At 38.5% G+C, this 902,888-nt stretch overlaps 3 protein-coding genes, 3 non-coding genes and 1 pseudogene across 16 annotated transcripts; 5 read left to right on the top strand and 2 right to left on the bottom strand.

Moving 5' to 3' along the window:
• Positions 1-15,180: 15,180 nt before the first annotated feature.
• LOC126024883 (uncharacterized) lies at positions 15,181-15,305 on the top strand (annotated as a pseudogene).
• A 58,809-nt stretch (positions 15,306-74,114) lies between these two features.
• Positions 74,115-550,305, top strand: MYT1L (myelin transcription factor 1 like). Of its 11 annotated transcripts, none has more exons than XM_049784887.1 (27): positions 74,115-74,173; positions 172,277-172,367; positions 285,806-285,952; positions 294,536-294,683; positions 346,102-346,259; positions 365,755-365,809; positions 365,976-366,009; positions 366,421-366,483; positions 407,155-407,522; positions 428,421-429,392; positions 433,761-433,895; positions 439,034-439,124; positions 440,786-440,893; positions 444,582-444,793; positions 453,638-453,888; positions 457,740-457,976; positions 460,109-460,230; positions 461,124-461,192; positions 500,741-500,803; positions 508,419-508,502; positions 510,254-510,475; positions 531,389-531,480; positions 540,470-540,573; positions 545,063-545,143; positions 547,002-547,145; positions 547,449-547,583; positions 548,184-550,305. In XM_049784887.1, the coding sequence occupies exons 6-27, from the start codon at positions 365,755-365,757 to the stop codon at positions 548,208-548,210; spliced, it is 3,669 nt and encodes a 1,222-aa protein (XP_049640844.1). In that variant the 5' UTR covers positions 74,115-74,173; positions 172,277-172,367; positions 285,806-285,952; positions 294,536-294,683; positions 346,102-346,259; the 3' UTR covers positions 548,211-550,305. The 11 variants fall into 11 exon arrangements, with proteins under 11 accessions (XP_049640844.1, XP_049640843.1, XP_049640850.1 ...); XM_049784886.1 differs by having other exon boundaries at positions 428,421-429,398; XM_049784893.1 differs by lacking the exon at positions 433,761-433,895 and having other exon boundaries at positions 428,421-429,398.
• Positions 550,306-574,035: 23,730 nt separating this feature from the next.
• On the top strand, positions 574,036-664,391 carry PXDN (peroxidasin). Its single transcript, XM_049784898.1, has 23 exons — positions 574,036-574,244; positions 616,587-616,658; positions 618,166-618,237; positions 621,643-621,714; positions 625,112-625,183; positions 625,660-625,731; positions 627,781-627,950; positions 630,121-630,238; positions 632,202-632,371; positions 634,682-634,954; positions 636,795-636,911; positions 638,690-638,848; positions 639,812-639,924; positions 640,433-640,589; positions 644,522-644,630; positions 645,248-645,405; positions 647,547-649,050; positions 653,025-653,159; positions 654,041-654,249; positions 660,240-660,375; positions 660,541-660,673; positions 662,355-662,468; positions 663,138-664,391. The coding sequence occupies exons 1-23, from the start codon at positions 574,066-574,068 to the stop codon at positions 663,255-663,257; spliced, it is 4,434 nt and encodes a 1,477-aa protein (XP_049640855.1). The 5' UTR covers positions 574,036-574,065; the 3' UTR covers positions 663,258-664,391.
• Positions 664,392-732,206: 67,815 nt separating this feature from the next.
• Positions 732,207-859,303, bottom strand: TPO (thyroid peroxidase). The gene is made up of 19 exons (XM_049784653.1): positions 859,086-859,303; positions 852,698-852,915; positions 845,133-845,217; positions 824,199-824,368; positions 821,212-821,344; positions 808,751-808,880; positions 805,275-805,481; positions 789,616-790,134; positions 778,375-778,633; positions 776,926-777,096; positions 772,191-772,428; positions 769,943-770,151; positions 767,832-768,002; positions 760,952-761,083; positions 755,293-755,392; positions 752,515-752,594; positions 751,386-751,491; positions 733,936-734,065; positions 732,207-732,674 (listed from the first exon to the last, which is right to left on the bottom strand). The coding sequence occupies exons 1-19, from the start codon at positions 859,301-859,303 to the stop codon at positions 732,207-732,209; spliced, it is 3,744 nt and encodes a 1,247-aa protein (XP_049640610.1).
• LOC126024979 (small nucleolar RNA U3) lies at positions 798,663-798,875 on the bottom strand. The gene has a single exon (XR_007501039.1). It is a non-coding gene; the product is annotated as a small nucleolar RNA U3 (small nucleolar RNA).
• On the top strand, positions 820,473-820,605 carry LOC126024822 (small nucleolar RNA SNORA51). The gene has a single exon (XR_007500922.1). It is a non-coding gene; the product is annotated as a small nucleolar RNA SNORA51 (small nucleolar RNA).
• LOC126025019 (U6 spliceosomal RNA) lies at positions 837,931-838,037 on the top strand. Its single transcript, XR_007501072.1, has one exon. It is a non-coding gene; the product is annotated as a U6 spliceosomal RNA (small nuclear RNA).
• Positions 859,304-902,888: the final 43,585 nt, after the last annotated feature.

Raw genomic sequence — 902,888 nt, 5'->3', positions numbered from 1 at the left:
GATTAGACCTAGTTAGTATGCCTAGAGCCTCTGTAGTTGGTCTTATGGCAAGATGATTCATGGGTAGGGACACAAGATTTTTTTTCTTTTTTTAATATAATTTTTATTTTAAACATAGTGGCTTACATATTGCTGACAATAATATTTTAGGTACATATTTACATAAAATCAGGGGGATTCCCATCACCGATTTGTCCTCCGTTTTTGTCCTACCTCCCAAATCCTCCTCCCTCACCACCGAGGCTGCTAGAAAATGTGGTCCCCTTTGTACCTAGTTTACTACTTAGTAGTCTTGAACCTGTTTGGTCTTGGTGCCTCCCTTATTTCCCCCTCTAACTGGGAGGCAGGACTAGATAGTTCAAGTTATGTGGTTTTGTTTGAAGAAGAGAAAAGTAATAAACTGGGGTAAAAGTCTAATCTGCCGAAAATGGGCGGGATCCTTCTAGAGGCTCTCATCATCGGTTTGAGAGACGAAGGAGAGAAATAAGGTGTAACACCCCAACAGTACAAAAAGAAGGGGACACAAGGTTTTTTTAATTTCTATTTTCCCAACTTTTGATGTGCCTAGGTAAAAGCTGCCACCCCTTTTTTATTTTTTAGATAGGGGCTCCTGCGTCTTTCATAAAACCTTGGAGCATAAATTACTTTGTTTTATCTCATATTTCTGCATTTATTATTTTTGTAAAATTAGGGATAAAAAGGAAAAGATGGGAATCAGGGCCAAGTTGTCTCAGGTGCATTGCTAGAGATAAAACTAGACAGAATCAAATATACAAGCCACATTCAATAACAAAAGAATCAAGAGACCCAAATTATAACAATCAAAACTTAAAATGGGCCTGTTATAATGGCCCCATAGGCATAAGGTGGTGGTATATGTGGGAACACTGGTGAAGGAGGTCAACACTGGTGCTGGGATTGACCATGATTAATTATATGTCTGAAATCCAACTATGAAGGACTTTGTAAATAACAGTGGCTTTAATAAAATAAAATTAAAAACACAATCCAGTTGAGATGGAAAAGGTATGGCAGCTGTCCATAGGTGTACCAGCTTTTAGTCAAGATAGAGAATAATAAAAAAGTCAAAGAAAATCTGAAGAATTTGTGGAATAGTTTTCTCTCGGAGAAGTATGGAAAGAGAATGATATTATGAATTCAAAGATAGAGGAGAGATGGAAATATACTCACCCTGTTAGTGCACTGGAAATTTTTATTTGAAAGTGAAGAATCTAGGATCCTTAAATATAAACAAAAAATATATTTGCAGACAACATCTTCAAGAACTTAGAAAATGTGTTCTCTCAAATCTTTTGGAGGTGTCTTTGAAAAAAATGAGCATACACATACAAAAACACCAGATACATTTGAACAAAGAAAAATGACCTCAATAATTGTGAGTAGACCATCCATAAATCAATCAACATAATCAACAAAAAGAAAAATAGAAAACCATATAATCATATATGCAGAGAAAGCATTTGATAAGATCCAACACTCATTCTTGATGTTCAAGATGGGAAAGGAAGAAACTTTTCTCAAAATAGTCAAGGCCATCTACCACAAGCCAATGGAAAATATTATTATCAATGGAGAAAAACTAAAAGCCTTCCTCTAAAAACTGGTACAAGACAAGGCTGCCCTCTCTCACCACTCCTATTTAACATAGTGCTGGAGGTTCTTGCCACAGCAATTAGGGAAGAAAAAGATATCAAGGGCCTCCAGATAGAAAAGAAAGAAGTTAAGCTCTCACTGTTTGCAGATGGCATGATACTATATTTAGAAAGCTCTAAAGGCTCTACCAAAAATCTTCTAGAAACAATATATTCCTATAGCGAAGTAACAGGCTACAAAATTAACATGCAAAAATCAATGGCCTTCTTATACACCAATTATGATAGAGAAGAAATGGACATTAAGAAAACAATCTTATTCACATTAGTGCCCCACAAACGCAAATAACTTGGAGTCAACTTAACTAAAGATGTGAAGGACTTATACAAAGAAAACTATAAAACCCTACTTCAAGAAAAAAGAGAAGACACAAGAAAATGGAGACACATTCTTTGCTCATGAATTAGCAGGATTAACATAATTAAAATGGCAATGCTCCCCAAGGCATTATACAGATTTAATGCAATCCCTCTAAATATATCCATGACATTCTTCAAAGAAGCAGATAAAAAATTTCATTTGGAATAAACACCTGCGAATAGTTAGAACAATCCTTAGAAAAAGGAATATGGGAATCATTACTTTCCCCAACTTTAAACTGTATTACAAAGCTATAATCATTAAAACTGAAATTAAAATTGAAATAAAGACAGACCCTCAGATCAGTGGAATAGAGTAGAGTATTCAGAGAATGCTCTCCAGATATACAACCAACTAATCTTTGATAAAGGGGCAAAGAATGCAAAATGAAGCAAAGAAAGCCTCTTCAATAGGTGGTATTGGGACAACTGGTCAGTCACTTGCAATAAAACAAACTCAGACCTTCATGTAACACCCTGCACAAAGGTTAAATCCAAATGGATTGAAGACCTTGATATCATACCTGAAACCTTAAGGTATATAGAATAACACATAGGTAAAACACTCCAGGACATTGAAACTAAAGGCATCTTCAAAATAGAAACAACACTCTCCAAACAAGTTTAAGCAGAGATACAAAAATGGGACTACATTAAGTGGAGAAGCTACTGCACCTCAAAGGAAATATTACCTGGGATACAAAAGCTACCCAAAGAATGGGAGAAGCTATTCACTCAATACCCATCAGATAATGGGCTAATACCTAAGATATACAAGGTATTGACAGAATTGAACATGAAAAAATATCTAACCACATCAAAAAATGGGAATAAAAACTGAACAGACAATTTCTCATCTCAAAGAAGAAATACAAATGCCCCAAAAGCACATGACAAAATGATCCACATCACTAATCATCAGAGACATGCAAATCAAAACAACAATAAAGTACCATCTCACACCATAGAGATTGGCGCACATAACAAAGAACATGAACACTCAATGCTGGTGGGGTTGTGGGGATAAGGGAACTCTCATTTACTGCTGGTGGGAATGCCATATAGTCTAGCCCTTATGGAAGACTATATACAGATTCTTCAAAAACTGGAAATTGAGCTCTCTTTTGATCCAGCTATACCGCTTTTAGGGATATACCCTAGGAACTCAAAAATTCAACACAAAAATCCCTTCCTCATACTAATATTCATTGCAGTACTATTTACTATAGCCAAATGCTGGAAACAACCAAGATACCCTTTAACAGATGAATTGCTACAGAAACTGTAGTACATATACACAATTGAATATTATGCAGCCATCAGGAGAGATGAAGTCATGAAATTTTCCTATACATGGATGTACATGGAATCTATTATGCTGAGTGAAATTTGTCAGAGGGAGAGAGACACAGAAGAGTCTCACTCATCTATGGGTTTTATAAAAAATTAAAGACATTGAAATAACCTCCAGAAATTAGATCCAGAAGAATCTTCTCAATATATCCAGCTCACCACAAAGAGTGGTGTGTACAGTTAGAGAAATAACTAAACTGAGAACTATCAAAACAATGTCATTGAGTGAAGGATGTAGAAAGCCTGTCTCGAAAACAGGTGAGGGGATAAGGGAAGAAGAAAAAGGGGGTATTGGTGGTGGGAATGTTGCACTGATAAAGGGAGGTGTTCTTTTTATGACTGAAACCCAACTATTATTATGTTTGTGATCACGGTGTTTAAACAAAGATATTATTAAATTGTGAGTAGAAAGCTTTTTTTTTTTAGCAGTCAAGATTATGATAATTCACAGTCAAGGTCACAGGTCTTGCATGTACAGAGCTCCAAATATGAACCCAGGCACTATTTGGTATCTCTGCACCCCAAATATGATCCTTGATGTTCCAGTCTAACTATTAAGCAGTACCATACTGCCTGGTCAAGAACCATTGTAAGTGATCCTGATTTTATTGGGTAAAAAAAAAAGAAACACTGAATAACTGATGGGAAATAATAGACACGGGGTTTTGTTTGTTTGTTTGTTTGTTTGTTTTTTGTTTTTATTTTTGGGCCACACCCGGTAAAGCTCAGGGGTTACTCCTTGCTATGCGCTCAGAAGTCACTCTTGGCTTTGGGGACCATATGAGACGCCGGGGGATTGAACCGCGGTCCGTCCTAGGATAGTGCTGGCAAGGCAGACACTTTACCTCTAGCGTCACCACACCAGCCCCAAGACATAGTATTTAATTGTTATATGCTTAAGTAAGATAATTATAATTGATAAATAAAACTGAAGAATTACACATTCACCAAATATGTGTAAAGTTTTGTTAATTATATAAATTACTCTAGATTACATTAATATTGTTATTTTATATGACTACTTTATAATTAAAATTTTAGGTATAAAATAAATTTTAATTATGTATTTAGGATTGATATAGTTTTGATATATAATAAGGAAGTTAAAATGGAATATATAAAATAGAATTAGATCCAAGTACTCTCCAATTTGATTGTAAGTATCAGTGTAATCTCAAAAATTGTTTTATTTCCTTTCTATATGTCTTATATAAATATCATCCCTAGCATCCTGACAATGTACTAGTCATTCTCTTTTCTAGTAAAAGAAAAAGGAACTTCTCAGAAAAGTGAAACAGAAAAGAAACAGAATGAATCTGGAGCATCTTGACATATCAGACAGAAAGAAAGCTATCAAAGCCTGTGAAAGTTATTCAAAAAGCTTAGAAATTTAACTTTAAGAGGCCAAGGATGAACTACTTAATTTCAGGTAGAATAGAAATTATAATATACAGGATTCCATTGTATGTTTATATCAATTTGTTTTTAAAAAAGTTAAATAATTATTCTGCTTTTGAGGTTGATCAGGAACAAGTTGATTATCTTGACATTAATAAAAATAATAAAGTCAAATATGTGTCTGTCTTTCCCATATGAATTCCTTGAAGAAACCAAATAGTAGATAAAGAACTTCTTTATAAAAGCATTCTATGTAATATGGAAAAAATAAGACAATTAGAATAGCATCATTTATAAACTTCACTGAATCCTTATATCTAGTCATTGATCATAATCCACTGACAATACAACCAAATGGTACAGTAGGCATTGTTTACTTAAAGGAAGAAATAATTACTTTACCAAAATATGTCATAGTAATGAAACTTCAGCTACAACCCCCAAATCTAGAAAGCAATTTGTGGAACATACAAACAACATAGAAAGGCACTAACGTGAACCATAAATACAACACAGGGGTTAAGACACATGCTTTTTTGTGTGGACAGCTGTGAATTGATCTCTGAGCACTTCATGATTCCCTCTCAGAATCACTGGGTGAAGAGCTAGAGACCCTTCAGCACCCTCAGGGTGGACTGGACAATTACAAGGATCACAGGACCAGAGCAATACCATATCCTTACACCCTCACACTGAACACTGAGACACTGAGCCAGTAGGCAGACTATTTCCAGGAGAGGCTCCCAGGGCCCCCTGACCACTACGTGGGAGATCCCCATTAGTAACCAAATGAAAGAAAAGCACCCAGGTGAATAGTGTATATTAAGTCAGGAGAAACCATTGTAGTCTTATATTTGAGGAGAGATGGGGATTGAGATCAGAACAGAATTTATGAAGATAAATCAGTGGAGATCAAGGGAAACTAGCTAATTCTTACTTTTTTAACCAGAATTAACTGTACTAATTAAATTGCATAGTAATAAATCAGTAAGCTCTGCATCTATTTTATGTGATATATGTATTTAATTTTATATTTCAATATATTAAAAGACAAATAAAAACAAGGATCTCTGTGTTTATACTTTTATGTTTGGAGAAAAAGAAATTTGAAAGAGTCCTGAGTCTGCTTGCAAAAGTTATTTAATATGGAAAAATTTATACATAGAAGAAATAAATGAATAGTGTATGACATAAAGTAAGTACACATTGACAGATATTACCAAATTTGACAGGTCAATTTGATTTTTATTTTTTTAATTTATTTTTTGGCCACATCCAGTGTTTCTCATGGCTTACTCTTGGCACCATGTTTAGGGATCATTTCTGAAAGAGCTTGCAAACCTTATGGGGTTATGTAGATCAAACTCACATTGACTTCTTGCAAGACAAGTTCCTATCTGGTGTCCTAATGTATTTTTATGAAGCCTTTCTTTTATCCATTTTAAATAAATTTTACATTGAATAAAGATCAGTTTTTCTGTGCTTTCTTCTAATACTCATTCACTTTTTCCCAAGCATTCCCTCCCAAAGGAGAGCATCATCGTTTATAGTAAAAATAGCAATAACAACAACAATATAAATGATACCCTCCAGCATTGGTGAAGCATGCACTAAATATCAGAAAAGCTGTGCCAATTTGTTTTCCACAGTTATTATGAATAAATTATTGAATCCTCAGAACAACCTTGTGGAGTCGTTGCTTCTATTTTTCCTCCCTTTGCAGATGAAACAATAGAGACACAGAGAAATCTAATAACTTGCTGACAGTCTTGGAGCTGACAATTACAGAAGCCAAATCTTAGACTCAAGCAGAATGTTGGGAAAGCTGTGCATATCAGACTCCAACAAAACTTAAAGAATGGCACAGACTCGACAGCGGCCAATGTGGTTAAGGAAAGTTTGGACACTAGGGGTAATCTTATCTTCATAAATTAGGCTCAGTTTTCTTAGAGTTCTATTAATTTTTATATACATTTTATTGTAGTTCTATATATTGTGGATAAGATCTTTATATAGACTACAATAGTAACGGACATATAATTTTATTTCTTTTTTTAAATGATTTTTATTGTTACCAACGTGAATTACAAATCTTTTTCAGTAATATTCGAGGTACATAGTGACATTGAATCAGGGGTATTCCTGCCACTAGTGTTGTCCTCCCTCCACCCCTGTTAAGACCTCTAGACAAAGAGAATATGGAATTTTAAGTCTGGTTGAAAGAGACAATTTTAAAGACAATTTTACTCCTTGGTGGTTTTAGATTGTCCAACATTCTAGCTTCACCATCTCAAATACTGAAAAGCAGTAGTATAATAGAAGTTCTCATTTAGAAGTAGTAGCTTTAGCAAAAGCCACATTCAACATTGATGAGACACTCTGTTTTTTCAACTATAGTAACAATATGCCTGGCTTATTTCTAGTGCTCTCCTTCAAAATTCTTTGAATCTTTAGCTTTTGATAATTTGCAATATTGTTAATAAAAAATAAATATTAATGGTTAGCAGGGAGCTTCTTAAATTATAAGATGTATGTCTAACATATTTTTTTAAATAAGTGAAAACTTATATACATAAATGAGAATAGGTATTGTATTATATGATATTAAATGATTTGAATTTATTTATTTACATAGGTAAAATACAGCAATCAATCACCACAAATTGACTTTTATTAATTTATTTTCTGATAATTCCATTTGCCAATCCTTTAAGTTTTGTTGGAGCAAGCAATATGAAATAAATTTGTTATATGCTTACCAAGGGAATAGACTGAGGGAGGGTGAGAGGGAACCTGGTGTTTGCTGGAGAAAAGGACACACTGGTGTTGGGATTAATGTTGGAATGCCTGAAGTAACTCTATTATGAGCAACTTTGTAAATCATTGTGCTTTAATAAAAATAAGTTAATTAATTGGAAAAGGGTTTCTGAGTAAAACCCAAATGAATATATTTAATTACTTTCTGATACATATGAAAAGGCATTGATTAAAATATTTTATCATATACGATGTAAATTTCAATAAAGCAGCTCCTGGCACTTAAAAATCTTATTGTTTATCTGCATCTTCTAATCAGTGACAGTAAACACAATTTGACACAATTTAAAAACAAACTTAAGATATCTTAAGTGTACCTATCTAATCTACCATATTTTTCAGAAGTGTATCATCTAATCTCTCAAGTTGCCTTAACTGTAAAATTGGGAGGCAATTCTTTAGCTTTCACTAGAGCCTTTGTCCAGGACAGGAAAACTCTCTTGCATCATTCCTATTTTCACCTCCAGGTATTCACCATACCATACACCCTTTTTATCCCTTCATCTCAATGTAGAGTTGCCTATTGTGCATGACAAAAGTGGTGGAAGAGTTAGTCCCTAACTACTTCCTCCCACCAGACAAAGTGGAACTGAGACTGGCCCATGGTCAGTCACAATGACCTTCCCATGCTCCCTCTTGACTGAATGAAGGCAAAGCCATCTACACTGGATGCTGGATCCATTTCTCTTTTCAAACAATGCATATTTGGATTCATTACCTGGGCCTTAAATTGCCCATATCTTTGACTCTTACCCTTTCATCATATATACATACCATCCACATTACCAAATATTCTCAAGATTCTTTTGCTATTCACCTATAACCAAGGTGTCAAACAAAGATGAGATATCTCAGAAATCTCATTCCAGTTAATCTCTGTAGTTTCAGAATAATCCTAAATTTGACATGTGTTTTTCTTTAAATTTGTCATGGGATTGTTTTATATATGTGCTGCTTTGGCTTTGGTCAACTTGAATAAACTTTCTTTGACACCCATCTTACAGAATAAATTTAAAGGCATACATTTGAATATTAAACTTGATTCTCAATCATCACAATTTTTATTTACCCCAAAAGACTAAACATCATAGCATTTATTTTATTTCTTTGTTCTGATTTTCAATTTCTTACTTTTTATTTTCCCATTTACATAATTTATTTACATTATATTAAATGTTTGGGATTCAGTTTGATACACCTGCGTGTTTGTAACTGTCACCAATCCCAGCTACAAAATGCCACCTTTTCTCAGACCTCTCTCTTTTTTTTCTTATGGTTACTATCATTTTCTCAAGTATAAGTTGCTTTTGATGATATTTTTCAGTGTGTTTTCTTTAGTAATTAATGTTTTAGATGTGTGTAAAATCATCTGGTGTTCTTTTTTTCACTTATGTAATTATCTTAGCATAATCACCTCAAGCTCTATCCATATTGCTACTTGAGTGATTGAAGTTTTCTTAATATTTTCCAAAAATAAATATTTTCTTCATTGAATAAATTGTGTGTGTCAGTGAAACTGTAGCTTTTCTAAACACATCTTCAACCACTAGAGCTTACCTTAAGTAGTTTAAAACTCTAGGATAATTGTGTCTCTAACTAAAGAAAGCAGGACCTTTTGAAAATGATAGATCTGAATATTTGTTAAATCATTTTTATTAATTTTCAAACATATATCCTGATCTTCAACTTAGATGAAATAATGTGTGGGCCTGTTTCATCAATTTCTTAGCAAAGGAGTTTCCTTCCCTGTCTCACATGATATGTTGGTTTGAGTTATAGGAACACAGCTAATTCAGTGAAAAGTTTCAAACTCTCCTTAAAATTTTTGTAGTTTATGTTTGTGTTTAGGTCCTATTGATACTTATAAGACTACAAAAACATAAACTTATTTGATGACTTCAAGATATAGTTTAACTTTAGTGTAAAGACTACTTGGTTTCATTCAGGAAGCCCACTGCGCTAGTCCAGAGAGGAACTGTGCTATTGCTGCTTTAGCCTTGGGTAACACTTAGATGCGCTTCAGAAGTTTCTCCAGGTTTCGTGATCATGAGGCCATTCCCAGTGATTCTCAGGGTAACAGAAGGTGTAAAGAATCAAATCCAGCACATTATGAGTGCTAGGCAAATACTTTAGCCCTGAATCACATCACTGATCTTGATTAAGTTGGCTTAAGAGCTCAGATATTTTTCTTTGTGAAAGTATTTTTTTTTCTCCCATGACCCTTCTCTTTAATCTCCTATCATTTCTGCCTCTGTCTCTGTTTCCATACCACTTCTCTCCTCTTTATCCTTTGTTATTGGCTATGATCCAAACATGAACTTAGATGCCTGTACTTTAAATTGATAACTATATTTATTTTCTTGTTTTTAATTTCTTATAGCATTTCATATAATTCTAATATTTCCTTATGTTTTTGCTTCTATATGGAAAGTGATTTCGTTTGAAAAATAACATTCTAATAATATAAATTAAACTTAATTATTTAACATAGACAACTACCTAAAATTAAAGAGGAGACATTCAATCCTCATGTCCCTGACTTCTATAAAGTAGAATGGTATTCAACCCTAATCTTTAAAATTTTATACTGGTGAAGCTGAAGACAGGTTCAAGGAAGAACAGCTCTGCTCATGAATGCTTACATTCAGAAATAGTGTTGAAGTAGCACATCTAAGCCCCCCGCCCCAGTGGAAGACTTGCCATCAATCACAAGACTGTTATAAGGAGCGGCCTCTGAAACGTATATTGGTAAAAGATATAGAAAAAAATCATAATGCATGTTGCTTTCCACACTGGACTTGTGGAAGGTTAGTGAAGTGATAGCAGATCAAGTCCAACAGGAATTCAAGACCTGAAGCATGAGGAATGAACAGTTATGAACAGCCAATGAACAGCTATGTGGTAGCAATAGGACAGATATGGCATTGCAGAGAAGCAAAGGAGAAGTGCAAGGAGGGTCACATCAGTTGTAGAATAAATGTAATGGGCTGAATTTCCAAAACTAAAATTGCTGAATAGTCCATTCCTTTCTTTCAGATATACCACTGAAGATATTCAAATCAAAACAAAGGACACAGGGTAGTATAGAACCAGCTGGAGTGGGTATGAGGGGCTATCAGAGTAATTAATTTAAATTTTTCAACAACATTTAAACTTTAATAAGATAATCTATACAGGGGCCAGAGAGATAGCATGGAGGTAGGCGTTTGCCTTGCATGCAGAAGGATGGTGGTTCAAATCTCGGCATCCCATATGTTCCCCTAAGCGTGCCAGGAGCGATTTCTGAGTGTAGAGCCAGGAGGAACCCTGAAAGCTGCCATTGTGACCCAAAACAACAGCAACAACAACAAAAATAGCAAAAAGATAATATATATATACATATATATATATGCTACTGAAAGTTAGAATATATATTAAAATAAAAATTTGGAGTCCAGTAAAACATTCTGCCATATCAGTTCTCCTAATGCAGATATGAGAGACAAATGGACCAAAGAGATTCAGGAAGGCTGGACTGTGTCCCAGTGAAGGAGAATTTTTCTCAATGTAGTTACTCAATTATATCTATTATTATTTTATTTAGTATGTCTATGTGTGAAAACAGATTTACTCTTTATTTTTATTTACTAATTTACTTTTAAATTCCTTAATAATTTAAGACCTGGGCATTCCTATGTTATTTTTGGACCTGAAGGTTTTTGAAACACCTGTCTTAATTAAGTATAAGAATACTATATTACAGTCATTTATTAACATTATTGATTGATAACTTGAAAAGTGACTGAAACTAAGTGTGATAAAATACAATTGCATGGCATATACAAAACTGAAAAATATGTCACATATATTACTTTATTTAATGTTGGTTATTTAAAATAATTATGTTCTATATATATTTGATTAAATAAAATATATTTGTAAAACTAATTTCTCAAATTATACTTGCTCTATTTACAACTATTAGACATTATAAATTAAATATGAGACTCATGTTTTACTTTTTTTGAAAATCATTGATCCTTCAGTTCTCAAATTATACTATATATGAAAAACATGTGGGAATTTTGTTAAATCACAGATTCTTATTCAGGCTATCAACATAGGATTATCAAGATATTTAGTGTGAGTAGTCCCAGTGATGTTTCAGATGGTTTCTACACATACATCAATAATATAAAGGCATAATATCAAATGTTGTTTTTAATACAAAATTTGGAAGCAATTTCTTTTGGAACATTGCATTTAAAAATAATTCAGGGTCTTGCTCTTTAATCCCATGTACTTCTTTGCACATATATCTCAGTTGCTTGACTCTATGTTTCTTCTCTTGCCTATTTCCAACTTGAAGCAGCCTGTGTTTTCTCTTGAACATACACTTTTCACTTTCCCTTCCCTCATATCTTTCTAAATCATTTTTAATAAACACTTCATGCTAAATTAAAAATTTAATAACTCTATTACTACAAATTAAGCAGACCACACTCAGAAAGTATAGAATACATAATATTAAGATGTTTCTCTTTGAAAATATCTTCCACTTTGATATTGTAAATGGAAAGGAATTTTGACAAAGCTTAGATGTTTACTTTATTAACCCACTTATTTGCTTCATCCATGACCTAAGTTCTGGATCAGTTCACTTTCCCCTGTGAGTCTAAGGTATGTGGCATATGTAATTTTGAAAATAAGATTTATATTGATTCTTCTCAAAGGTTAAATTGATATCTTCCCAAATAAAAGAATGTACTGCCCATACAATGAATATAGCAGGGTTGGGAACAATGTCAATAGAATAAGGGAACAGCATGGTTAGATAAGCAATGAGAAAAGTGCACCTGAGTTGACACCCATCTTTGAACATGCATAGTTACATGTTTTCGTGTATATTTGTATTTATGTGTTTTCTCAGAGGTCTTTATTTCAAGTAAATGAAATTGGTCCAATATAATAAATAGTTTGGCATGGTATTAGTTGTTCACAGAATGCCAAGATCTGTAAAACAGAAAGAGAAAGTCACAAAATATTTTTTGTTTCGTTTTGCTTTGTTTTTTTTTTCAGCCACACCAGTGGTTATGAGCTCAGATATTACTCCTGGCTTGGAGGACCATAGGAGACGCCGGGGATTGAACCACAGTCTGTCCTAGGATAGTGGGCACAAGGCAGACGCCTTACCGCTTGTGCCACCTCTCCTGCCCTCAAATCTTTAGCAATACAGGCAACACATGCAGATCACAACTGAGAAATTTCTCAGTATCAACAATAAGTCCTAGATTAGCCACTGCCACTCTCCTGCTACCTGTCTCTAATAAAAAAAAAAAAAAAAGATTCCCTTGTTTCCTTCTTTTAGCTAAGGATCAAAACAGGTGTTGTTTTTAGACCCCTTTTGGTCTAACAAGGTACACTTGGCTAAAAAATTTATTTCACATCATAATATATTAACTTTAGCTTAGTTTTCTATTTGTTTTAAGACCATTTCCCAGATATACTCAGGGCTAACTACTGGCCCTACACCCAAAAATCACTTCTGAAGATCTTGAGGGGCTATATATGGTGTCAGGAACAAAATCCAGATTGGCCACGTGCAAGACAAATGCCTTTTCTATTATGCTATCTCTCTGACCATCTAATGCACTTATTTTTAGATCAAACATGTATTTCTCTACTAATATATTTATAACCTAAACTTTTTATGGAAGCTAATGGTCCATTAACTCAAGATCCTATCTATACTTCGTGTTCTGCCATAATTTTGTGTTAAATTCTGCTTTTTGTTAATAAAATCTAGCTTATAATATCATGTAACAAAGATATATTAAATTATATAAAATATACAATAGGTGGTCCCAGGAGATAATATTGTCATTAGGGCATATGCTTATAGTATTTACCTGATTCAAGTTCTATGCCCTGAACTAAAACAAACCTAGAGGCCACACTGAAAGCAGAAATGGCTTGGAGTTCCTTGACACTGCAGAATCTGAGGCAAAGATGGAAGGAAGAAAATATTTTAATTGAGTGTGTAGTGTCTACACATTGAGTAAAACTATCATTAATGGTGGGTGCCTAAAACAAAACTAAAATAAAAGAACTAGTAACATAATGATAATTTATATTTAAATAACTAGTACATTATGAACAATGTCTTAAAGTGTGCATTAGAATTTATCCAATCAGGGACATAGCTATTAACATAAACATGATAGATTGACATTATTTCTTCAGGAAATTATCTATACTACAATTGCTGTATTACCATTTAAGAATCACTGAATGTCATGCATCGTATAACCAACTTTCAAATAAAACCCTAGTATGTGCAAATCTTATTGGTGTATCATGGATCAAGTAATCATGTGTAACTTGAAGACTGTGTAATAATTTGTTAGTGTCTATAAAGAAAGAATATTCCTAATATTACAGAGAATAATTTTGGGGTGGTTTTACATATAAAAAGGAGACAAAGATTTTGGGAAATCAATGTTTGCTACATTGTAATTAAAAATAGCTGTTGTACATTTCATGTATCTCTAGTATTTTGTATGTGGTATTGTTTATTCTAGTATCTTTTCATAATAATTTTCAGCACAATAACTATTGTAAAACTATTTTATTATTGCCTTCAGTACAATGATAAGTAAGTAAGCAAAATCTATACATATATATATATATATATATATATATATCCTATCGTAGTTGTATCTAAGCTTAATGATAAAACCAAAGGTAAACTGGAAATTAATCACATGTTCTCACACTAATCACTATGTCTTCACAAGCTAGAAAGCATGTATCTCTTTCTTTAAATAACCTGAACAATGGAGGTAGTGTTGAGCTAAAAGTGACATAAAGACAGTGATGAGGTTCTGTGACATTTTGGTGATATTAGAAGTGTAATAAATTACACCAAACTTATTTACACTATTGTAATTGTTACCCTCAAAATATTTTAATGAATGTTTTAATTAAATTATTGTAATATATATTACAAAGTTGTTTGCATGATTGAATTTCAGTTTTACGATATTCCAATGCCCATCTCTGTACCAGTACACATTTTCTGTTACCAAGTTTTTCTTCCCAGTTTTCCAACTTCCTCACCTCACCTACCTCTATGGCAAAAATGGTTTTTTTAATTTTATTTTATTGAAACAATTGTGATCAACAGAACCCCTCATAGTTGAACTTGAGATATGCAATGAGTCAGGGCCCTTTCCACTCCCAATGTCAACCTCCTTACACCAATGGCCCCAGAGTGCATTTTTTTGTCACACCTGGCAGTGCTCAGGGGACCTGACTCTGCTCAAAAATTGCTCCTGGCAGGCTCAGGGGACCATTGGGATGCCGAGATTTGAACCACCTTTCTTCTGCATGCAAGGCGAACACCCTACCTCCATGCTATGTCTCCAATTCCCCAGAGTGCATCTTAGACCACCATCCTTTTCCCCTAGCCCTTCAGTATAACAGGCCCCTTTAAGTTTAGATTGTTAAAGTTATATATATGTATTATAGTTATATATATATTATATATATTAAAGTTATATATATTAAAAATCAAAAGAAAAAAGAAAAGAAAAGATATGGCCTCCCAATTCTTCCCAATTCTATACACAGATTGTATAGAAAGAGGAGGTACAGTAAATGCACCCTATCTACACCTCAATCCAGGCCCTTTGCCTGGTCTGTATTGTGAACTGAGGGACAAAAAATAAATCAAGTTTAAGTCCCTTGATTCTATTATCATTGACTTTGGCTTGAATATTTAGTTATAGTCTTATTTATTTTCCTGCTAATGCATCCGAGACTACTTGGTTTTAAAAAACCATGGGAATATGTGGTAAAATAAAATAATCCATGCCCCAGGATTCTATGAAAAAGGTGGACACACCAATTTAAAATATAAGAGATTTAAAAAATTCAATTGAAAAAGGTGTGTGTGTGTGTGTGTGTGTGTGTGTGTGACAGGTTTTCTGTTTGTTTGTTTGCATAGACACAACAAAATATTGGGAAAATAGAAAAGAAAAACCTTTGGCCTAAAAACATGGAGACTTTACCCATGAAGCATCCTGCATAAGGCCAACTATAGGCTTTGGGCATACTAAGTTGTCTAACCCCAAAATCTTTCTCTGTGGTCCCAGTAAAAGTTCCTCACAATCATGGTTGCCATGGTCAGGTTTCTGTAGTTAGAGCCTAGTTCTAATTTCTATCTATGTAGCAACCCAGTGGTGTTTGTTTATTTTTTCTGTTGGTTAATATAGAAATTATACTTTGAGGAAGAGTTTTGTGATGCTGTTGTTCTGAGTTTAGTGGAGAATGTTGTATGATTTTAAATCTGTCATTGGTCCAGATTCCCTTCCACCAGCCTGACTCTTATTAGTGATCGTTTTGAACATCCTCACAATGAGTAAGGCTCCTCTGTTACTATTTTGCTGTTTTACTTTGTTTTGGGTCATACCAGGTGATGTTCAGGAGTTAGTGCAAAAATGTTTTTTAAAGATTAGAAAATATGGTGTTAAGACTACATATGCAAAATAATTCTAAGATTTGAGATCAGGAATATAGAGGTAGCTTGGAAAGAGTTACTGAAAGACTAAAGAGTTAAAGAATTTAATGGGCCAAATAAACATTGACTAAACAAAAAGTATTTGGTTTTGGAAAGTAGTGGGTCATGTTCTTAAAAATTGTGAAATTCTATTTTCTAGCACATCGTAGCCTAATGGTATTAATTACCTAAATTCTCAATAGCCTTTTAGAACTTAAATTTATATTTGGTATTTATGTATACATATTTTTGTCCCAAATGGTCATTTGATGATATATATTTTTTGTGCCAAGTGCTCATTTGATGAGGTTTAAAATATTTGTTCCAAATGCTCCATATAAAGATTAACCCAATTCAAATCCCAGACGAGCACCCCTCCAAAAAAAAAAAAAAGATCAAGCCAAATGTTTATGCTGAGGAGTCTGAATGTGGATGCTTTCGAATTCTATTCTCCAATGTTCCCAAATATGTGTCAGCACAAATAAAGTAGTTTGTTTAAGATGAATGTAAAAGCACAATTATGAACATGAGTAAGTCTTCTTTCTTTTTGACCAAACCAGTTCACAGAAAATGCAAAACCAATTGCTTTATTCTATCACTATGATTGATAGATCAACTCTTCTTCATAACACTTGTACCAACTTTCTTTCCCATCATTTCATTTTTCATGTTGGTCATCAACATGTTATTTATACCCTTTAATTGTGTTTTTAAAGCATATACCAATATTTTGATGAAATGTATGTATAATAAAGTTAAGTTTTTGGTAGAGTGGTAAAAGATATGTTAATGTTCAGTTTTGCATAGCATGCACTTTGGGTTTCAGATTTTAAACATTTTCTACTTAACTGAATAGTGGTCATTCTAGTTTCTGTTATTCTAACTAAGTCTAAGGTTCCCTTTATTTTTATTTACATTCTTTTTTTTCTATTTGCAATATTATAGCTCTAGCTCTAAGAGCAGATATCACACTACCATAGAATTGATGCAGAAAATTCTTAAGAACAATAACAATGTTGTTTTTGACATGTCAAGGACTCTGGAAATAAAATTCTTATAAGTTATATGTATTCAAGAGTTCTCATCCTATTGCTTTGCCATGTTGTGGCATATACATATCACGTTAACACCACTTTTTGCTCAAAGTCCAAAGGACTTCTGAGAAAAGAGCCTCTTATTGAAAGATGAGAGCCAAGGTTTTCTGGTGAGTAGAATGAGCAAACCATGTGTCCAATTATCAAAAAAAGGGGGGCTATACTGTAATCTGTGCATATTATAGTCAAAGCCACAGAAGTACCTGGGGATTAATTTCTTTTATTAAATTAGAGAATATATGTATTTGAAGGATATACAATTTATTTTCTCTTACCAACTAAAATTAATTAATTAATGGATATATGGATATACATATGGATATATATTTACCAAAATATAGAGCTCTGATATCACAATAACTATCCTAGGCTCAACAAACAGTTTATGATAAATGATTTTGGCAAGAGTTTGATAGATATTTAGGGGCCAGAGTGATAGCAAAGCAAGTAGGTAGTAAAGCATTTATCTTGCACATGGTTGACCAAAGTTAGATCCCTGGCATCCTATATGATCTTCCAGCATCACCAGGAGTAATCTCTGATCAAGAACTAACCCCTCAGCATTGCTGGGTGTGGCAAAAATTGATTTGATAGATATTTAAAGGCGAACTATTTTATTGTCTGCTCTAATTGTAAATTAAATAGAATTTTTTAATCTAAGTATTTAATTGGGAACTCCTAGTTTTATGTGTCCCAAAGAACTTTATTTACTGTATTAGACAACAGAGCACTGGATTTATTTTTTTAAGACATCATAATTTATTAAGTGCACCTCCAATGTAACTGCAAAATGCAGACTGAAATGCTGTCCTGCCGTTGAGCTCTGTGGCTTCATGATTCATTCATTTTCCCCTTCTCTTAAGCCATTTGAGTTCTGGCATCTGAAGCTCTAAAGTCAGGCTGAGACTGGGTGGAAAGAATACAAATGCTGCACTGGAGCCAGACTCGAGCTGGAGCAGTCATTGTCAATAAGATGAGATTGGGAAAAATGCATTGACACTGTGGTGAGGAAGAGACATTCTTTATTACTGCAACATTCAGGAATGTCTACCTTAATGGTGAAACACTAGATTTATGCTCATCAACCCAGGGACCTGTCATTTCTGTGAGATACACCTACAGTTCCAGGTAGCCATGAACTGTTGAACAAACACTGTGGCTGTGTGTGCATGTGAATGTATGTACAATGCTGTGCTTGCCTGTTTGAGTCTGTATGCATCTATGTTCGTGTGTATTCTGTGTACCTATGCATGCATGTCTATATGTGCATACGTGTATACATGTCCTATAACTGATAGACGTTATATTTTCATTTTCAGGCACATGTGTCTAAGGAGCACATTTCAATACATAAATCTGGGATTTTACAAATTGCATTTAGTATGATATATAGTTTTCTTCCTTGCTTAGTCTAAGATAGTTATATGGAAATAAATTTTGAATATAAAGCTGAACTTACTGATAACACAGCTGTAAGACAGAAACACAAGAAACAAGGATGTTTATGTCTGCCTTTGTGTCTATACATATGCATACATATAAATATATAGATAATTTTCCTTTATATTTAAGTACAATTTAAAATACTTGAAAATAATAATATATTGTACATCAAACCTTTACATAGTGCACTGGAGCTCACTATTTGACCTCAGCATGCAAATTTTCCTGTATATTTTGTTCTCCTTACTTTTTCAGAGGGAGGCTTTGTCCTTTAGAAAATGGAAAAAACATTCCCATTGTGCTACAGTTACAGTCTATGATCGCTTTGGAGCCCTCCTTCACTCTACAGTGACCATGCTCCCTGAAGAGCTGTCCTTTATCGGCGTGGCTGGTTGTCTGGGGAGCTCAGGATCAGTGTCTCAGACACAGGAGAATACATGCTCCCATTTTTTTCCCGACTGACTGTAAATGATTCCTATTCTTTGCTCCACAGAACATCCGATGCGGTGCCCAATCAGCTGAACAAGATGCACAGACGTCATTAGTTCTGTGTGTGTGTGTGTGTGTGTGTGTGTGTGTGAGAGAGAGAGAGAGAGAGAGAGAGAGAGAGAGAGAGAGAGAGAGAGAGAGAGAGAAGGAGAGAGGTGGAGAGAGAAGGAGAGAGAGAAGGAGAGATAAGGAGGGAGAGAGAAAAAAGGAGAGAGAAAAGGAAGAGGGGGAGGGAGAAGAGAAGAAGACAGAGAGAAAGAGGGAAAGGAGGAGGCTGCAGCTGCTTGGCTGCATCGCTGAGAGAGCTGACTGGAGTCCCCATTGGAGCAGCTCTATTGATTTCTGATTCACACTGCAGCAATATAGGGCTGAGTGCAGAAGATTTAAAAAAAATCACATCCCCAAACAGAAATCACCAAGGGCAAAATGAGCATGTTTATCTGTGTCTGTGAGAAAGAAATTGAATGTGTATATACACACACACATATATATCTATAGTTTCATATAAATTTTATGACTCTATAACCAAAGAAAATAAAAAGAAAATTAAACATCAAAGTAAAATATTAATTACAGGACCAAATATATAAGAAATCTGGTGAATAATTAATTTAGAACAAATCTTGACTTAGACTTTTAACCATTCCAATGAGAGGTGGTATTATTCTAACCTCCAGAATCCTTAAAAATCTGAAATTCAACAGTCTGAAATAGTTTAAGGGTTAAATAAAGTTATACACATCAGTTTTGAAAAATAAAAAAATATTTAGTTATATTATGCATCAGTTAGTAAGCTATCATTTTTCTATTTTGGATATTTTGTGTTGCATAATATCTGGGATACAGTAACAGGCTGGTTGCAAATGCTGGAAACAGAAATAGGTTTCCTCATAGGCTACACTTCAAAGTATCCAACTGTGAGCCTGTGAAGCAAAGTTAGACTTCTCTCAAGGTCTGTTGCCTGGGATTTGGTCATAAATATTGTATCTAGGTGTAAACATGTTGTCTGCATCCTGAGATTATAACTAGTCCTGAGACTTCTCAACTGCATAGCCCAGCTCCTTAAGAAAAATCAAAGCTTTTAAAGACAGAGGTAGGTTCAGTTGGATAATAATGGTAGTGTCAGGCAGGCAAGCAGTCTGCATCTGAGCAGCAGAAAATTAAGGGAATGAACAATCCATTCTCATGTCCCTCAACCATGCACACACCACACGTGTGCACACACAAACACACACACATCACACACATATTCCAACATCAGTTGGTCACGGCGAAAAAGGGCGATACCTTTTTAAAAGAGGAGAGGCAGTAAGCCATTATTAGCAAGAGCTATATTGAGCATGCTTGCCAGACAGGCAGCAAAGCTGAGCTCTAGTTCCGCCCAGACATGTGCCTTGCCATTTTCATTTTAATCAGCCTGCTCAGGATGGCTGCTGATTCATTTTGCAGGATGTCCCCCTGGGACCCAAGGTGGGAGCCTGAGGCGAGCTGCTATTGCATCAATGCAGCACACCACATCAGACAAGGAGAGCAGGGAGACAGAGAGGAGAGAGAGAGCAGACTTCCACACACCACATTCCAAATTTCAACATGGCCATTGTAAAGCTCCTTCATGATACCTAGTCTATTACAGAAAATGCAATGAAACAAAAAGGAAGGGGAAAAACCTGTCACCATGTCATTTTATTTTTCAAAGACGCCCCCTTCCAAATGCAAGCACTCCCAGGCCAGCACACGCACAGGCGTATACACTCCACATCCGTATTATGTCCTGAAATCCTAGGTTTCTTCATGCTCTTTGTAAAGTGCAGCGAATGCATCTATATTTTTATTTACCTGGTAACTAGCTGGGGTGGTATACCTGATTTAGCTGGAGACTTTGATTTGTGGGATTGACAACCTTATTATGCAGTGAGCTTATTATTGATATTATTCTGCTCTCGGTTGCCATGGCCACCTTGTGAGAGACATTCAATTTTCTCTCTTCCATCATCATTATCTATGAGGCCATCTGTTGTGGAAAATGAATTCAGCCTCATTTGCATGACTGATAAGCAATTTTTTTTTATCTATTTAACAGAAGGTCATATGCCGGGGATTTGGAGCTCGTGAAAAAAATGTGGAAAAAAAAAAGCATATCGAGAGGATGAGTGGGAGTGCGTGCATTAGGGGATGTATGGGGAAGTAAAACAGATCCCTCAGGCCTGGGAGCCTATCGCGCTGCGTTAGTCATTCCTGCCCGGCGACATTTTTTTCCCCTAAGCTACTGCACTCTAAACAGTGAGAGAGCTTTTCCTGCAGTCTTCTTGAAACCCCTATTTTTTCTCATTGTTTGTGGGTGTATTTTAATTCTTTTTTTTTATTCCCTGGACTATGGGTTAAGATTTCAATATTCACTGAAGACAAAACAACCTTTTCTGCATCTCGGTGGTAGGCACGTTCCTCATGATCCTTTCAAACTTATGGGGAATTGAATTAGGGTTTTGCTTTTCTTTCTGTGTATTTTGAGCCAGCACACTTACCAACATTGTGGTTGTCTTTAACTTGGGAGCTGTTGTGGTCATGTTGTGAGGTATGTGATCCTTGTTAGGTTAATTCTGTGGACTTAGTGGACAGGGTATGTTTTACTGTAGTTAAAGGGCTTATTGCTGCAATGCCTATTGTTTGCTTCTTTTTTCAAAGTTATTTCATAGCATGGCTGGTAGCTGAAATGTGCCTGGGCTAGACAGTTCAGAATCTGCAGAACTCTCTCTTTAAAGAAAAATTAGTGTGATTTGCATGTCTTAGCAGTGATGTTTAGTGGGGAGAAAAAGAAAGAAAATAAAACTTGCTGCATGGACAGTACTTGAATGATATGCAGATACTGAAACAAAAACTTCCCTGAGACTTCACTGGATTACTTCACATCGCAAATAAAGTATGATATGTTTGCCAAAACTGTCAAAATATTAGAGAGCCATGATTTCAAATTATTCTTGGCTAATGTAAGAAAGTTGACTTAGATTTTTTAAATAAATTAAAATATCTTAAGTAGCATCAAACTGTTTGAAGTTTCATGATAATGAGATCATATTTCACATATAACAGTGATATATATTTTCATAAAACTTAGTAAACTAAAACTCAAGCTGAAAACTGTAGCTTTAAGATAAATAAAATAAGGTAATATATATGCCAATATTCTTATGTTTTATATTTTGAATATAATTTTTATATTGCTTGTTCATAACAACTTTTCACTAAAACTATATAATATATAGAATTTAAAGTTAATCAGTTACTTGGGATGAAATATTTCTCATACTAGAAGCCTTACTTTTAATTTTCTTAACAAATTTGACTTTGTAAACATCCCACTATCATTAGGAATATAAGCCATTCTAATTATTTAAATTCTTAAAAATTATTTAGTTTATAAAAGTGTGGTCATATCTTTTCGAGGTATAAAATGTGGTGATTTTTTAAAAGTAGAGTGTTTTATAATCTGATATTTATTTTTGAAAAGCAAAATCATTGCAATACTTTAAGTTTTTCACCTCTGAAGAACTTTGAGTCCAATGTGTTGATTGCACACTATATATGCTACCTAGTGACACATTATAGCACAAGGAAGTTTATTGTTTTAAAAATGACATAAAAGGCATAAACCTTAAGTGCAATAAGTAAACTGGTTAAAGTTCTTCTTAATGGGGTACTAAAATAATAATTATTCTTTATTAAATAGAATAGATCAGTTCTTTTATGTTTGTATAATAGTCTTTTACTTAATGCTACTTCTTAAAACTTTTACCACACTATCATAGATGTTTTATAGCACCAGAAGCAGTTATGTAACAGCTTCATTTTATAACTAGCCAGGTTTCCAAATTTCAGTTTGAATATTAGAGAAATAAGTTATTTCAAATAGTAATCTCATACTTAGAAAGTTCAAAACAATAAAAGTATAAAATTATGAAGTATTAAATTACATTTTTTCTCAGAGAACTCATTTTTGTCTTTGTAAGGTGATTCTGGAATATATTTTATGATATAAAAGATTATGCTATTGTACTTTAATCAGTACACAAAGTATTTAGATCTGTGAAGCAAAATTGTCAACTTCTGAGAAAACTAGGGAATAGCATAGTTGTTCCCCTCATTTCTAGACCCCCCCCTCAAAAGTTAATTACCAGTCTTGGTTGGATTCTTCCTTGCCTCCCTGACATTTGACTGCTGCTAATTCACTGATTAATCTCATTAATGTGATTATAGTAGGATTTGGAGTTGGCTGCCATTGTTCTGTAGACAGTGCTATTCAGCCTGAGCACTTGCCACCTCATTCAGTTTTGCTGTGATTTTTCAAAGGCTGGTTGAGTGAGCTATTGTGAGCAAGGCCACTCTCTCTTTCCCTTTCAGCACCAGGAGCTGTCCGCTGCTGATAGCAATTACATTCAGCAGTGACTGACTTCCTACTAGTTTACTGGCAATGTGAAAATGGCTCACTTTCATCACCTTGATGATTGTGCTCCTTGAGGTAGAAGTAGGAAAAGTCTTTATGGTCACAAATGACTATTTTGAAGGTGGTGGCAGAAAAGATATGTAACTTTCAATATAATTATATCACAATCTAAATTACCAAACCATTTCATTAAGACTTCTTTTATTTGTATAATGTGAAAGTTGAAACATTATGAATACTTTGTAGACATGATTTCAAATAGAAAAACTATTGAAATTTGGCACAAATTAACTTAATTATTTATAAAATTTTATTTTTGAAAATATGAACTGTTTGTGATAGACCATCACTATACAAAGCAATAACACAGAAAATATCCATAATATGTAAATAACAACCTCTGTCAAACTTGTATCCTCCACTAAACTTAGACCAATTTTATAAATTTGTGCTGTGCTATAAACTGAGATCCAGTTTTTTGTCTCCAATAATCTGTGAACATATAAGTTGTAGTATACAGAAAACCTTAAAAGAATAAGAGCATATTGGTTCTTTTTGAATTATAAAAAGAAACAGTATTATTTTAGGAACATTTTATATTTATAAAATAATTACTCTCCTATTAAATTTTAACCTAAGAATCTGTTACTCTCAAAAGTGTTTCTATATTACTTCCAAATATACCCAATTATAGCATTGTATGATATTCATTATCTTGTTGACAACTTTAATAGATTAAGAAAAAATGTTATTTTATAAGTTTGAGATTTTGGGGATACTTATTAATATGCTAAATCACTTAAAATTCAAATTTTAGGATTAATAATATAAACAAAATTGATTTATTTTCAGATATTCATAATAATAAATTTCTGTTACAAAAATAAGATTATCTCTATATGAAAATTTTGCTCTATTGATATATATTTTCAAAGTCACATGTATATATCATATTTCCAACACATCTGTGAAGTAGTCTAGTTTTAGGGTAACATATAATTTTTAAATATAATTTATTATCTAAACCAATTCTTACTTTTTGGCTACATGTTATCTTTAAAGTAATTAAATTAATTTTTCTTATATATTTAATATAAAATACATTCAGTAAATAAAAGAAATTAGTATGTTGATAATAGTAATAACTAACCTACTATGACATGATAATAATTGCATTAAATAAACAGTTTGTTCAAATTTAAGTAAGTACTTTGCCTAAAAGACAACCTTGACACTTACCTTCACCAAAACTTTCCTAAAAGTAAAAGAAATGCAAATTAAGAAAGTATTAGACTTTTATAAATTTATATTGATTGCCTGCAGAGTTTACTGCAGTAGCATTATGAAAAATTTATTTTCAACATTTTTAAAATAGTTATTTTAATATATGATTTTATATATATTTGTATGGAAAATGGGTAGCATTCATAAAACAACAAAACACAAACAAAAACTTCAGGATTATTAACATATTTTTCATCAAGCAAAGTTTTATAAAAATTGAATTCTTTATACAACACTATACCTGGCATTGATCTATACATTCAAACTGAACTAATAAGAAAATATGAAAACTAGTAGAATAGTATATATAGAGAGTGGGCAATAGTATATACACTGCATGTATGTGAAAAATATATAATTTTCTTGATTAGTATACTCCACAACCTAGAAATATTGGATAGAATAACCATTAATTTTACAACAGATAACGTTAAACACTTTTGTGGTAAATTACAGGACAAGTTTTCGCATAAAATTACTTTAAGGTAGAAACTATACATGTTTACATCAATAAAATATGCTTCAATGTAACATGGTTTCAATTTGAAATATGCCTTGTTTTATCTCCCTCCTCCCTTCTCTTCCCCCCTGTTCTCGTCTGTCCTCTCTCCTCCTTTCCTCCCCTCCCTCTCTTTTCCTCCCTCTCCTTCTCTTTCCCTCTCCTCTCAATCTCTCCTCTCTTCTCTCACTCCCACACACTCCCCCTCCCTCTCTCCAACTCTCCTTTTCTGTCTCTTCCCTCTATCTCTTTCACACCTGCATTGTTCAAGCATACACAATGATTTTTCTATGCTTGTTTTCACAATGAAACAGTTTTAAGCTTTGACATCATAATGAGTCCTCAGGGTATCTGTAGAAGTAATCAGAGATGGCAGAAAAAAAATGTAACCAGGTGTTAAAAACTAGAAATAATGCATAAATGCTTATTTATTATGTAAAGAAATATTGATCAGCCTTGCTGTATTGGATATTCCATTAAGTATTTTCCCCTAAAATTTTCCTTAAAAAAAAATCCCCTGCTCCCCACGTGGTGATTATTGGAAAAGTTGGGAGGGAGAGAAAAATATATTAGTGTAAGTGTAAGATGTATTGTGCTGTCTGAGGAATCAGAATGGCATAGGAAATTCTGTGTCTAAAACCTTTCTGGTTCTCACATTGCAGTGTTTTCTAACAGGGCTGGATGGGAAGGGTATTTACTGTAATTCCTGAGTATCCAGGATGTCTGGTCTCAACACATAAGGCAAAAAAGACTTGGAGTTGAGAGTAATAAACTTCGGAAGTCAAAATAGGAGGGTCTTGGTAACTTGATGTTAGGTGTCATCTTCCCCCCGGATGCCACAGACAGGGTTGTGCTCAGTGGAAACCCTGCAGTGGTTCATCACCAGGGATGCCTCTGCCCTGCGCTCCTGCTCCTAGTGCACACTGTGCTGACACAGTGACAGTGCTGGAGAGCAGGGCAAGCAGACTGGGAATGGATAGGGAAACTTCGTCAACCTGTGCCTGGTTTCTTCAGGGCTGAAATAGCCCTACGTGGGTGGAGAAATAGACAGAAGAGCAAGGTTTTCCTTTATGGCCATCAACTCTTCTCCAAAAAACAAGGTACATCTTTCCTTTTCTTTTAAGACTGCATGGCATTTGCCTACTTTTGGCAACTTCCAACTCTTTGGAATTCTTTCACTTGATCTCTTAAGTCCTTTAATTAATAGTGACTTCCCTTGCCTACCTGACTTTGCAGCTGCTCTTGTCTGATGACAAATAACACTTCTTAAAATCGCTTGGTCTAGAATATAAATGAGCCAACAATGGACTTCTCAATAGGGCTTCTCCAGTAAAATGCTATTGTGGGTAACATTAGGTCTGCATGCTGCCTAGAGTTGTTATTAAACAGGAGTCTGTGTGTTTGAGGATAATGTCCGGAGGGAGGGGTAGGAGGTGCTAGAGGGGCTTTTATGATTTAGCATGGTCTTTCACAACGGTGCAGATTATAAGAGGTTGGTGGAGAGTCCAATAGACTAGGTACTGCTAGAGCAAAACAATTATTTGCTTGACTCAGACACCATTTATAAAATCAGAACATTATTTTAAACCAGAAAACTGCTAGTAAAAGTCACATTTCAGTGTTCCCTTTCCTAATTTTGAAATCTTATTTGATCTGGTCTTCTCAGATAAAACTTTTTTCTGATTTTTTTCCCCTTTCCACAATAACAAAGGTGGATAGTGCTTTAACTTTCTTGAAATAGTTTTACCTTTTGTTTGAAAAGCAAATGCTTTAAAGCTCTTACTCAAAGAGATCATAGTGTGGTTGGCAACTGAAAGAGATTTTAAGAGTCAGTTAACTCTTGTGTGACTGTGCTCCCATTTTGCCAAGTGGGTAGGACAGATTTTGAAAGCTCTTTTTTGTTTTTGTTTGGATGCTTATTAGCAGTACTACCCTGTAAAAGATTGTAGGCTCAGATAACTTCCTGAGGCTTCTTCGGTCACACAGTGAATTTACCATAGCATTCAAAGAGAAAGGCTGTGTGTGTGTGTGTGTGTGTGTGTGTGTGTGTGTGTGTGTGTGTGTGTGTGTGTGTGTGTGTGTGTGATTTCTAGATCTATTGCCTAAGCCGGTGGCTGTTCACAAGTCTGCCTGTGGTATTTACAGTTCTCATCTATTACATTCAATACGGCACTGCACATGATACACATTCTGCTCTAGAGATTTAGGGGCCTGTGGGTACAATGTAAGAAGCATACAGCATGCATCCCCAATCTTGTCTGACTGTGTTGCAAGCTTAATAAACAGGAAGGTTAGAAATTGCCGGGTTTTTATCCCAGCTCTTACTTGCAAAAAGCTCTTAGCTCAGCGATGAAGTTCCCTCCCATCTTAGGATTTGGGGGCAATGGATATGTTTTGTAGTGCTTAAAGGATGCAGCCTGAGACAGGGTAAGTCAGCAGTATGCTACTGATGTTTTTCTGCAGCAGCGGTCTGGTCTCTAAGGGAGCCTGTGCTTAATGCACACAGCCAGGGCAGCTCGCAGCCCACCGGCTGCGTCTGCCTTTTCAATGGAGGCTTCTCGGCACCCACCAGGCAGAGAGAGCTCTGCACGCATGCCCGTCTTGCCTGTCGTTTAGTGGTGTCAACTTATTAATTTCCATCTTCGACTTCAGGCCTGTTAGTTTCCTGTCTGAAAGCATTATTACTTTTGTCCATGTGGCAAAATAATTAGCATACAGATGAGAAGTGGCCCCGTGCCTGAGCGCCGATAGAAAGAAGATGAGCGGTGGAGAGTTGATTGGATGAATGGAGAACAAATGGTGGGCGTTCAAAAGCATTAGAAGAGTTTTTGTAGTCGTGGAGCAGGTTGGAGAATTTTCTGGGTGAGTCCCTAAGATGGAAGCAGGGGTGGCTGCTGTGGGAAGGACTTGCCTGGCAAACACGGGCCTAGCTGGAGGTGCCCAAGGGGGCTGCAGAGACTGATCATTCATTTGGACTACTTGGTTGTGGGATTCTTCAGGTTTCTCTTTGACATTTCCTCCAGGTAAATATGTCCTGTTTCTTGTTGATGGAGCGGTGGCTCTGCTTCTCAAAGTGGAGCAAAGTTCAACTCCATATGGTCAGTAACAAAGAATAGTCTTTTGCTGCAGGTTTGGGGGGGACTTGCTTGATCTGTCTTCCTGTGCATATGAGTGAAGTGAAAATTAACTGTTTAGAGATTATTGTTTTCTGAATTTACAGCAGCCATTATTCAATGTGTTTAATTAATATTTTCTGGAACAGAGTATGCAGACCAGTAAAATTAGCAAATGTTGTTTCAATTAAAAAGCTCAGACATAATTAGTTTTGACTGGTATATATTTTTCCTAGCTGGAAGAAGATTTTAGCTAATTTAACCAACAACTTACTGGAGCTTTTGAAAATTGAGCTCAAGTTTCTGTGGATCTGTAAAATTTACTGACAGGCAATGTGAAAATTAGCACAGCCACTTATATTTTCAGATCCTTTTAGAAAAATGGAGGCTGTTTTTACAAATTATACTTCTGAGTTGAGAAATAAGTCTAAAGTCTGCTGGAATTCTAATTTCCTATTGTCACCGGTGACACACATTTCTTATATAATTCTATGACTGTAGTACTGCAATATGTATGTTTTTATATTTAGTTAGATATACTTCTATCTCTGGGAATTCACTGATAAATAGTTACCTCCTGTTTTCATTATTCCTACTCTTCTTAAAGGGTAAGGTTTTCATTTTAACTGACCTAATTATCTCATCTGCCTTTAAGGTAGAACTTAAGTGGAAATTATTCTCCTTTAACTGTTTTTAAGATTTCTTGAATAATTTTGGTCACATAATAAATTTATTTTGCTTTTACTTTTAGGCTCTTAAAGAAAGAGCTGCATTGCATTAGTTGTTTGCTTCAGACAATGATTGAATATTTGACAAAAAAAATGTAACTTTTTAGAAGGCCATTTCTTTTGCTTAAAAAAACTTGCCTTTTCTAGCAGGAAAAGAAAAAGTACTACCTTCAATGGACTTAGACCTCAAACATAAGCTATTGAAAAACATATTAACCCTTTATCTGAAGCTTTTGATACTTGGTTTTGATTATTTCCTCCTCATACTCAAGTTTTTCAATACTTACATTAAGCTTTTTATTAAAAATATAAGCATTTCCTATTTTATAGAAGTTCATATATTTATGTGCATGGGTATACTTAGAAATGTGTCTGATTTTTTTAATTTAATTTAAAAAAACCCTAACAAACTAAAATGAGAAAACACTTGAGGTTTTTATTTTTATCTAACCCAAAGAATACTAAGTAGCAAAGAGCTCTTAAAAATATTTGTGAACTCTTACATTGATGAAAGTAATATTTAATTTAATATAATTATTCCTCTATATTTTCCCTGGCTATGTTTTGTTTTGGAGTTGAACCTAGAGTCCTGTCATTAAAATAACTCCGTTTAGTTTCATGATGCTCTATAACTTTCTTAAGGCAAAATATCAGCATTGAGTTTATCACCTCAATATACCCATGTGTAAACAGAAAATACCAGATGAATATTACCTACCAGAATGCTGTCTTTGTGCCTAGCTCCCTTTCAGAGGTATAGCCTAGCTTTTTTCTTTTAAGGGCCAACATTATGTCATATTAGTTTCCACTTGAAAGAGTTACTTTATGCCACTATCTGTCACATTAGTTCTCAGGCACTGTTGAGTTGAGGAGGTCTTGCTTCAAAGACAATGAGAGGTTCCATAGCTAGGTATATATACTAGATGAGAAATGGGATTTCTCAGAGAATTTTTCTTTTTGTATTGCAACTTTAAGATTGAAGATGAACTTTGGATAGTAAAACAATCTTTCAAAGTCAGTCTTCTAAGCAATGCATGAAATGCCCAGATATTAGTCAGATATCAGGTACTCTTAACTTCACTGGGGAAAATAGCCAGTAGCCTTCAAGTCTTCTATCATAGTTGTTCTAATCTATGTCAAGGAAGCTCCAGAAGTCATTCTTTCTGGGGTTCCATGGACTAATGAAGGATGAGGGGTAAAAATATTTTCCTTCAGATGGAAATGTGACCTTACTTCATTCAATTTTTTTCTATCATGATTAATTTTGATTTTCCTAGGTATAATGCAATTAACTCTTCAGAGCTATTATGAGTGAATGTATATGTGTTTTTAAAGTGCCAGTATATTAGGTATAAGGTGACAATAGTTGAACCATTGGGTTGATATGTATACTACAAGCTTGCTTTAGATGTATTTGTGCACTTATTTGTATACTTGAAAGGAACTTTATGGATCAGTCTTAGAAACTGATTGTTCTTTGCAACAGTCTGACTGCTGATAGTCCACTGAAACTGCCTTAGAGAAAATTACCTTAAGATTATTAAACATTTGCTTGGAATAGTTTTGGATATAGAATGACATGCTTATTTCTCTAAATAAAGCAACTTATGTAGCAATAATGTATGGGGTAGAGGATTTTTTAATACACTGACAAAGATTTTTCAAGATGGATTTCTAGCTATAATACGGCTTTGAGTAGCATCTTCATGTCACCCTAACCTAGACTCATACTGTATTTTAGTAGAACTCAGAAGAATTTTTTAACGTCAGCATCACCTTTCAATTTCAGGGGCTATTGCATTTATCAAAGAGTGATCCCTAAGAGTGATGGACAATTCTTAGATATTGACTTTAAATTTGACCCAATCTCCCTTCCCTGGCACATGTACTCCACTCTGCTGTGCCATCTGAACAGAAGCTGATAGCACAGAGCATTTTTGCCATGAAACAATGCTAGCCAGACTGGTTGTGGAAATAATCGAGTCTGCAGGGCACCCCATAGAGAGCCATCAAATCAAGTCTGCTCTGGAGCTGTCTGCTAGATTGTGAACATTCAGAAATCAATGCTGCATCTGCTAGTGGACCCTCTGGTTCCCTGAAACTCCCACCTGCCGAATGCATCTGGGCAAGAGCTTTTCAAAATCCAGTTTCCTTCTGGATGAATTTAATACGTCTTGAGGGCCAGGCACAAGCAAATTGATTCTATCTCTGTACCAGGAAAACTCATAAACATCTGTAAGAACACAGATTTTCAACAACCCCAGGATTAGGGGATGCTATTTTGTGAAATATCCCAAGCCTACTCTCTTCATACCTCATGCCAGCATGGCATTTTTTAATTAGGAAGTTGATTAAAAAGGGCACCGTAGACCACGGATGTATGGTCCTTTGGCACCCATCCAGCTGTTTGTTGTCTGGGTTGTGGAAAGTATTGCTCATCACAAGTTGAAGGAAAGAAGGGGAAATCATTATAAGGCCAAGGGATAGAAAGAATAAAACGTCCTATTGTGTGTGCTAATGGATGGTATCAGTGGCTTCTTCCCTATAAGCCCTTTCTGCTCACAGATTTGCTCTCTTTAGTCAACAGTGACTACTTTATAGATAACTCAGGTGCACAGACCAACTAAATGTGGATGTGTGGATGTGTTTCACTTTGCAAAATTCTGTCATAATGACTTCTCAGTTGTCAACATGATGGGTCATAATTATTTGTGTTTTCTTCATCCAAATCAGTATTTAGATTCTTATTATTTATTTGTATAGAGGAAAAATAGTGATACTTGCCAGGATAATGTTGTTCTGTTTATATTTCAAGAGTAATTTTTTTTAAATTTTATTTCTTAAGGAAAATTTCTTTCTTCATTGAATATTTTTAGGGTTTTAAGTTATGTCATAGAAGTAAAATCTTATGTCTAATTGTAGTGTTTATATGGCCAATGTGTTATGAGTAAATATCATTTATTAATTTAATTTTGTCCCACTCTAATCATGACATGAATGCTTTCAAAATCCAAATAAAGCAAAGAAAGTATTAAAAGACACACAAATGAGTTTTAAAAAACTGCTGACATGTAGAAAACTCATATCTAATTCAGGCTTTCAACACAGGGTTCAAGATCTGGAGAATATTTCTTTACTACTCAGTGGAACTTTTCAGCTTGTAGGGTAGCTCTTTTATCCTTTGTTCTTTTCCCTTCAGCTCTACTTGAAAATATATTACCTACTTAGTTTCAGCATTTTAGAAAAGTTTAGAAACATCCTAGTAGAGTTATGAGCAATGATGTAAATCAGAGGAACCCCCTACATCTTCTCCTAAAATATTAAAATTCAGAATAAAAATTAAAGTATAGCTGCCCAAACTCATCTTCCCTTCTTCTAACACATTAACTGAAAAATTCATGGAAAACTCATGTACTTATAGACTACTTTGTGCAAAATCAAAAGAGAAAGAAATAAGATAAATTTATGAATCACACAAGTTAAAAAAGGTGTGTATAAACATATATTGTAGCTGATAAATTATGTATTAGATTATGAAGATATACAATTTTCTGTTAAAAGACAATGAAAAATTTCTATACCTAATATTAAAAAGCAACTTAACTAAACAAGATTTCTGACTTAAGATAGAGTAGACAACACTGATGTTCCTTTTTTTTTTTGGATGATTAATACTTTGGGGATCCAGGTGATCATTTTGAAAATTAGATCTCAGTTGCAGAGCACTGTATAATCATATTTCTATATTTGATTAAATATATGATTTGAATTGATTGTCTTAAAGTCTAGAGCTAAAAATTTCCAACTTTATAAGAATTGCTGATAGTTGTCCCTCATTCAACATGGTTTTTATATATCCATTAGCCATTCTCTAATGATATGTAGGGCGACAATATCAATAAGTCTTTGCTTACCTCGGGATGCATGAAACAGTAAATATAATGCTATTTTGAAGAAGGAGTGTCAGTAAATGTCAGGTATCTGTTTTGCAATTTCTGAGTATTTCAAAGCTGTTGATCCTAGGGATCAACAATAGCACATTTGAGTATAGCATGGCTAAGCCTGAGATTACAAACTGAGGCCAATATTCTAGGCAAACAGAAGTCCTGTTTGCTCCTGAATCTTGCTCACTCACCTCTGACTTCATCTGTGACATCAGCAGTCTGCCTTGAAGCAGGCAACTAAATGAGGCAGTGACTTGGTCATCCATGAGCTAAGCTCATCATTGGTTGAAAAGGCATCAAGTGGAAAAGAGGGGAATTCAAATTAGAAATTGGCAATGCATGTCAGGCAATTCAGATGTCTTTATGACACACTTCCAATGAGTTAGACTTGAATGGACTTTCCTACCTATTCAGAATTTAGAACTTCTTTATTATCACCTATAGAAGAAAAGTTAGATTGAAATTAGTATTAAATATACTCAAAATTAAAGATACTTAAGATACAATTCTAAGAACACACTAAATAGGAAATGCTTATTGATGCTAAATACTTTAATATAACAGTAGAGAAAACAGTTTCTTTAGATATATTTCAGAATAACTCATTACATGTTATTTGATTAATATATTACATTTGATACTGGATTATCATTTGAAAATTTTCACTTATTTGGGGTCATAAATCAACTGCTGTCTTTTGGGGTTACTTTCATGATCCAGAAAATAGGAATAAAAGTAGTTTTACTATCCAAATGTTTTTTAGCTGATATACTGTTACTGAGATTTTGTTAAGTCAAAAACAATCCTTTTCCCTAAGAGACCCACATCCATAGTGCAAGCCAAGAAATGGTGTGTCTATTCTCCAGGGACAAGTTAACACACCTGTTTACAAATGGACTAAGCCACCTGTTCATCTAGTTTTAATGTTAATGATCAAAACAGAATCTGATCAAAGGGGTCAGTATAATGTTTAAGACAATAAAATTTGTGCAATTATAGGTAATTCTCATTTAATATATATTTTGTGTATATCAAGTTGTATATAAGTTAGATGATATAATAGGCCTGTGATGAGTATTGTATACAACATAGTTTCTACAACAGGAGGTTAAATTCAGAAAGTATGTAAAGAGTAGTATAGCCAATGATACTTTATAGCTAGTAAATGTGACATAGCTTCAAATTTCAGACTATACAGAAAAAAATGTTTTAGCTTCAAAAGTTTCACTGAAATGTGAGTGATACTGATGGAGAAATCAACAGTCAAATTCATTATTTTAATGCTTCTCATATCCCTCAATATTTTTATGTTCCTCATTCTTCTCCCCTTCTATTTAGTCAAGTTCCCTATGACTGGACACCATGCCACATGACTCTATTGATTGGTCTGTCATCTTGCTTCTGCATCCTGACTTGCTTCTCTTAGTTTGCAGCTAAGAACAGGGTGCAAAGATCATGAATGTAACTTTTCTGTTGATTTATATATAGTATATCTCTCAGAGTTAATGCATTATTTGATCTATCAGTTAGATTTCATGTAGTCATGTAAGCAATTCTCCAATGTATTTAAAATGACCAATAATCATAGACAATTTCTCTTTTATATTAACTTCTTTGGGATAGTTTTTTTTAATTTGAACACTTTAGTCATATTTTCTATTTTGTGCCTTTTATTTTCAAAGTGAAATATTTTTCCAAAACTGATCTAGACATTGGGAAAAGGCATGACAGAGTCATAGGTTGAGGATCAGCGAGATATTTCAGTAAGTAGGGCTTGTGCTGTGTATGCTGCAAACCCTTGTTCAATCCCTGATACCACATATTGCCTCCCAAACTTTAATAGGTGTGATTCCTCCCAGAGTAAATCTGGAGCATTTTGTGTTTAGGTGTGGCTCAAACACAAAAGAAAAGAGAGAAATTGTCATAGGTTTGGAAGACTCGTTTCAGCCTAGCTCTCATAATTAGAGACAAGTTTGACAAAATCAGTTCAAGTTTGCATGTTCCTTAACTATAATGAGTGAAATGAACCCATAATTTCTCATAGCTTCTCTACTTATATCATGATAACTCTGACTTCCCATCCTCAAGCAGGATCTTCTCTAGAAAGCAGTTTCCTGTGCAATGCGAAAGATGTCTGTGTGGTTGTTAGTACCCCTGCCAGAGGGCAGCATAGGCTGCTCCTTGTCTCTTTTTATAAAATATTTAATGGCCTACCTTGCAGAACCATCTTAAGAATTCCGAGGAGGTGCTATTTTGAATGTGGGAGTCTAACTCGGGGTCACTAAATTCTGCTCTATTAACCTGAAGCCCATCTGGTTGAAGGTCAGGAAAAAAATCTTTAACCTGTGTATAAAATTTAAACATGTAACTAAGAATTAAATTTCAGCCTACATTTTTGTCTCTTAATTCTATCTGCTTAATATCTACAAGTATTGTTCAGTTTATGCAAGCTTTCTGTTATGGCAACCAGAGTGTGTGAGTTGTCTTGAGAGAATTCACAAAAGTCTCTGTGTTATGATGACTAGCCTTCTTGTTTTGTTTCTCTTATCTCCATCTGACTGCTGTAGCACCTCTTCCCTATCATGATGAGGGAAAATGCAGTATATGCAACTAGTATCACATGTTTAAAGAAATAGCCCTATTGGCTTTATGCCACACTTTTATTTTTTAGAAAATAGTAAAAACCAGGGCATGCCAAATTTAATAGTAACATGGTTTTAGCAGATACCATGTATAATGCAATCTGTGACTTACTTCTGGGAGCCTTAAGTGCTCCAAATAAAAAAAAAAAGTATGGGTACAAATAAACGTGAAGATATTACCATGATAGCAAATGATACATTTTTTTTGTTTACCAAACTAAGAGTGTCCAAGTTCTGTGATCCAAGCAGCCCAGTTAAGTAGGCAAAACTGGTAAGCCCAATAAGGGGAAGAAACATGGCACAAAAAATAAGTCTTTGGTGAAAGTAACCTGCTCACTCTGTACATCTGAAACCTAGACTCCTCATTGAGTCACTGTGACATCCAACCCAATGTTACCAAGGAGGCTCCTTTGGGGAAATTTAGATGAAGTTATGTTTAATTTCATAGGATATACTACTTTTTCAAGAGCCATAAATGCCACAAATGAACTTTCTAAGTATATATAAGTATTATTATGTATACATGTATATTATATATGTATATATATGTACATATAACTGCTTCTCACACTCAGGGTAGATGCAACAAAAAGGTGACCATGTGAGTATACAAGTTAATTAAGAGGATGGAAAAATACACTGAAGAAGGAAAAGTTTAGGAAAAAAGGAGTCAGTGAAAGGATAAAGTCATATTATTCACAAACAATACAGATAAGGCTAGGAGTTCTGTTATTTATACTTCTAATTTAAACTGGAAAAAGTTAAATATTAAGTGACAAGGAGGAGTACATTTTACCTTTGAACAAATCCACACTATTTATATGATATAGTAGACTAATAAAATAGATATAAGGGATACACCATAATAATAAACATAAGCTAACAACTGTGTTACATTTTCCTCTCATGGATTATATCCTGTAAAACCCACAAGGTTGTAATTTTGATTGTCTTTATAATCATAAAATGGCATTCATAGTAAAAATATAGCTTATTAATATATACTATTTAATAATCAAGCCCATAAAACTTTTATTAAGTGGGATCATAATTGATATTTCCTCATATCTATAATTTAACTTTTTATTGCCTGATGGCAATATTTCTGTTTTTGCTTGTATTTTTGGGGGGCCACATGTGGAATTTGCTGGAGCTTATTCTTGGATGTAAACATAATGATCACTTTTATTTATTTATTTATTTATTTATTTGTTTATTTATTTATTTTGGTTTTGGGGCCACACCTGGTGATGCTCATGGGTTACTCCTGACTATGTACTCAGAAATCACTCCTGGCTTGGGGGACTATATGGAATGCTGGGGATCAAACAGCAGTCTGTCCTAGTGCATGCAAGGCAGAAGCCCTGCCACTTGCACCACTGCTTCGACCCTGATAGGGATCACTTTTGATGGTGCTTGGAAACCAGAAGCAGTGCTGGCGTTAAACCTGGTTTTGCCACATGCAAGGCAGGTGCACTATCTATTGCACTGTTGATATGACCCCATAACAGTAGTTTGAAGTAAACTCAGAACTTATTTAGTGGATATTTATAAGGTAAACACTAAACTAAAATGAAGCAAACCCTTTCCTTAAGTACTGAAAATTTCATTGAGGATAAAAGATACAAGATTGGGGTGCCAAAAAAGTTCTCAAGTGCCAACAAAGCACCAGAAAGAGCATTATGTGTTCTGTGGTGGTGACCCTGGTAAGACTATGCAAGGTGTCTAGAACAGAAGACTAAGATCTGTCCTTTTCTTGAGGAAACTAACCAGGACAATACTCAATGCTGTATTCTTGAAATTGGTTCTATTCTTAAAATTCATGTAATTTGAGTAAGCAAGGAAAAAGAGAAGCTATTTTATATTAATAAAATATTTTAAGTAGAGGCTGAAGCAATATCACAGTGGTAAGGATTTGCATTGCAAGTGCATGACCCAGGACAGACCAGGGTTCAATCCTTGGCATCCCATATGGTCCCCAAGTGTACCAGGAGGGACTTCTGAGCACAGAGCTGGGAGTAACCCCTGACTGCTGCCAGGTGTGACCACCCAAAATATTTGAAGTATAGTAAATAAAAGTGATAGCCTGACTGCTGTGATTAGTGTATAACACTGTCAAGTTCTATATCCTGTTGCATTTTTCATGGCTTTTATATGACATCTCAGGCTCATTCACTGTGGGATTGAGTAGGATTCTCCCAGCTCTTTATTCAGGGTCATTCATGAAAATGTTGAGAACTGAACGGGATCTGTCCACATGAAGAGAAAGCATTTTATACTATATTCATTTTTAATTTTTAATTAAATCACCTTGAGATCCAGAGTGAAAAAGATGTTGAGAGTTGAATTTCAGTCATACAATATTCTAACAGCCATCCTTTACCAATTCATTTCCTGCCACCATTTTTTTTCATTTACCCTCCTGTCATCTTATATACATCCCTAGCCTGCCTCTATGGAAGTCACTTTTCCTCTCTCTATCTCTCTCTCTGTCTCTCTCTGTCTCTCTGTCTCTCTGTGTCTCTCTCTCTCTCTCTCTCTCTCTCTCTCATATTTTAGGCACTATGGTTTGCAATACTGTTGCTAAAATTACTGCATATCACTTTAAATACATTCAATTCCCAGTTTTTGTCCAGAATGATCGTTTCCAAGTACTCTTGTAATAGTGTTACCTTTTTTGGCTTAACTGCATTTCTCAACCGTAGATTCTATTGTATATGGGTGTTATTCTCATGCTATGGGTGTTTTGGTTTTGTTTTGTTTTAAATTCCTGCAGATCAGTGTGATAATTCTGTCTGTCCCTCTCCCTCTGACTTATTTCAATCAGCATTATTCTCTCCATGCCTGTCTATGTATAAGCAGATTTTATGACTTCATTTTTGATAACAGCTGTATACTATTCCATTGTGTAGATGTACCACAGCTTCTTTAGCCATTTATCTGTTCTAAGACACTTGGGTTGTTTTTTATTTGGGCTATTGTTAGTAGTGCTAAAATAGGTAAGCAGATGCAGTTTTTTGCATTGTGCTTTTGCATATATTCCCCAGGAGATATATTTATGCGTGGAATGAAAGCTCTATTTCTATTTTTTTTGTGTGTGTGGAAAGTTCATATGTTTTCCAAAAAGACTGGGCCAGTCGACATTCTCCTCAGCAATGAATGAGAGTCTCTTTCTCCCTCCATTCACACCAGTACTGGTTGCTCTTATTTTTCTTTATGGGTGCCAGACTCTGGAGCATGAGGTGATATCACATTGCTATTTTATGTATATTTCTGTTGATTAGTTATGTGAAGCATTTTAATGTGCAGTTAGGTCATCTTTATTTTTTCTTTGAGAAAGTTTCTATTCATCTCTTCTCCCCATTTATTAATAGGTTGAATGTTTGTTTGTTTGGTTTTGTTTGGTTTGGTTTTGGGGCCACACTCAGTGATGCTCAGGGGTTACTCTTGGCTATGCACTCAGAAATTGTTCCTGGCTTGGGGGACCATATGGGACACTGAGGATCAAACCCAGATATGTCCTAGGTCAGCTGCATGCAAGGCAAACACCCTATCGCTGCACTATTGCTCAAGCCCCATTAGGTTGATTTTTTTTTATTAAGCTCTGCCTCTGCCTTATGTATTTTTGATATTAAAACCTTTTCAGATAGTTCTTGGGTAAACAATTTCTCCCATTCCTTGGAAAGTCTTTGCGTCCTGGTCATTGTTTCCCTTGAGGTACAGAAACTTCTTGATTTAATATAGTGCTTTAGATTTTCTTCCATTTGCTTGGTCACTGGTGTTTCACTTTATCGCCTGTGTTCTAGTACCAAGATTTTGCCTTTTAAATTTTTGCAAAAAAAAATACATGTTATTATATCATGTGATCTAAATATATAAAGTACATTTTGTTTTACTGACTTATTAACAAAACATTAAAATACTTCATCGATGTTTATCATAAATTTTATAATCTAGCACAAAATAGTTAAAACCTTCCTTTAAAATGGAAAGCATGATTTTGTAATATTGTTCTGGAAATCTTCGAGTAAGTAGGCATTTCTCTTCTGTTTTCACAGAGAGAAGTATGCATCAGAAATACATGTATATTATCTGTTACTAACAGGCTTGATTGTTTACCAAAGTGTTTGTAAAATTATGTAAGGAGTTTGGGGTGCTAGTGCCCTGGGTTTCATCCCTGGCGTCTCAAAATCTCCTAAACACCCCAGGCCATCACCTCTAAGGTGCTCCTGGTGACATTGGCTCTGTACATCCTCAGGTCCATGAACTGAACTATTAGCAGGAGTGGATCCCATGCCCCTGAGTGTGACTTGAGATGCTTCCCCAAATACAAACAAAAATGAATCAATAAATATAAATATAAGAGTCGCTAAAAAGATAGCCCAACATTCTGGAATACTTGCTTTGCCAGTAGGAGTCCTGATACCTGATGCTGAATGATGCCCTGCTACTACTGCCCTTTATTTTTTAAACTATGCATGTAGAGAAAAAAAATCCATTTAATTCAGGTTTGAAGTTGGTTACCGATTCGCTATTTTTTGTTTAGATAAATTAGATTATTTCAGAAAATACATAGTCTGCAAGGAAAACTGGAAATAATATTTATCTCTTTTTATAGGCTAGGACCACATGCCTGCTTCACGTTAGCATTGCCTTTAACTTTGAGTATCATATCTAGTAGTAAAAAAGTAATAAATAAATAATGATCATTTAAAAGTGATGTAAGCCTAAGTTATAGCTAAATTATTCAGACTCTCAGACTTATTGTGTGCTTCAGATCTTGCTTTAATTGACTAATTGACCAAGTATTATTTCTATGACCATCATACTCAAGGGAGAGAGAGGATGCAAGAGATGAGGAGAGAGAGAGAGAGAGAGAGAGAGAGAGAGAGAGAGAGAGAGAGAGAGAGAGAGAGAGAGAGAGAGAGAGAGTTAATCTGAAAGTTAAGGCTATATATCACCTCCCAGTAGCTGAGAGAACTGGTTTTGGAGAGAGCATACTGAGAGTGCCTGTAAGCCATTAACTGTACTCAGTTTCCCAAGTTTAAATTTACACCAACTGAGATTTTCCCCCCAAAATATATTAAATTTTATTTTTCTTAAAATTGTCATTACTGTTCCAATGACACCAGGGTAAAAAGACTACTTTTATCCTGTATTTATTAGTGTATTAAAATTATAAACATACAAGTCTTTAAAGTTTTTGAATTCTGAAGAACTCTCAAAGTTATTTGTTGTTCAAGTTCTAAGTGCTATTACATATTTTCCCTATGGCCACGCCATGTATTACTTTTGTTTCTGTTTATTAATGTTTTTCAAACAGTAGTCCTGTAGTCATTAACTATTTCTCCAAGTAGCCAAAGAATTTTTTCCCTCCACCCTTATTCATCTTCATCCTAAAGAGGAATGCAATACTAAATAGAACTGACCCTTATTCCAATTTCTCAGGTGAGCTCCTGTCTTAATAGCTTCAGCTTTTGGGTTAGATCTATATAATGAAATGGACATAACTTTCTGTCCTTGGTGTATCAAGCACTGAGTTAGTCTCTATCTCTACAGGATTTGAATATAAGAATGGATAATGATATGAATATCAAGAAAATTACCTTCAGACAAAACTCTTAACAACTTTAGAAGTACTTATCTTCCAGTGGTCATGGAAAGAGCATAGACTCAATTGTGGCTGGATTTCTTTATTTTATTTTATTTTTTTATTTTGGGGAGTTGGGCCACACCTGGTGACACTCAGGGGTTACTCCTGGCTATGTGCTCAGAAATCGCTCCTGGCTTGGGGGACCACATGGGATGCCAGGGGATAGAACTGTGGTCCAACCTAGGCTAGTGATCACAAGGTAGACGCCTTATGCCCTGCACCACCGCTTAGGCCTCTGGTCAAAGAGGTTCTTAGAATGGATGAGAACTAAAGACTAAAGCATTGGGACAATGAGCAGACTGTTACCAAGAGAGGAAAGAATAGTCCATAGTTGGCCAGGGAGACATCTAATATGACTGGATATGTGGGGGGAATGAAATCTTAGCTCTTGCCTTATGCTCTTATTTTCTCTTTGATTCCTACTTTTTCATATCACAGATGCTTAAGGTAACACATTCACCAGCAATCTGGAATAGCAGAATTTCTCTTCATGCTGCCCATAAATCTGGGGCTGTTTTCACCCAAGAAACTTTGTGGCACACACAATTTGATTCTGCAGTACTTGTAATTGAGCATTACAATTCATACAATTGCACATTAAGACAAGAGGTCTACTGTTACATGGAAATGTAGTTGGAATCCCAAATTCTTTGTATATACCCCAATTTATGAACTGAAGGTGCTACAGATGGATTTTGACATTCCTAAAGTATTTTCTTGGTGGACTTGATTAATCTCAAACTTAAGATACAAGCTTTAGAGGCTAGAATATGGCCTCATTTGAGTGGTTTACAATATGGACCCATAAATAAAACCTTGGGAGTTGAAACAAAACAGGTATTTTATAAGCATTTAATTAAAATGAATTGTCTGTGAGTAGAGACAAGGATGAGTCTGCTTCTCTGTCTGGATTATTTCTGCCTACCCTGTCCAGGAACAAAAGTTTGCAGGAAGAGTCAGTGCTGAAGGCCTTTAATCATCTAAGTGAATCACCCAGGTTTTGGTCATAATGACCTCATCTTTATTTTCTAGATAATATGACATGGTATCAGTTAACCAAAAGAAGATAGTGTCAGGGATCTAAGCTTATTTCCATTGAAGTTTGCCTTGATTGTGAATCCTGCATCTTGTCTTCCACCTTTATATTACATAAAAATTAGACAATGTATGCAGACCAGCATATATGTTCCTTTTTTAAATACAAAATTGTTCTTTTATAAATAAATCCTTTTTAATAATGATTTTTAAATGTGTAGTTTGAACCCAGTTTTCTATTAAATAATTTTAAAGTCTTATACCTCCCTGAATTGATTTTGATTGTTCAGTACTTTATGTTTTCTATTAAAGTATTTTATAAATAAAATGAAAGATTCTCTAATAAAAGATAATTAAAAAATATGTATTGAAAAAAGCACTTGGGACATTGGTGATGGGAATGTTGCACTGGTGATGGGTGGTGTTCTTTACATGACTGAAATCCAAACACAATCATATATGTAATCAAGGTGTTTAAATAAAAAAAAAAGCAGTAAGTTGAATACAGATACTTGTTCACAAACTTGTCTATAGTCATTAGCATTGAATTCACACGTTGGATGAAAATGTATCTGAGATGGGATCCAAAGGAATCTACAATGTAGTGAATATCTTCAGGTTTCTACTCATTTGGACAGAATTTATAGCTGTCTTTTTCTGATTTCTGAGTTATCTTTGTTTTTACAAAATCAATATCCTCACTTGTCATCTGTATCTTGCTTGCTATAAGTCCCAACTACTTGTGATCAGAAGTTTGAAAGAAACTTTCAAAACTAACAGTATGGTGGAGTAGAAGAGGGCTGTAAATGTTATGCTATTAGCATTTTAGGCTTTAAATTAAGCGATGTGGTGTAGAGATAATAGAGTAATATACTACCTTCTTGCCTTCATTCTATTTTACTTTTGCTTGTGGCTACAGATAGAAAAATGTTATTGTGAGTGCCTTTTCTTGTGAAGGCTCTGCGTATTCTTTCCTTCATTCTTTTTCAACAGTTCTGTCATATTCTGGGTACTATGGGTGATGGACATTTCTAAATGTTCTGGCTAATATTAAAATAAGTAAAATATATTCTGTTCACAGATGTTTTATAGACAAATAAATAAATTGGAAATTAAAATGACCATATTATATTTTGTAATTTGATAAAAAGTGGTGAGAAACCATAAGTGTTACAATTTTCTTAGAGGAGATGGATGTCCTGTCTAGAAAAAAAAAAACTAGTGTGGGATCACAAGAAGAAAGGATAACATTTATGATAATCCCTGAAGGAAAAGTAAAATTTTAAGAGATATTTACAGAATAGAAAAAAATTCAGGCAGAAAAAATAAGGTGAGAAAATCTTCCAGGAAGGAGTATGCATGGCTTTTTAGAGAACAGTTTAGAAGCCCTTTCTAAGAGTGTGCATGGAGGTGTATTTATTAATTGATGGAGAACTGACTCACATTCAAGGTCTTGTTGAGTCCTAAAAGGTCAGGAGAGCCACACTTACAGGAGTCTATGGATGAAGAGATCATGACCTTGTTTTCCAGATAATAGGAGATTACTGAAGGTTTTTGTGCAGTTGAGTGACAAGGCCAGAGCTATTCTTCGGGATAATTAATCTGGCAGCCAATCAGTGGCTACTTCCTGCCAATTCTGTCTTTAAAATAGCTCTTCCAACTGTTCCATCCCCTCTATTCCTTCCACAGAGCCTCTAGAGTAGGCTGTCATTATCTTTCTCCTGGACTGTTAGAGTAGCCTTGAATGCTGCAATTCCACCCCCCCACATACACACACCCTGTGCACGCACACACACACACACACAGACACCACACACTACACACATATACTTATAAATGCATTCTAAGTCTGTCTTTAGATAATTTTCTTTTTTTTAAAGCCAGTCAAATTGAGCAGTGTGTGTTTGTGTGGGGGTTATATACCAACTTTTGTGATATTAACGTTAATAAGTTCTGATAAACCATTGCCATCGGAATAGCCTAGATAATTTTCTAAGTACAGCTTTAGCATTTTCATACTAAAACAACACCAGGATCTTCTTATTTCAGATCAGATTAAATGGAATAACATACTGTATTCTTTGACGTGATTTACCTTCTATTTCCAATTTTCTTTTATACCTGTACATCTTAAGTTAATTTCTGATCATTTGTTTAGTGATGAATTTGATCATTCCCTGCCCATCACGCTTAAATGTTTTTTGCACAATTCCTTTAATAAAAGACCTTCCCTGGTGTCTTTGATATATCAGTATATCTTCTAGGACTGGTTTACTTACCACTTCTTAAGAAGTTCTTCCTGTTCTTTTCAGAGTATACTTCTTTTTTTGCATCTTATAAAGATGTGTTTTTATGGTCTTTTTTCTGGTCTATTTTGAGTTCATGATTATTTATATAATAATACAGTTGCCTCCAAAAGGCCATGGAACACTGCTTTGCACTTGTGTATGCGCCGACATAAACATTTCCCATGGAGTGTGTCTGTATCTCTTTGTAAATGTAAGAGGAGAGAGATGTGTACATAGGAAGAGACTTGATAGGACAACCCCTGGAGTTTTACAGTCAGAGGTACACCAATATCTTAAATTTTCTATCCCAATGCTATATACATTTTGGCCATCACCTTTTTTATGTCAGCCTTTATTATATCACATACCTGGAAATTTGGACATGAGCATGTCATCAGATTGTTGTTGCATGAAAAGCAGTTCATGGCTCAGGACATGTGAGTTATTTGAGGCTTCAGAACTTGTTCCTAATCAGTGGAGAATTTTCATTAAGTTGATGCTGCTATAAACAATTTACATAAAAATGGCTTTAAGCCAGCTGTCCAGACTCCTATCTGAAAACCTTTGCTTTCAACACAATTTATTTTACTTCATATATTTATGCCATGAGTGTGTTCTACCTTATTTGGACCATTTGATACTACTTAGAAATAAATAGTCTTATACCCAACACTTCAGTTCAAGCAATGAAGAAGAACCCTTGAAAACCTAAACTCCTGGCACTTACTTACAGAAATCAATGTCAGTACTGGGAAGGGAAAGTGATTCAACTATAGGATTGGGAAAGTATTTCCTTTTCCTTAATCTTTCTCCTGCCAGTGTGAGATAAGAACTAGGATATATCAGAAAAGACATGGGGCTCACATGATATTGGCACACACACACACAACACCCTACATCACACCACACAGATAGCTAAAGAGAGATAGACAGACAGAAACACATGGTATAGGGCCACTGGGATGCCTTTCCCAGACTCATCAGCATCACTGTTCTTATTCTTCAAAAGCAGAATTGTTAAAGTTAGATACACAGATAACCAGGGGTTCCCAAATAAGTCATCTTGGAGAAATAAGTAGCCATTTGACATCTTGCTAAACTATATCTTTTCAACAGTCGTTTTAAGATAAAACAGTTTCAGAAAAGATCTGTACCAAAGCAATGAAAAAATAAAACAAGAGAATTTATTATAGTGATTTAAAAATTATGTCCATGGTACATTTAACTTACTGAGTGAAAGTAGATATTTATTTACTATACTTTGTTTATCTTTATTTTAAACCAAGAATGGTTTATGGCACATTTTAAGCTTTCTATAGATGCATAAAATCATGTGGTCAGTAAAATGAAGTATGACCTCTGACGTACTCTTACACATTTTGTACTATTTAACTGAATTTATAGAAGTTTTTCTATGTACTGTTTCTGTTATGCTTAAGTAATGATGATTTTATAGATTATGCAGTGGTTTAATAGTAGATATACAACCTTTATAATCAATTTTTGCTCCATCTCCAAGCAAGTCTAAATTCCAAATGTCAAAAAATAAAATCTGCCAAGCCTCTTAGCCTACCAGTGATACAGGTACAAAGAAATAACTTGCTTCTTTCTCAGGAGTGGGCTGAAAGGATTAAAAGATTAAAAAATAAAAAAGAAACTTCTTATTACTAAATAAGAGCAAAGAGATATGGAAGATCATTAGTAGGGAAAAGCATAGATAAGGCACAGAGTGTGGAATATGCAAGACTGAGGGTTTTTTTCCCTTTATGCAAAACTTCGCTGTTAAACTATACCCATCCCTCCCCTCAGACTCAGTTTCCTCTTTACTCACATTGTAATCCTGTCTGTCCCAGGCACCCAGAATACAATAGTTACTTAAGTTTCTAGATTGAGTATTCATAAATGCATGTATTTCTCCTTCAAACTATATATATATATAATTTCAAATATATATTTGAAGATGCATAGTATGCCTTAAATTTATTAATTTTCACCATATGGAGTTTTTCAGTGTCTTATACATAAAACATGTTTAGGAGTTGTGTTTGGTTATTACACTAATTTATGATATAAATATTATTGCTATTTTATTAATTTCCTCATTTTTAGTTTAGTTTCAGGTGGGTATTTTGGTTTGTTTAGTGCTGCTACACAATATCAATTTAAATTTGTTTATTCTGAAAAACAGAACCTTCCAGAAATACTGTAGATGATAATGTCAAAAATATGAAACAAAAAGCCTGGGTCTGTTTATTTTAAGTGACCCTAAAATAGTCTAAATGAGGTAGAACACACCTATGGCATACTTAGATGAAGTAAAATAAATTGTGTAGAAGGCAAAAGTGGTCTGTTAGGCTGACTTAGGACAAACTGACTTAGGGCACTTTGGAATGGTTCATTATAAGATATTTTCTTCTGTGGGAGTCTTTACTCAGGGAGGATTCTTGTAGAGAATATCTGTTTTCAAACAATGTTATTTGGAGAAGTAATGTAATATATATTGTTTTCATTAGTGATATTGTTTTTTTTTTCTTTTTTTTTTTGGTTTTTCGGGCCACACCCGTTAGATGCTCAGGGGTTACTCCTGGCTACGTGCTCAGAAATTGCTCCTGGCTTGGGGGGACCATATGGGACACCGGGGGATCGAACCGTGGTCCTTTCCTTGGCTAGCGCTTGTAAGGCAGACACCTTACCTCTAGCGCCACCTCGCCGGCCCCTTCATTAGTGATATTGTTTATTATTTACACAGTTTTAAATCTTGGTCATTTTCCTACAAACTCTTTTTTATAGTTTGTAGATTTTGTAGTTTGATTTTACCTTAAAATCTCCTGTTGGCATCCAAGCTGGCTAAATGGCTCTCCACATGGAATTCTGAGGGTTACATGTACCTTTCCAATGCAATATGATAAAAGTATCTAAGCACAGTTCATGTATCATTTACCTGAGTTCTGTCATCTGACATAAGTCCATAGCCTAGCCACTTAGAGCTCAGTGGATGTAATCCCTATCCAGTGCTCCACTAAAGGGCAGAGATGTTCCTGAAAAAAGTCACATTTGATTTTCAAGTCTTGACTTCAGGACTCCTTGACCCATTTTGGTAAAAAAAAAAATTAGTTGTTAGGAGTTTGCAAGACTGAGTGAAGATGGTGCCAGGTGATTTGAGGATCTGAAAAAAGAATCAGGTATGGAAACAGCTATGGAAAAAAAAGACATCCCCATGCAAGAACAGTCACATTGTTCCTCAAAAAGTACAAGTCAAGTGTTCCTGTTTTGTTTTGTAGTTGTAGTAAGTCCTCTTGCTTGACAAATTATTTATATCTGACATAATATGTATAACTACAAAAGCTGATATACTATAAAGATATGTTTATCTTGTTTATTATAAGTAAAAATATTATTTTTCAATGTTAATAAGGTCTCACAAACTCACTATGGTGATGTCCATTTTTTTCTTTTTATAAAAATATTATTTAACCAAGAACTAATTATGAAGCTCATTTTCTTACTGTCTGGCAAATAATATGTTCAGTAAATTTAAGTAGAATGATTTTGTTTGATGAGTTAACACAAAGTTATTTAATTATCCCAACAGGATCCCATATGCTGGATCTCAACTTTTTCTGTGATTGAGGGACATTCCTAGAGTCTCACAAGTCAAGAAATTGGTGACCACATGAACCCAAACATGTTTGAAGAGAAGGCAGCTTGCCCCTCTTTCAAAGACTTTATCCATGTATTCAATAACCCTTGCTTTTTTTTCATGTCTACATTCCAATGAATAATTTTGATTTTAACCAAGTTTTATATGAGACAAAAGAGCCCATTTAAATTCTTTGAATCACAAGCACTTGATCAGGTTTCTACTTTTTGTTCAATCCCAGCCATTTGAGCACACAAAGCTGTCTATCTTTCGAGGGATGGAAAGAACTCATTGTTCATTGTAAGCAGACAGCAGCTACAGGAATGTGCATATATCAGCATATTTAGTGGCAGGCATAGTCATTGCAGTTTGACATCTCAGTCAAGTTTGTCTTGAAGTCTGGCAAAAATAGAAGTAGAGCAACCCCTCCTCCTCACCATTTCCAAGGAAAAGTGGTCGCATGTTTTGAGAGCTCACCTTATATAGATGCACAAACTCACTTGGAAGAATGAAACAAAACCATTTCAGTGCATGTTTCACCAGTATCTTAGAATCAGTGTAAATATTTAGAAAATATGTATAGACTAATAAGTTTATTAATCACATATCTATTCAGTTTGCCAAAATTTCTACCTGTTTGCAGAATTACAATCTGTTTCAGTATATTGTTTTATATTTGTGAAAATAATGGTGTATCACTTTATTTTTTCCTATGAGTATCTTCTATTTGTTCTTGCAATACTTGTGAAGTGTGGGATAGAATTGTTTTCACACAAAGCTGGGGGAGGCAAGGGACCATCTTGGTAGTACTCATGGACAGTTCAACACAGATGCTGGGGGCATAGGGACCCTCATGGTGGTGCTTAGGTCATGTGGTGCCAAAATCAAATCTGAGGCATTGTGTACACAATAAATGAAACCTTACCTCTAAACTACATCTGACCTTAAATGTGCCATGTATTTTTGAAGGACACATTCTAAGCAGTACTTAGAAGGTCCATGGATACTTCTGGGAGGTTCTAAGCCAAAGAGATTAACTGCTAATATGAGGATTCAAAAATTTGGTATTGATTAATTCCTGCAATGCTGAGGATGACCCAGACTACTCTGTTATACTTGGAAACTTCTAGGAATCACATGAAAGTGCTTGAAGCCCAAACCCAAGTAAGATCATATGCCAAGGATCAAATAGGGTCTACTGCATTGAAGGCTTGCATCTTAACTTCAGTGCTATTTCTTCAGTTCAAATGTGCATGTTTTAGTATACTTTAAAGGTGACTAATGTATAAAATATTAACTTTTTATATTATAGATATGATTTTGGAGTAGTTAGAGAGCCAATCATGAGCCTAGAAACATATTGGTGCTCAAAATGAATTTTCAACTGATCTATTTCAAAGTTTCACATTTGCATATAAAGTCTCCTTATATGGAGGTAAAATGGTACAAAGAGGAAAGAAAAAAATTAAAGCTGGGTGGGCAGATACTAAGAGACAGAAAAAATGAAAAGAGTCAGGTGAGAATAAAAAATGCTGAACTGTGAAGAGTAGAACACTCATGAAACGGGTGCTCTGGAAACTCTACAGATGTGGATAGTTTCACACCAGAAGATTTTTATGCTGCTATAATACAACTAGGAGCCAGAAAAATAGGCTTCGCCATGTTGACCTGCTCTTCTAGGAAGATGAGAATAGAAGAGGTCTGCTGGTGCAATAAGAACATGACACATCAACTCTCAGGCAAGGAAGGGCTTGTTGGGATCTGTTGGTCCAGATTTGATTGCTATTAAGATTTTGTAGATATGGGGCCAGAGCAATAGCACAGCAGTAGGGCATTTGCTTTGCACACAGATGACCCAGGACAGACCTTAGTTCGATCCCTGATGTTCCAGATGGTCCCCCAAGCCAGCAACGATTTCTGAGCACAAAGCCAGGAGTTACCCCTGAGCGTCATTGGGTGTGGCCCAAAAACCAAAACCAAAACCAGAAAACATTCTGTAGGATTTGTGCTCTAGGCTGTGTGTGAGTAAAGTCATATAGAACAGTCAACTATGTGAATCTTCTCAACATATTATACATAGTTGCAAACGCTCAGCTTCCTTCCCTCTCCTGTCAAAGATATTAGACAACTCATGATTGATCAGTTTAAAAAATTCTTTAAATTTATCACCTTATCAATAAAAGAGTGCTTCATATGTCATTGGAAAGGTGTGGTTATTTATGGCATATTGTTTCAAGAGGACAATATAATTCTGGATATTGCTAATTAAGAGAAAGATTCCTATGCCAAGGGGCTCTTTCTGACAATCCTGTAGAAATTAGAATTGCTTATAACAGGCCTGAATGTGTATTGTGCTCATGAAACTCCTTATGCAACACAGATATTAGAGATATTTAGAATATATGATTACTTAATTCTTTTTTGTTTTTTAAGCCACACCCAGTGACATTAAAGGGTTCCTCCTGGATATGCGCTCAGAAAATTGCTTCTGGCTTGGTGGATCATATGGAACTCTGAAGATAGAACCCAGGTCTGTCCTGGGTCAGCCGTGTGTACAAGGCAAATGCCCAACCGCTGTACTATTGCTCTGGCTCCATGTTCTATAGTAAATTAAAGGCATTATGGAGGAAAGCAAACGTTAATTGATGTTAAGCAATTGTGTGTATTTTGCGAATTTATTTTCATATTTGAAACATCAAGTTTCATTCTAACCACATGAAAATACTTATTATATGCACATACAAAATATTCCTATAATAGAATTTGAATTTCTGAGTTGACTTGATCTCTTTGATATTTTTCCCAGATATGAAACCAGCTTGACCCTTCTAGGGTTTCATAATAATAAACTGACTTCAGGCCAGGTTAAACGGTTTGGGAATCACTCCAAAGTCATTGACATATCAAACAGTATTGATTTTTTCCCCTTTGCTTCAAAGTTAATTAAAAAGATACAATAAATCAGCAAGCTAGCAGAAAATCATCTAGAGCCAAAATATGATTTAGGACTTTGACAAACCAATGGTTGTGATGTGTGAGATGGGTTATGATGGAACTGGTTGTATAAAACACACCTTGAATGCATCTATTCCCTAGTTTGTGCCTGAGATTATCTATCTCTTCTCTCTCTCTCTCTCTCTCTCTCTCTCTCTCTCTCTCTCTCTCTCTCTCTCTCTCTCACACACACACACACACACACACTCTCATTTTCTTAAAGAGGTATATGATTCAACAATAAACAGAGTGAAGGAAAGACAGATTAGAAATTCAGATGTTTGAAGTTCCACTTTCATTAGAAATTATGTTTTCCTGTGAAAGAAAAAGATTCAGTAGCACTTTATTTAATTACCATGGAAAGGCAGAGTCCTAGTTAGAAAATTGCCTGAATCCCTGTCTTGAATGAAATGACAAACTTCCTATGCTTGGTGCAGATCTGGCCAGCCCCTTCCTAGAACACCTGAAACACTGCACTGATTGGTGGATGGACACTCACTCTTCTAAATCATGGATAGAACTTTTTGCCCAATCTCAGTCTGGAATCCTGACTTGATAAGTCAAAAGCCTATAGAATTGGTTTCCTTTCATAAAAAGGAGTGATGCTTAGTGATAACTGAGCAGAGAGTCCCTGGGAGATTACTGCCTCAACTGTTTCTAGTTTATCAGTATTTCTTTGGGTTCAGGTCTGCTCAGGCTTCCTGAGATCTGCTAGACCACATCCATACATTAGATACTACCCCCCCCAAAGGTACTCTCAGTTATGTAAAACAAACTTAGCCACTTTTAATAATGTGGTGTAAGTGTCCCTGGACTTCTCTCCAGAAGTGCCCTTAAAAATGGTGCAGATGTACATAAAAAAGGCTGCCTTGGGGCCGGGCGGTGGCGCTAAAGGTGAGGTGCCTGCCTTGCCTGCACTAGCCTTGGACGGACCGCGGTTCGATCCCCCGGTGTCCCATATGGTCCCCCAAGCCAGGAGCTACTTCTGAGCACATAGCCAGGAGTAACCCCTGTGCGTCACTGGGTGTGGCCCAAAAACCAAAATAAATAAATAAATAAATAAATAAAAAAGGCTGCCTTGCTGCATTTGGGATTAAGATTTTAGAAATCATAAATGCCCCTTTCCCTTAATATAGATTGTTTTCTTTCATTTTGCATTTTGATCACACCCTATTGGCACATAGGTCCTACTCCTGACTCTTTTCTGAGTATGGGGGTTGTACTGGCAGTGTTTGAGGGACCAGGCAGTGCTGACAATTCAATGGCAGTGTTCGGGGACCAGGCAGTGCTGACAATCCAACCCAGGTCCTCCTGCATGCAAAGTCCTAAAAACTCTCTGGCTCTCACTTTCTCATTATCTCTCTCTCTCTCTCTCTCTAGTTCTCTCTCTTTTTTCTTTCTCTCCAGTTAATGGTGAATTTCCATTTAACTGTGAATCAGGACACTGCGTGTTTTACTACTGGTTTATGTTGCAATTTTCACCTTTTAGTTACTTTTGCCTATTTATTTCTGCTGAAGTTATTTTAAAAATATATTTATTGACTTTTCCATTCTCTTTTTTGTATTAAAAGTTTTAAATAATTTTGAGTCACCATGAGATACACATTGCAAAGTTATTCATGATTGAGTTTTAGTCATACAATGTCCAATAGCTTTCACTAATGCACATTTCCTGCCTCCAAAATTCCCAGTTCGCCTCCTGCCTTCACCCTAACACCCTCAACTCTGCCTACCTAAGTGGAAAATATTCTCTCTCTCTCATACCAGTTACCTTCTTAAACCCTCAAAATAGAGATATTTTATTATCTACAACTGAATCTAAGGTATTTAGTTTCAAAAGAGATTATTACTGGCTTTCTTTTTTCTTCTTTCTTTCTTCTTCCTTCCTTCCTTCCTTTCTTTTTCTTTCTTTCTTTCTTTCTTTCTTTCTTTCTTTCTTTCTTTCTTTCTTTCTTTCTTTCTTTCTTTCTTTCTTTCTTTCTTTCTTTCTATCTTTCTATCTTTCTTTCTTTCTTTCTTTCTTTCTTTCTTTCTTTCTTTCTTTCTTTCTTTCTTTCTTTCTTTCTTTCTTTCTTTCTTTCTCTTTCCTTTCCTTTGTTTCTTTCTTTCTTTTTTTGCTATAAGAATTTTACTGGAGTTTATAAAATGTTATGCTATATATCTGTTTCTTAATTGCAACTAACAAATTATTACTGAAATGTCATTTAAAAAAAACTCTCCTACCAGTGGACTTTGCTGGTAAAACTTACCTGAAAAGAATGTTCACTTTCCTAGACCTGCTTTGAATGATTTCACATCCAATTGTTTAACACATAGCTTTTACTTTTCTGTGTTTGTTTTTGTACAAATGAGAAAAGATCATTGAGCACAAGATATAAATCTTCAAAAATCTCTTATTGCATTTAATCATCAATAGGCACATGATGAAAACATAACTTGTGATAATGCAGTTTGGTTTGTAAGTCTACTGTGAGAATTGATACTCCAGTCCAGACTTAAAAAGAGCCTTTATGTAAGATTCATCTGGACTTCACAGACTATAGGCTTTATAATGATGAGACATCCAGGGCCTACATTGCTAGAACATTCTGGGCATGTTTGCTTCCCTCAGTTTTTCTAGTTAGCTCATCTCCCCATCTTATTTCTCCCTACACACTTATAGCAAAATTTAGTGTAATGTGATAAATAAAGCTGAAGTGGAAATGAGAAACAATGAAGTATATTGGAATGCATAAAGCCTTTTTTGGAGAGGTAAACAGAATAGGTTTTTCTGTTTGTTTTTATTATGGTAAGAACACTTAACAGGAGATTATCCTCTTAACAGATTTTTAAGTGCTCAATAGGCTATTGTAAATGATACTGCAAAGAGATCTCTCTAGAATTTATTAATCTTGTACAGCTGAAACTTGTATTCAGTATCTCTTCGTTTTCCCACCCATAACAACCAACATTTTACTCTCTATTTCTATGGGTTTGACATTAGGGGTGTCCCATATATGTAAAAATTATGCAGTATTTGCCATTTTGTATCTGAAGTACTTAAAATTGTATAAAAGTTTCCAGGTTAATCTATATTTTTAAATGGTAGAATTTCCTTTAAGATTGGTTTATATGCATTTATATGCCTTCTTTATCCAGTCAATATCCATTTACCTAACAAATTCTTTTCTTATCTTTTATCCATCCTTATACATTTACTTTGTTTCTGTACCATGACTATTATGAAAAAGTTGCAGTAAACACATAAAAAGAACTTAACGCTTTGAAATAATGCTTCAGTGATTCTGAAGAAATACTTTTCTGCAGATTGGACATTTTGAAAATATTAAATAATGAAAGCAAGAATAGTCAAGTGAGGCTGCACTGAAATCTTTTGTTTTAGTGAAAAAAAATCAAAGAAAATCAAACTGAAAAAGAACCTGTGGAATAGGGAGAATTGTTTGCACATCATATATCTGATAAGAAGATAATATACAAAAAAATTTTTTAACAATTTTTATTTTGACCAAAGTGAATTACAAATCATTCACAGTAGTATTTTAGGTACATAGTGACATTGAATCAGGGGCATTCCCACCACCAGCGTTGTCCTCCCTCCACCCTTGTTCCCAGCATGCATACCATACCACCCCTCCTTTGCCCTCTGGGCTGCTAGGATGCATGGTACCCTCTTTGTCTAGCTTGTTGTAGATTGGGTATCAATTCTGTTGTAGTTGGCTTTGGATTTGGTGTGTAAGTCTGATTGTTTTTTATTTCTACTCAATGTTCATACGACTGTTTAGTCTTGGTGACCTCTATTATTTCCCCTCAATTTGTGAGGCAGAACAAGATGGTTCAAGTTATGTGGTTCTGTTTGAAGGTAAGAAAAAGAAAAAAGAAAAAGGGGGGGGGAATTCAAACAAGCAAAACACGGGAGGAGTCCTTCTAGAGACTATAAAAATCAGTTTAAGAAAAGAAAGGGAAAAAGGAAGGAAAACATAAAAATAATACAAAAAATCAAACCCCAAAACAAAACAAAAACAAACAAACAAAACCCCTAAAAATCAGCCTTTTTCAACAATGGCCAAAATATTTTTAATATTAATATCAAAAATAATTAAATTAAAAAAGGCAAAGTGTTACAATTACATGTAAATGGCCAACAACTACATGGAAATAGGTACTACATTACTATCAGGAAGTGCAAATGAAAACCACAATATAATATCACTTCACTCCTATTAGGATGGCATTAATCAAAATGACAACCTCAATAATGTCAACAAAGATGTGGATAAAAGTGAATTCTCACACCGGAATGGTAGCACAAACCTCAAGGCGTCTTCCTTGAGCATTCTAGCCTAAGATGGACCCTCCTGGCGTTTCGACCCCCGGCGTCCCATATGGTCCCCCAAGCTAGGAGCGATTTCTGAGCGCATAACCAGGAGTAACCCCTGAGCGTCACCGGGTGTGGCCGAAAAAAAAACAAAAAAGAAAAGTGAATTATCCTACACTGTTGGTACAATATAAATTGATCTAGACACAATAGAAAACAGTTACAATGGTTTCTCATAAAAAAAAAAAAAACATTAGTACCACCACATATATCCAGTAACCCTTTTGCAGAAAGTGCTCCAGAAATTAATATAATCTATGCAAAACCTCAATGGTATTTATGTTTTTTAGAAACATAATAAATGTTCTAAAATTTTATGGGGAACAAATACTTAAATGACTAAAGTAATTTTGAGAGAAAAAAAGAGCTGGAGACATTCATCATATTTAAAACACTATTACAAAAGTTAGAGTTTTTATCATGATATCATGCTGGCAAAATGTTAGTTATGGAGATAAGTAGAACAGAAACAGCATGAAATACCTACACATATACTATAAAATGCTGATTTAATCTTTTAATTTAGGTATTTTTAATAGTGCTAACATTTGTGGTATTGATACATAAAGCTACTGCACCATTGACGTGCTCATGACCCTTCTTCCCCTCTATCCTTGATCTTATGGGGAATAAGTCATACCCTGGTACGCTTGCTCCTTATTCTTAAATCTATATTCAGGGATTATCACTGATGGTGCTCAGGGAGCCAGCAGAAGTGCTAGAGATCTAACTGGGGTGGGAAACAGTGCTGGGAAAATCATGCAAGAGAATAAACTAAATCTTTTTTCTCACATACACAAAAATAAACTACAAATGAATTAAAGACTTAATCTATAAGGTAGAAAACTGGAAGAAAATGGGAGAGGGTGCTTCATCATATTATTGGTTTCATAATGTTTTCTCTGAGTAACTTTGCTGTGCTAAAATTTAGGGCCCATTCTCCTACCTTTGATGTTCTTAAAATGCCTTGCTTTATTTTTCTGGTCTTTCTTTCTGGAAACATGCTTTTATGGAAATAGGGAGGAGAGGGGCAAAATTTCATTCTGCATTAAAGAATACATTTTTCCCTCCTCCAGATATCCCTGCAGCCTGCCCTGAAGTTAATGCCTCTAGCACAGTGAGTGGTACATATGCCTGGCATGGTGGAAAATTGAGAGAGTAAAAGTACCTAAATGCTATAAATTGAAAATAAGTCTCAGGATAGATTTAATAGGCATGCTCTGGTCCAGCTGCAGAAAAGCATGCATTGATGAGAACATTGTTTACCAATAAAGGACAGCTGAATTCTTTGGCCAAAGTAGTTGCTGGATGACCATAAGATATGTACCACCTATCTCAGATATTCAATATAGGATTGTACCTATTGTCAGGTGCCCAATCACTTTAACTTGTACCAAACAAGGTGCCCCAGTTGTGTCGCCTTATCTTTAGGGTGGCTCAAAAACAAATTTCTAGGTGTTTCATTTTGAGCACACTGAGAAAATGATTCAGAAGGCATTTCTAGGACACTAGGGTTTTTGCTTCTTTTCTAAGATGCCTATGGGAAACACAAGCAGAGAAAAACTGTGGAACTAAAATGTCTTGAACAAGAGTTGTCCATATTGTGTAAGAAATCTTATCTTGGTACAATTTGTCCTAAACTTATTTATGCTGAAGTAGCTCTAGTAGGTCATAAAGGAGTTTTGGGACTTGTGCAAACAAAAATTGAGGAGAAGCCTTAGAAAAGCTACCTGAACCCACAGCAATATAGGATGCTTGTTTATCTTGACTCAGTTGATGGTGATGGTCTGAGAGCAATTTGTGTTCCTTTGCAAATCCTGCACTATTGGGCTAGGCATAGTGATTTAAATCTTGAAAAAACTGTCTATAAAGAAAGAGGTAAGTTTGTGTTCCTAATCTATTAAATCTTGTGTTTCTTTAGACAAAGATATGCATTGGTCTCCTTCCATCTGGAGAAACTCTGAACATTGCCTTTGGGCACTGGATAAAGAGCATAAGCAATGTAACAGCATGAAACATCTGTCTGATTTTGTCCTTACTGATCTCCTTGTTATAATATTGACAGATCCTACAAATCTCACTCTTTTTTTTTCTCTTTCTTTGGTAGCTTCCCCTTTCTTTTCTTTCATAGGGAATTACTATAGTGGGACAAGATTTCTAAATGAGAAAAATGCTCTCTATACAATTGCTAAGATATAAACTTAAATAATTATGTATATCTCCACTAAAAAAAAACTCCCCAGTATTAATCAGCAACATTCTTCACTTTTTTACATTGTTTTTAAGAAGAGAGAAAGCATGGGGCCAGCGAGGTGGTGCTAGAGGTAAGGTGTCTGCCTTGCAAGTGCTAGCCAAGGAAGGACCACAGTTCGATCCCCCGGCGTCCCATATGCCCCCCCACAAGCCAGGGACAATTTCTGAGCACTTAGCCAGGAGTAACCACTGAGCATCAAATGTATGTGGCCCGAAAAAAAAAAGAGAGAGAGAGAAAGCAAAAAATGAAAATATTGGTCCTTTCTCTTAAAATAAAACCTTGTTCTAAATACTAACGGTTTACTAAACAAAATAAACCTTACTAAAGACTTAGTCTCTTGTGAATTATTCTTTCATCTGAAGAAAGGAACTATTCATCCTTATACCCTAAGTAGTTTTGCTTTCAGGACCAGTGACAGGAAGTTTACCTTCATTTTGAGTAACTTTTCTAACAAAGATTCTTAATCATCCAATATTCATTTCATTTTGACTGATAGTGGCTTCATTAAGGGCATCTCCTACAGAAATAGAATATATTTCATAATTTTTATGTTTGCCTAATTGATATTTTAAATATAAATGCCTCTTAAATTCCACTATTCTACATATTTATGGTGGCATAATTTTGAATTTAACTGATTTTGAGGAAAGACGTTTATTTCTGGTTCCCTTTCCCCTCTCTTCACTGACCCCATCACTTTCTGTCCTCTTCCTCTCTGGCAACATACCGATTGATTAGGTTAGTTTCTTTTTCTCTATAATGGAGCCAACGATGCTCTAAGTAAGCCTCTTGCAATGGCCAGATAAGCAGAGTAAATTATCTGATGTTTGTAGTCTTGCTACACACAATTTGTCAAATGGATAATGTACAGTAGCTAATACCATTTTTAGGATACTTCCTTTTCAATGCGAATTGCCATGTCCCCTGGTCACCAATGAAGTATATTCTTGCTCTGTCTTCTCATTTGAACTGTACTAAAGCTTCAGAGACATGCTCCATATTCATCCTCAGTCTAAGAATTTTCTTTTCTGAGTTCACATATGAGTACTACAAAGATCTCTGGTCTTATAATGTCTAGAATCTCTAATAAAAATTGTGTCAAAGATTTCTGATACCCTAGCCTAGCTCCTAGTTCAAAACTCCCTCTTATGTGTTTCTGGTTAAATAGCTAGCATTTTTGAGAAATTAGTATTTAAAAACTATCAATTTTTAACTTCATGAAGTAGGACTAAATACATATCCTGATTCCTTCTCTATGTGGAAAACTGACTGGGTAGCAGTCTGTTTGTATAGTAATAGAATAGTATAGGAATATAGATATGATAAATATAAATAAACTTAGGAATAGAGATAGATATATAAGAATAGCTATGAATCTATAGGTAAAAATGGATAAGTATAAATAGCAAAGTATATAAATATAGATATGAAAATATATACTATAATTCTTAGCTAAGTATTATTTACATTTTTGTTTTCAATATATATTAGAATTTCAATATTATTAGAATATATTAATCTCTTATTTTTCTATAAATTAATAAAAATAATCTTGAATTATACTTGGTATTATGGATTATGTGTTTATTAATATTTATATGTTGTTCCAATACTTACTTTCCTTAATAAAAAGATAAAAATAGAGTTTATTGAAAAGAATTTGAAAGGCCAGAGCAATAGCACAGCAGTAGTGCATTTGCCTTGCCGATCTAGGACATACCTTGGTTCAATCCCCTAGCATCCCATATAGCCAGGAGTAACCCCTGAGTGTCACCGGGTGTGGCCAAAAAAAAAAACAAAAAAAAAAAAAAGGAAAAGAAAACAATTTGACCTCATTTGTAATAAGGATAAATCCTATTCTCAAGACTGTGTTCCTTTTCTTTTTTGTTTCCTATTACATACCTAAAGGAAATAAATCTTTATAATATGTTTAATAATTTACTGAAAACTCTGCTAAAGTTGCTTTGATCTACTTGCATTATATGAGGTATGGATAAAAATTTAACTTTTCAGTGATAATTTGTGAGATCAAGAAATATGACGTTAGTTCTTATCAACTCTCTTTTCACATTAAAAAATCAAAACATTCTCAAATATACAAGAAAACTCGTTATTTTAATTTATTTTTATTTTTGTTGCTTTCTATAGCTGAGGAATGCACAGGAGTCTCACTTCTTAAGGTTTTCACTGCAATGACAGATTTCTAAGCTTCGTTATTTTTAAAGAACTAGTTGGTATGCATCATATGAAGCTAAGAACACAGCCTCTCAGACTTCTTGTAGTCTTCAGGTTTTATATTAGTTCAATTTTTAAAAAATATTTTTAAAATATTTCGGGGCTGAGAGATAGCACAGTGGCAGGGGATTTGCCTTGTATGCAACTGGGAAGAACCTGGCTTGATTTCTGGCATCCCATATGGTCCCCAGCCGCTAGGGGTGATTTTTGAGTGCAGAGCCAGAAGTGACTCAAGCTCTGCTGGGTGTAGCCAGAAACCAATCAATCATCAATGTATCAATAAACAAAGTTTTAAAAATATAAAAAATAAAAACAAAAATATATTTAAAAAACTAGAAGTACGTGACTGAATGGTTTGCTTTTTCCATCTTCATCTTCTACCTATAGTCTTCAAATTAGCAAGGGGCTTACCACTGGAAATGATAGGGAGCTCTCCAGTATCCCCATGCTGACTGTGTGATTCTTTTCTGCAGTCCACAGAAAGCTACACTTAGCATACTAGCCATGAAAAAAATGGAGGTTAAAGGCTTGGAGCATGAGGAAGCCTAAGTTCCATCCATAAATCTCATTCAACTTCTTTTCTTTTGGCAAAATACAGTCTTTTAAAAAATCTATATATGTCATATACAATAAGAAGATCTATGTCTATTATCTATCCTTTGCCCCCCAAAAGACACCAAGGATTACATCTTTTTCTTACTATAACTTCTGCATTGCTGTTCTCTATTTCCTTTGGTAATCGCATTACCCAGAATCCTATGTCTTCCTAAGATCCTTGTTAGTAAATCTAAAGGAAAACAAAGATTCTATTTCCCAGGGTCAAAATGTTGCCAATGAGCACATTTATGCCAACTTTTTCTCTCATTATACCCACTTTTTGGCTGGTTGCAGTAGCACTTCACAACTTCGCATGGAAGTAGTCAGTATGGCTGACTGAAATCTCATTACTGGGGTTTTCTGCATTCAGGAAAGTGCTCTAAAATCTCTCAAGTGTCTTTGTTTTTCTTAAAGAAGTTGGCAGGCATCCCTAAAAACTATTGTGTGTGTTTTTCTTTTATCTACTGTTTAGTATCATCCCTGTCCTTATTGTCCTTTAAATTACAAGAGGACAAGCCTTGACATATGAATTCAATGCAGTTCAATACCGTTCCAATCTAACCCACTGTCTCCAAACTGGAATTCTGTCTACCCCACTACCGTGGCTTAACCCAGAACCATCTCTCCTCTTTCTGGAACTGCTTCTTGTGATCTCAGATGTTTCTATGGGCAATGTCAGTAGATGCAAGGATGCAAGAGAAAAGAAATATCTTTGAAGAATGTGTTTAAGTGAGAAGAATATGCTTTGATTCTGTCTTGAGCCTAAAATTCATTCTTTATTATTTCTTTTATCTTGCTCTTCTGCTTCAAAATTTCTTGTTGGTTATTTTTTCACAGAGTTTAATATGAGAAGCATTAGTGAGTATATATATTTTCAGATATTATTGAAGACAACTGAATACAATGAAGTAGAAAATCTTGAGTGGCTGAGCACTTTGAAATATTTTAATTGTAAATGCAAACTTTTCTTCTTTTTTCTTTTTCTTTTTTTTCTTTCTTTTTTTCTTTTCTTTTTTTTTTTTTTTTTTTTTTTTTTTTGGCTGCAACTAGTGATGCTCAGCGGTTACTCCTGGCTGTGCACTCAGAAATTACTCCTGGCTTGGGGACCATATGGGATGCTGGGGACCGAACCCAGATCTGTCCTGGGTCAGCCACATGCAAGGCAAATGTTCTAATGCTCCGGCCCCACACAGCATTGAGTATAGAGCCTGAGCTAGAAGCACAAGGGAACCTGGTGATCTGAGTCTAGCTGTGCATGTGCAACATTCTGCTCTGACACTCTTGCTAAAAATCTACAGCCCTGACTGCACAGACTGTAACATGAATACTGGGTTATTTGTCTGGAATATTTCACTGTCCTCTCCCAAATTCTGAGTCAAGCTATACTCATAGGGTGATACACTTCCTTTGTATTTCATAGTTTCAGTGACACATTTAGACTCAAACTTTTGAAAGTATCAAGAGATAGCACAGTGAATTCTAGAAGACTTATTTGTAATCTTAAAAATTAAAAATTCTTGAGGCCGGATAGATAACATGGAGGTAAGGTGTTTTCCTTGAATGCAGAAGGACAGGCATCCCATATGGTCCCCTGAGCCTGCTAGGAGCCATTTCTGAGCATAGAGCCCAGGAGTAACCCTTGAGTTCTGCCAGGTGTGATCCAAAAACCAAAATTAAAAAATTAAAAATTCTTAATTTTTAATTAAGGTCAGACCATTAGGTCTTCTCATATCTGAGTGTGGAGAATATTTCATTTAAGTGTGTGATTCCTGGCTAAGATAAGTGTGAGCTGCCACACCTGTCTTTTTTTCAGTGGAGTCTTCAAATCCTGTTCTTCTTCCCAAGATTGTGGTTACACACACACACACACACACACACACACACACACACACACACACACACGCATTGACTATTGAGTCTCTGAGATGTCGCCCCTGCCACCTGAGTTGCACAGCTTCCTGACCCTGCTCCATTCATTTATCTATCATCATCACTGTTGTTTTACCTTCATGAGGTGAGATGGCTTACAACAAGAGCCTGCATCTTCTTGGCTCAGCATCCTGTCTTTCTGGTCCAAGAGCCACCTGTTTCAACTCTTTGTAGGGACTGAATGCTGGCTGGATTAAATGTTCTAAACTACCAGCTTAGGGGACACCCTGATTCAGCACCAATATGTAAAATCATGGCTTATATAGCTCATTGTCCTGAGTCCATGACACTTCCATCTCCTATCACAAAAGGGCTTAAGCTCAAATCACAAATCACTGCTTTCATAGTAAAGCAGTAGAAAATACATGTTATGGCCTTGTAGTTAAAGCCCAAGAATAAGTCTTTTCTTCTTTTTTTCAGTACTTTTTCCTCTTGCTGCATATGTGGTTAGACTTTCATGTGGAGTTTCACTTCTAATCTCTCTTAAGTAAAAACAAAATTCACAAAAGATTAATACTTTTAAAATCAGGCTTGACCTTACATTTCAAAATTGATTTCATAATACCTTTAAGTTGAGAAGAGTAGGGTTTTTTTGTTTTTGTTTTTTTAAGTCTTTTTTTTTTTTTTTTTGTAGTTCACTAATGGATGAATTAATTGAATGTGAAGCTCACACTGCTAGGAAGTAGCAGAGGACTCAATCCTGGGATTCCTTCTGTAGATTTTAAGTCTTTCTTTGAGTCAGTGTCTCTTAGAGCTGACTACACATTAGAGCCACCTGGGGAGCTTTTCTAAAAATGCCGATGCCTGGGCTCCAACTCAGACCAATTAAATCACAGTCTCTGCAGGTGGGTGTCAGCGAGTTTTAAAATCTCCCCAGGTGATTCTAATATGCATTCTGGGGTGAGAATGATGCTGTGATTCTTCCTCTGTCAGAGTGAGGCTGGCAGAAATGGAGCCCTTTCCTATTTCCTGTTGATGGGCACAACAATGGCTAGGCACATTTTGAAATTTTAGTTTATGGTTCTTGAACTAAACTGGTTCTTCCCAGTTGGTACGTACATATCATAAGCAGCTAAGACTATCATCTTACATCTTTGTAAGTGTTTTGTTTCCTTAAAATGTAAGGTCCTGAATTACATAGGCTGTTCAATCAGTATTACCAATTCCGGACATGCCACCAAGTACAAAGAACTCTCCTCTTTGAGCAGCAAGACTTAAAAATTTAGAATATCCCAAAGTGTGTGACACCAGCCCCAGAGACAATAGTAGTATCTGGTACAAATGGGAGTGTGTGGGGGGAAGGTAATTTCTGTATATTTTTTTTTAAAGAAGCAGATTTTTTAGGTGGACACTGAATGCCTTATTTTTTTTTTTACTGAAAAGACAATAATGTCAAATAAATTTCAGAAATGGTGAGACTTTAAAACTTCCATGAATGATAAACTTCTTAAAATGAATGTAGATGAAGAAGTTGGGGTTTAGGTCCACTTTGTTTGACTTTGTCCCTGACCACTTCTGCTACTGCTCATCTCTGTGCCCTGCCTCTGTTCTTCTCACTAGTATGGACAAGTTGAGCCTTGTCCCTATTCTGCCTCACTCTGACTCTGCATGATCTCCCTTCTTCTGCTGTCCCAACACTTGTCTGACCCTGTCTCTCTCTGCTCCACTTTGCTCAATAGTTGAATATCACTAGGAGTACTCGCTGTGAAGAACATTATTTGAATACAAGTTGTCAACTGACCTGACTTTATAGATGAGCAAAATGAATCAAAGAAAGATTCAGAATGAGAAAGAAGTTAGACACCTAGAAATTTTTATCTCTACCCAGCCTTTACGGTGTGTACTGTAATTTAGAATTGTGTGGCTGATTTCACAGTGCACATACATGGTGTTGTGATGGTAGGTTACCAAGCCAGTGTCAGAACATAAATACCCTGATTCCCAGCAGGGCTCCTAAACTTGGGGAGGTCTTCCCCAGGGAGCAAATTTCCTCCACTGCATTCTCCCTTCTCCTTTCTTGCTCCTCCTGGGATCTACCTCTTGAGACCCTTTTGGTACTGGAGCTAGAATGAGGCTGTGTTTATGCTGTGACGCAGGTGAGCTTGGGGTTTGGGGATTGCTGGTTCTATAAACAATTAATTGGATCTACATAGAAATCTCATATTTTTCATCTTCTCAGTCAATTCTAAGAAAACTCTAATAGCAAATGCTTTAAACTACGTCAAGAGTTCATCACGTTCAAAGAGGATTTGGAGTTCTATTTCAATTATTTTGCCTTTATTCTATTAGAACTAGCAGTGAATATTTAATTTCCATGGCAGATAATCAAGAAATGGCAAAGGAGAGCTTCTGTTGCAGTGTTAAGGATAGCTGTTCCAAGTTAGACAGGGCTTATCTAGTTGTTATCATGTTCTATTATTGCTGCTCCAGGCTCTGCAATATTTTCATATATATTTGAAGGTATTTTTGTATTTAATTCTCATAGTACCACATTTCCAGAAGGCATATATGGAAATAACTTACAAAATGAAATTAGTCTGCCTGAACAAAATAAGTAGCAAATAAGCATATTTTTAATTAAAAAATATGTATCACCATACTATTGTACTTGAAGTTATAACAAGGTAGCATAAGACTGGAAAATAGATAAATCCATACATAGAAATACATAAATAAGCAACATTTTAGTCTAATAGTGGAATAACCTCAATTGTCTGCTGCCATGAGCTGGGACAGGCCCTTATCAGCTGGGCAACAGAATTCATATGAGCCTTCCCTGGGGGAGAGGCAAGCACCCTGTGAGTTGTTCACTCTCATTCCACCCTCTGCGTGAGTCTGTCCTCTAAGACATGCATGTTACTCAACATGAGTGATAACAGATTTGATTGATCTCCCATAAATGGCCACAGAAGCAAGAGCATGAGTCCAAAAGCCCATATCAGGAGGAAAAATCGAAAAGGATAATTATTTTAGAGAAAATGATTGTGATTTATTAACTAACTTTGAGGTAATAGATTATACCCTTATGTCTGTTTGGGGAAGTATATTCAAAATATCTTATAAATATTCTAATATAATATATATCTCCCAGAAATATACATCTCCCAGAAAGTTTTTAAACCCGCGTCTTTTATTTTGATATCATTTGACTTATATCTTCAATATGTTAGGTTCCCACACTGATACTATGAAAAACAGAATTCGCCTTACCTATTAAAGTTTTAGTTGCATTTTTTTCATTTCATGGAAAGCTTGTAAGTTCTATATTTACGAGTAGTGATATACAAGCAGAACTTTATTTAATCTGATTGAAGTTAATTGTCATGGCCAGAAGGAATCTATTACCTTATTTCACAAATAAAGAAGCTAAATGGGGAATGGGTGATACAGAGTGATAGTACAGGAATTTAGGCACTTGCATTGAAAGTAACTGATCCAAAAGAGGGAGGGGGAGGGAGGAAGGGAAGGAAGGAAGGAAGCAAGGAAGGAAGGAAGGAAGGAAGGAGGAAGGAAGGAAGGAAAGAAGGAAGGAAGGGAGAAAGAAAGGAAGTGAGGGAAGGAGGGAGGGAAGTGAGAAAATGGAGGGAGGAGGGAAGTGATACAGGGGAGGGAGGAGAAGGCGAGGTGGGGGAGGAAATGAAGGGGAGGGAGAGAGGGAGGAGGAGGGAGATCTAGGGCAGAAGAAAGGAAGGGAGTGAGAGGGATAGTAGGGAGGAAGGAAAGGACAAAAGATGAAAGATTAGGGAGGAAGGGAAATAGGGAGGGAGGGAGGGAAGAAGCTCTCCTGTATTTCTAAAATTTTTATCTTGTTTCCATATTCAACAATTGGATGTTTATATTTTAGTAGATCTTGAAAAATTTGGTCAAGTCCTTGCTAGTTTAAAGTTCCTTATGCCGGGGCAGGGAAGGTGGCGCTAGAGGTAAGGTGTCTGCATTGCAAGCTCCTAGCCGAGGACGGACCACAGTTCGATCCCCCGGCATCCCATATTGTCCCCCCAAGCCAGGGGTGATTTCTGAGCGCTTAGCCAGGAGTAACCCCTGAGCATCAAATGGGTGTGGCCCCCCCCAAAAAAAAGTTCCTTATGCCTTGCTTTTAAGAAGCTACATGACTCATTATCCACTATTCTGAAAAAGTCAAGACACTGGTTACATATAAATTAACAAAAGGTGTAAAATTGTAAGAAGTCAGTAAGTTAGGATTGAGACATTTCCCTCAACATTTTAAAATCCAATACTGTTTTGCAAAGCCAAAGTCATGTTAATTTCTTTAGATGTATCTCTAATTTAGAAAGAAGAAAGAAAGTAAATAACTAAGAAAAAAATTAAAGTCAGGTCATTTATAGAAGTACCACTTCAATATTCACATACACAGATCTTCATGGCTCTGTCTTGCTAATTTAATCACATGTATGTGCACTAATGTGAATTTTCCATATACTTTGCTTTCTAACTAGAGTGGGCTGTTTAATTCAATCAAGTTGTTTCTAACCTAGCTTCTTAAATTATGAATCACATGAGATCATGTAACTCAGGGGTCTCAAACTCAATTTACCTAGCGGCCAGAGGAGGCAAAGTTGTGGTGAGGCAGGGCCGCATAAGGTATTTCACACAAAAAAAAGTCCTCAAACGTCATTATTAACAGTTTTAATTATTTCTTCTGAACATGAATAGAACATTGAGTGAAGATCATGAACAGTTCTTCTGAACATGGCATAGTTTGCCTATTCCTTGCTGCCAGAGACTTAACAGCACTTCTCACAAATCTGAACCACATTTGGCTTTAGAGAGGAAGCAGTTGAGACCCTCAGTATGGCTTGAAGATGATCATCATTAAGTATAGACCTGTACTTTGACTGATTGAAGTTCAATGCTGAGAATAACTTTTCACACAAATATGTGCTCCCTAAAAGGCACATGGTGCGCTTGAACATTCGGGAAAGCTCAGCGAAGCTAGGGGGCAATCCTCTCAAAAATTGCCCATACATGCCTGCTTTTCCACTAATCTCCCTGAACTTGTCTTTGAGATCAGAGTTGCATTGCAGGTCAATGAGCTCCATTTGAAGCACAGGAGGAGCATCTTGCACATCAAAGGAAAATGGGTCCACAAAAATTTGGAAAGTGGCTCTGTGCTTTTTGAAGTCTACAAATCTGTGATCAAATTCCTTCTCTAGCTTAAAAAAAGCATCAACATATTTCTCACCACTGAATGGTATGCCTGCATCTACAAGTTCCTTGCATGCTGGGAAATGGCAAAGGTTTGTCTGAGAGAGCTGGAATTTCCATAACACAAGTTTTGTGGAGAATGCTCTCACGTTGTCATAGGCAGCACTGATAAGCTGCCCCGGACCTTGTAACATCTTGTTTAGTACATTCAGCTAATGTGTGATGTCAACAAGAAAAGCTAAGTCCATGAGCCATTTGTGATCACTCAACTCAGAAACAGCCTTCTCCATGAAGGCTTTCAATTCTCTCAAATCAAAAAATCTTTTCAGGACATTTTCCCTGCTGAGCCAACATACCTCAGTGAAATAGAGCACATCTCCATATTCTGACTTCATTTCCCCTTTAAAAAAAGCATGGAACATCTTGGGCTTTAAGCTCCTGCATCTGATTTGGTTGATGCATTTCACAACAACAGACATCACATTGCCACATGACAGGCATTTACTGCAAAGGACCTGATGACGGATAATGCAGTGAAGAGCAATGGCCTTCTCTACACCCTCCTCTTCAAGTTTTATTTTTAATTTTTTTATTTAAACAACTTTATTACATACATGATTGTGTTTGGGTTTCAGTCATGTAAAGAACACCACCTATCACCAGTGCAACATTCCCATCACCAATGTCCCAAATCTCCCTCCTTCCCACCCAAACCCCACCTGTACTCTAGACAGGCTTTCTATTTCCCTTGTACATTCTCATTATTAGGATAGTTCAAAACGTAGTTATTTCTCTAACTAAACTCATCCCTGTTTGTGGTGAGCTTCATGAGGTGAGCTGTAACTTCCAGCTCTTTTCTCTTCTGTGTCTGAAATTATTATTGCAAGAATGTCTTTCATTTTTCTTAAAATCCATAGATGAGTGAGACTATTCTGTGTCTTTCTTTCTCTGACTTATTTCACTCAGCATAATAGATTCCATGTACATCCATGTATAGGAAAATTTCATGACTTCATTTCTCCTGACAGCTGCATAATATTCCATTGTGTATATGTACCAAAGTTTCTTTAGCCATTCATCCGTTGAAGGGTATCTTGGCTGTTTCCAGAGTCTTGCTATGGTAAATAGTGCTGCAATGAATATAGGTGTAATGAAGGGGTTTTTGTATTGTATTTTTGTGTTCCTAGGGTATATTCCTAGGAGTGATATAGCTGGGTCGTATGGGAGCTTGATTTCCAGTTTTTGGAGGAATCTCCATATCGCTTTCCATAAAGGTTGAACTAGACGGCATTTCCACCAGCAGTGGATAAGAGTTCCTTTCTCTCTACATACCCGCCAACATTGCTTGTTCTCATTCTTTGTGATGTGTGTCAATCTCTGGAGTGTGAGGTGGTACCTCATAGTTATTTTGATTTGCATCTCCCTGATGATTAGTGATGTGGAGCATTTTTTCATGTGTCTTTTGTCCATTTGTATTTCTTCTTTGTCAAAGTGTCTGTCCATTTCTTCTCCCCATTTGTTGATGGGATTAGATGTTTTTTTCCTTGTAAATTTCTGTCAGTGCCTTGTATATTTTGGAGATTAGCCCCTTGTCTGATGGGTATTGGGTGAATAGTTTCTCCCACTCAATGGGGGGCTCTTGTATCCTGGGCGCTATTTCTTTTGAGGTGCAGAAGCTTCTCAGCTTAATATATTCCCATTTATTAATCTCTGCTTTCACTTGCTTGGAGAGTGCAGATTCCTCTTTGAAAATGCCTTTAGTCTCAATGTCCTGGAGTGTTTTACCTATGTGTTGTTCTATATATCTTATGGTTTCGGGTCTGATATCGAGGTTTTTCATCCATAACCTTCGTACATAATGTTAGCTGGGGGTCTAAGTTCAATTTTTTGCAAGTGGCTAGCCAGTTGTGCCAACACCACTTGTTGAAGAGGCTTTCTTTGCTCCATTTTAGGATTTCTTGCTCCTTTATCAAAAATTAGGTGATTGTATGCAAGTGCCACCAGTCCATTTTTCCTCCCTGTCATCGATGGTGCTTCATCAGTTATTATTCCAAAAAACCTCTTCCATGGCAAACCTGCATTCTCAATAGCATCACACAGATGCCAAAATATCTCATTAGTGGTGGTCTGGCCATGCATTGGAATTATTGTGAGCAGCTCCTCTGTCAATTCAAAATTGCAATCAACCAGACATAAATTGGGAGCTTCGCAGTTTCTGTTATATCTGTGCCCTTGTCAAGAGTAACTGAGTATGCATCAACACATTTGGCTTTCTCACATAGTTGATGATAAATGTCACTTGACATATCAGAAATGCGCTCTGCCAGTGTTGGCAGAAAGGCTGATTTTGCTATACTGACCTTTCTTTTCTGGACAGATAATACTTGCAGCCTGTAACATGCATTTTTTAAGAAACTCTCCTTCTGTGAATGGTTTCCCTGCCTTAGCAATCATCTCACTAACCATGTAACTAGCTTCGACTGATGCAACATTCTCTTTGGTTGCTTTCTTGAAGAAATCTTGTTGCCTCATTAGACATTAAGACATTAGACATTAAGACTGGCAACCTGCTTGGCTCTCTCATTTCCTTGATATTTTGCACATTCCTCAGCATGTTTAGTTGAATAATGGCGTTTCAAGTTGTATTCCTTGTGCACTGGAACTTGAGCAAATAAGACATGTGGGGATGCCCCTGTGCTCAACAAAGAAATACTGTGTCCCCACTTTTCCTGAAATTGTCTGTGCTCATCATCAATCTTTCTCTTCACTGCAGACTTTGATAAAATCATGATGAAGGTATGACAAAATCTAATTCTGTAATAAACTTCTCTCCCTTAGGCCTCCGATAATGCAAGGGACAGTGGGCAGGAGCATCGGAAATGACGTCTGCACTAGGTGCAACGTATTCGCGATTATTCGCTTACCAAATATTCACAATAAAAAATTGCATGAGTGAGAAAAAATCGCAAAAATTGCATTAAACATTTCCATACTCCGAACAGAACTGCTCGGGGTATGCTAATGTTTAATGTGATTTTTTTCTTCCTAATGTGATTTTTATTGTGATTATTCGGTAAGTGAATAATTCCAAATACTGCAATATTTGAAGGCTGGCTGCGGGCCACAAAATGTTGTATGGAGGGCCACAAATGGCCCGCAGGCTGCGAGTTTGTGGCCCCTGATATAACTGAAGGGGGGTTGGAGGGTAGCACATCAAAAAGTGCCACTAAAAAGTATTTGAATGTGAAGCAATAAAAATTAATTTAAAAATCTACTGGGGGGCTAGAGAGAGAACTCAATGGAGTGTATGCTTGATATGGGGCCAATTTGATTTCCCAGAAACTCCAGGTCCCTCAAGCACTACAGGAATGATCCCCAAGTGAGTTAGGAATAGCCTCTGAGCACTCTGATTATAGAGAACAATAAAAAAGTAATAGTAACATATGGATTCTGAGATATTTCTGGTGCCTGTGCTTCATTACTTGGGGGGGGGGATTTAAGAAACCCAAACTTATAACAGCAAGGCGATTACACTATTCAGCTCCTCCCTATGTCCTGCCCTCAAGTTTTAATTATACACCTCACCAGTGCTGCTGATAACCATTGAATAAAGAAGTAACACAAACTCACACCTGCTCAGTCATTGCTACTTGTATCCAGTACACATGTGCAGTATGCTGCCTTGATTTCATAGTTCACAACAGATGTCCTCACCCTGCTCTGCCCAAGTACAGGGAACCATTTGGAGACACTTAAAACCATTAGAATGTTGGTTTCTAAGTTGCAATAGAAAAGTATACTCAAATCCAAGTAAAACTAGATTTATTGTCATTTTCAGTTATAAACTAAGGTTCCACAGTCTGATAGTCTCCTAATAATCTTAATTATCCTCTAATGGGTTCTGTTTCCTTTTTTTTTTCATAAATTAGAAATCACCAGAAATTTGATATCCATTTTACTTTTTTTTTAAGTCTACATATATTTCACTTTATTTGAAATTATCTAAAGTGGTCTCCACATTCTAATAAGAATGAGATGGTCTTAGAAGCCCTATCAGCGCTATTTCAAATGGGAAATATTTTTGTTTGTAAATTAAAGCATGTTCATAATGCTAAATGTTTTATTTTAAAAGAATGAAGGACTCAGTTCAAAAGTGGTGTTTGGTCTGAGGAAATGGAGAGTACTCTAAAAATTCTCTATAGACAGAAGATTTGGTCTTGAGTCTAGAAGGAAATATTTAATATTGTGTCTCAGTGTGCTATGTGACATCTTTAAGCAATATAACATGAGAATAGTAATTCCCATCTTTGAGGGCTAACTGGGATCACAAAGTCCACATAAAAGTCTGGCTTCTATTAGAGAGTCATTAGTGGAAAAAGTCTTTGTCTGAGCTGGTCTAAGTATCGAGATCCTTGCCCTTCTTATTTTCCTCACACCATCAGAAAGATGACTGGGCAGGATCTATGAAGACCCAGAAGAGAAGGGCAATTCAGGTAGAGGTGAAGAAAATGTGCAAAATTGAAAAGCATAGAATTTCATGTTTCAGTTTTCCTCCCACAGAATTGCTAAAATTGGAATGAATATGGTTGGTGGTTAGAAAAAATTGAATAAGAATTCCAAAGGAATTCTGTTCTTTTTCTTCAATCACCCCGATTTTTCATGTAAATATAGAAAACAGGAGCTATTAGAAATTTCCTTCTTTCTAATTTTCCCATATATATTTTTTAATTCTCTATTATATAGTCTATACATGACCTTATTAACCAATATGACTTTGAGATTCTAATATGACCTTTGGTATACACCCTGCACTTCAGATTTTAAGGAACTATGATTACTGCCTATAGTACAGAGTTCAAAGAATCTAAGATCATCTATTATTCATCCTCTTTAGCTAGTGGTCAGTCCTGTTAGAGATGTATGAGATTTAAAGTCTGTTTCAAAACACCCAGTCTTATGTTTTAACTTTAATTTCTTAGCATGACTTTAATTACTTAATTTGGAAAGGGCACTTTGGGCCACATCCAGCTGTGCTGAGACCTGATTTCTATCTCTGTACAGAGGTTACATTTGGCAGAATTGGGGGACCACATGTGGTAGCCAAGTCAAACCCAGGTTGTTGGTACATGCAATGCAAGACCCTTATCCACTGTACTATCTCTCTGGTCTCTAATGTATTTCTTTATATTGAAGTGACATTATATCATAGTAGTATGGAAATTTTATGTGTAAATCATTGAAAATCTACATATGTATTTATCATCTAACATTTCCTACCAAAGGACCAATCTTTCACTACTTAATTACCCCTTCATCTTTGTTTACCTATTTCCCTTTTTCTTCTGACAACCACTAATAGGTCTTATATTCCATTTTAGCCTAGATTTTTATACCTCATTTTTTATTTAGTTTATATGATAATTTTTTCCTCTATGAACCACAGAGTGGAATTACATGGTATTAGCCTTTCATCTGGCATTTCTATAAGCATGATAAATACCAGGCCAGTGATTTATAACTTTTCACATTGCTGCTTGGTCCATACATGTTGCTGAAATAACAGGATTTTACCATTTTTTATAGCTGAGTACTATTTTTTATAGCATTTCATAATATAAAATATATTTCATTATATATACATATATCAGAACTCAACTTTGTTATTCACTTAACTTGTTTTTTTTTAGTTATTGAAAATAATGATTCAATAATTTGGAAGTTCACATATCTCTTCCAATTAGTGTTCCTTTAATTTGATGATAAATACCAAGAAATATCATAAATGGATTGGTGAACCTACATACTTCTAAATCTCTTCCCTAACTTATATTACCACCAATTCTGCCTCATGTCTCTCTTCCCTCCACATCAATAGCAATTATTAATATGTCATGGTTTTAGGATATCAAGTACTCTGACAAATAAAAACTACCTTTATTTAAAAAGTACTGTATCTCTAAGTGGATTATAGAGGGTTCCTCAAGTGGATTCTAGAGTGTGACTGAATATAAAACTTCCATAGAAGTAAGGAGAGTAGCCCACACAGAGGGAAACATTGTCAAGGGGAGAGAGAAGACTCCACTAACACTTCTTTCCTCTCTTTCTGGCAGAGAAGTTCACAAAGAAGCCAAGGCCACTAAGCTGCCATCTAAATACGTGTCCATCCACGCTGATATTTGAAGAGTCACAGAGTGTGGTATGTCAATAAAAATGGCCCTGGGAACTTGTGTTGGGACTGCAAGGAATATTGCCTAAAATATTAGTAGGACTTGTAATGCAGTGACCTCTAACATCAAATTTTACCAATTATAAAAGGCACTTTCTCTTTTTCTTTTTGAAAATTTTCTGTGGCTATTTTATTGTCTCTGGGTATTATTACCGTATTTTCTTTTATTTTTACTAAATCCCACAGATGATTCTGTGTCTACCACTTATTTTTTAATATTTTATAGTTAAATGCTTCAACTTCATTTTTAGTTGACTAAATATACACACATTAGACTGATAAAGTAACAATAGCTTTATACTATATCTTTTCATCGTTAATAATATTTTACAATCTGGAGATGGAGATATAGTATAAATTTACCCTTACCTTATATGTGATCTAAAATGGCTTAATCCTGATGTTGAATATGGTTCCCCAAATATGCCAGGATCTAACCCTAATTAGAAGCCAGGCATAAGACATGAGAACTCTGGGTATGAAAAGGAAAAAAAAATAAGGCATTTTATGTAAACTAAAAATTTTGGAAACAAAGCAAATTAAATTAAGGGCACTAAAATGTTTTTTCTACTTCTAAGGATTGTTCTTAGTTTATTTATTTGATTCCCATTATTTATATGGTGCCTTTTAGATTTCTGAATGATGATTTTCAGGATCTTTCAATGGAACCTTATACAGACCTTTAAAGGCCACTCATTGTTGGCAATACCTAAATAAAGGTCTAAGTATAAGTTGTATAATCAGGTGTTCCTAATGTCTTGTGATAAGTGTGTGAAAGACCAGAGGGAGAGACTTTTTTAAATTTATTCTTTTTTTCTGATATTACTCTTAATTAATTGATTTACATATGAAGAGAAAAATGGTTGCTCCCAAGTTTTAATGTGTATATATATATATATATATGTGTGTGTGTGTGTGTGTGTGTGTGTGTGTGTGTGTGTGTGTGTGTGTGTGTGTGTGTGTGTTGAGCTTGTAATAATTTCTGACTCTTAGCTTTTGAGTCCTCACTATACTAATTTTGAAGAGTCATTTCTACTTGCTTTAGACAGGAGACATCAGAAAAAGTGGAACAGCCAATCAAGATCGCACACATTTCATAGAATTCACTTCAAATTCCATATAATTGATGCTTACTTTTGTCATTTCTAGACTAATCGTGAGCAGGTGTAATAGAAAATCACTACTAATTAATAAGAGTATAACAATAATATTACTGATTAATAAGAATATAAAATAATACTATTATGTACAATACTCACATAACTCTTCTTATTTTTTGAGGGGTGATATCTTGGGTAGTGATCAAGTGGGCCAAAGCCAACCTTGCAAATTTGTGGTCAACTACAATGATAGTTCAATGCTAAGGAAAAAGGATGTACTGGAGCCAGGAACCTGTGTTTCCAGGCCAACAACTACCTGGGCTAGCTTGATTGTGCCCTGGGCTAGCTTGATTGTGCTAGGAGACATCAGAGCTCACACCCAGTGATGCTTGACATTCTCCAGGTTTGCTCCCAGTGGGCCATTTAATAGAAAGGATCAAGCCATGCTTATCATACCTCTCTAGTTCCCTGGCATACACTCAATTCACAATATTCCATTGTCCTCAATTCCATAAAACTTGTGGAAAATAAACCAATTAGAACCAATAGTCTTAATTTACTACACATATGTTATTAAAAATTATCACATTCAAAACGTTAAGTATTTATCTTTTCCTGGCCAAATTTTCTTCACTTTACCATCTGAATGCCGTCATTTTCATGAATATAAAATTTTTAAATATTTAAATTAATTTCTTGACATAATAGCATATTCCTATTATATAACAACAAGATATTCCAAGAGGACATAGTACAATATGCCTGCATTTCATGCATGAGCCCTGATTGAATGACTTCATTGCATACGGTCCCTTGTCCCTGACAGGAGTGACTATTGAGCACAGAGTCAGGAGTAAGCACATAATACCAAAAGGTTTGGGTTCAAATCCTCACTAATAATAAATAAATAAATTATGATATTATAACAAATATACAGATCTAGATTTTAATAAAACAAAAAATATAAAAATTTATGTTTAAAATTTTACCATTGTTTATTTGCACATATAAGTTTGAAAATATGTGGATACTAACTACATATTTTATTATTTATTGCTGTTTATTTATCTTTTAATATTATATATATCATTATATCAATAAATAATTATTCATAGTATCAAATTTATGGTAGATAACAATATTAGCTTATATATTATTAATGCTCTATCTTAATTTTATTATTTGACGTTTAAATTTTTATTTTATAAAATGAATCTTTTTGTTTGTTTGGTTTGGACCCACACCTGGCAGCACTCTAGGGTTACTCCTGGCTCTCTGCTCAGAAATCGCTCCTGGTGGGCACGGGACTATATGGGATTCTGGGATTCGAACCCACCACTTGCAAGGCAAATGCCCTAACACTATGCTATCTCTCTGGCCCCTATAAAAAGGATCTTAATCCCAATCTTTTACCTATTTTTTTTACTTGTTCTCCTTTTTTGTGTTTTAGGGCCACACTCACCAGTGCTCAGGGGACCAAGGAATGCTGGAGCTTAAAACCATGTCAGTTGCATGTAAATCGAGTGTCTTGCTCTCTGTTTGGTTGCTCTGGTTACATACCTAAAATGTTTTACATTTTCATTTGTTCCCTTAAAATACATTTGTTGTACAATGTTTCGGTTAAAGGAGTATTTTTTCAAATTTTTGAGAATATTTTTTCAGAATTTCCTACAATCCTTCATTTATTATATGGCATATCGTGCAGACAATATGCATTTGGATGGTCCTCAGGGTATACATAATATATATTTATATATAAATTTATAAAAATTGTTACATATAACAATTTTTTTTATAAATTTAGCTTTAAGAAATGTTAATTTAGTGGAATGAGGTCAAAAGGCTTGATGATTATTTCAATATATACTTTAAATTCCTAAGAACAAGAACTGGGGCCAGAAAGATAGCACAATGGTAGGGCATTTGCATTGTACACATTGAATCCAGGACAGATGGTGTTTAGAATTCCAGCATCCCAGATGGGCCCCTAAACCTGCCAGGAGAGATTTCTGAGCGTAGAGCCAAGAGTAACCCCTGAGCACGGTGAGTCTGAACCCAAAACCAAAAAAAATGAACTCCTAAGAATTCATTTCAAAAATCCTACTGCTTTTATTTTCTTGCTAATATAATAATGTGTGGAAGTTACATATTATCTCTATGTAACAGAGAGGACACAGCTTGGGCTTTTGAAACTCTCCCTTTAGTACGAGAATCTATACTTAAAGCAGGCATCATATACTATAGGAGACATTATAATAAATTTACTTTAAAATGTAATCTTATATTTGCCATTGAGTACAGACCTGTAATATTTTGGGGGAGATGGTGTTAGTTACAAGGGTTCAGAACCACATGCTGGCTGTAAGTTTTTGAGCACTTAAGATTAAATAATACTACCTGAGTGAGACCAAAGAATGAAAAACACTCTCTTCTCATCCTGCGAATTCCAGTCCTATAGTTGAAATGTGGCTCAATGGTATAATTTAGACTTGCATACTGGGGACTCTAGGTTTCTGGTACTAAAACAAAAAAATCCTGTCTGGGTTCTCATACTATATATAGTGTATAAAGTGGTTAATAATGTGGGTGGGATGAATGTTAATATCGAACTCATAATTGTTATTAATAACCAAAAATGAATACTTTAAGATGCATGGCCAATAGAGAAAAATGTATTACATTTATTATACTGTCTGTAAAGTAATATAATGTTTGTAAAGTATGTATACAGATAATTACATATATTATATATCTTTGCCCCACCAAAACCCAAAAGTGATCTTTTCATAATTTTCTTATATATTTCCAGGATTAGATAAAATACAAGTCATAATGATAGTTATTATATTGCTGTGTTATGTTAGTGAGTCCAATGCTTATACCTGGGGATCATAGTACCATTTCATAATATTTTTTATATTAGTCCTTTAGAGATAAAGTCAGTTTAACTCAATATAATTTAAGGATATATTTTCAAAAAGGATCTACTCTGTTCAGAAATTGGTCCAAATATTTTGTATTTATATTGATTTCATCTGAGAATATATTAGACCTATAATTTCCTAAGTATAGAAGATAATTCATTCAAGGAAGTTGAGATATAATACAGCCATGTTAAAAACATACAAATTCATACATTTTTTTTTCTCAATGCTTAACCCTAATCAAGGGTAGGTTGGAGATATTCCCCTAATTGGCTGTGAAGATATAAGTACCTCTTCTTCATTTTTGCACTGACCATAACACATTTTGTAGATAGAAAAGAGTCTTTTGCCCCAATATCTCAATTCATCATGGTGTGTGAATTTGAAATCACAGAAAATCATAAAATATAAATAGGAGCTTCTATAGTGTTTATACTACATCTACTTATTTAAACCTTGGTTGCTTATCTATAATACAAGAGTACTATCCAAATAGCAGAGGTGCTGGCTCTTGCAGGGGCGTTTTATTGTTAGGTGATGTAACTTTATATTACAAACTCTTAGGCTTTTCGGGTTAGGGTTTGTTTTCTGAAAGCTTCTTCTCACAAGTACTGCATGCATGTGGTTATCATCCTGGGAACTGCTTTGGAAAGAATATTGCACATGTACTGCCTTGTTGACATATGTTCACTGACTTTATCACTCAATTCAAGGCCAGAAATATTGTCACCCCCATTTAAAATAAGTAAAATAATAAAATAAAATAAATAATAGAAAACAAAAGAAAGTAAAATAAAAGAAAGTAGAGGCAAAGTATACTCAAGGGCAAGTCAGAATTAAAACCTCATTAGATGTCTGAGTCCAAATTCCCAACCTTTTCTTTGAGAGGTGGAGAGCTACATGGGGTTTACTCCTAGCTTTGAGCTTAGAAATCACTTCTAATTGTGCTAATGTTGTCAGCCACGTTCTCTTCTTACCTTTGTATGCTTCATGGAATTGGTGGGGGAGGAGGGGAGAGCATGAGGAAGCAGGGTTAAAGGGTTGAAGACTTAACAATTTATACTCTAAAATATTTCTCTATATTTATCTTTGCTAGCAAGGTAACTTTGAGGTTTAAAATATAGAAAGGGCACCCCAAAAATGCCATTCCACCATTCCGTAATTATTGTGCACTCTATCTTACGTAAAGATAGTATATGCTTGAATTCCTCCTTATGTAGAGAGAAACTTCATAGGAAATGCAATATGTTCTGTTTAGTTAATCAATGGGCTTAGTTGACTAATGTTATCCTACTTTTATTTTTGTATATTCTGACTCATTATATTATTAAACATGTCTCAATTTTATAGTCTTTTCACTGCTTTTTAAAATATTTTCATTTTAATATTGTTTCAGAAGTTATAGCAATGTTAAAATGTATGGCATTAATCTAAACAAACTTACTACACCCTACTGACACCTGAATGCCACAAGCCGCCATTGTCTTTAGGTCTCTTCTAGTCTGGTTTATTCCCCCATCTCTACCCCCTCCTTTGTTTATTTGTCCCCCACCCACCTTTGTGTTTCCCTACCCCTGTACCTGTTTGGTTCCACATTATAATGCCAAGGGTTTGTGATAATTTAGTACTGTCTAATTTCTTATTTTTGTTCCATATTCCACAAATGAGTGATATAACCCTGTATTTAACATTCTACATTTCACACACCTCTGATGATACATGCCAATTTCATATATGTTGTAGTAACCTATATCCAGTTTATAATTTCTTATAGCTGCATAGTATTCCGTTGCATATATGAACCACAGTTCTTGGTCATCAAAAGTGAGGCATGTGGATAGTATCTATATTCCAATATTTTTCTAGCTCTTGTATCTTACCTCATTCAAAATTCACATAATTATACCACTCTTAAGTTTTATTTTACTTCCATTTTTATTTTTGAATTTATGCTACCTGCTTGTCTCTGATTCTTTAATATGAGTAGAACCTATTAATATTGTTTTGTTCTAACACTTTGTGGTTAATAATTTCCAAATAGAAGAGGTAAGTTAAAGGAAATGCCAGTGGCCTATGCCCATAATATGGCAGCTTGAATATATAAATTGAAATCCTGTGTTAAACACATGTATTTATTTTAATTTGGGGCCACACATGGCAGTCTCAGAGATTTCTGCTGAATCTACACTTCAAAATTATTCCTAGTGGTGCTAAGGGTACCACATGGGCTTCCAGGGATTGAACCTGGGTCAGCTACATGAATAACAAATGCCTTTTTGCTTTACTATTGATCTGGTATTGCACATTTTAAATGAAGGAGGTCTTGTTTAAGGATCTTCCAAACATCTCCCAGAGTAACCTTATGTACAGAGCCTCAAATAATCCCAGAACACCATTACTTTTGTCACATAAACAAACAGACAAACAAACAGACAAACAACAGGACAGAATCCCACCCAGGAGATATTTTTCTTTTATGTTATGAATTGTATTGAAATAGCTAAGGTAGGAGACAACAGCTGATAAGGGATTAATTGGGGAAAGCAGAGAGAGGAAGTCTAAAACCTTGAGTCCTGGTGAAAAATTGTAAACGATGTTCCCAAAGGTACACGAAATTCCTGGTAGGCTATGGCAAATCAAGGATGCCCTTCCATACCGGAAAAATCCTAAATTGTCATAGTTTTCTTTTGATTTGATCTGTCAGATTTAGGATGATGTGACACTTTATTAAAGTTCTTCCTCCTTCTCAGTTTTATCTCTTTATATGAAATAGAAAGTAATAATATGGACCCAAAAATATATTCCACTGACTAAAGACTGGAACTGTATACTAGAATTTTAAGCACCAACTATTTAAAATATTGACTATGTAACAATAGGAATTATTGATAAACTTTAGGTATGTAAATAATAATATGACTGCTAAAATAAAGATATTTCACTTTATAGATGCATAATGAAACACTTCCAGGTAAACAGATTTCTAGAATTTCAGAAATCTGGTTATAGTTTGACATTATTATTATATTAGTGAAATCACGCTGTGCTGACTGAGGTATAAATGGGTTTCTTATAGGCATCTGTCATCTTTTGAATATGTTTCTTTTCCATATCAAAATGTTTCAGTGGGAGAGAAGTTGAATAAAATTGTAATTATAGGGGCCATAGAGGTGGCGCTAGAGGTAAGGTGTCTGCCTGCCAGCGCTAGCCTAAGACGGACCGCGGTTAGATCCCCCTGTGTCCCATATGGTCCCTCCAAGCCAGGAGTGACTTCTGAGCGCATAGCCAGGAGTAACCCCTGAGCGTCAAACGGGTATGGCCCAAAAACCATAAAAAAAAATTATAGAGGCATTCTCTAGTATTAGACTTGAGGGATAAATCCAAGTTAGTACTTTGATAAAGCTGGGATAAATTTCTCTGTATAACTCAGTTTTTTTGTAAGTAGCTTGTAACATCCTAGAACTTATTGACTATTATGGACTGTTTCATATAGTATGTAGTATGAATTATGGATGATAAACACATATTAGTGCCTCATGCATAGCAATGTCCTATGTGGCCACTGGTCTTTATGCTAATAGGGGTGAAATTTCTTTGCTTATTTACAACTGAATTTTCTCAGATATTACTAAAAGTAAATATAAACTTAATTTATATAGAAAAGTATTTGAGTTAATAACTATTTTATATTTAAAAGCTGAAAGCAGAATTAACTTATAATAATTAGTGACTTTTCTATGACTTGAGACACTAAATGCATTTTACATGTATTTAAAAATTATGTTAAAATGGGCTTTTAAAACTTGTTAGGGATATATACATATATTTTTGGGTTATTTTGGGGGGGCACACCAGGTGACGCTCAGGGGTTACTCCTGGCTATGCGCTCAGAAGTTGCTCTTGGCTTGGGGGACCATATGGGACACCGGGGGGATCGAAACGCAGTCCGTCCTAGGCTAGCGCTGGCAAGGCAGACACCTTACCTCTAGCACTACCATGCCGGCCAGAGGGATATATTTTTTATTTTAAAGTAGGATAGAACACAGATTGGATAATTTAACCACAATACTATGCCTGAAGTATTTAATTGATTTTCTATATTACAAAGTGTAAATAACTTTTACTTTTTTTATAAAAAAAATTGTCAAACAGCCCCCTGTATCATTATAACATTACATTCAACTGGCTATAACTGTATAATTAATCTTATGATGGATCTATTTTATATTATATAAATCTTAGAGCTAATTAAAAAGAATCAGTCTTGGTAGTTTGGAAGGATACACATTGAAGGGAGCACCTCTCAAGCAATTCTCAGGGTCCTAGGGACAATTCCTTGCAATTATCTTTTCAGAAACAATGTAGTACTAGGGATTAAGCTGGGGGGTCTTGAGCATACACAATATATGTTACCATCCTTTGAGCTATTTCCTTGACTTGCATTGAGAATTTTGATAATTATATCTTCCAAAGAATTCATGTATTATAATAAAATTAAGTCTTTAGGAATGCTGAAGCACATAAAATAGTGGCTAGCCATTATTTACCCATTCTGCCTCTCCCACCAGACTCTTTTGTGAGAGATCTGTTTTCTCTTCTACTTCAAATTTGGTGTTCTCTGTTCAACCTTCAAGAACACAGTCATCAGTGCAATTGATGGTGACAAAAGAGATTCACAAAGATTACCTTGGAGCAAGTAGCTTGTGTGATTCAGGTATGAAAGAATAAATGGAAGAGCAAAAGAATGGATCCCACATTCTGTTGACTAATCTAACAGATGAGATAAACATTACTAGTGAATATTTGTCACTATAAATGTGCATCAGAGATGTTTATGAATGGGGTGTTAATTTTGATTGATAGAGATAGAACTTGGAAGGAAAGCACTTGAAATTTGGTATTTATTGGAAAGAAGAGATTAACAGAAAAAATATGAAGTGGTAATAACTACCTTATAGGAATGCATCACATGTCAGTTTAAATTAATTGAAAATTGGTTTTAAATTTTGCCTCCCTAAACTTCTTTTCTGTGGCTCAATAACTTACACTGACACTAAAATTCTCAAACAGAAAGATGTCAAGACAAGTGTGAGGAAATGGAAGTTAATAACACAGGGACAACGTGAAATTTGCTTAATTTGTTCTTCAATATTCCATTTATCAAATTTTTAACTTTATTTTTACTTTATTATTTATTTATTTATTGTTTTTTTGGTCACATCCGGCAGCGTTCAGGGGTTACCCCTGGCTTTATTCTCAGAAATCGCTTGTGGCAGGTTTGAGGGACCATATGGGATGCCAGCATTTGAACCACCATCCTTCTGCATGCAAGGCAAATGCCCTACCTCCATACTATCTCTCCAGCCCCCATTTCCCAGGTTTTTTTAAATTTTTCCTGTATAATTGCAAAAGGACTTTTTAAATTAGTAAATGTGTTCATAAAAATTTTGAAGCTGCCTGATATGTCTGCCAATAACAAATTCTGAGAGGAAAAATAGAGAAACCAATAACAGATAATACAATGGAAACACAGTGGCACTTGACCAGTTAGTTATCAGGCAAGTGGAATACAGCTTCCTTTGCCCAGGTGCAACACCCCTAAAGTTTCTGTCTGATTGTGAAGATGAGAATATACTCATGTGGCTTAATAACAAAGTGACCACACTTTTCTAACTTCAATAGCATTTTTTAATAAACACACATGTATATTCTTTATAAAGGAAGCCTGAATCATTTTGTCTCACTTTAACATAGGGACACTGCTGTGTGTGATTATTAGCATAGGTTTTTGGGTACTTGTATTTCATAAACAGACATGGAAGATAAATAGCCCAGCTCAGGATTACAGAAACTACATGTCCATAGTGAACTAAAAATGAGAGAAAGTGAGTGAGAATGGGGGTAATATAAAATGATGCTTCTTTTATAAAGAGCAGTCTAGGTTTACTCAGAAATAGCAATAAGACAGTATCACCTTCAAAAAGGACCAAGAGGCATAGTATGAAGAATGCCCTAGTGCATGAAGATGATTAATGCAGCTCATTGACTGAGATGAGGGTATAAAGAACATTTTTTCATGCTAAATTGTTTGGAGGTTATCTCACAGGCAACAGGGAAGCACATTAAGTGTGTAGGTATAGAACACTCATGAAATAAAGAAGGTCAAGTGGATCATATTGATAAAGAGGAGAAGACCTCTCATAAAGTCCATTTTACAAACATAGTATGGCAGGAATCATGCTGGCTCAGGGGTCTGAGTCCAGCCTGCCAGCATTGTGACCACAAGGTAGCCATTTATCGTCTGTGGACTTTATTTCCCTCGTGTAAATAACTGCATGGTATCCTTTGATGAGACTAAATCCCAGAGCACATGAGAATTGGCATGAAAACTATTTGACAGGACTTAGTCCTATGGTGTTGAAATTATGTCCTATTCAATGCGATGGAAATAAATGAACATTATTCAGTCAACACTTGAATATGGGACTCCTATTCACTAGGTCCTCTCCATTTATTTTATTTCCAGAAAATATAGTTTACCTTTATATATCTACTCTGTGACAGTCATGTATGTATATATTTCAGAGAAATGAAATACATGAATATCACACACATTCATGCCCACTTATAACACATATATGTGCATCTACAACCTCACATATATCTGCACGTATGTACTAATTTCACACAAAAATATGCAAAATTCAAGTATATGTTATATAATTGACTTACATTAACACATATGTATGTTTGAATCTGTATACAACATATGTACACACCCACAAATGCACATGTGTCATTACATATATAACACACAATGCAAGAAAAAACACATGCATACATTTTGAAAATTTTATTTTCAAATGTGTTTACCCACTAAAACTTGAATCAATTTTCAAGGACTTGTTCAAATAATCATTTGGGTTTACACTACTCTCCACTGGACTCCATTACCCACTCTGCCGAGAGCACATATTGCCCAAATTTTTATTCATCGCACACTTTTGTACTCAGTTGTAGTATAGAGCTTATTTATTCTAGCCTTTGTTTCTTTCCATGATTCCTGTACACTGAGAGAAAAGAGTATGGAAAACACCTCTGTAATTGGAGGTCCCAGATATTTGTTAGAATCAACCCAAATTCAGATAAGTATTCAGGCTTAAGTCTAATATCCTATACACACAGACTAACTGTGTGTGGGGTTCACCAATCACTCTGTACTTCCAAGACATATTTTAGGAATCTGTGCAATGGACTGGAAGCAAACATTTGCCATAATAAAATTTAATATTATTGAATACATTGTATGTTGTAATTTTCTATGTGCTATTAATATTTAGTATGTATTTAAGAATGCTTTGGTCATACTAGTTTCTTGTTTCTTTCTCTCTTTCTCTCTTCTTTTTTTCTTCTTTCTTTCTCTCTCATTCCTTTCTTTCTTTCTTTCTTTCTTCTTTCTCTCTTCTTTTTCTTTCTCTCTTTCTCTCTTTCTTTCTTTCTCTCTTTCTTTTTTCTCTCTCTTTCTTTCTTTCTATCTTTCTTTCTTTCTTTCTCTCTCTCTTTCTTTCTTTCTTTCTTTCTTTCTTTCTTTCTTTCTTTCTTTCTTTCTTTCTTTCTTCCTTCCTTCCTTCCTTCCTTCTTTCTTTTCCTTCCTTCTTCCTTCTTTTTCTTTCTTTCTTTTCTTTCTTTCTTTCTTTCTTTCTTTCTTTCTTTCTTTCTTTCTTTCTTTCTTTCTTTCTTTCTTTCTTTCTTTCTTTCTTTCTTTCTTTTCTTTTTTGCACCACAACCCTATGATGCTCAGGGGTTACTCCTGACTATGTGCTCAGAAATTGTTCCTGGCTTGGGGGACCATATGGGACGCCAGGGGATCGAATCAAGGTCCATCCTGGATTGGCCGTATGCAAGGCTAATGCCCTACTTCTGTGCTATCGCTCTGGCCCCTAATTCCTTGTTTCTGACATTACTTCTTTTAGCCTCAGAAATTAGTTTAGAAAATAATTAAGACCTAATATCCTATACTGTAAATACAGTGTTAGATTATTGAAAATAGAGAAACTAAAAGTATTCATATATTTAGGATGATTATTACTGTTATTTCTTTCCTCATCATATTAAATTTAATATGAAAAATTAAAATATAAAAATTAAGATGTGTGTTGTAAATAGATCACACATGTACATTATGAATAAATACACCACCCTTCATCCTTTCTATCCTACCTCTCACTTTCTTTTTCCATTTTCCTTTATACAAAAATAATGTGTATATATATTTGAGGATCAGTTCTTTTCGCTTATTTCACAAATTATTTGGCCTTTATACCACATTATTTTCATTTTAATGAGAGAGCAAAAGGTTCAAGTACCAAAAAGAACATGAATACTAATGTTCACCCACAGTGATATTCTTGTAGGAGGATGAAAAAGCAACACTTTACATAACTCCCTCACTTCCCTATATTCATAGAGCAATAACAGCAATTGTCGTTGCTGATGTTTTATATTCTTATAACCCAGTTCACTTAGTAATATTTAAAACTTTTAGCAAACTATAGTTGATAGTTTGGTGCTATCCACTGAATACCCTTGCCCTTACCTAGAGCAGATACAGGATGATGACTACAGGTTGTGCTTATGGCCATAATATTATTACTCCTGAAGTTGGGTCCAGATCTCTCCTGTTAGGAAAAATATTGATCCTTTGGGAGATTATGTTCTGGGGAAGATGAAATCTTACCTAATCACATTTTACCTTTATGGAAAGATATATTTAAAAATATAAAAAAATAAAAAAGATTAGGGACTGAATAGTACAGCGGTAGGGTGTTTGCCTTGCACGTGGCTGACCCAGGACTGACCTGAGTTTGATCCCCAGACATCCATATTGTCCCCCCAAGCAAGGAGTAATTTCTGAGTACATAGCTAGTTGTAATCCCTGAGCATTACCTGTGTGGCCCCAAAATTAAAAAAAGTAAAGTAAAATAAAAAATTAAATTTAAACACTGCAGGAATATAATGATATTGGGAGGTATGGATTTAGAAAGAGGAGGATCTTGATGTGCCCTGGAGAAAGTAGGTAGAGAACTGATACCTCTGAGCTCAGATGTTTGTCATGTATAAAACACCCTTTACCAGTGCCTTCTTCCAGTGACCCATTGCCTCCTATCCTAGCCTACTATTAGATCTCATCTCCTCTTCCAGGGTAATATTCTTTCTAAAGAGAAGTTCTCAATTTCTCTTGTCTTTGGTATTTTTACTATGATTCTCTGTATCGCTCAAATAAGGGAGATTATTCTATACTTTTACATTTAATTATTTTAATTAAACATTACTATAATTAATATATTTACAATAGTGTTAATAGTTATGGGACCAATTTTAAAAATATTTGATTGTTAGGCTAAGCATTAAATCTTGCCAGATGACCAAAATTTAGAGTTACTTGTGACTACTGAAAGCAGAGGTATCACTTGATATCTCCTGACTAACTCTGTCCAATATCTATTGTCATTTTCAGACAAAACAGTTAGATATAATTCAATTGAGAAATAAGATATAAGTAAAGAAAGAAAGAACCAGTGATAACAGTGATCTAACCTGCCTTGTTATAAAGCAGTTACATCCATGATCTTACTTAATCTTCACAACTGTTAAGAATAATAATGACTTCTTTTTTTAGTAAGTGGGAGACAAAATGTTGTTACAGCGTCAAGGTGTGGTTTGTAGTCAGGACAAGGACATGAGTTCTTTGTCACACATTGAAATTCTGATACAAGGAAATAGAGAATGCTGGTTTAGAAACTTTGGTGGCCACTTGACAAAATGTAATATTCAATTCATGACTGTTTCTCCAAATGAATAATAACTATTATATTTCATAAATAGTTGCTCTAAGTAATTATGTTTTTCTTTTTTTTAAATATGAAGATGACATGATGGAGGTTTGGGATAGCTAAGAAAGCATGGAATCATGTGTCTTCATGAGCAGACCAAGTTCACTTTACCTAACAGGGCAGAGTTAATACTGTGTCCTAAGCCCCAGATCCTTTCTTAATGCTAATGAGAGACAGCAGTTTAAGAATATTCATGCAGCTTTTCTTTATCAAATCATACTCTATAGCACTATCAACCTATGACATTCTGTATGGGATAAAACAAAGAGTTCATCAAGTGTCATTTTTATTTTTTTTGAGTAACTTAGTTTTCTTCTTATCTGCATATCTATCTGCATAATCATTTTTCTTAGGTTAGTAATTAAATGAATGTGAATTCCCTAAACATACAATGTTTGATTTTGGACAAAGGTCTTTTGAAGTGTTGGAAAGGGAAGTCAGCCAGAGATCAACACCTGCCACAAGCCAACTTTAAGGCTGAGAACACACATCAATGAGTGCTTTATTACCAACTGGAAATTAATGGAAAGCATCCGCTGAAGCTTTTTCTAGTACAGCTTTCCAATTGAACTTGATTACCACTGCTTTTCATTTGTCAATCTATTATTCAATTGTAATTGCTCCCACTCTTTCCCCTAATTGTTTAGTGTTAGTGTAAAAAGCGAATTTTATATATTCTTGGCTATGTCTTAAGAAATAAAATGTTGGGAGCCAGCAACAGTTAGGGCATTTTTACCTTGTAAGTTTGTGACCCGGGTTCAATCTCTAGCATTCCACATGGTCTCCTGAGCCTGTCAGAAGTGATCTAAGCACAGAGCCAGGGTAAACCCTGAGTGCCACAGGGTGTGTTCCCTAAAAAAAAATTAAAGAAATAAAATGTATAAATAATTTTGGGAACTTTTTTAGTCCAGACCCTGTTGCGCGAAGGACTTACTTCTGCCTCTGTCCTCAGGAATAACTCCTGAAAGGGCTCAGGACTATTTAGGGTGCTGGGAAACAAATAAACTTATAAATAACTTTATGGACTCTGATTGGACTAAGTGTGATGAACTAGGCTTCAAATTAATCCACTTTATGCTGGAATCAAATTTTTCTCACCTATTTCCCCACTGCTTTTTATTTTTATCCACTCTTGTTCTCCCTCGTCATTTACATGAAAATTAAAATATATTCTATGTTACTTAAATATTTTATATTCTAAAATTTCTGAAAACTAAATATATACATATATTGAATGTAAATATTAATACAAGTTCACCAGGAGTAATTTCAGAGCAGAGAGCCAGAAGTAAACCCTCAGTGTATGCCAGCTCACCAAAAATAAGAAAAAAGAAAAAGAAAAAAGCAAACAAGAAAGCAAGCAAGAAAGCAAGCAAACAAGAAAGCAAGCAAGAAAGCAAGCAAGCAAGAAAGCAAGAAAATAGAAAGCAAGAAAGAAAGCAAGAAAATAGAAAGCAAGAAAGAAAGCAAGAAAATAGAAAGCAAGAAAGAAAGCAAGAAAATAGAAAGCAAGAAAATAGAAAGCAAGAAAATAGGAAGGAAGGAAGGAAGGAAGGAAGGAAGGAAGGAAGGAAGGAAGGAAGGAAGGAAGGAAGGAAGGAAGGAAGGAAGGAAGGAAGGAAGGAGGAAGGAAGGAAGGAAGGAAGGAAGGAAGGAAGAAGAATGAAAGAAAGAAAGAAGAAAGAAAGAAGAAAGAAAGAGAAGAAAGAAAAGAAAGAAGAGAGAGAGAGAGAGAGAGAAGAAAGAAAAGAAAGGAAGAAGAAAGAAAGAAAAGAAAGAAAGAAAGAAAGAGGAAGAAAGAAAGAAGAAAGAAGAAGAAAGAAAGAAAGAAAGAAAGAAAGAAAAAGAAAGAAAAGAAAGAAAAGAAGAAAGAAAGAAAGAAAGAAAGAAAGAAAGAAAAGAAAGAAAGAAAGAAAGAAAGAAAGAAAGAAAGAAAGAAAGAAAAAGAAAGAAAGAAAGAAAGAAAGAAAAGAAAGAAAGAAAGAAAGAAAGAAAGAAAGAAAGAAAAAGAAAGAAAGAAAGAAGAAGAAAGAAAGAAAAGAAAGAAAGAAAGAAAGAAAAAGAAGGAAAAATACTTTTAATCGAAGCCGGAGAGATAGCATGGAGTAACCCCTATGTTCAAAAAATTACAAAAATTACAAATTATAAAAATTTTTGTAATTACCATTAGCTACCCTCCAACCATTACCAATTATTAATGTTATTAAAAAGCTGAATCCTATGTAAATTTTGAGATAAATCTCTTGGAGCATGTTTGGTACTTTATCAACTCAAGGGAACTGAATAAAATGGAAGTTTAGACTCAATCTGAAGTCTCTTATTTGTTCTTTTTCCGTGTTAAAGACTATATTAGGAATGATAAACTATATAGTTTTTATGTTTTTAACTTTCATCTCTATAGCTAAATTTTAGACCCCCATTGATAGATGACATTTTTCCTGACACCCATATTTATTCCTTTTAGGATATTTCTATTTAGTTCCTGTGGAGACTTTGAATTCAACATATCTAAATTACACAGAAACTTGTTCCATCCATCTCATTGTTATATTTGGTCCCTAATTTTTTATTGTATCATTTTCTCCAGCCTAGCTATCATTATAGGGCCATAATATAGATCTATAGGTCTATAGCTATAGTTTCTCGAGCTATCATTTTAGGTCTTAGCTAAGAGAATATGAACTATGGAAAGTCATGACTCAGTGTTCTGAATCTTTACTCAACTTTTGTTTCCATGCATTTGAGACTTCTGGGAGGGATCATAGACACTTTTACCCCTACTGCTAATATCAATATAAAGGCTTCACCATGCACATCACCTGCACATCCCACTGGAAATACCCTGGAATGATTTTATTCTTGACTGAATTATTTTGTTGGAAATGATATTATATTTGAGAGAGGGAAGGTTCAAATATTGAAATTAAACTTTCCTATACTAGATTAAAGCATTAATGCAATGTGCTTTGTTGAATTGTGTGACTTCCTTTGGAATCCCTTTATTCATCTAAAATTAGTTTTAATGTTGATAATACTGTGAATATTGTCTGAGCACTGTTTGCAAGGACCTTAAAATGGTTTATGAAACATAAAGTTTGTGACGTCTAGACTTATCACAAAACAAGATAAAGTTGCATTAAACAGGAACCAAATCCAAGTCTCAGTGTGAGACTCATGTGAACCAAAGTCCTCATCCAGTTCACTGATGAATAACTCCCTGGACTTCAACACATGATCTCACTTCCTTTGATTTTTCATTTTACCCACCAATACTAGTCAAAGTCATACTAAGTGCCTTTCACTGATGTTCTTTCCTTTTATTTATAGCATTGTCTAAATCTAAATGCATTTATTTTTTCTAAGTATTATACATTGCTTTTCATAACTTAGTATTAATTTTAATGATACTTTACTATAACCCTGTTGTATAATGAAGGGACAAATCATATTTATTGTAGCTGTACAGCTCTGCAGAATCCATGAAATTTAATGGTGAGCTTTACATGTTAATTTTGGCTACCTAAAGTCATATAAAAACTCCCATTATATCTAGTGATGTTAACTCATCTGACTATATACAGATTATACTTCGTACTGACTAGAGACATTTACCTTGTTGAGAGCTATTAAATATATATTTGAGCCCACAAACTCTATCCAACTAAAATAATAAAAGCTCTTATATATACATTTTTCTTTACCTAGTTAAAGTACTAAGTGTTTCACTTATATAATTTTTCTTATCTCTAATTAACTTTAAAATAATAAATGCATTTGGGACTCTTGCTTTGCATGCCAACCAACCAACTTATGTTCCATCTTTAGCATCTCACATGGTCCCGAGCACTTCCAGGAATGATTCCTGAGTAGTGAACCAGGAGTAAGCCTTGAACTTCACTTGGTGTGCCTCCCCTTAAAAAAAAAATTAAAAGAGAGATTGAAGTCATTATCCTCATTTTTAAATTAGGAAATCAAATTCCATTGCTAAAACAAGAATATTTAACACAAATAGGACTGCTCCCAAATTTGATGCTCTTATTCATTATTCTTCTTTTCATCTTCTATGTCCCCTTTAGTAATGGGTCTGGAACCTCACATATCAGACATACCAAACCAAAAACAAATTGCCAAATTGATTTGTTTCCACTGGGATTTTTCCATAATATAATTTTCTCAGCATTCATCAAAGAGTTGTTTTTATAGAACTTATATGATTCACTACTACCTGAACTAAATTTCAGCACTGACCTTTCCATGATATTTAGGGCCTGGCTTTATCTGGTCATCCATGCATCCCCCTCATGCAGTAGGAAACATGGTCTTCAGTCTAAACAGTAGAAATAATCCATACAGAAAACAGACCATCATCATGTTTATGGTCTGATCTAGTGTGGTAAATGATCTGAAATTAGGTCCTTTAAAATCGATTAGAGCAGAAATAATATATTGTTGTTTTGGTGGTGGTAGTAGTTAATACTATTGTTTTTTTGAGTCACACCTGGCTGTTCTCAGTGGTTACTCCTGGCTCTGAACTCAGAAATCACTCCTAGCAGACTCAGGGGGCCATATGGGATGTCAGGAATCGAACCACAGTGTGTGCAAGGCAAACACCCTACCCCTGTGCTGTCTCTTCAGCCCCCAACTTTTTTCATGTATATTCCCATAAAACATAATAGGGAAAATCATTCCGGTGAGTTTGAGGACAACTGCATACATCAAAGTGTGCTGGATGAGTATGATTTTTTTCACTGATATAGAACCCTATATAGAATTGAACTTTGGGGTTTTTTGTTTGTTTTGTTTTGGGAAGTCACACCCATTGATGCTCAGGGAACTCCTGGCTCTGCACTCAGAAGTCCTTCCTGGCTCAGAGATGGAATGCCAGGGATTGAACCTAGGTCCATCCTGGTCAGCCGGATGCAAGGCAAATGCCCTACCGCTGTGCTATCCCTAAGGCCACAGAATTAAACTTTTAAAATAATGCAATATAACTTTTTAACAAGACTCGTTAAGGACCCCAAATTATAGTCAGGATTGTGGAGAGCACTGTCTCTGGGCTCAACACCAAAGTATTAGAAAGAAGAGAACAGGAGTTTCCATTCACACTGAAATGAATTCAAGTTCCAGGTATAATTATAAGGTAAATCATAGTTCTATGACTCCAGAGATCCATTCCAGATAGTATATTAATAGTAATTTAAATTTCTTTTTTTCTTGTTTGTTTGTTTGTTTTGGGGCCACACCCGATATCAATCAGGGATTACTCCTGGCTCTGCGCTCAGAAATTTTCCCTGGCGATCCATCCTAGGTCAGCTGCGTGCAAGGCAAATGCCCTACCACCACGCCACTGCTCTGGCCCCTTAATTTCTGAATAAACTCAGTCTGAGTTCAAATTTTGGCCCCAATGTCTACAAGCAAGAAGTTCTTGACCAACTAAGTTAACTTTCCTAAATTCCATTTTTATATAAGAATATATATCTCATATCATCAAATTTTTGCAATATGAAATTGCATACAATAAATAGTACATTGCCAAACACAAGCAAAGCATATATATGTAGTCTACAGAGTTTTTATGTGTAGGGAAGTCAGAAGGATTTATTAGCTTTGAAGGATCTCATCAAGAACAAAAGAGCTAATTTGGTGCCAGAGATCAAATTAGAAGATGAAAATATCTCTTCTTTACTGCCTTGATTGTGGGATTTGAGCTGCTCTTGATTCACAGTATCTGCCAGAAAAGGGTGGGGTGGCAGAAAAAGAATGTAAAATAGATTCTTTTACATATCTTGGCATCACTTTTTTCATGCTAATTCTTCAAGTTGCTTAATAGTGGTATGCAAAGTGTCTTTTTTGAAATACAGTTCATGCCTACAGATGGCAGTTTATCTATCTATATGTCCTAAATTCATATACTGTTTATGCATTTATCTATTTTACTTTGGAGAAAGCATGCTGTCTTACAGTGAGTTTGTTATAGATTTGTTCTCTTCTTGGGTTGCTAAGTGAAAAACTAGGAATTCATTAAAGTTAATACCTCAAGCAACTAAGAATTTTTATTGCTTCCATTTTCAAAAAACATATATAAGAAAACTTTTTTGTTGTTACATTTTGCGGGATCAAACCTGCAATGCTCAGAAACCACATCTTGCCATGCTCTGAGGATCTATATGGGATGACAAGGATCTATCTCTCAGCCCCAAACATGCTATTTTCTTAAAAGCAAAATGAGGAATTTCTCAATCAACAGAAGAATGTCATTAGTGAATTCTTTTTGAAACTAATATGTCCCTTATTCCCCCTATTTATAATCTTGTTAGTCATTTCTTCCCTAGTCTCCTTATTCCTATACTCCTTCCTTCCCCTTATTCTTCCTTGTTTACTTCTATGAAATTTTTTTTTATCTTATAAGTTCAACCATTCAAACATTCTGTGTGTTGTAATCAACAGAAAACAAAGACATATTGTACTTACACACTGTCCAATCATCACAACATACTTGGACATATTATACACAAATATCACATATGAATATGCTGCCTACATGTACCATTCACAGACACACATGTAAGCAAGCAAGTTATCAAAAACATTCCACATATACCTACCATTTTTAAACATTTAGATCACAGATAAACACAACTTCCCAGAGCTCTGGGCGAACAATCTCATCAGTGAATCACTATAAATCTTTAAGTTTACCTTATTTTGCAGAATAACATTGCTACTTTAAGGATAAAGATATTGGCTGAAAGAGTTCCTAAAGAATATAAGTCAGTGTACCTGAATGTGATCTTATTTGAAGGTGTTACTGTGGAATTTTTTTCACTTTATTTTTACTATTGAAGGGAAAGATGAATATTATTAGTGCATAGTCTCCTCTCTGGCTGGCTCCAGAAAAGATCATGATAATATATAGCATAAATTCTCTGAAGTATGTTTTATTTCAGTCTCATCTTACCATCATCTTACCAGATTTTCCCATTATCAAGACATTTCCTAAATAGTTAATGGCTTTAAATTTCCATAACTCTGTTATTTTCATTGTAAACATTTTGCTAGTATCTGCACCACACTGTAATTTACTTTTAGTTGGCTGCTACCATAAATATCCTATGTACCTAATAATGCTATCTGCCTAAATGGCCAAATCTGAAGATCTTCATCAGCCAATGCCCAATTCATAAAAATTTTTAGACTTAACATTGGTAGATAATTCTATTTCATATCTAACTAGAAGAGAGGACAAATGCTCTAGACTTCCCTGGGTCTTGTTAATGTCCTTCTTATTTCCATTAAAATTACTTTATTTCTATTTAACATTAGAAATTGATGCAGTTATATTTCTAATTCAGGATTTCTCTGTGTAATTTCATATGTCTAAAAGTTTATGATCAGATTTAAAATTAAAATGACACAATTTTTAAAAAATATAGAAGAAATATCATTTTGTTTTGATTTTATATTTCAAAGAGAAATAAAATATGAAGAATTATAAGACAAAAAAGGAAGGAGGGAAAGAAGGAAGTGAGGAAGAAAAATAGTTGAATATCCCATAGAAGACACACATTTCAAAGATAAGAAATATGTCCCTAGACCTCACCCCCCAAACTGAAAGGAAATACAATAATACAAATAGGAAACAGTAACTGCTTCAAATAAAGACTAATTAAGGTCCCTGAGGTAAGATTTGGTAATCCTCAGTTTTCCTGAGCTACTTAAATGCATGGAGAAAAGAAGAAAAATTCTTAAATAACATTTACATTTTAGAAAATTTTTATGGTAATGATATGACAAGAAAAGGATCCTGAAAGTGCACTTTAGAGTTTGGCAATTTTCTTTATAAAAAAAAATTAAATGGTAGAGGGACAAGAGCGATAGCACAGTAGTAGGGCATTTGCCTTGCAAGCTGCTAATCCAGGGTGGAACTTGTTTTGATCCCTGGCATCCCATATGGTCCCCTGAGCCAGGAGTGATTTCTGAGCACATAGTCAGGAGTGACCCATGAGTGTCACGGGCTGTAGCCCCAAAAGCAATAAATATATAGTAGAAACATTTCAGGCGAAATTAAAATGAAATTAAAAAAAGCAGAATAATAATTTCCACCCCTTTCACTTGATCACTGCTCTGGTGACAATGTCACTTCCTGGTCCTGCAGGTGGTTTTGCTGTAAAGAGGGGAAATCTGACTCCACTGTAAATGCATAACAACAAAGGGAAGGAAACGTATAGACATGTGTTTTTAAAATGGAATAATTCAGTTTGATATGTGTAATAAAATAATTCTAAAAAATTAAGCTTCTGCAAGGTAGAAAGAATGTGTATGGAGAAAGGGCTGGAGGAAGGAAGAGATTGGGAGGAAGAAGAGGAAGAAAGCAATTTAGCAAACCAATTTACTTCTACTTGAATAAATAAAACTTACTATGGGTTATATGACTATTATCAATCATTCACAACTGGAAGCGTGGATGATTCTGGCAGCTGTGAAATAATAAGTCAGGATCACAGTATTCAATTGTGGTTCAAAGTTATGACTGGTTAAATCTTTCATTTCATTTAGATTTTGTAGTACTTCCCTAAGTTGTTATAAAGTACACACACTGAAATCTGTACAGTCCATTAAACTGTCAATGTTTCACTCATAGGCTGCTGTCATTCAATGATAGGAAATAAAGAACAGATTACCTGGAACCCATTAATTGATATGGAGACTAAGGCAAAGATCATCCTTTTCTTCAAGGTCACATACCTCGTAGGACACAACAGGTTTAAGAACCGATGGTACACATTAGACTTCTCTTCTTTCTTGCAGTTTCTGCTAGCTTAATAAATTTTTTTTAATATTAAAAAGTGGAGTGAGCTTATTAGATGGGAGTAAGGCAGATCTCAACAGGTGCTGGAAAAATAGGCAACCTTCAACCACTAATCTGAAGCAATTTCACCTGTCTGAAGATTTTAGTATCACATAAGAACATGTGCTATTTTTAAAACTTTTCCTTCCTAAATGGTATATTTATATTATAGAAAATGATATTTTATATTTTTGTTATAAGAAATTTGAACTCAGGGGCCAGAGAGATAGTAAAAAAAGAAAGTTGCTTGCCTTGAACACATTGGACTCTGCTCCAATCCCTGCCACTCTATAAGGTCCCTGAGCTCATTAGGAATGATCCTTCACTACAGAGACAGGAATAAGCCCAACCATAGCTGGGTATTATGGCCAAAAAGTGAAAGAAATTGAACTCAGAAAGGTAACTAAATCACTTATCTCTCCCAGGTAGAAAATATGGATAAACAAGGAAGAACTAAGCCCCATGCCTTTCTCCTGGATTATTATTGCACTTCATTGAAATAAATAATATTTGTCTTGTTTACCAAAAGTAAGTGCTTGAGCATAAGATAAAATTTTATTTCCATATATTCTAAAGACTTAGAGGTTTTTAGACTCTTCATTTCTACTTGGAAGATATGTTTCTAATTCTTAATCTTTTGAATATAATTTGTAAGTAATGTCTCAAGTAATGAAAGTATATAGTTACTTGAATATTTAATCTGTGAAGAAATGATTTGCAATGTTAACTATATATCTTGATCTTATTGATTAGAGGTTTTTTTTACTGTTTTCCCCATATTACCAGAGATGAAAAAGGAATTTTTATCTTGCCCAAATTCATAGGACCACAAAGTCCAGTTGTGTAACACTTGGCAATATCTGCATTTTTTTTGAAATAGGAAAATTTGCTCTGGTCATAAAGGAGTTTTCCTCTTGATAGATTCTTTCTCTATTTCAAAAGTTTGGTAAATAAATTTGTGGGTTTTCTTTTTCATTTTTTTGTTTTTACTTAGAAATACTGATTCTGTTTTTATGGTGAAAGCTTCTTTGGAGAATTTTGCACCATTTTCACTATATTTTTGCATCTGAAGGAGAAATTATCTAATATTTTAAAACAAATTATTTTAATCGTTAAGAATATTACTGTGAATAATTTGTAATTCACTTTGGTCAAAATAAAAATTATTAATAAAAAAGAAAAGAAAAAGTAAATAAGATCAGTAAACCACTAGGAATATTCAAAAAGGAAGAGATAATTATAATAAATCAAATGAGAAATGAAAAGGGGGAGATTACTACAGATACTACAGAAACTCAAAGGGTAATCAGTGATTACTTTACATGAGAACCTGGAAGAAATGGATAAATTTTTGGAATCTTATAATCTTCCAAGGTTAAACCAAGATGATCTAGCATATTTGATCAGACTCATCACTATTGAAAAATTTAAAATAGTAATCAAAATTCTTCCCTGGAAATGTCAGAGGGAGAGATAAACACAGAATAGTCTTACTCATCTGTGGGATTTAATTTTAAAAAAAGACAGTATAGTAATAATACCCAGAGACAATAGACGTGAGAGCTGGAAAGACCAGCCTATGATATAAAGCTTTCCACAAGGAGTGGTAGTGCAGTAAGAGAAATAACTATACTAACAACTACCTTGACAATGATAGAGAGAAAAGTACAATGCCTTTGTCAGAGATAGGCAGGGGATGGGAGAGGAGCGAGATGGGCTATATTGGTGGTAGGAAGGTTGCAACATTTAACCATAGATGTTAGCTATTCCCTGTTTCAGTATGTGTTAGTCTCTCTCACTCTGACTAACTTCAGTGAGCATGATACTTTCCAGATCCTACCATGTAGCAGAAAATTGCATGACCTTATCATTTGTTATTACTGAGTAATATTCCATTTTATATATATGCATGTATATATATCATAATGTCTTATTCAGTCATCTAAGGCACTTGGATTTTTTCCAGATTTTGGATATTTTGAATAGTCCTGCAAGAAATATAATGAACATAGAGGTACATATGTATCTTGTCTTTTTTGTTTATGGATCTTTGAGGTATATTCAAAGAAGTGGGACTGCTGGATCAAATGGAAGCTCAATTTCTATATATATTTTTTTTAAATATCTGTATTGTTTTTCCAGAGAGGCTGGACAAGTCAACATTCCTACCAACAGTAAGAGTCCCTTCTCTCAGAATTCAGCAATAGTTAGTTGTTCATATTATATTTGATGTATGCAAGTCTCTGTGGTGTGATTGATATCACATTACCATTTGATTTGCATCTCCCTGATGATTAATAATGTAGAGCATTTTTTCATGTGCATTTTGGCGATTTACATATTCTCTCTGAGAAAATTTCTTTTTTTTTAAGTCTGCCTTTGTTCTTTTTTTTTTTTTTAATTTTTATTGTGACCAAAGTGCATTACAAATCTTTCACTGCATCATTTATGGTACATAGTGATGATGAATGAGGGGCATTTCCACCACCAGTGCTGTCCTCCCTTCGCCCCTGTTCCCAGTATGCATCCCATATCTCCCTCCTCTAACCCCCAGTATGCTAGTGCAACTGGTCTCCACTTTACAATTTCTATTCTCTTCTCCCCACTTTCTTATGGTATTGGGTATATTTTTAGATAAATTTCTACTAGTGTTTTATATCTTTTAATATTCATCTTTTATCCAATAAATGTTGGGCAAAAATTTTCTTCATTCTATGTACTATTTTTCTATCCAGGTTATTGTTTCCTTTGAGGTGCAGAAAAAATTTCAATTTAATGTAATTCTATTTGCTTATCTTTGCTCCCATTTTCTTGATCAAAGGTGGATCATCTTTGAATGTAGAAAAAAATCTAAGAATTTGGCTTTCATTTGACCCAATAACTCCACTTCTTGTAATATATCCAAAAGGCCTTTTAGATTCAATTCTATGAAGATTTTTGCCTAAGTTATCTCTTGTGGAGATATTTCAATTTTATTGCATTGATCTGAGAGTCTATCCAAATTCCAGTAACACGCTGTTTAATTATTAACACCTGGTAGTACACTTTAAAAGTTGGGTAAAGTGATGCCTCCCATCTTATTTTTTCCAAATATTTCTTTAGGTATTCAGAGGAAATATATTGTTACATATTAATTCCAGAAGTGTTTTATCTAATTCTTCAAAAACTGTTGTAGATATTCTTATATATTGTATATTGAATCTGATAATGGCTTGAAAAGAATTATCATTTTATGGTATTATATCTCCCAATCCATAAATAGGGATATGTTTTCTTTTGCTTTGCTTGCACCTCTTTTATTTCTTGAAGCAGTGCTTCTTAATTTCCTTTGTATAGATCTTTCACCTCTTTAGTTAATCTGATTCCAATGTACTGGATTTTCTGAGGTATAACTGGAAAGAATTGTTTTTTTTTTAATCTCTCTTCTCTGATTATTTTCATATAGAAAAGCCATGGACTTTTGTATATTAATTTTGTACACTGCCACTTTATTATATAAATCTATTGTTTCTGAGAGCTTTTCTGTAGACTGGTATTGGGTTTTCTAAGTATAGCATTATGTCAGAAAAATTAATGAGCCTGACTTCTCCTTTCTTATATAGATTCCATTAATATCTTTGTCTTGCCTTATTGCTGTAGCAAGTAATTCTAGCACTGTATTAAATAGTAGTAGCCAGAGTAGGTAGCCTTATTTTATCCCCTATCTTAGAGGAAAGAGTTTTAGTTTTACCCCATTGATTATAATGTTTGCTGTGCTTTTGTGCTAAATGAATTTTGGACTGTGTTAAAGAAAGTTAACTCAGTTTACATTTTGCTGAGTCATTTATCAAGAGTGGGTCCTGGATTTTTTAAATGCTTTCTATGCATCTATGATCTGATCATATTATGTTTATTGATATGGTTTATTTTGATGATTGCCTTACATATTTAGAACTATATTGCATTCCTGGGAAGAATTAAACTTGGTCATAGTATATGATGATTCTTTTGCATAGTTTTTGGAGACTATTTGCCAGTATTTAGTTGAGGATCTTTGCATCAGTTTTCATCAGGAACATCAGACTGCAATTTTTTTTCTTTTTTTAATTGTTTCAGCCTGCTTTGGGTATCAGAGTTAAGTTTGCTTCATAAAAATTGTTTGAGAGTATTTTTGTTTTTCCATATTCCTGAAAAATCTGAAAATAATTGATCATATATTTTTGAAATGCTTGAAATAACTGATTTGTAAATATATCTAGGCTTGGGTTTTTTTTTTTTTGTTTTTTTTTTTGGTGTGTGTGGGTGACTTAAGATGACACTTCAATGTGTTCCAATGTCAGTTGTCTATTCAAATATCTCTTATCTTCTTGTTTGAACCTTGGGAAATATAGGAGTTCAATTAATCGACATTCTTCTGTTTTGTGATATAATTATCCTCAAAGTAATCTCTGATTATTTTATTAATCTCTGTGGTATCTGTTATGATTTCCTTCTCTTTATTTCAGATTTATATTTATTATTATTATTTTCTATATTCTGTGAGTCTTGATAGTGTTTTAATTTTTCAAAAAAACATTTTGGCTTCATTGATTATTTGGATTTATTTTTTTATGGTTTCTAGTATCATTAACTTCTGCTCTAAGTTACATAATTTCCCCTCCTGCTGCCTGTTTTTGACTCCTTTTCTTAGTAAATTTTCAGTATATTCTGTTGTGCAGTCTAGTTATATATGGGGGCCCTATCTTCTTTACTGATAAATGTAAACTGTGAACTGTGAACATTCCTCTTAAACTGCTTTTATTATGTCCCACATATAATTATATATTCAAAATATAATATCCCATTCTGTCTCTATCACACCCTTATAGTCATTTGTTTCCATAGACTTTACTTTCCTTTTTTATATTTCCTCTCTGGCCCACTGTTTGTTCTGTAACAACTTATTTAATTTACAGGTATATGACTTATTTCTCCATTCCTTTTTATAATATAATTCTATACTCAGTACATTGTAGTTTGAGAAGACAGTTGGTATTATTTCTATTCTCTTAATTTTTTGAAGGTAAGCTTATTTCCCAGCATTTAGTCTATCTTGGAGAATTCCTATGTGCATTGGAAAATAATTTTTATTAAGATTTTTGAGGGTAAAACACACATACACACACTAACCAACTCTCTTCCATTTATTTCTTCAAAGCAAATATTTCCTTATTGACATTTAATCTAGTTGATTTACCAAGAAGTTTCAGAGTGCTTATGAAGTCTTCAAGTAGTATTGTATTGCTATCAATGTCTTTCTTCAAATCTATCATCAGTTCTTTGAAGTATTTTGTTGATCTTGTATTAGGTGCAGATATATTTAGAATTATGAATTCTTCATTTTATATATATGTATATCCCTTCCTTCATAAGGTTGGATTTTCACTGTCTCTTATAAGCTTTTTCAACCTAAATTCTATGTTTCCTGATAGTAGTATGGTCACCCTAACCTTTTTGAAAGAGTCATTTGCTTGAAAAATTGTCTTCCAACACTTCATATTGGATAATGTTTGATCTTACTATTCAAATGGGTTTCGTGCAGGCAACAAAAAGTTGGCTTCAATTTTCTAATCCATCCTACCACTCTATCCTTATTTGGTGCATTTAGACCATTAACATTGAGAGATCTTATTGTCATGCTGTTTGTGACATATTTATTCAGGATTTTTGTGTTTGTGGGGCTCATCTTATCTTAAAACGATCCCTTTAGTTAAATATGGATTTGCATCAATGACGTCCCTGAGTTATTTTTTTTATCTATTAAATTGTGTGTTGTTCCTTCAGATCTAAATTTGGTAATATGGATGCCTAATGTATTTTTAGTGAGGCATGTATTTTATCGAGTATTTTCACGATATATCACAATTGTCTTTGGCTTAGGGGGTTTTGTTGATAAATCTGCTATAAATTTTATAGATGCCCCTTTGTATAAAATTTCCTTCTTTAATCCTGCTGCTTTAAATAATTTGTCTCTGGTTTTCTTTAGTCTGATTAAGATGTGTCTTAAAGTATTCTTATTTAGACCTCTTTTAGTTGGTACCCATTAGACTGCTTAGATCTGGGTCTATGCACATTTGGAATTTTTCAGCAGTGATGTCTTTATTTGTTGATTTTTCATCAGGGTTGTCTTTATGGACCTCTGAGATCCCTAGTGATTTTTCTTTTGTTTCTCTTTAATTCATCCCAAAGTTCTCTCATCAGTTGTTGTTTATTTTTTTAATTCATATTTGTTTTTTATCTAGTAACTATTGTCTAGGCCTTTTCTTTACTTCTTCATTAAGCTCACTGATTCTGTCCTCAGTAGTTGTTACTCTGCTGGAAAAACCTTTCAATGAGTTTTTCATTTTGTCTCCCAAGTTTTATACTCTTTCATTTCTGTTTGTAATTTTCTCATTTCTACTCTAATTTTCTCCTGTTTTATTGGCTGTCTATTACATTATTTCTTGAGCTCCTTAAGACACCTCAATATTTCTCTCTAAAATCCATATGAGAGAAGCTGTGTTACTGGTTATCACTGGTTGAGTCTTCAGGGATACAATCTTCACTCATTTATTATGATGAGGTTCTGTGTTGCTTTTTCTGTTGTGTCTTTTCCAGTCTGATAATATTTCTTATTTCTTAGCCCTGTGTGGCTAAGTGAATAGAGTTAGAATATCTTTATATATTCATGGTGGTGTATTAGGAAGTGAAGAAATATACAGACTCTATGCAGCTTTGTGCTTCATGGAGTTCTTGACCTGAGGAAGAACTGGCAATATCAGGCAATATCACTGCACAGTTTTGGATGAAAGTTTTGGATCTCAGTTTTGGATGAAAGTGACTGAGTGAAGTCAAGCTAAGGTGACTTTTTACCTTTATTTTCTGCTCTGCTGAGTTCCTTACCTGTTATCCTCAGTAACAAACAGACTTTCAACACCTTGATGCCACGCTCTCTTATTTTGGGAGGTTCTCACCCATGAATGTTCAATTGTTACTTCTGGCTCTTTCTCTCTCAGAAAACTCTTATTGGTGCTTTGTGGGACCATGTGAAATGCAAGGGATTGAACCTAAATCAGCCTCATGGAAGGCAAGCACCTTACCCACTATAATATTGTGTCAGCCCCTGTCTCTGTGGTTTGGGATTGAAACTGAGTGGAAAATGAAAATATTTCAATATAAGACTGATAATATTTTATTATGCATATGTTTCTAGACTGTCCCAGTTGTGAAATGAGCATCAATAAAAAAACATAAAAAACTCTATCAGTGTCCTGGATATTAAGTGTGGAGAATAGATATATAAATAGTCCGTGGGTATTCCTTCTTTCAGCAAGAGCAGAGTCAACACAGACATTCATTTTTCTAATTAAATTAATAAGGAATGTTCACTTATATCATTTTTCATAAAGTTTGATCTTTGTGAAAATTACTTTGTAAAATCTTTCAATTGGAGTAATAGTCTTCTAAGAAAATAAAAATATGGAATAACAATACTAAAAGTGAATAAAGAGGTTGAAAAAACTTAGTTTATGTATCTTTTTAAAATTTTACATAAATCTTGGATTATCATAAACCTAATATTATGTGCAAAATATATTTTAGTGTTTGAATTAAAATTTTTAGATATAATGCATAACTTATTTTTGGAAAGACAAACTATTTTATGCTTTTTAAAAAATTTATTTAAAGAAAATGTATCACATAGATGACATAACTGATCATAATACATATGTTTCAAGATGACCTAAAGCAAAGTTATTAAAAATAGAAAGAAGAACTAAAAAAATAAAGTGGAAGAAAGAAAGAAGAAAAAGTCCAGTAGCAAATATATTTGTGAAAACTATTGTATTTCTAATAATGTCATTAATACAATAGCAGAAGGTTTAGTAAGCTCTTTTTTTAAGATAAGAGATAAAAATACAATAAAAAACTGTGTTTGTGGCAGTTGTTGTTTGCATAGGCACATCAAAATATGGGAGAAATATAAAGAAAAAAACTTTTGGCCTAAAAACAGGAAGACCTTACCCATAAAGTATCTGGCATAAAACCAATTCTAGGCTCCAGACATACTAGGTTGTCCAACCCCAAAGTCATTGTCTGTGGTCCCAGTAAAAGTTCTTCACAATCATGATTGTTGTTGTCAGGTTTCTGTAGTTAGATATCCTGGTTTCTGTACAAATCCTATGTCAAAATCAGGATGACATGGAGCATCTTCTAGTTTCATTTTACCATTTGGTGATAATACATAACTCTTTACATGAACAGAACCTCCATGAAGTCAAATAAAGAACTATTGGAATGATCCTAGAACAGCAAATCTGAAGGATATTAAAAAAAAAAAACTCCCAATTTTAATCCCTGAAAAGAAACTGATATCCAGAAAGGACAATATTGACATGGATTAAGTTTGCCATAATTTCTTATTTGTAGGAAAGAAGTTATAGAAATCTGAGTAAGAACCTTGACTGTGCAATTACCAACATACCATTCAAAGTCCTTACCTAACTCATAAGATGTGTTAATGTGTGACCTTCCCAGATTTGTACCTGTTAATAATCCTGGAGAGAAAAACACTTCAGTGTCCCAAGGATAGGGAAAATGTACCAGTTCCAGGGATCTCAAAAATTGACTTCAAAGGTTTTATTATCAAGGCATGTACTCAAGAATCATGTAAGATGTTTTAGACAGTACTCCTAATGTCTTATTGGCTGTCTTATTTGCTTACATAATATCTTTTATAAATAATAGCAGGCACATATCCATAGTAACCTCCTAAGAACTTTAAATCCAAGATGATATTATCATCAGTATAATATATATTTCTCAGTTATTTTATTTAATATTCCTAATTTTATATCATTGAACTGAGTGTGGATTTGAAATGATCTGACCTAAAGTACTGACATCTTGAATTTAACACTCCTTAGACAATGGAGGGGAGGGTCACCTCTGATTAAGGCCCACTGATGTTCAATCCAGACAGCCAACTTAAAGGAATTAAAATGCTGGGGATAGGGACGCCAACAGTCATTTCAAATGTGCACCCCAAATTTAATTTTATGGTTTCAGGACACAGGGGCTATTTTTTTTCACATGCACAAATACTTTCCAGCAGACATGTCTGGAGAAAAGCTATAACACTAATGATTCTCTTAAGCAGAGTTCCCAGAGTCCTGATCAGCAGCAACAGTATTACCTAAGAACTTAAAAAAACAAAAAAGCATATTCTGTTTCCTACTGTATCTCTATGTAATTAGATATTTTAAGAGCAGACTCTGGTAATGTGAGTGTTAATAATTTCCCTGAGTAAAAAAAAAATAAATAAAAATTGAAAATATATGCTCTTCAAAAAAACTGAAAAGACAGCATGTATGTGTGATTGTAGCCATATTTGTAAGAGTGTATGTATCTGTGGACTTGTGAATAGCATTTTAAATGCAGAAAAAAATAACTATAGGTGATATATCCTAATCCCTGCCACATTAACTTTTCTGTGACCCTTGGTTCATAGGCACCAAAAATAGAGAGGAAAAGAGAAAGAAGGAGAGAGAGAGAGAAAGAGAACCTATGCCTCTGCTTCTTATTACAGTTTTGGATGTTTACATCATTATTGCATGATTCAGAAGTGTTTTTATTTCTCTCTCATATCTAATGGTGTTTTCTGTGACTTAGTCTTTTTCTGCTTTCTTTAAGCTATGATCTCACATGGACTTGTGTTTCCTGAAGAATTATCAAAAATTTGCTAAAATTTATCTCTAAAATAAGATGGCAAATATTTCAACTTTGGAGTCACAGTATATATGATATATAAATGAATATATGTGGCCATGTTCTAAAAACACATTTGAGCATAAACAGTCACTGGATTAGAACTGTGGCCATGGATTATCAATTCCTTGATAATGCTCCCCAAATACTACTAGCATACTGACTATTCTATGAAATTGAAATCTGCCATACCTATCATCCATAACCATGGTGGATTGGATGGAAGGTAAAAAAATCTCCTTGCCCCAGAACTATTTAGGATTCTCTACCACATTGTTTCCAGAGTTGATAGCCATGTTGTGCTTGTCCTTGGTTAGAGATGTATGGAGAAAGTGGAAGAGGCAATTAAAAGTGATCTCTGTACATATGAAGACATCAGAAGACAAACATATTTCTACCCTGAATTGTCTCCCCACTCTTAAGAATGTCCACAACTGCAGAACAGATGGAAGAAACAAAACTGTGCTTTTGCAATGAATTAATGCATTTACAGAAAAAGAAAGGATGCTCACAACTTCCATCTCTTCATCTGTCCCTCTGTTCTATATATAGACCATTACTACCCACATCCTAGTCACAGTCCTGATGAAGGATGAAGGGCAATTTCACTGACAGGCAGAAACAACAGTACCAGAAACAACTGTCTATAGGGTGCTGTACTGGACAATGCCATTGTACTATGATAATGGGTATTATAAGAGAAAAATTTTTGTACTTGCCATTGTAACCTTTCTAAATGGATATGTCTAACAAAGAGCTAAAAACTGAAAATGTCCGAGCCTTTACTTTTATAATTCTTTTATGCTCAAAGATTTATCATTTTGGCAAATAAAATTCTTAATTAAAATCTTTTAAATATCTAGTAGCAAATGGGAACTGATTTCATTATTGTTTCCAAAGTAATTTTAATTTCCAGGGGAAATAGTAGAATTCCTTTTATTGTCTGGCTTCTTTCCTCCCTCCATTCTAGATGGTTCTGCAGCTGCTCTGCCGCCCTGTGGCAACAGCTGCCCTTTTCCGGAGCAGAAGACACGTGTGCGAGGAAACACAGGCTAGACTTAAAGATGGGGCTTGTGCTTAAAAATAATTCAGCCCCAATTTATCCTCTTGATAAATTGCATGACCTGGGTAAGTGATGACAATGGGTGAGTGAGAGAATTTAAAGACTAGAAATCACCATGTTATTCTAGAAATATCATGGGGGGTTGATGTGGGCTGGGAGGAAGCATAACATGGGTTTTTATGAGAGAGTTTCTGGTTTAGAAAAATAAAGCTTTTAAGTAACTTAGCCTGTTTTATTTTCTGTAATTTTTATCTTTCTCTAGACATTATTCCTTGACTATGTATTTTTGATGAAGAAATGTTTGTTCATATGTCATTTAAGTTACCTAAAATCTTTCCCAGAAGTAGATAGGCCAAAATAAGAAAATTAAATTGGAATCACAGAAGGGAAAAAGGACTTGATCTGTACAGATTATGAAATGGAGCTAAGAACAAGTATCCATAGTTTCCTTAGAGAGAATTTGAAGAGACATGGGTTTGTCAGGACGAAGAACTCAGGGACACTAGAAATGTTCCTTAGGCAGGAGGAGGGAGGTGTGACTTGGGGTTTGGGTGAAGCAAGTTTATTGAGAATACCTTGAACCAAGAGTGACAGTGGAGATTTTCTCTAGGAACCATAAAAGAAGGGTTTTTCATCTTGCACTATTTATGAAACCTCTAATTCTGTGTCTAAAGTGAGTGCAGGTAAGCACTCTCAGAAGTGCATGCATATTTGTTCACTTAATCCTCACAACAGCTCTGATAGATAGCGATTAAGCTGGTGGAGATACATTGGGAACTTAGGCCACAGAATCAACACAGAGCAGCACACTGGATGGTGTACTCATAGCCCATGAAAAGCAGCTCCCAAGCTACTGTTGTTTCCTTACCTTCCTCCCTCTGCTCTTTCCCATGCATTGGCAGGTTGGTTCTGAGGCTCCCTTCAGTGCGAACTCCAGTGATTGATGAGTTTGATAGGAATCTATTAATTGAATTGAATATAGAATTACTTTATAATGACAGTGCCATTGGACAGATCTGTGCAGTAACATATGTTGGAGGCTCAACCTTAGCAAACAGCACCACATACAACATGAGACACACTTAATCCACCCTGTGTGAAGCATTTCTAGGTGGACTGCCTTGTTCTCTAAAGCATGGAGGCTTCTGTTTCTGTTCTTTACACAGCTGTTGTGGGGTAGCTGTCATGTGTATGTGTGAGCATTTGCATGCACATATAGTGTTGCATGTAATGCATTGTGTGAATGAATGCATGCTAATATGTATGTGTGCAGCATGTATATATGTTGTATGCATTGTGCATGATATACATGGGTGTACATCTTGTATCTGTTTATCTATCCTAATATTTTGGAACTGTTGCCCTGCACAATGTAGCTTATCTATCTGCAAGACAAAGGTTTTAAAGGAGATTAAAATGACTCACCTTTTTGTCTGAAAGGGTTTGAATGTTGGGGGCTGATGACCAGGAAGTGACTGAGACAATGATGGCTGCTTTATGGCTGTATCTTTCAACTGAGCATACGCACCTTCTCTTCCGAGGCCCCAACCTCTCTGCTACACTTTTCCTCTGCTACCCTGTGTGTTTCTTCATATGCACTTTTGGCACTATTCTTTACAAATGAGTTCCCAATCCCTCCTCTTAATTGCATCCCCGTTCCCCCACAGAGCACTAGATATGACAGTGTTATCAGTTGGTGATGCCAAGTAATGCCATTATGGAAAGTGTCCCCGCCGAGTAGAGCTCAGTTTTGACTATTATCCAGAAATTTCATATGCTGACTCAGTCAAAAGTCAAAGAATTAAGAAAGCACGTTAACACTTTACACACCACCTTCATGGTAACAGCATTATATGAAATGGCCACATCCCTTCCCTGTCAATTAATACATAACCTTGGTGTCCCTTCTCAGAAGCAGAAAAGGCCTGGGGATAAGACCCAAAAACTCCAACTAGTCCTGGAGTTTAAAAACAATCACTATGAATTGTGCTTGTCCTCTTAGTTTATCTTTTTTTTCTCTCTTCTTCCTTTCTCTTTTTTTCTTTCTTTTTTCCTGTCTCTCCCTTTATTTCTCTCTTATTCCTTCTTTTTTCTTTTCTTTCTTTTTCTCTTTCTTCTTTCTTTTTCTCTTTCTTCTTTCTTTCTTTTCTTCTTTCTTGCTTGCTTTTTTCTTTCTTTCTTTCTTTCTTTCTTTCTTTCTTTCTTTCTTTCTTTCTTTCCTTCTTTCTTCTTTCTTTCTTTCTTTCTTTCTTTCTTTCTTTCTTTCTTTCTTCTTTCTTTCTTTCTTTCTTTCTTTCTTTCTTTCTTCTTTCTTTCTTTTTTCTTTCTTTCTTCTTTCTTTCTTTTTCTCATTTTTCTCTTTCTCACTCCCTTTTTCTTTCTTTTTTTCTTCCTTTCTTATTTTTCTTTCTTTCATATTTTTCTCATTTGTAAGTGTTATAGCACAAAAATTATTTTATATATTCTCTTTGTAATTTTGCAGAAGTCACCTTTTAAAGTAAGGCATGAACATATGTTTGTTTTCTTTTTCATATAAGAATGTCTAAGTCAATTTTCTTGATTACTTTTGTCAATAAATATGTAGGTTATGTCTTTTTTTTTTTGGTTTTTGGGCCACACCCGGCGTTGCTCAGGGATTACTCCTGGCTGTCTGCTCAGAAATAGCTCCTGGCAGGCACGGGGGACCATATGGGACACCCAGATTCGAACCAACCACCTTAGGTCCTGGATCAGCTGCTTGCTAGGCAAACACCGCTGTGCTATCTCTCTGGGCCCAGGTTATGTCTTTTAAAATGGACAAATTGAGGGCCAAAGCGGTGGCGCAAACAGTAAGGCATCTGTCTTACCTGCACTAGCCTAGGATGGACTGTGGTGCGATACCCCGGCATCCCATATGGTCCCCCAAGCCAGGAGCAATTTCTGAGCACATAGCCAGTAGTAACCCCTGAGCTATGGGTGTGGCCCAAAGACCAAAAATAAAAAAGAAAATGTTTAAATAAATTAAAAAAAATAAAATAAAGTTGAAAAATTGACCCAAAGGAGAGAATGATCTGGAATGTTTTTCAAGTGTCAGATTATTCTAAAAAGGATCAAAGAGAGTGGGGCCAGTGTGATAGCACAGCGGTAGTATATTTGTCTTGCATGCGGCCGAACTGGGACAAACCTGGGTTCAATTCCCGGGATCTCATATGGTCCCCTGAGCGTGCCAGGAGCAATTTCTGAGTGCAGAACCAGGAGTAATCCCAGAGCACCGCTGGTTGTGGCCCAACAAACAAACAAACACACACACACACACACACACACGCACAAATTTCAATGAGAATAAAATAAAAAAGAAAAGAAATTTTTAGAGAATTGGACACCCCACAGAACACATCCCAAAATTCTCTTGGTGGAAGAGAAAATATATCACAGGGATGAGAAATTTTCTTTACCAGGGAACATAGGTAATTATGTTACCCATAATGATGAGTCAGCAATGCAATATATATATATATATATATATATTTTATGTTTAAGACTTTTGTTATCAGTATTAAATTTAAAATAGGAATTTCTATGGTAGACCAAGGTCTATGTCTAGGTAGATTTTCTGTGGTCATGTATTGACAAGCAGGATTTCAGGGTGTCCTCTGAAGTAAAGACCTAAAGCTGCTTGTACAGGGCAATGTAGACTATGAGGAATTATAGATCAGATGCCTAAGAAATTACTCAGAATCAAAAAGAGTCAAGAATGAACCAGAGATAGGAAACAAGTCTTAGCCTAAAATCTGAAACACAAAGGGGAACAGTGAAGTAAGATAAAATAGTGAGAGGTTGACTGAAGCCTGACTTTATCCCTCTTGGGCATAGTATCACAAAAGATTGAAAAATGGTCAGAAAGTTAAACTAAGGTTGGGTGAGGGTTGAATCTATTATTCTTGCATTAGAAAACCAAAATTCAGGTTGTTAGTTGAAAACAGTAAAGGATTAATTATAGTTTAAATATGTTCATAGCTAAAAACAGGGTAACTTGAAGCAATTTTTTTCTATCCCATACTTAACTGTATCCCTGCTAAGTTCACCATTCTTGATCATGATTTTTTTTTCAAAAATTTAACCTGGTCTTTATTATATACTCAAAAGAAGCTCTTGGATTTGGCATGGGTTTATTTTCAATGGAAATAAGGTCTTCTTGAAAGTGTTTGCAGACTCTCATATTCCTCCGGTGGTGGTGGTAGTGGTGGGATCTATGCATGAATCTGGAATGAAAAAAAAGATTACTTTGATGATATTTTTCACATATCTTTTTCACTGATTTTCTCCAGAATTTATGACTTAAATTGCAAAATATCAATAAGAAATACGAGGGCTCATATCCAGTAGTATGTGGACTAAGGGGTTCATGGCACAAATGATGCTAGGTGTCTCTTCAGGTTGGAAATCTGGTGTGGGCTATGATAGTCAGAAATTGGGGGTCATGGGAGGAGACTCTGAGAAACTTCCAGAAGAAATTCAATTGCAACAGCAAGACTAAGTCACATGAGTGAAACCTGAGAATTGTCAAGCCTATGTCCTTCTGTAGCACACATAAAAATAACTGACACCATTATGTCTTTATGAAAAATGAGGTATCAGTTCATTATGAGCAAATTAGAGAAAATAAAGATTATAAAAATAATTGAAAGTGCTTCTAATTTCACAACTAGAGACAACAGCTTTTAGTGTATCTATGAACATCTAATAGGTTTTTATTCTTCACCTTATGTTGTTTTTCTTTCTTCTAACATTAGGGTCTTTAAAACATGATTTTAAGAGTCTACTCAATTATTTCATATAGTATATTTAGCCTAATTTATTGAGCTACTTTCTAATTTTAAACATAAGTTTTCAGGTTTATTCTGTTTCTATTTATGAGTAAATATATGGCTAATATGCCTTCAAATTGTATGTGTGGTAAAATAGAAATGAAAGGTAGCTGGAGAAGAGGCCATAAGTTAATTATTAAGGTTTTATTTTAGAAAATTTGTGCCTGACCATTTTCTTCTCCAGTAAGAAGTCCATAGAATCAGATAAGTATTTGCCCCACCTAGAAACTCAGTCCCATTGACTAATCCTCTGAGAATCACTGAGAGGCTTTCACATATTAAAGTGATTAGCAAAACATAGACCCCTTGGCTCCAAATTAGTAAATAACTGATAAAAATAAGTAGCATTCACCTATACATAATTGCAAAAGGGGATACTCATATTGCCCTTGGCCCTTGATTTTAGAAATAAAAAGAATGAGGAAGAAACAAACTGAAGTGAGTGGAGTATTAAGAGATGGCTATAAGGTAATAGATGTAATAGGGTCAGAGCTCAGGTGGTATAGAGGTATAATACAGTCATATACATGTACATCTGTATATATATGTATATATATACAAACTACTAGCCAATAATACTGAAAGGATGAGCTCTAAATTGTAATAATCAAACTCAAAAATATATATGTCAATAGAGCAGACTGGATAGTGGGAGGGAACATGAGGATATTAGTGAAGGGAAGTTGATATAGGGGATGGGATTGGTATTGAAACATTGGATTCCTGAAATTCAACTATGAAGACCTTTGTAAATCATGATGTCTTCATATTTTAAAAAATAATAATTTAAAAGCCTAAAATGAGTAAAGTTCACATGTAGAAGTAAATTACGTTTTGATTAAAAATATCCCATTGTCTCTTAACTTAGATCAAATGGCATGCCTTCTAGCTAAATTTCACTTAGGAGTTGTAAATGACTTCCCATCAGTAAATGATACCAAATAATTGATGAAATAAGCAAAGAGGTGAACAAGCTCCCTTACATCATTCATATAGAAAAGAATCTCAGTAATTAGTATCTATTTTGATGGGCACCAGAGCTGTTGATGGAAGGACAGAAGAGGTGACTCCTTTAGCCAGCAGGGCTGTGTCAGCTGCAAACCTGTTCTCTCTCCACTCAAGAAAACCCCCATCCCTGGCCTGGGCTCCTGGTTGGTGCTCAGACACCAGACCCTCCTCAGATCCGTGGTCCCACATGAGCCAGCGTCCATATGGTCAGTCCCTGGACAGGAAGAAGAAAAGTCTGTACCTCCTCTTAACATGAGGATGTGTGGGCAACTTCACTAGGAACTTCACAGACTGACCACACACATCTTCCTAACTCCCTTGGTTCCTGCAAGTCCCTTTTCCTATGTGGTTTACATAGCTCCTGCATCCAACTCACTTAATTATCATTGTGACTGTCAGGTAGATAAATGAGTGATGAGGGTAGAGTGATGGAAAGAAAAGATGAAGACATTGTCTCAGTTCTCTCTGGATGCTTTAAAAAGTTAATGCTAACTTAGATGCCAAAAGAATGCAAAAGCATTATTTTATAGTTCTCTGCTTCAGATACCTAAAGCTGGTCTCATTAAGTTAAAATCAAAGTGGAAAGAGAAGTTTTTTTTTATAAAAGCTTTATTAGAAAATCTGGTTCCCACCTTTTCAGGTCTCTAGAGGTGTCAATATCCCTTGGCTACTGACACATCCTTTTGCTTCAAACCCAGCATCATATCCCAAGTTTCTCTTCCCTTTGTATAAACTCTCTATAAAATCCCACTGTACTATAGAAACCCCTTTTTTTCTTGTAGATTCCTTTGTAAAGGCAGTAAGTGGTATAGAAAAATTTCCCATCTAAGATGCTTAATTAACTAAGAACCAAATTGTGCAGTTGCTTTGCTTCTGGTACAGTTGACTTTTGTGCAGAATAGGGACTCAAGACATTCAACCATTCTGATTCAATTTCAATAAAAGAAATAGATTTGGGGCTATACCCAGCAGTTATCAGGACTTACTCATTGCTCAGCATTTAGGGATTACTCCTGGTGGAACTCCAGGAGTAAATGGATCAAAGCCTGGATGGTCACATTCAAGGCAAGCCCCTTTTTCACTGTGTTGTGGCTTCACTCCTTGACTCAGCCTCCTAATGCTGGTCAAGTCAACACAGTACAGATATTGTGAACTTTGAAGTGGAGGAGTTCTTTGTGCTACACCCTCTGGTTCTCAATTGCTATATATATAATAATTGTATATATATACAAATACTGTGCTTCAGGTAACCATATGGTTGCCAGAAGCAAAACTAAGGTGGGCCTCATTCAAATTAAGTACCCTAACCCCTGCAAATATTATTGTTCTAATAAAGTTTAATGAAGACAGAGAAATAATACAGTTGTAAGGAGTTTGCCTTGCACTCAGCTGTCCCAAGTTGAATACTCCAGCACTGTATATGGTCCCACAGTATTTCCAGGAGCACAATGAACTGGGATGTTGGTACTCAAGCTTTCATACCAAAGAAGTAGTAAGCAATGTAGCTTATCATTATTTGATTATATAAAAATATTCTGCACTCTTCCCTGCATGTCAATCAAGGGAGATATTTTACAAATGCTTACCATTTAATCTTGTAAGCAGAATCATACAGAAACTTGAAGAACACTGACTGAACTAAGGAAAATTGACTGGTCTTAAAAAAATTGGCCCCTCTCCCAGCATTAAAGACAGCACATGTGGACTATCTTCTCATAAAACGTATTTGTCATTTTATATAGGGTTCTTTTTATAATACAGGGTACTTCCTTATCATCAAAACATATAAGATCATAAATAGAACCATTTGAAATCATGAATCTCCAAGATTTCGTGAATATTTTATTATAGGAACTGTATTTAGTTGCCTTTTGGGTGTGCCTGAAATTTAGTCAATCAAAAAATCAGTCTGTCAGTATGTACTGTCAATCTGGTATGTAGCCTTTCTGCTGAAACAGCTGCTAACAAGGTTGCCAATTAGGGTGATTTTTTTTCTCTGTGATGTGAGCATTTTCTCACTAGAAACTAACTTGAGAGTCATAGTTTTTTCATATACCAAAAATGTGTTGTATAATGTTCAGATGCCAAAAACAAAAAGCCTTAACTGTATTGCTTGCGGCTCCCACTAGAATTCAAATAAACAACCTAATGTACTTAGTCCTGTTACAAACACTAAAGATCAATTCATCTCTGATCTCTAGAAAGAAATAGGAACCTCTCAAGTTTCTAGCACCTGAACAAATTTGATTTTTTCTCACACTAAAAAAAATGCATATGTGGATACCACCTCATAAGTCAGCTATGACCTTGTGAATAGAAATAAGCATGAATAAAGTATGTGACAATCCAAGGACATTTTTTCACTGACCCTACTGGTTATTTGAAGCCTTATGTTGCAAATACAAAGTCAAAAGCTTATCTGAGTTGATATTACAGTAACTGGCTACCAAGGAAATTTGAGTTTCATAATGTTTGTATATAGCTAGCTTTTTTTTTTCACAAAGAAGTATTTTATAAAAATCTATTTACTTAGACTTTACCTCTCTTTGCCTCCCTCCTCACTTCCAGTTTTTCTGATTAAGAAATATGCCATGTGAGACTATGATCTAATATGAGTGGTTTAAAAGATAAATTATTGTCCCAAGTCTCCCTCCTCCCCACCCAACCCCCGCCTGTACTCTAAACAGGTTCTCAATTTCCCTCATACATTCTCATTATTAGGACAGTTCAAAATGTAGTTATTTATCCAACTAACCTCATCACTCTTTGTGATGAGCTTCCTGAGGTGAGCTGGAACATTGGTGATGGGAATGTTGCACTGGTGATGGGTGGTGTTAAAAAAAAAAAGATAAATTATTATAACAACTTATCTGTATTCTAAAATAATAGTTGTTACATAAGTATTTGCAAAAGAATTCAATGTCTCAGAAGAGTAAACTCTCTTAGGGCTTTTAAAGTAAGATTAGTGGGTCTAAAGCTTGGTTCTAACACAGTAGTTCAAAAAATACTAGTACTTAAGACAATTTCAATTTTTGATTTTATAATATATGTCTTATTCCTTTTATATTTTTGTTTGTTAGAATTGCTCTTTTGGAATCTCCACAATGGTTTGATCTTCTCTTTTTCTGTCTTTGTCTCTCTCTCTCTCTCTCTCTCTCTCTCTCTCTCTGTCTCTCTCTCTTCCTCCCCCCCTCCTTCCCTTCCTCCCCTCCCCTCTCCCCTAACTTTGGAGAAACCCCAGAGATAGCAAAATACAGATTCGTAAAGAACAGTTTCCTCAGATTCAGTCAAATCATACAGGAGCCTCTTTGTGCCTCTTTGTGTCTCTATTCTCTTGCTATTAACACTCAAAACTCCAGTTAACTTATTCTTCAGTTTGTGATACTAGACACTACTTGCTGGTCTCTATCATTATGGGCTACTTTATATGATTGTGGTTTTCCTTCTTCTTACTATTGAACCAAACCTCTAACTACTCTTTCAAAAAGCTTCCTCATGACTACTCTTGTTTTGGCTACCATGTACCTAGCACTTCTGAAAGCAACTATCTTGTGTGGTAGGAATGTCCTCAATGTCTCCCAGAACACTTCTACAAACTTTTATAAAGTCTTCTATAAATGTTTATATGAATGATAAATATATGCACATTTATGTTAAAATCTGTCTTTACTAAGTGCCTACCTTGTGCCTGGTACTTTTATAGACCCTATCAATTTAAACTGTAGATTGCAACCCCTTTGAGATTGTGTAATAAATGTGGAAATCATGAAAAATTTGGCAATGGTAAAGGCTTCTTAATGTATAATAACCAAAATTTATTTTAAAATAATATGCATAATAAAATGGAGGTATTTCTTGCAGCCCTCAATTGCCTTACATTTCCCAAGAAAAAAACAGGTCATAAATGGCAGAAGAGCCTGCTGTAGACTATATCTTCATGAGACAACTATCTAAGAATATAATAGAGAAAAAATTTCTTCAATTAATTTTTCATAATATAAAATTGTGTACTTTATCATGAGTAGAGCCCTGAATTTTATCATCTGATTGCAATTTGTGGTAGTATAAAAATTATTGGCTCACTAGATTATTTGTTTATTTGTTTTTATTTGTCCATTTCTAGTGCTTAGGCCTTGGGTTAAGCAGGGTTTTAGCCACAAAAAGCCTAATATGGTTTTGGTTTTCACAAAGATGTTTGTCCAGTCGTTTTGCCCACTTTAAGCTTTTCTAGTAATTGACTCTACCTTCCAGTTGCTTAGTGATGGCAGCCTGAACTACTACTAGATTGTTTTCCCTTCTTCCCTCCTTCTTTCAGCTTCCTCTCCCTTCTTTCTAGTTTTTCTCTTTACCAACAATAAACTTTACTTAACACAGTGGCTAATATAGTGTTCATATCTATCCTATATTTATGAAAAATTTTATTTAATTTAGTTCTTGACCTCCCAAAGGAGATTGTGAGCAGACAGACTTGCAGGCTGCAGAAGCACATAACAGGAACCTGCAATGCCCTCCTCCAAGTGAGAGTATGAAAAGAAGGACAAATGAGCCACTTCACAGAGCAGCCATACTTCCATCTCCACCCCTTGTTCCTCCCTGCTCTCTGATGATGTCTATGTAACTAAAACATATTTTAAAAGAATCCAATATATACCCAAAGGTTCCTTTTAAGATCAAACTTCCTATCCATCGGGGGAAAGGGAAGAATAAAAATGTATGTACTAAAAAGATAGAAAGAGCAATAGTTCAATAGAGTTTGGCTGAGTAACGCATTCTGATGGTGTGTATGAACATGCCATTGTTAATACATTTGCTGATGTGCAAGAGTAAAATATTTTAAGTTAAGAAAAATTAGTAATTTAGGAGAAAACATTACAATGAATTAAAAAAACTTGCATTCATAAAGTTTGTCTTTCTTTTTCTATTTTTGCTTATATCATCCCAAACCATATAGAATAACTATAAAATGGCTTGTAAAGCAAATACTAAAAGTAGGCTACACAATGAAGAAAACATTATCCTGGTTCTGATTCTTGAGATCAGAACTTCAGGATTGTTTAAGTTAAAATTAGAAGACTTTCTCCAACATGATAATGATTATGATAGAAATATGTTTATCAATGTTTTTTGTAAGTTGAGGTGGTCTACACTGCTCCTAAACCATAAAAGGGCATGCATACTCTCCCTTCAAAGTAGAAAACATTTCCTTATCTGACTATAATAAATCTCATTTGAGAATCCATCAAGAATATTATATATGACTCTAATATGTTAACTTTCTTTATTTGATTTTTGTCACATTGACATCTCTATATGTAAAACTGAAATCATTCTGTTTTCTACTAAGAGGTGTCAGAAGAGAAATAGAAGCAAAAAGACAAATTTATTAGGCTATAAGAAGTAGAATTCCTGTATCTGGAATACAAGCAGGGGTGGAACAGGAGGGAGATGGGGCTCATTGGTGGTGGGAATGTCACACTGGTGAAGGGGGGGTGTTCTTTTTATGACTGAAAGCCAACCATAAACAAGTTTGTAATCATGGTGCTTAAATAAATATATTATTTTTAAAAAAATCTATAAAAAATTAAAATGATGTGTCCTATTTGGGATGAAACTCAAGGATATCAAGGGAAGAGTATATGCTTTGAATCTCTCTCTCTCTCTCTCTCTCTCTCTCTCTCTCTCTCTCTCTCTCCTCCCCATCAAATGAAAAAAGGCACCAATTTATGTAGTCTAGGTTTAAGTACAAATTGAGATATACTTTTGCCTTCTCTTTCTTGCCATCTGTCTGTGTCAATGTGCAGATGTGTGATTTTGACATGTTTGCTTGGCCATTCTGTGTCTGCTTAAGCTGGCAAGTGTTACTACACTGAGAAACTGGGCTATTGGCTCTAAACTAGAAATGATCGCTTATATTCACATACCATTCTTGAGTTGACACTATTTCTTCATGTAGATTGTCAGGTAAAAATAAACCATCTAAGTGGGTGTTACTAGCATCACCCTTTTCAGAAAGCAGGAAACAGCCCCAGAACAGTGAGAATTGATCAAATGAAATAAACTTATTCACAATCCTGGGCAGTCAGTATTGCCCTCCTCAAAACCCTTACTCCCACATACACCAGCTTTGTAATTTCAAATCCCCCAAAACTAAGGTAAAGGTCAGCTCCAGATTTCAAATTATTGGAATGTTTGTATCTCTGCATCTGTTAAGGATGAGGGCTCAGTAAATGGTCAGAGAGTTTACTTTGTCAAACAGAAATGATGTGGAAACAGATGCTTGTATTTAGATTTTTGTCTTTGTATAATGTCCTTTTATTGCAAGGTGATCTCAAAGGGTTGTTTTGTGTGGTCCTTAGCATTACACTTGTAAAGTCCACCTTCAGTTATCCTAGGCACCCAATTTTTTCTAGTCTGAAAAAAGATAAGTGAAGGTGATGATCCTCTTTCCTAGGAGCTCATTGGATTGACTGCTCTGGACCCATACCACCAAGAGGTTTAGGTTAGGGAATAAAGCTCAGAGAAAAATCTACAATGTTCTTGAATCTCTGGCATGTGTATATCCATAAAAGAGCATACTCTTGTTTTTTTAATCTCTGTTATAATAAATATAGCAATTGAGATTTTCTGCTATGTTCTGGGGACCTGAAAAAATACTTTGCTTCAAAAATCCAAACCAGAATTTTCAAAACTATATCGCTTTGCATAAAATGGCATGCATGGAACCCCTTCACTAATAATAAGGCAAACCACAGTGTCAAAAAAGAGAGAGAGGAGAGTAGAAGAAAAAGAGAGAGAATGAGAGAGAGAGAGAGAGAGAGAGGCAAAATGCCTGTTCCAGAGTCAGGGATGAGTGGATTGGAAGAAAACTGGAGACATTTTTGGCAGGAAAACTATACTGGTGAAGAATTTTATACATTCTATGACTAAACCCAATTATGAACTATTTTGTAGCCAAGGTATTTAAATAAAATAATTATCAAGAAAGAAATAAAAGAAAAAAAAAGAAAGTCTGGAGCCTAGAGAAAAGTACAGTGGTTATGGTTCTATCAGTAAAACATGATCTCTAAGCATTGCTGGGTACAAGTCCTGGAGATGCCCGATCACAATTGAGTTTTACTCTGGAGTTCCTTGGAAGGACTGGGGTTACCTGAATATAATCAGGATCATAGGCCTTAGCTGCAGATTACAGTCTGCTGATCTATATTGTAGAAGCTGAGGGAGTGAGTGTATCTATGGGAATTAGGAGGAGTTGTTCTATAAGTGGGTTATTTTCTATAGCCAACCAGAACATAGTAGAATGCATAAATAAAGCAGATCCATTCCCAAAAACCATAGTAACTAAAATACATGGAGTCATGGAAATTTTGACCAAGAAGCAATATTGATAAAGATAACACTAGGACACTAGAAGTTTAGTCTGTGGAAATAGTTCAGGGACCAAAGGAACATGCCTTACACATCAATGATCCCAAGTTTTGTTTTGTTTTCATTTGGAAGGGCACAATCAAGATCAAGGCAAGCACCTACCCTCTATACTATTTCTCTAACTCCAGTGGTCCCAAATTCTATACCCAACACCACATGTCATCCACCCAACCTTTATTACTTTCTGGTTTGACAACTATCACTTATGGGCCCTCTCCAAAAGTCAGGCCCTAGCATTAAACTCTCAGGACTGGTTGGGCAAATGCCAACAAAAGTGGTTAACAGTATCCCAAATAATTGCTTGGGAGAACTTTCTCAAAAAAAGGACTAAAGTTTTGGGGATAGAAAAATAGCATGGAGGTAGGGCATTTGCCGTGTATGCAGAAGGACGGTGGTTCAAATCCTGGCATCCCATATGGTCCCCCAAGCCTGACAGGAGCGATTTCTGAGCATAGAGCCAGGAGTGACCCCTGAGCGCTGCTGGGTGTGACCTAAAAAACAAAAAAAGAACTAAAGTTTTGGAACTTGAAGCCCAAGAGTAAAAGGAGCTCAACCAGTCAAAAAGTGCACTACAGAAGGATGACTAGACATTATCAGATTGATAAAGAGGAGAATTGGATCAGAGTAATAGTACAGCAAATAGGATATATACCTTACACACATCCTATCTAAATTCAAACATCCATACCCTATAAGATCCCCAAGCCAAGAGGAGTGATCACTGAGTGAGAGCCAGGAGTAAGCTTTGAGCACTGCCAGATGCCCTCCAACCCTAAAATAAAGAAAAGAAAATGCATTAAATTTACTGCTCTGATCAGTCCTGTATGTAGACAGGCAGACCAGACTTAGCAAAAAGTAGTTAGAGGAAGGAATCGTGGAGCAGATTGGAATTTGAAAGTGAAGCAGCAAGGTGGGGTGCAAAACAAAGAAAGCCAGGGTTTGGGATGAGACAGATGACTAAAGATAAAGTCCAAGGGAATACAATGATCTTGAACATTCATTTTAGTTTTCTAAACAATCAAAAATGAAAATGGCCTTAAAGAATAGTCTAGACCAGACTATTTCCCTTGAGTCCTCCAAGCTTCCAATTTATCTAGTTTGAGTGAGTGAAAAACCTCATCTTTTATTGAGATTTCAACCAGAGAACGAATACCCTGATTCAACTCAGGGCATTCTTCAACATTTTTAAAGTCATTTCTTCTTAACAAGTACAAACCTACAGTGCTCAAGTAAACTAAACTTAAAAATTACTGGCCTGGAATTCTCAAGAAAGCTAGACTAAATGAAATGTAGTGCTATTGACTTTGCAGAGAGTGAATTACAGCAATATCAACATGAGCATAAAAGCTCCGCGCAGAACTAGCTTTGTTCTTATCTATAACCTTTCTCCCAAGCTTTAATAAATAACAAATACAACTATTATATGTCCAAATAATAATCTCCAAGGTTTTAAGATTCTCCCATTTAAAAACACATAAACTGAAGACAAAGATAGTAGCAGCAAACTTTTCTTTCATATTTGATATGTTCTTTTGTCTTTAACATCCATAAATTTTTTTTATCAATGTTAGGGTCCTTTTCTTATTTTATAATCTTCAGAGTAGAAGAACCCAGAAAAGTATGAAGTAATAAGCTAACCAATGCCATTATTTTTAATTGCACTATTTTAGAAAACACTAAGCATATACAAATTGTATTCTCATTTCTTGTAATAAGTAGAATAATGTGGGTATATTAAGAAGACAAATATGATGTTACCTTTAACAAATCCAGCTTTGTGACCTGATAACTATAGTAAGTTGATATTTAAAATGTGTATAATATTTTTCATACTAAATGTTGGCCTATTTTATTTCATAAAAGAAGCATGGAATCATAAGATTGTGTGGTTATAAGATTAGTGCATATGTGTATATATATTTATATATATCATCCTATCTCAGTCTATACAAACATAATCATATACACCTATTATATAAATGAGTGATGGCCATTAATGCTGTATAAATTGTTATTTATTACTACAAATTCTGATTTTTATATGGCAAGCAATAAGAGAAATAAGACTCTTCTGAAGTTTCCTATGATTTTACTTTTGCTCAACTATGTGGATATTAAAAGTTATTCCTGAGTATCAAAGGACATTGTTTCATCTTTGGCACTCACAATCTGTGATAGTCTATTTGATGTTATTTGTTACTGTTCTCTCAAAATTACTCTTTGCGCAGTTATAAAAGTCATCTCTCTTGATATTTCTGTTGTGTGTCTTAAAGGCCCTGGTTGTTTCTCCCTTCTAATAGACAACAGACAGTGGTCAAACCAGTAGTTTCAGTTACCAGTGATCCTCCAGCTCAATATCCTTTTCTTTCAGTTATGGGAGCAACTACAGGAGGTAGAATAAGCATCAAAAAAGGGGGGAAATGTCCATAAATCAGTGACAGATTTAATGCAATTTAGTGGGTCACAAAATACTCATAGGGTCACGGGCAATCACTGCAACTACAGAATCAAGATAGAATGTTTTTCTTACGTTGCAGATATTACTGTCCTTATATTCAGGTCAGATTCTTAGTTCACTTTTTCCTTGATAGAATGAAATACTAGGTAGGAGAATGAGAGCTAATTTTATGCTCAATATGACCTTCACCAAGTTGGTTAAACTCCACCAGCTTGGTAGTGACTGAAGAAAAGACGAAGGTTGCACATTTCTGCATTAAAGTTTGTTGGTTCTTCCATGTCTAAACATTTGTTTCAGTTCAAAGTAATAAATATAAGATAGTCCAATAAAAAATCTAGCAAAATAGAATTAGAATTAAAAGTTAGCCTTATGCTTCTCTCCAATTCACTACATGACCTTGAAAATGTAGCTTTATAAAATAGTGCATACAAGATGTTCAAGACATGAAATGTCAGTCCTTCTTTAAAAAATTCTTCACTAATTTAAAAATTACCCATGTAGTATTTCCTTCATGTAGGAAATTAATTGGTGGCATTTAATGAGGGCTATATGTTTCAGGAACTAAGCCAAATGCTTTATAGATATCATACAACTCGGTCTAATAGTTTTACATAGCAAATACTTCTATAAGTTTGTGTTTCAGAAGGGCCAAAGGTATTGGAAATGAAGCCTAGGAGAAAATATTGACCAAAAGACAATAAAAGTGGAAAAGACTTTCAGAAGTCTTGCAAGGTCATATTTAGAAGCCAGTAGTGAAGACACCAAGTCCTTTTCTTTCTGCTCCCACTCCCACTTCTGCATTATTAGACTATACCTCCTTTCTGTGTTTATTTTTTAATTTTAATTTGTTTTATTTTCCATCTTTCTGTTTCAAATACATTTTATTCTTAAACAAAGGAGCTAGCCCATCTCTAAAGTCTATGATATCCCCCAGGGTGTCATTTTTTTGTCCAGTGAATGAAATGAAGAAGTAAATGAGTTTTCCTTTCCCCCACAGACATAGCAGTCCTATTTAGCACTTTGCTGCCTATGTTGAAAGCTCTCACAGCAACCCAAGTCATTGTTATGCCCATTATATGCATCAACCTGCTTGTGCAAGAGAAATTAACAAAGAAGACAGAGGCATTGATTCCAAGGCTTGTGCCTCAGTTGCTGATGTAACCTTCCCTTCCCACATTGTCAAGTAGTTCTAGGTGACATTTCTGCTTTCTGCCTTGAGAGTAGGGCTGTTCCTTATATAAAAAGCTCCTCACCAATGTCTTTTCTTGAGTGACACTTTCCTCTTCCTCATCTAACACCCTTTTGTATAACTAGTAGCCTTCTTCACAGAATATACTATCTCCATTCTTTCAAAAGGGCCGCAGTAATCAGCGATTTCCATCTTATTTTGGATTGTTCTCTCTTCTAGGGTTACTTATTTGCAATAATTATGAAAAATATTTTCCTCATCATTAAGTGAATAGACAGTATCAATTTTCAGATAGTCCTGGTTCAGACAGAACTTGTGATTCCCTCTAGAAGGAACTGTAATAACTAGTTGCTTGTTCTCATTTCTTTTAAGATCAAAACAAACTAAAGTATAAAATACTATATATGTCTATGAAAATAGGAAAAGAGGAGTGATTGGAGGTGCTAAATAAAAATTCAGTGACACAGTTCTGCAAATTAGCTGTCATTGTTTTGGTTTTGTTCATGCTATTTTTCTTTGACATGCCTTGAACATATTGGGTAAATGTTTATTGAATTAGATTAGACAATGGAAGAAGGAATGAGAGAGAGAAAGAGAGAGACAACGGGAGAGAACATATCTCTCCTAACAGTTTTACACTTTAATCTCCTACTTCATTTTATTATTTTGGGGGTATATCCAGTGATGTTCAAAGGTTACTCTGGCTCTGCACTCAAGAGTTACCTGAGTGGTGCTTGGAGGTCCATATAATGTGCTGGGTATAAAATCCAGGTTGATTGTAGACAAGGAAAATGACTTATCTGCTGGACTATTGCTCTTACCCCACTCATGCTTAATTTGAACTGCTAATACTTGTCTCATAGCCCAACTTAGGAGTTTGGGAATATCTGGAGTAAAAAGCAGGGAATAAAAACGTTTCCAGTTGGAAAAAATAGATGGCTTTAGTTTGTATTCTGATGACCTTGAGATGCAAGTTTGCATTTGGTGAGAACTTAGTAATTTCTCCTTTAACATTGAAGTGTATGTGTGTGTGTGTGTGGTGTGTGTGTGTGTGTGTGTGTGTGTGTGTGTGTGTGTATGTACACCTCAGAAACACTTCATAGAATGCAGCTCCAACTTGGTCTAGACAGCTATTTTTTTTTTTCACCCAAAGAAGGAAGATGCAGAAAGCTCTCAAAAAGTCTTTATACAGGTGCTTATTTTCTGGCCCTGAGCTCATAACAGTATGCAAATAGCTGAGAATCAAAGGTAAGTCAGAGAAAAATGGCTTCAAGTGGAATCCTTCAGTACAGCAAGCTGCCTCCTCTGTGACAGAGCCACGGGCAACATCAGGGCTGTCAGTTTTGCTGCCTGTGGAGCCACCATCACCCCAGCTGCTGCTGCTGCTGCTGCTGGAAGGGATTTTCCACAGCTCAGCATCTGGGTTGGGAGCCACTGCTACTGTCACATGTCAGCTTGCAGGCATTTGGCTCACTAGAGGAGATGGACTAGCACAAGGAATTTTCTTGTGTTGCCGCAAGAAAGCAGTGAGAAGAGTTCTGATTTCACATTGATTGGGATCATTGTCTGATATCAACTTGTCAATAAATTCACAAGGCGAAAGAAACATTTAATAGCCTGCACTTTAATAAATTACTCTCTGTAATCAGAACTTCAAGTTAAAGCTCTTCCAGGCTAAAAGGGAATGTGTCTTAAAAGTGCTAAGACAAAGATTGCTCCATGTTGTATCCATTTGACACTCTGTACATTGTTTTCCACCCCTTTATCACAGACATCATTCAAACAGCTGTCTGGTTGGCCTTATCATTTCTATAAATAGGGTGTTCAATTATAAACCAAAGTCAATTGCTTGATGTTTCAGTTTGAGAAAATACCATTCACCTTAGAAAAAATGTCAGATGAATCCTAAGTCTCCATCTACCGACAGGTCCATACCAAAGTATTTGCAATGGCTTTTTTTTTCTCCTCCCTCCTTTTCTCCCTCCTTCCCTCCCCTCTTCCCTCCCATCTCCCTCCTTCCCTCCCTCCCCTGCCCTCCTTCCCTCCATTCTTCCCTCCCTCCCTCTTTCCCTCCCTCCCACCCTCTATCCCTCCCTCCCACCCTCCTTCTCACCCTCCCTCCCTCCTCCCTCCCCCTCCCTCCCTCCCTCCCTCCCTCCTCCTTCCTTCCTTCCTTCCTTCCTTCCTTCCTTCCTTCCTTCCTTCCTTCCTTCCTTCCTTCCTTCCTTCCTTCCTTCCTTCCTTCCTTCTTCCTATTTTAAAATTTAAGTATTCTTAGCTTAAAGTATCTCAGGTTTTTTTTTTCTTCTAGGTTTTGTGCCACACCCAGCAACGCTCAGGGGGTTACTCCTGGTTCTGCGCTCAGAAATCACCCCTGACAGGCTCAGAGAACCATATGGGATGCCAGAAATCTAACCACTGTTGGTCTTGGGTTTGCCCCGTGCAAGGCAAACGCCCAACTCTGTGCTATTCTCCAGCCTCCAAGTATCTCATTGTTTTGACAAAGACTCTAGTGGCAGATTAAATTAGGTCCAGATTATCATAGTCACTAGTTGGGTGGCATAACATCTAGACACTATATAAGAGGCAGAAAGATAATGCAGTGGGTATAATGTTTGCCCTGCATATAGCTGATAGTCTCCCAAGCCTGTCAGGAGTCTGAGTGCGGAGACAGTATTAACTCTTGAGTATTGCTTTGTGTTGTCCTAAAAACAAACAAAACATATAGAGATACTGTATATCATCGTACCTAAAGTGAGTAAACACTTATATTTTTTTCAAATTAGAACTCAGTGTTCCTTTTTATTGGAGTGTAAGCTGGCACAAGCTCTTTAGTAATAAATTTACAAGGCCAGCTAAAGTTTATATTTGAATACATTTTGCTATGGAAATTTTGTTGACAGAAACTTCTATAAAAATCCTTTACTGCAGCATTCCATATAGTCCCCTGACTACCTCCAGAAACACAGAGCCAGTAATTAACCCTGAGCACAACTGAGTGTAATTCCTCTTCACAAAAAAATATCTCTTTAAACCTAATGGCAATTTAAGAATTTTATGTATCTGTGATTTGGTCAAGAATTCTTCTTCTGTGACCTGAGAGATAGCACAGCCTCACATGAGGATATGTTACAAAATATATCCTTCCCCATCGTTGGCATATATTGATAAAAGTATTGTCTATAATCCCTACATTGTGATATGTCAGGTATGAGCATTCACAGTTGTTGAAATAACTAGTCTTCTCCCTAATTAGGATGGTTTCTTCTTTGTATGTTTTTGTCCCACCTGGGCTGGAAAAATCTCTGGATTGGTCTATCCCTACCTGTTTTCCACCCTTGGGGGTGGTTCTACTCTTACCAATAAAGATCATGGGCCAGAGAAATTTTCATGGCTCATTCCACAACTTGCCTGTTTGCCAATGTACTCTGCTTGTAGCTAGCTTGTGTTGGAAATTCCTGATTTTCTTGGTGTGGATTATTTCCTGTGTCAGCATTGCTTCCAGACCCAGTTTCCACAATTCCCCTGGGACTGTGGTGTGAAGATTTCTCTTCTCACCGTCATACATTTAATTGGGACTTTCACTGGTGACCAATTGTGTGACATTGACTTCTCATTTAATTTGATGGCTCTAGGTCTATATTTTCTCTGCAAGATGTAATTAACAGTACTTTGTGTCTTTCAGAATATGTGAAGAATTGAATGAGCACGTTTGTGAATCAGAAAGCACATTGACTAAGTTTTAAAATGGCATATATTGGTGCAATTTTATTTGGCTGCTTTTTGGACCATATCTGACAATACTCAAGGGTCACACATAGTTTTGCACTCAGGAATCACTCCTGAAAGTACTCAGGGAACCATATGGAGTTCTGATGATGGAATTCATGTCAGTAGTATGCAAAGCAAATACCCGACCCACTATAATCACTCCAAAACCCTGGTGAAAAAATTATGTTATATTTTTGTAATCAAGTGATAATACTCTTTTAGAAAATGTGCCTTAATCTTAATGTCCTAAGCATCATATATACATATTTCTGACCAGTTTTATATAAAAATAATGTATAATATATGCAAAGTATTATTTACAAAAAGAATGTATTATCTTGTTAGAGCATGCACAGACCTTCATTCCTCAGATGCAATCGATCACCTTCCCAGGGCTCTACAAGAGGACTGTAAATTATTCCCTTGTTCTATCAAAGTAGTTTGGAGTGAGATGACCATGTTATAATCTCTTAATCATGTATGAAACATGAATCAAAAACAAGTAAAGCTATATGCTAGGAGACCAACCGTTCAGGATCTTAGATGAAGCCCAGGAGACCAACTATTCAAGATATTAGATGAAGTCCAGCCAAAAAAAGAGGATATATTGTCTAGGTAATGTCAATGACATCAGCATAGAGAGACATTAGGAGGGGATAATGTGGGTGATTGTTTGCAGTGGGATACATATGGGTATCACACTCAGAACTTTCATAAATTGATCCTCAATTTTATTTCCTGCCTGTATAGATCAGAGCCCAGAAACTCACGAGAGTTCTATGATCCCTTTAACAGTTGCCAACTAGAAGTTTTACAGGGGAACCTGAGAAAGTATGGCCATTAATTAGTCTCAGGGAATGGTGACAATTTCTGGAGCTGAGACAAGAAGTTGAGTGCATATATAGTTCAAAAAATGACTAAGAAAAATATCTTTATCCTATGCCAAAAAAGTTATCTCCAAACATGGCTATCTAAGATAGGATCTCATGTATAGTTGATGGTAGTATGAAAATGCAACTAAGAAGTACACAAAATGGAAGAGCAGAACCTCTCCTTTAAAAATTTTAAGAATTTTTAAGATGACAGCAACAGATTTCTTTTAAACACAGCCTTATGTGACTTACAAGGTCAAGCACCAAGTGCTAAACCTTGGGTTAGATTCTTGGTCCTAGTTAGAAACTCAAGCATTCAAATATATGCTTATTTATTTTCCCTGAAGAGAATAAATAGGCATGGCATGAGACAGGATGAGATTAAAACAGCTCTCACCTGCAAGCCATTAAAATTAGGAAAGAGTAGTGTTGTAGTCATTTAATTCTCTTCCTCATCTAGTCAGAGATATTAATTTTACACAATTGACAGTGAGCTTGTCAACCTTCATCCTTTGCTGCCTGTTAAAAAAATCTTAGATGGGCTTATTTTCTGTGCTAGCGTATGTTAATATTATATCCTTTTAGTTGTTTTTGTTGTTGTGTGGGCCTTGCCCAGCAATGTTCAAGGCTTACTCCTTGTTCTGCACTTCGAATTACTCCTGGCAGTGCTCAGGAATGCCTGGGATTTAACCCAGGTCAGTCACATGCAGAACAAAAGCATTACCTGTTATACTATTACTCTACCATATAAATTCTTTTATTTTTATATAGGAAACAACACAATAGGCTCCCAGAGGAAGAAATTTTGAAATTCTTCCTTACAATAAAGTTAGAAGACATAGTCACATAAATATTGGGTAGAACATTCATTGAAAGTTGGTCTGTGTATAAACACAGACTAGTGTAGTATCCTTAAATGGTTTGTCACATTGGTTAATCTTTCAAAAAGCATGTACAAATGACCATCAAGGCAATTGCATTACCAAAACATTGGCTGAAGAGCCAGTAAAGTTAATATATTTACTTTAAAATCAACTGACATGAGTTCCATCCCTAGGATCCTGGATGATCCCCTGTAGATTTTCAGGAGTGATCTCTAATCACAGTTAGATGTGGTCTAAAAATAAAAACATACAAATATATCTATATTTTTGGCTATCAGTCAATGCAGCAAGAAAGACTAAAGTATCACAGAGTCTTGACTTTATCAATTAGTTTGATTTGCATTCCACTTGTCATTTTTATTGACCAACTAGGTTGGGGGTAGAGTAACTACACTGTGAATTCATTTTTCACACATTGCTATTAATATAAATATACATACATAAAGTAGAACAAGCTTATTAAGAAATAAAAGCAAGTAAAGAGATCTGCTTGTAATGACTATCCTAAATTTCTTTCTCTGGAATATCTTTAATTTTTTTTATTATTTGTGACGGGTATTTTTATTGGGGTTAGGTTTTTTTGAGGGAGGAGGAGAGTTTATCATTGTTTTACTATTTTCTGGTTTGCTTTATTTTAATTTTTAAAAATTACTTAAACATCATGGTTTTCAAGGTTGTTCTTAATACAGTTGTTTTATTTTTTCATGATTGAGTTTCAATCCTAAACTGTACAACAGCCTTTATCAGTGCACATTTCTTACCACCATTGTCCTCATTTGCCCTCCTGTCATCTTCCTTCTCACTTGCCAACCTGCCTCTGTGGCAGACAATCTATCTATCTCTCTGTCTATCCATCTCTGTCTGTCTGTTATCTGTCTGTCTGTCTGTCTGTTTTTGTCTCTTCCTTTCTTTTCATTTTAGAAACTGTAGCACTCATGAATTGGCAAAATTTTTGCTTAAAACTTATTCTTCACTTTCAAAAGAAAAATTGTAAAAAATCTTGGATGAAAAGAATATGTACTGGATAGATATCTTTAATTTATTTACATATTATATATGTGTTAAAGCAGTGCGTGAAAAGAAATCATGGAACATGTAGAGGAAATAATTAAAAGTTTCTCTTAAATTTAGCAAATCAGTTAATTTTATAAATGCCTCTTGCCACATGTCATGAAGGAACCAATCAAGAACAAGACTTTTTAGGTTTTTTATCAAAATTTTGGAAACTTTCTTTAAAAAGAAAAAATGGAGGACTTTTTAAGTCAAGCCTCCTTTGTAAATGATTTACCTTAAAAAATACAAGCATGTGAATTAAAAAAAATTTCGATTAAGAAATGCTAGTCCTCTAAATATAGTGTGAATGGACATAAAGGAGTGGCTTTACATGTCATTGATTTTCTCTCTTCTAAGACTTCATTAATGATAGTGCTTTCCTTTACTCATCTAGATCAAGTGAGATCTGCTCTGATTTTTAGGAATGATGAATATTTAGAGGCAGAATGAGTCAGTAGTTAATGATAGGGTCTGGAGACGAAGGACCAGACCACACAATTGAAGTAAAGCTAAACAAAATTTTATTCTATTAGCCATAAGCCCCATGCTAAGTGGTCAGGGCTGTCTCCCTAAAGGAGATGACCTTGCCCAAGGTCACAAATCATATTATATAGGGAGATTCTAGCTTCTGATGATCTTTAAAATGGTTGGCTGTTGTCTATGTACCTTCCTACTGCTCCCTCATATTTTTTCCAGATAGGCTACCAATATATTCGGGAAACTTGGGGTGGTATTGTTGGAAATAGGCTTGAGGAAACCTAGCATGTGACTTACACCATTTGTTCCTTTCAAAATGCCATTCTTCCTTGTTCAGAACCTAAGAGAAATCTGATATGTGGTACTTACAAAATGGCATCCCTCCTTATTCAGCTCCTAGGAACCCACAGTTAACAGCTAATGTCTATTACCTTCCAGTGAGTGAATCTTCATTTTATACCGAACCCATTGTAGGGATAGTGGGAAGAGCATAGGATTACTGCTCCTTGCATGGGGGCTAGGGAGAAACTTCACAAAGTTCTGTTTCAAAGACTGAAAGAATATTGATCCTCTTACGTTAATTTTGTACTTAGCAAAAGGTATTTCTTAAACTTTTACATCTTGTTATGGTAATTTTAAATTTTCTGTCTATAATATTTCTAATAAAATGTTAAATATGTCAATTCTAAGAATTAATTTTGTTTTTGGTCATACCTGATAATACTCACAGGAATTACTCTGGATGGTATTCAGGAGAACATATGGGATACCTGAGGTAGAACCGAAGTTGACTGTATGCAAGACAAGTTCCCTACCTATCTAATCTATACTATCTCTCCAGCCCTCTTGAAGCTCACCACAAACAAGGATGAGTTTAGTTAGAGAAATAAGTACGTTTTGAACTATCCTAATAAAGAGAATATACGAGGGAAATAGAAAGCCTGTCTAGAGTACAGGCAGGGGTTGGGTGAGGAGGAGGGAGATTTGGGACATTGGTGATGGGAATGTTGCACTGGTGATGGGTGGTGTTCTTTACATGACTGAAACCCAAACACAATCATGTATGGAATAAAGTTGTTTAAAAAGAATGGTTGGGGCTAGGGAGATAGCATGGAAGTAGGTCATTTGCCTTGCATGCAGAAGGACTGTGGTTAAAATCCCGGCATCCCATATGGTCCCCTGAGCCTGCCAGGAGTGATTTCTTAGTGTAGAACCAGGAGTAACCCCTGAATGCTGCAGGGTGTGACCCAAATACCAAAAAAAAAAAATAAATAAGCTGAATACTTTAATCCATCTGCCAACAGCCCCCAAATCTCCAGCCTTTCTCAGAATTAATTTCTATCTGATTTATCACCTCTTGCCATGACATCACATGAGAACTTTATCAAGATAAACTTAAGACTTACTTTTTAAGTGTTAGTACATATTCCAGAGTTTATTATTCTTGGAATTCAATAGAGACTATTAGAGAACATTGAACCTCTATCCCACTCTGTACTAGAATCCATATTACTTCCTTCTGAGATCGCTTTTATGGGACCAAAAAAGAACTCAGATAATTATAATCTTTCATGTATAAACATCTCTTTAGTCAATTAAATTACTCTAGATCTTCATAAGTTAACAATCTAAAAAGTATAAAGACTAAAAAAAATTCTAAAGATACATGTCTTTCACATGGAATTTTCTTAGTTTAATAATGAAATATACTGGGGCCAGAGAGATAGCATGGAAGTAGGGCATTTGCCTTGTGTGCAGAAGGATGGTGGTTCAAGTCCCAGCATCCCATATGGTCCCCCGAGCTTGCCAGAAGCGATTATATATATTACATATACATCCTAGCCCTTCTTAAAACATCTGACAGGGTTCATTTGCATATGGGGTAAAATATTGGAAGACCTCCATGAAGATCTTTCTAGAAAGGAGGAAAATTGAGAAGAATAAAGGCGATGTCAGAGATGTTTTCCAAAAAATATATATTTCAGTGTGCAGTGTTTCCACAGATAATTCTAATGTTAATTGCGAGCTGGTGGGAGGCCTGACTACCAGCAATGAAGGAGTAGAGTTCTTCTCCATTTGGCTTATGTAAAGTGGAGAAGGGACAGCTACTTCCAGAAAGTTGTCTACTGTTTCACTCTGGAGCCAGCTCAAGTCACCAGGGGAAATGCCTGGGAAAAAAATCTGATGAATTTGGGATTAGCACCTGCTAGTACACAATTCACATCTCACTAGCCCCAGTAGGAGGTTCCCCAACAACACCTGGGTTTCCCTTGTTCTGCCAGCATGGGAAATGATCCCTTCCACCAGATTCTTCAAGATGCTGTGGAACCTAAGCTGGAGTGAGAATTGCTCTTTGCAGGAAAGGAAAGTCAGTTCAAATCTTACCCAGGTAAACTGCCTTTCCTTCACAGATAGTAATTTTAGGAGATGAAGAATAGAGAAGATAATTTTATTTGGGAAATAAAAGGAGTGAAAACAAGAACAGGTACTTCTCTAGAGTAGAAAAAACAAAATATACACCCTCTATTGGGAGGAGGACCATTTCTTCAGAGTTGCTAGATCAGTTACTTAGGGGAAGAATTTGAGCTGGTAATTGTCTTTAGATATTCATAGTTTGGTCTTTGTTTAAGGGAGAGCCTCTTTTCCCTGGAGGGGAGGGGGTTCAGCCCCCTCTGCTCTCCAGAATCCATCCACATTCTAAGCCAGGAATTCTGCATCTCAATAGTTTTCCAGCCATTTGTGATGGGTCATTAACCAGAAAGACCTCCATGCTTAATGCAGGTTTAGGTTTTAAGTTTCCCCAAAATATATGATCAATTCTTGCTCTTATGGTTATTGAGTTTAATCACTTTATATTTTTTATCTGTTTGCTTTGAATTTTTGACCCCACTCAGAAGTCTTTGGGGTTTTACTCCTGCCTCTGTACTCAGAGATCACTTCTCAGGGGTCCACATTCTGTGTCAGGGATCAAACCCAAGTTGATCATGTGAGAGGTCCTGTACTAAGTGTACTAGCTCTCCAATCTCATTTCTGATGGAAATGTTGCAGTCTTTGCGTCAGATAATTGGAATTCTATAATTCATTTTGAAAGCTATTTTCTCTGGCCAAAGAATTCTAGATTAGTGGATTTTTCCACCCCCTTTAGGTTTTAGTGATGGTTCTCTAACTTGTCTTCATTTTCTCTGATAATGATGCTCCATCACTTTTCTTTGTACAGAGTGTCTTTTCTTTCTCCTTTAAAAATTTTCTGATTACCACTGGTTTTGAAAAAATATTAGTATTATTTGTTAATAGTTTATCCATTTATCTTCTGTGTTGCTTTGTGGCCCTTCTGTGTCTTTGAATTTTCTATTATATTTAGACAATTTTAAGCCATCCAATTATTATGGGAAAGGATACTATCACCTAGTACTCAGTTGCTCTGTGATATATTAGTCATAAAATTTGTTCCCCTAGTCTCTGGTATTCTGATTATATCGAAATATTTTCTGTATATTTTATTTAAATTATTTCTATTGTGACATCTTCAAAATCACAAATATTTAATTTTCAAGGTCTAATCTGTTATTTGTGAACTTCTCATATCAGATATTAAAATATATAATTTATAGAAATATAAATTTAAGTCGTTTCTAATCTTCTAGGTCCACATACATTTTGAATATATGGAATGTAATTAAAATGATCGTTTATTATTGCCTACTAAATCTGACATCTGTGTTAGCTCTATAGGTTTTTGAAGTGACTGAGGTTTTATCTTTCTATGAATTTTTTTTTCCTGCTTTCTGAGCCTGGTACAATTTAGTAAAATCCTAGGTATTGTAATTTTTGCCTTTGTAATGCTCAATAATGTCATTTCTATGCGTGTTTTTAAACTTTATTTTTTGTTTGTTTCTTTGTTTGTTTGTTTTGGAGCCACATCCACTGATGCTCAGGGATTACTCCTGGCTATGCGCTCAGAAATTGCTCCTGGCTTGGGGGACCATATGGGACGCTGAATGATGGAGCTGTGGTCCATCCAGTCCTAGGTCAGCTGCGTGCAAGGCAAACACCCTATCGCTGCACCACTGCTCCGGCCCCTGAACTTTACTTTCAGAGGAAACTACTTAGAAAAGTTTTATGGTCAAGCTTTTTAAGTCTCATTGAACAGTATCAGGGTAATATGCAATTGATATTTCTTGTTGCTGAGCCAATATCTTTCTGAAACCTGTCCTCAGTGCCTGCGAATGATGAGATTTTCTACTGACTGTTATGGACAGGAATTCATTCCTCTTCACCTCATGAGTGCTAAAAATTACTCCAACTTGTCATAGTTCTAGTCTTATAGTTCCTTAGGTTTGTGTTGTGCCCTCTCTGCTGGATCTACTTAGGATCCACTCGCTAGAACTACAGTGTTCTTTCTTGTGTTCCTCTCCTCACCAATGCTCTGCCCTGAGAATTCAGCCCTTCAAGTCTTTCTGCACTCTAAGTTCAGCCTTCTCAATAAAGGAATTTCTCTGGCCTTTGGCTCCTCTTCTTACAGCACACTATGGAAATTCTCTCCTGATAAAATTTCCAATCTCTTCACATCACTCTCCTGCTTTGTCCAATTACTAAAAACAACAGTGTTTCATATAATTTGTCTCTTTTGGCTTTGTGGGTTGTTTTGGCTGAGAGGATGACTTGTTCTTTGTTAGTCATCCTGGTTAGAAATGAATCTAGTTTCTTGCTTTGTTTCATTTCTTGTGTCTGTCGCAAAGTTGCCACTAGATGAGACCATAAAGCTTTCCCTAACTCTTACCTTTATTTCTTTGTCATGTATATTACTCTTTATTCCTATCACAAAAAAATTAGAGAGATGGTGACCCTTCTAAGACCTTTAGGGAAGATAGATATTAGGAACCTAAGAAGAGTCTCTGTCTTCAACTCATTAGCATCATAGTTACCGTGCTCAGCACTGATGGATCCCATCCCAAAGGGCAGAAAGAGGGGAGGAAAGATCTGGGATTTGATGAGAAAAAATGTCTTATCTGTTTTTTGTGAATTAATGTTAAAAGTTTGATATTTTAAAATTTTTTGATTTACAAATAACAAGGACTTTATCCTGAGAATTTTATTGGTAAAATAGAGATGCGGGAAAGTTTTAAAAGTGCGAAGAAAAACATAAATATGTGACTTGTCTTTGAAATAATGCATCAGATTCTCATGTCATCAATGCAACTTAAATACCAGTTATAATATATAACAGAGAAATTATAAGAATTCAAGGTAAAGTATGAGTTAAAGTATATAAGTATATTTATATAGTTGTGATTTCCATACTTATATAAAATAATATATGTATATACTTACATTTGTGATAGAAAATATTTTTGTTATATATACTTTATTTAATTTTGTTTACTTAGCCATCTGTTATTCTATGTATAGCTTCAAAAGCACTGGTAGCCATGAATCTCATTCCAGCTTCAAATCAGTTAGTCCTCCTATAAACTGATTTGTTTGATATAGTAACTCATCTTGAGGAATTTGGATACATGTGTAGAGGTCATAGAGAGCTTTAATGTTTTTATAAAGTTTTTAAATTTTATGAGTTTCAAGAAGTAGGGTTCACAGATAGGCATAGGTACAGAAAAGTTTGTGGCTGTCACATTTGTCACATTTCTGGTGACTTGTTGTATTTTTCTTCATATCAGAGTTATAAGGACCTCAGCAAATGTATTCTTAAATTAATTATAAATACTATACGACATTTTTATAGAATAAATCACTGCCATGAAATCCTTGAACCACAGAGATATTTGACTGCTTTAATCTCAAGACTTTCATGGTTGTAAACATCAAGACTGCATTATTCTTTCACAAAAGTAGATATGCTTCTTCAAAATTGTTAATTATATATGATGAAAGTGGCTTTAAAAGCATGGCACCAGTAGCTATTGTTTTATTAAATAAATTTATTTTATTTTGCTTAAAAGTAAAGATGAAGTTTTAACAATTATCAAGGACTTATTTAGAAAGAAACTGTTATAGGGAGATTTTTATAGGAATAGTACCCATTTAAGGTGATTTTTTAAAAAATTCTACCAATGGGCTGGAGAGATAGTAGAGCAGATAGGGTGCTTTTCTTGCATTTAGCAAATCAGGTTCAATTCCAACACCCATATGGTGTCTGAGCCCTGCCAGAAGTGATCCCCAAGCACAGAGACAGGAGTAAGTAAATCCTGAACACCGCCCAGTATCACCCACAACAAAATAAGAATATTATACAAATAATATATTTTTGAATGATTGAAATTCTTAGGTTTACCTACTTTAAATTTTTGGAAACAAAAAAAAAAAGCTTTAAAATAAAATCTTAAGTATCCATAGCGACCAGAGCAATATTGCAGCTGGTAGAAAGTTTGCCTTGCATGCAACCTACCAGGTTCAATACTTAGCATCCCATATGGTCCCCTGAGCCTGCCAGGAGTAATTTCTGAAGGCAGAGTGAGGAGTAATTCCTGGGCGCTGCTAGGTATGGCCCAAAAATAAAAAACAAAACTTAAGCATTTAAAAAAATTCATCAAAATAAACTACTTTGGTGTGTTTTGAATCTATATTTAAATATACATATCTGGAATCTTCTATTTGCTTTTCAATTTTAAGACATTTAGTATCAATAAAAATTAACTTATTTTAATAAAAATGTTGGTGTAGCCTCTAGAGATTATTAGGACTTTTCCCTTCTTCCCTTTCCTCTGTTGTGATGAATATGAGTGGTACTCACACATTTGGTTGTAGTGCTAGCATAAATTCCATCCTTTAGTTGCATTGTTCAGTGTTCACCCTGGCTGATTGTTGTGTTACAGGAAATGGCTTGCAGTGCCAGGTATCACAGATAACAGTGCTGCCAATATCAAAGTCAGTGTATGTAGAAACTACAAGGACAAAACTTAGTTGGAGCCTTGAGGCTTTCAAGGTTAGCTACAGAAACATCTGACAGCACCTCTTCTTTCACTTTAGAAGAGAGCTTCTTTATGAGTTATCTTGTGAACTATTGCTTATTAAAAGCAAGTATTATGGGATGGAACAGTAGTACAGAATATAGGGTATTTGCCTTGCACACGGTCAACTCAAGTTTGATCTGGGGTATCCCATTTCTGAGTACTACCAGGAATAATTCTTGAGTTCAATAACCCCAGAGTATCTGCAGGTGTGACCCCAAACTCTAGAAACTATTTTTTAAACATGTAAGTACCAGTGTAAATTGAATTGAACAATTAAGTTTGGAATTGCACTAGATATAGTGTCAGGCAAGATTTAAAATAATGTTATATTTTATATCGTTTGTCCATTTGGAGTGTACTACTAATGTATTTTAGAATGCAAAATATATGTGGTATTTTTAAAAATAAACATTTAATGAAGATGTGTTTATATGTACACTCATAAAATGACATGTCAACATGTCTGTGTACAGAGAATTTATCACTTTTTTACAAAAACAATAAAGGAGAAAGTTTAGAAAACATTTCCTTACTTTCTAAAGAGCCTTCCTGTATGTGGGGAGGGCCCTAACAAAGAGGAACAGGTGCTGTTTGACTGAACTATAAGGGGCACTTTTTGAGCATTTTATAATAATATCATTTAATTCTCACCGCAGGCCTGCAGAGTAAGCACCATTACCACCATATTTTCTAGAAACCCTTGATGTGAACCAAGTTTGGGCTCACATTTGTAATTAGGCCTGGCTTGAATTCAATTAAAAACAGGGTCCATTTGACTATGGGGTGCATTGCTCTATGCCACCCATCCTTTTTCCTATGAGAAAATAGTGGTATTTCACCATGAAGCATATAAAGAGCACATATTTGCATGAAAAATATCCATCCACCTGGAATTATTTTATAATACAAGGAAGAAAATGTATGGGGGATGGGACATGACTGTGAGGTCAGTCCTTACTATTAGAATGGACAATTGGAAGCATGATCAGGGAGGATATTATGATTAAAAGCAGGACTGAAGAGCTTGGGAGACAATACAAAGTACATGTCTCCAAGGGTTAGGTAATTCAACTTTATACTTAAACATAATGGCTCTTAATCTGGCCTTAAGTCATTTGGGGGATATAAACTGTACTTCAAGCAGTTATGATTCTTCCAACATTTTATAAAATTTTATGAGTCTCTTCATTTTTGTTTTTAATTTTATTTATTTATTTTATTATTGTGAGGGGCTCTTAAACAGTACTCAAGAGGACCAGAGGCCCCACAGGTGATTTTTCAGTCAATTTAGAAATGTCATGAGTCAAAAATTGCCTCACTACAGGGCTGGAATGCTAGTACAGCTGGTAGGGCATTTCATCTGCCTTGCACATAATGTGGCAGGCCCATATTTAATTATTGGTATCTATATGATCTCCTGAACCCACCAACAGTGATTCCTGAGCACAGATCCAGTGTAGTCCCATCCCCCTCATTCTTTCTGTGTAACCTTACCTACAAGAAAGACCCTCCCATTTCTGGGATGAGTCTTGGGGAGGTTACAAAAGGTTTGGCCTTAGGGGCAAAAGGGATTTTGCATGGATGGAGTTGGAGAAGGAGTAGGAGGAGAAATGGCTAAAAGACAAGTAGGATGCAGGGCTGAATAAGGATCCAGTGTAAATGGTTATGATAGGCCACACATGTTGGCCAGGGCAAATAAAGGTGTTATCTCCTGAAGAAGCTTGACTGTGAGTGAGTTTTCTACCTGCCACTCTCCTGAACTTGCAGACTGCTGGCTGAAGGGGGTTGGATACATGTGGTTCTGGGCTGGAGGAGAAAGGCCTCCATCACCCTCCATCACCATCCACCTCCATCCAAGCCCATACAAAGGGCTTTAATTCTGCAATCCAGGAGTAACCCCTGAGTTCTATAGGATGTGCCTTCCTCCCAAAATATCCTCACTGTAAAGTCCATCTAATAACCATTAAGGATTCCTTATAGTGTTTTGCTGTTTTGTGCTCGGTGCTTAGAAAAGTAGACTGTGTGTGCTTTCTTCTATCTTGAAGACTGGTTTAATAAATATAATTGCTTATTTGATGGTATTCTGGAAGTGTATGTCAAGACACTCCATTAAAAAGCATACTACACTCATGTGGCATGATGGTTTTGGGGACATAATTTAATTTCTGTTATATGTGTACATAAAATTATATATAATAAAAGTGCTAATTATTGAAATTTTGTCATGACCTCTGCTAGAGAACTATGAACTATTATTCCTGAGAAAATATGTAGTTAGATTCCTGCAAGTCTTTGGCAATAATATTTTCATCAACTTATCAAACAGGCTTTGATTTTTGTGTATTTCTAATTAATGATACCTTCTTTAATATGTATTGTTAGTTTATTCACGAGTTCTTGAATAAGACTGCTAAGAGTTACACCCAGATAGAATTTATCTAAAATGTCTATTTTCCGCATAAGGCACATCTCAGAATTATTATGCTTGGGACACTAGCCTGTATTTAATCACTATGTTTAGAAGTCATTTTTATTACTTATTTATTTTATTTAAGGGATCATCCAAGCAGTAAGAATCTCCAGGGCCAAATTCAACCATGCTCAGAGGATTTCAGTGGTATACTTTTATTTGGGTAGGGCATATGTGGTACACAATGGAACCAGTATCAGCAGAATGCAGGACATGCACCTTAAATCCTGTAATATACAAGTTCTTAAGAGTCATCTAATCAGAGAAGTCATGAATAAAAAACACAGAAGTGGGGCTGATGCGACAGTAGGGTTTTTGCCTTGCATAGGATCAACTTAGATTTGATCCTGGCATCTCATATGGTCTCCCGAACCCTACAAGAGTGATACTTGATTTCAGAGCCAGCTATGACCCCTTAGTGTTGATTTAATACAAAATATAAAGTCTAAAGTGCATGAGTTGGGGTGAGGTCATTCTTGGCATGGCATGGCCCAGCATCTTTAGTCCCTTTGGTGGACGGGTCTGACAACACAAGGTAGTAATGGCAGAGAAATAATTCACGAGCAGTCAGTTGAAGTTTCATCGGCATTATCCAGCTTTATTTCATGGCCTTTTCTGTGCCATGTGCCTTTCTGCTCTCCTTTCTTTGCCCAGCAACTTTTCTTGCTGCTTTCCTCTGGCTCTCTGCTTTTTGTGCGCCCCCCCCCACACACACACACTTTCTTTTCTTTTTTCTAAATAGTCTGACCCATCCCAGGTGTGGGTACATCTGATTCTCCAGGTGCAATTGACATCAACTGGAGGCCCAGGTAAGGGCCTTGGGGGAAGGGATACCCCACACCTGAGCACCACTGGTGTTTGTTGTTTCCAAAACAACAACAACAACAACAACAAAACACAGAGTATATAAAGTATGCATTAAATGGGCCAGGAATAGTTAATTTAGTATAACATATGCTAAAACAAGAACATTGGCTTGTTGAACCTCAGCTGAGAAAATAGACTAGTGAACACATATTTGCCTCTTTGCAAATGTTCACAAGTGACTGAAAAAAGCAAGATATGCACCAAATCTGATTCTCAGTAAGCTTTAGCATTAAGAAAATATAAATATATGAAATACACAAATAATGAGCATCAATCTCTTTTAACATTTTATTTTTTCTGTTTACAAAAATTGTTATTAAATCACCAAGAGATAGTTAAAAACTTATTGGTAACTGAGTTTAGATTATACGCTGCTCCAACACGTGTCTGCTCACTTCGTTTATTTCCCAGCACCAATTTTTCCAGTTATTCTCTCATTTTCCCACCACCACCACCCCTAGCCCACCCCTATAGCAGATACTTCTGTCTCTCTCATTTTCTCTCTTTCTTTCTCTTTCTCTCTCTCCCTTAACATTGCAGGCACTGTGGTTTCTAATACTTTTGCTGAAGGGGTATTATGCATATCACTTTACTTCCTTTCAATGTACAATTCTTGTCCAGAGTGATCATTTCCAACTAATCACCATAGAGATCATTTCTCTGTCTTAACTGCACTTCTCAGCCAACATTTATATTGTCTTGGGTGTCATTCTTATCTCATCAGTCTTGACAGAGAAGGCATCCTTGTGGCATCACAGAACTTATCTTTCATAGAGGCAACACTGCAGTTTGTATTAAACAGAATACACTTTTACTCTTTCTTATAGTGTATTACTATGTTTAGTTTGATTTTTTAAGAGCCTAACTATTTCAGACATTGAATTTGGTAATGAGGATATAAAGATCTATAAGACTGAGTCAATTGCTTATACAACTGGCAGGAAATATGATGGGTATGATTATCACAGTGTGATAATAGAGCCTGAAGTTTCAACCAAATGACATGCACATTTTCTTTCCAGAATCATGGTTATTTTACCTAACGAATTTTCAGGGCTAAATTTTTGATGTATGACTCTGACTTCATTAGATAAAGAACAAGAACAAGGTAAATAGTGAACATCACTATTCACAGTCACAAAGATATGTCAGCACTTAGGTTGTTGGATATTATGCAATCTTTGAAAATGATTTTATACAAATCATAAGTCAAAATAGAAGAGTTGATATTGTATGCATTGGCAAGAACCAAATCAAAAGGGTTTCTGGAGAGAAGAGGAAGGCGGGGGGCGGGGGGGGGTGTTAACGTTAAATGTGCCTTAGAAAGAAATCACCTGGGCCTTCTCAAAGATTGTTCTCTTAGGTGTAAACAGGGTTATTAAACTGAACTCAATAAAAGTAGAGTTCCCTGCGGCCGGAGAGATGGCACTAGAAGTAAGGCGTCTGCCTTGCAAGTGCTAGCCTAGGACGGACCGGGACTAACCGCGGTTCAATCCTCTGGCATCCCATATAGTCCCCCAAGCCAGGGGCGATTTCTGAGCGCATAGTCAGGAGTAACTCCTGAGCATCAAACAGGTATGACCCCCTCAAAAAAAAAAAAAAGTAGAGTTCCCTATTCAGTGGAAGATTGTGAGGACTCAAGCTAAGAGAACTCCATGTTGGTCGGCTGAGGGAAAGTTAAGTAAGGTCCAAAGTGTCTTTGGGTGTCTTGGATGCTGACCTCAGTAAATCATTTGCATTCTTGCATGCATTATTAGTGTTTTTTCTTTTTTATTAAGGCACATAATTAAAGTATTGTTTAAGTAGTATGGTTTCCAATAACACTAATTTGTCTCAGTTGAGTGAGGAATGGAGCATGAAGATCAAATAGGGTTAAAAGTGTTGCTTGCCTTGCATGTAGCCACTCAGCATGGTATATGGCTTCTAATGCACTATCATAAGAAGTTCCAAGCCTGGAGTAGGTCCCCTATTCCCCAACATTTCAGCACTAACAGGTGATATTTTTATTTATATATACATATTATGAATATATAATTTAGGCATACAATATTACTACACTGCAGCTTTGATGGAATTTAGGGACTATCGTATATCTTACTGGAATCAAAGAAGAATCAGGTTAAGATTTGCTATAGTTTTAGATAGTAATAAATGAGTAAAATGTGGTTTAGAACTAAAAAAAAACAATTAAAGCATGCAATTATTATTTTCTGTGCTTTGCTCATAATGTTTACTCTTTTCTATTTATTTTCAAGAAAAAATTTTATTCTGTAGTAGTAATTAAATGTTAAAAATAGGGCTTCAATAAGAGGTTTTAGAGCGTTTTATAATTTTCTGAACCTTAATGCTAATATGTCATTAGAAATAAAGAGTAAGGACTTTTACTTAAAACCCCATTAAAGGGCTTCCATTTAAAAATGCTTAAAATTTTAAAATACTAATATTATGGCATACATAGAAATATTAACTAGTAGGTGAAATAATGTCTTAGTTGGAAAATATTGCTTGAGTATCAGGAGCTCATGTTTGATCTGAATCTATTTTGGAGTAATTTTGCATACAGAAGCATCACCTGACCCCAGGAAAGAGTCTTTGGTGATTGTATCTGTATATTACATTGTCAAGTGTCAATCTGGCACAATCATTTAATCAAACCACTGTCCTTTACTGTTTGAGTCAGGTATTTTCATCATTTTAATTTTTTTTTCATATCAGCAGTCTCAAAGAGGTGATCAAATCTTTTTTGTTTGTTTGTTTGCTTGTTTGGGGTCATACCTGGCAGTGATTATTCCTGGCTTGCATAGGAATTACTTCTAGTGATGTCTGAGGAAGGATCATAGAGGATACCAGAGATCAAGCCTATGTCACACATATGTAAAACAAGTACCCTATCCACTGAAGCATCTCTCCAGCCCCATGATCAAGTATATAAAGCTTATGTAAAGGGGCCAGAGAAATAGCATGGAGGTAAGGCGTTTACCTTGCATGCAGAAGGTCAGTGGTTCGAATCTGGTATCCCATATGGTCCCCTGAGCCTGCCAAGAGCGATTTCTGAGCATAGAACCAGAAGTAAACCTTGAGTGCTGCCGGGTGTGACCCCCCCAAATAAAACAACAACAACAGCAACAAAAAAATAAAAAAACAAAACAAAAAAACCCAAAAAGCTCATGTAGAGAATGTCAGATTGGTGTACATCCTACACAACCAGTCATAGCTTATGGATTTAATATTAATATGCCCCATTTATTATCATATATTCTGAGTATATCCCAAGCTTATATGAATGAAACATGCATAACACACACAAAGATATGAAAGTATCAAGTGTAGAAATGTGTCCTTTCACCAGTAGTATTTCCTGTATATTTCCAAAGCCAGAGAGTTTAGCTTACCAAAACTGTAACTCAGAACCAGATAAATCCCAGGACCATCTCATTTTTCTTTGTGTTTATTTGCATGGGAGGATTCTTTTATTAGAAGAAACACCTTCTAAAAGGGAAAATTCCTTGATAGAAGATTTAGACTGTCCATAATTTATTCTGCATAGTACAATAGATAGCTTAGTAATCTTGAAAGATGACCTTACCCCTATACCAAAACTTTTTAATATCTCACCTTTTTGAAAGTAAACAGGAGTTTTCAGGTGGTATTAAGCTGATTGTATTTAGTTAAAGGCCTTATTCTGCATTATTATTTTTTGTTGTTGTTTGTTTTATGGGCCACATTCAGCAGTGCTCAGGGGTTACTCCTGACTCTGAGCTCAGAAATCACTTCTGTCAGGCTTAGGGGATCATTTGGGATGCTGATAATTGAACTCAGGTCTGTTCTGGGTCAGCATGCAAGGCTATTGCACTACTGCGGTGCTATTGTTGCAGCCCCTATTCTGTATTATTAGGCAATCATGTGGTTTCGGAAATGGGATACTAGAAATTCTTTCAATTAGGAGAGCTTAAGACAGAAGAAAAATCAGGATGTAAGGAAGGTCCTGGGCCAAGAGATGTTGGCAGCCTTTTAAAAACAGAGAAGACAAGAAAATAAACTATCTCAGGGATTTTACAAGGAAACAACCTCACTTCTGAAAGCTTAGTTTGTAATACATAGCCTCCAGAACTTAATAATAATAATAATAATAATAATAATAATAATAATAATAATATCAGTTTATTATTTTAGCACTATTTGTGCAAATTTGTTACAGCAGCAATAGTTAACTAAAACAGAGACAAATGCCTTTGTGAGTCCACCTCTACCTCATCAGTAAGCTAATGATATCTTCCTCAACTTTCATATTCTTCACTCATGCTAGTGAAAATCACATGACTATTTCATAGATTTGTACTTTAAATGTAGTAAACTCACCATAAATAGAAGAACAATGCTGAAGGGAAGGAAAATCAGCCCAGTCATATTTATTTGGCCAAATTGCAAATAAAAACAGAAACCACTGTGAGAAGTTAGATGTTAGAAGTTCTTTTTAATGTATCTATGCTTCTGCCTAACTCACTATAGGCACTGCATGCATAGTTCTGCATTGCATAGCAAAATGCATATGCATGCCTTGCTTATGTCTCAGACACCTGAGTAAGGATTTGCATATACTTGACTGTACATTTTTAAGGGGAAGAAGGAAACAGAAAAATAAAATAAAGGGCAGGTGGGCCAGTAAAAATAGCTTAATAACTATTACGTAGCCAGGATATGAGTGGAGATCACTACTCATAGTAGAAAACATTAGCTGTAGAAAATTCAGCTCTATAGAATTAGTGGTTTGACACTCTAAAAGTGTAATTATGATTCACACCATACAAGTTATTGAATGGGGAGGAGTGTTGTGCCCTGAATGATCATTTGGGGAAAAGAAATCTTTCTACTACCCCTCCATTGACCCAAAGATGGAGCAAGTGATCTTGTACTAACATGTCCTATTTCTGTGTGCAGTTCTTCACTTTTGTTTCACCACTGTTCCAACTTATCCATTCCCCACTTTTTCATACATGACTGTGGGTTGGTTTAACTCTGACTAGAAGGAAGAAGAGTCAAATGGATGGTATCTGCCCCATAATCAGTTTCTCTGAAACTCATTTTCCTTAAAGAATTGATGTCAAAATAACCCCAAAGTTGAAGGAGTTGCTTTTCATAGTAAAGAGTAAAAGTTATATGAATGGAATCATACTCCATCTTAATACTGTGGGCACTCACTGTCTGCAAAGCTCTTAAAAAAAGTGCCTTTTGTCACTCTTAATCCTCTCTTAAGAGAGAAAAAATAAAGAAAAAGGAGGGAAGAAAGAGAAAGAAAGAAAAAGAAAGAAGGAAAGAAAGGGAATGAGAAAGGGAGAAAGAAAGAAAGAGAAAGAAAGAGAGAAAGTAAGGGAGAAAGAAAGAAGAAAGAAAAAGAAAGAATAAAAAGAGAAAGGAAGGAAAGAAAGAAGAAAGAATGAATAAAAAGAGAGAGAGAAAGAAAAAGAAAGAAGAAAAAGAGAAAGAAAGGTAGTGTATAGTTGAATTGCTTTAATTCCAATATAATAACCTTTGTTAATAGAATTAAGGACTTTTACACCCTAATGATGCAATGATTGATTTAATAACATAATTATTCATGGGAATTGGTTGCATTGTTAATTTGCTATATTTTTCTTTCCTTTTTTATTTTTTTGTTTTTTTGTTTTTGGGGTCACACCCAGCAGTGCTCAGGGGTTTCTCCTGGATTCTGTGCTCAGAAATCACCCCTGGCGAGGCTTGGGGGATCATATGGGATGCCGTGATTTGAACCGCCTTTCGTTCTGTGGGTTGGTTGCGTTCAAGGCAAACTCCTTACCGCTGTTCTATTGCTCAGCCCCTTGCCCCTTGTTTGTCTATTTTTCTCTTTTCATAACCTCTCTTCTTATACTTATTTTAATTCAAAGTTTTAAATATTCCTTACTAATGTTTATGTTTTATTCAATGTTTCTGTCTTTATTGAGCACTGAAATTATTGTAAGCATACCTTAATTGTTAAACATTTATACCAAATGTAGTTTATAAAGACCAATGACCTTATAGGTCCTTTAACTCCATATATATTTATGTTATTGTGTGGGTTACATATTTACTTTTATTTATCATATAAGTGCGTAGTGAAGGTTTATAAGGAATAATATAAGACATTTTTAGTTTATATGATAAGAATCATTTAAATCATTTAAACAGGTTTATGGTTGTCTTTATTCTTTATTTCTTCACATTTCTCTAAGGTAAAGTTAGATTATTTTATTTCTTGTCTTGTTTTGTTTTGTTTTATGTACAAACCATGATCACAGGCTCAGGAGGATCAGTATAGATTTCTGTGGGATCAAACTCAGGTTGGCTGGTGCAAGCAAGGGGCCCCATGCTGTATATATTTCTCTGACTCCCCAAATATATTATTTGCCCTAATAAAAATACTTTTAATTTTCTTAACATGAATATAGAGATGACATATTTTTCTAGTCATAAAAATGCTACCTTTATCATCATTTTAAATTATTTTAACTAAAATAATAGACAACTAATTTCATTAAGTATTTAAAAATCTAAAAGCCAGTAACTTCTGAATTCTATTATTTCTCTTCAGAAGTAAGCTGCCAATAACAAAGGCATTTAAAAAAGTAATTCTTAGACTTTCAGTAGTTTTATTCTTATTTGTTCAGGTTTATTTTCTTTGTATTACTCCAACCTGGAGGTCTTAGTGTTTCCTGAGTTTGTGGGTTGATATCATTCTTTATATATAGAAAATTCTTATGCTGAAAGTTTCAGATACTGTTTTTGCCACCTCCTCTCTTTTTAAGATTGCTGATAAGAGTGTGGTAGATGTTTTCATGGACTTTCTGTCATTTGTTTTCTATATGCTAATCTTGATAGTTCCTCTGACCTGTTTTTATACTGTTTTCCTTCTCATTAAAATCCATTCTTGAGCCAGGCACATTACTAATTTTGATTATTACAATTTCAATCTAAAAAGTCCATTTCATTGTTTTTAGTAATTATCTTTTTTCCTCTTGAAATTAGTTTCCTACAAATGTTATTAAGCATTTTTAATCATAAAATCATTTTCAAGGTTGTGAGATATTCTAAAATATACTCTACTATCTGCTGTTTTCCCGTGAATTTTGGTCAATTCTACCTTGCTTTATGCTTTGCTTTATTTTGTCCAAATTATAGACACTGTAATTAAAAATTATAATTATTTGGTGGTCTATATTGTTATCTTCCAGAACATATTTACTTACATGCAACAGATCAGAGTTCGGTCCCCTGAACCACATATGATCTCCTAAGCTCTGACAGGCGAGAACATTGAACAAAGTTAGGAATAAGCCCTGAGCATGGCTAGGTGTGGCCTCCAATTTTTTTTCAATAAAACATAAATATAAAAGTCAATTATCAAGAACTTAATTTTACATTTTATTAATAAAAACATTTTAGCAAATAAAATATCACAAAACAAGAAAATCAGTATATTAGAGCAAAGCTAAAAATTTATTCAATTATTTTGTAACTTATATTCAATTATTTAAGCTATACCTACAAATATGTCTGAACTTACTTATATGCTGATTAATTCCTCTTGTTCAAATATAATCCAGTAGGAGAAACGTTACCACAAAATCTAAACTAGTCTTCACATTTGAGGGTTCATTATTTTCTGTTCTATACTTGATCTATTCAGATCTTTCTTTGATTTCCAGATAGAAGACAATGTTAGAATTGTGTGATATGGTATTAGACTTTCTGGATTTTGTTTTTTTCTTATATTTTAAAAATATTTCTTATATCTTGGTCTTTTCTTATATTTTCAGTCTCTACTTCTCAGTTTCTAACTATACAATGTCTTCCCCAAATGAAAGGGATACCATTATTCCAACTACAATAATTAATTCCTAACATTCTTATTAAAAGTTATATTTTTTGTTTCTTTAAACACAAGAACCTGGGTCTTAAAAATTCAAAAACATTTAATTTTAATTTTTTCTTTTCTTTCTTTTCTTTTCTTTCTTTATTTTTTCTTTATTTGGTTTTTGGGTCACACCCAGCAGTGTTCAGGGGTTACTCCTGGCTCTATGCTTAGAAATCGCTCCTGGCAGGCTTGGGAGACTTTATGAGATGCCGGGATTCGAACCACCATCCTTCTGCATGCAAAGCAAACGTCCTACCTTCATGCTATCTCTCCAGCTCCTTAAATTTAATTTTTATCTAGATGAGTCTGTATAGAATCAATTGAAGTGGGAGAGAGAAAGAGAGAAAAGGAGAGGAAAGAGAATATTTCCATTTTAGATTCAGAGTTAAACTCTATAATCTAACAATAGTTAGGTAAGGAATGCAATTTGATTTCAAAATACTTTTAAAAGAATAAAAATTGTATATTTTAAAATTTCATAAGATTAAAAAGCATATTAAATAATAAACAATGTATGGACAATACTCCATAACTACAATACAGAGAACCAAAAAAAGTCTCATTTTTTGAAAAGAAAAATCCTATTTTAATGAAGTGGTATCATATAACAGCAATAGGAGAGCTTGACAGTCTAATGCCAGGACACATTATTTCACTGTGTTTTCAAACTTAAGCATTTATATGTCCTAATTTACATTTTTGGAAAAGGTATTGCTTACCTCTTCAAAATCCATACAATATAATTTTCCAAATCAGATTCTGAATTTAGTGTCTTATGATAATTAAACAGAAACTTGATGTGAAACTGGCAGTCTAACTGAAAAACTGATTACCGGTGACTTTGTGTACAAGACATCTGTCTTGATGCCTTGATCCTATAAATTCACAAGTAAACTATACAAGTTCTTTAAAGAAGTCCTATTGTGGATCGAGCAAGGACTCTGCTGTCACTAAATTGTTGCAAATATTAGGTTTACCTTGGATCTGAGTACTCAGGCAAGAAAGGGGCACTTATCTTTCACCAAGAAGAGTAATGGAAGGGAACTCATGGACAAGGTTTTGTTCTCTGCTAGCATCCATTCAAACTTGGATGAGCCACATTAAAGATAAATAAGACACTCAGAGGGAAGCCTGACAGCAGTCAGATAGCTGAATCAAATTTTAGTACATTACAATCTCCACCTTTGCAGTACCAACAAACATGTCTCTGTTCTGTGTGTACCCAGGGCATTAAAAACTAACAACAACAACAACAACAACAAAAAACCTAGCTCAAGGGATAAAGAAAAGAGAAACAAAAACTATAATCAGGATGTTGTAATTTCCCTGGAAAACTTTCATGGGTTGTCCACTATTCTTTACAACTTCTGAATAAAGTCGGGAGGGGAGGGAGTTTGGAGGGATTGACTTCTAGAGTCTGCATTCTCCAATTAGACCAACTACCACATTCCAACTATCTGTACTGAATTTTCACTAAAATATATTTATAATAGAATAAAAAAATCAAAGCATTCCTTCTATTTTAGAAATTGGAAATCTATGAACAATTCATGACAGCGTATATAGCAAAGTGGTATCTAAAGATAAACCTTATAATCCCTAGCTAGGATACAACCCATTATATAAAACAGTCATATTTGTTCGGCATTATAAGTAGACGGACTATGAATTTTGTCTTGGTAGCAAATTCTTTGTTTTTGTCTGATATCTTATGTGTGTGAACATGTACTGTGTCTAAAAAACTTCAATAAATATTTAGGAAATGAATGAGAAGGCTATATTGGAGATACTGCATTCCTGACATCTATGATGGATATTAAATAACTGTGAAACCTAAGTTAATTTATATATTAAATATCCTGCCTCTATGACACCTTCTGCTTAAAAAACATGAAATAGAAATTGGGATTTAGAGGGAAATATAGACTAGGAAATAATATGAACTTTATGCATTTCTATTTACACTATCATAGGCCTTAATTTTTATACTGTGAATTTATAGGTGGCTGGATTTAACTTGTGTATACCTAGATCAAATACTGGCCTAATTTTCCTTGTGCTGAAATAAAAGTACTCAACACCATCACAGTAGCTTCATTATTGGCTCTTTCTTTTTGCTCAGTGGTCTCTTATTCTGGGAAATATGAAGTCTGCTACCTTCCACAAAATTTTAAAAACCCTGGTACATAACTATAAGTAGGGCAACTTTGAGTTGCACTTCATTTGTTTAGTTAAAATTTAAAAATATACCACAAAATGATTTCACGGATTCTTCACAGGGATGTGGTTCTGACATTTTCCCAGGGTCTCTGATCCCAATGACAAGCAGATGGTATTTACTTGACAAACTCAGATCTGACATGCTGGTTTTATCATATCCTATGAACTGGTTCCTTACAATCTGGCATATTAAAAGAATTCTAGTAGCACATGATTCTTGGGTGCTCTCATTCTCATTCTCCTTTCATCCTAAACCTCAGAAAGAAACATTCCACCAGCTACAAGAGCCTCTAAACATATACTAGGTATGTTATACAAATGCTCCTCGCTTAATGACCTACCTGTTTAGCAACTGCTTGCACTTATGACCATCTCTTCACCATTATTTTATTTTATTTTAAATATCCTTTTTCCATCTTGTACACTCTACAGTACAGTACTATGGTTTTGGTGCTTTAATGTTCCTACTTTACTAACTTTATGTTCTGTCATACATTGTAGTACTGTGTTTAAATACAAAACCCATGCAAATTAAAACAAGTGGAAATTTTCAGTTTGATCTTTCTCGTTATTGTACTTATTCAGAATACTGTATTGTCAAGTACTATGCATATACTGTACTACTGTATACAGTACATGCAGTTCCTCACTTAACAAACAATTCACTTAACGACCAAATCTTTGAAATGGAACTTACTCATTAAGCGAGGAGTATTTGTAACTATAGATTATTCTCTAGTCTTGAAGGAAATCTTACTTAAATAATAACCTTAAATATATTAAACAAATAAGCGTCTATATACTTGATAAGCTACAGAAAGAGTGCTGAAACACTTAAGGTACAAAATTGTCCTTTAATAACCCTTCAATTTTCCTCTTTCATGAAAGTATTGATTTTTCTCCTATACCCAAGAACCATGAAGATACTAGAAAACAAGGTGAATGAGTCTTGAAGTTCAATAAATGTTTTTCTTACAGAGATGAAAAAGGAAACCATTAAGAAAACATTAAGTGGAATGAATGATTATGAATAGGTATGTTATATAAACAATCATACGATCCTACATAAGAAAAAAATTTCAAAACTGACCCAGAATAAGTGAAAGTGTTTATCCCATCTCTGTTTAATGAAAATGAGATGAAAATGATCTTATTGGAAAACTAGAGAGTATTTCAAAAACAGTGAATGCATACATGTAAGGAATTGTAGTCCAGGTATTAGATCAGCGATTCCTAAGGATTTTGCTTCCTAGTTCCTTTATATTCTTTATATTCTGAGGACCTCAAAAAATTTTTATTCATGAGGATGATAATTTTATCAGAAATAAAAAAACAGAATCAGAAAGAGAATACAAGGGTTAAGTTGCTTGCCTTGCATGTGGCCAATCCAAGTTCCATCCCATGAACCTCATATGGTTTCCTGAGCACTACCAAGAGTGAGCCTCAAGCATACCAGATGTTGCTCCAAATAGCAAGAATAATAATTAAGGAAAGTTATCTTTAAAAATAATTTATTTGTAAAATTTAAAAGTTAGAATATATTCATACAAATGTTACAATTTAGACATTGCTTTAAATACCAATAAATAGTAAACATTTGTTTTACTATTGGGAGACAGAGCTCTAGTAGGGTAGGGTGTTTGCCTTGCAAACAGCCAACTCAGGTTGACCCTTGGCATCCCATATGGTCCCCTGAGATTGCCTGCTAGAAGGGATTCCTGAGCACAGAGCCAGGAAGTAACCCCTGAGCATCACCAGATGTGACTCAACAAACAAACAAAAAGTAAACATTTCAGGGTACATCATACCCAGTAGTACTTTGGGCCTATTTCTAGCTGTGTTCAAGAGACCATGCAATGCTAAGGATTGAACCTAGAGGTCATATATGTGCTCCAACCTTTTGAGTCATCTTCTCCCATAGGTTTCAATCAAATGTGATTAGGCTTGCACTTAAGAGTTAATATACCAGTCACTTGGATATTTTCAAGTATTTTTTATCTTAAAAGACTTAGCAAAAATATAGATGTGAATGTCATGGCATATATATATGTATGTGTCTAAATATATGCATATATATTTACTTGAGAGATAATATGAGGATTTGTTTTTGGATGCTCTTAAGTGTATTATAAAAATTGAAAGTAAAACAAAGAGTGCCTTTGGTATATTCAAATTTTGGAGAATCTGGGGAATGTGACAAAAAGAAGACTGCATTCAGGAGAAGAGACTTAGTGTCTCAGGCTGGAGCAATTCTGGCTACAGCAAGTGTGTCTATTGAATTGAGTGATGGCTGCACCCGTGGAGCAGAGATGCCTTTCAGGGACTTATTTTTAGCTGGCTCTCAGGTATGTGGCCCTCCCTTCCTCCTGAAGTTATTTTTATTCCCTAGAGCACATCCCCTCCACACTCATTTGCTGGTTGCCCGCCTGTTCCTTTTCTCCAGGGCCAAGCTGGCTTCCTCCCTCTGCAGTCCATCAATACAGAGCTGATTTGGAGCTGAGCTGTATAATAATCAGCTTTCAGCAGCCAGCCCCACACTCGCCTTGTAATTAAGGCCTGATGGTTGTGTTGACGGCAAATGAAAGAAAATGGCTTTGTTCTCCTTCCCCAGGCTTGATTGCCGGTTCTCGCTCTCACCTGAATTCGACCCATTCTGCATTGTGCCTGTGATTGCTGCAGTGCCAGTAATTGCAGTCCTGGCGGATGACATTTCCATGAAGCACACTCTGTACGGCTCCAGAGGGAACTGACAGAATTGATAGCTGGGGAAGCTCATCAAACGTGGATTTAGGAAATGCCTGTGAGAAACTGGGAGCCCACGACCAAATATCAGAGCTGTTCCTCTGACATTTGCTTTGACATAAAGGACTAGTGCCTGCAACCTGTTTTACCTTCTGTCTGAAATCCCAAAAAGGACTGGATTTCATGATTATGAATTGCTCTTCAGGTTCATGAAGGCCAGATTGGGAAAATACCTTGCGTGTGTGTATATATAGTCTCTTTCTTGAAAGGTGGAATGGGGATGATCAGAAACAAACAACAAAACAAAGGAAGTCCTCTGCAGTCAGGACAAGCCAGAGCATGCTTTAACTTTGACTAAAACATGCATTGCTGAATGTTGGCATTACTAGAAATTGTCTTAATCAAATCCTACGATGCTTAAAGGAGAACTCTATTTATGAGAACATTTTAATCACAGCCTTCTATGGTTTAGGGTTGGCTAGTGACATGGAAACCATCTAGTGAACTTGACATTTAGACTTATGGAAATAATTGCCCAAAGAGGAGAAACATTAGTTCAAGATCACAAAATGCATAAGAAACAGAGGTATAACCAGTGTCCATGTCTTCTAAAAGCCTAAGTAGGGTCCACTACCTAGTTCCTCACACAATGTAGGTAATTGCCCATGCTCTTACATAGAGTTTGATGGTACACGTACCATATCAGTTCAGTGTGCTATTTTACTTTTATGTCCATACATATGTTCAACCAACTTACTATCTCCTCTTGGTTGGCTTTTGTTATCCACATGTTTCCATGAGTTGAACACGGAAATTCCCATGCTGAGATTTTGGTTGTCCATTAAAAATTGCATGAATTTATAAGACAAGAATTTTTGTAGGCATTTTATCAATAAAAGGTAAAAGATATTAGCATATAGATAAACCATAGTTGTGATCTATACATTCATGCTCAGGAAAAGGGTTTGATGGAGAGAAATCTATGTATAGGAATGTTGTAAAATGGGTTACCAGAACCCCTCCTTAGTATACTTATTTTAGGTGGAACAACACAAGAATATTGTTACCAGGCTGTTACCTACCACTATTCAGGAGGACATACTTTCCACTGTGTACTGCCTTATCCTTAAAACCCAATGAATGGTAGATGGTCCTTACTTTACAAGCAACTGAGTGCTTTCTTAGGTTCTTGATATGCTGCTAATAACTTTCAATGGGACACTCCAGTCTCTTAGACCTATTTCTGATGGATATATCTACCTTTTCATCTAATTAAATTACTCCTATGTATATTACTTTTTTTGGTATTACTTTTTATTTAAATAAGAATTACAGAATTTCATCAATTTTGTGCAGTTATTGCTATTTTTCTGTTGCATTAATTATGAATTGATAAAGGAGGTCACTTTTCTAGCACCTGTTTTCTTTCCTTCAACAGTGGTTTCTAATTATTTAAATAGTGTGTAAACATGACATACTCATGGGCAGCAGGACTATTTCCTAACCTGTTTTGGTTAAAGTTCATCTCAAGGCATAACTTTGGCTTTACTGCATGTATTTTTTTTGGGGGGAGGCCACACCTATGGGTACTCAGGTGTTACTCTTGGCTCTGCACTCAGAAATAGCTCCTGGCTATTTCTGAACTATATGGTTTTTGTTTTCTGTTTTATTTTGGGGGGGGGGTGGGCCACACCCAGCTATGCTCAGGGGTTACTCCTGGCTATCTGCTTCAGAAATAGCTCCTGGCAGGCACGGGGGACCATGTGGGACGCCAGGATTCAAACCAACCACCTTAGGTCCTGGATTGGCTGCTTGCAGACAAACACCGCTGTGCTATCTCTCCAGCCTTCTGAACTATATGGGAACTGTATGGGATGCCAGGGATTGAACCTGCGTCAGTCCTGGGCCAGCTACATGCAAGGCAAACATCTTACCACTGCGCTACTATTCCAGCCCCAATATTTTCTAAGTCTTCTCATTAATCAATAGAGGCAGGTACAGATTAGAATCCATTGGAGACATTGATGCTAGTTTATGACATGGACTTTACAAATCCATTAAAACTGGAATTAAAAAATTTAATTGTGAGGCTGGAGTGGTGGCACGGAGTGGTATGGCATCATCTGCCTTGCCGGTGCGAGCCTGGGACTGGCTCCGGTTTGATCCCCTGGCGTCCCATATGGTCCCTCAAGCCAGGAGAGATTTCTGAGCGCAGAGCCAGGAGTAACCCCTGAGCATCATTGGGTGTGCCCCCCCAAAAGCCCCCCAAATAAAATAAAATAAAATAAAATAAAATAAATTTAATTGTTCCTTACAGAAATTCAGAGCATTGTCTTTATTACAGGTTATGAGTCTATGGTGTATCTAAAACATTATTTATAATATTAGCAAGTTCTCAATGCAGCATCTTTACTTACCAGGATGGTGGTGGGTCAAAGGACACCACCTACTGGTGCTGCATAGAGAGATTTATTACGTTCAGTGCCAGACATGAGTGTGATGAGAAATACATTGTGAAACAAATTCTAAGTTTATGTAACTTGTTTCCATTATCCCTCTATCAAGAACCATATTACATTAGCATAGTGCCTGCTATTTTGGCTTTAAAGGATGGTGAAAAACATCTAGCAATCAGGAATGTTAGACTCAGGAAGGCCTGAATTCATGCCTCCTACTCACTTGTGGACATCAATGAATACATTTGCACACAATGGAGTGTATTGTGAGTCACTCATTTATAGATATTTAAAATACAAGGCAGTAAAACCTGAAACACATAAATTACTGCTACTCATGCTTTTTTTTTTTTTTTTTTGCATTTTGGACCACACTCATTGATGCTCAGGGGTTACTCCTGGCTATGTGCTCAGAAATCTTTCCTGGTTTGGGGACCATATTGAATGTGGGAAGATCAAACAACGGTCTGTCAAGCATCCTACTGCTTGTGCCACCACTCTGGCCCCTACTACTAATACTTTTTTTTTTTTTTTTTTTTTGGTTTTTGGGCCACACCCGGCGTTGCTCAGGGGTAACTTCTGGCTGTCTGCTCAGAAATAGCTCCTGGCAGGCACGGGGGACCATATGGGACACCGGGATTCGAATCAACAAACTTTGGTCCTGGATCGGCTGCTTGCAAGGCAAACACAGCTGTGCTATCTCTCCGGGCCCACTACTAATACATTTTAATGAAATAAAACAGACATTATATAAACTCTCCCAATATATATATATATATATTTTTTTTTTTTTTGGTTTTTGGGCCACACCCGGTGGCAATCAGGGGCATTCCTGGCTCTGCGCTTAAGAGTCACCCCTGGCAGGCTCAGGGGACCATATAGGATGCCGGGGATAGAACCTAGGTCTGTCTCAGTTAGGCAACATGCAAGGCAAATGCTCTTCCGCTGTGCTATTTATCACTCTGGCCCCTGATATTATATAAATTATGTGTAATAAGAATATCAAAATACATTTCAAGCCTTTGACTGTAGTATTTTTAGCATTAAAACTCTTTATAAGAAAAGTATAGAGTATGATATATATATATATATATATATATTAAGGTTGTGCTTGACATAAATATTGCATCCTAAAATGTATCTATTGCAATCTATCTTATAAGCTGATGATATTAGGTAGTGAGACTTGAGTTCATGAGATCATGAGGGTAGAGACCATCATGAGATGAAGGAAGGCCTTGTAAGAAATATGAGAGCTTGCTTATGGGGCTAGATAGTGCAGGAGTTAAAGTGCTTATTTTACTTGTGGTCAAGCCCAGTTTAATCCCAGACTCCACATATAGTTTTTTAAGAACTACTAGAATAGATACGTTAGAGGAGCCAAGAGTAAGTCTTGAGAACCACTGGATGTAGGCACAAAATGTGTGTGTGTGTGTGTGTGTGTGTGTGTGTGTGTGTGTGTTTGCACATGTGCGAGAAAGAGAAAGAATCTCTTCTCTCCATCATGTGAGAACTCACTAGACCACCCTAGTTCATTCAGTCAAGATGGTATTTTTATTAGAGCAACCTGAACTAAGACAAAGAGATAAAAACCTGGTATTGAATGCTTTGGTATAGGTATTTGAGAAGGTTGTTGTAAAAGTTTGTCATTGGGAGGCACTTCCTAAATTCTCCAGCTGTGTTATCTCAATCCTTCCTTCTAACCAGAAAAGAATTAGAAGGGTAGCATCATTTATGTTTTTCAAATGGCATAACAGAAACCCATAGAAGGGAAAAATCTTATATAGAGTCACCAAGAAATGACAGGTTTACTCCAGTGTATTGCACTAAAGCACTGAAACTAGCCTCTTTTGCTGAAGTTTACATAAGTCTGTGAGTGTGTGGTAATATGTGTGACCTTACATTTAGAAATTAAATTCTTTTTATTATCATTTCAGCTATGAAATATGGGTGCTAAAGAACGACAAAATATTAGGGCTAGGGGGTTCAGAGCAATAGCACAGTGAGAAGCATATTTGATTTGCACACAGATAACCTGCGTTTATACCCCAGCATCCAATTTAGTGTCCTGAGCCTGCCAGGAGTTTTCTGAATGCAGAGCCAGGAGTAATCCCTGAATGCCACAGGGTGTGGTCAAAAACAAAATAAAAAACCAAAACCAAAACTGTAGAGTTTTCCCTTTATAGCTGAGAATGGCATGTATGAGCTCTAGAAGGGCATTTGACCCTCTGCTCCAGCCAGCAAGGCCCTCTAACTGTGGGGAACAACGGGTAGTGGAGTGGGGGGTAGGTCAGTGTTCCTTGTTTTACAATATTGTGCTTAGACTAGAGAAACTGGAGTAAAAGGAAATTTTGTCTAGAGATTTCAAAAAATTATATGGGGTCAGAGTGGTGGCACAAGTGGTAAGGCATCTGCTTTGCCAGCGCTAGCCTACGGTTGACCATGGTTCGATCCCCTGACGTCCAATAAGATACCCCAAGCCAGGAGCGATTTCTGAGTGCATAGCATAGCCAGAGTAACCGCTGTGCATCACCTGGTGTGGCCCAAAAAACAAAATTAAAAAAGTATGATATTATCTCGAAATTTTTAAGTAAAAATGCGGGAACCAGGAGATAATATAGGAGGTAAGTTACTTGTCTTACATGCAATTATCCCCTGTGCAATACTCAATATTGCATATGGTTCCTGAGCATAGAGACAGAAATAGCCAATGAACACTCTCAGGTCTGGCCCCAAAACAAAATAAAACAAACAAAAGTTAATGAATCTCCCCTGAAACTTACAACTTTAATGTCCAAAAATATGTTCCTTTCCATTAATATTAACATCAGTGTGGTGCTTATTCTTTCCTTGTCCTCTTTTTTACCTTTGGCAACACTGAATATTTTTTTCTATCACATCTTTGTATACACCATCTCTATTTTTTTTATTTGTTCTATTCTTGTTTCTTTGGAACCTCTCTATGCATTATTCTTGACCTTATACCTATCACATCATCATTATTAGTAGTTGTATTAGTAATAATATGCCTAGATAATAGTAAATCATTATGTTTTTGTTAGTGATCTTCTCACACCTACATAGTAGCATTGTTTTCAATATTTTATAATGCAACATCATCTTGGAAATTTTATTCATATTATAGTTCCCCTTTCTCCAATCTGCTTGACAAACTTCCTTTTTTCCCCCTCCCTCTCTTCTTGTTTCTTTGTTTCATTCTTTTTCTCTTTTCCTGTCCCCACAAGTAAAGTTACTAGCAATCATATAACATCTACAAAAACAGTAAAATCAAAATATATTGAAAAATAATTTTTCTTTTGCAGGTTTCTATAGATTTTAGTTAGATCTCAAAACATTTTCTTAGTATATATGTACAAGTATGTATTTTTGCAAGAAGTAAATATGAGGGCTGGTGTGATAGTACAATGCGAAGGGGATTTGCCTTGTACCATCAACTTGGGTTTGATCTTATATAAAATCCAACCTACAAAAAATGTGATCCATCTATACAGAATCAGAAGTAAGTTCTGAGCACAAACAGATGTTGTGAAATGAAAGGAAAAGAAAGAAAGAAAGAAAGAAAGAAAGAAAGGAAGGAAGGAAGGAAGGAAGGAAGGAAGGAAGGAAGGAAGGAAGGAAGGAAGGAAGGAAGGAAGGAAGGAAGGAAGGAAGGAAGGAAGGAAGGAAGGAAGGAAGGAAGGAAGGAAGGAAGGAAGGAAGAAGAAGAAAGAAAGAAAGAAAGAAAGAAAGAAAGAAAGAAAGAAAGAAAGAAAGAAAGAAAGAAAGAAAGAAAGAAAGAAAGAAAGAAAGAAAGAAAGAAAGAAAGAAAGAAAGAAAGAAAGAAAGAAAGAAAGAAAGAAAAAGAAAGAAAGAGAAAGAAAGAAAGAAGAAAGAAAAGAAAGAAAGAAAGAAAGAAAAGAAAGAAAGAAGGAAGGAAGAAGGAAGGAAGAAGGAAGAAAGGAAGGAAGGAAGGGAAGAAGAGGAAAGGAGGGATGGAAGAGGGAAGGAGGAAAGGCAGGAAGGAGGAAGGATGGAAGGAGAGAATGATGGAAAGACGAGGGAGGGAGAAAGGGAGAAAAGGAGAGATGAAGAGATCTGCAATGTTTAACTGCAATATGTTGCTAACCTTTACAAACAACTGCAATTGTGAAAACTATTTACATAAATATAGCAGGTAGAGCATTTGCCTTGCATGTGGCCAACCTGGATTTGATCCCAGCATTCTATATGGTTCCCTGAGCCTCCCCAGTGTGATTTCTGAGCACAGAGCCAGGAGTAACTTCTGAGAACTGCCGTGTGTGGCTTCTACCCCAAAATACTACTCTGTACCTTATCACCTTAAGATGATTCTCATTCATAAACCTATAATAAATTTGAACATAAAAACTTAGTTTTCAAACTTTATAAACTAAATTTTTTGACATTGCTAACATTGCTACCAGAGCCATGAAAGCAAACTGTATCCTATTCTTATTCAGGATGGAAGCTGACCCATGTATATTTGGAGATGAGTAGTAGATGTCTTAACTCTAGGGCCCATTTCTTCTATAATCTTAAACTACCAGTGCACAAGTGAAAGTTGTAACCCAACACTCACCATTCACTTCTGAATCACTCTCCTAGTGTGCTTCACCCATTTCTCTCTCTCTCCTACACCCTAAGACCACTGTGGCTTTTCTAGAAAAATAACTTGACTCTATTATCCCCTGTATAAACCTCTGTCCTTCAGAAATGAGTCTTACATACTCTGGGCCTCTTACATGCATATTCTTTCACATTCTCTGCTTTTGTGTCCTCCTGGGAAATACCCTTTACTCCTTAATTCATGACAGCTCAGCCATCCTTTCTTCCAACTGCCCAATTTTGAGACAGGTCACCTGCGTGGTAAATTCCAACATACTGTCCTTACCTCTGTTTTTGCATTTCTGAATTGGCACCCACTCATTTGTGTCTACACCTCTCTCCTTCTCAACACTGCATGAATCTAGTCTCTCAGCTTGGCCAGGGCCCTAGTAGTTAGTATCTTTTATCTTATATCTTTTGCCTGTTTCAGTTTCTCATACTGTGAGCTGAACTCATTTTCAGCTGCTCTTTTCCTGGAATTTTGGTTGACAGCCAAAATTTCCAAACCCTTTCTCTTTCCCATGAACAAGAGAAGATTTCCACACTGACAGTAGCAAAACAGAAAAGAGCATCATATCTAGTTCACTGAAATGTGTTGCTTTGATAAATGTAGGCAGCGATTTGCTATTAAGTCTCCAATTCTCCATCAATCCTACCTGCAAATCCTGGTAAAGTTCAGACTTTGGTGTTCTCCCTTGCAGAAAAGAGATTGAAATTGAAGGAGGAGTGTGTGTGTGTGTGTGTGTGTGTGTGTGTGTGTGTGTGTGTGTGTGCGCGTGCCCACACTCATGCACGCATGTGTGTATGTATGGACGTGTGTGTAAGAAAGAGGTAGAGACAGAGAGAAATAGACAAAGTAATAGAGACAGAGTATCAGTGAACAATTAAGAGAGCTGAGAAAGAAGGCCTGCACAATCTCAACTATCTTCCCATCCTGTGTCAAAACTAAATACCTTTGAATCAACAGGAGTGAAGGGAGGACAACATTGGTGGTGGGAATGCCCTTCATTCATTGTCACTATGTACTGTAAATAATTCTGTGTAATGCACTTCAGTCACAATAAAAATTAAAAAAAATAATAATGACAGTGTCATGAGCATTTGCTCTTTGTAAAGTCAACATTTTTAAGATGCAAAGGATCATAATAATACTCATGATATTATTACTATTATTATTATTATTATTATCATTATGTCTTTACCTCTGTTCTTGCATTTCTGAATAGACTTGGGGTAGGTTGGACATTTTAATCATCTAAAGTTCATCTCTCAGCCCATGTTCCTCAGATCCATAGGTCATAATACTTTCATCATAGTTGCAAGGGTGCTCAAAGTACACAACACATTTCAATCTAGAACTGTGATACATATAGTCCTTCAAGATAACTGGAAAGTAGAATGTATGTGTCCAGTCAAAAAAAGCAGAGTTTAACTCCCAGCCATATAATCTCATACAAGTTAATTTTCTGGAAATAAGTTTCTCATTTCTCACTGAAACTCTAGCTGCTTTATTTTTCTTGCCTAGTGCCAGGATTGTTTAGAGGATCAAGTGAAATAATCAGTATAAGTTAATCAATATAATTTAAAATAGTATTTTCTATGCTGCGAGGAGCTCTTAATTGGAGAATATAGTGATACATATTATCTCTTTTCTCAATTTGCACCCTCCTACCTTCAAATATTCCTATATAAAATTTCTAAGTCTAAAGAAGTATGAAGAATTCCTAATTCCTTACCATTTCACCTTGCAAAAAAGAAGCATGTCCATTCAGATTCTGTCGAAAAAACCCAAAGGTCACTAAATATGCCTGTGGCCTTTAGCTTAGGAATTTTCTAGTTGAAATGTGCAGCCTTGTTTTAAGTTGGACTAATATTTAAGTCACACACTACAATCTTAGCCCTTGACAGACAGTAATTTATATATTCTATGAGGGGGCTTGCTGCTGCAATTCTAGTTTCCTCCCCAAGGATACCTTGCAAATGTTATGGAGTTCAGCAAGCAATTAACAGCATGATTCAATCCAAGTCGTTGTTTCTCAGAAACAAGAATTAGAAATACTCTTGTGAGTATGCACACACCTACATCAAGTTCTCTTCCTGCCACATGCCTTTACTTTTAAGACAGTTGACTGATTTAAATAGAATAGTGCTTTATCTTTGTCTTTCAGGATACAGTATGTTGGTACACAACCTGCCCATCTTTTGAAAGATGGAGTTATGGTCTGATAATCACACATTGAATGCCAAATACAAGAGGTGACAGGTTAAGATAGTGGGGCCATTGAGTTCATGGACAGAGCTCCCATGAATTGGATTGACACCTTTATAAACTAGACTCTACAAACTTCCTTATACTTTCCCCATGTGAAGACATAGCAAAAAGGCACAGGGGACCAAAGAAATAGCACAGGGGGTAAGGCACTTGCCTTACATGCAACCCACACAATTGATTAATCAATCAATCTTGGAAATGCATATGGTCTCCCTTTCAATAAGTTCAGTTGGTCCTTTATGAATGTGAAGCCAACAATAGCCACTATACTCTCTTCCTATGTGTGGTCTAGAATACCCCTCCAAGCCAATGGTCTCTTATCAGAAAGAAATTGAACAGACCTCAAATTTCCAAGTTCCTGAGGCCAGAGTGATAATACTGTGGTTAAGGCACCTTGCCTTGCATGTGTAGCTGACCTAGATTCAATCTTCAGTGTCCCTGGTGATCATCCTGAGCTTGCCAGGAATAACTCCTGAGTATCACCAGCTGTGGCCCCAAAACAAAAAAAAATACAAACAAATTTTTAACCTCCTAAATTTAATATCCAAGTTAGTGTAAATGAAATTTTTTCCTTTATAAAATGCCCAGCTTATGGTATTTGGAACAGATTAAACCAAATGGCTTCCATATTTCCAACACATAAGTAAATATTTAAGATTGGACAGTATGTACTAAATATATTATACTGGAAAACATGTAAAATTCATAGAATAATAAATACCTACCATATTAAGAAATTCAAAGGATTTACATTATTATAATTTTTTAATTTAATAAATTGATTTATTCTGGTACTCAGTGAAATAAAGATACAATGATGAACAGATAGAATTTCTTCTTCCCAGAAACTTGTCATCCTTAGTGACATAGCAACAAAAAATTCAGAAAATAAAGGATCAGTTCTGAATGCTGTATATCACATGAGTCCCTTCAAAAATTTATGACCTGCCTTTGTAAAAGGATTAGAGGGTGTCTTCCATAATTTGAACAATATAGGTCTCCTACTTAGTACTGTGGATACAAGATAAACTCATAATGGATAATCAGTGAGATCTGGTAGGAGAGTTGAGCAATTCTTTGCTAGTCAAGGAAGAGAATGTTATGAACCCAACTGGAAAATATCTCGTCTCAAGGACACTTAAGCTAACGCCACTCATTAGTGCAACTTACATCTTCAGAGATGATTTACAGTCAAGCTTTGTAAGACTATGCATTAAATAAATACATTTTGAGCTCCATCTCTGTCCCTATTAGCTCTTACTAATTAAAGCAAGGCTCTCCATTTCTTGCTTTTAAAATATTATAATATAAGTTTGTATATGAAAACATTTTAAATTTGATTGTGACACCTGTGTAAGATGCTACCATGATCATGGTAATGATCAGCATGCTATACTGAGTAGTATCATAATGTAGTAGAAGCAATCACTTTCAATATTCTATTCATAGCGTTGCCAAGGGACATGATTGAAATCGAGGAATTCCACTATAGTGTATATAGAATTTGAACCCAAGAGCTCCAAGGAAAATTAGGAAGGCAGGTTGCTATCTTTAATTGTAATTATTTGATCATAGCCTCTTGGAAAATTTTAAATTCAGTCAGTCACTTGTTTCACCAGTAGGTAGGCTTAGTAGATCTCTACCTAACTATTTCTGAGTCAGAATTCTATATATAGCTGCTTACAATAGAGTAGGTGAGGAATTGTTTTCAATATTCTAAATTCACATATCTAAGAGCTCCCAGAAGTAATATTTGTTCTAAATATGAAATTGCAGAGTTTCAAATACTCTTCTCTGGCTGATGCCAATTCTCCACTTTTATGTTGCATAGAAAGTTTTTTTCTCCACAAGTCCTCAAGGCTAACGCTTGGCATTTTTAACAGCAGTCACTGAAATTCATTGTTAGATTTTTCCAAAATAGTTTTCCTGCCTTGGGGGTATAGTGCTGGGAATCATACCCTTGAGAACTTATCGTGGACCTGCTGCTCTTGGGGCTGCTGGAAATTATTAATTTCCAACCTTAGGCAAGTTATTTGCTTTCCTAGATTGGGTCCAAGTGAATGGCAGAATAAATGATTACTGGTATGATTCTAATGTTTAATAATATTTAAACCATTGTTGAAGCCTGGGAATGAACTGAGTATTCAGGATTTCACTGCAGATTCAAGAAACCAAGTTCAATTCTGAGTTTTACATGGCTTTCAGAGCACTAGCAGGAAGGGGTCTGGAGTGTTCCAATTTCTAGATCTCAGCAGTTAGTGCCTTGCCAGGACCTAATATTGATGACATGGCTCTCATCCAGTTTTTCAAGTTGCACTAGAAAATAGTTCTTGGGGTACCTAAGCATTGCTTAAGAAGCCTTTCACCTGAAAACAAATTCTGCCTTGGTATATTAGTTGTTGGTGATCACTTTGAGACCACATTCTCAGAGGCCAATACCATCTTCATTTGGCTGAGGGAACCCTGTGCATACATAGTATGTGGCATTTCTGCCAACTCAGCTCTGGTGGAAGAGAAGGTGATGTCAAAGGCAATTCTTTCCTTCCTGACACAATGCTTATGGTCTTTAATTGTTTTCATTTTTAATTGCTTTTCTATATCATTTTGCTTAATCTGAAGGGTTTTTTTTAATGAGCCTGAATGATCTAATTGGACCTAAATGTGATTTCTTCATAGCATTGTTTATTGGTGTGTAAACATCAAATCCTAGAGCAATTTACAAACAATAGCTGAAGTTTTAAAGAACGCAAGTTGCTTGTAATTTTGATGTAGACTGGATTTATTAAATATAGCCATTGGTAAAAAATACTTTAAGAACTGGTAATGTATGATGAAGTCATAACTATGCATTTAATTTTCAATACATATGCTACATTAATTTGTTTTGTTTATAATTAACAATTGTAACTATTTATGATAAAACTTGAAATTGAGGTCATATATATAATACAGTGTTAATACATGTATCTTGCATGCATCTGCCCCTAGTTCAATCATCTGTACTGCATATGGTCCAATTGAGCATTGCTGGAAGTGATTCCTGAGTACAGAGCCACAAGTAGGCTATGAGCATCACACAGTATGGCTGTAAAACAAAGAAAAAGATGGAAATCCTCTTTAGTCCTCTCCCCTACTTTTTTATTCTAAAGACAATCTGTTAACTATTGGGTCTGAACCTAGTCTAAAAACATTTTTCTGACATTGCATATATAAATATAACGTATCATTATGCTTCCAATTTGACTCTTCTATATTTATAGATATAGTGGAGCATGTTAAATCACACCTACATCATTTAACTAACTTCTTAGTGATGCTGCAGTGTAAATGGATACAAACCAAGTATTTATGGCCATTTAATCATTCCAACTCTTGATGGTTTTCATTTCTAGTTTAATATTTGTTAGGAGGTTCAAGCCACTTTCAGTGCTTCCAATGACATTGGTGATTAGGGATCCATATGGTGCCATGGGATCAAATTCAAGGTCTTACTGATGTTACACGTGTTCTATAACCTGAACTATCTCCTTGGCATCTCTGATTTTTGTTTCTACATTTTTGATTATGCAGAACACTGTATTGAATGATTTACATATGCATCTGTACTCAGGTGTAAGACATTTGGTGGATATGTCTGAAAGCTGAAATTATTTAACTAGACTATAACATTTAACTTGTCGTCCTTATATACAAATTATATTCAAAAAAGTTATTTGATATTAAGTTATGTACAGTAAGACTTCCATTTTTCTCCTTACAACCCACAGAGAGCTGCAGTTGTCAATGATCTTTCCCACACATGAATATTTCTGCGAGCTTTCTCCAAAAATGCACAATAGAAAACTCAACTTTTCACTTTAGCATCATTCTCCAAAGTCAGTGAGAGGAAACTTACCTTGGGGGTAGGCTTAGAAATACCCTGTAATATGAAGAAATGTATGAGTAAGTACCCTCCCCACTGTAATATCACTCTAGCCCTTTAGAAATGGAATTCAGTGGGTAAACAAATGCTCTACTATCGCAGTGACCCCAAATAAATAAACTTTAAAATATTTTTGTTCTGTGGCACACCCAGCAGTGCTCAAAGCTTGCTCCTAGTTTTGCATTCAACAATTAATTTTGGTGTTGCTCAGGGAACTATATAAAATGCTAGCAATTGAGCCCAGCTCAACTGTGCTCAAGGCACAGGTCCTACCCACCTTACTTTCACTCTAGCTCCTGAGATTTGAACTCTAAGACAAATAAGTAATGAGTTTGAGCTTCAAAATACACAAAGAGGAGATGCATAGGAATTTAATCATGAAAATAAGAGAGGATTAAACATTAGTAGATATTTTGTTTTCCCATTCTCAATTATTTAATTATTGTATTAAATATATTATCTTCTCTGTATTCTGAAAATGGCCATGCTTTCCCCTGAAAAGCTCAATGTATGCATATTCTAAATTTTATGGCCAAGTAGAAATGGGAACACCTCCTGAATTTAATCTGAAATAAAGAATGTAAAGGAGGGAGTTTACTAAACTATCCTTAATTTGGCACAAAGGGGAGCATAATGTCTCTATTCATGCAAGAAAGACTAATGGAGAATCTACTAGGTACCAGATGGCACAGACAATTTATTCATCTCACCGTCACTGGGCGGTGGGATTGCCATTCTATTAATAGGTGTAGATGACTTGATATCCAACAGAAAGGCTAAAAGCACTTGAGACACACTAGGCCAAGACTGCCCTCACTCCACCTGGTTGCTACAATACACTATTTCATTTTCACCATTATTATCCCAAAGTTGACCATTGAGGTATACAATAAACCTTCTCAAAAGCCTGTTTCTGTTCAAGCATATGGAAACACAGGCTTGGGCCAACAAAAGAACCAGTTCAAAGATCTTAGATTAATTCCTGAGAGCGCATCAGCAATTCTGTGTCTATTCAGTGGGATGAACTTACTCTCCTAACCTTGCCAAATGTCTAGCTCTTGTTCATTGTTGCAAATCTGAAAAATAGGTACTGTCAAAACATGTCCTTCTCATGTAGAAAAATTAGAAAGGGAAAAAAAAGGCGAGAAATATTTCCTCTGATAGATAACTCCAAATTCATTGCTTAGATCGCCAAGGAGGCACACATGTATCACTTAATCAAAAGATCATTTGCAAATAGGAAACATCTAAGAAGCAATGAAGAGGAACATGAGCATATATATCATACTGTAAGGAAAGCCAGAAGAGCTCTTTTCTTTCGGGTTGATGGGTACATCTAAGGGCCAGAGGGGGGGAGTCGGGCATCACCCCTGCCATAAGTGATGTCTTGTTCTAGAATCTGGATGGTCAAGAAGGCATTTGGAGAGTTATTTCTAATAACATTCAGCCAGCATTCAAAGCTATCAATATGTACTCATGAAGATATGAAAAGGAAAACTAAACTAGTTGACATAGCAGCATGGTACTTGTATTTTACAAAAATTCATCACGATTTGATATGAAAATAATTTATATCAAATTCTACTTCATGACCTCAAAGACTCATGTTAAAATAGTACAGAGTAAGAGGGCAGAAAAATAGCACAGGAATTAAGGCCTTTGTCTTGTACTGATTCACCTCCTTTGATCCCTCCAAGAACTGCCAGGAGTGATTCTTGAGTAAAAAGTCAGGTGTAAGTCCTAAGAACTAATAGGTATCACCTAAACATGGCTCCCCTCCCCACCAAATAGAAGTAAAAATAAAATACTTTAGAGTGAAAGAATTTTATTTCTATCCTTCATCATCAGAGACAGCCTGAGCTTGAGAGCAATTCAGTGACTAAAATTATTTATAGTAATGTTAACTGAGAAGAGCTGCAAAACCTTGACAACTCATATGTTGCATCGTATCTAATGCAAAGGTGTAATTATTTTATTAAGCTATCGTGTTATTATTTTAGAATTAGTAGTGTCCATTTTACATGTGACTACTTTAACATATCTGATGAAGATAGCAAGGATGGATTTCAGAAAGTTATCATGAAGCAATAAATCTTTGCTTAGCCTATAGCTATATTTACCAACCTTGGGTTTCAGATATGGAGGAGCATTATATGTGTGCTCTTGTCCTCTTTCTGGCCCTGATCAGATCTTTAATTTCTGAGTTTTAGTGATGGTTAATCCCACATGGAAGCTTGTTTGTTTGTTTGTTTATTTGTGGGAGTCACACTCAGTGATACTCATGGGTTTTTCCTGACTCCTCACTCAGGAATTTTTCCTGTGGTTCTAGGGAATTTATGGATTCCAGGTGTCAAACCCATGTCAGTTATATGCAAGGCAAACATCCTACCCGCTGTACTTACCTCAGCCCCAGATCATTATTCCTAGATGATTTATAGATAGGTATATATCTGACTTAAGAGTGTTAGAAGGCATCTATCTTCATCACCTAAAGTGAAGTTTATGACTAAATAATTTTTTAGCTAATAAAAAATAGTGTTGAATATATACTCTGGTATAAATACATGTTAAAATGTGTACTTCACATGTGGGTATATAAATGCCTACATGCAACTTTTTTGTATTGAGTATTAAGAAGAGTATTTATATAAATCAATTGAAAAAGCATGTTGCTCCTTAAATATTTCCTAGATTAGATGGTTGTATACTACTATAAATTAAACTGAAAATCAGAAATGTTTAAATATTTTTAAATAAGTACAAACTATGAGTATATTTTTGCAGATGTCCCCCCAAATGTGTCAACATGTATTTTGTTTTGAACCTTGGGTTTTCAGAATGATATTTTAAACCTTTCTACTTTCAGGTGCATATTTTTCAAAATATGTCTGTTCTTTATGAGCTTGTTTTGGGAAATTATTTTTAAGACAAATAATAAAATGTGTCATGGTCACATTTTATATGCTGCCTGTATTTCATAGGAATCTATATGTTATCTTATTTCAAATCCTCCTTGCTAAGCACTCTAAATGCTTTCTTTATTGCAAGGTAACACACAAGAAGTGGAGTAAAATATCTTTTAGAGGATTTATGGTAATGCTACTGAATGTAGCTGATCATAAACAACATGGAGAGCCCTTAGGGTCTCTTCATTTGCCTGATGCACTTCACTGGTGCCCATTAACACTTCGTCTGCTATTGCCATAGACTCAATTTAATGAGGGACTCTGAATTCTGAGGTTTGCACCAGAAACAATAGATTCAACAGCTGAGACACCTAGTTCTCTCCACTCTCTGGTATTTGAATATTTTTAAAATAAAATGAATTCTCTCTTTGACAAAAGGTTTGAAATAATCAGAGTATTTGCTTTCTAATTAGAACAGTAAAAAATAGTTCCTAACATTGAAACAATACTGCAGCATATCTTGATGGGAAAGTTGATAAATAAATTCTAAATTTAAATTAATAATGACAATGTCTTTTGTTGTTTTTGTACAAAAAATGTTAACTAGCATTTGCAGATGCCTTTGTCGTTGACAGACTATGTTTTTTCATGAATGAAAACACATTATTTTCGTGAAACAGTTAACACCCGTAAAATAGTTCTCATTTAATAAACTACTTTCAATTGCATCTGTGTTTGTTAAAGAAGGCAATAAATAGTTGAACACATAGACTAATAATTGATCAATCTAAATATTTAAATTTTGGACTCTTTTATTCCGGAGAAGGCTGAGTTCTCTCTTGAGCAAATATTTCTTTTCCTTCACACCTCTCTAAATTTCTTTCAATAAAGCTATAAAGTTTTACCTTCAAACAGACGTGCATTTAAATATTTTTAAAATCTTAGATTTTAAAGTAAATTAACTTATTGTTAGTAACTATTTTCTATTAGCCCAAATGGGTTTTCTGACCAATGTGTCTGAGCAAAGTTACATATTTCTTACCTATTTTTAAATTTTAAAAATAATAGTTCAAAGAAGGGAATTCTTGCTAATCTCCTCTCTCCAGTCATCTGTATCTTCTTTTGTTTTGTCCTTTAGAAAATGAACCTGGTGGCGAGTTGGTGAGTCACGCCTGGTGGGCATATCTGGAAGCAATATACGAGGGAGAAAAATCGGATCCACAGAGCAAGTAGGTAACAGAGCTCAGGGAACAGTACAAGAACCCTGCAGACTATATCAGGGTTCACCTATGTGCCTGCTACATGTACTCCTCAAAGTCACTACCCTCCTTTTAACTTCCCTCTGTCTTCAGGTTTCAAAGAGTCAGTTTCCAAATAGCCAAGTCATTCTAAAAGAGAACAAAAGTAGCTGATGCATATATTGTTCTTGCTAACAAACTATCTGGTAAGATAGGATCTATATCCTGTAGGGCACTTTGAGAGATTGTAGGCATATCAGTGTGAAGTACCATATGAGAATTCCTACATGGAAATACTCCATTGTCAATCATTGCAAACAAAACCCACACTGGCTGAAAAAATAGCCTGTTAAGTACAATTTACTAATTGTGATTTGGAGAATTGATGGGAGGAATTAGCAATAATCAAATGCTTACCTCCAGAGTAGTACATTTTTAAAGGGGAATCTCAAAATCCACATGTTTGTGATGTGACTCAAACTTCACCCCTGAGGACACTGGGAAAATAATGCAAAGCTCTGAGAGCATGCTTTGCATACAGGAGATCTGAGTTTGATCCCTGTTACTACAAGGTTCCCAGGACTAAATCTGAGTAATAATCTGGGAGTAGCCCCTGATCATAGCCATTTATGGCTCTAAGACAGAAAAAAATAATAGCAATAGATTAAGATTAATTAATTAAAATCTCACCCCTTGATGTTTGTTTCTGATTGTCTGTGTTGCTTTAACTTCAGAAACCCTGGGGTCTTTCAAACACTGACATCCAAGAGTCTACAAGTTACATTGCTGGGAACAACATAAAATTTTAAGGAAATGTTAATTTTGTATGGGGAAAACTCTGGCATGCCTTTTAAGGTTCACTGTGCTACAGTAATTTATTTGTCTACTGACTACCCCATTTGCCTGTCTGGTAATAGAACTACTTACTGTTACAAGGAAATTAGAGGCTGGGATTGTCTTCCATATGCCACAGCTTTGTGGGTGCTGCAAACTTGAAGAGCTTTCTGAACTAGTATAATAGGTCACAGTTTTTCTAATTATTTTCTCATCTATATCTTAATCTCTTTTCTTGAAGAAATCCACTGCATTCATTAGTTTGGTTTGGGGAAGGCATTATGTTTAATCAAATTTCACTAGAGTTAATAATATTGGAACTATTAAATTTAAATGCTTGATTTTTAAGTCAGTTAAAATTTATGATTTATACATATATGAACTATTTTGATTATTTTTAGTGTCAGTGAGTTATAGTTATAGAATGTTGAATGTAATATGACCCTAATTTTTAAATGTAGATGTGTTGACTTGCATTTCTGGCCTTGAGTTAAATACACACATTTAAAGAATGTGATGCTTATTATAAAATATAATGGGTACAGGGCCAGAGTGATAGCACAGTGGGAGGGTGTTTGCCTTGCATATGGACAACCCAGTACGGTACTGGGTTCGATCCCTGACATCCCATATGCCAGGAGTATATGGGCCTACCAGGAGCAACTTCTGAGCACAGAGTCAGGAGTAATCCCTTGGCACTGTCAGGTGTGACCTAAAAACAACAACAACAACAACAACAAAAAACATAATGGGTACAAATCTCACTATGAATGAAGACAATAAAGAGTAAGTTTGTTTTCAGAGGAAATTTTAAACAAACTTGATCTTCAAAAAAAAATGCTTAATAGCAATGCAGTGTTTGATTTTGAGAGGTCTGCATTTTCTTTTTCTTTTATTCTTTTTGGGCCACACCTGGGAATGCTCGGGGTCACTCCTGGCTATGCACTCAGAAATTGCTCCTGGCTTGGAGGACCATATGGGATGCTGGGGGATGGTCCATTCTAGGTTAGCACATGCAAGGCAAATGCCTTACTGCTGCACCATCGCTCTGGCCTCAAGGTATTCATTTTCAAAATAGAACTATAACTTTGAACTTGTTTAAAGAAGATTAAGGCATTCAGGGTTTGGGCATTCACATCTTTCTTACTGGCCACTATCCTGTCCTGTCTGACTTGTTGCTTTTTGTAGAACTTAGATCCCTGTGAGCTTCTTTTTTTGTTTTGTTTTGTTTTTGGGCCACACCAGGTGACGCTCAGGGGTTACTCCTGGCTATGCACTCAGAAGTCGCTCCTGGCTTGGGGGACCATATGGGATGCTGGGGGATCGAACCACTGTCCTTCCAAGGCTAGTGCAGGCAAGGCCCTGTGATCTTCTAATCCCATCAGAGAAAAGTTATAACAGCAAAACTATAATCAATATTTGTGCAATTCATTTTCTGAGTTTCCATGTATATAATTTATTTCAGTACTTACTAATCCTAGTTACTTCTTACAATTGGAAAGTGCCTTGATGTAGCAAGAACAATGTTCTATTCGAATTTTAATAGATATGAAGTTAAACACGAGATTACTCCACAAAAAGCAAATGATGCTTACTTGATACTTGGCCTTGCTGTATGTTTGTCACAAGTGCTTTAGTCTGTGGTGATCATTGAAATGAATTAATTAGCATGACAAAAATAGGACTGGAAATAAGTTATAAGAATAGCTTTCAACATCACAGTATAGATTTTTACATGAGAATCTATGAAATGAAATTTTATAAAACATCATATAGCATTGGGCTGGAGCGGTGGCGCAACCGGTAGGGTGTCTGCCTTACATGCACTAACCTAGAACAGACCATGGTTCGATCCCCCCACCTCAGGCGTCCCCATGCCAGGGGCGATTTCTGAGTGCATAGCCAGGAGTAAACCCTGAGCATAACCAGGTGTGGTCCAAAAAAAAAAAAAAGGCAAACAAAAAAAAAGGTGTAAACATCATATTGCATAGATCAGGATACCCAAATGTTTACAGTATGGGCCAGATAATAAATATTTTAAATATTTTGGCTTTGTGGGCCATATGTTCTTTGCAGTGGCACTCAGCATTGTCACTGTTCTGAGGAAGTATCCACAGCTATATAATCAAGTGGACACTATGGTGCACAGGTAGAACTTTATTTACAAGATCCACAGTCAAAAGAATTGATTCCCAGGCAATAGTTTCCCAAACCATGTTAAATAGCTAAGTTAAGAGTTTCTGAATAGATACAGTCAATTTTAGGAAATAGAATGTAACTCTAACCCTTATCAAATCTTATTACTTGCAGTCTCACACAATAGAGACTAGAATCATTGTCTGCAGGCATATTGCTTTACGAAAAGTATATGGTCAGTATGTAACTTGGATAGAGGAATCAAGCAGAGATAGAGCTGCATAAAGCCTGCATGATGCTTAAAATAATAGATTATTATATCTAGAAGTCAGGGCAAAATTCAAAAAATCTCTCATGGTTAAGGAGGAGAAGAATTACTGGTATTTATTCTATTTTCACTCTGACTGACCAGAAATATGTTGAATTTATTCTCAAAATGTTTATAAAATGTTAAATGACCAAGATAAAGAGATTTTGTTCTGGGCATAAAAATCCCCACAAGAATTTAATGTAAAACAAATATGTGATAAAAAAATTAGAGACAGTTAAACTAGAAAATACTAATTTTATCTCAATATCTGTGCATTTTAGTAAAAATTCTTTACTCCTCAAATCTGAACTTTATTTACCCTATCGAATGGTTATTAATGATTTTCTTTTGATAGACTTAATAGTAAATTCATGACAATAGAATAATTTAATAAGGTATAAAATATATTAACATAAAATATGGTCTTTGCAATACAGATGATACGTGGTATGTCCGGCATTGTGTTACAATTTCTGTTGATTTCATGTTCAAGCATGATGGTCCAACCCTTATAGATTGCTCCCAAGTAAAGGCATTGCCAGTTGGGTTCTCTGACCTTAGAAGTCTGGATTTCAGCTTTAGAAATACAAAAATTGCTTTAGAAATCAGCTTCCCTGATTTTTTGCAGAATTTTTTGTATATAAAATAGAGAGATTCATGGAAAGCAGATCCATGGACAGTCCAAGGATATCACTTCTTCATGGAAGTCAAACTTTCTCAGAGCCATTAGTCTTCAAAGCTTATAAGTCAACTTGTTCAGGGACCTAATGTATACTTAATGGTAGAGACATGATTTCCTGCTCTGAACAGTGCTGAGATGGATGGATGCCCTTGGCAATTCATGATAGTCGTATAAATATGTGAGTGAATGTTGTGCCATAAACAGGCTAGATACTATGTTTGTGAAACAGAGCACTTATCTACTGACCTAGAATTATTTGGAGTATATAAAATTAAATATTTAATTAAATTCCTACATAACATCTGTTACTTATGTAATGAATATATATATATATAATATTTAAGTGGCAGAAAATACTTTTCTCTATTATTTTCAATAGTTTATTGGCATTTATATACATATATAAATATTTTGTATGAAATGCAATGTATATCATATGCATTCTTCAGTCTTTTATAGTATATAGACCTTTAATGTGTAACTCTTTATCCCTGTCTTTTCTTTCTTACCCCATACTACCTTAGAATACACCACTGTTATTAAATTTATAAACACTGATCTCATTGATGTAAGGAAAACTTTTTAATTTTTTAAAATTATTTTGAATATCTTTATTTAAACACCATGATTACAAATATTATTGTAGTTGGGTTTCAGTCACAAAAAGAATACCCTCCTTCACCAGTGCAACATTTCCATCACCAATGCCCCCATCTTCCTCCCCCTCGCCTGTATTTAAGACACGCTTTCTACTTCCCTCACTCATTGACATTGTTATGATAGTTCTCAGTGAAGTTATTTCTCTAACTACACTCACCACTCTTTGTTGGTGAGCTTCATGTATCTGGTTTCATGCTTCACAGATACAAATGAAGTGAATAGTTAACCTATATCTAGAAGGAAAAAAATAACATTTTGTTAATAAAACAGATTGCTAAATTTTTGCAAATGTCATCCATATACCTAAATGTATAATTTCATGCATTTATGTAAGGTATTCTTGAGTCAGCTACTACATGCCAGACACTATAGAGACAGAAATTGAATTACAGAGTTCTGCCATAAAGCTGTTTATGCCAAACTATTTAATAGTGAGAAACATATAAGCCCTCACTGAAAAAAATTAATTAACCACACACTGTGAAAAGAGCTATAAAAGTGGTATGTACAAAGTAATAAAGTATAATATAGACCAAAATGGAAGAATCTAACTGCTCTAGGAGAAGACATTTACAGTCTTAAAAAATTGATGCCTTGTTTGGTCTCCCAATAGGACAAGCCTGCTTTTCAGATGACATGGAGATTGTAGATATGGCACTAGTATCTGGAAAGATCCAAAGATGTAATGTGGGCACACGAGATGTTGAGGCGCTCTGAGTTTAACTAAGACCTATAGACAGTCAGTGACTCAAGGTGAGACTTATTAAGCTAGAAGAAGCCATGTTGATGTCTTTTAAACAGGATGACAGAATGAACATGAAGTATCTCAGAGCTCCTGGGAATTGTCAAAAAGAAGTCCAGGAAGGGATTGAGGGTCTCAATGTGGATGGTCTATTAAAGGAGATGAAGGAGGCTTGAGGAGGCCCAAGAAGAATTGTTGCAAAACAAGGTTAGATATAGACTTTCTTTTATTTTCTGTTTTAAATTGGGACACAGTTCTTTATTTGACCAACAGTTCTTGTGTGTGAATACAAGAGATCACACAGTAGATATAAAAACAGGAGAGTTTTCACATTCTGCTTCCTAGAGCTTCAATCTTCCATCTCTTGAGTAGAGAGATTTTTTTCGTGGGATGGTAAAATTTTTATAGGTAAGGCACATCAAGCCTATGGCCCAATGATTAGTGCTTTTTTCCATAATAATTTTTATTTTGACCAAAGTGGATTACAAATCATTCACAGTAGTATTTTAGGTACATAGTGGCATTGAATCAGGGACATTCCCACCACTAATGTTGTCCTCCCTCCTCACGATTAGTATTTTTAAGTGATGGTTATTGTTTGGCGTTTATAAAGAAGCAAGACATATGGGCTTTGTCCTAAGAAAGCAGACAATCTCTACATTTTATCTAGGTTGTACTTTCTATTTTCATCAAAATAGGATGAGTTTATGAGCAGTTATGTAAAAATATGCAGCCACACTCTCAAATGAAGTAGAGGGGCCAGAGAGATGGCACAGCAATAGGGCATTTGCCTTGCAAGCTGCTGACCCAGGATGGGCCTTGGTTCAATCCCCCAGAACCCCATATGCCCCCCCAAGTCAGGGATGATTTCTGAGCGCATAGCCAGGAGTAACCCTGAGTGTCACCAGGTGTGGCCCCAAAACCAAAAATAAAATAAAATGTAGTAGAAAAAAGTTAGGATATTTTGCGCCAAAAAAAAAAAAAAAAGTGTTCTGCAAAAAAATAAAGACACACATGTATTTGCTTGAATTTGCATGGAACTCTAGGAGGATATAGAACTAATTAAAACTTTATTTGTACAGAAAGTACACGGAATAAAGCTTCAGGTTAGATAAAAAAAAAAAGGAAAGTACACAGAGACCAGATTGGGAGGAGAGTCATTGCTCTTATTGATTTACTTATTCATTTCTATTTATTTTAGAACACTGGAAATATAAATGAAGAAAGAGAAAGATGGTGAGGGGTGAAGAAAGACAGTGAGGAACTGAAGGAAACAGAAAGACATAAAGGAATGACTAAAAGAAAGTAGAGCACTCCCATCAAATTCCCCACTTAGCATATTGCGCATAATCATCAGTTACCATTTAACAACTGGAGTTATCTTCATAACTCTTACTGTATTTCACAAAACTCTCCTTTCTAAAATGCTTTCATTTAAATACTGTATTTAAAACATAGAAAATAAGGAATTCTATTACTGGCTATTCACTTATTTAAAATAGAGCTATAATTTAAAGGTCGGAGTATCAAATGTATGTGAAAAGTATTCTCTAAAATATCCATAAACAAATAGCTATGGTATGACAAAAATGGAAAAACATAGCAGTATTTCTAGAAGAAATTCTTTGGAATAATAAAGAAAATGATTAATATAGTAGTTATGTTTCTCACAATAAAAGAGCTTCAAAATGCAGTAAAGATAACTAGAGAAAGTGAATAGAAACCCTATATCATTGAAACAATATTTTTATTATTTGTTATAATTATAGGCTAGGTTACTTAAAAGAATTCCTCCTCCAGGTAAATGCTAATAGACATATGCCTGAGTGTAGGTGGTGGTGATTGTATATGTATATATGTGTATATACAAAATTTGTGGATGGGTGTGGTACATGCTAGTTACTTGTGTATTATAATGTTTGTATGAAAGTGTACGGTCAATTTGTATACTAGAGTGTGAGAGTATTTGTGTATAGAGGATATACTGTATGTGTGATATATATGAAAATACATAATTTGTGTATGTATGTGGTACATGTGTGGTATGATGCATGGACTTGGCGATGTGTACATAGTCTCTGAATATACAATTTAACCTTACTGCACCCACTGTTCTTGAACATTTATTTCTTAGCTCTTCATTTAAAACATCAAACATGAAGTAGAACTAAAATTTTCATTACTAAGTAAAATTAAAGCAGTTGAGTTGGAGAGATAGTATAATGGTTAGGGCATTTCACTGCCTGCAGCTGTTCCAGTTTTGACCTCTATGCTTATACAGTCCTCTGAGCACAGAGCTAGGAATAAATAAACCTTGAGCAACACCAGGTGTGGCCCAAAACAAAATAACAAAAAAGATTATTATCTCTGGATGAGATTTCTGGGTCCTTTGCAAAATCCCAGGAGAGCTAGTTCATCTCTCAATCAGGTTTCTCCCAGGAAAATTCAACAGTCATTAACTGCCCTCTTTTTTAGAAAAGATGAGAAACACCTTTCCTCAGAAGAAGTTTTTCAGATCAAAACAGAGCTGCCAGGGAGCAAGTGTTCTCTCCACCCCCATGTTGTGCTTATTTGTGTATTCGGGTTCTACTACAATGAACTGTCAGAAGAGCATAGTCACTGTGACCATATCTGCAACTGGATACCACTGTTGGAGCTCTTTTTTTTGAAAAGTATGTGTATGCTCCACTAAACATTTTGTTTATAATCTATAGATAGCTTTACACTTTCTTTGATTTGCTCTGAAATCACTAAGCCATATATTCAAGTTTTCTGAGAGCTGTATTTTTGTTGTTGTTCACTGTCACCTAGGAAACAAAGGGGATAGTCAGTCAATATTTCATGTGCAGCAAAATGCTTGTGAGACATTGGGGTAGGCATTCATTAGAGGAGAAGAACTAAAGCAGGAAAACAAGCAATCTAGAGGCCTACACTTACCAGAGAGAGATATGAGGAATTTGGTGAGTGAGCCAAGTCAGTGCCTCCAAAACTGTGAGACCCATTCTTTAGTCTATGTTGTGTGGCCAAACACCTTCATCTGAACAAGTGAAGATTAGAGATGGTAGATTTGAGAAAATAGGAATCCCAGGCAATGTATCCTTAGTTACCTTAGAGAAGTTTATATGCAAAAACTTTAAACACACTAAGGCAGAGCCAGAGGTGGAGAAAAATAGTTTTTTAAAAAGAAAAAAATATTTTAGTAGAGACCCAATTCCATGAATAAATAACAAAAACTGATCTGTGTAACCTCCAATACTCAAGTGGTATTTTTATATTTTTAATAAAATAAAATGGTTATCTTAGGCTATTAAAATTATCAATACAAATTGAGAAATTGTACTCATTATTCTTTGCCCCATATCCACAAGGACATTATGTACAAATTTACTTTTTAAAATTATTAAAATATGCCATTGTGTTGAAAATTACTACATTTTGTTTATTGTGTTGCATATTATCCTATGAACAAGAATACGTGAATATCTCAATAAACACAATTCATTTCCTTTTTAGATTCTCTGCAGTGTATATGTATTTTCTCCATTGTCATGCTTTTTATTTATTCACTTGTTTAGTGGCCACACACAGTAATGCTTTGGAATTAGTCCTGGCTCTGCATTCAAGAATTATTCCTAGCCATTTTGGGGGAACCATTTGAGATGCCAGGGATTGAATCTGGATTGGCCTCATGCAATGCAAACTCCCTGTCATCTCTACTGTTGATCTGATGCCTCTTTTGTTAGGTAACTTCAAATCCCTTAATTTACTAAGCCAAAAGATGGCAGCCTAGGCTATTAAAGAAAGTCCTTTTTTGTGTGTATTTATGTTGCTTTTATTTTGTATTTGTATTATGACTACATGCATATGATATAAAATCCACATGTTATAAATCCTGAAAATGCTTTGTCAGAAAATTCAATAGGTGATAAATTTTAATACAATTGGAATAAATACAACTTCAGCATGCATGGCAATAATTGAAATCATAGCAAGTATGAGAAAGGTAGCATGATCCTTTATCTGCATACTCTCCTGTCAAAAATCTGGAAAATGGAGACTCAAGTTACTCCAAGTCTATCAAAGCTATAAAATGTGAAGCATTTGAGAGAGATTGAGTGGCTTCAGCATGCACTCTTAGTCAGCATAGAACAGGCTATTAAACATGTGAACTCAGAAATGAACTCTGAAAGTGTTTATGATAGAAGTTTATTTCTGGCTCATATCACAGTCTGATATGCTTAGACAATCCTTTCATTGTGTATCTCTACCATCTGGAACTTGTTGTTTTCAAAGAACGTCATGGGCATTGTGTACTTCGGGGAATGCCTGGGATAAGATGCAAACATTCCATTAGTTAGGAATGAAAGGTTAGTTCCCAATTTTGCCCCAGGAAGCCAAAAAGTAGGTACACTCCCCTATGCCCAAGTAGTGAGGTCTCAGAGCGTTAAGTAACAGATTTAATAAATCTTCCTGCTACTATGAACCACCTGTTCACACACACATTCTTGTCTCCGAAGTTTCTTATTCAAATTTCATACTATGTGCTCACATGTCCTGAATACAATTTGGTTCCTGCCACATGAATTGCTGTCAGGAAGGAATATGATAGCTTGTTGACCAAGAACATGGGTCCAACTTTTTTGTCTTCTTGAGACATATGCCTACTAATTCCCTCCATCATCATCATTGATCTGTGCATGTGGAACTTAAATTTTGTGAATCTGTCTGGAGAATAGACTACTTGAGTGATGCCTTATAGTGATAGAATTTGCTTAAAACCTGTGTACTTCAAACAGTGCTTCTAGGATCACATATGTCAAAATCAGCAGGCGAAATTTTTCCTTAGGTGTATTTGTAATATTCATTCAAGATATATTCACAAAAAATTTCTAGCAATATGGCCTGGATAAGAAATGCAAATACTACCAAACAATTTCATATACCAGCTACATAGATGAGGAACTGGTCTAAACCACAGCTAATCAATTGAGCTACTGAATAATCTTTGTGAGCATTTTGCAGCTAGCTTCCTACTCTCCCATATAAATTTATAAAATATATAATATATTTTAAAAACACATAACCACTTGTCAACCTTCCGCATAGTTTAAATTAGCATTAAATGTCCAGATAGGGTTATGGTTTCCAGATTGTTACACAAATTTACTTTCATGGTTTGCCTGTTTGACTCAGAATTCAAGTAATATCCATGGTTATATCTTATTGACATATAATTTAAATCTGTTTATATTTCCTATTTTCTCTACCCATGTCTGAAAACTTCTGATTTCATCCCTCTGCCATGATTTTATGTATACTTCTCATCTTTGTATTTCTATAGAATGGTGAGATATTTGAGATCTAATCACAATCATATTTTTTGATGAATTCCCTTTGTCTAATCAGAAATAAGTATACACTAGCAGGTGCTTCTTTCGATAATGTTACTATTAACCAGCTTCCACTCTCTCAGATCCATTCCCCCCTAAGCACTCATCCTCCACTCTTTCACCTAATGTTAGAAAGAGCTCAGTCTATGAGTTTCAATCCAAATACAACATTCCAAAGAGTTGAAATATTGGGTTCTATTATCCCTATTCAATTTAGTGGCTCATTTGCCTCTATTTTTAATGTTCCTTCACCAACTTCTTAGATTATCTTTCTTAATAAATCAAAATAAATGCAAGTTCCCCTCTCTTCATTTCAAAAGCAATGATACACTTTCTTTTTTTATGAGAACTATTAACATCAAGAAATAAAAACACAGTTATTAGTGCAAAAGTGCTATACCTTATGAGGTCTGAGGTTTGTTGGCAGGTCTTATTATTTTTTATGCACCCTAATTATGATAATGCTGAAATAAGAACTAACAGTCAGTGTTAATGATCACTATATGCTATGTAGTTAATGCATGGATTATTTTATTTAGACTTTTTTTTAACTTTTTAACAACCTTTAATGATAATTGCTGTGATCATACCAACTGTTGAATGGTGGTTCAACTCATCACAAGTTCAATGTCTCAACAGTTCAGATTGCTTAAGTTACTAACCAGCTATACAAATTTGAGAGATTTAGAAGCAACTGGAGAAAAAGTAGCACACAAAAGATATTGTTATCCACAATTTTGTATATAATTTGGGCTATGCCGTAGGAATTTTTAAGGTTGTCTGATTGGATAGCTGTACTGAAGGTTGCTGAGGGTTGACCTTTCATCTCCAGAATTTGCTTATGGTATTTCCATCTTTAGAAGACTTTCAGGTCTCTGGTGATATACAGAGGAATATATGCACACAAGAGAGAACCTTACATGCTGGATCACTATATCATTGTTGGCACAGTGACACAGGCAGGTAGATGAATGGTCACTAACCCATCACTGCCAATACTTAGAGGTGTCCTTCTTGCTTCCAGAGAATCTGTGGTCTGATCAGGAATGCCAGGTATATATCTATAACACATTAAATGGATAATCAAAGGGAGCTTCTAAAGATTCCAGTTGAATACATTGCATACCATTTACTGTATACTTAAGAGACTAAGGAGATTGTGCAGTTAAAGGAGGATATATTTGGCATCAGTAACTGAGGAGTAGAAGGTTCTAAAAAACTTTACTTAACTCCTGCTAGTTTAGATTCAAGATTCAGCAATCACCATGCAGACTCAATAGAAACACCTGCCTACATACTTCCCTACATTTTTAGCTCAAACTAGAAAACATTTTCAGTGATGATACATTATCACTATGCTGAGTCTGCCCCTGCCCCCTGTTACCCAAGTATTTCATTGGGAAGATCCAAGTTTTGCTGGGGAAAAATTTCAGGGTGTCATCCTCTATCTTTTAAAATTTATCTTTGTTACTTTGAGATAAGGCCAGAATATCTCATTTATCCTACACAATTTTCCTTTAGATATTAATATTTGTAATTGCCATACATTTTCCTCTGATTCCAGTCCCAAGGCAAAAGTAAATGACAAACCATCCTAGAAGCAAGGGAGCAAAATGGTAGTCATGCCTTCAGGTCCTTAATAGCAAATGTCTTTGGTCCACTGACCTTTTCCAAAACAAATACCATGTTTTATATATTCTATCTGTGTCGATGAGACACAGATACTCAGGAATCTTTCATACTCTGTGCATAACCTGCCGCGGACATGCCAATGTCTTTATATCAATGTGTACCCAGGCACTTGTGTCTCCATATATGTCTATATGTGTCTTTACATGCCAACTCTAATATACTATAAAGAAGCTTTAGAATCACAGCTGGATAAAAAGCATATGTGTTTATGGGTCAAGAAGTTGTAAAATATGCATACACATAATGGGATACTGCGCTGCTCCAAGAAACAACAGAATCATGTAATTCACAACAACATAAATGGAACTGGGGATATTATGCAGAGTGAAGTCAGACGGAAATGGATAGGTACAAAATGATCTCTCTCATATGAGGAGATATTTTTTATCCTTCTAGTATAGGTTTATTATAGAATAATATGTGAATCCATGATATGCAATAATAGTACATATACATTATTTCTAGGAAATCAGCACACATGAATGCCTGACATTAACTTGCTAAAAGGTGACACTAGGTTTTGAAAGGGGAAGTTCTTAATAAGATTTTTTTTAATTTTTATTTTTATTTTGATCAGTGTGGCTTACAAATCTTTCACATTAGTATTTTAGGTACACATTAACATTGAATCAGGGGAATACCCACCACCAAGTTTGTCCTCCCCCCTTCCCTGTTCCCTTTCTGCAATCTGTATCCCCTACCATCACCCCTCGGGCTGCTAGAGTAGGTGGTCTCCTCTTTGTCTAGGTTACTATCGGTGATCATACATCTGTTTGGTCCTGGTGCCCTCTCTCATTTCTCCCTCTATTTGAGAGGCTAAGCTAGATAAATCGAGTTATGTGGTTTTGTTTGAGGCAAAGAAAAGCAATAGAATGGAGTAAAGATTAAGCAAAATAATAATAATAATAATAATAAATATGCTGAAAATGGGCGGAGTCCTTCTAGTGGCTATCAGCCTCAGTTTGAGAGAGGACTTGAAAAAGGTAATTGAAACACCATAACAATACAAAAATAAATGTCAAATTAAATATCCAGTGAACCCTACAGCAATAAAGAGAAGCACCACACATTAGTCTTGGTTCTTGCCAGAGTGCAAAAGGAAAGAGAAAGATAAGATAAAATATTATAAAATAAAAAAGGATACATCAACTTTAATATCTACATCAAAATAAGGACGTCAAAAACAATCAATCAATAAATAAATATATATGTGGAAAAATGATTATTTTGTGCTTTTTTTTTTCTTTTTTTTTCCCCCTGCATAGGCACAGTAACTGTTGGGGATATTATAAAGGGAATTCCCTTGGCCTAGGAGATACAGAGTTTCTCCATTCCTGAAGTATACTGTCATGGGATTGACTATAGATTCCTTGCATGATCATTTACTCTCCCCTCGGTGCTTTTGTGGTGTATGGAAGACTTCTGCTTCATCATGGATGGTAAAATCAGTCCTCTGTATCTAGAGATCTTGGTGACTGTGCAGCTCAAGGAATGGAGCTAATGATGAAGGCTTTCTTTGCGGTTCTAGCAGTTCTGCTTCTTCAGTGTCACTTTAATTCATCTTCTGTAGTGGGTGTTCTTGGTCATTATGTTGCTCCTAGGATGCAGCCTGGGACAGAGTCTTTCTTTATGTTTCTGGAAGACCCGTTCACTTGCGGTTGCCTCAGTCAGACCTCTGGAATTGGAGATCTTGTTTGTTGAACAGATTAGACCAAAAGCTAGGTTAGAGCTTTTTGTTGTTGTTGTTGGTCCCAGGATGCGTACTGTCTAGTCCTGGTTGTAACAACCAGTCATCTGTATATAGCAATCTTGGTTTTTGCACAGATCAAAGGGTGACATGTCTTCTGATTTTGTCTTATCGCTGGCTGGTGAGAAAGGATAACTTGCTCTTAGATCTAGTTGTTCCCATTTATGAGGAGATATTTTTAAAGATATATGGCAAGGTAGCAGCAAAAGTTCAAAGATGATATAAAGGGAGAAGGTATTCACATAAGTTGGTGGTAGAAGAGGCAGAGTTTTGGAAGGAGAAGCATTTGAGTCCTTGGTGGAAGAATGTGGGTATAGTGGTGATAGAATTATATTAGTGTTGGAATTATATGCATCAGAAAACATTTTAATGGTATTAGATACCACAGAATTGCAATAAAAATGATGAAGTAAATAAATACATTTAGATCTTGATAAATAAGATGAGATATGGATGAGTGTGAAAAAGAATGTGTGCGTATATAAACTCTAGTTTGAATTAGGACAGTGGATGAGTCCAGCTGAGGACTCCTGCTTTAGTTGGTGTGATGGGCTGAGCATGATGAACATGTGTGATAGATTCCTGTATGTTTTGTGAGGAGATACCAAGGGAGGGATGGCAACCTGGAATATGCAAATGACAGGGAAGGTGACTTTCTGCCAAGCACGTTGCTTTATAGCTCCCTGAGAAACTGCCAAACTTGCCTTTGCAGATTTCTCCCCAGGAAACAACAGAGGTAGTAAATCAGAATCTTTGTTTTGTTTTATTTTGGTTTGGTTTTCTTTTTCTTTTTTTTTATCCTGACTGACAAGAATCAAGGAATATTTAATATATTTAATATTTTTCTCACTCTTAAAATTCTAAAGCCCACTTGACAGGTACATGAACTGTCATAATAATGATCTGGGCATGTCATAGTATTGATTTACAGTAAGCATATAATTTGGGATATTAGAACTCTTGCACAGAGTTCCAAAGATACCAGCTCACATAGTTTGAGTTGTTCTCAGCATGGAGGTTATTTGCAGAGAAGAGAGTGAAAAGGGCCAATGTTCAAGATCAAGAATAAAAACCCAGCTTTGAATCCATAGAAAAATTAAATATATAACTCAAATCTGAAATCTTTATGATAAACTTCTAGAGAGTTTAAACTTTGACTTGATTGTTCTTCATAGCTGAACATTCAGAAAAATAAAAAGCAATCTATTTCTCGGAGATACTGGCTGCTGCATACAAAACCCCAGGCTAACCTATGTTATAACAATCTCAGCATGATACAAAAGTTCTACAGCAGCCGATATTTCTCTTAAAATTATAAGCGTGCAAAGGAATGCATCATCCATGCCCTATGTGAAAAATATAGTATCTAAAGAAATATAAGAAAGAAACAATGGCATTTTGCTCTTTGAGTAGTCACTATACCTGAATGCTATCTCTCGCCATCTATCAGTTGTGTTTTCTCATCTGTCCAATGTACAAGTTATCTGAATTTCCCATTAGTTTCTGACTGTAAAATAAAAAGAATGGGAAATAATGTTATTCTTTTCATTGTGAAAATCAAGGTTTTTAGTTAAGAACTTATTTTTTGTGAAAATTTGGTGAAATTGAAACAATTACATTAAGTCAGTAGTAATTGCAATATCTCCTATCCTTAACATGACCAAAAACGAGTTCTTCAGAATAAGATAAAGTAATTGAGTATTTTGGGGCCAGGGAGATAGCACAATGGTAGGGCGTTTGCTTTGCACGCAGCTGATCTAGGATGGATGGTGGTTTGAATTTCAGCATCCCATATGGTACCCCAAGCCTGCCAGGAGTGGTTTCTAAGCACAGAGCCAGGAGTAACTCCTGAGCGTTGCTGGGTGTGACCCAAAAACAAAACAAAAATAAATAAATAAGTATTTTAAAGGAAGTCTTATTGATGGTCCATTAAGCTTGCTTAATAAATTAACAAAATTATAAGATCCCTGTTATGGACTTGTTAGACTAATAGAGCAATGTTATAAAAAATACCAAGGCATGCAATCTATATATGCCACCTTTTCTTTTCAAAGTATATTTTCATATATTGTATATAATTATTGATTTTTAATTTAATTTAATTTATTTTTTGACCACACCCAGTGATGCTCAGGGTTACTCCAGGCTATGTGCTCAGAAATCACTCCTGGCTAAGGACCGTATGGGATGCCTGGGATTGAACCAAGGTCCGTCCTGGATTGCCTCATGCAAGGCAAACGCCCTACCACTGTGCTATCTCTCCAGCCCCAATATAATTATTTATTTTTAAAAGATGACCCCTAGGGGCTGGAGCAGTGGTGCAAGTGGTAAGGCATCTGCCTTGCCTGAGCTAGCTAGCCTAGGATGGACCTCAGTTTGATCCTCCAGTGTCCCATACAGTCCCCCAAGCCAGGAGCTATCTCTGAGCACATATCCAGGAGTAACCCCTGAGTGTCACTGGGTGTGGCCCAAAACCAAAAATTAAATAAATAAATAAATAAACAAATAAATAAATAAAAATAAAAGATGAACCCTAAACAAATATAATAGTTATTCTTACAGTGTAAGTGGCACATTCACTAATCAGATATTTATATATATATATAAAGTATCCTGCTTCCAAATTTCAGAGTAAATAATATGCCATTGGGCAGTCTCTTATATACATGTCAGAAAAACATGTTTTGTCAAAATAATGATAACATGGCCAGTTATATTATGTTTAGATGGGCTTGAATGGAATCTTGAAATTTCTCACCAAATTGATAGAAACAAATGACAAACACAGTTAGAAACCTTGACAGTGTTACTAAAAACATATTTGTTTTTCCTCATGTCCCTCAAGATCTATTGTTGCTTTCATCTTAGCAGAGTCTCCCACAGACTGATTCCTACAGGATTACCTGTTCTGTCCCAGAGAGAGGTTTTCTTTGTTGTGAGGCCATTCTCCAAAATAGTCCAGAATCTGCCTCTGCAGTACAGTCAGTGGTGGATATAATGCATAACCTCACCTCCTTCCTACTAATGGAAGGACAGACATAGCAAACAATAAGACCATCTTAGCCTCCTTTGGGAAGGATAGAAGCACTTTAGTGGCTCCAGTGAACAAAGCACAAAAAAGCTCTACTAAGCATTTAATTTTCAAATTAGACAGTTTTTTTTAAAATGCTGAGAATTGAATAAACTGAGTTTTAATAAATTTTATATAATCTAGGCTTGTATTAGATTATGTATGCATATTTAGATAAGTGTTTGAGAGCAGATTGGTCTTTTCATTGTGTGCTAATTTAGAAAAGTACCATGCATTTTCACCTGGATATTCTGGGAAATAAAAGTGGCCTATTCGGGACACCATATTTATGTCTCGGAAATCCATATTATGTTTGCTGTCATTAGACATTCTGGGTCTATAGCTGCTTAGACCTAAGACTTTCAGACTGTTACCCTGTTTCAATCCCCCTGCCAAGCACCAAGGCAGTGATCCTCTGCAGTCTAGTCACAGATCCCCCAAGAGGCACAGTACTCCGGGAGCTGCTTTCAGATTGAACTGAAAACGCAGCAGGCCACTGAGCTAAAGACGAGTTCCAGACATCCAAACACATCTTCCCATCCCTGAAGCCCCAAATCAGAAATAAAGATTTCTAACTCTGTTATTCCTAATAGTATCTTCTGAACACAAGAACACATTTTATTTTGCAGTTTACAAACCTACTTTGTCCTGACAAGCAGAACATTTGTGGTAAGGATAGCATTTTAAAATGTACGCTTCCCTGTACCTACTGACTTTGTCTCAGATACTTTCTGGGTGTTTTGTTACATGTTTCCTTATGACCATTGTTTATAGCATAATTCTACTTATTATTTTGATCAACATGTAGTTCAGAGAGATTAAATTACAAAGATAGTAAGAAATAAATAAAAGATTTTGTTTTTAGTTTTTGTTTTTGTATTGTATAGATGGTTTATCATGAAAAAGAGTTTCAAAAGTACGTCTGAATCCTACTCAATGCTCTGAAGGTTAAAGATCACTTTAGCAGCAATAAGTTCCATTTATATTACCAAGAGCTTTTGTTACTCAAATGGTGAATTAAGCTACTTCCAAAATAGAAGTGTCTTTGCAAAATATATAGGTTTGTGATGATTATAATGAAGATGACTTTTTAAAACAATGACAAAAATGTCATGTCCAATATTTTTTGGACTAAGTCATTCTAAAATAAGAATTATAAATTTTATTATATTATTTACTTTCTTATTTAGATAACCAATCAATGGTTATTTATTCCAAGTGCAAACAGAGGTTGTTTTTAATTTTCCTGGCTCTCAAATTAATAAATCTTAATCAATGTTTATGACTCACACAACAGTCAGTGAAATTCAAACCTCTAAACTAAGAAAAAAATTATAAAAGAAATATCTTTTCTTTCTCTAGCCTAATTAAGTATATCGCTCACAGTGCAAACATAGACACACAAGGCAGGAGAGAGCTCTCAAACAGGAATATTTATTGATTTACAATGCTTCCAGTAGGCCCTTATAAAAGAAAAACATAGTTAAATGGCTCTTCTGGAATCCAACTTCTGTGGCAACTTCCTACCATCACCCTTTATGTCAATAACCCCTCTCATCTTCCTTTTAACTCTCACCAACATAGTCTCACTGAAACCTCTTTGCCTTACTACATTGTTATTCTTCAAGATCTTTCTTTTACTACCCTCTTGATTCTTCTATATAGTCCCTCATTCTATATCCTTCTGCTACAAATTTTTCATCTACATGCATTTTCTTCCAAGGCTGATTACAGGTGCCAATTCAGAAGAAGTTCATCTTGCCCTTTCACCAAAATCTATGCCAAAAAAGTAACCTTCAGCCAACTCTCTGACAGTTGAACTCATATTAGGTTGAACTCACTATCACTAGTAATGAAGTTCTTATTTCCCAATCAATCTACTTAAAAATACCTGTATGGTCCTCAAAACTTTATATGCCATCACAGTTCACTTATAAAAGAGATTGTGCCTTCCTTCCTTTCCATTTCCTCTCTGCTTCTTGCAGGTTGAGTATCTCAGCTTCAACAAACTACAGAATCCCAATTCCAATCCCACCGAGTTTATCTAGTCAGCTCTTCTGGTCTCCATAATACAAGCCCAAGGGCTCAGATCTGTACCATATGAACTCAAACTATGTATCTTAGAACAATCTTTTTTTTCTCTTTTTCTTCAACATTTTTTATTGATTAAGATTTTGTGGCTTATAGTACTAATAATGGTTTCTCATGCACATAATTTAAATCCAACATCTATCACTCATGTACATCTATCCCTCTCTCAAGAACCCCAATATCTCTCTACCTTTCAACTTCCCCACATTCAACTTAGTTGTTTGGATCAGTTTTTTCATTATGTTGTCTTTGGTTTCTCATTGAAATTTATAAATAAGAGACACAATTCTGTACTATCCTTTTCCCTCTTATTAGTTTCATCCATGTTGCTTCAAATTTTATGTTTTTGTGGTTTCTTAGAGTTACACAGTATTTCACTGTGAATATGCAAACCACAACTTACTGATATATTTATCTATAGTTGGGATTTGGATTAGTGCTATATCTCATTTATTATACTAAGAATGACAATGAATGTAGGATTGCATACCTTTGAATTAATGTTTTTGTTCTTTGGGAATAAAGAACAAAAATAACTGGGTCATATGAGCATTGACTTTGATATTGCTAACCTTTCATATGCAAGATGTTACTTAACATGACTGTCCCCTGTCCTTAGAACCCTCCTCGGAATTAAACTTAACTCAAAGACCTCAGCTCTTGCAGGAGTGTCTCTTCACTCATTAAACCCTAATGTTAATCTCAAAACTCTTCCTCTCTAACTCCTGACCCAGGTCTTTCACATGCTGATTAAAATTACATCATCTCTCACCTGAACCATTTCAAAGCCTCTGATACAAAAGTTCTAGCATTGGGGCCTTCAACTCTGTGCTCCATATAGCCTATAAAATCATTAGTTGACACTTCTTTGAGTAAAAGCTTTCAAATCCTTTCTACCACCTATGCGATTGTAAGCATATAAGTAAGCATATAAAGTTTATGTTTACTTTTTTCCTGCCCTCCTCCAATACTGCCACTTCAGCCAATGTGCCTGACTATCCTAATTCAGCTATCTGGGGATGCCACTAAAGACAGACAGTACTTGTGTATGCTCCACATTTGCTTACCAGAGTCTGATGCCTGCACCTGTGTTTTCCCATTTATTCTTACTTTTTCTTTTAATCATTTATTACTCCCTAGATACCCTGCCATTTCCATGTTTGCCCTTACCCTCAACAAATTGATTTTAATAATTCTCTTAGCCTTCACCACATTTACTTAAATGATGTTCTGCCTTTCCTATAGTGTTTATTGCTTCCTTCCCACAATAGGTTTAAGATCTTCTTAAGGAAAAGAACACATTTTATATTTACTGTGGGCCTCTGAAATCTTTAGAACATACTACTTAGTACCAGAGACGAATAATGATGAGTATTGAATAGTATTAAAAAGTTATAGCGCATAGGCTCCATAAGTTAGTAACTACTCCATGTGTATTTCTCCGAGGAAGAGTGTAATCTTGTAGAAACACTGACTGATGTTTTAAAGATCTTTGGGATTCTCACATTTATAATAGTGATGTCATTTTTCTTACATTTAATGCATTGTAGTAAAGCCTTAATTAAACAAAGACACAAATGTTTTAAGTAGTGGGTTTATGAGAAGCATTAAAGTAGGTCAGTGTGGGGCCAGAGTGAGAGTGCATTGTAGAGCATTTGCCTTGTACATGGCTGACCCAGGACAAATTGTGGTTCGATTCCTCCAGCATCTCATATGGTCTCTGTAGCCAGGAGAAATTTCTGAGCACATAACCAGGAGTAACCCCTGAGCAACACCGGGTGTGGCCCCAAAACCAGAAACCAAAAACAAGTTGGTCAGTTTAACTTTTTCTTTGGATATCCTCAAGTTCTACTACATTGTTCTAAATAAATGGTTTTATTTTTAATTCTCTTATGTTATGAGTAAAATGAGTATCTAATATACTATTTTCTTCTTCATAAATTTTTACTATCCTTCCAACATTAGTCCTTGATCCAGCCCCTAAAATTTCTCAACTGTCTACCTTTCCACCTTACCACCCTTACTATCTTACTTTTTTTAATTCACTTTCTTCACATCAAATGATGCTTATAAATAGCACTACAATGAATGGTCCTGGAGGATCATATAGCTTTACAAACTGGCAATAGCATATTCTTTGAATACATAACTAAATAGAATTTCTGGATCTGAAAAGTAGTTCTGTGCGGTTTTTTTTTAACCGTGCCCATTTTCCAAAGTGACAGTATCAATTTTTTTAAATGGTGCAGTCAAGTTGAAAAAAATTTTAACTTGCTTATATATTTTGTATATTAAGAAACTAGACTTGATAGTACAAGGCTGGGATTTAGAAAAATGATATGGAAGTTGAGCCATTTGCCTTGCATGAAACTAACCCCAGTTTCAACTCTGGTATTGCATATGGATGTCCAAGCATGACCATAAGTGATCCTTAAACATAGATTCAGAAATAAACCCTGAGACCTACCATGCATAGCACCTCACTTACCGTCCCTGCATAGTACAAGACTTAAGGCAATTGCCTTATCCAGGTTGGTCTCTGGTACCACATGGTCCCTCAAGTATTTCTTGGAGCAAACCCAAAGTTCAGAGCCAGAATATCCCTGAATTATGACCAACTGTACCCAAAGTTCCTCCCCTACAAAATAGTAATTAAGACTTCAAATGTTAAGATGTTAAAATACTGTAGAGAATTCAAGGTGTTAAAAGAAACAGATATCTTGATGTTATTATGGTAATACTCTAAAGAAATGAATATAATCAAGACATAAGATGTGATTTCTAAGAGAAATTATATTTGAATCAAAGCTTGTGCTAAGCTGTGCTCTGTTGAAAAGAGGTCAACATAACCTGGAAGAGAGAAAAAGTCAACACTCTAATTTTGTCTTCCAAAGTATAAGTTGCAAGTTAAACAAGGGACTATTTTCTTTCCAATCACTTAAATTCCTATAGTAGATAGACAGCACATATCTGAATTGAGTTTTCTTACAAGTCTTGTTAGTGAATAACTCTACTTATTTGAAAATATACCAAAAAGTCAAGATGCAACTTGAGTTGTCAAGCCCTATGAGATATCAATTTATCTTTTATTCTAAAACTTCTCTACTTCTTTGAGTTTGAGAATATTCCAGTTTTAGAGCAAGTCACTCTCAAAGAATTCTTAGAACAAGTTTCTTTAATAGCTTAAAATTCTAATTGAGGGACTGAAGCTTACACTAGTGATAATGAATGATTGATTGCTTCATCATTTATCTTTCTTTCTTTCTTTTTTTTTTTTTTTGGTTTTTGGGTCACACCCGGTGGTGCTCAGGGGTTACTCCTGGCTGTCTGCTTAGAAATAGCTCCTGGCAGGCATGGGGGACCATATGGGACACCAGGTTTCGAACCAACCACCTTTGGTCCTGGATCGGCTGCTTGCAAGCAAACGCCGCTTTGCTATCTCTCTGGGCCCATCATTTATCTTTCTAACTCCACATTACCACCAGAGAACCCATGTCTATCATTAAACTTTGAAAGGTCATTCTCCTGTTCAATTCCCCTCTCCTAAACTTAAGTTCCACGGGCCAACTCTCTAATTCTTTTGGCTTTACTACTCTATTATTGTGTATGTTTAAATTCAACACATAAAAACATCATTTTAGATATATCCCTTTTCTCCTAACTGACTTCACTCAGCATGTTATCTGTTCAGTTTTATCCATGTCGTGGAAAATTGCATGACAACTTTTTGGCATCTATCCACTAATCAGAAAACTATTAATTTGTATGAATATATACTGTGTTTATTATAATAAGATATGGAAGCAACTTAAAAACCTAACTATGGATGATTTAATCAAAATATTATGCTAACTTCAAAGAAAAGACAAAATCTTAAGTTGCTTTTAGGGACCACAGGAAGCTTAGAGACTGCACCATTGCTCCCTTTCCTACTATTTAGAGGAACCCCTTATTGTCTTTCACACAGTATGACATGAAAAGTCACAGTGAAGTGGAAGAACAATAGGAAGTGAACTTAAAGTTCCTTGACCACATAGAGGTTGGGATATGATAGTGGACAGCAAGACCAGTGTTGAAAAATGATGGCACACATGAGACACAGAAACTCTACTAACAATGAAATTTGAAAAGAAAAGTGTAAATCATGTTGAACATGGGAAAGTAGAATTTGTAGCAAGATTTTGATCCATATCTCCCTCCTTATCACTAGTACTTGATGAACACTCAGAGCCCATTTCTTTCGGTTGGAGAATTAATACTTGCCTGTACAACTAGAAAAGAGTGATGTCATTTCCACAAGGAGCCCAGCAGAGTGCCTGACCAGAGTGTTCTTACTGAACCTGATGAAGCTTTAATCCTCTGCCCTTGAATTTGACAGGGTTCAGTTTTATGGAATAGGGAATTGGTAACACTACCATGTCGACAGCTTTGCAAACTAATGAATGCAAACCCAGAGTTCAAATAATGTCTTAGCCGCTTGGGCTGTTAAGCCTTGGGGCAAATTAATTCCCTCCTGCTTTCCTCACATGCACCTTGTTGAATTGTTGATAATCTTTATAGAGTGCTTAGAACAGTGTAACTATACCATCAGTGTGAGCTGTCTATTATTTCCTTCCCATTTGGTATTTATATCTTAGTGGTTATAATTGAAGATATTACTCTTCTCTCTCTCTCTCTCTCTCTCTCTCTCTCTCTCTCTCTCTCTCTCTCTCTCTCTCTCTTGTAAGACGGTTTCTTTTTAATTCTCTTGAACCATACTAGCATCTCCTAGGGGTAATGTTTTGTGGGTTTTTTGTGTTGTTAAAGTTTATATTGATAAATAGAAAAGAAGTAAGGGAGGAAAAAGACCTTGAGAGAGGAAGAAAGGAAGGGCAGCAGAAGAAAAGGAAGGAGGGAAGGAAAGACTAAGTCAGAATAAACAGGTCAATATGCAGAGGACATAACATGCTCCAATCCTGGTGACAGCTACCAAAATGCAGCTGAAGGAGAGTGAAGCTTATAGTAGCTGAGCGGACTAACCCCATCAAGGAAAGAGGTTCTGCCTGCAGGTCTGTGACTTAATGACAAGAACTCAGCACTCAGTATTTTGTTGCTAGAGCAACACAGCTACCCCACAGCAAGCATTTCATAATGACATATTTGGGCACACTACAGACAGCATCCACCTTTTGGAGATTCACAAAAGTGACTAACTTACTCAAAATTTAAAGAAATCATGCAGTGTAAAGACCTAATTCCCATTGTTTGCTCAGGTAAACAGCCTTATTTGATTCTGGAATTTTTGCTATAGAACTGAACACTCAGTGTTCTGTGGTGTACAGACAGAAAACATGGCCCTACTCATGAATCAAGGTCCCTTCCGTTCTTGACAACATTCTGTGGCTTCTTTTGGGAACAAAAAGAAATACTTATTGGCTACAAGTCTTCCTTTTGTGCTTGTAGTGAAGAGATCATTATTAGACATTCCCACCACTCTGCTCAGCATCCTAGATAATTTATTCAGGCGCCAGGCAGCAATGTGGAATTGGTGAGTCCCTGAGGATACAAGAAGCGTGATCCTGCATCCTCTTAAATTAGAGGTGTGTGCTCTGCTCGGTGGTCTCTCACTAATTGCTTCTAACAGAAATCTATGTCTGACTCCTAAAACCACAGATTCAGCCTTGATTAAAGTTGGTATTGTCTGTATTTCTTTCTTAAAAGTAAAAAGTGAAATCTAAAGTGTGTTAAAAATTTTAATTGGAAATCCTTCTGGTGGCCAGGAGACAGTGTACGAGGCAGACCAAGACTGCTGTCTGGTATTGGCCTACTCAGAAGATAGACTAAATGTCATCTTGCTGTATGCTTGTGGTTGTCACTTACGCTCTTCTAACTGTCATCCTCTGAAAACATACCCCAGTTTTCAGATTTAAAGAATTTAAATAAGATACCTTTAGAATACTTGATGGGTCAAGAGCTAAAATGTTCAATGACAGATTCAGGGATGCATTCTGGCAAGGGCTTTCACCTAAGCAGAGTTCCTGTAGGTTCTTGTGACTCACTCACCCTTCAGTGTCTACAAGGACAAATTCTGCTAGAGGCATGGCTGAAACAATTTTAAAGAAAAAATGCATTCTCTCATGGCCCTTCTTCTTATGCTCCAGAACATACGTGCCAAGGATTATGTCCTCAAGGCAGTTTGCAGGGGCATGGTGCACTGCTCAGGAAGGCACATGCCTGTCCAGTTTTTATGTTTGGCATCAAAACTGTGCAGACTCAAAAACACGCAGGCTGAAATGATTGTCTGATTGTGTTATTCATTATCAGAAGAAGAGTTTACATTGAAAACATGATTTGGTCATGGAATGCTCTTCAAAATGCCTCTGTCTGAGACATTTGCAAGGCATTGGATCCTTTCAAGCCTGCTAGCAGCTGGAGTTCAGCTGCAGCTTTGAATGGTTTCTGAATACTAATAACTGCAGTTCTCAGTTGTCACTGAGTCTTATTGTAAGAAATGCCATCCAGGAGCCAGTACTAGGCTAAAATGTCTTTCAAATGGGAATTAACAAACACCCTCGTCAGTAGCATTCACCTCTTTTACACCTTGTAGATTGACACTGGTCTGTGGACCAGCAGATGGAACTCCTGCCCCAGATTCTTAGTTTTCTGCACTGTGTCTCAAACTGAGACTGTGCTGTAGAGCTAGGGTTGGTGTCTGTAGAGGATGTTCAAGGTCATTCTGAACACAGTCCATGGTGCATTTGTTTAAATGGTGCAGCACCATTTAAAGTGTGTGTAGCATGGTCCATATTTAAGTAGGTGTCAGTTTACAGATTAAGAATATAGAGGAAAATTAACAGAAAATATGGCAAATAATGGGAAATGCTTTCTATTTAGATGTACTTATTAGTGCTGACATTATTTATTCCTCCTGAATTCCAGCAAATGCCTCTGACCAGACTGAGTCTGCTTTGCATCCAGCGATACCCCACACTCTTTACAGATGTGTCTTTTTGTTCATTTAGCTTTAGTGGTCATGTGTACCTCTTGGAGCATGCTGAGAGGCAAGTGCAGCACTGTTGAGAACAGACCAGGTGATTCCATTTTAATCCTTCCTGTCTAATAGCAAGTTCACACTAAGGATGGGTGGATGCAGGTGCCAGTGGCATCGTCTCTGGCTATGAGGGACATCACTGCTAGCAGCTCCCTACCTGTGTGTGTGGACAGTCTCTGTGAGAAGCCATTTATTCTGATGCCTGCAAACTCATCAGACATGTTTCCTTGACTTGTTAAGAGGGAAAATGCACTAAATCTCTAAGATAAATTGCAAAGTATTTGGAAAAAATTATTTTTAAATGTAAAAATGCTCTGGATTTGCTTACTAGAAAAATGGACTTTGGGGTTTTATTGCAAACTGAGCAAAAGTCATTAGATCAAGTTAAGTTCTGGCAACCCTCATAACGCAATGAGATGTAATAGAGGAAGCTCCTACATATTCTATTCACACTGAAAGATTGTGCATAGCATTAAGTACGCTTATTTTCCAAAGAGCAAGGAAGGACAATTTCTGAACACACTTAACTTTTTCAATTTTTAAAATTTAAATACCGGTAATTTAATTTTTATTAAATCATTGTGCTTTACACAGTTATTCATAGTTGGATTTTAGACATACAGTGTTTCAGCATCAAGCCCACTACAGTTTCAAATTCCCTCCACCAATGTTTGCAGAGTCAATCCCATACCACCATACCCAGCCCCAGACAGCCACCATAACGGGCCCATTTTTAGGTTTGTTGTTAAAGTTTGGCTGTCATTATTTTATTGTTGTTGACTATGGCTTGATATTAAGTGCTGTTCTTTCTTTTTTTATTTTTATTGTGGCCAAAGTGAATTACAAATCTTTCAAAGTAATATTTAAGGTACATAGTGACAATATATGAGGGGCATTCCCACCACCAGTGTTGTCTTCCCTCCTCCCCTGTTCTTGGCATGCATCCCATATCTCCTTCCTCCCCCCACCCCCAGAACACTAGTGTAAATGCTCTTCATTTGTACAGATTGTTATAGATTGGGTATCGATTCTGTTGTCATTGACTTTTGGTTTGGTGTTCAAGTCTGATCATTTTTTATTTCCACGAAATGTTCATATGACTGTCTGGTCCTAGTGCCATCCATTTTCCCCTTCAATTTATGAGGCTGAATAAGATGACTCAAGTTATGTCGTTCTGTTGGAGATATTAAAAAAAAAAAAAAAAAAACAGGGGCCAGAGAGATAGCATGGAGGTAAGGCGTTTGCCTTTCATGCAGGAGGTCTGTTCCATCACTGTTGTTGTAATCAGCCTTTTATAAATGGTGGCTTTGGTTTTTGCACAGATCTAAGACGTAGCCCAGGATAGAGTTTTTTTCATTATGTTTCCAGAGGTTCTGTTCTATCACAGTTGTCAAAGTCAGACCTCTGGGATTGGAGATCTTAGTTTTTGATTCTAGTTTTAGATTCTAGCTTGATCCTAGTTTTAGATTCTAGGCAAAAGCCTAAACTAGGGTCTTTTTTGTTGGTCCCAGGGTAAGTACAGCCCAGTCTTGGCTGTCAAAGTTTTCTTTAGTTGGCGATCTTGGTTTTAGCACAGAACAATGGGTGAGTCCTTTCTTAACACCACCATTGAGTCTCCAGGGCTCCTGTCTCTGTTATTTCACATTTGTTGTTCTCCTCCATTCATTTTATTCTTTTTTCACCATACTCTTGGACAAAGAGTGTTTAAACACATTTAAACAATTGTGTTTCTTCATGTAGTTATTCAAAATAACATATACAAGTGATATCATCCTGTATTTATTCTTCTTCTACAGACATGTCACCTAAGATAATTCTTCAGTTCCACCTACATTGAAGTTAATTACATAATTGAATCATTCATTAAAACTATATGGAATCCATTGTATGTATATACAATATATTTATGATCCACTCATCTGTTGTTGGATATCTAGGTTGATTACAACTCATAGCTATTATATTGAGTGCCTTGATGAATTGATGGACTGCATATACCCTTTTGGATGAAATTTTTCCTTTCCTGGGGATATATACCCAAAAGTAAGATTACTGGGTCATATGGAAGCTTGGTTCTGAGTTTATTGAGAACTCTCATAGTGTTTTCTATAAGGGATGGACTAGACAGCATTCTCACCAGTAATGGATAAGAGTTCCTTTTTCATCACATCTCTGCCCACACAAATTGTTTCCAGTATTTTGTTATATGTGCCATCCTCACTGGTATAACATGATATCTCATTATTGTCTTGATTTGGCTTTCCCTTGTGATAAGTCATGATAAGTATACATGTACCTCTTAGTCATCTGTTGGTCTTCCTCAGGGAGGTGTCTGTTCACTTCCACTACCCATTTTTGGATGGGACTTTTCGGTTTTGCAAGGTTAACTATTGTATTTTGTATATCTTAATCAATTTTTTATGTGATGTGTTGAGTACAAATATATCCCTCTTCTGTTTTTTTTTTTTTGTTTTGTTTTGTTTTTGGGCCACACCCGGCGGTGCTCAGGGGTTACTCCTGGCTGTCTGCTCAGAAATAGCTCCTGGCAGGCACGGGGGACCATATGGGACACCGGGATTCGAGCCGACCACCTTTGGTCCTGGATCGGCTGCTTGCAAGGCAAACGCCGCTGTGCTATCTCTCCGGGCCCATATATCCCTCTTCTAAGTTGCCTTTTAGTTTTAGTTTGTTTCTTTTGCCATAATTTTTAAATTCACTATTTTTTAGGATGAAACCATTTTATTAAAATTGTTCATGAATATCCTCTAACATATTTGGAATATCTTCGTTTTTAAAGTTTATTCAATGATTAATGCATATTTATCAAACCTTTTACTGAATTCCCTACATTTATAATAAAATATGCTATAATGAATCTATATATTATTATCCTAAGTATATATTAGTATATGTATAAAATATATATATTGGTCAATTATTTAAAGTTTTCCAAAAATCACCATTTTCAAGTCTGATCTTTATGCAACATATATGTATATTCATTTATATATTTTTAAATTGTAGACCAAGGCTTCTTCCTTTCTTTTCTGTTTCATCTTCTAGTCTTTTCATTTGGAAACTGTGCTTTAGCCTCCCTAACTTTTTCTATTTAGAGCTAGCCCTATGGAGACCTTTTTTATCCCCACGGGATATTGGAGTGCAGCAAGTTCAGAAACAACAGGAAGAAAGGCATGAAGACAGGACTATTTTTATAATATGTCTTTTATCTGTTATGCTATTTAGGACCTAGTTTCATATACAAAAGGTCTGGTGTCAAAAAGGGAGGCTCAGAAACAGTCAGAAGAAAGTATGTTGCTAATCTATTTCACATCTCCAATGCCATTGTGAGGGCTTACATAGTTATTTGAGTATTTAACTTTATTTTTATGCAATAATCTCTCAAAATCTATTTGAGAGTGCTCTTTGCTATTTAGTGTTCTGGTCTAATATTGGCTATGAGTGCTTTCATGTCTATATAGTTTTATAAGAAATCAATATAACATAAATATTTTCATGATCAAGCAATATATCATTTTTCTATCCATTTTTAATTTGTAGAGAATATGTTCATCATTAATTGTATAATTAAAGATATATATATATTTTTATTTTGGGACCACACCCATTGGCGCTCAGGGTTTACTCCTTGCTCTGCACTCAGAAATTGCTCCTGGCAAGCTCAAAGGACCATATGGGATGTCAGGGATCTAACATGGGTTCATCCTGGGTCAGCCCTGTGGAAGGCAGACACCCTAACTACCGCTGTGCTATTACTCTGGCCCCAAAGATATAATTATTTTAAATAATTTTTAGTGTTTTTAGAGAAAAAGGAGTACATGGCTGAAATGAGGAGTATCTTATTTTACATTAACTACAGCATCTAGGCACTTTCTATAAAAGTTGATTAAAACTTTTGTTTTGTTTTTGCTTTTGGGCCACACCTGGTGACTCTCATAGGTTACTTCTGGCTCTGAGCTCAAAATTGGTTCAGGGAGGGGGGTGGGTCCGGATCGATAGCACAGTGGTAGGTCATTTGCCTTGCACACATCCAACCCTGGACGAACCCTGGTTTGATTCCCTGCATTCCATATGTCCCAGAGCCTGCCAGGGGTGATTTCTGAGAGCAGATCCAGGAGTAACCCTGAGTGCCACCCGGTGTGACCCAAAACCAAAACAAACAAAAATGAAACATAAAACAAACAAACAGACAAATCATTCCTGTCAGGCTCAGGAACCATATGGGATACCCAGAATTGAACTCAGGTCCATTCCAGGTATGCCGCATGGAAGGCAAGACAAATGCCTTACCACACTGTGCTATCTCTCCAGCCCCTTAAAAAGTTAACTAAAATTTTAAGTTTAAAACACTTTATAAATTTTCTACTCATTTCATCCTTACAAAATTTTCTGATCGTTTATAAGACTTGAACATTTATAACTTCCAAACAGATTTCACTTCACTCCACTTCATAAGAAAGATGATATTTAATGGTAGCCATGAATTTCCTTTAGATAGAAAACAAATTGTTTTCAAATCTCTGAATTACTTTACAAGTTTTATTTTTCCTTTTTCTCCCAAGGCTGCTAAATCAAAGTGTTCATGGCCCTGCATGAGATCCGTATCTTCTAATTTTTTATTTACTAGTACTACTTACTACAAATTATTACTGACCACAGATTTTATTAAATAAGAACAATAGATTGGCAACAAACCATTGTATTTCTTGCTGCCTAGTGTGGTGAGGTATGGTCTCAGGCAAGACAATTGATCAGACAATGGCAAGTTCAACCTGTCTTGATGATGATGAAGACTGTGGGAATTTGACTCACAACTTCTCTCTTGATGGCCAGACAGACAATTTTTCAGATGGTCAGATGAATAATGCTAGAAGAGTAAATTGAGTGTCATGGTTGAGGTGTAGAGCTAGAATATCCTGAAAATCTAAGGTTAGGAGGGGTTTGGCAAAGTCTCTTGGCTCTTCTGCCTCCTTGCAACTCCTGACACACAACCACCTACATGTCTGCCCTTGAGTTGCAATTACAATCTACACAATTTCAGATTGGATCATGTTAGTTTAGGGAACCTTCCTCTGCAGTACCTGTCAGTGTGCACACTATCCCTTATTCTCCTTCTCAAATTTCACTCGCCAGAGTGACAGAACTCTAGCACCCACATGATTTGTAATGCCCAGCACATATATGGTAGAAAAGCAATCTATCAACCAAAGGCTTTTGTCAGATGAGTGAATGAGATGCTAGAGAGAATTTGAGACTCAAGGAGAGACTTTAGTGTCCAAGAAGATGAGGTGTCAGGAATAGTAACAGCATGAAGCTAGTGCAGTTTCTAAGTAATCAGCTCTGTCCATGCCTGCCTGACTGGACACATCCTACATATATATTTGTTTCAGTAACAATTTCCTCATCTCCCAGAAATTTCTGGTTTTATAATTTCAGAATATACAACATTTCTCAATGTTACCAGATATTTGTTTTGCTTGTTTTGAACATTAGCTTGCAAAGCAGTGGGAATAGATACTCCAGCGTTTGAATACTGATAGGGTATTTTTGGTATGATTTTACTGCATCTACACGTAGAATTGGACATTTAGGAATGCACACTAATTTCAACGCCTTAATATTTATGTACAGAATTCCTAACTAGCCTAAAAAATTCATGCTTCAGCTCGGCATGTTGGTCTTTCATAAACACGAAGATGTTATTATCTGTGGCATTAAATTTATAATCATTTAACAGAAAAATCTTAAATATATGGAAATTAATAATATTCATATTATATGTTAGATGTTAACATGATGAAAAAGAATAGAAAGAGATGGTTGAAGGATTGTCATGGAAAAGATGCATGACACAGTTCTCTAACCATCAAAGGCTTCAATAAATATCTGACATCTATGACTGAGTACTTTCTATCATTATGAGAACACTGAATAAATTTCTAAATCTAGGCAAAGAATCATATTCTGAAACAAAATTAGACATGTTAGTTGTATGTTCATTTGGCAAAAAAACCTCAATATATTAACTTTGTACTTGGAAGGAAAATAGACCCCAAAAAACCCATATAGTACTAGAAATTAAATTCAGGGCCTGCACACATGCAAGTCAGTTCTCTAATACCAAGTTATATCCCTGACTCCCATAATCATTTTTTATAAAAAGGCAAGATATTATTTTCTTATGTTTACCAAGAAGAAAACATTAACTTAAGCTATCAAGGGGCTGGAGAGATAATAGAACAGGTTTGCCTTGCATACAGCTGAGTTGGATTCAATTTCTGGTACATCATATGGTTCCCTGAAACCACCACAAGTTGTACCTGCATATGGAGTCAAGAGTAAGCCACACCATTGATGTGGCCCCAAACAAAACAAAGCAAAAAAAAAAATAATTCAAATTACAGAAATATGTTTAAAAACTTTACTATAACTTTTAAGTCCTAAAACATCAGTTTCTCAGTCAGTCTCCCTATATAGAAATTCTATAATGTTTTAAAGTTTCTCTATGACCTGATAAAACCAAACTAGAGGCTTCTAAATTAAGATTTCCTCAGTTTACTGTATGCGGTACTGCATTTGACTGAAAATCATGTTGATTCTAATTCTCAACCTAGTATTCACCTGTATGTCTTCAGGCTGTTTGTAAAATAATCAAATAAGACAAAAATACTCAAATACAGAAGATATATAATATTCCAAATTATAATATGTAGTAGCCATGCAGGCAAAAAGACAGTAGTTATGTACATGTAAAAAGAAATGTATAGAGGCTAGATGGATAGTACAGAAGTAAAGTCATTTGTCTTATACACTACTGATCCAAATTAAATCCCCAACACCACATGGTTCCCCCAACCACTGCTGGGTGCAGTTCTGGAGGTCTCCAAGCACTATAGGGGTGGTCTGGGTAATCTCTGGTACCACCAGACCCTAAAAATAACTGATCCTTAGAACTCATGTTGAATTATAGTCCAGAGGTTGAGAATTGCTGGCAACAGCACCCAGGCCTCCTGAGCATGGTTTGGGACTCCTCTATGTAATCAAAAGAACAAATAATTAACTAGCCTCCAGGGCAAATAATATAAAAAGGTAATTCCAAATGAATTAAAGAATTAAATATTATATCCCAACTCAAAGCTACATAGATGAAAACATAGGTAATGATATACTATAAAATTTCCACACTGAAGATGTGTTCTGGAGAAACAAAACTTCTCTATTAGCAAGACAAACAAAAAAAAAAAAAGAATAAATGCATGGACCTACATCATTAATATATTAAAAAATTATAACACAAAACATAAAAGTAATCAAGAAATTGGGAGATAACTGTTTGAGGAGGAAAATGTCCAAAATATATAAAGATATCACAACTTTTTTTTAAAAAAATATAAAAATGTATCAAGAGATACTTATACAAAGAAGATATACAGAGGGCACAAACATGCTAATTGTATAATGTATTAGAGAAGTGCAAATCAAAACAACTTTGCTAGTAATGATTTTGGTGGTGGTCTTATAAAAAACAGCTATGATATATCATTCTCACAAGTATGGAAATGATTCAGAAAAAAAGAAATCATGATTCACTCTTGGTTAAGATGTAAATTTGTGTAACCTCAATGTAAATTTAGTTGTATATTCCTTTAAAAATAACTTGAATGTCTCTTTTGGGCATTTTAGCAATAGTTATCAACATTAGGAAAAATAATATATCAGGAGAACATAAACTGATATATGACTCCTGAAGTATAGTCCACATTGGAAAAAAAACATATACATATATATACATGCATAAGATGGGAAAGGACAGTGTTTTCTGCATATTATCTTTAAAAGGTGGGGAAGGGGCTTACTTAACATTTTACAAAGCATGTTGTAGCTTCAGTGGCTACTAACCAGACATACAATCTTAATCAGTTTAAAAGTATTAACATGACTAAACATTTATGAATTTATGACATACTTTGGAGTAGAAAGGTCAATTATAGAGAGAACCATGTAATATTCCATTTATACATAAATACATACTACATGAACATACAGGACTATATACATATGGGTATTAGAAAGGATATGTATAAGAAACTTATTAAAATAACAATAGTAGGGCCTTTCATGCAGATGATCCAGGACGGACCTTGTTCAATCCGTGACATCCCATAAGGTCCCTCAAACCAGGAGAGATTTTTGAGCGCATAGCCAGGAGTAATCTCTGAGCATCACCGGGTGTGGCCCCAAAACCAAAACCAAAACCAAAACTAAACCAAACCAAACAAATAAAATAACAATAGTAGTTGTCTTTGTAAATGAAATTTTCCCTGGGTTTATAGACATTTCCTAAAGCTTTTCAGTGTTTTGATATACTATAAAAATATATATATTTATAAAGTAATTATAGTAATATAATAATAAATATATGTCTGAGTAATTTTAATAAAGTAAATTTGATAAATATATAATTTTATCAAAATATTTGATAACTATTGCAATATTTAATTTTCTAATTCTGTATACCTAGAGTAGTATTCAAATATTGACCCATTCATTATCTTGTCTTGATGTAAGCAAGAGAGCAAGCAAGTGTCCACCAAAGATTATTTTAATACACAACTTTTCAAAGATTTTTTGCAATTGGATTGTCTCTTTTATAAAATATCTTATAAGATTTCAACTTTTTTTGTTTGTTTTTCTTAGTTTGGGGGCCACATCCAGTTATGATCAAGTGTTACTTTAGTCTGTGCACTCAGGAAGCACCCTTCGCAATGCTTGAGGGACTATATGGGAAACAGGGATCAAATCTGCACTGGCCACTACCCTACCTGCTGCCCTACCTGTTGTACTATCCTTCCAACCTCTGTTTTCAGCTTTTAATCATGGTTAAATTTTGTAATACATTAGGGAACTTTGGGGGGCGGTATTATGGGCCACCAGGTAACACTTAGGGGTTATTCCTTGCTATGCACTCAGAAATCTCTCCTGACTTGGGGGACTATATGGAACGCTGGGGATCTAACCATGGTTTGTCCTAGGCTAGCACTGGCAAGGCAGATGCTTTACCACATGCACCACCATTCCGGCCCCAATGAGGGAACATTTTTAAACACTCTATTTGAGTTAGATGATTTTATACTTTATGGTAATGTACATCAGTTTATGTCAACACTTTCTTGTTTTGAAAGGCCTGATAAAATTCTCTGTGATTAGGGATATCAACCTGCTAATATGTGGTACAACTGAAAATAATTATACACTGGAGGAAATCACCAATATATTATAGCTTGGCTTGATGGTTATTTCTTCATTTCTTTTGTATGATATAATTTACTCTTTACAATTTTTTTTTTGGATTTTGGGCCACACCCAGTGATGCTCAGGGGTTACTCCTGGCTGTGAACTCAGAAGTCGCTCCTGGATTGGGGAACCATATGGGATGCCGGGAGATCGAACCGAGGTCCATCCTAGGCTAGCGCTGGCAAGGCAGACACCTTACCTTTAGCGCCACTGCACCGGCCCTTTACAATTTTTTACATGATGGAAAAAGCTGGACTGATCCAGAATTCCGGCTCTGAAATATTCCTTTTAAATATAGAAAAAAGGCAAGGCATAAATACAACTAAACATCTGATATAATTTGTACACATTTTCTTCTTTTCAGACTATAAGTGACTTTAGTCAAAAAAACATTTTTTCTTATGGCTATATTATTATTCACTAGTATGTCAAAAAGATGGCCAACATTTTCTAATCACTCTTTTCTCCTCTGTCTTTAATCATAACATTCAAATCAAAATGTCCTTTGTTTACCTGTGGCTCTTCCTCAACTTGCTTGGTATCATAGATATACTATTATTGTCATCATTTATTTCGTGATTCAAGATCCTTTGCATAATGAACTTGAATCTTCAGGAATGAAGAGAAGTTTCTGGAACGCGCAGCTTCCCTTTAAGGTAATACATCTTGAAAGGCAGGAAACTTGTTCTAAAACAGACATCCTGTTGCCTACTCTGCTACAGAATGTGTCCCCAGATTCCACGCCTTCCTGGGGTGGATGCCACACTCCTTTCCGGGCCCACATCCGGATCCTGATGAGTGCAATCAACATGTAATACTGTAATTATCTCCACTAGAATTTAAACTCCCTTATGGAAAGGAACACGATGACTTTGTATATGCTACTTAGAAGGCATATAGAGGGCAGAGAGGGCAGCTGTAAGCAGACCGAACTCAATGGGAGGGTGATCAATGCTTAATGAAAGGTGTGCCCCCCCCCTTTTTTTCCCTGAAGAGAATCTGGAGAAGACTTTCCAAAGCAGTTGGTTTCCAGCCAGCTTTCTAATGAATGTGTTCAGGTTTTCTTGGGCTACTGAATTAAGTCTAAACAGTCATATTTACATAGATTTATGAAAATTGAAGATGAAAATTTTGTGATGAAAATGAATAGACAAAGAGCAAGAATTGATTTTAAACTAGCAAAGCTATCGGTTATGCTGACAGACATGGTCTCTTCCATGACTGACTTACCACAACCTCTCTAGGGGGAGCAGGGAAGAGAGAGAAATAATCTCCCATATCTACATCTCTCAGCAACCGTTAGTTAGAGCTGAGAAATGCATTTGCCTGTCAAGAAGATTCCCAGCCTGGGTTTGAAGAATTTAACAGTTTCCTGGATATCAGACCTGATCTTGTTGGTGAGAAGCGGAAGAATTTAGATTCTTCACTCTTTGGTAACACTTTAAGTCTTTCAAGCCATGGAGGTGTGTGATCGCCAGAAAAGGCAGGTTCTGAACTGATTGTTAAGGAATATATTTGTTTTCTGAAAGAAGGAGCTTCTTTCTCACTTGAACAATAGAACAATTGAACATCTTCCCAATAGAGTTAGAGTTTAGGAAGCCACGATAGGCAAGTGCCAGCAAGGAACCAGGAGATCCAGGGCATAATAGTTAATCCCATACAGAGTGTTGGCTATGACGGTTAAATTTTCCAGCCACTTATATCTTCTGGTCCTTTGTAATTTGTTGATGATAACATGTTATTCATGTTCCACCAACAAAGTGCCTTCTCTATAGTATATGACCCAATATTCTTACTTACATATTCATTCATCCACTCAGAAATCAATCCCATTACCATTGTTTAGACACTTTTGATCCACTCATTCATTTACTCATTCCTATACCTAATTAACATGCTTCAAAACATATTCAAGAAATGTCATGTTCTGGCTGAGAATGATAAACAAGACAGAAAACTTTCTAAGCCCTGCCAAGTTGACAAAGTAGTAGATACCTTTCTAAATGATCAGGAAAAAGCAGAGTGCTGTGAGGTCACTATGAGAAAATACATCTTCCAATAAAAAGCAGAGACTAGAACTTTTAGAAGAGATGGGAGCACAATTTGTGAATAAGAGAATAGGAAAAATGATAGTTTTTTTTTTTGAAGGAAAACAACAATGTTCTTCCTGGACCATGGAGAGAACTCAGATGCTGGAACTTGTGCTCTGCAGTTAGGGATCTTACATGCAGTCCCTAGAACCACTTGGTTTGGTTCCTGAATACGAGACAGAAGTCCCTCCCCTCACAGAAAAAGGTTCAACCTGGCCAGATATGCCATATGTCTGGAAAATCATGAGAAGTAAAGTGATAGATCCCTCTTTTAATCCACATTAGGGGCTTTGTACATTTACCAAAGATGAAAGGAGACTCGGTTACTTTACAAAGGAAAGGTGTGTCACAATCAATGTCTAATAAAAATCCAAGCTTTCAACTGGCAGGTGAATTGGAAGAGCAGACTGGAAATAGTAAGATCTGAGAGTCTTATTCAAAAGTTCATTTCATTTGTTTCCTTTTAAAATTTAATCACTGTGATAGAGAATTAAAAAATTGTTGAAATTGTTGATAGTTGAGCTTAGGTTGTACAATGTTCCAACACACATCACTTCACCATTTCATTTCTTGCTACCCAGTTCCCCAGTTCCTCTCCAACCACTGTGATAGCCACTTCTCTCTCTCTCTCTCTCTCTCTCTCTCTCTCTCTCTCTCTCTCTCTCTCTCTCTCTCCTTTTTTCTTTTTAGGAACTGTGTTTGCAGTATTGTTACTGTATTACTAAAGGAGTATTATGCATATCACTTTACTGCCCTTCTACTCAAGACCTGAGAGCCTTATATCAGTGTCATGGTGCAGGTAAACAAGTAGACTAGAGTGGTAACAATAAAGGTAGAGAAACAATCAACTGACAGATAATCTAAGCCAGGGAACATGCCGATGAACAGCCAGGCAAGGGGTATGACTCCAAGGTCTGCACATGAGCAAGGAAAGGGATGCTGATGTGACTTAGTGAATAGGGATACTGAGACATCCAATTGTCAGGAAAAGAGAGAAATGTTATTTGGAAATATTTTACCATTATACAAATAAGAGGCTAAATTGCACAGTCTAAAAGTGAAGCATTGGAGGGAGTAAATGGCAGTCTTCAAATAAAGTTGCGATATTTACTCTTCTACAAATCAGTAAATATTAGGATGTGAATTACTTTTTGTTTTGGGAACATACCCTATTATGTACAGAGGTTACTCTTGGCTTTGCATTCAGGAATTACTTCTGGTAGTCTCAGGGAACATAGGGGATGCCAAGGATTAAATCCAGATTACCTGTGTGCAAAGGCAAATATCCTACCTGCTTTATTATCTCTCTGGCATCAAAAATATAAAATTTAAATTATGTGTTTTTGTAACTTCTATTACATTTGTTTTGTGTTTGTATATAAGGACATTTGAGTATGTCCAGAAATCACAGTGTATAAAGGAAACTCAGGCAAAATATCTGGAGAACAGACAATGAACCTTATAGCAAGGTACATGTCTCAGGGGCATTCTAGAGGCTCTTTTATTAGACCAGGTTAACACCCCAGCTTCATGCAGGGTTTCATGAACAATTTACAGAGTTGTTTGTGTCCTTTTAGAATCTGCCATCTCCAACATGGAGATTTAGATGACAGGGTTTTTTTTTTTTTTTTTAACAGTAGCCAATAAAAGATACTTTGTGCTATCTTATGTTTGTGTGCTTTGAAATTTTTATTTGCTTGGTTCTAACAAATTAATTCTCTGGGAATTTAGTCAAAAATGATTTAAAATTAACAATAGAAATGACAGCAGTTTTGAGAATTATGAGAGGAGTGACTGATTGCTGCAATTGAATTTTTCCTTTTTGGCCAAATTCTTTTCTTTGTTGTGTGCCTTTTCCCTTTAATTTGCAAATGTTGAGTAAATCTGGGTTTGATTAACATTAATTGTATGTAGGCTGATCATGCTACAAGTTTTAATGAGCCCACATAGGACTTCACTTTATACTGCTGCTGTGATCTTCTGAAACTTCTAGAAGGATCATTGGAGATAGGCACAATTTGAGAAAATTTAGCATTCTAGTCATCATCTTAAACATTCAGAAAGCATCATTTCCTTATATGTGAATTCTGTCTCCAAAAGGGACATAGTCACAGGAGGAATAAGAGGAAAGAAGAATGTCTCTCTTCCTTTCTATGTGACTTTGTCCATAAATTAGCAATCACCAGCGAAGATCAAGAAAGAAAACTGTGCCGAAAAGTGGAGCAGGAGGCTTTTAGGCCACAGACAGAGAATGACTTTTCAGCAGAGCTACCAGGAAACCCACTGCGTATCCTGCAAACCAAGTGAGCAATTCTGATAAGAAGATGCTTGAAAGAATTTATTTTTTTAATATCTCTAATTCTATTATCTTAGATTCTTGGTACTTTATAAATTGACATCTCACATTCCTTTGGACTCTGAGAAAAAATGGCAAACTATCTTTGACTTACATCACGGAATCAGATCCTTGGTGCTCTGAACTATAGATGTGAAATTCTAAAAGAAGACTTTTCATTCTAGGGGAAATTGAGAGGTGTTGGGAAGCTCTAGTCTTTATTGTGAGAAACATCAAATCTCCTGATTAGTTTCCCTTATTTCTACTCTTTAAAATTGTACCTATTGCTATCTTAAAAAAAAAACTGGCTTTACCACAACTTTCTGCCTCTCTCCACCACCCTCCATATCATATTCTAGGCTGCATATTCCTCAGGATGTTTTTGTCTCTCTGGTAGGTAGCTAGAAACAGGCTCTCTTACTAATTCTCACATGCAAATGGGTAAGTAGTACGTAAATAAACTCTGTGTAGATCCTTCACTAAAGAAATCACCCTTTAAGGGATCAATATCTATGATATACAAGGTATTGGGTGGACTTATCAAGAAAAAAATCTTAACCCCATTTGAAAATGGGGAAAAGAAATGAACATTTTCTCAAAGAAAAAATATAGATGGCTAAAATTCACATGAAAAAAGCCTCCACATAATTAATCATCAGGGAGATGTGAATCAAAACAACAATGAGATATTATCTCACACCACAGAAACTGACACACATCACAAAAAACAAGAACAACTAATGCTGGTGTGGATGCGGGGATAAGGAACTCATTTATTGTTGTTCGGAATGTAGACTGGTTCAGCCTTTCTGAAAAACACATGGACACATCTCAAAAACTAGAAATTGAACTTTCATATGACCCAGCAATATCATCTAGAGATTTACCCTAGAAACTCAAAACACCATGCAGAAAAGCCTTCTGCATTTCTGGTCATTGCAGCACTATTTACAGTAGCCAGAATCCTGAAACAATCCAAGTGCCCAAGAACAGAAGATAGCTAAAGAAACTCTGATACATCTAAACAATGGAATACTATGACGTGATTAGAAAAAATGAAGTCATTATATCTGCTTGGATGGAAAATGGGGCCAGAGAGATAGCATGGAGGTAAGGCGTTTGCCTTTTATGCAGAACGGTGGTTCGAATCCTGGCATCTCAGATGGTTCCCTGTGCCTGTCAGGGGCGATTTCTGTGCATAGAGCCAGGAGTACCTCCTGAACGCTACTGGATGTGACCCAAAATCCCCCCCCCAAATTAAAAGAATAAATTTGCTTGGATGGAAATATATGTGGAGGGGTATAGAAAATATTATTATGCTGAGTGAAATAAGTCAGAGGGAATGGAATAGACAGAATAATCTCACTCATTTTTTGGGGTATAAAGAAAAACAAAAGATAGTATGATAATAATGCCTAGAGAAAATAGAGATGAGGGCCAGGATGACCAGTCCATGATAGGAAGCCTGCCACAAAGTGCAGTGAGTGCAGTTCGAGTAGTTAGGGTAGAAAGGGTCCACTATGGGGCTGGGCGGTGGCGCTAAAGGTAAGGTGCCTGCCTTGCCTGCGCTAGCCTTGGACGGACCGCGGTTCGATCCCCCGGTGTCCCATATGGTCCCCCAAGCCAGGAGCAACTTCTGAGCACATAGCCAGGAGTAACCTCTGAACGTTACCGGGTGTGGCCCAAAAACCAAAAAAAAAAAAAAAAAAAAAAAGAAAGGGTCTACTATGACAATGATAGTTGGAACTAATCACTGTGTACAAAAACTGATGCTTAAAGAGAATAAAGATGTCAACATGGAAAAAAAATAGGAATATAGAGAAAGAGAGAAGAGAGAGAGAAGTAAAATATCTGCCCCAGAGGCAGATTGACGGGGGTAGGGAAACTGGGGACATTGGTGACAGGAAACGTTCACTGATAAAGGGTGGTGTACATTGTATAACTGAAAATCCTCGATTAATTTTTGTAACCATGGTGCTTACATAAAGTAATTATTAAAATAAATGAATATCACCTTTTACAAAAAATCATTTTAAAAGATGGCATCTACAATAAAATGTATAAATAGCCTGTGTTTGCTTTTTGTAAATTGGCATGTGTTACCCTTATTTGTCCGATTATGTCACAGACTGTTGAATAGTGTGGATTTGTGTGTTGAGCAAGTCAGCTAAGCAAAAAAACTCACACATTAATGAACTGAGATCTTTATAGCTCTGCAGATGATGGCCCCAAGCCTCAGGTGAGCTGTTGGCTATGGTTAGGAATTTTGTTTGTTTGCTTTTGTGTTTTTTTTTTTTAATGCTTTTCACCAAAGCTCTTCATGTTTAGTTTCACTCCAGGAGTTGATTGCAGCTATTAAGTTTTCTCATCTCAGGCTGAGGAAATAGCTCAAAAGTTGAATCTCAAGCTCTAATGGTTTTCTCAACACATCCAGATATGGCCCTGTTGGCCTCCCTTAACAATGGGTCTCCCAGTGCCAGAAGGCCTAAGCAACATTGAATTGCCAGTCCCACACACTGAACCATCAGACCTGCACCATAAAGCTGTGTATTGCTGAGAGTTGTTTCCCTAGTCTGTACACAGCTTGGAAGTCCTCCTCAGCTAAGTGTCTTCTCAGGGGCACGAAGATAGTATAAATAGCTGTCTAGTATGAGGCCCCCCCAAGTTTGATTCCTTACATCACAACATCCTCTAGCAATTGCCATGGAGACTCTGGTAATTACTGGTACTGTCAGGCCCAAATAGCACTGCATACCAAATCCTCACACTGACCTTCCAGCCAGATGGCCAGGTCAGCAGAAAGTTTTCATTGGTCTCTTCCTGAGTACCACTTGAGAGATACCTGATACTCTAAAATAGTCTTATCTAGATTCAAATAAAGCCATTGGTATGTATACACATCATACCTCTTCATGTTCTGATGTTAAAGAAGCACATTTGGAGATAATACAGTTTTCCTTTTAAATAGTGACTGCTTTTTTCCTAGCTATAAGGTAAAAAGTACTGACTTAACTCATCAGTAAGAAAATGCTTTAAATTTTGGTTTTCATAATTTGGTCTATATTGAATTTTTGGAAAAATTATTAATATAGCAAAAATATATTAAGCAAATGTTTATATGCTCTTAGTTTTGGTTTTTGGACCACTCCTGATGGCACTCAAGTTCACTCCTGGCTCTACACTCAGAAATTGCTCCTGGCAGGCTGGGGGACCATATGGGATTCGGAGGATTGAACCTGAGTCCATACCAGGTCGTCTGCGTGCAAGGCAAATGCCCTACCACTGTGCTATCACTTCGGCCCCTTTAAAAGTTTGGATTGTCTTGTGTCTTTCACAAAAGCACTTTTTTGCTATTAAAGAGGGTTTTAATTGCGAACAATGGGATCACACTATAAAGTTGTTGCCTGTAACTTCTTTTTCTCACTTAACTATGCATCACATATATCAACCCCCAAATATCACAACCTATATATCATTATTAAAATAGCAAGATAACATTATGTGGTATATTTTAGCCTTAATTTATTCTAGTACCCTTCTAACAAGAGATATTTAGGTTGATTGCAATGTTTTGCCACTTCATAAACACTGTCATAGACATTTCTGTACATACCTGGACACCTGTGCTTTTGTCTCTTTAAAATAATTTCCATATACTGAACTGTTAGGTCAATGGACATCACTCAAACTTTTAATAAGTGATGTCAGGTTTCTGTAATTTTAGAGTTATACTTTTATCCAACAGCTGTGGATGCTATAAAATTTTAACTTTTGACCAATGCCCTTGATGAAAATATGATATTATAATATGCATTTATCTAACTACTAATAAACTCAAGTACCTTTTATATATTTTTGACTGTTTGAGCCAGTACATCTGTGACTCCCTATCTCTATTCTTGACCCATTTTCTAGTAGGTGTCTTTTATGTTGTCAGATTGCAAAACCTCTTTACCTTTGGGAGCATAACACATTCTTTCTGTCATCTGTTGCAAATATTTTTTTTTCAGTTTGTTAGTTGACTGCTCACTACTTCTATGATATCCATAACTATAAAGACGTCTCTAGTTTTTATGAGGCTAATCTCTTGACTTCGTGGCATGTTCATTTTCCATGGTATTTAAGAAATGTTGCTCCACCTAAAATATAATAGTTGCTTTAAGCTTTTTCAATGTATTTTCAGCTCTTTAAAAGTATATTCTCTTGCTGAATATACACTTTATGCATGATTCTGAGCTATTCTAGTTTTATATCCATAGATGTTGTTCACTGGGCAGGTGTCCAGGCTGTATGCAGCCATTGTTTCTCACTTTAAGACAATGTCTTTTTATCACTTTTTAACATACACTTTAGAGCTTTCTTAATTTTTTTTATATTTCTAAAACTTACTTTATTTAAACATGTGGTTTACAAAGCTGTTCATAATATATTATTTTGGTCTTTCATCTGATCCAAATTTTGAAATTTTGTCTAATCCTTTTAATTTTATTTCACTATCGGTACCATATTGATTTGATATTGAATACATTATGAGTTAAATATCAGTTATAAGTTATTATCTTCATATACTTATTCCAAGTATATTTAAATTTATCAAACACTCTGCCTCCTTAAATTAGACTGTTTGGAAACTGTTTGTCTTATCCAACTGTACTCAAGAATTTAGGACTAGAGTGATAGTATAGCAGATAAGGCACTTGCTTGCCTTGCTTATGTCCAGCATGGGTCAATCCCTAACACACAATATGGTCTTCTGAGCTCATCAGAAGTAATCTCTGAGTGCAGAACTAGAAGAAATCCCTGGATACAGCCAGATGTGACCCAAAAATTGAACAAAAAATGTTAGAGATATTTCTAATCACATTTTCTTTTGCCGTTGTATAATGTCGTTTCATTCCCAAAGATTTACTCTGTGTCTATGGCTTTGTCTGTTTCTCAATTTTCATCTGATGTGGTGGCTGCTAATGAAAAAGAGGGACTGCTAATTTTGGTGGCATTCTTATTTAAGTTCTCCACTAGTTTTAATATTCCTTAGAAGAGTGTCTCCCTGTTCTTTGATATGAAGTCATTTTATCTGCAAATAAAGCATCTTCTCTTTTAATATTTATGCACATAATGTTGGGCAATTAACTCACTATGTTAACTGGAGCCTCCCAAGTAATGTTGAATAAAAGTGGTGGTAGTGCACAGCTCTTCTTCCTGATCTTAATACAATGCTATTAATATTTTACCATTTAATTTGACCTATGCCGTTGAATTTTAGTAGTCATTTAGGTATATTCTATTTGGGAAATAATTATAAAGTGTTTTCACTTTTTTATATTTCTGTTAATACCTTTTAAATTTTATTATTATGATAATCTAATATTAACAATTTTCTTTAAATAAGTAACAATATATGGAAACATATAATAGCTATATTTAGGCCATTTCTTATACAGAATAAACATCACCTCTAATAAGTACTTTTATGTAACACACATATATTGTTTCTTGCTGAAGCCCAGAAACTTAGGAAGGTGAAAAATATTACTCTCATTTTGAACTTAAAGGTATAGCAGCAAAGAATTTTAATAAAATGTCATAACCATTGAATGAAAATCTGATCCCGGGCCTGGTGATTTTTTAAAGTTTTGTTTCTGTCTACTTCATATCCAGGAGGATAGTTTTGTTTTGTTTTCAGACAGCATTTTTATGGGAGTTTTCAATTAGAACACAATTTGCATGCATTATTTAATCCAACCATCACAGAAAATGTTAGCATTATGAATATGAGAATTTTGGAGAAGCAAATCCTGTGGCAGGATTTGCAATTTATTTAATTTCATACAACTGGTAAATAGAAAGCTGAATTTATACCCTACATAAATATAAAATCTTCACACTACTGGGTAAGCAAATTTGAGTCCAGGAAAGGGTAACTATGTTTTAACCTTCTGATTAGAAAACGCACAGGTGAGTATATGGTTTTTTTTTCTTGTCTTTTTTCTTTGCTATCCATCCCGGTGATATTCATTCAAATGTTCACTACTCAGAAACATTAAAAAAATCAATCAACATGGGAACAGCATAGTTTAATCTCAAAAAGATAATGTTGAAAGAGAAAAGCCAGATAAGACAATATGCATATTGTATGTTTTCATTAGTCAGTATAGTTGTTATTTATTGGAAGAAGTTAGAAAGAATATTCTAGAAATCTTATTGTATTTTATTAAGGTAAATGTTCTCTAGATTGAACAGAAGGTAATAAGGATATACTTTCAAAATTGAGTGGAGTTATAAACTCAATGTTATATCAATTTTATACACACATGTTCTAGATCTTATGCGTAGGCAAAGAACTTGAAAATATCTTTGCTTTGTATTTCAGAAAAAGTATTCCCTCTCATTGAGAATATCTTAATGTACATGTATGGGTACCAAAATCTAATTTTAAAGTAGAAATTTTTTTTATTTAGTTAATGTTGTATGTTTTAGATATACATAAATCCAGGGAGTTATATGTATTTGTAAAACATTATAGGTGTATGCTATGAAAAATAAGGATCTAAAATATATGGATATATTCAATATACATCCTATAAAGATAATAGTATAAAGGTATTATCAGTTCTGTAAAATTTACAGAAAAAACTTAAGAACATTTCAACAATGGCAAAGAAATGCTTGTGTAGTTGGTCCATGCTTTTAGAAAAATTCAGTACACAAGTACATGAATTTATAAAAAATACTTGTCAGTTATGATATTCTTGTAGAGGCACTTGTCTCTCAGATGTACCATAGAAGGGAAGACCATTTCTAGAGAGAAGTAAGTACACCAACTATGATAGACTGCCAGAACATTCGTATTTGTGTACTTCTGGTTTAAATTATGTTACAAAACCATTTCTGAATCAACCCCTTATATTATGATCATAATAATACCTCTGCTTAAACGGTTTTCCATTTCTCAAAAACTCTGTGTCTAGAAAATAAGGTTATCTAGGAGAACACAGTCCAAACAGGTTCTCTTCTTCTAAATCTCAGGTTCTGCTGCTAGACAGCAGGAGAAGTATGGATCATAAGAGGGGGAGATTATCTATGTCTATTTATGGATTAGAGGAGGAGGGAACTATCTATACTTTCTTCTTCGATATCTAGGTCCTTTTCAATGGATAACTCTTCAAAGTGACAGAAGTATTATTTCTTTTTTTTTAAAGCCAGTCAAATTGAGCAGTGGGGGGTTTATATACCAACTTCTGTGATACTAATATTAATAAGTTCTGATAAACCACTGCCCTCGGACTAGCCAGAAGTATAATTTCAATTGGGATTGTGTTTCTATAATTCAGGATAAATCCACTATAATCAACATAATGCATTTTGTAGGGTGATACACATCCTTGTTGAGCAACTTGCTCTTTCAGATCTCAGTACAACCTACAAGAGAAAGATCTATGCCTTAATTCAGTTGGACAAGAAAGACAAAGGTAGAACTTTCCTCTCACTTGCACATGGGATATTATCAGAATTCTGAATTTGATTGACTGGAAATAAAGAAGATTTTTACTCCTACTTCCTTTTTGATTAAATGAGAATCATTATCACAAAGGGAAATATGTTTCTTATATCCTAAAATTTCAATAATAATTAAAAGGACAGATTATATAAAATGTTTTATAGAAGCATGTAAATTGCTATCAGTAGTTCTTTAGTTGGCTTTTGATTTCTTTCATTGTTGTTAGAATATATGCATTGTTACATGTCTGGAAAGTCAATAGAAACATGATCAGATGCCTCCTTAATCTTAACCTCTAATATCTAAGCCAATTTTTTAATTCTTATATGAAACACTTAAACTCCTTTGCTCTTTCCTAATCATCAAACTGCATTGGGAAAATGTACCCCACAGTAGTTACTTCTTTGGAAAATTAAGATTTTTTAAATATTTCTAGTTTTATAATTCATCATTTAGGCTAAATTTAGGTGTTCATGAATATATGGAAGAAGTATATATTTTATGCCTCAATTTTCTTGCATTCAATAACTATATTATTTTTATGCTCTAGGCATAATATCTAACACCAGGTATATAAAGGTGAGTAAATGTGTATTTTGCTGTGCTTCTGAGCTTACAGTTCAAGAAGTATGATATACATATATCATTATCACATGTATATATAATACATATTTGAAAGTGTGTTGTTTCGATAAAACTCACCTGAACTTAATTTTTTTTTGAGAAAAGATCCTGGAAAACTGTGAATGTCTACATCCTCCTTTGTACATCTCCAAGTTTGACTTAAAATTCTTCTGTATGAATATATATATATTTTTTACTTAAGACATTCATCTCGTAGTTGCTTAGGCAGGAAGATTATGGATGATTTAAGCATTTTGTACTGAGATGTGTATTTAACTTTTTAAGACTGGGCAGCAACCATAAGATGGTACTGTATGCATTGCAGGTCAAGTCTTTGGGGTTGAAAAGATCTCACTTGAGATCTAAAAGATGAGTTGAAGTTGATGTTGGAGTATAACAAGAAGACTATGTTCCAGAGGAAATAGAAGTGTCAAAAGGAAACAAAGAGTCAGTAAAAAGCTAAGGGAGACCAATGAGGTGTATATGTGGCTAGAGGAAAAGAGGGGAAGTGTGGGCAGATAACTGCAACTAGAAGGGTTTAGTAACTTATAAACATGCCTAAAATGTGCGTCTTTATCTTAAGACCTTCCATGAAACATGTCTTTCTTATATATAGGATAACAATAACAAAATGGCCAAAAATTATTCGATTTGGAGTTTGTTTATAAAATAATCTTACGTGGTAGGAAAAGGGGATGGGAAGTGTCAGTCGACCTTTGATTTAGGGAAGCAGGCACCCTGGTGTTGAACCAAGTATGCATAAAACTGTTACTAACAGTATTGTACATCATGGTGCTTCAATAAAATTGAATGAAAACCCACAAATTAGTTCACTCCTCCTTCCAAATAAAGAATAGTCAGCATTATTGAAAGTATTCAATTAGATCAACATTTTATTTCATTTTAATTTTTGGTTTTGGGGTCACACCCAGCGGCGTTCAGGGGTTACTCCTGTCTCTGCATTTAGAAATTTATTTTAAACACAGGGACAAGATAAGAGACTTACAGTATCATGGCAAAGAGTGAAGCTGGCAAGCAAAATGACAGATGAGATTATAGAATTGTTGCTGGTACATACAATGGAATGGATGCTCATCACCATCATGAGACACTGGCTATTTGATGCACACATAGAGATTTCTTTTTGAGTATCTCTAACCACTACAGTTGGTTGTCCACTTAAGAAAAGACTTCTACTAACTATAGATAATATTTTCTTCTTAAGTTTTAACGTCATGAAAATGTCATTATCAGGAAGGGTAACCAGTTCCTCTTTTGTGGAACAAAGGTAGGGCCCCACAGACAGCACAGGCAGCAACACCAGACATCTTGCTGGGATGTGGCTTCTAGAGAGTATCCTGTCACTGAGGATAGTGTGTGACTTCTTGGGATATCTTACCAATGGCCCAAAATATTCAACTTCAGTTCAGCAAACTCCACTTGTTTTCTTGAAAACCTTTTCTCTCTACATATATGTCTTCATGTATAAATAGGTTCACATCCTAAGGAGTCCAGCAATACTTGAGAGAAGAAATAGTGAGATTAAGCAGATTAAGTAATTAAAACTCTAGATGTTGTAAATATGAAGAATATAAAGAAGAATAATGATTGGTTTAGCTGCCCACTCCTACTCTGTTCATAGACTTGGATGTTTACAGTACAAAGCCATGTGGAAAAACATTATTGCACACAGGGTGTTCCCCAGGGCTGCCCTGAGACATTGAAGAGGGAGCCAGAGAGAAAACAGTCAGGCAACCTTATGAAAGTCCCTACTTTATTTTCTTTCAGATACATACTGACTTATTCCATGGTTTATCTATCCCAATGTCACTGATTTATGTGTGCTGGACTTGATATCCAACTTAGGGTTATGAGGAAAGTTATATGGGGCTGGGATCCTTTTTATCCTAATCCTAACCCTAACCTTAACCCTTGTTTTATGGTTGCTCTATCCTTGGCTTGTGGTCACATGACTCCCCATTTACTCATTCATCACTTCATGGCCCTCCTGTCTCTGTTTTAGAAGGATAACTTGGGATCACTTTGGACCCACTCAATAACCCCATTCAGTAAATATTTCCACCTCAAGATACTACATTTAATTCTACTTTGTAAATCTACCACATTTCACTAAAATAAATATATTTTTCTTATAGGATCTATTCACAGGTACTATGGATGTGGTTTGAAATCTTGAGAAAGGGTACAGTAATCACTCCATATACTACAGGCTCTAAAAGATGCCTTTTAGATGTTTCATCTAACAGATGAAACAAGTCTAGTCAAATAATCCCTATAATCAAAGAAGAGCACTAACTTAATAATAAATCTATGCATACATACGGATTATGTATTACAAAGTATACATTGTCGAACATATATTATTATTCATGACCTTATTTATATGGCAATTTGCCACAATAAAGCCAATTGGATAGGTACCTTCAATTCCATTCAGTTTGGGCCAGTCACTAAGAATAAGACAAATACAGGAGGACTTTCCAAGCTTTTAGAATCACCTGGGACTTCTCTACTGAGCTCACAGGCTGGCCATTTATTCAATACAATAGTGCTCCCCCAACTGGCTCTCAACCAGTGACCAATTTTCAAATTGACAAATTGTCTGAGTACAATAGGAACAGGAGCTAAGCCTGAGGTATTTAATATATTCAATCAACAGATCCCTTAAAATAAAGCTGAGACAATTTTCCCTTCTACTTTTGTCTATGTTGTCCTCTACATCTAAAAAGATATTAAACAGTTTTATTTCCCCATGGCTGGATATCTGTATGCCTTCCTCTATTGTATTCTGTCCTGGGATATGTTTGCCAAATAGTTTTGTCTATCCCAGCACTGAGATGTTTGTTAGAGAGACAATTTCCCATGCTATATTATTTATGGTATTATAATTTATTAATTTTTTAATTATATTCACATATATCATGTGAATATATATATATTATAGCCTTAATTTACTCTTTGCTGGAGTAACTTGGAAAAATATAACATCGGGGCATTACAAAGAACTTGGAAACTTCCAGGGTTTCCCTTACCATCTTAGTCTGATTTTCTTTTCATATTCAGCATAAAACAGACTCTGTTTTCTTTCACACTCTGCTTCTTCCCAGAGCTACTGAATGTCCTTGCCCTTGTTTTTGCTCTTTCATTTAGGGAACTTTCACACATTTGCCACCACCCTCCTTGCTAATGTCCCCCACTCCAGTTCTGCCTAAAAATTGGGGAACCCATAAGCAAAGGTAGAATTCTCCTTCTTGAGGGAGACCAGGGACAAGAAAAAGAGTAGCAAACCCAGAATTCTTTTGACATGAATGAAGATGGGGTTAATTTTGGACTCTTACACAATGATTATCAGGAATGTCCCTAGATAACACAACAGTTGTATACAAGACATATTAACTCATTGCTTAAAATATTGTCTTTTGTCTAGAGCAGTGGGCTTCTTCTCTTAGAACTTCTACACAAACCATTCTTTTCTAAATCATAGCAGGCACATAGTATTATGTCTGAATTTTAGTCATCATAGAGAGGAAGGGTGACTTACATGTCTGCTCCTTTCATTATCATCATGCCAGCAGCTACAGACATTCCCTGATGAGAATAGCTCCTGAGTCCTCGGTGTCCTGGATTCCTAGTACTATTCTGGGTGCTGCATAACCATTGAAACATTAGACCTTCAGAGTCCTCTATACAGGAAACAACATCATTAGTGCTGTTTCACAGAGGAGTAAACAAGGACATAAAAAGTCGAACAAATTTCTCAGGGAAACAAGAAATGAAAGGGTTTTACATAGGCAGTCTGAGGTTGGATCCACCTGTACCATGCCTGAGTCAATGTCCAGTAGTTTCAATACACATCTAATAACACTCTGGACTAGGTGATAATATGAGTATAGAAACAAGTCCAGACACAACTCCCCAACTCCCCCCCAAAATAAAGATACCCAAAGCTGCTGAAGGAAAGTTAAAGAGAGGAAAGAGAGCTCCCTTTCTGATCGAGTAGCAGGGTACTTGACGTTGCTACCTCCTAAGGGAAGAATTCAGAGAAAGGAGCTAGCTTTCCTTTCTACTCTCCTTTGCTGCTTCCTTGCTCCTAGGCTTTGCTACAGATACTGAACGCCTGTGAGAAAGGCAAGAGGGTCCATGAACACTAATCTAATTGGATTCAAATTCTTGGTTACCTCCAAGAAAGTCCTGCACACACATTTGCACGTTAAATCATTTGAGAGGTCAATTATAAAAAGGATAAGCGCGTGGCAGTTGAATCCGCGGGTCAGATTAGAGGTGCCTATGCAGGTCCAGGGGAGAGCATCTCCGTGGACCACAGTAGCAGGGCGGCTCAGCTGCGGCAGCGAGTGCCATCTGGTGGTTTTATATAGTTCAGAGAGACTCCAAGCCAAATCTGCAGAGGATTCAAGAAATTAAAATCCCAGTCACATAGCAGCACTCAAGAAGCTTAGTTAGCTATGCTGAAGCTCAGTATTTCCTAGGAGCCTAGCGCCTTCCTATTCTAGCATGATGAAGACACTAACATCCTCACGTATTTGTGCATTTGTGTGTGCCTGTCTGCATGCCTGTGTGCTGCGTGCCAGACACTGCCTTTTCCCAAAGCAGGGAAGGGGAGGAGAAAATCCTGTACAATTTACAGAACAATCTATGAGCAGGGAGTAGGGCAAAATTTTTTTAGCTTCCTTTGTTAATTTCCACCCAGGGCCTATTGTCTGGGAAAGGGACTTCCTTAGTTTCCTACCTGTTTATCACAGAGTAAACAGGCTGCCTTCAGGGCACAATAATTTAGGTTTAAGAGAATGAGATAGAAAGCAAGCACTGTATTGACATTACAATTATTTTATAAAATAACAAAAATAAAACAACCGTGCTCTTTATTGGAAAGTTTAATGCAGTGGAAAACAGGGGGAAAGATAGAGAGGTAAGTATTGTCTTTTGAAACAAGTGAAGCTATGCACTGGCCTTGAGTCCATCTAGTGAGCCGCATGTGAAGTCTTTAAGTAACCTGCGGTACGTGTGAACTTCAGGGTTTGCATGAAGTTTACTCACATGTTCTCAAAAAGAAGGAAATATGGCCTCTCTTCCATGGAGTTTGCACGCAGACCACTTTTTCTTAGTAGACCCCACCTCTCTTAGTTTGCATACAGTCTGCCTAGAGGAAAAGTAGTTTAAGTCTGAACTTGATCACAATTAAAACCATTTGAGTGAGAAATATACAGGCTCTATCTGGAGAAAGCTTCTGCCCATATTTGTTGTTTGTTTTGGTTTGTTTTGGTTTGAGAACACAACCAGCAATGTTCAGGGTTTACTCCTGGGTCTGCACTCAGGAGTCACTCTGGGTGTACTAAGAGAATCATAAGGGATACCAAGGATCGAACTTCTGTTGACCACATACAAGGCAAGCAATCTACCCACTATACTATCACACTGACCATTGGGTTTAAAGAGCCACTTCCTAACCCAGATCTTTAGGGAGCTGGGGCAATATTTAGGGCAATATCACCAACATACATTCAATTTCTCCAACTGCAATATTAGGTAGTCATAATCATCTAAGTGCCTCAGTTCTCTTATACAGACATACTCATGCAAGCACACTCACACATAAATGTTTTTCTATGGCACTCCAGACACGTCAGTGGTTTAATGTCTACCTAAATCCAAAAAAGTCAGACATAGTTTGAAATGTGCATAAAAATTGCCATACAATAAAAGGTAAGGCATTTTATCTTGGACAATTAAAATTATACTTTATCATAGAATAAATGCACATATACATTTACATACAAGTATTATTCCCAACAAGATAAAACTAGCATTAGGATGTCTAATGTTTGTACTAGCAAATTGTAATATTAACTATTGTTCACCAGCAAAGTACAAAAATTTGATGCACTCATTTTCAGTCAAGACTGTCCTAATTTGAGTTTATGCCCTAAATGATATGTCAAGCTGCTTCTGCTGTAGTATTTAAGACCAATAATTTTTTGAATATTTTATTATTTCATCTTTGAAATATATTTTTAAAATCAAAGATGGAATCCAGTGAAATAAAATTTTAATATGGTCATTATACAAAAACAGAATTTTTAGGTTTTCTTAATTGCTTAGTGGCTAATGACTCCCAAATAGGATGAGATTTATGACTTTTTACTGTACACTACCTTTTCCAGAAATTACTATTTGTTTATGATAAACATCAATTCCTAATGGCCTATAAAGCAGGTAGAAAGCACTTTATAATATTTAAAGCATCATTACAAATTACCATCTGTTACTACCCAATTATTACAATTATGACCTGTTTTTTCTCTTCTGATTGAATAATACCTTACCATGTCAAATATCCTATATCTACCAGTGCAAGTCAGACCTGGTATTTTTCTACTAATAGAAGCTTGAGATTCTAGGTTAGCATAAGATTCATGGCCAATACAGTGACTACTATATTGTGCTCAGCCTCTAATTCTTATCTGAAATACACAGTGTTAAATTTAACCTAATGATATAAGTGCATGGAGGTTAAGGACAACTTAACATCCCAAGATATGCTTTATTTTACACCAGTATTCTTGATAAGTCATCTTTCTCTCAGATATGTCTTCTATTCTTTTTATCTGTTTTTTTTTTAGTATAAAAATCTCAGTATTCCAAAATTTTCACAACTATAGTACACTATATATTTGACACTTGATGTTTTCTTTGGGTAGCGTATCTTTGGGTGGAAGGATATTAGGAATCTGATTAAGAATCGCTAATTTTAGTTTTCTTACTTGTTATAATAATTCTAATAAAAACTTCAAGAATTTTTTATATTGACTGGTGGCACCTTGAAAACTAATTGACAAAATATGTTTTATTTCACTGTAGTGTTTAAAATCTAAAGGATTTTGGATTTTGAAATGGTAGTTTATCCAAAATTAAAAGTCTTAATATTTTATTTAAATATTTGTGCTTATTGACATTATGGCCACTTGATATTTCTTCAGGATTTTCTCTATTTACAGACTTGTATATCTTTACCAAATCTTATTTATGCCTTCATGATATTAAAGAAACTTTTTGTTTTAATATACTTATTGTTTTTACTTACATTACTTTCAATCAGCTTTTTCAATGAAGTAATGTCTCAGCTGTTTCACTGTTTAATATATTTGAACATTTAAGCCACTGTTTATATACTTTTACATTTTATTTTATTGAAACATTGTGATTTTCAAAGTCGTTCATAGTTGGGTTTCAGACAAACAATAAATCAAGGCCAATCCCACCAAAAGTGTCAACCTTCCTTCACCAACGAATCCACTGTCTGGTGGATCCTATCTGCTTTTCCTCTCTGGATCACATTCTCAGGCATATTTGTCTCTATCTTAGAGCAACAGAAAGCATTTGTACCCTTTGCTTTCTATTGTGTCTCTCCCTAGAATTTGGAACTAAGCTAGTCAAAAATTTAGGAATTGCTTGATTACAGATAGCCAGTAAAACCTGATATGTATTAGTCACATTACAGACAGCACTTAGATCTATATGTCTCTACATGTTTTTTTTAGAATATATACTTGGTCATTTTGTGGCTTCATATTCCAAACAAAAAGAATAATTAGAAGCTATTGTAGATTTCCAAGCTTTCCATTTCCATTGTTGCTACCTCTGTGTTGGGAATTTTTATCTATTACTCTTTTCAACTGCACTTTTTATCTTGCTATTCAATCCTTAATTCCATTGTGTTTACTACATTCTTACTTCTTATCCTGCTGCTCCTACTCTAGCCACAGTTGTTTTGTTCAGTTATAATGAAGTAAAAATAATTAAGGATTAAGAAAAAGTTGCATCACAGGAAGTACCCTAAAGGATGGTTTATCTCTTTGTGGCACTGATGTCCTGCTCTGTGACTCACAGGACTTTAAGAGCTCCTATTCTACCACCCTACTGGGTTTACAATGCAGCCCACTGATATTCAAACTATGTGCACAGACACACTGTGGGTGCCACCTGAGCTGGGGGTCCCCGAGGGAGGGTGATACCTAAGTGGCATTCCAGGACTCTTTTCTTAGCAATTTTATCTGCTGTTCTTTTCATTTGTCATCGCTACACTTCACCAAATTTAATTTTTAAAATAATGAGTCCCCAACCTGTGTTTTTGCAACATGATTGACTATGTATTGACTAATGGCAAAGTATTTTAGTAAAATGCTTTAGGTCATTGCTACAAGGTTCCTTGAGAGATTCAGAGAGTATAGATGACAGTCCAGGTGAGGGAGAAGAAAGAGGAATAGAGGTCAAGGTATAGACGAATAGACAGAGGGAGGGAGAATTTCGGGGATTTGGAACTATGTGAAAATCCAGTCAAAGCTCACTGGCTTTAATCATTTCCTATTCACCATGGCTCTCTGGGGTGCCTGAACTAGTGATGAGTCTCACAGCTGACTGCAATTTCTGCAGTTGATAGAAGTGGCTGGGGTCTTCTTAAAGTGCCTAATGTGAGTAATGAAAGGTCCAAAGGGGAGCTCCTTACTTGTATCTGACTCCTAGGTGGATAGGAGCAGCAGTTAAAGGTTTTCTGCACCCCCTACCAACATAGTCTCCTGCAGGGCTACCCTGGGCTTTCTTAAAACAAGTGTATTTAAGGGCAGTCAGATGTTCTACATGTTTCTGATTCACTAGGGCAAATTTTCCATGTGGATATATGTGGATGTTGGAAGACTTCTTATAATGTCATCACAGGATCCATTTCTCACACTTAAGTGATCAAAGTCTAGTTCTATGGACAGAAATAATAAAGACCTGGGACATTCAAGAGAAATAGGTCATAAAAGCAAGGCTCCTAGGACATCCTCCTGTGAAATCTAATCATAGCTTTGTGGATGATGTGTATGTGGAAGGTGGAAAGAAATGCAATCACATAAGAGGATAAGAACTGCTAACTTGAAAGATTTAAGCTATTGTGTGATCCAACCTCCCAGGAATGTAGGGCAAAGAATGAACTACAACATGAGTTGAAGGAGCATTTATATTTGGGAAATGAGCATGTATGTCAATGATAGAATATAAAAAAAATAATGTCATAGGACTGAGTGAGTTTCAAGAAGATGAGTGGAGCAAACTGTCATCTCTACTGGATTTTACATATATTTGTGGCCCTTTGATATACTTTTTATTACTTCCAGCCCCATCTGATGAACCTTAAGGAAAAGAATGTGTTAAGAGAAAAGATCAATAGATAAATCAAGAATCATGGGAACTCATCTTTATTTTACAAACCAGTCATAACACATCAGCAGCTCTGGAGTGATTCTCTTCTGTGCACATAAGTTTTTGTTTCCTTACTTGACTATGAGTTTCTTTGAGATCACTGCAGCTGAGCTTCAAGATCCCTAACCAACAAAAGATATCAGTGTCTTCTCTAGACCTGAATTTTAGGGTTCTAATCTGTACCTGAGTTTACTTAATTTTCATCGAATTCTTAGAAATGCCTCAATTATAGCAGTCATGTTACACCAGAATTTCAAGGTCTTCACTTCCACCTGAGTTTCAGACCTCTTTCACCTACACCTGGGTTTCAGGAACTTCCTTGTACATAATTAATCCCATGGCTCCTCTACATAATATCATCTCAGAGACCCACTCTGGTTTATCTAACCCTACTCAAGACTATGATCTGGACATGCCTCTATGGCTTCATACTTGCTATTGTCTATTCATAGTGTAGCCTGCACTCTGGTTTGGCAAGCACTCAAAAATATTTAGGAAATTAAGCTGAAATGGTATTTTTAAATATGATTGAAGGTTTGTCAGAAGTTATAGGTTTTCATTGCCACCTTGGTCTTAGGACCTAAAAACCCTCAATAGAAGTGTGTGAACACCTCCTGTAGTTTCTGAGAGAATCTCAGAATTCACGAGGGCTTTCCTGGTGCAAACTTTCTCTGCAGAGTACACAACTGTGTTTATGAAAAATTGTATTTAATACATCTTATGTCCTGTCTGCTTTATGTGCTTGGGATAAATAGAGAACTAATAAAACCCTGAACAGTGAATTTACATCTGCTGGAGGCTTTCTGATAACAGTTCTCAAAACACATCCTACACAGCATCCTAGAAAGAAATTGGGTGTGGTGGAGGAAAATAAAGCAGGAAACTAATGACAGATCATACTAGCACAGTGCTTCTCAATTACTTTCTATTATGCCCCCTAGGAAGAAGAAAACATTTTTCAGTCCCCCCCACGTGACTGTAAATAGTATCTTTATTTAAAAAATACTTTAACCTGCAAAACAAAAATATATAAAATAATTTGAACTGATTTTTTAAATCAGAGGTGATGTCTGGATTAATGGCTACAATGAGCACGTTTTGCAATGCATAGCTTTTTGAAGCAGGGTTTGAAGCAGGAAACAGCACTCTCAGCTCCAGAGACATACAGAGACATAAACACGGGACTTAACTTGTTATAACAGTGTTTGCTGAGGTTAAACGCGTCCCCCTTTACAGAGCCTTGTGCCCCCTCTGTGGGGCTTGCCCAACTATTTGAGAACCACTGTGACCAGCAGGAGAGGTAGTTATAATGTTAAATAAGTGTTTTTTGTGTGTGGCAACAAGGAAGTAAACTCAGAAGAGGAAGCAAGTGGCAGGTGTCTGGTGGCCTTTGGTTACAGGTAGAGAAATAAAGTCAAGCAAAACCTTGAAGTCGCTATGAGTGAAGAATGAAGAGGGGTGGCTGTCTGTGAAACACAGGAGAGAGAACTTTTGAACTGGAGAATACCTTGTCTTAAAATAAGCAAAAGATTTTAAAGCACAAAAATAAAAAGAACTGGTATTCCTAGCTGTCCAGAGGGAACCCACACCAAGGAAAGCATTGTGGTTTCTTAGTGTGAGACCAGAAATACAGAAAATCTACACCCAGAGCAATAACTGATTGATGTTGTATCCTACACTTCTTGTTGGAAATCATGGGGTCTGGTGCATATTTCACTTGCCCCTTCACTAAATTGTTATTCATGTGCTCATGCATTCAATGGTTGTTCAGTTAGCGCTTGATGTTTATTTCCAAATGGGCTCAAAATAGTCAACTCAGTGCATCTCTCCCTCTTTAACAACATTTCTGAATTCTTTGGGTAAATACACATTAAACACCTAAAACATCAATAAATATCAAATACTTTTGTGTGACAAGGGCCATGAAGGAAAGAAAGGTATGCCACAACTGAATTGCAAGTAGCCAATTTTAAGTTGGGTGATGATCAAAGGACTTTCCAAGGAGGCTGCTTTTCATCACACACCTAAAGAATGAGGAATAGAAAGGCATTCAAAAGTCTTTTATTTGTGACATGAGACAGATTTGAAGGAAAAATGGCAACTGTATTCCCAGTGACTTTGGATATATTTTCCCTCGCTAAAGGAGGACACAATAATAAAGAACTCTTTGAATGAAATTCAAGTCTTGGGATTTCTGTCTAACCAATTCTGAGCGACAGTATTCAGATTTGGGGAGAGGAAGGCATGTTGACATTTGTCCCACTAATCTGATAGGAGAGTTCTGTACATTCCAGATTTTATACTAGATAGATTAGGGGCATCTCTATCTATTTTATGAAAAAAATTAAGTAATTAACCATTTTCATAACTGTTAATAAAGTTTAAATGAAATAATATCTGTACAAATGAAGCTTAAATGAAATAATACCCACCCAATAGTTTGCAATTAAAACAGAACTTTGAACAAATATTTAACTTAAAGTGGACAAGTTCTTTCAAGAACACACAACAGGAACTGGGAAGCAGTGTGGCAGATAAAATTGAAGAGGCTACAAAGCCCCCATTTCCTATTTCTTTAAGTGTATTTCTGCCAGAAAACTTTACTAGGTGCAAAACCAACCTCTAACTGGTGAAGTTAGGAAAATGTGTATGCATGCTGACTACTCTCTTGAAGAAACCCCTTCTTATGCATACAGGGACTCTGCTTTCTGGGACAGACACTGATCCTGCAAGGTGATGGAGTTAGGGGTAGGGTGGAGACATGTAAATTGTCACCAAATTTGAATTGTTAGATTATCAGGAAACTTGTCTGACCAGTTTTTTGATGATTCTGCTTCATCAAAAGTGGAGCAATATCTGTTCCACTTCTTTTCACTCTTGTTTGTCATTCAGTTGAAAGTGCATGGAGAGAAGACAAGACTAGCCCTCTTAATGTCCCCATCTGGAGCCAATCTTAGCAACAGTCCAAATAGCACTAGCAGCATCAAGGGTAGAATGGGCTTTCTCTGGTCCACTCATCACATTCTAGGATTGTTTGTTCTTTAGCCCCCTTACTATTATGTAAGCCCCAACATGCAGAGATGAAGTTCTGGAAATGAGGAGATAGAATAAAGTATTTGCTTGAGTTTGAGGTTGTATAGATCAGAGCCAAGAGTTGAACTTAGTGTCATCATAAGCCTTATACAGAAATTTCTGTAAACAACCAAACAACAACCAGACAAATTTTATGGAAAGGTAGAGTTGCTCCTGTGGGATGTGATGGTCTTTCTCATTAACTGAAGCAAAAAGCTTTACAGCTTCTAGACTGTGACCTGGGCCATTCTCTAAATGGCAGTAGAATTGTTGGAATCTGATGTCTGAAACTTGTGATCTTATATTTTAGAAAACAATTAAAAAATTAATTTTTTGTTTGTTTCTGGGTCAGACCCAGCTGTACTCAAGGCTTACTCCTGGCTCTTTATACAGGAATTACTCGGGTGAGGCTTGAAGTGTCAGATATCATATTCAGATTGACTGTGTATTTGACCCCTCTACTATCTCTGTATCCCCTAAAATATTCCAAATATAATGTTTTCCCTTGACCAGTGAATTTTGAGTGCCAATTCAGATGCACAGATTAATTTGTAAATTCTAAAGTATTTTCCTGCATCATGAACAAGTGAAAATACTCTTTTTAGATTTGAATCATGGAATAGGATCTTGTTCTGTGGTTTGAGAGGCCTGGACTTTATTTTAACCAGGGATATCTGAACAAGGAACTCCTCAACCAGAATAAGGAGCAAAAGAATGGTGGGCAGGATTCTGCCTCGTTAAGCCATACAAGCATAAGGACTTTTGAAAATGTCTTGACTTATGCATGCACAATGAGAACTGCAAACAGGAATTACTCCTCTGAGATTTCTTGTTCATGTGTTTGAGTGTGTGCATAGTCACAATGAAAACTATGACAATTTTTCTTGTTTGTTTTCTGATAATCTGTTTGAGTAAGACAATCCCAGAGCTTCTCTGAGAACAGAAACAAAACTGAGTAGGCCTGGAAGGTTCAGAAAGACCAGTCCTGAATCCACTGTCCATCACATATCAGCTTATTCTTCCATAGATCTTTGAATATGATGGAGAGGGGAGTTCAAATCCACTCATTTCCAAGAACAATGCAAAGTAGGATTTTGTTGTGAAGTGACATTGAGTTTATTGTGTGGTATTTCACGTGAGTTATGAATAAAGCAGGTTGATTTAAATCAAAGGGGAATATATTCACCCAGATCAAGTCAAGGAAGGATGGGGGCAAAAATCCATGAATGATCAACACTGATGAACTTACTAAAGTATATCTTCTTACCTGAATATTTGAAGTATCTATAAAACAGTGTATAATGAAGATGTTATTGATGTATGTTCTGCTAAGTCTCTACTTAGTTCTTCATTTTGTTCAGGTGACCATAAATATACCACCTGATCTATATATAAATATAAATATATATAAATATACCACCTATGTTCTTTTGTGTTTCTGACTGTGATTACAGTCAGTCTTACACACTTACAGTGACATAGAATCCTATTACAAAGATATTTGATAGGTTTTTATTTAATCATTTCTTTGCTTATCTGCATTTTCAAAATTTATATATGCAAATACTCCCAATTTCTTAAATGCTTCTAATATCCACCACAAATCCCTTTCTGTCTCATAACCAGATTTTATAAATTCTTTTCTTGTAATTTCCTTAATTATCTTCAAAGACAAGACAGGAAATGGCATCAACATTCAATTGGAGATATCAAGAAGCCATTAAAGATGCCATCCACCCAAGCCTGTACTCTGTGGGATGGCATAAATTGAGATAAACACCCAAGAGTCATTTCATTGGGTGACTCAAAGCTATTTATCTGAATAAGACCTCTTGTGAAGGGACCATAGACTGGATGCTAGGCTCTAAATACTTTCCCTGACATCAAGATATTGTTGAATAGATATATTATATTTTATTAGTAGTTATTTTTAATCCCCCTGTCTAATTTATAAATTAAACTTTATTATAGTTTATGTGTATTGGAGAAAAACATGGAATATGTAAGGTTAAGAACATTCATTTCAGGCATCCACTAGGGGTCTTGTGTTATGTCCTTGGTCAGATAGGGAACCATTGTGCTACTTTGTACGTTGGCAGTTTCTAGGATGGTTGTTTTTCCCAGATTTTGTGGTCCACATTCAAAGGCTAGTGCTTGAAGGAAGAGACCTAGCAAGCACTTACAGTTAACGAGGATTCAGTCTTTATGATTAGAACTTTGCAATCACAGGCTGCACATACTTATCTGTGATTATGATAATTATCTCTGAAAGATAGTTTTGACATCAGTGAAGTGGAATCCTTGGATTTTCAGCAATTAAGAATTGACCAATTTAAGGGGTGCCCCTTGTACTTGTCATGATCACTCAAGTGTGAAGACAGGACAACTATTAAAATGCTTCAGAATAGAGTGAAGATGAAGTAAAGCCCCAATCTGAAAGATAAGCCCATTTATCATCACAAAGTTGAACACAGTGATTACAATGCATGGTATAATATCATCAGAAGTATAGTACATGAATAAATTCTATAATTTCAAATGACAAAATAGATATTCCACATCTAAAAAGAAAAAATGTTACTCAAAATACAATACAACAAGAAAGTATATCTTTTTGATAAAGCAAAATAGAAATAATGAAAATAATATGAGTAAATGAGAAGCAGTAAATATGTAGAATTTTTATAACAATTTTTGCAGTGAATTACATCATACTATATCTAGTATTACCCAGGATTTAAAAGTATTTTATGTTATAAAAATTATTTTGAGGGGAAACATCCTAAGCATTGTTCAGGGGAACTAGAGACGACTTCTTGTGATACTGTGCTACGTAGGCAGGACATTTCAATGCTCACTCCCTCTAATGAAGTGCTGTTTGGGTCATGTACTGCTAGTGACTATTGGGACCATACTCATTAATTTTGGAGGGGGCCCTGAGGTGCTGGAGATGGAACTCAGAGACTTTTGGGAGTCAGAAATTTACTCCAGTCCTTGTAGATATCACTTCAATCCTAATGAATTTGTTTCTTATAAATAAAAGCTATCACTTTTTTTCTAATATATCCCACCTTGTCTCCTACTTTACTCCATCTACTTTTCAGATAATATTAATTTTGTTGTCAGTTTCCACTCTAGATTTTTATTTTATCTGTCGATCAATTTAATAATCTTATGTTGCACACTTTGATAAATAATCCAATATTATTTTTATTCTGACTGATTTCAGTTCATAAAGTCTCTTTAAACACTTCCATTTTGCCATGAGTGGTAGAAATTTATCTTTTATATAGCTAAATAGTACTATATTAGATGAATGAGCTACATCATCTTTATCTGACGATTATTAGTGAATACTTCTGTTGTTTTTATATTTTATTTATTATAATAACACTTCTATAAGAATTGGGGAAGATATATATCTGTGTTAGTGAGTTTTTAAATTCTTAGAGGGATACTAAAAAATTGGAGAGCTGAATCATAGTATAACTCTATTTGTAGATGCTTGAGAAAATCTCATGCACATTCCAAAATGGTTATTCCAAATTACATTCCCGCCAACAATGCAAGAGGCCTCCTCTTGCTCACCACTCTCTCTAGTACTTATTTATTTTTATGTTAATCATCTTCAGCAGTGTGAGGAAGTTTCTCCTATGGTTTTAATTTGCATTATCTAAAAATCGATGATGCAAATATATTTGTATATGCCTGCTGCCTGGCTACTACCTTTATTTCCTTTTTGAAAAAGTTTTCATTTAAATTTTCTGTAGATTTTTATTGTGCTGTTTGTTGTTGATTGTATGAGTTCTTCATATATCTTGTATATTAACCCCTAAGAGGATGTAAGATATAAAAAATATCCTCTCCCTCACAGTGAATATATTTTCATTCTGTTCATATTTTCTTTTTTTTTTTTTACCAGTGCAACATTCCCATCACCAATGTCCCAAGTCTCCCTCCTCCCCACCCGACCCCCACCTGTACTCTAAACAGGTTCTCAATTTCCCTCATACATTCTCATTATTAGGACAGTTCAAAATGTAGTTATTTATCCAACTAAACTCATCACTCTTTGTGATGAGCTTCCTGAGGTGAGTTGGAACTTCCAGCTCTTTTCTCTTTTGTGTCTGAAAGTTATTATTGCAAGAATGTCTTTCATTTTTCTTAAAACCCATAAATGTGTGAGACCATTCTGCGTTTTTCTCTCTCTCTCTCTGACTTATTTCACTCAGCATAATAGATTCTGTGCACATCCATGTATAGGAAAATTTCATGACTTCATCTCTCCTGACAGCTGCATAATATTCCATTGTGTATATGTACCACAGTTTCTTTAGCCATTCGTCTGTTGAAGGGCATCTTGGTTGTTTCCAGAGTCTTGCTATGGTAAATAGAGCTGCAATGAATATAGGTGTAATGAAGGGGTTTTTGTATTGTATTTTTGTGTTCCTAGGGTATATTCCTAGGAGTGGTATAGCTGGATCGTATGGGAGCTCGATTTCCAGTTTTTGGAGGAATCTCCATATCGCTTTCCATAAAGGTTGAACTAGACGGCATTCCCACCAGCAGTGGATAAGAGTTCCTTTCTCCCCACATCCCCGCCAACACTGTTTATTCTCATTCTTTGTGATGTGTGCCATTCTCTGGGGTGTGAGGTGGTATCTCATCGTTGTTTTGATTTGCATCTCCCTGATGATTAGTGATGTGGAGCACTTTTTCATGTGTCTTTTGGCCATCTGTATTTCTTCTTTGTCAAAGTGTCTGTTCATTTCTTCTCCCCATTTTTTGATGGGATTAGATGTTTTTTTCTTGTAAAGTTCTGTCAGTGCCTTGTATATTTTGGAGATTAGCCCCTTATCTGATGAGTATTGGGTGAATAGTTTCTCCCACTCAGTGGGTGGCTCTTGTATCTTGGGCACTATTTCCTTTGAGGTGCAGAAGCTTCTCAGCTTAATATATTCCCATCTGTTAATTTCTGCTTTCACTTGCTTGGAGAGTGCAGTTTCTTCCTTGAAGATGCCTTTAGCCTCAATGTCCTGGAGTGTTTTACCTACGTATTGTTCTATATATCTTATGGTTTTGGGGCTGATATCAAGGTCTTTAATCCATTTGGATTTTACCTTCGTACATGATGTTAGCTGGGTGTCTAAGTTCAATTTATTGCAAGTGGCTACCCAGTTGTGCCAACACCACTTGTTGAAGAGGCTTTCTTTGTTCCATTTAGGATTTTTTGCTCCTTTATCAAAAATTAGGTGATTGTATGTCTGGGGAACATTCTCTGAGTATTCAAGCTTATTCCACTGATCTGAGGGCCTGTCCTTATTCCAATACCATGCTGTTTTGATAACTATTGCTTTGTAGTAAAGTTTAAAGTTGGGGAAAGTAATTCCTCCCATATTCTTTTTCCCAATGATTGCTTTAGCTATTCGAGGGTGTTTATTGTTCCAAATAAATTTCAAAAGTGCCTGGTCCACTTCTTTGAAGAATGTCATGGGTATCTTTAGGGGAATCGCATTAAATCTGTACAGTGCTTTGGGGAGTATTGCCATTTTAATGATGTTAATCCTGCCAATCCATGAGCAGGGTATGTGCTTCCATTTCTGTGTGTCCTCTCTTATTTCTTGGAGCAGAGTTTTATAGTTTTCCTTGTATAGGTCCTTCACATTTTTAGTCAAGTTGTTCATATTTTCTTATGCAAGATAAAAGTTTTTCAATTTAAAATAGTTTCTATTGATTAGGTCAAAATTCTCTCCAATGCCAATATTGTGGATCATTTCACCCATGCTATTGACTGTGTTTTATGATTTCAGGTATTGTATCCAGGCCTTTATTCCATTTTAATTGTGTGTGTGTGTGTGTCTGTGTGTCTATGTGTGTATGCAAGGTACTGGAGTAAATCACTTGTACCATTTTGCATGTGTCTGCCTAGTTTATCCAACACTATTTGTTGGATTTTTCTTATTCCAATGAATAGCTTTGGCTCATTTGTCATAAATTTAATAGAGATAAATATGAAGGTTTATTTAAATTATAATGCATTGATTCATGTGCATTTTTATTTTTAAATTTTATTTGCCTTCTTTTTTAATTTTTTTTTTTTGCCTTTTTTGGGGGAGGCACACCCAGTGATGCTCAGGGATTACTCCTGGCTATGAGCTCAGAAATCGCTCCTGCCTTGGGGGACCATATGGAACTCCGGGATCATACTGCAGTTTGTTTTAAGTTAGCATGTGCAAAGCAAATGCCCTACTGCTTGCACCACCTCTCTGATCCCCTCTTTTTTAATTCTGAATTAAATAATTATAAAAAGTTATTTATCATTGAGTTTTAGAGATTTACTCTTTCAACACCTATCCCATCACTAGTGTCAACTTCTCTCCTCCAATGTTCTCAAGTTATCCCCACTTCTACCTAGTTCCAAGCCTGCCATCTTAACAGGCACCTTTTAAAGTTTGGTTGTCATTGTAGTTGTAATTCAAAGGGTCTTTTATATCTTTTTGCTAAATTTATGTCTGAGTATTTCATCCATTTGGACAAAAATATATTTAGATTTTTTTTTCAATTTTTTCTACCTGTTTATTTGTATATGAAGTGCAATAAAATTTTGTATATTGGTTCTGTAACCAGTCACTTTGCTATACTCATTGTTTCTTACATAGAGTTTTTGAAGGAGTCCTTAGCACTTTTCTAGACATTATTCTAAGATGTGTAAATAGTGATATTTTTATTCTTCTTTTCAAATTTTGATTCTTTTACATCTTGCAGATAGCATTGGCAAGTTGTTGTTGTTGTTGTTGTTAACAATCCTGTTTTCTGATACTTTTGCCAAGGAGTGAACTCTGCTGACTTTGAAGTCCTCTCTTATAATAAGATAGCCCAGAGTTGCTGTATTATCTCTCAAAGACCTCTTTCAAAAATTTGTAGTATTGGGACCAGAATGGTGGTGCAGTGGTAGGGTGTTTGCTTTGCACATGCTGACCTAGGACAGACCATACTTTGATCTCCCTTGGCATCCCAATATGGTTCCCCCAAGCCAGGAGAAATTTCTGAGCACATAGCCAGGAGTAACCCCTGAGTGTCCATGATTATTTTGGGTGTATCCCAAAAACAAACAAACAAAAAAGTTGTAGTCTATATAAATGACTTTCACTCACTCTTTCCATTTTTTCCTTTTCGACACTGGTTTGCAAAATATGTTACTGAAAGGGTATTATGCATGTCACTTGCCTTCCTTTTAGCACCCAGTTCTTGTCTAGAGTGATCATTTCCAATTATTTTTTATATCAGACCTGAAACCATGATATATTTATAGGAAAATATAAGCAGAACTCTCCATAACATTGATGCTAAAGGATGACATTTAAAGGTGGAAAACTCAGATGAAGTGATGTGTTCATTAAACTTGACTCACCATACAGAGAGAGGAATCCACTTGTGTTCATTCCTAAATACTGTGTGCTGCACAACATGTAGACTCAGTCCTACACTCTACACACATAATTTCTCTACTTTCATGTTCTTCAACTTTTTATATAATCATTGCTAAGGGTAGCTCTCCGGGCATTCTAGTAGTGGATTCCTTTAGAGGGCACCACATACGACTATTTATAATATGCAGATCAACTCAATATGGCAGTTTTCTTTATGCTATATCTGCTTCTGAACCATTACAAGACGATACTTGTGCACCTATCATGACAAGACAACATGTTCTTGTTTATGTTGATAATTTAAAAAATCAATTGCTACTAGTTAATAAAGTTGCCATAAAACACAGTATTAATGTAGATCCACATAGATTTCTAGACTACGTTTCTAGGCATTGTTTAAGAAAGAAGTCAGTGTCTTTTTTTTGAGTACTGTGTTTCAAACCAACAGACTATATAGTAGGTAGTTAAAACTAATGTAAGGGGCAAACAAAGGTAAGAAGGGTTATTGTCAACCCTGGTTTGATTTTTGCATATTTCTCCCTTCTTTCATTTCTACAGCAAAGCTTTTAGGTATATTCAACTAGCAATCTTTTTCTATCCAAAATGCAACATGCTTTAGAGACACCTGAAATGTATTACTCAGTTCTGCCAGAATTGGTGGAATGTGACTGTAGTTCTGGCTATTCAGATGGCTGAGACCAAGGATTTCTTGAGTCCAGGTGTTCTGAACTGTAGTGTACTATGCAGATTGTATGTTCACACTAAGTTTGGCATCAATATAGTGACCCTCAGGAGTGAACTAACCTAGGTCAAAAACAAAGAAGGTCAAAACTCCCCTGCATTTGTAATTCAAATTACAACAATTACAATAAATCACTGCAATATTGTGGTTTGCATTTAAAATGTATTATAATGGGCTAGGTAATGTACTTATAATGGTGCCAAAATTTATTGATGCACAAAGTTATTGAATTCCATCACAATTTAATTTGGTCATTGCACATTCAAAACTCTTTACTATTGTCAAGGTTTTCAAGCTAAACCCCAATCTGTTACAAATAGATTAAAGAGAGATGTAAATAATATAGGTTTGTGATGTCCAGTCAAAGAAAGTGGGTTCTAAGGTAGTTTTATTTTTCTCCTCATCCCACCATGCATACATATAGCATTTTCTCCAAACTAGCAACAAATTAAAGATAGTCTCCCACTTTTTTTGTGAAAGCTAGAACACAATTTTGTTCTGTGTGTTAAAATACTTTGCTATTGTATTTATTTTCTGATTAAAATGGGGGGGGGTAGTTGAGAAGTATTAAATAGATATGTTAGATTAAATTCCCTCTTTGAAATTCTTTCAATATACTTTTTAGATTTATCTCCTGCCTTTTATGATTTTTTCCCAGGATCTCTGCTTTGACGTGGATGTTTAGCTTTTCACTAGAGGACAATATTTTTCTGTAAGAAATCAGACTACAGTTGATATTTTTATCTGCTATATATCTCTAATACATGAACTCACCTTTGCTATTGCATCTAAAAAGTGGCCTCAATCAATTTTTAATTGAATGGCATGATTGTGTGCCAATACAACTATATATACAAAGTAATCTGAGGTCATATTTAGCCTATAGGTCATCACTTGCAAAGAATACTATTTATATTCAAGTTAACTGGTAGAAATTCAGTGACTGAATTGTTTGCAAAAGCCTACATTGTCATCTTTGTCTGTTAATTATGTTTATACTTTTTGTCTCTTTTGATTTCCTTTTGCTATTCCAGATTTCTACCAATGTTTCATAATTGTTGTTTAATTGAGTTCTCTCCACAGGTAGCCAGATGAACACCTCAGACTCTTAGGGGGTACACTGACCTAAGAAGCTCAGGCTAAGTGGTGCATATCTGCTTGGCTAGGCTTAAAGAGAGATCATGTTCTTAGTCCCAAGATCCATCTCTGGTCATGAGAACATACATTTTGCATGCAGGTATCCTGGGCTGTAAGATAAATGTATAGCTTTCAGGATACTTTGTAAGCCCAGCTGTAAATACATTTTTATTTTCCTTAATTTTGTATTTTTTTATGATTTAAGTAGCTAGATTTTTGTGGGGGTATATTTTTATTGATATCTTTATTTAAACACTTTGATTACAAATATGATTATAATTGGGTTTCAGTCATGTAAAGAAGACCCCCATTCACCAGTGCAACATTACCATTGCCAATATCCAAAATTTCCCTTCACCCCACCTCACCCCCGCCTGTACTCTAGACAGGCTTTCTACTTCCTTCGTTCTTTTCCAGCTATACATATTGAGTTAGGCTGTATTATTATTTCAAGAAACTCATAAGACGTATTCTGACTACTCAAGGGTAGCTATTTAAATTACAGAGTTATGTACATGACAGGTTTCACTTTAGTTTAATGAGTCTTAGTTATAGATGCTACACTTAACACATTTTTAAGAAAGCATATGCAATCAATTTCAATGGTTTCTTTCATCTTCTAACATATCCCCCAATTAAATAATTTGAATTTTCACAAATCACCAATGGTACCCTTCCAATCTCAGGACCTCGATCTCCATTGCTGGTGTTTAGATTCTCTTCTCTAAATGATATAGGCCACATGGTGGTCCATAATAGCTTCCTCTGGGGCTATCAAATATGATACAAATCCAAAGAATAACTAATTTGATGAAGTTTAACTTTGGTTTCAAATAAGATTTATTTTAAAGAAATGCACGGTCCTAGTTTAATTAGTGAAGCATCCTGTCCTTGGTATAAAAATGTACCACACATACTTTCCCAGTATTTTCATTAACATTTATCAAGTTGTTTTCTAAAATGGACTGTAAAAGTCAGAACCATAACTCTATCTTCATTCTAAAATGGACTGTAAAAGTCAGAAAAACTATCTTTATTCCATGTTAATTTATAAAATAATTAGTTGGAATATTCAGGTATGTTAAGAGTCTGAGCAACTCACCTCTCCCAACTTGTCTTCATTTTATAAGTACATGAAAGTACTAAACTGGATTATAAAAAATTCTTGTGAGCATACCATGCCTTCATTATAAATATTTAAACATATTTTCAAAGGAAAGTTGTTTATCTACGTATTATTATCTTAGGCCTCACTGATAGTCAACAAAATAAACTTGCATCTTACAATATAAGAAACAAAGTGGTGGCGCAGCAGTAAGCCGTTTGCCTTGCATTCGTCTGACCTAGAACGAACCACAGTTAGATTCCCCAGTGTCCCATATGGTTCCCCAAGCCAGGAGCGATTTCTGAGCATCACAGGGTGTGCCCCCCCAAAAAAGAGAAACAAATTTCCAAAGATAGAACATAATGAGAACACTATGAAATCAGTTGCTTTAAGTAATGGGCATAAATGAAAAGGAGAGAAAATACTATGAACACAATTGTATTATTCCTCCAAAACTGAGGAGAACTTTGAGAAAAGATCAAACCTCATTCATTCTGGTACAGTTGGGTTTTTATTTATTATACTCTTTTCATGTCATATAAAACACTAAAAGCAGTTTCTGAGTGAATAATGTCTCTGAGACTCTGGCTCGGAGTGACCGACTGAGCACAGGGAGGTGTTGTTTAGTGAAGCTTCTTCTATTTCTGCCTACTCTGTTTCCATCTACTTACTTTAGCTGACATCACATGGGAGCTTTTGAAAAGCCATACTAGTAAATTACATGTTCTGCAGATTATTTGAGCCATTCTTGTCATAGGTATAAAATATAAGCATCACTAAAAACACATAGTTGACATTATGGAATATGAGAAAAAAGGGTAACTGGTTTTCCAATACCAAAAGAGGTCATAGCTGTGATCTAATGCATTGTTTACAATAATAATTGCATTGTTTCCAATTGTACTTTTTATACATTTGGGTTTCATGACCTGAGGTTTTGCTCTGGAGTAAAATTTATCCTTCATGGAGAAATAATGGTACTAGGGTTTGAAAATTTTGGATGACAATTTGAAAAATATTGAAAAAAACTGAAAAAATGTGAAGAACAAGGAAAAAATGTGAAGAACAAGGACTGAAGCCTATGTACTATGAAATTATCCAGACATAGTGTTGAAAATTTCTCCACTGTCTTGCCTTCACCAGAGTCTCCCATCTGGCATTTGCCTATACTTCAAAGAATGATGCTAAACAAAAGATCAGAGTGATCATTCCTGAAGCTAATTCAGAGGTTTTATTGTTGTGACCAGAGAAAGATGCCTTAAAACAAGACAGAAGCTATGGAATGTAGTTGATATCAAGAGTGTCAAGACCTTTAATGTTTTAGAGTCTGGGATTATGATAACCCATATGACTGTGATTATATATATTTTTTGTTTGTTTTCTGGTCCTCTCTTTTCACATCTTCTTAGCACACAGCACATACTCATTTATTTAGGTTCCAATATTTGCATTTAACCTTCCAGGTTTTTTCTCTAATCACATGACTCAATTCTCATTAAAATGCTAACGTACAGATTCTAACTCTAATTAGTAGTCTGTATCTACTACCTCACGTGTCACTTGGAATAGAGTTCTTTCTAACTTCAAATCATGTTGTAATATTTAGGGAATACATACTTAGACAAATATGTGTGAAAATGGCTCAATTATTGGATTGGCCTTGTTTACTTGGTGATTGATTCCTTTAATTTTCTTGTATTTTAAGCATTTTAAAATTATTATTTATCCCAACTTAACAGTATCTACTGTGAGGACCTAATGTAATTTTAAATCCACTTGAGTAGAACAACTCATTTTAATTTTATAAGACTTATTATGTCCTACACCACATAAGATACTTTTAGGAAACTTTAGCTTCAAAAATATTTACAATCTTTTAAAACCAATCTTATATAAAACATGTAGTGGAAAGATCCTAGTTGGAAAACCTGATCAGCAATGGACATACCTTTAAATTTTGGGCATGGTCCTGATGACATTGTGAAATTGTGGGGAAACCTTTAGACCCCATAATTTCAGTGTCTGTGGCTGAACTTTGTTGTCAAACAATTTCTTGATGTTTTCTTTCCCTCCATCCAGTCCCATAGGACTCAAGGGTCTCACTCTTGGTGTAGAAGCTCAAGGAGTTAAAATCCTAGGAGCAATAGGAGAGAAACCGTCCTACTAGCTGTTCTATTTCTCCGACCTCCAGAGAAGAATGTTTATAACTAGCTTGTCTACTCATGGCAAAGGTCAGGAAAAGGTGCTGTGTTTCGCCATCTCACTGTCCCAAGACTCTACCATTTTTTGCAAGCACATTCCTGACTGGCAGAGCCCAATGAGGCTGTGGTACAGATATATTCACTTATTATAAATATAGCATCTGCATAGTATTATCCTAAATGTCTTCTGGGCCAAGGAGTTGTCCTTTAGAGACCATTCCCTTTTGGCATGACCACATCATGGGCTCCTGCAGGAGTCCAGGCTAATTTCTTATTTGGGGAAGAGACAATCATACCATAGTTGTCCCACCTCTTATTTAGAATTAACATCATCCTGTCACCTACCTTGAGGACAAGCAAGATTTGTACACAGAGAGGGCCTTGGCAAAGAGCAGGGATAAGCTCTTTTCAGCCAGGGCAGCATAATTAATTTTCCACATTTGGATCCATGTGCAAACCCTTGTAAATCTGTGTCTACTGGCTGAGTGATTGCAGTGGTGGATATGGTTTTCCCTAAAACATCCAAGTCCTTGCATGTCACTCAGCTCACACAGAGATTGCTTTGAGAATGAAGGGGAAATGCAGACTTTCTCTGGCACAAGCAAACGTGTGGAGGAATTTTCTAACCCTCCTCTTGGGGCTGGTGTCCATAGCAACAGAGTCTTTGCTGTGAAGGAATTCTCAATTAGCACTAAATACACGGATGCTGGAGAGCTTATTTCCGTGCTCAGAGTGTTCATTTTTACAGGGATTTTAAAAGTATTGTTTTTTACTCCATGACATATGATGTTAATACAACTTATTTTTAAACTGCTGGTATTTATGCATAGGACTTTCATACTAATATTCACCTGGAAGACGATCTTAGATAATATAACTGGCTGTCGACTGCAGTTAGCAGCAGTACAGGGACAAAAGCTTGTACTGAGGTGCAAAAATCTGGGCTGCTTTGTGATCCAGTTAACTGGAAGGCCCAACTAGAACTCAGTTTTAGCACTAAATTAATTATATTGCATATATCCCCACAGTATAATGTCAAGTGAGGCATAAAAATGGTAAAGCTGCAGCAGTACTAATATGGAGAGAATGGGAATGTTTTTAGTCTCTGAGTATATTTGAAAGAAACCAAGAACAGGGCTCCCATAGGTAGGAGAGCTGGGAGTTAGAGAGAGAGATTAGAGATGAGAAGACTTTTCAAAGTAGATCTCTGTGTATTGTCTGATTTTAGACACGTAAACAACTTAGCTATACATTTTTATTCAACACGAAGATAGAGATATGTTCCAAACTAATCAGTAAATTATAATTATAATTTACAGTGTTTAGGTGTTACTTAAGCAATTATTGATCCAAGTATTCCAAAAACAAGATTTATTTCAAAGGAGATCTATAAGGCTATAACAGCATTAAAAATAACAGAAAGACAGTTTGTTGCTATAAGCAGGATCTGTGGGTATACTATGAGCTAAAATGACAGCCATGGTAGGAAATAAGAAAACTTCTATACATGACCTAAGATTCCCCACCCCTGAAGGTAAATAATGTGTGCTTAATTTCCCAGGCAATCTGGAACTGCAGAAGCATTTAGAATATAGAATTCTAATCACGGGCCCTGATTTTTGAGAACGGTTAAGGCTGAGTACCCCTCTCACATAAGGTAATATAGTAAGAGCTATCATATAATTTACAGAACAAATGCTGTTCCAAACACACAGTACAAAAGGCATTAAGTGGATACACTTTCTCAATCCTTATTTATCTCTATCAGTGAATGGTTAGATTTAATACTTTGAAGAACCTATAGATTTTTTTAAACTTTTAAACTTTTATTTAAAGCATTGTGACTTACAAAGTTAATCATAGTTGAGTTTTAGACATACAGTGTTTCAGCAACAATACCACTACTTGCGTCAGTCTCCCACCATCAATATTCCCAGAGTCATTCTTGTGTCACCACCACCCACCCAGCCTGGTCGTTCAAGTTTGGGTCTCAGAATTTCATTGTTGTGACTCTTTGGTTTGGATATTTAGTTCTGTCCTTTCTTAACATCACCAAATACACCTAAGTCTCTTTAATTCTTGTCCTTGTTCTTTCACATGTTTTTTTCTCCTCCATTCAATTTCTTTCCTCCTCACTATACGCTCAGGCCAAGAGTGTTCTCAATGATTTAAATCATTTAAATCTCTCATTTAAATCATTGTATTTCTTTATTAACTTATTCTAAAATAACACATACAAGTGATATAAGCCTGTATTTATCCTTCCTCTTCTGGCTTACTTCATTTAGCATAATAACTTCCAGTTCCATCCATGTTGTAGTGAATTGCATGATTGCATTATTCCTTCTAGCTAGCTAGAATTCTTTCTAGCTATTCTATTGTATATATGTAACACATTTTCATGATCCACTCATTTGTTGGACAACTAGATTCATACCAAATTTAAGTTATGTTATTTAGTGCTGTAATTATTCAATGTGTACTAACCACATCCCCACTAGCACAAATTGTTCTCAATATTTTTTATGTGCCATTACACTGGTATAAGAAGGTACCTCATTGTCAGCTTGATTTAATTTTCCTAATTATAAGTGATGAGGAACTTTTTTTTCATGTGCCTGTTGACTATCTGTTAGTCTTCCTCAGAGAGATGGCTATATATTTTCTCTCCCCACTTTTGGATGGGTTTCTTTCTTTTCTTTCTTTCTTTCTTTTTCTTTCTTTCTTTCTTTCTTTCTTTCTTTCTTTCTTTCTTTCTTTCTTTCTTTCTTTCTTTCTTTCTTTCTTTCTTTCTCTTTCTTTCTTCTTTCTTTCTTTCTTTCTTTCTTTCTTTCTTTCTTTCTTTCTTTCTTTCTTTCTTTCTTTCTTTCTTTCTTTCTTTCTTTCTTTCTTTCTTTCTTTCTTTCTTCCTTCCTTCCTTCCTTCCTTCCTTCCTCCCTCCCTCCCTCCCTCCCTCCCTCCCTCCCTCTTTCTTTCTTTCTTTCTTTCTTTCTTTCTTTCTTTCTTTCTTTCTTTCTTTCTTTCTTTCTTTTTTTTCAGGCCACACCCATTTGATGCTCAGGGGTTACTCCTGGCTAAGTGCTCAGAAATTGCCCCTGGCTTGGGGGGGGGCCATATGGGATGCCGGGGGATCGAACCGTGGTCCTTCCTTGGCTAGCGCTTGCAAGGCAGATACCTTACCTCTAGTGCCACCTCGCCGGCCCTTTGGATGGGTTTCTTACATTTTGTAAAGTTAACTTTTGTGAGTACAATTATATATGATTTTTATTATTAGTACTTCATTTTACATGTATTAAAAAGGGACTCATACTAAGTACCCAGTATCCAGGCATATGAATAATGCACTACAGAAGGACATAAGATCCTTTATACTGAAGCTTTATGTAGAGCCATTTTAAAATAGTTTTATTTGTCTCTCCTTTAGTCAATAGGTGAGAGAGTCAATCCCACAAATTCCTTTTTGGTGGAATCTCACTTTATCTCCAGGTCTACCTAGTACATTCATATAATAGATAAAATGTCAATTAGTATTTAATCAAGAATTATATTAAGATTATAGTTATTCTATATCTAGCAGTATGAAGTGCAAGAGTCAATGCCATCAGTCAGCAGTTTAAATAATTGAAATCCTTGCCTCATCTGAGATACAATATGGAAATTCTTGAACAAGATTGTCTCTATGCTCTATGCAGGCCTAATTTCTCAATATTGCTTTACAATAATTCAGTATGCTATTATTTATTTTTTCTTTTCTATTATCAAAAGTGTGGCAAATATATCATTAAAGTAAGTCAACATTAAATTTCATCTTCAGTTGAATTAAGAGGTATGACTCAATATCTTATATGAAAATCCCTGGTAGGTGTTTCAAGCCAGGATTTAATTAAAAAAAAAATACCAAAGGTTATGGATTGGTTGAGAACAAGCAATAGTAATGTCAGGGACAGAAAACAGTGCCAGTGAGGTCATCAAGGGCAATTATGTCAGATACTGGAGACTTAAATCAACAAAAGTGGATTTGTTTTCTTTTATATGCATAATGCCAACTCAGTTTTCCTAAAACATATCCCAATTTTTATTCCAAGATCACGTCATAATAGTTATTCATGTTACCAATGTGTATGCAAAGTGTGGGAGAGGTAGAGGCCTTTTGGGGCTTTGATGTCATCAGATGAAGAATCTAGAGAACTCTAGAGAATCCATGAGCCACCTTTTGTTCCACACAATGTTCACTGCAATTGGTCAGGTGGCCTCTGGTAATCCTCATTCCTGGGTGAGTTCTCCCAGATGGACCTCTGCATTGAATCTTTTCCCGACTCCAAGACAGCTTCTATTCAAAGACTAGAAGAGACCATTGTTTCCTCTACCTGAGTTATCCCAACCCTTCCCTGAGAAAGCATGGAAAATCCCAGTTATCTCTAGATAATAATGAGACTGGTAGTACAGAGATGAGATAGAGATGGCTTTGACATGCAAAAGAACAAAAGTTCTTTTGTTTCTCATTGGTCTAATTTCTCCAATTTTCTTAGATTCTGAGATTTTCTTTTAGCAGTACAAATAGATACTGCCCACTCAGTTCCTGGAAAAAGATAAAATGGTATTCACTAAAATAAATAAAAATTCTTAAATTCATTGAAGATAGACAGAAAAACTCATGCCTTCATCCCATGAGCATAAGCATTCGTGTACAACAAAAGCAGATCTTTGAACCAAGCAACTATCTTGTGAACTTAATTTTGTTGTAGACAATGGCTACCTTACTTTAACTCTTTGTTAGAATCTTAATCGGTGCTGTAAATGAAGTACCATAAAAGTCAGTAAGTAAATATCTACACTATGCCTTTTTACCACATTAAATAGCAATTAGCTTTTAAGCCTAACTGTATGTAAGCAGTAATAATATTCCACCAGGAGAATGAAAAGATGCGCCGATATTTACATGAGAAGCCTATGTTTCTTTGCTAGAATTTTCCTACTGATATTTCTGTCGCAAAATCTGTTTGCCTGAGTCTTGCAGAGGCTTTTATGTCTTCCAGAGTTGTTTCCTAATTTCCAGCTATTCCTCCTTTTTTGTTCAAAATAATAATAATAATGAAAACCACTTGGGTTCAACATTGAAGTGTGAAACGCTCCAGTGCACTGTTGAGCTTTGTTTTAGTGTGAACAGAGCTGATTCCCTGATAAATAGGCAAAGCTCTATAACACAGGGAAGGTCATGAAAATCTGAGAAAATAAATTTAGCAGGCATGTCAGTGGTATTTGAACAGTAGCAGAACTATGGAGGTGACCCTTTCAGCAGCAGAACCCTGTTGAAAGGGTCCGGAAAAGCATCAACAAAGAAACTCAGTTCAGACCTTTGGAAGCAGCAAGGTGGGATTTCCTGCAGTGCATCTTCGTTTCCAGATTGCTAATGCTTTTAATCAGCTACCTAGTGGCGCCCCTGTTACACCCTGTGGTCTCTGAAGGGCTGTGTTTGCTTTCAGTGGATCCAGAACTTATTTCAATCTCTCCCACACACTACTCAAAGGTGCTCAGGGGTGAAGTTTTCAGCAGGTTTTCTGACTCTTAGCTCCTTCATGTTCACCATGCCACTTGTCTTTCAGCATTACTGCTGCCCTTAATCTTGCCATACTATGGGGGTAGAGGAACACAGAAAACACAAATGAATCTTATTTGCCTGCTGCTGGCACATTTGATAGGACTGAACATCTCAAATTGAGGCTTTGTTTGTTCTCTCTGCTTTATTTTCACAAGAGCCATCCTATGTTAACTGGGGAGAGGGAGGGCCAGATCTTTGTTGAGGAACTATCCTGGGCTTTGTTGCTTGTCTAGCAGAAATCCTAGCCTCACAACCTAATCTCAGCAACGCTCCTGGCTTCTCCCTGACTGTAACATTCAAAACCTCTCTAGATAGTGTCTTGTGTTCCCTGGGAGGCATCAGTGCCTCCTTGCTAGAATGCAGCCTGAATAGTGTCATGAAGTAATTTATCTGAACTCAGCTTCAATATTGTTTGTTTATTTAGAGGCCACACCTGGCTGTGCTCAGGACTTACTCTTGGCTCTGTGCTCAGAATCACTCCTGGTAGGGTCAGGGGGCCATATGGGATGCTGGGGATCGAACCTGGGTTCGTCCCAGGTTGGCTGTGTGCAAGGCAAATGCCCTACCCATGTGCTATTGCTCCAGCCCCTTGGTTTCAATTTTGAAGGAAGGAAGGGTTGGTGGCTGATACAAAATGCTTACACTGGGTGCCTTGATGTTGGTGGACATCGGCCTCTTCTACTTATTGTGGTTGTTTAAACAACACTTTAAAAAAGCATAAAATGTTTGTAGTATTCAGAAGACAAGGTCTCTATTCTAACTTGATATAACTGATCCATGAAGTCAATTAAGGAGACAGCTAAGGAATCCTTCCACTGCTGTGGGAAGTCAGAAGATGCGTGCACTGCAGGCTAAATCACTGGCATGGGAGGCAGGGATGTGATCATCCACACATACACTCTATGCTTCTCCTCTCCATAGAGACGATGTGATTTAAAGACATGAACCTCTGTGAATTCTGTGGCTCTGTGGAGATGGTGAAAAGGGAAGTCAGCGCTGCCTCCACCAACCTTGGCGGGTGTCCCGCCCCTTAAGGAAGTCGTCACTACCTCGGCCCCACCAATACCCCTACCTCACCAATGATTCGTGTTACTGTAGTGGAAGTCCAGCCCTCAAGGAAGTGGCGTCACTCCTTCCCCTCCCACTTCCCATCTTATATAAGGAGGGACCAAATGGACCATGAGGTCTTTGTCAATGTCCTATTCTGGACACACGTTGACCCTGGCCATTCCGAATGGTCAGTAATCAAGCACTTTTTAGAGCATTTGCTGGGACCTCGGCCTCTTCATTTCTCCCCGTCGGGCAGCTAGATTAGGACGCCCGGATCTTTCAATGGTATTGGTGCATTTGAACTGCTCGTAGTCTTCATATGGTAATAACGCAGGGAAGCACAAGTCCTGCCCACAAGAGGTTGTTGCCTGGTCAGTAAGATAAAATTTCACATGAAAGTGAACAAAAACAGTGAAATGCCCCTAAGACAAGGAGGGAGCAGGCATAGTTTTCTGCCAACAAAGGGAGCAGGCACAGTTTTGTTTTGTTTTGTTTTGCCTATCCTTAGTTTGCCTCTGACCCAGGACATTCCTGTGTGGATTCACACTTTTGCTTCCAAGTGTGAAATGCCAGAAACCCTGCCCCCAGACATTACTGCACAATTACCTTTTCTCCAAGGAAAAAGTACTAACAAGAGCAGGGGAGATACCCAATCCGGTAAAAGTGTGAGGGAAAACAGACAAGAGCTTGAAAAGGAAGGTAATACTTGTGAATGATCTTTGACTCAGAATAATAAAGAACAGGGCCTGGTTGATTAGCCTCCCTTTGGAAATCAAAGAGGCAGGTCAAAGGACAATAGTTGATAGTCATAGATTGGAAAAATGAACCATCTCAGAAACACCTAAACATTGGAAGCAGATTAGAGAGAGGAATAAGGAGACCCATGTGAGGTAAGATTAACAGCAGGAAACTTAAGTCTGAAAACCTTAAGACAGACAGAGATACCAGACCTAGGAGGAAGCAACTCTACAAATCTCTCTATTCCCCTTTGTGTGCAGCCCCCCTGTGTAACAAAGATGTCTGCTATCCCCACCCTCCATTGCTCTTTCAGGAACTTGTAGTCACTCTCAAAGGAAAAAGTTCCCTGAGAAATCCACACTAGACATTTGTACTCAAGGAGCAATATAAACTGAATCCCATATGATGACAAGCTCTCCAAAGAACTAGAGCACCTAGGTAAGCCAAAGCATATTTGTAATCAGAAATATGTATCACCTGGAACCTGAATGTAAATTGAAGCACAGGTATAAACTAGTTGTGTGAAGGAAACCACCAGTGTCTCTGCTCAGAGACCTCAGGTGAGTCCCAGGATAGCTTCTTTTTTTTTTTTTTTTTTTTTTTTTTTGGTTTTTGGGCCACACCCGGTAACGCTCAGGGGTTACTCCTGGCTATGTGCTCAGAAGTTGCTCCTGGCTTGGGGGACCATATGGGACACCGGGGGATCGAACCGCGGTCCATCCAAGGCTAGCGCAGGCAAGGCAGGCACCTTACCTTTAGCGCCACCGCCTGGCCCCAGGATAGCTTCTTTTGATGGAAGGGGTGGGAGCTTATGCTACTGCCAGAGTGTCCTGCTCAAAGCAGCCTGGTCATACGAAAGAAGTTCAGGTGTCTCCTTCTCAGGTGTTTTCTTCTCAGAGCCCCAATTTCTGGGCATCAGCACCTCCAGTGCCATTTCTGAAACATTTCTGATGCAGTTTTCACTCTAAGTAGGAAGTAAATTGAAACTCCAGGACCACCTCGTTGAAGAGAGAACTGGTTAACAGAGGGAGGAAAAGTACCTTGTCCTCTTTGTCCTTAGCTCACTGTCTCCTAGAAAAGTTGTGTCTTCCACAACGTGTTGGACTGCAGCATTTACAGCAAAAAATATTTTTTTAATTTATATATATTGTTCCCCCCCATAGAATCTTCACTATCTCCCATACTCCTCTCCCACATCTCCACTGAAATATTTGGTCTTATGACACACAAATGAACTTTAAACAGCAAAAATAAGCTAAATTTTGACATTTTTTTCATTGTATTACATTCAGTTCCCATAATTCAAACCTCTACTTAAGAATTGTCCCATCAGCTAAAAACTTGTTTGTAACCTTCAAAACAAGACTTGTTGCTCTTTCCTGGTCATCTTGGGCACCTGCTGGCTGTAGTAAATTAGTGTCTCCAGTCATGCATGCCCTCTGCTGTTATAGAACAGGGCAATAGTTCGTATTCCTATTTCAGCTGATATTGTAAGTAATGGTAAAAAATGGTCCTTTTAATAGTCTGATCTGTTTAATGGCATGTCTTCCACATGTTTGCTGTATGTGTATGTTTGCTAGTTATTTCTCTGTTTCTAATGAAAAAAGTCTGTGATGTGGCTGATGAGAAAATATTTCTATCTGAGTAGCCTCTTTCAGGTAGGAGTTAAAGTGCTGTTGGGCATGACTTTAGTTTAATAAATCAACTCTTAAATAACATTTTACAACAATCTGAGCAGAGATGCATAGGAATCTGTCCCTGTGCTTCTCCAGAGCAATGATTTGATGCTTTGTCCAGGATAGTTTTGTAGAACATCTCTACTGCACATAATGAAATCCATCTGTGCATGGGAAATTGTTGGAAGATAGAGTAGAAGCAGCTTGCATTAAACAATGAGTCTAACTCAAACTCTGTCACTTAATATCTTCAAATAGCTCTTTGCCTTTTCAGGTGTGTTTCATGAAGCATTTTTTCCTAAAGTTGGAAATACCACTCACTTTTGGGATCCTAGAATGATGGAGGGAGGCAGAGTGAAGTTGAAGAAAGCTTTCTGTTTGTTCACTTCAAAAAGGGTAGATGTAGGGGTTAAAGAGATACACTAAGGTTAAAATTTACCTAGAATGAAGCTGTGGCCACTGAAACCTTGATTCAAATCCCTGGCATCACAAACAGTCCCCTGAGCACTACCAGCAGAAATCCTTGATCACAAAGCCAGGTGAAGACCCTAAGCATCCCTGGGTGTGGCATAAAAAATACAGAAGATAAATTTCAAGGACATGCTGAGTGGTTTCTTTTCCTAAAGAGAGGAAGAGAGGCCAAATCAGCTTAAGTAGCTCTGTGTTACAACATTTAATTTTCACAAGTGGCTATGTGAGCAAGTTACTAAATGTTTTCACAGACAGACAGAAGTAAAGCAGATTGGTTCCAGCCAATCAACCCAGTTCAAATTGAACTTCCTCTTGGTGTATACTAGGTCTGATGGTCTTTTCCCCACCAGACTCTATTTATCTTAAAATAGATATTAAATAAAGGCAATAAATAAAGGGAAGGGAGGGTTAAGAAAGAAATGACTGAACCAGGACTGCGTGTGTATCTCTAAACTTTGTTCTTCTATACAGCTATTTAATGGAAGATGGAGCTAAATGATTGCACAAATCTTTTACTTTTCACAAAAAACTGCAGCTTTGCTGAGTTTTTTTGTAAGCAGTACATGAACACTATAAATAACATTGATTTTTTTTTTCATGTATTTTCTAGATTCCATCTCCCAACAGCCCTATGTGTTTTTCTAGGAGATTTCATTCATGTGATTATGCTAAATTGCTGGCCTTGTAAGTTTTATGAGGAAAGCCTTAATGCTAGAAAGACACTAGATAGCTCTCCTAAGGTTTAGTCCTCTTATCTCCTTGACCTGCATGCATTCAGTAGTTAGAGCAGTTTTGAATAAAATGACAAACCTACAAAAAGCAAGAGTACAGTACTTGCTCCCAAATGGGCAAGCAATTTTTATTTTCACACCCAACTATAAAGTGAATCTCTAATGAAATTGCATTACTTTAACAATAGGTTTCAATAATTACTCAGAATTAAATTTTTAAATCTAGCCCTTTTATCATAATGTCAAATAACAGCATATTTCTCATTTCCTTCATGTCAAAAATCAAAGAATTCCTTTCTTTTAGTGAAATCAATTTTAGTAGGATTGTGCTACTGAGATATCAAACTGTACTAATGCTCTGCTATTTCTTCATTATTATGTATCTGTTACATGTGACATAAATAACCAAAATATTTTTTTGTCAAATTTACTTTGAAAAATCAGAAAAATTTCAGTTCTTCAGAAAAGTCAATCAGTATTTGTAAGATAGTTGAATGGCGTGTTATGTGTAATTCAATAAAAATAGGCCCTATCTGTGTTTTTATTTTTAATATAATATAGAAAGCATGAGATTATTTGTAATTACAGTATTCAAGTTGGTGACCGCAATCTTTTTAAAAAAATATTATTGTTGGGGCCAGAGCAATAGCACAGGGGTCAGGCGTTTGCCTCATACAAGGCTGACCCAGGACAGACCTGAGTTCAATCCCTGGTATCCCATATGGTCCCCCTAGCTAGGAGCAATTTCTGAGCACAAAGCCAAGAGTAACCTTTGAGCATCATTGAGTGTGGCCCAAAAGCAAACAAAAAAAATCATTGTTATATGAAGCATAGCAACATCTGGGAACCCTGATCTTCACTGTAGCTCCAACAGAATACATGTATATAATTCCCCTAAATGGTAATTTTAGAACTCACTGTCATTTGGTTCCAGCCAGTCAACCCACTTTAAATTGTACTTGCTCTTGGTGCAAACTAGACCTGGTGGTCTTTTTTCCCACCACACTCTATTTACCTCTTCCATATTTCTCTAACAGGAATGAATATCTTTACCTCAATGTTCTTCTTTTCTTGGTTTTGTATGTTGTGGGGTATGTTTTGTTTAGTTTGTTTTGGGTCCACACACAGTGACACTAAAGGGTTACTCTTGGCTCTGCACACAGAAATCACTCCTGTCAGGCTCAGGGGACCATATGGAATGCTGGAGATTGAACTCAGGTGGGCTACCTGCAAGGCAAAAGTCCTACCCACTGTGCTGTTACTTTAGCCCCATGTTGTGACTTTTTGAAGTTGAGAAACTTCTGTGTTTTTCCCCTCTGTGCATTACATGTTTATTTTTTTCTGATGCTCTTATGTTTACCCTGTAGAGAAATCACAGTCATTTACCACTTTATCTCCCTGACCTCATTTTAGTAGTAATAATAAAATATAATAAAATAATAACCATGTCTTCACAAAGCATCTTTTCCTCTACTTTGGCAATTATGTGCTGCATGAGATCCTGTGTACCATTATAAAAAGCAATACTTATTGCTTACTTTATGGTTGAGTATACCATATGCTTTTAGGTAACATTTCCTATTTAGTTTTCAAAACAAACCTGCAAATGAGATACTTATACCTAGATATTAATGAAGTATTATACAGGTTGATCAACTAGGCCATAAACAACTTGGTATTTGGCCAAGGCACAATTATGGAGCAAGTGACTTCTTTTAATACCATAGTGGTATCCACAATAAACATGCTCTCACAAATATAATGCATGTTTAAAAGTTATTGTTATGGGTTCATGTTGTAACATTTCCACTTTGACTTATTTACTTGAAGCATCTTTTTTAAAGATGCCTAGTTCCATCCTGTAGTAAATGACTAACATTTATATAACAAGGACTACATCCAGCCAGCATTAGCAGAAAAACTGTTGAAGTTAAAAATCAAGGCTTTGAGTTTCAAGGGAATTTACATAGAGTCCATCTGGTGTGGTCAGAGGATGATAAAATTCACCAGTCAACCAAAGGACACTAAAACTTATGAAGTCAAACACAGTTTCTCAACTAAGTGCTGTTAGCCTTCTTTTACAGCATAATAAATTTATCTGTTTTAAGAATATTGTAAAGTAAGTGGACATTTAGAATGAGGCAACCTCAAGGTTGGAGAGTAGATGTATGGCAGACAGCCATGAGTAATTTTTTTTTTTTTTTATTGAGGCCAATATGAATCACAAGTCTTTCACAGTTGTATTTCAGGTGTTTAGTGACATAAATTAGGGCCATTTTCTTCAGTTTCCCACTTATATCCCAATCCTCCACCTTTAGTCCACTCATGGGTAATTGCTGAATAATTACATCAAGGGACAGAGGGAAAAAGCTATGTATTGAAGTAAAGAGAGAATCTTTATAGGACTAGCCAAAGAAGCTACTTATGTCTTTTGAGATTTGGTCAGCATAGATTAACCCAGAAGGTACAGAGTTTAGATACATTTGTTTCCTAAAACCAGGAATAAATAAAAGTTTCTCCGGCCTACTTCAGAAGATCCATGTCCTATAGAAGCTATCATCATTGTACTATGATTGTGTTGGGGCATATTTTGTGATTTATAAGTTATGTAATGCCACATGAACATATATTCAAATTATAAGAGTGAGGAAAGGGGGTGTAAATGCAAATTAGTGTGATCATATGTGAAAATGCTCTTAGGCTTCCTTAAGAAGCTAATAATATAGCTACCATATGATCCCTTAACACAAAAAAATATATCTGAGGCCAGAGATTTAGCTCAACAGTCTGAGTACCAGAAGCCTTGGTTCAAGACATTAATAAGTGTAATCACTGAGCACAGAACTGGAAATAGCTCCTGAGCTCAATCAGGTATGGTCCCAAAACAAAAAAGCAAAAAAAAAAAAAAAAAAAAAGAGTTTGATATAACTTACTGTGCACTGAAGATTTAAAGAAGCAATCCAAGTGTCTATTGATATATTATTGGATAAAGAAGACATTGTTTAGAAGTTGGAGAAATAGGCAAATAGGCAGAAAGCCTGCCTTGTAAATTTCAGCTTGGGTTTGATTCCCAGTACCCAGTAGAGTCACCCAAACCCTGCCAGTAATAATCCCTGAGCACTGCCAAGTGTGAACCAAGAGGAAAAAAAAAAAAAAAAACAAAAAAAGAAGGTATAATGTAATACTCTTCAACTATAGAAAATAATGATGGAATTTGCCATTCACCACAAAGTGAAAGGAGCTCCAGGAAATTAAGTGAGGCAAAATAAGTCAGAAAGAATAATATAAGTAGTTTCGATTATTTCAGCCATGTGTACAATATAAAGATTTGAATTGGATGAATGATATTGAAGTTAAACGGAAAACAATTGGACATTGATAACAGATCTAAGAGGGAGTGGAAAGAAAGAGATATACAGTATAAGTTATAAAAGAATTAGACATAGACTATAAATCTCACTTCTGAATATAAGGCAGATGACATAAAGTAGAAAGATATAAATCTTTGACTTTAATTTATTTAATGTATGATTTATTTATTTATTTATTGACTTTGAGGCCACACCCAGCAGTGATCAGGGGTTACTTTTGGCTTTGCACTTAGAAATTGTTCCTACACACACATTATTTTCATACACCAAGAACCTAGTAAATTTATAAGAAAAATCTAAAAATCATTTTAAATAGATATAAAAATTTTATATGGGCATACAATTTTACATAAGTACACTCTTTTATATATATACATACCTGTATATATATATATATATATATATATATATATAATAGTTCCTAGCATATTCAGGATATCAAATGAGATGTCAAGGATCGAACTCAGGTCAGCTGTGTGCAAGGCCAATGTCCTACCCACTGTGCTTTCGCTCTGACTCCCAACTTTGGCTTTCTTAATTAGACTTTATTCATATAATCTTTCCACTAGTCTCCCTTACCTGTTTGCTATTGTCTGTGAGGACTGCTAGGTAAAAGCTTGCTCTGATAAATTGAAAATAATAGTTTCACACAAGAGGACAGTAGACAGACATAGACAGGTCACACTTACAGTTTTTCACAGTTGGGCCCCACTGGGCCGGTGTACTTTCGCGGATTTTCCCCGCCTGGTACTCAGAAAATGTTCCCCAGACATACAACCACCTAATTTTTGATAAAGGAGCAGGAAATCCTAAATGGAGCAGGGAAAGCCTCTTCAACAAGTGGTGTTGGCACAATTGGATAGCCACTTGCAAAAAATTGAACTTAGACCCCCAGCTAACATCATGTACGAAGGTAAAATCCAAATGGATTAAAGACCTCGATATCAGCCCCAAAACCATAAGATATATAGAACAGCACATAGGCAAAACACTCCAGGACATTACAGGCATCTTCAAGGAGGAAACTGCACTCTCCAAGCAAGTGAAAGCAGAGATTAACAGATGGGAATATATTAAGCTGAGAAGCTTCTGCACCTCAAAGGAAATAGTGCCCAGGATACAAGAGCCACCACCCACTGAGTGGGAGAAACTATTCACCCAATACCCATCAGATAAGGGGCTAATCTCCAAAATATGCAAGGCACTGACAGAACTTTACAAGAAAAAAACATCTAACCCCATCAAAAAATGGGGAGAAGAAATGAACAGACACTTTGACAAAGAAGAAATACACATGGCCAAAAGACACATGAAAAAATGTTCCACATCACTAATCATCAGGGAGATGCAAATCAAAACAACGATGAGATACCACCTCACACCCCAGAGAATGGCACACATCACAAAGAATGAGAATAAACAGTGTTGGCGGGGATGTGGAGAGAAAGGAACTCTTATCCACTGCTGGTGGGAATGCCGTCTAGTTCAACCTTTATGGAAAGCGATATGGAGATTCCTCCAAAAACTGGAAATCGAGCTCCCATACGATCCAGCTATACCACTCCTAGGAATATACCCTAGGAACACAAAAATACAATACAAAAACCCCTTCATTACACCTATATTCATTGCAGCACTATTTACCATAGCAAGACTCTGGAAACAACCAAGATGCCCTTCAACAGACGAATGGCTAAAGAAACTGTGGTACATATACACAATGGAATATTATGCAGCTGTCAGGAGAGATGAAGTCATAAAATTTTCCTATACATGGATGTACACGGAATCTATTATGCTGAGTGAAATAAGTCAGAGAGAGAGAGAAAAACGCAGAATGGTCTCACTCATCTATGGGTTTTAAGAAAAATGAAAGACACCCTTGTAATAATAATTTTCAGACACAAAAGAGAAAAGAGCTGGAAGTTCCAGCTCACCTCAGGAAGCTCACCACAAAGAGTGATGAGTTTAGTTAGGGAAATAACTACATTTTGAACTGTCCTAATAATGAGAATGTATGAGGAAAATGGAGAGCCTGTCTAGAGTACAGGCGGGGGTCGGGTGGGGCGAAGGGAGACTTGGGACATTGGTGATGGGAATGTTGCACTGGTGATGGGTAGTGTTCTTTACATGACTGAAACCCAAACACAAACATGTATGTAATTAAGGTGTTTAAATAAATTTAAAAAAAAAGAAAAGAAAATCTAGGTATCTAGATTGGGAATGTTGCACTGGTGAAGGGGGGGTGTTCTGTTTATGACTAAAACCCAACTACAATCATGTTTGTAATCATGGTGCTTAAATAGAGAATTTATATTAAACAAAAAAATCCAGTTATCTAGATGAAGGATAAATCATGTAAAAAAACATGATTTTTGTCTATTATAAAATAAATAGTTATTGGAAATGTTAAAATAAAAAGAAAATAATAATGTTTAAAATACTATAACTATTAGGATCTTCATTGGCAATTTAAGTGGCTATACTTTAGTAGGCAGATGGCTTATCTTAGTTATTTAACTTCTTGCTCTTTTCATGAAATACTCTCTAGTGTTGTTTTAGCTATGTGTTCAATGAGTGTGTCATTACTGCAGCATTTGCTTATTGAACATTAGAGAGTAAAACATAAAATCCAGTTATTTTAATTTATTTTAACTTTAATATTTTTTATAAACTTCAATCCTAAGGATTAAGATCACAGTGACCTATTCCTTTATCTTGTTTTAGGTTTTTTTAGTTTTTGTTTTGAAGGGCTAATTCAATATGTTTTCAGGGATTATTCCTGTCTCTGTACTCAGTTCACTCCTGCTGGTGTTCAGATTAACAGGTATTGGATTTGGTTGCATGCAAAGTACGTGTCTTACTATACTATCTTCCTAGGCCTCTCTTCCTTTAATGTTTTTGTAGAAACCTGAAATGATGGTCTAATAAACAATAGCAACTAGTTATAGGATATATTATTGCATGAGAAGAGATAGACCCTTGAATTCCATTTATTCCCCCCCTTTTTTTTAATAAACTCACTTATGTAGAACCAGAGTAGAAAAAGGAAGAATTCAAACACATTCTTTCATGTTTTTTCTTTATTTAGCTTTGGTAGAATGGTTGCAATAATGTTAAATTATATGGCATTGATGTGAAAAAGAGTTAACGCCCCCCCAACTACTAAAGTGCTCATCAAACTATACCACTGTCCTCATGCCATCTTTAGTGTGGCCCATATTCTTCATATTTTTAATTTGTTTAAAGACAATGTATTACATAGTTGACATAGTTGATCTAGTACAATTGCTTTCAGTTAAGATAAAACAGTTATTGAAAAAATATAAAAATAAAGAAGAAAAGGTGAAAAAAAAGTTTTTTAAAACCATGCAAATTGAACTAGCTACTCCTGCCTCCAGTTAGAGGGGGAACTAAGGGAGGCATCAAGACCAAACAGGTGCAAGACTACTAAGTTGTGGGTTAGATACAGAGGGGACCACATATTCTAGCCACCCTGGGGTGAGGGAAGAGGAAATGGGAGGTAGGACAGAAATGGAGGTGTAGGGAGGACAATTTGGTGATGGGAATCCCCCCTGATTTTATGTAAATATGTACCTAAAATATTATTGTCAACACTATGTAAACCACTATGATCAAAATAAAGATTAAAAAAAATAAAAAATTAAAAATTAAAAAAAAAGAAAAAATACAGAAGCTAGAGTATTGTGAAAATTATTGCATGTCCAATGAAGTCATTAATACCGTGGAAGGAGGTTTAGTAAGCTCTTGTTGTTAGTTGTCTATTCTATTAAATTGTTGTGTTCCTATAGGAATAATAGCTTTAAACAAATGAAGTTGTCCAGAGATGCAAAACACTGTTATTGATACTACAACTTTTAGGAACATGTACTCAGCTAGCAGTTAGCCTAGAAGAAGGAAGATTTAGGAGGAGGGTATCCACTCTAACTCCAAAAGACCCTGGTGATATCAGGCCCCAAAACTAGAGTACCTGAAGTTTGTTCATATTGGTGCCCCTGAAAGGAATCAAAGAAGGTCATTGAGGAGGCAGGGCCATCAGGAAAACTGTGATTCTGGGTGATGGAGGCAGCAAGCATGACTTTGGTTGCGTTAGGGCTTGGTCCACCCTCTCCTCCTGAGATGATTAGCTTTCTACTGTGTGGACCTATGTACCCTGATCTTTCATGACTCAGTTTACATCTCATTTGAGAAAAGAATCTATGGAGCTAACCCAGTTCGAACATGGCAACTGTGTTTGTAAAAGTTGTTATAGCTGTCAGGCTTTCCTGAAGAAGGAAGATATGGAGGGAGGGTGCCTGCAGTTACTTTAAAAAGCCTTCATATCAGCCCCCCCCCCAACAGCATACCTAAAGTTTGGTCAGATTGGTGTCCCCAAAGGGAATCCTAGAGGCTCAGTGATGAGGTAGGAATGTGACCCACATTTTTAATGAAAGACAAAAATGCCATGAATTAGGAGTCTTGATGTGGGAGGAGAGAGATAAAGAGAATAGGGTGGAGGCTTCACATAACTACAGAATCAGAGTGTGGTGTGAATGGGAATGATTCAACCCCCTACTTAGATGTAGAGTTACTTAAATGACTTGCAGTGTGGACTCCAGCTGGGACATTATGCAGTCGGACTTTATGTGTAAAATTCAATTCCTCTCACATGTACTGAGTACTCATTATGTTCCAGTACTGGATGAGGCACTGGAGATACTATTATGAATAAGATTTATTTGGCATGGGACTTTGAGAAATACATAGGGCTAAAAATACGACCATAAACAATCTAACAAAAGACAGAACATAATAGTCTATGAGAAGTATAGAAAGCAGTGTTACACAGGTGCAAATCCAGGCAAAAGCATCCTGAGTAAGAGAAGAGTTAGTATAGGTGCTTTGTGCAGGTGGGAAAATGTAGAAGAGGGTCTTAAAGATGAACAAGAGTGTAAGAGGTTGGGAAGCATAAGGGGGCATTTAAGATTACTGGAATCAAAACAAAAGCAAGCAAAAATGAGACCAAAACTTCACCACAATACTGAAAGAGTTCAATGTACTTCCTTAGAGTGAAATTTCGGAGCAGGACAGTGAGACAAAATTAAAGCTGAGTACTAAGTGTAGAATCTGATAATAATGTGCTGTATGGAATAGACAGGAAGGATGAGATGAGTTCTATCACAACCATTTAAAAATGTGAGCAGAGAAGGATATGTAAAATAAGCAGTAAAGATGAAGGAAAGAAGCTCCAAAACCACTTCCTTGATAAATTACTTTATAATATTATTATGGTTTGGGTCACATACTTATAATAGTGTTAAGAAAAGATATAAAGATAAGAAATAAATAAAATTGGGCCATGGTAAGAAAAAAGTAAGGTTGATAAGAAAAAAATACTTGATCAAAGGTAACCACATAGTATCCTAGTGACCATGACTTTTGTGAGTCTATTTAATGAAGTGAGCAAGCAGAAAAGAGCTGGGTGGTAAGGGTTATAGTAGCCAGGGAGGATTTTATAAAAATACCCACCCAATCACTCCTGGACTGACAACAGGTATTTGCTGCCCTGCCATTTGCACTATGTTAGAATGCAGATTATTGTTTTACTATTATTTTCTTAAACAATGCCTTATTTTCTTTGTCTATTTATTGCTTTACAATAGATTGCACAAATATTTAGTGGCTTTATAAATATTTACTGGCTTGGAGTCAGAAGTAGAGCTCAAAGAAGTGGGAGAGCGTGTTATGCATGCAGGAGTCACAGTTTTGATCAGTAGTACTGTGGTCCCCTAAGCACTTCCAGCGATGATCCCCCAAAACCAAACAGAACAGTCCCTGAGCACCACTGGGCAAGGCTTCTAAAACTGAAAAAAAAAAAAGAAAAAAATATGCTCATTTTTAATTTATTATTTAAAATTTGCAGATTTGGAATCCAGGTTGGACTAAATAGATCTTGTGGCATTACAGGCTGTAGTCAAGGGTCAGTGGGGACCAAGTCATGGAAAATTTCAAGCTCATTCAGTAAACATGCAGAGGACAGGACTTGGTATTGCACCTGCATTTCATCGAAACCCACTCTTTACCTGGTTGAGTGACCTCTGTAGTTCTCTTTTAAATGGCTCTTATAATGACACTGAACAACCAACCCCTTGTTGAGTATCTTACTTAAAACATGTAAGTAATGCAAGAAAGAAATAATGAGGGAGGTCACCAGCAGGTAGACTCAAAGAATTGTAACAATCTGGTGCAAGACTTCTTACTTCTTTTGTTTGTTTTTGTTGTTGTTTTGTTTTGGAACCACACCCGGTGATGCTCAGGATTTACTCCTCGCTATGCACTCAGAAACTGCTCCTGGCTTGGGGGACCATTGGGGAATCTTGGGGATCAAACGTCCTAGATCAGCTGCATGCAAGGCAAACACCCTACTGCTGCACCACCGCTTCAATCCCTTCTTTTTGATAAAATTTGTTCTTCCTAAACAAACATTTAGGCCCAGTTGTACCAAGACAAGGAAGGTCTACCCAGAGTCATGTGAGTTCTAGCTGGATGCTGATCGTCTTTCTTTCTTTCTTTTCTTTTTTTGGCCACACCCGTTTGATGCTCAGGGGTTACTCCTGACTAATCGCTCAGAAATTGTCCCTGGCTTGGGGGATCATATGGGACGCCGGGAATCGAAACGTGGTCCTTCCTTGGCTAGCGCTTACAAGGCAGACACCTTACCTCTAGCGCTACCTCACCGGCCCTATGATCATCTTTCTCAAGGCAGGCATTGAACCATGTTTTCCATATCAGTCTAAAGAATCTCTAACAAAGGTTGAATGTGTTAGGAAGTCACTATTTGTTAGTCAATTTGTTGATTAACTCACTTCTCTTGTTTCACCAGTTCCCTATAATTCCTACAAGGCTGGTTGCTTTTTGTTTTCTTTTGTTTTCTTTCCTGATTATTCCTTTCCTTAGAATGTCTGCTTTTCAGGATTTTGCAGATACTGTTAAAGCAGTTTCCTAGGAAAAATGAAAGCTCCCCTGGAAAGGTGGTTGGCAGTCACAGGTGATGCTAGGATTGTAGCCAGCTTGATGGAGAGACCAACAACTTCAGGATGTGGTTCCACCCAGGGAGCCCAGGCTGCCTGTTTCCTAGCAGAACATGGTGATGACAGAGACATCAGATCTCTTCGATCTTGCAGCTTGATCACACGTACAGAGCTTCCTGCTGCCAACCATATTGCATATCAGGAAATCTAACTGGTTGGCAACACGTGTCAACTGACTGACTGCTGCTAAGGGCAAGAGGGAGGGCTGGCATCCGTGTGTCTGCACAGCCTTAAAGGTTTGAGAAAGTAGCAGCAGTTGGATACGGCAGCTATTTCTGCCGTATTGAGAGTGCAGTGTGTGAAAATTCCAGGAGACACCTTCTCCATTACCCCTTATAGCAATAATGGGGTCACTCTAAGGGGCAAGCTCACAGCTCCTGGGTACCATCCAGGCCTCTCAATTCTCATAAGGACTCACTTTTCGAGGGATATGGTGAGGAATTTTATTATCTCCCAGATGGCTCAGTATTAGACCACCTGCACAGCATCTTGATCAGCAAAAGGGCAGGATTGGCTTACAAAGGTGCCATTGGTAGCTTCTTCCTAAAACTTGCTCTCTGCCCCAGGCAGGTTTGGGATGAGCAGAAAATTGCTTAAGGGACTGATTTTGGAGTTGGTGCTATACACCATGTCTGAAAATCACTTGGTTTTTATTCCGAATCCTGAAATAATCTTCCTTTTCCATCTAGAGAAAATTTGGAGAAATTAACTGGTTTTCTGAAAGGTTAAAAAACATCTGACCTCATTGTAAATCTGTAATATGTGAACAGACTTATGATAAAAATTACATTACATTATGATAAAATTACAGTACATTATTTCTGGATTATGCCCTCCTACAAGCATGGTTATTGATTTTGAAGTTCCAATAAAGCATTTTCACACAATGATTCTATTAATATGAATGTTGAGGGGTAAATTATTATTTAACTGTGATTAATTTTCTAATAATATCTAATATGCATTTAAAAATGTGTTCTTTGTGGGGTGTTTTGTCTATTTGTTTGTTTTATGGTTTTAGGGTCACATCCAGCAGTATTCAGGGGTTACTCCTGGCTAGGTGTCACTCCTAGTGGTGCTTGGGTTACTAAATAGGATTCTGAGGATTAAACCCAAGTCACTGGTGTGAAAGACAAATGTCCTAACCTCTGTGTTATCACTCCTGACCTTTAAATATGTGTTCTTGTCTAAGTTAGAAGGGCATTAGCTGAAATTTCTGAGGCATGGCCTTGCTTTAACAATAAATGTAATAAGTGATGGATTTAGCCTTGGTAGCATTATTTGCTGGTATCAAATATTAAAAAAAAATGAGGATGCTATTTTTAAATGACTCTTTACAAGTCTAGGAAATGCATTTGACAGGACACCTATATTATTGCAGATCTCTATAGAGTCAGATGGTTATTGGTTCTATCCAGTATTGACTTTTTGTTTTGAGTAACTTAGTTAAGTCTGCGGGGCTCAGTTTCTTCATCTCTAAAATGACTTACGTGGTGACTTAGCATCTTGTGTGATGCTCTTTAAATATGCATAAGAATGTATAAGTTTCCAGCATGAAAATCTTAGAACAAGCCAATTACCACGTGCAATTTATTCTATTTGATCATCACTCCATTTTTATATTTGCAAAAATTATGGTCTGAAAACTAGAGGAGTATTCACAAATCTCTAGGACTATAGTCCTGGTTTCTTTAATTTTTTTTCTAGAAGTTGCTCCAAATGTCACAATTCAATGCTCAATAAACAAAAATGAACAATTGAATGCCTGAATGCAAAAATGGTTATTATATACATATACCTACAAGGAAGTGGTGGAATTCTATTACTAAATTACTAAAGCACTATTTGGCCCTAAGTTTCTACCTTATTGACTGATGTATTAGCTTCATCAAAGAACCAGTATATCTAAGTCATCCTGGATCCTGAAAAGATTCATCTTAAGGGATAGTCAATAAAATAGCAAGTAGGAGTCAAGACTGTTTTTTACTTCAAGAGCATTGGTGAAATTTAGAAACTGAAACCAAAGACCATTTTTTGAAAAATCTACTTCATCCATTGCTATGTTTATAATCAAAATCTATATTTTATACCTTTTGTTGAGAATTATCCCTCAAATTATAAAAAAAAAACCTTTAACTGTATAATTCAATGTTTCCAGGATCCATACTTTATCTACATAAGGATATCATTCCTTCCTATAGATGAATAACATTATACATGTACTTTATCACAATTCATTTGTACTTACACAGGTTAAGACATGTCTTTTTTTTATCATTTGCACTATTATAAATAAAACTTCTATTACTTCTGAACACCTTTTGCATAGGTATATTTTTATTTCTTGAGTAGAAGTAAAATTGTAGTGTATGTGTATCACTTAGGCACTTCTGCTAATTTAATCAAGGTAAATTATCTACAAATAACTACAATATTTTACATTTCTACTTCCAATGTATAGTGTTTTCTATTTAGCCACATACTTGCCATGATTTACTTTTAATTTTTGGATAACTATGTTTTTTTAAGTAATGTTTGTTTGTAGTAGTAGTAGTAGTAGTAGTAGTAGTAGTAGTAGTAGTAGCAGCAGCAGCAGCAGCAGTAGCAGCAGCAGTAGTAGTGGTAGTAGAAGTAGTAATTGTAGTTGTAGTTGTTGTTGTTGTTGATGTTGTTTTGACTTGTGCTTTCTGAAATGCATTGCCTAAGTGAAGATAAAAATAATTTAGTTTGGTTCCCTATTAGGGATTTTTTTTAACCTTTATAGTTTCAATGTTTGGCTCTATGATCCATTCAGAGTTCCTATTCTTGCATGATATGATGTTAGGGTTAAATCTAATAATTTTACATATGACTATCTAGTTCTTCCATGACCCTTTCCTAAAACATTGATTATTTTTTCTTTAATAGTTCTGATACCCTTATCAAAAATAAAATGATCATAATTATATGACATATCTATACTTAAACTAAATTGACAGCTCTTTTAGTTAGGTTTTTTGAGTCTTTTTTTGAGGGGGATTGGTCTTTGGGTCACACCCAGAAATACTTAAGATTTATTTTTTTTGGCTTCATGCTCAGAAAGTGTCCATCTGAGTGCCAGCAATTGAACCCATGTTGCCCAGGTGCAAGGCAAACACCTTGCCCACTATATCATCGCTCTAGCCCATTTTTAGATTTTTTTTTTGCCCTAGATCTTACCATCAGGAACTATAATTTTTCAAATTCATTATCAAAAGTATTTGCAAAAAAAATTCTCATACTCTTGTATTTCTATATACCCTTATGAATGACCTTGATTTTATAAAATAAAACTATATAAAAATTAAACATTAAGGTCAACTTGAAATATAATGCTTTCTTAACAACATTAACATTTTGATCCATGATTGTGGATTGCCTTCCAATGTATTTAGATTTTTAATTTCTCTAAACAGTATTTTTTATTTTTTAGTGTATGTAAAGTGCAATGATTTTGTTAAATTTACTTAGATATTTTTGAATTGTTGCTGTTTTATTTGTAGATATATTTATAGTATTTGTGGACTTTTATTGCTGATGTGAAGTGAAATGAAGTATGGAAGTGAAATGTTTGTATATTGACCTGGTAGAATTTATTTATTAGATATAATTTTGTTAAAATACTTAGGATTTTCTATATGCATAATTATGTATTCTACAAATAGAGAGAGTTTTATTTATTTTAATCTGTATGCATCTTATTTTTTTTTTTGCTAAATTTCCATGTCTAGAATCTCCCAAATAAAACTGTATAAAGAGAGCTTGCATCATTTCGTTATGCTATTAAGGAGTAAACTTTCAGTATCCATCATTAAAAATATTAGCTCTGGGTTTTACATAGATGCTTTTCATCAAATTGAGAAAGCTTTCGTATTTTTTTATTTTTTTATAAATATTTTATTTTGACCAAAGTGGATTACAAATCATTCTTTCTTCTATTTCTAGTTTTAAATTGTCATCTTTGCTTTTATTTATATGATATTCAATCTTTGTCCTTTATTGTATTGATCTGTGATCTATGCAATGTTCTCAGATGTTAAGTTAGCCTTGAATTGGTTAGTTTAATTTTGTGGAAGAAGTTTTTGTTTTTGTTTTTCCAGTTTTTTTTTATAATGCCTTTTCTTTTCCTTTTTTTTTTGGGGTGTGGACTTGATTTTTTTGTTTGTTTGTTTGTTTGTATTAATTTTTGATCTTGGGCATTCTGTTGTGCTTTAGATTTTTATTCCTGGAGGTATACTTAGGAATTGAACCCTAGTTGACCACATACAACCAAATACCCCCACTACCTTTCTCTTGTTTGAATTCAGAGAGAGAGAGAGAGAGAGAGAGAGAGAGAGAGAGAGAGAGAGAGAGAGAGAGAGAGAGAGAGAGAGAGAGAGAGCAAGACAAAGTTGTATAAAATGGAAAATATTCCCTTCCTCTACTAATATTTGGATAAGTTATACATCTTTAAATCTTGGTTAACTTGCACCAGTGCTGTTGTTGTTGTTGTTATTTTGGGCCACACCCAACAGTGCTCAGGGGTTACTCCTGGCTCTGCACTCAGAAATTGTTTCTGGCACGCTCGGGACCTGATGGGATGCTGGGAATCAAAACCGAGTTCATTCCAAGTTGGCATCATGCAAGGCAAATGCCCTACCACTGTGCTATTACTCCGGACCCTATGTATGGAGACTGTAATTGGTCTCATGATAGTATGCTTGTATGCTTCTAGTGGGAGATACCCTGTATCTCTTAGGCCAAGGGAAATTTCTTTCTAATTTCCCCAATACTTACTGTGCCTATACAAAACGAAACAAAAACAAAAACAAACAACAACAACCAAAAAACTTGCCACACCAGGTCCCCCCTCTTTTTTTCTTTTTTCTTTTTCTTCTCTTAAATGTATATAGCTTCTAGACAGGAGCTCCCGCTCACTTTGTTGTTGTTTTTGTTGTTGTTTTGGTTTTTTGTGTGTGTAGTGTGTGTTTTATTTTTAACAGAACCATAGAACATGAATCATCTTGTTCTGCCTCATATTTCTATGTCTTCCTACAAACTGAGAACAAAAAGGTGAACGGTACTAGGGGCAAAGCAGTCTTATGAGCATTACGTGGAAATAAAAATAATCAGACCTATATACTCAACCCAAAATCAACGACAATAGACTCAGAGACCCAAACTACAACAAGCTATACACGTAAGGGACCTGTTACACTAGCAGTCAAGTGGCTAAAAGTGGAGGTATGGATGTATGCTGTAAACTACAGTGGAGGGAGGTCAACAATGGTGGAAAGAATTGCCCTAATTCACTGTCACTATGTACCTTAAATATAACTGTGAAAGACTTGTAATTTTTAAAAAAAAGCAAATTTTAAAATTAAAATTAATATGCCAGTGCTATCTTGGCTTAGAAATCTTGTTAGAAATTTTATATGCTTTCTGTAGTACAGTTGAATTCTATTTTTCTACTGAATAAGTCAGTTGCAATATTTTATCATTTATTTCACTTACATTACCTAAAAATTTTGGCATGGAGCAATTTATAATATTCTATTATCCTTTTTGTGTTATTTTAGTAAGATCGATAGTAAAGTCTCTTCTTTCATCCCTAAAATCAGTCATTTGTTTTTTGTTGTTTTTTTTTTCTCTTTTCTTTTTCTTGGTCAGTCTCATTGTTTCCAAATAAGCAATAGCACTGCAGGGAGCACTGGACTCATTCAAGATGGGCAGTAGATGCCTCATTTGCACAGTTGGGATGTCCTGTTTCCTTAAATAATGTTGATTTCTAGGAAGACAATGGGGTTTTTTGTTTGTTTGTTTCCTAAAAAAGAGTGGGGTAATTTAAATAAGTTGGAAAAACACTATCTTGATAAAAAGCTTTGTTCATCTTCAAAATAATTTTGTGTGTGTTTGTGTTGCTTTTGTTTTTGCTATTCTATAACTCTTTTAAACTATATTCCCTTTCCTATTTTCTTATTTTGGAGTGAATTTTCTCCTGTCTTTATTTTACTCGTTTTTTAAAACGAAATTTTAGATTTTGAAAAGTGTTTTTCTTTTTCTCTTTTAAAGCATGCCAGGGATGGAACCCAGAGCTTCAAGCATGCAAGGGACTTGCTTTATTCATAGTTACAACACTGGTCCTTTAAAAAAAATTTTTTGTTTTGTTTTTTGGGCCACACCTGGTGACACTCAGGGGTTACTTCTGGCTATGAGCTCAGAAATTGCACCTAGCATAGGGGACCATATGGGATGCATGGGGATCTCATCCTAGGTTAGAGAAAGGCAAATGCCCTACCGCTTACGCCACCACTCCAGCCCCTAAAATTTTTTAATAGGTATTTACAATTATAAATCTCCATGTAACTTCTGATTTGCTGCACCCAATAATTTTAAATACTTTGTATGTTCATTTGTATTTATTGCAAATCACTGGTTTCCATTGTGATTTTTAATCAATTGATTAATTAAATATTTACAAAGTTGATTTCTAGTTATTTGTCTATTTCTAAATTTTTCTTTTTGTATTGATTTCTAACATAATTCCATTGTATTAAAAGTATATTCTTTGTGTGCTTTATTATATCCTTTTAAATTTAATGAGACTTTTTTTCTTCCCCTTCTGACATATAATCTATTCTTGAGATTATTCCATAGCAATTGGGAAGAAAGTCTTCTGCTCTTCCTGGAAGATATTTTCTGTCCACATATTTATATCTAGTTGCTTTGTAATGTTCAAGTCTTTTATTTTTGCATGGATCATCTATTTTATTTATTACAGGGCACTGATTTCTTAATTATTTTAAATTGTCTGGTTTTACTTTCTATTTTTTCAATTTTTTTAAAAATGTACTGAGGTTCTATGATTTACAAGACTATGGTTTACCAAACTATTAATAATGGTTTCTCATGCACAAAGTTTCAGCATCACATTCTTAATCAGTGTAACCACCTCTCTCTCCCGAAGACCCTCACCATTTTTATCTACCCATCTGAGTCTGTTGTTATTTCCATTATTGTACTTTGTTTTACTTTCCTTGCTTTTGCTTTTTTGATTAGTTAACTAGTTTGATACATTTGATATTCTCTGTTTTGTTTGGTTTCTGATTTTGGTGGGGTTTTTTTGTTGGTTTGATTTAGTTTTAGGGTTATACCCCCGAATGTGCTCAGGGCTTGCTCTTCTGCAATCTGAAATCAATCCTAGAGGTGCTCTGGGGACCATGTAGGAAGCCTGGGATTGATTAAACCCAGATCAGCTACGCTCAAGACAAGTGACTTCCTTACTGGCTGTACTATTGCTCTGGCCCCACCTGAATATTTTTAAGTGCTTTCTTTGTTTGGAGTTTTTACTTGTTTTTATACCTAGCATCCAAGTTGTGGTCAGTATAAATTAATAAAAGACCAACAATGACTCAAAACAACAATGGCTCAATGTAATTTCCTAAATACTTAAATACATTGTCTGAATGTCTCCCACTATTTTCGTATTTCCATAAAGAATCTATGTTGGAATGTCTTTACATTTAAGATAATTTATAGTACTGCCTTATCTCATTCCTCTTGTACAGGACCTCCCTTCACTCAGAATGACTGTTGTTTCTTTCTCTAGTCTTTCCTGAATATGCACTTAGTCTTGTATATGCAGTCTTTTTTTATCCCCATTGGAATCCCAGAGCTTTTCAAAATTCCCTATTATAGTCTGGTTTTCCAAGGTTTGTATTTACTTTTTATTCCCAACAAGGCTTCTGCTTGCCCCATCTGAAATCACAGCCCCAGGCAGTTGAGATGTTGCCAGCATTTGCTATTGTTTGGGTAATACTATAAAGGTAGACAACCCCTCCTCCTCCACAGAATAGATATTTCCTAGGGAACTTAAATTTTTACAAAATATTGACTGTGCCCTGAGGATAGTACCTTAATGAAAACTGAAAACTACATAAAATCTCTATGTCTTTAATATTGCTGGGTTTTGGATCCCCTGCCACTGAATTGAAGGAAGGAGGAATGGGTATAATTCCAAGTTTAAGATATCAACTATCTTATCAATTTTCAGTGCTTTCTGTTATACAATTTTCCAATTTATTCCATGACTTTATTTGATTTATTTCTGATATTGAGTACTTTTATTTGTTTTTTCAATTTTAGTATAAAATTTTAGCTCTACATATTTTATTATTTTAATACTGTAATTCATAAAATAATTCCAGCACCCATTTAAATGATGTTATGAATTAAACAGTAAACATTCTCAATAATATTTGTTCACTCTTGTTAAGAATGAATACATGCTTGTATAGCTTAAATGTCAAATTTAGTACTTAAGAGTTTATATGACTTAATTTTTTCTGCTATGGCAGAATTTATTCTTTAATTTCCTTGTCAAGCAGAACATTTCTCGAGAATGTTCTCATCTTCCCCTGTGGAAGGTGGATTTTTCATCTCCTGATCTCTTTCTACTCTAGATCAGATGTGTATTCTCAACCTAAAACAATACTGAATCCAAATAATTTTAAATTTATTAAAACTATTTTCACAGATCAAGAACACAACTCATAGTCTTAATCTATCAAGACAGTCCTTATACTCACCAAACCCTTCAGAAGTATGTCTAACCCACAAAAAGAACTTTTATTACTTTGAAAAAAAATTCCCTTTTTGATTTTTTTCTTCCCCTGAAGTGTCATTTTCCTACAAATAAAGTTCTCTACTTTCTCATCTCTCCTGTACATTGATAAAGGTTTCTACCAAAACTATTCCTTCTATAGTATACTGGTTAGAGTCTGAATTTAGGATTTAACGGGCCAAGTCTGCAACAGGATTCTGTCTCCTTCAACCTATTTGGTCATGGAAATGTTTATTAATCTCGCAGTTTGCTAGTTTATCTGTGAATTTGCACTATTAGTTACAGATGCCTCCTCAATAGCTTTGTTGTAAACCTATTGAATAGGTTTGTGTCTGTCTTATTCTTCATAAGTTAGTTAGTATTTGTGTCACTAAATAGTGCTTAGATCCTCCTTCATGATATCAAAATCTTGCAAAATGCTTTTTAATGGAAGATTTCTTTAGTCTATATTAACTACCGTATTTGCAGGCATTTAAGACAACTGGGCGTATAAGACAACCCCCTACTTTTGCAGTTAAAACATAGGTTTAGGCCTATATTCGCTCTATCAGACAGAACGTTCCTGTGCTGCAACTGTATGTACCACAGTGAGCCAATCACAACAAGCAAAGGTTCAAAGGTTATACTGTAATAGACTTCCTCTCTGACTCTGACCAATCTGAGCAGGCTTTTTACAGTGTAGACTCGGGTCCAGAACATTGTCTACATTGCATGCATAAAAAGCCTGCTTGGATTGGCTGAGTCAGAGAGGCGGTCCGAGCAGCCTTGCAGTGATTGGTGCAGGATAGAGTTGGAAAATTCGTTTTGTGGCAATATTCAGACAGTTTTCATTTAGCGGTATATTGAAAGATTGGGATATACTCGGCGTATAAGACGACCCCCGATTTCCGGTTGACATTTTTTTAGTTCAAAAGTCGTCTTATACGCCAGAAAATACGGTATTTTTTTTATTATTCTTAGGGACCCCATGCAATATGTTGAATCTATGGTGCTTAACTTTCACATTTACCTTTCTATCTTTGCTTAGCAGTTTTCTCTAAACTAGGTTGATACTTTATAATTTTCATAGTAATTCATCTACATATAGGTTTCTCAAGGAAAAATTTTCTAGTCATCCATAAGACAAATAAGCTTTGAAACGCTTTATTTAACCTCTTTATATTTCTATTGGCAGATTAGCAAAGTTCAATAAATATTCTGTGAAAAATTTATTCTTATTAAATATTGTTCCCTGGTTGGAGGATATAAAGCTACTATATTTTCAGATGCTCAGGAATCCTGGGGATGAGATTATCAATTTAAATACAAGGCATATTATGAGCATTGTCTGCAGAGCTATAAAAATATGTTGGGGGCCAATTCTCAGTGTAGAACAAACATAAAGAAAGTGAAATATAGAGACTTTTTTGGAAATTGAGTTGACTTCTATAATAAGCGGTGAAGGATTATAGGTAACAAGACAAAGAGAACAAACTAGGAAAAGAACATGAGATAGAAAGTTGAGTAACATCATGAAGTATATCTTCAAATTTTATTTCACTAATAAAGACTGACAGAGTCAGGTAAATCCAAGTGGCATATTTTGTACTTAGAGATGCTTAGATGATCAACTAACAAACTTAGATTTATTTATTGACTGATTAACATTTATGGTCAATATGAACCCTCTTAAAGTAGTTTAAAAGAAGAGAAACTGTGATAAACTGAATGAATATGAGAAGTCATGTGAGAAATTCGGTACATTTCACTTAGTTCCGGAGGAAATAAAGTGTGGGGAATAGTAGGAATAGAGTAGTAGAAAAGAAGAGAGAGTTTGGAGAAACAAAAATTATATTCAAAGAAAGAAAGAAGAGGAAGAGCCCTCTATACGGCATTTATTTATCTTCTCCAGAATTGAAGGCAAAAAAAAAAAAAAATAGACTCTGTGGGAAAGCCAAGAGAGAAAATAGCAAGCTTAGTTTTTGTTGAGGTGGTGGTGGTGGTGGTGGTGGTGGTTTTTGAGCCACACCCAGTGGTGCTTAAGGATTACTCCTGGCTCTGCTCTTAGGAATCACTCTTGGCAGGCCCAGGGGAACATATAAATGTCAAGGATAGAACTTGGGTCAGCTGCCTGCCAGGCAAATGCCCTACCTACTGTGCCTTTGCTCTATCTCAGGCATTGCAGTAGAAAATTATAGGTATTTGGATTTACAAATATAAAACTGAATAAAGTACTTAAAACACATTTAATAATTGTTAGTACAAAAGTGGTAGACAAAACCCTAAAGAGTTGAAAAAGGGAATAAAACCTCAGTGTTTCTTAGGAACAGGTAAAAGCAGCAGTCTACCAAAGACACAGAAAAGGAAAAATCACCATGAACCATCTTAGGAGACACACAGTGCATTTAGAAAATTGTTCCATTTGAATAATTATACTAATATTTCAAGTACTATTTTATATAAGCTCTTTTTCTTCAGGTAAATTAGCTTCATAATAAATCATTCTTTTAAAGAAAATAGCAATTGATGTGGTGATATGGTGTGGAGGACATGTTAAAATCCAAATTTGCATATTATTTAATTCATCAGACTTGGCCTGGAATTACCAGATTAATCTCTAAAATAAAACTGTAAAAACCTAAAAGTTCTTTTGCTCTTAACCTGCAGCTCAGTAGTTTGATTTACAATCTGTGACTCTCACCATCTGTGCCCATTTGGGGTCACCATTACTTATGACTAGGTTACTACAGCAACCTCTTAAATGAGTTTGCCATTCTCTGGGCTTACTTCCCTGATTAAGTAACATTCCAGATAAATCTTAGCTTCTAAAATTCCAGACTTGAAAATGTTTAATGTATAACTTTATTACTGCAAAAATTAAATATTACCAATCATTTCTTTTTTACTTATTCCAATTTACCCTTTGAGATCTCTTTACAGGTGCTCATTTTTTATAGCAAATATTTTCAGTCATTCTCACTATGAACCCATCGCATCCCCTACCTACCTGTACCATAACATTATTTGTAATATTGTATGATGATATAGCATTATTTTGACAATCTCTACCTCCCCCACCAAACACACACTAAAATGAACACTTACTGAGAATCAACAATTCCTTATTTCTGTGTTTGTCCTCAGTATTTGGCCTACTATAGACCCTAAAAGTGTGGTGACTCTCAGTTAATAAATCAATAATGATTAAATCCTAATCTGGTTATTAATGGAGAGTTATCTAGCAATTTTCTTACCAGCAGCTCATACTGATATGTGCATTTTAAAGAAATAGAACTGGATTTCCTGCAAAACCTCTCAGAGATTCAAATAAGCTTTTTTCCAATTAGTTAGGATTTGTGATGTTGTACTACATATTAACATTTTATTTCTATAGCATAAATCAGAAAGCCTCTGGAGGGTCAGGATTTATCTCTGCATTGTATTCCAAAGTACTACTCTTTTATATATAATTTCAAACTTTAACCCATCTTTTCTCTTCCCACTGGGGTTATTACTAATATTCATTAGCATTAGTCATTCTTATGTGGTATTATTATCATTTCATACATTACCACACACAGATATTCAAATAGATGTTAAATGACTTTTCCAACACAAATAATTATGTAGATGAAACTAATATATCTAATGCTCATCACATTACGTTGCTTTTATCTTTTTCTTTTTTTTTTTTTGGTTTTTGGGCCACACCCTGTGACGCTCAGGGGTTACTCCTGGCTATGCGCTCAGAAGTTGCTCCTGGCTTCTTGGGGGACCATATGGGACGCCGGGGGATCGAACCGCGGTCCGTCCTAGGCTAGCGCAGGCAAGGCAGGCACCTTACCTCCAGCGCCACCGCCCGGCCCCAGCTTTTATCTTTTTCTTAACATGAATATCTCTACATTTATTTCTTACTTTAAAGATAATGAATTATTCTAACATGCTGAGCTGTTTTAATATTTTATATTTGAGAGCAATATTTCAGAATTTGTTCATTGCATACAATAATTGCTAGTGTAGAACTGAAGACATGTCTAGTACAAAAACAATTCCTGTTTATCTTGCTCACCAGAATAAAGTGAATTGAGTCAGTATCAAATAACAAAAATATATTTTAAGGAAAGTAAACTTTTCAGTATGGACAAGATTACTTCTCTTAGATTCTTTTGGTGTCTTTCATTACTCTGGCTAAATAATCTCAGGAAGACTGAATTAACTATGAGCAGCCCAAAATTTATTTGACTCTATCCCTATTGGTCCAGTACACATAAGTATAGACTGGAGTGTAGAAAAATAGGACTATTTTTTAAATATTTATTTTAACCATTTAGGCTTATATATCTTTCACAATAGTATTTTAGATACATAATTAACATCAGATCAGGGCAATTCCCATCACCAAATTTATCCTCCCTTCACCCCTGTTCCCATCCTGCAACCCATATCCCCCACCTTCACCCCCCAGGCTGCTAAAATAAGTAGTCTCCTCTATGTCTAACTTACTACTTAGTGATCATATATCTGTTTAAACAAAGAAATGTGTAGGTACAATAGCAGGATAGATGGAAGGAAAGATTTTTAATGAAGAATAGACAAACTGAGGGGATAATCAAATGTGCAGCTATATTAAAGGGTACCCTTCTATAGTATATACAGATGAAGAATTAGACCATTTTCTGTACCTTAAATTCGCTTTCCCCCTTTTTCCTAATATAGTAGACAGAGCAACATTAAAAAAAAAACTTAAAAATGAGTATATCAAAGAAAAAAATTTTCTTCTTGATGTCCAGGAACAGTAATACTATTTCAGTTAGTCTCTCTCATTCTCATCACACACACACACACACACACACACACACACACACACACACACACACACACATCAAAGAGGAAAATAAAAGCAAAAGGAACATATGTATTTGTCTCTAAAACAAATACCAATCTTACTGTTCAACCAGAAATAGCCAATCAAACTTTCTAAGAGATGTGGACAATTTAGTGATATTTCTCCTCTTTCTGAGCCCTGTTACAAAAGACAAAAAGAAGAATTTTCAGTGCCATCATTGAAGTCAAAGCTGTTTCCTAAAATTCAGCCACTCAATTTTCAATACTGGCTAAAATTGAAGCCTGGATATGGGCCAGGGCCATGATCTGCAAAAGAGGTTGCTAGCAGCGCCCCCCAAATAAGAACTTCTATTTTTCTTCTCTCTTTTCCGTTTATTTATATTGGTCAACTTCACAGAACTCTAGGGCTTTGATCAATGTATATCTAAAGAGTTGACCTTTTATTAATTTGGGTCCACAGTAGGGTGGATGAGCTAATGATTCCTAAATGATGCTCAGGAGTCTTGGGGACCCGTTCTGGATTCTCAGTCAACCCAGCCCCCTGTGTGCCCCTTGTGCTTGTCAAGGTAACAAGGTATTACCACAGCTTTTCTCAATTTATTCAGGGCAAGCACTTTAACCCCTATACTATCCATCCCCAGGAACTTGCATTGTTAATATTTATTGAGGTTTTCTTCTTTTTTCTTTTTTTGTTTTTTCAGGCCACACCTGTTTGATACTCAGGGGTTACTCCTGGCTAAGCGCTCAGAAATAGCCCCTGGCTTTGGGGGACAATATGGGACTATGGGACGCCTGGGGATTGAACCGCGGTCCTTCCTTGGCTAGCGCTTGCAAGGCAGACACCTTACCTCTAGCACCACCTCACCGGCCCCTATTGAGGTTTTCTTAGAAAGAATATTTGATTTGGAAGCAAAGTGCTTAGACCCCTGGGTTTATATGACAATTTTAAGGCTTTTCCTTTTATAGTATTTCTAGATCAGAACATTGATTTGAAATTTTCCCCAGAATAAGAAATGCCCTTTGACTGAACCATCATTTTGGGAAAAAGCAAATTTTGTAATTTTTTATTTTGTTGTGTTTATTTTTCTTGATTTTGTTTTGCTTTTGAGGGGAACCACAACTGACAATGCTCAGTGGTTACTTCTGGCTCTGCCCTCAGGCATCATCCTGGCAGGATAGGAGGCCAAGGATCAAACTAAGGTGATCTGTGTGCAAGGCAAGTCCCTTTCACACTATACTATCTCCCCACCCTAGGCAAATACAGATCTTTGTCCAGTTCACCTCTGTTTTTTTATTTCACATTTGACCTCATAGTATATATAAAGATCTTTCATTTAAAAAAGATTAATGTTTGTGTGGGGAATACAAGAAGAAAATGTGTTTAGTGAAAACTGACTCCTTTATCTGCTTTTGACATTCTCTTTTCTGAGGTCCAATCATGCAATATTAAATGACTTGATTAAAAACTTTTTCCAAATTTATAGATTCACTTGTTACCCACATCTAATATCACAAATAATTAATTATTATAACCACATAGTAAATCCTGAGGTCTGGTTAGCAATATTATTCTCTTCCAATGGTCTTCTTTACATGTAGTTTAGAGATTTTTTTATTCATTACTATTCCACATAAAATATCGTGTACCTTATAATCCCTTTGAAATTTTGGTTAAAATTTGATAATTCTTTAATATGGAGAGTTGACATTGCCACAATATTAAGTCATCCTAATCATAATGTGATTCATCTCTCTATTGATTTGTCTTCTTTAACGTCTCTTAATAGTAATTTTCCTTATAAAGCACTATATATTTTGTAAAATGTATTATATGCCTTACAATTTCCCCATATTTGTCAGAATGATACTCCCATCAGTGGCAGAAATATATATATATATATATATATATATATATATATATATATATATATACACACACACACACACACACACACAATTATACTAAGCTCTAGTTTTGTGTTTTCCAGATATTGTGAGTTAAGTATTATGAGAAGAAAGAACCTAACTCCCAACAATTTCTTTTCTATTCATTCTACAACAGTTTTGAATCCTGTTCCCTTGACCTAAAACCTTGTTCTAAACCACTCTTGTATTTAGTCATATCTAAATTTGCCTCAAGATCCTCATCCAGTTGTGATCAACTGTTGATATTGTGCCTATAATTAATCTTATAAATAATTTTTCTATAGAGTCAATTGACTTTCTAATTTTAAATTGGTGTGAATGTGAGCTAGTAGTGTTTTAAATGTATTGTTTTAAAAATATAAGTATTCAAAGAAAACTTATGGTCAATAATATCTCAATAATGAATTTAAAAAGGCTCAGAGATAAAGCAATATGTCTCTGACCATGCATCAAAGCAGAACCATTTTTTAGAGTCAGTTTTGAAATATTTCAACTGTCCAAGCTCTGGGATGGTGGAAAATATAAATGAAATTGTATTTATAAAACACTTTAAAAGGTATTAGGGATATAAATTCTATGTGAATTTTTATTACTTTTATCATTATTATTAAACACTAATTTTAACTATGCTTGATTTAGTACAAGAAGTATGATGCAAAGTTAATCATAACCTAAGGTTCAATTTTGGTGCTACAGGAAGTCTTTTGGTATTTAAGTACTATAGATTACTTTTTTGAGAATTGAAACTTTTGGATAAAGCAGACATTGAGCAGGATTTAGATAAATAAGTAGAAACTAAATTGGCAACTTTAGTGGAAATTAGAAAGTTTAAAGGGAAAGTCTGATATGAAAAATTATAGTAAATTAGGAAGTAGAAAGACTTTCTTTTTTGCAAAGGACAAATAATTTCTGCATAACAGAACATTTGAATCTTCTCATAACTTTCAACTAGGGATAAAAATGTATTGTGTTTGTGTGTGTGGTGTATGTGTATGTATGAGTGTGATTTTGCATGAAATTAATAGAGGATAATTTCCAGAAAATTATAAACATCAAAAATGTAACATCAGGGGACTGTAGACATAATATTATGGTTAGAATATTTGTCTTGCATGTGGCTGACCTGGGTTCCATATCTGGCACTACATAGGGTCCCTTAAGCCTCTACAAGAGTAATTCATTGAGTAATTCCTTAAAACTGCTGGTATAGCTTAAAATCAAACAAAAGAGCAACATTTTTGTTTATGTTTTAAGTGTACTCACTTAAATTATGTAAAAATATGCATGCTCTTAGAATCAATGCTGTACAGAGAAGCTCTGCTGTTATGAGTGCAAGCTCATTCTAACTGCATCAGTTGCCCCCTGACAAAGAAGGGGACATTTTCTCCTCATGTGAAATAGCACTGAAACCCAGGCAAGGTTATTGAGGCTGATAAATCACATTCGGAGAGGGAAAGGAAGATGGCTACCTTGCTTGAATTGGTGAAAATGTCAAGACAGTTTGAGGCAGGTAATCAATTTAATCAAATGGCAGTGCTGCAGGAAGGACAGCCTGTGAAAGGATTAATGCAGTACAAAGTGAGGTCACAGTCTATACTGTAAAGCTTAAGATTGTTGTAACATTGAACTTACTTTGAGCATAGTTGTGACTTTACTCATAGCTCTGAATTTTGAGTATTTTTAAATACAAGATTTGTAATATACCTAATAGAATATTATATTAGATAATGTATTAGATATTAATATCTAGACAATATATTGTATATTTTGGATTATATATCTTAAAAATTCAAGAAATTTTTTTAATCTTGGACTAGAACATTATAACTATTACAGTAATTTGAAGAGTTTGTTGAAGCACATAATTTTTCTAATTTTTTTTAATTACATCCAATAGCTAAATATTTTAATCTAGGACCATCTCATATTGACTTTATTTTTCCTTCTCCTTTCTTTTCTTTTATCATTGCTGCTATTGCGGTGGTCAGAGCTGGGCCATGCTTGTTTGCCATTTACCTGAATTTGCACATTGTGTTGTGCCACTAGAGGTCACAATGACTGTGCTACTTAAAACACATTGATAGATAGATGGATTGTTTCCCAGTGATGGAACCATGATGGTACCTGAAGGTTTCCACCTGCAAGGCACTACCACTCAGCAAAATGAGCCCCACCTCATATTTTATAATGAAAGTAAGAAAGTGATTCAACTGAAATGTTTTCAACATGTTTCTTTAAAATGAGTTTGTTGTACTACAAGGTAAATAATATTTGTACCATTATATCCATGAATCCTATTAGATGTTTTGTGGTTTACATAGCACTGTTGATAGTATCATCTAAATAATTTAAAGGCTATAAAACTGAAATTATGCCAGTGACTCAGAATTTTATCCATTATTGCATGGAGAAAGAAGAGATTAAAAACTTTCTACCAGTACATTAGGGTCTGCATTTTGAAGGTAGACTATGTTAGTCACCCTCATGTTATCATAATAATTATCTCCTCAACATCCTATTGCATTTTTGTAATAATGGTATGCTTAGTATTAAATGTATAAGTTATTTCATGTGCTTGAACTAAAAAATATTAAGACTAAACATTCACAGTTATCTTCATGAAAGCTTATAATCTAGAAATTGGCCACTTTAAGCTAAGATAATGTAATCAATATATGTAGATATTTTGTAAGAATATAAAATTAAACTCAGTAATAACTGATATAAAATCATTCTGGATATTTAATTATATAATATATATAAGATATTATATATGTTATTTATTTTATAAATAAATGGATATAAAAATCTATATCATTAAAAGTTGCACAAAGTAAATATATAAAGTAGGGAGAAAAAATTATTTTTGTTTTTTTGGGGGGGCCATATCCGGTGACGCTCAGGGGTTACTTCTGGCTTTGCACTCAAAAATCGCTCCTGGCTTGGGGGGACCATTTGGGACACTAGGAACTGAACCGAACTGAGTTCTATCCTGGGTCAGCCACATGCAAGGCAAATGTCCTACCGCTGTGCCTACCTATTGTGCCGACTCGGAGAAAAAATATTTTTAAACCCAATCACCAACTCGGAGAAAAAATAGTTTTAAACCCAATCAGATTTTGTAAATTACATCAAATCAAAAGAAAAAACTATTTTCAAATTATATACAAATAATTGTTAAGGAGTCTTACCAATTGGTCCTCAGACTTACTCCTGACTCTGTATGAAGAGATTACTCCTTGCAGTGTTTGGTGCTGGGTATTGAAACCAGGTGAGCCCTGTGCAAGGAAAGCATCTTACTTTTGTACTATATCTGTCCTGTAAATATATTTAAAGACCAAAATGACCAGAAAGGAATTTATACTGCAGGAATAAGGACTAAAGAGTCATCTACTCTATATGTATAGATAGTTCTCTCATCATTATCAAAATAATTGAAAATTATATCTCACTTCAAGTATTGGTGGATATGACCATGAAAGCTCTTGAGTAACCCCAGCCCTGGAGCCTATTAGTGCTGCATTGTTGTATCTAAGTATTGAATCATCATATTGCCTGGATATTTGAGTACTGCTAGAGTGGTTGGTCCCCAAACCCTCTTAGAACTGCTTAAAAAGCCCCAGGCTAGTCTCTAAAAAGGAATACAAGATGGAAAGACTCCTATTCCATGGTGATGCTAGATCTCTATAAGTAGAGGAGCATAACTTCCCAGTCAAGGGAAGAGATACAAGAAAGAGCTAGTTAAGAGCAACAGAAAACGCTGGCTCACCATCCCCAAAACACACTCCACCTGTGTGTGTTTGGAACCTGTGTCCACTCAGAGATCCCTCTGAGAAAGTTCACTAAAGACCACTGAATTATTCTCAGTAAGTCCTGCCACACAGATAAAGCCTATGTCCAAACCCTCAGTTAACTAAGAAATACACTGTTTCCAAGAGAGTTATATTCAGAAGGTTGCCTGAGAAGACCCTGCTTCCAGGTACCTCTGTTCATACTATATTGTATTTTTTCTTAATCCTACATTTACATTCAAATATCTGAATTAAAATTCATTTCTTGGGAGCTGTGCTGAAAGTCTATGCCATTTCCTCACTCTTGAATTCCTTATTCAAAATTTACACAGATCAGGAACAAGTGCCTGCTGGAGACCAGATATTCTGCTACGAACACGTCATCTGTTCTTATTGAATCATCACCAGCCCCCAGAAGAGCAAGAGGAGACCAAGAAGTTGGGCCAGAGCCTGTGACATCTGACAAAACACAGCTCAGAGTATGCATTCTTTGTCGCTCTAAATCTAAAAACCAACCTTCCTGTTTTCAGAACCTTTCTTCTCCCCACTTTTGCCAAACAAATACCTGCCTTTCCATGAATTCCCAGAAATTCAGAATCATGAAGGAGCCAGGCATTCCACATCAATGTGCTTTCCCATCTATGCTATTATGGAATGGGGTGGCTAAATGTAATGGCAGCAAATTTACCCACAAATCTCATAAAATATCAGCAAGATCATAATGATAAGCCAGTGACTTTGGGTGTCATCTCTGCATATGATAGTTGCTTCTAAATACACTAAAAGAAGAAGGCAGCAGGGGTAGACAAAGCTGTGGTATAAATTTTGAACTTAGAAACAAGTTAAGCATTTATACTGTGAGCAGGTAAGGATGTTAATTGGCTCGGGAACAACAGTAAACAAGAAGGAGGCTATGAGGGCACAAGGTGCTGTTTCACTTTAGATACCAATGTTTATTTTCCCACTCTTTAATGTTTTATTTATTTCACTAAATTTTATAATTACAAACACAAATTTTAAATAGTCTTTTTGTTGGAGGAAGTCCGTTGTTTAGTCATGCAGGACTACCAATAACTCTAAGAAGAGGATTACAGGAAATTTAAAATATAAAACAAAATTGATAGGAGTGGATAGAAAATGGGAAACATTGAAACCTGAAAATTATGAGAAAGGATTTTACAAAGGAAGAAAGATACAACTGGGAAAGACTAGCATGGAGACAATAGAGTGGAAGTTAATGGAAAAATAATCATCTAAGACACCCAGAGTTGAATTTTAAAAATGGAAGAATTCATTTTACTAATTAGCTATAAGCTGGTATTTAAAACATAAATCTTTCTTATGATTAATTCAAACAAAAAATGGGGTTTTTAGATGACATTTTTAGGAGAGGGTTAAAAATGAAATCTGTCTTTTTCTGAGATTTAGTTATGTGTAAGAGATTAATATGTTAAATCCTGTAGAATTCTGTTAAAGATATCAGATTCAAACAATTTAGCAATTTCTGTTCTTTTTAAAAATGCCACTAAAATGACATAAGCATAGAATTTAGAAGTACAAACAATAGGGGAAACAATAGGAGAAACAACAATACTGTTTCCAAAACTGGACTGCAGTACTAAGTAATAATAGTAAAAACTGACCCAAAGAAGATAGGTAATATTCTAGCAAATTAAGTGGCCACATAGCACACAGATTTATCCTAGAGACTCTGAAATTAAGGAACAGAGGAATCAGGTCAATGGAAGGAAAGGGCAGGGTAAAAATGCTAGTGAACTAGTTGAAAGACTAAAGGTCCATTAGACATCCTGAGGTCTTCCTTTTCAGTTGAAAATTCAACATTTACTCTGGGAAAATGAAGTAAAGGTTTTCTCATAAGGATATTAGAAACATAAAAACTGGATACTGTACTGAGAGTACAGTAAAAGAAAATTTGAAGGGTAAGTATTGAGAACCCCACATCCTCTCCCACCAAATTTTTTTGGTTTATTGGAAGGGGGCACACCGGCGATGCTCAAGGGCTACTCTTGATTATGCATTCAGAAATTGATCCTGGCTTGGGTGACCATATGGGATGCTGGGGGATCGAACTGTGGTCCAGTCTAGATTAGCACGTGCAAAGCAGACATCCTACCTCTTGCACCCATGCTCCAGCCCTGCTCTGCTCTTTCATTCAATTTTTTGGTGGTTCTCTTCAGGTAAAAGATAGTCTTTTCAATGATAATTTCTCAATTGTCAAATAAATATTCTACTATCACTTTGATAGCATTTGATGCACATTAGGCACAATCCCATAGGTATTATAATTTTTAATTGTTTCATAAACTCCTTAGTAATTGCCACTTTATAGATGATGACATCAAGATGGAGCAAAGTTCAGCAATTTGTCAAGAGCTAATAAGGTTGGATTCTACATGCTGCCATCTAGCTCCAAATTCCAATTCTTAATTCTAGATCTTGACATAGATTTCCAGGAAGGATTTGTCATCAAGCAGTCAGAATACTCTTTGAATGCTGCTACATTGTTTGGACCATGTAATCCATGTAGTCAAAGCACTTCTGATGACTGCCAAATCTATTGGTAAAAGGCTGAATAGAAAAGGAGAATGGATAAAAGGAAACTGGAGGGAATAAAAATCATGTATAGAGAAAAAATAAAAAGCCATTAAATTCATTTGTACAATGAGATCTCAAAACAGAAATATTAAGGAGTGGGGCCAGAGAGATAGCACAGCGGTAAGGCGTTTGCCTTAGGCGCAGAAGGACTGTGGTTCAAATCCCAGCATCCCATATGGTCTCCCGAGCCTGCCTGCCAGGAGCGATTTCTGAGCATGGAGCCAGGAGTAATCCCCCCCCCCAGCACTGCCGGGTGTGACCCCAAAAAAGAAAAAGAAAAAGAAAAGAAAAGAAAAGAAAAAATATTAAGGAGTGAAAGTTTTATAATTTAAACATTATTCTGATCTATCTATACTTTCACTCAGACAGATATTATATTATAAAAATTTATCAAAAATGATTCTGTAAGGATCTTTTCTGGGGAAATCTAAGTATGGCAACCCCATATGAGGAAGAGAATGTCACAGAATTCAGGAGATGATTTAGCAGGAGAAGACAGCACCCTGGGTGTTGGCAACAAGATCATCTCAAAATACTCAGGAGTCCCCAACATCCACCTGACAAGAACCCATTGTAACGCCCTAGAACTTTATAGATAGCTTAAAGCTTGCACCTAAAATGTTTGTTTTTAATGAGGAACTTGTATTTAATTAAAAGAAGGTTGGGGTGAATTTGCAACAAGCACATAAGTAGACCTGCAAAAGCACAATCACAAATCATAATTTTGGGGAAATCATTATGTGAATTAAGGATGTAGTAAGCATGAATCACCTGTCAACAGTGTTTTCATTATTATGAAAATAATCTAATATAATTATAGTTAGATTTGAGGCAGGAAGTGAGATGGAAGAGCAAAGTGCATGAGTCAGAAACACCATATTCTCCAAATGAGAAGTTAATAGATAAGTACTTGGTGATTGGAAAAAGTGAACTATTGAGATATACTCATATTTAGCATTATAGAGTGAATATGTAAATATATACTAAAATAATTTAAAACAATTTTTTCCAGGGAGCTGGAAAATTTGAGGCTATTTCTCATAAGACAATGTAAGAGCTTAGCTCTAACACTATGTGTGTTTAATTTCGATGAGAGCACATATTAACTTTTAGAAGATTTGTGCATTCTGTTATTTATCATGATAGCTGACCATTGCAGCCTGCCAGACCATGCCTGGAATCAACTGTTGAATCCACTCAGATTCCGGGATTTGGAAAGGAGAGTTTCCCAGAACCAGATATCATAGGCCTGTAGGAGGGAATGATGCAGGACGAAGTGGTTGTATATTTTATCTCTGGAGCAAGAATACATGAGAGTTCTTCAGTCTTTTCCCTCCCTTTTTCCCTAAGATAATAAGTACACTTTGTAACTGACAGACATCCTCCTTGATAACTTGTGATCCGATCCAGTAGCAGTTGACAAAATCCCAGGGGCTTTCTAGACTGATGCAAGAGGTCCATACTAACAAAGACAGTAAAAACAGCTGTTCCAACATCTCTATTTTAAATTGGTAAAATTTATATATATTTTTGTTGCCAACAAAATTGTTTTGAGTGACTCAAAATGGGACTTATAGCTCGTGGTTGTGGTGGCAAATAAAGTAAAGTTCTTGTACACCTGGGTTGTCACTCATCATTTAAACATGTATACTACAAAACCAGTTCATGACACTAAAATATCTTTAACTTACATTAAACTTACATTTATTTACATTACAATAAAGATATTTTAATTTAAGTGAAAGATATTTTAGTTAATCATTCATGTTCTTTGGTAAAAACAAAAATAAGGGACTCTTAGTAAAGTGCTAATTAACAGGGCCAAATTTGCTACATTATCTATACCAGACATGTAATTACATTCATTTCTTGTATAACAGAAGACTATTTTTCTAATTTTTATGTTAAATAAAAAACAGTGAGATTATTTTTAATGTAATCGTTTTAAAATTATAAAAATGAAGATGGAGGGGCTGGAGCATTGGCGCAAATGGTAAGGCTTCTGCCTTGCACACGCTAACCTAGGATGGATTGTGGATCAATCCCCCAGCATTCCATATGGTCCCCCAAGCCAGGAGCAATTTCTGAGCTCATAGCCAAGAGTAACCCCTGAGCATCACCGGGTTTGGCCCAAAAAACAAACAAACAAACAAACAACTTATAAAATATAGTATATGGTAAGTACTTAATATATATACCTGTAATATTCTAATATACTTCACCATTTGGAAACAAAATTTTTATGTAACAAGAAAGATGAGAAGGGAAAATAAATGTCTTCTGTAGTCTCAAGTATAAACATTTCCAACTAACAGTATTTTATACTTACTTTACAAAACTTTAAAAATATTCTAAAAGTCAATCTACCTCTTTATATAAAAGCAGTTTAATAATCAAAAGTATGATAATCAGTGGGTAACAGTCTTCCCCTGTACACCACTAATCCAAGTTTAATTTTTGTCACTGCATCCCAAGCACCACCAGTAGTAAGCACTGAGCATAGTTGGATGTAGCCCCCAAATAAACTGAACAAATTACATATTAAAATTTGGGTACAAAGAATTCTATTTACTAGATAGCTAATTTAAAGTAATTTAAGCATACAAATTTCTTTAAATGGGAACAATCAAATGGCTCTTCTCTTACACAACGAGCATTATATACCAATAAATATAAGTGAATTATTCATGAATCATATTATAATGCACTAATATTAAACAAGATTATAAAAGAAATCACTTCTTTCTCAGATACTGTGTTAAGATGAAGATCTATTTGGGTTCCTGGAAATGGGAACTCAACAATCCCAAACTGAAGACTAGCAGACTAGCATCACTACAGTCTCATTGAGTAAGGTCTAGGGATCTTTCCTGGGTGCCATTCACACACTCTGATTTATGACAATGAGCTAATAACTGGAGCCTGTTCATCAGTTTAATTCATTTTTGGCTTATTCATTAAATTTAGCAATTTTCTTCACAGGCATGTCCTGTACCTCCATGATTTCATTTCTGAGTAGCAAAGCTCTAAAGATGGCCTAGTGGACATAGGTTAGTGATGAGGAACTCTATGGTAGGGCTCCTGTGATAGGTTCCATAGGAGGATCCACAAAAAAAAAAAAAAAAGAATCTAGTAAGATAGAATACTGTTTCCAGATTCTTATTTTGAATCAGCAAAGATTATGAGAGGTGAAAAGATGACAAAGACCTTACTAAGAAGAGATTTTTACTTTACAAGAGATTTTTCAGCAGAAAATGGCATCAAGTGCCCATAAAATGCCAAGACCTTTATATAAAGCCACAAAAGAAAACAGTTTGGCAATTTATACTTCAGAAATAAACATTGATTACCAGACATTGTAATCTCAGAGAAATGTAAATTTATAAAAATTTACATAATTGTTTATTGTAGCTTGATTCATAATAGCTCATAATTACAAACAACCTGATATCCTTCAATAGGTTATTAGTTGCAAACTGCTCAATGCATACCATGAAATCCTTCTCAGCAATATAAAACACCAGCTATTGAGATAGCCACAACCTGAATCTCCAGATAATTTAGTTATTTGAAAAACCCATTTCCAAAAGCTAAAAATTCTGTTCATTGACAGAACTTTAAATTTGTTGAGGTAGAACTTATGTGCAACTATTAGTTGCAGATTTGATATATGAATATATTACAAAAAATAAATTTGTAGTTTGTAAATGTGTAACTATCTCAAAGCAACATTTAAAAAATAAAAAGAGGCTAGAGAGATAGCACAGCGGTAGGGCTCTTGCCTTGCATATGGTTATCCCAGGACGGAGCTGGTTTGATTCCAGGCATCCCATATGGTCCCCTGAGCTTGCCAGGAGTGATTTCTGAGCACAGAGCCAGGAGTAACCCCTGAGCATTGCCGGGTGTGGCTCAAAAACCAATCAATTAATAAAATAAATAAACTGTTTTTTAAATAAGTAAATAAAATTAAAAAGTTATGTCATTTCCTATAGTGAGAAGGAAAACTCCGTACTCCATAGATACTCACCTGAGTGACAGTGGAGGAAAGGAAGGTACTTTAACACTGATGTTGAGGACAGTGTATGGCTAAACATCTGAAGGAACATATGCCTGCCTGGTGCTGTTCATGTTTTGCAACTAAGCTACCTGCTAAGCACTCCATTTGAGAGCTCATCTCAGGAATTTCATTATAAATTATCACAGGCAGCAGATGTGACAGGAAAGTGTAAGCACCCAGAACCATAGGTGCATAATCCTCAGACGGTGCCTGAATAATTGGGGCAATGTGAAGTCTTATAAGATCATGTTGCTAAAGGAACTCATTCAGGGGATTTCTGTGGATTCTTATGTCATAAAAGATAATTTGTAAAAGGATCATCAGCTCAGTGAGTTTAATCCTATTTTTAAAGTCTGCTTTTAAGAGGTTATTTCTACTTTACATATCAATTATCTATATTAGAATAATGTATATAGTATATAGTTCTATACACATATCATTTGTAGGAAGAACAGAATGACCTCCTGGACAACTAATCTGTAATAGATTTGCCAGATTCTTCGATCTCAATCATAAATTTGATAACTAATAAAAATAGATCTTAGATGGGTAGTTCTATAGTACCTAACCATTGTCTATCCTCGAATTCTTTTAAGAAGTATTTGTGGGTGTAGCCTAGTTTCTCTAAGCTTAAGAAAGGAAACATTTGGTGGCACCTCTCCTGCATAGGGAGAACAGAGGCAAGCTGTTGCTATAAGGTAACGGTGTTCAGTGGGCTTGAGAGGGGCATTTGCATTCCCAGACTTGGGGCAAATGCTGGAGGAAAAGATAACTCTCAAATAGAACCTGTCATTTTGTCCACAAAATTTTGTTAAACACATATTCATGGAAAATCTTTTTTTTTCCTAATTCTTAACTGTTACTTTAACAGCTGAAAATCCCTGATCCATCATTTGTAGTAGCTTGATGATCTCTAAGCCTTTCTCTTTTTACCTTCCATGAGCCATTCGTCTTCTCCAAAGAGATGACCAGTTTTGTAATAAATCTGTAGAACATCCTTAAAAGCTTGGAATGAGAGAGATAAATTTCTAGGATTATAAGGGTAAAGCTTTATCTGAATGAAGTTAACGATATTTTACTAAGGTGTGATTTTTTTTTAGATAAAGTGTTGGTAATATATCATATGCCTTTGATCATTAACATCTGACCCTTTTTATGTGTTCACAATTGTTTGGCTTTATGATGGTTTATTATAAGATTTGCTTATATTTTTAAAAAAATTAATTTTCATTGTTAAGAATTAAGATTTATTTTCGTAAAAGAACTATAATGTATGCAGATTTTCCAAGTGAGAATGTTATATTGCAGATCAAATTCAAAAGAACTGTGCCCATAATATAGATATTAACCAAGGAGATTATACATAAACTCCACTTTAAACACTATTTGTAATTTGTCTTATACGTATAATAGAATTTGAAATACCGTTCAAATAGTATTTGGGGACTAAGGAGGAAATACAGGAGCTAAGGAACATGATCTGGGCACAAATGACCCCAGTTCATCCTCCAGCATCACATATTCCCCCAGCATCACTGAGGAAACCTGAGCATTACCAGATTTCCAGCATCAGCATATTCCTAACATCACAGAGAACTAGCACCACTGCAGAATCCTTTGGCTCTTGCATTGATCTACTGGTCAGGGTGTCCAAAAATCACCCAGATTGGTCTTTAGTTTTCCTTCGCACTGCTTGGAGCCCTTGGGAGCACTTCACCTCAAAATACATATTTTATTTAAAGAAAATCAGCTCTTAATATGTTCCTCTAAAACATTTCAGATAAAAATTATCACCGTTTGCATTTAGTGTCTTCAATAGAAGACAAAATAAAACACACATAACTCAACACTCTAATGATAAAAAGCTTCATGGGCAATATATTTTGCCCCTATAATGAGCCAGTAAGTGGTCAAATTCTAAAACTTTTCAAACTTATTCACAATAAAATGATATTAATATATAGTGTTGTGTTGTGTTTCCCTAATTTTAATTGAAATAACTTGCTTTACAATACTGTTAATGACCATTTTATGTAAACATCATTCTAACACCACACCAGCCTCCTCTCTTCTCTCTACTAACATTCTAAGGCACTCCCTACCATTTCCTGCCCTTTCTCCTTACCTCCCTGTGGTGGACTCCCCCCACCCCCATTGGTTTTCTAAAAGAATTTTCCTTAAAGGAATGATATGCCAAAAACATAACTGATTGTGATATTTGATGGTCATATCTTGTCCCTTCTTGTAGCATTCCTGTAACTGTGCAGCATGGATACTTTCTTTAAGTATGTTAAAAATAGTAGACCCCTTGTAATCAAATCTTTCATGTACAACTTTTTCTTAATTATGAATCTCAACCTCATTTCTCTGCCTTTTAATTCTTCTCTAGAGTGACCACATCTGGTGGAAGAAGAAAAAAAAATGTAGTTATTGAGTCCAATCAAGTGTTTGTGTATCTCAAGATATCAACAGCTTCTAATCAAGAAAGGTTCTGACTGGTCCCACAGACATATGGCTATCCAAGGAGCCACATGAAGGTACTGAGTTTATGCTTTATTTTAAGCTTCAAAGTGCAGACAAATGTCATATACTTAATTTTTAAATTATGGCTTTGAAAAAACAAAAAGAAAACCTTGTGAATTTGTTGTATTTTGATAAAGAACTCAGAACTCCTTAATACTAATAAACAACCTATATAAAATTAGAATATGTATAATGTAAACAGGATTTTATTACAATATTACCACGATTTCTATTACAATATTGCCCCCTCAAATAATATCAGGGACATATTGATAGACCAGATTGCTTTTGGTGGTTCTACAGCAGTTGCTTTGTACAAAACACTCTGATCTCTATGTCTACTTTTAGTTCTATTCAGGGACATTTCATCTGTAAGGAAATTAAGCAGGTCTTTAATTAGAACTTCATTTGCATTGCCCAAGGTCTTTAGAGGTTGCTGTCAATTACTGTTGATAAACCTCCCTTGGTGCCACTGTGGACTTTGAAAGCTATGCTCTGCAAAACTTCAGGTTATGACAGTATCTTTATAAAGATCTCTTAAAATCATGGTGATATTAAAAAAAATAAATTTTAATTTCTGCTATTTCCAGGGTTTTGGTTCAGTAACATTAAGTACATTTACAAAGCTCTGCAAACACCACCATCACCTAGCTCCTAAACTTTTTTCATCTTTGAAAACTGAAACTCGGTCTACATTTAGCAGTCACAGTCTATGCTCCCTCCCCACAGCTTCTGGCAATACCTCTCTGCTTTTATTTTTATCTCAATAAATTTCACTGCATCAGGTAACTTTATATGATTGGAATCATGCATTATATGTTATCGTGTGACTGTCATTTCACTAAGCATCATGTCTTCAGGGATCATCCATGCTGTAGCTTGTGTCAGAATTTTCTTTCAAATACTAAATAATAGTCCATTGTTCAGCTAGGTTATGTTTTGTTTATTTATTCATCCATTAATATAAATTTAAATGAACTTACACCATCACTCTAAGAACTCAGAGCTGAAAGGAGGGAAACTAACAGGCAAGGCATCCCTCCATTAACAATAGTGCAAACAACAGAGTCAAAAAGAAAATGGGGGGTGGTGGAATGAGAAAGAAGCAATTTGCCTGCCTAGAGAAAGGCAGGGATGGGGGTAGGGCTAGAAGAGAAATGGCAGACATCAGTATGGTATGGGAAGGGTAAAAGCTGGTCTACATTGCACGACTTAAACCCAAATTGAACTAATTTATAACTGTGGTGCTTAAATAAAGCAATTAAAAATAAATAAATAAGTAATTGAACTTCCACATTTTGACTATTGTAAATAGTGATGCTGTGAACATGGATGAGCAAATATCCATTGAATTATTCTTTCAGCACACTAGGTATATTCCCCAAAAAGAATTGCTTGATCATAAATGTAATTTGATTTTTTAATTATTATTATTACATAGTATTTTCTACATGGTAGCTGCACTATTTTACATTCCCAGAAAGAGTGCACAAGGTTCTAATATCTCTATATACTTATAACACCTTTTACTTTCAGTATTTTGAGGGGAGGTCATACCCTGTGATGCTCAGGGGTTACTCCTGGCTCCGGGCTCAGAAATTGCTCCTGGCGTGGGGGACCACATGGAATGTGGGGATACAACTCACGTTCATCCTAGGACAGCTGCTTGCAAGGCAAATGCCCTACCACTGTGCTACCGCTCCGTCCCTATTTTTAGTATTTTTTAATAATGACCATAATAAGATGTGAAGTAGTTTCATTCTGATTTTGATCTGTGCTTTTCTAATTATCAGTGAATTGAGCCACTTTTATTCTATTCTAATCTTATTGATATGTTTATTTAAGTCACTTTCCTTGATCAAGCTGTTTCATTGTTTATTTGTAGAAATTGTATAATCTTAACATCAATTCATTGGCAGATATATTATTTGAAATCAAATTATTCTATGTTATTGATGGAATTTCCTTTGGTTAATATTATGGTTTGATACACAGATGTTTAATTTTTTGTAATTCAGTGTATCTGTTTTTTTGTTTGTATTTTTGATATCAGAACAAAAATAATTTTCAGGTTTAACTTTGTGAAACTTTAGCTCTTATGTTAAAGTTTTTTATTTGGTTTGAGTCAAATTCTTTATTTTATGTTAGATAAGGACCCAATTTATTCTATGCCCATGGATAGCAGGTTTTCATAGTATCAATTGTACCTATTATTTACCGCCTATTACGTAGCCTTAGACCTTGACAAAAATCACTTGACCGCATTTGTGAGGGCTTATTTGTAAGTTCTTTATTACATTTTATTGGTCTTTGTCTTTGTACTACAATACTGTTTTGATTATTGTAGCTTTATTATAAACTTTGAAATCAGAAAGTATAAATCCCCGACTTTGCCCTTCCTTTCCAAGATTGTTTTAGTAATTAGGGATTCCTTAATATATCAAATGATTTTTTTGCGTGACTTTTTATTTCTAAAAAAACAATATTGGGGTTTAAGTATGGATTGCATTGAATCTATTAATCTTATGGGTATGTCTCTTAATCAAAAAAGAGTTTATTATACTTTATAATAATAAATTTTGTATTCAATTCAATTATATGACATCACATTAATTTTTTTTTTTTGTTTTCGGCCACACCTGGTGATGCTCAGGGGTACTCCTGGCTATGCACTCAGAAATCTCTCCTGGCTTGGGGTGTCATATGGGACACCAGGGGACAAACCTGTGGTCCATCCTAGGCTAGCACACTCAAGCCGTTCTGTGCCATCATTCTGGCCCTACATTAAGTTATTTTTAAGTTTACAAAATTTCCAATTTTATAAATAGTTTTTACTTAATGTTGTCTCATTTTTTTTGTTTGTTTGTTTTTTGGGCCACACCCGTGACGCTCAGGGGTTACAACTCCTGGCTATGCACTCAGAAGTCGCTCCTGGCTTGGGGGACCATATGGGACACCAGGGGATCGAACCGTGGTCCATCCAAGGCTAGCGCAGGCAAGGCAGGCACCTTACCTCTAGTGCCACCACCCGGCCCCAATGTTGTCTCATTAACAACAAACAGGCATATAAGAATCTTACATAGGAAGTTTTTGAAAATATCAACTCAGAAATGAAAATAAAGTTTTTGTTTAATATTATTAAACTGCCTTTAGGAGGTTTTCTTGATCTATCAATAGTTGTTTAGAAAAAATTCACCAATGCATAGAATATATATCACCTCACCACCAGAGGTAACTTCTGGCATCCAGAAAAGAGTTTACTGCTACTAATGATAGACTAAAAGATAAAATAGCTCACATACTTTGTGATATCAACCAAGTTTACAGTCGACATTAACAGTGTAGATAGGTATAATTTAAATGAGATGTTGACTAGTCATCTTTCTGAATCATCATTTAATGATCTCAATCAATGATCGAGATACACTTCTAGTACCTCTGAGGATTAGATGTAAGCGCAGTGCTCCTCTCAAGCCCTGTGAGTCAAAGTAATTCTGCATCTACATTAAAGGCCTATAAAGGGAAAATTAGAGAACTTAAGTTTCTATCCTAAAATGACACATGTCATAACATGCTGAGATAGTAATTGAAAAGGGCCTATATAGAATAGGCTATCTACAGTGAAATGGTCATGGAAGGAGAAAAATGGGGGACCTGGGATTAAGGAAAGGTTGATGGCAAGTAACTGAGACAAGTGTCGGGGACTTTGGACACATCACTAGTATGAAAGGTGTAGTTATATATATATATATACATATATATATTTATATATATATTAATATATATATAAACCCCAAAGCTACAAATACTGTAAATACTGTAATGGGACCCAATTCATAATATTTAAACTTTAAAATATGCCTATTAAGGAGGTACTTGGAAGGTTGGGGTTAGAAAAGAATACGGGGACAATATGGAAAGAAATTAACACTAGTGGTAGGTTGATGCTGAAAAATTGAAAACACACTATTATGGACACATTTGTAAGTTAAGTTAAGTTATGATGCCAAATCTATATATTTGAAAACAAATAGAATAATATTATTTATTTTGTTTTGGGGCACACCCAGTGGTGCAAACACCTAAATATCTGTGCTATCTTCCCAGACCCAAAAATAAAAGCAATTTTTAGTGATCTAGATAGAATGCAAATAACCAATTTAAATTTGCCTTCCAATGTTAATCATATGTATTTTCCCAGAGGAAAAATATTCATATGTAGGCACTAGAACAGCCTATGCCCTCCAAAAAAAATTACTCAAGGGAGAGGTTATCTTTACAACTAAACTATTATGATACAGACAGCAAATGTATATCAATAACTTTTCATCAGCGTCTCCTTCTTACTATTTTGTATGGTTATATTGCACAAGGAAGACCAATAGTAGCTTATAGAGGTAGGAAAATAAATGAGAAGTCAAAACGATAGTATAGGGCAGTGGTGGTGAACAAGTTTGACACAAAGAGCCAAAATTTTAAACTGTGAGAGTCAGAGAGCCACACTATGCAGTGACCTGCCAAAACAGACAAACACTCACACAAAAGCATCTAATTTTAACAATAATATATTAAACACATATTGCATTTTGCCATTTTGAGTGAGGGTCAAAATCCTGCAGTGATGGTGAGGGTGTGCTGCGTCCTCCACTCTAAGAACTAACGGCAAGATGTGACCCAACATGTGCTACATGGGTTGTTTCCCTCAGTTGTTTCCAAGGGATGAGAGACGGGATACGGCAGCCTGGGGGCGGGACTCAGCGCTGGAAGATCTCTCATCAGAGGCCCCTCCTCAGAAGCAGCACAACAAAATCCAAACTTGGCAAAGAGCCACAGTATCCAAAATTATGATAAGAGGCAAAGAGCCACATTCATTTTGGCCAGGAGACGCATGAGGCTGGAGAGCCTCGCCACCCCTGTTATAGGGGTTAAGGCACATGCTTTGCATGCTATTGACCCACGTTCAATTTCTAGCATTACATGGTCTGCATAAGCACTACTGAGGCACTACAGAACCTAAGTATCATAGAATTCTCAAAAAATGGCCAAGACTGGAATGTAGTCCACCAGAATTCAATCCCAAACACCACATTTGGTCTTCTGAGCTCGACTGGAATTGATACCTGAGCCAGGATTAATACAGAACCAGAATTTAGTATAACCCTAAGAGCTGCTAGGTATGCACCCTACCCAAAGAAGCCATCCTATGGTTTCCCCTGATCACTTCAGTGGGGGAAGTGCCCCCTTAAACATAATGGAGCATAAGTTATTTACTCCCATGGAGCTTACAAATTGAGTTGCAAACATGACATAATATTAGAATATAAAGTCCTCTCAGTGCAAAGTATGCCATGTTTCTTTTATATTCTAGAGCTGAACATGTCTTGAATTCTGTTGGGTATTCAGTCAGTTCTTATTGCATCAACAGAAATCTGAGCAAGATAACTGAGCAACACACCACAAAGTTCTTAATTCTCACTGTAAAGGTCAAAGATATAGAGAAGTCTACTCTAACAGGCTCTTGACAGATAAGTCCATTGAAAACTAGTTAAGGAAAGAAAATAATAATACCTATAAATGAAAATAGAAGGGGTAATACATAATATAAATGTGTATGCTTACTGTTTGCATATGTAGCAATATTTTCAGACAACAACCTAATTTTCCATAGTTCAGATTTGTGTTCGTAAGATAGGTTTATGTGTTATATGAGTTCATGTTTCATAGACAAAAGGAGAAAAAAAGATATTATATGGTACTAATTCAATACCCTTTCAGGTGGAGAACATGTCAGAGGGGTTCACTCTGAAGATTTGTTGAACCGATTTTTAACTCAAGAAGCCAAGAATTCACTCTTTTACTTGCCCACATTCCTTCCTATCTCTATTGCCGCATAATATTTTAGTCAACATTCTGAATTTTAGTTTAACTGCTATCTGTGTTCTTATTCAAACGAGGTGCTCTCAGGATTGCTCTTCTGTTCCTCCAAAATTTTAAATTACAATTCAGAGTCAGAAATACTCGAATGAAAAGTCTATGTCACCAGTAGCCATTGTTAAGCAGTCCTGTATAGGGCAATCAAGTCCTGTGGCATCAGCCCACACTTCCAGGCCTTCAATGTATCTGTGACTCCATTGCTCTGCCTGTCATGGCATTTTCTGTCCACTGCAGCTAGCTCCCCTTAGCATTCACAGTCAAGAAGTATTGTGGGACTAGCTCTTGTGGGAGAAATAAAAGTGCCATTGAACAAGATTTAGATTTAGGACTTTTTTTTTGTCCTAGTGTGTCCCAATTAGCCAGTGTGATTGCTGAGCCATGAGCACCTGTGGCGTCCCTGCAGCTGGCACTCTAGGAAATCCAATTTCCTCTGAACTAGAGCCCAAAGAGAAAATCACGCTCTGCATCCAATTTCCATGCTAAAGACTTTACTTAAAATAAAATCCATATCTGTTCCCAAAAAACTTCCTGAATTGTGTTTTGAATGGTGACTATTTTAAAGAAAAGTATATCATGCGTCCAGAAGGAGGAATCTGCTGAAATTGCTCCAATTTTATAAATCTGTTTTTTGACCCTTTGAAACAAATGTATTTAAAACAGCTAACAAATGCTATTAGGTTTCATGCTAATACTGCCAATAACCATTTGTATGCTTCTGGGTAAATCCTTTTTAAAGACTTAGCTTTTTTTTCTGTAAAATAAGGATAAAGGGGCTATCTAAAGATCAAATGGGATGAATTACATGAAAATAATGTGATTACAAAGATGATGATTGCAACAAAATATTTATTAAATGGACACTATAAACCAAACTTCATTATCAAAATATAATACTTGCTATTTAATCCTCAAAACACCCCATGAAATTGGCATTATTATTAAAAATTTTATATATAGGGGCCGGGAAGGTGGCGCTAGAGGTAAGGTGTTTGCCTTGCAAGCGCTAGCGTAGGACGGACCGAGGTTCGATCCCCCGGTGTCCCATATGGCTCCCCAAGCCAGGGGTGATTTCTGAGCGCATAGCCAGGAGTAACCCCTGAGCATCAAACGGGTGTGGCCCAAAAACCAAAAAAAAAAAATTTATATATAATATATATTCATGAAGATACTAAAAAAGAGATTATTAATTTGACTAAGTTGATAGTGTGGGACAAACAAATTCAAATCTGAGAAGACATTTAACATTTTCTACCCAATATTTTCAACTTCTGGAAAAATTCATGATCCCAAGGTTTTATGTAGATATCATACAACATTATTCTTGTGTCTATTGCACATATTTTTAAACAAATTATTTATGCATGTAATGCATGATTTGTCTATATATGTACATATATATACAGAATTTGCCAAACTACTTGGTTACCCCAAAATTGTTATTTTATTCAATGAATATTCAATAATATTCATATATATGGGGCTGGAGAGATAGCATGGAGGTAAAGCGTTTGCCTTTCATGCAAGAGGTCATCGGTTCGAATCCCAGCGTCCCATATGGTCCCCTGTGCCTGCCAGGAGCAATTTCTGAGCATGGAGCCAGGAGTAACCCCTGAGCACTGCCGGGTGTGACCCAAAAACCACAAAAAAAAAAAAAAAATAATATTCATATAACTGAGTTTCAGAATTGAACATACGTTTCCCAGAAAACAAGCAAGTAATTTGGGTCATGTTTTGTCAAGATTGTTCTTAATCGTTACATAGGCTTGTAGGTTGTTTTCTCAGTTATGCTCTCCTATAGTTTAAAATTAATTTTGTGACCTTTTATTACTGAACATAATAATGGTATTTATTGTAAGGTGGTGATATAAAATATGTAAGAAGAAAACGAAGATCAATGTTTAAGTCAGACAATAAGGCTCACCAGGTGTCTAGGAATTAAAAAAATCATCAGAGGATTTTGGAGGGTCCTGCTTCTGTAGATAGAGGTTAATCAGTTGATCCAATTTTGACATACACATAACACTAGGCTAAGAATTCCAGAAATGCCCTACTATTACTGGATTTGTGTCAAATTATATTGACAAATAGGAATTCTAGCATTCAAAGTCCTTTTTCCCCTTGGATAAGGACTAGAGGGTTGGCTAGAGCCAAAGATGCTGAAAGAACCCATTTCAATTCACTAAAATTTCAAGCATCTGTCAGTTCTTCACCTTATGAAATTGTGCTATCAGGAATGTTATGTGGGGTTTGGAGAGGAAAGACATGGGATGTGTGGAAGAGATAACTGTGAATAGCTTATATTAACATGATAAATGAGCCAGTATCACCACTACTGACTACTTTCAACAAAAGACTATATATATATATATATATACCTATATATCTCAAATTTCTCTAAACTAACAGAAGCTTTACTTATATATAAATATTATATATACATACATACATATATATATATACATACATATATCCTGCAAGTATAGGGCTATTTGCCTGTACTGAGCTCTGTGCCTTCTCCCTTTGTATAGCCTAAGGTTCAGCATCTTCACATTTTGCTCTGGGTTACCCCATATATCATAGTAAGAACATGTGTTAATTATTTGTAGACATTACAAATAAAATTATTTGCTCAAAATCTGTAACTGCTGAGATTGGTGTTTAAATTGGTGTCTCAACATGCTGGACAATTTTTGAAAGTTTATGCTAAAAGCTGACCTTATTTGCCATTTGCCTATTAATCCTCCTAATGTTCTTGTTTTGGTTCTCAACTTTTGTTTGCAAAAGAAAAAATACCCTCCATTTATTTTATAAAGATGTTCTCTTCTGGATCTGGGAAGATATATATTTGTTAAAATATCTAGAACTGGGGTTGAAGCAATAGTTCAGGGGATAGGGTATTAGCCTTGCATGCAGCCAATCAGGGTTTGATCCCTGACATCCCATATGGTCTTTTAAACACCACCAGAAGTAATTCCTGAGTACAGAGTCAGGAGTAACCCTTGAATACCACTGGATGTGGCCTCTCAAAAATAAAATCTCTAGAAACTCTTCCATTTCAATTCTTTGTCACTAAATGTATCACCTAAAATATATGCATTTATTGGATATATTTTTGTTATGAAAATGCATGGTCATTCTTTAATGTTTACTTTTAAGTTTTCTACCAGAGTAAAGAGGAGAGTTCGAAAAATTGTAGCATATGCCTTGTATTCATAAGGATTTAAATGTGATTTCTAACATTTCATTTTTCCTCACCAGCAATATAGAGTATGATCTTGGTAACCCCATTTTTTTTTGTTTGTTGTCCATACCTGGCAATTGACAGGGCTTATTTCTGCACTCAGAAATTACTCCTGTGGTGCTCAGAGAACCTAAAGGGATGCTAATGATTGAATTCAGGTTGGCCCTATGCAAGGCAAATGCCCTATCCATTGTGCCACTACTCCCCAGCAGTTTTGAACCTAAGCATTGAATCCTAGTTCAGAATCTTCTCTGTAAGCTCGGAAGTTTTCCTGAAATAAGTAAAATTATTTTCAAACAATATAACTTTATTCAATACCTTAATATGTGTATGGCATATCTTCCAAAGAAATCTAATATTTTGTAACATTTAACATTTTTCTTATTCCTAGAAAAGAATTTCCATGTAGTTACATTCCAGATATGATTCAAAATGGACATTGGAAGTACTCTTTGGTCTTTTTGGAGGAAATATAATTATTCTCGAGTGTATCATTTTTCATTAGCCTTGTGAACATAGTTTAATTTGACTAGAATAAAAATCATGTTATCTTTTATTCCCCTTAGATAGCTTTCATGAAGTTTATATGCAATGTAAAATTCATGGGTAGAAATTAATAGACATTTGTCAAAGCATAATGACTAACATATTATGGTCTTGAAAAGTGTGTTAAGTTTAAATTTAGGTAACATAGAAGTTAAATGAATAAGTTCTCTCTAAGAGAGATCTCATGTAAAAGATGGACATTTTAGTGTGTATTATTAGTGTTGTATTGATAAGCAAAATGCTAACAATAACTAACATAAACAAAAAGTAATTTAGTGACAAACTCAAACTTTAAAAAAATCACTAACCAAATATAGTCACGTGGTATGGAAAGATACTAGTATAGTTTTACATTAGAAAAGCTGTTCAATTTCAATGACATTGTAAACTTTAATCTGAATTACAATGCCATATCATTGTTTACCTAAAATCTGACAATAATAAAAACGGTTAAGAGTATAGTATGAGTTTAGACAATAACAATGTCAAGGAAGCCTAGAAAGCATCCATCCTTTGTATTCATACTTCCACTATTCGAATTTTACTATCCAAATATTTACTCACACAGAATGTGAGTCTTCATAAAGTAACAGCAAGTCAGTATGTCAAATAACACTAAGGGTGTGTCCTCTGAACATACTGAGTTCTGTCTCCTTTCTGCTCCATCCATGCCATTCCATTCTATATATCTCCACTTCCTTTACTATGTATCAGGACTAGCTCTTCTGTGCTTACTCTGAGGTTGAATACATAAGTATTCAATAAAAGACACCTGTCACATAGTGTTTCAGAAACACTATTTGTGCTACATATCTATAGATGTGTTTTTAAGAGTAGGATTTGGGGAACAGCTATTTATCTTTAGACATCTACTCAAATTAATTAGGTTATATTTATTCATAGAACTCCATGATTTACTGTACTACAATGGGAGCTTATATGACCCTAGCCCAACATAGATTGTGTGATAGAAATTGCAAAGTCAAGACCATCTATGTAGTGTTGCCATTTGTGTATTTATTTTATTTATTATTGACACAGCATTGATTGACATTATATGCTTTAGGAATATAGGCTTACCATTTATTGTCTATTACCTACTAGATTCACCACCAAAGTAACAATTTTCCTCCACTATAGACCCCCTCCACAACTGCTTAGTCAGAATATAACTTTGTTTCAATTTCCTTTAGTTCATTCTATTCCATCATTTCTTAATATCCTATATATGAGTGAAGTCACTGGGTATTTATCTTTCTCCTTTTGACTTATTTTATTTTGCTTTTTGGGGTCACACCCGGCAGCGCTCAGGGGTTACTCCTGGCTCTATACTCAGAAATTGTTCCTGGCAGACTCGGGGATCATATGGGATTCCGGGATTCTAACCACCGTCCTTCTGCATGCAAGGCAAACGCCTTACCTTCATGCTATATCTCCGGTCCCATCCTCTTGACTTATTTTGCTTTGCATAACTCCCTCCAGTTTCATCTACCGTATTTTCCGGCATATAAGACGACTTTTGAAGCAAAAAAAAAAAAAAAAAAAAAAGTCAACCAAAAATCGGGGTTGTCTTATACGCCGAGTATATCCCGAAAAATGTTTCAATATGCTGCTAAACGAAAATTGTCTGAATATTGCCACAAAACGAATTTTCCAACTTGATCCTGCACCAGTCACTGCCAGGCTGCTCGACTGCCTCTCTAACTCAGCCAATCCAAGCAGGCTTTTTATGCATGAAAATTAGACAATGTTCTGGACCCAAAACGACAGTGTAAAAAGCCTGCTCAAATTGGCCAGAGTCAGAGAGGAAGTCTATTACAGTATAACCTTTGAACCTTTGCTTGTTGTGATTGGCTCACTGTGGTACATACAGTTGCAGCACAGGAACGTTCTGTCTGATACAGCGAATATAGGCCTAAACCTATGTTTTAACTGCAAAATAGGGGGTCGTCTTATATGCCGAAAAATACGGTATATTGATACAAATGACAATGTTTGATCTTTTCTAAATTTTGAGTAGTATTCTATTCTGTATAATATAACATAGCTTTTTTATGCACTCATTTGTCCTTGGGCACATAAAGTTATTCGTATAATGAACAGTAAATAGGAGGACTATGCTACCTTTGGTTTTTGTTTGGGGGCCACACTTGAGTGTGCTCAGGGCTTATTTCTGTTTCTGAGCTCAGGAATTTTTCCTAGGACCATATGGGGTTCTAGGGATGGAACAAGGCAAGCATCCTACCTACTCTGTCTGGCCTCTATTATCTTTTTGAATGATTGTTTTGTGTTCTTTACTTAGTTACCTAGATGTAAAATTCCTAAGTTCATTTTTGAGAAACTTTTGTTCTGTTGTTCTTGTTTTTGCATTATTTTGTTTTGTTTGCCTGTATAGGTTGGATCTATTAATACTCCAGTAACAATGGATGAAGTTGCTTTTACTCCATTCCAATACCAATATTTGTTATTTCTGGTCTTTTTAAGATAGTTCACTTTTATAGATAAGAGGTGGCATTTCATAGGAGCTCTAATTTGCATTTCTCTGAGGGTAATGTTATTTTTCATGTTAGCCATCTACATGTCTCCTTTGAAGTAGTGTCTATTCAACTCTTCTCCCTAATTTTGGTGTTTTGTTTTCTGAGTTCTATGAATTCTTTATATAGTTCATTCTTGCAGACACAGTTTGTGCAAATATTTTCTTCCATTGAAGGGAAATGTCATTTCACTAATGTAACTTTTTTCACTCTGCAAAATCTTTGTAGGTGGATATAGGTAGAGCCATTCTCATAGTTAAAGTTGCTCAACCACACTCATGGTTGTAATCAAGGTGTTTAAATAAATATATTTAAAAAAATGTTTCTTAGAGGAAAAGAGCTTGAAATGCTCTTAGAGAAAAGGAATTCTGTGACTGGGAGCAAGAGTTCCTTTCTATGGTATACTTTGAATACTGTAAGAATGTTTCTGTGGCGCCAGAGAGATAGCACAGCTGTGGGGTGTTTACCTTGCATGCAGAAAGATGGTGGTTTGAATCCCAGCATCCCATACGTTCCCCTGAGCCTGTTGGAGGCGATTTCTGATCATAGAGTTAGGAGTGGACCCTGCATGCTGCTGGGTGTGACCAAAAAACAAAACAACAACAACAAAAAATGTTTCTGTGGGCCTGGGAGATAGTAAAGGGGCTTGAGAATATACCTCATGACCTTTTTAGCTCCCTGGCACAGTCCTCTAAGCATCAATGGAAGGGCCCCTCACACACACACACAAAAAAAATTCAAGTGGATCTGGAGTTTCGAAGTACACCACAAGGACCAACAAGCAGTATTGCATTCTAGGGTCCACTACCAATGGCTTCCCCAGCCTAGTTGCCTAGAATAACAAGAAGGGGAGCCTACATCATCTGAACATTACTTGGGAGGCTTCCCAAAAACATATAATGTTGCCACTTGTATATATAGTTTCCTCTTTATAACAGTTATTTTAAGATTCACCAAATATTTAAGGCGAAATAATGCCAAGCCAGTGTGTGGTTTCTACAAAGGACCTGGAAAGATTGTGTGGGTTCTGAGTGAATTATACTGCACAAATTCAGATGCATTTCCAAGATAGACAGGCCACATAGAAAAGGATAAATTCTTACAACAGAGTGAGGAAAGTGAGATCAGGGACAAACTTATAGAGGGCAGATTTTGGACAGAATAAGATGCTTCCTGGAGATGACAACAATCCCAGACATTTAATAGTCTTGGATACTGACTTCTGTGGCTGAGAATGAAGGCACCGAGGCCAGAAAACATAGCTCCTTCTAGAGAAAAGTCATTTTTGCCTTATTTCTGATATATTCACAGTAGAAGCGCAAGAGCAGGGGGCAAGAAAATTAGGACATTTGGTTGCTGTGGACTTATTTTAAATACTTGCTCTCCTAAAATATCAAATTCTGAGCTATGAGAAAAAGGCAAGTGGAACCACAATATATGGAACTATTCATCTATTTTCTAATTCTGTGGCTCATGAGCAGGTGGGTGGCTGTGCAGATGATCTCCGAATTATTCAAAGTGCTTGCAAATCCAAGTTTTGCCCCCTGTGCTGCTCGGCAGGAAGCCCTCCTCCCAGGCCGCTCCTGCCAGGCATGCACTCCAGCACTGTAAAAAGGGCAGGCAAAAATCCTTCTCAACCGAACAGCCTGCCTGCTAGAAGTCTGCCCCAGAAATTGTAATATCTGCAACGTGATGGATGAGACTAATCTTCTCATCGTTTCATGGGAGATTTACATGCCTAACTCTCATTAGCGCTAATGGGAGTTTCTTGCATAAATCTTGAATGCAGGAAGGTAGGGGGAAAAAAAACTCATTTTCTTTTATTCTTTAGTGCTTTTCTTGCTCCAGGTTTCATTCTTTCAGTTTGAAGGCTGACTTGGGTGTATTATCACGTGCCTTGCTCTTAAACTGCTGGCACTCTTCATTTACATGGAAATGGACCATAAACAGGGCTCTGAACTCACATGTTTGAACACCTCCTACTTGTGCCATCATCCTTGCAAGTACAGATATCCAATTAGTGCAACTGATCCAACAAATTTCCATGTGTCAGTTGTACCTGCTGTGAATGTCATTCTGTTCAGTGATAACAGAGCTTGCATCCCAAAATAGTGGTAAGGGATAGAGGGATAGGAGCACATCCCTTGTTATAAACTGAATTATTTTTAACTTGATGGCAATACCAGCCCCTTTAAAAGTATTACCCTATATATGAAGGTAAGATGTAGTACAGAGAAAACAAAAACTAGACTAGCCCCATACTCAATCATTGCTCTCCCTTCAAGTCTTTAACTGTGGGTCACTTGGTGATATCAATGCAAGTATTTGTGGGAGGCAAGCATTTGGCTTAATATCACCCTTGCATACCAATGGGAGACCTCCACTTTGTTCCAAACTCATTGAATGTTTTGTTTTCATTATTTTGACTATTTGTCATCTATCAATCATAGTACTCCCCATTGAAATCTATAGAGTCCTGCTATTGAGAGTTAGGTGATGATTTATGGGAGGGATATAACATTGCAGGGCTATATCTATATTTTTAATTTAAATATAGGTTGGTATAATCTGCTAACAAATTTTAAAATGATACCTTCAGTGCATCTACATCAGATTGAGAGTTTTGAATGATATAACAAAAACGTAATTTTATTCACAAAGGAAAGGATGAATAAACTAATAAAACTGATGCACTGAGCATTGTCAAATTTAAGAAAAATAAAGTTAGAGTTATCAAATGGAGAAAATAACTCCCAGGACACAGTGTGATAGCAGGGCACTGGCTTTTCTGCATCAGGGCTCTCTACCATCCTACAGGTGATACTATTGATAGAGACTTGCCAAACAGATCTGCCCACTGGGAGCTCTTTCCTAGGAGGATAATCCTATCAGAGGTTTGCTGGGAAACAGAGCAGAGAACTCAGATAATGTTCTTCTGACTGTGTCTGTCTCCATGATGGAATACAGTTATCTGTGAAGACAGAGAACAGGGGAAAAGAATTGAGAATGGAAGAGAGAAGGTATATTTGATAGTGGGAAAAGGAAATCCTTGAGAGCTAGTTAATGCCAAAGATTCCTTTGGGGTTTACAATCTTGTTTGGAAGTGAGAGCAAAAAGCTGGGCCCAATATTTCTGTAGCTACAAAACAGTTGAAAGGCAGCTCAAAGCAAACTGTACTTGTATTTGTCTTTCCTAGAAGAGTCCATTTAAATGAGACAGGCTCATTTACAGAGCAGAAAGAGCATTGAATGTCAACCTGGTGTTCCAATGTAACTGCAAAGTTGAAGGGGAGAGTTTGAGATAAAGGAGGTTAATAGACAAAGACCAACCCTGGACATTCAAAGTGCTGGAGGGAGGAAACTAAAGATAAGGGTAGAAGCCTAAAAATAGATTCAGAATCTACACTGAGAGGTCTGATCATTACAAAACACATTTGGGGATAGCCTTAGGCATAGACATATAAGCAGGGGAAGACAGTCAACAAGACCAAGAACAGGACTGGAAGAAAAGTTCTTAAGATTTGACATCAGGGGCCAGAGCGGTGGCACAGGGCGAAGGCGTCTGCCTTGTGCGCGCTAGCCTAGGACAGACCATATGGCCCCCCAAGCCAGGAGCGATTTCTGAGTGCATAGCCAGAAGTAACCCCTGGTGTGGCTCAAACCCCCCTCCCCCCAATAAAAATTTGACATCAGGGGTTCTCTTGAAGTTTTGCAGGAGCTGAGACTCAAGATTTTGCATGTGATGAGGATCAAGGATTTTAGAAAGCAAAGGGAAGATGCAGAAGTAAGGAGGATCTCTCTCTCTCTGTGTGTGTGTGTGTGTGTGTGTGTGTGTGTGTGTGTGTGTGTGTGTGTGTGTGTGTGTGTGTGTGTGTGTGAAAGATAATGTCTGAATCAACTGAGATAGAGATAGGAGGAAACCAGGGCCAGGATTCTACAGTGCCAGCTTCACTTTGAGATGACTGCAGGAATAAGGCAGGCCTTAATGGGGATAGATTCTGAACATGTAAGCCCAGAGCTTCAGCAGCAAGATAACTAGAGAGCCTGGGCTCATAAGTTATAGACACAGGGAAAAAGGTCACTCAAGACAGCCATCTAAATATAAGCATGAGTACAGACTGAGTGCTGGGCATAGGGGCCCTTGGTAATTTCAAAACCGTTTTCATTTCTGCTTATAGTTACAAGTGATGAGAAATCATAGGCAATTTACAGGATCCCCATTGTATTTTAGGCTTGACTATAGGTAATATATTTAAATGTGGTTCCTAAGAAAATAAATAGATCAGTCTGACTAACGGTAATATCTATAACTTTATGATTTGGAGCATAAATGTGTATTTAATTGCTTAATAAAGCATAATATATATCACAGATTTTTTTAAAATTAAGATATTTTTAAATTGTTCTTTATAATACACAAAGATGCATTTTGTTCATTCTGAAAATCTACAAATAAGTTTTTTGTTGTTGTTTTCTTTTTTGGTTTTTGAGCTACACCCAGTGACCCTTAGGGGTTACTCCTGGCTATGTGCTCAGAAATTGCTCCTGGCTTGGGGGACCATATGGGACACTGGGTGATCAAACTGCTGTCTGTCCTAGGCTAGAGCATACAAGGCAAACGCCTTATGGCTTGCTCCACTGTTCTGTCTGGCCTCGACAAATAAGATTTAAATAAAGGATTATTTGTTAAGAGAAAAAAAAAACACTCTGGAGCCAAGCAACAATCTCTTTATATCTTGAATATACTTGCCATGCAGTCTCACTAGAAAGGAAAAAACTTTGCTAGAGTCAGAGAATCTTTGGTTGAAGGTACCACATAGAATGGTTAAAATGAGAAATGACTGTTATGAAAGGTTTTGGCTAGACCCAGCTGCATATGTCTCACTCCCAAACCATCTGCTAAGATGCAAGAGAAAGGTAGCAGCATCCTCCCTCATACTTGCAGACAATCCACAAGAAACATGCTGGAGTCTCACAGCACCAATGCTGAGCAGAGACAAAGTTGTGATTAGTTGTAAAAGTAGGGAGACTCTGCCATGGGGAACTAGGACTAAGTTCTCTCATGGTTTGATGTTTGGGGGTTTTTGCTATTGTTTGGCCACACCCAGTAGGCACTTATGGCTTTTCTTGGTTCTACACTTAAAAATACACTCAGAAATACTCTGCTATGCCAGAGGTTCTCATGTTTTTTTTTTGTTTTTTTTTTTTATCGTTGTTATTTTGGTTGTTTATTGGTCACACCCAGTTCCACTCAAGGCTTACTCCTGGTAGACTCAAGGGACCATAAGTCAGGGTCAGACAAGGCAAATGCCCTACACTCTACTGTTGCTCCAGTTTCCACCCCCTCTCTTTTTTTGTAAAAATAGTGGATAAAAGACAAAGAAAATATCTTTGGCAATCTTAAAATAATTACAGCATGACCCAATTATAATCAATTCTGATGCAACTTACATGACAAGCAGCAGTTCTGGGAATAGCCCTGAGCAGATGGGGTGCAGCAGGGACTGTCATCCTCCCTTTGAGGCTTAAAGCCCAGCAGGTATGCCTGCTCCAAGAAAGACAATTTATGTTGGCTGTGCAGGGGACCTCAACAATCTGGGCATTTGATGCTTTTGTGGTCTTCATCAACTTCTACTCATAAAAAATTAAGGTCTTTAATCTCAAGTACTACCTTTCTTCAAAGTGTTAATTTAACACTTTCATAAATAAAATTAATACCACAGTTGCATATTTAGTATCCATGTTCCATGTGAAGTTTTATAGAATAAAATGTCAAGTATCTTGCATCTGTAAATAAGTTTATTTAAACAAGTGAATACATCTTTCAGAAAATCAGTACTATCAAAATGATGTGACATTTCTCTTTCTGTCATCACAACTGTTGCTTTTCTTTTCATCATTTTTGCATATTTTCATACTTTATAGCCACTATGGAAAAAGTTTTAATATTAGTATTATCACAAAAACAGTCAAAATCAGCTAGCCATTGAGATATTTTGACCTAAAATTAGCAGCATGATAGGTAAAATAAAAGAACATGTATCAAATAAGAAAAAAAATACTTCTAATTTGCAAATAACTACTCACCAAATGTACAAACACACCAAAATAATTAACTCTTTAGGAACTGACAAAAATAATACCATCTTCCACTGAAAGAACTGTCATTCTTTCTGTTTCTGAGCAGTGACTCTCTACAAAATACCTTTCATTTCCTTTCAGAAGTTAAAAGTTTACACACAAATTCATCTATAACTAATTTTCCTGTCAAGTAGCATACAATCACTTATTTTACATTCATGGGTTAGATTTAGGACTAAGTTTCTCAGATTCATTCATTCTCAGAGTTTCACACTGAGTACAAAAGAAAAAAAAAAACAGATATAAGAAATCTTGGCTAGGTCTAAACTGGCCTGTTCCAGTTTCACTCCCCCACTTCATAACCCAGTAGAAATATCCTAGAGGGTCATTTGCTCATAGGAACATGAATATACAAGTAGATGAATGGGCACATATGAAAATTCACTCACCAACAATCTAGAGTACAGAGTCTAAATGTCATGAACAGATACATGGTGGATTGAGCCCTGCTCCCTAAACATGCTGATTAAACTAGGAAATTAAGATCAATGGACTGAGACTAAAATGGTGATTCAAATACATGTCACAGAAACACTTAAAAAAACTCAGCATGCAGATATATTGCTTCAGGAAAACCCACTTATGGGCTCATTTCATGTGTCTCTACAAATGCACACATGTATATCCTCATACACATGTATATATGTAAGACATACTTGCAGTAGTGCTCATATGTGTTACACAAATATAAAATACATTCACATAAGGTTATTATTTTTCTCCTGGACTATTTTTAATGCCTGTGTCCTCATCTCTACTTCACTACAGCAACCAGACACAAATAATGATGTCTAAGATAGTCCTTCTCATGGCTTCTAGATCTGTAATCATCCCAGTTGGAACAGATTTCCTAGCTTTTTCTCAAATCTTGTGACACTAGTCACCATCCACTAAGCAATTTTCACGTACTTGGAGAGTAAGGAGAGCAGCCCAAGCATGCTGCAGATGGCAGTGTTTAAGCCCAAATGCATCTTTTTTCTCATCAAAGAGCATCAGTGTCCTTTGAGAATTATCTTTGATATTTTGATGGGTGGAGAACCTCAAGTTCTCTTGGTTCAAAGTCAGGCTTATTATGTATCATTTATCATGTTCAACGTTTTCTGCTGTTCCTAAGTTCAACTTTGAACCTTCTTTCAAATAATAAGTTTTCCATTTTATAACATAGAGTATATTAATATTTCAAGTAATATATTTAACTGGGAATTTGTGTACAGTACATATAAGTTTTATAAATAGAATTTTCAAGAATAATTGTGATATAACAGTTTGATATTACTTGTGAAAGAGTTGTGAGCCGTAAAGTGCTACACAAATACTGCCTGTTAATACAAAGAAAAATGTACTCAGTAGACTTTAATATAATGTTATCACCTTCTTTCTCTGTGCTGGTACCTTTCAACTATTACAGTATCAAGATAAATAGGGGTCAGGGAAGGGGAGCTCTCTATTACAGTTCATCTCTGACAGGGACAGTGGCAAAGTAGCCACGTCATATTACTCTGGGGGGGACATCCTTCAGCCACAGGATACTGGTTAAAGATGGAAATGCTGATGCCTGACCATTGTTTTGCAAACTGCTGTTAATTAAGTTCAGGGTAGGGTAAATACTAAGAACAAGAAAAAACAATCCATGACAGAAGCCATGGGAGTAGTAATACTAGAAAAAATTAAACAAACAAAATCATGATCAGATTGTGATTGTTGACAAAAGCATAAAAATAAAACTTGAAGAACATATAGTTGTTACCGAAAACAATACATAAGATAGACCACATGTTTATAGAAAAACAAATATGAGAATCTGACAGAGAGGTTGGCAAGAAAGAAATGGAAAATGGAGAGATTTTGAGACAACACTGACAGGTCATCTTAGTGTAATTGCTGCAAGAGGGTTGATGGAAAAGGAGAAAGAGCTTATTGGAACCTGGAGTCAGATGGTGATTCTGTCCCTGGAATGGATATTCCCTACTCTTGAACATATGAGATTCTTTTCAATCAAAAACATGCATAGAGAGTTTCTATTGTTTAATCTTAGAGATAAAAAGCATCTCAAAATTCCACTCATGATTTCAGTTGTAATAAAATGATGGGGTGATAAGAAGGGGCCTGTCTCTTCACTAATGTGAATCTTAGGCAGGACAGGATATTTAGTATCCCCATGAGAGAGGCACACATCACAAAATAGAGCCATTAATTCAGCTGCCATATGCTATGCTCCAAGCCTGCTTGATTTATAAATGTTCTAAACATAAATGACTGTACTAATTCTACATGAAGTTCAAAGTTTATCAAGACATACTACTTTCTCAAGGACTATATTTTATAATAAGGGAAACAAGACAAAAAAAAAGTAGTTATGCATTCACAATAATATTCTCAATGGTAGAGTACTTGCCTTGCAGGTATGAAGCTCAACCCCTAGTACTACCTCACATGTCCTGAGTAGTCTCAGCACCAATGACATTTGGGCTCCCTGGAACCACACACAACCCTGAACAGCACTGTAGTCAAGTGTTGATCCCTGGCCATCACAACAGTAACAAAGAGAAGAGAATGGGAGAGTCATTTAATAAATATATAGGTAGGCAGCAATTTTAATAGAGACAATATAAGAATAAATGAGGGGCAGGCAGAAAAAGAAAGAAGGAGGGAATTCAGCAATCTGAGTACATGATTTGCATGCAGGAGGCCTAGTTTCAATTCCCTGAAATACATATGGTCACTTAAATACCACTATAAGTAATCCCAGAGCACAGAGCCAAGAGCAGTCCTTGAATATCACTAGGGACTCATAATAAAAAACAATTAACTATTGACCAGGGAGATAGTATAAGAAAACATGTGTCTGTCCTGGGATTAATCTACAGTATCATCAGGTGTAACTCTGAGAGTCACCATTCCAATTCCAGAATCCCTCTTCCCCCATTGGCATTAGTGTTCCTAGCAGCAAAGAACCAAGTAGCACTGAGCACCACACTCTCAGGCCTCCTTACTGAACCATTGATCTTGTTGTCCAAATATTATAAAGAGTTGGCCTAGAAACTTCCTGAGCACCATTTTGAGCACCACTGAGCACTACTCTACAAAATTTCAAAATAATAAATATTTGAAACTATGTAGAATATATGCTGAGGATGGGAAGCTGCCAAGTGACAGAAATCCAACCACATTATTATGATTTTAATTCTTTGAACTCACTTATTATTTGTTCTGGTCAAACAACAGTAGCAACATGTTGAGGAAATAATTTTCAAATATCAGTAGCAGCACTGATGGCAGAGCTAATTTTTGGATCAGAGCTAAAAATGAGAGGGATGGATGAGAACAAACCCCAAATGTGTCATCTAGAAGAAGTCAGCAAACAAACAGTTCCATCAAAGGAGAGCAAGTTTCCCTAAGCAGACTGAACAAGCAAAAGACAGTGGGCCGAGGAAGAGCATGGAATGAGGGGGCTATTTTAAGTTCAGAGATTGGAAATGCCTCTGCTGGAAAAGTGACAGTTACACTGACCTACAGGACAGCTATTAACTCTAAAAAAGTGGAGAGAAGAATTTGACAGAGGATCCAGAAGATTGATGCAGGACTTGATTCAGCTGAAGTGGAGAATTCATTGCTGAAACTGCTGGAGGCAAGAGAACATGAAACATGGAATAATTCCAAAAAGAATAAAGTCATTTCTAGGAACACAACAATACAATACAAAAAAATGCCTCTGCATGCCTATTCATTGCAGCACTATTTACAAGAGCAAGAATCTAGAAACTACCCAGATGCCAAACACAGATAAGTGGCTAAAGAAACTGGTACATATATACAATGCAATATTATGTAGCCATCAGAATACATGAAGTCATGAAATTTTCCTACACATAGATGGACATGGAAACTATTATGCTGAGTAAAATAAGTCAGAGGAAGAGAGATAGACACAGAATTTTTTCACTCATCTATGGGTTTTAAGAAAAATAAAAGACATTATTGTAATAAATGACACAGAAACAAGAGAGATGAGGGCTGGAAGGACCAGCCCATGATATGAAGCTTACCACAAAGAGTAGAATAACTACATTGACAACTATTATGGCAATGGTAGTGAATAAGAGAAATAAAATGCCAATCTCGAATACAGGCAAGATGTGGAGGAGGAGGGAGATGGATTTTGGTGGTGGGAATGTTGTACTGGTGAAAGGGGTTGTTCATTTTTAATTGAAACCCAACTAAAAACATGTTTGTAATCATGGTGTTAAATAAAGATATTAATTTAAAAAAATAAAGTAATTTCTCACATTGCCTTATAGAGGGGTGTAAGAAGAATGGAATACTACTGATAGATTTAAACTAGATTATCAGGAATGCATTTATATCAGAAGTTGATGTACTTAGAATGGAGATTTGATTATTGTTAGGACCTAGAAAGAATTAAAGGAGCTTCTTTTTTTTAAATTTTGGTTTTTGGGTCATACCCGGCAGCACTCAGTGGTTACTCCTGGCTCTGTGCTCAGAAATCGCTCCTGGCTGGCTTGGAGAACCATATGGGATACCAGGATTCAAACCACCATCTGTCCTGGGTCGGCTGCATGGAAGGCAAATGCCCTACAGCTGTTCTATCTCTCCGGTCCCTTAAAGAAGCTTCTTGAAAGGCAATGTGTAAGCTTAGACTGGGGCCATTGTGCTGCTTAAAAAGAAATTATTTACTAAGATGTATTTTGTAGATAAAATTCCAGGAACTTACTGATTGGAGGATTGGAAGGCAGCAGAGAAATTAGGATAACTCCTAATTTTCTGAATGAACATCAGTAATATGGCTTTCTTTTATCTTAAAATAAGGGTGCCAACTGTGTAGAGATTGTGAGCATCCATTCTGAGTTCTTGGTATCACTCTCAAACTAGGTATCTGTGTAGATGCCAAATAGACTGGAAAGAATACTCAGAATTTTTCTGAATATTTAAAATGGAATTAATATTCTTTTCTGAGCTAATTTCCCTTCAGTTCTCAGGTGACATTTAGAAATCACAGTAAGACAAGTTAATTATTTAACTCTCCTGCTATAGTTTTAAAAAGAGAACGTAGATGACTTTACTGCATCTTTGAGGCTGTTTCAGTGGGAGTCGGGCCTCCTAATATCCATCCCATGTAATGGTCTCTGTTAAAAGTGCACAGCCATATTTATCTCTCAGAGATGGCATATACTTTGTGCAATCCTCAGTTGATTAGCAAGACCATAAACCTAAAATGCAAATGGAGTGTGATTTGATATTAACTTCCTGGAAGAATCTGTTCACAAAAGAACATCCCTGCACAAAGTCACACAACCACCCCCCATTCTCCCACCACGCTACACACCAGCCCCACTTGCTGGGTCTGTTCATATCATGAAGTCCTTCAAATGAGTCCCTGAATGAGATGAAACTGTTTGGACTGTTCATCTTCTCAGAAGCCTTGATCCAATAGATTCCCCCGTTGACATATCATCTCTCTTAGGATATATGACTTCAAATCAAATTTCTTTAGCAAGATGAAACCTGTAATTTTTAAAATGCTAATTCCTTATGTCACCTTCAAATACTGAAAAATGAGGCCATTTTCATATAGTGTTAAAATGCTTCACAGGCAATCACACAGTGAACACATCAACCTGGAGGCCTATGACCACATCCTGTCTTGTGCTCTTGGAATTGGAGTCTTAGCGGAATAGGAATGTGAATGTTGACTCTTGGTTCTGGGAGTTTCTATGATGGTCCCATCCTGGGGAATTCGCAGATTGATTCAATCTCCAATTTTATTTAGTTCCTATTCCTTCCTTCCTTCCTTCCTTCCTTCCTTCCTTCCTTCCTTCCTTCCTCCTTCCTTCCTTCCTTCCTTCCTTCCTTTCTTCCTTCCTTCCTTCCTTCCTTTTTCTTCCTTCCTTTCTTTCTTTCTTTCTTTCTTTCTTTCTTTCTTTCTTTCTTTCTTTCTTTCTTTCTTTCTTTCTTTCTTTCTTTTCTTTCTTTCTTTCTTTCTTTCTTTCTTTCTTTTTTCTTTCTTTCTTTCTTCTTTCTTTCTTTCTTTTTCTTTCTTTCTTCTTCCTTTCTCTTTATTCTTTCTTCTTCCTTTTTCTTTCTTTCTTCTTCCTTCCTTTCTCTTTCTTCTTTCTTCTTCCTTCCTTCCTTCCTTCCTTTCTTCCTTTCTTTCTTTCTTCCTTCCTTCCTTCCTTCCTTCCTTCCTTCCTTCCTTCCTTCCTTCCTTTCTTTCTTTCTTTCTTTCTTTCTTTCTTTCTTTCTTTCTTTCTTTCTTTCTTTCTTTCTTTCTTTCTTTCTTTCTTTCTTTCTTTCTTTCTTTCTTTCTTTCCTTCTTTCTTTTCTTTTTCTTTCTCTTTCTTTTTTTCTAATTTTTCCCATCCCAGAGATAAAACCACATACATTCAAGCAAATGCTCTTTGCTGACCTAGAACTCTTGACCTTCTCTAACAAGTTAAAAATTATCATTTACTATATTCAATTGACTTTTAATTCAAAATCATGTTCTAGATTAAATTCAACTCCTGATATTGACAATATATTTCTCAGCACCTTGCTTCTGCCTCTCAGGTCTTCATTGTAGTGTCATAACTGCTGAGTAGTAATCAGAATACCTATAATCCTCAGGCTACAAGGTTTCAGAAGATCGATGATAGTAACCTGCAAGTCTCCAAACTATACAAGAAAATAAACTTGGCTTCTGAAAGCTAAAGGGTTGCATTTCAAGAAGCTAAGAAGACTGACAAACCACTTTCCAACTAAGTGGTAGAGTTTTAGTGGGAAGAAAGAAGTGAAGCAGGCCAAATGGGTTTGGACTCAGGTCTCTTAGCTACCTTCCATCAGATCACAGGGCCTCTGAGCCTCATGTTTAGCCCCCTTTCTAGTGCAAGCAGGAAAGAATGCAGGATCAACAGCATCTATAGAAATGAGCTGGAGAGTTTTCCTTCCTTAGAGCTTGACTAAAAAAGTAAAAGAAACAGACTGTCTCTCCATCAAGGTGGAGCCTCAAGGACTGTGTCTTTAGATGGACAGGGAATTGTGCGGGACTCACCAAGGAGATTACGGTGATTTAGGTCACAATGATTACAGTGATAAAACTGTAAATCAACCATAAATTGCTACATACAAACGTGGCTATGGTGAAGGCTCCAAAATTTGTGGCAACAGTGAGCCAGGAGTAAGGATAAAGGACTAGAGGATTGATTAAAAGGATGCTGCTTCAGACTCCAAACATGAAAGCATGCTAGCTTTTGCTGCTGTTTTTCCACTTTTTGCTGAAGTCCCCTTATCTTTATTTTAGTCAGCAAGTAATTGACTTGCTTAGAGGGCTTTTCAAATGTTGTTTTGTTTTATTGCTTCATGTACCTTGTTCTGAATATTGAGTTTGGATATAATTGCAATAGTTCATATTAGCTTTTTAAAAATGTATCCAGTGTGCAGGTTTGGGAGCTGGGGTGACACGAATGTTATATGCAAATCTATGTAAATTAAATGCTAATATCTAATTTCAGTCTGGTGAGTGGGGCTGCTGTCACCCTGTCATATCAGCAGGTCAGTCCACCTGGGAGGGAGCACACCACTGAACAGGAGAACAGGACACATTTATTTCCCTGATGAAAACAACCTGAAGGTTTTTCTCAAAATATTTCAAAATTCCCATACTATTACAGAGATTTCATAGAAATCACTCACTATTTCACGCATGACAGTTTTTAAGTGACAGTTTTTAAGTTGATTTCAACTCAAGAAATACCACTGGACACTTGGCTGTGTAAAACGCTATGTTCCATGAAAGAAAGGCAACGTCTTTATCAATTCAACCTGATAGTTTACAGAAAATTAGGAGTCCCAAGATCAAGAAGATTATGTGTAATTTTGGAGCTTGGGGACTCTTTTAGAATATTGAGAAGAAGCAATTTTCTGCTATACTTTCTTGTGTTCAGTATTTTCAAGAATTGCATTGGTCAACTCAGGGAACAAGTTAACACCATGCTTCCTGGACTTCTGCCTCAGTTGCATTATCCAGGGTATCTGGGCTTCCATACATCTTCTCTAATGAGGTTTTTGTATAACAGTTTTAAATATATCCCCCCAAAAAGAATGGTTTAGATAGTAGATGTTCATAAAGATGGACTTCATGGCTGATGAGAATGAGGATGATAGGGGTTTGGTTCAGACTCCAATGCTGCTAGTAGTGATAGTGACAGATTGGGAAGATGAGAGTCATTTTAGAATGAGATACAATGATTTAAACCCAACCATGATTGATACATGAAGGAGAAAGGCAGAATCAACGTGACTTAGGTTAAAAAAAAATGGTAACTGAGAAGTGTCAGAGTCATGACAGAAGTAAGGAGACAATTAGTTGGTGAATAGAGAAGAAACCTTAGTAAAGGAACATGCAGGCAAATGAGACAGGAGAGAATGCAGGGGTTGAAAGGAATATGCAGATGCTTGAAATTTGGGAGAAAAGTTGACCCAAAAAAAGGCAGTCTTAAAGGCAAAACTTTATGTTATTTAAGTAGATGTGCAAGCAAAATTTGTGCTGTGAAAGAAATTGCCAAATATGAACTATAGAGGCTCAGGAACAGAATTTTGGAAATGCCTTAATTTGTGGGCAGAAAGAACAGCTTGAAAAAAAGATTGTGAACTACAGAAGGAAGGAGTTTTAAGAACAATGAAAGGACCAAGCATATTACTAAAGAAGAACAAAACAGAATGAGCGGTGGGGAGAAGGGAGATTTGGGACATTGGTGATGGGAATGTTGCACTGGTGAAGGGGAGGTGTTCTTTACATGACTGAAACCCAACAACAATCATATTTAAATTAAGCTGTTTAAATAAAGATATTAATAAAAAAGAAAAAATATTAGAGAGCAAAGTAGGATTTGTTGTTTTGAAAACTGACAGTAAAGTACAAAGAAGACAGACCCACTAGGAGCCCCACACCCAAACACAAGCTGTTCTTAGTATCTTGGTTATTTTTCTTGCTCTGTATTTTCTCCATTGCATAGGTTTAATAAAATATTTTCAAGTACATTAAAAAAAAAGACAGAATGAGCAAGCACTCCTGGATTCAGTGAGTTTGATAACTTTTGAGAAAGTAATTTTTGTGTTAGCAGTGAGAGAAATTAGAAAAATTGCTAATTTTTAGATAAAATCTAGTAACAATTTTCAGAATTATTTGAAAATGACATGTTTTTGAGGGAAGAGTTGTGGAATTAAAGTTGATTTTTTTTTTCTCAGAAGATCCAAGATTGGACTGAAGTGGCAGCACAGAGCCCAGTAATGATCCTCTGCACTACATAAGCTCCCCTTAACCCTGCCAGGAATAATCTTTGAGAACAGAGCATGAGTAAGCCTGAGTGCCACTGAGTATGGCCCAAACACAAAACACACAAAACAAATCAAGATAAATTAATTAAATTAATTATTTAATTAATTAAAGCACTGGCAAAAAAAAGTTTGTCTTAGTATATTTTTGTTGTTGATTTTTTATGAACGACTTTAAAAGTAGGCTGTCTCAGAGCTTTCACAATCATGAAATTTATTTTTATTACTTTATAAAATCTTATTAATTTATATCTTATTCCTTTATATATATTATATTTATATCTCATGAAGGTTGGTCTCACCTTAGGGAATGGATTTAATATTTATATTTTGATTTTTTAATTATTTTAATTGTGACCAATGTGAATTATAGGCCTTTCACCATTAATTTAAGGAAGGTAAATTTAACAGTGAAATTATGACAGTGAATTAGGGCCATTTGCACCACCAGTATTGTCCTCCTCCACCCCTATTCCCAGCATGCATCCCATACCTCCCCTCTTTATCATCTGGACTGTATAGCTTGTTGTAGATTGCGTATCTTGATTCTATTGTCATTGACTTCGGGTTTGGTATTTAGGTCTGATCATATTTTATCTAAGATGTCAGAAATACAACTTCACACCTATATAAGTATACCTTTCCCATCATACCCACCATCAAAACTCCAGTGCCATCACACTGGTAGAATGACCATTACTGTTCACTGCCTTCACCCACAACCTGTTTTCTTTCTGGTAACTACCATACTGCAGTGTCTAAATATCTTCTATAGTGTTTTGCTAGTTTGTTTGTTTTGATGTTTCTGTTCTACATGTAAGTGAAATAAACCAGTAACTGTCTTTCATTTTTTGACTTATTTTACTTTTCATAATCTTAAATTCAATCCATGGTTTCTCCAAAAGTAGGCTTTTATCCATTTTCAATAGCTTAATCATAGTTCAATTGAGCCTATACATCATTCTTTTTTTAGCATAGCAATTTCTGCATTTTTTAAAATTCGGTTTAAATATATTACTTCAGTCTTCATTGTGATTCTGTTTATCTTAAATTTTGATGAGTTTCTTGTATGCTTAACATCTATGGATCCTGCTTCTTATTCATAGTTATTGAATATTATTGACTAATAAATTTAGACCATTCACACTTTAGAGTGATTACTAGCTCCTAAGGGGATTAATAGCAAACCACTTAATTTTCTGTTTTCTGATTATTTTTATTTTTTATTATTTTTTCATGAATTTCTTTCTGTTTTTTCCTTTGGATGATTTTTATTAGTGATTTTTACTAATTTCTTTCATTTTTTTTTTATCTTTGCTCCTTACTTTTGTCTTGTGGTTCCCATGAGGTTTGAGTCAATTACTATCCCAGAATCTTTTTGTATGTTAATATCAGTTAGTTATATTTGGAGTAAATAGATTGTGTCCTTTTATTCCTCCCTTTTGCAGTTTTGTTGTTGTCTCAATTTATTATTGTTTAAGAGTCTGCTTTACTATTTATTTCAATATTCAAGTTTTACTTTCTTTGTTTTGAATTTTCCGATAGCAACTTATTTTAGCATTTCTTGGATAAACCTAGTGATGGTTGTTAATATATTAACTTTTGTCTATAAAGAAAAATATTTACTACTCCATAATATTTAAATAATATTTTTGCAAGGTAGAAACTTATTCTAGACTTGTAGCTTTTATCTTTTAGAGTTGTAAATATGTCTTTTATTTTCTCCTAGTCTCTAAAATTGATCCTGAGAATTATATTGAATCATAGCCAAGATGCCTTTGTGCTAACCTAATTTTTCCTTAATTTTTTTTTTTTTTTTTTTTTTGGTTTTTGGGTCACACCCAGCAGCGCTCAGGGGTTACTCCTGGCTCTACGTTCAGAAATCGCTCCTGGCGTATGGGATGCTGGGATTCAAACCACCATCCTTCTGCATGCAAGGCAAATGCCTTACCTCCATGCTATCTCTCCCACCCCTTCCTTAATAATCTTTAAAATTACTCCTTTGCCATTGACTTTTGATAATTGAGTAATGTATGGCTTGGTATATGTCTTTCTGCATTGAGAAATTTGGTTATTCTCTAAGCTTTCAAGTTTTTCAAGAATACACCTCTTTTTTCTCTTTCAGTTATAACCATGATTTTTTAATTTGTTTGTTTTGTTTTGGGCCACACCCGTTTGATGCTCAGGGATTACTCCTGGCTAAGTGCTCAGAAATTGCCCCTGGCTTGGGGGGACCATATGGGATGCCGGTGGATCGAACCGTGGTCCTTCCTTGGCTAGCGCTTGCAAGGCAGACACCTTACCTCTAGCGCCACCTCACCGGCCCCTACAACCATAATTCTTATTTTTTTTCTAATGGAATACGATCACTTGGAAAGGATGTCTTAATTCTTCTTAAATCCTAGGTCTCCATTTTCATGTCCTTAAGATTGATATCTGAGTAATTTTCTTTTGTTTTTAATATTTAGCCATTTTTTTTAATTAATTTGTATTTTGACTTGGTTCTGTGGCTCTTGGTTTAAAGGTCTGTATTGCTTTTCATAGCCTTGGATGTGTAGGAAAGCATTTGTTTGATTTTCTTTCATTGCTGCACTGGGAAGAGAGGACTACCCTGAGTATGAAATCATTAGCTATATCCTTCTTTGACAAGACCTGTTTGAACTCAACATTTGTGGCTCCATATTCTTCCCACCCTCCAAGCATATCATAATGTTTTTGTTTCACTCTGGAGATAGAACTGTCTAGACTTATAATAAAGTGGGTAGAGATCTCAACCATCCAAGTTATGCCAGTTAATTTTTCTTCATGCCCTGAGCTATAGAGCATATTTTTGTAAACAGAAGCTCTGACAATAGCCGGGTTTATCTGTCTGTGGTGGCAGTGTGAAGAGGAAGCTTCTCCTGCTATATAATATCTACAGAAGTTACTACTCAGAGACAGGTCTCAGAGCACCAAGATTTAGAGAAGTGCCTTCTTCCTTGGGACTCAAGCATTCCTAGGGAATTGTATTTCCCCCAAGTCCTGCCCTTAGTGACTTCAGTCTGCTTTATGTATGTAGTAGGAGATTCCTACAGTTCTCCTTCTTCCTAGTCTTTCTACATAAGTGGCTTTAAACCACATTACTTCAAAAATTCAGGTACTGATCAAAATTTGATACACTAGTGTGTTATAAGAGATATGTGGTTGGTTTTTCTGGTGTTTGTAAAAGTAGTTATTTTTCCCTTAAATTGTCTATTTTGACATATTTTGTGGTCATTTCCCTGTGCTTTTTCCTTCTCTATTGATCTTAATGCTTGAAGGAGTGATTTAATTTATTTTTTCTAGTAATGTGTCACATTTCATTTTCCAACAATATATATATTTGCAACCATATGTATTTACAATCTTATATATTTCAAATCATGTGTGTGTGTGTGAAAGGAGACTGTTTGAAATCTGCTTGATTTTTTTCTTCACCCTAAGAGGCTAGGCAAGGAAGTGAAAAATAGAGGTCATAGAAGGACAGTCTTTGGCACTTTGGTGGTTGTTGAGGTGCAGTCTAACTTGTAGACTAAAGAAATTGACATTATTGTAACCATGTTATCTCAAAAATAATAAATTTAAAATTTCAAAGAAAAAAATAGTCTTGAAAGAGAAGAATGGATCTTTGAAACAACCTTAACCTTGAACTCCATTTATAATGAAAAGAATCCCAAAAAAGTTGTTTTCAGTGACTACCTGACATCAGGGTTTAAAATGTAAGCCAGAGAAGAAAAGGGAAGGCCAATATTGAGAAGAATGAGAAATGTAGAATAGAGGGAAAAGTGAAATATTTGCTTGACTAGGTGACAGTCTGCTATAGATTGGGACTCCAATAAAAGGGATTTATTGTCTCAAAGGCTGGAGAGGGATATCCAAGATTGGGGGAAGAATTGTTCCCTCTGAAATCCCCTCAAAACCTTCTGATTTCTGTCCATCTCCAATATCTCTTATTTTTAGATGCATCACCCTAATCTCTTTTTAATGGTTATTATATCCTGTCTATGTATGTATCTATGTTCAAATTTCCCCCTTTTATAAGAACAGTAGTATCAAATTAGGACCCATCTTTTTCAGTATGCCCTCATCTTAATGCATTTTCAGTGACCCTGTTTCCAAATAAGGTCTTAGTCCCAAGGCCTGGACTTTAACATATGCATTGAAAGCATAATGAAACCCATATTGAGGATTAGTGAAATAGTCTTTGCAGAAATCCTGGTAGCTCTACTTTTATATCCAGTAAAGTAATTTAACACTGGTCATTGAAGTTCTTTCCTGTGTGGTAAATATTAATCACTCCTCATGTGCTAGTAAAACCTAAATGTAAAGAGCATTGTCTGTGATTACCTCTTAGTGATTTTTGTCACAGTAGTAGCAAATGCTTCAAAATAAAATGTCCCTGTCACTTTAGTTTTTTATCACACACGTTTGGCATCTTCTGGAAATTTTCACAAATTTGACCATGAGACCTTGCAGGCTAAAAAATGGTATTTTGAGATGGATTAATAGGGATAAAAAGTTGATCTTCTGTATCAACGTATTCTATATCTTCCTGACACCTGAGAAATTCTTGTAAATTAACAAGAGAAAAGGGAAAGGAAAGATTAAAATACCTCTCAAAGCATCATTTGTCATTCTTTCCCTAAATGAAGTTTAAAACCTTTCAATGTAGTGATTATTTCAAATTAATGCTGTGCCAGGGAGATTAAGGTGCTTGCCTTTCATACTGCCAAACCAGGTGTGATCTCTAGCCTACATATGATCCCCCAATACCCCCAGAAGTAATTTCTGAGACAGAACCAAAAATAAGCTCTGAAAACATCTGGGTGTGGCCCCCAAACCTTATGGGATACTGGGGATCAAATCATGTCAACTACATGCAAGGCAATTTACCTACACTTGATACTATCTCTCTAGTCCTCCCTTGGTGCTCTTAATAAGACATTATGTCCAAATAAGTCAGCTTTCTGAATATATCAAAGAAGCATTGGACAGCCTCTTTTCAGAAAAACAGGAACTCTGAACACTTGGTCCTAAGGACTATCAATATTAGTGTAATATAGAAAGAAAAAAATAGCAAAACATCAGCAAAGATAAGTTGCTATATTATTGTTTTTCAGTAAAAATCTTCTCTCAGGACCTTTGAGATATAACTTTGCATCACCCATTTCTAGAAAATCCAGTGTTGGTTCACATGTATTTGAACACAGAACCTATCACCCCGGGTTGTCCTATGACTCTAGTGCTATACAAAATAATTTGGGTTATGTTTATAGGCATTCCTAAGGATTTCTGATTTGTGCTACTAAGCCTCTCCCCACCCCATTTTTATTTAGGCCCCTTGATTTGCAATACTTCTAAAAATAGTTTCAGGCATACAATATGTCAACTTCACACCCACAATAGTGTCAGCTTTCTTCCCCCAGTCTCCCAAAGTCCCCTCCCACCATCTTAATAAACTCATTCTTTGGATTTCATTTTTATCATTTGGGTAATATGCTTACAATATTGTCTTATTTTATATGCATAATGAGCTAATCTCCATAATAACAAGTTATCCAAGACCTCTAGCCAATGTTGTTTGTCCTTCCAATCTACCTCATCATTCCTTGTCCACTCCATACTTTCTTGGATTTCTGAGTTCTTGTAATACAGGGTGAATGATTTATTATCATAATACTGCCCATTCCCTTGTTTTATTATGCTATAAGCCACAGATGAGTGAGACCACCCACTATTTGTCCTTCTCTCTCTAACTCACCTCATTCAACATAATGCATTCCAGTCTCATCCAAATTGCATAAAACAATATATATGCATATATGTGTGTATATATTATGACTTTTTATTCATTCATCTGCCACTGACTCTTAAAATTTTTTTGAAGTACAGTTATAAATACTGTGGGAAAAAAGGGCAACAGATACTAATCATTAAATTATTTTAAATAGTTGGAGATAATATGTTTAGATATACTTATCATCATGGAAGAAGATAATGTTGCTAAAAAAGCAACACCAACATTAATGCAAAGATCAATGGTAATAAAAATGTACAATTATCAGGAAAATGGGAGATAATAGATTAGGGGTTCAAAAATAATGTCCAGTCTTGTACTCATGAAGCATCTTCTATGCAATTTCATTGTGCTAAATTTTCATTTTGATGTGTATGAAAAGCATAGCATATGTAACAAGCTATGCAACAGTCATGGTTTAATTTATTTCAGTCAAAATTAAGCTTCAACTAATGGGAGGTTGAATGAAAGAAAACAAAACTCTTTAATTCTATTAGTAGGTTAATTCTATAAAACACAATCTAGTTTAGGATAGGTCTCCTTTTGTATTCAAGATTTAGTATTATCCAGAACATGTATGTCATTGGAGATCACCTCAAAATATTAGCACCATCATCTCTGGATAGAAATATTGTACAACAGCAGAGAAAGTTTAGAAGCTGAAGAACATCAAATGCAAATTCCTAAGCTTCACAGTGCTATTGCCAAACTTTGCATTTAATTCTTGATAATATTTGTCCATTTCCCTTGTTTCTTTTTTCAATATAGGACTATTAGAAATGTCAAACCTAATGTTTGTTCCTAACTTATATCATAAATACTTAAAATACCACCATCACTAATTTTTCTCAGAGAAGCCAAATATGCATTTTGGAACTGATAATTTATGTGCTGGATAACTTCTATATTATATTGACTACACTATCCACTAATAGGAAAGAATTATTACACTATAGAAAATATGGGAGCCATTGAGAAAATAGACTGAAGAAGTGACTGACAGTTGAACAAATCAGTCTGCTGTGTACAAAAAATAAAAGGTCTTCACTTTTGCCATGAGAGGTCGCCTACTACAAGTCACACACTCTGCTGGGGTAGATGGGTAATGGATAGCTTCCCATTTTTCACAATCCCACAGCCAGCCTGAGAAATAGTCTGAGCAAAGTACCTTCAAAGAGCCAGTGGTCCTGATCTGAACAATGATAGATGCAAAAGCACCCTATGCAGAATTCTGAGAGTACAAGGGTAAATCCTACATTCACACTGTCTTCCCACTCCTGAAATTGACTGGGTGTAAAAGCTCAGATCACCCAATCGTATTCATGACTGCTGAAGAAAAAGTTGACACAGCTGCTACAGGGCCTTTGGACACAATTATTAGCAAGACTTTATTATCAGCTACTTTAAATTGCGATTTAAGCAGGTATATGCATTTTCATTGTCATCTGTGTAGTGATACCAAGAAAATTAGGGGTTGCTTTCATTAAGTATAACCTACGTTATAGATGTCAGAATACCAGCAGTAAGGTTGACATGACAGAGAAGCCAACATTTTTTCTATATACAATGATTAGTCATAAGTGACTTCATGTTATTTATGTCGTGTAAATAAATATAGATATGCATACACATGCATTTTTGCATAATTATCTTGCTTTTATTATCCAGTAGGTTAGCTTCTCCTTCTTGATTCCAAATATTATCTTTTTCTTTATTTTTTTTTAATTCTGCCTTTTGGATTGCTTTCCAATTCCCAGAAAGGCTGTTCTCCCATAAGCAGCTAGAGAAAGCCACATTAAAAAAAGGATACTCGTGGGGCCCGGAGAGATAGCACAGTGGCGTTTGCCTTGCAAGCAGCCGATCCAGGACCAAAGGTGGTTGGTTCGAATCCCGGTGTCCCATGTGGTCCCCCGTGCCTGCCAGGAGCTATTTCTGAGCAGACAGCCAGGAGTAACCCCTGAGCAATGCTGGGTGTGGCCCAAAAACCAAAAAAAAAAAAAAAAAAAAGATATTCGTACAGATTTTTTTTTTGCCATAGAATTCCATGTCTCCAGGAATTACCCCCATTTGACAAAATTTAGGAAAGGAATTTGTGCCTATAGAAACTATGAAGTTAAAGTGATCTGTGCTTCCTTTTCTGGAATTCTCACAGGCTTGGTATCAACTTTCTCAAAGGTAAAAGTCATTCTCTGCCTTATGACTAAGCTCTCAAGTGAATGTTCCCTGTCCACCTGCAGATATGGTCACTTCCTACTCTTCTCAGCTCCTCATATCTCTACTGAACTTTACCTTTTAGCATCTGCTTTTTCAACCATACAAATGCATCTTATTGGTCATTCTATTCTAGACATGAGTCCCCTGAGGTCATCACTTTGGTTTTGTCCCTGTTATGTCCTACATTACAACACAGTACCTGGCTCTCCAACTCAATGGTTGAATGAATCAAGTAACTCACTTCTTACATGACCTCTGCATAAACTAACTTTAAGTACACTCTTCTTTCTGGGTTGATGACATTTCACTGCTCTGAACATGATGCCTATTGTCTGTGTCAGCTGCCTTTCATAAAGGATGGTTCTGCTATGGTCTGATTCTGAGGCCAGGTGACCTTTATTTTGGGAGGATGCATACTAGCAGTGCTTACTTGTGACTCAGAGTCAGAAATCACTTCTCTTAGTGCTCAGAGTACCATATGAGCTGCAAGGATTGAACTGGGTTCAGCTGCTTACAAATCAAGTGACCTGATTGCTATAGTGTCACTCTGGCTCTACCGCTTAACTTTAGAATGATCACAACATTATCTAATCTTGTTAAACTTTATCCTTGATTGCAAGGCCTGCCATATGCAAAATAGTCCAAAGATTATCCTTAACAATGTGTTTACAAGCAACTGGCAGTTGAAATGTACAAAAAAGTGTGACCTGGCCCCAGTACACAGCAGGTTCCACACCTATTTGCTGAAAGTTCTTTCAAGCTTTTCTACAATTAACACTGTCATCCATGTTATCTCACCACATATATTTTCCTTCCTTTTCTAGACTAATGTAGAGTTTGGGCTGTGATAATGAGTCTCCTCAGCTTTGGTAGATGTCTTAAGTGCTAGAAATGTCAGTACTGTTCAGAGGGACCTTTACAGGAGAACACAAGGAGTCCCGATAAATGTCACTTTCCCCCGTCACCCACTGGAAACCAGCATAAGCACCCAAATTCCACACACCCATACCTAACCTGGTTCTTCTGTTCCAAAGAAGTGCCTCCAAGTACATGGCTTCTGCAGGCTCATTGAATTTAAGCTCTATGGAAGCTTTGTGGAAATGTCCAAAATTATGTCCCCCTGCATTACATTGTCACTATTAAAGCCTAATTAAACCCAAGGTGGAACCCCTCTGAAGAAACTACTATCACCTCTAACTTTTCATATTGCAGTTTTTATTTTGTAATTAATTGAATCATCATGACTGAGTTTCATTTAATCAGTGTCCAACATCCATCCCTTCACTCATCACATTTCCTGCCAGCAATGTCCCCAAGTTCCATCTCACCTCCCCCAACCCTTCCCTCTGCCTTTCTTGATGGCAGATATTTTTTTCTTCACTCTCTTTTTTTCTCTCTCTTTCACACACACTCTTCCTTTTTTCTTTTTAGATACTGTGGTTTGCAAACATGTTGCAGAACTTAGTGCCCATGGTAAAATCCACATGGGAAAGATTTTTATCTATTGTGCCCCTAAGTATATGTCCTTTGAAATTATTGATTGTAAAGAGTCAACTCAGCTAGACTTTTGTTTAAAGTTAGAATTAACAGCTATTCAAAACATTAACAGCCATTAACAGCAGAGAAGCATTTGATTACTCTTTCTACAAAAGAGGGTTGAGTGGATTCATTTTTTTTTACCTCAAAAAAAAAAATCCACTCTCTGAGGCCGAAGTGATAGCACAGTGGTGGGGCATTTGCCTTAATCACAGCTGACCAGGATGGAACTGGGTTCAATCCCCGCATTTTATATGGTCCCCTGAGCCAGGAGTAATTTTTGAGAGCATAGCCAGGAGTAACCCCTGAGCATCACCAGGTATGGGCCAAAAACAAAACAAAACAAAACAAATTCACTCATACAAATTGAAAATTTACTTAAAAATAAAACATCATTGATATGGGTCAGATAATATAGTGATTAAACTACATACTTTGTATGTAGCTGACCCCCAGTTCCATACCCAGTACATCGTCCCCTGATCATGTCAGGTACAGCCTGGCAGTTCCTAAGTATTTCAGGGTGTGACTCTGGACACCCCTTGAATCTGCTGGAATAGTCAGACTAGTCCCTAACACCACAAGACCTGAGCAGTGCTCCATCCTTGGGCCTTAGGCATTGACTGTAGGCATGGTTGGCTAAGAATTGCTGGTGGAGTCTACCCAAATAAAATAAAATAAAATAAAATAATCATCATTTATGTTAACATTTAAAGACATGTTATTTTTAGTCAATTATAATTTTCAGTTTCTAAAAATTTTTGAGGCCATATCTAGTTGTATTCAGGCCTTACTTCCGGTTCAGGGTTCATTGATGGCAGGACTTAGGGACCCTATAGGGTACTGATAATAGAATCTATTTAGCTATGTGCAAGACAAGCTCTCTACCTACTCAAGTTCCTGTTTTTCTGAGTTAAAATTTTAACCTTTATTTTGAATGATACAAGAAATTTTATATGTTTTAACTTTGATCATAGTTCTCCTAGATCATTACTACTGTCTGCTTATTATACTTACTCATTGTTACCCTCCATATATATGCACATAAAGTAGACAGTGTTGTCTTTACAGTGATGCTTTCTTTTAGATTTGCCCACATATTTTTATTTATTTGTGTTTAGATCTTCAATCTAAAATTGGTTTCTTTTGTCTAGGAATTTATCTTTAAAAATATTGATTCCCCCGACATCCCATATGGTCCCTGCAAGCCAGGGCATAGCCAGGAGTAACCCCTGAGTGTCAAACAAAAAATAAACAAACAAAAAAAATATTGTATCATGAGATGAGGGGCATTTGTGGTAGAAATGTTGCACTGGTGAAGGGGGACCCAACTACACACATATTTGTAATCATGGTGCTTAAATAAAGATATTATTAAAAAACACACACACACACAAAATTTTCTAGAGTGATTGTGCAGTGTGTAGGGCACTTCCCTGAGATTTAGCCAACAGCATTCCATATAGTCTTCCTTTGATTGCCAGGAGTAATTCTTAAGCACAGAAACAGGACTAACACCTGATTTACCAGGTGTGCCGTGCACGAAACTTTTTTTTTTTTCAAAAGATATTTTCAAAATTTCAAAATTTTTGGTGGCGCTCAAGTGTTATTCCTGGCTCTGTGCTCAGAAATCACTCCTGGCCAGCTGGGATTATGAAATGCTAGATATTAAACCTGGGTCCTCCCTGTGCAAGGCAAATGCCCTACCAGTCTGTGCTATTTCTCTGTTCCCAAAAGAATATATTTTTTTTAACTTAGGGTCTTTTGATGTTAAGTTACTTTAATGTTCTTATTATGACCTTATTTTTTAATTTTATTATATAATATCTTTAAGCACCATGATTACAAACATGTTGATAGTTGGGTTTCAGTTATAAAAAAAAAAAGAACACCCCCGGGGAGCCAGAGCTATAGCGCAGTAGAAGGGCATTTGCCTTGCACGGGGCTAGTCCAAGACGACCTCGGTTAGATCCCCAGGTGTCCTCATATGGTCCCCCAAGCCAGGAGTGATTTCTGAGCGAATAACCAGGAGTAACCCTTGAGCGTCACCGGGTATGTCCCCAAAACAAAGCAAAACAAAACAAAAGAACACCACCCTTACTAGTGCAACCTTCCCACCATAAATGCCTCCATCCACCCCACCCCCTGCCTATATTCAAGGCATTCTATTTCTCTCACTCACTACCATTGTCATGATAGTTGGTGGTGTAGTTATTTCTCTAACTACACTCATTGTAGAATGGACTTCTAATTCAGTCTTCAAGACCCATATGCTTCCATCCATAAGGCTTCCACTTTGGTATATTGTATGCTTGCGGCCTCACCTCCAGACTGGCCACTACTGGCTTAAGATCATTGCTACCACTCCTCTGCAAAAGAGCCAGGAATTGGGGCTGGAGTGATAGGGTATATTTGAATGTCTTCAAACAGATGGATAGGGGCCTAGTGGATTTTTTTGTGGTTCCATTTTCAGATTAGATTACAAAAATAATATTATCATTCACTAACATATGGGAGTTCAATATGCCGGAGCAGAGTGGTTGGGCGTTTGCCTGCACACAGCTGATCCAGGACCAACCTTTAACCTTTGTTCGATCCCCAGTTGTCCCATATGGTTCCCCAACCCAGGAGCAGTTTTTGAGCACAATCAGGAGAAACCCCTGAGCATCACAGGATGTGGCCCAAAGAGCAAAGATAAATAATAAATAAATAAATAAATTTAAAAAGTTGAGCTAGGAATCATCCTGCCCTGCAAGTAAGACCCCCCCAGCATCCTTGCCTCTCAGTGTTTCTCTACACCCAATCCTTTCTCAATATCGCATTGATTCCTCATCCTGCAGTTGAGTCTCTGTGCTCAGCAGCCCCTACAATTCAGCAAGAAACAGATGCCCAGTTTGGACCCCGAAAGTACATGCCTTCTTCTAGAGTCTTCCACCATTAGAAATCTCTTCTTATACCCTCCAGCACACATACTTTATCTAGCCTTATGTATAGAACAGCTCCCCTCTTAATCTACCTGCTTCCTAGCACCCAACAGGCTATGGCAGGCGTGTCTACTGCTGGCCAAGGGCACAGGGTTTGCCAGAGGAGATGCCTTTTTGTGTGAGGCATGGTCACAGGAATGTTACACAAAAGAACTCAGATGATAGATTGAATATGAAATTATACAAGATCAACCACTGGACAGAGAAGACAACTCACTTCCTGACTGCCTCTGGCAAAAAAAAGATAAGTACTATCAATTTAGGATGAACTTTTCTAGCTCTCCAATATGTGGACTTTTATTATTTAAAACGTGTGGAGAGACACCCAATGACCCATATCAATATGCCTTCTCTTGCAATTAGTAGGCAAATTCAATTAAGAGAAAAAGGTATAAGGGGGTTCAAAATTTAGGTTAGACGCTTGTGTCGCTGCATGTTCAAACACATCATAATGTGTCCATCATGTACTTGCTAATCTCTGGGTTATACAGGAAGGACTCCATATTAAATATTTTAAAGCATTTTGTATTGATACAGTTTAGTTACTTCTAGGAGCATTCCTAGAAGTCAAATAACATCTAGAGCTGAAATAAACACATTTATTGAAGAATTATTTCTTAATTTCAGGAACTCCATATGAGGTATGGATGAAAGTGAAAGAAAAGATGTCTTTTATATCTGCATAACTTCACTTTATATGAGATAGTGATCTCTCTGGAAAGGGGCCTGACATAGCCAAAGTAATACACTAAAACAGCTCCCCTCAATAAGAGGTCAATATATCTCCCCTCACAGGACACCACACAGCCATAGGATTCCCAATTTATTCCCAAATTGGGTAAAAGATTTCTGGAACCTCAATTTTTTTTGCATCTATTTATATATCTAACCTTTATGCTAATACCATATTGTGTTGAATACTCATGTTGTAGTACATTTTGAAAGCCAAAATTGTGAAATCTACTTTGTTTTCTCTGATATTAGCTGTGGTTTTCACCATAACACCTTAAAAGTAACAGCTCTAAGATTCAATTCCTTTGCTTTCTATCATTTGTATTCTCAAAAGGTTGACATCAGACGAGGAATTTCCAATAGGGAGAAAGTATTTTTTGTAGGAGTAGTTATTACATTATTGAATAAAGGACATTATATAATAGACTTAAAAACCAGAGAGTCAGGGGAGCTACACATAGAAGTCAGGACACGGTGGCATGCCCAAACATGCCTTTTCATCCTAGAACTGGCTACTCTGACCCAACACTGAGCCCTGGTCAAGCAATCTGGTAATACTGGCCCACACTATGAGGCCTTTGGTAGTAAATGAGGAAACATTCAAATAGAACTTTTCAGTTCCAGTATCTCCTACCCTTCAACTTCTTGGCTCACCCCATGTAGCCTGTTCCATTCTGAATGTTTGCACTTAGATCTGGAAGGATCATGCAGAGAAATGGTGCTTCTTGGTTCCTGCTGCCAGCACTTCTCACCTGCTGACCACCTTCCATACAGAGAAGCACTGGAAGCAGGGTCAGAGAAATAGGAGGATCCACTCAGGGGTCCTGCCAAAATGGGCATGACCTTGCATAGTCTCCACTTTATCCTATAAGTGCCTCAAATAGAAAAGGAGAATTTTGCACAGGCTTCAAATGGTTAAGTACCACGTAATAATGTACCTTTCTTCTGGAAATACAAAAAAGGCACAAAAGAGAACACGTGAAATAAAATAAGTGAATAAATGACACATTTCATGATAAAAAAAGAAATTCCAGGTGCCATACGAGGAAGGAACTGAGGTTTAAAGTGAGTTACAAGCTCTGGATCTTGAGCCCAAGAGCTGAACCTGGGGCCATCACTCAAGGACTTTTGCCTTTGTCTTGAAGCTGATGGAGGAAACAGTTAAGGAATTGTTTGGCAGGAAAATTTTGTCAGCGATTTTCTTCATATAGATGTGTCAAAAAAAGGAGTAGAAAATAGACATAAGGAGAGTGGGGCAAGGTCACCGGTGACAGATTTTCTTGCAGGCATTCAAAGATAAATATTAAAAACCTTTGATCATATCACAGCTGCACATTTAGAACAAAATATAAAAGAGAAAAAGATGTTCCAGGAGACACTTGAGGGGTAGATCTGAGTGTCTTCAAAACAAATGGTTAGGAGCCTAGTGTGGATGGTTGGTTTGTCTTTTTCAGATTAGGATACAAAAATAATATTATCATTCACCAACAAGAGGACCCAAGACTTTGGTGAGTATTTAAAAAGTTGCTTTCAAACAGGACAGTGATTTCATGATTTACTTGAAACATCAAAGTAGAAGACCTGAATGTAGTGTGAGGGCTGAGTTGAGAGAGATAAGTTAGAGGGCAGAGAAGTAAACTCCTCACCTCACCCATATGTGCTATGAAAACCAAGGCAAGTCTAACTGGTCAGTGGAGACAGAGGAGATAAGAGAAAAAATATTCACAATTAGTAGCAGATGCAAAGATTTTTGTGGGTGATATGGAGTTATATTGGTCCCTCAGTAATTCCTCACACTAGGAAATAGTCATGTTTACTATTTATTTCTCTTTAAAAAAAACCTTGAAAATATTGATGTTTAAGCAATTAAGAAGGTTTGGTTAGGATCTCAACTCAAAGCATCCTCAGAAAAACCACAGAAAACCAAAGTGTATCTTTGATGAATCCTTCAATTCTTCCCAGTGTCCTCATAGTAATATTAAAGTCAAAGGTTATGTGAAGGTTAAGTACAGTTTGGGGAATGGCAATTTATTTTTTGAGGAGAATTATAGCTTCCTCTGTAACATGTAAACATGGGCACACCCTGGCTCAGGTTATCAAATATACTCAGTAAGGATCAAGGGCAACAGAAATCTGTCAGTCAAATTCCAAAGAAAAGAACAACCTGAGCAAAGAAAATGCAAGATGAAAGGCCCTTATTCAAGAATGGGGAACTGTGCACTAAGCACAGTGTAAAAAGACCTGAAATTTGCTGAACCTGGGTGTCTTGGGTTCCAAGTTACAGATTTAAACAAAGGGGGCCAGAGGGACCACACTGTCCCCTAAGCTGTCCCTAAAGAGGTGTGAGTGGAAAATCCTGTGCTCATCTATAGTTCTGAGCAAATGTAGACTCCTCTTCCCAGCTTCTAATTGTAGCTACAAAACAGGCATCAAGTTCGGGTAGTTTGGGGGGAAGATAGAGTCCCTTGAAAGTGCCTAACAGATCCTGCAGAGTTGCTTCCCTTCTGCCCTTCCCTGTTGTCGCGCTTTTTTCTCCTCTCCACCCTTGAAAGTCTCCACCATGGTTCAAATTTCCCTTCTCTTCTCTCCTCTCTCTCACCTCTCCTCCCCTTCTTCCAGACCTTTGGTCAAATATCTACATTTAATGGCTGTTATATATGGCAATGCAATGCATGAAATATTGAAAGTTATCATGATGAGATATGTCTTTAATTTCTTGTAAAGCAAATAATTCCCCAAATAAATACTAGCAAAACGGTACCTAAAACTTATTGGATTTTTAAAAATAGAATTTGTGAAATGTTAAACTGCGATTGAAAAGCTCAAAGATTATTTGAGGAAAAAGCTTCTAGAGAGTTTGATGGTGTAGAAGATGTGCTATATTAAGGTCAGTGGAATATTAATGTAGCAGTTCAAGACCTAAAACAGTTTGAGTGTATGGGGGGAGGTGTGAGAGATGTTTGGACAAATAACTAGTGAAAAAAAAAAAGGAAACTGGGAGTAGAAAGTGGTTCAGGGGTTTGAGGGACTCCCTTAAGAAGCATGGGAGCAGCGAGGAGGCATTTTAAGAGAAAGCACCTTATGTTTTCCAGAAGAGAATATCAAAAACCCTGATCATAACAGCCAGGAGAAGCACAGAACATTCGTCAGCAATTGAATCTAATTCAACTTTATTCAGGGGAAATTGCCTTCTTCCTGCATTATCACTCCAATCATTCATTTTTTAAGTCTTATGATCAGTGGTAGTAAAAGTGCCGATAAATTTTTTCATCATCAAAAACCACAAATATTAACACTATTAAAGCTATGTCACCTAAACTATAATAATGATAATGATTAATAATAATAATAATAATAATAAAGTTAGTTGCAGAAATTTCCTCAGAAATAATTTATTTTAGAAAATAAATCTCAGACCTTATTTGGTTTTGCTTATTTTCTTTTGTAAAATCTGCATTTATAAGTGTCCATAGAGAGGACTTGAAGGCTTACTTTTCCTCTGCACCCTGAGATCATTTGTGGATCATATGTGTTCAGCCTGGGGAAAGACTTTACATGGAATGGCAAGTTGGATAGTCAAATCAACACCCAACCAGGTCAGATCTTAAACCTTTTACTCACTAGGTAAAATGGCTCAATATCAGAAAGACTGAGAAGAAATTCAGGCAGGAGAATACTAGAATGTTAGGACATACAGACTAGATGATTTCTTGGCATCCAGTCCCTTAGGTCAAACAAGCAGAATCAGGCAGATGATCTCTCCAAGGGATGTTGTACAGCAAAAATGATGAGCACTTATTGCCTCAAAAAAAATCAATTTTTTTATCAAGTTCTCTCTATAGACACTTATGAATACAGATTTTACAAAAGAAAATAACCAAAAATAAATAAGGTCTGAGGCATTGATTTTATTTTCTTTTTTAATAATATCTTTATTTAAACACTGTGATTACAAAGATGATTGTAGTTGGGCTTCAGTCACTAAAAGAACACCCCCCTTCACCAGTGCAACATTCCAACCATCAATGCTCCCCATCTTCCTCCTCCCATACTTCCTGTCTATATTCAAAGCAGGCATTCTACTTCTCTCATTTATTAACATTGTCATGGTAGTTGTTAGTGTATTATTTCTCTAACTGCACTCACCCTTTTTTTCTTAAAGAACCCCTTTTATTTTTTTAATATAAATTATTTAAGCACCATAATTACAAACACGATTGTAGTTGAGTTTCAGTCATAAACAGAACACCCCCCTTCACCATTGCAACATTCCCACCACCAATGCTCCCCCCCTTCCCATTCCCGCTTATATTCTAGATAGGCGTTTTTCTACAGTTACTTTTTTTTAAGTTTAGTAAACTTTTTATTATTATTATTATTATTTTAAAGGTAAGTGTTAAAAAATACAGTAGTAATGGTGTGAGAATGGCAATCGCCATAGTTTGCATAGGCCCAGCAAAATATGGGGAAATGGAAAAAAAAAAGCCTTAGACTAAATACAAGGAGACCTCACCCCTGAAGTTTTCTGGCCTAAGACCGACTCTGGGCTCCAGATATACTAGGCTGCTCAACCCCTTAGTCATTCATCATGCACCCTGCAAAACATTTTTGCACATTAGCTGTTGTTGGTGTCAGGTTCCTGTAGTTAAAGATTCTGATTTCTGTGCATTTCCTTTATCAAAGTCAGGCTGATATGGAGAGTCCTCTAATTTTCACCTCATTAGATGCAGAGAGAGTCCTGCTCTACAAGCAGGTTGTTACTGTTGCTAAATTGCCTGGGTGTTAAGAGAACATTCTTTGGAGTAAGTCGATGCCAGAGCAGCAGTAGGGACTTCCCTGGTAGATGTTGGGTTCCTGGTAATGTTATAGACAATGTGGTTGTTTCCATAGATGGTATCCATGGTTCAGGGGTGTATGGGCTATGCCTATTCTTCTGAGGCCTGAGCCAAATCATTATGCCAATATTCAGGGTATAAGGCCTAACTGCATTACAAAACTTGTGTTCCTAGCTCTCTTAGATAAGAACTTGTTTACATATGTAATATTTTCCCATTTTAATGTGCATGTGCAAAAGAGGAACAATGCCACAAGGTATTATTGGTGCATCTGGGCCCTGTGGGAACAAGTCCAACAATCCCCATGACTTGGTTCTAACATGAACTCTAAACAAAGAGACTCTTCAACCGGAATTCCTTATTGAACAGGTCCCAAAGTGGGGAAAAAAAACAGTGGGTAAAATTGTCACTATATAAGAGGATTTTCAAAAAGAGTTATAAAAATTAAATGAATACATATAAGAAATTCAAAGGAAATATGTATGTCTTTTTTATGTCTTTAGAAATAGTCAGGGGGAGGGTATTCGGGACACCACTTTGGTCTGTGATTTGGCTATCTGGAGTCTGCAAAATGACTCCCAGGGGTCCCGTGTCAGGAAATGTCTTTGAGTGGGGGCTTCTCAGAAACCGAGTATGGTAGCAAGCACAGGTACACAGTGAAGGAAGGTGGAGGATAGGAGGCCACTGAGAGTAGATAAATAGGAGCAGAGTATTGATTTCTTCTCAAGCTGAGAGTCTACTTTTTCACTTTGGGAGATGGCTGGCAGCTGGCTTGAGTGAGGATAATGATCTGTTTCATGAAGAGACAAGAACTGAAAGTAAAATGGTTAAATGTGGGGTAAAAGATGGTGGGGATGAGAATAAAAGACTAGAAATGAGCCTATACGGTGAAGAGCGGGGGCGGGGGGAGTATATAACATAGACATTCTGTATATTGTAAACATAGATCAAACCCTATGATATTCTGTTAAACTATACTTTATGCGCGGGGGCACTAGCTACCGCTAGCCCTAAATAGACATTGGTGGGAAAGAAAGTTGGCGGTGACTTCCCAAAGCCAGCCCCTCTTGTGCAGGGTGCGGGTTGGGGAAAGCCTGGGGTCCCCTTTAAACTCCTCCCAGGCACCCATCCCTTTGGCCCCCTGGGCAGAGGCCCAGGGATAGCCCCGGAGTTCGGAGTTCGGGAGGAAGGAGAGGGAAGGCTGTTGTGGGGAGCTGGAGCCCCGCAGCCTCCCCTAAGCTTAGCCACGCTCACCCCTTTCTGAGGTGAGTTTCATATCATGAGCCAGTTCTTCTGGCCCTCATCTCTGAGCATTATCACAATGTCTTTTTCTTAAAACCCATAGATAAGTGAGACTATTCTGTGTGTCTCTCTACCTCTGACTTATTTCACTCAGCATAATAGTTTCCAGGTCCATCAATGTATAGGAAAATTTCATGACGTCATTTCTCCTGATGGCTGCATAATGTCCATTGTGTATATGTACCACAGTTTCTTTAGCCATTCATCTGTTGAAGGGCCTCTTGATTGTTTCCAGAGTCTGACTATTATAAATAGTGCTGTGATGAATATAGGTATGAGGAAGAGATTTTTGTATTACATTTTTGTGGTGCTAGGTTATAACCCTAGGAGTGGTATAGCTGGATCATATGGGAGCTCAATTTCAAGTTTTTTGAGGAAGCTCCATATTGTTTTCCACAAGGGCTGGACTAGACGGAATTCCCACCAGCAGTGATTGAGAGTTCCTTTCTCCCCACATCTCTGCCAGCACTTATTATTCTTGTTCTTTGTGATATGTGCCAGTCTCTGTGGTGTGAGATGGTACCTCATTTGCATCTCCCTGATAATTAGTAATGTGGAACATTTTATGTGCCTTTTGGCCATTTGTATTTCTTCTTTGAGAAATTGTCTGTTCATTTCTTCTCTCCATTTTTTTGGGTGGGGTTAGATGTTTTTTTTTATTAAGTTGTCAGTAATTTGAATATCTTAGCTATAACTTGTATATTTTAGATATGACATTCTTTAAAGAAGTGAACCAAACACTTTTGAAATTCATTTGGAACAAAAACATCCATAAATAACTAGAGCAACTCTTAGAAAAAGGAGTATGAGAGGCATCACCTTTCCCAACTTTAAATTGTATTACAAAACTATAGTCATTAAAACAGCCAAGTATTGGAATAAAAACAGGTCTTCAGATCAGTGGAATAGACTTGAGTATTCAGAGAATGTGCCCCAGATATATAAACAATTAACCTTTGATAAATTGGCAAGAAATGAAAAATGGAGCAAGGAAATTCTCTTCAACAAGTTGTGTTGGCACAACTGGCTAGCCACTTGCAAAAAAGCAAATTCAGACCTCCATCTAACACCATGCACAAAGGTCAAATCCAAATGGATTAAGGATCTGGATATCAGTCCTGAAACCATAAGGTATATTGAACTACATGTAGGTAAAACACTCTATGACATTGAGACTAAAGGCATCTTCAAGGAGAAAACAGCACTCTCCATACAAATGGAAACAAAGATAAACGATGGAATTATATTAAGTTCTGAAGCTTCTGCACCTCAAAGGAAATAGTAGTACCTATGATACAAAGCCACCCACAAAATGGGAGAAACTACTCACCCAATACCTGTCAGTCAAGGAGCTAATATCTGAGACATTGATTTTTCTAAAATAAAGTATCTCAGAGTTGAATCTCTGCAATTTACTTTATTATTATTATTATTAATCACTATTATATTTTAGGCAACATAGCTACAATAGTGTTAACATGTGTGGTTTTAATGAAAAAGGTTATTACACCTTCACTACCATTGATTTTAACACTTAATGGAGGATCGAAGTAGTAGTGCAGAGAGAAGGCCTTGAAAACTGTGAATAAAATTGAATTAGGTTCAATCTCTGACAAAAACACATATGGTCCAAGTGTGATGCCAAGGTGAAGATCAAGAAGTAAGCCCTGTGTACTCTCAGCTATGACATGAAAATAAGGAGGGAGGAGAGTACAGGACAGTAGAGGAATAGATAGGGTAAGAGTAGGGGGCAGGGTGGAAGAGGAAATGGGAGGAGAGGAGAGGAAAGAAGAAAGGAAGGAAGAGGAGTGCAGGGGAGAGGAGAGGAGAGCAGGGGGAAGGGAAACGAGAAAAGAGGTGGGAAAAAAGAGGAAGGAAAGAAGAGAAGGAGGGGAGAGGAGAGGAAAAAAGAGAAGAGAATAGGGGAGAGGAAAAGGGAGGGAAGAAAGCAGAGGAGGAGGCGAGAAGAAAGGTAGACTCCTGTGTAGATGGTTAACAGGACCCTGTGGTGAGTGAGAGATTCAAGGAGGAAATCAGAGTATCTGCACTGTATTAGCCCTGGGGGAGGCTTGGGCTTGATGCAGTAAACATTGATTGGGTAGAAGAAAGCTTTCTTACTAATAATGTGAAAATTTGCTGGAATGGGAATGCCCCATCATCTTTTCTGTTCTTCCATTTGTTCTCTAAGGGGCACTGTTTTACATGGCTTCATTATTAATGAAACTCAAAGACAAATATGCTGCAGGTGTATATTATAATGGCAGTAAATAGGAATCTCAAATCCAAGTCAATCTATACTAAGAACCTGAACTATAATTAACAATTATCTTGTAACTCAATATATTATTTATTAATTGTTTAATTTTTAAATATTATAAGCTATTTTTCTTGATAATATTTTATAATGTTCTTGATAATATTGCTAGCATTCAATTTAATATGATGCTCACAAAATGTTTCCTTTCTAACTCACAAAGTTCTTACTTTTATAAGAATTCATTGGAAACCAAAGTATCTACATAGGTCATAAAATTACAGCTGAATGTGACAATGTTTACCTTTTTTGTTTTAGTATATTATATTGACTTTTTCTCAGTGTTTTAAATAAATCAAATAATAGTCATGACATTTTTAATTGTTCTTTTTTGTAATTATTTTTATTTTTTCTTTTTGTTTATTTATGGCTTCTATTTTTCTTTGTACCTTAAAATAAATTATTTTTTACATATTTAAAATGTCCACTGTTAATTCCACCTCCTCTCCCTCTTTTAGTCTTCCTCTTCCTTTGATTTCATATAGTGATATCTTATATACTTTTTGTTATCTGGAGTTATTTGAGTGATAAAGATTAAGTCTCAATAAATATTTTGAATTAATTAATAGCAATAATTAATCTTTATAACAAGAGAATTAGAGTTATTTGCATAGAGGATTTACTACTATAAATGTCACAGTTTTAAATGAGAAACTTGGATAATATAATTTGATCTGTTTCCTTTTTATCTTATGCAATTCTTACTTTTCTGTTGTTTAAGAGAAATACAAAGAAAGTTGATGTAATACTTTAAGAATATAAGTCTTGTATATGAATAATTGTGATTAGTTAACAAGATATGCACATACATTGTAAATTGTATCTAGTTAACAAAATCTGCACATACATTGTAAATTTTTGTGTGTCCCATCCTAAGGTCCTCCAAACTATGAATTTACTTGAACCATAGATATTTAACAAATCCTAGAGATATTTAGTGTTTTTGCTATTGTTTTATAGCAATAAATAAATAATTATGGAAATTTCTGAAAGGACTTTATTCAAAACCACATCTAAAAACTTACCCAAGAACATCACCTAAAATAACTCTCTGTCCCAGGTCTTTAGATTTTTTTTTTAAGAGTGTGTTGATCTTACCCTGTTATATTGGGAAGAGTGTTTTTTGATTTTCAAACATGGGCGTTGAGAATTGTAGATTTCCCTCTGATCAATTCAATGGCTTTTAACAAATAGATAAACCTCTATGAGAGTCACTCTATTACTAATAAATAAAAATAATCAGAAACTTTAGTCAAAATTTAAACATTATAGGAGCTGGAGAGATAGCACAGTGATAGGGCGTTTGCCTTGCACACAGCCAATCCAAGACTGATGGTGGTTCGAGTCCAGGCATTCCATATTGTCCCCCCTGCCTGCCAGGAGCATTTCTGAGCTCAGAACCAGGAGTAGCCTAAGAGTGTTTCTGGGTGTGACCCAAAAACCAAAAGAAAATTAAAAATTAAAAAAAGGAAAAATAATTTAAACGTTATAATGAGTAATATAAGACTGCTTTATAAATTCTCTCTGTAGACTCTCCAGATGCCTATTTAGTCCATAAAGTCCCTGAAGAAATCACAAACTAAAAAAGCATCACATGTAAATTCTGAGTGAGATCATCCTGTAGTGCTGCCATTTGGGTTTATTCCATCCCAGATCCAGAAAGGGGAATCTATGTAAGGATGCCTGAAAGGACACAGATCCAATTACACTGACAGTTCTAACAACCTCAGCAGGAATAAACCATCACTACAACTGCAGAGTAGATTTAGCAGGAAATAATTCCCAGACAGGTTTTATCATATGTTTTACCCACTAAGAAAGACCCAGAGAAAAACTTTTGCAGAGGGTTTCCAAGTTCTAGAGAACATAACACATCGTATACGGTTACTGTGTTCATGCAGAGGGAACAAAATGAATGAATTATATGACTGGATTAAATGATTTGGTTCTTAATACTGTTTTCATCTTTTTTCAGATGGAGAAATGGAGGCACAGAGAAATTAAGTGACTTCAGCACAGTCCCAAGCTGGGGAGGACCAAAATTAGAATTTAGAGAGAACCTCGACTCTGGGCCTGTGTCCTGCCCACAGAGTCACGCTGCCTCCTTTCTTAGGAGAGAAGACTTCCTGCAAGGTAAAGCCTGAATTCTTCCTCATGAGATGAGTGTGGGCTATCCAAGGCAGAAACAGCTGTTTGTGGTGATACTGTTTATCCATACATATACAATATACCACAGCAGCATTCATTCCCAGGCACAACATAAATTTTTCATTTTATCACAGTGTAGACATGTAGGCTTCTTTGTCATCCTCTATCTTCTCTATGCAATCATGACACTCTAAAATAACCTAAGTATCTCTATTTCTTTTCTTTTTTTTAAACTCCCATATATCTGTTTCTTCCCTCAGTATAACAATGCTGTTGTTTAAGAGAAATACAAAGAAAGTTGATGTAATACTTTAAGAATATAAGTCTTGTGTTGAATAATTGTGGTTAGTTAACAAGATATGCACATACATTGTAAATTCTATCTAGTTAACAAAATCTGCACATACATTGTAAATTTTTGTGTGTCCCTTCCTAAGGTCCTCCAAGCTATGAATTTACTTGAACTATAGATATTTAACAAATCCTAGAGATGTTTGGTGTTTTTGCTATTGTTTTATAGCAATAAATAAATAATTATGGAAATTTATAGAAGGACTTTATTCAAAACCACATCTAAAAACTTACCCAAGAACATCACCTAAAATAACTCTCTGTCCCAGGTCTTTAGATTTTTTTAAGAGTGTGTTGATCTTACCCTGTTATATTGGGAAGAGTGTTTTTTGATTTTTAAACATGGGCATTGAGAATTGTAGATTTCCCTCTAATCAAAGGCTTTTAACAAATAGATAAACCTCTTTGAGAGTCACTCTATTACTAATAAATAAAAATAATCAGAAACTTTAGTCAAAATTTAAACATTATTGGAGCTGGAGAGATAGTTTCTTTCTTAGGCAACTGTGTTTTCCCAAATTATTACCCTCTCTCCAGATTATTCTGAACCTTCCATCCATGTAAATGCTCATCTGACCTCTCTAGGTCTCTCATGGACAGAAATACTTATCTCTCTATTTTCCCCTCTCACACTTATGCACCCAGACTTCTCTACAATCTCTTCTTTCCCATCTTCCTCTATCCTGACGCTATCACTACTTTTCCTCTCTAAGGCCCTTGTTATACTGTCTTCTCAATTTATACTCATCTCTCTTCCCCTGATGGGCAGATGCATTGTTCTTAAATTTAGATAAAGAAGAGTTGTTTTTTTTCTCAATCTTATTTAACTCACATATTCTCTCTCCTTTGGGGTTAATCCTGGGCAGCACATTCACCTTTATGGTCAGTACACCCAGAGTTTGGAATTCAGATATTGTCCTCCAAAATTTTTTTTCTAGAAATATAACCCTACATGTGATTTCCTAGGCACTGGTGTCAGGGAAAAAGAATATTTTTGTATCAGTCACTCTCATGAAGATAACATTTCTGTTCACCACCCTGCAAAGTAAAATTGTTCATGCTTGACTGTTTTTTAATGCATGGGCTACAAATTAATGTATTACCATGGAAAAAATTCATTCAGACACACTTTGTGTGTTTATTGTGTTACAGTTCAATGTACCCCCCTTTCCCCTTTCAAAATCTTCTCTTTTCTCACCTTTAGTAATTTTTCTGTCCATATAAATTTATTTCTATGTTATTCTTATTATATAGTTTGTATATATGATAAAATTGATACTTAGTATAAAGAAACACAAAAAGTTAAAAAAAATTCTAAATCCCATTGTTTAAGTCTCTAGTCCAGACCTGTCATTGAAAAATTCAAGTATGTTTCCCATTTAATAATTTCTGAAGTACAGTAATATTTTTATTTTTTTCTGTGGAATAGTTTACTTTGTCTCCTGTAAACAACAGCATAATTCAAAGACATATGAATATAGAAATAAGCTTTTCTAATATTTCTGTTCCCTAATCTTATTAATTCTATTCTCCCTTTAGAAATGATGAATATGGTAAGAATAATATTAAAGGGCTAAAGTACTTGCCTTACATGCAGACAACTTGGGTTTGGTTCCCAGCATCACATATGGTCTCTCAAGCCCCTCCAGGAGTGATGATTGAATGCAGATTCAGTAGTAAGTCCTAAGAACCATTGGATGTGACCCCCCCTAAAATTAAATAAATAAACATTTAAAAACTAAAAATAAAAAGGATAAATAAAAGTTTTTGGGTTTTTTGCGCCACACCCGGTAACACTCAGGGATTACTCCTGGTTATGCACTCAGAAATAGCTCCTAGTTTGGGGGACCATATGGGACACCGAGGGATCAAGTTGAGGTCCATCCTAGATCAGCCACAAACGCCCTACCATTTGCACCACTGCTCCGGCCCCATAAATAAAAGTTTTAAAACAATATACATATATATAATATATATAAAAGCAAAAATCATCAGGTTAATTTCAAAATTTTACTCATATTAATCTATGAATATTTTTATATCAGAATGTATGTGAATAATTGGCTATTTTATGAGGGAAGCACTAAATCAAAAACTTACATTAGGACCAATTTAAAGTGGTACATGCTATCATTCAGATAGTGCTAGAAGTAGACTAGTGGATGTGCTCAAGAGAATAGAGCATTTCTTTACTATTTATTTGAAAGCAGTTCTATTTCCATATTTATGGTTTTCTAGAGCTATTTAAAAAAGTGTTACTTCTTTCTTTTCACTCCTTCTTGAACCACATGTCCCTGCTGCATCAGGTTTTAATTAGAGAAGGAGCCCTCCTTGCTCGATGACTCATGAACATTCATCACAGGTCATAGAGCAGACCACTAGGTAGGGCTCACAGGAAATGATGCAAGGAATGGATCTTGGAAGGACCCTAAAAGGAAGGAAGGGTTTTTAGCTGCGCTAGGAAAGTTACAACTCAAAAGGACTGAGAGCCCCACCTTACAAATGTGTGGTTAAATTTCCTAAGTGTTACTCATGCTGATGAGAAAAACATAAGGTGGAAGAGGAAAAAGGAGGAAGGAATCAGAGGAAGCAGGAAGGAGGAGGAAGAAGGAATCAAAAAGGAGGAGGATGGAAAAGGAAGGAGGAAGACAAAAAAGGAGGAGGAAGGAGAAGGAGGCAAGAAGACGGAAGCGGGAAGAGGAGGAAAGAGGTAAAACGAGGAGAAAGGAGGAGGAGGAAGGAGGAAGATGAAGAAAAAAGAAGAAAAATATATGCAACAGATAAGATGGACACAATGGCTGACATTTTATAATAGATAACTGTTACAAATTCACATAAAAATTTTAATAAAAAACAAGTGCAAATAAGTGGTAAGCAATGAAAATGTTGTTTTCAAAAAGAAAAAATGATAAAATAATAGAAAGCATAATTTTACAGGACATGAAATACAGGAGGACAATGTATGTTTTCCCCACCCCAGGACAGTGTGTTTTTTTTGTTTGTTTGTTTTTGTTTTGTGGCTTTTGGGTCATATCCGGCAGTGCTCAGGGGTTATTTCTGGCTCCAGGCTAGAAATGCTCCTGGCAGGCACAGGGGACCATACGGGGCGCCGGGATTCGAACCGATGACCTCCTGCATGAAAGGCAAACGCCTTACCTCCATGCTATCTCTCCTGACAATGTGTTTTTAAAAAGCTTAACCTTGTAGCTGTTCAGGAAAGAAATAATGATATACATTATTTTAACTTGCAACAATAAGACTTATGAGTCCTATTAGCTCTAAAGAAGTAAAAATAATATTTTATACATAAGTCAAAATCGTATGTAGATTATTATTTTTCCTAACATTAAATTGATAATATCTTTTTAGAGAACAATTTTATGAACAAGTACACAGATGCTGTGATATTTATTGCACATTTTTGAAACATTGAAATAAAACAAACAAAATAAAGTAGCTTAAATGTTCATTAGTGGGGAATATATGTGACTCACTGAAAATATCTATAGTAAATGTGTTCTGTTGACACTCTGAAACTATTCAAAAAATAGCTTACTCTAAAGGCATCTACCTTTAGAGATAACTGAGTTTTGGTAACTGAGAATAGCAACTTAGGTGAAGTTCGTGTGTATGGACTCACCTTTTATAAACTAATAAACTATTAAAGGGGAAAACATCCCAATTCATGTTCACCTTGCCATCTCTGGTCAAGGATGGCTGAATGAAGAACTCATATCTTCTAATCTCTTCACTCTGCATTTCTTGATATATTCCTGTCCCTGCTTCTTTTGAGTTTTCAGTCTAGTTATGGATAAGTAAAGAACAGCAGATAGAGTCGATTTGCACTTGAAATAGTCAACAGGGATCCATTTTGGGATTGTTAAGCCAGAGAACTCATAATATGGTGGAATGTGAGCCTGATACTATAAATGAAATAAATTGACAAAGAAACAAAATCCAGTAGAGAGGAAAGCTCCTGTAGAAAACCACACAATGACTCAACCTTAATAGCCTAGGATTTGAAAGTGAGAGGTAACCAGGGAGATGAAAAGAAATGACTACCAATGAAAAACAGAAAGTGATAAATGATTTTATAGAGAACTGGAGAAAAGAAAATATTCATTTATGACTTTTAGATTTCAAACAAAAAGAATGATCACTCCATTTATTGAGCAAATAACTTTTGAGAATTACAAGATTTGTGCAAGGCTATTATTACAAGACCTTACAAAACCAGGGAAAAATACCATTCTCCATACATCAGAGAAATGCATGTCTAGTGAAGAAACTTGCAAAATGCTGAGAGAGGATAGAGACAAAATTAATCAATAATGTGTGGTGGGGTAAAATGAGTTGTCTAGTTGATACAATGACATAAGCCTTGTATCAGAAAGAGATGTTAGAAACACTGTCTTAGAATGAATTTCATGTCTGATGGATATTCTCTGTATTACCTAAAAGTGTGGAGTCAAAGATTAAAACACAAATTAGGACAAAAAGACAAATTAGGATTGAATACACTGGCATAAATTCATGAAGTATAGATGCATTTCCTCTGAAGCTGTGTGGATCTGTGATGATTAAAAGGGAGAGTTGATACATTATCAAATGTTTTATGGAGGAATGTAAATTCATAAATAAGACTTTAAGGACTTATGAAAATTGAATACTTCTGAAATGAGGATTTTAGAAATGATATCTCTTCAAATTTTTGAGGAGTTTTAGGGGTCATACCTGGCTATACTTGTGCTTGTGCTTACTTCTGGCTCTGCATTCAGAAATCATTTTTTTTTCAGTGTTCAGACCATTTCAGACTGCTGGGGATAGAATCCAGGTTAGCAGTCTGCAAGACAAGCACCATACCTGCTGTACTATCTCTCCAGGGCCTAGAAGATTATCTGTTTGAATACAAACTGCTCAGAGGAGAGTCAGAGGTAGATAGGCATGCATTTGATGCCAAAATTCTCTGTTGAAAAATTTTGGCCTCAAAGTAAGGAAAGAGAAAGATTGTGGCCATTGTTAACAAGTAGAGAGAATGAAAAGTTGAATGGTTTTTTGAACTTAAAAAAGAAAATAAGGTATAGAAAAAGGGCAACTTTAATCTAGGTTCAGTGCAAAGACCAAGACCACCAACCATAGAAGATGGATATTAAAATGGCACTGAGGTAACAGAACCTCTAGAATTCACAAAGACTGACTTCACCATAAGTCCTACCTCAGGATCTGTACAGATACTGAGACCTCTAAACACAAAGCTCTGATTGTATCACCCTGGACAGAGCAGAAGTCTTCCACACACCACAAAAACACCACCGGGAGAGTAATGATCCTGAGCAAAGAGCTGATCCCATGACAATATACTCCAAGGACGGAGAAACCCCATATCGCATAGGGCAAGGGAATTCCTTTTCGAATAACCCCAATATTTACTGTGCCAGGGCAGGAGGGAAAAAAACAAAAATACAAAAAACACAAAACCTTGGACATTTTATTTATATATATCTTACCTTCATTTATTATCGTTATTATTATTTTTATTTACCTAGCTATTTTGGTCGATTTCTCTGTTTGGATGTGATTATTGAAATTGTTGTCCCCAATTATTCTTATTTTTTTTCTCTCTTCCTTTCTCTTCTTTCGTTTTGTGCTACGCCATGTTTCTTATTTCAAGACCACGGCGTGTTTTTTTTTTTGTTTGTTTGTTTCTTATTTTTTTCTATTATTATTTTTAATCTGTTTTTTGTGGTGCCTATCGATATAACCGGAGTCCTCACTGGATATTTGACACTTCTTTTGGTACTGGTGGAGTGTTTCACCTTCTTGTTCTCATTCACTTCCCAAATTGATGATGAGAACCTCTAGAAGGATTCTACCCATTTTCGGGGTATTAGACCCTTACCCCAGTGTATTAACTTTCTCTTTTTCAGGCAAAACCACGTAACTTGAACTAGCTAGCCCTGCCCCCACTTACAGGGGGGAAATAAGGGAGGCAGCAAGACCAAACTGATGCAAGACTACTAAGTAGTAGGTTAGATACAGAGGGGACCATATATTCTAGCCGCCCTGAGGGGGAGGGAAGAGGAAATGGGAGGTAGGACAAAAACGGAGGGTTAGGGAGGACAATTTGGGGATGGGAAGCCCCCCTGATTTTGTGTAAATATGTACCTAAAATATTGTCAACAATATGTAAGCCACTATGATCAAAATAAAAATTATATTAAAAAAAAAAAAGAAAAAGGGCAACTTAGACAAGCAGTCCTAAGAATGCCCTGTAAAGTCACTCACATGAGGGTCACTGGAGTGGGAGTTGACATAGGCCATGGTCTTTATGAGTGCTAAAACTTCTTTGTGTCTATGTCTAGCTGGCTAACTCAGCAAAAATCACCAACACTCTAAGTCTTGAGTTTGTACATAAAGACAGTAACTGATATAACCACCTAAGGGTGCTTCAAAGTAAAGTACAAGAATCCAGGCATTTGACAGAGTACCCAGAAACAAGAAAAATCCAGCCCATGATCTTAATTCAGCAGTTCATATTTCTGACAGCAAGAAGAATTTTACAGGTATTTCTTAAAGGAAGACTAACCTGATGAAACATCGGAAACATTTATCAGATAAGCCTGAGAAATTCTTGGGAGGCTCCAAATTTTTTTTATGGTAAAGAGAAAAGCAGGGATAACTACAGAGGACAGAGTGGAGGTTCCATATTCTGAGAGTGAGGCCTCAGGGGAGACTAAATTTAGATTGTCTTTTAGACTGGTCTGTCCACAATTCAGATGAAAGCCCAGGATTCTATGGAGCAGTGCACTCCCCACTCAAAATATCATATATGCACATAGCACATACCTGAGTTTTCTATCAATACATGACAGTTGGCCATCATTCTACTCAGAGTGAGTTTTATACCCAACCCATGATCTGATGGTCACCCTTCATTCTACTTGAGCAATAATGTTTTCTATATCTGTACATGCTAGTTTGTGGTGGATCAGGAAACCCAGTGGCCTTACTTCTTTGCAGAACTTTCTCATAGCCTGAGATGTAGTACTGAAAGCATATCCCATGCCATAGATTTTCCATTCTATACCCAAACATTTGTACATGCTTCACAAGCATTTACTAGGGAAAAATTCTCCTTTGTCTCTGCTCAGGGGTAATCTTAAATCATTATTATAACCCCCATGGATATCAGTTATTTTTATTATAAAACTGGCTAATTATATTCTGTGTATCCACATATTTGGTGATCCAAGAATAAAATGGTGATCCAAGAATAAAATGTTCAAAGGGGATGAGGAGGATTCTATGTAATAAATAGTTCTGTGTATAGCTCTGTACATCAGTAGCCTAGATGGTGTATCTGCTCTCGGTACTCCTGGACAAGACTACCTCAAACTGAGATGAAAGCAGCAATGTCTCATAGCCTCTCTCACACACCAGGCACCCAACGAGACTCTCGATAAAATTTGCCCATTCATTCTCTCAACTACCCCATTAGAGACAGTCTTTAGAAATTGCACAGAAGAGAGTTCTGGGATTCATTATAAAATTTGCCCATTCATTCTCTCAACTACCCCACTAGAGACAGTCTTTAGAAATTGCACAGAAGAGAGCTCTGGGATTCATTGCTACTTTGTGAGTCTCATACAGTGAGTAATGTGGGGCTGATGTCACACTTGAGTCACCTGCATCGTTGACAAGTGCTGTCCTGCCACCATGATCCTCAGGTGCCAAAGGATGGCTAATGACAGAGACCAGTCTGAGACCTTAAGCCCTTCATCTTAAGAGCAGATAGGTCAAAGCTATTATGCTACCAATCTACAGGGTCCTGAGAGGTGAATTCAATAGTTCAACATTAAATTAACCTTCTTTCTATGTCATTAAACTTTTACAGGAAAAGACGGGGTGGAGGTAGCCTCTCCTTTTCTTTGTTCCCTGTACACCATTATCAGCTTTTGCACCCTCTAGAAGTTGACATGCATGCCTTCACTCTTTCACTTCCATAACATTTATTCTGAACTATGCTTACAGCTATCTCAAGTACCTCACCCTACTTATAATAGGCAAACTGAAAGGCAGAATTTTTATAAATATAATAATTGGTATGTCATTCTTTGTTGCAATGAAATCAGCCATTCATTAAAGTATCAGCAGTACCTTGATTGCCTGAATCCATTTCAAATATTCTGCTGGGTCTCTGAGCGTCTGGTGGTAAGAAGACTTCTTTCTCGGACCCCAGAAGGCAGTGTCTTCTTTGAAGCTGTCAATGATCCCTTATTACCAAGCAAGGGATCATTGTTTGACTCACATGGGAGCCAATACAATAGCATCAGCTTTTGAGAAAAGAAAAGGCTTTGGGACAAGTTATCCTGCAAGGAAAGAGAATGTGAAGTTCATTTTTTCTCTCCAGACTAAGTACCAGAGGATTTTTATAGATTTAGGAAAGACCCACATAGATAAAACTGATTGAAGGGCTTTTTGATTGGCTTTTCTTTCATACTATGGGATTTTTCACTTTTTTTGAAATAGTCTTTTGGTCAGGTTTCTAATTTCTTAGTTCTACAGATGGATGAGTTTCATCCATCCTTGCTACCAGTTGTCATATGAAAGTCAGTTTTCCAACCTTTTGCACATGACTAGATTCACATTCTGAGAAACAACTTACCCTTCAGATAGGGACAGAGATGCTGGGTGAAGGCCAATCAATTAGTTCTCATGTACTAATTTGTTTGACTTTATTCTCAGAATTAAGTCCCCTTTAATCTGAATTTCAAGTGCATATTATGCAGCCAGTGGGTTCACCTCTGATTTTTCATGGGTAAACTTTAATCCATACTCCCATTATGTGGACAGCACCCAGGCATATTGGCTGCATAAGGTTGATATTCCTTTGAAGCTTTTTATTAGTGTGATAAAGTTATTTGTAATAAATTCATTCACAAATAATCATCTATAATATGGATGACTATACTAATATACTTTATTTATGATAATTCTTTCATTCTTTCACTTATTTAGTCGGAATTCACAATTCTCAGATAACTATTAGGTGCCATGAACCTCTATCACTTACCTACCTGCCTAAAAGATATCCCTTGTCTTTTGGCAAGTCTCCTGGCCCCAACTATTTACCACAAACCCTCCTAAACACATACACAAACTGATACGCAAAGGCAATGTTCATTCATGGAGTTCAGAAGGTGGATGGTCTCTGTGCAGATGGTTTATTTATCAGTGTTCCTAGTTACCCCACTCTTATAGTTAGCTATATGAAGGTGACACATTTTCTTCCAGGGGCTATTATGAGATGTTTTATATTACAACCTACCATTTTGTGGGTTGCTATTTATTGCATTATGTTTAAATTGTTAAGTCCCAAACAAGCTCTAGAAGTCTATTCAAGTGTTTGGTCTCTGCTGCTAAGAAAGATTTTATTTTAGGTTTTATGATAGTACTTGAATTTTTGCATCACTTCAGTTGTTCACTCAAACCATGAGAACAGCTATGCATCCAAAAATGTCCAAGATGGTTCTGATTTTAATTATGCCAGAAGGCAGTTTCAATAATTTGGCTTTAACAGTTATCTCACACATTGTTTTTTATCCCCACAAATGGCATAAATATTATTTGCCATGACTATGTGTCTAGGGATCAGAGTGATAGTACAACAGGTAGAACACTTGTTTTCCATACCACCAACCCAGGTTCAATTCCCCAGCACTGCATATGATTCCCTCAACACCACCAGGTGTAATTCCCAGGAGTAAACCTGGGACAACACTGGGTGTGGCTCCAAAAGCAAAAAAGTTAAAAAAAAAAAAAAAAAGACAGTGTGCCTATAAGTTTTGTTTTAAAATCATGATTACATTTCCCACTATACTTAAACCACTTTTCATTCTGTGATGAAGGTATTTCCAGAACATTCTGATCATGAGACTTCCAGAGTTTCCTCAACGCCAGAACAAAACACAAGCAAACATAAATTTAAATATTTCCCTGTGTTTCTCCTGACTCATAGTTAAATATCAGCAAGTAGTTGTATTTAGGAAAAATACGATTATGGGTTTTAAGAAGAGTATAACATTGCAAGGGTAAAATTCAATTTGATTTTGCATATAAACTCTTTTACCTTTTTACTTTTTAGTACCCAATGATATAAGTTCCATAGTTTCCCAAAGAAATATTCCAAGATTGCTAGCAACAGTGGCTTGATTTTCTCACACACAACCGAGAGGAAACTTTCCTGGCATCACAAAAAAGCCTTTGGGATGGGGTAATGAGTATATGTGGAGCCAGGGGTTGATTCCATGATGGTATGCTTCAAGGGTGGAGAAACCCTGAATCTCTTAGGCCACGGGAATTCCCTTTCTTCCCCAATGCTTACTGTGCCTATGCAAAAAAAAAAAAAAAAAGTGGGGGGGAACGCCAAACCATACCACTCCAGCACCCATACTTTTTCTTGTTTCATTTTGATTTGTTAGTTTTTTACTTTATTTTCCTTCTCTTTTTGCTTCCACTTTTCTGTTTCTTTTTCACTCTTATGGTTATTATTTAGAGATTTATTTTTATTTTTATTTGCCGGGTCCATTTTTTTCTTTTTTCTTACATTTTTCTTTTTTTCTCTCTCTCTCTCTCTCTCTCTTCTTTCTTTTTTTGGTAGTTGTCACCAAATTTTTTTCTCCCTTTTTTCTTATCCTTTTTATCTCCAATGATGGTGGAATGGATGCTCAATGTACAACAAGCTGTAAAGTGGACACAGTTGCACTAGCATTCTGGGGGGTAAAGGAGGGAGATATGGGATGCATAGTGGGAACAGGGGTGGAGGGAGGACAGCACTGGTGGTGGGAATGCCCCTCATTCAATGTCACTATGTACCATAAATGATGCAGTGAAAGATTTGTAATGCACTTTGGTCACAATAAAAATTAAAAATAAATAAATAAAAATAAATATAAAAGAAATATTCCGGGCCTGGAGAGATAGCACAGCGGTGTTTGCCTTGCAAGCAGCCGATTCAGAACCAAAGGTGGTTGGTTCAAATCCCGGTGTCCCATATGGGTCCCCTGTGCCTGCCAGGAGATATTTCTGAGCAGACAGCCAGGAATAACCCCTGAGCATCACCGGGTGTGGCCCAAAAACCAAAAAAAAAAAAAAAAAAGAAAAGAAAAGAAATATTCCAGATATAGTTATATTCAAGTTTAACTGCCATATATTTATTTAAATTTTTTTTGGTTTTTTGGGCCACACCCATTTGATGCTCAGGGGTTACTCCTGGCTAAGCTCTCAGAAATAGCCCCTGGCTTGGGGGGAACATATGGGACGCCGGGGGATCGAACCGCGGTCCTTCCTTGGCTAGCGCTTGCAAGGCAGACACCTTACCTCTAGCGCCACCTCTCTCGGCCCCTATTTATTTAAATTTATCTAAAATTATCTTTCAATCTCAATTCAAATGAAATTTAAATATGATAGTGTCTGTTATCCTGCATTTTCCACAAAATTACCCATTTTCACTCTCTTTGTTCCAAAGTCCTAAGCTACTATGAAGAAAGTCAGCATGAAAGTATGAGTACAAGCATAAGGCTGACTTTAGCTAAACCATATTTTCTTTTTTGCAAAATAGTTTTGTCTTAAGTTATAATATATGTAATATTTTACATATTTATATAAATTGTATACTCATTTAATCTTATTCTCATAATAACATTTAATGAGCTATAAACCCATTGAATTCTCACATAACAACTCTTAATAAAGCTCTTCTCTCTTTTAATATGAATATTAATAATCCTAAATTTTTAACATTTGTTCTACATTATTCATTAAAAAACAGAACATTGTGTCATCTTCTTAAAAATAGTTTTTAATTTTAATAGTACTTTCATAAAGCATTCTCCAAGGGTGATTGCAATACATAATTTCTGGTTCTTGCAGATCCCCACAGATGGATTTTTATGAGTCAAAATTTGCCTGAGTCTGCAAGACAGGAAGCTATCTCTGTTGTGTGAAGCTCTAAATGTTGGAGCTGGCTTCAGATACCTGGGAGACAAAAGCTCCTGGGAATGCAAGATAACCAGAAGAACCACCTGCAGGCAGTTGGATCAGCATTCTGTTTTGCTAAATACTTGTAATTTCTCTTCGTCATTTCTCTTCCCAGAATTTCTATACCTCTCACACAGCTTCACAAATCAAACTCCAGTTGACTTCCATCTCTCTTGATGGCACTCAGGAGCAGTTAAAGGGCATTAATTGTAGGAGGTGACTGTGGATTTGGTCATATGAAATGGAGAATTTCCTCCTGCACAATTAAGAAGTGACAATGACTATGTCAAGTTGAGCTGTGACCTGGGTGTTTGGGATCCAACTGTGCCTCTGTCTGTACCTGAGGGAGGAGAGCAGGTTACTGGTGTATGGAAAAGCAGATTTAGAGTCTTAAAAGGTTAAAACTTAGGGATGGCTCCAAGGTCTTTTAGATTCAAGATGGAATTCCAGTTCATGCCTGAGGTGTTATAGCATGAGAAGGTAGCAATCAAGAGTCAGATGAAATTTCACTAGATTTCAGAAATTTTAAAAATATATTTACTGTTCTGTTATCTTCCCTAAGGCTTCAAGTAAGAATGATAGTATTTTATTAAGGGAAGATCAGAGACTATCAAAATTGTAAATGATGCATGTTTCCAAAAATAAAATTTATATGTTATAAAATAATTCAGGCAACTCTTTCTGGAAAGTCATTGTGACATCTTTTGTTGATTTTAAAGTAAATGTCTTCAGGACTTAAGGAATAAAATCAATTAAAACTTCTAATAAAAATATAAATTCTAGTAGTAGACTTCAAAATAAAAGATAAAATACTAAGCAATACTTCTAGTTTAGTGTATCTCAGTATAAAGTACTAAAGCCTAGAAACCCAAGCAAAATAGGGATTAATTTTATCCAGCTTCAGAGAAAGTTTAGAACAAAATATGATAGAAAAACTTAGCTGTGGAGTTACCAAATGGAATCGCTTCACTCAGATCTCAGATCCTCCAAAAAAGGAATTCAAAATCCCAGTTTACCTAATGCTGACCAGTCTCCAGTTGGTAGAAAAAAGGAAAAGATGGTTTTCTTTCAGAATGGCAACAAGAATGGAAACCAGGAAGAAGGGAAAAGGGCTGTAATATGTTTTCTTAAAATACTTACATTTTTACTTTAATTTTAATGTACTTTAATTTACATTTATTTAATTTTACTTTGTATGATCACTTTAAGCACCGTGGTTACAAAATTGTTCATGACTGAGTTGCAGTAATACAATGTACACCACCCTTCACCCATGTACGTTTTCTGCCAACAGTATTCCCATTTTGCCTTCCACTCTCCTCCACCATGTCCCCTGCCTGCATCTAGGTAGAAATTTTACTTCTCTCTCTTCCTCTCTCACTCACTCTTTCTCTCTGTGTCTCTCTCTCTTTCTCTTTCCCATTTTTCACCATTTGTCACAATTATTTGCACTATTGTTAATGAAGGACTATGTATCATGCATATCACTTTATCCCTTTTAACACCCTGTTTTTGTCCAGAGAGATCAGTTCCAATTATTATTGTCATAGCAATCCCTTCTCTACCTTAACTGCACTGCTCCACTGTTTGTGGCAAGCTTCCAACCCTGGACTGTTCCTTCTGACACTCATCTCTATTGTTTCTGAATATTATTAAAATACCATCTTTTTATTCTTATATCCCACAAATGAGTGAGTCTATTCTATATCTATCCCTCTCCTTCTGACTCATTTCACTCAGCATAAAAATCTCCATGACCATCCATGTATAAGCAAACTTCATGGCTTCATTTTCCTTAATAGCCTCATAGTATTCTATTCCACTGTGTAGATATAGCACAGTTTTTTTTTAGCCACTCTGTTCCTGGGCACCTGACTTGTTTCTAGATTCTGCCTTTTCTAAATAGTGCTGCAATGAACAGAGGGATGCAAAGGACATTTTTTATTGTAGTTTTGGGTTCCTAGGATAAATACCTAGAAGTGGTATTGATGGATCGTATGGAAATTCAATTTCTAAGGGTTTTTTTTTTTGAGGAATATCCATATTGTTTTCCAAAAAAAGCTAGACCAGTAGGCATTCCCACAGCAATTAATGAGAGTTCCCTGGGAGAAAGCATTTGTGAGGAAGGAATGTGCTATATTTTGTGGTGAAGGGGGTGGCAGGAGAGGAGGATTAGATTTAGACCCTACAGTGTTAGATGTAAATAATAATAAAAAAATGTAATGGCCAAAGAGAGAGTATTGGAGGTAAAATGCTTGCTTTACATGCAGTTGATCCTGGCTCAGTCCTGGGCACCATATGTAGTCATGATTCCCCGTAGTGATGGTGAGTCCAGAATAAATAGTAAGAAATGAGCACAGTTGGATGTGGCCCCAAAAGAAACAAAATTAGAAAAGGACTATAAAAAAGCTCTCCTGACATTTTAGACCTTGAATTTTACACTCTTTGTTTAATCTGAAGTTGGTTGGCAGTTTTCACATATCCAGACACCTCTGTGAGAACTGAGTTTCCAAGAGTTTTGCTACTTTATTCCAAGGTTTTATTAGCTGGTGGTGAAATAAGAGAGAGCTTCCATTTACTTTGTGCTAACTGCATGATGGGTGCAGTGCTAGACAGTTTTTAAAATAAATTATTTCATGTAATTCTCACAGTAAAGGTGTGTTGTTGACCAGGGAGCAAAATATATTATGCACTCCTGAAATCCAAAAAGAATTAGCACTGCCTAAATGAATAGAACTGGCATAAAATGGTCAAAATAGACTATTTCTCAGAAAATACAATAGCAAGCAAGGAGGATATTTTAGTGTAGTAGAAAGTTTTACTTAATGAGTGATTAGTGGCAGAATTAATTGCCCATCTGGAAAAAAGTTTAAAATTGTCCTCTATGTTAAAAATGAATTAAAAATTAAATGTAAAAAACCTAAAGCCATTCTTATCCAACCATATAAGCAATTAGCTAATGAACCCATGTTTTCCAATTTAATGCCTACAAAGAAAAACTAGCTCCAATATACTTTTGGTGACAAGTTCCAAAGCATAGTCAGGCATATATATATATATATACTTATACAGGTTTATTCTCAGATATAATATGTGTATGAATGAGCCAGAGGCCCCAGCAAAGAGAGTTTGACTAGCCCCTATTCCTTCCAGAAAGTCTAGACAATCTGTCAGTAGACCCTTCTTGGGTCTTTTGGAGCATAAAAATGTGCCTGAAAGCCTTAAGGTGCCTGCACAGCCTACTCTTGACTTGGAACTCTGTCATCACTCCACTCTGTAACCCACAAATTCCATTAATCTACTAGTTCAACTCAGATGCCAGCTCACCAAGGAAGTTTCTCATTCCACATCTACTTCCAGATTGTATGAACACAGTTCAAACTTCTATTCCCCCACAGTGAGACTATTTCTTTTTTTTTTAATGAATTACTTTATTTAAATACCACAGTTACAAAAGTTTTCATGGTTGAGTTTCAGCCATCAATGAACACCAACCTTCCCCAGTTCACATTTCCTACCACCAATGTCCCGTTTTCCTCCCACCCTCAAAGAACTATATATTTTCCAGAATGAATTGCATCCATTTATCCATTATAAATGGATAGTGACTGAAAAGACACTATTTCCACAAAGTACTACCAGCAGTTCTTTTACTACTGCTTTTTGACCATTTGTACTTTTTTTTTTTTTTGCTACAATGACCCCCATGTGCTGTGCTTAAACTTTAAAATGTTTGCAAATTATTCTATGTGATATTGTCATTTTGGAGCATTGATGTTGCTTTTGTTTTTTTTCTGTAACCAGGGTTGCTATGAATAGTAACCATGGCTGCTGTTAACTTTTATAGAAAATTCACCCAGTAGGTGCTTGAATCAGAGGAAAACGGTGATAGAGAGAAGAGGCCTAATAAAAATGTTGATTTTATGTTGTGGTGGTTTATGTGGTTTATGTTGGTTCTTGGTAAATGGTTTTTAAGTTCTTTTCCTTCACCCAACAATACCAAATATGGTCCAGAAATTGACACTGATCTGAGGAAGCTACTGTACAGAGCACAACTTATATAACTATTATATTCTTTGAGCTCCAGCCCTACCCCTGTGCTCTCGCAAACAGCTGCTACTTTAATTTCTTGTGTCATATGTTCTGTTTATGTGTTTAATAAATGTCAACAGCTCTATAGCCATTGGGTCAGCTATCACTTCTCTTTATCTCAGTGTTCAGGCTCCAGAGTACCATGCCTATTGTCTCTGGAACCATCAGTGGCAGCACTCTACATCCTTCTCTATGTGTACTCCTTCCTAGCAGTATGTTCCACCATTAAATCTCTTTGTCCATGACCTTGTTCAGCCTCCTCCCCAATCTACTGATTATCTGCCCTACAGTTGGATTCACTGACATGTTCACTTGTTTATTCTTTAATCGTATTATCTTTCCAGGAAGCTAAACCACCACTTCCTTGTAAATGCAAACAATGCTCATGTTTCACAACTTTCCCTGAGATAGTTTTCCTCAATGAGTCACCAACTATTGGCTCTTACTTTTCTGAAATTTCTGCCACATGTGGTAGCTGTACAGATACATAGTACACTTAAGCTATTAAGCAGAGAGATACTATAGTTAAGGCACTTGTCTTGCACATGGTTGACACTGGTTGAATCTCTGGCACTGCTCTGTTGAGCACCACTAGGAGTAATCCTTAAACTGAGTGAGGAGAAATCCCTAAGTGCTCCCTGGTGTGATCTCAAAGCAAAACAAAAAATCAAAACAGACGATTGGATTGTTAAATGAACTAGTTTCTTTATGTAATTTTTAATTAATTTATTTTTTGTTTCTTGTTCCAGTGAGCTAAGGGCTAATCCCAACTTAATTAACATGATCATGCAGTATATAGAATGAAATTTAGGCATCCTACATGCATAGTATATATACTAGCCCTTTAAGCTATCTCCTTTAATTTATGTCATATGCTTCTGAGATATAACATGTGTTCAAGAAATGTCAACTGGTCTATAGCCATTGGGTCAGCTATCACCTCTCCTTATCTTTTTATTTTATTTATTTTAATATATTTTATATTGAAAACATGTTCACCATTAAATTCCAAGAATTATTAATAAGTATTTGATGACCAATTGATAGACAAAGAGAAAAATCATGAATTGCTAATTTAACTCATGAGCCTTAGTTTCAGATCTGTGGTGAATAGTGCCCAACCAATGCTTTATTTGTTTACTTGATAGGAATCACAAGTAGTGCTCAGGCATCTGAGGACAACTCTTTGAATACTCAACCTGTATAGCAGCTGTATAGGTCTAAATGCATGTCCTGAAGCCCTCTGAATTATATTCCTATTCCTCCATCCTGGTTTATTGAATTATTTCTATAATTTTATATTTTTGGCTTACTCTTAGTTTAATTTCAATTATTATAAAAACCAATCTATTTTTGTGAATGCAGGAAGATTATTTCTTTAGTTTTTATTTTGTTTTGTACTTCAACAATGTGTTTGAGATACTATGGTTTACAGTACTGGTTAATGATAGTTTTATACATATGCTATTCTAACCTCAAACCCTCTATTTGAGAGTCCACCTCTTTCCATCATTATCTCAGTGCCCCACTCCCACTAATATCTAATTCCTCTATATTGGTAAGCTTTGTTCTATAAAGCAGTTCCCATGTTCTGTCTCCTGCTCTATTATTTTTGGAAATTTTTTTATTTTCTCACTATGTTTCTTTTAAGCCTACATATAAAAGAGATGATTCTGTATCTGTCACTCTTCTTCTGGCTAACTTCACTTATCATGATACTCTTGAGATCCTTCTATAAAGTTGCCAATTTAATAATTTCATCTATTTTGTAGCTTAGTGCTATACCATTGTGTACATATATCATAATTTACTTCTCCAGTCATCTTCTCATGGACATTTGGGTTGTTTCCAGATTTGGGCTATTTTAAATAGTTCTGTCCCTTCTGAATATTTTTGAACTGGTCCTTGGGACAGAAGGGCAGCTCTACACAGACCTTTTCTCTGATGTTCATTTAACATGGCCACCAACAGCTAAATAGAGTTATTACCTGCAGTGGAGGAAGTAAACTGGACCCAGAGAACAGCTGGGTTTGTTAATCTTATGCACAAGAACACAACCCCAAATACTTTGACCAGGTTAACAATCCCAGGTGAAGCATTCACTATCTTCTCTACGTCTCATCCATTATAAGCACCTTGTTTCTTTGAGTACAATTCTCCTACTCTGCAGTTTTTCCATGTATAAATTATTCGTGCGTGTTGTAAATATTTGGTGCAGAAATTTACAAGTTATAAGTCACCTATCAGGTTGAGTGTTTGTTCCTGTTGCTTCAAGATGATGCGCAGGGTCTGGGCCCTACATAGATCTTCTATTAGATGGTTCTGGGCAAGTCACATCAATAAAATGATATAATGAGACCTTCCTTACAAAACTGCTGAGAGGTTCATAGAGGGTGATGTGTGACATGCATCGTAGTAAACAGGAGCAAAGGTCTATTTTTCTAATGAGCACACTAACAGTTTAGAACAACATGTACAACTACTACATCCCAGAGATAGACATCTGCGAGAGAAATCCTTAAAAGGCTCTTTCCATTGTAGTTGCATTTTCTTAACTAATAAAGTAAGCATTTCAGTTGCAAATATATACATATATACATATGCATACGGATACATATATTCCTTTTTTTTCCTGAAAGCTTGATAACAGTCTTATATTCTTGATACTATGGGAAAACTCAGACTCAACCTAGATGTCTTCTAATCAAATTCTTTAAAATAAAATGAACAGGTTGCACCTTGCAGTTCATCAAATTCTATTTCTGTTAGACTGAGAGTAGGCACCTCATGATTCTTCCCGGCATGGTCAAGGTCTAGTTTATTACTTTTAATAGCATCTTTAAATAGCTTGGCCTCTTTCCCCACACTAGTAGAGGGATTCCCTTTCCAGAGTAAAGCAAGATTAAAACCCCTTCACTAAGACAGCCGTGTTCAGCTCATGCCCCACTGGCCTTTGCATGCAGATGGAGACACTGACTGCCTGCTAATCTATCCCCAGATGGAGGTGGACGCCGAGGAGAAGCGTCATCGCACACGGTCCAAAGGGGTCCGAGGTATGTGCCAGCTTCCCTGACTCCCTGGAAACCCCACTCAGGGTCACGTTTGCCCTGGAAAAGCTGCATGGTGAACCTTACTTTGACCCCACCCTCTGGGTAATTTTGTGGAAAAGTACTAGTGTGATAGATGATAAATTTTTATCTATTTTCCATCTCTCTGCAGTTCCCGTGGAACCAGCCATACAAGAGCTGTTCAGGTTAGTGTTCTATGAGTAAAATGTATCCCCATTAGCAATTTAGAAAATTCCTGCCTTTTAATGGGTACACTGTACTTGAGTTCATCAGCAGCTTGCTCATGCCCCACTGCACTGATGGAATTAATTCTCCTGAAACTTGCTAATAAAACACGTCCCCTAATTTCTCCCTTCCTCCTGTTCCTGGCTTTTCTCTCTGTGCTGTCCTTCTCTCTCTCTCTCTCTCTCTCTCTCTCTCTCTCTCTCTCTCTCTCTCTCTGTCTGTCTCTCTCTCTCTGTCTCTCTCTCTGTCTCTCTCTCTGTCTCTCTGTCTCTCTCTGTCTCTCTCTCTGTCTCTCTCTCTCTTTCTCTCTCTCTCTCTCTCTCTCCCCCCTACAGCACCTACATGGTGTAACTTTCTCTTTCCTATTGCAGCTGTCCCACGCCTGGCTGTGATGGCAGTGGTCACGTTAGTGGCAAATATGCAAGACACAGAAGGTAAAGTCTGCACTTTTTCACAAAGTTCTGTCTTTAGCAGAGTCCTAAACCAAATGATGACAGTGAGTGTGGGTGTTCTTAGAAAAACAGACTTGGTATCCTCTCTTCACTCCTCTGATGTTCACTCAGTCTTTAGTCTCTCATGGGTTCTCCCCATAGTTAGCCAATCTAACTAGTTGCTGGGTTATAATTTAGGATAATTTTTGAGAAAACACAAAGTCAAAGCAGCTTCATTTTCCCCTTATGCACACACAGCCTGGGCATGCGACCCCATTCCCTCTGCCTTCGTAAAAGGCTCATTTTCCAGACACTTTCTCATTCTTGTCACTGAAGGATGGGAAATGATGTTGTTAAATTGTGACCTTCCTGATCTTTCCATAGGAATGTGCTTCCATAATTTAACAGAGTTCATCTTTGAAAATGAAGCTCGGACAAGGGAGCCAGGCAGAGCAAGGGGGAGGGCAGAGCAAAGGTGATAAACCTGGATAGATAACTAACAAGACTTTGGGGGCTTTCCATGATTATATTCTCCTTGTAAATACTGAGAACCCAGTCCTGAAACCGAGATGCACAAAGATACATCGAGTATCTCTAGAGTCTAGACAATGTGGTATGTAGGTAATTATTGCTAAAAGTGCATCAAAGCAAAATTGTACTTTTTATGCCTCAGGCTTTGAAGCTCCTGTGATGTCACTCTTTATATTTACTTTTGCAAGTAGAATTCTCTTCTTTATGAAAGTCATGAAGCAATAACTTTCAATAGAAGGTTAAGATGAGTAACAACTGTTTACAGATTATAATTAGCTAATCTTTTGTAAAGGAATTTGCTGTGTCTGGACTCATTCCACCCAACAAACCAGGCCACTTAGTTCAAAGCTCCATCTATGACAGTATGCTGGGGTGCCCCAGATGACCTTTCTTCCTTGTCCTACATTTTATTTCCTCTTTGGCACAGCATAATGCATAAATGAGAACAAGCATTTATTTTGATTTTCTTTTAGTAAAATCAAAGGGAAAATATAAGTTATATCCCAGATCTCCATGCCAGCATTTAAAGAGTTAGAGAACTTTGAAGAGCACCTATGATGAAATAGGTAGACATCCTCTGTTATAAACCAAAGGAATGGCCAAAACTTTAAGAGAATTTGAGGATGAAGATTATTGAATATAATAATGCATCATTTATTTTGATTGTGAAAAAGAGCAAAACATCTAATTGTGTCACTTAAATGAACAGTTTATTTAAAGTGTTTGTGCTCTTTTTTTTTAAAGGAGCATATATGTAAATTTTAATCTATAAGTTTTTTTCACTGCATTATTCATGTTTTCTATGGAAAACAAGTTAGCAAACCATGAGTGAAATCTAATTTTCTCTCTAATCATCTCTTGATTAGTCAATAGTTAAGCTTTATCAAACTGTTACTAACAGAAATGATTACATTTGGCTTAAAAAGTTTTAATTGGGTGTCAGCTAGATATATTTTTATACCCATAATTCTGAAGAAAAAATTCTCAAATAAATTCAGTCATAGTTTTAAAGGTGCACCCTATACAACTAGAGACTTTTATGTAGAGGCATGATATATGGACACATCTGTACCTGAGATTTATCATCCTGATTTTTTTTAAATTAAATGGTCTTTTGACAAATAGTAGGAAATTTTAAAGATTACCCAGCAATGTCTTGTCTGAAGATGTGATGTGGTGTAAAGACAGAAACACAGACTCTTACAGGAGTTAATTAGATAGAATTTGAAAGAGGAGACATAAAAACATAATTTTGGGAAAAATAATATAACAAAGTTCTTCTTTTAAAATAATGCCATCAGTCTTTTCCATGAGTCAATTTTCAATAATTATTAGAATTACTAATATTTTAATAGAAACAGTTAATTAGGATATATCATATGGGTTCTTAGAAAAAGAACTATTTCCCAGAACAGAGAAAAGATTTGAGTTTCTTCTATGTCATTAGTTAGTCAAGGGGCTCTGGACAAATTATTTAACATCTATGGACTTCAATATCTTTAGTTTTAAAATGGGAGAGTTGTAGACTTTATTATGTAAAATTAATTAATAGTTAAAACATATGTCACTATAAACCTCGATTGAGTGCTCTTATTGAACTATCAAGTAAAATTTAAGTAGTGTTTTTATATTTATACATTATTAGTAATTTTTAGCTAAAGGATAACATTTGAAAGACTTCATAGAAAGTATTCTTGCAGTAGATAAGACTTATGTTTATGCTTTTTATGTCTTACCATTTCAAATTTGTAAGATATTAATTACATAAGTATTAGCTTATTTTCCAATTTAAAACTATTTCTTGCTACAAAAATTGATCTTGGAAACTTTTGCACATAAATATATGCATATACACTGTCAGTATAGTGGAACCTTGACCTCTGCTCCCCACTCTGGATCTCTCTTCCAAATTCGATGAAAATTGCAACTTGGTCTTTGTTTTCATTAAATTGCCTCTTCTTTAATTTCTTCTTTTTTTTTTTTTCTGTGTGGTGGTACTCAGGGCTTACTCCTGGCTCTGTTTTCAGGAATCACTCCTGATAGGGTTCAGCAGTGTCTGGAATACCAGGGATTGAACTAAGACAGTTATGTTCAAGGCATGCTTCCTACCCTCTATAATATCTTACTGGCCCTGTCCTTCAGGTCTTTTAATGATACATTTTTAAGTAAAGATATTCCTATAAAAGCAACAATTTTATTTTACTCATCTATTACACTTATTCATTAATAGTTAGAGCATCTGCTTATTTAAATCGTGCAAAAATTCATTTAGGGCAGTAGTGGGGGGATCAACAGTGTAAAGGGAAAAAAGTAGGAAATCTGATACACAGCAATAAAATGTGCCTATCACTTAGTACTTTTTAAAAACTATTAAAATAAACTTAATTTTATTATAGATTCCCATTTATGAAAAATGTTGAAGTTTAAAGTGGGTAAAGTTTCCTTTTACTCCACCTTTAGTCTATTTATTAGCTTCTTAAGTACTATCGATATAATACTATAAGGGGATTGTTTTGTTTTGATTTGTTGTCTTGTTTGGGGGCCACATACAACAGTATTAAGGAGTTTCTCCTGACTCTGCACTCAAGAATTTCTTCTAGTAGTGCTTGGAGATCTTATGGGATGCCAGAGATTGAATTCAGAGTGGATTTATCCCATGCAAGTCAAACACTCTATGCACTATACATAACTCTGGCCCTTATAGGATGGTATATTTATTAAACTGGTAAACCAATATCTATAGATTACTATTAACTACAGTTAATACTATTATTTTTCTTTAAAAATTTTATTTAAAAATTAATGTACTTTTTCTGCTCCATAATCCCATTCTAAAACCACAGTACTTTTGATTTTTATGTTTTTCTTAAATTACCAGGAGTGTGGCATTTTCCTAAATTTCCCTTTTTTAATGACACTTGTGAATATAATATTATACAAAATGTCTATAAACTATTTTGCCTATATTTTTCATAGATAGAAAAGATAAATACATTTTAGGAAAAACCAAAAAGGTAAGGTGCCATTCTCATATCAAGGTTTCATGCTATGAGTAAGATTTAGCACTGAATATATTGACCGTGATACCTGGCTAAATTTATGATTATTCAGATTTCTGCACTATAAAGTGTCTCTTTTCTCCCTTATCACACTGTGCTCTTTGAAAGGAAGTCACTGTGGGCATTCTCACAGGCAAGATGTTATGTCCTACCAACCTAAGAGAAATATGTCTGCATAAATTATTTGAAAAAATATTTTTCTTCCTGGCATTTATTTATTGATTCAATAATCTATTTACATTATTAAGGAACTCATTGATATTTAAGACAATTTCTAAGAAAATAAAATATTAATCTCAATTTCATTATCCTATTTTGTTTTTATATGACAGAAATTGTTGTATAACTATTTTTTATACTATTTGAATAGTGATTGGCTCATTTCATGATAGCTATTGAAATTGATGGCTGTTAATTCTTTTTAGTGTGAAAATGATAAGATTGTGGGTTTGTAAAAAAAATCAAAAATAAATCAAGATGTAGGATTTAAGGTTATAATATTTATACCCTTCAAAAATTATCAATTCATGGATATTCATAATCAATTCATAGATATTTATATGTATTAATAGTTCATAAACAACTTGGAGTAGTTGCTGAATACATGTATAACTGTGTAGTTTGAAGTAAAATGGAAAATCAATTAGGAAAATCTCAAAGAATATTGAAACATGATTTTGGGAAGTGCTCTTGTTATGACTGAAACCCAACTACAATTATGTTTGTAATAATGGTTTTTAAATAAAGGAATTATTAAAATGAAAAAATAATCAAGGGACCACAGAGGTAGCTAAGAAATCAGGAATGCATTTCTGGCACTAAATGGCTCTCCAAGCACTGCTTGGGGTTTTAAATGGTGGTCCCCAGCATTACCAGTCAAAGCAGCACCACACCACTGGGTCTAAGCATTGAACCACCATTCTTGGTAAGTGGAAGATAGAATGAAGTAAACCCAAGTCCCTGATCATTGTTTTGGAGATATAGCTCTACCACAAAAGACCATTCCTACCCAAAAATATACATACGATTCTTACCAACATTTCAACAGTATAAATATTACTTAAATTTGTATGGCATTGCAAAATAAGCCAAATAGCCAAAGCAATTGTTAAGTAATAACATGGGAGACTTCATGTTCCCAGATTATAGTTATAGTAAACAAAGAACTCTGATATTTAAAATAAAAGCAGATATAACAATAACAAACACTAGAAGTGAGAGTGCAGAAATAAATCTAAACATACATGGGTACTTATGACAAAGGAGTCAAAGTAGGAAAAAAATTTCCCCAACATCACAGATGGTCTCCCAGATACTCTCAGGTATGATTCCTCTTTCACAGAAATTACCCCTGACCACAGACAAGTATATCCCCAAAGCAAAGAAACAAACAAACAAACCATAGAACTCATAGAAAACTTGAGTTTTCCAAAGCTTAAGGATAAAAGTTTAAGGATGGGGACTTCCCAGATTTCCCCCAGTCTTTTCCCTGAACTATCTCTTTCCCCAATATGATTTTAAGTGTAAAATATACCAGTCAAACCAAACATTTTTTGGAACCCTATTTTATTTTCATGGTGCATAGTAGTGGGAACAATGTGAAACATATGGACTCCACAAACTTGGAAGTTCTACTCTCAGCTCTCTAGCTATAATACAGAAAATTCTTCAAAGAGAAACACAGTACAAAGATCTGGTGCATGGTGTCGGGAGGGAGAAAACTCTGTGCCCCTGAATCTCTGAGCACCAAACATTAGGTCTCTGACCGGCAGAAGGTCAGAAGTGGGATTTAGGGTTCCACTAATTTTTGGTGGCATCCCCAAATCAAAAGCTGCCATCTGATGAGGTGATGAGGACAGAGTGAAAAGAACCTACATAAATATCTATCTATAATTGTTTCACTATGGTTCAAGTACCTGATAAAGAGATGCATTTTAAACCAAGATACACATGAATGAACACTAAGATATGAACTAAAAGGCCAATGTCAAAGCACTTCTGCAAAACTCTACTTTAGAACATCGACTAAGATAGAATATTCTAGTGTCTCACATTCACAGCTCATGTTTTTCTCTCCGTATTGACATAAAATATTGTTCTCCAGTGCAACTTCATATTTAGAATAGTTATAGAAATGATACTTATTATAAACTAAAAATCACTGAATAGTTCTGTTTTCCCAATTAGAATGCTTTTGTTTATTTTTGTTGTTATTTTGGAACCTCATCCAGCAATACTCAGGGGCTACTCTTGATGCTGTGCTCAAGAATTATTTATGTCAGGCTTCAGGGATCAGGATGCTGAGGACAGAACCTGAGTTGACTGTTTGTAACCATCCACTGTATTACCATTTCAACCCCCAAATTCAAATTTAAAGAGGACTAAGAAGACAGTATCAATTTTATTTTAAAATATATAAAGACCATGTAATTTAAATTTTAGTTGTGTATAAAATAGTTATACATGAGAGATAATACGGTAGGTTGCACATTTGCCTGGTACACAGTCATTTTGGGTCTTATACCCCAGACTGTTATATGTAGTCTCCTGAACCCTACCGGGAGTTATCCCTGAGCATAGAGCGAGCAATAATCCCTAAGCACTGCTGGGTATGGCCCCCCAAAACAACAAAAAGATAGTTATACACATACATGCTTGAAATTAATTGTATTTACTTGTTTCTATATTGAGATTTTGCACAAACTTCCATAAGAGAAAGAAATTGCCACTCTAACATGGCTGTATCCTTCAAATCTGTCTGCAATGTGAACCCTTTGAATTTATTTCTGATAAAATTAGCAATGTAATATGTATAATAGATTTACACATACCATTCACTAAATATTAATTATTTATTAGGCATAGGAATATGCCCAATAATGCCCATAATATGCCCAAAATACAGATATTTACATGAAACACCAACAATGAATGATGAAACATTTGGCTCCAAATTTAGCTTTAGGGTCTTTTACACTGCACCAACTCCCAGATGTTTAGATGATGGTTATTGGTGTTAGATGTCAATCCTCCCGATTGAGAAAATATCAGAATCAAATTATTTGATCTTGAAACTTGAAAATTAAAAGCTCCAAATGGTCGCTTTCCTTTCCTATCAGGAAATGATTGGATTCTTTCTGGCTTGTTGTGCATATTCCTTATTCCGATTTCTCTCCATTTCATATACCTTTCACCCACCAGTGTGATTGCCATGGCGGCAACCGCGGGTGAATAATTGCCTGTCTTCACGGGAGCTTGTTCTGGAGCTAAAGTGGAGGGCTTGCTTCCTGATGTATGCACGCCTCATTTGGATTCTGCCAACAGCCTAGGGGCTGTATTATTCATGCCTTGACAGAGAGCACTCACTAAAAGCTTTGGAACAGAGCCAGGTACTGGCGGGAGATAGTGGAGCATTGCAACATGCAACTGAAAGGAGCATCTATAATCCAAAAAAAAAAAAAAAAAAAGGATGAAAAAGAAACAGGGAGGAAGCACAGAGAAATAGGAATCCTTGTACCTCCCTTTTACCGGTTTCACATTGATAGAAATTTCATTTGCATTAAAATAAAATACCCTAAAAATAATTACATTTTTTTTCTAACCACGCTTGAAAGTTTAACACAATTTTCCACGTTTAATTGCAAAGCTGATTTTAATTAGTAAGGCCCTGCATGTGAAAAATGAAGATTCACTTGGGTGCGTAAAACACATTGCAGTGTCTGCTGAATGCTCTAATTAATGTATGGCTGCTGTACAACAGAGTGCTCCGTGGGATGTTTATGAAAAATTCTGTGCACGCAGCCACCCAGTCAGTCTGTGTTTTACTTCATGAATCCACTAGAATAAATAGCCCCCCTTCATTCTTTATGAGACATCATTGTGCATGCCATCACCCCGTCCATAAACTTTATGGCATGCCTGTCCTTTTTACTATTTGTCACTGATATTATAAATCAGAAGTTAGGGCATACATATTTTAACATTAATTTGATAGTTTTCACAGTTGTACGTTGAGCAAAAAAAATTGGATCTAGGACTTATTTGTATGAAATGAAGATGAAAGCAAAAGAATTTTCAGACTCACCATAACCCCATGCCTGTAATTGATCGTATATGTGCAAACAGAAAATTTGGGTATAGTCTTTTGGACTATGGTGGCAGTTAACCTTTATTGTCAGTATACATGGTCCATTGAAAAAAATGAATTCCTGGCTATGATACTGAGAAAACAATTTGCCTACATGACATGTACCAAGATAGATTTCTAGTTGTCGCCCATTTTGCTAAGAATTCAGAATACACTGGGACTGATTCATATGATCTAATACTAAGGAAATACAAAGAATGCTTTTCAGGAATAGTTTGACAATGAGAGAAATTAAATATATGTTTTAAATCATTTTCAAAGAGAAAAAAAAGCATAGGTATTTCAGAAAGAGAACTAGAAAAAAATACAAATGTTTATAAAGGAACTCTAATGTATGCCATCTGTACTTAACAAGCTTAGATTCGCCAATTAAAATCTTGGTCTAATTCTTGTCTAATGATTAAGAATATATAAACATGACTTTGAAACACCAACAAAATATACATCAAAAATTGGCGTGTAGCGCTGCTATTGTCTGGGGTTTACCCATCAAAAAACAAAACAAAACAAAAAAAAGCCCCACAGTTCCATTCTGACTACTACCATCTGTGCTGGGATTATGGAAAATACACATCGGTGCTTTTTAGATCTGATGTGCAAAGATAAGAAGGTCCTGATGTGGCAGTGAAGGTTGTCAGAGAAAGCGACCCTGATGTATGGTTGTGTGATCAACAAGTGACACCTGAACCAATTCCCAGGTTGTGCACAGCATCCAGCTTGTAACTCAGAGCAAATTCCCATGGACATGTGGACCATGGATCATGTGGACATGCAGGCTGTAGGGACAATGCTCTTTCTCTTGAAAAATAAACAGTCTTCCCACACAAGTCAGCTGTCTTTTCAATAGGTCTATAGACCATTCACGGAGGAAGGTGGTTTTTCACTTTGTAGTGGTGGTGGGAGGGAGGAGACCGAGCAGGGCTGAGTGAGAATGAGGAATCTCTCTCACCAGTTCCAAAGGACAGTGAACCCTTCAGCCTACACTCCTGAGTGCCTGGCATCACAGTGGTCAGTAATGATTTTGAGAAAGTCAGAACCATGTGCAGCACTGTGACCTGTTCTTGAATGCATATTTAAGGACAATAGTGCTATCGTGTCACTATGAGTCTGAAGGAATGATCCAGAGACCCTTAAGAATACAGAAAAGAGAACAGTTGATCTTGCTCCTCTGACCTCCTGTCCTAAAGAGAATAAAGTGTTCAGAACCCCCAATAAGATCGAAAGCCCATACTTTGATCTTTGTGTTCTGCCTTTCTACTTAGCAGTAATGGGACTTGAATCTCATGAGCTTTTATATTTCATCATAAAAATGTTTCTGTGAAAATGAGGGTGTATCCAGCTAATAAAAAGTAGGAAAATCACCTCTGACTTAAACAATGTTAAGATTCAACTCTCATAGAAATGAGAAAAGAAAAGTTAGCCTAAGTTAACACAAGGGCTTTCAAGCCACTATCACCTTCCTCCTCTTTCATTGTCTTCTAAACTCCTGTCTTTTTGACAGGTCTTGAATGGTCTGATAGAGTCTTCCCCCAACCACCAGAGTCCATAGGAGGTTACAGGAGCAATTTCTAGAAATGTCACTAAGGGGTCAGAAGAACTTTCTGAGAAGACACCAATATTTCTCATAGTGCTAGATTTTTGGCAGTCCCAAAGCCTCCTATAAGATAGGTCAACCCTGTCCCAAAAGCTGCAGAGTGAGCATTCCCGATCAAGGTCTCCCCAAGTGGGGCAAGCTGACCCCTAGTATCAATGTTATTTGAAAAGACGAAGTCCAAGCTAGTTAAAGCTGTGCAGTGAACCTCTATTTCACTCTGACTGAGAAGCTCCTGAGTATAAGAACCACTGGTATGGTAAAGATTTTTTGGCACAAAAGCAGAAATCTGATGATACAGTTTAAAAATAATGAGGAATAGCAGGGTAAGCAGGTATGCAGGGTAAGCAGCTGCAAATAGCCAAAAGCATGTATATATCTAAGGATCTGAATAAGCATGGGATGGCACAATTCTTATTCTGAAGACCACTGGTGCCATAAGCCAATGGATACAATCCTGCTCCTTTGCTAAGACATAAGTTTGACCCAGGAAATTCTAAATGAAGTTGATTTCTACTACAGGTTTTGGTAGACTTCAAGATAGAAAAAAATACTGTATTGCCCATCCCTTTCTAGGATGCTCCCTACCTCACAGCCCTTAGTCAGGTCTCCAGTGTTAACATCACTCATTGTAATTTCTGGGGTCTTCAAGTGACCTTGGAGCAGGATAGCTCATTGGGATGGTGTCATCATCCATGTCACTCTGAGTAAGACATGCACTTGGGAAAAGGACAGGACAGGGACGCTCTGAGAGCAGCACAGCAGCTGCCTGGGGCTGAAGGGCAGTGTGGCTTGATCTTGATCAGAGCAGTGAGTGCATCAGGAAGCTTTTCCAGTTAAGAATCTATCCCATATGGGATACCCAGAACCTTCTGGGGGAACTGTATGATCATCTATGCAGGAAGACCGCCAAGATTCTGGCTCCTGAGAGCCTCCAAATGGCCCTGGCCTTGAATGTCCTCTACTCTAGATTGTCATTAGCGAGTCATTATGGTCACCATAGTCACAGAGTTAATGGAGCCTGGTGTCAGGAACACATGGCTTTGAAGGCATGTTTTGTTGACTAGTTTGTGGATCACACTAGGAGGTTCTCAGGGCTAACTCCTGGCTGGCTCTTCCCTCAGAGATCACTCATGGCAGGTTCAGGAGATCACATGGGGAACCAGGGATAGAGTTCCGAGCTTTGGTCAGACAAGTGTCCTACCTGTTGTTCTCTCTCTCTCTCTCTCTCTCTCTCTCTCTCTCTCTCTCTCTCTCTCTCTCTCTTACTCTCTCTCTCACTCTCTCTCACTCTCTCTCTCTCACTCTCTCTCACTCTCTCTCTCACTCTCACTCTCTCTCTCACTCTCTCACTCTCTCTCTCTCTCTCTCTCTCTCTCTCTCTCTCTCTCTCTCCAACCCACACATTGCTTTAATAAAGAACCAATAGACATACATAGTACATAAAGTGATGGAAAATCTAGGTGTGTTCTGGTGAAGATAAAGCCTGTGGAACCTTGATCCCCAGATTTATAGAGGATCATCTGTACCCTAGGAGCTTAAGAAGGCCCAATGAAGGGTCACATTCTCTAGTAGGATGTTTGAGGTTTGATTCCTACTGAGCTTCCAGACAGGAAAGGCAGTTCCCATTCCCCTGTCCGATTAGGACAGAGGAAATAGTTCGAGTTGTAGAGATCAGCAGGAAATAATTCACACAGTGAAGAGTACAAAAATGGGTTCAGGAAATCCCGGGCTCAAGCAAGGACTTCAAACCACCCGAGCTTTCTGCTCCTAAGATGGAGTGCAGCACAATGGAAGACAACCAAAGAAATGAACCCCTGCCTTCCTCAGACCCCTGTTTGTTTTATTGTTTTTGTTTTTGTTTTTTTACTTTTATTTTATGAAGACAAAGATGCAAAGGAAGAGGACAAGGTGAAGTTACAGTGGGAAGAAGATCACCCATAAACAGAATTCTCAGAAGAAATCCCCTTCCTGACACCTTAATTTTGAACTTTCAACCAAAAAACATTAATAAAACAAAACACATGCACAATTACTTTTTCCCTCAAGTCCCCAGATTGTAGTACATTATAACATTTCTTAGCAGTACACAAAGCAATCTAAAGCCACAAAATTTAACATTGAAGGCATAATATTCTTTATACTCCCATGCACATGCATATTAATTTAAGTTAACCTCAAAAGTTTAAGTGATAGACTTTGAGAATTCCTGATCTGAAATTTAATACTATTATAATTTTTCTTCTTCCCATTTCTTTTATTTTAATAATTTTTATTTTGACCAAAGTGGATTATAAATCATTCACAGTAGTATTTTAGGTACATAGTGACATTGAATCAGGGGCATTCCCACCACCAATGTTGTCCTCCCTCCACCCAGGTTCCCAGCATGCATCCCATATCACCCCTCCTTTGCCCCCTCTTCCAGGGCTACTAGTATAAGTATTTCCTTCTGTGTATTAGTCAGACCCCTGCTTTTATTGATGAGCACCCTAGGGTGGGAGAAGAATACCAAGTAAGGGATAATCCAATATACTATCACCAGATCACACCCTAGGGTGGAGTACAATTACTGATTAGGGTAGGATCAATAACCCAACAAACCCAAGGACCTCTGAAAGCATCATTAGAATAAACCTCTCTTTCCCCAGAAGGGGAAATCTGGACACTACCTGTTATCATTCACCAGTTTTTTCAGAGAGCCATTCACTGTAATTTAGTAGCCACTCAGCAGGCAGTGAGCACAGCCTAATGCTGTGTTTGACATCCTCGGAGATAGGCTTCATCTCTGAGAAAACTCTAGGGAGGCGAGAGTGGTGGGGGGGAAAGTGAGCATCTCGGGAAGAAATTCTGTTCATAAATAATGCATCATGGATTCTATGATGCTCTTGAGTCACTTCGTTATCCCCTCAGCCAATCTGCGGACTTGTTATGCTTCTGAATGAACTGTCTGGGCTCCCCTGGGAAGCAGCGTGAAAGCGGGCAGACGTGTGGGAAGGGACGCGAAGGAAGCTGCGGAGTCCCGCAGGAGCTTGCAGCCCAGCTCAGAGGGCAGCGGGGCCAGAAGAGAGGTCTGGGTCAGAGCCCAGAGGACCGCCCAGGTGGAGCAGGTCTCAATGGTCGGGGGTGGGTGTCACAGTGTCACCTCAGCATCTGCATCCTCGGGCATGTGCGGGTGACCAGGAGCTAATTACTGAACAGCAGCTACAGACCCTGTGTCCTTGGGGGGACCAAGTGGCCCTTGCCAGTGGGTGGTTCAGCAAGAGGGCTTGGCTATGGGCGGGCGGGCGGCGCGGGGTGCAGACTGGAAGGGCTGGAGGGCGGGAAGGGGGCGTGCAGGAGGCTGTGCCAGGAGGGTGGCTGGCTTGGCTGTGATGGGAAGTCTACAGCTGAAAGCTTTGCAGGAATAGATCTGCCTTTCGTCTTCTTTGCCAGAGCCAGCTCTGTCTGGAGCACATTAAAGGTACTGATGCTACCAGGAAAGTCCTAGCCAAATTGAAATAAGGGAATAATTGCCACTGGTGTTTTCTTCCTCCAAAAGGAGGTCCCTTCTGCAGGTTCCTAATTCTTGCATAGTTGACAATAACATTAATGACACAGAGGGGTTAGAAAGGGAATACAGAGGCTAGGGCACTTGCCTTGCACGTGGCCTTGCTTCCCAAGGTTTTCTTCCCCTGACAACCCGTATGGTCTCCCCAATATTTCAGAACTAAGTCAGGAGTAGGCCCTGTGCACTGCAGGGTGTGGCCCTCAAAGCAACCCAAAGTGACACAAAACAAAACAAAACTCCATAAGCATCATTGAGAAGTACTACAGTTTGTAAATGTATTCACTCACCTTGCTCTGCCTGTCCCTGCCCTGGGGACAGGGCAAAAGTCCTCCAGTTCAACCCACCCCAAACCTTGCTCAGCCCAACCCAGAAATGTTAATCAGATTATTAAAATAAGGTGAGGAGTTTTAAGCCTCTAATGAATTGCACTTTGCCTGAGGCAGAGGCAAACACAGTCTTTGTCAGAGCTGCCTCTTGAATTAGCCCAAGTTGATTTCTCCTAGATGAAAGGGAAATATGGGGGTGGCAGCTGCTAGAGGGGTACAGTGGAAGCCCCTAGATGCAAAAACACTGAGCCAAAGGCCCTCAGCCTTTCCCCACCTTGGCCCTCTGTGGCTAATGCCAAGGCACAGGTCTGGGATACAGGCCATATAAGAAACTGAATAGAGGGGCCGGGCGGTGGCGCTGGAGGTAAGGTGCCTGCCTTGCCTGCGCTAGCCTAGGACGGACCGCGGTTCGATCCCCCGGCGTCCCATATGGTCCCCCAAGAAGCCAGGAGCAACTTGTGAGCGCATAGCCAGGAGTAACCCTGAGCGTCACAGTGTGTGGCCCAAAAACCAAAAAAAAAAAAAAAAAAAGAAAAAGAAACTGAATAGAAAAGGGAGGGAGGTAGGGAGGGAGGGAGGGAGGGAGGGAGAGAGGGAGGGAGGGAGGGAGGGAGGGAGGGAGGAAGGGAGGGAGGAAGGGAGGGAGGGAGGGAGGGGGAGGGAGGGAGGGAGGACGGAATAGGATGATGGTTTGTAAAGCATAATCATAATTATCATCATCATTTGTGTTATTATTGTTTAGTGCCACCCCAAGAAAGCATAAGCTCAAGGCTTAATCTGTCTCTGTGCTTAGAGATCATTCCTGACAGTGTTCATAGGATGCCTGAGATGGAACCCAGGTGTACTTCATGCCAGACCAGTGCTCTACCTGCTCTAGTATTGCTCAGGCCTCTGGCTTGTAAATTTTTTTAATACTTCAGAATTGAAAAGATAAACAAACAAGAATTATTTTTTCTTTTTAATTTTCTACCTAATTCCTCCAGGAATTGGTATCAGCAAGAGGGCCCAAAGAAACCCTGACGGCACCTTGATTGGTTATAGGTGTATCCTCAAAGAGATCACAGAATGAGAAATTGTTTCCCATTCCCCTATCCCCTTGTGTGTGTGTGGGGGGGGGGGGGGGAGATCTTGGTAATATTTATCCGCAGCAAATAATCCACACAGATAGGAGGGCAAAGGGGTACGAAGGTTGGGTGCAGAGTCCTTTTTCAGCCTACTACCAGCTCCAAGAAACACCTGGAGCTAGCTAGTAAACTCTACCAAAAGACCCCGAGCACCTCGCTCCCAGACTATTTATTAGGATCTCAACAGCGCCCCCACCTGGAAGGTAAAGGTGAGACAATAGGCAAAGATAATTTTTGTTTGTTTGTTTGGGTTTTGGGGGGTCACACCCGGCAGCGCTCAGGGGTTACTCCTGTCTCTATGCTCAGAAATCACCCCTGGCAGGCACGGGGGGCCATATGGGATGCCAGGATTCGAACCACCGTCCTTCTGCATGAAAGGCAAGCGCCTTACCTCCATGCTATCTCTCCGGCCCAGAGATAATAATCTATGGAAATGCTTTCATTTATAACAGAGCACACACCTTGCATGTTCAAATCCCAAATGTAATGCCCAGAATTTCATGTCCTGCCTGCTACTCTGCTCCCAGGACTGCAAGTGGATAAGACTTGTGACTACAACTGCCAGCCACCACTAGGTTGGACAACCAGTGTGAGGGCAAGTTACTTTTTAAAATACTGTTATTTTTTAAGTTATAAAATATAAATTTTTTTAAACTAGTGTTAAAGGATTCGTTCGTTTTTCTTTCATCTAGAAAGTTCTGGAAGAAGGAAGTTTTGTTTTTGGTTTTGTTTTTTGTTTTTTTGCTTTTAGAAAATTATCCTTTAGCACCTTCTCATCCTTGCTACCTCACAGCTTGGGTACAGGCTGCTGTTTTTTTCCACAGCTAATAAAGGAGTGGGCTTCCAGCTAGTCCTGCTCATCATCTCACTTCCTCTACTCACCTGCTGGGCTCACACACCTGGAAGTGACAGGAGAACAAGGGTGTTCATTACCAGTACCCCAAATGAAGGTGTGTCAGAGCAGATGAGAGGGTCAGAGAGAGTGTTGTATCTACACTGAGTTCTTAGAAGCTACCCACTCTCAGAATGGGATTCCCAACCCAGCCTGTCTTCCTTCAGACTGAGTCCACTGACTGCCACTGCTAATACACACCTGAGCCCTCAGAATTCCCTTTGGTTTGTAATTGAACCTAGACCTCGCAGTTTCTCAGGTTTTCTCATTGAATTTTGAATGGGTACGCTGCCTGAATGCCATTGTTTTGCTTCTTAGTGAGTTTCTTTATGAACTTCAAGATCTCAGTAAACCATTTTTTCTAGTTTCCAACAATAGCAACATAAGTCATGAGAAGAAGTCTAAATTGTACTTGGGAAAGGGAAATAACAGGAACTGGGCAAACCTGGTTCCCTCCCATCTCTACCTGGATTTCAAATGCATCTTAGATAAAACTTACCCAGCTTGGGGTTGAAGAGATAATACAGTGGGTAGGGCTATATTTGTCATATAGCCAAACCTGCTTTGATGTCTGGCATTATATAGGGTTCTCCAGTATATCCAGGGATCATTCCTGAGCACAGAGCAAGGAATAGTTTCTGAACACTGCTCTAAACATGGCCTTCTAGTCTTTCACCAGTATCTCCTGGTCAGACATAATTCTTAAATGCATCTTGTCTATGTGGTCATAACTTGAGACTGACTCCTTCCAGCCCTAAGACTTTGGGAAATCCTGTATTTCTTTGTCTAAATAAAGCAATCAGTAACTGGGATGCTATTATTCATTTAATTCCTGGAAGCTAGAATTCATGGGGTTCATGCTCTAGAGTACAATGTGTAAGTAGGGTTTCTAGAACAGTTCAGGCTGACTCACAAATGCATGTGTGTGGTTTTTGTATGCCACAGATGCATTTTCACTGATTTTGACCCTAATTCCCTTGAGAGCAGAAACCCTGCCTGGGACCCTCCTAAGGAGCCCTATATAAAGCTTTCTTAGACTATAGCCATTCCCTGTGATGTTGCATGTTGTGTGAGTTCAGCTTATTAGAGATTCAGAGGATTTGGGGTTGTTCTTCATTTCTGATTCCCTGAACAGTCAGAGACTTTTAAGACCTTAAACTTAGGCTCTTTTTTTTCTCTTTGTTTAGTAGCATCTAAGAATGTATAACAAGAATAAATACATCTAGTTCAGGTTTTTACTTCTTTGTTTGGGGCTATGGCTGGTAGTATTCAGGGCTTGCTCCTGGCTCTAACTCAAGGATCACTCCTGGAAATTCATGTGGAACCGTATGGAGTGTCAAGCACTGACCAGGGATTAATGCATGCAAGACAAACACCCTTTCTGCAGTATTCTTGCTTTGACTCCTAAGTCAGGTATTTTGATTATAAAATATTATTATATTTCCTGAAAAAAAAAAGAAATAATAGTAGTTTAGAAAGTATCTTTAGATTTTAATTGATCAAACATCAGGTTTATTATAGGCATTAGAAATTTTGCAGTGGAGCTTATGAGATCCTATTTATTCCAGCCTTCTTCTCTGTGGGCCTTTCATGCATTTATTTAGAGATTATTTCACAGACTGGGCAATACCCTACAGGGAAAGTTGAAATACTGCAGGGAGTAAAAGTAGCATCAGTTTGCATTTGGGAGGTGCTTTAGCTTAAGGTCTGTAGGTTTCCAGGAGGGCTTGGTGAGGGTTATTTTTTTTTTATTTATTATTGTTTTTATTTTGTTTGTTCATTTTTTGGTTGGTTGGTTATTGTTTTTTAAAGAGGACATGGACCAAATAAGGTTGGAAACCTCTTGTAGTTTCCTCTCTCTCTCTCTCCCCCTCTCTCTCTCCCTCTCTCTCTCCCCTTCTCTCTCTCTCTCTCTATCTCTTTTTCTCTCTCTCTCTCTCTCTCTCTCTCTCTCTCTCTCTCTCTCTCTCTCTCTCTCTCTCTCTCTCTCTCTCTCTCTCTCTCTCTCTCTCTCTCTCTCTCTCTCCACACCCAGTCAGTGACACTCAGGAGTTCCTTCTGGCTATGTGCTCAGAAATCGCCCCTGGCTTGGGGGACCACATGGGATGCCAGGGGATTGAACCAAAGTCCATCCTAGGCTAGCGCTCAAAAGGCAGACACTTTACTGCTTGAACCACTGCTATGCCCCCCAATTTCATGTCTCTTTGCTGCATTTATCTCACTCTGCCCAGCAGTGTGACCAGCATGCCAGACATTGGGTATCTTAGAGGTCCTGCGTATGCCACATTGGGTAGCTTCACCGTCCTGCCTTTGGCTACCACCCCCCAGCACACAGGCTAATGACACTGTCAGCACAATATGTGGAGTATATCTTGAATATAGAGAAACCATGTAGGGAGACTATAAGGCCCAGCAGATGGAGAGCTGTGCTTGCAACCCAAAATGGAAACTCACCCCACTACTTCCTATTTGAAATCCTCATACTTGTCGGGAAATTACAGAAGCAGGTGTGAAAGGATTGCTGCAGGCCAGGAGAAGGATATAGGCCTCTATGGTCTACTCACAGGTTTTGTTGTGCTAATTAGGTATCCCCTGCACACAGCTATTTTCAGCAAGGACCCTTAAAGACAAGGAGATACCCACCCTGGATTATTCTGATGTGAGGTGTGAAGCCTGTGGCAGATGCAGCACTTGCATCTCATAAAGGGATTTCTAGGAAATGTGTCCAGGTTGGAGAGAAAGGCTGGGAATATATAGAGAGAACTTCTTGATCCTAAACACCCTAGGAAGCCTGCCCGGATTATATATAGATGGTTCCACAGAAGCCCACTTTCTGCTCCCAAATGCTTTGCCAAAGACCATGACGAGATGTAGTAAATTATCTCAAGTTGAAATAAACTCTGATTTCTTTCCTGTCACTTTATAATGTTACTATGTGTGTTGTCCTTAATCTAAAAAATGCCCAAAATTTTGAATTTGACAAGATTTAAGAAAATAGAAAGTTATAAGATTGTGGTTTATCCCCAACTTTATCTTTTATCTCTAGGTAAGATTGAGAACCCACCAAACCCCTTCCTGTGAATAAGAGACTGTTCAATATTCAGTTTGTTTCTTAGGGTTCAGAAATCAAAGGATGAGACCGCACAAATTGGAGTAAAGTTTAAACTTTATTCTGCCTGCCAACAGCTCCTAACTGACCAGTCAGGGTTCTTTCCCATGAGGGATGAAAGAACCCCATCAAAGGTAGCGAATGGGATTATACAGGATAGGGATGTGAGGAGGTTCTAGCTTTCTGATGATCTTTAAAATAATTGGCTCTTGTCTAGGGGTACCTTCCTATTACTCCCTTGTCCTTCCTTGATCAGCTACCTGGTATGGTCAGGTAGACTGAGGCAGGGTCTATGGAAATAGGCTTCTTTAGCCCCAGCATGTGGCTCACACCATGCTCAGAACCCAAGAAGAAGTCCTCCATGTGCCTTTTACAAAATGGTGTCCCTCCTTATTCAGAATTCATGTCCCAACAAGTTATCATGTGATATAAGCAGAATTACTATAGATATGTATATGGGCTTACTATTGACTTTATAATCAGAGGACACTCTTAACCCATAAGAGCTTGGGAATCATAAGCATTGCCAAAGATTGAACCTGTGGTCATGTGCCAAAGAGTGCCTTACCCACTGTCTATTTCTCCTGCCCCTTCATGCATAATTCATAATACAAGATTAAATCATTTCCATTCAGGGTCTATTGGCATCATATTCAGTAGCAAAGCCTTTGACCTAGCAGCTTCTCCCCTAAGGGAATTTGCATTCATCTAACAGAAACTCAGTAGGATAGAAAGTTCTCAGTGCTACAGGAAGTTGTGTAAGAGAAAATGAAATAAAGAAAAAAAATCTGTCTGCTTCTCCACTGTCACCTGGACTGTCAGTCTTTCCTAGGACTGGTAGTCTCAAATACAATGAGGAAAGCAGAGACAAGAAGCATGTGACAAACACTGGAAGGAAAAGGTGGAGGGAGGCATGAAAGGAAGAGGAGAAGAGAGAAAAAAATATTGCTTTAGGTAGGTGGGCTGCTAGTCTTGTAATTAAAGGAGGGCAAAAACATAGTGCAAAAACATTGGTAGATTGGTGGTTGCTTCTACTACTTATCATATAATTTGGGAGAGGCTCAGTTTCCACAGAACTCAGAGGTGCAGAACCCATTTCTGGCACTGTTTAACCACCAGAGCCATCTGCTTCTGTGCAGAAAGAGAGCATATGATGTTGAAGATTTACCTGAGGGCCTCAGTATCAAGTACTTTGCACTAATTTCTTGACCACTAATATTCATTTTTTGTGTTTTTTTTTTTTTTTTTTTTTTTGTGTTTTTTTTTTTTTTGGTTTTTGGGCCACACCATTTGACGCTCAGGGGTTACTCCTGGCTAAGCACTCAGAAATCGTCCCTGGCTTGGGGGGACCATATGGGACGCCGGGGGATCGAACCGCGGTCCTGATCCTTGGCTAGCGCTTGCAAGGCAGACACCTTACCTCTAGCGCCACCTCGCCGGCCCCTAATATTCATTTTTTATAAGGATCAGACTTACTACAAATAGGCTAATTAGAAAGTCCATCCAGGTAATCAGTCAGTGTGACCTTGTTACTGTGATTAGGATGATGATGGACAAGATTGCATTTAAAAGGGTATTGGTTAACATATAAAGGGTCTAAAGCAGTATCTTTAGAGAATGGTCCCTGTAGCTTGTGTGGGTTACAGGATATGGTACAATATGGGTCACTGAGGAAAGATCTGAGTTCTCAAGAGCAGCTTCAACTCTATAATTCTAGAGTAAGAGGGTTTACCCCTCTCCGGCATAATTAATGCTGCCTTTGAATTTGAAGAGATGCTGAGGGCTTTGTTTGCCCTGTCCCCCTTTGAGTGCGTCGAAGCCAGCCTGACCTGCAGGGCAGATGAAAGAGCTAGTATGGAACCCACTGCATTTGGAGACATATATGGCAGGCTCAAAGCTTATAGAGCAAGTGGGCCAGAAAGCAGTTCTGGTTTGCCTTCAGGTTCTGCTCTTCTCAGACACAGGACTCAAAACAATAAAGCATGGACACTGGAGAAAGCATAGCACATGATATTTTCACATACCAATCTTTGGTAGAATGAGGAAGACTTCTTTTACAGCTGACAGATACTTATGCCTAAGCTAGAGCATCTTATGTGTACTTTCTGTTCATTTTACTTGCATGCAAACAAAGAGCAGTGGAATAGCTGCCTTACTCAGGTCTAAGGGAAGGAATTCAGTCCTTTCCACTCTGTATCCTCTCAGCTCTGCCTAAAATCTTCCATCCTACTTCTAGGTTAACATATATCCAGCTGCCCTGGGTGGCTTTATCCAGTAGTCAGTCCTGGACGGTGCATGTGAGACTAGGAAGCAAAGCTTGCACAAGCTGATCTGCACTCTCTGACTTTGAGCACCACAGAGAACAGACATAATCTGCACAGCGTGAAGGGGAATCTCAGGAAAGCACAAGTGCCGCTTTAGGCTTTGTCATTTCCCATATGCTCTAATCTAGAGAGCAGGCATCCAATGCATATCTCTTTATATTGCCTGTCTTTTTTTGCTGAAAATACAATAAATTACATACTGCAATGTATTTGGGGGGAGAAGAATGATCCATGAGCATGTTCATGTGAATGTTTCCAGGCCAAAATTGTCCATGCCATCACGACCCCTCAGTAGGAACCAGCTATTCATTGACTTGCAGTTCCCAGAGCTTATATATTAGTCAGATAAGGCTCACATTTTTAGATCTAGGGACCCATCACATGGCCATAGAGGGACAGTAACTACTGACGCCCTGCACAGTAGTTCTAAACATTGTCATGCCAAGTTGTTCTAGTTGTTCTGTGACAGTAGATTTAGAAAGGATGAAATTCCAGGGTACTTCAGATCTTCTTCCAAAGGATAAAATCTGTGAGAGGGTCTGTGGGGAATTCTGAAGTGTGAACCCCAACCATGGAGGGAGCCTGCTTCTAAATGAGTACCAGCCTGCCACAAGAAGAAATGGGGAGGAAACACTGATTCTCCTCTCCAGGAAAGGAAATCAAGAATACTGACAAGCTTTCACCCTCTTGGGCCCCACATAGGTTCTAAAGATCTTGACAAACAATGGGCTGGAAGGGAAAGGAACAAGGCAGATGTTTGCTCTGGGCAACACTCTTTTGCCTGTCATGTGAAGGAGCATCTCTGAGAGGCTTCCAGGTATACTGATTTGATCACAGGCCCTTCTAGCCTTTATGTTTCAGATTCTGTAGTTTGATTTTATTCTCAGCAATAGTTTATTGCTTTTTTCCTTTTTATCCATGAACATGTGGTCACCTGTCAATCACTGAGAAGCCAACAACCTTGAGTGGTTCACTTCTGTATACTGGTCCTTATTCTTTTATTTTGATACCTGATTTTTAAAAAACATATCAGTAACATTTGCTTATAACATTACATAGTTTTCTTGGGTACAGCAACTTAGTTTGATAATTGTACATACTACATCTTAAATACTACTAAAAGTCTGGTTTTTATCATCACCATAACCCTATTTGACATCATTCCCCACTTTCTCTCCGCTAATACCTTGGCTTTATATTTCAATAGTTTTTTTGTTTATTTATCTTCCATATGTGAATGAATACATGTATATTTTGCCATTTTAACTTATTTCCCTTCACATATTCCCCTTTAAAAGCCACCATTTGTTAAAAATTGACAGTTTACTGTGATGTGGCTGAGTAATATTCCATTGTTTATGTATATGCCACATCTTTCATATTCATTTATATATTGTTATATTGCCTGCTATTTTTATTTCTATGAACTAGGGTCTGGAGACAGTGCTCAGTGAACTAAGTCATGCATTGCAAATGGAATGCCTGCATTCAATGCTTATAATATCCCAAACCCAGAGTTAGGAGTATCCCTGAGCACAAAGTCCAGTGTGATCCCAAAATAAACAAAAAAATTTAACAGGATGATATCACTTGTGTATAGTATTTAGAAATTACAATGAGAGAATTTAATGGTTTAAGTGGGAGTTGTCTAGAACATTCTTGGTCCTAGAGTACTGTGAAGAGAAGAAAATAGAGTGCAGGAGAAGAAAGACATGTGTGAAATTATGGGAGCAGGGGCCAACAGAACTCAGGTGCATTAGTGATGTTAAGGAAGGACAAAATTAAATATCCAAACCATGGTGTCAACACAATGAAATTATAAGACCCAAACTTTAATAACCAAACTTGAAAAGGTGACTATTATGATGGCAGACTGGGGCAGGGGTTGGTGGGCAGATGGTATAAGATGGACTCTAGGAGTATATTGATGAAGGTTGATACTGGTGGTGGGATTGATGCTAAAATACTGTATATCTAAAACAAATATGAAGAACTTTGTAAACTACAGTGCATTAAATGCAAATATTTAATAACATTAATATTTTATTTATGCCAGAGCAATCATATAGCAATTACAATACTTTCCTTGCACACAACAAACCTGAATTTGATACTCAGCACCCAATATGGTCCCTCAAGTAGTGCTAGGAGTGATACCTGAATGTACAAACAGAAGTAAACCCTGAGGAGTGCCAGCTGTGGCCTAAAGACAACAAAAAGTATTTTACAATATTAATGTATTTCAATAAAATATAAGCCCATTATAGTATGAACCATTAAAGGAAACAACAGAGAATCCTAGGTTGAAGGGAGCTTAGCAATTAGGCAAATCAGCTGAACCTACCAATTCCCCTACTTTCAGTATTCATTTATATATTGGTGTATTGCCTATTATCTTTATTTCTATGAGCTAGGGTCTGGAGACAGTGCTCAGTGGACTAAGTCATGTTCCCCTCAAGGAACAAGGACCCTGATGGGACAGAGGCTCCTGTAGAACTCTCCTATAGAATCATCTGACTGTTCAGAGTACTAAGATACATATACATATACATATACTATACTATAATATTCTATAATATTCTCTTAGAGAACCTGAATATTAAGTAAGCCCTTACAAGAGGAAGCCCACAATTACTCAACTACACAATAAATGAAGAGATGACTCTAAATATAGCCTTTAGAGTTCCAACCTGTTCTATTTTCCTAAGTAAGATATTTTATATTTGTAGTTCAACATTTAACTTTCCATCCACAGGGAAGAAAGGTCAGTAACTCCTAAGAAAAATGACAGAAGTTTTTATCTATTTTTATTATTAAATATGGAGCTAAATAAAACAATTTTAAACACCTGGTTAGTGGTTATATTTTTATTTAATCAGTTATTAGTTCAGAGTCCATGGTTTTGTATTTAAGTTATTAATTTGCTTGTCTGAGTCCCTAGTACAGTTGGTCATCCTCCTCAGGGCATCAATAGATTTTCACAGGACTGAAGTAATTCTGTGCTTCTTTGAGAAAGAAAATTTCACAAAATTTATTCTGTGCAGTGAATTGAACAGCTCTAGTTGTATTGGGAGCTTTCCTTTGGGAAACCTGTCCCTTTTTCAGTGGTACTAGAAGTGACAACAATGGGAAAGGCTTAACAGCTCACTGAACAGTGACTAGTGTACTGCAGCAATTGATTAATCTTTTCACCAATGCATTTCCCTTCACTTCAAATGAACATAAGTGGAAACCACACTTCTGCCCTCCTAACTACTACTGTGCTCTGTCTGATAGGATAGTCTAGCTTCTTGTTGTCAGCAGATCTGCACTACTTCCAAAATATGTGCAGATAGCCTCCATCAGAGAAGTAGGGACCTCTAGATCAGAAGCTAGTGTGAGAACTCTCTGAATCACTAATGTGCAATTTGAACTCTTTTTTTACTCTTTCTATCTCTAACACAAACACACACACACACACACACACACACACACACACACACACTATAATCTAGAATGCCCCTTCCTTGTCTCTTTCTTTTGTCATATTTTCCCTAGTAAAAAATCCCAGAGGATAACCACTTGCAAACCTCATTAAAGGTCCCTGATGTTGATGGAGGACCAATCCCTACTATAAGACCATGAAGCTTAACATGAGATGAGTGGAGGAAAGATGCTCCATTCAGAAAATACAAGAAAGGTGAGAGGAAGGACTTAAATAATTTGACCATTCTTCAAAACACCTCCCTGGGAGATACTTCAACTCATAAGATTCTTTCCTTGCTTCTCTCTAGTTTATCATATGAAAGCAAAATTGCCCATTTAAAACCAAAGTTGCATGCATGACCCTTACTAACATCACTTGTTATCTGAGTTTAGAAAAATGAGCAAGTAGACCTACAAACTCACTTAGAAGACTCTGAGATGAGTGGTACATAGGATCCCAGTTTTTGCACATGGGCCTTTCTTTCTCAGAGCTAGAGAGTCAGCACAACAAAGAAACCTATTATGTTCTTGACAAGTATTTTCAATGGTTACTGGATATATAATGGAAATATAAATAACAAGAATAAAAAGAACTGTATCTAGCTGAAAAAGTATCAGAATAATGGGAAGGAAGCCCCAAAGGCTGATGGATTTGGTGATAATGTTCTCTTCAACAAAAGAAGTGCAATCACAACAACTTGTAACTAGGAATGCCACAGTAATTAAAATCAAGGCAAAGTCCTGGAGAGAACATTTGTAATCCTCTTTATAATGACCATATTTAAGGCTCATTATTTGTTACCCGAGTATCCATTAAAGTATTGAACAGCTTAAAAACTCTACAAAGAATAATAGCTCATATTTTGCTTGCAGTGTTATTAGAAAATACATATGAAAGCAGCTTCGCAATTTTAAGAGGCATATTTTGCCTGCAATATATATGTATGTCACTATCTATTAAAATATATAATGTTGTATTTCTATCATTGTACATCTGACTCTAAGAATGATCCTATTTCTTTGAGCTAGGAATGTTCACATGCATCTCCTTCATCTCCAAGCTAAATGTATAAATAGCTCAGTCCTTCACTGGACAGAATTTTTAATATTTCACAATTGACTGAATTACAAATCCTTCAAACATCAACTAACCATCTAGAGAAGATAATTCTATTATGTATTTGAGGAAGAAATATTTTGGTTTTCTCTGTATTTTCTTATGTATTTGTAAATGATATAATGAAAATGTTTTTGTTTTTGTGCCACATCTGGTGGTGCTCAGGGCTTACTCCTCATGCTGCACTCAGGGATCAGTCCTGGTGGGCTCTATGGACCATATGAAGTACCAGGGATCAAGCCCAGGCCATCTTAGACAAGGCAAACACCCTACCCTCTCTACTATTGCTCTGGCCTCATAATCATAAGTTATTATGTAGCTTGCTTTACTTCTCATATATTTATATTAATCATATTAGCTCTAAATCAAAGTTGTAGGTACCACTAGTATTGCTTGAGGAGCTTGATAGGATTAATACAGTATTGAGTACCAATGTTGCACTACAAAATTCAACTACTCAGTAATAATGTGGTCATAGATTCTTTTTTGTACATTAAATTTCTTTTTTTCTGGACTTAATATGAACAAGAGAACTTCTGTTGTTATGTTAACCTTTTGTTAGAAGCTTTTGTTGTTAATTTGCAAATATTGAGAAGTAATTAGTAATTTGCAAATACTGAGAAGTAGACTGTATAAACTGGTATACTGTTGATAGTCTAGCCACCTGTGACGTTACTTTGCAACAGTTTTCTCTCTGATGTGATCCTATAATTAAAGGGCATTTTTATGAGACAGTGAATAATAGGTCAACAACATGGGGCTATGCTCCCCATTTGTTTTCTCTCTACTATCTATTACAGCGTTTTTTGAAATCTAACATGAGGTATGCTAGTTCAGCAAACACAAAGTAATAAAGATGGCAGGTACTTTCACCATGTATGTGCTAGTTAGTCTCTTTGGCCTTAGTGTTTTTATTTCTAGGGAAAATGTGGACATATGCTTTCTGAAGTTTCTTTCTATTGGCTTACTGAGAAATATCTTCTAGCATATGTGTCCTTAGTGTAAATATCTAACTATTCATACTAATGAACTGACCACTTTTAGAACCTCTTTTAATATATGAGACCTTTAGATATTTTTTAATATAAGGATGGTGGTTGAGAGTCATGGGCACTTTGGTTGTGGTGGAATGCAATAACTTTGTACATTAATATCAAGTTCAACTGTACTACACCTATATTGCCTAAACTGTATGAAAATTTTATACATATAAAGATAAAGGTAAACAGCATGTATTAGATAAATATAAAGATACCATATAAGTATTCTATATTGGAAAAGCCTCATATTAATATTTTCAACATGCTTGTCCTATACATAACAAGGTTTATAAAGTTTTATAAAGGGAAATAGATGTATGCATTTTGTTTATAGTCAAATGCTGGCAGAAATGAGACAAAGAACTTGTAGGCCACTACCAAAATTTCTGATAATATCAATAAATAGAATTTTATGACATCCTCTAAAATCAAGAATATACATTGGGTGACAAACTAGAACATATGACGAATACAAAAACAGGAGCAGTTAATTTATAAAATCTATACGTATAATACTATATGTATAGTAGTACAGAGGTCTTAGATAAGATACTAAATTCTAGGGGCCGGAGAGATAGCTTGGAGGTAAGGCATTTGCCTTTCATGCAGAAGGTCATCAGTTCAAATCCGGCTTCCCATATAGTCCCCCTTGCCTGCCAGGAGCAATTTCTGAGCATGGAGCCAGGAGTTTCCCCTGAGCACTGGTGAGTTGTGACCAAAAAAAAAAAAAATCACACACACACACACACACAAAAGATACTAAATTCTAAAGTAGTGAGTAAAAGTAGAGTTGAAATGAATTTTGAATGGCCAGTTAGGATAAGGCATTCTGCGGGCCAACAAAAATAATTATAAGAGATGGCACATGGCTCCAGGAGAGGAGCACATGCCTAGAATGTGTAAGGCTTCAAGTTTGATTACTAGCTCAACATAGCACACAGAGATTCTCTTTGATGGCTGTCATGCCTCCAGAACTCTCAGGTCCCAAGCACAAAAGCTTTGGAGTAAGCATTGAATCATCAGGCTAGTGCCACACAGGAGTAGGCCCAGAACCTCCATTTCTTAGGTATGGACCCACTTAAAAAAATAAATAAGCATTAAATTAAGATAGACTTGTTTTTCAAGCCTCTATTCTACCTTGAACACATAACTTGTTTGCTTGTCTCTGTGTCTCTTTGCTTGCTATTTGGGCCCAAATTCTCTCTTAAACATCTAGCCCTTCCTTACCCCCTCTCATTTTTCTAAGTAAGTTTCATTTAATAAGAACTGCCTTGCTTCACCAAAAAAAAAAAACAAAAACTAGGAAGAAAACAACATAATGTGGGTCTCAGTAGTAAAGGACAAATATGAGTATTTAGTGGAATCTATTATATATAATCTAACACTATAGCTTTACTTTGTTGTTATTGTTGTTTTGGTCCACATCCTAATTACTCAGAGTTACTACTGTCTCTGCACTCAGAAATAATTCCTGGAGGGTTGGGGGGAACTACTTGGGATGCCAGAGATTGAATTCAGGTTAGCCATGTGTAAGGCAAAGACCCTATCTGTTATACTGCCGCTAGCTCTAAAAAAAAAAAAAAAAAAAATCCACAGGTTGTGAGATTACCCTAGGTATTGTGTTTCTAAACTCCACACAGCTGGGTCTGAAGAAGCAGGGTAGCAGTGAAGAAATAATACACCAGAACAATAAGAAAAGTCAAGAATTCAGTGGCTTTTAAAGTGGCTTCTCATGGCTACTTCCTCATGGTATATCTGAGCATTAAGCTAAAACTCACTTTTTCATTATGCCAATACCCATCCACCAGTTTGGGGAAGATGGAAAGTAGACAAAAGTTTCTATCCAGTGGGCTTTTACATATCAAAGGAACAGGTTTAAGAAGGAGGAAGTTGGGAGAAGACCTTTGTTTGGGGTTGATAGCTATGTGTCATCTTACACAACCCCCACCACATTTTTATAGTCCTTAAAAATTAAGTAAGTGATGCCTGAGTTCAAGACACAGTTGAGTGCAGTTGTTTGCATTTTCAATCTGACTGAAATGATAATATAGATCCAGTTTCTAAAAGACCAAAAGGACACTTGGGAAAAGCAATGAGAGAGGGAAGAACGATATCCTAATTTTAGAAGCTAGGAAGCAGATTGCTATATTCTAGAAGAACCATCACCCCCCCTCCAAAACAAAACAAAACAAAACAAAACAAAACAAAAAACCTGAGTAGTAAATGGCACTGAGGCATACTGAAAAGTAACCTGAAGCCTCTGTAAAACCCCAAACCCTGAAGATTGATAGTACCTGTTATTTCTGTGTATATTGGTGATATTGGGTCTGGAAGTTAGGAACCTGGTTTACCTTTGTAGAAGTGAGCATTCCAGGCTTCTGCTCTGCTCCTTACACTATGGGAATTAACTCCTCTGGTCTCTGATTTGTAACTTAGAATTCTCTTTCTTGGCAAACAATTAAGTAGGTTAAGACCATTTTCAGATATTCAAGTTTCAGAAAAATCAACATTAAATTTATTCTGGAAGAGTCCCCTTTGTGTATCTTCCTTGGTATATTTCTGCCCATAAGCTCATTCTTAGGAGATACTCTGAAAAAGATTCCATGGGTACAGGGAATGCCAGGTCCTAGACAGGATGGGTGGTGGACATTCCTCCCAAAAAATTGGGTGGGGTTCCAAGTAAGACAAATTCTTAGAACAGTTAGGTCAATTATAAGAACTCAGAGAAAAAGAGAAAGTGCTTCAGGCTTAGCCCAATATTTTTATATATGAAGTTTTATAACCCTTGGGAATCAATAAAAATAGATAAAAATTAAAATGTATTAGGATAAGGAAAATAAACATGTAGAAGATAGAGCATACTTGTGATGTTAGTGTAAGTCCACTATAGTCATTATAATATCAAACTTGAGCATCAATTCAACAAAAATTGGGTTTTCATCAGATTGGGATTATCATGGTAATAAAATGTGCTATTTTTTTTTACTGGGAATGGAAGGATGCTTGTGATGTGCAAAGTGAGCTTAATCTTCCAGAGTAGAAAAATCTGTGTTTGAAAAATCAAGAAACAGTAATACAGACTATTAGAAGAGTAGCTATAAAACCAAAGAATCAGCTTGAATTTTCATCATTTTCATAATGATTTGAAAAATGGACTTTCATTAGGGGTAAAATTGTAGGATTAATGCTTTTCAAACTGATTGCCTTTTCAAATTTTGTGCAAATAAAACTAACTGAAACACTAAACAGATGAGTGTGTGATTCAGTATAAGAAAACTGGAGATAAAATCCAAATGGAGGGAAGACCTGATAAAAAGTTGTAATTTTAAAAATGTATCTTATTTCAAGCAGGGTAATGATGAGAAGAGATGAGATTTAGAAATGTCTTTAGTAGGATATCTTGATCTGGGAGTTAGATCAAGGAGGACTGGAAATCGTGTGCAGGTTAACACAGGTTGGGATCAGAAGATACACAGTATGACTTGCCTGACACCCTCTATTTTATCTCTGACACAGGCTCACTGCCTTTCAGAGAGGCAAACATATCTCCTATTATCCTCCACACATCCAAAAACATTTCCCTAAACTTTATCTCTCTACACCTTCCCATATTCTACTTTCCCTCACATCTCAAATCCCACACAACCCACCTCTCGATAGTTCCTCACCACCCTACATGCTCTCATCTCCCCTTTTGTCCCCAAATCTCCCCATTTCCGACCTCCTTACAAATACACACACGCACACACACACACACACACACACACACACACACACACACACACACACACCCCTCACCCCTACCCACCTTCCATCTCCTCATAGTTCTCTATGTCTCCCTAAGACTCCTCTTTTGGGGGCATTAAGGAAACATCACATTGAGACTATATATAATGTATGGGATAAACACACCTACAGTCCTTTATTTTAGGTGAACAAAGTGTGTGATGTTCTAAGAACTGACATAATAAGAAATAAATAATTGTAGTGCCTCTGGGAGGTAGTATTTTTAAAGTTGTCAGCGTTTCCTTGAGTGAGGGAGGAAGGAAGGAAGGAAGGAAGGAAGGAAGGAAGGAAGGAAGGAAGGAAGGAAGGAAGGAAGGAAGGAAGGAAGGAAGGAAGGAAGGAAGGAAGGAAGGAAGGAAGGAAGGAAGGAAGGAAGGAAGGAGGAAAGGGAGGGAGGAAAGGGAGGGAGGAAAGGGAGGGAGGAAAGGGAGGGAAGGGAGGGAGGGAGGAAAGGAAGGGAGGGAGGGAGGGAAGGGAGGGAGGGAGGAAAGGGAGGGAGGGAGGAAGGGAGGGAGGGAGGGAGGAAGGGAGGGAGGGAGGGAGGGAGGAGGGAAGGAAGGAGATAAAGAGAAAAAGGCAATATATTTCAAGTATGTCAAGGACTTTTTAAGATGATAATGTCAACATTCAGATAACCAATGTGGAAAGCTCTTTTAGAAGACAATTTACAATCCCTGGGAAGCCACCAATAGACTTAGGTGCCAGGAACCACACAATGGATACTCTTAGATATATGTGTGGGAATTTTACTGATAAAACTCACTGATTATTTATGTTTCAATTGAATCTGTATTATTTTGCAAGGCAATCCATATTTAATAATAGGAGACATCATTTAAAGGAATCTAAAAATAAAATAATATTAAAAAGTAAAATTTTACCTTCTTGAAACTATATTTTTTATTCTTGAAGCAGATAGGTCACGTAAACATTTTGAAAACAAATACACTGAATATCCATTAAAGCTATAGCATCTATGTCAAGTTTAAAACAAACATATATAGTTCTAAATCAGCTGGTCATGTTCATAAACCTTTATAGAGAATAAAAGAACAAACTTAAGTAAATATGTCAATATGTGATTATAATTATAAATTAGCTTAATGATATATTTGTAGTTGAAAAGAAATGTCAAAGACTTTTGAAATGCTATTTGAATAATTCAGTGAATTAAATTACTTCTGGCATATTTTAAAAGCTTTTATACATTGTAGAGACTTAGCAGAATAGCCCATTAAAAGTTTAGTAGTAGGAAGAGTCCATTATACTTCAGAGAGACTGGTTGGTCTGTTTGACCCTGTCTCTCCCTCTCCTACTTCTCCAGCGCCTCTCTTTTGAGCCTCTTTCCCTTAACCCCCTCACTTAACCCCCAGGAAATTAACTTCATCATCAGATCTTATAGTGACTTTGCCTCAGAAGAGTTTCTACCAAGACCACTCCAGCTCTTTTTCTGGACTCTAAACTGAGGTCCCTCAAATTCATCAACACCTAGCTAGTTTGACCTACTTCTTCATTAGGACCCAACAGAATCCTTTTATCTGCCTTCTCTAGATAGATGGTTATGTCAAGCTTCTCCTCTGACTTATCCCCATGGTTCAAAACAGGATTGGGCCTATCACTTTAGCAAACTTCCCAGGAAATTCCTCTCTTGATTAAAAACATTATCTGCCTTATCAAGGTTAGTATCATCTCTTCTCTACCTTGATACTACTACTTGTTCTACTACTGGTTCTTTCTGTGTGTCTCTGTCTCTGTCTCTATAGCCTACCTTACTCTGCTATATTAGTTCCTCTTTGGAAACTTTCCAGCCTTTTCTCCTTTAGGGTGACAATCTCGGCTCTGTGCCCCCAAAAGATTAAATAGGGTGTTGCTCTGCTCAGTACAACTTTTCCTGAACGAATGAACCAGTCAATTTATTCATTCAGCAAATATTTATTGAAAAACTACATATTATGTAGTGGCCAGTAAAGAAACAAATGTGGTGATGTTTATGTAGTTTTAGAATATATAACCCAATAAGGAAGTTGACTGCCTTTAGAAAAGGAATTTCAAACACTTAGTTCAATATTTCTCAGCTGTGTTATTTTAAACAAATTATTCAAAATTTCTTTCACACACAAAATAGGGATTAAAATAGTATCTTTTCATGGGGTCAGTGTGTAGGTTGGATGGGTAAATATAGGTGAAGGTTGTTAAAAAACTGGAATTTAAGTTTCTGTGGGTAATGCTGATACAAGCTGAAGTGGGATAGAATGCAGAACTGAAGAATCATGTTCAAATCTCATCTATACTACTCCAAAATGATTATCTTGACCTTGGAATAATTGAAACTATTCAACCAAGACAAGAAATTTATTGGTACATAATTTTCAGTGTGTCTTGCAAATCTCTAAATTCATATAGTTCATGTCTGCGCTATATTAACTCCTCAAGTAATAAGGGCTAGAGACAGACTTCATCTATCTGGCCCCATGTCACTTTTGAAGAGCCATAATACTAAACCCGTTTTATGGTTGTCAGGTCTTTAACTAATCTATAATAAAATTGTGTAAAAAATAAAATAAAAATAGAACAAATTGGAAAATAAAATCATAGAATAAATGCTAGTTAAAAAATGACAGAAGGGGCCAGAAAGATAGCACAGCAGGTACGGCATTGTCTTGAATGCAATTGAGCCATGTTCAATTCCAGGCTCCCATACATCCCATATAAGCCTACAAGGAGTGATTTATGAGAACATCAAGTGATGAGTAACCCCCTAGCACTACTGTGTATGGTCCCATCACTCCCAAAAAGGAAAATAACACAGAGGGCCAACAAGATAGCTCAAGTTGTGCATCACATGCTTAGGATGTGCATGATTGATTTGAATTCCCGATAGTACTTGAATCCTAAGCATTGCCTGACTCCCAGCATCACTGATTATGGCCCTATTTTAAGAAAAAAAAATAGTAACATGCAAATCAGCTTTGAAAGCACTAGATACATAATAGTTTAAATCCATATATGTTCACCTTGGGAACTCTATGATAAGCAACTTTTAAACTCATCTGTTACAATACTGATTCAGTGTGAAGGTTCATGGTTGTAACTTTATTCAGGTCCTGTAAGGCTGGTAGTAATTTCCTGGGCCATCTTTGCCAGCCAATGATGCTCAGAGGTCTCCATGACCAAACACAGTGATGTTCAAAGAACCAGTAGTATCGGGATTCACACCAAGGTCATCTACAAATAAGGCATATACCTTAATGTTTATACTATCTCTCCAGTCCCAACAAGTAAAAAGTTTTACCATATTTAAAGGAATATGGTGATACAGAATATCAAATTTTTTAGGAACATGGAGCTATCAAGTATTCATTTCTAACTTTAGAATAATCATAGTGAGGTTGGAACACATAAGCTACCACAGGATCTTATGAATAGTCATACTTCCTGATGCTGTGAAGTTTAAACTGTGTGAAAAATATAAAATGCACTTAAATTAATGTGTATGTGGGGGAATGTTTGTGAGAATACATCAATACATTGAATTCACTAACCTGCCATTCAGGACAGTCTTGAAGCAATGCTGGCATGTAGAAGTGACATTCTAAGACTGGTATTGTGACCTTGATATGTCCTTAGTGAAGGAATAAATCTGATTTTATCACAATGTGCATGATCATTTCCTCAGACATTTCAGTCAAAAGTCTAAGGTTAGATATGACTCTTTCTCCGCTGCTCTACCCTCATCTTCTTCCTTCAGTGTCCAGTGTCCTCTCCATCTCTTTTTTTAATTGAAACACATATTTATTGAACACCAGATATGTCCCTGACGGTCCCCATAGAACTTTCTATTATAGATCTTTGTGATGATGGCATTATCCTATCTTGTTGCTGTTGTTCTTCAGTATGGTAGTCACCAGCAATATGTGCCAATGTAACAGTTGAAATAGGCCTTATGTGAATGTGAATTTTTTTTAAATTTTATTGAAAGAGTAACATGTGGCTAGTGGCTTCTATTTGGTATACCATAGTTTCAAGATATTATGGTTAATCAATATAGGTCATTTTCCTCATTTTCCTAGTCTAGTGAAAATAAAGGCAGTATGTCAGCCCATAAAATATAATAAGTGTTTTCATTTAATAGATAATTATGGTCAATTTATTCAATATATATTCACTGTGTACCTCTCATACTCGGGTTCATTTAGGGTTGGTTTTTTTTTTTTTTTTGGCAAATATGGAATCCTTGTGAAAATACAGGAAAGCAAAATTAGAAATGGGACAAAAACATGAATTTAAATAGTCGGGTGAACTTATGCCCTTCATATGTGAAAGATATAAGTGAAGGGTCAACACAGAACCTGCAAATTTTATTTACCCAATGCTTCTCTTTGGCAACCAAGCTCCCATTTTTTTCTGTCATTGTTAATAAACGATACCCTTTATTGCACATGTTTCCTGTCAATCTGGGAACTTTACAAAATGCTTTGTTTGGTTGTCACTTAGAAAGATGTGTATGAGTTGCTGACCTGTGATTCACTCCCCTATCTGGAGGAAAGTATGGCATTCATTCTTTTTCAGGGTTAAAAACTTTCTCCTGACAGATTGCAGTCACCTCATCAGCAGACCTGATGTTCACAGCATGTGGGTTTGGGAAGATCCACACTCCCCAAACGCATGTTCCAGAATTGCTTTCCAAGGTTTCACTTTGAAATATTCCCAACTACAGGTCTCATAGACCAAGAGACATCTGCCGATTTAACTAGGTTCTTAAACCACGTGCTGTTCAACACAAATAGAATGAAATCTGTCTTGTGGGCTTGAATTTTGTTTTTCTATCTAAAGTAGACTGGGAGCTAGCAGTCCATGAGAATGAAGAATGAGCAAAACAGAATTGGTATTTATCTCAGAAAGCAATTTCATTTCTACTTTACATTAAAAATAAAGAGAAAAGTTTGGGCATCTAACTAGATAATTGGTAGAACTGAAAGTGTGAGCCTGGATATTTCCAAGCTGTTGAAGAACTAAGTCCAAATGATTTATTAAGTATAATGTAAGGAAATAAAACTAATGGGGAAAATAAGACTTCTTATTCTTGTGACAATCTACTTTGTTAGAAGCTAACACTAGATTTACCTTGGAAGTTTCAATAATGAGCAGACAACTATTTAAGATGTTGGATATATTAAAAAATTTTAGCTTTGGGGCCCGGAGAGATAGCACAGCGGCGTTTGCCTTGCAAGCAGCCAATCCAGGACCAAAGGTGGTTGGTTCGAATCCCGATTTCCCATATGGTCCCCCCGTGCCTGCCAGGAGCTATTTCTGAGCAGACAGCCAGGAGTAACCCCTGAGCAACGCTGGGTGTGGCCCAAAAAACAAAAAACAAAAAACAAAAAAAAAATTTAGCTTTGATCTGGAGCCTTAGTTCAATAGGTAGAGCATTTGCATTTCATGTGACCAACCCTGGTTCAAGCTCTGTCATTATATATATTCCCTGGAGCATTGCCAGGAGTGATCCCTGAGCACAGATAGCAGTAAGCCCTGAGCATAAAGAGTATATCTTCCTCTCCCCCAAACATCAACAAAAATTTAGTTTGGCAAAGGAATCATTTCATTGCACAGGTGGCTAATCTGACCCACAGTTTAGTTCTAATGCTCAGCCTAATGTTAAGACTGAGTTTAGGAACTGGAACAATAGTAGAGCGAGTAAGGCATTTGCCTTGCATGCTGCTGGGTTCAATCCCCTCCATCCCATATGGTCCCCGGAGCCTCTCAGGAAAAATTTCTGAGCACAGATACAGAGTGTCTCCTAAGAACCACCAGGAGTTTTCCCCAAAAAACAAAGAGACTGAGCCTAGATACAGGTTTATTGACTTGGTGTTCTCTTCAAATCACTACCGTATGTTCTTGGTTGGTTTTGTTATTTCTCATATGCGAAATCCAAAACCAATGGCTGAAGGTGAGACTATTGTATGTGGTAGTAGATAAATCTACTCAGACTTTTTCCCTTCATTTCCCATCATCTCTGCACCCCTCATATATCTCCACAATTTTGATGTTCATCTCTTTTTTGTTCCTTTTTATGTGTTTTCTCTCCTTAACACATCCATCTCACTGCAAAAGAACTGTACTTGGATGGATCAAGTAAATATCAGGAATTGAAAATAGAGCATGAATGGAAAACCACACTACAGCATGGACAGACCATGCCCATTTGGTTCTAGAACCACCATATTTCCAATATGACACATAGAACAAAAAGTGTCTAGTAGCGATTAAGTATGCTGAAAGAGTGAAGAGTCAGTCTTTTAAGATTGGGTATGTTTTTCTGAGGTTATTGAGTCAGACTCAGCCCCAATAAAGGTAAAAATTTTCACAAAATAAATCAAAAATATAATTTTATTTCAAAGCAGTAATGCTACATAACCAACATGTAGTTTATTTTTTACATACAAATGTGTTTATTTAAGTATAATTTAAGAGATGACCACTTATTGAAAGAATGCAAGTTATTTTAGATTAAGAGTATGTTTAGCCTTAGAAATCATACATGGTACTCATTTTACATAATAAGAAAGGGGCATCCAAATTACTGAAAAGATTTTACCCAATATCATATGTTAGGATTGAGAGAGGTCCTTTGAACTTTGGGCACTTGGCAATGTTCCATGTCACCATCCTTTAAGGCATAAGCCAATGTTATATTTATCATACTCAAGTAATCACACACAAAATATTCCTAAGAATCAGAACCATATATATCCCTTTTCACTAGTGCCAACAGTCTAAATTAGTTGGTTTTTTTTTATTGCAGTAACAAGTAGTAAGTAGCAAGTTTCTCTAAAAAAGTAAAAATCAACTTATTTTTAGGTATGTTGATATATGAACATTATCAAAAAAGAAATACTAGTTTATTATTCTTATTATGCTGCATGGCTTTCTCTTCTTGAGTACTTTGTATGTTAGAACCATACTTTAAATGTGGTTTCTTTTTGTTTAATCCCTTTGTGTGATTCTCGTTTTATTCATTATTTTATTTTACTTTGGAGGAAAATGCTATGGATAGTTAGAGTTTTCCATTTAAATCAGATGACTCTAAAGTTAAAGTTCAACATCTGTCAAAATGCCACAGTCAACACAACCTCTCATAGCAATTCAAACTCATCATTCTCCACACACAGTGTTTTGCCAACCCATTCCTTTCCACACGCAGAGGACTGGACCTGATGCAAGAGCACCATAAGGATGATAAAAACAAATAGATATGAGAAAAAAGCATAGGATCAAGGACTCACAGCCTCATGGACTGAGATTCTTGACTACTCTCCAATTATATAGTATTTATTGTTTATAAACTGTAAATACAGAAAGAAAAAGGGCAAACATTAACAGACAGTTGTATTTCCATGCTAATATAACCTGGTTAGGCTTTTGCATATCCAAAGTGCTTGATAATTAGTAATTAAGTGTCCTTAAATTACCGTTTTGGCCCCTTTCACACATTATACTCTTCTAAATAAGAAATTTATTTTCTAGCTAACTGTACATTCCACATATTCCATATCTATGGGTCTGACTTTGCCTTGCCTTCTTTCCACTATGTTAGTGAAGTGCACCCTCAGTATTTGGACTCTGGTTTTCCTTCCATCCCTATGTGACATCAGCCAAGCACCCTGAATACTTTCTTCAATGAATCCCCCCCTGTGGGTGTACCCATTTGAAACCCTAGACCCACCCATTTCGGGGAGGGGTCTTGGGAACCGGATAGTAGGCGTAACCTTACCTGCGAGCCCCTCCCATTCCTGGGAGGGGTCTGGAAAAGGTTAGATAAGGCATGGACCAAGGGAATTCGGGCCTTTGGCCGTTCCTCTCTTGGCCCGGCTCGGCTCCCTGGCTTTTGAATCTTGGGGCCGCATGGAGCCCAAAGGAAAGATGGCTGAAAGGAGTTTAGATACAGGGCCAAGAATAACCAGTGCTTGAAAGGTTATGAATAGGCCACACACACGTGGTGGCTAGGGCTTGAATAAAGATGATTCTTCCTAACGCCTGACTGTGAGTGAGTGATTTCACCTGGGCCTGGGACTCGCGGACTGCATGGAGGTTGCAGAGCCACGTGGGCTGGATGGCATCCTCCACCATCCAGCCCCACCGATAATTATTTAACACAACACCCCCCCCCCCCATATCCCTACTTGAATGGTGGCACTCTGCCCTCATTTTCAGGCTTCCCCACCCTAACCTATCTTGCTCCCTGCATTATGGTGCTCTCACCAACTCAACATGCAAATCTCACTGCAACAGAGTATATAGCCCTTCTTTTCTACTGAAAATTTTAGGTCCCACAATTCATTCATCCAAGGCTGATTGAATTCAGCTCTTACATCAAATTCCTATGCCCCACCTTCTACACATCATGCATTCCATTTGGTTGTCTTCCTTTGAATTTTCTGAACCTCTCATCTCTCTGTTATGTCTTATCATTATACATTCTCTTTTTGTTTGAAATTTAATGATTTTTTTTTTTTTGCGTGTGGGAGGAAAAATTCCTTTGGTCACACCTAGGAGCTATTTCTGGCTTAATACTAAGGCATGATCCCTAGCAGCACTCAAGGGACCATATTTGAAGCCAGTAATTTAAACTATGGTGGCAACCACAATCCCTTGCTAGAAAAAGGGTTTGCCTTCTTGCTAAGTCTCTGGATAATGAAATATTTCCCTCTAGATGCCTTGTACATAATTTTCAGCATCTCCTCGCCCTGGGTAACATCTAGCTCCCTTGATGGGCTATCCCTTTTTTTTTCACGATGCAATTCCAGGATCATATCTATGTGTTCATAGTATTTCTGACAGTTTACTTGCTATGAAGAATGATTATTTACTGATTGTCCAAGTATTTTTTGAATTATGATGAGGGGAGGTAAGAGGTTCTAACACTCATCGAAAGGGCTTGCCACAACCCTGCTAAACTTCCAGTGATAAATAACTGAAGTGAGGACCTGTGCCTTTCATTAAGAAGCTCCTGCATGAGAGGATTTAGCACACAGGAGACTCCCAAACAGACATTTCTGGATGTGTTGAAGAAATGCTGGTGATTTCTGGTTCAAAACTAAACGAATTATTCAGGAATATGCCCTGAGCATTGTAGAGTATGGCCATATATCCGTCCTCCCACCCCTGAAAAATGAACAAATCAAGATATAGCCTTTGTTAAAGTACGTGTCTTATATGCCACCAACCCTGGTTAAATCATTAGTCCCATATATGTTCACCATATATGCCAGAATATCCTTGAGCATTGAGCATTGGGCATTGAGCCAAGAGTAAGGCCTGAGTACTTCCAGTTGTGGCCCAATCCCACCGCACCCATAGAAAAATCAAAGTAAGAAAATTAAAGTTCAGGGCTCAGAGCAATAACACAGTACAGAGGTAGGGCACTTGCCCTGCATATAGCCAATCCAGGATGAAACTTGGTCTGATCCTCTGTGTTCCATAAGGTCCCCTGAGCCAGGAGCAATTTCGATTTCTAAGTGCATAGCCAGGAGTAACCCCAGAGTGTCACAGGGTATGGCCCCAAAAGAAAAAACTATAGGCAAAAATAAAAGCAAAGTTCATAAGGAAACATTATTAAAGTATTAATTACTAACAAAACTGAGAGCACATATTTTGCCAAACAAAATACTGGTCCACAGTATTTTTACTTCTATGATTTTTTACCCTTGTTCCTTATAGTAAATTTATAAAACTTCTGTGAAACAAAGAACTGTGATTAGTAAATTAGCAAATTTGGGGAGTTGCTTTTTCTGGTTGTGCGCTCCTACTGTAAGACCTTAGTCAAGTCTGGACCAATTACAGCGTGACTTTGTGATGACTGCTATTAACACTAAGTTCATCTCTTTTAAGCCATGTGTGAGGATGATGGAAGCTAGACTGACACTAGGACACTACTCTGCATATTTAAACATGCATACTCTCTCTTACCAGCAGGGGTTCATCTTCTCTGAGTAGTTCACATGAGTGAAGACATGATTTTATCCTTAGACTTTACAAGCCAAAATATGCCCAAAGATTTTTCACAACATATGTATTATTGACATTTCAAATATTGAAATTTTATACAGGTTCCTGGCATAATTTTTAGAATTCACCTTGCATACAGTGTATGTTTTATAAACTTCTTAAATTATATTGAATTTCTATTGTCAATTGCATATTATACAACTATTCATAAACTGTCTTCCTAAATTTTCTTAGGATCTTCATATTGTGTGGTAAGGGAGTAAGAAGAGGTAGAAGATGAATAGGAATAGTAACTAGATAAATGGAAGCTCTACTTCTTTGTCATTTTATTTCATTAACAGAATTTAGCAGCTATGAAAAAAAAAGCGTGTGTATTTTTCTCCTGTTAGCATTTGGGTGGATGGTGTCACATGACATATGATTTATAGTTAACTTAACCATCTTGTTCAATGACTCCTATTGCTTTGATCCTCAAAGAGAATAACATAGATCTCTCTGTCTCTCCCTGACTTGCCTCTCTTTTTCCTTTCTCTCCTCCCTTCTTCCCTTCCCCTCCCTCATTCTTTCTTTCCCTCTCTGCCCCATTTCTCTCTTTCTTTTCTCTATAGTGTATATGGCTGCCCCTTAGCCAAAAAAAGAAAAACTCAAGATAAGCAGCCTCAAGAACCTGCTCCCAAAAGGAAAGCATTTGCGGTGAAAGCAGACAGTTCCTCAGTAGATGAATGCTATGAGAGCGATGGCACTGAGGACATGGATGAAAAGGAGGAGGAAGAAGAGGAAGAGGAGGAGGAGTACTCTGAGGATGACGATGAGCAGAGAGATGAGGATGATGAAGATGAGGAGGTAGATCGAGAGGAAGAGGAGGAGCTGGAGGAGGAAGATGAGGATGATGATGAGGATGGAGAGGATGTAGAAGATGAGGAAGAGGAAGAAGAAGAGGAGGAGGAGGAGGAAGAGGAGGAAGAAGAAGAAAATGGTAATCTAAAATTTTAGCAAAGTATCAAGCAGTGATATGGGCTAGTTTTTCAGTGAGCACTACCTGGTGGTGATATTCATGCCATATTATGTTTGCAGATAAATAACTCAGTCTGGTCATTGCTGAATAGAACCGCTGTTTATGTGTCTTGTAAACTTTTGTTTTAAATATTTTCTTTAAATTTTATTAGATATTAGTTTTTAATTCAGCCAAGTTACTGTCTAGATTGGTTATCATAAAAATGCTTTGATATATTTCAGGTGGACACATTTATTTTACATAGCCACATTTACCCAGGAAGTCAGGTTACCACACAGAGTCTTTCATTTTGAACCTTCTGAGATGCACCAGGAGATACTGCTATGAGCCAGAATGATGCTATAGGGATAACTTAACCCACCTGCTTCTCAACTTAGGAACTTTGTGTGACTCTTGGTACATAAACTGGTGAGATAAGTTTTGTCTCTCAATAGCAAAACGTTTTACTCAGGGACCATTAAGTAGCCGGAAGGGACAGATCACTGCTGAAATAATGTAATTCATTGACTCATCATCTGCTTCCATAGTCAAGGACCTCATTGCTGATTTGGGCCATCTAACTTTTGTCATTGAGACAGATAAGCTGAAAGTTATGTGGGCACAAGGCAGTGAGCATATTTAAGGCACTAAAACATTTAATATGAATTTAACTTTATATGAAGTTTTTGTTAGTGTGAGACTCAAAAATATGACTTCACAGCTAATCCTTTCATTAAAGTAATTTCTTTTCTAGAAAGAAGTGGAAACGTCTAAAGAATCTAGTTATAGTCTATTACAGCCTTAGAGTTTGCCTCAGAGAAATATCAAAGCATGTTTAAAAAGTGAAGGGAAAATTCCTTTCTTACTTTTCTTCCTTGAACTCAAAGCTCTTAAAGAACCTGAATTCTGGGAGAGCTCCTTTCTCAGTATAAAAAAGAGTCGTTTTAGTCAGTGGAGTCAGCTTTTGTAGATCAGGTAGGTGTGAGTTTTCAGTAACTCTATACAGCAGCCACAAACTTACATTTTTCCTTCAGAAGGTATAATAGTTTGTTCCAGGAGACCTGAATTTTATTTACTAATTCTAGGTCATATCAGTGGAAAAGTCCTTAGGAAAGAGTTCACGGTCTACAGTTACTTACACAGCATTATAGGCATATCTCTCTACACTATATTCCTATAAACATACATACATTTTAAACAAATTAATATTTGTTTCCTACAATAATTTTTCTTGTTTGTGTTGATATAATAGAGCTTGGCATTGGCACATTCTAAGCAGGAGTATCAGAACACATAGAGATTCAAATATCACAAACCACAACATAAAAATTAAGCTTAGTCATTGTCACTATTGGGACATCCTAAGAAAAAAGAGTAGCTCTGTGAAATAAACTATGTAGAGAGATAGGCTTGACTAATTTTGAAAATTTTGCCTGATGCCATATTCATTGTGTGCAGCTTGGAGGGAATCATTATTGAGTCTAATTACTGATTTGTGAGTTGGCCATAACATATTATAAAAATGGTATTGCACTTCTGCAGTTTTACTCTCGGTTAGAAAGAGTAGATAATAAATTAAGTATTTAATGAAGTGGGGTATTAAAGGTACAGAAATATGTGTAATTTGACCAAAGTTCTTAGCCAACTTTTCCAAAGTCACACTTTCAATTTTAGTTAATCCAGAGTCAAATTTTAAATAATCTACTTTAAAAGTAATAAGTATGGGGCTGGAGAGATAGCCTAGAGGTAAGGCATTTACCTTGCATGCAGAAGGTCGATAGTTTGAATCCCAGCATCCCATATGGTGCCCCGAACCTGCCAGGAGCGATTTCTGAGCATAGAGCCAGGAGTAACCCCTGAGTGCTGCTGGGTGTGACCCAAAAACAAACAAAAAAGTAAAAAGTGGTTATGTTTCTGTTGTTTGTTTGGTTTTTTTATCATTATTATTTTGTAATTTGTTTCACACCCAGTGGCGCTCAGGGGTTACTCCTGACTCTGTGCTCAGAAATCGCTACTGGCAGGCTCAGGGAACCAAACCCTAACCTATCCAGGATCAGCCAGATGCAAGGCAAAACTCTACTGCTCTGCTCTGGTTCCAGCCCAAAAGTGGCTTTTGTTTGTTTGTTTGTTTTTGGGTAACACTTGGTGGTGCTCAGATGTTACTCCTAGCTCTGTGCTCAGAAATCGCTCCTGGCAGGTTCTGGGGACCATATGGATTTCCAGAGATCAAACCCTCATCCATCCAGGATCAGCCGTGTGCAAGGCAAATGCCCTACCACTGTACTACCACTCCAGCCCCAAAAAGTGGCATTTTTTTTAAAAGAATCATTGTCTTACTGAAATAATATTAGCTTGAGACTCTATAGATTTTTGTTGTTGGTTATTTTTTTATTTTGACTTCAATGCTTAGAAACAAAGTTTTAAAAAACAGATAGCAAAGCAAAACTGAATACATTTTCATAGAAAATTCAAGTATGTGAGCATAAGTATGGTCATAATAATGCCATGAAACAAACAACTAAGTAATTATAATACCTATGATACTGGAGTGATACTAAAGAGGATAGGACATTGGCTTTGCATGTGACCAATCTCAGTTAAATTTCCTACTTCTCATATGGTTCCCCAAGCACTGCCAGGAGTACTTCTTGAGTGCAGAGCCAGGAGTAACCTCTAAGTATCACTAGTGTAACCCAAACCACATCATAAATACTGTTTAATTATTTTTTAAATCATAGTGTCTATTCTACGATTCTAACCACATGGCTGACCGAGCATTATTGGGTTTTTAATTTCAAAATTTGTTGCATTAAATAATTAACGATGGGGCTGGATGGTGGATGATGCCATCCAGCCCACATGGCTCTGCAACCTCCATGCAGCCGGCGAGTTCCAGGCCCAGGTGAAATTACTCACTCACACGCAGCCATCAGGAAGAATCATCTTTATTCATGCCCTTGCCACCACAGGTGTGTGGCCTATGTCAACCTTTTAAGCACAGCTATATTTTGCTAGCCCTGCATCTTATCTCCTGTTAGCCATCTTCCCTTTGGGCTCCATGCGGCCCAAAGATCCAAAAGCCAGGAAGCCAAGCCGGGCCAAGAGAGAAACGGCAAAAGGCCAAATCCCCTGGCTCAGAGGTTTATCTATCCTTTTCCAGACCCCTCCCAGAAATGGGAGGTCTTGCAGGTAGTTACACCTATTATCCGGTTCCCAAAACTCCTCCCAGATATGGGTGGGTCTTGGGGTACACCACATTTCCCCCTTTTTTAAATATTTTCATGCACCAACGTAATAAAGTGAAAATTAATATACCAGCCCTTTTCAAAAACATATTATTTGCAAAATATACTTTACACCTGTAACCTAAAATTTTATTAATGCTTTTTTACCAAGCACTATTTCGGAACTTTTATGTTTTTATATTTTTAAACTATATTGGGGGAACTTCACTGTTCCTATATTTTTCCTATACACAAGTACTTCAGCATACATGCATAACATACATTTTAAAAACAGGCTAAGTACATTAAAATACACAGTAAAACATTTTGCAATTGAAAATATTAACTTTGAAAGACAACAAAACACATTTAAATCATAAAGAAAATGACTAAGACAAAGATGCAGGTGGTTAGAAATTAGATGTTAAAATGGGCTAATCTGTATTACCTCCCTTATATTTTTATTTTTTAACCACTAACTAATTAAAACTTATTCCATCACCAACTATGAGTAAAATATTACTACCCACTAATTTTCTACACCTAAAACCATAGTTTAATTTGTCCCACGCTGATCTCACCACGTGGCTTTTGTAAACTTTTAAAGTTCAGATGTTGGTTTGTCCCACGCTGATCTTACCACGTGGCTTTCTTCCGTAGTTCCAGGCTCCGCTGCCGGTTTGTGATCTGGAGCGTGGATTCCAGGTTTTTCGCTTTTCCGGGCAAAGCTGAGCCCAGCCAAGCCGATCCCAGCCGAGATTCCAGCCGAGCCGAGCCCAGCCGCTTGGAGCTTTTCGCAGCTTTTTTTTTTCTTTGGGCGCACTTTGCAAGCAAGTTTTCGGCCACTTTTCTGATGCTGGAGGGGCTTCACCGCTGCCTTATTTTTCCCTCCGGGCGCACTTTGGAAGCAGCTTATGGATGTTCAGAGTTTCAAGTGATTTAAACTAAAAGTTCAGTTCGAAATTTCCAAAGTCGAAATCCAAATTCAAGCCAAAGGTCATTTTTAGAAAATCAGTCCACTTTAAATACAGTCTTTTTTCTCCTCCGTTTCCAATTTAGACTTTTAATAAGTTTTTGAAGAGGCCGAGGTTTTTGGTTTTTGTAACAAAGTTTTAGTTCTGGGCCTTGGCCAGATGTGGTGCAAGCTTTCACCTCTCTTGTTTTAATGGCCTTTGAACCCCCAGATGGGGTGTCGGCCATTTTTAAAAATGGTTGCACGTGGCCCAGGGTTTTGGGCTCAGTGCACCCGACAAGAGCCAAAATTAAACTGAAAAGCAGAAATGTTACCATTGTTGCTGGTTTCTTGGGTCCAGGATTCAGGTCAAAGTTCGGAGCGCCAGATGTTGTGTTAAATAAATAACGATGGGGCTGGATGGTGGATGATGCCATCCAGCCCACATGGCTCTGCAACCTCCATGCAGCCGGCGAGTTCCAGGCCCAGGTGAAATTACTCACTCACACGCAGCCATCAGGAAGAATCATCTTTATTCATGCCCTTGCCACCACAGGTGTGTGGCCTATGTCAACCTTTTAAGCACAGCTATATTTTGCTAGCCCTGCATCTTATCTCCTGTTAGCCATCTTCCCTTTGGGCTCCATGCGGCCCAAAGATCCAAAAGCCAGGAAGCCAAGCCGGGCCAAGAGAGAAACAGCAAAAGGCCAAATCCCCTGGCTCAGAGGTTTATCTATCCTTTTCCAGACCCCTCCCAGAAATGGGAGGTCTTGCAGGTAGTTACACCTATTATCCGGTTCCCAAAACTCCTCCCAGATATGGGTGGGTCTTGGGGTACACCACAAAAATTCATCTTCAGAATAAAGATGCCTCCAAAATTACCTAATAACATTAGGTAATTAGGTAATATTACCTAATATGTGAACTTTAAAGGAGTCATCCGTAACTCCTAAGGAAATACAAAACACCATGAGATAACACTATTTTCTTCCATTGTGAGACAAATATATCCACTTTAGTCTTGGCAGTGAAAGTGTAAGAATGGACTCCCTTTCGGACACTTCATTTGAAAATTTTAAATCTCAAGGAATTACATCACCATCATCACCACCAAGGAGTTCTTTAAATCAGTGGTTTTCAGCCTTTTATACACAGTTTGGGGGGGGGGGTAAGGGTGGTACCCATGATTGAAAACCACCTTTTTAGATTATATAGCAATGAATCGCCCAGGAAGATCATTTAGTATAGTTTAGATGTCTGCAAGTTCTCTGCAGACAGCACCAAAGGCCAGTTTGAAATTTTTATCAGACAAAAGTATCCTTCAAGGAAGAAACCACTTTAGTGACTTGATTCCTGGAGGCATTTTTCACAAGTTATTGTCAAAGAGATTAGAGTTATTTGGAGAAACAACCCCCCAACACACACACACACACACACACACACACACACACACACACACACACACACACACACACACACACACCTCTAAACCAACATATTAAAACTGCATATACCCAAACACCAAAACCAAGTAGATGATACCCCAGGAATACCATAATTTTCAACAACAGGGACCTTCAGGAAGATTCCAGAGCCAAGAAAAAGCATTCATTTTACATATACCCCTAGCTGTGTTTACACCAGTGAAAATGAGGCTTCAAAGATCTGTCAATCTATTCCTTTCACATCGCACTTACCAAATATATTCTATCTTACTGCCTAATTTACTTGCTTATTGCTTACTAACTTATTGCTAAATTTAGTGTTAAAAATCACCATCAGCAAAGGTGAGCTTCTGCCATGATAACATCTCTATGACAGGAGAGAAGCAGGCTGAGAGAGAGAGAGAGCATTCATAGAGTGAGTGTCTGTCTCCTCCCTGCATGGGTTTGGCAGGAAATGCCCATTTATGTATGAAAAATTGAGGGTTGTAGCTCCTTTTGCGTGCTGACCAGAATTTTGGGTCCCCAAATTCAAGTGGACCCTCACATGCCTTGACTTACATCCAAGAACTGTCAGCAATTTCCTTCCTAGATGGAAAGCACCTTATTAAGAATTTGTTCATTAAAGTGATGCACAAACTGAAGTTAATGGAGGAGGGTAGTCAGCACAGTAAGAGGAGCCACCCCAGGCAGCACTGGAGCTTACCTATGTACATGCATGAGTAGGCCAGGATCCGTTGGCAAGAAGAAATCACCACATCATGATGAAGCCACAGGGCAAAACAGAAGCTGTTGAACAGATGGGAAGCCTCGGACTCTTTCTACTACTAAGATATCATTATTCCCTCACTGGGTGTAGCTGTTTCCACCTTCTATTGTAAATCTAAATGTGAAGTTTATTGGAAGGTTTCTTTTTGATATACCACCTTGATTATTACCCCAGGAGTCCATAAATTACAAATGGGCCACACTATAAGTTAGAAATTAGGTATTTATTTTAATACCAAAGATTTCATTGTAGTTACATATGAAACATATATATGCTGCATTTAATATGCTCTCAAACATACAATACATGCATAAATGAAAGTAAAGGGCAGAGTAATGCAAAGTAGTGTGTGTTTCTGTGCTTCATAGTGATCCTTTTAAATAGCTGGGGTTGAGGCTACTGTACTCTCATGAAACTGAGGCTCAGAGAAATAGATTATTTTTATAGTTACTGGCCCTATATTAGTCTTCCTTACTATGAAGCTCATGTTTCTTTAACACTTACTGCCTACCTGAACGAGGAAAGTATTTGCATAATTAGTATCATATCATATTACATCTATATGAGTTATGGTTATTACGGAATGTTAATTTTAAAAAATGTTGGAGGGCCATATCCAGGGTTCTCAATAGTTGCTCCTTGTTCTGCACTGAGGCATCACTCCAAGAGGGCTCCAGGATCCATTTGGGATGCTGGGAATCAAACCCAGGTCAGCCACATGCACCTAACCAACTGTATTATCTCTCTAGCTCCCCCAAATTTATTTTCTAGGCAACTAATTATAGGCTGGCTTTCTGTATGAAAATTTTATTTCTAAAATATACTGTAGTAGTCTAAGTCTAAATTTATTACAAGTTTTTCTTTATTATTCTAAGGTTAAAAAAGATTTTTTTAAGAATCATAGATTTTTCTATTAGCAGATTTTATATATGATTTGCTAAATATCTTTCTTGATTTTTATGATTTTAATAAGATAAGTTAAATGCCTCATATATTTATGATTTCTTTTCCACAAAAGGCTTAATCCTTAAATAGTATATATGTAGATATTTATAAAATAATTGTATATATGTATACACAGATTCACATATATATACTCATTCTTTTAAGTACTATAGTATCTTTCAGAGATTTAAAGTAAAATGCCATGCTTCCAACTTTATAATTTGTATCTTAATACAGTTTGTTCCTGAAATGCATTTGAAAATATGCAAAATGTTTCCCTTTATATTCTTTAGTAAATCTCTGGACTCTGTCAAGTAATTAGAAATTTTTAGAGAAATTGTCTTGACCATTAGCTTAAATTAAATAAAATGCATTATTTTCCTTTTCTAAAGGTTTTCCAACTTCCTTAGCCAGTTATTCTACATATGAATCAGTCTAAGATAGATGGTAGCATTTTGGGAAATTCACATTTATGGAAGAACTGGGAGACTTGAGGTTAAATATGAATAATTATGTTAAGAAACTTCATGAATGTAATATGATTGCTCGAGGCAAAGCAAAGTAAGCTGACCTGAGGCAGAATACCAATGTGTCCCCTAGAGTCAGGGGCTTTTTATTGTTGAGAGTCTCTCTGCCAGCTACTCAAATCTGCATCGTTGTCTGTGGTCATTGCCTGTAGGCTTGATTTTAAATCATGTTCTCACCCATAAATACATCCTATACCCAAGTCCTGTTCCAGCAGGAGATCTCTCTGTAGCTACTTGGAAGGAAATTTAAGATAAAGCCTGCACTGTAAAATAATAGCCTAAAACCTTCTTCCTTAGTTAACATTTTTGAGGTGTTTTCTATTTTAACCAGGATATTTGCTAGGTCTCGAGTTATTAAAGCATCTTGACAGGTTGCAATATATAGACTTGCATTTTCATAAGATGACAGAATGGAGGTGATGGAGGGTGTGTGTTGCGGCCTCTGAGTTTCCCTAACTCCCTTTAGGATTGTTGTTCTCCATATTGATTAGCCAATTATCCTCTTATGTCGCTCTCAGGGAAATGTCCCTGATGAGGGAGGCAAGTTGAAATGCAGACAGACTGTGAAAATCAGAATTAGCCAACCAGTTTTCTACTGTAGTCAGCAGAAAAAGCAATGAGTTCTGAGACCAACACAGAAACAGAGATGATGCGTTTAGTATGCAAGGTTTCAGCTTGAGAGCGACTGCGGGTGTAGTTGGGAGAGAGAATGTGATGATTTTTTATCATATTAAAATGAATCTTTCCCTACATCCACGGAAGTGTTATTTGGTGTTTAGCTTATAGTTATGTTGAACTATATGGTTTGTCTTTGGGGAATGAGTGACACAAACCAGACATTTCTAGGTATTGGTCTGTGATTAAAAAAGCAACACTTTCTTCATACAAGCTAATTTTGCAGAGTCATGAGATATAATTATATCTTACATTTTCAGATGCCTCTACACAAATCTGAAAACTTGCTGAGAACATAATGTCATGTACATTTAAGATGCAAGCAGCATGCATAAAGAAACATGCATATCAGAAGTTCTTTTTACATAGGAATAAGAAATAATAAGAAGTAATAAACTATTACTATATAAAATTAAAATTACTATATAAAATAAAAAATAAGAAGTAATAAACTAGATTTAATGTCATTTTATTATATTTGTTTTTATGGTCCACATGAAGAGATTGACATTATAATTTCTTTGTCCTATTGATCTTATTTTTTATTCTAAATACTAGTTTTTCTTTTGTTTGTTTGGGGGAACATATCTGGTATTGCTTGAAAGACTGTAATTCTGGACATCAAACCCAGGCGTCTTACATGCAATGCATATATATATATATATAGTTTAAGCCATATTCTCAGTCCCTAGATATTAGCTTATAGAAGTATTTAGTAGTCTGCAGATAACATATGCATTAAAACATACCTACCATGAGGTATGTTTCTATATTTTTGTATCACCCTAAGCATTTGATTTATGCTCATTAGATCTCAATTTGACTTCCAAATATTAGACTGTTAGGATTCATCCTTCATTCATTTTATGGTCTTCTTTGGAAACTAAAAGTTACAGTTTGTAGATGTACTGGAGAATTAATTAGAATTAAAATTTATCATTGTGAATGTGTTTAGTTTGATATTCTTCTATGCATTTACTCAAGTACTTTTTTAATTCTAATTTGGGGAGTAGGGTGTTGGGCCATACCCAGTGATGCTTAAGGATTACTCCTGACTCTGTGCTCAGTGATCAGTCTTACTGATGTTCAGGTGATCACATGTTGGTGTCAGGGATTAAACAGGAATTGGTTGCATATATGGCACATGCCATAACTGCTAAACCACTATACTATCTCTCTCCCTCCCTCTTCTGTAATTCTAAAACCAAGGTCCATGGCTATGTAGCCAGAATAGGATGTGCATTAGTTTAAGACTGAGAGCTTTGTAGCAGTTTATTTTTTTAGTGATATGTTTTTTCTGCATGCAAGTACTCTTTGTTCCAGGGACTCAAAATGCAATAGGCATTATTCATTTTTCAAAAGAAACTTGTAATTAATATGAAAGAGGAGGACTTACATGGAAAATAGGAACTATAGTTGTTTATATAAAAAAAGACAGAGTAAGAAGTAATAAACTGTGCTGGAGGCTTTACAGTCAAGAACAAGAATAACAATTTTAAGATATGAAGGATTGTCAACCTGTAATATGAACTTACCAGTGTAGTTGTGGTATTAATTCTAGAGGTATTTAGAAATGATTAAATAAATTTATCTATGATAAGGATAAATATGGGTAAACAATTTCCCAAATTCTCTCCTCTATCTCTCAAAAGTGCTCATCCTCATCTAGGTAGCAGCATTTGTCTTAAACCCATCCTATAAAAAAAAAAAAAACCTATAAAAATTAGATTTCCTTTTTCTCCCTCTCGCTGTCTTCTAGTATCAGCAGAACAAAGACAAATGCTCTGCTGAACTGAGTGTTCAAGGTCACAAAATAAATTCAGATATTCTACGATCTCTATGTATGGTGAGAAAATGGTGTGTGTATGTGTGTGTGTGTATGATAAATAAAGAGAGGCAGGAAGAGACAAAGAGAAAAAATGAAAGAGAAAGTCAATCAATATCAGTTGAAAGAATGGTCTTCAAAGAGCTTAGTCTCTGGGTAAAGGAGATGATGCTCTTCTTCAATAAAAATATTAATAGTTTTGACATAAAAGTGACTGCACATTCACCACCACCAAAGTGCCCACAACTATCTACCACTGTCCTCACTTCATTTTGAGTATGCCTATTATAATATAAATTAATATAAATTAACAATGTATTTGTTTATTTATAGGTTAAAATGTATTGATTTAATATTTAAATCACATAATATTAAAAGTCAGTTATGTCTATCACATCCAAGTGTCAATGGCCATGAATGTTAGACAGCAGATAGAGATCATTTTGCCTTCTTGGGACATCTAGAAGTTGTCAATTCTTGGTCACCTCACCTTGTCCTATACCCAGATGGCACACATGGCACTTGTATCTCTGGACTTGTCTATTGTATCAGCCCCAGTCTCAAGTTTTAAACTAAACAGAATTGTCTGCGCTTGTACAGACACATGCTCAACAGTCCTTTCTTATCTAGTCTTAAGCCTTGGAAGAGTCAAATATTTTCTAAAACTTAGAGTTCCTTAAGTGTTAAATTTCTAGGTTTCTCCGTGGTTTTATATATATATATATATATATATATATATATATATATATATATATATATATATATATATCTTTATTTAAGCAGTCATGATTATAAACATGTTTGTAGTTGGGTTTCAATCACAAAAAGTATACACCTCCATTTACCAGTGCAAGCTTACCACCACCAATGCCCTCCAATCACAGTGTTTTTGATCTCCAGAAGAAAGGTTATTTACTGTTCAGAGCAGATTTAGAAAGTCTGACAGCTAAAAGCCAATGAAATATTCTTTCAAGTTTCCCCTGTCACAGAGATGCTTCTTCTGTGCCATGTTCTGGGCTGGAACACAGGGAAGGAGTCCACCTATTGTTACCTTCTCTGAGTAGAAGTGGAGAAGCTGAGAGGCTTGAGGCCATGGAGTGGGTCTTGCAAACCTACCTGTCACATTCTGTAGGTCCATTCCCGTTAGAGGAGCTGGATGGGTCAGTGGGTGGGTGGGTGGATGTATTGACAGACAAGATTAATGGATGGATAGATGGATGGATGGATGGATTGATGGACCTTTGAAGGTTGATGACTCATAAGAGAGATTTATACCCTGATCCAAAGAGTGGTATTTTTAGACTCATATTCTAGCCATGAAATCTTGAATAAGCCCTTTAACCTCCCAAATTTCCTCTCTTTATCAACAAAGTAAAGACAATAAAGCATAACCTCTTGGACATTGGGGTCACTGGAAACTACCAGAGAGGTTACTGAGAGAAGCCCTAACTGCAGGAATTTATACTCATGAGTTATGAAGAATGTTCTTTTTTGTGCTGTCATAAGAAGCTCTCATATTACCACCACCCCTTACCTAATTTAAAGAATACCATCTGTGTGTGGCTTCTCTATACATTCTGGTCCTGGCTTCATTATCCTTGCTGTACATTGTCCTGTCTAGCCAACTCATCTCCATCCCTGCTAATCCTGCAACCTATGAGCACCATCCCAAAACAGGGTCCTTGAAAAACAGATTCCAGACTCCCACCTGGATTTCCAATCCTTGTTAGTATTTCTTCCCTTCTTCAAGTATCTACCCAAATATCACTTGCAAATAGCTCTTATATGCTCATCGACATAGCATGATGCTCCCTCTGGTTGTTTTCTATTCTCTGTTGCTACATTATTCCTCATTGAAAAGCTCACTATTTAAGAGAATAGTTCATATTTGTTTATTTCTGTCTTTCTTATGAAATGTGAAATGGACTTAAAGACACTGGCTACTTGCTTCGTTGTTCTACTTTAGGGCTCATGACTAATTATTAACTAAGTACATAGAAGATTTCCTGGCCACATGTCCTAGGAACACCTGCAACATTCTGACCCAGATGCCTTTTACCATCAACCTGATCAAACAGTTCTTCATGCATTCTCTTCTATAAACTGTTTACATTTTTCTATTGGGAAAGATTCCTTGAAATATCCATACCTGACACAAGTGAATCAAAGCATGGCAGAAGTTGGCATGCTTCCATTTCCTGTATGCAATCATTCATGTGAGAAAGATGCTACAGAAATTTGAGCAGCTGTGGTGGATCATCCCAATCCCAAACCAATGTTGCTCCACTAGATCATGGTCTGTTTACATTATAGATGCTGAGGGAGTAAAGGAAAGGTCAAGCCTGTGTGCTTTTCTTGCATATTAGGAAGACTTTGAGGCCAGTAAGCATTTCATATGTATGTGACTGAAGTGAAGACTTCTTGTTTCTCTAAGGGGGGCTGGGGATGGGCTATGCCTTCTTGAGAGGGCAAGACACCATGAATACCTGCTGGGAATCATGGAAACATTGGCTTCTGTTCTGTGTAACTGACTGATTTACAAAGACAGAACTGAAAGGGCAGCAGGTGCAGAGGCACAGAGCAAATCTGAGTCCAGTCAGCTGGTTCTTTCATCAAATAAATATATGGAGCACTTGAATGTCCTGATTTTTATGAAGATGAGACTGAAAACCAGAAATAGACAATTCAGGGGAAAGGGGCAGGTAAAATCAATTGGGTGATTGCATGTCATTCAGCAAAACTTTATCCATGTTATAGAGTATCCAGCAATCAATGCCACCTTAGAACAAAATCTATGCTATACGACATATGACAGAGACCAAAGATCCAGCAGACAAGATTACTATCACACATTTACAGGACTTCCTCTCCCTGTTTGTGTGCCAGTTGCAGTCTGATATCAGTGCACATTTCTCCAGGGGCTTGTCCTGATTTTTTACACCCACAGACAGATTCTCAGCCCTTCATGTCACAGGAGCATTGAGGTGAGGAAGAGCAAGCAGGGAGGAGAATGTCAGTATGATAGTCACTGTGCACCGATCCTCATCATCACAGTTGCTCTTTCCCAGGGAATGACTCCTAGACCTTGAAAGGTATTTTCTTAGCACCAGCAGGACAAACTGAGTGTGCAGCTGTGCAATCCCACATTATGGTCATATCTTTCAGACAGAGTAAGCAAACCCAAGGGCCCACATCAACTCTACTCATCTAAGGCAGGGAGATTTTCCCTGACACTGTTCCTAATTGAAAACAATTCCAATTGGTTGTCCATTTCTTTTTAACCATCAACGAGTAAATCCCAACCCAAATATCCATAATTCACTTTAAGAAAATATATTATAGAGGAAGGCACTCCCCAGTAGTGTTTGGGTATGAAGAGATCATTCTTAGCTCTTCTTGGCCTGCCAGTGTGAACATTACACTTTAAAGTCCATCATTAGCAGTGCTAGAATCTACCAAGGATCAACCTTGCCATATTAGAGAATATATGATACTGTTAATCAATGTAAAGCATATACTCAATTGTCCTTTGAATTATCTCTCTAGCCTCTTCACTGACATTTTTTCCAGTGTTTGAGAGATCTAGGACTTCACACATGTGCAGTACATTCTGCATCATGAAGTCACACCTTCAGCTCTACTTAAAAAGTCTTTAAGATCAATTTTAATTATTTTTTTGTTTTGTTTTTGTTTTGGGGTCACACCCGGTGACACTCAGGAGTTACTCCTGACTGTGCACTCAGAAATCGCTCCTGACTTAGGGGACCACATGGACCCCAGAGGTAGAACTAAGGTCCGTCCTGGGTCAACTGCATGTAAGGCAAATGCCCTAACGCTGCACTCCAGACCTATTTTGTTTATTTTAAAATCAAAATTCAGGACCCCCATCCTTTCTGCATTCTCAGTGCTTTGAGTATAATTTGTTGGTGGTGCCTGTGCTTCAGGGCCTCCTCCTTCTTCTTCACCAGCATCAGCTGCTGGTGGGCTCTTCTCTCACAGCAATTCTGCTTACATGTGTAACCAGTACCAGAAACTTCTAAGCTACAATGAGATGGTTATGATAAAAAAAAAGTTCCATATTGTTTGAAAGAAAGAGAAGAAAACCAATAAACCAAAAATAGTCAAAACAGAGTCAGATTGTGTCTGCAACTATGAGAAAAGAGACTCTTCATGGGGACCACTGAAAGTAGGGCAGCAGCTTCTAGCAGCCCTAAGATAACCCCAGTCTATCTTACAATTCAAGCTAAAGAATCAAGGACACTAGGAACAGGCACCTCCAATGAGAAACGTTGAGAAGCTCGTTTATGGATCTTTAGAATTCAGTACTTGCTGCTATAATTCTGTGTCTCTCTTAAACTACAAAGCTCTTTGCTTTGAAAGAAGAGAGGGATGCCTGCCTGCTCTTTCAAGCATCCTCTCATGGTTCCTGGTCAGAATGCATGAGAAATTAATTCCCCTTTATTTGGATAGAGGTAGATGAGTGGGATCTCATTAGTAGAATTCAGGGCTGCTCCCATTGGCCCTTGGCCCCTGTCTTGCGGGTCTGTTGGGTGTTTCAGTTCTAGCAGTTTGATAATTCTTAGCCCAATGATGGTGGGGCCTAACAGGGCCAGTGATGCTCAGTGAGAGGTAGGGAACATGCAATGCCAGGCATTGAACTCTGGCTTTGTTGCACACAAGGTATAATTTCCAGCCCTTTGAATTATTTTCCAGGCCCCCCAAGAAATGACTTCTTAATTTAAATCTTATTTCTTCAATAAATTACCACTAAGAACATATCATTTTACAGTCTTCAAAATATTCTAAACTAAAATTTAAAGATATTCATGCAAAGGAAGAGACCCAGGCAACAATACTGGCCTGATCACTGCCCCAGACATGCTTCACATGTCTGAACTTACTCAAATGTATTGAAAGAGTTTCGACTGCCCTGTCCCTACAGTTCTTTCCAGCACTGATAATCCATGGTCATAAAAAAAATGGTGAGATTAAACCTGAATTTAGTGGACATCTTTCTGATACTCATGCTCAGAAGGATCTGAGAAGGCTACTTTTACCTCTACTAGTCTAGAAATCACTGTTGAAACAGTCTCTGGAAAAGCACAGTCTGAAAGTTCTCCATGAAACTAGAAATGAGGCACATCATTGAAAGTACAATGGAATTAATCAACACAAGAGCTAATTCTGTGCGTGTGCGCGCACACACACACACACACACACACACACACACACACAAACAGATCTAGTCCAGTTTTCTCCTCTTATTTTCAGTCCTCTCATTCCTGTTGAGCTAGAAGACATGGATATGGAGTTATCTCATTGTGGTAGGGAGAGGTGAGAAAGACTTGAGAGATGCCTAAGCTTGAATGATCATAGAAAGAGAGTGTGATTACACCAGGGTGCCTTCACCATCCAGCAGTAGGCTATTGTACTAAGCAGCACCCAAACAGGTAACAACCATTACTCCTAACTCAGAGAAAGTTTGATTGCATTGAATCTCAAATAGAGTTTAGGCTAGATATTCCTAAACTTACTTGGCCTATTGCTCCCTTTTCAGACAATACATTATCCAGAACCTCTCTGGAAATTTTTTAGCAATCACTACCTTCTTAAGTGAACAAACAGAAAATTCCCCTACCCAATTGTAACTGAGGTTACTGACACCCACCTCTCATTCTTCCAGCATCTTAGTGTGGGGTGGCTTCACTCACTCTGAAAAATTCTGGCATTATTTTTCAAATGAGAAGAAATATACTTGTTTAGCTTTCTTAGTCTTTGGACTATGCAAATTCTACACAATTGTTGTCATGATAGGGTCTTTTCCCTTCTTTCCTCTGCTTGACTTCATGACTACTGATTTCCTACCCTCCTACAGTTCTGCCTACTCAAGCTTTCACCTACTCAAACCTACATACTCATTAAATCCAGTTCCCTCTTAATTACCAGTGTCATATATTTTTAATTTCTGTCTTCCATCAGAACAAAGCCAAAATTCTATCATTTAGCACCCTGGTAAATGTCAGGATCTACCTGGGCTAACAAGTCCTACACAACTTTCCAAGGCTGCTGCTAAAAAAGTAAATCGTCCTGTCAAACAAAATCTCAAGAACTAACATTCTGAGGCTAAGAAAAGAGAAACTACAATTAAGGAAGAGCAGGTATGTTCCCTGCATGTGAGGCTGTAACTGAGCATCCAGTCAAGTTGCATCTATAAATCTGGGACAGACAGCAATGTTTGTGCATCATGTGACAGACTCTGGTCATGAAGGTAGAATGGAAACATCATAGGAGGCAACAGTTTTAAAGAAATTGTTTAGGATTTCTAACTCTTGAGCATAAATTTTCTACGACCATCTAACCCAAAATAAATTGAAAAATTACAGTATTTGGGTTTGGAGTGATAGTACAAAAGATAGGGCATCTCACTTGCCTGAAAGGCATGTGGGCTAAGCCCCCCCCAACAGCTCTTCTTCCCAGGCCCAGTTTCCTCCTTAGCAAGTGGCTAAATCAGAACATCTCTAATTTCTATCTAGTTAAGAAAATTCCCTGAGTTCACTCCAATGGTGAACACCTGGTCGACATCCACTCAGATGATACGTTTCCTTGACTGTCACCATGCTGTTCCCCAAAAAAAATATTTTAAGTAGAAACTATAAAAAGAACTAAAAATGATGCTTCAATCAGGTTTCAGGCCTCTTTATAATCTTTTCTTCAGACTATAAACCTGTGCTTTAATTTTCTGGCAAATTATTTTGCTTTGTTTTGTTCTCCCTGACTGATAGAATACCCATAACATAAAAAAAAAAAAAACTTGGCATATATACTCCTGAACACTTATGCTGGTATATCCAATGTATGGACTATTGGTACCACATAGTCAATCCCTGACAGATGCAGGTAATTACTGGAACTCTTCCATCATGATTCTGTCTCTCTATTTTTTTAACTTTTTTTTTTTTTTTTGGTTTTTAGGCCACACCCGTTTGACACTCAGGGATTACTCCTGGCTATGCGCTCAGAAATCGCCCCTGGCTTGGGGGGACCATATGGGATGCCGGGGCATCGAACAGTGGTCCATCCTACGCTAGCGCTTGCAAGGCAGACACCTTACCTCTAGCGCCACCTTCCCGACCCCTCTATTTTTTTTTAACTTTTAACCTCAGCACAAGCATCAAAGGGTATATAGCCTGAAAATTAAAAAAAAACAGAGGTGAAATCTAAAAAGTTAACTTTAAAGGATTATAAATTGAATGAGGCTGATAAAGAGTAGATATTTTGAACTTGCTGTTAATGGATTAATTGTTTTCATCTAGTAGGCCCATGACTGAGAGCTGACTTTATTTTGCATGTGCTTTACAAGTAACTTGAGAAGTTTACAAGTAACTGAGAAATTCTGTTATACTCTAAAGTACTCTACTTTGTTATCTTACCCTAGGCATTCTCATTCTCAGCTACAGATCTCTCAGTTTTGAATGAGTTCAACATGGGTCACCAAGACAAAGAGTTCAGCATTCAGTAACCTAATGGGTAGTCATAGGCTAATACATTTTTCCTTGCTTGCACTCAAATTACTACAAATAGGTTGATGTCCTAGACATCTGTCCTTGTAATGCCTCCATAAATCTGGCTATCATATCTTCAAAGCACTTTCTCCATTTGGGGTCTTCACTCAGCAAATCTCAGAGTCAGTTTATGATCACTAGTATCACACAATTAGGAAGCAACACAGGGTTGACCCTGGTTTTGGTTATGTAATTTCTACTTTATTTTCATTCCTGTATAATTCTTAAATCTGTGTGCAAATCTGCTCTTGCTGTGCTCTTTATTAGAACCCCAAACTGGAAGGTACACTGAAGACAGCCTACACCTTCTTGGTTTTCAGATGCGAAGAAATTTTTTCTCAGCTTGTTCTCATCTTTTCTCATCCATGTGTTATGAAATTGTGTGAAGGTGCTTGTTCCACTTTGTTTTAATCTCCTTAAGATGAAGGTAATTTATAAGTTTTACAGAGATGAGATTAAGTTTCCGGTTATCTGATTATCACAAATGCAAGACATGTTCCTTGCCTGCGTATTGCAGCAGGACTGAGGAACTTTGGGAGGCTCGGAAATTAGAGCCAAAGTCATTTCCTATTTGAGGTAAATGAATGAAAGACAATGCCACAAAGAAGAATGTGGGGAAGTAAGAAAAGCATATCCATAGGCAGTAGGTGGGAAAATACAATTTCTTAGAGTCACACCCCAAGTATAAACTTGATAGTGGTTTTAGGAACAAGGAGACTCTAAATATCTGTTCTAATTCATATTTTTGAAATATTTTCTATACTCTATGTCTTTCAGATGATAAGTCATATTACATAGAGATTGTAAAGAGAAAATAATAAAAATATTAAACCTTAACTTTAATCTGAACCTCTGGCTCAACTTTCAAAATATTTTTACATTTTCTTGTTTTCAAACGATAATTATTAAATATATCTGATGGTTGGTACCATGGTTCTGGCTATCAAAATGTCCAGTCAGTGTGCACAGAAAGAATAGTTCACATTTTTGGATGTCGCATCTCTAATCACAGTTCACAAATATAAACACTAAAGTATGTATATTGAGAGGAGAATATGTCTTCTGTGTTTTCAAAATTGTATTAGAACAAGATTTTCTTCAGTTCTTAAAAATGTAGGCCAAATGGTGAGGGGTTTCTTTTAGGTGAACACTTCCACAAAAGTTCTGATTGATTTCACAGACTTGGTTCTCTTTTCTTTGCTGTCCTTTTATCATTGCCTAAATCATTATATAAAATGATTTGCAGGTATTATTCAGACACCCTCTTTTTTTTTTTTTTTTTTTTGGTTTTTGGACCACACCCGTTTGACGGTCAGGGATTACTCCTGGCTATGCGCTCAGAAATCGCCCCTGGCTTGGGGGGATCATATGGGACGCCGGGGGATTGAACCGCTGTTTGTCCTTTGCTAGCACTTGCAAAGCAGACACCTTACCTCTTGCACCACCTTCCCAGCCCCTGCAGGTATTATTCAGAACAGAGAAAAATATATGTCACAAATTAAACATTGTTCTCTGTCTAATCTTTGGCAAAATTTATGGATGATGTCTTTAAATATATGTTAGATTGTTTTTACACAGGCTGATTTGATGTGTGAATTAACAAAGATGTTGCGTTTTTATTGATATGTTGATATCCAAACCCTAATTTGCAACAAAATCTTTTTTTGAAGGGACAGTATGAAATCCTTAAAGCAAGTACCTGGGCAGACAGAATAAGACTTGATGCTTAGTCAACAGCTATTTTCTACTAATCAAAATACCTCATTTTTTTGGCTCTAATAACTTCTGAACATGATTTTTCACTCAAGCTTTTGACTCACAGGAACAAAGAACATATGTGACAATGGTATGCAATTAACCAAATCAGTCTTGTTGGGGGGAGAATACATTTGGCAAATACATTTCTTATCATATGTATGTTGTAGCTGTTATGAGTTATGTAACATGGTAAAGAATAATGTGGAGCACAACTAGTTAAACAGGTACACTACAGATGAAACAGAGGGGGATTAGGACATGTTTAACATGGTCTTTTTCAATTGCATTGTCCTAAATAACGATATTTCACATTATTTACTCATTTCAACCAGTTCATTTACATTTTCCCAATACTGTGAGGTGGATATATATAACATTGCTTGTGTTGGATTATCATCTGTATTGTCTGTATTTGCTTGCACTAACTCATCTAAACCTGGTTTTTTAGATATTGGTGTACTTTACCTCTCACTTTCTCACAGCTGCTGAGATACAAATATAGAATCACAGTTAATCAAATTTAGTTCCTGAACTCTTGCTTTAGCATTCCTGTTGCTTCAGTATGTCTCCTGATAAATTGTCTCTAAGGTACAAAATTCAAAATAACTTTTACTCCAGCCCAAACATGTGCTTCTGATATAGAACTCTGATATAGGGGGCTTCCCTGCATGATTCCTCAAGAACCTCAGGCTTTCTTCCTTGTTGCCTAAGCATCACTGTGAAAATAAACAATTTAAAAGCAATTGCTGTGAACATCTGTTTGAGAGTTGGCAACAAGCAAAGTTCATGAACTCTTAGAAAGCCTAGTAATATGACGAATATAATTACAATGCATCTGGTTGGGCTATAAACAAATAAAGCCAATAAAAAAATAAGATTCTTAAAACTTAGAAGTCACGAAAAATTAAGACTTTACTATTATATTTGCCAGATATATAGTTCTATTCTAAGATTGAATAAAGAAGTTAGTAGTTGTGGATTTATTTTTTTAAATAACCTCCTTCTTTTATTATAGTCACTTTTTTTTTATGCCAATCCTGTCCACAGATCCACAAGTGGGACTTGAGGTCCTAATGGGCAATAAACTGGTTTGATATGCAGTTGACTTGCTATCCTTGCTGTTGCCACTAAACTTCAAGTTCTAGCCATTTTTTTCTTCTTTTCTTTTCTTTTTTGTTCTTTTTTTTTATTTTCTTTGCAGAAGATCATCAAATGAATTGTCACAGTACTCGAATCATGCAAGACCCAGAGAAAGATGACAACAATAATGATGAATATGACAACTACGATGAGCTGGTGGCCAAGTCGCTGCTCAATCTTGGCAAGATCGCTGAGGATGCAGCCTACAGGGCCCGGACTGAGTCAGAAATGAACAGCAATACCTCCAATAGTCTGGAAGATGACAGTGACAAAAATGAAAACTTGGGTCGAAAGAGTGAGTTGAGTCTAGACCTAGACAGTGATGTGGTGAGAGAAACAGTGGACTCCCTCAAATTGTTAGCACAAGGACACGGTGTGGTGCTCACAGAAAACATGAATGACAGAAGTTATGCTGACTCCATGTCTCAGCAAGACAACAGGAACATGAATTATGTCATGTTAGGGAAGCCCATGAACAATGGGCTCATGGAGAAGATGGTGGAGGAGAGTGACGAGGAGGTGTGCCTGAGCAGCCTGGAGTGCTTGAGGAACCAGTGCTTTGACCTAGCGAGGAAATTGAGTGAGACCAACCCGCAGGAGAGGAGCCAGCAGCAGAACATGAACATCCGCCAGCATGGCAGGCAAGAGGATGACTTCCCAGGAAGGACACCGGACAGAAACTATTCAGATATGATGAACCTGATGAGGCTGGAGGAGCAATTGAGTCCCAGATCTAGAACTTTCTCCAGCTGTGCAAAGGAGGATGGGTATCACGAAAGAGATGATGATACCACTTCTGTGAACTCAGACAGGTCTGAGGAAGTTTTTGACATGACCAAGGGGAATTTAACCCTGCTTGAGAAAGCCATTGCTTTGGAAACTGAGAGAGCAAAGGCCATGAGGGAGAAAATGGCAATGGAAGCTGGCAGGCGGGACACTATGAGGTCCTATGAGGAGCAATCTCCAAGACAACTCCCTGGGGATGAGAGAAAGCCTAAATCCAGTGACAGCCATGTCAAAAAGCCATACTATGGTAAAGGTAATATTTCTACCTAACGTAAGTTGCCTCATGAAAACATGAGCTAAGTAAAAGATATTGATTGTAGTCGCCAGTGAAAGTACATAATACACAGACCTAGGCCTCTAATGCAGATTTCTTAGAGTTAATTCGAGAATATATTGTGTGCTATGTGACTGAACAGCAAATAAAATATTTGACTGGGAAGTACAACAAAGCATTTCTATGTCATATTATCAGAGCAGGTGAATCATCTTTTAGTGGGAAATGTATGTCTTGGAATAATAAGATTAGAGCAACAAAAACATATGATAAAAATATTGGCTCAACCTGAGCTTTTCTAAGTGAACCACTGTCTATCCTGAGTGGCAAGGGTTATGTAACAATTAGTCAATCAGGAGTGAAGCATGCCTTCTATAAATTGGATTGGGTAGGTGGCATCGTGATTTATAAAATTATCATCAAATGACAGTTATTGATGAAACCTCCCCCATTGAAAACATCCCTGATAGAAATTGAACAGTAACAGAATGACCAATAACATAAGACAAGGGCAGTGACTGCACATTAATTATCTTAAGATAGTAAGTAATGGGATCCATTTGCTATGCAAGGCATGGTATATCCTGAGCTGAGATCAATACTAATTTTGTTAGTATATTCATTCCTTTCACTGATTCCATTTCTCTGTGGAAACAGCCATGGTTCTGTATGAACAAAAAATTACCAAGTTGGTAGTTTTCACTAGGTTTTATATGTGGAATATATGATCACGTATTTGTATGTATCAAATCACATATCTATGGTAAATTAGCTAATATAGTTATCTATTTCTAACATGAGTGATTGGCTTTGCTCTTGCAATCAGGGTTGTATCTACTTACAATATTAGGTGGTTTATCACTTAATTTTATATAAAAACTTGTTGTAGATCTCTCTATTAAAAGACTGTTTTTGAATAAGAAGCCATTTTAAGAATAAAATCCTTCCTTATTAGTTGTCCCCTCACAACCTCTGGGGGAAAATGTGCTGTTTTTGTTTTATTCAGTTTATTATAAAAATCAAGTTGTCTTATTATGTATCTAATGATGAGGTTAGAATTTTGGTTTAAAAAACAGTTGTATAAATGTCAAATGATCAGAAAACCTACATTTTTTTTTTTGTTGAGACAAAAGTGTGTATTCTCCTCTCAATGTGTGTATGTCTATAATGTAGGTAAATAGGACATCAGTGAAGCCAAATCTCAATCAGACATTAACTTAGCTACTCACTAGATTCTTGCTGGAGTCCTTTCAGAGGGTTGTCTAGAGCCTTATAATGGGCAGTCACTCCAGCAAGGGGTTGCTTTTCCTACAGACAGCAGTTTAATTTATTGAAATTTTAGGCTCACTTTCAGTGTATTAGAGTTAACATAGAATACATGTTTTAACTTTGTTGTTTTTGTAAAAAATTTTCAGATGGGTTTTCTAGAATTATATAAGATTGAAACATTTTTAGGATGATTGGTCTTCCTGGATTGCTCAGTTAACAATTACATGGAAAGCTTATGTTCTAGAATTCTGTGAAGTGATATCATTTTATAATATAATCTTGGCATTGAGAAATGCAACAATGGAAAAGGGCTCATTTGGCTTTGCAGATTCTGTGTTGCTGTGGCATCTTTGGTTTCTGTGGTCCCCTGTAACCCTACTACCTTCTGAAGGTCTTAACTCATTTTCTTTTGCTCTGGTTGTTGTTTGCTTTGCTTTGCTTTTTTGTTTTTGTTTTTTTGTTTTTTTTGGGGTTTTTTTTCTTAAATGAATGAGGGTAGAGTAGGAATAAGCAGAAAAAATACACGTTTTCTCTGAAAATTGGGGCTATTTTGTGGATTTGGAGCTTCTAAGTGAGTTGGAATGCATTGGCTTTTACCATTTCCTAATTATTTTTTCTAGAACTTCATTCTCTAATCAAAGTTAGTTTCTGCTTTTTTATCTTCATGTTTCACATTGTTCCCAAGTTTCTTTTCAAGATGTCTGTAGTTATATTCTGACTAAATAAATGAAGTGGGTAACAAAGCAGTAGAAAGAACAACACACACACACACACACACACACACACACACACACACACACACACCACTCTTATTTTAAAAGGGCAAGAGATAGGATATTTTATCAACATGGTAGTGGATTGTTCTATAGCAAATTTAGTAAATTTATCGCCTCTCTCTTCAGCTTCTCTGGTATTTCATTAAAGTGGAGAGAGTACTCATGCACAATCTCTTTAAAATTATTTAAATGCAAGTGAGCAATGTTTTCAAAAAGCATAAACTAAAGCAAAAACATTCTTGGTGATATCTCTTCATTTTCCTTCTTTTCCAGCATCTATTTGGAAAGCAGGGAGAGTAGGAAGCACAACTTTATTTTTTTAGATGTGGTTTATTTTTTTAGATGTGGTTGCAATGGTTTTCTGTTGAATTGTTGTTTTGTGTATTTCTTCAGTTGCTTTATGTCTGCTCGCACATTTGCTTTTGAAATGAAGTGGGGTCTCCAAAATTTAAGAAAACAATGGCAGAGAAGTAAGGGCCCACCATCGTGGGATTCATACATCGAGAGGAGATTATACCCTTGTTGTCTACTAAAACAGGACTTGGTTCTGAACCACATTGTTTTAATACATATGTGTAATTAAATTCTGGCCACTTTTAAAATTTAAAAAAAATATATAATTAATAAGAAATGTTTTAGTGTCCTGCTGAAAAAGTCATTTAATAAGTAATAACAGCTTTATTTACTTTAGTGTCTTGTAAAAGTCTCCTGTATCTAATCAAGACTATATCTAATTTATTATTTTAAATAATCAGTGTTTTCTTTTGGAACTGTTACTGTACTCTTGTTATTTTATGTTTACATTGATTGAATTAAACCACTCAGAGTGATGAAATTACTCATAAGACAATATGCTGTTAGATTTTTAGATTGCATGTGCAAGAAAAACTCCAAGAAGGTATTTAGAAATGGAAGTATCAACAACATGATTTTCAATTTGTTTTCAGAGACTATGACCAAGAAGTACTGATAAGAACACAATGGCAGTTGTTCCTGGGATAGTTCCCTTACGCTATTCTAAATAAACATAAATTCAGAAAAAATGTCTCTATTAATAATAAAAATTTAAGCAGGACATTTACTAATATAAAATGTGGTTGCTTAACCAAAATAAAATGTTTTCTAGTGCTGATAATTGGCCTTGAATAAAAAAAAAAAAACTCAACATCTAAAAAGATTCAAGTTCTAAGGAAGTGTTAACTTGTATTCCCTGAACCAAGTCATGTCAGTCTCAAGTGATGATCTGTGTAACTAATTTTCAGAAACTGGCTTTGAAAATAGTTTTTCCATGCACTTTGGTCTGAGTATTACTATTTTGTCAGAGCTTGATCTTAGAAATATTTCCTGGAGTTTTTTGTTTTTTGGTTATTTTTTTTTGTTTAGTTTTTTGGGGTATTTTTGTGCACGTGTATGAACTACAGTCAACTTCGAGTAGAGAAATAATTTTTTAGTCATATCATTGCATTTCTGGCATCTGGACCAAATGTCTGCTCTGCTCCTCCCCGGACTGGTATTACAGAGAGCCAAAGGGCCATTTAAGACCATTACTTTTTAATTTTGTTATGCATGCACAGCATTATAAGACCCTTCCTCTGGTTCGAGTACAGATGAAGAAATCTAAACAAACAGTTGCTCCAGCAGCTTCTGAAACATTTTTGATTGCCTATCACCTCTGTCAGGTGGGATTGCCACCATTTTGGCCATTTGCTTACAGTGCCTTCTGAGAGATCAGCTTATTTTCAGAAAAGTGCTGAATTAGTATACTGTGGAACAGTGTTGCAAGAGAATAAATTTCAATACCAGCAAAATTTTGCCACTAAGAGCATAGACCATTAGAGCACTCCGTAAGAAAGAAATTCCACCTCTAGTGTTGATGGCATTATGTTCTCTGGTTGAGGCTAATGGAGCAATTTGCTGAATGATCATGGTGCAGATTGTTCTCTAAGAAGGCCACTGTTCCATCATTATTTACTTTGATTTCTTTGAGCAACACAGCTTATCATGTAACACACGGGAAAATAATTAATCAAGAGTTAAGGTAGGGCTAGTGTTTTCTTCCTCTAGTATAGAAAGTAAACTAGCTCATGATTCATAATCACATTGTTTCAGGTATAAAAAAATAAAAATTCCCCCTAACCAAAGAAGTATGCAAAAGTCTGATGTCACGGCCTGTTCCCGACACCTGCTTTGTTTCTTGATGTAGCAAGGTCTCTCAGATTGTTAAATATCACATTTGTCTTCAATTGGTATTTTTTTAAAAAAAGTTCATTCTCTTGACACCTGTTGTCGCTTTTAGATCCCTCGAGAACAGAAAAGAAAGAGAGCAAGTGTCCAACCCCGGGGTGTGATGGAACTGGCCACGTAACTGGGCTTTACCCGCATCATCGCAGCTTGTCTGGATGCCCGCACAAAGATAGGGTCCCTCCAGAAAGTAAGTTCGTGTGTCACCCATGCCTTTGGGAGCACACACACACACCTGTAAATCTGTTTCCATCATCCCTCTTGCCTTTTGTCATTTCCATCTTACAGTTCAGTGCAACCTTACTTGAATAGGTCCCTACAGATCTTGATGTGCAGCCCACCTAGGATCAGTGGGCCCAGTCATGCCCATAGAACCTAGACTGCCAGCTCAGGCACACAGTGTTTCCTGAGTAGCGTTTGTCTGCTAGCTCAGTCCTAGCATAGCTACTCACCACAGGCGATCTTGTAGCAGGGCTCCCAGCAGACAGGCCTGAATGATAATCCTTAACTGCATTTCCAACTTGCACTGTGACTGCAGGCAGCTTATTTCCTTCCTTCTCTGTTCATCAAGTAAAGAATTGACTTAGGCTCTAAGATTTCCCTTCTAGTACTAAACTCACTCTGATCACCACTACCACCACCCCCACCCCACACAAAAACACCTTAAGATGTTTTATGCCCAACAATCTGGACTTCTAGATATCTCTGAGATGATAATTGTACTTCTATTTTATTGCATATTACTTGTAAATATACTTTTATGTCAATGCTGTCCCAACATTGTCCCAGAATAGTACAAATCACAAGTAAGGAGGTAAAATTGGGTGAGTTTTAATCTCTCCAAAAATTTTTTAAGTAGTTAGGTGCAGGGGTGATATACTTAAATAAAAGCAGCTAGCTTTAATAATTGTGTACATATTTTCCCTTTATCTCATCCCATAAAATATGCCTTCTATTTAAATATAATTAATATTTGTTACCCCAACAGAGTAGGCTGGAAAATGAAAAGTACATCGTCTGATCTCACTTTTTGTATTTTAAAACCTTATGCTTTTGAGCTTAAGTTTTGATGAGGATTCACTTCCTAACCTGTGACAGTGACTAGTGTAGAACATGTCATGACTTGAGATATGACAGGATGATCAGCTGATCAGGTGGCAGATCATTTGAGAAGGGACCCCTTAAAATGGGTTATATGGAATACTGAGAAGGAAACCTGTCAGGACCAAGAAAAGTTCAGAAGAGCAGCTGAGGTAGAAAAAGTGAGTTTTAGTTGAACATTTTCAGCGAAATATTTTTCAGAAGCATTTATGACACCAGCTTCTCTCAACTGGCTGTTAAAAATATGAGACTCACATTTTTGGAACTGCTTGTGCACCAGTGGAAGCTTTGTGAACAGGAACGAATTCGAGTGCAAGGTTATGCCCGTGTGTTACATGAGCAGAAAGACAGCATGGTCTGACCTCAGCAGCTTCTGTTTCCTGAGCACTCTCAGTGCTTGATTCACACCCGCACACACTAACTCATTTGATCCCCAGTGAGGCCTGCAGGGGCATGTGGGCCCTGGTTTGCAGATGAGGAAAACAAGGATCAATGTGTCCTTCTCTTTCCAGGAATGGGTAGCACAAAGCCTGGCAAATTGAGGATGTTCCATAATTTTTAAACTAATCTGAGCAGGTACCAACTTGCCAAAGTAAGTAGCTGAGCTCAGAATCCTCTCCCTCTCTGTCTCACTCCCAAGCCCGTCTTTGTCTGCTGACCAGGCTGGATATTCCCCTTTTCATTCCTCACTAGCTAGGCATATGACATTGGGCATGACTGCTCTCTATACCTCGTTTTTTCTTTAAAAACAAGGTATCAATCAGGACCAAAATTATGAGGCACTAGGTCCAAGCCCAATGCTTTAAGGTTGAGCTTCTTTTTATTCAAACATATGTTTCACTTCCCAAGTCAAATACCAGCTCATTTTCATTGGCTGAGAAATCTCTTGGCTTCATATTCTTGCAGGGAGAGTCTAAGCATGGCAGAACTATGAGTTGTGTCTGACAGGTGGCCCTTGGCACATTCATACGGACCCAGAATCAAATCCCTTGGCATACCTTAGCCCATGAGAAAGGTGGCACCCTCTCCCACACTAACTTTATGCAGTCTTCCAGATGCCACAGAATGTCCTTCCCAATATTTACTTCTCTGTGTTTCTTAATACTACCATAAAATAAGAAAATATAAAAATAAAAGACATAAAAGACATGTCTTTTTCTTTAAGTTTGTTGGCAGCTGGTTGGCCAAGTCATGATTTCTGTCCAGTCGAATTTAGTTTAACAGTATAGTACATACCCACCCCCAGTTATCTATTGGATAAGACACAGTATGGGCCCCTGAAAGCTTCTAGAATGGGGCATGACCCCAAGAGACAATGAGTTATTATATGATGAGGTCAGCAACATGCCTTAGTCACTCAAAGAGGATGGCCTCTCAGAGCCATGAAGGTTTTGCTGAGTTAATGTTTAGCTGATTCGATTCTGGAAATCACATTTATAGCATTTTCTGAAAACTTTTCTAGTTCTAGCAGTATATGACAAAGGCAAAAAAGAGAGGGCCAGAAGAGGACAGATTAAGGATGCATTCTAGAAACAGACTAGCAGAACTTTCTTGTGCAGGAGGAGGGTTAAGATAAGCTGGGCTCTTTTTTGTTTGTTTGTTTTTTGGGGTCACACCCGGCAGCGCTAAGGGGTTACTCTTGGCTCTATGCTCAGAAATCGCTCCTGGCAGGCTCAGGAACCATATGGGATGCTGGGATTTGAACCACCAACCTTCTGCATGCAAGGCAAATGCCTTACCTCCATGCTATCTTTCCGCCCCTAATTTATTTTTTTTTTTTGGTGAGCTGAGGTTTTTTATCTCCATAAGCTATAAGGATCATTTTCTCAAATACAGATGCAGTGAGTTAGAAATGAGCTTCAGGTAACTGAAGAGAGTATGGTGTTTGCCTTGTATGTGACTGACCCAGGTTTGATCCCTAGCATCAAACATGATCCTCTGAGCCCACCAGGAATGACCCCTGAGCACAGAGTCAGGAATAATCCCAAGGCACAGTCAGATCTGCATCACCATGCATCCTAAAGAAGAGAAGAGAAGAGAAGAGAAGAGAAGGAAGGAAGGAAGGAAGGAAGGAAGGAAGGAAGGAAGGAAGGAAGGAAGGAAGGAAGGAAGGAAGGAAGGAAGGAAGGAAGGAAGGAAGGAAGGAAGGAAGGAAGGAAGGAAGAAGGAAGGAAGGAAGATAAAGAGAAAGAAATGGGGCCCAGGGAACGTACTTTAAAAACTTGTTGTTGTTTTTGTTTTTCCCCTGTGAAAACCTGAAAATGCCAATTTGAGATTCACTATAAGCTCTTGGAAAGGTTGAGTACACAGGGTTTATCTGGATCTACCCTTGAGAACTGCTAGTAGAAATAGAATGGAATTGTCAAGAAAGGAAGCATAAACTGAGAACCAGAGAAGAGCAAAGATGAGAGAGTTGGGCCCATGTAGAGAAACAGTAAAGTGAAAGGAGAAGTTAGAAATGAGATGTCAGATGGAGACAGCAATCATTGGAAAAGGACCCATGAATAAGGAGGATGCCAAAGGTCCAAATAAATTTAATATAAAATACTAAAGAGATTATTAGTTATTATTATTCAAAGTCTGCTATTAACAAGGAAGAATAAGAAAACAGTAGTGTAGAATAAAAGCTATAAATAAAGCAGAGGGCTAAGAAGTATGCATGAAGTAAAGGAGTAGAGCTAATACTATAGCACAGAAAGCCCATCTCAGAACTGGATCTCAAGTGGTGGTAGCTAGGAATCCAGGAACAAAGAGAGAGACCTGTGGTCAGTCTGAGATCTATATTCCATAGATAAGCATAAAAGATATTAGCTATCTTTCAGAAAGACTGTATTTAAATGATTGGCATAAAAGGAAAACTGTATCTTCCTTTAAGAGGATAGCTGTGGCATGGGAAGGGTTCAGCAAGACAATCAGAGAGGACAGGAAAACTGTATGGAGTATGAATAAAATATCAGGAAATAAAAGAGGATATGTGAGGCAGACGGAAGAGTTGACTATAGGAGGGAAAGAATGCATCTTCTCAGATACTTCCTGTAATTCTAGCCTTCCCCAAACACAAACAGCCTAAGATGAACTGCCTGTATTTGATGGCTACTAAGAGCTACGAGCCTCATCTACATGTGAGGACAAAACAGGAGCTATGAGAGTGGTAAAGGTAAAACCAAAATGGACTTCATTTCCAAGTAACTTGAAGTGAGGAGATAAGATGTGGCAGCATCATGCTAAATGAGATATTGACATCAGCAGAGATTATATGATAGAAAGAAACAACTGTAGAAATTATACTGCAGAACCAGTTTGAGTGGGTTTTGTTTACCATGGCTCTTCCATGTATTCGCATGGTACTTAAGTAACCTCCCCATCACCACTAGATCTTCCTGCCACGTGGCATATGTAGAGAGCTCCTGGAATATGTAGAGAGGTACCCTAAGACCAATGCTTCATGTCCATTCTCCTGACTTTCTACCAGCACTTCCACCCCTACAAATCTTCCCTCAGAATCCAGAGCCTTAGAGCATCTGTTTATGATCACCAAAGAAGAAACTATGTTAACAGCCAAGGCCCATCTCCCTAGCAGAAGGGTGGGTTGTAAATGATACCTTCTGACAGCAGTCTGGGCATCTTTGCATTATCTGGACCATTGTCCTGCTGCCTCCCACCTGCTAATTTCACATCATTAGCTGCACAGCTAAATTTGTTGCTCATTTCACTTTAAGAAGAATAAAATACATACCCAAAACTTAATTCCGAGCTGAAAAGGTTGTAGTTAACTCACTGTATTTTAAAATAAGGTTTGGGATTCTCTATTCACCCATAACCACCACACCTTCATAATATCTGTGTTTCCAAAGCATAGACATGTTTTTTAATGACCAATCTACGTGCTGTTACATGGCTAATCAAAACCCGGTGCTTATGTATGGGAGCATTGGGGGGGCGTGGGGGCAGAGGGGGGTGTCCCTTGCCTTCCTATTCCATTTGAAACAACTTGACTTCCACAGCTCCCTGGCCACGCACCTGCTTTGCATGCCAATTAGATTGAGGGCGAGACAACCTTCTTTTTTCTTCCTACATGTGTTTTCCTGACCATGCCCATCACAAACGTGTGTAGGACTGTCTGTTGTAAACTAACCCAGCCTTTGTTAAAAATGATTGCATATACTTGTATTGGGACCATTTCTGTGTTTTAATGCTGGGCTGTTTTCTCTGCCTCTCCTTGTCAAGTTCTTGCCATGCATGAAAATGTTCTCAAGTGTCCTACTCCAGGCTGCACAGGGCGAGGGCATGTAAATAGCAACAGGAACTCGCACCGAAGGTAAGCACAGCGCCCTGCATTGTACGCTGCAGGGAAGCCAGTTCCCGGGCAGCCTGACCCTCAGCCTCTGGGAGTGCCTGTACATGATTCCTTCCTACCTCAGCAGGCAGGCAGGCGAGGCTTTTAGAGAGCAGAGTGGCTGCCATCATAATGCATGAACTTTCAAACTCTTGGAGCCCCTTCTGTAGATTGGATTCTCTTAGTCCTCCCACTCACTTTGTAATGGTGATTAGCAGTCCCTGAAAAGGGGGCATTCCTTGACATAGTACTTAAGATATAGACCATAACTATTTGCAATGCCTAGAGGGAGTTTTGTGATCTTGGGGTGACGAAAGGACTATCCTATAGACATTATGCTGGGATACAAATTGGAAAACATAGATTGTCAGATACTATTGGTTGCACTCTCCATGTTGTAGGAGCCCTGGGTTTGGGATACGAACATTATTAAAGTATTTGTAGAATCCAAACGTGCTGGTTGGAGAATGCATGACCTAATAGTAAATTGGCTGTCTTGAAGCATGCTCAGAATTATACTTTGTTCTTGACAATTCTCTTCTTTTCTTGTCCTATTCCAACTTTTACTAAGTAACTCACATAATCCAGTTCATGTCAGAGATTTTTTTGTTTCACAAGTCAGAAAGTTATTCTATTAGCATTTATCTTAGAATCAATAGTTTCAGGGGTTACTAGTTCATACAAAACTATCTCAGTGAAGGAAACTGTTACAAGTTTCACTTTCAAATTTGCTTGTTTACCTGGTAAATTTGGTTACTTATGTGAAATGCCTTCAGAGTTTTTCCTGGGCTGTGACAGAGAGAATGACAGTAGATTGACAAGATTCCTGCTCAACACTTTGACACCATCCGCTCCTTTATCAAACCTTCTCACAGTTGTGTCTTTTTAGAATTTACATGCACATGTAAAAGTATTTAAACGATGTGCAGCTGTAGTCAAGATGCACAACTAGTAGGAGACAAGACCACATGAAGAATGAGCTTGAACCCCAAGGAGCCCATCTGTTTTTTTTTGTCCATAAATATTTTGTTCCAAACACCATTTTATGACCATTTTTAAGCCTAGAGATTACTCTACTTCCTCCTACTCACTGCTGTTTCTGTTCTTGGGAAGAAACAGACCCATCAGTGGGAGGAGACATCAACCCCAGTGGTCAGCAGTGCACCAGTATAGGGCTCCATCTCCTGGCTTTCCTTAACAGCTGCTGTTCCGAGGCTGAGAAATTCATTCTACCCAGAAAGGCCAATTCAGTGTTTGAAGCATTAAATATCCCAGGACGAGTGGATGAATTTAATTTAGCTATCTCATGTTCTCTGAATGACTCTGCATTATCTTGTTGTCATTAGAAAGAGTCATGTAGACTTTATCTGCATTGCCATCCACATGTTCCACTGGAGAACAAAGGTCTCAAAGTACCAAGAGGTGCATAGTAGAAAGACAATTATTTCTCTTACCTCTCCAAGTCTAATACATAAGGAATGTCATATCCTGAGCATGTTTGGGAATCTCCCCACCATCTGCTTCAGAGGGTTCTGATGAGAATCAGGGAGAGGATGATGAGGTCTCGAAGAGAAAGAGTGATTGGGTCAGGGTGCTGTGAAATCCTTGAGGGGAGACAATTAAATCCCTTTCTGTAATTGCAGCCTCTCTGGATGCCCTATTGCTGCAGCAGAGAAATTGGCAAAAGCCCAAGAAAAACACCAGAGCTGTGATGTGTCCAAGTCCCACCAGGCCTCTGACCGAGTGCTAAGGTACCTATGTGGAGCGGGTCGTTTTATGAGATCCATCTTTAGCCATTCCCCAACACACCCAGGGACCAGAACGCTGCATGACATGGATTTTTTTTTATTAGAAACAGGGAGAGAAGTGGCAGGTGTTCAGTGAAGTGATGGCTGTGCCAGGAGCTAAGACCAGCCCTCCCTTTGCTCTACAGTGGGGACTGCAAGAGTGGGGGTCTTTGTTAAACCATTGTGAGTTTCTAAATGGGAGAAGTGGACAAAACCATGTCTGGTTTTCTTTCTGGCCCTGTATTTCGCAATTCTATATTAGATTAAAAAAAGGAAGCTTTAAAAATTAATGAGATGCCCAAAGTAATTTTATCTTAACCTGCAGGGTGGTGTTAATGTTTTTGAAAATGTCAGAGTGATGGGAACGCCACCTGGCACGTACACAGAAGCTTTCTGTGTGAACAGCCTTCAAAGCCACCTTCTCCTTTTATCCTCAGACACCCCTGGGAAGAGGCGGGAGGTGTTGTTCCCCCACCTGACAAGCGGGAAACCACAGTGAGAGAGGTTAAATGACTTATCTGAACACTTAATCACTGAATGTTAAAATGAGAGCAACCTCAAAGATATCTGGTTCAACTCACTGGTTTTTTTTAACTTTAGAAAAGAATGATTATTGGGAGAGGAAGTAGAGGGAGCAATCTGCACCCCATAACCCTTAGATCAACTTTCATTTGTGCATGTTCCCTTCAAACATGCGTCCATGTGAAAACTGTTACAGTCACCCTAGAGCTTCCCTTCTTCAGTATGCTATCAGAGACTTGATTCTATGTCCACATCTGTATTAGAATCTTGTCATCTCAGTGTTGTACACATTCTGCTATGAACAACACCAGTGCTGAAACCTGCTCTGTCTCAGAACTGAAATGAATTTCAACATGCAAAGAAAAAGGAATAAACAAACACACACATATTTTATTTATGTTCAATTATCTCTAAGAGAAACAATCTCTAGGCAAATGATATTAACACTTTTGAGTTTTCCTGCAAATTATTTTCATAGTTTTTGAAAGGATTTATCCCAGTCATTAAATGCTTTTGTGTCCCTTCATATAAAAGCTAAAATCTTGGGGCCAGAGCAATAGCACAGCAGTAGGGCATTTGCCCTACATGCCCTACTTGCAACCTGGGATGGACCTGGGTTCTGTTCCCACTATTTCATATAGTAACCCAAGCCTTCGAGGAGCAATTTCTGAGTGTAGGAGCCAGAAGTAACCCCTGAGAACCTTTGGGTGTGGCTCAAAAAAGCAAGCCAAAACAAAAGTTAAAATATTTTACACAAAATGAGAAGTAATAAAATAAAAACCGTCTATGGTTCTTATCAGCAAACAATAATTCCATAAATGTTGGTATATTTACTTCTAGATGATCTATGAGTGGATGTTACCAACTTCCAACAGTATGCCTATAATGCGTTTACTTTTTAGAATAAAAGCCTGATTTTTAAGTAAATTATAGGACCTCTCCAGTCTAGTGTCAGTGATTCCCAGCATAAGAATACTCCAGCCCCCATCACATTATAAGTATTTGAAAAAGAACTGTTATGAACCACAGGAATTTGTTTTAAGTAGAGAGAAATTGAGACTGAGGACTTTGGTTGATTGCCTGCCTTGAACCTGAAAATCTAGAAAGAAGCTCATGACCACCTCCGTTTTGATATACCACCAGATGGCTCTGCTTCCCACACTGTTTCCTGTGGCAACCATTCCCATGAGAATATCTGTTGGCAGCCAGAGATTGATATTTCCCTAACTGAAATATTACCTTGCTCATCCATTCTGAAATGGGGCCTAAAACAACAATCTTGGATCTCTTTCTTCAGATCTATGCAAAAGAAAACCATATCAAATGAGTGCAGAATATAGACCAGTACCTGTGTGCCTATTGTTCTCTTTCAATACCCTCAATGGTTTGAGAGAGTGGGCTGGAAAGTGAAACAGGAAAGAGCACTGGATGGCACCCCAGCAAGGGACCTTTGACTTTCTGAAGGCTGTGAGCTCTTGCTGATGCTCCAGGATTTCTAAAGGCTTTGCTCAGGGCTGAAAGTTGAAAGGGTATAGACTAGAGAGTCATGACTCCTGAGTTTACCTATGTTCCCAAATCTATCTCCAAGCAAAAATGCCCTTTCAATGGGGCTAAAGTTGAAGGGGGAGCACAAGAGAACAAGCACATTAATCTACCATTTTCAAACTAGTTTAGATTTCCCTGGAGGAACCACGAACTACAGTATGTATTTTTAATTGTATTCAAATTCTTACATCCCCTATGATACCATGTCTCCTGGGCCTCCATTAAGACCTCTTTCTGGTCATCAGGTATTAGCCATTGGTATTTTCACCAGTGGCCTGCTTTAGCCCTCCCTCTTTCTAAGCAGGTCCTAATCTTTTGAAGGGTTTAGGGTTTATGTTTCTCTGTGGCCAAGCCTTTGTCCTTCCCTACTAGGCAAGTGAATGAGTCTTCAGTCTGGTCCCAGTTCTTTCCCAAATGGACTCCAACCTTTTTTGTGTTCTTCTCACCCTTTGATTTTGTAGTTTCTTTTCCTGGAAGACTTTCTCAGCCTTGAGCTTCATCTTAACAATTCTGTCTGCAAAACCTGCTTCAAACGTCACCTTCTCCATTAAAACCAAATTAAATCTCAGAGTTTGACATGACCTCTCTGTACTTCAAATTCTCTAAGTACATAGAATTTCAGTTTACTATCCCATTGTGCCTGAGCTCTGAAGGCAAAGCCAAGAGTGTTATTCATTCATGTATCCTCTCCTTCAATACAGCCTGGTATAGAACCTCAAATATTAAATGCTAAAACAGTTAGCTTGTCATTTTCTTAATTTGACAAGAATTTACTTCTTAAGTAAAATAAAATTAATAAAATTAAGATCAACTGGTTGGTAATCTACCAAATTAATTACTATTAAAACATATAAAGAAAGCTTCTGCACAACTTTTTTTGTAACTGTAAAATTGTTTCTAAGTTTAAAAATCTGTGAAATTGATACGTAGATGGAAATGCACAATACAATATAAAGTAATAAATAATAACTGAGTGCTCAACTTAACAACTCTTTCTAAATTTTTTAAAACAAAATCAAGTGCTGCTAAAAATTAAAATGATAAGAACTTATTCTGATATGTATTAAAACCTCTTTCTATGTGTTTCTATTTAGTATCCAGCTAGATAATTTTTTTACCCAGCTTCTTTTCAGTCTATGTCCCTGGGAATGTTTCTTTTATTTCCCATAAACGTTTTTAGAGGAAATTTCTTATTCACTTGTATGATTTACTTGTAAACCATACTCCTTATAGTCATTCCAAAAGCAAATTCATGGCAGTGAGATTCTTTCCATCCTCATAGCTCATATCTTCATTAAACTCTTTTAAAGGAAAGTTCAAAAAATTACTTGCTTCATATACTAACACATCAAAATATTTGTACTTTTACAATTTTGTTCTTTTCAATGCCATTTAGGCAGAAAACTCATTTTTCATCTTATGATAATACACAGTGCATTTTTTCTCAAGAAAATAGAATTATGGCACCAGTGAGAGGTGCCGGCTCCTTAAGACAGTTAAATGCTTTGCACTAACTTTCAAGGAACCATATCCTCTCCACAGCCACAAGGAAGCAAGCTGTCGATTGTTTCTTGTTTGCTTACAGGCCAATGTGCTTTGTAAAGCAGCTCGAGATCCCTCACTACGGCTACAGAAACAACGTCCCCACGACCACGCCTCGCTCCAACCTGGCCAAAGAGCTTGAGAAATATTCCAAGACTTCGTTTGAATACAACAGTTACGACAGCCATACTTACGGCAAGCGGGCCATAGCTCCCAAGGTGCAAACCAGGGATATATCCCCCAAAGGATATGATGGTAGGAGGTGCACACTCTTATACATGAGAGAACACGTTTGCCGTGAATGATGTTGTTGTTGTGTATATTGTTTCCTGAAAATGGGTTGAGTTTTGAGAGTCACTGGAGGGGGACTGAGGAACAGTATAAATGTGTGGGCTTTTCAAAGCCCCAAGATCACACAAGTATTGGTGAATAGGAACCACTGGCGATTTGAAGGAGACCTGAAGGAGCCTTCCCTCAGTGATTCCAGAGCCACTGGCTCCTCAGCTTCATGCTGCTGTTCCTACAGTTTCCTCATCTCCACACAAATCTCACAGTTGTATATCAAAAGAGCAGGACTACTACTGGCAGAACCCCAGGGTTATTGGTTCTGTAGGGGGCTCTGCTTTCTCTGTGGTTTATGCTTTGTATGCACCTTAGATTCATCTGGGGGATATTTAAAAAGTGCTAATACCCCAGCTGCAATCCAGATAAATTCAGTCCCTCAGTGTCTAGTACTTTTTAAAGTGACCAGTGATTCTAACGTGCAACTTAAGAGGAAAGCTTTGGTTGTTACCAGCCTCTTCCCACTAGGCCAGAGAGCTGGGTCTGATATCATGGGAATGGGTCATTGGAGTGCTGCCTATATCACATGTGGCCATATGATGGGCTTCACTCTTTATTAAGGTATACACCAGCAAAGCAGAATGGGTACAAACTGAAACTGTGTGCCTCCAAGAAATGCATAGTGTATTTTCATTGTGCTTACTTGAACTCACCGCACACAGTATAAATTAGTTCCCATTCATCACAGAGCTGACATGGTAAGTAGTTAAAAACTAGAGGGAATGATGGAAGTTTCCTGATTTTACCTATTTACCTCACTGCCTTTCTACTTTAAATTCTAGGATGTTCAAATATAGTTGGAAAAGTTAACCACCTGAGATACGTTTGGGTTTTGATTTTTTAAATCTTATCTTGGTTCAATGGTTCTTTATATAGAGTTCTTCTCTGAAAAAAAGATATGTAATTAAAAATACAGCATACCAAAATTTATTGAAATTAAATGTTTGGGGAGTTCCAAACCTTTTTTTTATAATTAATTATTAATTTCTGCACATTTATTAAAGTTACAGGTCATTTATTATCTTAATAAAATTAATTTGCATAGTAAATGAAATTTAATATTTCTTTGATGTAACACATTGATTATCCTTAAGTGTATCAATTTTTAATATTTAGGAGCAAAGATATTTGTGAAAAAAGGTGTGTCAGGTTATAATAGAAAATGTTTATTTTTGCTTTGCTTATTTTGTGATCATAATTTACTAATTTCAGGTTTTGTTTTAATGTTCATTCAATTTCAAATGATGGATCCAAAGAAATGGAATTCCTAGGATTCAATATTTTGTCTTTAGGACTTCCATTGCATTGTCATTTTATAGTGTCTTGATGAGAACTCTTTTTGTTTTCTTATTTGCTGTAGTCTGATTCCCTTAATCTCACTGTTATAATAGGACTCTGACCCAAAGAAAGGGAACTACTGGGAGAAAGTCTTGAGCATTGGGGCTTGTCTTCAGGATACAACCAACGCCCTTTAGTGTGGCACCCTCCAACAAGGATCCACAAAACAGTGCCAATTGCTAACCACTGGCCTGTCACCTTGATTCTAATTTTTGATTTATGGACCAGAAGGTGTGCCATTTCACAGGTGTAAAAAGAGTGAATACCACTGCTTTAGTGCATTAAAGTCAAATCTATTTGGGTCTAGTCTCAAACTCTGTGATACCAGAATAAGCAATTTATTGGTATATTCATTTCCATAAATGTAGATTAAGATGGCTCCTAGTTCTACCTCTGCTGACCTTATAAAGTGTTGAGGCAATCGAGTAAACAAGAACACATTAATTATTTGTATTAATTCACACTCTACTGAAAAGAAGTACTTGTCAGAAACTTGAACAAATCTGTACTCTTCAGCCTAAGCCACAAGAAAGCAAGTATTTGTTGAACATGCAAGATAAACACTTCAATTATTAAATCTTAAAGATAATATGAAAATAAAGTCAAGGCAGACATGCTTTAATCACAATCTACTAAGAAGGAAATTGATGGCACTGTGCCACTAGATTTATTCGCCAAATTTTTACATCAAGGAAATTGCCTGGTGGGGATGAGATTGGCTGGTTAGGTTTTGTGATTGAGTTTGAGCTAAGAAGAGCATTTGTATCCTTGGATATTAGGCAGTGACTCCACAGAATTACCAAAACCACACCCAAAATTACTTTCTCCAATCTGACTCTAGGTGCACAAATAATTGAGATGTAATTCTTAAAGAAAAAATTATAGAATGGCCGTATTCTAGATAAAGTGATTATAATTTTAGAGAATAAGCAGCAGGGCCAGAAAGATACAGAATAGGATAAATGAGAAGTAATACCCCTCTTCCTAGCTCAATATCATCTCTTAGATCACACAACTGTGATCAAAACACTCTATAAACATTGACTCAGTCTCCTGCATTATTCAGACATTTTCTAGTTAGTCTCTACCTAATCATTTATCTATCTATATCTATCTTTTCTACTTATCTGTATACTTGTCATATTTATCCATCTATCATCTATCCATTCTTTTCTTCTTGATAATATATTTTAAGAAAGAAACTTCAAATAACTAGCCAATAGTGAAGCACATATTCATAATATGAAACAAAGTCCTTCTGCCTGAAGAATTTTAAGATGAGCTTTACTCAAGTAGCAAAGGTTAAGTTTGATGATGAAATCGGAGTCGTAATAACAGAAAAGGGGACTGGACTAATAATACAGTGAGTAGGGAGCTTGCTTTATATGTGACAACCAGGTTTGATCCTTGACATCCCAGTTGTCCCCTGATTCTGCGAGGGTGATCCTTGAATGCAGAGCCAGGAGTAAGCTCTGAGTACCACCAGGTGTGACCCAAAAACAAAGCAAAACCAAAAATTACAGGAATGCAAGAAACCGATAGGTAAGTGGGAATTGGCAGTGGTCTGGTGAGGATGGAGGTGAGGTTGGTGAAAGAAAGAACCAGATGGGGATGAAATAGTTTTGTATTATCTCACTGCTGAAGAGCTTGGGGTGATCTCCCATGGAATGAGGAATTTTTGTTTGTGAGTGGATGAAGGAGGAAAGGGGAGGAATAAAAGATAGGCTTCCCCATCATGTAACTTGACTCTATCCTCTTCTGAAGCACCAGGTCCATATCTCCCTAGACTTATTTTCTATGTGACCTAAGAATGACTAAAGTTGATGAGAAAGAAAAAAGAGGAACAGTACTTAAAGATGCATAAAAGATATGTGCAACTGGGGCCAGAGCAATGGTGCAGAACGGTAAGGCATCTGCCTTCCCAACACTAGTATAGGGCAGACTGTGGTTTGATCCCCTGGTGTCCCATATGGTCCCCAAACCAGAAGAGATTTCTGAGCACATAGCCAGGAATAACCCCTGAGCATCACTGGGTGTGGCCCAAAAACAAACAAACAAAAAGATATGTGCAACCCAGATTTTTATACCCAGCAGTAATGTGTTGGCATATGACATCTTCATGCATTTACCTATGAAGTACAACTGCTTTCCTGCCTTGGCACACAACAAATACACCCCTAATAATATTAGGACTGTCACAGAAAAGGTGATGCCAACCAATATGTCTCACTGTGTCTGAAGTTCAATATTGCCTTTAGGGTTGTTTAAACCCATTAATTCCCACCACCACCCACAGACTCCTTCTCAAGCTCTTTTTTCTTACCTTCTAAATTCTCCTGAGCTTAAAGCCTATGAATTGTCATTGAGTTTCCTCTGAATCCCCTTGCAGACCTCATCCCCTTACATATGACTACTTCTAGCAGCCTTCTCTCTGGTGGCCCTTCCTTCCAGCAACTGTTCTCTGGAAAGCATCTTCCCTGCCCATGTTTCTGTCTCTCTGAGCAGAAGCCATGGAGGATCAGCTTTTCTCCACCTCTTCACTTGAGCACATGCCTTCTTGCTTTTGACATCTGCTTCCAGAAGCTTTATGTGCCCTAAATTCTCCATGACAAATGCACAGCCTAAACCAAGCAACCTTTCTTCTCAGAGGGGACAAGATTGTCTTTGTAGAGAGATGCTTATGTTCAGTAGCACAGTGCAGCTTTGCATCTCGTCCTTTGGTCTTTTTTACATGCAAGTACCAGTCTTCTCAATAGACTGCAAGCCCTCAGTGGGTAAGAGGACTTATCCTCAGATTGTCCCAGGTCCCATGATGCCAAAGGCAGGCGGGCAGTATTGTGCAGAGAATACTGAATGAGTGAGTGAGAGAATCCTTGCTTGGATTTGATTCGCTAAATCATGTGAGCAAACTATTTGCATTGCAGATGTGACCTAAAAGGATATTCTTACAAGAAAGCTCCTTTCTTTTTCCATTTAGGATTCTGCATCCATATTTCAATTTACTTATGATCAAGCACAAATGTGAGCCTACCTTTAAAACCCTGAGAGTCAGTGCTACGAGTTTTGGCGTGCAGCGGTCTGAACAAAATTAGGCCTAAAGGGCACCAGGTGGGACCTAGTGGGATAAATCCTCATGATGCATAACTTTGGATTGTATTCCTTTCTGTTTCGGTTTTTCATGGAAATTCAAAAATTTTAGGACACATTTATCTATCTCCTGCCGGAAAATACTGATCTATATAAAAAATTTTGATATTTCTAAGAGAGTGAGAGTCATACATTGAGACTCTTATATATACAGAGAAAGTTAATAAAAATATTCTAGTCAAAACTGTTGTTATTTGGGTGCCCAGAGAGATAGTACAGCAGATAGGGTGCTTATCTTGCAAATGGCTGTTCTGGATAAGATTCTTGGCACCACATATGGTCCTCCAAGACCCACCAGGAATAGCCCCTTAGAGTAGAGCCAGAAATAGTTCCTGAGAACCACTTGGTGTGGCTGTATTAAAAAAAGATCTGTTAATATTTTTAATTTATATAGAATCACTCCAAATCCATACTATAGAGGGAGAGAACTCTTAAGGAGATATTGCTCAACACGGAACAGGACCTGTGGGCAACTGCTGTTGTCAGATGGCACAAGATGTATGCTGAGTGCTGTGAGAGGATGAATGAGCACACTCTCATCTAATAACTGAAAATGTCTTCATCTGCCCAAGACAAAGTAGTACTCACTTGGTCCTCATCCCCTCATTCCACTGTCAACACAGGAAACCCCCTCAGAATTGGGGGAGATATGAAACATGATCATCTCCTCTGGGTACAGCCATCTTTAGGAGCCCACTGTTCTGTGGTACCACCGAATATCTGCCCAATTAGCTGAAAAAACTCTTAGAAGTACTAGCAGCCTAGAATTTCATAAGCATCTTAGCAAAGGTCAATAATTATCAGAATTAAAAACTTTTATTTTCCTTTCAGCCCCACACCTGAATTATATAAACTCCTCCTTTGACTTTTAATAAAATAAAACATGTTTGTGTTCTGTTTGGGAGGCACCAAAGTATTGTTCTACTACCTTCTTATTAGGCTGACGTGCTTTTCAAGAAATTATTCCCCCCACCAAAAGAAAGAAATTATCCCCAGGGCTGGAGAGAGAGTACAGAGATTAGGACACTTACCTTGAATGTGACCAATCCATATTGTCTTTTGAGCCATGCTTGAAGTGATCCATGAATGAGCACAGAGCCAGGAGTGGGCCCTGAGCACTACAGAATCTAGCCAAAAGCTATGCCCTCCCCACCCCAAAATATGAGAATATATTATCATTAGTCTGGAATACCATCCGGAATTTTGTGCGAGTCTCATACGTAATATAATCAGAAAATTTTTATGGATAAAACATTCTATAGATGCCCAGCTATATATACATTTTTCTAGTGGATTATAACATTATGATCATTAAAAGAACTTCAGAGAGAGCTTAAAAAGATGCCTACAATTAATTCTCAGGTTTCTAAATTCAACCCTTGGTATTCAATCTCTTGCATTCTATACTCTACTGCCCGGTGTTCCTCCTACACAAACAAGCAGGAGATGGGTATGAAACTGGGGGTTACCACGCATCACCAGCCTGATCACTGTCAGAAGTGGTCTCTAAAAAGGAAAATCACTCAAATATACTCAAATCAAAATAAGAAATGAAGTCAATGACAGAGAAATAATAGAGCAAGTGGAGTACTTGCCTTTCAAGGGCAAACTGGGTTCCAATCACTGGTAGCCCATAAGGTCTTGTGTCCTGCCAGGACTGAAAACTGTCAGGTTTGAAAACTTCCCACCCATCCAATAATAAAAAGGAATGGATGGATTCAGTCCTGTTCAAGATTTGTGGATATTATTGGGTGATACAACTTACACAGAGATTCTGTAGACCACAATGACCCTTGCAACATAATGACTCTACCTTTTAGAGGAACATGTAGCAACACCCAGTTTGAAGGGGATTCTACAGTCAGACTGGAGTTACCATAAACCAGAGTGTTCTACATGCCCCTAGCATCTCTAGGGGACATGCCCTCTCACCTACATTCCCACAAACCACTCTCATTGAGCCATGGTGTGCTATTTGCTCTTCTGGTTCCTGTTACTGTCTTTAAGAAAATAAAATTTACTCATTTCACAAACTCTTATTTTCTTATTCATGTGTACTAGCCCATCCCTGAACAGGTGACCCACACCAAGAAGAAAGAAAAGAAAACTTAGAAGGTTATTTTATTCCCTCCCCAATTTTTCTATTTATATTTTTGTGACCAAGTTGTAAATGATGTGAAACCATGAACATGAGTCCAGATAGGGAGTCTCGCAGACTGTAAATAGGCATTCCTGTCTCAAAGTATTTATTGGGAACTAATGGAGGTATATGGCTGCCTCTATGGGAGGTCTCTGTGGGGTCCTTTGTGTCACAGGCATTCTGTGTTTGACATGAAGTCACTTCTGGCCTGCACTGTCATCCACTGGGAATATTAGACACATTCCCAGAGAAGAGAAAAGGAAGGTGATATAGGGCTGGGCTAACTCAGATAAGTAAATTGGAAGTATAGTTTGTTCCATTCACTTATGGTGCTCAGGGTGTGGGTTGGAGTGTGTTCCTGGCTCTCTGAACAGGGCAGGAGGAGCTGGCTGTTAATTCAAAGCCCTTCTTAGATTCAGGTTCTGTATATTGGGCAGAGGCAGCAAGGAATGATAGTTCTGGCTCCATCAAGTTGCCCAGATATGGGGACAATGATGAACCCCTTTCTCTGACCAAAGTGCAGTCTTCAGTCCAGAAGCAAAACTCTACAGGGTGAAAGCTTAGTTCTGGTTGATTTGTGTGTTTCAGGGGTGTATCATTTAAATTTTAAAATATTTTCAAAATGGCATAAAGTTTGCATGAATCAAAGAACATAATTCACGTTTAGCTCTTTCTTGGGTTGAGTATGATTAATGTGCGTTGGGGTCAGTTCTTGTTATGGCTCATAATGAATGTTGACTAGGAGACAGTTTGTTGTTCAGTTTTGTTTCCTTCCTCCCATTTCTTCCTCCCTTTTCATTTAGGAGGCTGCTATTGGCCTTCTAAAGTGTGTCTGTGAGAGAGATGCAATGCTCCAATCAGAGACTTTCTCAGGATGGAATTGGGGATACTCAAGAACAGGCAACCTCCCTCTGTGTTCAGTCAGCACCACTGCAGTTTCCAACAGAATCATCTTGGTGGAGCCAGCTTAGGGCCAGGAGGTCATTATCATGCCTGGAAGACACTCCATTCTCTATTCCCAATCCTCAAACTTAGTCACAGCTTGCCTCGAAAGGAAATGCAAGAGGCAGGTGTATATCAGAAAGGATTGGTGCAGGGTCTAAGAAAGGTTTTCAGAAGATCATAGCACCTTTCCTTCCTTAGTGTACAGGGTTCAGGGTGAAAAGCCTTTAACTCTGGGCAAATGAATATCCTAGGCTTGCTTATAATGTTGGTGGTTATAGAATTCATCTTAATCATCCATCAGCCATTTCCCATCTACTCAAGAAGAACATCTCTGAAAGGTTGCAATTGCTTCTCAGTGTCTGGTTGGTTGTTAGTGCTGCTGGTTGTTCAGAAAAATCCTGGAAGGAAAAGGACAGTGAGGGCTACCTAGAAAGCGGTACCTGAGGATTCGAGTGCTGGCCCATCCCTCAGCAGTTACTCTGCCTTACTTATCTCATGCCTGCACTTTGTCATATCTGGCCAACCCCCTTATTTTACTGGCACTTTATTAGACTCCTAGAAATGAACTTTACTCGACGAAGGTGTGTTTCAATTTTATTGTCTGGACTGTATACCCCACTAATCCTCTCCCCAATGTGCTGGTCCTGAAGAACCAGCAGGTGGCCCCAGACACAAACATCTAAAACTGGAAGTTCCAGTTAAATGCTAATCCCTTCTGTCTGGAAGGAACAGTCATTCATTTGAAAAAATCAGTGGCCAGATGGCTCAGATCCCAGCCCGCAATGAGCTGAGCAGTGAGGTTGGGGGAAACCTCACTCCTCAGGCCAGACCAGGTTGGTGGTATGCACAGTCACTCCCCCAATGTCAAGCTAGCCAAATTTGAACCAAGTGTGTGCCTTTAAACGGGTGGCATAAAATGCATCCTAGTTTAAAAGACCTATGCATTCTCCTCCCTGTTATTCCCAGGGCTGTTCACTGAACATGCACAAAGTTAAAGGGAAAGATCAGGCTTGGTGTCTCTGCAGCACCAGCCTCGTGGCATAATGCCCTCGATGAAGTGTGTCTGCACAGGACTGCGGGGATGGCGGTGTGGGGAGGGGTGCGGATGGCAGGGTGTCATTGCTGCTGTCGTCACTTGGATGGGCGGCAGGGACCCGAGTCATCCTTGTCCCCATGTGTCTCCCCAGCAAAGCGGTACTGCAAGAATGCCAGCCCCAGCAGCAGCACCACCAGCAGCTACGCGCCCAGCAGCAGCAGCAACCTGAGCTGCGGTGGTGGCAGCAGCGCCAGCAGCACATGCAGCAAGAGCAGTTTCGACTATACACACGACATGGAGGCAGCTCACATGGCAGCCACAGCCATCCTCAACCTGTCCACACGCTGTCGAGAGATGCCACAGAACCTGTCCACCAAGCCCCAAGATCTGTGCTCAGCGCGGGTATGCCAGGGACAGGAGACCCTGACGTGGGGGGGAGGCCCTGGGTGGGATGGCAGTATCTCATCTTCTTACTGTCTAGTGAGACTCAGATGGCAGCCTGAAGGTCACATTGCAAAGGTCCTACCAGTCACTGAGTCCTGTGACTTAGTGAGGACTTGTTTTCCAAGCTGGGAAATTTGTCAGATCTATCTTTTAAGTTAATTTTATCAAGGGACCCTCTTCGTATACATCAGTGAATCATTTCTGCAGAGGACACTAGTTGAACCTCAGGCAATAGAAAACCAAAGAATATCCTGCTTGAAACTCTAAGCACCAGGAAGACTAGATGGCATCATGGCCAAATAAAACACCAGCATGCAGACCTGACCCCTCAGTCCAAACCCATTCAATCTCCCAGTATGAGGAGACAAAGGAAGTAAAAAATCTCATTGGCACAGGAACTGCTCAGCCAATGCAGTGGCAAGCACTCTGATGAGTTAAAAAAGCATTATAGGCATTTCCATAGCAGGCAATATTTACTGAGGTTTTGTCATGCTCATCTGCTTAGCAGTGAACCCTGCTTCTACGGTGAACAGCAGAATGCCTGTGTCTGATGCTGCAGGAGCTTGGGATTCCAAGTTTGCCATTCCAGGCCACTAGGTGGCCTGAAATTCAGTCGGTGCCAGGGAGTAGGAAGCAGCGACGCATTGTGTTCTCAGAGGACAGAGAGCAGGCAGATGTGCCTGTCTCCTTTCCAGAAAAACAAAGGGTCTCTCTCCATTACCTAGAGCTGCTCGGCCACGCACCGTGAGCTCTCAACATTGACAGTAGTTGTTATAAATCATTTAATTTGTATGAATGGAGAAAGGTCAGTAATTTTATGTTTTGCAAATGCTTTCTTTCCTATTAATATTTTTATTTCTATATTGTGGAGAAGCATCAGGAGCATGCAATTTCCATGGTGATAAGGGGCGCTACGGTGGGAGATTAGTATGGAAGAGATTCTTTAGCAATAAAAAAGACAGTAATCCATTCCTTTCTTTGATATATTAAAATTAGGAGTGAGAGAATTAAATCCAGCAAGATGAAGACTAAATTAGTAAGAAAGCTTGAAATCAGGAGTGTACTCTGACAAAAAAGAGTCAGAATAATCTTGTATAATTTCTCAAGGTAACAGCCCAAAGCCTGGGCATCTCATTCCCAGCATCTTCCTTCTGCTGTTATATCCAGAGGAAAGAGCTGCTAGACATTTGAGTAGGCAGCAGCTTTCATGCCAGCCCTGAAATCAAATTGTTGCTCAAGAGTGTGTGATTCTCTAGAACAAAAAATGAAAGGGGGAGATTGTCTGGGGTATTTTGACTTTTCTTACACTGTCCTCCATGTGTCCTTTCCTCTCTCCCTCCTCCTGAGAGGCAAGCATTGAAGAATTCTTGATCTCTTTCAAAGCATTATTTTTTTAAAAAGAAAAATAAAAAAGAAGCTCACCATGTACCTCTTTGGGTTTTATTATTTTTAAAAAAAAAAGCCAGTTGACTAAATTTCAGGTTTGCTGAAGCTTAGAGTTAGGCAGACCATAATCTTTGTAGTAGAGGCATTTTTTTTTATTTTATTTTTTTAGTTCTTTTTGGGCCACACCCATTTGATGCTCAGGGGTTACTCCTGGCTAAGCTCTCAGAAATTGCCCCTGGCTTGGGGGGACCATATGGGTCACCGGGGGATCGAACCATGGTCCTTCCTTGGCTAGCGCTTGCAAGGCAGACACCTTACCTCTAGCGCCACCTCTCCGGCCCCTGTAGTAGAGGCATTTTGAACTGTGATTGTACATCTCCCTCTGTGAAAATGGAAAAGCTCCTTAACATAGGGTTTTTTTAAATTTAATTTACTTTATTTAAAGAGCATGCATCACATAGTTGACAGCTGATCAGAATACATTTGTTTCCAGATAAGTGGGAGTGAAATTATTAATAAAGAAAAGAAAGAAAGGGGGAAAAGGAGCAAAAATAGCAGCAACAAATACATTTGAGAAAATTATTGTATCTTCACTGAGGTCATTAAGTCATTATCAGAATGATTAGTAAACCCTTGTTGCTAGCTTGACCATTCCGTTAATTCGTTTCTGAACATTAGGTGACTTCAGATACACAATCGTATCTAAATTGGTGTGTTTCTAGGGTGGTGAAAGTGTCAAACAAAAATGGAGTTGTAGCAAAATGTGGTCATGAGGTCTAGGAAGTCCAAGTTCTGTGGTTGATAACTGCAGTTTTGTGACAACTCCTTTCATCTACCAGGGCTCCTGGAAATATGAATGTGAGGGTACTCACACTCACTCTAAAAAAGTCTTGGTGACATCACCCCCTATACCAGCATACCTGGTGTTTTAGTCAGATTGGTGTCTGCAGAGAACCACAAGGGAAGTAAATAGAACATTGGCAAATTGGTGGTTGTAAGTGATGGGTGCAGCAGGTGTGGCTTTGGCAGAACAGGAACTTGGCCCACACTCTCCTCTAGAGATTTCTAGCTATTCTCTGTTTGGCCAGTGTACCTATAATTTTTTACAGCTTGGTTTACATCTCTTTAAAGAACAGAATAAGACTATGGAGCTGGCAGGGTGAAAACATGGCGACTGTGTGAGCATGGTCTTGGCTCCAGGTTTTCAGATGTAAGAGAAGGCATGGGGAAGGTGCCCACTTTTACTCCAAAAGAATTTCTGTTGAGGGGCTGAAGCGGTGGCACAAGCAGTAAGGCATCTGCCTTGTGCGCACTAGCCTAAGACCAGCTACGGTTTGATCCCCCGGCATCCCAATTGGTCCCCCAAGCCAGGAGGGATTTCTGAGCGCATAGCCAGGAGTAACCCTGGTCACTGGGTGTGGCTCCAAAAAAAATTCTGATGATATCAGCCCATATAACTGCATATCTGAAGTTTTGGTCAGATTGGTGTTTCTGCAGAAAGTCACAGAGGAGGGGAGTCAAGACCAATAGCAAATTGGTGATTGTGGGTGATTGGTGCAGAAGGCGTGGATTTGGCAGGGGGAGGACTTGGCCTGCCATCTCCTCCAGAGATTTCCAGCTTTTCAACTGCATAGCCAGTGTACTCATAATTTCTCACTGCTTGCTTGGTTTACATCTCTTTTGAGAACAGAGTGAGTATGCAGCTGGCCATGTGCAGACATGGAAACTCAAGGGTTTGGTTTCTTTTTTTTTTTTTTATTTCAGAAAGCAGATTCAAATTCTTCTCTCTTCCCCCCATTTCCCTCTAATAGTCCTCCTCTTTGTCTTGCAGTCTTACTGCAGTCTTGCAGCATTAAAACCAAAGTATAATTTTTATGTATGCTTTCATTTTAAAGCATATGGTTTATATATATTTTGTATACACACATTTCTGATCACATAAAAGATACTTGAATTAAAAAAGAATGGAAATTAGGCACTTGTTTAATTTTTTTCTGCTTAGATTTATTTCCAAAAACAAATTTATTTGAGGGGTAAATACAGCTGGATGATAGGTAAATGAGAGTTGGATAGATAGATGAGTGGGTCGGTGGGTGAATGGATGGATGGATAGATAGATGGATAGATAGATAGACAGAGATAGATAGATAGATAGATAGATAGATAGATAGATAGATAGATAGATAGATAGATAGATAGACAGACAGACAGACAGACAGACAGACACATAGATAGATTTGATGGATGCATGCATGCACTATTCAGAAACAGCTAAGCATGGGAAGGCAAAAACAAATTGAAAGGCCTTTTCTGTTCACCTTGGCAGTCTATTGCATGAGAGAGCAGTGAAGGAATATGCACTGGCAGCAGGGGCAATGGTTTGGGAAACGAGCCTTGTAGTTACCAAATCTTTCTGTCCACAGAACCCTGACATGGAGGTGGATGAGAATGGAACCCTGGACCTCAGCATGAATAAGCAAAGACCGCGTGAGGGCTGCTGCCCAATTTTGACCCCTCTGGAGCCTATGTCCCCGCAGCAGCAGGCGGTGATGAACAATCGATGTTTCCAGATGAGTGAAGGGGACTGCTGGGACTTGCCTGTAGACTACACCAAAATGAAACCGCGGAGGGTAGATGAGGAGGATTCCAAAGAGATTACTGTATGTCCTTTTCATCAAACTTACCCCTATGGATTCAGAATTAGAGTTGGGGTGTCAGTGGGAGACAAAGTCTTGGGTACACACTCTAAGCTAAGATTATTTTTTTTAAATATGATCTTTGGTTTATGAAGGCTTAGAATACAATTCTCTTGGCCCTGGGGATATTTGTGATTGACATTAATTTGAGTGGAACAGACCACAGGCTCTATTAAATGAAAAGTTTCATTTTCTAACAAGAATATTTTGTTAAAAATGATTTTGCTAAGAAAATGTATAAATAGAAAACTGGTTTATTTTTTTTTAATTGACATATTGATCTAATGAAGGATTTTCTTTATAAGTAGAGAAGTATAACTGGTGACTTAAGTACTTAAATAGTTACCTATGTGCTAGTGAATAGTTAAACCCCCTCAAGTTAAAGGCAGTGTTTTTCTTCAAAAGGAATCCTAAATTGTGAGCTGAAAAGATAGTAAAGAAATTCTGGCACTTGCCTTTATATGTAGCCAACAATCCTTGTTCATACCAGGTACCACAGAAATCCTCTGAGAACCACCAGCAGTGATCCTTGAGCACAAAACCAGGAGTACCTCCCAGGGTGGCCCCCCAAAATAAAATAAAAAACCCCCAAATACTCAGAAAAGCATACTTCAGACTTGAGCAAATAAATCATTGTATAGTAGTCATCTAAGATTTTGTGGACAGTATTTCTAAAAGCCTGTGTCAACTTTGAAGTAGTTACAATTGTTAATTTTAGATATTATTAAAATAGTTATAGTAGGGACTGGCGAGGTGGCGCTAGAGGTAAGGTGTCTGCCTTGCAAGCACTAGCCAAGGAAGGACCATGGTTCAATCCCCCTGCGTCCCATATGGTCCCCCAAGCCAGGGGCAATTTCTGAGTGCTTAGCTAGGAGTAACCACTGAGCATCAAACGGGTATGGCCCGAAAAACCAAAAAAGAAAAAAAATAGTTACAGTATTCTTTAGGTTAAGAAGTACAGGAAAACTTATTCTTTATTAAGATTTTTTTTTAGTGTTCAAATCTGAAATTTATGACATTTTCTTTATTCATTGAAAAATGAAAATCTTTTAGATAACATACAATAGGGAGATAACCATCAAAGTAATAGCAATGGTGTCTACAGAAATTGGGAGGTGGGGGTGGAGTGGAAAGGAAACATTGTCTATTTGTGAGAATTGGCAGGGAAGGAACCTGTTTATAAGGCCATTACATCTTAAAGCCTATTATCTTTATTCTTCAAATTGATTTAAGTATCCAGGCATTGTAAAAGAGAATAGAATCTGAGTGGCAAGCTAAATTCCAAAGGATTTTTTTTCTCTCCTGCAGTGTTAAATCAGTCCTACCAAATAAGGCATGGTAGTTGAGTCCCTGAATTTATTTTAATTAAAATTAAGCCCTCATAAATCGACGGGACTATTTTCATCATATGGACTAGCACAGAAGTAAAACCTACTGTCTCTTCTGTATTTATGAAACATATTTGCTGAACATTGCCATCTACAGGAATTTCTCAGTTACTGTAGACAAACCCATTTATTAAAAGTAGCTACATTCTATATTAAAGGAAAGCTGCATAAGAATGGAATCATTTAAAATGATGACATTAATATAAGATGGTCTTCTATTTTTTAGAAAAATAAAATATAAATTTGTAAAACACCAGTCATTGGCAAAATAGCACTCGAAAATATGTTTGTATATAATTTTAACCTGCTGGTCAGTATTGGAAAAGTATATATTTGGGCTCTGATTTTATTGAACATTAAATGAGGAATATTAAGGTATTTATTGAACATTGAATGGGATGGCATAGTCTTTCTGAATGTCAAGGCCAGACTATTTTCTGCCTTTTCTGTGAGAATAGGGGATATAGTGCCTATTGACAGGTGACCCCAAGTTTGTAAATCTAGAGCAGTTGATAGTTTCTTTGAACAAAGTTCATTTTACATTTTCAACAATCAGTTTGCATTTCAACATTTCATTTGGTCTCTATTTGAAAGATGTGGTTGTTTGAAGATGGTAGGAAAGGCAGAGGCAACCACCTTCCTCTAGGTTCTATCTTGATCTGTTAGAATTGTCATCTCTGTGACCCTGAAGGTGTGTTTTTTCTACAGCCAGAAGACTTGGATCCTTTCCAGGAAGCTCTGGAAGAAAGAAGGTACCCAGGAGAAGTGACCATTCCAAGCCCCAAACCCAAATACCCGCAGTGCAAGGAGAGCAAAAAGGACCTAATAACGTAAGCATGATGGGAGGTGAAACTGTCGCTCTTCTTATCTGCCCCTTTCTTTGGCTTATATCTAAAACCCGGGTCTGTACATGCCTTGCCGTTTGAGCATGTGACATTCGCAGCCTAGAGATGTCTCAAACTGCCAGTTCCACAGAGCAAGGAGCCAGCTGTGGGCCTGCTTGTGCTAGGATGCTCTGTAGTGTGGAGATGCATTTTCATTCAACCCTGTGCATTGTGCAGCTTTTATTGAGGGTGCCTAACCCACTTGCAGACATTGCAGCTAAACTGGAAACAATGAAAAAAATTTAAAGTTTTTTTTTTTTTTAAAAAAACATACTTACTATTTTGGCTGTTTCTGTTTTTGTTTGGTGGCAGATGTCCAACACCCAGGTGTGATGGGAGTGGTCATGTGACTGGTAATTACGCCTCTCATAGAAGGTGTGACTTCATTTTCTCATGGTGGATCTGTCTTCTCAATTTATTGTTTTCAGCTTACCTCAACAATGCTGTCAGAGTAAACTGTTGGATTATGTGTCAGCCCTCTAAGTGCTCTATGTTGACCTCTAAGAGCATGCTAATGTGTGTGTTGTATAATGTCTTTTATTTTCAATGAACTAACTAAATTTGGGAGAGTCTTTATAAAAAAAAAAACAACATTTAAAGCAGAGAATGAAAACATCTGGTTTTTAAATTGTTCAGCAATAGACATGAATTTAAAAAAAAGAAATGTATATGAGGACTTACTCAGAGTGAATTATACAAAATCAAAAAAAAAAGTCAATATACAGCACTTGCCCCCATTGCTTTCTGCATTAAACCTTTTGATTTCAATGTTTTGTTGTGTTTGTTTGGGAGTTAGCTGGTTGGGGTCCACTCACCCAGTCTTCTGGCCTGTCTTACAGTCTGTCGGGCTGCCCTCTGGCTGACAAAAGCATTCGAAGTATGCTGGCCACCAGCTCTCAAGAACTCAAGTAAGATTTTATAAAAAAAAATAATGCTTTTAAAGGTCAATACACTTAGTCATTTACCAAAAAGGCTGTGTTGTTTGGAAAGAAAGGATCTTTCAGGAATCTCCAAGACAAATCAGCACCTCGGTGTAGCACATAGGATGGGTCCTCATAATTTGTCACTTTAGGAACAATTCATATTACTTTTGCCACCCCCCTCCATTTTCTTTAGCCTTTCTCTCTTGAGTTTCTCAAGCATAAGTGTTTTCTCCTCAAAGATGTATGCCCATGAAAGGGACAGACTACAATGATTCAAAATTCTAGGAAATGACTACCACTCAAAAACTAAAAAGAAATACTAAAAAGAAATACCGTTAAAGGTGGTAGGTAATTTGAATATTTAAAATACAGATATTTAAATAGCACTGATGACATAAAATTAGCATGATCAGAGGTCATTTCTTGAATACATTTGGCCACAGCTGTAAGATTTCTTTAGAACAATGATAGTTCACTAATTTGAGTATTCAGCATTATCAAATGGCACACAAGTTTCTTCAATTATTTGAGCCCTCTCCTCTTCTGAGACTGAAATTGTTCTAGAGTCTTAAGCATAAAACTTCACCTACATAAATACTACCTGCCTTTTCTCTTTTGTGTGCTTCTACACATATGCATACAGACATTAAACCATATTCAGTTCCTAGACAGGATTTGGAGGAAGTGGGTACAAGTTATCGAAACTGTAATGCAATATTCAGTATTCTAGTCAGGCCGCTATCCAGGCATATTTAAAGGAGGAGGTCAAGAGCTGAAAAGTACTTCCACACTATGATGACAACCAAAGAGTCTTGCTAAATCCCTGAAAAGTTATAAATATCAGGTCAAATTAGTTGGCTTTCATTTTATTTGGAGATTATTTTATTACCAATGTAGAGAAAATGCTATTTTTAATTGGCATTTGTTTCCTTTCCAAAAAAATCTTATCCCTCATATCTATCCCATCACAGTAGTTACTCAGCGTTATCTCAGATTATAGGGTTCTGTTTCACACCATGTCATTTTTTACAGGATCCCTGTCCAAGGCCCTAGTGCCATAGATCACCTGCTCATGTTCAGTGACCTCCTGAACTAGCCTTTTCGTCACAAGACTCTTGGAGTTTTCTTCGTGGAGTTTAAACACCTGGAGGGCATCCTCTTATTTAACAACTTGGCAGTCTGGACAAAGTAGCTTATAGAACCTCAAAATGGACATAATTAGCAAGAACAACTCAACCCACTTGTTTAAGGCAACTTTATTCATGGCTTGAAACTCTACTTCCCTCATGGTCAAAACGTGATTAACGGCACTTGGAACTTAGCCAACACATCTGAATATGGCAGCATTTCTTTGACTTTCTTGATGAGAATTACTGGGCAAAAGTTTGGCATTCTTCACTTCCAACAGGCCAACTAGAAACAACTAAATGCACTTTGCATGACTTCCTTCTAACACTGCTTCTATGTGGCTAATGTCTCAAACCCTCAGAAGCCAGAGTAGTTTTTTTCAAGGGCTAGTTTTCATTGCTTTACTTCCCTTGACTTAGAGCTTAGTTGTTTAAGTTGATCCTAGGTTCCAAAAAACTGTTTCTTCTCCAGAGTCAGCATAGCACCTTTCTTCTTCTCTTGCTTCTTTAGGAAGGACTAGGTGGGTGATGGTCCCCACCATCAGCACCTTCAAATGAGAGACTTTCCTTTCACACCTGCAGGAAGGGCCATGTCCAGACAATCCTTCACTCCACCAACCTATTCTATGAGGGAGAACTGTATCTCCCTGCCTTAAAGCCAGACTCCTTTCTCAACTTGCTTTTGCTATCAAAGAATCTCATTTTCATGGACTTGTTTGGGAAATCTTGACAAATTTTCTGAAATATTCTGTTTTTCTTAATGAAGATTTCAAATTAGATGATTCAATTAAAGGCCAATTAAATTCAATATGAGAACTATAATATACATGACCATTTTACTTGATGACTTACATTGCAGAAGCCATAGATTATAATTTTTCTCCTTTCATTTTTTAATCAATGATATACCTCATCTATTACTTTTTGTCTGAGTTACAAAAATCTGTTGAATAGCATTCCTGTGCATAAGGGCATGAATTAATCTTTTTAAGATTCACACAGCATTCATTAGAATAATTCATGCATGTTCTCTTTTCCATAGAATTTTCTTTATAATACTAAGTTTTGGTTAGTCTCCCTGGCAGCCTCTTTCCTGATTGTGAGTAAGAAAGGCACACTGTTCACTTTGATTTTCTAATCTCAGAATTATAAAGATGCTTTTAAAAGTGGGTCTCAATTACCTCAATTTTTTTCTCTCTCTATGTATCAGGTAACATAGAATTTTCTTGGAATGTTCCTGTTGTCATTCTGACACAATTTTGGTAGTTTTTCATTAACATGACATCTTGGTCAAGGATAGACTATGAGTTTTGTCATATAAACTCTAGGTCTTGGATTTTTAGACCTCTTAAACTCCAGAGAAGACCTTGCTCAGTTCCTAGCCAGGACAACATATGTGGGGTGATCCTAATAAAAATCAGTAACTTGTTTAATTATGTACAATATGTAAACTCAAAATGTATTAAAGCATAACATGTTCATGAATATCATGCAAACTCTGGAGCTCATTTTTTTTGGTGAAAACTTTGCCTAATGGTGAACTCTGATTTTGAAGAGGAGTTTCTTTTCAAAATATTGCTTGCAAAGATTGCCTGAATGTAGCTGTGTGAAAGATTTAAACAATGTTAAAATTTTATTCTACCAGCAATAAATCCCTTTTTATTTTTCAAAATGCATAATCAGTTGTAGACAGGGGCATGATGTAGGTGGTTTAGCCATTTCAGTAACCAATTTAAGCCAAATCAAAACTGGCTTCAATCAGAGGCAATTAACTCTAAATATGAGCCCCAAATTGGCTTCCAGTTATACTTTTTATGGCCAAGTTTAAGTGCTTCCTTATTATTCATATATTTATTTTATAATAACATCATTCCTGTCTTTAAGTTGACTCTTTAAAGAAAAGGACTTGTAGACCACTTCTCTCTCTTTACTTCCTAATGTCTGAACTTTAATTTCATCTCCATGGGGTTGGATGGGCAGATTAACTTTTCGTTATATATTCTTTCAGAAGTTACTCTTCTATGTCCTGTAGTAATTACACATACATCTTAAGTATTTTTTCATGAAAATAGAGGGGAAATGCAGACCAGAGATGTAATTCAATGATAGAGAATTTTCCTAGCATTTGTGAGGCCCTGGTTTGCATCTTCTGCACTGCAAAGCAAAGCAAAAAAAAAAATATAACATTTAGCCACTTATAAAATATTTTAAACTTTATTATATTTATTTTATATGAACTTAAATCAATTAAATAAAATTTAATGTATGATAAGACTTCTTTTTTCCATATAAGAGAATAATGCAGGCAGCCACATAATGATACATATAACTTGTGTAGTGTGCAAGAAAGCCATCCATTTTCCCTACACACTTAGAAACAATCCTTATCTTAGTCATTTTTCCTTCACAGTTCACAAGAGTAAATCTTCACAACTCTGTGAATGACTGGCCCAACTCAGGTCTTTTGCCCTTGTTGACAATCTGTTTTGCTCTCCAAAGGGTGTTATGCCCTCTGTATAAATCTATTTATCCCTGTAGGATAGAATTATTGTGCAGATCTGGTCTCTCTCAAGAGAAAATAACAAGAATAAAAGATTCTCTTTTTACCGTTTTTCTTTATTGAGGAAAACTAGACTATGAAGCTGTTGGAATCACCTCAGTACATACCCAGGTGGGGATTAAACTCATGCACGCTAGCATACTCGGGTGATTTTTAAGTGACTAAGCCATCTTTCAGACTCCATGTTTACTTCTAAGAATGTGACCACTGACACCTTTCTTTCAGTTACAAACATCACTTTGCTATGCAACTTGCAGGAGACTGAGAGAGTATCCAGGGGTGTATGTATAGTGGAGGGGTGGTGATTGACATAGGTTTAAGTATCTGTGAGTTCTAACAATGACCCAGGCTCCTAAGGTGCCCATATCATGCATTTGGCCACAGTAGCACTAAACAGACAGTTTAGATTTACCTAATACTTAGGAGACCTACCATAATACATAATCCACTATGGATTCTACTGAATACACATGACAACTACAAAGTCATTATGAATCAACAGTATGCAGCTTCAGTGAGAAGAGATCTGAGAACTATGAATATAGAAACTTAGGCAAGTGACAGGGGTTCTGCAAGACCCTGTGGTCAATAAGTGTCAGCGGTAAAAGTCAAACTAAGAGTCTTTCTCACATACCATAGTACTTTTTCAAAACATCCCTTTGAGATCTACTCTCAGCCTTTTGACCAAGATCAAGTAAAACAACCTTTCAGGATTATAGTTTTTCAAGATCTGATGTTTCTATTATAACCACATAAACACATTCACTATATATTTCTGAAACTCTCAATCAAGAAGTCCTGCAGCATTTTCAATCACTCACGTGTGGAATCTAGTCCAATGAAAGCTCTACCATGTAGTGCATCACAGCCAAGTATACAAGACTTCACACGCATTTTCCACATTCTACTTAAATGCACTTTGGACATCAGGCCCTGGCAAGAACCTAATCCACATGCCCATTTATATTTCAGCATGTATGAAGAATTTCTAAAGTTGGTACCACAACATTTCTAAAATTCCCTAAGAAATTTAGCATACTACAAATAAATGTTAATTGTTTTTCATAAGTAGGGTTGCTTTAAAATGAGGTCAATAAGGAAATAATGTGAAGTATAGAGCTTCTAGGTAAAAAATTTTTGAGGATGTCTAACCAGTGCATACAAACAAGAATGATTATACAAAAACATACTAACCATATGCATCAGGGGTCACTTTCCCAAGTCTCCTGAAGTCCTACTACAGAGGCTTGCATGCTTCTCTGGAGAAAAATATACTAGACACAAGCTATCCTGACAAGTTTCTTCGGATGTTTGTTTGTTTAACTCTAAGTAAGTTGGGAATCTCCTTCTCCCTTCCCTTGTCCTGGTAGTAGAGTCAATTCATGAAGTAGAAGTTACATATATCTAGATGTGTGTGTGTTTGTGTGTGTGTGTGTGTGTGTGTGTGTGTGTGTGTGTGTGTGCTCGTGTTTGTTCTTGGATCATGCTCAGAAATGCCAGCACTATACTTGAAGGTTGCTCCTGGCAGTGATTGAGGAACCATGTGGTTCAGGGAACTGAGCCAGGCTTCCTGTATGCAAAGTATGATTTCAGCCCATTGAGCTATTTCTCTAACTCATATTTGTATATTTAATATACACATTTACTATTATAGTTGTATTTTAAATTGCTTTAGTTTCACATCTTCACACAAACTAATAAAACAGAAAATAAGACAAAGCACTTAAAATCACTTTATAAAGTTATCTGTGCTTTGTTAGAACATTACTGGAGCACTTTAGCAAGATTTGAATTCCAGTTTAGGGTTGTTTCATTTTCATTAGTGTAGGGCCTCTATATTCCAAGGTTTGACACAGATTAAAATAAAATTCAGTGTGCACAGTGGATAGGTCATTTTGTCTTGCACATGGTCCATGAGAATTCTATCTCCAGCATCTCAGAACCCTGAGCCTGACAGGAGTGATTCCTGAGTATAGTAGAGTCAAGAGTAACCCTAATACTGCCAAGTGTGGCCCCCTAAAATTTTTAGAGTGAAAAAATAAGAGCCTGATAATAGAAGAAGGTAGAAAGCTTGGGTTTAATCATCAAAAAGACACTGTTCAAAGACCAGAGTGAGAGCACAGTGGGTAGGGCATTTGCATTTCATGTGGTTAATCCAGGTTTAATCTCTGGCATCCCCTATGGTCCTATAAGCCTGCCAAGAGTGATTTCTGAGTGCAGAGCCAGGAGTAACTTCTGAGAGCTAGGGTGAGGGGACAACATTGTTCTCTATGAAAGATTCTTTGTGCAAAATCAAGTCTAGGGTGTGCCCACCCAGCACCTGTATAATTGACATCTCCTGTGTCTCACTATCCTTACCAGTGACTCTGAGTGCTACAGCCTACATTTCAGATCATACTGAAAATTAAGTATGAGTTTCTACGGTGTTGACATTCTAACTTCCATAGTTCTTTTTAACTTGGGAATTTGTATTCTTTTTGACTTGTGGAAAATTAGGCAGAATTCAAAGGATAATGTGAACATTAAGTCAACAATTACATCCTTCAAATAACTAAAGTTTGACTCATTTAACAATCTTGAGTCTCTAGTTTTGAAGGAGTTTAAATCTAGTTCCTTAATTAAAAAAGGAAAAAGTAGAAACCAAAAATATATTGTTATTATTACACTTGGTAGAAACCCTGGGGAAATTATTCCAAAGCAGAACTCTACTTTGATTCCATCCTGACATGTTGATACAATGTGTGAATGCCATATGTGTGCTATTTGTATGTACTGTGTATGTGTTCACATTAGAGTGGTTTGCCCTTAACATCACATTGTCACAAGTTTGGTCTGTGTGTGTCATTTAATACCCATCTTTGCGATGTTCCACCTACCCATTCCACAGCCATCATTCTGCTCATCACATAATGTTGCTGTTTATGAGAGAAAAATTCACTAAGCTCTCTAGGCTTCTGGGTGTAGGCACCAACCATTAAGCTAGTTTTCAGGAAAACCACAAATCCAGCTGTTTTATTCATTTCTTTTTAAAACATATCAGCATCAGTTCTGGAGGAAAGACAGCGTTTTGACGATAAAGGATTGATGTAACAATTCATATAGGAACCTATTTGAAAGCATTTCAGAAGGTCACAGTGGTCAAGATCAAAAATGCACATATGGAATGAAGAAGATCGAAGCAGGAAGGTATCTTGAAGCTGTGTGGTACCCACACAGCCTGTAAGATGATCCAAGTTGGCCTTGCAATTGATAGCTAGCACAGGCCTGCACATCAATAAGAGGCATTCATTCCCAGATATATAGAGAGAAGAGCAAAACACCTGCAAGGCAGAGGTTCAGATGGCCAGAACACCAGGATCTTATAAAGGCATGTTCTGTAGGACATGCAGGCAAAGATTTGGCCTTAAGGCAGGACTTTAAACTGTGGGCTAGATAACACCTATAGAGGAAAGGTGGCTAGACATAAAGTTCTTATAGGGAACACTTAGGATTGCAAAGGGATCAGTGCTTGGAGCAGAGGTGAGAGAATGGAGTAAGGAAAATTGGATGTAAAACTGAAAATCACACACCCTGCTCAGACACGGGAAGTGATTCTGGAAATCAAGAGATTTCCAGGCTCCTTTCCTTAACAAGAGTAGTACCGTCTGTGGCCACCCTAGCAGGTACAGCCACTTGTCAGTCAAATAGCTTGTCTGGATCCAGTCTGAGGTCAAGATTAAATATGGGAATAGTCAGGAAAATCTTATCAGCACTGGGTCCCAGTGGTGCTGAGAGTAGGATTTGCATTGAGAGCCTGCCTTAAATCTCTATTTAAGTTACTGATGGAAATGAAACTCATGCACTGTGCATTTTATCACTCATTTTCATCCAAACTCAATGAAATGTTATGTGGCATGATTCCCAATTCACAATCAGATATGAAGCACAATAACTTAAGTTATTGTAAAAACATTGTAGGTCTGTCTAGACTTCTAGAACTTCTTTTTCCATTACGTTGTCTATGGAATTCTACTCAGAACCCTCTCTGCAGGAAAACAAGGCAGTTGTGAAGAACATTCACTTCTTATTTTATTTCCCACCTACCCTATTTTTATTTTCTGGCTAATAGGATTTGCCTGGCCATTGTAACAATTCATGTGTGAACCCATTTAAAACAATTGGTAATGGCTGTGATGCACCGGAACTTAGAGTCAAGAATTCTTCTTTTGAGGATCAAATATGGTTTTGGAGGTTTTAGGGTTTTGTCATTGTGATAAACTTGGTGAACTTGGTAAGGCATCAGGCAGGTTTTTCTTGTAAAATATTTCTTCACATTCTGTCTCTTTTTTGTAAATGATGAATCATTTAATATAGACATAAGAAAGTGCCAAATGGCACAGATAATTTCTAAACACATGAAAATTTTTATAGCATTACATCAGAAGTAAAATGACATATTCTATATAAACTACTTTAAAATCATTATGAGAGGGGATGTAATGATAGCATAGCAAGTAGAGCATTTGCCTTGCATGCAGCTAACCCAGGTTTGATCTTTGGCAACCCCAAAGGTCCCCTGAGCATGCCAGGAGTGATTTCTGAGTGAAGAGCCAAGATTAACCCCTAAGGGTAACTGGGTATAGACCCAAGCCCCCAAAAAATCATTATTAGAATATATTTTATTTCTTTATGTTCTAGGTTTGTTGTTTTTCTTAATAAGATAGAATACTTGATGCATGTAAAATCTTTTTTTTTCTTTACCCAAGAAGATAGCCCCATTTGCTTTTGGTGGAAGGAATTAAGATGTGAGGATCCAGACAGGCTTTCCACTTCTCTCATTTATTCACATTGTTTTTTTATATATATAAAAATAAAGACCTTTCACCAGTGCAACATTCCCATCACCAATGTCCCAAATGTACTTCCTCCCACCATTTGTAAAATATTTTATTATACACCCCATGTAATATTATTTACACCCCATTTAATGTCTTTTAAAATATTTTATTATAATATTCAAAACTCTAGATTAAATTTTTACTTATTCTTAGATATACTACATATAATTATGTCTACACATATATGTCTATATATTTATTGCTATTTGTGTTGCTAAGGCAGGGGTCAAAGTTAGTTGATCCCATAAAACAGTATGGATTCTCTCAGTCTATTGCATCTAGTTAAACATGGCTTCTCCTTAATTCTAGAATTCAGGTTCCATTTTTACTTCATTCCAATCCTCTTGAGCAATTCCAAAAAATGACCTCCCATTCACTTGAGAGGAACTGTACATTGGTACAGAGCTCAGGGTGGAAATGTTTGCCCAGTAAGAACTAAGCGACATGGTCTTATAATTGTAAATTTGAGTTTTATCCCAGTAAACACTTCACTAATTTATAACTCCCCAGAGCAAAATGAGCAAAATTGGAAATAAAGTAGATCCTCCCTTTGGGAAATTATTTGCAAGGATTTTGTAGGGCATTTTTCCCTGTCAATTTGGGAGTGAGAATCCTTCTCTTCAGCCTTGCTTTTGACTGGAAGACACTGAGGGACCACAGCATCTGATAGTGGAGGAGAATGAGGAAAGTGCAAGGTGAAGAAAAGCTTGTAAGTATCAGTTGAATGACTCTCAACATTTATCCCAAATTGTCATGTTTGGTCATTCTGGAGTTTTCATTCAAGGAAACTCACATTCTATCCACTCTATTTTTCTGTTGCAGGAAAGTGTATGTACCCAGATTAAGGGAATTCATTCCAGTTTTCTACCTTTAAAAGTCTCTTAGAGAAGCTTAATAGTTCTCAGCATAATTAGGAGATGATGTTAGCTTATCTACCTCCAAAGTAAATTAGAGTATTGTATAATATAAAGAGAAACAAATTCCACTTTTGTCTGATATTTTTAAGAATAAAAGAATCAAAGGCCAAAGGGGTGGCACAGCAGTAGGATGCTTGCCTTGCGCACTGCTGACCCAGGATGAACGGAGGTTTGATCCCCTAATGTCCCATATGGTTCCCCAAGCCAGGAGCGATTTCTGAGTGCATAGCCAGGAGTAACCCCTGAGCATCAAAGGGTGTGGCCCCAACCAAAAAAAAAAAAACCAAAGAAAAGAATAAAAGAATCAGTGAAATACTTTATAAGAACCCAAATAAAAATTCACTTTGTCCTTGTAAAGTGAGACCCACAGGACTGTCCAACAGAAATTTCTGAAATGTTTGGAATTTACTTTCTTTTTTCTTTTTTTTTGGGGGGGGCACCCAGTGACGCTCAGGGGTTACTCCTGGCTTTGCACTCAGAAATCACTCCTAGCTAGGGAGACCATATGGGACACCAGGGATCGAATCGGGTCCATCCTGGATCTGCCACATGTAAGCAAATGCCCTATCACTGTGCTATCACTCTGGTCCCTGTTCAGAATTTTCTTGATTTGCACTATTCAAATAAGAGCTTGAAAGTCATATGTATCTACTGAGCACTTGATGAGGCTACAATGACCAAGAAACTGATTTACATTTTGATTTGTTTTATTAATTTAAGTGTAAATTACCACAAACATATCAAGTAGACAACCATATTTTGCAGTGACACACAAATCCTAAGACTTACTTCATGTTTTTTAATACATTTTCTGCCGCATTTAATAAATTTGTTAAACATTTTTAGCATCTAGTTCCTAGACATTTTTGTTTGTTTGTTTGGGCCACATCCGGTGACACTCAGGGTTTATTCCTGGCTATGTGCTCAGAAATCGCTCCTGGCTTGGGGGACCATATGGATGCAGGTCGAACTGCGGTGGTCCTAGGCTAGCACCGACAAGGCAGATGCCTTACCGCTCTGTGCCACCTCTTCAGCCCCAGGTTCCTGGACAATTTTAATAAATTAACAAATTTATCAAATCCAATCCTTCATATACTTATATATTATACTCTCATTTAATATAATTTGTGGACAGATTAAAACTAAGATGCAAATTTTCTGTAATTAGTTTCAAAATAGAATGCTTGAATTTGCCTGAAAACGTTTCTTTTTTTACCATTAGGGAAGTTTGCAATGCAAGTTAGTGGAAAGTCTCAGTTATGTCATTTTTTGGAAGGTGGGATAGTTTCAATATTCTATCCCAGTGCCTCACACTGCAAGGTGTCAACTTTACCACAAGGTCACATCCCTGATCCTTAGTTATGTTACTCTTTTAAATAGTCAACTTATTATTTTTCAAGCACTTAAAAAATTCATATTATAGGTGCTGGAGAGATAGCACCGTGGTAGGGCATTTGCTTCGCAAGCAGCTGAACCAAGACTAACCTGCGTTCGATTCCCGGCATCCCATATGGTCCCCCAAGCCTGCCAGGAGCTATTTCTGTATACTTAGATTTGCATGAAACACTTACAGTGAGAGACACTGCTCTGGTCTCCTGTGACGTTAACAAGCTAAAGCCCTGTCCTTTATGACAGTCAGGATGCATAAGGAATATAATTCTTACATGATAAGAGGAAGACAACCAAGAAATGGTCCATAAATATAACAGAATGGTAGCAGTACTTATATCCCTAAGAAAATTACTGGAAAAACAGCAGGATTTGAGTTATTTTCTGAAAGAAAGGCGTGTTCAGTACCACTCTGGCACCATGTGTTTTGCAATTGTATTACTTGCCATACAAAGGAAAACTCTAGGATAGCAGAGGAGAATGGCTTAGAGTTTTAACAACACTCCAGGTTATAGATACTGCAGTTTCCAGGTTAAGGACAGCCCAGAGACTGGTGGAATGGTTAGATTTTAAGTTTGCTCTTCCAGAGGAATCAATAGTATGAATGTGAGAGATCATCCCCATCAAACCAAGTGGTTGAGAGAACTAGGAGAGGCTCACCGAGGCCAACTTGAACATGGGAGCTCAGATGCTTTAGACATCAATATGGCGATATCAAGATCCCACATGCATGTAGGTGTTTAAAGGTATATGTACATATAAGCTTTCAGGAGAGTTGTATGTGCATGTATCCAGGTCAAAAGAAGTAAGATGTGCATGTTAAAATTTTAGAAGCAGACTTTGCATGCATGTGGTCAAGAGAATCAAGTATGCAGTTGTGGGAATAGAAAAGATCAGATTTGTACACATGTAGGTAAGGAGAACAAACTGTGTGCATATGGGTTGTGAGAAGGTCTGGCAAGCATTTAGTGTTTATGATAAGGTCAGATATGATAAGGTTAAGTAAGGTTTGACTTATATGTACAAATGGCTGGACTGGAAACCTAAATATAGAGAGGTGTCACTCAAAGTGGAGAGACTGATGGATTGAAAAACAAGAGAAGAATGAAGATAAGGAAAGTACTCAGCCCTTCTCACTGAAATCCTCTGAATAACTCAGGGATGGTCTCAAAAGTTGATAGTTACTTAGAATATCAATTATTTTAAAGATTGAAGTCTATCACAAATATTTTTCCCTCTCATGGTCTGCCAACCCTGGGGAACAGCATTTATACTATTGTAAAATACTCTCAAGAAAGATTTTCAGAATATTGATGATGGCAGCTGGTCACACACAAATCTCCCCAAGGGTATGTTCCTAGGCAGACTATTTTGAAAATAAAAATTGAATATATGGCTTACTAAAATACTTGGAGATTATTCATAGATGACTCTAATATATTTTCTCTTTAGTATCTGAGCAAAGTTCAGAAATACAACTACAAGGGCAAGGTGAGGGTCATGGCAAATTGCTCCTGTAGAGCAGCAACACTTACCTGCATGGTTCCTTGGACATACAGACTAAGGGCTGGTGATACATCAGTCAAAGATGAAGAAAGAGTTAAAACAAGAGACTTATGGGCCCGGAGAGATAGCACAGTGGCGTTTGCCTTGCAAGCAGCCGATCCAGGACCAAAGGTGGTTGGTTTGAATCCCGGTGTCCCATATGGTCCCCCGTGCCTGCCAGGAGCTATTTCTGAGCAGACAGCCAGGAGTAACCCCTGAGCACCACTGGGTGTGGCCCCAAAACAAAACAAAACAAAACAAAACAAACAAAAAAAAAACAAGAGACTTATTTGTTGAAGAATTTTGGGAGGGTTTTTTGGGAAGAATTTTGGGAGGGAAAAATTTCAAGGAGTGCTCAGGAGACTGAGGATGCATTCTGCCTGGGCCCTATTGTCTACTAAGGCTACTTGGGTGTAGCTCCAGGGCCTTAGCAGCAATACACAGTGATTCAAAGGATTAAAGCAGAATAGGCTGAATGCAGAGCATGTACTTTAACTCCTGCACAATCTCCTCTTAACTTAGTGGAGATATTTGCCTACAGTTTCTTCACTTTCATCTAGTTCCAATTATAACTGGAAGCACACTCATCCATATTTTCCTCTTGTCGTGGTGAACACCTGGTCAGGGATTGTTAGAAAAGGGCAATTAGTCTGGATGTGCATCAAGAGGCCAAGGAATTTTTTATAGAGATATGCCTCAGGGCTTCCTTTAATAGGAAGGCTGTACCATGTTCAGACTATTTCACTTTGTGACTTAAAAATTAAAAAATAGTAGACATTTTAAAATGCATGTCCCCTCATTATTTTATTTAATTATTTTTTTCTTTTGGGGCCACACCCTATAGTGTTTATGAGTTACTCCTGGCTCTTCTCTCAAGACTCCCTCCTGGTAGGCTCAGGTCAGCTGTGTGCAAGACAAATGACCTACCTGCCATACTATCTCTCCAGCCTCCCCTCATTCTTTTAATAACTATTTAGAGAAGTGTGCATTTTCATAGCACAATAATTACATGAGGAGCCTCCTCCTTGCACGCCTTGCAATGCAGACACATTCCCTGAGATGGTTTTTCTATCTCTTTTCTCAGTCAAAACCCAATTTGCCTACTCAGTCCCAAATTCCTGAACTTATCTGCCCATGAGTAGCTTTTTTTTTTCTTTTTTTTTTTTTTTTTTTTGGTTTTTGGGCCACACCCAGCGGTGCTCAAGGGTTACTCCTGGCTGTCTGCTCAGAAATAGCTCCTGGCAGGCATGGGGGACCATATGGGACACTGGGATTTGCACCAACCACCTTAGGTCCTGGATTGGCTGCTTGCAAGGCAAACGCCGCTGTGCTATCTCTCCGGGCCCTCATGAGTAGCTTTTTAATTTTCCCAAAGACATAGCCTCTTACATCACAATCCTAGGGTCATTGAGTGCCCTATTTGTACTTATGTGGTAATTTGTCATGTATCACCATATCCTATGGGCATGACTTGAATCTCAAACATTGTAACTTTTTGTAGCTCCTCTTAAATAAGGCTTCACATTGCTGGGAATTCAAAATGCTGAGCTAAAAGATAAATCAGGGGGCCTGAGCGGTGGCGAGCAGAAGGCATCTGCCTTGCCCACGCTAGCCTAGGATGGACCGCAGTTCCATCTCCCATCATCCCATATGGTCCCCCAAGCCAGGAGCAATTTCTGAGTACATAGCCAGGAGTAACCCCTGAGCATCACTGGTTGTGGCCCAAAAAACAAACAAAAAAAGATAAATCAGAAAAAGTTTATTTGGATATCATAGCCTATACAGAATTCTTGAGTTCTAGAACTGTTGAGGGAAATCAGTGAGTCAACAGATAGGCCAGCCAGATAGCCTTGGGCAAACAGAGCTAATTCTCAGAGCTCCTGTCTCTTCCTGATGTGAGAGGACTAGACAGGATTATCTGGGAGGTTTCAGAACTCTGTTGCTTCAGTGGGAACAGTGTGACATTGAGCTGCCATTGAGAGGAGAGTGTGGACCAGCAGTACATTGCTGTCTATTTCATTACGCATGAAGCTGATGCCACAATACCATACAGAGGAGACAATGCTCACACTTGCAGAACAACCTTGGTCCCTCTCCAGCTCTATCTCCTAAAAACCAATCATGATTACTAAATGAATTATGGAAGCATGTGCAGTCGTGGTCAATGAATAGGAAGTTGAAATGATAGCAACAATACTGTCTAGGAAGACTTGTGAACCTTGTGTCAAATTCACAGCTGTGTCTTCATTGCCAAGTGGTAGGATGTCTGGTCTGGTTATTGATACAGAAACAGAGTTGAAAAATTATCAAAAATATGAACATCACTAAAAGATAAAAACATAAGAACATCTCCATGTATTATTAGTCCACTGAGTTTTTACAAAACAGGGAAGTGGAGGCACCTTAGACTTAAAGAAAAAGAATTGCTTATATCTTTCTCTTCATATCTACTTCTTCACGTTTAAAATTCTACTTTAGGGAGAAAAGAGTTTTACATGTTTTCTAAGACCTAGATTATTGGTGGAAAGACGAGTAATGGGTATGCAATGATTTAATTCTGGACTTGACTTAGGGAATCTGGGCACACATCCTGAGGATCATGTCCTACAGACTCTTTCACTTTCTTTCTCTTCACTTGCTTCCTTCTGATGTTATAACTCCCAATCGCTGCTTCTCTTTCTGCAAGTTCATTGAATGAATTCCAATGTATTCTACTAAAAATCGTTATTCTGATCCACAGCTCATTTTTCCAGTTAAATATAATAGACACAGACCCTTGAGTTAAGTTTATGTGAGCATCAAATCCTCTACCAAGATTATTAGCTCCAAGGGAAAGATACCTCCTATTATTAGTGTGTCATATTAAATGTGTGCAGTCTTCAGCTTTGTTTTCCTAACTTCAGTATTGCTTTCTTATAGAGAGTTTGGGTCCCTCAAAACCCACTGGAAGGCAGATGCAGAATGAGACAGGTTTTCTTCCTCTCTATGTATCCAGAGAAGTGATCCGTTGAATTGTTGTTTTGGGGGGAAATTTTTTTCATTTGGTTAAATCTAGCCCTTCCTGGAAGCTCTCTGTTAGAATAACCCTGCAGTGACCCACTTGTCACCATTCTGTCTCTGCCTTGGAATCTTTGCTTCTCCCAAGGAGATTTCTGCTTTCTTTCCTTCCAGATTAGGGTTATCATATTTGCTTATCTCTTGCTCCCTACTCACATCACTATCCCTTCAGTAAGATTTTATGATGAGTAAAAAAATCACTTTAATTCTGTTTATTGTTTTGTTGATTTCCCTAGTATTTGAGGAAATTTTATTTTAGTCATGATAGGGTTTCATATTCACAATGCTTCAATAACAGTATTAACAAACAAACCAGAGTGCCTGTTTTCATTTGTTATTGTCTTAGGGTCTCCCCCTCTCATAATCCCCCACCATGGAAAGCTCATTTATGTAAACACATTCTCATATTGTTTCTTTTAGCCATTTGTTATTCCCATACTATATATACTCTTATAGCCCATATATGAGACAGATCATTCTGTATCTGTCCCTCTCCCTCCAGTTATATCTAAATAACAGAAAAATGCATAATTTTACTTATAGCTGATGTGATACACACATGCATGCATATATACAGATTTATGTATATATATACTTTTTTCAGTCATCTGTTTGGGCTGTTTTTCAGATTTTGGCTGGTGTAAATAAAGCTATAGTAAATATAGGCACACAAATGTCTTTTTTTAATACCAATTTTTGAACCTTTGGGTAGATGACAAGAAGCAGTATTCAGGGTTCATATGGTAGCTCACTTCTTAGCTTTTTGAGAAATGTCTATGTTGTTTTTCAAAAGAGTTGAATCAGTGGACATTCCTACCAGCAGTGCATGAGGGTTCCTTTTTCCTACATCCACACTATACTGGATTTTTTTTTGTTCTTTTTGATGTGTGCCAATCTCTTTGATGCGAGATATAACTCATTGCAGTTTTGATTTGCATTTCCCTGATGATCAGCAATGCAGAGCATTTTTCATATACCTATTGGCCATCTGTACACCATCTGTGAAGAAGTTTCTGTTCATCTCTCTTGCCCGCTTTTTTGATGGGATTGATTTTTTTTCTTATTAAGTTTTACAAGTGATTTATATGTCTTGGATATTAATCCTTTGTCAGATGAGTGATGGACAAATGTTTCTCTCAGTTTTTGGAGTATCTTTTTATTCTGGTCATCATTTCTCTTGTGGTGCAGAAGCTTCTTTTATTATTTTATTAGTCCCATTTGTTTACATTTTCTTCCATTTGCTTGGCAAAGGGCATCAACTCACTAAAGATGCCATCAGGTTGAATGTTATGAAGGGTTCTAACTATGTTTTCAATGTAAGTTACAAATTCAGGCCTAATATGATGCCGTTAATTCATTTTGAGTTGACTTTTGTGTATAGTGTGAGACAAGAGTCTGTGTTCATATTTTTACATATAAGTAACCATTTTTTCAAGCACTATTTACTGAAGAGGCTTTCCTTCATACTCTTAATTCCTTGTCAAAGATTAGATGGCCATAAACCTATTTCTGTCTCTTGTTTCTCAATTATGTTCCATTGGTCTGAGAGTCTGTCTTTATCCCAGAACCACCCATCTTGATTGCTTTAACTTTTTAGTATAAATTTGGGAATAGAAAAGCCTCCCATATTCTTTATACTATGATTTCTTTGGATATTCACTGGGTTTCATTACTCTATATAAATTTCTACAGCATTTGGTCATTTGTTATTTTTATAGAAGTTTTTTTTAACTTAATCAAAATATTTCAATTTTCTAATTGGAGAATCTTTAAAGACCAAGATGCATTTGCCTGTATCTTCAGGTGTCTTTTAAACCTTTGATTTAAGAAGAAGACTTTCCTTAAAACTCTGGACAGTGCTGGTGGTGTCTGCTACCCTTTGGCTGATGACCAGCCGTAGGTTGGGTTGAAGACCTCCAGACCTTGACTTGGTAATATTTAGCTGGCTTTATCCTTTAACTCTTGTGCAAAGTAACTGCTGCATTCATTATAAAAATAAAATTGTTTCTGTTTTTACTATTATCAGAAGAATGCCCAGCACTCCATGTTGGAGAAGCATTCATTGTTAAAAGACCTGGGGCTGGAACAGTGGCCCATGCCGTAAGGCAACTGCCTTGCACACACTAGCCTAGGACAGACCGCAGCTCTATCCCTTTGCATTCCATATGATCCCCCAAGCCAGGAGAGATTTCTGAGCACATAGCCAGGAATAACCCCTGAGCATCACCGGGTGTGGCCAAAAAAAGAAAAGTACTAGCTCTGAGATAAGAAAGAGGCAGAAACCAGCTATAATACCTAGAGTATAGGCAGAGAAGGTTCAGCAGAAAGGCTGAATTGAGGGAGAGCGGGGTCCATAAAAATAGGACAAAGATTATCAATACTTATAGCCTGACCCAATTCCAACAAAGAATGAGTCAAATAAAACTTTTTATATTTGAGGGGCCGGAGAGATAGCATGGAGGTAAGGCGTTTGCCTTTCGTGCAGGAGGTCATCGGTTCGAATCCCGGTGTCCCATATGGTCCCCCGTGCCTGCCAGGAACAATTTCTGAGCCTGGAGCCAGGAATAATCCCTGAGCACTGCCGGGTGTGACCCAAAAACCACAAAAAAAAAAAAAAAAAACCACTTTTTATATTTGAAACTCCAAAACCAAGATCAAAATATTTCAAAGATAAAAAGATTCCATTTTCCTAATAAGTCTCTTTCTTTCTCTTGTCTAATAGGGTACAGTTTTAAAATACTTATATCAGACTTGCAAATCAGGTTTAAAATCATCAAATAAAAATGTCCATCAGCCCATCAAATCTACATCAGAACTAATCGTCGTTTACTAATTTCACTCTCTTCTCTCCACTTTCTGAATTCTAAAACATTTTCTCAGCTGGCATATTTTGATCATCTTATTCTCTATCATTTTATGTTTTTTTTTTCAAACTATCTCCAATTCTGGCTTCGGGTTTCTTGCCTTTTTTGGATGGCATGTGTTTTAAGATGAGAATGAAATAGAAACAGAGGTTTTTTTTTTTTTTTTTTTTTTATTTAAACACCTTGATTACATACATGATTGTGTTTGGGTTTCAGTCCTAAATGGAACACCACCCATCACCAGTGCAACATTCCCATCACCCAAGTCCCAAATCTCCCTCCTCCCCACCCAACCCCCGCCTGTACCCTAAACAGGCTCTACATTTCCCTCATACATTCTCAATATTAGAACAGTTCAAAATGTAGTTATTTCTCTAACTAAACTCATCACTCTTTGTGGTGAGCTTCCTGAGGTGAGCTGGAACTTCCAGCTCTTTTCTCTTTTGTGTCTGAAAATTATTATTACAAGGGTGTCTTTCATTTTTCTTAAAACCCATAGATGAGTGAGACCATTCTGCGTTTTTCTCTCTCTCTCTGACTTATTTAACTCAGCATAATAGATTCCATGTACATCCATGTATAGGAAAATTTCATGACTTCATCTCTCCTGACAGCTGCATAATATTCCATTGTGTATATGTACCACAGTTTCTTTAGCCATTCGTCTGTTGAAGGGCATCTTGGTTGTTTCCAGAGTCTTGCTATGGTAAATAGAGCTGCAATGAATATAGGTGTAAGGAAGGGGTTTTTGTATTGTATTTTTGTGTTCCTAGGGTATATTCCTAGGAGTGGTATAGCTGGATCGTATGGGAGCTCGATTTCCAGTTTTTGGAGGAATCTCCATATCGCTTTCCATAAAGGTTGAACTAGACGGCATTCCCACCAGCAGTGGATAAGAGTTCCTTTCTCTCCACATCCCCGCCAACACTGTTTATTCTCATTCTTTGTGATGTGTGCCATTCTCTGGGGTGTGAGGTGGTATCTCATCGTTGTTTTGATTTGCATCTCCCTGATGATTAGTGATGTGGAACATTTTTTCATGTGTCTTTTGGCCATGCGTATTTCTTCTTTGTCAAAGTGTCTGTTCATTTCTTCTCCCCATTTTTTGATGGGGTTAGATGTTTTTTTCTTGTAAAGTTCTGTCAGTGCCTTGTATATTTTGGAGATTAGCCCCTTATCTGATGGGTATTGGGTGAATAGTTTCTCCCACTCAGTGGGTGGCTCTTGTATCCTGGGCACTATTTCCTTTGAGGTGCAGAAGCTTCTCAGTTTAATATATTCCCATCTGTTAATCTCTGCTTTCACTTGCTTGGAGAGTGCAGTTTCCTCCTTGAAGATGCCTGTAATGTCCTGTAGTGTTTTGCCTATGTGCTGTTCTATATATCTTATGGTTTTGGGGCTGATATCGAGGTCTTTAATCCATTTGGATTTTACCTTTGTACATGATGTTAGCTGGGGGTCTAAGTTTAATTTTTTGCAAGTGGCTATCCAATTGTGCCAACACCACTTGTTGAAGAGGCTTTCCCTGCTCCATTTAGGATTTCCTGCTCCTTTATCAAAAATTAGATGGTTGTATCTCTGGGGATCATTTTCTGAGTATTCAAGCCTATTCCACTGATCTGAGGACCTATCCTTATTCCAATATCATGCTGTTTTGATAACTGTTGCTTTGTAGTACAGTTTAAAGTTGGGAAAAGTAATTCCTCCCATATTCTTTTTCCCAATGATTGCTTTAGCTATTCGAGGGTGTTTATTGTTCCAAATGAATTTCAAAAGTGTCTGATCCACTTCTTTGAAGAATGTCATGGGTATCTTTAGAGGGATGGCATTAAATCTGTATAATGCCTTGGGGAGTATTGACATTTTGATGATGTTAATCCTGCCAATCCATGAGCAGGGTATGTGTTTCCATTTCCGTGTGTCCTCTCTTATTTCTTGGAGCAGAGTTTTATAGTTTTCTTTGTATAGGTCCTTCACATATTTAGTCAAGTTGATTCCAAGATATTTGAGTTTGTGTGGTACTATTGTGAATGGGGTTGTTTTCTAGAGGTTTTAAAAAAAAAATCCTCATGTATCTCTGGGGTCAGAACATGCCTTTCCCTATTGTACTTTAAGTGCAGAGAAACTCCTTTACTCTTTTTTCCTTTTTATACATTTCAGCCAAAGTAGTGTCTAGTCCTCAACAGATCCCATTTTAACCATCCTGATTACATGCGAGTTATTGGTGCCTGAGACTGTCACAACCTTGCCTGGATTGGTTATCTCTTAACAGTGCACTCTGTGGTTTCTATAAACATGGAGTCTCCTGAGAAATCCTAATTCTTCCCATTTTCTCTCACAGGGCTGACTTTTCACTCAGGTTCAGAGGGCCTTCGTAATTAAACTCCTGTTATAGGTTATAATAATCTTGCTTTACATCCAGACTTATCCTGCCTACTCATAGTCTCTTATCCTTGTGAAGCCCTGGTATCTTCCAAAGTACTGGTAGAATTATATCAGTACCATCCACCATCTTGCTTATCAGGCACTTCTGCAATTACAAACTTATGCCAGGCCCCAAGATACTGAAAGGAGAAATTACCAAGCCAGGGAATCTTCCTCTAGGGCTTGGAGGTAATGATGTGGCCAGAGCAGGTCCAGTAAATAGAGTTATAGGGATAAAAAAATTTAGGGGTTAGAATGCCTCAATCAGGACTGGAGTGATTGCAAGGTAGAGGTTTTGCTTTGTGTGTGTCCAACCCCAGGATGGACCTAGGTCCAATCCCCAGCATTGCATATGGTCCATGAGCCTTCCAGGAGTGATTTCTGAGCCAGAGCCAGGGGTAACACCTGAGCACCACCAGGTGTGGCCCAAAAACAAACAGACAAAAATGAAAGCCTCAATCAGATCCCTGACAATTCTAAGCTATCCATAGTCATTGACAAATGATCAAGCTTCTAATTTTCAGTTTTCTTATGAAGAGTGGTATAATATCTTATCCCCACTCACAGGAGAACAGGCTTTGTCATACACTCAGTGGTATCTGGGAAAACAAATTAGCCACCATGCATGATTAGTGCCCAGCAGAGAAGGAACTGCAATGCTCTTATCCTTCGACCAGATAGTTGTACACAGAAATGCTGAATGATGAGGCTAAATCAAAACTCAATGTCAAACTAGGCCTAACTGTAGATTCTCAGTCTGAAGAGCGTCTGACCATCAACTATTGGGAGACACACATCTTAGCATCTCAGGTTTCCCTTCTCTTTAAATGATTGGTCTTTGGGCTTAGGGAAGTTCCCTAAGAATCAAGGAAATTGAAATGTCACTTAAATCATTTAATTTTCAACTTACTAAAATAAATATTATTTAGTGATGTTGAATAACAGCCCTGAAGAATTCTGGATGGTGATGGGATGGATGGAGGGTGAGACCTTTCTCTGCTGGCCAGGTCACACATCTTCAATCCTCTTCAGCCAGGGGTCTGAGGGTTCAGGGTAGAGGTGAAGAAATCATCCACAGCAGTCAAGTTTCGGGAGACATCAGCTTTATTCAGGGTCCTAGCCAACACATGTAGCTCCTAAGCTTAAACCTTTTACACTGGGTTCATCATCAGCCCTGACATCTTAACCTCTTTCAGCCATCTCCTCTTGCTGGTTCTTCCTTGCTGAATCTCTCTCAATCTCCCCTTTAATCCTCTCAATCAATCCCCTTCCTGCCCCTGAGGCAATCTTTTGATACCTCCCAAGACCCCTTCCAGAAATGGGCAGGTCTTACTAGCAGGTAAGGTTACACAGGAAGAATGGAGGATGGGGTAACACAGTGACATTTAATTATACACTTTTGGACACATAACAGATTATAAAACCAGAAAGTCTAGAGAATGAACAAATAGATTATATTGCTACTAAACAACTCTGTCTACCAGTTCCTTCTAATATTCATGTCTGGCCCCACTCCTCCTCTGAAGATTCTGTGTTATGTTTTCAGAGTTGAATGTGCCTCTTCCACCAATAAATAACCATTTCATAGGGCAGAATGAATAAGATAATGAGTCCAGTGGAAAAGGAACTATAATCTGAAAATAATTAGTTGAAGGAAAAAATTCCAAAAAAATGAAAATAATTTCAGTGTGGTCCCTAAACTAAGAGTTCTGTGATTTCTTTGGGGGAAACAAAGCACTGCCTATCAATGAACAACCTAAAAAGACTTTCCCAAAGACAAAATATCAACCCAAATTTTCGTAACTAGAGGTGAAAATAATATTGGTTGATATTTCTAATTACAATAGATTTGCAGATAAATTATATAAGAACAAAAATACAAAGTCCTATAAAACCCCACAAAATTTCTTTCAGTATTCCATCAGACCTTGTATGGCTATCACTTGTCCTCCTTTTTCAACATGTCAAGCAGACAACATTCAGAAAAAAATCACCTGCCCAGCCCAGAACAATGGCACAGAAAGTAGGACATTTAAGTTGCATATAGTCAATCTGGGTTCAAACCCTGGTATCCCATATGGTCCACCCAAGCCTATCAGGACTAATTTCTGAGTACAGAGCTAGAAGTAACCCCTGAGCATTACTGGCTATGGCCCATAAACAAACAAAAATAATTTACTTGCCTTTTTTCTTAAATATGGGCTGTAATTTAAAGTCAACTAAAGGAAGAAGGCTTATTACATTATTTTCCCTAAAGAAAATACAAAACAAGAACTCCTAACCCTTTCATTGGTCAATTTTATTCCCAAATATGTTCTAAAATTTTTATTTTGTTTATTCTTTTGCTTTTTTGGGCCACACCCAGCAGTACTCTGGGGTTACTCCTGGCTCTGCCCTCAGGAAATACTCCTGATGGTGATTATGGGATGGATGCTGGGCTTTAAACACTGATGCAATGTAAGGCAAGAATGAGTTTTGCCAGATATATTATTGCTCTAGACTCCCAGTGCCTATATTCTTTTAATGTACGTTTATTTAAAGAGCATATTAGGTCAATAGCTTTCTTTTGATAGAGATGCAGCGGGATGAAGCCAACAGTCATGTCACATGGTTCAAAGCCGGTTTGGACTCCAACTAAATCATTGTTGGCACTGGTTACTTGGCTTTCCCCACACACACTTTGGGCTGTGCTCTTTTCATAAATGAAATTAGGAAAATAATAACCATATCTTTTTAGTCCAAGGATGACTAATTTAGGACTTAGCATTCAATCTCTAACCTAAGGATTAGGAATATGGTTTCCAAATACAATTCCAATAACATGATCAGAGACAGAAGAGATATAGCAAATACTTATATCCATGTCCTTGTTCCCGGTCTTTCCAGAAAAGGTTTTTCTTTTACAGTAGGAGTTCTCACTTTTGAGGCTCTGAATATGAGGCACAAACCTGTTGCTATCCCAAACATTGCTTGTACAAAGACATACTCATACAACTCTAGCACAGAACATATAAAAGTTTTCTCTTTCTTTTTTCTCTTTTATTTTCTTTTGCCAGAAGAGTATTTCTAGTCTTTATAGGTTACATAGAAAAGGTCATTAAAAAATTTTTTTTATTATTTTGGCAGCCACATTTAATAGTAATATGGAGGCTGAAGAGAAAGCCAGGATCACTCTTGTCAGTATTCAGGGTAACAGTTCTCAGCAGAAAATCATTTTAATGGGTTTATTTTCCTAAGAAATATGTTTGTGGTGCTAGGAGAATTAAAATTTTCATTAAACTATATTCTGAAAAACACAAATTTTTAAAATTATTTTCTTAAATAGCAAATCTAATAACCAGAGAGATAGTATGATGGTTAAGGCACTTGTCTTGCATATGGCTGACAATGGTTCAGTCCCCAATACCTCCAATGGTCTCTTGAGCAACACTAGATGTGACAACAGAGCAGAGAATCAAGAGGAAATAAGCTTCTGGTCACCAGCATAACCTAAAAACTAAAAAAAAAGGAAAGAAAAGAAGAAAAAAAAGAAAGAAAAAAGAGGGATAGAAAATCAGGTATAAATTTGCTTTCCATTAAATATTGATATTAATAATAACAGGTTGATATAAGTGTATAAGTAAATTATATGGATAAATCAATATTGTTAATGCACCACACAGATATTTTATATATTATAAATCTTCCCCCATCAGCGGACATGTATGATTTTGAAGCATTTTTCAGTGCAGAGATGAGTGGTGGAATCCATCATCAGTGACCTGGATCTACATGATTCCTTCATGAACAGAACACATCAATGCCCAAACTTATCCTTCACACAGATTCTAAGCAATAGCAACAGACAGGGGGAGCAGAATTGCACACACATAAACCCAGGAGTCTTCCCTGTCCTCTCCCTGGCTATTATTTGACCATTTGCCCTTCAGGAACTTCAACCTCCCATTTTTGCTCCTTCTAGGAATTGGCTTTTATCTTTACACAGACTATAATCCCCCAAAGGCAAGAATGCATGCTTCAACTTCTCTGATCAGATATGCAGAAAAACCTGACACATTCCAGACAACTTTCCAATGACAAGGTTTACAATAGGTTCATGGAAACAGAAGAATGCTGAAGTTTGGAAACTACTTAATGTGTGCCCAGGCAGAAGGGACTCTGGAAAGTGCATCAAAGTGGAATGCATGATTGGTATCTCAGGAGACTGTGAGTTTCCCTGCCTCTCAGTGGTTACTCTCTCACTCTACTATCCTGTGCACAAGAACCTGGCAGGAGGAAACTATCACATGCCTGCCTTTTTCTCCATCTACGACAGGTTCTCTCTCCCCATACCTTCATTCCATTTCTTCCCAACATCTTTGATCACAAAAGGTTTAGGTCGCAGGACAAACTCCCAGAAAACCTACAGGGTCTTTCTTTTCTCCCTTTTACTTCATACCACTGTTCTGACTCTCTCTTTTCCACTAAATCTTTTCTTTTTAGGGATCGATCAAGATCTCCATGTAGTGACTCATATATCCATTTGTTCCTATTGCTTCTGCATATCTCTCACCTTCTTTTGATTAGGGCACCCTGAGCTACTTCTACAGATGGCTCAGGCCAAATTGTGCCCTTCTCACAATCATTTTCTCTCTTACATTTAAATCTGCATCTGCTGTACATGTTCCCCTAAGCACATCCCTACCAGACATGCGACAGCCTACCAATATGTCCACACATGAGCTCACAGCTAGGATTCCCACTCAGCATCTCCATGTATTCATACCAAACACGTCTGCACCTCTTCATCTGTGGCTATGGGGGAATGGTCCAGATAACAGTGAAGATTGAATCCACAGTTAGATAAGGGCTGCAATGGTGACTTCCATCAGACACTCAACTTGGTTGGGGAGACTGTACAGAAGCTGCTCTTGGTAACTATCCCTGGATCTCTCTTGTCCCCTGAAAATTCTCCTGGATTCTTTGGATCTGACCCATTCAGGCCCACCCCTCCAGGGCCTGGGGGTGTCTAATGACCTTGCCTAGTTTTCCAAAACAGCTGGAACTAAACATTCCTTCAGTCCTTTATTCATAACATGGGCATTATCCTATGTTAGGAATGTGAGAACTAAGCTCGGAGAGGTGAAGTCACCTACATAAAAACCAAAAGTGTTTTTCCATTCCAGACAAGCCCTCTACTACACTCTCTGATCTCCAATATGAACCTGGAAAGGGGTGGGAAAGGAGGACCTCTTAGAAAAGGTAGGTGTTGTACCCTACATCCTGGCCAGAGTTCTGCTAGACCCTTGTTCTCCAGCACCCACTTGCTCTCCACCCACAGATTCTCAAAAATCTCACCATAAGCAGCCACTGGAAGTCACCACTCATGAAGGTTTTGCCATACTTTCCCCCAGAGAGAGTCTATGGGACTGCTCTGGGGCCCATCTGGAATTAGCCTGTGAACTTAGTTCGGAAAGAAGTTGGAACCACAGCAGCAGCTGGTTCCTCAGGACAAAAAAGCAGTAATCCTCTCACCAAGACACCAAGAGAATGAAGCAGTATATTAAACAGGCCACATCAAGTCATTTGCCCATGGAGGAGGTAGTCACATCGGCTCAGGGCTCTTAATGATCCAATAAGTAGATGTTGAGGTCCTGGTTTTTGGGAAGAGACCATTGACATCTACATCTACTTGTACCATGGAATACTGGCTTGATATTAACAAGCATGGCAGGACCAGGACATTGGACCTTGCCACCCCAGACCCTGGTCAAGATGAGAAAAAGATGACAAACATTGAAAATCTTCAGGCTTTCTCGTCAGTCATGTATCAGGCTGGACACATGGCAGCAAAAAGAGGACATGCTGAGAGGCTGGCCATAAGAAAGGGCATCCTACAAAAGGAAAAAGACAAAGCTGATCCCACAGACACCTATAATTTTCCAGACTGGAGAGTATTTGGGAAAAGGAAGGATGGAACCAATGATGACCATAGTGACTCATTGGAGAGTAGAGACATTCATACAGGGGAGATAGTGACTTTGAGAAATAGGGGCCTCATGTGCAAGGCTCATATGATAATGTGTGGTCCCTTCCAGGAATGTCCAACCAAACACTTGCACTGGAATGTCCTGCGCAAGGAAAGGCAGAGCCTCTAGGATCCTCAGGACATGTCCCAGATTTCTAATAGACATTAGATTATGCTTACCATAGCCACAATCTTTAGGATGACTACTAGCAGACACTAGTACTGCTGCCCTGGTGACACCAAGATTTTTAATGTATTCTCACTTTGCTACTGGGGTCCTTTAGCATGCCAAGCACAGGACCCTGGCTGCAAGGGACATTAACCTTTCCTTGGTCAGCAGTGCTGGGAGAAAGCTCATCATTTAACACAGCCCTGGCTGGCAGCATTTCAAGTACTGTGCCTCCTCTTCCAAATGCCTTATGAATGTTTTAAGGCACTTACTTGGCTTTCCTGAGTCCTGTAAGCTAAATATCTCTGAATGATTCCCCACTACTACCACCACCACCACCACCCTACTTCTTTGAGCACAAGGTTGAAGTCCTTTGGCCTTCACACACATTGCAAACTGCTGGGTACATCCTGATTCCACCTCCATAAAGCTAGACTTAGCACTCTTAGGAATCCCAGGTGCAAAGGCATGTTCATTGGCAGGATTCCTAAAGCCAGTAAGTGTGAGAAAAGCCAGTGTCAGAATATCTGAGAGAGGCATTTCACCTCAGTCTTTCTTACCCATTCTGGGTCATGGCTGTTGACTTTCATTTCATATATCTAGCATCTCTTTCTTTGTCCCTTGGGTCAATTGCTATAGAGGAAGCCTCATACCACAATCCCAAAGGGTTTGGGAAATGCAGAGCTGGAAGCAGCACTGACACAGAAAATAATTCACACAGGTAAGGGAGATAAAACTGGCTCAGGAAGGGCCAGAGAGATAGCACAGAGTTAGAGCGTTTGCCTTGTATGTGGAAGGATGGTGGTTCAATTCCTGGCATCCGATATGGTCCTCTGAGCCTGCCAGGAGCAATTTCTGAGCATAGAGCCAGGAGTAACCCCTGAGTGCTGCTGGGTGTAACCTAAAAACAAACAAACAACAAAAAAAAACTGGCTCAGGAACTTTCACCACAATCTAGCTGCAAGCAGGCAAAGGGGAATCAGCAGGCAGAGGCAGACAGACAAGCTGTGGAACCAAAACCTCAGTAAGTCTCTCTGACCTGAGACTTTATTGGGAAGAGTAGGACCACCCCCTTGGGGAGAACAGGTAAGGGTGGGGAGCCAATTGAGAGATTATTCTCGCCTAGGTGAGACTAGCATATGCAAAGAAGAAATATCCTGATGAGAGTGAAAACCAATAACTCCAACAAATTTCCCCTAGCTTATTCTTTACACAAAAGGTCAAATAAGAGGGAACCTGTGCTTTTCCTGAAGACAACTTAGAGGACTGTACAATAATCATTAGTTTGGGTCTCACTGCCCATGGGAGAGTGAAGTTTCCCATGTACAACCTCCACAAACCAAGCTGACAGATCCCTCCAAACCCAGTTTTGCAAAGTTAGTGTACTTCAGTTAAACAATCTTTAGACAGATATGAGCCATTCAAGGAAACAATCTCCCTCAGAGTGATTGGAAAGGAATTGAGCTCCAGGGGCAAATCCATAATACTGAGTCTCCACCACCAGAACACTGTCTGTATTTTCTGCCATGCCTAAGAAAACTCGTCACTTAGGGGCCATCCAAGTCTTTAGAGCATTGTCTTAGGTACAAAAGTCTCCAAGAATGCTGGAAGTTTGATAAAACACCTGAAAAGTCTCTGACTAATTCTTGTTCTTACTTCATCTACCTGTCCAATTGGTTCTGCTCAGTTATCCTTATTGACTTTTTCCTTGAAGTCTTTGTTGACAAGGGTCTTTTATTTTCTTTAGTAAAATGTCTTTTACTGACCCCAGAGTCATTGCATGGGTAAGCACATTCCAGCAGGTTTGGTTATGGGGTCAATTGTTCTCTTATTGACCCAGAAATGGTCAAGTCATGGCTTTCAATACATTTTAGAAAGAAACCACCCTGTGGTTTATTTAGTTTTATTTTATTTTATTTTTCAGGGGGTGCTGGAAAAAGCACATCAGGTAGAGTACATCAGGTGGAGCACTTGTCTTGCACCCAGCTGAGCTAGATGTGATCTCCAGCACCATATAAGGTTCTCTGAACTCTGCCAGGAGTAGTCCCTGAGCACAGAACCAGATGTGACCCAAAAAACAAACAAACAAAAAAATTTTAATAGTTAATTTACCGTATTTTGGTTGGTTCGAATCCCGGTGTCCCATATGGTCCCCCGTGCCTGCTATTTCTGAGCTATTTCTGAGCAGACAGGCAGGAGTAACCCCTGAGCACCGCCGGGTGTGGCTCAAAAACCAAAAATAATAATAATAATAATAATAATAATAATAATTTACCGTATTTGCCGGCGTATAAGATGACCCCCTAATTTTGCAGTTACAACATAGGTTTAGGCCTATATTCACTGTATTAGACAGAACGTTCCTGTGCTGCATGTGCTGCATGTGTTCCTGTGCTCATGTACCACAGTGAGCAAATCACAAAAAGCAAAGGTTCAAAGGTTATACTGTAATAGACTTCCTCTCTGACTCTGGCCCATCTGAGCAGGCTTTTGACAGTGTATATTCGGGTCCAGAACATTGTCTAATTTGCATGCATAAAAAGCCTGCTTGGATTGGCTGAGCTAGAGAGGCAGTCCTAGCAGCCTTGCAGTGATTGGTGCAGGATCGAGTTGGAAAATTTGTTTTGTGGCAATATTCAGACAATTTTCATTTAGCGGCATATTGACACATTTTTCGGGATATACTCGGCGTATAAGACAACCCCCAATTTTCGGTTGACTTTTTTTTTGTTTCAAAAGTCGTTTTATACGCCGGAAAATACGGTATTTTTCAAGGATAAAAATCCAACATTTCACACATACATGAAATGTGCCCTACTACTGAGCCATCTATCAAAATCTATTGCTGTGTCCCTGACACAGAAGTCTAATGAAATTTCACTTTATTTTCAAACTATCTTATTCATTCTCCCTCACTTGAAAAGCACCATCTCTATATTGATCAGTGAGTTAAATTGCTCATACAGGAGCAAATGAACTCTTCCTTTTTCTAAATGCAAGTAAGCCTGCCTTGATATGAGAGATAGGTCAGATGGCAGATTTAGAGGGTAGGATTTGTGTATAATAGAGCAGTTTCCTAGATGTTAGCATAGATAAAATCTTGCTACAATCTTTGCTATCTCTGTATCCAACTTTCCACCATGAACAAAACCAGTTTGGCTCTGTTTCTTAGTCTGTAAAGAAAGAATCTGTAAATATTGGTCAACATTTTTTAAACACTTTTGTAAAACGAAGTCTGGGATATCATTTCTAGATTTGAATCTAAAACAAGAGGTCAAATGGTGAAGGAAACATAATATGATAGGAAAAAGGGAGACATTTCTGGGACCCCATTTTTAGTTTGTTTGAGAACTTAAAGAAGAAAAAAGTAAGCTAAAATTACAAAGTAACAAACAAGATCATTATCAATAAAAGAAAAGATGGGATTTGGTAAGATCATACAGAAAATTCTGATTATATGATTATGTAGGACATAAATGAAACATAAAATTTCTTCATTCTTCCTAATATCATTTTGTGAGAAAAGATATAGGTGTTATAAATAGATAAAATTATTCACAAATCTGACAAACCTATGATCAATATATACACACAGTGAAAAAAAACACTAGGACCTTAACAATAGGAAGCAATAATTCAGTTCCATAGAGAACATGGAATCTCTCCTTGACTCTGTGCATTTTGGCTCTCATTAGTACTGGATAAACTGTTTCTCCTACTGCTTTCTCAAATCTTGATGAATTAGGGAAACTAGGCATCTCCTCTTTGTTTTATGTCCATGTAGCTTTTCAGCATGTGTGGTTCGAGAAGTAGCTCTCTGGCTTCCCAGACTCATATCACCAGCCTGTGTGTTCACACAGATGTAGATATAGATGTCTCATCCATTACAGCAACTATGGGCACCAAACATCTGGGCTTCAGTCTTCTCAGATCTGAAAGAACAAAGTCTTTCTTGGCCTTGTAACCACTGCCCTCTTCCCTGTTTTCTTAGGAGCACAGTGTGTGGGTTCATGCCTTGTGAGTAGTAGTAGCAGCCCTGTGGTCCTGAACACTCTGTCTCTGTCTCAAGTGCAATCCAGCTGGGCTCCTGGGACTGAAAAAATTAGCCTTATCAAGCCAACATTCTTAGCAAATAAACCCTTCTCGACTCCCTGTCCTAATACTAGGCAACAAATTACGTCCAAAACCATCAGCTTCAACATTCAGAGCATGACTATTTATAACTTATACAGCCTGATTGGTTGTGGTCACAAATGATTTTCACTCTTAAAGGCAAAAGATACTGGTGAAAACATTAAGAGCCATAAAGAGATGATAATTCTTGCCTATTCAACTCTATTCCCTAGCCAGGAAAAAATCTCCTATATCGGGGTCTCAGACTTTCAGCCCGCAGGCGGTTTGCGGCCCTCCGTACAACATTTTGTGGCCCTGCCCTAGAGAAATCTTTTTTGTTTTGTTCTGTTTTAGTTGTTTGGGTCACACACCCACAATGTTCAAGGCTTACTACTGACTTTGCACTCAAGGATCACCCCGACTTTGCCTCCTGCGGCCCCCAGGTAAATTGAGTTTGAGACCCCTGCCTATATGATGTACATAAATCTTTCAAAGAGCTATTTTTAAGACATTTTAAGGGCCTTAGAGCTCAGTTTGATCAACTAAAGGTGAGTACTTCCTCAGAGACTCCAGTCCCCAGGGCCCCAGCCCCATGTGAGGTCTCTGCATGTTGAATTTAACACACACACCCCGTTGTCCCTGACCCCTGTGCACTTGAAGAGCTGCGGTTGATGCAGACTGGCCCCTGTGTGTGCCTGCTCACCACGTCAGGACAGGAGGTCAGAAGGGTGGTTTCTGTTGCCTTGAGTCAGCTGCATCAGTCATCTTTTGTATTTTTTTTTTTTGCATGGGTCCTCGAGTCCAATTCCAATTCTGACTCCGCTCCTCAGCCTTTGTTTAGCTGCTCCTCTGCTGCTGGACGTGCATGTGCTCCGGCAGCAGGTTCCCACGGACACACCCCGTTAAATGAGTGGGACGTCAGGATGTGCTAGGTACGTTGGGCCGCACTGGGCAGGAATTTATTCTGATGTTCCTGGGATGCCCTCAGAGACAGTGATTCAGTGTGGCAACCAGGGCTCCAAGTCAGGATCCCACACCACACCCCCAACCCCCTCCAACCTCTAACATCCAAGCAGCATGATTAATACAATGCCTCATAGGTTCAAACTTAAGAGGCTGCATGATTGAAGCAAACCGTGAACTGCATGCAGCATGAACGAAGCAGTCACAGACCCCCAGATGCCCATGTTTAATCAAAGCTACAACCCCAAGTCGCATGAAAATGAACTCTAAAAAGGTCAAACTCAGACTCAGCTCTGTGTGGGTCAGTTTCCTTGCCTTTCTTCTCCCCCTTAGCACTGACAGTCAAACTCAGCAGAGACACCCAAAGTTGATGGGAAGGGCCTCGTCCAGTATGTACAGGTGTTTGGGGTGGCCCGAAGCTAATGACAGGCAGATAAGCCTCTAAATAGAATTGAAGCCAACTACTCATCTCTGCTTACCAAAGGGTTGTAGGTAAGGACAGCACCCAAACATAACAGATGAGTGGAAAGGGTGGAATAGACTGAGTTCACGCACAAAAATAGTGGCCCATCTCCACCTGCTGCTCCCCAAAACAATTTCCTAGGTTTCTTTTTCTCCCAGAGTTGCCATAGTCAAAGCTCTGACTGTTATCTTCACAATGAATCACTTTGAATTTCTTAATTTTGAGACCTAATGTTATTTGAGTCGTTCCAAAGAAATGTGTGAAAGTTCATTCAAAGGGGACTTCGACAATTCGTTTTCATTTGTCTGTTTCCTTAACAACTTGTGAAAAAGACGTTCTTGAGATATGTTGTTTACCAGTTACATATATCAGAAAGCGAGTCTTCCGCCCTGCTGAGCTCTTAGCAGCAAGACTGCTGAGTGAATTTAAGAGTGTAGGTTTTCCTAATCCCAGCACGTTCTCAACTTCTCATGTACAAGTCCCTCACCTGACTCTACAATATGAAGAAATGTGAAGGGGATACGATTTCCCAAATGTTTCCAGAGAGCTGATGAGTGGGAGGCAGAGTTTTTGTGTAGAGACCTGGGCAGCATCCCCTACAAATTCAATATTGGTTCTTAAAACGAGTTCAAGTTACTTACATCAAAGAAAGCTGAAAGCTACAAGATTTTTTTCCCCTTGCCTTTCAGGGCATGTATTTCAGATAGGAGGCAGAAGAGATACTGATTTCTTTCTAGTTAAAGAGAAAATTGCAAAAGTCTAGTGTAAGAATCAGTATATTTGTACTAAATATATTTGTTTTACTCCTCTGAATTTCTTGCACCCATTTGTATAAATTTCTAAATAAAGCTTTATAGGACCAGAACGATAGCACAGCAAGTAGGACGTTTGCCTTATATGCAGCTGACCTGGTCTGGTCCCCCAAGCCTGCCAGGAGCAACTTCTGAGTGCAGAGCCAGGAGTAAGCCCTAAGCTCTGACTGCCAGGTGTGGTCCAAACACCAAATAAATAAATAAATAAATAAATAAATAAATAAATAAATAAATGTCCATTTTAAAATAATCTATCTTCAGGCAAAATGAAAAAGAGAGAAAATGTCTTTTAATTAATCTTTCTATACAAATGGGCCACAGGTTTTAAAGGATGTTTGCTTTGCCATTTCAATTTACAAATATGTTTTATTTCTATAGACCAGACTTAACCTTACATTGTCATGATTTCTTTCACTATTGAATACATTCATTAAATTAAGTATGCATTTCTGTATTGTGTTATGCTTTCAAGTCCCCTTGTTATGAAGCAAATAATAGAAATGATATAGAAACAATTCTTCATAAAATTCTTGCAAGAACTGGGGCTAGAGCGATGGTGCAGCAGTAAAGTGTTTGCTTTGCATGTGTCCAACCCAGAACAGACCGCAGTTAGAGCCCCCAGCATCCCATATTCTTCCTCAAGCCAGGAGTGATTTCTTTTTTTTTTTTTTTTTTTTTTTTTTTTTGGTTTTTGGGCCACACCCAGCGGTGCTCAGGGGTTATTCCTGGCTGTCTGCTCAGAAATAGCTCCTGGCAGGCACGGGGGACCATATGGGACACCGGGATTCAAACCAACCACCTTTGGTCCTGGATCGGCTGCTTGCAAGGCAAACGCCCCTGTGCTATCTCTCAGAGCCCAGGAGCAATTTCTGAGTGCATAGGCAGGAGTAACCCCTGAGTGTCACCAAGTGTGGCCCATCAAAATAAAAAAATTGGTGTAAGAACTTCAAGTATATTCATTTGATTTTTATATTATTATTCCAAATTTTCAGTGAGTTCTTTTTTTCAGAATCTAGTAGCTTCTAAGCTCAAAAATCAGGGCATATTTGACAGTCTTCCTTATTGGGGTCAGTTCAGCTAGATTTAGTTAGCAACACGGACTATTCCAAATATAGCCTAAACCTGCCAGCAATACTTGCCACCCACATAGATATGATTTTTAAAATAAGCAATTGATTCCATTGAGATGAGAGGCTAAGTCTTCTCTGTGAGTTTATTTTCTAGATAGATGGTGAAAAAACTGGCCCTGACCTGTCCTATGTGCTTATTCCATCTCTGTACCCTATGGGGATACACACACAGCTTATTCTGCATCCTGAGAACACATTTTTTGTGTTTTGACTCTGTCTGGGACTCCATGAAACATGGCCAGGAGATTTGGGTAACCTGGGCTTCCTATTGAAACAATGATAACATGCACTAAAACGTACATTGGATATATATCTTCTTTTCTTCCTAGGGCATCCCCACCTTGCAGAAAATGTCAAATTTTTAATGCTTTTTAAATATACGTCCTTGTATTTATTCTTAAATGAGAAATTAAGTAGGATGATGGCATATGGAGGGTGCACTTTAAAGATATCCTCATGAATGAATAAACAATAATGTGACTTCAGTTTGTAGTATTTACTAATTCTCTGTCTACAACCCTATATTGTGGTTGAGGTTTTGCAAGGTTTAGAGATAAAGCCACAAATAGGGCCTATGTCTTGGGGAAGGACAAATCAGTAGACAACTTGAAAAGCAAGGCGGCAGGAACTCACATCTTTGTTGACATATGCCAGAGCAAAATCATACACTTTTTGTCTTTTTAGATTTCTTACATGGACATTAAGTTCGTTATTCAATCTCATGACTTTAGGTGTGATCAGGGAGGATTCCTTTATAGGTCCAGACAGATTGTTTCTTCTGGTGATAAATTGAAGAAAGCTGTGAGAGCATAAAGATATTTTAGGGAGTCTTAGGAGACTCTTTGATGTTCTACTTGTGCAAAGGCAACAGACGCACAGTAACTCCTTTTCAAATAGAGCTACCTTCGTGGAATCAGAAATTCAAAAGTTTTGAATGGTCCTGATTCCTTTGGGTTTTATTTCTTTGTTTTTTTAAGACACTACCTAAATTCTGCCAGACCTTGATGCCATTTGAAACACTTAAATGTAGATACTGTTTAAAAACATTTACTAGGGGGTTTGGAGGGCTGGAAAAGGTTTGATCATCAGCACTACAGATGATCCCAGAGCAATGGAATCATCCTGAGCAAAGAGCACAGAGCTAGAAAGCAGACCTGACAGTAGCCACCTCAAAACAAAACAATCAAAAAAGTTTTCTATGATTCTCCATCATCACCTTCCAATGCTATAGAAGACCAATTTTTCCAGCCAGATAATGTAAAGTCATACCAAAAATCATTTTCTCTAGGTATTTCTAAATCCCAAAGTAAACACAAGACCTAATATGAAGCAAGGAATTAGCAAATACATTCAGGAGACAGCACACAGAGTGCAGGATTATTTACTGAGAGTGGGTTTTTTTTTTTGTTTTTGTTTTTTTACAAATAACTCCTTTAGATTAAAAGAGAAAAAATAATTTTTTAAAAAATAAAAGCACAAGAAGCTCATATATTCTTTAACCCAACTTTACATCACTAACTATAGGAACTTAAAATAGACTTGGCACTATGGTCCGTGTGGCCACGGGAAGCAAGGAGACAGCTAAGCCCTGTGCTTTTACGTGGCACTTCTGAGCTGCCAACCTGGGTCTGCCTTCCAGGCAGTTTCCATGGAAACCCAGTCAATCTCTCTGCCATCTCCGAACCCAAGCTGTGCAGCGCATGCTGCGGTCTGATTTTATCCACGGGGAATTTTGATTATCCCACATGGGCCTCCCTTCGTGGAAAAGATGTGCTCTTAGAAGGGTAGATGCAAATCGAATTTTCGTGAGTCGATTTTACCGTGCCTGTTATCAAGGGTCCTGGAGCTACGGGCTCCAGCTGAGAAGCCAAGGCCTCTTTGGTTCAGGGAATAATCACTTCCCCATTCACAGACTTCAGAAAATGGTACTTTTTGACTGTTGAGATTTCTTAAAGCGAGGAAATCTGAACGTAAACCTAAGACTTTTTTTTTTCCTCCAGAAGCTTAAAAGTCTTGAACATCTATCTCATAAAATGAGTACCTGCAGCGTTGAAAAGAAAGGCTGGGGGGGGGGGGGGGGGAGAAAACCCCTCAGGTCTACCTTTGGTCCAGAGCACCATCTAGAGATGAACATGGCAAATTACTTCCTCCAAAGGGGTTTATTCCAGAAGGATGTTAGTTAATAGGCAGGGGTTACCTTGGAGAGTCCTGAGTAGAAGCACTGCAGGAGGGACTGGAGACAACTCAACACCCTCAAAATTGGAGGGCAGGGAGCAACGCTTCCTACCCAGACACCACGCAGAGCACCCTACAAATCCTTCTTCCCCTGCAGTCTTGCCACATGCTCCCCAGAGGAGTAGGAATCTTAGCAGATTTAATTCTGAAATGTGAGAATGACATCTGACCCCATCTTCATGCAGGAGGAACATAAAAACTTTTTTAAAGGGGGCTGGGGGGGTCCTCTAGGTTTTAAAGAAATAATACAGCAGGAAAGACATTTACCTGGCAGGAATCAGACCCCACAGAACCTGTAGTATGCCCTGTGCCTAGAGAGTTGTATGCCAAAACTAAATTGAAAATTAAAAAAGAAAGGCCTCTTTTTTTTTTATGAATGTTTTTTTTTCCTTTGCCCAAACAAAACAAGATGTGAAAACATGCCAAATCACTATTTTCTTGTTTGATTACAATGTGATTAAGGACATCTTAAATACGTCTTTTCAAATCAGAAAATTGTAAATTGCACTTGTAAATTGCTTAAACACCTGAAAACTATTCTGAGTTTCTCTCTTTTGAAACAATCAATATAATCTGACTTTTACTTGTATTATTTAGATGATAATGCCTTGCTTTAAATTTTAGAAGAACACGTTAGCCTTCTACCACCCCCCTCAAAAAGAAAACAACAAAAAATTCTACTTATGTTAAAATGAATACATTTTAAAATATATTTATACAGAGTGCTTAATTTAGGAAGAGTTTTTGCTTGAGCTTTGGGGGGGGGTTGTTTGGTTTTGGGTGGTGGTGTTTGTTTTCAACAAAAAGGCCAACTATATGTTATGCACCGGTAGGAAGCATTTCTGTTTCTTGCTACAAAACAGAAACTTACATAGAGAATAACTTTTCTAGATGGAATGCTTTTTATTGCTTTCACATTTTTCTCTCTCTGTTAGCTTTCTGGTTTTAGCTTTATCCACATGAGGTGTCATTAGGAAAATCAGCTTGTTAAGTTTAGTCATTTAAGTTATTATTTAGAAAATAATTACTTAGCAATTAAAGTATAGCCTTGCCATTGAACTTTAAGTGTAAATAAACAGCTGTTACTTTAACAAAAATCAGGTCAACTTGGGATTTCATTAATGTTCCTGATACTGAGATATGGTTTTAAATACTTCATAGTTCTGCCTCTAGATTCTAGATCCTATTTTTAAATTTTTTTACTTCACTTACACACACCAACCTTTTTCCTACTGACTTTTAACTCTTTTTTTTAATTTGCTTATTAAACAAACTAAAAATAAACCTTGCACCTTTAATATGATATGGCAGCCATCAGTTTCCACACCCTAATACCTAGAGTCAATACCTAGAGTTTTCATACCTAATACCTAGAGTCAATAATACCTAGAGTAGGACTAAGAGAGCTCATAATTTCTAAATAACAAAAATTATTGTCCTATTTTAGTATCAAAATGACTTTCACGGGGCCGGAGAGATAACATGGAGGTAAAGTGTTTGCCTTGCATGCAGAAGGTCGGTGGTTCAAATCCCAGCATCCCATATGGTCTCCTGAGCCTGCCAGGGCAATTTCTGGGCATAGAGCAAGGAGTAACCCCTGAGCGCTGCCGGGTGTAACCCAAAAATAAAAAAATAATAATAATAAGACTTTCACACCCTAGACAAAAGTATAATTTAATTCTCTCCATATACTGCCATATTCTGGGCTGCATTGAGGAAGGACATTAGGAAAATGAAAATTGCTAACCTGGTCTCATTATCCAATATTTCTTAATAGAAGCTGGCATCTCTCAAAAGCTGTAGACATGTATTAAAATTTGTCTTTGGTTTGTTTTACCTTGTTAGGAATTCAGGTGCTCATGGAATAGGAATGGGGAAACAGGATATGATCAAGGGTGGGGAGGCAGGGTTATTGCTTAATCCCAGAGTCAGTTGTTTTCAGAAAGCTACATGTTTAAGGAAAAAGAAGAATTTTTCTCTTTAATTTCTATATTACTGGTGGGTCCAGATGTAACTGAAATAGTTAAAAGAAAAATCTCTCTGCTGTGTGAACTAGTCTCTCTTGAGATGGCATAGTTAAGTAGTTAGGTGAAGGACAGTAGCTGGCAAATTGTGTGTGTGTGTGTGTGTGTGTGTCCCCTTCCATTAGAGTAATGACAATATTGTCCTTTGAAACTAGATGAAATTGAGTAGTAAGGCTTAAACGGAGCACTGAAGAACTCGTGAACTTACCTAAATATCTCTCAGTCTGAGTAACATTGCTGATCATGTTTATTTGCAAGTTCTTAGAAGTAATAAGTATGTATAATCCATTGGACCTAGTGAGTGCCTGAAAATGTCTAGAAAAAATAATTGATCCCATTGAAAAGTGGTCTACCTATTAGGTAGTTTCATGTAAGCCTCTGGTGATTTGAGTGCTGACCAGGTCTCTTAGAGAACTGAATATCTGTCTCTTTGAGTATAAATCATATTTTCTAGCTAGTCAGGTGCCTTTGTAACTGGACTTGGCTAACGATGAAGTAATAATAAGGGAAGGAAATATGGGGTACATGGAGGAACTAGACTCTTGAATAAATATTCTAGTGACTAAAGGTCTCTAAAGCAATAGACCTAACGTATAAAGCCTGTTAAGTCTGAAGTAGTTACTGAAATGCATAACCTTCCTGGAAAGAGTTCTTGAGCTTCGAAGAAAGAAGGTTACCAAAGGTTTACATCTTGCAGTGACTAATAAGCCAAGCAACTTCCAACTCAATTTCTCCTCTTTTAAGTAGGGAGATTAAGCATTAAAGGAAGTTTACTTTTGGGATGAACAACTACAGTATTTGTACAGGGGATTTTATTTCTCTCAAGTAAATTGTTCAATTTACCTTTTTAATTGTAGGTGCCCCACCCCTGGCTGTGACGGCTCTGGGCACATTACCGGCAATTATGCTTCTCACCGAAGGTAGGTAGAGGTGATTCTTTTGCTCTTCATTTTGCTCTTTCTTCTCTGTCTTGGCAAACATCATTCAGTTTGTCTCCTCTGGTCCATGAGATATTTGGAGATCAAATCTATATAAAATTATCTTCCTTTGGTCTTCCTAAGGAAGCAAATTCACACCCTCATAGACACACAGTTCTCTTAGAGAGCTCATGTATCATGCATTCAGCTCCTTGACAGTTATACCTTGACAGTAATCCAGTAGCATATCTTCTCCACAGAAAGTAATAAAGGAAGGAGATATACAAAGATGTCCCTTAGAGACCACAGAGACCCAAGCACCAGAAGTCTCCAGATGTGGAGCTAACTTTCCCAGGTAGTCAAGTTCACCTCTATATTTCAAATCTAGAAACAAAAGTAACTAAGTTCAGAAAAATATTTTTTCAGAGGAAGATTACTGGGTTAAAGTAAGATCAGTATTAGTAATAATGATAATAATGCCAGTTAAATATAAAAAGTCAGCACTTTCCATAACACTTTCTTTTTGGTAACAACTCCTTCTATTTATTCATTAATTTTGACTTGAAGATTCACATGCAAATATGCTCAAGCTGATTTCTGCCTCTATGCTTACATATGTCTTCTGGTGGGGCTTAAAAGACCATATGCAATACCAGAATTCTAACCAGGATCAGCGACACGCAAGACAAGTCCTTTAACCTCTGTACTATGTCTCAGATACTATTTCATTTTAAACAATCCTGGAAGAAAAATATCTCAGCCTTGCCTGGACACAATATCCAGAATTTATAACAACAACACAGCTAAAAATCTACCAGTCATTGCATGCCCCAATGTCTGTTTTCCTGATTTTTTTTTGGAGAGGTTTGTCATTATAGAAATTTAGTCTTGATTTAGTTTAAAATTTAATTTATATTATTTAACTTGTGTCTTAAAAGGTGAGTATTCAAAGGACATAAGCTTGTGAATAAAATGTAATGTCAGCTTAAATTGAAACCATGGTCAATGCCTGGGATAAATAATAACCAGGATTAGTTCATCGAGTTGGAAAGTAAATTAGATTCAGTGTCAGCAAATTGGAATTCCATCTCCGGTCCTGTAGGGGTTTCACACAGGGCAATATCATTTATCCCGATAATAACTCCCCTTGCACAGACCTAGTTAGGACAAGGCTGAACACAGTAGAGTGCAAGAGTTCCATGTTCCTGTGTAATCAGCCACTAATGAGATTGAGGTTGTGGTGGAAGAATCTGTCCCTCTTGGTTTCTTGGTTCTGATGCCAGTGAGTGTGCAAAAGGACTTCTTCCCGGCTAAACTTTGTGGTACATTTGCCAGGAAAATGAGATGCTCTTATTCCTATGTAATTGCAGAAAACTATATAAGCAATGGTTCTTTTGCATTTTTGCTTGAAAACTGTCCAGGTTAGATATATGTGTTTTAGCAGTGTGTGACCTTGTGGACTGTGGGGAGTAATCACAGAACAGGGCCCCTCACACACACACACACACACACACACACACACACACACACACACACACACACACAGTGGTATGATCCACCTGAAGGTGCAATTAACACTTTGGAAGATTTTTCCCTTTCTCAACCCAAATGCACATGTGGATTATTTTGGGGGAGAGTTTGGGGAGAGTTTAGACCATGCCTGGTGGTGCTCAGGGATTACTCCTAGATCTATCCTGGTGGTACTCAGGTGGAACTATTTGGAACTCTGGTGACTGATCCAGCATTGGCTACATGCAAGGCAAATGCCCTACCTGCTATACTGTCATTCCGGTTCTGCATATGTGAAATTCTGTCTCACTACAGAATGCTGTTATCCCTAATGTTCCTGTCCAGGATCTTAAAACAAGGTTACTTTCCCTTCAGCCCCTTGAACCACCCTTATCATTAGCTAACCTAACTTCCTGTACTCAATACGTGTGAGACTTTCTCTGAGTGGTGACAGTGAAGAGTTGGAGCCCATTTTATCAGATTCTATTCCCATGTCTCACCCATGTCTGGAGAGCCCAAAGTTTAATTGTAGGGAGATGGGTCCCCCTCACCATCCAAGGGTCTCTTTTGGTTTTGCTAGTGTTAAGTCTCTCCATCATCTCTAGGCCTTAAATTCACTTTAACAAATATATAGTCATGATGTTTAAGTTTTTAAGTCCTATATCAAATGTTTTTATCTTGTTTGTCAAAGAACATTAGAAAGATCTATGTGCACAGTGCTGTTCTTCCCCAGAAAATGATTTTTAAAAATCTATTTTTTTAAGGCTGGGAGATAGCTCACAGGACTGGAGTACATGTTTTGCATGTGAGTTTGATCCCCAGTACCATATGGTCTCCTGAGTACTACTGGAAGTGATCCCAAAGCATCAAGTAGCCCCTGAATATCACAGCTTTGGTTCCAAAATAAAAACAAAGTAACAAAACAATAATCCACCTTTTCAACTTTTTCTCACAGATCCTTTTTGTTTTTCAGTCCTCTTTGCTCTAATCTTTTCCTCAGGTTGACCTTTTTCAGCAGTTCAGATGTGCTCTAAGTCTCATACACAGGAATCTTGGAATTCCTTTGCTATGGCTCAAAGACCCTTTATGTGCACCAGGATAAGAAAAAAACTGTGTTTTCTTCATTGAGTGCTACTAGAATCTGATTCCTGCAGACACACTATGACCATATGATAGAGTGACAGTGCCTTCAGGTTTCCCCGATGTTCTCTAATAAAGAATCCACTTACCATGGGCCAGAGCTATAATAAACATGCACTCAATAGGATCTCTGACAAGATAAGTCTTATCTTTATCACTCATGAAGAATTTGTACAGAGACCCAATGTTAAATTGTCTAAAACATAAGGACCCACATACATGCATTCCATTTCTTTTTCTTTCTTTTTTTTTTTTTTGTGTGTGTTTTTTTGGGTCACACCCGGCAGTGCTCAGGGGTTATTCCTGGCTCCAGGCTCAGAAATTGCTCCTGGCAGGCAGAGGGGACCATATGGGGCGCTGGGATTCGAACTGATGACCTCCTGCATGGAAGGCAAACGCCTTACCTCCATGCTATCTCTCCGGCCCCCCCCCCCCATGCATTCCATTTCTACTGGGTCACTTCTATTTCGCTCTTCAGCAATCATAGATGGCAGAAATTTCCAGGATGATGCCAGCATCTATAGCTCCTACTCAGTCCCAGTGTGCTTTGGCTGGCAGTTAAAACAAGAATGCAATGGCTTTGCCTGTCATTGGCAACCTCAGCTTTCATAAGGGTAACATGTAAGCAAAGGGTGGTGACCAGCTGGCTCTATTTCTTTTCTAGAAGCTGTAGAGCACACTGCCTTCTAACTCAGGGTCTTAGCTTCCTGTTGTTCAGGCCACTTCATCTTAGACTGTTCATCACTATACAGCCCAGCACTTCCTTCCTGGAGAATACATGAATTTTAAAAGTGTTGCCAGTGTTTCCAAAATGTATAAAATACCAAGTAAAGATGCATTTACATATAACTCCCTGATTAGTGACCAGCATACTATGATAAGTATATTATATTAATTATATTAATCACAGTATATTGTGAGAAGTATTCTTTCTATCTATAAAATTGTTTATCTTTAGAGGCCAGAGAGATAGCATGAAGGTAGTGCATTTGCCTTGCATGCAGAAGAATGGTGGTTCAAATCCCAGCACCCAATATGGTCCCTCGAGCCTGGCAGGAGTGATCTAAGCGTAGAGCCAGGAGTAACCCCTGAGCACTGCCAGGTGTGACGCGCCCCCCCCCCCAAAAAAATAGAACAAAAACAAAACTGTTCATCTTTAGAACAAAGCCCTTGTCAGATTAAAATCCTAATATGGTATATTTACTAAATGCTAATTGACCAAATGCTGTATGCCAGAAGCTAAGGAACAACAAGAATTATATTATGATTAAAATTATAATATATAAATATATTGATATTGCCTATTGGAGAAAAAAGACATACAAATAAGCAAGAGGCTAGGAGGTACTACAGCAGTTAGGCCACATGCCTAGCATGCACCTGACCTGAGTTCCAGTCCTAGCACTACTTGTTCCTCCAACTACCACTAAGTGTGACCCTAAAGGCCCCCAGTACCAAGAGAGGATCACAAGCACCATGAGACCTGAGTGGCATCATTTCTTAAGCTCTTGCATTGAACCACCAGTTCAATTAGAATTTCTCGTAAGGCCCCTGAAATTCCTCAGCACTACTTGGTGCACCTACCCCCCCAAAATAAAAAGGCAAGATAGAGTGTGAAACACTTATATTGTAAATCAGAGAGATCCTAAATAAGACCAGGAAGGGATGAGAAGAAAGCCAGAAGGAGGCCCTGAGACTTGAACTGAGTCAAGGAAGAGTCAGAGAAGCCAGAGGCAGAGACTCTCCTAGCAAAGAAGCAGCATTAAAACATGTCTAGAAACCACAACAACAACCACAAAATCAAAGTACATTGGAATGAGTGTGATTAGTTCAGTTTCGCTGGAGTTTGTATTAGTGCATTCCAGATTCTCTATGTAGAAACTTGTTTGAAGAGTCTGCTGAATTTATGATAACTTATAGAAGTTAAATTCAATAGAACATACAGACTCCTCTCCCCTAAGAAATGGGGTGGTTTGCAGCAGAAAGTGCTAAGAGAAGAACATGATTGGCATTTCAAATGCACTTGGGAGGGAAGGGTGAGATTTTGGGTGACTGTGTGAAAGTGATGGGAAGAAACTTGAGTAATCATTGCAATGTAACAGAACAGGTTCATAGGTGCTGAAGAAAGGAGAGAAAGGGCCAACAAATGAAGATTCTAGGCTTCACACATAGGTGAATTGTGTTGCTCTCCGAGATCCAGGAGCCTCCTGGGTTAAGTTTGTTTAAAGGCATTGATTTTGAGTGTCTTATGGTACAAGCAGGAAGGTATAAGGAGGAAGGATGGAAAGAGACACAAGGATTAGAGTCACTTGTGCCTGTGCTTTTGGCACTCAGGGAAATAGAAGTAGGGGGACCAGTATCACACTTCCTACAAATGAAAACTGGGCTCAAAAACTAAGAACTGCCAAATCTCCAAGGCCTTGAGCAAAGAAAGAGGACCAGGGCCCGGAGAGATAGCACAGTGGCGTTTGCCTTGCAAGCAGCCGATCCAGGACCAAAGGTGGTTGGTTCGAATCCCGGTGTCCCATATGGTCCCCTGTGCCTGCCAGGAGCTATTTCTGAGCAGACAGCCAGGAGTGACCCCTGAGCACTGCCGGGTGTGGCCCAAAAACCAAAAAAAAAAAAAAAAAAAAAGAAAGAAAGAGGACCATTTCTGAGCCCATGTTCTGGGAACATTTGAGGTCCAGCAAAAGGAGAAAATGGCTAAATTACTTCATCATGTTTTATTTTTGATCCTAAAGAAGTTGCAAAGAGAAAATAAGGTGGTGAGAAGTGGGAGGTGCCTCTGTGCAATGTTCCTGCATCATCCTCCCATGTTCTCTTCTCATTAGAGCTAGGAACATGGCTCTCTTTCCCCTGGAACATGGAAAAGAAAAGAAATTCATGGAGCAGACAGGGACAGAATGCATAATTGCACCAACACCACATGCTATGCTCTTCTCTTCATCACTGCTCCCACCTGCAGGCGACCAGATGGTTCTGGGCCTAGAATTTTGTCAAGAAGCATTAGACTAGGGTCTGGTTGGTAGCATGAGATGGGTTTCATTTCGGGGTCTCAAGGAGAAAGTTTCTCAATGTTAGTCAGTGTTTTTACTACACTATTCCTAATTTTAAAAATCTCTCTTGTTTCCTTCCTGTGTGAAATTTCACAATAAGTAAAATAACCACCTAACTAGGTGCATATGAAACCTGAGACCATGGATTTGGGGTTGTTGAAACCAATGAATACCTGGAGTCAGGCCTTTAAGAAGACCAATGAATGGGATCAGTCAGTGTGTTTCATTCTGAGTAGCAGAAGAGAGTGAGAAACTCAGCCTGGTCTCAAGAGTCTGCATCCTTGAGCTTTGCCACAGCTCTGCAGGCTGGGAAGGAGGAAGCCAATGAGAAATTTGGTTAAACTGGGCAAAAGTGACAAAAGTGACTCTGCTTCACAAGGAAGCAAGGATTTTCTAGTCACAGAAATCATGGGGGCATGTGGCATGCTGGGGGCAGCTCTGGAAAGAAGGCTCAGCAGCCCTCAATGGTCACACCACACAGAAGCCACTAATAACCACAGCAAAGGCCATAGTGATCCACAGGACCCATAACATAGCCTTCTGAGATCAATAACCAGACAGCTGTGCCATGGACATGAGCATAAGGAAGGGAAATACAGGTCCTGCTTTGCAAACTCTCAGTAAAGAGAAGAAAGAGGAAGGAAGCAGATGAAATTAGTCACTTCTTCTGTTCTGCTATAAAAGGAAGAGAAGGGGAGCAGCAAATGGAGGCAGGCCTCACCCCAGGGTGACTGGGGTTGGTGGAATCATAATAGAAGCAGGTGGTCTCTGTTTCTGCAGTCCAGAGCCATGGCAGGGTTTGGAAACACTCACTCTATTCTCTGCCCATGGATGCTGCTTTACCCAGGAGCAACCAACCAGGTCAGTTCACAGCATAGTTAAAAAGTGCTGAGTAAATTGAAACTGGTGTGAAATGTGACAGGATAGGCCCTTCCCTGAGAACCAGTGTGTTTGAAAAGAAACCAGAACTACCCAGAAAAACACTCAACCTAAGCTCAAGAGGTATGGGGGGGGGAATAGCTGGAGCAGGCAAAAGGCCATGTCTCAGTGCCTGGTGGAGTCCTCCTTGTGTCAAAGCATCACAGGAAACCTCTCAATGTGGAGCCAAGAATTCACTTTTCTCTATGTTCTACTAGACACTTGTCTGCAAAATCACCAGTTGTTAGTCTATTGTGAACAGAAAATAGATGGATGAGTATTTTTGTACCCATGGGAAGTTTTTCTATAGGTAGATCTAGGCATCTGTTAACAAAAATGAAAGAAAACAAGCGTGTTTGATGTCCAGTGTACCCGCAGCAGACACAGAGGCCGAGCACTTGCCATCCTTGGGAATGGGTCACAGCACTGAACTATCTGCCAAAATGCAGAGAATGGTGCCAGGAATGAGAGTTGGCAGGTGTCTGGTTCTTAGAGAGGGTCACCCCTTGCTCTGTGCCCATGTCCTCTACTTTTCCAGTGACATCTGCCTGCTCCAACTTCCACTGTCTGCCTGTGTCTTTCTGTTATCAGGCCTGTGCTGTTCCCTTGCAAAGGCTCTGATCAAGACACTGTGAATATTGGTTTCCAACCCACAAAGCACCAGTTTCTGCAGAGAATCCAGTCAAAAAACCTGTGTGTGTCCTTAACCTTGTATTACTAAATTGGCATGACTACGAAGTGGGGAAAGGAGGTGAGGAGAAGAGATGGACTAAGAATCACTTAAGGACAGGGTTGGAGGATCATGGACACTTTCATGGTGTTATAATGCAGTAAATGTGTACAGCTTCACCAGAAACATTAACACTGATATAGTCATGTTATCTGAACAAAGACGATTTTTTAATGAAAATTGTGAACTGTATTTTCAGAAAGTGCCATTTGTGAAGGAGCCTTTCAGGATTGGACTGTTTTCTGAATGAGCGCTTCTGCTTTAGCCTTTCAGGTTGCCCCAGAGCAAAGAAGAGTGGCATCCGGATAGCACAGAGCAAAGAAGATAAAGAAGACCAGGAGCCAATCAGGTGCGTGCATTGGAGCCCTGCCCAGCTGCAGGCAGGGAGGGCAGCACCCTGCCTTAGTGCATGGCAGAGAGGGGGCATTGAGACCTTCTTGGGCATTACTTAAGATTTTACTCAATTCCATGTCTAGACAGGTTGTTTAAGTCCACAGGGCTGGAAAGATAGATTCCTGGCATCCAATATGATCCCCCGAGATACCAGGAAGTATCTCTGAGTACAGAGGCAGGAGTAAGTCCTGAGCACAGCCAGATTTGTCAAAAGATTTCATTGAAAGCCATACGCTGTCTGTCTGTAAATTGACCGAAGGAATTATTGCTTGCATTACAGGTAATGGAATCAATGCATGTCTATCACTCAAGTGTTCTGAGTAACCAAAAGCAAAGAGACTGCTCTCTGCACCCTGGTGCAGTTTCAGGTTCTATGAAAGGCAGATTTGTGGAAGTTTTAGTCCTCACACACAGAAGGCAACATTTGCTGCCTCTGTAAATTATGAGAATCATTTTGTTTTGTTCTGCACCCCTCAAAGACAGTCTAGGGCTTTTGCTTTCTGTAAAAATAATATCATCCTGGCCCAACTATTAACAAAAGTTCAAAAGATTAAACACAGTGATAGAATGCTAACATTACTCAATACCTTTAGAGAAATAAAGCATTAAAGGATCCAGAGTGATAGTACAATGGGTAGGGCGCTTGTCTTGCATAAAATTCAATCTCAGGCATTCCATATGTCCTCCGCATACTGCCAGGAATAATTCTCAAGTGCAGAGTCAGGAGTAACCCATGAGCATTGCTGAATTTTGCCCCAAAACAGAAACACTAAAAAAAATATTTTTAATGAAATTAAAACTAAAATTACCAACTATCCAAGATAAATTTATCAAGAAAAAAATTTAAGATAAGTTTAGCAAGATAAATGATAAATTCTATAGAGTAAAAACTTAGCTGTAAAAAATAAAAGAGACAGGGACCCACCATCCTGGAGGCCTATAAGAACATTAAACCACAGAGAAAATGCTTCATTTCCATCTGGTATTCTCAGTCTTTCACTATAACCTGAGAAATGAGGGTTGCCTAGAGAAGCCTTCTGTTAAATGTAAAACCAATCATTTAGTGTTTTCCCATTTATTAAAAAAAATTGCCTGCCATGCAGCAAACCAGGATTCCTTCCCTGCCTGAAGTAATTCCTGAGCACAGAGCCAGGAGTAATCTCTGAGCAAGGATGTATGTGACCCCATCGAAAATAAATGTAAAAATAATTCTAAGAAAACAAAACAAAAGTATCTAGTTTATTTTATGCTACAGCATTTCGCAGACCTTATTTAAATGTCATCACTGCTGCTCAGACTCCTGTCTGACACTGTGGTTTGTCCTCCAGACAACAGCACCAAGTAAAGATCTCTAGAGCTTGGGGAGAATATGGGAGTCTAATATTACCCTTTAAAAATAATCCTGCGATCTCCTAATGACCTACACATTTGCACCATCATGTATGCATGTATGATTCCATCCCCAAAAGAGCTTTTCTTTTCTTTCTTTCGTTTTTTTTTCTTCAAAAGGAGCTTTTCAAGAGATGCTTTCTATCTTCCTTTTCCCATTTCCGACGGTCTATTTTTCCATCATGCCACCAGGTGGAGATGTTGGATTGCGACTTACAGTTCGCTCGTATGGTTTGAGTGTTGGGGATTTAGTTCTCGAATTGCCAGGTACCCCTCTTAGCGCGATGGTAAAGTGTGTCTTCTCTGTCCTCCGTCCAGGTGTCCCGTGCCGGGCTGTGACGGCCAGGGCCACATCACCGGGAAATATGCCTCCCACCGCAGCGCCTCGGGATGCCCCTTGGCAGCCAAGAGGCAAAAGGACGGGTACCTCAATGGCTCACAGTTCTCCTGGAAATCGGTCAAGACGGAGGGCATGTCTTGCCCCACGCCGGGATGCGACGGTTCTGGACACGTCAGCGGTAGCTTCCTCACACACCGGAGGTTAGTGTGTACCCCGAGATTGCAACCCCCCAACCGTGACACCAAACCAAAGCAGGGCCCAGTAGGAAGCTGGGAGAAAATGACCGTAAATCGAAAGGCACCAGCTCACTCTGCTTTCCATAGGGCTGTAGTTTTCAAGAATATTTCATCAGGAATTGCATCTTTCAATCCAACACACACACACACACACACACACACACACACACACACACACACACACGAGTGTTTGTGGTTTTAGCCATCCATTTGGTGGGGAATGTGAAGGCAGCTCCAACAAGTGGCTCCCAGCATTGCTACAGAACCACTCTGAATGTCTAAGGTCTGAGCACATGAGAAAATTTATAAAGAGCCTGACAACACCATAAACTTTTCCATTGGCTTCATCTATAAAGAAATATGTGTGACTGGGAATACAACATAGTGCAGCAGGCGGGGATGGCCTTGCCTTGCACCCAGTCCACTTGGGTTGGTCCCCTGCATAACATATGGTCTCCAGAGCACAGCCAGGAGTAGGTCCAAGTCACTGCCAGCTATGGCCTACAAAGAAAGAAAGAAAGAAAGAAAGAAAGAAAGAAAGAAAGAAAGAAAGAAAGAAAGAAAGAAAGAAAGAAAGAAAGAAAGAAAGAAGGAAGGAAGGAAGGAAGGAAGGAAGGAAGGAAGGAAGGAAGGAAGGAAGGAAGGAAGGAAGGAAGGAAGGAAGGAAGGAGGAAGGAAGGAAAAAGGAAGGAAGGAAGGAAGGAAGAGAAAGGAAAGAAGAGAAGGAAGGAAGGAAGCAAGGAAGGATGGAAGCAAGGAAGGAAGGAAGGAATTAAAGATCTTCCCTGCACATACACAGCCCCAATAAACAAGGAAAGGGCCAGAGAAGTCATACCATGGGCAGAGTTCTTGCCTTGCACTTGGCTGACCCAAGCTTATTCCACAGCAAGCTGTAGGGTCCACTATATCTGGCCAGATGTGATCCATGAACACAGAACCAGGCCTAGCCCTGAACACTGCCGGATGTCACCACAAACAAAGACAAGAAGAAAAGAAATAGATACCACTAGATGTTCCTTAGAAAAGTCTGTTTTTTGAGTTTAATGGTGCTGGACAGACTCACTGTAGAAGAATTAAGGAACTAGGCATGGTGGTGTTGCTAGCCATCAATCCTTCTTCTAGAGTCAGGTTTCATAGGCCCCAGCTTGAGGAAGGACATGCAGGAGGAAGCCTGATGCCACCACACACAACACCAGTTCACATACTACCTAATTTTTGTAGGGCAGCTGGAGCCTGTCTGCTGCTTTGTGACACTGTTTTCTGCACAAGCAGATACTGGGTTTGTAGGCTCAGACAGTACAACAGCTTCACCCACCCAGAATAAGTAATATTGAACATGTAAACTGAAAGGGAAGAAAGTATGTCAGCAAGAACATGGGTCCAGAGTCAACAGACCCACTTTTTAAAGGGGTATTGGCATTGTAAGAGAAAATCCTGCTCAGGTCTAAAACTCACATCTCTTGGGGCCGGAGTGATTGCACAATGTATAGGGCATTTGCCTTGCATGTGGCTGACCTGGGTTGTAACCCTGATAACCCTTGTGGTCCCCTGAGCCTTCCAGGAGTGATTTCTGAGTGCAGAACTAGGATTAACCCCTGAGTGCTTGCTGGGTGTGCCCTCCTTCCCCCCCTCCCCAAATAACCTCACACCTCATAAGTGGTCTTGAAGAGGGAAGTGCTGCCCTTTCTTCCAGCAACCTCCCTGCTCACTACTTGGGCTGACTATTTTCAAAGCATCCTGAAAAGGACAGGCACACATTCCCTGGACCCCGAAACATTTCTTCTTCTTTGCATGCAAACAAAGCTTCTATATCTGCCTGGACAAGGTCTTCCCTATTTCCTACATAAGACACAGGAATTGAGCACTATCCTTGGACACATGAATCCAAACTGCCTCCATCTATCCACACTACCTCCATCACTCTAGAAGAGTGCTCCAGCCTGCACAAGGCTTTCTGTTCCTTTGAATACTTGGGTCTCCAAGAATCTGGTAAACATCCCTCTGCAGATTCTGCATATTCCTTAAGATATAATCCTAGCTTATCCTTAAGATATAACCCTAGAGGCAAAACCATTTCATCTTAAAAGATAGAATCCATCAAAATACCTTCCAAAAATTCCTCTTAAAATTTGTTTTTTTCTGAGGCTGGAGAGATAGCACAGTAGTAGGGTGTTTGCCTTGCAAGTGGCCGACCGAGGACTGACAGTGGTTTGAATCCCGGCATCCCATAAGGTCTCCTGTGCCTGCCAGGAGCGATTTCTGAGCACAGAGCCAGGAGTAACCTCTGGATACACCGGGTATGAACAAAAAGAAAAAAAAAATTTGTTTTGCCTATCATAGAAAATTTTATTAATTTTTAAATTTATTCATCATAGCCTACCATGTTGTTGATAACAGAGTATTAGAATTTTACTGTTTCAAGTCCTAAAACACAAGTGTCAACTCCCCACATCAATAACTTAAGGTTCTCAACTTCTCCCCATCCACCTATTTAGCAAACTCTTCTTTTTATTTTCTTATTGTAGTCTGGGTCACATGCTCATGGGACATACATAGGACATAGGTACATATATGTATATATAGTTATATACATATTTATACATTTATATTTATATAGAAGATGCATATGCTTTGCTCTCTTGAAGCAAGCTTCTGCTCTCTGATTAAATGTAAGCATTCCTCAAGGCCAGAGTGATGACGCAGTGGTAGAGCATTTGCCTTGCACATGGCTGACTCAGGACAGACCAAGCTTAGATCCCCCAGCACTCCCATATAGTCCCTCAAACTAGGAGAGATTTCTGAGCTCATAGCCAGGAGTAATCCCTGAGCATCACTGGCCCAAAAATTAAAATAAAAAAATAAATGTAAGCACTCCCAACCTCCAAAAAAATTTTATATCTTAAAAGAATTTCTAAAAAAAATTTAGGTATATGGATTTGTTCCTGTTTCCAAACTCTCGATTGAATTATTGTACTATAGTCAAAGTAGTTATTTGTGAGACTGGGAGATAGTACAGGGATTAAGGCACTTACTCTTCCTTGCATGTGGTCCACCTAATTCTATCCACAGCACCAAATATGGTTTTCTGAGCACAGGGCCAAGAATAGCTCCCTAGGGACCAGAGCAATAGTGCAATGGTAGGGCTTTTGTTTGCAAGCAGTTAACCCAGGACAAACCTGGGTTCAATCCCCAGCATTCCATATGGTCCCCCAAGCCAGGAGCGATTTCTGAGCATAGAGCCAGGAGTAACCCCTGAGCGTCACCGTGTGTGGCCCCAAAACAAAAAAAAAAAAAAAAAAGAATAGCTCCCAAACACCTCCAAGTGTTATCAACCCCCCCCCCCAAAAAGTCACAATATTTTTTGTAAGAAGCCCATCCTGAGAGGTATCCTTGCCTGATAAATTATTTCTACCTTTCTTCCCCCACCCTTCAACCCCCTGGCTTGTTCAGTTCAGAGTGTAGCTAGAACAGGAAGTTGGCTTCGAATTCTTTTGGGTGTGGGGTACGGGGTCACACCTAGTAGCGCTCAGAAGTTACTCCTGGCTCTACGCTCAGAAATCGCTCCTGGCAGGCTTGGAGGACCATATGGGATGTCAGGATTCGAACCACCGTCCTTCTGCATGCAAGGCAAACACCCTACCTCCATGCTATCTCTCCAGCCCCTGGCTCCGAATTCTTAACCTGAGATCCCTGAGCATCCCTGGCCATCACCTGTGGGGTCACTTGAGTTTCCTGGACGTTTCGTTTGGTCTTGTTTTTTCTTGCTTGACAAGACCGAGAAATCTGGAAAATTCTTAGTGTCTGGCCTTCCCTGTTGCTTTTCTCCAAAGGCAACCTTTCCCCGAGGGTTTCTGCAGAGAGGGGAGCTTGGCCAAGCACATGCCCTGGAGTCTTGGAGCCAGGCCCTATTTGGTGGTAATGGTCACTCCTGACAGACATAACTTGCTGGCACTCTCCCTTATCAAAGCCAGTCTCCTGCCTCCATCTGATGCTACCAGAGCCTTGACTGTGGCTCAGCCCTTAGCACTTTTGTTCACACTTTCCCCAGGGCCTATCTACATCTGGATCCCAAGCCAGCGGGCTCCAAAACACCTCTCTTTTCTGAGCCCCAAAGCTTGTGCGGGACAGGGTCAAAGTGCTGCTTTTGGAGATTTGAGTCTCTGGGGGACACAGCTGCAAAGGTGGCTTGAATTCAGCCCCTCCCCACTGCTGGCAGCTAGCTGATGGTGCTTAATGTCATGGTAAAAGCTTCCTCAGAACAGTCTCGGCTGCTCCCTCTAGTTATCTCTGAGCTTGAAACGGGAATCCAGGGTCCTAGAGCAAAGGCCACAGCCCGCTGGTATCCAGTGAACTGACCCTGGTTAGCAGGCAGGCGTCAGTAAGTCTGTGCCAGAAGGTTCCCTTTGGACCAAGGGAGGAGCAGGTTTGGGAGCTGAGGGCATCACATTTTTGTTTCAGGTGCAATGGGAAACCTCATACCACAGTCAACATTTTTAGGTGCACAGTTTCAGTGCCTTAAATTTGCTCACTCTCATCTCCAGAACTTTGTTTTGCATGGGGTGAGGGGGTAGGAAGGAAAACTGAGGATTATCTCCAGCAGTGTGCACAGGTCCTAAGGTTCTGAAAGGAACACTGTGTGATCCTGATGATTCGAGGCTCAATCTGATAGTGTGGCTGTGCTCAGGCCTAGAGGTGCTCCTACCAGGATCCTCAGGACCTCAAGAGTATGCAAGGCTTTAGCTTCAACCTGCTGAGCTCTCTCCCCAACTTCCAGAATATTTCACACACACCCTCCAGAATATATTTTTTAATTTTCTCAAACTGTACCATGGCCTTTCTGAATAACCTTCTCCTCAGTTGGAGGAGGGTGAACCCTTCTGTTCTCAGCTCTGTACATGCGATTCCCTCAGATGGCAGTGATCATGCCCTCTTCCTGGTCTGGCTGGTACCCCCGAGCATGTCTCCCAAATCTAGCCCTCTGTAGCAGGTGGCACATCCATCTTTCTGCTGCTATCTGTGATCTCCACTTCTCTGATCCCACATTTCACTGGGTCTCAGACTCATGTTCTGCATGGAAGTGTGATGCTTACAAACCAAGTAAGGAGGATGATAGGCATGCAAAACATCCAGCAGAGGCCTAAGCTCTCTCCCCTTAGAGGTCTTGGCCACATGTTCTCTGGCGTCAACTGACTACCAAAAAACTTTAATGTCTAGATCTGAGGAGTGTCTGCAAAGGCCCCATTGAGAAATATCCCATCTGTTAAGAAAACAGCCTCTCAATGAAAACATATCTTTCTTGTTTTCTTCCTCATTCCCCTCAAAGTTGTGACAACCTAGTTACACAATCATCATTTTCTAACAAAAGCATCTGGAGATTCATCTGGAGATGAATCAGAAACAGGTCTGTGGTTTCCAGGTCTTACCAAACTTGCTCACCCTCATTTCCTCCTCAGGGGGTCCCTGTAGTATCCAAGACAAGATTTAGGGGAGCAACTACAGGGCCACTTTGTTGTAACCCCAGTGGCTACCCTAAGAGTAGCACACAGCTGCCCAAGGCAGAGGGAGAGAAACTGGGGTGGGAGGCTGGAAGAGAGGTCCTTGGCTGTGAACTACCTTGGGGGACCACTGGCTGGGCTCCGCCATAGTGGAAAGATCCTCAGCAGGCATGGGTGAAGTGGGGAGATTTAGTGCACAAGTGGGGTCACAGATACAGGAGAAGGACATGAAGTGGGAGGGTAGGATGAGAAGCTTTTTTCTGCTAAAACTACATGTGTATGTAAACTAATATATTTATTTGCCATAATAACCTAAACAAGAGGTTTGCACAGCTCCCTATTCAGAAAATCTAGTCACCCAGTACACCTTGGAACTGTGTCTTCTTTTTGGGGGGCCACACCCAGTGACACTCAGGGGTTACTCCTGGCTATACACTCAGAAATTGCTCCTGGTTTGGGGGACTACATGGGACACTGGGAGATCAAACCACAGTCTGTCCTAGGTTAGTACATGTAATGCAAATGCCAACTGCTTGTGCCACCACTCCAACCCTGACAATGTGTCTTAGTTCAGTGATAAAACAAAAGTGGCCCTAATTTATCAAAAGCTAGTACTGTCACTATAGATTATTCTAGCACACCATCTGCTGGGGTGGGGGCTTGTGATATCATACACTTGGGTAAACATTGACTGGACTATCTTAATTCCACTTGGGTTATACAATCTAACATATTTATTGTCAGCCCCTCTGTCACCCACTATATGAGAGGACACAGCTCTTATCATCTTTGGTTTCATATTTCCAAAGAAAAGTATAGTAAACATAAGTCACCCTAGTGAGTACTTACAGGGTGAACTAGCTTTATAAAAAGTCATTTCATTTAGTGTACAAAATAGTCACAACAGTCTCACTCCCATAACAATATGTCAAAACTGGCTGCCACAGAGTGGACGTTCATTCCATGCTCAAATTGCACAGTTGATGGGGTCAAGAGTTTGGACTATCTTCAGTATATTTTTCAAGGATTCTCTGTATCTATAGCCAGAATGTGTAAAACAGAAGGCTCCCAGTGGGAAGTATTCATAATCTTAGAGGATATCCCATAGTAGAAACTATGGTATCACTTAATTCAAAGAATGTCAAGCAATGTAGTTCATCCAGGAGAAGCGAGACAAATACGGTTCACCCAAGTGACGTTAGGAAGCGATGTCTTCGAGAGCCCAGAAGCAAACCATTAACCATTCTACCTGTCTACAATGCTGAACTGTGTTGTTTTTATAAGCACACATAAAACATACACATCCTGGAATCCTTATAGTTTCCTTTGTAGAGATGAGAAACAAACTCCAAGAAATAAATACTTTCCCATGGGCACCTAGCTAGTAGGGACAAAAGCTGGCATACAACCCAGGTCTGTCCTTAGAGCCACTTGCATTCTACTCATCTCTATACAAGAAGACCCAGCTCAGGACTTCCTTCTTACATTATTCAAGGAATTGGCCTTACTGAAGGCATATGCACTCTCATTCAAACTTCTGTTAGCTCTCAGAATCCAAAGGAAGGCCTTTGTCACTTTTTTAGGGCTATAAACTTGGCTGCTGTCACAAGGACAGTACATTCAGCCAGAGGACAGTAGATCAACTATTTTTTTCGTGAGTTTTTTTCTAATGACAAATTCCACATTGTAGGATTTAACAATCATGATCCAGGCTGCAGGCAACCTTTGGCCTGCTGCTCAGGATTACTCTGCCTGTGCTTTCTTGGGGCCTCCCTAAAAACTCACCTTTTGGGGAGGGGGTCAACCTCTCTGTCTTTTCCTCACACAGAGGACCCTGTTCCTCCTATGCCTCTGGTCCAGAAGTTGATGGAAGGTCCAGGGAAGTTATGCCCAGGGCCAGGGACAATTTCTGTTTTAGACAGAACCCTGAAAGGATCATGTGTCGTTGTACAAAACAAAAAGAAAGGTCTCCTACATTTAGGGTTTACCTGTAATCTGTTGGAGAGGAGGAGGGTGAGAGGGTTCAGATTACCCTACTTTAGGAGGGGACATGCTACAAGGCTGAAGATGAGAAACACTTTATTCCACACCACACTCCAGTCTATTTGAGATCTTGCTGGATTCCCACTGTAGAAAATGAGCTGTGCCTCTAAAGATAAAGCTGTTAGATTCATCTCCTCTAACCTGGCTGTCTTCCTGCTCCCTGAAGACGGCCCCTGTGCCCACACCACCACCACCCCCAGCCCAGGCATCCTCAGCCTGTTCTCTGGTCCTGGATTTTCTCTTTTAAGGAGGAGGCCAGGTTGAGAAGCCCAGCTTTGTGTTAAGTGGCTGTGGAGGTTTAACCACAAAAGAAGGAGAGGTGTGCTGGAGCTTGCTGGAACACATCTCTGTCATTTGTGCAAGGAAGCTTATGGACATAGACAATGACCTCTCCTCAGCCTTTCCCTGTGGCACCTCTGGATGAGGAGAGGATTCATTGGAGCCTACAGTGAAACCCACACCAAAAAAAATGCCACCCAATGGTATAGAGAACACATTGCCCTTAAAACTTCCTTTCACTGTGCATCCTCAAACCTTTTCCTGCAAGTGCTTGGCCTAACTGCTACCACAGACTTAAGAAAAATTCTTTAGAAGCCAGAGCGATATCTTAGTGGATTGAGCATGTGCTATACATGTAAGAGGTCTGTGTTGGAAACTCAACACCTACAAGATTCCCTAAACAAGGCCAGAGTAGCTCCTATGCACCACCAGGTATGCCTTCTTCTAAGAAAGACCAGCCTTTGAGTGACTCAGATTCACTGTATTCAGTTCCATCATCTGTTTCAGGTTGGGAACTCAAAGTGCCCATGAAAAGATGCAGGTGGAAGGTCCCTATGTAGTTGCTCAAGCAGAGCAATCCTGTAGTCTGTGAGTGGATAGTCACCATCTGGCATACACCTAGGCTGCACAGCGACTCCACAGCAGCCTGTAGAAAGAGCCAGCAGCGACACATTGAGTTGTGTTCTGACTTTCCTAAATGACCTTCTAGCCAGTTTGTTCCAAGTGTCCTAAAAAATCCAGGAGCACCATTCTGTGTCCAAACATGGGTGCCAGGTGTGAGCCCTCAGGATCTCCCTAGGTTTCACAGAGCACAGGAATCAGCTGAGGACTGGGCAGGTCAGCAGCTCACCACAGCAGTATGAAACATACTTCCAGATCTCTGCTCAGGGAATCATGGGGAGCTGGTCAGTAAGCTCTGGGTTCAATCAAAGTCCTCTTCTGTGCTGTGCCCAAGAGATTTATAGGTTTTGATGTGCCCAGGGCCTTCTACTTTTACAGAAGTGCTGTCCAGGAATGTTTTGTCCAGTTAGGCTTACACACTTGCTTCAAGCAGAGCTGGCCTACCCCCAGGCTTTTGCACCTCAGTAAAGTGTTGTCTTTTAGCTCTAACCACTCTACAGTTAAAATAGTGTTCCCAGCCTGCATGGGCTTAGCTCTGATGCCGTGTGGCTGAAAGAAACATTCTGGAAGTCAAATTTGCCAAGAGCAAGGAGCTACGGTATACTGAAGACACACATACCCTAAGGATGCCAGGAATGATTACTGAGCATAGTGCCAGGAGTAACCTATGAACACTGCTGAGTATGTCCCAAAACCAAACCAAAAAAAGGTCAAAAATAATAATGTGTGCTATGTTTAGGATATTGTCAGTATCTGGTCTTGAAATCCCTATTTCAAGGATGCTCAGTCTATTTAGAATTCAAACTAAAAGTACCCTGAGCTACACAGAGGAGGACCACAGTCTCTAAAGAACCCCTGCACCTCCAGAGTTTTCTCTATTTCATTCTTTGAGCACCAGAAATTAGCTTGCTCAGAAGAGCCATTATAACAGAGGGACCAAGACTTATTTTGGAATGTTTTCAGGGAGACACACTCAGTCATGTAGGATAGAATCCAGGACTTTCTACATGCAAGATATATGCTCTGTCACTGGAACCACATCCTGAACCCAGAGCACTGGCTTTCAGATCACAAGTTCAGGTGCACATAGCACAAGGTTTCACATAAGACGGGGATCTTTGGGGCCAGAGAGATAGCACAGCGGCATTTGCCTTGCAAGCAGCCGATCCAGGACCTAAGGTGGTTGGTTTGAATTCCGGCGTCCCATATGGTCCCTGTGCCTGCCAGTAGCTATTTCTGAGCAGATAGCCAGGAGTAACCCCTGAGCACCGCCGGGTGTGGCCCAAAAACCAAAAACCAAAAATAAAACAACAACAAAAAAGACTGGGATCTTTGACCTGCACTGGTCTGTACTAGACGTACTGCATGCTTAGGTGTTCCCCATACTTCTTGGAAGCTCCATGAACCTACTGCCCTTAACACTCCTGGTCATGAGCTTCCCCAGGACTCCAATCTACACTCGATTCAGTTCCTTTTCACTGCCCTTTCCTCCAGGAGCTCAGATCCTTCCCTGACCAGGTACAGAACAAAGAGGAGCTCAAGAGTGGGGATAGGCAGCCTGAATCCTGAATCCACACTCCTGAATCTACAGCTGTGCCTGATTCTGTGAACACAGCACTGTGGGGTGTCCTAAATTAAACAATGTCTTCTCATTTGTCCATGATATTTAAGTCAATTTAGGTAAAAGTTTATGTTCATTCACAGACCAGTTATTAAAAGAGACAATATTAGGGGCCGGGCGGTGGCGCTAAAGGTAAGGTGCCTGCCTTACCTGCGCTAGCCTAGGACGGACCGCGGTTCGATCCCCCGGCATCCCATATGGTCCCCCAAGCCAGGAGCGACTTCTGAGCGCATAGCCAGGAGTAACCCCTGAGCGTTACCGGGTGTGGCCCAAAAACAAAAAACAAAAAAAAACCAAACAAACCAAAAAAAAAAAAAGAGACAATATTAAAAAAGAAGATAGCCAGAGAAATAACTTAACAGCTGGGTCTAGGTTAGACCCCTGGCATCCAGGGTCTTCAAAGCACTAACAGGTATTAACTAAAAAAAAAAAAGAAGAAGAAAAAGAGTTAAATTTTACAGAAAAAATGAAAAATAACCTGGACTGAGAGCCTTAAATTGGTTAGCAGATTAGATTGTATTAGTATCCTAGACTACCCTCACACTTAAGTGACACAAATATTAAACATCCTATTCTCATGTCCAAAAGCTGAAGATAAAGCACAGGGCAGGGTCTGCTCCCTCTAGGGTCTCAGGAAGGTCTTTCCTGCCCCTGGACTTTCCCTGTTAGTTATCCTTCCAGTCTCTGTCTCTCTTATTATATGACTCACTGGGTCTGCGTCATCTCTCCAGGACACAGGAGCCAGGTCTGATCCACATCACTTGATTTTCTGCTGATACCTTATTTCCAAATAAAGACACAGAGCTGGAGAGATAGCACAGGGGTTGCAGCGCTTCTCTTATATGCCCCTGACCCTGTTTCAGTCCCCAGCACCACATGTGGTTCCTGAGCACTGTCAAAATTGACCCCTAGACCCAAAGACAGGAGCCCCGAGTCTCACTGGGTATGCCCCCCAAAATGAAAAATCAAATATGAGGCCTGAGAGATAGTTTGTCCTGATAGTGGCCAATCTAGCTTCAGTAACCAGCACCACATACAATTCTCTGAACACAGTCAGGAGTAAACTCTAAGCACAGACCAGATATAAATGAGGTGTACAGTTACAAAATCATTGGTTTTGGAAGTTAGGATATCAATATTTTAGTTGTAGGCACAATATACCCAGAGGAATACTCAGTTTAGTACTGTATCACCTGCAAGACAAAATCAAAACTGACTTCTTTGTTGTCCATGCAGCTGAAAGTCACATTGAGCTTGATAAATTCACAAAATGAGAATTAAACAGAGAACAGCTTTCCATTCACCTATAAGGAACTAAGACTTGCAAAGCTGAAGGAGGCATTGGAGCCAGGACTGAAGCTGTCGCTTTCTGCTTCCAAGTGAGGCAGAGATGGAGGCAGAAAAAGGAGAAAAGGGGAGATGTGAGAGGGACACCCAAATCTACAGAGCAGTCCTGGGTTTCAATAAGGATCAATACAAGAGAAGAAGTAGAGACAGTGCTTCTCTCCTCCAGCCCATCCATTTCCCTTGGCTGTTGCTGGGTTCCCCCATGCTTGCTTGGGGATGCTCCCACTCTTGGTTGTAGTGCTCCCCAGCGTTCACACTCCAGCTGGAGTGCTCTCACACATGCTAGCTGAAGTGTGTTGTGAGTTGGTGGCACTCTTACACAAGCTCATAGGGGAACACAACTGGCCACCACTCATATATCTTCGACAGTGCTCAGGCATAGACAACCAAGGGCCATGAGAGGTCATTCATGGACTGGGACCCAGAGGTCCCAGTCAGCAAAGACTGTGCTCAGTTCTTGCAGTACACAGGCCAGAGAATTCAGCTCCTTACTATTGCAAGACCAAAGCTTTTGCCATTGAGTCATCTTTGGACCCTTAGTTGAGAAACTTGGCCAAAAAAACTGGGCTCCAGAGAGCATGCTATGCACAACCCCTCAGTCCACAGTAGGAGACCTAGACCTTGACACAGGCCAGAAGGAGCTAAGTGAGAAAATGAACAGGGACCACTATAAGCATTGAGCCTATGCAACCAGAGAAGGAGAGAAAGGCCAGGGCTGCTGCTATAAGGAATGGGAATTGTGGACAAAAGTGGCAGCCAATCAAGAATGCACTTAAGTAGGTCCCAGATGTGGCTCACCAGTAGAGCACCTCTCTTTCCTGCCTGGTGCTGAGAGTTTGATTCCCTAACACCCACATAACGGAGTGCTAGTTCTGCTATGGCCTTTGTGATCTTCCCTGGCACTCCAGGTGTGCCCTGCAAGTGAGCATTGCCACCTGGTGTGGTTCCTTTGCATTCCACACCAGCAATAGCAAAAGAAAAAGGAACACAGAAAGTTCAATGTCATTCTTAAAAAATTAATTAAAATTAAAAAAAAGACACTAAAGGGCTGGAGATATAGCACAGTGGTAGAGCATTTGCCTTGCCTGCGGTGACCTGAGAGGGACTGGCTCAATTTCCAGCATCCCATATGGTCTGAGTGCAGAGCCAGGAGTAATCCCTGAGCTCCACTAGGTGTGGCCAATATACCAATAATCAATCAATCAATCAGTAAATAAATAAATAGATAATCTTTTAAGAAAAGCACTAAATAGTTATACAACAGAGAGCAAAATAAATTTAAAATTCAGAAAAGGGCCAGAAATATAGTACAGTAGGTAAAATGCTTGCCTTGAATGCTTTAACCCAGGTTTGAACTCCAGCACTCTATGTGGTCCCCTGAGGATTTCTGGGAGTAACCACTAACCAAATCAGGAGTAAGTCTTGAGCATCCCCAGGGATAACCAAAGAAACCCATTTAAAAAATCAGAGAAAATGAACATTTATAGAAAAATATTAAGTGTTCCTTTGACATTGTATACTGTAACATCCGCATAACCTAATATAAGAACAAGAAATTGTTTTGAACAGGAATGTAAATTTAAAAAAATATACGAGATGTAAAACATGGCAAAACCTTGAGTTTTTCAGAAGATTTTGGTTTTGAGTTTTATGAAAGGTCTTGTTGAGGACCAGGGTGGCAAAAAAAAAAAGAAAAAAGAAAAAAAAAAGCATCAGATCAGTTAGGGTACCCATGGATTAATCCAGGGAGGATGCATGTGGGAAGAGTCACAGCAACTAGATTCAGGACACTGGTTGCCAGGAAGTTGTGTAACCACTGAACACTGGCCGTGATATTCTGTTGCCACTGGACACTGTATGACCACCCGACTTTCCAGAAGACTGTGTGCGAGTTCCATTATGAGGACATGGCACTGATCTGGGGAGAGATGAGGTGACAAAGTTTCCTTTTTCCTTTCTTCTTAATGAATGGCATTTGGTAATTACCTGGACTGTCAGTTTTGATGCTCAGTGCTTCAGCAGTGACTCTCAAAGTACTGTTAGGAAAAGGTGTCTGAGAAAAGACCCTTGGAAGAAATATCTCTGCAGGTGATCTGACCACAAAACTATCTTCTGATGCATTATATTACTGATCGTCCACAAATCCAGCAAGGTGTCACAGCAATGTGCTACCAGTGGCCTCATAGGAGCATCTCAAGGGCCTTTATCTGCTTTTTTCTTAATGAAGACCCTCAACAAGTGTAGTTTCGGACCAGATAGATAGTGCAATGGGGTATTTGCCTTGCATATGGCCCCCATGGGTTCTATCCTTAGCATTCTGTATGGTCTTCAAACTTCTATCAGGAGTAATCCCTGAGTTTAGAGTCCGGAGTAACCCTGGAGCATTACTGGGTATGGCCCTAAAACAAACAAACAAAAAGATTCATGATGGCTTCCAGGACCTCAGATGCTCACAGAAGTCTGAATTTCCAATAGGTATTCAAGTAGCATGACTGAAAAGGGAGCAGGCAGAAGAAAATAATGCAATAGCTAAGCCTGCTCCCTGCTACCAACTCTCATCCACTCAGCTGCCACTAAAAGGTCCAGACGTGCTATACACAGGCCATCTTGCTTAGAGCTCTTTCTCTTGCAGTGGCTCTGGGGATTGCTCCCAGGCACAGAAGGGAGAAGTCATAATATTCCTGGAGTCCGAGGAAGTAAGTGCAATACTGGTGCTCTAGCGAGAGGACAGCATATGCCAATATTGAGTCCAGAGAGGTTGTTGCAAGCTCCAGCAAGTTCTGTTGACCTGGGCAATGTTTCTGAGACAGTCAAAATTCATAGAGCGCATTACAAGTTGGGATGGTGCCTTAACCATGGGATTCCCTCTGTGATTGCATGGAAAGATCCCTGCAGAGAAGACATCAGTGCAAAGAGGATTACCACTGCAAGGTCAAGGTCAAAGCAGCAAATGACAAAATTGACAAGGGAGCATGGTCTGAGTCCAAGGAAAGCAGCTTCTGCACCTCCACGAAGCTTCTGGGCAGAGTGCTGCTCACACACAGATCCATCCATAGTCCCGCTCTTGGTTCTCACATTCTTTCCTTCCCTGGACACTTTCTGGGCAGTGAACAAATTCTCCGACAGGGCAAGGGATATAGCTCAAGGGGATGGAGCACAAACTTTGCAGGCACATGGGCTTTTGAGCTGCTGGAGAAAGACACCCCACCACCACAAACAGCCCTGCGTCAGGATCACCCCTGAGCACCAGCTGTGAACCAAAAAAGTCCCCACCCCCGGCAAAACGGTTTTCCCAGGAAACAGCTCCCATTTCATTTCAGAATTGGGTTCCTCTCTGTGCATCTCCACCCCCTCTCTGTATCTCCTAAGCAACTCCCAAGAGTTTTTACTTAGTCATTTTAGGTATCAGATTCTTCTGAAGGAAGTACTTTTGGAGCCTATGTCCTGATTAAAAAAAAAAAAATCCCAGCCCACCCCATTTCCCCTGCTGTTCTGCAGCTTTCCCTGGAACCACCATTGGAATTCCTGGTGCTGACGCCAGTGCCAGACGTCTGGGGCCTGGGCAGGCAAGATGGAGATTAACTCTTTGCTTCACAAAGCAGCCTGGAACTGAGGTCTTGGTCATTCTAAGTCTGCAGTGCAAGGCTGTGCAGCTTTAACTACAAAAGTTCTGTACAGGCCACCGTGTGACTGTCTGAGGAAAGCACTCACCACCTGAGACCACCCGTATTAATTTTGGCAACAGGCTGAGCTGTGGACTTTTCCCTGCAAACCCTGGACTAGGAGTCTCAGGAGTCTCTGGCACCACAGAAAAGGTTGGCATTAGCCCCCATGAGATGATACACTGCTCAGGCCCATGCAGGGCCTCCTGTGGCCCATGCTGGAATCCTGGCCAGTCAGCAGCAGCATTGACTTCCTAATTTGACCCGTGCTGGATGCAGTCACAGGATCGGAATGGGAGGCACTGAGTGCAGGCATGTTTGAACAAAACGTATCGTTCTTTGGGTCTGCCTTTGTTTCCTAATTTAGTTTCCAGCTCTCACAGAAGTCTCCTACTCCTTCAATGATCCCGTTATTTGTCATTCCTCCCAGGCAGTTTTATTGACTGGAAATTAAGAGAAGCAACCTAAGATGGAGATCTGATCCTGGATCTCACTATGGTTCTGGAAATGTGTTCTCACTGGTTTCCAGGATATTTGGCTGCAGGTCCAAATGGCTGGAACTACCAATCTAGTTTTGCTCGGAAATCCCTGCATCCCATTACTGTGTCTGGCTTTTAACTTACTATGCATTCTTCTAGATCATTCTCTCCCACGCACTGTTCTATAACTTGGTTCTGGTGATTTTATGGGTAAAATTCTGATAGGGAGAGACCTAATGGGTCCAATGCCCAATCAACAATATTCCTAAACTTCTAGAGGGCCTTAGAGTAACAAGCCTGGGAAAGGACAGCCCAAATGAGCATACCAACTGATCCAGTCCACTGAGCATGCCCCCACCCCTAAAGCCTGGGGCTTCACAGACAGGAAACTCATGCTGACCCCATCCTGGGTCAGGGCATCAGTGGGACCCAACAGCTCTGTAACAAAAGAGTAAAAAAAAAAAGTAGTGAGGACCTTTAGAGTGAAGGAGCAGGGGAGTGAGCACAGACAGACTGAGAGCCTCTGTTCTCCCAGGCAGCCAATGCAGACTCTTCAGAAGGTACCCAGCTCACAAAGTCCCCTAAGATATAGTTGAGACCTGGGTAAACTGTTCCCTGAGGGACCCATAAAGATTCTTTGGAGAGGATGGGTGGGGACATAAGAGACCAACTTTCCTGTGAGTGTGGGTGGAGCTGCTAATATGCAGCAGCCTCTAAGGATAAGATCTCCTATAGAGACTGTGAGAACAAAGGTGTCAAAACTGAAGTCAAGGGCCAGAATGATTGTTCAATGGATAGGATAGGGAATTTGCCTTGCATATGACCCACTTGGGTTTGATTTGCAAACATCCCATATGGTCCCCTGAGCATTGCCAGGAGTAATTCCTTCCTATAGAGCTAGGAGTACTTCCTGAGCACCAAGTATAGCTCCCAACAAAACAAAACAAAACAAACAAAAAATGAATTGAAGAGTAGGGTTGTAGATAAGGCACTTGCTTTGCACAGGGCCAATCCTACTTCTATCCTTGTATGGTAACCTAAGCACCTTCAGGAGTACTTTCTAAGTGAAGAGCCAGAAGAAACCCCTGAGCATTGTCAGTTGTGGTCTACCCCCCTGCCTCCCACCCACCAACAAAAATACAAAGAAAAGAAAAAAAAAAAAAAAACAAAAGAAAAGAAAAAAAGAAAAGAAAGAAAAGAAGAAAAAAGGAAAGGAAAGAAATAATTATGATTGGGTTATTTCAGAAAACCTTCCTTTGGCTGGTAGCCAAGAGAACAACAATGATGTGGAAGTAGTCTTTGGGTTCTGTATTGAGCCCCATATTTGAGAATTGAGGTACCCTTACTGCCTTTTTGTCCTAAGGTGTATTGGGATGGGGTGTATCTGCTTGCTGGGATGTCTGTAAGCAAAGAAAAAAAAAAGACTTGGCAGTGGTGTCTGGTTTAAGTCCCTGTAGCCCCATTTTTCCTGAATCTGGAAACACCAATAGAAATTAGGGTTCACTCCCCAATGTTCCTGGGAAGAACAGTACATGGCATTATGCAACATCTTGCAGATAAGCCAGGGCAGTTACCAAGCACAAATGCCAGACACCTCAGATCAAAGGCCATTCAAGAGATTTAAAAGCACAAAGAGCACATCTGTTGTACCAAGTTAGGTTCTTCCCAAGAATCTAAGAATCCGCAACAGAAAGATGATTTGCGAAGTTTCTCTGACGCTGTAAAGCAATCTCATCAGAGGGAAGGCAGGTATTCCATCACTGTTGTTAAAACTGTCACATCCTCCTTACCACTGGGTGCCACAGAGAAACAGAAATTTCTTTATTTTTTATTTTTTTATTTTTAATTATGAGAACAAGGATGCAAAGAAAGAGGACAAGGTAAAGTTACAGTGGAAGGACAATCACCCATAACATAAGTCTCAGAAGTCCCCTTGCTGATATCTTAACTTTGAAATTTCAGCCAAAGAACATTAAAATAAATAAGACAGAATCCATGTAACTACTTTGTCCTTCAAGTCCCCAGATTATAACATATTATAATATTTCTTAACAGCACACAAGGCAATCTAAAGCCATAAAACTTACGTAACTCCTTAAACATTACAGGCATAGTATTTTTTTACCTTCCATATACAGGCATATTAGCTTAAGTTAACCTCAAATTTTAAGTGGGTTCTTTTTAAGGATTAGAGTCAAAGGAGCACAGTAAAAATGGTGTTAGAGTGGCAATTGTTGTTTGCATAGGCCCACCAAAATATGAGGAACATGGAAAGAAATAACCTTGTCATAAATACAAAGAGACCAGACCCCTGAAGTTTCCTGGCACAAGACCAACTCTAGGCTCCAGGCAAGCTAGATCGTCCAATCCAAGACATTGTCTGTAGTGCCAACACACTTTTATTTTTCACACAGTCTCTGTTGTTGGTATCATGTTTCTGTATTAAAGATCCTGGAATCTGCATATCCTACATTGAAGTCAGGATGTGGAGCGTCCTCTCCTTTCACCTCACAATCAAAGGGCAATGCAGGGAGCCCTGTCCTGTAAGCAGGTCGTTGTTGTTGTTAAGTCTTCTCAGTGTTAAGGGAAGTCTCTTTTGAGCAGGTCGATGTCTGAGCAGTGTAGGGTCTTCCGTGGTAGAGGATTGCTTCCAGGTGATGTTATATACCAGCCTGGATGTTTCATGGATGGCTTCCCTGGTTCAGTGGTAAATGGAAAATGCCCTTTTTTCTGAGGTCTGTGCCAGGTCGTTATGTCAATGTTCAGGATGTAAGGTCTCTTTGCACTACAAGATTTGTGTGTTCCAATCTCTATTAGATAGGATCTTATTTGTATGTATAGTATTTTCCCATTTTAATGTGCCTATGCAAAAAAGGAGCAATGCCCCTGGGCTGAACACTTAGTCCAGGGGACCAAGATCCCCCCCACACCAGGCAGGTCTTCAGGGCCACGCCTGGTTAATCGGGCCCTGGGGGAAGGGGGTGAGAAATTCCTCCCTATGCATCCAAAAACTACAGAGGCACAGCTGGGCTCAGAACACTCCGTATGCCAGGATTTCTGGGTGTGTTTGACTGGTATGTTGGGGGCTCTGGGCAGGACAGCTAGCCATAGGCCCCCTGGGCTGAACACTTAGTCCAGGGGATCAAGATTCCCCCCCACACACCAGGCGGGTCTTCAGGGCCACACCTGGTTAATCAGAAATTTCTTTTTCTTTTTTGTATAATAATTTTTATTGTGACCAAAAAGTAAGTAACAAATCTTTCTCAATAATATTTAAGGTACATAGTGACAATGAATCAGGGTCATTCCCGCCACCATAGTTGTCCTCCCTCCACCTTTTTTCCCATCATGTTTCCATATACCCCTCCTTTGCCCCCACCCCGTGTGCTAGTGTAACTATTACCCTCTGTGTACAGCTCGTTGTAGATCCGGTATCAATTCTGATGTTGGCTTTAGGTTTGGTTTTTAAGTCTGAATGTTTTTAATTCCACTCAATGTTCCTACGGCTGTTTGGCCCTGGTACCGTTCATTTTTATTTCCCTCCTTAATTCATGAGGCAGAACAAGATGATTCAAGTTGTGTGGTTCTTCTGGAAGAAGACCAAACAAACAAACAAACACAAAACAAACAAAAAACCCAAACAAAGCAAAACCACAGTTTAAAAAAAAGACAGTTACTATCAAAAAAAAAATAAATAAAAAGCACCCAGCAGCAAAAAATATCACCAGTATCCCCAAGAGTGAAAAAGAAAGGGAAAAAAAAGAAAAAGTACAAAAAAGGGGGGAAAGTGCTGTGTGGCAAGGTTTTGTGCTTCCCCCTCCACTCATTTTTTTTTTTTTTTTGCATAGGCACAGTAAGTATTGGGGAAGTAAGAAAGGGAATTTTCTTAGCCTAATAGATCCAAGGTTTCTCTGCCCTTGAAGCATGCTGTCATGGGAACAACTACTGACTCCATACGAGAAACAGAAATTTCTAAAGGCATCCTTGCACTAAGGTCAGGGCCACTCCAGCACTGAGTAGGCAGATGAAATGTAAAAGCATACATAGATAATATCAAAAAATATCATATCTTATAGAAAAAAATAATATATAGACATAATTGAGCACAGGATGAAATGGCCATAGATGGAAACGCATTATTCAAGTAGGAATTTTTTTTTCATTCACATATGAAACTTTTCACATAGAAGAATTCCTGACATCATAGCATAGGCTCCAGAGAAAGTGCTCAGAGGAAGAGGCTTATCTTCAGTTTTCCCACAGCAAGGAAAAGAGGATGATGGCACAGTTCATAAGGCCAGGCTAGAGCAATAGTTTAGGATAAGGTGCTTTTTTTTTTTTTTTTTTTTCGGTTTTTGGGTCACACCCGGCGGTGCCCAGGGGTTACTCCTGGCTGTCTGCTCAGAAATAGCTCCTGGCAGACACGGGGGACCATATGGGACACCGGGATTCGAACCAACCACTTTGGTCCTGGATCGGCTGCTTGCAAGGCAAACGCCGCTGTGCTATCTCTCCGGGCCCGATAAGGTGCTTTTCTTGCATGCAGCAAATGCAGGTTCAGTCCCCAGCATCTCATATGGTCTCCTGAGCACAGCATGGAGTGACCCCTGAGCATAGAGCCAGGAGTAAGCCCTGAGCATCAACAGATATGCCTCTGTGACGCCCCCCCCCCCAAATTAAAGGCAATTCTCACACCTACCTCCCAGCCTAGTGCACCCGTATAGTCCATCGGAATGATTCCACATTCAAAAGATGTCATTTTCCAATTTAAGGAACATTTTTTGCGTTCACTTTTTTTAATTTTACTTCTTTGCTTTTATTTTTCTTTTACTTTGGGAGGGTCACACTCAGCAGTATGATTCCTGACTCTGCACTCAAGAATCATTCTTGGTGGGCCTGGGGGACTATATCAGATGCCAGAGATTGAACCTGAGTTAGCTGCATGGAAAGCAAGTGCCTACCCACTGTACTATCACTCCAACCCCCAAGAGAATTTAAAGTCAACATAACCCTCCACATAGCCTTCCCAAAGACATATAGTGAAGAGGTATGTCATTCCTGCTTAGAGGCCCTACTGGATGCCATCAAGATCACACTGCCAGCCAGGGTTGCTTGGGGGTGACCATGAGCCATTGAAACTGGCCTCTCCACCTTGTTGAAAAACAGCTGCTTCCTTTCCATCTGTATGCACACAGCTGGGCATAGCACACACCTGCTCAGAGGCCCTGTCTTGGCAGGCAGCCTAATCAAATGACCATTTCCTATTCTGCAGGGCTTTGGAGCTCTCTGGACACCTATAACTAATGTTATTTTGTGTCTTTCATCTCTAGCTTGTCAGGATGCCCGAGAGCCACGTCTGCAATGAAGAAGGCGAAGCTGTCAGGAGAGCAGATGCTGACGATCAGGCAGCGAGCCAGCAATGGTAACCCCCGTTCTGCACCTCTGAGAACAGGCTGTTTTCCTCTGCACAATGTTACAATGTCCTCACTTACTCAGAAGGTCCCTTTTTTGCTTCTCCTAGTTTCAGCCCACCTATGAAGCCACCAATCATGTCAGCAGTTTTTCTATGTCACCTCACATTTGAATATAAATGAAAGTCTCAGGGACACAGTGGTGCTAAGAAGTTTTCTCTTCAATACCCCAAAGTTCTATTTTTCTACCTCACTCCACCAAACCTCCTCATAGAAGAGCAGAATTTATAATGCTCCTCTCCTGACAGGCCAGCAAAACTGCAGAATCCCACCCACTTGCTTTCCGGGTGTTGCTTTCTGGGGTCATTTCCTTGAATCAGTCTGCAAAAGGCATTTCCTTCTAAGAGCCTGAGCTACTCGTGCAGACATGCCAAGGCCTAAGTGGGACAGCAGGAAGAGTGGGCAGGAGTCAGTCTATGTATACACCCTGCTCCCTCTAGAAAAAGCCCAGAGACCCCCTTTTGAATGTCTGGTTTCAGTTTACTCTGTCAACAAGGGTCCTTTTCATGGTTGGATTAATGCCAGTATATTTTTTTCTCTCTCTCTTTTTTTTTCCCCCTACAATGTTGACTTTTGTTGGTGGTCGTGAATTTGCTATTGCTCCAGCCTCCCTCTGCACACTATCTGGTGCTCCTTATGGCTAGTCAGCTGAGGTGTGCTTGAGGAAGTGAAAGTTGTAGAAATGCTGGCTTGGGGGAGCTTCCTTCAGGCTGACATAGAAAGCTATTGGTTATGAGAGCAAATAAATTAACAATATGGATTCAGTCAGTTGTCCTTTTACAGAATACATATTAAACCATATCAAGGAATCTATGTATTTCTGAGTAGTGAGGTTGGCAGAACCTTCCTTATATTTCCCAGGGTAAACCACACTGAACTCTAGCTCAAAACTCTCAGTGGAGAAGTATGATCAACAACCTTTCTTCAGAAGCCCATCCCATTCTACAGCAGGCCTTCGTTTTCAATCCTTTGAGAGAAGTTTGTGACTACCATGAAAGAGTGGAGCAGATACTCTGGGTAGGGATTCCCAAGCTGTGTTCATCAAAAAAGCAAAACCTCAACAAAAACGCATGTGTCCTGGGTGGAGGGTGGAGGACGATTGGACTCATCACAGATGCTCCATCCCACACATCTGGCTGCAAGGACAATTCTGCGTCTGAGCTAACTCTCAAAGGCAGCTCCTCTCCAGTCTCTGGCACCAGCAACCCAAGAGTCCCAGATTGGAGGTATAGGACTGGGCCATCTGCCCTCCTTGGTCATGTGTGAATGTGTGACCATTTATCAGAAATCCTGAATTTGTACCAACTCAGCAGGTTTCTTAGCATGTGGCTCATTGCTTACCAGGAACCAATATATATAATTTATATTCATAATTTATATGTATGTATGGCACAATATGTATATCAAGATCTGGCATTCTACAAGCCCAGAATTCTTTACTGCTTTTGGAAAGCTCTTAGACCTCTATGGGTTTTAAGAAAAATGAAAGACATTCTTGCAATAATAACTTTCAGACACAAAAGAGAAAAGAGCTGGAAGTTACAGCTCACCTCATGAAGCTCACCACAAACAGGGATGAGTTTAGTTAGAGAAATAACTAAGTTTCAAACTATCCTAATAATGAGAATGTACGAGGGAAATAGAAAGCCTGTCTAGAGTACAGGCGGGGGTTGGATGGGGAGGAGGGAGATTTGGGACATTGGTGATGGGAATGTTGCACTGGTGATGGGTGGTGTTCTTTACATGACTGAAACCCAAACACAATTATGTATGTAATAAATTTGTTTAAATAAAAAAAATTTTAAAAATTAAATAAAAAGATCTACTTGAGGTTCTAGAAGAACCTCTGTCCACTCTCATCTCAGTCGTTGAATCAAGAGTTCATTGCTAAGTAAAAAATATTTTTCAAAAATTTTCCTCAAAATACTTAATTTGCCATTTTAGCCCTCCCTCCAAACAATACTGGCATTAAAGTAAAATTCCCCAGATACATTAATCTGAGTTTCTATAGGTTTACTCTCTTTAATGAAAGAAGCAGCAGTTCATTGGAAGGTCAGTGCAAAAGAGAGCCACTGAGGAAGTGGTTCAGTAGTAGAGCACTCGCCTTGCATGTGTGGTACTGAGTCAATTCCCAGTAGGCAGAGGGAGATAGAGATAGAGAAAGAGGAGAAAAAAAAAAAAAGAAAACTTCTCTTTATCAGGGACTCTGAAGTTCAGAATCTCAGTACTGTCACTGCTAGGCAGGACTGTCAGTTAGAAAGTGGTTACAAATAAGTGACCATTCTGAGTATTCATGGGAGGAAAATTCCAGGCTTTCTTCTAGGTGGAAACCTGGAAGTCAGCACTGCCTGACCATCTACCCATCTATATTGGAACCCGCTATAGAACTTTATAAGAACAGGAACCTAGACTGGAAATGTATTTTTTCCTGCTCTATATTCCATTATACACATCTCTACAGATGAGCACTCAGATTTCCCATAGAATGTGCAGCAGGTAAGCAGCAAACCTAGAACTTCCCAAGCCCATGTCCACCCTGGAGCTCTTGCCCAGGCATCAGTTAGAGAGGTGAGGTGTTTATTTCTCTCTTTCTCCATATCTGTGTGGGAAACTTAAGAGCAAAACTCAGGATATGCCCTGCTGCTGTTTAGGAGACAGCATGAAAATGAAATGAAATTGTCCTTTACAAGTATATCCTTAAATCCACAAGATCTGAGTTAGTTATTGTCACTTCCTGACATTTTGAAGAGAGTCCCTACATCCTAAATAGAAACCTATCTGACTGAGGTCACCTTAATGTCTTGATAATCAAATATCTGAAAGCATTTCTTTGTGCCAGGGTTTTGAGGATCTGGTATAAAGTGACCTCAAGAAGTCTGTGTTTAATTTGCCAAGGTGAACTGGCAGCAGAGAGTTTTCCAAGAATTCAGCCTCTTCTCTCCAGCAGACACTAGACTGGGAAGGAAGCCACAATGGATGTCCAAGTCTCTCTCTAGCTTTAGTGTGCTTTCTTCATCTCTTAAAGTTAGGGAAGGGTTGGCTCTCTCTCATTTTCTCCCCAACTCTTAAAGTTAGGGAAGGGTTGGCTCTCTCTCATTTTCTCCCCAACAAGATTCCCAGTAAGTCTCTTGTACCACTGAATGATCTCATGAAATTCATCTTCTACAAGGTTTTCTGCAGGCATGATATCTTATGTTATCAAGGATCTCCTTCCAGAGCCCAGGTGCACAAGTTTACTCTTTTTCTGAAAAGTCACCTGTGTGTGGCTTTCTTTCTCTTTCTTTGTCTTTCTTTGTCTTCTTTCTTTCTTTCTTTCTTTCTTTCTTTCTTTCTTTCTTTCTTTCTTTCTTTCTTTCTTTCTTTCTTTCTTTCTTTCTTTCTTCCTTCCTTCCTTCCTTCCTTCCTTCCTTCCTTTCTTTCTTCTTTCTTCTTTCTCTTTCTTTTTCTTTCTTTCTTTCTCTTTCTTTTTCTTTCTTTATTCTTTCTTTCTTTCTTTCTTTCTTTCTTTCTTTCTTTCTTTCTTTCTTTCTTTCTTTCTTTCTTTCTTTCTTTCTTTCTTTCTTCCTTTCTTCTCTTTTATCAAGTAAACATCAGTTCCTATATATTTTTGTTATAAATATATGTATATTTATGTATACTATTTGAAAAAACTCTGTAATACACTGTTTTTTAAAATATATATAAATGTAAGTACATACTGGTAACTTTAAATTGACAATAAAAACCTTTAGATAGCAACTTTAAGATGACTGAAAAAGGGACTGAAATGGAAGTACAATATGGCCAACTCAGGTTCAATTCTTAGTATTGGCTTTGGTTCCTAACAAAACAAAACAAAAATAGGAGTCACTTCTGTTTATAATTCTCTGCTGTTATTTTGTGTTTAGAGGATGATCACCTTCACTGATCAGGACAGTAGCAGGCAAGGAATTCACTCTGCCCTAATCCATATTCCTGGACTTCTTTTGTCTAATGCAACAAAAACCCTTCACTAGCCACATACACTCTTTTTCCCTTTTCTTTATTTTGTCATTACCTGTCAGTTCACATTTACCAAGTCAGCTGGACAGTTGGTTCCACTCTGGGGTTAGCACATAGATAATAAACTGTAGGAAACCAACATTCCAGCCTCTCTGGCTATCTCAGGAAAGCTCAACACTGACCCTTTTCCTTTTAACACCTTTTACAAGAAACCTATCTATGAGTCTGCAGTTAACAGAGATGACTTATACCACTGTAGTAAATAAACACCATTTTGCAGTGGAGGAACTTGAGACTGTAAAGGAGTCACAAAATTCTTGGGTAGTAGGATATGGATTTAGATTACAGGTTTATTTGTTGTAGAACAAGACACCAACTTTTCAATTCCTCAACTTTTCAGTCCTTTGCCCAAAGCAATTGAGAACTGCCTTCAGATGCCAGGAACTTGGCCAGAAATGTGAACCCTATCTTGGAGCCATTAATGGATCTCCATCAAGATTGAGAGAATAGTAATTGTTGTTGTTGTTGTTGTTGTTTATTTTGGTTTTTTTTTACTTGGGGAAACACCTAGCTTTATTCAGGGCTTTCTCTTGGCTCTGTATTCAGGGATCACACCTCTCAAGGACTCAGGAGACCATATGGGGTTCCATGATCAAACCTAGGTTGGCTACATACCAGGCAAGTGCCCTACCTATTATACTATTGCTCTGGTCACAGGGATAGTAATTCTTGATCATTTTTTCACCAGCAAGCTTCCTTGTCCCTTCAATATTTGACTATATTCCAGAAAACAAACAATAGAAACAAACATGGTCTTTTTGTACTATAATTTGCCAGAATCTAGCCTCCAAAGAATGATGTGGAGTTTGGATAGAATTCTGTGCTTTGTCTTATATGAGCTGCCACTGGTAAAGAGGCTCTTACAGTTTGAGTGAAATTTTGAGGCACACTATTCTTTCCCTAGTTCCCAGTTCTCTGATTGTATAATTGTGTAACCAACCCTAGTTTTCTAGCCTGATAAATCATCCTTTTATCATCCTGCTCAGACATTCATTTCTCAAGGACTAAGTTGGGAAAAAGCAAGTGAATCAACATTTCACACATCCTCTAAAGAATTTTCCAAATATCTTAATTAAATAACTCAGAGTAGGATGAAGGTAATACTACATGGTTTAAGGCAATTTCCTTGCATGATATTGTCCTCTGTTCTATCTTTGGCACTACATATGATTCTCTGAGCTCTGCTAAAAGTAATCTCTTAACACAGAAAAAGAGTAGTCCCAGAGCACCCTGGGTATGGTCCAAAAATAATAATAAAGAAAAACATAGAATAACACTAGAGTACAACAGTTGATGATTCTCCCAGAAGAATAGGACCCCAACATTCTTTACTTTCATATATAAATAAAACTATTAATATTTTATTAAATAAAAATTAAAAGAACTCTTCTTTGATTGAATTTCTTTGCTAATCATACTAATATACCACAAAGATTAAGGGTATGCATTTGTTAGAAATCAGGGAGACAGTTTCTTTTCTTAAAAAGCAACCAGAAGAGTATTAGAACAGATCCAAGTGTTGCCAAAGGAAGAGCTCAAACCAGAATAGAACTGAGAAATTATAACAGACTCAGAACTTCACAGAAAACTTTAATTGAATCTCTCTGTTCTGGTCCTTTAACAGACATAATAAAACAGCTGAAAAGGGCAAACATTTTAATTAACAAAACCTGAAAACCTGAAGAAATACAACATGAGGAACTTCCTTAGAAATCTGAATAGAATTATTGTAGCAATAGTATAGTAGATAGGGCACTTGCCTCATGCATGACATACTGGGTTTGCTCTGGCACCCCATATGGTCTCCCAAGTACCACCAGGAATTATTCCTAAGAGCAAAACTAGGAGTAAGCACTGAGCAGTGCTATGTGTGTCCCCCAAACCAAAAATGTATTAATAGAAATTTGCTTGGAATTATACCCACAATAACCAAGAACTTGAAGAGGTCAAGTTATTACAAATCTCAGCTTTTGTAAATGACATTCAGAATCTAGTTGGACACATGCATTTTAAAATGTGGCTCCTTGGTTATTCCTAGGTTTTAGTTTATGGTTTGGGCCTGGTGTTTTTGTCTTTCTAGGGGAATATTTTTGATTTATAGTCAATCCTTAGATTGTTTTGATTTGGTTTAGAAGTATTATGCTTTTGTTTGTGGGAGAGGTGATTTTGTTCTGTTTTATTTGTAGTGAGCCTCCTAGACAGTGCTCAGGATATCTGTGCTCCATTTTGGAGATGCCCAGTCAGCCAGACCTGCAATTTCAATGCTAGAATACAACCAATGAGTGCTACTTGGTCCTAGCAGGCCTTAGCTTACTAGAAAGGCTCAGGGAATTTGAGAGCTCAAAGAATGAGAAAATGTTAGACCTTGGAATGAAGCTATCTGCCTTGTGCATACCTTGTACCCCTGACCTCTGAGCTGCAATCCAGACCCCAAATACTTGTTAATCATAAATTGATTTCTTGGCCTCAGAGATCCAGGATTTTATGCCCTGGGTATTCTTTTCTCAAGGTCATTCTGAGTCTGTACAGAAAAATGACTAGCACTTTCACTGGGACCTCCTGTGTACAAACTATTATCTTGATCTATCCAAATTCCAAGTTCTAAAAGTTTGCACAAAAAGCTGACCAACTATAAAGAAATGGAGGAATAGTGTCTACACCTGGAAAAGGTTTCACTGTTCTTGTCAACTTTTTATATTAATGTCTTGAATTGTTTTGAGTGGTCTACTTGATACAAAGGGGGTGTGTGTGGCTGCTATGGAGACAATCCCTGTGGCCTGAATATATAAATGAGGCCAGGGAGTGCAGATGCAAAACTTCAGGCCAACGGCCACACCTGGTCACTTGGGGTTCTGTTAGGGAAAACCGAGAAAGGACTAAAGTATGTTCTTGCAGCTTCCTGAGCACCACAAACTAATTTTTAGGAACTTTTAATTGCCAAAAAGAATAACTGAGAAGACTATATAGATCATCTCCTTCTCTCCCCTTCTGAATTAAGGCAAGGCTACAGAAGAAATGATATTCTTTACAAGATAGTTACTTTCTCTTCCAGGTCTTTTATTTTGTCCCCTTTTTCATTAAACATAGCAACTCAGACCCAATGCCCCTGACCTCACAGTATCTGTCTTTTTGATGCCTGGGGAGAAGATCCCCTGTTCATGAAGTCTCCACAGTATTTCAGTGGTTATTGCTATTCCAATCCCCCCACCAACATCTGCAGAGTATATACCCCTGTGGTTCCCTTCTTGGTTTGCGAAAGGGGCCTGATTGTGGGTGTCCTCCAATATCCAGGGTTGTCAAGGAGGGCAATGACATTTGTATGATTTCTCTCTACCTTCCCTCTGAGTTTTCAATCATGTGAGGCCCAAGTCAAAGTTAGAAATAAACCCAGGTCTTCTCAGCCAGATGATGTGATGCTAACAGCCACTCAGAATACCTAGTCCTTTGATCTGATACTGACAGAGTTCCCTGTGAAAACATTTATGCATCCCTGTGTCCTGAGAAACTGTAGAATGGTCCTCTCCATTCCTTTATCCTACTGATGTGACTCAGGCTGGTGACAAGACTGAGTTTATGCATCTATACACTGTACACCTAAGTAAGGCATACACTTAAAAGTTCCAAAAATAATATTTGAGGGAGCCGGAGAGATAGCACAGTGGTAGGGCATTTGCCTTGCATGCAGCCAACCCAGGACAGACAGTAGTTCATATCCTGGCATCCCATATGGTCTCCCAAGCCAGCCAGGAGCAATTTCTAAGCTCAGAGCCAGGAGTAATCCCCAAGCACCGCCAGGTGAGACCCAAAAAACAAAAACAAAAATTGATTATTTCAGTGTTATGTATTCAGAACTCTTTGTGCCACCCTTTACTGTAAAATCAGCCCATGAGCTATATCTCCAAGCCTGGGTGAACAAGTATGAATCAGTGTCACTGCACAAAATAGTCCAGACTAGGCTGAGGGTGAAACATGTATAGTCTGACAATCTTCTACCTCAGCTGCCTGCCAGAACTACTTTTATTGAGTACAGAGACACTCCCAGGTGGATGAGTAAAAACAGAGTAGGGGCAGATAATTCAGGCTACCCTGAGCCTGTCCCACCCATATAAGACAATCTTTATTTTTGGTGAAACCAAGTTTTAAACAAACAGATACAAAGAAACCAGGGATGATCTTTGATTTGGATAAAATAAGGTATAATCTAACACTCCACTGCCCTCACTCACTCCTTTCAGTAAACTCTGCAGACAATTCTTTTACTGTCAGATGAATCACAGGATTCTGTCTGATTCCCCACTCAGAATCTAAATTTCCTGAGGGGAGATACACAGTCACTCTGGTTGTTGCTATGCCTCAGATCCTGGTATATATTTCCAGAGTGATGAGGAAAAGAGAGACAGAGGTGGATTTACATTAGGAGATACAGGGACAAACAGAGACACACATAGACAGATGATAGATAGATAGATAGATAGATAGATAGATAGATAGATAGATAGATAGATAGATAGATAGATAGATAGATAGATAGATAGAGAGAGAGAGAGATAGAGTCAATGGAGATGATCAACAGATAAATTAGCTTCTAGGATCCTCATGATTTCTGCTAATGTGGATAAGGGAAAGACTAAGCTTGACCTCATTATCCTCAGAAGATAACTTTTTTATTGGGCATGGGGGGGTCTGTATACCCTCCAAAGATTTCTTTTGCCTTTTGGGGTCTTTCTACAGTCAGGAGGGTAAAGAAATCGCAAGATTCAAGCTGTGACTTTAATCAACTGCATATTTCCCAGAGAATCCTGTCCCTAAATATGGAAGGAACAAAGAAAACACTCAGCATCTGAACCTGAATTTTTTTTTATAAGCAACAGTTTTAATCTACTTATATTTGTATTGCAGGCATAGAGAACGATGAAGAAATCAAACAATTAGATGAAGAAATCAAGGAGCTGAATGAATCCAACTCCCAGATGGAAGCAGATATGATTAAACTCAGAACTCAGGTAACAGTTTTTGAAGCCCTCAATTCTAGAATCATGGGGCTTAGCTGCTGGAGAGGCACCCAGAATCTGCCCACAATTTCCTCTCCTACCCCCTCTACTCCTTGCTTTTTTGTGCTTTTTTACTGCATGTCTGGGTTGCTGCCCAGGGCACATGGTAGTTTCCCTCCTTAGACCTACTATTCTTTAATCCCATGTTCCATGTATGGAGCCAATACTACTGGTTTCCAATAAGGAAAGCCTATGCCAAAGGGTTTGTGCTGTGTTCTGTCTGTCTGTCTATATAGGTTCCTATTACAAATGGCCTGTCTGTACAGACATCCTCTGTAGCCATTAGCTGAGATAGAGGGGGAATGGCCTTTACTAAGCATTTACTGAAAGCTGCTCAGAAGTGTGACCATGCTGTAGTTCCACTGGGTGTACAGGCGTTCACAGGAAAGAAGCCTCTATATTGAAGTTCACAAAGGATTTCCTCCATTAGACCAAGGTCATAGGGTGGAAAATCGTTGAGCAAGTCCACACCCTCTCAGATTGTCCTTTTAGCACTATCATTCTGGGTGAAGAAGACCCTTTATCCTCTTAGAAATTAGGCCTCTACCACCTACCAACCCTGGGCCCTGAGCCTCCTCTTCCCTATAAACAGTTATGGAATGGACTTCTTGAGAGAAATTGAGAAAGAAACAGAGATTCACCATCCAAATGATGAGGCTGATGGACACAGTTTTGCTCATTTAACTGCTAAACTCACTAATGAGGAAAGGAAATAACTATTCTACACAAATCTGCTTAAGTAGCTGTAATAGATTTCACAAGTACCAGCAAGCATTAGGGTTAAGGATATGGACCTTTTTCCATCAGTCACTGTAGTTGATTTTTTTTAATACAAACCATCTTACTGGTGGTCTAGGTCCTCAATTATGCTCAGATTGTCCCCAGACCCCCTCCCATACTTGCCTGTTTAAAGGCCCCCATAGATCAGGTCAGTGTTTCCCTTAGAATTTGTCCAAGTATATGGTCCAAGTATACATCTTCTGGGGCCAACAAAATCTAGAAGTAACCTCCTGATTCATGAGAACTCTCCAACATATTCTCCTTTCAAACACTCATCCCACTCCACCTTCTTAATGGACTCAGAAACCCCTACCTTCAAGTCTTTATATGCTCTTGAAGGAGAAGAATCTAGAAATCTTCCTTAATTCCCTAATTGGCCCACATCAAGGCAATTTTGAGGGTACATAATCCCCTTATCTGTTCGAAGTGTTCTATAGGCAGCCTTGTGGAGTTCTCCATGCACTTAACGACTAATCCAACAGAATCCCTCTACAGGACATCTCCTGTTTCAACAGGCCATGCCATCCACATCTCATATACTTCAGTAGGACTCTCATCTAATAGGACATCCATGTAACAGGTGCCAATTGGACACTCTCCAGATAATTGGGACTCTTTCTTCCACTCAGTCCCCTTCCTCTGTGTTGCCTGCCCATAACTAGACAAACACCAAGAGAGACTGTGCTTCCCATGGACTAAATACTTAGAACACATGGGCTGGACTGCTCAGCACCATGCACATTCACACCTCCTTTCTCTTCAGATGCCCTCTTGTCTTTTTGGTCATCACTGATGTTCATTATTGCTCCTGTCAGGTTCTGTGATATTTGGAGTAATGATTACACCAGCATCATCTACCAATGTTAAGAACAAATTGTAATTCATTGGTTTATAATCCATTCTTCACCCTCTCTGACTGGGATAATGAGATGAATTCACCCCCTGTGATAGAAATAGTGTTTGTACCAGGAAACAAACTTGTATGTGCAAAGTGGAGAGAACAGTTGGGGCCACCTATGATCAGATGAGGCAATAGATATGCTTTCTTCCAGCCTCCCAGGTGCTGTTAAATGTGAAGTCCAAAGAGGTATAGCCCAGCCCACAACCCCAAACCTTGTAGGTGCCTTTGCCTGATTCAAATAATAAACTGGAGACTGGAGCATTAGCACAGTAGGTAGGGTGTTTGCCTTGCAAGCAGCCATCTGGGTTTGATCCCCGGCATTCTGTATGGTCCCCTGAGCCTGCAAGGAGGCACTTCTGAGTGCAGAGCCAATGAGCACTACTGGGTGTGGCCCCAAAACCAAAACAAAGCAAAACAAAACAAAAATGAAACAATCACCAGATATATATCAGAAAATGCTAGAAGCTTGGCAGTCCTTTCAGTTCAGTGCCCCTCACAGCCTCAAACCATCAGCAGCAGTAATGTTGGGTGGCAGAGAAGATGCAAATATCTTTCTTTGCCAAGTCTCTTCCAGAGACAATGATGATCCCAAGGAAACAGCAGAGAGACACAGGCTTGCCTGGACACTCACACATCCAAATACTTGGGGACTGGCAGGGTTAAGGTATCACCCAGCTAGTCATCACCTGGTTGTCCTTGCCTCTTGGGCTGACTGGATCTCTCAGAGACTCTTAGAAGCAAGCCCATATCTGGCTCCAATCTTATTCTAGATTCCAGTGAGTATGCTAAATTTAAGCAGATTCCGGGCACCAGGGAAAAAGCACAATGGCTAAGACACTTGCCTCGAAAGCAACCAGTACACACACTACAAGCAGTCACTCCTGAGCACAGATCCAATAGTAACCATTGAGCTCCACAGGAAATGATGCCATTTCTGTAGCTCATGCATATTTGTAAACAATCAGCCCAATCTGCCCTCTCATTTTATAACTATGGAAACTGAGGCAGATGGGGGCTCCAAGGTATCAGATCCATAAATTCAGGCAACAGAATCCAATAATAACTTCACATAAAATGATCAGGACAGTAAAACTTTATCTATATTTTAATGCTATTCAATCAGTTACTTTATATATATATATGTATTATTTTTAATCTAAGCCATACATACATTTTATTATACATAGATTCTTTAAGTCAGCTGAAGAATCAGTCTGTGAGAGAACAATAGAACCATCCAAACATGTATAAATGTCTACACCTGCCCATGACAGTTGTACTTATGGAATGGTGGTCCTCTTTTCTCTGACCCAGGAGCATGCCTACTTAAGTGAATCATGGGTTTGCTCTCCACCCACTTGTAAGAATTCAAATTTAGGACAGAAACATTCCTGTTTGCTTGAGTAAGTGAGTTGATCAAATTAAATAATGTTCTATCAATATCAGGGATTAGGTTAGGGCAGCCAGCCAAATTCTACCTTCCAGCCTTAACAGCTCCCTGAGAAGGACCTGCTCTGCCTGGCTCTTTATTTTGTGAAAACTGAGAACAGAACAATCTCCTGTCCTCTAGAGGCTGCAAAGGCCAAAGTCATTTCCCTTCCCGTAACCACTAAACTGAACCCATTCCAGTACAGAAGGCAGCAAGAGAACTCATGGATCCATCTGCCCCTAAATATTCCTACCACACTGGCAGCAATCCAAAAGAGGATAAAGTTTCTAAGGTCACTTCAACTTAGTTCCCATAACCATAGACCTAGCAAAGGGCAAGATGATGCTCCACTATAACCCCTCAAGCCTATAGAACCCATTTATTCTCAGATTATACTTTCCCAAAAACATTTAAAAATAGGATGCAGGAGCTCAGTATAAGATCCTGCCAGGCCCTGGTATCCAGGTCACACACTAGAACTCTGAGTTTGCTAGAGGAAAAAAGCACAGAAGGCAGGAGCTGGAGAAGGTAGAATGTTTCAGTAGAGGGAGGAGCAGATAGGATGAAGATGTGAGCCAGGTACATAAGGGCATTTTGTTTATAGTGATGCCCTCCTCAAATCCACTTAGCTGTCCTCAGGATACCTGGGTATTAGGGAGATAGTCTTAGAATATAAAAATTAGACTTCTGAGGGCCAGAGCAATAGCACAACAGGGAGGGCATATTTGCCTTGCACATGGCCAACCCTGGCTCCTTCTCAGCTATCCCCGTGTGGTCCCCCAAGCCCACCAAGAATGATTCCTAAGTGCAGAGCCAGGAATACAGCTGTGTTTGCCCCCTCTCCATGAAAAAAGAACAGTTAGACTTCTGATCTTGATTATGAACTAGATGAGACATTGTGGAGCAATAGCCCAACCAGACTTGAGCAAAATCCTTTTGGTAATCTTGTTCCTTCTGGGTGCAATGATCAGTTAACTTTGTACAATCATAGTGACTGTGTTATCACACACTCATGGCAATGTAGACTCTTGTGACAGTGACAGGGATAGTCTCCTGCTATCCCCTCAAGTGCTGGTTCAGTTCCTCATACTGCTCCTTCCCAGACTGTATGTAGATAGCACAGAGACTATGAACCCTCACTTACACAAAGCCAGTGGTTTTCAGCCCTGACTTCACCTCCTTCCCCATCTCTACACCCAGGTCTAGAATCCTTACACTTGGTTTTTGGTTTTTTGCTTTGTTTTGTTTTGTGTTGTCTTGTTACTGTTTGGAGGGGTTTTTTGCTTCTTTTGAAAGTGTTGTTTTGTTTTGTTTTGTTTGCCTCCTACCAGGCTATGCTTGGAGGCCTCCAGGGCTGCACCCAGCACCCAGCGATGCTCGGGAGACCATATGGTGCCAGGAATCAAAACCAGGTCGGGTGCATGCTAGGCATGCGTCCTAACTGCTGTCCTATCTCCAAGACCCTGACTGTGTTTTTGAAAACACATGACACCATCCCTAATACTTGGTTTGAACCAAGACTCACATATGCTTTCTGCTTCTTTGTGGTGCTGGAGATGGAGCCAGGGCTCCTACCTCCAGATTCTTGGCTGCATAACATCCCGTGCCATTCAAATATTTTGGGAGATGGACCACAGAGCAATCAGGTCAGGATTTGGGGCCATATAGCACCTGTCACATCAGTTCTGTGATGAAACCAATGAATTAATATATTCAAGTTTCACTGAGTTGAGTACTCTGAGCTCTCCAACATACCCTCCATCAGAGCAGGCTCAACCCCTTTGAGGCCTAGGAGGAAAGTCCAAAAGCTGCTTTCCACACTCCCTCAGTGGCCTACCATTGCATCCCCACTGAAATAGTTATCCACAGAAAGAACTCTGAGTGTCATCCCTTGAATTTAGGCTCCTTGAGTCTCATCAAAAGTCTCTGAAATTTCAGGGATAACAACTGTCTTCATTTACAAGGCCTTCAAAAAATGTGTCTCACTGTGAGGTACACAGTAGGTGAGCACCATGATTCTAGAATGGGAAAGACCCCAGAGTCTTCCCAGTGACTAAGGCATGAAGGACACAAGCTAGTGCAGAGAAAACCATGTATCAGACTCTTGTACTTTGAGTCTGTGAATGGATAGTCAGAGTTCAGGGACCAAAGGTGGCTGCCATTAAAAAACAAATGTAGGACTCATGGCTGACAACCAGTAGGTATATTTTTATAGTACCTTGCTTGGCATCACTAGCTCTGGTTTTTCTCAGGAAAGGATGATTTTTTTCCCATGGAAAATATGGCTTTAAGGGTTTTGGTGTCCTTTGGGATTCGAGATATGAGACACATGTGGTTCCTTTGTGGCTGTTTCTACACTCACACAGGATCAACCCACCTGTGAGAGATAGGCTATGTGTTCAGACTGTCTCAGAGGGGAGGGTTCCATGCAGAAGTCCATTGTGATTGACTTTTCTCTGGAGATTAGAAAAAGAAATGGCAGACCCTGAAGCCATGAGAAGCCTTCTTATGTGTAGGATGCCATCAGAAGCAAGCACAGTGCCAACAGGTGCTTGCTGAGATCTGAGATACATAGAGATGAGTTTTACTTCAACTACATGCAGATAAACACTGGCCTCAATGAAAGAGTTAGCCACAACTTCACAAAAATTAATATGTTGGGTCAGAGAGATAGTACAGGGGTTAAAGCTCTTGCCTTACATGTGACTGGCCCTGGTTCAATCTCTGGCACTGCATATGGTCCCTGGAGCACCGCCATGCATGACCCTTGAACAACAGAGTCAAGAGTAAGCCCTGAGCACTACCAGCTCTGATCCAAAATCAATCACCAAATAGACAAACAAAAATTCATATATTAGAACTTATTAAGGGAAAAATTAGACTAAGACTCAAAGAATAGATTTTACTAGAGTCTATAAAATATTAGCCAAAATAATATATCCCAGTCCAATCAAACCAGAAAGAGACAGTAATACATTAAATCAATTGTTACATTATAGTTATCCATAAAGATTTGTAAAACTTTTAAATATTTAACATAGTTGACATAGCCTAGAAACCTATTTTATATGAGCCCATTTATTTCTCCTCTGGAAAAAAATGGTTATGATAGTACTCCCAAATTTTAAGGTGCAATGAACCAACCCCTTTAAATGAAAACTCCTTATTTAAGCAGAAAAGTTCTTTGCATCAAAATGACCATTCCTGACCTCAAAAATGCATGCTTCCCAACAGCTTATATTACATGTTACACCAATTTGTGCATTTTAGATTACCACAATGGAGAGCAACCTGAAGACGATAGAAGAGGAGAACAAAGTAATTGAACAGCAAAATGAGTCTCTTCTTCACGAACTGGCCAATTTAAGCCAGTCTTTAATTCATAGTCTAGCTAACATCCAGCTACCACACATGGTAAGTGACTGAGAGTACAAGATGAAGAGCTTGGTGACCTACAAGAGGCACAGCTCAAGTAAATGTCTTATTCATTGATATGTCAGGGTCCTTCCAATGTTGGATGTTGGTAGTTTCCATCCTAAGCCATAATCCCAAACCTTGGTGGGGCTGATCCAGTCTCCTCCGTAGGCTTAAGTATGCTCTGAATTTCATTAAATATCCTAGACATTGGCACTATGCAATGATACTATTTTATGCTGATGTGAATATCCTATTAAGAAAATAAAAGTTATATATGAACTACTATTTAATATCTCGTAGGATCCAATCAATGAACAAAATTTTGATGCATACGTGACTACTTTGACGGACATGTATACAAATCAAGATCGTTATCAGAGCCCAGAAAATAAAGCCCTACTGGAAAATATAAAGCAGGCTGTGAGAGGAATTCAGGTCTGAACAGCTGCTAGTGATGGATCTTGCTTAAATAAATTTAAAAAAGGATGCCTCTTGTTTTTTGCTGCTGTAATTTACAGAAAGTGTTATATATTTATTTCTGTTTGAAACAGTGTTATGCTTACAAGACTTCATAATGATTTTATGTCTTGCTTTAAAGATAGTACCTGCAGGATAGTTTTTGAATACATTCACATTTTGTACGTTTTCATATAAGCTGACATAGTGTGATATGCCATGTAATGTTTATAGCTGCTAATGTATGCACATTTGGGGGTATATATATTTCTGAAGAGGTAAGCTGATCAAAATAAATAGAGTGTAAATTCTTTTTAATGCTTTAGTGATTAAATGTTTTAGTATTTTGAACTGAAATGGACAAAACAAAAAAAAAAACTACAGCTTTGAATGATCATGTGGTGGTCCTGTAACCACTTTTTAGACATTATCATTCTGCCTCATGTTGGAGGATTTTATGGAATTTAAGAAATACATTTTGTGTGCATATTGTTTCATAGCAAGAATTGGTTGCAAAAATGCTTTATTTTTGAACAATGCTTGGAAATATTATGTGATTTTTTTGTTTGTTTGTTTTAGGAGGATGGTGTATGGTGGGGGCAATAAATGAGGTTTTTTGAATTCCAAGGAAATGGCATATGGATTATCTGTAAGAAATGAAATAAGTAATGTATTGTAAAGACAACATCAAGCCATGGAAACTTGGCAGAAGATTCAAAGCAGCTTAAACAGCACTTTTAAATTAACTCCTGAGCATTACATGGTGTGACTATGGGAACTGCACTTAAGACAGGGGCTTTTCAGAGGTGGACAACACGAAGACTTCCTTTCCATTTTCAATAAACTTTGGAACAAACTTCTCCTATCTCCCCACATTCTGTGCCCCTCCGCACTGTCTGTTATTGCAATATGATTTATCGATCAGTCTGTATGTTTTCATTGACGCGCAAAGATAACTTCAGAGTATTTATTTCCCCTCTCTACTTTAAACTATTTATTGTTGTTGTTACTGTTATCATTTGACATGGGGGGAATAAAGGCAAATGATTGACAAGTCTGTGGGGTGCTGGACTGAGTTTTCTGCTGGACTGGTTGGAAAACTGCTTGATCTGGTTTCTCCCCAGACCTCAACCCCAACTTGGGCTTTGAAAAGCTTTGGTACTCTTTAGAGTACTCTTGAAATGAATCTGTGTCCTCCCTTCCCCTGGAGACCAGCTGAGCACCTAGCATCTGCACAGCCTTGTCGTTTTGTTTGCCCTGATATATTCTAAGATGAATGCAATCAGATTTTAAGAGTAATTAAAGATACTTCAGCACTTTTTTTGCTTTATACACGACCATCTTAGACTCTACCTTGGGGATTCGATTGTTTGATCCAATGACTGCACTATCTGTCTGCATCAGGCCACTTTTGATTGCTGCGTTCTCCCCTTCTGAGTAGTCCCTAGGACCAACGTGTTGTGTTTTTCTGATGTTGACTTGCTTTACATGTAATAGCATATCTCCCTTCCATGTCTTGATGTTATGCAGGAAGTACAAAAGTACTTTAAAATTTTGTTATGAAATAAAAAAGATGGGTTTTGTAAAAATAAAAAAAAATATTTTTAGCAGAACAGGACTTACAGGGTCATTGTCCCCACAACGTGCCAGTCGACTATTTGCACTTACCTTGTCCTATATATCCGTACGGAGGTGTGCAATTCCTGGTGTCAGCAGCCTCGAAACGCTGAGCCTGGAAGAAATTAGAGGAGGCCCTCAAGGCTGACCCGATAATGTTGCTAAGGGAGATTACAGGGATCTCACAGCAAATATTCTGATACAATACTCAACCTCGGTATATATATATATGTATAAATATATGTACATCCCAGCGGCACTTTATACTGCTCACTGTACAAACGCTTACAGTTTTCCACGAGGACTTTAATAACTAGCTGGGAAAAGATGATGTAATTACTCTGGGGCCCTGCAGCCTTTCTGCAGAGCGCCCTCTTTCTGTTGTGCTATTAGTTGTAGCTGCCATGCTCAGAATTGCCTTTTTGAGAGCTGAAGCAAGGTGCTTCTTGTCACCTGATGCCATATCTATCGTCCGGGGCTCTGGCCTCCTGGCAGGGCCCCTTGTTCATATCGGCATATGCATTTCCCCGCCGCGTTGTGTCTGCAGCTTCTTTGCCAATATAGTAATGCTTTTAGTAGAGTAATAGATAGTATCAGTTTTGGGTTCTTGTTATTACCTATGTACAATGGAAAGGGGTTTTAAGCACAAATCTGCTGCTCATCTAATGTTGGTACATAATATCAAATCAAAAGTTATCTGTGACTATTATATAGGGATCACAAAAGTGTCACGTATTAGAATGCTGACCTTTCATATGGAATTCTTGTGAGTCATCAGAGTTTATTTATTATAACTTATTGTTCATATTCATTTCTAAGTTCCTTTAAGTAATCATTTATTAAGACAGAATTTTGTATAAATATTTATTGTGCTCTCTGTGGAACTGAAGTTTGATTTATTTTTGTACTACACGGCATGGGTTTGTTGACACTTTAATTTTGCTATAAATGTGTGGAATCACAAGTTGCAGTGAGACTTCATTTTTAAATTGTGAACTTTGTACAAATTTTGTCATGCTGGATGTTAACACATCTTACTCTAAATAAAAAGGTGTTGCCACATTTGTAGCACGATGGATCTCTACCTGGGTCTCATCTTCACTTGAGTCTGCAATGTTGTCTGGGGCCCTGGGGAACAGTGGGAACATCCACCCCTCATTCCTGCCTCTGGGGTAACATCAAGGATTGGTTTCTCGATGTCAAGGCTGGGATTCCACATGGGTCAGTGAGTGCATTGGCCTGGCTTGCTTCAAGGAACTGCCCATCACAGATGCTGTTATTCCTGTTCCCTCAATAACATGTTGAACACAGACATGCTCCTACACAGCCACAAAGCCGCTGTCCTGCAGGATGTTCTCTAATCCACATCCAGTTCTACATGCTTTCGGCTGAACCAGTGTTGTTCCTTCCAGTTTCACCTTCCCCTCATTATCATAAGGCACAGAACTTTGTTCTCAGCTGTCCTGGTATTCTGTGCCCAATTTACTGTCTTCCAAAGTGGTTCTTCTCTTTTCCTATCTCCCTTGGCTTGGGATATGTGAACTGTCCAGAACACTGACTGGATTTGTACTTCAGAGCATCATGTAGTTGATTAACAAATGGCCATCTTCCAGCTGGTCCATTTCAGTAAGAGGGGCTGTCTTTGTTATTTTCCATCCAGGGCACTGGAGGTCATTTTTCTGCAGGTCCTGGATACTCAGTAATAGCACATTGTTCTTTCCACACTAGCACCAAGAATCTGCCCTAAAACACAAATGACCTCCAGATAGAATCTAAAGACTAATAGTTTTTTTTTTTTTTTTGGTTTTTGGTTTTTGGGCCACACCCAGCGGTGCTCAGGGGTTACTCCTGGCTGTCTGCTCAAAAATAGCTCCTGGCAGGCACGGGTACCATATGGGACACCGGGATTCGAACCAACCACCTTTGGTCCTGGATCGGCTGTTTGCAAGGCAAACACCACTGTGCTATCTCTCTGGGCCCAGATATTTTTATCACCTATCTCAGGCCCCCATATGAATACTGCCTATAATTGGCACAATCCCCAGAACTGTAGAATTTAAGGGACCAAAAAAAAAAATAGTAGAGCAGGGGCAGAGAAATAGCATAGTGGGTAGGGTGTTTACCTTGTATGTGACCAACCCAGAACTGACCTGAATTTGATCCCCGACATCTCATATGGTCTCCAGAGCCTGCCAGAAGCGATTTCTGAGTGCAAAGCTAGGAGTAACCCCTGAGTGCTGCCAGGTGTGCCCTCCTTCCAAAAATATAGATAATATATCAGGGTAGGGTGCTTGCCTTGCATGACACTGAGCTGGATTCAATCCTATGCTCCACATATTGTTCCCTAGAGCACTAGTAAGCACTAGTGATTCTTAAGTGAAGAGCCTAGAATAAGCCTGGAATATTGCCAAGTGTGGTCAAAGAAAGAAATAATTTGAGAAGCGATCTCCATAATTTTGTTAAGTCAAAATGTATTTTTGGTGAACATGGGAATATCCATTATTCAATGCCACCTGGGATCCCATTGCCTAAAAGCATGTTTTGATATTTCAGACCTAAAAACTCGGTCAGACAGAGCTCATGGAGTAGCAGTGGAACTGACTATGTCAGGATGTCCCATTGTGTCTTTTCCTCTGACAGGAGCAAGCAAAACCAGAGGTCCTGTTTGTTGAGGAACATAGCTCAGCATACTATTATCAAGAGCTTTAAAATTACAAGGCTGAAGAGAGTACAGAGAGGGCTGCATGCAGCCTGCTCCAATTTGATCCTCAGCACTGTGTATGGTCCTCTAAACACCACCCAGAATAAGCCCTGAATACAGAACCAGGACTAAAAAAGAGTTAAGCATTTCCAGGTGTGGCCTGAATCACTTCCCCAAATTATAATTAATTTAAAATAAAAATTAAATGACAGTCATTTTTCTTGTAGGAAAAAATGCACTACAGTTATAACAGTTAAAGCAATTGAACTATAATGTCAGGAATCTAAATTTTAGTCTAGTAATTCCAGAAGTCTAGTCTAAAAATACCAAAATAATTGCAAATAATCTGGAAGAAATAAAAGCAATGTAAAAGTCCTATTGTAGAGAAATATGAACCAGTTGACAAAAAGTTATTTTGTTCTGAACCACCATAAGGTACTTGATTTGTATGTGATGTATCCCAATTCACACTGTCACTGCATGGTCCCTTGTACCAGGAACAATCCCCAGCACTGAGCTTAGAGTAGTAAAAAGTATTTTGTAGGGGCCAGAGCGGTGGCACGAGTGGTAAGGCATCTGCCTTGCTGGTGCTAGCCTAGGAAGGACTGCAGTTCGATCCCCCCACCTCTGCGTCCCATATGGTCCCCCAAGCCAGGAGCAATTTCTGAGCGAACAGCCAAGAGTAACCCCTGAGCATCACTGGGTGTGGCCCAAAACCTAAAAGTAAATAAATAAATTAATAAAATATTTTGTAGTATTAATGATATAGTTGTAATTAATATAATTTAATTTTGGTGATTGATACAGGCATTAATATAATGCTTGTCATAAGGTATACAGAAGTATACAGAATGCATCATTGTAATTGCATTAAGGAGTTCCCTAGTGGTGAGTTTGAACAACCTGATATGTGTGTTGATTGACCTTAAGGGTGGATAATGAAGGTAAAGGTAGAGGCCGGTGGTCTGTCAAGACCCTGGTGAGATGCAAACTAGGACAGTTGGGGCAAAAGAGCTGTCAAGGAAAATACATTCATCACTGGAAGGAAGCAGGAAGAGGTACTGGGAAGGCAGGTAAGAAAGTAAATATCTTCATGGAGCAGATTGGGAACAGAAGAGCTGGATTTCTCCAAGGCCCTTTGTCTAAAACTACCTGTGTCTTTCCTGCGAAGAACTAGGTGAAAGGCTGTGCTCATATTGTCTCAACAGGAATAAAGATAAGACTTTTTTCAAGCAATGTGTAGTGGAAGATTTAGAAGTAGATTTAGGGCTAGGACTACAAGAAATGGTGCATTCTTCCAGAATAGTCTTTCTCTAAGGAGGAAAAAACAAAACAGAAACAAAAAACAGTTGGCCACAATCCTAGTTAAAGTTCTCAGAGCAAAGGATACTGCACCATGCATGTGGCTGCATTCTAAGCCAGCTTATTTACTCAGGACTGTCCATCCTCTCTTTCTCCATTGATCACCAAAATCCTCCATAGCCCTGGCACCTAAGACAACGTTGAATGCCCACTTTCTTCTCCAAAGGAATTTTTCCCATAGCATAAAGAGACACATCTGAGCAGAGCTGATACATTGCTTGCCTCTGCACCCACACAGAAAGCTCCCTCTTCTCAACCTGGACAGTTTATCTGAGACATTTCTGCACCAGGAGTGAATCCTTGCTTTATATTTCCTTTCTCCTGAGAAGCTAAGTCCCAGACAGTAAAGCTCATTGTCCTCATCTGACTCGGGTTGAAGTTGCCATGGCAATACTGGTGTCTTGTCAAGGCAGCAATCAACTCAGTATCAGAAGCAAAAATAAGTTTCAAAAATATCATCACTAACAGTACTGAAAATCACAGTGTCTCAGTCAGTCAAAATACTAAAACAATAACAAAAGGATATACTGAGAAATGAAGTTTAAACTTGTTATACTTCGAACTTGTATTCTAATCTTCAGGAGATTCAGAAAAGTTATTGGATAATTTTTTTCCCTTGCTTTTTTTGGGGCCACACCGCGTGATGCTCAGGGGTTACTCGTGGCTATGCGCTCAGAAATCGATCCTGGCATGGGGGACCATATGAGACGCCGAGGGATGGAACCGCGGTCTGTCCTAGGTTAGCACGTGCAAGGACAAATACCCTACTGATTGCACCACCACTCCAGCCCCAAGTTATTGGCTACTTAGTGAACACTGCACAATGTGGAGAAACAAATGCCTGATAACTGTCAGTTGTCATAATGATAAATATATAACTGCTTCACGACTCCTCTCTGTAATTATGAGCAGACATATCTAACCATCTAAGGATTGTTTTCAGAGCCTTAGTTTTTAATGTTGTTCTATGAAAGCATGGCAGACTCATGCCTGCTTTCAATTTTTTTCCATCAATTGTATGGAAAAGTTCCCCTTATTGTGTCTATGTTAGGGAAGTGTACACCCAGTAGTGCTTAGGAGTTATCTTGGCTCTACACTCAAAAATTACTCTTGGCTGGCTCTAGGAGGCTCATATGGGATGCCAGGTATTGAATCCAGGTTGTTCTCATGAAAGACAAACACCCGACTCAGTGAACTAGTTCTCTGCCTTCCTCATGTGGATCTATTAGACTGCCTATTATGGTCTAAAAAGAACTCACTATGTTAGAGAAGATAGGTGAAATTTATTTTTTAGCTGTTAAAGTTAGTTTTAGTTTCTGCTCCCATCCTAATTTTAAGTTTCCTTGTCTCATCTGCTTCTCCTTTATAATTTGTGTTTTCCTCCTAAATATAAAATTTATCTGTATTTACAAATCATATTTATTTATGTATTACACACTCATTCTTTACATATTAACCATGGAAGTGAATTAATATACATCATGTACAGGCATAATATAAATATATAAAGAGCATACCTCATAACTTCCCTTAGTCAAGCAAGGTAAGATAATTAGCAAGGGTATTTATTAAAAGGCAGAAAAACAACTTCTTTCTACTCTTCTAAGTGCTCAGGTGGGACTCTAAGAGCAGATAGATAAAAGGAGAAAAACATACACTCACTTCAAAGTCCATTTTATATAAAGAGAGCAGAGCCAAGGGACATGGGATCCAGGGAGGTGGTATGACCTGAGTTGTAGAAAGGGCATTCCTGAAAGACATGAAAAATGAGCAAGAGCCTGGAGCATTCCCCTGTGGACAATGAGCAAGGGCTTCTCTTTGGCACTCTCCCTAGAGAGAGAGAAGTCACCTACTTCTAAGTGCAGGAAGGCACCTTTGACGGGTGGGTCTTGTGAACCACAATGAAGTACAGATGTCAGAGAGTTCCACTTGCACCCTCCTGAACTTTAAATGTTAAATTTAAATGTTTAATATGACAAAAGTGTTCTTTTTGGATGCAGCATGTTCTGAAGCTCTTCATACTGTGCAAACATGGGAGGTTATGATTGTGTCACAATGGAAGCTATAGAATTAAAAGTAAAGGGAGAAAGGAGAAGGCAAGCAAGTAAGACTTACCTCTTGGCACTTGGAAAGAGAAATCTAGTTAAATCAAAGTTGTCTTCATATGCCTAAGCTGTTTAAATATTGTTTGCAGGGCCTTTGTTTTAATGTTGTTCTATGAAAGCATGGCAGCATTCATGCCTGCTTTCCGTGTTTTACGATCCATTGTGTAGAACAGTTCTCCTTATTGTGTTGCTTTCGCCCTTTGCTGCTATCTTCCTGTGTATCTTTAAGTTACACATAGGAGAAATAGAATTCAATGTATATCCTTTCCCTTTGACTCACTCCACTCAGATTGATATCCTCTAGTCTCATTAATGTCATGATAAATTGCATGACTTTTTCCCTTACTTAGAGCTTCATAATATCCTATTGTGCATCTATATTTTACAACATTTGGCCCATCCATAGTTGAACATTTAAATTGCTTCCATACCTTGACTATTTTACTAAACATTGCAATGAACATAGGTGTGAACATATTTTTTCAAATTATCATTTTTGCATTTGGTGGGTAGATGTCAAAAAAAGCATTATTTATTGTGTGCTGCATGAGAGTACGAGTCATAATTTTTGAGAGGTTATCATATTAGAAATCAAATATTTAAGAATTAATCCACAATGTGTGTGAGAGTATCATGTGATCATTAACACGGAAATGAGGGTGAACCCTGAGCAAGCTGAAGGATTTGTTTCCCAAGGCTGCTCAATATCACTCTTAATCAGGGTGAGGGGAAATCTGCGTGATAATAATCTCAAACTAGAAACAAGACACCATGGAGCTGTGCCATGCCCCATTGCACCAGCCCAGACAGAATGATCGCACTCATTTGTGGGATATATACAAAAAACAGCATCAGAATACTAATTCTTACATTTTTATTGTAAAAATGAGACAGAAGGACCACTCAGAAAACAATAGTTGGAAATGATCAAGAGGTGCTGGAAAGAGGTAAAGTTATATGCATAATATACTTTTGATAATAGCATTTCAAATCAATATGCCTAAAAAGAGGAAGAACGAGAGAGAGAGAGAGAGAGAGAGAGAGAGAGAGAGAGAGAGAGAGAGAAGTGTCAATCATAAAGGCAGAATAGCCAGGAGAAGGGAAAATGAACACTGGTGAAGGGAAACTTTATATGACTGAAATGCAATTAAATACTTTTTAACTGCATTTCACAGTAATTTCATTGTTTTTAATTTTTCAAAGAAACATACTGCCCACAGTCATGGTTTTGTTTATTATTCTCATGTGAAAGACATAAATTATGGAAATTAATTTTTTCCATAGAACTGGAAAGAAAGTACAAAGGTTAAGGTACTTGGCTGCATGTGACCAACCCTGCATCAATTCCTGGCACCACATATGGTCTCCTGAACTACTGGATATGGCCCCAAAAGCAAGACAAAAAATAAAATAAAATAAAATGTCACATATTTTAGGGGACAGAAACATGCCCCAAACTATTTGGTATCAAAGTGGGGAGAGAGTGACATTATTAGTATCTAATATGTGTTTCTCCTACCCCATGAAAGTTGGGTTTTTACATGACTCCTGGAAATGTTCCTTAGATCCTCTGAGCAGTAACCACCCTAGAAATAAGTTTTGTCAACTTTTCTATGAGATGTGTCCTGGGAAACCGGACATCCATACTAGAGGATTTCTGGAAAAGTCAAGGATAGGGGAAACCTGGACCCAATTCTTATATTACCAGTGAGAAAACAAATTTCAATAACCTCCGTCTAGGAAGGGATTGGTTTAGCAGTGAGTTGTTGTTTCCACCCTAGCTTGGGAATGGCATTATGATAGTCAAATGCAGTTGATGCCCCTTCATCATCTATTTATGACCCTGTTGCAAGTCAGCCCCTGAAGAGGTTGACTGATGGAGGGATGGAGGATGAGGTCTTTCCCCTCCAGCTTGGAGCATGCGTATGCCACCCTGTCCAGCAGACGGTTCTGAGGTGAAACGGCGGGTAAACAGCTCGCAGACAGTCAGGCTTGTGGAAATATTAGCTTTATTTGGTGGACAAGACTGAAGCTCAAGTTCTCAGCCTCAGTTTCAGCCAACCACCCCTCACCTTCCACAGACCCTTGTTTTTATCCCCCAGAATCATGTACCACCCAATGGTGGGATCAGATACCACCCAATGGTGGAAGCAGAATCAGGTACCACCCTAGGGTGGTGGCAGAATGCCAGGTCACACCCTAGGGTAGGGCACAATCACTGGATCAGGGTAGGGTCAGTAATATAATAATTCCAAAAATATTTACATATACAACATGACCCAACCTATGAAAAAAGAAAAATTAGGAAAAGAAGACAGTTTTTCTTGAGTTTAAAGTGCTGTGACATCAAGCATAGATAAAAATCTGTAGAATATATTTAAAGTTCCACAAACTAAGCAATGTAGTCAAGGAATGAAACAGCCTGGAAGGGAAAAGCTGGTGTAAATGGTGAAGAAATAATTTACACTCTGCGGTGTCAGTGGTTGACTGGACTCTAGTAACCAAAACAGGCTAACAAGAGAAAAACAAACTGAAGTTTATTAGCATGCATATCTCAGAGACACATGGGAGTACTCAGGAAATGAAAAGCTCTCAAAGCATAGCTTAAATTTCAGGCTGACATGCGACCTTCGGCTAATCAGAAATAAGTGAAGGGTAAAGAGGAAGGCCAGTTAGGAGACGGAGACAGGTCATTGCTCAGTCATCCTTTCATGGCCAATGGCATCTGTGAGTGCCCTAGTGTGTGACAAAATAGTCTGGTAAATGAAGCAGAACCACCCTGGGAAAAGGTGTTGTCAGCTGAAAACATTGTGAGATGTGGAACAAGAGAGGTCGTGGTTGAACCTAGCCAGGTATGAATTAGGCTACACAAAAACAGGAATTTTTTTATATCTTTTAGAAATCATCCACCAACATTAACTGGAGATGTGCTTCCTAGGTTTTTGGTTACATTTTCTAACAAGAGAAATAAAAAATGGTATTATTGGGGAACCAACAGGTGTTAGTGAATACCAGTAGCTAATTTAAACTAGAGTTGCCAAAAGACAAATCCATTAACCTGATAATGGTCACTAAAATGAAATTAATAAATATTAATAGTGGTGACACTATGCAATCATCCATCTTTTTAAAACTGGTAGGAAAGAAATTTATGACACTTATATGCCATAATTAATTCTTACAGAAAATGAGATGCATTCCTAGAGATGGAGTTTTGACTGAGAAATAATAAAAACTTGTTTAGATTACATTTTAAAGTATTTATTGCTTTAAATTTCTGAAATTAGCTACTGGTATTCATAGTCCTAAATTTTATCTTATATCAAATACTAATGCATACATTTACCTTTCTGAAAGCAGTTAGTTCTATAAATGTGAACCACCCGTCTAAGGATAATTGAAAATAAGGAACAAGACAGAGCACCCATGGTCAAAAAAGATAGAACAGAAGTTAAGGTACTTGCCTTATACCTGATTGACCTTGCCATACACGTGTATGACCTTGCCTTTACATGTGTCTGATCTTTCCTTACACATATTAATTTCTAGTAACATAAACAATCTTTTAAGCATCTCCAGGAGAGAACCTTGAGCACAAAGCAATGAATATCCCTGAGCAAGCCACCCATCTCAAAAAGAGCACCCAGATGAATTCTGGAGAGTAGAACAAAAAGACAGAGACAGAGAGCTAGACAGAGAAATAGAGATAAAGAGAGAGAGAGAGATTTTCACTAATACTTGGAAATTTACCATGTGAGCAGAGGGATTGTTCTCAGTACCATAATTCTCTACTTTCAACACTGTAATGGGTGTGAGATATGACGGGTGTGAACGGATCTGAGTTACTGGCAGGTGCCGTCTTGCTGACCTCTAATAATCTTGTTAACAGCAGTGCTGGTGGACACCATATTTAATCTCATTCCCAAAGATATAGACCCTGAAGACAACTATAAGAATATCTCCATCATTCATGCCATAGCTAATAACTGAGCTAGATTAGAAGCAGAGACACATTTATCAAGAGTGCTTATTCCTAACAACAACAACAAAAAAAAAAGAGATGTGGTCCCTGCCAGTCCACATTTGACTACTAGAAAACAAATCCTAGCCTTCTGAAAGCATCCTACTCATGTCCTGAATCATAATCAGTTAACAAGGGATGCCTATTGCCTACTTGCCCCCTTGCAGGCCCATGGAATACCAAACTGGTCCTGCCAATGCCGCCCAGATTTATGTTTGGCCACTAGCTGGGACTAAATTCACGGCCTCCTCTTACTCCCACCCAAACGTAAGTTTCCCAACCAACATCCAAGTCTGCGTGACCAAGGCAGCCCAGCAGCTGCCAGCTACTGTTAACCTTAAACTCTGGTTGCTGCCCAGATTATGCTTAAATTCATTACTACAGGATGGGTCACATACTGGAGACTGTGGATCACCACACTTAACCCAGACACACTTGGCTAGTGTCCATCAAGGCTACCCTTGATGCTCAGAGATTCCAAGGATATACTCAGTGATGCCCAGGAGTCTATGTAGTGCTGGAATGAAACCTACTTTGGCTTAAGCCAGAGCTCTACTCGCTCCCCAGCCCCCAGGCCTTTTGGTTTCACTGAGTTTTCTTTTTTGTTTTTTTGGGGGATTTTTGTTTGTTTTGTTTTGTTTTGTTTTGGTGCCACACCCAGTGATGCTCAGGGATTACTCCTGGTTATGTACTCACAAATCCCTTGTGGCTTGGGGGACCATATGGGACACCGGGAATCAAACCCAGGTCAAATGCCCTACTGCTGTGCTATCTCTCTGGCCCCGGTTTCATTGATTTTTCTATACTGTTTTTCTACTTCAACTTTTTAAATTTTTCTTCTTAAATTTCTAATATTTTTTTTCTGTTAAAATGGGGTTTATTGTAGGGCCAGAGCAATAATACAGTAGTATACATGGCTAATCTGAATTCCATCCTTGGGGTCAGAGAGATAGCACAATAGGGAGTTTGCCTTGCATGTGGCTGACCCTGGATAGACAGTGGTTCGATTACTGGCATCCCATATGGTCCTCTGAGCCTGCCAGGAGCAATTTCTGAGCCCAGAGCCAGGAGTAACCCCAGAGCACCACTGGTATGACCCAAAAACAAACAAACAAAAGAATCTCATCCTTGACACTCTATATGATCCCCTTAACCCCAAACACCACCAAGGGTGATCCCTGAGTGCAGTCAGAAGAAAGCCCTTAACATTAGTCTGTGCCCTTCCTTTTCCCAAAAGGGGAGGATTTATTATGCCTTTCTTTTTCAGGATTCTAGAGGTAGAAATTGAGTTATGATTTGACAGTGAATTTCTCTCTAAAATATTTGTTTTGTTTTGTTTGGGGTCATACCCTGCGGTGCTCAGGGGTTACTCCTGGCTATGCGCTCAGAAACTGCTCCTGGCTCGAGGGACCTTATGGGATGCTGGGGATTGAATCTAGGTCTGTCCTGGGTCAGCTGAATGCAAGGCAAACGCCCAACAGCTGTGCTATTGCTCCGGCCCCTCTCTAAAATATTTGTTCAAAATATTTTCAAATATAGGGCTGGAGTGGATTGGGTATTTTCCTTACACACAGCAGACCTGGGTTTAATCCCTTCAATCCCATATGGTCAACTGTACCTGCCAGGAGAAATTTTTGAGCAAAGAGCACAGAAGTAGCTCCTGAGAGCTGCCAGATGTGACCCCAAAACAAAACAAAACAAATTTAAATATTGTCTATCTCCATAGGGAACTTCTCTTCTTTTGCCCCTAGAATAGAATTATACAGTTTTTATTTCTAAGAACTCATAAAATTGTGTGGCATTTTTCTGTTATTGAGTTTTGCTCTTTTATGGTCAGAGAAGTTACCTTGTGTGAGTTAAATTCTTAAAAAAAAAAAAAAAGTAAATTTAGAAAATAACAGATGAATGAAAAATAAAGAGAAAATTTAGGTTTGCGAATATTCATCATATGTTCTGTATGTACTTTGGAGAAAATGAGACCTTAGTTCTTTAGCATGTCAGGGACCTGTGTAGGATATTAAGTTTAGCAGGAAGACTACACACATGTAGTATGATTTTCTGCTGGGGCTCTTTGGGAAAGATGAGAAGATGAACAGTGCTAAGAGAGACTACAGCATGCAAGACACTCACCTTGCTTGCAGCTAATCCAGGTTCCATCTCACCACCACATATAATTTTCCCCAAGTACTGCCAGGAATGATCTTTGAAGACAGAGCCAGGATTGAGCTATGAGTATATCCCTAGTCTCCCCACCAAAAAAAAAAAAAAAAGAACAAAATGCCTTAAATGTCTTTTTTCTCCCTAACCCTACTCATCTGTTTCACTTAGTGATACCGGAAAAGGGAATTCTCCTTTCTCTTCCCTTGTTCATTCACACTATAACCTTCAAATTAATTAGTAATTAAAGAAGTCTAGAACACACACTTGAAATTGAGTGGGTGAAGAGCATGGAAGTCACTAATGATGGAGACTCCCTAATTCTACACCCTGGGAACACATGCTTCTGAAAGCTATGGAGGTAGAAAATATGATAAGTCTATTTTTAGATGATAGGTATGGACATTGGAAGCTGGTATCAATTTCTGACACTTGTTTATATTAGTAATTTTCCCTTCTACTGGAAATTATTAGCACTTTTGGTGTTTGTGGCTCCCAATAATTTTTTTTTGTGAAATCAATCAGCTTCTAATGAAATGGCATTGGAAAGTGAAGCCTTTAGAAAATGACTAAGTCATGAGGGTGGAAGCCTAAATCAAGGGTCTCAATGTGTTTCTTGCCCCTGCCCCCTTCTCATCAATGAGAATACAGTCATCTAAAAATATGGAAAATCAGGCTTTTATCAGACATAGAGGGCCCTGATCTGCAATGTTCCAGGACTCTGAGAAATAAATTTCAGTTATTGAAGCCACCCAGTCATGGTATTCTGTTATAGAAAACTAAATAAAAGAGTACCAATACCAAAATAAAACACGTGAACTTTTTCCTCTGCACAATGATTGTTTCTCAGATTCTGAAAGTTGATAGTGATTCTACTCATAGAATGTCTGTGAGCAAAGTACCCGGCGTTCTCTCAAGAACAGGCTTAAAATAACCACAGGCTTTTTACAGTAATGAGCAATTTTCCCTTTCAATTGTGGACAGCACATAAGCCTGTGATATGCTAAAATACTCAGATGTCAAAATTTTATGACTGAGTTTGGGTTGAGTTGGGTCCTGGGAAAAGATCTGGAATAAGAAATAATAAAATGTTTCTGATTGTGGAGACATCAAAGATGATGATATTTTATCAGTATAAAGGACTAGAAAAAAAAAAGAGATTAGTTTAGGAATTTAACTGTTGTTTTAACTTTTTTAATTTGTTTTTTATTGTTTTCTAATGTTTTATTTAAATTTTTCTATTTTAAAATTTGTTTTCATTTTTTTTATCATTGCTAGATTAAGATTTGTCAATTAAAACATCAACAACCCAGACATCTTACTCTTTATTCCCACCTTAGATATGAGATTCTCTTTGGAGTTCAGATACTTTGGAGTTCAGTTTACACATGGCTCCATGAATTCTGTGTTATCTGCTATATTGCCAAAAATATTCCCTGGAATTCTATGAAGTGTTGACTCAGAAATGTTCTTAAATACTTTAGGTTTATCTGATGCCAAGTATGAAAGATTAGCGCCTGGTCACATTTTTAAAATTGTTCCATTCCTGCAGTATAAAGAGAGATTCCCCTTTTACTTTTCAGATCTAGAAAATGCTATGGGAAGTGGGGGAAAGGGAGGGCCATACCTAGCTGTGTTCAGGGAACTGCAGCACTGTATTTGTGGCTTCTTATGCCTGACATTATGTCTTGATTAGTTTCATTCTAAGATGAATAAATGGTCTAAATTTTTGCCCCATCTGAGGCTGCTTCATGCTAATCTTTGATCCTTAGGCCAGATGGTTATTCTCAATCTCTAATGGTTATTGCACTCGTTTTCCTGATATATAACTATGTTTACTTCTTCTGGGTCAGCCTTCTCAAGATCTAACTGCTCACAAGATTTGTCTGTTAGAATGAATGGTATGGGCTAAGGAAATGTATTTAAGGCTTAGTTTGATGATATGTAGCCCTGCTTTTGAGAAAACATATTAAGACAGAGACCTTTCTTCATGTATATTTTTTCTTAGCTGAATAGGAAATCTCAATTTAAGGGACTAAAAACCAGACCTCTGCTGTGTTTCATTAATCATCTTCTGGGTATTATTAATTATGCCATCTTTTCTGGATGTTTCAAGACCCATAACACTGTCCTATGTAATCTATTTGAGCTTCGGGATTATTTTAACCTGATTAAATTGAGAAACAGTACATAAGAGAAGTTCTGAAAATAGAACCTAAGTTTATTACCCATTGAAAGGGAATTTTTTTTAGGAAATCTCCAAATGTTTATGAGTATTTCCTCTATGAGCAGGAAGAAGAGAATGACTCTTAATTAATGGCAACTTTTCTCAATTAAGATGCCTGATTAGAATATCTGATCACCTATCGCCTACCTCTTTTTCAGTAAGTACTTGGTATTAGTCTGTATTCTAACCAGTTCCTTGAACGGTTACAAATACATGTCTATGAGTGTCTCCTGTGTTCAATGATAAACAGAGTTATCTTAAAATAGTTAACAGCTTATTTGAGTTAAAAATCTATTCAGATCAGGTAGCATCAAACTATAAGTCATTAGACATGTCCATCAACAGATGCCAGTAACTTTTGTAGAGATAACATGGAAGCAAAGCAAAGGTATTATTTTGATTGTCTGTGGTATAAGTGATTTTCTGATTTGGGAACACCACTTTGACTCTTCATGATTGACTATTATCTTTGGGGTTTGGTCATGTGATCATTATTTAGACATTTGCCTACACTCAAACTATGAGGGTATTAGAACTTCCTCTATCTAACAACCTCCATATTTCTTTCTTCTTTTTTTTTTTTTTTGGTTTTTGGGCCACACCCATTTGACGCTCAGGGGTTACTCATGGCTATGCGCTCAGAAATCGCCCCTGGCTTGGGGGGACCATATGGGAAGCCGGGGATCGAACCGCGGTCCATCCTATGCTAGCTCTTGCAAAGTAGACACCTTACCTCTAGTGCCACCTTCCCGGTGCCTCCATATTTATTTCTTATATTTGCATGGGATATATACGGCAATAAACATTTTCTTGCTGGTCTCTGTTCATCTGTTGTTTGCTAGAGTGGGCCTCAGAGAAAATAAGTGGCCAATAATTATTTTTTCCCTGATATTGGGAATCAATTTTGGAATTCTACAATAATCAAGGTCAACCGCTACTCTTAAGATGCTCCTAGAAAAGCAGTATTGAATAAGCATTCAGAGAAATTGTACTCTATTATTTGTTCTCTGTAGCAGACAATAAGCCAAGAGCACAACTCTATAGGCAAGTCTACTGAGAGCTTATAAAAAATTGTATCTGTAAAGTATGAATGCCAACTGACACTGGTGCTGTGCTTGTTCAGTCTTCTGTACATCACACTTCTAGGTTCTATGGGATCAAGCTCCCAGTTGCCCTTCATGTGATCCCTTTCTCCACAGCTCCCAAGTGTTCCTAACACTTATCACTCTTTTTGAAGGCTGCTTTGTTGACAAGAGCAAAGAAGAATACAGAGCATTCTCTCTGAAGAATGGAGCTCTATCAGGTTCTGGGAAAGGGGGTGGGCACAGAAGCAGTCAGTCGTAGGGTCCTAGGGCTTCTCTGTGGGATCTCTAGGTTTTTGCCAGCATTTTCCATTTTATGAAGTTCCCCACTTTCATGCCCACCCCCAGAAGAAAGCTAGGACCTGCAAGTTAAAAACATCAGGCTTGATTCTCCCTCCTGCAGAAACTGAAGACTGTCTTTCCCCTTTCTCTTTGAAATTCTTTCTTTGGACTTTGCAAGCAATGTGCATATTTTAATGATAAAACAAGTTTCTGTTTAGTTTCCTCAAAGGCCTGAGAATATCTCTTTGATATGATCTGAGCCAAGGACACCTACTGCCTGCTTCCTACCTTGTCACCTGTCCTCTAAGTTATATACAAATGTAGAGTTCTGGACCTGAGAGAGAGGCGACCCCAGTTTGAATCCCGGGTACCTGAGCACTGAGTACAAAGGCAAGAAAGAGTAAGTCCTAAGCAATATCAGATGTGACCCCAACCTAAAGTAATCAAAATTTTAAAAGTGTAGAATTTCATCTTTTTCATTACTGTAGTGTCATAGTACCCTCCATACTACCACATTCAGTAACAAGATCTATAAAAAAAAAATTAAAAATAGGATAGGGCTGAAGAGATAGTACAATGGGTAGGGCACTTGTTTTGCATGAGGCCGATCCAGATTCAATCTCTGGCATTTTATATGGTACCGCAAACATCACCAGGAATAATGTTTGAGTATAGAACCAGGAGTAACTCCTGAGTATCATTGGGTGTGGTCCCAAAACAAAGCAAACGAAACAAAACAAAATACAAACAACATAACCTGAGAACAGGCAAGTCAACAGGAAATGGGGGGGGGATTTACCTTTGATTATTTCTAGCCTGGCTTGTCCAGACATCACAGCTGCAGGTAGGGGAGATGCATATAAATATGTGTTCTAAAGACTTTCTATCTTCCTAATATTTTGGGGACAAAAGACAGGCCCCTTGGGGAAAGTAACTGATTTTTCAGACTGCAACCTTTCAGAACATTGGGAGGTAAGTTTGTGGTAGTGTGGATGCAGGGTGATTTCTATGTCCTCCTGGAACAAGTAATCTTCCTGGTTGGGGTATTTTCAGGAGTGAATGATGACAATGAATTCTGTTCTTTTTTGATTCTTTATTCTCATTCTCTGTTGTGGTGTCCAGGAGTCACACACTTGCCTTCAGTGGTTGGTTGTGGTGTGATATAGATCCCACCTCTTACAATGATGTGTATTGCACTCAATAACTGGAGTGAGGGCACACCAAGAATCATACCAGTCACATGCATGCAAGACATGTACTTTACCACAGAGTCAAACTTCTGGGCCCTGGAGTTTTCTTTGAAGAGCCTATTCTCAAGCATATGAAGGAAAGCATCTCAAAACATACTGCATTGACATCTGGATACTTTCAAGCTGTGGATATTCAAGATCCATCAGAAATAAATCTTAGGAGTGATTTTTTTCTAGTGTATGAATTTAAGAGACCTTCCCATGGCACTGAGGACAAAAACACAGGATGCTTTATCTATGCCACAAAGCAGAATGGATTGAGTATGTGCCAAAAATCTTAATGGAATTGAAGAGACTGGTAAGGCATGGATATAGTAAGATATTTCCTTGTAGATCAGTAAAAATCATCTTAGGACCAGGATCTAAATTTATCCCAACCATAATTATGTCAACCTTAACTCATAAACAAGCAATGTCCCAGCTGCTTAGTCACACAAATACAGCTGGATTAATTTTAGTCTAAATATGGGGCTGAAGAGATAGCATGGAGGTAAGGCGTTTGCTTTGCATGCAGAAGGACAGTGGTTCAAATTCCGGCATCCCATATGGTCCTCTGAGCCTGCCAGGAGCGTTTTCTGAGCGTAGTGCCAGGAATAACCCTGCCGGTGTGACCCAAAAAAACAAAACAAAACAAAAAAGTAGATATAAATGGGTTTATTTAATCATCTGTCTCATTTTAGAAATTAAACTGTGAAAAAGGTCCTTGAAAGTCGGAGGGATAGTACAGTGGGTAGAGCACTTGCCTTGCATACCTCTAACTTGTGTTTGATCCCCCAGTCCACATGTATATCACCACTCCCAACAGGAGTAATTCCTGAATGATTCCTGAGTCAGAAGTAAACTATGGGCACAGCTGGGTATGGCCCCAAAACAAACAACAAAAAGACAATTGGGCCAAGGGATTAGTTCAAGTAGTAGATAGTTCAAGTAGTCTAGCATATGTGAGGCCTTGAGTTTTATCCTTAGTACCATATGTTCCAAATTCAGCAATATCAGGCATGGCCCTGTTGCCTTCTAAAGCATGACATGTAAAGCTAGGCTCAAGTACTGCCAGGTAATGAGAGAGAGAGAGAGAGAGTGAGAGAGAGAGAGAGAGAGAGAGAGAGAGAGAGAGAGAGAGAGAGAGAAAGAGATTGAAATTCCTCCTGAGAAACTTAAAGATCAATTGGTTATATTGTAATGTGATAATAACAATGTGATAATATTAAAACTAAATCCTGGGGATATTTATTAAAATAAATGACCCTTGAGGTCCATAAAGATAGTTTAATGAACTGAGTACATGCTTTATGCATAGGTTCAATCTCCAGCACCTCTGGTTTTATAGATATCTCAGGGTACCTCTAAACCTGTGGTCTGTGCTGTGGGGCTACCTGGCTTGCATGGTTCATTCTGAGCTCTAAGCTTTACCCTCTGGATGGCAGGCACTGCCCTGTTCTTTGTTCCAGTTGCTATTCTTTCAGTGAAAAAGGTGATAGCTCAAGGGCATGACCACATGGAGTAAGTGCCCACAGTCCAAAGTGATGCTCAGTTCTCCTCCAGGACTCTGAATGCACTGTTAGTACACAGTGTAGATGTTATTCATGAGAAACTGTCATAAAACATGAAACATCCTGCCAGAGACCAAGTCGGCAAAGATGGTCCCACCTGGAGTCTTACTGTATGCACTTGTTCCCTGTCCCACTATTTGCCCAGGTTCCCAAAATCACTGCTAGCCTTTGTAAGTTCCCTAGAAGGTCCCCCGGAATTCAGAGAAGTGTATGTCTTCTACAGTGTTGTTGCTACAGTGCAAGCATACAGATCAAAATTAGCAATGAGAAGATGCAACAGGCAAAATCCAAGGCCTTACCTGCTGGCAATGGTTTTCAGAGCTGCTTTACTTAATTAAGAAAAGTTTTGCTTTCCCCAAGTCAAATTTACAACTGCCCCAATAATTATTATTCCACCTGTTCCTGAATGAGACTGGACATCTCATCTTTGCATTCAATGCCTCTTCATCCCAAAGTCTCCTTTTTTTTTTTTTTTGAAATGTTGCTGTTTGGGGGCCATATCTGTGTCAGAAATGACTCCTAGCCACTGCTTCATATATGGGGTGTCAGTGATAGAACACTAATAGAACCCATGCAATGCAAGTATATGCAAGGCAGGTACTATCTCTCCAGTTCACAGAGGCACTTATTTTTTAAAGCAGATACTCATTGAGAATAGCTATAAACCAGACTCTTGTGAACCTTCACGAAAATATCTTCCACGTACATAGGCTTATACATACATCCAACTCCATTTCAGAGCAAAAACTCTAACATAATTGTTTCTGTATCTCAAAATTCTTCCCCCAGGAATTAAAAATGCCACCTCATTTGGGAATAAGTTGTTGTCGATGTAGTTGGACGAGATACAAGAGATCATCATGATGGGTGGCAGGGACAAGGATGGAGGGACAAAAGGAAAGAGGGAGGAAAAAAATGTGGGAACAGAGGAAGGACAGGAGAGAAGGTTTAGAGTAAATGAGTATAAGGAAGACTCTGGTGTGACAATAGGACAGAGGTGGAAGTGATGGGTCAAGGAACTGCAGGGTAGTGGCTTTCACCCAAAGTGGGAGAGAGACATAGAACAGAACATCCTTTTGAGACTTGCCAGCACCTGAAACTCAAACTTCTGACAACAAAACTTGTTCATGAGATTTCTGAGGTTTGTGTGGCCTTTCTGGTCTGTGGTGATTGGTTACTGCAGTTCCAGGCAACAAGCTCATGGATATATTCCTTTCCAGGTGCAGGTCTGACCAAGTGGGGGTTTCTGGCATTGCACAGCCTGAGTGGGGGTAGGAGTAGTAGAGATTGAAAGCTTTGGAGAATGTTTGGGATGAGCTGAGATGAGTAAAAGGTGCCTCAGGCCCAGCCAGATACTGGAAGAGATTGACTGACTCACTGTCTGAGAATGGTCCTGTGGCCTTGCCAGTCTCCTGCTCAGACCCCTTGAAACTTCCCCAGTAAAAAGTACATTGAATATTACTTGTGCAGTTATTTCCCACACTTCCTCACTGAATTCCTTCAATAACAGAGGCACAGAAGCTGCTGTCTTCATTTTACAGAAGGATATGTAGACCCCACAGAAGGAAAGAAAGTCACAGATCTAACAAAGCTCCTTTCCAGTTTTTCCCCAATCCACGTTTATTGTTTGCTTTGTAAATATGCAATCAAAGAATGTTTCAGTTGGTGGGGACACAGGTAAGCCTATAACATCATGAAACTAGCCAGTGAAAAACTAGCAAGAAAGTAGCCAAGAGGAGGTAGAATAAAGGAGAGAGGCCTATGGGAAACTGGGACATTCATGGTGGGAAATAGTCACTGGTGATGGATGGCTGTTGGACATTGTAACTCAATCATGAGTAAGTTTGTACTGTATCTCATGCTAATCCAATTAAAATTTATTTTTAAAAAGAAAAGAAAAGAAAGGGGTCAAGACTTAGAGAATTACATGAACATCAGTTTAAGTCATTTAAGCAGAGCCAGGCAGATGGGATGGTGAAGATTTTAGGGTGATGGGAAGGATAAAGCATGTGGGGAGAAAGCTTGCTCCCCAGAAATATGTTTGCTCCTCACTACTCTACAGCCCAAGGGCCCCCAGTCCATTGGCTTCATGGTCTGGTCTCTGACTACTGAGTCCCGGGCAGTGTGCTTTATGGGGTGTGGGCAGAGCCAAGCCTGCCAAGGAGCAATATTCTTGGGACACCAGATAAGTTCTCCTTTCACATGCAGTAACAAGAATGTACCTCAAGGGTACTAGGATTAGAAAAATGAGATAGAGAAAAAAGAGATATTTTATTTAGGTGGAAGATAACGGAATACATGAGCCAAAACAAACTCATACTATAAAAGGAAAATAATGGGTTGGAGAAATAGCACAATATCTATGGGGCTTCTTTACATGCAGAACTCTACAGTGGTACCTGGAGCCTTGCCAGCAATGGTCCCTGGGCACAGAGCCAGCAGTAAGCCAGGTTTGAGCTCTGCTGGTTATGGCTCCAAAAATCCAAAAGAAAAAAATATTAGCACTCAGAGAGGGCAGATGGGAGACTCAGGTAACAGGGCTTAACTCTATGGCAGAGTATGGAAACTGGATGTTTGGTGGTTAACATAATGTATAGCAAATAGGTACTAAAGCTTATAGACTTTTTTTTTGGGGGGGGGTTCACACCTAGCAGTGCTCAAGGGTTACTCTCCTGGCTGTCTGCTCGAAATAGCTCCTGGCAGGCACGGGGGACCATATGGGACACCGGGTTTCGAACCAACCACCTTTGGTCCTGGATCGGCTGCTTGCAAGGCAAATGCCGCTGTGCTATCTCTCCGGGCCCAAGCTTATAGACTTTACTTAATGTTATCTAAGTGTTTGAAAGAGGAAAATAAAAACCTGCACACAGGTAATTGTGGAGTAGTTGCACACCAAATTGAATCCTAACAGGTAGAGATGTTTCTGTAGCCCTACCTGGTCACTGTAAAAGTCAATGAAAAGAGGACTGAGGCAGAGATAGCTGGTCATTCATTAATTAATATGGATTGCTTAAACAAGCCAAGATTGTTAAATAGAACAACCACACTTGAAAGGAATGTTGGTCTAGATAGATAATAGGATTTGAGGAGGATAATAAGATTAAGAAGGAAAACAAGAATATTTCAGTTGGGGACTGACTAACAGAAAACCTCATTGATTTTATCCTTAGACAATTTACCCACAGAGTTAAAGATACTATAGTATGAGGGATTCTAGAGGACAAAGGCAGACAATAGTGAAGGAAAGTTCCAAGAAACACATTTAACTTAAACTAAGAACAATTGTTGAAATGTAAATCCTACATCATTGCACTGCCCCTCACTCTTTCTTTAATAGCACTTGGGACTTTGTGCTGGCTGTGTCAGGAGCATCTGGAGAAAAATAGCAAACTAAGATGGCTAGATAGATGGGCAGTTGGATGGAAGTTTGGGTGGAGACATGTACAATGTATGTACAAATGGATGGATGGAATAGATGAATAGATGGATGAGTGAGTGATGGATGGGTGGGTGGTGAGTTGATGAAAGGATGGATAAATAATGGAGGGGTGGATGAATGAATGGATAAATGAGTGATAGGTACACAAACTATGCATACAAAGATGAGTGGATTTTAAGGAATTGATCTATGCATTTGAAGAAATGGATAAATTCTGGAATCAGTACAGGCCAGGAGACCTGGAACTCAGATAGGAATTGATACTACATCTGGAATCTTCAGATTCTGTGAATCAGGTAGGAATTGATGCTGCATCTGGAATTTGCAGAACAGACCAGAGACTGGAACTCAGGTATGAATTGACACTGGAATGCTAAGTAAGATTTCTTTTCTAGTAAATGTTAATTTTAGATATTCAAGCCTTAAATTGATGGAGGAGCATTACACCCACATGATGGAAGGCAGTCTTTACAAATAGCCAAATGACTATAGATGATAATATAATCAGTGTGAATCTTTTATTTTATTTTTTTGTTTATTTATTTTGGAGGGTCACACCACCATCTCTCCTGGATTGGCAGTGAGTTAAATGCTCTACCACTGTGCTATCTCTCCAGCCTCAATCAGTGTGAATCTTAAAAGTTAAGGCTTGTCAGTGAAATACCTTGATTAATGTTTGTTTGCATTTTTGGTTTTTCGGGCCACACCTGTTTGTTGCTCAGGGGTTACTCTTGGCTGTGCGCTCAGAAATTGCCCCTGGCTTGGGGGACCATATGGGACAGTGGGGGATTGAACCATGGTCCTTCCTTGGCTAGCACTTGCAAGGCAGACACCATACCTCTAGCCACCTCGCCACCCCCCCTTGATTAATGTTTCATAAAAATCACTAGGTGGTAGCCCAGCTAAATGAGCATATAAAGTTAATCTTACAGCTGAGTTGACATAACTATTAAACTTCAAAAAGTTCACAATTTCTGCTCTTTCTTTCCCCCTACTTCCAAGGGTAGCACTTGTTTAAGGGTATTTGGTGAAACACTGTCTATAAAATCAGATAAATTATATATGTACACACACACACACCTATGTTTGCTTTAGATGTAAGGGTGGTAGGGATGCAACATGAAAAAAAAAATAAAATCACCAGTGCTTATAACTCAAATCCTTCTGGCCTAAACTGCACTTTCATTGCTACTTCTGGAGGTTCTGTATAAATCTTGTTGGGGGAAGGCAAGCAGGGATTTCCTCTGGGAGTCTATCATGGAGGCATCTCTCAGGCAGGGTGTGTAGTGGAGTTGCCCTGGCTAAAAATGGGATCTCGTGTGTGTGTGTGTGTGTGTGTGTGTGTGTGTGTGTGTGTGTGTGTGTGTATCACAGACAGAGATAGAGGAACAAAGTAATTTTTCTAATTGTGCTTAGGACACATGAACATTGTAAAAGTTTTCTTTAAAAGTTTTTAAAATTATATATTATTTTATATATTTATTCAAATATATTAAATATTTATATTTTAAATATTTTAAATATTTATATATTTAATATTATATAAATATATATATATATATTTAGATTTCATGGTCACTCCCACCACCAGAGTCGACCTCCTTCCACAAATGTTCCCAGGGTGCATGCACCATCCCTGCTACCCAACCTGCCAGCATAACAGGTCTATTCTAAGTTTTGATTGTTAAAGTTTGGGTCTCATGATTTCATTACTGTTGACTCTGGTGGCTTGGATATTTAATTCTGTCCTTTCTTTTCCCCTCCCCTAATTCTATCCTTTCTTAATATCCCCAGTGCACCAGAGACTACTTGGTCCCTAGCCCCCATCCTTTCATATATGTGTTTCTCCTCCTCCACTCGATGTCTTTCCTTCTCCTCGCAATACTTGGGACCAAGATTATTCTAGAGAACTCCCATTTAAACTATTACATTTTTTTTCATGCAGTTATTCTAAATACTACATACAAGTGAGATCATTATTTATCCTTCTCCCTTTTTCTGACTTCATTTAACATACTATCTTCCAGTTCCATGTTGCAGTAGGGTGCAACATGGCTTCATTCTTTACAGCTATGTAGAACTCCATTGTATACATGTACCACTCTTCATGATTCACTGATCTGTTGTTGGACATCTACCGGATGTCTTGGCGTTTGATTCCAAGTCTTACATATTGTACCGAGTTTTGCAATTAATAACGGTGTGCATATATCCTTTCTTTAGGACCAGTATTTTTCTGCCCTGGGCAAAAAAAAATAAAAATAAATAAGTGTTTTAAAACAAAACCCCTGCTGCACACGTGTGCAAACCACATGGAAGCCCTAAGAACCAGAACTGGTGTTGAAATTGGGGTCCCCAATCTCTTTGCCTTTAGGAGCCCCATTGTCAGGGGCCCTAGCTGGGAGGAGATTAGCAGCTGGGAGGAATGGGGGGGTGCCAAGACCCGACGCCTGGGGGAAGGTGCTTGCCCCGCCCCGGTCTTCGGGGAGGTGGGGGAGGAGGAGCCGCGCGCATGTGCACAGCTGGCGCCCCCCGCCCCGCCCCCCCAACACACACAGCTGGGACGTGGGCCGCTGCCCGGCTGGCGGCTGCAAGCAAGCAGTTCCTTAGCCGGCCTCAGTCGCGCGGGCTCCGCGCTTGGTCTGTCCGTCCGCGCCGTCCGTCGGCCATGGCCGTGCGCTGCCTGCTGGTGCTCCTTCTGTGCTGCGGCTGGGGGGTGCTAGCCGTGGTCTCCCCGAAACCCGGAGCCGGCTGTCCGAGCCGCTGCCTGTGCTTCCGAACCACCGTGCGCTGCATGCATCTGTTGCTGGAGGCCGTGCCCGCTGTGGCTCCCCAAACCTCCATCCTGTGAGTGCTGCTGGAGAGGAGAGGAGAGGCGGGGAGCCTCAGCATTTGGGTGTCCAGGGTGGATCTTACGGGGTATGGCTGCTGGAAGGGAGGAACGCGGGGACCCAGGGGGGACATGGGCAGGCTGGAGAATCAGGGGGTGCAGGATGGGAAATCATGAATCAGGGGAGCTGGGGAAGGACCCCAACGTCGGGGGGAGCGGGGTCTGGCAAAGATCCGCCCGGCCTTTGTCCTCCTGGACCGGGGTGGGCGCGGAGGTCGGGACTCTGCGCTGTGCGCGCGGCCTCTGAAGCTTGCCTTTGTTCGGAGCTCCGAGTTCCCGTCCGGACTGGGAAGTTGTGGGGAGCAGCCAGGGGGAAACCCCGTTATCCTCTGATTGGCTTCTCCCGCATTCTCCTCTGAGCTCTCCCTCCTTCTTGCTCCCTTTCTCCTTCTTTCTCTTCTCCGGGCCCTCTTCGCCCCGTTTTAAGTCGGACGAGGGGCAACCCCTCTCCCTCTGGTCGGCCGGTTCAACCCCCTGTTGCTTCTCCGCACCCCGTTTCGCTCCCTGCCCTACCGACTTTTCTTCTCCCTCCTCCATTGCTTCCCCATCATCTGCCCCTCAGATCCCCATACCTGTTTCTTCTGTTTCCTTCCACCCCAAGTTCTTGTGCTCCTGTATCCGGGCTCCGTGGGGGGGCTCGGGGGATCCTCGGGGACCCTCCCCAACAGCCACCACCCCATTCCACACTCCCGGCTCCACATCTGTGCCACTGTCGCGCGTGCAGAATTGCCAGTCCCAGGGTGTGCACAGTTCGCTTCGGGGGAACTGAGCCCGGAGGCCAAAGTTTTATTTATTTTTTTTTTTGGGGGGGGGAATATGGGGCTGGGGTGCGGGTTTCCGAATAAAAGCGGCAGCATTGGGTATCCGGGATCAGGCTAGAGCGGAGTCGGAGCGGCGCCGGGCCGCGCCCCACATCTCCAGCCCGGACGCCACGGGGGCGGGGGAAGGGAATCTGTGGGTTACTGAGTTGATACCAAGTACCGCTGGCGAAGTTGTGGGTTACCGAGTTGTACAGAGTATCGCTCTCCGGGGCCAGTCTGGTCTTCAAGCCCCAGGGAGTCGGGGAACCTTTATAGGAGCCCTTTATAGGAGCTCGCTTTGCTAACGCACCCCCTTTGATTTAGAAATCCTGGAGAAATCTGGGCATGCCGGCGTGCACCTCTGGAGGCGCCGGCACTTATTCAACGTCCTCCAGCTGCCCTTCTGAATGCCAAAAATAGTTTTCACTTTTTTTCCCCCCCCTGGGCGGCGGAAGAGCCTGCAAAAGTTGTAAAAAAAAAAAATTGAGGGAACGATTCAGGAAGTGGAAAGTTAGGGTTCTTCCGTTTAACATCAAACTCGGGGGACAGACCCATCGAGGTCGCCCACCGCTTCTTTAGGGGCGCCGAAAGCACCGGGGTTCCCTAGGGGACAAATGACCTTTGCAGAAATGATCTCCGAGGGGGGCTTCCGAAAGCCAGAGGGAGGGTTTTCTGGATACTATGGATAATTGATTAGTGAGTCAGTGGGGAAAAAAAAATTAAAAACTTGGAACCCGAAGTCGGGATTCCCACCCCCAACCCCAATCCCAGGATCTGGCGGATATCTAGTCAGGATCAAGAGCTTTGTCTTCCAGTCTCACAAAATAAGGACGTGATAGAACAAAAGAGATTCTTCATCCCTTTGTGCTGCAGGGGTGAGGTGGGATGGGAGTGGTCCTGCACAGACAGCTCTGGACTGAAGGCCCAGGAAGCGACCCCTGGCAAGAAAGATTCTCCGGAGGCGACACTGTTTAGTAAACTTCCTCCTAAAACTTTCACTGCTGCGGGAGCTTCCTGGAATGTTTTGAATTCACCTAGCTGGATGTCTTAGTTCTCCTGGCTACCACATCCTTTACTGAATTAGCAAATGTTGGTGTTAGGACACAGGACCGCCCCCCTCCACCTATCCCCCCCTTCCCGCAGATATTTGCAGCATGGACCAAGGCCTGGTGGGACAGCTTCTCACAGAAGTACAAAACCCATTCCATCACCATCGCCCCTGCTCCATACACGCACAGGGATCCACGGAGAGGTTGCAGTGATGGGGGACTAGTTTGGGAAAAACTCATGCTCCTGTGGGGTGGGGGTGGTGCCAGGGAAAAGTGGAGACTATGCTGAAGCCCCCAGTGGCCTCAGGGCTCCCTCTGATTGGTTTTTATGAACCATAACCTTGTAGAAATGTGTCTCTTTACAAACGCAAACATTTTCATCTTAAAGTTGACTTTCAGGGCCCAGTTCTTCGTGTCTCACCTACTCCTTGGGAGAGGGCAGTGCTGGGTCTTGTCTGCAGTGCTTAGGGACTTTGCCTGGCTCTGTTCTGAATTGCTCCCAATAGTGCTGCTGGGGGACTTCTATGGAGCGCTGGGGATCAAACCTGGGTTGACAGAGTGCTAGGCAAACACCTTAACCCTTGGATTGACTCTACACCTCCTGCTATTTCTACTTTCAAAATACATGAATATGGTGCTGGTGAGATTGTACAGTAGATAGATAGTCAGCATCCCCAAGTTTGATCCCAAGCACCCCGTATGGTTCTCTGCCCCTCTCACCCAGGTCATCTGAAAGCTTATATTTATTTGGAGAGATAGTTCATGGGTAAGGTTTTTGCCTAGTACACAGCTGCCCTGATTGAATCCAGGCGCTGCATATGATCCCCAGGGCACTGATAATAGTGAATCTCTCAGCACCCTGGGGTGTGTCTCCAAACCCCTCTCTATATAGGTATATTTGGTAGAAAATGGAAATATCAGAGATATAAGAGTAAAGAGCTTCACCCAGTATTAATTGTGCTATCCAGCCATCATAGCATCCCTTTTCTTTCAACCTCCTTCATCCCCATTACCCCTTAAGATTGAATCACAATCAATCACTGGGGTAGAGAACTGACTTCAGTTGGACTCCTGGCATCACATGGTCTTCCAGCATTGCTGAAGGGTGTGTGTGTGTGGTGATCCTGATAACAGAGCCAGGAGTAGTCCATGAGCACTGTCAGATGTGGCCCTCACTACTCCCCTAACCTCATAGAATTTTGTTTATTTAATTTTTTGTAGTTTTTTGGGGGGTCACACCTGACAGCGCTCTGGGGTTACTCATGGCTCTATGCTCAGAAATCACTCCTAGCAGGCTCGAGGGACCATATGGGATGCCGGGATTCAAACCACTGTCCCTCTGCATATGCAAAGCAAACGCCTCACCTCCATGCTATCTTTCTGGCCCCGTTAGTTATTTTTCTTTCTTGGGGTATACCTAATGGCGCACAGTGCTGACTCCTGACACTTTGTTCAGGGTCACCCCTTCCAAGGGTAGAGGGAACATATGGGGTGCTGGGGTAGTCCAGAACTACCATGAGCAAGGCAAGTGTCCTACCTGTAATACTATCACTCTGGTCTCTTCCTCATGACATTTTAGTTGAATGTTCTAGGCAGACTTATTGTAGTATAGTTTTCAGTTTAGAAAATCCTTGTCTGCATCTACCGTGTAACTCAAATTTGCTTTGACCCTTGTTCCTGCCAATTTATTTCAGTTGGTGCCTTTCACTGGATTCAGCATTGGATTCAGTGAATTAGAGTTTTTCTTTTTTTTTTTTTCCTTTTTTTTGGTTTTTGGTTTTCAGTTCTTGGGTCACACCTGGTGGCCCTCAGGAGTTTCTCCTGACTCTGCACTCAGAAATTGCTCCTGGAAAGCACAGGGGACCATATGGGATGCTGGGATTAGAACCACTATCCGTTCTGAAATGGCTGTGTGCAAGGCAAATGACCTTCTGCTGTTCTATCTCTCTGGTCCTGAATTAGAGTTCTTAAGCTCTGCATGGTGTCCTGTGCTTTGCAGCATCCTAGAAGCTCCTTCATCTTCTGTTATAATCATTTAACTCAGAAGACTTTGTAAAAGGTGTAAACTTTGTTCTCCATTTTAAGTATAACATGTTCCTCTGTACTGCAGTCCATTTGTTAGCATAATTAAACAGCTAGTATTAAAACATAAGGCCTGATATTCTTCCTCTGCTCCATTCCTGTTCTCTGAGCCCCCATTTGTGGGAAGTACTACTTTATACATGCACATTGAGACCAGAAGAATAGTACTAGCATGTAAGTACTTTGCTAGCATGTGGCTGACCCAGGTTCAGCCTACACTGTGTCATCCCTGAGTGCAGAGCCAGGAGTCAATCCCCAAGCAATCACAATAAAATATAAATAAATATACTCATGAAGACTGGGGGTATCTCTCCCTGGTAGAGCACATATGTGAGGACTAGTTTTAACCTCCAACTCCACCATCACAGCAGAAGCAAACATGTGTATCAAAAGTCCTTTTGTTCTGGGACTCAGCCTGTGGGCTCGCAGACCTCTGCCTTCATGCACCTCTTTATTTCCGTTTTCCTTGTGGCCTCACCTTGGAATCAGATCTTCCGTTCCCAGTTCCACCCCTCCAGGCACTCCAGAGTTGCAGAGCTCTATCAGACTGAGCTTTCATTATCCCAGTCTGTTGTCCATGTGACAGGAAACCTGGTGCCAGGGGAAACTCTGAGACGCAGACCAGGGTGAGCTGGGAAGGTCCAGGACCCAGCAGATACCCAGAAACATGTCCCAGAACAGACAGGGTCAGAGAGAGTGTCTCCATAGGGTCTCCTCCTCTGGAGTCATGGTCTTCCCTGCTAGCCAGTTCTCTCTCTTTCTCAACTTCCTGAGCACTTACTGTGAGTTTAGATCCATTGGATTTTGATCTGGTTCCTACTTTAGTGGAAAATCATCTGTTCAAGGTGGTGGACATGACTCTCCCCCTGCACAAGGCAGCAGAATGGGGTGGAGGAGGACAAGTGGGGTGTGTTTAAGGCAGTGTTCACTTCTGTCCTGTGCAGAGAGCCCCTATCATTTGACCCATCTTGCTGCATAGAAGACCTCAATATTTCTGCTTTCAGAATAAGGCCCACAGGCTTTGGGACTCTCAGAAAACAGAATCTTTCCACCCTGTTTCTTGGTCCTCTAGAGACAAACCCCTGAAGAGACAAACCCCTGAGTCTCAACTTCTTCTGTTCACCAACCTTCATCAGAACGCCTCAAATGATGCTCTCAGGAGAATAATTTCCCCATCAAGAGCCCCTTGAGGAAATGACTTCTTATCAGTGGGCTCAAGGAATCATAACCCTGTAAATTGAGGAGAATGGGTAGGTAGGTAGAGATGGGAAGACTTTGAGGACCAGGTCAGCCTTTTTCCTGCCATTATGGTTTACCTCCTCACTCCTGACTGAGCCTCCAAGGTACCCTTAGCTTGAAAAAGAAGCCCTAAAATATTTACAGAGGTCAGTAGAAGTGAAGAAAACCTCCTGGCTTCTGAATTTTCTTATTATAGGGTTGAGGGTTTGGGTAATCCTCAGCAGTGCACCTGGATTGACTTCTGGAGGTGCTTAAGAAACTATGTGTGGTGCAGGGGTCAATGCAGAGTCAGCATCCTTCAAGGCAAGTGCTTTACCTTCTGTACTACCTCTCTACCCAGCATCTTGCTCCTCGCTGTGTCTGGACCACAGTCTTTTTAGCTCCTTTGGATTACTAACTGCATTTTAAATATAATATATTAATGCTGGGGCCAAAGTTTTCACTGATGTTTTAATGAACACAGTTCAAATGTATATGAAAAGTGTAGATATATTTTAAGAAACTTTTTTTTCAAAGTGTTGGATCTTTTCAATAGTTTCTCCCTCCCTGATTTCAGTAACTATGTCCGGTCCCAGGTCCTGAATATAAGGGGAAGGTGGTTGTGGTTAGCTACACATGTTTGAGGGGCCTGGCCCCATACTGGAAGTGGAATATGTATCCTTGAAAATCTAAACTTTGAAAGAGTCCTGAAAAGAATCTTCTGCAGGGCAAGTGAGCTGTGCTTCAGTGGTTAGAAGCCCTCCAGCTTCTCTGAATCGGTTCAGATTCTACTGAATCAAGGAAACAGTTTTGAAAAAGAATATAGCACCCTTCTGACTCTCAATCCACTAGACAGCTTGACTTTTCCTAGGCTGCATCCAGGGTGCTGAGATACATTCCCTGCCCTCTTTTCCACTTTGCTACTTGTTGATGACTGGTAGCAGCTGCAGACTTCCCTCTGACAGTTCTGTGTTCAGTAGAAAATGTGTGTGTGTGTGTGTGTATACATGCATGTGTGTGTGTGTTTCTTGGTGGACATGACATGCTTTGGGAGCACATCACTGAGGAGGTGGAATTTGTGCACCAAGCCATGGTGCACACTTATGCCATAGGTGGAAACTGCCTCACCCATACATGAACTGGAAACAGGTGAAGCTTCTAGATGGAAGACCAGGATATTTTATTATCATTATTTTTCTTACTGATTAATATTCTGTGTTTTGCAATACTTTTAGTATTGCACATAATTCCAACATCATATCAGTGTACCTCTGTTCCTCCCTCATAACCCCAAGTCATGACTCCTTTCAAGCCCTCTCCCCCAACTCAGTTATGGATCTTCTCAAAATGGGCTGCATTCAGGGTTTTTTTGTTGCTTTTTGCTGTGTATCTTAAAAAAACAAAACAAACAATAAAACAGGACATTTTAAAACAAGTGGACCCGGAGAGATAGCACAGTGGCGTTTGCCTTGTAAGCAGCCGCTCCAAGACCAAAGGTGGTTGGTTCGAATCCCGGTGTCCCATATGGTCCCCTGTGCCTGCCAGGAGCTATTTCTGAGCAGACAGCCAGGAGTAACCCCTGAGCAGCGCCGGGTGTGGCCAAAAAAAAAAAAAAAAAAAAAAAAAAAAAAACAAGTGGACATTGGGTAGGCTAAACAAGAGCTGTCTATTCACTGACCTGATTAAAGTTTCAAGAATTAATATTTCCAGACACAAGAGCACACCCCCAATCTTCAAAGCTCACTGTCTTGCTCTCTATTTTTTTTTTTAATCTTGAAAGTTTTAAGCTGGAAGATGGACATGCATTCTTTATCAATGGCCATGCCATTCTCATGTGCCTCACAAGAAAATCTTGGAATAGATATTGGTGGTGGAGGGAAACTAGGGCTGGCATGAGCTCCCAGTCAGAACCCAGGTCTGAAAGCTACAGGATCTGGGCCTGGTAGACTAAGAAATTCCCTGATATTTAGTGTCTGACATCAACTGTCCCTTGAACCTCAGTGTTTATATTCACAGAGTATTTTCTTTTTCAGTTTCTTATGCTTTGAGAGGCATAGGAAAAAAGGTGTACCTTAAATAAAAGTTCATTTTGGGGGGGTGCAACAGATTAAAATTGAAAGTTAAAACTTGCAGTTTTCGTTTTAGTGCTTCAATGGTAAACTAAAACATGGTATATATTTCTTGAACTTCCTGGACTCTGGCCTGGACTGTTGAATTAGTAGCATGTTGCATGTGCCACTGCAAAAACTCAGCTTAGAAATCAGTGGATGAATTACTTGTCAACTCTAAATGCCTTATTAGTCTTTAAGATCATAGATGTTTGTAATCTTTATAAATAAGTCTTTCCAAGAATTTTTCTGTATTGTGAAGTTAAAAGTTTTTTGGTTGGTTTGTTTTTGCGCCACATGATAATACTCAGGGGTCATTCCTGGCTCTTTGTTTGCAGATACCGTATATAGTGATGGAGATTGAATTGAGGTTGGCCACATACAATGCCTTAACTCTTGTCTTTTTCAGATAATTATAAAAAACAGTTGTTTTCCTCTCCAGTTCTCTCTAGATTCCACAAGTCCCCAAACATCTTGCTTATTCATAAGCAAGATTTCCCACCACCAATGTTCCCAGTTCCCCTTCTGCTCTTCCCCCGCCCTTTTTCTGCCTCTATGACAGACATTTTTCTTTACTCTCCTTTTTTTCCTCTCTTTTAGACACTGTGATTTCCAATAGAGTTACTGAAGGGGTATCATGCATACCACTATCTCCTTTCAGCACCCAGTTCTTGCCCAGAATAATCCTTTTCAACTATCATAGTCATAGTCTTCTCTAACATAACTGCACTCCCCTACTCTTTGTGGCAAGTTTCTTACCATGGACTGGTCCTCCTGACCCTCATCTCTATAATTTGGATATTAATACAATACTATTTTTTTTGGTTAATAACCATGGGCTAATTTTTTATCCCCTTTTCTTAGCATGAATACAAGGTTGATTACCCTTACTAACTTATTGATCAGTTTCTTCACTTCTCGGACCCATTACCTTTCTCCTCTTTATCCTCAGCACTGCAAAGTTGAGTTAGGGAAGACACTAACTTCGAATGCTGTCTCTGGTTGATCTTGCCTAGAGAGTGATGCCTCCCTTCCAGGTTTGCCCCAGGTACTCCTTATCTTTTTTCTGTGAGGATATAGCAGATGTCTGCAGTGGTGGTTTGTTCTAGACCTGATTATGGGAGATGTGGTTTTCAGGGGTTGAATTTAGCCTCTCTGAGAACTCAGCAGGGGATCTTTGTGATCTAGGAGCTGAATCATTCATTGTTCATTGTCCATCCTAAGGAGCTCAAAGATTATGACTGCTGGTCTCTTTTGTTCTATAGTAATGCCTGGAGTAGAAATTTAATTAATGACCACTTCTTTACCTTGTTTTGAACCAGATGAATTTTCCCTTACCAAAAATAGCCTTATTGATTAAAAACGGATTGATGTTAAACACTTTTCACATATTTCTTGTGCAAACTCTTATTCTATTCATGTGCAACCATCAAAATTGAGGTAATGAACAATTTACACACACACACCCCTCCAAAGTCCCCTTTTGTTTTTGGTTATTTGTCTTCCCTGATGCCACAGCCACACTGCTGTGTTTGTGATTGGAGGGATGCCACTTCTTTGTTTCTTTTCCTGGAGTGCCTTTGTTTTGGAATTTTGCTTAAATCTTGCCTCTTGGACTGAGCTGAACACATTTGTTTCAGTATTTTAGAAACTGTGGGTAGAAATAACTATAATTCTCCCTAGAACTTTCTGATGAGGCTACCTGGGAGTGGGATGTTCTTTTTTTGTTTGTTTGTTTGTTTTTGGGGGCCACACCCGGCTTTGCTCAGGGGTTACTCCTAGCTGTCTGCTCAGAAATAGCTCCTGGCAGGCACGGGGGACCATATTGGACACCGGGATTCGAACCAACCACCTTTGGTCCTGGATCGGCTGCTTGCAAGGCAAACACCGCTGTGCTATCTCTCCGGGCCCATGGGAGTGGGATGTTCTTTGCAGAAAGATTTTGAACTGCATATTCAATTTCTTAAAAAATATATAAGACTATTCAGGGTGACTTACTTCCTGAATAAGCACTGGTAGACCTTGTCTTCCAAGAAGCTTGTCCATGTTTGTTGAATTTGTTCCTTATTATCTGGGACCTGCCCTGATGTAATTTATCTTGTTGCTGATACTAAAATTTTACATCTCCTATCTTGTTGATACTAGAATTCTGCCAGCCCCATCAGTCTGACTAAAGTTTATCCATTTTGTTGATCTGTGAAAATATATACTTTTGAATTTAATTCTTTTCTCATTTAATTTTCTGTGTGTTGGTTTCTGTTTAGAATTATGTTATTTCTTCTACTCTAGGTTTCATTTGCTTTTCAGATGAATCCTACATGTTCTGCAAATCTGAATTTCTCTTTCTCTAGCCCTGTAACCAAGCCTGCTGGACTCTCCAGCCCACAGTATTAGTCATTTTCTCTCTTACCAATCTATTTTTCTGTTTGACCGTGATGTACAGCAGTTGTATTATCTGCATTCATTTTTGACCTCTCAGGAATCTCCACTATTAACTATGAACAGTACCATGAACAGTTTACTGTTTTATTTTGCTTTATAGGGCTCACAACCACAATACTTGGACAATTGCCAGATCAGTAGTTGGACGTCACTTCTGGCAGTACTTGAGGTAACCAAATGGTACTAAGAAATTGAGCCTGAGTTCCTGCATACAAAACACAAGTCCCAGTCTTTTGAGTATCTCCTCAGGCAGCCCCAAACAATTGTTTTATAATTTTTATATTTTGGAGGATTTTTTTTTCTTTTTGCTTATTTTAGGAGAGTAAATCTAGGTGTGATATTCCTTACTCTTTTATTTGGGGGGTAGGGTTGTCCACACCTGGTGATGCTCAGGGGTTATTCCTGGCTATGCACTCAGAAATCGCTCCTGGCTCGGGGGACCATATAGGATGCCGGAGGATCGAACTGTGGTCCGTCCTAGGTCAGCCATGTGCAAGGCAAATGCCCTACCACTGTGCCATCACTCTGGCCCCGTGATACTTTTATTTATCCATTATTTAGTTATAATTTAATCTTACTTAACAATCAAATTATGTGTTCACTTTTTCAGTTAATGCTTTTAAAAAGTTTAGGTTTTTTTCTCAACAAGGTTTAAGAACTAAGTAACCATTAGAATTATTGGTCAAATAATGAAAAAATCATTAGTGTTTTCAGTCATACTGTGTTCTACTTGCCTTTGGAATATTGTAGACACTGACTAATGTGAGCTAAAATTCTTGACTGGCTGCTGTTTAGGTAGTGTACTAGGTGCTGGTACCATATCTCAACCTGGATGCATGGATTTGGGGGAATGCCATATTGGTGCTTAGGCAAGTGGGAAAGGGGGGGGGTGAATGTTATGCATTTCACTAATTTCCCATTCTGTGTAGGACTTCACTTGAGCCTGATTGTGATTCTGGCTGCTTAAATTCCTTCCCTCTGCTCTCCTTCTCCAGTGCCCTTCCTGGCAGCCCAGGTTCTTAACTAGAATTGAAGGTGGAGTCATGAAAAATTTGCCAAGAGTAAAAGATTTCTGAAAGCACTGTAACCAAAAATCAAATCAAAATCAAACACATAATGAATTGAAGATGTTTTAGGCAAAGCTTGCTTGTGCTGCATTTCTTGGGTGAAAAGAGATCATAAATAGGAAAATCAAGAAACCCTGCTCTGTAGGGCATGGCCGATTATTCAACTGACCAGAGAGAATGTAGTGCTTGCATTTTTTTTTTTTATTTTTGGGCCACAACCGGTAATGCTCAGGGGTTACTTCTGGCTATGTGCTCAGAAGTCGATCCTGGCTTGGGGGACCATATGGGATACTGGGAGATTGAACCGTGGTCCGTCCTAGGCTAGCGCTGGCAAGGCTGACACCTTACCCCTAGCACCACCAAGCCAGCCTCAGTGCTTGCATTTTTTTTTATCTGCACCACCATGTACATTCTTTTGTTTTTGGGGGACTGTACTGCACATTCAGCAGTGCCCAGGAGCTATAACTTCTGTGCTCAGGGATTATTCCTGGTAGTCGGTACTTGGGGGACCATATGTGGTACCAAAGATCAGATCTGGATTGGCTATATGCAAGGAAAGTGCCTTAACCCCTATACTCTCTCTTTAGTTTGTGTATTTTTTATTTATTTTGTTTGGGGTCTCATACAGTGGTGCTCAGGGGTTACTTCTAACTATACACTGAGAAATTACTCCTGCCACTGCTTAGAGGTCATATGGGATGCTGAGAATCAAACCCAGGTCGACTGAGTGCAAGGCAAGCACCCTACCTTCTGTACTCTCTCCAGCCCTAGAGCTTGCATTTTTAACTAGTCCTCAGTGTTGGTATTGTCTCCGTGACACAGTAATGGAAGTCATCAAGCTCTGTGTTCTATTTCAATAGGCAGTTGGCTGCTTTACATGGACAGATATTAAAAGCAGTTTATTCATTCTTCCAAGGGTCTGCCCCCCCCCCCACACACTTGTTTTATCTCTGTGTTTCATGTGGAGCAGTGTCAGTGTGGTACTCTATAGCCCACATTCACATTTCTTGTAACCAAATTGAAGCTTTGTCAGAGGAGATGGTCAGAGTTGGGTACAATGTGCTTTCTGGGCAAGTTCAGAAATGATGAGTGATGGGATGAAAATTGGAAGGAGAAAAACTGGAGGACTTCTGAGTCCTTAGTTTGGATGTTTTGGCTTGTGGGAGGCAGAATCAGCATCATCGTCCTTGCTCTTTCTAGGGACAGGAATTGTGTCTTTCTGTCAGCCTCTTGCCCAGCATGGGTTGGGACCAGGAGCGTGTGTGTGCTCCTGGGGGTTGGCACTGGTCACCAGCCTTCCTGTTTACTTCCCGTAATTCTTCCCGTGTATACATTTGGAAAGTCTTCGGAAATGTGTGCCTCTGCCCTCCGTTGGTCTTGGCTTCACTCAGTGCTTTGCTGTTCAGTACCCTGGGGAATGTGGAGTTGGTTAGGTATTCAGCTGTGTGAGTTCAGGCAGGAAAGTAAATGACTCTTCTTCATGAGCTGTGGTTCAGGGGTTATAAAACCTGCCCTCTCACCCACTTCACTGTACCATCCTGTTTGTTTTTCTTGTACAGCGTTAAAAATATTTTGTGCATGTTGTACACGTTCATGACAGAAAAATGTGAAAAAACAAAAGAGCAGAGCAAAACAAATTACTCATCTTCCTACCAATGAGAGAGAATTTATTATGGTAGATATGCCCCTACATCTACACATAGTGCAAATATTTATGTGTATGCTATGTATATAAAATATGCATGTTTGTATGTCTGCATCTCTTTCTATCTGCCAAATCATTCTTTCATTTCTAAATTTTGAGTCAATGTCATGACTGGTGTCCATTTATTTGTCCATACCCATAAAATGCAGTTTTATTTAGTTTTAGTTTTTGTTTTGGAACTATCACACCCAGTAGTGCTTAGAGCTTACTGTGGCCTCTGGTCAGGGGTCACTAGTAGGTAGGTGTTCAAAGAACCAGATGTGGTGCTGGGAATCAAAACAGATTTGGCCATATGCAGAATAAGTACCTTGACTATTGTTCTCTCTGTGTAGATCAAATAGATAACATATTTTTGTTTTGTTTTGGGGTCACATCTGACAGCACCCAGGGGTTACTCCTGGCTATGCGCTCAGAAATCGCTCCTGGCTTGGGGAATCATATGGTACTCCAGAGGATCAAACTGCAGTCTGTCCTAGGTTAGTGTGTTCAAGGCAAATGCCCTACTGCCTGTGCCACCTCTCTGGCCCCAGATAACATATTTTTACATCTAATGATAGGCATTGTGGCTTTGTATTTGCAATAATGAAAGGTCTGCACCATCATCGTTTTTATTTCTTTTTAAGCTTTATGTGTTTTTATAAATTTACAGATAAAAAATTACCATAATCCTTAATTGTATTCACCATCTTTTTTTTCTTTTTTTAGATTCTTTTGGGGTCACACCTGTTGGTTATCAGGAGTTAGTCCTGGCTCTGTGCTTAGGAACCACTCTTGGTAGTTCTTGGGGGATCATATGGGATGCTGTTGATTGAACCTGGTTGGTCACATGCAAGTCAAGTAAACACCCTACCCACTGTATTATCTATCACTCTGGACCTCTGTTTTCACCATTCTATTAATGACTGTATATATATGCACATATATGTACATATATATAGTATTGTTTGGTATTGCCAATCTTATGTAATCAAATTACTGTATAAACATTTCTGTACCCAATGCAACTTTGTGTTGTATTTGTGATTGTTTCCATGACTTTAGGGCACATCTCTGTAATCTATTTAAATCTTAGTCTGCATCCAAATATCCAAGGACTCCTTTTGGCTTATTGTGTGTGTTTCTGTCCTCACCACAGATAATAAGAAATATGTTCTGTGAGTTCAGCATTGATCTTCCATCTGCTACAAACCCAATTCAATTCACTTAAATCAGTTGCAGACGCTTATTGCTGAGGAGGAAGGACACATGATTTCTTCATGGAGCAGAGCCCATGGGGTACCTCTCACACTTAGACTATGGGAACCTATGAATTGTGTTTCCTTGTGTAGTTTCTACATTTTGCTTGTCATTAATATTTTCTTCAACTATTTGGAGTTCAGCATGCCCAGAAAACTAATCAATGCTTGAGCAATAAACTAGGGAGTCCATCACCCAATTCAGGGGCTGTCTTTTGGTCCTGTAGGTGATGCTCATAGAATATTTTTATAATTCTGACTCCTTAGGATTTATACCATCTCTGCCAAAACTAGATAATCAAATACTGAACTGTTGCCATGGGGGAATACAGGGCTACAACCCCTTAAGCATCCAGTTATTTTTCATCAACCCTCTAATAGATAACCTTGTGGGCACCTTCTTTAATACATAGTTCAATAACTTGGAACTCATAGCCCAAACTATATATATAATTTATATGTGAAGGAAGCTTCTGGAACATGACTCCTGTGTGCTCTAAGGTTCACTTGATGATTTTCTTATCTTTATAGTTTTGACACTATGCTTGAGGACAATTTTAGGCAAAAGGCACTATCATAACGCATACATGTTTGAAAGGCAGAGAAGCAAGAGATGACTAAAAATGACTTTGTTTACGGCCTAAGATCTGGAGCAGGAGGGCAGAACATTGCTGTTCCCATGTATGTACCTGGTGATGCAGATCCTTTACTCCTGAGTTTGTTGGCAGTTAATGCCTAAACCACTATGGGGGCCTATGATGGGCTTACAAATATGTCTGGGAAGTACTAAAATAGGTAGATGTGGAATCTGACCATAGTAAAGATTTGTGAAGGGTGATACTTCAAACTCACATTGCAGAGATGGGAAGGGTTTTGTTTTGGCTATGATCAGAGAGGTCTACATCTTGCTGTTTTTCTTTGAGGAATGTAAAAATGAGGACAGATCTCAGGCAGGAGAACTCTTTCTTTTTGTCCACAAATGAGGGTGAATGTATGCTCACCCCCGGAACAAGGACTATGCTTATCTGCAGCTCTCATTGGATTTAGGCTCCTCTTCCTCATCATAGTTTCCTCTAAGGAAAGAGAACCTAGATTAGATCAGTTGCTTCCTGGAGAGAAAAATATATTTCTAAAAACTTTGTAGCCAACTGGGCAGCACTTTAGCTTCTAAAAATAGAAATGATTGGGGTTGGAGAGATAGTACACTGAGTAGGGTACTTGCTTTGCTTGTTCCCAAATCAGGTTCAAACTCCAGTATCCCATATCCCTGTCCCCCGAGTTGGCCAGGAGTGATTCCTGAGTCCAGAAAAAGTACTAACTCCTGAATTCTGCCAGGCATGGTTTAAAAAAAAAAAAAAAGCAATTAGAGTAAATAGTCATTGTTTCTTAGACAGAGAGATATTTCTATTGGTATGGAAACAGGTAGTTAAATATTGATCACCAGCATATCGGTTCTTTTCATTGTCTGGTTTTTTGTTTGTTTTTTGATTTTGGGTCACACCTGGCAGTGCTCTGGGGTTACTTCTGGCTCTATACTTAGAAATCGCTCCTGGCAGGCTCAGGGGACCATATGGGATGTTGTACAATTTTCTTTGGTCAGTGATTATCATCAACACATCTATCTATTCATTCACCCATATACTCACCCACCTTCCTTTCTTCCTGTCTCTCCACATGCCTATCTCTCTCTTTCTCTCTTTCTCTCTCTCTCTCTCTCTCTCTCTCTCTCTCTATCTATCTATCCATCCATCCATTCATCCTTTCATTCATCCACCCATCCATCCATCCATCTGTCCATAGAACCATCCTCCCTTCCATTCATTATTGTCAAACACACACACAAACACAATCATTTTTTCATTCATTTATCCATCTAGTGAGGATCAAGTACTCATAATAAGATACTCAGTGTCTGCTGCTAAGTAGTTCACTGTCTAGGAGGCCAGGTGTGAAGTACACAATGGCAAATTCAGTGCACCTCTTGCCCAACATTGTACTCTTCCTACCCCTGCTACCTCTCATGATTTGGGAATAGAATTGAATGCCTTGCTGAAAAAATTTTTTGCTGTGGAAAAAGACATAGTTTTAGTTTTAGAGAAAGTAATTTTTGTGAAGTCAGATCTCTGTTCTCTAGTGCTCATATTGCTTTGTTTTTAAAATTCAATTTCCTTATTTTCTTTAGTTTGGAAGAGGCCTTTTTATCCTGATGGTTCTCAGATTTCTGTGTCTAGTTATTTTTTGAACTGATCAATGGGAAAGGATTTGAGTGATTATTTGTGCAGATTATTTGTGCAGTTCTTCCAAGTATTCTCCCAAGGATCCTGTGAGCTAGGGTCCAATGCTGGAAATTAAATGCTCATTACCTGCGGCAGGTCTACATTTGGGCTTTTTATTCTCTTACTGAAAAGGACCTGGAACCCACAGGACTTAGAAAGCTCTGTGCAAAAAAAAAACAGACTTGATTAAGTCAGGTGAGACTGGGTATTGGAAGGGTCTGAATCCACATGAAAATCTTTTAGAAAAAACAGGCCAGCTAAGTTGTATTTTGATTCTTTTCACATTCTTCCCCTTTTTGGTCATATTCTGCAGAAATCTTTCTTGAAACTGCTCTCAATCTCATGCCAACCATGATATCTTCTTTTGGAATGACATTTTGCCTCCCCTCCCTGTGCCCTTTAATATTTTTCTTATTGATGCATCTTTCATCTCATTCAGCTCTCTAAAAATATATTCCCACTGAGCATTAACTGTGCTTGCATTTCTGGTCTTGTTGCTAAATTTTGTGTGCACAGGGAGCTCTCTGGGTTGAGTCACCTCCAGAAACCTGTAGGGCTCAATGAGTGATTATTGACTATGACTTGGTTGATTCCATTTTTTCATTTACTTTCTATATGAACATAATTAAAGCCTATAAAGTCACAAACAAAAATCAATCTGTTTTGGTTGAGTCTGATACCATTGACTTGGTGGACTTGATTTATGCCTCTAGGTATGGCATTTTGCTTGCCTGGTTTCTCTTCAGCAACAGATCCTTGCTAGGTAGGCTGCTTGGACACAGTGTAAACTTAATCACTCATATCTTTTCTTCTGGGCTTCTTCTGCAGAAACCCATTGAAAAAGGTGGCTAAACACAGAAGTCAGGGAATACTCCCAAGAATCAGAAAAAGGCTTCTCCAGGACTAAATGCATTATTGGATGTGTGCCCAGTGTAAAAACATAATTTATCCATTTATCTTGCTGAACTCAAAGAGCTTGCTCTGTTTCAGCGGGAATCCATCTCAATTAACCTGTTCAGTTACTGTGACAAATAGACTGTGTGGGCATGTGTGAGCCTATGTGACACTTCATTTCATGTGCCCACTTGGTTGGGTCACAGGGCCCAGATGTTTGTTCAGGCATTATTTATTCTGGAAGTTTCTGGGGGAAAAGTTAGTGTGTAGGTTGAATGAGATTACCTTTTCATGGGAAGCTTTTGTGCAAAAATGATTATGCTCCTCAACAAAGATGAGTTTTATGCAATCAGATAAAGATGACTCCTGGATGGAGTGACCCTTTCCTGGGTCTCCAACCTTCTATCCCATTTTGCAGATTCTAAACTTGCTAACCACTTTCCTCCTCTATCTCCTTTCCCTCCCTTTCTTGTGTTACATTTCTTGTGTTCCTGGAAGACCTTCAGTGGTTGTAGTTAATGTAGATAACGTGTCTTAAGATTAGGGGTGGAACTAGGTAGGTGCCTGACCAAGGACAAAGAAAATTATAACTTATATATTCTGTCTCTGGGGTACTTGAACTAGAACAAAGTCCCAATGGGTGCTGATCTTCTGGCACACAGAGCAAGCAAACAAAAGGCTCCACTGTGGGCTGTAATGTGGACATCTGAGCAGCAAAGAAAAGTTTGTGTCCAAGGCATCTGTCCCTGTTTGGGACTTCAAATTGTTGAATGAATTTTTATTCCTCGAGTCCAAACTAATCTCAAAAGACACTTGATGACTTTATTGCTAAACTTTTATAAAAAGGGGGGAATCTTTGGCTTATTTTTTATCCACATTTTAAGGTAACATTTCTTTGATTAACACTTTTTTACATAGGGTGTATTTAAGTGAATCCAGGGTCTCATACATGTGAAGCAAATGCTGAACTGCATCTCTAGCCCTAAGAAGAATTTAAGTACATTAAGTACAAGAAAATGCCTGATCACTGGACCAGATGTTATCCTTAGGGGGGGGAAATAAAACAATAGTTTTCCTTTCCTGTTCTCCGGTTTGTTTGCTCATTGCTGTGTGGCTGAGTTTTCTCCTAAAAGGTGGTCCTTGAACCTGTCCTGCACTTTTATTTTATCTCTGCCTCACCCATTCCTCTGTACCCAGGTCAAGTGGCTGGGACCGTTCATTACTCACCCTCACATGGCCATTTTCTGTGTGACTGAATCACTGAACCCCACTTCCAGGTGAAGAATTAGCCAGGCTAGCAGTGCTCATAAGATCCCCTGGGTGCTGGTAGCAGGCAGGCTTCAAGCCCCTGCTTGGAACTCACTATGCAGCCCTGACTTACTTGCTCACTTCCTCCTGCCTGTGTGTTTCATTTGATTCCTCCTGATGTAAGGTCTTAGTAATGGTGTGTGTATGTGGAGGGCAGGCCAAGGGTGTGAATAAAGGGCTTTTTGGTAAGCATACTTGTTCATTATGGGTCTAGAATGGTACTCAGTTGGTACAGAGCCCATCTGAATGGACCTGACTCAGGGACTTCTCGAGTATTATTTTTGGTGCACTTCTAGTAGTACTTAGAGTTTGTTCCTAACTGAATGCTCAGTTATCACTCCTGATGGGCTTAGGGGACCAAATATGTTTTGATTTAACCCAGGTCTGCTGCATGTAATGTAAGCAAGCACCATACTCACTGTATTAACTGCTCCAGCCCCTGACCCAATAGCACCCCATCCCCTGCCTGATACCGCTGCCCAATCCATTGCCTTGGGGCTGGACCAGCTGAGCCTTCAACTCATCCTCATCTCTTGGGTTTTGTCTGCTCCTTATGGCTGGTCTCCCAGGGGCCTAGTAGAAATGGAGATCAAATGATTGCTGTCTCTGGGAGATAGCTGAAGAGAGGTGTCAGACTGCCTGGTCTCCCCTTCCAGACCTCACTGTTGCTGTCTGAGCACTGTGGCTGGAATGTTGGTCTTAGTTCCTTCCTCTGGCTTCATATCTCAGGCTGTGTCCCAGAAGTTGACTCTGCTCTATGATCTTCAGTGCTATTCTTGCCCAGAGGCCCAACATGATCCCTGCTGCAGCTTCACTGAGCCTCCTAGACATTTCTATTCAGAGAGACCATAGAGGTTTTGACAGCAGCTCAGATAATGCACCTGTGAGATTTGGCAAAATTAGTGTGATGAGTTAGAGGGGTAGATTAAAGTGGATTAGTGCAGCAGGGTAGTGGGTGGTGTAGTGGAGCAGGTTAGTGTAGATTATTGTGACAGGTGTGGAATAAAGTTAGGTATAGGGGAGGTGATTTTTATAGAGGTTTTTGAGTCATCGAGAAACATCTTTGAAGCTGTGAAGGGTCGCAAGACATTTCATGTTCCACCCTCTGATGCCACTACCCTAAATGACTGGGCAGATCATAGTAACTTTTATGATTTGGTCTAAACAATCCTCAAACCTCAAATCTTTTTTTTTATTGAGCATTTACATTTCATATTTTATTTAATTCAAATATTTTTAACTTAGATATTTGTAATTTCTAGACACTATATTGGATAGTGTAGACCTATTTTCACAAGGAATCTATGCTATCCCACTGTTTCATCTGGATAGAAATCAAGTGAATTAAATCCCAAATCTTATGATTACTCTCATCTAGTTTATATTTTCTCCCAATCAGAGTAGTTACCTCCTTAGAAATAATGACCTTTGGCTTCATTATGCCTTTTTTCAGCTTAGCTCCCCATCAAAGACTAAAGCTTTGTTACTTTTTACAATTTATTTAACATAATTTTTATGTATTGACAATAAATTTTCCCTATATTGACAATAACCTGGCTTGTTTCAGCTGCCTGTAAGGTTTTTGTTTTAACCCACTCTTGAGAAGTCCATGTTCTTTCATGAACAAGTCTTTCTCCTCACCCTCGACTGTCCCCTCTCTCCTTTCTCTTCCCTCACATCTCTGCATTTCTTTCAATAAATACAAATTTTCTTCACTTGAAGAAAGCAAATAAAACTGACTGTATAAAAGTGGAACCCATCCTTTGGAGGTAAAAACTCTGATAGCTTTTTCCACTGGCAACCTTCAGCTAAAATTACAGAAACAAAACAAAACCCCAAAACAAACAAACAAAACTCCTTATGTTTCTTTTCTCCAGGCACTAATGAGATTTTATTTTAGATAATATAGGCTACAGACAGACTGATGCTGTGGGTCAGTGTAGCAGGCAAGTGAAATTTGGTATAATTAGTGGGAGAGATTAGTATAAAAAATTAGTAGAGCAGAGGAATGCAGCATGTAGGGAGTTAGTAGGGTAGGGTTGTGTGGTAGATTTGTAGAATAGGTTGTTGCAGTGAGCTACTATAGTGGAAATATATTAGGCTAATAATGACTCATATTAATGACTCATACTAATTCATTTTAATGTACGTGGATAGATGTGATTTCCTTACACCACCGAACAATTCTTGAGCACTAGCTGAGCTTTCTGCAGTCCAGCTCAATTCTGACATTACCTGGAGTTGAGTCAAATCCAATGGCTTAACACCAAACACACCCTCACACATACTTTAGATGCCAATCACAAACCCTGGTCAAAGCAGATGGGTGGCCATTTGTTTTGGAACTTGACCAATGTGAGAGAGCTGATCACAAAACTCAGAAGCATTTTAATTGCTAGAGGATAGTATTAAAAAAATAGAGGGATGGAAGAAATGCCTCAGGCAGGGTGTGTGAGAAGGGTGGAGGCAGCTATGCTTTGGTGGAGTGGTGCAGTCCTCCCCAGGTTTCCCCATTATCCACCCTGAGTTTGTCCTTCTGGATCAAGTCTGTCATTTCACCTACTAACTTCAGTCCTATCCCCTTACCCAGAAGTTAGGGAATGATACTGAAGTTCCTTTATTCCACTCACAGAGGATCCTAGTTATGAGCCTGCTTCCTTATGTGGGATCCAAAATGTCACCTCAGTAACATGCCAGAAGGCATTTGGCTCATTTCCTTCACTTGGGAATTCCAAGGAATTCTAGGAGCTCTGTACCAGAAACCAGATGTAGGCCAAACAAAGTTTTTTCCCCTCTGTTTTTGTGCCACACCTCACTGTGCTTGGGACTTAACTTCTGGCTCAGAGATTACTCTTGGTGGTTCTTAAGGGACCATATGTGATGCCAGAGATTAAATTGAGTCAACTATATGAAAGTACCCCACCCACTGTACTATCTTTTTAGCCTTTATCAATTTCTCCTAAATTATCTATATCTGTCTATCTATCTATCTCTCTATTTTTTTGGTCACACCTCTGAAGAGCTTGTGAATTATATGAGCTTAATTTTTGGGTATCTCTCTGGGCAGTGCTCAGGGGACTCTGTAGTGTTGAGGATAGTACTAGAGGCTATGTAGCATGTACATTGATGCTTTGAGCTAGCTTCCTGGCCTTAACTTACTTTCGATTTATTTAGGGGGAGTCCTTCCCCAGGTGTGCTCAGGGTGCTCCTGGTAGTACTGGGCCTGGCTGTACAAGTGTGATTGGTTCTGTGCAGTGTTGCTCAGGTTCAGCAATGCTACAGAACCCCAGGGCCACATCTGGTGCTCAGGGGTTCTTCCAATGACAGGCATGTAACTCAGGATCATACACATGCTAGACATGTGTTCTATCTCTAAAATTTATCTCTCCAGCTTCACAAATACATTTAAAAATACATTTTTTTAAAAAATTATGAACCACAAGCTCACAACTAGCATGGTAGATTAGTGTAAAAAACTAATAAATTAGTCTAGCTGCAATAGCACAGTGGATAGGGTACTTGCCTTGCAAGTAGCTGACCCATATTCAATCCCTGGCACCCCAGATAGACCCCTGACCACAGAACATAAGCCCTGAGTACTACCAAGTGTAGCCCCCAAATAACAACAAATTCACAATAAATTAATATAGCATAAAATCATAGAAGGTTAATATAGTAGTGTAGTAGGTTAGAATAGTAAATTTGGGGGCTGGAGAGATAATACAGCTTTAGGGCCTTTGTCTTGCAAGCAGCTAATCCAGGATGGACAGTGGTTCAAATCCTGGCATCCCACCCATATATTCCTTCGAGCCTGCCAGGAGCTGTTTCTGAGCACAGAGCCAGGAGTAACCCCTGAGCACTGCTGGGTGTGACCCAACAACCCCCCCCCCCACCAAAGAAAAAACAGTAAATTTTTACCATAGACCAGTACAGTGATTATATGGTTGAACGGTATAGTTGAGGTAGAATGGCTGCTACAGTGAGAATAGCAAATTAATGCAATAAATTAGTATGGGAGAATAGTCTGAACAATAGTGCTTTAGCTTCAGTGGATCAATGTAGTAGATCAGTATTACCTATTAGTAGACCATGAACTCCAGGGCCCCAAATTAGCTATTCTGTAGACTTCTAAGCTCAGATTTTTATTTATTTTTTATTTATTTATTTATTTATTTTTGTTTTGGGGCCATGCCTGGCAGTGCTCAGGGGTTACCTCCTGGCTCTGTGCTCAGAAATCACTCCTGGATGGCTCGGGGGACCATATGGGATGCCTGGATTCAAACTACCATCATTCCCAGTCGCTCTCGTGCTAGGCAAACACCCTACTGCTGTGCTATAACTTTGGTCCCCTAAACTTAGATTTTGACTCTCATATAGGTTGATAGATGATTGGGGTAGGTTTTACTCTGATGTGCTGAGTTTTGTTTTATAGCTATATGAAGGTATAACTGACAGAATATTTGAGTCTTTTGTAAGAGAAGTGGAAAGATCTTGGGAATGAAAACTTCCCTACTTGGGAGAGCCTTTAACTTCAGGTTGAAAGCCTGAGGCCCTGCAGTAGGAAACCTTTGAATGTCAGGAGTAATGAAATGATGACTTGGGGCGGGAGATGTGACACTTGTTTTGCTTGTATATAAAGCCCTGAGTTCAATCCTCTGAAACCTCCACCTTACAGTAACCCTAGCTTCAGAGTGGATGATTTCTTTGCAGATAGAAAAGTACCTGGTGCTGAGGATAGGTGTTAATCAGATATTGATGCCAGTGTTTACAGCAAAAGGTGTGAACACTAGATTATTTGCAAATAGCAAAATTTCTGGTGCTGGGCATAGGTGATAATCAGACATTGATGTCAATGTTCACAGAAGAAGGTGTGAACAACTGTGATATTTCATGATGGTATTTTTGGAGAGTAATCTCTATGTTCACCATTAGTGTGCAGAGGAGGAGTTTAATATGAAAAAGGGGGTGGAGAGATAAGGTGCCGACCATGAATGCAGCCAACTCTGGTTCTGACACCAGTTCCTTCCCTAGCACCAATATACACCTGTCAACACTGGGTATGGTCCCACAACACTGCCAGGTTCAGCCCTGAAGCACCACAGAATGTTGCTTTCTAGGATTGAGAAATAATGTGCCTAGGGTCATGTCATTGAGAATCATAGGGAAGGACCTTCTGGTCCTTCTGGGCAGATCCATTTGGAAAATGGGAGATTAAAATTTATAAAGGGGAGCATCAGATGAACAATACTGGTAATCATTTTGAACATTTGAACATTGAGTCTGTGTACACCAAGCTGCTTTATTTGTTCACTTTAAATTAAATATACTAAATTTAACAAACCAAATCATTTTTAGCTTTATTCTTCATCAATAATTACTCTCAGTAATTATGCTTAAAGAATTTGTATCTAAAAGATAAAAATCTTTTTTTTTTTTTTTTTTTTTTTTTTTTTGGTTTTTGGGCAACACCCGGTGACTCTCAGGGGTTACTCCTGGCTATGTGCTCAGAAGTCGCTCCTGGCTTGGGGGACCATATGGGACCCTGGGGAATCGAACCGCAGTCCTTCACCAGGCCCAAGATAAAATCTTTTAAAAAGAACACTTCAATATGGCCTGGAGTAGTAACACATGCATTATCTGCCTTGCAATCGTGTGGTAAAAATTTTTAATTTAAATCCTTAATGTTCCACATAGGAAAGACATCTCTTGGCACCTCTGTTCCTGGAACCTAGTAGCTCTTCCTCTGGTGATTCCTGGCATTGTGAGTGATTTCCAGCCGCATTTGCATTGCAGCCAGGAGTATGCAATACACTATTAAAAGGGTGCAACATAGGCATGCTTGCAAGTTGAAAGATGCCTGAGCTTCCTAAAATTGCTTTTCAAATTAAGGGTCTTCAGGGGAAGTTTTCATTCCCAAGATCTTTCCTCTTCTACAAAAGACTTGAATATTCTGTCAGTAATACCTCCATATAGCTGTAAAACAAAATTTAGCACATCAGAGTTAAAACTACCCCATGCATCTATCAGCCTATAGGAGAGTCAAAAATCTCATATCTAGGAATTGTGACCACAACAAGCATATGTGTAAGCTCCTCTCTAATCCCTGGTGAGCACCACAGATGGAATGTGTGGGCATCAGCTAAGAGAACAAGCTCTGGTGAGGCATTTTTGTAAGTACTACCTTTAAAGTATCTCTGAGCATCACTGCCAAGTGCTGGGCACAACAGCCTGATGTATGGTGCCCACCTGACGAAAAATGTGTGAACACTACAGTCTCAATAGCAGAGGGAAGGTGGAAGGAGAAAGTAAAACTGAAGCAAAACCAGAAAAACACCCCAATAGCTACCTTATAGCAGTGCATCTAAGATGAACAATGATTTCTTTATTATCTGATATCCTGCCAATGTTTCTCCTTCACCCTCCCTTTGCACGTGTGAGGCCTATAAATCGTTGCTCCTTGGATCTTTTCAATCTACTATTCCCTCCATAGACCCCAAGTATACAGAAGGATATGCCCTGCTCCTGGTGTCAGAGATTTATTTGTGTAGTTTGACTGTCTCTGTTTTCTGCAGTGTGACCATGAGCTTTGGAGGCATGCTCACCTGAAACATGTGTGCCTTCTCTTCTGCACATGGGCCTGGCAGGAAGTATAGTGAGTGCTCATGTGTCTGTCACACACACCTAGCAGCTGGTTATCCTTGTTTAGGAGTGTTTGATGAATAGCCATTCAGTTCCCGTGTCTTCAGCTCTACTCACACCTGGTGTCTTTGTTTGTCCTTCCTTCCTCTACTCACTTACACTGTATTGTGTCTCTTCTTGCTCCTTCCTTTGGGTAAATTTGAGTTCTCTGATCAGTGTCCTTGGTGTAGAGCTTATTATTTTATTACATTTTTTTTTTCTGTTCAGCTTTCATATCCTTGTGTTGAAAACATGGATGAAATCACTCAATACTTATCTTTTTATTTCTAACTTATTTTGCTTCACATAATCTTCTCAAGGTTCACTCTTTTGCTATGACTGATACAATTTTATTATTTATAGATGGATAGTAGAATCTCGCTGTGTGAATGGGCTTCTGTCTTCCTCCAGTCATGTTTTAGAGGGAACTTAGTTTGTTCCTTTGTTTTGGTTAAGGTAGATAAAGATGCAGTGAATATTGGGATGGATAGAATATTTTGTTTTATTTTATTTGGTTTTGGTTTTGGGGTCATACCCAGCGATGCTCAGGGGTTGCTCCTGGCTCTGCACTTGAGAATTATTTCTGGCAGTGCTCAGGAGACATATGAGATGCTGGGGATTGACCCAGGTTTGCTGTGTGCAAAGCAAGCACCTTACCACTGTTTTTCACATTAGGCCTCTACATGTATTAATGTTTTTATATTCTTTGGATCTGAGTAGATTACTAGATCAGTGAATGGGTCTATTTTGATTTCTTTTTTGGGAGGGGCACACCCATTTGATGTTCAGGGGTTACTCCTGGCTAAGTGCTCAAAAACTGTCCCTGGCTTGGGGGGACCGTATGGGACTCTGGAGGATCAAACCGTGGTCCTTCCTTGGCTAGTGCTTGTAAGGCAGACACTTTACCTCTAGTGCCACCTCTCCGGCCCCCTATTTTGATTTTTTTTTTTTTTTTTGGTTTTTGGGCCACATCCAGTGGTGCTCATGGGTTACTCCTGGCTGTCTGCTCAGAAATAGCTCCTGGCAGGCACGGGGGACCATATGGGACACCGGGATTCGAACCAACCACCTTAGGTCCTGGATCGGCTGCTTGCAAGGCAAACACTTCTGTGCTATCTCTCCGGGCCCCTATTTTGAATTCTTGAAGAAGCTTCATTCTACTTTTATTTTTTTGTCAGCCTTTTAATAATGCTGTAACAGGCAGTACTGGTCAATGCATAATACCCTCAGGGTGCTAATTATGTGATTCCTTATGTAGAGGATTTAGCCTCTAAAACCAGAACTGTCCACATCAACAATTTGGTGTCCTGATTCTTTACTTTCATTGTGTTTTTAATTGAAAGCAACAATGAATTCCTCTGACATTTGTGATTTCGAAGAATCAGTTATGGCAAATTCATTTTCTCAATAGGGCATTACTAAGATTCAGGAGACAGTGAAGGTTGCCTTGGGTGTCAAGGCCATTGTTCTCTGGTAAATTGGTCACTAGTGAGGGAAAGCTGCTGAGACTAGTTGGACCAGATTGCCCCCAGCTGCAAGTATTTGAAATGATCCCCAGTCCATTTCGGAACTGAGAACAAAGAGGCCTCTTGAGTAACAGGCAGACAGCTATGGAATCTGTGCCTGGCAGACTTGACAGATTTTGCATGGGCCAGCCTGGGGATTAACCTGTTGCTGGGAGAATTTATTATCATTCACCCTCTTTCTTCCAGTTCTCTTGACTTAGTGAGACACTAGAGGGAAGCCTCCTAGGTTCTTATTTTTATTTTTTATTTAAAAAATTTTTAAATTGCTTCTGTGATTTACAATACTGTTATTGGTGGTTTCACATGCACATAATTCCAACACCCCATCTTTTTATCATCAGTGCACCCACCTCCTTCCTTCAAGAATTTTAAGGTCCCTGCCTCAAAGAGCCTCTTCTGCCCCACCAACTCAGATGTGTGGGTAATTCCTAAGAACACATAGTGAGGCAGCAACAAAGGCCGGGCCATGTTTTGTAGACCTGAAATTTTTAGTAATTTGGTGTTTCCAGGTAAATAACTCTATTAAAATCAAGTTTCTTTCCATTCATGTGAGTGTCTTCAATGAGAACTGTGAAGTGTGACTCTGACTTGTTCACATCACACTTGGTGGAGAGCCAAGGAACAAAAGTGTCTTAGGGACTTGGTAGATGGCATGTGAAGTTTGGGACCTGGGAGACAAAGGCAAAAGCTCTCATCAACTGCCCTGGACTGTCTCTGGAACTTTCCTCTGAGTGAGCTGTACTCACTCGAAGATCCCACCCTAGCTTTTTTTTCTTCTGAGACTGTGCACTCGTGCCAGCTTGCTGTTTTCTCCTGCTCTGAGGCTCTCCCCAGTTTTTTTCTTCTTTTCTCACTGTGACCCTGTGAAGCAGCAATCTTTTCTCCTTCTGGAGTCCAGCAGGCAGAGAAAAGAGAAATCAAGGTATTTGTCCAAGAGTCTGCATCTGGTCAAGTGATAGAGATGGAATTTGAAGCCAAACTTGTCTGCTACTTCCTTGCCCAGCAATGAGTCTAGGAAAGATGAACCCACATTCTTAGAAGAGAATGGAAAGGATGACTTTTTGCCTGGAAGAAACAATTTGGTATACAAGTCCCTGTCACATGTAGCAGGAGTGAAAAACAAACAGATTGCAGGAAACGGAATAAAACCACTGCCCAGAGGCATTCCATTTTCCAGATCCACATAAAAGCACAGCTGGCACAGAACAAACTTGGCATCCTCAGGCATACCAATGCCAACTCTTATTGCAGATGCAGGTGGCAGAACCAAAGAAGTAGTGGAGATTCCTGCAGCCTCTTGTTTCCAGGCACATTCTTTATGCTCAGGGATAAGTGAGAGCTCCTGAGGTACATAAGCCTCAGGGGCCAATGGATAGGAAGGGCATAGGATGCAGTCCTGGAGGTTTCTTGATTTCTGGTTTCTGTGGAAAGTTGCTTAAGATGGATGGTTTCAGCCAGTACGAGTCACTGTGTAGAGATGTCCTTTTGAATGTCAATGGAGATTCCCATGGCCTCTGAGCACCAGCCTTACCTGCAGGTTTTAAGCTAGGGCAGATCCCCTGTTAACTCCTTGCTGACTATCTGAGCCTTCACTTGCTTTACATCCCTATGGACAAGTGACACTTCCCAATGGACTCTTCACCTCCCTATGGACAGACAGCAGATTCTGTCCTTGGGATTCTTTGCACTGGAGAACCAGTAGACCCTTCAGCATGTCCTGCAATGTCCATTAAATGAAAGGTACCTTCTTCCCTTCTGAAGGTGCACCCACTTCTCTGCACCTGTGTCCTGTTTTCATAACAGGAAGACCTCCATACATTTTCAGCTAAAACCAGAGCTCCCATTTCCCATGGCCTGGAACCATGCTGGCACAAATTTGCTGGGAATGTGCTCCTGTTTGCTCTTTCCTTGGCTGCTTCTAATTAAGACAGTGTCAGCCAGCTTATGCTTTCCCTGACACACTCAGTTGGAAAAAATGGATTTCATGCTCATCCATGCAGTTATTTTTCTATGCCTCCTTGTTTGCTTAGGAGAGCAAGTGGGCTCTCTCCCCCTAGATTACACTGCTGTCCTCAGCTGCCCTGCTCAGTGGGCTCCCTGGGACAAACGGAAGCAGCCTTGGGAAAAGCCCTGATACACAATCTGGCTGGGAAGATGGAAAAATGCTGATCTCATGTTTTAAATACCCAATGAAGAAATTTTGGAGCCCCCTTCCCCCAATTTGGAAACCTTAGGCATGAACTCATGGATTCATAATGTTTATTTCTAATTCTGTTCATCAATGAGTTGTTTGCATGTGGCCTGAGAAACAAAACATTAATCAGAACCAGGTTTATCTCTGAGGAAAGAGGAGTAGACCCTGATATCTCCCTCACCAAACCCAGGTCCAGATCCTGGACTTAGAGCAGATAGTGGACTCAGTGGTTTTGCATGACCCAGGAGTTGTTCATTTCACATTTTGGGGCAAAAGATAGGGAGCATACCTGGGGGTGAATAGGTGCTGTTTCCAGTTCTGGGGTAATTGTACCATGTTTGGGCTCAAACTCTGGCTTCCTGCCTGCAAAACATCTGCTTCATTCCTCCATATCACCTTTGTAAAAGTTACTTTTTATGTTTTTGGTTTTGGAGCTATACCCGGCTCTGTTTAGGCCTTACACCTGACTCTGCTCAGGAATCACTTCTGGTGATGCTTTGGGATCATATGTAGGACAAGGGATTGAATCCGATCAGCTGTATGCCCTTCCCATTGTACTATCTCTCTGACACCCATCACATTTAAAAGCAACTGAAAACAAAAAATTCAACCAGAAGAACAGTATTTCCTACCTTTATGATTTCTTCAATCTCAAACTTTGTGGATGGTTTCCCTCAAGAAGGAACTGCAACAGGTTCCCTGCCTTGGCAACTGGATGGAGTCATCTGGAAATGTCCCTGCATCTCCCAACCCAGCATCTTTCCCCTGACCTCTATTTAGAGAGCAAATGACTGACCAGGGGGTGTTGTCTCAGGAGAGGGTGGTCTTGTGTACAGGGTTTGGGGGTGCACAGGAAGTGTAAGATCTGCTTTTCAGGGAGGACTTAGTGGCTAACTCTTGAAACATACAGAACTGAGAAACTTCTACACACATCTAGGGTGGGGGTCACCAACCCCTATTCTAGACCCCCAAAACGAAGGAATTTGAGCTGTATGTAGTCAGCCCCTACCAGCTGACTGCAGAGTCTTGTCAATGAAACCTGTGCACTCACACCAAATGACAGATCTAAATCATTCTGGATGCCTTTGGGACTGGAAAAATCATGTCCAGGGCTGCATGTCTGCAGCTGCTGTGTGGTCAGAGACTGTATCCTCTGGAATGATTGTTGTTTGCCAAGGATGGGTGATGTTTGCCAGGTTTGAACACATTTGTGATCTTCTGGCCCCCTCAGGCCAAGCACTTGAAAATCCTGTGCTCTCTGTTGGGGAGTTGGACCAAAATGCTGTGTGCTTGCTTCTCTCTTAAGGGCTACAGAAATTGGATTCCAAGAAGGGGGCAGGGAACTCTTGTTGCTGAGAGCAGCGATTTAGCTAACAGTGGTTTGTGCAGGGAACATCCACACATAGTCGATATCTGGTGGCCTAGGCATGAACATGGCTCATACTGCATTATTCTTGTTTGTTGGTTCTTGAGTCTATCTGTGTCCTGTCTCCAGGATTGCAGCCTGTACCCTTTGAGCCCATTGGCTTCTGAGGTTTAAGTACCTCAGGGGCTTCCACTTATCCCTGAGCATAGTGAGTGTGCCTGGAGATACAGAGGCTGTAGGAATCTCCACTACTTCTGTGGTTCAGCCACCTGCATCTGGAAAAAGAGGTGGCATTGGTATGCCTGAGGAAGCCAGGTTCACTTTGTGCCAGCTCTGTCTTTTTATGTGGATCTGGAGAGTGGAATGCCTCTGGGCAGTGGTTTTATTCTGTTTCCTGCAATCTGTTTGTTTTTCACTTCTGCTAAGAAAGCCCCAGCAGAGCCCCGCACCTCAGGAGGAAGCTCTGGTGGTCAGGATTTAACCTTTCTTTTACACGGAAGGTGAGGGAAACTCAAGAATATATCACTGCTTTATCAACCACCAGACCTAGGGGTCCTGCTAAGGACAGCTATCAAGTTAGAGATTTTGTTCATAGGGACTAAGGGTGGAAGTTCTTTAGTGCAACCATTTGGGAACTACAGGTCTCTAGGTATGTGCCTGCTTCATTCATTCCCTTCTGCTTAAGGCATACCCATGTTTGAAAAATCTGTATGAAATCATTTAAAATCTGTGGGCATTCTTCTTCATCATCATTATTGGCCCTGGGAAAGTGACAGAAAGTTTGGTTTTAGCTCTGCTGTTGCTTCCTTGACAATTAGGCTGCTCATCCTGGGTTGGCACTATTTAAACACTACCTGAGAACTGAAGGAAAAGTTTTTCAGCATATTTGGATCCCCCTTGCCCTCTCTCTTCTTGCTCACTTTCTACTGGCCTTCTGACATTAGTCATTAGTTTTGATCTTCAATAAGGTATTTTCTGATTGGCCCGAGTATCTGCTTTTAACCAAATTCTACACTAGGGTGGTTTTGAATATTTATTTAGTATTCTGACTATTTCCAATTGTGCTGACTGTGCTGGGAAGTGGGGGGGGGGCTGTGATGTCACCAGTGTTCCTTCACCAACCCTCCCCCTCCTACCTCTGGGGCAGGCTTTTTTTTTTTTTTTACTTCTCACTCTTTTTTTTTTTTTTTGACACTGCAGTTTGCACTATTACTGTGAAGGGGTGCCATATATGTCCAAGTCTGACAAACATCTCCTTCTAGCACCCATTTCTTGTCCAGAGGGATCAGTTACATATACCATCGTCATAGTAAATCCTTCTCTACTCTTACTGGACTCTCTGCTCTTTGTGGCAAGCTTCCTATCATGGACTAGTCCTTTTGTGTTGAATAAAAATATAAAATATAAGGTCCACGTATTGGGTGAGGCTGCTCCAGGCACCGTGCTTCTAATCCCTCAAGTGGATGGGTCTGATGAAGAAGGGAAGTAATGGAGAAATGATTCACAAGCAGTCAGTTTAAGTTTCACTGGAGACAGCTTGCTTTATTTTTCAGGATTTTCTCTGCCATGAGTCTCTCGCTATATGCTCATATTTTGCTGAGCTCTCCCTGTGCTACCTGTCCCATCTCTTTTCCTCAGGAGCTCTGTCTCCCGCAAAGCCAGCATGTTTTCTTTATTATTCAGAGCCTCATCACCAGGGTAGGAGAAGGTCCTGTAATCCAGGAGTGGATTTTCCATACCAAAAGAGGTTAGGAAAACAGGAAGCTGGGGGAAGGGGCTTTGTTAGGCTTTACCTAGGTTCAGTTTACACTCCTGATACTCATATCTATTGTCTCTGGATATTATTACCCTAACTGTCTTTTATTTTTCTTATATTCCACAGATAAATGAGATTAATCTATGTTTATCCCTCCCTCTGACTCATTTTACTATTTCACTCAGTATAGTAATCTCCATGTCCATCCGTTTATTAGCAAATTTCATGACTTCATGTTTTCCCTAAAGGCTGCATAATATTCGATTGTGTAGATGTACCACGATTTATTTAGCCATACATCTGTTGTCGGGCACCTGGGTTGCTCCCAAATTCTGTCTATTGCAAATAGTGCTGCGATGAATAGATGTACAGAAGGCATTTTTGTATTGTGTTTTTGTGTTACTAGGGTATGTCCCTAGGAGTGGTATTCCTGGATCATATGGATCAATTTCTGTTTTTTTGAGGAATATCCATATTGTTTTCCAGAAAGGCTGGACTAGAAGGCTTTCCTAGCAGCAGTGAATGAGAGTCCCTTTCTCCCCACATTCAGACTAGCACTGTACTGACCAGAACTTAAAAAGAATGACTCAAATTTTACTTAATTCAATACTTTGGGGAGGCTGAAATGGAAAATTGACTGATGATAGCAAACTCAGGAACATGTTCGTATCCTTTGGGTTTTCTTTAAATATAGATAGATTTTTGTCACTATCTGGTAACTCTCTGATATAAAGATGGCATTTGGAGGGATTTGCTTTTGGATATTGGCTTTGGAGCCAAACCCAGTAATATTTAGAAGCTTCTCCCTGAATAATGCTAAGGACTTCTCTCCTAGATGAGAGATGCTTAACTATTGAGCTCTTTCTCATTCTCTCTCTCTTCTCTCCTCTCTCTCTCCTTCTCTCTGTCTCTCTCTGTCTCTCTCTGTCTCTCTGACTCTCTGTCTCTCTGTCTCTGTCTCTGTCTCTCTCTCTGTCTCTCTCTCTCTCTCTCTCTCTCTCACACTCTCTCTCCCCACATGATCTTTTAAGATTGCCCCTTGCCCTGATCCAGAAACACCTGGTCATCTTTGGCACCAGTGCACCCAGGCTCAAATATGTCTCATCTTTGTCACTGCCTTTTCCTTACTTGAGCCAAAGTTTGTTGAGTTCTCAAAAATTTTAACATCTGATGAAGAAGGAGAGTGCAGGATTGTTAGACTTGTAGGAAGCACACTTAAGAGAACTGAGTCCTTCAATGTACCTCAGTGCTCGGAATGCTCTTTGAAGGAGCTGGCATGACCAGGAGAAGGTTTTTGCAATTGCAGGAAAAATTTTTTAAATAAATTTTTTAAATGGAATCACCATGAGATGCACATTTACAAAATTGTTCATGATTGAGTTTCAGTCATACAATGTCTAACACTCAATCCTTCACCATTGCAAGTTTCCCATCATCAGTCTCCCCAGTTTCCTTCCACCTCTCCCCTTCACTGCCCACTTCTATAGTAGATACCCCCTCCCCCTGTAGGAGATTCTTAAACCAGGCTTTTATTTGTGCACTAAACTCACAAGGAGGGAAAGGGGTTCTGCCCACATTAGATTTTACTTTTCTATAGGGGAATGCATTTAACTACACCTGACAGCTGGATCTTATGAGAACCTTTCCCCTATCTCAGTGTTAGTAAGGCCTTGTGCTGGGCTCAGTATTTTTTCAAATCAAGAGGCCCTTGTGTTTCATCAGACTTTTGGTTGCTGGGATGCTCAGATTTGCTTCCTTCTGGCTCCTACTTGCTAATAGCTTCTGGTTTTGGTGACTTTTCCCCTTTTCGCTGATTCTCCAAGTGCTTTTCATTATTGTCTTGTGCATTTTTTATGGGCTGTTTCTAATAATTGGCAAAAGGGAAACATAAGGTGGAAACAAAAGTAAATATCACTTTTAAGAATTCTGTGATTTCTAGCCATGACCCTTGTGGGGTATTTTTGTTTTTGCTTTGTTATAGTCATTGCTTTCAATATTTTCATTAGTTCTATTTCAAACACCAGCTATATAAGTACCAGGTATGTTTGGGGGGGTGAGCTGAATGAAGACATTATTTAAAAGTGACTTCTGGAGGCTAGAGAGAATACAGGGGTTAAGGTGTATGCCTTGCATGTAATTGATTCTGATTGAATCCCTGGCAACACATGGTTGCTGTGAATCATCAGCATCTATAGATGCAGTTCTGGAGGTCCCAGAGCACTACCAGATTAGGCTGGTTGCTGTCCTTAACACGGGACTCTGGCCTTCCTGCATGCTTGCCTGAAATAGTTCTTGTAGGAGAGAAGCAGGTGTGTAGGTGAAGCAGTACACAAACACAGACACAGCTCTGCCTGCCGGGGATGCAACTTGCTTGAAGCTCTCAATTTCTTTTTTTTTTTAATTTTTTTATTTTGAATTATGAGAACAAAAAATGCAAAGAAAGAGGACAAGGTAAAGTTACAGTGGAAGGACAATCACCCATAACATAATTCTCAGAAGAAGTCCCCTTGCTGATATCTTAACTTTGAAATTTCAGCCAAAGAAAGTTAAGATAAATAAAACAGAATCCATGTACAATTACTTTGTCCCTCAAGTCCCCAGATTGTAGCACATTATAATATTTCTTAACAGCACACAAGGCAATATAAAGCCATAAAACTTACGTAACTCCTTAAACATTAGAGGCATAGTATTTTTTACATTTCCATGTACATGCATATTAGCTTAAGTTAACCTCAAATTTTAAGTGGGTGCATTTTATGGATTAGAGTCAAAGGAGCATAGTAAAATTTTAAGTGGGTGCATTTTAAGGATTAGAGTCAAAGGAGCACAGTAAAAACGGTGTTAGAGTGGCAATTGTTGTTTGCATAGGCCCACCAAAATATGAGAGGCATGAAAAGGAATAACCTTGGCCTAAATACAAAGAGATCCTACCCCCGAAGTTTCCTGGCATAAGACCAACTCTAGGCTTCAGGCAAGTTATTGTCCGATCCAAGACATTGTCCGTAGTGCCAACACACTTTTCACAGTCTTTGTTGTTGGTATCATGTTTCTGTGTTAAAGATTCTGGAATCTGCATATCCTACATTGAAGTCATGATGTGGAGTGTCTTCTCATTTCACCTCACTGTGAAAGGGCAATGCAGGAAGCCCTGTCCTGTTAGCAGGTCGTTGTTGTTAAGTCTTCTCAGTGTTAAGGGAAGTCTCTTTTGAGCAGGACGATGTCTGAGCAGTGGTAGGATCTTCCGTGGTAGAGGATTGCTTCCAGGTGATGTTATAGACAAACCTCACAATTAAGGGGCAATACAGCAAGCCCTGTCCAGTAAGCAGGTCATTGTTCTTGTTAAGTCTTCTCAGTGTTAAGGGAAGTCTCTTTTGAGTAGATCGATGTCAGAGCAGCTGTAGGGTCTTCCCTGGTAGAGGAATGCCTCCAGCTGATGTTATATACAACCTTGGATATTTTGTAGATGTCTTCTCTAGATCAGGGGTGAATGGAGAATGCCCATTCTTCTGAGGCCTATGCCAGGTCTTTATGTCAATGTTCAGGGTGTAAGGTCTCATTGCACTACAGGATTTGTGTGTTCCCATCTCTATTAGATAAGAACTTATTGGTATGTATAGTATTTTCCCATTTTAGTGTGCCTAAGCAAACAAGAAATAAAGCAATGTGGTGCTCTCAGATATATGGGGGCGTAAGAACATTTCCAACAATACCCATGACTTGGTTCAAACATAAGCATTAAACTGAGGATTCTTTCACACCAAATTCCATATTGAGCAGTTCACGAAGAGAAGATAAAAAAACATGGGGGGGGGGTCGTCATTGTATAAGAAAATATTCAGCAAAAGTTATAGCCGTCAAAGAAAACACCCATAAAATGTTGAAAAGATATGTGTCCTTTTTATGCCTTTTAAAATAGTTGGTTGGGTGTTAACTCCAGGGCACCACTTTGCTCTGTGACTTAGGACTCTAGAGTACTTAAGTTAGAAAGGGTAAATGAGGAGTAATGATGATAGGAGTTAAGGAAGTTAAAGAGAAATGTGATCTTATGAAGGCATATGCAAAAGGGCAGAGTACAAAATTGACATTCTGCATACATAAAAACATAATTCAATGATAGTGAGTACTATTAATGTTTCTAGTTGCACAAGGGGGCAATAGCCCCCTCGCGATTTTGAAAATATAGACTGGACAGAGATTACCAGTGCTAGACTCCTAGCTCCCAGGAAGGAGAGATCCTTCAAGAAGCTGGGAGGCCAGAAGTTCAGAGCCCCACCCAGACCCTCCCTAAGGAGCTGAATGGATAATGGGGGAAAGTGTAGGGTACCTTCAAGCTCCACCAAGGAGCCCAACTCACCGGCTTGCCCAGGCATGTGGCCTGGAGATCTGGAGCAAGGCGGTAGAGGGGTGCTGGGGTTACCCAAGTCCCGCACCCCACTAGGCCTGGTTAAGAAGGCCTCCGGCATGGCGGGGGCCTGCCAAATCCCCTCCTGCTAGACTCCCCCTCAATTTCTAATGACCTGGATCCAGCCTGAGGCACTAGCTTCCCCCTAGTGCAGAACACTCTACCAGGAATAGCTCTGAGGACCTGGATGCAGCTGCACACACCCATTTGTTACCAGACCAACTGCACATATTTCCATGCTGCCATTTCCTGAGTCCAGATACTAGTACTTGGCATTCTGACTTTTTGGGTTTCTGTGCCACAAATAGAATGCCTTTGCCAGATAAACTTAGAGTTTATTAGCCTTTTATATATAAATATAAATTGACCTGAACTCCATGTTCAAGACATTTGCTTCCTGTTTTGTTGGGTTATAGTACTCTGCCCTGTGGCGCTGGACTTGCCCCTGGCTTCCTACAGACATTGAAGCACTTGAAGTCTTGAACTTTGTGTGAAGTGTTGTGGAAGCTGTTTCTGTGATTCTCTGAGATTAAACATGCCTTCCTCAGGTTCTCCCATGGTGGCATTTCTTTGCCTAGAGAAAAGCCCTGGACTGGTTCTAATTACATTTCTAGTTCTTACTGAATGACTTTCGCCAAACTCCCAGTCTTTCTTAATGAATTCTCATTTGCCAAATACCAGAACTTCTGAGCTGATTGTAATCCTATTTGCCTCCCACTGCTCATCTCTTTTTGTTTTGTTTTGGACCATACCCAGTGGTACTCACTGCTTATTCCTGGCTTTGCAGAAATTACTCCAGCAGTGGCTTAGGAGACCACATGGTGTTCTGGGGTTGGTTGCATGCAAGGCAAGCACATTACCTGCTGTAGTACTTCTTTAGTCCCTCTTTGTTCTTCAGATCACCTTTATTGTACCCTGACGTGGACTGAGACAAGTGCCACCCGCTAGGTACCCCTGGATGATTTTTGGAACCAAACAGATTGTTGCCTGCTCTCACTTTACTTATGAATAGCTTTCACAGACGTGCTGAAGATTTAGGAATTGTGGAAGGCTTCTTTGACCATGATCATTTGATATGCTCTTTGACCATGTATTGCAAGATTATCTTAGTTTTGTCAGTGTATCATGGTTCAAGTATCTGCACAGGGTCCACTTCAGTCAACTTCTTTTGGCTTTCCCAGCACTTTCTAGCATTTATATCTGTTCTTAATGCCAACTTGATGGGTGAGGCAAGGGGGATCTCCAAAGCTCACTGTTTGTTGGGAAAAGAGGTATTGAGTCCACAGGTGTCACATTTCCCAGAGGGCTTGGCCACTAGGGAACAGGGGTGGAAAAGGGCCAGGAGACCACATTTGTACACTATACTGTGCCAGTATAGTGTACCTTTGGCCCAGGAAAGGGGCACAGGAAGCAGGGAGGAGCTGAGGAAATATTTCCAAAACATGTCATTATTTTTAAAGTTTATTGATTCATTGTTGGCTTTGAGCCATGCCTGGTTTTGCTCAGGGCTTACTCTGGGCATTACATTCAGGGATTACTTCTGGCATGGCTCTGGGGATCAGATCATTTGTAAAGTTTATGACAGTGCTCTTTGGGGTTGTAGCTATTGTTCTGGTCAAAGCAGTGTCCATGTGAAATGATAGTGTCCTTTGTAAGTCTATTCTGTGAGTTGCAATGCTCTTATTTCCAAGGTGACATATTTAAAACCTCAAAAAGAGTGGCAACACACGGTGTCTTCTGAATTTTAACACATTTGACTTGGTTTGCAGTCAACATACATTTTCAGTGATGGAAAGAAGGGAGGGTGAAGGGGTGGGTCGGTGAGGTCCTGACCAGAGCTCCACTGTGGAGTGTTTGTAATGCATGCACAGATGCATCTCATGTGCCCACAATCACATATAGACACACACATACTGCTGTCACACATAAGCATACCACTGCCTCTTCAATATTGCTGAAGAGCAGAGATGTTTAAACTTCAACTTGGAAATTATTAAATAGTTGAATCATTTGCCTTCCAGGCCTTATCTCCAAATTTTCTGATGTTGCAGATTTGGGCTCAAGCCCACAACGGGCTTTTTTAAAATAAGTTTACAGATGATGGTGCTGTTGCTGATCTGGAGGTCCCACAGAGAGTATCCAGGAGAATCCATTGTCCACCCAAGTTATCCGAGTCCTCCAGACATCTCTATAGAGGAAGAATGAGGGCAAATGAAATATAGCCACTGAGCATTGCAGCTATGATTCTGAATGTAGGATTCATGTTTGAAAGAGAAACAGGATTTCTTCTGCCTGTGACATCTTTATAACCTCAATTTATTTGTCTGGGTTGGAGTCTCAGGGGCCTCCTTGTTGGTTCCTGTTAACTTGAATGATGACCATTCCAAAAGTGGCCTAGAGGTGTGTCTCAGGGAATATTGAGTTCATAAACTTATTTTTCCTGCTCGTCTTTATGTTTCACAGTCCTGGTGATTTGCTCTAAAGTTCACCCTCCTTTTTCCTACAGCATTCAACATGGCACTGAGTATTGTTTTAGGTGCCCTCACTGGAGCAGAGCTGTGCTCCAGTTTCATTATTTGGGGGCACTCCAAATCACTCCAGATCACGGCAACATGCCTTACTGGGGCTTGAACCTAGAATTCCTCTATACAAAGTGTGCACTCAGCCTTATGAGCTATCTTCCAGCCCCACAATGAGGCTTTCATTTCGATTTATCACCGACATTCAGAACAGCTGAGCTCTCCTGACCCCCAAGGAAATGTGGTAATCTGATTTCAGACTGGAATGAGTTTGGCTACATGCTGAAGGATGGTTTGCAGACTTGCCTGCCACCTGTACAGCTGAGTTCTTTGCCCTAAATTGTTTGCCTTTTTAGTTTCTGAAATGTTCTGGCCATGTATGACCTCTGTGGTTTAAATGGGCTTGCAGGAACCCACAGTGAGAAGTTGTTTTCAAGTCTTTGCTATAGACTAGAATCCCTCTCCTCCTCTCCCCCTCCCTTCTTCTTCTCTCCTTTGTTTTTTCCTTTTCCCCTTTCCTCCCTCTCATTCCTTTTTTTCTTCCTCCTGAGGACCAAACACATTCAATTCAAAGTGGCCCTCAGAAACTGTTTCTTTTATTATTAACTTTTTTATTATTAGGCACAGTAATTTATAATTTACTAGAGTTTTGTGCATACAGTGCTCCAACACCACCCTCTTTGCCAGAGAGTTCCTTCCCAAATACCCTCTGTCCTCAGTCCCCCCATCATGGTAAGCTCAGTCCTGTAGACTGGTTTTCAGGTTCTGTTGCCTTTGGCCATTTGCTATTCCCATGCTGCTCTCTCTCTTTTTTTTTTTTTTTTAACTCTCTCAGAGAAACAGAGACAGAGAGATTATTTTGTGTCTGTCTCTCTTCCTCTGACTAATGTCCAGACTGGTGGATTCCCATTCTAAGGTAGTGTGTGGCCCAGCAGAAAAATCCCCTTGTTGCTACTAGTTAGGACACATCTGCTCAAACTCTGTGCAGCCCCAGTTTTTCTCTCTTTGTAAGGGAAGGTCAACTCCAATTAGTCCTTTGAAATCATATAGTTTCAGTGGTCAAATATCCTCCCATATTAATAGCTGGTCCACATCGTCCACTTTAGCCATTCTAGCCACTGAATGCTGCCACTCCCTTCCCTAACCTTCCTGAAGGGCAGAGCTGTCCCTTACATCCATCATGGTGTAAGAATGAATGTGAATTGTATTCTCTGTTTTGATGGGACCCCAAGCAGGAGCAGAACATTCCCTGGGATGGGGACATCCAGGGAATGTATGCCAGTGAACACTGGGACTCATTTGGAGAGAGAATGTGGAGATGTAGGGACTGACTTCTGGGTGGGAGGATGTGGACCCTTTTCCCTTCCTGAGATTTGACCTAGAATGGGGTAGCAGAAGCCAGTTGACACTCCAGAGCCAAACACTATTCCTATTAGTGACTCATACCAACACTCTCTGAGAATTCCCTCGGGGCATCATAAACTAGAACCAACTGTATATATAAATCATTTACAATTACTAAATTGGTTCATAACCATCAGGTTCCTTGAGAAGATTATCAACATTTAAAGAGCTCAATGAATGTCATAAGACAAACATCCGTTCATGATTTGGACCAGATGCTGCTCCAGGGTCCTGGTATGAGATCTTGGGGCAGCTGTAACGAAGCAGCCAGACTGGTGCTGGAAGCTGCAAGTCCCAGATCAGGGTCTGAGGTCGTGAAGGAGAAACTGTTCCTTGGTGAATGTACTTCGCTGGTGGGCTTCTTGAGTGGAGGCAGGATAATTGGTCTTAAGGGGGCCTTCTCCTGCACCTCTATCTGCAGATGGCTACTTTTGATTAGGACACCAGGCAGATGGGATCATCCTAATAAACTCCTCATGGCATCTGACCAGTTCTAGAAAGACAGTCTCCAAATAAGGCCACAGATACAAGCCTGGGTATTGCGAAGTGACAACACATAGATTGGGGAGGACAGAGTCCAATCTAAAGCAAGCCTCTGGGACTGCTTGTTATAAGGGATAGATTGGATGGAATTAAGGCTGGAGGAAGGAGAAAGATACTCTTGAACACTAATCCATGTCTGCATGGTTAGAGCCCTTGTACTCTCTGTGCCCTAGAATCTACTACCCAGTGGCTGTGACAGGCTTCATCTGCTGCACTGTGTGCAGATTCTGTCTTGCTCACTGATCTTTCCTGACCTCTGTCACTGATAAAAAAAAAAAGAATTTCTCTTCTACCAGGGCACACTTATCTCTGTGTCAAATATTTGTTTAGGAATATGAGATAGTTTTTCTTTGCCCAGTTCTTATGCATAATGAGATTTTTGATTTGAGACCTTAAAAAAATCTCCTCATTGAGAAAACACTATAGACTATATTACTGGTAATCTGGGGTGTTAAGGAGTGCAAAAATTCAGTGTTTAGAAACTTAAATTAGTCCATTTCTCATGTTTTCTGAGATCTTGAATTTAGTACTCTTCCAAGAAGTCTGCTAGCTTTACAAAGTTTTAGCAGCATTGAAAAATTCTTTCTGTGCATTCTCCAGAACTGTTAGGAGAATTTGTTTGGGAACAAATAGATTATGTAACTGGAAGGATTTTTTTTTTTTTGGTATTCTCATTAATATTTTCTTAAATGGTGACTTGTACATAAATTAGCCAAATTCCCATTGATGGACTTAATTGGAATAATTTCTTCCTTTCTTTTTTCTTTGGTTTTTGGGTCACACCTGGCAGTGCTCAGGGGGTACTCCTGGCTCTATGCTCAGAAATCGCTCCTGGCAGGCTTGGGGGACCATATGGGATGCCAGGATCAAACCACCAATCTTCTGCACTCAAGGCAAATTACTTATCTCCATGCTATTTCTCCGGCCCCAATTGGAGTAATTTCTAAACTGCTAGGGTTGGAGAGTTAGTAAGCAGGTGGAATGTTTGTTTTGCACATGGCCAACCATGGTTTGACAATTTGACAACTTGGTTTGACAAATTGAAAAATCTGGAACTTCATATGGTTTTCCCAAGTACTGCCACAAGTGATCTCTGAATGCAGAGCTAGGAATAAGTCCTAAGCATGGTTGGGTATGCCCCTAAAGCAAAACAAAAAAATAAATAGATCAAGTATTTTTTGTTTGTTTTGGGGTCACACCCAGCAGTTCTCAAGGGTTACTCCTGGCTTTGTGCTCAGAAATTCTTTTGACAGGCTCGGGGGACCATATGGAATGCCAGGGATAAAACCCGGGTCCTTCTCAGGTTCTCCGCATGCAAAGCAAATGCTCTACCGTTGTGCTATCACTCCAGCCCCTAGATCAAGTGCATAGCTAGTATGACTTGCTTTTGGAGTCAGCTGCAAACTAAATGTACATTTATTATTTTAAGACTTACAGAGATTAAGTTTACTGGCAGAAGATGGATGGAGAGGTAGTAAATTTAATGTTTTGTCTTCCCGATAATTACTGGTGAAATAGAGTTCTATAAAGTGACATCACCCATCTGCGGTGTAGATAATTATGCACAGATTTATTAGTTCAATAAAGAGATGATTCATCCACAGAATGATTGTGTGATTTTATTTCTTGAATTCTTTATCATTTTGAAGCGGAAATGTTTTAAATAACAGAATGAATCAGGGTCAGAGAATTCTTCTATAAGTGCATTTCTGTTCCTTTCACAGGGATCTTCGCTTCAACAGAATCAGAGAGATCCAGCCGGGAACATTCAAGAAGCTGAGAAACTTGAATACATTGTAAGTTCAGACAATCTTTTTGTTGGGAACAATAGGAAAATAATAGATAAAAAATATTATTCCTTATCTATAGATAGATCTCAGATTCTTTTATGGGCCCAAACCCCAATTTTCTATAGTCAGCTATAGTGAAAAAGAGAGGCAGAGTTTGGAACAAATTTTGATCACAATACAGTAGATTTGATGCCTGATATTGCTGTATTGTTTATGGCCTTGACTGTTATCTGAATGTGTCATGGGTCACTGCTATGGAAAGTCTGGAAATTTCTTGTCATATATCATATCATCCATTCTTGCATGCTAGTTCAGGTTAGATTGCAACCCTTTTTAGACTGGGTTCACATCTTTCTGTGCTCAGGGTTCATTTTTAGCAGTGCCATGTTTGGTGCCAGATATCAAACTGGGGAGAGTCATGTGCAAGCAAACACCCTACTTGCTAAACTACTGCTCTAGGCTTTGGATCCACATCTCCAAATGAAATGGAGGAACAATAGGAAGGGTTGGAGTGCTATTGTTGGCTATTATTTGGCCTCAGTATTTTGACCTCCAATTGGACTTAAGAATCTTTTGCCCTATGGGTCTGCTATAGATTCAGAATGCTGGTTGCCTATCTGGAGAGAGGGGAAGGGTTGTTCCTTCATCCCCCCCCCCTTTTTTTTTTCTATTTCTTTTTTTTTCTTTTCTTTTTTTTGGAGTCATACCCAGTGGTGTTCAGGGATTACTATTGGCTCTAGGCTCAGAATTTACCCATAGGTAAGTGAACCCAGGTTAGCTTCTTACAAGACAAGCAAGGTAGTATTCACTGTACTATTTCTCTAATTCCAGTTACTTCAGCTTTTTTTTAGTGGAGTGGTAAAAGTGGGCTCAAGTTCATATGTGGGGGATGGAAATCAGGGCTTTTACCATTGCTGTGTAAACAGGAATGTAGCGACCTCTGCTTGATCCCCAAGTTCTTTCCCTGAGAAATAAGATTCAGCTAATCTATCTTCATAACATCTGGGAAGACCACCATGCACTTCTGCCATGGTATTCCAGTTGGCCATGGTCTTGACTGAAGTAGAAAACCTAAGTGGTAGCAGAATAAACACAGATATTCCCCTATTCAGGAAAGAATGTTTTTCTGTAAATGCAACACAACCACTATGGAGTGGTAGGTATTGTGTCCTGAGAATCTTGTAATCATGAGGCTAAACACTGGAAATGCTCATAGTTAGCATTTATTGGAGATTAATATTGAGGTCTGTAGCTTAATCATTTTATGATATTTCCCAGGGAATATTTCATTATAAGCCATCTAGAAATGCTTTTGCATTCTTTCTTCCATGAGGGGAATGTTTGGGCCACATTAGCCGTGCTCAGGGGCTGCTTTGTGTTCAGGAATAACTCTTACTGGTGTTTCAGGGAATTCTAGGAATTGAACTGTACTTGGCTCATGCTATGTAAGTCCCTCAGCCCATGTACAATCTCTCTAGCCCCTAATTCTTACTCTTGAAACTTTCTTTAACAGACTTCTCAACAATAATCAGATCAAGAGTATACCCAGTGGAGCATTTGAAGATTTGGAGAATTTAAAATATCTGTAAGTTCATGAGCAATTTTCTACTGCAAACATTCATGCTCTGTGATTTTGGGCTGTTTGAGGATAAAGCTAAATTTTGGACTGCTTACACATTGTAATAGGTCTTATTCTTAGAAGGTGAGTCAAATTTTGGTAGTATTCTTAAATGAATTGCTATCAGTATATCGTATTACATTCTGTGGGTTTTTAGTATTTATCTTTTAAGTGTTAGGTAAGTTAATAGCCACAGCTTCTGAAAATTATTCTCAAGGAATAATAATGATGTTTCTTAAGCTGGAAGGTGATAACATATATTTAGTTGTTAGTGTAGGAGCTTATCTGCTTGGTAAGGCATCACCTTTCAAAGCCCTTTCCAGTTGCCTTCCCAGCTGGAGATGCAAATTTCAAATCTCTAAAATTCCATTAATTCCTGCCAATTTTCTTCAGTTCCCTCTTTTTATTCTGCCTCTTTTTAATTCACTTGTCTTAAATACACTGTCCTGTTTTATTTTAAAAAGTAATTAAATAATGTATTGCCATCCTAAGACATCTACTTGTCGAATTTAGTGTTGCAGTTTAAGAAATAACTTTGCAGACAAAGTGCAAGTCTTTTTTTTTTTTTTTTTTTTTTTTGGTTTTTGGGCCACACCCAGTAATGCTCAGGGGTTACTCCTGTGGCTATGCGCTCAGAAGTTGCTCCTGGCTTGGGGGACCATATGGGACGCCGGGGGATCGAACTGTGGTCCGTTCAAGGCTAGCGCAGGCAAGGCAGGCACCTTACCTCTTGCGCTACCGCCCAGTCCCCAAAGTGCAAGTCTTAACACCTTCATAGGCACATATTAAAAATGAAAAACATTAAGAAATACCTTTCAATTACGTTCTTTTTTGGGGGCCACACCCAGTGACACTCATGGGTTATTCCTGGCTATGTGCTCAGAAATCACTCTTGGCTTAGGGGATCGTATAGGATGCTGGGGGATTGAGCCGAGGTACGTCCTAGGCTAGCACAACAAGGCAGATGCCTTACCACTCTGCACCACTGCTCCAGCCCCTCAAATACATTCTTAGCCTTAGAGAAAGTGGGTTTATATGCTTTGAGCAAATTATTCTTACTCTTAGGATTTAGAGCTCTTTTATTGGGATTTATGCCTAAGAGTACCTGAAAATCTTTAAGTTATATTGATTTTTTGAACTGTCTATATGGGGCAAAGAAACTGGCTCAAAGGGCTCAAAGAAGATGGCTTCTGCACAATGCTGTGCACTCGAGAGCCCTTTCTGATCACTCCCTTTCCCGACCCCTCTCTTAAAAAGAAATTCAGTCATACTATCAATGTTGAAATCTGTCTGAGTTAACTTTATTTAAATACTTTTTTCTCCATGAAGATATTTAAAAGTAAACATGCATGAATTTCTCTTCATCACTATAGTGTTGTATGTTAGTTTTTAATTCTATATTAACAGTGTCACCTACTTACTCATTTTATTTTACTTTTGGTGGGGTGTGTTGGGGCCACAGACATCACTACTCAGAGGCTACTTAAGGTTCTGTGCTCAGGAATGTCTGCTGCAGAGTTCAGGGAATCATGGATAGTGCTAGCGATTCAAATGGGAGTGTGCCTTAACCCTAGGATTCTAAATCCAGGCAGCTAAGACTACAGCCATTGGGACAAATATTGTGAATATTAAGCTGATTGGTGACAAGGCTGAGAGTTCTTTGTGAGCTCATCTCAGTAAATTTGCTCAGGGAAATTGAGAGGCCCTTGGATGGACTGCAGCAATTTAAGACAGCAGAGCAGGTCCTATGAAACTTAGCCTGGACCAAACATTCCTAAAGACATTAAAACATAATCTTTCTGGAACAGCACTATGACTGTTGCTAGCATCATGAGTAAATATGCTGTTTCTTTGGTGCCAGAGCTAGTTGGAAACAGCCACTGAGTAACCAATTTGAGATGGCATATTTGCTTGAGGTTATGATGTAGGAAACATGTGGCTTTGGGGTTTGCCCATCTGCAGACACCAGTGATGGATAAATGCCCAGACTAGAAATCTCTGAGCCTGAATGCAGAAATCATCATAGTTAAAATCTCATTCTTGAGATCCCCAAGGCCCACTGCTACAAGAGGTGTTAGGAAAGGGAGGGGAGTAAAACCATTTCATGACCAAGACAGAGGGATAGAACCAACATCACCATTTGGTGAAGATTTTTATTTGTTTGTTTGTATATTTATTTATTTATGGGGCCACACTCAGCCATGCTCAGAGGTTACTCAGAAATCACCCCTGGCAGGCTTGGGGGACCATATGGGATGCTGGGAATCAAACTGGGTTCATCCTAGGTAGGCTGCATGCAAGGCAAACACCCTACCACTGTGCTATCGCTCAAGCTCCAGTATTTTTTTTTTTGAAAATGTTATACTTTGGTATAAAATTTCCATTGCTACATTCAGAAATTGGCTAGGATCTCCTCTAAAGGTTTGGGCAGTACATACTGGTGTCTTCCAGGGTCATTCAATCTCTGTCTTGACCACTCTATCCTGCCCTATGTCACAGGAGCCATCAAGAAATCCTCATAACTGGGTACATTTGGCCACATGCAAGCCATACTATTTAAGGCCACATATTTGGATGCCAAACGATTTTCATGAGCCACAGAGTATTCTTTTGCTAGGGAGGGTTGAGGTGTAATTGAGCCATACCCTGTATGTTCTGTAGATTTATTTCTGGTTCTGTGATGGCAGGGTCATTTCTATCAGTGCTGGGGGAACCATATGAAATACAGGAGTCAAATCAGAATCACAGTGTAAAAGGCAAGCACTTTAACCTCTGAGTTATTTCTCCAACAGTATTCTTTTAAACTGTTAAGCCATTACAAAATATAAAGACAATTCTTAGCTTACAGGCCATATAAAAACAGGCAGCAGGCCAATTCTGTGATTCTCACTATGTGCCTTTGTGGCTTTTGTTTTACAAGAATGGAATTCCAGGGGGTGAGTCATTCAAAGTGAATTATTCTTCATATTGCCTATTCACTAATTTATTTCTGGATAATTTAAAAGTCTATAGTTTAAAGACTCTCATCAGCAAAGCGGTTTACCTGTATGTTTGTTTTGGTGGAATGAGGTTGAATGGTTTTATTTTCTTTACTCCACAAAGTAAAACTTGGTCAATAACTCATAAATTATGCTTCATGAATAATAAACAATCATTTCATCAGCTCCAGTAAGGATGCTGGTTTTCCCATTACACCTTTGATCCACATGAGACTTTTCTTTGAGAAAGGCAAGGAGACAAATAAAGAACCATACTTACTGTGTACTTTGTGTATATTCTAATACACCCATTAATTTAAAACTACCTCTATGAAGTGTCAATTCTTCTTTTCCATCTGGTTTGTGTGTTAATCATCAATATTTCTTGTTGCAGCTACTTATACAAGAATGAGATCCAGTCAATTGACAGGCAAGCGTTTAAGGGACTTGCCTCTCTAGAACAACTGTAAGTGCCTTTCTCTGCACTTTGACCACCTCTCAGAGGGAGCATGGACAGACTTTACCATTTGCATGATGCATGTCTATACTACGTGGGATGTAGGGAGAGTGCTTGTAACTGAAAAAGCTATCACCAGTCAGTTACTCCTGAATCCAACTCATCATTAACAGATATTTTTGGATTTCTTTTGTGCACCATTCCCTGAACATGTACCTATAAATAAACTGCTGACTGATGACTTTATAGGTCTCAGATAAATAGATGGGTAGGTTGGTAAGTAGGTAGAAATAAAGAGGAGAGAAAGAGTCTTTTCAAAAAAATTTCAACAGGTTAAAGACCTTCTGTGTCTGAGCAGAAGAGCAGGTGGTTCTCCTTTACTGCAATTTCCTGTTTTTTTGAAACTGCATGTATTCAGTTTATTTTCTTCAATCATGAGGTCATTATTTTGGAGAAAATGAAGTGTTTTCATGCATTTCTAGGGACTCTATTGTTCCTTTGGCTATAAACATATAGTTCTACATTGCTGTGAAATCTCTTTGTTCATTCTGAACGACTCCCAGTGAAAGGTGTCCTTTTACTGGTTAGTCAACCTTTCAACCAATGAGACAAAATAAACACTGAGGAGTTTTAAGTCATCAGAGTCTGCTAACTTGGAGACAAAGCAACAGTCTGTAGTGTGGTCTCCGTCTGCTACAGCTGTCTCCGGGTTTTTGTGTTCTGTTGGTTAGCTGGTCATAGAAATACTTTCAGGGCTGGGAGAGGGCTCCCACTGAAACTAAGTGCTTTAGAAGCATACACAGTGCTTGTGTTTCCAAATAAGTATTTATTTATTCAAGTGGGAACTGCTTTCCTGAATGTGTTATGCATGGCATGGAGTATAGTTGGGAAGAAGTTGTGTGGCAGGTTTATATACTCATGCTTCAGAGAGAAGGAAACAAAAAAAGTTCACATATGTCCCCGAAGACCTGGAAATATCTGGAAAACCTCCAGCTGGAGTGAGAATTTAAAAGGAATAAACAAACATGCTTATATTGTAAAGGGGCAAAGGAAAAGTTTCTGCAGACAACTGTGAGGTTGTGGCCATGTGATTACAAAAATTTGAATTCGTCAGAGCTCACCCAGGTTTAGGAGAAATTTCTGCTGTAGATTGTTTTTGGTCTACCACTGAACTACATTCTCAGCCTGTGTGGAGTGATTCTTAAGATAGAAAGTCTCAGAGGTTGGCATCTGGGCAGCCTTTAAGTGGAACTTTCTGAGCAAACATTCCGTAAGTGGAGGGAAGGGTATGCTGAGTGCAGTCCCCTCAGAGCCTAGGACCATTCTGAATTCATTTAGCATTGCTGGGTGGTCCTCAAGGGCACTTTGTTCTTTTCAAGCCATGGAAGCTATGTGACTTCCCACCCAGGTAGGAAGAGTGAGAGAAAGGTCCTTGGGGTTCAGGTGGTGGATGGAAAAGATGGTGAGTTTGAGATGCTGTGGTCTGTGGGGTTCTTTGCATGGCCCCTGCATGGTCAGCAAATTATATGTGGGCAGAATCAGACACAGGCCCTCTGCTTTCCTCTTCTCTTCCATACTCTTCTGTATAGAGAGGGCATGAATAGAAAGAACCTCACGATACGTAGAATTTCAGCCACTCTAGAAGCTGAAATCTTTTAGTCCTGTATCTTCCAATTCAGCTTTCTTCTTGACCAGTCTGTAGTCTGGGCAGTTAAGATAAGAATTTAGGAGTGTTCTGGGATTGAGCCTTAAATCACACTGACTATCTCAATGCGTATTCCTTGTAGGGTGCATAAAGGATGCTGGGATTTGAAACAAGGCTGATTGCATGCAAAGTACACATCTTATCTTGCTCTATTTCTCCAGCCTCATAATAATCATTTCTGAGTCTTAAAGACCTGTCCTCTCATTTTCTTTGCACAACATGTGGTTGCCTTGCTGGCTTAGCTTTAAATCTCTGAGCAGAACTGCTGAGTGTGCCTATATCATAGTGGCCATTGGGATTTTTATGCCTTCATCTCTTGCGGGCACTGTTGTGTGGTGCCATGAATGTTGTGTGATGGCATGGATTCCTTATCCTGATTCTAACCTCTCTTCTCAAACATTTCCCATGCACTTATAGAGGGATTTGTATAGGCCTTTCCCAGTAAGCAGAAGGAAAGGATGTGGTAACATGGTAATGTGACATGGTCAGGCTGGTGAGCTCCATCTGAGTGACCTCTTTTTTCTCAAAAACTCAGGAATTCTGCTTTGAATTTCCCAGTGAGATTACTCAGAGAGAGTCTAGGGATATAAATAGGAAAGGGTAGAAAGAGCTAGAAAAGTCTTGACAATTTCTAGAAGTCCATTCAAGTCTCTGAATGGTGAGTGAGTTTGGAAAGCTTTTTTCTCAGTTTCTGATGAAGATACCATCTGGCTGCACTCAGATCCTGGCACTGCTATTGGCCCTCTATATTTCCAGGAGCTTGGGGAGATCGTCTTGTGTGTGGAGGGGACTCATCCCTGGGGCCAAGTTAGAAGATGACTTAAGTGTTCTTTTTAAGGGAACACCCACCAGTGTTTGAAATGAGAAGAGCATAGTTAGAAGAGATTAGTTGTACCAAAGGTGTCAATTATGGAAATCAAGAGCATCTTAACTAGATATTCTGTATATTAGAGAGCACAAAAGGAAATACATTCTTTTTTTTATAATGTACCGTTTTCTTTGATCATGTTATAGTTGTTTCTGCAGTTGACACTGTACTCAGTGTCAAATTAAAGTTTATATTAGACTATCTCTCAAATTCATTTAACCACGTGATTTGGAGATTCAACTAGAGGAGTCCATATGAGTCTTATAATTCAAATTACAGTCTCGTGTCCTATAGGACAGAACTATGTTTCAAGAAACGCATGGTTGAGCAATCCCATCATTATGAAATGCAGAGTGTACTAACACACACCCAGAGGGTGGGTCCTTCCACACATCTAGGCTTGGTTCTGGACAAGCCTGTGGGACCATCAGCCCAGATGCCATCTGTTCTGGGCCCAGGTGTACTTACATGATCCTTTTCCTGTGAAAGTTTGTATACTTGGAAGATGGATGGATGCACAAACTGAGCTGTCACCACTAATTTTTGTTCTGGATGTGAAGGAAACCCTACTGGTAGTTCTGATCCCGAGTCACCATTGTCATTTGGATAATTCCATATCAGAGAGAATTCTGTGCCCAATTTCCTATTTTAGAAATCCTTCCAGTTGCTGCTGCCTTCACAGATATTCCACACAATGTCAGGAATCTGGAGTAACTTGTTGATCTACGAATTAAAATGGCCTAACAATAGTCTTAGTCAAAAATCTAGATCTGTAAAAACTGTTAACCCTGTTTCAATTTTGTTCCCTCTCCCTTTGTTTTAAATGTCTCTAGGTACCTGCACTTTAATCAGATAGAAACTTTGGACCCAGAGTCATTCCAGCATTTGCCCAAACTAGAAAGGCTGTAAGTGGCACTTCATTCCTTACCTTTCCTTTCACTTGTGGTTCCTGGGACCCTCAGTCTGTGTCCTTCAGCAAATCTATGCAGCTGGTCTAATCATTCATAAGTGGGACTTACCATTTTCTTTAAATTGATAATGGTTATAAAAAAAAGGCATCCTAAACCAAACCTACAAACTACAAACTTCCTCACTCCTTTCTGTACTAAACAGCTTTGTTGTTCAATGAATTTATTATTTAAAAAAACTCACTCAAGACAGTGATGGAGTTACAATCATTTTGTTCATGAAAATCATCAATGTTAATACTAATGTAACCTTGTTACCTAAATTATAATAAAAATAAGAAAATAAGTACAAATAAATGTACAGAGTCATATTTTTAAAGCTGATTTATTGTACTGCACTGTATTGTATTGTCTATAACTAAGAAGTATTAGTAAAGAGCTGATGATTTGTTGTATTATCTTGCATTCAATAGATTTTTACATAACAACCGAATTACACATTTGGTTCCTGGAACATTTAATCACTTGGAATCTATGAAAAGATTGTAAGTATAATACCTTTTGTGCTTTTTATTTCAGCAAAATTCAGTTTCTCCAAGTTTGCTTTTGTTCTGCTTCATTAATTGTGCTTTAGTATAGTCAGAATGAGGTTCAGAGTTAGAGAGGTAATACAAGGGTTAACATGTTTGCCTTGCACATGCCTGACCTGGGTTTGACCACCAACATCACATAAGGCCCCTCATCCCAGACAGAAGTAATCATGGACACAATTCAATAAAACTGAATACAGTTGAGTGTGCTCCATTTCCTTCTTCACCCCCACCCCCCAAAAACAACAGAATAATCATCACTGGGAGCGACATTTGTACACACAAAAAAATGTGCAGTCTATTCCTTAGAATGAAAAATTTCTTTCTTTCTTTCTTTCTTTCTTTCTTTCTTTCTTTCTTTCTTTCTTTCTTTCTTTCTTTCTTTCTTTCTTTCTTTCTTTCTTTCTTTCTTTCTTTCTTTCTTTCTTTCTTTCTTTCTTTCTTTCTTCTTTCTTCCTTCCTTCCTTCCTTCCTTCCTTCCTTCCTTCCTACCTACCTTCCTTCCTTCCTTCCTTCCTTCCCTCCTTCCTTCATTCCTTCCGTCCTTCTTTCTTTCTTTCTTTCTTTCTTTCTTTCTTTCTTTCTTTCTTTCTTTCTTTCTTTCTTTCTTTCTTCTGGGCCACACCCTTTGATGCTCAGGGGTTACTCCTGGCTATGCACTCAGAAATTGCCTTTGGCTTGGGAACTGTATGGGATGCCAGGGGATCAAACTTCAGCCTGTCCTAGATTAGAGCATGCAAGACAAACACTCTACCACCTGTGCCACAGCTCCTGCCCCATGGAATAGATTTCTACTTTAGTTGACCAGGAAGACATTATTTTCAGTTTTTAAACTCTTCCATTTTAATTACATCTTACATATTTTACTGATAGAACTAAAGCCAGAAAAAAGTCTCTACTGTATTTCCCTCCATTTATGCAAATACAGTTGTAAATATTTTCTTTTTTTAAAACTTTATCGATTGATTAATTGATTGGTTGTTGGGCCACACCCAGCAGTGCTCAGGGGTTACTCTTAGCTCTGCACTCTGGCAGGCTGAGGGACCATATGGTGTCAGGAATCAAACTGGGTCCTCCTATAAATATTTTCAGTGGACTGAAGTCTCTCATTCTTAAAAGCCCCTCTAAATGGCTTTCTTGTAGTGAATGCTTCCTTACAATAGAATTGAATGCTGTAGTACCAAGCAATGGCATTATTTAATGTCTGTGTTTTCCCTCTTGGTCTGGAAGGCACTATTTCCAGTAAGGCATTCCTGAGACTGTACCAAGAGCCAGACTTTAGAAAATTCAGGGAAGCCAGCCCAGACCAGCTGCCATTGGCTTGCTGCTTCATCTGCCAGTGCATTGACAACAGGCCTTCCTCCCTGCTCAGGCCTCTTCCCTTTAGGATGAGGAAATGACCATCCATCCTGAAAATCTCACACCAGGGGAGACATGGAAAATGTTCCCATACATGATAGCTATGGGAGAACTCTGAGAATCTGCCAGAAATAACCTGCCAACTTCAGGGCAGTCAGGCAGGCACCTGCCATGTGTCTGGAACATTCTATGTTTCTCTCTGTTTCCAGTTTCCTATGTTTAGAACAAGACTAGTCCTTTAACCAACCCCAACCTGCCTTTTTCCTCTTTCTACCCTTGACTGTGCTCAGTCATTCTAGATTTGGATGCCAGACAGGATTCAGAATTGGAGGGTTCCACTGGGAAAGTTGACCTTTTCTCCCATTGCATTTTCTCTCTACATTGCTGCCAGTCCTGACTGGTGCCTCATTCTGAGGATTGTGGGTCTTCCTTAACTGGCATCTTGTCATGTGACTGCCCCTTCTCCTTCTTGGTTTCTTCTGTCTGTTGTTCAATGACTGTGGTTGCCCTCCTAGACAGCAGGACTGGCTCAGACCTGTTCTTGCAGCTCGCTCTCCGAAAACACCCACACAACGGGCCTCCAGCTGCTAGTCTGCTAAGTATGTTGGGCTCAGTTTGTCTCACTGGTCGCTGCTTTCCCCACAGGCGCCTGGACTCCAATGCACTCCGCTGTGACTGTGAGATCCTGTGGCTAGCAGATTTGCTGAAAACCTATGCTGAATCAGGAAATGCACAGGCAGCCGCCACCTGTGAGTATCCTCGGCGCATCCAGGGACGCTCCGTGGCCACCATCACCCCAGAAGAGCTGGATTGTGGTGAGTGTGAGCCCCTAAGGGTATGCTCAGCTCTCTCTTTGTCTGACACTGGCTCATCTCCATGTCAGGTGTTGAGGGCCCTGACAAAGCCCTGTGCTGGAGCACCTGTCAGCAGCCATTGCCTGGTACACTGGGGTTTATATTCAGGTTCCTTGAAAAAGAGCAGAATGAAGCCAATTGTCCCTCTTACTCCCTTTCAAGATCTTGGCTTTACAGAGCCACAGTGGCAGGCTGCAGGAATCTTGAGGATGAAGGGATTCAGGTTGGTGTGAGTGTGGTCAGCTGCAGCATTGAGAGGAGTTGACACCCTGAGTGGGTGGAGGCCACACTGGATGAACCCAGGCCCCTGTGTCCTATCCTAAACATGCTTCACACCTTCCCAATAAAAGTTACAAGACAGGAACAAAACCAAATTGCAGAGCAGAATCTTCCTTCTCATGCCAAGGAATTGCTCAGCTTTTTCTTTTCTTTTGAAAACTTTTAGGGGTCGCTGACTTTGATGTCTTCAAAGTATATCATTAATGGTTTAAACGTCATAAAACAAAAATAAAAAGTGAGAACTTAACATCCGTCATAAGTCATTTCATTTGTAGCATAACTCCCCTTGTCACCATCCATGTTTCACAAACTTCTCTACTGAAGTTGATTTATATCAGAAGAGCAAGGCTTGAGATTCTAGTTGTCCCAGGCCTTGCGTTCTTGGAGCTGACATCTTTGGCAGCAAGCAGGGAGGGGTGTTCCTGCTTACTTCTTTAATAGAGACTTCCTGGGCAAAGGCCAGTTTCCATGGATGATCCCCCATCATCCCCCCACTTTTGTTCTCTCAGCTAGGTTGTGTCAGTGCTGAGTAGAATTGGATAAAATTTCCTGAGCCAATCCTGGGTCTTCCCTGTTTGTAGCCTTTGTGATTTCGTGGCACTCAGATCTTTTCCTGTAACAGCAATAACCTGGTGATTTTTTTCCCCACTTGCTCCATTAGAAGGGATAGGCACATGGAAGTTCATGGAGTTACAATGTCCATAGTGTACCCAAGATTCTCTGGTGCCCTGTGGAATTTGAATCCAGTACAGTATTTCTACTCTAATGCTGCCAGAAGATCTTTAGGGGTCAGCTGGTGTCTGGGGGCTCCCTCTTCCAGCTGTGTCCCTTGAGGGCTGACTTTTTTTCCTGGAGCAAGCACTGAGACTACAGCTTTCCCGTTGTTCCCTAGCTTTAGCCCTGACCCAGGAATTAGACAGGAAGTGGGGGTAAAGACATTTAATATAGCCACTAGTGAGCTGTGTGGATCTTGAGAAACTGAGAGCAGTGCTGTGAAGCTGCTCTCAGAACCATCAAGGAGGGGAACCCCAGAGGTGCCTTATGCAGTGGGGTTGAGAGAAGGGCAAGGGCAGAGTTGTTGGGGGTTTGAGGCTCCAGTGGGCACGTAGTATAGTTGGGAGGAGTAGAGAGCTGGACAGTGCTCATGATGTTCATTGTGTGTTATGTCTTTGGATTGGGTAACACTATGCCAGTGCTGGAAGTACACACACACACACACACACACACACACACACACACACACTTAAGAGTTTGCTGATTTCTCAATTCCCATAACAAACATCCTTTGCAGATAATGAATGCCTGGAGGTATAAAGAGAATGAATCAAATTACTTCTTAAAAACATATGCTCTTAAAACAAAGGAGCAGACAGGATTTAACCATGATAAACACTTGGCCCTATATTATAGAACTAATTAGAAAGCAGTTGGGGAGAGGAGGGAAAATGGTGATCAGACTAGGGGTAGTGGTGGAGGGTCATGGGCATGTGTTCATGAAGGAAAGCCAGTAACTATAATACTGTAAATGTCAACTCTATTGTTACCTTATAACCTAAATTCTTAATTATAACACAATAATGCTTGTTAGGAAGAGGAGAAGAGGGCAGACTTGAGCACTGCTATTGGTGTCTGTGTCTTGGGAGGCTGCAGGGTGGACATACATAGCTACTTTGAAGGAAACAACCGCACCCCACAGGACTCCTGGTTCAAATAAGTGTGCACAAGAGAATGATGGGCTTATTTGCAGTTTGAACATTTGTGATTTTTCTCTTGAACCTATGGAATTTAGTGGAATTCCTGTTTATTTCCACTGCATGGATTAAGAACAAGAATGTCACCATTTCTTGCACAGAAAGGCCCCGGATTACATCTGAGCCCCAGGATGCTGACGTTACCTCGGGGAATACCGTATTCTTCACCTGCAGAGCCGAAGGAAACCCCAAGCCTGAGATCATTTGGCTTAGGAACAAGTGAGTGGGTGTTGGATGTCTGCCCTGGCGTGCACTTGGGGTGCTATTCCTTGCAGCTGGCCTACACATTTCACCACCTTAGGCCCTCCAGATCCCACCCTGCAGATGAGTACATATAAAGGAGACAAAAGCTTTGTCTCTTCCCTGATGTGAAATAGCAGCTGGGCAAGGGGTGCTTCTGCTTTGTTCGGGTCTTTGTGGACTGCATGTGGATCTGCTCAGCATGTTTGCACTTAAGGGGTCTCACTCATGCTTCCCCCATGCCCATGGTTTAAAAGAGGAGTTCTCCAGGGTCTTCTCTACCTGTGCATTTCAACTGGTGGAGTGGCAAGTTTAGCCATTGGCTTCCCCCACTTTGTATTGTATGCAGAGCTCAGGCATGACTCGCTGAAGGAGAGTTCTGGCCTCCAGCACAAATTCTTCTTGTGTGTGTCCTATTTGCTCTTGAACAGAAGCCTCTTTGTGCACAAGCAATTTGGTGTGAGATGTGGAGACACTAATATGGACGGGGTCAGCCACTCCTGGGGGCCAGGCTTAGACCTTGAGGTCTTTTAGACACTCATTTAGCACTCCCAGATTTTTAGTGAGAGTTGAATGCCTGAAAGGGACTCCTTCACAGGAGGTCACCATGTCATGCTTCCCTGGGTGTTCTGGGGGAGAGCAGATGTTCTCCTGAGCAGAATCTGTGCCGTGTTCTTAGCTCTCAGCATTTTCACATGCAGCTCTGGTCCAGTTTTGTCTTAATGGAGCAAGTTTGGTGCTCAGACATTGATTGAGTCTTCCTGGGCTCTAGACCTGGGCTGCATGCCACACCCGATATCCCCATATGTGGAATGTGCTGTGCTATTCAGCCAAGTGATGTTTGTGGAGAGGTCCAGCAGAGAAGTGTGCGCACAATATTTGAGTGCTGTCAAATAGAAAATGAAGATGGAGCCAGGTCCCCCTGATGTGAATTTTGCCCAAGGTCTGGACTTGTTTTGCTCATAGCTGAGCTGGTATTGGACTTGGGCCCAGGGTTGTGCAAAAGAACTTTCAGACACTTCTAGTCTTGGATGAAGTTTAAATGTGAAATCCAGAGTCTGCACAGGAGATTCTGAGAGATTATTGACTATGCATTTAAAGAGAAACACTTGTTCGCCTAAGCTCTTCATAGGGACACTTTATAAGAGTAAACTAATCAGTATTATAGGTTAGAGTTGCAGAGTATGGGGAAATGATAGCTCAAGGCCCCAGCCCTGCCTTTCCTGCAGGGATCTACCCTCGATCTACTAGAGACCCACATGAGGGACTTCTACACTCATGGGCCTGTCTCATAATAAATCTTGTCTCCCCTCTAATTCAAGCCTCACCTTTGGCCTATCTCAATGTGGTTCTGTCTCACCTGTGTCCTACACACACACACACACACACACACACACACACACACACACACACACACACACACACAGTGTGAAAAGTAACTGAGCCACTAATGACCTCATTAACAATTCCCAAGGCAACTCTTGCTTCCATACCCAAAATATCATGTGTAAAGACAAATGTCCCTTGTGGAATGGGCCAGATTGAGAGGCGTTTCTAAGTGATAGAGAGAAGCTTATCACACTAGGATGTGCTTGTTTGGATGCCAGGGGTGATGTTTTGTAAAAGGATTTTATCCATATAAAATGCTTTTAGCATCCCATCTAGAAATGGAATAAATGCTTCTATTCCATTGGGCTAAGTGAATTTGTTAGAAACAAAGAAGAATGTTTTATCCACTCTCCTCATTTACCCTTTGAAAGTAGGACCAGTTTAAAATGTTACAAATGTCAGTACTGGAAGTAAATATCTGAAATGATTAGTGATGGCTTAGTCCTGGCAGGCATGGACTCAGGCAATTGCCCCAGAAATACCAACAGAATGTGGCTTCTGTGAGGCTTTTGGGAGGACTTCAGAATGAACCTACTCGCCTCTGTCTTTGCAGTAATGAACTCAGCATGAAGACGGACTCCCGTTTAAACCTGCTGGACGATGGCACCCTGATGATCCAGAACACGCAGGAGACAGATCAGGGCATCTATCAGTGTATGGCGAAGAACGTGGCCGGAGAAGTGAAGACGCACGAGGTGACCCTCAGGTATTTTGGATCCCCAGGTACGTGGAGCATGTTTGGCACAAGGTTCTTCCCAGAAATGCCCATCTCCATAGTGTTCACTATTTCTCTCGAAGGTAATCCCAGAAAGTCAAGGTCTTGAGCAGCCTTCTGGAATAGGCTCACAGGGAATTCTCCACTGTTGTTTGGGTTTTCATTGAGTCCTTAGTCTGGTTTAAACAACCATGTGGGCTTACCTGATCAACTTGCTGCTTCGTGACATCCAATCACTGCTACTAGAGAGCAGGGAGGTGAAAACTTTTGTGGTAAGGGCTTTGATTATATGAAAAGAAGCCCCAAACGTTTGTTTTTGTTGGTTTTGAAGACCACACCCAATGGTGTTCAGAGATCCTTCTTCTTTTTGGTTTTTGGGCCACATCCAGTGACCCTCAGGTGTTACTCCTGTCTCTCTCTCTCTTTTTCTTTTTTTTTGTTTTTGTTTTTGGGTCACACCCGGCGGTGCTCAGGGGGTTACTCCTGGCTGTCTGCTCAGAAATAGCTCCTGGCAGGCATGGAGGACCATATGGGACACCGGGATTCGACCAACCACCTTTTGGTCCATGCTTGCAAGGCAAACACCGCTGTGCTATCTCTCCAGGCCCTACTCCTGTCTCTGAATTCAGAAATTACTCTTGGCAGGTTCAGGGGACCATATGGGATGCCTGAGATGAAATCTGAATTAGCTACCTGCAAGAGAAATGTCCTACCTGTTGTGCTATTACTTTACACCCCCCACCCCAGAGATTATTCTTTACAGAGCTTTGGGAACCATTGTGATGCTTGCGATTGAACCCAGCAAAGGCTTTTTCACAGTACCATCTCCTTGCCCCAATTCAAACCCATATTTTTTATGCAAAACTCCTCTGTCAAAAATATTGGTATTTGATCTATAAAGATATCATGAGCCATAGAAAGGACATTTGGGACCTGGAATCAATGTACGTCTAACCAAGTTTCAGCCATGCACATGTGATGTTTGATCTTCAGTCTTCTAAAAAGTAGAGGCATTGTAAGAGAGTCACATGGATGATCCAGATCCCCCTTTGCTGGAGAAAGCATGCAGTCTGCTTTGTATCTCCATGGGATACTCTGTTCTTCAGTGTAGACAGAGACTAAGTTGATTTTGGACAGCTGCCTTGCTCCTGCTTCTGGGAAGATGTTCCCTCTGCTGTTGACAAATCTAGGTGTTGTTTCCCTGGTACCCTATTGCTCTGGCCTTTATAAAACATCACTGGGTGTGACTCCCAAAACTCATCCCCAAAAAAACCTGAGCCAGTATATTGCTTGGTACTTCTCAGTGTAGTCATCTTTAGTAATTATGAATGAGTAAGTACTCCCTATAATTGGGGGCAGAGTGAAGGGAAAAATTTCTAGTCATCAATTTTTAGTCAAGAGGAAAGCAGAAGGAATATCCTGGTGCTGAATCAACACTTTTAGTCTGACATTGTTACCCAAGGCATTTGGCAAAGACATGCACTGTGAACCAATACCATGAGAAGTTAACTCTGGCAATGGAGAGAGCACATATTTAAAACCCACAAAACACTGGCCAGAGTAACATTATTTTTTATGTTATAGAACAAAGAGTCATAACAGACGATGGGAATGAACATAATTAGGAGAATTGCTATGTTAGCAGGCTAATTAATTTCAAGAGAGGAGTATTTGACTACCTTCCCATGACCTGCAAGGTTCCAAATTTAGCAACTTCTGGCCTGAATTTTATTCATGTCTTGGGAACAAATGTCTTAGTCAGTGAGCTAGGGTCTGTTGGGGCTTACTGGTGGTCTTTCCTAAAGCATATGTAAAGGGTTTCCTGGGATCTGTGACAGAGTTGACTTCAGAGTGAGGGCCTCACCAAGGACTACATATCATGAGGCTGGAATCTGCAGTCCTGGCCTCACCACATGCCTATTTTACATAAATTCTGAATTAAGGTTTTTATATCTTCACATGACCAGAAAAATTTTATGTGCCTGGCAATATGAAATAAAAATTTCTGTGCCTGTAAATTAAGTTTTATAGGAATATATCCATCTCATTTTTCTACATTTGGTAGCTACTCTTTTTTGCTATAATGCTGGACAATAGTAGCAAGACATACCATGGTCTGCAAAGCCCATCTATAGTCCGGAGCTGGGTCTTGCTGTGCAATAATAATGATGGACAGATGTGATATCTCCGTGAAGTGCTGAGTATATGTGAAACTTGATTGTTGGGAAATTTTTAAAGAGTAGCATTTGGGTAGCCTTTGAGGAGACTCCTGTTGTCAAGCTAGAAGAAATGAACCCAGAATCTGTTTCATTACACAGCCCGGCCGACTTTTGTCATTCAGCCTCAGAACACAGAAGTGCTGGTTGGGGAAAGTGTCACTCTCGAGTGCAGTGCCACAGGCCACCCTCTGCCACGCATTTCCTGGACGAAAGGGGACCGCACACCTGTGCCCGAGGACCCCCGCATCAGCATCACTCATTCTGGGGGCCTCTACATACAAAATGTCATGCAGGAGGACAGTGGCGAGTACACGTGCTTTGCAGCCAATAACATTGAGACTATTCATGCCACGGCATTTATCATTGTTCAAGGTGAGTCCGAGCCATTGGAGAGGAGCTCTGCGTATCCTGTTACTCCGGAAGCAGCTCACAGGGTTCTCTAGCTCCTCTTGCCTGCTCTCTGCCATTCCACCCTGTCCCACTGCCTTGTAACTTGTTTAATTTCCTCTTGACCCTTACTACTCACTGATGCTGCATGTGACTTAGTGAGTTCTTTTCTGAAGGAAGTTTCTGGAGGATGGTGCGTTGTTGTTTAGCAACTATATTATTCATAGTCTTAGAGCTTTGGCATATATAAATGTTTGTCAAATGCAAGAATACATGCGAGTATTCAATGAAGTCCTGTCTACCTCCAATAACTGCCCAAGCAGCAATTAAGGAGCATGTGTTTATGTACATACACACTCAAACACACACACACACACACACACACACACACTTGTGCTTTAGATTAGCTAAGTTATATCTCAGTGATACTACATGTTCCATGCAGTACTGCTGAAAGTGTCCCATGTGCACAGAGATAGAAGTGGTCCCCACACAACACTGGGTGTATCCCAAAACAAAACAAAAAATAATAATTAGGCTCTGTATTTTTAAGCAGCTATTACTGTATTAATTAGGAGCTATTTTAAAGAACTGCAGCAGCCTTTGTCAGGAAGCTGTATAGAAATAGGTGTGAAATATATAGACAGTCTTGCTTCCCCATTCCCAGCTTTGTCACCTTTCCTGCCTCCACCAGACCCCACTACACTCATAATTTGCTGTTAATTCATCTTTCTGGCTTTTGGGGGCACATATAATCTTAGTAGTTATGCTATTTGGTTTTTAACTTTCTGTGTGTGAATGTAACTTGTAAAAAAATTAAAGCATACTGGGCATTCTGTTAAGTGGCTTAATTTTTTCACTTCAGTTCTAAATGATGACTTTTATCTCTGTTCAAAGTTATATTTAGATGACGTTGATAGAACAGAGCTGGGGGCTTGGAGGCCACATTCTGGACTCCTCCTGGCTCTGACTGCTCCAGGAGGACCTTGTGGTGGAGAAACTGAGCATGGTCCTCCTACATACACGTCATATGCTTAGCCTGCTAAACTTTCTCTCTAGTCCTAGATGGCATTTTTTTCCTTTAACTACTTGCAAAAGTGATGAAAGTTTTAGCAAGTGAAATAAATCTCTTAGCATCAGTCCACTTCTGTATGTTGAAATGGACCTCACTGCTATTTTGTCTGTGGTAGCTGGACAAGTTGGCCGGAGTCTTTCTACTTTCTCAGTGAGATGCAACAGAGCACAGAGATCTATGCCTCTCTCAATTCTCTTTTTTTTTTTTCCGTCCTGGTTTTTTGACCACACTCGACATCACTGAGGGGTTACTCCTAGTTCTGCACTCTATAATCACTCCTTGCAGATATGGGGAACCATTTGGGATGCTGGGGATCGAACCCAGGTGGGCCGCATGCAAGGAAAATACCCTCCACACTCTGGTATTGCTGCAGCTCTGGTTTCCTTCTCTCTCTCTCTCTCTCTCTCTCTCTCTCTCTCTCTCTCTCTCTCTCTCTCTCTCTCTCTCTCTCTCTCTCTCTCTCTCTCTCTCTCTCTCAATTTTTTATTGAGACCATTGTGAATTACAAATCTTTCATGGTTGTATTTCAGGCATATAATAATATAATAACAGTGAATTAGGGCCATTCCCACCACCAGTGTTGCATCTTCTGTATCTTCTCCTTGCACCCTGGACTGGGGCTGCTTGCCAGCCCCTCATTTCTTGGTGCTGATGCAGAATGTTTCCTGGAGGAAAAGATAATGGTCATGTGGGCATTTTCCTGAAAAAATTGTCATGAAAGTGTCATGTTTTCAATGTTCCTTCCCAAAGCTCTTCCTCAGTTCACGGTGACACCCCAGGACCGAACTGTAATCGAGGGGCAGACAGTTGATTTCCACTGTGAGGCCAAAGGTTACCCACAGCCAGTCATCGCCTGGACAAAAGGAGGTGAGGTGTGCACTGGGCTTCCCTAGCTCTGCCTCTTGCTCATTGCTTCTACTTCATGACAACAATGGCAAACAGGTTCTGTCTTCCCCCATAGGGCACCCCCAAGTCTTCTGATCAGGGTGGAACTCTGACAAGTCCTAGGGTCTGTGTGTCCCTTTTACAAATCTTACATGTTGTATCTTGGCAAAACCTGTATAGATTTGTCCTTAAAGGAACTTGGGGATATTCATTCTTTTGCTACGTTATTTCCATCTTCCCCTAAGTAGTCGCAAATAAGTCTTGACTTTAGGAAATTTTTATGACATTTTCAGGGGTGAAGGGGGTAGAAGTATTTGGCCACATCCAGCAAGGCATGCTCAGGGATCCCTTCTGGTGATACTTGAGGAACTATTTGGTGACAGAAATTGAATCTTGGTCAGTCAGCAAAATCTTTTGATTCTACCTAAATTCCAAGTTCTCTTGTCATTTCTTTTGGAGGGGGCACAAGTGGCTGTACTCAGGGCTTATTCCTTTTTCCTTTTTTGGGGGGGTGGTTTTTGGGTCACACCTGGCAGTGCTCAAGGGTTACTCCTGGCTCTATACTCAGAAATCGTTCCCGGCAGGCTCCGGGGACCATATGGGTTGCCGGGATTCAAACCACCAACCTTCTGCATACAGGGCAAATGCTTTACCTCCATGCTATCTCTCTGGCCCTGCTTACTCCTAATTTTACTCAGGAATCATTCCTGAAAGGTCTTGGGGGACTATTTGAATTGCTGGAGATCAAACCCAGGTCAAAACCCTCTACCCACTATAATATTGCTCCAGCCCCTCTTATCATTTTTTTCTATTCAGGGTTGCAATTGATGGTCATATTGCTTTCCTTCCCATTTTGTTTTGTTTTGTTTTTATTTTGGGGCCACTCTGGTGGATGCTCAGGACCTACTTATAGTGGACAGTGCCTTGTATTGAGTCCTAGCTTTCTGCCTGCCAAGAACATGCATCAGACTATTGAGCTGTCTCCACAAGTCATACTGTTGCTCTAAGTGGGATCCTAAGTCTCTTTCTTTAGCTGGTCACCTCTGACCCCTTGACTTGATATGAGTGCTTGTGGTTCCCCTAGGGGCTGACAACAGCCTGGATGCTTTTGCTGGACTGGAGGCAGGTGCTGACATTGCTGGACCTGCAGGGCTCTGATCCTAACATTAGGACAAGTTCCTGAAGAATCTCTACTTGGGTCATGGTCCTTCAGACAGTACCTACTTTCCATTTCTTCATGGACTTTGTGCTTGGGAAGGAGGAGCTCTTCCCCTAGTTGTTAGAATCTTCCTGGGGCACCAGTTGCCTTTTAATATCAGTCCCATGCTGTGTCTCCCCTAAACTCTGTCTATTTAGATCCAGCCTGTCCAGAATGCTTCCATATGTGCTAAGACCTCAAGCCCATTCTCCTGCTCCCCCTTAGCACAGTCCTTCTGAGGGATGTCTCCATCCCTCTCTGGGGAAGTTTCTGGAGGGTAATATTTTTTGGTTTCATGGTCTGGCCTTCCCCACCCATGCTGCATGTCAGGCATGACACATGGGTATTTGAAGGAGAACACAGGATTTCCTGATCCAGGCAGGGCAGAACACATGACAGTCTGGCTCCCAACTTGGATAAAGGTCCTTTTAGTGTGGTCCTTGTATTGTTTTCAATAAGTTTTGCCTGCCAACCCCTGAATTCTTTGCCCCCATTTTTTACCTCATTCTCTGTGTCCCTTGTGACTGATGCAGCCCCTGTTTTTCCCACATATTCCTCTCAGGGAGCCAACTGTCTGTGGACAGACGTCACCTGGTGCTGTCATCGGGAACACTTAGGATCTCAGGTGTCGCCCTCCATGACCAGGGTCAGTACGAGTGCCAGGCTGTCAACATCATCGGCTCACAGAGGGTGGTGGCCCACCTGACAGTGCAGCCCAGAGGTATGTGGTTCCTCCCTGGGGACCCAGTTGCTGGGTGTGTAGACCTGTAGTGACCAAGAGAGTCAAAATCTGTAGCCAGCATTTGGATAGCATCCATGCCTGTGAGTAGAGAACCACTCTTCCTTTGGGTGAGGAACAGGCAGGCCCTTGTGTGTGTTTACAACATGGCTCATTTCCTCTGCCACTTAACTAGTGAGAACATTCACTGATTTGTACTTCGTTTTTATTTAGTTTGGATGCAGCTTGTGCCCAGTTAGGCTAAGGCCAACTGGGCAAAATAAATCTGATGGGTTTTCCATGGGCTAGTTAATTTTACAGAAGAACTTTTCTCTATGCCCTTTCTCATGTTTTGGTTTGGGGTTGTTCCTAGCAGTGATCCTGCAGCCACTGCATGCCAAGCCTGCACTGTGGCTCATAGAGCTATCTCTAGCTTCTTCTACCTCCCTTTTCTGGGATGGTTCTAGAAGTATCTCTGACTCTCATAAAGGGAACATGTGGCCAGTCCCTGCAATGATGTCAGGCACCATTCTGACTGTTAACTTGTTCAGGAGCTATCAGAGGCCTATATGGCCTTGGGTTTCTAGGAGTCAAGGAATAAAAGGTGGGCCTTCATCAAGAATTGAAAATGATGGCACAGGGGTTCATCTAATGCTTAGAGAAGGGCAATCTAAGAAATTGGAGCCTGACAGAGAACACTCTCCACTTTATTTTCTAAACTGGTTCATCTTCTTGAAGCCCTGGGCCTTGGATTCAGCAATTCTGGTTCCTGCAGAGTGGAGTCAGTTTGTGGGGAGTGGGGCAAGCTTTCTCTTGGTGCCTCAACTTTTTTCCCCAGGCACAGCAGGACCTTTTGGGGTGTGGTTCTCTCAGGATTTTGGCCTAGAGGTCTTTGCTCACTGAAAGTTCTCTGGTAGAACTTGCAGGTCTTCCCCATGTGTATCAATGGCCCCCCTTGTCTTCCAGTCACCCCAGTGTTTGCCAGCATCCCAAGCGACATGACAGTTGAAGTGGGCACCAACGTACAGCTTCCATGCAGCTCTCAGGGGGAGCCTGAGCCGGCCATCACCTGGAACAAGGTACTGCTTGGCTAAAAAGTGGGGGTGACAGGAATTTGCTCTGCTTGCAGCTGTTTCCACCGGGACAGGAAGATTGTGAGCCGGGAGGGTACAACTTTGTGGGTATGCCTTCCGAAGAACCAAATCAAATCCTACTTGATGTTCTCGTTTCCATAGACTTCTAGGGGCAAAAGCAAAGAAATCTTGTTGCTTGGTTCTTGGCATATAATCCGTAGGGAAGCTGCCCCACCCCTCTGGGCAGCTCAGGCAACTCAGGACCCTTACTCTGTGCCTTGGCTTCCCTAGTGTTCTTCCCCATCACCACCATGGAAACACCATGGTGTGTAGGAGGACTCACTGTGTTGGCACTGGGCAGATGGAATAAAGTTTCTCTCTTCTGATGGATCTGCTCACAGCTCTAGGCACAAGCATTTGTGAGGTCCTAAAGAGGGAGTCCGTGCCCCACCCTCATATTCAACAGCTTCTGCTTCTTAGTCTCATTCCTCATTCTGTTTCTCTTTCACTGCAGGATGGGGTTCAGGTGACTGAAAGTGGGAAGTTTCACATCAGCCCTGAGGGCTATTTGACCATCCATGATGTTGGCACAGCAGATGCAGGCCGCTATGAGTGCGTGGCCAGGAACACCATCGGGCAGGCTTCAGTCAGCATGGTGCTCAGCGTGAATGGTGAGACAATGCTGCATATGGCCTGAGTGGGTGAGGGGTATCAGAAAGGGCACCTGGGTCCCATCAGTCCAGACTCAGATGGGTTTTATGAGAGACCATGCACCCCTCATATAGTTGTGTGGGGAGGGCTGCTACCTGATATATGCAGTCCTTTGTGGTGGGCAGAGCCAAGCCAGATGTATTTACCCAGCTTCCTCTTCTACTATGGAGAGACCACAAGCCACTGCGGTTGATTTGCCCAGCAAAGCTTTTCCTTCAGCAGTGATCTGGTGGTTTGGCCGTCACCCCAACCCTTTAAAGCTGACAACATATAATTTACAGTCAATTTGTGGGAATATGGATGCCATCCATATTGTCAAGATCCCATTCTCTCTCTTCTGGGCTTGGCATCACATAATCCTGGGATGAGCTAAATTCCAAGTATCTTTGATGTCAGCCTCCAATGGCCACCTTTCACCCTCTCCTTGAATGCTATCTGCAGCCCAGAGATAAGCCAGCTCCTCAGCCTCTGTTCTCTGAAGTGTCCTAGGTTGCACTGGGTGGTGCTGATTTGGCAGTCTCTTACTTTCACCCTCCTAGCAATGCAAATTTTCTGAGGACTCTCCACATCTTTTCTATGTTTCCTGTGGCATCTAGGACAAACCATTATTCACCAGCTTGTGTCTCTGTGGTCTAACCCAAAATTCCAGCTAATCTTCAGCATGTTTTGGACTCTGCAGCTTTCTCTGTACCAACAAGCAGGGCAGCTCTGTGTTTCTAGACCTTCATACAGATCCTGGATTCATGGAATAATTGGAATTCTGTGCTGGTCTCTGTGTTGTTACATAGAAGCTGAGGTTGTCTGGCGGCCACAATCCTGTTGCATGCCTGTATTTTATTTAACGTTCCCCACAGCCAGGGTAACAAATTGGCTTTTCCCAGACCGGGAGCTCTGGGACAGCAACATTGTCTTGGCATTTAGTTGCGTTTGTTTGCTTGTTCTTTATTTGTGGGGGGAGGATGAGTGAAGGAAGAGGGGTGTGTACCACCTATCAGAAGCACAGGTGACCAAGTGCTCTGAGGACCATGAGGTGATGGAGATTAAGCCTACATCTCCTGCATTTGAACTCTTTATTCAACCTCTCTCATCAATGTGCATATAATACCCAGAATATGGCTGAAACTCTGAGTACCTGCTAAATAAATATCAGCAGTAGAAAATCAATAGAGATTTAGTTTTATTGGTTTTTTTTTTTCTGGGCCACACCTAGTGATGCTCAGGGGTTACTCCTGGCTATGCACTCAGAAATCATTCTTGCTAGGGGAACCATATGGGACACCGGGGATTGAGCCAGGTTCGTCCTGGATCTGTTGTGTGTAAGGCAAACACCTTATTGCTATGCTATCACTTTAACCCTGAGATCTAGTTTGCTTTAAGGAGAAATTATCTTACTTTCCCCTCATATATATAGTGTGTAAAATGAACGTAAAGTTGATGAAACTTTTCATGTGAAGATAATTTTTAAGATATGTTTTTGTACTTAAGAAATAATCTATATTGGGGTGGAAAAATAATGAGTTGTACAGGAACCCTGCCATACATGTAGCAGACAGCATTTCAAGTCCCAGAACCCATTACGGTCTCTGAGCCCTTCCTGAATGATTGCTGACCACAGAGCCAGGTGTAAATCCTGAGTACACTGGGTGTGACCCAAAAGCAAACAAACAAAAAAAGAATTTGTATGGTAATTGGTTGCAAACGAAATTTAAAATGTTTTCTCCACAGCACAGCCAGGTGTGGTCCAAAAATCAAAATAAATAAAAAAATGTTTTCTCACCCCTCACCCTAACCTGTCCTCTCTCAAAGAACCACTTTTAAGGTTCCTTTTCTTTTTTTAAAGGTAAATAGTTAAATGCCTGCCTAATACTTTTCTGTCATCATTGTTTGGAGAAAATTTAATTTAATATGAACACATGATGCTGCACAATTAAAGTTATATAATTATACAAAGTTGAATAGAATTAGTGTACCAGTAGGCAAACAAAAACTTCTATAAAGCACAATATTCAGGCTGTTCTTGATCCACCAAAAAAAATTTTATAATGGCTTTCTGTCTTGGGTAATTCTTTGCACAGTTCGCATCATTAAGGTATGTGGGAAACTCAGATATGGAGCCTGTGCTTACAGTCTAAATTCTGTCTGAGGGAGGCAGAGCAGGAGAAAGGACATATGTGCTTACCTGCTCCCTGATTCGAGAGGGATATGAGCTGAAGTCTGGGCTCAGTCCCTGGGTGAGTGAGTTGATGGATCTTTGTACAGAGAGTTCTGAGATTCAGAGCAGGGGGCACAAACAATCAGTGGAACAATGAGGCTCCAATGCTGTGACAGTTGTGCTGAGGGTAGCTGGGGGCTCTTCAGATGAGAAGAGAGGAAGATGCCTCCAGAAGAGAGTTCTGCTTGAATGGGTAGAGTAAAATGGCTCAGGGGAGGGGCAGGCCTGAGGTCAGACTAACTGGCTTCAGGTTTGGGAAAGATGATGGGGGCATTTGGGGGCTGTAATTCCTGCTGTGAGTATCAGGGTTGTTTTCCAGATGTGATGGAAAGCTATTCAAAGTTCCAAGAAAACTTTGGTTCTTTCCTAGATGACCTTATCTTGGTAAAGGTTGAAGTTGAGGGAGAATGAGGAAGATAAGGAGAGAGGGAAAATTGTCTATGCTGGTGAAGAGACAGGAGAGGCTCAACCCTGCTGGTGGCTGTTCAGTGGACTGCGATGTGTATACAAGATCAGCTGAGCAGAGTCAGATCACTGTTAATCTCTGCCTGTGCCTTGTCTGACACTGAGAGGTTTTGAGTGAGAGCAGAATGTAAATCTGTATATGAGAAGCTGAATCTGAACCTGGAGCATCAGGGAGAAATCAGGGCTGGTGCCACTAATTAAAATTTTGGACTTAGGTGACATTACTTGGTAGAGGAAAATATGGCTGGTTACTGTGTCTTGGGCAGGTCCAGCATCAGTGGACCATCAGAAAAGCAGTAACTGGGAAAACAAACATGAACAATGCTCCATGTCCAAAAGAATGATGATTAGTCAGATTCTGTGCACCTGTCAGTTATAAACGCAAATGGAAGAGGACAGTGTAAGTTTGCAAAAGCATACTCTGAGGAGAAGCAGAGTGCCAAGAAGTACATGGCAGGGGGAGAAAGGCAGTACCAGGAGCTAAGTGGATGAAGCATTTCAGTGTGATCATTTTTAGCCCAGTCTAATTCGATAGGAAGGTTGATTTATGGGAAAATTCACTGGTCATTTTTAAGATGTTGTTGCTACTTGTCCGACTTAAGAAGTCTTGTAATAGATAATAGCTTAGAACAAGATTATTTTATTTCACAAAATCTAAGAGCTGGCAGTCAATGGAAAGAAATGAGGGGTTTCAATGGACCATATGTGTATGTCTGCATGTACCTATCCACATGTGTCCATGCATGTGTCTGCTTATGCAAATGCGTGTGCTTGGAGGCTGACAAATCAGTGTCTGAGTGAGGTACTGATGCCTCTGAAGAGATGAGAGGATGAATTCCAGGATTCTCTGGATATGTTGACCTTTGGGAAGAACATACAATGAAAACAAAATATCTCTGTGCCCTGTAATTCAGCTCCCCAGTCTAAATTGAGTTTGTTTCTCCTACAAGATTCTGCCACAAGAACATCAGAACTTTATGACTGCATCTTATTATTCTTTTATGTCCTTTATGGGATCTGAAAGTGTGCCATTCCCACACAGTTTAAAAACAATTTGTAGTTAAATTCATGGTAGTCACTTAAGTTTTAGTTTGCAAAATAGACATAAACTGTAGTAAGAACTCTGTCTTTAGTTTCAATGATGCAGTGTCTAGACATTATTTTATGAGTCACTTGCATTTTTCTAGCGATGTGTGTGTTTTCCTGTTTTCCTAGTTCCTGATGTCAGTCGCACAGGGGACCCTTTTGTAGCCACATCGATCGTTGAAGCAATTGCGACTGTTGACAGAGCTATAAACTCGACCCGGACACACCTGTTTGACAGGTACTATGGCATGGCAGGGCAATTTGGGAAGGGGGTGCAGTTACAGACTGCAAGCTATTCTGTTACACCTGTTTTGACTTGTTTTATTTAACAAAAACAACCTTTTAATTGAAAAATAACAGAAATTTTAGCCTTTGACTTTGCTGGGGATTATAAAAACAAGAACATGTACTTCCAAGTAGAAACTAAACTGTGATTTACCCCCACCCACACCCCCCAAAAATTTACAAAGTCTTCATTTTTACTCAGTATGTTTTTAAAAGATTTGGCAAAAACAAAATATTTCAGAAGTTTTTTTAACATGTTCAGTTTAGCAATTGCAAAGTGGGTGTTTTGGTTTTGGGGTTGGCTTGGGGTTGGTTATTTTTTTTTGCATCTTAATTGAAATGCATTTGTTCTCTCTATTGACTCAATTAATTATTTGTTTTTAGTGTCTTTGTTTTTGTTTGTTTGTATGTTGCCTTCCACTTCGGATGAGTAAGGTACAGTAAATCTCGTCCATAGAAAGTAGCTACAAAAATATTAAAAAAGCAATACATTTTTTTTTTGTGTGTGTGTAGATGACAGTGATTTTTCCCAGTAATTATCTCCTTCTTTCCTTTTTGCACTCTGGCCAGCCGCCCCCGCTCTCCCAATGATCTGCTGGCCTTGTTCCGGTATCCACGGGACCCATACACCGTGGAGCAAGCTCGGGCAGGAGAGATATTTGAACGAACATTGCAGCTGATCCAGGATCATGTGCAGCATGGCCTGATGGTGGATTTAAATGGAACAAGTTAGTACCATACTCTTCCTTGCATCTCTCATCGCTGTGCATGTGTTTATCTCAACCTCAGCGTTACCCCTAGAAAACAAGATGCCTGTAAAGACATCTTCACAAGATTTCCTCTGCTTGGGGAAAAAAAATACACTCTCCTTGCAAGGAAAACTTTGGATTGACAGCCCATGGTACTAGGTAGTGATCCTGAGGAAACTGCATGCTGTAATGGGTGCTGACTACTCCTGAACAGGTGAGGAGACTTTGCATGTCTGTAGGAAGTGGTGCTGCAGGATCTGCATGTCACAGTGGCTATGAACAGGGATTCTTGGAGGGGCTGCTGTTGAGTATGGCATATGTATACAGGGCTTGTTGGTGGAATTGGATTGGCAACCTCATTCTGATGTGATTCCTGGCAAGGTTTAAAACTGGCCATGTGTCAGGGGTGGTGGCTATGCTATTGGCTGCTACTAAAGTTTCTGCTGAAGAAAGGTCCCTTGCAGAGCTAGCTTTTATTCCTCAAACACAGGCACACACACAGCTACACTAGCAGGAGCTGACTCTGCAGAAGGAGCAGCTTCTTTTGTTGTTTGTTTTCTTTTGTTTTTGCTTTTCTTTTGGGGCCACACCCGGTGACGCTCAGGTGTTACTCCTGGCTAAGTGCACAAAAATCGCTCCTGGCTTGGAGGACCATATGGAACGCTGGGGGATGGAACCGTGGTCCGTCGCAGTTCATCCTAGGCTATTATGGGCAAGGCAGATGCCTTACCCCTTGACCCACGGCTCCAGCCCCAGGAGTGGCTTCTTGATGGATTTCTCGCTGGAACATTATGTTGTATCACCTCCCACAAGTTTACCTTTCCCCTCAGGAACAGGTGCTTCTGGGCATTTATACCTCCCTTGATATGAGTGTGGAATATAGGGCTGTTGCAGGGATGACAATAGAGGTCACCTTTCCCCATGCCTTTTCCCCATCACCCGGCAGAGTGATGGCCGAACCCCTCCTTAGGCTTTTGTGATGCCGGGATGATGCTAGCAGCATACTGATGTGCCCTCTGGCTGCTTCCTCACTGGGTGGTATGTTGAAGATATTTTGCCCCCAGGGTAGGACCTACCCTCTTGTGTAAAGGTGTTACTTACACTAGTGCAAAGGTGTCAGCCCACAGTATATCAGCATCACTATGTTGTTTTGGCATCTGCTAAAGATTCAGATATTTCAGGGTATAGTGGTACCTCGGTGGGCTGCTCCTTACAGGTTAGGTTGCTCAGGGTGTATGTCCACTTCAGGCCTGTATTGCTATTGGCTGACACTTTTGAAAGTCAAATGTGTCCAGTTCCTGGCCCTGTGAGACAGCTACATCCATTTTCTTTCTCTCTAACTAGCTCTATTGTCCATGTGCCCTGCTCTCATTCACCCAGTCTCTTATTCTGCACATGGTGGTCAAAGTGCTTCTGAGCTCAGGACTCTGAGCTACAATGCAGAGACAGGCAGGAAGGAGGAAAGCTGGTGTACAAAACCCACATATGGGAAGGAAACCTCAGAACCTTGGCAAGAACATGGGAACCTCAGCTGATGGTGGGTGTCTCCTGAGAGAAGGGTTTTTAACACTAGCCTGACAAAGCTGAGCTGCAGGCTGCATGACACTCCACCTAGGAGCCTTGATCCACCTTTCAGGAGAAGGAAAAGGAAGAGGAAAAGAGCCCTCAACCAAGTGGGGAGATCAGGGTTCAGCACAGTTGGGACCTTCATTTGAGAACCAGCCAGTGTGGCTACAGCACTGGTGAGAAGAAGGCTCAGGGCACTGGCCAGAGGACCCAGTGTGGGAGAAGAGAATTTTGTGCTTTGAATTACAAGAGTGTGCATGGGGATGGGAGTCAGTGTGTGGATGTGGAGCTCTGCCCTGGAGTCATAACTTTGTGAAGGCTCTGGGGGCAGAGAACAGCAAGTTCCAGTGTGGGTTAGCCTTTTCACACCTTCCTTGGCTGCTAGGCACCCCCCTGCCTGCCTACTCATACCCATTTGAAGCATCACACTAGCATCTGTTCCCCTCAGGCTGTCATTTCACTGGCTCCTGCAGTAGGGACTGTGCCAGAGAGGGCACCAGTGTCTACCACATAGATTCCCCCGGTAGACTCAGCTGTCCCCTGCTCTATTTCAGGTTACCACTACAATGACCTGGTGTCCCCCCAGTACCTGAGCCTGATCGCCAACCTCTCAGGCTGCACGGCGCATCGGCGTGTGAACAACTGCTCCGACATGTGCTTTCACCAGAAATACCGGACACACGACGGCACCTGTAACAACCTGCAGCACCCGATGTGGGGGGCCTCACTCACCGCCTTTGAGCGCCTCCTCAAGTCCGTGTACGAGAATGGATTCAACACCCCACGGGGCATCAACCCAGGCCGGCTGTACCACGGACACCCTTTGCCCATGCCACGCCTCGTGTCAACATCCCTCATCGGCACCGAGGCCATCACCCCCGATGAGCAGTTCACGCACATGCTGATGCAGTGGGGCCAATTTCTGGACCACGACCTGGACTCCACGGTGGTGGCACTGAGCCAGGCCCGCTTCTCCGATGGCCAGCACTGCAGCTCCGTGTGCAGCAATGATCCCCCTTGCTTCTCGGTGGCCATCCCACCCAACGACCCCCGTGTCAGAAACGGGGCACGCTGCATGTTCTTTGTGCGTTCCAGCCCTGTATGTGGCAGTGGCATGACCTCACTGCTCATGAACTCCGTGTACCCACGAGAGCAGATCAACCAGCTCACTTCTTACATTGATGCATCCAACGTTTATGGGAGCACGGACCATGAGGCCCAGGCCATCCGCGACCTGGCTAGCCACCGTGGGCTCCTTCGACAGGGCATCGTGCAGCGATCAGGGAAACCGCTGCTGCCCTTTGCCACTGGGCCCCCCACAGAATGCATGCGTGATGAGAACGAGAGCCCCATCCCCTGCTTCCTGGCCGGGGACCATCGTGCCAACGAGCAGCTGGGCCTCACCAGCATGCACACGCTGTGGTTCCGGGAACACAACCGTGTGGCCACGGAGCTGCTGGCGTTGAATCCCCACTGGGATGGTGACACCATCTATCATGAGGCGAGGAAGATTGTGGGGGCACAGGTCCAGCACATCACCTACCAGCATTGGCTCCCCAAAGTGTTGGGGGAGGTGGGCATGAAGATGCTGGGTGAATACCAGGGCTATGAACCTAGCGTTAATGCTGGCATCTTCAATGCCTTTGCCACGGCCGCCTTCAGGTTTGGACACACTCTCATCAACCCTGTGCTTTATAGGTTGGATGAGAACTTCCAACCCATCGCTCAAGGCCATGTGCCCCTGCACAAAGCCTTTTTCTCTCCCTTCCGCATTGTGAATGAGGGTGGCATCGATCCACTCCTGCGGGGACTGTTTGGCGTGGCGGGAAAGATGCGTGTGCCCACACAGTTGCTTAACACTGAGCTGACAGAGCGCCTTTTCTCCATGGCTCACACTGTGGCCTTGGACCTGGCTGCCATCAACATCCAGCGGGGCAGGGACCATGGTATCCCGCCCTACCATGACTACCGTGTCTACTGCAACCTATCAGCTGCTCACTCCTTCGACGACCTGAAAAATGAGATCAAAAACCCTGAGATCCGGGAGAAACTCAGAAGGTGAGTCTGGAGTTTTTTGTTTTTTTTTTTTTTTTTTTTCAGCTCTCTCGTCTTGTCTGTTGAGGTGAGAAAGAGAGGCAGCCCCAATACAGATGCCAAATGCCCCTCTCATATTTTTAAAATTGAATCACAGTGAGACACATATTTACAAAAAGTTGTTTATTATGCACTTTCAGTTAATCCAACAGCCATCCCTTCACCAGTAGACACTTCCTGCCACAAATGTCCTAGTTTCTTTACTATTGCCTGCTTCCAAGCCTGCCTCTATGACAGACACTATTCTCTCTCGCTTTCTCTCTCTTTCTCTCACTCTTGCTCACTCACTCATTTTCTCTCACTCTCTTGCTCTTTTTCCCCCTTTTAGGCATTGTGGTTTGGAATACTGTTACTGAAGAGGTATCATGCTTATAACTATCTTCTTGGCACCCAGTTTTTGTCCAGAAGGATCATTTCCAATTACTATTTTCATAATGGTTCCTTCTTTGTCCTAACTGTACTTCCCTGCTCTTTGGTCCTACTGTGGACCAGTCCTCCTGGCTCAAACTGCTGGAGTTGAGTTGTCTGGCTTGGACAGGAGGAGATGGGAGGAGGAAACTTTGTGGACAGTTGTGCTGTTTTGAGTGGGAAGGGACAGAGAGGCCAAGCTGGAGGGATGACAGCCATATGGGAGATGAATTCAGGGCATGCAAGTACTTATGCAGATGAACATGCTGCTGAGGAAGGGCAGCATGGGAGACTGTTTAGTGCTTTAGTTCTCCAGCACTTGGTTCAGCAGACCAGCCCTGAGACTGTAGCCTCGTTCTGAAATCCCATCATTACCATGTCCCAGGGATACCACCATAACTCCCAGACATTGAGTGATGAAGCAGCTCCAGGCTGTCTCAGGACAGATCTCCTTGGCCTTGGCGAGAGCACTGTGAGATGTCCTGGGATAGAACACTAAAACCAGGAACCCTCTGGGAGTCTTAAGAGGAGTTGCAGCATCGCTGCATTATCCATAGGTCAACTTGGCTCAGGAGCAGAGTTTGGTCAGCACTAATCTCCTTCCTTACCTCTGCTTCTTCCCATCACTAATTAGATGTAAAGTTCTCCAAATATCCTTTCATGCTCCTTTTTCTTTCTGTTTTGCCTGCCCTTTTATTTTACGTGTTGTGTTTTTGTGGGGGATATTCCTGGCATAGAGTTTGGTTAACCATTCAGTGTCAGGGAGTAAACCTGGGCCTCAGGCATATAAAGCGTACATTCATCTAACTGTGTTATCTCTAGCTCTCTTTTATGTGTTCTTAGTACTGATCTTTTGGCAGCAGTTCTGAACAGAAATAATCACTCATTAGAAGCTTTCATTACCTGTCCTTTCCCTGTAGGCCTTGTGCTCATGGATTAAGTGTACAGATCACAGTGTATTTAAGGCATCTTCATTCAAAGGAAAAAAAATAGTTAAAAAAAATAAACTTACTTTGTTCTGAAGCATTTGCTCACTTTCTGGGCTCTCTCTAGATTTTTTTTTTTATGCTTTTAGTTTAGTTTTTTTTTTTTTAAATCTCAATTTTCTCTTAGTATTTATCTTAGACATTTTCTCCTTAGGCTTCAGTTTTTCATTCTTAAAGCACATGACTGCATATTCAGAATCAGATGCACATTTGGAGTAAATGTTACTATGATCTGCTAAGTGTAATATGGTCCAGTGCTTTTGTAAATAATGCTATTAAATTGCTGGCATAAGCAAATTGGTATTCTCTTTTTCTGTCAAAGTTTGCGTAATTAGGAATTCTGTGAACTGTCTAGTTTCTGTACTTAACTATCCTCCTTTTTTCTAACCTGATATGTTGACTTCCCTCTTCATTTCTTCTATTTGTCAAATGTATTTCCAAGCAATTCTAAGGGGCTGGTTTGTGTACCATCTAGGTCTGCTGGCAGGTCAGAGACTCTCAAAAAAGAAATCCACATACCCCATATGAGGACCCCTCACTTACTCTTCTCATCCACTCTTCAAGAGGGGGAAGAACAAGAAGGAGTTGGGAAATGAGGGGTAGAAGATTTGAAACTGGTGATCACATCAAGGCAGCCTGGGGAAGCTCTATTCTAGTCACATACACTTTATTGGAGCACCAGTAAAGTCTTTTTATGTAGGGACCATGGCATGGGAGTCTTAAGAGGACAAAACAGAAAGAGAAAGGAGCATGAAAGGATATTTGGAGAACTTTACATCTAATTAGTGATGGGAAGAAGCAGAGGTAAGGAAGGAATTGGTGCTGAACAAATTCTGCTCCTGAGCCAAGTTGACCTATGGATAATGGAGCGATGCTGCAACTCCTCTTCTTTTTTCTTTTCTTTTTTTTTTTTTTTTTTTTTTTTGGTTTTTGGGCCACACCCAGCGGTGCTCAGGGTTACTCCTGGCTGTCTGCTCAGAAATAGCTCCAGGCAGGCACAGGGGACCATATGGGACACCAGGATTCGAACCAACCACCTTCGGTCCTGGATTGGCTGCTTGCAAGGCAAACACCGCTGTGCTATCTCTCCGGGCCTGCAACTCCTCTTAAGACTCCCAGATAGCACCATGCTGTTGTTTGACATAAGTTAGTTGAAGCTCCCATCTCATTGTTTCCTTTCCTTTCTATTGTATTTGCGTTTTTAGTTTTGGTTTGGTTTGATTTGCTTTTTGACCAAACTCAGTGGTGCTTAGGGCTTATTCCTGGTTCTGTGGTTGGCTTGCAAAACCATGTGGGGTATTGGGGATTAAACACAGGTTGGCTGTTTGCAAAGGAAGTGCCCTAACTGCTGTACTATCATTCTGGACCCTTTTGGGTTGTTTCCTTTGCCTTTTTTCCTCTTACCTCCTCTAAAAAGGTCCTTAAGGATGGGGCTAGTCTGGGTCTCCAAAGACTTGTTAACGCACCACCTGCAAGTCTGTGCCATGGATCACCCTAGAGGTTACGTAGGGGGCAGAAAAGGAGGGGGAACCTTGGAAGCTGGTATTTCCCTATGAGATCAGTTGGAGTGGACACTGATGGGTCATTCTGAATCCTGCTCAGACCAGGAAACACAAGATATTTAAACTCCTGATGCTATTCTTGGCATAGCCAAGAAGTCAAAAGTCCTTGAACTTAGAGCAAGTAGATGAGCACAGTTTATCCTACTTTGTGGGATTAAGGGATAGTTTAAACAAAATTTCATTCATTCTCTCTTTGAATGGTCCCTGAGGACATAGCATAACTGTGTCAGTAGCACAAGGCTGTTGGAGAGGCAGCTGTGTTAGACTCCTCAAAAGTCTGGGCAACTTTGGTTGGCAAGTAAAACCAAGTCATCAATTTCAGTTGTGTTATCTGGATGAAACAGGTTTGACTTATAATAAAAGTTGTCACTCTACTGGCAAACATATATTCCTAAGTAATTGGAAGCATTTGTTGAAGCTGTTTATTCTAAAATATTTAAAAGCTTGAGTCTTTTGTGCTGTTATGCTTAGATTTTTTTCTTACATTTTAATTTACAAAGAATCTCATTTTTGAGATTGTCATGAGCTATATTTATAGCTGAGTTTATTGCTCATACAGTTTTGAAAACAGGATTTGAATGACGTATAGTTGCTTGTTAAGTGTTATTACCTGAATAGTAAGAATAAGTAAGATTTAACTTACTTTCTTATATTTCTTTGGATTCTCTAAAACATTTTATAATAAGTATTACATACATAAATATAACACAAATATATATATGCATAAGTATATAAAATGCGTATATATTTTATAAATGTGCCTGTTAACATTGGGGACAATTTATAAAATAGAATGGGTAAATGCTTCCATCCAAGAAATCAAGTTGAATTCTGTTTGTAACTGAACTTTTAACAATATAGAATGATGGGGACGGGGGACGGGGGACGGGGGGTGTTTCTACCTAGACAAGTTTCTGTTTTCTGTGTACTTTGGTAGTTCAGCTTGGTTAAGTAAATTTAAGGCTTGTCTTGATTTCTGTAGGTTGTATGGCTCCCCGCTGAACATCGACTTGTTCCCTGCCCTTATGGTAGAAGACCTCGTTCCCGGCAGCCGCCTGGGACCCACCTTGATGTGCCTGCTGAGTGCCCAGTTCAAGCGCCTACGAGATGGGGACAGGTGAGGGTACAGGTGCACTGAAGAGGGGACAGTCATTGCCTGGACCTCCTCAGGGTCTCAACAGGGAGGAGCCCTGCAGTGTTCACCCTTATAGTACCTGGAAGTCCCTTAGCTGTTCAGACAAGCTATTGCTACAGATTAGAAATAAGTTGCAGCCTAATTCAAGGGCATGTTTCCTGCCTCTTCATCTAACAAGTTATTTTTGCTCCTAGAAACCTACCAAGTATTCACATGTCTACCATTGTGGAAGTTTAAAGGGGTTTGAAAGTGTAGTTATATAGTTTAATATATGGCAAAAGAATTCCATTTCTTGCCCCTATGACCAACTGAACAGATATACATGATTCAGATTTTATTCTTCTTGGGGGGCCAGGGCAGATTTGGGTCACATCTATCAATGCTGAGACAGGGGTATTTTTCCTAATTCAGTACTCAGGAGTGACCCCTTAGAGATACTCAGTGAACATATGTCGTACTGGGTGCAGGGAATCAGACTAGAGTCAGCCAGAGAGGCCACATGTGAGACAAGCTTCTTAGCTTCCCTGTTACATCTCCTGCCCCACCCTATGTCTCCTGAAGCTGACTTCTTAAAGGGGCTAAACTTGTGAGGTTTTCAGCCCAGTTTTAATATTTAAGATATTATAAATCATTGTTTTTATGATGGTACCAATATTATTATTTAATACTTGCTACGTTGTGGTGCCACACCCGTCACCGCAATTTTGTTTTGTTTTGAAAGCCCAACTTGAAGTAATATCTAATAGAAGCTGTTAATGGCTAGATGGTTAGAGAACAAAGTGGGGGACTATTTAAATTCCTCTCCCAATGGCTTTTGAACCTCCGTGTTTTCTTGGTCTTGTTCTCATTCTGGGGAAATACAGGTTGTGGTATGAAAATCCGGGGGTGTTCTCCCCCGCCCAGTTAACACAGATCAAGCAGGCGTCCCTGGCCAGGATCCTGTGTGACAATTCTGATAACATCACACGTGTGCAAAAAGACGTGTTCAGAATGGCCGAGTTCCCACACGGATACACCAGCTGTGACGAGATCCCCAGAGTGGACCTGCGGGTGTGGCAGGACTGCTGTGAAGGTGCGTCTCAGACCCTGTTGCTCACCTACAGTGCTCTCCTGCTCAGTGACTCCTTCCCTGGAGTGCTCCCCTTGCCACAGCTTCTCTTTCTTTGTGACTTGTCAGCTTGGCCCTCATGGTGATTTGTTCTCTTGGGCAGCTTCTCCCTCACTGTGACTTGTTTTCTTGACCAAGCTTCTCCTGACTCAGCACTTCTCATTGTGATTTGCTCCCTGACTCAATTTCTCCCTCACTGTGGTTTGTTCTGAGGCTCACTGCCTGCCTGTTTGAATGTTCAGTGTGTGCTGAGGCACTTGCAGGTATACTCGTGAAAAAGGAAATCAAATATTCAGCTATGGGTGTGTGTGGGGGGGGGGGGGGTTGTAACATTATGATGTATTTGTGAGATATACCACAGAACATAGAAAAGTTAAGTTGTGTTTTCAAAGACTTGGTAATGAAAGGGGATAGTTTTCAATAGCATAGCTAAAATACTAAGTAAAGTAAATAGAAAATAAGGCTAGAGAATTAGAATAAGGAGTTTAGATGCTTCCCTAGCAATGTTAGACAATTGGATTCCTGGCACTTCATTAGCTCCAGGTTTTAGTCCTGAGCACTGCCAGATGTGGCCCCCAAGCACCTCCTTCAAGAGAAGAAAACATATAAAATGTATCTCTCATCTGAAGAAGGAGGCCAGGGAAATAGCTCAGAGTTCCACCTGGTGCTATTTCCATCTGGTGCTGTATCTCTCCTGCCTGCCTTCCAATCCTCCCTTACTACTGGCTGTGGCTCTGGTGGCCCCAAGCCAGTTAGATATGAGCACCAAAACTGCCCTTCACAATCCCAGACTGCCAACTCATATATTAGCCCATGGATTTTTAAGCATTACTGGGGAGTCTTCCTCAAAAAATAAAATAAAACAGCATATAGCAGAGCATAAGTATTTGTAGCTCAGCCTCTAGTCCATATTCAGAAATTTAAAACAGAAAAATAAACTTATCAACCATCAAATTATCCATTTATTTCCATTTTCTTTCTTAGTGGCATTGTGACCATTTGGGGGTCTCATTGCCTTATGTTCACAAAGCTTTAGTTGTGTGCTTGAACACTCCTGACTATCATGTGGCTGGAAATGATGGACAGGGCCAGGAAACAAATCTTCAGGATAGAACTTGTACATGCGGATAGCCCCAAGACACTGCTCTTATACTCCTTTTGCAAGGCTCACCCACTGAGCCATCTCTCAGCTACCTCAAATTTAGCTTTTAAAATATGTTACTCTTGCCACTCATCTGTTGGGCATCTGGGTTCTTCTTGGGACTAGAGTGATAGCACTGTGGATAGTATTTGCTTTGCACACAAGTGATCCAGGTTTGCTCCCATGTATCCCATGTTGTGTCCTGAGCTTGCCAGGAGTAATTTCTGAGCAAAGAGCCAGTAGAGGTTCCTGAGCATCACTGGGTGTGGCACAAAATCTAAAACATTTTTATTACTCTACTGGAGCAATAATGCACTGGTTAAGGTGCTTCCTTTAACAGAGCTGACCCCAGATTTGATCCCCAGAACTACATAATGTCCCCCTGGGCACTGCCAAGAGTGATCCCTGAGTGCAGAGCAGGAGTAATCCTTTAACACCAGTAGGTTTGATCCCAAAATCAAAATGGAGATAAAAAATATTGGTGCTTCATGCTCTAAATGTAATAACTTCTCTAATCATAAGAAGCATTTACATTTCTAGTGACTTACATTACTAAAGCAAGAGCAACTCTGGGCAGCTCTAGGAAGGTGGGGGAGTGAATATTGGGGGGTTTCTGGTTGTGCCTTCTGCCTACGCTTCTGTCCCTGGTCCTTGCTCTATGGCGCCTCCTATCCATCCCTCAATTCCACTCATGATCTATGTGGACTTTTATTTGCTCACCTGAGCCTAATTTGGGCTTTATTCAGACTATGTTTTCTTAGAGACCTGTGAAATATTAGAGGTGGGGAAATGTCAAGGAACCCACTTGGGGAATCTTCTCTGCTGTGCTGGGAGGAATCCAGGACCATATGACCCAGTACCAACATTTTGTGCCCTGCAGGGCCGGTGGTCTCTGGAAGAGCAGACAGACTTTCTCTTCCAGCCCTGATGGAATCATTCAAACCAGGGTGTTTTCCCCAGTTATTTAATTTAAACTAGTTATTTTCATTCATTAGTACTGAAGTATGAATTGATGTGCTACAGCTGGCTCTAATAGCTTCTCTTACGTGAATATGCGTCTGATTTTTGTCTTTTTTCTCTTTGTGTTTCTGTCCTTTTGATATACATATTTACGTAGAAAACATGTAAGATGAATAATAAACGGTATCTATTTTATGTTAGAAATGTGATATGTGATATTCTAAGATAATTTACATAAATTTACAGTTAGTCTAGCTGCAGATCCACTTTTTTGAAAATTTTTGCATTCTCCTTACTAGCATTTGTTAGGGACATGTATTGAGTTTTTATGGATTCTTTTTGTTTGTTTTTTTGTTTGTTTGTTTTTTGATTTTCCATCTACCGCCCTGCCTGAGATTTTATGTTTTAAATTTTTTTTAAATATTCTCAATTGTTCATCAGATCAACATGCTTTTGCACATGCACAGTCCACAATTTGTTTCTTATGTTTGCATTTAATTGTTCTCCTTTAGGGCCTGATAGATAGTATAGCAGGTAAGGCACTTGCCCAGTTTAATCTCCAGCATCGTATATGGCTCCCTGAGCACGTCCTGGAATAATTTCTGAGTGCAGATTCAGAGTAACCTCTAAGCATCTCCAGGCATATCCCCAAAACAAACAAAAATAATCACATGAATTATTCTCTTTTAAAGTCATTGAAAAAAAGAGTTTTCTCAGATATACAATCTTTTTTGTATTAATTACTTTATTTAAACACCATGGCTATAAGATTATTCATAATACATTTGTTGTTATAAAATCTTTTTGATACCTTTACTAGATTTCTTTTAGCTGCCTAAAGTAATGTTAAATTCTGAATAGTTTAAAGTTTTCTGTGGTTTGCCTAAATAATTCAGAGTTCTCCAAGACTTCATCTTTTTTTATTGGAGCGGCCTTGACCTCCATCTCTTATTACCAGACTTTCTTGTGGTGTTCATAAAACTAGAGAAATGTAGATGATGGAAGGGATTTCTGACATCTTTCTCCTAGATACTCTCCCTCTTAAATAGCAGGTGGAGATAGCTTAAAGTGATAAAACTTAAAATTTGTTTTTTTGTTTGTTTGTTTTTGGGTTTTTTTGGGGTCACCCCCAGCGGTGCTAAGGGGTTACTCCTGGCTGTCTGCTCAGAAATAGCTCCTGGCAGGCATGGGAGACCATATGGGACACCAGGATTCGAATCAACCACCTTTGGTCCTGGATCGGCTGCTTGCAAGGCAAACGCCGCTGTGCTATCTCTCCGGGCCCCTGTTTCTTTTCTTTTCTTTTCTTTTCTTTTCTTTTCTTTTCTTTTCTTTTCTTTTCTTTTCTTTTCTTTTCTTTTCTTTTTTTTTTAATCTTGAGAAGCCATATCTAAGGTGGGGAATGAAAAACAGGGGGAGGAAGGGGATTTGACAGGCCCAGATGTCAGTCACTATTTCTTTTCTTTTGGGTGGGGGGGTCACACCCAGCAGCACTCAGGGGCCACTCCTGGCTCTATGCTCAGAAATCACCCCTGGCAGGCACAGAGGATCATATGGGATGCCAGGATTCGAACCACCGTCCTTCTGCATGAAAGGCAAGTGCCTTACCTCCATGCTATCTCTCCGGCCCCCACTATTTCTTTTTTGATTCAACTTTTGAAAGATATTATTTTTTCAAGCAAGTTTTCTTGAGGTTAATCATTTAGTATATTTAAAAAGTCAAAGCAGGAAACCTGCCTGTCAAAGAAGTCTAACAAGAAATTTCTGGGTAGTTCCAAGTTTTTTTTGCTTTAGACTGTAACTTTGAGTTACAATCTTTTGGTTATTATTGACAAGTCAAAAGGAGGAGTACATAAGTGTATTGTGCACAGGTGTATGCATGCATATACAATTTTGAAATAATTGTAGTAATCATTGAAAAAGTTCAGCCCAAAGAAGTCATGTCAACTCATGTCAGGTCACTCAGATTCATCCATCATTAACATTTTGTATCTGTTTTTAGAGGTATAATTTGCATATGCACTTATCTATGTGTGTCATATATAAATAGACATATTTTTTTAACAAGTTAAGGAATTTGGCAATATCATTCTACTTTGCTCCTAAATTATTTACTTGAGTGCAAATGATCAAAAGGGGAGACATAGCAAAGAAAATGTATAACTGTATTACTCCTCTATTTCTGAGCTTATTTACATTTGATGTTTGTTCTAGCACTGTATGTGTTCCTGTATCCTAATTTCAGGGGTCAGGCTCACATCCCAGCTGTTCTGCTCTGTTGCACTTCCTCTGTTTGTCTCTCCTTCTCTTTTCTAGAACCTTCCTTGACTGCTTGGGCTCCTGATTTTCTCAGATTAGATCTGGTCCCTTACTGAGAGTACTGATCCTGTCAGTGCACTTGAGTCCTTCCCTAATAGAATGACACCAGAATATTGCGTGTCCTATTACTAATAGTGTTGGCAAGAGTCACACCACTAGGATATGAGATTCCCATTTGAGAAATAGGGGGCTAAAATATGTGATCTGTGACTACCTTTTCCCTATATCAAGTTTTTCTGCTGGGAAAGCTTCTGGGTTGCTGTTTCCTAAGTGGAATAGGGTGTCAGTAGTAGGGATTTAACTGCAAAATGCCATGTGTCTTATGCTTGTGCAAAAGGACCTCAGTGCTTCTGCCTCGTGAATCTAGTGCTTGCATTTTGAATATATCATATTTGGTTGTTATTCACACAAAGACCTGAGGCTTGTACTGGGTTCCAGAACTCTTAACAGCTCATAGTTGATAAAATAGAGCAGCAAGGAGCCTGCTGCAAACCAGGATGCTGTGTAGATGTGACCCAACACCATGTGAACAATTGTACAAAGCAGCTGCCCTAAGCTAGCACAACTCTGTGGATTGCCAAGATAATACTCCCCTTCTGATGATGTCTGAACTGTTTGGATTTTGGTTGGCAGACCTATTACTAGGAGAGGTCTGAGGAGGGAGAAAGCTGTGCTCAGAGCTGGATGCTCTTAGGTGAGAGGCATCCCCAAACTGTTAGAGAAACTTCTCCTGTTGTTGGGTGGACAGAACCTATCAGAAACACCCAGGTTTGAATTAAAAGTTAGAGTCAGCTGTGGAAGTAAAGGAATTGTGTGTGGATGTTGTCCTGTGTGTAGAGGTAGGCATTTGGTCTTGACTGGTAAGAACAGTCACTGCTGCATAGTCCAGATGGTCATTAGAAATCTGGACAGAAAGTGACTGTAGATCTTCACAGGGGTGGAGGGTGAGCACAGCTGCTGGCTTCTGTTTATTCTTGGTGACTTTTCTCTTCTTGTGGGATTTTTCCCTTGAGACTCCCAATCTTTGAGGGACTGGACATGGGCCTTTCCCAGACAGCCTCATCCTGGGCAGTGAGGTAGGAGTGCAGTATGGGGTTGATCTCCTCTGGCGTGGGATGAAAAGGCACAGTAGATCCAAGTATCAAGGGGCACCCCACTCCTTATGAGGGCCTGTTGATGCAGGGATCACTGTGCGTTATAAGATGCCCCAACTGGAGAGACTGATATTCCAGGTGTAAACAAGTGGGCAAAGGACCCCAGTGGTGGCAGGACCCCTGTGCAGGCTTTTAAAATTGGGCGATGTGTGCAGAGTGAACCATGAAGGAAGGCTCCAGAGGTCTGTTGAGCTCATGGCTTAGGGTAAGGTTGGGGAATGTGTAAGGCCTGGCCTGGGAACCATGACGGCTGACTGGAAAGACTAAGTGGCCCTTAGAGCCACAGCCTGGCATTTGGTGTCTCAGATAACTCACAGAGATGCTGAGATTATTCCAAGCTGGGCTTAATTTTTCTAACTGCTCTTTTTTCTTGCCCACAGACTGCAGGACCAGGGGACAGTTCAATGCCTTCTCCTATCACTTCCGAGGTAGGCGGTCCCTTGAATTCAGCTTCCAGGAGGATATGCCCAGCAAACAAGCAGAGCCTGAGGCAACGATGAGTGCAGCTGCCATAGGGTAAGGCTGGGTCTCCAGGGCACTTGCTGGGAAGCATGACTGTCTTCATCCCCTTGAGAAAGCACAGCCCTGAGCAGCTGTAAGTGCCTATCCATGACATAGCTGCCACCTGCAGAGGAAGCTGCTATGAGTTACATTTGCCTTTTCCTTTTTCTCCTCCCACAGTGCTGAGAAACTCAGCAAGTATCTTAGCAACACCACATACGCTTCCTATGAACACCCCAAAGTGCCAGGGACAAATGACATCAAGGAATTTGTTCTGGAAATGCAGAAGACCATCACAGACCTCAGGAAACAGGTAAGAACTATTGGAGCCCCTGTGAATCTCAGTGGAAGTTTGGGACCCCAAGAGCATTTCCTAAACCCATGTCCTAATCCCACTCTCATGGGCAGCTTCACTTCTCTCGAGGTGGAAGTTATAAATCCTGCCACTATTCTGCCACAATGCACAGAGCCAGACCCATGAGAGGGGTCTGTTTTGCTCTTTGGCTTGTCACAAAATTTGACTAATCCACCTTAGCTGCTATTAGATTTTCTAACAACAGGGGACACTCAACATTGGTGTGGAAGCTGCTAACTCTTGCTGAGGACACTGGTCCCAGCTGTCCCCAGAAGATGTTGGCAAGTGTCCATGAGATCCTAGAGTACAAGTGGACTTAGATTTAGGAAAATGGAGAACTGCAACCTCAAGGTCAGATTGTTTTGCAGCTGCCTCTTGAATTCCTAATAAACTCTGTTTCCAGGAGGGCACTGGAAGGTCACTTTGAGGTCTAACCTCTATGGAATGTGGAAACCAGCCACTAGAGTTTGACCAGTGGGACAACAGGACTGTGATGCTTTGTAGCAGTGCCAGTTCTAGGGACCAACAAGGGTCAGCTGGTAGTGTTCAGAAAACCTATACACTAGGATTTTGAAGCAGCGTCAGCCAAATGTGCCCTCACCCCTGTACAATCTCACTGGTCCCTGAAACTTTAATTACTGGTCACCATATCAGTGTGGGTCACAGAACTGTGGAGAATGCCTTTGTTTTCAAGGCTTTCTTCTGCTCAGAAATAGCTCCTGACAGGCACGGGGGACCATATGGGACATATGGGATTCGAACCAACCACCTTTGGTCCTGGATTGGCTGCTTGCAAGGCAAATGCCGCTGTGCTATCTCTCTGGGCCTGGCTTTCTTCTTTTTTGTTTGTTTCTAATTTTAATCAGAAACACCTTGGATTACCAAATTGTTCATAATACAGTCATTTGTAGCATTAAATGTTAAAACATCAATCCCACCATCAGTGTGACCTTCCCTTCACCAGTGTCCCCAATTTTCCATTCATCACTATGGCCTGCCTTCATGCAGGCACAAACAAATTTACTTCACATATTCTGTTACAACACAAAGGCAAATAGAATGATCAAAATTTAGACCATTGTTCTTCTTTCCATGGTGTTACTAAAGTCGGTGTCTAAGGATTTACTGGACTATGGTGAGTGCTAGTGGAACCATCTGTGTTACTGTATAGGCTCACTGAACTTGGTAGATTTTAGATTTCTGTTACTTTCTCAGCAGATTTCCTGTGATCCTACTGGGCTATTACACAATACTCAGGTGTCACATGGCCTGGAACAAATCTGGTGGCTTGAAAGGTGAAGTCACATAACTGAGCTTTTTTTTTTTGTTGGTAGGTTTAGGGTGCACCATCAGACGGCTATGAAGTTTTGATGGCCATTATTTTCTTATTTAATCAGAGTACTTGTAGGGCCTGCCCTTCTGCCACTGAAGGAGAATGCAAGGCTCAAACCTAAGCCTGATTTGGAGTTTGTGCTCAATGTTTCTATTCTTTTAATGAGTGAATGTGAGTCCAGAGAAGTTATTGGACATAGTCCAACTCTGTTCTTTGAAAGGCATCCCTTCAGGAGAAATAGATGTAATGCCAGAGAGCCCAGCTCCTCCTCCGAAGTGACATGGTATGTTTTTTACTTGGCTGCAGATAAAGAAACTTGAATCTCGGCTCAGCACCTCTGAGTGCACCGATTTGGATGGCGAGCCGCATACTGATGGCGCCACATGGAAGAAAGACCCCTGTACTGCTTGTGAATGCCACGTGAGTGAGGTTCTGGCTCCCAAGAAACTGGTGGAGGTCCCTGAGCCCCAGAGCTTCTACTCATCTGCAGAGCTAGTCCCTCTACCCAAGAAAACTGTATACTGATGTGTTATTAATCATGTGGTGTTTGCACCCATACGAAATGAAACTCTGAGAAAGTGGTTGGAAGCATCTCACTGGGTGGTGGTCTGGCTCCAGCTTGATCTGGGCAGAACCCTCAGATAGGATAGAGGGTGGAAGTTTCATCTATGTAGTGAAGAGAGTTGGCTTATCCTACCCTGGAATAGGAGGAAGATGCTGGCGGTCCCTCCTGATTGACTAGTTTGAGAAGATTTAAGCAGAACAGAAGCAACTGCAGCCCCTGCAGATTATTGAATCTGTCCTTCCACCTCCATGCACAGCATCTTCATGGTCTCAGATGTGAGGGAAAGAGTTGTGAACCCTCTTGGTCCTGGGTTCCCAAAGTGGAAAACAAGATGTCTGGAAAAGGTTGTGGTGGAAGGCAGGACAGTAGCCTCCAGAAGAGCTCCGGGTGTCTGTAATTGTGAATCATACAGAAGAATCACTTCTTTATTACACAACCCACCAAAGAGAGTAGGAAGGCTGCCGGGGGTGTGACTGGGAGGCATTGTGGTCTGGCTCCATGGGTCTGATGACTTTCTCCTCCAGGATGGGCACATTACCTGCTTCGTGGAAGCTTGCCCGTCGGCTGACTGTGCAGAGCCTGTGAAGCTGGAAGGAGCGTGTTGTCCAGTCTGTTTGAAGTCCAGTCCAGAAGAGAAACCTTAGGCCCAGCAGAGTTCCTCAGAGCGTCTCCACTATGTCATCTCAGATCAGATGGCCGGTACGGGGGCTGCAATGCAGGAACCATCAGAAGCTGGACATTACCTGGCCCATAGTGGCCAGAACTGTTTTGGAACATAGTACAGGAGGCTCAGACAAGAGGAGACCATGACAGAGCAGATCCACAAGCGGGAAGACAGACACGTGTCCTAACGTCATGTTAATTTCTCAGGTCTTATTTAATTTTTCTAGTGAAAAATTGGTGCTACTATTAAATTGCACAGTTGCATCATTTAGGCTCCTAAATTGATTTCACACAGTCACATTTCCTCTCCACTAGGAGTTTGGCTGGGTTCTGATGAGCAGGAGCTTGCAGGCAGGTCCCCCTTGGGAATGGGTTCTGAGTAGAGCCTCCTGCCGAAGGCATGCCACATTTCTAGAAGTCAGTGTTGAGCAAAGGAGCTGCATCTCTTCTGACCTTGGGTGTCATGATCTCAGCAGTAAGCTGAGGTGTACATCCCTCTCCATGACATTGATCCCCTTCTGGCTCTGTGTAATCAGCCATAGAGCAAGCATCCATGGGAAGGCATGTGAACACCCCCACAGCTTCTCAGTTCCATGCACCCAGGATGATAGAGGTCATTAAGCCACACTTAGATGCTGGTTTGTTGTCATGTAGATCCTGCATACGTACCTGCCTAGCTGGGGACCAAATGTGAAAACTCTCCATTTTTTTCTTCTACTGAACCACTATTCACATTGCCTACCTTGTCCACAGTCAACTCTTCTCTTCCTGTCCCCCGTCCCAGGCTTTGCTTCCAGCCAGAGCAACTGAGAAGAATCATAGTGAATCTTCGGGGGGAATGCAAATGCAAACTTTCTAATTTCAGGTTGTATGAATGTGTTAAAGGAAAAACAAAATAGCCCTATACCTCATATGTAGTTTTTAATGCATGCTCTTTGATGAAGTCTTGCCCATGATTTAGGTATTAGGTATGGCAAAAAAAAAAAAGCCATTTCCACTATGCAAAAAAGTTCTAGGATTTCAGTGTAAAGCAACTCTCATACCTCAAGCTCTCTCTTTTGCAATTAACCCACAGCCTCCCATTTTTTGTACTAAGTAGAAAGGGGTCTTTATTATGAGACATGTTTCCCTGAATATACAAGTTCAGGGCAACAAACACTTTTAGAGTACCTACCATGTGCCTGCCATCGTGTGGGGTACAAGTAATTGAGACCTGTTCCTCCTACCTTCAGTCCCATATGGGTAGATGGAGAGATGAACACAGGCAGGTTCGGTACAGAGGAAGCTTGTGTCAAAATTTCATGGTTTATGTTGTGCCCATCTATCATTGATTTTTGAGGGCAGGAGTGTATGTTGGTAGAGTCTGGTAAGAAATGAATGTTTCTCAGCCTGCTGTTAACTCAAGCATGACTGTCCCTGAGCAGAGAAGTGCAGGGCTCATAGATTGGGAATTTAAATCTACAGGCTAGAGTTCATGTCCCATCTCTGGGAATATTTATAGTTTGTTTAAGCATGACTGGCTTGATTTTTCACCTTCATTTTCCTAAACAAATGACAGAGGGCTCATGGGGTGAACATTTTTTTGCCATATCAAGCCAAATTTAGTTACCAGGTTTTGGAAGAGGTTTCTGTAAATTAGGAAATGGATAACTGGGAAAGCAAAGCTCAGGTATAGAAGGCCCCATATTCTGTAGGGATTAATGGGAAACTCATAAGTGCTTTGAGGTTGGTGTGTGGTTTCCTTGTGGATGTGGCCTACACCAGAGAAACAAGTGTCTTGGGCAAGTGTCACAGGTCCTCTAAATGAAAGGGGTGTGTGTCTGATGGGCAGTGAAAATTCCTTTTTTCCTTGGAAAAGTCTGGCGTCTGACTATGGGCAGCCCCTGAACACAGCTTCCTCGAAGCCACTGGTAGGGACTGCTGTGAGATGAATCAAGTGTACATATTTATTTACTTTTCTAACTGGCTGACAGCCAAATGCCTCTTTGCTGTTCATTGTAACCAGTACATTACCAAAGAAAGGTTTGCACTATATAATGTTGCTTTTCAAGTGAAATAAATGGTTCACCTTTTCAAATGGAGAATGGTTTCTAAAGGTTTTTTTTTCTCTCCTGTGTCAACCAACCAACCAACCAACCAACCAACCAACCAACCACCCAACCCTGGAAGGTATGCCCTGTTCCCTTTGCAGGGGAAAGAGCAACTCCAAGGAGAGAAGAGCCCTGGGGCTTTGAGACTAACTAAGTACCTGAAAATATGAGGAAAGGCTAAAAGAATGGGGAAGCTAATTCAAATAGACTGTATCTACCAAACTACACTGGTGTTTTTACAAGTGCCAGAGCTCACTATGTTGGAATTTTGAGCAGGTGGGAGTTGAGCTCCCAAGAAGAACTAGCAGCTGTCTCAGGCCTCCTGGAACATGTTGTGTGGCCAATCCATGTTTGCCAGAGGGAAACTGCAGAGCTGCCTGCCACACTGCTGAAGACCCTGCTGTCTCAACAACCTACACAAATGGGCTTTCATGATTGTGGCAAGAAAAAAACGGGCTATGGGGACCAATATGGTATCTTGTATTTTGTTGTTATTTGAACCACACCTCTGTTGGGATTCCAGGGTTATTAGTGATGCATTTCAAAGATGCTCCCAGTTATGCTGGGTGATCATGAAGTGTTAGGGACTGGACACTGGCCTCATGTATGCAATGCATGTGCTCTGGCCCTTTGAACCATCTCCCTGGTTCAATGACGCTTTTCAGGCAGAATTTGACACTGTGTTTCCAGAGCCTGGGCATAAATATTACTGTTCATCTTAACCTAAGAAGAAAATTCAGCTACCTGGGGAAAATTGAGTCTGGAGTTATTTAAGCACCTCCTTGTTTCAAATTCTGTAGTGAAATGGTTGAGCTGCTTTCAAAACATACTAAATTCTCAGAGGCTTTTGGTAAATTCTCCAATCCCCACCCATACAGCAGTGAGATTATTTTGCAAGGGAGGTGCTTTTAGATCTTCCAAATTTTAAAGTGACTCGAAGTTGCCTTTTCTATGTGTGGCAAGGATAATATGCATTTGGTGGCAGGTAAATACAACTGTTCTACTTCAGTTGAAGCTTGCCTTGCAGGTGCATGGGGAGACCTGAAGGGTTATTAGCCAAAGTCCTGGGGTAAAACTCAGGTCAGCCCACAGAGCGCTCACACTAGGCTCTAGACCTGAGGGAAACTTGCCCTGCTAACCAAAAGTCATCTCTCTCTCTCTCTCTCTCTCTCTCTCTCTCTCTCTCTCTCTCTCTCTCTCTCTCTCTCTCTCTCTCTCTCTCTCTCTCTCTCTCTTTCTTTCTCTCTCTTTCTCTCTTTCTCTCTCTCTCTCTCTCTCTCTCTCTCTCTCTCTCTCTCTCTCTCTCTCTCTCTCCTCTCTCTCTCTCCTTGTACAGATCTTGCCTGTGCTAAGACCTTACCTGTGCACTGCTGGCTCCTCCCCAGTTTTCTTGGGATGAACCCAGTGATCCACAGGTACAGAAATTTGGGTTCATAATCCTCATTTAATGGACACGTTCAATCCTTCATTCAGAAACTGTCAGATCAAGCACAGGGAATCGGTGCCATATACTTGTTTTAATGGAATGGGAAATATAAAACTGGCAATTATGAGGAGCAGGGAGATAACGCCAAGGGCTACAGTTCATGCTTTGCATATACCAGGCCTTGATCTTGATTCTTGGCCCTGAAATAGTCCCCAGAGCACCATTCAGGATAGTCCTGAACATGCCCAAGCAACATCACTATTACCCTGGTGGCCCTCAGCACTGCCAGACCTGAGCAGCTTAATACCCTCGGGCCTAAGCATTGAACCAATTTATCAGCTTAATTGGCCAAGTATGACTTGGAGTGATCCCAAGGCCACCTGAGCACTGCTTGAAACCAATCTCTCCTTGAAAAAATAAAACAGAAACAACAACAAAACCAAGGCAATAATTAATCACTTGTTTCACTTTATAGAAGGTGGACAGGGCTGAGGAGCCAACACAATAAACGAGAACACAATTTTTTTGCATGAATGTGGAAGCCCTAGGTTCTGTCTCTCATTCCGCATGGTCCCTTCAGCACCACTAGGTACAGCCTCCAAAAATTTAATAAAATATAGGGGCAATATATTCAACATACCTTGTCCTTAAGAAAAAAAATTTACACCTGTCTCTTGTGGGCAAAATTGTATGCCAAATAGCATAAAACAATTGTCACATGATCTTCGAGACCATTCTTGTTAAAAATTGAGCTCTCCAAATAAAGCTAAAAAAAATAATATTGAGTTCTCCAAATGCATTTAAAATAGACAAAATATTACATTTTTTGAGTTGGAAAGATATGACAGGGCTTTAAACTCGCTTTGCATGTGGTTGGTTGACCTAGTTCCAGCCCCTTATAACCTTATATGATCCCCAAACACTGCCCAGGAGTGATTCCTGAGCACAGAACCAAGAGTAAGTCACCAGATGTGACTCAGAAAACAAATACCAAAAATAGTTAATGTAGAATCTGTTTGAAAAACCCCAGCTTTGTCTACTTTTGTGTTATCCACCAATGAAGTCACAAAATGCAGAATCTTGACAGTGGGAGAGGGGAAGATTGAGTAAGACAAAATCAGCTACAATGAGGAGTAGGGGGGTGGTCTTTGTAACACAGCCCTCAAGAGCTGTGGGTGTACCTATTTGAAACCCTGAAACCCACCCATTTCTGGGAGGGGTCTTGGAAACCGGATAGTAGGTGTAACCTTACCTGCTAGACCCTCCCATTCCTGGGAGGGGTCTGGGAAATGTTAGATAAGGCTGGGACCAAGGAAATTCGGCCCTTTTGGCTTTTTGCCCTTTTGGCTCTTGGCCCTTTCTGTGCTGCTGTGCGCTCTGGCTTCTGGGTTTCTGTGTTCTGGTCTTTGACCAGCATGGAGCCCAAAGGGAAGATGGCTAACAGGAAATAAGATGCAGGGCTAGCAAAATATTGCTGTGCTTGAAAGGTTATGAATAGGCCACACACACGTGGTGGCTAGGGCTTGAATAAAGATGATGCTTCCTGACGCCTGACTGTGAGTGAGTGATTTCACCTGGGCCTGGGACTCGCCTACTGCATGGAGGTTGCAGAGCCACGTGGACTGGAATGGCACGGAGAGAAATCCACCGCCATCCAGCCCCATCGTTAATTATTTAATGCAACAAAGAGCTTGCATGGATTTATGAGGCATCTCTAAAGTGGCCCAGAGGTGCCATGATTATACTGTGCTTTCCCAATATGAATAACTAGTCTGGGGAACAGAATCTTGATATTAGATATGTCTTCTGGCCCGGCACAAAGTGGGAAGGAACACACATATTTTCCTCTAAAATTCTCATCCCCTTCTTCCAGCTGTGGGATACCGGCTTTTTCTTAGAGCACAGTGGCAGACACTGCATCAAGCTCTTAGAATCTCCTTTTTGGGTTAAGGCTTCCAAGTGTGATTTTCACTTTCATTGTATTTATGGGGCATGTTCTCAAACCAACAATCTTGAGGTATTAACAGTAGGGTAACATTAGAATTTGGAAGGTTTGAACAGGCCTGAGATAGTATAGAAGCTAAGGTACTTGTCTTGCACAGGGCCTTCTGGGATTTCATCCCTGGCAACCTATATATACCCTTCAAGCGCCATCAGGAGTAATTCCTGACCACAGAGCCAGATGTAAGCCATGAGCACTGATAAGTATCTATGTTGCCCCCAAGAAAGAATTTAGAAGATCCCAGACATCCCAGGGATCTCTGCTTTTGTATTTTGGGATTTGTTAAAAACAACTCATTCCCTGGATCTTTGTTGAGAGACTAGGTTTTAAGACAGGGAAGATGCCAACATGTCACCCCATCTTTCCAGAACAGTTCTTCTTGACGTCAAAAAAGTGCCCCTGTTGGAGCCAACTGATGTCAAGAAACATTTTTTTTCCATTAGAATTCTGGATAGCTGCTCAATTGCTGCCAAGAAGCCTCATTTCCAGAAGGGCTTCATTTTTGCCATGCTGGGATGCCAACCAGAGCCATGAAAACAAGGCCCACTATCCCCTTTCATGGTGATGGCACCCAAGGAATGATGATACCATGGTATGGGTTCCCATTACAGGCCACCTTTAGGGGAAGCAAAGGAACATATCTCCAGTGATTTTAATATCCTGGTTGGTTTTGTTTTTCTAACCTGCCTATAGTCTTACATTTCATGAGGAATGTTGTTTGGAATAGATTTTAAGACAAATCTCTCTTGACTAGTGATTAGTCCTTGATGAAAAACTTCCATGAAATAACATCTTGGCCTCATTGTTCCAAGCTTTTTAAATTATTCACATCCTTCCTAGCCCACTGGCCTCCCTGTTGTTTTGTCCTTATGAAGCAAACAAATCAGGAGACACAACGTCTCTCTGCTGAGTGACTTAACTCTGCAGCTGTTCTCACAGGAAGTTCCTGGAAACATTCCTGTTTGTGTTCCTTGCAGATTCCTGCAGCTGAATCTAGAGAGTGATTGCCATCTTTTCTTATCATTATGCTTCAGAACAATGGGAAGTGAGAAGGCAGTGAGACACTGGCAACTTGTGTGTCCTGTAAGAGTGGTCTAGGTATCTCCTCTTCTGGGTTCTTAAACCAGTATTTTAGAACTCAGTACCTAAATCTACTTTGATCTTGAGATAGGTTCTTAGTCATCCGCCAAATGGAAAGAAACTAAAACCTACACTTAATCAAAACTTTGATTCATTTCATATTATGCTCAAGGTACTGACAAAACTGTACTGTTCATTGAATGTACCTCATAAAGCAAAGACCAACATCTCATTTGGGCATCTAAATTTCTAACTATTGCCTTGCTTGTGCTCAGCTGAAATCTTGTGTATGTTATTACCAATATTTCCTTTGTTGATCTTCTATACCTGACCCATGATAGGGGCTTTGTTCATTTGTAAGAAAAGATGATTATCCCACTAGCCTCATGAATTGGCTGCACAGATAACATGAGTTGTTCTCTCCAGGGTATGCTTAGATCCAGGCTCAAAACAATCATGCCATATGAGTCTCATTCTCTTTTTGTGACTTTTGGTACATTGCTTATCTCCTGGAGAGGTTTGGATAAAGATCATTCCCTGCATTTTATAATTAATTCTAAATAAACAATGCATAGTGATTTATGTTTCATGAAGACAAGAAAGGAAGATACTGAACTCTGTCCGTGTTATAAAGACCATGATAAAGGCCCAAAGGATTCAGAGTCAAGGTGGAGGCCTACAGCTAATGGCATAGGACCCCAGAGGCCAGGAGAGTGTTTAAAGATGGAGTACCTGTTTCAAGGGCTGCTTTCCAGATTCCTGCTGTTCTTTCAACCAGCCTCCTTCCCATCAGACTGAGTTCCTCGGACCTCCCAACACACGCCTTTCCTGTTTTTGTGTGTCTCTCTCCACATCCTTGGTACCTGGGTTCTTGTCCTTCCACTGCTCCCCACCTAGGCGACCAGACTCCAATAGGTGATGACAGAGCCCTTGATTGCTTGTGCACAGAATGTCTCCAGGTCACCAGTGACATTGTCAACTCCTTATCACCATTTCCACCATTTGCTACATGTTTGAAGATCATCACCGGTTCTGCTTCTCCTTTTTTGTTCCATCATATTTCAGAGATGAAAATTTTTATAAGTTTATTATAACAAAACCTTAAATATTTCCCATAAAGGTATCAGACATGAAGTTTGAGTGAGCACTAACCCTGCTAATTAACTGCTGTTTGGCCTTATATCACATAATCTTTTGGCACCATAGATGACTTAGAAAGAATATTCTTGAGAGAAATAAGATAATGTTAGTGAGATAACAGTATATAGCTCTGAATTACCAGGGAACTGTCCAGAGCAATGATGCTCCTCCTGTTCTCCACTTTCTTTTTTTTGTTTTTTTGTTTTGTTTTTTTGTTTTTTCAGGCCACACCCATTTGATGCTCAGGGGTTACTCCTGGCTAAGTGCTCAGAAATTGCCGCTGGCTTGGGGGGACCATATGGGACGCCGGGGGATAGAACCGCGGTCCTTCCTTGGCTAGCGCTTGCAAGGCAGACACCTTACCTTTAGCGCCAACTCCTGGCCCCCCGTTTCTCCACTTTCAGGCATCCTAGGTACCTCTGCTGCAAAGAGAGGACAATGTTACACCCCTTTTGGATTCACATTGTTCTGCTGTGTGAGACTGGTTGGGGAGGCCAACTTTTATGATATGATATATGCTATAATATAATCAATATAATGTAACATAAATAATATATAATATAACATAACAACATAAAAATTATCTCTTTCAAAAATGTTTTTATTTTATTAGAGAACTATGATTAACAACGTTACTGATAGCTGAATTTTATACATATCTTGTTCTAGCATAAAATCCATCACTATATCAGTTTCCCTTTACCAGTTTCTCAATTCCCTCTCTGTCCTGTAGTCTGCCACCTTGACCAGTACATTTTAAGGTTTGGTTATAATAGTTTGGACCTTATATTTTTGGTGATGTTGTCTCTGTGGTTTAGATATATAGCTATACTATTCCTGCACATCACAGTTGTACCCAAGGTCCTGGATCCCTATTCTCATTACTTTCTCATCTTCTTACTTCCCCCTCACTTTCTTTCATTCTGTGTCCTTCTTCTCCTTATATCATGGCCTCAGGGTGATCAGTTTATCCCCCTTTCTTACACTACATTCCCGCATCCAATTATTCAACTTGCCACAGGTAAATTGAGATTATCCTGTTTGTCATTCTCTCGGCTTACCCCACTTAGCATATCTTCCACTTATATCTAGGTGCATAAAGAGTTCTCTTTTTCAATGAACTCTAAGACGAAAAAGTCCCCTTGTCTTGAGCAGAAATAAAGCAGGCTTGGATCAGCACACTTGCTCACTAGCAATATAAGTAGCCACCACATGATAGGGATAATGTGGATATTGCAAGAAGGAATACCTTTCATCTGTGCCACATCTCCCTCTCTCTACTCTTTATTGAAATTTTCTTGATTGAGTGTCTTCCAGCACCCAGGCTCTCTGCTAGACTAGAAATGTGCAGACAATATAGAAGCTAGATAGAGACTGGTTACTATATAAAGGAAAGTTTAATATAAAATACACACAAACACACATCTATAATATATGGTGTGTGAAAGTAGAGAAAGTGTATGTGTACTAGATATAACCTAAATATAGACTATATTAATTAGAAGCTGTATAAAGACTAATTAGACTAATTATAAAGCTATATAAAAAGAAGGCAAGGCAACAAAAATCACAATATAGATACAGACTACAATTAAATTACATAGACTAGATATTGGCTGGATATGAACTAAAGTAGATATTGACAATATATGGTTAAGAATAGACTGGCTGTGGACCAGTCATAGTATCTTTAGAAACTAGGTTTAGACTAATTGGCATCTGCAAGACCATGGAGAATGAGGAGAAGGCAGGTGAGTGGAAAGTCTGGGTGTCTGTGACTAATTGAGAGGAGGGAAGCATCAGACCATGTAGGAACCCAGAGAAGGAATTTTCTTGAAAGTCAGAAATCTTTCTGCCACAAGTCCCCCATTCCCTGGAAAACTCATCAGAAATATGTCACATGTCATGGCAGTAATGACATTCTGCTCCCTAGATGAGAACGACAGCTTCTTCCCTGATTGTCACCATAGCCTTGCATGGAACAAAAGGCGAGTTCAAGAAGCATACAAAACAAAGTTTATATAGGCAGAAAGAAAGTGAGACAAAAGTATTAGGTAAAGCAAAGGTTATTTTAGGTTAAGCTCTACCTTTCAGTGTGTGTGTGTCTGTGTGTCTGTGTGTGTGTCTGTGTGTGTTGTGTGTCTGTGTGTGTGTGTGTATATAGAGGAAAGGAGGTATTCTGGGATGCTGATGATGCTGATGGACTGAGAATATTAGACCCAGCTGGGTAGGAATACGCTCCCAAAAGGTCACACCAAAGCAATGCAGAGAAATATTCAGCCTGGGTGGGAGCCTGGCATGGAAAACTTTATTTGTGTTTCTCGACTCAGAGGAGAGAAATCTGGAGCTAAAGATGGAAGTTCTCCAGGTGTGGAAAGCGCACATTCCAGTGGGTATAGCCTGACGAGGAATCAGGGATGGAGGTGAGAATCAGTCCTTTCATGGCTGTCATATAGGGAACCATTCATTCCCAGAGGCCCACCAATTCTGGGGTACATAACTGTCAGTACCTCTAAGAATGCCTAAAAGCTTACTAGCATTGAGAGCCAACAAGAGCTGGGCTCCTCAGTGGCCAGTAAATAATGTTGCCAAGGTGAAAGCCAATTAATTTTATGCATATCTGTTTTTGTGCCTGGGTGAGCCTCAGCCAGCCAGTTTCTCACTCCCATAACTTCAGACATGATCTTTGACAGCTAGGAGAATATGGAGGGTGCCGGGAAGATAGAAAGTCAAGTGAGAGCACATTCTGGAAAGGCACAGCAATGGTGAGCAGATTCTGCTTCTACTTCTGTGGTGATAGTCTGAAGGAAATGGGTGAGAGAAGTTTGTCAAAGGATATAGGTGCCCAGTCCTCATCTTCTTCCCAAAAACATATTGGAAGTGTGGAAGACTTTTGATCCCCTAACAGTAAAGAAACTTGGTTTCTACCCCAGGCTTCAAACCACATCCCTACAGCAAACTCTCACCATTATCCCAGGCTGAGCTTTACTCTTTAATTTGCTTTTCTGCCATGCTTTACTTTTCTCCCAGACATCCTTCTCTCAGGAAGTTAGACCACCCAGCCTGAGGTACTTGAGGGTCAGGAGCATGGAAGGCTAGATATCCTGCCCCAACGAATACAACCTGGTTTACCCAAGATTACAGAGCTATGTGAACTCAATCTTAGCTGACTTCTTTATACTCGGAAGTTCTCAATGGCAGGAACACTTCCATTCATCCTGTCCTGTCATTCCTTCCTTCCTTCTTTCCTTCTTCCTTTCTTTCTCCTTAATTTCTCCCTTTTTCCATTCTTCCTTCTTTTCTACCTGCCTTCCTTCCTTTATTCTTTCCTCCTTTCCTTCACCCTTTTCCTTCTCTCTTTCCATCTACCTATAGAAGTAGAAAAGCTTTTATTTGCTTTTCTTATGGCACTTGTCTGGGTCTATAAATAAAAATGGCAGATACTAATTAACAGTGTAATAGCACATACACTTATTCCATGAGTTTTATGTGGCTTGAACACAAAAGAGTAAATGATAGTGTTAGACTCTAGGTGTGGTCGAGGAGGACCATAGACAAGAATAGAGAAGCAGTGAGTGTGGTGAACTGGGGACCAGGGACACAGCAAGACCTGTTGTTTGAGATTCTGTTATGAGTTCTTTTGTCTTCAAGAATAAAGATTCCTCTTTTTTTCCCCCCAAATGTCTATGTTTTCTTCAGCTTCTTCAGTTTAAGGAATTCAGTAGGTTTGGGTGACACATATTGGGGCTGAGTTTCTGACCCCCTCCCTCCATTTTTTCTGAACTACCCTCCTTGCTTCTCCGGTACATACACCCTTCATGCTCAAGATAGGTCCCAGAGAGATGCTCTTTAAATCCCCTATTTTCAAACCACACAGTGCTTTCTGCGAAAGCTCAGATTGCATTTCAATCAATGTCATACTTAATGGAGAAGTAGATGACTCAACATTTTTTCTTGCTTACAAATCCTTCAAGAGCATTTAAAAATAATTGAGGTCTTTGTATGCTTGTTAAATTCCAGGAATATTTTTCTTTTATCAAAAACTTATAAAGCCAATAATAGACTAATGACCTTGCCATTTTTTATAAGATGGGACATAAAAATTGATGTTTGGAAACCATCCAGAAGGAAAACACATTTTTTAAGACTTATAATTGTTCTCATAGACAAAGCCAAATTCTTCAGGCAACATGTATTTGATATCAAGGTTTGTGCAGGATCCTTCTGAACTTCTCAGTCAGTCCTCATTGGTTTGTCTCTGGAAAAGTAGAGGACACAGCATTGAATGTGGTGGATAGACTCCCACATTCACTACTAGATAAGGCAGAAGACTAACAACTTTTTTTTAGATATTTCTTGGTATGAATTTTTTTTTGATAAACATCCTCAGAATATCCAGATATAGGACCCAGAGATTCATACATATGTGATAAATCCTGGTCCAAAAATAATCTTGATTTATTCTCTCCTTGAGGATTTCCAAAGTCTCTGAATCTTCCTTCAATTCTACACAGGCAGAACACAGAGCCCCTATGACTGTGGGCTCATAGGATTCACTCTTTTACTCTCTGGTTATACAGAGAACTTCTACTCAAGTTCTCTTTATTTAATCCAGGGGTACAAAAAATCTATTGCAAAGAATGTGTTCTGGGACATGGGTTATAGCCCTGTACCCAAATAAGAACTGTGGTTCCAGAAGATAGAGAATAGAAGAGTTTTAGAAAACTCAGTCCTGAGTTTCACCTTCAAAGATTACCCAAATCCTGGGCACAGGCAATGTGTTTGAGCTGAAAGGAAGAAACCTAGGATGGGATGGATGATTTCTAATTGTTAATCTAAAGCAGTCCTTATTTTGGTTGTCTTCTACCAGACTGGAGTGGAAATGGGAAGAGGGGGTTAGATGTTGCTTTAGGTTAGACTTTCTCTAATTGTATTTTGTGTAGGAAACTTCTGCTGGATGGGTAAATACCTGAGTTGATCTCAAAAGTTCACCCACATTTTATTGCTCTGCAGGGAGCCCTGTTGTGATCTAGTCTGCTTGCATTTTCTGTCATAGTCTCACCCTCCCTGCCAAGATTTTGGCTCCATTTGGGATTGCAGGTGACTTCCATATTAGATATTTGTTGTGTCTTAGGCCAGGAGCAGCATGATGGTTTCCTTCCCTGCACTCCAGGCTCCACTGCGAGTTCACCTGTCCCGCTGAGGACATCACAGTAGTGACTTGCCATTTCCCACTGGCAATGTCAGGGAGCAAGCACTAGAAACTTCATCTTGTTCTTGACAAATGTGTTTCTTATCTTCACATTCTTCCTGGACTCTGATTCTGCCTCTTGAGTTTAAAAGATGTTCTCATGCTCTGAGTGTCTGATATTGAACCAGGGACAGTTATGGATGAAAGAGGGTGGAATGGAAAAATTGAATCTGAAAGATTCCTGAAACTTATCAGACTCCATTCTCACACTTCCAACATTTTTTTTGCCAACTTCCTTTCCCAAACTGCCCTGCGTAAAGAAAGTACTACACTAATCTGAGAGAAGGGAGGATTTCTGAGAACAAGAAGCCTATCTGTGGCTTTCTTAAGTTTCTAACAGGAGCCAGCCATGGAACTCAGGCTGACCTAGCCTTCTTTCTTCTTTTCAAGGATCATAAGCAACCCACATAGGCTTCCTGAGCCAAGTTTGCTGGAGAAAAGAAAGCCAGAATCTTTGGGACATCACATTGGTGATTTGCCTCTTTCCACAGGGGAATATAAGTGAGCAAGCATGGTCACCACCCTATTGGGGGTGATGTTGGGACCCTAGCAACTACCGAGGGATCTGTTTTCTTCTCAGACTCTCCTTCCCTTTCCTCTATACCACCAGCTGATCTAAGCAAACTGTTTATGGAGGAAAAAAAGTTTATTTTGGCAAGAGTTGGCAGAGTCTAAGCATAGATCATTCTTCAGCGTGCATGACCAAATGCTTTTGTTTTCTCCACTTGGGCTTTTTGTTATTTAGATCCTGAATTCATATGTCTTGTGGCACTCCCAGGCAAATTTACAAATTATTGTGATCTCTCCTCTACTAGTCTCCTCCTTGGGAGGATCTGCTTTTGTAGGAGATCAGTTATTTTGAATTTGGCTTTGTTCATTTCGTGCTTGTGTTTTGTAGGGTTCCAGAGTAGAAGGACGAGACCACACAACTGGAATAAAGTTTTTAACACTTTAATCCTTCTGCCAACCAAACTCCCCAGCCTGGCCAGCCAGGGGCCATCCCCTGAAGGAGATGAGCCCCACCCAAGGTCATGATGAGGATTATATAGGGAAGGGATATAGGGAGATTCCAATTTTCTGATGATCCTTAAAATAATTGGCTCTTGTCTAGGGTTATCTTCCTACTACTCCCTTGTCCTTCCCTGATAGGCTACCAGGTAGACTGAGGCGGAGTCTATGGAAATAGGCTTCTGAAGCCCCAGCATGTAACCCAACCATGTGATCCTTACAAAATGGTGTTTCTCCCTGCTCAGAACCCAAAGAAGCCTGCCATATGGCTTTTACAAAATGACATCCCTCTTTATTCAGAATTCAGGTCCTAACTGTTTAGAATTTTATCTTGTTCTATTCATGCTCAGAATTTGATTTGGGGTCTTAGTTTTGTTTCACTGTGGAGAATCCAGCTTTAATACCATCTATAGCGTGATCTACTTTAATAGTTTAGTAAAAAGAAAATGTTATTTTTTTATTGTAACATTGCTTGACCTATGTATACACTAGAATTTAAAGATAGATGAGCCTCACTGGTCTCTAAATGACTAGACTGTATTAGAAACTTTTTATAAAAACAATTCAACAAGGGGCTGGAGAGATAGCATAGAGGTAAGGCATTTGCCTTGTATGCCAAAGAACTGTGGTTCGAATTCTGGCATCCCGTATGGTCCCCCAAGCCTGCCAGGAGCAAATTCTGAGCATAGAGCCAGGAGTAACCCCTGAGTGCTGCCAGGTGTGACACAAAACCAAAGGGAAAAAAATTCAACAAATTTGTTGATAGGAAGGAAACAATGAGAAGAACAGAAAATCCCATGAAAGCTTGAATCCCTTCCATCCTCCTGCATGTAGTCCCTTGTCCTTGTCAACTGTGTCACCACCTTTGCTAGCAAGTCTTCCTGCTAGCTGTTTAGAAATCTGACTCCCTCCTCAACACCAGGGAGAGCTGGAAACTGTGTTGCACTACAGTTCACATCACTTAGTTTTGAATTAGAAAGTTGAGTTGCTAAGGATTAAAAAAACTCTAAAGGCTTTACAAAGTCAAATTGGATATAAATTTAAAAAATTGAGCACCAGGAGAACAAAATAAGAATTATTGTGAGAAGAGAAATGTATGAAAATGAAAATATTTAGTTAGAATAGTTTCATCTCTATACAAACTTGAGTGTTTCTAAAATGGTTAAGAAAAAGAGATAAGACTAAAAAATGTGCATCTTGCCTTCAAACTAAACTCCTTTCTTGTACATTAGGTTTTTTCCTAACATTTCTTTTAAAGAAAGTACAGAGTATTTGTAAGACTGTTTTGGCAATCAGAATTGTGTATATAATAGTCATAGCAAAACCTCTAAAAACAAGGAACAAATTAATTATAAATAATGTTCTTATTACTTATACTGCAGCTGGGCAAAATAAAGTCTCACTAACCTTGAATGTGAGAATTTGATCATGAAAGCCCAACTAGAACTGAAAGGAAAAAAATAAGAATGGAGTAATGAAAAATTCAAACTGCTAGAAAATCTTTCTTGATGCATTGTGAATGAAAGAGTCAGAGGAGAATAAGATAAAATGTGTATTCATAACAAATGTGAGAGGGAAATTTAAAAAATACAAAGGATAGGAGTGGGGAGATAGTCCAGTTGGCAAGGCACTTACCTTGCACACAGCTGGTCCATGTTTGATCCCTAGTACCCCATATGGTCTCCTGAGAACTGCCAGGAGTGATCTTTGTGCAGTTAAGTGTGGCTCTGCTTATTTAAAGAAAAAATGAAATGAAAAGGCTTATTTGGGGGGGGGGCGGGTGCTAAGTCAGAGAAAGGACAGGATCATAGACAAACGAAAAATGTAATAATATTTACAAAAGATCAATCAAAGTTGAAAGGACTTAATAAGTTTTAAAAAAAAGTTTATTTATGGGGGCTGGAGCAGTGGCACAAGTGGTAAGGTGTCTGCCTTGCCCACGCTAGCCTAGGACAGACCGTGGTTCAATCTCCCCATGTCCCACATGGTCTCTCAAGCCAGGAGTGATTTCTGAGCTCATAGCCAGGAGTATCCCCTGAGTGTCACTGGGTGTGCTCCCCCCCAAAAAAATGTATTTATGTGAAAAGAGGTCATAAAGAAAATGGTCTTTTTTTTTTCAGTCTGTTTTTGGGCCACAAGTGGTGATGCTCAGAGACTGGGTTAAAACTATGTGGCACCAGGGATCAACCTGGATTTAGCGATGTACAGGGCAAGAAGAACCTTAACCCAAGACAAGTGTGTGATATGCTAAAAATAGAAAGGGGGGGCGAGTGATAGCACAGAAGTAGGGTGTTTACCTTGCATGCTGCTGACCTGGGAGGGACCCAAGTTCTATTCCCAGCATCCCATATGGTCTCCAAGCCTGCCAGAGTGATTTCTGAGAGCAGAACCAGGAATAACCCTTGACACCACTGGGTGTGACTCAAAAACTATGCCCCCAAAAGGAAAACTATAAAAGGATTAAGATAAAATAGATTGTTATAAAAAATTTAAGTTAAACTAAAATATCCATAATGTTTATATTTAAAATTGACTTTGATTTCTCTGACTTCTGGAGAAAATATTTTTAAGTAATATTATTTTTTTATTTCCTTTGATTTTTGGGTCACACCCAGCAGCGCTCACGGCTCTATGGATCTATGTTCAGAAATTGCTCCTGGCAGGTTTAGGGGACCATGTGGGATGCCGGGATTCGAACCACCATCTTTCTGCATGCAAGGTAAACGCCTTACCTCTATGCTATCTCTCGGCCCCAAGTAATATTCTTAAGTAATTCACAATAAGGCCTAGAGTGATAGAGTGATTCGGACATTTATCTTGCACATGACTAACTTGGATTTGATCCCTGGTAGCCCATATGGTCCTGATGCATAAACAGGAAAACCTCTGAGCTTTTCCAAGTATCATCCAAAAACAAAAAAGACAGAAACAAGATAAAACAAAAATAATCAGAGGCTGGAGAGATAGCACAACAATAAGGCATTTGCCTTGTATGCAGGAGGATGGTGGTTCGAATCCCAGCATCCCATATGGTCCCCCGAGTCTGCCAGGAGCGATTTCTGAGCATAGAGCCAGGAGTAACCCCTGAGCGCTGCTGGGTGTGACCCAAAAACAAAAAACAAACAAACAAAAAAAATCAGAATAAGTTTAAGTAATATATCTAGAAATCAAAGGCACCATATTTATTAATATAGATTTATGAATTTAAGACATCTTCTTGATTTTCAACAAGCTTAGTCTTATTTACAATTTAAACTTTTTAAATTTATTTCTATATTTGTATCACACTGATTAAATGGGCAATTAAATATTGTTTTATGGGGCTGGAGAGATAGCATGGAGGTAAAGTGTTTGCCTTGCATGCAGAAGGTCGGTGGTTCGTATCCCAGCGTCCTATATGGTCTCCTGAGCCTGCCAGGGCGATTTCTGAGCATAGAGCCAGGAGTAACGCCTGAGCAATGCCAGTTGTGACCAAAAAACCAAAACAAACAAACAAACAAAAAACAAATATTGTTTTATAATAACTTGTAAAATGTTTTAATCTTTCAATAAATGTGTAAGAAAAAATTTTGGAAATATAAATAGTAAGTATATAAATTATTATTTATAAATTATAAATTTATAGGAGGCCCTACAAATGCTTCTATGTTATCATATGAAAATTATTTTCTGTCTTTGTGAACAGAGATATGTAACATGGAAATTTGGATGATTTGGGAACATTAAAATTAATGAAAAGTGACATCCTCAAATAAAAACAATGTTTAAAATAATAACTCCTTATGGACCTGCCAAGGGAGCAGGCTGGAAAGTGAGAAGGAACTTAGGAATATTGATGGAGAGTTCACATTAGTGGTGAAGTTGGTTTTGGAGTATTGTATGCCTGAAACGACTTTATTATGACAACTTTGCAAATCACAGTATAATAAAAATGAATTTAGAAAGCAAACAGAAAAAAAATCTAGTGGGAAGTTACATGAGGACAAATGCCAAACATTTTCAATATGTAAACATGGGTAATATAAAATAATATAGAATGTTTAAAGATACATGTTCTGATCAGTTCTGGGTGTTATATGTTATAAAGCTGAATAGCTCTTGCTAGTTAACGGAAACTTTGATTATGGTTATTTTGCATTGTTTGCATTTTCAAAATTTTGTTTATGCTAATATTTTCTGTTTAAAAGGATTCATAAATAAAGACTTAGGCAAATACTTTAGAATAAAGATATATAATAGAACCAAATCAAAATGAAAGATTACAAAATTTATGAAAAGACCAGACTTTTAAGAACAAATAATTGAAATTTCTACATGAGAGTAATTAAATGATTAAGAATAAGTATATTTTTAAATAATTTGGTTTGAGACTATATGATTTTGTTCAGACTATTAGGAGGCTTTTTCATTTTAAACTATGACCTGCAGAAATGTGGTAAATAGTTGTTGGTTCCCAATTTACAACTTGGTTTTGCGGGGTCCTAGAGTCCCCCGGAGAGGCCCGGCCAGCGGGGAAACGGCTGGGAGGCTCTTGGACTTCCGCACTCTTATTTTGCTGAGTTAAAAGAACAACCACACCTGTAAAAATCTGAGAGAGGTTAGTAAAGAAGACCCCAGGCGAAGTTCCGGTCAGAGGCAAAATTTATTGGCTCAGCATCTCTATATATAGAGGAGGAGAAATGGGCAGGAAAAAGGACATGTCAATCATACTTTTTGGCGGGAAGGTTGTAGAACAAAGGCAGTAAAATATTCAAAAGAGGATGGAGACCTTATGTCTCCAAAATGGGACCTGCAGCCGCTTATCTGGGCTAACATCAGCCTGTGAAGGAGCAGGTCTTGAAGGTAACTGTTAACTCCGGAAAGAGGCTAAGGGGTGTAGTCTAGATCTGGAATTAGCATTGGGGGTGTTTACCATTCCCTTTGGCTTCAAAGAAAAAATCTCCTTCAGCTGTGAAATACCTTTCCTGTTAGTTCAAAAGCTTTACAGCAAAATCAGCAGATGGGCAGCCTCATGTGAAAGGCTGCATAAAAGGCAGAAGACAGAAAAATTGATCCTCTGACAGGATACTGTCTCCAACATCTCCCCCTTTCTCTTCTAATAAAAGAAGGAAAGTCGTGCGTGGGTGGTAGACCCTGTCTTAGGCGTGCAGGGTTTGACCAGGTCGGACATGGCCATCAGCCGCATTTAAAATGATGGCTACGGACGCGGTGGGTGTGCACGGAGGTCCGATTTATACGCCGTAGCCTTATGGGGCCATGCCCTAACTGGGACCCTACTAATCCCGTCATAGGTATCTCCACAGCCGAGAGCACAAAAACCGGAGCGAGCTCCGTTTGTTAGCGATGTGCTCAATCTCCTGGAAACTCAGTGGCTGGAGGGGCGGCTTGGTGACTATAGCCAAGTTTTCACAGGAAGCACGTGGGGCTAGTTGGCAGTGAATCCTGAACAGAGGTTTTTTCCTTATCATCTGCCAGATTTTTAACAAGGTCCGTGAGTTTGCGTAGAGCCCATGGGCTAAGGGAAAGGAGCAGCATGAGGCTAATGAGGGGTTCCAAAACAGTGGACAGTATAGTGTGAAGCCAAGGAGAAGAGAAAAACCAGCCCTGGTACCAACTTTGTTCTTGATTAAAATGGCTTAGAAATTCTTTCATACCATCACCAATGTGTTGAACATTGTACAACATAGTTCCTTAAGGGCTACACAGATTCCCCCTTCCTAAAAAAAAAAGGAAAAATACCAAAGTAAACCACAGTGGTTAGCTGCACTATGTTTGCTAGGGATACAATAGTGTGCTTTAAGTATTGTAAACTTATTGTAAGTTTGAAACATTTGTAACAACAGTTATATTTAAGGCAGTAACAGATTTTTAAGTATGAACCAATGAATAAATTATTGTGCTTACAGCGGTAGCACCCAGGCCTATGATTAAGGCTAGGGTGAGAGCAGGTTTGACAGGTAAGTTAGGCTTTAAAACAATGAAAACACAGTAGTTGTAGGACTGAAAAAACAAATGTGAAACAATGGGGGAGATAAACCAGTGAAACAGGCAAGAAACATGAAATTGGGGGCAATTATGAACTGAAAGGAGGAATTAATGACAAGAATTTGATTATAATTTTCAATAGGGGGGAATTATATTGGGTACCAAGGGGCAAAGTTTAAGTTTTTACCACTAGTTTTAAAGTTATGCCATGGTTGTTGAGGCTTTATACCGCATAGCAGAAGGTTGGTATTGTTGGTGAAGTGAGGCAGTTTGAACGGTGGGATGGATGAGTAGCAGGTACTGGAGGAGGCTTTGACCATGACGACGATGAGCAGCAAACAGCGCCAAAAGACAAAGTTTAAGTTTTACCATTTGTTTCAAGGTGATGCTGAAGTGAGGCTTGGGGTTGGATTGCAGAGCGAAGGGGTCAGAGACAGGCAGGGGGTTACCAAAGCAGAAGGGCGGTTGAGATGAATAGCAGATAGGCAGGGTCAGTGATGGTGGAGGCGTTGACCATTTGTAGGATGAGGTTCGAGGTGGGTGAATAGCAGGTACCGAAGGCGTCTGCGTTTGGACGGAGGGCGGAAGCGTTGATGATGACAAGGATGAGCTGAGAAGAGGAGGGGGGTCCGGAGGACAGCATGGGCAGCAAAGGGTGAAGAGAAGGAACCAGAGGTGTTGTCATCGTCTTGCAAGGGAGAGTGAGGTGGAGCAAACAAATTAATGAAGCCTTGGTTTGAAGGGGGTGGTTGGTGGCAGCCAGGCAGAGTACCAGGCAGAGTACCATTCAGCATTGTGAAAGGTGGAGTCAGTCAGCAACAGGTTTGCAGGGATGGCAGCCAGCAGGAGAGGTGGCAGGCTGTTTTGAAGTGGGTGAAGATAGGACTGCAGGAAGCTGTAGGAGGTTTATAAGAAAACAACTTGGCAGGAGGTAAAATGATTATTTTTGAATGCCACGGGAATGCCTTATGACTACTGTTGGACTTTAGCACACAAAAAAAATTTTTATAATTAATGATAGCCAATTGTTTAAAAACCTTTAAACTGAATTTAAATGATTTCTTTTAAACTTTTTAGTTATTATTTTAAAGCTAGATGCTTCTTTTTGTAGCCACATTTGGCCTTATAGTATTGGCCTTAACTATACATAGCAGAAAAACTGGGGATTGCAAAGTTCAAAAATTCTCCAGGAAAAAGTTATTTCTGATGGCCATTTGAGAAATTTTTGAGGTTTACCATCCCTTATCTTTTTTTGCCATGCTGATAGAACAAAGCTAGCTTAGCACAGGATTTTTAACATGATTTTACAGTTAGTTAGATGACCAGACTAAGCCAGATAAAAAAAATTAATTGAAATTTTAAAAATGGATAAGGCTTTAAAAATTGTATTTATATGAAATGCAAAAATAACAAATAGACAGACAGAACAAACACGAAACACAACATTGTGGCCACTTTCACGCATAACACACACACATGAACAGACAAGAGGATTTATTTAAAAAATGTATTGGAAAAATTGACAAGCGCTTTTAAATATTTAGCCGGCATGTTTGTAAAAAATTGTTAACATAGCTGGAGTGGAACTGCTGAAAATAAATTTTAAGGTTTAGCTTTAACACAAAACATTTTTAAAACAATTTTAATTTGAAGTTTCAAACATGAAGTAAGATGTTAGCAGTTAAAATTTTTGTTAAGTAAAATGGTTAGTGAGTGCTGTAGCAGGAGTTTTCACTGTGAAGTATATTATTTGCTGTAAAGGAACAGGTTTGTTATAAATTGGTTTTACAGTAGAATAGTAAGACAGCTGTAATAAAGTGTTAAAATTTTTATGATTAAACATGAGAGCATGAACTATGATTATTAAAGGTATAAAAATTGACTTAAAAAACAAACAACTGTTTTTACTATGAAGACTTAAAGTGAATAATTTGTAAAAAATATTAGATACCAAATTAACAAGATGTTTAGACATTATAAAATATAGTTAAAGGCATTTGATGTACTTTTACACTTAGAGCTGAAGACCAAATTATATTTAACACTTGTTAATTTGCTTATAAAATTTAGGTACCTTTATAATGCTAATTAACAATATTATTTTAAAAAAGGCTAACCACAACATGAACAGAGACAATTTAAGATTAAACTTGGAAAATGCAAAATTATGTTTACTTACCTTTGAGTTTAAAATCAGGCTTGAAATTAAGAAAAAGGACAAAGCTACTTAAGGTTTAATTTTATGAACATTAATTTATGAACAAATTTATTTAGTTAGTTATTACACTGTTTTTGTTTTTAAAATGGCTTTTATGCCACTGTTTGAACTATTTAATTGCCTTTAAGGTTTAGACTATTTGGTTTAAGTTTTTTTTTTTTTTTTTTTTTTTTTTTTTTTTAGAGGATTTTTATAACCCTGACAGACCTGAATTTAACCTGTAGAGACCTGAATTTAGAAAGTTTTTAATTTTGTAACATTTGAACATTAACTTTACAACACCCAATGCACAAAACTTAATTACACAATTGCTTTTTGAAGAGGTACATGTATGCCGCAGAATTTTAATTAATAAGCTTAACGATTTTCAAGAGGGGTAGCGGTGAGAGGAGGGACAGACTGAGCGTTCAGTGGGAGGCGTTTGAGAAGAAAGCAGCGGCAGAGAAGGCGGGGGAAGACTTTCTCCATTAGGGAGAAAGACGGGAAAGGTAGTAGCGGTGGTTTTATAGGGTGTGTGAGCATCCTGTTTGTTTTTTGAATGAGAGTTGGAATTTGGAAGTGGAATAGTGGCTGCTGCGGAGGTAAAAGCAGCGTTTATAGTTTGCAGCTACGAGTGCTTTTTGCTTGCCCGCACTCTGCCTCGCGGGGGGCTGAGGGGGGGGTGCAGGCTTAGAGAAGGGAGTGGCGGCGGGGGTTAGTAGAAGTTGGTTGCTGTGACACAGACCTGGAGAGTGACTCAGGCACAGAGCTGACAGGCTGGGACCTGGAAAAAGTGTGTCGTTTCTTTAAGAGCTCAGAGACTAGGATTTTTGCCCGCTCGCTGGCTAGAGATTAACAGCGCGGGGGGGGGAAAGCGGCGGAATTTTCGCCCGCCCGCCGGGGAGAGCTGCTCAGGGAAAAAAGCAGCGGCTTTAACACACAGAGGTTGAAGCGGCAGAAGTGAAGATAAAGGGTTAAAGGAGGGAGGGAACTGAGAGATTTAAAGAGACAGGAACCTGAGAACTAGATTTTTGGCAAACATCATAAACAAAACATTAAGAAATTACAAATAACGTGACACCCATGGTAGCGAGTTCAATGGGTATTTTTGGCAAACATCATGAACAAAACATTAAGAAATTATAAATATCTTTTTTGGTAACCTCTATGTCTGATTTTTAAATCAGACTGTATCTCTTTAATGAATTTAAGTTTACTTAGCGATCACTCATGGTAGCGGAGCCAATGAGCGAAGCCTCCAAAAGCCAATTAGGAGGCGGCGAGGGGGACGACGAAATTAACTGCAGTTTATTTTGATCAAGGGCTGACTGTTTTGCGCTTACCTTGCTGAGGTCCTTTTTGCGTTTTACAAAACAGCTCCGGACACGCCCGGCCTCTGGTCGTCCGAGTGTGGTGGTCTCTCGAGCCCAGCGTTGGGCGCCAAAATGCGGGGTCCTAGAGTCCCCCGGAGAGGCCCGGCCAGCGGGGAAACGGCTGGGAGGCTCTTGGACTTCCGCACTCTTATTTTGCTGAGTTAAAAGAACAACCACACCTGTAAAAATCTGAGAGAGGTTAGTAAAGAAGACCCCAGGCGAAGTTCCGGTCAGAGGCAAAATTTATTGGCTCAGCATCTCTATATATAGAGGAGGAGAAATGGGCAGGAAAAAGGACATGTCAATCATACTTTTTGGCGGGAAGGTTGTAGAACAAAGGCAGTAAAATATTCAAAAGAGGATGGAGACCTTATGTCTCCAAAATGGGACCTGCAGCCGCTTATCTGGGCTAACATCAGCCTGTGAAGGAGCAGGTCTTGAAGGTAACTGTTAACTCCGGAAAGAGGCTAAGGGGTGTAGTCTAGATCTGGAATTAGCATTGGGGGTGTTTACCATTCCCTTTGGCTTCAAAGAAAAAATCTCCTTCAGCTGTGAAATACCTTTCCTGTTAGTTCAAAAGCTTTACAGCAAAATCAGCAGATGGGCAGCCTCATGTGAAAGGCTGCATAAAAGGCAGAAGACAGAAAAATTGATCCTCTGACAGGATACTGTCTCCAACATGGTTTCACTCAAAATAAAGATCAGCCCTGGTTTCTTTGTATCTGTTTGTTTAAAACTTGGTTTCACCTAAAACAGAGACTTTCATACACACCATCTTGTTTTACATGTCTTAAGCATACCTGGGCAGACTGGCTCAGGATAGGCCTTTTGTTGTTACTCCGAAGCCCAGGGATGGTCTCTGTACTTAGTTCTGGCAAGCCACTCTCACTCCACAAGGCAGAAAGGTTCCAGAGCATGTGTGATTCACCCCTTCTGCCTGGTTTGAATTATTTCCTGAAACCCCTGCTCCAGACCCATTTCCCAGGGGTGGAATAACATAGTGCAGGACCTTTACAGATTATATATTGCTGTAAGTAAAACTAACACATTCGATTTTTCTTTTTACCAACACCTTAAATACACTTACTTTTCATGGCAGTATGTTGGTAACAATCCTGAAAGAGGGGGCTGGAGAGATAGTACAGTGGGTAGGGCTCTTGCCTTGCATGAAGTCAACCCCTGTTCAAACCCTGACATCTCACATAGTCTCCTGAGCCTGCCAGGAGAAATTCCTGAGCTCAGAGCCAAGAGTAACCCTTGAGCACTGCTGTGTATGGACACAAAAGCAAAACAAAAAATAATAAAAATCCAGGAGTAAATACAAATGGTTTTGAAATTTAAAATCTGACTATTATTTAAGACTGTCTATAAATGTTGAAAACCATAATAATAAAAGAAATTGTGACAGGTGATTTAGAATAGAAGATAAGAAGCTTTTTCAGGTTCTGCAGAGATAGATAAAGGGTAAGGCTGGCATTGCTTTGATCCCAGGAACCCCTGATGGTCCCTCAAATTCCACTAGCAGCAAACATTGAGCACAGAGCTAGGAGTAAGCCATGCATATTGAAAGATGTGGTTCCAGAACAAATAACAAAAGGCTTTTCACAAAAGAGTGGATACTCATGACATCAAGTCTAATTTGTGTCTCTCTCTAAGTTGGAATTATTCCTGGTCCCAGTGAAGGCCTGGATTAACATGGAGCAGACTGTAAAATCACTCTGACTTTGACAGTACAGATAGTACCAAAAGGTAATCTAACTGTAAATAGTCTTAAGCATTGTCTTGTGAAATAGATTCTGACAATGTAGGAAAGTTCTACACATCCAGTAAAATTTAGGAAAAAAAAACCTTTAGATTGGTTTAAAGCCTGTGGAGTGACAATTTAATCTCTCCCTAAGGAAAATATCACATTAAGTGATACTGTATTCTATGTTCTAGCAACAAATTGTGATTGCATTTGTTGTTAGGGTGCTTGAGCAAAATAACAAATGAATTTATTAGAGCTAACCTTAATTTGTAATTATAATTATTTCAGAAAATAGAAGAGTGAAAGGAAACAGATGTTTCAGTAATATTTTTTTTCTGTAAATTCAGGTTCTAGTATTTTTGAAGTTTTCTTCTTTTTCCTTGTAAAGTAAAATAATCCTCAAGATTTCTATTACCTTTTATAATTTTGTTAATTAATATTTTCATTGTTTTCTTTTTTTTAACTTTTTGGGGTCCACACTTGGCTCAGGGTTTACTCCTGGTTCTTGCTCAGGGATCATTTCTGAGGATGCTCAGGGAACCCTGTGAGGTGCTGGGATAGAACCCAGGTCAGGTATGTGGAAGGCAAGCTTGTACTAGCTGTACCCACTGAACTATCTCTTCAGGCTCTCTTTATTTTCTCTTTTGACACACATAGAGACTATCATTTTCTCAGAAAATGAGGACATGTATATGGACTGCAAAAATATTTTTGTGTTTGTTTGTTTTGGGGCCACACCCATTGATGCTCAGGGGTTACTCCTTGCTATGCTCCAGAAATAATCACTCCTGGCTTGGGGGACCATATGGCAAGCGGGGGGGGGGGGGGGAGGGATCGAACCACAGTCAGTCCTAGATCAGCCACATGCAAAGCAAATGCCCTACAGCTGTGCCACTGCTCCAGCCCCAAGACTATTAAAACTTTTTCTGTTTGTCTGAGGACACTGGAGCCCAGGAAACCTGCCAGCTGTGGATGTGCTGACTGATATCTAGAAATAATTCTCCACTGACAGTTCCCAGAACTCCTAGTGGAATTTCCTGATTTTATTCCATTTAAATATTTCTGTTTTCTTTTTATATATAGAATTGCTTCTTATTCTGTATCATGGAATTAAGCACAATTTATTTTGGTTAACTTATGGTTATCAGCTTTGAGAATCTGATTCCATGAAATAATAAAACAAAATAGCTTTGGAGTTATGAAAATCTTCATGCATGTGGGGCTATAAAGAAATAAAAATTTGGCACCTCAAAATATGTCATGAGTAAAAGGTTACTTTCATGGGAAGGTACTGAATTGAGAATGAAAAATACATTTAAAAGCTATTTTTTGCACCAGGCCATGGTTTGTTATTGTAGTTGTTTTGGGAGAGGTTCACCCAACTAAGGCTACAGGACTTACCCCTGACTCTGTCCTCAGGAATAACCCCTGACAGTGCTCAGGAGATGCTGGCAATCTAAATTGGATTGGTTCAGTGCAAGGCAAACACCTTGCCCACTGTACTATTGCTCCAGCCCCTCACCAGGCTAGTTTTATTCTACCGATCCCCTTTGCAATGACCCTGTTAAAAGAAAATAGAGCTCAGTAGCTGTCCCATTTCTCACAATATTATAAAAATGAACAATTGACAGTAGAGACTAAAACTAATATAAAGAGATAAACATAGGTCACCTGACTGTTAAAAATAGCTTTATATGAGTGCTGATAAAGCAGATTTATAAACCTCTTTTCTGAAATTGCAGATGGAATTCTATCCCTGTTAGAAGCATCTTGAGCCTAGGTCTAGTCTGCTTCACTTGTGTAGGAAAAAGAATAGGAAATACTGGAAAATATGAAAAATATTATTACAAAGAACAATACAGAAAACATTAAACATTGCAGATATTATTCTAGAACCTCCATAAGAAAGAAGAAAATATTCCTTTTCTACCACCACATCAATTTCTTCCATGCCAAATACAGACAGCATTGATATCTAGCAGAAAGGAACCAGATTATTTCCATAGAAATGGGAGGCAATATTGATGTTGGGTAGCTCTAAGCAACCAAGCAGAGGAGACTCCATCCTGTACTTCACAAATGTGTTTCTTATCATCACACTCCTTATTCTTGGATCCCAATCTTTAAAGTTGGTCTCATAATCTTTGTGTCTGATGCTGTACTAGAGGTAATTATGGTTGGGGGAGAGAATAAAAAACTGTTCTTTGAAAATATTCCTGAAGTCTATGATCTAAAAACTCCTTTTGACTTCAGAGAAGAGCCAACAAAAGGCTCTCTGAACATAGTGCTAAATCTTATCAGACTTCTTTCCACTGAATAAGTTCCCATATTTTTCTGCTGTTTCTCAGTCTTTCCTATATAAACTACTAGGTCTGAAAGAAAGATGAGATTTTGAGTTCACTTTCTCATGTTGTTAGCACCCATATCAAACTCTTCTTTTGCATCAACCCTTGTCTCTTAAGTAATTGTTCTTTGAGTACAAGCACCAGAACAAGGAATATTTAATGTGGAATTTGACAAGTGCTATAAACTAGAACACCCCTCCAATTGTTGGAGGTGGAGAAATCTCCATATACCACCATATTTCAACATTGGGCTTTCAATATGACCTTCCATCCATATCAACTAGATTCAATGTGGATCATGGTGGTGCCAGATCCACCAGGACTCACTCTGTACCTGATGCAAAGAAGGTGAGATATCAGCATTGTCTAAATTTTTAGAAAGGATGCATGCTATAGAAGGAACTAATTCCCTCAATTTCCACCCTCTTTACTCTCATGGTGATTACCTGAGGTGAACCAGAAGTGGTTCTTAGGAAATATCATACGTCACATGTCTGGATGCAGTCACAAGGAATGAATAGACCCCAGATGCTTTTGGTTGAGGTTAAGGCAATGTCAGAGCTACCCTGTTTGATCTGCATGAAGCAGTGTCTCAGAAAGATTAAAACTGCTTCTCTAAAAATATGGCTACCTGCTCTGAACTTTGCTAGGACTTTGCTCTTTTATTTCATCAGTGTCTTTGCTGAGAATCCTGTTTTCATCTGCAATCTTTATTCTTGGGATCTTTGAGATGAACCACTGAGCAGATCTCCCTCCAGACTTAGTGTTGTCTAGCTTGTTGCAGCCTCACCCTGTCTTTTATTATCCTAGCAGCCCATCTTTTCCATTGTAATGATGCAGTTAGTGGGACCCTATCATCCACACCTCCATGATATCAGTTCACCCAACTTGACTTAGTGAGTCTTCACCCAGGAACTTTGGCAGGGGTTATAAGAAAGGGTTTCTAAGCACTGCTCTGGCAACACTTGGCCAACCTGAACCTATGGTTCAATGCTAAGGCCCAAGAAAGCAGTGCTATTTGGACCCTGTGGTGCTCAGGACCCCCAGGAACACCCTTATGGTGCTTGGGGGTCATGGGAATGCACTTAGCAATGCTCAGGAGGCCATATGTTGCTAGGGATCAAATTGAAGTCTTGTGCTTGCAATAAAAACACTCTAATCCCTGTGCTATTCCTCCTTATCCTTTTCCCCCCACATTTGAAAAAATATAAAAATATATTGCACTCTTCTTTCTTAGAAGCTTACTCTGCGAAACTTCATGAGGTTGTTTCAGGGCACATACACCACCTCTGTGCTCAGTTAGTCAATCCTGCTGAGTTGTGCTGATTCTTGGCTGAATTGTGTTAAAATTTGAGAGACTCCATGGCTTAAAATAAAATGATTGTTATAAAGGTGTTTTAGGTTAATTGTCTCATCTAATATTTCTTGAGCTTAAGAGAATCTGTCCTGCCCTGCACTGCCCTCTTTTTCTTTTCTCTTCCTCACTTCTCCTCGCCTCTTCTTTTTTTCTCTTCCTCTCCTCTCTGCTCCTCTTCATTTCTCTTCATTTCCTCCTTCCCTCCCTCCTTCTCTCCCTCCTTCCCTCCCTCCTTCCCTCCCTCCTTCCCTCCCTCCCTCCTTCCCTCCCTCCTTCCCTCCCTCCTTCCCTCCCTCCCTCCCTCCTTCCCTCCCTCCTTCCCTCCCTCCCTCCCTCCCTCCTTCCCTCCCTCCCTCCCTCCTTCCCTCCCTCCTTCCCTCCCTCCTTCCCTCCCTCCTTCCCTCCCTCCTTCCCTCCCTCCTTCTCTCCCTCCCTCCCTCCCTCCTTCCCTCCCTCCTTCCCTCCCTCCTTCCCTCCCTCCTTCCCTCCCTCTTTCCTTCCTTCCTCCCTCCCTCCCTCCCTCCCTCCTTCCCTCCCTTCCTTCCTTCCTCCCTCCCTCCCTCCCTCCTTCCCTCCCTCCCTCCCTCCCTCCCTCCTTCCCTCCCTCCTTCCCTCCCTCCCTCCCTCCCTCCTTCCCTCCCTCCTTCCCTCCCTCTTTTCTTCCTTCCTTCCTTCCTTCCTTCCTTCCTTCCTTCCTTCCTTCCTTCCTTCCTTCCTTCCTTCCTTCCTTCCTTCCTTCCTTCCTTCCTTCCTTCCTTCCTTCCTTCCTTCCTTCTTTCCATCCTTTCTTCGCCAGAACACACACCCAGTGTCTTTGCACTTTTGGATTGATCCATAGCCCAAACCTTTTGTTCCTTTTTCTTGCTGTTACTGTGGTCTTCCCAAAAACCTGCACAGGACCCCTGTGAGAAAAAGTTGTCAAGAGACATCCTCTGGGCTTGTTCAGGCATTGCTGCCTTTATCCGAAGGTTCTTTCTGGCATGGAGACTGTTTTGCTTGCTGAGATTTTGGACTAAATGAAAGCTGCTGTGACCACCATCTGGAGACAATTTGAGCACGATAGTGTTCCCTGCTGTCCAATGTGCTTGTAATTAATTTTCTTGAGAGTGAAAACACAGAGATCAAGAATGTATTCTTTACAAGGGAGTGTAGGTGAATGGATTGCTTTTACTAGTTTAGAACACTGGGACAAAAATTTATGGTTACAAATGTTGTGAATCTCATATGTGATCACGAATGAACAAAAGTGGTGTCTAGTGCAGTGACCGGAGCACATGGGGAGAGTCAATATCTACATCCCAACTACTGCTTCAAGTCTATTCTATGAGCCACAGGCCCACAGTGGCTTCTTGTATATCAAGATCACCCAAAAACTTTAGAGGATTTTCTAGTGATCTCAGAACCATGGGACTAGATCTGAGGCAACTTTCCAGCTGTTCTATTGCTGTTTATAAGTTGGGATACAGCACAGCCTGAAGGCTGGAAGAAGTTAGTGCATCAGTTATGGAAGGCCCTGTGGCTCTTCTACAAGTTGAGCAGGGGCTAAGGTGGGGTCCATTCTGCAGATTATTGCCATTGGGGATTCAGATCAAAGAGAAATAATCTTTTCTTCCCCAAACTGGTTCTAATTTTTTAAACTCCTATATTGTTTTCCATAGGACTGTTGTTCTGGGTAGAATCAAAGATGGAACTGAGGTCCTAGTGATAACATGGGGATACCAGCACCCCATACACATGAGGAGAAAAATGACAAGAGTAGAGCAAGCCTGGAATACAGGATGACTATCGTTATGTGGGGTTAGGAAACTGCCTCTGGCCTGATGAGACTGAAGTTCAGGGACCCTTATTCTTATCTGGGATGGACAGACCCAGGTGTGGGTTACAGGATAACCACCCCAGGCCAGCAGTATGGGTCTGCATGTTGCTAAACTTGGGTGATGTCTCAACCCAGTGCAATGTTAGCTGGTATCAGTCATCTCTTTCTGCTAGGGTTGTGGAGATTCGTTTGGTCAAGTCAGCACAATCTCTATTTCTTCACTTCTCTCCTTTGTGCTTTTATGAGCAGCAACTGCCTTTGACCTTCATCACCATGAAGAAGAAACAGGCCTCAGAAATTCTTCAATGTTTGTCATTTGATTTTTCTGTAGTCTCTTGTGAGAATGAGGTTTCAGGAGGAAGTAAAAAGCATAAAGGATACAACTATCAGGAAGCAGTAGTCTGGAGAAAGGGAAGGCATTTGTAGGGAGGAGGAGAGGAGTCTGGGCCCCAGAGTTCTGGATGTTGGGCAGAAACACTTTTAGAGTAAGATCAAGAAACTGGAGCTCTGTGCTTTATTAACAACCTATTCTTGGCTCTTAGCACTGGCCTCTAACCTCTCTCCTCACACTGCAAGACCCGACATTGGCCTGTGGGTAAATTTGAGAAACTGGTCCTCGAGAGATTAGGGGTTTCATGCTCATTAAGAAATATACGTGACAGAAAATAAAATATACCTTAGTTTTTACACTCCTAACTTTGACACTGTAATTTAATGTTATTGCATATCAAATTATACACCAATATTATTAAATATAATTATATATTTCTGATGTTATTAGTAGGAAATTAATGTTAACTTTCATTCATATTATTATATTTTTATAATAAACTAGTTCTCTCTACTCTTCACCTATTCCTCCTCTCCTCTCCTCCCCTCTCCCTTCTTCCCTCTACCCCTCTTTCTTTCCCTCCCTTCTTTCCCCTCTTCTTCTCGCCTCTTCTTTACTCTCCTCATGCTTTGGATGTTTAATCCTGCACTGCATGGTCACCTGAGCACTACTAGAGTGACTCCTCTAGCAAAGAGCTAGGAGAAGTTCCTGGGCACTACCGTGTATGGTCCCAAACTACCAGAACCAAAAAAAAGGGGGGGCAAAAAAAATAAACAATCCCAACTGTGAAGCCTAGAGCAGAAGGGACTCCATTTTGTCACACCAATGTTAAGTTTCCATTTAAGACTAACAAGGCTAAATTCCATTTAAGGGCTATGTTTCTATTCCAATAATAATAACGCAGAACACAAGGCCCTCTAAACCACAATGTACCACCCTAGATATTTAGTCATAAAAGGACACAATGAAACACCTTAGAAATGAAACACCCTACACAACAGCCAACCAACTTAAAGGTCAAGACTTAACTGCTTTTAGCCCTATAAAACCTGGCTTGTGACCCCTGGGTGAGGTTATTTCCTCACCCAGTAAGTCTGTAGTTGGTAGGTGGAATAAAACTTTGCTTTGCTTTATTATAATTGTGTGGTCTTGTCTTTCAACTCTGGACCTTAACACAACCAGGCTCTTGGCTCCAAGTCCTGAGCCCCAGGACCTCTTCCCTTGGCTGTTTCTCCCTCCTCACTCAACCAACAAAACCTTGTTCATCATACAAGACCATTGCAGCCTCTTCCAGGGCTACCTTCCCAGTTCCCATGCTGTACACAAAAGTCCCTTTTTTTACAAAGGCATTTAGCCAGCCCCGAGCACCAGGCCGTGATGTAGGAGGGGCAAAGCCTGTGCAAACTTCAGCTCTTTCCTGTCTTTCACTGAGCTAGAGGCTGAGCATGCATCCCATGTCATGTTTGGATATGTATGTGCATCAAAGTTTGTATGTGTTTATAGACTTATGTCTACACAGCAGACACACATACATGCATGTTTATATTGAGAGAATGAGGTAGCTGAGATCTTCAACATTTGGATATGAGCATTTTGCTGTCCTTTCTGGCCTGATTCAACAGCTACATACACATGTTGATTAACAAATGACACAGTCCCAAGAGTCATAGCTTTGTGGGGAGATGGGATGTGACAGCAGCGTTTAAGAAAACTGAGAACTATGGACCACTTAAGCTGTTTTTAGAGTTTTGATTGTAACAGGCCTGATGTCACCTGGTTCTGGGGAAAAAAAAATCCCCTGTGACCACCCACACATGTTTGTGGTCTGCAGGCTGAGACACAAAGTTTCCCTGGGAAGGCTGACACATGGAGAAGAACAATCCCCACACTCAGGGGACCATCCCCTGGGGTTCACTCTGCAGATGTTGCTAATTGTCTGCATTAGAAATGGCCTTGGGCTACACCCACAGTTCACAAAGTGAGGTCTCTGGGAATCTGTTATAAATGTGGGTTTTCATCCTGATCCTGGGGAAATGGAAATTCTGGCATGGACCATTAGTAGGTACTTAATAAGTGTTGTGCTAACATTTGATAAACATACACATATGGGGCCAGAGCAATAGCCCAGCATTTGCCTTGCACGTGGCTGACCCAGGATGGACCTAGGTTCGATCCCTGGTGTCCCATATAGTATTCTGAGCCAGGAGTGATTTCTGAGTGAATAGCCAAGAATAACCCATGAGCATCACAGGGTGTGGCCCAAACCACCCCTCCCCAAATACACACACATATATATGCACACATATAAATGTTCTCAACTATAGTAAAAATGCTTAAGAAAAAGACTACACTCATCTAAACTCACATTAATTACCATACCAGTCTTACATAGAATATCTTCACACAGTGAATGGTCAACAATTTACAAGCATCATAACTCTAGTCTCAATTGAGAAAAATGCGCCTCCTGAAAAGGTCTGTGGGTGAGGTAGGAATCAGATGCTGCTAACTGCTTGGCTGCAAGCAGTGGGACTCTATGTGACCTCAGACTGTCATAAATATCAGAAAATATGCATAAAGTCCCCAACATCTGTGTCCTTTTAGAGGCTCTTTGAGCACAGGGTGACAGCAAGAGTGGCTTCTGGTCAGAGGCAGGCCCAGTCCTGGCATTTGTTCAGCTCCTGGACCAGAAGTTTTCTAACTCCTGACACTAGAGTCCTGGGCTGTTTAAGAGAAACTCACAATCACACAAAATATTAGCAAAATACAAATCCTAGATGCATTATTTACTCTGAAAATGAATTTACACTGGTCCATCTGAATTGTTGCCCCACAATTATTCTCCCATTACCCAGAGTGGTGTTTTTTATCTTTCTCAACTCTATGGGATTAGGTTGTGATCAGTAATTGATGGGTCTTTTCTCTATTGTTTTCTCCTTGAGGCATGCAGTCTTTTGGATGAGTAACCTAGATGGTTTTCTAGATCACCTGCCTGCCCCTATGGGAAAATTTTTTTGATTACATAAAGAACTACCATGTCTTTCATGTGATACCATGAGACACTCCCACATGGGCCCCATCAATGTGGGTTATGAGCCTAATTCTCTGCCTCTAGTTTATTATCTGGCCTGGGCATGCCTGATGAGACCAAAAGCTTATGCTGAAGATTGAGAGTTCAACTTGGCCCAAAGAAGTGAGCAATTTGTGTGGAGTGACTCACTGGAAGGCCCATTTCCAGATAATTTTCAGGGTTTCCTGGCAGAACAGAGTTAGGATTTGGACTTTACCTCACATCTATTGAGGGAAAGCTAGAGACATAGCTGAAGAATGATTTGATTCTGCCAAAACCCAAGAAAGATATTAAACCATGGTTTTGGCTGGGTGAGGGGTGTTGTCACTCCCCCAAAGCAGGCAACAGAGATAGTAAAGCAAAAAAATCTTCACCAGGACTTGCATGGAGATACCTTAGGGAAAGTGGGTGCTAAAACACAGGAAGGGGTCATAGAGATGCACTCACATATAGGTCAGTCCAAGAGCCCATTTTCCTCCATTCACATTGCCATTTCTTTTTGTTTGTTTGTTTGTTTGTTTTTGTTTTTGTTTTTTTTTTGGGTCATACCTGGCAGTGCTCTGGGATTACTCATAGCTCTACGCTCAGAAATCGCTCCTGGCAGGCTTAGGGGACCATATGGGATGCCAGGATTTGAACCACTGACCTTCTGCATGAAAGGCAAACGCCTTACCTCCATGCTATCTCTCCAACCCAGCCTCATTGCTATTTCTATCTTCTTAGACACACTCTTTTTTCTCCCCTCATATCACAATGATAATAAATAATAACATATCACAGAGATCAGCTCTAGAATGTCTCCCTTGCCTGCACCTGGGTTCCAGCACTCCAAGAATGGGGCAGTGTGGTTCTTCTATGTCAAACACAACCTCAGAAAACTGACAACTAGCGTCAAACTGCGGCACAAACTGAAATGAAGGAAAACATGAGAAACCAGAGGACACTATTTCCCCAGCAGGAATGGATCCCCCAGTGGTAAAGAGGAAGAAACTAAGTTAAAATCAGTTCAGGGTTACCCAACTCAGAGCACAGATCTGGTAATAGGACACTGAGATAGTGAGCAATGCCAGACCCTGGGGGCATGTGTGGCTGCTTGCAAGGAGCTGAGCCTTCACTCATCAGCTAGGTCAGCTTTCAGGGAACATGACATGTGATGACAAGTGACTCTGCTTCTTAAATACTCACTGGTCACCATCAGGAAGTTCTTTTCAGGTTTTGGATGTTCTTGTTTGCTTCTCATCACATTTATTGATGGTAGGACTTCCACCTGGCCCAGTCCTTATGAAAAATAATATGGAATATTTCCAAATTATTAATACCTGGACATCCATATGAACCAGAAATTCCACTTCTTCATATCTTCCCCCAATGTTTAAAAAAATTAGTCCAAAATGATATTGTCACTTCTATACTTATTGCAACACTATTCACAGCAGCCAAGATCTGAAAATGACCTATGTTCAAAACAGATGAGCAGATAATTAAGTTGTGGTATATACATACAGTTGAATATTACTCAACTGTAAGAAAACATAAAATCTTACCTTTCGCTACAACTTGGATGGAACTGATGAAGGTCATGTTAAGTGAAATAAGACAGGAGAAATATAAATAATGGATGATCTCACTCTGCTGTGGCATATAGAGTAACAAAATAAGGAACATAATTCCATGAAAACATACCCTTGGATTCTAACAGCAAAATGTAGCATGCCAAACTGTGAAGTGACTTGGAAGTATTCTGAGGGTTTACTGAACTATGGTGAAGGAATATTGGCACTTTGCTAGTGAGCGTGACATGGTAACACACATTTTGAAAGGGTGAAAAGTTTATCCACAAAAATATTTAGATGTTTTTTAAAAGTTCTACCCAGGGATTATTCCTGGTTTTGTATTCATATATATCCTGATATGCTCAATAAACCATATGGGATAGTGTGCATCTAATCTGGGTCAGCTATGTGCAAAGTAAATGCCGTATCCAATATACTATCATTTCAGTTCATCAAATATGTAGTCCTATAAGCCATTACATCAACAAAAATTTCCAATATTTGTCTATATTAAAGTAACACGTTTAATATGTTTACATATACAAGTAGCATAGATTCTACTTTAATAGTACATTATTTTAATAAAATGGTGCAACTCAAACATAGCCATGTGTTTTTTCAACCCTTATATATTTGTTATTGTCATTATCAGATAAAGGATGCTTACTAAGTAGAAGAGCATCACATATTTTCTTTGCAGAGTTTGTCAGAGGTCACATACTTTATTGTGAGACTTACACTATTGGTGGCAAAGAGCCAGAGATTGCACAAGTTTCTGTGTCAAGTGGGTACCTTGGGAATAAAATGCCTAGGCTCATGTCACTCTCCACAGAGCTAGCCCTGTGCTCCTCAAAGCTAAACAAATAAAAACAAATATATAGAAATATATAAAATCAACTGTATGCCCAGAATCTCTTGTCCCATGTTCTTTGGCCTAGCTCTGTTACTCTGTTGTCATAGAGACCATACACCTCAGTTGTACCCTGTTTCTAAGGTGATAACTTCATTTTGCTTTTGGCCTTAGTTGCAGCTGTTTTAAGCACCAAGATTTCATGAGCAATTTTTATCTCAGGGCACTTTTTTGACGCACATGCAAATATTTCTTTCCCCACCTCTCATTAGAGTTAGTGAGCTATATAAAGAGGTAATATTTACTGTTAGCTTTTTTTTTTTTTTTTTTTTTTTTTTGCTGAGACTCACTGTCTGCATAACTTCTGACAAATCATTTATCTATTTGGATTCACTTTTTCTTCAGGTAAAGTGTGAAAAGTCTCACCTTTGCAACAAGGAGAATCTGCTTTCCTTCAGGTTCAAAGATTTATAACAAAGATTTGTAGATACCTTGGAGTATTCTATAGATGCCAACAAGCCACACTTCGGCTAAAGTTTAAAGATGCCACATTAGCCCCAGAACCACCACTTAGGCAGATCTATTTGAGATTTCTTGCTCCAAATGGCAAAAATAACTCAAACTAGCAGAACAAATGGACATATGAGATTGGTGACCTCACATTGGGAATGTGGAGTTGTTGTTTCTAGACCACAAAGGCAACTAGGAGATACAATGGGGTCAGAGATCAAACCCAACTCTCTGTGTGATGGAACACTCTGGATAGCTATCAGTTTGACTGAAAAATGATTGGTGATATTCAAGGATTTATTGCTGGCTTTACTTTAAAAATATGAGAAGTCCCTCTTGCTTAACTGCTGCTTGCATCCTCTTAGAAAGGCAATAACTAAGCTGCCTCATTCTGGGCACAGAGGAACACAGAGATCTTATGCAAGCTGCATGCTGAAACAGGAGCAGAGCCATTTTCAAAGCTCTCACAGAGATGGCCCATATGTGTTGGTCATATTAGCTAGATATTGGGACCCAAAAGGAAACAAGAAACTGCATTTGCTCCCTCACCTTACATTTCAAGCTTCATTGTGTTATAAACACATATATTTATTAATTAGTATTATTGTAATGGGAGTCACATTTAGTGATATTTGGAGATCATTAATTGCTGGGAATTGAACCATGTGTCCTTGAAATAAAAAAAAAAGTTCCTTGCCACTTTGAACCAAAATTTCCAGCCCTGATATGTATATTGTAACCAATGCAAACTCCTTAAAAGAAAGCTGAAGGCACAATATACACTATTTTCCTATGATGAAAATAATCAAGGCATTACATTTTAGTCATTTATACAATCATTTGCTCTCCATCTTTTAAATTTTTCAACCCCAATTGGCTTTGGCATCTGTTTTATAGATTCATAGGTCTGTAAGCCTTAAAAAAAAATTTAAAGGTGTTTCGTTTCCTCTGGGTTATATAAAAGGTACTTTCATTAAAATCTGATTTCCTATTACTTTTGCTCAGCAAAGTACTAGTGGTCAGAATTGTCCATAAAATAGGAATAAATATTTTTGTTCCCATCAAGGTCTTCAAGAATCTTTAAACAGTTGCTAGTTCGACATGTAGTCCTGGATCTTATGGGCAGACCTTTCACTTGAAATCTTGCAAGTGTTTCTAATTTAGTGATAGCTGAGCAGTTTAAACTTAAAATCTGTTGGGACCAATTTCTTTTCAGTTGCCTTTACATCTTATCAGGGTGTGACTCTCCTGATAAGTTTCTGCTCAATATTGTTTTCCCAGCTCTGAGGCAATCATCTCTCAGAAGATGACAGCAGGGATATTTGCCCTGGCTCATTGGGAACCTGCCAAGGAGCTACTTCCCAGCCATGGGTAGAGGAGCTTACTATCCTGGGCCTTATGCAGCACAAACAATCCAGATGGTTTTATTCACCATGTGTAGCACCCACACTTCCTGGAGGTCCTTCCAAGTATCTGAAAATACTGACAAGACAGATGGAAACCTTGGCTCTACATGGCATTGGCTCTACATGGCCATGGTAGCATTCCCATTATCTGAAGAAGAGTATAATTGAAGAGAAATGCTATCATTGATGACAGTATTTGCAAAGTCCTTGGCCTTCCAAAGTCTTTCTCTGACTTAGACTGTCTTCAGAGCTTCAAATTCAACTGATTCTAAGGATTTTACTTGTGTATCTGCTTGGCTGGTCTAATATAGTTGACCCCATTCTATGATGAGGAGATGGAGTCTTAGCACATGCCCATCTCCTGCAGGGGCTAAAAAAGATGATGGACTGGAAGCTTTTATTTTTAGTAAACATCTGTTAAGAACTAACGTTTCATAGTTGGCGAATGCCAAGGCAAGCAGGAAGACCACTCTTTAAAAAAATGTTGCTCAAAGAGTGGTGAACACTGCTAGGGAAATAACTACACTAACAACTAGCATGACAATGCTAAAGAATGAGAGAAGTTGAATGACTGTCGCGATACAGGCAGGGGTGGATGGGGGGGGCTTGGTGGTGGGAATGTTGCACTGGTGAAGGGGGTGTGTATTCTGTTTATGACTGAAATCCAACTATGAATATGCTTGTAATCATGATGCTTAAATATTTAATTAAAAAAACAACCAACTAACCAAATAAACAGAAAATCATTTTGTACTCCAAAAAAAAGTTGCTTTCAACAATATGATAGCAATAGTGCTAATAGTGCTAATGTTAATGTTTATAGTGTACAAAATTACTGTACTACCAACACTGTCAAAGTGCCATTGATTCTCCACTACTGTATGTTACTTCTCCTCCTTCCCTAACTCCAAACACTGCATTACTTGGTAACCTCAGTTCTATTGTCAAAGTCTAAGGATTTGTTTTCTGTTGTTTTTGGTTTTTTTTTTTTGTTTGTTTGTTTGTTTTTTGGGTCACACCTGGCGGTGCTCAGGGGTTACTCCTGGCTGTCTGCTCAGAAATAGCTCCTGGCAGGCACGTGGGACCATATGGGACACCGGGATTCGAACCAACCACCTTAGGTCCTGGATCGGCTGCTTGCAAGACAAACACCGCTGTGCTATCTCTCCAGGCCCATTCTTTTTTTTTTTTTTTTTTTTTTTTGAGGATTTGTTTTCATTGAATACTGACCTTTGCTTTGTTTCATCATGTACTATATGTGAGTGAGATTACCCTCTATTTGTTCTTTCTTTGGCCTATTTTGCAACACCCTTTAGTTGCAACCTTCTTGCAATAAATTTTATAATTTCACAATTCCTTATAGTTGTACATATACCATAACTTTGTTTGTTTGTTTGTTTTGGGGCAATACTGTGCAAGGCTTTTTTCTACCTCTGCAAAGATCTAGCCTGGTGGACTCAGGGTTCCATATGGGTTCTGGGGATCAACTCTGAGTCAGATACATGCAATACATTGGACTTACTTCTGGATACAGCCTTTTAATTCACTTTTCCATTACTGGTCATCTGTTCTTTTTGATAGCGATAATTCTTGTAATATGTGAATGAAGAATATTTTTCCATTTTCTGTGTTTTCTTCTAATTTTGCCAAGAATGACAGTTTTTGATGTCAAAGCCTTTCACATCCTTTGTTCAGTTCATTCCTAAGTACTTTGTTTTCAAACACAGTATTAAATGAAATTAAAATTAAAATAAATAGCACAGCAGTAGGGCATTTGTCTTGCACATGGCTGACCCAGGACAGATCTTGGTTCGATCTCTGGCATCCCATATGGTCCCCCGAGTCAGGAGCAATTTCTGAGCGAGTAGCCAGGAATGACCCCTGAGCATCACTGGGTGTGGCTCAAAAACAAACAAATAAACAAAAAACACTTCTTTCTCTTCTAGTTTTCTATTTCCATGTATTTCCACTTGTGATAATACTGTACTCTGCCACTTTATTGGTTTATTACTTTTAATAGATTTTTAGTGGTCTTTAGGAGCCTGAATCCATATTACCATGTCATATTCAAATTCTAAGTTTAATATCTTCCTTCCCCATTCGAATACTTTTTATTTGATTTCTTGCCTGGTTACTATGACTAAAGCTGCCAATACTCAGTTCAATAATACTGGTGAAAGTAAGCAAACCTTGCCTCGTGCCTGTTCTTAAAGAGAATAGTTTTAGTTTTTCAGCACTAAATATGATATTAGTAGTGGGTTTATTATATATGATTTCTATTATCATTTGGTGAGTTTCTTCTATTGCCTTGTTTGGATGAGAATTATTATCTGAAATAGTTGTTGAATCTTGTCAATATTTATATTGATAGGATCATAATTTTTTTTGTTGATGTGTTATGTCACATTGATGGATTTGCTTTATTTGCTTTATTGAACCATACTGGGAATTAATCCATCGTAATGATGCATGATATTTTGAATACATTGTTGAATTTGGTTTGCTAAGGGTATCTGGGTCTTTTCTTAGTCAGTCATAGTGGTCTGTGATTTTTCTTAGTAATATCTTTGTCTGCTTTTGGTATTAGGATAATATTGACCTTGTTGAAATGGTATAGATTCCTATTACATTGATTTTCTCAAAAAGCTTTGAGGAGTAGAAGTGATAAACTCTTTGAAGGTAGGTAGAACTCTCTATGAACTTCTCTGGACCAATGTATGATTTTGTTTGGAGGAGATTTTAAATGACTGATTCAATCTCCTTCCTTATTGGTCTGTTCAAATTTTCTACTTCCTTCTGATTTGGTCTTGGGATGTTTAATTATTCTAAAACTGTATTAATTGTTGTTATGCCATCTTAGTGGCACATAGCTATTCACAGTAACCTCTTATAGTCTTTTTTTCTGTATTATATTGCTGTTTCTCCTCTCTCATTTCTGATCTGATTTTTTTAATGCTCTCCCTCTTTTCTTATGATTCTAACTAGTGTTTTGTCACTCTTGCTAATTTATTAAAAGACAAGCTCCTGGTTTCACTGATACATTTTATTATTTTATTGATTTTTATAGTTGTGTGCTTTTTCTTGAATGAATGAATTTTTCTTGAATGAATGAACAATGAATACATTTGTTTTCCTGGAAGGATGTCACTTCCAACTGTGCTCAGGGCTTAATTCTGGCTCTGCACCTAGAGATTTCTTCTGGAAAAACTTGAGGGACCATATTTGGAGATAAGAATTTAATCTGAGTATTCCACATGCAAAGCAAGTATTGTTACTATTATTCTAGCAATAGCCTTGAGAAGTACTTTTATTTCTTCTTTGATTTCCACTTTGACCCAGTAATTTCTTTAAACTCTATATATTTTCAGTTTTCAAATGTTTGAGTTTTCTCAGCTATTTTTATTAGTTCATTTCTATCTTCATGGCATTGTGATATTAAAAGATACAAGATACTATTTCTATTTCATAAATTTATAAATATTTTACTTGTTCCCAAGCATGTGGTCTATACTGAAGAAGACTTCATGTGTAAACTCACATGAAAACCTTGATGTGAAAAACTCGCTGGAAGGCCTCACCAACAGAGTAAGAGCTGCTGAAGAACAGAACAGTGAACACAAAGATGAGCTGCATAAACCTCTAGACAACAACAAAAGATGGAAATGTGTCTCAAAATAAATGAGCAAAAGATGGAAAAAGATCCTCATAATAAATTAACAGTGACATTAGAACTTTGGGATAAATTCAACAGAAACAACGTAAGAATCATTGGGGTACCAGAAAGCCAGGACAAACGTCCCTATAAAAAAGCAACAGTCAAAGATATTATTTCTGGAAAATCCCAAAGCTAAAGTATGCATGCACCCACACTCTGGATACCTGACGTGTGCCACCATTGCTATTGTGTTGCTGTATCTCTTTAGGTCTGTTAGCAATCACTTTATAATGCATTTAGTATATTGATAAGTTCTTTATCATCTAATGATCCTATTACTAGTATGTAATGTTCATTCCTATCTTTTTTTTTTTCAGTTTTCCTACTGTCGTTTTATATTTTATTTAAAGAAAATGCCTCACACAGTTGACTATAATACAATTGTTTACAGATAAGTAAGAAAAAAAAGAAAAAGGAAAAATTAAAAAAGGATGTTTTAAAAAGGAAAAAAAAAGAGAAAAAGTACAATACAATAGCAAGAACATTTGTGAAACACTGTATCTCCAAGGAATTCATTAACACAATGGCAGAAGATTTAGTAAGCACTTTTTGTTAGCTATCCATTCTGTTAAATTAGTTTGTGTCTACAGGGATGACAGCATAAAACAAATGAAGTTGTCCAGAAATTCAAAACACTATTACTGATATTATGACTTTAGGAATGTACTCAACTGCCAGGCCTTGTGAAAGAAGGAAGATAGAGAAAAGGTGCCTTCACTTGCTCCAAAAAGCCCTAGTGATATCAGTCTCAAAAACAATTTACCTTAAGTTTGGTCAGATTCGTGTCCCTAAGCATCATAGAGGGATGAAGAGTAAAAGCCAAAGGGAAAACAGTGATTCTGGATGATGGAGGCAACAAGCATGGCTATGGCAGAGCAGGTATTTGGCCTACTCTTTCCTCTGATATGGCCAGCTTTCTATTGTGTGCATCAGTGTATCCATCTTTTTTTGCTGGGCTTTTTTGTAAAAAGAGTGAGTCTATGGAGCTGGCATGGTTCTAACATGGTGACTGTATTTGTGGGCATGGTTATAGCTGCTAGGCTTACAGGAAGAAGAAAGATACAGGGCAGAGGGTGCCTGCACTCACTCCTCTGGTGATACCCCTAATGGGCATACCTAAAGCTTGGTCAGATTCATCCCTATTTCTTATTCCTTTCTTTGTTCAAGTATTAGGATCTTATTATTTTTTAATCTACCATTTCCTGAATGATTGTTTTCTATTCTTTAACTCTGAGCCTGTGTTTAAAATGTGAACTCAAATGTTACTCTTATAAGCAGCATAAAGTTGAATTTTTGTTTTCTGATATATCCAGCCACTTTCTCCTTTCCGATAAAGGAGGAGGGATTTAATCCATTGACATTTAGGGAAACTATTGCTGTGAAGAAATTTGTTGGCATTTTCTTATTATTTAGGACATTTTTTGCCATTTGACATTTTTCCTTTGACTTTTTCTTGTATTTTTTTCTATTTGAGTTTTGATCTTGGCCTTTTATATAATTATCTACTTCCACTTGTGACTTTCCTCTAACTGTTTTAGCTTTGAGGTTACTGTGTAGTTTATATCTGAAGTTCTAAGCTTATTTCCATGGAAAGGTCACAAGACTGGATTGTTAAGTGCATGATGTAGCCCTGGTCAGGCATCTACAACTCCTACTCCAGCTGCAATATACAACTATGTCCCATAGTCTTTCTCTTAAATTTGTAAGACAGTTTATCTGCACATTCATCATTGAGCCAGGCTCTTAGCATCTTTCTGGGACTCCCACAATGGCGCCTCTGCCATATCTCTCATTCACTGCCCTATTTTATACAGATGCATGGGAGCAATTTTTTGTTTTTAACTCAACTTTGTCTTCTAGTACACTGTAAATGCTTGAGATGTGTGCAAAACACCTGGAGTGTTGTTGCACTTAGTGAGAAGTCCAGACATCTGTTTTCCTACACCAAACAAGCAGCCTTTGTGATGTTCTTAGATTATGAGTTATGGATTCTGTGGTGTCATGTGTCATGTCTTGTGGTGTCTTGTGGTAGACTGAGTGTAAAACCCTGGGTTCAGTTGACTTGTCTCTGCTTCAAGTCTTCTCATTGCCCAAGAATCCAACCTGAAACCTACTCTAAACTTTACCTGGAAGCCTTTGCCATATAGTATTTTGCTTTCCTCTCCAACCCTGTCTGGTATCTCATGTCCACAAAAGATCATCCCTCTACTGCCTTAAGCTTCCTTTCCATGTGGCTTACTGCAGCATGTCCTCAGGTTTGCTGTGGCTGGTTTTTAGGAAGTTGACTTTTATGGCTGATTCCTCTGCAGTTTAGCATTTCAGATCACATCTTTATTTTGTTGCTTGTTATAGCAGCACTTTATTTTATTTTTTGATTTGGGGGTAACAAGTTGAGGTGCTCCAAATTTACTTCTGGCTCTGTACTCAGAAATCAGGGTTCCAATGGGATTCTGGGGACTGAATCCAGGTCATCTGCATGCAAGGTAAATGGCTGAAGCATTAGACTATTGTTCCAGCCATTATAGCAGTACTTTTTCACATCTTTGATTAGATCTTTCTTGGCATCTGCAGAAGTCATAGCCTTTTGTTACCAGAGCTCATATTTGATGTTCTTTCCATATTCTTCCAGATCTTATATTGAATAGGTAACCTCAGTTGATGCTGTGAAGTCCAGTGTCCAGAGTAAGATCAGTATTTTACATAGCAGGAAAGAAGTGTTGTGATTGTGAATAAGACTGGCTTGGAGGGTTTGGGGAAGGAGGCATGTAGTAGAGGAAAAGAGGTAAGAAACATGAGTGTTTCCCTGCATTGGATCCCTGATGTTCTTTCTTCCAGAATCAGGTGAAAGATGCCATTTCCAATTGTTTAGTGACAAACACCCCAATGAATCCTTCTCCAGTGGACTGGATGCAGATGAGAACCAGGCTTTGGGCATAGAAACTGGTCAAGAAGGGGAGTAGCTAAAGCTTAATTTTGGAGGGAAGAGTCCCTCTTTGTATAAACCAAACTTCTTAGTGGAATGCTTTCCTAGTTCTCTGTCCTCAACCTGGAGCTGAGAGCAAGGGGTCAGTTGTGAGTGGCAGGATACTAGGCATAAGTTACTGCATAGGAAGAGGTGATGTATAAATAGCAAACACAGAGCCTACTCAATAAGGCCACCTAACCTTGTCATCTTTATTTTCACCCTGATTACTATAATCAGGAGATGATAGCTCACTATTCTAGGTCATCCTCTGAATATAGCCTGAGCCAGCACTGGGTGGACTTGTTATGAGATGAATAATATCCCCCTAAGCTAAGACTAGGCTACTTTTCTTTTGGTTTTTGAATTTCCCCTAGGTGACTCACACAGACTTTCCCTCCTGCAGTGATTTACTTCTCCAGTGTTGAGTGTGGCGAGGACTCTTTCAATCTCTTTTGGAATGGGGTGAGATAAATACAGATGACATATGGGTGTGGACATATGATCTAAGCCACCCTTCAAAATAGAACACATTGTTTAGATGGAATTAGCATCCTGTCAAAGAAGATCTGGCAGCTCTTGCTGAATTGAGCCCACTATATTGCTAATAAATTGAGTCAGAAAAGTTCCTCTCTACAAATGATTTAAAAACACATATCCTCAAACTGATAAATAAAATGAAGATAATTCCAAGGGTCCTTGCCTGGGTGAGACTTGGATAATGGTGTGAATTAGGATCTGTTCATGAAGGAGGTAGTCAGATATTTGCTATTTCTTCTGCCATGTAGATTTTTGTTGATTCCTTTTCTGCCATCTTGCTCTCTATTTTCCCCTTTAGTTGTAAAGCTGTTGAGGATCACTCTTAGTGGTGTTGCTGGCAGCTCCAGTTTGCAGGGGGACTGAATCCAGGCTTTACCTATATAAGGTAAGTGGTCTATCACTGAGTCACAGCCCTTGTGCCTACCTTTATTTCTGAACTAAACTTGTGATAATAATCCTCGTCTTTAGCACAATATTAGTACAGTATGGTGCCAAGGGAAAGGAATATGTATATTAAATGTCTGCTGAAATAGAAAAGTGTGAAAAGGTACATAGAATATGTGGGGAGAGGAAAACAAAGGAGTCTGACCCAAGCTACGTTATGGTCAAGAACTTACAACAGAAAGTCTTATGGGCCAGTTGATAGCATAGGACAAGAGTGAATGGGAGCTCTAATAATGGAAGTTGAATCCTCCATTGAAGATGGAGCTAGAAGGGGCCACCATTTTTCACAGCTATAATACAGATACCAGAACAGGAATGACACATTTGTAACAAAATATATATAGTAAAGTGATGTTTTCTGTGTTTCAAGGTTAAACCATGAGAAAGGTTTTACTAGGAATGCCATTCTAAATTCCAGATGAAGATTCTGTGAGGAGTGAGAAAAAGACTATAAGAAACAAGTTTTGGGGGCCGGGTAGGTGGCGCTGGAGGTAAGGTGTCTGCCTTGCAAGCGCTAGCCAAGGAAGGACCGCGATTCGATCCCCCGGCATCCCATATGGTCCCCCCAAGCCAGGGGCGATTTCTGAGCACATAGCCAGGAGTAACCCCTGAGTGTCAAACGGGTGTGGCCCAAAAACCAAAAAAAAAAAAAAAAGAAACAAGTTTTGGTATTTGTAAACCAGAATAGGTCTCCAGAATTTTGTGAATAATTGGCAAAGACATAAATGCCTCATTGGAGGAAGAGACCCAGTCCTACAGAATGGAATAAAGCAGGTTAACACTCGCTATGTAATTACTTTTCTTAGACAGTGGGAATATTTAGCAACCAGCCTCTTGTTTCAATGAAACGGACTTTGGGCTACTGGGTCTTTCTGATTTTAAGAGTTTAAGAAGAGCTGGGGATGACTACTTTGAAAATTGGGAAGAGAGCAAGTTTCAAGCAGACTTAACACTTTGAATGGGATGCAAAATCTGAACTCATGAAATGGCTGACATTCACACACCAACTGAATTTATCTCACTAAGGAAAAAAAAAACATGTCAACTACTCAAAGTTATGGAAAGTTACATACCAGAAAGCATGTTTTGAGCCCCCCCTCCCAGTTGTTTCCCTATAAAAATCAGAAGATCAGGTAGAAATATAAGAGCCTTGAGGAAAACTATTTTAAGAATAATCAAGACAATAGTCAAGACAAGAAGAATTGGTAGCACAGTGGTAGGGCATTTGCCTTGCACGTGGCTGACCCAGGACAGATACGGGTCTAATCCCTGGCATTCCATATGGACCCCTGAGTCTGGAGCGATTTCTGAGTGCAGAGCCAGAAGTAATCCCTGAGTGCCAATGGTGTGTCCAAAAATGCAAAAATAATTTTAAAAAAAGCATCCAGGACTAAGGTAGTATAGCAAAGACAAAACAAAATAAAACAAACATAAAACCAGATGGTTGAAAGAGAAAAGTAGTTGTAAGCAATATGAGCAAGGGAGAAACCAAGACCACCTCTCTCAGCTCAGAACAGCCTGAGCCCACCAATGAGTGCAAATGTCACTATTAATGACTGCCAATACCTCCAAATCCCTGAAGCCTCTCTACAGCTGCACTGCCCCAAACCAGCAGGGAATGAAGACTCACAGCTTCTCTGTGTCTGGCTTGGGCAAGTGTTTGCAGCCCAGAGCACCGTGAAGGTTTCCAAAGACTCATCCACTCCCATGTTATTTAAGTAAATCACTTTCTCACCTAGTGAAGTGTTTCAACAAAACCTTCATCTTTTCTTTTTATAATTGATTATTCCTTTACTTACAAATGCAATGTAATGCTGATTTTGTGTGTGTTTGTGTGTAAATTTTGTATTTATGTCTTTATAAAACTATTTTAATACCTCCTTTAAACAAGAGCCTGTATCTTATCTAACTAGCTGAGAACTTGAGCTTTGTCCCTGGGAAGCTCAAGTTCTGGGCTTAATTTTTTTAAAAAAAATATTGTTTGAAATATTTTAATAAAGCTGCCAGTGTGAGAAGTCACAAATATTGAGAGTTGAGATTCATAATGGCTTACAATATTATACACATATCACTCAATATAGGGCTTAACCTGTCCGCTAGAGTTTGGTCCCAGGGAAATCTGTGGGGACGTGATTTTAATAAAGAGAAGGGGGAAGGGAAGGAAGATAATTTGTTTTGGGAAAGTTCAGTTTTATGGTTTCTTGAGTTTGTGGGTTGTACTTGCAGACCTGCAGGAGGTTGAAATGACTGGCAGAAGGGCAATAGGGTCTGCTGGACTGTAGACATGTTTTAAGGTGTTGAGTCACCTTACTTGGTTTCATGGGTCTACAACTAATCAGCATTGGAGGTCACGAGAGCCCAGGAATTATCTGAACAACCTTGAGATTCAAGTATACACCAAAAGACTATGGACTCTCTCCAAATACTAAGAATGAATTGAATGTCATGCATGATGGGCAAGAGCAATCTTCTTGCTTACTTTATGTTTTATTTCTTCTTATTCAATGATTTTAGATTCCGATCACAGTGATATTTCTTAGTCTTTTTCCACTCTAATATAATTTTCTTACTAAATAAAAACTAACAAGACACTCATCTTTTATACAACCAATCTTTATTTCATCCCTGGTATCATATATGTTCCCTGAATACTGCTAGGGTCATATGGTTCAGGCTGTCCCATAGAAGGAAGAGAAGACAGAGAGTGAGAAAAAGGAGTGAGGAAAAAGGGGGAGGAGAGAGGAAAGTGGAAAGAAGAACAAGAGGAAGAAGTAAGAGAAGGAGATGCAAGAGGAGGAAAGGAGAGGAGGGGAGAGGAGAGAAGAAAAGAGGAGAGGAGAGAAAAGAGGAGAGGAGAGATGAGAGGAGAGAAGAAAGAGGAGAGAGAGGAGAGGAAAGAAGAAAAGAGAAGAGGAGAGAAAAGAGGAGAGGAGAGATGAGAGGAGAGAAGAAAAGAGGAGAGAAGAGAAGAGAAGAGAAGAGAAGAGAAGAGAAGAGAAGAGAAGAGAAGAGAAGAGAAGAGAAGAAGAGAAGAGAAGAGACTATATTTTGTGCTGCAGATTGCAAAGTGACTGCTATTTTGGTGGACTTTTTATAGAGCATCTCCCAGGCTGAGTTGCATACATATAAACTTTGAGCTCATGGAATTTGACAGAATGAGGTGCTGTTCATTTAGCTTTTCCAGACTTATGGATTGTTGTTTCTTTGTGATATTATAAACAAAGTGCATATGAAAATGGTCTCAGTGCAAAGATACATGCATTTAAGTTGGGCATATACTTGTGGGTTACACCCTCAAGTCCTCAAGCAGTGCTCAGGGCCTTCTACTGGCTTAGTGCTGGGGTTCTCTTTCAGCAGAGTTCAGAAAACCATGTGGTTCTGGGACTTGAACCCAGGCTGTTCACAGGCAAAGCATGCAAACCAGCTGTTAAGCTATCTCTCTGCCTCCCTCTGCATAGTTTGTTATTGATTATTGTATTTGAAAAATAATTCCAGATGAGTTCTTTATCAGACACGTTTCAGGAATACTTTGTTTTATTTTTCTCTTTTATCCTTTATTGTACTAATAAAGAGGGGTTGGAGGGGGGCTTGGGGGAGTTGGAGTTTGGTTGTTTGTTTTCTTTTTGGTTGTTTGTTTTCTTTTTCTTTTTTTCTTTGGTTTTTGGGTCACACCCAGAGGCATCGTATCACTCCTGGCTCTGCGCTCAGAAATCAATCCTGGCAGGCTTAGGGGACCATATGAGCTGCCAGGAATCATACAAGGCAAACACCCCACCCATTGTGCTATCAGCCCGGTTGTTTGTTTTTGAACCACGCTTTGTAGTGCCTTGGTTCTATTCTGGCAATGCTTGAGAAACCTTGTTGGTCTGGGGATTGAACCTGAATCTCCTACATGCAAAACATAGACTCCAGCAATTTGTACTAACTCTCTGACTCAGTATTTTTCTTTTATTTTGGGGGGAGGGGTCACACCCAATGGTACTCAGGGCTTACACCTGGCTTTGTGCTCATGCCCAGCCGAGGGCTTGGGGGATCACACCTGGGTCAGCTGTGTATAAGGCAAGTGCCCAATTTGCTGTGCTCTTTCTGCTCCTACAGCAGACTCCAAATTGTAAGGGACTGAACTTGAAGGTTTGTAGGCAGCACCCTGAGGCCATGCCTGGAGAAGGTCTTCTCTTGCCCAAACTGAGATGTTTGCACGAGCCCAACCCCACCCCACCTTGGCCAGCTTCACCAATTATGGAGAAGAGGTCAGAATGGTAGAGGAGCACTGGCGATGTTTGTTTTCTCCATCTATAGCCTATAGAGGACCCAAGAGAGGACCAGGCCAAAGTAGGGGCAGAAAATGTAGATGGTCTGGGAACCATCTGCAACCCTGACCAAGGAGGGAAAGCAAAGCTGAGGGATATGCAATTCCCCCCACTTCTGTCACAGAGCCTACCCCTCACTCACTACCCCAGGAGACTAAGTAACACAAACTTGTTGAAACTAAACAGCACCACCTCTAGAAGGGCCATGAGCAGCAGTTGAGCTGGAACATTCCTGCCCCAAAGGAGATCAGCACTGCCCCAGTACAGAAGTCAGCATTGATCATACTGGGGGCGGGATAATGTTCTTTCTTAATTTGACTTGTTAACCTTTCCCTAATGGCTACCTGCATCTCGATTCAGAAACATTTGCAAACATGGGAGCATCAGGGAAATTCTATATTTGTTGTTAAATCTTGTTACTATAAATCCCAACCTACCTCTACCCCTTTACATCCTCCTTTTGTTCAAGATGGGATTTCAGGGAGCACCTGATTTCCATGTTGTGTAAACAGTTGCCTCACAATAACGTTCCTATATGTATGTGTGTGTAGTGGGATGGGTAGGGGTGAACCTTAAAGGGGTCCCTGGAGAGCTCACAGTGGGAGCTGTGCAGGGTTTCTGGACAGTGTGAAAGAGAGTGCCTGGGGGCTCTGGCTGTCCAACTCATAGCTAGATAATTACCAATCAAGTGGACAGATCCTCCAGTCAGCAAATTCCAATCCCCAGCTTTGTTTTTTGAGCCCTGGGAATATGAGTTCATTGTGGGGGTTTAGTCACCCAGCTGTACCCTGAAAATAGAAATACTGACTCAACAGAAGTTCTGATGGAAAAATATCTTGTAGGTTTTTTAAAGTCCTTCCATTCTTCCTTCCCTCTCTCCTTCCTTTTTTCCTTCCTTCCTTTCTTCCTTTCTTCCTTCCTTCATTTCTCCCTTCCTTCCTCCTTCATTTCTCACTTCCTTCCTTCCTTCCTTTCTTCCTCCCTTCCTGCCTCCCTTCCTGCCTGCCTCCCTCCCTTCCTTCCTTCCTTTCTTCCTTCCTTCCTTCTTTCCTTCCTTCCTTCCTTCCTTCCTTCCTTCCTTCCTTCCTTCCTTCCTTCCTTCCTTCCTTCCTTCCTTCCTTCCTTCCTTCCTTCCTTCCTTCCTTCCTTCCTTCCTTCCTCCCTCCCTCCCTCCCTCCCTCGCTTCCTTCTTTTCTTTCTTACTTCCTTCTTCCCTCCATTTTTCCCCTCCCTCCCCTCTTCCTTCCTTCATATCTCCCTTCCTTCCTCCCTCTGTCTGTCCCTCCCTCCCTCCATTCCTTCTTTCTTCCCTCCCTCTTTCCCTCCTCCATTCCTTCCTTCTTCCCTCCCTCCCTCCATTCCTTTTTCTCCCTCCCTTTCTTCCTACCTACCTTTCTTCCTTCCTCTTCCCTCTCTCCCTCCCTCCCTTCTTTCCTTCTTCTCTCACTCCTTCTCTTCCTTTCCTCACTCTCCCCCTTTCCCTCACTTTCTCTTTCCCTTCCTCCCTCCGTCCCTCCTTTCCTCTCTCCTTCCCAGTGTTGTTAAGGGTAAAGTGACCTCATAGTGTTGAAGATTTAAGCTAGGGTCCTGTGCATGTAAGACATGCAGCCAGCCATCTGAAGTAGTCCTTTGACTCCAGGATACTTTATTTACAGAAAAACTTGAAGGGTTCAGAAAGGCATATGTGGAGAACTGCTAGTATAGAGATAAGGTGTCAGAGAGGAACTCCACAGCCTTATGGGCAGTGCAGTTGTGGGATAGCATAAACACATGCAACTGACTCAAGCACCAGGTTAGGGAAACATGTGGGGAAGCTGAAAAGCTGAAACAAGAAGGCAGGGGCCACCTTGCTCCACCTTCCTTCAAGCATTTGTTGCAGAGAGTGAGGCTGCCAGTGGCTTTGAAAATGCTCCTGGCATTGGTTTAGGGGTTATCAGTGAAACTGAACACCAGTGGTGCAAAGGAGATAAATCGCTGTGTGAAGGTTGGCTCAGGGGTTGGGAGCAGGGTGGACAGAGTTGAAGAGCGAGGGGCAGGACCCAAAGCAGGGACAGGGCTCCCTTCTACTCTAGAGACAAGGGAGCCCTGTCCTGTTTTTGGAAAGAGGGTTCCCAGTGCGTGTGCTCCTTCCTGCTGGAGCCTCTGACCTGGGCATTTAGATCTGGCTTGTCCCCTGGGTCCCTCACTAGCCTGGTGTGGGTGGTAGACATGGGGAAGGGAGGTTTCACACCCCAGGGGTGCCATAAACTTGTGGCCTAACCTTGTGGCTGGTGGTGGGTGGGAAGGAAAGGGCAAGTTTCAGAGGGGGCTAGATCAGAGCCCCTTCTCCATGGACAGCCCCCAGCAATTCTCAATCCCTCCCTAGCAGCCAGCAAGTTGGCAATGCATCTCGTAAACCAGCGATCCGCGATTCGACAGCTTCCCACACACTTGGAGATGAATGGACACCACCCCAGCAACTCTCACCCAGGGAGGCAAGGAAGAAATGCAGATATTTTGGCTGAGAAAAGGAAAAACCGGTCAAAACTCACAGCACATATGGAAATACTCGCCTGGGTGAAACCACAAACGGGAAGGATTGCTCGCACTAGCTATGTCAGCCGAGGAGTTTCAAATGAAAATTGTTTTTCCAGTTTGGAGGTTGGAAGTAAGTGTATTTAAATGCTGCCAGCAAAAAAAAATATCATCTTTGCAAGGCAGTTTCAGACAACTCTATTTTCTCAGCAGGGAGTTTTTCAGGCAAAGTGCAGCACTAGGTGTTTAAGGGAGGTTTTGAATGAGTTGAGGTTATTGTGATGCTGAGGACAGAGAAAGGATCACAGGCCATACAGAATAGTGAATCCCACTGCAGGGAGTCAAGCATATCAGAGCACCAGCATGGCTATTCTTACGATCATTTTAGGGTAGTTACTGTAGATACAACTTGGATCCTGACTGATGCCAGGCTGAGAAGGAGAGCAGCTCTGAGTCTACAGACAGCTTTCAAAGATCAGAGAGAAAAAAAGCACTCATCAGTGGGCTGCACAGGCAAGCTAGTTGGAATCTGCCTTTCAGTAAGGGCCCTGGTGAGTTTTCAGGGCTCCTACCTTCCATTTCTGCAATGTGATGATTCGATTCACCCACTGCAGTCTCAGGGTGCAGGCACTCACCCCCACCTCTGCATCTCCTGCTTCTTCACAGCAGACAAAAAAAGAAGAAGAAATCCCTCATTTAACAGCATGGGAGAGATTTCCCTGCTTTCTTAGAACCAGCTGAGAGTTTCTGGGTTGTTGAGGAGGAAATCTCTGTCCGCTCCAGAGGCTTCTTGGGGCATAATTCCTCCTGCCTTGGGAAATTTAGCTAAATTTAGGAATCTGGGTCCTGAGGATAAAAAGATATGAAGGGACTTTGAACAATTTCCTGAGGAAATTGGCAAATGTACTAGAATTTGGGGGAACTGTAGATTCCTGTACCATCTGAGGAACTGCAAAATTTGGAGGAATCATAGCATGAGATCCCTTCCTTCTTTGTCACTTTCATTGTTTTTATTTGTTTGCTTTATTTTTTGTCATAAAAATTATAGAAGACATGATTGAAAAGAACCCTTTTTTTTACATTGTGATGTCACATTTATTGGTACATAGGGGCTACCCCAAACTCTATGCTCTGGGGGATACTAACAGCAATTGAACCAAAGTTGGCCACATGTAAGGCAAGTTTCTTAACCCTGGTACTCGCTCTCCAGCCATGTATTTTTTTTTATTAAAAATATATTTTGCAGTGTCAGGGATAGAGGCAGTTCTAACACATGTGAATTAGGTGCTAAACCACTGAGCCAGCTCATAGACCCTCTTGGTACATGTTTATGCTCTGTGCAACTTGAAGATTGATCTAATACAAGGACGAGATATTGAGTGAGCCATTGGTGAGTGGTGAGCACATTTGTGGATTCCTTCCTTCATTGTTTCCACAAGAATCAACCCTTCATACTTTCAGGTGTAGGCCAGACACAGAGGGATATGGGAGACAGAGACCCAGTCTATCAGAGCTTAGCTGTATTCAACTGCTTTTAGCACCCGAAGAGAGAGCTACTGGGGGTGGGGTGGGGTGAGGAAGGTGTCCAGGCCAGCATGGAGACCACAGGACAGAAATGGGCATGAAGACCACGGTGAAGACCATACGAAGAGGCTCAGCTGATTGCAACAAGCCTAGTTCAGGGTGATGATCAGAAGTATTAAAGACAACCACAATTATTTATCCTGATAAGGGCAATGTTGAGACTGGTTCTCATGGTGCAGCCGTGCCACAGATGGAGATCTAGAGGTAATACTTCTGGATACTTTTCTCCATTACTTTCTTGCAGTTTAGCACCTACCCACATCTGCAGGACCAACTGGCTTTACCAGAAAACCCTGCTTTCTAGACTATAGGCTCTGGATCTTCCCAACCCCAACTCTCCTAGAAAATAGTCCAGGTCTTCTGAGGAAGGGCCTATCTGACCTCCTTAGGCCCTGAATTCAGTTCCCCGAATGCTGGACACCATACTTGTAAGCAAATGGAGAGTTTGGAGTCTGACTTGGCCCAGTGCCATGCAAGCAAGAATGCTCAGCTTAAAGACAGATGACTTGCTGTCTCCACTCAGGTCACCAGCAGATCTAGGGATAGGCCACCAAAGCTGGTAGGCCGCTCCAGGGCTTTCTAAAGTATCTTGGGACTTCCCTTTGCCAGCGGGTTTGCAGGCATGTAAAGGAAACAGCTGAAGGTGGAAATTAAAGAGGCCAAGCTTACTTTAAGATACGATGGATAGGAACCTCTAGAACCTAGAGACTCTATCCTAGACCCTGACCTATAACCTGCACAAATACCAAGATCGCTAGCTACAGTGGCTTGATTTTCTCACACACGACCGAGAGGAAACTTTCCTGGCATCACAAAAAAGCCTTTGGGATGGGGTAATGAGTATATATGGAGCCAGGCGTTGATCCCATGATGGTATGCTTCAAGGATGGAGAAACCCTGAATCTCTTAGGCCACAGGAATTCCCTTCCTTCCCCAATGCTTACTGTGCCTATGCAAAAAAAAAAAAGTGGGGAAACGCCAAACCCTACCACTCCAGCACCCATATTTTTTCTAGTTTTGTTTTGATTTGTTAGTTTTTTACTTTATTTTCCTTCTCTTTGCTCTTCCACTTTTCTCTTTCTTTTTCACACTTGAGGTTATTATTTAGAGATTTATTTTTATTTTTATTTGCCGGGTCCATTTTTTTCTTTTTTCTTCCATTTTTCTTTTTTTATTCTTTTCTCCTTTCTCTTTTGGTAGCTGTCACCAAATTTTTTTCTCCCCCTTTCCTTATCCTTTTTATCTCCAATGACGGTGGAATGGATGCTCAATCTACAACAAACTGTAAAATGGAGACCAGTTGCACTGGCATACTGGGGGGTAGAGGAGGGAGATGTGGGATGCATGCTGGGAATAGGGGCAGAGGGAGGACAGCACTGGTGGTAGGAATGCCCCTCATTCATTGTCAGTATGTACCATAAATGATGTAGTGAAAGATTTGTAATGCACTGTGGTCACAATAAAAATTAAAACAAAAAAAAAGATACAGACCCCATTTCAGGGCTTGAATCAGACCTCAAATATAATGACCGTTCAAGATTCATTCTGCAAATGATTGCTAATGAAATGAGTCCTCCCAGGTGTCCTGTTGACAGTGAGGAGGATCCTCAATGACAGTGAGGATTCTCTGTGTGGACACCAGCACTCTCTAGACAGGTTTGATGGGCTTGTCTCTCAGCAACAGACACGGTTCAAGGATAGCGCCCCCTTGTGGAGTGGCGACAGTGCCCCCTCGTGGCTCACACAGCTTGCCGCAAGCAGGCCAGCTTGGGAATGCCAAGACTTGGGTTAAAAACAGGACTTGGGACATTGGTGATGGGAATGTTGCACTGGTGATGGGTGGTGTTCTTTACATGACTGAAACCCAAACACAATCATGTATGTAATCAAGGTGTTTAAATAAAAAAAAAGAAGGAAAGAAAAAAAAATCAAAAAAAAAAAAAAAGCACCGCAATAAAGACAACAAGCACACAATAAAACAAACAAACAAACAAACAAAAAACAGGGCTCCTCACACAGCACTACAACCCTGTGCAAAGGCAGGAATGGACGCTGAGACGACTTCTCGGCCAAAGTGATGTCCTGGTGGACAAATCAGGGTCTTCACCAATGAGATGTACAAGTCCAATCTGTCTTGACTTTATGTCTGGCCACTTCTTAGAGGCCTTCTCTGTGTATGGACAATGGAGGCAGGGGATGATGGGAACCCTCCTTTCATACTACAGAGGGCTTTCAGAGAGTAAAGACATATCCCGCTTAGCACCCAGGAGGAACCCTGCACTCTCATAGGTGGCAGAGGCCAGGCCTGCAGCCTTTGTCACTGTTGCACTCATAAGTCAGCTCTTGTGAGCATTTCTGGGCTTAGTGAGAGTTGCATGACCAACCGCAAAAGCCCATATTTACCCCTGATCCTTGACAGAAACACAGGGGGTGAACAGGGGCTCCTGATGAATGCCAACTACACCAACTTGAAAAGGTCAACTACAAAAGGTCTTGGACACTGCATCTGGAAATCAGTTTCCATGATGGGAGTTAGTCCTTAGGGTTTGGATGCTCAAGGACCAAATCTTAGGTATTCCCAAGTGGTCCTTACAACTCAGTCCTGAGCCAAGCAAATATTTACTTTTATCTTCCTGGTACATCTTGAAGTTTACTTACACTTATTTCAGCTCAAATTTTAAATTTCCTTGAGGAGATGTGGAACTGTCCTATTTTTATCTTTGATATATTTTGTCTACCTCAAGAAAATCTACTATTAAGGAAATTAAGCATATAAAAAGGTTTTCTCTTCTTTCATTTACAGGTGATTTTGAGGTTGAGCTTCTATGCTTTCAGAAAATTATCAAGAAGATTTATGTTTCCTAGAAGTGACCATTATTATTGCAGGAGTCTCTCAGCAATGTAGAGGGGACTCCAGAGGCTACTTTCAATAACTTTAGGGTAACCAAGTTAGTGGTTCAATGTGAGGGTTTGAGGATGTGCTGCTGGAGACTTTCTGGGCCATGTAGGTGGTGCTCGAGGACCCCCAGAGCAATTCTTGGGGGGACATATGGCACTGGAGGTTAAACCAAAGTCGGGTACCTTGCATGTGCACTAACCATATACTATTTCTCACTTTAAAAGAAAGCTTTGGATAACACAGTGAGGCTTTTGTTTTTACTGCCTAGTATGGAGACTGCTGGAAGCCCTTCTAAGTGGATATCATACTTTGTTTTGGAATCACACGTGAAGGTACTTAGGGCTTACTCCTGACTCTGCTCAGGAATCACTCCAGATATAGCTTAGAACCAAACATGGGTCAAGTTTCTTACCTGCTATACTTTCTCCCTGAGCCACTTATCAGTGGTCTTTGAAGGCTGAGAGAATCTAAGGTAAGCCCAGTAATTAAGATTGTCTTGGGAAAACAGGAACCATTGCAGACCCATTCTATCTCCTCCTATCCATGGTCTTCAAATCTGCCTCCTCATTCTCATCAATGCCAAAATCATTCTCAAGCCATCTGGTTTCTCAGTGATGAGTACTTACTTGACTCAAAGCCTCATTCATTCTTAATTGGATGAATGATAAGAATATCAGAACAACACGTTTCATTTCAAAAGCACTTCCTCCTGGAATATGCATTTCTCTGGCTGTGAAATAGAGCCTTCAGCTGAAGCTTGGGAGGCACCGTCCAGAACAGACTAGACCAGATTTCTGTAGGGCCCCTTCCAGAAAAGTGTTCTATTATGTTCAGAGTTTTGGGGAAAATATTTTCAGGTGCCCATGTTGGCTCAAGTTGCTCAGAGGTATGGTGTCCTTTAGCATGTACCCCTAATTGCATCATCTCTATTTTCCCATCCCAACTCATTCAGTGAAAATGATTCTGATAATTTATACTTTAGTGAGAATTTTAGATTGATTTTGTTGTCAGAAATCAAGCCCAGAAATTCAGACAAAGCATTTTCTCTACAACTGTATCACTTTCTAAGCTCTAGGGCTAAAAATTTCAGCCAAAAGATTCTACTCTGGGAACAAAGTGATAACCCAGCAGTAAGGTGTTTGCCTTGCATATAGCTAACACAGAATGGACCCGGGTTTGAACCCTGGCATCCCATATGGACCCCATGACAGGAGTGATTTCTGAGTGCAGAGCCAGGAGTAACCCCTGAGTGATACTGGGTATGTCCCCCCCAAAAAAAAAAAAAAACAAAAAAAACATAAAAACAAACAAACAAAAGATTCTATTTTGTTTCTTATTAGAACAGTGCTTCTTTACTAGAGAAACTTAAAATTTATAGATGATATAGCTGCACACTGAAATAAACACTAGTTAGTGTGTTTAGGAACACACACTTGGTGTACTCTCTCTATGTGTAAAGATCAGGAATAAAAGAAGAGCATTTCTAAATTTAACTTGTATTTTGTTATGAGGATTATCACTTATGCCTCTAGAAGACTTAGGAGAGATACCTTGTATTTGCGTGAGAAAGAATTAAGATTGAGAAGAAATAAAACAACATTGAATGACACTTGGTCTGTGGTTTTATTTGTTCCATAATTTGAAATGAAGCATAAGTAAATATATTTATAGGAGTCCTTTGAATTCTAGCAAATTCATGGAATGTTAGTATTTTGAATTAGTAACCAAAAAAAAAAAATCCTACTTCTGTGATTGGGCAAGTCCAAGGGCTTTTTTTGATGTGATGTGGTTAATACTGCAAAACTTTTGAGAGTATTGGCAAAGTTCTGTGGAAATCTCATGAATTGTGTGCTGGCAGCACCTTGAACCTACTCTGTGTTAAAATGGCACCCAAGCACCTTTGCACTCAGAGGGCAAGGAGACCCCTCAGTACACCGAGTGACTGGGGGGTTTCTCTACCCTGCAGGGTCCTGTGGCCAGACCCACCTCCCAGCTTGTGGCTGCCCAGCAGGATATTGTTTTCCTGAACATACCTAGTCAAGTTCTGTCACGTTTCCATCTGCCTCCTCATCCAGGCTCTGCAGGTATCTTGCTCATCCTCCTAAGTTAGGGCCAACGTTTTTGTCTTGAAAATCCTTCCTGGACCCCAGCATTTCAACCCTGCAGGGGTACTGGGCCATGCACTCAGATGGGATGGGTACCCTGGTCAGGAGATCTGCCTAGAGCCCTGGTTCCCTACATTAAGCTCCCAGAGCCTTTGGAGACACTGGGTTCTAGATCTCTGTGCTGTCAAAAGGAGAAAATCAAAACTCTAGAAGTCCCTGGCTTGATTGTAGGTGTTGAGCTCACAGCACCCACTCCCCAGAAGAGGAAACACTCCTCAGAACGCAAAACCCACCCTTGCAACACAGAGGGGAGCCCAATCCCCAGAGTGTGAGTAATGAACCAGCATTTCAGACATCTTGGAACAAAACATGGGGTTTCTGAAACCATGGGCTGGGGATCCCTGGAATGGCCCAGGTGTTCCTAGAGTGAGTGGATAGCAGCCTACCCATCAAAAGTATTTAGAAGACGAAGCAAAATCTATGATCAAGAGTCATCTGAAGGTGCAAGTTGGACTCAGAAGCTCCAGGATTGCTGGGCCGGAGCTGTGGTACAAGCATTAGGGCGCTTGCCTTGCATGCACTGATCTAGGACAGACCTTGTTTCAGTCCCCCGGTGTCCCATATGGTCCCCTGTGCTAGGAGCAATTTCTGAGCTCCTAGCACATAGCCAGGAGTAACCCCTCAGCGTCACTGGGTGTGGCTCAAAAACAAAATTAAAAAGTAATAAGAAGCTCTAGGATTGGAAAAAGCACCTCCTTCCAGTTATAGGGCAGGGCGGTCAGAGTGATGCCCAGCAGAGTCCAAACTCTGGGAACACTGACATGGGAGTTGGGGACAGAACAGACCTGTTTACTGTCCGTGATCCTGCAAGAAACCTTCAAATTTATCTGTTCTCTGAGTATTGCTGTCTAGTGGGAGATGAAAGGAACTCAGATCAGCTTGTGAAAAGCACCAGACTTCTTGTTACAGTGAAGCCTCAGAAAGCCTAAGGTTGGAGGCCCAGGACCAACCTGGGGGTAGAGGGCAGAGTATTTGGTTCTAACAGGGATTGTACTGGGCTAAACTGTGGGTCACAATGTCTGAAGATGGCAACAATTGTCACACTAAGACTGGAGTCCAGGAGCACAGAAATACTGGGTGCCAACCTCTCTGTCTTTCCTCCTGATAAGCATTGAGGAGGAGCATTCCTGGAAAGCACCCCAGATTTTAGGTAGAACAGGGGACAGTGGGGTGAGCACATGGTAGAGGGAGCCTAGAATGTTCCAGGGCCTATTCACTGATTCCTTAAGCAGAAGGGGACTTCTGAGCCAGAAGGGTGGAGGCAAGCATCCTCTTTGTGGGTGGAAATGACCCTTGCAGGGCACTGGGGATGTGGAGGAAGGAGACGGGCCAGGAGCCAGGGGCTCCAGGAAATGTAGGCCTCTCAGTTCTGTACTGGGAAGAGAAAAATGCCTTCACAGGGTTCAGGGGCCACACACCCGGAGTGGAGCTTTTTGAGTTTTAAGGAACATTCAACTCTGCCGCTCAGCCCTGCTAAGGGGCCAGTGTACTGATGCTCTGAGGATGCTCTTGCATCAGAGTGACTGTGGGGGCCTCTGAACCCCACTTCGCTCCTCAGAAGTTTATTGTCTTTAGGCACGTAGGCAATCCAGGCTGTAGCTAACTGAGAAATACCTTTCTGTGTTCTGAGCATTTCCATTCCTAAAACTTCGTTGTTATTTCAGACAACCCTTAGGAAAATCGCCTCTGGACAGGTGTCAGATTCCAGAAGCAAGTGAGCAAGCAAGCGCCCCGCTTCTGCAGTTTGCCAGAGCCGCCTGCAAAGTGACCAGTGCGATTGAGCGGGAAAGCCACGAGATGGCGCTGCCGAGCTGCGCGCGTCCTTCTTTATTAGAGAAAGGGCAGAGCCCAGGATGCGGGCGTTAGTTTCAGGAATAGCTGGGACCAGTGATGTGGGACCACCAACCCCACCCCATCCCTTAGGTGACTCATTCTACTAGTAATTTTCCCTCATCCCAACGTGAACCCCCCCAAATATTCATCACATTTAATAAGTAGAAGCGAATTGGCAAGTGGAAAAAAAATTTCGAATTGATCTTGTTAAGTCCAAGATCAATTGGATTTAACAATTGATCTCAGATCAAGATCTTCTTTTGAGATTGAGAATCTTTTTCTCAGTGACCCAAATCTCTCTAGTCTCTCCGTTATTCCTAGGCTGGATTTGGAGGTACAGGGGTACGGGGAAGTTGGAAGAGAACAAAGTTTATAAAGTGCCTTCTCCACATCTCCAGGATCCGTCCTTGAAGGCTGGAGCAATGCCCCTGTCACAGTCTCAACCTGTCCATGAAGCTGCTCTGACTGCTCTCCCATTCTGGGAGAGACCGTTTGTGTTGAGTTACTCTTTATTTTACCTAAAACAAAATTTATCCCTGGTTTCTTTGTATCTGTTTGTTTACAACTTGGTTTCACCCAAAACAAAGTTTGTCTTACTTGTCAACCTGGGTGGGATTACTTTCCCATCCAGGGGTGATTCTCTGAACTCAATAAAAATGGCAGTTCTGGCAGGCAGTGAGCTCCATACTAGGTAGAAGCCTGCCAGACTACATGTGTTTTATCCTCCACCTGGTCTGGATTATTTCTCGTGTGACCCTGATTCAGATTCGTTCACTTGGGCTTGGAAATTACAGTGCATGGAGTGATTTTACAAATTTGTTGTTTGCCCTGTGGGCATACTTGGTGGCGCTTGCATATGGTCCCAAAGGCTGTACTTCACTAGTTGTGATGCCTACACACCAGTTTTCTTGTTCTTGCACTCTGTTTTTTTTTTTTTTTTTTGGTTTTTGGTTTGGTTTTTGGTTTTTGGGCCACACCCGGCGGTGCTCAGGGGTTACTCCTGGCTGTCTGCTCAGAAATAGCTCCTGGCAGGCACGGGGACCTATATATGGGACACCGGGATTCGAACCAACCACCTTTGGTCCTGGATTGGCTTTCAAGGCAAAAGCCGCTGTGCTATCTCTCCGGGCCCGGGCTTGCACTGTTAGTTGTGGTGCTGATCCAAAATCTGGTACTGCTGCAAGCTAAGAGGCTCACAGTTTCCTGGCTGTGTTGCTCACACATCTTTGACTTGTGATGTTCTCTAGGGCTGTGGCCCTTTGTAGTTGCATACTTTTCTTTGGCTGTGCTGTAGAGGGTAACTGCTATGGTCACACTGGGGGTCAAACTGCAAGCCCATCATTTCCAGTGTTGTCACTTGGTTAGAGCAAGCAAGGCATGTACACCGCAGGGTGAATGACCATCCCCTGTGATTTGCGTGTTTCTCCCAGAATTCACTGAAATAGGTTAAAAGTTAGTTGTGGAATAGGCAAAAGACTTCTCCTTCTTTCAAAATGTCCTATGGCTTAAGTGAAATTTTCCTCAACTAAAAGTTGTAAATCAGGTTTTAAGAGACATGAAGACTTTCAGATGTACTTTGCTGTGAAATAAAAAGTTCCATTATGCAATTTTGATAGGGATTTTATTTTTATTTTTGACAATTTTTGTGACTGCAAGGGCAGATACAGAATGTTCTTTCCCCAAATTAAAAACAAATTAACAACTATTTAAGGAATACTCTGTTCAAACATTTTACAGTTAGGTCCCTAAGTGACATCTAAAAGAAAGAAAGTGTAATAAAATGCATCAACAATTTCTGTAAGGGTAATCAGAACAAAGATCTTTTTGCCTAACAATTTAAATGATGTATTGATTATTGTTTTGCTTGAGACTTAAAATTGTTGACTCTGCTTATAGAGCTACAAGATTCTTTCATCAAAAGGAAATCTCTGGCTCCAGTCAGTGAGCATGTATGCTGCATAGCCAGTTCTATTCCTCTTGTAGTAGAAGGAGGGCATAAGACTAGTGCTTGGCTGCTGGACTGGAAGAGGGCTCCCTGTCTGCCCCTCGTCCTCTCTGAGTGCATACTGGTGATTTTCAGAACTTAGTTCTGGCTCTATGCTTGGGGATCATACCTGATGATACTCAGAGACCATCTGTCTGGATATCAAACCTGAGTATTCACATGCAAGGCAAGATCTGTGTTGTACTATCATTCTAGCTCTGTGGCATTTTTTAAAATGTCATGTAAGGTGTGTAAGGTAATCCTTCCCTCAACTTCCTGTTTCCCTAACCTCCTCTTTTGAGATATTAATCCTGGATTAATATCTAGATTAACACCTGGATGATCAGACCCACCCACACCTGGGATGGGGTGAATTGTTTTAAATAAAGAATAAAAAAGTTGAGAGAGAGAGAGAGAGAGAGAGAGAGAGAGAGAGAGAGAGAGAGAGAGAGAGAGAGAGAGAGAGAATATGGCAGAGAAAGGCCATGGAATAAAAGTAAGCTGACTATAATGAAAGCATAACTGACTGCTTGTGAATCATTTCTTCACTGTTACCCCACTTCATCAGACCCAGAAGCCTAAGGGGTTAGAAACATGGTGCCTGGGGTGGCCCCACCCAATACGTGGATCCCATTATTATTTTATATTTTAGTTCAACAAGGTGTTCTTGTCGACGCAAGGTTTCAACTGGTTCTGGCAGTGACGTGCTTTAGGGTTTATTCTTCTTGCAGTCTGCAATCTAAGACCTTTTATCATCTGGGAGGAAGAAGAGGAGTGCTGTGCACCCACCCTGCCCACCCAAGAGTGATATCCCTCATCAGTTTTCCACTCCAATGCCAGTGTACATGCTCTGCCCAGAATGGCACAGATATGCAGGATATGACAACTGGAAACATTTAGACAGTCTTGGACTAGAGAAAGAACCCTGGGGTGTTTTGCAGGGTCCCTATTCTGGGCAAATTTGCTCCCCAGGGTTTGCCTGAGTGATTGGGGTCACTGCCTGTCTGCCAGCAGGACACATGAGATACCACTTGTCATCCTAACCACATTTTCTTCACTTCTCTGCAGTCCCAGGAGGGTGCTGGCTGGTTGGTTACCCAAAGAGGCCTCTCCCTGAGAGTCCTCTATCCAGTCAGGAGAGTTGGAGAGTTGTCAACCTATGGTGGCTGATTTAGATGTCCACGAGATGAGCCCAGAGCATGCTCAGCTGTTTCGTAAAACATTATACTGCACATTCAAACTGGTGGCTGGATAATGCAGGTTTTCCTCCTTTACTGTGTCTAGAGTTCATCTAATTAGCTCAAGACCAAACTAGAGTACAAGGAGGAGGTGTCCCTACTTCACATCTTTTCTAGGGCTGGGCAACAGGTTTTTCTGCCTTTGAACCAAAACTTATGGCTGTGGTACTTCTGGGCTTCTGGTACTTCTGGTACTATAGGGCTGTGCTTGGACCCACATGCTGATTACCCTTGTTGTCCAAACCCCTGAAACGTGTGAGCTAGTTCCTTTTATATATAAAATATAATAAAATATTATATAAGAAATCCTATTCTATAGATGAATATATACTAATAAATATATAATGAATAATTTATTTAATATACCTGAGCATGAGTGATATGATCTCTTTACACATATGTACCTACATTTAGATACACACCAAATCTCTTTCTACAGTTCTCTGTCTCTGGGTGGACCAAGCCAAGGTCCCCTAAGTACAATGTCAGGCATCCTGGAAGAGGCACCAAGTGCAAGTAGACTAGGAACTAAAGAGGAGAAGCCTCATGCACAACCACAGAGAGCCCAGATGAAGGTTCTGAGTTGCTGGGGGCTGCAGCAGCAGAAAGGAGCTTCCCCGGACCCTCTGTATGACCCACAGCCCCGCACACCTACTGGTCATATAGAGAATAAACGAATAAACGCACCTTGGTTTCAGTCTTCTGTATCAAGAACCGTCTTTGTGTGTGAAGATCCCCCATTTGTGCTGCATCTTTCTGACAGTTACAGAAAATTTGCACCATCAGAGGCCCCCAAACTTCTGCACACAAACCAGGCTTTATTAAGTCTCCCCCATTTGTCAGTGGCTTGCTTATTTGGATCTCAAGATGCTCATTTCCTGAACTTACCATCTATGGAGCATTCGCCCCCAGCACCTCCCAGAGCTTTGCAAGGGGTGGGCCGGTAAGTGAGAAGGTGTGGGCCCCTGTATCCTTGAGAAACAGTGGCTGCTGTGGGCGTTGAGATTCTGCAGGCTTCCAGGAGCTTGGAACACCCACCGCACACGGGTTCTTCAATTTCACAGTTGAGTGGGAAGCGGTCATGTTCCTCTCCAGGAAAACAAAGCACGTAAAATAAAATCCTGCTGTGTACAAGGCACAAACCCGGCACTTTAAAACCAAGACTCATTCAGTGGAACCCTAAGAGGCCTGGACAGAGAAGAGGCACAGCAGGTGCGTTTATTCGTTTATTCTCTATATGACCAGTAGGTGGCAGTGTCTTTCCAGCAGTCCTTGGACATGACCGAAAAGTCCTCTTTTCCCCCCTACAAAGATCAGAGAGTGATGGTCCGTGCATTGTCCTGTGTGCTTGTTGGCAGCAGTCACAGGGACAGGGACAGGTATTAAGGTGGTATCAGGAGGTAGAAGGGTCGAGAACAAATGACATTAGTGTGACATTGCAGAAGGCTTATGAAAGGGAAGAGGCCTTCAAATCTGCACAGAGAATTTAGCGACTGGTTGGAGTGAGCTGAGAGGCTATGGTGGTGAGGGAGTTGTGTGCTGCAAGGCAGCTGACCCTGACCCATACTTTTCTTTGGAACTTTAATTTGCTGCGTGGCACTAAGTAATTTCCTGCTCATGCCTGGATCTCAGCTATTTCTGCTCTAAGATCAAGATATCTTTGGGGTGACTTCCAAGGGCTAATTATCTGCGATTGATGATCCCCATGACAGGCCAAATACACTGCCAATTTGCACCGTTATTCCCCCAAGAATAGCTCACAGAAATATTGAAAGCTGCAGTGGACACACAGGTATGTTGGCAACTGAAACTGGAGGCTGCAACCGGGAGCCAGTCAATTCCCTCTCGAACTGGCCCAAATGCAAACAGCTTCATGATGTGCAAATTGGTTGCCAATCCTGAGCTAATCAAGCAGAATGATTACATAAAGTTCCTGCCCCCATTTTCCCCTGAATGGCTGACTTCGTGGAAGAGAGACCTGGTGTAAAGGGAGAGGGCATTTGGAGGTTCAGGCAATGACCACTTAGGGATCAGCAAGGTGAGACATTGTGTTTAGTTGTTCTGGTTTTCAGGAGTCGGGAAAGCTGCATTCTGGCTAGAATGTTCTCATTAGCTCTGCATATGAGGCGCCAGTGATGCACTGGGGAATGGGTAAGAATTCCACAAGATCCTGGAGGCAAAGTGAACACCTGAGTCAATCCACAGAGTGAGCTCCCAATTATTAGCTTGAGGGGGGAGACTTTGAGAGGGCAGGAACCTCAGCCCTCAGTTCAGATCCTTTGATTTCTCTGCAAAATTTACCCAGAAATTAAGATCGAATCCTGCTTTCCTTCTCAGCCCCAGGCAATGCTTCTTCTAGTCTTTCCACCTCAGCTTCTCTTGCGGAACCAGGTCAGAATTTCTGGGCACTGATGACAAAAGGACTCAGTAGGTTTTTGCGGCTGATCTTTAATCTGGGTTAATTATAAAGCCACCATAGCATTTCATTTTGACAATCATAAAAGTTGGGGAATGTTAATAAGGCAAGCCAGGACCTAGGCTTCAGAATTTTTTAAGTTGCAAAACCTAAGAGTTGAGATTAGTAAAGGTGTTAAGGCACATGTGGCAGCGTCACATGGTCTCGGGAGCATTGTGGGGTGCCCAAGGACCCCTCTATTGTGGAGGAGAATTTTCTGGCACTGCAGAAACTGAGAAACACTGAATCCTTGGGCAATCACATTGATCTTAAGAATCACTGAGGGTCTCTGAGCCTCCTGAGCTCTACTCCCCCCAAGAAACCATATAAAAGAAAAGTAAAGCCTATTTCTCCATATGCCACATACATACACATACATTTATATATAATACATACATACATGTAGAAGTCATGAGCAAACATCACCAGCCTCTCTGGTTCCTTCCCTTCTTCTTGACAGCCAGGTGGGCTGTGATGGCTCCTCTGTGGGAGCCATGACTAAGCTCCTTCCTTTAGCTTTGCTCTCTTTCTAATGCTCCCCATATCCCCTGCAGATGCATCTTGTAGCTCCTTTCAGAAGGCAGTGCTCTTTTCCTGTGTGAGGGAAGTGCTTCCAGCATAGTCAAGGGGGTTGGTGAGGGCCTCACTGCCCCTCCCCATCCTGTGACTTCCTGCAGGACAAAGGCTCCTCAAGATTCCTGTGTAACAGTGGGAGTCAGAGATATGCTCTTGTGTTGGGATGGCAGCTCTCCCTACTGCCTACAGAATTTGAGAGGCTCCCTGGAGGCAAGAGGGTTGGATGACAACAGTGATGAGAAAACAAGAAAGCTGTGACCAGAGTGATGCAGGGAAAGGAGAAGGAGGGCCTATATTGGGGTCCTATGGCACACACCCTCTTTGACCAGAAGAGTCACTTTCTGGTTTGTTGCCATCTTTCTGTCAGAACCACATTCTCAGCTGTGGCAGGCAATGGAGACTCCCAAAGTGACAGAGCTAGTATGGAGGCCACAGAAGATGGGCTACTGCTTCTAGGGAAGGGAATGGACAGCAGCAGTGATAAAATGAGGTTAAGAGTGTGAAGAGTCCCTCCCCCTGGCATTGGGTGGGAAGAAATGGTTTAGAAATACATACACCAAGCAAAGGAATTACAAATTAGTGCCCCAGGGAAGAAATCAGGAGTTTTCCACCCTCAGAGGTTCTCTGTGTTCCTCAAAGTGATTAGAAACGACCCTGGGTTTGCCTTTCCTGGAAAAGCAGATCTAGAGGTGCTTTCAGAAAGAGAAAGCTGTATGGAAGGTGTTTGTGTTGTGTCTGCCAGGCACTGTACAGGCCACTGTCATGAAACCATGTGGGTGGTGCCCAGCTCCCCTTCTTCGTGACTCTGTGACTGTGCAGTCTTTTAACATGAAGGGAATGACCCCAGTGGTGCTGTTGTTTAAAACCTTTTATTGAGATACAGTTGATTTACAGGAGTGCAAATGTTTATGCTGTAAGAATGCAATCTCATCTCAACACACCCACCATGAGAGTGCCAGTATCCAGCACCCCAAATCCCCACTCTGTCCTGTAGTAACCTTGTCATTAGATGTTTGCCATTCCCTTGCCTTATTTATTTATATCTCACCTGTAAGAAAGATCAGCTAGAAATTGTCTTTATTCTTATTTATGACTCCCCTCTTATTCCATTCATGGTGTAACAAGAGGCAAGATTTCCTCTGTCCTCATAGCTGAGAATTTGGACCAGGTTCACTCAGTGATCATAAGTACTTGAATTGTTCCCACAATTTGGTTCTTGTAACTGTTTTGGCCAAGAAGTTTTCCCACTCAACTGCTGAGAGGTTCCTGGTCCAATAGGCACTGGTTGCTCCGTGACAGCATCAGGGACACTGGCTGTGTTGGGTTCCAGATGGAGAAGCCTTGGTTCCTTGGAACAAACCAGCACCTGTGACCCACAAGGAAGGTCCTGGGACACAGAGAATGCACTGAACACTTGGAAGAGAACATGCTGTGGCTCTGGAGCCTCATACATGTGCCTGGGGTACACTGACTTTAGGGTGACCAAAGTTACACTGTGGATTTCAAAGGCACTGAACCAAACAGCCAGGTTCTGGGCTTCAGAAGGAGTCAGGGGCAACCTCCCATCTGCTTCTGCTACCTCCAGGGCAGGAGAGTTTAGTACTAAATTCCTTTTACACTCAATGTCAGTGGGGACACCATGCTATTTCTCACAGAGTCAAGGACAGAAATGGGCCTTTTTTAAAAAGCATCACTTGAGATGCACATAAGGTAAAAGAAGTAAAAGGTTTAGATACTTTTTCCATGCTGATTATAATTATTGTGTGTTTAAAGTATATTAAAAATTATATATTAATTTAGCATGGATTTACAATATTATGTGTTTTGTAGAGCACGTTTCATGAAACTTATGCACTATCTTCAGTGTTAAGGAGGCCCCTTAAGGTACAATTTAAAAATAAGCATTTTATTTAGTTTCTAGTTAGTCTTCAGTTATGTACATCAGATAATGTTGAAGCAAATTCTCAAAAGAAGTTCTTTCCCTTTCCAAACTGTTTCATATAAATGGAAGGCATTGCTATTCTTTTCACTTTGACTAACAGATTAGAAATTGTCTGCATTTTTAAAATTGTGATTTAGGGAACCAGAGAGGTAGAACAAGAGTTGAGGCATTTCCCTTGCATGTGGCCAAGGCTGCCTATTACCCTGGTTCAAATCTCTGGTACTACATGTCAGGGGTCACTTTTTGGGGGCGGGCACACACTGTTATGCTCAGGGATACTGGCTATGCACTTAGAAATCACTCCTAACTTGGGGGACTATATGAGATGCCAGGTGATCGAATCGTGCTGCCTGTCCTAGGTTAACGCTTGCAAGGCAAACCTTACCACTTGTGCCACCGCTACGGCCCCCAGGGGTCACTTTTGAGCACAGAACTTGGAATAGCTCTTGAGTACCACCAATGGAGCCTAACCTCCACCTGCTTTCCCAAATTCCCCAAGTGGGTTAAATATTGGTCAAACTGTTTATTTCTTATAAATGCTCTTTTGTAAGAAAAAACAGCAGAGCGGTAGAGGAGGTCATAAAGGACATGAGTTAAAAGGAAAACTAGCAGTTAACCCTCTGTGCTAGAACATCATAACTACAATGATTTATAAAGCTAGGGATGTCTACCGTCTCATACAATTAAGAAGGTAGGTAAGAATGTACCCATCCGGGGCCGGAGAGATAACATGGAGGTAAGGTGTTTGCCTTTCATGCAGAAGGATGGTGGTTCAAATCCCGGCATCCCATATGGTCCCCTGTGCCTGCCAGAGGCGATTTCTGAGCATAGAGCCAGGAGTAACTCCTGAGTGCAGCTGGCTGTGACCCAAAAACCACACACACACACACACACACACACACACATACATACACACACACACATACATACACACACACACACAAAAAAAGAATGTACCCACCTGCTCAGTTCCCTTTGCAGAACTGTGCTGGGAAGCATCCATTTCTTGGTATCTTCCACAGGTTAGCTGGGAAGGAATTTTTTCATTTTTCTCAATGATTGGCAGTAAGGATTTCCCATCAGCATGAGCCCTGTGGAGTAAATACAGAGTAACTAAGTGAAAAATTAAATATTAAAACATCAGTTCACCGCTCATGTTGACTTTTGTATGTTTTCTTGTTTGCTCTATTATTTTAGGGAGGAGGGGTTGATGTACATAACTTGGAAGAACTGTGATGATCTCAGAAGGACTCTTTCTACCCTATTGTCCTTGAATCTGTTCAAAGTTTGTCTCCTCATATTTAAGAGTATTTGAGTGGTTCTATTTCACTTCATTAAATACTGAATTTAACTAGTAAATCCACTATGTATGTGGAAATTAATCAATACATTTGTGGACAAAACCATCAAGTTAAAGGAAATTTCTCAGGGAAGTATATATATGAAAACACAATGTACATACTTAGGTGATGCAGCAGCAGCAATGATACTTTAGCAAAACACTGTCATATAGAAGGAGACTTTGGGACTTTGACTGGGACACAGGTCAGTGGATAGATACTTGCCTAACATACACCAGACTTAGTTTTGTTTTGTTTTGCTTTTTAGGCCACACCCAGTGACACTCAGGGGTTACTCCTGGCTATGAGCTCAGAAATTGCTCCTGGCTTGGGGACTACATAGAATGTCAGGGGGTCAAACTGTGGTCCATCCTAGGTAACCCTGCGTGCAAGGCAAATGCCATAACTGTGCCAACACTCTGTCCCTCAGACTCAGTTTTGATTACTGGCACCATATGATCTCCTGAGCATCACCTTATGCAGTCTGAAGGTCCCTGAGCACATTCTGGGTGGCACAGGCATTTTTGATCCCCGAAGGAGGAAAGCAGTATAACATTCACAGGCCCCTGCACTGGGCTACTTGGCCTGGTTGGCCACCAATCAAGGATAAGGCCTCCGGACATCCCAAACACTGCTTGAGTGCTCTCTTCTTCCCCAAATACATACAAATAACCTAAATTTATATCTCTAGGGATTAAAATAGAAAAATAACTGAGCCTAAAGGAGTAAAATAAAAGGACATGACAGATTCCAGAGTGGATAAGATTGAAGTAGAAGATAGATAAGATTTATTGAGTGATGGCCCTGATCTTGGCCCCTACATTCTACCTCCTTTGAGCCACTTCCCTATTATTCTATTTAAATTATTACTAAAACTTGCTGTCTCATCCAAAAGTTTTCAAGATGGACCCATCATCATGCCAGGGAAAGAAATCAACTGGTCACATGCTATCCTGACCCTCCCAGAAGAGGCCATATTATGAATGAGGCTTTGATTTTGCTCTCCACCCTATCTGGGATGTCTTATTTTGGATGCTGGGAATCTCTTTTGTAACTAGCTGCTTCCTAAAAGGCTTCCAAAGAATAGTCTCTTTCTCACCAAGGTCCAAAGCAAGCATCATATAAAGTACAAAGCATCATTCTTTTGTTTTTTTCATTGTTTTCTATTTTCTCTGTTGGTAAGTCACCTGAGTCACATGACTCATGGTTGTCTAACATAGTTCAGGCTGGTAATAAAGTATGAGTAGAAAAAAGACATTAAAATAATACATACCTTCTGGCATATAATTTAGAACATGGAAAATTACATTAACTTATATGATAATTCTATTAGAAGTGACTATGCTTGTCTTTAAACAGAAATATGAGCCTGAGTATGTGAGAAATACTCATATCTCTTGACCTTCATGAATACAGCACTAACTCCATATGGAGGGCACTTGTTTAGGAAAACAAACTGCTTTCCTCTGATAAGAACAAAGATAAGAACAGACCACTGACATAAGCCCAGACCTCCTTTAACTTTGCTTTCAAGGGTGACCCTTTCATGTCGGTTAATCCCTCTGTAGACATGTCCCCACGTTCAAAAAGTTTAAAATCACCTTTAGGGCCTATGAGCCCTTTTTTGCTATTTCAGGTCACTTTGTGTTTCTCTGTTCTGATCCATTTAAGCTGATTTGAGCCTTTAATTCTCAAAGGCAAAAATTTTTTTTTCAGAAATTAAAATTTGAGATATCCACAAAGTACTTCATTGACTGTTTTTTTTTTTAAACTCAAACCTGGTCTGTCCAAAAGGCAGCAGGAGGCAAAGGCCACCTCAAATATTTAAGCTTTCTTAGCCTTACAGGGCTTGGGGATTTATTCCCTTTAAGATGAACCCAGTTTGCTTTAGGGAAAAAGATATCTGGATCTGCTCTAGTAAGGAAACAAATTGCTCTGGTCTGTGATCATACATAGCAACATTCTGGTTCCTTTGTGTGCTGTGTAGGTGATGGGCTGAGATTCTCTATGAAACTGAAAACATTGTTGGAAATTCTTAGCATCTCTACAGTGCTCCACCAGTCTGGGTAGAAAAGTAGGGAATCTCTCCAGTTCAAGACCTGTTCTCCAAGTTCATTTGGACCATGTTTAAGGCAACAAGTCACAGAATGGTGCCAATTTTGTGGGTAAGATATCTCTATTATAGATAGGATCAGACTCTGGAAAGGAAATTTTACCATAATAAAATTAAAAGTGAAAAACCAAGGCTGTCTAGCTGTATTTTCCAATATGACTATCTGGGTTGTGCTTTCAGTTTGATCTTATCCATAAGTAGAAAAATAGTTTTGGGGTGACAGTGATGACACAGGATTCCCTGAAACATCACAAATCCAGTTGGACCCTGCAAGAAGACTGCCATAGAAGGTGAAGGGTCCTGGGTATATGGTTTGTGGATGCCATCTTAGCTGTAAATAAGTCCTTGAGAGAGAGAAAAAAAGACTCTCAGCCTAGTCTCACTTGATGCACCTTTCTCCAATCAGACATTCAACCTGATCAAATCAAATATCAATCATGAAACATGAACAATTACTGCCTTCTGCTCTGAAATGGGACCACTGGTGTTAGGTCCTGCTCACAGGTCACTCACCCAGAGGAAGCAATAGAGATCTATTTTATATATAAGACCAAGATTAATGAGTTTTTAGATCAAGTTTTATAGTCTATTTGTAATTTCAATAGTAAAGCAACTGGAATTGGCCATGGGATGTTTTATTGCAGAGATGTCTTCAAGAAATATCTGACTAAACACGATATGACCATCTCTTGTTTTCTGCCACAGATGTAAGACCCATAGTTACACTTTGTGTTTTGTAGATGCCATGACATTGGAGTGGATGCCACAGTATCTGAAGTGCATCTCTACAGTTCATATTTAGTCAAGTGCTCTTTATTAGAGAAAGGTGCACTGAAGTCAATAAAATTGATTAGGAGCTCAAGGGATAAGTATGTTGTAAAATTGAATTTTGTGATGCTTATTTCTCTGTCTTGCTGCCCTATAATAATCAATCTGTGACAATGGTTCCTAGATGGCAGATTCACAGGGATGGTTGAGATTGCAGGGAGTTTTCACTTGACCCACATGAGGAGTGTGCAAGTCTCTATAAAATGACCAGCCAATTTCCTACTATGTGAAAATTTCCCACATGTGAAAGTGGGAAAGTGGTTGAGAGACAGATTCTTATAAGCAGATACTTAGGAAGATCTTTATAGACTAAAAAATTCTAATGGATCCATTGATGAAATGATGTGAATTCCGTGTGGGAAATGCAGAAAAGGAGCCATATCCATGCCTCTCTCCCACTTCTCCATGTGTGTTGGTCCCTCATTCTGTCATTTCACCAGGGCAGAGGCCACTGAAGTAAGTTTATTGTCAGGGAAGTGCAGTCTCCACCCCTGCCAAAGTTAAGGATGTTCTAATAACTCTTACAGAGATCATGATCATCCCTATCATATTACTGTCAGGAGGGATACCAGCTGATTTGTACACTCACATATATTTGTGTAGAGGAAACTGGCTTGTCTGGGCTGCAGAATTGCTGTTGTTTAGAAAAATAAAAATGGGTCACTAACCACCTTGGAAAAACAACAGTATCCAAGTTCCTCATAATTTTGTCATTAATGATCTGTGATCATTTAATGAAATGCAGGAAAGTGTGTGTGTGTGTGTGTGTGTGTGTGTGTGTGTGTTCTGAAACAGAGTATGAACTACCTTCAGCAATGTGTGGAGGTTACTTCTGAGTCAGTACGTGGGGTCACTCTCTGTGGTGCTAGGGTGCACATGATGATTGGAATTACACTTGGAGTTCCCACATGCAAAGCATGTGCTAACTACATAATTTTCATTTTGAGGTTAATTACAAGGTTGTTTCTTTTTTTTCAGTACTGAAGAAAATAAAACAAAGGTTTTGTTAAGGAATACTTCTATTTGAGGAAAATGGTATGTTCTTAAAGGTTCTTACTAAACTATAAATCTGGCCTTCAGAATCACAGACCACACCTTACTGCCTTAGAGGCCAGGGGTGAGAGGGCTAGCTGCCAAGATAAGGCACTCCACACTTGACATTAAAATAACAATGAACAGAGAACCTCTGGGTCTTCTTAACTCTTCTTAACAGAAGGTGCTTTGGGCCTCTCATCATCATCAGTTTGTATTTGGAAAGAAGCAGAATGTCAATATAACTAGTATATTAATAAAGCATTTCTTGAAAAATGTCCATGTTTTTACTGATTTGCTAATACTTTTTCTTCCTAGTGTCAATTAAGATAATGTAGCGCCTAGACAAATTGCACAGTGTCTTTAATATCTCTTGAGTAGAAATTGTATGTTTACCAGGAATTCCTGACACTACTTGCTGATTTTGGCTTTCAGATGCTTATGCCAATTACTTATTTTGACAGCCCTGGTATCCCCTGGTACCCCTCCTGGTCCCACCATTGTGTTGTCTACTGTGAAGTCTTGGTGTTACAGCCTGTCTGGAACTACTTTCTGGCTCTGGGGTGGACAGTCCTCATCTCAGGAAGAACATTTTTCTGAAATTAAGTTCAGAAAAATATGGTGGATGCTTAAGATCTGCTGAGGGAGGTGAGTGCAGTTGGAGCCACCTCCCATGGAGGAAACACAGCCCCAGATACCTGAGCAGAGCCAGACCTGATGTCTCCAGTCCCTTGCTTTTCCATTGTGAGGAGTTGTTCTATACTCTCCTCCCATACACACAGCCACCTGATGTCCTTGTTTCCAAAAGTCTCCCTTTCCCCCCTTATATTCTTCCCATTTTTAGCAATAATATTTCTGTGACTATCATATTCTCTTTACTCTCTTCCCCTTAGTGTTTTGGGGATGTGACATAAACAGTCACACCACCCACACTGGGGCCAGGATGTTCTTCTCACAGTCCTCCCCACCTTGAATATTTCCCCCAACTCCCAATGACAATAGAGCAGATTCGATTCTCCTGGGAAGTTTCAGCAAGCACAGAACTGAGATCACAGTCGCTGCTCTCTTGGAGTTTTAGTTTCAAACTTCTCCAAAAACTAAGTTCCATCTCAAAAACATTAAAATCACTCAAGCAAATAGTTCATTTGACTCTTTTGGTAAATCAATGATCCCACATTAATTTCATGCACTGATTTTGTTTGGAGGTTGTATAGACTCAATCTATAAGCTTGGGTTTGTGAAAGCAGGTGAAGAACTCTGATTAGTAAATTTTGAAAATTAATCATTATCTCAGTACTTTTTTCCTTCACTTAAAATAACATTGCATTATAACAATATGTAAGCTTCAAAATCAATATATATACTAAAAATCAATATATGTGAACCAATAAAAATCAATACATATTGATTATACATATAATCAACATATATATACATATATATATACCACATTAAGTTTTTAAACCTTAAGAATCCATAGGATCTAATGATTTAAAGCTAATTAGAGCCATAATCCCAAATATACTATCAAAAGTCAAAGTTCAGAGTTTCTAGGATGATTTTTGGGAATTTTCTCTGGGCAAGTAATTTCCACGCACTTAGAGTCTGCCTCATTAAAGGAGAATGTTGTGAGTTTATTGGGGTGAAATATATACAAGTGTTATGTGCTTTAACTAGGGATAGATTTTAAGTCCAGAGTCTTGTCTATCATACACCGTGGACTAAAGCTTCATGACACCCATTTGCATAATCGGTAGGAGAGTAAATGCGGACTTATAGCTGTAGTGATAAAACATCCACACAGCACTTTATTGTCAGAAGGAGGCCCAGGCAGTCAGCTGGCCCTATGTCGGTCCACATGCACCTGTCCTTCAAGCAGCATGGTTGTTATTGATTTCTTGTCTTGCTGAGCAGAGTGTGCACAGAGATGATTCTCCTGCTCCTTCAGTCACAGCTCCCAGCACTGGGGACCTCTGAGACTGAACCTGTCTCCCAGCAGGTGACAAGAGAGCTGCTGTGGTCATTGTGAACCTAGGAGGGTTGTGGTCATTGATAAGCTCCAGATACCCACTCTCCAGACCCTCGATCTTCCTCCCTGCTGCAAGCAAATGTCACTTAATCAAGGAACAAGGTTAATGAGCAGGAACAGAGAAAAAATACAGAATTTCTCAGCTTTGTCTGAGAACTCTCTTCTGAGGCTGTGCTGTTGAACAGGGTTGAGATGAAGAGGAGAGTAGAGGACAAGATTTCTCTGTCAGGGGATGTACAATCACATGCTTTCTCCATTTTGGATTAATAGATACATATGTCTTCAGTAAAGAAAACTCCCAAGTATATTCTCCTTTTAATCCATGACCTCAGTGAGTCAGACAGAAGGGAAAAGTTGATGTTGAAGAGGCTTTTTTAGACATTGTATTAGGAAAGCAGAGAGGACTAGATATCCTCACATTTTATTCCTCATAAAGCTCTTAGTACTTAGTACTTTGTGTTTGGCCTAACTCAGACTCAGCAGACAATACATCCTTAGTGTCATATATTATGGCTTGAACCTGGTTTGTCTTGGCAAACTCACTCTGCCTCTCTACATGTTTTTCATTTGCAAAATGGGATACAATGCAAAGAAGCCATGAAGAGAAAATGTAGAACCCAAATCTTGCATTTAATAGACAGTTCCAGAATACTGGAGTATGCATTTTTTGCTTCTTGTTTCTCTGTTCTTAAGGTACCTAATGTCAAATCAGTTTTATAATTAGTAAAAAATTTATAATTAGCAAAAAATATGTGGCTTGATCTTTACCTTCAGAAACATGCTCCCTATTTTGGGAGCCAACATTTATATAAACTAGGAAAATGTGGGTAAGAAGGAATAAAGCAAACATCAGAAGAAGAGTTCTCACAAGAGTTCTAAACTAAGCTGCCAAATATAAAAATACAAGCAGCATCAGTCACAATAAGCAGAAGGTAGATGCAACACAAGAATCCGTCATTAGATAAATAAAACATGGTAGAGACATACAACAGGATATCATGCAGCTTTTAAAGTCAGGGTCTCTGGCAAATGCTACTCTCTGGATATTATAGAAATGAAAAATGTCACTTGCAGAAGGAAAACGCTGACTGATTTTACTTCTATAAGTCTCTTAGAGAAGACATCCTCATAGAGACAGAAAGTTCACTGGGGGTGATGCCAAGAAATGGAAAAAATATTTAGTGGAGTGTAGTGGAAACCCCATGCTCCAAATCTGTGGAATTAGAGAACGTGGGTCTGGTAGCAAATGCCAAACATGAGAAATAATCCACATAATGTTGAAGAGAGTAAAATAAGTTCAGAAAACTTCCCTGCAAACTTTTTGTTCACTGGCAAAAGAAACCAGTAGGCAGATAGACAAGTTGTGGAGTTGAAACCACACGTAGCTTCTCCCTGAGACCTGATGTCTTTATTGGGAAGAGAAGAATCACCCCCATGGGTAGAGAACAGATAGGGGTAGGGGACCAATCCAGAAGTACTTCTTCCAGTCCATGTGTGACAAGCACAAACAAAGAAGAATTATACTGAATTGAGTGAAAATCAGTTACTCTAACAATGGAGCTTGTTGGTGTTTTCATAATAGATACAATTTCATGTTGGGAAGACAAGAAAATTCTGGAGATGGTTGTTTTGAATGCACAACTTGAATGCACTTAATGTCATTGAACTGTGCATTTTGTTAAGCTATGTCATGTGTGTTTTTCCGTCTTTGGAGAACAGGAGGGCATTCCTATTAACTGTGGAATTTCTTCCTCCTATCCATTGTGGCATACAGGAGTCTTGGAGGGCTGTTGGAGATCCTCTGTGGAATCAGACCTGCAGGGAGCTGTGTGGTGAACTAAAGGTCACTTCTGAATTCTCAGCCACATTCAGCCCACTAAATGTCTGTTCAGGTCCACAGGAGGGTGGGTAAAAAGTGAGTGCTAACTTCTATTTTTTCAGAGTGCTAAATCCTTTAAATGATCAAGTAAGACAGACCTCCTCCCATCGTGACCCACCAAGACTGGTCTGCTCTTAGAATGACAATGAGAGAATATCTACTGAGTTCTGGCTGTGGGCTGAGGCATCCTGCATTTATATACTGGCTCTCATCCTGACAGAAGCCTGGGGTCAGGTATGATTGTTCTTTTCCCAAAAGAACCCTGACATTCAGAAGGATTGAACACTTGTTCAAGTTTGCAGGTTCCAGAAGGTGGGTACTTGTGAGTGACTGGGGGTGCGTGAGGGAAGTTTTTAAGCACAGAGGGAGGTCTTAGTGGGTGTCAGTTCCATCTATAATCTAAGGAACTCTCAAGGATTCAATAAGCTTCTTGGTTTAGGTAACAGACCTAAAATTTCTGTGAAGCGCAGTTGGGAGAAAGAAGCGTACCCCCTGTTGGGGTATTTAATGAGATTCTATATCACATAATTCAATGCCTCAGTTTTTGTCACCTCCCCATGTGTGAATGATGGAAACAGCAGCCAAGGTCATATTATTAAAGCGGGTTTGATTGGACTATTTCCAAGACACAATCTAATACTGCGATATTGGGTACTTTCAAAAACATGTCCCAAGATGCATTGACAACCACACTTAACAGCACAGCACCATCGACCTTGATCTTTGTAGGATTGTGTGTTCTCAGAAAAAGTAATTTAACAAACAGGGAAATATAAACATTCTTTTCAGAAAGAAAAACACAAGAAATATTCTCTCTTTAAAGGGTCAAAGAAGTTTTTACCTTTTAGTTTCAATTCTCTTATTTTCTGTACCATGAAATTATGAAACAAACACTTTTTTTTTTTGCAAGAAGTGCCTAAAAGCATTTTCATGTTTTTCCACACTTTCAAAATATAGGGTCCTTCTGTCTAAGCCTTCAAATTTCTCAAGACAGGAGAGACCTGGTGGTGAACTTTGTTCTGAGGTAGGGTTGCTCTTCACCTAACAGAGTAACAAGGAAGTGTGTAACTGACCTGGTTCTGACCAGTGGGAAATCTGTGGGTTTAGATCAAGTAAGTTTGGAGATGGGGTGAGAATTTGGCAAGATCAGGTTTTGCAGAAAGGAAGAGCATCCTGCTGTTCACTTCAGTTTCAAGGGCTCAGGAACAAGGCTTACTTTGAATATATAAGACTCTGGGTTTTGTCCTAAATGTGTTTTCTAAGCTCAGCTCTTCATTGAACTGATAAGAGGAGACCTCAAAGGACTTAGTGAGGGGAGAAGTCTTATGTTTGCAACCCCTTTTAGCAAAAGCAGCCCTCTCAGGTCAGTCCAGAACCAGCAGGCCAGATGACTTCTCTCACATGAAGCATGTGTCCTTCCCTGGGCCCTGTCCTTTCTGCAACCATCACTGGACATCTGCTTGATGCACACACATTTCTAGGGGGTTGATGGTCACCTATGTAGATACAGAAACCAGAGAAACCAGGGTTTCTCATCATTGTGACTGGTAGAAGAAGGACCATGGAAACAGAACATGTATGGACTATGGTATCCCCAATGCTTGCCTAGAAGGTTATTGGGTAAGCCCAGGAGAAGGAAATTCTGGTTTTCAAAAGCTGACTAGAAGGCTAACAATCGTAAGAGGAGATAAGAAAATGGTAAAGAAACCATCATGCAGATGCTTCCACCAGCAGCCAGAGACCCCAGCTACCTCAAAAACACACAGCACCTCTACCAGAGCTTTCAGCTTCATGTTGACAGGTTAGAAATGCTTCTCAGGAATTAAACTCTCCCTGGGGGAATTCCTAATACAGCTCTGGCACCAACTTGCCCAGAGTAGGTTCATACAACATCCTGTCAATGAGGAAACATCATCAACTTGACCTAAGGGCAGGTTACCTTACCTCATCATGTAATGGTGAGATGAAATCACAAGACAGTCCTTTGATCTGTGCAAAAACCAAAATCATTAAATACAGAAGACTGACTATAACAACAGTGACTGAGCAAAACATCTGTAACAAGAAAGAATGACTCTATTCTAAACTTCATCCTAGGATCTGTGCAAAAACCAAGATCTTTAATTACAGAGGACTGAATTTGACAACCATAACTGAGCAGAACATTTTCTGGCATCAGAAATCACTGTGGATTTCACAGTGAACAGGTATGGAGCCTGTTGTTGGGTTCATGAGAGTATACTTCAAAGGTGGAGATATCCTATATCTCTTAGGTCAAGGGAATTTCCTTTCTAATTTCCCCAATACTTGATGTGCCTATGCAAAAAAAAAAAAAAAAAAAAACCAACACAAAACAAAACAAAAAAACTTGCCATACTGTGGGTATCCCTTCCTCCAAGGTCCTTGCCTAGGCTTCCTGTTAATGTTAATTCTACCTGGGGTGGGGCGGTTATTTTGAAGAAAGGAAAGAAAGAGTCTGGCTGGAGGGGTGGTGGTGGAAGAGAGAGAAGAAAGAGCAGAAAGCCAGAGGAGAGCAGGAGAGAAGAAGCTTTTTGGAATAAGCTTAGCATAGAAGTCATGTGAGGAAAATCATATAGCAGATAGGGCCTTGGAATAAATCTGGCTGACTTCAATGAAACTTTAACTGACTGCTTGTAAATTATTTCTCCACCACTACTACCCTGTGTCTTCAGAACTGTCTGCCAAAGGGGCAAAATGTGCCATGCCAAGAAAGACTTCACTCCAACTTGTGGATTTAGATTTTATATTTCATATTAAATCAATGCCATACCAGTCTCCCTCCTTTTTTTTAACTCATATTTATAGCTTCTAGACAGGGGCTCCCACTTGTTTTTCTTTTCTTTCTGTTGTTTTGTTTTTGTTGTTATTGTTTTGTTTTGGGGCCACATCTGGTGACGCTCAGGGGTTACTCCTGGCTATGCACTCAGAAATTGCTCCTGGTTTGGCGGACCATATGGGATTCAGGGGATCAAATCCAGGTTGGTCCTGGGTCAGCCGCTTGCAAGGCATATTGCTGTACTATAGCTCCAGCCCCTGTAAACATTAATAAATAAATTAATTAATTAATTGGGTTTTGGACCACACGATGTTGCCCAGGGGTTACTCCTGGCTCTGCACTCAGAAATCCCTCCTGGCAGGCTTGGCGGGATCATATGGAATGCTAGCAATTGAACCCAGTCCTATCCCAGGTCAGCTGTATGCAAGGTAAACATCCTATCTCTGTGCTATCCCTCTGGGCTGTTTACTTGTTTTTATTTTAATCAAAAATATAGAACATGAATAATCTTGTTCTGCATCATATTTTTATGTCTTCCTACAAACTGAGAAAAAAAGTGGATGGTACCAGGGGCAAAGCAGTCTCATGAGCATTGAGTGGAAATCAAAAATGATCAGACCAAAATACCCAACCCAAAGCTAATGACAATAGAATCAAGAGATCCAAACCACAACAAGCTATACAAAAAAGGGACCTGTTGCACTAGCAGTTCAGGGAGCTAAGTGTGGAGGTATGGGAATAGTGATGGAGGGAGTTCAACACTGGTGGTGGGAATTGCTCTCATTCACGGTAATTATGTACCTTAAATATAACTTTGAAAGACTTGTAATTCACATTGGTCTCATAAAAATAATAAAAAAATGAAATGAAGTGCTTCAATTCCTAGGCTTTATACATTGTGGTTCAAGGTGGTCACAGACACTTCAGACTTTTAATCCTCACTGGAATCTTGGGTACCTGGGATAACACACAACATTCCTGGCAGCCCCAGGGCCTCAGAGCCACCTTGCAGATATGAATCCACTATGATGCAGTGTCAACCCTAATTCACACACACCCCAGAACTACTTTGGAATGGGACATTCTTGAAATAGGACCAGCTGCCATAGCTATGAGATACACAGTTCAGCCTCTGGTGTGAACAGTGAGGTCTGGGCTGGAGTCTCTGAGTGAAAACAGTCACAGATCATGTTTCCTATGACAGAGATGCCATCCTTGATGGATGGCTGTCTAATAACATAGTTCTGGTAGGTTCCAGCAAAGAGGGCAATCTGAATGCAGCTTAGAAGAGCTGCTAGTGCAGAATAACACAAACCCTTTTGCATTCAACCAAACTGTTTTAAACAAAAGACACACAGACCAGGAGGAGTTTGAGGGAGAAAGATATAGCTCTCTTCTAGGAAAAGGACATTTCTGGGTCCCTTTGACTCTGCAGAATCAACCAAGGAAGTAACCAAGTGACCACTGACTAGGATTCTTCCTCCCCTGCCTCCTGCTTAGAAAACTCTCTTCTGTCCCCTCTGCCTCTCTTCCCATCACAGGACCTTCCAGAGTGGGGCAGGCTGGCAGGAACTCTACCCAAGCAGCATCATTAGCTCAATTCTGCAGATGCCCAGAGAGTCTTTGAGATATAGGACATGAAGCCCAAGGTGGTTTGCAGTGAAATGATGGTGTAGCAACTGAGTTCAGTGAAAGTGACTCTAGAGGAGACAGTAGCGTCATCACAGTGACTTCATGTGGTTGGAAAGTCCCAGTACAGGTGCAAAACTGTGTTCTTTCTACTACCAGGAAGAAGATGGGCTTGCTGTACCCAACTTCTCTCTGCTACCTGAAGTTGATTTTTCTAAGCCACAGTACTAAAAATCCTGCAAAACCATTAGACCCTCTGAATGCCTTTCCCACTGTCTCTGCCCAGGTGCAGCTTTTCCTCCCAGGATTTACTTCCTCCAACTTCCCGGTGCAGAGAAAACTGTTCTTTTCTCATTGATCTGTATGTGCCTGAATGTGGCATGTGCCCTGGAATGTGTGAGCTGGGAGTAGGATCAGGGTTTAGTAGCAGCCACTGACTGGGCAGTCAGGTTGCCACCGTCTGGCTTTCAGGCCTTAATGGTAAGTTCAAGGTTTTCTCACAAAGTCTATCTGGTTTGTATGTGCCTTGACCCTCAGCTCTGTGCACTACAGACATGAGAAGGCTTTTAGTCTTGTTAAAAGAGAAGCTTCTTTGCCAATTACAACAAAGGAAAGACTGGATATGCCAGTGAAATGCCTGCCCCTTCCTTTCCAGACCATCCAGAGCCATGGATTAGAAATGCTGGGGAAAGGAAAAGGTAAGAAGTCTCTGTAACTTGGGTTGATATTATAAAGAGACAGGATGGTATCCCCCATACATACCACAGCTCCATCATTGAGTGGAGGTGACAGGAAAGAGAATGACCCAGTTTTTAACTGAGAACTGCTGGAGGCAAAAGGATTTACCTCATTATAATGGCTCCCCCACCCCCTGTTCAACTTCTGCTGGTAGTGAGGTATTCTAAATGCTGCCTGTCTTCAGGGGCAGGCCTTGGATGGCCATTTGCAGCAGAAGCATCTACAGGGAGATTGTGCAGATCTTGTTTGTTCTTGAGTATTGAATTATGCTGGTAAACTCTCCTGCCTCACTCAGAAGCATCAGGATGTGTTTGTGAAGAGTAGTGACACCATCTTTGAATCCTTGCCATAAATCACATTCCATCCTGTCCCAAGTGTAAGATTTGGGAATGAATGTGCATGCCTTTCTGGACGCTGAAAGGAAGTAAAGTGATATGCATGATTCTTCTTCAATACCAGTATTCAAACCACAGTGTCTAGAAGATTAAAGGAAAACAGAGAGAGAAAGAGAAAGACAGAGACAGAGAAGAAAATGTCTGCCATAGAACTAGGCAGGGGAGAGAGCAGTGGGGAGGGTGGGAGGGAAACAGTGACATTGGTTGTGTGAACTGTGCATAGTGAATGTTGCAAATTATATGACTGAAACTCAATTGTGAACAACTTTCTAACTGTGTAGCTCATGGTGATTCAATTAAAGCATTGGTGATGGGAATGTTGCACTGGTGAAGGTGGGTGTTCTTTATATGACTGAAACCCAACTACAATCATATTTGTAATCAAGATGTTTAAATATGTGTGTGTGTGTGTGTGTGTGTGTGTGTGTGTGTGTGTGTAAAGAATGTGTATGACTTTAGGAGACAGGTTAGATACTCCCAGCTTCTGCAGGGTTCTTGCTATAGTGGGCTGCTAACATGTGTCCACTGAGACTCACATAGACCTTCCTACCCTGATTTCTGAGCTCTATTTATCAGTACTGGAAAGGTTCAGCCTTTACCAGGGGCCATGTCTGTTCTGACCTAGTCCTAAATAAGACATTTAAAAGAACATGAAGAAAGATAGATGGAAGAAACTCCAGGTTTATCTGCTCAGAAGACACCAATTAAAGCTAAAGCAAGTAAAAAAGGAGAACAGAAAGCAGCAATTCCTGTAGGAAGTTGATCAAATGTTACTTGTGGATTCCTTGGAGGAAGAGGCAAATTATCCATCTTTTTTCTCTAAGTTATAATGCCTACTTCTAGCAGTAAAACAGTAAAATATACAAATGCCCATGACATCAGATGTAGGGGAAACAGATGTGTATCATAGTGAAGTAAGCAATAAGTTTCAAGTAACTATAAAACAAAGAAGTATCTCAGAAAGAGTTCCTGTGACCAGCTCAGACATCAATGCAAACATAAAGGTTACAGATTTTAGCAGAAACCTGTTGTTCATGAGCAGATTGAGTGGAGACAACAAGAACTCATAGTTGTTTTTTTTTTTTCCACTGACAAAGCCATAACAACATTCTAATCTGCACAGAAAAGCCCCAAGCCCAGGCAATTTGGAGAAAGTCTGTAGAGTCAGCTTTGCATAAGCATCCCTGGCAGCATTTTATTCTGGTGTTGCCCACTCCCTTTAACTCTGGGTATATAGCTTCTTCCCTTTACTGGGCTCTCTTCTTCCTACACATATTTCTAAAATGGAACTATTTACTTCACTATTCCTCCTCTCCTGAAATTCCTCTTGGTGAGAAAAGACAATGAATCTAGGAAAACTGGCTGGAGACTAGAGCTGAATTTTCCTTTTCTTACAAAGAACAACCTTGCTTCTGCTTGAGAACTGGGAATCATGAACACTCAGGGTGGGACTTGCTCACAAGGGGTGCTGAATAAGTGGGTTTCAGATGAGCTTGACTGCTGCCTTCCTGAGGCTGGAGATCGTCATTGTCGATACTACTTCTGCTCCCCCTATATCACACCAGTGCAGCCAGGCAAGCATCAGGATACTCTGTTTCTGTTGTGCACCTCTTCCTGCTCTGTAAGTCCCCACACCTGATTTTCTTGGACACACACTTTACCAACAATAGATCAAGAACAGCAGGAGCACAACAGGAACACAGAAGTCTCAACATGCTGGCGAGAAATTAAGAGTTAGGGCAAGGAGTCAAAACAAGGACAAATAAAAGGAATGGAAACCATGCATTATAACAGGATTCATTGGCTTCTAATAAATCAATAAGCAACACTTTTGTGAAACTAAAATAGAAAGTGTTGACCTAAGAAATGGGGACTTTAGCCCCTGTCCGACACTAGCCCTCTTGCTCTCTAGATCTTTGTATATTGAACTATTCTCTCTCTCTTTCTCTCTCTCTCTCTCTCTCTCTCTCTCTCTCTCTCTCTCTCTTTCTATCTCTCTCTCACTCTCTCACACACACACACAAATACATCAGACCCCACTGACTACTGTCCATTTAATCCAACTGGCTATAAACCTGAGGTTCCAACAATCTCCTTCTTGTGAGTGAGTTGTTAGAGCAGCTCACAGAACTTAGGAAAATGCTTGTGTTGACCGATTTACTAAAGAATATGATCAAGCATACAGATAAAGAGACATTCAGGATCAGGATCAAAGGGTCCTAAGTGCAGGGAACTCTATAGGGAGTTCACTGGGGAGCATTACTGGTCCCTCTGATATCTTGGGATTTTATAGAGGCTACTCCTATAGGCATAACAATTATTAACACAATTTCCAGCTGTTCTCCACAGTCTACAAAGTGGAGGTGGGCTGAAAATTCCCCACTTGTCATTGATACCTGATCATTCTGGTGACCAATTCCCTTCAGGAACCACCTAGTTGGTAGGACTTTACTGTTCATGCTTAGACATTAGAACTAGAGATGTCCTACCAACTGGGATATTACAAGGGTTTTAGGAGTCAATGTAAAGAATTCTGAGCAGACTATTCTTGACTTGGACTCCTAAAATATTTGTTTATCCTAGGTGGTAGGAAGCTTGTCACAAAGACCAGTGAATGCAGTTAAGGTAGTACTATGATAATGATAGTTGGAAGGGATCTCTCTGGAAAGAATTGGGTGCTGAAAGGGGATATAAAGATGCATGGTACCCCTTCATTAACAATTGTGCAAAGCACAGTGCCAAAAAGGAAAATAGAGAAAAAGTGAGGAAGAGAGAACAGAGAGAGGGAGGAAAGAGTACTTGAGAGGGAGTGAGAGAGAGAAGTAACATGCCTGCCCAGAGACAGGCAGGTAATGGTGGACAGTGGAAGGGAAAGTGAGCACACTGATGGTGGTAAATGTGCACTGATGAAGGCTGGAGTATATTCTATGACTGACACTCATCATGAACAATTTTACATTCACAGTGCTTAAGTAAAGTAATTATAAAAAATAAATTTTAAAAATTACCTAAAACAATTGTGGGCAGACTGTTGTTTGTATTTCTTATTAGCTCACATTCACCTTAGCCTAAAATTTTTTTAAATGGATATAGAAAAAGGAACTGATCAATAAATCCATATGCAGAAAAATGTATTTTAATGAATATAATTTCAATTAAATAAATGCCATAAAATGAGTATAAGAAAAACAGTATAAGGAAAGTTGATCAGAAAGTTAATTTAATGGTAGTTTTTTAGTAAAAAGTACATCAATTTTTATATTTTTATGATTAAAATGTTAGTGTTGTCATTCTCCTCAAGGCATGCTGCCAAAAGAGCAGTTAGGTAGAAAATGGGAAATGGAAAGACCCAGTGATTTTTTGTTGTTGTTGTTGTTGTTGTTGAGCTGGAAATGAATGCTTATTGAACATTTACATACATCAGGAATTGCGCTAAATTTTCTCTATGTTTCTATTTCTCTCTCTTTTCGTGTCTTTCTTAGGCTTCTTCTTGAACTCTGTCTCACTACAGTTTTGTATTATATAGCTACATAGAGCAGGAATCATAGATAAACCTTTCTATGTGTACATGCATTTACACTGTGTACATATGTCTGTACAGGAAAGACCGATGAGTCAGTCAGATCAATACATCTCATCCATCCTCACCTCATATCCCCAAGGAGGAATTATCCGCTTATTGAGGGTGAGGAAGTCGCCCTCAGCTGGTCGATGACACAGCAGGCGCTGAGATGTTTCTGGAGTAAGTAATGAGAATACAGCTATGGGCTCCTTTGACAGGGGCTCTAAGAAGCAGTAGTTTGGGGAAATTGTCTTTTATTTATTTATTTTTTTTTTGGTTTTTGGGCCACACCCGGCGTTGCTCAGGGGTTACTCCTGGCTGTCTGCTCAGAAATAACTCCTGGCAGGCACAGGGGACCATGTGGGACACCGGGATTCGAACCAACCACCTTTGGTCCTGGATTGCAAGGCAAATGCTGCTGTGCCATCTCTCCGGGCCCAGGAAATTGTCTTTTAAGTCCATTCTCCAGTCAGTTCCCAAAGTGTAAAGCCAGTTTCCAAGAATGAATATAGAAAGGCAACTCCTCATATGGACTCAGCTTCCTTGAGCCTTCATTTCTCCTTTATCAGCCCCTATCACCTTCCACATTCTTTAGAAAAGTGAGACCACTGATATTCTGCTTGGTTACAAGTACCCAGATTCTAAAATTAGGTAGATAAATATCACCATCTCACCATGCCTGCCCTGTAAATATATTCATATTTTTTTTTCTTGGAAAGGTATTCATTTCATCATTAGTTGTCAATCTTAAAGAAAACAGCTATTTTTCTGTGTGTGGGGGCTGGAGGCATATTATTCTTCATAATGATAAGGTGATAGATGTTTAATAGAGATGTTTACAAATACAAAATTGCAGAGGGAAGCTAAATTACAATAATTCCAGTTTATCTCAATGTGAACAGTTAGTAGCTACAATTACAGAAGCCAGCTCACTTGAGGCTGTTTGCATGTGGCCTATTTCATTTTTATCGCTAAGGCTTAGTTGTTTCATGGTTAGCCGAGGGTTTTAATTATTGGTAATGACTATGCTTTTAAGATCAAATGCTTCTTCTAACTTGGAAACAGCTCCTTCCACTGCCCCCATCTAAGATGCAAGGGGCCCTTTGTACACTAGCTTAAACAATCTCCTCCAGTGAACAGGAATGCCTGGATGTAGAGGTAGGTATTGGATTTCAAGGGTTATTTAAGACAACAGCACCTGAAGATGAAATCATGCCCATAGTCTTTGTTGAGGCCAAGTTTGTGGTGAGGCACGTGTGTCCAGAGGCCAAGAACATGCTTTCAGAAAGGAATCACAGGTTTATCACTACTCTAACACTATTCACCTGGCAAAGTCCCTTCTAACCTGACAAGTGGAAAAGTCTTGTCTAACCTGAACATAACAAACTAAACATGGACAAAAGCCACAGTGGTTTCTCAGGGATGCACAACCATACTTCACAAGCTATCCAGAGCAACATAAGCACATTCTTTCCTGGTTCTGGAGCAGAAGTCTGAGACCCAGGGTTGTAAGCTGCTTCCTCCCAGGAACTCGCTTGCTTCCAGGAGAGAGAATCTGTTTCAAGTGATTTCTCAGCTTTGGATGATTGTAGGGAATCATTGAGAATATTCTTGGCTGCCATCACCCAGCTCCACCTGTACAGTTTCCTTGGGTGTGTGTCTTCTTCAGAATTTCACATTGGGCGGTGGTGGTGGTGGAGACTAAAGCAATAGTAAGGTTTGGGATTTGCCTTGAAAGTGGCAGACCCTGGTTAGATCCCTGGCATCCTGTGTGGTCACCTGAGCCCATTAGAATAATTCCTGAGTACAGAGTCAAGAGTAAATCCTGAGCACAGCTAGATATAACTAAAACCTAAAAAAAAAAAGTTCACTTTTTTTTTAATTTTTGTGTTTGTTTTGGGCCACATCCAGCAATGCTCGGGCTTGGTTTACTCCAGGCTCTGCACCAGGAATCACTCCTGGTGAGAGTGTGAGACCATATGGAAGGCCTGGGCCTCAAGAGTTTCACCTTTTTATGAGAATATGAGTTATACAGAATTATAACTCATCCTCTTGACCTAATCCTAATTAAAAATACTCTCAAAGATCCTATTTTCAAGTAAATTCACATTCTGAGATCCTGGGGTTAAGAAGTTAAATACACAAATTGTGCATGCAAGTGTGTATATATGTATGTCTGTGTGTCTCTGTGTGTGTAGCAGGGAATACATACATAGTAAGTGAGTGTCTACCTCATAGGACCCATAGAAAGAGTAGATGAGACATGTCAATACTTCACTTGGAATCTGACATTTGCCTTCCAGGCCAATACTACCAATCTTCTATTCAAAAACACTCATCACAGTCCTATCTGAGCCTCATTGACTTGTGAGAAGTCATGACATCTAGAAAGTGTGACACTGAGGGCCCATAAACTCTGCTTATCTTAACAAGGTATCTAAGAAAGAAGTCTGTAGGAGAGAAGTTGGTCTTAGAAATCAAGGAGGTAGGCCCTGTTGCATCAGTGTTTCCACAGGTAAGACAGAGGTCACAGATTCTGGGAATTTGCATTTCAGCTTCTCAAAAAGAAAACAGGTGGTTGCAGATGATTTCAAATGAACCCTCTGGAGCCAGAGTGATTACAGTTGATTTCAAATGAGACCCCTGGACTCACTAGGAAGGTCTCTGGCCTTTACAATTCAGGGTCATGATGTCTCAAAAATCTAATTCTGTTGGCATACAGAGACAGGGAGAAATATTTCTCTCAAGACAAGAAGCAGGCATTTCTGAATGTGTCCACAAATGCCCAGAAACAAGGAAGGTGCAGAATGTTAATTGCACTTTTAGGAAAAAGAGGGCCCAGGACAAGCGACCCAAAGCTTAGGTAAATCCTGCAGCCAAACACAGACTGAAGGAGAGATACCCTGGCCTGAATTTTCTGTGGGTGTCAGTGGGAGTGGAGTAGGTTCTGAGGATATTTGGGTAAAATAATGACATCTGCAATTTTTGAACGATTTTTCTTTATGCTTTCTATTTAAATGAAAGTGTATATCGAGTATGAAGCAGCAATAAACTGGATTCCTTTATTTTGTTTGGTGGTTACATCCTGGTGGTACTCAGAGGACCAGGTACTGAACCTGAGCCTATGAATTATGCATTGCTTATACTTTAGCTCTTTTAACTAATAGATATGGATTATTTGGGGGAAGATGGGCTAGGGTCCCACCTAGTGGTGTTTAGAGCTTTACCTAGCTCTGTGTGTTTAGGGATCACTTTTGGCAATGATTGCATGACCATATACAGTAGTAGGATTCCAGCCTGGTTTGACCATGTACAAGGCAAGCACCTTAACCCCTGCACTTTATCTCTGGCCCTGGAGTTGTATTCTTAAGATCTATGCATTACAAAGCATCAGTTAGGAGAGGTAGTGACCAGTTTAAGAGGTGATGTACACACACACACACACACACACACACACACACACACACCCCTCTGATACCTTCCTACCCTGGCAAAGCCCTCACAGGTCAGAAATGTTCAGATGTGAACTCTAAAAGTCTCCCATTGGTGCCATTTTTATCTTAAAAGTTCAGCTTCAATATCCCTCTTTTACTGGTCATCTGCCCTTGAGGGACAGATATGACTAAAGAATAAGGTTTTTATCTGCAAAGAGCTTTTTTGCTTGGAGGAACCTTTACAAGAATCTTTACTCCTAACAAGAGAGTATTTCAATACAATCATTTAATGTTACTGAGAATCCAATATTGCTGAATCTTTATTCACAGTTGTCTGACACCCCCTGAAGTGTATGGATGATCATTCTACTTCCATTATTTAAAACATAATAAAAGGCTCAAAATATCTAAAGTTTTATATAAAATAGCTCAGGAAATGGATGGCTTTGGGATACTAATCATCTATATTGACTCAGAGAAATAAAGCCTAGCCCCAAAGAGAAGAAACAGCTTTGTGTCCAGAACCAGCCAAAGAGACTTACCAATTGCAGATAATTGTCCAGGTGAGAGCTGCCAGGCTGCATACCAGCAAGGCCCCCAGTACTATAGAGACCAGGGATGCCTTTGGAAGTTTCCTGGAGTCTGAAGCAAGAATGAATGAAGCTGTTTCATGAGTCTACGACAAAGTGTGTTAGCAATAGTCAAGTTTCCCCACACACCCAATTAGGGTCAGGCTACCGTCCTTGGGACTTCAGTATATGATCCTCTCAGGTCGTTGATTTGTCCTATGGGTGCAGACAAACCCTGAGCCAGGGGTGAGTAGACGGGAATTCTGAGGAAGATGAAAGACAACTTTGACGATGAGTTACATTTGTTCTAGCCCAGGAGCAGCAGCTGGATCTTCCTGCATGAACAGAAACTTTCTATCCACCCCCAACACACACATGGGAAAGCCTATATGAGCCCCAATGAAGAATTCCTGGGGCCCCAGAAAGACTCTTACAGAGCTGAACTAACTACAAAGTGGCTGTGGCCAGTAAATATGGGGATTAAGGGGAAAGAGAGAGAGAGCGAGAGAGAGAGAGAGAGAGAGAGCTAGAGAGAGAGAGCGAGAGAGAGAGCGAGAGAGAGAGAGAGCTAGAGAGAGAGAGCTAGAGAGAGAGAGAGAGCTAGAGAGAGAGAGAGAGAGAGAGAGAGAGGGAAAGAGAGAGAGAGAGGGCCAGAACCTATGCCTTGGCATGGCTTTCTACAGAAGGCAGGTGAACTACCTAGGGGAACCAAGGAACAGGGCATAGCAGTTTATTCTGAAGTAAAAATTCATGTTGTAAAGAAGCTGAGAAGAAAGAGGGTGGTGTTTTAGAGCCAGGGATCTGTATCTGGGGGTGTGAAATAAGGACGTACCCTACCAGGTATCATCCTAGGAACCTGCAATTTCTAAGTCTTGGGAAGTTCTCAGGGATTTTCTCAATTCAGACCCATTTCTGAGTCTAAAGTCTGGAGTAACTGGGTAATAGGTCCTGTCTCCATTCGATACTGAACTCCCACGATGTAAATGCTGGGGGAAAGGTGCCTTCTGAGGTTGGTGAGGCTGTAAGCTGTGTACCTCTGCTTTTCTGTGTAGACACTTGGTCCCTATAAACTTAACACTGGTGCCTATTTGAGGTTGGCTGGATTCTCCCTCCCAGCTTATATCAGGAAACCACTTAAGGATACCCTAAGTGTATAGCCATCTCTTGAGATGGTCTTATGGGCCAGGACTTGAAGACACAGACCAAGAGAGTCAAGGTCTGCAAAGACAGCTCTGCATTTGGTTTCTGTCTTGAGGTGAATATGTCTGAAAAGAGAACTACCACCTATCCATCTATGAATGGTTTACTCTGGCCTTTAAGTCTCATCTAGCTAGCTCTGACAGAGGGTTTACAGAGCTGACTGTGGAGCTCACAGAGCTATTTTGGGGGTACTGGGCTCACAGAGACAGTTGGGGGCAAAATGCACTTGGGACTAGCAACTTCAGACTTTTATTCAACTCTGTATCCCCATGTCCATGATCCCTGTTGTTTCTTGCTGATCACCTCCAGTCTCAAGAATACTGCCATTCAGTTCACCCTGCTCCCTGATCACAGCCTGCAGACTACTGACCATCTGTCACCTCTATGGTTCTCCTTGCCTTTGGGAAGAGCTGCAGAACTGCCCACTATAGGCTAAGTTGTGTCCCCAAATTCCTGCTTACAGCACCACCTAGGAGCTGGTGACATCCAGTGTTTATCTCATCTTACATAGACATTTGTTCCCTATCCAATACCCTAACCCACATCTCTCATGGCTGTTTGGCATCTTAGGACACCCAACTAGCTGGGTCCCTCTGCAAGACTCCTGCTAGGGATTCGACTGCAGTTTGTCTCATTTGGTCCAGGTCATGTGCTGAAGATGAGCAGGAAGGTAGAGTCTGTGACCCCATGGTTTTGGGGCTCTCTCAGGAAGGGGCCAAGAACCAGAGCCCTCTCTGTACCCAGGTGAGCCCTCTGCCTTCACTAGGAAAGGTGAGAAGCTAATGGCAGCCCTGAAGCTTTTGACCAATGAGATTGCAGTAGATGATGTCTGAAACTCTTGCGGAGAGCTGAGTCACTGGTAACAGTCAGGACCAACACAAATTGTTGGTTTAGCCAGATCCTAATTCACTCTTGAGTAGTTGTAATATAAGAGAATGGATGAATAAATCCTATTTCCTTGTCTCAAATATTTCTCTAAAATGAATCTAATCTACTCTCCCTGCCTTTGTGTTTCATGGGTTTCTTCCTAAGTGACTCCAGAGAGTCTTCAGTCTGGATTCTCCTTCCTTTCTGCTCCTCAGGACCATCTGAGATTTCAAGTAGAAGCCACATCATAGGGCCATAGTGCTTGGTGCTGGGGAAATGCGCTCCAGAGTTTAGAGAGCAAAACACTAGGCCCAGGAACTTCAGCAATGACCAGACTTGGAGACAAGACTCTTTAGTGTGAATTAAGTTAAAGGGTGATAGCCCAGGTCATCTACTTGCCTGTTGTGAAAAAGCTCAGGAAGATCACACTGTACTCTAGAACCACAAAGTACTAAATCTCTGCCCCCAGATGGAGAGTTCTGAACAGAGTCAGAGCTGGTTACCTCAACATTAAAAATAGAGCAGACCAAGCTGCTTGAATCCACTGTGCACCAGTGTGTTTCCGGCAGGTTTCCCCAGCTTGTTCCTAACTAACCCTCATCTCCTTCCCTGTCACTTGAGTGGATAGAAGTGAAATTGACATTTTTGTGCATGACCTGAAATTAATGGTTGTATAGAAAATTGCACTGAATTCATTGTCTTTCCCCGCCAGAAAAATGTACCAGGAAAGAAAGCGTAATTATTACCTTGATTACAAAGGGACTCTGCTCTCCCATTATTATCTACTGTCTCACTAAATGAAGCCCACACATTTATGTCCTGGACCCCCCACTATTAAGGTTAGCTTCTTCCGGAAAGTGGTTGGATAAAGGTGAGGGAGAGAGAGGTCCCTCACAGTCACCCCAGGTGAGCAGGCTGCTTGCCCTAGAGGAGCAAATGCTGAGCCTGGAGAGAGGAGAGGTAGAAATGTTCCTTACTCCCTACCTGCCTCAACCCCTCACCTCCCAGAGCTTTGCTGAGAGGAAAAATATTATAGAAAATGCAGAAATGGGACTGTTGTGACAACAAATTAGAATGTTATCCAGCAAGTCCTCCAGGAGTCACCCCAGGGTGTTCAGAATCAGCTTTTGAGAGGTTACAGCAATCAATGCAGAAAACAGCCCAGAATCCAGTTCTAGTACAAGGCCTGGGGCACCCCTTGGCAGTCAGCCAATTTGCATTTGAATGGTTATTTCAGACATTTTATTTAAAATTGTGAATACAAAGGCTGGCTGCTTTCTGCCTTTATCTGTGATTCCAGTCTAGTTGTAATTAGAGAAAGAGGAAAGGTGAAAAAATGTGGTCAATTTGCAAGTACAGAAACAAAGGGGATGGTAAAAATTAGGGGTTTTCACTGGCCAGCATCTTGGGACTCAAGGGCCTCTGGACCAGAGAAGTAACCAGAAAACTGACCTGGCCTTCCCAAACAGAGGGACTGGCGGAATATACATGGACATGCAGGGAGCAGAATCTCTTAGGTAGGGGCTACAGAGTTGGAGAGCTGCCAGCTCAGCAATCTTAGCTCAGATGCCTGGTGGGGTCTGGGTTACTAAGAAAAAATGGAGAGGGCTGAAGATCTCTACCTTCCCCACTTCCTTCCTCCCTCTCTCTGCACCTCTGCCTGCTGGCTTCTACATCTGTGAAGTGCTACTCTGGGACAGGACTGTATGACAGCTGTCAACAGTCGGCCCCTGGCTTCAGAGGTCAGGCACTGGCTTCCCTCCCAGGATTGTCCCCTTCTGCCAGCTGTGCTTCCTAGGAATATTCAACCCTCCTTTCCAGAAGACAGCTGGTCCTTGAAGAATGTAGGTTCAGTCATTGTACCCTGATCTGTTGACAAGAAAGAAGAAATCCTGGCTGCCTTTCATAAAACTATGTCATTCAAGGACCTGCTTTTATTACATGTCACTCTGCTTAAATTCAGTTTCGAAGAACTCATAGACCCGTTTCACTGAAAACTCAATGAGGACATTCAGTCTTCCTCAACTGGCTCTTTCTTTAAGGCATTGATAGCAGGTCTGACTGTGCAGGCTCACTTACACATGTAAATGCACATGTATGACACATGCACATCCAAGGTAGGTTTTTCCAAGCCTGCACAGGTCCTTTGCTCCTACATTCATCAATTCTCAAGGTGGATCTAGATATTGCCATGCTCTGGCCTCATGCTCTGCTGTCACCTACCTTTCATTCTGAATATTCCACTACTGCCTCATGCCTGCTGCCAGGTCTGCATATTCTCTTTGAAATGTAGAATTGATCTTTCTTCATCCCTTCATCCTACTCTGCCAACTCTAAAATATTTAATGTTTTCTTGCTATTAGAAGAGTGATTAAAAACAACAAAAAAAAGTTAGATTCCCATAGAGCTAACTGGGGCTACTTGACTACTGCCCAGTTATCCTGTAACATACTCTATATAGCAGTGTGGTTATTGATCTCCATTTCTCTGGGACCCCACTAGCCACAGGGTCTTTGATCTGCCATGCCTTTGTCTTTGTCCACCTTGCTAAGCTCAGTTTAGGTCTAATCTCCTAAAGGATTTGTACCCTTCTGAGGTAGGTCAAGCTCCACTGAACACACCTGATGGCATTGATTTCTACAAGTGTTTAGGCTTATGTTGAGCCTTACTCTTTACCTCTAAGTCTTACTCCTTACTATGAGTCCATAAAGATGGACACTTTAGCTCTTAACCTTACTATTGCCTTCCCAGCATGACTAAAGCATCATACATGGAAATCTTGGTAAAGTTTTCTAGAGAATCTCTGTAAGGCACTTTAGAGTGAGGGGTCTAAAGAGATAAGGCCATCTTGGATTAAACATTGCTATGATTCTGGGGCCCTTTCCTCCACTCTGCTCCATATTGGGACTGCCAAGCCCTGATATGGGGAAAATCCTGCTAAGAATACAATTAAGTAGTTTTATCTAGAATTTCCCCATTCTTGACTGCAGGCCAAGTTGATATCTTAGTGTTTTTTCTTCCATTGACCCTTGCTCTGCCCAGAGCTATAAATCCCCAGCTGTCCAGGCTTGATTTGGAGTTGAGCTCAATTCAATCTAGAGGTAGTACAAACAATCTACTGTAGTAGTACAAACAAAATCTGTCTTTGTCATTTGACAAGTCTCAGTGTGTCATTTTTCTTTTAAGGAAACTCGAAGCCAGGTAAGGAATCCTAGATCTGGTGTATGACCTTGTACAAGTTGTTTTTAACTTCTCAGTTCTGTATATACTGCTTGCCTCATAGAGCTAATGCAAGAACAATGAAACCAGCTCCTATTTGGAAAGTGCACAGGTCCTTTTGAGTCATTAGAGCCAGTTTGGTGTCTTTCTGGACAATCTAAATCAAGGTACAATTGAGGGGGGTCTCCTGCTCCTGCTCTAGTGTTACTGAACGGCTGTCACCCAGTAGATCTGTGATGTACAGGACATCACTCACCACAGTACAACTGCTAATGATAATTCTTCAACCATGCATCACCTACCTCACCCTTTCCCTCCAATCAGGATGCTCAGAAGAATGGCTCACCTACACAGGTTCTTCCATCTTCTCCCAGGATGTAGGGGTCTGTGCACATACACAGGAAGCTGCCCTTGGTGTTCTTGCACCAGGCTGATGAATGGCAGGGGGCATCAACCCTTCGGTCACACTCGTTAATGTCTGTAAGACAACAGAAGGTGAAGGTTGTGGGAAGGGCACACAATCTCCTTTGTCTGGGATGGAGAGAAGGAAAGTTGCTCAGAGTTTGTGAAAGGACCTCTAGACCCTTTAAAGGAGGCTCCTCATGCAACTTCCTCTGGCTCCCAGTATGTTGATGGTATCCACCTGTTGACAATCAGTTTGATGGGTGGTGTTCTCTGCCCATGGTGAAAAGGCTGCTTTTCCTGCTTCTACCAGAGCTGCTTTCTTGACCCTGAGACTCAATTGTTAAGTCAGTTAAGCTCTGGGCTGGACTGGTATCATGGCAAGTCACCCCAAATCTTGATGTGGATTGGGAGCTTCCTGTCGGAAACAAGTATATTTCTCCCTGGGCAGTCCAATATACAGGACAGGATGAGACTCACTCAGACATTCCCAGGTTATCATTTCTGATGAGCAGGCCTGACCTGGGTCTTGCTTCTACCCACCCCAGAAAACACTAGCGAGGTGTGTCCTTGCTTCAGATCCCACGGCAGAGCTTTGGCATTGTTGAGCAGCATAAACAAGGTCCTTGAGTCATTGAATCATTAAGGAACTTGATGGTCTCTTCTGCCAAAAATCCATAATCCATTACTAGATTTACTGGGTTCCTGCCTCCAAATAACTTGCTATGTAACGTTTTCTTCTAATAATGATTCTTTTCTAGCAAGGGTAGGAAATAGGTGGTAGAATATCAAGTGAAAAGACAGGATATGTTTCTAATAACATGCATGAATACATATATATTGTTAAATGCTATAGATGGACCTTCTATTAACTATTACTTTGTGCCAGAGAATAAGATAAAAGTGAAGTTAGTTTGTGCTGTGACCATGCCAGCCTCTGCTTTCACTCTGAACCCGAATTCTGGTGCCAGCAAGTAACTGGGCAAGGGTGAAGGGAACAGTGAATGAGGGACTTGTTATGTGGATGTATTTTATTCTCATACCTAGGTCATTTGAACACTGCAATTCTCGGGTCTCTGTGTACTGAGAATGCTGTAACTCAAGTAGAGATGTCAGCAGGGGACTTTGTCTCTGCTCCTGCTACATATGGGGTGAAGAGTACAAGCGGTGCTGGGCCAATTTCTGATTTCAAGATGCAAGAGGGACTATTCTCACATACAAAATGAACATAATTAGTTCAATTAAAACTGAACCATAGATAATGTATGGAAAAATCCAGAGATTTTTCTACTTTTTTTCCAGCTGTTCTTTCCCTATAGAATGGCTGATTAGTGAAGTCACATATGACAGTCACAACACCAAATCCTAAGAAGGCATCTCAAGGTTGAGAGTTAGTCTCTGGTTCCAAGCAGGAGAGAGAATTAGTTGCTTGGATTTGCCTTTCTATTGTAAAATTATTAGCAAACATTTCATCCTTGTTAATTTGTCAAGGCCTTTGGACATGCAGTATCATTTTCTGCAACTGAAACTGTCTGTGAAGCAAGGACAGAAAATGCAATGTGTCTTGAGTATGCATACAACTTCTTCTAGGAGGGGCCCTGGCAGCAAGAAAATCTAAGCCACTGTCCTGAAGTTGACAAACTGTAGGGTGTGTGGTAGGTGGAAGAAGAGAAAGAGGAGGAAGAGATGATATAAATGTGGGGTCTGGAGGCCAGAGATATAGCATGGAGGTAAAGCATTTGGCTTGCATGCGGAAGGACCGTGGTTCGAATCCCAGCAACTCATATGGTCCCCCGAGCCTGCCAGGGGCGATTTCTGAGAGTAACCCCTGAGCACTGCTGGGTGTGACCCCAAAAAACAAACAAAATAATGTGGGGTCTGGCTTCAAGATCCTACTCAGTGGCACTCTGGACCGTTGCAGTGCCAGTCCTTCTGTATAGTTCCTGCTCTTCTCTGTACATTTTTCCATAAGCTCTGAGCTCAGAGTGTTCTGTGCAAGTCCTCACAGTGTCCCTCTTACAAAGCACCCAGTCTGTGTGGTTCAGAACCCCACAGATGTCAATTCTGCAGGTGGCTTGCAGGTGGCCTTTCATCACCTCCAGTTTCTGGTGGTGCTGGTGACTATGTGTCCTTGAACTTGGACCTGCTTCTCTGGGTCCTTAGAGGACCCATCTTCCTCAGAAGCTGCTTACTTTTTTGCCAGAACCCCCATCACCTGGATCTAGCCCATTTATAAACCTTATCTCACCCTTTCCTCCTTCCTAATAAGGTCATGGGCTGATGTGGGAGGAATTCAGACTTCTTGTGTCTGAGGGCAGACAGTCCCTCCAATGCATTACACCTGAGGTCTATCTCTTCGTATATGAAACCTAAGTGCCAAAAACTCACTTATTCTAACCTCCCTACTAGAGGAGTGACTCAGAGTGTATGACAGTTCACACCTGCGGTAATAACACGTCTAATAAAGTAAAGACAGAAACAGTCTAGGCCTACAGGGGCCCTAGATTTTTTGATCAATTTGCATAAAAGCCAAGGCCTTGCTTACCTGGCCAGATTGCTTGTTCTCTGGGAAGACTGCAGATTGCATTCCCAGACCCCCCTGCCACTCACCCCCAAACATCTGCACAGATGCAGCATGCCCTGAGCACATTTGTGCTGATTGCGAATCTTATTCCTCTGAACAGACACAGAAGCATTCATTTGCATTCATCTATTACATAATCTCTTGACAATAACTGGAGCAAGAAGTCGCAGATACACAGCTTTTTATCCATTTTGAATTCACATACAACTTTGAAGTCCTCAAAAGGCACTCATTACAATTCATTCACTATCCCCCCCCACCCCAACTTTAGATATTTCTGTGGATGGGTTTGACTGGATAAGTAGGATTTGTGTAAAAAGGAGAAGAGTGAATCTCTCTTGATTGTGTATATTAAATATCCAGTTAAGCTTGCAAGCTTTGCTTTCTGCAGACACTGTCTTGTGGATTAGATATTTCTTTAGGGATTTGCTTATATTCACACTGTATTAGTAAAGAATCAGGAATTCCCTCTTTGCTAAATTTAAGAGTCTTCCCTGCCCCACCCTCCTATGGAAACTTCTAGTGTAAGTTATGGATGGGGTGGAAGTAATTGTTGACATAAATGAATAAAAACATGGCGTTTTCTTCACTGAGTCTTTTGTAATTAATACTTAAGGCAATGTTCTTTAAGGGTTAGTAAGATGGTTCAGAGTTCAGTGCTTTGCATACAATCAAAGATCAAGTTTGTACCCTAGTACTATATGACCCTGAGAGAACAGCAATGTGTTCTAGAAACCATTGAGCAACACTGAGGTGTCCCTGGATTTTAAATTACACCTTATTTTACCTAAAACAAGGAGCATCCTGGTTTCTTTGTATGTTTGTTTTCAAATTGGATTTACCCCCAAATAGGTTGTCATACTTAAAAAGTTGGGTGGGCCTGGCACAGGACAGCCTGAGTTATTGTTCTTATTGACCCTCTCAGGGGAGTTCTCTGTACTCATTAAATGCAGTTCTGGCATGCACTGTGTTGGGTATATGAGGTAGAAGATTGTCAGACTATACATGTTTCACCATTAGCCTGGTTTGGACTATTTGATGTGTGATCCTGATTCAGACTAGTTCACCTGGGGTTGGAGATATGGCTCGAGGAATGATTTTATACCTGGTGGTCTTTAAGCCTGCAGAGACTGGTCAGCTTTGCATCCTGGGACTCTACCACTGAGTCTCCTGGTCCAATTGATCCAGTAGCTCTGATTTCTTCAGGAAAACTGCTTGAAAGGCTCCTCCTCCGAAATATAGTCTTTATATTAATACAATCCAAAGAAAAAGTGTGGGCTTAACTCTTTAAAAGTTTTACTTTTATAAAGCTATTATTCTTTGTCATATTGTATGAGGCCAAGGGAACCAGAAGTAATAACTTGATCAAGTCATAAAGTCTTCATGAAAATATTTATAAATGCATTAAAAGTGACTAAATTTTACCACTTTTGAAAAGTCTATTTAGGTTCTCACTATGCCATTCCCCCTCACTTGCATTTTCACTTAGTGGTGTGGTTTAACTTAATGGACAGTATTCTAAGTCGATGGACATACTGTTAATTTGAACAGATAATGAGTCCCAGTGTGAGTGTATCAAAATCTCGACCACCTGCTTTTGATTTACTGTGTCAATCGCACTAGGTTTCTGCTGCATTCTCTGTGGTGTGCATTTAGCTAATGTAAATTAACAAGCAATGCAGTAGACCTTATTACTATCTTCATTTTACCTTTGACAGCACAGACACACAGTGAAGCTCTCAGTTGGGGGACACAGAGGAAAAACTACTGATATGGCCCAGGCAAGAGATCAGAAAAGCAGTAGGCAGGTCGAATGTAGAGAGAAAAGCAGATTCATGGTTGGCTGGGTCCCACAAGTTGTATGACACTGATCACCCACTTGCCAGAAATTCAGATTCTGACTCAGGGATTCTAGAGAGCTTGGGGTGTTCATTTCTACAGGGTTCTGGTTCTCTGCTGCTGTTCAGTAACCATGCTTAGAGGCTGAGATTGTGGCCTGGGTAAAATGGTCCTAGCCCAAGAACCCCAGTCTGGTCTAAAAAGTGAGCAGAGTCACTATTAGTTACTACTTGTAGGTAGGAGCTAGGTAGATACTGATTTTGATTGTCCAGAAGAAGCAGAAAAACATCCCAAATGGTAGAAGTTATATGAGCTGGAAGTCTTAGAGCCATGGAGGGCTCCTGGAATGGGTGTATGAGGACAAGTCATCACAGATAGAGTTCACCATTACTTGCCTGTTTCTGACCTTTTGCTTTTCCTTGATTTGAATTTGAGGTAATAAACAAATGTATTTATTATCTTAAACAAACAGTCAAAATAATAATCAAAATCAATATTTGAAGTGATCAGGGAGTTAGGTAAAAGATCAAGCAGTACACAAGTGATCTGAGTGTCTTATGAGATTAGAGTCCACACGAAACAATTCGGTATACATGTCCCATCTTCATTGTTGGTCATGCCAAACGTATAGATCAGTGGTTTTGCTCATTTTTATACCTGGAAACCATTACCAGTCTGCAGCTGGCAGTTGAAAACCATGGATTTAGGTAAAGTGGGCAGTTAAGATTTGCAGAGGTCCTATACTAGAAAAATTTTGGATTTTGAAATTTTGGCTGTTGGAGGAGGTGCTGTATTTTATTCTCAGGAATCATAAGAAGAACACTAACAGTAATAGTACATGAATATGCCCTGCTTCACAGAGAAGTGGGGCCCTCTGACAAGAGTGAGCACGTGATGGGGCTCTGAGAAGCAACTTTCCCTCTTCTCTCAGGGCACCATATATTACCGCTGTGTTACTTCTCCACATACCTCAGGACTAAGCTTAAAAAGATTGGGGGGTATGCCCACTCTGCCTTCCCTGCCTCGAGTTCTGTAGGTGCAAAGTTGAGAATGTGTGATACTGTGTTTAGCAGTTTAATCACAGAATTTCCAGTTCAGACCATTTTTTAGGAACAAAATAATTATTTCTACCTCCCAACTTTTGATTTGTTTCTAGTCAGTTCCAAGAGCCTTTAGCCATTTTCAAGTTATTCCTGAGACATAACTCTTCAACCACCTTTAGATTTTTCCTCTTCTTTCCTTGCTCATTTTGTAGGTACCAATCTGTACTTATTGGAGACAATGGCCCGTAATCAGACAGCAACCCCCAAGATTGAGTCCTAGGAGATCTCTAATGCTCACAGACACTTGGTCTTTTTATTATTTAATTATTTAGGGCCACACTAGAAATGTTTTCATTTTTCCCAATTGAAACTATAAAAAGTGGGGAAAAAAATTGATGCACCATTGTTTCCGGTTTGCAAACTAGACAAGATCCTGCATGAATTCATTTCTCTTCTAAAGGCTTCATCACTGCAGCTCATGGCAAGCAGCCCACACACAGTTAATGCTTGATTTTAATCTCTTTCTATGAGCAAGGACTTGGTGTAGGCAATTGGGCCTGCTTTTCAGGTAATTACTGGGGATGCTGACTCAACCTTCTACCATTCCATAGTGAAAACACTCACATCTCAGCTCTCCAAATCCCTACATAGAGATGTGCAACTTTGAGTTTGCTATGGGGCAATTCTGAATGGGTCAGACCCCTCAGATCTTTTAACAATAGATTTACCAATCATAGGGGATCTGAGCAGAGCACAGAGGTTCACTCTATTTCTCAGAACAGCCTTCCTAGAAGCCTCGACTCTCCCCTTTACTTCTTTGGCACTATGCCTTTGAATACTATTGAAAACTCTTGAAAGATACAAGTTCAAATAGTGCTTCCTACAGGGTAGCTAAGCCTTCCTGTATGGTTTTCCACTTCTGCTCTCCTGCTCCTGCCTATATATCCACATTTCAGCAAAGTGAAAATATAAATGAGGTCTAGAGGCATGAAGTAAGGTGAAGAAAGGGCCCTAAAAAATGATTTTCTGTCAGGGTGGGTCTATCCCTATCCTAGTAATGAAGATATTTTCAGTTATTTCACTGAAGAAATAAACTTGAGAAGTTACTTACTTTAATCTCTTTTAATTCACTAACTTTCTTTCTTTTTCCACATCTATGGCCATCTGTATGGCATATGGGGATGCAACTACTCTGATGCTTCCTGGTCCAGAAAGATTTCAACAAGGCAAACCACGGGGACTAATGTCTATCTCTAACAAAACTATAAATTGATAAGTGTGCCGAGATTCAGCTTTCCATAGCTGACTTTTCATTCTTGGTAAAGTGATTCTACATTCATGACTGTGAAATGACTGACCTTTGCACATGGGGGCCTGGGGATCCCATCCTCTGAAGGTACAAGTAATTTGCTCTTGTCCTTGAAGCTCAAATCCATGACGACAGGAATAGACTGCCACCCGTCTTCCAAATTCCTCACAGATCATGTAGTCTCCGTCATTTACGTTAGGTGGGAGGCCACATGGGTCATCTGCAGAGTTGCAATATTACATTACACTTTGTCAACACCCTTGCTTCTGCTTTTATGGGCCTCTTAAGATTACCTCTCCTGTACATTCTCCATCAAGACCTCCACAAAGCTGGTTCTCCTGCATTGCACAATTTCCTCTTAAAATAAATCTTCTGTCTACTTCTTCTCTGGTACAAAGAGCTATTCTATGAAATCTCCTGAGAATCTAATGCATTTGCTTCTAATGTTGTTCTTAGTTTCTCTTAAATCCTCTACAATCTGGCTCTGGCTCCCTGCTCCAATACAACGGCTTGCATTCACATCAACAGCTCTAAGTTGGGGAATGCAGGACAAAATTTACAGAGAAGTTCTTCCTTAATTTCCAAACTTGTCCCTAATTTCCACTCTTCTATACCCACTGTCTTCTGCTCACTTCTTTGTTCATGTCCAGAGGTGCTGGTTCAGTGAACAAATCCTCAACAGAAGACTTGTCTGGAGTCTCACAGAACCTGACTTCTGTGACTCTGGAGAGCTCTCTGGGGATGATCAACCCACATGAAATCATGAGAAAAAAAAAGCACATGTTCCACCCACTAGGCTAGATCCTTCTTGGATTCTGGCAGCTTGTTCCCATGTTCTGGTCCCAGATGTCCTTCATCTCTTTCTTAATGGCTGCTTCTCTAGGGAGTGACTCTGCTCACCATTTGACTGTCAGCAGAATGTCTCTAGAATTATACTCCACACGTACATGCACCTGCCACATTCTCATTTCAGTGAGAGTGGAGCTTAGCATGGTTGAAATGGTAATTTTTCTTCTTCCTCCTTCCTTTTTTTCTCCTCTTTCTCCTCCTCCTCACCTTTGTGGACCTCCCTATGGAGCCATGAATTTCCAGTTGACTCGTGTCCTGAGTGTGCATGGTACTCTCCCATCACTCCATGGAACCTACCTGGCCTGTCCCAGAAACAGCCAGCCCCTCCACTTGCCTTCTGTGTTCCCCACTGAAACTGTATATTGCTATTTAGTTTTTGTACATCTTATCATCTTGGATATGAGGGTGAAGAGTTGTGTTTGTGTATGTGTGTTTATGTGTGTTCATTATTTTCCTATCTATGTCTCTCAAGAACCTAGACCTGAGCACAGAGTAAATATACAACTGAGATAAAAGGTCCAGATAGGGTTCAAGGATGCATAGCAACAAGCTGGCAGCTACATACAACATGAGGGCCAGTGGTCATGCTGTATGGAGGGAAGATTTAAGACAGATAGTTGAACCACTGACATATATGCCTAGAACCAACACTGAAGTCTAACATATCAACACTGATTTTCCCCCTGCTATTTATTAGAGAACCACTGTGACAGATTTTTTTAGGAAACCTGAAATTTGTTTGATAGAACAAAGTCTTAAGCAACATTTAGGTATTTGCTAGTCTCTGTATCTCCTAGAAACCAGGATTTCTGTAGCAAAGTGTTAGCAAAGTGTCTATTGTCTATGGATAATGTGATCTCTTCTTATTAATCACTTGCCAGTCTCTCATCTAGGGGCAGCCAGCAATCCAGTGTATGTGGTTGTCTTGACCTGGTGGCTGCTACCAGATTCAATGATAAAGCACAGTGGGGAAATGCATGGGATAAATTCCAACTGGGGCGTCCAGTATCCACTGATGTAAGGAGAATGGCAGCATCCTTACATGAATAGTCTATATGATCAGGAGAGCCCTTCAGGGGAGCCTGAGCCTCAGGGAGAAAGGACCCTAGACTGGGTCTTTATGATAATTCTAGGAAGACTGGCTTTCATCAGATCACTCTTCCTCATGTGAGGAGGTCATGCTTTTGAACATCAGGTACCATCTGGATGTTATTTTCTCTACCTCTAATTAGCGAGAGTAGCTTCTGTGCAGGGCTATGCTTTCTGGAATGAACACTGGCCCATATGTAATTTTAAAGCAAATCTAGGTACCTGGAGGAATGACCTCCCTCCACAGCTCCAAGTCCAGGCTGGGGATATTCTCACAAGACTCAAAATCCAGGGGGAATCTTCCAGTTAGAAAGGCGTCCATGGGCACTTGATTGAGGCCTGTGTTGTCACAGATGACCCGAGAGAGAGAATGCCTTTCCAGCTGTTGCCTCTGCATTTCAGTAAACACATCCTCATTTTCCCACCAAAACCTACAAAGCAAAGTGGGCAGAGCAGGGGTAGAGGCTTGCTTGGTGACTTCTGCCTGCAAGCACAAAGCATCATCTTTCCTACAGTCTTGGGTCTATGCTTGTGGCTTGAGAAAGAGAGGGGGACAAAAGGATCAATTCACACTGTTTTCACTGGTAGTGCCACTTGCTTTACAGACCTGGATTTCTAGACCCGAAGAACTGTGTTGAATACAAGAATAATGGGGCTGGGGATAGCTCCAAGTGTTCAATTCCAGGCCCCACCTCACATTCCCCAGGGCTATATATATATATATATATATATATATATATATATATATATATATATATATATATATTTGTTTGCAATATAGTATATATACTATATTTCATATATATATATATATATATACTATATTTCAACCAAATGTGTGGCACCACCACAGTCATGTATGTGAAAACTCACAATCAGTATGTGTGAGCACTACACCCAAGTGTGTGAGATACCTCAAGTTTGTTTGATACTTCAGGCAACTATGTGAGAACTAACAGCCATGTGAGAACTCACAACCAAATATGTAAGAGCACCATGACCAGGTGTGTGAGAGAAACACAATTAAGTGTGTGAGAGAACCACAACCAAGTGTGTGAAATTCTACAATGAAATGTGTGAGAGCTCCTAACCAAATGTGTAAGAGCTCCACAACAAAGTGTGTGAGAGCCTACAACAAAGTGTATTAAAGCTCACAATCATGTGTGTGATTCCTGGTCACAGCAACAAAACAAAAATGAAAAGGAAGGATTAAAAACATCCATAAAAATGAAGAGAACCTCCTTCCACCTTTGGGAAGCCTTGACTGAGTGACTGCAAGGGTTGTGGGGATCCCCCTTTTACATGAGATTTGCCCAGAGCCACTTTCCTCTCAGAAAGTGAAGATCTTTGACCATTCCCACAGCTCTTGACTGGACTGGAAGACAGTGCACTTCTCTCTTTCATAAAAGCTTTTTCCTCTTTCCTTGAGAGCGATTCTCCTCAGCTTATGAGAGAGTGGCCTCCCTACAGATCAGTCAGCTCATCAGAGTTGAGTATTGAGGATGAGAAGCTCAGGTTTGTTTTCCCTTGAAAACTCATACTGGATGTTTTACACAGACATCCATCGGATGGAAAGAAAATGCCCCTGAATCAGTACTTTCTAGGTCTTTCACATAATACAGGATTGGTTTATATGACATCTTATTTGACATGACAGGTGGCTCTCTCTGTGGAATTTGTGACTCTGTGACTAGGTTGGTGTCAGAGTCCCAGAAGTCCATGCGCAGTTTGGTTTGGGAGTTAGGTTGTAAGAACATAAGGAGATAGCTAATACAGAATCTTGAAAGAACCTAAATTTTTCTACAAATGTTTAAGCTGGGCATGGTAACAAAAATAAACAAACAAAAAATAAAAAACAAATGGCAATAAACTAAAACAAAAACTGATACATTATAGGGACCATATACATAAGTAAAAGAGAACATTTTTTTTTCATTATTTGCATTTCTCCCAAATTTCCAATTCAGTGCAGGTGGTAACATTTCTGATTTTCTGGAGTTCTTTTTTTGGGGGGGAAGGGCAGGGCAGAGTGGCTCAGTGTTAGATCGTAACACAGCTCTGGTTTCAGCATGTATATCACAAGTGAGCTCCTCCCACCTCAGTTTCACAAACACTGTCATAGACATGAAATTGAGTGACTTTTAAGACTGCCAGGACACACTATTTGTTCATTGAAGGCTGCCTAATTTTTTTTCTGTGATGGGATGATAGGAGAGAATCACTAACATTTCCCATGTCTGAGAAATTCCATTGTGTTTTCTGGGATGTGTATTTATGTCTTATCATAACCCATTTACAAGCCAGCATTAGAGTTGATCAAACTATGGTTGAGAAAAATATTTGGCCTGGAACCACAAATATTGAATGATGGAATTAGGATTTGAACTCAGATTTGACTGAGTTCAAGTGAGCCATGTAGGACTATCACTGTCTGTGTAGATCATAGATGCAACTGGTTATATATACCTACCGGTCACCATCCCTCAAGGCCTTCATTTGCCTCCCAATGATGCAAGCAAACAGGGGGCCTGTCCGCGCTCCAGGGAGGAATCTCTCAACCAGGCCACCTAGCCAGACATCAATGTTGTCAGGGTGGCCGTACAAGTCCATTATTCTATCAGCAATGCTCTTGTTGCCAATGGTAGTGTTCAAATCAGCTCTGGTCTCCAGCCTGGGTAGGCCACAAAACTCTCTCCACTCATTATAACCTGCATGGAAAAGAGGGCTCAGGCTTTCTCTCTCTCAAGGAACCTAATATTCTTTTGACCTTATGAATGCTATAATCCATTCACATGGACTATATGGTACAGAAATAGAAACCTGTACACAGCTTCCAGCCACAGAGAAATTACTTCATTACCTTCTATGTCGCTGAGAATTTCACCTGCTGAAATAGTCTGCACAGACTTTGGAGTCTTGTTGAAGAGCTTGCTCATAAATTATATAGGATAGGTCAATGATGTTGAATCTAAGACTAGAGTGAGTTCATATTGTCTGGCCTATACTCAGTTCCTGTCTCTGCACTGCTGCAGTGCATTTGAGACAGAATTTTTCTAACAGCAGAGTTCACACACCATACCCAATATAAAACGCTGATAGGAACTTTCTCTGGACAAGAGTTAGGCATGATCATCCCAGGATAGAAAGAAAAGAAAAGAAGAAAGAAAGAAAGAAAGAAAGAAAGAAAGAAAGAAAGAAAGAAAGAAAGAAAGAAAGAAAGAAAGAAAGAAAGAAAGAAAGAAAGAAGAAAAAGAAAAGAAAGAAAGAAAGAAAGAAAGAAAAAGAGAAGGAAGGAAGGAAGGAAGGAAGGAAGGAAGGAAGGAAGGAAGGAAGGAAGGAAGGAAGAAGAGAAAGAAGAGAGAGAAAGAAGAGAGAGAAAGAAAACAGAAAGAGAAAGAAAGGAAGGAAGGAAGGAAGGAAGGAAGGAAGGAAGAAGAAAGAAAGGGAAAAAAGGGAAAGAAGAAAGAAAGAAAGAAAGAAAGAAAGAAAGAAAGAAAGAAAGAAGAGAAAGAAAGAAGGAAGGAAGAAGAACAGTAAGAAAGAAAGAACACTTGTAATAACAACTCTCTCTTATTCTCTCTTTCACACACACACACACACACACACACACACACACAACACTTGAACAGATATGAAAGAATGTCTTTATCTGACCAGTTTTATCTTGTAATGAAGATATCTCACTGTGGCTCCATTGCTCAGCATCATTTCTCAAATACTGATCAAAAGAATCAGGAACTCTTCCTCTTTCTTCCTCTCTGAGCAATACAATGGTGCGGGCCACATTACTGCCCAGCATCTATCTGTGTCTGACTTTGTGGTACTGTCACTGACCCAGTTAGGTATCCACTCCTCCTCTCTTAGGCTTCTTCTTTCACCTGAATTCTTACAACCACCTGGTCCCTCTGCCTCTATCTCAACCAGGTGTTACCTCCAGACTCTGGGGATATTACTTCCAACCAAAGTGCATGGAAAGATGGATGTATGACATCTTTGACATTTTCAAGGATGTTGAGGCACTCATGAGAAAACCTGAGTGCTCAAAGAAAGCCTTCTGTTCAGACAAAATAGAACCACACACACACACACACACACACACACACACACACAAATCAAATATTTTCCTGTGAGATAAAGAAAGGCTAATAAGTGATAATGAGACTTGCTGAGTCCAAGAAGAGGAAATTGGAAGGAAAGTAAAAAGAAGGACTGGAGTCAGCCACTACCCAGGTGTTTGCAAGAAAAACATAAATGGGGGTAGAAGGTTGTGAAGAAAAGGTTGGCTCTGCTCCAATTTCACTAACTCTACCCTGCTGGCTCCTAATCTCAGAAACAGCTGCTCCTGGAACATGGGATGCATATGCCTACCTGCCCCAGGGCCCTCCCATGATGCTACAGTGAGGGCTCCAGTACTCTCCTTGCTAAAACTGCTCAGGTTTAGCCACTCACATTCCTCTAGTCTTGACTAAATTTGTTTGTAATAACTGAACGCTCAAAATAGCAAAATAGATTCTGCTCAGTTACCCCACCTCTCTTATGGTCATTACATTCATATTTATCCTCAAGTGAAAGGAGATACCCAGAAAACAATGTTTTCCACTGATTTGTTTCCTCTACAAAGAATGTATATAAATCAAAGACAGAAAACATCAACGAAAATTAAAATCTGAGCTTTGAAAAAAAAACCTGCTATCAAATATGCTTGGGCTCACTTTTATTCAACAAGCCTCATGATTCAAATTTATATAGTGACTGCATATGCAGATGCTCTTCTCACGAAAAGTCTCGATTAGGCCTCTTATCTCAGGACATTATATGTATTGTTACTCAACTCCCCAGAGAAGCATAGCTGCCGTAATTCAGAACCTGCCATTTGTAGAAGACTGCTTATGACCCCTGATTTTGTTCACAGAATGACAATTCTTTACTCCTATCAGAGATGTCTGGGAGAGTGATTGTCCATTTCTTAGAGATTCTCCTGTCTCCCCCACCTCAGTGCTGATGGTGGTATTTCTTCTTTATCACATAATCTGTGACATAGTCACTTGGAGACTCAACCATCACAAACCTACCCTCTGAATTTCTCATGAATAGTACCTGAAAGCAGAGCAGCACTAAATTTGATTTATGGAGAAAATATATATATTCCCAGTGCCTGTATTAGAGCTTGGGGAACACGGCAGTTCTTTCATTGAATATTTGCTGAAAGAATGTGTTTATTTTTGAGAGAATCAAAACTCCAAATATGAAGTGAACCAAGATCAAAATTAAGGCTAATATTGCTATAATGATATAGACCTTCTGTAAATATTTTAACTAATAAAAAGTAATAAAAATATTTCAATACCGTGAGAGACAGGCACTTTAAGTTTTACATAGAAAAATAAGAAATTAGAAAGATATTTTTCGTTCTTACTACTGTAAGAGAAGTCATATTTATCTCTCTTCAGTCCCAGAGGAAAAGGGTACAGTGTCTAGAACATGACAAAGAGATAAAAAGTCAAAATGCTCTCACAGGACCTCAGAGACAGAAGCAGGAATATAAATTTTGATATTTTTCTATATGCTAGACAGAGGAGGAAAAGTAATCGAAAAAATGCAACTTTGGGGAATGTTTATTAGATATTTTATGATCTCTGCACAATGAAGCAAAATATCTCACTGAGTAGGAGTGACCACTATAACATGAATTTAATGAGCATTTATTATCAAATTATATAATTTAACCTCAGACCTATCTTTTTTTAATTTGATTAGTTGTTCATTCTATACTTGGTCTCCCATTGTATCAATTTTCTTCATTCACATAAATTAGAGAATTAGGGTGTTGCCTACACTCTTTAAGCTTTGGTCTTCATATTAGTTTTTTTAAAGAACAATTTTATTGAGGGGATAGAAATGTAGTACAGGGGTTATATTTCTTTCCATGAAAGTGACTGGCTCTGGTTTGATCCCTGGCACTACATATGGTCCCCAGCATATTGTCAAGAGTGACCCCCTGAGCATAGAGCCAGTCAGAAATTGATCCCTGAGCACCAACCTTGTGTTGGCCCTCAAATACAAAATCAAAGCAAAAAAAGATAATTATTTACTCATTAAAAATTTCCCCTCCCTCTCCTTTCTATCAGTTTTATAACGCCTGGAATTTCTGTTGGGGGAAAGGGATGGAAGTGGGTGTCACACATTTGATTGTTGTGCTGTATGCCTCTAGATCCAATATGGCTTGTGGTGTCTGATAATATAGACAGCAGGTCTTCCAGCATGCATATAGTATGATAAGGGGTTGAACTTATGGCCTTATGTATGCTTGCAGGTACTTTGAACAAAGAGCCATCTCCTAGCCCCTCCTTATCACTTTTTAAACTGATCCTAATGTAGGATCATAGGGCTTATAAGGAGATGGTCTAAGTTAACAGAAAATAATATGTATGATCTAGTCTGTGGACTGTAGAAGCACTGCTATGTAAATTGACACACAGACTTGCACATAAACTCATAAATTCACACACAGAAATTAGGCATTGGCTAGGACAGGTCTAGAAGAAGCACTAAAGGTCAACCGGATACCAAAACGTGCAGATCTCCGATAAAGGAAAGCAACAGTGCATGAGACATTTTGGGTCAGTTTCAGAAAAGAATGATGTGGATTGGGAAAGGAAAGGTGGGATTCAGAGTTAGAAAGCATAAGAAGGGAAGAAGGAGAATGTATAAACTAGTCATCTGACCCCAGTAGGGATCCCTACTCAAACCAGTAGCAAGAGATTAACCTGGCTAGACTGATAACCTTGCAAGCAGCACAATTACCTCTTATGGCTCCAAGATGTCAGTTAGAAAGAGGCAGGGAAGAGAACGATTTGCTCTAGCACTACATGAGTGCTGGGACCTGCAATTTGATCCTAAGAAGCCAGGTGCAGACTTGTTACCACCTTTCCAGAAATTTCTGCCCCCCTGACCCACAACATGCTATTTATAACTACTTGGCTTCTTCCTTGCTGGGAGCCTCCTTTCCCTCTCATTGCAGTTCTGTTGTCCAAGCAAAGCAGGAATGACCTCTGTAGTGCAGTGAGCTAGACTGCAAAAGGTAGTTTCTGAGAAGTTGATAGGAAGTTGCAGACACACTTTACTTTAAACTCAACTCCCAAGGAACAGTGGATAATTTGCCAGACTCTACAACACAAGAAACCATTTTTAAAGCAGAGGCAAACCTGGTAAACCATGGTCCCGGCCCCTCTGCAGGTTGAGTGATGCCAGATCTAAAGTGCCTGTGCTGGACAGCACAAAGAGCCTCTCTGTCAGCTCTTCGTTCATCAGCTGGTCCTGCACTTGTAGTTTGGTGGGTCTAGCAAGAAGGCCACGCACCACGGGATCCAAACCTCCTGGAAAATATCATGGAAAAGATAGTGAAACTTCTTGAATTCTGGAGAAATGAAAATATCTAAAATGATAAATTGACACCTATAGCCAATATCTCTTGAAGTTCACAAATTCACTTGATGTGATACCGATGTTTTCCAATGAATTTAAGAAACTTATTTGGTTGGTGAATTTATATACTTGTATCCTAGGTATATCTTGTCATTGTGTAGGAATGATCTTTCGATATGAAGGGGAATTCTAAAATTGTCCTTGTGAAGGTTTTATTTTCCTTTTGAGCAGTAGGAACAGTGTAAAGGAACACATTTGCTGAATTCTAACTCTTGGTATAATAGAAGGAGATATGGCTTTGTTTAGTGTACAGTTGGTGTGTTCAGGGATCTCTTGCTCTCCAGTTATTCCATAGCATCTTGTGGACTACTCAGCTCCCACCTTCTACCATTGAGGAAACTATCAGGCTTGTCTCTTGTTGCTCTAACATCTAAGGCCACAGCACCTCCTACATTGAGGAAACTATCAGGCCTGCCTCTTGTTGCTCTAATATTTAAGACCACTAGCAGCCTCTCTTTCCCTTCAGATACTATGTCTATTTGTTTGGTTTTGTTCATGAGCCACACACAGCAGTTCTCAGAATTTATTTCTAGTTCAGTTCTCAAGGAATCTCTTCTGGTATTCCTCAGGACAGCATGTGATGCGTTGCAAAGCTGGTGCTCAAACCATTGGCTCAACTTTCTAGCTCCAGTCCAACACCTAATTGGAGACCATTACCTTCTCAATAAGAATGGAAGCTTCCAGGTACATGTGGTGGAGAACATGAGAATCTTATAAAAAAAATCCTGACAAGACTTTGCTCAGGAATTGAAGTGGTTCTCTGAGCAGTTTTCTTCCAAAGAAAGCCCATCTATTGGCATTCCAATGCAATTTGGCATAGAACCATGCATCGAGCAAAAACATTTCCTGAAGATAAGTTGGAATTGCTGACCCTGAATAGGCAGAGATGGCAGCTCCAACATTTTTTTTAATGCAACAGAGGGGGTTATAACCCGCACCTATGAACTTAAAAAAGCTTGAAAAATCCTTGCAGAAGCATCTTTAATAAATGCTTAAGCCTATTTACAACCTGTAATTATGCTTATTTTCTCCAAAAGTAATGGTAACAAGACAACATTCATTCAAATGGTCCAGTGTGAAGGGAAATTCTGTGCCTTCCAGGATAGAGATTATCTCATCTCAAAGGGAGAAAAATGCACCAACCCAGCTGGCCCAAAGCAGAGATGCACCTTCTTTGATGAGCCTCCAGGGACTGAAGAAAACATCCTGAAGCCGGAGTTTAGGGAGATCAGGGTGATCTTGGAAGTGGGCATCAAGTCGTCTTACCAGGGGGTGGATTGTGGCATGACCAAAACGGAAGGCAGCTGTGGAAAACACATTGGAGACTGTGGGATCCACAGTGGAGTCATAGCCTTTATAAATGCTCACATGCTGCTCAAAGGCCGTGGAGCCCAAAATTTTGGGGAGGTAATCTCTCATAGTGATAATCTGTGGAGAAAGAAGACAAGTGAGTGGTTCAGGACAGTAAATCATGTGTGTGCTCCCAGGAGGGGAGGTGCAGGGGGACACAGATACAGAAAATGACACTTCCTGCACAATCATGGATCAGCAGAATTGTAGCTGGTGGGAGGCATGCCATTTATGTAAAGAAATAGATAAGCAGGTATAGGAGTTTCTGTGAGAATAAAAAATATATGGTTTTTATGCTATTTATATACGATATATAGATATAACATATACAACTATAGATTATAGACTTAAGTAAAGGATCTTTGTGTTGATCTTTCTTTTTTTGTCTTTAATTTTTATTTTATTTAAACAACTTTATTACATACATGATTGTGTTTGGGTTTCAGTCATGTAAAGAACACCACCCATCACCAGTGCAACATTCCCATCACCAATGTCCCAAATCTCCCTCCTCCCCACCCAACCCACGCCTATACTCTAGACAGGCTTTCTATTTTCCACGTACATTCTCATTATTAGGATAATTCAAAATGTAGTTATTTCTCTAACTAAACTCATCCCTGTTTGTAGTTAGCTTCATGAGGTGAGCTGTAACTTCCAGCTCTTTTCTCTTTTGTGTCTGAATGTTATTATTGCAAGAATGTCTTTCATTTTTCTTAAAGCCCATAGATGAGTGAGACCATTCTGCATCTTTCTCTCACTCCTGACAATTTCACTCAGCATAATAGATTCCATGTATATCCATGTATAGGAAAATTTCATGACTTCATCTCTCCTGACAGCTGCATAATATTCCATTGTGTATATGTACCACAGTTTCTTTAGCCATTCATCTGTTGAAGGGTATCTTGGCTGTTTCCAGAGTCTTGCTATGGTAAATAGTGCTGCAATGAATATAGGTGTAAGGAAGGGATTTTTGTATTGTATTTTTGTGTTCCTAGGGTATATTCCTAGGAGTGGTATAGCTGGATCGTATGGGAGCTCGATTTCCAGTTTTTGGAGGAATCTCCATATTGCTTTCCATAAAGGTTGAACTAGACGGCATTCCCACCAGCAGTGGATAAGAGTTCCTTTCTCTCCACATCACCACCAACACTGCTTTTTCTCATTCTTTGTGATGTGTGCCAATCTCTGGGGTGTGAGATGGTATCTTATAGTTGTTTTGATTTGCATCTCCCTGATGATTAGTGATGTGGAGCATTTTTCATGTGTCTTTTGGCCATTTGTATTTATTCTTTGTCTAAGTGTCTGTTCATTTTTTCTCCCAATTTTTTGATGGTATTAGATGATTTTTTCTTGTAAAGTTCTGTCAGTGCCTTGTACATTTTGGATATTAGCCCTTATCTGATGGGTATTGGGTGAATAGTTTCTCCCACTCAGTGGGGGGCTTTTGTATCCTGGGTGCTATTTCTTTTAAGGTGCAGAAGCTTCTCAGCTTAATATATTCCCATCTGTTAATCTCTGCTTTCACTTGCTTGGAGAGTGCAGTTTCCTCCTTGAAGATGCATGTAATGTCCTGGAGTGTTTTGCCTATGTGCTGTTCTATATATCTTATGGTTTTGGGGCTGATATCGAGGTCTTTAATCCATTTGGATTTAACTGTCATACATGATGTTAACTGGGGGTCTAAGTTCAATTTTTTGCAAGTGGCTAGCCAGTTGTGCCAACACCACTTGTTGAAGAGGCTTTCTTTGCTCCATTTAGGATTTCTTGCTCCTTTATCAAAAATTGGGTGATTGTATGTCTGGGGAACATTCTCTGAGTATTCGAGTATATTCCATTGATCTGAGGGCCTGTCTTTATTCCAATACCATGCTGTTTTGATAACTATTGCTTTGTAGTAAAGTTTAAAGTTGGGGAAAGTAATTCCTCCCATATTCTTTTTCCCAATGATTGCTTTAGCTATTCTAGGGTATTTATTGTTCAAAACGAATTTCAAAAGTGCCTGATCCACTTCTTTGAAGAATGTCATGGGTATCTTTAGAGGGATGGCATTAAATCTGTATAATGCCTTCGGGATTATTGCCATTTTGATGATGTTAATCCTGCCAATCCATGAGCAGGGTATGTGTTTTCATTTCTGCGTTTTCTCTATTATTTCTTGAAGCAGAGTTTTCTAGTTTTCTTTGTATAGGTCCTTCACATTTTTAGTCAAGTTGATTCCAAGATATTTGAGTTTGTGTGGCACTATTGTGAATGGGGGTGTTTTCTTAATGTCCATTTATTTCTTATTACTATTGGTGTATAGAAAGGCCATTGATTTTTGTGTGTTAATTTTGTAGCCTGCCACCTTGCTATATGAGTCTATTGTTTCTAGAAGCTTTTTCGTAGAGACTTTAGTGTTTTCTAAGTAGAGTATCATATCATCTGCAAACAGCAAGAGCTTGATTTCTTCCTTTCCTATCTGGATTCCCTTGATATCTTTTTCTTGTCTAATCATTATAGCAAGTACTTCCAGTGTTATGTTGAATAGGAGTGGTGAGAGAGGACAGCCTTGTCTTGTGCCAGAATTTAGAGGAAAGGCTTTCAGTTTTTCTCCATTGAGGACAATATTTGCCTCTGGCTTGTGGTAGATGGCCTTAACTATATTGAGAAAGGTTCCTTCCATTCTCATCTTGCTGAAAGTTTTGATCAAGAATGGGTGTTGGACCTTATCAAATGCTTTCTCTGCATCTATTGGTATGATCTTGTGATTTCTATTTTTCTTGTTGTTGATGTTGTGTATTATGTTGATAGATTTACGGATGTTAAACCAGCCTTGCATTCCTGGGATGAAACCTACTTCATCATAGTGGATGATCTTAATGAGGCATTGAATTCTATTTGCCAGGATTTTGTTGAGGATCTTTGCATCCGTATTCATCAGCGGTATTGGTCTGTAATTTTCTTTTTTGGTAGCATCTCTGTCTGGTTTAGGTATCAAGGTGATATTGGCTTCATAAAAGCTATTTGCAAGTGTTCCTGGTTTTTTTTTTTTTAATTTCATGAAAGAGTCTTGTCAGGATTGGCAGTAGTTCCTCTTGAAAGATTTGAAAGAATTCTTTAGTAAATCCATCTGGGCCAGGGCTTTTGTTTTTGGGCAGACATTTGATTACTGTCTTAATTTCCTCAATAGTGATGGGTGTGTTTAGATATGCTACATCCTCTTCATTCGATCGTGGAAGATTATAAGAGTCCAAAATTTATTCATTTCTTCCAGGTTTTCATTTTTAGTGGCATAGAGTTTCTCAAAGTAGTTTCTGATTACCCTTTGTATCTCTACCATATCAGTAGTGATCTCTCCTTTCTCATTCCTAATACGAGCTATGTAGTTTCTCTCTCTCTCTCTCTCTCTCTCTCTCTCTCTCTCTCTCTCTCTTTCTTTGTTAGTTTTGCCAATGGTCTATCAATCTTGTTTATTTTTTCAAAGAACCAACTTCTGCTTTCATTGATCTTTTGGATTGTTTTATGGGTTTCTACTTCGTTGATTTCTGCTCTCAGCTTTGTTATTTCCTTCTGTCTCCCTATTTTTGGGTCCTTTTGTTGAGTACTTTCTAATTCTATGAGCTGTGTCATTAAGCTATTCAGGTATGCCCCTTCTTCTTTCCTGATGTGTGCTTGCAAAGCTATAAATTTTCCTCTTATTACTGCTTTTGCTGTGTCCCATAGGTTCTGATTGTGTCTCCATTGTCATTTGTTTTCAGGAAGGTTTTGATTTCCTCTTGTATTTCATCTCAGACCCACTGGTTATTCAGTATTAGGCTGTTTAACTTCCAGGTATTAAAGTTTTTCTTTTGTGTCCCTTTGTAGTTCACGACAGGTTCAAGGTGGAGCTGATCTTCCTTTTTTTTTTTTTTTTTTTTGCATTTTTTTCTTGATTTAAACATCTTGATTACAAATATAATTGTGATTAGGTTTCAATCATATAAAGAACACCACCTTCACCAGTGAAACATTCCCACCACCAATGTCCTAAATCTCCCTCCATCCTACCCCACCCCCACCTGTACTCTAGACAGGCTATCCATTTCCCTCATTCATTCACATGATTATGGTAGTTCTCAGTGTAGTTATTTCTATAAGTGCACTCACCACTCTTTGTGGTGAGCTTCATGAAGTGAGCTGGAAGTTCCAGTCCTCCTCTCATTGTCTCTGAGTATTGTTGCAAAGATGACAAAAAACCCATAGATGAGTGAGACCATTCTGTGTCTCTCTCTCTCCCTCTGATTTATTTCGCTCAGCATGATGGACTCCATGAACATCCATGTATAGGAAAATTTCATGACTTCATCTCTCCTGACGGCTGCATAATATTCCATTGTGTATATGTACCAGGGTTTCTTTAGCCATTCGTCTGTTGAAGGGCATCTTGGTTGTTTCCAGAGCCTGGCTATTATGAATAGTGCTGCAATAAATATAGGTGTGAGGAAGGGGTTTTTGTATTGTATTCTTGTGTTCCTAGGGTATATCCTTAGGAATGGAATAGCTGGGTCAAATGGGAGGTCAGTTTCCAGTTTTTGGAGGAATCTCCATATCACTTTCCATAGAGGTTGGATTAGATGGCATTCCCACAGCAGTGGATAAGAGTTCCTTTCCACATCCCTGCCAACACCAATTGTTCTCATTCTTTGTGATGTGTGCCAATCTCTGTGGTGTGAGATGGTATCTCATCGTTGTTTTGATTTGCATCTCCCTGATGATCAGTGATGAGGAGCATTTTTTCATGTGCCTTTTGGCCATTTGTATTTCTTTTTTATCAAAGTGTCTGTTCATTTCTTCTCCCCATTTTTGATGGATTTATATATTTTTTTCTTGTAAAGTTCTGTCAGTGCCCTGTATATTTTGGATATTAGCTCTTTATCTGATGGGTATTGGGTGAATAGTTTCTCCCACATGGTGGATGGCTCTTGTTTCCTGGTCACTATTTTTTTTGAGGTGCAGAAGCTTCTCAGATTATTGTATTCCCATCTGTTTATTTCTGCTTCCACTTGTTTGGAAAGGCATCCTTGAAGATGCCTTTAGTCTCAATGTCATGGAGTGTTTTACCTACAGGTTGTTCCTATATACCTTATGGTATCAGGTCTGATATCAAGGTCTTTAATCCATTTGGATTTTACCTTTGTACATGATGTTAACTGGGGGTCTATGTTAGCTTTTTTGCAAGTGGCTAACCAGTTCTGCCAGCACCACTTGTTGAAGAGATTTTCCCTGCTCCACTTAGGATTTCTTGCTCCCTTGTCAAAAATTAGGTGATTGTATTTCTGGGGAACATTGTCTGAGAACTCAAGCCTATTCCACTGATCTGAGGGTCTGTCTTTATTCCAATACCATGCTGTTTTGATAACTATTGCTTTGTAGTACAGTTCAAAGTTGGGGAAAGTAATGCCTCCCATTTTCCTTTTCCCTAGGAGTACTTTAGCTAGTGTGTTGATCTTTCTACTTTACTCTTCTGTATAGTCTTGGATTACTTGTTAATTATTTGTAAGGACTACAAAAATTCAGTGATAAAAGACTGTCAGAAAGTAGTTTTAATAGGACTGGCTTTGAGCTTTAGATCTCATAAATAAGTTTGAAGTTCCCACTTTTGATTCATCCTGTGAGTTTACACCTCCTATGATAAGGGGACAAATGCAAGTCTATCTAATATTGACAGATTTCATTGTGGCTATATAAAAAGCATTCTCAGGCCAAGGGCTGGTCTCGTGGCTTGTAGGTAATGGTAGGTTCTGACAGAAAACATGTGGTCATGGAGCCCTGAGGGGCACAGATTCCCTCCCCTTGTCTAAGCGACAGTAAAGCAGTCCCTTTCCTGCTGAGCATTGACAATAATCGTTGATTACCACAGCTTTTGCAAAGATTACATAAAAGAATAATGTGTACCGAAGAGCCCTGTAAATGGTAATCATGGCGTAGTCAGAGGGACTTGCAATTTCTAATTGACAGTGGTCCCTAGAACATTACGAACAAGGCTCTGCTTTTAGCTTTAACAGCATTTCTTTCAGTTATACAAATCAGTATCAAATTGTTTTGGTGTTTAAAGGAATATATTGGTCAATGAATCACATTTAAATGAGGTACAAACCAACAGGAATAATTCTATACTAGGATATAAATGCATTATGTTTAGTTTATTGGTGTAGGGAGGTAAGCTGTGTAAGCTGTTAACACGCTCAGATTGTTTACAAAAAATAACAAACAAAAGCATCTGTGTACTTGTAACAGATGACAAAATATATTTTCTTCATGCACAATTTAGTATTTGCTGAAAGAGTGGGAGGGGACCTGGAGTCTGGCACAGGGCTTGCTGTGCCCAGCAGGGGACAGATGGAAAATGTCCCAATTCTGTGCATCCACTCCCAGGCAGTCCATAACAGAGAAGAATGGAAGGTTACACCACCATTTCTGACTAATTAGTCCACTCTGAACTGTACTGCTGGTTTCATTCTGCAGATACAGCCTCTCATCCCAGCAGCAGTGGTGTGTGGTTCCAAATAAGTCTGAAGTTTCTCCTGACAGTCAAATGAGTTTGGCTTTGCACTCATAGAACTTTCCATCTCTGTCAACAGTGTTGGAATTTTTCTCCCTGTTGCAGGAGATATTGGCCTCCCTCTTTACCCAAGTTGAGCAACTTAATATTCACATGTAAGCTATTTTGATGGTGCTTCTTTTCTTTTTCCTTGACCTGAGATCTGACTGGGGAGCCCAGGGAATGGTTTCCTGATGGGAAACCTAAACACATCTGCTACTGTTAGTTGATGTCTTGCTACTAATAGCCAAACCAGCAACTTATGCAAACAAAGATCTTTTCACTGAGTTAGGTCTTAGACTCTGCAACCTCCCTATGTGAACTGTCAGACACTTATCTCCTCTTCTGCTTCTCCTGATATTAAAAGCTAATTAAAGATATATTTGGAAATTCTTGGAATACTCCATGGAGAGCTGGAAGACAGGGACAACATCCATGCTCTGAGCAATGGGCCTCAGAGGATTGATCATGCCATGACTCTAGAATTTTCATGATTTTCATGAAAATTTCATGATCTGAAAACATTTTGGTAATTTGTAATTGGTGCCCTGGGGTGTGAGACTATACCTTGTTTTAGCCAAAACAAAGATAATCTCTGATTTCTTTTTATTTGTTTACAATTTGGTTTAACCCAAAACAAAGATCATCTTATATGTAAACCTGGGTGGGACAGGTTCAGGATAGCCTGAGCTATCTGCCCTTACACTGTCATCATTGCCCCAACTGGGGTGGTCTCTGTACTCAATAAAAATAGTTCTGACAGGAAGTTTGCTTTCAATATGAGGCTTGAAGATTGCCAGACTGTAGCAGGACAGCCCCTGAAGAGGTTGACTGATGGAGGGATGGAGAATGAGGCCCTTTTCTTCCAGCTCGGAGCACGCGTCTGCCACCCTGTCTAGCCCACGGTTCTGAGGTGAATTGGCGGGTAAACAGCTCGCAGACAATCAGGCTCGTGGAAATATTTGCTTTATTCGGATGGACAAAACTGAAGTCCAAAGACTCAGATTCAGTTCCAGCCAGCAAAAAACTCCCGCTTTCCACAGACCCTTGATCTTATACTCCAGAGTCAGGTCCCACCCAATGGTGGGATCAGATACCAACCAATGGTGAAAGCAGAATCAGGTCCTACCCTAGGGTGGGGGCAGAATGCCAGGTCACACCCTAGGGTAGGGCACAATCACCAATCAGTTTAGGGTGAGTAACATAGTAATCCCCCAAAATATTTACATACACAACACCAGACTACAGGTATTTCATCCTCAGCCTGGTTTGGATTATTTTATGCGTGACCCTGTTTTAGACTCATTCATCCAGTGTTGATTTTATACAGCATATGGGGTGATTTTACACTGGGATTGAGATGACTCTCAAAGAATAGCACTCTTCCTCGACTTTTATAAAATGGGAGGTAATGCCTTCCTCCCCTAGGTCCTGGTGGATGCTCCATACTTTAAAGTTTGTCTGTTTCCATCTCATCTCTTAAGAGCCCTGGTTCTTTCAGACACTGCAGAGCATAACTTCTCATATCCTTGACATGGGTTATTGCCTGCCCTGAAATTTTGGACACAGGAAAATGGTTGAAGGCAGGGCACTTGCTAGTAGAGGAAGAGAAGATGGAGGGGGAGCATTTTTAGAGCTCACTATGGTAAACTGATATTTGGGGAGCACTAGTCAGCCACACATGCCCCTCAGGCTGAGTCTCCTACCTCTTCTAATTATCCCAGTCTGCTCCATGAAAGAGACCTTCTTCCATGCTTAAAGAAATTAATTCAGTTAGACTCCAGAGACAGGAGTCTCTGGAATCAAGGAGGGACATAGCTGTCCAGAAACAGGGTATATGTTAGAGTCCAGCTTTTACTTCTTTCTGCCTGCAGACCTGAAGTGGGATGCAGCTAAAACTTCTGGCACTGAGGCAGGAAAGTTCATCTGGAGTGGCTGGTGGCCTTTATTCATAATATCTGATCAGCAACTGAAATTTTTTTGTCAGAATTCACAATCATGTGAGATGGGATAACAGAAACTCTCACAGTAGAGATAGTGCTTATTGGAATCTTTCAGCAGAAGTAAGAAGCCCATCTCTGTCTTTCCTTCTTTCCCTACTACCTCCATCCCCAACTAGGGTATCTCTCAGAGAACAAAGCCCTGCAGCTGTGCTATAGCAGAAAGTCCTTTACATCCTTCTCAGAGGAAATCTGGCTGGTTCCCTGATGGGTGTGAGCAAGATAAGTTTCTTCTCCTTTGGCTACCAGCCTTGCCCACATGCCCTGAGAATTGAGGGAACAAAATCTTTTCTCTGGATTCCAGATCTGCTCTCCAGTACCTGGCTGTAAAAATCATCTGTCGAAAGAATTTTTTCAGTCACCCCTATTGACTCATCTCCACAGAACCCATCCTGTGCTGTGATAAGAATTCTTTTTCTCTTCCTTCTACCCCACCTGTGCTGGGCAGACAATTGCTTTTCTCCTCTCTTCCCAACTGGGCACAGGTATTTTTAAAGTGGGTCCCAGATTCTCTCTAAAATATGTTCTAGCTAAATTTCTGAAACGCGAGCTTCCATTTTAGCAGGTAGTAGGATGGTATCTGCACGTGATGAGCAATGGGAGAAAATTTTCCTGAGCACTTCAGTGTTCCAATGGGAGAAAATTTTCCTGAGCACTTCAGTGTTCCAATGTCCTACTGACCTGAAATTAGAGGGAGGAAAGGAAGTAGATATCCCAGCAGCAGGCTGTCTGTCTCACAGACAAAAGAACACCCCAATAAGTTCCCTTCTAAAGAATTGTTGGTAATTAGCTTTGGGCCAATGAGAGAGAGACTTTGAGATCATATAATTACCAAACTGTAGACTGATTGAGCCAGGGAAGAAAAATAACCAGTGTTCACTCTATTGGACGTATTTCAATATAGTTCAAAGTCCCAGCAAAGGCATTCTCCACACATCAAACACCACTCCTCAGTGTTTTGAGGTTTCCAAGATATTTGTTAAAAAAAACATCAAAGAAGATGTATTGATTGAAAAAATACACTCACAAAGAAATATAAAAGTGAAATGTAAAAATAAAAAAGATAAAATATTAAAGTTTTTAAAAAAGCAGAGAATAGAGAAAATTGATTAAGGAAGGGAATATAAGACACTCAAGTGATCCCTTTTCATTAATTTTTGTCATTTCACTTATTAAGGAGAAACAGCTGCCAGATGTGATGATTTGTCATTTCAGATTCTCTGTAATTCTAGACTTCAACTATTGCAAATTTTGTGTGATAAGTCAGGACCACATGATAAATAAGGCACAGCCTCCAAATTTCCCCCAATAATCCCAGAAGTAGCCAGAAAGAAAGAGGATGGGCTATATGGCCATTCTGGAACTTGGTTTTTGATCAGTTTATGTGGATCACAAATTCATATTCACACACACATAATTTACCTTTTCATGCAATACCTATTTGTATGCATCCGGCTTTCCCCACACACAACAGCCTATTAGGTCTGGGCTGACTCTTACTTAGTATATACACTGATGAAAAGTACTGAAATACCACAGCTGAGTGATTGCTCCTTAGAACTGTTACAATTTCTTTGACACCAAGGGGAAGACTTAGAATAAGGTTCCAGAACCCTAATGATCAGACTCTGGGCTCTTATCTGACTGCTGACTCCCTGAGCACAGTGGACCATAGAAGAGATGAAAACCAGCTTCTGGGGAGAGATCCACCTATCAGAAGGTCTTGTGTCACCTTGGACTAGACTTAATTTTGTCCTCAATCATGGAGAGGATCAAGGTATAATTAACCAAGTATCACTGTAGGGTGGGGCCTACACAAACACTCATGAAATAGCTTTCACTCACTTTTCATAACAAACCCCTTAACCCTGCATGTTAGCAACTGTATTTTCTAGGTAAAACTCATTTTTTTCAAATCATACCGCTGGGACCAACTTTAGCTAATCCACCCATATCTCTCTACCACAGAGCTAGACATTAGTGTGGGAGGAGGCTCAGTGTTAAAAGTGGCTGCCTTGGGTGGACCAAACCCAGGTTCAGGCTGTGGCATTGGAACATAATGAGGAAATGATGAAAATAGCCAAGTTTAACATGCCAATGTGCAAATCTCCTACAAGATTGGCCTACTACTTTTCTTTTAGGTTTCACCTGTGTGTCCAAAATACAAAAACTGTAAAAATCACTGCTGGACACCCCTCTCGAAGGATTGCCGAAAATATAAGATTTCAAGTCTATTAGACAACTACTATGAGCTGTGCCAGAAAGTGCTGGATGGCCTAGTCATCTGTTGTGGTCTTTGAGCTTCTGTTTAGGGCTCAAATATTCAGGCCAGCTAAGTCTCTCCATTCCTAAGAGAACGAGCAGTTGAGGAACAGGCACCAAAGACCCTAGACTGCAGATTGGGTCTGATGCAGAGGTCTGTGTGCACCCAACAGGCAACACCCTTGAGGAGTTTGCACCCAGAAACACCCCTCCTTCAAGGCCCTTGCACGCACCTGATGCAGAGCGCCCACGAGCTTGCGCGCCTCCTGGTAGACAGTGTCTGCGCTCCAGTGAGTGTTGAGGGCCTTGAGCGCCATGGCCAGGCGGTTATGCTCGCGAAGCCACAGCGTATGCATGGCTGCTAGGGAGGGGACTTCAGTGGCTCGGCCGTCCCCCGCCAGAAAGCAGGGGACCCGGGCTACTCCCGGGGTGCCGGGCTCCGGAGCGCAGGCGGCTGGAGCAGGAGGTGTTGCAAAGGGCAGGTAGGCCCGACCAGCGTCCAGGTAGCGAGCATTGACCCGGAGCAATCCCTGGGGGCTGGACCAGTTCCGCAGCTGTTTCTCTGCGGCCGGGGAACTGCCATACACCGTGGAGGCATCGAGGAAGGAGGTCAATCCATTCATCTGTTGTCGTGGGTTTGCCTGGGATAGATTGCCAAAGAGAGCTCCTTGGTTCCCGGTACCACAGGCGGCTGAAGAGCGGTAAAAGGGCAAACACGCAGAGCCAAAGGGCTTGGAAGCATTGGCCTGGAGCTGCAAGAAACAGGAAGTTAAGGTCACTAGGCTTCTTTGGGAGACCCCCTTTTATGTTAAAAGTTGTTGGCTGGTGATAAAGCACCACATGGAAATGCTCTGACCTCCGCATAAATCAGCTTTTCTGGGACCCTTCCTTCCACTTGAGAGGACAAGATAGATTTCAGCCCCTCATACTCCATGCAAGGATTTGCATCTCCTACCTCGAACCTTCTCTTGTTATTTTTTTGGGGGGTGGGTGATGGAAATGGGATGTTTATGGGAAGACCCAATGGTGCCCAGGGCTTACTCCTGGTTTAGGGGGGAAACCTGGTTTAGGTTTCCTAAACTACTGGTTTAGAATGGAAACTCCTGTGAAAGTTGGAACTATATGGATTGTCAGGTATTGGTCACATGCAAGCAAGGCAAGCATCTTTCTGCTATACTATCTGTCCCTCCAGCCTCCTGTGTTTTCCTTGGGTTTGTCAAGTCTCATTCTTCATCATCCATGTATGGGTAGATCCTCCCTCTCTCTCTCTGTCTTGCTTTCTGCCCCTGGAGGAGCTGAGCTCTCAGGAAAGGCAGAGTCACAGACTTGTGAACATAATTGTGGAGGGAGCCTGGCTCCTGGTTCCACACTGTTCTTAGCCAGCTGTTTCCTTATACTCTCTGAAGCACAAAGGACAGCTATAAATAATTTTTTTAAATGATTAATGTTACACAAGATAGAACCCTTTGGAGTATGAGTGTGTGTGATCACTTCCAAAGAACCACTCTCTCTTACCAGCAATGCACTGGAGAGCAGTTAAACTCTTCATTCACATCTGCACACCCTGATTTTAAGACTTCTGTTTCTTAGATCCTGTGTGTGAGTTAACTTGCTCTAGGTAACAAAGTCAGGAACTAAACAGATTCCAAAAGAAGGGGTTTTACTGAAAGGCATGTTCCCATGGCTGATACTATTAATGATGAAGAGAAGTGTAAGGCCACTCTATGGACACAGCTCTAGCTCTGCACTATGGAGATGACTATGGGTAGATGAACAAGGGCTTAGTGACTAGATACTAGTTACCAACCACACTAGATTGGTAAGGTTTTGTTGGTGAGAGAGGCCGAAGTATGGAAGTGCTTGGTCAAATTTGGGGCAATAAAAAGAATTAGGTAAAAAAGGGAGTTGGGTGTGGTGACTGTTGAAGCCTAGTAGATGCTGCCAGCCTTGGTCAAGCTGCTGATTAGAGCAGTTCAACTGTGAACTGGATGTAAACTAGAAGATCAGTTCCCCAGCCTTTCTTTGAGGTAGTTACCAGGTCCAGGTTCTGTGCATTAAAGAAAAGGTCAACTCTTGGGAAAAACTTAGAGGGCTAGAAGTTGAATTTCAGACTAAAAGGGACTTAGCATGTGGGGCTACTGAGCATCTCCATTGGGGACCCCAAATGCTATCAATTGAATAGGACTCTATCAAAAAGAATGGAAAACTAGAGAAATAGTAACGAGATAAGGCTCTTGCTTTGTACAAAGCTGACTCCTCAGTCCCTAGAAATGCACACGTTGCCCCAGCACACACACACACACACACACACACACACACACACACACACACACACACACACACACACACACACACACGCCAGGGGTTCATTCCTGAGTTCATTCCTAACTCTGTAATTAAAAATAACCTCTAAGCACAGCTCAAACAAAACAAAATAACCAAACAAAGAAAAGTCAAGAGGTTCATCATTATGAGAATCTCAAATAATGAGAATGAATTTGAGCAAACTCAGTAAACCAAATTTAGTAAAAGCAGGAATTTCATTAGTACAAATAATAAAATTAATTATACATAATAAAAATGGCAATTAAGATTGTTCTATATAAGTTCTAGTTTAAAGGCAAGTTTGAAAAGAAATATAATTCAGTTTTAGACACAAAAGGAATATTACATCTTATGTAAAGCTAATAGCAAACTCTTTCCTTAGGAAACTAGTCTTTATGTTACTTTAGTTAATAAAATAGTAAAAAAAAAAAAAAAAAAAAAAACACCAAATAGTTCAGAATTTGGCCAAAGAAGAACTGGAGAGATAGCTCAGGGATTAAAGTACAAGCCTTGCACATTCAAGGATCTGAGTTTAATTTTCAACACCACATGACTCCCCAAGCACAGCCAGGCATAGTCCTGCAGGTGTCTAGCACCACCAGATATGACTCTAGCAAAATTAGACCTGAGCAGCGCTGAGTCTTAGAATTAAGTTGCTCCATATAATTGGTTGAATAGTAGTAGGAATAGTTTCCAGGGTTCTTGAGTGCTTTTTATGAGGGCTTTCTTCCCAACAACAACAACAACAACAAAAAGAACTTAGTGAAGACACTGAGAAAAGTAAAAAGAAATAAAGTAAAGAGAATGACTAAATGTAAGTTAAAATAATATGTAAAATAAATATATAACAGAAAAGAAACAAAAATTTCAGATTTTACAATTCTAGGAAAAAGAAATAACAAAACAAACTTTGCTGAAAAAGGTCAGATATAGTGAATATTGAAAGGCCTGTAAGTTGTTGATTATGAAATTCTTAGGCATCATGCCTGCATGTATATCCAGATGAAGATATATGACTGATTCCTAGCAAAGTGAGAGTAACTTAAATTGTACAAGGAAGAAATAAAAAGCTTAAATGAAATTTAATAGGGAAGAAATTGGCAAGGTAAACAGATCTGATATTGACCCCAGTACAGTGAACATGGTATGTCAGAGTCAACTTCTGTCAAATCCTCACAGGACAAAGCATCTCAGCACCATTTAAACTCTGCAGCATAAAAGGGATATAAAATCTCCCAACTAATTTTACAAAGTCCTCTAAATTTAATATTTACTGTGATAAAAATAATACAGTGACAGAAAGTACAATTCAATATCCCTTCTAAAACAGTAACAACAGAACAATAGTGAATTGGAAGGACATATACAATATCCAGATAGGTTTATTTCCAGAGTTGTTTAGTATGGGGAATAAATTATTGTTATCCAGAACACCTCCAAATTAAATTATAAAAATAAGATTATTATTTATGTAAAGCATAATAATGAATACACTGTTATATATTTCCAATTAAATACAAGTAAAGTGGAATAGAGTTAAATTATATAACAGTACAATCAGATAAGAAATTATGTCTTGAACAGTAAAACTATATAAACCATTTTAACTAAAATGAAGAACTAGAGAAAAACACCCATTTTTTTTTACTATTTTACTATCTCAGATATTTTTAAAAATTTGTTTAAATTAAAGACTAGAAAAATCATAATCAAAGAAGAACACAGCAAAAACAGCTCTTAAGTGCCTAACCTCAGGTAGGCTTGCCTCCGCCCACAAGGAAGGGGCCTAATTCCTGCCTGTCTCTGGGCTAAAGGGGACTCTTTAAAAAGCAACATCTGTGACTGATTCCTGATCCCGGGTGACAATCAAAGAAGAACACAGCAAGACTAGAAAAATCAAATAAAACTTGTAAAAGTTACAAAAATAATAAAAAAAACCTCAACAAAGCTAAATTTTAGTTGTGTTACATTAGATGTTTTAGAATATCTAAAATTACAGAAAATTAAAATTTCTGTATAAAGCATTCTCATAACACAAGAAAAATCTAAAATAATCTTCCTTTTATAAGAGGAACAAAGACAGGTTAAAAAAATTCTTTCCTTTATTCCTTATCTCTCTTCCCCTCCCATTATCCTTAGAGGAAAAAAACTACCTTCAAAGCACAATAATCAAAATCACATGTACAAATTAAATGAAATAAATGATCTACATCAGAAAATTATAAAACGCCCTACTAAATAGAAAGAAAACTTGAAGAAAGTCTAGTTTTCTTCTTCTTTTTTTTTTTTTTTTTGGCCACACCCAGTGATGCTCAGAAGCCACTCCTGGCTATGTGCTCAGAAATTGCTCCTAGCTTGGGGGACCATTTGGGAGGACGGGGGATTGAACTGCAGTCTGTCCTGGGTCAGCTGCTTGTAAGGCAAAGGCCCTACTGCTGTGCTGTCGCTCTGACCCCTAGTTTTCTTTTAATGAAGTATAAATTAAGTGATGCCAGTTGGACTCATAGTAATACTTGTTTGCATTGTGAAGTAGATGAATTAATTAAAAAGTACATATAACTAAGAAGTCTTGATTTTTGTAAAAGATCTGGGCTATAGCCTAGGGTAGGGTTTTCCTTAATGGTCTCAAGGTATGTTCTAGTCAGTCACGGTTGTCAAAGTCAGTTTTCTGTAGTTAGTGCTCTTATTTTTCATAGTTCAAAGGACGATACTTCTTCTGATTTCCACTTAGTGTTAGGTGATGTGATACTTAGGTCAAGTTTTCATTTCCTCGCTGTCCTCGTTGTCATATTAACACTGGCACAAGTATCTCTCCCAATGCAGTTTAGTTCCTGGTGTTGTTGCATGGGCTTGTTTTAGTTCTACATCTGGGATCTGGGATTTGAGAGTGAACTAACACTGTCCAATCTCGTGGAGACTGAGTTGTATCCACATGACATATGTCCAAGGTGGGAGGCACCCTTGTATAAAAAGTGAGTTCTTATTCTAGAAGATAAGATCTTGTGTCTGAGTCCATGATTTCCCCCTATTTACTGTGCCTATACAAAAACATATGGTGTCCTTTTGTATTGCTGGTGCTATTCCAGGTAAGGATGACAGACCACACGTACACTATCTGTGGTGTGATCTGTGCTTTTATCCCAGGCAAGACGTTTTCTTGGTTTTTGACCAAGCAGCACCAAAACTGGAAGGATAGAGATAATATGTATATATAAAAATAAATTATATAGATAAAATTGAGATATATAAAAAAAGGGAAATTGAGAAAAAAAGGGAGAAAAGGTATTTGAAAGAAGAAAGTGATGGGGGAGGCTATCTCTATGTTTAGGAATACATATTTTAAGATACATTTTAAAAAAGGTATTAAGCTAAGTTAGGCAATATAGGCCTCCCAATTAGGTCTTCTGACATATTCTTGTGGGGAGTGAAAGCCAAGGTACTTTTTCGTATCACAGACTTTGGTCTAGACTCGAGTTTAATATATGATTTGCGGCATTTCAGAGTCCTATAGTGTCCTTGAGCTGAGGGTTTTGCTGCAGCTGAATCCAGTATCATGCAACCGTCCACGATTTGAAGAGGGTGAGAGGGATCACAAGCTTGAGTCAGAAGGTTTATTGGTTGTGGTTTCTCGCAAAGACACAAGATGAGGGATCAAGAGGGTGTCTTTCATTGAGGAGCTGGATGGTGGTCTGTTGGGAAGGAGGTCAGTCTTGGTGCCTAACGAGTTAAAAACTGAGGGTAAACAGGGTTAAATAAGGGGGAGATAACAAATCCAGGTTGGGATATGGTGGAGGGAGGTAGAAAGGTCTCTGGGTGTGGAAAGGCAATATATTATTAGTACAGAGGCCCAATTCTGACAACAGAGACTGAGCAGAACCATTGGAATCATAATTTCCTAGACTTCAGCTTAGGGAACGAGCAAAAACATGGAGCACATGATACAGAAAACTGAACACACCAACAATGGTGGAACAGTACCTCTAGAACCTTAAAGACTCTATTCTAGGCCCTGTCCTAGGACCTGCGCAAATACCAAGATTGCTTGCTATAGTGGCCTTATTTTCTCATCCACAACAGAGAAGAAAGGTTCCTGACACCACAAAAAAACAAACAAACAAACAAACAAAAACCCTGGGATAAGGCAATAAGAAGATATGGAGCCAGCGGTTGTTCCCATGACAATATGCTTCAAGAGTGGAGAAACCCTGAATCTCTTAGGCCACGGGAATTTTCTTCCTTCCCCAATACTTGCTGTGCCTATACTAAAACAAAAACAAAAACAAAAACAAATTGGGGTAACACAAACCCTGCCACTGCAGCACTTTTGTTTGTTTTTTTGATATTATTTTCCTTCTCCTTTTTCTTCCACTTTTTTCTTCTTTTCCACTTTTGTGGATATTATTCGGTGATTTTATTTTTTTAGTAGTTGATACCAAATTTTTTCTCCTCTTTTCCTTAACCTTTTTACCTTCAACAGAATAGCATAATTTCAATCATTCAGCCTCATAAATTAAGGGGGGAAAAGAATGATATCAGGACCAGTCATATGAACATGTAGTGTAAGTAAAAAAAATGACCAGACTGGAATACCAAACAGAATAGATACCCAATAAGCTGTAAGGCTGCAACTATTTGCAGTAGGAATCTGGGAGGTAAAAGAGGGAGATGTGGGAGACATGCTGGGAAAAAGAGTGGAGGGAGGATAACATTGGTGGTGGGAATGCCCTTTATTCATTGTCACTATGTATTGTAAATAATTCTATGTAAATGAACTTCAGTCACAAAAAAAAAAAGTACATATAAAAAAGAAGTCTATTGTTCATTTATTTCTTAATAACTTGTGGGAAAATAAACATATTATTATGTGATACATAATATGTAGAATATTCATTAAGGTGACTGTGAAAAAGCTAAAGTATTGTAGGAATAGATAAGTACCTCAATGAGGTAAAACAGATTAACCAGATCCAGATCCCAATAGACAAACTTTTATCTAGATCAGAAAAGTCTAAACTGCTCAAAACTGGATAATAACAAAAATGAACCCTACTTTAAGAAAATCATGTGACAAGTGAAACCCATAGCTTGATATTAGCTGGCTAATTCTTTTTTTTAATATAATTTTTATTTTGATCATAGTGGCTTACATATTGTTGACAATAATATTTTAGGTACGTATTTACATAAAAATCAGGGGGGATTTTCATCACCAATTTGTCCTCCCTACACCTCCGTTTTTGTCCTACCTCCCATATGCTCTTCCCTCACCCCCAGGGCTGCCAGAATATGTGGTCCCCTCTGTATCTAGCCTACTACTTAGTAGTCTTGCACCTGTTTGGCCCTCGTGCCTCCCTTATTTCCCCCTCTATCTGGGGGGCAGGACTAGCTAGTTCAAGTTACGTGGTTTTGTTTGAAGAAGAGAAAAGTAATAAACTGGGGTAAAAGTCTATTGTTTTAAAGTATCAAAATCTCTTAAACAGGGACCGGTCCAAAAGCTATTCAAATGCTACAAACTAATCTGTACAAATTTTATTCCTCATAATGAAATGTAACATAATGATGGAAATGAAGTGGAACATTTGTAAAAGAATGGATATATAGAATATATATGGAATATAGGTACCAATTAACTAGTACAAAGTAATACAATTAGTTAATAATTACTTAATTTAATTAATAGAACCTAATTTGTAAATTAGTATAAATAATAATAGAAAAATGACCAATTTTGTAAATTGATAATTAATGTGTGAAAATTGCCAAAAATTAAGGGTAATTTAATATCTACTAACATTTAAGGAATGCAATAAAATAACAATAACTATGAAAATGCGAAAATGACCAAAGAAATAAAATATTCTGTCCATTGCTGGAATGGATGTAGAAAGAGGAAGGCTAAGACATGCCATTACTGTGACACACACAGCTGTTTTAGAAAATAATATGGCAGTGTTAAAAATGTCTTCCTATCAGTTATCTCAAATCTGTAAATCTAAGCTATGGATTCAATTCATGCCACACATGTCAGCAGTAAAACTCATTAAAATCCAGAAAACCCATGGAAGATTCATTATTCTTTTTTTGTTTGTTTGTTTTTGTTTTTTGGGGTCACACCCGGCAGTGCTCAGGGGTTACTCCTGCCTGTCTGCTCAGAAATAGCTCCTGGGACACCGGGATTCGAACCAATCACCTTTGGTCCTGGATCGGTTGCTTGCAAGGCAAATGCCACTGTGCTACCTCTTTGGGCCCAGATTCATTATTCTTGACCAGATATAAAACAAATACTCACATTCACATAAAAATAAAGGTAATCTCATTCAAAATGCCAGTAAGATTTTTATGGAGCTTGAGAAACTAATTCTGAAGTTTATATGGAAAAGCATTTGAAAAAGAGCAGAGGCAATTAGTAAATCAGAAGAAGGGCTGCGGATCATCTTCGCTGATCTAAGGTGCATTAAGTGAATGTGTTCGAACCACAGTCCTTCTGCATGCAAGGCAAACACCCTACCTCCATGCTATCTCTCCAGCACCAGCTGTTTTATTTTTGATGTAATTGTAAATGTGGAACTTTTCCTTTATATTTTAATGAATTGTTCATCCATTTAATTATATATACAAATAGAACAAAGTTATGTGTATCAGTTTTATACTCTGACACTTGCTTGAGGTCCTTCATTATTTTCATTAGTTTTGTTGTTGTTGCTGTTTGTAGAGGCCTTCGTGTTTTTCAGTATATTTTTACATCATCCTCAAAAAGTAACTTTTTTGTTTCGTCTTTTTCAGTTTGAATTTCTTTCCATATTTTTTCCTTGTCTAGTTTCTCTAGGACTTCCCAAGTAAGTTTAAAATGACTGGAGAAACAAAACATTTTTTGTCTAGTTCCAGATCTTTAGGAAAAAACTTAGGATGCAATATTTGAATTGGTATATTATGACCTTTCACATTTTTTTTTCTTACCACTCAGACTGCATCCTCTCCTTCTACCCCTTCCAAAGGAAGGGAAGAACGATCATCAATGGCAAAAGCAGCCGCAGAAGCGACACCTAGAGCCGGCTTCACGCTCAGGAGAGGACGCTCTGGCTCCTCCTCGTGGCTTCGGGTGCTCTACACGATCAGAGAAACTTCTCTAGTCACGTACTATAGAAATGATCCCTGAAAGTATAGTCTTGACCTTTCACATTTTTAAATGATGACAATTGATATATGGGTCTGACTTAATGACATTTTACCATTGATTTTTTGGTGTTTTATATTTGTTTCCCCCCTTCATTTGTTTCTTCTGCCTTTTCATGTGGATGTGATGGTTTCCCTAGTCATTTTTTTCATTTATTCTTTCTTCATTTTATTTTTTTTTATGAATCTCTATTTCAGAATCTGTTTGACACAATATAAAGGTTGTAATAAACTTAATTATCTAGTGATTGCTTCAGGAGCACATATACTAATATTACTCTATCTAAAAAAGTATTATTTGTACTGGTATTGACTTGTAATCTTTTTTTAAATTACTTTATTCAAAAAAAATCTGGTTATAAGATTGAGCAGATGAGTTCCCTGTGATATGTGTTCATTTCCAGTTGTACTTTAGTGCTATGCTTTGCTTGCTATTGTTAATTATCTCATATTTTTATGGACTGTTATACTAATTTTTACTTTTCCTTGCCATCTTTGCAAGAAGATAGTTATATTAATCTGTGTTAATTAAGCAACTAACTAAAAATACAAGTGATGCCAACAAACCAAAGTGTTAATTATAACTAATCCTGGAGATGATATTGGAATTGAGAATAAAAACAGGCCAACTTTTAGTTTAAAATATTTTTTTGTTTATTTTTGGGCCACATCCAGTGACACACAGGGGCTAAGCCTGGATATATGCTCAGAAATCACTCCTGTCTTGGGGGACCATATGGGATGCTGGGGATTGAACCCAGGTCCACCTGCAAGGCAAAGCCCTACCACTGTGCTATTGCTCAGCCCCTAGTTTAAAATATTTTAAACTTTGCAGAATTCCACAGTTGTTATCTATTTTGCAAAATAAAACAATTTTAATATAAAATGAGAAAAAGAGAAATTGACTGAATAGTGATTAATGAGACAGGTACCATTAGTATTAGAGGTCATTACAGATAGGATGGATGGAGAAGTGTTAAGAAGAACAATAAAACCACAATATTATTGAAGAATTCTATCATGCATATAATACAGCTTCTTCTAGACAGAACATAGTATTTACTACCCAGTATAGTTAGAGCAGACAGGAAAAGAACATAAAAACTCTAGGAAAACATTGCTGATGCTAAATTCTACAGGAAAAAATTGTGAATCTCTCTGCAACATGCAAAATGAACTGCAGATACTTAATAGGGAAAAGAGGAAGCAAGGGAGGGGTGGGAAGGGAGAGAACCTGCACAGGAAAATGACACAGATTGGCTGCTAGAGCCTCATGACCAGCTTACAAAAGCACCAGTCAGCAGGAATCAGAGCCAAATTAAGCTCACACCTGAAATGCACAGTCTATAAATAGGTGAAGTCACTAAAATGATGAATGATTTACCATAGAAAGTTTGATTATGTTTATCAATTAAGTTTTTCCTAGGCATACTCTGTTATTTGCCTGCTCTCTATCATTCATTTAAACCAAGAATTTTCTGCAGTTGTCTCCACTCCAGGGCAAAGAGGATACAGAGCCATACATCACAATCCTTCGGTCATGTTAATCAGTGGTCATATGCTGAACCTGTCTTCTATTTATAGTTTCCTTTGGTAGCTAAACAAAATTGGTTTCCTGAGGAATATTAAACAAATGGGTTTTCTTTCCTTTTTAAAAATAAAAAAAATATTATTCTTTTGGCCTTTTAGGCTATACCCAGTGGTGCTCAGGGCTTTCTTTTTGGTAGTTCTCCTGGGGACAATAGGAGGTTTGACCATGTGCAAGGCAAGCACCCTACCTGTTAGACCATAGCTCTAAAAATCTAAAAATTCAAGTTTTAAAGTTTGCAAAACCAAACTCACTAGAAACCACCTTTTGTTCCATCCTTTCTTCAAACACTAGAGTCTTAATTTTATCAAGAGGATGAAAACCATTTTTTTTAAAATAAAGTGCTAGTTGATGTATCATTTTGGGTTTTAGGAAGTTATTCCTTGGATATATTGCCTATTTGCCATCTCACTTGAGTGACTGTTAGCTAAATCATTTAATTATTAAACTCAATCCTTGAGAGAAATGGGATATGACTGATTAACCTAGGCAGTTAACTTAGAGCAGTAAAATGAACTCTTATGGCTCTGGTACCATAGAAGGTTTTTCAAAGAACAAGCCTTGATGTTGCTTTGGTATTCCCATCAACTCATAAAACACATGCTTTACAGCTAGATGTAATCTTAATTTTTTTTAATTTCCAAATTATTTTATTGCTATTTTTTCTCTAAGCACAAAACTCATGTTTGTTCAGTGATGAACATCTGTTGAAGAAAAGCAACCATGAAATTATCATATTAAATTTTAACTAATCAGGGAAACAGCTTGCTATTTAAACAATATTAACTGGTAACATGATTATTGAAAACTGCATTATTTTCTGCATGTTCCATAATTAATTCTGTTCATAGTCTATGATCAACATTTAATTTGTTTCTAATATTCTGATAATATAAATTATTTTGAATTCTGAAAAATAATTTTATAGATATTCTGATATTTTCTCAGTGATGTCATTATTAGGTTTTTACATACTTTTTGTTTTGTTTTGTTTTGGAGCTACACCTGGTGAGACTCAGGAATTACTCCTGGCTATGTGCTCAGAAATCTCTCCTGGCTTGGGGAACCATATGGGACACTGCATATTGAACCGAAGTCTGTCCTAGGCTGCGTGCAAGGCAAACATCCTTCCGCCAAGCTATCATTCCAGCCCAGGTTTTACATACTTTTAATATTTTATGTCATACGACCTTCTGAATGTTCCTACAAATTGAAATTTGTACAAGTCATTTATTAGGTTAAATAATTTCTCTATCCTCAGCAACTTCTGGGGACTCTAAATTCAATTTATTTTTTTAGTTTGGGAGCTACAACCAATGATGCTTGGAGTTTGTTTACCTCTGGCTCTGCACTTAGGACTTACTCCTGATGGGCTTGAGGATGTAGGGGGAATCAAACTTTGGTCAGCAACTTGCAAGACAAATACTTACTATAGCTCCATCCCACTAGTTTCAAAATTTGTATAAACTTAAAAATATTATAATTAAGTTAATTAATATTTCATTTATATATATGCAGTGGCTTTCTTTTTTTAATTCATATGGCAGCAGTTGTCTCTTCTACTGGGATTTTAAATAATTAATTCTTTATAAAAACTCTTCAGCAAGTAGAATTTATTTGTTTTGAATCATCCATTTTAAAAATCTGATCCTCACTAAGTTTTTCTTGCTTCTGCACTGCCATTTCCTACAATATAGCATAAACCCCTCAGTGTTAAAGTGGGTAAAGGGGAAAAGAATCCTCAGGATTATGAATGGACAAGTTACTTTCCAACCTGGGGATCTGCCCTCCTTCCCTTTGCACTACCCCCTTTCACCATAATGATCTACATGTAACTTTCCAGCCTCTCTGCTTTTCTAGCCACTATACTCTGAGATGTTTCAGTTGAGTGACTTGTTTATTTCTGGACCATACTCTGGACCACTCTCTACCATAAGGGGAATTTTCAATCCATGGGAGATAGTCACAGCATGATGACCAAGTACTAAAAAGGAGAATGCGACAGGCAATAAAAACCACTAAAAGGATGAAATAACTTCTTTGACAATAAGAATAGGTGCTACAGAGGAGCAGTGCATGTGCTGCTCAGACCCTCTAGAAGTATCAATACCAAGAGTAAACCTGCCCGTTTCAGATCCTCCCAGACATACCTAAAGCCAACCTGAGCTACTCAGAGTCTATTCCAAGAATATCTAATAAGCAGAGGGATACTGGAGTTGGGGTATATTTTTGCATGGACATTAGTTTATGGGCTAATATGCGTGAATCTAAGTGTATGGGAATGGATTATGTATAGTGCATACACATTCCCATCTGTATTTATGAGGTGTGTGCATATGTCTGGATATATAAATGCACAAGTTTATAGGCACTTACTTATGTATGCACACATACATATATGCATGTTTTCATATGTGTATATGTATGCACTTTTGTACAAATATGTGTACACATGTATGAATGCTTGTGTAGGTGTGCATGTCTGAAGCTTAGCTTATTTTTTATTTTAATCCATTAGATCTTTTGCATTAATCTTTTCCACAGTCACTATATTGGTTCACCTTTTAAATCCCATACCTCAGGTTTTATATAACCATATTTCCAATATTTCCCTGATTTGGAGCTTGAAGGAAATGCCTAAAAACCTAGTGGGTATCTTGTTTCCAAACTCAAATCCTAGGGCTATATGAGTTGCAAATTGTTTGTTTTAAAATCAGAAAGAAAACCTTTTTAACCAAATAAAGTGTTTAATATGTTAGCACACTAATATTTACATTATTATACTAATAACAAATTTCTAATTTCAGGTATAGTGGAAGAAGCCTCTGAGGACAAAAATGCAAAAGTTTCTAAAAGTCATAATGTATCCCCCAGTTCTCTAGAAAGCATGCTCAAACTTCCCCCAATGAACTTGCACAGCTTGTGCCCCATAAAAGATTTTCAAAGGATAAGCCTTGCTGTTGCTCTGGTATTCCTATCAACCCATAAAACACATGTTTTTACTGCTAGATGTAATCTTTTTTAAAAATACTTTTCTAATTATTTTATTGTTATTTTTATCTAAGAACAAAATTCATGTCTGTTCAGTGATGAACATCTGTTGAAGCAAAGCAACCATGAAATTATCATATTAAATTTTCACTAACCAGGGAAACAGCTCTTATGGCTCTGGCCTTTAGAAAGACTGTCTTAGCCATGAACCACAAGAGCCATGTATGGTTCCAATCCTTGTCCTGCTCAGTCTCTTTGTCCTTTCATTGGTAGTCTTGGCTACAGTCCCTAATGAACTATCACATTTACCTTGCTAAATACTATTTACTCTGTCATCAGCACCAAATTGCAAGAACAACTACATTCTCCAAAGAACTCTTTTTGGCCATTATTTTGTACATGAAACTCTAGGTTGCCTCCTCTAATATGAAGAACCCTAGTGGTTCTCCTCTTACAGCTTTCAGAGTGAAGCTCATGATTATTGTGCACAGCCCAATTTCTCCTATAAAGGACTATGTGGAAACTAATAAAAAGGCCACACACTGCCCATTGTTGGTGGAGCTTAGAAAACAGGGCAGCAATTAAAGAGCTGTATAAGATGACCACTTGCTGGTTTCTTCCATTGACCCTAACTTGGTTTGGTAAATGTGATCTCATTTAATTGACATTGCTGCATTATAAGGTGAGAAGCAGCCCAGTTTTAACAGAAAAAAAAAACATGTATACCCACAATTTCAGATTTACAGATTGAACTGGGACCTGATGGATGGTGGAGATGTGGCCTTCCTTTCTGTGATGTGTGTCTCAGCTATTAACAATCACTCTAGTCTGTAGACAGGGACTCCTATCAAGGAACCATGCACTGACTGAGATACTATTACAAGAACTTCTCATTTTCATCTTAGGAGACCTTAGAACACCCAGAGCACCAATCTGAAGGTACAATATGCCAGTGCTTCTTGGTGGTACATAGTAAGCAGGCTTTGCACAACAACCCCTAGAAAAGGAGCTCAGACATATTCTGTGAGAGAAAGCTGCCTGCTCCAAAGATTAAAGGGTAATTAAAAGTAGTGAACTGTGGTTTATGCAGCCATTGCCCTCCATCTTCCTCAAGTTCTTCTTTTCAGTATTGTACTAATGCCAGCAAGGTAGCTCAGTAAGGGCTGTAAAGGCACAGAGGCTAGTGAAGATATCCTCTTAGCTCTTAAATACTAAATGGCCTTTTTGAGTTTTGAAGGTATACATTAAATGGAGATAACTCATATTCTGCCTGTGCCTGTACTGTTTTTATTTCTTGTGAGGAAATATTGCAATGATATTCATGGAGTACAAGCTTGCAATGTTTATCAAAATTTCAGCTGCATCTTGCAATTTTACCTTTAGTGGTTTTTGAGCTGCATATGCAGATACACATGAAGATTTAGACTTCATTTTGACTCATTATGTGTGAAAGCATAAAAAAATAAAACTGAAGATGCTCCACTTGCTCTGAATAAACAAATTGTAATGCATAAGCACAATGGAATCTGAAGCTGTTATCAATAATCAAATTCTCATCCACCTAGCGCTATAAAGAGAGGGAGATTAACAGTGTGAGCAACACATGTGAGAATATATGCAGTGGCTGTAAATAAAGCAGGTACACATATGTACATATGACATATGTATTTGTGTATAGATCATTTCTGGTGGATGTAAAAGATATTTACATGGGTATTATTCCTGGTAGTGGGGCACAAGTGTACTTTATAACTTGTCTTCAGTTTAAGAATGACATTTATTAGTTTTATACTGAAAATAAAAGTAAAATTCTACCTGTATGGGAAAACACGGATTTTGGTTCTCACAGGTCAGCTGACAATCAGCTCCTCCACCGAAGGCAGTTTTACTGATGCTCTGGGGTGTGAAGGCAATGTCATGGTCAATATATTGCCCCCACACCATTAGTAGATCAGAATACTTGTCATCCTCTGTGACAGCCTCATTGGAAACTTGAATGACTTGTCTAGTCACCTCTCGAACCTGGATAGAAAAGAGCAGTTTGTCAGGTCCTACAAGCCAGGTTGAAGGACAAGGTAAAGTAAAGAGAGAAGGGAACATGTTCCCAGGATACTGGTTGCTACAAAGATGGAGTCCCTAGAGTTATGGAAAGAGGGGTATTGGATGTACTTCTTGATGCACTGCTGATCTATGAACATTTGAAACTTTTTACTTATCTGTCTTAAGTTCAGTTTCCTCACTTATTATGAATATCAAAATATTAATCTTTCATGACAGTTATGTGTGTTAAATCAAGTAATTTATAAAACTGTTAGCCATAAATATCATATAATCTATGTGAAAAACAGAGTCACAGGTCCTGATGGTGGAAACTTGCCTTGGAGGCCAGAACTTAAGTGGAATCTCTCGTTTAACAAAATGCTGTATCTGGGCTTAGGAAGCTAGATTTCAAGATTCTGGGCTGACCAGATTTCAAAATTGTTTGTAGTGAACACCTCAATTTTCATTCTTTGCATTGCTTCTATTCTGAACAAGAATGCTTATTAGGGTGATCTTTTGGCCTTCTTACCATGATATTTTGTAAGCAGTAAATGTGTTTTCTAGTTTCACAAGTTCAAAATGGAAAGGAATTCTGACCCAGCAATCTTCAGCTTTATTTAGATTATAAGGACTGAAACCTTATAGTGAAATTTCAACAAGACTTTGAAATTGGAGTTGATAGCATCATAGACAGAGACCTTTGGGAGTTTTATTTTGTAGTACGGATATAGTTTTTTTTTTTGGTTCACAGAGTAGATAGTTGTGGGTATAATAATTCCCTCTTCAACCAGTGATGTACTCTGTATTTCCTGAGTCTGTGAATGGCTTATCTTTTTTTTTTTTTTTTTTTGCTTTTGGGTCACACCCGGCTGTGCTCAGGGGTTACTCCTGGCTGTCTGCTCAGAAATCACTCCTGGCAGGCACGGGCGACCATATGGGACACCGGGATTCGAACCAACCACCTTTGGTCCTGGATTGGCTGCTTGCAAGGCAAACGCTGCTGTGCTATCTCTCCGGGCCCTGAATGGCTTATCTTTAAATTGCCAAATAGGACTTTACATTGTGTTTTTTTTAATGTTTGCAAGAAAGGAAGATTTTCTTTGATTTCTAAGTAGATTCAATATAATCACATGACACCTAAGAAGGTTTCTGACTGCAGTTAAAGGTGAAGTTAGACATAGAGCACTTCAGTGCTGCTGTTTTGAAAGTAAACTCCAGGAGCTATGGAAGGTGGACTTTATAATCCAGAAAGGGCAAGAAAATCGATTCTTCTCTAGGCCATGCAGAGTCAATTAACCTTGCACACACCTTCTTTTTTGCTCAGCAAAACACATGGTTAGTCAATAAAAATAGGAAATAACAATTTTGAATATTTATATACAAATATACAAATTAGTATTTTTACAAATATATAAATCCAAGGATATTTTATGTACTCTAGTCTAAGACTTCAGGAATTTTTTGCAGCAGAAAAAAAGTAATATATTTTTTTTTTCTTTTTAGTTTTTGGATCACATCCTGCAGTGCTCAGGGGTTACTCCTGCCTCTGTGCTCATAAATTGCTCCTGGCAATCACGGGGGACCATATGGGATGCCAGGATTTGAACCAACCTAGATCAGCTGCATGTAAGGCAAATGCCCTACTGCTGTGCTAACTCTCAGATCTAAAAGTAATGCATTCTTAATGATACTTTAACTCTGGCTCTCCTAAATAGTTACACTAAATATATGCTTATGGAATCATAATATGTTTATTATGAGGGATCAAAGAATCTCAACGTTTAACTAGCTTGTGATTAGCACAGAGTTCCCCCAAATTATATAGCCTACTTTCCCTTTTCAGAAAACAAGTTATCCTGAATCCCTTGGAAATGTACCTTCTTTAAGAAAACATCTGAGGCTACCAGCCCTCTGGATTTTTCCATCACCTAGTCCTCCTGAACTTCCATGGGTGTTGTCAATAAACTGGTCTAGTAGGACAGGAAAAGTTATTATTGCCTTGTTTTAGAGACAATAGAGGTTATAAAGGTTTGGTGACTTTAACTTAAGACTAAGAATAAATCTAGGGGCTAGAGTGATGGCACAGCGGTAGGACATTTGCCTTGCACATGGCTGACCCAGGACAGACCACGCACGGTCTGATCCCCGGAGTCCCATATGGTCCCCCAAGACAGGAGTGATTTCTAAACACATAGCCAGGAGTAACCCCTGAGCATCACCAGGTGTGGCCCAAAATAAAAATAAATTAAAAAAAAGATAAATCTAATTGAAATGGAGCCTTAGACACATGAACACTGAACTCTTCTTGTCCCATAGCATTAAGCTCTAGGCCTGCTTACCCCACTTTCGGGCAACATCCTCTCCTCTTACCTCACTATTTTCTGGAAAGATCAATGTAGAGGAATTGACAGATTTAATAAAAACTGATAAGGAGCAGCCATATATAGCACATGATTGTTAGGTCCAGATAATCCCATTGAGGATTCCATTGTCTAACTGAATTGGTTTACTCACTGATTTTATTAGTTAAATTAGTAGAAAAGTGATCTAGTTTTTATAATCAAGTTGATAAATAGGTTGGATATGAGTTTAGCAAACACTTTACCTTTAGAAGTAAAGTAATAATAATCATATTATAGACATGTTACATTAATTAAAAGTGTTTTAAAGCTGCCCGACCTTCTATCTTATGACTGATTTTTTAAATGGACATTATTATAAATCAAAAAGTTCCATGAACCAAAATTAAATCTGCATAGTTGCACCCACTAATTCAACGATTTTTTTCTTTCAGAGACTCCATTCTCAAGCTACAGAGAAGAGAAAGTTCCTTCTCAATTTAGGGATTGTGAGGGTTGCCAGGACAATGTAATGTAGTGTATTACCCCCTCCCACTATCAATCTACTTCCCCATTCTCTATCTGTTTCCCAGGACCTGTACAATGAATAAGATCTCAGAACAAGTTTGACTTCCTCAAGGTCATGGAAGATTTGTGAGCATTAAGGAAATCAGTTTAGGGGCCAGGAAGGTGGCGCTAGAGGTAAGGTGTCTGCCTGGCAAGTGCTAGAGTAGGACAGACCGCAGTTCAATCCCCCGGAGTCCCATATGGTCCCCCCAAGCCAGGGGCGATTTCTGAGTGCATAGCCAGGAGTAGCCCCTAAGTGTCAAATGGGTGTGGCCCCCAAAACCAAAACACCAAAAAACAAACAAAAAAAAAGGAAACCAGTTTAGCAGTGTTCTGGGTACTGACTGGAGGCAGTGGAAACCCATTGTATAAGAAGTGAGGGTTCCAGCCTCTGGGTTCACTGATTCCATCTTCATAGGTAGGAAGAAGCCATCTTGCTAGAGCTGTGTTGGAGGCTCCCCATCTGGGCTGGTCTCTGTGAAAATAAGCATGAAAGTGGAATTGAGATAGAAAAGAAAGAAAAAGAAAGCAAACCCTGAATGTGCCACACTATCCTCAGAGAGAAGAAATGGAATAAATTAGAGCCTCCTGGCCTCAGAGATCCTCTACCAGGAAGAGATCTCCTCTACAGATTTCCACACCTGGAACTGCCAAGAAGGTTTTTTTGGATGCATGGTGACATGGGGAATATTAGAAAACTTGATTTTCAAATCTCAAATTCTGGGACACCTTTTTCCTAAGATGAAAATTGAGATGATCTGTAGATTGTTTTGTTAAAGGTATGTGGAGTGGAGCCCTTACCATGGAGGTCAGAAATTTCTAGAGCCCTACACAGAAAGACAAAGAAATGTTTTTTTTAAGGCAGTCTTTAATCAGGCATCTGAGAATATGTCTCTTCCTGTCGTATTTATCTTTAAGATGAAGTTAAGTTCTTTAGAATTTGTTGAGAAGATCTAAATCCAGAAGTGAGATGGTTGTCAAGGGAGAATGTATTAATATATTTATTTGAATAAAAATAAATCAGTTTTTTTTTATAACTGAGGGAAAGTTAGTTATATTTGGTTGATGGATTTGACAATGAGACTGAACTTAGTCAATTAGGCTGAAAGGAAATGTTTCTCATTGATAGCCTGATTTTTGAGTGATTATGTGGGTCAAAATGTATTTTGATAAAAAGTATGAATAAAACATGAAACAAAGTTATATTTGATAGCATTTTGGTTTTATAAACAACTTCTGAGCAGGAAAAACTATTTCATCATCAAAGGAGCTAAAATGAAGCTTTTGAAGATGTCTGTTTGTTATAGACAAAGCTTTCTTAGTGATTGAGAAATGAAAAGACTAATATTGGTTACTAATTTTTGTACCAATAGGGTGCTTTCCTAATTTTATTTACAAAGAAAATGAAGACTATTATTAACTTGTTGGCTGAAAGATCAATGAAAGTAATTCTAATAATGATTCATCATGTGTTAATTTCCTTATGCATATCAAAAGGGGTTTCTAAAACTAGTTCCACATTTGGAACAGAATTTCGTCTGACCATTCATTGCTAGGAGCAAGGGCTTCTCAACCTGAACATCAGCAAAGGTGAAATAATAGCACAAAACTGCTGCTAATTTCTCCTGTTTTAGAGTTAAATAGGTTAAATATTTTATTTATTATTCAAAATGGGAGAGTTTTATATGTGGAAGGTAGCATTCACATTTTCTCTTACTTTTGATTTTGCTATAGTTTGGGAAGAGAATTACATTAGTGTTAAAATGTAGGCTAATAATGTACAGTTACTCCTTTTTACTACTACCAAAGAACCTATGAACCCTGTTACTACCCCTGTGTCATCTCTAATCTGATCGTCATTTCCCCACTACCACTTCCTCAAGGTCAAGAATTTATTTGTGTATAATACTGATTTTTTTCTCTCTTTCCTTTACAGATGAATGAGGTCATCTGGTATTTTTCCTTCTCCCTGTGGTTTATTTTATTTAGATATTAGTTATATTTTTAACTTTTTGTACAATTTTACTTTGTAATGAATTGCATGATTTTATCTCTCTTCTTTCAGTTGCATAGTATTCCATTGAGTATATATACCACAACTTCTTTCTCCTATCCATTCACTGCCATTGATTCTTTTTATCTGTTCATCTATCCATCCACATATCTTTGCTATTGTGCTAAGCAATGCAATGAGCATAAGTTTAAATTAATACCTTTGCATTTGAAGGGGAGATGCCAAGAAGTGGAACTGTTGGGTCATAAGACAATTTTAATATTATATATATGAGATATCTCCAAGTTGCTATTTATAAAGATTAAGCCAGGAAACACTATCACCAGTAATTGCTTTTCTTTTTTTTTTTTGGTTTTTGGGCCACACCTGTTTGATGCTTAGGGGTTAATCTTGCCTATGCACTCAGAAATCGCCCCTGGCTTGGGGGGACCATATGGGACGCCAGGGAATCGAACCATGGTCCGTCCTACGCTAGTGCTTGCAAGGCAGACACCTTACCTCTAGCGCCACCTTCCAGGCCCCTAATTGCTTTTTTTAAGCCATAATTTTGTTTTCTTAATAACATACCGTTGTGTTAGGATACAACGTCCAATTAGGGACTGTCTCAGGTATAGGTATCATGGTCACTTGTTCAATGGTGTTTCATTAACTTCATCAATAATCTATGTTAAAAATGTCACTTTTATTTTTAATAATTATTAATATTTATAGTATATTTGTTCTGCCCAATTGTATATAAATAGTACTTTGAGAATACCTAGTGCGGCTCATGGCTTACTACTATTTCTTTTTTAAAAAAATATTTAATTTAAACACCTTGATTACAACTCCTATTTCTGTGTTCAGGGGTCATTACTAGAGGTGTTTGGGTAATATGCAGTATCAGGGATTAAAACTAGATCAGATGTATACAAGGCAAGAGCTTTATCTCCTGTACTATCTCTCTGGTCCCAATGGTCACCTTTAAAAAAAAATCTCAATTTTGGAGAAAACACAAACTATTTTAAACCCCATGCTAGCTGCAAAATTTCTAATTGTCAAAAATTCCACTATAAAATGCAAATAGAAAATGAAATATATGAATATGTAAATGTGTCTGTGATAAATTTTTATTAAGTATGTAAGATAAATGAAGCTATAAAACTCTAGCAGCTATCAGTAGTGGTAGTTACTTTTGTCCATCTGTAGGGTCAGTAAATGGGGAATAATTTTGTGATTAATACATCACTAATCTCCAGCATATCTACATTGCTCAATTTGCAAAACTATAAGGGATGGTAATGCATTCAATTAGCTGCAATAAGTTAGTCTGGGAAGATTGGAAGGCACTTTAATAAAGTGCTCAGATTCGTTACAGTTGATTTGTCTTTATTGAAATTTCATAAAGTGCAGCTCAGAGGGAGGTGCTATTTCACTCAATTAAAAATAATGAAAGGTTAATTTAACTGCTTGGGCGATGATCTTTTCTTCTTTTGCTGATTGACTTTTATATTTCAGCCATTCATGAGGATGTCACAATAGCCCAGGAACAGACATATGATTGAATAGTCAGTGAGAGCAGACACTTTATCTTCATGAACAAAACCTCCACCTGGTCAACAGAACCCAGGAAGAGTGTGATAAATTTCTGTGGTTCAATTCAGTGGGTCCGGGGGCGTACTGATCGCCCCTGTGTTTCTTCAAAGCTCTTAGATGTTGTTCAACTATATTTTAGGAGGAGTCTCTCCCATGGGGATCAACTTACAGTACTGAATTATTCATTGATAAGATTTGTATAGTGGGCATTGGAAGAATGGCTTTAATTCTGGGAAAAAAATAAGTTAATTGAAACATTTTGGAAAAGAGCTTGTAAGGAAATGGATGGCTGTGTGTTGTTCCACCTGCTGTGATTGATTTGAAATGTCAGACCCTCTCCTGGGCTTGATCAGGAGAGTGCAGAGCATCCTAAAGAGAAAATAACACTAAACTCCCAGCTGAAAGGTTAATTGTAAAACTCAAAGGGACATTGGAAGACTTCATTCAGTATGTGTCTTTCAAATTACTATTATGGATACATTAGAGACAATCCTTTACTCTCTCTCAAGAAGTACAATATTACCTAATACTATATCCTGGAGAAAATGCATTTTTAATAATTCTATGCTGGTATAGAACTGGAAGTCAGTTCTCTACTTCTGCAATTTGCCATTCAAGAGTTGTATTGATATTTTTACAGTAATGGACAGTATTCAAGTGCCTGGGGATTGACTTTTATTTCCAAGATATGCCTAATGATCTCTCAGATTCTCCTTGAAGTGTAGGGAGTTTCTGTTTATTCAGATTTTCCTTGAAGTGTAGGGAGTTTCTGTTTATTACTTATTGGGTTTCTGGGAAGAGTTGCTGGATTAGGACCTTTAGAACCACTCATTTTGTAGGGTGAGACTTGTCATGCAGGATCAATGAGGGTGGATGTTTAGACTTTTCAGTGGCTCAAGTGCTTAGAAATACATTTATTTGCTTTCCACATTTTCTTCAAGTTTCTTTTTTCTTATCTTTTACTTTCTTTTCCTTTGGCCACACCTGGTGATGCTCAGGGGTTACTCCTGGCTATGTGCTCAGAAATCGCTCCTGGCTTGGGGGACCATATGGGACTTTGGGGGATTGATCCACGCGCAATCCATCCTAGGCAGGAGACTTACCACTTGCGCCATTGCTCCGGCCCCTTCTTCAAGTTTCTAAACTAGACATAAACACAATATATTTGAATGGCTGATCCTACAATTATCTTGTATTTGGCTATTTGGGGAAAATTAATTTATAGATTTATACTAGTTTATTTTTATACAAAACATAACATATCCATATAGATTCTGAGTCTGAATTATAATTTCAATGCCTTCTATTTTAATGTCATATTATAATTTCCTTTATTACTTTATAAATATTGAGGCTGTATAGATTACACTAATGTTATACTGAGAAAGAGGTTTATTAAAAATTCTCATGTAAAGAAAATTGGGATTGAACCTTTGGTACAATCCTTTCCTGCAGCCTACACTGTGTATTTTACTTCTTTTCTGTCACTCTGGGTGTACAATTGGAATTCCTGGCTATTAATGCATCCAATAACAGGAGTGTCTGTCACTTTGTGCTATGTGAATCTCTATTCTGTTAGTATCAAGGAAAATGAGGGCTCAAGTTTGTTCATTCTCTTTGCGGACTTGACATTATGCTAAGCTGTGAACCCTGTTGCTATAATTTTGAGAAGCAATTTATTCGAAGATTAATCAAGGTCTTTTAGGGAAAAGGCACAATGAATTATATATTTGTAACCCTCTGACTCATGCCTTGGGCTCAAAATACAGAGGTCTACACTGTGTATTCATTTAATAATGATTATCACTTACTATATTAGGTATCATTATGAAATGAGTGTACAATATGTTCTAGGCCCAAGGCATGAGTCAGAGGGTCAATTCAGCACAAGCCTGAATTAGCTGGTTTTTGACACCCAGGTATTTAGAAACTAATGAAAAGGCATCACTGCTGTCAAAAAACTAGTACACAACATAACCCAACTGACCTGTTCAAGTCCAACACAGACCTATTACAAGGTAAAAGAAACTATGCCCCTGGTTATCTTTCAGACCAGATTAACACAGTACTAAGGAATCTGAGAACACATAAATTATTCCAGCAAGCAGCAGAAAAACCCACTATGACTTGGTGATACAGGACTATCTAACAGATAGAGCTTGTCTTTATGCCAGATGTGCTGAAATTAATTCTAAAATTTTATCTAGGTAATAGCAAACACAAAGCCTTTATTGGCTCTGAAGATGAGCTTGCTGATCATCTGTGATTGGGTACTTGTTCTTGACTATTCAGTGGCTACTCAGGTTAACTGAACACTGGTTTCATATAAGTGGCCAGACACCAGAAACTTTGAGTGCTAGTTCAGAGAACATATCAGTTATTCAATGCACCTATATGGAAACTGCAACCACAAATTTTCAACAGTCATCCAGGCCTACACATACTGAGAGGATCCTACTTTAATTGCAAGTGTGAGAAAGTGTGAGTTATTAATCAGGTAAACTTCTTTCTTTTTTTGTTTTTGGTATAACATCTGGCTATGCTCAGGGCTGGTGTCAAATCCAGGTCTGTCACGTGCAAGTCCTACCTACTCTATTGTCAATCCAGCCCACAAACTTGTACTAGTATATCAACTTAGCTTGTATATAGCACCAGGAATAATAAAAGAAAATAGATGAGTTAAGCCACATCATTGAATAAGGAAAAAAATCTTTAAATGATACTTAAATATACATTATTCATTTAAAATTCATAAGAAATAATTTCAAAGTAACAAAGCTAATGATGTTAAATAAAATCAGTGGAAGAAAACCTCAATAAATTGAAAATTTGAGAGGAACAATGAGTAATCTCAATCAAAAATAAATTAATGTATTGATGTATTGAAGAGTACAGTAGCTGACCTAAAACACACATTAGCAGAATAAATAGCAAACAGGGTTAATATGTAAGATATAAGGCTTTGGTAGGGTTTAACAAGAAAACAAAACACCTAATTTCACTAAAATTGAGAAGAGAAGAACAGAAACTTTGTTAAAGAAGAAATACATATGACCAAATGTCACATGAAAAAATGCTCCACATTATTAATCATCAGGGAGATATAAATAAAAACAACAATGGGATATCATCTCATACCACAGAGAATGGCACACATCACAAAGAATAAGAATAACTAATGCTGGTGCAGATATAGGATAAAGGAACTCTCATACTGGTGGGAGTGTTAATTGGTCCAGCCATTTTAAAAACAACTGTATATTCATCAAAAAATTAGAGATTAGACTCCCATATGACCCAGCAATACCATACCTTGGAATGTATAGATGAATATACATAGGAGTCCTAGGAGTTCAAAAATATGGTGCAAAAAAGCTATCTTGATTCTTATGTTAATAACAGCACTATTCACAATAGCCAGAATCTGGAAATCACCCAAGTGTCCAGGAATATATGAGTAGATAAAGAAACTATGGTGCATCTACAGAATGTAATACTATTCAGCTATTTAAAAAATTAAGTAATACAATTTGTTCATACATATATGGATATGAAAAGTGTTATGCTGAGTGAAATGAGTCACAGAGAGAGAGAGGGCTAGACATAGAATGATCACATACATTTGTGAAATCTAAAAAAAGATATTCTGGTTATAATAGCCAAATATAGTAGAGATGAGATCTAGAACTAGTCAGTGATAGGGTGGTTATATAAAATGAGTAGAGGGGAAATGCAATTAGGACAGAGATAACTGCTATGACAATGATATTGGAAATGATCACTCTAGACAAGAACTAGGTGCTGAAACGAGTTAAGTGATATGCATGATACCTCTTCAGCAACAATATTGCTGTGCCTAAAAGGGAAAAGAGAAAGAGAACAAAGGAGATAGAGACAGAAGAAAAATGTCTGCTATACAGGCTATACACGCAGTAGATTTGTGTGGGAGGAGAACAGGAGGAAAACTGTGGATATTAGTGATAGGAAATGTGCACTGCTGAAGAGAGAGAAGTTGAAACACTGAATGATTGATAGTCAATTACAAGAAAGTTTGCAACTGTATATCTCACTGTGATGCACTTAAAATCTTATTTATTAAAAAAGAAAATGAACTTGAATCAGAGACCTCTAAAACAAGGAATTGGACATTTCAATAAAGAAGAGAAATAAAAGCCAAGAAAAAAAATTAAAAGACATTGAGAAGAATAACATTCTTGTCATAGAAATTCCAAAATATGTATAGAGCATTTTATAGTTGATCATTTTCCCATCTGAGAGAGTAGACGTGTTACATAATTAAGAAAGTTCGAAGTGTTCAGACAAATAAAACTCACAAAGAATACCAAGAGACACTGGTGTTCATGTGACTAGATGGATCATGTGACAAGAATCAAAGAGAGATAAACTTCTAAAATGCAAGACAAAGACAAACACTCACAGAGGAACTCAAATTTCTTTAGTGAAGTGCTACAGGCCAGAATTTGGTGCAATTTATTTAAAGTCTTAAATAAAAAAGTATCCTTCAAAGCAGTGTAATCCGCCAGACAATTATCACTCAAATTTGAGAAGTGACTTAAACATTTTCAGACAAACAATAACAAAAGGCACTTATTGCCGCCAAGAAACACTATGTATTTTTAATAAAAGACTTAGGGGATTCCTAAGTCTGGAGTCTGCTGGGTGACATCTAGTTATGTTCAAGCACAACTTACAATGGTGATGTAAAATAATGTAAATGAAAAAAATGTAAAGGAAATTCCATAAAAAGCAGAAAAATAAGTCAAAGATAATGAAAAAAAAAAAAGGTAAATGTTAAAGACAATGCAAAGAATGAACCCTAGAAAAATTGACCCCTGAGCATTGAGTCAGAACTAAACCCTGATCAGTGTTGCTAGGTGTGATTGTTCCTTGTACCCGTGAAAAAAAATCAATGAAAAATATTAACTGCAACAAAGCACACAACACCATAAAAATGGGAGAGTGGAAGATGGGGGCAATGGAGCAGGAAGGTTGCACTGGTGAAGAGGGTGTTCTTTTTATGACTGAAACTCAACTACAAACATGTTTGCAATCATGGTACTTAAATATATTATTATCATTTAAAAACAATAATAAAAACCAAAATAAAATTTTTTAAAATGAGGAAAGAAAATGAACCGATACTTTCTAAAAATAGACATAATACAGATAGCTAACAGATTTCTGGAAACAACAATGAGGGGATATCACCTCTCCGCAGTGAGCATTGCCGATATTCAAAGGACTGTGAACAGCCAATGCTGGCAGGGAAGTGCTTGCTGAAAAAGGAACTTTTATTCACTGTCGGTGATGATATGTGGCTTAGTCTTCATGGAAAGTAGTATGGAGTATAGGCACTTAAGAAAAAATTAGAAATATAATTCTGCTATGACTCAGAAAATTTACTATATGATATCTCTCCCTCAAACACAAAAACATTAGTTTAAAAATATATATTCCTATGTGTCATTGCAAGACCATTTACAATAGTCGCACTCTAGAAATAATTCAAATGACAAATGAGTAAATAAATAAATTGAGGTGTATGTAAACAATTGACTGCTACTCTGCAATAAGAAAAGCTACTCTTCTAGTACCATGCTGTTTTTATTACTATGGCTTTATAGTATAGTTTCAAGTTAGGTAAGGAGATACCTCCCAACTTCTCATTTTTCAGAATGTGTTTAGCTATCCTGGGTCTTTTATGGTTCCAAATGAATTTTATAATTGATTGTTCTATTTCTTTAAAGAATTGTGTCTGGATTTGGATAGGGATTGCATTAAATCTATATAGCAGTTTGGGTAAAATAGTCATTTAGACTATGTTAATTCTACCTATCCATGAGGATGGGATGTTCTTCCATTTCTTTAGATCGTCTTCAATTTCTTTCTGAAGTGTTTTGAAATTTCCCTGGTATAGATCTTTCACTTCTCTTGTAAGGTTGATTCCTAGGTATTTGATATTTTTTGATACTATCTTAAATGGAATTGTATTTTTAATCTCTCTCTCCTCAACTTCATTGTTTGTATATAAAAACGCTACTGTCTTTTGTGTATTGACTTTGTATCCAGCCACTTTACTGTATTGGTTGATTGTTTCTAAGAGTTTTTCTGTGGATTCTTTAGGGTTTTTGATGTATATCATCATATCATCAGCAAATAGAGCTAGCTTGTGTTCCTCTTTCCCTACTTGAATTCCTTTGATTCCCTTCTCTTGTCGGATTGCTATTGCTAGGACTTCTAAGGTTATATTAAATAAGAGTGGAGAGAGTGGACAGCCTTGCCTAGTTCCTGACCTTAGTGGGAATGCTTCTAGCTTCTCGCCATTAAGTATAATGTTGGCTGTAGGCTTTTCATAAATAGCTGTAACTATCTTAAGGAAGGTGCCTTCTAACCCTATTTTGCTGAGTGTCTTTAACATGAACGGGTGTTGGATTTTGTCAAACGCCTTCTCTGCATCGATTGATATGATCAATCGATCATATCAGGACCTCAGACTAGTGGATTAGAACAGAATTCCCAGACATAAACCCCCAGATATATAGCCAGCTAATATTTGATAAAAGAGGCAAGAATATGAAATGGAACAAAGAAAGCCTATTCAACAAATGGTGTTGGTACAACTGGAAACTCATATGCACGAAAGTGAAAATCGACCCATATCTCACTCCTTATACAAAAGTCAACTCAAAATGGATCAAAGATCTGGAAATCAGACCTGAATCTATAAAGTTTATCGAGAATAAAATAGGCAGAACACTCGAAGACCTTTATATCAAAAGGGTCTTTGAGAATGGAGCACCAAAGGCAAAAACGTTAGCATCAACTATAAACAAATGGGACTATATCAAACTAAAAAGCTTCTGCATGGCAAAAGAAACCCTACTTAATGCAAGAAGACAGCTAACAGAATGGGAAAAAATCTTTTCACTTGATATATCAGATAAAGGGCTGATATCTAGAACATACAAAGTGCTCAGAAACCTGAGCCCTTCAAAACCAAACGAAGCCATAAAAAAATGGGGAGACGAAATGAATAGACATTTCTCTGAGGAAGAGAGAAGGATGGCCAACAAACACATGAAAACATGCTCACCTTCGCTCATCATCAGGGAGATCCAAATCAAGACAACAATGAGATACCAACTCACACCAGTGAGGATGGCTCACATCAAAAATAATGGGAACAACCTTTGTTGGAGAGGATGTGGTATGAAAGGAACTCTCATTCATTGCTGGTGGGAATGCCCCTTGGTCCAACATCTATGGAGAAAAGTCTGGAGAGTAGTCAAAGAACTTAGAATTGAGCTGCCATTTGACCCAGCAATTGCTCTCCTAGGCATATATCCCCAAGATGGAAGGACATTCATTCCAAAATACATATGCACCCCACTATTTATTGCAGCACTCAGTATAATAGCCAAATCTTGGAACCAACCTCGATGTCCAACAACAGATGAATGGATCATTAAGATGTGGTACATATATACAATGGAATATTACATGGCAGTTAGAAATGATACAATCACAGACTTTGCAGCAACGTGGATGGACCTAGATCATGTTATGTTAAACGAAGTAAGAAGACAAAAGAAAAACACAGAATGGTAGTACTATTCTGAAACACCTAGAACACATAAAAAACAAAAAAATGACATTGAAGAAGCATAACTGCTAGAACCACAAAGAAAGACTTCATAAACTCCATTCCCTGATCTGCACAGCCACCAAGATCTTTAGAAACAGGTCTGATTTTACCATCCAAGATAAAGTAGAAGTCTTCCACATACCACGAAAACAGCAAGAGGAGAATAAATGATCTATTTTTTTTTTTTGACGTCTTTTGGTGTGGAGATTACGGTTGATGTCTCCAATATTATTTTATTTTATTTTGTTTTGTCTTTCTTTTTCTTTTTGCACTTGAGTATGATTTGATTTCAGAACCGAGATTATTGTGTGGTGCCTGTCTTTATTGCTGTGGTGCTTATCGGTTATTTAATTCGATATTTTTTTATTTTTATTTTTTTTTGTATTGTTGTGGTATTTTAATTACTTTTTTCACATCCTCTCTCAAACTGAGGTTGGAAGCCTCTAGACAGGATTTTGCCTATTTTCAGCATATTTGATTTTTGATTGAGAAGAGGACATATTAGGTGATGGGTATTCCCCTGATTCAATGTGAATATGTACCCAAAATACTACAGTGAAAGATATGTAAGCTATTATGAAAAAAAATTGTGTTTTTAATCAGAAATTTTCTTTGACTTACATGTATTATTATTATATCAATTATATTATATGTTATGTTATGTCACTATATTATGTTATATTAGTTTACCTCATTATGTTAATCAATTTTGTCCTTTAAATGAATTCTTACTTTAAAAAAAACAAAAACAAAAAAAACAACTTTAGTTTGCTCTGAAGAAAAAAAAATAAAATAAATAACAGATAAGATAAGGCCTCCCAAATCTTACCACAGGCTGTGTTCTTTACACTGGCTGTATAGAAAGAGGAGGTACAGTAAAGGCACCCCATATACACCTCAACACAGGCCCCTTGCCGGGTATGTATTGTGAATTGGGGGACAAAAAAAAAAAAAAAGAAAAAATAAATTAAAAAAAAAAAAAAAGAAAAGCTACTCTTTTTCACTAAAACCTGGAGGTAAGTAGAGAGTATCTTGTCAAGTGAAATAAATCTGAGAGCAAAGGACAAATGTCAGATGATATTTCTCAGATGTGTCAGACAAAGAAACAAAGTGAGGAAATAGACAGTTTACCACAAACATAAAACATCAGACTCTGGCAACAGAACTGAGTTTACCAAGTTTGATAGAGAGATAGGCTGAGAGAGTGTAGAAGGAAGAAGCTGACTGGAAGATACAGAAGAATGGTGCTGAAATGACTTGGATAATAAGCTGATGGTAAAGGTCAAATAACTTTGTACATAATAAGCATAAGCATTGACACTATTATTACTGCTACATCAATAAGGAAAAAACATTTTTAAGGAAATTTTGTTATAACCATGCTGTGTGTTAGAAGCTCTCCAGAGACACAAGTGGTGGCTCAAAAGTCAGAGCAAGGAGGAATCAGGAGCTGAGGCAGGGGGATTCCTAAGTCTGGAGTCTGCTGGGTGACATCTAGTTATGTTCAAGCACAACTTACAATGGTGATGTAAAATAATGTAAATAAAGTACCTGTTGTTACATGCTCCTGTGATGAGTCTGTATCTGTTTGCAAGACAGGAATTTGGGCATTTGGGGGGCAGCATGTATGGCAGACATCCTGACACATTTGCAATTGTGTTCAGTATATTTTCAGACAAAATATCTGAAACAAAAAAACAATAAACTATAGACATTCTACTTATAAGCCTAGATCTGGCCAATGAAGTTGCTTATCTAATAGAGATGAAGACATGGCTCTTACACTTTGGGAATTGTAAATGACCCATGTCATGCAATATAGGAAGCTTTTCTCCTTTTCACAAAGTCCGTCCATTTACTCCATTTGAACTTTCTTATTGCCAGAAATGTAGGCTTTTGCAATTTATTTTTGCTTTGTGATCTCTCAGAAAAGCAGTTCTAAGAGCTCTTGGCCCTTGAGAGACATATAGTGAGCACTTCCCAAATCTTTACCATCCTCACTTGACACATCTCCAGAACTGTTTGTCACAATTGAATAACTGAGAGAATATATCAGCCGTAGTTTCAAGGCTTCAGAAGACATTTATCCCTTGTCTCCCTCAAACCATCACCCAAACCTTCCTCAGTTAATATTGCTAAGAGCATTCATATACTGATGTACAAAATCCAATTTTCCTTTTAATAATGATTTTGGGTTCCTTTTTTAATATATTTCAATATTAGAGTCCCCTGAACAGTATTTTATTTGCCAGTTCCATCACTATTTATTCAGCCAATTGTAGGGGAAAATGCCTGCTTGTAAGTTATTATAAATGATGTTGATTCCTATGAGATGGTTTACACAAATTTTCAAAGATATATACTTCTAACCAGATGCTAATGAAATTGAGACAATCCCTAATAAAGCAATTTTTTTTAGGCATTTCATTTTCGAATTGGAGAGAAACAAAATCATTCCATTGAATTTTGATTTTGAAAGCATTACATTTTCATATTGAAGAGAAACAGAATAAGTTTCAAAATAAGCAGTGTTTACTAATCAATCTTGATGGAATCCCACCACTTGAAAAGATACATAAACTCCACACTACAATTTTCATTTCGTTAGTGGAAAGTATGCATTTCTTTAAAGATGAATACAAATAGTTACATAAGTGCTAAAGAATAAAAGAGTATCATAAACAAACTATTAAATAGAGTCATATGGTCACAACTATATTCATAAACAATAATGGAAAATGGTAAGAAATAGCCTGGAAAGAGGGATACCAACATTTAACTGTAAACTTTGCTTGGTGATGAAGAGATAGGGGGACTCATTTGATTATTTTCACTTTTCTTATAGGTTGGTTATACAAATAGAAATAATTTTAAAAAGCATAATGAGATTCTTAAATTCTGCCTTATGTACTAAACTCAGACAAATTTCTCTATATACTACCACTTATAGAATTGGTCAAAGTTGTTGTTTCCAAACATCAATCAAAAGTTCTTTTATTTTCGGGGCCGGGTAGGTGGCGCTGGAGGTAAGGTGTCTGCCTTGCAAGCGCTAGCCAAGGAATGACCGCGGTTCGATCCCCCGGCGTCCCATATGGTCCCCCCAAGCCAGGGGCGATTTCTGAGCACATAGCCAGGAGTAACCCCTGAGCGTCAAACGGGTGTGGCCCAAAAACCAAAAAAAAAAAAAAAAAAAAGTTCTTTTATTTTCTAACAGCAGAGGTTCCATCCCTGGTAGTATATTATTTATCCAGGGTGAAGACAGGAGCCAAGTATCTCTAGAAATATTTTTATTTTGAAGGGGGCTGTATTTGGGTCAAATCCAGTGGTAGGTGGGGGCTATTACAAACCTGGCTTTATGATCATGAAGATTTCCTGGTGGTGCTGAGTGGAAAATGTGTTGCTAGAGATTGAACCAGAATTAGTTACAGGCAAGGCAAGTGTTTTAAGCCCAGTATACTTTCTAGCTCCAGAAACACTTTTTCAAGTACAATGTTTGAGATAAATGAAACCCATTTCAAATGAATGTGTCATAAAATCAATTAAACTTAATTGTTTGAAAATTCTGGTTAATCCTAGTTCAGCTGAGTCTTAATTAGTAACCATTAAATCAATCCACAGTCTGATGGGGGAGGGCTCAAAGATCAACTAGCTTAAGGCACTATATTGAAAATATATGGACAAGCTCATTAAAAAGGAAAACCAGGGGCCGGAGCAGTGGTACAGGAGGCAGGATATTTGCCTTGCATGTTCTAACCTAAGACAGACCATGGTTCAATCCCCTAGCATCCCATATGGTCCCCCAAGCCAGGAGCGATTTCTGAGCTCATAGCCAGGAGTAACCTCTAAGTGTCACCGGGTGTGGTCCAAAAACCAAAAATAAAATAAAATAGAATAAAAGGTAAACTGTTTAGTGATTCATTGTTATCAGAGGTACAAAATTTCTTGTGACCACAGTCATCAGAATATTTTATTAAGGTGGCCTTCCATTGACTCCAGTGTATTCCACTTTGTAATCTAATCTGCCAATAGCACCGAAGTATGTCCCCACGCTCACTTCCAGAGAAATGAGCAAATTGTTTCATAGTGGTCTAGAGCAACCTTCCTGAGACTATATTACTGAGTGATACTGTTCTATCATTATGATAAGCTGGCTTTCAGCTACAAAGGTATCCACAAAAAACTCCTAGAAATTAACCTCCAGGTTTTAACCAGATGAATTGGAAGGCACGTAAAATTTCCCATTATAATTATAGCATAAAATAGAATGCTTTGTTTATTGACAAAATAATCCAAATTTGATTTGCATAGCATATAGTTATTTCCTAGGTTAATATAACCAAAGTATGGTCACTATAGTATCAGCATTTAAATGATCAGTTTATCTTTTGAATAAGCAGAGAACTGAGCCCATAATGCATGGAATCAAGTCAGAAATATCCCCTGTTAGAAAAATTCCCCTGTCAGAAAAAGCCAACTGGTGTTTCCTCTGAGCTGCTGCTGCTGCTGCTGAAGTAAGCAAGACACGCCGAGGCACTTGCCTGTTGGAGTCTGTGATTGTTTAAGTTTTAAGTCAGCTCTTCTTTTCATTGCCTGTATTGAAGTTTCCATTATCTCTGCCGCTCGGGAAATGGATCGGCTGGTTGGTTCAGGGAGTTTGGAGAATGACAGGAGCTGAGATGGAGAAATGACTTCCCTTTTGTTCAGGTTTCTATAGCACAAAGAGGAGATATAGAATAAATTATTCTTTTATGACTGGTATTTAATCACTGATTAATTGAATGAGCTTTTATCGAATACCCAGCATGTAACAGACACTAAAAATATGAAAATACAGATCTTTACACAGAATCTTATTCATGAGAATCACACAACTCAATAAAAGGAGAAGATAAAAGTGTATTGAAAGACAGAAAACATGGTCTAGTTTTGACCTTTAAATAATTTTGTATATTAATTCACTTGATTCTCATAGCTGGGTAAGATACATTCACATTTAGGTCCACTTAATTGTTTGGATTCTAGGGCATGATTTGAAGGCTCAGAGAAACACATACATGTGAAATTTCAGTCCACAGCTACTGAATTTGTGATGGGCTTGACTTCTGTTTTTTTCACTCCAATTAAGAATCAACTCTGTTCAATTGAAGAGATCCATTACACTGGTTATAGTAGTTGAAACTACCTGGGGGAAGCCTGTCATGTGGTCTCTCTTCCAATCCCCAAATAAAGTCCTGTCCTCTCAGGGCATCTCTTTTCTATTCTAGCAGTCATGGGGGACTAAATTCAAATATCCACTATCAAGTCAAGTCCTGATATTTGAGGAGCCAAGACCCAAGTGACCTCTGCCATCATTAGACTGGACCTGAAGAGTGCCATCAGTACCCAGGAGAAGTCTGAAAACCCTAACCTTGTATTACCCAGAGAACTCTGGAATTATCAGCAATGTTCCTCCTGCTTAGTAGGTATGTGGGTAAGAGATTTATGATTAGGGTGGGAAATAATCTACTTGTTCTTTTAGTTGATCAGGGTTTTTTTGTTTGTTTGATTTGGTTTTTGGGCCACACCCAGCAGTGCCCAGGGGTTTTCCCTGGCTCTGCTCTCAGAAATTCCTTCTGGTTGACTTGGGGGGGCCATATGGGATGCTGGGGATTGAATTCATCCCGGGTCAGGTGCATGCAAGGCAAATGCCCGACTCCAACCCCAAAGTTGATCAGTTTTTTGAGAGGAATTATCTATTTTTTATTTGATAATAATTCAAACATATAATGCTTACTGAGTAAAAATGATATACTAGGTTAAGCATTTACTAACATGTAGATAGTTTCTCACACCCCAATCCCAAAGGAAAAACAAAAATCCAGGTGTTTCTATGATTGTGTGCTTTGCGAGGCTCTTTTTTTTTTTTTTAACCTTTTTCAGGCTCTAGTAACAACTGTGTTCCAGGTGGTTTATTGCTTCTTTTTCCATCTTCAGGCAATATTACTCATTCTCTCTAACGATTCAAAAGTCATAATCCTCTTTTTCACCTATTCCCTCTTCTCTTCTGTGAACCCTGGTGGCCATACCGATCCATTTAAATAATACAAGATGACATCTCTATTCCTTCATCAACTGATCATCAAACTTGTCTTTAACTTAGTTACCTTTGCTATGTAGACAAACATCTCTTAACCTTTGAGAGTTTGGACCTACACATTTGGCTGATGGGGGGAGGGGGCATACTGTGGGGGGAGCCAATGGAGATGCACTTTCCTACCTAGAGCTTCAAGGACATTAATAACTACACTCTGGCTGCCAATGAATAATGACTTCCCATTTGGCTCTGAGTTGAATCAGACTCTCATGTCTTCTGCCCACATTTCTGAAACTGTAGCAAATGCCCTGTTAACTTACAAGTAAAATTCAGTCCCCTCAAATGTCATGATTTCAGAGTATCTTTGAAAATTTATGCTCAGGTGTCAAACATATTTTTATATTTTATTATGTATACTATATATAGTATATATATTTTATTATATATACTATGAATTTTTATGTACAATATTTTTCATTGGTGTTTTGTAACCTAACTCGCCTTTGTTACGCACTAGTAAGTGGCAAAAGCTACTTCTACTGAGTTAAATTTCTTTTCTGTGAAATGAGCATAACTTCAGTATGCATTTCCTAATGCAGTTGTTAACAAAATAAATTTATGTTAGTGTTGAATTAACCCTTCTTTATCCTAATCAAAGATAGTTTATTCTTCATATATCTAAATCCTACCTGGGCAGAAAGAAGCTCTAGATAGACTGTCTACCTGAATCTGTTCTCCACCCATAAGGATGGTCCTATTCTTCTCAATAAAGAGTGCAGCTCTGGCAAATCTCACTCCCTCCCTCCCTCTCTCTCTAGCTCTCTCTCTCTCTCTCACTCTCTCTGTCTCTCTCTGTCTCTTTCTCTCTCTCTATGTGGTGAAAAAATTTCTAGACCTGTTTTATCTCTGCAGCTTGGTTTGAACTATTTTCTGTGGCATTCCTATTCCAGACCCACAAAACACAGAATCTTAGAAACACCTGGATTTTAGGCCATGAGTTTAAACTAAAGGACTGTTCAATAACACACTTACATTGAATGTAAATCACATATTTCTGACATTTTATAACAATAACCATTGGACTCTTTCTACTGTATCAGGCCTTAGAGACACTGAGGGGGAGAGGGAGGGAGGGAGAGAGAGAGGGAAGAGAGAGAGAGGGGAGAGAGAGAGAGAGAGAGAGAGAGAGAGAGAGAGAGAGAGAGAGAGAGAGAGAGAGAGATGATTATGTGAGGGTGTAGAGTGTTGCAACAAAAGTGTCATGATTATAGGTCCTGGGTTTGTCTGGAAGAATTTCATGCCTAAATGTTGTGAGGAAGAAGTAAGTGACTGCTTGACATTCAACATTGAATAAAATTCTAATTTCAATTTCGGTACATTTTTCTTCCAAATTATACTCTGGGATAAAGACAGTTTCCTCCATAGGAGTGGTTGCATCTAAAACAATTGTATAGGCAAAAATCTGAATCCAACGTTTTTCTACCTACAAGAAACGCAGCTGAATAGTCAGAAAAAATATAAACTGAAAGTCAAAGGTTGGAGAATAATCATACAAACAAATAACTCCCTTATAAAGTATGGCATGACCACACTAATACTAGATGACACAAATTTTAGACAGAAAAAGTTTATAAGGGACAGAGATAAACCTTTCTTAATCATCAAGGGATATGTACATCAGGAAGAAATCATACATCTAAACATATACACCCAATTAGGGACCAAAATATTTTTAAAATTGCTAAAAGTTTTGAAGGAAGATATTAATAACAACTAAATAATAGTGGGAAATTTTTAACACTGCCCTGTAACCCTTTGATAGGTCAACCAGGCTAAAACCTAACAAGAATATACTGGCGCAGAAGGGAGAAATGAAAGAGAGTAACTTAGTAGATATACATAGAGCTCTCCATCCCCAGAAAACTGGATACTCATTTTTGTCTATGCACAGTCATTCTCCAGCATAGACCACATGCTGGCCCATAAAACATACCTCCATAAAAACAAGAAGACAGAATTGTACAAACTACCTTCATATCTCATAATGCACTGAAATTAGAAGAGAATTACAAATAGACACAGAGAAAAACTTTAACATCTGGAAACTAAATAGCTTATCACTGAACAAACAATGGGCCAGAGAGAAATCAAAGATAAAATTTAAAAAATTCCAGCAAATGAACAAGAATGAAGACATAAATTATTAGAATTTTTGGGACACAGCAAAAGCAGTAGTAAGAGGAAAATGTATAGCTTTGTAAAAGCTCATCAGGAAGAAAGACAGGGCCTACATAAATAACTTAATGGCATGCTTATAAATTGGAAAGTGGTCAACAAAATTAACTAAAAACAGGCAAGTGGAAAAAATAATAAACCTTAGAGCTAAAATGAATAAATTTAAAATCCAAAATAACACAAAAGATTTATGAAAGCAAGAGTTAGTTCTTTGAAAAAAATAAACAAGAGCAATAAACCACTAGCAAATATCACAAAGAAAAGGAAAAAGAAACTTAATAAACCTAATTAAAAATGAAAAGGGGGAGATTATTACAGAAATGCATAGGGTAATCAGAGAATATTTTCAGAAACTCTATGGCACAAAACAAGAGAATCTGGAAGAAATGAATAAATTCTTGGACTCTTAAAACCTCCCAAGTTTATAAGATGATTAAATTAAGATGATTTTGCATATATATGTATATATATGTTTATATATATATGTATATATATGTTTTTGGGTCACACCTGTTGACACTCAGGCTATGACCTCAGAAATCACTCCTGGCTTTGGGGGACCATAAGGGATGCCGGGGCTTAAACCCAGGTCAATTCTGGGTCAGCTGCATGCAAGGCAAATGCCTTACTGATGTGCTAGTGCTCTGGCTCTGATCTTGCATATTTTAGCATACCTATTGCTATTGAGGAAATTAAAATGATAAACAAGAGTCTTCCCCAAAACAAAATGCCAGGCTCAGATGATTCACTAATGAATTCTTTTAAATCATTCAAGAGGACCTACTGCCAATCCTTTTTAGGCTTTTCCAGGAAACTGAAGAAACAGAAACAGTCTCAAATAGTTTTTTATAAAGTTAATATAACACTGATATTAAAAGCATACAGAAATGCCACACCAAAAGAGAACTGCAGACCAATATCTCTGATGAACATAGAGGCAAAGATCCTCAACAAAATCCTAGCATATAGGATCCAATTACTCATAAAGAATGTCATACACCATGAGCAAGTAGGATTCATTTCAGAGACGTAATGTTTATTTATCATATGCAGGTCAAAGTAATACACCATACCAATGGAAGGTTAAAATAAAATCAAATGGTCATATCAATAGATGCAGAAAAAACATTTTAGAAGTTCAAACACCTTTTTATGATAAAAACCCTCAACAAATGGGAATAGAAGGAATTTTTCTCAAAATAGTTAAGGCCATTATCACAAACCGATGGTAAATATTATACCCAATAAAGAAAAACTGAAAGTTTTGCCTTTAAAAATATGGCACAAGACAAGACTGCCCTCCTCACCACTCCTATTAAACATGGTACTGGAGTAATTGCCATAGTAATAAGGCAAGAAACATTATCAAGGAAATTTAGATAAAAAAGAAAGAAGTAACGATCTCACTGTTTAAATATGACATGATACTATATTTAGAAAACCATAACGACTCTACGTTATTGTTATTTCTAATAACAATAGATTGGTATAGCAAACCATAACGACTCTACGTTATTGTTATTTCTAATAACAATAGATTGGTATAGCAAAGTGGCAGGCTACAAAATTAACACGCAATAATCAATGGTCTTCTTTTACACAAATAATGATAAAGAAGAAATAGACATTAGAAAAATAATCCCATTCACAATAGTACCACAGAAAATCAAATACCTTGGAGTCAACTTAACCAAAGAGATGAAAGACCTATACAAAAAAACTATAGAACATTGCTTCAAGAAACAAAATTGGACATAATTAAATGGAGACATATAGCCTCTTCGTGGATTAGAAGGATTAATATCATTAAAATGGCAATGCTTCACAAACCATTGTAAAGATTTAATACTCAAAGAATTAAATACCCATGACATTCTTCAAAGAAGTGAATCAAGCACTCCTGAAATTCATTTGGAATGAATGTCCATGAATAGCTAAAGAAACCAATATAAAATATAAAGATGGGAGGCATCACTTTCCCCAACTTTAAATTGTACTACAAAGCAATAGTCATTAAAACAGCATGTAATAAAGACATTGGAATAAAGACAGTCCTTCATATCAATGAAATACACTTGAATTTTTACAGAATAACCCTTATACACATAATCAATTAATCTGTGATGAAGGAAATGCAAAATAGAGCAAGGAAAGCCTCGACAACTGGTCAGCCAACCTCAAACCTCTATCTAACACCATGCAAAGAGGTGAAAACAAAATGGATTAAAGACCTTGATATCAGATCTGAAATTATAAGGTACATAAAAGAAAACATAGACAATACACTCCATGACATTGAGACTAAAGGCATTTTCAAGGAGGAAACACCACTGTCAAACAAGTGAAAGCAAACAAAAATGGATTACATTAAAGCTTCTGCACTTCAAAGAAAACAGTGACTAACATAGACAAAGGCCACCCCCTAAAATGGGAGAAACTTTTCACCCAATACCCATCATAAGCATGCTAATATCTAAGATATATAAGGTAATAACAGAACTTAACAAGAAAAATAACATATTACCCTACCAAAAAATGAGAAGAAATAAACAAATATTTCCTCAAAGATCAATTGCAGATGGCCAAAAGGGCACATTAAAAATGTTCCACATTGGGGCCGAAGCATTAGCATAGTGGTAGGGCATTTGCCTTGCACTCAGCTGATCCAGGAAGAATCTGAGTTCAATCCTCAGTGTCCCATATGGTCCCCCAAGCCAGGAACAATTTCTGAGCACATAGCCCATAGGAGTAACCCCTGAGTGTCACAGGGTGTGGCACAAAAAACAAACAAACAAAAATGCTTCACATTACTAATCATCAGGAAGATGCAAATAAACAATAAAATATCATCTCATGCCACAGAGACTGGCACACATCACAAAGAACAACAACCAGTCCTGGAGTGGACTCAAGAGAGGAAGGAACTCTTAATCTCTGATAGTGGAAATGCTCTCTAGTCAAATCTTTCTAGAAAACAATATGGATATTACTCAAAAACAATACAAATATGCCCTCTATACTGCACTCCTATACTCATTATGGAACTATTATAATACCAAAATCTGGAAACAACCCAGGTGCCTGACAACAGATAAATGGCTAAAGAAACAATGGTACATCTATGCATTGGAATACTATTCAGCTGTTAGGAAAACTTAAATCATGAGATTTGCCTAAACATGACTGGACATGGAGGCTATTAGGCTGAGTTTAATAAGTTAGATGGAGAGACAGACACAGAATAGTTTCACTCATCTGTGGGATATAAGAAAAAAAAAAGACAATGTGGTAATAATTCCCAGAAACTATAGAGATGAGGGCCCCAGAAGGACTAGTCCATGATATGAAGCTTACCACAAGGAGTGGTGAGCACAATTAAAGAAATAAATTCACCATCAACTACCATGATAATGATAGTGAGAGAAACAGAATGCTTGTCCCAAAGGCAGCCAGGGGTGAGGGAGGATGAAAATGGGGGACATCAGTGGTGGGAAGGTTGCACTCATGAGGGGGTGGTGTACATTCTATGACTGAAACCTAACTACAAACATTTTTGTAACTACAGTGCTTAAGTTAAGAAATGTACGGGGGCCGGGAGTCTAGCAGGAGGAGGTTTGGCAGGCCCCCGCCATGCCGGAGGCCTGCTTGACCAGGCCTAGTGGGGGTGCGGGACTTGGGTAACCCCAGCAGCCCTCTACCGCCTTGCTCCAGATCTCCAGGGCTTCCCCGGGCCACACGCCTGGGCAAGCCGGTGAGTTGGGTCCCTTGGTGGAGCTTGAAGGTACCCTAGGCCTTCGCCCACTATCCATGCAGCTCCTTAGGGAGGGTCTGGGTGGGGCTCTGAACTTCTGGACTCCCAGCTTCTTGAAGGATCTCTCCTTCCTAGGAGCCGGGAGTCTAGCAGGAGGAGGTTTGGCTGGCACTGGTAATCTCTGTCCAGTCTACATTTTCAAAATCGCATGGGGGCTATCGCCCCCGTGCGCACAAGAAACATTAATAGTACTCTCACAAGAAACATTAATAGTACTCTCACAAGAAACATTAATAGTACTCACTATCATTGAATTATATTTTTATGTATGCAGAATGTCCATTTTGTACTCTGCCCTTTTGCATACCCCTTTATAAGTTCATATTTCTCTTTAACTTCTTTAACTCCTATCATCATTACTCCTTTTTTACCCTTTCTAACTTAAGTACTGTGATTCCTAAGTCACAAACCAAAGTGGTGCCCTAGAGTTAACACCCACCCAACTATTTTAAAAGGCATAAAAAGGACACATATCTTTTCAACATTTTATGGGTGTTTTCTTTGATGGCTATAACTTTTGCTACTTTCTTATACAGTGATGATCCCCCCCCCCCATGTTTTTTATCTTCTCTTTGTGAACTGCTCAATATGGAATTTGGTGTGTAAGAATTCCTCAGTTTAATACTTATGTTTGAACCAAGTCATGGGTCTTGTTGGAAATGTTCTTACGCCCCCATATATCTGATAGCACCACGTGGCTTTATATCTTGTTTGCGTAGGCACACTAACATGGGAAAATACTATACATACCAATAAGTTCTTATCTAATAGAAATAGGAACACACAAATCTTGTAGTGCAATGAGACCTTACACCCTGAACATTGACATAAAGACCTGGCACAGGCCTCAGAAGAATGGGCATTCTCCATTTACCCCTTGATCTACAGAAGACATTTACAAAACATCCAAGGTTGTATATAACATCACCAGGAGGCATTCCTGTACCAGGGACGACCCTACAGCTGCTCTGACATCGATCTACTCAAAAGAGACACCCCTTAACACTGAGAAGACAACAAGAACAATGACCTGCTTACTGGACAGGGCTTGCTGTATTGCCCCTTAATGGTGAGGTTTGTCTATAACATCACCTGGAAGCAATCCTCTACCACAGAAGACCCTACCACTGCTCAGACATCGTCTTGCTCAAAAGAGACTTCCCTTAACACTGAGAAGACTTAACAACAACAACCTGCTTACAGGACAGGGCTTCCTGCATTGCCCTTTCATGGTGAGGTGAAACGAGAAGGCACTCCACATCATGACTTCAATGTAGGACATGCAGATTCCAGAATCTTTAATACAGAAACATGAGACCAACAACAGAGACTGTGTGATAAGTGTGTTGGTGCTACGGACAATGTCTTGGATCGAACGATAACTTGCCTGAGGCCTAGAGCTGGTCTTATGCCAGGAAACTTCAGGGGTAGGATCTCTTTGTATTTAGGCAAAGGTTATTCCTTTCCATGCCTCTCATATTTTGGTGGGCCTATGCAAACAACAATTGCCACTCTAACACCGTTTTTACTGTGCTCCTTTGACTCTAATCCTTAAAACGCACCCACTTAAAATTTGAGGTTAACTTAAGCTAATATGCATGTACATGGAAATGTAAAAAATACTATGCCTCTAATGTATAAGGAGTTACTTAAGTTTGATGGCTTTAGATTGCCTTGTGTGCTGTTAAGAAATATTATAATGTGCTACAATCTGGGAACTTGAGGGACAAAGTAATTGCACATGGATTCTGTTTTATTTATCTTGACTTTCTTTGGTGAAAGTTCAAAGTTAAGATATCAGCAAGGGGACTTCTGAGAATTATGTTATGGGTGATTGTCCTTCCACTGTAACTTTACCTTATCCTTCTTCTTTGCATCTTTTGTTCTCATAATCCAAAATAAAAAAATTATAAAAAAAAAGAAATGTACGAGGTAAATAGATAGCCTGTCTAGAGTACAGGCGGGGGTTGGGTGGGGAGGAGGGAGATTTGGGACATTGGTGATGGGAATGTTGCACTGGTGATGGGTGGTGTTCTTTACATGACTGAAACCCAAACACAATCATGTATGTAATAAAGTTGGTTAAATAAAAAAAAGAAATTATTTTTAAAAAAATTATACATCAGAAAACATACAAATGATTCCTTTTGACAGAAATGTGCCTAATTCTGCCAATAAAGAATTATGAAAATGCAATAAATAAATAAATACTTTGGTTATAAAGAAACATAGCAGAAGAATAGCAAGTGCCTCAAAGCAAAAGAAACAGAACTAGATTTCAAAAGGAAGCTTACTGCTGCAGGGAATAAGGATATAGGATACATGGGGTCACACCTGGAATAATGGCAGAGAAAATCACCAATGATTCTTGGATTGAGGGTGTGGTGCTGGAATGTTTTATTCATGAATCTTTACAGTAGCCATTTGTTAAACCATAAGAAAAACCACTACTGCCATTAAAACCTGTTTCTCTACCATAGTGAAATGCTGTGAAACAGAAAGCCTGTTCCTCATTATCTATCTTCAGTTTGCTTCTGAGGTGTTTGCCTACTGGAGGCAGCATGATTTTCCAGGTTCCACGTGTTTTTCCTCTTTGTGTTACTAAAATAAAATTTTCACCACTCAGCAGATTCCTTTGTTTCAACAATAAGAACTAAGAAAATCCCAAGCCATAAAAGCAGCATAAACCTGATGGGGGTGAGAAGTTAAGTCCTCCATGGAGAGAAAACTGGATCTAAGGTGATATTGTGAAGATCAGTTTAAGAAATTTTCTTTGCCAGGACTTACTTGCAAAGAGATTTTAGAAAGTTTTGTGCTGTAATTCTCATTCTATTTTCTGAAAATGTCTATGTCCATATCTCACTTTTTTGTTTTTGTTTTTGTTTCTTTTTTTGTTTTAGTTTTTGGGTCACACCCGGTGGCGCTCAGGGGTTACTCCTGGCTCTATGCTCAGAAATCTCTTCTGCCAGGCTTGGGGGACCATATGGGATGCTGGGATTCAAACCACCGTCCTTCTGCATGCAAGGCAAATGCGTAGCCTCCATGTTATCTCTTCCACCCATAGCTCACTTTTTTAACTGTAGTTTTAAATATCTGCTTCTCAAACCTGTATGCTTGTATACATGTGTGTATGTATGAACATATATGTATATGTATGTGATCTCTCAGCTTCCCAAGTGTACTTCAGTCTTGTTCTATGTCAACATTTTATCTTCTAAGTTATATTTTATTTGAACAAGTGGAGTCTGTATAAAAAGCTGAAGGAGAATATTAGAGTGAAGGTCACTATTAGCAGGGTGACTGTATAATCAATAATTAAGGGTTTATATATTAATCATCATTAGTATTATTCCTTGTCTATCTATAAAATGTAGATTTAATTTACCTCAAAAATTTATTGAAAGAACTAGTGAAATAATGTTAGTCAATTACTTCAAACATTCTAGAAACCATCTGGGCTGCTAATAAACTATAGTTAATGTGATATTGTTGTCAGTAATTCCATAGAACCTCGGTAGTCTCATTAAATTAAGGGTAAAAGCATTTAAATAGCTTTATGAATCTTTCATTTTATGGGTGAATATCTCTTTCTTGAATGCAGAAACACCAAAATCTGAGCCAATTAAAATTACTACTTAAATTTTGATGAGAAGGAAACAAAGATCCAAAGATTTGGAGTTGAGAATTTTGGACTAGCCATAAATTTTTTTGAATTGCAAATTAATTGTCTTTACTAAAAACCTGTATACTTCTAAATCATGTATAGAAAGACCACCTGGAGTTTTCAAGCTTTTAACCCCTGTGCATCATCACAGATTTATGGACTTGTAGTTAAAATCCTTCATTCTTAATCACTTGCTGTGAATAATATGACATTACCAAAGGTAGAAAGAACATGGAGAATGACATTAAACAAATAATGGATATCTTAGTACCAGACATAGGAAAGGTATTAAGGAACATTCTCACCTCCCTTGTTGGGAAGAAGGAAGAATATGGAAGGCTAAGCAGTTGTGAGATAATGCACTATCCAGGCTAGTCCTCCATCTGGTAACAAAGTTGAGTCACTTTTTCATCAGAGACAATTACTTAGAATTTTCATGTCTGCCTGAAAACTGAGTTTGTTAAGAAAAAAAGCCAAACAGTAAATAGATGTAAAAATAACATGACTTCCATACAAAGTGACATCATGGAAAAAGCACAAATGCCTAGAGTGTGACTTCTACCAAGATGTTAAGAATATACACACATACTCAAAACTAATTCACACCAAAGTAAAAACGTATGTTTTGCTTATAGCTTAAATTACTCTCCTTTTGAAAAATGATGTGACATCAAAGGTTTATGTTCCTAAAGCTAGCTGTTTTATTCATTAAACAATTGGACTATTTGTGAGAATTTGATAATAGCATAATCCAAGAGGACTTGATATCCACGTAACATGATTATCTGGAAACTTGTCTCCGTTTTGCTCCTCAATGAGAATGGCTGTTGGTGTCCTTCCATCTATCTGTCTGCCAAGTGGATAAAGCTGTCAGATAACTGGACTTACAGAGTTTGTTTTTTCTTGTTTATGTATTTTTTGTTTCATTATGGAGGATTTTTTTTTGATGCTCAGTGATAAAAAGGATACAACCTCAACCTCAGACCTTCACGTTTCATTTATGTATTTTTGTATTTTATTTATTTGGGTCACAACGGGTGGCTCTCAAGGTTCACTCCTGGCTCTGCACTTAGAATTTGCTTCTGGTAGGCTTGGGATTATATAAATGCTGAGAATAGAACCCAGGTCCTTCCTGGATAGGCCTGGTGCAAGGCAAACGCCCTACCTCTGTGCTATCTCTCTGGCACCTACCTTCACATTTTAAACATAATTTTTGGAAATGTTTGGACATGCAACTCCCAACTTCCAGTCTTTAGTTATAGTGCTCTTGGAACTCAGAACATGCACTCGATACACACTAACACATTTATCTAAGGTCATCATACTCAGACACAATTATTGTGTGGCTTTATCTGTAGAATATTAGAAGGACATGGTGCTTCTCTCATTTATTTGTAGCAAAACTATCCTATTTTGACTCAGATTTGGGGAGTTGTTATTGGCTGGTCACTATTCCAGTGTAATAATAGGAAAGGAGAGCTATGCATCAAATATAGGTTTCCATTTGTCCTGAATTCTGTATTTACTCAAGTATAAACCTACCCGAGTATAAGCCGACTTCCCCTAAATTTACCCTAAAAACTGGGAAAACTTAGTGACTCAAGTATAAGCTAGGGTGGAAAGTGCAATAGCCACTGGTAAATAAAATAAAAATATATACTCAAAGGAATTACAACAATTGAGGAATCAGTAAATTAAATGTTTTTCAATATTTATTGCTAAAGAAAAACTGTAAACTAGCAGCAATAACTTTAAAACTTTAACTAAAGTGCAGAAAACACAAGCTAAATCACAAAGGTTAAAATCCTTCAAAACTGGATTTCTCCTCCTCATTCTTTGTATGTCCAAACAGAGCTTCAGCTTTATCTGATGTGAGGGTATTAGCATGAGCATTGTCATCATCACTGAGTTTGCAGATACCATCATCACTTCTGTCAGTGTCATACAAAGCACAGAATATTGTGAGTTAAATGGTTCAGTGGCATAGAGTTCAGTTCAGCCTCCTTCCTCTTCAGCTCAGCCTCGACTTGTGGACTGAGCTGAAGCACCATCCCCTCCAGCAGTTGGCAGAAGAGGACTGGAGACTACGTGCATTTGATTCGGTTTGGGCACAGAATCAAATAATCTGTATGACTCGAGTATAAACTGAGTTTGGGTTTTGGGCACAAATTTTGTGCCAGAAAAACTCTGCTTATAATCGAGTATATACTGTGATGGAAACAGAGCAGCAGTGCTATAGTTTTGCTGATTCATGAACAGTAAACTTCCTTTCACTTTTATTATGCTACCTGGAAATGTAGTAGTATTGTAGATTAATAATTATTAATTGTTGGGTTAACCAGTCTTCACCCCCCCAAAAAAAAAGATGGCTTCCTCTTTACATGTCAAAGACCCACTTAGGCAGGAATTATTTCTAGATAGGTATTTTGCCTTGGCTCCTTCAGCCTGTGTGTGTGGTCCTAATTTTCCAAAAGATATTTCAGTCTCGTGCTCGCTTCGGCAGCACATATACTAAAATTGGAACGATACAGAGAAGATTAGCATGGCCCCTGCGCAAGGATGACACGCAAATTCGTGAAGCGTTCCATATTTAAAAAAAAAAAAAGATATTTCAGTCTCAGCAGGCCTCTTCCTCTTGTCTCACGAAGTGAAAGGTTCTTGGATTACATGGGTTTCACTCTTATTAGCTTGATTTAGATTATTTCCTGAGGCTACCCCTGCCCAGATCCATTCTCCCCTGGGTGGGGTTTGGTGTGTGGAGCCTTTACAGTTAACAAGCCAAGTAATTTTCATCTATGCATAGAACTCAACATCGGATATTTTCTGAAACTTTTAGCCAATTGTGAATATTGAAAACCACTGATGAACGCTAAAAAGAAACTATCCATTGCTAAAAGGGGAATGGATCTCAAAGGCTGAAACACCTCACAACTCTATAGAGGAATATACATAGGTATTTGAGGAATACACATTGCTAATTTCCCTAGATCTGATGCTTCCCTAATGCCAAGCAATTGTTAAAATGGGTGCAGAAATGACAGAAAGAAAATTGCTGCAGTGATACTGGACTGGACTGTATTTGAATATAAAAACTGTGTAAATTTACCCTGTGGAAGCAATTAAATTACAATGATCCAATGAGTCTTCAGTTTTCAATTTTGTTTGAAAAGCTCAGCAAGTGTTTGAGGCATCCAGGATGTTCACTTCATTTCCTACAACAGCATTGGTTTGAGGCATGAAATATTTTATTAATAAGGTGATTACTCAAAGTAATCCTTTGTTGGTGATTAGCCCTCTTACGATTTCATTATCTCCTGTACATCTTACTAAATTAATGGCATATTTTATATCTGTCTTTAGAGGAAGAAAGCACCTTCTTGGAAATGGTGGCAATTTTTGTAGCTCATCTTTGTAGTTCCAAAATCTGGCAGAGACCCTATTCTATAATAGAAACAGTATCTTTTGAAGGAATGCATAGGATACTACTTGGAATTTTCCTATAAACAAATATTTCTAGTAAAATTGTTTATGACTTCTATAAGTTTCTAACACCACTGTCATTGTTTAGAATTCAGTGATCCTCAAAGTTTTTAAACAGGGGGACAGTTCATTGTCCCTTAGACCATTGGAGTAAAAACAAAAACTATGAACAGATTTTTATGTATACTACATGTATCTTATTTTGAAGTGAAGAAACCAAATGGGAACAAATACAATATGTGGCCCATGGGCCGTAGTTTGAGGACCACTGGTAGATCATGCATTATCTTTGAAAGAGCTATGCTAACTTACAAATATTACTAAGAATTTGAATTAAAATCTTGTTTCTAGATACTGATATTCATTCCCATATCTTGATAAATAATGGATGTCACAAGTTCATACTGAAACAGAGATGCTTTTATGAGAGTTACTTTAAAATTCTTTCTTTATCTTTTATTTGAACTTTTAAAAACTAGTAAAGATTACTTTTCAGTCAATGTTGATAATAGGGTATTATTCTCTCTGGAATAATATAAATTTTGCTTAAATCCTCTCATCCATAACATTTAGAATCTTGAAGCTTTTGAAATTACTCATCAATTTCCAACAGAATGTAAGTTTTGGAAGATAAAACCAGCTTCTTAGTTTTGTGTTTTTGATTTTTAATGATTTAAAACTATACTATTCTTTCTTTTTAGGAAGAAATCTATATCATGAAGCACCTTAATATGTCTGAAGCCTTAGACGCTTGATAATCCTGAATTTTCCTACAAACTGGCTTTGACAATTGTTTAGAAGCTCTGGCAGGGCAGTACAGCTAACTGCACATCTTTGATCAAAGAACAGAATGATCCATCTTTTACAGAGAAAGATACTCACTTGGATTGAGCATGCAACTTTGAGAAGGAAGCATATGAAGGAGGGAGAAGAAGGAGCACCTACCTATTAGCCAGTCAAAATAATCATACAATAAAACTTGTTGATTAATGGATGATAGATGTCAAGACCAAATCACCTTCACCTCTAAGATCACAATATTGTTAATATTGATGTCAATTATATATTTAAAGTCAAGCATTTCGGAGAAAGAACAGAAAGCTCAGTAATGTTATATCTCCACCACAAAGCCACAGACTGAGGGTCTGGATTTGAACTTTATTCTTGAAGAGCAAGTATCCTCATCTGTTAGGACTTCAGTCTCCATCATCTTTTAAAGCAAGAGACTATGAATCTTCATAAATCACTGTTTTGCTCTGCTTGGGGAATAAAATTTAGAACTCAAGAACTTTACGTTACTTGCATAGAATCCTGGAAAGTGATAATATGTCCCTGACCTTCAGCTTTTATGTGTAAAATGGAGATATCAGGGACAATAAGAAAAGTTGTTAAAAGTAAAATAGGCTAAGAGTTAAAAGAATCTTACATGGGATTAAACATGTAGAGTAGATAGAGGGCAGGTAGGGGAAGAGTACTGCAGCTGCTCAATTACAGTTATTCCATAAGTAGTCACAGGAAAATTTTGGCTTTCCCATACCTAAAAGAGTTATTGAGTGTGAAATGTCTTTTATCAAGATAAAAATGTCCATAAGTTAAATGTAAAATACTTTATTGCTGTAAAAGTTCTAATGCAAGCCTTTAGTGAGTTGTTATTTTTTGCTCTAATGGAGGGTCTTGCCTTAATGTTATTGGATAATGATTGATCCTGGTGGTACTTGCTAAAGGCTAGGATGGATGCTGCAATTCTTAACATATAATAATAATGAAATTTGTGAGATGTAATGGTGGTACAGTAAGAATTAATATGCTTCCCCTGCACAAATCTTACTCAAGTTCAATCCCCAGCACTTTATATTATCCTCCAAGCACCTAAAAGAGTGATTCTTGAATAGTGATCACTGTAGCCAAATCCCAACCAACAAACCAGCCATGAAATTTGTCACACATATTCGTCTTTCCTTTCATAGAATATTTCTTTGTTGGCTGTAATGCTGTAATAGCATTTTACCCCCAAGTAGTACTTATTTTACAATTAAAGTCAACCTTCTGAAGCACTGCCACTACCTAAAAATACTTTGTTTATGTTATAGTCTAAATATTTTACTGTCTTTTCAATTATGTTCACAATATTTTCACTAAATGTATTATAATTTCAAGAAACACTTAATTTTCTCATTAACAGAAAACAAAACAACCAATGTTAAATATTTATCATTGGATTGCAACAAACCTATCCATTACTGTACTTCAAGTTTTAGTTCTCTTATTATTTCTACCACATTTGAGATTAGTCCCAAAAATTAAATAAAATGTAAAATATTATGGATCATAAATTATCTAATAGATAGAATTATAATAAGTCTGAAATATTTTGAAAATGATGAAAAAGTGTGATTGTAATCCAGAAACTATGAGTGCATGTACTGACTGTCCCTGTACTATGTGCCACTTCTCCTAGGCTCCCTTAAGAAAGAAGCTTTGGTATTATGTCTGTCTCTTTAACTCAAAAAGACCCTGATACTCTTCCAATTTACCAACTTCAAGTATTTCTGATTTTCATGTCTTGCTTCAAATACTTCCACAACTGCCCTCTGTGCAAATAGAATCACAAGTTATTTTCCTGTATGAACACTGACATAGTCTATTAAGGCATTGACATTGTTAAATTAGCATAGTATAGTGTATAACAGTGTGCCAAAATATAAAAAAAACAATTAAGATCTCAAACAATTTGGAATCTCAAAGCATAGTGCACACAATCTTTAAAAAATAAAGAAACAAAGAGATTCAAATATTCTGGTAGACAAGGCCAATAGTTTTGTCAAATCACTGAGCTCAATAAAAAGTCAAAGTTCATCAATAAGGAATTTAAATAAATGCTCCATGAAATGGTCATGAGAATAAGGTAATCACTGGATGAACAATTCAACAACTAAAAGATGAAATGATCTAATGAAATTCATTCACACAAGTGGAACTGATGGAAATAAAAAATAAAATAGCTAAAATAACAGGTAGAAGGACTGTATCAGTGATATTGAAGACAAATCCTGGCCATCACCAAGAATGAAGTGACAGAAAAAAATGAAATAAATGAATGGAAGAGAATATAAGATTTGTAATAGCAATAAAAGAATAATATTTGAATCATAGGAATACTGGGAGAGAGGAAAAAGGAAAAGGGGAAGGAAAAAAGAAAAATGGAAGAATGATGACAGAAGAAATAATCATTAAGAACTCCATTGATTTCAGGAGAGAAGCTCCTGCACAGAGAGAGTCAAGAGGCCCAAAGAGTACCAAACTAAATAAACTAAAAAAAAGCAATACCAAAACTACAGAAATAAGATGGTAATCAAATAGTAAATCAAAAGACAAAGCCTACAGAAGCAGCAAGAGAGAAAAAAGAATCCTCAAGTATAATAGAATCAATATAAGAATAGCAAAAGACCTTCCACACAATATCTTACAAATCAAGAAAGAGTAGAATAACATTCAAGTTATTGAATAAAAATATTTTTAGCCTAGGGCCCATTATCCTGTGAAATTATCATTTAGACTTGAGGAAGGAATAAGAACCCTTTCAGACAAACAAGATGTGGTTGCATTTGCAACAACTAAACCAGTCTTCCAAGAATTATTGAAATGCCACTGATAAAAAACAGACTTTTACAAAAACAGCTAGATCTTATACACACTACACAAAAATGGCAATACAGTTTAAGTATCATTAATTTCTCTCAGTTCAATGAACTGACTCCCCTTTAAAAAGGCACAGAGTATCTGGATGGACCAGGAAAGAAAATCTATTGATCTGCTCTTTACAGGGAACATACCTAAACTTAGAGGATAAATACAGACTCAAAGTGAATTGATGTAAAACAATCATACAAGGCAACAGAAGAAAGAAAAACGGTGGTAAAGTTATACTTATTTCAGACCAAATAGTATTAAATATAAAGAAGGTGATTGGAGAGTAATGGACATTACCTATTAAAGGAAAATAGATCAAGAGATACTATCATCATAATTTACACACTGGATGAAGGCCAGTAAAGTTCATAAAACTTCTGCTCGCAAAACTAAAGAAACATATAAACAGAAACACAATAGCAGGGAAGACTTCAATATTACACTTTACCACTAGACAAACTAACACAATGGAGTATCAGTAGACACAAGAGCCCTATAGAGGAACTAAAGGAATTGGTATTATTGAACATTATACAGGGCTCTTTCTACCTTAAAACAAGAATAAAAATTCTTCTCTAGTGCATATGGAATGTTCTCAAAGATAAGCCACATACTAGGGCCCAACTCCAAACAGATACAAATTTACAAATATAAAAACTGTACAAAGTAACATCTCATAAAATAATGCCATGAACGCAGAAATTGAGCTCAAAAAGTAGATGGAAAAAACTTCCAATGTATGAAAGCTAAAAAAAAAAATCACTATTAAGCAACAACTGGATCAAAGAGATAGTGCAACAGTAAGGCATTTGCCTTGCACGTATTTGACCTAGGATGAACCACGGTTTGATCCCCCAGCTTCCCCAAGCCAAGAACGATTTCTGAGCACATAGCCAGGAATAACCCCTGAGAGTCACCAGGTGACTCTTTCACAAGAAAGAAGGAAAGGAAAGGAAAGGAAAGGAAAGAAAAGGAAAGAAAGGAAAGGAAAGGAAAGGAAAGAAAGGAAAGGAAAGGAAAGGAAAGGAAAGGAAAGGAAAGGAAAGGAAAGGAAAGGAAAGGAAAGGAAAGGAAAGGAAAGGAAAGGAAAGGAAAGGAAAGGAAAGGAAAGGAAAGGAAAGGAAAGGAAAGGAAAGGAAAGGAAAGGAAAGGAAAGGAAAGGAAAGGAAAGGAAAGGAAAGGAAAGGAAAGGAAAGGAAAGGAAAGGAAAGGAAGGGAAGGGAAAGGGAAAGGGAAAGGAAAGGGAAAGGGAAAGGGAAAGGGAAAGGGAAAGGGAAAGGAAGGGAAAGGAAAGGAAAGGAAAGGGGAAAGGGAAAGGGAAAGGGAAAGGAAAAAGGAAAGGGAAAGGGAAAGGAAAAAGGAAAGGAAAGGAAAGGGAAAGGAAAGGAAAAGGAAAGGAAAGGAAAGAAGGAAGGAAGGAAGGAAGGAAGGAAGAAAGGGAAGGAAGGAAGGAAGAAAGAAAGAAAGAAAGAAAGAGAGAGAGAGAAAGAAAGAAAGAAAGAAAGAAAGAAAGAAAGAAAGAAAGAAAGAAAGAAAGAAAGAAAGAAAGAAAGAAGGGAGAGAAGGAGGGAGGGAGGGAGGGAGAGAGGGAGGGAGAAAGAAAGAGAAAGAAAGAAAGAAAGAAAGAAAGAAAGAAAGAAAGAAAGAAAGAAAGAAAGAAAGGAAGGAAGGAAGGTAGGAAGGAAGGAAGAAAGAAAGAAAGAAAAAAGAAAGAAGGAAAGAAAGAAAGAAAGAAAGAAAGAAAGAAAGAAAGAAAGAAAAAAGAAAGAACGAAGAAAGAAAGAAAGGAAGGAAGAAAGTAAGAAAGAAGAGAAAGAAAGAAGTAAGAAAGAAAGATAGAAAAGGAAGAAAGAAAGAGAAGAAAGAAGGAAAGAAAGAAAAAAGAAAGAACGAAGAAAGAAAGAAAGGAAGGAAGAAAGAAAGAAAGGAGGGGAGGAAAAAGATGAGAAAGAGAAGTAATGGAAAAACAGAATTGTCCAGTTATAGTGGGGGCGCAGATGAGTGATATTGCTAAAACCCAAAGCACAGATTTCACAACACTGAAAACTTGGATCTAAGCTTAAATCACTGAACATTAATGTGCCTGTCAAGGTTTCTGGTAGTGGATGGGGAGGTTGGTTGTGGGGTGGAGGTTGATGAAGTATGGCAGCACTGATATGAAAATTGACACTGGTGGAGTGGTTAAATATTGTATGCCTAAAATTCAATTATCAATAACTTTTTAAACCGTAGTTCTTTAGTTAAATTCTAAAATTTTAAATTAAAAAAATAAAACACATTATGTACAATGATACAAAATAAACATATGTTATGGGATGAATGGTATAGAGAGAGCTTCTTGAGAAAGGGTTGTCCCAAATAATCAGATTTTCATCCTCCAGATAATCAAAAATGCCCTCTCTACAAGTAAAATAAGCAAAGCACACAAAACACACAACAGCATGTCAGGTGTGTGGTTCCTAGGAGTGCATGTTCCACCTCCCACTTCTTTCTTCCCTTGGTTCTGCTGGCACACCAACCTTTGCATAGTCTTGTAGAAAGCATTGTCTACCAGATGTTTGCTCTCCTCCAAAATGCTGAAGACATGAGATTCTTCTGTCTCTCCTATAAAATAAGACACCACACACAAATCAAAACATAAAATCCTACAATACTTTACCATTTCAAGTTTTATCCATCAGGTCCAGAGAGCTTTGGTGATCTATGAGTCATCACAGACCTCTGGCCCAGTAGATCTATGAATCTGAACCTATTAACCCACACTCCTCCATCCACAGCTTTCCAAGTGATGTTCTACCTCTGACAGCTGCTTGCAATGTGCACTGAGGAATAGCCAGCTATATCATTTAGTGAATCACAATGTGTATTGATTTATTTTTCTCTCTTTCACCACCTTTTATTCTGAATCAACATTTTTCCTCTAAACATTTTTACTACCTAAATAAATTAATAAAGTCCATAATAGTGTTTACCTATTTTAACAATTGTATGAAACAAAAGACAAATTACTTAATTACTCCAACAGCTTTCAGTTAAAAGCATAATTACTTTACTTCAATTTTTATTATTAGAATGTTTAGACAATACTAAGTTCTGAGTTTTTTATTCCCTTAAATCTACACGAAAAATCCTAGTGTTCACTTGATATAAGAATAGTTTTGTAGGTGTTAGTTTTTTATTTCTTCCTTTTTAAATAATATATTTATTTAAACACCATGATTAAAAGCATGATTGTAGGGGCCGGAGAGATAGCATGGAGGCAGAGCATTTGCCTTGCATGCAGAAGATCAGTGGGTCAAATCCTGGCATACCATATGGTCCCCGAGCCTGCCAGGAGTGATTTCTGAGCATAGAGCCAGGAGGAACCCCATGAGCACTGCCGGGTGTGAACCAAAAACCAAAAAAAAAAAAAAAAAAGAGAGAGAGAGAGATTGTAGTTGGGTTTCAGTGATAAAACGAATGCCCCCTCTTCACCAGTGCAACATTCCCATTGCTAATGCCCCTATCCGCCTTCCCCCTACCTGGTGTTAGTTTTTTAGATTTAGAGTGTTTAAGGTGCTTAGGACACTGAGAGATAGGCCAGTGGTTCATGTTGCCTGTCTTGCATGCATAAGATCTGAATTTGAAACCTGATTCCATATTAGTTCTACCTAAGTACTGTTGGGGTAATTTTGGTGGACCTCATCAACACAGGCTTGAGAAGAATCACATCAACCTGTCTGAAGACCTACTTGTCTTGCTCAGTTGCCTGAGTATCACCAAAACTAGTTCCTAGGTCCCTGAAAATGTTTTGGGTTTTCTCTTACACCACAAGGTGATTAGGTGATAAAGGACCTCATGAATGGGCTTGATAAAAAAAAAAAGTATCCTTGGTAAAAACAAAAGAACCCAGAAAGCTCCCTGCTCTTTCCGTGATACCTTTTTAGGAGAAGTTCTGGCTACATGACAAATCTGCTCTCATCTTGAATTAGACTTTCAGAATCTAGAGTGTGAAGAAGGCCTTTTGTTGCATTTGCCCAGTCTATGTCATGTTGGTAGAGAGACCCATTATGGTTTCATTGGATTAAAATTTGATATTTCAAGTGTATAATGCATGCCAGGCAAATTTTTCTGGCAAAGGACACAAGTAACTTCCTTTGATTAATTAGACTTCAGTCTTAGGTATAATCAATACTTTATCAAAGGCAGTGCATGGCCTTACTTCTAAAAATAATTAAAATATATGACAAATCATATCTACACAGAAACAAAACATTCTTTAAAAGTAAATTTTAATATCTTTTAAACTAGTCACAGTACATTATGAAAAATAAATTATGGGTAAGTTTAGAAGGATTGTGTTATATATAGTCTGTGTCCTAAACCTTAACAAACATTCTGGATGCAAGATAAAATAAAGTATGATGAATTTAAAATGTTATAAATGCTAACAGGTACTCCTATAAGGTTGCAAGTTCTCAGAAGGTGGTGATCCAATAAGGTTTCCTTCAATACTCCAGCCCCTAGCCTGGTGTCCCTCTCTGCTGGATAGACTTCAAAGGAAGCTTGTTGAGCATTGCTGAGCACTAGCCTCAAGTATCCTTGACTTTCCTTCCCAGTCACAAAATAAATAAACAGTCCCTAACCAACCCTCTCTTTTTAAACTCTTGGGCACCATGGTTTAGAATTGTAATTAATAGAACTTTAAATATAATTTATACATATACAGAGCCACACCCTGCACCCAGCTGTCCTCTTTACTCCATCATTGTCCCAGAGTCCATCACCCTTCCTCTTTGATACATTTCCTACTGAATACAAGTTCTCAGTTTCTGTTGGATTTGGGCATTTTTTTTAAATCCCCTTATCCTTTTTTTCTATTCCTATTTATCTGGGCCCAATCCACTCTTCTGATACATTGAGTACATTTTCCCTAGAGATATAGTAACTATGAAATAAGTCACTTCATACTAGGACACGTTTATGTTATGCTATACTATGCTAGGCCAAGGTCATCAAAGCTGTTGTGGGAAGAAGTGAGAGCTGGTAGCTGGTGGAGAGACTTAATTCTCCTAGAAACAGAACAGCAAAGCCAGAAACTTCTGTGGATTCTGAGCATGGAGGCCCTAACAAAACTTAAGGGAAAATGTGCTGTGTTCTCTGCAATTATCTCCCACTTCTTCCCAACTTAATACAGTTACTAACTCAAATTTTTAAACTCAAAATTTTCATTTTTGGAATCTGTTATGACCCTTTGTTTTTCCACTTGACTTTGAATATGGTCAGAGCTTGCTATATGTCTTGCATGAAAGAGCTTCAGGCTGAACTACTTTTGAAGTGTCCTCTGACTTCTAATCTAGAGTGACTTGGCAGGTCTCCTTGGGCTTTAAAAACTTTCTTTTTTTATTGAATCACCTTGAGAAACAGAGTTAAAATATTGTTGATGTTGAGTTTCAGCTGTACAATGTTTTTAACACTCATCTCTTCATCAGTGTTTAGTTCCTTGGCTTTTCTCCTGTCTTACCTATTCCTAGTTATCTCTAGGACTGTTTGTGAGTGGAAGAAGTACATGACACTCTGGTGGAAAATGTGTTGTTTAAAAATGGTATGCCTGTAACTTTATAATTAATAGTGGTCACTTAAAAGAAAAAGAATTAATGTGCAAAACTCCAGTCAATATATTAGGTGTGTCTGTAGGATCTTGGATGATCTCATTTTGACTGATGACATGGTTTCTTTTTTCTTCCACTGCTCAAGTAGAAGTTGACTGTCTTCTGAACTCTGACTCTGGTCTGTCTCTTTCTAAGCGGTAGTGGCAGGATTATCTTGAACTCACCTGGTATTTTTAATCTGTACACACTTTACAAAAGCAAACAAAATCCAAATCTAATAGCTGAGAACTTTTTCTCTGAAACATGAACTATGTTGTCCCTGAGATTTGTCCTTGTCCAACCAACTCTGAACACCTGGTTCTGCTCAATGCAATGTTCTGGTCCTTACTTCACTAATTCCTGTTTGTTGAAATCAAATGAACTGGAATAAAGTTTGCCAATTTCCCTTTTTAAACAAATTCACTCATTAGGCTTGTTTCCCAAATTTCCCAATCTGCAGTCAAAGCTTTTGCTTTCCCTTGTTCATTTGCATCTTATTTTCTTAACAGCTATAACTTGTTGGAACATTTGCCATAAAGATAATTGCACATAAATCTTGACTTTGCACAAACATAAGAAGTACATCCCAATCTGTGTTGTGATGAATGCACATGATGTTCATGATGAAACTTTACTCAGGGCCTGGGAGATAGGACTTAAATGGACTTTTTCCTTAGACCCAAAATGGTCATTCACATACTTCTTGAATAAAATCAAAATGTTTTCCACTGTCAAGTTATTTTATGATGAATTTTAATTGTTGATTTTACTTCTTTTTGAATCGTACTTCTCTTGTACTCCTAGACTGGAACCTTTGCAAGATCATGATTGCTCTTGTGCTATGCAGAATATTGTAGTGTTTTTATGCCTCAATTTCCTACACAAAAAATTGCTATAACCATAAGTAAATTGTGAAACCCAATTTTTTTCCCCATAATTGACTTCTTTTCTTTTGTTTGAGTTGGGGCTTCCCCACAGGATCTTAGGGACTGAAGGCCATTTTCTGTAGTACTTGGCCTAGTGCTGTGGGCAGATAGATGGTTTTGGAGTTTGGACGCTGATAATGTGGTGATGCTGGAAACCACCAAAGCTATACAAGGTTGTTCTCAGGAAGACAGTTATGGAGATTATGCTTGCCTTTATTTCATGCAAAGAATTAAATACTTCCCTAGTCCTAATCATGTTCAGTGAGTGCTCATAAGTCATATTCAAATACAAGCATGTGTCCTTTCTTTGTGAAAGCTTAGGCAATGAGACTGAGGTTGCTCTTACTTTACCACACCTGACTGAGACTGCAGTGAATCTATTTTCTCATCTGTGAAGTGGGTGATAAGCCAGGATGGAACAAGCAGTCAAAACCAAAACTAGAGATTAGCAGGATTGTCTCTGCTGACAGACGGTCTCTAAGGTACAGCAAAGGCCTGATTCTCAGACCCAGGACCACTCTCTGGGTTTTTGACTTCTTTGGAACAACAGAGTGGATTGTTCTCAATCCACTTGAAATCACGGTAAGTCCTAACACACACAGACACCCAGCATCATCATTTTAGTTTTGGCTGTAATGAAATATGGCTGATAAAAATTGTGTTTCTAAAAAAAAAATTGTGTTTCTAAGAAAGTTTACCGGTGAGTTATTAATCTGTTTCAAAGCAACTGTTGTCTTGTTGTCAACTAGAAAAACTATCTCTTATATTAAGGACTATAAAATTGAAATACTGTAAGACAAATTATATTTCTGAAATAAGCAATTTACAAAGTAAACAAGTAATAAGGCAACTTCAAAATAGCCTCATGAGCAATAAAATAAGTTCCAAAGTAGATCATTTTTAATCAGATGCTCTATTGTGCATTATTTATATAGTTAGAGAAAGTTAAAAAAATCAAATCTCTCAGAGTTAGGGAAATAATTAAAAAGTTGCTGTAGAAAACTTAAAGATGCCACATATCCTGATTTTATTTTATTTTAATTACTTATTGATTTTGTTTTAGGGTCCATATCTGACTCTGCTATGATTTTCTCCTAGCTCTGAGATTAGGTATTACTCTTTGCTATGGATGACCATATATGATACAGGGATCAAACTTGGGTCAGCCACACGGTACCTTATTCATTGGTATGATCTCTTACACCCCATTTCCTGAATTATTTTTAAAAGTAGGATTTAAATAAAGTTTGTCTATAGACATTTTTAATCTCTGTTGAACTGCTTGCATGAAAAATTAACTACATGTCTTTCAACTGTAGTGAGTATAATTTTTGTTAAACTAAAACTTGAATAAGTATATAATATTGAGGGGCTAATTGATATATTCACATTTGTTGAATTGTTACTTTGGGGAAGATGCAAAAATAGTGCATACTAACAGAAAAATTAAATAGGCCATTCTTGAATCCCCTTAAAAGTGTGCATCAGTCTATATCTATGGGTTATAATTTTTCTCTGAGGTCACAATGCAACTGCAGGAGTATTAACTTCATCACACAGATAAAAATTGTGGTGGATAATCTTCCAGGTTTCTCCACATCATCTTTGTGATAGGTCAATAACACCAAAGTGCTCAGAAAACTAGGGTGTACCTCGTAAAGGTACATCCCTAATTCTTCCCACTGAAGAGCTGCTGATGACTGAAGGGTCAGTATTGGATGGTAATTCACCTCAAAAATGGTCTCAAAAATGTACCTCAAAGGTGGTTAAAAAGTGGGGTAAATATGGTTTCTTGTGCCTACCAGTTTTAGCATACCAGCAGAGTCAGAATCTCAGGCCAGGCCAGGTGGACATGAAGTCCAGCAAGACTGTGGAGATGGCCCACTCCCATCTAGTGGGGTCTCCTTGTCCCAGAGGCCAGCAGCTAGAGTGCCACAATAGAGATTACAGCCCAATCTTCTCTTCTAGTAAAACCCCTTTCTTTGTGTACCAGACCTTTTTTTTCCACATGGGGATAAAAACAAAGCAGAGTTTGAGCTGCAATTATTTGAATACCATTTCGAAACTTTCTTAGCTGAATTTGGCAGTATAGCACCCTAAATCCAAAATACACCATGGAAGTTACTTTCTGAAAATAATTCTGTAGTGGAGGTAACCACAAATAATCCTCAAGGAAAGATAATTTTTTTCAAATATAAGACCAGCTAAAAGGGCAAGTTTTTGATCATGCAATCACAGGAATGGTCTTTTTGTTCAGAAAGAATGGTAATCCAGTCCTTCTAACTCAAGATTTGTGATATTTTCTTGGGAAATGTGTAACAAAACACATTGGAGAGGGGGTAGTGGTGAGCTCACTGAAGAGCTTCTGGTAAAAACTGATGCATAATGATGCCACAAGACCACCTTCTTTTGTTACTCACCCCACAGGAGTTCAGAGCCTCTTCTGAGGAAAAAGCAGAAAACATGGAGGAGGCAGACCACAGTCAGCATGAGAGGCAGAACCACAAGCATCCGCATTCTAAAACCAGAACAAACACCATCAAGGCAAGGTGAACATGAGGTGCCTTTTCAGCAATTTGTGAGTTAGAATCTTATACCAGGTGCTTCTTCATCAAATCTTCTCTGCAATGAGGGATAAAATCCCAGAAGTTTGCATCTGGAGCTAAGCAAGATTCTGAATTGCCTCAATAATGAATTGAGAATTATTCAAACTGCCACGTCAAGGCAGCTGCCCGGGTCCCAATTATTTAAATACAAAGCTTTCCTTTTTGGCAGTTACAATACTGAAACAGTTCAGCTAACAGCCTATTTTAGTTCAGGGTGAATCAAAGAGTATAAAACTACTGGGAATAAGATATAGTTATTTATCATAATTTCCAGTTCAATATAGAAAGAAATGAATCACATGCATCACATTAGGAGCTTAAACCAATAAAAGGGGTAAAGAAAACTCCTTATATGGGTGTTAAAGTCCTTACAACATTCTCTTTTTTTAGGGACTTCTATCACAACTTCAGAATTACAAAGTTGTAAAGGCAAAACAAAAAATTCAACATTAGTTATTCCTACTTTCCAAATCTTTTTGTTTTTGTTTTGTTTTGTTTTGTTTTGGGCAAAACCTGATAGTGCTCAGGGGTTACACCAGACTTTGGGCTCAGAAATCTCTCCTGGCAGGCTCGAGGGACCATATGGGATGCCAGGTCAGCAGTGTGCAAGGCAAATGCCCTATTGCTGTGCTATCACTCCGAATTTTATTTTTCTAACCCTGAGTTTTGAGCATCTAATTCGATACAACAGGGTGATGCTGATGGGTGTAGATGGAGGAAATCTGTCTCTGTTATTGATGAGCAGGGCTTGGCCTGACACTGAGCAGAGATCCCCTAACCTAACTATCATCCATCAACCATTCATTTAGGACACCGCGCAGAATTCCCACACAACCTCTGATCTTCTGAGCCCCGTGTAAGTTTCAATGTCTGATTTATCTTGGAAATGAACAGATCAGAAGTTTGACTCTGACCTTCTTACCTCCGCTCAAGCAAGAGAGATGGGCAGGGCTGGGAGTCAATCTGTGGTCACGCTCATCTGCAGCTTGAGTTTCAGCTACTTCTGTGCCTTGGGCAACCCCCATATAAACTGACTTCATGCTCTGATGTTCGCTCAAGTGGGCAAGAACGGGCAGCTCTTTTCTTGGTGAGAGGAGATGCTGGAAGTCTGGTGCTCCCACCACTATTCTGCTAATGACACTAAAATAGCAAGTCCTTTATAGAGTGTCATGGTGTGGGGATGGGAGGATAGAGAAGTGACTTTTGCCTGAGTCTTAAAGAAATTATGCATTCTCTCACAGAGAGAAAAAGATGAGTAAAATTAACCTCTGAAGCAGATGTAATTTCCATCCTTACTACTCCTGTTAAATTTCTCATCCCAGATTGAATTGGGAGATTCTCTCTGTCTCTGCTGTCTCACTCTAAAGTTTTGGGTTTGTTTTTGTTTGGGGGCTACATCTGGTGGTGCTCGAGGCTCATGTGTTACTCCTGACCCTGCATACAGGTATCACTTTTGGTAGGGTTGGGGGACCATATGAGGTCTGGGGATCAGACCTTGTTAAGCTGCACGCAAGGCAAGATACTTGCCTATTGTACTAAAAATCTGGCCTTGGCCCTGCAACTTCTTATTAGTTATTTAATGTTGGACTCCCAACCCTCCCTGTGACTAAAAAAATGAATAAAAGGCATTTCAGCCTGTTGGTACAAATGAATATATATTCTATTTTATTGTTGTTGTTTTGGGGCCACAACCAGTGACACTCGGGTGTTATGCCTGATTATGAGCTCAGAAATTGCTCCTGGTTGGGGTACCACATGGGAGCCCCGAGATCGAACTACAGTCCATCCTAAGTTAGTGCAGCAAGGCAAGCGCCCTACTGCCACCGCTCTGGCCCCAGTATATTCTCAGTATGCCATACAGCCGCTACCCCAGTTTCATTAATCAAAAGAATGCTACCAAGCTGAGAGATAGCAAAAAGTGGAAGATAAAATGTATTCATGGTTAGTTTACATTTAGGATAATATATCAACAAAAATATGTTCAAACCAATTATAGTTTTTAGTGATTGTTACTAATAAGAATATTATCATAAGGCTTTGACTCCTGGTGTGCTTTAATCTCACTCTCAAAGACTGTCCTATTCCCATCTCAGTTTTTTGAGTTTCTTCTTTGTAAAAAAAAAAAAAAGCACCTTCCTCCTTTCCTTTTAGTTTTTTCTTCATCTTTTAAGAACTACTTATTTATTGATTGAAACTCCCTCCAGAGAAGTAGAAGCTGACGTCTAATATTATGCTAGAGCATTCTAATGGTTCAGAGCGTTTTTTGCAGAACACCAGGACTGTATTCTAATGAGTGTCCCTCTGATCTTTCAGGAGCTAGAAAGCTAAAAAGCAGTTAGGAAATCACTTCAGAGTTACAATATCCATGAGCAAATTAGGAGAAGAAATGCTAGAACCATGCAATTTGGGCTAAGGAAGAACAGAATTTGGTTTATCTTTTAAAAGTAAACTTCAGGATTTAATGACTAGCTTTTGTGGTAGCAGAATCTTTAGGGTCAGCCCTGTTTAAGTCACTGTTCACAGAAATCCCATTACAGACTCCAGAAATCTTGAACAAAAAAGGTAATGAGATACATAAAAGAAGGAATGACCAATTCAATTTGAGCTATTGAATGGACTATGTCAGTGATTCATTCTAGAAGCGAGCTGTTAGGAATAACAAGCACATCTTTTGAGCAGTATGTAACCTGAAGAGACATGGGGGAGTGAAGATCATGAATGGCAAATAGATGGGATGAATGGGGTTTCAAGTGAGATCATAGGTTGAAAAGACCTATCTTGACAAGGGACTCAGAACCCCAATATCTAAGGACATGATATTCCACTCATAAATGTCATCCTATATTCTGAGACTGCAATTTAGTATCTCACTTGGCAATGGGACTCCAAGGTGTGTTTAAATGAAGGACCTTGAGACACAGAGGTTGTCCTGTCCTCCATAAAATCCCTAGAATCCTTTTTAGAGAAACAGGGAGACTAGAGGATGGTTGGCAGTTAAGAACTTGAGGGGATATGTCAGGGGCCAAGAGTGCAAGTTCCTCACACAGATGGAAATGCAAGGGACTTCAGGACCTTAGAAATAACAGTGCTTAGCAAATCCTACCAAATTTATCTGGCCTACTACCTCCTTTAAAAAAAGAAGAAAGAAAATCACGTAGTATTATCACTTTATAGAACTCACTCCAGATATCTACTTTCTCTAGAGAATAAGCAGAAATTATCCCCCATATTTCACCTAAAGCCACTGTCATCTGTCATGTATGACTACAATAAATACTACTGTTACTACCACTGCTGCTGCTGCTGCTACTTCTACTACTACCACTACTTCTCCTGGATAATCCCCTGCCCTTCCAAACACTAACCTAAAATTCTCCTCTAAACTGAATTCCCTCCAGAATTTTAAAAAACTAATATGTACTGCTTATTTTTTTTAATTTTTTTAATTTTTGGGGTCACAGTTGGCTGCACTTAGGAGTTACTCCTGGCTCTGCTCTCAGAAATCGCTCCTGGCAGGCACGGGGGACTATATGGAATGCTAGGATTTGAACCACTGTCTTTCCTGGGTCAGCTGTGTGCAAGGCAAACACCCTACTACTGTGCTATCTCTCCAGTTCCTAATGTATATGTTTAAAGATATTCAGTGTGCCTGACTTATTACATGGCAGGAGTAAATGTGTACAAGTGTAAAGATGTAGAGAGGCAGATAGAAAGAAAGAGCCATCAAATACACAGTTCCCCAAATAAAGAAGTGAAAGTTTGAAGAAACAGCCTAAGAAATATATTAGTAGAATATTTATTTTTCTTTTTTTTCTATTTTCCTTCTCTTTTTTTTCCTTTGGTCAATATTGCAGTGATGGGGGTAACAGGGTAGTTAGGGTAGATCAGGGTAGTTGTTGTGCTCTCTGGGGATCACACACTTGGTTTCAGTGTGCCAGAAATCAATCACATTTTACTATGACAACAGGGATCATAAACAGTAGTGCCACCTAAATGGCACTCAGCATATGAGGAAGTCCTGGGGATTGAATCCAAGTCTTTATGCTTGCTAGACAAAGGTTGTGGGACTAAACTATCCTCTGAGCCATCAGAATTTTTTTATGTTGGAATAACAGCAAACAACACGCTGTGTTGATGGCTGCATAAGGAAAGGTACATGTCATTGGGAGAGACTAAGCAGCAAATTCATTAAGATGTGAATCTAAGGAGCAATTTTACAGCATTTCTTAGAAGATGCATTTGTATTTTGCCCTTGCTTAACTAGCACCCATTTTAGGAATAAACTGCCTTTTATAAACAGACTTTTTTTATTTTTTTAGTTAGATCTGGCTTGTGCATTGCTTTTAGGATGAGCTGAATAAAACAAAGAATACAAGAAAAAAGTAGACATGTCACATAGAAAGGATATGGAGGTAAATGGTGAAAAGACCCAGCATGGTCACTTTAAATAGACTTATAGCTCAGCACAGCCTTCCAGAGAAGGGCAGAGTTTAGTCAGAAGATTTCTGGCATAAAGAGCAATCTTTATGGAAAAAATCATTGAAGAGACAATGGAGCACCTTGGCGATATAGCACAACACAGAAGAAAAGAAAGAGGATGCAGTTCCAGCCCCAGGTAAAAGTAACATTCTATAAGCAAGAATCATCCAAATGTGAAGATCTTTGTGCTGAGAACAAAAGGATTGGAACAGAATCCAGGCAACAAAACTAAGTAAGGAAGAGACTAATATTAGGGGCATGATAAAGAATGTTTTCTCTTCTCTTAGACATATAAAAAGATACAAAGAAAAAAAACTATAAGAAATTCATAATATAATATGAAACAAACAAGCAGAACAAGCACAGTGGGGAGGAGGAGGGTGTTCGAAGATATTTCAAGAGGTGAGATTGTCTTGTGCTCCAGATCCATAGAAGAAAACAAAACAACACAGCAAGTTGTAATAGGACACATATGAATATGGATTCTAGAAGCTTATTTATTACTGGAGAGTCAAAATAGTATTATTTAAAATGTATTGTCCTCTTTGTTGCTATGATGCCTGTGAATCATGTATGCTTACACATTTTTGTTGGGGTGTCCCCACATATTTGGTTATGGCACACTGAACATCACATACTTTGTTGTGGTCCCAGGGATTTTAAACTACAGAGCATCTGGGAGTGTATTTGAGCATGTTAAAAAAGATTTTGTCACACACTTTTATTATTAGGCCCATAAAATATTCTACCTCTCATACATGATAAGCTGATTTCTTCTTTATGAATAAGATTTGGTAATATTCACATATAGCATGATTTAGGGCTGGACTGGGAAGTTGGTAACCAACACTCATGTTCTTCATGCATCTCAGATGAAGATACTAAGATGAGAGGAGCTACGTCCAACCAGAGAGCCCTGAATCCCACATCCAGAATGCAGCCTTGAACCATTTAAACTCATTAAAACTGACATTTCTGATGGAGAATATTGATATTAAGAAGATAGGGGCAGGGCAGAGAAAGAGGGTAGGCAACTTGCCAAAGTCTACACATAGAGCAGGTCTCTTATATGATGCAGGTGCTCATATTAATTTGAGTGTTAGATGAAGAGAAAATTGCATTTGTATGCACCAGGTAGATCTGGAATAGATTTGAACTCAAAATTCAACTCTTACTTTTCAGAAGTTTAATTTTACAAGAATCTCATTTTTTGGCTGTTTCCCATAAACTTGCTCTCTTATTGCTTGCCTGTGCTTCCCTGTCCTCCTCTACAGTCAACAGCAGACCAGACCCTGTCTGACCCTATAGTGAACTGCAGAGAGGATTGAGGTTGGTGCCTCTGCACCTGACTTATATTTCTCATAGCTGAATGCAGGAACATGTCTCAAGGACCTGGGCTTCAGTCCTGCCTGCTACATGGGCTAAATCAATAGACTTCAATATTTCCTGATCACAACCTCTGCTTTCAGATCCCACAGACCACTGTCCATGTCCTTGGTAGGCTTGCAAAGGCAGAGGCAGCCACACCCACATTTTCTTGTAGTACCCACTCTGGGTCTAGGATTTGTAAATCTGGATGGACTCTAAAGAAGATGCATCATCCCCTCAGATCAGAGCACTCAGAGCTACCTCTGCTTGCCACCATCTTTACCACTAGGGGCTCCTGTTTCCTTCTGAGACCTTAAAGACTAGGTTTTATTAAGGTGATAGGTGAAAATGTGGTCTTAACTGCTTTCTTCTACCAGGCAACCTCAGCAATTCTATTTATAATATGTCATCTGGGGTGACATCTGCCTCTACATCAGGGATCTCACACCCTGATTCTATCCATCAGGGCTCCTGCACCCTGACCTCATGAAAACAAGGCTCTCATCCTGATCCCTAAGGAAATGGGACTTTGAATGTGGCTAATAATCAAGAATGGCCTCCCCAAAAGCTACTCTGAACAATGAAATGAGTATCTAGAATCAGTATAAGGCTCACATAATTTTCAGTGCCTCCTATTAGATTTCTAACCAGTAGAGTGAGGCACTCAGCACTAGAATGAATTTGTAGAATTGATGAAAGTATAAGATTCAGCCAGCACTCACTTAGATTATTTCCTTGCAATCAGGCCTTTAAAATGACTCTGTTCTTGTCATCAATCTGTTTAGTCCAGTGATGACTCTGAGTAGGTCCTTAAATCACCCTTTCCATTGGGAAGTGCTATGATTGGAAAAAAATTCCACCCTGGGCAGACTTTCCTTTCAGTCCTATGTCATTGAGGGTACTATGACAGGCACAGAAATCATGTAATACTAAATCATGCTCAGGACTTGCTCTTGTGGAAAAGGAAGGATTTAGAAGTGGGAGAAAAATCTGAGATTTGCTAAGTGAAGAAGAAGCCAGTAGCGGCTGAAGTTGTCATTTAGACATTAGGACTGGGAGAAAAGCTGAACAGAGCTTTGGGGTTAAAGACTTTTAAGATGCCCCCCCCACCATCCGTAGAGGGCTAGAGGAATGACAGAATCACCTTACCCCATCCTGGGATATAAATGATGCAGAATATCTAGCTACAGGTTATATAGGGAGGGGAAGAGGACCAAACATTTCTGGTTTAGGTTGAAATGCTGAAAATATTACCCAAATATTTATATCAAAACGGAATATGTTTTTCTCTATAAATGAAGCTACATATACAGAAGTAAGTGGCCTTGAAGAAAATAGAATATGTACATGCATCATCACAACACAGTGAGTGAATGAAAAATGAAGAATGAAAAATGTCAGGGGACAGTAACAGACAGGGGGGTCTGGACAGGGTATGGCTTACAGTGGAATGCAGCCTGCACCTCTGTATTAAGGTAAACTGAATTTTACAGGAGCCTGGAGATGTTAATGGGGTCACACTGAGGAGGAGAATGGTCATTGCTGGAGGATGCTTAGGCAATGAGTCCATAGCCACAGGCCCTCCAGATCTGTCTTGAAGAAGTAAGAAGGCATGAATAAGGTGCTTCACTATTGCTATTTCATGGAAACAGGCCTGAGATGATGAGAGATAAGGTGGCATGGGTAGAGAGTAAATGGAAGTGGTCTGTAGGCTCTGTGTTTCTCAGTCTGGAAGAAGGTATTTAGGGATGGGTGTGGCTGGTAATAAAAATGGATTTGGGCCAAGCAAAAAAATGTTAGTGAGGACTTTCAGGAGGGACGAGAAGTGATCTTTGAGAATCAGAATGAGAACTGGCACAACAGGCAAGAAAGATGAGCTTGGAATATTGCTTTGAGAACTAAAGTTTTGAAATGCAGGCATAGAGACAGCAGACCTGGGGATGGACTGATATTGGTATTGGGTATGGTACCTGCTACTGGTATCAGATAATAAGAGACCAGTGGGAAAACAACTCCAAATCCCAAATAGCACTATGGTGTCATTGGTTTCTGCTGTATTTTGCAGCCTGGACTTTAGGTTCTCCTTTAGTCCCCTTGACAGAGGCCCTGGCAACACAACCAACCCCCACCTTAAAAGGCTGGAGTCAAGAAGTAGTGTGCTGTGGAGAAAATAAGAGGACCCAATGATTTACTATTTTATGTTTGTTACATAAAGCTAGATAAATATAAATTTAGTAAATACTCATGGTTCTCTTTATTTTGCAAAATTCCTAGATAACCATGGATACTTCTGAAGAGTTTCTAATTTTGAATTTTGAATTTTGAATTGGGCCACTGGACTCTAGTAATCTCCCATTTGGAGTTCACAAGCCTCTCTTCTTGAAGGTGATGTGCTCTGCCATTAGAGGATATCCTGTTTAGGGATCCAGGCTTTTCATTCAATGTAGACCTAACCATACTCCCACATCAGCTGCTCACTTTGCCATGTGCTGGCACTTCAAAGAAAGTTGGGGTCCCTGGTCATTCTCCAAGGTACTTTTAACAGTGGTCGAATCTCATTTTACAAAGAATCAGAGATTTTCCAGCAAGATACTGACATCTTCAGTGCTTGGGTAATTATTGAGCCTGTGCTGCTTGTACAGTGTCACAATGTGACACCTTAGAACTGCAAGGTCAGCCCCCCAGTTTTTTCATTGCATGTGTCTCCTGACTGATTCAGGCCTTTGATTATGGCTTAGCTCTGTTTTATCTCTTATGCCCACTAAGAGAATTTAATTTCTTTTTTCAATAATATCTTTATTTAAGCACCTTGGCTACAAATATGTTTGTAATTGGGTTTCAGTCATAAAACGTTACACCCCTCCCATAACCAGAGCGACCTTCCCACAGCCAATGCCCCCAACCTCCCTTGTCTCCACCCCCTGGCTGTCATCAAGACAGGAATTCTATTTCTCTCACTCATACCATTGTTATGATAGTTGTTGGTGTAATTATTTCTCAAACTGCACTCACCAATCTTTGTGATAAGCTTCATATCATGGACTGGTCTTTCTAGCCCTCATCTCTATTGTTTCTAGGTATTATTACTATACTGTCTTTTATTTTCCTTTAATCCCACAGATGACGGTAGGTAATTTGGAGTCTATCTCTTTCTCTCTGTCTTTCTCTCTGTTATTCAGCATAATAGTTTACATGTCCATCCATGTATAGGAAAATTTCATGACTCCTGATGGCTACATAATATTCCATTGTGTATATAAACCACAGTTTCTGTGGCCATTCATCTGTTGAAGAGCATCTGGGTTGTTTCCAGATTCTGTCTATTGTAAATAGCACTGCAATAAATATACATTGTGCCAGAGGGCATTTTTGTATTGTTTCTGTGTTCCTAGGGTATTCTATAAGAGTGGTATTGCTGGATCATATGGGAGTTCATTTTCTAGTTTTTTTTGAGATAATATCCATATTGCTTTCCAGAAAGGCTCGGACAAAATGGCATTACCATCAGCAGTGAATAAAAGATTTCTGGAATTTTATTTCTATAGAGATTATCTTCTTAGCCATTTCAGCACTTCAATCACTTATTTCCCCCCATTAATATGGACATTAGATAGTTTCCTTACATAAAAAAATGAGAAAGCACAGAAATTTAGTCATATACCTATGCATCACTGAAAGGATTTCTTTTCCTAGATGCATTTTCTTGTGCCCCATTACGCTCTGTAAAGACTGTAGGAAGAGAATGATGAAACCCTAAAAGTATTTTATGTTCTAAAAATAAATGCTCTGCTTTAAACTTATATGACTTCAGCTTCCCCAGCCCCCTATATCTACTCACCTGCCACTGTATTTTGAGTTCAGGGTATGGGAAAAGGGTCATCTCCAGAGTTCTGGTCCACTACCATGAAAACAATGTGAATTGGGCACATTCCTACCAGATTGTGGGAATAGGACTAAAACAATAGTTATTTCTCCTCTAGTTTACTCATGAAATTCCTGGTGCTTTTTCCTCTGAAATTTTAAGATCCTAATTACTGACCCAAATAATTACTGAATTTGTTGATCAGACATTAGTCAAGAGCTCACAAATTGTTCCTTTCTTGTCTATTCTGACTCAACTTGCTGCTTCCTGAAGTAGAACAAGTGTACATTTCAATGGATAGAGAGATTCCAGGTGAATTCACAGATTGTTAGGTTGAAGAGAGTCCAGGCATAGGTTCTTCCACTCAACTGGCCAGTTCACTAGAAGTGACGTAAGTACAATAGAGGAATGCCTACTTAGATTCAAGTATATTTGTTACTTTAGTGAAGTCTCTCACAGGTCAAATGCCTACCAATGTGATTTTCAAACGTCAATCCACTGACCTGTGTTTTCCATACCAACTGTGCACAAGAACAATAGGTTTGTGGACATCTGTGTGTGGACATTTGCTAGGAGATCATTCTATGTTTTGCCTCTAGGGCTCTGTGGAGTGTGACAAATTCTCATTCTATTGAACCTTCTAATGATGTTCAAATCACATCATTTCATGTCATAACTACAGAAAAATGACCAGATTAAACAAAAAATTAAAAAATTGAAGATAAAATGAAACTTTAAACCTTATTGCCCCTAAGACATTTTTTTCAGTCTGAGTCCAAGGGTTGCTCCTGGTGGTGCTTGGGGATTGAACCTGGATTTATATATGTAAATAATATGTAATAATATTTGTAATAATAATATATAATAATAATAAATAATATATAATAATGTAATATTTGTAATAATATGTAATAATATGAAAATAAATAATATTTAAACAATGTAAATAAATAATTTGTAAATCATATATAAAAATGCAAATAGCTCATTAAGCTATCTCTATAGCCCCAACCCTGTTCTTCATCATAGATCTGCCCTGAAGATGAAGGTTCCAAAAAAGAATTCTTTATTCAAGATAAAACACAAAAGAGACAGCCTAATTATTTTTATTTTTTGAGAGAATTAAAATAGCTACAAAGAATAGTGGAAATACTAATAACAGTTAAGAGGATAGTGCATTCTTTCAACAAATTAAGTGTCCTGATGACCCCAATTTTACATCAACAGGAATAATTTGATGTAACTCTACGACTTTGTAGAAGTACCTCTCTGTATTAAACTAATCTAAAAGAAAATGTAGAAAAGGAAATTGGGAGCTTTTAAAGAAATAAATGTGCCCTTTAAAAAAAATAAAGGCGTAGGAAAAATATGTTGAGTTTGTTAAAGTAACGAACAGTCAAGAAGTCTCTCTGCTTTTTCAGCGTGTAAAAGCCATTCAAGTGTGACACTTGCTAAAAGCATCCAATTCATTTTCCATTGCTTTTGAAGGCCCCATAACATGCAACTTTTTCAATCATATTTTATGTGTTGATAAAATATTCAGTAACTTCAAATGATAAGACCTGGTGCCCCTCCTTTTATCCTTGTACAGATTTTAGCCAGCCTGGACAGATTGTGAGAACCACTGTAATTTAGAAATGCACTGGACTGGCATGAACATATTTCTAAAGGTATTTTGAAAATAATAATGTTTTATATGATTTGCTAATGTTGGACTAACATAAATTTAAAGCCTTGAAATATGTCTTGTGAAAATATGTAATATAGGTTATGAGATTGTCTATATACACTCCTCTATTTTTATTGTTCTCTTGAGAATTAAGTTTTCTTTATTCAAAAAATTGTTTGTCTTTTGGAACACACCCAGCAATGCTCAGGCATTACTCTGAACTCTGCACTATACCTGATGGGGCTATGGAACCATAATGGATGTTAGAGATCAAAACCAGATTGGGTATGTGCAAAGTAAGCTCCCTATCTGCTCTACTTTTGAACCAACCTAAATATAGTATTAATCATTAATGTTTTTCCCTTGAGTATTAATGATTATCTTTCAATCTAAATACCCATATAGAGTGATTTTAAAAATTGTTAAACATTTATCCATTCTATTTTAAAAATGCTTACACAGTTTTAAAATATTTTATTTACTATGGCTACCCTTTATCTATTATGAGTAGAATTTCACAACTTTCTGTAATATGTCACCACACTATAATTATCACCAAAATCCCAATCTTCCTCCATCTTAGTTTCTTGGAGTTCTTCCTTTTTTGATTGCCCCTTCCCTCTGATACTCATAATTTTGCTTTATGAAGCCCTGAGTTTGTTTTCATTCATTTTTGTCTTTATCTTTCTGAGTTGTTTCATTTCAATGACCCTCACCAGTTTTATTCACATGCCACAACAAAAAATATTGCATTTTTTCTTAAAGCTGAGTGGTTTTCCATTGTGTATGTTTATGTGTTTTTATACCATGTCTTCTTTTATTGTTGTTGTTTTATTTTTGGGGGGTGGGGCACATCTAGCAGTGTTTATGGTTTATACTTGGCTTTGAACTTAGTATCCCTACTGGCATGCGTGGGGGACCATATGAGGAGTTGGGGATCAAACCTAGATTGGCAAGGTGGGAGGCAAATTTCCTATTCTGCTTGTACTGTTTCTCCTACTACTTTATCACATTTTCTTTATATGCATGTTTCTCATTGGGCACTTGGGCTATTTTTTGTCTGCTGTAAAGAGTTGTACAACAAAAATAGGTATGTATATATATTAATATATTTGTATTTTATGCTTTTGGATAGATAACTATGAGTAGAAGTGATAATAATGTGGTAATTCTATTTTTTCTATTTTTAATTTTAAAAGAAATATCTATACTGTTTTCCATAGATGCAGAGCCAATTTATATTACCATCGACTGTGTGTAAAAGATTTCCCATTTATCCATATTTCTGCTGACACATTTTTCTGGTCTTTTTTATGTAGACTACTCTCACAGGTATAGGGTAATATTTAATTGATATTTTTCTTTCTATTTCCTTAATCATAAATGGCAATGATCACTTTATGTTCCAAGTAGCCATATGTACATATTCATAGATTTTTATTGTCAAAAATATAATGCACTTATGAAATGGAACTTGTGACATGAAATGCTTCTGACTCTATTTTATTCTTAGTAATTGTATAATCAAAGGTTATTTCTTTCTTTTGAATATATCTGGTATAGAGTGAATATTCCCTAAGGACATCTACAGACTCCAGATTTTTGTGATAAAACTTTCCTTCTACTTGCTGTTAACAGGAAGGTGGCTTAGTTCTATTTTTAAAACAAAATGAGATGAAGTTACAAAGAGGGTGCTGTACAATTGACATCAGTCCATTATTTCACAGTGGGTCATACCCTCATGCTGATAAACTTAATAAAATATAGGCAGTGCTAAGACAAGAAGAACAATTCTAAGTTTTTGTTCTGGGATGCCATTGATGGATGATGGTAGAGAATGTGCTTGGTGGATGAAAGAAATAATAGATAGGATTAGCAAATTAATGGCAAATTCATGTCAACTCATATCTAAGAAAGAACGTTGCTGGTTGAGCCCTGAGTGTTGAGTTCTCTTGTTAAACTTGTTTTTAGAAATATCCAAATTAACAGTCATTTAAAACACAAGATTCAATTCTTTAACAAAGTTTAGATGTACATATCTGGGGACTGGAGCAGTGGTGCTAGTGGTAGCACATTTGCCTTGCATGAGCCAATCTAGGACTGACCAAGGTTCTATCTCCTGGAGTCCCATATGGTTCCCCCAAGCCAAAAGCTATTTCTGAGTGATAGCCAAAAGTAACCCCTAAGCATCACTAGGTGTGTCCCCCCCAAAAAAAAGAAATAAAAAAGTACATAGCTGATTAGAAGACTTGTACATCTGTGCTTGTTGGATACACAACTTCTCTTACCAAATGACTTTATTGAATTTGAGAGATGAAGGTAAATAAGTATCCTCACTAGTTTATAGTAGAGGATGTAATTAACAACAAATAGCCCTTGTTTTATAAGCTTAGACTTTTCTCAAAAAAATTGATGTTTATTTTTTCTATTCAATTAAAGAAATAACTAGCATGGGTGAAAAAATAATTCAATCTAGAGAAACAATAACAAACCAGAAATTGCAGGTTCAATGTTGTTTTAACCATTGTCAATCTAAGAATACACATTCCCTTTCTAATTTTTTCTGGGTTGCAGTATGACAAGAAATAAAACAAAAGGTCTAAAAAGCCTGGTTTAGATCACAATCCAGTTAAACATTTTATATATTTATTCAGTAAAATAAATGAAAGTTAATTCTTAATCTAACACTGAATTATAGGATGTCTCTTTTAGGGGGATTTGGGGTCATATCTGGAAGTGCCCAGGGGTTACTCTTGGTTCTATGCTCAAAAATTTCCCCTGGGGCCTGGAGAGATAGCTCAGCGGCGTTTGCCTTGCAAGCAGCCTATCCAGGACCAAAGGTGGTTTGGTTCGGAATTACCCACGTGTCCCATATGGTCCCCTGTGCCTGGCCAGGAGCTATTTCCTTTTCCCCTGTAGGCTTTGGGGACCAATGTGGAAATGCTATGGTTTGGCCACATACAAGACAAATGCCCTTTTCCACCAAGGTTTATTGCTCTGGTCCTTTTTAAGATGTTTTCTTTTGGGGCTAACTTCTATGCTTAAAGCATACAAATATACATAGAATGTACTCTCCTGCATGCTTAAAAATATAGACATTTTAGAAAAGACCGAACATTTATGTGGGTATGGAAAATACTTCCAATTAGAACCTTAGATATGAACTTTTGAGAATACATAGAGGGTCCATGGTCACCTTGGCATGGTTAATAAAACTATAATGAGATCATATAGTGGTAGGAAGCTGTCTAGGGAGAAGCGATTTTTTTTTGACTTAAGGAGATAGTGAGTGAATGATCTGAGATTAGTAGGTATTGGTACTTTATGTTCTATTCATTGTGCCTAGAAAAGTCTAACAGATATTGATATCAATAAAGACTTGGTGAGTGGTGTGAATGGAAGGATATGGATAAATGGGATGATAAATTTATGGAGAGAGAGTGACTTGGAGTAGATGATATATAGATAAATGATTAATGAATAGGTTGATAGGTGGGGGTTATTGCTGTGTGGCTAGATGAATGGAGGTGGTGAAGTAGATGGGTTTTTCTATTGTGTAGATAGATAGAGGAGGGGAATGGATAGGTAAGTTGGTGAATGGAGGGGTACATAGATAAATAGTGAGTGGATTAATAAATATATGTGAATATAGTAAGTATGCATTTATGGGCATTATTTATGCGTGAAAAATTGAATGGAAATATAGGGGGGTGTGAAGGGTTAAGTTGATGGATGAATGAGAAAGAGTAGATGGGAAATTTGGGCAGATATATGGTTGAATAGGTGGTTAGATGAAAGAATGGAGTAAGAGTTAATTATTAATATGTGGAATTAAAAATGAATAAAAATAATATTTTAAAAGAACCAATTGTACCATTGTGAGTGTTGGATTAAGACTACTTATAAAATTTTTTTATCTTTATTTAAACACCGTGATTACAAACATGATTATAGTTGTATGATTACAGTCATGTAAAGAGCACCCCCCTTCACTGGTGCAACATTCCCACCACCAATTTCCCAGATCTCCCTCCTCCCTACCCCCCTACACCTGTACTCGAGACAGGCTTTCTACTTCCCTCATTCATTCACATTTTATGATAGTTTTCAGTGTAGTCATCTCTGCAACTGCACTCATCACTCTATGTGATGAGCTGCATGTCCTGAGCTGCACCTACCAGCCCTCATCTCTCTTGTCTCTGAGATACTGTTAAAAATGTCCTTCATTTTTCTTAAAGCCCATAGATGAGTGAAACCATTCTGTGTCTTTCTCTCTCCCTCTGACTTACTTCACTCAGCATAATAGATTCCATGTACATCCATGTATTGGAAAATTTCATGACTTCATCTCTCCTGATGGCTGCATAGTATTCCATTGTGTATATGTACCACAGTTTCTTCAGCCACTCATCTGTTGAAGGGCATCTTGGTTATTTCCAGAGTCTGGCTATTGTAAATAGCGCTGCAATGAATATAGGAGTAAGGAAGGGATTTTTGTATTGTATTTTTGTGTTTCTTGGGTATATTCCTAGGAGTGGTATAGCTGGATCGTATGGAAGCTCAATTTCCAGTTTGTGAAGGAATCTCCATATCGCTTTCCATAAAGGTTGTACTAGACGGCATTCCCACCAGCAGTGAAAAAAAGTTCCTTTCTCTCCACATCCCCGCCAGCACTGCTTGTTTTCCTTTTTTGTGATGTGTGCCAATCTCAGTGGCGTGAGGTGGTACCTCATAGTAGTTTTGATTTGCATCTCCCTGACGATTAGTGATGTTGAACATCTTTTCATGTGCCTTTTGGCCATTTGCCTTTCTTCTTTTTCAAAGTGTCTGTTCATTTCTTCTCCCCATTTTTTGATGGGGTTAGTTGTTTTTTTCTTGTATAGTTCTGTCAGTACCTTGTAAATTTTGGATATTAGCCCTTTATCTGATGTGTATTGGGTGAATAATTTCTCCCACTCAGTGGGTGGCCTTTGTATTCTGGGCACTATTTCCTTTGAGATGCAGAAGCTTTTCAGCTTAATATAGTCCCATCTGTTTATCTCTGCTTCCACTTGCTTGGAAAGTGCCGTCTCCTCCTTAAAGATGCCTTTAGTCTCAATGTCCTGGAGTGTTTCACCTACATGTTGTTCTATATACCTTATAGTTTCAGTTCTGATATCAAGGTCTTTAATCCATTTGGATTTTACCTTTGTACATGGTGTTAGCTGTGGGTCTGAGTTCGCTTTTTTGCAAGTGGCTAACCAGTTGTGCCAACACCACTTGTTGAATAGGCTTTCCCTGCTCCATTTAGGATTTCTTGCTCCTTTATCAAAAACAAGGTGGTTATATGTCTGAGGAACCTTCTCTGAGTACTCAAGAGCCTATTCCACTGATCTGAGGGTCTGTTTTTATTCCAATACCATGCTGTTGTTTATAACTGTTGCTCTTTGTAATACAACTTAAAATTGGGGAAAGTAATGCCTCCCATATTCCTTTTCTCCCAAGGAGTGCTTTAGCTATTCGAGGTTGTTTGTTGTTCCAGATGAATTTCAGAAGTATTTGATCCACTTCTTTGAAAAATGTCATGGGTATCTTTAGAGGAATCGCGTTAAATCTGTACAATGCTTTTGGAAGTATTGCCATTTTAATGATGTTGATCCTGCCAATCCATGAGCATGGTATGTGTTTCCATTTCCGCGTGTCCTCTCTTATTTCTTGGAGCAGTGTTTTGTAGTTTTCTTTGTATAGATCCTTCACATCTTTAGTCAGGTTGACTGCAAGATATTTGAGTTTGTGTGGAACTAATGTGAATGGGATTGTTCTCTTAATGTCCATTTCTTCCCTATCATTATTAGTGTATAAAAAGGCCATTGATTTTTGTGTGTTAATTTTGTATCCTGCCACTTTGCTATACAAATCTATTATTTCTAGAAGCTTTTTGGTAGAGTCTTTAGGGTTTTCTAAGTAGAGTATCATGTCATCTGCAAACAGTGAGAGCTTGACTTCTTCCTTTCCTATCTGGATTCCCTTGATATCTTTTTTTTTGCCTAATCGCTATAGCAAGTACTTCCAGTGCTATGTTGAATAGGAGTGGTGAGAGAGGACAGCCTTGTCTTCTACCAGAATTTAGAGGAAAGGATTTTAGTTTTTCTCCATTGAGGATAATATTTGCCACTGGCTTCTGGTAGATGGCTTTGACTATATTGAGAAAGGTTCCTTTTATTCCTATCTTGCTGAGAGTTTTCATCAAGAATGGGTGTTGAACCTTATCAAATGCTTTTTCTGCACCTATTGATATGACCATGTGATTTTTATTTTTGTTGTTGTTTATGTTGTGTATTATATTGATAGATTTACGGATGTTAAACCATCCTTGCATTCCTGGGATGAAACCTACTTGATCAAAGTGAATGATCTTCTTGATGAGGCACTGGATCCTATTCGCCAGGATTTTGTTGAGGATCTTTGCATCTGTGTTCATCAGGGATATTGGTCTGTAATTTTCTTTTTTGGCAGCATCTCTATCAGGTTTTGGTATTAAGGTGATGTTGGCTTCATAAAAGCTATTTGGAAGTATTCCTGTTTTTTTGATTTCATAAAAGAGCCTGGCCAGAATTGGTAGTAGTTCCTCTTGAAAGGTCTGAAAGAATTCATTCGTGAATCCATCAGGGCCTGGGCTTTTGTTTTTGGGTAAATTTTTGATTACAGTTTTAATTTCCTCAATAGTGATGGGGGTGTTTAGATATGCTACCTCTTCTTTATTCAACCGTGGAAGGTTATATGAGTTCAGAAATTTATCCATTTCTTCCAGGTTCTCATATTTAGTGGCATAGAGTTTCTCAAAGTATTCTCTGAATACCCTTTGAATCTCTGCAGTATCTGTAGTGATCTCCCCCTTTTCATTTCTAATACGCGTTATCAAGTTTCTCTCTTTCTTTTGCTTTGTGAGTTTTGCCAATGGTCTATCAATCTTGTTTATTTTTTCAAAGAACCAACTTCTGCTTTCGTTGATCTTTCGGATTGTTTTTTGGGTTTCCACTTCGTTGATTTCTGCTCTCAGCTTTGTTATTTCCTTCTGTCTCCCTATTTTTGGGTCCTTTTGTTGAGCACTTTCTAGTTCTATTAGCTGTGTCATTAAGCTACTCAGGTAAGCTCCTTCTCCTTCCTGATGTGTGCTTGCAAAGCTATAAATTTTCCTCTCAGTACTGATTTTGCTATGTCCCATAAGTTCTGATAGTTTGTGTCTTTATTGTCATTTGTTTCCAGGAACCTTTTGATTTCCTCCTTGATTTCATCTCGGACCCACTGGTTATTGAGTATGAGGCTGTTTAACTTCCAGGTGTTAAATTTTTTCTTCTGTGTCCCTTTGCAGTTCACATCTAACTTCAGAGCCTTGTGGTCAGCAAAGGCAGCCTGCAAAATGTCTATCTTTTTTATTTTATGGAGGTATGTTTTATGTGCCAGCACGTGATCTATCCTGGAGAATGATCCATGTACATTGGAAAAGAATGTGTATCCAGGTTTCTGAGGATAGAGTGCCCTATATATATCTACTAGGCCTCTTTCATCCATTTCTCTTTGCAGGTCTAGTATATTTTTGTTGGGTTTCCATTTGGTTGACCTATCAAGTGTTGACAAGCCTGTGTTGAGGTCTCCCACAATTATTGTGTTATTATTGATATCCTTCTTCAGATTTGTCAACAATTGTATTAAATACTTTGCTGGACCCTCATTCGGTGCGTATATGTTTAGGAGAGTGATTTCTTCTTGCTGTACAAATCCCTTGATTAGTACATAATATCCATCTTTGTCCCTTACAACTTTTCTGAGTATAAAGTTTGTGTCATCTTATATTAGTATGGCCACCCCTGCTTTTTTAAGGGTGTTGTTTGCTTGAATGATTTTCCTCCAGCCTTTGATTTTGAGTCTGTTTATTCTGACTATTCAGGTGGGTTTCTTGTAGACAGCAGAAGGTTGGCTTCAGTTTTTTGATCCATTTTGCCACTCTGTGCCTCTTAACTCGTGCATTTAGTCCATTGACATTGAGAGAAATAATTGTCATGGGATTTATTGCCATCTTTGTGTAGAAGTTTGGTGTGTTTTTTGTTCTGTCTTGTTTTTAGAGTAGATCTTTCAGTTTTTCTTTTAAGGCTGGTTTTGAGTCTGCAAAAATTTTGAGCTGTTGTTTATCTGTGAAGCCGTGTATACATCCGTCAAAACTGAAACTTAGTTTTGCTGGGTGCAATATTCTTGGCGAAGCATTTATTTCATTGAGTTTTGCCACTACGTCCCACCACTGCCTTCAGGCCTTGAGTGTTTCTGGTGACAGGTCCGCTGTAAATTTCAAGGATGCTCCCTGGAATGTAATTTCCCTTTTCGATCTTGCTGCTTGCAGTATTCTATCTCTATCAGTGGGTTTCATCATGGTGACTATGATGTGTCTTGGGGTGTTTCTACTGGGGTCTTTTTTAGCTGGTACTCTTCGGGTATGCAGGATTTGGTCACATGTTTTCTTTAACTCTGGTAGTTTCTCTGTGATGATGTTCTTAACCATTGATTCTTCCTGAAGATTTTCTTCTTGGGTCTCTGGAACTCCAATGATTCTAAAGTTGTTTCTGTTGAGCTTATCAAAGACTTCTATTTTCATCTTCTCATATTCTCAGGAGACACGCCTTGAAGAGATTAATGCTGAAGGAGGTCAAAGTTCCCAGGTTGATGCAGGCTGGGGGAGGTCCCAAAATGTCTGCCGGGCCTAGGGGTCCAGCAGTCAGCCTGATCCGCAACTCCGGCCCCCAAACACTCACCTCAGCCGAGGCGAGCCGTCAGGGGATGCCAGGAGAAGTCCCCAAATGTCCACAATCCAAAACTCCAACAGAAAACACACGCCTCAGGAGACACGCCTTGAAGAGATTAATGCTGAAGGAGGTCAAGTTCCCAGGTTGATGCAGGCTGGGGGAGGTCCCAAAATGTCTGCCGGGCCTAGGGGTCCAGCAGTCAGCCTGATCCGCAACTCCGGCCCCCAAACACTCACCTCAGCCGAGGCGAGCCGTCAGGGGATGCCAGGAGAAGTCCCCAAATGTCCACAATCCACAACTCCAACAGAAAACACACGCCTCAGGAGACACGCCTTGAAGAGATTAATGCTGAAGGAGGTCAAAGTTCCCAGGTTGATGCAGGCTGGGGGAGGTCCCAAAATGTCTGCCGGGCCTAGGGGTCCAGCAGTCAGCCTGATCCGCAACTCCGGCCCCCAAACACTCACCTCAGCCGAGGCGAGCCGTCAGGGGATGCCAGGAGAAGTCCCCAAATGTCCACAATCCACAACTCCAACAGAAAACACACGCCTCAGGAGACACGCCTTGAAGAGATTAATGCTGAAGGAGGTCAAAGTTCCCAGGTTGATGCAGGCTGGGGGAGGTCCCAAAATGTCTGCCGGGCCTAGGGGTCCAGCAGTCAGCCTGATCCGCAACTCCGGCCCCCAAACACTCACCTCAGCCAAGGCGAGCCGTCAGGGGATGCCAGGAGAAGTCCCCAAATGTCCACAATCCACAACTCCAACAGAAAACACACGCCTCAGGAGACACGCCTTGAAGAGATTAATGCTGAAGGAGGTCAAAGTTCCCAGGTTGATGCAGGCTGGGGGAGATCCCAAAATGTCTGCCGGGCCTAGGGGTCCAGCAGTCAGCCTGATCCGCAACTCCGGCCCCCAAACACTCACCTCAGCCGAGGCGAGCCGTCAGGGGATGCCAGGAGAAGTCCCCAAATGTCCACAATCCACAACTCCAACAGAAAACACACGCCTCAGGAGACACGCCTTGAAGAGATTAATGCTGAAGGAGGTCAAAGTTCCCAGGTTGATGCAGGCTGGGGGAGGTCCCAAAATGTCTGCCGGGCCTAGGGGTCCAGCAGTCAGCCTGATCCGCAACTCCGGCCCCCAAACACTCACCTCAGCCGAGGCAAGCCGTCAGGGGATGCCAGGAGAAGTCCCCAAATGTCCACAATCCACAACTCCAACAAAAAACACACGCCTCAGGAGACACGCCTTGAAGAGATTAATGCTGAAGGACGTCAAAGTTCCCAGGTTGATGCAGGCTGGGGGAGGTCCCAAAATGTCTGCCGGGCCTAGGGGTCCAGCAGTCAGCCTGATCCGCAACTCCGGCCCCCAAACACTCACCTCAGCCGAGGCGAGCCGTCAGGGGATGCCAGGAGAAGTCCCCAAATGTCCACAATCCACAACTCCAACAGAAAACACACGCCTCAGGAGACACGCCTTGAAGAGATTAATGCTGAAGGAGGTCAAAGTTCCCAGGTTGATGCAGGCTGGGGGAGGTCCCAAAATGTCTGCCGGGCCTAGGGGTCCAGCAGTCAGCCTGATCCGCAACTCCGGCCCCCAAACACTCACCTCAGCCGAGGCGAGCCGTCAGGGGATGCCAGGAGAAGTCCCCAAATGTCCACAATCCACAATTCCAACAGAAAACACACGCCTCAGGAGACCCGCCTTGAAGAGATTAATGCTCAGCCCAGGCAAGCCATCAGGGGATGCCAGGAGAAGTCCCCAAATGTCCACAATCGACTACTTATAAATTTTATCTTGAATGTTGAACAATAGTCAGATTATAAAAGATACATTATAGGGTCGGTGAGGTGGCGCTAGAGACAAGGTGTCTGCCTTGCAAGCACTAGCTAAGGAAGGACCACAGTTCCATTCCCTGGTGTCCCATATGGTCCTCCTAAGCCAGGGGCAATTTCTGAGTGCTTAGCCAGGAGTAACCCCTGAGCATCATATGGGTGTGGCCCAAACAAAACAAAACAAAAAAAAAGATACATTATAAAAGATTACATTTTTATTCATAATTTTTGATATAGGGATTTTAAGCAAAATCAACTCTGAGCCCTACTACAAAAAGAAAAAGGCTTAGTATTTTTTAAAGTTTTGACTTAATGATCACATACTGGGTGATTTAAACAAAAGGAATCTATTTCACAGTTATGAAAGCTAAAAGTTCAAGATTAAGGTGTCAGCAGGCTTTGGTTTCTCCTGAAACCCATAGATAGATTAGATTTTACTCTCCAGGAAATACTTGCATGCATTAAAAAACCTTAAAGTTGCCAAGAATACTGATTAGGATAAACTAGGTTATACTACCATAAAAAAAAAAACCTCACAGTTCAACAGCTTTAAATATGTTCTCTGAAGGCATTAAAAGCATTGTTTATCATTTTATCTTTGGAATAGAGATATTGGATCAGGTGTGTTCTTTCTAGAAGTGACATATTCACTCCCTGTAGAGCACATCACTTGACATTCTAAGTTGGGAGTGATACATATGCTGGAAGGTGATGTGTTTGTGCAGGCCTTTTGTCAAGGGGTTGACATCTTCAAGGTCACAGGCCAAATGCAGAGACCCAAAAGTAAGTACACACAGGGGAAACTCAAATGCAGAATTCTACCCTCTTCCTCAGGATCTATCATTATACAAAGGGAATGATGCAGAGTGACTATGAATTCACTTTTCATCTTAGACCACAATGGTGCAAAAGTGTAGATAGTCTCATTAGAGTCACCTGCCAAAAACATCAGGGTGAACCCAGGGTCCAGTAGAGACCCATCCTGCCTGCTAGAACGTGGCATACTTTTCCATCTATCCAGGTACTTTTCAGCAGTCTTCCCCCAAGTCATGAAAATGAGTGACGTTGTACAGTACTTCTGTGGGTTAGGGAGAAACAGAAAGTAAAGGCAGACATTTAAAAAAGTGAATATCAGAAGAGGGTAGGTGGGTTCGGCAGGGGTGAAAAAACAATAAATATCAGTTTCTAAAGAATCAGAAAGTGAAATACCAATCTGATAGGTAATCATTCAGAAAGGAGATCCCCAAAGAGTGACTACTACTTGTGACTGTATTTAAGTGGTAGCCCTTAAAAGAGGGAGAGGAGAATGGTTCTATAGCCTCAGTTGGAGAGGATGGGCTCTCACTCTATGAGTGGACTTTCAGGGTGGCCCAGGGCTCTTTACTCACAGTGGCTGGCTGCCCTAGGCTGAAGTTGGCCTGGGAGATGGAGTGCTAGAAGCTATTGCTGACCTCAACTCCTACAAGGGCACCTGGACTTGATGTTCAGTCTGTCCAAGGAGGCTGAGGGCAACTACTTAAACATATAGGGATCATCTCTAGCTCTTAAAGTCACATGAGTGACAAGACACAACTATCCTAAGAAATAAGAAGGTATAGTAAAAAAAAGATTTTTATGCATAAGAATTTTGCCACAAGGATACCTGATTAGCAAGCAGTTTATTTATATTATAATAAATTAAATAAATGGTTATATTTATTTATTTATGTTTTTGCTAAGGATGAAAGGAATTTCTCTAAAAGGAAATTTACGTTAGACATAGTCATTAAGAATTGACTTGACAAGACATGAAGAAGACTCCATATAGACTTAATAAACTCACACCTACAAGCAAATGTGTCAGTTTCACCAAGTTTATATTTTCACTTAAGCTGCTTGGGGGATATATCACACATTATAATAGAAAGGTCCTTTTGCTAAGACACAGACAAAATAAACAGAACATGTGCATTTTTGTAGACAAAGTAGCCATAAATTAACAAGTATTATCAATAGCAAAAATTACAAAAAATTATGAAACAAACACAAAAATCACTATATATTCCTATTGCATCTTTTTTGGGGGGGTTTCTTTTTTGGGGTGATGCTCAGGGGTATTACTGATTCTGAGCTCAGAAGTCACTCCTGGCTCGAAGGACAATATGGGAAGCTGAGGATCTAACCCAGGACTCTTCTACGTCAGCCCCATGCAAGGCACACGCCCTACCACTGTGCTATCCCTCCTATTGCATCTTTATGAAAACCAATATCACCTGTTTTCCAGAAGGAAAAACTGAAGCTTAAGAATGAGACTGAAATAGCTGCCTCTGAGACCCTATTCTTATATATACAGCAAGTTGTATTGATAAATACGTTTATTTGAAAGCTTCACTAACACATTTGAGATATTTAAAATACCATGGAAGCATTTAGTTGGGTTCTGTGATTTACACCTAAATTAAACGTTAGTTTTTTTTTTTAATGACCTCACTTTTGATCTATGGCTACATCAGCAGTGCTCAAAGTCACTGTTGGGTCATTCCTGTTGGTGCTTGGAAAACCATATGCAATGTTAGAAATTAAACCTGGCTTGGCTGCACACCATACAAATGCCATACCTGCTGTGCTAACTCTCTAGTCCCACACTTCATCTAATTTAAAATTTCATGTTTAGCTTATTATAATTATTAAATGTATGGACTTATTTTTATTCACAAGTATGTTTAGAAGACAGAGCTAGGTTATAGATGAGTCAATCTGACACTTACTGATTAGAGTTCACTCTATATTTGATAGCAAAGATAACATGTAGAATGACATTTTCTGTGCCTTTCTTACAGACCTGCAGGGAAAAAAATGGGTCATTCTACAGTTTCTCTACTTATGAGATGCTGATGCTGAACATAATTACCCCATCCTTACCAACTTACAGAATCAGCGGGTTTCCTTATACATAAAGCTATTATAATACTGCATTAACATGTATTCTTGTGCAGCAGAATTCATACCTGGCAAACAAGTTTAGACCCCATGGCTTCCTTCTTGCTTTGCTGTGATGATTATTGCCAAAAAAACCTCTGAAAAGAAGGAGTTTCCACATAGAAACCCATTCCATCACCCAGATTGTCATCCCCAGACATGCTCATTATCCTGATAGTCATAGGCTTTGATCTCCTGTTCTTCAGGCTCTGTCCCTGATTTTTTAGGAAATATATTAATCTTAACATCATCAAGAACCTAATGGATTGGAGTCAGCCCAATTCTGTGTCACTAGATTCTGGCTTCCTAATGAGGTCCAGGTTGACTCCATTTTCCTAATAGAGGTCTGTACTTGTGAAGATGATATACAGAAACCTTGAAGCTGAATTTTTAGTGATGACTGTTATTTTAATATTTTATTTAGAAATATTCTTTAATGAGAGATGGATCTGAAAGTAGTTAACACAAAGTACTTGGATTACATAGGAATTCTTCTTCCAAACAACGCATATTTAATACTTCTCAAACATGTTTTTCACAAAGAGCTTCTCTATTATATTTTGTGCTTAATGATAATAAAATTATTTTTCTTAAGATACTTTAAAAGTACACAAAATATGTAACGTTATCTATTAAAGAATTTCTTATATATATAAGAAATTTTATCAATGACTCATTTTATTTTATTTTGGGCTCTTAAGTTCCTCTCACAAACTTTAAATACAACTCTTTCACAATTCAAAAGTAAACTCAGTTCTTTCAATAACATTGACTCTCTGGTGTATTCTTATTGCCATCACATTAATAGTAATGATTTTAACCAAGAACTTATTTCACAGACATACATTCAAGTTTCCCTAGAAGGTGGAGAAGAAATTGAAATCGAGAAGGTCTACTGAGAAATGGAAAAGCAGAACCAGCAACCATGACTGTTAATAATTTAAAATTGGTTGGGTGAGCATACTAAAGAATCGACCCTCTAAACCTATTTCAAGTGTGCAGTCTTAGAATAAAAAGTACACTCATCCATTTGGATTTAATCTTTGTGCATGGTGTTAGATAGAGGTCTGAGTTGACTTTTTTTGTAAATGGCTGACCAGTTGTGCCAACACTACTTGTTGAAGAGGCTTTCCTTAATCCATTTTGCATTCTTTGCCTCTCTATCAAAAATTATTTGATTGTATATCTGGAGCACATTCTCTGAATACTCAAGTCTATTTCGCTGATCTGAGGGTCTGTCTTTATTCCAGTACCATGCTGTTTTAATGACTATAGCTTTGTAATACAATTTAAAGTTGGGGAAAGTGATGCCTCCCATATTCTTTTTTCTAAGGATTGCTCAGGAGTGTTTGATCCACTTCTTTGAATAATGTCATGGGTATCCTTAGAGGGATTGCATTAAATCTGTACTATGCTTTGGGGAGTATTGCTATTTTAATGATGTTAATTCTACCAATTCATGAGCAGGGTATGTGTCTCCATTTTATGTGTCCTCTTTTATTTTTTGAAACAGGGTTTTGTAGTTTTTTTTGTATAGGTCATTCACTTTTTTAGTCAAGTTGACTCAAAGATATTTGAGTTTGTGTGACATTAATGTAAATGGGATTGTTTTTCTTTTAAAGTCCACTTCTTTGATATCATTATTGGTGTACAAAAATGCCATTGATTTTTGGGTGTTAATTTTGTAGCCTGCCACATTGCTATATAAAACTATTGTTTCTAGAAGCTTTTTGGTAGTCTTTAAGCTTTTATAAATATAGTATCAGGCCCCAAACCATAAGGTTGATAGAACAATATGTAGGTAAAACACTTCATGACATTGAGACTAGAGGCATTTTCAAGAAGGAAACAACACTCTCCAAGCAAGTGGAAGCAGAATTAAATCGATGGGACTATATTAAGCCAAGAAGCTTCTGCACCTCAAAGAAAATAGTGCCTAGGATACTAATGCCACCTATAGAAGGGGAGAAACTATTTACCCAATAGCCATTAGATAAGGGACTAATATCAAAAATATACAAGGTACAGACAGAACTTAACAAGAAAAATATATCTAACCCCATCAAAATATGGGAGAAGAAAGGACCAGACAATTCTTCAAAGAAAAAATACAAATGGCCAAAAGGCACATGAAAAAATGCTCCACATTATTATCAGTGAGATGCAAATCAAAACAATAATGAGGTACCATCTCATACCACAGAGACTGGCACACATCACAAATAGCAAGAACAATAAGTGCTGGCGGGGATGTGGAGAGAAAGAAACTCTTGTTCACTGAGGGTGGGAATGACATCTAGTCCAGCCTTTATGAAAACAATATGGAGATTTCTTGAAAGACAGGAAATTGAGCTCCCATATAATCCAGCTATATCACTCCTAGGAATATACCCTAGGAACACAAAAACACAATACAAAAATGCCTTCCTCACACCTATATTCATTGCAACACTATTTACAATAGTCAGTCTGGAAATAACCAAGATACCCTTCAACAGATGAATGGCTAGAAACTGTAGTACATATACACAATGGAATATTATGCAGCTGTCAGGAGAGATGAAGTCATGAAATTTTCTTATACATGGATGTACATGGAATTTATTATGCTGAGTGAAATAAGTCAGAGGAAGATAAATAGACACAGAATAGTTTCTCTCATCTATGTGTTTTAAGAAAAATAAAAGATATTATTGCAATAATGCCCAGAGACAACAGAGATGAGGGCTGGAAGGACTGGATTTTGATCTGAAGCTCACCAGAGAGAGTGGTGAGTGCAGTTAGAGAGATGACTACAATCACTATCATGACAATATTAATGAGTAAGAGAAGTACAATGACTGTATCAAATACAAGCAGGGGATGGGAAAGGAGGGAGATGGGGGCATTGGTGGTGGGAAGGATGCACTGCTGAAGGGGGGGGTGTTCTTTATTGACTGAACCTAACTACATTCAAGTATATGATCATGGTGCTTAAATAAAGAAAAAAGAAATAAAATTATAAAAAAGTACACTCATATTTTTAGGAAACTCTCAACACCATCTATTTCCAGAACCCTTTACTGAACCCATTTAACCATACCTCCAGCCTTTGGCCCTCAATTCCACTGTTTGCCTTCATAAATATTTTGTGGGTTCTCACCAGACAATTCTAATGCTAATTGCCCAACTCTGTGAAGTTACTGCATTTTGTCCACAAAATAGTGTGTCCAAATGAGTGTCCAAAAAGGCACCCATCGTAAGGAGAGAGTCCTTAGATTACTACTCAAAATTTTTGTAATAATATGGCTACAGTAAACTGGAGTTTCCCATGACCCTTCAATAAGTTCGATGATTTGCTTAATAGACTCATAGAACCTAAGACAACTTTTTTTACTATTTCTGGTTTTTAATTAAGGTTATCTATCAAAGGTGATGAGTAAATAACTAGATGCATCAAGTCTCAGAGATTAATGAGCATAGGGACTTCTATTCTGTGCAGTTGAGGTGTACCCATTTTTACAACATATGGAGTCATTTCAACAAATGCTATCATTTAGAGTTCAGAGTCAATGACTAAATATTAGCAGAAATTTGGTTTGGTGGAACAATATTATTTTACTCTACTTCATGTAACTAAAATTTCTGCATTATTTTTACCATGACTGGCTTTTTTTTTAACTTAGAATAACCTTTTCAAAGTTCATTCATCAAGTTGATTATGCCATAACTTTCTTCCTGAATAAGGCTGTATAATATTCAATTGTGTGTTTATAAAGCATTTGTTTATCTATTAATCTATGAAATGAATATACAGCTATCTAAATAGCTTTTGCATTTTAGTTGTGAATAGTGGTACTATGAATGTGCAAATACCCCCTTCAACACCCTGCCATAATTCTTCTGGATTGATATAAAGACAATACCAGATATTTGCATATGTAATATATGCAATAATATTAGCATATGTAACTTTCCCAGAAGGCTCCTCTACATACACACATTCAAAAGAACATCCAGTTGTTGCCATGTGTCAGGTTCTTGCATAGATGCACCGCAGCACACAGGTGAAACTGTGTTCTGGATGATAGAGATTCTTCCTGAAGGCCATCCATTCAGTGTTCTCCACATATGAAACCCTCATGGATAAGTAAAACTAAAACTATAGGAACTTAGCTGAACAGATTTATAGGCATTTAGTAAAGAATTACAAATTTGAAACATTGATACACACACAAGAAAATGCCTATGTTAGAAGTATAATTAATTACATTTCAAACAAAAGATTGTATTGATAAAACATTAAATTATGATATTTTTGAAATTTTGCTAATGTTTATTTAGTCATTGTGAATAATAAGTGAGTATTTTAAAATTGCAGCTACTCTTTATTTCAGTGGAATTAAGCAAATTGTGATAGAGACAATGTAATGGAAAACATGCCAGAGAACATTTAGACAAAGTTTAATGTGTCAAGGATGCTTAGAAAGCATTCACGTTTCACCTTCAATTAAGCGTATTTCCCTCTTTCAGGCATTGACTTTCAAAATAGCCATAGTGTGGGGTTTTCCCAGTAAACATTGACAAAATGTGCCTAATGAGCCTCAAAGTACTGTAGCAGAACCAGCAGTCTACATTAATAACAATATGCTTTCATCTCAAGTTTTAAACCCTATTATGGTTGATTGGTAAAGCTAAAGTCAACATATCAACTCTAACTTAATAAAACGTACATTTTCAGTCTTATATATTAAATTTTTCTTGCAACACCATGTAATGGGAAATACAATCTGGAAACTAAACTTTCACATGATTACTTCTTGCTGAGTATGGCATATTTGTAATATGGCTATGCTGTTTTTTAACATGCCCTGGTGTCCAGACCTTGCAATCTGTATTGCATCAATATCTTCATATGCTGTGTGTGAAAGGAAATCTGTTTTCTGAATATGGGTCTCCACAAATAACTTTTACTTTTTCAGTCACCCATATAGACAACATTCTTACCCATATCTTAGATGCTCTTATATTTCCCTGTTTCCTCCTGTTTATTGGTCTCACATTTTTTAAGTCACTGCTAACATTCCTAGTTTTAAACATCTAAGATTCTCAAAGCATGCCATGATATAATTTATATCTACAATTTCATTTCCTGGATCAGGGTCCCACCTGTTTTCACTTATCAACACTGTTGCTAATCCAAGAAAGTCCATATTGTCATCTGCACCCTGGACTTTCAGATTTATGCATTCAATATGCCAGTCATCTCCCTATGTGAGCTATATTCCTGGCCTCTTTCTGAAAGAAATTTATGAAGTTGTCCACAGTACTATTTAAATCTTTGGGGCAACGATAACCCATTGGTCCTCTTATCTTACATCATATTATCACTTGGGTTTTCTCCTCCTTTCCAAGAAATTTCCTCTCTTTTAATGTCACAAACCAGAGAACACTTTGGCATCTGTGAATGGTTGCCTCACCACTGTCATTGTGTCCTTAGAGCATCACACTTTTCTTGCTCTTTTCCACTTGACACTTTCTATTTCTCCTTCACTCAAGTTAGACATGAGTTTTTTTCTTATGTTCATGAGACCCTAAACTCACCCAGTTCCAAGTTCAGTTCATTCTGGTGGTCACAAGGTCTGCTGGTCCAGTGAAACATGGTTATTATGTGCTTGTCTGACCTCCCCCCATACACCTTATTTGAAGAACTTAATTCTTGCTACATTTCTACAGGGGTCCTCAAACTTTTTAAACAGAGGGCCAGTTCACTGTCCTTCAGACAATTGGAGGACCAGATTATAGTAAAAACAAAACTTATGAACAAATTTCTATGCACACTGCATATATCTTATTTAGAAGTGAAGAAACAAAATGGGAATAAATACAATATGTGGCCCGCGGGCCGTAGTTTGAGGACCATTGCGTCTAGGATAATCATTGGAAGTAGTGTTTCTTTTTTCTGTCTTGATTATTTCTCACTAAGACCTTAAAGTGGTAAGAAAAGCTTCATCACATCTCTAACAGACTATTTGGAGTTTGAATGCTATCTTTATTTACCTCTTAACCTTAACCCATGACTAAAAGTATGCACCACTAATAATGAATTAAATAATGAATCAAAATGTGCACCTCCTTTTATTCTATTTAATGAAAATGTACTGGATCCTTACTGTGTGCTAAAAAAAATGGGGATATAAAACAAATTCAGTTTTTAATGAACAGGAGAAGTGTTTCTCCTAGTACTGTATATGCATAAAGTGGTGCCTTACATTGTGAATATAGTTGAGATAATACAGATGGTAAAGAGTTCTGTGGTGAACTAAATAGAGTTACTTTATTGACTCCAATTTTAAATAGATTTAAACTGGCACACTTAACAGTCTTGTTGGCTGGGGGGCCTGGTCCCTTTCAGTAGATGCAATTTTCCCAGCTGGAATATGTAAATTTTCTATTTTCTGCCAGAGGAGTTAGTACTCTAAAAGTTTTATTGTTTAACTAAAGCATATAGGAAATTTCTTTAAAGCATTATTTGCCACATACTGTTTTAGAGTAAGTTTCTCTAGACAATTCACCCAAGGCATGCTGGGTGTCACAGCATTCTGGGGGAGTGAAGGTAGCCTGCGGGCCAGGCAGAAGTACCTCCAGGAGGTAAGACTTGCAGCAGTAAAGTTAAGAGTCCCACAGAACCAGTCTCCAAAATTCATACAATATTGAATAGATGGATTCAGAAGCTTCCAGAAATTTCCAGTTAGATGCATTCACAGATGAACTGTAGACAAGTACTTACTACAGATGCTTATTTGCACATGATAGTCAAAGAAAAGCACAACATAGCCAGAGAGAGAGTGCATAGGGTTCTTGACTTGCACATATTTGACCCTAGTTGAATCCTTGAAACCACATATAATCTCACCACTAGGAGTAAACTCTGAGCACAGAGTCAGAAGTAAGCCCTACCACATAGAAATTGCTGGGTATGGTTAAAAAACAAACAAACAGGGGTAAAAGTCTAATACTCCGAAAATAAGCAGAATTCTTCTAGAGGCTCTCCTCATCGGTTTGAGAGACGAAGGAGAAAAAGAAGGTGAAACACTCCACCACTAGGAAAAGAAGTGTCAAATATCTATTAAGGATTCCAACAATAACGCTAAGCACCACAAAAAACAAAACAAAACAAACAAACAACCAAAAGAACGCTGTGGTCTTGAGATAGGCTCCATGGCAGAGCACATAAAGAGGGAAAAGAAGGGGCCGGAGAGATAACATGGAGGCAAGGCGTCTGCCTTTCATGCAGGAGGTCATTGGCTAGAATCTCGGCGCCCCATATGGTCCCTCGTGCCTGCCAGGGGCAATCTCTGAGCCTGGAGCCAGGCATAACTCCTGAGCACTGCCGGGTGCTACCCAAAAACCTGAAGAAAAAAAAAAAAGAGGAGAAAAAAAGATAAGTATAAGTGGGGGCAACAACTTCAATAACCACACCAAAAGAAGAATTCTGCTTATTTTCGGCGTATTAGACTTTTACCCCAGTTTATTACTTTTCTCCTCTTCAAACAAAACCACATAACTTGAACTACCTACTCCTGCCTCCCAATTAGAGGGGGAAATAAGGGAGGCATCAGGACCAAACAGGTGTAAGACTACGAAGTAATAGGATAGGTACAGAGGGGACCACATATTCTAGCAGCCCTGGGGGTGAGGGAAGAGGATATGGGAGGTAGGACAAAAACGGAGGAGTAGGGAAGACCTACCGGTGATGGGAATCCCCCCTGATTTTATGTAAATATGTACCTAAAATATTATTGTCAACAATATGTAAGCCACTATGATCAAAATAAAAATTATGTTAAAACAAACAAGCAAACAACAACAGCAACAACAACCACAAAAAGCAAAATCCTTCTAATCTTTACATTCTCATTGTGTGTGGAACAATGTTTGTTGGGGGAGGGAAGGGATTTGAGCCATCCTTAGAAGTTCTCAAAGCTTTCTTTTGGCTCTGTGCTAAATACTTAATCTTGGAGGTATTAGGGATTAAACAAAATTTGGCTACATACAAGGCAAGAATTGCAATCCCTGTACTATTTCTCTAGGTTCTCTCATTTTTTTCTTGTTTATTCTTTTATTTATTTATTTTTAAGAAAACTTTGATGAGGCCATTTACCTCTCTGCTGACCTGTTGCTTAGTTTGAAAAAGGAAAACAAAAACAACTCTAAGGGTCCCTACAAGATACTCCTTGCAATGGACACAAGAGACACAGATTTCATTGGTTTGCTACACCCTCCGTGATTGGGAAAGACACAGAATGAATTAATGAGCAGAAATTTATCAAAATTTAGGCAGTTTCTCAGACACTGTTCCTTTTTGAACATTGGGTTATATTTGATAGAACCCTTTGGTTTGTTCACTCAGAGTGCTAATCAGCTGTAAATGTGAACATATTCATGGTAACTTTTGGGTAATTCTAGATGCAGGGGTCCTTAAACTTTTTAAACAGGGGGCCAGTTCACTGTCCCTCAGACCATTGGAGGGTCTGACTATAGTAAAAACAAAACTTATGAACGAATTCTTATGCACACTGCATATATCTTATTTTGCAATGAAGAAACAAAACATACAAATACAATATGTGGCCCGCGAGCCATAGTTTAAGGACCACTGTTAGAGGATAGCAATTTTCCACATTCATGCCCTGACATGCATAATTCATGTTTCTAACATTTTTATTGAAGTTTGTATCTTAGTCTATGGCCATACCACCCTGAATGCGCCCTATCTCATCTGAAATTTGTATCTTTATACTTTTTATATTGGCAAGAATTTAGAAAAATTGTCATCATCTATTTGAATTTATAAAAAAATTATATCTAGTATTTTAACCTAATTCATACCAGAGGTATTTGCAAATTTAGATGGGTAAAGACTTTGTTTCTAGAAAGTTCTAAGTTTAATTTCTTATCCTGCCTCTTATTTGCTGGTCACACATGGTGAATTATTTAACCAGCCTATACCCTGGCTTTCTTACTATCAGAATGAGTATTATAAAAAAAAATTCTGCTTTAATCCACACCATTGAGTTGGGGAAGATGAGAGGAAGAGGTGTTGGAGTCCTTGGGGAAAAGAGATTGATACACTAGTAATGGATATAGTGATGGAATTATTTGCATAAGAAGCCTTTATTAAATGTAGTGGGGCCAAAGAAATAGCACTGCAGTGAGGGGGGGTGTTTGCCTTGCATGCAGCCGATTCAGGCCAGACCCAAGTTTAATTCTCGGCATGCATTTGGTTCCCAGAGCCTACCAGGAACGATTTTTGAGTGAAGAGCCAGAAGTAACTTCTGAGTGCCACCAGATGTGACCCCCCAAAAAACACCCCAAAATAAAATAAAAGTACTGTAAACCACAGAATCTCAGTTAATTTTGTTTTAATTCCTCTTTTTATATTAATAATTTTTATTTTCACCAAAGTGGATTACAAATCATTCATAGTAGTATTCCTCTTTAGGAGACAGAGAGATAGCATAGTGGTTAAAGAACTTGCTTGCATGCTACACTGTAAAGCCCCCTGAGCATCTCTGAATACAAATGTGAGGCTGGGGTAGCCCAAGTAATTCCTGACATTGATCATGTGATGCTGTGATTGATTGAGACTAGTTGGATGAGGCTAAAAGGTCATCTGTGCACATCCTAGGAAGCCTCTTTCCAAAATAGAATCTCTGCTTTATGGAAGTGCTGCAATTACAGTGGAAAAAGTAGAATATAAGATGGCATATAAGGCACACTTTCTATAGGAAGGACTGAACTTCATTTTTCATTTCAAGCACTTACTTTGCCCTAATATGATGCCCAATGAATGAGTGGGTGACATACAAAAGAGTTCAATATGAAAGCATACAAATTAAATGAATAAGAAAAAAATTTTTTAAAAGAAAAAATAAAGTCCTGTTTGGATTTTAATGACAGAATGAGAACTCTGTCCCTAGGGACATCTAACTCTATGTTAACATCAAATTCTTTTTCCAGGAAAGGCTTTTTAAGAAGATTAAGCTAAAAACACACTTGTTTGCTTTAAGAATGCTGTAACGGGGCTGGAGAGATAGCATGGAGGTAAGGCATTTGCCTTTCATGCAGAAGGTCATCAGTTTGAATCCCGGCATCCCATATGGTTCCTCATGCCTGCCAGGAGCAATTTCTGAGCATGGAGCCAGGAGTAACCCCTGAGCACTGCCAGGTGTGACCCAAAAACCACACACACACAAAAAAAAAGAATGCTGTAACACAGATGTACAGAACTGTACAAATCAGATCTTGGGGATTAAATAATCCATTGCTCATTAAATATTCCTTGGATGATAAGAAATACACCTAAAATGTACCTGCTGTATCTTCCAAATACCAACTAATCTGTGAGAGATCCCCAAGAAAAGCTGCCTTCAACATGAATATCAAAGGCCACAGATATCCTGTCTTGGGTGCTTCCTCAGACTTTGGTTGATAGAGACTCACAGCTTTGTTCTGTTTTATCAATAGGTTATTTTTGGTGTTTTTGTCCTCAGGGAATTAGCTGTCAGAAATATAAGATAAATAGATTCATTTGCTTATTTAGGGGAAAATATATTCCAAATTGATTTTTCCCCAAATCAATTATGTTTACTTTTCTGGGCAGCAATTTACTTTTTTTGTGTGTGTGGAGGGGCAAATCTAGACTTACTCATGTCTCTGAACTCAGGGATTACTACTGGTAAGCTTAGGGAATCATATTGGATGATAAGAATCTAAAGATCTATAGCATTCAAGGCATACTCACTACCTACTCTACAAACATTCTGCATCCTCCCTCCTAATTGTGGGGGTTCTTGGGGGAGGTCCGTCAATGAAGACACAGGTTAAAATATTTTATGTGGATGACAAGAAATTTTCAAGTCTAGACTGAGAGATGGACACAGTGATACACAGTGATATCATTTCCATCACAGGAAGTGTTCTAAAGACAAGCTGGAATTGCTAGGATGGTGAACCAAAATTTTTCTCAATAATCATTCATCATTGATAGAGTGAGGCAATTATATAATGAACTACTATTTTCCTTAGCAAACTGAGTTACATATCAAAATGAATAGAAATTAACATAAGATTGTCCAATAAACTAAGAAATGTCCGAATATTTGCATTTTTGAAATCTATGTGTTTACTCCATAGAAGATAGAAGAAATGGTGACTGTAACTTAGATCTCCATTCTCTCTTATTTCAACATATTTGTTGGGCGGGGGGGCTGATAGAGAGTTTTAAATATGTGCCAGTCATTTGGTCTGCGTGCTTCTCATATCTGGAAGACACCCAGCTCTCTTGGGCAGGGACAGATGGAAGTTTTCCCTTCTCAACACTACCTCTTTAATTCACTTTATTTGATTTGAATTTTAGCCTGGTTCTGAAATTTTTTCAGGTGTATTGGTGTAAGTCACTATAGACAGCAGTGATGAAGAACTAACTAGACAATAATACTGAAAACAAACCTTCTTTAGGTCCAACAAACCATTCCACAAAGGCAGTAAAGGAAGAAAATGTGTCTTTCTTGAATCAGCACTAAACAAGGATGTGACATATTTCCCACACATTGCCAAGAGAGAGAGAAAAAATGTATTGCAGATGGCCAGGAGACAGCTGTGCTGCACGTGCCTTAGGATGAACAATGACTGTCCACTTGTTACACACAGTTCCTGGCAATCAGAGCGATAGTCTCTTACAAAGGAAAGTAAACTATCTTCACAGCAGGAGTCATTTTGTAACTTGGAACTGGATGTCTCTGAAGATAGCTTCCCAACTGTCTCTGGAGACTGTGGATGCACTGTACGCCTGCCTTGATGGGCACATTTCAATGAGTGTTTCAACTTGTGAGAAATGCATTTTGGTTGTAAAACTGGCAAGAGGCTTATTTTTCTTGAAAAATCAAAAACAAAACCACAATTATGTTGTTTAAGGAGAAGGTGAAGCACGGTTATAAATCTTCTGATGTCAGTTTTTGAAACAGAAGTTGGAAGTAGCAATATTCTTCCCTTATGCAAACAGGGATAAGCAAGCACATATTTCAATTTATATTTGGCCTCATAAAACACAAATGTTAGACAAGCAAAAATATCACTTTAGTTAAAGGAAAAGATTGGAAAGGGCATTTCTGTGTCTTACAGCACAGTTCCATTTCCTGGTTTTGTACCAGAGTTGGTTCGTCTTCCATTCCAGTTTGTTGCCCAGATGGACTCATTCATATTAGAATTTCCCATGAGGTCACAGTCTACAGTTGGATTGGAAGCTGTTGCCTTATGTTTCTGCAAGGTCTTTTTATTTTTATTTATTTTTTTTTTTGAGCAACCTAGGTTTGCCTCACCAATCCCTGTATAGATCCAGGTCCACAGGTCCACTCTTCTGTATTCACAGATTAAGTCCCTGGTAGAGGGTCCTCTGATGTAGATCAACAAAGAGAAAAGTATTCCTTGACTTTCACCAGACATTCCTGTATTTGTATCTGTCAACTAGGGTTTCAGTCTGTTAAACTTCCCCTCTGCCTTCTGATGGTACTGACACAGGCAGGATGAAGCCCAAGGAGAAGCGAGTCTATGTCAAGAAGACACTCTGAAACTATCAACCTGTGCTAGAAACACAAGAGCTCACACATGAGAAGGAATAACATCCATGGAAGCTTCCCAAAGTATTAAGGGGGAAAGGTCTGATTTGCACTTGGATCCTGGGATGGACAAATTTATTAGCTCTCAATTTCATTTGGGCTAGTAATTGCATTTCTCATTATAGGATCTAATTCCCAAAAGTAAAACCTATCTTGTTAGCTCAGATGACCATTTAATCTCCCCAATTTGTGTGGGATTGAAGCATAGCTTGAAATCCCAGAATATTCTATTCACTAGGATAGAGCCATAAATCAGTGGGAACAGTTAAAACCAAGGGCTGTCCTCAGTCTGCAGATGAAGAACAGATAAGACGGACATAAATGGGGAACTGAGTAGTCCAGGGAATGTGCTTCTTACTTGACTTTCCTCTCCATTAGCTGTCAGCTCTGACTCTGTCACTGTCTATGCTTAGCCTGATTACTGTCATTAAGATCCAGGTCACTGTCAATGCTGACTGGTTTTTCCTGTTCTAAAGGAAGCTGGAATGCATGGAGGTTTCTGAATAAAAATACTAATGAAACAGTGGAGATCCTACACTTAAAGGCGTGGCATCATTATCATCAATTGCACTGCTAGAATTTAAGGCTAACCTCATAGAAGACAGAGACCTCATTCTAACTGCCAGAGACAACACAACATAGAGCACTCAGCATAGTGGTCCAAGACCAGATGGGGATCTGCCTTGCTTTCACTTTGGTACTATCCCCAATTTTATAGCTGTCTTGCACCTCTTATCTCCATGCATCATCTTTATGAATCTGTGTCGAACCATTTATCAGTTCCTGTGTCAGTTTTTATCTCTTTGTAGCCATAAATCCCTTCTTAGTATTGAGTTGTGAACAAAAAACATGATGGGCAGCAGGCACTCCTGCTAGCACAGAGGTAGGTCATTTGCCTAGCGTGCACCCAATCAGGGATGGACCCAGGTTTGATACCTAACATTCCACTTGTTCCCTGAGCCTGTCAGGAGCAATTTCTGAGTGCAGAGCCAGGAGTAACCCGTGAGCTCGGTCGAGTGTGGCCCAAAAACAAACAAAAGAAACATGATGGGAAGATGTGTTTGAGTTAATTTTCAATGAGAAAAGTATCAGATCAATAGACAATATCAATAGATATATCAGATCAATAGAAAATATTTTCTATGTAATATCATTTTTTCCTCTGTATTCTGGAAAGGAATGCCATATTTATGAAAGGCATCACCGTATTTCTCCATATCCACATAGGTAGGCACCCACATTTCTGGGACATATATAGGCATCCATGTAGACATTCAAGCTTGTCTGAGTTCCTCCTGTTCTCACTTAGCTAACCTAGATGTTATTGCTTGGAATTTTGTGAACATTTAATAAATATTTTTAAAGTCTAATTAGCCTTTTTTGCTGAATGAGCAAAATTATTCATAAAGAGAACTGTTTCCCCTAGGGCTGCAAAAAAGCCAAGCTTCCTGCTTGTGGCAGAGAAAATTCCACATGTGTAACAACTATTGGGTTTCTTTCACAAATATTAAAGTGCAATTACCAATTACCGTCACAATTGTCCTCATTAAACCCAGGAAACTCCATAAAAGATGAAGAACAGGAACAAAACAGTTGAAGGAGAAAAGGTTGTAGCAGGTGCAAGGATTCTGGATTCTTGAAAATGTTCCTTGGGAAAATCCATAATCTTCAAAACCTCTAGGTATCTAGGAGACATTTGGGTCCCTGGGAAAACTATTAAGTCTTAGGGAAGGTTCTGTGTACCCAGAAGATTTCAGATCTCTGAGAATATTCTGATTTGTTGGGAGAAATCAGAGCCATCCAATCTCCATTTTTCTACTATATCTTCTGTGTTCAACCTTGCCTATAAGATCTGTCTTTCATTGTTTCATTTTATTTTGTCAAGATGGTAGGTAGCCCCTCTCCAGACAGATTATGTCAACTGAACTTCCTCCAAGGGTGGTGAAAGGCAGGCAGAACCTCTCTGATTGTTCAAACACACCATCTTCAACTGAACTGAATGGTTCAGTTCAGAAACAACAGATGTTTTAAAGTGAGTCCAAGAGATGGAACTCCCAGGGCACTCTGCTCTCCTGTCTCAAATCTCTCTGTTCCTGATGGTTGTGTGAAGAAGTCTTCATCATGCACTAGTTCCATGTCATCTCCCAGGTTCCCTTGTTTGCTAGACTATTCTCATAGGGTCATCATAATTTACTCAATGATATTCCCAGTTCTGGCCCGGCTCTGACCCTCATCTACATTGACCTTCCACTAGCAAAATTAGAGAATATCACTTACTCCAGAGTGCACAGTGGTTCCTTACACACTCCACTTTGCTGAATTGGGGAAACTTTCTCAAGGCATTTTCTTAGCCTTAGCAACTTCATTGCACATGATGATCATGTTAGCTTTAAAGCTTCTTTTCTCTACCCCGGAGGCTGTGTTAATCTTGTGCAGGTTTCCTTTTCTTCCCTTTGATGCTTCTCTTCTGGGTGAATCTCTAGGAAAGTTCCCTGCCACTTGGATTTGGTATACCCTTGAATGAGAAGCTTTGCCCATCAAGGTGCGCTCTGAGCTCTTTGGAAGAAAGCACCTCTTAACTAGTAGATGTAAGTCTAGGAGTGGATTTTTCTCTTCCCTTTGTTACTAAAGGTCTTTACCATTGAGTCCAAAGCAGTGTGTTGACTCTGGAGACCACTTTCTTCTATTGAAAAACAAAATATAATCATAGGTTATACAAAATGTTTTAGTTTTCGTATGAAGACTCATTTCATCATTTGGGTAAGATGGATGACATCACAGTTATCTGAGGGTTTAGCTCACGTCCCATAGAATGACTCCTTCCATCTGGCTGTGGCTTCTGGTTCTGGAAAAGACTACAAAAAATCTAGTAGAAACAAGTGACCCTAGTTTATGTGAAGGAATTTAAGTAAGTGACTCTAACTCCAGCATCTTGTGGTGTCTTTCCTTCCCAGAGCAGTCTTGCATCTTCTGTTATTTTTTTGCTGCTCACATCAAAGAAAATATGTAAATTCTCTTGGTGGTAAATGGTTACATGATTTGTTGTTTCCATGTTTTAAAACCAAGCCTCTGACTGCAGGTTGTTAAAGTTAGTTTCCAATGACTTGCCATGGCCTCAGAATAGCAGCAGAAAGATAGCTGGGAATGAAGGCTTTTGATAGGCATAGAATAGCCTTCTCACACTTCTACGTTTTTTAAGTTATATTTTATATGTCTTTATTTAAACACCATGATTACACTCTTATACTTTTATTTGTAAATCTATCATTCTTTTTTAGTTAAGTGATGCTTGAAATAATGAGTTTCCATTTAAAACAACAACAACAACAACAACAACAACTTTATTTCAGGCTTCCCTGGGATCTGTACTAACAATCGTAGTAAGATTTTTTTTTTCACTACCAAAAAATTTTTTGCTTACATTTCTTGCAACTAATCAAATTCTTTTTTATTACAATTGTAATAACTGAGACACTGTTCTTAATATTTCAAGCTAATTAATTTTTCTGACATGCACATGAAAAGGTGTATTTCTGGGACTTATTATTTTAAGGGAATAAGTATTTTTGGTCAATAGTGTTTTTGGTCAACACGAGGAATGAACCCATATCTCCTCTATTTCTCTACAATAATAACTAAGATCCTGTAAATGAAACCAACACACAATCAGGAAGAAACCCGCATTTCTTAATCGCCACCAGAAATATTGGTATTAGGTCATCCATTATTTGGAGATGGCTTGTCCAGCTGTCATTTCATAAACTTTTTTGAAGGATGATAGCATTTCTAGCTCAATGGGGCTGGCTGATCAAATGGACAGCACTGGTGAACTTCTACTAGGTAACTGATGTTAAAATTTTTTTTAAAGAAATTTAGGAAAAGAAGCCTTAAAAGAAAATAAATTTATTACTACATAGGAGAAAGTTTCAGGTCTTGCCTTGGAGTCAAATTCTTTTATACAAGATCTCCTTCAAAAGAAATCAAAATGCTTACTGCATTTATTGTGAGCTTATGCTATACTAGGTGCAATTTCTTGAATTCTCTTTACTTTGTGGGGCTAAAAACTGCTATTATTTCCCTGCTATAATTTTGCAAATAAAGGAATTGACGCTTACAGAAGTCATTTATTTATGACTACAACTTAGTAGTCATGCAAGTTGTATTGAAATGTGTGCAATTTTAGGCATGTACCCTTAACCCTATTCCAAAATAATGTGCTTTTTCAAATTATCTTGTATTATAGTATAACATCAGCGGATTGAGAAAATATTTGTATTGAATGAGAAAATCAGTATACTGTAAAATTATATTAGTATACATAAAAATCTGGCTTTAGTTTTCTACACAAAATAAATGATCAAAGAAGTTATCTTATTAGAGTTGCTATTTTTTCAGATGAGAACTAATTTCCTAGAATCAGCTGTTCTATTGATTAATTTTGGGCAGTCTGTTGTAAGAACGTTGGGGACTGGTGGTTGTAGCAATTGCATTCTTAGACAAAAAGATCAAGATTGTATAGTATAAAACTGGAACAATAAACCAAATATTTTCCTTTAATAATGAGCTCCTACATATATTGAAAAGGGATCCTAATAATGACAAGTGCTACAAACTCATCATTTATTTAGAACATAATGACATTATTCTTATTTATTATATTATTTTTGGTATGTTATGGTTTAGTTTTGTTTTTAATATCTCCTCCTCCCTTTCCCTCTGTTAATGTTGTGAATTAAACACATGCTTGATTTTGGTTGTGACACTTACATGTTTCCAATTGGGCTGCTTACTGGATTTTGTGCTCATTTAGTTGTGTTGCTATTACACATTCTGTTTGTAGTACTTACCAGGGATAGTCTCAGTGCAAGTACATATTTGCCTCAGGGTTGCAAGGTTGTTTGTTTGTTTTGTTTTTTTTTTTTCATTTAGAGTTGGACTTCTGGCTGCAGTGCTCATACAACTTTTGTCAACGTTGTTGTCCTTTCTGGGGATTAAACCCTCTAATTTTTAGAGTCAACACATATTTAACTGAAGTACAACTGAAAATCAATTCTAGTGCTAGAGCTCAAAGTCAGCAAAGCTGCCAGGATCATGATTAGTGAATGAAGCAATACCAGGACTCAAACTCATGGCCTAATATGTCAGAGCCAATGCTTTAGGCACCAAGTACTCTCCTGTCATCAGTCATATGCTTTAGTATATTATTGTGCAAATAATTATATTATGAGAGAAAAAAAGGTTCCAAGGTAAAGATTATTTTTTCAGTATTCTAATCAAATAAAGAATAAATAAACTTTTATTTTCTTGTTTTTGTTTTCGTTTTTGGGTTACACCCAGCAGCGCTCAGGGATTACTCCTGGCTCTAGGCTCAGAAATAGCTCTTGGCATGCTAGGGGGGTGGGGGACCATATGGGATGCCAGGATTAGAACCACCGTCCTTCTGCATGCAAGGAAAACATCCTCCCTCCATACTATCTCACTAGCTTCCTCTATTTATGTTTTTATAAAATCACATTTGAATCTCAGTTCTTCAAGAAGCTTCAACTTCACACAATTGTATTGCTTATGTTTTATCACAGTTTATTATTTTATTATTATTATTGAGATCATGTGGCCCATAATATTATACTTATGCTTTAATAGTACTATGTTATAGGAACTCATCCATATTCAAGGTGCCAATTTTCCCTACACCACTGTCTCTTTTCAACTTCTCCACCCTCCCCAACTCTCTCACTGACTCCCTTTCCTTGATAGGGATGTGTTCTGTTATTAGAGACTAAAAGCTTTTCATTGGCCAGTGCCTTATTCCTTGCCTTGTTTCTTTTTTTTTGGGGGGGGGGGTCACACCCAGCAGCACTCAGGGGTTACTCCTGGCTCCATGCTCAGAAATTGCTCAGGGGACCTGTTAGGCTCAGGGGACCATATGAGATGCTGGGATTTGAACCACCATCCTTCTGCATGCAAGGCAAACGCACTACCTTCATGCTATTTCTCTGGCCCTTTGCCTTGTTTCTTTATATCTCTTAGGTTTGTGAGATCAACTCTTGTTTCTCTTTCTCTTTATGGCTTATTTTGCTTAACATGACATTCTCTAGATCCATTCCTGTTACAGGAGAATAATAGCATACAAAAGTATTCTTTTCTCCATCAGCAAATACTGCTCTATTGATGCCCTATAGTTGAATACAACTTTCTCACTTTCACAATGTACTTCAAGGTGCCTTTGGTCTCCTCTGTTCAAGTATCTTGTAGCTAGAAATGACCAAACTATGTTGAATGAACAAATGAAGGAGTTTATAACATAAAACTTAGTCAGCACCCAAACCTTGGCCTCCTCTTCCTCCTTAGTCTTAAGTTGTATTGATTATATCTTCATAGAGTCACAAGTCAAGGGGACTGAAAAATCTGTCTTATCTCAAGAAATGGAGAGATGACTCAGTACCATGGTACCATCTGTGAGCCTCTATATACAAGGCATATGCCTCACATTAATAATGGTCACATTTGACTTAGTAACCAGTTTGATAAATCCTGATGAATGCAGCTTAAAGTTACCTACAAATTTAAATGAATTTAGGAAACCACTAAAATTTTTTATGTCCTGAGCTAGAAATTACAGAGATTAAAATCATAAGTAATACTATTGTTTGTGTGTGAGGATAATAATTTTATTTCAGGAACCCGAGGACAGAGGTTGAAAGTAACATGCTCAAAAGAGAACACAGATATCTCCAGAAGGTAAAATTTCAGAAAATTTATAGACATATCTATCTATCTATCTATCTATCTATCTATCTATCTATCTATCTATCTATCTATCTATCTATCTATCTATCTATCTATCTATCTATCTATCTACCTACCTACCTACCTACCTACCTACCTATCTATCTATCTATCTATCTATCTATCTATCTATCTATCTATCTATCTATCTATCTATCTATCTATGTATCTTTCATCTATCATCTATCTATCAACATTGGCAATAGTGCTAAAACATAAAGCAGTGGGTCCAGCTCCAAATTCTGAGCATTTCTATAGTTCTCTTAACTTTTCAGTGCCTTCTCTAGGGAAAGAGCAAAACTTTGGCACTTTATTGACATTAATTTAATCAATTCTGAGCACACAGGATCTGAAACTAATAAGGTAGAGCCCTGGCCTGGTCCTGTTGTCTGACCTTGACCTTTTCTGAATCTGTCTGGGTTCATTTTGAGCTCTTTTGAAGGCAAAGAAAATCCCTATTCATAAAAGAAGAAGGTCATGTGATATCTCTACAATGCCCTCAGCTCCCCTCTCATCTCTGCTTCCAAGTCTCTCTAAGGAGAAGGTTTTGCTGAGAAGTCAGAAATTCCTAGAATCACCTTGAAGCTGACTTCTGGAAATGTCTTTCATAAACCATAGCAGGTAATCACAAAAGAATCACAGAAGTCCTCGTAGGGCCCATGAAATCTTCTTCCCTCCCCAAATCTATGCAATAAAGACCACATTCTTGTACAGGAGATTTTTCTCTCTGTAAGTCAAAGTCAAAGTCAGCCAGATGCTACCTAAAGGCAAACAAGACTGGTTTATCTGAAGTAAACACTGGATATTTTTCGTTTGCATTTCCTTTGAATTTCACTTTTAAAGGAACATTTATTATTGGGGAACTTTTTTTTTCAGGAAGAAAATATATTACTTAAATGTTATCTGTTATTGTAATATAAATTTACTGTGATGGCCTTTTATCCTCAACCTCAAATATATTATGTATTTTTGTCATTGTAAAAATTAAAAGTAAAATTTTGGAAGCTTAAGCGATTGTTTTCCTGTCCATTAGCCAAAAAAAATTCTTTTTCTTTCTTTCTTTTTTCTTTCTTTCTTTCTTTCTTTTTTCTTTTTTTTTCTTTCTTCTTTCTTTCTTTCTTTCTTTCTTTCTTTCTTTTCTTTCTTTCTTTCTTTCTCTTTCTTTCTTTTTCTTTCTTTTTTTTCTTTCTTTTTTCTTTTTCTTTTCTTTCTTTTTTTTTCTTTTTTTCTCTTTTTTTTTTCTTTCTTTCTTTCTTTTTTTCTTTCTTTCTTCTTTTTTCTTTCTTTTCTTTTCTTCTCTTTTCTTTCTTTCTTTCTTTCTTTTTCTTTCTTTTTTTTTTTTTTTTCTTCTTTCTTTCTTTCTTTTTTCTTTCTTTCTCTTCTTCTCTCTCTCTCTTCTTCTTCCTCCTTTTCTTCTTCCTTCCTTCTTCCTTTTTTCCTTCCTTCCTTCCTTCCTTCTTCCTTCCTTCCTTCCTTTCTTCCTTCCTTCTTTTTTTTTTTTTCTTTCTTCTTTCTTTCTTTCTTTCTTTCTTTCTTTCTTTCTTTCTTTCTTTCTTTCTCTTCTTCCTTTCTTTTTTTCATAGTGGTAAGCAATAGTCAGACCAGACCATGTCTTAAGAATGATTACTCTTTATAAGTGAAAACTCCTCTTGATAGTTTCAAAGGAGAATGTGGAATCCCTAGGAACATATCCAAAAAGCTCCTTTACAGCATATCTTATCAAATCAAATAATCTTGTAAGCACCTCCCCAGAGGATTCTTTAGAAGAGCAAAATGAAGTGCCATTTGAATTTGCATTGATTGTCTGAAAGCCTCCACGTAAGGAATGAAAAAAGAAGAGAATTTCTTTTATTGACAAACTTGGCATGCCAAGTTTAAATAATTTAAATACCATTTAAATAATAGAACTGAGCTTCCTGGGACCAGCAAGGTGGCACTAGAGGTAAGGTGTCTGCCTTGCTAGTGCTAGCCAAGGAAGGACCGTGGTTCGATCCCCTGGCATCCCATATGGTCCCCCCAAGCCAGGGGCAATTTCTGAGTGCTTAGCCAGGAGTAATCCCTGAGCATCCAAAACAAAAAAAAAAAAAAAAAGAACCGAGCTTCCTTACTTGAGTCAGTTTCAGAGAGATACATTCCAGATAGGAGGGACTCACAAAGCAGGCATATAGGAATAACCATTTAGTATCTGCACTCCTCACAAGAGTATTTAGTTTCAATACATATTTCACCATATGTTGTTGCTTCTCCTTCCACACTTTCCATTTTCTAGTATTAATGAACAAATATTCATTACTAGAACCTACTCATTGCCAGTTTCATGGAAAAACATAATGGTCGGACATGATTGGAAACCCTCCTGCTTTTGTATCTGGATATCTCAATATGGATTCATGTCCTAATATTCTATAGAAATGAAGGTCATAAATAATGGCCAAACACTATATAATTACACTCACAATAATTTAGGACTATGAGATATTTTAATTTAAAATAAGAGAAAAAAGAATGGTGATGAGCATATAGCTTTCATAAATTCAAAATAAGAATTTATAAACAGGAGCCTTGAGAATCTTGTGTGGGGCTGGAAGTCCTCACTGATTACTGTCTGAATGTTTTCTTATGAAAGATGTAGATGCTGCAAAATCAATATAGATTCTCTCTTTCATTATCAAAATAGTTTCTTAACTTACCAATTTAATATACTAATGTAGGGCTCAGAGTTCAATTTCTCCTATTGTCTTATTAGCCCACTTGTTTTATGGGCCTTAAGTAATTTATGATCAAAGTAATTGAATGCGACTTCTAACACAATATATTTTTAAAATTAGGACATTTTTAGAATTTGTATTTTGAAATTTTAGAATTTGTAAGCACCTATCTAAAAGGTAATGGAGGAATCAAAGAATTCTCCATTTCAGATGATTTTTTTCAAAGAATTTCTCTTGTTAACATTTTTGCTTAAATATATTCAATTTTTTTGTCAGAACTTATAACACCAAAGCAACCATATGGGCTTACCAAATAGGACAAATTAAACACAGCAGAAAATTGTTTTCCTTGATATACTGTGGATTATTGAGTTTTTATTAGAGTTGGAAATTCATTATCTATGTTTGAATGACAACAAGAATTTAGCTCAGCCAAAATTTCAGTCAATTCAGTAAAATTAAAAAAGCAAGCAAATGAGCAAAAATTAAACACATTGTTTGTAAAAGTCTTGAAGTTGGAGAGATACAAATATTTGTGATCTGGGTGGCCAGATGTCTCAATATCTGGTGGGCACCAATAAAAGAAGTCAACTCCATCGATACTCTGCTATATGCATATTTTCTAATTTATTTCTTTAGATTCTTGGAATAACTATCATTGCATTTCCCTCAATTGTATTATAAAAAATTTCAATCTAAATGGTCAGCTCTTCTTAACTTTACAGAAACTGTTGTCTACCTTGAGAGACATATGCCCAAAGGAGTACTAGGCAGATTTAGTCAACCAAATGTTCATATATTTACTAATGTTGAAAATTGTCTTCAGGATCGCCTCTTGATTCTTTCTCTCATTTTAGGAAGAGAGTGAAGACCTTTGTCTGAACTATTGTTTGAGAAGCAATAGTCTTCTAATGATTTAGAGAGAAATCAGCTTAAAAGTAATCTAACACTAATCACATTACCAGGAACTCTTTTGAAAGGCTGTTCTAGAAAAATTGCTAATTTTATTATTACTTTTGTTCACTTTTATTCTCTCTGTGTATTCTAAATATGAACAATTGCCAGCCACAAAGGAGAAGGGGTGATAGTGTGTGAAGGGTAGATGACATGGGCTAATAAAAGAACTTCAAATATTGGTCTTCTTTATGCCTGATTATGTCAAAAATTTCTTATTCCTGTCATATTTATTATACACAGCCTACCATGTTTCACGGACAGGAGTTTCAAGAGGAGAAACCCGGAGAGAAAAAGTATGTACTTTTCACTCAGGACATTCTCCTGCCTCAAACTTTGAACAAATATAAACAACAGTTAACTACTAATAGTAATCTGCCTCTTTACTGCCTGTTTTGAAAGTACACATCCTACTCTTTGTGTGAGAAGATGACAATCAACTGTCCACACCACACTAAAATGGCATCTAAGGAATTTCTGTGTGTACTTCACAACATCTGCTGGTAGCCAGAGGATTTACCGTCTGCTCCCCTATGTGGTCCACAGGGATAGAGAATTACCAAGCAGATTTGCTGAGTGCGTAAGGCTGCATTGACTCATCTGTGATGTGCTGAGCATCCTAAAGGAAGAAAATAAGTCATGAAGCACACAAAAATAGACAGAATCAGATGTTAGGCCAGTAATTGGATAATTGGATGATTATAAGCATTAGCTGCTTGGTGTCACATGTCCCCATAGAACTCAGTGGAACACTGTCAGGAAGAGTTTATGAGAGACTTGTTTGTATTCTAAATTTTTAAAAAAATTTCTAAACTAAAAGGCAGCTTGACCTTTTTTTCCTGTAGGGTAACAGAAATGTATTGTAAGGTCACAGAAACACTGACCATAATGTGAGATAATTGTTTTTATGAATTATTCAAATTATCTCTAGTGTTCAGACGGACTTTTACATTTCCCTTTCTCATCAGACTAGGTGCCACACTGCTATGTTCTCCATTTCATTCACTACTAACTTAATGTCTCGCTTTTCAAATCAGGTTCTGCTCTTAAACATTGGTTTAAGACCAATTGGTTGGAGATCATGCTTTTGAACAGGAGCTTTGTCTCACTAGATTTATGAAATAAATATTTATTCAAACTAAATTTTTAATTTAAATGTTGTATTGAATTTTTAATAAATTTTTATTTCATCGGTGAATATTTCTTCTTTTCCTCTTTTATCAGAATTTAACTTCTGACTCAGTCATGCTCACTCCCACTGTGCTTTTTGTAAGAGCAGTGATGTCGTTGTACAAGTGCGGATCCAAATAAAATGGTGTGGAGTCCTCCATGACAAAAGTGATGACATGTTTGTCACTTAATTTCTCACTTTTCATAAATATGAGAATTTCCTAATTATCCTTCCAGAATATTTGAGATCAGATAAATAATCACCCCTTGAATATTCAATGACACTAAGGAGAATTACCTAACCAAATGCCCAGAGTGTACAAGATTGCTTTATTGCAGGAGTTAAGATATTTCCCCCAAATAAACCATCCTTACTTTTATTAAACTTCATCAACTCTTCAAGTACAAAGCATAAAACTAAGCCCCATGCTTAGAAAATCATGCTTAATAATTTCTTAGGAGAGAGACCACAACCATTCACAGTGTGACGCCTTCACAGAGGCCTGATGGCAGGGCCAGAAATTCTGAACTTCAGCCTGTAGAATGATAGGCATGGGCTCTGAGGTAGGTACTATGCCTGGTAGGTATCTCAAGGATTCAACTCCCTTCTTGCTTCACATCTCCTGGGATCACACTGTGGATGAACCTGGCTGGCTTTGTCTCCATAAACAGTATGATCAGAACAGTAAAATCACTGATGTACCCCAGTGGGGGATGAGTAGACAGGAATCATGAATATACAGATGTAGTTAAATCTAGGCAAACATGAGTTTTCAAAATCTGCAGTATTCTGTGGATAGCCCCTATTAATTGATGATTAAAGTATCAAATGAGAAGATTTTAGGGTAAACTTCATATTTCAAATGAAGATAAAATGACTTCCAATTCAGCACTCGAAGCAGCTGGCTGGAGAAACCATTGTCTTTGACAATTTTTGTTTACAAAATAGGACACCAATTCAAAGCTTTTTCGATGCCTTCCTCTTGGTTTCACTGGAAGAGCCAGGGTGGTGTATCTGGGAGATGTATGTGCAGTGCAGACACAGCACTTCGCGTCATTGTGTGTTAACGAATGGTCAAATGCATCCATGGAAGAGAAAGACAGATGGGCATGAAGACCTGCTTCATTTGAATAAGAGAAGATCTTTGCTTCTTTCTAATAAAAAAGGCTTGAAGTCTTCCAAAAATATCTATCTATCTATCTATCTATCTATCTATCTATCTATCTATCTATCTATCTATCTATAATTATATAAATACAAAACTAAATTTTAGTGTCATGTCTTGCAGGGAAAATAAATTATTTAGAAAAGGTGTATTTTTAAAAAGTCTTTTTATAGGAGCAATAAAAATCATAAGACTTACTTACTCTTTAGTGCAGTATACCTATTCTTTAATCAATTTGGGTACTTTGGCATAAGAAAATGAAAAAAATGATTTAAATTTTGAGACCAAATATCCATCTAGAAGAGAATTTGAAGATGAGGTGTTTCTAATTTTAACTTTTTTAGTTGGTAAACATTTTACAAAATTGGAACTCCTGTTGCTTCTAATACTAATATTGATTGAAGTTTGAATTAAAGTAGAAACAAACATCTACAAAGAAAACTTTTTTCTTATGTTCCTTAGATGTTAAATCAGAATATTATTTAAAAGTAACAACTACCATTTAAAATATGATTTTTAATGTTGGAGTATTCCAGGGGAATCATTAAAAAGTAAATGGGTCCAGATACATTGCATAAGGTGTTTGCCTTCATGCAGTTGAACTAGGTTCAAAATCCAGCATCAGATATTGTTCCTAGAACAAATTCAGGAATGAACCTCGAGCACAGATTCAGGAGTACTCCCTTAACACTGCTGAGTATGGCTCCAAAGCCAAAAGGTGAAAAA

Source organism: Suncus etruscus, chromosome 12 (assembly GCF_024139225.1).
Source record: "Suncus etruscus isolate mSunEtr1 chromosome 12, mSunEtr1.pri.cur, whole genome shotgun sequence".
Taxonomy (NCBI): domain Eukaryota; kingdom Metazoa; phylum Chordata; class Mammalia; order Eulipotyphla; family Soricidae; genus Suncus; species Suncus etruscus.
Note: the sequence above shows the minus strand (reverse complement) of the source record. Positions and strands in the feature narration are given on the sequence as shown.

Excerpts from the sequence above, each read along its gene's own strand:
- TPO (XM_049784653.1), bottom strand. The coding sequence starts at position 859,303 with ATGCCACCTTATCTCTCATCATCTCAGGCCTGTTTCCATGAAATAGCA. Across the intron at positions 824,369-845,132 it reads TTCTACAAGACTATGCAAAG|AAACCTGAACAAAAGGGAAG; the intron begins GTTGGTGTGCCA and ends TTTGTGCTATAG. Across the intron at positions 732,675-733,935 it reads CTGCAAAGGGAACTGAGCAG|CATGGTGTCCCCACTGACAT; the intron begins GTGGGTACATTC and ends TGTGAGAAATAG.
- PXDN (XM_049784898.1), top strand. The coding sequence starts at position 574,066 with ATGGCCGTGCGCTGCCTGCTGGTGCTCCTTCTGTGCTGCGGCTGGGGG. Across the intron at positions 616,659-618,165 it reads CTGAGAAACTTGAATACATT|ACTTCTCAACAATAATCAGA; the intron begins GTAAGTTCAGAC and ends TTTCTTTAACAG. Across the intron at positions 660,674-662,354 it reads TCACAGACCTCAGGAAACAG|ATAAAGAAACTTGAATCTCG; the intron begins GTAAGAACTATT and ends ACTTGGCTGCAG.
- MYT1L (XM_049784886.1), top strand. The coding sequence starts at position 365,755 with ATGGAGGTGGACGCCGAGGAGAAGCGTCATCGCACACGGTCCAAAGGG. Across the intron at positions 433,896-439,033 it reads AGATAGGGTCCCTCCAGAAA|TTCTTGCCATGCATGAAAAT; the intron begins GTAAGTTCGTGT and ends CTCCTTGTCAAG. Across the intron at positions 508,503-510,253 it reads GAAGACCAGGAGCCAATCAG|GTGTCCCGTGCCGGGCTGTG; the intron begins GTGCGTGCATTG and ends TCCTCCGTCCAG.